This window comes from Dermacentor variabilis, chromosome 2 (assembly GCF_050947875.1).
Source record: "Dermacentor variabilis isolate Ectoservices chromosome 2, ASM5094787v1, whole genome shotgun sequence".
NCBI lineage: Eukaryota > Metazoa > Arthropoda > Arachnida > Ixodida > Ixodidae > Dermacentor > Dermacentor variabilis.
In genome coordinates this window covers 236,614,910-237,768,342 of record NC_134569.1, presented here as the reverse complement: position 1 = coordinate 237,768,342, position 1,153,433 = coordinate 236,614,910, and the positions used below count along the sequence as shown (strand labels likewise).

Genomic DNA, 1,153,433 nt, shown 5'->3' with positions numbered 1-1,153,433 from the left:
AGCTGCATTGCTGTCAGGCGACTTCACTAGTTAAGCGTGTCGCTCAAGCTTCGTCTGCTGTGAGAGTTACCTTTGCGTAACCGCGCGATGGCGAGAACAATCACAAAACAACGTAAGGTTGGTATAACTAAACTTTTGTACGCATAGGCGCCGACTACGGGGGTGCCCGCGGTCCGAGCCCCCTGTGGAGTTTTCAGGGGAGTGCTAAGCGACTCCCCCCCCCCCCGTCCGGCGATGCCGAAGCCTCCCCCCACCCACCTAACATGTCATTGCCAGAGTTTTATCACCCACATCATGCGAGGTTTGTTTTGACTTGCCTCGACCTTTTCACTTTAATTTTTATTGTCAATAATAGCTTACTGCATCATTGTTGGCGCGGGCGTGCAAAAATTTTAATTCATAGCTTGCTTTATTTTTGCAAATCCTGACAATAGGAGAACAAGCGCATTAGAAGTACCAGCGGTGGCTGCCTCATCCGTATTTTCTCACCTCAACATTGTTTTAAATTTCCATAGTTAGCACCATGCACATGTACAATATATTTAAATATATACAAAGGACAAACTTTGTTATATTCTTAAAGAGAAGGAGGCAGCCAATTAACAATTATTTCTGAAGGTATGGATAGCTAATGCCTAGAGAATTGATATGTTGCTGTATCTTCACCTCGCTTCAATATGCTTTGAGTGCTTTCTTGACCGCGAAAAAGAAATCTGTAGCATTTAGGATTTTCTTCGGCAGTCTTTTATCAGCGGCGTGTGAAATGTACGTGAGGTATATGTGTCTGAGTATCGCTTCTCTTTCCCGTAAGCAAAGCTAACGAGTCATTCGAAAAGCGCTTCTAATAATTTACAACATTTATTAGGGCTGAAAACAGCGTCATTTGCATGCAGAGGTCATAAACATATACAGGGTGACACAATTAACTATCATGGCCCAAGATTAAGAAACAAGCAATGCGTTACTCGAAGAAAAGCTAGTGCATATTGTTTCCAGTACACTGGAGTAGCTACCAGTAATCTTTTTCTTTACCGAGATTTAATTATTTAATTGGAATTAATTATCTCACTCGAGACGTGCTATCATAATTATCAAAGTGTCAATGACCATTTGTAGGTACAGCCAAGGGACATCTAACTGTGGTATTTTCAGCGACGTGCTAATTGCGTACTAATTTTTTCCGACTGATAAATAAACCCTGCGAAATATGGCGAAGACCACGTGACTGCGCTCGCAGCCGCGTCATAGCGTAGCGCCCTCGAACAGGCTCCTTCTGAGTTAGCCTGTATGCAATGAAAGAAATAACGAAAAAAATCACCTCCCAAGCTCTCCGTATAGACGGTTAACCAGCGAAGCTGAAACATGCGGCTCCGGTGTTTATGACTGGGATAATCACGACGGTTCATTACACAACGTCTTGGTAGGCTGCCGGATCCTCGCTACGCACTTGCTGCTAGCGCTCGGTTGCAGAAGCCTGTTCCTGTACCCGGGCTGCAGCATCGGGACGGCGTAGACGAGCTCGCTACCGGTTCTGCTCGCTGCGTTGCTGATTGAAAGCTCCCTGCTCCCCAGGAGTGCGTATGACGCGTGGCCTACCCATTTCGGAGCCGGAGAGAAACTGCTCCGCGCACGCTTGGCTGAGACGGAGAGCAACGACGTCTCAGACAATCGCGCACCTCTCTATCGCTCTTCTTTTCGTGCATTCGCATGGGATTGCGCAGAAGGAGTTTTCGGCGTACAGGCGACAGACGGACGGCCAGACGAATTCGCTAGACATTTACAGCTTCACTATAAAACATCGTGATCAAGCTAGTGCCTTATCTCCAGCGCCTTAGTCGGTGTAACACGTCGTATTTGGTGTTAGTTGGAAACAAGTTCTGGTGGCTGTTCTCTTAGCTTAGACAAAGTGCACGGATGGTTATCTTTTTTGTTTGTTTTTTTTACACGATACCTATCACCACAAAAGCGAATTGACAGCGTAAGTGCAAATGTTTAGAGGTGCGTTTTGTTTCGCCCTCCCCCCCAGTCGCAATATCTTTCTCTAAAAGCAGAAGGTAAAAATGATCCTTGCCTTTGGAGCTGCAAATGATAATAGGGAGGCCACAAATATATATCACTCATGGAAGTGTGGCGGTAAACCAAATGCGTTTACTATGATCAGAAATTATGAAAACATGAGACAAACCGGCAGCTTCAAGAAACAGCGGCGTATGACTCCATCTGAGTCCTAGCCTACTCACAGATGTTCTAGCATTTATGGCCTCAAACCCTCATGCTAGCATGCGGGACGTGGCCGCCCAGGTACCAATTTCCAAGTCATCAGTTTCGAGGATTCTAGACGACGGCCTTTCAGCCGTACCACCTTAACCAGCACCAATGCTTGGAAAATAGGGACCTGTAGAATCGTCTAGATATCTCGAATTGTGTCCTCACGGAAGCTGGTGAGCCACCGGCCTTTTTGTGTGCACAGATGAAGCCAATTTTCAGAGAAACACCCAGGTAAATTTGCAAAGTTCACATTATTGAAGTGACTTCGATGCACACTGGGTAAGGTGCAATCGGCAACAGTGCCAGTGGTCGTTCAATGTGGGGGGCGGTATTTACGCTGGTGCTATAATCAGTCCCATCTTCGTCGATGACCCACTGAATGGACAGCGTTACGGGGATGAAATTCTTGAAGGAGTGTTGCATGAATTTGTCAGTGAGGTCCCGATGTCACGTCTTCAATTTCTTTGGCATCAGCAAGATGGTGCACCAGCACACAACAGCAGCCGAGCACGAAACTGACTGGATGTGACTTTTTATGCAAAATAGATTGGAAGGCACGGGCCTGTAAATTGACCAGCTAGGCCATCTGACTTCTCTCCACTCGAATTATTTCTTTTGGATTATGCGAAAGTTCGTGCTTACATAATCTAGACGGACATTATATTAGCTGAAGACAACGATACCAGTTGTCTGCCGTAGAATTTGAGCATCGGTCACCAAGAAAGCCACTGAAGATGTGATAAACCGGACTCAGTACTGGGTAGCTGCAGAAGGAGACCTATTCGAACACGTCCTGTAGGCAGCAGATGGTGTTCAATAGCGCTTACGAATTCATAGATGATAGGGGTACACTGAAATCTGATGTATATTTTATTGCTTTTTGTGCAGGCGTCCCGATTGCCAATTCGGCTCATTTAAAGCTGGTCATTTAGTTTCTTGAACGCATCTCTTTTGCCGTTTCTCAACACGTGAGTCGCTTCGCGTTGTGTTTATTTCGCTTTTATTTGAGGTTGAAGTTGAGGCGTTGAAGTGAGTTGAGTGTGTGTTTGTGTGTGTGTGTGTGTGTGTGTGTGTGTGTGTGTGTGCGCGTGCGTGCGTGCGTGCGTGCGTGCGTGCGTGCGTGCGTGCGTGCGTGCGTGCGCGCGCGCGCGCGCGTGGTTCGGACAGCTGGTCGGGTCCCAGCCCCCTCCCCCCTTCTCGGAAAAAGGAAATCTTTCCGCCTATGTTTGTGGGCATTTGTATCACGATCCGAGCACTTTCTGTACATGATGGTCGGCTGGCTGAGCTGCTGAATTCTCACGTTATCTTTAGGCCGGTATATTGCTCGTGCCAAAGAACTTCCGTACACTTGCGTTGCTGGAAATAAGGAACGTTTGGGCGATTTGTGAAACTGCTGCTTGTTTACACGTTCTCGGGTGCATGCTAGTATGATGGTGAGCCCAAGATTACGTCTCAGCTGCCAGTAGCGATCGAAACGTTTAACCTTCTTATTAGACTATTCTTCTTTCGCACGTTATCGTATATTTACTAGTGGAGCGCCGACCACGGCGCCCGCATTTCGATGAGGGCGAAATACAAAAACACCCGGGTACTTAGATTTAGGCGCACGTTAAGAACCCCAAGTGGTCCAACTTATTCCGGAGTCCCCCACTATAGCGTTCTTTAAGTTCAGATCGTTGTTTTGGCACGTAAAACCCAATAATATATTTTTTTAGTAATGGAGAACATTTGCCTCTTTCGACTGTTAATGAAATTTCTGTCACGTGATTCATTGTGCCGCTTAAGATTCGTCTACGGTGTGAGTTTGCGTAACCACAATTGTAACAGCAATGGTACGACCGCGGAAGCTCCGAAAGACGCAACTATATTGTAGCCATAAGCAGGGATAAGGTGCCTCAGAAGGGCTAGCCAACGTTTCGATAGGAGGGCCTACTTTCGTCAAAGGCGGCCTCGTCATCCTCGGCATGTTAGTTTTAACGGGTTAGGGCAGTGACGTCGCGAGCGGTTGTTGTCGGTGGCGGCTGGTTTTAAAGGAAGAGACTTCAAAGAGAATGAGCGCTGTCACCCGACGTCAGAAATCCCGCTTACAGACGTCAGGCGACAGCGCTCATTTTCTTTGCAGTCTCTCCCATTACAGCCAGCCGCCACCGACAAACAACCGCTCGTGACGTCACTCTACTAACCCGTTAAAACTAACGTGCCGAGGATGACGAAGCCGTCTTTGACGAAGATAACAGTACAGTACCTCTGAGCATAACAGTGCATTTTCGTGTATGCGACCACTCGAGCCGATCCTTCAAGATGACTAGTAAATTGTGTAGCGTGCTCCTGATCTCTTCCGTTCTGCATCTGTAGCCATGAATGAAAGGCTGCACCCAGCGAGTGGTAACTTCCTTATGTGCCGCGAAAAGTACCTTTGAACCCTGGGTTAATTTTTGTCTCAGTGACTGTTCTGTGTGACTGCTCTGTGACTGGCCCACTAAATTTCTTAGTACATGTGAACTGCAACGTAATATTATAGTGTCGTTGAGTGGAAATACAGGCGGGAAGAAACGGAGTGGACAGGACAGACGCTCCTGTCCACTCCGTTTCTCCCCGCCTGTATTTCCGCTCAATGACACTACATGATGCATCAACTGGCCCAATAGTCTACGCTTCTGCAATGTAATTGTCTGCGACCGCTGAGCTTGCCTGCAGTGAGCCTTACTGAAATGTTTAGTCGCCAAGATACCTGTGATCTTTTCAGAAGTATTTATATCTGCGGAACAAAAGAAAAATAATTATTTCTGATTCGATGCCTTTTTGCCATTAGCCCTCTCGTATTGGTCAAAAGGTTTCAGGCTACACCCACTTCATCTGTCTGTCACTCGATGCCACAAAACAGCGAAAACTCTTGGCATCAAAGAGACCTGTACGCGTTAAAGATGCATTATTAGGCCGAACGAAACTGCCTATTTTTCTGAATTCCTGGAGACTACCATGTCCCGAAAGGAATAGAAGATAGCCACCCGCCGATCGCTCAGGCACTAACTACTCGCACCTGCCGAAGAGTATCAGGTTCTTGCGTGTAAGAAAACTTTTTCAGTGGCCGCATTACGTTATCAAGCCCTATCGGCACGTATACGACATCACTCTGCGAACTCTTCTTTGCTGAGGATCCATTCTAGCGGCATTTTTAACTGTCCGTTGCGCGCCGCCGCAATTGTAGACAAGTCATCGCAAGCTAAGTAAGGGAAAGCGAACCAATCGCAGAAACCAGCACCTCCCTACATCCGGTTATCTATTTTCACTGCGCTGGCTCGGCCCCATCGAAACCCTCTCCAATTGAGCCTGGTCCTTGCCTCTTGTCAGCCAATTTGATAAGAAAAACCGCTCAATTTAGGCAATGTTATTCGTTTTGAACGCAAAGAAATGTGAGCTCCTATAAACAAGTAGAGCGTTTGATTGGGCTGTTCAGGCAACGCTGCAGGTCAGTCACCGCCCGATGCTTGCGTCGTGGTTACGCAAATTTGACGTCAGGAAATTGGAATAAAAACACTGGAATAGTTTTACATTATAGGGTCCATATTTAATGAGATTGTCAAATGTTTCAGCCTTCTGCCATGGCCCGCCATGGTTGCTCAGTGGCTATGGTGTTAGGCTGCTGAGCATAAGATTGCGGGATCGAATCCCGGCAGCGGCAGCTGCATTTCGATGGGGGTGAAATGTGAAAACACCTGTTTACTTCGATTTAGGCGCACGTGAAAGAACCCCAGAAGTCGAAATTTCCGGAGGCCTCCACTACGGCGTGCCTCATAATCAGGAAGTGGTTTCGGCACGTTAAATCCCATAATTTAATTTTGTAGCATCCTGCGGAACTTAGTTCTGCAGCTTCCTTTCTGTTAGCACAAGCACGTATGATTGCATATCTATATCTTTTGATGTATTTTTATCAAGCTGTATGTATTATGTAGCTTACCTTATGTGCACAATGCTTAGCTGCACTGCAGCCTTCTTTAACGTGATTTGAGATGCGCTGGGCAGTATTTCTGTCCTGTCTCCTGGTAATTCAGCTTTTACACGATAAAAATGTTTGGTCACCTTATTCGACCACTGGGACGGATGTTCAAGAGCCATGCAATTTCTTTTCATCATTGCCCCACAAGCCAACACAAAATCAGGCCAAACTTTGTTAATGGTATGTAAAACGCAGTGGGCCTGCTGCACTGCTAGGTCACATTATGAGGAACGCCCCCATTATGTTAATTTATAGTCAATAAGGACGTCCTCTGGATATCCTAAATCTACAACCAATTGTCCTACAAACGCCCTTTGGACTATTGGTAACAAAATCTCAGAAGCGCCCTACATCTTGACAAAGATGTCCTTAGGACGTGCTCGGGATTATGCAACAAAAATAACCCACATTTAAACATCTCTTGGACGTCCGAATTTCGCATTGTGACGTTCGTGGGACGTTTCTACGAACGCCAATTTGCGTGCATGGGACGATCCCACTGACATTCAAGAATGATCCACAGGCATCTTAGATATGTCCTAGGGGCGCTCAAATGTACCGTTTCGGATCTCTGCTTGACATCTGTAGGACATTGATGGTCCAAGGGGACGTAATAGACGAGGGGGAATGTGGTGACAGATGGCAACGGCGCTGGCAACTCATCGCTTCCGGCTGATACTGCGGTCGTTCAGGCTGAAGTTGTGGAACTCCCAGTGATTGATCGATCTCCTGCGAGACAATATCAGAAATTGCGCCAATTTAGGGCTGCGTCGCTGGGAACATCTTTCACATTCTCCATGCACAATGTCCCTGACAGTCTCTCAAAACTAATCTGAGACTAGTGCCTGAACATATTTTGGCGGTCATATTGCTCAGATCGTGCGCATTTCCAGCGTGTGCCCCATGAGCGTCGTTCCGATGAAAATATCGAGTCAGTCTTGGCTGGGTTACAGATTAATCTGGGGAAGATATCTCTCTTAACACCCTGCATTGGGAAGAAAACTTTCTTCTAACACGTCGGGGTCGGCATAACGAAACAAGCACTTCATTTCTTAAGTAACGATTATTCCTTTTTCATTCAGCAACTGCATTCGACGTTCCAGCATTACTTAAGCCTTTTCTCTCCATGTGATGCTCGTAAAGGTTTACAGAAAGCTGTTGCAAAACAGGTTCCATGTCGTTAAAGTCAGCTTTCGAACAAGGTCTTGAGCCGTGTCATCCAAAGAAAGAACATAAATCGCGCAACTTGCGGCGCAGCTTCATGTGTTTAACGTCCTAACCGTCTCATACGTCTCCACATAGCTTTCCGGGTCTCCAACCTATGATACACTTCGGTGGTAGAGTATTCGCAGCACAGTAATCATGGCCAATTGGAACAACCATATATTCATGCCGCGCAACTCAACTAGTGATGATTCATAGGGTTCTCATCGGGCATCGACCACATGGAACCAGTCGCTCACGGAAGACACGACTGTGGTAAAAGCGCCCACGCTTTTGTCAGAGCCAGTTCCAACTGCAGTGATTCAAGGCAACCAGTGGCATACTACCAAATGGGTTTGCACAACGACCTCATGAGGCTTTTCTCTCCCGCCCATTACATGTGTGTCTTTTTCTTTTTCCTCTCATCTCAGGGCCACTCACAAAAGTCTGCTCCGGCGCAGACGTCCTCCTGGAATGCTAACGGGCCCAAGCTGCCACGTCTATATTGGAGATAGGGGCATGGTGTGTTTGCCTTTTCCCCAGTTCGATCACAGTGATGTGCCCGTGCTTTGGGCCAAACTCTCCTCGCAGGAAAATGGCCACAAACCTCCGTATTGGCCGAGCATGATGTCTCTTATCTCCTGACACTGGGTTCGAGAAAGGTGACGTGAGCGGGACGATGGAAGAGTCAAAAGACGAGACTGATGCCCTGCGATTGGAGGCAGCAGCTTCAACTTGAAGGAAACGTCTTCTCTGTATTTTTTCTATAGGTTCTTGTAAATGATACAACTATAAACGAGTGTCCTCAAACATACTCAATGCCAGGTCAATGCGTACGATCCTTACCTCACCACGATGCATGAAGTCCCCACTGCTTTGGATTCCCGTTTGCCACAGTACTGACTCAAATGCAACTACTGCGACATATCACTTAATATCCTCATTCCTCTCATTTCGACCAACGTAACAGCTCAAGCTCTTTGCCCTCGACCATGCTAAAGGAATCATTCGTCAAATTCGGGAACTGCTGGCAATGTGCGTGCATTTGAGTAGGCATCAGCAGGAGAGGCTGCGCAGTGGCAGCAGAATAATCATCAGAGCGATAACGCCGACCGGAGGGATGCATGCCAGCCTGACAAGAAGGCACTGTTGTGCGGCCGTTCGCCCCGGGACAACCTCCGGTCACGGCTCGCACGAAAATGGGGAACGGGCCTATGGTCTCGTCAAAATGGTTCTCGACACGGATGATTTATGACCAGCGCGGGAGTACCTCGTTCAGAAGAGGTTTGAGCAATTAGCATGATACGGCCATCACATGCCAGTCGCACAAATTAGCATTCCTAAGCCAGAGACGCGGTAAGTAGAACCATAAGGCCATCACCTGTCAGCCACACAACTTGGAATCTCCAAGCCGGAGACGCCGTCAGTACAATCAAAAGGCCATCACCTGTCAGCGTCACAAATTGGCATGTCCAAGCCGGAGACGCTGTCTGTGCAATGATGCGGCCACCACCTCTGAGCCACACAAATTAGCACGTCCAAGCCGGAGACGCGGTCTGTGCAATGATGCGGCCACCACATGGGAGCAAACAAATTGGCATGTCCAAGCCGGACACGCTGTCAGTGCAATGATACGGTTATCACCTGTCAGCCGCACAAATTGCCATGTCCAAGCCGGAGACGTGGTCAGCGCAATTAAACGGCCATCACCTTTAGGCCGCACAAATTGCCATGTCCAAGCTGGAGACGCGGCAACAACAATCATAAGGCCATCAGCTGTCAGCCGCACCAATTCGCATGTCCAACCGGAGACGTTGTCAGTGCAATGATGCGGCCATCACCTGTGAGCCACACAAATTGGCATGTCCAAGCAGGAGACGCTGTAAGTACAATGATACGGTCAGCACCTGTCAGCCCCACAAATTTTCATGTACAAGCTGGAGACGTGGTCAGCGCAATGATACGGCCATCACCTGTCAGCCGCACAAATTGGAATGTCCAAGCCGGAGACGCGGTCATTGCAATGATGCGGCCACCACGTGTGAGCCACACAAATTGGTATGTCCAAGCCGGTGACGCTGTCAGTGCAATGATACGGTCATCATCTGTCACCCGCACAAATTGCCATGTCGAAGCCGGAGACGTGGTCAGCACAATGATGCGGCCATCGCCTTTAAGCCGCACGAATTGCCATGTTCAAGCCGGAGACGTGGTCAGTGCAATAATGATGCGGCCATCGCCTGTGAGACACACAAATTGGCATGCTCTAGCCGGACACGCGCTCAGTACAATCATAAGGCCATCACCGGTCAGCATCACAAATTGGCATGTCGAAGCCAGAGACGCGATTAGGGCAATGATGCGGCCATCACTTTTCAGCCACACAAATTGGCATGTCCAAGCTGGAGACGTTGTCAGTACATTCATAGGATCATCACCTGTCAGCCGCACAAAGTGGCATGTGAAAGCCGGAGAAGTGGTCAGCGCTATGATATGGCCATCACTTTTAAGCCGCACAAATTGGCATGTCCAAGCTGCAGACGCGGTCAGTACAATGATTAGGCCATCACCTGACCGCCATACAAATTGGCATCTCCAAGCTAGAGAAGTGTTCAGTGCAATGATACGGCCATCACCTCTAAGCCACACAAATTGGCATGTGCAAGCTAGAGACGCGCTCAGTATAATCATTAGGCCACCACCTGTCAGCCGCACAGTTTGGAATGTCCAAGCCGGAGACGTGGTCAGCGCACTGATACGGCCATCTCCTTTAAGCCGCCCCAATTGCTATGTCCAAGCTGGAGACGCGGTCAGTACAATCATTAGGCATCAATTGTCAGGCGCACAAATTGGCATGTCCAAGCCGGAGACGTGGTCAGCGCAATGACGCGGCCACCACCTTTAAGCCGCACAAATTGGCATGTCCAAGCTGGAGACGCTGTCAGTACAATCATAAGGCCATCACCTGTCAGCCGCACAAATTGGCATGTCGAAGCCGCAGACGCGGTAAGTGCAATAATGCGGCCAACACCTGTGAGCCATACAAATAGGCTTGTCCTAGCCGGACACGCTGTCAGTGTAATGATAGGGTCATCACCTGTCAGCCGCAAAAATTGCGATATCCAAGCAGCGGACGTGGTCAGCGCAATGACGCGGCCACCACTTTTAAGCCGCACAAATTGGCATGTCCAAGCTGGATAAGCGGTCAATACAATCATAAGGCCATCACCTGTAAGCCATACAAATTGGCACGTGAAAGCCGGAGAAGCTGTAAGTGCAATGATACGGTCATCACCTGTCAGCCGCAGATATTGGCATGTCCAAGCCGGAGACGTGGTCATTGCAATGATGCGGCCATCACGTGTGACCCACACAAATTGGTATTGTCAAGCCGGAGACGCTGTCAGTGCAATGATACGTTCATCATCTTTCAGCCGCACAAATTTGCATGTGCAAGCTGGAGACGCGGTCGGTACAATCGCAAGGCCATCACGTGTCAGCCGCACAAACTAGCATGTGGAAGCCGGATGCGCGATCAGTGCAATGATGCGGCCATCACATTTAAGCCACACAAATAGTTATGTCCAAGCTGGAGACGCGGTCAGTACAATCGTAAGCCCATCACTTCTGAGCCGCACAAATTGGCATGCCCTAGCCGGAGACGCGGTCAGTACAATCATAAGGCCATCACCTGTCAGCCGCACAAATTGGCATGTCGAAGCCAGCGACGCGGTCAGGGCAATGATGCGGCCATTACTTTTAAGCCACACAAATTGGCATGTCCAAGCCGGAGACGCTGTCAGTGCAATGATACGGTCATCACCTGTCAGCCGTACAAATTGCCATGTCCAAGCCGGAGACGTGGTCAGCGCAATGCTACGACCATCACCTCTAAGGAGCACAAATTGGCATGTTCTAGCCAGAGACGCGGTCAGTACAATCATAAGACCATCACCTGTCAGCCGTACAAATTGGCATGTCCAAGCCGGAGACGCAGTCAGTGCAATGATGCGGATATCACCTGTGAACAAATTGGCATGTCCTCGCCGGAGACGTGCTCAGCGCAATAACGTGGCCATCAATTTAGGCCGCACAAATTGCCATGGTCAAGCCAGGGACGGTAAGTGCAATGATCCGACCATCACCTGTTAGCGACACAAATTGGCATGGCTAAGCTAGAGACGCTGTCAGTGCAATGTGCGGTCATCACCTGTCAGCTGCACAAATTGTCATGTCCAAGCCAGAGACATGGTCAGCGCAATGATGCAGCCATCACCTGTGAGCCAGACAAATTGGCTTATCCAAGCCGAAGACGCTCTCAGTGCAATGATATGGTCATCACCTGTCAGCCGCACAAATTGGCGTGACCAAGTGGGAGACGTGGTCAGTGCAACGATGCGGCCGCCACCTGTTAGTACCCACACAAATTGGCATGTCCAAGCTGGAGACGCTGTGTTTGTAATGTGCGGTCATCACCTGTGAGCTGCACAAATTGTCATGTCCAAGTCGGAGACGTGGTCAGCGCAGTGATACGGCCATGAACTTTAAGCCGCAACAATTGGCATATCCTAGCCGGAAACGCCGTCAGTACAATCATAAGGCAGCCACCTGTCAGCCGCACAAATTGGCACGTCCAAGCCGGAGACGTGGTCAGTTCAATGATACCGCCATCACTTTTACGCCGCACAAATTGGCATGTCCTAGCCGGAGACGCGGTCAGTACAATCATAAGGCCATCACCTGTGAGCCACACAAATTGGCATGTCCAAACCGGAGACGCGGTCAGTACAATCATAAGGCCATCACCTGTCTGCCGCTTAAATTTCCATGTCTAAGCCGGAGACGTGGTCAGCGCAATGACGCGGCCGTCACCTTTGAGCCGCAGAAATTGGCATGTCCTAGCCGGAGGCGCGGTCAGTACAATCATAAGGCCATCACTTGTCAGCCGCACAAATTGGCATGTCGAAGCCGGAGACACGCTCAGTGTAATGATGCGGCCATCACCTGTAAGCCATACAAATTGGCATATCCAAGCCGGAGAGGCTGTCAGCGCAATATTACGCTCATCACCTGTCAGCCACACAAATGGCCATGTCCAAGCCGGAGACGTGGTCAGCGCAATGATAAGCCAATGACCTTTAAGCCTCACAAATTGGCATGTCCAAGCTGGAGACGCGGTCAGTACAATCATAAGGCCATCAACTGTCAGCCGCACATATTGGCATGTCCAAGCCGGAGACGTGGTCAGCGCAATGATAGGGCCATCCCCTTTAAGCCGTACCAATTTCTACGTCCAAGCTGCAGACGCGATCAGTACAATCATAAGGCCATAACTGGTCAGGCGCACAAATTGGCATGGCCAAGCCTGAGACGTTGTCCGCGCAATGATATGGCCATCACATTTATGCCGCACAAATTGGCATGTCCAAGCCGGAGACGTGCTCAGTACAATTATAAGGTCATTACCTGTCAGCCGCACAAATTGGCATGTCGAAGCCAGAGATGTGGTCAATGCAATGATGCGGCTATCACCTGTGAGCCACACAAATTGGCATGTCCAAGCCGGAGACGCTGTCAGTGCAATGTTACGGTCATCACCTGTCAGCCGTACAAACTGCCATGTCCAAGCAGGAGACGTGGTCCGCAAAATGATACGACCATCACCTTTAAGCCGCTCAAATTGGCATGTCCTAGCCGGAGACGCGGTGAGTACAATCATAAGGCCATCACCTGTAAGCCACACAAATTGGCGTGACCAAGCCGGAGACGCGGTGAGCGCAATGATGCGGCCATCACCTGTGAACCACACAAATTGGCATGTCCAAGCCGGAGACGTGGTCAACGCACTGATAAGGCAATGACCTTTAAGCCGCACAAATTGGCATGCCCTAGCCGGAGACGCAGTCAGTACAATCACAAGGCCATCACCTGTCAGAAGCACAAATTTGCATGTCGAAGCCGGAAACGCGGTTAGGGCAGTGATCCGGCCATTACTTTTAAGCCGCACAAATTGGCATGTCCAAGCTGGAGACGCGGTCAGTACAATCATTATGCCATCACCTGTCAGTCACACAAATTGGCATCTCCAAGCCGGAGACGTGTTCAGCACAATGATACGGCCATCACCTCTGAGCCGCACAAATTGACATGTGGAAGCTGGAGACGCGGTCAGTACAATCATTAGGCCATCGCCTCTCAGCCGCACAAATTGGCTTGTCCAAGCCGGAGACGTGGTCAGCGCAATGATAGGGCCATCCCCTTTAAGCCGCCCCAATTTCTACATCCAAGCTAGAGACGCGGTCAGTACATTCATAAGGCCATAACTGGTCAGGCGCACGAATTGGCATGTCCAAGCCGGAGACGTGGTCAGCGCAATGATACGGCCATCATCTTTAGGCCGCTCCAATTACTATGTGAAGCTAGAGACGCGGTCAGTAGTATCATAAGGCCATCACTGGTCCGGCGCACAAATTGGCATGGCAAAGCCTGAGACGTCGTCCGCGGAATGATATCGCCATCACTTTTAAGCCTCACTAATTGGCATGTCCAAGCCGGAGACGCCTTCAGTAAAATTATAAGGCCATTACCTGTCAGCCGCACAAATTGGCATGTCGAAGCCGGAGACGTGGTAAGTGCAATGATGCGGCTATCACCTGTGAGCCACACAAATTGGCATGTCCAACCCGGAGACGCTGTCAGTGCAATGATACGGTCATCACCTGTCAGCCGTACAAATTGCCATGTCCAAGCCGGTGACGTGGTCAGCAAAATGATACGACCATCACCTTTAGGACGCTCAAATTGGCATGTCCTAGCCGGAGACGCGGTCAGTACAATCATAAGGCCATCACCTTTAAGCCACACAAATTGGCGTGACCAAGTTGGAGAAGCGGACAGTGCAATGATGCGGCCATCACCTGTTAGCCACACAAATTGGCATGTCCAAGCCGGAGACGCTGTCAGTGCAATGATACGGTCATCACCTATCAGCCGCACAATTTCCCATGTCCAAGCCGGAGACGTGGTTAGCGCAATGATAAGCCAATAACCTTTACGCCGCACAAATTGGCATGCCCTAGCCGGAGACGCAGTCAGTACAATCATAAGGCCATCACCTGTCAGCCGCTCCAATTTGAATGGCCATGCCGAAGACGTTGTCAGTGCAATGATATGGCCATCACCTGTCAGCCGCAGAAATAGCCATGTCCAAGCCGGAGACGTGGTCAGCGCAATGATACCGACATCACCTTTGAGCCGTCCAAATTGCCATGTTAAAGCCGGAGACGTGGTCAGTGTAATAATGCGGCCATCACTTGTGATCCACACAAATTGGCATATCCTAGCCGGTGACGCGGTCAGTAAAATCATAAGGCCATTACCTTTCAGCCGTGCAAACTGGAATGTCGAAGCCGGATACACAGTCATTGCAATGATGCGGCCATCACGTGTGAGCCACTGAAATTGGCATGCCCTAGCCGGAGACGCGGTCAGCACAATCATAAGGACATCACCTGTCAGCCGCACAAATTGGCATGTCGAAGCCGGAGACGCTGTAAGTGCAATGATACGGTCATCACCTGTCAGCCGCACAAATTGGCTTGTCCAAGGCGGAGACGTGGTCAGCGCAATGATACGGCCATCACCTTTATGCCTCACAAATTGGCATGTCCAAGCTGGAGACGCGGTCCGTACAATCATAAGGCCATCAACTGTCAGCCGCACAAATTGGCATGTCCAAGCCGGAGATGCGGTCATTGCAATGATGCGGCCATCACGTGTGAGCCACACAAATTGGTATGTCCAAGCCGGAGACGCTGTCAGTGCAATGATACGGTCATCATCTGTCAGCCGCAAAAATTGCCATGTCCAAGCCGGAGACGTGGTCAGCACAATGACGCGGCCATCGCCTTTGAGCCGTCCGAATTGCCATGTTAAAGCCGGAGACGTGGTCAGTGCAATAATGCGGCCATCACCTGTGATCCACACAAATTGACATGCCCTAGCCGGAGACGCGGTCAGTACAATCATAAGGCCATCACCTGTCAGCGCACAAGTTGGCATGTCGAAGCCGTAGACGCGGTTAGGGCAATGATGCGGCCATCACCTTTGCGCCGCACAAATTGGCATGTACAATCTGGAGACGCTGTCAGTACAATCATAAGGCCATTACCTGTGAGCCACACAAATTCGCATGTCCAAGCCGGAGACGCGGTCAGCACAATCATAAGGACATCACCTGTCAGCCGCACAAATTGGCATGTCGAAGCCGGAGACGCTGTAAGTGCAATGATACGGTCATCACCTGTCAGCCGCACAAATTGGCTTGTCCAAGCCGGAGACGTGGTCAGCGCAATGATACGGCCATCACCTTTAAGCCTCACAAATTGGCATGTCCAAGCTGGAGACGCGGTCCGTACAATCATAAGGCCATCAACTGTCAGCCGCACAAATTGGCATGTCCAAGCAGGAGATGCGGTCATTGCAATGATGCGGCTATCACCTGTGAGCCACACAAATTGGCATGTCCAACCCGGAGACGCTGTCAGTGCAATGATACGGTCATCACCTGTCAGCCGTACAAATTGCCATGTCCAAGCCGGTGACGTGGTCAGCAAAATGATACGACCATCACCTTTAGGACGCTCAAATTGGCATGTCCTAGCCGGAGACGCGGTCAGTACAATCATAAGGCCATCACCTTTAAGCCACACAAATTGGCGTGACCAAGTTGGAGAAGCGGACAGTGCAATGATGCGGCCATCACCTGTTAGCCACACAAATTGGCATGTCCAAGCCGGAGACGCTGTCAGTGCAATGATACGGTCATCACCTATCAGCCGCACAATTTCCCATGTCCAAGCCGGAGACGTGGTTAGCGCAATGATAAGCCAATGACCTTTACGCCGCACAAATTGGCATGCCCTAGCCGGAGACGCAGTCAGTACAATCATAAGGCCATCACCTGTCAGCCGCTCCAATTTGAATGGCCATGCCGAAGACGTTGTCAGTGCAATGATATGGCCATCACCTGTCAGCCGCAGAAATAGCCATGTCCAAGCCGGAGACGTGGTCAGCGCAATGATACCGACATCACCTTTGAGCCGTCCAAATTGCCATGTTAAAGCCGGAGACGTGGTCAGTGTAATAATGCGGCCATCACTTGTGATCCACACAAATTGGCATATCCTAGCCGGTGACGCGGTCAGTAAAATCATAAGGCCATTACCTTTCAGCCGTGCAAACTGGAATGTCGAAGCCGGATACACAGTCATTGCAATGATGCGGCCATCACGTGTGAGCCACTGAAATTGGCATGCCCTAGCCGGAGACGCGGTCAGCACAATCATAAGGACATCACCTGTCAGCCGCACAAATTGGCATGTCGAAGCCGGAGACGCTGTAAGTGCAATGATACGGTCATCACCTGTCAGCCGCACAAATTGGCTTGTCCAAGCCGGAGACGTGGTCAGCGCAATGATACGGCCATCACCTTTAAGCCTCACAAATTGGCATGTCCAAGCTGGAGACGCGGTCCGTACAATCATAAGGCCATCAACTGTCAGCCGCACAAATTGGCATGTCCAAGCCGGAGATGCGGTCATTGCAATGATGCGGCCATCACGTGTGAGCCACACAAATTGGTATGTCCAAGCCGGAGACGCTGTCAGTGCAATGATACGGTCATCATCTGTCAGCCGCAAAAATTGCCATGTCCAAGCCGGAGACGTGGTCAGCACAATGACGCGGCCATCGCCTTTGAGCCGTCCGAATTGCCATGTTAAAGCCGGAGACGTGGTCAGTGCAATAATGCGGCCATCACCTGTGATCCACACAAATTGACATGCCCTAGCCGGAGACGCGGTCAGTACAATCATAAGGCCATCACCTGTCAGCGCACAAGTTGGCATGTCGAAGCCGTAGACGCGGTTAGGGCAATGATGCGGCCATCACCTTTGCGCCGCACAAATTGGCATGTACAATCTGGAGACGCTGTCAGTACAATCATAAGGCCATTACCTGTGAGCCACACAAATTCGCATGTCCAAGCCGGAGACGCGGTCAGCACAATCATGAGGCCATCACCTGTCTGCCGCACACATTGCCATGTCGAAGCAAGAGACACGGTCATTGCAACGATGCGGGCATCACCTTTAAACAACACACATTGGTATGTCCTAGGCGGAGACGCGGTCAGTGCAATTACACGGTCATCACCTGTAAGCCGTACAAATTACCTTGTCTAAGCCGGACACGTGGTCAGCGAAATGATACGACCATCGCCTTTAAGCCACTCAAATTGGCATGTCCTAGCCGGTGGCGCGGTCAGTACAATCATAAGGCCATGACTTGTCAACCGCACAAATTGGCATGTCGAAGCCGGAGACACGGTCAGTTTAATGATGCGGCCATCACCTGTAAGCCATACAAATTGGCACGTCCAAGCCGGAGACGCAGTCAGTGCAATAATAATTATAATAATAATAATACTTTTATTGCCAATAATCAAATCAGTACATTCATACAGGCCTGCCAAAGCCTTTGAAGGCTTGAGCGACAGTGCCTGGCAGGCAGCAAAACCATAGACGGTACATTCATATGCCAGTTATAAGCAGCGAACTCAAGTATAGAACACCAAAAAAGGTAATTAGAATTTATAGTGTCTATGAAAAGAAATTTCATTGAGCATAATGAAACACAGAAGTACAGCAATGCATGTGAACAAAAATTACCGTGAGATGATGCATAACCATTTACCAGACTGACCGTCATGGTGCAAAGGAATGGCACAACCACATGCATAAAACACAAGCAGTAACGGTAAATAAATGGAACAAGTACGTCTTTACGAACAGACACGCCTTAGTAGTCTCTTTAACTTATATTTTGTCTTTGCACAAAATGTGCTGTGCAGTAATTTATTCAAGTAGGTGGGCACATAATCGGCCCGAGCTCTAGTGCCGTACCTTGTGGAACAACGTGGCCTCCAAAAGGGGTCCCTGGGCCTTAAGCATCGGGAAGCTGTGTATGGAACTAGGAATTGACTGCACCAGAAGTGTTTCAAAACAACCGTTTGCATTAAAAGATCATTGAAATTCGGCATCGAAAGTACTTTGAAACGGTCTGTGTCAGCATTCAGGTTCAGATCATAAGATATGTTTTTTAAGAGGGAGTGCAGTATCGCATTTATTCTGTTGTGCCAGCGGACAGCACAGTGCCCATAAATTGTTATTCCATACCGGAGTAGACTGTAGCCTAAAGCATGTGTTATAGTTTTCCTTACTGATAAGGGCATGTAGTATCTTATATTGTACAGTAAACAGGATACGGCGCGAAGCTTTTTACAAACGTAAGCGAGGTGACTGTTCCAAGAAAGGTCGCTATCAAGATATAAACCAAGATATTTTACAACAGGTGAGTACTGTAAAGGTCTACAAGAACAAGCTGAACAATCTGAAGAATGCAAAACAAGAGGATAGTCAAGGGCTACCCTCCTTAAAGGATTATGGAAGCAGATTAATTGCGTCTTAGATACATTTATAGTAATTAGGTTGTTTTGAAACCAATCCATAGCTTTTGTGGCAGCAGACTGTAAAGAAGCAATCGCATCATAGTAGCTTTGGGCGGTAGTTACGATCATCGTATCATCGGCGTATTGATAAAGAGAAACGGGTATCACGCTAGAGAGGTAATTTACAAAAATACTAAATAATAATGGGCTGTGTATAGATCCCTGCGGAACTCCAGCATTAATAATGGAGAATGCACTATGAACTTCCCCAACTGAGACGACCTGACGCCTACCCCGAAGCAAATTTGCTAACAACGACCAGAAAGCACCCCGAAATCCTAACAAGAAAAGCTTATTTAACAGCAGACCATGATGAACACTGTCAAAAGCCTTGCTACAATCAAGAAGGAGCGCACAAGCAACTTTGTTATTATCGAAAGCTATATTCAACTGATCGGATAAATCTTCCAGAAGGGTTTGAGTGCTTTTGCCGGGTCGGAAACCATACTGACTAGGCGACAAAATGCTGTGGGCGTCCAGAAAGCTTGTCATTGTTAACAATAAGTGTTTTTCAAGTATTTGAGCGATAGAAGGCAGAATTGAAATGGGGCGGTAGTTTTCAATTTTATTACGTGCACCTCTTTTATAAAGAGGTATAACCTTCGCTGTTTTCAGTTTTACAGGAATTTCACCACTTGAAATTATGCGATTAAGTAGTGTTAGCAAAACTTCTTGGATGTTTTCATATGTTCTGCGCAACTCATTAATGGAAATTCCGTCAATTCCAGGAGATTTATTACATTTTAAACTGAATATAATCGATTTCAGCTCTTCCTGAGAAATTGAAGGCAGATATGCCGATTCACTAATGCTGTGACGCAAAGTACAAGAATCTACCTGCAGGTTTGCGTTTCTCATTACACGAGAGAAGTGATTATTAAACTCATCGTAAATATTCTGTCTGCCGCTGGATAAATTGGAAGGAAAATAATTCATTATATCAGCTCGCGTATTAGTGCCTCTAAAGCTGTTAATTAACGACCATGTTTTCTTACTGCTGTAACTAGCGGCTTTAAATTTGTCTCGAAAATGTATTCGCTTTGCGGAGCGGATCATGGCAGTAACTTTGTTTCTCAGCAGCTTAAATTGGGCCCGTAGGTCTGCACAATTCGGGGCACGCTTGCATTGGGCCCACAGTAAGTCTTTTTCCTTTATTGCTGCGAGTATGACAGACGACATCCACTTGTTATCCACGTTACGTTGTTTGATATGTATTGTTCGGGTAGCACTATCTTTTAAGTTTTTGAACACTTCCACGAGTTTATCATATATGGCAGCAGGAGACTCTATTGCTAAATAAGATTGCCAGTCATATTGAGCCGCCAGATTATCAAATATTTTCGGATCAAGCACTGAAATTAGTTTTTTAGAATCTGTGGGCGCTGTCGCAGTATCTGGATAACTCATTGAGGCGCAAACTAAATAGTGGTCAGCAAGCTCAATATCTACGATAGCGGATTTTATGGCGAGATTTTGAGCACGAATGATAATGTGATCAATGCAGGACACAGTGAGCTTACCAGCCAGAAATCCCTCACGAGTCGCTTCATAAATGACGCATTCCAAGCCCCATTTGGAAAGGCTATCGAGGTAATCTGCGACCAAGCCTACAGTAGGACGCAAAAGGTCAATATTGATATCACCTGTGATACACACGTGTTCCTCGAGCGATAAGGTTGACAATGTGGAATCGAGTTCGGATAAGAAAAGCCGCGCATTAAAACTAGGAGGTCGGTACACCGATAACAGAATCACCGAAAAAACAGGTGTGCTCAAGTGCAGCGATATGATATGATATGATACGGTCATCACCAATCAGCCGCAAAAATTGCCATGACCAAGCCGGAGACGTGGTCAGCGCAATGATATGGTAATGACCTTTGAGCCTCACAAATTGGCATGTCCAAGCTGGAGACGCGGTCAGTACAATCATAAGGCGATCAACTGTCAGCCGCACGAATTGGCATGTCCGAGCCGGAGACGCGGTCATTGCAATGATGCGGCCATCACGTGTGAGCCACACAATTGGGTATGTCCAAGCCGGAGACGCTGTCAGTGCAATGATACGGTCATCATCTATCAGCCGCACAAATTGGCATACCGAAGCCGGAGACGCGGTTAGGGCAGTGATGCGGCCATCACCTTTGCGCCGCACAAATTGGCATGTACAATCTGGAGACGCTGTCAGTACAATCATAAGGCCATCAACTGTGTGCCGCTTAAATTGCCATGTCTAAGCCGGAGACGTGGTCCGCGCGATGATATGGTCATCACCTATCAGCCGCACAATTTGCCATTTCCAAGCTGGAGACATGGTCAGCGTAATGACGCGGCCATCAGCTTTAAGCCGGACAAATTGGAAAGCCCAAAACGAAGATGCGGTCAGTACAATCATAAGGCCATTACCTGATAGCGACACAAATTGGCATGTCCAAGATGGAGACGCTGGCAGTGCAATGTGTGGTCATCACCTGTCAGCCGCACAAATTGCCATGTCCAAGCTTGACGCGATGTGAGTACAATCATAATGTCATCACCTGTCAAGCGCACAAATTAGCATGTCCAAGCCGGCTACGCGGTCAATGCAATGATGTGCCCATCACTTGAGAGCCACACAAATTGACATGTCCAAGCCGGAGACATGGTCAGCGCAATGAGGCGGCCATCACCTTTAAGCTTCACAAATTGGCATGTCCAAGTCGGAGACGCTGTCAGTGCAATGATACGGTCATCACCTGTAAGCCGCACAAATTGCCATGTCCAAGCCGGAGACGTGGTCAGCGCAATGATGAGGCAATGACCTTTAAGCCTCACAAATTGGGATGTCCAAGCTGGAGACGCAGTCAGTACAATCATAAGGCCATCAACTGTCACCCGCACAAATTGACATGTCCAAGCCGGAGACGCTGTCAGTGCAATGATACGGTCATCATCTGTCAGCCGCACAAATTGCCATGTCGAAGCCGGAGACGTGGTCAGCACAATGACGCGGCCATCGCCTTTAAGCCACACAAATTGGTTTATCCAAGCCGGAGACGCTGTCGGTGCAATGATACGGTCATCACCTATCAGCCGCACAAATTGCCTGTCCAAGCCGGAGATGTGGTCAGCGCAATGACGCGGCAATCAGCTTTCAGGCGGACAAATTGGCAAGCCCAAGCCGGATACGCGGTCAGTACAAACATAAGGGCATCACCTGTCAGCCGCACAAATTGGCATGTCCAAGCCGGAGCCGTAATCAGTTAAATGATGCGGCCGTCACCTGTGAACAAATTGGCATGTCCACGCCAGAGACACGGTCAGTGCAACGATGCGGCCATCACCTTTAAGCCGCTCAAATCGGCATGTCCTAGCCGGAGACGCGGTCAGTACAATCATAAGGCCATTACCTGTAAGCCGCACCAATTGGCGTGACCAAGCCAGAGACGCGGTCAGTGCAATGATGCGGCTATCAACTGTGAGCCTCACAAATTGGCATGCATAAGCCGGAGACGCTGTCAGTGCAATGATAAGGTCATCACCTATCAGCGGCACAGTTTGCCATGTCCAAGCCGGAGACATGATGAGCGCAATGATGCGGCCATCACCTGTGACCCACACAAATTGGCTTATCCATGCCGGAGACGCTGTCAGTGCAATGATACGGTCGTCACCTGTCAACCGCACAAATTGCCTGTCCAAGCCGGAGACGTGGTCAGTGCAATGATGCGGCCATCTGCTTTAAGCCGGACAAATAGGAAAGTCCAAACCGAAGATGCGGTCAGTACGATCATAAGGCCATCACCTGTCAGCCGCACAAATTGGCGTGACCAAGCCGGAGACGCGGTAAGTGCAACGATGCGGCCATCACCTGATAGTTGCCACACAAATTGGCATGTCCAATCTGGAGACGCGGTCAGTACAATCATAAGGCCATCACCTGTCAGGCGCACAAATTGGCATGTCCAAGCCGGAGACGTGGTCAGCGCAATGATACCGCCATCACTTTTACGCCGCCCAAATTGGCATGTCCTAGCCGGAGACGCGGTCAGTACAATTATATCATCATCATCATCATCATCATCATTTATTATTCCCTTAAGGGTCCCTTCGGGGACATTACATAAGGGGGGGAAACAGCGATGTGAAAGTGCCATACATCAGCTCAAAAAAAAAAGAATGCAAACAATGGCAACAGAAAGATAAATAATAAATTGTAGAAAACATCAGGTATAAACAAAACATTGAAAATATCTCAAACTGAATAGCAATAAATTGAAAGAAAAGTGTACACGTAAATGTGGAACATGCTAAACGTAAGTGGCAAAAAAGAAGAAAAAAAGAAAAGGAAAAATAGGCGATGACACAAGCAAGACGGATTGCTGGGAGAGGTAACGTGAGGAAAAGTGGCTATTTTGAGTTGAAATGGTCTGATATTAACTGTCTAAATTTGGAGGGATATGGCTCTAAAACCACGGCTTCGGGAAGATTGTTCCATTCTTTTATGGCGATGGGGAGGAAGGATTTGTTGAAGGCATTGGAAGAACCATGCAAACGCTGTATACTAAGGGAGTTAAACAAACGGTGAGATGAGCGTATCGGAGCTTGTAGTAAGTTCTCGCGCAGTGCAGGAAAGTTAAAGTATAATTTATGAAACAGACAGAGCATTGCCAGTTTCCGGCGGAGTGCTAGGGGTTCGAGTCCGAGAGTCAATTTCATGTCAGTAACGCTGTCCCAAGGTGAGTACTGGGAAGTTACGAAGCGGGCTGCCCGGTTCTGAATGGCTTCGAGCGACTGAATCAAGTAAGGCTGGTGAGGGTTCCATATGGGTGAGGCATACTCCATTTTAGAGCGGACGTATGTTTCGTATGCTAGTTGCCTGATGGATGGAGGGGACATAGCCAGAGATCTTCGGATGAAACCAAGTGTTCTGGAAGTGTTAGCACAGAACTTCGTGATATGGTCCACCCAAGTTAGCTTGTTAGTTATTACGACTCCTAGGTACCTGTATGAGTTTGTTACTGATAGCGCCGTGGAGTTCAGCGAGTACGGGAAAAGGGTAGTGGAACGTTTACGTGTAATGTGCATGCATTTACATTGTGAAATATTAAGCTGCATAAGCCAGTCAGAACACCATTTCTGGATGTTGTTTAGGTCGTCTTGTAAGGATTCCTGGTCGGTATTGTAGGAGATGCGGCGGTATATGACACAATCGTCCGCAAAAAGACGGACAGATGACGAAATCCCAGATGGCAGGTCGTTGATGAAAATTAGGAAGAGAAGCGGAGCAAGGACGGAACCCTGGGGAACACCAGAGATAACGTCAGTAGTTTTAGACGCATGGCTGGCGATGACTGTGAACTGTGAGCGGTTAGTTAAAAAACAGCGAATCCAGGATAAGACAAGAGGGTGGAGTGACAAGCATGCAAGTTTACACAATAAACGTTGGTGAGGAACGCGGTCAAATGCTTTTGAAAAATCTAAGTAGATGACGTCTGTTTGGAATGAAGAATCTAAATTAAGGTGAAGATCGGTTGTAAATTCGAAAAGTTGGGTTTCGCACGAGAAGCCTGCCCTGAAACCATGCTGCTTGGGAAAGAAGAAAGAATTGTGATCGAGGTGATTAGCAATATGGGAGTAGAGTATATGTTCGAAGAGCTTACATGAGATGCATGTTAGTGAAATGGGACGATAATTAGAGGGGTCAGCACGGTCGCCGCTCTTAAAAATCACCGGTGGCCATCACCGGTGAGCCACACAAATTGGCATGTCCATGCCGGAGACGCGGTCAGTACAATCATAAGGCCATCACCTGTCTGCCGCTTAAATTGCCATGTCTAAGCCGGAGACGTGGTCAGCGCAAAGACGCGGCCATCACCTTTGAGCCGCAGAAATTGCCATGTCCTAGCCGGAGGCGCGATCAGTACAATCATAAGGCCATCACTTGTCAGCCGGAGAAATTGGCAAGCCCAAGCCGGAGATGCGGTCAGTACAATCATAAGGCCATCACCTGTCATCCGCACAAATTGGCATGTCCAAGCCGGAGACGCTGTCAGTGCAATGATACGGTCTTCACCTGTCAACCGCATAAATTGCCATGTCCAAGCCGGAAACGTGGTCAGCGCAATTATACGGCCATCACATTTACGCCGCACAAATAGGCATGTCCTAGCCTGAAACGCTGTCAGTACAATCATAAGGCCATAACCTGTCAGCCGCACAAATTGGCATATCGAAGCCAGAGACGTGGTCAGTGCAATGATGCGGCCATCACCTGTGAGCCACACAAATTGGCATTTCCAAGCCGGAGACGCGATCAGTGCAATGATACGGTCATCACCTGTCAGCCATACAAATTGCCATGTCCAAGCTGCAAATGTGGTCACTGTAATGATACGACCATCACCTCTAAGGAGCACAAATTGGCATGTCCTACTCAGAGACGCGGTTAGGACAATCATAAGGGCATCACCTGTCAACCGCACAAATTTGCATGTCCAAGCCGGAGACGTAATCAGTGCAATGATGCGGCCGTCACCTGTGAACAAATTGGCATGTCCACGCCAGAGTCACTCTCATTGCAATGACACGGTCATCACCTATCAGCTGCACAATTTGCCATGTCCAAGCCGGAGACGTGCTCAGCGCAATGACGTGGCCATCAACTTTAAGCCGCACAAATTGCCATGTTCAAGCCAGGTACGCGGTCAGTTCAATGATCCGACCATCTCCTGTCAGCCGCACAAATTGCCATGTCCAAGCCGGACGCGATGTCAGCACAATCATAAAGTCATCACCCGTCAGCCGCACAAATTGGCATGTCCAAGCCGGCGACGCGGTCAGTGCAATGATGTATCCATCACTTGTGATCCACACAAATTGACATGTCCAAGCCGGACACATGGTCAGCGCACTGACGCGGCCATCACCTTTAAGCCGCCCAAATTGCTATGTTCAAGCCGGAGATGCGGTCAGTCCAATGATGCGGCCATCACCTGTGAGACACACAAATTGGCATCTCCATCTGGGGACGCTGTCAGTGCAATGTGCTGTCATCACCTGTCAGCCGCACAAATTGCCATGTCCAAGCCGGAGACGTGGTCAGCGCAATGATACGGCCATCACCTTTACGCCGCACAAATTGGCATGTCCTACGCGGAGACGCGGTCAGTACAATCATAAGGCCATCACCTGTGAGCCACACAAATTGGCATGTCCAAGCCGGAGACGCGGTCATCACAATCATGACGCCATCACCTGCCTGCCGCACAAATTGCCATGTCGAAGCCAGAGACACGGTCAGTGCAACGATGCGGCCATCACCTTTAAACCACACAAATTGGTATGTCCGACGCGGAGACACGGTCGGTGCAATTATACGGTCATCACCTGCTAGCCATACAAATTTCCATGTCTAAGCCGGAGACGTGGTTCAGCGAAATGATACGACCGTCACCTTTAGGCCGCTCGAATTGGCATGTCCTAGCCGGAGACGCGGTCAGTACAATCGTAACGCCATTACCTGTGCGCCACACCAATTGGCGTGACCAAGCCGGAGACGCGGTCCGTGCAATGATGCGGGCATCACCTGTGAGCCACACAAATTGGCTTATCCAAGCCGGAGACGCGGTCAATGCAATGATACGGTGAACACCTTTCAGCCGCACAAATTGCATGTCCAAGCCGGAAACGTGGTCAGCGCAATGACGCGGCCATCAGCTTTAAGCCGGACAAATAGGAAAGCCCAAACCGATGATGCGGTCAGTACGATCATAAGGCCATCACCTGTCAGCCGCACAAATTGGCGTGACCACGCCGGAGACGCGGTCAGTGCAATGATGCGGCCATCACCTGTTAGTTGCCACAAATTGGCATGTCCAAGCTGGAGACGCTGTATTTACAATGTGATTTCATCACCTGTCAGCTGCACAAATTCTCATGTCCAAGCCGGAGACGTGGTCAGCGCAGTGATACGGTTATGAACTTTAAGCCGCATATATTGGCATATCCTAGCCGGAGACGCGGGCAGTACAATCATAAGGCCATCACCTGTCAGCCGCACAAATTGGCATGTCCAAGCCGGAGACGCGGTCAGTACAATCATAAGGCCATCACCTGCCTGTCGCTTAAATTTCCATGTCTAAGCCGGAGACGTGGTCAGCGCAATGACTCAGCCATCACCATTGAGCCGCAGAAATTGGCATGTCCTAGCTGGAGGCGCGGTCAGTACAATCATAAGGCCATCACTTGTCAGCCGCACAAATTGGCATGTCGAAATCTGAGACACCATCAGTGTAATGACGCGGTGATCACCTGTAAGCCATACAAATTGGCATGTCCAAGCCGGAGACGCTGTCAGTGCAATGATACTGTCATCACCTGTCAGCCGCACAAATTGCCATGTCGAACACGGAGACGTGGTCAGCACAATGACGCGGCCATCGCCTTTGAGCCGCCCGAATTGCCATGTTAGAACCGGAGACGCGGTCAGTACAATCATAAGGCCATCACCTGTAAGCCGCACAAATTCGCGTGACCAAGCCGGAGACGAGGTCGTTGCAATGATGCGGCCATCACCTATCAGCCGCAGAATTTGTCATGTCCGAGCCGGAGACATGGTCAGAGCAATGATGCGGCCATCACCTGTAAGCCACACAAATTGGCTTATCCAAGCCTGAGACGCTGTCAGTGCAATGATACGGTCATCCCCTGTCAGCCGCACAAATTGGCGTGACCAAGCCGGAGACACGTTCAGTGTAATGATGCGGCCATCACCTGTAAGCCATACAAATTGGCATGTCCAAGCCGGTGACGCTGTCAGTGCAACGATACTGTCATCACCTGTCAGCTTCACAAATTGCCATGTCCAAGCCGGAGACGTGGTCAGCGCAGTGACACCGCCATCACCTTTAAGCCGCATAAATTGGCATATCCTAGCCGGAGACATGGTCGGTACAATCATAAGGCCATCACCTGTGAGCCACACAAATTGGCTTATCCAAGCCGGAGACGCTGTCAGTGCAATGATACGGTCATCAGCTGTCAGCCGCACAAATTGCCTGTCCAAGCCGGAGACGTGCTCAGCGCAATGACGCGGCCATCAGCTTTAAGCCGGAAAAATTAGAAAGCCCAAACCGAAGATGCGGTCAGTACAATTATAAGGCCATTACCTGTGAGCCACACAAATTGGCATCTCCAAGCCGGAGACGTGGTCAGTACAATCATAAGGCCATCACCTGTCTGCCGCTTAAATTGCCATGTCTAAGACGGAGACGTGGTCAGCGCAATGACGCGGTCATCACCTTTGAGCCGCAGAAATTGGCATGTGCTAGCCGGAGGCGCGGTCAGTACAATCATACGGCCATCACTTGTCAGCCGCACGAATTGGCATGTCGAAGCCGGAGACACGGTCAGTGTAATGATGCGGCCATCACCTGTAAGCCATACAAATTGGCATGTCCAAGCCGGTGACGCTGTCAGTGCAACGATACTGTCATCACCTGTCAGCCGCACAAATTGGCGTGACCAAGCCGGAGACGATGTCAGTACAATCATAAGGCCATCACGTGTCAGCCGCACAAATTGGCATGTGCAAGCCGGAGACACTGTAAGTGCAATGATACGGTCATCACCTGTCAGCCGCACAAATTGGCATGTCCAAGCCGGAGACGTGGTCAGCGCAATGATACGGCCATCACCTTTAAGCCTCACAAATTTGCATGTCCAAGCTGGAGACGCGGTCCGTAAAATCATAAGGCCATCAACTGTCGGCCGCACAAATTGGCATGTCCAAGCCGGAGATGCGGTCAGTGCCATGATGCGGCCATCACCACTTAGTAGCCACACAAATTGGCATGTTCAAGCTGGAGACGCTGTCAGTGCAATGTGCGGACATCATCTGTCAGCTGCACAAATTGCCATGTCCAAGCCGGAGACGTGGTCAGCGCAGTGATACGGCCATCACCTTTAAGCTGCACAAATTGGCATATCCTAGACGGAGACGCGGTCGGTACAATCATAAGGCCATCACCTGTGAGCCACACAAATTGGCTTATCCAAGCCGGAGACGCTGTCAGTGCAATGATACGGTCATCACCTGTCAGCCGCACAAATTGCCTGTCCAAGCCGGAGACGTGCTCAGCGCAATGACGCGGCCATCAGCTTTAAGTCGGAAAAATTGGAAAGCCCAAACCGAAGATGCGGTCAGCACGATCATAAGGCCATTACCTACCAGCCGCACAAATTGGCATGTCCATGCCTGAGACGCGGTCAGTGCAATCATAAGGCCATCATCTGTCAGCCGTACAAATTGGCATGTCCAAGCCGGAGACGTGGTCAGCGCAATGATACCGCCATCACTTTTAGCCGCACAAATTGGCATGTCCTAGCCGGAGACGCGGTCAGTACAATTATAAGGCCATCACCTGTGAGCCACACAAATTACGGTCATCACCTATCATGATACGGTCATCACCTATCAGCTGCACAATTTGCCATGCCCAAGCCGGAGACGTGCTCAGCGCAATGACGTGGCCATCAACTTTAAGCCGCACAAATTGCCATGTTTAAGCCAGGCACGCGATCAGTTCAATGATCCGACCATCTCCTGTCAGCCGCACAAATTGCCATGTCCAAGCCGGGCGCGATGTCAGTACAATCATAAAGTCATCACCCGTCAGCCGCACAAATTGGCATGTCCAAGCCGGCGACGTGGTCAGTGCAATGATGTATCCATCACTTGTGATCCACACAAATTGACACATCCAAGCCGGACACATGGTCAGCGCACTGACGCGGCCATTACCTTTAAGCCGCACAAATTGCTATGTTCAAGCCGGAGATGCGGTCAGCGCAATGATACGGCCATCACCTTTACGCCGCACAAATTGGCATGTCCTACGCGGAGACGCGGTCAGTACAATCATAAGGCCATCACCTGTGAGCCACACAAATTCGCATGTCCAAGCCGGAGACGCGGTCAGCACAATCATAACGCCATCACCTGTCTGCCGCACAAATTGCCATGTCGAAGCCAGAGACACGGTCAGTGCAACGATGCGGCCATCACCTTTAAACCACACAAATTGGTATGTCCTACGCGGAGACACGGTCGGTGCAATTATACGGTCATCACCTGCTAGCCGTACAAATTGCCATGTCTAAGCCGGAGACGTGGTCAGCGAAATGATACGACCATCACCTTTAGGCCGCTCAAATTGGCATGTCCTAGCCGGGGACGCGGTCAGTACAATCATAACGCCATCACCTTCCAGCCGCACAAATTGGCATGTCGAAGCCGCAGACGCGGTTAGGGCGATGATGCGGCCATCACCTTTAAGCCGCACAAGTTGGCATGTCCTAGCCGGAGACGCGGTCAGTACAATCATAAGGCCATCACCTGTGAGCCACACAAATTGGCTTATCCAAGCCGGAGATGCTGTCAGTGCAATGATACGGTCATCATCTGTCACTCGCACAAATTGCCTGTCCAAGCCGGAGACGTGCTCAGCGCAATGACGCGGCCATCAGCTTTAAGCCGGACAAATTGGAAAGCCGAAACCGAAGATGCGGTCAGTACGATCATAAGGCCATTACCTGTCAGCCGCACAAATTGGCGTGACCAAGCCGGAGACGCGGTCAGTGCAATGATGCGGCCATTAACTTTAGGCCGCATAAATTGGCATATCCTAGCCGGAGACGCGGTCAGTAGAATCATAAGGCCATCACCTATGAGCCACACGAATTGGCATGTCCAAGCCGGAGACGCCGTCAGTACAATCATAAGGCCATCACCTGTCTGCCGCTTAAATTGCCATGTCTAAGCCGGAGACGTGGTCAGCGCAATGACGCGGCCATCACCTTCGAGCCGCAGAAATTGGCATGTCCTAGCCGGAGTCGGGGTCAGTACAATCATAAGGCCATCACTTGTCAGCCGTACAAATTGGGATGTCCAAGCTGGAGACGCAGTCAGAACAATCATAGGGCCATCAACTGTCAGCCGCACAAATTGGCATGTCCAAGACGGAGAATCATTCTTTGCAATGATGCGGCCATCACGTGTGAGCCACACAAATTGGAATATCCAAACTCTAGACCCTGTCAGTGCAATGATACGGTCATCATCTGTCAGCCGCACAAATTGCCATGTCGAAGCCGGAGACGTGGTCAGCACAATGACGCGGCCATCGCCTTTGAGCCACACAAATTGGCTTATCCAAGCCGGAGACGCTGTCAGTGCAATGATACGGTAATCACCTATCAGGCGCACAAATTGCCTGTCCAAGCCGGAGACGGGTTCAGCGCAATGGCGCGGCAATCAGCTTTTAACCGGACAAATTGGAAAGCCGAAACCGAAGATGCGGTCAGTACAATCATAAGGCAATCACCTGTCAGCCGCACAAATTGGCGTGAACAAGCAGGAGACGCGGTCAGTGCAATGATGCGGCCATCACCTGTTAGTAGCCACACAAATTGGCATGTCCTAGCCCGATGCGCGGTCAGTGCAATCATGCGGCCATCACCTGTTAGTTGCCACACAAATTGGCATGTCCAAGCTGGAGACGCTGTCTTTGCAATGTGCGGTCATCACCTGTCAGCTTCACAAATTGCCATGTCCAAGCCGGAGACGTGGTCAGTGCAATGATACGGTCATCACCTGTCAGCCGCACAAATTGCCACGTCCAAGCCGGGGACATGGTCAACGCAATGATAAGGCAATGACCTTTAAGCCGCACAAATTGGCATGCCCTAGCCGGAGATCGAATCAGTACAATCATAACGCCATCACCTGTCAGCCGCACAAATTGGCCTGTCCAAGCCGCAGACGCGTGGAGTGCAATGATGCGGCCATCACCTTTCAGCCACACAAATTGGCATGTCCAAGCTGGAGACGCGGTCAGTACAATCGTAAGGCCATCACCTGTCGGCCGCACAAATTGGCATGTCGAAGCAGGAGACGCGGTTAGGGCGATGATGCGGCCATCAAGTTTAAGCCGCACAAGTTGGTATGTCCTAGACGGAGACGCGGTCAGTACAATCATAAGGCCATCACATTTGAGCCACGCAAATTGGCATGTCCAAGCCGGAGACGCCGTCAGTACAATCATAAGGCCATCACCTGTCTGTCGCTTAAATTGCCATGTCTAAGCAGGAGACGTGGTCAGCGCAATGACGCGACAATCACCTTTGAGCCGCAGAAATTGGCATGTCCTAGCCGGAGTCGGGGTCAGTGCAATCATAAGGCCATCACTTGCCAGCCGTACAAATTGGCATGTCGAAGCCGGAGACACCGTCAGTGTAATGATGCGGCCATCACCTGTAAGCCATACAAATTGGCATGCCCAAGTCGGAGACGCTGTCAGTGCAATGATATGGTCATCATCTGTCAGCCGCACAAATCGCCATGTCTAAGCCGGAGACTTGGTCAGCGAAATGATAAGGCAATGACCTTTAAGCCTCACAAATTGGGATGCCCAAGCTTGAGACGCAGTCAGTACAATCATAAGGCCATCAACTGTCAGCCGCACAAATTGGCATGTCCAAGACGGTGACGCAGTCATTGCAATGATGCGGCCATCACGTGTGAGCCACACAAATTGGTATGTCCAAACCGGAGACGCTGTCAGTGCATTGATACGGTCATCATATGTCAGCCGCACAAATTGCCTGTTCAAGCCGGAGACGAGGTCAGCGCAATGACGCGGCAATCAGCTTTCAGCCGGACAAATTGGAAAGCCCAAACCGAAGATGCGGTCAGTTCAATCATATGGCCATCACCTGACAGCCGCACAAATTGGCGTGACCAAGCCGGAGACGCGGTCAGTGCAATGATGCGGCCATCACCTGTTAGTATCCACACAAATTGGCATATCAAAGCTGGAGACCCTGTCAGTGCAATGTGCGGTCATCACATGTCAGCTGCACAAATTGCCATGTCAAAGCCGGAGACGTGGTCCGCGCAGGGATACGGCCATCTCCTCTAAGCCGCATAAATTGGCATATCCTAACCGGATACGCTGTCAGTACAATCATAAGGCCATCACCTGTCTGCCGCTTAAATTGCCATGTCTAAGCAGGAGACGTGGTCAGCGCAATGACGCGGCCATCACCTTTGAGCCGCAGAAATTGGCATGTCCTAGCCGGAGTCGGGGTCAGTGCAATCATAAGGCCATCACTTGTCAGCCGTACAAATTGGCATGTCGAAGCCGGAGACACGGTCAGTGTAATGATGCGGCCATCACCTGTAAGCCATACAAATTGGCATGCCCAAGCCGGAGACGCTGTCAGTGCAATGATACGGTCATCACCTATCAGACGCACAAATTGCCTGTCCAAGCCGGAGACGTGGTCAGCGCAGTGACGCGGCCATCAGCTTTAAGCCGGACAAACTGGAAAGCCCAAACCTAAGATGCGGTCAGGTCAGTACAATCATAAGGCCATCACCTGTCAGCCGCACAAATTGGCTTGACCAAGCCGGAGACGCGGTCAGTGCAATGATGCGGCCATCACCTCTTAGTTGCCACACAAATTGGCATGTCCAAGCTGGAGACGCTGTCTTTGCAATGTGCGGTCATCACCTGTCAGCTTCACAAATTGCCATGTCCAAGCCGGAGACGTGGTCGGCGCAGTGATACGGCCATCAACTTTAGGCCGCATAAATTGGCATATCCTAGCCGAAGACGCGGCCAGTACAATCATAAGGCCATCACCTGTCAGCCGCACAAATTGGCATGTCGAAGCCGGAGCCGCGGTTAGAGCAATTATGTGGCCATCACCTTTAGGCCGCACAAATTGGCATGTCCAATCTGTAGACGCGGTCAGTACAATCATAAGGCCATCACCTGTCAGCGACACAAATTGGCATGTCCTAGCCGGAGAAGCGGTCAGTACAATCATAAGGCCATCACCTGTGAGCCACACAAATTGGCATGTCCTAGCCGGAGAAGCGGTCAGTACAATCATAAGGCCATCACCTGTGAGCCACACAAATTGGCATGTCCAAGCCGGAGACGCCGTCAGTACAATCATAAGGCCATCACCTGTCTGCCGCTTAAATTGCCATGTCTAAGCAGGAGACGTGGTCAGCGCAATGACGCGACCTTCACCTTTGAGCCGCAGAAATTGGCATGTCCTAGCCGGAGTCGGGGTCAGTGCAATCATAAGGCCATCACTTGTCAGCCGTACAAATTGGCATGTCGAAGCCGGAGACACCGTCAGTGTAATGATGCGGCCATCACCTGTAAGCCATACAAATTGGCATGCCCAAGTCGGAGACGCAGTCATTGCAATGATGCGGCCATCACGTGTGAGCCACACAAATTGGTATGTCCAAACCGGAGACGCTGTCAGTGCATTGATACGGTCATCATATGTCAGCCGCACAAATTGCCTGTTCAAGCCGGAGACGAGGTCAGCGCAGTGACGCGGCAATCAGCTTTTAACCGGACAAATTGGAAAGCCGAAACCGAAGATGCGGTCAGTACAATCATAAGGCAATCACCTGTCAGCCGCACAAATTGGCGTGAACAAGCAGGAGACGCGGTCAGTGCAATGATGTATCCATCACTTGTGACCCACACAAATTGACATATCCAAGCCGGACACATGGTCAGCGCACTGACGCGGCCATTACCCTTAAGCCGCACAAATTGCTATGTTCAAGCCGGAGATGCGGTCAGCGCAATGATACGGCCATCACCTTTACGCCGCACAAATTGGCATGTCCTACGCGGAGACGCGGTCAGTACAATCATAAGGTCATCACCTGTGAGCCACACAAATTCGCATGTCCAAGCCGGAGACGCGGTCAGCACAATCATAACGCCATCACCTGTCTGCCGCACAAATTGCCATGTCGAAGCCAGAGACACGGTCAGTGCAACGATGCGGCCATCACCTTTAAACCACACAAATTGGTATGTCCTACGCGGAGACACGGTCGGTGCAATTATACGGTCATCACCTGCTAGCCGTACAAATTGCCATGTCTAAGCCGGAAACGTGGTCAGCGAAATGATACGACCATCACCTTTAGGCCGCTCAAATTGGCATGTCCTAGCCGGGGACGCGGTCAGTACAATCATAACGCCATCACCTTCCAGCCGCACAAATTGGCATGTCGAAGCCGCAGACGCGGTTAGGGCGATGATGCGGCCATCACCTTTAAGCCGCACAAGTTGGCATGTCCTAGCCGGAGACGCGGTCAGTACAATCATAAGGCCATCACCTGTGAGCCACACAAATTGGCTTATCCAAGCCGGAGATGCTGTCAGTGCAATGATACGGTCATCATCTGTCAGTCGCACAAATTGCCTGTCCAAGCCGGAGACGTGCTCAGCGCAATGACGCGGCCATCAGCTTTAAGCCGGACAAATTGGAAAGCCTAAACCGAAGATGCGGTCAGTACGATCATAAGGCCATTACCTGTCAGCCGCACAAATTGGCGTGACCAAGCCGGAGACGCGGTCAGTGCAATGATGCGGCCATTAACTTTAGGCCGCATAAATTGGCATATCCTAGCCGGAGATGCGGTCAGTAGAATCATAAGGCCATCACCTATGAGCCACACGAATTGGCATGTCCAAGCCGGAGACGCCGTCAGTAGAATCATAAGGCCATCACCTGTCTGCCGCTTAAATTGCCATGTCTAAGCCGGAGACGTGGTCAGCGCAATGACGCGGCCATCACCTTCGAGCCGCAGAAATTGGCATGTCCTAGCCGGAGTCGGGGTCAGTAAAATCATAAGGCCATCACTTGTCAGCCGTACAAATTGGGATGTCCAAGCTGGAGACGCAGTCAGAACAATCATAGGGCCATCAACTGTCAGCCGCACAAATTGGCATGTCCAAGACGAAGAATCAGTCAATGCAATGATGCGGCCATCACGTGTGAGCCACACAAATTGGAATATCCAAACTCTAGACCCTGTCAGTGCAATGATACGGTCATCATCTGTCAGCCGCACAAATTGCCATGTCGAAGCCGGAGACGTGGTCAGCACAATGACGCGGCCATCGCCTTTGAGCCACACAAATTGGCTTATCCAAGCCGGAGACGCTGTCAGTGCAATGATACGGTCATCACCTATCAGGCGCACAAATTCCCTGTCCAAGCCGGAGACGGGTTCAGCGCAATGACGCGGCAATCAGCTTTTAACCGGACAAATTGGAAAGCCGAAACCGATGATGCGGTCAGTACAATCATAAGGCAATCACCTGTCAGCCACACAAATTGGCGTGAACAAGCAGGAGACGCGGTCAGTGCAATGATGCGGCCATCACCTGTTAGTAGCCACACAAATTGGCATGTCCTAGCCCGATTCGCGGTCAGTGCAATCATGCGGCCATCACCTGTTAGTAGCCACACAAATTGGCATGTCCAAGCTGGAGACGCTGTCTTTGCAATGTGCGGTCATCACCTGTCAGCTTCACAAATTGCCATGTCCAAGCCGGAGACGTGGTCAGTGCAATGATACGGTCATCACCTGTCAGCCGCACAAATTGGCATGTCCAAGCTGGAGACGCGGTCAGTACAATCGTAAGGCCATCACCTGTCAGCCGCACAAATTGGCATTTCGAAGCAGGAGACGCGGTTAGGGCGATGATGCGGCCATCAAGTTTAAGCCGCACAAGTTGGCATGTCCTAGACGGAGACGCGGTCAGTACAATCATAAGGCCATCACATTTGAGCCACGCAAATTGGCATGTTCAAGCCGGAGACGCCGTCAGTACAATCATAAGGCCATCACCTGTCTGCCGCTTAAATTGCGATGTCTAAGCAGGAGACGTGGTCAGCGCAATGACGCGACCTTCACCTTTGAGCCGCAGAAATTGGCATGTCCTAGCCGGAGTCGGGGTCAGTGCAATCATAAGGCCATCACTTGTCAGCCGTACAAATTGGCATGTCGAAGCCGGAGACACCGTCAGTGTAATGATGCGGCCATCACCTGTAAGCCATACAAATTGGCATGCCCAAGTCGGAGACGCTGTCAGTGCAATGATATGGTCATCATCTGTCAGCCGCACAAATCGCCATGTCTAAGCCGGAGACTTGGTCAGCGAAATGATAAGACAATGACCTTTAAGCCTCACAAATTGGGATGCCCAAGCTTGAGACGCAGTCAGTACAATCATAAGGCCATCAACTGTCAGCCGCACAAATTGGCATGTCCAAGACGGAGACGCAGTCATTGCAATGATGCGGCCATCACGTGTGAGCCACACAAATTGGTATGTCCAAACCGGAGACGCTGTCAGTGCATTGATACGGTCATCATATGTCAGCCGCACAAATTGCCTGTTCAAGCCGGAGACGAGGTCAGCGCAATGACGCGGCAATCAGCTTTCAGCCGGACAAATTGGAAAGCCCAAACCGAAGATGCGGTCAGTTCAATCATATGGCCATCACCTGACAGCCGCACAAATTGGCGTGACCAAGCCGGAGACGCGGTCAGTGCAATGATGCGGCCATCACCTGTTAGTATCCACACAAATTGGCATATCAAAGCTGGAGACCCTGTCAGTGCAATGTGCGGTCATCACATGTCAGCTGCACAAATTGCCATGTCAAAGCCGGAGACGTGGTCAGCGCAGGGATACGGCCATCTCCTCTAAGCCGCATAAATTGGCATATCCTAACCGGATACGCTGTCAGTACAATCATAAGGCCATCACCTGTCTGACGCTTAAATTGCCATGTCTAAGCAGGAGACGTGGTCAGCGCAATGACGCGGCCATCACCTTTGAGCCGCAGAAATTGGCATGTCCTAGCCGGAGTCGGGGTCAGTGCAATCATAAGGCCATCACTTGTCAGCCGTACAAATTGGCATGTCGAAGCCGGAGACACGGTCAGTGTAATGATGCGGCTATCACCTGTAAGCCATACAAATTGGCATGCCCAAGCCGGAGACGCTGTCAGTGCAATGATACGGTCATCACCTATCAGCCGCACAAATTGCCTGTCCAAGCCGGAGACGTGGTCAGCGCAGTGACGCGGCCATCAGCTTTAAGCCGGACAAACTGGAAAGCCCAAACCTAAGATGCGGTCAGTACAATCATAAGGCCATCACCTGTCAGCCGCACAAATTGGCGTGACCAAGCCGGAGACGCGGTCAGTGCAATGATGCGGCCATCACCTCTTAGTTGCCACACAAATTGGCATGTCCAAGCTGGAGACGCTGTCTTTGCAATGTGCGGTCATCACCTGTCAGCTTCACAAATTGCCATGTCCAAGCCGGAGACGTGGTCAGCGCAGGGATACGGCCATCTCCTCTAAGCCGCATAAATTGGCATATCCTAGCCGGATACGCGGTCAGTACAATCATAAGACCATCACGTCAGCAGCACAAATTGGCATGTCGAAGCCGGAGACGCGGTCAGCGCAATGAAGAGGCCATCACCTGTGAGCCACACAAATTGGCATGTCCAAGCCGGAGACGCCGTCAGTGCAATGATACGGTCATCACCTGTCAGCAGCACAAATTGGCATGTCGAAGCCGGAGACGCGGTCAGCGCAATGAAGAGGCCATCACCTGTGAGCCACACAAATTGGCATGTCCAAGCCGGAGACGCCGTCATTGCAATGATACGGTCATCACCTATCAGCCGCACAATTTGCCATGTCCAAGCCGGAGACATGGTCAGCGCCATTTGCGGCCATCTCCTGTCAGCCGCACAAATTGGCGTGACCAAGCCGGAGACGCGGTCAGTGCAATGATGCGGCCATCACCTGTTAGTTGCGACACAAATTGGCATGTCCAAGCTGGAGACGCTGTCTTTGCAATGTGCGGTCATCACCTGTCAGCCGCACAAATTGGCATGTCCAAGCCGGAGGCGTGGTCAGCGCAGTGATACGGCCATCAACTTAGGCCGCATAAATTGGCATATCCTAGCCGAAGACGCGGCCAGTACAATCATAAGGCCATCACCTGTCAGCCGCAGAAATTTACATGTCGAAGCCGGAGCCGCGGTTAGAGCAATTATGTGGCCATCACCTTTAAGCTGCAAAAATTGGCATGTCCAATCTGGAGACGCAGTCAGTACAGTCATAAGGCCATCACCTGTCAGCCACACAAATCGGCATGTCCTAGCCGGAGAAGCGGTCAGTACAATCATAAGGCCATCACCTGTGAGCCACACAAATTGGCATGTCCAAGCCGGAGACGCCGTCAGTACAATCATAAGGCCATCACCTGTCTGCCGCTTAAATTGCCATGTCTAAGCCAGAGACGTGGTCAGCGCAATCACGCGGCCATCACCTTTGAGCCGCAGAAATTTGCATGTCCTAGCCGGAGTCGGGGTCAGTACAATCATAAAGCCATCACCTGTCAGCCACACAAATTGGCATGTCCTAGCCGGAGAAGCGGTCAGTACAATCATAAGGCCATCACCTTTGAGCCACACAAATTGGCATGTCGAAGTCGGAGACGCTGTCAGTGCAATGATACGGTCATCATCTGTCAGCCGCACAAATTGCCATGTCCAAGCCGGAGACGTGGTCAGCGCAATGATAAGACAATGACATTTAGGCCTCACAAATTGGGATGCCCAAGCTTGAGCCGCAGTCAGTACAATCATAAAGCCATCAACTGTCAGCCGCACAAATTGGCATGTCCAAGACGGAGACGCAGTCATTGCAATGATGCGGCCATCACGTGTGAGCCACACAAATTGGTATGTCCAAACCGGGGACGCTGTCAGTGCATTGATACGGTCATCATCTGTCAGCCGCACAAATTGCCTGTTCGAGACGGAGACGACGTCAGCGCAATAACGCGGCAATCAGCTTTCAGCCGGACAAATTGGAAAGCCCAAACCGAAGATGCGGTCAGTTCAATCATATGGCCATCACATGTCAGCCGCATAAATTGGCGTGACCAAGCCGGAGACGCGGTCAGTGCAATGATGCGGCCATCATCTGTTAGTTGCCACACAAATTGGCATGTCCAAGCTGGAGACGCTGTCTTTGCAATGTGCGGTCATCACCTTTAAGCTGCATAAGTTGGCATATCATAGCCGGAGAGGCGGTCAGTACAATCATAAGGCCATCACCTGCCAGCCGCACAAATTGGCATGTCGAAGCCTGAGACGCGGTCAGCGCAATGATGAGGCCATCACCTGTGAGCCACACAAATTCGCATATCCAAGGCGGAGACGCTGTCAGTGCAATGATACGGTCATCACCTATCAGCCGCACAAATTGCCTGTCCAAGCCGGAGACGTAGTCAGCGCAATGACGCGGCCATCAGCTTTAAGCCGGACAAATTGGAAAGCCTAAACCGAAGATGCGGTCAGTACGATCATAAGGCCATCACCTGTCAGCCGCACAAATTTGCGTGACCAAGCCGGAGACGCGGTCAGTGCGATGATGCGGCCATCAACTTTAGGCCGCATAAATTGGCATATCCTAGCCGGAGACGCGGTCAGTACAATCATAAGGCCATCACCTGTGAGCCACACGAATTGGCATGTCCAAGCCGGAGACGCCGTCAGTACAATCATAAGGCCATCACCTGTCTGCCGCTTAAATTGCCATGTCTAAGCCGGAGACGTGGTCAGCGCAATGACGCGGCCATCGCCTTTGAGCCGCAGAAATTGGCATGTCCTAGCCGGAGTCGGGGTCAGTACAATCATAAGGCCATCACTTGTCAGCCGTACAAATTGGGATGTCCAAGCTGGAGACGCAATCAGAACAATCATAGGGCCATCAACTGTCAGCCGCACAAATTGGCATGTCCAAGACGGAGAAGCACTCATTGCAATGATGCGGCCATCACGTGTGAGCCACACAAATTGGAATATCCAAACTGGAGACGCTGTCAGTGCAATGATACGGACATCATCTGTCAGCCGCACAAATTGTCATGTCGAAGGCGGAGACGTGGTCAGCACAATGACGCGGCCATCGCCTTTGATCCACACAAATTGGCATGTCGAAGCCGGAGACACGGTCAGTGTAATGATGCAGCCTTCACCTGTAAGCCATACAAATAGGCATGCCCAAGTCGGAGATGCTGTCAGTGCAATGATACGGTCATCATCTGTCAGTCGCACAAATTGCCATGTCCAAGCCGGAGACGTGGTCAGCGCAGTGACGCGGCCGTCAGCTTTAAGCCGGACAAATTGGAAAGCCCAAACCGAAGATGCGGTCAGTACAATCATAAGGCCATCACCTGTCTGCCGCACAAATTGGCGTGACCAAGCCGGAGACGCGGTCAGTGCAATGATGCGGCCATCACCTGTTAGTTGCCACACAAATTGGCATATCAAAGCTGGAGACTCTGTCAGTGCAATGTGCGGTCATCACATGTCAGCTGCACAAACTGCCATGTCAAAGCCGGAGACGTGGTCAGCGCAGGAATACGGCCATCTCCTCTAAGCCGCATAAAATGGCATATCCTAGCCGGATACGCGGTCAGTACAATCATAAGGCCATCACCTGTGAGCCGCACAAATTGGCGTGACCAAGCCGGAGACGCGGTCAGTGCAATGATGCGCCCATCACCTGTTAGTTGCCACACAAATTGGCATGTCCAAGCTGGAGACGCTGTCTTTGCAATGTGCGGTCATCACCTTTAAGCTGCACAAATTGCCATGTCCAAGCCGGAGACGTGGTCAGCGCAGCGATACGGCCATCAACTTTAAGCCGCATAAGTTGGCGTATCCTAGCCTGAGACGCGGTCAGTACAATCATAAAGCCATCACCTTCCAGCAGCACAAATTGGCATGTCGAAGCCGGAGACGTGGTCAGCGCAATGACGCGGCCATCACCTTTGAGCGGCAGAAATTGGCATGTCTTAGCCGGAGGCGCAGTCAGTACAATCATAAGGCCATCACTTGTCAGCCGCACAAATTGGCATGTCAAAGCCGGAGACACGGTCAGTGTAATGATGCGGCCATCACCTGTAAGCCATACAAATTGGCATATCCAAGCCGGAGACGCTGTCAATGCAATGATACGGTCATCACCTGTCAGACGCACAAATTGCCACGTCCAAGCCGGAGACCTGGTCAGCGCAATGATAAGGCAATGACCTTTAAGCCGCACAAATTGGCATGCCCTAGCCGGAGACCCAATCAGTACAATCATAACGCCATCACCTGTCAGCCGCAGAAATTGGCATGTCCAAGCCGGAGACGCGTGGAGTGCAATGATGCGGGCATCACCTTTCAGCCACACAAATTGGCATGTCCAAGCTGGAGACGTGGTCAGTACAATCGTAAGGCCATCACCTGTCAGCCGCACAAATTGGCATGTCGAAGCCGGAGACGCGGTTAGGGCAATGATGCGGCCATCACGTTTAAGCCGCACAAGTTGGCATGTCCTAGCCGGAGACGCGGTCAGTACCATAATAATGCCATCACCTGTGAGCCACGCAAATTGGCATGTCCAAGCCGGAGACGCCGTCAGTACAATCATAAGGCCATCACCTGTCTGCCGCTTAAATTGCCATGTCTAAGCAGGAGACGTGGTCAGCGCAATGACGCGGCCATCACCTTTGAGCCGCAGAAATTGGCATGTCCTAGCCGGAGTCGGCGTCAGTGCAATCATAAGGCCATCACTTGTCAGCCGTACAAATTGGCATGTCGAAGCCGGAGACACGGTCGGTGTAATGATGCGGCCATCACCTGTAAGCCATACAAATTGGCATGCCTAAGTCGGAGACGCTGTCAGTGCAATGATACGGTCATCATCTGTCAGCCGCACAAATTGCCATGTCCAAGCCGGAGACGTGGTCAGCGCAATGATAAGACAATGACCTTTAAGCCTCACAAATTGGGATCCCCAAGCTTCAGACGCAGTCAGTACAATCATAAGGCCATCAACTGTCAGCCGCACAAATTGGCATGTCCAAGACGGAGACGCAGTCATTGCAATGATGCGGCCATCACGTGTGAGCCACACAAATTGGTATGTCCAAACAGGAGACGCTGTCAGTGCATTGATACGGTCATCATCTGTCAGCCGCACAAATTGCCTGTTCAAGCCGGAGACGTGGTCAGCGCAATGACGCGGCAATCAGCTTTCAGCCGGACAAATTGGAAAGCCCAAACCGAAGATGCGGTCAGTTCAATCATATGGCCATCACCTGTCAGCCGCACAAATTGGCGTGACCAAGCCGGAGACGTGGTCAGTGCAATGATGCGGTCATCACCTGTTAGTAGCCACACAAATTGGCATATCAAAGCTTGAGACGCTGTCAGTGCAATGTGCGGTCATCACATGTCAGCTGCACAAATTGCCATGTCAAAGCCGGACACGTGGTCAGCGCAGGGTTACGGCCATCTCCTCTAAGCCGCATAAATTGGCATATCCTAGCCGGATACGCGGTCAGTATAATCATAAGGCCATCACCTGTCAGCAGCACAAATTGGCATGTCGAAGCCGGAGACGCGGTCAGCGCAATGATGAGGCCATCACCTGCGAGCCACACAAATTGGCATGTCAAAGCCGGAGACGCCGTCAGTGCAATGATACGGTCATCACCTATCAGCCGCACAATTTGCCATGTCCAAGCCGGAGACATGGTCAGCGCAATTTGCGGCCATCACCTGTGAGCCACACAAATTGGCTTATCCATGGCGGAGACGCTGTCAGTGCAATGATACGGGGTCATCAACTATCAGCCGCACAAATTGCCTGTCCAAGCCGGAGACGTGGTCAGCGCAGTCACGCGGCCATCTGCTTTAGGCCGGACAAATTGGAAAGCCCAAACCGAAGATGCAGTCAGTATAATCATAAGGCCATCACCTGTCAGCCGCACAAATTGGCGTGACCAAGCCGGAGACGCGGTCAGTGCAATGATGCGGCCATCACCTGTTAGTTGCCACACAAATTGGCATGTTCAAGCTGGAGACGCTGTCTTTGCAATGTGCGGTCATCACCTTTAAGCTGCACAAATTGCCATGTCCAAGCCGGAGACGTGGTCAGCGCAGTGATACGGCCATCAACTTTAAGCAGCATATGTTGGCATATCCTAGCCGGAGACGCGGTCAGTACAATCATAAGGCACTCACCTGCCAGCCGCACAAATTGGCATGTTGAAGCCGGAGACGCGGTCAGCGCAATGATGAGGCCATCACCTGTGAGCCACACAAATTGGCATGTCCAAGCTGGAGACGCCGTCAGTGCAATGATACGGTCATCAACTATCAGCCGCACAATTTGCCATGTCCAAGCCGGAGACATGGTCAGAGCAATTTGCGGCCATCACCTGTGAGCCACACAAATTGGCATATCCAAGCCGGAGACGCTGTCAGTGCAATGATACGGTCATCACCTATCAGCCGCACAAATGGCCTGTCCAAGCCGGAGACGTGGCCAGCGCAGTGACGCGGCCATCAGCTTTAGGCCGGACAAATTGGAAAGCCCAAACCGAAGATGCGGTCAGTACAATCATAAGGCCATCACCTGTCAGCCGTACAAATTGGCGTGACCAAGCCGGAGACGCGGTCAGTGCAATGATGCGGCCATCACCTGTTAGTTGCCACACAAATTGGCATGTCCAAGCTGGAGACGCTGTCTTTGCAATGTGCGGTCATCACCTTTAAGCTGCACAAATTGCCATGTCCAAGCCGGAGACGTGGTCAGCGCTGTGATACGGCCATCAACTTTAAGCCGCATAAGTTGCCATATCCTAGCCGGAGACGCGGTCAGTACAATCATAAGGCCATCACCTGCCAGCCGCACAAATTGGCATGTCGAAGCCGGAGACGCGGTTAGGGCAATGATACGGCCATCACCTTTAAGCCGCACAAGTTGGCATCTTCTAGCCGGAGACGCGGTCAGTACAATCATAAGGCCATCACCTGTGAGCCACACAAATTGGCATGTCCAAGCCGGAGATGCGGTCAGTGCAATCATAAGGCCATCACCTGTCTGCCGCTTAAATTGCCATAACTAGGCCGGAGACGTGGTCAGCGCAATGTCGCGGCCATCACCTTTGAGCGGCAAAAATTGGCATGTCCTAGCCGGAGGCGCGGTCAGTACAATCATAAGGCCATCACTTGTCAGCCGCACAAATGGGCATGTCGAAGCCGCAGACGCTGTCAGTGCAATGATGCGGCCATCACCTGTAAGCCATACAAATTGGCATATCCAAGCCGGAGACGCTGTCAGTGCAATGATACGGTCATCACCTGTCAGCCGCACAAATTGCCACGTCCAAGCCGGAGACGTGGTCAGCGCAATGATAAGGCAATGACCTTTAAGCCGCACAAATTGGCATGCCCTAGCCGGAGACCCAATCAGTACAATCATAACGCCATCACCTGTCAGCCGCAGAAATTGGCATGTCCAAGCCGGAGACGCGTGGAGTGCAATGATGCGGCCATCACCTTTCAGCCACACAAATTGCCTGTAGAAGCCGGAGACGTGGTCAGCGCAATGACGCGGTCATCAGCTTAAAGCCGGACAAATTGGAAAGCCCAAAACAAAGATGTGGTTAGTACAATCATAAGGCCATCACCTGAGGGCCGCACAAATTTGCATGTCCAAGCCGGTGACGAGGTCAGTACAATTATAGGGCCATTACCTGTCAGCCGCATAAATTGGCATGTGGAAGCCAGAGACGTGGTCAGTGCAACGATGCGGCCGTCACCTGTAAGCCATAGAAATTGGCATGTACAAGCCGGAAAAGCTGTCAGTACAATGATACATTCATCACCTGTCAGCCGCACAAATTGCCATGTCCAAAGAGTAGACGTGGTCAGCGCAATGATAAGGCAATGACCTTTAAGCCGCACAAATTGGCATGCCCTAGCCGGAGACGCTGTCAGTACAATCATAAGGCCATCACCTGTCAGCCGCACAAATTGGCATATCCTAGCCGGAGACGCGGTCAGTACAATCATAAGGCCATCGCCTGTCAGCCGCGCAAATTGGCATGTCGAAGCCGATGACGCGGTTAGGGCAATGATGCGCCATCACCTTTAAGCCGCACAAATTGGCATGTCCAAGCCGGAGACGTGGTCAGCGCAATGATACCGCCATCACCTTTTCGCCGCACAAATTGGCATGTCCTAGCCGGAGACGCGGTCAGTACAATCATAAGGCCATCACCTGTGAGCCACGGAAATTGGCATGTCCAAGCCGGAGACGCGGTTAGGGCGAGGATGCGGCCATCACCTTTAAGCCGCACATGTTGGCATGTCCTAGCCGGAGACGCGGTCATTACAATCATAAGGCCATCACCTGTAAGCCACGCAAATTGGCATGTCCAAGCCGAAGACGCCGTCAGTACAATCATAAGGCCATCACCTGTCTGCCGCTTAAATTGCCATGTCTAAGCAGGAGACGTGGTCAGCGCAATGACGCGGCCATCACCTTTGAGCCGCAGAAATTGGCATGTCCTAGCCGGAGTCGGGGTCAGTGCAATCATAAGGCCATCACTTGTCAGCCGTACAAATTGGCATGTCGAAGCCGGAGACACGGTCAGTGTAATGATGCCGCCATCACCTGTAAGCCATACAAATTGGCATGCCCAAGTCGGAGACGCTGTCAGTGCAATGATACGGTCATCATCTGTCAGCCGCACAAATTGCCATGTCCAAGCCGGAGACGTGGTCAGCGCAATGATAAGGCAATGGCCTTTAACCCTCACAAATTGGGATGCCCAAGCTTGAGACGCAGTCAGTACAATCATAAGGCCATCAACTGTCCGCCGCAGAAATTGGCATGTCCAAGACGGCGACGTGGTCAGTGCAATGATGTATCCATCACTTGCGATCCACACAAATTGACATATCCAAGCCGGACACATGGTCAGCGCACTGACGCGGCCATTACCTTTAAGCCGCACAAATTGCTATGTTCAAGCCGGAGATGCGGTCAGCGCAATGATACGGCCATCACCTTTACGCCGCACAAATTGGCATGTCCTACGCGGAGACGCGGTCAGTACAATCATAAGGCCATCACCTGTGAGCCACACAAATTCGCATGTCCAAGCCGGAGACGCGGTCAGCACAATCATAACGCCATCACCTGTCTGCCGCACAAATTGCCATGTCGAAGCCAGAGACACGGTCAGTGCAACGATGCGGCCATCACCTTTAAACCACACAAATTGGTATGTCCTACGCGGAGACACGGTCGGTGCAATTATACGGTCATCACCTGCTAGCCGTACAAATTGCCATGTCTAAGCCGGAGACGTGGTCAGCGAAATGATACGACCATCACCTTTAGGCCGCTCAAATTGGCATGTCCTAGCCGGGGACGCGGTCAGTACAATCATAACGCCATCACCTTCCAGCCGCACAAATTGGCATGTCGAAGCCGCAGACGCGGTTAGGGCGATGATGCGGCCATCACCTTTAAGCCGCACAAGTTGGCATGTCCTAGCCGGAGACGCGGTCAGTACAATCATAAGGCCATCACCTGTGAGCCACACAAATTGGCTTATCCAAGCCGGAGATGCTGTCAGTGCAATGATACGGTCATCATCTGTCACTCGCACAAATTGCCTGTCCAAGCCGGAGACGTGCTCAGCGCAATGACGCGGCCATCAGCTTTAAGCCGGACAAATTGGAAAGCCGAAACCGAAGATGCGGTCAGTACGATCATAAGGCCATTACCTGTCAGCCGCACAAATTGGCGTGACCAAGCCGGAGACGCGGTCAGTGCAATGATGCGGCCATTAACTTTAGGCCGCATAAATTGGCATATCCTAGCCGGAGACGCGGTCAGTAGAATCATAAGGCCATCACCTATGAGCCACACGAATTGGCATGTCCAAGCCGGAGACGCCGTCAGTACAATCATAAGGCCATCACCTGTCTGCCGCTTAAATTGCCATGTCTAAGCCGGAGACGTGGTCAGCGCAATGACGCGGCCATCACCTTCGAGCCGCAGAAATTGGCATGTCCTAGCCGGAGTCGGGGTCAGTACAATCATAAGGCCATCACTTGTCAGCCGTACAAATTGGGATGTCCAAGCTGGAGACGCAGTCAGAACAATCATAGGGCCATCAACTGTCAGCCGCACAAATTGGCATGTCCAAGACGGAGAATCAGTCATTGCAATGTTGCGGCCATCCCGTGTGAGCCACACAAATTGGAATATCCAAACTCTAGACCCTGTCAGTGCAATGATACGGTCATCATCTGTCAGCCGCACAAATTGCCATGTCGAAGCCGGAGACGTGGTCAGCACAATGACGCGGCCATCGCCTTTGAGCCACACAAATTGGCTTATCCAAGCCGGAGACGCTGTCAGTGCAATGATACGGTAATCACCTATCAGGCGCACAAATTGCCTGTCCAAGCCGGAGACGGGTTCAGCGCAATGGCGCGGCAATCAGCTTTTAACCGGACAAATTGGAAAGCCGAAACCGAAGATGCGGTCAGTACAATCATAAGGCAATCACCTGTCAGCCGCACAAATTGGCGTGAACAAGCAGGAGACGCGGTCAGTGCAATGATGCGGCCATCACCTGTTAGTAGCCACACAAATTGGCATGTCCTAGCCCGATGCGCGGTCAGTGCAATCATGCGGCCATCACCTGTTAGTAGCCACACAAATTGGCATGTCCAAGCTGGAGACGCTGTCTTTGCAATGTGCGGTCATCACCTGTCAGCTTCACAAATTGCCATGTCCAAGCCGGAGACGTGGTCAGTGCAATGATACGGTCATCACCTGTCAGCCGCACAAATTGCCACGTCCAAGCCGGGGACATGGTCAACGCAATGATAAGGCAATGACCTTTAAGCCGCACAAATTGGCATGCCCTAGCCGGAGATCGAATCAGTACAATCATAACGCCATCACCTGTCAGCCGCACAAATTGGCCTGTCCAAGCCGCAGACGCGTGGAGTGCAATGATGCGGCCATCACCTTTCAGCCACACAAATTGGCATGTCCAAGCTGGAGACGCGGTCAGTACAATCGTAAGGCCATCACCTGTCGGCCGCACAAATTGGCATGTCGAAGCAGGAGACGCGGTTAGGGCGATGATGCGGCCATCAAGTTTAAGCCGCACAAGTTGGTATGTCCTAGACGGAGACGCGGTCAGTACAATCATAAGGCCATCACATTTGAGCCATGCAAATTGGCATGTCCAAGCCGGAGACGCCGGCAGTACAATCACAAGGCCATCACCTGTCTGCCGCTTAAATTGCCATGTCTAAGCAGGAGACGTGGTCAGCGCAATGACGCGACCATCACCTTTGAGCCGCAGAAATTGGCATGTCCTAGCCGGAGTCGGGGTCAGTGCAATCATAAGGCCATCACTTGTCAGCCGTACAAATTGGCATGTCGAAGCCGGAGACACCGTCAGTGTAATGATGCGGCCATCACCTGTAAGCCATACAAATTGGCATGCCCAAGTCGGAGACGCTGTCAGTGCAATGATATGGTCATCATCTGTCAGCCGCACAAATCGCCATGTCTAAGCCGGAGACTTGGTCAGCGAAATGATAAGACAATGACCTTTAAGCCTCACAAATTGGGATGTCCAAGCTTGAGACGCAGTCAGTACAATCATAAGGCCATCAACTGTCAGCCGCACAAATTGGCATGTCCAAGACGGTGACGCAGTCATTGCAATGATGCGGCCATCACGTGTGAGCCACACAAATTGGTATGTCCAAACCGGAGACGCTGTCAGTGCATTGATACGGTCATCATATGTCAGCCGCACAAATTGCCTGTTCAAGCCGGAGACGAGGTCAGCGCAATGACGCGGCAATCAGCTTTCAGCCGGACAAATTGGAAAGCCCAAACCGAAGATGCGGTCAGTTCAATCATATGGCCATCACCTGACAGCCGCACAAATTGGCGTGACCAAGCCGGAGACGCGGTCAGTGCAATGATGCGGCCATCACCTGTTAGTATCCACACAAATTGGCATATCAAAGCTGGAGACCCTGTCAGCGCAATGTGCGGTCATCACATGTCAGCTGCACAAATTGCCATGTCAAAGCCGGAGACGTGGTCAGCGCAGGGATACGGCCATCTCCTCTAAGCCGCATAAATTGGCATATCCTAACCGGATACGCTGTCAGTACAATCATAAGGCCATCACCTGTCTGCCGCTTAAATTGCCATGTCTAAGCAGGAGACGTGGTCAGCGCAATGACGCGGCCATCACCTTTGAGCCGCAGAAATTGGCATGTCCTAGCCGGAGTCGGGGTCAGTGCAATCATAAGGCCATCACTTGTCAGCCGTACAAATTGGCATGTCGAAGCCGGAGACACGGTCAGTGTAATGATGCGGCCATCACCTGTAAGCCATACAAATTGGCATGCCCAAGCCGGAGACGCTGTCAGTGCAATGATACGGTCATCACCTATCAGCCGCACAAATTGCCTGTCCAAGCCGGAGACGTGGTCAGCGCAGTGACGCGGCCATCAGCTTTAAGCCGGACAAACTGGAAAGCCCAAACCTAAGATGCGGTCAGGTCAGTACAATCATAAGGCCATCACCTGTCAGCCGCACAAATTGGCTTGACCAAGCCGGAGACGCGGTCAGTGCAATGATGCGGCCATCACCTCTTAGTTGCCACACAAATTGGCATGTCCAAGCTGGAGACGCTGTCTTTGCAATGTGCGGTCATCACCTGTCAGCTTCACAAATTGCCATGTCCAAGCCGGAGACGTGGTCGGCGCAGTGATACGGCCATCAACTTTAGGCCGCATAAATTGGCATATCCTAGCCGAAGACGCGGCCAGTACAATCATAAGGCCATCACCTGTCAGCCGCACAAATTGGCATGTCGAAGCCGGAGCCGCGGTTAGAGCAATTATGTGGCCATCACCTTTAGGCCGCACAAATTGGCATGTCCAATCTGTAGACGCGGTCAGTACAATCATAAGGCCATCACCTGTCAGCGACACAAATTGGCATGTCCTAGCCGGAGAAGCGGTCAGTACAATCATAAGGCCATCACCTGTGAGCCACACAAATTGGCATGTCCTAGCCGGAGAAGCGGTCAGTACAATCATAAGGCCATCAACTGTGAGCCACACAAATTGGCATGTCCAAGCCGGAGACGCCGTCAGTACAATCATAAGGCCATCACCTGTCTGCCGCTTAAATTGCCATGTCTAAGCAGGAGACGTGGTCAGCGCAATGACGCGACCTTCACCTTTGAGCCGCAGAAATTGGCATGTCCTAGCCGGAGTCGGGGTCAGTGCAATCATAAGGCCATCACTTGTCAGCCGTACAAATTGGCATGTCGAAGCCGGAGACACCGTCAGTGTAATGATGCGGCCATCACCTGTAAGCCATACAAATTGGCATGCCCAAGTCGGAGACGCTGTCAGTGCAATGATATGGTCATCATATGTCAGCCGCACAAATTGCCTGTTCAAGCCGGAGACGAGGTCAGCGCAGTGACGCGGCAATCAGCTTTTAACCGGACAAATTGGAAAGCCGAAACCGAAGATGCGGTCAGTACAATCATAAGGCAATCACCTGTCAGCCGCACAAATTGGCGTGAACAAGCAGGAGACGCGGTCAGTGCAATGATGTATCCATCACTTGTGACCCACACAAATTGACATATCCAAGCCGGACACATGGTCAGCGCACTGACGCGGCCATTACCCTTAAGCCGCACAAATTGCTATGTTCAAGCCGGAGATGCGGTCAGCGCAATGATACGGCCATCACCTTTACGCCGCACAAATTGGCATGTCCTACGCGGAGACGCGGTCAGTACAATCATAAGGTCATCACCTGTGAGCCACACAATTTCGCATGTCCAAGCCGGAGACGCGGTCAGTACAATCATAACGCCATCACCTGTCTGCCGCACAAATTGCCATGTCGAAGCCAGAGACACGGTCAGTGCAACGATGCGGCCATCACCTTTAAACCACACAAATTGGTATGTCCTACGCGGAGACACGGTCGGTGCAATTATACGGTCATCACCTGCTAGCCGTACAAATTGCCATGTCTAAGCCGGAGACGTGGTCAGCGAAATGATACGACCATCACCTTTAGGCCGCTCAAATTGGCATGTCCTAGCCGGGGACGCGGTCAGTACAATCATAACGCCATCACCTTCCAGCCGCACAAATTGGCATGTCGAAGCCGCAGACGCGGTTAGGGCGATGATGCGGCCATCACCTTTAAGCCGCACAAGTTGGCATGTCCTAGCCGGAGACGCGGTCAGTACAATCATAAGGCCATCACCTGTGAGCCACACAAATTGGCTTATCCAAGCCGGAGATGCTGTCAGTGCAATGATACGGTCATCATCTGTCAGTCGCACAAATTGCCTGTCCAAGCCGGAGACGTGCTCAGCGCAATGACGCGGCCATCAGCTTTAAGCCGGACAAATTGGAAAGCCTAAACCGAAGATGCGGTCAGTACGATCATAAGGCCATTACCTGTCAGCCGCACAAATTGGCGTGACCAAGCCGGAGACGCGGTCAGTGCAATGATGCGGCCATTAACTTTAGGCCGCATAAATTGGCATATCCTAGCCGGAGATGCGGTCAGTAGAATCATAAGGCCATCACCTATGAGCCACACGAATTGGCATGTCCAAGCCGGAGACGCCGTCAGTACAATCATAAGGCCATCACCTGTCTGCCGCTTAAATTGCCATGTCTAAGCCGGAGACGTGGTCAGCGCAATGACGCGGCCATCACCTTCGAGCCGCAGAAATTGGCATGTCCTAGCCGGAGTCGGGGTCAGTAAAATCATAAGGCCATCACTTGTCAGCCGTACAAATTGGGATGTCCAAGCTGGAGACGCAGTCAGAACAATCATAGGGCCATCAACTGTCAGCCGCACAAATTGGCATGTCCAAGACGGAGAATCAGTCAATGCAATGATGCGGCCATCACGTGTGAGCCACACAAATTGGAATATCCAAACTCTAGACCCTGTCAGTGCAATGATACGGTCATCATCTGTCAGCCGCACAAATTGCCATGTCGAAGCCGGAGACGTGGTCAGCACAATGACGCGGCCATCGCCTTTGAGCCACACAAATTGGCTTATCCAAGCCGGAGACGCTGTCAGTGCAATGATACGGTCATCACCTATCAGGCGCACAAATTCCCTGTCCAAGCCGGAGACGGGTTCAGCGCAATGACGCGGCAATCAGCTTTTAACCGGACAATTTGGAAAGCCGAAACCGATGATGCGGTCAGTACAATCATAAGGCAATCACCTGTCAGCCGCACAAATTGGCGTAAACAAGCAGGAGACGCGGTCAGTGCAATGATGCGGCCATCACCTGTTAGTAGCCACACAAATTGGCATGTCCTAGCCCGATGCGCGGTCAGTGCAATCATGCGGCCATCACCTGTTAGTAGCCACACAAATTGGCATGTCCAAGCTGGAGACGCTGTCTTTGCAATGTGCGGTCATCACCTGTCAGCTTCACAAATTGCCATGTCCAAGCCGGAGACGTGGTCAGTGCAATGATACGGTCATCACCTGTCAGCCGCACAAATTGCCACGTCCAAGCCGGGGACATGGTCAGCGCAATGATAAGGCAATGACCTTTAAGCCGCACAAATTGGAAAGCCCAAACCGAAGATGCGGTCAGTTCAATCATATGGCCATCACCTGACAGCCGCACAAATTGGCCTGTCCAAGCCGGAGACGCGTGGAGTGCAATGATGCGGCCATCACCTTTCAGCCACACAAATTGGCATGTCCAAGCTGGAGACGCGGTCAGTACAATCGTAAGGCCATCACCTGTCAGCCGCACAAATTGGCATGTCGAAGCAGGAGACGCGGTTAGGGCGATGATGCGGCCATCAAGTTTAAGCGGCACAAGTTGGCATGTCCTAGACGGAGACGCGGTCAGTACAATCATAAGGCCATCACATTTGAGCCACGCAAATTGGCATGTCCAAGCCGGAGACGCCGTCAGTACAATCATAAGGCCATCACCTGTCTGCCGCTTAAATTGCCATGTCTAAGCAGGAGACGTGGTCGGCGCAATGACGCGACCTTCACCTTTGAGCCGCAGAAATTGGCATGTCCTAGCCGGAGTCGGGGTCAGTGCAATCATAAGGCCATCACTTGTCAGCCGTACAAATTGGCATGTCGAAGCCGGAGACACCGTCAGTGTAATGATGCGGCCATCACCTGTATGCCATACAAATTGGCATGCCCAAGTCGGAGACGCTGTCAGTGCAATGATATGGTCATCATCTGTCAGCCGCACAAATCGCCATGTCTAAGCCGGAGACTTGGTCAGCGAAATGATAAGACAATGACCTTTAAGCCTCACAAATTGGGATGCCCAAGCTTGAGACGCAGTCAGTACAATCATAAGGCCATCAACTGTCAGCCGCACAAATTGGCATGTCCAAGACGGAGACGCAGTCATTGCAATGATGCGGCCATCACGTGTGAGCCACACAAATTGGTATGTCCAAACCGGAGACGCTGTCAGTGCATTGATACGGTCATCATATGTGAGCCGCACAAATTGCCTGTTCAAGCCGGAGACGAGGTCAGCGCAATGACGCGGCAATCAGCTTTCAGCCGGACAAATTGGAAAGCCCAAACCGAAGATGCGGTCAGTTCAATCATGTGGCCATCACCTGACAGCCGCACAAATTGGCGTGACCAAGCCGGAGACGCGGTCAGTGCAATGATGCGGCCATCACCTGTTAGTATCCACACAAATTGGCATATCAAAGCTGGAGACCCTGTCAGTGCAATGTGCGGTCATCACATGTCAGCTGCACAAATTGCCATGTCAAAGCCGGAGACGTGGTCAGCGCAGGGATACGGCCATCTCCTCTAAGCCGCATAAATTGGCATATCCTAACCGGATACGCTGTCAGTACAATCATAAGGCCATCACCTGTCTGCCGCTTAAATTGCCATGTCTAAGCAGGAGACGTGGTCAGCGCAATGACGCGGCCATCACCTTTGAGCCGCAGAAATTGGCATGTCCTAGCCGGAGTCGGGGTCAGTGCAATCATAAGGCCATCACTTGTCAGCCGTACAAATTGGCATGTCGAAGCCGGAGACACGGTCAGTGTAATGATGCGGCTATCACCTGTAAGCCATACAAAATGGCATGCCCAAGCCGGAGACGCTGTCAGTGCAATGATACGGTCATCACCTATCAGCCGCACAAATTGCCTGTCCAAGCCGGAGACGTGGTCAGCGCAGTGACGCGGCCATCAGCTTTAAGCCGGACAAACTGGAAAGCCCAAACCTAAGATGCGGTCAGTACAATCATAAGGCCATCACCTGTCAGCCGCACAAATTGGCGTGACCAAGCCGGAGACGCGGTCAGTGCAATGATGCGGCCATCACCTCTTAGTTGCCACACAAATTGGCATGTCCAAGCTGGAGACGCTGTCTTTGGAATGTGCGGTCATCACCTGTCAGCTTCACAAATTGCCATGTCCAAGCCGGAGACGTGGTCAGCGCAGGGATACGGCCATCTCCTCTAAGCCGCATAAATTGGCATATCCTAGCCGGATACGCGGTCAGTACAATCATAAGACCATCACGTCAGCAGCACAAATTGGCATGTCGAAGCCGGAGACGCGGTCAGCGCAATGAAGAGGCCATCACCTGTGAGCCACACAAATTGGCATGTCCAAGCCGGAGACGCCGTCAGTGCAATGATACGGTCATCACCTGTCAGCAGCACAAATTGGCATGTCGAAGCCGGAGACGCGGTCAGCGCAATGAAGAGGCCATCACCTGTGAGCCACACAAATTGGCATGTCCAAGCCGGAGACGCCGTCAGTGCAATGATACGGTTCACCTATCAGCCGCACAATTTGCCATGTCCAAGCCGGAGACATGGTCAGCGCCATTTGCGGCCATCTCCTGTCAGCCGCACAAATTGGCGTGACCAAGCCGGAGACGCGGTCAGTGCAATGTGCGGTCATCACCTGTCAGCCGCACAAATTGGCATGTCCAAGCCGGAGGCGTGGTCAGCGCAGTGATACGGCCATCAACTTAGGCCGCATAAATTGGCATATCCTAGCCGAAGACGCGGCCAGTACAATCATAAGGCCATCACCTGTCAGCCGCAGAAATTTACATGTCGAAGCCGGAGCCGCGGTTAGAGCAATTATGTGGCCATCACCTTTAAGCTGCAAAAATTGGCATGTCCAATCTGGAGACGCAGTCAGTACAGTCATAAGGCCATCACCCGTCAGCCACACAAATCGGCATGTCCTAGCCGGAGAAGCGGTCAGTACAATCATAAGGCCATCACCTGTGAGCCACACAAATTGGCATGTCCAAGCCGGAGACGCCGTCAGTACAATCATAAGGCCATCACCTGTCTGCCGCTTAAATTGCCATGTCTAAGCCGGAGACGTGGTCAGCGCAATCACGCGGCCATCACCTTTGAGCCGCAGAAATTTGCATGTCCTAGCCGGAGTCGGGGTCAGTACAATCATAAAGCCATCACCTGTCAGCCACACAAATTGGCATGTCCTAGCCGGAGAAGCGGTCAGTACAATCATAAGGCCATCACCTTTGAGCCACACAAATTGGCATGTCGAAGTCGGAGACGCTGTCAGTGCAATGATACGGTCATCATCTGTCAGCCGCACAAATTGCCATGTCCAAGCCGGAGACGTGGTCAGCGCAATGATAAGACAATGACATTTAGGCCTCACAAATTGGGATGCCCAAGCTTGAGCCGCAGTCAGTACAATCATAAAGCCATCAACTGTCAGCCGCACAAATTGGCATGTCCAAGACGGAGACGCAGTCATTGCAATGATGCGGCCATCACGTGTGAGCCACACAAATTGGTATGTCCAAACCGGGGACGCTGTCAGTGCATTGATACGGTCATCATCTGTCAGCCGCACAAATTGCCTGTTCAAGACGGAGACGACGTCAGCGCAATGACGCGGCAATCAGCTTTCAGCCGGACAAATTGGAAAGCCCAAACCGAAGATGCGGTCAGTTCAATCATATGGCCATCACATGTCAGCCGCATAAATTGGCGTGACCAAGCCGGAGACGCGGTCAGTGCAATGATGCGGCCATCACCTGTTAGTTGCCACACAAATTGGCATGTCCAAGCTGGAGACGCTGTCTTTGCAATGTGCGGTCATCACCTTTAAGCTGCACAAATTGCCATGTCCAAGCCGGAGACGTGGTCGGCGCAGTGATACGGCCATCAACTTTAGGCCGCATAAATTGGCATATCCTAGCCGAAGACGCGGCCAGTACAATCATAAGGCCATCACCTGTCAGCCGCACAAATTGGCATGTCGAAGCCGGAGCCGCGGTTAGAGCAATTATGTGGCCATCACCTTTAGGCCGCACAAATTGGCATGTCCAATCTGTAGACGCGGTCAGTACAATCATAAGGCCATCACCTGTCAGCGACACAAATTGGCATGTCCTAGCCGGAGAAGCGGTCAGTACAATCATAAGGCCATCACCTGTGAGCCACACAAATTGGCATGTCCTAGCCGGAGAAGCGGTCAGTACAATCATAAGGCCATCAACTGTGAGCCACACAAATTGGCATGTCCAAGCCGGAGACGCCGTCAGTACAATCATAAGGCCATCACCTGTCTGCCGCTTAAATTGCCATGTCTAAGCAGGAGACGTGGTCAGCGCAATGACGCGACCTTCACCTTTGAGCCGCAGAAATTGGCATGTCCTAGCCGGAGTCGGGGTCAGTGCAATCATAAGGCCATCACTTGTCAGCCGTACAAATTGGCATGTCGAAGCCGGAGACACCGTCAGTGTAATGATGCGGCCATCACCTGTAAGCCATACAAATTGGCATGCCCAAGTCGGAGACGCTGTCAGTGCAATGATATGGTCATCATATGTCAGCCGCACAAATTGCCTGTTCAAGCCGGAGACGAGGTCAGCGCAGTGACGCGGCAATCAGCTTTTAACCGGACAAATTGGAAAGCCGAAACCGAAGATGCGGTCAGTACAATCATAAGGCAATCACCTGTCAGCCGCACAAATTGGCGTGAACAAGCAGGAGACGCGGTCAGTGCAATGATGTATCCATCACTTGTGACCCACACAAATTGACATATCCAAGCCGGACACATGGTCAGCGCACTGACGCGGCCATTACCCTTAAGCCGCACAAATTGCTATGTTCAAGCCGGAGATGCGGTCAGCGCAATGATACGGCCATCACCTTTACGCCGCACAAATTGGCATGTCCTACGCGGAGACGCGGTCAGTACAATCATAAGGTCATCACCTGTGAGCCACACAATTTCGCATGTCCAAGCCGGAGACGCGGTCAGCACAATCATAACGCCATCACCTGTCTGCCGCACAAATTGCCATGTCGAAGCCAGAGACACGGTCAGTGCAACGATGCGGCCATCACCTTTAAACCACACAAATTGGTATGTCCTACGCGGAGACACGGTCGGTGCAATTATACGGTCATCACCTGCTAGCCGTACAAATTGCCATGTCTAAGCCGGAGACGTGGTCAGCGAAATGATACGACCATCACCTTTAGGCCGCTCAAATTGGCATGTCCTAGCCGGGGACGCGGTCAGTACAATCATAACGCCATCACCTTCCAGCCGCACAAATTGGCATGTCGAAGCCGCAGACGCGGTTAGGGCGATGATGCGGCCATCACCTTTAAGCCGCACAAGTTGGCATGTCCTAGCCGGAGACGCGGTCAGTACAATCATAAGGCCATCACCTGTGAGCCACACAAATTGGCTTATCCAAGCCGGAGATGCTGTCAGTGCAATGATACGGTCATCATCTGTCAGTCGCACAAATTGCCTGTCCAAGCCGGAGACGTGCTCAGCGCAATGACGCGGCCATCAGCTTTAAGCCGGACAAATTGGAAAGCCTAAACCGAAGATGCGGTCAGTACGATCATAAGGCCATTACCTGTCAGCCGCACAAATTGGCGTGACCAAGCCGGAGACGCGGTCAGTGCAATGATGCGGCCATTAACTTTAGGCCGCATAAATTGGCATATCCTAGCCGGAGATGCGGTCAGTAGAATCATAAGGCCATCACCTATGAGCCACACGAATTGGCATGTCCAAGCCGGAGACGCCGTCAGTACAATCATAAGGCCATCACCTGTCTGCCGCTTAAATTGCCATGTCTAAGCCGGAGACGTGGTCAGCGCAATGACGCGGCCATCACCTTCGAGCCGCAGAAATTGGCATGTCCTAGCCGGAGTCGGGGTCAGTAAAATCATAAGGCCATCACTTGTCAGCCGTACAAATTGGGATGTCCAAGCTGGAGACGCAGTCAGAACAATCATAGGGCCATCAACTGTCAGCCGCACAAATTGGCATGTCCAAGACGGAGAATCAGTCAATGCAATGATGCGGCCATCACGTGTGAGCCACACAAATTGGAATATCCAAACTCTAGACCCTGTCAGTGCAATGATACGGTCATCATCTGTCAGCCGCACAAATTGCCATGTCGAAGCCGGAGACGTGGTCAGCACAATGACGCGGCCATCGCCTTTGAGCCACACAAATTGGCTTATCCAAGCCGGAGACGCTGTCAGTGCAATGATACGGTCATCACCTATCAGGCGCACAAATTCCCTGTCCAAGCCGGAGACGGGTTCAGCGCAATGACGCGGCAATCAGCTTTTAACCGGACAATTTGGAAAGCCGAAACCGATGATGCGGTCAGTACAATCATAAGGCAATCACCTGTCAGCCGCACAAATTGGCGTAAACAAGCAGGAGACGCGGTCAGTGCAATGATGCGGCCATCACCTGTTAGTAGCCACACAAATTGGCATGTCCTAGCCCGATGCGCGGTCAGTGCAATCATGCGGCCATCACCTGTTAGTAGCCACACAAATTGGCATGTCCAAGCTGGAGACGCTGTCTTTGCAATGTGCGGTCATCACCTGTCAGCTTCACAAATTGCCATGTCCAAGCCGGAGACGTGGTCAGTGCAATGATACGGTCATCACCTGTCAGCCGCACAAATTGCCACGTCCAAGCCGGGGACATGGTCAGCGCAATGATAAGGCAATGACCTTTAAGCCGCACAAATTGGAAAGCCCAAACCGAAGATGCGGTCAGTTCAATCATATGGCCATCACCTGACAGCCGCACAAATTGGCCTGTCCAAGCCGGAGACGCGTGGAGTGCAATGATGCGGCCATCACCTTTCAGCCACACAAATTGGCATGTCCAAGCTGGAGACGCGGTCAGTACAATCGTAAGGCCATCACCTGTCAGCCGCACAAATTGGCATGTCGAAGCAGGAGACGCGGTTAGGGCGATGATGCGGCCATCAAGTTTAAGCGGCACAAGTTGGCATGTCCTAGACGGAGACGCGGTCAGTACAATCATAAGGCCATCACATTTGAGCCACGCAAATTGGCATGTCCAAGCCGGAGACGCCGTCAGTACAATCATAAGGCCATCACCTGTCTGCCGCTTAAATTGCCATGTCTAAGCAGGAGACGTGGTCGGCGCAATGACGCGACCTTCACCTTTGAGCCGCAGAAATTGGCATGTCCTAGCCGGAGTCGGGGTCAGTGCAATCATAAGGCCATCACTTGTCAGCCGTACAAATTGGCATGTCGAAGCCGGAGACACCGTCAGTGTAATGATGCGGCCATCACCTGTATGCCATACAAATTGGCATGCCCAAGTCGGAGACGCTGTCAGTGCAATGATATGGTCATCATCTGTCAGCCGCACAAATCGCCATGTCTAAGCCGGAGACTTGGTCAGCGAAATGATAAGACAATGACCTTTAAGCCTCACAAATTGGGATGCCCAAGCTTGAGACGCAGTCAGTACAATCATAAGGCCATCAACTGTCAGCCGCACAAATTGGCATGTCCAAGACGGAGACGCAGTCATTGCAATGATGCGGCCATCACGTGTGAGCCACACAAATTGGTATGTCCAAACCGGAGACGCTGTCAGTGCATTGATACGGTCATCATATGTGAGCCGCACAAATTGCCTGTTCAAGCCGGAGACGAGGTCAGCGCAATGACGCGGCAATCAGCTTTCAGCCGGACAAATTGGAAAGCCCAAACCGAAGATGCGGTCAGTTCAATCATGTGGCCATCACCTGACAGCCGCACAAATTGGCGTGACCAAGCCGGAGACGCGGTCAGTGCAATGATGCGGCCATCACCTGTTAGTATCCACACAAATTGGCATATCAAAGCTGGAGACCCTGTCAGTGCAATGTGCGGTCATCACATGTCAGCTGCACAAATTGCCATGTCAAAGCCGGAGACGTGGTCAGCGCAGGGATACGGCCATCTCCTCTAAGCCGCATAAATTGGCATATCCTAACCGGATACGCTGTCAGTACAATCATAAGGCCATCACCTGTCTGCCGCTTAAATTGCCATGTCTAAGCAGGAGACGTGGTCAGCGCAATGACGCGGCCATCACCTTTGAGCCGCAGAAATTGGCATGTCCTAGCCGGAGTCGGGGTCAGTGCAATCATAAGGCCATCACTTGTCAGCCGTACAAATTGGCATGTCGAAGCCGGAGACACGGTCAGTGTAATGATGCGGCTATCACCTGTAAGCCATACAAAATGGCATGCCCAAGCCGGAGACGCTGTCAGTGCAATGATACGGTCATCACCTATCAGCCGCACAAATTGCCTGTCCAAGCCGGAGACGTGGTCAGCGCAGTGACGCGGCCATCAGCTTTAAGCCGGACAAACTGGAAAGCCCAAACCTAAGATGCGGTCAGTACAATCATAAGGCCATCACCTGTCAGCCGCACAAATTGGCGTGACCAAGCCGGAGACGCGGTCAGTGCAATGATGCGGCCATCACCTCTTAGTTGCCACACAAATTGGCATGTCCAAGCTGGAGACGCTGTCTTTGGAATGTGCGGTCATCACCTGTCAGCTTCACAAATTGCCATGTCCAAGCCGGAGACGTGGTCAGCGCAGGGATACGGCCATCTCCTCTAAGCCGCATAAATTGGCATATCCTAGCCGGATACGCGGTCAGTACAATCATAAGACCATCACGTCAGCAGCACAAATTGGCATGTCGAAGCCGGAGACGCGGTCAGCGCAATGAAGAGGCCATCACCTGTGAGCCACACAAATTGGCATGTCCAAGCCGGAGACGCCGTCAGTGCAATGATACGGTCATCACCTGTCAGCAGCACAAATTGGCATGTCGAAGCCGGAGACGCGGTCAGCGCAATGAAGAGGCCATCACCTGTGAGCCACACAAATTGGCATGTCCAAGCCGGAGACGCCGTCAGTGCAATGATACGGTTCACCTATCAGCCGCACAATTTGCCATGTCCAAGCCGGAGACATGGTCAGCGCCATTTGCGGCCATCTCCTGTCAGCCGCACAAATTGGCGTGACCAAGCCGGAGACGCGGTCAGTGCAATGTGCGGTCATCACCTGTCAGCCGCACAAATTGGCATGTCCAAGCCGGAGGCGTGGTCAGCGCAGTGATACGGCCATCAACTTAGGCCGCATAAATTGGCATATCCTAGCCGAAGACGCGGCCAGTACAATCATAAGGCCATCACCTGTCAGCCGCAGAAATTTACATGTCGAAGCCGGAGCCGCGGTTAGAGCAATTATGTGGCCATCACCTTTAAGCTGCAAAAATTGGCATGTCCAATCTGGAGACGCAGTCAGTACAGTCATAAGGCCATCACCCGTCAGCCACACAAATCGGCATGTCCTAGCCGGAGAAGCGGTCAGTACAATCATAAGGCCATCACCTGTGAGCCACACAAATTGGCATGTCCAAGCCGGAGACGCCGTCAGTACAATCATAAGGCCATCACCTGTCTGCCGCTTAAATTGCCATGTCTAAGCCGGAGACGTGGTCAGCGCAATCACGCGGCCATCACCTTTGAGCCGCAGAAATTTGCATGTCCTAGCCGGAGTCGGGGTCAGTACAATCATAAAGCCATCACCTGTCAGCCACACAAATTGGCATGTCCTAGCCGGAGAAGCGGTCAGTACAATCATAAGGCCATCACCTTTGAGCCACACAAATTGGCATGTCGAAGTCGGAGACGCTGTCAGTGCAATGATACGGTCATCATCTGTCAGCCGCACAAATTGCCATGTCCAAGCCGGAGACGTGGTCAGCGCAATGATAAGACAATGACATTTAGGCCTCACAAATTGGGATGCCCAAGCTTGAGCCGCAGTCAGTACAATCATAAAGCCATCAACTGTCAGCCGCACAAATTGGCATGTCCAAGACGGAGACGCAGTCATTGCAATGATGCGGCCATCACGTGTGAGCCACACAAATTGGTATGTCCAAACCGGGGACGCTGTCAGTGCATTGATACGGTCATCATCTGTCAGCCGCACAAATTGCCTGTTCAAGACGGAGACGACGTCAGCGCAATGACGCGGCAATCAGCTTTCAGCCGGACAAATTGGAAAGCCCAAACCGAAGATGCGGTCAGTTCAATCATATGGCCATCACATGTCAGCCGCATAAATTGGCGTGACCAAGCCGGAGACGCGGTCAGTGCAATGATGCGGCCATCACCTGTTAGTTGCCACACAAATTGGCATGTCCAAGCTGGAGACGCTGTCTTTGCAATGTGCGGTCATCACCTTTAAGCTGCACAAATTGCCATGTCCAAGCCGGAGACGTGGTCAGCGCAGTGATACGGCCATCAACTTTAGGCCGCATAAGTTGGCATATCATAGCCGGAGAGGCGGTCAGTACAATCATAAGGCCATCACCTGCCAGCCGCACAAATTGGCATGTCGAAGCCTGAGACGCGGTCAGCGCAATGATGAGGCCATCACCTGTGAGCCACACAAATTCGCATATCCAAGCCGGAGACGCTGTCAGTGCAATGATACGGTCATCACCTATCAGCCGCACAAATTGCCTGTCCAAGCCGGAGACGTAGTCAGCGCAATGACGCGGCCATCAGCTTTAAGCCGGACAAATTGGAAAGCCTAAACCGAAGATGCGGTCAGTACGATCATAAGGCCATCACCTGTCAGCCGCACAAATTTGCGTGACCAAGCCGGAGACGCGGTCAGTGCGATGATGCGGCCATCAACTTTAGGCCGCATAAATTGGCATATCCTAGCCGGAGACGCGGTCAGTACAATCATAAGGCCATCACCTGTGAGCCACACGAATTGGCATGTCCAAGCCGGAGACGCCGTCAGTACAATCATAAGGCCATCACCTGTCTGCCGCTTAAATTGCCATGTCTAAGCCGGAGACGTGGTCAGCGCAATGACGCGGCCATCGCCTTTGAGCCGCAGAAATTGGCATGTCCTAGCCGGAGTCGGGGTCAGTACAATCATAAGGCCATCACTTGTCAGCCGTACAAATTGGGATGTCCAAGCTGGAGACGCAATCAGAACAATCATAGGGCCATCAACTGTCAGCCGCACAAATTGGCATGTCCAAGACGGAGAAGCACTCATTGCAATGATGCGGCCATCACGTGTGAGCCACACAAATTGGAATATCCAAACTGGAGACGCTGTCAGTGCAATGATACGGACATCATCTGTCAGCCGCACAAATTGTCATGTCGAAGGCGGAGACGTGGTCAGCACAATGACGCGGCCATCGCCTTTGAGCCACACAAATTGGCATGTCGAAGCCGGAGACACGGTCAGTGTAATGATGCAGCCTTCACCTGTAAGCCATACAAATAGGCATGCCCAAGTCGGAGATGCTGTCAGTGCAATGATACGGTCATCATCTGTCAGTCGCACAAATTGCCATGTCCAAGCCGGAGACGTGGTCAGCGCAGTGACGCGGCCGTCAGCTTTAAGCCGGACAAATTGGAAAGCCCAAACCGAAGATGCGGTCAGTACAATCATAAGGCCATCACCTGTCTGCCGCACAAATTGGCGTGACCAAGCCGGAGACGCGGTCAGTGCAATGATGCGGCCATCACCTGTTAGTTGCCACACAAATTGGCATATCAAAGCTGGAGACTCTGCCAGTGCAATGTGCGGTCATCACATGTCAGCTGCACAAACTGCCATGTCAAAGCCGGAGACGTGGTCAGCGCAGGAATACGGCCATCTCCTCTAAGCCGCATAAAATGGCATATCCTAGCCGGATACGCGGTCAGTACAATCATAAGGCCATCACCTGTGAGCCGCACAAATTGGCGTGACCAAGCCGGAGACGCGGTCAGTGCAATGATGCGCCCATCACCTGTTAGTTGCCACACAAATTGGCATGTCCAAGCTGGAGACGCTGTCTTTGCAATGTGCGGTCATCACCTTTAAGCTGCACAAATTGCCATGTCCAAGCCGGAGACGTGGTCAGCGCAGCGATACGGCCATCAACTTTAAGCCGCATAAGTTGGCGTATCCTAGCCTGAGACGCGGTCAGTACAATCATAAAGCCATCACCTTCCAGCAGCACAAATTGGCATGTCGAAGCCGGAGACGTGGTCAGCGCAATGACGCGGCCATCACCTTTGAGCGGCAGAAATTGGCATGTCTTAGCCGGAGGCGCAGTCAGTACAATCATAAGGCCATCACTTGTCAGCCGCACAAATTGGCATGTCAAAGCCGGAGACACGGTCAGTGTAATGATGCGGCCATCGCCTGTAAGCCATACAAATTGGCATATCCAAGCCGGAGACGCTGTCAATGCAATGATACGGTCATCACCTGTCAGACGCACAAATTGCCACGTCCAAGCCGGAGACCTGGTCAGCGCAATGATAAGGCAATGACCTTTAAGCCGCACAAATTGGCATGCCCTAGCCGGAGACCCAATCAGTACAATCATAACGCCATCACCTGTCAGCCGCACAAATTGGCATGTCCAAGCCGGAGACGCGTGGAGTGCAATGATGCGGGCATCACCTTTCAGCCACACAAATTGGCATGTCCAAGCTGGAGACGTGGTCAGTACAATCGTAAGGCCATCACCTGTCAGCCGCACAAATTGGCATGTCGAAGCCGGAGACGCGGTTAGGGCAATGATGCGGCCATCACGTTTAAGCCGCACAAGTTGGCATGTCCTAGCCGGAGACGCGGTCAGTACCATAATAAGGCCATCACCTGTGAGCCACGCAAATTGGCATGTCCAAGCCGGAGACGCCGTCAGTACAATCATAAGGCCATCACCTGTCTGCCGCTTAAATTGCCATGTCTAAGCAGGAGACGTGGTCAGCGCAATGACGCGGCCATCACCTTTGAGCCGCAGAAATTGGCATGTCCTAGCCGGAGTCGGCGTCAGTGCAATCATAAGGCCATCACTTGTCAGCCGTACAAATTATCATGTCGAAGCCGGAGACACGGTCGGTGTAATGATGCGGCCATCACCTGTAAGCCATACAAATTGGCATGCCTAAGTCGGAGACGCTGTCAGTGCAATGATACGGTCATCATCTGTCAGCCGCACAAATTGCCATGTCCAAGCCGGAGACGTGGTCAGCGCAATGATAAGACAATGACCTTTAAGCCTCACAAATTGGGATCCCCAAGCTTCAGACGCAGTCATTACAATCATAAGGCCATCAACTGTCAGCCGCACAAATTGGCATGTCCAAGACGGAGACGCAGTCATTGCAATGATGCGGCCATCACGTGTGAGCCACACAAATTGGTATGTCCAAACAGGAGACGCTGTCAGTGCATTGATACGGTCATCATCTGTCAGCCGCACAAATTGCCTGTTCAAGCCGGAGACGTGGTCAGCGCAATGACGCGGCAATCAGCTTTCAGCCGGACAAATTGGAAAGCCCAAACCGAAGATGCGGTCAGTTCAATCATATGGCCATCACCTGTCAGCCGCACAAATTGGCGTGACCAAGCCGGTGACGTGGTCAGTGCAATGATGCGGTCATCACCTGTTAGTAGCCACACAAATTGGCATATCAAAGCTTGAGACGCTGTCAGTGCAATGTGCGGTCATCACATGTCAGCTGCACAAATTGCCATGTCAAAGCCGGACACGTGGTCAGCGCAGGGATACGGCCATCTCCTCTAAGCCGCATAAATTGGCATATCCTAGCCGGATACGCGGTCAGTATAATCATAAGGCCATCACCTGTCAGCAGCACAAATTGGCATGTCGAAGCCGGAGACGCGGTCAGCGCAATGATGAGGCCATCACCTGCGAGCCACACAAATTGGCATGTCAAAGCCGGAGACGCCGTCAGTGCAATGATACGGTCATCACCTATCAGCCGCACAATTTGCCATGTCCAAGCCGGAGACATGGTCAGCGCAATTTGCGGCCATCACCTGTGAGCCACACAAATTGGCTTATCCATGGCGGAGACGCTGTCAGTGCAATGATACGGGGTCATCAACTATCAGCCGCACAAATTGCCTGTCCAAGCCGGAGACGTGGTCAGCGCAGTCACGCGGCCATCTGCTTTAGGCCGGACAAATTGGAAAGCCCAAACCGAAGATGCAGTCAGTATAATCATAAGGCCATCACCTGTCAGCCGCACAAATTGGCGTGACCAAGCCGGAGACGCGGTCAGTGCAATGATGCGGCCATCACCTGTTAGTTGCCACACAAATTGGCATGTTCAAGCTGGAGACGCTGTCTTTGCAATGTGCGGTCATCACCTTTAAGCTGCACAAATTGCCATGTCCAAGCCGGAGACGTGGTCAGCGCAGTGATACGGCCATCAACTTTAAGCAGCATATGTTGGCATATCCTAGCCGGAGACGCGGTCAGTACAATCATAAGGCACTCACCTGCCAGCCGCACAAATTGGCATGTTGAAGCCGGAGACGCGGTCAGCGCAATGATGAGGCCATCACCTGTGAGCCACACAAATTGGCATGTCCAAGCTGGAGACGCCGTCAGTGCAATGATACGGTCATCAACTATCAGCCGCACAATTTGCCATGTCCAAGCCGGAGACATGGTCAGAGCAATTTGCGGCCATCACCTGTGAGCCACACAAATTGGCATATCCAAGCCGGAGACGCTGTCAGTGCAATGATACGGTCATCACCTATCAGCCGCACAAATGGCCTGTCCAAGCCGGAGACGTGGCCAGCGCAGTGACGCGGCCATCAGCTTTAGGCCGGACAAATTGGAAAGCCCAAACCGAAGATGCGGTCAGTACAATCATAAGGCCATCACCTGTCAGCCGTACAAATTGGCGTGACCAAGCCGGAGACGCGGTCAGTGCAATGATGCGGCCATCACCTGTTAGTTGCCACACAAATTGGCATGTCCAAGCTGGAGACACTGTCTTTGCAATGTGCGGTCATCACCTTTAAGCTGCACAAATTGCCATGTCCAAGCCGGAGACGTGGTCAGCGCTGTGATACGGCCATCAACTTTAAGCCGCATAAGTTGCCATATCCTAGCCGGAGACGCGGTCAGTACAATCATAAGGCCATCACCTGCCAGCCGCACAAATTGGCATGTCGAAGCCGGAGACGCGGTTAGGGCAATGATACGGCCATCACCTTTAAGCCGCACAAGTTGGCATCTTCTAGCCGGAGACGCGGTCAGTACAATCATAAGGCCATCACCTGTGAGCCACACAAATTGGCATGTCCAAGCCGGAGATGCGGTCAGTGCAATCATAAGGCCATCACCTGTCTGCCGCTTAAATTGCCATAACTAGGCCGGAGACGTGGTCAGCGCAATGTCGCGGCCATCACCTTTGAGCGGCAAAAATTGGCATGTCCTAGCCGGAGGCGCGGTCAGTACAATCATAAGGCCATCACTTGTCAGCCGCACAAATGGGCATGTCGAAGCCGCAGACGCTGTCAGTGCAATGATGCGGCCATCACCTGTAAGCCATACAAATTGGCATATCCAAGCCGGAGACGCTGTCAGTGCAATGATACGGTCATCACCTGTCAGCCGCACAAATTGCCACGTCCAAGCCGGAGACGTGGTCAGCGCAATGATAAGGCAATGACCTTTAAGCCGCACAAATTGGCATGCCCTAGCCGGAGACCCAATCAGTACAATCATAACGCCATCACCTGTCAGCCGCAGAAATTGGCATGTCCAAGCCGGAGACGCGTGGAGTGCAATGATGCGGCCATCACCTTTCAGCCACACAAATTGCCTGTAGAAGCCGGAGACGTGGTCAGCGCAATGACGCGGCCATCAGCTTAAAGCCGGACAAATTGGAAAGCCCAAAACAAAGATGTGGTTAGTACAATCATAAGGCCATCACCTGAGGGCCGCACAAATTTGCGTGTCCAAGCCGGTGACGAGGTCAGTACAATTATAGGGCCATTACCTGTCAGCCGCATAAATTGGCATGTGGAAGCCAGAGACGTGGTCAGTGCAACGATGCGGCCGTCACCTGTAAGCCATAGAAATTGGCATGTACAAGCCGGAAAAGCTGTCAGTACAATGATACACTCATCACCTGTCAGCCGCACAAATTGCCATGTCCAAAGAGTTGACGTGGTCAGCGCAGTGATAAGGCAATGACCTTTAAGCCGCACAAATTGGCATGCCCTAGCCGGAGACGCTGTCAGTACAATCATAAGGCCATCACCTGTCAGCCGCACAAATTGGCATATCCTAGCCGGAGGCGCGGTCAGTACAATCATAAGGCCATCGCCTGTCAGCCGCGCAAATTGGCATGTCGAAGCCGATGACGCGGTTAGGGCAATGATGCGCCATCACCTTTAAGCCGCATAAATTGACATGTCCAATCTGGAGACGCGGTCGGTACAATCATAAGGCCATCACCTGTCAGCCGCACAAATTGGCATGTCCAAGCCGGAGACGTGGTCAGCGCAATGATACCGCCATCACCTTTTCGCCGCACAAATTGGCATGTCCTAGCCGGAGACGCGGTCAGTACAATCATAAGGCCATCACCTGTGAGCCACGGAAATTGGCATGTCCAAGCCGGAGACGCGGTTAGGGCGAGGATGCGGCCATCACCTTTAAGCCGCACATGTTGGCATGTCCTAGTCGGAGACGCGGTCATTACAATCATAAGGCCATCACCTGTAAGCCACGCAAATTGGCATGTCCAAGCCGAAGACGCCGTCAGTACAATCATAAGGCCATCACCTGTCTGCCGCTTAAATTGCCATGTCTAAGCAGGAGACGTGGTCAGCGCAATGACGCGGCCATCACCTTTGAGCCGCAGAAATTGGCATGTCCTAGCCGGAGTCGGGGTCAGTGCAATCATAAGGCCATCACTTGTCAGCCGTACAAATTGGCATGTCGAAGCCGGAGACACGGTCAGTGTAATGATGCCGCCATCACCTGTAAGCCATACAAATTGGCATGCCCAAGTCGGAGACGCTGTCAGTGCAATGATACGGTCATCATCTGTCAGCCGCACAAATTGCCATGTCCAAGCCGGAGACGTGGTCAGCGCAATGATAAGGCAATGGCCTTTAACCCTCACAAATTGGGATGCCCAAGCTTGAGACGCAGTCAGTACAATCATAAGGCCATCAACTGTCCGCCGCAGAAATTGGCATGTCCAAGACGGAGACGCAGTCATTGCAATGATGCGGCCATCACGTGTGAGCCACACAAATTGGTATGTCCAAACCGGAGACGCTGTCAGTGCATTGATACGGTCATCATCATTCAGCCGCACAAATTGCCTGTTCATGCCGGAGACGAGGTCAGCGCAATGACGCGGCAATCAGCTATCAGCCGGACAAATTGGAAAGCCCAAACCGAAGATGCGGTCAGTTCAATCATATGGCCATCACCTGTCAGCCGCACAAATTGGCGTGACCAAGCCGGAGACGCGGTCAGTGCAATGATGCGGCCATCACCTGTTAGTAGCCACACAAATTGGCATATCAAAGTTGGAGACGCTGTCGGTGCAATGTGCGGTCATCACATGTCAGCTGCACAAATTTCCATGTCAAAGCCTGAGACGTGGTCAGCGCAGGGATACGGCCATCTCCTCTGAGCCGCATAAATTGCCATATCCTAGCCGGATACGCGGTCAGTACAATCATAAGGCCATCACCTGTCAGCAGCACAAATTGGCATGTCGAAGCCGGAGACGCGGTCAGCGCAATGATGAGGCCATCACCTGTGAGCCACACAAATTGGCATGTCCAAGCCGGAGACGCCGTCAGTGCAATGATACGGTCATCACCTATCAGCCGCACAATTTGTCACTGCCAAGCCGGAGACATGGTCAGCGCAATTTGCGGCCATCACCTGTGAGCCACACAAATTGGCTTATCCAAGCCGGAGACGCTGTCAGTGCAATGATACGGTCATCACCTATCAGCCGCACAAATTGCCTGTCCAAGCCGCAGACGTGGTCAGCGCAGTGACGCGGCCATCAGCTTTAAGCCGGGCAAATTGGGAAGCCCAAACCTAAGATGCGGTCAATACAATCATAAGGCCATCACCTGTCAGCCGCACAAATTGGCGTGACCAAGCCGCAGACGCGGTCAGTGCAATGATGCGGCCATCACCTGTTAGTTGCCAAACAAATTGGCATGTCCAAGCTGGAGACGCTGTCTTTGCAATGTGCGGTCATCACCTGTCAGCTTCACAAATTGCCATGTCCAAGCCGGAGATGTGGTCAGCGCAGGGATACGGCCATCTCCTCTAAGCCGCATAAATTGGCATATCCTAGCCGGATACGCGGTCAGTACAATCATAAGGCCATCACCTGTCAGCAGCACAAATTGGCATGTCGAAGCCGGAGACGCGGTCAGCGCAATGATGAGGCCATCACCTGCGAGCCACACAAATTGGCATGTCAAAGCCGGAGACGCCGTCAGTGCAATGATACGGTCATCACCTATCAGCCGCACAATTTGCCATGTCCAAGCCGGAGACATGGTCAGCGCAATTTGCGGCCATCACCTGTGAGCCACACAAATTGGCTTATCCATGGCGGAGACGCTGTCAGTGCAATGATACGGGGTCATCAACTATCAGCCGCACAAATTGCCTGTCCAAGCCGGAGACGTGGTCAGCGCAGTGACGCGGCCACCTGCTTTAGGCCGGACAAATTGGAAAGCCCAAACCGAATATGCAGTCAGTACAATCATAAGGCCATCACCTGTCAGCCGCACAAATTGGCGTGACCAAGCCGGAGACGCGGTCAGTGCAATGATGCGGCCATCACCTGTTAGTTGCCACACAAATTGGCATGTTCAAGCTGGAGACGCTGTCTTTGCAATGTGCGGTCATCACCTTTAAGCTGCACAAATTGCCATGTCCAAGCCGGAGACGTGGTCAGCGCAGTGATACGGCCATCAACTTTAGGCCGCATAAATTGGCATATCCTAGCCGAAGACGCACCCAGTACAATCATAAGGCCATCACCTGTCAGCCGCACAATTTGGCATGTCGAAGCCGGAGCCGCGGTTAGAGCAATTATATGGCCATCACCTTTAAGCCGCACAAATTGGCATGTCCAATATGGAGACGCAGTCAGTACAATCATAAGGCCATCACCTGTCAGCCACACAAATCGGCATGTCCTAGCCGGAGAAGCGGTCAGTACAATCATAAGGCCATCACCTGTGAGCCACACAAATTGGCATGTCCAAGCCGGAGACGCCGTCAGTACAATCGTAAGGCCATTACCTGTCTGCCGCTTAAATTGCCATGTCTAAGCCTAAGACGTGGTCAGCGCAATGACGCGGCCATCACCTTTGAGCCGCAGAAATTGGCATATCCTAGCCGGAGTCGGGGTCAGTACAATCATAAGGCCATCACTTGTCAGCCGTACAAATTGGCATGTCGAAGCCGGAGACACGGTCAGTGGAATGATGCGGCCATCACCTGTAAGCCATACAAATTGGCATGCCCAAGTCTGAGACGCTGTCAGTGCAATGATACGGTCATCATCTGTCAGCCGCACAAATTGCCACGTCCAAGCCGGAGACGTGGTCAGCGCAATGATAAGGCAATGACCTTTAAGCCGCACAAATTGGCACGCCGTAGCCGGAGACCCAATCAGTACAATCATAACGCCATCACCTGTCAGCCGAAGAAATTGGCATTTCCAAGCCGGAGACGCGTGGAGTGCAATGATGCGGCCATCACCTTTCAGCCACACAAATTGCCTGTCGAAGCCGGAGACGTGGTCAGCGCAATGACGCGGCCATGAGCTTAAAGCCGGACAAATTGGAAAGCCCAAAACAAAGATGCGGTTAGTACAATCATAAGGCCATCGCCTGTCAGCCGCGCAAATTGGCATGTCGAAGCCTATGACGCGGTTAGGGCAATGATGCGCCATCACCTTTAAGCCGCATAAATTGACATGTCCAATCTGGAGACGCGGTCGGTACAATCATAAGGCCATCACTTGTCAGCCGCACAAATTGGCATGTCCAAGCCGGAGACGTGGTCAGCGCAATGATACCGCCATCACCTTTTCGCCGCACAAATTAGCAAGTCCTAGCCGGAGACGCGGTCATTACAATCATAAGGCCATCACCTGTAAGCCACCCAAATTGGCATGTCCAAGCCGAAGACGCCGTCAGTACAATCATAAGGCCATCACCTGTCTGCCGCTTAAATTGCCATGTCTAAGCAGGAGACGTGGTCAGCGCAATGACGCGGCCATCACCTTTGAGCCGCAGAAATTGGCATGTCCTAGCCGGAGTCGGGGTCAGTGCAATCATAAGGCCATCTCTTGTCAGCCGTACAAATTGGCATGTCGAAGCCGGAGACACGGTCAGTGTAATGATGCGGCCATCACCTGTAAGCCATACAAATTGGCATGCCCAAGTCGGAGACGCTGTCAGTGCAATGATACGGTCATCATCTGTCAGCCGCACAAATTGCCATGTCCAAGCCGGAGACGTGGTCAGCGCAATGATAAGACAATGCCCTTTAACCCTCACAAATTGGGATGCCCAAGCTTGAGACGCAGTCAGTACAATCATAAGGCCATCAACTGTCAGCCGCAGAAATTGGCATGTCCAAGACGGAGACGCAGTCATTGCAATGATGCGGCCATCACGTGTGAGCCACACAAATTGGTATGTTCAAACCGGAGACGCTGTCAGTGCATTGATACGGTCATTATCTGTCAGCCGCACAAATTGCCTATTCAAGCCGGAGACGAGGTCGGCGCAATGACGCGGCAATCAGGTATCAGCCGGACAAATTGGAAAGCCCAAACCGAAGATGCGGTCAGTTCAATCATATGGCCATCACCTGTTAGTAGCCACACAAATTGGCATATCAAAGCTGGAGACGCTGTCAGTGCAATGTGCGGTCATCACATGTCAGCTGCACAAATTGCCATGTCAAAGCCGGAGACGTGGTCAGCGCAGGGATACGGCCATCGCCTCTAAGCCGCATAAATTGGCATATCCTAGCCGGATACGCGGTCCGTACAATCATAAGGCCATCACCTGTCAGCAGCACAAATTGGCATGTCGAAGCCGGAGACGCGGTCAGCGCAATGATGAGGCCATCACCTGTGAGCCACACAAATTGGCATGTCCAAGCCGGAGACGCCGTCAGTGCAATGATACGGTCATCACCTATCAGCCGCACAATTTGCCATGTCCAAGCCGGAGACATGGTCAGCGCAATTTGCGGCCATCACCTGTGATCTACACAAATTGGCATGTACAAGCCGAAAACGCTGTCAGTACAATGATACACTGATCACCTGTCAGCCGCACAAATTGCCATGTCCAAAGAGTAGACGTGGGCAGCGCAATGATAAGGCAATGACCTTTAAGCCGCACAAATTGGCATGCCCTAGCCGGAGACACAGTCAGTGCAATCATAAGGCCATCACCTGTCAGCCGCACAAATTGGCATATCCTAGCCGGAGACGCGGTCAGTAGAATCATAAGGCCATCGCCTGTCAGCCGCGCAAATTGGCATGTCGAAGCCGACGACGCGGTTAGGGCAATGATGCGCCGTCACCTTTAAGCCGCATAAATTGACATGTCCAATCTGGAGACGCAGTCAGTACAATCATGAGGCCATCACCTGTCAGCCGCACAAATTGGCATGTCCAAGCCGGAGACGTGGTCAGCGCCATGATACCGCCATCACCTTTACGCCGCACAAATTGGCATGTCCTAGCCGGAGACGCGGTCAGTACAATCCTCAGGCCATCACCTGTGAGCCACACAAATTGGCATGTCCAAGCCGGAGACGCGGTCAGTACAATCATAAGGCCATCACCTGTCTGCCGCTCAAATTGTCGTCTAAGCCGGAGACGTGGTCAGCGCAATGACGCGGCCATCACCGTTGAGCCGCAGAAATTGGCATGTCCTAGCCGGAGACGCGTTCAGTACAATCATAAGGCCATCACTTGTCAGCTGCACAAATTGGCATGTCGAAGCCGGAGACACGGTCAGTGTAACGATGCGGCCATCACCTGTAAGCCATACAAATTGGCATGTCCAAGCCGGAAACGTGGTCAGCGCAATGATAAGGCAATGACCTTTAAGCCGCACAAATTGACATGCCCTAGCCGGAGACGCATTTGGTACAATCATAGGGCCATCACCTGTCAGCCGCACAAATTGGCATGTCCATACCGGAGACGCGTGCAGTGCATTGATGCGGCCATCACCTTTCAGCCACACAAATTGGTATGTCCAAGCTGGAGACACGGTCAGTACAATCATAAGGCCATCAACTGCGAGCCGCGCCAATTGGCATGTCCAAGCCGGCGACGCGGTCAGTTCAATGATACGGTCATAACCTGTCAGCCGTACAAATTGCCATGTCCAAGCGGGAGACGTGGTCAACGCACTGATACGAGCGGGAGACGTGGTCAACGCACTGATACGGCCATCACCTTTAAGCCGCACAAATTGGCATGTCCTAGCCGTAGACGCGGTCAGTACAATGATAAGGCATTACCTGTCAGCCGCACGTCCACTTACCCCTCCACGACGAAAGAGGATCCAACGCCTTCGAACCCCCAGTCGCAACAGTACCAGCTTTAAAACTGACTGCTTGTTTTATTTAGTGATATGAATGCGCTGTCGTAACTAGCACGCAGTAAAAAATTCCTTTCACACGAGAATGAGAAGATGTTTTTTTATGAATCATTAGAGTTTGGATACATATGGTAGGAATGTGCTTACTTTTCTGAAAACGCTTGAACTTACCTTGCAGGCATGCAGCATTTTGTCTTGATAAACGAAGAGCCAAGAGGGCTGCCCCTCAACCTGAAACTTCTTCCTCAATGGCTGGACGAGCTGGGCTACGCGTCGTACATACTGGGAAAGGTTCGTTTTATTACTTTGTAGAGCTGCATTATGTGTGCGTAGTGTTCCATTACTAAAAGAAGTTCCGAGCATCGCTCAGGCTGCCTTTATCCCCAAACTAGATTTTTTTTATTTATTTATTTGGTCATACTGTTGGCCCGGAGGCCGTTACAGGGGTGGGGTGCAGCACAGAAAATGAAAAACATAATGTACATTACACACAATGCACACAAGTTATACATAAAACACTCTTTTTGAGCATACATTCATAAAAAGAACCAGGAAACTAGTAACAGCACAAATACAAAAGCAATATGCAGGAACAATAAACACAATCTGTGTTAATCTAACATAATGTACATAATTTTGTACATAAATTGATGCGGAACCAATGCGTTGCATGTTCTATTTATGTATTTTATTCATTTACTCTTACACACTACAAACGTTCAACCTTTAGTAAGACTATTGCAGGATGTGCATTGCTTGGCTAACTAGCAAATTAGTTGCCTAAGCAAATGCGTCTTATAGGACACCAGCGCATACATTCAAACTTCAGCAAAATGAGGGAGCATTTTCTGTCACTATCGAAGTGTATTTTGAGTGATCCGAAATATAAAGAGAGTGGGTGGTACAATCATTGAATGAATCAATCAATCAATAATTCAGGTCTATCAGCCCAACACAGAAAATGAGAACAATATAATTGAACCGAAAGCCACGGGGCTAGTTTCCGATCCAAAGCAAATTGCATCTACAGGCAGGTTACATGGACAAACTAAGGGGGAAAAAAACGAGAAAAATAAAAATAAAAGGAGAAACGTAGTATACACAAATAGTTACAATTCAACATACATTTGCAATTTGCGGTGAACAATGAAGTGACAAATAGGTAAGTGGAGAATGTTTTAATGATTTACGTAAAACAGGTTATCTGATAGCGTCAAGTTTCTGGCAGTATTGTATGTGGTAATTCATTGCAAACTTTTGCACAATGAAACTGAAAATGTGTCTAGCCATATACATTGTGGCATATGGGCAAATTGTAGTTACCATTTAGTAGGTGTCTATTATTGCGAAGCGGTGCAACGAACACGCTAGAAGGAAGTGGATTATTGTTACGTGTAATTTTATCTGCTAAACGCGATATTTTGTATTTGCACAGAATATTGGAAGGTAGTGTACGTAACTCCTGATAAATTTCGTGAGCAGGATCAGTGACTGGTGCAAACGTTATTATGAGTAATGCTCGGTTGTGCAGTCGATGGTGTGGTGCTAAGCACGACGCATACGTTAGACCTTATGACTGCGCAGTAGGAAATGCAGATGTAGAACCCTGAAAATTATTATGTTCTTTATTATACTGCAAGATAAGTACGCCGCGCTTTAGTTAAAGTGAAACAAGCCAAAGGTAAATTTTTACCGACGCTGTGGATTTGTTCGTTCCAGTTCAGGTGTTCATCGAAAATGACTCGTAGATATTGAAATGCGCATAACCTTTCAATCGGGTGATCACATAACATCAGTTTTAGATGAATGTTCTTTATATTTTTCCCTTGAGTGAAATATTACATATTAGGGCTTTTATTTCGACATTGAGCTTTAGTTTATTTTGCAAGAACCAACTTGAGACGTTAAACTTCTCAGAAGCTACACTTTGTAATTGTGGAAATGAATACCTAACAAATGCGACAGATATGTCATTTGCATATGTTGGTACGTTAGAGGTTTGCAGAGCTTTGGGGAGGTTGTTTACATAAATCGAAAATAAAATTGGTCCCCAATATTGACCCTCGAGGCACCTCACGGGGATATGAGGAGTGGAGGCCTTCAAAGGACACTTTCTGCTTTCGCGATTATGGGTAGCTCGCAAAGAATTGAAGAGTATAGCCAACAACGCCATACGATTCAAGTTTGTTTAATAATATGTGCAGTGGTTGACAGTATCTAAGGACTTTTTGATATCTAAGAAAACAACTATTGTAAGCTTAATGTTATGAAGGGCACTGTCAATATTGCCACGTAGCAGTATTTGTGATGACGAAGAGGCGAGCAGTGTGAAGACGACGACGACGATTAGATGCAAGCGCGGGCTGTTGCCTCTTGACCAAGTGCGGCGTATTTCTTTGTAAATATACTTGTATATAGCTTTTCGTCTGCGTCTTCCTACGTAACATATCTGGTGGAGGTGGACGTTCCCTGTACCTAGTCACGGAGCTTCGCAGTGGACGGTACGTCAAGCCTTCCTTCATGGCTCCCGGCGAATACAACTCGACTCCGCCGGCTCTAACACCTACTGCCGCTTCGACGACCTACATCACTCTCCCCGCTCCCCGTGATCCTGGCGTATTCTCGGGCAAAGATGAGGAAGATGTCGAGGACTGGATCAGCCTGTACGAACACGTCAGCCGCAATAACCGGTGGGACCATACTATTATGCTCGCCAACGTAGTCTTTTACCTCGATGGCACTCCTAGAGTTTGGTTTCGGACGCACGAAGACGAGCTCACCAGTTGGGATTCGCTTAAGCAAAAGCTCCGAGACTTATTCGGCAACCCCTACGGTCACCAACTTTCCGCGCATAAGGCGCTTTCCGGGCGTGTGTAGACGTCAACAGAGCCCTACGTCACGTACATTCAGGACGTCTTGGCTCTGTGCCGCAAAGTCGACGCACACATGACTGAGTCAGACAAGGTTTCCCACATCCTCAAAGGCACTGCCGATGACGCCTTCAACTTGCTCGTTTTCAACAATGTGGCGATGGTGGATGCAGCTATAAAAGAGTGCCGCCGCCTGGAACTCGCTAAAAGCCGACGTATCGACCAGCAGTTTGTCCGTCTGCTCAACACCCCAGAGACATCTTACTGTGCCGACGCTCCTCGTCCCAACAACACTGGCGATGTTACCAAGATCGTCCGGCGTGAGATCGAGGCCGCCTATCCGGCTGCCATCGACTCCAGCCCCTTCAGCGCACCTGCGCTGTTTCCCTGATACAGCCAGTTTTCCGCCAGGAGTTCGCAAACATGGGTCTTCACAGCATCTGCTCGGCCCAACGCCCTGATACCCACCCAGCTTCTTCGATTTTGCCCCACCCCGCATCTTCTTCCCCACCGCTTTTCCGCAACCCATCTGAATGGTGCACTGGTGACAACAAGCCCATTTGTTTTAACTGCCATCAAATCGGGCGCATTTCTCGGCACTGTCGCAGTCGCTGGAGTTCCCCGACCCGGTCTACTTATACTGCCTACTCTCGCCCCCCAGGTGGCCCTTCTCGTCCCTAAGCCGCACGCTCCGATAATGCCGCCACTTCTCCTACGCCGAACCGCCCCTATTCTCGTTTGCCTTCGCCCCAACAACGACGATCTCGCTCTCCCCAGCCCCGTCGCTCCTATTCGCCGACTCCCTTCGGACGCCGCTCCCAGCCGGAAAACTAGACGATGCAGCGCCTCGAGGTGACGCTGCATTGCTCCCTACGCCGCCAAATCCTCTACTGACGCTGCCCACTCATCTGAACCTTCTTGACGTGCAAGTCGACGGTGTATCTGTGTCTGCTCTTATAGACACTGGGGCGCATTTGTCGGTAATGAGCGCTGACCTTCGTAACCGGCTGAAGAAAATAATCACGCCCGCCACGACGCCTGTTGTCCGTGTCGCCGATGGCGGAACAGCCCCCTTAATCGTATGTGTGCCGCCCACGTTTCCTTCGCCGATCGCTCCACTATCGTGCTATTCACAGTCATCGCGCACTATCCCCACGACATCATCCTCGGCTTAGACATCCTCTCCGCACAGTATGCTCGCATCGATTGTTCCTTCAGTACTCTCCGCCTTGACCTGCCTGTTCTGGATCCCGCTGAACCATGCCCCAGTCACCTCAGTTCCGTGGACTTCGTTCGCTTGCCAGCTTCGGCACTGGCTTACGTTGACTTAGTGTCATCCCCACCAGTTCCCGACGGTCACTACATCGCGGCTCCTATGCAAGACGTCCTCCTTCTACACGGGATCACAGTAGCTCATACAGTTTTATCTATTATGGCGAACTGCGTCTGTCTGCCAATGGTCAATTTTGGCTTGACGACACAAGTGCTACCACGTGGGATCTCTCTGGCCCAGCTTTGCTCATTTGAGGATCACTCAGTAGCATCTATTGCAGTAGACGACCATTCAGCCGATCCTCCTCTACCATCGCAGTCGGCAACTTGCATCATCGCCGCCTTACAGAAAATGATTGCGCCCGACAGGCCGTCCGAGCACGCTCGTGAGCTCTACCGCGTTCTGTTTTCCTACTACGATATTTTCTTTTACTTTAATGATCGCCCTTTGGCCCAAACTACAGCTGTTAAACATCGCATTAATACCGGCGATGCCCCTCCTATTCATCGCCGCCCGTATTGAGTGTCTCCGGCTGAGCGTCAAGTTATTCACACCGAACTTCGCAAAATGCTTGCCAAGAACATTATTGAACGGTCATGTATAGTCCATGGCCGTCACCTGTTGTACTGGTAAGAAAGAAGGATGGCGCATGGCGTTTTTGCGTGGATTATCGGCACCTTAACAAGGTTACCAGGGTTGCCAAAAAGGACGTGTATCCCCTACCTCGGATTGATGACGCCCTTGACTGCCTCCACTGTGCTCGCTATTTCTCCTCTATTGACGTTCGCTCCGGCTACTGGTAGAATGCAGTGGACGATCTCGACTGCGAGAAGACTGCTTTTGTAACACCCGACGGTCTTTATCAATTCAAAGTGATGCCGTTTGGTCTACGTAACGCTCCTGCCACTTTTGAACGCATGATGGACTCCCTTCTTCACGGTTTCAAATGGTCCACGTGCCTGTGCTACTTGGACGACGTTATAGTATTCTCCCCAACGTTCGCTACGCACCTCGAGCGCCTCTCAGCAGTCCTGGACGTTTTTCATCGAGCCGGTATGCAACTCAACGCATCCAAGTGCCAATTCGGCCGTCGCCAGATTACTGTCCTTGGACATCTCGTTGACGCGAACGGAGTGCAACCGGACCCAAGCAAGATCCATGCTGTTACGCACTTCCCTGTTCCGAATTCTGTCAAGGATATGCGCAGCTTCATCCGCCTTTGTTCGTACTTCCGCCGTTTCGTGAAAAATTTCGCGACCATAGCACGACCACTAACCGAGCTTTTGAAGAAACACGCCCCCCTCCAGTGGGGCTATAACGAGGCCTCTGCATTCTCGCATCTAATCGACTTTCTCACAACGCCTTCTGCGCCTTCGATCCTTCTGCGCCTACCGAAGCCCGTACTGATGCCAGTGGTCACGTAATTGACACAATGCTGGCACAACGCCAGCGTGGCCACAACCGTGTTATCGCTTACGCCAGCAGGCTCCTCTCACCCGCGGAGCGCCACTATTCCATCACTGAGCGTGGGTGTCTGGCCCTAGCTTGGGCGGTTGCGAAGTTCCGTTCATACTTATATGGCCGACCCTTTTCCGTTGTCACAGACCATCACGCGCTTTGCTGGTTATGCTCACTGAAAGATCCTACAGGAAGACTTGGTCGCTGGGCCTTACGCCTGCAAGAATATTCGTATTCTGTCACCTACAAATCTGGCCGACCACACAAAGACGCTGACTACCTGTCTCGCTACCCGATAGACGAGCCTGACGACTCCGACAGTAGTATAGTCACAGCATTTTCTCTGTGTCTGCCTTCGCTAACATCGCCGATGAGCAGTACCGAGACCTATTGCGGCGAGCACTCATCGAGCGTCGGCGCTCGACACCTACCGACGCATTCGTTCGCCGATATGTCCTCCAGGGTGGCATTCTGTACCGGAGGAACTTCCTCCCTGACGGATCTAATCTTCTTCTTGTCAATGCAAAAAAAAAACATCTACGACAGACTGTGCTCTTTGAGATGCATGACGCACCCACTGCAGGACATCTTGGGGTAACCCGCACGTACGACCGCGTCCGCCGCCGCTTCTATTCGCCTGGTCTCGCTCGCTCCGTCCGACGCTATGTCGCTGCATGTGATCCCTGCCAGCGTCGGAAAACTACTCAGGTGCCGGTCATCTCCAGCAGGTCACATTCCCTGTGGAGCCGTTCTTTCGTGTTGGATTAGACCTCTTCGGTCCCTTTCCCACGTCATCCTCTGGGACAAATGGGTAGCCGTCGCAACTGATTGCGCCACCCGATACGCTATCACGCGGGCTCTCCCTACCAGTTGCGCCACTGATGTCGCGGACTTTCTCTTGCGTGACATTATCTTGCTTCCTGGCGCCCCGCGACAGCTGCTTACTGACCGTGGTCGTAACTTCTCGAAAGTTATCGCCGACATTGTGCGTTCCTGCTCCATTGAACACAAGCTGACTACCTCATACCATCCTCAAACCAATGGCCTGGCAGAGCTGTTAAACCGTACTCTTACCGATATGATGTCCAAGTACGTTTCCAAGGACCACCACGACTGGGACATTGCCCTTCCTTACGTCACCTTTGCATATAGTTCTTCCCGGCACGACACCGCCGTATTTTCTCCATTTTATCTACTGTACGGTCGAGAACCGACCCTGCCCCTAGACACGGCACTTCCTCCTGCTGCGATCTCAACAAGCGAGTATGCGCGCGACGCCATCGCTCTCACCGCCCACGCACGCCAGCTTGCCCGCACTCGATTGACGGCCTCGCAAACCACTCAGCAGCGTCAGTAGAACGCGCGCCACCAAGATGCACAGTTATCGCCTGGTGCGCTCGTGCTCCTGTGGTCGCCCTCTCGTCACGTCGGACTTTCAGAGCTCCTTTCGCGATACACAGGGCCCTACCGCGTGCTGCGCAAGGTGACGCCTGTGACGTACGAAATTGCTCCTGTGAGTTCAACCTCGCCCTCTACTCTGGCATCTAGTGATGTCCTGCACGTCAGTAGGCTCAAGGCCTACTACATTGCTTCCGAGTCCGGCGTTTGTTCGCTCCGGGACGGAGCTTTTGCCGCCGGAAGGAGTGCTACGGAACAGTATTTGCGACGACGAAGAGGCGAGCAGTGTGAAGACGACGACGACGATTAGAGGCTAGCGCGGGCTGTTGCCTCTTGACTAATGTTGAATTCCAATGGCGGAGTCGGAGCAGCCGTCGGACTCCGCGAGCGAGCACTCGACTCTGGCGTAGAGCAACGCCTCCAAATCCGCGAGTGGAACACAAGCTGCGCCACCGGAGCAAGGCGGAAGCGGAACTTCTATCTCCGAGTTACCCAGGATGCCTTGCGTGTTGTCATTTCCTTCCGCTGTTCGCTCCCAGCACCGCCGCACCGGTCACTTGTCTCTTCAGCGCCGTTCACCTCTTGTTTTTTTTTAAAGTGCGGAATGGATATCTCGCTAAGCGTGCAGCAGCTTTTGCTTCCTCGCGAGTCCTGACCGGTGGCGCCTCCCAGCAGACAAACGTAGTAAAGGAAATACGTCACGCAGAGTTCCGATCCACTCCGCCGATTTTGGCGGAGCATCTTTTTCTGCTCCACGGAGTGACTCCCGCTCTGAATCCCCTCTGACTCTCTCATTGGAATACCTTACTCCCGCCCTCACTCTGTCATTAGAACAAACTTGCTCCGAAACGAGCAGAAAAACTTGCTCCGACTCCGCCATTGGAATTAAACATAAGTGCGGCGTATTTCCTTGTAAATATACTTGTATATAGCTTTGCGTCTGCTTCTCCCTAGGTAACAATATTTTTAGCCAGTTACCACGGTTGTAGTGGTCGACTTGCTTGCTACAAAGCCATGTTACTCAGGCAGTATAATGCTATTTGTGTGTCAAAACCTCCTAAATTGTAGTAAGAATAATTTTTCGAAAACTGTGGTAATTGCACAAAGTACAGAAATTCACCTGTAACTGTTCGCATCGTTTCGATTCCCTGACATATATTGGCAATACTTTGCCTGTATTTAGTACATAAGGTTGCGATACGATGTTATCGCGTGGTTAAAGATACCACATAATGGATGGGAGAGGACATCAACGTTCAGATTGAGTACCCGCGCGTTTACATTGTCTACCCCAGCGGCCTTATTTTCAGAGAGCACGAGCATACAGATCTAATGGCGCTTCCTGTAAAGAAATAAAAAAAATCATTTTCGACCATTCTTTTCTAACAGGAGATCGGCTTAAGATATATGCTGGCTGATAAGGTATTAGCCTAAACTAAAAAAGCAGTAATCTAAGGTATTTGCAACTGCTGTATAAAGGTCTTCAAGCACGACTCACTCTTTTGGCCCCAGAACTATTACATCTATCAACACTTTCAATAGCTTTTATTATGCCCAGCATGACGCATGACAAGGTTTGTGTAATAGTTTCTTTTAGTGTTTCTCCTGATATACTTGATACCTGCGTTCGTGTGTTGTGTTGCACGGCCTACTTCTGGGTGAAGCGAGTAAGAATAAGCCTCATTTTTACGCATTATTCTATAATATATAAGCATGGATATTACAGTATATGCAGATGACACACACTAGCCTATTATTGTGATAAGAACTACATGGGCACCCCAAGCAAATTTTCGCAGTCGCCTGAATGCTCCGTATAAAGTGAAATTGCGATAACATCGCGGCCGTGTGCCGTATGCCGTAGGTGGGAGTGAAACTGGGCGAGGATGAGCGGAGAAGGATGGTGCCTCGACCTCGCGCGCGTAAGGGAGGCAAGCACCGTCTTCAATCAAGGGCTAAAATACTTGAAACTTCGCAAGGTTTACAGAATGCCGCCTCCTCCTCGTGCGCGCTCGCCGAAGCCGCCGCCGCGTCGCTATTGGCCTACTGGCATCACGTGGGATCTTGTGCCGGTTTTGTTTGTTTACAGTCGCATTCCACCGCGATTAAGGCTTCAGAAGCGTCGACTGACTGGAGAGGAACGTATGTTTGCGCCGTTGCCGTTCCGCGTGTGTTGTGTTTGTTGTTTGCGAAAGCCCTGAACCATGTTTTATGGCAAGTTAGACGTCGCTTCGCGGCGCTTTTTATCACAGCGAGCGCCTTACGATGTAAACATCGATTCAGTGAAGACAAAAAGCTCTTAGCGATACAGTCTGCTAAGGGCTACGGGTTAAGAAGAAATACATAGGCTGAACAAATTGGCACAGTGAACTTCAGACTGACATTTTCACACGACTACGCCAGGTAACTTGCGAGCCTCTCATAGCATAGTGTAGTCGGGGCTTGCGTGATTTGTTGCGGGTCATCACGTAGTAGATATTGCACAGTTCAGTGAGCATGTTGCCATTTGTCTGCACGCCCTAACACGATTCCTACGCGACGTATACTTTGTTTATGTAAGCAGTACGTGGTGGTATTTGGCACGCTTAATCGTTTTATATGCGAACAGGCTTGAATTCGCGGGTACGCGAGGCTGCGTGCGAAAACGTGATTACAAAAGTTTAAAATTCAGCACAGCGATTCTGACAAAATTGGAAAGTCAAGTGGAGAAACTCATCTTAGGAAAGCAACTATCTGCCTTTTGTGGTTACTTACTAGCCTTCGTTAGAGCGAATAGTTTTGTTTGCCTCTTTCGTTCGTGTTCGTCGTTGGTAGTTGGCCAGTGGACTTGCGATGCAAGCGCACCGATGAAACGCGCGCCTGCTCTCCCGAAACCTAGTTACGCGGCGCGCTGTTCACCGGACACCTGCATATGTAGGCCTTTGAGGTGTACGTGCTAATCCCCGTGAGCTTTAAAGTGTGTAAACGCTTAGATGTGGCACTGGAGCACTCGCAAAAAAAAAAAACGTGCTATCACCCGATCGTTCGCTGACTCGTTTAGTGCTGCTTGTTGAGTCGTTCGCTCGCTTTAGTCGTTCGTTCGGTCATAACTTCGCCAAATCATATCTCTCAAATGTTATTTCGGAGCGAGCGCAACTGTCCTCGATGTACGCGCCTTTAAATTTCTCATGATGCAACTCTGTTCGTGACGACAAGTGCGTCAGTCACTTCGTGAACGGACGAGCTAACGCACTATGAAGTGTTACTCGCGATAGGTCACTGACCTGGAAGACTAAAAATAATTTACTCAAAGAAAGCTAACTATACTCTTGCTTAAAACTGAATGAAGCACTGTTACCACGTTCCCGCTTCACTTGCGAATGCTCAAAAAATTATTTCATATTCTGTGTACGCAGAGTCCCGCCTCGATGATCGGCCCCACATATTTCTGTCGACTTTGAGGCACGAGGGACGCTAAGAGCGCCAGCGCCCACTTCCGAATCGTTGCACCTGTTTAAAAGATAGGCAGGCACGCCCGAAGGCTAGCATGTAGGCGGCGCTGTGCCTTGTAATACCTTATCGAGCCTTCAGAGCAGCGATGGTTCGTGCCCACTGCCAGCTTTCCTGAGTCATAGCTGATGCGCGCCGTGAAATAACCTAATAAGGACGGCGCAGATTATTTAGATCAATGAGGGCATGCTGAAGGCCAGAATGTTGGCATTGGATCGTAATCGTGTTAGTTACCGCCATTCGCAACAGGATGTTGCTTGACAATTGTTGCGTAGTTAATTCTAACGCAAGCGATACAGTCGTAGTCGTCGCGGTACGGCGTTAGCGCTCATTTAGTCGTCAAAACGCCAAAAGAAGCTGCTGTCACAGAATTTTCTAACCCTCCGTATAGAAATTATGTTATACACAAATTTACTCCAAGCTAGACCACCAACGCGAGCGCTTAAAGCTCAACACTTTGCTATGCGCAAGGTCGTCTGCAACGCTCAAGCTTTGCAGGCGGCGCCACAGCCGTGAAGGGAGCGCCTACTAGAGGAGAATTGAGGAGGAGTGAAGGCTAGGAGGAGAGTGTCGCTATTATACGAAGTTTCAGGGATTTAAGGCGGAGAGTTACGGAGGCGATCCCCTCTCCCATACCCAAAACATTGCGGCACCACTTACGGTGCGCTTATACCTCATTCCGGATCGCGTCAACCATAACTGCTGAGCGGCGAACAGCGCTTAAAATTCCACACGTAAATAAAGATTGGACGAGCGCGTTCATAAAACTTCGTGTCGCTGAAGAGCTTCTGATTTCTGGTACGCTGCGCTGAAATGCATTCCGAATTTATTGCGAGTTCTTTGTATAGGAAACGCTTAAGCACCCACGCCTCCACCCCTTTTTTTTTGTTTTTCTTTCACTTCTCTCTGACTTTCGTTAGGTCAATAAACTTGAGAAGAGCTTGCTGCTAGGCTAGTTTGTAAAGGCTGTTAAGAATGAAAACAGGGCATAAAAGAGGACAGGAAACAAAGACCTACAGAACGCTGTTTTGCGCACGGCAAATATATATCAAGGGCGGGGGTGCTAGGCCAGGGAAGCTAAGAAACCGTCACAACAAATGGCAGCTAGGTGTATGGCCTCGAAGTTCATGCAGAAACAGAATTGTAGGTATGTTTGGGGTCGTCGCGCCGTCCAACAACCTGGCGAATGTTTACCAATGCGACAGTGACTAACCGAAAAAATATATTAAGAAGGGCAGTCGCATGATGGATACGAGGAGGGGTGGACGTGCATAAAGGGCTTCCAGAACGAAGTTGGCGGATAATTCTGGACGTACGAAGAGCGTCTCGTCTCTGCCCGATCACTCAACGCCAGACGGCCGTGGCCAGTCGCCTAGCTGAGACCCAACCATCCCGTCGTCACACGAGCTTCTTGTCGCAGAGAGCCCTGTTGTGACATAGTACGTGCACCACGTGGCGACCACGAGGTGATGGGCGCTGACTTACTACCTGCAGCACGTGGCTACCACGAGGCGACGACAGCACCCACTTCTCCACGACGAATCAAGAATTCGACATGGGAGGCGACTTCAAGAAGCGCCAAGCCATCTCCGCGGCGCCTAGTCATCACCGCGACGAATAAAGAATTCGACGCGGGCGAGGTCATCACCCTGCCCCGCCCGGTCCCTGCCGACGAGGGGTCGCCGAAGGGATTTAAGGGCGTACCGGCTCATTGTGAAGAGTCGCTTGCAGCCGCCGAGTCGGTCTGAACCGCTCCTACTACTACCTGTACGCGATCATCCACTATCTGTAAACATTGTATAAAGCTTTTCGTTCCTTCTTCGTCTACGGAACGAGTCAGCCTTTCGTACTCCACTCCGAAGTCACAACACCTTGCTAACTAAACCGTCTCGGCAATGTTCAGAATAGGCTGGTGTCAGGAAACACGACATTTTCAAATTTCTCGGAGCTACTGGCCCATGCTTTAGTGCGAACTGCGGATGCCGTAATTTTCACACAGGCTTCTAAGCAAAACGCAGCCCTGCTTCGGACTGTCTGCCCCATCAGTTCCTGAGCGCGATCAAATAACAATGTGCGCCGCGTGATGATTACAATACCATGATCGTAAGTTACTTCCGAACGTTTCTTCAAACAAGTCGGAGAGCAGGTCACCGAAAGTTAGTGAAAGTTGCATCATACGATACCGCCAATGTTCTCATAGCATGGCCGGAACGCCGAAAGTGCGTTTGTGTGTTGGGCGGCTTGCGAAATAGTGCCCGCCTTCTTGCGTGCGTAGCCGTGGCCGTAGCCGTAGCCCTGGCTGTGCCACTCTCTAGACGGTCTGACTGGAAAACAACACGGTTCTAAACTTTTATCTGGGCTGCAACAAGTCTGGCCTGCAAACAAGAAGGTGCACGATAGGGGGCTGTCTTGTTTTCGTTTGGCTCCGTATTTATCGCTGTTCTTTTTTCCAAGTCATGTACCAGTTAGGTCATCGACGTACAGTATACAAATGCATCAATTCATAAACAGAATTTTAGTTTTCTTTAATAACAGTTTTCAAAATAGCATAAGGATGATAGCATAATTTGATGCGAAGTGGCTGCACGCCTTATCAGTGAACAACTTTTGTCGGAAGTTAAGCGAGGCGTTGTTTCGGCAACGCAAAAACTTGCAAACTTAATATTAAAGCAATTCTTGTCCGGGGAGTGCTAGGAGTCTGTCTTTGCATGCTGTCCAACCTCTCTCTCTCTCTCTCTCTCTCTCTATATATATATATATATATATATATATATATATATATATATTGTAAGCACTATTAACGTACTTCGTCGTTTTCATTTGTACATAGCCATCATCACCTTCCCTGCTCTTCTACTTCTTCGCGCATGAGTTGGGAGCGTTGCCTTCTTTGGAATAAACAGTGCTTGACAACTTGATCGGTCTCGGTATTATAAAGTGGTGGAGGTACGTCAAGACCCCGACGTCCTCTCGCGTTCCCGTCCTCTCTGGAGCTCCGTTCCGGTCGCCACCTGCACCCAGATACCCCTACAACAATGGACACTTCCAACCCCGGCCCTTCCGGCGGCTCTAACCCTACCACACAGACGACCCCGCCTGCGGCGCCCTCTTGGACTGTGACGACCGCTCAGCGCGATGCCCCTGTCTTTGCGGGACTCCGCGGTGATGACGTCGACGATTGGATCGACCACTACGACCGCGTGAGTTCTTGCAACAAGTGGAACGACACCCAGAAATTGAGGCACGTCGCCTTCTACTTTACCGGTGTTGCAAAGACGTGGTATTTCAACCACGAATCCGACATGGCGGATTGGTCCACGTTTACCTCCAAGCTGCGGCAAATCTTCGCTTCCTCGTCTGGCCGTGCAGGAGTCGCCAAACAGAAGCTGGGAACGCGCCGCCAACTTCCCCAAGAGTCTTACACCTCATACATAGAGGATGTCTTGGCTCTGTGCCGCCGTGCGAATCCTAGCATGACAGAAGCCGAACGCGTTCGCCACATCTTAAAAGGCATTGGGCCTGTCGCGTTCAACGCCTTAATCGGTGCAAAATCCGGCTTCTGTCCAAGACATCACTTCAACGTGTCAACGCCTCGACGAGCTGCAGTCTTTTCGTCTTCCACATGACAGCCGCGATCCTCAGGATCCCCATTCTCCAGATCTACGTGCTCTTATCCGCACCATCATCCGCGAAGAGCTTCAACTACTAGACCTAAAGCGTCCACCTGCTGCCTGCGCCCCAACCCCCACCTTCGACTTGCGCGAGGTCGTAAAGCAGGAGTTGACAGCGATGACTACACCCACGACGCATCTTGCTCCGGTAGCGCGCTCCACACCGACCTACGCGGATGTTGTTTCGCTACCCACCCCTACCGTGACTTCCGTGCCTACTGGCGTTTCCTATGACCATTTGGCTTCGGTGGGAACCAGAGCACTTGCTGCGCCATCGTACCCTCAGTGGCGTCCACCTCGTCCGGTCTGTTTTTACTGTGGTATACGCGGCCATATATCTCGCTTCTGCCGCCGTCGCCAGCAGGATGAAAGACGAGGCTATGCTGAGCACGAAAGAGACCGCACTCGCCGATCAGACGACTACTATCCCGAATCGTACTCGTTCCCTCAACAGCGTTCTCCGTCGCCTCCAGCTGCTCCCAATCTGCCTCATAGTTCCCATTCGGCCAGACGTCGTTCTCCATCACCTTACCGGCGCTCTACATCACCTCTTCGCCCGACTTCCCATTTTGTCGACCAGCACTTGGAAAACTAACTGTTCCAGTTTTTGGAGGGGAAACTGCTTCTTATCGGTCTGTTCGCCCGGCCAACATGCTTTCTGTGACTGTCGAAGGTGTTCCCGCGTCAGCTCTCATCGATACCGGTGCCGCCTTTTCTGTTATTCGGTGTGATCTGTGTTCCCGGCTCCGTAAAGTAAAAACGCCTTATCTTGGACCTATTTTGCGTGGTGCCAATAATGCATTCATTCACCCCGACGGACAGTGTACTGCTCGTGTTCACATCGACGGCATACGCCCCCACATCGAGTTTATCATCCTTCCAACGTGTATCCATGAACTCATACTAGGTTGGGACTTCCTACATTCTGCTTCAGCCGTCATTTCATGTAGAGAGGAAGTTGTCCACATCACGGACACAGAGCTTGAACCTGTTGCGGACTCTTCACTTTCATGCGTGAACTTGGCCATCGCTGCAGACTACGTCCTGCGTCCTGGTCACGAAGACGCTGTAGCAGTAACATCCAGTCTGATCGCCGACGGAGACGCCCTAGTCGCCCCTTCTTCCAGCTGCACTTCTCGCAGAATTCTCATTGCCACTTGTCTCGTCCGGTTTTCACGTGGCCGCGCCCTTCTGTCTGCTTGCAACACGACCCCAGATCCTGTGATGCTGCCCAAAGGGATAACTGTGGCAACCCTCGCCGACACTCAACCTATCTCTATAGTCACGCTTTGCCCTTCTTCATCGCCAGCACCAACCTCAGGTTTGAATGATTCTTTCCCTCCTCCAGCCGTTCTTGGTTCTGACCTAACGGCCGCGCAGTCCGAAGCCTTAATGGTGGTCTTGGCAAAACACAAAGCCTGTTTCGATAGCTGTTCCCCTGTGTTGAGCCAAACTTCTGCGGCTACACACCGCATCGAAACCGATTGTTCCGCTATCATACGACGACGCCCCTATCGTGTATCGCCGTCTTAACGAAAGGTCATTGAACAACAGGTTGCTGACATGCTTGCGCGGAAAATAATACGACCTTCATTTAGCCCATGGGCTTCTCCCGTGGTCCTGGTAAAGAAAAAAGATGGCTCCGTTCGCTTTTGCGTGGATTCTCGAGCGCTCAATAAGATCACACACAAGGACGTATATCAAATACCTCGAATTGACGACGCTTTGGACACACTACAAGGGGGGGGAGTATTTCTCCAGCCTTGATCTTGGATCAGGATATCGGCAAATTCCGATGAACGAGACTGATAAAGAAAAGACCGCATTCGCTACACCGGATGGCCTTTATGAATTTAACGTGATGCCTTTTGGGGCCTCTGTAATGCTCCTGCCACATTTGAGCGCATGTTAGACAACGTACTTCGTGGCCTAAAATGGAAGACATGCCTCTGTTATCTGGACGATATTGTCATCTTTTCGTCTGACTTCAGCCCACATCTTCATCGATTGGACGAAGTTCTCAAGTGCCTTGCGAATGCTGGTCTCCAGATCAATACAAAAAAATGCAAATTTGCAAGCAAGACGATCAAAGTATTGGGTCACGTCGTCTCAAAAGATGGCATCCAGCCTGACCCCGAAAAGATTAGTGCCGTTCTCCAGTTTCCTCGCCCCCAGCAACAGAAAGATCTACGTAGTTTCCTCGGCTTGGCGTCATATTTTCGTAGATTTATACGCAACTTCGCAGCAATAGCAGCTCCTTTACACAAGCTACTGGTTACCGGTGCCTCTTTCACGTGGACTAGCGACTGCGAGTCGGCTTTTCAAGCTCTTAAGCGGCATCTTACTTCCGGACCAGTGCTTCGCCACTTCGATAATCGAGCCCCCACCATACTCCATGCTGACGCAAGCGCACAAGGTATTGGCGCAGTACTTCTGCAACGTAATACAGCATCTAAAGAGCAAGTCATAGCATATGCCAGCCGAACACTTTCTCCAGCTGAGCGGAACTACACCATTACAGAGCAAGAGTGCCTGGCTATAGTTTGGTCGATTCAGAAATTTCGCCCATACCTTTACGGCCGCCACTTCACCATCGTCACCGACCATCATGCTCTGTGTTGGCTGTCATCAATGAAAAACATGTCAGGACGCTTAGGACGCTGGATACTCCGCTTGCAGGAATATGACTTCACTATAACGTACAAGTCTGGAAAACGCCATCATGATGCAGACGCATTGTCTCGCTGCCAACTCTCACTCTCTCCCGGTAACGCACCGACGCCTTCCGCACCACGTCGTTCCGATGCTACGCCTGCCTCACACCAACTCTCGATAACGCCCGTAGACCAAGTTACGCTTTCATCACGCTCTGATTTCGTCTCGCTTCAGCGGGCCGACTCCTACTGTCAAACTCTCATGGATCGCCTTAGTGGGTTCACCGAACCACCCAACAGCCGATTGCGACGCCAACTTCGACAATTCCGCCTTCAAGGTGGCGTGCTACACCGCTACGTTTACCACCCAACAGGTCACCGGTGGGCCCCAGTTCTACCTCGCTGCCTTCGCTTGCGGGTATTAGAGGCACTTCATAATAATAATAATATTTGGGGTTTTACGAGCCAAAACCACTTTCTGATTATGAGGCACGCCATAGGGGAGGACTTCGGAAATTTTGACCACCTGGGGTTCTTTAACGTGCACCTAAATCTAAGCACACGGGTGTTTTAGCATTTCGCCCCCATCGAAATGCGGCCACCGTGGCCGGGATTCGATCCCGCGACCTCGTGCTCAGCAGCCCAACACCATAGCCACTTAGCAGCCACGGCGGGTAGAGGCACTTCACGACGACGTGTCGGCTGGCCACTTAGGCTTCCACAAGACCTACGACCGCATAAAGACCCGCTGCTTCTGGTCTGGCCTATCCACAACGGTGGCCAAATACATTGCCTCTTGTGCGTCATGTCAGCACCGCAAACGCTCGACATCCCCTCCTGCCGGTTTACTACAACCTCTCCCTTGCCCGAACGCACCTTTTGAATTTGTTGGCATTGATTTATATGGTCCCTTGCCGTTGACACCCTCCGGTCACCGTTGGATTGTCACTTCGGTCGACCATTTAACAAGATTTTCCGAGACTGCCCCTCTGCGATCCGGCGCCGCTTCTGAGGTCGAAGACCTTTTCTTGCGCGCCATCGTCTTGCGCCACGGGGCTCCTCGCGTTCTTCTCAGTGACCGTGGCAAGGCGTTCATTTCACAAGTTCTTGAGGAAGTTTTTCAGGCCACTAATACCGTCCACAAATCTACTTCTACTTATCATCCGCAAACCAATGGCCTTACTGAGCGCTTCCACCGTACGCTGTCTGACATGATTTCCATGTACATCCGTCCTGACCACACTGACTGGTATAAAATTCTTCCTTTTGTGACATTCGCATATAATACTGCTATTCAACGGACTACCGGCTACAACCCTTTCTTCCTTGTGTATGGACGATCTCCCTCCACCATATTCGACAGAGAACTCTGTTTCGCACCTTCTTCGCCTAACGCGTCGCTTCCAGAAGATTTTGCTGCCCGAGTTGCACATTGCCGTCAAATCGCCCGACAAAGCACACAAGCTACCCAAGCCGAGCGTAAGCGTTACTGCGACAACAAACGCCATGACCTACGTTTTCACCCTGGAGACCAAGTCCTGCTTTAGACTCCACTCCGCACCCCAGGCCTCTGTGAGAAGTTCCTTCCACGCTACATTGGACCATACACCGTTGTGCAGCAAACATGTGCAGTGAACTATCTCTTCCGCCCAGTAAACTCCGATGAAGCCCTTCACTCCCCGTTTAGATAATCTCTAATCTGCGGCCAGGCTGGCTGCTTCCATGACGGGGGGAAGTTAGTGCAAGCACTATTAACATGCTTCGTCGTTTTCATTTGTACATAGCCATCACCACCTGCCCTGCTCTTCTACTTCTTCGCGCGTGAGGTGAGTTGGGAGCGTCGCCTTCTTTGGAATAAACAGCGCTTGACAACTTGATCGGTCTCGGTATTATAATATATATATATATATATATATATATATATATATATATATATATATATATATATGTGTGTGTGTGTGTGTGTGTGTGTGTGTGTGTGTGTGTGTGTGTGTGTGTGTGTGTGTGTGTGTGTGTGATAGGGAAAGAGGTGAAGGAGGAGGAGGAGTGGCAGTTGTCGACGGAGGACCCCTCCCCCCCCCCCCCCCGCTGCTTCTGAAATAAATTTCTGGCTGCGCCCCTGTTTTAACGCGTCAATCTCTTTTTCAGTGGCACCTTGGTTTCTGCAAAGCTGCATACACGCCAACGAAAAGAGGTTTCGTCAGTCATATCGGTAACTACGGCGGAGCCCTCGAATACTACACGCATTTCAGAGAATCGGTGAGTGGGTAAAGTCACTAAAGTGTGGCTCGTGGTTATAGTTATGTACTTTGACTAGTACTTAACTGCAGTAAAGACGGATTAATTGAACTATTAATCAGCACCCAACACCGTTGCCTTTGGGCGTGACATCAATCGTATGAAACAAAAATTTAAAAGTCAGCAATACCCAGTTATTTCCCCGGACACTAGGTTCTGCGGACCTAATGAAGTAATCAAATAGACAACGTGATGTACCAACCAAAATTGTACCGAAATTAAATTACGATTTGGCTCCCATGTGAAACGTCATTGAATTTAAGTACTATTTTGTTCGGTGCTTCACTTCACGTTTTTCTCAACGTGCCTGCCGGTAACTTCCCTGACAGATAGATTGCCGTCAAACTAGGGATTTCGTTATTCAGAGAGAGCCGCTTTGAAATATTATTGCATTTTATTTAATGATGTTCAAAGCACTGAGTGAATCCAGACTAAACGCGAAAGCACCTGAGTCTTCCTGTTTTAAGTGTAGTTTCAATGAAAAAGAAGGGAGAGACAAAGTGAGGATACCAGTTTTTTAGTTGCGGGTAGAACCTTTCCGGAAAGCGGTCAGTTGATTCCATTACTCTATCCGATATTAACGTCTACAATAATATTTGCCTAAACCATGCCTGGCTGATTGTGTTCAAATTTACAAAGCAACACAGATGGCAGCACAGACGGCACAGTATCAGCCTCAGATTGATATTGACTAACTTTATTTCATAAACTTGCACACGAAGCACGGCACATCAACATTCTTTTTACACTTCTATACATTTCGAATGCCGCGGCTGCGGTGGTATTGAAACCGCAGCCCCGTTCTCAACAGTTCGCATCAGATTCGCTGAGCCAACGCGTCGCTGTAAACACTCATTGCAACGGAGACGTGGCCACCGCACGGCTGATATCGTTAGAAAGATTCACCGTCTCAACAAAGCAGGCTACCACGAGAACGCAAGTGCCTATTTTAATGAGCAGGCGCCGACTTTTACCGTGCATAGATTAGTTTACTGGAACGACTCGCACCGGTTGCCATTGTTGAGTAGCAACGGTACCACAGTTTTATTGTACTGGTGCTTACATATTGGGCAGAAACTTAGAGACCCAACGCGGTGGCATAGTGGATTTGGTGTTGCGCTGTTAAGCCCCAGGTCCCGGGATCGAGTCGCGGCCGTGGCGCCTGCATTTCGATGGGGGTGAAATGCATACATCCCCGTGTGCCGTGTTTGGGTGCACGTTAAAGAACTCTAAGCGGTCAGAATCCGTGGGGCCCCAATACGAGCGTGCCTCGCAATCATATCGGGGTTCTGCTACGTAAAACTCCAGATCTCATTTTAATTTTAATAACACTAGAAGTTACCAGCGATAACGCAGAAGAGGCTAAGGACCATGCAACCAGAGATGTAACGAAGAATGAGGAACGTGAGCTTAGCGAATAGGGAGATGGTGGTGTGCACCATAGAGCCAACCAGGGTGTAGCCGATATACAATAAAACTCAGAGGAGCGATAGAGTTGGTCGAGCCATGCAATGCGTAGGGAAGCTAACGGGCGGCCTATTAGAACTGCAGAATGGGTGCCAAGTGATGGCAAGCGCAATCGATTGTGGCGAGCAAACAGCGGCTCTGTTAAAATTAGAGGAAATCTAGGCATACAACGGTTTCCACTGTCAAAATACGGGGTTAATTGGAGATCGATAGTAGAGGCCTTTGTTTCCTTGGTGACATAAAATAGCCTGAGATAACGATACGTCATGGCACAAGTTCGCATGTGCTGAAAGCAAGAACGTCAAACAGATCTGGATGGCAGAAAACCTGCTAAACCCCGCCCAATTCGCTGGACATTACGAATAAATGTTTTACTCACTCACTCCGCTCGCTAAGGAATCGCTGACTTTCTGTAAATGCAACTCATCATTTACCAAAAAATAAATACACGAATAAATAAGCACGGACAAGACACCATGGAAGCAACAGGCCGCCATTGGAATCTGAACCTGGCAACGTTTAACGTTAGAACGTTATACAGTGAGGCGAGTCTAGCAGTGTTATTGGAGGAATTAGAGGGTAGTAAATGGGATATAATAGGGCTCAGTGAGGTTAGGAGGACAAAAGAAGCATATACACTGCTAAAAAGCGGGCACGTACTGTGCTACCGGGGCTTAGCGGAGAGACGAGAACAAGGAGTCGGATTCCTGATTAATAAGGAAATAGCTGGTAACATGCAGGAATTCTATAGCATTAACGAGAGGGTGGCAGGTCTTGTTGTGAAACGTAATAAGAGGTACAAATTGAAGGTGGCACAAGTCTATGCCCCTACATGCAGTCATGATGACCAGGAAGTCGAAAGCTTTTACGAAGACGTGGAATCGGCGATGGGTAAAGTCAAAACAAAATACACTATACTGATGGGCGACTTCAATGCCAGGGTAGGCAAGAAGCAGGCTGGAGACAAGTCAGTGGGGGAATAGGGCATAGGCTCTAGGAATAGCAGAGGAGAGTTATTAGTAGAGTTTGCAAAACAGACTAATATGCGGATAATGAATACCTTCTTCCGCAAGCGGGATAGCCGAAAGTGGACGTGGAGGAGCCCGAATGGTGAGACTAGAAATGAAATCGACTTCATACTCTGCGCGAACCCTGGCATCATACAAGATGTAGACGTGGTCGGCAAGGTACGCTGCAGTGACCATAGGATGGTAAGAACTTGAATTAGCCTAGACTTGAGGAGGGAACGGAAGAAACTGGTACACAAGAAGCCAATCAATGAGTTAGCGCTAAGAGGGAAACTAGAGGAATTCCGGATCAAGCTACAGAACAGGTATTCGGCTTTAACTCAGGAAGAGGACCTTAGTGTTGAAGCAATGAACGACAATCTCATGGGCATCATTAAAGAGTGCGCAATAGAAGTTGGTGGTAACGCCGTTAAACAGGAAACCAGTAAGCTATCGCAGGAGACGAAAGATCTGATCAAGAAACGCCAATATATGAAAGCCTCTAACCCTACAGCTAGAATAGAACTGGCAGAACTTTCTAAGCTAATCAACAAGCGTAAGACTACGGACATCAGGAACTATAATATGGATAGAATTGAACAGGCTCTCAGGAACGGAGGAAGCCTAAAAACAGTGAAGAAGAAACTAGGAATAGGCAAGAATCAGATGTGTGCGTTAAGAGACAAAGCCGGCAATATCGTTACTAATATGGATGAGATAGTTCAAGTGGCTGAGGAGTTCTATAGAGATTTATACAGTACCAGTGGCACCCACGGCGATAGTGGAAGAGAGAATAGCCTAGAGGAATTCGAAATCCCACAGGTAACGCCAGAAGAAGTAAAGAAAGCCTTAGGAGCTATGCAAAGGGGGAAGGCAGCTGGGGAGGATCAGGTAACAGCAGATTTGTTGAAGGATGGTGGTCAGATTGTTCTAGAGAAACTGGCCACCCTGTATACGCAATGCCTCATAACCTCGAGCGTACCGGAATCTTGGAAGAACGCTAACATAATCCTAAACCTTAAAAAGGGGACGCCAAAGACTTGAAAAATTATAGACCGATCAGCTTACTGTCCGTTGCCTAAAATGTATTTACTAAGGTAATCGCAAATAGAATCAGGAACACCTTAGACTTCTGTCAACCAAAGGACCAGGCAGGATTCCGTAAAGGCTACTCAACAATAGACCATATTCACACTATCAATCAAGTGATAGAGAAATGTGCAGAATGTAACCATCCCTTATATATAGCTTTCATTGATTACGAGAAAGCGTTTGATTCAGTCGAAACCTCAGCAGTCATGGAGGCATTACGAAATCAGGGTGTAGATGAGACATATGTAAAAATACTGGGAGATATCTATAGCGGCTCCACAGCCACCGTAGTCCTCCACAAAGAAAGCAACAAAATCCCAATAAAGAAAGGCGTCAGACAGGGAGATACGATCTCTCCAATGCTATTCACAGCATGTTTACAGGAGCTATTCAGAGACCTGGAGTGGGAAGAATTGGGGATAAAAGTTGATGGAGAATAGCTTAGCAACTTGCGATTCGCTGATGATATTGCCTTGCTTAGTAACTCAGGCGACCAATTGCAATGCATGCTCACTGACCTGGAGAGGCAAAGCAGAAGGGTGGGTCTGAAAATTAATCTGCAGAAAACTACAGTAATGTTTAACAGTCTCGGCAGAGAACAGCAGTTTACGATAGGTATCGAGGCACTGGAAGTAGTAAGGGAATACATCTACTTAGGGCAGGTAGTGACCACGGATCCGGATCATAAGACTGAAATAAGCAGAAGAATAAGAATGGGCTGGGGTGCGTTTGGCAGGCATTCCCAAATCATGAACAGCAGGTTGCCACTATCCCTCGAAAGGAAAGTGTATAACAGCTGTGTGTTACCAGTACTCACATATGGGGCAGAAACCTGGAGGCTTACGAAAAGGGTTCTGCTGAAATTGAGGACGACGCAACGAGCTATGGAAAGAAGAATGATGGGTGTAACGTTAAGGGATAAGAAAAGAGCAGATTGGGTGAGACAACAAACGCGGGTAAATGACATCTTAGTTGAAATCAAGAAAAAGAAATGTGCATCGGCCGCACATGTAATGAGGAGGGAAGATAACCGATGGTCATTAAGGGTTACGGACTGGATCCCAAGGGAAGGGAAGCGTAGCAGGGGGCGGCAGAAAGTTAGGTGAGCGGGTGAGATTAAGAAGTTTGCAGGGACGGCATGGACACAATTAGTACATGACCGGGGTAGTTGGAGAAGTATGGGAGAGGCCTTTGCCCTGCAGTGGGCGTAACTAGGCTGATGATGATGATGATGATGATGACCTCTAAACTAGGCTTTTTGAAGTGAGCGCCACAGTTCACATAATCCGAGTGTTAATCTGAGTGTCAGTGTACAAAATACTTCCGCAACTATTTATGCTAGTCTGAACATCTCGACATTTTCTTCGGGGAGGTGTAAGTCTTGTAAGTCTTGTAAGTCTTCGAGGAGGCGGAGTCTTGACAGGTGTAAGGTCCTGATTTCATTTCGTAACGTGACGCAATCTTGATGTTTTACATAAAAAACTCGAATAGATTCAATAAACCTAATGATCTTGAACAAGCAAATGAGTCATGCAAAGAATTGAATATATTCTGGGTTTTCACGTGTTCAAATGACGATATGAGACGTGTCGTTGTGGGGGGCTCCGAAATCATTTTTACCGCCTGTGGTTCTTAAACATGCGCCTAAATGTAAGTACATGGGCTTTTTGCATTTCACGCCCGTCGACGTTAGACTGCCGCGGCAGGGATCGAACCCGTCGTAAATCAGTTTTTTTTCTGCTTAGTACTAAAAGTGCGAGGTTATTCCGATCTGATTATTCTCACTAGCATCTGATATATTGTTGATGAAGTAACGAATATCTATCTAGCTCACTAGAATGCAAGGCGATCAATTTGAGGGGAGAAAACAAAAACAACAGAAAGAGACACGTCCTGGCCTTTTATTTATTTTATTTATTTAATCATGCTGTCAATCCTCTAACGAGGATTCGGGACCTACGTTAGAAACCCTTTCCAGCAACTCTCCCACAGCATTGCCCCGGATGGCTCTCAGTTTTTGCTTTTTCTTACACAGCAAGGCGATGTTGGTCTGGATTTCCGACGAAATTTCACTCGCGCCGCCGGTGACTACGGATGGTACTACACGGACCTAATAACTTCCGAAGCAGTAAATATAATTAAAAATCAACCATCGAACAAGGTAAGCTGACACAAAAATGCAGAGGCTATTACTGTGGAAGTCTGACACGTGAATACAATATTTTACAGTACAAAAGCCTGCACGCGCGTTTCTTAATAAAGTAAAAGGTTACCAAAGAAAACTAAAGGCTGAGGTCCTTTTAGTAGCGGGTGCAGAATGGCAGCCATTGCAGCACGTACGGGCATAGGTGCTGTGATACAATAAATACGTCGTACATTGGTCTTCTCAAGATTTCACCAAGCTAACATCGCCAATGGAAAGCAATAATAGATAAAATATGGTGTAGTACAAGCAGTGTAAAAAAATCAATCTTTTTTTTTCACCACACCATTAATACGTTTCTGTTGCGTCAGCACAAACACGGCAAGCTAAGCGCAAATTGTTATTTAAGCAGCAATATCAATAGGCCTGGAATGAGGATTAGGCCTAGAGTGAGGAACAGGCCTGAAATAAGGAACAGGCCTGGAGTGCGGCCTGATCCCGGTGACCAGAAGCGGTAACGCACTCTCTCACCAGAGCAGCATTGGCCACTCTGGTGCAGTACTTCCTATATGGTGTATTTCCACCATATGGAGTACTTTCACTCTGGTGTATTCCTATATGAATACAACAATAAAACCCCGGCCCTCAGTCCCCAGCAGCCGCGAAGCAACTCACCACGGCGGCGGTCAGACCTGTGACGCAGCAGAGGCTGCTCAGAATCCCTGGCTCCAGACCGGCCGCCATGGAATCAGAACCTGGCAACGTTTAACGTTACAACGTTATCTAGTGAGGCGAGTCTAGTAGTGTTATTGAAGGAATTGGAGGGTAGTAAATGGGATATAATAGGGCTCAGTGAGGTTAGGAGGACAAATGAAGCATATACAGTGCTAAAAAGCGGGTAGGTCCTGTGCTACTGGGGCTTAGCGGAGAGACGAGAACTAGGAGTCGGATTGATTAATAAGTATATAGCTGGTAACATACAGAAATTCTATAGCATTAACGAGAGGGTGGCGGGTCTTTATGTGAAACTTATTAAGTCGTACAAATTGAAGGTCGTACAGGTCTACGCCCCAACATCCAGTCATGATGACCAGGAAGTCGAAAGCTTCTATGAAGACGTGGAATCGGCGATGGGTAGAGTAAAACAAAATACACTATACTGATGGGCGACTTCAATGCCAGGGCAGGCAAGAAGCAGGCTGGAGACAAGTCAGTGGGGGAATATGGCATAGGCTCTAGGAATAGCAGGGGAGACTTATTAGTAGAGTTTGCAAAACAGACCAATATGCGGATAATGAATAGCTTCTTCCGCAAGCGGGTTAGCCAAAAGTGGACGTGAAGGAGCCCGAACGGCGAGACTAGAAATAAAATAAACTTCATACTCTGCGCTAACCCTGGCATTATGCAAGATGTGGACCTGCTCGGCAAGGTGCGCAGCAGTGACCATAGGATGGTAAGAACTCGAATGAGCCTAGACCTGACGAGGGAACGGGAGAAACTGGTACATAAGAAGCCAATCAATGAGTTAGCGGTAAGAGGGAAAATAGAGGAATTCGAGATCAAGCTACAGAACAGGTATTCGGCTTTAAATCAGGAAGAGGACCTTAGTGTTGAAGCAATGAACGACAATCTTGTGAGCATCATTAAGGAGTGTGCAATAGAAGTCGGTGGTAACTGCGTCAGACTAGATACGAGTAAGCTATCGCAGGAGACGAAAGATCTGATCAAGAAACGCCAATGTATGAAAGCCTCTAACCCTACAGCTAGAATAGAACTGGCGGAACTTTCTAAGTTAATCAACGAGCGTAAGACAGCTGACATAAGGAACTATAATATGGATAGAATTGAACATGCTCTCAGGAACGGAGGAAGCCTAAAAACAGTGAAGAAGGAACTAGGAATAGGCAAGAATCATATGTATGCGTTAGCAGACAAAGGCGGCAGTATCATTGCTAATATGAATGAGATAGTTCAAGGGGCTGAGGAGTTCTATAGAGATTTATACAGTACCAGTGGCACCCACGACGATAGTGGAAGAGAGAATAGCCTAGAGGAATTCGAAATCCCACAGGTAACGCCAGAAGAAGTAAAGAAAGCCTTAGGAGCTATGCAAAGGGGGAAGGCAGCTGGGGAGGATCAGGTAACAGCAGATTTGTTGAAGGATGGTGGTCAGATTGTTCTAGAGAAACTGGCGACCCTGTATACGCAATGCCTCATGACCTCGACGGTACCGGATTGTTGGAAGAACGCTAACATAATCCTAATCCATAAGAAAGGGGACGCCAAAGACTTGACAAAAATATAGACCGATGAGCTTACTGTCCGTTGCCTGCAAATTATTTACTAAGGTAATCGCAAATAGAATCAGGAAAACCTTACACTTCTGTCAACCAAAGGACCAGGCAGGATTTCGTAAAGGCTACTCAACAATAGACAATATTCACACTATCAATCAGGTGATAGAGAAATGTGTGGAATATAACCAACCATTATATATAGCTTTCATGGATTACGAAAAAGCGTTTGATTCAGTAGAAACCTCAGCAGTTATGGAAGCATTACGGAATCAGGGTGTAGACGAGCCATGTGTAAAAATACTGAAAGATATCTATAGCGGCTTCACAGCCACCATAGTCCTCCATAAAGAAAGCAACAAAATCCCAATAAAGAAAGGCTTCACGCAGGGAGATACGATCTCTCCAATGATATTCACAGCGTGTTTACAGGAGGTATTTCGCGACCTGGAGTGGGAAGAATTGGGGATAAAAGTTCATGGAGAATACCTTAGTAACTTGCGATTCGCTGATGATATTGCCTTGCTTAGTAACTCAGGGGACCGATTGCAATGCATGCTCACTGACCTGGAGAGGCAAAGCAGAAGGGTGGGTCTAAAAATGAGTCTGCAGAAAACTAAAGTAATGTTTAACAGTCTCGGAAGAGAACAGCAGTTTACGATAGGTAGCGCGGCACTGGAAGTGGTAACGGAGTACATCTACTTAGGGAACGTAGGGACCACGGATCCGGATCATGAGACTGAAATAATCAGAAGAATAAGAATGGGCTGGGGTGCGTTTGGCAGGCATTCCCAAATAATGAACAGCAGGTTGCCACTATCCCTCAAGATAAAAGTATATAACAGCTGTGTCTTACCAGTACTCACGTACGGGGCAGAAACCTGGAGGCTTACGAAAAGGGTTCTGCTTAAATTGAGGACGAAGCAACGAGCTATGGAAAGAAGTATGATGGGTGTAACGTTAAGGGATTAGAAAAGAGCAGATTGGGTGAGGGAACAAACGCGAGTTAATGACATCTTAGTTGAAATCAAGAAAAAAATGGGCATGGGTAGGACATGTAATGAAGAGGGAAGATAACCGATGGTCATTAAGGGTTACGGACTGGATTCCAAGGGAAGGGAAGCGTAGCAGGGGGCGGCAGAAAGTTAGGTGAGCGGGTGACATTAAGAAGTTTGAAGGGACAACATGGCCACAGTTAATACATGACCGGGGTAGTTGGGGAAGTTTGGGAGTGGCCTTTGCTCTGCAGTGGGCGTAACCAGGATGATGATGACGATGATGATGCCTGGACTCGTGCACGCTTTAAAGACGCTTGAAATTTTTGTCTTCCTTCGTGTCTCTGAAGAAGCAAAAGACAGTCCTTTCTTCAGTGACACATCTGTGCGAGAAAAAAAATAAGGTTAACAGCAAAAACACGTACAACTTTAGCTAAATATACATCTTACTGCTCTCACTGCATTTTACCACGAGGAGTCTAAGCATGCCTAGAGAAAACGGCACAAAGCGTAAAAACCTCTACTCCAGCGCGCGAACAGTAATTTGTAGGCAGTTGTAAGAAGAAAGACGGGTCTAGCATTTATTTATTTATTATACCCTCAGGCGACTAGGAAAAATAGAGGGGAGTAGGTTATGTAATAAAAAGATGGACAATAACATAGTGAAATACGGCCTGTTATACAATATGTGTGCTAAATCATAAAATACAAAACAAATATCGAACAAACTGCAGGTATCGCAACGCGTATACAAAAGTAATGAAAATAGAAAGGGTATAGGGATGCAGAAAATGATCACGCAACATTATCACAGTGAACGAGTGTAGGTAGAGAACGAGGAAACAATGTGATAATATATACAATGCCGACGAGAACTTGGTTCCAACAGTAAGATGTGTGTGGTGCATAGGTATAGAAGCTCCTACAGATGTGAATAATTGCCACTTGCTGTAACAATAAACATATTTGACTTGGACATCCTCACATTTTCAATACACGTACACACTTCTTTGATAATAAAGAAAAGAAGGGTGACGCCTTTGTAACATAGTTCGAGTGCAACGAATACTTCAGCACTATAATTACCGACGTTCCTCGCAGAAGGAAAAGTTGGAATTTTCGTGAAGAACGCTGCTATGACGTTCAACACTGTAATGGTTCTCCTATTTGTGCCGGCAACGTATCTGCATAATTGAACCAGACTTACGTACCAATGACCAGAAACCCGTATTACGTAGAGGTGGGGAGTGGAAGCCTGGAGGGAATGGCGACGTGAGTTCGGAGCTGTCTGTGCTGAATCAAGGTGCGTGATGGTAACGAAGTCGGCGAGGCGTAGACGTAGAGAACAGGTGTAGGATTTTACTCTGAACGTGTAAAGGTTGAGACGAAGTCGGTGGAGCACTCGACAGCAGACTACGCGCGCGCGAACCCCTTCAGTTGCGACAGCAAAGGGCCATAGCTGGTAGCTATGGCGAGGCCCTACAGTACCTTACCCGGAACAGGAGCGCGCAAAGTTAAAAACCGTGCGTGCGGCTGTCGCTCTTGCTTCGGCAAAGACCTACTACTTCGGTGGTGATGTCATAAGTTTGTGACTGGGAAATTCGTCAGTTATTTATCTGGAACGCCCTGTTTGTAATATTTGCCGTTTTTGGCGTCGAGCTGTTTGCACGTCTACTGTGGTTAAGAGTGTATTTTTTGTTACTGGTGAACGTCTCACCAGCTTGTTAGGATTCGATATGCAGAAATTATTTTCTAGTAACCTTCGCGAAGCAATGGTTCTCGATGTTCCCAGGTGTGATAGAGTAGTCCCACTTGTGAACAGTCGCTGTTTGATAGCGAGAGCCAAACTTCTATTATATTGACACGTGTACTTGTATATCTCTATCAGGCGACAACGTTTCAACGCCTAACAAATGTTATCGCACAGCGTAGGACGCGCCTGCATGTATCGGAAGTTTCTCGAAAGTTATCGATGGTTCTATCCGCTTTCTGTTTTTACCGAACTTTCTGTTATCCGATTTCATCGCGTGACGCGAATGGTGTAGAACTTCGCGGAAAACACGCGGGTCCCAGCGATTAGTCTGGAACATTCGACGAATGGTGTATAAAAGCCGGCGCGCTTGACCCGCTGATCAGATTTTGACGATCGCCGACTGTGTTCGCCGTTGTCGCCGTTCTTTAAAAGCAGCCTGTTTTTTGTGGGCACAGTATCACCCAATAAAAGTTACTTTGGTATTTCACAGCATTGATATTGTGTTCTTCATACGACACTACCATATGACAATATTACTACACGTGTGTGATATCTGATTGTTTGAACGAAGCGCGTGGGCGCCATCACTCCAGAAAAGAGGAGGAAGAACGAACTGGGCTCGGGCTGTGAATCTAACCGGTCAGCGCTGCAACCGCTGTTGTAAATATAACCTGTAAATAGTTACTCGCCTTACTGATTCGTCCTTCGCGTAACATTGTGGTGGAGGTGGAACGTTCCCCTTCCTCCACACGGAGCTCCGATGCGTCATCGGTGCCGGCAAAGTTAGCGAGTTATAACAGGTACAAGACACCGGCATACCTATTCAGCGGGTAGACACAAGCACGCGGCTAAGGTGATAAAAAAAATTATAGTGCTCAAAATGTGGAACCACTTATCAGGGTGTCAAACTGAAAAATATACTGGTTTGGTTCGAGTTCAACATGCTCCGATTTCTTTCAGGTTCTGTTGCGGTTTGAAGTCGAAATTTATAACGGTACCAGTTCAGCGCAGTCCATTTAAGTACTACATCGACTTCTCCGCATGGCGCGCATGTACAATTTTCAGTAAGATGAGGCACACGTTTGCGAAAGAATTTCGCAGATACGAGAACATTTTCAAGTACATGGGCTAACATTTTATACGGAGCTGATAGTGAGATTCACCGCGTCAGCGTAGTCTCTGTAACTTCCACACTCGTTATTTGGACAGAAGCCGAGTCAGTTTCAGTTTTTCGGACAAGTAATTTTTTGTGGCTCTTCGATAGGTCAGCCTTGTTTCTCTCTCTCCCTCTCTCTCTTTCTCTGACAGTTTTCGGCAACGCATGTGGCGTTCGTGGTCATTGTTTTCGTGTGTGATCTTTGCTTCCTATAGCCACGCTGCACATCGTCAGACGGCGCCACCGTCGGCTTATAAAAAGTGCCACCACACGGCCGTTTTGGCGTTCGTTTGGCATTGCCACTGAGATCGGGCACAGCGCGATCTCGGAGGTGATGGCTGGGGGAAAGAGACGGAAGATTCCGCTGGCAAGCTGAAAATCGCCGCGCGAGGTTGACGTGATGCTCGTTAACAAGCAACAAAATGGATACCCGGAATAACAACGACAGGACTCGTAGAACTGGGAGACTTGGCCGTGTTTTTCGCGGTGCTAACCTCCACGGAGAACTCATGTTTACAGCAGGCCACGTCTACAATATCCAGGAGGTGGCGGTTGCAAAACCACCGGGACATGCGTTCCTCGAGTTATAATCAACGCAGCGGCAAGAAATAAATGCGATACAGAACTTACCTGCAGCGGCATGCACATCGGGTTCTTTCTTTCAGCTTAATAACAACCGGACAATTCAAGCGATTGCCTCGCCGGTATTGCAGGAAACTGTAGACTGCGGCTGTTGCACGTCGCCTTCACTAGATAATGTCGAACTCGTGCCCAAGTTAGTCATGTGCCTGAACTGCTCTTTTGTCATGAAAAGCATATTAGGGTTGAAGATTCACAATCAGAAAACATATTTTAGTACAGATCGAAGACTACGCTGTTTAACAAAACTAGTGCCCACCGTAGTGCCAACAGGTGCTTTCGATTCGAGAGAACCAGAATAACCGTTACTCGATATGCTCTTTGCAGAGCCGAACGACCTTTGAAACAAACTCACGTGGCTTGATCCTGTCGATGATGATTAAAGGCTGATTTTAAAATGAGAAAAATACAATTATAGTTCCAAATTTTACTCTTTAAGAAACAGGAGCAATGACGATGCGAAGGTTCTCATCTGCTGTTTAACTGTTTGTATGGTTGGGTTGATTCTCTCTTGCGGATCACGATTTGGCAACCGTCTTTGACAGTAACCCTACGCGCCAAATTTGCCTTCGCCCACTCAGTAAGCTTCACCTTATTACACGTCTGTATTAACGTGAAGTACAAAAAAAGAACATTCCTCACATTGACGCGCGGCGCCTCAGCTGTGCAAAATCATCGGTATTTGTTTTGCAAGATGCAGTACTTCGTCATGTCTGCAGGCGACCGCTTGACAGATAGATAATCGAGGCCACATATTTAGCTATGCAAACCCTTCGTAATGCGTAACGTATTACGAAGGGTTTCGTAACGTAGTGCAGACAGACGGCAGCCTGCCAGACGCCGCCGTATCGCTGTCAGCACCACGCCAAATGTGTGTGCTTGCTCGCTCAAAAATGATATAAAATAAATAACGTCCGTTAATGGTAGTTCATGCATTGTAACGGAGGTATATCCGGTGACCTAAAATACGGTTTTAACGTCCGAGCGCTACTTACCAGCCGTTAGCATTCCAATTTACTTTCGTCAACTTCATGCACATTACGCCCGCCCTCCACAACAAAACAAGCGCTACCGAGTCGAAACGAAACGTACCACAGGTATGCCGTGTGTTACTGGCGCCACGCTTGTCATCAGAACACGTTCTATGAAAACACCGACCGTGTAGCTGACCTTCTTCAAACCATCTGCGTACAGAGTGTGGGCCGTTGCGTCTCCGATATCTTTGTCGGCAAAAAGCTTCGTAGCTGGATGATTGCTGCACACGCTTTCCCACATCACAGCAAGTTTTGTGGCTTGGAAGCCGTTTTATATCAGTTAATGTCCATAACTACGGATTTCAGTTGAAATTGTAAATCATAGCTGGGACAGTGCTCGTGTGTTATGCACTGCAAGCGGAAATAACTCTCAGGTGGGAGTATAATGTTTGTGCTCTAGCGAACCCCCGCTTGGGGGTTTATTATACTCCATATGATCGGAGTAGAATTTTTACTCCGTGCGAGCGGAATTTTAGCGTAGGACCACGGGAGTTCTTTTTTTTCTTTCTTTATTGTTTGCCTTTGCACTGGACGGAGTTTCTTCGAAGTGGAACGGGAGTGTAAAAAGAGGTATCGCATCACTTTGCGCGAAGATTTTTAAATGCACAGGTCACTGGTCAAATTTCGACATGTACACACAAGAACGCGTCAAACTCAACCACACCAGTCAATGAAAGGGCATACACCATGACATACATAAAAATTTGAGAAACGCCCAATACAGAACTTTGAAGGACATCCAAAGAACACGCGGCACACAAGAAGCAACGCTTCCAGTATACAGGTTGTCCCACATAACTCGAGTCAAAGTTTGAAAAATAAAAGGCACTCCGGACGGGTGTCGAACCGAATTGATAATGTTGGCATTGCCCTAGAGTTACTCAGGCTATATTTTTTTTATTTTCCCCTGAGCTAATGGATTAGTTATGTTCAATTAATGAACTTATGTATTGGCTGCAGACCCCGAGTGTGATACACGAATTGGTAGAGGCCCTCAAGAAACCTCTCAATAAACTGTTTCCAACACGATATATCTCACGTGGTCCTTTCTGCCGCGTTCCAAAGAAAGCCCATGAAATATGAAAAAAATACCACGTGATGGGGCGATTCGCAATTTTATTGTGAAGCTCTGAAGCATCCAATGGATGAACAAGGTCGGCTGCAGCGAGACTGGCCCGCGACAGGGCGCTATGTCTGCTGTCTGTATCTGGGCGTGCGGCTTTTATCGCATGACTGCGCAAATGCGTGCTGCTGGCCGAGTGGTGCCGAAGCGGTAAAGCATTAAGGAGACGAAAGAAAACAAGAACATACCTACTTGAAAAACACAACAGGAAATTTCAGCCTGTCGTATTTTGGGACGTTGTTTCTGTAGTTCTGTTGTCTCTAGTGTGACGTCCTGTAGTTGAAAGTTCTGTAGCTCTTGATTAATATTTAATTAAAAATTAACAGAGACCTTTTTATGGCTATGTAAATTTGTTAGGACAAAAAAGAACTTCCCCACCGGGAATTCAAACTTGCGCCCTAGGAATTCCGAGCCCAGCATCTTACCATTGCACCACGCCGAACATGTCTTTGGGTGTACATTTTGGCTATGTCAACAGTACAAATCTCTGTCTGCGTTGATGTTTACGATTGTATTTTAAGAGCCAAGATGCGCTATCACTCCACCGCGTCAACTGCCGCATCTCTAGAAGAGCAAAATTGTTGTTACCATCGACAGGTACATCGTGGAGTGCCAGAACATCGATTTTGCTGTACGATATCCATACTAAATAAGAAATTAAGAAATTGACAACGGTGACCATCCACTGTTGGGGTTGTTACTGCTAATTTCGGCAATTGTCTCTCGCTCTTTACACTTTTGAGTGCGCACATAATTCCTGTGTCCAATGCAAAATAGCTACATAAACATTCGTGGATGAGTTCTGATAGCATACTGGCTTCTCGCGGCAGCGCTGTACCAGAATAACGAGACCCGAGCGAGACAGCTTTTCACGCAACTTTATGGAACAACCCAAAACTTCTTTTTCGCTTCACAAAGCTTATGCAATATTTCTGGGAAATTAACTAATGTGTAGGTATAACGGCACACGTTAGCCCACAGGCCTGTGTGCCACATCTTAAAAATAAAACAAAACGGATGCGCAGCCATTTCCGCAGATGGTATGATTTTGATCAGCGGCCGTTTTGAGGAGGCCGGTAGGGCGTTGCTGGTGCCTCGTCGTCACGGCACAAATATAACAATTGGCCATGTCGACTTTAATACCAGTGTCGGTGCTATCAGCATTGCCAGTTTCAGAGAAGCCCGATTGAATACCGCGCAAGAGAAAAGTACAGTGTACACCACTTATGCGAAACTGACATACAATTTTAAAGCGTCGCGACGGAAAGCGCATCCGTCGCGGCGTCAGAACTTATGTCGCTGCGACAGAAAGTGGCACATTTCTAACGCTACGACAGAAAATGTGTAGTCCCGACAGAAAGTTCCTGTTGCGACGTCAGAATCACTTTGGGATAGAAAGTTGTTCTTGCGACTTCATAAACTCTTGTTCTAGCCACAAAACGTTTCTGTTGTGATTTCAGAACTCTTGGCCGTTGCGACCGAATGTTTCTGTTGCGACGTCAGAATTGCTGTCATAACGTCAGAGTTGCTGTCACAATAGAAAGCTGTTGTTGTGACTACAGAACTCTTCGTCGTCGTGACAGAATCTTTCTGCTGCGATGACAGAATTTCTGTCATAACGTCAGAATTGCTCTCACGATAGAAAGCTGTTGTCTCAACTTCAGAACTCTTGTTGTCGCCACAGAACGTTTCTGTTGCGACTTCAGAACTCTTGGTCTTCGCGACAGAATGTTTCTGTTGCGACATCAGAATATCTGTCGTAATGTCAGAAATGTCTGTCGCAACTACAGAAAGGTCAGGAACTTCTGTCGTACAACAGAAGTTTCTGTAGTCGCGACAAAAATTTCTGTAGTTGCGACAGGAATTCCTGTTGTCTTTTCCAACTGGGTAACTTGATTTTTCGATGCTTGAAATGGGCAAGAGCTGGCAGCCTGCCGACGGAGTGTAATGGGGTTCGGTGGGGAGGCGGAATTAGGTGCCGGAATGATTTTCCAGTGACCTTCAATCCAACAAGTTCCCTTTGATTATAATGCATGTTCGAAGAGGTGACCACCTGCTGCAATGCACATTCGTCATATCATAGGCACATTTTCCAAGGCCTTGATCATGGTATCAGGGATGGAGTTGCAGACTTGTCTTATTTTTGTGTTAGATTCTTTGATGTTGTGGTTGGTGTCCGATATACTTGATCCTTGACGTAGGCCCAGAGAAAGAAATCGGCGAGTTAAATCTGGCGACTGTGCCGGCCAAGCAATAGGCCCATGCCGTCCAACCACTCCTGCGGGAATACTTTGTGCCGCCATTTGCAAGCGTTGCTGCAGCGGTGCGCAGGAGCCCCATCATGCTGATACCAAATATCCTTGATCCTAGCCAATGGAACTTCGCAAAGAAAATCCTCAAACACCCGATCAAGGATGTCGTTGACGTATCCTTAGCCCATAAGCGTGTTATCAAAAAACACGGGGTCAGTGATAATGCCACCGTAAACTCCAAACAATACAATAACCTACTACTGATATTGATGCGTCTTCAAAACCCAGTGAGGTTGTTTGTCGCTCCAATAGTGAGCATTGCAGTTGTTCACCTGGTCATTACGTAAGAAGGTAGCTTCATCGGTCCACAGCATTTGTTGACAAAGCCTGGGTTCTCTTCCGTCCTGATTATAATCCATTTGGCAAAGTCCTTTCAGGATAGGATAGGAATAACTTTAATAAAGTGCCGGCAAACGACGATTTAAGGAGTCGTGATGCTGGCCAAGCGTTGACCCGGGGTTATACCCTACTCTGCACTAGGCCAGTTGGGCCCGTTTGTAGTGGGTCATGAGGCTTGTGCTTTGCGAGCGCACCCCGGGCCTGCTGGACGGCCCATAGTTGTGAGTCCTTGTCGGCAGGCTGCAGTGCACTTTGAAGTTCTGGCGGGTGAGTCCTGGAGGCAGCTGCCGTCGGGAACCTGGTACAGTCCCACATGATGTGCCATTGGTTCGCCGGACCCTCTGCACAAACACCGCACAGCCCACTCGGATAGAGCTCTGGGTGAAGCACGTGCAGCATTGCGGCGGCGAGGAATGACGCGGTCTGTATTTGTCTTAGGATTACGCCCTCCTCCCGACTGAGTGCCGGGTGGGGAGGCGGCATGTCCGTCGAGCTAAGCGGCAACACTTGGTTACTTCGGCATAACTAGTCAATCTGTCCTTGGTTTCGAACCACCACACGGAACGGTCACTCTCAAGGGCGCGGAAGGTAAGCGCTCGCGCCGCCGAATGGGCCGTCTCGTTGTGGTTCAGTGAGGATGCACACTCGCCGGCGTGCGCCGGGAACCACTTGATACGGACGGTGCTGCCGCGGTCCTGAAGTTGGGGCTTGCCCATGATGGCGGCCGCCGGCGCGCATATTAGCCCCTTGACAAAGTTGCGCACGGCATTCCTCGAGTCGCTGAGCACGGTGCGACACTCGGCCTCGGTGATCGCCAGAGCGATGGCAACCTACTCCGCGTCTGTGTCATTCGTGCACCGCACGCTCGCTGCCGTTGTCTTGGTGCCGTTAGCCGCCGCAACGACCACTGCCACGAAGCCTTCCCGCTTGTATTCCGCGGCGTCCACGTACCGGGTGTGCGGGTCTTGGGCGTGTTGCTCGGTGAGGGCCTTGGCCCGCGCCTGCCGCCGTTCTTGGTTGTATTCTGGGTGCATGTTCTTCGGGATGGGGTCCACGTAAATGTGGGCCCGCGCCTCATCTGTGATCTCGCACGGTTGCCGGCTGGGAGCTTGGGGGTTGTAACCCAGGGACGTCAGTATACTGCGGCCCGTCTTGGTGGTAGAGAGGCGCTCGAATTGCGCGGTGAGCTGCGCCTCGGCTATTTCTTCTAGGGTGTTATGGACGCCGAGCTGCAAGAGCCGAGCCGTACTCGTGGTCTCCATTAAACCCAGCGCCGTCTTGTAAGCCCGTCTGATCAGCGTGTTGATCTTGGTCCTGTCAGTGACGTGCCAGTTAAGGTAGGCCGCAACGTAGGCGATGTGACTGATCACGAACGACTGGACAAGGCGCACGAGACTGTCTTCACGCAAGCCCGCCCGTCGTGTAGAGACTCGATGTATGAGCCGGATGGCGTCCATTGCCTTGGTAGTAAGCTTGTTGATGGTCTCGTCGTTGCGGCCGCTCTTGTTGAGCAGCAGGCCCAGGACCCTGATCTTGGGAACTTCGGGGATGCGTTGCCCCGATGCAGTCACAATTTTGATGTGATCACACTCCCGAAGAGGATGGCGCTTCCGTCCCGGTCGAAGCGGTGTGACGACGAACAGCTGGAATTTGGCGGGCGAGCACATTAGGCCTGTGCCATCAAGGTGCTGCTCGATGGCGGTAACCGCCGCTTGCAGCTGTTGCTCGATGCTGGCGTCGGTGCCGCCGGCCGCCCACAGGGTAATGTCGTCGGCGTAGATCGTATGCCGGACGCCGGTCCCCGCTACTGCCCTCGCTAGCCCGATCATGACGAGGTTAAAGAGCAACGGCGATATGACCGAACCCTGTGGAGTACCCGTACTGCCGAGCTTGTGTTCGGGGAGCTTGAGGTCTCCGGCGTACAGTTCTACCGTGCGGTTGGTCAAGAAGTCTTGAATATAATTGTAGCTCGTTACCCCCATGTTGAGTCTTGATACTTGTCCTAATATGGCTGAGTGTTTGACTTTGTCGAATGCACTTTGTAAATCGAGACCCAGAATTACTTTGCTGTCTTGTGTCTTGTTGTCGACGATTTCTTGTTTTAGTTGTAACATGGCATCCTGTGTGCTGAGTGCTGAGTCTGCGCCGGAAGCCGATCATCGTGTCAGGATAGAGGCCTTCCTTCTCTAGGTATTCCTGCCACCGGTTGGAGACCACGTGCTCCAGCACCTTGCCCACGCAGGACGTCAGCGAGATGGGACGCAGGTTGCCGATGTCCAGTGGTTTGCCCGGTTTCGGAATCAGGATCGTTCGTGCCGTTTTCCACTGTCGGGGGAGCTTGCCCGAATGCCAGCATTCATTGAAGTAATCGGTTAGGGCCTCTATCGAAGCGTCGTCCAGGTTGCGTAGCATCTTGTTTGTAACGAGATCTGGGCCGGCTGCTGAGCGGGTGTTGAGCTCGTGCAGTGCTGCCCGTACCTCTGATATGGTAATGTCTCGGTCGAGCCACGCGTTGGGCAGCCCCCCATACGGCGGGTGGGTTTCCGTTGGCGTGTCTGGTAGATACTTCGCTTCCAGGCTCCTGATAACAGCGTCTTTTCCTTGTTGTTGTGTGATGGTGTGCATGAGGCGGGCCAGGCGGTCGCGCTGGTTTGACTTGGTCTTTGTTTCGTCTAGGAGGTGCCGAAATAGATTCCATGTACAACTGCGATGCAATTCCCTGTCAGCTCGGTTGCAGATCTCGTTCCATTGTTGACGGCACAGGAGCCTGCAATGTTGTTCAATGGCCCTATTTAAGTCAGCCACCTTCTTCCTCAATTTGCGATTCAGCCGGTGCTGCTTCCAACGCACCTGTATCGAACGTTTGGCCTCTAATAGATGGGCCAGGCGGCTGTCCATGATGATGACGTCCTCGTCTGTTTCTATGGTCTTCGTGGCTGAGCGCACTGCATCGCGGAGTTCCGCCGTCCGGGTTTCGATCTCTGTGATGTCTTGTGCTGTGGTGAGGCGCCCCTTACGGAATTCGTCCCAGTCCGTCCACTTATGTATAATGGTATTTCTCGGTGATTGGTTGGGTATCGTAATTTCGAGGATGTAGTGGTCACTGCCCGGGTCGACGCCCGTGTTGTGCCATGTTACTTTGCCCGTGTGGTCATTTTTTATGAACGTAAGGTCTGGTGTGGTGTCTCGTGCTACGGAGTTGCCGATGCGGGTAGGATGCGCGGGGTCCGTGATTAGGACACATTTGTGGTCCAGGGTATCCTGTAATAAGTCCCGTCCCTTGGCCGTGTCCTTCACATAACCCCACGATCGATGGGCGGCGTTGAAGTCCCCTCCGATCAGCAACGTGTTGTCTCTGGCTTTGGTGCTGGCTGTGTGTAGTAGGGTCTTCAATTTCTGTGTTTGGTGCTTGGGGTTACTGTAGATGTTGGCGATGAACAGGCTGTCTTTCCGTTGTTTGCTTGGGATGATTTCGGTGAAGGCGTATTCTACCCTGCTGCGGCCGTGTTTGAGTTGGTGCTCGATGAACGTGAGCCCTTTGCGGGCGAACGTGCAGACGCCCCGTCCCTCCGCTTGGCTAATGTGAGCGCGATACCCAAGGAGGGTGGGGGTCACCGTCGCCGTTTCTTGCAGCAGGATAATGTCGGGTTTCTTGTTTACTGTGGTAATATGTTGTTGCAGCACTGCTTTCTTGTTGTTGTAACGGTGGCAGTTCCACTGCCAGACCGTAAGGTCCGGTAGCGATGCTATTGTGGATTGGTTTTGGGACATAGTTGTGGCGAGGGTGGGGCTTGCGTCTGTTCTTGAAGGTATGGGTGTTTGGCGAATTCCGCTGAAAAGATGGGGCTGCAGACTATGGGCTTGAGGGTGTGTTCAATGAATTCGAAACGCTCTTGTATGGTGCGGAAGGACGTGGTGATCAATTCCTCCAGCCGTGCCAGTCGTTGGTCGGTCACGGCAGCCGTGCTGGCGTAGGTGTTGGCGAGTGCTTCAATTTTGGCTTCGAGCTGAGTTTCCAATTGGGTCAGGTCCTTGTTATGTCGTGATGAAGTGCGTGTTCGTTTCTTGGTGGTTGGGTCAGTCATCTTCTCCTCCTGGGGCGCGTCTTGGGTTTTGTCCTTTGATTCTGTGACTTGGTGCGATAGCGTGTCGGTGTTCTGCTCGGGGACAACGGTGGGTGTTGGTTCGGTGCGTGCTCATTTCTTGGGGATTGCATCAGTGGTCTTCTCCTCCTGGGGCTCGTCTTGGGTTGTGTCCATTGATTGTATGCCTTGGTGTGATGGCGTGTCGGTGGCGGGTGTAGGTGTCTCGGGTGACTGAGCTGGCTCTGTCCTTGGATGGGCTTGCTGTGCTTGAAGTTCTTTCTTAACCTCGGCTAGCTCTTCGGCAAGCCGGCGCGTGGTTTCCACCAGGGTCGCATTGGTTACGCGGAGTTGTTCGAGTTCCTTGTAGTAGGGGCTGGTAGTCCACGCCTGCCAGCTGCTCGGAGTGCTTCGGCCACCAGTGGCGCTGTTGGAGCTGGCGCTGCTGCCTTTAACTTCGCCCTTGGCTACGTCGGCCCAGCTGACTTTGTCACGGGAGCGCCATCGCTTTGCGCCGCAGCTGTTCGTGTCCGACGAGTCACGGTCGCGGGATGCGCTGCGCGAGGCATGACGGGAAGCGTAACGTGATGCGTGGCGTGAGGCATGGCGCGACACGCTGCGGGATCCGCCACGGGAAGCGCTGCGCGAGCGGGAGCGTCCTAGGCGTGGAAAGGCGCTTGATTCGTGTGCTTCCTTTCGCTGTTCTTCGGCGTTACGGCGTTCCCATCGCCGTCGCCGCACGACGTACGGAACCTTGTATTTGGCTCTGCAGAGGCGGTCTCCAGTGGGGTGTTCTTCACCACAGAGCTTGCACTTGGGGACACACTTGTGGCCCTCTCTGGGATTAGAAACACCGCATGAAAGACAAACACGTACGTTTGGTGTGGGGCACACGTCGCGCCTGCGGCCGACCTTTCCGCATACTTTGCACACTTCTATTTGCTTCCTGTAGAGACTGCACGGATAGAGCGTGGATCCATAACGCACATACTTGGGAACCTTGATACCGTTGAACACAACGATTATTATCGTCGTGTTCCCGATACGTTTCGCTCCCACGGCGAGGGGGTTGTACTTTGTAACGATCTGCTGCATTATTTCGGCTTCGCTGTCCTCGAGCGCTATGCCCCTGATCACGTCCTTGACTGTGCCGTGGGCGGTCGTTCCGTAAGCGCTCACTTCGTATATTTTGCCTTGGACGTTGTTAGCTTGTATTCGAGCATACTTGTTCGCTCGCTCCTCACACAGAGTGCTGAGCACCATAATGTTCTGATGGATATTGGGACACGCCATATCCTCAGCTAGATCTGCCTTCTCAATTCCCGCTGCCGCCATGATGGCGGTAGCCACGCATGCAGCTCCCGCCTTGGAAATATCGAGCCCTCCGCGGGGCCGCACGACGATCTTAATTTCTTCCGCAGGCATTGCTGGCATGCGAGCCGCCCGAATAACTGCGGTCCTGACGTTCTTGTTGAATTTAGTCTTCTGCTGAGAGCTCGGAGTATCGGTACGAGAATTCGACTCACGCTGCGTTGCATGCAGGCGTGTTCGGCTCGTGTGCCCACCGTTGTGCAGCCATCCGGGCATGCGATGAAATTCCTCGGGCATAATTTCTTCTCCCTCTACTTGCACGCACATTTGGGAAACCTGGGAACCGTGCGTCAAAGCGGTGGGGAAAACCTCCATGTTGTCGTGGCAGTAGCACGGCTGGCTAGGCCTAGCAAGCCTTGGCTTCGCTTAGGCCTAGCAATGCTTATTAGCGGTGAACCAGGTAAAGTCCGATAAATCGATGAAAAACGCACCTTTGATGGAAAGTCGAGTGTCTGAGGATAGCGGATACCTTCACGATCACAGTGGTACTAAAATCTTCGGGATCCAAACTAATTACCACTGCGAAAGCGGGCATTAACGACGGAGCCGATATGAGCACTTCTTTGTCAGCAATGGCTCATACCCTCTCCCAAAGTCCTTTCAATTTTGGAAATCGCGGGGCTTTAACATCAGGTGCAGCTGCACCTGGTACGGATAAAGTTGTCTCATCTTAAATACTCTCCACACTAAAGACTTTGACGGTCCCGCTTCAGCACCTACTCGACGAACACTTGCATGTGGGTCTAAAAAAATTGTCTCCACGCCCTCGCCCTGGATTGAAGATTTATTTGGTGCTTCGTAAAAGTTCCAGTCTATCTCAGCGTTTCATATGCACGCACAATTATCATTGAGCTTAGATTCGTACCTGGATGCCAACGTTGAAATAGCTCAACTGAGCGCCTTCTACGTCCACTTGACGCACCTAGAGCAAAACCATATCCGCACTTTCCTCATTGGAGTAAGCCATATCTGCTGCCCAACGTTGGTCACAGCCAAATAGCGTTGCTGTGGAGAACACGCAGGGATACGGGCGTCTGAGGAGCACTGGACATATCGCAGTTCACTGGGATTGGTTCAGGCGAGCTACCTAAGGTATGCTCTACAGCCGGTAAACTATAACAGCCTGCGGGCGCACTTTCTCACAGACTGACGCACCGGTCACAGTGCACAAGTGTGAAGTCAGAGGCGGCCACTCGATATTGCGACCGCGAAGCGATGCGCACGGGCTGGGTACGAGATCAAAAAAGAACGTCTGATAGACAGTAAGTGTGAGAAGGGGAGCAGCCGGGGCCAGTGCGAAAAGAGTCATCGTCAGAAGAAGACATGCTTAATCTTCTTTGAATATGGCGAAGGTTTCTTTACAATAAGTTTGTTTCGTCGCCGTGTGATTTATCCACTGTTATTCGAGCCCTAAGGTTTGAAGTTGCAACATCATTGTTGAATTCGAATACTACTGCAAGGTCATTTGTGTAGGTAATGCAGACAAACTTGCTGTTTCCGTTGGACTCAACACATTTTAATGACACGGCAGACGGGAGCTTTTTACAAGCAACACAGACTTTATATAGACACTCTAACACGATAGAGACGATTTACATACACGTAGACTAAAATTCGGAAGTCGTTCGTTCTTCTGTATAAGGAAGTGCCTAGCACTCATGCATCACGACTCGCCGGTGTGCGTCGTCGTTGCGGTGACCATGACGGTTGTCGTTGCGTAGTGCGTCGCTGCGTCGTCTGACACTTGAAGACAGCTGGTATTGCTTGCTACGCCTACGTCTTACGCCATCATCATTACGCCGCACTTTGTCGCGACGTGGAAGCAGGGGAACAGCAGGCCGGCAGAACACCAGGCCGCTGCTGTAGCTGGCCCGGAACGCCTGGCCTGTAACGCCTTGGTCTCTAAAACGTCGGGCTCGGTCGGCAGACAGGGAGCACAGACGCCCCGGTTCCCAGCAGGAAGCACTACACCAGGCCGCTGGTGCACAGCAGAGCTCAGCCACGAGCGGGATATCCGACCAGTTCCGCACGGTAGCAGGACGCCCGGTCGCCGGTCATCGAGCCTTGAACCGCCGTTCTGCCAGCTGCCGTTCGAGACTTCCGCTCACTCTCATGCTCTGCGCGCTCTGCACGCCGCTTCCTATTTGGTGTCACGCGGTCTTCTTCCACAATCACCATCCCTAATTCTCTTCTTGTTGTTGCCACAACACAATCATCATTCTAAGCTGGTCTTGTCACCGCCACATGCCACTATCCGCATCATCACAATGTACAAAGGCAAAATTGTAGCAACCATCATCGCCTTTCATCGTTCCCCCACGCTTCGTCCTTTCCTTGTTTCAACCAGAATCAAAATGCTGCTTTCGTTTTCTATTTTTCGTGGCCTAAGACGCCTTATCGCTTCGGCAACGCTCGGCCAGCTGCATGCATTTGTTCCGGCATGCGATAAGAGCCGCTTGCCCAGATCCGCATGCATTAGGCATAGCGCCCTGTCACAGGCCAGTCTCGCTGCGGCCGACCTTATTCATCCGTTGTATGCTTGAAAACAGCACAATAACAGTGCGCAACCGCCCCGTCACGTGTTATTTTTTTCATATTTTGCGGGCTTTCTTTGGAACGTGGAAGAAAGTACCACGTGAGATATATGGTGTTGGAAACAATTTATTGAGAGGTTTCTCAAGGTGCTCTACAACTTTGCGTGTCACACTCTGGGTCTTCAGCCAATACTTAAAAAGTTGATTAATTAAGCATAACTAATTCGTTAGTTAAGGGGAAAATGAAAAAATAGCCTTTGTAACTCTAGGTCAGTGCCAAAATTATGCATTATGCATAAGTACCTTTAATTCTTTTAAACTTTGGCTCAAATTATACGGGACAACTTGTACATAGCCACGACATAGTGTGCCTCGAAACCGCCTAGCGAGCAGCTCTGCTGTTTTCAGAATAACGACTCACATGCTCGCTCATACGAGACCTGCCTCCCTGAAATTAACAGAGACTTCAAGCCACGCAAAACTGTTAATGCAGAATAGTGAGAAAAAAGTTAATGGCATAACATTTCAAAATCAACATGCCATTCTGCGAGTTTTGAAGCGACTTAGCACACTGCCAGAGTTCGAGGCCAAAAAGTAGTGCCTTAGTTGCAGTAAGCAAGAAAAATGTAAGTGCCTGTGCTTAATGGCGGTAGCGTAGAAAGAACTTATTACATGTGCGCATAACCCGCAGCAGCCGACGTAACACCGAAAAGTGCGTAGTCATACATTTTTTACCCTATTACTTGCTCAACGTCCAAGCAATGTATCTCGGTCGCGAAAAGGGGCGACATCGCTGACCTGTAGAACAAATTCCTCACACTCGGACCCAGCGAGCATGCTTCTAAATCAGTGTCTGTTATAGAGCATAATATTAATGCAATATCGGAAGCAATGAAGGGATGAAAACAGAAGTGCGCGATAACAATTCAATTCGATTCACATAGCTCAGTAAGAAGTTTATTTACAGTATGCATACTTATATCCTACTGTTTTTCTGGGGTGATGATATCCGTACACACATACATAAAAACAGTTGCTTGAACTCCGGTCTTTCTCACTGGCAACATAGCACTGCAACGAACTTGTAATTTGCCATTCATGTGCGACTAGCAGAGACGTCATTGCTCGAGCAGTGGCTTCTGTTGTCATTGCTACACGGTTCTTTGAGACATTACACCGGGCGTCCTCAGCGTGTACTCACAAGAACATAAAAGTCATATTTCACCTACTGAAGAGCCCAAGCCAAGGTCATGCAACACTACAGCACAGTCAGAAACCTGAGCCGACATCACGATTTAATAAGCAGCTTCGACGTATACCTAAGCTTTTCTGCACTTGAAAACGTTGCCCTTTCATTCATCGTTGTCAGCAAAGTGATCACAGTTAACGTACTTGAAGCTGAAATGCAGTGAGCTAGAGGCACGCCTATAACACTTTCGCGAAAGAAATACAGGAAACGAAATGACGAAATACTGTCACGGAATGCCGCTTCACAGATGTAAAAAAACCGTCAGCCATGAGCACTGCCGACTCCGCCGAACGTGGCCGGTCGCTGCCGCGGTGCACAGCCTCATGGCAAGCGCCATATGAAGAACCTGTTTCGGTGGGTTTTTTTTAAACTCCCTGTGCGGGGTTTTGACAAGGGAACAAGATTTTGCAGTGGTGTAAAAACAGCATCATGTCACCTTAATCTTCTCGCAGTTAGCCAACGGAGTGAAACGAGGGAATGCCACTGTATAGCTCCCATACATCGGAGTAAATATTAAAGGATGCGGAGGTTTTCGGGCACATCATTTGCTAACTCCCAGGTGGGCTTATTTCAGTTTGCAGTGTGCTCCTGGTATGGTAAGTCTGTGCGCCTCGGAAACGACGTGGTTGCGTTCGCTATATTTGACGGTGTTCTTTCGCGTCAAATTTGACAGGCAGTATGGTAACACTGACCTCAAAGTCTGGCAAGAGACTTTTATCACACTAGTCAGAACTCTGCCCATTTTACTTTGAAATGATGCTGATCGGGCCTGCCCACTTCCCCGTTCATTGGTAGAGGCTCTGGTAAACGCTGCAAGAAAAATATCCGGTTAATGACAAGGAGAAAAATTACAACCCATTAGGATGCGCGCCATAGCACAGTTTTTTTGCCGGCATAGCGAATATGAAAATGTTATAGAAGGACGTTCAGATACCTTTCCTCTGTTTATTATTAATGTTGTACTTCTTGCTCATCGTTTGTTCTTGCTCTTTTGGAATAACACACTTTTTGCTTGTGTTTACTTCTGTGTTGTGTTTCTGCGGCTCTTGGGTCCGCTTCCAGAAGTGTTGCGTTTGGAATATGGAACTTAAGGACCTCAATTGGAACTACTCAAGAATATTTATACTGATACGCGTACAGTGCTGGTTTTTCCATTGGCGGATAATCGCCGCCCAACAACTGCCTCCGCGCGAGACGCACATTCATTTGCCGGAACTTTCTCGAGTGTTGTCGCTGATTCAACAGCCAAATAATGTTGTTTGGGATCAGATTGCGCACGCGACGCGAATAGTGGTGTACATTCCACAACCTACGTGAGAAACCAGGCTGCAAAGCATAATGACTATTTTACAGGATGCGACGCCGCGCATCCTGAGTTCAGATTTCGACGATCGATGACTGTGCTCGCCGCTTTCGTTGCACTTGAGCGCTACTTGCGAGGTGCAAATTCGACTAATAAAGTGTCACTTTCGTGTTTCGCAGTTTTTTTGCTGTCGGGTACTTCACCATCACTGCAACGTGACAATATTGTGCGAAGATTTATATTTTGTACAGGCAACATTTAGAAATGATATGTTTTTTATAATCGCTGTTCTTGTTGTGGGTCATAACCATTGAGCCCACTTATGTCAGAGAAAAGAAGCGACCAGAGCGAAATATTTTGCCACTGCTAAAATGCACTTCTGAAGAAGCCCTGTCAGCAAAGTCGAGTGCCTAAGAGCTTATTATATTTTTCTCCACAGCTCTGAATTGAAACCAAAGCCGTCTTTGATATTATTACGATATCATCGAGCGATGCTCAAGGGACGAGCCGCCGCCAGAACGACGACGAAGTGGGTCTGTGCCCTCGGCGCGAGTGAATGTCGGCCTGGTGCTCTGGCTCCAGTCCAGTGTAAATAGCCTGTACAAAACAACGTTTCTTTATTATAGCTTTGGCTGCACGCTATTAACTTTATGCTGGTTACTGATCTGCATTTCTACTGGGCACGCCGCCATTATTCTTTTTTTTGGGGGAAGGGTGTGAAGGGAGGGGAAGAGCATTGGGCATCCGGGGTAATTTTTGGGGGGGAGGGGGTATACATAGCATATAGCGAACGGAGCAGGAAGGGAGGAGGAGGTCTGGCTGCACGTTCAATGCGGCAAGCGCCCAAGCGCTGGTATGTTTCCACGGGGAATTGGGGAAGTGCCCCACCCTCCTTTGGATCCGGCCGTGTGAATAGCTCAGCACTCGTCTTTTCAGCCCATGTTTCTATACGTCGCCCACCTTGCACCGCACTACAGCAGCGGCCCCGAGAGGCTGGAGGTTCCAGAGCACTACTTGAGGGGATACGAGTACATCAAGCACCCGAACCGCACCCGCTACGCAGGCGAGTTCATCACTGCTTATCTCAGAATGAATTTGCATCGCGCGTTTAACCTCCTTTAACTAGGTAGAATTAGTCTTTATTGGCAACAAAAGCAAAGCAAGCCTATGTCAACTGTGGCACGGCAGTCATTCGACAACATGCTCATCGGAGCCTTCAAGGCGTCGACATGGATGGTTGCTGACGCAACTTGAACTAAATATGCTGCCGCATTACAAGTGTTTCGAGATCATTAGCATGCTGCTTAGTTTTAGTACTCTTCTAGACTAGTATCAGCAGCTGCCTCACAGCTGACAGGGCGCGGAGGAAATACCAGCAACCAGCTAATGAAAGTGGAAAGTTATCAGCGTTTTCTGGGAAAATTGTGCATATAAGTGGGTCTCTAATACTTAAATGTTTGGCCAGTCGAAGATGGTTACTTGTAGTGTTGCCTGTTTTCGAAACCTCACTGCTCACTGCGTTTTCTAATGGCGCATTATTTTCTACTCATTGAAGAACCAGGAACGTATTTCATATTTGAAACACGTAGTTTTCAAGTATTCAGATTTGGTTGAAAGTACGTCTACTTCATCATCTCTATACGCACCTTATTTTTCTCAAATAATTCTTTGTCGAGTTCTTCTAAAAACCTATATGGAAACACACAGCACACGCAGTAATGGTCAAGTTAAAGATCAATGTAAAGGAACTTCCAGTACTCCTTTTGTGGCATATCAGTGATTATTAGCTGATTATATTTGCAAACCTGGATTAAGTGCTGTGACAGAAAAAAAAAATATCAGAACAATTGAGAATCTACGACTGGACAATAGGTCTTTATAATTTTTTTCGGTTATAAATCTACGATCTTATTCACTATTTCAGCAGCTTCACATGTACCTACGGAGAAGAGGTGAAAAAATTGAACTATTCAACATAGAACGAGCTGTGGCGAACTATGTGAGAAGGCCTGCCATTCTTATATTTCTGAGTAAATACAATTTTCGGGTGAATTCCCAAAAGAACAAAAAGGCAACCCTGGTCGCCATCTTCGAGTTTGACGAAATTTAAGCTTAGGACAGGTTTTGAACTCAGGACTCTGATTCTGCACTCAGTTTGGTGAAAAACAATTGCCTCCCTGAAAAACATATGCAGCATTTTGCTTACGAAAGCCGTTTTGAGCGAATTTCACAATTTCTCAAATTAGAGCGTACTAAGGAAATAGTACAGTGCTTGATCGCAATATATTTTGGAGCAAAAAGGAGGTAAAGTCTAACTTTATGTGTATTTTAGAGAAAAATAGCATATATAGAAAACGGTCCAAAATACCTGCAATCTAGGAATGTATTACTCGAGCCACGTTAAACTGAGGCTAATAAAGCTGATTGTCAATAGACATGAGAGTAGGTGCTTTCATTCGTGATAATTTCCTTGGCTTAGCAAAGTGGCGTTATACTTTAGAGCTTCCTTCAGGCGTAAGCGGCTTATTAAAAACGTCAAAATATGAAATTCGTTTTGCTAAAAGAACGACTGCTATGTTTTTTTTTCAATCACCCTGCATAAACTCAAGTACATGTACTACCATTCTGTCTCAAGAAATAGCGCAATAGTTCAGTGTTTAACATGCTGCAAAGTATCAAACGTTACCAAGCCAGCAAAGTGCCGCAACACAGACTTAACGCATTTTCTCAGTAGCGCTTTAACTAATCCAATGTAAAATTCATTTTTAAAAAAGCGCTCTCCCTTTCAGTTACTCTATTTTCTGAGTACTATGGTTCTAATACGTAAGCATTCTTTGTGGAGCTCCCCAGCTTTGTCACATGAAAAGTGTAATACCTTGTGTCTGCACAAAAATCCATAATTAGCAAAGAGATTGAATTGTCATGATAGGGTAAATGTAGATGATTCGTAGCTTTAAGCGATAAGGAACAATTTAAAGCAAAAAATAAAATAAGAGAAAAGCCATAGAGATACATAGGGCTCCTTAGAAAATGCATGGGAACGCTTATAGTGGAGGTGTACCAACTTGAAATCTGGTGTGGGCCAACTTAGAGGGCAGTTGAACTTGTAATTTGGACATGCACCAAATTAAATTTGGAAGCGGGACAACATGAAATATGTATGTGGGCCAACTGAAAATGGTAGTTGGACCAACTTGAAATTTGAGGGCGGGTCAACATAAATTTAGGACTGGGCACACTTCAATTTGGCGGTGGACCAACTTGAAATTTTGGGGTGAGTCAACACACATTTGGGGGTGGTCCAAGTTCAATTTGTGGGTGGGCCACCTAGAAATTTGGGGTTGGGCCAACTTGAAATTTGTGGGTGGGCCAACTTGAAGTTTCTGGTTGGGCTAATGAAATGTGGTCTGGGCCAAGTTAAATTAGGGGGTGGGCCAACTTAAAATTTTGGGGTAGGCCAGCTTGAAATTTGGACATGCACCAAATTAAGTTAGGGGGCGGAAACTTGAAATTTGAATGCGAGCCAGCTGAAATCTGGGGGTGGGCCAAGTGAAATTGGAGGACGGGTCAGCTTGAAATTTAAGAGTGGGCACACTTAAACTTGCGGGAGGCCGAATTAAAATTTAGGGGTGGGCCATCCGGGTGCCAGCTCTATAACATTGTTAGCACTATTTTATGAGGATTTCAACAATGTTCGACCGTTTTCATTTAAATTCTATTACTGGCGCTGCCAGACAACGCGGACGGCAATATTGGGCTATCTTACCCGCTTCATTGACAATACTGGCTGTAGGACGGCAAGAAGCATTATACATTGTCCAGTCAATCTCAACTGCTCAACAATGTCGGGCAGCCGAAGTTATATGCCCGATAATATTGTCCAGACATAAATATTGTCGCCGCAACGTTGTTAACAATGCTTCGTACACTGGTATATTGGCACAAATGGTTTTTCAGTTTTTTGACAACCATTAATAGAAATTTTAGCTCCTGAGTTCCTACCAAAATACATGGAGACGGGCAAATCGCTTTCCTTGGCATCCAGCGCATAGAATTTGATAAAATTTAGTGCGTTTACAATCAAAAGTTCGGTGAAAATGCTTTTGCTTTGTCCATCGTTTCCTTTTTTACAAAAATTGTAATTTACACAACTGAGCATACTCAAGTATTATGTTGTCAATTCCATAAAGCGGTAAAAAGTAACGACAGAACATAGTTCTATGAGTGCCACATGGTAAAATATCTAAATCGAGTTTAAGTTTATGTATTGTACGATGCTCTAAAATATGCCACTAATTTTGAATAAAGCTTTTTCAAACATCTTGTAAATACTGTAATTATTGCAGGAAAGCTGTAAACTCGTAAATTGTTTTTTCGCTTTACGTATTCCAACATTAACGTTGTCTAGAACCGTGTATCTGTTTCTGGTGCAGAGTTACGGATTTGTAGACATCGCGCGTCAATTTTTGTTTCCTGATTTTCGGCAATTTTTGTAAAAAAAAACTTCAACTTTTATATAAAAATTCTGTTTCCTTAAGTTTCTAGACTTTAACGTTCTCTTTCAAAAGCAATAAATTTTATTCAAGGAAGTCGAGTAGTTGTCTCATCAAAGCCTTTCTGCGATTTACAGATGTAGTTTGCAGGAATAGGAAAATTTCAGTTGACTTTGATAGCTGAAACTGAAGCCTGCTCTTAAGCGGCTAATTTTTCATTAGAGCTTGGTTGCCACTACATCGTTTAACTACAAAACAGTCTTATTAAATGCGTACACATTGTACAATCAAGAGTAACTTTTTATGCTGTTGCTTGGTACAAGCGTTAGCTCGATCAGTGCGAGGAGTGGGCGGTCCGAACGTTCTATATTGTACTGATTCTGGGACTTTAATGTGATAGACGTACAATCATTGCTCTGAAGTTAGTGCTATGATTGTAGGAAGCCTGTTTTGTACTTCCGTCACTTTCAGGTGAGACAGGCTTGTTTAATGAGATTGTTCGCGCGACATGAACACTCCGTTCTCAAATCTACGCGAGCATACCAACTTGTGTACTAATACGAGAGTATTAAAACCTACTTCACTTTTTTTATATAATAACCGTTAATTTTTAAGCACTTTTCGTACAGCTGCACCAGTTCCTTTAGTCCCTCTGCATAGATGCACGCCGCCTGAGAGCGAGCCAGTTGACAACGGTGGTCTTGAGTTTCTCGTTGTCTTGCAGCCATTGTCCCCCGAGCCACTGTTTAAAGTGCAAGGAGAGGGAATAGTCACTTGGTGCAGGACTATAGGGTGGGTGACCGAAAAGTTCCCAACTAAAATCCTGACTCTTCTTGGTTCGTGCAGCGGTGTAAGGACGTGTGTTGTCACGGAGGAGGATAATTCCAGACGAGAGTTTCCCGCGGCGCCAACTTTAGATCGAACGTGACAGCTTGGTGAGCGTTTCGCAGTATGTGTCAGTTGTAACTGTGTAACCACGCTTTATGAAATCAATCAAAAGAATACCCTTTTCGTCCCAAAAAACGGTAGCCATAATTTTCCGACTAGAGTAAGAAGATTCCTTGAATTTTTTTTCGGTTTTGGTGAAGGGTGGTGCCACTCCATTGATTGCTGTTTTATTTCTGCAGTGGCGTAGCATATCCAAGGCTCGTCACCTGTAACAATCTGCGAAACTAACTCATCTCCGCCTTGTAGTTAGCGGTCCAAAAACGCTCGTCCACTTGACATTCTTTGCTATTTGAGTTGGTCAGTATGCATTTTTGGTACCTACCTTGCACATACTTTGTGATATCTGAGATTTTTAGTTACAATCGTGAAAATTGTAGTGCGTCCAACGAAAAAAAATTTATCAGCCAGACCACTAACTGTCAGTCGGCAATCTAATCAAAATTCCCGGTCCACTTGTTGAACGGTTTCATTGGCCTGGATGCAGGGCCTGCCGCTCCCGCCTTCATCGTGTACATTTGTGTGGCCATTTTTTGAAGTCTCGACACCATTTTCAGATCTTTCCTTCATTCATCACTGTAGGTCCGTGAACGAGGCACAACTTCGCATTAATTTGAGAAGCTGATGATCTTTTTTCATGCAAAAATTGAATTACAGCTCGCAATTCACAGCAGGCGGGAGCGACGATTTTTCGTGGACATTGTCGTCTGTTTTCCCCGACAAGTAGACGACTACTGGGCCAAAACAATAGCCTCATCATCTTTGCGAAGAATGAACAGATGGCGCTGCACAAATCAAACTTCATTCTGACGCGTAAATGTTTAAATACAAGCAAAGGGCCCTAACATTTTGAATAACCCTCGTATATGACACGCAAGCGAATGGGCGCGCATCCGTCGTCGAACACGATTGATAATATCGTTTTAACTCGTGTGTCGCTTTTGTTTTCGGGCAAAAGTTCGCGCAGTAGACGGTTAGATTCGTTCCATTCATTACGTCCTGCTGGGGCTTCTTTGCACCCCGTCATAGTTTGCGCACGTGATTATACGGGACTTGTCGAGCGTCGTTCATCGAATGCTGAGCAGAGGGCATTTGTTTTGTGATCGGCTCGGCAACTTCGATTTCACGTGCATACTACTAATATTATATGTCCGCACGACAACGTCTCCCTTCATCTTCGTGCAAAATCAGTTACTGGTGTTTTCAAGAGCAGTCGAGCAGCCATTCCTTCCTGTGAACGAATACCGCAATTGTGAATGGCTATGAACCGATGCGTCCATTCTGTAGAACGTGCATTATTTTTAAGTAAAGCGTGTTGTTGAGCTAGTCGGCTCATAGGTTCAGCAATATCTTAAACTGTGTGAGGAGGACAGGGCATGAAGAGAAGCATCGACGCGCACACAAAGCGCTGACTTCCAACTGGCTTTATTTCATGAACGAAGGGAATTTATAAAGTTCTACAAAAGAGAAAAATAATGAGCAATCGCGATGAAATTGTGCAGGAGGCAGTGACGAAAAATAGTAAAGCCATGTGTGCATGAGGATCGCGGGAGAGTCCTGATATGCTCATCTAAGAATTCTATTTTCTTCCTTGATAGTGACACAAAAGTTCAGTTAGCGCAGTTGTCACCCCTTTTAGCGGTTTGGAACTCCTCGATGACTTCTCTGTGTGTGTTTTCTTTTATTTTGCCTTTGAAAGGAATTTGGTCTGTTCCAGAGCTTTTGCTGTCGCATCTCTTGCAGTTCAACGGGAAATTACTGCCCGTGCGCTTTGTGTTTGCGTCTATGTTTCTGTTCATGGCCTGTCTTCCTCGCGCAGTTTAAAATTTTGCTGAATTTCTTTTGTAAGCACTGTCTCAGCACGCCATTGACCAGAACAACGCATATCAATGTCAGTGTGAAAAGTTGGCATTTCATAAAGTTGTGACTCTAGATCTTATTACTTGAGCAACATTATTTTTTTACGTTCAGAATGCCACGTGATTTATTGGCATCTAGACGTCAAGGAACGACGGGGAACGTCAAAGGCGAGCGTCAAACGGCCAAAAAATCCGGGCAAGCGCGAACTCGGGTCACGTGGCCACCACCGCCACTGCCGCTTGCTTGCTTGGCTGCTTCGTCGTCGTCTTGCCTTCTTCACTACAAAAACTACATTTCGTCTTTTTCTTTGCGCTCACGTCATCTCACAAGAGGAAATAATACCTGCACAGAGTTTTTTTTTTTTTTTTGCAGTCCTTCCCTGTTATTGCAGTTATAGTAAATGCAGCTCGTGCTACGGATATATTTATTTATAGCACTAGCAGAAACAAGCCGCATTGGATGAGCGTGGCGTACTCTTCTGTGTATGCATTCCGGCAGTGCGCGTTGTTTTTTAATTGCAAGAGCGACCACATAGGACGCTGAAATGTGTCTGCTAGGTTATTTACGCGGGTACCGAGGAAATGTCAGTATTCGACAAAAAGCTGTCTCGCTGTGAGGAACATCGGAGAAATTGAATTAAATTCTGCGTGAATGGCTGACTGGTTTGGCTTCAACAAGCTAGAAGTGGTTCTACGGGAGATATACTTTTAAATTTGTTTCTGAAATCAAGTCTTGATATTTATATAACTCATGTACGAGCTTTACGTTAACATTTTTTCACTCAATCTTCCTTAAACAATTGAAGAGCGTTTTTCAGGTAATTTGTGTTTTTGCGTTTAATTTTTGTGCATATTTCACATGTAGTCAATTGCTATGTATAGATATCTCCTGTTCAATCGCTGTTTGCCTTGTAAAGGAGGCTGCGGGCTGTAGTCAAGTCGCTTGCCTCTAAAGCGACTTTTACCCGCAGTCTCCTCCATCACTGCTGGAAATAAAGAAGTTATTATTATTATTATTATTATTATTATTATTATTATTATTATTATTATTATTATTATTATTATTATTATTATTATTATTATTATTATTATTGCTGCTGCCACATGCGCGTGGCCGATACACAAGGGATAGACGTTCACGTTGTGCGGGAAGCAGGCAGAGAGTGGGCACGAGGACAGAATGCGGCAGGCGTTCATCCACGGTGTCACCTGCAGAGGGGAGGACCGAAAACGCCTTGCAGTGCAGAAAAAGAAAAGAAAACGGATGAGAAAAAGCAAAATAAAAAGCTAGATCAGGCACGATGCCCCGCAAAGAACACGATGGGCGCCCGATAGGCTTGGTTTTTCTGCCGTTTTTCACTTTTCATTTGTCGTCTAAGAGCATGTGAAGGGACGGTTGCGAAAGAGATGGGGTGACTCCTGCGTCTTTCTCCACCGCCCGCAGACATTGCGCTTTTTCGAAATTGTTCAAGCTAGGCGCTGCGTCGAAATGAAGCGCTTACTTGTGTTTCTCTTTTCGGCGGTGCTCGGTGCTGCTGAAAAGCTGCAGCGAAATATTCACGGCATCTTTCTCTGCGAAAGACAAAATTACAGAATTAGGAAAGTGTCGCAAAATATGTCCCGTTGACCATCGCGCGCATCCATCCGCCGATAGCCGGATGAGCTTGGAAAAAGTTGAACATGGCATTCACAGAGGTAAGCACACTTGTTTTGTGTTTTTCATGCTTGGATTCCGCTTTTCGTAGAATGAAGGAGAACAGTTGAAGTTTACTAAAAAGCCCCAGATAAAAGTTGTACATTTTAAACACCAGTGTGCTTTGCGGAAGTGAATTTGGCGACACGAATCCTTTCAAAGATATTAACCTCATCATGCTCTTTGTTCCGTGATACTGTAAAGCCTGAGGGATGCCTGTTGCCTTCTGTTTGCAAGCGGGTTTGTTTTATGTGCAAGTACTTAACAAATTTTATGGTACCTTGCGATTACGTTGGTACACACGGTGATACCCTGCCACTTATGCATCAATTAATGCGCTGCATCGCTATAAAGTTGTCAAACCATATTCTCCTGTCATCGTGGGTTAGCATGTGTTATCTTAAGTGGGCCTAACAAAATTTGAATTAGGGCCGTCATCAGTTCCTCCTTTGTTTTCTTCTTAATTTTTTCTCAAAGTTATGCGCTTTGTAACCATTGTAGACCGTTTAATTGAAACGGGGTGCGTTCACTCCATGTTATATGAGGCGAGAACACAGAATAAATCCATGTGACGCTATGGGAATTCTTATATGCACCGTGAGGGCACTAAAAGCTGCAAGAAGTTTTTCAGCACGTTCAGGTAATGTGAGCTAATAAAAACACGTGATTTCACAACATAATCGGGGTCTGTGGATATTTTCAGTTCTGTAATGTGGATAGTACTCAAGCCACCAGGGTGGTGAGTTATTTCAACCGCGATCAATTTCAGTTGCAGTGTCCTCTGCATCGGAGACAGCACCACTATATTGTGATACAATTCTGAACCTGTCACAGGTGTCCCCACAAGCATATATGCATGGCTCCAAAGGCTTTATCCAAGGATTTATTTCAAAAGGACCTGTGAAACAGCCAGAAACTCACCACCTCGCCTACTTTTTCTTAATTCGCATTCCATTCTTGTTCCTTAGTGTTTAATTACCTTTGATATTTTGTGTGTGAGTGAGTGGCTTGTTCACATGTTTGCAAGTGAACAAGCCTATATATATTGTAACGCACAGTTGAGTGACGGTACTTTAATCAATCTACCTTGGGCGAACTTGTGCCCGACAAAGAGCTAAACGAGAGCCTCGCTAGAACGTCCACAGTCTTTTCGCAAGAGACCCGCACCTCTTCTTCTTCCCTCGTGTTCCGCGCTGATGGCACGTTGCTCCGATTGCGCGTGCCTTGCGGGCCCGTGTTGCCCGCTTCACTGCCGCTATCTTTCGCAGGTAGCAGTAAGCAGCTGGACGGACGCAGGAGGCGGCTGACGCGTAATTTGAAATCATCTTGCGTCATTGTCCCCCTTCCAAGAGTGCATCGTCCCGATGCGCATACAGAAGGCGGTGGTTTCCAGACTTTCAGGAATTCGCAATGTTTGTAGGCGGAAGCAACTCTTGCCTGTCGTAGTACGGTTTCATTCGGACGACATGGACGATTTCTGTTCGATGCCGCCGTCGTGATGAGGTTACTTGACCTTCTGGAGCAACTTCGTAGTTCAATGGACTGATTCGGCGCATTATCCTATACGGGCCAAAATAACGACGAAGAAGCTTCTCTGACAGGCCGCGCATCCGTACGGGAGTCCACACCCATACTTTGTCTCCAGGTGCATACTGGACGTCTCTTCGTCGCAAGTTGTATCGGTCCGCGTCAGTTTGTTGCTGCTGCTGAATGCGGTGTCGCGCCAGCTGCCGTGCTTCTTCAGCTCTTTGTGTGAAGTCGCTGACGTCATTGTCATTTTCGAAGGTCTCATCTACTGGTAGCATTGCATCTAGGGTTGTGGTGACGGTCCGGCCAAAAACGAGTTGGAAAGGTGTCATTTGAGTCGTCTCTTGCACAGCGGTATTGTACGCAATCGTGGCGTACGGTAGTATCCTGTCCCATGTTCGGTGCTCCATGTCCACGTATATTGATAACATATCAGTCAGTGTTCTGTTCAGTCGTTCAGTCAGTCCATTTGTCTGCGGATGATATGGGGTGGTTTTTCGGTGACTCGTGTGCGTCAATTTCATGATGGACTGTGTCAAATGGGCAGTAAAAATGGTTCCTCGGTCCGTGATGAGAACTTTAGGAGCGCCATGCCGTAGTACTATGTTAGTGACGAAAAAATCAGCGACTTCACTGGCCGTTCCCTTGACAGGAGACCCTGTCTCGGCATATCGAGTCAGGTAGTCAGTTGCAACTACGATCCAACGCTTTCCCGATGACGATGTGGGAAAGGGGCCAAGTAAGTCCATTCCCACTTGTGCGAATGGAGTTTCCGGTGGCTGTATCGGTTGTAGGAAGCCTGCTGGCTTGAATGGTGGTATTTTACGTCTTTGGCAGTCCCGGCAGGTTCTTACGTAGTGTTGCACAGAGTTCAATAACTTTGGCCAGTAATACTTCATGCGGATGCGTGCGAATGTTCTGCTCACTCCTAAATGTCCTGCTGATGGGTCGTCGTGGCATGCTTCCAATATCTCGAGTCGTAACTTTGAAGGTACGACGAGCAGAAAAGTCTCTGCACTATGTTCAAAATTTCTTTTGTACAGGATATTGTTTCTCAGGACGAACGACGACAAGCTGCGGACAAAAGGTCGTGGAATGTCAACAGGGTGTCCTTCTAGGTAATCAATGAGCAGGCGTAAATCCGCGTCGGATCGCTGATGCTGAGCCATGTGCGATGTTGTCACAGCTCCTAGGAACGGGCAATCGTGTTCATTTTCCCTAAGCATAGATTCCGTGTATTCAATCGGTGCACGTGACAAGCAATCAGCATCACTGTGCTTGTGACCGGACTTGTATACGACCGTTATATCGTATTCCTGCAGCCGTAGACTCCATCTAGCTAGCCGTCCAGATGGGTCTTTGAGATTCGCCAGCCAGCACAATGAATGATGGTCGCTGACAGCTCGGAAGGGTCGGCCATATAAGTATGGCCTAAACTTGCTGATGGCCCATATCACCGCGAGGCATTCTTTTTCTGTGGCTGAGTAGTTCACTTCAGCCTTCGAAAGTGTTCGACTAGCATACGCAATGACTCGCTCCTCTCCGTTTTGCCACTGAATGAGAACGGCACCGAGTCCTAAATTGCTTGCGTCTGTGTGAATATCAGTTTCGGCTTCCTCGTCGAAATGACCAAGAACTGGGTGGTTCTGAAGACGCTTTCGGAGCTCATTGAAAGCGTTCTCCTGCTCATTCAACCAGACGAAAGGCGCGTCTTCCTTTGTTAGCCGCGTTAGTGGTTCGGCGATCCTTGAAAAATTTTTGACGAAGCGTCTGTAGTAGGCGCAAAGTCCTAAGAATCGCCTAACAGCCTTTTTGTCGGTTGGTTTTGGAAATTTCTCCACGGCCGCAGTCTTCTCAGGGTCCGGGCGAATGCCTTCTGAACTGACGACATGGCCGAGGAAAAGAAGCTCGCGAAAGCCGAAATGACATTTCTGTGGTTTTATCATCAGACCTGCTGATCTAATAGCTTTCATCACAGCCCGCAGTCGTTCCACATGCTGCTCGAAGGTGGTAGAAAAAATTACGACATCATCAAGATAAACGAGACAGGTTTGCCATTTCAGACCGGTGAGCACAGTGTCCATCATCCGCTGAAACGTGGCAGGTGCGGAACAAAGGCCGAATGGAAGCACTTTGAACTCATATAGTCCATCTGGCGTCACAAATGCCGTCTTTTCACGATCTCGTTCGTCCACTTCTATCTGCCAGTAGCCGCTTTTGAGGTCCAGGGAGGAAAAGAATTTGGCATCTCGTAGTCTATCTTGAGTGTCATCGATTCTTGGAAGTGGGTACACATCCCGCTTTGTGACGGCGTTCAGCTTACGATAATCAATGCAGAAGCGCAAGGTCTGGTCCTTTTTCTTTACAAGTACCACAGGCGACGCCCACGGACTTGCCGACGGCTGAATTACATCATCTTTCAGCATTTCCTTAACTTGACTTCCTATAGCTTCTCTCTCTTTTGGTGACACTCGGTAGGGATGCTGGCAAATAGGCCTCACTGATTCGTCGACAATTATCCGATGTTTGGCAATAGATGTCCGCCGGACTTTGGATGACATTGAAAAACATTCGGCGAACTCTCTTACGAGGGCTTCTATTTGCTCCTTCTGTCTGGGCGATAGACCTGGTTCGATGTCGATGGCTGCAAGGACAGAATCCGCATCTTGGAATTTTGATGTTGAAATCTCTGGGATGCTCAGGTCTGTAACTTGGACGAAGTTATTAAGGCTGGCAATAACGGTTCCTTTCGCGACATGTTGCACCTCATTTCCAAAATTAGTGAGGAAAACGTTGGCACATCCACCACGCAGCTGAACAAGCCCTCTTGCCACGCAGATCCCTTTTTCGAGTAGGAGACTGGTGTTGCTGTCTGCAATTCCTTCGCAGTCACTGAACGCGTCGCTTCTTACTGCGACGGCTACGCTGGATCTAGGAGGAAGCATCACGTCGTCATCGGCAATATAAAGGGCGTCGAATTTTTCTTCAGTGTTGAATGCTGCGATAGCGTGCTTTGTTGAAAAGGAAACACATGATTCCCGCAAGTTGATTACAGCGCCATTATCCTGCAAGAAGTCCATGCCAATAATTAAGTCTCTTGAGCACTCGGGAAGGACGATAAAGCTAGCGACGTACGTGAAGCCTCGTATTCCTATTCTAGCCGTGCACTTTCCAGCGGGGTCGATGAGGTGTCCTCCTGCGGTGCGAACTTGTGGCCCTTTCCATGGTGTCAGCACTTTCTTCAATTGCCTGGCAAGCTCACTACTTATTACCGAGTAATCTGCACCTGTATCCACTAACGCGTTCACTTCGTAACCGTCAACAAACACACGTAAATCGGAACCAACGTCGCTCTTGTGGCACTGGTTTCTGAGTCCCTCGTCGTCGCTTGGAGTCATCGATGGAGGTTCTTGTCTTTTCGCGTCGGCAGCGACCTTACCTCCTGAGGTCGCTGACTCTAGTTTTCCCGAAGCGGGCTCTGTGAACGGCGTCTTGGGGAGCTTGAAGACGGGCGGGGGCTCGGTGACCGATGCCTAAACGGCGCTGCTGATCGAGGTTGGTGTTGCTGGTAGGCGTATGGGGAGCTCTGACGAGTGGACAGGTACTCTTCAATTTCCGAAGGACGCTCACCATTTCGGGGGCAAGGTGCGTTCACCGGAAAACCACGAAGCCCTGCCTGGCGATAGTGACACATTCTGTACAGGTGGCCAGCCTCCCCACAGTGGTAGCAGAGGGGTATTCGGTCAGGAGTGCGCCATACATCAGCCTTCCTGAATCTTCTCTCGGGTGGCGGCAGTGTAGTTCGAGGCATCGAGCTATTCATAGAGGAAGTGGCGGCGACGTCAGCACGTGCGGGAGTTTGCCGCAGCACATCGGCATATGAGACGCTCGGTTGGCGCAGTCGTAGCGCTTGGGGCTGCGCACTGAGCTGTGGTTCTCGGACGACCTGCCTGACCTCTTCACGAACCAGGTCTGCCAGGGAAGAGGGCGTTGGAGCGTTCTGGTCAAGCCGTAGCCGCTGGAGCTCTTCTCGCACTACAGATCGCACGAGCTCTCGTATGATGTCCACGCTATTTCCAAAGACGGCTGGAACTGTGTCTACAGAGGTGATGTTCATCTCCCGGTTGTACATCCTTGATCGCTGTTGCAACGTGCTTTCCATTGTTGTCGCCTCTGCACGAAACTCAGCGACGGTGCGCGGCGGGCTCCGAACCAACCCTGCAAACAGTTCCTGTTTTACGCCGCGCATTAGGTGACGTAGTTTCTTGTCCTCGCTCATGTTCGGATCGGCTCGGCGGAATAGGCGGGACATGTCTTCTACATACATGGCCACGCTTTCGTTATTACGCTGGTTTCTTGCTTGCAGGGCAGCTTCGGCCCTCTCCCTGCGGTCGGTACTCGGGTAAGTTGCCAGCAACTCCCGTCGGAAAGCATCCCACGACACAAATGTCGCTTCGTGGTTTTCAAACCACGTTCGAGCGCTGTCCTCTAATGCGAAGTAAACATTTCGTATCTTGCGCTCTCCGTTCCATCCATTGAACTCAGCGACGCGCTCAAAGCGTTCCAGCCAGTCCTCTGCATCTTCACATGTGTCGCCGTGGAAAGGCTCTGGCGTCATTGGCGAGTTGACCACGATGTGAGTTGGCGTGGTTTGAGTCGTCATCTCGGTAGCGTTTCCGCTAGCAGATGCTGACGCTCCGATAGAAACCGGCAAAGGGGAAAACTCGGGGGGCTCACCACGTAGGCGACGACTGCTGCGTTGGTGAACAGGAGTCAACTCGATGGGTCCAAGTCGCCGTGAGTCCGGGCTCCTTTCTCTGGCTTGAGAAGGGCTTGAAATCATACCCCGCACCTCCACCAAATTTGTAACGCACAGTTGAGTGACGGTACTTTAATCAATCTACCTTGGGCGAACTTGTGCCCGACAAAGAGCTAAACGAGAGCCTCGCTAGAACGTCCGCAGTCTTTTTCGCAAGAGACCCGCACCTCTTCTTCTTCCCTCGTGTCCCGCGCTGATGGCACGTTGCTCCGATTGCGCGTGCCTTGCGGGCCCGTGTTGCCCGCTTCACTGCCGCTATCTTTCGCAGGTAGCAGTAAGCAGCTGGACGGACGCAGGAGGCGGCTGACGCGTAATTTGAAATCATCTTGCGTCAATATATATATATATATATATATATATATATATTGCCGGTGATGTAATCAGCGCCTGTTCAGTGCTTACAGTAACAGTTAGCACCACTTTCAAACACTGCGGGAAGTCTCAGCAATTAGATCCTCCGCCCGGCGTATTTGTGCTTACGTCTCATAAAAATAGGACGATCATCTATGGAGAAGTAAGTGGTTCATAATGCATGTGTTGATAAATAATTACCCCGGCCCAACAGAATGCCAATGCATGCTTCACGGTGTGTTCTACGACTTTGTTAACAAGAAAGATTACAAAAGCAATGAATCTGATCAATGGTACCTTTTACTGTTGAGGTTTTTTGCGATTTTCCTTTTGAATGCAAATGCAAGAGCAGATCATTTTTTTGTGAACAGAAAGTCGGCAATGGGTGTAGGCCAAATGAGAACTTGAAGAATACCCCTGGGTGTCAGTAAAGCGAGAATTAAAATGACTGCCAAAAGGAGATAAGCTTTTTTCTTATTTTTTGCCTTACCCCAGGTGCGCACCTTTTTATTGTGGCGTCATAACATTAGTATCATTCCTATGCAGTTGTCATCTACGACTAAGCAGATAACAGAAGAAAGCACAATATTCCTTTCAAAGCTGGAAAATATATATATATATATATATATATATATATACTGTAATGGGAAGAACAGCAACATGATTCCGAGGACGCGGAAGACAAAACGAGCAGTTCGGTGTGTGCACGACACATCAGCTGACGTTCGTGGGCCTGGACTGTTTTTGTGGCGTTACAGCCTCTTGTGAATAAATTCTAATGGTTGTATACATATATGTGGAATGAAGCTTTGCTACCACTATTTTCGTTTCTTTACATAAATATTTTTCCTTTTTCGCTAGAGGCGGTAGTCTTGGCAGCAAACATTGTTAGGCAGGCATAAATACACTGGGACGTAATAAATGTCACAGCCAATCGAAAGGCTGGCAAGAAATAATGTATATGCCATTGTAGCTGGCTGCATGCCAATATTTGGGATACGCGCGACAACCATCAATGGCTAAAACAGCGTTGCCAGTGAAAATCATCCTTTGGTGCGGCCAGCGTCGAGCCACCAATGGCTCGGCATAGAATGCCAACATATGCCCCATGCTGTCTCACGACAGCGCTTCCGAGAGAGGGCCAATATTTCCTGCAGGTTTTGCTGGTGTTGGGCCATGGTTGACCCAATGGCAGTGTGCTGCATGAGGCGTATTTGCAAGCCTGTAAATCATTTGCATTGTCCTATGTCTTTCGCCTAGGGGCCCTCTGTTGCACCATATGCCCATACAATAATTCGAAACTTAAGTCACTGTTTTTAGTCATCTTTCCGTGCTATTAACAAGGAGCGTGAGGAACAATGGAGACATAGGCTGTTCTTGCTTTAGTCAACCGTTAATTTACACTATTTATTTTATTTTCCAGCCTCCTCATATCATTTGCAGTCGGTTGTCTCTCTCTCAGCAGCTCCGAAATATTGCCATGTATGCCCTGGTATTTGAGAATATCCCATAGCAATTCCCTGTCGACATTGTCGTGAGCTCATTTATAGGGACCTTGAACCACCCTCGGGTTTGGTGAAAAAGCACATTTCGTGGATAATATACGTTGATTTGCAGTGGTGCGCAGAGCGTGGAGTCCGCAAGCGTTGCGCAAGTGACCTTTTTTTCCCAGATACCCTCGTTTCAAACAGAGGCCTGTTTCTCACCCGTTTCGAAGCTGCACGTGACTTGCATATGTCCTCATTTGCAAGATTCCCATAGAGCAATACCTAAAATTGACCGATAGCGGACACCACTCAAGAAGGGTTTGATTTAGAGCGCTTCTTCTTGCTGTTACTATGTGTATTGATAAAGAACAGCCACCACAGTGTGGCTGCACTAAAGAGGAGGAAGACAACCAGTTCCCCATTGATATAGGATAGCCATCGCGGAGACCGTTGGCTTAAGTGCAAAGATATTGTAAAGAAATAGCCTTGCGCATCAGCTACACTTAACATTATTTGGTGGAGGTGGACGTGCCCCGTACGCGCCATGAAGCTTCGAAGCGCTCGCAACGCCGACAGTGCAACTTCGCGTCGTGGCTTCAAGCCTCTACGCCTGAAGCCACGACCTACGTCGCCATTTCGCCCCCTTGGGACCCTAGCGCTTTTACTGGGATCGACAGTCCTGATGCTGGCGACTGGCTCCGCTTGTACGGACAGATCCGCGCCAATCACAGCTGGAATCAGACTGTTATGCTCGCCAACGTTCTTTTCTACCTCGATGGCACTCCATGGGTGTGGTTCCAGACTCGTAAAGAGGAGATCACGAGCTGTGACCTCTTCAAAGAGAAGCTCCGCGACCTTTTTGGCAATGTCACCAGCTCAACGCAAAGAAAGCGCTTGCCTCACGCGTCCAAACGTCGACCGAGTCCTACGTGTCGTACATTCTCCACGTTTTGGCCCTTTGTAGCAAGGCCGACTCGAACATGAAGGAGGACGATAAGGTTATTCACGCCCTCAAATGCATTGCCGACGACGCCTTCAATCTACTGGTGTTTACGAACGTGACCGGCATCGATACGATCCTCAATGAATGCCGCCGTCTCGAGCCATGCTAAAAACCACCGCGTATCCCAACACATCACGCGCCTTCCCAACACAGCCACTGCGTTATCTTGTGACGGCCTCTTCCACCAGCTCTCGCGATGTGACAACTTAACCCGCATCATTATTCGTGAGGTCGGAGCAGCACAACCGGCGGCCACTTTCCACACGTCATCTCATCATTCTCCGCTGAAGGTCTCCTTCATCCAGGCCGTCGTCCACTAGAAATTCTGAAACGTCGGCCTTCACTCGGTTCGTCCCGTGCGTTGACGGAGTTAACATTTTGACAGAGTTAACTAAACAGACTCGAGTAGCGAAAGTGTGCGCTTTCAATTTTGATGCATTTGAGCACTTCCGGCAGAATCCGGCTGTGTCTAGTCACGCTCGGCCGCGTCCGCCCACGTAGGAATGAACTTTGGCCACACTGCTTATAGCTGTCGTATCCATGGGGTCTGGCTAATTTAGATTACTTTTAAACATTAAGCTATCATCGAACCACGCGAAACCGAAAGCTGGATCCCACGTACGCTGCGCTGCCGAAAAATGGCGGTTAGCATCTGCAAGGGATGCGCAGTAGCGCACGCTCACTCTCAGCCGAGCCTGGTTAGAGGCCCTGGCAGACTTCGCTTCGTAGTGAGCTACCAAAATGCGCCATCTTGATTTGACTATTGTCCCGCGGGACAAAGGCAGTCCGCACTACGCAGATAGGCCAGACTGGGGCACACGAGTGTGAGCACGCACTGAGACCGGGCCGAGCGCACTGTATACACACTACAGTGGCCCCTAGCTACGTCTGTACTGCGTAGCGTAGATACCACGGGCGATACGCGAGGGCCCGCGACGAACCCCCTTGCCGTCGAGACGCTCAACCAACCCCGTCCTCTGATCTGTGGATGACGTGTCGCGTGGTGACGCGAGAGTCACCCTGAGCGCCCACATCTCACTGGAACAAGCCGGGCGCTTCCAGAGTTGTGCGTATGAAAAGTGCAACTCGTAGGACACTTACAACTTATAACTCCTTTGAATGCGGAGGGCGGCATCCATCTCTGAGCGGATGTGGGCTCAGCGATGCTCAGCGTGCTGACGTACTACTACCAGGCGACACAAAGACGACGTTTCGTTCGAGCTTCAGAAATTGTGTGACTGCCGTAGAGATAAGTGCGAAGGAAAATGTGCCACTCATGCCCCTTGGTACAAGAAACGAACAGCCGCGCGCAGCCACCTAGTACAATGCAGCTTAGCAATGTGATGAGGCCGACGTTAGTACATAAGAGCGAGTGGAACAATGCGTTGCCGAACAGAGCTCGCGAATTTCCGCTGAAAGAAGTAATGCAACATTTAAGCCAGGTGACGTTAACGCCGTAGGCGTGGCACCACCACCGGTGCTGTTGAGAATGTTGAAGGGGAACGAATAGGAAAGGTAAATATTGAGCTGGTAGCATCTATGTGCTCGTACTGCATCTTTTTAAAATATTACTTGGCTTATATACTCCTGGGAGGCACCATACACGTTACCAGGGGTTTCTGAGGCTGCAAAGACAGTTGGTTTCGGACCCCATATTAATGTACAAGTGGTAATCCTCAACGGCCTATTGTACTGAAATGCACATGTGCCGACATAGTGTGAACCCCATTCGGTAGTTCCCCCAACACACCATATCAAATCGAATGGCATAATTTGCCTTTTTCGCCCGTTTTCATGGTTGCTGGGGGTAGGCAGTCGGTGGTTTATTGTCGTTCATCGGATTTGCGATAAAAAAGCGTCGAGAAAAAGGTCGCATGGTACGTGCTCTGGCGCAACCAAGCAGAGGGAAAAGGTGCCCATGAGCTTTGTGGAGCCCCCGGCACAGAAAATGTTCGTTTATTCGCCCGCTCGCTGGTTCTTTCGTATGTTAGTTCGTTCACTCACTCGTTCATTCGTTTCCTTCGCGCTGTTCGCATACATTGCCAACCATCGCCGATGGCCTCTGCAGATTTTTGTTTCTCCAGCCACTTCGATAGCAGTTTACGACAGGTAGTGAGGCAATGGAGGTGGTAAGGGAATACATTTATTTAGGACAGGTAGCGACCGCGGATCTGGATCATGAGACTGAAATAATCAGAACAATAAGGATGGGCTGGGTTGCGTTTGGCAGGCATTTTCAGATCATGAAAAGCAAGTTGCCATTATCCCTCAAAAGAAAAGTTTATAACAGCTGTGTCTTACCAGTACTCACGTACGGGGCAGAAACCTGGAGGCTTACAAAAAGGGTTCTGCTTAAATTGAGGACGACGCAACGAGCTATAGAAAGAAGAATGATGGGTGTAACGTTAAGGAATAAGAAAAGAGCAGATTGGGCGAGGGAACAAACGCGAGTTAATAACATCATAGTTGAAATCAAGAAAAAGAAATGGGGGGGGGGCATGGGTAGGACATGTAATGAGGAGGGAAGATAACCGATGGTCATTAGGGGTTACGGACTGGATTCCAAGGGAAGGGAAGCGTAGCAGGGGACGGCAGAAAGTTAGGTGGGCGGATGAAATTAAGAAGTTTGCAGGGACAACATGGCCACAATTAGTACATAGCCGGGGTAGTTGGAGAAGTATGGGAGAGGCCTTCCCCCTGCAGTGGGCGTAGCCAGGCTGATGATGATGATGATCATGATCTTGATGATGATGAATTCGACGGATTTAATTTTAAGGCTTACATTGCCCACTGGACTCGCTGCACTATCTACCGACGCCATCGCGAAGTCGGCGCGCAATGCCTGTATGAAAATATGAAAATATAAACAGTAAGCTCTTCTGAAAATATACGGGTGGATGCCTGATCGGTGGATGTCTCTACGGGTGGATGTCTGATTTTCCCTTTATTCATTACTTCTCTCCACCTTGCGGGTTTCCGCAGAACTACTACGTCAAAGACTTGTCTTTGCTTCGTGTTGTCGACAAATTCGACTTCGCCCTGCCAGATGGTAGAGCGGCTGCCCCGGAAAGGCGGTGGTCCCAAGTTCGAGTCCCGGGACCAGGACGAATTTTTCTTCACCTGCGAAGCTTTTCTTTCGAAGAACCCGTATGGGTTTCCTTTGTAGCATGCAGCTGCGTTCGGGTATATGTCTCATTTTCCCTGTATTAATTACTTCTTTCCACCTTGCGGGTTTCCGCAGAACTATTACGTAATATATGATGCGTACTCGGTTCCCTCCAGCACTGGAAAAAGTTTAAACGGTCTTTTTTTTTTGTCGTTGCAGAACGGCACACTCAGTCGCACATACCACAGGACCTAAGTTGGCGGCGAAGAAATTCATCGAAGAGCGGCACATAGCTCGTGTCACATATCCGATAATCCAAGTTGATCCGACCGTTACCTTCTAACCCAGTTCTCTCCGCACGACAGCCCGAAGCTCTACCCAGTAGATTATAACCTACCCAGTTACTCAAGTTGGCTTGAAAGAAGAGCTAACCGCCGGCAGGCAGGCAGCGAACTGGGTGACGTTCGTAAAGAATGCTATTTGCATTAAAATGTGACGACGCCTTAGACACATTATTACGCTAGCAATATGTGCCGCTGTGAAATTACCCGTTTATCATTGCAGGCATGGTGGCCGCACTGGACTATTCTGTGGGCCAGATCGTATCCGCCCTGGACGAAGCTGGCATCCTGAACAACACCTTCCTCGTGTTCGCCTCGGACAACGGCAGCCCCACCACATTCTGGGGCACGTACGGCGCCTCTGGGTGGCCGCTCCGGGGAGAGAAGGACACGTTGTTCGAGGGTGGCGTCCGAGTGCCGGGCATCGTCTGGGCTCCAGCGCCGCTGTGGCACGGCGCGGGAACCGAATACGACCGGTTCTTCCACGCAACTGACTGGTTGCCTACGATCTACGAGGTGGCGGGTGAGCTTAGTAACAGCCACCGGTAAATGAACATTTCTTAGGGACGTGCCCACATCCGAACTTTCAAATGCGAGCACATATTTGCGTTTTGAAAAGTCACACTATTCAAGAAGTGGACGTTCAGTTTGTTCGAATGCCGATTACGGCGAGATAAATTTACATATTTTCTGCCATTGTTAATAGCATGCACATATTTATAATGTATTGTCACGAGAGGAAAAGCCAGTCAGTCAGTTCTAAGCGAACAGCCGTTTACAGTTCGTTTTTGCAGCAGCTACCACGCACACTTCTTCTTCCTTGACTTCTAGCGTAACTAGTGCGTGCATTTACCCCTCCCCCCTCCCTCCAAAAAATATAAAATAAATGAAGTTGGGGAGATGTTAAATGCCACAAGGAGAAAATAAAAGAAATGAGGAAGACAACGGACGTGACGACAGGGGCCGCATCACAAAGTTTGTGGATGAGAGTCAGCGCGAATGGTAGGGCTTCATCCTGGTAACGTGAACAATGCCAGAGGAACGTGGTCTACGGGAGTGGTGCAAAGTGTCGGCTGGAATAACTTCGTAGTTGACAGGACTTAGACGAAGCAAAACTATGTAGGGTCCAAAGTATCGGCGCAATAATTTTTCTGATTGGCCTCGTTGATGTATAGGGGTCCAAACCCATACAAGATCTCCCGGGTTGTATGTGACGTCTCGATGGCATATGTTGTATCGACGAGCATCTTGACTTTGGCGGAATAGAATTCGTTGCCGCGCAAGGTGCTGCGCTGCTTCGGCACTCCGAACAAAAGCGTCTGTATCTGGTGTGGCAGCTTGAGACGAAGTTGGTAGGAGCATCACGTCGAGCATAGTGGTGACGTCGCGTCCGTAGACCAGACGAAAAGGAGGAAACAAGGTGATTTCTTGTACGGCAGTGTTGTACGCGAATGTCACATACGAAAGCAGTTCGTTCCAATTTTTATGATCCGTGGCAACATACATGGAAAGCATATCCGCAATCGTTTTGTTGAGACGCTAAGTTAAACCGTTAGTCTGCGGGTGATACGCAATTGCCGTATGGTGCGTTGTTCCGCTCAGCTGCAGAATATCTCGGGCCAACTGGGCAGTGAAGGCCGTACCACGGTCTGTGATGACGACAGGGGAAGCACCATGTCGAAGGACGATATTTTTGATAAAGAAGTTAGCAACATCTGAAGCAGTAGCTCGCTGAACGGCGTGTGTTTCGCAGTATCGAGTGAGGTAATCGGTGGCGACAACGATCCGGCGGTTATCAGCCGAAGACTTGGGAAATGGGCCGAGTAAGTCCATCCCGACTTGTTCAAAAGGTGAACAAGGAGGTCGGACGGGCTGAAGCAGACGGGCTGGTTTCAGTGGTGGAACTTTGCGACGCTGGCAATCTCACAAAAACCGTGAGGCAGTACGTCAGAAGTTGTCGAGTTTTCGCCAATAGTACTTCTGCTTGATCCTCACGAGAGTACGCGTAAAACCAAGATGCCCGGACGTTCGTTCGTCGTGGCATGCACGTAGAACGTCGTCGCGGAGAGTAGCGGGAACAACGAGCAGGAAAACGGTTGCCGTAGGGTGAAAGTTCCGCTTGTGTAGGATGTCGCCACGTAGGCAGAAAGAGGACAAGTGACGCGTGAACTGCCGTGGGGGTTGTGGGCAGCTTCCTTCAAGGTTTTCAATCAAGGGCTGGAGCTCGGAATCTTGGCGTTGCTGTTGAGCAAGGTTTAAAGACGGAAGAGTACAAAGAAAACCAGAATCGGTCGTCAGTATCTAGTGGTGCGAGTTCGACGGGGGCGCGGGAGAGACAGTCGGCGTCAGTGTGTTTCTGGCCAGACTTATAGACGATGGTCACATCAAATTCCTGCAACCGAAGGCTCCATCTTGCGAGACGGCCTGAAGGATCGTTGAGATTCGCCAGCCAGCAGAGAGAGTGGTGGTCGCTGACGTCACGGAAGGTGCGTTCGTACAGGTATGGGCGGAACTTCGGGATAGCCCATATGACTGCCAGACATTCTTTTTCAGCTGCTGAGTAGTTTTTTTTCAGCAGCAGACAAGGTTCGGCTGGCATACGCAATAACGCGCTCAACACCAGCTTGAAACTGTACGAGTGTCGCTCCGAGACCAACGTTACTAGCATCAGTATGCACTTCTGTGTCAGCCTCGGTGTCAAAGGGACCAAGGATCGGTGGTGTCTGTAGACGTCGCTGAAGGTCGTGGAAGGCGTCGGATTGTGCCGGGCCCCAAACGAATGTGACGTCGTTCTTGATGAGTCGTTGCAAAGGTTCGGCAATTTCACAAAAATTGGGTACAAAACGGCGGTAATACGCACAAAGCCCTAAAAATCGGCGGACATCGTGTTTCGTCTTCGGTATCGGGAACAGAGCAACTGCCATGGCTTTGTCAGGGTCAGGGCGCACATCGGTGCTGCTGACAATATGACCTAGAAATTTGAGCTCCTCGTAGCCAAAGTGACATTTTTCTGGCTTCAGGGAGAGGCCGGCGGTGCGGATAGCTTGAAGAACCACCTCAAGCCGCTGGATGTGTTGTTCAAACGTGGTGGAAAAAACAACTACATCGTCTAAGTAGACTAAACACGAGTTCCATTTGAGGTCAGATAAAACTGTGTCCATCATGCGTTGAAATGTGGCCGGAGCGGAACACAATCCAAAAGGGAGGACCTTAAATTGATAGAGACCGTCGGGTGTTATAAACGCCGTTTTTTTCCTGGTCCCTTCGTCAACTTCAATTTGCCAGTACCCACTACGCAGATCCATTGAAGAAAAGTAACGGGCATGTCGCAGGCGATCCAAGGAGTCGTCAATTCGAGGAAGTGGGTAAACGTCTTTTTTTGTGATCGTGTTCAGTTTGAGATAATCGAAACAGAATCGTAGTGAACCGTCTTTCTTTTTCACTAATACAACAGGTGAAGCCCAAGGACTTGTCGATGGTTGAATGACATCATCGTCAAGCATTTGTTTAACTTGATGACGAATAGCATCCTGTTCTCTCAGCGACACGCGACAAGCCTGTTGGCGAACAGGTTGGACGGTCGGTTCAGTGATGATTCTGTCTTTGATTAAAGGAGTCTGTTTGAGCTTCGACGTGGTGGCGAAACAGTCGCTAAAGGACGATAGCAGAGTGAGGAGCCTCTCCTTCTCGTTTTGGACTAGCTGTGGGTTGACGTTGATGTGACTGGTCAAGTCCACATCGCTGGGTTGTCGTTACCGAAGCACAGGCGTTGGACTCGGCCACCGTTTCAAAGTAGGCCATGGTGGTATGCCTCGCAAAGTGCTTGTATTTTCCACTGAAGTTGGTAACTAGAATCGTGGTTTGCCTATGTTGTAGCTCTACGAGACCTCGTGCGACGCCGACTTCGCGATCCAGCAATATGGTGAGGTTACCTTCGGCGATGCCTATTCCTAGTTGGTCTTGCGGGCGTTCAACGATGACGACGATGCTACTTCGAGGCGGTAACGTCACGCCCTCATCGAGCTTGCGTAAAGCCGCGCGGTGATATTCATCCTCCACACTCGAATCCGCAGAAACATAATTATAGAAAGTCACGAACAAGTCACGCAGTTTAATGATTGCCCCATATTCCTGGAGAAAATCCATGCCCAGTATAACCAGCTGAGAACACTTGGGCAGCACAAGGAAAGACGCTACGAAAGTCGAAGTACAAATTGAAAGTCTGGCAGTGCATCGTCCAATGGGTGACACGAGGTGTCCTTCGGCCGTAATCAGATGTGGGCCGTCCCACGCTGTCAGCACCTTGCGTAGCCGAGTGGCCAGTGAGGCACTCATAACCGAGTAGTCAGCTCCCGTATCGACAAGTGCAGTTACCGGATAACCGTCGATGGAAGCAGTAATAGCAGCAGAAGTGCTTTTTGTAGTTTCTAATGAAGGCGTCAGCGGTACGTCGCGAGGGGATGGCGTCGGCGGAGGATATTTGACGGTTCGCATGACAGCGGCCTCACCCCCGGAGGTCGCCGTTTTCAGTTTCCCCGGCGCGGGCTTCCACTGTTGACTCCAGCGGAATCAAAGGCGGGTCGAGCACGGTTTGGTGACGCGTACCGACGAGGTGAAGGCGACCGTGACTGTCTTCGCTGTGGAGCAGGAGGAAGCCGGTTACTTTCTAAGTATTGCTCGATTTCGTGCGGGTGTTCGCCATAGCGCGGGCAACGGGCGTCCGGATGGTATCCCCGCAGACCAATCCGTCGGTACTGACAGTCGCGATACATGTGACCAGCCTCCCCGCAGTGATAGCACAACGGACTGTTGTCGGGGGCGCGCCATACTGTAGATTTGCGCGGACCAGGATGAAAGGGTGCTTGCGGATTCGTGCGGTGGATCGGACTTGGGGAGCGTCGAGAAATCCCAGCAGGCGGCTGCGAAAAACGGCCCGTCGACGGCGCTCAAGGCAGAAGAGCATCCGCGTACGAGAACGTGGGAGGTTCGGGTCGTGTTGGTGGCGAGGGATGAACCACTTTGCCGATTTCTTCCTGAATGACATCCGTAAGAACCACGGCACTGGGAGGTGCCGGAGCCGATGCATAGGGCTTCTGCAGTTCTTCTCGAACAATTTGTCGTATTAGCTCGGTAAGGGACTCCCTGACATCATTTGCATGTACGAGAGAGCATGCAGCAGTCGCAGTCATGGTGGTCTGGCTTTCATACTGCGAGAGCCGCTGCCGAAGCATACGTTCCATGACTGTTGCCTCACGAACGAACTGAGAGACTGTTGTAGGAGGATTGCGCACGAGGCCCGCGAAAAGCTGTTCCTTTACGCCTCGCATTAGCAGACGCACCTTCTTGTCTGCTGGCATTAGTGGATCGGCCCGACGAGAACAATGGCGTCATGTCTTCGACGAACATGGCGACGGTTTCGTTTGGCATTTGGAACCTCGAAGACAGTGCCTGTTCGGCTCTTTCTTTCCTTTCGGGAGTGCTGAAGGCTTCGCAAAGCAGTCGGTAAAACTCCTGCCAGCTGGTAAATGAGGCTTCGTGGTTCTCGTACCATACTCTCGCCGCGTCTAAAAGGGAAAGGCAGACGTTCTTCAACTTACGGCGATCGTCCCAGTCGTTAAAGGCGGCGACCCGGTCGAAATGGTCCAACCAGTCTTCAACGCCCTCAAAGGCGCCGCCATGGAACGGGTTAGGCGTGCTCGGCGCGTTGAGAATGCATGGTACGGCAGCATTTGGGATCCCCTCGGTTTGGCTTGCGGTAGTTGTTGACATCTTCCACACGGAGCTTGCCAGGGCAGTGTACTGCGGTAGAAGACCTTGGAGGCGACGGCTGCTTCGATAGATTTCTGCCGTCCCCGAGGTACTGGCGTCGGTAGCTTCTGGTTCAGGACCCGTGGGCATACGATGGATGCGTACCCAGCACTTCCACCAGTTTATCAGGAGAGGAAAAGCCAGTCAGTCAGTTCTAAGCGAACGGCCGTTTACAGTTCGTTTTTGCAGCAGCTACCACGCACACTTCTTCTTCCTCCACTTCTAGCGTAGCTAGTGCGTGCCAGTATGCAAGAAGGTCGCCCACGGTTGTTACTCCCTAATTAAAGTAAAGCAATATTTTCCTCGTGAAGTGCTCAAATCCCTTTACTATGCGTTTTGCCATAGCCATATTATTGCCTAGAATCATGAATCCAGAATCATGTCTAGAATCACACGACATACTTATAACCTTTACAAAAAATACAGCAAAGGGTTCTTAAAATAGCACTTCAAATTACACCAGTGATACACTTAATGATATTTTCCAAAACAACATGTGTTATCGGTTAAAGCACTATGTAAACATAAAATCACAATTCAGTGAGTAATACCTTCTGCACTAACTTTCCTATTGCCCGAAACGTCTTTTCTTTTCCAACACGCAATACTAGACATGATTTAAACGGTAACCTCAACTTGCTAAAGTGTTATAATGTATACGGCGAAAGGGTAACTGAATTCAGTGACACAAAAACGTGTAATTTTACCCCCTAGAGGTTATAACAGCACGTAATTTTAAACAGTGTAACACATTCTTTTTTCTTGACAACCAGCATCTCTAACTTGCTTACATTGGTTACGTAGGTGCATTTCAGGATGTTCTTTGTCTGTTATAAATCATGAAGTGTTCCTGAATACTCTGCTGTTGAAATCTGTCCGTGACCTGTCGGTCATATTTTGACAGTGGACCGCAAACTAGCCTTCCCTGGCTATCGGTCCAGATATCTGTATATTTATGATTATGTAAAGAAAAATGAAGCACTTGCACTTCCAAAAAAAAGAGTGCCTGCCACGCAAAAACATCTAAGTTAGCACATATTGCGAAAGCAAATCAACAGGTGCAACAGGCTCGCCTGGGGCGTCGCCGTGCTGTTCCTAGTGGGGTCGCACATCCTCGGTCCGCATGGTCTAGAGGATACACTGCCCGCGCGCCTAACAAACTGTCAGACCGCGCAATTTGCATCACGCTTATTTTACAGCGGAGGTGTTAAAAGCTAGTTCCCCCAGGATCGTGTCCATTTGTAGACACGAAACTATCATCATCAGGATTCGCACCAGCATCCTCTCCCTCTTCCACAGCTGGCTCGTTGGCCCTCCTCGTCGCTAAGGCGCGAACGCGCTCGTGCCAGTGCTTTCGCGTTCGTCGTCGTCATTAGTTAATTAGTTAGCCGTTAAGCATTCGCCATACGTGTGCCGATACCGAAAACAGAGAAATGCCGGGCCGACCCGTGGTGGAGGTACAGTTCGCCATTAAGGGACCCACATATACAGTTTCGCTGGTCATCCTTCACAGAGCAGAAGGGCAGTGAGCTCTCTCTTTTCTCTGTGTGTGTGGGGGGGAGGAGAGGGGGACCGCTATATACGTATTCTAAAACACAATCAGCTTGTTAAATTTAATCTTCGGTTGAGTAGGAGGTCCGGATAAAGTATGGTAATCAGCCGCGCCCAACGACAGGCGGGCCTTACGGTCTGAAGTCGTTCGATTATCAAATGCTGGAGCTATTTAATCACTGTCCGTTAGAGCGTTGTAGTCTCATCATCTTATCAAATTTAGAAACCTAATCAAACCACTTACGGGTATAACTGTCAAATTTAATTGTATTATCATCAACAGCAACCTATTTTATGCCCACTGCAGGACGAAGGCCTCTCCCTGCGATCTCCAATTATCCCTGTCCCGCAGCAGAAGCTTGAGGTGGGCGAGTTGGTTTAACGTACGTGAATAAAAAAACAGCGCTACAAAGACGCAGACTAAAAGAAGAACATGTACGACCGACAGGCGCTCTCCTGCCCCAAACGATTCCAACTAGCCCCTACGAATTTCCTAATTTCATCGCCCCACCTAGTCTTCTGCGCTTCCCTTCTCTTGGCACTCATTCTGTAACCCTAATTGTCCACCGGTTATCTAACCTACGTATTACATGACCAGCTCAGCTCCATTTTATTCTCTTAATGTCAGTTAGAATATCGGCTATCCCCGCTTGCTCTCTGATCCACAACGCTCTCTTTTTGTCTCTTAACGTTACGCCTAACATTCTTTGTTCCATCGCTCTTCGCGCAATCCTTAACTTGTTCTCAAGCTTCTTTGTCAGTCTCCAAGTCTCTGCCCCATATATTAGCGCAGGTAAAATTCACTGATTGCAGACCTTTCTTTTCGATGATATCGGTAAGCTTCCTGTCAAAATCTGACAATGTCTGCCGTTTGTGCTCCATCCCATTTTTGTTATTCTGTAAATTTCCTTCTCATGATCAGGGCTCCCAGTGAGTAATTGACCTAGGTGAACGAACTCCTTCACAGTCTTTAGAGACTGACTGGCGATCCTGAACTCTTGTTCCCTTGCCCGGATATTGACCATTAACTTTGTTATTTTGCATAATCTTCAACCCCACTCTTACACTCTCTCTGTTAAGTTCCTCAGTCATTTAAATCCCGGCCTTGGCGGCCGCATTTCGATGGGGGCGAAATGCGAAAACACCCGTGTGCTTAGATTTAGGTGCACGTTAAAGAACCCCAGATGGTCAAAATTTCCGGAGTCCTCCACCACGGCGTGCCTCATAATCAGAAAGTGGTTTTGGCACGTAAAACCCCAAATATTATTAATTATTCCTCAGTCATTTATTGTAACTCGTCCCCCGTGTTGCTGAACAGGGCAATGTCATTTGCAAAGCGAAGGCTGCTGAGATATTCACCGTTGATCTTCACTCCTAAGCCTTCCCAGTTTATTAATAGGTTGAATACTTCTTCCCACAAGCAGGAATAGCACTATAGAGATTGCCTCCTTGTCTGAGCCCTTTCTTTATAGGTATCTTCCTGCTTTTCGTGTGGGGAATTAAGCTAGCTGTAGAGTCTTCTTAGATATTTTCCGAGATATTTACGTAAGCGTCCTGTACTCCTTCATTACGTAATGCCTCTATGACTGCTGGTATCTCTACTGAATCAAATGCATTTTCGTAATCTATGAAAGTCATATAGAGAGGCGTATTGTACTCTGCAGATTTCTCGATAACCTGATAATGACATGGATGTGATCCATCGTAGAGTATCCTTTCCTGAAGCCAGCCTGCTCCCTTGGTTGTCGAAAGTCCAATGTTGCCCTTATTCTATTGGAGATTATTTTGGTAAATATTTTTATAATACTGGCAGTACGGTAATGGGCCTATAATTTTTCAGAGATTTAACGTCGCCCTTTCTTTTGTGGGTTAGTATAGTATTTGCATTCTTCCAGTTTTCTGGATCCATGCAGTCGATAGACACTTCGTATAAAGATCCTCCAGTTTTCCAAGCATTGTCTCCTCCATCTTTGATTAAATCGACTGGTAGTCCATCTTCTCCTGCCGCTTTCTCCCGTTTCATGTTTTGCACGGCCCTTCTAATTTCATGGCTAGTTAAAGGAGTGTCTGTAACCTGTTCATTACTACTTCGGAGGTATCGTGGCTGATCCGAGTACTGTACAGGTCAGTATAGAATCCTTCCGCTGCTTTTACTATATCTTCGAGATTGCTGATGACATTACCCTGCTTATCTTTCAGTGCATAAATCTTCGTTTGTGCTATGCCAAGTTTCCTTTTCACTAATTTCATCCTGCGTCCATTTTTACTGTTTCTTCAGTCTTCCTCAGCTATAACTTGGTATATACCTCATTTTCACATTGTTTATCAGTTTTGAGAGTTCCGCGAATTGTATCTGATCTTTTGAGTTGGACACTTTCATTCTTTGCCGTTTCTTTATTAGGTCCTTTGTTACTTGGAAGGTCTTGCCTACCGGTTGCCTTGGTGCCTCACCTCCCACTTCAACAGCTGCTTCTGAAGCCATCCTAGTTACAGTTTCATTCATTACGTCTATGTCATCTTCATCTCTCTGTTTTAAGGCTGCATATTTGTTTGCAAATACCAGCTTGAAACGGTCTACTTTTACCCTTACTGCGTCTGGGTTGACTTGTTTCTTCCTGACCAAGTTTGCTCTTTCTGTCTAAATTGAGGTTAATCCGGGACCTCACTAACCTATGATCCCTGCATTTTACCCTACCTAACACTTATACATCCTGCACTATGCTGGAATCAGCAGAAAGTATGAAATCTATTTAATTTCTTGTTTCACCATCAGGACTTTTCCAGGTCCACTTTCTTTTGCTAGGCTTCCTGAATAAGGTGTTCATTAACCGCAGCTGAATCCTCTCCGCGAATTCTACCAGCATTTATCCTCTAGCGTTCCTAGAATCGACGCCGTAGTTGCCAATTGCTTGTTCACCAGCCTGTTCTTGCTCACTTTTTCATTGCAGGTGCCCATTAATACGGTATGCTGCGTTTATACTTTTCTCATCGCTAATTCGACATCTTCATAAAACTGATTCATTCATCATCATTTCGTAGATGCTCGTGAAAATGACACTGGTGTAACTCGCAGAGCCATTTCAATGCAAATAGAACACAGACTTGAAGTTTTTCTAAAGACGTGTCACTTCTGAATTATTATTCATTTTCAGGCTGTTTCTAAATAAGAGCTACACCACTACTTGTTTTCCGCCAGGAGCAAACCCAGCAGGTATATTGTATTTTTTTTAATTAAGGACGCTTTTTGGCGATGCGCAACGAAAATTTTCGTTGTGTAGGCTGTTTATGTACTCTGAAAACAGTAACTGGTCGTTTTCTGCCATTCTTTATGCGGTATAGATGACATTTGGCTATTTTCCCCCGGTATTTTTGGTAAAATATGCGGCGCATAATGTTTATGTTTTTTCGACGTACGAAACAATGTTTTGAGCGACGAGTAATGTACGGTTATTCTGTGTAAATTCATTGCAGCCTTTGTAGAAAGTTACTCATTAAAGCGTTCCAAGGTGTGATACTGCCGCTGACTTAGTTGTTTCCTAGACTCTTAAAAAAGCGCACGGGATACGGACGTGTAATTTCTTTAAAATAGGCTAGTTCGCCATACGGCTAATTAGGCGCTCCACGCTTACTGTGGATAAAAGTGTGAAATTTACATGATTTTATCCCAATTTGCTAGAGATTCCATGTAGAAAGCAAGTCAAGGGGGGAAAATGAGTGTACATTTTATAGTGACCCATCATAATTGCATAGTAATTAAATGTTCATTTATTTTACAGTCAGTCGTGCTACATTTCTTCATTAAATATATTGAATCACCCTCTCGAATTACATGAACAGGTTAATTAATGGGCACAGTTATTACAACAGGGAGAACAAATAATCTTGCATGTTCACTACCAAAACGCCACACTTCAAACGTCCCGTCAAAAATGGTAGTACTTTGATGGAAGCGGTCGTGTCAAGCGATACATTTCATTCAGAAGTGAAATCGGTGTACTTTAAGAAGGCAGAATGTTCATTTTACTCGAACCTTAACGTTCGTTGTCTATTCCTTGCTACCACTGCACAGTAATGGTACAATTACGTCGCGTTCACAAATGTGTACGCCGTGACTGAAGGGGACATTACGAGATTCGTAGTTTGTTTCTCCGGTGTCCTCAGTGAGCTAAACAAGGCCCCTTCTTTATATCTAGGGAAAACTAGGGGCATGGTATAGATAAGGTGTATGTAGGCAGTGTTGCAAATTGCTGGGTTAAATCCGCATTTTCCAGTAGAATACGTATGCCAGTGGTCCATAGCGTTATTAGTCTCTTTTACGGTCGGTGTAAGACTTAGGCGGCTGTGCTGTCATAATTAACATTGAAGTCAAATTTTGCGAACATAAGAGGAACAGTACGGTAAGCTTATGTGCGATGATCAATGCATAATGATCAAATATAGCGTTAAAGAGATTGTAAGCAGTTGTTCGAAAGTCTCACGCTACTGCTTCTAGCTAGGTTTCCCAATGGCCGAAGAAAACTCTGCGTTTCAGATATTTTGTACTTTGAAGAAATAGACAGCATTTTAAGTGCGATGTGTCGCGTAGTTTATACTTTTCTGGCTTATTTAGAAGTGTTACGAATAATTATAGAACCCTCATCTTTTCCCTTCTTTTTCATGCGTGATATACTAGTTTCGCCTGGTGTCCTCACTGAACTAAGGGAGGCAGCTTCGTTATGTATGGTTATCGCAAGGACAAATTGATGAGTGATGTGGAGGTGAAGTTCAAAATAGATTAATAATTGGAGCTTTAGCAATAAATTAAGTATGCAAGCACTCCAGCAAGTATGAGCGCGTCTAATGAGCGAGGAAGAATTGAGCCCGCTGCGCTGGCAGAACTATAAAAGCCGCCAGGACCAAATAAGCGAAAATTAGTGGTGCACTATGGAAACTGTTTGTGTGAAGTTAAAGGCCGTTGGATTAAACACAAGCTTTTGTTCAAAAATGCCTTATTCATGTGTTAGAGCCTGTGATATGGCTGCTATCAGCTGTTTCCCAGTGTCCCGACATACCTATAGATTACAACAGGTTTATATTTTGTGGAAAGCAGAAGGGGACATGGTAACTGCAATGTGCGACAAAATGTTTACGTTCCTGTTCCTGTTAGAAGCGTTGCACATAATTAATGAACCGCCGTTTTTCTTTATTTTTGGGCGTCATAACACGTCCCGTGTTAGTTTCAGCGATGTCCTCGGTGAACTGAACAATATATTTTGTTTATATTTGGCGAAAATAAAGGGCGGGTTACGGTTAATATTGACACGTGTACTTATCTTTATCGGGCGACCACGTTTCGCCGCCTAACAAATGTTATCGCACAGTGCGGGACGCGCCTGCATTATCCGAAGTTTCTGGAAAGTTATCGATGCTTCTATCCGCTGTCTGTTGTCGCCGAACCTTATGTTATCTGATTTCATCGCCTGACACGAATGGTGTAGAACTTTGTGGAAGGCACGCGGGTCCCAACGATTAGTCTGGAACATTGGACTATTGATGTTTAAAAGCCGACGCGCTTGACCCGTTGATCAGATTTTCGACAATCGCCGACCGTGTTCGCCGCTATCGTTGTGCTATAAGTGTAGCCTGTTTTGTGGGCACAGGTTAGTTTTATCGTTCACAGTATTGCTACTGTGTTCTTCAACGTCACCACCACGTGACAATATGTAGGTAAACGCACTGACTTTATATATTTGCAAGAGATAAATGCAAATTCAGGTCATTTTTCTGGCCCCCATGGTTCACCAGGTGTGATTGATAAATAGTTCTCTGTCTGTTAAATATGAATATAACTGACAGAATTTCCAAGCCATATAACTTATTGTAATACTAATGCGCAACATAAATGTATGTATGTATGTATGTATGTATGTATGTATGTATGTATGTATGTATGTATGTATGCATGCATGTATGTATGTATGTATGTATGTATGTATGTATGTATGTATGTATGTATGTATGTATATATATATATATATATATATATATATATATATATATATATATATATATATAGAGAGAGAGAGAGAGAGAGAGAGAGAGAGAGAGAGATCAGATCGTCTGCGGTTGCCCCCCTCCCTCCGCTATAGAATTAGTTGGTACGCCACTGTTTAAATGCCCTATAGGAGTTGGCCGGCAGCTGTAGCGACTTTCACCTTGCTGCCTATCTACAACTTTAACACATTATGGCAATTTTCACCGATTCTCAATAAATTTTACTGAACCACTCATTACAAGTTGGTTGTTTTAAAAGTCGCAGTGCCACGTTTCGTTTAAAGATGTAATCGTCCCCGAAATAGTTAAATATTCGTCTCCATCTACGTTCTTTCGTGGATAGCTCAAGAGCCTACAAAACAAAATGGAAACGACTGTTCCAGAAAACAAACTCATCACGTAACCATCGCGCTAGAAAAAAATTCAAAACTTCAGGCGAAGACATTCAGCAGCATTAATATTGCGCCTTTAAACACAACTATATAAACTACTGCATCTCATCATGGGGTCATAGATACTCCGTTCACCCCTCCCCATTGATTGAACACCAGAAACAAGCAGTTCACATTATTAAATTCGCTCCACAGTTTTCACCTTCTTTTTCGATTTTTGTTGACCCTAATATCTTGCCTTTGCCTAGCCTTTAGTTCTATAGTATAGGCATGATATTCTTGAAAATTTATAACCATGACGTCACTTCAGACATTCTCCCAGAAAATGCGCTAATTCTACTCGCTTCGCTACCCGTCGTAACTTGATCTTGCTTAATATTCCTACTAATTAGGGTAGATGCACTTTGCTTTTTTCGTGAATAACATTTTGTGATCGTTTACACAATCATATGAAATATTGTCTTAAACGTCTTAAACCCTTTTACGGACGCTGATGAACTTTCCTTATTTTGTTCTTCTTTTCTTTGCTACGAGTGCTTCTTTATTACTTTCGTTTGTTTCTAGCATCGGGTCGATGCTTTTTAAGAGGAGGGTATTGACGCGTGTCTTTATCGGGCTACACGTTTCACCGCCTAACAAATGTTATCGCACAGCGCAGGACGCTCCTGCATATATCGTAAGTTTCTGGAATGTTATCGATGGTTCCATCCGCTGTCTGTGACCGAACCTTGTGTAATCTTATTGCATGTGTGCGCGACACGAATAATGTAGAACCTTGTGGAAGGCACGCGGGTCCCAGCGATTACTCTGGAGCGTTCGACGACTGATGTATAAAAGCCGACGCGCTTGACCCGCTCATCAGATTTCGACGGCCGCCGATCGTGTTCGCCGCTACCGTTGTTCTTTGAGTGTAGCCTGTTATTGAGGGCACAGATTCGCCCAATAAAACTCTCGTTTCGTTAATCACAGTTTTGCTGCCTTCTTAACCGTCACTACCATGTGGCAATATGTATCTTCCTTCCATATGTTTCTGTTCTTGAACTCTAAATAATCCATCTACCAATTAACATTATTGGTGCATTTATATATGAATTTTCCTTTTGTAATCTTTCGTTTGCTTTGCTTTTTTAATTTGACACGTTATTCGTTTTACTTGCACAAGAGGTTCCGCCGACGGTGATTAAACCTTGAGATTTCCGTTTGCGTATGCACGGCTATGTATCTTTCTTAATCTATGTAATAAACTTGAATTAAATTAAGAAATACTAAACAGTATTTATTTCTTGTCGTAGATGCCGCCCTCTCCGGTCCGATGTAATCCAAAGCAATCCTGGCAGACAGCACTGAACAGGGGTTTTTTACGGCAGTCTCTCTCATGAGGAACGTGTTTCATGAAGTGAAAGATACACAGTGTCATTCTTGTTCCTGAGCAGTTCGTGGTGAACACATCCCGGTTTAAGTGCCTCGCCAGCCTATGTCCGCAGTTAATGCAGCTTGTTATTTACTCTCATGTCTCAACTTTTCAAATGTGTGCTGATTTTCATTGTGTTTCATTGTGAATTATGTTATGTAACGAATGCAAAAAAAAAGATACATAGTATAAAGCAGTCTGTCGAATGTGCTCCATCATTGCATACATGCTTACAAAAACCTGAGGGAAAAGTTTAACAGATATGGGTATTACGTATCACCCACGACCTTAGAAATGATTTTATTTGTTTAAATGGTCATGTTATCTCATTGTCATTCAAATTACTAACATTTGCCGACACGTAGAAAGCACAAGTCCTCTTGTCATAGTTTACACACGAGGTACAACATATTTTTCTACCTGGTGTAAGCAGCGGGATTTCCCATTGGGGTTTTTGAAATTAGTAGAAAAACAATTCTTACACATAGCCAAACAATACTTGCTGCTAGACAAACATGTCCGAGTGGTGCATGCTTAACAAGACATCCTCCCCATGACCAATTGTGCCATAAGAGAGGCTATAGGCTATTTTTTAGAATGCGGGTAATTATCTTCAATCTGCTAGAAGAGGGAAAGCCGTGACTTGTTATTCCGCACTTTATGACCGATTTACCAAATAATATGTAAGCCATTTTACGAACATTTGCCTCGCACAAGGATGTCAGAGCATACAAATGAGCGCACACCGCACGTAAACGTCTTGCGAGCTCTCCAATGTGAACATTCCGTGACAGCGTGTCATCGAAGTGTAAACCTGGGTATTTTGTGTTTATTCCAGCGTTACGGGAGGGCAAGAGCATACAACGCAGCCACTGGTGTGGAGAGAAATAGGGGAAATATCCGCAACTACTTTATAAGCACTGTGAAAACATACCATGTTAGTCTGCATGGAATAGTGTGGGAAAAGAAAAGCGTTTCATAAAACATGGCACGTCGTTCTGGAGACTGCAAGAGTGTCATGTGTGGTGCGCGACATGGTGCGGTGATCGGGACGGTCAGGAGCAGACGACAAGGAGTGCGCGCGCCGAGGCAAATTCCGTGCTGGAAGGTGAAAAAATTGGAGGACGCTTAAGCTTCGCCTTCAAGAGTGGAACGCGACAGCGTTCCCGTCGACCCGCCAATGGGTGTAAGACATTGGGCTACGGCGCAGCGACTACGCGCCCCGCATCGGACGCGGTGAGCGTCGAGCAACGCAGCCTTCGGCGCGGCAACGAAATGTGCGCCTGAGCAAGCGACGCACGCCTGAGCCTTAGAAACAGCTAGTTTCTAAGGCAACACCGCATTCACTAGAGGCGCTTTTGTACCGCTTTGAAGCATCGAACTCGTGGCTGAGTGGTAGCGCCTCCGTCTCACACTCCGGAGACCCTGGTTCGATTCCCACCCAGCCCATCTTGCATCATCATCATCAACCTGGTTACGCCCACTGCAGGGCAAAGGCCTCTCCCATACTTCTCCAACAACCCCGGTCATGTACTATTTGTGGTCATGCCGTCCCTGCAAACTTCTTGATCTCATCCGCCCACCCAACTTTCTGCCGCCCCCTGCTACGCTTCCCTTCCCTTGGGATCCAGTCCGTAACCCTTAATGACCATCGGTTATCTTCCCTCCTCATTACATGTCCTGCCCATGCCCCATTTCTTTTTCTTGATTTCAACTAAGATGTCATTAACTCGCGTTTGTTCCCTCACCCAATCTGCTCTTTTCTTATCCCTTAACGTTACACCCATCACTCTTCTTTCCATAGCTTGTTGCGTCGTCCTCAATTTAAGTAGAACCCTTTTCGTAAGCCTCCAGGTTTCTGCCCCGTAGGTGAGTACTGGTAAGACACAGCTATTATATACTTTTCTCTTGAGGGATAACGGCAACCTGCTGTTCATGATTTGGGACTGCCTGCCAAACGCACTCCACCCCATTCTTATTCTTCTGATTATTTCCGTCTCATGATCCGGATCCGCCATCACTACCTGCCCTAAGTAGATGTATTCCCTTACGACTTCCAGTGCCTCGCTGCCTATTGTAAATTGCTGTTCTCTCCCGAGACTGTTAAGCATTACTTTAGTTTTCTGCATATTAATTTTTAGACCCACTCTTCTGCTTTGCCTCTCCAGGTCAGTGAGCATGCATTGCAATTGGTCCCCTGAGTTACTAAGCAAGGCAATATCATCAGCGAATCGCAAGTTACTAAGGTATTCTCCATTAACTTTTATCCCCAATTCTTCCCAGTCCAGGTCTCTGAATACCTCCTGTAAACACGCTGTGAATAGCATTGGAGATATCGTATCTCCCTGCCTGACGCCTTTCTTTATTGGGATTTTGTTGCTTGCTTTATGGAGGACTACGGTGGCTGTGGAGCCGCTATAGATATCTTCCAGTATTTTTACATATGGCTCATCTACACCCTGATTCCGTAATGCCTCCATGACTGCTGAGGTTTCGACTGAATCAAACGCTTTCTCGTAATCAATGAAAGCTATATATAAGGGTTGGTTATATTCTGCACATTTCTCTATCACTTTATTGATAGTGTGAATATGGTCTATTGTTGAGTAGCCTATACGGAATCCCGCCTGGTCCTTTGGTTGACAGAAGTCTAAGGTGTTCCTGATTCTATTTGCAATTACCTTAGTAAATACTTTGTAGGCAACGGACAGTAAGCTGATCGGTCTATAATTTTTCAAGTCTTCGGCGTCCCCTTTCTTATGGATTAGGATTATGTTAGCGTTCTTCCAAGATTCCGGTACGCTCGAAGTCATGAGGCATTGCGTATACAGGGTGGCCAGTTTCTCTAGAACAATCTGTCGACCATCCTTCAACAAATCTGCTGTTACCTGATCCTCCCCAGCTGCCTTCCCCCTTTGCATATCTCCTAAGGCTTTCTTTACTTCTTCCGGCGTTACCTTCGGGATTTCGAATTCCTCTAGACTATTTTCTCTTCCATTAACGTCGTGGGTGCCACTGGTACTGTATAAATCTCTATAGAACTCCTCAGCCACTTGAACTATCTCATCCATATTAGTAATGATATTGCCGGCTTTGTCTCTTAACGCATACATCTGATTCTTGCCAATTCCTAGTTTCTTCTTCACTGTTTTTAGGCTTCCTCCGCCCCTGAGAGCATGTTCAATTCTATCCATATTATACTTCCTTATGTCAGCTGTCTTACGCTTGTTGATTAACTTCGAAAGTTCTGCCAGTTCTATTCTAGCTGTAGGGTTAGATTAGGTTAGGTTACGCCAATGTATGAAAGCATCTAACCCATCTTGCAAGTTGTTTTTTATTCATGAAGTGCCTGCTGGGATTTATCGCTCACGGCCAACGCCGCCGACGCCGACACCGACGCCGACGACACCGGCTTTTCTGCGACACGAGCTCCTTAACGCTGTCGCGTTAAAACGACAACGCCGAAGAGCGTCCGGCACGTGAACGCGCGGCGCAAGAAAAACAACTAAAAGAAGAAAAGCAAACCAATTAGGAAAGACCACGGGGCGTTAGGCAGCCAGTCGGAGAATGCCTAATCGGCCAAAGAAAAAGCGTGGTGCGCTGGCAGAAGAGAGGAAACGCAAAGGAGACGCGCAGAGAGACGCAGGGGAGGCGCCGGGAGAGTTGCAGGAAGCGACGCCAGGAGGAGGTCAACCACCGGGAGTTGAAGACGGGCCGTCGGGTTCCGGACCCGAGCCACCAGGACTTCACCCGACCGGGGCCTCCTGCCAGCCCGTTCCTGTGCGTCCCCCGTCTACCCTAGCGTGCCGCCAGCTCCTCAAGGCCGGTGAGCTTCTGTGCCCGTGGGCAGGACAAGAGCAGTCGGGCTACGGCCCGAGCTCTACACCCGGCTGCCCGGCCAGAACGCCGCTGTCGTCTGCTAGTGCCACCAAGCCACCTGCTTTACCTCTCCAAGCCAGAGCTGGCGCGCTCCGGTCGCCCGGTCAGTTAACTTACACCACGACCTTTGGTGAGACCGGCGCAACTCCTTGCGCCAACTTGTCGCCGCGTCTCCTCATCAAGACTGTTATGCGTCCCTGCCGTCGTGGCAAGCCCGGACTCGCGCACTAGTTAGCTTCACACTAGCCCCAAGTGTGTCTTACCGCCGTGATGTCTATTTGAGTGTTTATTTTATTCTTTCTATTGCTTTCTATCATACATTTTAAGCCATTTTTTGTTCCGTTAAAAGTTCCATTAAAAGTTCCATTAAAAGAGGCCTAAAGAAAGAAAAGTGAAGTCGACGCCGACGTGATGAAATGGTCTGTGTGAAACGTAGCGAAGATTGAAGATAGCCATTTGGCCGGGGTGTCCGTTTTTTCCGGCGCCAACAGAGGCTCTCCAAGCCGACTTAGTGACCTCCTGCACAGGACATGCCCGGCAACTAGATGCGATGACGTGTGCAGTCGTATATGCGTGACACATAGAGAAGTCCAGCTGTAAACGCATCGTGAAGCTGGGCATGGAGTATAGAAAGAAGGTGGGCCGGAATGACTAGTAATACGTTACGACAATCAGGGAGTTGACTTCGTTAATTTCTTATTTCATTAAACTTTATTTGCTTAAAGAAGTCGGAGTCGATATGGTCGGGGTCTTCTGTTCAGGGCTCCGCTGGCTTTTGCTGCTCAGCGAACCAGTTGCATAAGGGCTAATTGTTCTACTGGATCCGAGCTGGCGAATAGTACGTCCCACTGCTCTTTACTCGGGGTGTAGATGTGTTGCTGTTTGTCTACCTTGACGAGCTTCTTGGGCAATCCCACGAGATATGAGCTAGAGTTGGCTTTCCACCACACCAAGGGTACTCGGCCTCTTATGTCTTGGGGAACATTTTCTTAAGATTAGGAAATACGTTGATTTGTATTCTACGGAGCTTGTTAGCTTCCGTGTTGAGTGATTTGTGAGGTGGTCCGAAAGTCTGTTCTTCGAGTCGGAGTACGAGAAGAGGAGTATGAGTGCTTGAAAGTGCGATCACTTGCCCCGCTTGGTTAGAAAGTTACCGAGCTAGGGTATTGGCTCTCTCATTGCCTTTAAGGCCAACGTGGCCGGGGCACCATATGATTGTAGTGGTGTTTGAGGTTAGGGGGGAACAGGTCCCTCACCTATTTGGGAACGAGACCTTTCCTGAAGAGTTTGCAGGCATTCTGTGAGTCTGGTAAGATCATGGATCTATTGTCAGCTTTTTCTTGCAGTCACATGGCGTTGACAAAAGCTGTGCTTTCCACTTTCCACTTCGGCCAGATGATGGCTTTAAATGAGGTCTAAGTTGTGTTACGTTGGTTAAGCTGGTATAACTTGTGTTAAGCGTCTACGTATACGACGTCGTGACATTATCCTCGTACATATTGGGGAGCGCTTTGACTCTAGCCTCTCTTCTGTCTAGGTGTCTGGTGGGATGCATATTCTTTAGAATAAGTGCGATAGAGATATGTTTTCTGATTAGGTGAGGTAGCTCCTCTGTCTCCTTGTTAGCATACGTCGGAAGTTACTGGTAGCCCACTCTCTTGAGGATTGCCCGTCCTGAGCGGGTCCCGCTGAAGCGTTCGCGTTGAGAGAGTTGTATTGGTGGTCTTTTGATGAGCATAGTTACTGTATACCCCTAGAAACAGGAGCTTGTCCATGGCTGTATGTTTGGCATGATCAGGAGCGCCTTTCAAGGCGTTCCTGCGAATGTCTTCGGATTTCTCCTCTTCCTCCGTGATTATGTTGTGGTGCGGAAGGCTATAGGTGACCCTGCTTAGCACCGGTGCGTGGACGTGCCTAAAAGTCACTTCTTGCCTCATACCTGTCCTATGACTGGTTATGCTTTTGATCATTCCGACAACCTGCTCCGTGATAGCGTTTAGCATGTCTAGAGTGTGCCTGGCGCAATAATTGCTCCGAATCCACAAACCAGGTTGCGTATCAGGTCCACTTCCTTGACTGTGTGTCCATTCACTTGGCTATTTATATGACTGTTGCAATTGCATTGTTGGTTATGGATGGGCATCACTTCCGAATTCTTTGGTGCGCATATAAGCACGCTGTTTGTGGCGAAGGCGGGCACTGCATCTGCTGCTTTTTGAAGAGTTTCTCCTTGTACACGACAGAGCCCTCGTTCACCCAGAGAGTGGTATCGTCAGCATAAAGTGTGTAGCCTAGACCTTGTATTTGGTCCAGGTGTCTGAATAGTCTCTTCATGGCTACGTCGAACAGCAGTGGTGAGATTATGGAGCCTTGAGGTCTACGCTTGCTGGGCCTGTCGGACGTGTCCGATCTGGTTTGATGCAGGCCTATAGTCGCCGTTCTTCTAGTCAAGAAGGATCTGACAATTACAGATACTTTATCCACACTTCGTCATACTCAGCTCGCCGAGAACAGCTTCGTGTGACAGGTTGTGGAAGGCTTCTTTCAGGTCTAGGGCTAGGTTCAGCTTTTCGCCCTCTCTACAAATTTTGTTTAGCAATTCCTTCCTGATTAGGAAGAAGGCATCCTGTGGGAAGAGGTCTGGCCTGAACCCGATCGTGGTCGCGGGAAAGTAGTGTTTCCGTTGTATATATATTTATAGTCAAGGGATTAACAACCTTTCGAACATTTTCTCCGGGCAGGACGTGAGACATATTGGCTTCTAACTTGGATGCTTTGCCCGGTTTGGGGACGGTGATTATAGCGTATTTTTTCGTCTGTATGGTACCTGACCAGCATCTTCCAGCCTGACTGATATAATGTGGGCCGCAAGAAAAACAGGTCGAATAAGCAACACTTTCAGTGTCAGAGACACATTTCCTTCAGCTTATTTTTTCACGAAAACTCAACCCTCAAACGGAACCTATAAGCCACCTTCTTCAGCCCGTGCGAGAAGGAATGAACGTAGGTAATAACGACAGCGCGATTCTGCTCTTGCTCGCTTCTAACACCGTGGTTGTGCTTTAGGTTTCTTAATATTTTGCTGAAAGATAAAGAAATCACTGAAACCGGACAACCTGCCTCAATATGCCTTGTCATCTGATTCCTCGCTTCCATGCATAAGGTGAGCACAGCTCTTGCTATGGGGGCCTCTAACTGCGTGAGTGGTGGCAATACCATGCTTTAAAAGTTCCGAATGGCTGACCTACAATCAAGAAACGACTTAGGAGTTCGCGCCTGATATCCCCAGCACGCATTAACCCTCGTAAAAAACTGATATTAAGAAATTCCAGCACTTCTTTTTCAGCAAATTTAAAAGTGAAGTTCGGACGTTGTCCCTGTTCTCTAAATATTGTTACGTGTGGAAAAACACAGACGGAAGAGGCTATATACAGGGTATTTACACTGGAGCCAGACCACCAGGCCGACACTCGCCCGCGCCAAGGGCACAGACCCACTTCGTCGTCGTTCCCACGGCGGCTCGTCCCTTGAGCATCGCTCTATGATATCGTAATACTACCCCCCGGCGGCAAAAGCGCCGTCACGGTGCTGTTAAATATCCAAAGCGCGTGGAGAGTTGTAGGGTTTGAGTCGGGCGACGTGGACAATGTCACTGGTTGTCACAGCGGTGGACGTAGTGGGCGTGGCTAGAGCGATTTCGTAGGTGACATCGGTTACTTGGCGAAGCACGCGATATGGGTCTGTGTAGCAGGAAAGCAGTTTTTCACAAAGGCCAACTTTACGCTATGGTGACCGAAGCAACACGACTGTGCCGGGTACAACATGGACATCACGGTGACGGAGGTTGTAGAGTTGCTTTTGTTTGCCTTGAGACACTTGTAGACGAGCGCGCGCAAATTGGCGAGCATGGTCAGCATGGGCGATAGCATCACGGGCGTAAGCAGTAGTTGAAGCTGTGGTGGACGGAAGCAGAGTGTCCAGTGGTAGCGTAGGTTCACGGCCATACAAGAGGTAAAAAGGCGAAAAGCCAGCAGTTTCGAGACGGGAAGAGCTATACGCAAATGTAATGTAAGGTAGAGCCTGGTCCCAGTCACGGTGGTCGTCTGAAACGTATTTAGATAGCATGTCTGTAAGGGTGCGGTTCAAACGCTCAGTGAGGCCGTTCGTTTGAGGGTGGTAGGAGGTGGTATAATTATGCTGTATTGAGCAGGCACGCATAATGTCGTCAATAACTTTGGCTAAGAACGTATGGCCACGGTCTGTTAGCAATTGACGCGGAGCACCATGAATCAAGATGATATCATGCAGGAGGAAGTCCGCAACATCAGTTGCTCAACTGGTCGGACGAGCGCGGGTTACGGCGTAGCGGGTCGCGTAGTCCACCGCGACGGCAACCCACTTGTTTCCTGATGTAGATTCCGGAAATGGGCCGAGAAGGTCCAAGCCGACACGACGGAAGGGCTCGGCAGGGATGTCGAGTGGCTGCAGGTAACCAGCGGGGAGCTGGGAAGGTTTCTTGCGTCGTTGGCAAAGTTCACAAGCGGCGACGTAACGTCGTACGTAACGGGCAAGCCCGGCCAGAAAAAACGGCGACGTACACGGTCATAAGTTCGAGATACGCCGAGGTGTCCTGCCGTTGGTGCGTCGTGGAGCTCTTCTAGAACGGTTGAGCGGAGGTGTTTAGGTATGACAAGTAAGAACTCAGAGCCGTCTGGATGAAGGTTACGACGGTAAAGAGAACCGTCGCGGAGGACAAAGAGGCGTAGAGTGGCGTCGGCCGGAGAGTGTTCGAAACGGTCAATGAGTGCTCTGATGTAGGCGTCACGACCTTGCTCGTCGGCGAAATGAAGCAGCTGTGACACAGAGAATACACAAGCAGCACTGGTAATATTGGAGCAGTCAGGGTCGTCAACAGGGCAACGCGACAAGCTGTCAGCGTCTTGGTGCAGGCGGCCAGACTTGTAGACCACGGAATACGAAAATTCTTGTAGTCTCAAAGCCCATCGACCAAGCCGGCCTGTAGGATCTCTTAGGGATGAGAGCCAGCAGAGAGCATGATGGTCAGTGACTACGGAAAAATGGCGACCGTAGAGGTAAGGACGGAACTTTACAACCGCCCAAACTACAGCAAGGCATTCTCGTTCCGTAATGGAATTGTTGCGCTCCCATGGTGTGAGGAGGCGGCTCGCATGAGCAATAACGCGATCCTGGCCACACTGACGCTGGGCTAAGACGGCACCTACGCCATGACCGCTGGCATCTGTACGCAATCCTGCAGGGGCCTCAGGGTCGAAGTGGGCGAGAATGGGTGGTGAAGAGAGAAGAGTAACGAGACGAGAGAAGGCGGCGGCTTCTGCAGTACCCCACGAGAATTGTACGCCTTTCTTCAAAAGATTAGTGAGGGGTCTAGCAATTGCCGCAAAATCTCGAACAAAACGACGAAAGTACGAGCATAGCCCGACAAAACTTCGAACGTCTGCGGCTGTCTTCGGAACCGGAAAGTCTCGGACGGCGCGAGTTTTGTCGGGATCAGGCTGTACTCCGGAAGCGTAGACGAGGTGGCCCAGAAAAGTAATTTGGCGGCGGCCGAAACGACATTTTGACGAGTTAAGTTGCAGCTTAGCCTTTCGAAATACATTAAGTATAGCTGTTAGACGCTCAAGGTGAGTGTCGAACGTGGGCGAGAAGACGATGACGGTCGTCGAGGTAGCAGAGACCTGTGGACCATTTGAAACCACGGAACAAGGAGTGCATCATACGCTCGACGGTGGCAGGGGCGTTGCATAATCCAAACGGCATTACTTTAAATTGGTATAGGCCATCAGGTGTGGTGAACGCAGTTTTTTCTCTGTCCATATCGTCAACAGCAATCTGCCAGTATCCAGAACGAAGATCAATAGAAGAGAAATTGCTGGAACCGTGGAGGCAGTCAAGGGCGTCGTCTATACGTGGGAGCAGGTAGACGTCCTTCTCAGTAATGTTGTTCAGATGGCGGTAGTCTACACAGAAGCGCCACGTGCCATCCTTCTTCTTAACCAACACTACAGGTGACGCCCAGGGACTCTAAGAAGGCTCAATGATGTTTTTGTCTAGCATTTTGTTGACTTCACTTTGAATTACTCGGCGTTGCGACGCAGAAACTCGATACGGTCGTCGGTGAATAGGAGTAGCATCGCCAGTAAGAATCCGATGCTTGACCGCGAGCGTCTCGCCTAAAGGGTGAACGTCGAAGTCGAAAATATCTCTGTAGGACGATGATACTTGGTAAAGGTCTTCAGCCTGCGCAGAAGACTGGTCCGTCGCAACCATTTTCTGTATCTCGAGACGGCGTTTGAGGCTAGCACGATGGGCCTGCTAAGCTCGCAAGAAGCATCGGTCGATAAAGTTGCCACGTGATGGTAGCCGAGACAATCAACGTTGGCAAGGCAAATGCCTTGCGGTAGAACTTGTTTTGCCAATCCAAAGTTAAACACAGGCATGAAAGTGCGGTTCGCAGTAATAGTAAGTATACTGTGAGGCACGGTAACGTCATACTGTAGTGGAATGTCGGGCAGAGGAGTGACGAGGTGCTCGCCATCAGGGACTGGTGGAGAAGACAAGAGTTCAATATAGGCTATTGATTCTGGCGGCAGGCGAATAAAGCCGGTGGGGCGTAGGCGGCACTGGGGTGTGTCAGAAGGTTCTGCGACAATCGGCAACTCATGGCGAAGGGTACTGGAAGAGCAGTCAATAAGAGCAGAATGCACAGAGAGAAAATCGAAGCCGAGAATGAGATCGTGGGGGCAATGAGCAATCACGGTGGGGACAGGAGTGTGGCGGCCGGCGACGCTGACGCGTACCGTACACATGCCGACGATAGGCACAGTACCGCCATCCGCAACGCGGACGACGCGTGCCGACGCTGGGGTGAGGAGCTTGTTCAGTCGTCGTCGGAAGGTAGCACTCGTAATAGAAAGATGCGCACCTGTATCGATGAGTGCCGTGACAGGATGGCCATCAAAGTCAACGTCAAGAAGGTTTTGGTTCGTGTGTAACGTGAGCAGAGGATTTGAGGGCAGGGTGGACAACGCAGCTTCACCTCCAGAAGCTGCAGTGCCTAGTTTTCCGGCTGGATCCGAGAGACGGTAGGCGACGGAGAGAAGCGACGGGATTGGGTCGAACGAGAATGATGGCGTCGAGGTCAGGGAGAGCGGCTGTAGCGAAGGTTCGGGGCCGGAGCATCATAGGCAATGGTTCATGGCGGGTGGCATAGGGAAGAGAAGGTCCAAAGGGGCGGGAATGAGCGGCGGTGTATGTCCGAGGAGGTAGTGGCCATCGGTTGCGGTAGTGACGAGCGACGTGGCCGATGCGACAGCAGTGGAAGCAGATCGGCCTGTCATCAGGGGTACGCCATTCGGACGGGTTGCGGCGAGATGTGGCAGAAAAGGACTCCCGGGGACGAGGAGGGCTGCTAGAGAACTGGGGAACCGTGGGTGGAGACGATGAACACACGGAGTTAGACCCATGTTCTCAAATTCCTGTCTGATGACGGCCTGAATCAGCGCAATCGTGGTTGCAGGTGGATTGGGAGACGTCGCGGAGAAAGCTGGCAAACAGGCGGCCTCGAGCTCGCGGCGAACCATACGGGTTACATCGTCACAGGGGGTGGTCTGACGCGGTCGACCCTCACATGTCGACGTAGCAGCAGTGTTGGGTAGCCGCGTGATGTGATGTGTGATACGGCAGCTCCTTAGCTTGTTCAAGGCGACGGCATTCTTTGATGATGGCGTCGATAGTCGAGACTTGACCGAAAACAAGCAAATTGAAAACATCATCGGCGATGCCTTTTAGCACATGTGATACTTTATCTGCTTCAGACATCGTATCGTCAGCTTTGCGGCAGAGAGCCAAGACGTCGAGGATGTATGAAACGTACGGCTCTGTAGATGTCGGAACACGAGACGCAAGAGCCTTTCTCGCGGCAGCCTTGCGCGCAATGGTGTCGCCGAACCTGAGCTTTTCTTTGAAACTGTCCCAACTATTTATCTCATCGTCATGCGTTTGGTGCCACACGCGTGGGGTGCCGCCGAGATAAAAGAAGACATTGGCGAGCATGATCGTTGGATCCCACCTGTTATTAGCACTGGCGTGTTCATAGAGCTTGATCTATTTGTCAACGTCCTCTCCCTCCAGGCCAGAGAACACACCAGGGTCGCGACGTTGGGCAACCGTGATGACTGGAGCAGTCGGACAAGCCGAAGCCGTTGCAGAGGCTGTCACGTCACCTGGAGGCATGGTGACAAGCTCGATGTACCGACCACTCCGGAGTTCCGTGGTGAGGACGGGGACCGCTGACCTCCACCAGAATGTTACGTGTGGAAAAAGACAAATGGAAGAGGCTATATACAGGGTATTTACACTGGATCCAGACCACCAGGCCGACACTCGCCCGCGCCAAGGGCACAGACCCACTTCGTCGTCGTTCTCGCGGCGGCTCGTCCCTTGAGCATCGCTCTATGATATCGTAATAATATCTTCAGTACATTGACGACAGCGCTGCGAAAGTTACGTTTGCCCACGAAAATCAAATCATTCACATAACTGAAAAACCTTAAGAGCAAGCCCACTCAGGTTTCCATTAATTTGCTGTTCAATGTAGCTTAAACATATATTACTGAGCACAGGCACAACACAGGAACGTATGCAGACGCCACCTTTCTGGACAAATATTTTACCTTTCCTCCTGACAAGAGTGACTTTAAATATATATAAAGCTTCAAAAAATTTGCAACCGGAAGGTTACACCTTTCAGCAAATTCCAGTTCATCGCTATAATCGTGTATGCAGTGCTTAATAAACTGCAAGAACCACACACGCGGCAAAGAGCAGTACAGATCCTCTTCACCCACAGGGTGTCCCACGTAACTTTGGCCAAAGCTTAAAGATATGCAAATGCCACGTAGCTGGACCGAAACAAGGTAATGTTGTTGGGCGTCGCTTGGAGATACTCAGATTACTTTTTGCATTTCACCTTATTAGATAATCAGACTTAATTAATCAATCAACTCATTCTTAAGTACAGATGAAAAGTGTCATAAAGTTGTAGAGCAACATGAAAAACTCCCGATACAGCTTTCGGTTGTCCAATACGTGCTGCACAAAAGTAATTTTCTGAGCGTGAAAGTCCGCGAATACACGCAAAGTGACTCGAGCGGCCAGTTGCGCGGCAATTTTGCGTGCATTTGCGGGTTAATTTCGCGTTCGGAAAAACACTTTTCTGTAGCACATATTGATCAACAGAAAACTGTATCGGAAGTTTTTCATGTTGCTCTACCATTTTCTCATTCACACTTTTTATTTAATTATATTATTTGAGCAGTTCATTAATCAATTAGGACTAATTAGGATCTAATTAGGCAGAATGAAAACAAAAATAATTATCTCCAGGCGACGGCAAACGACATTACCTTAGTTCTGTCCGGCTAGGTGGCTTTCGCATATTTTTAAACTCTGGCTAAAGTTAGCTGGGACACGCTGTATAAGCAAGCACTCGACTGCTTTTGCATTCGGCACCCATCGGGGACCTGCAGTATCGACCAGATGGCGAAGTAGAGTAATCTCCCTGCGGCCTAAGTAGCACTAGAAGAGTGCATAGTTGAAGACTGGCATTGCGACAGACATGCGGAGAGCCGATTGTCGCTGTAGATGACTGAAGCACATAGGCTAAGAAACGAGAACGTTTCCAGATCGCACGACCAAGTAGATAGCTTGAAACCGTGTAGTCCACAATCATGGACTCTACACCGTTCGAAGTTTTCTAGGCATTACACATGAAAAAAAATGGCTGTGGCTTAGCTAAGGTTAAGCCCAGGATGCGAAGCATCCTAGCCTTTATTTTAGTTGTTGAACCACTGTTTAGCCTGGTGAACTGCTGTTGCTTGGCTATATTTGGTTCGGCTAGACGAAGAAACAACTCATGCGTTACTCTGCTTCGCCTTCAAGAGTGGAACGCGACAGCGTTCCCGTCGACCCGCCAAGGGGTGTAAGACAATGGGCTACGGCGCAGCGACTACGCGCCCCGCATTGGACGCGGTGAGCGTCGAGCAACGCAGCGTTCGGCGCGGCAACGAAATGTGCGCCTGAGCAAGCGACGCACGCCTGAGCCTTAGAAACAGCTCGTTTCTAAGGCAACACCGCATTCACTAGAGGCGCTTTTGTACCGCTTTGAAGCATCGTACTCGTGGCTCAGTGGTGGCGTCTCCGTCTCACACTCCGGAGACCCTGGTTCGATTCCCACCCAGCCCATCTTGCAAGAGTTGAGCCAAAGCCACCTAGAAACAAGCGCAGCTGCTTATATACCGCCGCGACGCCGCGAGCCACGGCGCGAGTTGGAGCCCCGTTTCTCCTCTGTCGTGACGTCACGGTGTCACGTGGTCAGCCTTGAAGGCGACACCGCCGCGCCTGAGGAGCTGGGTTGAGCTCTAGTAATATGCTTCGCATAAAAATCACGCAGGAACTGCTGTGGGAGTTGCCTTACTGCACCTATAGCATTGTGCCATTGCTCACCTCCCCACAGCACGGTGTCATTTATAAAACTTGATCCGACCAGTATAAACGACAGCGCTGCGGCGACACGGAGTGCTGCGGACAACTGAGCACGGTGAATTGATGACGCACTCAAACTACAGCAGGTGACGGCGCCAGGTGCACTGACGACGTTCCAATCATTATAAGCCGTTACCGCTCTTCAGCGCCTCATAAACCTGCGTCAAACCATTATCAACCGTGATCAATGATACTACGGCGGCGGCTGCGTATGGCGCAGCCGCGCGGGACCTATCTTGAAAGCGATCTGGCATGAGGACAGAATGTGCCGAGTGCTTCGTGTGCACTGCGTTCCCACCGCCTATAGTTCGCGACGAAAGCGGTGCATCTTACGTGACGGATGGACGGATGGGTTCCCTCGTTGGGTAGGCATAGAACTCCTTACGCAGGGGATGTCTTCATGGCGACACTGGCTCAGAACGGCCAATACAACTGAGTTCAGATGACCAGCGAAACTCGCACGTGATGTATGCAGGGTTTCCTGCTACCGACAACGCGAACAGCAGCCGATGGCGCGGACGTAACGCCCTTGCTGATAACACTAAAAACATTTTGGCAGCACGCATCTCACGATAACCGTCGACGGTAATGCGTTAGCATTGAATCAGTATAGCGACATAACGTATTGTCAAAACGGGTTATGCAATTGGACCCACTACCGGTGGTGTTAATTAATGCGAACTTACTGAAGACCCTTGACCTCTGGTGAAAGTCGAACCCTCGACCTTCGGTGTTAATTAGGGCGAATTAGGCCATCAAGTTCTTTACAAGAAAGCGTGAAGACGAGTCGAAAAAGAAGCGGCAGCATGACATGTGGTGTTGATTAAGGCACAGTTAATTAAGATATAGTTATTTAAGGCACTCGAGCCTACGACCTTTTTGGTGGGAGTCGAGCGCACTTAGAGTTATGGGCGAACCGGCCATATCTTCAAGTTGGATACCATTTGGCATCGCGAACGTCAAGAGTGGAACCCACGACCTTTGGCGAGAGCCATGTGCGAACCGGCCATATGTCCGAGTTCGATTCCAATTGACATTGGGAAGGTCGAGAGTTGAACCCAGGATCACTGGTAGGAGTCGAACCCTCGACTTTCGGTAGGAGTCGAAACCATGACCTATGGTGCTAATTAAGGCGAAGTTAGTTAAATCCCTCGAACCAGTTGTACCCCCCCCTTTGGTTAAAGTCAAACCCACGACCTGTGGAATTAATTAAGGCAACTATAATAAGGCATATCTACTTAAATTAAGGCAGCCGTATCCGCTACCACTACCTTTGGTGGGAGTTGAACCCACCTAAAGATATGGTCCAACCGACCAGGTCTCCAAGTTGGATTCCAATTGACATCTTCGAACCCGCTAACTTTGATGTTAAGTAAGTCACGGTTAATTAGGGGCCTGGACGGGGTGACGAACTTCCCGTGCACGGCGAGGCAAAACTCCCGCGAGCTGTCCCCGAAGGTCGCCTCCATAGCCGGACTCAAAGTCGTACTCTTCCCATTGACCCGCGGCCTCCTACAGGCGGTGGGACCCTAGAGACTGCGTCTGCATGCCAGCAGCCGGAATGAAGGGGGCCGCTTACCCGACGGACAATTAATCAATTAAGGCACTTCTAAGGCACTCGAACGCACGACCTTTCATGGGAATCGAACCAGCGACTGTTGGCGTTAATCAGGGTGAAGTTAATTAAGGTAAATTAAGAAACAGTTAATTAATGGAGTCGAACCCACGGCCTTTGATGGGAGAAAAGTAACAGCGCATTAGAATGAAAATGTCAAGCAATCTAATAAATGTCTCGTGAGAGGGCAGGCTTTCGCCTTCATCCTCTTTAGCGCAAGCTCAAGTGACTGTCAACGCTTTCACGACATTGTCCGCTGTTTTAACGACCGCCCTTACCGGCCTACAGAGGTAAGGGCGGTCCGCGCGCCTCTTCCTTGGAGTTCTAAAAAGGTTTCATGACTGGCAGTTTGTTGTTGCGCAATCTAATCTAACCGGGCGAACTTCATATTCACAAAGCCTGCGCCTTGTGTGAATATGGGCTTCAAACTGGAGGCTGTGTTACCGCGACGTGTACGGCGCCATCATTTCAGCTTTAGTGCAGCGACTTCATACTTAAATATTATAAAACGAGCTTAGAAATAAATTTGAACAGTGACTTTGTAGTCTCTTTCCATAACGAAATATTATTCCATAACAGAAACGTTATTGGCACACAGAACAACCGTAGCTTACAAAAAATCTACAGAAATCTAAGGAATTATCCAGTTCAGAGAAAACTGGCTTCGGACGTTGGCAGTACTGTGAATTCCTCTTCGCCTGTCTGAAACCAGCCACCCCCAAAATGATAAATGACGTTAGTGTGCACGATTGTCTGACTGCACTGGTTGTTTTTGCTGACTCACTCCTACTGCTACTCACGCGGTGCCAGGTAAGGAATCTCTGAGTTAGGCCAACACGAATGGTGTAACGGTAGCCGAGGCTTAGCCAGCGGCCCTCTCACTCGACATGGTCGAATGGAAGTTCACTGCGAACTTTCGTGGTGTGCTCGAGACGTATTAAACACCTCCACCAAGATGAATTACGCGAGTATGTATTACAAGTGGTTCATTCATTTACACGGAGGCACAAAAGGGGCAGAACAACAGACTACCGGACCGATAAACACAACCTCTTTCACTTTCTTGTTCATTATGCACTTCAGCAGCTGCTTCCGAATCTGTAGGATAACTGGCTCCTAACAATATTCACAAGCACTTGCCTTTTCGGAGGAAACTGCGTAATCGATCACCCAATGTCAAGCGATTCCAATGAGTTGCTCTTGATGGTAATTTATTAAAATTGTTAACTGGCGCCAACATGATTCCCCAATACCACACACCAAACCTGCCAATGAGTTTTCATATTAGTGGAAGATTTTTTTACTCGCTTACACAACGCCTATGCTTGCTACCTTACTAAAAAAACTTGAATTTCTGTAATCTGTACCTTGCGCAGCCACACCGCTTCACAGCTATCTTAGTATACTGATCGTTTTTCTTTTTTGTTACCACTTGTTATACGTGTCTTTACGAACTCTCCGATTGTTAACTACTCTGCACATTGCTTCCTGGTATTACTTTTGGGCACTCTCTGAGGATAGAAGTGCCCTCCATCGCATCGCCTTTAAGAGGAAGCTTTAGCTCGGGCCCAACTGTGACGCGGCCTATTCAAATACATGTAAAACGCAAAAACGTATTTCTGAGATAACCTCTGGACCAATTTTAATTAAATTTCTTGCATTTGAGAGAGAAAGTTAAATTCTAGTCACTGTTAGAAGCATAATTTCGACTTAGGGTCTGAATTTTATGAAAAGGATTTTCAAAAATTGGAAAGTTTGAAAAAAGAATAGACGCACGAAGTTTATAAATTCATAACTCTGCACCAAAAACAGATATCGCCGTTCTGTAAACTGCTTCCATTAGACCGTTGAAAGCGGACAAATTCGACATGTCATTTTGTATCTTACGTGAATTTGTTACGTTGTTTACAGAGGTTCTGCAAAAGCTGTATTTCCATACTACTAATTTTTTTGAGATTCATGTATAGCATATCAATTTTCTCCGCTTTAGATGTACTATTAGATGCAATTCACAGAATTGTATTATCATTTTTCGTTTCTGAGTTACAGAGTTGTAAACTTGATAGTTTCATTTTCTGAAAATTTTTAATTTTTGCCAATTTTTAATAAAAAATTCAAGACCTAAATCACAAATTCGAAACCAACAGTCACTAGATTTTAAATTTTCCTTTAAACGCAACAAACCTCGTCAAATTTGGTGCAGTGGTTGCCGAGAAAAACGAATTCTCTTTTTGCATGTATTTAGATAGGAAAACCCGAGCTAAAGCTTCCTCTTAACTCGCGCTTAATTGCACGGTCATTTGCCAAGCTCGTTCTCCGGAAAGCCTATTTCTGGACCTTCTCCCAGTGCAGCCGCGTTGAACGCCCGTCTAGTGTCCATTGGCTGCCAGGCGTGCAACGACACTTCCGCTGTGGCCCGCCTGCTTGCATGTTAACATGCTGCTGCCTATCATGTCACCAGCATATCCTCCTCACCCCAGACACGCGTGTTCGGGACGTGAAAAAGTGCCCTCGCGGCGTCTTCTTTACTGTGCGTCGCCGCGTCTCTTCACTAAGACTATATAACTGCGTATGAGGTCAACGAATCCAAGTCACTGTAGAATCAGATTAGCCGATATGACTTTCACACACCTTTTTCATTTCGTGTTTTCAATTTACTTTCTGTTGCCCTAACTTGTCCTATATACTTTACATGCGCCTGCGAGCTAGATATAAACAATAGAATGTTTGCGCACACGTCTGTCAGTTTTATTTAAATTGTCCTTAATGGGAAAGTACAGCGCAGTGAACAGAACGACCGCGTTTCTTCTACGACACTTGGCGTAATGTCCAGTCCAGTCATGGCTGCCCACGAGTTGTGGCGTACTCGAGAACATAAGCCAACATATATAGCAGGTTAACAGCTCCGGTTGCCAGCTCGAAGAGCGAGCATACAAGGACGTACTGTAAAGGCTTGGTGGCTCCATGCGTGCTGTCTTCCCGCGTGCCTAATGTTACAGCACAGAGGATCTCAGTTTGGAGGCGCGGCAAAGTTGACATGGTAAAGCGAGCGGCAGCAAGAAACGTTCTCTTTGGGCAGACATGCGTGCATCCCCGCTACCAGCACTCCTGAACCCGCTAGCGTTATGATAAGTGCTGGGGTCATCGAGTGAAAATCTGTTTCGGTTATTAAGTGACTGTTTACTACAGTTTATTGGGCCCATAAATCTACAAGTTTACTTTCCGTATCGTGAAATTCTTCGTTATCGCTATCAATGCTTCAGCTTTCGGGCGAAACTGCGACTCCTCCACGCAATGCGCGGAATACCGAACTAGAGCCGTATTCCCGCAGGTGGAAACGCATCCAAAGTGACCGGCATTGACGGTGTCAGCCATTTTCCGTCGCTCAATAATGCCACCGCTACAACACCAAGGAACGAAGTTCTTCTCAACATCGACCCAACTGATGACAACGCGGCCTTGATCCAAGCACCATACAAGCTCCTCTCTGGTTCGTTTACACGCGCTTCAACGGACTGGCTCTCAATACCTGGAGAAAGAGAGAAGGCCAGCGTGGAATCTCAGCATGCTCGCGAAGCCTGCATGAATTCGGCTGTATTCAAGGTAAACGGACGCATATCAGTGCCAGCTTCAATGTGCTTTTGCGGATTACAGCATATTTTCATAGACTCGTTCAACTGCCATAATCGTCGCTACTGATTCTATTTCATGTCACCTATATCTCGGGTGCAAAACTCCTTATACTGCCTCATTTTTTAGAGCGCAACTCTTAGGCGCCCGTTCCTGCGTTGAGCGTCTTCGTGCCTCGGCATGCCTCGCAACCAAGCGAACGAGTACAGCGAGGTATGAAAGCGCGAGCGCGCAACGCAGCGAGAGGTGAAAGAAGGCGATAGCGAAGAACTTCAATAAAACTTCGGTTGCGGCTAGTTGGTACACAGTATGTTTAAAGTGAAAAAATTCTGCCAAACCCCCAGGACAACCGGTAAAGAGACAAAAAACGCACTGGCACTGACTAACAGCTTGTTAGTCAGTGGCAGTGATTGTCTCATCTCTTCTTTGTGGGTTGTCCCGGGTGTACGCGCTGAATTTTTTCACCTTAAACATAGCGATGAGGTCACCAAGACGAAAGCCATGACGAAAGCGATGGAGGAGGCTATAGTGAAAGCATGAGGAGGAAAGCAGAAGAGGAGAGTACGGCGAAAGGGTGAAGAGAAACGCTGAGTGCAGCACGATACTACGAGATGACACCATCGTATTAGAGCGCAACTCTTAGACGCCTCTTCCTGGGTAAAGACCCTCCATCCATGCGCCACCGCGCGTGGATGGAGGGGCTTTACTCCCGGGTTGAGCGTCGCCGTCTCTCAGCGTAACCGGGCGAACGCGCTCGTGCCACTGCTGGCGCCTTCGTCGTCCTTCACAGCTGGCTGCGATGCTGCTCGTCATGCTAGCGTTCCCATACTGACCCTCCCTCTGCCAAGACACTGACGGCACTGGCCCAATGACAGTCGGTGCGCTGATTTCGACCACAAATTTTTTGCCTCAGTATATCGCGAAATGAAAACCCGAGTACCGCCGCACCCAAATTTCGCTTTAGGGCCTATCGTAATAGTCGAGCATTTTTGTACTCACCGTTACGCGACTTCTCTTTATGAATCAAGGTCTTAGCAGCGAGGCCGATACCTACCAGGAATTGCAGACGAAGGTGTACAAGAAGATCATTTACCGGCTGTGATTAAGGAGGCTTATTTGCAGAACTTAGAATGTCGCAGCATCAGCAAGGCCTCATCGAGAAAGAGATTGATATCTTGTGTTTAAAGGCCTCTCGCCCTACCAGTTAGTCCCCTGGGCTATAGAGCCCACTGGCCCGCACTTACGCGCGAATTGTTATAAGCGTAAATTCCTTTAACCGTCTTGCGTTGCCGATGTTCACTTGCGGGCTCTGCTATTTCCAGGAAGACCACCACTTACCAGTCAGCGAACACACCAGTCAGCAAATTCTTACCGGATCCACTTCTTGGCGACGTCCTCCCGTACAGCCGGTCCATTACGGCCACACATGCCCTAACCATTGCTCGCCATCACTAGAAAAAATTTTTGTGTCATTATTAGATTCAATTAGCGACGATCAACTGTACTCCATCTCAATAGTTCTTTACAGCACTCGTTAGCCAATAGGAAGAGCGAAAGTCCCTCAATATATGCAAATGAGATCCCTTATCTGAGTGCTTGGCCATCAAGATGAGTAAGGGATGCCTTCACGACTGCAGGCAAGGCGAGACGTCATCCTCTCATTCCGCAGCTAAGCTATTATGGTCTCTTTAAGGTAGTTGAGCGCAACCTGAGCCAGTCTTCTGAACGGCTTGAGGACACCAACTTGCTTGAGCCAACCAAGCCCTCGACACAGATGCCACCTTTAACGGAGATTATCAGCCCGCGAACTCACACCGAGTCCACCTCACGACAGCGCAGTGTTCAGCAGTCCAAACAGAGAGTTGCTCCTTCGCCCGACGGCCTCCTCGCTTGTGGGTGTCGCATGTTGCAACGTGACGGTCGAAGGCAACAAATTTGCGCGTAATATTGCAGTTGTTGTTGCACCCGCTATTGCACCACGCATTCCTACCCTCACGTGGGCAGGAGTGCGCGGGTTGACGTCACCCAGGACTTGAGGACCTATCGTCGGCAGTGGTCGAGATGGCGGACAATCTCCTTGTACACCCGAGTTTGGGACTAGACGCTGGAATCATCTCGTGTCTCGGCAGAAGTTCATACAGGCAGACGCTGGCTGGTCTACGCATGAATTTTGAGAAAGCAAAAGTAGGCGGGCCTACGAAGCGCCTATCGAATGACACGAAGGCGTCTTTTCAGGTATATTAACACAAGTGCAGCGACAATGCAGTAGCGTGGGTCAGTAGACGTTATTCCAGAAGTGTAGGCAGCTTTTAAAAATAAGGCATTTTCTACGTATTGCGGCAGTATATGCTAATACAAATCATTCTGCACGCAATACATGCGATGAAATCTTTTAACGTTTCGGTTTTTGTGCACATCAAGTCCGTTGATGAGGTGAGCTTACGGGTCACGTGAAGCAGGCTGACTTATACCTTTTAAGTACCCAGTCTTATGCATTGTGATTGTGACGTCAAGCTCTGCTACGCCATGTGCAGTAGAACATGGAACGCGAGTAACAAATGGAACGGCAACCTCACCAGTTCCATGGGTAGCAAATATATTACATCATCTCGAGTATTGCAAACGAGATATAATTTTCACGGAAACGACGAAGAACACACACACATGCGTGAGGCGCCGTATTTAACGTAGCTTCTGCAGCGCGCGAGAGAGAACGAGGAATTAAGAGAACGCTTAGCCTCACTCTCAAGCACCTGCGGGATTAAGGTTTTCAGGCGCGACGCGGAGGCTCTGATTGAGGGAACTGCTGCCGCCACCGATGTTACAAAACACGAGACACCAGCGTCGAGAGAACGATGTAACACTGGCAAGCACAACGCGCCACTAACGTATGCGCAAAATCTCTTCGGGGTCGCGTCATGGCCCATCGCGAAGGCAGTGCAAAGTCACGTGGCGTCTCAAACCGCTCGCTGCAGCGTGAAGGAAAAGCGACGCGATGCGCTTTTGCCATCGTCGTTGTGCGACGCGGCGCATGCGCCAAGCGTTTTAAAGCGCCCGCTTACCTGGTCACAGAAGTGGTAACGTTCTTAAGTCTATTGAGCTACGTATACCTTTGTAATGTAACAATCGATAATGCAATGAGTGATTCCTAGGATTGATTTTTGGGATAGTATACAGTGACTAATAAATGCAGAATCGGAAATTCACCTAGTCAGCGAGAGGCAGCTTGTACACTATTATGTAAAACAGAACGTTACAGAACGACCTCGTTTTCCTTGTTGGTTTACATAGTCTTTCATGGGCAAGGATAAAAAAATAGAAATGTCAAACCATCGCAAATGAACAGCGTCTCTAGCACGCTGCAATACAATAGCGCACGAGTGTAGTCACGTGGTTTTATTTCGTATTTCGCGGGATTTGTTTAAACGCCGGAAAAAATCACCACGCCGCACGTACGTTGCGACAAAAAATTGGATCGGTCGTTTTGAAATGCCCTCTACAACGCAACTGAACCCACTTGGCCCTAAAGTGAATATTAAAAATATTGCATAATTGCACTTATTTAATTACCTAATTAAGCGCAACATAGAAGATGTCCTAAGGAGTGCCACATGACGGCAAACCATATGTCGTTGGTTTCGTTCAGTTGCGGCTAAGCACTTTTCTTTAAATCCTCGGCTCAAATTAGGTGAAGCACCCTGTACACCACACCCACAAGAGTGTCATCAGCGTAGAAGGGTTGTATGTCGGGAGCAGCAACAGCTGGTTCCTGCATGAGGCCCGAACAGGAGCTTGTCGCGTGCGCCCGCGCATTGCCGCCGGCCGTCGAACGGTGCTGGCAAGCGCTCAGGGCTGGCTGTGTGCGAAGGAGTTTGCATTGGGTTTCATAGCAAGAGCTCGTGCCCACCACCACAAGTCGGCGGCGAATGTCGCCACGCAAAGGAAGCCATCCAGCCTCACTGGTGCGAGGCCTCCGCAACAGTCGTAATCGCAACGGTGGCGGACGGCGCGAAGCGTCACTACCGCGCCTCGTGCGGTGCAGTTATCACCACTAGTGAAATACTAGTGAATGCGTTAGGTTTCTTTTTCTGGATTTACTGACGTATCAATGGCTAGGGCGTTCCCAGAATGCCTGGCCGATAAGAGGCATAGCTAAAGTTTACAGCAAGGCGATCACCCACGAGTCGGCGAGAACGCAAATCGGCGTGTTCTCTGGAGCTGTACCCCTGGCCGATCATTCTCTTCAGCTGGTTTGTCGTTGCAGTCAGCACCTCGTCTAGCCATCAACACAGTTTGAGGCACCTTCTGTAGCATTTCCGGAGCGGATTAGCGACGACTAGCGACTGCGTTATCGTTTCCAAGTTTATGGCGTTGTCATCTTCGTCTTATACCTTCAACCACTTCGAATCTTGTCCTCGACGTGGGCACTACCCGAGCACCCGCCACACGCCCGCCTTTGATAATGACCTCTAGAAATTGTTTTGCCGAGGTTGGGTAATCATCACTGAGGGCTTGAACTAAATTTTGCTGTATAATTGCTATAACGTTTGGCGGTTAGCTGTGGGCGGGAAAATACGTGTGACGTTGCTGCCCGAAAGAAAGGGAAAAGAGTTGGGGCATCGGTGAGGAGTGGAGCATCGAGGGGGGAGAGGGATCGCCTGAACTGCGCTACTATCATTCTATTGTCCTTTTTAGTGAATGTTCCCTGCATCTCGGAGTAAACAAAGCACCCAGGAATTGCTGCCTACATACATACATACATACATACATACATACATACATACATACATACATACATACATACATACATACATACATACATACATACATACATACATACATACATACATACATACATACATACATACATACATACATACATACATTCGGCTCCAGCCGAATTCACAAAGCTTTTCCTTCGTAAATGCCGTTTTTCATTGGCTGATCGCCTTCGCTGTAGATATCTCCTACATCACTATTCACACTATCATTCACATTCACACTATCAATCAGGTGATAGATAAATATGCGGAATATAACCAACCATTATATATAGCTTTCATCGATTACGAGAAAGCGTTTGATTCAGTCGAAACATCAGCAGTCATGGAGGCATTACAGAATCAGGGTGCAAATGAGCCGTATGTAAAAATACTGAAAGATATCTAGCGGCTCCACAGCCACCGTAGTCCTCCATAAAGAAAGCAACAAAATCTCAATAAAGAAAGGCGTCAGGCAGGCAGATACGATCTCTCCAATGCTATTCAGAGCGTGCTTACAGGAGGTCTTCAGAGACCTGGATTGGGAAGAATTGGGGATAAGAGTTAATGGAGAATACCTTAGTATCTTGCGATTCGCTGATGATATTGCCTTGCTTTGTAACTCAGGGGACCAATTGCAATGCATGCTCACTGACCTGGAGAGGCAAAGCAGAAGGGTGGGTCTAAAAATTAATCTGCAGAAAACTAAAGTAATGTTTAACAGTCTCGGAAGAGAACAGCAGTTTACTATAGGTAGCGAGGCACTGTAAGTGGTAAGGGAATATATCTACTTAGGGCAGGTAGTGACCGCGCATCCGGATCATGAGACTGAAATAATCAGAAGAGTAAGAATGGGCTGGGTTGCGTTCGGCAGGCATTCTCAGATCATGAAGAGCAAGTTGCCATTATCCCTCAAAAGAAAAGTTTATAACAGCTGTGTCTTACCAGTACTCACGTATGGGGCAGAAACCTGGAGGCTTACAAAAAGGGTTCTGCTTAAATTGAGGACGACACAACGAGCTATAGAAAGAAGAATGATGGGTGTAACGTTGAGGGACAAGAAAGATGAGATTGCGTGAGGGAACAAACGTGAGTTAATCACATCTTAGTTGAAATCAAGAAAAAGAAATGGGGGGGGGGCATGGGCAGGACATGTAATGAGTAGGGAAGATAAGCAATAGTCATTAATGGTTACGGACTGGATTCCAAGGGAAGGGAAGCGTAGCAGGCGGCGGCAGAAAGTTAGGTGGACGGATGAGATTAAGAAGTTTGCAGGGACAACGTGGCCACAATTAGTAGATGACCGGGGTAGTTGGAGAAGTATGGGAGAGGTCTTTGCCCTGCAGTGGGCGTAACCAGGCTGATGATGATTATGATAGTGATGATGATGATGATGACATTACTCGCACTACTGGCTGCCACGAACGCTTTTAGCATGAGAACGTTTTGTTGATACGGGCCCAGGTCCTCAGCTAAGAACAGTTGGCAGAACGATGTCGTATACGTGGCGAAAGGTCTGAACAACGTCATACTGCTACGTTACCTTTTTTTGTTATACGCAAATTAATTCGTTCTCCCCGGCAGCTCCAAGTAGCCAGTGCCAAATGAATTGATTGGCGGACGTCTTCTATTCCTTTCGGAACGGCGCAGCCTCCGAAGCCTCCGGCTATTCCAAAAAAAAAGTTCTATAAGCGCTATAACGTAAAGCTATTCCAAACTTTTCTAATCCAATTCTGCAATTGGTCAAAAGTTTTTTGGACCACTCCCACTTCGCCTGTCCATCACGCGACGTCATGAAAACTGCGATAGCTCCCTAACTGATATGACATGTACATACTGAATATGCATGATTTGACCCGAACAAAAGAAAAATCGTTATTTCTGATTCGACGCCTTTTCGCCATTAGCGGCCATAGAACGACGACACAAGCGCGTCGCCACTTGACTACGAAAGCTCACCACGTAAACGGGACGTGTATGCGTTAAAGATACACTAATATGACGAACAAGACTAAAATTTCTTCTGAATAGCCGCAGGCTGCCCCGTTCCGAAAGGAATAAAAGAATAAAAGATGGCTGCCGCCGATCACTCAGGCAATGGCTACTCGCACCTGCCGGAGCGCATTGGTTTATTTGCGCATAATAAAACTTTCTTCGTGGCCGTGCCACGTTTTCGAGTACTTTCGGTATGTTTACGACCTCGTTCTGCCAACTCTTCTTTGCTGAGGATCCGTTTTAGCGTCATTCGTAAGCTTCCGTTGAATGCCAACGCAATTTTCGACCAGCCACCGAAAGCTAAGTAAGGGAAAGTGGACCAATCGCAGACGCCGGCACCACCCTCTTCATCCGGTTATCGATTTTCGGTGCACTGGCTGGGCCCCATCGAATCCCTCTCCACTTGGCGCGATCCTCGCCTCTTGTCAGCCAATTAGATACGACAAGCCGCTCAATGTAGACAACGCTATTCGTTTTTCAACCAAACAAGAGTGACCTTCTGTGAACGAAGAGAGCGTTTAATTAGTCTGTTCAGACAACCCTGCGGCTCACCGCCCGATGCTTGCGTCGGCGGTTGCACAAATTTGACGTCAGGAGATTGGAATAAAAACATATTGGAATAGTTTTACGTTATAGGGCCCCTTTTAAGAGTACACGTTACTTTTACGTGGTTAGTTTTCGCGATTGGGCGCAGCCCAGTAACTTTTACTCTTAGCGGAGGGCTAATGGTGAGAATGAGAAAGCTGTGTAATCAGAAATATTTTTCTTTTGTTCGGTCTATTAATGCATAATCAGTGTGCACACGTCCTATGAAATGGGAAGCTTTCACAGTTTTCAGGACCTGGCATGACAGCCAGGCAAAACAGGGGTAGCTCGAGGAATGTTCGACCCATCGCGGAGGGCTGATTGAAGAGATAGAATAGAAACAGCATAGAATAGCTTTGCGTTATGGTGCGCCTGATTGCTTCACACGTGGTGCGGTAACGGCGCCATCTGCGCACGCGGCACATGCGAGATGGCTTCTTTTTTTTCTCCACACAACGCTGTCAAAGTATGGCGCATCGATTGTACAGTTGCAAGGATATCGATAATAGGCGGTTGTCTGAACTACGATGTGTACGACATCATCACGCCATGTGACATTTATCTTCAATAGCTTCACATGAGGACCCCCCATGCCCGTATAACATTAAATGCGGTGCCATGAAGGAGTAGCGCATCTACACTTTTGCTTGTTTGAAATTTTACGCACATACGTTCGCACTTGTCTAGTACTCAAAAACCTCTATCGTAACTGTGTACCCTGAAAACAATGCCGCTGAATACGTGCTCTTGCGAAATCAGTAGAAAATTAAATATGCTAACTTATGAAAGGTTATGAAGTACTTACTGTTCTTTATGGGCGGGCAGCATTTTCTACTACCCACCGACTAGTAATGCTGAGTGCTTGTTGTCGTACCTGAAAAAATTTCTTTTGTACACCTCTGAATACGAATATAACATGTATGGGGAGAAGACTTCAACATAAACGTTTTACCACAATATAAAGCTGAGCGCGACCTGGTTGTTCGGTTGCAGTCTCATGGGTGCTTCAATGCTGTCACAGCGCCCACGAGGGTTACGTGCTCTATGAAAAGTGCCTTCATTTTTTTCATAACCAGCTTCGCCCCATGCGGCATAAAGACAGGTTTTTTTTTGTTTTTTCATGCAGCTTTAGTGACCTCATGCCAATTTTTTTCTAAATTTCGATTACCTGAAAAAATTATTTATGCACATATACCGCTCAACTGACTACACCTATTCAACTTGAGCATTTTTCGGAAGTACCAAGTCTCATTAACTGGGACGATGTCTACCAAACGAGGGATCCCGACGAGGCGTTTATTTTGACAAGTTTTGTGGTTCCTATCAAAAACATTTTTTTCTTGCCGCATACTAAAAAAAGCGGTAAGCTAAAATTTGCAAACCATGGCTAACAAATGAACGGTATACTTATATTCAACAGCAAAATAAATTGTATGACAAATTTAATAAATCACGTGACATAGCTGACTTTGAAACGTTCAAGAAGTTCTGTAACAAGTTTAATTCTCAGCTACGCAAAGCGAAAGCATGCTATAAAGAGAATTATTTTCCACCTTGTGAAAATGACAGCAAAAAGATATGGAACCAGTTCAGTTTACTACTCAACCGTTCACCGAAAGATCGCACTATAGAATGCATCGTACGCGATGGAAAATAAATACGAAGTGGGTGTCTGGCGGAAGCGTTCAAAGAAGCTTAGACTCAACTCAACAAACCACCAGTGAACATGAACACCTGCCAACGCCTGTAAAGGTGTCCGGACACATTTTTTTAGCCCCAGGACTGTGTCTGCCGCAGTCACTATTTCTCGCGAAATGAGGAATAGTACCAAATGTTATATTGGTAACTGACAAATCAGACCTGTGAAGTACAGCTTTGACATTGTGGCTGCAGTGTTAATGTATATTTACAATTTCTTTCTTCTGGCATGCTCTCGCGTAAAATGCAGATTGCAGAGGTACTTAATTGCTATAGAAAGAAAGATAAAACACAAATGTGTAATGAGAGACCAATTTCAATATTACCTATTTTTTCGAACGGAGTGGAGAAAATTATTGCCTGTCGTATAACAGCATTTACTGAAAGAGAGAATATTTATCCACAGAAATTGTCCCCCTTGACCAAAACGGAATTCATTCTTAACAACTTGGAAGAGCGTTTTTTAACCTTATGAGTATTTATAGGTTACAGGAAGGCATTTGACAGTTTATATCATACTCTATTGTTGCAAAAATTTACTTATACAGTATACGGGGCATAGCTCTAGACTTAATCACATCGTACTTGAAACACAGAAAGTAGCTAGTGCAACTTGACTCTGTATCCCATGTCAGGCCAATCAAGGTCGGCGTTCCGCAAGGAAGCATCTTAGGACCCCTCCTCTTTAATTTCTACGTAAATGACTTAATTAATGTTAATCTTAGCATAAAATATGTTATCTTTGCTGACGACATCACTTTGCTATTTAAATCAAAAGATGCACATAGCTGCATAACGACAGCCAGCTTTGTTTTAAGGAAAGTCTACGAATGGTCTATTGAGAACGGTCCTGAAATTAATGCAAACAGAACTAAAGCAGTGTTGTTTCAATATAAAAATAAGAAAATTACACCAGAAACATGTATACTTAGGGGGCGCTCTAAAATTTATATTGTAGAAACAATAGAACTCTCGCTGTCTTCTTTGGTGAGCGTATGGCGCGTAGCACCCGTGACGGCTTCCTCGGCGGAAAACTGCCCGAAGTCGTAGGCGCATTGTACTGTTATCAATATTTTTTGCGCAAAATAAAGAATACTAACTTGCCATGCTTTATTCTGAAGTCATTTAACTCACTTCTGTCTAGTATGAGGCACGGCATCAAAAACCAATATGCAGAAAAAAATAATACGCTTGATACTTAACGAGCCGTACGATGCTCCACTCTTCACAAAACTTTAAATGCTTAGAATTGAAAATCTCTTTCAACACCACTTGGCACTCGCGTATCGTAAGTAGCTCAAGCACGCGGTACTCGAAGCATAGCTCGTCTAAATAAGCATCGTTCCAGCCTATGACACAAGGACACCTGAACAATACAACATTCCGCACTCGAGAACGAATTATGATAAACAAATACTTCGACATGCACTTCCGACTTTACTCAACAACCTCGCCTTACGAAAAATACATCTTCTCTCCTTATGGACTTTGCAAATATGCTTCCATTGAAACCAATTTTTGTTATTTTTTATTGCGCTGGAGCATATGCTATGCAATGTATGGCCAGTTTTTTTCATCTCTTCTATTATTTTAGTTCGTGCTGTACTGAATATAGTGATATGTTACGGTTTCTTATTTTATTAGTTTTTGTTTCCTAACAATGCTTCAGCTAGTCTATAATGCTCATGTGTAAACTTGATGTTTGCTTGTGCAGACAGACTACTTGTTTTTCTAATTATTAGAATGTGTTACTTCCCGTTAGCGTGCACACATTTTTCTAAATTGACGCCGACTGACCAGTGCACTCACATGTGAGTGCCCGCTGTCTTCTGTTGCCTTTCATGGGTTTTTTCGCTGATCAAGTTGCGCACCACCGCAGAATTTATGTTATGGGAAATAAAGTCATTCATTCATTGAACCCAAGCTCCGCGGTCAATTAACACTGAAATGGAGCTTCCGTTGACGCTCATTTGTGCGCCCAGTACGCCTGCCGGATGGTTTGACAAGTAGACACTTTCTTTCAGTGTCTCCCAAGAGAACGAAAAATGCGTGCTTGCCAGCTCTTCTACTTGTCTCGGGTGTCTCACTCCTTTCATTCGTCGAGTCAATTTCAGAATAATTCACCGTAGTGCTGCGGCCGTAGGACACCTGGTCTTCCCAGAATCCAATGGTATAGCTTCGGCTACTGATGTTGCTCCCTTTGTCACTGGCTAATAAAAGGTCACCGGGACAGACGTTCAGTGATTTTAGGAGTTCGTGCGATGTCGTGTTTGTCTCATCGTGATTAGACGCTGGTCATCCTTTGTCATTCCAACAACAACCAGTGGCACAATTGAAGATTCCCGCAGGTCGGGGTTGGCGCACCGCAAGAGCAAACGTTATTGCAGAAACAGCCGACGATAGATCCTTCTTGGTGCTTGAATGCAGTGGCGTTTAGAGCACAGCTCTTAGGAGCCCGTTCCTGCGGCGAGCGTCGGCGACACTTGCAACCGAGCGAACGAGCGCAGCGAAAGGCGAGAGCGAACACGGCGCGCAGCGGGGGATAAAAAAGTGGCGAGTGCGAAGAGGCGCCGCCAGGAAAGTGGAGGCGGGGTGCAACGGATCCATGAGCACGGCCGGACTCGAGCGGCTGCGGCGCGCGTTCTTGTTACGGCCTGAGCATTCGCCCGGCGAGCAAGGGAAAAATTTCTCAGTGCCTCGCGCCACTGCTCGCCGCGTGAGGGCGCGGCGACCCTACCCCTCCGAAAGTCACTGACCCCTCTCTTCCCTGCGCGCTGCCCCGTAGCGCTGGTAGCACGTTGAATCACGGCTGGACTACAGGCAGCAGCGTGCGCTTTTTTCTTGAATTTGCGACTTTTGGGGCACTCCGGCGTCGATAATTTATTCGTCACGGACTTCGTGCACTTTGACCTTTCTCTTACTAGCCAGCGAATCTTCTTAAGTTTCGACCCATGCCACGTACTCAACAATATCCGAAGCCGATTTCTAGAGCGTGAACTGACGGACGGCGCAGGTGTCATCAGTGGTACGTTGATGCAAAAACTATATGAGTACCAAAAAGACATGACGGTGAAATTGGCAAGGAATTTAACGAGGAAGTATGTGTATCCGTCAAATCTGGAGAAGATGAACGTGCTGCGAGCTGTGCAGGTATTCTCGCCCCCAGTGATCGCAGCGCTGGAGCACCTTCAAGAAAACTCGCACAGTGACCGGGCTCTCTTCGTTTTCAAGGAGGCAAGCTCTTCAATTCACTTCATGACAGCGATGAAGAAATGGTTTGACATTCACGATACATCTTACAAAGGAAGTGGACAAAAGGTGCCGATTTCTGAAGAAGATGACGTTCGTTTGCTGTGCCTTGAAGGCGAATTTCCCAGCTACATAAAGAACATCCAGAACGTTTCACTTGCCACGGGAAAGGATGCCTTCACGAGTGAAACATTCCAAGCCCTACTATTCACGTGAAAGTCAACTGTGGAGACAGTGCGCTACCTGCTAAGGAGAGGTGTGAACTACGTGCTCACAAAAAAATTGAACAGTGAACCCATTGAAGCACTTTTCGGCAGGCTAAGATCGATGTGTGGTGGCAACGATATGCTGGATGCAAGAGCTGTTATGGCTGCACTGGATCATATCGTGAAAGAAAAAGTCTTACGTCCAAAAGACGTCAAGGTACTTGAAGTTGGCGTTCAGGAACTGGCTGCAACACTGTCGCCAGCTCTGTTAGAAGACCTCAAAAACGTGACAGAGGATTCTGCTGCTCCGACGCCCTCCGTAACATGCTCGGGCCTCGCATATGTAGGCGGTTATATTGCAAAGCTAATCGCTGAATTTGGATGCGATGCCTGCACTCTGCTTGTCACGACTAGTAATCGGAGTGATCCAGTTTTCAAGCTTCTGCAGGGCCAAGACAGAAGTGGGCTCTATTATCCAAAGCCAGAACTGTTAGCCCTTTTGGATAAAATAGTGATTTTCTTTGAAAAGGCTGTGGAGCAGTTGCCGCGGACAAATCTTCTTGGGGTGTTTCAAACAATACTCGAACCGCATCTTGAAAGGTCGTGCCTACTCAGATGCCCAGAAGGGGTGGATAATAGCCATGCTAGAAGGTCGGCCTGCTTAATTGCTGAGAAATTCGTAAGAATACTCCTCATTAATTACACGAAAACGGTCACTGATAAAAATGATAAGTCATGTGCCTATGTGCACAAGCCTTCAAGGAAACATTTCAGGCTCTAAGGTTCCGTAAGTTAGAGTTACCGCTGCGTGTGTGCTTGAGATCTCATATTCAAGTAGTCCTTTGTAACAGAAAGGCGTGTTTCATCATTCGAACTTATTTTCATGGCAAAGGCGTGAATCCATATCTTAGTGTTTACATCGTAAAAGCAGTTATGTATCAGTGATGTTTTGCCATTTATATTACTTTAAGGAAGCTTGCTCATAGTGTCAGATATCATTGATGTGCACTGCTCCGATAAATTGGTTTACTGTAAATAAAATATCTGTTAAACATTTTATTCTGTGTTCTTTAGTAAGGGGAGCGTTAACGCTTCCCTTTCTTCATTACAAAATTTGAGCAGAGTGTTACCGTTTACCGGTATCGTTGCCGTATGGCGGTGCACGTGCCGCTCAGATCCGCAGTACCTGAGGGCAGCTAGAGCCTGACGTAACGGTAACTGCTGCAGAATCCGGTCCCGCTCTGCATTACATCCCACGTATGGCGGAACGCGCAAAAAAGCATTTTCTAAGTGGCGATAGACATTACATTTAAGTCTCCCAGTTACTGAAACAGAAGAATTAAGTTGTACCAGCCAGAACTGCGTCGCGGGGTGATAGTGCGGCTATTTCGCAGCTTATCAGCACAGCAGCTGGGTATGGGCTGATTTCCTGATACTAGAAAGAAAAAGGCAAGCATGAAGCATTTCTGCACACTGCTGCCTGATGCTGCGCAATAGTAACTAGCCCCAAAAGCCCGAAAACCTTTCAAAATTCATGCTGCAGCGAACGCGCGCATGCATTCCGCGCGGGCCGCGCCGGCGGAGGGGCAGGGCTGCAGCGCCCCGTCAAAGCTGCGGCCGCAGGCGGCAACTACCCCCATTGCGCAGGCCGTAACAAGAACGCGCGCCGCTGCCGCTCGAGTCCGGCCGTGCATGAGGCGGAAAGTGGAGGAGGGTGTGGCGAAAGGGTGAGGGCCAAAGCGGAGCGCCGGCAGTGACCACGCATGCGGCGCCAGCGCGGAAACAAAGCGCTGGCGTCGGTGTCGGACCCACTGCGCATGCACTCTTTCGCCTGCGGCACTGCCCCCGCTGTACAGTGCGCTCCGCGCGAGCCACGCGTTCTCGTGTTTACGCTTTCTTTCTGAATAATGAGCGACGCCAACGGTGGAAATGCTTCGTCTGCCGCTGCTGCTGAGCGACCTGCCCCAGCAGAGGCTCAGTGCTGCCGCCGAGAGCACCCTGTCGCTCAGAATCAAATTATTTGGCACAATATATCGCAAATTCAAAACACCTAAACAGCTGCGCTCAAAATTCCCATTAGGGAGCATCGTAGTCGTCAGTTAAATTTTTTCCCAATATTCTATAGGATTCAAAGCGAAGGTTGGCAGAAGACTCGTCATTCAACCAAGGGCAAATCTCCGCTGATCGGTATGCACCACTCTAACCACTTCTTCACATTTCTTAAAAGGAAAGGGCACATAATGTAGATGCGGTCACACTTCATGGTCCAATTTTTCTGTGAGCATGCATATTCATACAAATCTGCAAGTGAATTAAGCCACGTTGACGTACTTTCGAAGACTTACTATTCAAAGGTTCTGGCTTGAGAAGTTCTTGTACTTTCTGCTTTGGTGATCTGGGTGTTGATGGCACCTAGTCAGAAGTTCTTGTTGCCGCTGCGCTAGCTGCTGCTGATTTTTCAAAAGATGTTGTACGAGATGGTCAGCTGCTGGAGCTTCACTTTTAACTGCAGTTTGGCTCCTCAAACTATTCATCCAGCAGTGGAATTCAGTAAGACACACATTAATTCTGACTGAGGCAATAGATTCGAGTTTCTCAAGCACTGAATTTGCTCTGTCGATAAGAAGGCCAAAAAATCCGGTGCGCTGATTGGTGTAGCTTCCACGGGGTGGCCGTTCGGAGGACCTGCGGCATGAGGCCTAAACGGCCGGAGCGCTCAGCGCCGCAAAACAAGCAGCCGGACTGCTCCAGTCGGGGACCAGGCAAAGAATCGTTTTATTTCAGCGAGGGGAAACGCAGCAGACAACTTACAGCGTTTGGCGCTGAGTGGCGCCCTGACGTAAACGACCCAAAACCGGAATCCAACACAGGATAACACATCATCTCTCCCTTGAGAGGAAAATGCGCTACTCGCTCTCCTCGCAACAAAAGCAAGTCATGAGTTACAGAAGAACACATGTTAGCACTATAACACGCGTGTATGGTGATGAGATCTTTATACAATCGAAAATGATATCTTTGGATTCCCCATCTTAAGAGATAAGCACAACATGAAGAGTGAAAATAAACATGATTGCATTACAGTTCTGATGAGTTTCAGTAACCGTCTTGGGAAGGCGACGAGATGCACACTTGCATACACAGTTCACACATGAAAAAGAGTTCGTAGAGTACAAAAAGTAGACAGTGCGAACATCCGTGTGCTTCCGGAACAGCACTGATGGGTGGCTCATTCGTCCTGAGCCTGACTCGAGACAGCTCTGTGGCTGTCGTGGATTGAAGATTGTGCGCATAAGCACTTTACACTCCCAAGAAGTTGGGATAGTCCCCCCGTAAGGATGGTTAAAACCTAAGCAATGTTGAAAAACGTTTTGGCATGAAAGACAAATTCGTATGACGGTCAGTACCGGAATGATGATGTGCGTACTGCACGTTTACGCTACAAGAAACGTAAGGTATCCCCTATACCAGAAGTAACTAGAACAAAAGGTGGGAAACCTTCATCAAGGGATAGGTAGTCACTGAAGTGACTTTTCAGTGAAGTTTTCAAGAAAATCCTGTCGTGCAGGGCATTTCACAAGCTTGAATGCATTCCAACGTTTGCCATCTTCAAGCTTGAAAGTGTTGCGAACTACCCTACGGTAAATCTTGAATGGACCTGAGTATTTAGGACCGGACTTTCTCGAGTTACGTACTCGGACAAGATCTCCTGGATGAAAGTGAGGGCATTTTGTTCCGCGCCGGCGGTCCACGTACGTCTTAACACTTTTGGCGTAAAAGCCGAATTCGCATGCAACCACTTCCTTAATAGTCTGGAAGCTGTACTCAGTATTCTGAGCCCAGACAAACGGTTGTCCTTGCTTTAGCAGTTTCCTAAGCGGTTCTACCAATTCAGCGTACTGCGGGATTAGTTTAGAGTAGTATCGCGTGAGACCAAGAAATGAATGCAGCGACTTCTTGTCAGTTGGCTGCGGTGCATCAACAATTGACTTCACTTTGTTTTCCAGAGCCAAATGCCGTTTGAACTGAACCTATGTCCAAGAAGAGTGAGCTCTGAGACACTGTATACACACTTTGCATTTAGCTCCATGCCAGCAGCTGAGATTCTGGAAAGTGCAGTTTGCAGATTTTTATCGTGCTCAGCTTGCGTGCGGCCCCAAATCAAAACATCACGTAGGCAGCACAAGGTACCTGGACAGTCTTTTAAAACAGATTACATTATCTGCTGAACAGCGGAAGGCGCAGATGCCAATTCGAAACACAAACGCTTGAAGCGAAAGAGACCGTCACGAGTGATGAAAGTAGTAAGCTCACGGCTTTTCTCGGACAATAAAACCTGATGATAAGCGGACTGTAAGTCCAACTTACTGAACACAGTAGCACCAGCGAGTCGATGCAACAGTTCGTCGGCCCTCGGTAGTGGAAAGGTGTCTATGACGATAGCCTTGTTGGGTTCTCTAAGATCGACGCGAAGTCGAATGGAATTGTCCTTCTTCAGAACCACGACGAGCGGAGAAATCCACTCGGACGCTGAGACTCGCTCGATGATATCAGCTGATTCCAGCCGTTGCATTTCGGCGGAGACTTGCTCACGGAGAACCAAGGGTAGAGGGCGCAGTTTCGCTGAGACTGGTTGCACTGAAGCTCTAAGACGCACGTCGTGGATGAAGCTCTTTACAAGTCCCAATTGTCCTGAGAACATATGGGCGAACTCCGATGGAGCGTTGTGCGGTAGAAACGAAAGCTCAACGCTTGGGTCAGCTGGTGCTCCTGACACTTGTTGACATGTGAGCGAAGACCCTCGAATGTCAATGCCCAAATCCTGAATGGCGGCTAAGCCCAGAAGAGAAGTGCCTTGGTTCGTGACGTGAAATGTCACTACTGCAGCCTTCTTGTCGTACTTGGCGAGCATGAAGAAATGTCCTGAATGCAGAATTTCTTGCTGCGAATAATTTTTTTAGTCGGAGACTCGAAGGAGATAATGGAAAAACCTTGAAATGTTCTTCGTACAGAGAGCTGTTCATCAGCGACACCGTAGCTCCTGAATCCACGAGCAGCTTGAGTGTAGTATTCGCAATGAGAAATTCGGCGTGAATTGTTGCCGAACGGAAATTCGGTGCTTGAATTGTAAGCACAAACGGGACTGCAGTGGCTGATTCTGTATCAGCGGTAGCGGAAACAAGCTGCGTTCGAGTAGGAGACTGTTGCTGCGTTCGGTTCCTCGAAGGCAAACCGAGTAATGTCCCACTTATCCGCACGCACGGCAGGTAACGTGCTTTGCCAGATAGGCTGGATCGGATGCGATGTGGTGAGGGGAACCACGTCGGTAGCAATGGACAGCGATGTCTCGACTGGCTTCGCGGAGTTCGGGCCGGGCGCCTTGTTGGCCGGCCTCCCCAGGTTGCGACTCTCCACCATGCCGTAAGGCACCATCTTGAAGCCGCTGGGTCGAGGAAGAAGGGTGGCGGGAACCGCCATTTTGCGCGCGGGCGAGGAAGCTGATGGCTGTCGACACCATCTTGGCGTTGCGTCGAGACGCGCTGAAGCGACGAACTGTTGAAGACTTGAACTTCCTTGTTAACTGGCTCCACGCTTCGTCCGATTTCCTCGGCTTTCTTGAGCGTGAGGGACGATCCTTCGTAGAATAGCCTTTCTCGTATTCTTGCTGATACGACGCCTTGCAGGATTTGGTCGCGAAGGGACTCGTTGTGCCAAGCGCCGAACGCACAAGCAGGCGTTAGCCTTTGTAGCGCGGTGACGAAGTCCTGAAAGGTTTCCCCGGGTAGTTGCTTCCTGTCCCGGAAGATAATGCGGCGCACCAGAGGATTGGTACTTTCTTCGTAGGGCTATTCGTAGATGCGAAGAATGTCTTCGAACGTAGTAGCTGTCAGGTCCGTTTGCGACGCGAGGTCGTAGTAGAGACGCTGCCCTTCGAAGCTCAAGTTACTGAGTAAAATGGCTTTCTTCCTGTCGTCTTGTAGTACCGCGTATCCGGTCTCCTGGAGAAACGTGAAACAAGAACGTTTCCACGTGAGCCACAGTACCGAAGGATTACCGGGTAATGCAAGGAAACGCGGCACGGTGGGTGCGAACGCCATGATGGGCACAGAGAACAAAGGCGGGGAAGTTCACCTGGAAAAAGACGAAGTTGACGTAGCGTCTTGCATGCCGGAAGCAGGAGAGCAGTAGAAGTAGAACGTGGAACGAAGTCGAAGCAGAAAGTAAGCGGTTTACCTCGTCGCCAGTTTTTTGTGTCTTCGACGGGGCGGCCGAACGGAGGACCTATGGCATGAGGCCTAAACGGCCGGGGAGCTCAGCGCCGCAAAGCAAAGAAGAGCCGGACTGCTCCAGTCGGGGACCAGACAAAGAATCATTTTATTTCAGCGAGGGGAAACGCAGCAGACAACTTACAGCGTTTCGCGCTGAGTGGCGCCCTGACGTAAGCGACCCAAAACCAAAACCGGAATCTAACACAGGATACCACACTGATCTTTTAATGTAACTCGGCGACATTGTCTCGATCTTCCTGGTAGTTCCTCACCTGTAGACGACCATCTTCATGTCGGGCGATGGTGAATGACACCCACATGGTCCAAACTGTGACTCAGCAAAATTTAACATTCCGTTAAATCAAATATCAGTAATCTGGCTGTCTCTTCCTCCTCTGTCCTTCCCTTGGTCTATCTTGTGGGCTTCTTCCCTGTCTTTCACGAGCTTTACAAGTATTACATGTTTTCGTTACAGGCTGTTTCAGCAAGCGACCCCTTCTGAACGGACTGGAAAACCTGGCACGTCGAAAAGAGAACTGTAATTCATAGATTCGGCAAAAACGTGAAATGGAGACGATAAAACATGCGATGTGGAAATTTTGTAGATACCAGGTATCAAGGAAACAGGTATGCGTTCTCACGCATCTTGCAGTTATTTTGCTTTCCCATATATAAGCTGGTTTTGTCCGCTGCGCCTTGCTGTGGGTTCAATCCGTGCGGTTCTACGCTTACGGACCCAGCTGTGTTGAAGGCAACATGATAGCGTGGCTTGTTTCATATTGAGATTTCATGTTCACAGACACAAAGAACAAGACTGGGTGGTTTCTTTCCAATATGGTGAACTTGCATTCATAAAGGACTGGCTTTTATGCTATGAAATTCACAGCTTGTCGTTATGCCTACGTGAATACGAAAGTTTTGGACCGTCAAGAAGGAAGTCTATGAATGTGCAACTAAATTTCACTAGTGATTTCGTTATGCATTGTGTCACGTGTCTTACCGTTTTTATGTTCTACCTAGGTTTTAGAAAAGCGCGGCCTGAAGCCCAGCTGCGGTGAGAAAGGGGACGCCTACTCTACGCCCATTTCTTGCGGCGTCCGAGACGAAACCAAGCCCGCCTGCAACTCTACGCAGGCACCCTGCCTATTCGACATCATTTCGGACCCGTGCGAGTACAGCAACATTGCTGAGGAAAAGCCACAGGTGCGGATAAAGTGATATTTCCAAACATATTCTTCGTCGTAACTATACTACATTTACAGCGCAGTTATTTCTACGTCTTCTGAGACTACAAACGCGGCTTAATAATACTTCAGTTATGATTATTGAGGGGACGTGAGGATTTATAAGGTATTTAATTCGTGTTACAGACTTCAACAAGTCTATTATTTTATAGGAATGCTCTATAAGGCCAGAGGAATCCTGCCTAGGACGGTAGAGGGCTACAGACCTTTCTTCATGGGCACCGCCATGGGTGGACGGACGGACGGACGGACGTTATGAGCGCCCCTTTGGAACGTGGCGGTGGGTTGCGTCACTAAGTTCATGCTACTATACTTCGCAATGTTCTACCTAGGTAGAACAATAAAAACAACGCACGATGAATTCTCATAGCCAAATTTTCTGACCCCCCTGTTTAAGATGGCGTACGGTTTACTGACAAGACGCGGGGTTCAAAGCATCAGGCATTCTTTTTTTATTCTTTTCCGTTCAGGTAGCCCCTGGCTGCACGTGCTCGTGAGCACGGCCTCCCTCCAGTAAGGAGGCGCTTCTTCTTCGATCCGAGACGGTGCTGAGATTAATTCAAAACACTCCTGGCCGCCAAATCACTCGTTCAGCTCGAGTGAATAAAGTTTTTTCTATTATTCTGGTGGTAATAACTCCTTGCTGTTGTTCAATCTTGCAAGAGCGGACATGGCCATCAACACCCTTGTAGACTTCAAGAACCCTTGCGAGTTTCCACATTTGTCGGGGTAATTTCTCGGCGTGGATAATGACGATATCTCCTGTCTTTATTTCGTTAGTGGGTCTCCCATACGTAAAGTGCGCTGATCGAAGTTGCAGCAGATATTCTTTCGCCCACCTCTTCCAGAAGTTCTCAGTTAGGCGTTTCCTGTATGAGTGTCGTCGGACAGCTTCTGTGCGCGTAAAGTCCACTGACGTCGTTGCTGCCCTGTGGTAGCGTCATTAGTCTCCGTCCTATGATGAGGTCTGCTGGTGTTAATGCGCCAGGTTCTTCGCTGTCCGACTGAACGTAGGTGACGGGCCTCGAGTTCACGACGCTTCGTCTTCCGTAAGCACAGTCATCAGCTCTTCGAAGTTAAGTCGAGAGCCACCAGCCGCCCCACCATGGTGCAATGGGAACAATAAACTTCCAAGTGATACTCTTCTGACTCAAGTATGCCGTTACGTCCTCTTGGGAAAGCAACTTGAAAAGGTTCTCTAAGTCTTTTGACGTCTTCTTAAACGTCCTTGCGTTGTCTGAATAAATCACGCGAGCTAGACCCCTTCGCGCTACAAAGCCTCGTAAAGAGATCAGCAATGCTTCTGAGGTCATGCTGGAAACCAGTTCTAGGTGCACTGCTCGTGATATGGCACATGCGAAGGGCGCTATGTAACATTTTGTTTCTCCGGCTTGAGTCACAACAAACAGTGGTCCTGCGAAGTCCACTCCAGTGACTTCGAATGGGCTCGTCGGCCTTACGCAGTCACAATAACGTGCTATAGAAGCAGTTGGAGGGTCGCCAGGGCCAATTCTGAAACGACTGCACGTATAGCAGCCGTGTATGACTTTCTTCACTAATGTTCTTGCCCGGCAGATCCAATACCGCTCTCGCAACTGAGACAGGGCACAATTCAAGGTCTCATGCTTCCGTGTAGTATTTCGCAGTGCTCTCGCATTGTCAGTAATGTAGAAAAGTGTTGATCATGCCGGAGAATGACTGGGTGTTTTACCTCCTCAGATGCGGCATGGTGCAACAGGCGCCCGCCCACCCGGAGGATGCTCTCGGCATCCAAGAACGGGTTGAGGTCTTTGATGCGAGAGGTTGTCTTGGCTGATCTACCTGTTGAAATCGTACTTATATCTTCGCTGAAGGCTTCCAGCTGTACAGGTCTGATCCAATATTTTTCTGCTTCAGTCATCTCTTCGGCGACTAGAAAACCAGTGTGTGCTCTGTTTTTGAATCCGCAGTGTTTGATGAATCTGAATATTCATGCCGTGACCCTGAGCAGCTTTTCGATTCTGCTGTAGCTGTCAATGTCCAGAATCGATGTCGACTTTGTCACACTGGAAATCGCAACGTGAACGGCAGTCATTTCACAGATTATCCTATCGTCGGTGCTGATAGGTTCTGGGGGTTGTAGCGGCCATCTATCTTCTGAATCACCTAGCCAGTCTGTTCCATGCAGCCACGTATGGTTATACAATAACTTATTCATTGAAACTCCACGGGTATTACGCCACTCAAGCAGAGAAATTTCAAAATCTGGTGTGCGAAAAGAGCACTTCTTTAGCAGCTTCTTGGCCTCCTGAACAGCTTCCGTCATGCCATTAGAATGCGGGTGATATGGACTTGACGTGACGTGCACACTGTATAGTTTTCTTTAAAAATCTTTGAAATCCGAGCTACTGAAGGGGGGCCCATTGTCACTATACAGCTTCTGTGGCAGCCCATGCACCGAAAAAGCTTGTGTACACCAAGTCTTGAGCGCATTAGACGTGGTGTGGCGAAGCTCTCGGATTTCGAAGAAAAAGGAATAGAAGTCAACCATGACGGCGAACTCCCGACCGCCATAGTGAAACAGATCCACGCCTACGGACTCCCATGGCAGGGTCGGAACATCATGGCTCAAAAGGGGCATTTTCTGGTTTCGTGGCTGGTGCATTTGGCATACCTTGCAGGTCTTGCAAAACTGTTCAATATCTGCGGACATATTTGGCCAAAACATTACGCTGCTGGCCCTCGCTTTCATCTTATCTACTGCAACATGCGCTGTGTGAAGGAGCTGCACGATCTCTGCCCGTTTCGATTTCGGTATAATTACCTTGTTTCTTCGGAAGACTAGCCCATCTTGTGCGTGAACTTCTTCCCTGTAGGTCCTGTATGGCCTTCCCGGCTCTAGCACTCTATGCTTGTGGTTCGGCCACGCCGTGTATGCGTATTCACGAATGATGATAGGTGCAGGATCCTCGTTTGTAGCATCCCGCAAGGATTTCAAGCGGTGTTCCGACGCTGAAACATAGTCAAGCACATTCACTTGAAACTGCTTGGTTTCTTCTTGCAGTGCCAGCTTACTAGGAAACTGCGATAACGCGTCCGCTAGGAATAGCTCTTTACCCGGTTTGTATTGCAAAGTTCTTGCGTAACGCTGTAAGCTGAGGCGCATTCGCTGCAAATGAGGCGGGCACTGATGCAGGGGCTTGGTGAAGATCGGTATCAAAGGCCGGTGATCCGTTTCGACGATCACGTCTGCTTGGCCGAAAATGTAATCGTGGAACTTCGTGCAACCATGTACTATCGCAAGGGTTTCTTTTTCAATCTGCGCATAACGCTGTTGTGCTTCTGTTAGAGATCTGGACGAGAAGGCTGCGGGATGGTAGTCTTGCATAAAAGCAGCCCTTACGCCCGACTGGCTAGCATCGACAGAAAGCGTGACTGCCTTCTTCGGGTCGAAGTAGGAAAGAACCGGCGCTGTTATCAGTGCCTCGCGCAGTGCTTCTAACTGGCCTGTTTTTCTGTCCAGACCCATGCGTTATCTTTTCGCAGTAGTTCTCTTAGCGGTTCCGTCAAGACAAACACGTTGGGAATGAAACTCTGTACATAGTTCATTGTGCCGAGAAAAATTTGCAGTTGCTTACTGGTCTTAGGCTCGGTTATTTCCAGAATGTCCTGAACACGCTCCGGGTCAATGCGCAGGCCTTGCGTAGTGAGGATGTGTCCCAAGTAGCGAACCTCCGCCTGCAGGGAGGTGCATTTTTTCAGGTTAAGTCGCAGGTTATACTCACGGCAGCGCGTGAGTAAGAGTGTCAGGCTGCAGTCATGCTCATCTTTTGTCTTGGCCCAGACTAGTATATCATCCATTACAACTCCAACACCGGGTAGACCGTCTAACAAACGATGCATTGCAGCTTGAAAAACTTCTGGAGCTGACGATATTCCAAAGGGCATACGGAGGAAGCGATAGCGCCCATATGGCGTACTCATAGTGCAGATTTTTGAACTTTCTTCCGTTAGCTGAATCTGCCAAAATCCCGATGCTGCATCAAGCGTATAAAAAATCTTGCTCTGGACAGCCGCGGAACGATGTCTTCTAAAGTTGGCTTGGGGTAATTTTCTCGAAGCAACTGTTTGTTCAGGGCGGTTGGATCGAGGCAAATACGCACTTTTTCTTTTTTCACCTCGGTCACCATGTGACTAGACCATTCGGTTGGTTCATTTACCTTTGTAATGACGCTCTGCTGCTCCATGCGCTGCTATTCTACCAGAACATTGTCTGGCAGTGCCACGGCGACCCTCCTAGCAGGCACGACGGTGCCCGCGCTGCCGGGTTTCAGCTGCATCGAGTACTCCACGCCTTTCAGTTGTTCTAGCCCACTGAAAACATCTGCGAAAGGTTCGGCTGGGGGATATAGTTCTTCACTGCCGACTTCCTGTATGCGGTATATAAACCCCAGGCGTTCTGCGACTGCCCCGCTGAGCGTGACTGGAACATCGTGCTCGACGACGAAAATTTGTTCTTCGCATTTTTTGTTGTTAGCGTAAAGCAGAAGCTTAATTTTTGCTTGTGCCGTAGTCCTATGACCAAAGAACGCTGTTAGAGTCACCTTGCAGGCTTCCTTTGGCTTAGCAGGTAATCTTTCCAGCTCGTGTTTGGAGAAAATGCAGCAGTTTGCTCCTGTGTCCAGTTTGCACGTGAAAGGTTGGCCTTCGATGTAAACTGTTGCTGTCCATTTATCAACTTCAAGCGAGTTTATCGCTAGTCCCGTAAGAAAAAAAATCGTCTGTCGCGGCCCGTACCTCCCGCAGCTCTTTTCCTTGACGCGTCTGGCGTTATGCGTGGCACCGACTGATTCGCAAACCTGGGCAAAATGGTTCTGTGCGCCGCACATCCTGCAATTATTTCTTCTCGCTGGACAATTTCCACCACGATGCATCTGTTAGCCGCACCTACTGCACAGCTTCCTTTCTGTCGCAACCTAGTTCACTATCGTAGTGTGCGCTCCGCCCGTTGCTGCGCTTTTCTCTTGGAAGTGCTGCTTTCCTTGCTCTTCAATGCGGCAAATTTCTACCGTTTTTTGGTAAGAAGAGTTTTCCGCTAACAGTTTCTGCTGCAAACGCTTGTCTCGGACACCTAGAATGATACGGATGCGTAGCATACGGTCTTCTAGAAGTCCAAATTCACAGTTCTTGGCTAAAATTTTCAATTCGATCAACCAGTCATTAAATGGTTCGCCTTCTTTCTGGTCCCTTGAACCAAAGCGGAATTCGCGGAGGGTTAATTTGTTTGCTGGCTTGTAGTAGTCCTCGAATTTCTTGATCAATACTTTGACGTCATTTCTGTCCTCGTCCACCTCAAACTTGAAAGTGCTGAATGCTTTCCAGCCTTCTTCGCCTATGCTCACGAGAAATGTTGCTGCCTGCACATCGGTTGGCGCCTTGGTGGCAAACAGTTCGAACTCACTCTTCCATGTTCTCCAACCAAGCCAGGCGTCGTCTGACGTATCCAGAGGTTTCGGCGCCGGCAGTAGAGTCGATGGAACTGGCAGTGTCGTAGGCGGGGGCGGTGTCGTCGACAACTCAACTGGGCACCGCTGCCACCGTGTTGGCAGGCCGGCGATCCGGTAACGAAAGCGTTTTATTCATGGGAGGGAGCGACATAAGTACACTTGGAAATGGGTGACGTAGACGTCACGTGTTAACAGTCGGGGCGCTATCTGGATGACAGCGTGATATGGCCACAACAGAAAGATCGGTTTTTCCCTTGATCTCGTTCACTCTGTTCGACACAAATTGATTCCACTTCGCTGCGTCACCTTTTCTCCATGACAACGTAATTGTGGAATCCGATCACATTGTACAGTGTATCTCAAAGTCAGTGAGAGCACTTGAGACGCAATTAAGTAGCCTTGCTCCGATCAAGGCTCCTAAAAGCTCCAGCCGTGGCAGTGTTGTTGTTGTGTTGATAGGTGTCACACGTGCTTTTGCGATCAACAACTCGAGCCTCGCTGAGCAGCTCGTTACGATGTAGAGCGCTGCGCCGTATGCCGAAGGACTTCCGTCGCAAAATACATGAGCCTGTAGCACTCGGGGCGATTTGGTTCCGCTGCCAAGGTAACGGACCAGGACGAATTTTTCTTCAACTATGAGGCTTTTCTTTCGAGGAACCCGTATGGGTTTCCTTTGTAGCAATTGCTACAAACGGGTGGATGTCTCATTTTCCCTTTATTCATTACTTCTCCACCTTGCGGGTTTCCGCAGAACTGCTACGTCAAACACTTGCCTTTGCTTCGTGTTGTCGACAAATTCGACTTCGCCCTGCCATCTGCTAGCCGCCTGGTTAGCTCAGATGGTAGAGCGGCTGCCCCGGAAAGGCGGTGGTCCCGGGTTCGAGTCCCGGACCAGGACGAATTTTTCTTCAACTATGAGGCTTTTCTTTCGAGGAACCCGTATGGGTTTCCTTTGTAGCAATTGCTACAAAAGGGTGGATGTCTCATTTTCCCTTTATTAAGTGTACACTTTCTACCAACTTGCCCATTTTTCCAACCTTCTAAACTGGCGTTGTGTTTGAAGAGAAAATATTGTTAAACGGCGGAACCGAACCAACGAACGCACTTGCTACGGAAATTTCTCTGCAATGTCTGCGGCTCTTCTGCTTCAAATCCTGGTCGCAGTCCCATTTTTTCTATCTTTCAACGTCGAGCATTAGCTTTTTTCGTTCCCGTTCTCGTTCTACATGTCGGAAAGCGGTTCAGTTCTGGTTCAACACCGGAGAGAAAAAAAAGGCACGAAAGCTGCTCAAACAGCTTTCAAACGGTTTATGCGCATTTGCATAGAATCATATTGATACATGCATGTTGCGTGTTTCTTGTGGCCGATGCACGCGGGCACCCCCAACAACAACGTACGTTACTGTTACCTATCCCCGCGATCCTGGCATATTCTCCGGCCAAGATAACGTCGACGTTGAGGACTGGCTCAGCCTGTATGAGCGTGTTAGCCGAAACAACCGCGGGGACCCTGCCTTTATGCTAGCGAATGTCCTAATCTACTTGGGCGGTACTCCTCGTGTCTGGTTCCGGACACACGAGGACGAGGTCTCTAGCTGGTTTGCTTTTAAGTAGAAGCTCAGCGACCTCTTTGGAAATACCACCGGTCGGCAGCTGGCTGCTAGAAAAGAGCTTGCTACCCGAGTTCAGTCTTCTACTGAATCGTATGTCTCGTAGATACAAGACGTGCTCGAGACCGAGCACGTCTTGCAAAGACTTGCCGGAAAGTCGACGAGAAAATGGCCGTGGTTGACAAAGTCGGCCACGTATTCAAAGGCATCGCGCACGACGCGTTCAGCTTGTTGATCTTCAACCACTCGACATTCCTTCGGAGCCGTTCTTTCGCGTTGGCTTGGACTTACCTGACACTTTCCCTCTATCCACATCTGACAACAAGTGGGCCGCTGTGGCGACAGATTACGCCACGCGCTACGCCATCACCAAAGCGCTTCCAACAAGCTCGCCACAGACGAATGTATGTTTGTGTACCTTGTATGCAACCAAATTAATATTTCTAACATGGTAAACGGGGTAAAAACAGCGCATAAAACCACGACTACAGAAGAAACTAGAACGGATGCCAGGAAACACGCATTTATTTTGTACAATAGCTCAAAGGTGCATCTGGCCGCGCGGAGAGACTCGAAAAAATTGTACGCATGCTATTCTTCAGGATGGCAGTAGTAAAAATTATCAAATTGTGGAAGTGCACGTCAACAGCAATACATCAGAAACATCACGGCGGTTCTATCACACCTGCTTCAGGTGACATACCAGTGCAGTCAGAGGCAACCACGCAACTAGGCAGCGCTTCTTCAATTCAGTGACTGCCCACCACCAGATAACTATTTGGTGGCTACTAATTAATTTCCGACGCTCACAGCTGTATATTGGTAATGCGTCTTCCTCGCGACGTGGCACGCTGAAAATAGCACAATCAATGCTGCCACTTCTAAAATTACACCAAGTTTTTAGAAATGAGGTAACATGGTAATTCAGCCATGGGTGCAAGCAGCGTATGGAAAAGCTCCAGAGATGGTTGCTTACTCGAACTGAATAACTGCTACTTTATCTTTTCGGTTGCATTTCCTAATGAAAAGGAAAAACGTAACATTCCTGTTCAGTTCTGGCTCACTCAAAAATAACGTTTTTTTTTGTTGTTCGGTTTCCGTTTCACACATTGCACCCACCGGCCATTACTGAGCTGGCCAGCTTAGTCAAAAGGGCATCTGTAGCTCTACATGACAAAAAAGTAACGCCAATATCCATGCGTTTGCAGTTTCGCACCGAAGTTTCCAGCTGCATGCATAGACGTCGTCCTCTTAACCATGTTTTGAGGCAAAGAACTTGTTACCACTTGATACCAAATCGTAATGGATATTGAGTGAGGACGTTCCTCGGGGAAGGGCACTATATCCAGTTTAAATAGTTTCTAGTGGCCCGACTAGGATGTCGGGATATTTCGCCTGTCTTCTGTATGTATAGGCTTTCTTTGTATGCCGCAAATTTAATATGCCGCAACATCTTAATATGTCAGGTAACATTTATACGCACTTGTCATTTACTATTCTCTTGCGTTCTGTTTCTCTCAATCAGGTTGTCCAGCAGCTCCAGGCCCGTGTTAAAGCATTCCAACAGACTGCCGTAAAGTCCAACAACCTACCCAAAGACCCAGCTGCGCTACCTAAAAATCACGGCGGCTTCTGGGTCACCTGGAAAGATGACGTTCCACTGTAAGCGAGAAGAAATTGGCCGGCGACGAGATATCAGTGGAGCTTCCTGCACGAATAAAAAAGACGTGTTATGTCAGCTGAAGAAATTGGTAGCATTACTTTTCGGTATACAGGCGCCTCGGCAACCAGTCCGCAATGGGTAAGGCGGCCACTAAAGAGCGGAGTCTGGCGATGGTTGCTCTTCCTTCAGAAGACTCCCGACATTGGATTTATCACCGTCGCTTCTCATACAGGCTTATGATTTCTATGATTTGTGGTTTGCTACGCTTTATCACGTTAGGATGAGTTTATTGGCGGAGGACAGACAGACGAGCTCCTACGCCGCGGGGCTGGCGGTGCTTACCAACTTGTACCCCTGTTCACGCTGCCACCGGCGTGGTCGCGGCATCGACGTCATTCGAGCTCCACCATCCCACTTTCACCTCCGATTGTCGCGTACTATACGTGCCGAGTCAGCGGCCGTACTCTGAAGCGACCACTTTCGGCGATACAATAGCATTGGCCACGCATTCGCCGTCGGTGCGCGCCGATTGGCTGTTTTAGCAAGATCGGATCAGCTGATTAGCTGGTTGAGCACTACATCATCCTACTTTGCTCAACCAGCCAATCAGCGCGCGCGTGACGGCGATACCATCGCGGAAGCCGTGGTATCGCCGAAGTGGATCGTTTCGGAATACGTCCCCACGTGACGCTCGTAAGAAGATCCGGGCATGTCGGCTGCGGCACACCGGGTGGTGGTTTCCTGCGTACGAAGAGTGATTCCAAATCAAGTTTCCCGCCTCGTGCACGCCAACCGGCTCCGGAAACTCACAAAGAAGCTTTAGGAAGGCCGCAGCTTCGTCTGGAAGTGCGTCAACTCGGACATTACGTTCCTCAAAGGTTTGCTTGAGCAGCTCGACGATGGCCTACTACTGGGATACTACTGGGCGCAGAAGAAGGGCAACGTGCACGCGATCAGCGAGACTCGCCCACGTTCTTTCTCTCGCTCGTCGAGTCTGAGCTCCACCGCGAGCGCCTGCTCGAAGTCATCGGGTGAGTCAAAGAGCCGGTCGAGGCTCGATCCCATCGTCAGCTGCTCGCAAAATGCCTCGCATAACTTCCGTTCTCCCACTAATTGGGATCCGCATATTTATTTATTTATCTATTTATTTATTTATTTATTTATTTATTTTGTACGGAAGGCACTGGCTGCTGTGCTGTCCCGCTTCGCCATAGCTCCGACTGACTTGTTCAGACCTACCCCTGCAAAGCTACATCAAGTGCAGCCAAACAGGTCCATTGTAATTTACTTACTTACTTACTTACTTACTTACCTACTTACTTACCTATTTACTTACTTTACTTACTTTATACTTACTTACGTACTCACTAACTCACTCATTTACTTACTTAATTACTTTCCTACTTATTAAGATCGCTACATGCGCCCAGTGGACATATTGTAGCGGGGGTGTGTTTCAAGATAAAAAAATACAATGAAAGCTATGCAAACAAAAATCGAACATCAGTGTCAATAACAGTCACACAACACGTGTCAGTCAAAGTATAAATGCACAAGGTAAGAGGTCCACCGGGCATCCTGACTACGTTTCATGCCATTATTGCTCGAGTTAGATAGGAAACGACTCACTGGACGCGGTAATAGCAGCACCAGGTAAGTTGTACTGGCATATTGTCTGTGGAAAAAACGAGGACTAGAATACTGTTGTGGCGGCACTTATCTGATTTTTGTACTATTATCTGTCATTTAAAAATGGTACATGGTAGGCATCAAGCACTTCAGGCGATCGATGTCGTGGTTGTCATAGGCTAAATGGTTGAGAGAGGAAAGCGTGAAAAAGAGGGAGACGAGTCTCTAACGGATCCCAAGATGAACGTCTTATTGCGATAACGACTATATGGACACTCCACTGTTACGATCGGCCTGCAAGGGTACTGCTCTTCAAAGCCATCCAGCCCGCTGCAGGTGCTTCGATCGACGCACGGTGGTGGCGCCCTTCAGAGAACCGGCGAAGACGATAGCGCTAACCGGCCATGAACTTCCTTCGGGGAATTGGAGACCACGGCAGCGTTAATCCACCATGCGCCTATTTCGCACAGTCGGCGACGGCAGCAAGGCTGGCCACATTTGGCGGACCGTGTATTGGTTGATTTGCCTTGACCTTAATGGTCTCTTTGCAGCAAGAAGAGCTTCTCTAACAAAAGGATGCTTGGCGGGACGTTTTTCCTCGGGCCCCAGGATTCGTCACAGTCTGCTGACACTCGTGGCGACTACCGGAGAAAGTCAGCTCTGGAATTAAGAGGCGCCGGCTGGGGTCAGGCGTGACCACCTGGCTACGAGGATCCGCTCAACTCGGGTTCTGTGAATCCAAAGTGCGTATGTGAGTGGGTGAGCCCTCCCCTCAAAGCCGGGTCGACTACGCCCCAACGACTGTGGACGGTCCGATTGGACTAAGGTTCGACAGCTGTTTTCCCTCCCCAAGGATCTATGGAGGACAGAGGCTTTTTAAGCAACAGTTTGTCGGCTGCTAGAGTATGCTCGTGCTCGTGAGCAGTGTGCTGGGTGTGTTTGGAGCTTCGTGCTCGTGCGCTGTATGCTTCGTCTTTCGGGCTCCGTTTGGGAGTCAGGCTAGACTGTCGAAACGTATCTCATGTTATATGTAAATATGTAAATAAATCCTGCACGCCTAGTTCCTCCCAAGTTCCTCTCTACGACCTCCAACTCCTACAACTAGATGGCAGCGGTGGGATCGGCCTACGACTCGTAGTCAGCAATGAGAGCTCACGGACTTACGGACATTATGACCGACCGGTATCCCGATCAAGTTGGAGACGACTTGGGATTGAACACCTCTTGCAACTGACTGGATGCGGCGGAGAAGGACTGGTGATATGGTGCTGCTTCAATGGGTAAGCGTTTGGTTTTGGTTGTAAGATTTACCAGGCTTCAATTTCTGTGTGTTTGTATATTTGATTCGCTGGGGACATTTGACTTGTATTCTGATTTGCGTGGGTATCGCAGCAAGTATTGTGTGACAGCAGAGCCAAAGCTTAAGGTAGCGACCATGGTCCTATTGTGTTTGACGACAGCTGACCTGTTGTGGTTGTGTGAAGAGGTCGAGGTAGACGTAGAGAAGGACTTGACGGAAGCAGAAATTCGTAAAACCATTTTGCAAAGTGACAATGATTTGAAGCTCATCGAACATCTAGGTAAACGAATTCTAGGCAAGAAACGGGAGCATGAAGCAATTAGGCAAGAACAGGAAAAAATGAGGAAAAAACAGGGAGAAGCTAGGCAGAAACGGGAAAGAATCTTGCAGGAAGAAGGCCTAACAGAAGTAATGAGGCAGTACGTAGCTGCATTGAACGAAGCGATTCAAGGTTTGGAGCAGTCAATCGAACGAATTCAACAGCGGCTTGAGAAATCTGTAGGCTGGACGCAGCGAAAGTGGGAGGAAGTCGACAGCAGATTTTGGTCGAAAGCCGAGAGGAGTAGCACCTGCGTCATTAGCAGCACGTTCATAGGTGAACTCGAAGTGCAAGCAGCTAACGATGCCTTATTGGCAAGGCCGTAGTGAGAGCGCCGAGGTGCTGTGTCAACAGAGCACTGTAGAGACAGCTAGGCAGGTGTGAATGAATTGGCACAGTCACCGCGCGTGAGCCTCGCATGTATTGTTAACAAGGTCGCTAACGAAGTACAGAGTACTGCTGACCCGACAGACGCGAGCACCATGTCGAGTCAGATCTGCGTGCCGAAGTGCAGTGCCAGCTGGACGATGCAGTTGAGGGCAGTTTGCAGGATTGCGAGCTGCGAGTTGCGAAGCTCAAGGGAAGACGACTGCATGGTTCAGGGATCGGTGCAAATGTCCGCCGGTCTAGGTAGCCAAGAGAGGGATGATTTAGCTATAAATCATTCGGACTGTGCGGGTGAGACAGCGATCGAGACCGACAAGCTGTGTGCCGATGCACAGCGTGAGCTGGGCAATGCAGTAGAGAGCAGTTCGCAAGAGTGCGAGTTGCATAGCTCGAGTAAAGACTGTTGCATTGTTCCAAAATCGGTTCTTGCTGTCCGTCAGTCGAGGCAAGGAGAGAGTTGGTTTAAATGAAAATCACTCAGACTGCGCTAGGAGAGCGATCCAAGCCGACGAAATGTGTACCGGCCAGCACGAGGCGCGAGAAGGCGGCATGAGAGGAAGTTCAAAGAGAAAGTGCCGTAGAAAGAAGCGCGGTAAAGATCGGAAAGCGGTAAATAATGTAGCGCAGCCAAAGACGGCGACAGACACAGAAAGCCAGGGCGCGAGGAAAATAAAGGTGCGGTCGTCATTGACGATGTTGGCGCATCAAGCACGTTCGAGCTACCGGTCAAAAAGAGACAGAGAAGCATGTTCTGCACGGACACGGACACGGGGCAGTTATGTTCCTCGTCGTTCCATCGTTCTTTTTGGAGTGCAGCATGTAGTGTGAAGGAGCGCAAAGTGACGAGACGAGGTGGTAGGGAGTCGTGACGCGGTCAGTCGAGTTCGTGATGAAAGCCCGGCGCCAGGACGCATATTGGCAGGAGACTGTAACGTCTTGAAGGAACTGATAGTGTGTCAGCCCTTTTGTTGTTCCTGGGTAGCCTAAATAGCTTTCGAACCGCGACCATCTCGAATACGGCTTAATAGTATGAGTCAGCCGTAAACATTTGAAACGGGAAGCCAAGACAGCTTCCGTAGAAGTGAAACGTGTTGTTTTGTTTTATTTTTGAGCATAGCAAAGTTTTCGCGTTTTGAGACTAAAATTTCTTTTAATAGGTAAGGTATGAACCTTGTTTTGTTTGAGAAGCTCCGAGATTTAAAAGATGCGTTCTATGTAAACATTTAGTTTCGCGAGTGCTAATTAATGAGTAGATTGGGTTTCTTTTTCTTGTGAGTAACCTGAAGTGTCAAGTTTATTGTTGTGAGGCCTATGGTAACGCGCATGTGTATTAGTTAACCTTTTCCTTTATAAGTGTTTTCGAATTTTCTAAGGTTAAGCGCGTAGGTTTTTCAGTGAGTGCATGGTTTGCACTGAGAGGCGTTCTTGGTTCCATTGGCACGTGTCCAGTGGCGTAGCTAGGTCGTCTGGCACCCGGGGCCCTTAGCTCTTCTGTCACCCCCCTCCTCCCCGGTGTAGTCGAGGAAAGTGCGGATATCGACAATTTTCAGGTGTCTTCAGACGTATATGACACCCCCCCCCTACTGGCCCCGTGCACCCGGGGCCCACGGCCCCCCGGCCCCCCCTGTCGCTACGCCACTGCACGTGTCCTGTGCGGAGGGAGGGGAGCAGATAGCTTATAACTGGGTTGCTCGTGTGTGTTGAGGGCGGCCGTATTCTGACTTCTCTAATAAGCGTGCTTGGAACTAGTTATTAGAAGACGGATTTTTAAGGGTTCTGCAGCGTGCGTAAGTTACGCAAGTTTAGTTGTTCGTTTAAGGTACGTGTCCTGTATATGGACTAGAGGAAGAAACGTAAGCGCGGTGAAACGTTTGCGCTCGACGCAAGTACGCGTTCGGAATAGGGATCACAAAGCTAGCGCGATTGTGATTACGTACCTGTAGGGTTGACCCGACTGTTCAGTGGCACCAGTACGTGCGATAAGTACGCCACTGCGATAGGGTAAGAACAGGCTGTTCGTGAAGTTAGGCTGCTTAAGTTATGTGCGGGTATTGGTGGTTGAGAGCCTTCGGTTTAGTTCTGCGTAAACCTTTACTCTTGTGCAGCGCGACGGTCAGGTCGAACTCAGGGGGAACGTGAACGCTCGCTTTGGCGGCGCAAAATTTTGGGGCCAAATTTGAGGTTCCCAGGTGACCGCATTGCATTGAAATTTTGATAGGAAGCCTGGTGGGTTAACAGCTGATTCCTGTTGTTTGCATGCTGAGTGGTATTGTGTTGCCGGGATCGACTGTACCGGTTGTTGTGAGATGGTTGAAGGCATTCCAAGTGCACAGGGGTTGCAGAGAGCAAAGCCATATTCTTGCTCGCCAGCCATCTCTTTCTGCCCAGCGGTTGTCATCACTGGCTAGTAGAGATTTTCCGGGCCATGGAGAAACGGTTACGATCGGCCTGCAGGGGTACTGCTCTGCAAAGCTATCTCAGTCCACTGCAGGTGCTTTGATCGACCCGCGGTGGTGGCGCCCTTCAGAAAACCGGCGAAGACGACAGCGCTAACCGACCATGAACTTCCTCCGGAGAATTGGAGACCACGGCAGCGTTAATCCACCATGCGCCTTCTTCGCACAGTCGGCGACGGCAGCAGGGCTGGCCACGTTTGGCGGACCGTGTATTGTTGGTTGATTTGTCGTGGCCTTCATGGTCTCTTTGTAGCAAGAAGAGCTACTCTAACAAAAGGGTGCTTGGCGGGACGTTTTTCCTCGGGCCCCAGGATTCGTCACAGTCTGCTGACACTCGTGGCGACTACCGGAGAAAGTCAACTCTGGAATTAAGAGGCGCCGGCTGGGGTCAGGCGTGACCACCTGGCTACGAGGATCCGCTCAACTCGGGTTCTGGGAATCCAAAGTGCATATGTGAGTGTGTGAGCCCTCCCCGTCAAAGGCGGGTCGACTACGCCCCAACGACTGTGGACGGTCCGATTGGACTAGGGTCGACAGCTGTTTTCCCTCCCCTAGGGATCTATGGAAGACAGAGGCTTTTTAAGCAACAGTTTGTCGGCTGCTAGAGTGTGCTCGTGAGCAGTGTGCTGGGTGTGTTTGAATCTTCGTGCTCGTGCGCTGTATGCTTCGTCTTTCGGGCTCCGTTTGGGAGTCAGGCTAGACTGTCGAAATGTATCTCATGTTTTAATGTAAATATGTAAATAAATCCTATACTCCTATACGCCTAGTCCCGACGAAGAGCCCAGGTCCTCCCTACAACCCCGACCACTAACCTGGGATGCCAGCGGTAAGATCGTCCTACTACTCTTGACACCAGGCGCATTTCTGTCGTCGTCGTCGTCGCCGTGAGGTTTCGTATAAAGTCCAAGGGCGATAAAATCGTCGCCGCGCGCCGTATGTTGTATGTGCGAGCAGTGGCGTAGCTAGGTCGCCTGGCAGCCGGGGCCCATAGGTCTCCTGTCAGCCCCCCCCCCCCTATTGTAGTTTTGAAAGGGAGGATATCGAATTTCCAGGGAGATGGGGGTGAAGTTGCAGCACCGGCACAGCCGCCTTGGATACCGCACAAGCCTCGGCCTCTCCCCCCCCCCCCCCGCTCGCTTTCATTCCCTGAGATCGCATATATAGCAGGTATACACGCTGTTTTATTTTCTGCAGAAAGTAACACAGATGCTGCGCTCATAACTTATCCTACGCGCATTTGCACATCTGCTGTCAGACTAAGGTTTGGTAGCCAATAGAAATGAGGCATCGTGGAAGATATAGATTACAAGAAACAAAAATATTTTACTAAAGTTTTCATTAGCGATTTTAGAGGCAATATTGCATTTTAAAAAGTGAAGCCCCACAGTGATATGTTGCCCTACAGCAACTCCACAGAAATTGTTATGGGTACTACGGCGTAATGTATTTTCGCTGTGGGCAGCCCTAAACCAAGCGAAAATTAAATAGCGCGTCAGTGACGCTGATCTCCCCACCCTATTAAAAAACGGCACCTATTTCCCTGTTGAGCGGGCGTAAATGCTGTGACAATTACGAGTTTTCTTGAATCTGATCCATCAAGCCTTTTTTTATTCGCTGCTATTGGCAAACATAATTATCCGAGCTGCGGTACCGCTACAATGTCGAGAACAGAATATAGCACGCTTCGCGTCGATTACTGGTGTCACCATGCAAAGAAAAAGGAAAAGGCCGCGATGAAGCCCATGCCAGCGGAAACATGCGCTACTGTTGCTCTGCACTCTCAATGGAGAGGATAGAGAGATCAAGGTCACTGGTGCACTATTTCATATTAATTTCTATACTGCCATACCGGGCCACCCACAGTGGCAGAGTACTGCAGACTCAATCACCTTAGACGAACTCATTTAGAGAAGTTTTTGTTGAGTTAATAATGTCACTTTCGGTTCCCTCTTCCATGAATTGCAATGTTTCCTCTATAACTGCTAATGAAGCAGTTATTTCAGACATGCCGTTTTTAGATATGCTGTGGAGTGAATTGAAGAGGAACCCAAGAGGGCCACATCGCCATACTGTATGCTTGGCGATGGTCGCTCCGAGCATGAGCGCACCCCACGAGCGGCATATGTGAAAGGTTCCGCTAAGGCGAGCACTTTAGCGACCACTTAGCGAATTAAATTTTTTTAGCCCGTACATTCTTGCAGTTATTACGCAGGATGTTGATGAAGCTGCAGCCGACAATTCTGCGGCACTACACATCGGGTACATGAGCTCGGGCTGCATGGTTAGCGGAGAATTCTTTACCATTTACGTCCAGTCAAGCCGGCGGAAAGAGAGGGGTCTTGCACCTGGGCCCACGCCCCCCACCCCCAACCCCCGTTACTAGGCCAGTGTGTGCGATTGAAAGCGTGCGAGGGTTACATGGTGGACGCGGCTCAAATGCCTCAATCTCGCGTGCGCGAGCGAGGAAGGCGGGCCGGAAGCGCGCCCTCTCCTGTCGCGCGCGAGGCACGGGTGCGGTCAGGCGAGGGAGGGGGAAGGGTTGAGTTCTCCGGTGGCTGCTGCTTTCGACGCGGCCACGGAGAAAGGGTGCGCCCGCGCGGGCCTCATCTTCAAAGCAAACTGCGATGCTTCCAGAGTGCACGTAGTGCCGGTAGCTTCGTATGCGCTGTGCTTTCGACGTTTCGTTCGCGTTGAAACGAGATACACACGTAAATCGATTCGATTGCTGCTGCTGCCGCGATTTCTCACTCCAGCATTGTGACAGCGAGTTTCCGCGCTCATCGAGCATGATGTTTTGATGTTTACCTGTGAGCGCGTGACACCGTGCTTGTTAATTTAGTTAAAACACGCTGGTGGGCTAGTTGGTTTGAATTAATGAAAGAATGTGTAAGCGTGACTGAACGAGGACGTAGAAAAAAAACACAGTGACAGCGCTGTCCCTTTAATTGTGTCGTGGCCGTGTTTTTGTGCCATACTACGTGCCTATCGTCGAGGCCACGGGAGCTCCCACTTCTCCACGACGAATCAAGAATTCGACACGGGGGGTGGGCTTTAAGAAGCACCCAGCCACCTCTGCGACGAATCAAGAATTCTACGCGGGTGACGTCATCACCCGACTCACCTGGTCCTGCTGACAAGGAGTCGCCGAAGGGATTCAAGGGAGAACCGCCCTACTGTTAAGGGAGAAAGTCGCATCCAGCCACCCAGTCAGTCTGATGCGCTCTTACAGCTACATGTAGGCTATCATCCACTATCTGTAAATATTGTATAAAGCTTTTCGTTTCTTATTCGTGTGCGGAAAGAGTTCGTCTCTCGTCCTTCACCCCGAAGTCACAACACCGTCAACCGTGCTGAGTAGCCCCGTGGGGTGCACCATTTTCTTTCACAAGCTCGCGTGCGTCATCCTGAACGTCCTGACCTGGTCAGCGGAAACGGGTATGGAGGGGCTTTAGCCGCTCTCACTTGCCTTTGTAACCTTTGTAACCTCACTTGCCTTTGTTAAGGTAATAGTATTACTAGTGGTACTTATGAATTCAAACTCATGAAAAGAATCGCACAGGGCGTCTGCTATTGCCAAATCATCAGCGCGGTTAAAGTCAGGAAATGTGCGGTAGATATACCGGGATTTAGGGACGATGCCATGAACTGAAATCAGCACAGCATTGTGGTCAGATATTCCATCAATAACATCGCATTCGTAATCGGCATTAAAAAGAGATGTAGTAAGAAAGACAAGATCAAGGATGGAAGTTTGCCCAGTGAAATCCTGAACGATCTGGCACAGGCCACAGGACAATGAAATGTGGACCAACTTCCGCCCGATAGTTACTTCGTGTCCGCTTACTTTCATAGAAGACCAATCAACACCAGGAGCATTAAAATCGCCCATGCAGATAGCGTCGGATGAAGAAGTATTATGGCTATGCGAAAATTCACATAGATAGTGTAAATGCTCAATTTTAGAACAAGATGGACGGTACACGACCCCTATAATTAAAGGGCCATTAAAGTGAAAAATGATTTCTTCCGCATCAGTAAATTACCGTTCTACAACACCAAAAACACCACTCTTACAACGATAAGACGCTTGGTAAGCCAGAAAAAGCGCAAGAACGAAATACGGGTGGCGACGCCTACTTACGTTCCCGCACCTGGGGGCTGTGACGTCTTGGATTTTGATAGCATCTTCTAGGGCCTACTAATTATATATAGCGATACAGATTGACTACATTGTGTTGTAAAGGATCCAAATATTAAACATGGCAAGTTTTGGGAACCTTTATTCAGCCAACGCGGCCCAAATGCGATTGAGTAATAGATTGAAAACTTTATTATTCCACCGAGCTGGGGTGCCCGCCTATTAACCTGCACGTAGGTAGGGGGGGGTGGGGGAGGACGACGCAGTCCCCAGGCGTTGAGGACGGTGAGTCTTCACAGCATCAACGGCCAGGCGTATTGCTCGACGCTGGTCGTCTTCAGCTTCGCTCTGGAGCAAGGCCTCCCAGGCTTCTCTACTGTCAATGTTTTCCTTGGCCCCTGGGGAGCCAGCACACCCCCATATTATATGGTCTAGCGTACCTTTTTGCTTACAAATTTTGCAGAGGGCGTCGTTATAGTCCCTCGTCTGTGTTAAGTGGATCCTATGTGGTGATGTATAATTGTTTCCCTGGAGGCGCCGCCAAATGTGAGCGTCCTCCAGAGAGAGAGACCGATGCGGAGGCGGAAAGATCCTTCTTTCGGCTTTCTATTGGTGTACAATTTCCCTGTACGTGATGATGTTATCTTTGATCCCTGGAACTGGCTGCTCTAGAGTTGCCCGGTGGTAGAGTGCTCGGGCGAGCTCGTGAGTAGCTTCGTTGCCTGGGACTTCTTCATGGGCCGGAACCCAAATAAAAGTTATGTCCCACCTGGGAGGGTTTTTGAGTAGAATTTGGAGGGCCTCTTCCGGAATTCTCCCTTTGTTAAAATTTAGGATAGCTAATTTTTTATCGCATAATATTACTCCCGCTTTTGTACCCGCACAAGCGAGCGCTACTGCAACTTCATCGGCTGTGCAGGCGTCCCTCGTGCACATGGAGCACGCTATCTTAACGAACCCGTCGCCATCAACCACCGTCGATACCGCAGCCCCGTCTCTGCCGCAAGCGGTGTCTACGTACGCTACTTGCGCCGGTGCTTTTTTAAGTGCGAAACATACTTTGGAATCCCTGACGTCACGCAGACGTACCGGTGCTGGGGTTTCGGCGTGAAATTCAAATACTGATACTTGGACCTTCATTTTCTCATCTAATAATCAAACTATTTTTTATGAATGCCTGCAGGGTTCTCAAACAATGCTGCACAAATCTAAACTGATTTATTGTTTCGCTTTAGTGTCCCTTTAAAGACATATTTTCGAGTTGAACTTTACACCACAAAGACAGTATCAGCTGGGGCAAGGAGTACAGAAAAATGAAGGTGAGACTGAAGAAATAGCGCTACACCGCCTCCTCTCCCGGATTTTCTGTCACGCCGAACCACTTTGAAACTAGGGGGGGGGGGGGGGGGGTTACCTCAGAATCATACGCACCATCATGTAACCAAGGTCTCAGTAACACCGATAATGTGTGGGGAGTAAGACGAGGCCAGGAAAAGAAATTTATAAAAATTGCTGACAAGGCTTCTTGCATTAACGTTTAAAATGGAAAGTTTATTGCCAGTACCGCGAAGTCAAGGGTAGTTGGTCCTATCAAGTGTTTCGGTGGGTTTAGTTGAGTCAGCAGATGATCTGACGAGAGTATTGGATGTGCTATCCCAATCATATCTTACCCTGTCAATAAATACATGGTCAAGTCGAAGTTGGACAGATGAGTTACTATCCCTATGATACCAGGCTGCTTCCCAGAGCTTCTTGAGAATATTGCGAACTTGTGGCGAGAAGTCTTCTGAAACACGAAAGCTAGTGTTTTTAAATTTATAGCAATTCCTCAGCACCAGCAACTAATCATGAAAATCAAGGACCTTCATAATAACGGCACGTGACCGGCCTCTGAAGTTATTGCCGAGTCCATGACACCTTTCCATTCGCGGACATGCGGTTTAAGAGTGTCCTGGAACCACTTAGCAATGTTGAAAGAAAGTTCCTTATAATTCTCGTTAGGGCCCTCGCTGAGACCATGTATAATAATAACGTTGTTTCTACGCGACCTGTTTTCTAAATTGTCGTTTCTGCAAGATAGAGTTAATATAGCGTTTTTTTTATTTGCTGGATTTGATTGTGTAGGTTGTGATTAGAATCCTGCGCACCACTAGGCGTTGAGGGTGACTCCAGAGATCATACACGAGCTTCCAAAGTCTCAAATCTCGTGTTGACAGACGATAAAAACATTTTGATCTCGGCAATATCCAGAGCCAGTTTATTTTGGCCCGATAGGAGTTCCGAGAGCGTTTCCGCTACTGCGGGTTGTTTATCAACATCTGTCAACTGGGTTTGGGAGGCAGGATCGCACTGAGAACGAGCGCTGGCACTAGGGTTAACTCTCACATCGCCGCTCAATGAAGGCCTGCGGGCAGCATTTAACAGAGCAGAATACAAAAAAAATATAGACAAAATCATGGTTGCAGTCATGTGGGCGAGGGAACAGCAGCATATATCACCAGCACGGATATAGCAGCATATATTGCAGCACAGATGCACCGAGAATTGGCAAGGTAGCATACCTGCGTGATGAACAGATAGCCGATCAACATGGTGCCCGCACCGCTGTTACCTCGCCCTCTGAAGAAGGGAACTGCCAGGGACGCTTTCATAGCCGTAAACCATGTCATCGTGGAACCTGGTCTGCCGATGATTGGGCTGTGGATTATGACGTTATTCTTCTCCAGCGCAGCAAATATGGAGCGATGATGCGAGGAGCAATCTGCCGTTGTTATCCGCAAGGAAGGCCGGGTCGACCACGCGTTGACCGTCCGGTACATCAATGACACGGCGAGGGAACGACGGTGATGCCAAATGCAGCGCGACGTCAGGGGCATGCGCAGCAGCATTCTCGTATATGGAGGCAGCAAGGCAGCCGGCGAACTGCGTGATGGACAGCGGATCAACATGGTGCCCACGCCGCTGTTGCCTCGCCCACTAAGGCACTCGATCCCACGACCTTTGGTGGGAGAAAACAATAGGAAGTAACAACGCATTAGAATGAAAATATCAAGTAATGGAATGAGTTTGTCTCGTGAGTTGGCAGGCTTTCGCCTTGATCCTCTTTAGCGTATGCAAAGTGACTGTCAACTTTATTGTGGCTAAACGCGTAAATTACTGAATCATTGTTGGCACGGCCGTGCATGACTTTCAATTCATACTTTCGCTTTATTTCTGCAAATCCTGACAACACGAGGGCAAGCGCATTAGAAGCACCTGGTATTGTTTGACTTCAACATTTTTAGAGCGCAGCTCTTACCGTTCCTGCGTTCAGCATCGGCGTCCCTCGGTGTAACCCTGCGAACGAGTACATCGAAGGATGAAAGAGCGAACGCGGAGCGCAGCGCGAGAGAAAGACGGCGATAGCGAAGAGAGCGCGAGGTGGAAAGCGGAGGAGAATATGGTGCAGCGGCAGCATGATGCGGCAAGTGGAGTAGGAGGGTGTGGCGAAAGCGTGAGAAGAAAAGCGTAATGCCACGCAAGATGTGTTCTGCGGCGACTATCGCTACGAGTAGGCGCCAGAGTAGCACGCGTCGTCTGTTCACCGATGGCGCCACCGATAAAGCATGCGGTGAGTGCATCCACCGGTACCATTTATGGAAACAAAGCGCCGCGTGAGGGGAGGTCTATCTGTGGCGGCTGCTCTGAATCGCGCCCACGCGTCACTCACGCGCTGCCTCTCGCGATCTCCCGATTAGCCAGGCAGTCGCGGCACACTTCGCACCATTTTCAACGTGCCACACGAGGCAGATTGTCTGCGCCAGCCAATATATTGCGAAATGGAAACACATATTGAGCTGCGCTCAAATTTCTCACTAGGGAGTATGGTAATCGTCGGAGAAATTTTTTTTAATTTCCACTTTGAACACTACGTACAGAGGCAATTTATTTCAATATATACACAACACAAATCTTATTATATATTTTAAGAGAAAGAGGTAGCCAACTAACAATTATGTTTAATGTTAAGGATAACCTATCACCACAGAAACGATATGTTGATGTATGTACACCTCGCTTCAAATTGCATTGCGTATAGCGGCGAGGCCTGCATGCTGTCTAAATCTGCTACGAACTTGTAGATGATGCCTGACCAACTATTTCGGAGCCCCTGCCACTGCGCAATTTCAGAAGACATGCAAAGGATCGCTTGTTTACGTTAACAGCCACATCGTCGCCGCGCCGAGGATGCCAAGGCAGGGGCATTTCTGGCAGGGGCAGCGGCGAGGCCTGCACGCTGTGTAAACCTGCTACGAAGTTCTTTCAGGATGGTTGCTTACATTTGCTGTTTTAGGTAACAAAACACTCATGTACGCCTACTCCGCCAATGCTGCTGCCACGCTGGTACCTGGGTGTTCTTTACGTTCCAAGTGCTCTTAGCTGTTGCCATTGCCCTCCTGAGATCCATTTGACGTATTTATTTCTCTATACAGATAACCGTGCTCTTAATTGCAAGGAATGAACTTGGCGACAGAACATGTGCGAAATGCATGGAAGACATATGTCATCTGACATGACGTGCTCTGGATGTTTTGATCTTTCCCATTTGGGTTCTTGCTCTGGAGTCTCAGAGAAAGCTTTTAAGTCGAAAAGCGAAGACTACAAGAAGTCTTGGAAATGCACACAGGGCCGAAAGGCTGAGTCAAATGTACAATGTCTCAAGGGTGCTGATGATACTGCTGTTGCTGCTCTGCTTCTCGAGATGAATAGGAAGCTTGACGAGTTGTTACCTCTGAAAAAGTTGTTTCACAAATTAGAAGTATCGATCAAGCTTATGTCAGACAAATACGACGTCGTCCTTGCCGACATAGCCAAACATAATGGCGGCATTAAATGTCTTACCGCTGTCAGGATTGGGGGCTCAATCCCATCGCTCGTGATCCGTTGTCAAAATTGGAGTCGGGCATGAATTAGAAGGTAGCTGGCCCATGCCGTCGTCCAACTTATCCACGCTGAGGACGAATGATGAAGCGAAGGACTGCTTCTCATCGAGAACTAGGAATATGGGTTTATTTAGAGTATTTATATCAGTCTAACATGACTGCTTGAGAGAGAATGTCTCAGTCTAACATGACTGCTTAAGAACGTGTCCCGAGCATCCGCACAACAGCCGTTTATAAACACTCGGTCCTCCCCCGATTCCAAGGTGGAGGAAACGTTCGTCCAGTTATCGTAAACACGCCGCCTCTCCGCGGGACGGTTTACACACACACACACACACACACACACAGGTTCACGGTCCGAAACCGACATCACACGGATTTCGTAGAACTCGGAGCGGACCCTCGCAGTGCGCCCGGGTAGCCATTGTCTTGCGTCTTGGTCGGCGCGTGGGAAGGGGCCTCCGACGACGTTCCCGCGGAAACTCCCCCACTCATAGCAGATCAGGTCTGCGTTGGTGGGTTCGGTAACAATAGTTGGCCCGCCGAACTCATTCAGTCACAATGGCGATTTAGTGACGCCGTGGCTAGAGGTTTGCGGCGGCACTCTAGGAAACGTTGACGCCTGTTGTCGCAACTGGCTGGCAACACTTGCACTTCAGCTGGGCCGTTCTTAACAGCGCCTCCATGGCCCGGAAAGTCTCGACTGTCCAGAGCTGATAACCGCTGCGCAGGAAGAGAAGGCTAGTGGCCAGGGGGTGATGTCTTGGCTCGCAGTAACTACTTGTGTAATGATGTCACCACCCCAAAACATCCAACAAGGACAGGCAACTGCAAAATGAACCCCACAACACGGCTCTGCGCCGAGATGACGTACCTTGGCTCTCACTTTAGACCCGCTAGACTTAAAAAAAAACATAAGTGCAGAAACAAGAAATGCTGCATTTCGCTATGTCAATTTTTGAAGCAATTTCGTGCTGACAAATTCAGCAATCATGGAGGGAATCCTACTAAATGAGAGGGGATCTTCTTGGCTTAACAAAATTAACAATAATAACCCTAAAATTTAGGCGAGACTCTCAAACGCAGAATTCAAATTAGACTGCTCAAACCATCTACATTGCTGTGCAACTTTCCCTTCTTATATCTAACGGAGAAGTTGTACTCTTGGAGAGTGAGACTCCATCGGAGCAAGCGGCCATTTTTGTGACATTTGGTTGAGCCACGTCAGAGGACAGTGGTCGGTCTCGAGGATGAACTTCGCTCCGTACAAGTAACACGATAACTTCTGGGCGGCCCAAACCAAACAAGCGCATTCCTTCTCTGAAGCGCTGTAGGCTTCCTCTCTTACATTTAGTTTACGGCTGGCATAGAGGATAGGAAACTCCTCGTTATCGTCGCCGACCTGACTAAGTACCACGCCCGTACCTCTGTTGCTTGCGTCGCATTGAACTATGAATTCCTGGCGCGCGAAGCACAGGACGAGAAACCAATAGCGTTTTCAAACTTTGGAAAACGTTCTCTTTGTCTTTATCCCAGTGTACGCTACTCGGTGCTCCCTTTCTGTAGGCTTGAACTTTGACACTCTAGTGCTGCGCCCTCATTGAGCTGGTCAGCTGGCAGGCTCTCCTCAACTGTTCTTTTGTCCCTCGGGCCTAGCTCGGGTTCGGGTATTGAAGTTGTCCGCTTTTCTGCTTCCGCTGGAGCAGCTTGTGCATTTTCAGCCGAAAGCGACGCGATTTCACGAGCCTGGCCGCGGGTCAATGCCTGTACTATGCCCTCTCCCAGTTTAAGCGCTTTGTCACGCAGTAACTGATTCGAACGATTCGAAAAGATGTAAGGGTACTGCAGTGACAAAAATTTGGAAACTGCAGCCTCAGTCTCTAGCTCCCCGAATGGTCCACTGATTTTGACTTTGGCCATGGGCAGACAGACGCTGTGTTCTTCTACAACCTGCTTGATCCATGCTAGTTCTCCGGTGAAATCATCTACCGTCACGTAAGACGGATGGACAATGTCCATCGTGGCGGCACTGTCTCTTAGCACTCGGCATGGTTTGCCATTAACTTGCAGGTCGTGAAGATATGGGCTCTAAAGTTCCATATTCTCGTCTTTTTCCTCTACGTAGGAAAAAACTACACTGTGTTTCCCGCAGTTTACAGCTGTATGTCCCAGTTTGTGGCATTTATAACAGCGGATTGGTCGAAAAGATTCGAATTTTCTTTTCTGCTCTTTTTCTACGGTTTCCCCGTTAGTTTTCTCCTCGCTCTTTTCAGCTGGCTTTTCCTCCACTTCTACAGGCTCCGATCGTCTAGTCTGCGAACCCTTTTTGAACGGAAATGGTTTCCACGGTCCATTTCGACCGTCCCAATTACCATTCTCGGCGTTCAACTTTCTACGCGTTGCGTACTCTTCAGCTAATTCAGCCGCCCTTTCCACAGTGTTTACATTCCCTCTGTCTTGCACCCACAGGTTCACAGCTTGGGGGATGCTTTCGTAAAACTTCTCTAGACACATGCACTCAATGATCATGTATCTGCTGTCGTACGCTTCCGCGCTTTTCAGCCACTCGACTAGGTTGGCCTTTAAGCCGTATGCAAACTCCGGATACCCCTCGCTATCTTTCTTGCCTGTGCTCCTAAACCTTTGCCGAAAAGCATCGGCTGAAAGCCGGTATTTCTTCAGAAGACTAGCCTTAACTTTCGCATAATCATAGGCGTCCTCTGCACTGAGTCTGGCGATTACTTCCGCCGCCTCACACGGCAACATAGACAGCAACCGCTGTGGCCATGTACTCGGACCGAAGTTCATCTTTTCGCAAGTCCTTTCAAAATCGCTTAGGAACAAGCCTATGTCGGTCCCGATCTCAAATGGCTTTAACAGCCTGTCCATGCGGTATGATTCTGCCTCACTTGATCGTTGCAGAGCCCCTTCACTTCCTTGAGAGAACTCCAAACGTTTGCTTTCAAGTTCCAGTTGCATGTTTCTTAACTCGCCATCTTTATCGCGTTCCTCTCCCTCTCTTTCCCGTTCTTCTCTGTCCCGTTCTTCTCTTTCTCTGTCCCGTTTCTCTTTTTTTTTCAGCAGTTCAAACCCCATTTCAATTTCTTCCTCATTGGCCTGTTCGGAAATTAGCTGCAATAATTCCGATTTTAGCATTTCCTTGCGTACATCTAGGCCCAGTTCCTCACCAACAATCAACAACTCGTCTCTCAGCAGTGTCCTTAACTCCATGATTGCTGCTTTACTGCCTTGGTCCAGCTCGCTAAATCTAGCTAGGAAAACACAACCTAGCTAACACTCAACAATCTAGCTTCCCTACTGTTCTAAACAGAACAACCAAAAAACGAAGCCTAGAGAGTCAAAGCAAGAACCAAGCACTCACCGCAGACACAGCACCACGTCGCAAAGTCCATCTCACCGCTGTCAGCCGGTTGTCAGGATTGGGGGCTCAATCCCATCGCTCGTGATCCGTTGTCAAGATTGGAGTCGGGCGCGAATTAGAAGGTAGCTGGCCCATGCCGTCGTCCAACTTATCCACGCTGAGGACGAATGATGAAGGGAAGGACTGCTTCTCATCGAGAACGAGGAATATGGGTTTATTTAGATTATTTATATCACTCTAACATGACTGCTTGAGAGAGAGTGTCTCAGTCTAACATGACTGCTTAAGAAAGTGTCCCGAGCATCCGCACAACAGTCGTTTATAAACACTCGGTCCTCCCCCGATTCCAAGGTGGAGGAAACGTTCGTCCAGTTATCGTAAGCACGTCGCCTCTCCGCGGGACGGTTTACACACACACACACACACACACACACAGGTTCACGGTCCGAAACCGACATCACACGGATTTCGTAGAACTCGGAGCGGACCCTCGCAGTGCGCCCGGGTAGCCATTGTCTTGCGTCTTGGTCGGCGCGTGGGAAGGGGCCTCTGACGACGTTCCCGCGGCAACTCCCCCACTCATAGCAGATCAGGTCTGCGTTGGTGGGTTCGGTAACAATAGTTGGCCCGCCGAACTCATTCAGTCACAATGGCGATTTAGTGACGCCGTGGCTAGAGGTTTGCGGCGGCACTCTAGGAAACGTTGACGCCTGTTGTCGCAACTGGCTGGCAACACTTGCACTTCAGCTGGGCCGTTCTTAACACCGCCAAGGTCTCAAAGCTCGAAAAACAAGGTGGTTCTGTCGCCGAATAGCAGCACATTGCTTCTTCTGTAAATGATCTCGAGTATCAGAGCAGAAAGTTGAACCACGAGGTTCATGGCTTTAAGCATGTTCAAAACTAATGCCTGCTCGCCGAAATGCGCGCTATCGCATCTAAGCTCAATCTAGACATGCTCAATGATCAGTAGATATCTGCAGCCCACAGGCTGCCAGCTAAGGCGAATTCCTGGCATCATCATACGTTTTGCGTACCAGGTGGTACGCATTAAATGGTTAGAAAAAAGAAAATCAATTCCGACTGTTCAACCTTGCCTATATGTTACAGAAAACTTGGCAACGTGTAACAGGGCCGCAGTGGAAAGATCCTTATTCGAAAAGAAGAAGGTAATACTGCACATGTGATAGAGCATGCAGCTGACCTTAACAGTCTGAAATAATGAGTCCACCTGCACCTCAATGCCTTGTCCAGATTGGATATCCCCTACAGGGTTTCTTAATTACGTCGGTTTCGAACACAGTCTATCCACTAAATGTTTTCATTTAAACGGTCAGTCTGCTCAAAGCAAACATAGTGAGCTAGATGTATTCTCTAGCAGCCTTAATTTTTTATTTGACTTCACTATGTTATCTGAGACATGGCACAATCACAGTTCACTTGTTTGGCATTTGCCTGATTATCAATGTTTCAATCAATTCAGGGCCACCTATCGCAGTGGTGGTGTTAGCTTACTCGTTCGCGACAGCATTAATGTTGACTACATGGTAGAATTCTCATGCGTTATCGATGATTACAAGGTTCTATCATTTCTTTGTGGGAGAAGCGCCTACTCCGCGTTTCTTCTGTTTCCTCTAAAACTTCTTTATGAATGTTTCTATGTGTAAGTATGACGTCATCTGGGGTGGCGATTTTGACACTGACATGTTAGACGACACTCACTCGATTCGTGTATTTCATATCTTGCTTCAGTCACACGGATTCTCCAGTGTTACCTCCGTGCCAACGCGAGTAACCGATGTCGCGTCCACTCGCCTGTCTCTGTTCATCACTAATGTTTCTACGACCATCATAAAGGCCGGCGTTATTTCCTGCAGCCTGAGCGACCACATGTCCCACATGTCCATTTTTTCTGTTTTAAACGGTGCACCAAAAAGAAATGACAGCGTATTTCCCCCAGCCAGCTGATTACACCAAATCGTCTAGAATCTTTTCGCACTCAGATACATTCCCTCAACTGGAGCGATGTATATGCCACACAGTGTGCCGAATCAGCGTATGGGGAATTTCTGCGGATTTTTAGCACGTGTTACAAATAGAATTTTCCTCTGCGTACGAAACGCAAGCGATCTTCGCGTATTCGCAGACCATGGATCTCGGGTGACCTGTTCCGCAAAATAAGGTTCAAGAACATACTGTTTAACGAGTTTCTGAAGTCCCGTAATATAACTGAACTACACATATTTAAACGTTACCGTGATAAGCTAACAAATCAGCTTCGGAAAGCTAAGACCTCCTATGAGTATGAATACTTCATGTCGTGGCAAATATTATAGTCGCAAAACTTTGAAAAATCTAAACGTTATGATAAAGCGAGTGTCGTCCTCACATACAAGTATTGAGATTTGTAAAGAAGGCACTAGTATCCTTAATGAACTGCTGCCCGACTGTTTTAATAATCATTTTATCAGTGCTGCCAGCGTAAGTGTAGATAGAAATGCGGACCGCTACGTTCAGGTCAGATGCCCCGAAAGTATTTTCTTATCTCCTGCCAAAGCTCTCCAAAAACTAGACAATCGGCCGCTTTCTGTGCAGGTGCTGCTGGAACACCGCCTTCATCGCTCGTCGGCCCATAAGGCAGTGAAGGCACTTTTGTGCTTCTTGAGGACTACGGGCTTGTGCTACCATCTGTGACTATTAATGGCATTTCTATAAGACCACACGCGTCAGCGAACTCACCGCAATTTCCTTCTTTCCTTCCCTCCTCTCTCTCCCTGTCATCTTTGTTTTCCCCTTTCCCATTCCCCCGGTGTAGGGTAGCCAACCGGATGTTATTCTGGTTAACCTCCGTGCCTTCTGCTTTTCTCTTTCCCTCCTTCCTACTAATAATTCTGCGTTAATTCAGTTATTTTCCGCGTTACGTAATTCTACATCGTGTGACATGGATAGTATACAGGTGACACCTGTAAAGTACGCCTTGGACATTGTCACACCTGTTTTAGTATACGTTTAAAACCTCCGTCTGGTATTTGGGGTATTTCCTGCCAAAAAGCAGATCGCTAAACTACTTGCTCTGCTTAAAAAGCGTAATAAAACTGAGTTAGCTAATTACAGACCTATCTCTATACTTCCTACATTTTCAAGAGGACTTGATAAAATAATATTTCAGCGTATTTCAAATTTCTTAGAAAAAGCACAGCCTGTTAACTGACTGTCGGTATGCTTTTCGAAGAAGAAAGTCAACCCAGTTTGCCTTACTAGAACAAAAAGAAATGATATTGAGAACCTTCGAATTAAAGCTGCACACGCTTGGGGTTCTAACCGACTTCAGCGAAGCGTTTGACTCTATTAATCCTGAACTTTTATTAAAGAAACTAGAGTACTACGGTATTCCTGGTATTGCGTTAGATATAGTGAAATCTTATTTAAAGCAGTGGAGTCAACTTGTCGAAATAAACGGCGTCTGCTCCCAGATCAAGCAAGTAAAAGTTGGAGTTCCCCAAGGGAGCATACTGGGCCCTCTTATTTTCAATGTATATGTAAATGATCTTGTTCTTGCGGATAGCGAACCAAAATATATCTACGCAGATGATACTACCATGCTTTTTTCGTCAAACAATATTATAAACCTAATTTCGACTGCAAATTCTGTCCTTTGTTGCAAATGGGTCGCAAGCCCCAAGGGTAGCGTTGGCCTGGCGGCCTGGGGCACAACTGGAATAATCCGAAGGTCCCGGCAAAGCATGAGTCGACTGCTAACAGAACAACTTGTTTATTCTAGCATCGCAAAAGAGCGGGCGGTCAGGTCGACCGAAGTGGAGAGACGGGAGAGCACGTTACTCGACAGAAGAAATCGGAGCCTCGCCTTGGCGTCCGGGGGCAGCTGCTTTTATACTCTCGGAGTCGAGGGCAAGAAGGAACGCCTCGTCAGAGGCGCACGTGACGGCGGGGCACGGACACGCTGAGAGACACGTTGAGACGAGTGTAGTGACGCATCCGCCGGGCCGGCGCCGATCAGACCTCCTCGCTTCACACTTGGGGAGCTCCTCTCCCCGGCTGCCGCGCTTTGACAAGCGTGGGCACCAACATGCACACACACACACACACGCACACACGAAGACACGTGGCATTGAAACATGCCTGGACGCGCTTGGCGGGGAGGCGTTGCGGCGGCGCTGAACGGGCCAAAATGTCCGCCGCTTTGAACGAAGCCCCGGCGTCCGTTGCATCCGCGCCGGCTATTGGCGGCGAGGAGTTACGGAGTCGCCATCTATCGGAAGCGCCTCTCTGGCGTAGTATGAGGGATCACGCGGCGCGCTCCTCATAGGTTTTGCTGTCAGCGTTCACTGAAAACACCACGCGCGAGCTCTCCCGGACATTTCCGTAAGTACTTTCGAAACGAGAGAAGTTGTTTACTGTCTAAATAATAATCTTGGGCAAACTGAAAGCACACAATCGTTTACAGACGCTATCTCTTTACCGAATACGTACAGTGAACGCCACTGCGCGCGGTCGCCGCGATGGAGTCTCCCGAACCGGCTTCTTGCGTGAAAGGTAGGTAAACGCTGAGAGCAAACTATGTAAAATATGTTCTTATAGTGTTTGTATAACTAAATGGAGCGTAATAGAAAGAAGCCTCAATGCAGCGATCGCGCAGATTCGCAGCGACCGACCGCGCGTCTGCATGCTTGTCTGCGTACTGTTTCGCTTTCTCCGCGCGCGCGTTCTCGCACCGTGCCATGAGCTTTAGGCCGCAGAATATGAGCATTTGACAGTATGCAAGCAACCATTGTCGTGGCAGCTATCAGAGCTGTTCAAAAATAATTTCATTGTAGAGACTTCGACGCCTACAGGGACTGTGATGTGCCGTCACGACGATTCAATCTTATTTTTTCTTCTAAATTCTTTGACTTTTCAATATTATTTTTCGAGTTGCGTCGCACTGTATGTTTATCGGTGTTCTCAGCGTGCAATTTCCCGCTGCTCCTTTTTTGTAATCCAGTGCATTAATTCATAACACAAACATGACCATATGCCATGCTTTTTTTAAATGTGCTTCTTACCGCTGCCTTTCCACTCCACTGAACTTGCCAGTATCTATAGCATCGACAAGTTGATAAACCAAACCGTCATAACATTAGTCGTGCAGCAGACTCGGGCGAGCGTCTCAGTGCGCGTTTTCAGAACATCGCAGACCGGGCGCCGTAGCAGAAATCTTCCTCGCGTCTGTGCTTGCTGCATACCCGAGTTGTAGCCGATGACTGTTTGCCGGTTTTATGTTTCGCGAGCCAAGCTTCACGCAGCTTCTTGCCCTGCGGCTACGTGTGAATAAGGCTGACACCGGCCTCCGTTACGTGCGTCCGGCCCTGCGGCACCGAGCAATAGCCTACCATGTTGCGCGCCTTCAAAGGCAGCCACTACCTATTGTAGTGCTTTCAAGCGTTGTAAAGGAGACACTCGAAGCGGGAAAATTTCGCCACTAAATGAGGACCGCAGCGTACGAGGGAATTCAAACTCGTTTTCAGCTCGCTTCGGCGCTCCCGAAGCAGCCGACGCGGCCGCTATGTCCACGTGATCCCTCCTAGCACGTCAGGCCGACGGTGGCGCCAGCTTTTCCAGTGGTGGAGCTCGAGGCCAATACCGCGCGTCGTAGGCAAAACGTAACAGACCGCCCCGCCGGGGGAAGGAGATCCCGATGGTCAGGGGACTGCATCCGCTTTCCGGAGGGATGTCGCTCGATGATGCTCATCACGGAAGTCGGTCGTTCCTCGGCGTTTCTTGAGCGCAGCGCAGAGAAGGCCTCGTTCTCACGTTCAGGTTCACACAGGACACTGCAAAGTGACTTCGGGAGAGTTGCCATTTTTGTTCTCGTTCCCAGCAAGCGTTAGAACTACGCCGAAACTCAATCGCTCAGTCAGCAAGCACGAAACAACCCTCACTAAGCCATGCCAGGCTCTTCCCCCCCCCCCTTTTTTTTTACTACTGCCTAGTTCCTTACAGTAGTCTAGCAGCACTCAGAACGCGTCCACAAATTGGAAAATTGCACTAGAAAGCATGTCATGACTTTGAAACACTAAACAAAAGCTATATGTTAAAAATCCTGCCTCAGGAAGAAAAACATCAGTAACAAATAACTTTGAGGCTGATTCCCACGTTAGGGGCCTCGACTCAAGCCATCGGCGTTACCGTTGAGACTCCCCTTTTTGTAACGCACCTCAAAGGAATATTGTTGCAAATCGAGGCTCCAGCGCAGGAGGCGGCCATTTGTGGAAGAGATGGTCTGCAGCCATTGGAGAGGGCAGTGATCCGTCTCGAAGCATGCGAAGCGGAGATCGCAGCGAGCGACCGTACACTAGCTCAGCTGGTGAAAACCCCGTAGCCGCATGCGGCGCGGTCTTTAATGCAAACATCACCCCAGGCAGACACAGCTCCCAATCAGTTTGTTCAAACCACAATGCTCTCAACACGCGCTTCATGACGGAGTGGAGCTTCTCAATGGAATTCGACTGTGGGTGGTACACTGAGCTGTGTAGCAGCTCTACCCCGCACCTTTCGAGAAAGGCTGTCCTCAAAGCGCTAGTAAACTCTGTGCCCTGATCTGACTGGATTTCCGCAGGAAAACCAACTCGCGCAAATATGAACAGTAGTGCATTGACTACCTCAACTGAGCTGAGTTCTTTAAGCGGCACTGCTTCAGGGAACTTTGTCGCTGGGCAGATCACAGTCAAAATGTGTCTGTACCCCGTGGTTGTTACCGGCAGAGGTCCCACTGTATCAATAACGAGCCGTCTAAAAGGCTCCGTAATGATAGGTACCAACTTCAACGACGCCCTCGAATTGTCCCTTGGTTTGCCCACCCGCTGACAGGTGTCACATGTCCTCACAAAGTGGTCTGCGTCCCGAAAACACCCTGGCCAATAGTACTCTTGCAAGAGACGGTCCTTAGTTTTCGTAACTCCTAGGTGTCCGGACCACGAACCCCCATGCGACAAGCGCAACAGATCCTGACGGTACCACTGAGGCACGATCACCTGATCGAACTCCAGTCCCCTGCGGTCTAGATACTTCCGGTACGGGACCCCACTTCTTTCCACAAAACGAGCATTTTTCTTGGCGATACCTTCCTTGACATTGCAGCGCATGTTATCTAGGCTGGCATCCTTCTTTTGCTCGGCTATCAAAGCCGACCGGCTGACTTTTAGCAACCTATTGAGTCCATCTGACGTAGGCGCGATGATCAACTCTGCAGATAGCTCTTCTAACTTCCCCGTGTCGGGCATTTCCTCTCCAGTATCTGGTGCCTTCAACGCTACAGGCTTAATTTTGTTCAGTTCGGACGTGCTCTGAATATCAGCTTGCTGCGCCTCTGACCCTTTTTCATTGTTCGACAACGTCGGCCCCGCAACTACCGCCTTTGCAGCGAGCTCTCAAACCTTCGATCTGGTTAAGGCCTGAACGCTAGCCTCACCAAACAAAAGCCCCTTCTCGCGCAGGAGGTGATCGGACCTGTCCGAAAATAGGTACGGGTACGGGGGGGGGGGGCAGCATAGATGACACTGCGGCCTCCGTCTCAAGCGCTCCGAAAGGTCCTTCAATAAGCACTTTTGCTACGGGCAGACACACGCTATGAGCTTCCACGGCTTGCTTGATCCATGCGCACTCGCCCGTGAACATATCGGGTTCTACGTAAGAGGGGTGAACTACATCCATCGTAGCTGCGGAATCGCGAAGCACTCGGCACTCTTTCCCGTTCACGAGGAGGTCTCGCATGTAAGGCTCGAGAAGCTTCATGTTCTCGTCAGTGCTGCATAATGACAAAAACACGACTTTTGTTTTTGTTTCCGGACACTGCGCCGAAAAGTGACCCGGCCTCTGGCACGTATAACACACGCGCGTTTGCCTTGTCTCGAACCGCTTTCTGCGTTCGGCTTCGGCTGCCGCCGTCTCCTTAGGTTCGGTCGGACTGCTTTCACTCGCATCCGCACTACGTGTGTTCCCCTTTGCTCTCATGGGTGTGAACTTCGGCCTCTCAAACTTCGAGCCAAATTCACCCTTTTGACCGTCCTTAGCTCCGCGAGCCCGACGCGTCACAAACTCCTCGGCTAGCCCAGCGGCTTTAGCCACCGTACTAACGTCTGGCCTATCCAAGACCCAGTACCGCACGTTCTCAGGTAACCGACTATAAAACTGTTCCAGCCCGAAACACTGCAGAACTTTCTCGTGGTCACCAAACGCTTTCTCTTCTTTGAGCCACTCCGGCATGCTTGACGGTCCTGTAGGCAAACTGTAGCATGCTTAGCCTGTAGGCAAACTCTGTATATGACTCACTTCTGCCTTTCTCATTTTCCCGAAACTTGCGATGGAACGCCTCCGCTGACAGCCTGTACTTTTTTAGCAAACTCGATTTCACTTTGTCGAAATCCTCTGCCTCCTCTCTCTTCAAGCGAGCGACTACGTCGGCCGCCTCGCGGGGTAACAAAGTGAGCAAACGCTGTGGCCACGTTTCCCGAGAGAACCCCTGCTTCTCGCACGTTCGCTCAAAGTTAACTAGGAACAAACCAATGTCCTCTCCAAGCTATAAAACGGCCGCATCAGGTCAGTCATTTTGAACGATACTCGTTCTCCTGCACCGTGTGCCTCACTTCCATTACGAGCGAGTTCCATCTCTACCTCGAGACGCTTCATTTCCAAAGCGTGTTGACGGTCGCGCTCTTCTTTTTCTTTCTCTTTTTGTTCTTTTCGTTCGCGCTCATCTTTCTCTTTCTGTTCTTTAAGTTCGCGCTCCTGTTTCTCTTTTTGCTCTTTAAGTTCGCGCTCCTGTCTTTTTGCCCTCTCCTCAATGGTCTCAAGGCATTCCGACAGCTCGTCATCCTCAGTTTCTAACTCAAGAATAGCCCTTAGCAGTTCTGGTTTTCTGAGTTTGTCCGAGACATCCAGACCCAACTCTCTTGCAAGCTCCAGCAATATCGGTTTGCGCAACGACTTCCAATCCATGGCTGCTCTGAATGCTGCTTTCTCTACTGCCTACTATTATCTTGCCGCAAACTAACCCGGCAGCAACGACAACCACAATTACCAGCTCTGTTTCTGACACTAACAAAAGCCTGGCAAAACTCAGAAGAAGAAAGTCCCGCACTCACCAAACCTCGCAGCCAAGAATTCAGCGCAGTCGTTCCACTGCAGGCAACCAGTCATCACACAGGGCTCGTTGCACTGCTCCCGGATGGTCGTTGTGCTGCTCAGCATACAGTCAACCGCATATCTTCGCTGCTGGCCTCTGTTGTCGCGATCTCACCGCTGGCAAACAGTTGTTGCAGTCTCACCGCTGGCACCAGTTGTTGCATCTGGGTCGCAAGCCCCAAGGGTAGCGTTGGCCTGGCGGCCTGGGGCACAACTGGAAGCATCCGAAGGTCCCGGCAAAGCATGAGTCGACTGCTAATAGAACAACTTGTTTATTCTAGCATCGCAAAAGAGCGGGCGGTCAGGTCGAACGAAGTGGAGAGACGGGAGAGCACGTTACTCGACAGAAGAAATCGGAGCGCCTCCTTGGCGTACGGGGGCAGCTGCTTTTATACTCTCGGTGTCGAGGGCAAGAAGGAACGCCTCGTCAGAGGCGCACGTGACGGCGGGGCACGGACACGCTGAGAGACACGTTGAGACGAGTGTAGTGACGCATCCGCCGGGCCGGCGCCGATCAGACCTCCTCGCTTCACACTTGGGGAGCTCCTCTCCCCGGCTGCCGCGCTTTGACAAGCGTGGGCACCAACATGCACACACACACACACACGCACACACGAAGACACGTGGCATTGAAACATGCCTGGACGCGCTTGGCGGGGAGGCGTTGCGGCGGCGCTGAACGGGCCAAAATGTCCGCCGCTTTGAACGAAGCCCCGGCGTCCGTTGCATCCGCGCCGGCTATACCGCGCGTCGTAGGCGAAACGTAACACCTTGCTAAAATACATGCGTGGTAACAGGACAATGGCCTAAAAAATTAACACTGACAAAACCAAAGTTATATTATTTAAAGCCAAAAATAAACGTGTGAACTCAGAGACGGACATTTTAATAGGCTTTTCAAGAAGTGAGCTTATCCGGTCTGCGAAAACTTTAGGTGTGTTTTTTGATAGCCATATGTCATGGACTGATCACATAGACTTCCTTGCCGGAAAACTTGCGCAAGTTGCTAGACTACTGTTCTGTTTAAAACCACTGCCACTCAAAGTCAAACTCCTTTTGTACAATGCTCTATTCCTGAGTCACATACAATACTGCTGTCTGTTGTGGAGTACATCTGCTACCAATTTAAATAGATTATTCCTACTTCAAAAAAAGATTATTCGTACTATCTGTAATGCTTCAAGCAGATGCTCATACAGTACCTCTCTTCAAACAGCTGAAATTACTCACGATGCATTCTCTGTTAGACTTCAGGCTGTCGTTAGTCTATCGTAAAGATGAGAAACAAAATCAGTCATTCATTACGTCCTTAACGCAGTTAGTTAGAGAGAGAACAGAATACAGCACACGGTCACCCGAACAATGACATGTGCCACGTCCTCGAACCAACTACACTTTTCAAATGCTACATCATCGCTTAGCGCGCCTGTTAGACGTAATCATGCGCGATAATATCGATGTCACTTTATTCCCTGTTTCGCGCTTGTATGAGCTTTTCAGCGAAATTTGATCATGACCGAATTTGATGTTTCATGCTTCTTCTTGCAATTGCAAAATTTGCAATTTCCTGCCTTTTTTAACGTGTGTAAATTGCTGATTGCTTTGTCTTTTCTAGTGTTTCTCTTATATCGAAATTTTCTTTTTTTCCGGCACAAATTGAAGGAAACATTGTATAATATTGTTATCTATCGTTTGTGTTGTCGGTCCTGAATCAGTGCCTGTGCCTACCACTGCTGCCCTCACACAGTGTTTTAAGGCCCGTCAAGTTGCTCTGTGCAAATTTTTCCTGAAATCCCCCATAAACTTTATGTTTATTGAAATAAATGCAATTAAATTCAATTTAAAAAAACCTGCACACTTCAGTGACCCTTTGGCAGTCTTTTATCAGCGACGTGTGAAATGCACGTAAATAATATGTGTCTCAGTATTGCTTCTCTTTCCAATAGGCAACGCTAACGGCTCATGAAAAAAAAGAACTCTTTAAAGTATTTACATTTATTAGGGGTAGAAACATAGCCACTTGCATGCAGAGGTTATACGTATATATAATTCCCTCAGCAGTCGAAATGAGGCCACACCAGAGTCACTCGAAATCAAGAGCAGTCATCGTAGCAGCGCTTATACTCGGACTCACAGTTAAAAAAGGAGGAAAATAATAGAGGCTGCACTTTCGCCGGAAAGCTATGAGAGATCGAAAGGATCTGCACCGGCGATCCGCGTCGGCAGGTGGCAGCACGCTTGCTTCTACTCCGATGCCCACGAGGAGCCTTGCCCGGAGATGTGATCCATCACCATGAAGAGGCGGCCGGGTTGAGGAGCCGTGTTAGTGATAGCGAAGTACAAGGCAATTCTTCAAAGTGAAAATTTCTTCGAGGTCACACGAAGTTTCAAGTGCAACTATATATATATATATATATATATCGTTAAACCTCGATATAACGAAGAAGTTCAAATCTGCAATTTGCTTCGTTATATTGAAATTTCGTCGTATTGAAATTCAACCCTTTATGTAAATAAGTACCATCGCCGATTGATTTTTCAAACATGGAAAGGGGCCACGAAATTTTACGAATTATCGTACAACTGAAGAAAGCAAATTTGAATGAATAAGCAATTCATTTTGATGAATGTGGCAGTCGGCGACGAATGATAGGGTTTCATGCCACGTCGACGATATCTTCACATTGGCGGTACGAATTAAGCAAAGCAGGCCACGCTTTCGCGTGCACTCCGGCCCCGCGGATCATAGCGTCGCCCGCACATGGATAATAATAATAATTATTATGGGGTTTTACGTGCCAAAACCACTTTCTGATTATGAGGCACGCCGTAGTGGAGGACTCCGGAAATTTCGACCGCCTGGGGTTCTTTAACGTGCACCTAAATCTAAGTAGACGGGTGTTTTCGAATTTCGCCCCCATCGAAATGCGGCCGCCGTGGCCGGGATTCGATCCCGCGACCTCGTGCTCAGCAGCCTAACACCATAGCCTCTGAGCAACCACGGCGGGTGCCCGCACTTGGACGACGCTATCATAAAGAGCACCGGCAGCGGGGAGGGAACGCATTTTTTTGCCTCTCGCTCCAACTGGTAACCGAAACGAGGTTACGCAACCTCCAATACTAACGCGTGGGAAGGCAGCTTACACGATGCCACACCATCTCGGCACGCCCACTATTTGCCCACGCTGCCGATTACCCCTAAATCAGGGTGCGCGGCTGCGTATGCGCTCATCGGATCCACGCTTATAGCCATGCGCAGCCACGGCCAGGACGCACGCCAACTTACCCCCGCCGTCCCCTCGCGCGCACTTGATCGCGTCACCGCGAGCGAGTTCCCCTCCCCTCTTTCCCTTTGCTCCCTTGCAAGGCAGCACTCCTGAAGCCACCATTCTTGTCTACCCTCGCACATTTTCACTCACACGTAAACCAAAGTGCGTGGGCCGCGATAAGATCTTATCGCACTTAGACTGGATACGGAACATGATGCGGGTACACTTAGGCGGTCGCTCTTGTCGCGCTGCGCGCGATATTAGAGGTGCGTTTGCAAGCAGCTGCTTGTAATTCAATCATTTGATCATCTGGGGCCGCGGAAGTTTCCACTTATTGTCTCGGCATTTCTTTGCGGCGGAAGCGAGATTTCGTTATATTGAAATCGCATACACATACACTTTCTTATATTGGGGTTCTAATACATGGTCTTCTATGAACAAGAGGTCGTGGAAAGTTAAATACTTCGTTATATCAAAAAGTTCGTTATATTCAAGTTCGTTATATCTTGTTTAACTCTATATATGGTGAGGTTTGGAAAGCTGGTCGGGCGCTAGCCCCCTGCGGAAAAATGAAAACTTTCCTTCTATGATATGGCAACATATTCTAGAATGGACCACACGTTGTTTATATGCAACACTGTTTTTTTTATAACCTGAGGAACCTCTTAAAATTTCTTTTAATAAATTTAAGGACTCGACTGGCTTTTAAGGTTATTGTTTCAAAATTCATTCTACGTGAGATTTGATGAGAAGATTACGCCCAAATATTTTATTTTTATTATTTTTATTTGCAATACTGCCAGTCTCAGTTGAGACCAAAGCAGGTGGGCACAATTTTACAGAAAGAAACAAACAGGTCATGTTACATGGTACATTAAAAGAAAAAAAAGGAAAAACGCTTCCTTAACTACTGCAGAAATCACCAATAATACAATACTTTTGGTTGGTATGACAATATGGCCATAACAATATAACAATGTAGTTGGTATAACAATATAACAATATTGTATTACTAGAATTTATATAAAAAATAGCGAATGAATGACACTTGTAAGATTAGAGAACTTATACAGGTAATAGATAACCGCGCAGAAGCGGCGAGTTTGGGGTTTGAAATGCATAAATTCCACGCACAGAAATAAGTATTACAGATATGTGGGTTAAGATTAAGATATGTAGGTGTGTTAAGTGGCGTCTTCTCTGTTTGATGTCTCCAGTAGGTTGATGAACGATGAAAGTGACGGAGAGGAAACTATGTCTGAGTGGAGGAGATTCCATTCTCTGATCGCACGAGGGAAAAGTGAAAACTTGAACGTGTCATTGCGAATACTGTACTGGTTTAGTGTAAATGGGTGATTTTTTCGTGACAGGCGTGATGTAGCCAAAGTAACGTATTTAGTTCGGTCTATCTTATAACTGTCGTGCATTAGTTGGTAGATGAATTTTAAGCGGGCGTGTCTGGCCCTAACAGATAGTGTTTTAAGACCTGCATCAGCTAAGAGGTTTGTAGGGGAGTCATAGGGACTGTATTTGTTAAAAATGAACCTCACAGCTTTTCTTTGCACCTTTTCTAGTTTTGATATGTTAGTTGATGTGTGTGGAAACCAGATGATGTTAGCGTATTCTAAGACGGGGCGAACAAAAGTTGTATAGGCTAGTAGTCTGGTGTGTTTCGGTGCAAGGCGTAAACATCGTCTAAGGAAAAAAAGTTTGCGTAATGCGACTGAGGTAATATTATCAATATGTAAGTTCCATGAAAGGGTAGAAGAGAATGTCAAACCTAGGTATTTGTGGTTATTTACTTTATTCACGCAAATGCCACCGAGGGCGTAAGAAAATTCCGAAGGCTTCTTTTTTGTTGTAAAGGACATGCATACCGATTTAGTGGTGTTAATTGACATTTGCCACTCTTTACACCAATTGGACACCAAATCGAGTGCTCTGTTTAATAATAAGTGGTCTGCGTAACTGACAATTTCTTTATAAATAATACAATCATCCGCGAAGAGCTTAATGTCACATTCAATGTTAGCAGCAATGTCGTTAATAAAGATCAAAAATAGCAATGGGCCCAGTACTGACCCTTGGGGAACACCGGAGGTGACAGCTACAGACCTGGAAGGGGTGTTATCTACAATAACATATTGTGTTCGATGTGATACGAAGTTTTTTATCCATGCAGTAATCTGACCACCTCCGATTGCAGCCTCCAGTTTTGCAACTAATTTTACATGGCTTACACAATCAAACGCTTTACTGAAGTCGAGGAGGATCATGTCTGTCTGGCTTCGGTTGTTTACGCTGAGCGCAAGGTCATGCACCACTTCGGTTAGTTGTGTGACCGTTGAGAGGCCACTTCTAAAGCCGTGTTGTTGAGGTATTAATATATGTTCTTGCTCGAGAAATATAGTGATGTGTTTGAAGATAATATGTTCCAATATTTTACAAGATGTGCTGATAAGTGAGATTGGCCTGTAGTTGGAAGGTTCGTTGCTGTCGCCGGATTTATGTATAGGAATCACCTTCGCTTTTTTCCAGTCATCTGGTAGTTGTGCGGACTCGAGTGATTTGCGGTATACAATGGCAAAGTATTGGCTACACCATTCTGCACACGTTTTTAAAAATTCGTTAGGGATATCATCTGGCCCATTAGCTTTCTTGATGTCGATATTAAGCAACAGATTAAGAATACCGGCATTGGTAATGCTTAATGAATCGATGGTTTTGGGTGGGCAGGGTAGGGAGGGAAGTAAGCCATTGTCTGAAGTGAAAACCGAGAAGAAAAAGTTGTTGAATGTGTTTGCTCGAGCTGTTTTCTCTTCTAGAGACCGTTCGGGTGACACACCTAAACACGGGCGAAAGTATTTCCAAAACCTGTGTGGATTGTTGTTAATGAAGTCGGGGAATGTTGTGCTGAAATATTGATGTTTTGCATTTTCTGCAATAGTAACATACTTGTTATTTAAGTGGTAAATATATTTGGTAACATTGCGTTTGCGGCCTGAAGCGGATATAATTACACGAAAAGAGATTTAATTTCATGTTCCGTTGATCCCACAATGAAAGAATAGGGTTGAGGTCATTTCGTAAGATGGTGGCATCATCTAAACAACTTCCCACTATAACGCACAGTCATATACATAAAGTCCCCTTGTTGACCAGACGTTCTGGCCGATGTCATTGAGGTAGACTAAGAACAGCAAGGGCCCCAGTACAGACCTCTGGCACAGCAGTCGCACATGCATTTAGAACATAAGACGGAACTAGGCCGGGACAGATTGCTGAGTTGGGTTTTAACTCTGAAAGCAGTTTTAATACGCCATCAAGCGATATGTAAGTGTCTGACATTTTTGTAAGCTGAACGGCGGGGCCAGTATCAATGGGAAGGGTTAAGGCACACGGATGAGGTAACAGCCGCAATTGTACAGAACGGAGGTAATTACGCAGCGATAGCAACGCGGGGTCTTCAGGCTGCTCCTTCGTGAAGCTCTCCCAGTCTACGCGCATGGGGAGCTGATGGCGGCAATCCGAGAGAGCGCATCAGAAGCCTCATTGTCCGTGTCCTTAATGAACCGTACGTCGGTAGTACACGTACGCCGATTGACGAAGCTCTCGGACGACGTACTTTGAGGAGTTGGCCCGAAATGCGTAGCCAAGAAGAGGCTTGTGGTTCGTGAGAACATTCAACTTTTGACCTTCCAAGAAGTTGCGGAAGTTTTGGATGGTAGCGTAGGATGGTAGCGTAGCGGTGTACAAACGGCATCCCCACGAACTCGAACAGGTCAAACGGAGTTCTGACGGCCGTCTTAGGAATGTCAGCGTGCTCAATTCACGGCTATCTAATGGTACGTTTTAACAAGATCCACTTTATAGAAATATTGCGGCCAAATAGGTTAGACGTAAAATCCTGGATGTGAGGTGCCACTAGGTAGCTATCGTGAAAAGTCTCAGCGCTGGGGGCGCGGTATTCCTCACGCGAGCGCCAGTCTCCCGGGTCCTCGTTCGGCACGAGATGCAGTGGCGAAGCCGAAGAGCTCTTTGATGGGCGTTTTATGTCCAGCTGTAGCATATCGTCAAATTTTCGCTTGGCTATTTCCAATCGTTCGCCAAATAGGCGACGCTGACGAGCAACGACAGATGAACCACGTGTAACTGTGTGATAGATCGCAGCATGCTTAGATGGCTGGGTACGGTTGCAAGGCTTCGTCAGATCCGAGAAATCGCAGAGCAGGCTCTCAAATGGAGAACTCGGGATGGGCATGCAAATGCCGGTGCGCGCGACGTCGAAGAGCGCGCATGAAATCTAGAGGTGATCGAGTTATGCTGTCGATAAGCTGGTGACATCGCATGCTAACGCCCAAGTCGTAGTGTGACAGAAAGTCGAATCCAGTGATGGTATGGACAACGTCGGCACTAATGAGCACCTGCTGACACGTGCGATCAAACTCGGGTCAATAGTCAATGAACGGAAGCCGCACGTGCCTATTGATGAAGAAGTAGAGACACGTAGTCCTGTGAGCCTGCACCGACGATCCGCGTCGGCTGGTGGTAGCACGCTTGCTTCTGCTCCCATGTCCACGAGGAACCTTGCCCAGAGATGTGATCCACCATCACGAAGTGGCGTCCGGGTTGAGGAACGCGGTCGCAGGCTGCCGTCAGTGGTCCCGTTGGTCATTTCCCGACCAGCTGCAAGTTGAAGTGTGAACTCATTGTGCTAGAACAACCGGTGGTACCAGCAGGCCATTGAGGTACTAGAATGACGCGAGGAATCGTTGCGAAGAGAAGAACGACGCCGTAGGCGCGATGAGTGCGGGTAACGTGACGCTGTCTGGAGAGCAGCAGTGAGTTGGTCGGTGTGTTTCTCTAACCTTGAAACAGTCGAAGCTTCCGGGGCCTTGGAGACAGCGGTTACAGTTGGAGAGATGACCTCGTAGACGTTGTCGGCCAATGCATCATGACGATCACGGGAAAAACTATCCACGGCAACCAGGACGACGCGCACGGGCGTACGCTGTAGGAACTCTTTGAGTAGGGTGCCGTGCGCGCTGATGTCGCTTCAGCGCAAAAGCCGCCTCGTACTGCTTAGCAGTTATGAAGGCCACGGTCGTGGAGCTGTCCGCCGGCGAGGATCGCTTGGTTGGCGTTGTGCATTCCAGAATATTCTGCTCGAGGCACTGGTAGGGGCATGTCGCTTGACGGCTCGGCCACAACATCGAGCACCTCTTGAGTCCCATTTATGGCAGAGATGACAGTAGGTGGTGGTGCCATGTGGTCTCCGAGGTAATACGGTCAAGTCGGAACTGCGCCTTCAGCTGAGCGACTCACACTTGCACCACAGAGAAAGAAATTCCGCAAGAGGGGACATCCAGCGAAAACTAGCAACAGGAAACACGTCACGCCTAGTGTGTGAACTGAACTTACAATCTTCTAATTTTTATTTTATTTTTTGCAGCTAAAACTAAGAAGCTTTGCATATAAATGGACCTATACTTCGCGACTTATATTTCTAGATGTATGAGTCATGGCGCCAGACCGAAGCGAGCGAGGCCGACTGCGCATGTGAGCGTTCGCCTGTTCGGCGACCCGCCTGTCTTTTTTTGGATGCGTAGTCATGGTTTGTTGGGCTTCTGGCGTATTAATGCGTTCCTGCTGCACTTCGACACGACACCACTGCACTATTGGACTACGGCAAGGTAAGAAATTTTGAAAGTCTGCAACACATTTCAGGCAATTAGGGCTTTTACGGCATGGAACCGAAACTTGTGATGCAAATAGCGAAAGACAGCTCGGCCGTCCTGGCGTAGGTAACTTGAGTTAATGACTCATACTGGGAGGACCTTTGCCACGCTTTCTATGGGATCCAACATTATGGCAACTTATCTCGGCAGTTTTTAGGCACGCTCGCCGCACCCGGCTTTTTGACGCAGTTAGTTTCGCGTATACTGACTTACTGCGACTAGTTCGTGACGCTTTCTCTGACTCACAACATTATTGTAATAAATTTCGTTATTTTCTGGGATACTTTTGGGGCACGCTCGCGGCACCCTGCTTTGTGACGCAGTTATCGAAAAACAGCTTGCCTGTGTGACGCAGTTAGTTTCGCATGTATGGAATCTTACTGGGACAAATTTTGGCGTTTTATATTACCTCCAACATTATTAGACAGTTTTAGTTTAAGGGACGGAAGCGGCTTGCGTACGCAAGAACTAGGGGCGACGGTACTGCGCATGCGCAGACCCAGACGAGGGTCTGGGTCTGCGCAATACCGTGGCCTCTAGTTCTTGTGTACGCAAGCCGCTTGCATTCTAAAACTCTATTCTAATTGATTTCGTTACTTTTTGAGGTACTTTTGATGCACAGTGGCCGCACCGGGCTCTGTGACGCAGTTAGCGAAAAGCAGTTGGGCCGTGTGACGCAGTTAGTTTCGCGTGTACTGAATCTTACTGGGAGAAGTTTTGGCGATTTCTGTGACCCCCACCTTATTACAACTAATTTCGTTACTTTTGTCGGTACTTCTGAAGCATAGTGGCAGGGCCCGGCGTTACGACGCAGTTAGTTTCATGGCCGAGAAAAGCAGCTCGGCCATGTGACGCAGTTAGTTTCGCATGTACTGAACTTATTGGAACAATTTCGTGACGCATTATCTCACCCCCAAAATTATTTCAATTAGTTTCGTTACTTTTTGTGATACTTTTGAGGTACCCTCGCCGCGCCTCACGTGACGCAATTAGCAAAAAGTAGCTCGGTCGTGGTGACAAAGTTAGTTTGGCGTGTACTGAATCTCATTGGGATATGTTTGCGATGTTTTCTATGGCCCCGCAACATATACCTTTTTTTCTGTACTCGCACTCGTCGAAAACACGACGAGCGATTGCCAAGTGTGATAACACGGCAGCGTGTTGCTTGCGCCAGCAGAACGCGCAAAAGATAACGCCAAGGAGCTCAAAAACCAGGAACTCTTAACTTCAAAACTCTGTATCCTGAAAGACTGAAAACAGACTTTGCACCCACGCATTGGCCTTGATTGTTAGTAAAAGGCATTCTGCGATCGTCTAGCACGGTCTGGCTGAGAGGCTGTGTTGTGGCCACCTCTGTGTACGTAGCGTATCATCGTGTCGGCGGAGGCCAAGCTGTTTTGGAACGCGCAGTCGTCCGTCTATTTGCGCTCTTAAAGTGCAGGAAAGAATGCCCGGGAATAGGGGAATACTTGGGAATCAGATGTTTTCTTTATATTTTATGGTATTATTTCGGATGAGTTGGGTGTTTTCTACGCCATGTATAAAAGCGAACTGCTTTTGTTTGTGATGCCGCCTATTTACCACTTTCGCACGTTTCGCCTTTACACGCAATATTCCTAAAATGTCTACATACTGTCTACATACGTAATAATACCAAAATGACACATGCCTCTAATTGACTTTCTTCAGCTGACGCTCGTCCTTGGCGCATTTAGCGCTCGTCCATGTCTTTTCACGGCATCTGCTCTTCTATGCGGGGATAGGCATTGTGGCAAAAAAAAAAAGCATCCGTGCACTTTAGCTACACTGAGACAACAGCTACCGCAGCTTGTTTCCAACTAACACCAAACGCGACGTGTTACTTACGCCAAGGCGCGGCAGATAAGGCACTAGCTCGTTCACGATGTTTTTCTTTATTTGCTTTATTTCGTTCTGGATAACTCAGAGGTAGCCCGTTCGAGGGCGCGGCTTTATCATCCGGGTGGGAGCGCAGTCAGGTGGTATTCTCGATATTTAGCGGTATTTATTTATCAGTGAGGAAAAAATTTGTACGCAATTAGCACGTCGCTGAAAATACCGTAGTTAGATTCCCCTTGGCTGCGCCTTCAAATGCCTCATTTGCACTTTGATAATTAGGATAGTACGTCTTGGGTTAGATAATTAATTGCAATTACCTAATTAAATATCAGTCGCGATAAAAATTCCTGGCAGCTACTCCACTGTACTCTATTCAACATGCACTAGGTTTCCTTCGAGTAACGCATTGCTCTTTTCTTAAATCTTGGTACATGTAATTGGAACACGCTGTATATATTTATGACATTCGCATGCAACTGACGATGTTTCTATCCCTAATAAATGTTGTAAATTATTAGGATTCTTTTTTCATGAGTCGTTATCATTGCTTACTGGAAAGAGAAGCACTACGGAGACACACAACATTCACGTGCATTTCACACGTCATTGATAAAAGAGTCTGCCGAAGGGGATACTGAAGCCTAAAGGTTTTTTTCATGGTCATTAAAGCACAAAAAGCGATTTGAAGCATGGTGAACACATAGCAATATATTCATTCTCTAAACATAGGCTATCCATAGTTTTAGAGATACCTTATAATTCGCTGCCTCCACCTCTTTCAAAAATGTAATAAACTTTGTCCTTTGTGTATATAGAAATATATTGTATATGTGCATGATGTTTGCAGTGTAAATTTAAAACCATCTTGAAGTGAGAAAATACGGATGAGGCAGCTGCCGCTCGTACTTCTAATGCGTTTGTTCTCCTATTGTCAGGATTTGCAGAAATAAAGAGAAATTATGAATTAAAAGCCGTGCACGTCCGCGCCAACATTGATGCAGGAAGCTATAAACCCCAGTAAAATTTCAAGTCCAAAGGTCAAGGAAAGTCATAAGAAACCTCAAATGATGTGCGTGACAAAGCTCTGGTAATTACACTATTGGTTGGGTGGGGGGCTTCGGCATCGCCCGGGAGGGCGAGAGACTCAGCCCCCCCCCCCCCCCCCTGAAAAGTCCGGAGGGAGCTGGGGCCCCGCAGCCCCCCCCCCCCCGTAGTCGGCGCTATGGGTACGACTACGACACACGACTGCCAGGTAGGTTTCAGGTAACTAACAAGTTCGACATCTTCTTGTGTGCCGCTAATAGAGCGGTGACCCAGGCGCTTTTTCGGTGACTCAGCGCAAACTGGCTATTGCTCCCGCACTCGAAAAATAGTTGGTACACCACTGAGAGTCCACGTCGCTCTGGTAGAGACGGTGCATTGACGCTGGCAAGGCGGGGTTCGGTCGTCTGGTGTCACCAATTTGTGGAAGGCGGAGCGAAGAGGTAGCTGCCATGGCCACAGTTTTTTTAGACCGACCAGCCCTGGTGCCGCCGGAACTCGGGAGCTTTCCTTGAAAGCCTTATTGAAAACAATAAGAAAGGTGGAGCCCTTAAGGGGCTCCGCAATGGGTGGAGTCCCTATTCCGGGACCCCATTGGTACGAGCCGCCAGCTTAGCCCTCCGGACCAAGGCTTTTTGTGCCTGAAGGTCCGAGCAACCGAGCAGCGTCGCCTCCCACTCCTCTCGGCTTGGGTTATGGTTGAGGGAAAGAGTTGAACTGAGCTGACAAGTCCGAACCATGTGGTAGGTGTCAGCCACCTCCCCACAGTATTGGCACTTGCCAGTGAAGGAACAATCGAAATGTTTCAAGATTGCCGGGCACAATAAAGTGTCAGCGAAAAGTCGGATCAATATGCGTTTACTAGGCTTGCCAAGCCCTTTTGCAGGAGTTGGATATCGGCGATGCCCATCTTTGTAAAAAGGTCGTGATATCTTTGAATGTAACACGATAGCTGCCTTCTGATTCCAGGTAGCCATGGTCTAACTGGGACGCCCGGTAGATAAGTGCTCGGACCGCCGTGTTCGCGGCTTCATTCCCTGCTAGGCCCTGGTGGCTCGGAGTCCAGACCAGGCATTGGGGGGTAGGATCAATTCCCCCATTGCTATAGTTCTCCAAATTGGTTCCGCTAGCAGGATGACCCAACCAGCTTCATAATTTCGACAAGCCCCGCATGAGTCGGTTATGATATATTGAGACAGGGGGTCAGAGGCAGCTAGGGCATAATAGCTACTTCTTCTGCATGTCTTCTGCCCGAGGCTTTTGAAATGACTTGCTTTTCCTCGTGGGTGACCGCTGCCGAATACCACCCCCGCGGCATCGACCGGCCACATCCACGTAGAAGACTCCGCGTTTGTTGCCATAGTGGCGTTGCAAGGCGTCCGCCCTCGCCTGGCGACGACCACTGTGGTCTTCCCTATCTATCTTTGTGGGGAGGGGTCGAACTCTGATGGGGCGGCTCCAGAGTTCGGGCACTCGGACCCGCTCCTGAATGTGAAAGCAGTGTTTCAAGTGGAGCAAGTCCAGTAAATGGAGTCCCGACTTTGTCTGAGCTAGACGTGTATATTGGCTGGTAAGATGGGCTTTCTTGAGCTCCTGAAAGGTGTTCACTACTCCCAAAGCGAGAAGTCTCGCGTTCGAAGTTGCGACAGGGAGGTCAAGGGCCCTCTTCATCACTTTGCGGAGGATAACCTCGAGTTTGGCTTCATGTTTCCGCAAATGGAGATAGGCGACCGAATACAGAATTCGGCTGGTTACGAAAGCATGAGCTAGCCGCACAACATCCCTGCTTCGCAAACCCCCTCTCTTGTTGGAGACGCGCCGGACCATTCTGCCCACTTCATCCCCAACCTTGCGGAACTTTTCTAGTGTTGTGTCGACTCTAATTGTGGATAAAGAGTCCGAGAATTTGGAGCTCCTTGGCCTCGTGTATGGGAACACTTGCCAAAGAGAGACATATTTGTGTAGTGTTCTTAGGTGTTGGTCTAAGGTGCACAAATTCTTATTTGTTTGGTGCACACTGGAGTCCGCAGCGCTCTGCGTAGCGATCCAGTACGTGGGCCGCTGCTTGCAGGTTTTCCTCCATATGCCCTATGTTTCCCTCTGTGGCCCAAATGGTGATATCGTCAACGTACAGCGCGTACCGCACGCCTTCATACCGTTTAGCTGGGACGGGAGATGCACCATCACAAGGTTAAATAGCAGCGGGGAAAGCACAGAGCTTTGTGGCGTCCCCCTAGTACCCATTTCGTAAGATCTATATTCAGTGTCTTGGATTCTGACGAGTGCGGCTCGCTCCGTCAAAAATTCCTTAAACTTGAATGTGTTTGTGCCACAGTTGGTCCCACTGAGGTGAGCTAAGATAGTGCTGTGTTTAACGTTGTCGAAAGCTCCCTTTCTATCTAAGGCCAGGACAACTTTGTCGTTGTGACGGTGCTCCGTTGGCTGCATAGTAAGTCGTGATTGAGTTGTAATAATATTTCTTGTGCCGACTTGTGTGGGCGGAAGCCGAACATGGTGTCTGCAAAAGTGTTACGCTTTTCCAAATATTCTGAGAGCCTATCTCGCACCATCGTCTCCATTATTTGGCCCACACACGATGTGAGCGAGATGTGAGCAAGTTGTCCGTATTAATTTACTTTCCTGCTTCAAAAATGAAAGTGACAAGGGATGTTTTCCAATCGAGGGGGATGGGATTCTTCCCTTTCCATATGGCATTAATGTAGTCAAGAAGGGCTTCATACGCGCGATTCGGGAGGTTGGCCAGCAGTTTCACTGTGACCTTGTCCCGACCGGGCGCAGTGCCTCTCTTCATTTTGGCTAAGGCTGCCTTGAGGTCGTAGAGTTGGAACGACTGATCCATCTCTGGATTATCTCTGCCTGCATATAGCTATTCCTGATCTCTAGGGTCCTGTTTGGTGCAGAGATACTTGTCCCTTAAGGTCTCTGCCAGCTGTGTTGTTGTGCCCTGGAAATTGTGTAAAGCACGTTGTAAGTGTTTCTGTGTTTCTCCTCGCGATTGAGCGGGATCAATCAAGCTGCGGAAGAGTTTCCATGTATTCTTCCCTGACATCTGTCGGGCTGCCACGCTGCAGCGATCAACCCAGTTGGAATCAGCTAATGGAGAGGCACACTCGGCATGCAGCCTACTGGGTCATGTCTGTTATACGTCTTTTCAGTCTTTTGTTGTGTTTTTGTCGTTCCCATCTTTTCGTGAATCTGCGGTTAGCTTCCCAGAGATGGAGTAAATGATTATCCACCGCTCGACAGTCCTCCGCAATCTGTATGCATGTCACATGTTTCTTGAGTGTTGTCATGAGATTTTGAGCCCACGAGCTGTACCCTTGTTCGAGAAGACTGGTCTGCGGCAGGGACTTACGGAAAGCAGTCCAGTCTGGCAATTTCGCCTGAATTATTGGCCTTTTTAGGGGCCGGGTATGAATTGAAGTGTTAAGGATGCAGTGATCGCTTCCTAGCATGTCTTCGGTGTTGTACCACTCAACGTGTTGTATATGTTTGGAAAGCCTGAGATCGGGACAAGTGTCCCGAGTCACGGAGTTTCTAACACGTGTTGGTTGTGCTGGGTCGGTCTGAAGGGGTATGCTTAGCGTGGAGGTGAGCTCCGCTAGCTTCCTACCGCGCACCTCCTCCTTCTTGTAACCCCACACCATACTTGGAGCATTGAAGTCGCCCACAATAAGTAAGGTGTCCCGACCCGCTATCTTCAGTGCCCGGGTGAACATGTCGGCAAAAGTGATGCGTTTTAGCTTGGGTGGACAATATGTGTTAAGGATATGTACTTGTGTGTCAGAGCGTCGCAGAGGTAACACTGTGACCATGGTGCGCGAATAAGTTGTCTGTAGGTCGAGGTCTACCTCTTGTGCAGTGTACGCTTTGTGTACAAGGATGCAAGGAGATGGATCTCGCTGAAATGCATTGTAACCTGAAATTTTAGCTGACGCCCCGCATTCCTGTAGAGCCACGATGGCTGCTATAGATCGCAATGTTTCTAAGTAGAGACGAAAATGAGCGCGCTTAGTCGGATCCTTGAGGCCCCTACAAATCCACTGTACGATTGACTGGTTCCTGTTTTGATTTAGCTCGCCTTTTTCTAGATCTCTGAGCCATGATGAGCATTAGTAGACTCTGGCTGGCTATGAATTACCGTGCCGGCACTCCTATGGTATCCAGTGAATCAGCAAATTCTTCATGTTCCTCGTCCTCCGTTACGCGGAGAAATTTGCTCGCACGCCCGGCCTCTCTAATGGGACCAGCGCGGCGGAAGAGTCTTGGGTTAGTTAGGATCCATGTTTTAATGTTCTGAGTCCCCTGCTGCGTGACTATTGTGGCTATTTGCTGTTGTGGTGAACACAAATATGTCGCGGATAAGCCGTGGCGCTGCCAGCGCGGAACAGAGCCGACCGCAGTCGACCGTAGCCAGCCGGCCGCCGAGAGAGGGCCGGCCATGGGCCGGCGCACAAAGAATAAAGATTAGTTGGCACCGAGACTCCAAGCCCTACGCCTCGTCTCTGCTTTCCTCGAGCGTGCCAATGAGTGGTGACCCGGACGTGATTGCCATATATGTCAAGCTACCTCCATTTTGGACTGGCGACCCGGAACTTTGGTTCGTACAAGTTGAGTCACAGTTCGCTGCACGCCGCATCACTGCTGACAGCACCAAATACCACCACGTGGTGGGCAGCCTCCCGCCTGCGACTGCCAACGAGGTGCGGGACCTACTGGTAACACCGCCCGCAGAGAACGCCTACCAGACGCTAAAAGAGACAGTGATTCGCCGTGTCACACCTACAGAGCCGGAGCGTCTCCAGCAGCTACTGCGGGAGGCCGAACTTGGCGACCGCCGACCCAGCCAGTTGCTACGCCACATGCAACAACTGGCCGGCGACGCGACAGCAAGCGACGGTCGTTTAGTGCGGGAACTGTTCCTGCAAAGGCTTCCCACAAGTGTACGGATAGGCCTCACGGCGTCGGGCAAGATAGACCTTGCCAAGATGGCCGATCTCGCCAACAAACTCATGGCTGTCGCCGTACCCACAGTCGCGTCGGTGCACGCAGACGCACCGTCTGTCAATTCCTTGCAAGAGATGCGAGAGGAAATTTCTCGCCTCGCAGACACCGTCGCAGCGCTGCACTCGAGCGGAAATCAGCGATCACGACAGCGTACCGCATCACAACCACAACAACGTAGGGTGTGCTGGTACCACCGCAAATTCGGCAACGCTGCACGGAACTGTGTGTTGCCCTGTCAAAGTTCGGGAAACGCCCCGGGTCAGCCCTGAGGGTGACCAGTGCCCCCGCCCCACCGGACAGTCGCCCATCGGTTTTCTTCCTGACCGATCGCGAAAGGGGTGCTCGTTTCCTAGTCGACACAGGGGCGGAAGTTTGTGTCATGCCGGCGTCGCCAGCCGACCGCAAACGATCGTGCGCAGCACCGTTGCAAGCTGTCAACAATACGACGATACCGACGTACGGGCAACGCTAACTCTCGCTGGACCTGGGCCTCAAGAGGACGTTTCGGTGGATTTTCGTCGTGGCTGACGTAAAATTTGCCATCCTCTGGGAGCGGACTTCTTGCGCAACTTCGGACTGCTTGTCGATGTCCACAACCGGCGTTTACAGGACACCCTGTCACAAGCAGAAGTGCGCGGGAAGCCATCCAGGCATCCACCCCTCAGCCCCACGCTCATAGCACCGCCGTACGCTACACGATTCACAGGCATCCTCGGCGATTTCCCCGAACTGACGCGGCCACCACAGGCCAGCGCGGCCGTCAAACACAATGTATGCCACCGCATTGTCACCACAGACCCACCAGTTTACGCACGCCCACGTCGCCTGTCCCCGCAAAAGCTGCAAGCAGCTCGACAGGAATTCGACCACATGCTCGAGCTCGGCATAATCCGCCTTTCCGCTAGTCCGTGGGCGTCTCCACTGCACATGGTGCCGAAGTCTACACCAGGAGACTGGCGACCCTGCGGCGACTATCGAGCCCTCAATCGAGCAACCGTGCCCGACCGCTATCCGGTACCTCACATTCATGATGTCACGTCCAGCCTACATGGTGCGGCGATTTTCTCCAAGGTCGACCTCGTGCGGGCGTGCCATCAGATCCCCGTGGCTCCAGAGGATGTATCGAAGACGGTGATAACCACGCCCTTCGGCCTGTTCGAGTTCCTACGCATGCCGTTCGACCTGCGAAACTCCGGAAAGACATTCCAGCGTTTTATCAACGGCGTTTTGCATGGCCTCGACTTCTGCCATACATACCTCGACGACCTACTCATCGCAAGCACTTCACCGGACGAGCATGAGGCGCATCTGCAATCCGTGTTTCAGCGCCTGGCGGAGCATGGGCATCCTGGTGAACACAGACAAGTGCGAGCTGGGTGCCGAGAAGTTGACTTTTCTTGACCATGTTGTTTCAAGCTCTGGCATTCAACCTCATCCAGACAAGGTTAAAGCTGTCGAGAAGTTTACACGACCCACCACTAAGCGCCAGCTCCGCGAGTTCCTTGGCCTTGTAAATTACTACCGACGTTTCGTACCTCGGTGCGCGGCCGTTCTACACCCTCTCCACCTTCTGCTGTCGACACACGAAGTTGCTGCTAGGGAGCTGCTCTGGACGGACGACGCCGAAGCGGCTTTTCAAGAGATCAAGAGACACCTCGCCGACGCCACACTTCTCGCCTACCCGCAACCGGGGGTCCCACAGTGCGTCATGGTCGACGCGTCGGACGCAGCTGTGGGTGCTGTCCTTCAACAACTCAACAAAGGAGTATGGAAACCGATCGCTTTCTTTTCTCGGAAATTGACACCCACCGAGCAGCGTTACAGCACTTTAGGACGCGAGCTGTTGGCCGTCTACGCAGCAATCTGGCACTTTCGTCATTACTTAGAAGGGACGGAACTCTTTGTAATGACTGATCACAAGCCTCTCACCTACGCCTTACGCTCCCTCAAATCTGATGGCGGCACGCACACAGCCTGCGAGCTGTGGCAGATGTCGTTGACCCACAATGTGCACACGCAGGCGTTTTGAAGACGTATGAGCGCCTGCGGCAAAGTTACTACTGGCGCGGAATGTTTACTTTTGTCCAAAAGTTTGTCCGCTCGTGCCCGCAATGCCAACGCCGCAAATCTCCGCCTCATCCAGCCCACGGATTCTTGCAGCCGCTTCCGTGCCCTGCTCGTGCCTTCGACCGTGCGGGAATTGACCTGTACGGGCCGCTACCACTAACACCCGCTGGACAACGATGGATTATTGTCGCAGTTGACCACCTTACACGCTATGCCGAAACCGCTGCTCTACCTGCAGCGACCGCCAGTGACGTTGCATCCTTTCTGCTCCATCGTTTCATTCTTCGTCATGGCCCACCTCGGGAGCTGCTGAGTGATTGTAATGGGTGCACTGAACAGTTCCGACGGTAACGTCTCTTCGTAACCGAGGAGGCAGGTGACGCAGAGCAGGAACAGCTGGTAGCTCGAACGGCTCACACTCGTGCCAAGCACTGGCGATCCGGCTGGCCCACTGGTTGTTGTTGTTGTTGTAGCCTGTGGCACGTGTGGCTCCTACCCACGATAGGGGATTGGCCAAGAAATGGGTGGATTATACCAAAATAATATAGAGCATAAATTTCCTAATATCTATGGGAATAGCATTGAATAGGGTTGAAATACCGGTTAAAATGTAATCAGGTAGGTGCTGTTGAATGAGTAATAATTAATTTAAAATTAATAAAAATAGAATTTAGCAGGGCATTCGTTTAGATTCTGTAAGGAATGTTTGGACAGCGAAGCATGCATCCCTGTGGCTGAATCCCAAAGTGGACGCCCCGAACGAAAGAATTGCAGGTTCTGTCAAGTCCAGGCCAAGTCTTCGAAAAGGTATCTCCAACAATCTTTTTCTTAACGCAGCAAAGCGGCGACAAGATAGAGGAAAGTGTTGTATCGTCTCCTCCTCCTCCTCACAAAAAGAACAAAGGGGAGAGGGAACCAAACCCGACCTGTGTAAACAGAAGTTTAGGGAGGGAATGCGGCAGCGTAATTTGGTGAGGCAGACCTCAAGCATCTTTGTGTAACAAGATTCGCTATGCCAGGGAAATGCCAGGTGTTTATACTCTGGAGAAGCTGTCAAATGTGGGTTTGATAAGGCTGATCTAATTGATCGCATCCGAAATCTTGCCGCCGTGATCTGTGCTGTCACTGGTAGAATAGGAAGAACAGGGCCCGCTAGTGATGCATGTGCCAGTGTATCGGCAGTTTCATTAAAAAACAAACCTTTATGACCAGGCACCCAAATCAAATGAATACATTGCACATGGGCAGGAACTAGTAAGTGGAAGAGTTTTAGCATGGGTGACTCATTAGTAGCGGTAAGGCAAGAGCATACAGAAAGGGAGTCAGTAAGAATAGCAGCCGTTGTAATCATGTGGTCTACATTACGTAAAGCTAGGATTACTGCTAACAACTCGGCCAGAAAAATAGGCACAAAATCAGGCAATCTTAAAGGAAAAGACCAGTCGAGCGCAGGACAAAAGATTCCAATGCCAGCTTTTTCCTCGCACTATGAGGCATCTGTTGCAATGATAATGTTTGTTTCTAGGGTGCTTAGGTGGTCTTGCAACATGGCGTTTAAGATGCCGTAAGGGAGTAGTTTCGCGTGGTTCGGGAAAATGTCGTCGAACCTGATCTCTGGGTAATTTGAATGCGTATTATTAGGAAGCACACCACGAATTTGCACATTTAGTGGTTCAAGTAATGTTTGCACAAATATAATCTGTGTTCTACGAAACCTGGGCCAATGAACAGGAAAAAATAATTCTGGATCGGAGATGAAAATAATTTGAGGACGGTTTAATGATGATTGCACAGCAGGCATGGAAGAGACGATCTGGCTGACCTTGTTCCTGTGCTCTTCTTCTTCATTACATCCTACATATCGGAATTCACCATGAACATTCGCCACATAAAAGGAGTAGACAACGCTGTCGCCGATGCTCTGTCGCGCAGCCCAGTAAATGCCATCACTCACACGGGAATAGACCTCGCAAAAGTGGCGGCAGCTCAACGCGACGATGACGAACTGCGCCGTTTGCAGGAAACATCGACGTCACTCATCCTACAGTGGTTTCCTTTGCCCGGAGCAGGAGACATTTGTTGCGATACATCTACAAGTAGCCCTCGACCATTCGTGCCTGCTTGCCTCTGTCGGGAGGTATACGCTTCGTTGCACGAGCTTTCACACCCAGGAATCCGGGCGACCCAGAAGCTGCTCACGGCACGTTTCGTATGGCCTGGCATCAACCGCGATTCCCGACAGTGGACTCGCGAGTCTCTTAGGTGTCAACGGTCCAAGGTTCAGCGTCACACGGTGACACCGTCGGAAACTTTCCCAGGGCCAGATGCTCGATTCGACCACACCCATATGGACATAGTCGGACCACTGACACCTTGCCAGGGCCAAACGTACTTGCTCACGTTGGTCGACCATTTCACGCGGTGGGCAGAAGCTATTCCGATTCACGACATTACAGCCGAAACTGTTGCTCGCGCTTTTGTCAACCACTGGCTATGTCGTTTTGGTGCACCTTCCTCCATTACAACGGACAGAGGAAGCCAGTTTGAGTCTGCGTTGTTCGCCAGTCTGACGAAACTCATCGGCGCCTCGCGCATCAGGACTACGGCCTACCACCCGATGAGCAATGGAATGGTCGAGAGGTTTCACCGGCAGCTGAAAGCAGCACTTATGGCAAGTGAACATGACTCTTGTGTGGAAGCATTGCCTATCGTGCTCTTGGGCATACGCACAGCGTGCAAGGCAGATATCGGCTGCAGCTGGGGCTGCGGAACTTCTATACGGCACGACGCTACGTCTGCCCGGCGATTTCTTTGCATATGGTCAACAGCTAGCAAGCTCGCATTTCCGCCAGTGACTACGCATCTCGCCTCCGTGACATCATGAACAAGCTCCGAGCTACACCTAGCTCCGCGACAGCCCACAGAGAGGAGGACACACGTGAGCAACGAGCTTGAGTCATGTAGTCATGTCTTTCTGCGGAATGACGCTGTACGACGACCAAAGCACCGTACGATGGGCCATTCAAGGTTCTCCGTCGTGGGCGGAAGACGTTCACTATCGAAATGCGGGGGCGGCGGTAAGTTGTTGCGTTGGACAGACTTAAACCTGCGTACGTGGAAACGCAGTCCATGACACCCACCTCCACCCCGTCGCCTGGAACCCAAACAAAAGTGCCTCGTCCCAGGGCAGCGGTTTCCACCAGGACGGAAAATGCAGACACGCCTGATACTCGCACTTACTGCACGCGCAGTGGCCGACGTCTAAATGCTCAACCTCTAATCACACGAGTCTTTTTTCGTGTTGGTTCCGTTCGTGTTCGCACTAGGGGAAGGGGGGGTGGAGTGCTGTGGTGAACACAAATATGCCGCGGATAAGCCGCGGCGCTGCCAGCGCGGAACAGAGCCACAGATTCACAGTGGAGGAAAAGAACTAGGAAGCTTACCAGCAAGTATGCGGCCTGTGGCGTGGGCAACACAGCAACAAAGAAGGTCAAGCGGAAAGTCAGAGAGGCTGAATTAATCTCATGGGTGGCGGCAATGGAAAAGAAACCGGCCATGAGTAACTACTTAAGAGGAAAAAACGAAATCAGGAAAGAAACCATTTATGATAACTGAAAGGGAAGCTCATTACTTTTCGAAGCGAGATCGGGATGCCTTAGAACACGCACCTATAAAGCGAGATATAAGAAGGAAGAAGCATGTGCTTGCTGCGGTAAAGCTAGGGAAACGACGGAGCATATTTTATTAGAATGTGAAGACGTCTACCCAGCGGTCGATTTAGGCACCACTAGCCTCCTTGAAGCCCTTGGGTTCAGCGGGAGCAGTGGTAAAGCAAACAGGTCCGCAATAGACATTAGTAAGAGGCGATTGGAGGATTGGTGGAAGAAAAATAGGGAATCTACAAAAGACGGAGACGTACAAAAGCACAGTTCGCAATAGGGGATCAGAAAATTTGGACGTGGTAGTTCATAGGGTCTTTTTTTTTTATTGGTTAACCTAGATAGGATATAAGCAGCATAGTAGCAAGAGCTTGATGGCGCAACCCACCACCCCGTTCCAAAGGGGACGCTCAAAACATCCATCCATCCATCCAGAGCCGACCGCAGTCGACCGTAGCCAGCCGGCGCACAAAGAATAAAGATTAGTTGGCACCGAGACTTCTAGCCCCGCGCCTCGTCTCTGCTTTCCTCGCGCGTGCCAATACTGTGTTTGCAGTTGAATGGCAGACTGGACTGCGTGACTGATTGGTTTTGGGAGTTGAGCCACTTGCCCCGTTAAGGCCTTCATTTGCTGATCCAGGGCGGTAACCCGGGCTTCTAGGTTGTTAGCAGGCGACGTGTGTGCCGACGTTACGGTGCTGCACAAGCACACGGATGCCACGGGTCATCCGCGGTTCCTTCCGGAATCGGACTGTCTGTCGTAGCATTTTCCACTGCATGAATTTTGCTAGCTAGCTGCGCGTTTTGCCTCCTGAGAGCTTCTAGCTCTTTCCGCATCTCGAGTTCCATTGGGGAGGATTGGGAGGGGGGAGACGAGGAGTGAGAGGCGACTCCCGCCCAGTTACTCACCTGTTTTGAAGAGTTACCAAGAAAAGATGGCGAGGGCCAGCGGTGCCTTAGAATAGGGGCCCGACCACACGGCGTTACCCCGTTCTAGGAGCAACGAAGTTCTTTCTACTAATAAAGTATTGTTCTTCTTTACCACGAGGAGGGAAATCTCCGGTTTTGAAGGCTGATGGCTTCGACCTAGTCTCGGATTGTACAGCATTTTGCGTCTTCTGCGCCTTCTATCCCAGTGGTGCTTGTCCGGACTTCTCTGTCTTCTTCTGTTGGGGTGGTTGTTGTCCTCCCCGTTGCTGCCGCGTTGATGACTTTGCCGCTCCTCTTACTTGGGTCGTTGATCCCGGTCGCTTAAGTTTCCAGAATCTTTCTTCACACTCTGCGGATCGGTTGAGGTGGACTCCTCCGCAGATCATGCAGGATGGTGTGCGAACTCCTGTTCTGCAAGTCCGTCCGTTGTGGAGCCGACTTCTTTGCCACAGAAGCCGCATCTGCCTTCTTCTAGGGGGGGGGGGGGGGCAGTTATCCACCCTGTGGCCCACCGTGCCGTATCTTTAGCACGCGGGTATGGTCTTCTTATACTCCCTGACCGGGACGCATTCATAATTATATTGTATGTAATGGGGGAGTCTTCGGCCTTCAAAGGTTACCACCGCCACGTTGGTAGTTCCCAATTTTCGGACAAAAGCGATCTCGCTCTCCTTGCGGCGGAGCGGACGACGACGAAGAAGCGATAAAAGACGACAGGGACAGACTGGTGACGTACCACGACATACTGACGCACTACACGAAACAAAGAGAAGCATATCCACAACCCCACAAACAACTCGACACGTCTCAAGAAACAGATTGGAGAAGGTTGCAAACCAGAACGTTCCGAAACCCAGTACACTTAAACGGAGTAAATTCAACACAATACCCAGACGCGAGCTGCAAGCTGTGCAAGCACGAACACGCAGGCATGGCACACATCTTATGGAAATGCGCAGAGATCAGATCAATATATGTAGAGGACAACATAGAACCGGACGTTCTCGAGGCGCGATGGCTAAGCGCTCTGACTAGCTCGTAACTAGACGACCAACTATGGGCTATCCAGCGGGCCCAGGCAGCGGTGGAAAGGCTATGCATCACCGCACATAATGCCCGGGTGGCCTGAGCCCGGGCTGGCAACATCGCAGGACCTTTCCCCATTTTTTAGACATTAAAGGAGCCTATGGTAATGTAAACTGAGAAAAGTTATGGAGCCAGTTAGGGAATATGGTCTAGGTAGAAAGGTGATTGGGTTCCTACAACAAGTTTATACAGATAATGAGGTAGAGATAACATGGGAGGGGGAAACTACAAAGCCAGCTAAAATAAGAAGAGGTCTCAGGCAGGGCTGTCCATTGTCGCCCCTGCTTTTTATGACGTATATGAGCCAAATGGAAAAGAGACTAGAACAGAGCACAATAGGAACCGACATAAGCTATATGCTGGAAGGGCAGAAGGTAGCTCAAGTACTAGCCGGACTGATGTATGCAGATGATATTGTACTGCTTGCTGACACTCGAGTAGGGCTACAGGAACTAATGAGCATATGTGGAGAGGAGGGAGAAAAATTGGGACTGCAATTCAGTAGAGAGAAGCCTGGGATAATAGTATACAACGAAGAAAGGGGGGAACCATTGGAAATACAAAGCACTAAGATTGATCATGTTGAAAAATACAAGTATTTGGGCATATGGCTAAACGAGGGCAAGAAGTACTTGGAAGAACATGAAAAAATTATGATTGAAAAAAGTGAAAAGAAACTCAGCTGTAATGAAACACAAGGCACCATGGAACTATATTAAGTACGAGGTGGTTAGGGGCGTATGGAAAGGGGTTATGGTACCTGGCCTCACATTCGGAAATTCAGTACTGTGCACGAAATCGGAAGTTCAGGCATGCATGGAAACAAGACAGAGAAGCGTAGGCAGGTTGGCCTTAGGAGCGCACGGGAACACCCCTAATGAGGGAGTGCAGGGGGACATGTGATGGACGTCATTCGAAAGTAGAGAGGCAATAAGTAAGCTAAAATATGAACAGAGACTCCCAGCACTGGAGGAAAAAAGGTGGGCAGAAAAAGTGTACAAATATCTATACATGAAAAGTTTGAACACAAAGCGGACACTCAGAACGAGGAAGCTGAGGAATAGATACCTACAGCCGAGGGAGGGGATCCAACGTGGTTCTAGTGTGGGAAAGGAGGTGGAGACGGAAAGAAAAATGTGGGAAGAAAGAATGCTCGGAAAGCCAGCGTTATCTATGTATAGGTCACAAAAACAGAAGATTAAGAGGGAGCTCTTATTTGATAACTCGCGGGGCAGCTCACTATTATTCGAAGCTAGGACGGGGGTTTTGAGAACGAAAACATACAGGGCTAAATTTGAAGACGTGGACCAATTGTGCACGGCTTGCGGAGCCGAAATGGAGACCACAGAGTATATAGTGCTGAGATGCACAGACCTTCGCCCGACTCTGGGAGAGGGAACAGTGGCAGATATGGAAGGGGCATTAGGTTTTCCTGGGGAACGAGGGCAAATAGACGAGGAAAGAGCGGCAGTAACGAAGGGGAGGCTAGAGGATTGGTGGAGGAAGTCAAGGGAGAGATAATAGCATAAATCGGGGTGATAATGTTTTCTATACTTTTTTAGATATTTTGGGGGGGGAGGGGAGTGAAAACTAGTTTAATGAGAAGGGGATATAAAGAAAGAAAAAAAAAGGAGGGGGAGCAAAAGGCTAGGTGGCGCCAGCCGCCGCCCGTTACAAAGGGTGTAGCCGCCATCCATCCATCCATTAAAGTATTTTCCGTCCGTCCGTCATTTGAAAGTACCGCCACTCTTTAAACTCTGCCGCCGCCGCGCGACCTCCTCGCCCCATGCGCGTCCCCCACGCTGTAACCAGTTTTGATCCCGTTTTTCTGCACAACGATTGGTCTCCCTACCGTTGCCCTTGGAAACGCGCAGATCTTGCGTTTTACTTGTGTTTTTCTTTTTCGTTCGCGCCATCTTTCTCCTCAGCTAGGCTGGCTCGGCGCTTTAGATCGGCGTAGCGAACGTTGTACACTGCGTTTCCTGCTTTATGTGCTAGCGCTATGCCATGCTATTGCGCATATAACTGCAGCAAGAAGCTTGAAGATGGCTATGCCGTTCTTATGATACGACAAGGTAAGCGTGACGGCTTGCGCAGGAAGCAGTGGCTGCATAACATTGGCCGAAATAGCTTTATTCCAACAAAGAACAGCGTTTTTTGCGAGGTGAGGCATCTTATTGCTCATAGCAAAGCACCCTAGCTGTAATGCTGCATTTTTCTTTCATTCTTCCGTCCTGCTCACCAGCGTTTTTGTTGCGGCAATTTGTACGTTGCATAAAAATGCGATTGTCGACAGTCTGTTTCATACTCTGCGGCGGCTCCATCACCTCGCACGTCGCCAACTGTTGTTATTCAGTCGGAAACGCAGCACTATAGATTCCGCTTTCCGCTGTGAACAATTATGTGCGAAGATACAGCCTCTCGATCGCACTTTTCGCGATTGTTAGGATCCGTTGCTTCTTTAACTGAAAATTGAAATAGAGGCTTGTAGAGCGAGCTATCATTTTTAGCTTACGTCGATCTGTGCGTCAGTCAGATACAATGAATGCAATCCCTGAAAAAAAATCTGTGGCAAGTATGCCCGTGGTATTGCAGGTGATGAGCGCTAGCTGGTCCACATTGCGTTTTTTTTTAAGTTTTAAGGCGAAAGCCTTTAGGTCTCTGTTTCAAGGTCGCGTTGTGAACAGAAACTATCACGTGACCCAAGGAAGGCCAGAGGCGACCCAAAGCATATGTCCAACCCTGTATAAGAGAATGATTAGCCAAGTTAATGATTCATTAGCGATTGAATTAAGGAGGATTAGGGTGAATTAGGGTTGATTAAGGAATATTAAGACGGCGATTATGGTGGGTTAGGGTACATGAACAAGGATTAGGGAGGATTAAGGTGAATTAGGGTTGATAAAGGATGATTAAGACCGATTAGGGTGTATTAAGCAGAATCAAGGTGCATGAATGAGGATTAAGGTGGATGAAGGAGCATTACATCATCATCATCAGCCTGGTTACGCACACTGCAGGGCAAAGGCCTCTCCCATACTTCTCCGACAACCCCAGTCATGTACTAATAGTGGTCATGTTGTCCCTGCAAACTTCTTAATATAATCCGCCCACCTAACTTCTTGCCGCCCCCTGCTACGCTTCCCTTCCCTTGGAATCCAGTCCGTAACCCTTAATGACCATCGGTTATCTTCCTTCCTCATTACATGTCCTGCCCATGCCCATTTATTTTTCCTGATTTCAACTAAGATGTCATTAAATCGCGTTTGTTCCCTCACCCAATCTGCTCTTTTCTTATCCCTTAACATTACACCTATCATTCCTCTTTTCATAGCTCGTTGCATCTTCTTCCCTGTTGCACCTTAAGGAGCATTACAGGGTGGGTTAAGGTGTATTAAGGTGCATGAACAAGGATTAAGGTGGATGACAGAGGATTAAGACTGTAAAACCTACTGTAATAAACATTAATCCACACTAATACTTAATGCACTTTAATCAGTCTTAATCCTCCTTACTGTACCTTAATCCATCTTCATCGACCCAATCCTCCTTAATGCACCTTTATCCACCTTAATCGTCCTTCATTCACCTTAATCAACTTTAGTCCACCCTAATCCTCTTTAATACACCTTAATCCACCCTAATCCTCCTTCATTCACTTTAATTCACCCGTCCCCCATAATCCTCCCTCATCCACCTTCATCGACCTTAATCCACCTGAATCCTTCTTCATTCACTTTAATCCATCCAAATCCACCATATTCCTCCCTAATGCACCTTAACCCACCTTCATTCACCCTAATCGACTTTAATTCATCTTAATCCAATCACTAATCAATCATTACTCAACTTTGCTAATCAGTAATCATCTCTTATACACGGCTGCACATGCTTTGGTTCGCTTCCGGCCTTCCTTCTGCCACGTGATATTTTCTGTAGCTCACAACGCGACTTTGAAACAGAGATCTAAGGCTTTCACTTAATGAGCCCCACAGCAAGGGATATGCCACAAGCAATACTAGATCAGACGCACAAAGTAAAGCATCTCATCATGTGACAGAAAAATTTCTGGAGTATGGAACTTGCCTCAAAGCTCCTTTTACATCAGTATGCCCCATTCATACAGCTTTAGGAAAAAACAACCTCTTCATAAATGTTGCCTTCAGCATTATCCATGCTGTTATGAGCATTTCTCATAATTTTCAACACCACTGGGGCGTGCAGCTGGCCCAAATTAACACGCCTCCACAGAATGCTGCAGCGCGTCCGCGGGAGCCCAGGAGAAAAAGCGTGTTGTGCACAGCAAGTGGGCGAGGAGAATCGAGGAGGAAAGCATTGCAAGGAAAGGAGGAGAGTGTCGCTACTTTCAAATTATCAAGGAGCTTTAATACTGAAAAGTATTGGAAGACCCTCGTGGTACCACCGCACGGTTTTTCCCGTTGTATTATATTGCAATGTCTTCGGGATCGGCGCACGAAAATGGTTACACACTAAATATTGTGGTTAGTTCCCAAAGAAAGCTAAACGCTTTAATAGGGTAGCTGTCAAACCTTAATATTAATTAAACATGCATGCTTTCGGTACTCCTTGACTATGCAGTCCTTACACAACTGCTGGTATCACTATGGAATCGAACACTTTTTCATAATCAATGAGAGCCATACAAAGATGATTAGATAAACGCTGTATCTTTCCCAATTACTTGAGTGGTGACACGGATGTTACATACAGAACATCCCTTCCTAGAGCCAGCATGTTTTCTGGATTGGCTAGGCACTGCCAAGATTCTGTTGGAAATAACCTTGGTGAGTATTAGGTACAGTACCAAAAGAAGGCTTACAAGATGTCTTGCCAAACTTCTCAAAGTCATTTTTAAAACTACAAGAAGCCTTGTAAATTGCTTTATGTCCCAAAATTGGCAGTGCATTAGGTAGGCTTCACGCCCGCTACAAGGAGTCTTCAGACATCAGAGAAAGTTGAAACATCTTTCAGAAATGCCGACATTGTATACATTATCCTGTGTACATTCTAATGTGATCTCCAAGATATCTTGATAATCTTGTTGCGCATTGTAGATAATGCGTCACTGCCGGTGAGCAGTAATGGTGGTGCTTTATTATCCTTCAGTATCAAAAACAGCTATTTTTTGTGAACTTTCCCTGATGCTTCCACTCGTACTTCAAACGTCAAATTTTGCACTCCCCTATATCTACACTATCCTAAATTGGGCTTTTTTACTGGGTCCAAAAGTTTGTTGCAGTTGGCCTTAAGGATCTTCCAAATTCGTTCCTCCAAAAGGAGCCTCGTGTTACTTTCCGTGCAGGTAATAAAAAGTCATGTTTACAACAACCAACAAAATTAAACATGAATTTATTGAATAGAAACAGCACATCTTATGCGGCATCAATTACAACATTATCTGAACATTCTATGTTACAAGTCTTTACTATTGTAGTGTGTGTGTGTGACACAAGAGCACTATTCATATTTTCGCACACTCTAAGTGAACAAGTGTTTGCAAAGAAAGTGGATATTGCACAGATAGAAAGAGCACTCAAAGTTCCAATGAATGCGTTTAGCATGAAACTACAAAATGGTACCGATTGATACTGCATGCTGACAATGATTAGCACGCTGAGCAAGACGTGCAAACTGAATGAGCAGAAACAATGTGGTGAGAACTATTAACAGCAGTAGTAAACTTTAGAAAATTCTATTAATTATAGTGAAATTTTAAAAACTAAAAAGCCCATTATGGTACAAATTGAATGGTGGCAGTGATATTTTCTTCCTGATGTCACCATCTCCCTCTATGCTACTGATTGCACTAAAGTAACCACCAGTTTTAATAAAGTGCTACAGCATGCATGTACTGCAGCACAGCCACAATGATGACAGTGTTTTAATCCCACTTTGTTCGTACAATATAAGCAAACATTAGTCAACATTTCAGGAAAAATTGAAAAATGTGTTCACATTCATGACGACCTAACATGAGCACTGGCTTTCTCCAACAAAGGCAGCACAGCAAGTATGGTGAGTGCCCAAACTTGGTGCACTCTCTTCCAAGTTTTGGTAGATATTAACACTTCGTGAGGAAAAGCTTACGAATCAACTACAGAAATGCTTTTTCCAACTTGAAAAAAAAATAGAAAGAGAAACAACAACAAATGAACAAGGGAACTTTTTTACATTAGAACCTTGTTAATTCAAGCTTGCTTAATTCGAATTCACAGATCCTTTTAAACAGACACTCGCGTCCGGTGAAGGTCCTATGCATTAGTACAGCTTTGGTATTGGTAGAACCACCGAAGACACGCTACAGCCAATTGCAGCAGGTTTGCTTTGGTGTGAAGCGCCAATTATTGTCGAAAGCAAATGATGCACTGTGGAGGGCCACGTAGCAAGATCCCACTACATTGGGTGTTAAAACGACCATTCTGGAAAAAGCTGCACCAGTGCTTCTGAATTTTACAAAACACAATGATCGTCATTCAGATCATGCAGAGCACTTTGACACTAGCACCAATGTGATTGCCACCATAGCATGGGGGCAGGGCTCATCTGATTGGCAGTCCTTACTGTCGCCGCCGACAACATCAACAAGCAATGCTATTCTGGACACTGTCAATTGCCACCATGTTGGTTTTCTTGAACCAATATGCAAGGCGTAGCCATCCTGTAATTTTCTCCGAGATGACAAGATGGCAAATTTGACAATATCTAACATAGCAGCCTCACGAGCCCTGTTTGCGGATAGCTTTGTCATCTGCATGTTGTCGGCGAAGCTGTCAGACGACGCCGGAGGACAACACTTTTTACCTCTGGCATCGCATATTGGTTTGCATATTGGTTAGCATGCACAGTCGCTAACCAATATGCTTTACCTGAAATGGACTGCAAAATATTCAAAGAATCGAGTGGTCAGGAAGACATGTAATATTAGCATATTTTACGTTGCATACAGCCAGAAATTACATCAAGTAGCTCTGCGGCATTTCAATATGTGCGGCATGCCACAGAAACGCCTGATGTGTTGGCAGCCACTGGAAACTTGCTAGATGCCGTTATTGGTGTGACCAATCATAACTACCTCTGAAATTAACGAACAGTCTTGCGCAAGAAATGTGGGAACATCTGCTAAAATATCCATGGCTCAAGCATTTCACATTTCTCGATGCACGTCAATCATGACTTGGCAAACGGAGCACGATCCAATTGCATATTGCTGGCAAGGTTGGCAGCCCACAAAATCAAGAAGCAGCTTGTGACAATATGCAACCTTCTTTTGTTGCACCTCCTGGCAGCAGAGCGGTGCAAACAAAAGCTCGGCTTCTGCAGCTTGCTGGCTGACTGGACTGAAATTGGGATACAGTCACAACAGGAACATTGACCACAGATAACATAGCTGGAAGAAGTAGTCAAAAAATCTTTTTTGAGATAATGCCATGATCTACACTTAGCATGGTGCCTTGGGTGTTGATTAAATCAAAATAATCACTTCGCAACAGTATAATCACTACTCACCAAACAACTCTCTAAAGGCTGAGAAATGCCCTACCTTGGGAAATGCAACTGGTTACGTGCTTTACACAAAAATATTTGAGAAGCAGTACTTTGCTAGTCCGTAGAATGGAACTGTTCCAACGGGGCACAGGGCAGTGGGCAGTGCTGTGAAAATGTCCGATTATTCGAGCGAGCCCAAAAACTCCTTTGGCTAGAGCAAGTCGTGCGTAGGCACTGCTGATGTCGAGTATTACCTATATGGCCCAAACACCGTGGATGGGTGCAGGATCTTCCGCTAATTCGCATTGTGCATGATCGTGCCCTTGAATAACGCACATCACTTTATTCGAACAGATTTGCGGCTGCTCATGGAATTTCAATTAACGAGGTTCCATGCAAAAGCTGTTAATGATGTTGCACATACAATTTTACTTAAACTTAACTTCCGGATCACTTACTTCGAACAGGCATTGTATGGGTTCATTCACGAAATGCTAGTTTAAGGAAATTTGATTAAATATACTGCCTTATCTATGGCGAGAAATGAGCCTGCTTTAAGCCACAGAAAGCTATCAAATAGGCACAGAAGCAGCACTTTTACAACATCTGCCAACAGAACAAAAACACCCTCAAATAAAAAGCAGCACAGCAAATGCGCTGGCTTCCTGTCACAGGCCACAGCATTCCAAAAGTTCACATCCCATATGGCAAACACAAGATGGTCAAGTGACGAATCGCAGGGCAGTGACGGCAGTCTGAGTTGCCACTTGGTGCACAAATGCTTGGAGGCCTCACTGCTGACTGCCACCAATGTAATGTTGCTGCAATGATATTTAAGCTTGGCACAGCATAAGGCGGGCAAGTGGTTGTGTTTGTTGGCCGTCGTTCATGGGCGTGCAAGTGGTGGCACACCGACTATGACGATGGGGCAGGCGGCACTTTGGCAGATGGTGATGCAATACTGCTGCCTCCAACTGGCGTAGCAGCGGCGGTGGTCTCAAGGTCCAGTGCTCGCTCCAGGCGCCGCGACTCGGAGCGCAACCGATCCGGCCGTTGAGCGACCGCATTTAGCGATCGCTCGAGCTCAGCACTGAGGCCATCACCCCGGCCCTGCGCAGACAAGGGATAGGAAGAGATGCCGCTTCACTGTCGCGAATAAATGACACTGACCCCTGTTTCTGAGAACATTCCTCCACTCAGCACTACACCGCGAGTGAAGAAAACAGATGCAAGCACCACCCCTCGACTCGAATGCAGTGGTACGAAGATGTGTGTCTCAAGTGAGTCCTCGTCGTCCTTCTACCTTAACTGCAACATCTGCTGCTACTTTGATTGGGTCACACGAGACGCGTGGGAAGGCCCATTTGCGCAATTCAGATTAAAGCTCTACTGAACAACCTTGAATGAGAGTGTATATCCTCTTCGTGAGAAGTCTCCCGTAGGGAAGTTTGCTACGCTCAGACGGATTGGAAATGCACCTCAGCTAAGTGTGAAATATGTTAGGCGTCTAAAGCCTAGTGTGCAAAACTATGGTTTCTCATTTGGCCCGGCCAATCGCTACGTCAACTTAGGCCTGCAGGCTGCGGCAAAAAGCGAGCGCACTTGCTTGTCCTCGGTCGAGGCGTTGTCGTCGTCAGCAGCAGCAGCCTGGTATCCCATCGTAGCCAGGCTGCACAACCGGCGCATCCCCCTTGAGTGCCCGCACCAGTGCGACCACAAGCAGGACGAGAACCAGCACCGTCTCCATGGTGCACAGGCCAAGTACTGCTCGGAAGGCCTACACGCCCATTATGGTTAACTGTACTTAAGAGGATATATACTTTAGGCAAATGCAACTGCTACAAGAAATTTAGAATTGTAAGATTTATTATTTTTGTTGTTTCTATTTCACTGATGGCTACTTATAATTACCACTATTTGGGAAGCTATTCCTGCACCAGTGTTTCAATTAAGTAAAAGTCTTTGTACATTGTGTATAAGCACATGCAGGAGCCAACAGGAACCTGATTGAGAGCATAGTGCTTCCCGACAGACTTCATCAGGGTGTCGAGTGAAACAGATCTCTGCGCCTTTTGTTGTTCTATAGCATGAAACCCACGTATATCACATTGATCAACTAGAAGGAAGCTTCAAGCCCCAATCTCGAAGCAAAGTAGGAAATTAAAAAGAAAAGACAACGGCAAGAAATCTGTGCATGCTAAGCATGAAATGAAAGCTCAGAATATTTTTTTCTTCTTGCAGGAAACGTAAAGTACAGCCTCATTCTACCATAGTAGTATTTCGGAGGAGTTGTTGCTTTGCTACCAGTGGTCGCCACAAAGTGCTACTAGAGTAATTGATTTTCTTACACTGCCAAAACAAACAGAACATATACAGTACAACATTCGCAGGCTTGCGATGATGCATGTGGATGCATCCAATGGCAAATTCCTGCACTAGGCATAGCCCGACTCGCAACTATGCTCAATGTTTTACGACATGTTACACTTTTATAACAGAGCAAATCAAGGCCGCTGTACGTGATCGTGAGATACCTTCAAGGCTTCTTCGAAAACATATACTTCCAATGCTTGCCGACATGGTTTTACCAGTCTTACCATGAGTTAGCAGTCTGCTCATATTTCTAGATTTGATGAAACACAGAAACCTCGGATTAAAGGAATCATCGAGTTAACGAACTGTTTGTTTGAATAAATGGCTGTTGAATCAAAAAGCATTTGGACATTATGACAAACTGAATAACCTATTTCAAAACCTTTAGACACTTCTTTGTTTCATTGAGAAATATATTATTGCCTGGTGTTTCATTTGACCACCTGGACCTTGATGTAGTAAATTTGTTCTGCATCTTGCCAAACAAGAAGCACTGTCTGCTGCCTGCAGCTCCTTTTAAATAATTTCCTCATGAATATAGGCAGAGTTACAGCTTGCCTCCTAAATTAATATTCATGTTATGCGGTCGAAACTGACCCAAAGTTCTTCAAAGAAGCCGTCGGACAATGAAAACATTTCGGATGATACAAAACACCGAAAGCCCTATGTTTTGATCGGTGAACATGAATGAGCCTGTGGGAAGATGCAAATGTATGCATGTTTGTGCCCCAGTGTGAAACATTCTTCTTTTCTTTCTGCACGTGGAAGAGTGAGCAACGTTCGATGCAGGAAGGAGCCACACAGCCACACAGCTTCACACAGTGGCTTCACATTCAAACAAATGCGGCTGCACACCACAAGTAGCAGGCACTCAATGTTGTACAAGAGCAGGAAACAAACTACCCATGAACTAACAGAGGCGTTTTTCATTAAGAAACATAATGGTGCATGTGTCGGCCAGGAATTTCCAACGTTACACGACGCAGAATATCATTAGACTGATAAATTTTTATAGACAGCAGGTGCCCATTTGCAGTGTTTGAAGTGACTTTTTTGCCTTTTCACTGTGTTGTGCCTAGGTTTTTTGCTAATCTATGCAGATTTTTGTTTCTTGTTTTAGCTGCTCACTTTCACTGCGAGCTCTGCACAAGCAAGCAAACACAGTGTTGCCCCAAGTTAACAGAAACAGTTTATTTGCCTCCGGAAACAGCCAGCACTGTAGAAACTCTGGATACTGGGGTGGAATGGGAATCTAAGGGGCTTCTGCACCAAGGGCAAACAATACAGAAAAGGATGCCGCTAGCTCTGTGGGAGGATGACTCCCCCCGATACACGGCTAGGGAAAAGTGTTCCCGCAGCTATGCTGCTTGTTCTCGCAGAAAGCAGAGTGCCCCGAGTGGCCCGTCGCGTGGCAATTTTGTGTGTATTCGCAGGCTTCTTTCACACACAAAAAAAGAACCAAACACTTTTATGTAAAACGTACTAAGCAACAGAAAGCTGTGTTGTGAGTTTTTCATGTTGCTCTACTATTTTCTCATTGACATTTTTCATTGAATTATAATATTTGATCCACAGCTACCTTAATTCTCCACAAAGCCCCCCCCCCCCCCCCCCAAAGTAAGAAGATACCTATAAAAAAAGGGGTCAGACAAGGAGACACAATCTCTCCAATGCTATTTACTGCATGCTTGGAATCCTTGGATTGGACTTTTTATCCAATCTTTCCGCTCTCATCGACTGCGCAACCAGCATTCTTCAGTTGGAACTGCCTCAACTCGCCGATGTTCCGAGCACCGCCACACTGCACTTGTGCTCGCTTCAAGATGTGTGTCTGTCACCCGAGGCAGTCACTTATGTCATTTTGACTGCACAGCCACAGGTTCCCGACAGTCAATATGTGCTTCGCACCATTGTCAACGTGCTTTTAAACTGGAACGTTGCTCTTACGCATGTGCTGGTCACGGTTACTAATAATGGCATCGTTCTTTCTCTTCTCAATTTCAGCCTGTGCCCTCAAGTGCTTCCGGCCGGCATGTTCTTGGCCATCGTTTCTAGTACTTCCAAATTTGACATTGAGAGTCTGAATGCCGAGAATGGTTTCACAGTGTGAATTGCAGCTAACAGCTCTGGTTCTTTAACGGATGACCTCACGAAGATGATTGCACCTCGCCTCACCTTTGTGCAGGCCACAGACATATGTCTCCTTTCAAATCGTCCAGTGACATCTTTGATTTCGGCAACAGGCCTTTAGGACAAACATCTGTTGTTCACTACCATATAAACGCTGGAGACACGAATACTATTCGTTGGCGTCCCTATCGTGTATCGCATATTGACCGCAGAGTCATCCAGTCAGAAGTAGAGAAAATGCTCTGCAAAGGGGTCATTGAATCATCAGCCAGCCCTTGGGCTTCGCCTGTCGTCCTTGTGAAAAAAAAAAAGAAAACATGGTACCTGATGTTTTTGTGTCGACTATCGCCACTTAAATAAGATCACGTGAAAGGACGTCTACCCACCACCACACATCGATGATGCCTTAGAGTGCTAGCAAGAAGCTAAATACTTCTTGTCCATTGATCTTCAATCCAGCTAATGGCTGATTTCAGTTGATGAAATGGACCACGAGAAGACAGCCTTCATCATACCTGATATGATGAATGATACCTGATATCAGTTCAAAGTCATGCCTTTTGGCCTATGCAATGCTCCAGCGACATTTGAACGTATGATGGACTTTCTTCTGTGAGGCTACAAATGGACCACCTGTCTTAGCTATCTGGATGACATTAATGTTTTTTCTCCCACGTTCAGAAGCTACCTTACCCGACTCGCTGCAATTCTCGGTCTTCCGAAAAGCACGCCTCCAACTGAACTACACGAAATGTCAATTCGGGTACTGTCAGATTACAGTGTTGGGACGTTGACACATCCGGTGTACAACCAGATCCGGAAGAAGTTCTCGCCGTTCGCAGTTTCCCTGTGCCACATTCTGCTTGTGACGTGTGCTGCTTCATCAGCCTGTGGTCTTACTTTCGCTGTTTCGTCAAAAACTTTGCAGATGCTGCTCGGCCTGTTCTTGGCCTGTTCTTCTAAAGAAGAACACGCCATACTAATGGGGCCCTGAGCAGGCTCACGCGTTCGCCGCTCTCATCGGGTTTCTGACCACCCCTCCCATACTTGCCTACTTTGATCCATCAGCACCGACCGAAGTCCCCACTGACGCAAGTGGCCACAGCATCGGAACTGTTCTCACCCAACATCAGAATGGTACCGAGTGCGTGGTAGCTTACGCCAGCCGCCTGCTGTCACCTCTCGAGAAAAATTACTCCTTCACCGAGCGGGAGTGCTTGGCTTTAGTTTGGGCTGTCATCAATTAAGTTCCAGCCAAATTTGTACGGCCGCACGTTTTCAGTCGTTACAGACCACCACGCCTTCTGTTGGCTGTCTTCCCTTCGGGACCCGACAGGACGGCTTGGTTGCTGGGCTTTGCGGTTCCAGGAATTTTCATTTATTGTCTACTACAAGTCTGGACATCTGCACAAGGAGGCTGACTGCCTCTCTCCTCACCCTGTGGATCCTCCTGATCCTGTTGCGCATGATCCAGTGACCTGCATGATGGCTTTTACTGACATGACCGACATGCATTCTGAACAACAATGCGACGAATCCTTAAAGCCCATCATCGCTGGAGTGCAATCTGGCAGCACCGACGGCACGTGCCACATGTTCATGCTGCACGACGGCATCCTCTACCACCGCAATATTAACCCTGACGGCCCCAAGTTTCTCCTTGTCCTTCCCCATCATTTGCATTCATCGTTCTTCAACAACTTCACGATGCACCGATGGTGGGACACCTTGGAGTTTTGCATACATATGACCGCGTACGCAGCAGGTTCTTCGCGCCGGGTCTCTACTGCTCTGTGCGTCGTAACTTGCGAATTGTGTCAGCGCCGGAAGGAACCTCCCCTGGCACCTGTCGGACAACTCCATCCAATTGGAGTTCCCTCTGAACCTTTCTTTCGCGCAGGCCTTGACCTGCTTGGTCCTTTTCTGACGACAACTAGGGGGAATAAGTGGATCGCCGTCGCTACTGATTACGTGGCACGCTACGCGATAACAAAGGCATTACCGACTAGTTGCACAGCTGATGTCGCCGATTTTCTCCTCCACGATATTATTCTCCACCACGGTGCACCTGGACAGTTACTTACAGACCGTGGCTGCTCATTCTTGTCTGGAGTTGTCGACGACCTCCTCCACTTGTGTGCCACTGAGCACAAGCTGTCCACTGCCTACCACCCACAAACGAATGGTCTTACAGAACGTCTCAACCGAACACTCACAGAGATGCTGTCGATGTACCTCTCCAACAATCACCGCGACTGGGACGCCACGCTGGCCTACATGACATTCGAGTATAACTCGTCCCGACATGACACTGCAGGGTATTCACCCTTTTATCTTTTGTATGGTCGCGACTTCACATTGCCGTTTGACACCATCCTACCTTCTGTGCCACGTGTTGCAACTGAGTACGTTTGTACATCCCCGTAACAACATGGTCGTGCCAGCAGACCTCATTGGTGATTGAGCATGAGATCACACGTACGGGCTAGACTGACAGCTGTAACAGAGGAGTTTGGTCCACATGTGGCTTCGTCCATGTCTAAAAAAATGGTCAGCAACTGTACTTAACAAGCACAGCTTGGAGAAAGAAAAACTTTCTTTTCTCCATGTTGAAATAGAACATTCTGGACATTCTTGTGTGTTTTGGCCTGCAGCTTGGCTTGGTTGGACTGTAGTCAATAATAGACAATATGTTTGTGTGTTAGCGACGATGGAAAGCATGTGTGCATAGGTTACTGTTGTTCACTCACCAGGTATTTGCATGGAAAATCCCAACGGGCTGTCAAAATATGCATGCGACCGTTTGATGGCCCCTTGGAGGCTTGCATTTCTGTCAAGTAATCACAGTTTTTTTTTCCATAGACGTTAGAGATTCTTTTTTTTTTGTTAGTGTGTATGCTTATAACAAATATCGAATATAACGAGGGCATGTTTGTGCCAGATCCAACTTAAATATAACGAAGTTCGACTCTACTTACGTACTTAAGCGTACTCTGTGTAAACTTCACAAAATGTCTCTCATGTAATGGACTGTGACCCACATGGCACTTGAGTGGCTGGCATGCACTACAACAGATGGTTTCTCAATATGGTGCTTAGCCATCATGAGTGGTCATAAAGAAATTGACCGGGCAAAAAAACAACAGATTAAAAAGCAAACAGATCACACAGACCCCCACCTATGCCTTTGTGTATCTCTCGCTCTAGTGTAGCCTGACGAGCGCCCAAATGTTCTCCTAGATCCTGTGTTACAAAATCTATTGTGGTTTAGGGTACATCACTCTTTGAAACAAGCAATTATTGAGCTCTTTCTGTGATCACTGCTGATATAAGTGATGCCCGAGGGAGCAGGTTCTGGCATATGAAAATGTCACTGCCACATACTGTACACTGTTTCCTGGTTTGCCAAAATATTTACTCACAGTAAGTGACCTACGTGCAATTTCATAGTTTAAATGTCTCTCCACCAGCCCAGCACTCGACAGGGTCAGAGGTTGAGTTGCCCTCATTTCTTAATCCTTCCAAACAAGATTCACAGCTGTTAAGCACTCAGTCTAAAGGCATCCTGGTTCCATACAGCCTGAGCCATGCACGAGTCATATTCCTTTTTGTGGCCACTGTTTTCCTAATATTAACCACTGTTAAGCATCACTATTGTCTGTAGGAAGGGTCTGTGGTGTGCAGGGCGATGTGTGCATCCCTACAGGCCTATAGAGACTTCTATCTTGCTTCAATATCAGCAATTGCTGCTTTAATACAGGCAACACAAAGAACTTGTGAAGATGCTAAAATAAAGATCTGTAAGTGACTTGGCTGAGCAATGCGGAGCAGGGGGAGAGAAAATCAATGATATGTAACACTGTGATAACTGCACAATACAATTTTCTCCTCAACAATGCACATGCTCAAAAAAGTTGGCCTAGTGCAATTTGATCATGCTGTGCACCAGCCAGATTTGTCTAGCACAAAAAATTACAGTAATATCTCATTAACATGAAGTCAAAGGGGGAGCCAAAGTTACTTCGGTATATACATTAGTGCCTTTCACTGCAATATATTCCTAATGGGGTGAAAAACATTAAGCATGCATAGAAAAAGACAACATTGCAGTCTGTGGGCCTGCTACTGTGGGGATGCGCGACTCTCACGCGTCCCCTGATATGTTCTTTTCCGGCATGGCTCGCTTGGCCTGGCACCCGCGGCGGTCAGAGTGGTTGAGGCGCAGTACGAGAGATGGCGTGAGTATTGCGCTGCTAACGCCGCCGAAAGACAAGGCGCTTGCTCTTTTGTTCGGGACAGCAAGCAGTGCAGACGTGCCGTGCCGCGCGTGCACGGATCTATGCTTCTGCGAGACCGCCTCGCGTAGCCTGCCTTCGAATGTGCCACCGTTCGCATGACCGTACGCGCGAATGACCAGGCGTTGGGACCCAGCATGGGGCGAACATATTCGCTCGCTATCCGGTCGCGGTGAGTCGGACTTCCTAGATTTGTCGCGCGCCCATCGGCATGTTTTGGGGATAGCAACTCGGCTAGCAGGCACTGATCTATGAAAGGTGCGATAAATGCACTTGTGATTGTTTGCACTACTGTGTTGTCGTTCCTTTGTCCCAAGAGCATGGGTGTGAGAACCCCCACATCTGGCTGCCCAACGTGGACCTCCTGGGGCATCGGACGATAGATTTAACAGTTTTGCTTGGTTCAAGACCTTTGTTTGAACCGAAGCGTAGGGCTAGCGTGGATTTTGATCGCTAGCGTTGGCGTCGTGCTTTCTTGAGCGAGGCAACGGTGGCTGTAGTGTGTCTGAACATGTCAACATGCTAAGCCTTTTCGCAAGTGTTTTTTTTTTCTTAAATGACATTCGTCGGTATGAGAGCCACGTGGTCTGCCTCCAGGGAGTGAGGCTCAGCGCCCGCGGAGCATTGACAAGCCTGAAGCGAGTGAGTACGGAAGCCTCGTGGGTGGTCCGAATTTCTCATGTAAATAGCCTCTCCTATCTCTTTGACTCTGATGAAGTCGCGGCTCTGGAAGCCGGGTGGCCGCGGGCCACGGGTGCCACTATGGGCTGACTGGTATTGCGGCCTGGCACCGGGCGCTCCGACACCGTCTGGGACAGTGGGCGCCGTCAACTCGGATGCTGTGTGCACCGAGCGGAGTAGGACCACCTCAAAGAGCCGACGTCTCCTCGCGGCTGCCTGTTTTGCGCTCATTTTGGGTGTTGTTTTTGGATGCCGGTTGTTGTCAGGGTAGTGACGCTTTAGGCCTAAGGCTTTATGAAGCTGCCTGTCGCACGTCGAGGGACACAACCTGGTGGACCGTGGCGTTGAGGTGTTGCAATTTGCTTCCCTCATTCTATTTAGCCTCGCACGAATTGAAATTACTCGTTCGACTCATGGAAGCGAGCTTCGTTCGCATGAACTTAGCATCTCAGTAGCTGCCCGATATTTTGCTAGCCGAGTTGAACATCGTACCACGTGGGCGATGCACATGCAGAATTCCTCTCCCTTGCACTACTTTAGTGTTTGCCGAGTGTGTTGAGTGTACGCAGTGTGATTGGAGTTACCCCTGGCTTGCTGCCACCTGCACATCGTCTGCGCTGCTGCCCCGGACTACGATCGAGCCACCCCGGGTGATGGTGATGCTGTGGCCGGTTCGGCGCAGCGACTTCGGCGGCGGACAAAAGATCCGGCGGTCACCGACAGCTACGGCGGCTCTTGCGAGCAGGGCGCGTAGGCCCGAGCGACGCTTGCTTGTACCGACTACTGCATCGTCGTTTCCGGAGTTCTGGCCTGGAATCATGCCATCGAGTCTGCAAAGCTGCTGCTGTGACCGGTGGATGCCAGCGGTGTACCCAAGGACAATGTCGGCTCGCATGCTATGGACAGCGTGCGGACATTTCTTCGGCGCGGCCACTGTTGCATGTACTACCTTGTCGCGAAGCATGCGTTGATGTTAGGTTGAGTGACACGTTTCGCCGGAATATGTAGTGATTTAAGGTTGGGGGGGTGTGGGGATGCGCGACTCTCACGCGTCCCCTGATATGTTGTTTTCCCGCACGGCTCGCGTGGCCTGGCGCCCGCGGCGGTCGGAGTGGTTGAGGCGCAGTACGAGAGATGGCGCGAGTATTGCGCTGCTAACGCCGCCGACAGGCGGGGTTACTTAGGCGCCGAAAGACAAGGTGCTTGCTCTTTCGTTCGGGACAGCAAGCAGTGCGGACGTGCCGTGCCACGCGTGCGCGGATCCATGCTTCTGCGAGACCGCCTCGCGTGGCCTGCCTTCGAATGCGCCCCCGTTCGTGTGACCGTACGCGCGAACGACCAGGCGTTGGGACCCAGCATGGGGCGAACATATTCGCTCGCTATCTGGTCGCGGTGAGTCGGACTTCCTAGATTTGTCGCGCGCCCATCGGCATGTTTTGGGGATAGCAACTCGGCTAGCAGGCATTGATCTATGAAAGGTGCAATAAATGCCCTTGTGATTGTTTGCACTACTGTGTTGTCGTTCCTTTGTCCCAAGAGCGTGGGTGTGAGAACCCCCCACACTACATAGTCACATGTGCGATAAAATTTCAACAAAACAGCAGCAGCACATGGCACACAACACAGTGCGTTGACTATGCAGCTGATCCAGGCTGGTCTGCCACTTGCATGTGGCTCTGCTGTGTGAATGAGACGGCCAATGAACCTCACTGTGCCAGCTTGGTTTGGCTGCCTTGTGGCCTCGGAGAGAGCACCAGTGCCGATGCAATCTCGGAGGCCATGCTTAGTTGCCCCAACCTGTGCAGCGCACTACAGTGAGATAGAAAAATGGATGCATTGGCCTTTCATACTGCCACGCACAAGCTGCAGATCACCATCATCAAAGCACATCTCTTTCTCTATGGCCTACATGTAGTAATGTTGGCCTGTGCAGCGATGCAGCGAGAAAGACATGCTCACGGCAGCTGCATGCAGTGATGAAAAACACCACTGTTGATTGATGGCACAAACATGGGGCTACAGGAGCTTTTTGATCTTATGCACCAAAGGCGTGCCGGATCCCACAGAAACCGATATATTTGGCTTGTAAAGGTCAGGAAGTTTTTGGTTTCGGAGACAAATCTAGTTTGTTATATCCATCAGTAGGACAATTTCACTTGGTTATTAAGGCTTGTAAATAAGTGAAACCTCATTACTATGAACACCACATTAACAAACTTTTCATATTGTTATGTGTAGAAAGACACAGACAGAAGAGACTATTTACAGGCTATTTACTCGCTCGCGCCAAGAGCACAGACCCACTTCGTCGTTCTTGCGGCGGCTCGCCTCTTGAGCATCTCGCGATAATATCATAACAGTACCCCCCCCCCCCCCCAGTGGCAAAAGCGCCATCACGGTGCTGTTAAATATCCAAGGAGCGTGGAGAGGTGCAGGGCTTGAGTTGGGCGACATGGACAATGTCACCGGTTGTCACAGCGGCGGAAGTAGTGGGCGTGGCTAGAACGATTTCATAGGTGACATCGGTCACTTTGCGTATCACGCGATATTGGCCTGTGTAACAGGAAAGCAGTTTTTCACAAAGGCCAAGTTTACGCGATGGTGACCAAAGCAACACGAGGGTGCCGGGTGCAAAATGGACATCACGGTGACGGAGGTCGTAGCATTGCTTCTGTTTGTCTCGAGACACTTGTAGACGAGCGCGCGCAAATTGGCGAGCTTGGTCAGCATGGACGATTGCATCATGGCATAATTGCTAGTTGAAGATGTGGTGGACGGAAGCACAGTGTCCAGTGGTAGCGTCGGTGCTCATCCACACAAGAGGTAAAAAAGGGAAAAGCCAGCAGTTTCGAGAAGGGAAGAGTTGTATGCAATGGTAATGTAAGGTAGAGCCAGGTCCCAGTCACGGTAGTCATCTGAAACGTATTTGGATAGCATTTCTGTAAGGGTGCGGTTCAAACGTTCAGTGAGGCCGTTCGTTTGAGGGTGGTAGGAGGTGGTAAATTTATGCTGTATTGAGCAGGCACGCATGATGTCATCAATGACTTTGGCCAAAAACGTACGGCCACGGTCTGTTAGCAATTGACGCGGAGCACCATGCATCAAAATGATATCATGCAGGAGGAAGTCCGCAACATCAGTTGCTCAACTGGTCGGAAAAGCGTGGGTTACGGCGTAGCGAGTCGCGTAGTCTGCCGCGACTGCAACCCACTTGTTTTTTGATGTAGACTCTGGAAATGGGCCGAGAAGGTCCAAGCAGACACGATGGAAGGGCTCGGCAGGGATGTCGAGTGGCTGCAGGTAACCGGCGGGGAGCTGGGAAGGCTTCTTGCGTCATTGGAAAATTTCACAAGCGGCGACATACCGTTGTACGGAACGGGCAAGGCCCGACCAGAAAAAATGGTGATGTACACGGTCATAGGTTCGAGATATGCCGAGGTGGCCTGCCATTGGTGCGTCGTGAAGCTCTTCTAGAATGGTGGAGCGGAGGTGTTTAGATATTACAAGTAGGAACTCAGAGCCATCCGGATGAAGGTTACGACGGTACAGAGTACCGTCGTGGACGAAGAGGCATAGAGTGGCATTGGCCGGAGAGTGTTCAAAATGGTCGATGAGTGCTCTTGTAGGCGTCTTGACGTTGCTCGTCGGCGAAATGAAGCAGCTGTGATACAGAGAATACGCAAGCAGCACTGGTAATATAGGAGGAGCCAGATTCGTCAACAGGGTAACGCGACAAGCTGTCAGCATCTTGGTGCAGGCGGCCAGACTTGTACACTACGGAATATGAAAATTCTTGTAGCCTCAAAGCCCATCGACCAAGCCAGCCTGTAGGATCTTTTAGCGATGAGAGCCAGCAGAGAGCATGATGGTCAGCGACCACAGAAAAAGGGCGACCGTAAAGGTAAGGACAGAACTTCGCAACTGCCCAGACAACAGCAAGGCATTCTCGTTCCATAATGGAATAGTTGCGCTCCGATGGTGCTAGGAGGCAGCTCGCATAAGCAATAACGCGATCTTGGCCAAGCCGACGCTGGGCTAACACGGCACCTATGCCATGACCGCTGGCATCTGTATGCAATTCTGTAGGGGCATCAGGCTCGAAGTGGGCGAGAATACGTGGTGAGGTTAGAAGAGCGACGAGACGAGAGAAGGCGGCAGCTTCCGAAGTACCCCACAAGAATTTTGCGCCTTTCTTCAAAAGGTTAGTGAGGGGTCTAGCAATTGCTGCAAAATCTTGAACAAAACGACGAAAGTACAAGCATAGCCCTATAAAACTTCGAACGTCTGCGGCTGTCTTCGGAACTGGAAAGTCTCGGACAGCGCGCATTTTGTCGGGATCAGACCCAGAAGAGTAATTTGGCGGTGACCAAAATGACATTTGGACGAGTTAAGTTGCAGCTTCGTTTTTCGAAATAAATCAAGTATAGTTGTTAGATGCTCAAGGTGAATGTCGAACGTTGGCGAGAAGACGATGACGTCGTCGAGGTAGCAGAGGCGTTGCATAATCCAAACGGCATTACCTTAAATTGGTATAGGCCATCAGGTGTGATGAACGCGGTTTTTTCTCTGTCCGTATCATCAACAGCAATCTGCCAGTATCCAGAACGAAAATCAATAGAAAAGAAATAGCTGGAACCGTGCAGGCAGTCAAGGGCATCGTTTATACGTGGGAACGGGTAGACGTCCTTCTTAGTAATGTTGTTCAGATGACGGTGGTCTACACAGAAGCGCCACGTGTCATCCTTCTTCTTAACCAACACCACAGGTGACGCCCAGGGACTCGAAGAAAAGGCTCAATGATGTTTTTATCTAGTATTTTGTTCACTTCAGTTTGAATTACTCAGCGTTCCAACGCAGAAACTCGATATGGTCGTCGGTGAATAGGTGTAGCATCGCCACTAAGAATCCGATGCTTGACCATGAGTGTCTGGTCTAAAGGATCGTCGAAGTCGAAAATATCTCGGTAGGATGATAATACTTGGCAAAGGTCTTCAGTCTGCGCAGAGGACAGGTCCGTCGCAACCATTTTCTGTATGTTGGGATCGGCGCCCGAGGCTGGCGTGGGGGCCTGCTGAGCTTGCAAGAACCATCGGTCGATAACGCTGCCATGTGATGGTCGCCGAGACAATCAACGTTGGCAAGGCAAATACCTTGCGGTAAAATTTGCTTTGCCAATCCAAAGTTAAAGATGGGCATGCTAGTACGGTTCGCAGTAATAGTAAGTATACTGCGAGGCACGGTAACGTCAAACTGTAGTGGAATGTCATGCAGAGGAGTGATGAGGTACTCGCCATCAGGAACTGGTGGGGAAGACAACAGCTCAATATAGGCTATTGACTTTGGCGGCAGGCGAAGAAAGCTGGTGAGGCATAAGCGGCACTGGGGTGCATTAGAAGGTTCTGCCAGAACCGGTTACTTGGTAACGGAGGTGGTTGCCATTGGTTGCGGCAGTGATGAGCGCCGTGGCCGATGCGACAGCAGTGGAAGCAGATCGGCCTGTCATCAGGGGTACACCATTCAGACGGGTTGCGGCGAGATGTGGCAGAAAAAGACTAGAGGGATGAGGAGGGCTGCTAGAGAACTGGCGAACGCTGGCTTGAGAAGTTGAACACACGGAGTTCAGACCCATGTTCTCAAATTCCTGTCTGACGATGGCCTGAATCATCGCAATTGTGGTTGCTGGTGGATTGGGAGGCGTCGCCGAGAAAGCTGGCGAACAGGCGGCCTCGAGTTCGCGGCGAACAATACGGGTTACGTCGTCACAGGTGGTAGTTTGACGCAGTCGACCCTCACATGTCGACGTAGCAGCAGTGTTGGGTAGCCGCATGATGTGGTGTGAGATATGGCGGCTCTTAGCTTGTTCAAGGTGATGGCATTCTTTTATGATGGCGTCGATAGTCGAGATGTTGCCAAAAACAAGCAAATTGAAAGCGTCTGCGATGCCTTTTAGCACATGTGCCACTTTATCTGCTTCAGACATAGCATGCTCAGCTATGCGGCATAGAGCCAAGACGTCGAGGATATATGAAACGTATGGCTCTGTAGGTGTCTGAACACGAGACGCAAGAGCTTTTCTCGCGGCAACCTTGCGCCCAATGGAGTCGCCGAACAGTTCCTGTAGCTTTTCTTTGAAACTGTCCCAACTGGTTATCTCATCGTCCTGCGTTTGGTGCCACAAGCGTGGGGTGCCGCCAAGATAAAAGATGACATTGGCGAGCATAATGGTTGGGTTCCACCTGTTATTAGCGCTGGCATGTTCATGGAGCTTGATCCATTCGTCAACATACTGTCCCTCCAGGCCAGAGAACACACCAGAGTCGCTATGTTGGGCAACCGTGACAATTGGAGCAGTCGGACAAGCCGAAGCCGTTGCAGAGGCGGGCTCATCACCGGGAGGCATGGTGACAAGCTCGATGTACAGACCACTCCATCCAAGTTCCGCGGCGAGGACGGGGATCGCTCACTTCCACCCGAATGTTACGTGTAGAAAGACACGGACGGAACAGACTATTTACAGGCTATTTGCATGGTTAAAAGAATTCCTCACACATCGTTCACAGTCTGTTACTATTAACAACTACTCTTCTAACCGTCTACCAGTAACATCGGGCGTTCCTCAGGGAACTGTCCTTGGCTCCCTCCTATTCTTAATTTATATTAATGATCTACCACAAAATTTATCATGTCATGTCCGTCTGTTCGCTGACGATTGCGTTATTTATGCCCCAATTACTAATACAGCTGATCAAGAATCCCTTCTGGACAATCTTAACCGCATTCAATCATGGTGCAATCACTGGTTGATGACGCTTAATCCCAATAAGTGCAAACTCATGTCTTTCCATCGTCGTCACAACCCGCATTTATTTACTTACAAGATTTCCGATTCTCCTGTCGAACTCGTTCCGTCCTATACTTACCTCGGTATCACTATCAGCAATGACTTATCATGGCGCGAGCACGTAACAAAGCTAATATTATCTGCGAATAAAAAACTAGGCTTTCTTAAACGTCATCTTCACGATGCCCCTCAAAATGTAAAGCTACTTGCTTATAAATCATTAATCAGGCCAAAACTTGAGTATGCATCCGCCATCTGGAATCCACAGCAAGCTTACCTCATCGACTCATTAGAAACTGTGCAAAACAGAGCCGCCCGTTTCATTCACCGTTCATACTCATCCTATATTAGTGTTTCATCTCTCAAGCTACAGTCCCAATTATGCAGTCTTTCCCTCCGTCGCCGTATTTCTAGCCTGTGCCTATTTCACAAATTTTATTATTCCCAGATCAAACAGCAGCCATACATCTGCGCACCGCCATCACGCACGTCTCGCCGAATTGGTCATCCGCTGAAAGTCTCACGCCAACGTGCCCGTACGACTACATTTTCCAAGTCATTTTTCTTCCGAACAGCAAGCGACTGGAACGACCTTCCCCATGAAATTGCAGCTATCACCTGTCCATCAACCTTCCTAGAAAAAGTTACATCCCACCTGTCATCATGAAAAAAAAAAAAATGTTTTACTTTCTCACGTTAACCCCACCCCTTATGTAAAACCCCCTGCAGGGGGTCTTCAAGGAAATAAAAATGAAAATGAAAAATGAAAAAATTTACGCTGGAGCCAGAGCGCCAGGCCGACACTTGCTCGCGCCAAGGGCACAGACCCACTTCGTCGTTTTTGCGTTGGCTCGTCTCTTGAGCATCTCGCGATAATATCGTAATAACATAAACTTTTCAAAAACCCCCTGCTGACTTCTCATGGTTTCAGATAAAAAAATATTTCAGTACTACAAACTTCACAATACTGAACTTTTCAAAATAATTATTATTATTCAGTTCCTATGTAATGCTAACAACGCCTCAGTACTACAAACTAATATTCCGAAATGTCGGGATTCTTAGATTTCTGTGTATGTTTCACGGCAGCCAAAACAGTAGGCTAGCAGACGACAAGGCGCAGGAAGTGGACGCCATAGCGCACGGGTTCAGCAAATCTGAGACGGCACTCAATAAAAAAGTGCAGGAGAGAATTTTTTTTTAATCTGTTGCGGAGGAAATGACACATCGGGCTTTGCAAGCACATGCTCCACCCAGGCAAGTGTCGCCAAACAATGTAGACGCGTCTCTTAACTTTTTCGCCCTACTTTCTGCCACAGCTCTTTATTTTTCGCTTCTTTCGGCAGCCATACTAGCTATGTGCGCGGAGAAATGTAACCTCCGTCCTCGCGGGGATGCCACATGGTTGCACTTTGCACTTTCTGGATGGTATCGTTTACGCACGCTTGCGCTTTAGAATAGTTCAGGTGTCCGCCTCGAGCGAGACAGTTGTAGTGTCCACAGCAAGGAACATGAAAAATAAACAAACAACAAGAAACAATGCACTCTGGAGGCGACACAGAGCTTCCTTTTTGTAAGTAGTCTTCTCAGCATCTGCTTTGCACGAGTCACTCTTATTATACAGTGTTTCGGTGGTGCATGACAGCAGAATCTATGGAACATAGCAACAGTGCAGGCTGAGAGCCAACAGCTATGTTTTTGTGGATAGCTCACCTTACGAACTGATGGGTTGGTGGGCAGAATGGTTAATCTTGGGGCTTTCCCTATAACGGCCTTTCAGAATAACGAACTATTTTCAGCGGTCCCATGTGATTCGTTATATGGAGATTTGACTGTACATGGTATGGGAATTTAAAGGAGAATTTCCCTTTATTATATCTGTTAGTTCATTATACAGTTAAACCTTGACATAACCAACTTGGGTGAATCGGCACTTTACTTTGTTATATTTACATTTTTTTTATATTGAAATTCAACCTTTTCTGCAAATAAGTAGTCTTGGTACGATCTTTCTAACACTGAAGGAGCTGTAAAATATTTCATCGGGCAATCAGAAAAAAAAATTTCAGTGACAAAGGCAATTACATTTTGTTGAATTTGAGAGTCAGTGGAGAAAGATATGGTTTCATGCAGTGTTGATCATATCTTCACACTGACAGTACGAAGCAAAGCTTTCGTGCCCACTCCACTGCCACAGCTGATAGCATCGCCCGACCACGTAACCGTGGAGCTAGATAGAGCAGCTGGAATCTGGTTTACAGCAAGCACGCCGTCACAAAATAAAGCTGAACATGGATGTGGGCTCAAACGCTCCTCTGTATTAAGGTTGTGCGATGAAAAAAAACCACTATAGCTTTCACACAAAATGTGAATTGAGTGCCAAAGTTAACAGCGCCTCTGTATGCTTCAGCTAGCATGGGTGCAACAAAAGTTCACTGCATGGAAGTAGAGTACAGTATGCACGAAGCACTTGGACACACTCTATAAATTTTTGCTGTATAATTATGCACAGCACTAGAGGAAAATTCACAGGGTGCTAGGATACGGAATTTTGCTGGTGATTATTTGACAACTGCAAAAAACAAAGAGACAACTAGTATGCCATGCGATATGCTCCTCTATGAGCCATGCCAATATCGCGCTGTTCAAAGGTAAAGTCATCCTCACACTGGACTTGACGTTGCATCGAACAAGAAGTTGAGCGGCATGACGGAAAACTATAGAGTTTTTCAAGTAGAATATGAATGGAATGATGAAGCTGATAACACCTGTGTACTTTTTGGATGCTGCAGGAATGATCACATACACACGAAATGCAGAAAGTTTTGTGTGTTTGGTAGGCACAAGTGGCAGTCTGCAGGTGTCTATGAAACAGGAAGAGGCTGGAAACTGCAACAGCATAAAGTATGAAGTTCAACGAAGCAAATTTTGTGACAATGCCAATGGTTAAGTTGATAAGGTTCCCACCAAAAGATTAGCAAGTCTGATATCAAGTGAAGGGGAAGACTGATAAAGATCTGCATACCACGTCCATACAGCGTGGAGATAACGCTGTGCAGCCAAACAGCGTTACCAATTGCAAATTGCAGTAACACTAAGCAGCCATGGCTAATGAGGTGTGTGTGTAGGGAAAGGAAGTACAAACTGATACACAAATAAATTTTTTGTTAAATTTTTAAGAACAAATTTAGGGTAGCCATGAATGCTGCCTGTACACAATATAGTAATAATGTATGACAACATGCCATTGCGCTGTCGCTTTTTGCATGCTTCTGCAGTCATAGCCTTGTCATCACATTATTCATGAAACTACCACACCACTCAGGAGAATGAATACTATGTAAAATTATGATAAAGGCCATGGGGCGTGGTGTCACTCCCGTGTGCTTCTCTATTGGCCAAGCAGCTAATAAGGGCTAATACTGTGCCAGCCTTTAGAAGCCACCACTCACCTGAGATGACTGGTCTGCATCAACACGGCTGCTGCGACTCACGTCCAACTGCATTTGAACAAAAGCAACGAACGCTTTCAGTTTTAATCATTCAGGCATATATTTCAAGGAAGTTCATGGTTCATGCATGAGTCATAAAAAGCACTGTTCCCGAGGCTTCAAATGATGGTCTACTTTTGTTGATTCGATCTTGATGGGACTAATAAAATTGATCGAATTACATGGTGTAGCCAAATGAAAAAATATAGACCCCACAGGGTAAATCAGTTGGAACACTGCATGAAGGAGCAGTTATAGTAGAGGGGCATAGAGACGAGAGGAGCCAGTTGATAGCACACAAAGCCTAAAATGCAACACAAAGAATGCAAATACAGTAGAACCTGATTAGAAAATGTCACATCTGACGCGAACATACCTTCGCTGCATCCGATAAATCATTATCTGTGTTCATTATATTGACGTTCGACTAAGCATCCCGACTATGAGCATCCCATTGCTCATAGTGGGAACAGCGAAAGCAGCGAGGAAAAGTGAGTGCACAAGATTAAAGGGACACTTAAGGAAAACATACAGTCGAGCTAGGTTGAAAGATTGGGCTTTTGCAGTAAAGAATTCTTCATTTGTAGCAAGAACAGAGCTTTCATAGGCGAGAAAATGACTAAAATGGTAAATTGAAGTGGTGCACTTGTGGACTATGATACCTCTCCTGTGACATCAGCACTGGCTGATTGACAGAGAGCTCCATAGAGGAAGGTCACGTGGAGATTACGTCAACTAATCCATTTTGCCACGCATGGTTCAAGTTGAAGAGAAGCAGCGGGACCTTCGAAGGAAATTTTCTACGCAACAATGCGATGTACTGCTGTGCACAGAAAAAGATGATAGACTTCTAGACAAATAAGCTATCAATCTAGATTGACTTAATATTTTCCTTTAGTGTTCCTTTACCGAATTAACAACCACTGCACAGAATACAATCGAACCTTGATATAACAAACATGGATATACTGTACCAAATTACTGGATGTAAAGTAAATGCAAAATTTCGCTGGTCATGCTTTAATTCACTGTACTACTCTCCTGCTATCATCGTCAGCAGCAGCCTATTTTATGTCCACTGCAGGCCGAAGGCCTCTCCCTGCGATCTCCAATTACCCCTGTCCTGTGCCGACCGATTCCAACTAGCGCCTGCAAATTTCTTTACTTCATCACCCCACCTAGTCTTCTGGCATCCTCAGATGTGCTCCCCTTCTCTTGACATCAATTCTGTAACCCTAATGGTCCACTGCTTATCTAACCTACGCATTACATGACCTGCCCAGCTCCACTTCTTTCTCTTAATGTCAATTAAATAAAGAATTCTTCATTTGTAGCAAGAACAGAGCTTTCATAAGCAAGAAAATGATTGAAGTGGCACCACTTATGGACTATGGTACCTCTTCAATTTTACCAAAATAGAAAATGCCAACCCAGCATAGTTTCAGTTATAGCCAGAGCTGGGCAGTATCAAAAATAAATGTATCTTAGATACTATCTTAGATACTATCTCAGATACTTTTTGGGTATCTTGTATCTGTATGATGACACGTCTGGAAAGACATGTATCAGTATCTGTATTTCCGATACATGAAAGAATGTATCCTGTATCTTAATACATGTATACCAGATACTGCTATCGCAACATCACCATGCGAAACTATAAACTTTGGCTGAACTCCACTTCTGAAGCTGATGCTATTGCCACTAAGCTACGTGAATAAAACTAAAGGCAGCAACCTTTTTTATTTGTCCGCCAGAACCCTGCAGTGAGGGCAGGCAATGAAGTCTGCGCGTCCCTGGTGGAGCAGAGCCGCATGGTGGCACTCGCGCTGTCGACCTTTCATTTCCCTGATCTTTGTTTTCATTGCGTCAGTGCCATGACACTTGCTCGTAGCCACCGTAATGTGTTGTCACTGCAGCTTTATGTGCTCTCTGTATACATGATGCGTCACAAAAAATGTCACTACCAGTGTTGCTGCTGTACACCTGTCCAGTGATCTGGTATTGCGTAAACGGTAATGCATTTACGGACACGGTAAAACTCCATAGCGGTATTTCCGCCATCCTGCAGGGGCGCAAATACCGCTGTGGTATTTGGTGTTCTTATTGATATTCTTGTATTTAGATGGCAACTCGCCAACCGATCGGCAAGCAGAGCAGCAACTCCTATCAATTACAAAAGTGACAAGCAAAAACCGCTGACAGCGTAGTGCATAAAGAGCTTTCATGTTAAGCAGCTAAAGCAACCACAATTGTTTCGGAATGAAAATATTGTACTTTGAGCAAGAAAGAGAAACATTTTGAGATATATAACAGGCATTCATTCCAAATGAAACAGTGTTGGTCACGGTTAAGAAATTTCCAAGCAAACATTTCTGAGCATAAGCGGTTGCTGCTACATTATATAGATCTATAATAATATTTGCAAATGTATGAAAGTATCCTTGCCCAGCCCTCGTTATAGCAAAGCAAACTTTTGTCTGCACGCACCTCAAAATATATATTCTAGTAGCAAAAATATCTAATATAGTCGTCGACTGCCTTTCAGATTCCAGACTTTTTGGGCCTGTGTAATTTCGGACTTTCCTAAGGCACCACCACCAACCCCCTAGCACTAGAAAAATACCCAAAATTTCAGATTCCACACAACATTTCAGGCATGAACCATGCGTGCGATGCTGCAAGCATGGTGACCATGAACAAAGCTGCTGTCATGTCGGCTGGCATGAAACCACAACACTGGTCACCAACTCTTGCCAAAATGGCCCAAGCAGTGTGCCTGGGAAAGCGGCTCGTGACAAACCATCAAGGTAAGCTCGCCGACAAGATTTTCGGACTTGTAATCTTTATTGGCAATCTAGACTGATGACAAGATTGACTGATGGCCGTAGTAACGGAGCGTGAATCCACATGCAGGCTCATCCATGTCTGAAAACACTGCTGGGGGTGAAACTAAGCGACAACAACTTGAAATTAGACATACAGGATGCAGGTGCGCGTTTTGGCCAGTGCCTTGGCTGATTGGACCACAGTCCGCAAGCCAGCATGCCAATCCTGCGTGATAACATCTATCGCACGGGTGTAAATTCGCAGCAATGAAAAATGCACATATGTACTTACTGTATTTTTGCATCTATAACCCACATCAAAAATTGCAAAATTTAGCAGTAATGTTTGGATGCACATATGAAAATACTGAATAGAAGTGCAGCTTCCCGACAGCACGCACCGCACTGTCGTGAAGCCACACTTCAAGCCCAAGTTTTGTGCCATTCACCATTGCCCATCGATTCACCACCTTGATGGACATTTTGCAGTGGACATTTCTTTAAATTTAGTTTCTTGAGCCTAGTTATTCGTATTAACTCTGCTTGTTGTGTTTGTAAATGTAGTGTATGTCACGCTCACTTTATGTTAGGATTAGCATTATGTAAATTTTCTTTTAAGTTATTGTCAATGTATCGTAAACTGTTTCTTTATATATGAAGATTAATGTTGTGATTGTTAATATTTTCTAGCCAGCTTATTTGTAATCTTTTCTTTTTAATGCTCGTTAATGTGCCCCATGTTGTGCCAGCTTTGCGTATATTAATACAGTGAAATCTTGATATAATGAACTTCAGGGGACCGCGATAACTTGTTCGTTATTCTGAAATATTGTTATAATGAAAGCCCCAAAATTAACTATTCCGCCCATCAACCCATCAGTTCATAAGGTGTTCCCATGTGAGCTATCCACAAAAACGTTGCTGTTGGCTCTAGGCACGCGCTGTTGCTATTTTCCAAATATTCTGCCGCCATGCATCACCGAAGCACTGTAGAATAAGAGTGATGCGCGCAAAACAGATGCCGACGCTGCAAAAACTACTGACAAAAAGGTAGTTCCATGTCAACTCCAAAGCGCAATGTTTCTTGCTTGTTGTTTGTTTTCACATGTTTTGCAAGGAACACCGTGACTGTCTTGCTCGAGGCAGACACCTTAACTATTCCATAGCACAAGCACGTGCAAACGACACTGTCTGGAAAGTGCAAGGTGCAACCGTGTGGCATCTCTGCAAGTACGGAGGCTCATCACGCCCTTAGCTAGTACGGCCGCAGAAAGAAGCACGAAAGAAAGAGGTGTGTGTAAAAAGAAGGTTGAAAGAAGGAAGAGACACGCCTCCATTGCTATGGGCGACACTTTTCTGGGTGGAGCATGTGCTCGCAAAACCTGATGCGCTGTCGCCTCCGCGTACCCACATTCTTTTGAAGCTAAGCTTTCTTTGCCTCTTCCTTCGGCTATCCCACTGCTGCTGTACGGCACACTGCGTTGGGGGTGTTTCAGTTAGAGAGGAAAGGCTACAGGAGAAACTCGTTTTCACCCCACCGCGTCGAATGTGCATAATACCCTCTGGAGTTCCCTGGGCGTCGCCGCATTAGCCTCTTGACAGCTGTAATTATTCGCGACTCTCCTCAAAAGCGTTGCAGAAACTGCAGAGTTTCCTTTTCTACTAAGGTGCGAGTCCAGAGGGGACGTAGATAGAACTGTAGGGAGAAGGGGGGAGAAGATGCACTTCCCACACAAGGGAGGGGGGGAGGCGATATGAGAAGACAAGCAAACCCTACTACTATAAGACAGCGGTTGCGAGGAAACTGGATAAGCTTAAGTTCAAGGTACGTATGGTACAGTGTGTTGGTACTATTTCTGAAAAATAAATTCCATGCAAATATGTCATGCAGACAAACTACGCAGGGCATGCAGAAGCAGAGCCGCACTAATTAAAGTGCACTGTAGGGTCCAGGCGACACTACAGAAGTGGTCGACCGTCCAATCAGCACTTCTGTCCCCAACGCAGTAGCTTTGCGCCTATGGCATTGCTAGAGGTCACGGGTTTGATCTCAACCACGGCAGGCATATTTTGACGGGGGCAAATTAGAAAATGCATGTGCACTTAGATTTTGGGACATGTTAAAGAGCATCACGGTGCCACAATTAATCCGGAGACTGCCACTATGGCATGCTAATAATCCAATTGTGGTTTCGGCATGTACAGCCCTATAATCCCAATTCAAGTTTAATACTTCTGCCACAGTGGGATGTGCCATATGAGGCAATAACAATGTTCAACCCTCTCACAGGTTATCAAATATGGTGCACAACACCTTAAGCAAACACCTCTCCCTGGTTGTTCTGTGTACTACGCAGACAAACAGCAGTGGTGCATGCACGGTAACATTTAACATCAACTCACCACTCTCGTGTTAGACTAAACGTTGAAGAAATTAAGCTTTAGCCATCAACATCACTGCTACTTATTGTCTGTCAAAGCATCCAGCACAGAAAGCTTCGCTTACATTGATTCCCAGAGTGCGTGGGATATGCATAATTTTTTTTTCTCGGGCGCTGTTCTAGGTTTTCGGAAATCATGCGCTGCGACGTCTGCTCTCTGCACCTTGTTGTCTGCTAGCCTACTGTTTCGGCTGCCGTGAAAGATACATGGAAACCTAAGAATCCCCAGATTTCAGAATATTTGTTTGTTGTGCTGAGGTGTTAACATCACAGGGAAACTGAATAATGATCGTAATTCTGAAAAGTTTGATATTCTGAAGTTCGTAGTTCTGAAATATTTTTACATTGAAACTAAAGAAGTCAGCAAGGGATTTGTGAAAAGCTTGTTAATCTGAGAAGTTTGTTAATGTGGTGTTCGTAGTAATGAGGTTTCACTGTAGTTTTGTGACCTAATGTAAAGCACACCTCTCCTGTCTCCTATCCGTCCCAACTCCGGCAGGGACCCACATCAGACAATAATGGGCCATGTCAACAACTTAGCAGAAGATTATCACTGTCACTGAAGAGGTGTACTGTAAACTAATTCCTAAGAATATTTTGAGCATTAACAACACCCCTTTGCCAAACAGAAATTTTCAAAACTGTGGGCGCTAAGGCATTCTGATTAACGAAACAATCTCTTTGTTTCCACAAGGATGTATTGTTCACCTAAATCATCCTTTTGGTGCTAAGGGTGTTATAAGCTGTTAATACAGTTGCTCTTAGTATATGTAGCCACTGTAGCCACTGCGGTGATAATTGAAAGCTGCTAGTTGAAAGGCATTCAATATAGTACAATTTAATATTAACAGCTGTACGTGGTTTTCAGGTGCCTATTAGCTGACTACTTATATCGAAACAAGCTTCTGTGGAGATTTCTTTAATTAGGATATAGCTGTTCCCACTGGTACTGCACTGCAGGTCGAAAGACAATGGCTATATAAACGTGCTAAGCTTGTTTCACATGATTCGATTTGCATTGTACCGGGAGTGCGATTTCGGTCGCATGCGACAAAAATCGCAGTTGCAGTCGCAGGCACTGCCCCCCCCCCCCGCCCCCTCGTGACCAACCGGTTAGTTGCACGTCAAAGCCATCACTGTGATCACTGTGATTTTCTTGTCAGAATTGCACCAAGATCCGCCAGCGCTATATTGCTGTTTGTTTTGGAAAATGGCGTCTGGTCGCTGAAGAAGCCCTGAACAATGCAACTAACTGAATGGAACCGTGGACTGCGTCATCAGTACGTCCCATCAGCATCAACACGACTAATAACGAGTTCCTCCATTACCAGATGACTTAAAATATAGTGTAAGCAAGTACGATGAAGGAAACTGCTTATATAGTTCAGGCCTGGCCATACTGACGTGAAATAAACCACACTTAGCATAGTAAGATGCACACACAAGAAGTGGGAAGTGGTGACATGATGCAGTGCCAACACCGCGGTACATTACCGTTCTTGATCGAAGGCTGTCAGTCACACTCGCCAGCGCTTCGAATAATGAAGTGCAACTACATAGAGTGGTAGATCTGTGTGTATCATTGTGCTGACAAACTTATTAGTCACAGAGAAACACAGTGTGCTTCTTATGCCAATGAGCCAACAAGTGATGGCCCTTTCCATATTGCAGCATAAACAGCAACAACGCTCGTTGTCACGCGAGTACAGCAGGCATCGCCATTTTCGCTTGATAGCAATAGCCTATACGTGCTCTCTAAATGAGCGCTCATGTGCGCAGAGTTTACTCAAGCAATATGCCATTAAACATACAAACAATATGGCTGACGAATAGCACGAAAAGTGAGGGTCACCCGTCAAAATCAGCAGTAGCCACCCTCCCCAAAACGGCGACTATAGGTGCTCGTACAAGACCACCTAGTCGCTGTTTTCGAAGTGCACGGGACGCTTATGCCTTCTTGTCTCAGTGTGATACGACGCTTCTGATATGCACATGAGAAGTGTTCATATATGTTTTGAGCATTTCATCATTATTTTGTGTCAGCGATGCACACCTTCTGCTGTACTTAAGCGAACAGCGAGCGGTGGCTGTACACGTGCTGATGTAAACATATGCGGTATTCTTGTGTTGCAATGGAAACTGACCCTTGCAACATTCAACGCCCGAACCCTCTCGAGTGAGGCTAGCTTAGCAGGACTCTTCGAAGAACTATCAGACATTGTTTGGGATATTATCGGCCTTAGTAAGAATAGAACTGGTGAGGCCTACACACTGTTGAATAACGGCTGTGTCCTCTGCTATAGAGGTCTCCCGGATAAGAAGAAATACGGGGTAGGATTCCTAATCCATAAGGACTTAGCAGACAACATTGACGAATTCTACAGCGTCAACGAGAGGGTAGCAGTAGTCATAATCAAACTCAACAAGAGGTATAGATTAAAGGTAGTACAAACCTACGCTCCAACAAAGCGAAAATAAGTGATATTAGAAATTATAACGTGAGAAAGACTGAAGAAGCTGTAAAAAAATGAACGCAGCCTGAAATCAGTGAGAAGGAAACTTGGCATAGAACAAACCAAGATGTATGCACTGAAAGATAAGCAGGGTAATATCATTAGCAATCTCGAAAGTATAATAAAAACAGTGGAAGAATTCTATACTGACCTGTACAATACCCAGAGGACTCAGGAGTACTCTATTCGAAACAATAACGAACAGTATACAAAAACTCCTCCTATAACTAAAGATGAGGTCAGAAGGGCCTTGTAAGGCATGAAACGGGGAAAAGTAGCAGGGGACTATGGAATAACAGTTGATTTAATCAAAGATGGAGGAGACATAATGCTAGGAAAACTGGCGGCTCTCTATGCGAAGTGTCTATCGACTGCAAGGGCCCCAGAACACTGAAAGAATGCAAACATTACACTAATCCACAAAAAGGGCGACGTTAAAGAACTGGAAAATTATAGGCCCATTAGCTTACTGCCAGTATTATATAAAATATTTACTAAAATAATCTCCAATAGAACAAGGGCAACATTGGACTTTAGCCAACCAAGGGAGCAGGCTGGCTTCAGGAAAGGATACTCTACAATGGATCACATCCATGTCATTAATCAGGTCATCGAGAAATCTGCAGAGAACAATAGGCCTCTCTATATGGCTTTCATAGATTACGAAAAAGCATTTGGTTCAGCAGAGATACCAGCAGTCATAGAGGCATTGCGTAATGAAGGAGTACAGACCACTTACGTAAATACCGTGGAAAATACTATGGAGATTCCACAGCCACCTTAAATCTACACAAGAAAAGCAGGAAGATACCTTCAAAGAAAGGGGTCAGACAAGGAGACACAATCTCTCCAATGCTATTCACTGCGTGCTTAGAAGAAGTATTCAAGCTATTAAAATGGGAAGGCTTAGGAGTAAAGATCGACGGCGAATACCTCAACAACCTTCGGTTTGCCGATGACATTGTTCTATTCAGCAACAATGCAGACGAGTTACAACAAATGATTGAGGACTTAACAGGGAGAGAGAAAGAGTGGGGCTGAAGATTAATATGCAGAAGACAAAGATAACGGTAAACAACTGGGCAAGGGAACGATCGCAAGTCAGCCTCTAGAGTATGTGAAGGAGTATGTCTACCTAGGTCAACTAATCACAGGGAACCCTGACCATGAGAAGGAAATTCACAGAAGAATAAAAATTGGTTGGATCACATACGGCAGACATTGTGAGCTCCTGACTGGGAACTTACCGTTATCATTGAAAAGGAAAGTATACAATCAGTGCATTTTACCGCTGCTGACATATGGTGCAGAAACTTGCGAGACTGACAAGGAAGCTTGAGAACAAGTTAAGGACCACGCAAAGAGCGATGGAATGAAGAATGCTAGGCATAACTTTAAGAGACAGAAAGAGAGGTTTGAATCAGAGAGCGAATGGGTATAGACAAAATTCTAATGGACATTAAGAGAGAAAAATGGTGCTGGGCAGGTCATGCAATGCGCAGATTAGATAACCGTCAGACCATTAGGTTGACAGAATGGGTACCAAGAGGAGGGAAGTGCAGTAGAGGACGGCAGAAGATTAGGTGGTGTGATGAAATTAGGAAATTTGCAGGCGCTAGTTGAAATCAGTTGGCACAGGACAGGGGTAATTGGAGATCGCAGGGAGAGGCTTTCGTCTTGCAGTGGACATAAATAGGTTGATGATGATGTTGATGTGTTGCATAAATACTCTGCACGCAATATAAAGAGCTATGGCCACTATGGTCAAAACTGAACTATAAAAGCAGTTTTTATCATCGTATTGGCATACATTCAGTGCAGGTCTAACGGTGGCAAATGCATGAACTCTGCTGCTACAATACGGCTAACCTCCGCTCAGTGGAAACGACCCCAGCTCGAACTTGAAGTGGGTGGTTGGCGAGTGCTCACGTTTGTGCATTTCAACTTCTGAAGCATGTTTGGATTCATATGGAGTACAACTAAATAGGAATACAAAGCGTAGGTGCTGTGGCAATCGTGTTACGGGTTGATATATTCATTCAGAGGCACATCGCATGGTGACTGGTTTTGTTGGCGTAGCTGGACGAAAGTCCGTCATCACATTTCGCCAACTTGCAGTTGTAAGTGGCGCCAGAGTCATCCAGGAAGCATCCAGTCAAGCAAAACTAATATTACAATGACCGACAAATATATGAAACCATTTCAGCTAGCTTCATGCAGTGTGCCTACTTGCGTTCTGCAACACTCTGACGTTGTACATTTTGTCTTTCACAGAGCCCACTAAGGTGGCTCCACAGAGCAATGCAAAAGCTGGATTGCATAGGTTTCTGGCAATCTGGGGTTTTCAGCCCCACATTCAAATAATGTGCTGAAGCAGGTCGAAGCACATGCATGTCAATAGGATTGGCTGAATAGTTCAGATAGCTTCCTACTTTACACTTGCCACTACGAATACAAAATCCCAGCACTCTATTTTGTTATTAAACAAGCAAATATACTCTTAACAATGTATTTCATGTTTGCCATGGGGCTGCACTGCTACACTGTGTACTGCAGCATGTTGATTTAAATTTCTTGGTACATATTCACAGTACATAACATTGCAAGACACAGGATGAGAAAGTAGACGACATCCATGTCTGTTAGAATGTATGATGCGTCATACAAAATTGACTGCAGCATTTAAAAAAATTCTGGTGTAAGCTTTGAAACCTTTCAAAATAGAGAGGTCTTCTATATATAATTACAGTGTATGTGCTGCGATGGACGAAGCCAGGCTTGCGCTAAGATTGAAATTCACAAATTCCATTGCACATTCAGTAAGCATAATCACACAGATCATACACAATCACCTCACAATCACACACAGCCTGGATCGGCAGTTTCTTAACCAATCCTTCCCAGTTTGTTGTCACCAACTGCCATTCATGCACTCTTTCTCGTGTCTGGTCAGTTGTTCCCCAAGGCACTGTTCTAAGCACCCTATTTTTCCTCATTTATATTAATGGCCTACCAATTAACTTGACATATAATATATGGTTCTTTGCTGATGACTGTGTACTTTACCGATGCATAACTAACCTATCTGATGCTACTGCTCTACAAAACGATATCCTCAAAGCCCAAGAGTGGTGCGACACTTGGCTTATGAAACTAAATGTCAACAACACCTATTTAACATTGTAGTTCTGCGGAAACCGGCAAGGTGGAGGGAAGTTCTCCACCTTGAGAAGTTCTCCACGTAGTAGTTCTGCAGGTTTCCGCAGAACTACTACGTCAAACACTTGCCTTTGCTTCGTGTGGTCGACAAATTCGACTTCGCCCTGCCATCTGCTAGCCACCTGGTTAGCTCAGATGGTAGAGCGGCTGCGCCGGAAAGGCGGTGGTCCTGGGTTTGAGTCCCGGACCAGGACGAATTTTTCTTCAACTATGAGGCTTTTCTTTTGAGGAACCCGTATGTGCTTCATTTGTAGCAAATGCTACGAACAGGTGGATGTCTGATTTTTCCCTTTATTCAACACCTATTTAGTCGCTTTCAACCGCCAACGTAGATACTTACCTCATAACTACCTCCTTTACGGTTGTCCAATAACTCAAACCGACGCTATAAAGTACATAGGTATTCATATGTCCAGTGATCTATACTGGTCCAGTCATATAGAATAGAATAACTTTATTTCCACCTACTTGATGGAGGAGGCTGCAAGTAAAAGCTGCTCCAGTAGAAGCAGCTTGACGAGGCCCACAGCCCTCCCACAGAATATTCGGCAACAACATACATGCAAACACATATGCATTATACATATATATATTCTCATGAACTCACATACTCGCATATGCACATGCACACCCATACCCATATACATACAGAGCCACTGGTGACTAGATCAAAAATACTGAGGGTAGCTTGTGTGGTTCTCGTGATGAATACAAATGAAATAAGAACTCAATCACTCAAATATCACTCACATATCGAACTCTGCCATTCGTGCCCTTGCCTACTTAAGGTGCAACATTGCCATTGCAACCTCTTCTCTCAAACTAATTGCTTATGAATTGCTTGTCAGACCTAAACTAGAGTTCACACTCTCATTGTTCGATCCTCACCAATCTAACCTGTCTAATTTATTGGAATCCATTCAGAATCGTGCGACACAATTAATTCTTTCAAATTACTCTTATCGTTCTAGTGTAAACCAACTAAAATCCCAACTTGAACTTAGTGTTCTTGCATCGTGCCATAAACTTTCTCGCCTTTCTCTTTATCACAAATTTTTTCACAGCTTGCCACCCAATAACGTATTCATCCGCCCAGCCCATCATTTGACCGGTCACAGCCATCCCAACGCCATCTACCTCAGCGCGCCCATACCACAACATTCTAAAAATAATTTTTATTCGTACTGCCCTGGACTGGAATGACTTTCCTGGCCGCATCGCTTCCCTAACACATTTTCAAAAGTTCAAAACTGCCATCAAAACAAATTTTTTGCCATAACTGCCGTACTCCCTGCCCACCCCTCATGTAATACCCCTTAAATGGGGCCTATGAGGACCTAATAAAGAATAAAAAGATCATTTGCGGCTTCCTTCAGAGGCAGACATGAGCTTTCGGGGTGGTGCTTGCTGCTAAGTTTGGTGCAAGAATATGGCTAGGAGCCAGAACCGCTTATGCACAATTACGAGCAATACAGTCGACTCTCATTACAATGAACCTTGACAATCTGACAAGAAACATCCGTTTTATCCGAAATCTGTAATATCCAAAACACCTCACTTCGGAAACTTTAGTCGCAATGTCTAACAGCCTTACTGCAAAGAGTGAGTGATGAACATACAAAGTAAAAAACGAACAAAAAGAAAAGTCACAGTTTTGCCGGAAAGGCAAAGCATCGATTGCGATAGCAAATTAGTAGACAGCTATGCGAAGTAAGGATAGTAATCTTATCTCGCTCGATGACCACGGAAGGTTGCTGTCAAAACGTTGGAGTGAGGATGCGCAGCAGCAGCAGCGAGTGAACTGACCTTCCGTGTTGCCTCTCGCTTCAACCCGAACTAAATGTCGAAAGCACAGCACATACGAAGCTACCAGCACTGGGCGCACTTTGTCCACATCGCAGATTGCTTTCAAGATACGGCGGCCGCAGCTGCGCCGTAAGCAGCAGCCACCGGAGTAGGCCCCTCTCTCCCCCTGTGCCTCGCGCGCAAAGGAAGACGGCGCATTTCCACCCCGCTTTCCACTCTCACGCGCACGATATTGAGCTGCGATCATCGGCTGACCCTCACAAGTCAGTTGTCAGCCCGTGTTGACATGGCAAAAGTATGTTTCAAACGTCCAATTTTGAAAAAAAAAAAAAAAAACAATTTTACTAATTTCGTTCGATGTACCCGATATTCCATTTAGTGGGGTTTGTTGAAAGCAAACTTCATTGCATTAATAAAATGGATAGAACAAACTAAGGTTAAAACATGGTTTGTTATATCAGAAAGTCTGTCGTATGTGGGTCCATTGTAATGAGCGTAGACTGTAGACTGTATGCCCACATAATTTCTTCAGAAGCTGACGCTAAGCACAGGTAGTGTGAGAGTCTCTCTGCGCCGACATGACAACTTTGCTACAGCCGAATTTTGAATATGCAGATGCAATGAGGATAGTTATATAGGCTTGTTGATAGGTCCCCTAGTAATTTGTTGTAACACAAGCAGAATGACATGGACGCAGAAGGCGCATGACACAGCACACTGTGCGGAAAGACCAGCTGTGAAGAGCTGTTCACATTTGCCATGTCTCCTTGCACAACTTCAGCACAGCTGTTGCGCGCTCCAAAACATATTTAAACTAGAAAGTGTTTTTCAATTACAAAGTGCACATTATTTGCTCTTATCAAAAATAAGGCCATATAATAATGCACAAGCTTTATTCATTACATTTGAAAATTATGCAGCATGTGGCACAAAACCTGGCAGCAAGCAAAGATGGGCGTCGAACCAGCTGCACTGTTCAAATCGCAGTCGTGTGACATGAGCCCTCCAAAAATTGCACAGCTACATGTGCGATTGCACCGATGTTTTTTTTGCTCCAGTTGCAGCACATGAAACAGCCTTCAGAAGGTGCACAGGTGTAGGCAGCACGAGCAGTGTTTGTACCATTCTTTTGTTGGCTTGCACATGTCGGACTCGGGGATCCTGTGCCCTCTTTGAGCAGTGTCAGTGGCCACAGGCTATGGTTCGATTATTTCTGCTGAGAAATACAAGGTTATTGTGCCCCTACTGGGAACTTTGAAGCGTACTCTGTCAACAAAAGCTAGACTGCTTGGCAGATTTTGCTTCGTATTGAGGTATTGCATAAAATGCTCAATTTTGGATGTGGCTACTGCTTCTGCAGGACAAAGCTGGCCCGCACCACATAGCATGGCCAGACTCCAGCACGTTAGCGCAAATGTGCACATCAGCCCTGTTGTGCATGCTGCCTCGGGACATCGAGACAACAGAAGAGAGAGCGCGCCTATCAAGGTCAGAACCCTGAGGCGCTGCAGTAACCGTCGGTCGGCGGCGGACGAAGGGGTAGCTGTCAGCAGAGAGGAGAATGCATGCGCACCCTCTGACACCTGGATGTGCTATCTCCAGGTCCCGCCTTGCGCAGGCGCATCCAGAGCATGCACAAGCGAGGGCCCGAACCCCACGAAAACTCGCTCAATAGGGAAGGCAGCTGACACTCGCCGTGGGCAGGATGACAGCCGAGTGGCAAGTGACAGTGTTTTATTGCCCACTGCCATCCTGTCCAGGAAGGGAGGAAAGGGACAGGGAGTTCTCGGAAACGCCACAGCGTCGGGGAATTAGTGCGAGTGCTCGAAACTCCACAATGTTCAAAAAACAGAAAGTACTGCAGGGATGGAAGAAGCCAAGGAAGTTCTGGAGCAGCTCTGGGAGCAGCAAATTTGGCACTTTCGAGCAGGTTTGGAGCATGAACTGTCCATTTTGGAGCACTAAATATGCATTTTGGAGCACCTTGGTAAATGTCTATATGAGTGAAACACAGGCACATGAAGAGAACATGTTCCTTATTTCATTCTACAGAACACTATTATGTTAAGGCAGATCAGTTCTGCAGAAGCCCGCAAGGTGAGCACAGTCTATGACAGGGGGAAATTGTCCTCCACCTGACTGTAGCATGAAGCTACAAAGGAGACCCGTACAGTTTCTTAGAAACCACCATTAAATTACATACCGGATGTGCCAACTACATGTGGCCACGAAAAAAATAACCAAGGGCTTTATGTGAACAGTGCTCACTTTATGTTGATAGGCTAGTGTTAATGCTAGTCGAGTTTAGTTTTTTCGTTGTGAACAAACAACTAATATTTAATTTTAATGAACTAACATGTATTACCTTAGTCACTTTTTCAATAAGGTACCAATGCAAAGGTTGTGGAATACGTCTATAAATGACCAATAACAGCATATATAGTGACCTAGGTCTTCTGTAATCCTTGTTTCCAGAAAACAAAAATAAAAAATAAAAGCCTGTGAAACACACACACAAAAAAAAAGAAAAAATCCATGTGGCAATGCTTCTCCACACCAGTAATGTAAGTGGTCTCAGATGTAAACATCAGCATCAGTGAATTGTGTATATTACGAATGTGCAAACCTTAAAAGAAAAGAAGAATTATGAGGTTTTACATGCTAAAACCTCGATGTGATTATGAGGCATGCCATAGCGGGGACTCTAGAATAATTCTGACCACCTGGGGTTCTTTAACATGGACCCAATGCACACTACACGGGTGTTTGCTCATTTTACCCCCATCAAAATGCGGCTGCCGTGACCGGGATATGATCTCGCAACTGATCCCACAACCTTGGGCTTAGCAGCGCAACTCCAAATCCTTTACGCCACCATGACGGGTTCTTCACGAATCCTAGGTTGTTTTAAATGCCGTTATCGGTCATTTGCAGATGTCATCCACAATTTTTTCACTGACATCTTATCGATTAGTTAAATTTATAAGTTTAGCTAATTAAACATATTCGTGCACAATGAATGAGAAATATTCATAGTAGCCACCACGAACGACACCCATCAAGGTACAGTGAAAGCCGTACGCGTAGTGTCCTCAGGTAATCTTTAATTTTTGGTGACCTTCAGTTGAGATAGCAGAATACCGAAGAATAAATGTAAAGTGACATACTGGTCATTGCATGTTTGGCAGTATTTCACAACGCTTGCTGAGAACAGGCTCGAAGAGATTTTTGAAAATAATAAAGGAATAAAAATATTTGCTGGCTTTCCAGTCTGCATCATCGTCCAATATTTTGAATAAGCTTGGCTATTCAGGCTTATTCATGGTTCCGCCACAGGCACCTAAAGCCAGTGTAAAACGGCAACCGATATTTCGTTCGCCGGACAATCATTTATTAGAATTTTGGGACTCGATCTGCACACGTCGCATAGTTGTTGCAAACCCAATTTCGGAGGCTTGCGGTTTCGCCAAACATTTAATTGTGACCACAATTTGGCCGCTAAGGTTGACTAAATATGAAACATTGCATTTTCGGCTTGCTTTCTGTGGTCGCAAGAGCCTGATTTTGTGTGGTGTGGCTGGCCAGAAAATAGTGTAGCCTGACTGGCAATATTTATGATATTTGCAACCAAGAAGTTTCATGAAAGCAAGCAGGTCGTTTGTGGGCTTGCCGCACTATCGACCCGGTAACCGGAGGTTGCGCACGTACGAAATAGATTTAGAACGTCACACGCACAATGTTTATCCATTAATCGACTCGGATGTACCAATAGGGTGCAAAATTGAGTGTTAAAATTTATAACGAAACTGATGAGCTACACGCTGAGCAGACTGTATGACCTTATTCATTTAGCGCAGCTTTCCCTATCGACTGCTCCATGAAATAACTGCCAGTTCAACTCATCTTTAGCAGGTCTGCATATATGCAAACATGCAACACTTTTATAAAACATTCATAATGCATTGTATAGCATAAAACAGCTTTAATTTTCTTGTGGCCTATATACAACTCTGCCATCAACTACATCCACACTCTGAAAACGCCAATGCTGAAATGGATTACGCAGGCTTGGATTGCAGGGCTAAGCACTAGCCAATGCATGCCTATGGCTGTGTGGTTGCCACTGGACATGCGCATCCTGCTAAATTTGGCAACTTCATCCGAAATCAGTGTTTTGGCACAGGTTGGCACAACTGGCATAGCATTTCCATCCCTGTACTGCATTGAAACTTTTCTTATCACATATGGAAAAAAAACTCACTTTTCTTGTGCACAATCATAAGAAACACTGCAGGAGCAACGTCCGCATCTGCTCTATCGTGCCACCACGGCACAGTGCTCACAGCTAGCTGTATGGACACACTCCATGACCAAACCAAAAGCTTAGCTTTCCGTTGCCACAAGGCTAAATTTAAACATAAGCAGAAAGAAAATCGAGATACCATACATACTCATGTAAAGCCCGCACTTTCTTTAGGATTATTTACAGGATGTGGGCATTACAAGAGACTGATTGCACCCCTGAATTTGCATCAATCTTTTTCAACAAAAAAGTGTGATCATTATGCGAGTAAATACGGTAAATGAAGATGAGGAGGTTGGATGGCGCTTTGTGCATCTCCTGATGAGTCGCCATAATTAGAAAGGAATTAATTATCTAATTATTGAGCAATGAGCAATGCTAAGTTGTTTTCTTTTTCATTTTAGTCGTTCTTGAAACACATGCACAATTTTATTATTGACTGCACACATTACGAACAAAAAAAAAATATTTTTCTATATTGTTTCCAGTACATGCCACGACGAATGTCCTGTCAAACATGGTACAGTAGACTTTCGTTAATCCGACTACATTTAATTTGATTTTTCAGTTCATTCGATCCCGACCTGCGCTGATGCATTTCCGTGGGTCCAAAACTTTCATTATTTCAATTCTAAAATTGGCCTTCTCCGGAAAATTTGAACTTCATCAGTCGGCACGCCGACGCCCAACCCTATGGTGGCCCCAGTAGCAACCCCTTCAGTGTCAGCGCGTGTCTTTACAAAGCTTGGGGACAGTTGAACATATGTCATCTCCTGTTGAAAATGCCTATTTTCGGTTTGCCCTCATAAGATTTCCAAGCAATAACCACAGCTCACAACTGTCTGATTGTGATATTTACCCGATATCAATGCGCACCTTTTTTCTTTCTTTTTACTAGAAAATGGGGCCGAAAATTGTCCGCACGGCGCAATCGAACACACAACTAACACCACCTTTGCGGCGTTCATAGGCTTAGTTTCATTTCATATTTATAGGCTTAGTTCATAAGCTTAGTTTAGAAAATTCGCCATGGTGCAACACATATTAGAGCCTTGCTTATTTTTCCTGCTAAAAAATCAGGTGCGCGTTAGATTAAGAGCTGTTTAACCCTTTGAGGGTCGATTTTTTTCACTATATGTGACCGCCCAGGGTTGATTTTTTTTATTGCAGATTCCGATTCTTCTTAGGGATTTATTTCGAGAAAAAAATTACCGTAATTTTTCTAGGGTGATCGTAAAGTGAGAAAAAAATACTTTGCACTGGTATATATGCACTCTTCATTCATGAATAACAACAATAAAAAAGGAACTAAACTTATCAGAATTAAAAGTTTGATGCATTTTTATGCACATATTTCAAGGCTTTGAAAATCCACATACGAGAATATTTTGCGAGCCTCAAATGTTCCTACTCTTACACTAATACGTATGCCCATAGCGCAATCGAACTGCGTAGGTGCGCGCTCAAGAAAACTTTGGTTGTGTGCCCATCAAAAAAATCAACAATAACAAATTTCCGCTAATCTTCATCTTATCGCCAACCAGCTAGGGCAATTAGTTTTCGCGAGTCTTAAAGAAAAGAAAACACGGCGGCATCCTTCCTATGCGCACCCCTGTGAGCACTAAATGAGCGAGAAACAAGTGGTCGCCCTTTGAGCGATTAGTAACGAGATAGCCAACAGTTTTGCAAGCGCAAAAAGCCGAAACTTCCCGCAAAACAAAATCCAAATGGCCGTCCGCCCGCGCGAGCGGTAGTATATGGACACACAGGAGCAAACTATCGCTAAAACAAACCATGCAACGAAAACTGAGAGAGGGAGGTTCGCGAAAAAAATTCCCTGTATCCCCACACAGTGGTGTCACATGACAGAAAAGAAGAAGTTAGGAAATTGGCGTACTTTTTAAATGTACAGATGGCGCCGTAAATATACGACATCGACCATTTTCGGACTTGTTCGCGGCGCTGTATATTTACGTCATTGACTGTCAAAGGGTCAAGAGCTTTAAGGTCATTTCTACATTGGCTTTCTACTAGGTGGGTGCACATTAGTATTGGGGGTGTGTCAGAATTTTTATTATCACTATTATTATTATCACTATTATTATTATTATATATGGAAACATACAAACACACAAAGGAAACAGGGAGGGAGCAAGCTGACAACTGCCACCAAGAGGGGCACAATGCCTGCCTACTCTATCAGAAGGAGGGAATGAAAAGGAAGGAAGAGGAGAAGAAGATACGAAACAAAGGAATAGGAAAGAAAATAGGAAATAAGCAAAAGACAGAGACATGGACAAAAGAAAGTAGGCACACAGAAGAAATGTCTATAAACAAGAGGCCAAATCAGTTTTCTGCATGAAAGTTAGCAAGGCTCTATGGGCCTGGTTGCGTTGAGTAGCACTCCCTCTCGGAAACAGGCAATCATCAAGGGTCGTACACTTGAGTCCAATCAATCCCTATTCCTTAATTAGCAGCGCATGTTGTGTGACGAACGTGGGGCACTCCAACATAAGGTGTTCAAGTGTATCACAGGAGCCGCAGGATGTATACAATGGACTGTCCACACGTCCTTGACGATACAAGCGTTCCAGCACCAACACAGAGCTAACTCTTAATTTCACTAACAGTGCTCTGCAACTACGAGGCAAGCCACGGCCACGAACACTGGGAGGGAACATGTCGTTTGCAACACGGTGGGGTCCAGGTGCTGCTTCAGGAGGTACCAGCAGATTAACACATGGGCGTTGCCAATCATACAAGAAATTTCTGTGCAGTCACTCCCATTGTGAGCACAGGTTGAAGCGAAGTGATCAGCCTCTTCATTTCCAGCAATACCCACATGCGAAGGTGCCCACTGGGCAATGTGGGACACCCCACGAGAAGTAATTTTGTTGGCGAACTCTATTATACGGTGGAGAATTGGGCTATTGGCATCCTTTCTCAACTGCCTGCCAAGGGAAACACGGGAATATTTAAGGATGACGACCTTCGATAAGTTTATTTCTTTCTGTATGTACTTCAGAGCAGTATCAATCGCTTCCAGCTCCACAGTTGATGAGGAAGGATGAGGTATTCGAAACACCCTTCTTATGTCAGTCGAAGGGCAGAAGAAAGCTGCTGCAGTGCCTTGAGCGTCGCTGCTTACCGATGCATCCGTCAATACCTAAAGATGGTCTCCATATTTTTCTCATATTTTCAATTTATTTTTCAAATAAGTGCAGTTGGGCCAACTGGAATGTGCCGAAACAGACTGGTCAGACTTCTTGTCTATCTCGGGAATCGAAAGATGAATAGGGAAGGGGCATTTGTTGTTATGTTCCTTTGGAGTTGTCAGTGAGGTAGCATCTTCTGAACTGCCAGCAATGGCAACAAACAATGCCGCCATTTTCCCCATGTGGGAGAACGGTCGCTGAATCAGCTGGTTAATAAGTGCTTGTGCATCTGATGCTCGGTCAAGATGCTCCACGTGACATAATGCTCTCTAGTCTGCTTGCAGCTTCAGGGGCAGCTGGTGTGCTTCAGTGAGTAGTGGAATAGACTGCGCCTCACGAGGTAATCCAAGAATGATCCGGAGGACAACACGATTGTCCCGTTTCAATAGAGACATCCAAACTAGGCGGCCCGTTCAACACTGGCAAGGCATACATCATGCCAGAAAGTACAGATAATTGATATACCGGTAGGGCTGTCACCTGGTCACAGAGGTCGCCCCTAGCAGTCAAGGTGGCCACGTATCTGAGTAGGGACTGCAATTTGCACTGTACAGAGCATCATGACAGGCGATCATCAATAATTACGCCCAGATAGCGGTGTCGCTGTACCCAATCTATTGGTGTATCTCCAAGGTACGTATAGCCGGCTCATGGTTCGACAAGCACGTTGTCTAGGATGATATGCAATTGCGGTTGACTTAGTGGGTGAAATCTCCAGACCAACTTCGTCCATGTATTCTGATGTGACATTCAGAGCTCTCTGCAAGATTCCACGAAGACGTGGACCGTGGTGCGAAGGACCGCTGATCCACAGTGCGATGTCATCAGCATAGATTGCTATACCTATTGAAAAGTCACATACTTGAGGCAATCGGCTTGGAAGTCACGCAAGTACACTGTTGAAGAGAAGTGGCGATAAGGCGCTGCCTTGTGGGTCACCACACTTAACAGTGTGAGATACTGCCAAACCAATCAGCGGTGCATTTAGGTGTTTCTTCTACATCTTGTTTAATTTGACTTGCCAGATAGTTCTATCAATTTCGTTGGTCCCATCGGGGTTGAATTAATGGAAGTCAACTGTATTGCCTTCATCAAAGTATTTGCCTCTAACAGTACGGAGGTACATTGGAAGCGGAACAAAGGCATGTTGAGCATGCATGGGGTTCAATTAACCTGAAGCTCGATATCCACAGCTTTTTCTTGGCCACCACTCTATAGGACTGGCCAATACGGTGCCTCAAGAGTTTAACATGACAACATGCATATTGGCATTGCCACAAAGCCCACTGCTGAACATGCTGCAGCCCCAATTTGGCATCTGATAAAGTAAACCACACCAATTCTGTACATTCAGGGGAGTGTGCAATTGTGCCTGGATATCTTCTAGCTCACTTACACGTCAAGTTTGACTGATGGCAAAAAACGTCCTGGTGGCACAATTTTTCCTTGTGGGTTCAGGCTTCCCTTCAATTTTTCTATTTAATGCACTAGAAGTGACATGTGATGTACAGTTATAATACGTTTTGGAACACCCTGAAAAATAAATGTTGAGCCACCATCATCTACTCATAGCAGCCCGCACTTTCAATCTGCTCACAGGCGAATCTGCAATCCCCTCAAAATCACCTGGAGTGTTGTGCGTAGGTGGGCCTCCAACTGGTGCGTACGAAATGTAGAAGCCTCTGGGCCACGGTGTAGGCTCTGGCCGTCGGGTGCTTCACGCTTCTTCTGCACATAACATGAAATGAGGCAGGTACATTACTCATGGCAGACTTGAATGTAAAACCCTTGTTACACATAAGTGCCAGATAGTTCTGCGGAAACCCGCAAGGTGGAGAGAGGTAATTGATAAAGCCACAGATAAACACAATCCATCTAACTATCGACCCATATCTCACATATCAATACCATGCAAAATAATGGAACACATAATACTTACTCATCTTGTTAATTTTCTAGAGGATAACACTTTCTTCCCTTTAAAACAGCATGGCATGCGAAAGTTTTCCTCTTGTGATACTCAACTACTTTCCTTCACTAATGACTTGCATTTCTATTTGGACAGTGCTTTTTCAAATGACTGCATATTTCTTGACTTTGCGAAAGCGTTCGATAAAGTTAACCACTCACTGCTTTCATATATACTAAGTGTTCTAAAAATTGACCCTGCAGTTCTTAACTGGATTCGTGCATTTCTATCTTCTCGTGTTCAATTCATCAGCACTAATGAGGCTAATTCCTCTACTGCACCAGTTGACTCTGGAGTTCCTCAAGGATCTGTACTTGGCCCCCTATTATTCTTAATTTATATAAATGACTTACCTAGTGCTATTACATCCAGAATTTGTTTATTGGCTGATGACTGTGTGATTTACCATAACATAACTAACGATTCGATGTTCACTCGCTCCAGGTCTATCTTAATAGCGTACTAGATTGGTGTCATATTTGGAAAATGGAACTAAACATTAAAAAGCGTAAGTCTATGAGGGTTTCTCGAATGAATACAGCTTGTCCAACTTATTATCTTGACAGTCATCCCCTTGAAAGTGTAACATGCTACCAGTATCTCGGCATCCATATACCTAACGCTCTGTCCTGGAATTTGCATTGCATAGCATCAAAAGCAAGTAAAACCCTGGGTTACTTTCGAAGAAACATTTTCTTGCTTCATCATCACTAAAAACATTATTATACACCACCCATGTGCGACCACAAATGGAATATGCTTCATCTGTATGGGACTCTGGACCGGTCACGCTAGCATTCAAGCTGGAAAATGTGCAGAATCGTGCAGGTCTTTAAAAAAAAAGGTCTTTAAATTTCATTCCACTAGCTACCCGCCGAAAGCACACCTGCATTTGTCTGTTCCATAAGATTTTCTACCATAATTCTCATCTTCGCTCCCGATGGATTCAACCAGCACCCTTCATATCACCATAAAAAGTCTCAGCGCCCCATTGCAACACCGTAACAAGTGCACAATCACATTTTCCAATGGGATTCCCTACCCGCATCAGTGCCAAGCATCGCTGATTCTATTCAATTTAAAAATGTCCTTAAACGCTGATTACCTAATTACTGCCTTTGTGTTTTGTCCATTAACTGGTTTTATTACCCTGTTCTTGTTCTCAGCCTAATATTATTGTTCATCAACTGCCTTATAAAGTTGTAAGACAATTGTTAGGATTTTAAATCCTTTTTCCTCTATTGTCTTATATTCTTGTATGCAACGTGCTTTGTGTTCCTTTTCATTGTCGTAAATTGCCCTTCCCCTCTGAAATGCACTCTGTACTCTGAGGGTGACATAAACAAACAAACAAACAAACAAACAAACAAACAAATAAAGAAATAAATAATAGGAAAATGAGACATTGATGTACCCGGTTTCGGGTCCCGGACCAGGATGAATTTTTCTCCAACTGCAAAGCTTTTCTTTCTAGGAACCCGTACGAGTTTCCTTTGTAGCACTTAGCTTTGTTTGGGTGGATGTCTCATTTTCCCTTTATCAATAAGTGCCAGGTAGTTCGATGTCATGTCGCTATGTATCTAGTCGCTAAAGTTGGTACTGACTCTGACCTAAGCATAACACCTAAAATTGCACCGACGCCACACAAACTAAAAATGGCAGAAGTAAAAATGTGCACATTTGTTCCCTGACAAGCTTCATTCCACGAGTACAATTGCAGTCAGAGCTGTGGTAAACGCATTTGTCAGCTGGATCACCATAACTACGAATTTCTGTGGTTTCAGGGAATAGTGAAAAATTCTTTTAAATAAAAACAAGAAAGTGAACAATGGACAGGACAATAATGACAACAGCAACAAACTGCTACCCAATTGCTTGACCAAAAAAATATGTCCAAGCTAACCGAACGTCAGATTATCAAGAATATTAAGAAAACAATAAGGAAATGCTTAGTATGTCAACACGTCCTTATTTACTGAATGAATCAGCAAATCTTGTACCTATTTTGTGCAAAAGCAGTGCAGAAGCTGCAACTCTTATCACGTCATCTCGTGACTGATTAGCGCATGCAGTGGTGAAGGCCTCGCGACTTCCTTCGTAGCACAGCCGTGGCGCACGCCTTCTGTTGAGACAGGTTTTTCACTAGTGCACGCACATCCCGATTTTTTTTTTTTTATGCCATTGAGCTGGTTGCCAACAGATTGTTCATCCATGGTGATGCTGTTGGTACTTCTAATGCTCAAAAGCCTTGTATCGAGTCAAAACAAAACTACCGTTTGCCACAACAGCTGCAGATGAAACCATGGTCGCTATCAGTGTGGTCATGGATGGCAACTCTGCAGTTATGAAGGCACATGGCCAACGCGGTGTTATGTGCGGTGATAAAGACAAGAATAAAGGCTTTAATGGCACAAATAGGCACAAAGCATTGCAGTGTTGCCATTTTTCGCATGCGATTACTGCTGATCACTATGGCAATGCCGACTCCACTACTCCGTTTCGATTGGGCGATAGTGCCGTTCTTGCTCTTTTGCTTTGCACATTTGCAGCGCTCAACACTTGCCGAGCTCTGAGTTGTCCAAATGAACTGATTTGTGGCCAAATACATACAAATTAATGAGAATTTGATTGCATTAAATGATGCGCACACCTGCTAGGACCATATGAAGAGCCCGAATTATCAGATTTTCCAAATTGACGAGGGTCGAAGTTTTCACTGTATTCGGTATTTTCGAATGTTGGCAAGTAACCAAATATTTTGCAACAGCCGATTGTTAGAGTCTGGTTACTGTTCTCTGCCTGCTAAACAAAGTATCACAAATTGTCACAACCGACACAATGACATGGTTTTCGAAGCAATGCAGCTACAAAATAGGTCGTGTAAGCTTTGTTTTAGAAACGAAAACTGTTCCAGCCAATTTAAAATGTTCCAGATGTTCTGGAACCGGCTCGGTCTCTTCTTCAGAGGGTGACTGAAGCGGCTGAAGAAACAGAGCCTTTTAAACTAGGGGTGTGCAAATATCGAATACCACTCGTTCGATTTGAACAGTGAATGTTCGAATAATTAAATTTGGAAACCGAATATCCACTATTCCATTTTTCAAATATTCAGTGTAGAGACCCACAAAGTGCCGCAGGGCCCCTCATGCTCGGAGCTACCCAGGCGAATGTTTCGCTTTGCTTTTGCTGCAAAATTGCATCGCTGAGTGCATCGCTGATGAGTTGCCCCGGCTGATGCGGTAGCTGACTTGGTCCCTGCAAGTGCTGCTCGATGTCAGCCCGATGAAGGGATCACACACAGAGTGCCCGAATGCCACAATTCACAGAATGGCACAGCATCAGCCGGAGCCACCTCTGTAAGTACAAGGTTTGTCTGGGTTGATGACAGGACTGATCAAAATAATTATGCGATATGAACAGCGGGAAGGGCAACATTACCAGCATGTATTTTGTAAAGCCAAGAACTGGGCGAATTACCACTGATAGGCACGCAGGTCGCGTTGGATACGGGGTAATTGGAAGTGTAAATAGAAAACCAGGAGCCATCAGAGAAAAAGTGATAGAAACAGAGACAGCAAATTGGATGCAATGAATGGAAACAAAGAAGGCCATAGAGATTTAAAAGAATGGGAAGAAAGAAATTACGAGGTAAAATCTGCATGATAACACAAAGGACAGTGCCTTGCTGTTTGAGGCTCGAGCTAGTTGCCCAGGGCCAAAAACACACTGGAGCAAATACTCGCAACAAGATGAGACATGTGTATGCTGCTGCGAAAATCCAGAGACCACTCAGCACATCCTAACGGAATGCGAAGGGATTCACCCAGTGAAACCCGGAGGTAACGTACACCTTCCAGAAGAAAGCATCAACTGGTCAGCAGTTGAGATAAGCAAGAGACGTTTAGAGTATGGGAGGAAAAAATGCAGGGACGAGATTGATATGACTGGATCCGTTACAGGCATAGGTAGCAGTACAAGGTAAATAGAGAAATTTTGAGGAACAGAAAAGAGGTTAAGGAGACGTATACAAGCTTGCTATAATGAAAAACATGTACAATACACCTGATTAAAGCAAGCAGGCTAGGTGATTATATGTCACCGCCCCATTTCAAAGGGGATGCCAATAAATCATCATCGTACGTGGCAATGAACTTCACATTACTTCAACAGCCGTCAATCTAACTTGTATGCATGGCCTCGGGACCGCTCAGATGATAATCCATCCGTATAATTATGCGATGGCTTGCGGCCCCTTAACACATCGGCCAGTGGCAAACTTTCATCACGGCCACACTGCCTAGGCCACTAGTCCTAATCGGCGCTGCATAATATGGGGTGTCGGCGACTAAACTAATTAATGGTTTCATGCCGAATTGATACACATCCTTTGGCAGCAGCTACGCGAGACTTGGAAAGCCAACAACGCAACTTAACATGCAAACAGAAGCTAGTGCGTGGGGTAGCAACGAAGTTGTTCACGGCTGCCACATTTGCGACACGGAACGGTGGCCCCATTACCAATGCCCTTTGTCGACGGACATTGGTTTTTTTGTAGCTTCGAGCAAGCCACCACAAAACTAGCTTTGGATTTACACGGCGCGTGCAAAAGCGCCATGACCTAGTTGCATGCATTGGTGCGGATGGCTGATAAACAGGAAAGGGGGGGGGGTCGCACAAACTTGCCGGGACCTTGCAGATTGTAGACTCTTTAACAGGTGGTAAACCGCGCCATACCCGACAATGCAACGGAGCAGACAGCACCTGGTCTTTACAATCGGTGCCGGCAACACAAGTCACGTGATGTGCGGTCTTTTCATCTGCCGTGCAGATTGGCCTTACGATAACCCATCTGACGTAAAGTTGGGATAGCCCTTCTGCATTCTGGAGAAGTGGAAAGCAAAACTTTACATGCAATAAATACAAGAATATACAATATACAATGGGCCTGCAATATACAGGCCCATTATTAAACTAAATTAATTTACAGGGTTTTATGTGCCAAAACCCCCTTCTCATTATGAGGCCCGCCATAGTGGAGGACTCTGAAAATTTCGACCACCTGGGTTTTTTTAATTTGCACCTAAATTAAGTACACTGGTGTTTTCGCATTTCGCCCCCACCAGAATGTGGCCACCGCGGCGGGGATTCGATCCCGCAACCTCGTGCTCAGCAGCCCAACACCATAGCCACTGAGCAATTATGGCGGGTCACTATTAAACTGAGAATACTGGTATTCAGTACAACATAGCATTCCTATAATTAATTAGTTTAAGAGAAAAATATGCACTTGATTTTATTCAACAGAAATTCTATTGACAAAAAAAATATTTTCCAGATGTTCATATACCAGAACTGGGCTATAATCAGTGCTGGCATACAAATTTGATGTTCCCTTTATTAAGAGTTAACCGTGTTGCATGTCTTGATTTTTATGTACAGACAACCACAATAGCTTATGGACTAAAGTTCGCGACAGTATGCAGTAAAACCATACAACACCACTTTGTTCATATACCACTACTACAATCAGGAAATCCAAATACCAGCCAGGCTGGGCGTTCTGCAGCTGCTCAGATATTCTGCTTTTTTCATTTCTTTTTTTTTTTTCAGATCCTATGGTCCATAAACTTTTGCGCCCGACTGTACCTACATGTTACCGATAGCTTGCTAGATTCCTGTTGTGCAATGCTAGCAGGCTTCCGAGCATGTGCAGCACTTCTGCATTTGCACACAGCCTCACCTTAAGCTCTTGTCTTGCAAGGAAAACAGACATCTAAAGGATGCTGTGTCTCCGGCAGCCCAGTGGTGCCAATGACGAACTCAGATTTGGAGCAATTTTCGGAGCAGTTTCAAGCGCCCAAATACCAATTTTGGAGCACTTTGGAGCTAATAAATTCCAGCTGCTGGGCATGCCCAAGGCTATTTCGAACACTTAAAATGAACAAGCATTATTCTGTAAAACAATGCTGCTCTGCCTCTGAATACAAAAAAAGGGACACCTTAGTATCCCTTTAATTTAAATAAAGACAACGAACCTGTTCACACAGCATGCTATAATTAGTTTCCCTCAAATTGAGTAAAGCTGCACAGACATTGCCTTTTTACATCTTATGAATTTTTCATTGACAGCTGCCAGCTTAGCAATGTTTTCAGCAAGGTTCTAGCATCAGCCAAAAACACCTGGCCACTCTCCATACTACCAATGCTCTTCTGAGCCAAGCCAGCCTTGTAATGCTCAAGCATTGCTTTAGACGATACCAGGCACTTTTCAATGGTCCGCTTTTCCTCGTAAAGCTGAAGCCTCTGTTCAGCGACTGGCCTATTCACGGCTGGCGGCAATTGATTATTTGGACACCAGCAATTCAAACAAGCTTGATTATTAGGACTATGTACTTTGAATCACTATCACTAGCTCATAAATTTAATGTATAAGCACGACCGAAACTTTGGACAATTAAGGCATGCTTTCAATAACTGGGACTCCACCTAGCCAACTGTGTGCTAATGTGACCACCGAGTTGATTGGAAATACCAATATTTCGTCTTTGATACATCGCTGGCATGGTGGTCGGCCATGATACCGACACCTCCTGGAAACCGAAACTAGCGAAGCCTAGTTAATCCAACATCGACCACGCCCAAACCATAGGGCAAGCAAACCTCGGCAAGCCACTCACGAGTCCCACAGTGCGAGTACTGCGCATCTTGCGTGTGTTCATCGACGTGTTAAATAGCAACACCTTCGCAGTGACTTCAAGTTATTTAAGAGGCGCTGAATCCACCCTCGATGCCTGCACCAACAGGGACAGTGACTTGCTGAAAAAATTTCACCGTCATTTGGCTATGATAGCACAGTTGACTTCTGGGCCGCAATTTTGTAGCAATGCAATCCGCACGATTCTATATATCGCCCGTATCATCCATTGTTCACGGCGGACTGATACCAATGATAATGCAGACAGATCGGTGTCGTTCTTATTACAGATGAAGTGCGAAAAGGAGTGGTGCCAGAAAAGGCATCGCTACAAAATTGTGGTCCTGTTATATTGCCAAAGGTTGCAGATTCAGGGCATGCATTGATTGTACTTTCATTTATCTGTTGCAATAGCATGACAAAGGTAGAGATACAGATTGACCACATAGTAGGCAAGCGTATGTGCATGCAGGAACATGACAAAATTCAGCTTTACTTGTGGACAATCCCTCTTGGGAATACTTACACTTTTGCGACATTTTGTACGACTAGCCCCAGACACGTATTATGGATGATAGTGTTCCTAACGCAGTGCCAAGAATGCCATAATTCGTAGACGTCGAGATGTCTAACGCCAGAGGCGCAAAATCCTGCGAAAGTGAACATATTGTCACGTGGTCGTGACGTCAAAGAACACAGTAGCAATACTGTGAAAGGCAAAACTAGCTTTTATTGGGCGAACCTGTGCCCACAAAACAGGCTACACTTAAAGCACAACGAGAGCGGCGAACACAGTCGGCGATCGTCGGAAATCTGATCAACGGGTCAAGCGCATCGGCTTTTATACATCAATTGTCGAATGTTCCAGACTAATCGTTGGGAGCCGTGTGCCTTCCACAAAGTTCTACACCATTCGCGTCAGGCGATTAAATCAGATAACATAAGGTTCGGCGACAACAGAAAGCGGATAGAAGCATCGATAACGTTCCAGAAACTTTGGATACATGCAGGCGCGTCCCGCGCTGTGCGATAACATTTGTTAGGCGGCGAAACGTGGTAGTGTTAGGCGACGAAACGACTTCATAGTCCAGTGCGCCATACGTCGGATGACCTTGTAGGGTCCGAAATAGCGTCGCAGTAGCTTCTCACTGAGTCCTCACTGGTGTATTGGGGTCCATACCCAAACACGGTCGCTGGGCTGGTACTCGATGAAGCGTCATTGGACGTTGTAGTGTCGGCTGTCGGTCCTCTGCTGGTCCTTGATCCGCAGGCGGGCGAGGTGTCAGGCTTCTTCGGCATGCTGGAGATAGGTATCGACGTCAAGATTTTCCTCATCACTGACGTGCGGTAGCATGGCGTCGAGCGTCTTCATCGGGTTCCTGCCGTAAACCAGCTTAAATGGTGTGATCTGTGTTGTTTCTTGCACCGCTGTGTTGTAAGCAAATGTTACGTACGGCAGGACCGCATCCCACGTCTTGTGTTCAATGTCGACGTACATTGCTAGCATGTAGGCGAGGGTCTTGTTCAGGTGCTCCGTGAGACCATTCATCTGCGGATGGTAGGCAGTTGTCCTCCTGTGACTTGTCTGGCTGTATTGCAGAATGGCTTGCGTGAGCTCTGCTGTAAAAGCCGTTCCTCTGTCGGTGATGAGGACTTGTGGAGCACCATGTCGCAACAGGATGTTCTTGACGAAAAATTTCGCGACTTCGGCTGTGCTGCCTTTCGGTATAGCTTTGGTTTCAGCGAAGCGGGTGAGATAGTCCGTAGCCACGACGATCCACTTATTTCCGGAAGTTGATGTCGGAAACGGTCCCAACAAGTCCATTCCGATGTGCTGAAAAGGTCGGTAAGGAGGCTTGATCGGCTGTAGTAGTCGCGCTGGTCTTGTCGGTGGTGTTTTGCGTCGCTGACAGTCTCGGCATGTCTTGACGTAATGGGCAACATCGGCGGTTAGGTGCGGCCAGTGATACCTTTCTTGTATCCTCGATAGCATCCGGGAGAAACCGAGGTGCCCAGCGGTCGGATCGTCATGTAGGGCATGCAGTACTTCTAGACGCAGCGCCGACGGAACAACAAGAAGGTAGTTGGTGCGGACTGGTGAGAAGTTCTTCTTCACGAGTAGGTTGTTTTGAAGCGTGAACGAAGGCAATCCACGCTTAAATGCGCTAGGGACAACGTCGGTGTGACCTTCCAAATACTCGACTAGGGCTTTTAGCTCCGGGTCTCCTCGTTGCTGTTCGGCGAAGTCTTCCATGCTTATTATTCCAAGGAAGGCGTCGTCATCCTCGTCATCTTGCGGCGGCGGGTCAATGGGGGCGCGTGATAGGCAATCGGCATCTGAGTGTTTTCATCCGGACTTGTATGTTACAGTGATGTCGTATTTTTGTAGTCTGAGGCTCTACCGTGCCAGCTGTCCTGAAGGGTCCTTTAAGTTAGCTTAATTGAAGTTTTTAATTAATTCGTAATTTAATTTAAGTTAATAATTGCCTCCCGCTTTTGACAGCGACCAGCCAGCGTAAGCTATCACGTGTTCGTGTTCATGGACTAGGACGGCACCGAAGCCTAGGCTACTGGCGCCAGTGTGTTTTGGTATCGGCGTGCTCGTCGAAGTGCGCAAGTACGGGCGGCGACTGTATGCGTCGTTTGAGTTCTTGAAATGCGTCGGCCTGCAGCGTTTCCCACTTGAATTCGACGTCACATTTAGTTAGCAGTGTCAGCGGCTCAGCGATGTACGAAAAGTCCTTGACAAATCATCTGTAGTAGGCACACATGCCAAGAAATCTACGCACTGCCTTCTTGTCAATGGGCTGCGGGAACTTTGCGATGGCAGCTGTCTTCTGTGGGTCAGGGCGGACTCCAGACTTGCTGATGACGTGGCCTAGGAACAAAAGCTCATCATAAGCGAAGCAGCACTTTTCTGGCTTCAGAGTGAGCCCTGATGACTTGATGGCCTCTAGCACTGTTGCAAGCCGCCTAAGGTGATCGTCCAAATTTCCGGCGAAGACAACGATGTCATCCAAGCAAATGAGACAGGTCTGCCACTTCAATCCTGCTAAAACCGTGTCCATCACGCGCTGGAACATTGCAAGCGCCGAGCACAGTCGAACTGGCATAACCTTGAACTCGTAGAGGCCGTCTGGGGTGATGAAGGCGATCTTTTCGCGATCTCTTTCGTCGACTTCTATTTGCCAATAGCCAGACTTGAGGTCCATCGACGAGAAGTATTTAGCGTTGCAGAGCTGATCCAATGCGTCTATCCTTGGGAGGGCGTACACGTCCTTCTTCGTGATCTTGTTCAGACGACGATAATCAACACAGAAACGTAGGGTTCTGTCCTTTTTCTTCACCAGGACCAACAGGGGACGCCCACGGGCTTTTCGACGGCTGGGTGATGTTGTCGCGCAGCATTTCATCGAATTGTTTTCTTATTGCTTCACGTTTTCGCGGTGAAACTCGGTGATTATGCGATGCTTGGTGGCAACTGGTGTTCGTCGAATCCTCGATGACGTCGAAAAGCAGCCTTTGTATTATCGGAGCAGACTTCTGAGCTGCTGTTGCTTAATCAAGGGGAGACTTGGATTAATGTCGTAGTCTAGTTAGGGAACCATGGTCGTCGGGGTAGATGTGGCGGAATCCGAGAGGACAAACGCATTACTGGTTTCCAGAATTTCCTCGATGTACGCGATCGTCGTTCCCTTGTTGATGTGCTTGAACTCCTGGCTGAAGTTTGTCAGCACGGTCTAGGAGTAGACGTTGGTCGCCTTTGATGACGCCTTCTACGTCAGCGGGTGTTTCGGTGCCGACCGAAATAACAATGCTGGAGCGAGGCAAGATGCTCATTTGATCTTCGAGCACACTCAAGGCGTGGTGACTATGAGGGCTCTCCGGCAGTATCGCTTTATCTTCCGACAGCGTTATTGACTTCGACTTCAGGTCGATGATTGCGCGTGTTGGTTCAGGAAGTCCATACCGAGAATGACGTCTCGTGAACACTGTTGGAGGATAACGAAGGTGGCAGGGTAAGTCTGGTCATGAATGGTTATTCTTGCCATGCACATTCCAGTCGGCATGATGAGGTGTCCTCCAGCGGTCCGAATTTGAGGGCCTTTTCATGAGATCTTAACTTGTTTCAACTGTGTGGCGATGTGTCCACTCATTACGGAGTAATCAGCCTCTGTGTCCACTAAGGCGGTAACTGCGTGGCCGCCCAGAAGCAAGTCGAGGTCGGTGGTTCTTTGTCTGGCGTTGCAGTTAGGTCTTGGCATCGGATCACGGCTGCGTCGTGTTGAACTGAAGTTGGAACGTCGAGTCGTCAAGTCGTCTTTCGTCGGTGTAGTCTTGGCTTCCGGACTTCGTCGGGACGGCGACGTGTCGTTATTATGTTGTCGAGATGGTCTCTTCGGCGTCTTCGGCGGCGGCGGAGGATCTTCGTCAGTTCAACGAACAGCAACCGCACCTCCATCGCTTGCTGCTTTTAGTTTTCCGGATATGGGCTCGCAGAGTGGCCCCGGGCTGGGCCGGTGTATGGTCGGCGCTGCGGCGACAGGTAGTGGCCTGGTGACGGCGAATGGGACGGTCGTCAAGGGCTCCACTGAGTAGCGGCGAGGTAGTCCGCGATGTCACGAGGGTGTTCACCTTCCCGAGGGCGCGGTGCGTCGACAGCGAACCCTCGCAATCCCATATTGCGGCACGGGCATCGGCGGTACACATGGCTGGCTTCGCCGCAGTGGTAGCAGAGCGGGCGGTGGTCGAGGGCTCGCCAAATGTCCGTCTTCCTCGTGTAGCTGCGCTGGGCGACGGGTGGGCGTGCTGGCGGCGGTGGACGACATAATTGCGATGTTACAGGGCCCTGGCGTTGTCGTGGAGGGGGACCTTGACGGCGGGCGACGGCGGCGTAGGTCATCACTTCCGGCTGAGGTTGCGGTGATCGTGCTTGCACCTCAGGGACTCCAAGCGATCGCTGAAACCCTTCTTTGATGATTTCAGCGATTGGATCCATTTGGGACGGCGACCTTGGGTAGAACTTCTGCAGCTCCTCCTGTACGACCGCTCTGATAGTCTCGCGTAGATTGTCGGTAGCCAGTGATTGAACACCTGAACACCGGCGCAGTTTGTAGAGTTCATGCGCTGACCAAATTGCCGGTTTCACATCTCAAGTGTCTTCTCGATGCTAGTGGCCTCGCGAAGAAACTCGTCGACAGTCTTCAGTGGGTTTCGTACCATTCCGGCAAAAAGTTCCTCTTTCACACCAGGCATGAGTAGGCGGACTTTCTTCTTCTCGGGCATATCCGGGTCGGCGTGGCGGAACAGACGGCTCATTTCTTCCGTAAAGATGGCAACGTTCTCATTGGGTAGCTGCACTCGGGCGTCCAGCATAGCTTCGGCCCTTTCCTTTCGCACGACACTTGTAAAGGTGCGCAGGAAGCCGCTACGAAACAGGTCCCATGTTGTCAAAGTCGACTCCCTGTTTTCAAACGACGTTCTGGCGGCGTCTTCTAAGGTGAAGTATACATGCCGCAGCTTGTTGTCGGAGTCCCAGTTGTTGAAAGTTTCGACTCGTTCGTAGGTCTCCAGCCAGGATTCCGGGTCTTCATTCACTGCTCCATGGAAGGTTGGTGGGTCCCGAGGTGGTTGTAGGATAACGGGGGACGCTGGGGCAGCCATTGGAGTTGTCTTGACCACGATCTTCTTGGTCGTCTCAGGTAGAAGCCCGTGCTCTGGGGGCAGTCCTTGCAGTCTGCGACTAGCACGCCGGTCTTGGGCAATGTTGGTTTTGTCCTCGCGCTTCGGGCTCGGATTGCGGCTTTGCAGGGGCGTTCGGTACATGAACGCACTAGCACCTCCACCAGATGTGATGTGGAGGTGCTATTGCTAATCATTGGGACCCGCGTGCCTTTCACAAAGTTCTACACCATTCGCGTCAGGCGATGAAATCAGATAACATAAGGTTCGGCGACAACAGAAAGCGGATAGAAGCATCAATAACTTTCCAGAAACTTTGGATACATGCAGGCGTGTCCCCCGCTGTGCGATAACATTTGTTAGCTGGCGAAACATGGTCGCCTGATAAAGATAAGTACACGTGTCAATATCCCCTAAAGTGGTCAGCATTTTTTTTAACCACTGGTAGAATAAAGTCAATGGCTTTTTGCCGAATTTGGACATTTCTGACTCCCGTTTATTCTGACTTTTAGGTAGTCCCTGCCGAACTCTAATTATCGGTAGGTGACAAATAGACAATGTGAAGTTCCATTTATTAAGCGGCTTTAATCAAGTACTATACACTTCTGCAGACCGCTGCGGCCACACATGTATAGCGCAGTCGCTAATTTTGGCGCACTTGGGCGCAAAATCGTGTTTTTTTTATCAGGATGGCACAGGAAATTTCACTTGGCGTAATTTGGCACAGGAATGGGAGCACTGTCCGGCCGCTTCAGCCACTCCCTAAAGAAGGAATGGAGCCAGTCTCAAAATAAAACACAATTTTTGTTTAATGTTAGCATAATAGTGGGGTTAAGGAAAATGGTGTTACCATTCCGCAAATGATCTGTGCAGAAAGGTAGTTTTAGTATAGCGTGATAGCATAGTTTACATGCGGGATGCTTTGAATTTTGCATACGTAGTGCACCTAAGTCATTTTATCTATTTGCCAAGCTTTGCGTATGCATCCCAAAAGTGTGAGAGGCAGAGCAACGAAAGGCAGGAGCGCATTGTATTTGCACTTTCCCTGTCTACCAATCCACAGGGAAATCAGTAGAAGCAGTACAAGCTGTCAGCCATGGGCTCCAAGATCTCTCAATCTCAGAAGCCATATGCTGTCTTGCCTATTTCTCAACTTCGCCAATAGGAGGCACAGCCATCCCAGAAGTTTCTCTCGTTAGGCCTTTACACATTTGAAATGATAAGCGATCTCTAAAAATCCGCAAGGTTATTCATATATGCAGTCGTCTAATCTGCTCGAGACTAAGCGAAAGCCATGTACACAGTCATTTGCTATGAATGAAGTGAATTATACAAAAGCAACAACAAATTCAGTTTGAAGCGGGCGGCTGGGATTGTTGCCATATCTTTATGTAAACCACACCAAAACAGTAATGTTAAATCTGAGAAATAGCATGCGTGCGCTAAATTCTACGAGACGTTCAGCGTTCGCGCATGCACATTTCGATCCCGCTATTACGCTAAGACCATTATTATGTTAACGTAAAATTCCGAGCAAGCACCCCCACCCGTGCAAGCGCCCCCCCTCCCCCCCCCCCAACTTCACTGCTAATTTCAAGTTTCAGCGCCGTTCCAGAAAAGCCCCCCCTTCCCTCTCCACGCCCTTATCACACACTGCATTTAGGCCCAAAAGAAGTTTCGTTGTGTGTTTTTTTCCTTTTCTTTTTTTTTAAAGGCGCGTCCCCATTAGCCACATGGCAACTCGCCGCATGCCGATTAGAGTTCGCGGACCACCGGCCGACAGCGGTCTTGCTGGCAAAAGGCGAGATCTGCCTGTCACACAGTGCAGGGGATCTCCCTGCAGCACAGCGACGCGGGCACTCAGCGACAGAAGAGTGGTCGCGGCTACATTCAACGCTGCTGATCACTCGACACCAATATCGTCGCTAAGCCTTTTCCAGCTCGCTTCGAATCTGTTGCAAACGGCGCTTCAGAACGGACTGCCAATGCTCCCAAGCAGCAATGTCTTCTTGCCGTTGTTGCCACTTTACGATCTCCTTACAATAATTTAACGGTGAAGTACGGTGAAGCGTGCTGGTGAGGAGAAAGTTGATATCAACAAGGGGAATGGGGTGCCCTCTATCCCCACTGCTGTTTATGATGTACATGGTGAGGATGGAGAGGGTGCTAGAAGAAAGTAATATCAGGTTTTATCTCTCATACAAACAGGCGGGTGCAGTAGTAGAGCAGCAGCTTCCAGGTTTATTTTATGCAGACAACATTGTGTTGCTAGCTAACAGGCAAAGTTATTTGCAACGTCTGCTTAATATCTGTGGACAGGAAGGTGCGAGTTTACAATTGAAATGTAGTGTTAGAAAATCAGGTGTTATGGTATTCAATGAAAACAGTGAACAGAAAGTGGCAATACAGGACCAGGAAATACCTTAGGTAAAAGGATATAAATACAGTCAAACTCACTTATAACAATATTCAAGTGCCACGAAAATTCCATTGTTATAACCGATAATTGCTATAACCGGGTTGCATGAAAAAATTGAAATACGGGGATGGCAGAGCTGATGTGAGAAAACTATGCGGGAAGGCAACCCCACCACCTTCCTCCATCTGGGTGCTGATTGTGTTCACACGTTTAACTACTTCCACTGTGCTCCGATCACATGTAACAAGCCGTGGCCATTGGCGCTAAAGAATGGCACTGCTATAACAACTGCATAGAAGGGTCACGGGCGGCAAGGTATTATGCGAGCTCCGTTGAGGCATCGCTTCGATCGCCCCAAAAGGGGCCTTTTAAAAATTGCGAGAAGGCTGCCGCGGCAGCCTGTCAGCTTGAGAAATCCAGTAGAAACGTTGAGGCGAGATCGCCACAAGCATCTCGCCACATACTTCTCACTGGCTTGCATGAGAAAACCCAATGTGCGTCAGCCTTGCATGCTTTATGCAAAGCTTGCCGACATCGTTCTCCAAGGCATCCTTCTCCAAAGCATCGAGGTGCTCCACATAGTGCAGCGAAAGTCCCTCCAGTTCAGTCCCTCTGAACGACGGTCCTTTGCCCATATTCTCCGAGGTGATTGGTGCACTCATACTAGTCTGGTGCTTCTGCGCGAGTGCGGAAGGTTGCGGCCTCAGCTGCCCCGACTCCTTAGACAATGTGGAGAAGTGCGTGCATCACAGGCAGGGAAATTGCCCAAGCAGAAGAAAATACAGGGCTATTTCATGCGAAATTAAGCTAGTTTCATCAATAAAGTGATTTTATAAATGGTATGAGCTTTTATGATATTCAAATCTTTAGCAGGCTTATATCAAATTATGCTCTATATCGAACTCATAGGCGTTTTTCTTTTTTGCGAGTTCGATTGTATTTGCATTCGCTTTGTGTTTGAAAAAACTGACATTCGCCCACCTCCAATAAAGTGGCATTTGTTGTCTTATAAAAAATGCAACATGAACATGAACGTGGCAATTTATGGCAAATCATGCATTGTGCAGGGTGTCTACCAAGTTGACATTTCCAAATTCCCCGAGTTTTCCAGGTTTTCCCTGAGTGATGCAGAACTGTTTTATGTCAAGACGGGCTGAAACCATATCACCCAATGCTGTCACTCTCTAGTAAGCATATGAAAAAAAAAACGACTTAATTCAATTTGAACACTAACAAGCAGTGTTTATGTTATTCAAAAAGAGAATAGAAGGGAGGGGTTAGTAAAATGCACAGCAAATAAAATGTCTTCTAAAAAAATTGCAAATCGAGTTGGACATTCTCAAACACCAATAAAAAGGAGATGCATACAGAAGCAAATATTTTCAAATATGAGCTATTTCTGTCAACTGATAGCAAACTCAGTCGTATGAGGCCCGAACTTTGCCACAAGTGAGATTCTCTCTCAACCGCTGGTGTATCAACCTCAACTATCATGACATATTCTCAGCCCGTGCACAAAGCCTCGGTATTGTGTTTCACTGCTTTAAAGAGTTTATATTGGTTTGGATGAGGGACACCTGCATCTCGGTGTCAGCCAACACTATATTTTGAGCTCAAAATGGCGGCAGGACGCATCCTTTCCAGTTCGTTCCCCAATGCATAGGTCCTTTCTGTTCTTGTCCTTTTGCCACTCGTTCGGCTCACGGACCATTTGAAGTATCTTCTTGGTCAGTTGCACAGTCCACGTCCAATTTTTAGAACTCCTTAGGGGGGCCCGAAAACATTCGAAAAATCGACCAGTTGGAAAAAATAAATGCATGTCATTTACTGCCCTTAAGGGCTCAAACCGCCACAGGCCCATTCGAAAACGCTCTGAAGGCCTGTCGGTACACGTATTAGGCATACCGGTGCTCATACTGTGACAGGAAATACCGGGTGCACACATGTATAATTAACGAATACATACTGTGTCCCGTGGTAATAGCGCCTTCCTACGCTTGTTATGCTTCACTACAATACTTTTGAGTATGCTTCACCAAGTAACATTTCTGTACGGAGGCGAAGCTCACTTTCGGGAACGGGCATTATGCAACGCACCATGCTTTCCAAGCTTCTAAGTCAATTGGGAGGACCACAAAGGCGGAGTCCGTGCCATTGCTGACAGTAGCAAATTCTTTTAATAAAAAATGCTGCACCCAACGGCAAGAAGCTTTGTAGCGAACGGTGAAGCAGCTAGGCCTAGCGTTGCCACAAAGGTGGCTACGGCTGCCAGCGAATCTGCGTGCAAGAACGCCGGTTCGAGGCGGCAAGGTAATCAAAATGGCAGCGGTAGTGGCTTTGATTATTGCCGTTTCGGACCTGCGGTCACGGCAAAATGTTCGGAAAATCATACGGCAGAGTACGGCATACGGCATACATTGACTCTATGGGGTACGTGGTGGTGCAGCAAAGCCGTCCAAATTATCGGGAATCCGGAAAGTTGGTCGTTGATTGTACACTGGCAACTCTTCCAGCCGACGACAGGACGTCAAAGAAGATTTATTACGATTCCTGTCTGTTACTCTAGCTAGCATTACCGCGGCTTTCGACACTTTCAATAAAATTAGAGCTAATTTTCCGTGATGGAGGCACAAATTCTTTGAGTTTCCCTGAGTTTTTCCAGACTACTCAAATCCCCCGAGAATTCCCAGTTTTGCCGGTTCGTAGACACCCTGACTGCAGCTATTGCAGTGGTAGAACAGCCAAAAGGCTTCTTGTAGCATCTCTTGTAGCAGAAAACATTTTTGTAGCAGTACATTTTGACTCTTGTTGCAAAGCATTTTGGATAAGTAAGTGCAGTTAAAAAAATAAACTACTTAATGCAAGCTCTGCAACTCCTAAATCATTTTACAAAACCTATTGAGACACAGAAACAGCACAAACTTGCATTTAGAAGGAATTTTGCTAAAGCAAAGCTTAATGAGAGACACCATGTGATGAGTTAATGAGTTACAAAGTTAGGAAATTTCCCATGTTGTAAGGTGCTCATAAGACGTGGCAAAAACAAAATGACAGATTAGGTACAGGAGGCAGAACTTCACCATGGATGCATTAGTATATCCTTTTGTTTATTTTGAAGAGACACAAGGCTTGCAAGCATTTCTGACAGCCTCTTCTGGGCCTCCAACTGTCTCACCACTCTGGATGTTAGAGAAACATGTTGCTTTCATTTCTGTGGCAACTAGGAGTTCAGCATTGCTCAATCTTTTTTTGCTGATATGATTTTATTATGGGGGGGGGGGGAGTTTTGTTCCCATTTTACGCTGACAACTGATGCCTCTGCATCTATGCTGCTGTTGTTGTTTACAGGCAGCCGTTACTGCTTTGAGCAGTTTTCGACTTAGTGGAATCACTGCACTTACCAGGCCTGGGACTATGCACCTCACTTTGCTGTTCTCGCATTTCAGTATGCAGACACAGACTCATAACCACCACACATAAGCTTCAAAGCTGCACAAGTGCAAGCCCTGTCATTATCTGAATTTACATACTGTTTGGTGGAGAATGAAACATAGTGGAGAATGAAACAGATTGAACACTGTTATCCCCTTCCCAGTGTTTTACCTCTCCAAGGAAGAAGCCAATCCAAAGAAACCACATCTCAGCATTCTCATGCATACAACAGTGCCAGTTTTCTTTTTAGGAAAATATAAGAAGCACTATGGATGTGACAATGCACTTCTGCACATTGCTACCCCTGGTAAATAAGCATGCACATGCAATGAGAGATTATCCACTCGTGCAGAAGGTGGCTGGCTATCTGGTGGCAGCATCTGACGCACCGGAGTGCTGGTGCGTGGCTGGGGGACAAACATGGCATCCACGGTGCGTGACAGCTGATGGCGTAGACGGCCCAATTCCTGCTCCAGGCAGCGGTTCTCCTCCCGAAGGCGCCGTCCTTCTTCTGAGCTTGTTAGTGTCTTCTGCAACAAGAGGTCCACAAGCAATTATGGTGCATGTATAGACCTTTCCCTCTGACAAAACCTTACTCTGCATCGTGTCTCAGCAGTTGGTTCTTCAACCTTTACAAGGACTGCAACTCAACATACTGCTTAGAAAGCATTGCATGAAGAGTATTCCACAGTGGTATCTGCTAGACATTATCCGATCAGAATTACCATAAGTGATACTGCATGTCGCTCTCCATACTGAATGCAGAGCGGACTGTAGGTATCATGTCGCAATTGTATGTGCACAGCATGCTATACATGTCAATACAGTATGTTTGCATCAGGAATGAAAGACCGCCATATAATGTGTTGCAAAGATGATGGCTGTTAACAACTTTGTTGCCATCCCGTACACTCGCTTTCGTTTCCAAGGTGGTTTGTCGTCTTACTGAGTTTCACATGGCTGTGCATTGCGCGAACTTGCCATGACCCTCCAAATCTCAGAATTTTTAACACATGGCAAATAACGGCAAACCTGACATTAAAATGGTACAGACAACTCCCATTCTTTACCGTCAACGCTGGCTACGTGCGGAGCTGTGATGTGAGTCATGTGATGTGCGGTCCTATAGTCTGTTGCGCAGATTGGCCTTACAATAAACCACCTGTCGTAAAGTTGGATAGCCCTTCTGTACTTAGGGGAAAAACTGGAAAGCAATACTTTCTATGCAAAAAGTAAAATGTTGCCGCAAAACACAGGCCCACTATGAAACTTTGGGAACTTCATTGGTATTTAACACAATAGAATGTCACCCATTCATTAGCGTCAGAGGAAAAAAAGAAAGCACTTGATTTTATGCAACAGAAATTCTATTAATTAAAAAAATGTTTTCCAAACCCTCATATACAGTTAAACTTCAATATAATGAAATTCTCTATATAATGAAGTATTTAACTGCACATAACCTCTTGTCCATAGAACACCATGTATTTAGAAATTCAATATGATGAAGTAAGTTTGTATGCGATTTCAATATAACGAAATCTCACTGCTGCCAAAAAAAAAAAAAATGGCGAGAAAATGAACACAAATGTCTGTAGACACAGACGGTAAAATGATTGAATTACAAGTGGCTGATTGCAAACGAACCTCCCAAACCGCACGCTGCGCGACAAGAGCGACCGGCAAAATGGGGCTGCCGCATCATGTTCCGTATGAAGACCAAATGCGATAAGATCCTATCGCACCCCACACACTGTGTGCTTTAGGTGTGAGTGAAAGTGTGCGAGGGTGACAAAAAAGGTGGTGGCTTTATGAGAGCCGCTTTCCCACACGAGAAAAGGGAAACGGGGGAGGGAAGCGAGCTCTTGCGCGCAAGAAGGCGCAGTGAGGGGTAAGTTGGCACATGTCTCGATTTCTGGCATGCGCCTCAGTTGTGGCTGTGCACAGCTGTAAGTGCTGTTTAGCGCATTTGCAGCCATGCACCCTGCTTTAGAGGTAATCTGCAGCGTGCGCAAAGAGTAGGCATGCCAAGACAGCGTGGAACCATGTAAACTGTCTTCCCACGCATTTAGTATTAGAGGTTGTGTAATCTATGAGTTTCAGTGACCCGTTACAGTGAGAGGCAGACGAAGCTTTCGCTTCCCACTGCCGGTGCTTTTCCTGATAGCATTGTCCCAGTAAGGGCGATGCTATCAGTCACGGGGGCAGAGTGCACACGAAAGCGTGGCTGGCATTGCTTAATTCATAGCGTCGACGTGAAGATATCATCGACGTATGTGGCATGAAACCATATCATTCTTGCCGCTTCCCAATTTATCAAAATGAATTGTTTTCTCATTCAAATTTGGTCTTTTTGATTAGCTGATAATGCAGAAAATTCTGAGGCCCCTTTCCACGTAAGCAAAATCAATTGGCGACTATACTTATTTGCATAAAAGGTCTAATTTCAATACAACGAAATTTCAATATAATGAAGCAAATTGCTGATTTTACTGACTTCATTATATCGAGGTTTAACTGTACTAGAACTGAGCTGTTTTCAGTGCTGGCATACTAATTTGGTGTTCTCTTTAATAAGAGTAGACTGTACTGTATACCTTGATTTCTATATGGCCAAGTTACTAATAGCTTACTGAATTCTTTGTATGCAATGCTAGGAGATTCCAGAGAATGTTCAGCACTGTATTTTCTAGCCAAAAAATTGTACGCATTAAATTTGTTAAACATTTTCTAATATTTTTACTGCCTTGATATACAGCTTTTCTTTTTATTGATTTGATTTGAAATCTATTATTCGGTACTTGCACACTCCTACTCAACATAATGGGTTGGCAGCGATAGCTGTGAATAGCAAAGTGTGATCACCCATGAGAAGATTTGTGTACCAGAATATGAAACCAGGTGCGTGGTGGCATTTTCATGCAACACGGGCAGGCAAATACTGCAGGAAAGCTACCACTGTGGGCACCTACTACTCCTGATAGCATGTATGCCTCACACCTTTTGTTGTTTACTTAGGATCTAGCGGCTGGAAAACGTATCACATGTTTACAGCTTAGCAATACAATAAAACCTCGTTAATTCGAACTCGGGTAATTCAAATTCCCAGATAATTTAAAGGTTTTCTGCGGTCCCGTATTTTCCAATGTAAATTTGACGATAATTCAAACAGGCGGCTTAGGCCAACTCAGTTAATTCGAAGATTTGAAGTGTTATACAGTAATTCCCGATACCATTTCCCTGTAAACCTGACGAAACGGCAGCTATTTGGAGCCGTGAGACGACACCACATAGCAATTGCGATTATTTATAGACGAAGCATCCGACCCGTAGTACTGCTAGCACAAAAATCAGTCCATGGTATGCCCGGCGCTCCGCCAAAGCGCGCGCCTGTAGAGTAGAAGATATGCTTCATTGCAACGCAGCGGGCATACCGGTTTTGGTCACGTGCTCTCGTCCCCCACTCCGTACGCTTCTCGCAGTCACAGCGGTCGCAGCTTCAGCGCGTTCCGTGCCAGTGCCACTGGCTGCCGTTCGCCCATTTTCTCTATGTGCCTGCGGCAACATGTGTGCACGCAACGCCGGTCTGCGCCACTTCCTTGTGTGCGGTGGTTAGGGGTGTTGCAGCTAGCATGGTGTTTTTCTTTTTTTTTTCTGAACCGTGCAGAAGTGCAAGTGAGCGAAGGTGCCAAAGTATGAGACTTTAACGCTGCAGCAGAAGTTTTGCTTGATCCAAGAAGCAGGTAAGAACACGTGTTCCAAGACAGAGTTGGCTGAAAGGCACAGCGTGCCCCTCTCGACGTTGTCCACAATATTGAAGAACAAGTCGAAGGTACTGGAGGCCTACAGCAAGACACGTTCTTCGAAGTGGTCGCGAGTACAGGCTCAAACGTACCAAGGTGTCGAATCAGCTTTACTTCACTGGCTGCAGAAAGCAAACGGCGCCCACCTTCCCGTCAATGGAACGATACTGCAAGAGAAGGCCAACGACTTGGCTCTATAACTTGGGCACGAAGAGTTCAAGTGTAGCAATTGGATGGTTCAGCCATTTCAAAGAGTGCAATAATTTGACCTTCGTAGCCGTCTGTGGTGAGAGCGGCAGTGCAAACAAGAGCGTCGTCGACAACGGGAAGAAACACACATTGGCTCCACTGCTTAGCGAGCATGGTGCAGACGATGTGTACAATCTTGACGAGGCAGCCCTTTTTTAAAAGATGCTGCCCACAAAAATGTTCACAGCGAAGGACACCGTGGTCAAGGATCGAAAGCAGGGCAAGGAAAGAATTACTGTTCTGTTAGGCGCGAACATGTGCGGTGAACACAAGCTGCCGCTACTCGTAGTTGGAAAGAGTGGGAAACCTCGCTGGTTTAAAAATGCACGGCTGCCACAAAGGGATGAGCTTATCTACCAGCACAACAAGAAAGCCTGGGTCACAGATGCAATACTTGAAGATTAAGTTCAGCAGCTTGACCGCAAGTTCGCAGCCACATGCAGGAACGTACTCTCAGGGTGTCTACCAAGTTGACATTTCCAAATTCCCTGAGTTTTCTAGGTTTTCCCTGAGTGCCTTTGCAAAATTCCCTGAGTGATGCCGAACTATGTTTTATGTCAAGACGGGCTGAAACCATATCACCCGATGCTGTCACTCTATAGTAAGCATATGAAAAAATGTTTAAAAAGAAACAACTTAATGCAATTTGAATACTAAGGAGTAGTGTTTATGGTATTCAAAAAAAGAATAGAAGGGACGGGTTAGTAAAATGCACAGCAAATAAAATGTCTTCTAAAAAATAGCACATCGAGTCAGACATTCTCAAATACAAATAAAAAGAAGATGCATACAGAAGCAAATATTTTCAAATATGAGCTATTTCTGTCAACTGATAGCAAACTCAGTCGTATAAGGCCCGAACTTTGTCACAAGTGAGATTCTCTCTCAACCGCTGGTGTATCAACCTCAACTATCATGACATACTCTCAGCAAGGCACAAAGCCTCAGTATTGTGTTTCACTACTTTAAAGACTTTACTTTGGTTTGGATGAGGGAGACCTGCATCTCGGTGTAAGCCAACACTGTATTTTGAGCTCGAAATGGTGGCAGCACGCTTCCTTTCCCGTTCATCCCCCAATGTGGAGGTCCTTTCTGTTCTTGTCCGCCTTCCGCCACTCATTCGCCCCATCGACCATTTGAAGCATCTTCTTCGTCAGTTGCACAGTCCACGTCCGATTTTTCGAACTCCCTACAGCAGCCACGAAACGTCCGAAAAATCGGCCGGTCAGAAAAAATAAATGCATGTCATTTACTGCTCTTAAGGGCTCAATCCGCCACACGAACATTCGAAAACGCTCTGCTGGCCTGCGGGAACAGGTATTAGGCATATTGGTGCTCGTACTGTGACAGGAAATACCGGGTGCATGCGTGTATAATTAAGGAATATATACTGTGTCCCGGGGCAACAGCCCCTTCCCACGCTTGTTATGCTTCATTACAATGCTTTTGCATATGCTTCCCCAAGTAACATTTCTGTACAGAAGCGAAGCTGACTTTCGGGAACCGGCATTATGCAATGCACGGTGCTTTTTAAGCTTCTAAGCCAATCGCGAGGACCACAAAGGCGGAGTCTGTGTCACTGCTGACAGCAGCGAAATCTTTCAATAAAAAACGTGGCACCCAACGGCAAGAAGCTTCGTAGCAAACGTCGAAACAGCTAGGCCTAGCGTTGCCGCAGTGGTGGCTACGGCTGCCAGCGAATCCGCATGCAAGAACGCCGGTTGAAGGCGTAGAGGTAATCGAAATGGCATCGGTGGTGGCTTTGATTAATGCCGTTTTGTACCTGCGGTTACGGAAAAATGTTCGGAAAATCATACAGCAGAGTACGGCATACGGCATACATTGACTCTATGGGGTACGTGGTGGTGCAGCAAAGCCGTCCAAATTATCGGGAATCCGGAAAGTTGGTCGTTGATTGTACACTGGCAACTCTTCCAGCCGACGACAGGACGTCAAAGATGATTCATTACGATTCCTGTGTGTTACTAGAGCCAGCATTACCGCGACTTCCTACCCTTTCAATAAAATTACAGCTTATTTTCCCTGATAGAGGCAAAAATTCCATGAGTTTTCTCTGAGTTATTCCTGAGAATTCCCGGTTTTCCCGGTTGGTAGACACCCTGACCCTTTATTGTTGATAACTGCCTGGCGCATGGTGACATCCCACACCTGAAAGCTATCAGGATGGTATTTCTTCCTCTGAACACTAGATCGATCTCGCAGCCAATGGGCCAAGGCATCATTCACCACACGAGAAAAATTTACCGCCACCACCTGCTCAAGCGCATGCTCCTTTGGCTATGACAAAGGCAAGGAGTACTTCATCAACGTCCTCGGGGCCATATGTCTTATCGTGCATGCATGGAAGCAAGTGGAACCCACTTTGATCATGCGGTGTTTTGAACACGCTGGCTTCTCTAAGGAAAGCACCATCGATGCTGATGGTGACTATTCATGTGAACTTGATGAAGAAGGAGCCGAGTATTGCGACCGCATCAATGCACTCTGCGCAGAGGATAGCGAATCCGGTGCAGTTGGCTTCCCCGAGTATCTGAACTTTGAATATGGTCAACAAACATGCTACTTACTTGGAGAGTGAAGCTAACGCTGATACGACCATATGCGATAACAGTGACGACAATGATGCTAACGAGCCTTCCCGAGCACCCACTCTAGGGGAAGTTATCGAACCGCTGAACGTTATCCGCAGTTTTGTTGAGTGCCATGGTGGAAATTCTCAAATGCTGCATGTAGTTGCCCAACTAGAAAACATGACCCTTGGAGCCTCGAACTACAGGACGCGCGAAACCAGCATCTCTGGTTAGTAATGCAAAAATCACCGAATAAAGGTAGCACATTCCTTCAGCGAAATTTTTTGCCTGGGTTGCATTTTTTTGTGTTTGGTGAATTTGAAAATCCGCTCAATTCAAATATTGTTTGCGGTCCTGATGACTTCGACTTAACGAGGTTTTACTGTATACTGTACGCTGGTGCCAAAAGATTGAGCAAAGAAGAAGTGTAACTGTATTCGGTCAATTGTTGCATTCTCGATCGCGAACGTTGGCACTGGGAAATTGTACAAAACGGGATCATATTAGTGAGGTCCAATACCAAACTTTAAGTTTAGCCGCCGATGCCTGATGAAGCAGTGCTGATTAAGCCTAATGACGTAAGAAACATTGTCGTGATGAAAATTCGCCGCTGGTCGATCTGGTAATGGCCCGCAAGCTGCCCTGGAATGCTTGCTCCGAATATGTTCATAAAGGTAGCTTATCAATTATCAATGCCAAGATCAAGCGTAAAGTGTAGATTGATGACTGTTGAAGCGATGTTACGTTCATCGTCGCGTATCCAACACGATTTGTGTGTTTTCTGGCGGCTAATCGGCTTGATGTTCGTTCATGCTATTGCACTTTCCGAATTACGTACTGCTTTTGTTGCCGTTCCTTCTGTCAACATCGCATTATCATTTCAACCCGTACTGCCGACCCGGAAGAACCTTGTATCAATGTGGGCGGCCCCTGTTTGCGTAGCGCCACCCTGCGGACTGCAGCGTTTTGGCGTCTGGCCAACGTCAGGTAGCACTCGCAGTGATGAAGTCTGCTACTGCGTCAGCCCATCTGTGGTGCACTCAACGCTTCTTTCTCCTCGAAAACAAAGTGAAGTGCTCGCTTATATGGCATTTAGCACGAGGGACACTGAAGTGCACACGACATGTGGCAATGTGTGGGTCTCTACAACGAATATATTAGATATTCAAAAAAGTGAGTAGTAGATATTCAATTCGCTAATCCAATGATTCGAACATTCAATATTCGATTCAGTGATTTTTGAGTATTTGTACATCCCTAAATAATACAGTGCTTTGTTCATATCTTTAAGTTGTAACATTTAAGAACGATGCAGTGTCAAAACTGTGAATTACAAATTTAACTCTTTATTGGGCAAACTTGTGCCCAGCAAGACAAGTAATACTTAAGCACAATAGTGGCGAGCAAAGCAGGTGATTGTTGAGAATCTGATCTGTGGGTCACGAGCATCGGCTTTTATACATGGCTTGTGGAAGGTTCCAGCATTATTGCTGGTGCTCGCACACTTTCCAGAAAGTGCAACACTATTCGCGTCACGCACACAATCTGATTACACAAGGTTCAATGAGAACATACACAGCAAACAGAATCAACAATAATATTCTAGTAAGTTCCAAATCAGTGAAGGTGCACCTTGCACTGAGAAGTAACATTAAGGTCATTAGCAGGTGAAATGCAGTCCGAGAGAGAAGGATAGACAAGTATGCGGTTCAATATCATCATATCGAAAGCATTGTTCTTGTCATTACACTGCATGATATAAAGCACGGTTTATTAAAAGCAAAAGATAAGCATTAAGAACACCTGAGCAGTTCATTCTCACACTACGTGGTCAGGCATTATCAGGATGAAGTTAGCAAGGCAATCTATAGCCAGTTTGCTCCTGTGTACACCGCCGAGACAGAAGTGGAATTTTGTGTTACCTGCAGCAACAGCGGAATGGTAAAAGCAAGCTCCTTTACCGATTCAAATGTTTTCAACAGATACTACCAATATTACATTAACTACTGTTGCAATGATGCATATTTCTGGTCTGTTTCAAAGACGACACACATATAGAATGCCTATATACCGTATTTACTCTCGTAATGAATGCACCCCAAATTAGTCGCAATAAATCTGAATTTTTGTTTCCTCGCGTGATGATCGCATCTCCAACTTTGCTACTGTGCAGTCCCACGATCAAACAGCCGTGCTTTATTTTTTGGAGAGACTACAATCTTTGACTCTCGCATATGTCTTTAAATCAAGCGCACTTAATGCTTAATGCACCCTTTCTGCAAGTGTCAGTGCAAAGGTGCCTTGCAGATTAGAGAGAGAAAAAAAAAACGGAACTAGCTCTCTGCAACACAAAGTTCACGTACTTCACGCTGACGTAATACGAGAGCGTATGCACAGAATGCGCAGCCAGGAGCAGCACACGCGAGAGTCTGCACTTGATTGGCATAGTGGTCATAGTAGGGCGTAGTGTCGCATTTGCGTGCCTGTGGTTCGCTTTTCTGCCTGCCTTGGATGTCGACATGTGTGATGGGCCTTAAGTCAAGTTATATGCCTGCTGCGGGACATAGAGTTTATCTGCTCACAAAACGGAAATGCTGATCAGACATCAATAAACTTTGACATGGCAATGAGCAGGACGGTCGAGGAAAGAGACGCATATAGCGTGCTTGTCAAAACAGGTGTGCGCTTTAACGTGATGCTTGCGATAGTGACAAACAACTAGAAAAGGCTGCAAGGACAAGCTAGGGCACGATAGGAGATCGCTGTTCAGAGGGTGTGTTCAGTTTTGCCATGCACGATTGGCCTAGGCCATGCTGACTTCATGCGACTGATGCATTGGTTCTTTGTTCTGTGGTAAAACCATGACGTGGATGAAGTAGCCAGTGACCTGAACAGCACATCTAGTGGTTCCGATGGAGTAAATTTACGGCTTACAAATGGTATACACGTATTTTTACTGCAACGATAAAGTTATCTTATGCATGTTCCAAATCATTACCGTTGTACTTTTCAATTTTTGATGTTTCAAAAATGTCTCTATGAAATTACGTACCCCCCCAACTTTGATTCGGTATATTGGGAAAAAGATGTGAGTTGATAACACTCATATATACGGTATTACCCAAAAAAGTCAACTGCCAAGTGCCATATATGAGTGAAATTTAATTGCAAATGATACCATGGTCTAACTAAGAAGTTTAGCTTCCTCAGCAATGCAGCATAGTTCACTATGCACCCTTTTTTGTTTTATATTCATGGTGGCCAAGATGAAAGTTATCAGATTTTGTTTTAGTGTTATGTTTGTTCTAAACTACTCAATGACACAAAGTATTTTAATATTATTAGAAAAATCAGGTTTGCGAACAGCAGTTATTCAATTTTAGAATTGCATTAAAACAGGCAACATTTCATTCATTATTTGAAAGTTTAGATATCTACACACCCCTAGCTAACTAAATGCAAGTGAACCAATATGAAATGAGTAATTTGCATTCCGTTGGTTTGCCAGGTGAGTGAAAATCACATGCTTCAGTAATGAACGGTCTGCTGTTAAGTCTTGTGCAATAATTACTGGGAGCCTATTGCCAATTAACACATTCCTACAACTTGCAACATTGCAGAAGAATGAAACATTTGCACTGCCGCCTCAACCAAACAGTGATATTGCAGCAATAACACAGCAGCCACACACTACTGAACCCTCCAACTTGTGACGTGTACCTGCCGGTGCAGCCGTTGTTTGGCAGCCTCTGACTCAGCCAACTGCACAGCTACAGCTGAAAACTTGGCCTCCAGGCTGTTTTTCTCTCGCCGCATTGACTCCAGCTCGGCGCTGCAGGGATTGAAGGCACAGTATTGGGTTAGTACAGTCGATACTCATTACAACAGACCGTATTATTCCAGTGAGAAAGGTTCGTTACATCAAATATTAGGGCATTTTGAGATCGTCAATCATTGTTTTTGAAGCACCATAACTATGGTTTCGAAGTGAACCAGGTAAGGCCTAGCGACACCCTTAGCTCGGTGCTGAGCTGACAGCAATGGGCAGTGATGACCCACTTGCATGGTTGACCCGAAAATGCTGATGGGATGTTGCGTGGCATCTAATTAAGGGAACCATGCCCTTGTTTCTTAAAGGAGAACTAAACCACTTTTTATCGAGGTTGAGCAGTGCATCTCAAGTTAAAAAAGGCTATTTCAGAAATACTTTGCCACAAAAAGTACTTCAATGTGTTCAGCAGAAGCAGAGTTAATGGCAATCAAAGGTCACATACGATCCGTCTTTGCGGTGCTTCCGTTCCTTGTTCAAAGCCTTGCATTGCTAAAGCTATGGCAGAGCGGGGCATGCCCACAACGCTCCTCCTACTGAATGTCACCGTGGTGCGCAGTTCAAATTTGATTTTAGATGTTCACGTAGATGCCACTACTTCCGATTTTGATGCCTACAATGAGCCAAACGCGGCTGTTCTCAGTAAGCCACAGTGCACTCAGCCAGTGGACTTGTCACGGTATCTACGCTAGGTAGAAACCGCAACTAGATCAGTGGTCCCACTGATGAATTGAGATTCGGAGCATTTTTTGGAGCAGCAAAATCTTAATTATGGAGTAGTTTGGAGCACCCAAATACAGATTTTGAAGCACTTTGGAGCTAACAAATGCCAGCTGCTGGACATATCCAAGGCTATTTCGAACTGTCATGATATGTACAGAGTGGACGGAAAACAAAAACAAAGCTGTGTTCGCCATGCGGGGGCGACGACGAAGTGCTGAGCTCGAGTGGCACGTGGTACGTGCTGGTGTTCTGTGCTGCTCGGCATTCAAGGCCAGCCGTTTCTCGCTGGACGCCCAGTCACGAGAACCCAGGATCCCCCACTACACCGTTCACGGATGCCAAAAGCCTGTGTTCCTGCTGGGCAAAACGGTCCAGGGAGCCTGGCTGCTTTCCCGGGCCACTGCAATCGGCTACCGTCGGCTACCGTGGCTATCACAGTCGCTGCTGCGACTGCGAATTCTGTGATGCCGTGGGGAAGCCCCTGGAAACGTCGACCAAACACCAGCCAACCCTTCAGGATCAACATTGAGTTTGACTCGGCAACAGGCTGCACACGCACGAATGCATGAGAGACTATTTATATCGTAAGACAGAAATTTTAGTTAGCAGCCATAGGACTGTAGGTGTTAATCATAACAACTTTAAGTATATGTCTCTCGTCAGGTTTATATTTTGTCCTGCTAATATAGATTCTGTGTTGTGTGTGCACTCGGGTGTTGATTGAGTTCCTTGGTTAGTGGTCCTGGGTCCAAACCTCTCTTATTCAATCACACGAACACTTAAAAGAGGCAAGGGTTATTCCAGAGTATATTTGCTTGCTGTAAAACAATGTTGCTCTGCCTCTAAATACAAAAATGTGGTAACCTAAATTTGAGAGTTCCTTTAATTTAAATGAAGACAATGAGCCTGTTCACACAACATGCTGTGATTAGTTTATTTCAAATTGAGTGAAGCTGCGCAGGCATTGCCTTTTACATCTTATATATTTTTCATTGACAGCTGCCAGCTTAGCAATGTTTTCAGCAAGGCTCTAGCATCAATCAGAAACACCTGACCAGTCTCAATGTCATCAACGCTCTTCTGAGCCAGGCCAGACTTGAGTGTTTTGTAATCCTCAAGCATTGCTTTAGACAACACCACACACTTTTCAGTGGTCTGCTTTTCCTCGTAAAGCTGAAGCCTCTGTTCAGCAATCTGGCCAATTCACAACTGGCGCTGACCGATTTGGACATCAGAAATTTTTAAACAAGCTTGATTATTAGAACTATTTTGAGACGCTATCACTAGCTCATAAATTTAATGTAAGTATGACCAAAATTTCGGACAATTGGGGCATGCTATTCAATAACTGGGACTCTGCCTGCCCAACTCCGTGCTAATGTGATCACTAAGTTGAGTGGAAATGGCGATATTTTGGCTTTGATATGTCGCTGGTACAGCCACAGCATGGTGGTTGGCCATGTTGCCGGCATCTCCTGGAAACCGAAACTAGCGAAGAATCCAGCATTGAGGGCACCCAAACCGCAGGGTAGGCGAACGCCGGCAAGCCATTCACAAATTCCACAGTGTGGCTCCGCCCATCTAGAATTTGTTCATCTATGTGTTAAATAGAGACTCGGTCGCAGTAACTGCATGTTATTTAAGCGGCGCCAAATCCCCTCTTGATGTCTGCGCCGACGAAGACAGTGACTGTTGCGACGAAAAATGATCAGCAATTACAAGACTCCATAATGTGAAATTTGAGTGCAGCTGTATACGTGTTTTCTATTCGCGATGTATTGAGGCATCGCACCAATCCCTGCACCAAATGGCAGAGATACGTCACGTGGCACTATATACAGACCAGCCATACAGTTGCTACTTCCCAGCAACCGAAGCTTTTGAAACTGTAATCTTTACCGTTAAACACTTGTAGCAAATGCTATGCACAAAGGCGAGCTTCTTTTAAATTCTTTTTTTCTTTCTCCGCATGGCTAGTGCCGCCGATGCCACGCATGTGTGGACATGAGTGTCATCTGGTGGTGCTTCAAGGTGGCTTCCTCCACTTTAATCCTCATGCTTCCACTGTACCCTCCTCTGCCACTCTCCTCCTTGTACACTCTTCACTTTCGCCATATTTCATATCCCGCTGTGCTCTGCATTCGCTCTTCCATCTTTTGCTGTGCTTGTTCGCTCAGTTACACCACTGAAGCACAGCAAAGCTCAACTCAGGAATGGGTGCCTAAGAGCTGCACCCTAATACCCGCCCCTCATTCGGCTATGACAGCACAGTCCACTTCTGGACTGCGATGTTGTAGCGGTGCATTATGCTCGATAGCCAGCTGATACCATTGATAACGCAAGCAGAGCACCGCTCTTCCCACTGACAGAGCGCAAAAAGGAGTGACGCCGGAAAAGGCATTGCTACAAAATCACGTATTGTTGTGTTGCCAAAAGTTGAAGATTTGGTTGCAAGCATTGATTGTACTTTTGTATATCTGTGGCAACAGCATGACAATGGTAGGGATACAAACGACCAGATCGTAGGAAACTGTACGTGCGCACAGTAACTCGCTGGAAAAATTCTGCTTTATTTGTGGACGATTCCTTTGGGGATACTTTTGCAAAATTTCACGAGACTAGCACTGGACATGTCGACGAATGATAGCATTCCGAACACAGTGCCAAGAATGCTGCTGTTCGAAGATGCCGACACATCTGACGCAAAATGCTGCAAGAGTAAACATATCGTGGAAAGTGGTCATCCGAGAAAACGGCACTTCATTAGCCACTCGTGCAATAAAGTTACTTGCTTTCTGGTGAATTTAGAAATTTCCAACTCCCAATTATTCGGACATTTAGGCGTTGGTCGTTGGACATTTAGTTGTTGAACTTATTGGTCAGCGATGTATAGATAATGTGTAGCGTGAAGTTCAATTTATGAAGCCACTTAGTGATGCGAGCTCCGCACGTCTACAGGCCACTGTGGCCACACACGTAATGTGCAGTAGCTAATTTTGTTGCGCTTCGGAGCAAAATCATGTTTCTTTATCAGGATGGCACAATAAATCTTGTCTGTCACAATTTGGCAAAATTGTTAAGGGAGTGGAAGCATTGCTACATGCAATGTAGCAATGCTCCCACTCTCTTACCAAATTGTTTACCTTACCAAACGTTTTCTCTGTGCACGACAGGGCTTGCGCTCATATGCTCCAGTCTCGCTGTGCTACGTGGTGCAGACCAGCTTTGCCCTGCACCAGCTGGACCGATGGATCCAGCTGGTGGATCCATCGTTGGAAGGAGTTGGAAGCCACATCCAACTTGAGCATTTTGAAGGGCTACCAAGTCTGCCAAGGCGTCTCCGGCTGAGTGAGCTTGCACTGACAAGCGTGCGTGTGGTCTGACCTTAAGTTTTGCATGGTTCAAGGCTATTTGATTGTGGAAAAATAGCCGAAATCAGCCAGACCCTACAGCTATGACGCCGATCAGCAGGGTGGCAGTGGCTGAGTGTGAGCAGATGATAGTTGGCTTCTTTTGGAAGTACATAATTATTATCGCAATTTGAAAGCAGACATTAATTCACTTCAGCCTATTTATTTAACTGTGTCAATAAATATACACAGTAACAGTAGGAAGAGGGGCACTGATCCATTCTTCTTGATTGATGTCAGCTAGTGGCAAATAGCAGCCATGTATGGGAATCTGCTATATTATGAAATAAAACATCCAGAAAAGAGCAAGGAGCAGGCTTCTGTTGAAAAGAAAGCATTTGAGAAAAAGGTTACTTTGCACTTTGCTTGCGAGCTGTATGCAAAACTGATGACTGTAACTGAAAACTGAAATGACTGCAAAACTTGGCTGAGATGTTCACAGCAACGTATGCTATGTTTTTTCACCAAGTCCAAGGGGTGGTTAAGGACTCTTTTTAAAAAAAAGTGCGCTTCCGCATATTCCGCAAGTGGCTGGAAGTAGTTATGTGCGCTGCACTGCCACATGCACATACCACCATAGCAAAGTATGTTGTATTCACAGCATCTATACTTTGTTTCAGTAGTTTCTCCCTGCAATGTGGAAGCTACAGACATATTTGACCAATTAGGAGGGCGAACGCATACTGAAGGTGTCCTTCCGTGCCTTGTCATCTGCTAGCGGCAACCACTGCAGTCCAGGTGGCAGCAGTATCAACGAGCATGCAGTGAGATCAACTGTTGAACTTGTGATAGAAGTGGCAGAAAATCTGCTCTGCCACTAAAAGAGGTGCATCTTCGACGTACCGAGGAGAAGAAGGGTTGCACAGATGAAGGAAGCGGAGGATTTAGAAGGAGCACTCAGCCGGCACGTAACGTCGTATGGAATGGCAGTGCCATACTTCGATCCTTCTTGTAACATCCATTTGTACAATGTGCGCTTGCTGGTCCGTAAATGCAACCTTTCTCTTAATTACCAAGTTTGTGCTTGCACCTTCACCACACTGTTCCAAGCATGTTCAACATCAGCTGCTCGGTTCCTTTTATGTTAAGAGCAGCTTGAAATGATTCAATGCAGGTGTGCTTGCGAACAACAGTTTCACGAAGGTCGAAGCACTACCCAGGTTGGAGCCCTCCGCAATGCAGTAGCTGTGCTGACTACACATGAATTTCATCTTCAGCATCATAGAGCCTCAATAAATGTATTAAAAAGCAAAATTGTGCAAAATACCGCAGTTTCCAAGTAAACACTTACCGACAAGACCACTAGTTAAGGCCATTATGGAAGCAGTGCTATGGCACTATGTACAGCTCACTGAGCAAGAATCTGTGCTCCAGGCCTCACAGCTTTGGCTCTGCTGTGAAGAACTACCGAAACTAAGTAGGTACAAAATTTGCAGCAAAATTTGTTCATTGCAGCTGATAGTCCATTACAGACAGACTCATTAGAAGTGGAAATGTTGCATGAATAATAAAGGTAGACCAAACTAAGTGAGAGGAACGGTCTTTCATTATTAAAAGTATGTTGTATGTGGATTCGTTGTAAGTGGCATGGACTGTACTATACACTTGGAAGCTCTTAAGGTGCACCAAGTGCAGCCTACAACCCTTACCAGGCCACAGTTGCCAATGCTATCATAAAAACAACCCTCTGTGTAAATGGCCAATAAAAATGTGCTGGCATGTCATTATCTAATCACTTCGAAAACAACACTAGGCACACGGAGTTTCCAGTGAGGCTGGGCACTTGCAAGAAATTCATGCTTCTGTTTCTACTCAGGTGCATAAATTTCAGTTATCTCTGCAATACTAACACCTTAACAGAATGCTATAACACTGCCTTTCAAGTCAGAGGACATGAAGTGACAAAACATGCCGATATCAATGCACTTTTCTGCAATAGAAATCGATTTCACATTTTCATGACAATCCCACAAATATACTGGGTAGCAAATAGTGTGACTTGATTATGGATTGCTGACCTTGCATGCAAACATGCTTAAGTGCTATTGAAATGTTTTTCTTCTAGTAAAATAATTTAGCCAAAAAATAAGACATATCGCTCCGCTAAGTGGAGACATGCAACACCACATTCAACCCCCTCCCCCCACTGTGCACTGACCAGACGCGCTTGCTCTCATCGCGGAGGCTGTCCGCCATCGTTTCGGCGCTGTGCAGCTGGGCCTCCAGAGCACGCTCCCGCTCAGCCAGCCGCTCTGACCGCAGTTGCTCGGAGGCTAGTTGCTTCTGCAGATGCTCCACCTGCAGGCCAACGCAGTGCTCGCTGTTGGGCTGGTCTGCTCAAACTCAAGCAAACAGTGGCTAGCACAAACTTCAGGAAATGACGGGATGGGACAATCGCTGTTATTTTACTTATGATTACAAGTTATACAGTAGAATTCCGTTAATTTAACTCTGGTTAAATCAAATTTTTTGATAATTTGATCCCAAGTGCAAGTCCCGGCTGGCACCGGTGCATTTCTATGGGCATAAACTTTAATTATACCAATCTTAAAACTGACATTTGCCAGATAATTCGAACTTGGCCCATCAGCACACAAGCGCGTGACCCCTTTAGTGGCAGCGTCTGTCTCGCAAGAGCTTAGGGACAGTAAATGCATTGAACACACCATCTCCTGTCGAAAATGCCTATTTTTGGCCTGCCCTAGGAACATTTTCATGCAGTAATCGAAGCTCACAATGTCTAATCCTGGTATTTAGGTGACTCTAATGTGCACCTTCTTTTCTCCCAAGAAAATTGGCCCAAAAATTGCTTGCACACGAAACCAAAACTGCCTTTGTAGCGTTTGTATGCTTTACTGCATAACACGGTGTATCGTGGCGAAGCAGACTTTAGAAAACCGGCCACCAAGGTGCAACACATATTTGACCTTCGCCCCCTTCTTTTTTTGTGCTAATAAATCAGATAAGTGTTAGACATCTACTTTGTTTAGAACTTATAATGTCATTCCCATGTTAGTATTTTACTTCGGACTTAAAAAAGTGGGCGTCTGTTTAATTTGGGGCGTGATCGTATCGGGCAAATGTTGCAAAATGAATCAGTGTGTTTTGGCATTTTTTTTCCATCTTGCTTAATTCGACCGCCGGATAATTCAGTCACTTTCCTCGGTAGATAGGCACAAGCGCTATGTGCCACACCCCAGCTTGCGCACCTTATGCACGGTTGCATCACCAGCAGTCCTGGCCAGCTCCTCGCTTTTCTCTGCCGCCTGCAGAAGGAACCAGAAGGCAAGTGCAGATAAGTCAAACCTCAAAGCATTCTCCAGATACTACTGTAAATGTATTGGAGATAATATAGTGTGACATTCCTTTGAGAAACAACCAGCTCACGAAAACAACACTATCGTAACCAAGCTCCAAAAGCAATGTGAGAAGTTTTTTTTTTTTTTCCTACTTCATGGCTTTGAAGTGTAGGCTGTTCAAGAATAACCAGGAGGGGTGCAAAAAATATTGCAAACACAAACTGGATAGCCTTTGCTTTCCAATTCATATTCGGCATTCAAGAATCCACCATTCAAATTCAATGGCTTGTCGTTTTGAGCTAGTTTTTTGCCAGCAGGTGCACTGTGATATGTTGATCAGAAAATTACAGAAATGGGAAATTTTTGTTGTTGTTGTCGTCTCCATGTTCCCCTCTCAAGTATTGGAGCCATTGCGGGCCAATAATATTTCTTAAATCGTTGTACAACTTCAGTCTCTGGCTCTTTTAGAATAAAGTGCAGTACATCCTTGCTGCTAAAAACGTACCTAGGGCCGAGCAGGTGCAGGATCTTCAAGGACACTTTGCCACCTGTCATTTTTTTTTTTTTTGCCGTTTCTGGCTTACTAAGTCACTACGCAAGTTAATAGCAAATTTCCTTTTTTGGCATTGTAGAAGAATAATCTACAAATATGAGTAAAATTATTAATATTCTCGTTAGTGTAGCTTTAACCTACCAAAACCATACATATATATGGATGACTGATGCTGTAGTGGCAGCCTCCAGATTATTTTTGCTGCCTAGAGTTCTTTTACGAGCCACCCAAAGTGTGGTACACAAGCGCTTTTGCATTACCCCCATGATGAAGTGTGACTTCTACAGCCAGATATCAAACCTACAATGACATGCTTAGCAACAGAACACTGCATCCACTGAGCCACCATGGTGGGCAAATTTTTGCAAGGCTCTCGATGAGGACACGGTGTCAGGACCTAGTAGGAGATGGGAAAGCTGGTGTACAGGACGTACAAAAGCACTTTATAAGAGCGGTCAACACGATGTCATCGTCGTTTCTGTTTTCCTACCCGCACACTACTTCAGTGTCGTTTTCATGGCCTGGCACATACCCACGGCGACAACATCGGATGTGGCATTTGCTCCTCCTTTGGAAGAAACAGGCATCGTCCTGATGCGCCAACCGCCGAAGGCAGTGCAGAGATGGTGCAAAGTTGATGTCATTAGGAAAAGGAAGGCTTCATATGAGGCCCATGCACAACCCTGGGCAGATGCTGCCGGCATTTGGGGCAGTAAGGACTGTTGGGAACAACTTGATAATTCACATCACTGATGCGGCACAGAACTGTGTACAGCCCGAAGTATCTTTGCAGGAGCTTCTCAGATAGCTCCTGCTGATGAATAGGACTGCAAACCCACACCTGGTTGCCGACGTTGTTCATGATGGGTCTGTGCCAAAGATTGTAGTTTATGGCATTGTAGTCTTGTTCTTGGATTCGCAAATGTGCAAGCTGCCTGGCTTCCTTTGCACATTACATAAACTCTTCCGCAGCAGTCTCGTCACCGCACTCGTGTGGCAGCATTGCGTTTAACATTGTTGTTACTTCCCGGCCGTAAACGAGGTTAACACGCATGTTGTCTCTTGGCGAACCATGTTATACACAAATGTAACATAAGGTAAAATCTCGTCCCAGTTCTCGTGGTCGACGCTGATGTACATACCCATCATGTCTGCCAGTCTTATTCAAACGTTCTGTCCATCCAGTGGTCTGCAGATGATAATCTGTGGCCTTTCAGCGAGTGGTACCACATTAGTTGCGAAACGGTATCCAAAAGCACGGCCGTGAACGCAGCACCTCTGTCTGTTATCACCATGGCGGGAGCTCCACGCCTTAGGGCGACGGCTTTGATGAAAAATCATGCTGCTGTTCCCCATTAGAGAGAACCTGCTTCGGCGCATCGAGTAAGATCATCTGTGATGACAATTATCCATCTATTGCTAGCAGCAGACACTGGAAACAGACCTAAAAGGTCTATGCCAATTTGTGCGAATGGCGCTTGCAGTATCTGAACAGGACGCAGCAGCCCAGCTGGCTTGATGGGTGGGGGTTTGTGGTGCTGACAGTCCAGGCATGTCTGGGCATAATGTTTCACGACTGCCTCAAGTCTCAGCCTGTAGTACTTTAGGCTAATTCTTGTCAATGTACGGGTATAGCCCAAGTGACCAGCGGTCAGCTCGTTGTGGCAAGTAGGACTTTGTCCTGAAGGGATGCGGGAATGACGAGTAGGTAGCTGCCGCCACTAGGTGAAAAGTTCTTTTTATAGAGAATGTCGTGGCGCAAGCAAAATGAAGGCAGCCCTCTGGCGAATAACTTCAGCACACTGTTTGTTCTTCCCTTTAGGTAGTCCATAAGAGGAACCAGCTCTGCATCCTCGTGTTGCTGGCATGAAGTAGCGACAGTTTCTGCCATGCCTAGGAAAGCCGTGCTGTCATCATCGTGCACTGCAGTCTCAACACGAGACCGAGAAAGGCAGTCAGCATGCTGCTTCCCTGATTTGTATACAACAGTGAAGTCGAACTCCTGGAGCCGAAGACTTCAGGACGCAAGCCGGCCAGTCGGATCTTTTAAATTAGTCAGCTAGCAATGTGCACGGTGATCACTGACAATGGTGAAACAGCGCCCGCACAAATATGGGCAAAATTTCTGGAAGGCCGATACCAATGAGAGGCATTTTTTTTCTGTAGTGGAGTAAGCCTCCAATTAGTCCTGCTGGTGTAAGCAATCACTGATTTGGTGCTGTCCTGCCACAGAACAAGCACTGCGCCAAGGCCGACATTACTCTCATCGGTATGAAGAATCGTCGGAGCGTCTTCATCAAAGTGGGCGGGCACAGGAAGCGTCTGCAGCCATTGCCGTAGGTTGTGAAATGCCCGTTGCTTTACCCCACACGAAGGGGACATATTCTTTGGTGAGATGTGCTGATGGCCATGCGATGCACGAAAATTCCGCAATAAACCATCGGTAGCAGGCACAAAGGGCCAGAAAACGTTGCACTGCCTTTTTATCAGATGGCATTCGGAAATTAGCGACGGCAGCGATTTTATCAGGGTCAGGTCGGACCCCTTCACTACTAACGACGTGACCTAGGAAGTTCTTCAAAACCAAAAAGGCACTTTTTATGTTTCAAAGTTAGACCAGCTGAGCGTATTGCTTCAAAGACCATCTTCCGTCTCAGTAGATGTTCCTTGAACATGGCAGAGAAAATCACATCGTCGAGGTACACCACTAGGCAGGTTTGCCATTTGAGAACTGAGCCATGACCATGTCCATTGGTCATTGGAACATTGCTGGCACAGAACACAAACCAAAGGGAAGCACCTGAAATTCATAAAGCCTGTCGGGCGTCACAAAAGCGATCTTCTCACAGTCGCTGTCATCTACTTTGATTTGCCGGTAGGTGCTTTTCAAGTCCATCAGCAAAAAGTAAAGTGTGTTTCGTAGCCAATCCAGTGAATCATTGATATGCAGTAGTGGATAAACGTCTTTCTTTTTTCGTGATCTGGTTGAGTCTTCGATAGTTCACTGCAAAGTGCAGGCTACAGTCCTTTTTCACCAATACGACAGGCGATGCCCAAGGACTCTTAGAAGGCCGAAACACCCTGTCCTCAAGCATTGTCTTCATTTGTTCTTGTATTGCCTTGTGCTCTTTTGGTGCTACATGATAAGGATTCTGCCAAGTGGGTCTGGCATTGGCTTCGGTGATCGGCTTGGCTTAGTGAGTAGCGTTTGGCTATCTCGTCACGCAGATGAGAAGCAGCTGTTAAACTGACTGATTAGCTCAAGAAGGCTGTTGCGTTCGACAGGCGATAAAGTGAGACTGGCACCAACAAGAGGGGCAGGCAAAGGCACGGTGGATGCTACATGCTGCACTGAGGGGCAGTCTTGTACTAGGGCAAATTCGTCGAAGTAAGCAACAGCCGTGCATTTAACAATGTGTCAACGTTCCCTGTTAAAATTCATCAGCAGGAGTTCAGCATGTTCATCTAGTACATTAATTACGGCCCTGGCGATGGAAACGCCTTGACTCAGTACCAGTGCGTTGATGTGTTCCACAACTCCAGTCCCAGTGTGCAAGTTGTCACAAATTACACGCACGAGGGGACAGCTTCGTGGCTGGAGTGTCACATCGTCATCGGCAATAACTAAGCGCAGTCGCTGGTGTTCCACAGGGTCGACGTTGTCTGAGCGCGTAGAAAATGTAACGACGCGGTTGCAGACAATAACCACTGCACCGCACTCTCTCAAGAAATTCATACCCAATATAAGTTCCCTTACAGCACTCAAAGAGAATGAAGAGGGTGGCGACGAAGGCTGAACCGGCGATTACTATTCTGGCTGTGCATTTTCTACTCGGCGTCACAAACTGGCCTTCGGCAATTCTGATGTTGGGCCTGGTCCACAGCATCTTCACTTTTTTTAGTCTGTCAGCTAGCTTTAAACTGATTATCGAAAAATGTGAACCAGTACAGTCAACTCTCGTTGCAACGAACCCTGATAATCCGTCCAAAAAAAATGTCCGTTTTATCCGAAATTCATATTATTCAAAACTCCTTCCTTGCAAGACTTTTGTAGCGATGTCGAACAACTTTATTGCAAAGAGTGAGTGACGAAAGTCCTAGGTAAAAAAAAAAAAAAAAAAAAAACGTCGCAGTTTTGCCCAAAAAGCGAGCATCGATTGCGATAGCAAATTAAGCAAGATAAGCGCAGCAGCAGCCGTGAGTGAATGGACCTTCATCCTGTCTCTCGCTTCAACACGGACGTCGAAAGCACAGTGCATAAGAAGCCACTGGCACTGGACGCACTTTGTTCACATCGTAGATCACTTTAAAGATATGGCGCCTGCGCAATCGCACACCTTTTCCCCATCACAGATCGCTTTCAAGGTGCGGTAGCCGTGCCGTAAGCAGCAGCAGCTGCCAGACTAGAGCCGCTCTCTCACCACCCCACTTGCCTAGCGCGGAAAAGAAGATGGCATGTTTCCGCCCTGCCTGCCTCCCTTGCAAGCGCACGCGATATTGAGCCACGATTGTCAGCTGACCCTTGCAAATCAGTTGTCAGCCAATGTCGACACGGCAAAAAAAATGTTTCATACGGCCGAAGTTGAAAAAAATTGCCACCGATTCCGTCCGGTGTAGCCGATACTCCGTTGTAGCGCAGTCTGTTAACGAACAAACTAAAGCTGACATATGGTCCATCATATCCGAAAGTCTGTTGTACGTGGGTCCATTATAACGAATGCAGACTGTATCGACGTTCACATTAACAGCATCGGTTACATAGGCTGTGGTTGGAGTCATCGGAGTCTTAGAATCGTTGATCGGTGATGGGGACTCTTGTGAAGCTCGACGATTTGAAACCTCACCCTGACGTCGCTGCCTCTAGTTTCCTCAGCACAGGCTAGGGAATCGGCCCATAGAGATGTCAGGAAAATTGCAATGCATCTGTGTGGTGTAACAAGCCGCAGACAGGGAACGTGATCGAGGCATCGATGAACCTTCCGGCTGGAAGTTTGTAGAATTGTTGTCACAGGTATGTGGAGCGTCAAATAGAGGGTAATTGCAGTTGGTGAGAAATCTTGGATACCGAGCTGCGCGGTAGTGGCACGAGCAGTAAACATGTCCTGCTTTGCTGCAACGAAAGCATAGCAGCTGACGGTCAGCACTGTGCCACAAATCAGTCCTTCGAAACGGGCAGCCGGCAGGGAATTTCCCGTAAGAGCAAGGCACAGCGATCTGCTGTCAGAGATACGGCATAGTTGGTAAAGCCCCTCAATCTCCAAAAGTAGCGCCAACCACTTCCCTCCTCCTGCGTTTGGCGCGGCATCGACGATGGCACCGCCCATGCTGGCCCTGCCGTAGCAGACGACGGCTAACACGCTACCGAAGTAAATCCGCAGAAAAGTTCGTTCGAGCCCTGCGGAGCAGTTTTTTCAATCGAGATCTTGCTTCGTCAGTCAGTAACTGGCCTTAAGAATGTCGTATTGGAATTGCGGAAAAAGATAGAGGAAAGGACCATTATTTAAGGCACATAGCATGCGCACGTTGAAAGTTTGTGTTGCTAAAACACAACAGATGCACACGGTGTGCTCAAATATGCGCATAATTATCAGCGTTTCAGGTTTTGACAGCGTAAAAGTATGTGTAGTGGTTTCGTAGGTTCACATACAGTGCATATGACGCATGCGATACCTATTTACTTAACAGGACGCATGAAAATGTTAACGCTAAGCAGTAAAAATGTTAATCCTTATCAGCAGGCCTGCGGTCTTTTGTGGCCTTTCTCGGCCATTATAACCCTGCACATAAGACGTGCGAGTAGCCGCTGCTCATGCCTCCAATACTGAGGATGCGTCTGGCAGCAGCCGGGATGGAGGTGAAATGCAAGAGGCCTGTGGAGAGTTGGTGTTCCGTAATTCTCCTCGCAAGGGTGCCGTATTCTGCAGCAGTCGCTGGGCGCTTTTTTCGTTGCGGGGTGCTTTGGTAATCGCGACAATAGATTGTGTTTTTACAAGTACTGCTCCACGAGGGCACATGTAACGGCTAACAGAGGCTTCCGGAGAGTATGTGACATTACAAGTGTTCCCGTTGCCGCTTTGGTGCCCCGGAGGCGCCGTCAGTAATACAAAATAATGACACGTTGTTACAACTAGTAAATAAAATGTAATAAAGAAATACAATCACACAGAGGCACCAACTACTGGCGCAGCACTATCGTGCCCACGCGAGAATTACAAAATGCCAACGATGAGAAAAACGTGAATAAGGTGAATGCATCCAATTTTCATGCATGCAAATTTCCATCTCCTGCATTCCCCGTCTTAATTTCGATCTCCCGCATTCCCCGTCTTAATTTCGATCTCCCGCATTTCCAGTCTTAATTTCCATCTCCCGCATTCCCCGTCTCAATTTCCATCTCCCGCATTCCCCGTCTTTCCCCAAAATGCAAACGAGGAATTTACTGGCCCACATACAACTACGATCAAAGTGCACATTAAACATCCTCAGGCGACCTAAATAAAGTTATCCGGAGCCATCCACTACAACATCCCTCATAGCTTTAGTCGCTTCAGGACGTTAAAAATGTTAATCACCACAAACCAAATCAATACATGCGGGCGTACATTCGAACCTAAACGACTGCATCCGTAAGTCATAGTGAGCCTTGCAAAAGCATTGAGAATGTGCTAACTTCTGGTGGAGCTCAAAACATAGCATGAATAAAGTCGCTTTTATGTCACAGGCCAGCTGCAGATGCGTACACTTTCGCAGCAAGACGAAACTACATCAAACAAAGAGAGCACATTAGAAAAAAAATTAAACCTAAACGCGCTAAAAGCACGCACAGCATGAACACATGCACTTTTTCAAAGCGGCAGGCGTGAACTAGGCTCAAAAGATGAGGTTGCGTGGAACCGTGGCACTTCACAAAGCAGTGCGTTTTTTGCCACTTCCTCGAAGTCAGCCCGCCCGATCCTATGTATCCACACTTTTCTTCTTTGTGCATTGCATTCGCTGGATGGTAAAAAAAGAAGCCTTTTGCCGTCTCTGTGTCGGTTGCGGCAACCAAAGGCGCAGCAGCACGGCATCACAATTAAGTTCTCGTCCTTAATACACTCGATTTGTTCCGCTGACGCATTCGATCAGTCCATTTGCGCATACAAGACAATGGAGGTCGGAGCATGGTGGAAAGAAAAAACAGACAAAAGCGCGGTGCCTGCTTCCATGTAACACAGATTGGCCAATGGGGGAGCAGAAGAGGCTGGGGCGACAGGAGGCGTGGAGGAGGAAACGTCGCAGAGAGCGGGACGGCGGAAAGATCTAAAAATGGCTCTACTGTTAGAAAATTGAGGGGCTTTCATAGCTGGCTGTGGCGGTGACTGTTAAAGATAGGGCGTTGGGGTTGGTGGCGGTGGCTGCATCGGAGTGGTTGACGATGTCAGCAGCATCAAAGTGATGGGAGGTGGACGACAAACAGCTTCTGCATAAGTAATCCCTCGTTATAACGAAATCGCTTTACTCGAAATATTGCTTTATTCGAAATTTCTTTTGGTCCTGACCTTACAGCATTCATTTTAAGCCGCATTATTTGGAGCACATGAAGAGCTTGACCTGCTTTGAGTGAAGTGGCGAGCGGAGGCATCGCCGCAGCCGAGCGGCGGCGACCCTTTTGCGCATGCAGTTTCAACTTAATACCGCCGACGAATTAGTCAGAAGGGGCCACAAAAGTAACAAAGCCACGACCGATGATTGCCTAGTAACAGGTACCAAGTGAACGCTGAGTGCTCCCAGCTGTTTACAGTGGAGCAAACCGAAGCTGTCAAATTTCATGGTGCAGCGTGCCCAAACCGTTACTCTAGGTCGCAATCGCATCGCTGGTGTCTCCCACGATAGAATAACACGAAATCCATCCCTGAATCCACATAAAAATAAAGTTTTCCTGATGCTTTGCTATGCCAGAAAACCGCGGCCTCTTGGATGCCAAAAAGTGGCCAAAAGACCACAGGCAGGCTTGTGCCGTACCATTCCATGTGGTGCACTCTATGAGCAAATTTTTATTGCTTTAAAGAGCACTTCTGTTGCTGAAAGGTGCCGAAAAGCACAAAAGAAGTATCCCTCTTATTTTAAGTGCCATGTTTGAGGTGACTAGCTATGTTAACAAATAAGGATGATGACTATGAGGAAGCCAGTCTAGGAATTTGCTCCCCACTCGCCATAATCGGCCTGCATCGTAATAAAGCCCCGAGCTTCGTTGCACTGCTGACATATGCAAATCGACTGATAACTTGCCGAAAACATGAAAAACCTGAGCTATGCCAGTGGCGAGTTGGGCTGTCAACATGGCAGGTCAATGCAAGCTGTTGTTTCTTCGGCGATTTTCTTGAGCCAGTCGTGCTCGATTTTAGCCATCCAACTTTAGACAAACGGTCTAAATGCATGGTAGGGTCATTGAATTTTGTTCCTAGACATTTGTCAATGGCACGGATGCGATGGTTTGCAAACACCGACATTCAAACCATAGAATCAGCATGGTGTCATCGACAAAAACTCTCGTTTTGCAAATTTCACGGCTGCGCACCCCGGAAAAAACTGCCCAGTGATCATGCGAAGCCCCTACTGCAGAACCATTCAGTATCATGATCATGCAGCATACCCACAATGAGCATAATCATTTTTTTGAGCATAACAAACACAACCTCAGACTTGAGCCACACTATTTACGGTGCGATACTCTTGTAGTCTTCCGTGACTCCCCCCCCATAAAAGTGGCCCACTGCCTTCCCCTCCTCATTCGCTCTCCAGTCTGCAAGCTGTTTGGACACCAGTCACTCGTCTCACCCGCCTTCATGTACACTCCTTGCTTCCTCGCAGCCATTTTCGACGTCTCTGCTCCTCCAAAGCTGCCCTCTTCCGGCCTGCCCTCACAAGCACAATCTTCCACCAACGGGTGCCCTTTCGCGGTTCCTACTTCTTAGTCTCCACAACTATGATCGCCTTTCTTCCGCTACATTTGAAGCAAATGCCAAGCCGGCCATTGCAACCGGTGCCATCACCAGCATGCGCTGACGAGGAAAGCGAGATGCCCTGATGACATTTTGAAGCTTCTGCCTTCTGCATTGACCACCACGTTCAGTCACTTTGGTGCCGATGGCGCGTGAGCTTGGATCCATGCTGTGGGCCATGTGATTGTGTGTTATTCACAGTGCTCCGTTAGGCGTGTCTCACGTGTGCACTTGTGGTCTACAGTGATAAATGGCTCCATCAGTCTCGGGGCGAAAGTGCCTGACTTTGGAGCAGAATGTTCTGTTGATAAATGAAGTGGAAAAGGCGGCCGGCAAAAAACTGACATCGCGAAGGAATTCGGCATACTGCCATCTACTTTACCAATTGTATTGAAAAACAAAGAAGCTGTGCTGGATGGCTTTGAAAAGAGCTTCTTGAAGGAGAGAAAGAGGAATTGTGATTCAAAATACCCCTATGTGGAAGGTGCATGTCCACAGTAGCTAATGAACACCAGCAGTGCAAATCTCCCCGTACATGGACCTGCACTTACTGCAAAAGCCAAAGCTCTCACCCTCCAAATGGGCCATAAAGATTTCAAGTGCAGCAATGGCTGGCTTGAGTGGTTCAAGAAACGACACGGTGTGACATTGAAGTGGATCGTTGGCGAAAGTGCAGCCATGAACTGTGACACTGTATAAGTATGACACCAACATTGGCTCCAAGCTCTACTTGGAAAGTATGAAGACAAAGAAATCTACAACCTAAATGAGGCTGCATTTATTTTCGTACAAAAAGCTACCGAATCGCACGTTTACCGCTGGTGGAGTGACCAGAGCGAGGAGCGGGTCATGGTGCTGTTTGGTGCCAATGCAACAGGCAAGGACAAGCTTCCCTTGTTGATACTGGGGAAGATGGATAAGCCACGGTGCTTCCGAAATACAACTATTCCCAATGCACCTAGAGAAGTAACAAGCGAGCATGGATGATTGCTGCTATTATTGAAGACTACGTGCGCGTTCTGGATAGATGGTTCGACACAAAGAATAGGCAAGTGCTTTTCATAATTGACAATTGTCCGAGGCACAGGAAGATAGACTACCTCAAGGCGATCACTGTGCAATTTTTGCCTGCAAGCACAACCACAGTACTGCCACTGATGATCAGGGCATCATTGAGACGACCTGGCAGCTGTACCGCAAGGCTCTATTGTAGCGCGTGCTCACAGCGTATGAAGCCACCGAGAGGTACAACAGTGATTTCCTCGGTACGATTCATTTGCAGAAGTTTTCATGGAAAGAACTCGCACCTTCGAAGGTCGCCAAATGCTTTGCGTACGCCGGCTTTTCCCGTGCCATCGTGAGCGACTCTGACGATGACCAGCCTGATGATGACCAGACTTGCAGCGATCTGTACAAGGTGCTGTTCATAAAATTGCTGGCCAAGAAGTGGAAAACGACTTCAGAGACATTCGTGTTGACTGACGCTGCTGCTCCCGTGGTCACCCCAGTGATGGATGTGGCAATTTGCGCCGAGTTGAGGATCCCGAGTTTCAGTTCAGGGAATGCAAGACTCGGCGCCTGAATGCTTGACATCGCCGAGAAAGCGATCCTGGCCTGCGACTGCTCGAAAACTTCCAGTGTTGAGCCTGCAGAGACAACAACTCAGCCAAGCCTACCATAACCTCGCAAAACCTAGAAATGACTTAGCCAAGCCTACCAACAACTTAGCAAAACATAGCATAACCTCGCAAAACCTTCAAGCAACTTAGGCAAGCCACATAAAAGCTAGGTGATCACAAGCTCCGCTGTTGACTCCAGGCTTGCAACACTAGTGCAAGCTGCGTATGTTTTTCTTGAAGAGCAAAGTAGACATCAGCCAGCTTTTGCTGGAAGGCCCAGTCATTATGACTGGCAACGTGCTCCAACTGTTCCAGCCAATCTTCGACGTATTCAAAAGTGTCACCATGGAAGCTTTCTGGGATCTTACGATTTTGCAGCGTCACCTGCGATGGAGCTGCAGTGGCCATGGTGGAAGTAGGTAAATGCGTTCCTGGAGGGTCTTGTAAGGAGTTGAACTCGGGCGTCAAGCCTAGCAGGTGGCGAGTGTACCAGTGAACAGGAGTTTCGACAAACGAAGGTGATTCTTCGTTCTATGTATGGCTCCGCGAAGGAATGCCAAGCATTAGGCAATCCTACCCCGCACCTCCACCAGTGTCACGGTCTAGTAGGAGACGGGAAAATTGGTGTACACGACATATAAAAGCACTTTATATGAGTGGTCACTGTGATACCGTCGTTTTCGCTGTTTTTCTATCCACACGCTACTTGAGTGTTGTTTTCATGGCCTGGCAAATACCCAAGGCGATGATATAGGATGTGGCAATAGGACAAAAGCATTGGTTGTGGCATGCCCTGCAAATGCGGGGAGCAGTTCTTGGGAATTGTGCATGGTAGGCACAATTGGCATAAGCTTGGGACAGTGGGAAAGCACTGCACACTGCCTTCATCATGCAATAGACTTAATTAGGATTGTGATAAATATGATGATGAAGTTGATACAATAGGCTACTGTGAGATGAGAATGTGGGCGAGATGCCCTTACCTTCCGCTGCTGGCTGTGGCTGACTGTTAGGCAGCGCTGCAAGTGTCCTAGCCGAGCCTGAGCCAGTTCCAACTCAGCCTGCTTCTCGGACAGCCGTGCTTCCAGCAACTGGTCTCGGGACGATGCCTGCAGGCAATGTGTAAATAATCACTTCTTTGTTAAGCACAGTACGCAAATTACACACTACCAGGGTTTGGCACCAAAGACCCAAAAACCTCCTCTATCATTGCTAACCAATACAGTTTTAGTTTACTGATCCCACTGTTGTAAAATATAGATACTTATCTATGCGTGAACTTTAAATTTTGTATAAACACTGCAGATACAAGAACGGAAAGAGGGCAGGAGGCAGAGCTGCACAAAAATTTTTAAGAGTTAGCCCTGAACACACACCTTTTGCAGAATACATGCGCACTTTATTAAAGATGATTCACCTTTAGAAGCAACACACAAGGAGTGCAAGACTTGGAACAGCACAAAACTGACAAGGTACACACAGTTTTTAGATCGCAGTGACTTCTTCTGTGACTTTTCTATTGCAAATCTTGCTTCCTTCAGTTTGCTCAAAGCAGGTACACCTCTGGTATCCTTTCACAATCAAGAGCAAAACTCAACAGTATGTCGGACATTAACTAGCAAAACTACTTCGCGAACAGAATTTATTTTTTGGTAGAACTTGACAAAGTCTGTGTAAAATCATAGAACACGCTCAAATTCAAAAATGTCACTAGACATTTGGGAAAGCTGGCAGGTATGTATATACAGACCGAAGGCATGCATGCAGTAAGACGCAGAAGAGAAAGGACAGACCATAAATATCTACACAAACTCAAACAATTGACTATACACACGGCATCTCTGCCAGTGGATGGGCGCTCTCGCACGCCCATTCACAGGCAGCTGTAGCAGTAGTATTGTGCTGTTGTTAAGCACCGCTGCTTCGACGTTCGCTATGAAGCTTCCTGCTCTTCAGTGCCTTGTTTTTTATTTAAAGGATTTTCCGCTGCCGGCAATGGTGCCAACTCCACCATCATCAACCTCGCTTATGGCATCAAAGCGAGGAAAGCATGGCAATGGTCTAAAGCTAGGCATATGGTCTAAAGCTAGGCAACCTACCATCACGCATAGCTACTGAAGTTAACTTACCATCTTTCCAAACTTTGTTGCAAGAAAACGGTAAGTGGTAGCAGTTTAGATATTACTTATTGTTATATGCACTTATTAACATATTATGTAAAATGTTCTTGTGTTTTCATGACTAAGTGCATATACCCCTTGTTCATATCTATTTATTTTATGTTCCTTGTGTGTATGTTTATTTGATGTAGTTTTATTTCTTGTGTATATTTCATGTTTGTGCCCCCCCCTATGTAATACCCTCGTGTGAGGGCCCTCAGGGGTAATGTAAATAAAATAAATAAATATTGCCAGTTCTTGACAGTCAACTTCGCTGCAATATGGCAGTGTTAAGCGGTCAAGCCTACGCAATTATTGCTATGGTCAAGCACACCAAGAGAGTAAAGGGGCCATTGTCATAGGACATATGATCCGTTCCTTAGTTATAGCTGCCATATCCTGTCACAGTACGAGCATCGCGACGTCTAAAGTGTCGTATAATGACGATTTCCGAAAGTCATCGCAATACAGTTGTGTTATGCAGTCAAGCCTATGCAATGTATTACGATTAGGCAGTAACAGAAAGTTGACCTGGAAAAGCCCTAATGGAAAAACAAGAAATGAAATGGATTTCATACTCTCTGCCAATCCTAGCATAGTGCAGGATGTAGAAGTGTTAGGTAGGGTAAAGGGGAGTGACGATAGGTTATTGAGGTCTAGGATTTCTCCCAATTTGAAGAAAGAAAGAGCAAAATTAGTCGGGAAGAAACAGGTCAACGTGGACACTACAGGGGTAAAAGCAGACTCATTCACGCTGGTGCTCGGAAACAAATATGCAGCTTTAGAACAGGAAAATAACATAGAGGTAATGAATGAAACCGTAACTAAGCTCATTTCAGAAGGAGCAATTAAAGTGTGAGGTAAGGCACCGAAAAACCAGTAGGCAAGCTCTCCCAAGTAACAAAGGACCGAGTAAAGAAACGACAAAGCATGAAAGTGCCTAACTCAAGAGATCAGATAGAACTCACTGAACTGTCAAAACTGATGAACAAAAAGAACATTCGAAATTATGTCAGAAAGATTGAGAAAGAGAAAGAGAAAGCTGTAAAAAATGGCTGGAGCCTAAAATCAGCCAGAAGAAAACTCGGCATAGGGCAAGATGTATGCAGTGAAAGATAAGTAGGCTAATGACAACAGCGATTTTGATGATATAGTAAAAGGAGCAGATGAATTCTATTCTGATCTGTACCCAGAGAAGCCATGCAACCTTCATTCAAAGCAGTGATGAAAAGGATACAGAGGCTCCTTTTATTTTTAGCAATGAAGTTAGAAGGGCTTTGCAAGACATGTCCTGGGGCAAAGTGGCAGGTGAAGATGAAATAACAGTCCATATAGTCAAAGATGGAGGACATATGCTTGAAAAGCTTGTTGTCCTATATACGCAATGCCTCACAACTTCAAGTGTACCAGAGAGGTAGAAGAATGCCAGCTTTATACTGATTCACTATAAGGGAGAGATTAAAGGATTGACGTATTATAGGTCCATTAACTTGTTTTCAGTATTGTACAAAATATTCACCTATATAATTTCCAATAGAATCAGGGCAACATTGGACTTCAATCAACCAAGAGAACAGGCTGGCTCCAGGAAAGGACATATTACAATAGATTATGTCTATGTCATCAATCAGGTAAATGAGAAATCTGCAGAGTACAATCAATTTCTCTAAATGGCTTTCATAGATCATAGAAAGGCATTTGATTCAGTAGAGCTACCAGCAGTCATGGAGGCATTCGTAAACAGGTTGGGGAATATTTACAAAGACTTCACAACTGCCTTAATGCTCTCAAGAAAAGTGGAAAAATACCAATCAAGAAAGGGGTCAGCGAGCAGACACAGTATTTCCAATGGTATTCACTGCAAGCCTAGAAGAATTAAGCATTCAAGCTATTAGACGGAGATGGAAGATATTAGATTGAGCGAACATCAATGGCAGATATCTCAGCAACCTTCAGTTTGAAGATGACTATGTCATGTTCAGCAATACTGTGGATGAATTGCAACAAAAAATTGAGGACCTTAACTAAGAAAGTGTAAGAGCGGGGTTGAAGATAAATATGCAGAAGACAACGGTAATGTTCAATAGCCTGGCAAGGGAACAAGAATTCATGACCGCCAGTCAGCCTATAGACACTGTGCAGGAGTATGTTTATGTAGGTCATTTTCTCGCAGGGGACCCTGGTCATGAGAAGGAAATTTACATAAAAGAATAAAAATAGGTTGGAGTGCATATGGTAGGCATTGCCATATCCTGACCGGGAGCTTACCACTATCATTAAAAAGAAAGGTGTACAATCACTGCGTTCTACCCATGCCAACATATGGGGCAGGAATTTGTAGGTTCACAAAGAAGCTCGAGAACAGGTTAAGGACCATGCAAAGAGCGATGTAACGAAAAATGTTGGGCACAACATTAAAGGCTTATTCACACTGGAAACTGACAGTGGTCACGTGGCCAATTTGGTGGCAAAGCGACTGATCCCAAATGGTCACTTTTCTTTTGAAACAGTCACTGGCTGCTCGAACTTTCAGTAGTGCGACCGCAGTCGCAAAACTACTGAACCGATTAGATGCACAGGAACCGGACGTCTGTGTATTGTTAGATATGGGACCGTTTCCTGAGCCTACTTAGAGTTCCCCAGACCACATCGAGTCGCACCACAGCTAATTAAGGAGCGCAGAAGCACGGATACCACATTCCTGAGGCGCGGCACGTGCAAAAAAGTTGGCGGCCCCCACTTCGTGTGCCGCAGGTGGAGCTATTCACGGCTTGACTCTTCTCGAAAGTGAAGCGAGAGCCTGGCACTGTTGCAGGCAAAGTGGGTCCAGAAGCAAGACTGCTGTAATGCACCGTGAAAACATGGCAGCGTCGCCCCCCATCCGCCTATTGTGACGGCGCATTGCAAGTCAGCAAGGCAAGACCGCAGGGAGAAGTAAGCCCTCGGACAATTGAGGACCAAGCAGCAACCCTCTCCGCCGGGTGTGACACCATCGCACGGGCGCCTAACATTGGCCGAAAATGACGACACCCGCGCGTGCTTGCCGATTGGCCGAAAATGGCGTCACCTGAGCGGGCTCGCCCATTGGCCGAACGTGATGTGTCTTTGAGACACCGAAGGGCTTAAGAGACACAGACCGGGAGCAGCAAGAGAGCATTCCTTCAGCATTCCTTGATTCTTCTCTTTCGAGCTTCTTGCCACGGGCCGCAGCATCCGAGTTGCTGCCGGCCCGTAATAACTTTAAGACTGTTAATTGACACTCACTGTAAATAATATAAATAAACCTCCCAAGTTTTCATCCCGACGTCCTCCTCAACTCTTACAGTATGCTGATGCTTATTTGACGTGGTGATGGCAATGCAAGCAGACCTGAATAGCATATTGCAAGGCATTTAAGTTCAGCAACTAGCCAGTCGCACTTGTCAGTGTGACCATCAGTCTCTTCGAGTTGCTTTTTGGTCATCAGTCACAATCGATTGTGTTACTTCCTCAAGTCGCCAGTAAGAATGAGCGCTAAAGGACGTGAAGAGAGCAGTGTGGATCACAAAGCAAATGGGGATATCCAATATTCTATTTGACATTGAGAAAAAAATAGAGCTGAGCCAGCCATGCAATCAGTAGAGTAGATAACCAGTGGATCATTAGAGTTACAGAATGGGTGTCAAGGGAAGGAAAGCACAGACTAGGATGGCAGAAAATTAGGTGGGGTGATAAAATTAGGAAATTTGCATGCACAAGCTGGAATCAGCTAGTGCAAGACAGGGGTAATTAGAGTTCACTGGGAGAGGCCTTTGTCCTGCTGTGAACATAAAACTAGGCTGATGATGATGATACCAAGCGTGCAAATAGGTCACTGTTACGGGACATTAAATGTGTTCCTTAATCATACACATGCATTCTTGCTGTCTCCCATCCTAGTATGAGAACCGAGATGCTTAATATTAATAATTGTACTGGCAGGCCTTTAAAGTTATTTCGGATGTGGCTGTGGCAATTTTCAAGGGAAGTTAAAGGCATGCAATCATTTTTTCAAACTACCTGATTTTTCTGATGACTTTGTAGTCCCTAGGAAGTCTGAAAAACCAGACGTTGACTGTATTTTTATACATCACCAGTAACACCTCAAAACTCAAAGTAATGGCCTGCCTAGTCCATTTAGTCATGAGCAACTCTGTGCAAGCCATGGCATAAGCCACTGCAAGCCACTCCGCTGTGAGGACTGAATCTACAGTTCATCAGGCAAGTTCAGCATCTAGGATTGTTTCTTTACGTGTTAAATTGCGTCAACCGAACGTGATGTGTCTTTGAGACACCGAAGGGCTTAAGAGACACAGACCGGGAGCAGCAAGAGAGCATTCCTTCAGCATTCCTTGATTCTTCTCTTTCGAGCTTCTTGCCACGGGCCGCAGAGTCCGAGTTGCTGCCGGCCCGTAATAAATTTAAGACTGTTAATTGACACTCACTGTAAATAATATAAATAAACCTCCTTTTTCATTGCGTCTCTGTACCACTCCTGCACGGGCCGTGAAGGGCCTGCAGTATATTCAAATAAAAAAAAAAAAAATTGTGACTCGTTCTTAGGCAACTTCTGTGAATATTTCGAATTTTTATCAGTCACAATCGTCCAGCTTCACACGACGCCAATTCCAGCCTCGATGTTACGGATGGTGATTGATGGAACTGCTGAATAGCGACGGTTTCGAAGAAGCCACAATCGTACTGCTGTTGGAGCGCAGTCAGCCTTAAGTAGCAGGGAAGGGAGATTTGGTGCATTTGCAGACCGTATTTACTTTAATTTGTCTGGAGTAACAGCCATAATAATGGGCAAAATACAGACTGACCAGGTCACATGCCCGTTTGCATGTGTGCAGCAAAGCATTGACAGACTCATTTTCGGTAAATTCGATATTTAGGACTCCCTTTATTTGGAATTTTAGGAGGTCCCCACCAATTATCATTATATCATTCTCAATTATTGGTCGGTGACTGCAGTGTACACTATAACACACGTTATAGAGCACGACATAAGAAGCCAACAAACAAAGACACCAAGGACAACACAGGGTAAATTTTACTTGTACTTACTAACCGAAATAAAGAAATTATAATTTAATGGAATTGAAAGTGGATTAAAGAACAACTTGCCACAGGTGGGGAACGATCCCATATCTTTGCATTACGCGTGCGATGCTCTACTAATTGAGCTACCGTGGCGCCGTCTTCCCATCCACTTTCTGGGGTATTTGTTTGTTACTACTAGAACTAGGTGCAGCGGTGGCTTAGAGGTAGAGCATCCGCCTCACATGCAAGAGGACCGTGGTTCGAATCCCGGTGCCGTGCAATTTTCCACCGGTTTAAAAAAAAAATCTGCGTGTTGATAAAATTGCATATTAAGGCCTGGAGTGTGGCCAGATCATGGTGACCAGAACCGGTAATGCACTCCCTCACCAGAGCAGGATTGGCCATTCTGGCGCATTACTTGGCCACAACCTCCTATATGAATACAACAATCAAACCCTGGCCCTCAGTTCCCAGCAGCCGCGAAGCAACTGACCACGACGGCGGTCAGACCTGTGACGCAGCAGAGGGTGCTAAGAATCCCTGGCTCCGGACAGGCCGCCATTGGAATCTGAACCTGGCAACGTTTAACGCCAGAATGTTATCTAGTGAGGCGAGTCTAGCAGTGCTGTCGGAGGAACTAGAGGGCAGTAAATGGGATATAATAGGGCTCAGCAAAGTTAAGAGGACAAATGAAGCATATACAGTGCTAAAACGCGGGCAGATCCTGTGCTACCTGGGTTTAGCGGAGAGACGAGAACTAGGAATTGGATTCCTGATTAGTAAGGATATAGCTGGTAACACACAGGAATTCTATAGCATTTACGAGAGGGTGTCAGGTCTTGTGGTGAAACTTAATAAGAGGTACAAATTGAAGGTCATACAGGCCTACGCCCCTGCATCCGGTCATGATGACCAGGAAGTCGAAGGCTTCTATGAAGATGTGGAATCGGCGATGGGTAAAGCCAAAACAAACTATGCTATGCTGAAGGGCGACTTCAATGACAGGGTAGGCAAGAAGCAGGCTGGAGACAAGCCAGTGGGGGAACATGGCATAAGTTCTAGGAATAGCAGGGGAGCGTTATTAGTAGAGTTTGCAGAACATAATAATATGTGGATAATGAATACCTTCTTCCGCAAGTGGGATAGCATAAAGTGGACGTGGAGGAGCCCGAATGGCGAGACTAGGAATGAAATAGACCTTATACTCTGCGCTAACCCTGACATCATACACGATGTGGACGTCCTCGGCAAGGTGCGCTGCAGTGACCACAGGATGGTAAGAACTCGAATTAGCCTAGACTTGAGGAAGGAACGGAAGAAACTGGTACATAAGAAGCCGATCAATGAGTTAGCAGTGAGAGGGAAAATAGAGGAATTCCGGATCAAACTACAGCACAGGAATTCGGCTTTAACTCAGCAAGAGGACCTTAGTGTTGAAGCAGTGAACAACAATCTTGTGGGCATCATTAAGGAGTGTGCAATGGAAGTCGGTGGTAACTCCGTTAGGCAGGATACCAGCAAACTATCACAGGAGACGAAAGATCTGATCAAGAAACACCAACGTATGAAAGCATCTAACCCTACAGCTAGAATAGAACTGGCAGAACTTTCGAAGTTAATCAACAAGCGTAAGACAGCTGACGTAAGGAAGTATAATATGAATAGAATTGAACATGCTCTCAGGAACGGAGGAAGCCTAAAAGCATTGAAGAAGTAACTAGGAATAGGCAAGAATCAGATGTATGCATTAAGAGACAAAGCCGGCAATATCATTACTAATATGGATGAGATAGTTCAAATGGCTGAGGATTTCTATAGAGATTTATACAGTACCAGTGGCACCCACGACGATAATGGAAGAGGGAATAGTCTAGAAGAATTTGACATCCCACGAGTAACACCGGAAGAAGTAAAGAAAGCCTTGGGAGCTATGCAAAGGGGGAAGGCAGCTGGGGAGGATCAGGTAACAGCAGATTTGTTGAAGGATGGTGGGCAGACTGTTCTAGAGAAACTGGCCACCCTGTATACGCAATGCCTCATGACCTCGAGCGTACCGTAATCTCGGAAAAACGCTAACATTATCCTAATCTGTAATAAAGGGGATGCCAAAGACGAAAAATTATAGACCAATCAGCTTACTGTCCGTTGCCTACAAAGTATTTACTAAGGTAATCTCAAATAAAATCAGGAACACCTTAGACTTCTGTCAACCAAAGGACCATGCAGGATTTCGTAAAGGCTACTCAACAATAGACCATATTCACACTATCAGTTAGCTGATAGAGAAATGTGTGGATTATAACTAACCCTTATATATAGCTTTCATTGATTATGAGAACGTGTTTGATTCAGTCGAAACCTCAGCAGTCATGCAGGCATTACGGAATCAGGCTGTAGACGAGCCGTATGTAAAAATATTGAAAGATATCTATAGCGGCTCCACAGCCACTGTAGTCCTCCATAAAGAAAGCAACAAAATCCCAATAAAGAAAGGCACCAGGCAGGGCGATACGATCTCTCCAATGCTATTCACAGCGTGTTTACAGGAGGTATTCAGAGACCTGGATTGGGATGAATTGGAAATAAGAGTTAATAAAGAATACCTTAGTAACTTGCGATTCGCTGATGATATTGCCTTGCTTAGTAACTCAGGGGACCAATTGCAATGCATGCTCACTGACCTGGAGAGGCAAAGCAGAAGAGTGGGTCTAAAAATTAATATGCAGAAGACTAAAGTAATGTTTAACAGTCTCGGAAGAGAACAGCAGTTTACGATAGGTAGCAAGGCACTGGAAGTGGCAAGGGAATACATCTACTTAGGGAAGGCAGTGACCGCGGATCTGGATCATGACACTGAAATAATCAGAAGAATAAGAATGGGCTGGGGTGCGTTTGGCAGGCATTCTCAGATCATGAACAGCAGGTTGCCATTATCCGTCAAGAGAAAAGTGTATAACAGCTGTGTCTTACCAGTACTCACATGCAGGGCAGAAACATGAAGGCTTACGAAAAGGTTTCTGCTTAAATTGAGGACGACGCTACGAGCTATGGAAAGAAGAATGATGGGTGTAACGTTAAGGGATAGGAAAAGAGCAGATTGGGTGAGGGAACAAATACGAGTTAATGACATCTTAGTTGAAATCAAGAAAAAGAAATGGGGGGGGGGGGGCGCATGGGCAGGACATGTAATGAGTAGGGAAGATAACCGATGGTCATTAAGGGTTACGGAATGGATTCCAAGGGAAGGGAAGCGTAGCTGGGGGCGGCAGAAAGTTAGGTGGGTGGATGAGATTATGACATTTGCAGGCAGAACATGGCCACAATTAGCACATGACCGGGGTAGTTGGAGAAGATTGGGGAGGCCTTTGCCCTGCAGTAGGTGTAACCAGGCTGCTGCTGATGATGATGAAAGCTTGCAAGGGTGAGGCAAGAGGGATGGTGGCTTGATGAATACTGTCTTTCCCCGTTGAGCAAGGGGAATGGGAGGAAGGGGAGCGAGCCTGCGGTAACGCGATTATATGCGCGTAAGGGGGGCGCAGCCTGGGGCGCAACCGTGCCTGTGCGTGACTCATACGCAGTCCGCACACCCTGTTTTAGAGGGAATGTTTCGTGTGTGCGAAGAGTGGGTGTGCCAAAATGTCGTGGAATTATGTACCCTGTCTTCCTGAGCGTTTTGTGCTGGGTGCGTAATCTTGGGAGTTTCGGAGTTGCATTGAAGCAAGAGGCAGACGAAGCATTTGCTCACCACTACCAGTGCTTTTCATGATAGCATCTTCCCACTGCAGGCAAAACTAACAGCCATGTGGGCGTAGTGCACCTGAAAATGTGGTTGCCTTCACTTTGTACCACCGATATGATGATATTGCTGACATGGCATGAAACCGTAAATTCTATCGCCGAGTCTGAAATTCAACAAAGTTAATTTCTTTCTCATTCAAATGTGGTTTTTCTGATTGCACGATACCTTGGATAACCTTGTCGCCCCTTCCATATAAAAAAAAAAATCCTTTGACAACTTGTGCATGTAAGGTCAATTTTCGATACAGACGAACTTCATTATAATGAAGTCAGCTTTTAAGCAATAATTCATTGTTATATTCAATATTCATTAAAAAGGTGTGCATATGAACTCCCGGAACAAGTCTGCACACGAACTCAATGAAAGAGTGTTTATAGACTGACAACTCAAAGTTGTAAGAACGCACAATTTCCGAATTTAAAGCTTGCTGTATATGTGTGACCGTACCTATAATTCTGTCCCGGAGGGCAAAAATAAACACATCAACGGCGATGCTGGCCGCATCGACAAATCAATTTATTTAATAAATGATGCAATCTTTGTTTGGTGGCACTTGAGGGCATTCTACAAGACAAACTTCTTAATGAAATCAATACAATGCAACGCTTCGTCGATGTCAGCAGTTTTGGACACTGGTACCTTCTCAAGGTAGCCCCTCAACTTCCTGGCTGTGTTGGCAGCCTCGGCGCTGCTTAGAGCCGGCTCCATTTTCCGGTTTCGCTTTCTTCTTCAGTGCTTGCGTCACCTGCAGGAATCAGCTCCGTTCCATCAAAAAAGTGCCGTCTCATCAGTGTTGTAAAGGTATCTGAAGTATCCTTGTATTCTTGCTGCTGGATTCAGAAGCTTTCCAGCCATTTCTCACAGTTCCCCATATACAGTGCAGCCTCTTCGCCAGACGTGTGGCAAACAATCTCATGGCGTTATTTAAACCGCTGGAGGCAGCCTCTGCTCACGCAAAACTTATTGTGGCCCAAGACAAAAGCTAAACTCTTCGCTTTCATTTGGAGAAGAGCACTAGGCATGGGCAGGTTGGGTTCTCTTAAGGTCTTTAAACCACAGAAACAAGGCATCTTCAGCATCTTGCTGGTGGCAAGGCCTAATGCGCTTGTGGTCGATTATCACAGTACCTTGGCATGAATCTTTTCCATCTTCTTCCTTGCATTCAGGATTGTTGAGACTTGTGCTTACTTGTGCTTACAGTTACTTGTGCGCTCGACTCACTTTCAGAAGAGTAATGGGAGCACGCGTCCATACCGTAATCGAACCGTGTATATGAATGAAAACTCAATAGTTGTGCGTCCGTCAGAAAAACCAACAGAGTCAGAAACTTGCAGTAATCCTTTGTCCATTGACAATGATGAACAATAAAATAATAATAATAATAATAATAATAATAATAATAATAATAATAATAATAATAATAATAATAATAATAATAATAATAAATAAAAGCCTGTGGCAACAAACTTTTTCTTGTGCCTGCTGTCCATCGCCCTTGAGGTTTGTGTCGAGCAAACAACTGCGTGCTTCTGTGCTGCCATTTTGTGTGAAGGAAGGATGAAGTGCAGATTGCACGGAGAGGTGGCGGGGGTGAAAGTCTGATCACTTGCCAGCCGGCTGATGCGAGCAATTTTCGCTGTCAGCGATTCAAATAACCAAAATATTGGATTTATTATTGTTTTTAATGACTTTTCACATTTTGAGCCACACAAACAAGAATTTCGGTATAATCTGGCATCAAATTTTGAATTTTTACTTTCTTTTAGACAAATAAAACGTCCACTGAAAAAAATAAAAACCTTAGACCAACCAAACTTTTGGTTTTGCTTCATTTTATCCTATATTTTGTTTTTTGTTATATACGTGGTCATTATAACGAGATTCGACTCTATAAAAAAATTTCGATACAGTAGACTTTTGTTAATTCGACTCCAGTTAATTCAGTCCTGAACAATGATGCTGGCTGGATCCCATGCATTTCTATGGGGCCAAACTTTTGTTATTTTGATCCTAAAATTAGCCTTTTCCAGAAAATTCAAACTTGACGAGCCAGCACGCACGTGAATGACCCCCATAGTGACCCCAGTAGTGACCCCTTTAGGGGCAATGTCTGTCTCGGCAGAGCTTAGGGGGCAGTGAATGCATTGAACACACGTCATCTCCCGTCAAAAACACCCATTTCTGTCCTAGGAAGATTTTCAAGCAATAACGGTAACTCACAATGTCTGATCCCAGCGCCTACTCAAATTTAACACGCGGCTTTCTTTTTTCTTTTTTTCAAAAACATTGAACAGATATTTCCCTGTGGGGTGCAATCAGAAACAAAACCAAAATCACATTGGCAGCATTCATATACTTCACTGCATATTGCGATGAAGCTTACTTTACGACACTGGCTACCACTGTGCAACTCGTATTGAACCCTAGTTAACTTTTCTTGCTAAAAAATCGGGTGCACCTTAGATTTCTACTTTGTTTAGGAGCTTTTATGTCATTATTCATTAATTTCCTATTTTGGAAATAAGAAAGCAGGTGCTCATATTCAATTGGAGGTGTTAGAATCAGGCAAATACTGCCAAATGAATCAGCAGTAGGTTTTGGTGTTTCCTCTGCATCTTTTTTCAACTTATGAGGGTGCTCTTCTTTTTTTTCCAATGCGAACTCCTTGAGTCATTTTTTTTAATGCAGACTTAAATTTTTCAAGTGACCTATACCAAAAAAATTTACCACAATTTTTTTAGTGTGACCATAAAGGGACAAAGAAATATTTTCCCTAGGCAAATAGCATTATTTATTCCTGAATGCAGATGGGGCTTACATAATACTTATAAGAATAAAAAAGCAGGTACACTGGAATAGATATATTCCAATTGAGCACTTGGGCATTAGTCTCCATCAAAGTAATCGGCGCTCGACTCACTTTCAGAAGAGTAATGGGAGCACGCGTCCATACCGTAATCGAATCGTGTATATGAATGAAAACTCAATAGTTGTGCGTCCATCAGAAAAACCAACCGAGTCGGAAACTTGCAGTAATCCTTTGTCCATTGACAATGATGAACAATCAGCTCTTGCGAGTCTCAAACGCAGGCATAGCAGCATCGTTTGTATATACCAGTGCCTGCCTCTGAACAGATGTAATCACATCCCTGTGAGCCACAAATGAGCGAGCATCGAGCGCTGAACCTTTGATAGGTTAGAAACCAGATGGACATCACTTTTGTGCATGACAAACGGAAATAGCCAGCGAGAGGAAAATAAAACTCACAACTGCGAACTAGCGCATGCGTGTGCCGTCGCCAACACACTGGCGTAAACAAGCTGCCGAATTAAAACCAAGTGGCTACAGAGCGAAAAAAAAAACGGAATTGTTACACACAGGGTGGCAGCACCTGCTGAGAAACAGTGAAAAAATTGGCATGTTTTGCAAAAATACAGACGGTGTGGTAAATATACGGTACTGACCAGTTGGGACTAGTTCACAGTGCAATGTAAATGTATTTACGTTCCTGACCTTCAAAGGGTTAATTCAAACCACTGGATAATTCGGTCAATTTCATTGGTCTCACCAGGGTTGAATTCACATAAGTCAACTGTATAATGAAGCAAATTGCCGGTTTTACCAACTTTGTTACATCAAGATTTTAACTGTATATACAACATACAGTAAAACCTCGTTTCTACGCCTCCGGAAAAAAACATGAAAAAATGATTTACTAACTGGAAGAATGTACGATCAAAAGTCACAAAATTAACTGACATACTCAACTGTGGTTGACATCTAAAGACTGTGAAGCGTTATGTGAATCATTGCAGCAAGAGATGCCGACATGTGTTGAGCTAGTGATGCCCACCCAGTCTGAGATGAGTGTTGTCGCTTTTGCGATGTCTGCAAGCTTACGTTTGTGCCCCTAAAATTTGGCCTGGGTCAGCAGCTTCTTCAAGCGGGGCATTTTGGCAGGAAATTTTGACGTACCCACTTAAGAATCGTTGTGGCACGAAATGTCGATGCAAGTCAAGCTGGTGAGGCCCGAGCAACCCGAGTTGCTGTTTTCCTATATTACATAGTGTTACGGCGACAAGAACACGAAATGAAATCGAGCTGGTGAGTAACGAGGGAATACGATGTCGCCAGAATGAAACATGATGCTCATTTCACGTTGGCTGCACCAAGAAATGGCAGTGCGTTTGAGTTATCACATATTAAAACCATGCAGTAAGCTAGCTTCCAACAGCACTACGGCTGACATGCTGTGAAACAGATGGGTTTACTTATCTTTTTCACAGATGAGTGAACACTGTGAATCTTGCATGCTGCAGGGGCATCCGACCTCCCACCGCGTTCGACCCGATTTATGATTTTGAGCTTCACGACAAAAGGCGACTTCTGCCACTTCATCACGGCAACACGGTGGGAGAAGGCCCACAAGGTGCAAGCACAATGAACCAGAAAAGCAGCGAGACAACTCGCACTTTCGCCATCTTGCACGATGAGGGCACAAGAGCCTCTGATTGGCTGTCTCAGCAAGCGCTGCGGGCGGGCCAGGATAATTTTTTGCAGGGGGGTGTCGACGGCTTGCCAGAGAAAGCGCAGTCACGGTCGGGAGAGCGATGGGATGGACCCACGCTGCTGGGTTTCCCCGCCACCACGAGGGAAAGCTAACTTCTGGGGGCACTTTTCCGCAACTTGACGTTTTGATATATTGGGAGTCGCTGTTATTTTTGTTTGATGTAAGCATAACTTTTGCTGTATGTACTCATTGTAACTATGCTGTGTTCATAAACTGTTCGATATAAAGAATAATTCGATGTAAATGGGTTCGATATAGGATGGTTCGACTGTAGAATACTTCTCAAATAGAATTTTTTGTGCTTTTTTTCCTTCTGAAGTGGAAGAAATAGAGGAGTTGTCCTTGATACCAATGGGGTTTTCAGTTAAGTAGTGGGCCATACAGTACTTAATAGCAGTATTATATTGCTTAGAAAGCACTGCTTTCCAGCTTTCTTCCAGAAAACAGAAGGTTTTTTTTAGAGTGCAGCTCGTAGGCACCTGTTACTGTGGCGAGCATCGGCATTGTGCCTCGTAACCGAGCAAGTGAACACAGCAAAAGATGAAAGCAAATGTGGAGTGCAGCGGGGGATGAAAGACCCAATAGTGAAAGAGTGCAAGGAGGAAAGCGACGGAGGAGGGTATGGCGAAAGCGTGAGAAGAAAAGTGTAGTGCCACAAAAGACGGGCTTTGCGGCGATGATGACTACGAGATGGTGTCAGAGTAGAGCACGTCATCTGTGTGGAAACAAAGTGCCGCATGAGCAGAGGTCTGTCTGTGGCGGCTGCTGTGAATCGCACCCACGCATCACCCGCGCGCCGCCTCTTGCAATCTCCCAATTAACGAGGCAGTCGCATCACATACTGCTCCGCTTGCAATATGCGTCACATGCGGCAGATTGTCTGCGTGAGCCAATATACTGTGAAATGAAAAGACACATACAGCTGTGCTCAAATTTCACATTAAGGAGTATCACAATTGTAGGTCAATTATTTTTTTTCATCTTTATGGCAGGTGGTTATTATCAGCTTGTTTTAAGGCCAATCTGCATGACAGACAAAAGTGGGGAATGCGCATCACGTCACTTGTCACCACTCTACTCGGTCATCAGCGCCGCATGCAGTCAGCACCAACTGTAAAGAGTTCTCAAAATTGGGAGGGCCCGCGGCAAGTTTGCGTGACTCTACCCCCCTCCCCTTTTCTTTCGTTCTTTCATCCACAATCATCTGCCATCTCTATAGATGCGTCTTCAGCGGGCGGTCAACGTGCTGTCAAATATCTTCGAGCCTGCCATGTAAATCTAAAGCCAGTCCTGTGATGGGTTACTCTAAGCTACGAAAGGAGACTGTTGTGCGACTACGAATGGCGTTTGGAACGAGGGCCCAACGTACGGTATTTTGCAAAGATGGTGGCCGTGAACATGCAACACTCATCGTATGCATTCTTTTTCGTTGCCGAGGCGGTTTGTGAGCTTTCTGAAGGTTATGCGACCACTGCGAGTACATCTGCGTTGATTTGCTAACCGCAACTTTATTCGTCAACACCCAATGACAAATCTCCAATTAGGCCTAACAGGCTAGACAGTACGACCAATGGTGTGGCCATGACACAAATTCAGCGCCAGCCGATGTGATAACAGGCTGCAAACCGTCATGAAAAGTTTGTTGCTAACACGTTCCTATGGTTGGCTCATCAGTGATAGGTTGCGAGATCACGTGTACACGGTGTACGAGTTAGATGGATGGTTTAGGCGGTGTTCGGGTCCGCGGTCGTCCAGCCGGTAACTACATTAAGCACATGTGCCAAGTTCATCTGTGTGCTCAGTGTGTTGGTAGGTGGTAGAGAGCTCCCAACTAAGCGAATCTGCGTGTATGAACACTGAAATTGCATATTCAGTGCAATCAGCATGCCTTTTCCAGCAATCGGCATGGCTTATCAGATTGATCTTTGCACATGCTCTCGAGCTTTCCATATGTGCTGCTGTTGTAGTTCCCTTTATCCGTGTCGTGTTAAGCATTTCGATTTGTATTGTCGACCTGGATGAACATTGTGCCAATAATCATTGTGTGCCGTGGGAACGCTGCGCATGTCAAGGCACCACCATGGATAGGCGCTGAGTTTTCAATCTGCCTGGGGGGGGGGGGGGGGATGAGAGAATCTACAGCAGCTGTGGCCTAGCGGTGAAGCATCCAGCTTGCATGCGGGAGGTACCAAGCTCAAATCCCGATGCCACCGGAAGCCCACCAGCTTTTTCTGATGGATGGAGTTGTTCCTTGGCCTGGTGTTCAGTTCTCATGGTGGTTCACATCTCGAATAGGGGGCCAAATATAGATTTAAGAGTTTTTTCTGGGCACCTGGTTGTCCAACCACAGACAGGCCCATTGAAGAGCATCAGCCACGGCTGTGGAAGGCGAGTGCTGCCACCCGGTACCTACCAGTAAAATAGGTACAAGCGCGCTCCCGGCCTCGTGCTTAGCTATTATGGGACTTCAATGCTTGGAAAGGGGTGTTTGTCCTCAACCCAAAGGTGTCCCGGCCTCAATAGGTGCATTTGGGGCACCACATAGGAAATGGCTATATCTATGAGCCTTTCACGGTGAACATTGAGCCGTTCAAGCTCCAGATCTTACCCGTAGAAATTAACAGTTACGTGCTATCACCATGCTCAATCAAAAACTGCTTAATCTGTGTCATGTGCTGCCACATTTCGGATGGATGCCTGACGTGCTGTGAGAAATCTACTGTGTCCAATACCTCGCAGAACTGCTGGCGAAGGAAATGTACGTGGCGGAAGAAAATAGATGGGGTACAGATCCATCGTCAAACCATTGTCGAAACTTTCTTTGCCTTGGAGCAGGAGCATCTCTCTCTTTAACCCTTTGACAGTCAAAGTCAATGACGTAAATACACGGCCCGTGAACAAGTCCGAAAATGGTCGATGCCGTAGATTTACGGCGCCGTCTGCATGTTGCATGAAATGCATGAGAGGCCTAACATGTGACCTTCTACTAGTGTACGCGGTTCCTGGTCTTTTTATTAGTACTGAAATGCAGCACACTTTCTTGTGTTATAGGATTTTTCTGACTTACAATGTGGATATCGGCCTTCTTTCATAGTGAGCAGAAAAGTGGCGCTGCCTTCACCTTCGTTTTCGATGAGTTGGTTTGGCTTGTCTATCAACAGAATAATGATGACGGGGGCTGGCTAGCCATGATGTAGGCATGTACTTGGGGAAAAACGTGGTAAAAATATAAGAAAGGTCTGTACAACAACGCAAACTTATTGTACCAGCTTTTTATCATCAAAAGTGGTAGAAAAGGTAAAAATGTAGGTGCTTAACCGCAGTTACATTGACTCCTGTGGAAGCAGAATGATGGGTGGCTTTCACAATCCGCCTTTTTCATTTTTCTGTGCGGCCCTCTGCCGCACACCACTGGAAACGTTTTGGAAAGGTGCGAGGGCTCTCGCTGCTTGATTTGTGTAGCTGCCCCCACGTTGAGTGCGCGTCTGTTGTGCATTTCATGGATTGCGAATAATTATTAGTGGCTTCTTTAGGGCAGAATGTTGTTCCTGGAAACCATGAAGTACTACTGGGTGAGCTATTGGATGAGCAAACATTATTTACACATTTTGCATATCCAAGAAGTCTTCGAGCGCAGTCTTTCACACCAGATTTATCAAAGAGGTGCACTTGTTTACAACGACATCTACAGGCACAGATCGTTACTAGCATCCAACATTGTGGAAAAGGTGCATTGCTGATAAGAAATAAATGTCAAAACGTAGCAAAACATACATATCTGCGCATATGTGCCAGGTTGTTCCATCCTGGGACGAGTCAATATGAGTGGCCGTGCCACTTGAACGACGGCAGCTGTGATCCAGATAACATATTACGGGCTGTTACAGTTTAGGCGTACTATAAAACATTATTAGAGAAAACTGTGCTTGCATAAATTAAGTGCTCATTTGTAGGCCATGCTGTTCTTTCACGAAAATGCGCATACCATCACTGATACCATTGGTATAATTGAGCGAGACGGTTATTTATGCTGCTGTGTACTGAATGCACCATCTCTTGTTTCCTGTTTGACGCAGAGGTAAACAATACATCTCTGGAATTGAGAAATGTGTAAGCATAACAACACGTACAGACCCACTTATCTACGTGGCGAATGCAACCGGCAGCCTACCGGTACGGTGACGTACAGATATTGGCACAGCGCTGTGTCGCCACTTTCCGCTTATTGTGTGTGCACCGTGCGAAGTGAAGTGTAGTTGACTTCAAATCACTAAAGACAGAACTGAGCTGTAAAAGCAGTTTCTTTGGTCCTAACTGCTTACATTCTATTCAAGTCCGCCAGTAGCGGATGCATGAACACAACGGCGCCAGGCTTAACCTTCGCTTAACAGCATCAACATTGGCTTAAACTTCATGTGCACGGCTTCATAGCGTTGAAGCTTGTGCATTTTAACTTTATAGGCACGTTCTGACTCGCTTTGAACGCGATTAATTGTGTACAGTGGAACCCCGTTCATACGTTTTTAACCGGTGCCAAAAAACGTGCACTCACCAAGAATGAAATAAAAAATAAAGAACCGACGTTTCGGGCCCCGTACGGGTCCCTTGATCACAATGAAGATGTAAGCATGGGCGCGCGGCTATTTATGGGTGAGGTGGCGCAGTGTTCGGGTGTATATCTCGGGAAGATTACCCTGCGTCCTGTTTATCGTGTGTCTAGTTGATTGGATGTGAAATGATTCTAAAAGCAAACGGGCAGATATGTGTTTTTCTTTTGCGATGATGGCTGCCGAGTCCCAGTCAATGATGTGTCCGGTTAGTTCGTGATGCTCCGCCAGGGCGTTCGCGGCTGTGTGACCCTTGGCGACGTCATTCATGTGTTGTCTCAAGCTCCGTTTAAAATTTCCGCTCTCACCGATGTACGACATGTCACACTCCTTGCAGGGTATTTTGTATATCACTCCCGGGTAGTCCGCGTGTTGCAAATAGTCTTTTGCGCGTACCAGCTGTTGGCCAAGTTTTTGGGAAGGCACGTGGGCGATCTGAACACCGTAGCCCTTAAAAATTCGTGCCAGGGCTTCGCTTGTTCCCACTGTGTGGGGTACCGCCGCGCACTTCACTGTTTCTTTCGCCGTTTCACGGCGGGGCTTCGCTGCTTTGCGCTCCTGCGTTCTGAGCAGTTGTCGAGGGTAGCCATTGTTCAACAGGTCCCTTTTTACAACCTGTAGCTCTGGCCTACGTGTCGTGGAACTAGAGCAGACGCGGAATGCCCGGGAGAGGAGTGCTGCTGCGACGGATCGTTTTTGCCCAATTGGGTGCGCCGAGTCGAAGCTCAGGTACTTTCCGGTGTGCGTTGGCTTTCTGTAGACACTAGTCCTCAAGCCGCTTGAAGTCCTCTCTACGAGGACATCCATGAACGGAATTCGCCCATTGTTTTCCTCTTCAGCCGTGAACTGTATACTCTAGTTCTGTATAGAACTATAGTTCTCTAGAACTGTATACCGCGTCTGCTCTAGTTCCACGACACGTAGGCAAGAGCTACAGGTTGTAAAAAGGGACCTGTTGAACAATGGCTACCCTCGACAACTGCTCAGAACGCAGGAGCGCAAAGCAGCGAAGCCCCGCCGTGAAACGGCGAAAGAAACAGTGAAGCGCGCGGCGGTACCCTACACAGTGGGAACAAGCGAAGCCCTGGCATGAATCTTTAAGGGCTACGGTGTTCAGATCGCAAACGTGCCTTCCCGAAAACTTGGCCAACAGCTGGTACGCGCAAAAGACCATTTGCAACACGCGGACTACCCGGGAGTGATATACAAAATACCCTGCAAGGAGTGTCACGTGTCGTACATCGGCGAGAGCGGAAATTTTAAACGGCGCTTGAGACAACACATGAATGACGTCGTCAAAGGTCACACAGCCGCGAACGCCCTGGCGGAGCATCACGAACTAACCGGACACATCATTGACTGGGACTCGGCAGCCATCATCGCAAAAGAAAAACACATATCTGCCCGTTTGCTTTTAGAATCATTTCACATCCAATCAACTAGACACACGATAAACAGGACGCGGGGTAATCTTCCCGAGATATACACCCGAACACTGCGCCACCTCACCCATAAATAGCCGCGCGCCCATGCTTACATCTTCATTGTGATCAAGGGACCCGTACGGGGCCCGAAACGTTGGTTCTTTATTTTTTATTTCATTCTTGGCGAGTGCACGTTTTTTGGCACCATTACGTTTCCTCGCCAGACAAGTTTTCGTCGAACACTTGACTATACGTTTTTAACCGGACCGGGGACAAAAAACGTAACAGCCGGGAAAACGCAACAGTGAGGAAAGCTCCGAAAATAAATGCAAAAAAGTGCAGCTTCAACTATAGACAATTTATTTCCACAGAGTGCGCTTAGGACCAAAAAAAAAAATCGAGATTGGTGGCTTGCCTTTTATTTCGCTCGCTAGAAATCACCACACGTTTCTCAATAGCCTGGAAGGCCGCATTGCTGTCAGCGTCGCTGTGAGGTGTGACGTACGTGCGGAGGAGGTCCAGAGTCGCGACGGCTTCTGGATTTGGCAACTCCCCGGCATCATGCGGCTCATGCATCGCAGTCTGCGGCTTCACTCGCGAGTTCCAACAATCTCGGCGATGCTCTGACACTCTGACGTCATGACAACAACATCTACGGCGACGTAGTCGTCGTATGTGACCGCCATTTTGGCTTTTGGAGAGTTTTGGCCGGGCTTGGCTATAGAACTGGCTGCAAGAAGCCGCACGTTAGTTCGATGGCGGCCTCTCGAATTGGCGTGCGGCTTCTTGCAGCCAGTTCCATAGCCAAGCCCGACCAAAACTCGTCAAAAGCCAAAATGGTGGTTGGAGCGCGTTGCCTACTTTAGCCCAGGCAGGTTCGGGGGGCTGAGTTGCGACGTATCATGCGGGAACGTTTTCACAGCTACTACGTAACGGCGGGGTTCCTTATACATTGGATCCTATGGAAGCTATGCCGGGACCGGATGAAAACGACGTAGCAGCCGGGAAAACGCAGGAGTGAGGAACGTAACAGCGGGGTTCTACTGTATACAAGTGAAGGCACTGTCACTATCTCGCATTGTCAGTTCGATGGCCGATCGCACAGGGTTCGGCCGAACGGTGGTCGGCACACTGATTTTGTCGGTGCCGTCGACAAGAAAGCCTATAGCAGTGTGACAACTCTCGCTCGTCAGTTGCGTTGTTGTTGGCCTGGTAGGATAAAATGCGTTCAGTGATGCACTGTACTGAATAGTCAGTCAATCGTTGATGTGAGCGTCTTGTCGGTCTCGTATCGACCCAGTGTTACCATGCCTTAAATGATTATGTGAAGTTAGGCATGCGTAGCCAACACTGGCAAGTCAGGCCTACCAGACTTCATCGGCAATGTGATGTTTTTAACTGTCGCCCACGTGTAACGCATGGCTTTTTCATTAAATTTGCTAGCCATCAATGAAAGGCGGCAACTACCTGGCTCATGGTGCAGTCCGAACTACTCGGACGAAGCCCTGGTGACTTTCTCTTTTAAAGTGTAGTTGCAGTCTTACACATTGCACGTTTTCGGCACGGCAATAACATCGAGCTACCAGTAGAGTTTCAATGCGGTACATGGCACAAGTGTTTGCAGCAGCTTGCTTCCGATTTTTTTTTTTCGGGGGACTTTCCGGTGTGCAGCGACGCACGTGACCCTTCCAAAGTGTTTTGCAACTAATACGCTATGGCAGGATGCATGCATGGCCGCACCATGAAAGAGGCGGATTTTTTAAGCGGGCTATTGACATCGCTCTCGCTTCTCCGCATTGCTGGAGGAGGGGCTCTTACATTTATTAGAGGCTGCTCAGATAAAAAAATTCTGCTTAAAAAATATCCACGCGCTGCAGGTGTAAACACTACCAAGGGCGAGCTTTGCATTACATCATAAAAAACTAGGTATTTAAAAATAGGTTGTCTGTTTCTTTAAGGCTGTGCTGTTCTTTCAACTATTAGGCAACTGCAATTTTTCAGTCGATTTGACCAAAACCCTACAAAAGAAGACATGATGCCACATGGCCCCATTGATAATCTATGAAGGGGGGGGGGGGGCTGTATTTAATATTCAATAAATCAAATATTGGATATCAATTTGCGAATCAAACAATTCGAACGTTCACTATTCAATTTAAAATAGAATATTTGAGTATTTGCACATTCCTACAATAGTAGAGCTCTACTTATTTTTCTTTTTAGTGACCTTTGCATCTAGCATCGTCTGGTGGGAACGCTGTGCATTGTTGAGCTGCCTTTGCAGCTCATTACTGCCATTTACACCAATGCAATGTGCTGGAAATGAACTCCAATGTATCAACTGTTGTATTCACGTAAATGCAAGCAGTGTTGCTACAGGGGACCGCACCTTCTGCGAGAATGTGTACCAAAAACCAGTCCTCCCACCTTGAGCCGTTCTAGCTGTTGTGACTGCAGCTCCAGCCGTCGTGTGCTCTCCTCCAGCTGATTGTGCAGCGAGGAGAGCTCCAACTGCACCGTCTTCAGCTCGAGGCGCAGCCGTGACGCCTCTTCCTCCTGCTGGGACGTCTGCTTTTGGAGCTCCACATTATCTGCACAACCATGCAGTAGCATATTGTCACCAGGGGCAAAACAGCAGCTCCAGTGTGTGTGTAGACACTATTCTCCCTGGCAAGTGGTTAACCTTTGCTTTCACAAAGGAACACTTAAGACCCATGCAGCGCATGGCATTATCAAGCGGCTGGTTCCTTTTGTCATGTATTGGTGGCAGGAAAAGGTAGAATTAAGAATAAATAGAAAACAGAAGCACCCATGATCATAAAATACGCTATCAACTGTGTGACTGCCCCACCTTTCTGGTGGACGAAGAATTCTCCTGCTTAGACAGCGGTTGCAAGTTTTACAACATCACATTAATTTTGTGACTAACACTTGCACAATAAAATATGATTCTAAGCAATGCTACAGCTTACCAGGCTTTACCACCTATACAGAGGTGATAAATGCAACAACAGGCTTCACCGTCCCTATGTTGTCACACTTTAGATGAAACAAGTGTTGTTTGACAGCAAGTCACTCCTGAAGGCCACTAGACGGAGTCGCATTTCACAAGTTGAACACAGGATTACAGGATGCACTATGCTCGCATGTTTTCAGAATTAACTATGTCAATTTTGCTATCCAGCTCCTATTTGAAATATCAAGGTCAAAAATGACAAGTGGCTCAAATTAGAGAAACAAAACTTGTAGTTTTTATTTGTTTGCGCCATAAGTTGGAACATTGAGTGAGGGAGCACTGGAGTGGGGAGCGATACCAGGGTGTCTACCAAGTTGACATTTCCAAATTCCCTGAGTTTTCCAAGTTTTCCATGTGCACCTTTGCAAAATTCCCTGAATGAGCCAGAATGTTGTTTTACGTCGACAGGCTGACACCATGTTGCCCGATGCCGTCACTCTCTAGTAAGCATATTGAAACAAAAAAATGACAATCCAGTTTGAATAGCATGGAGTAATATGTATTTTATTTGAAGAGAAATCAGAAGGAAGGTCTTAGTAAAATGCACAGTGAAAAAAAATGGCAAAACCCATTCCAAATTGAGTCGAACATTTTCAAATACAAATTAAAAGTAGATGCATACATAAGTAAATATTTTCGAATAAGAGCTATTTCAATCAATTGATAGCAAGCTCATCGGTATGAGGCCTGAACTTTGTCACAACTAAGATTCTCTCTTAGCAGCTGGAAAGTCAACCTCAACTGTCCTGACATACTCTCAGCCCATACACAACATATCAGTGTTGGGTTTCACTGCTTTAAAGAGCTTATTTCTGTTTGGATGAGGGACACCTGCATCTCGGCATGAGCCAACACATCGTTTTTTGAGCCCAACCTCCTTCAACTAAAGAGAGAGCGGCATGCTTCCTTTCTCATTCATTCCAAAATGTGTCAGTCCTTTCTGCTCTCGTCCTCCTTCTGCCACGCTTTCACCCCATGGATCATTTGAAGCATCCTCTTGGTCAGTTGTACAGTCAACATCCGATTTTTCGGATCCCTAGGGGCCGCAAAAACATCCCAAAAATCGGAGTCCGAAAAAAATGAATCCATGTCTTTAACTGCCCTTAAGGGCTAAAATCCCCACAGGCACGTCCGAAAAAACTCTTAAGTCCTGCCAGTACACTTATTAGGCACATCGGTGCTTGTACTGTGACAGGAGACGGGGGTGCACGGGTGTATAATTAAGGAATACAAACTGTGTCCTGTGACAACTGACTCTTCACACGCTTATGCTTCACCGCGTAACACTGCTGTACTAAGGCGAAGCTAACTTTCGGACACTGGCATTACGCAAGCTATTTCAATCAATTGCTAGCAAGCTCATCGGTATGAGGCCTGAACTTTGTCACAACTAAGATTCTCTCTTAGCAGCTGGAAAGTCAACCTGAACTGTCCTGACATACTCTCAGCTCATACACAACATATGAGTGTTGTGTTTCACTGCTTTGAAGAGTTTATTTTGGTTTGGTTGAGGGACACCTGCGTCTCGGCATCAGCCAACACTTTGTTTTTTGAGCTCAAGCTCCTTCAAAATGGCGGCAGCAAGCTTCGTTTCCCATTCATTCCTCAATGCGTAGGTCCTTTCTGTTCTTGTCCTCCTTCCGCCACTCGTTCGGCCCACGAAACATTTGAAGTATTTTCTTGGTCAGTAGCACAGTCCAGGTCCAATTTTTAGAACTCCTTAGGGGCCGCAATAACGTCCGAAAAATCGGCCAGTTGGAAAAAATAAATGTATGTCATTTACTGCCCTTAAGGGCTCAAACCGCCACAGGCCCATTCGATAACGCTCTGAAGGCATGTCGGTACACGTATTAGGCATATCAGTGCTCGTACTGTGACAGGAAATACCGGGTGTACACGTGTATAATTAACGAATACATACTGTGTCCCGTGGCAATAGCCCCTTCCCACGCTTGTTATGCTTCACTACAATACTTTTGCGTATGCTTCACCAAGTAACATTTCTGTACGGAGGCGAAGCTCACTTTCGGGAACCGGCATTATGCAACGCACCGTGCTTTCCAAGCTTCGAAGCCAATCGCGAGGATTACAAAGGCGGAGTCGGTGCCATTGCTGACAGCGGCGAATTCTTTCAATGAAAAACACGGCACCACACGGCAAGAAGCTTAATAGCGAACGTAGAAGCAGCTAGGCCTAACGTTGCCGCGGTGGTGGCTACGGCTGCCAGCGGATCTACGTGCGAGAGTGCCGGTTCGAGGCGGCGAGATAATTAAAATGGCGGCGGTGGTGGCTTTGATTATTGTCATTTCAGAACTGCAGTCAGGCCATTATACATTGACTATATGGAGTACGTGGTGGTGCCGCAAAACCACGCGAATTATCGGTCATGTCCGAAAAATTGGGCTTCTGGAAAATCGATCGTTAACTACTCTGGCAATACATCGTGCCGATGAAACGGCGTCAATGACGATTCGTTGCGATTCCTCTGTTACTGGAGCCAGCATTAACACGACTTTCGTTCCCTTTCAATAAAGTTACAGCTAATTTTCCCTGATAGCTAGAAGCACTAATTCCCCGAGTATTTCCAGGCTATTCAAATTCGACGAGAATTCCCGGTTTTCCTGGTTGGTAGACACCCTGGATACAGATGAAAGTCAGTTAATGGTACATAGAGCACAGAATGCAACAAAAAGAATGCCAATGCACTCGAACCTCGCTAAAATGAACCTTGTTACTATAACAACACGGGATGTAATGAAGTAAGCATGAAGTAAGTTAAATTCCCATTGAGATCTTCATAGAGACTGACATGTTTAAAACCTTCTTTTACCAAATAGAATTGTCCTGATAATGAATATACTAAAATTATAGATTTATTCGAAAACCAAAAAGCACCTGGTTGTTGTGTGTCAAGTATACCACTTTCTGCTGAGTTTCACACTTTTTCGGTGCAGCAATGAAAGACTCCCATATTTCTGTCTCGAATATGCCTTCAAGCAACACTGGTCTTCCTCACTGGCACGCATAGCCACGCTATGGTGGCTAGAGGAGTAGGTGTGCAGACACAGTGTAGTTCACCCCTCCTCCGCATTATGATGAAAAATATGGCGCTGCAGTCAGTAGAACAGCTCTCTTGCACGTGTCGTCGTCCATACGCACCGAAGACAAAATGCGTGTTTGAAGATACAGCTGCTGCTGATTTTACCTAAGAATTATGCTTCATATACCATTCTGTGAAGTGCATGCAAGCAAAGCTGTATGAGTAATTGCACCATTGTCAGAAAAGCCAAAGTGCTGGAACAATTTTTTTAGATTCTATGCAAGAACTTTGCACTACAGCTTTAGGGGTTTTGAACAAGTGCAGGGTTATTTAGGAGTTTTATGCTGTGAACTATTGAGCAGTCTTTGCGTAGATTTGCTGCAGCCAAGTATAGCTTGAATCAACTGAATAATAAGGTTCAACTTCCAGAAGCACACAGGCTAGCTATGAGAGATGCAGCCACAGTGGGGCATTCTGGAATACTTTTTGCACCCCCTGAGAGTCGTTAACGTGGCCCTATACATAAGCGGCCCAGACCAAAATCAGAATGCGGCAGCTATGGCAGATAAACGAAGCTGTGACCTCATCAACCAGCAGCACAATGATAACCACTGAGCCATCACGGTGGGTAAGAACTGTTTGGAGCAAAGATGTTGCCCTTGGTGCTGAATTTACAGCTATTGTGCTAAGTCTTGTTGTCGTTTGCCTTTCCTAGCTTAGTAATATTGGGGGTGAGCTCCACCACTGGAAAAGCTGGCATCACCGTTGGCGTGACGTGGCATGAGGGATCACGTGGACACAGCAGCCATGTTGGCCACTTCAGAAGCACCGAAGCGAGGCGAAAACGAAAGTTTAAAGTCCCACCTGCACTGCAATTCTGTTAAAGTGGTAAGGCTTTCCCACCTTGGGTGTCTGCTTGACAACATTTAAAATCACTATAATAGGTAGTGGTCGCCTTTGGAGGCGTGCAGCATGGTAGGCTACTGCTCGGTGCCGCAGTGCCAGACGTACACAGCGGAGTGTCAGCCTTATTCATACCTAGCCGCAGGACAAGAAGCTGCGTGAAGCTTGGAATCGGCAAACAGCCTTCGGCTACAACTCGCGTATGCAGCAAGCACAGACACGAGGAATATTTCTGCTATGGCGCCTGGACTGCGATGTTTGGTGAGTAGCAGTAAACACGCACTGAGACGTTTGCCCGCGCCCGCTGCCCGGCTAATGTCAGGACGGTTTGGTCTATGAACTTGTTGATGCTAGATACTGGCAAGTTCACTGGAACAGAAAGGGAGCGGTAAGAAGCACAATAAATAAAGGCATGGCATACGGTCATGTTTATGTTATGAATTAACTCACTGGATTACGAAAAGGAAGCAGTGTGAAATTGCCCGCTGGCTGCATACAGTGCGACGCAACTTTAGAAATAATTTAGAAGAACTTGTTGTTGGGCGAGTTGGTAGATATTAGCGAGCATTGTTTAACTGCGCGAACAAACGAACCACAAAGACAGCGAGGGACAAGGACGGGCGCAGTCCTTGTCCTTGTCCATCTTGTCCGTCTGCGCCCGTCCTTGTCCCTCGCTGTCTTTGTGGTTCGTTTGTTCGCGCAGTTAAACAATGCTCTTTAGAAATAATATTGAAACATCCAAGAATTTAGAAGAAAAAAAATTGAATCGTTGCGACGGCACATCACAGTCGCCGTAGGCGTCAAAGTCCCTTGTTAAAACGAAATTGCCTTTGAACAGCTCTGATAACGTCCACGCAACAATGGTTGCTTGTGGACTGTCAAATGTTCATATGCTACAGCCTAAAGCTCGCAGCACGGTGCGAAACTGCTCTAAGTGAAAGCAAAACATTGTGCGTGGACATGCATGCAGACATGCAGTCGGTCGCCAAGAACCATTCCTATCACTGCATGCATTGAGGCTTCATTTTGTTATGCACCATTTGGTTACACAGACCGCCCACTATAAGAACGTATTTCAAATGGTTTGCACTCAGCGATTGCCGACCTTTCCCGCAAGAAGCCAGTTTGAGAGACTCCATCGCGGCAACCGTGTGCAGTGGCTTTCGCTGTACGTATTCAGTAAAGAGATAGCGTCTGTAAACGATTCTGTGCTCTCAATCTGCCCAAGATTATTATATTGACAGTAATAAAGTTCCCTTGTTTTGAGAGTACTTACAGAAATGTACAGGAGGGCTGCCGCATGGCATTTTTATTAAGCGCCGTAAGCCAAACCTATGAGGAGCATGCCGTGTGATCTCTTATACAAGGCAAGGGTGGCGCTTCCGAGAGATGGCAACTCCATAAGTCCTCACCCCCAATATCCTTAGCACTGTTAATGCCATAGCTGGCAATATTTTGTGTATTTCAGGAATAAGCGAACTTACTTTTGCTGCTGAGTTATGGGGTGCAGCCACCGGCTCCTTGCACAGAAATTAACATGCTTCCAATCGAACTTTATTGAGCGTGACTCATGATTTGCACAGGGGTGTTCACAGTTTGTTGCACTGATTTCTCCGAGGGTTTGCGGCCATAATCACGTTGTGTCATCACAGTCCCAAATAATGTTTGCTCTCCATTTCTCAGGCACCATGTTATAGAGATGAGTGGAAGCACCGTATTATTGCATTTTTGGTAAACTTTACTTAGTCGATAACATGCGAATGTTCGACTAATGTTTTGTGAACAGGAACTGTTCCCAAAAGCGTCCTTTGACGAGAAGCGATGTCCGCTGCTGCTCTCATTGGCACCGAGAGCAATGCTGCTTTAGGTCCCCGTGATTTAAAGTTCACAGCGAAGAAATAAATGTGCTCGTTGATGTTCTTTAAAGCAGAAATACTGCCACTATTTGGTGTGGACTCCGCTTATTCGCCAATGAAGATGAGCTTCCGCTAACCAAGCTGCTCACATTTTCATCACAGAAGCTTCAACATATTTTAGCAACTTGCAAACACGCAACAGAGACCTGTATCTCCTTATTGCACAAACTGATGGCTACAGGTTACAGTTTTTCACTCTGCGTTGTTTTCGTTGCATGCTGTCTGCCATAAGTACCAGATGACATGTGCCACTGAGAACCATTGTAACGAGTGCAGAACCACTTTTGTGTCATGATGCAGAGAAGTGGCGAACTATGCTCCAGACGTGACGGTCCATACATCTACTCCTCTAGACACCATAGCCATACATAAGCAGTGGCTTACTGCGTCAACTCCTCGAGCCCGCGTCTAGGCATTTCACGCGTCGGCACCTCGAACTGCACGACTAAGCACATCAAGTGTGGACTCCTCGAGCCCGCGACTAGGCATTTCGTGCATCGGCATCTCGAACTGCGCGGCTAGGTACTTTGCACGTCAGCACCTCGAACTGTATGAATCAAAGGTAAGAGAACCAAAAAGTCACCTTTAAGCAAATACAGCAAAAACTACAATCCTGGTGCATTTTGTGAGATGTGAACTGCTCCACGAACTTTGAGAGAAGTTTTCTCAAAATTGTGTTTTGGAGATTCTGCATTGTCTGTGGAAAGGGTAGCATTGGTCCTAATTTTGATCCTGTTTGTTTTTATGTATTCCCTGAAGTGTGCTTGAGGGTATGAAAGTCTTCACTATCTTGCTGAGGGCTTAGTCCTTTTCTGCATTCTAATTTGTGAATGACAAGTTCTGGTACAATTATTAAAAGGGAACATGATGTTTTGTGTAAAAGAAAATAAAGAAGCTGTTGTACCCTGTAGTGCTCTTTTGGGCAGATTAAAACTACTGGCAGCTCCCTGGCATGTTTCGTTACGGTGCCAGGTTTTCCGCAAGCAGAACACATGTAACATTTTGTAATTTGAAAACTAGTTAAGGTATCATAATGAAAACTGCATATTTCTTTATTTCATATACTTTTGAGTGTCGCTGCCAAATTTCGTTGCTCTAAGTCAAAGAACAAGAAAGTTAGCGCTGATCCCCATGTCCCCCCTTAAGTAGCAGACGGCGTCTGCTACATAACGTAGATACCGCAACTGTAGTGCATTTGCTATGTGCTCGACAGAGCTGGAGTGCGTGCTCGTGCTCATGTGCTCCAGACTGGCCATGTTACGTAGCGCAGACGAACGGATAGTAGCCGCGTGCAAATTGCTCATTTAGAAGCGCTGTCACTAGCTCAATACGAAGTGATGTCTGTCTCGGCATCTGGCCAGGAGCTGCCAGGAATGAGCGCATGTTGGCAAGCGTACGCGCAGTCTGACCTTAAGTTTCGCGTGGTTCGAGGCTAGGTGAGTGTTCACAACTAATTAAAGTTAGCGAGACCTGACATCTATAACACTGATAAGCAGTCTGGCCAAGGTTTCGTTCCTAAGCAGGCGGCTGCAGCCGAGCATGAGAGGATGATATTCGGCTTTTTTTTGGAAGTACATAATTTTTTTCGAAGTTCGAAACACCGATTTCCACTTACTTCAGCCTGTTTAACAAAAAGCACTAAATATGCACAATAACAGCAGGAAGTGCACTGATCTGAACGCTATTTTTTATTGATGTCAGCTATTGGCCAATGGCAGCACTCTAGGGCAATCTGCCCACTTATGTCAAGAGGCAGCCACGGGAAGGCCTGGAAGGGTGAAGAGAGGGCCTCTGTTTAAAATGAGTGAGAAAAAGGTGACTTCGTGCTATGCTTGCGAGCCCCATCCACCGTGCATGAATAAAATTTGGCCGACATACTCACAGCAGCATCTCCTATACACAAAATGTGTGTTTTCACTAAGCTTGAGGGGTGGTTCAGGGCACCTTTAAATATATGACACTAAAGTAATTTGTTACATCTGATAATTTGTTACCTGTGCTCATTATTTACGGGTCCTTCAGTCTCTGGTTTTCTACATCTTTTTTTAGATTTAGGGCGTAAAAATGTGGTGCTATATTTAAAGAAGACAACCGGAGAGGGATTGGGGGTTTGGCTGTCCGCCAGCCCAAAGTTCAGAATTTTTCTCGTAACTTTTGCAAACGATTAACACAAGCAATGGTCCCCTTTTGGACACAAACAGTTTATTAAAATAAGCAAAATCACTCACATGAACACATAATGGCAATGATAGCTACTTGCAAAACATGTGACGAACTCATCTCTACAAATCTTCATTGTCAGGCATTATTAACACATTTACAAGAGACCCCCCCCCCCCATAAGCAAAACTAACAAATAGAAATGGGTTTGGTGGTCATTTTTTTTTTACTTTGTTTAGTGCAATTTTTTCACAAAACAAAAAAAGTATGAAGAGTACTGCACACAGGCATGCTTCGCAGGAGGTGTTATGCTTTGCCTTATCGCACACAAGCCCTTGTTGACGTGCGTTATCTTATGCATTGGGACCATTCCTATGCCCATCCTAGACCAGTCGGATCTTTTGTCCTTGTCTGTTGTCCTGATTTACTGGTTCCCAATACAGTAGACTTACAATAATTGGACAGTGCTTAATTCGATTTTTTGGTTAGTTCGAACCCAACCAAACATCCCGGTCAGCGCCCATTCATTTCTATAGGCCCAAACTTTCGTTATTTAGGTCCTAAAATTGGCCGTCACTGAATAATTCGAACTTGACCAGTAAGCACGCATGCAGCTGACCCCTATGGTGACCCTATAGTGGCATCATCTTTCTCGGCAGAGATTAGGGGACAGTGAATGCATCGAACTCATGTCATCGCCAGTCAAAAACACCCCTTTTCGGCCTGCCCTAGGAAGATTTTAAAGCAATAATTGTAGCTCACAATGCCTGATTATGGTATTTACCCACTTCTAACACCCATATTTCCTTTTTCATGGAAATTGGGCTGAAAACTCCCTGCATTGTGCAACCAGACAAAATACCAATACTGCCATAGCGGCATTTGTATCTTTTACCGCATAACATAGATGTATTTTGGTGAAGCTGACTAAAAGTTCTGACGAAACTGATTTTAAGAAACCGACCACCATTATGCAACACATATTAGACCCTTGCCCATTTTTTCTTGCTATTAAATTGGGTGCACATTTGATTTATACTTTATTTAGAAGTTTACTGTCATTTCTACGTTAGTTTTCCACTTTGGACACATAGAAAAGCACGCGCGTCATTCAGGGGTGCGTAGACTCGGGCAAATACTGCCAAATGAAGTGATAGTGTGTTTTGCCGTTATTTCTCCAACATGTTCAATTTGAATCCTTGCATAATTCAATCAATTTTGTTCCATCAGGGTCGAATTAACCGAAGTCGACTGTATATGCTCTTGCAACAAAATTAATGGAATAACAACTTGACAAACCAGCTATCTTTCCTTGAACGTAACATAGTTCGGTAACCATCTTCTCAACATCACATCTACTGTTTGCTATGATGCAGAGCAATGTCAGCTCTACATTAATTTCTTTCCTAATGCATATATCATTATTTTCACGTATGTGATGCGCAAGGAATGCAATGCAGTACCCCATTGTCATATTTAATTACATGCAGCTACTAAAAAAAAACAAAGCTTTTCTTTACTCAACGGTGGCAGACGCTGCATACATGACAGTTTTCACTTGAGCCTCAAGTAAAAATTGGGAAGGTACCATGATATTCATATATTAATACTATTAATAATAAGATACATCTTCCCCAACAGTTCAAAAAAGGTAGTCAGCATTGATTAGTTTTGTAACACACGCATTTTTATTATCCTTTAAGAAAGGGCAAACTTCAGGGAAAGATCTGCCTTAACGGGACTTTCCTAAATTTTGATTGAGGAGCAAAAACGGGTAATTATCAGGCGTTACACGAAAATGAAGGACTCTAACCATGTTTAGGTTTGACAGTATTGAACGCCTCTTATATTAAGAACAGTGAAGGCACTGAAAACAAGTGAGTACTCAGAAATGAAGGAACTGACACCTACTGTAAAGAATATAAGTATTAGTAAAATAGTACTAGTTACATACATTTACTTATAAATATAATAAATAATGAGCAGTATCAGATTGCACACAGAAGTTAGTGATATGAGCAGAAATGAAATCTTTAGGGTCAAGAATTCAAGATAAATCAAGACAAGTTAGTCTTCCGATCTCAGATTGCTAGAAGAAAGTGCCAATCATTGCCAAGGAGTAGAGCACCTCAGCTGCTGTGTACCCGTCAAGGCCAAGCAGGGTCCCCGGAACACACCTGCATTGAGTCGCTCTCGGTCAGCCTTGAGCCGACTCAGGTCGCCGGCAGTGGTCACAAGCTGATCCCGCAGTTCCCGCTGCTCTCGGCGACACCGCTCGGCTTCGGCCGCCAGTTTCTCCTGCAACAGATAGAGGCAGCAGGGTGGCTCACTCGTTCCGCACAGCCTAGAGCGACAGGCTGAGTGCTAGGATGGGACTGCAGCCCAATTGCACATAGGTGCAGTGATACAGTGACCACACGACACACCTTCGTAACCCCATTCTGCATAAGAGTAGTGTGAATACTCGAATACACAAATACGAATCGAACAACGAATGTTTGAATAAAATTAAATTCACAAATCAAATATCTACTATTTGACTTATCAAATATTTGGAACATTCGACGAAAGACCCGGCCGTCGTCGGTGCTTTGATGCGCACAAACTTTTTGCGACGCACAAACTCTGTTGGTACAAGGTTTGTCCTGGAGGACAGGACCGATCAAAATGGATATGTGACGTGGGCAGACAGAACAGCAACAAACACAATATGGAATGGAATGGAATGTGGAATGCAGAAAAGCATGTGGGAAGATCAGGCGATTCAGCCACCAGAAGGCACGAAGGTAGCATTGAACAGGCATATTCATGGGTACATCGTGCAGTTCAGAGATTTCTGTCCACACATGAGCAGAGCAGAGACGAACTCACTGCGCATACTCACAGTAGTTGCAGGCTGTTCGCCCGCATAGCAACATTGCCTAGCACATTAGGCCTATTCGGTACTGCTTTGTTGGGTGTCGACGATTAAAGTGACATTTGGTGTCGAATCGATCTAGATCTATTCGCAACAACCGCAGGACACTTGGAAAGCTAACAAACCACTTTGACAACAAAAGCGACTGTGCAGGATGGCACCAAAGGCTGCCATCTTTACAATGCACTGTTACCATCCTTTCGTTCCCAATACAATTCGTAGACGCATGTTGCAGTCTCTTCTCGTCACTTCAAGCAACTCATAACAAGACTAGCATCGGATTTACATGACAGACATGAAAATGTCATGTGACAAAGCTGCTGATTAACTGGCTACAGACACATTTGTACAGATGACAAATGGATATAGAAAAAGCGAGAGGGGAGAATGAGGCAAGCATCGCACAAATGTGCTGTGGTCCTCCTGATTTCAGAACCTTTGCCAGATACCAAACGATGCCAAACCCAACAATGAGAAGATGCCTTCTCTTTACCGTTACTGCCAGCTGCAATCCAACCATGCTGCACCAATGATGGCTACATAAAAAGCGGTATAGAGTCGCATATGCAGTCCACACTTTCGTCATCCTCATGAACTGGTATTAATGAGCTAACGATAACCCACTCAACCAACCTGTTGTAAAGATGGGAGAACCCTTCTGTTTTCTGGAGGAACCACAAACTAGAAAGCAACACTTTCTAAGCAATAGAAGATTGCCATGATATATAGTATGGTCAGAGTACTTCCATGTTTTCTGGTCACAAGACACTTCCATCACGCTACGCTATAGAAGAGGTTCGTATACTGCTGCTGCCACGACGTGGCGCCACTGTGCTTCATAGGGCATCGTTCACATGCCGAAACGCTGGTGCGTTACAAGATGAGTTAGTTGATATGGTGCGCTCTGTGCACGTCCTTCGCTATTTTCCTGTACATGAACATTGTGGAGAATGTTTTGATGGACAGTCACACTGCTACAGCTGCTGTAGGCTGCAAATCTCACTTTGTAAGCACCACTGCAGAAGTAGTTCAGTTTTTTTCATAAGACCTGCTTGCATTTTTCATGAAAGAGAAAAACAAGCAGACGCGAGCAAAGGGGCTAGCTTCATGTCCAGCAGCAGGTGGTAGGAAACCATCCAGGTAAGGGGGCACCGCTTGAAGGGGCGTAGTAGGAAGCACGATTATCGCGTAAGAGTGACCACTTAGGAAAAATTGCAATGCCAACCAAGAACAAGGGTGTTGCAAGGCCTGAGCAGGGCATTGATGATAAAACACACATTTGTTTTATGCTTTTATGTGGGCTTTGTTGCAACCTCAATCTGTGTCATACCAGCGTAGCAAAGTTCACATCACAGCAATAGCGCTTTCACCCCTTACAACCGACCGCGACAATCTACAGAAAGGGTAGCATTACAATGCCTTCAAATACCAGTGTTAGAAAAATATGCATTGCTTTACTTTCCATTGTACTTTTTTTCTCTGCTATTGATGGGCTACAATTCTTGAACTGCATGTGCTTTTAAGTCAATAAGAAGATTATTAGCACACTATTGTTAGCTACATTTGCATTATGATTTGTTGAACAAGTAATGTGCGCATGTTTAGGTAACAGATGAAGAACTAGAATGGTGGTATCTCTAACAGGCCAATTTTATAAAAAAAAAAGAAAAGCTAGCATATTAGTGCTGTGGCTATTTGTGTTCGTTTATGAGCCTTTCTGCCATGTGATGTGTGATGAAATGCTCATGCTTTAAGCTTTCCTGTGCGTAGAAACAATCGATTACACATTCTGCATTTACTGCCATTCGTTTCCTGGTGTTTTCTGCCTCGCAATGCACATCGCCATGTTTTGATGTTCTTTCTTTAGCTTCTTATATCAGTGTTTTGATTTTAACAAACGTCTTGCATTGTGAATGGTGGGCCATTCGTGACTGGATGCCTATCTGTACTCTCTGTATGTTGCTTATTTTACATAAATAAATGATCGTGCATGCGTGTGGTTTTTGCACCAACACACCTGATTTATTTTTCTGATTAAATTACAAAACTTTTTTTTCCAGATTTTTTGACCATGATAAGAATATCAGGACTGGTGATTAGATGATCATAACCTCTGGTTAACAGTCGCGCATTAAGAACCAAAATACCTAGTGTTGTTGTTTTTGCGTCGAAACCAAGAGCAGCGTGAATAAGTGCTGGGATTACTGACACTTCTAAATGACTGCTTGCTAAGACAACACAAAAACTAGACGGCCTTGTAAAAGTCGCCTTTAGGTATGTAGATGACTAATTTTCTTGCCGCCTTCCTTCTTGGGTAATAGTAGCAACTTGACCAAGCATATTCTAGGTGTTTTCAAAGAAAATGGCGGGGGTTGGACTTTTACGTGCGAGGTTCCTCAGGACAATTCGTTGCGATTTTTAGTTATTAATATTAGACAACTGTGAGATCATGTTTGCTGGGCATACCAACCCCAAAGCGTTAAGTTCTTCCTTAATTATGCCTCTAATCCCTCTAAATTGGTGAAGAGAATGATTGCTTCGTCCGTCATTAGTAGCACCGCGTTAACAAAATCTAGTTCACACATGGCAGAGAACAGCATAAAAGAACAACATAAAAGCATAAAAGGCTACTTTCGGCAGGATTCCCAAGGTTTGACATTTCGTCAGTTTGCGAAAAAATTGTTTCAAAAAAAGTAAGAAGTAAGCTGGACCAGGAAATGCCAGAAGGGCAAAAATGAAAGAAACAAGCAGCAGTTATCCCACATATGCACAAAGTTTCTCATGGGCTAAAAAGAATAGGGTCACAATATGATGTCGAGGTAGTCCTATCAGCCCCTTGGAAGATTGGACATATTTGCAGGATGGCGGACAAACACCTTAGTGGGACATCAAATAAATACAGATGGTCATGCGTGGTAAAACAAAAATAAATTTGTGAACTGGTGCGTTGGGGTCGTTTATAGAATACCTTTATCACGCGGCCACACTTATATGAGGCAAACGAGGCGTTGCATGAACCAAAGACTAGGGGAACACAAAAGCGGCTTAGATTAAGGAAGAACTTCTAACTTGAGTGTTGCACTGCAATAGCTGTGGATGTAAGCCTCAGTTTAAACACGGATGTGTGCTGGATCGCCACCTCCATAAGGGAATGCGAGAAATGTCAGAGGTGTATTTTCTTCAGACATTTGGAGACAGATGCATTAGTCAACCATCACTGGTGTTACACGATAAGGAGTCTGCATTTTTTATTTATTTATTTATTTATTTATTTATCATTCCCTCAAGGCCAGAGACATTAGAGAGGGGAGTGGTACAAAAGAAAATGTGGTACATAGGAAGTAAACGAAACGCAGCGATTAATATGGACAAAACACACTGGTAGAATACAAGACGTTTCTTTCTATACAATGTTAACTGCTGTGTAACAAAAAAAGAAATTCCTGGTTATACAATGTTAGCTAAAGCTTGGCGAAAAAGGTTGTTATCAGCAGTATTTATGATATCAGCAGGAAGGTGGTTCCAATCTATAAAAGTGTGAGGAAAAAAAGACTGGGAAAAATGCTTTGTGTTGCACAGATAGGTCCCAACTTTATGACAGTGATCAACATGCTGCCATACATAGTGGGGTCTTGTAAAGCATTGCGCATGAAGTGTAGGACGATGATAAATTCTATGAAAGCGTGCTAGATGTGCAATTCAACATTGAACCGACAGCAAATGAAGACTAAGATTATGTTTCACGGAAGAAATGCTCGCAGTTCTATTATAGTTAGAAAAGATAAATCGAACTGAGTTGTTTTGGACAAGTTCCAAAGCCATCTTCGGGTTACCTTGGCCAGGATTCCATACAGAAGTAGCCTATCCTAATTTAGGACGTATTAGAGTTTTATAGAGTAGGTGTAGCTCAGCTACTAAGCTAAAGGTTAGAAGGTGAGCTAGCGAAGTTACGGTGCAAGTAGCCTAACATACGGTTAGTGCTGTTAATAACATATTCAGTTTGAATTGACCATGACAGGTTTGTAGTTACATGGACATCTAAGTTCTTGTAAGAGTTAACTGCTTCTAAAGGAACGCTGTTCAAGTGGTAAGTGGCATGTTGGGCGAAAATCACGGGATACATGTAGTACTTTACATTTGTTAATAGTTATTTCTGTTAACCATGAGTTACGCCAGTTAGATATTGAGTCAAGGTCGAGTTGCAACCTGTTAACGTCGCTTAACAGGTTGCGTCGCGTGCGCTTGCCCTAATATCGGACTCGCGAAACGCCATTGCGTTAGTAATCTTCCGTTGTGAAGTGACGGCCACAAACGCGCAAATCCTGGCGCCGATCAGATAGCGGCAGTCAGATGCACAGCAGCCAGTTCGCTCGTATGCTGCCCTGCAGTGGGACACGATGTCGCAGCTTGTCATATTGCAAGTCACTATGTTTGCAGTCCACAAGGCAACAAAGTCGAATCATAGTGCTTGCGAAAAGATTGAGACCGACTCTGACCGCAGAGCTCTCGTCAAAATGGAGTACGTTGTAACACAAGCAGACGACACTTGCTGTGTGCCGGAAGTGCTTAAGTGTATTGAAAAATTGTTCTTGTGCATTCTCTTTATGTTACTTTCTTTTTATAAAAACAAATATACTAACATTCCAACTATTACAAACATCATTTGTTTACCATAAAGTTGGAAAAATTATCGATCACGCGCCCTGGTCAACCAATCGGATAGCTCGCCCCCACTGACGTCACATGGGTGATTTCCATCATATGGTTAGGGGCGGCTTAAAATTCTGCCAAGCAGTGTGCTGCGATCGGCAGCGATGTGCATATTTAAAACCTTATAATAAATTACACGCTTTACACGGAGCACTTAGATGTGTCAATTAATGATCAGAAGGACCTATGCTAACGACTTAATACGCTTGTAGAAAATCGTCAAAAGCGTTTCACGGTCCCTTTAACAATTTGCTGTCCGTGCTTATACTCACCAAGCGCCATCTATACTCGGCTAGTGCTATCCAGCACATAAGAAAGTAACTATTTTTTTAGTTTCACTTTTGTGTTTCTTTTTTTCCACCGTGGGGAGATTCTGGCGCGACGAGCGCTGGTAGCGTCCAGCATGGCGCCGATGTCGCATGCAGCTGCCCTTTGGTAATGGCGAATTTTTCTTTTGATCGTGGTAGCAGCACAGACTCGGAAGACGGTTTTGATTCACCAGGCTTCAGCACGGACAGTGAAAGTGCATCAAATAGCCTCGGAAGGCTGACAGGTATCCGCCGGTAGGTTTCATTTTCTACTTCGAACTGTTTCGTCACTGCTGCACTTGGACCTAAAGATATCCCATGTGTTCTAAAGGTCACAGTTCTGATCTGGAGGGTATCAACATCATTGGGGCAGGACCACTAGCCGGCGCCGGTGCTAAGAGTAGAGCTCTGCTTGAGAAGGTGGCTGGGAGTGGATCTCGGCATTGCGTTATTGCACTCTGCAGTGCAGCGCAGTGGCTCGTAAGAGCCGCCACACGAGCATGATAGCCCCTAGGGCTAACATTCTTCTTTGTATATAAAGAAGTTCTACAGATAGAATGTTTATACTCACAGGAATTTTGTATATAGCCTTTTTGTTCAGAATGTATATTTCGAAATACTTTTATGTTCTCTTGGTGCAAAGCAGCATCAATGTTATTATGGCGTTTTCTCATTTTCGTCACTAATTTCTTTATTAAATAATTTTTTTAAAGAATTGTTAACAAATGTTTTCTTGAAGATAATACCACCTTCTTCTACAAGTCGACACCATATATTCTAAGGATACGCATTTACTGTAACAGAAAGAAAGTTGATTAATAGGATACCGAAAAACTGCCTATTTTCCCGTGGACAGGAAAGTGTTAAAAAATGTTATGAATGCCTCGCTAAACGACCCTGTCATTTCGTGTATCTGTAAAAATTAGCTGTTAGATTCAATCCTTGAAGCTTAACAATTCTGAAAACTGTGTTAAAAGGACGTATGACACCTAGTGATGCGCCCTTATAGACTTTTCTTACTAAATGAAACTAATGTTAAATGGAACATCCTATTTCTCTTTTCCTGTGAGGTTCCGTTTAATGAAATTCTACTGTGATTTTCAACAAGAATTTTCGATGACCCAACTCAATGTACTACCAAACAGTGTACATACCTTGTCACTGGCCAGAGATGAGACCTTGCTAACGAGACCCTGGACAGCGCCGACTACCAGCTGCTCTTCCTCTGTGCCGCCAGCCTCGACCTCACGGGGCGCCGGCACACCCAGCGCACAGCGTAGAGCACTGAGCAGCGAGGACAGCACGGTCTCTGTTCTCTGGCGTGACTCTGAAAGGCAACAAGGACGTGCTGTGTGTTGCGCAAAAAACAGAAGGATGAGAAAGGAAGTACATGGCCAACACGAGTGCTCATGTCATCTGTCCCTTCTTAGTGGGGGGTTACCATGGTAGCAGCCCCGAGGTCACTCAGATAACTGATACTATGACCCATAGTAACGAGCGGGAACAAACTGCGTCCTTTACTCTCAGACCATACACATGTACACAACCCTGAGACTGCCACCTGCCACGTGGTGGCACTGCTGATAATAACAGCAGCCTCTAAAAGTCTGTGTGTTGGTACTGATTCATATCCACAGTTTGAATTGGTAACAATGTGCCCAACTTTCCGTTCTTCCGGGGCAAGGACAGGCAGGAATCCATTTATTTATTTATTTATTTTAGATGCACAGTACATGCACACACAAATATTGGGGGGGGGGGAGGGGGGAGGCCAAAGAAAACAGTCTCCCTGACTCGGCCACATCACCTACACGTTTATGTTACACTGCACAATGGTGGAAAGCAATCTCGAGGCTGAGAAATGTCTGCAAAATACAAGCGTTACTTTTTTATTTAATGCACTGAGAGGGGTACAAATGCACAAACAATTGGAAACCAGCGACAAAAGTGTGGTTAGGAATTGCACAACAGTCGAACCCGGTTATACCGAGCCTACGCATAACAAATTATTGTGTATATCGAACAGCTGTACGATCTCCTTGAAAATACCATTAAAGTGTATCGGGCTAGTGCACGCGTATATAGAATTCCCTTTCACCAGCACATTCTATATATTGAGCACGGCACAACCTGAAAGTGCACTCCTTTGTGCACTTTGAAGTCTTCTGGCGCCTGGAGGTGAAGAAGAGAATTGTGCGCTGGGGAAAGTCCAGCGGAGTGCGCTGAGCACACGGCAAAGCAACGCTACCTAGAGGAAAGTCTAGGTGGCATTGAGTGAAGGCGGGAAGGAGAAATGAGGCGAAGCGTCACGACGACCCACATGCTTGTGCTTCACCCGCGTTCATGAAGTGGAACGTGACTCAGTGGTGGTTCTGCCAGTTTAGGATTTGAAGCAATTATTAGAGCAGGAAAAATGTTCTTCTGGAGCAGTTGCGGAGCAGAAAAATTAATCTATTGCGAACACTCGGAGTAGTACAGCAGTAATGTGTAGCCATTAGTGAAGCTTGTTATTACTGTGCAATCAGCAAGTGCTGCTCAACAGTGAAGCAAGACACAAAGCCAACAGTGACCAATTAGGCTTGCCTTCCCAAGGACACTACAGCATGCCTAGTATGTTGCAAACATTTTTTATTTGGGTGGGCAAGAAACTTAATTTTGGAAAGAATTAAATACAATCTTGTAGGCTAATGAGAACACAGATGTGTACCTGGGCGCAAGACAGACAGAATTACAAATGTGCTAGAACAATTTGCGCTACCAGGCACACAACAAAAAATGATGGCGAATGTCTTATGCGCATTCCAAATGACAGATATGCTTCGATATGCTGTACCACACAGGAAAAAAATACGCCCAATAACAATGCTAGAAGCTCGACAAGAGACCATGCGTCTATGACCAGCGCCAAAATGAAATGCCTTCATACAATGCATCGTAAGGATGGTGAGGGCAGTGGAGAAGAACGTTCGAACCATCCCATACACACACTTTCGTTGTGAGGTGGTTTGTCGGCTTCCCGTGTGTCGTGTGGCCTCTGCGAATAGATACGAGTCAATTCGGCGTTAAACTGTAATTTTTGCAGCGAATACCCGACCAACCTTTCAAAGCACTACCTTTTACTGGCCTCAAGGGCTCAAATCGCCACAGGCACATTGGAAATAGCTGTGAAGGCCTGCCAGCACAATTATTAGGTGTGTCAGTGCTCGTACTATGGCAGGAGATGGCGGGTGCATGCGTGTATAATTAAGGAATACGCACTGTATCCAGTGACAATTGCCTCTTCCCACACTTGGTATGCCTCACCGCAATACTTCGCATATGCTTCAACGCGTAACGCTGCTGCACAGAGGCAAAGCTAAATTTCGGGAATCGGCATTATGCAATGCATCGTATTTTCGGAGCTTCAAGCCATTGGCAAGGATTAGAAAGGTGAAGTCAGCGTCATTGCTAACAGTGACGGATTGTTTTTAATGAAAAAAAAGGCACCGGATAGCAAGAAGCTTGGTAGCAAACATCAAAATTGCCAGGCCTAGCATTGCCGTGGTGGTGGATATGGCTGCCAGCGGATCTGCGTGCGAGAGAGCCCGTTCGAGGCGGCGAGATAATCAAAATGGCAGCATTGGTGGCTTTGATCACTGCCGTTTCGGCCCTGCAGTGATGGCAAAAAGTCTGGAAAATCAGACCGCGAACGGTTTTGGCGTCCGAAATTTCAGACATTCTTCTTATACATTGGCTTTATAAGGTACCGTGGCGGTGCCGCAAAGGCGTCCGAATTATCGGTTATGTCAAAAAAATTGGGCGTTCGGAAAATCTGTCATTGACTGTAGTTGCAAACCCTACTGAAAACAGTGCATTGCCATGAAAATGCGAAAATGCTGTACTTTTGCGCAGCTTGCGCAAATGGCACTTGAGTGGGTGCAGCCATGAGCAGGCAAGTTGAACTGCAGCAAAATTGAGCAAATGGCAAAGTTGGACCACCACCAGTCACCGTAACTAGTTTCTTTCTTTTATGCTTCTTGCACACCTCATGTGTTGAGCCTCTTCGAGCTGTTCAGCTAGCCCATATGCTACCTCGAACGTCAACATTCCTTCTTTCCGATTTTCGTGGCATTTGGGCTGAATGGCTATTCATGGTGTCATTTTCTGCAAGCGATGGCCGCTGCAAATGTAAGAAAAGAATCAACATGAACTTTGCAATAAGCTGAAAGTGATCAGCGTGTTGAGGCAGGCGAAAAGAAGTGCATGGTAGCAGATGACTTTGGCATCTTGCGTAGCACATTGAAGGCGCTTCTGAAGAACAAGATAAAGCTACAAGGCATGATCAGCAATGTTTTTTTGCACGTAAATAAGCTGTGCTTGCTTTTTTCCCCCATTTGTGAGCAGTAACTTAGCAGCCCTTGGACGCACCAATCAGTAAGCCGCCATTTAACTCAGGTCCTATTATTTTATATATTGAATTACCTATAGGTTGAATTTTAAGTGATATCCTTTAGATTCTATATATCCAGGTTTGCCTGTAGTCTCTTCCAGAAGCACAGTGTAGTATGCAGAAAAAAACAATAATAACAGGTAAACAACTGAAACTATTCACATTTCTACAAATGCTGAGAAGCATGCCATGACAGCATTCGTAAAAGTTGACCCACATAGCATATTTTGCATTCTAATCGCACATGCAACTTCAGCAGAAAGCACATCAGCTGTCGAACCAAGTTCACAGCCAAATGTGCTGTGTAGGGAAGCAGTGAAGCAGGATGATGCTGAGCAGGGCACAAAGGCCAAGTTTAAAATTTGCTATCTTGCTTGAAACGAAAATTGAAATGCAATTTTTACTTGAACCAGCTCAGTGAATGTGTAAATTAAGGCTGAAGACATACCAAAATTGAACTTCTGGCTGTATTTGTTGAAAACCATGGAAGGCGGAGCAGGTAGAGAACCAGCCATTCATTAGGGCTGAAACAACAAAACTTCCCTAAAAAATGGGATGCGCTGCTCGTGCTAATGTAATTATCTACGGGCTGCTTGAAAGATAACAGGTTTTTACATCTTCTGGGCTGACGAAGCCGCCCAGCACTTGTTGCTCTGTAAAGTTCCTGCGCTTGGGGATTTTCTAAGTCAGACCCCTCACAGACCAGTGGAAGTGATGGGAGACCCCTTGCAGTGACAGGGGGAAGGGAGGGGGCATAAGTTAATACAACATGTTGCGTGAAACTGGTGCCTTTTATTGCTACCTGGCAAAGAATAGTCAAAGAAAAGTGCCACATCAATTCAACCTATAGAGGTTGTCAATAAGGGCTGAGGTCACGCTTTAGCGGAGATGCATATCTGTAGACACGTCAACCTGTTTCTGTATTTGCTTTTCAAATATGCAAGCCTGGAAAGCGCATGCTCGCATGTCATAGAAAACTGCAACAGAAGCTTTACAGCCATCTCATGGAGAAAGGGAAATATTTCTGCCATCGTCAACCAGAATGCTTCAAGGCTTACAGTAGCCATGCCTGCGAAAAAAGAAAAAAAAGAAGGAAAAAAAAGAGAGTGAAAATGCCTTTTTGTTTTCATTTATTTATTTTAATTTTCTTGCGGGCGTGAATATTTGCAGACCCCAATATGAGAACCACTACTCTAAGTAATTGTACTGTTTGCATTAAGATGGCACCTTAAGAAATCCCCACTTTGTAAAAATGTGCTTTGCCTTTTTTGCCTGGGAAAAGTTCTGTTGTCACCAACTAGCTCAAACTACTGCATTAAAAAGTTCTGTGATTTGGGCCATTTTTCAGTTTTCTTTGAACCTCTTTTTTTTTCAGCTACTGCAACATCTCCAAGCTTCTCGGAAGTAAGTCTTCCGTATTTTATCATGCGGCTGAGCACGACTCTTGAGAGTTGGCTCCAGAGTTAGCTCAAAATGTGTCCAGAGTCGTTTGATCTCACTGGAAGACTTTCTGAATATCTTACAGTTGTCCGAATATATTATTTTGCACAAGTCCCGTTTGGATCCAAGTCGTTGAAAGTCAAGGATAAGCTTCTCGAAAGAAAGGTCTGTCGATAAATCTAGATGAATGACCCTGACAAGTGTACATACAAAGATCATGATGTAGGATTTCGGCACTGCTCCATTCTTGTAATACAAGCTTTCCCCAAGATTATCTAATTGGTGTCATAAAGCAAGATGGAGTATGTACCCTTTTCATCTTGGTATGGTCTAAACTGCTGTTTTACTGTAAAGTCCATTTCACTGATACTCTTTCAAAATGTTTTTTTTTGTGTGTGTGTGTGTTTGGCATACCTAAGATTCTTCAGCCTCCTACATTTCTACCACTTGTAGAGGTGCTTCCAATTTAGATAGCTGACTGTTGCAGCTCTATATAATACCTTTACGACACACTATCACTCACATGAGTCATTTTTATGAGCTGTCCCTTCACATTTGCACGAACACAAGAGTGGTATGAACATTTGTCGTCCAACAAGTGGCCTCTTCAGCTGTTCAAGCTGTCTCTTTGGCAGGAGTAGACTTGTGGCATTCATTGTCACTGAGAATATCTCTTTCCGTAGTCCTTGGCTCTTCCAATGATTTAGGCGTCTTCCACAAACCAGTCTCTAAAGGGGCCCTGCAACACTTTTTCAACTAACAATAGAATGTCCTCACTGCTAAAGGACATCACCTGATGAACCTCAAGGCGCAAAATTTTTTTATATCCTTGAACTATAAGAGGAGTTATTTAATCGACACACTGCTTTCTCTATCTTTTAATTTCCACTAGTGCGCTGGAAGCTACACAGCGGTGAAGCCAAGAAATCAAAGCGCCTCCTAAAAGCTGAGTGCTGTGGTGATGAAAAGGCTTGTCACGGCACCCCATGGCAGCAACGGTCGACTGCACTACACAGCATGCCGCAGCTACCATGGATGCCACGCTAAGCAGATGCAGCTATTGCGAATTGTGGTGTGCAGACCACCAGTAAAGCGATGAAATGATTTTTCTGTATATTTGAGATTGCAGACATACATACGTTTCATTTATTAACCTAAATTAATAGCAATTATGTATTACTGAGAATACTCTTGTCATAACAAAATGTCGTCTACAGATCAGGAACGTTCATTTACTACAGTCGAATCGACTTATAACAATCTATCGATCATACCGACCATGTTTCAGTGCATTTACGATTTTTGGACCCTCTCCATGGAAACAACTTCCAGATATAAGAAATGTTTTTTTAAATCACTGTACTGCTACAACGAATACTTCGAACCCTGTCACAGTAAAAAAGTGGGCAATGTGAAGTGCTACAACACGAAAGTGAGGACCAAACTGGGCGCACAGCAGCGTACACCCCACTCCAGTCCAACCGTGACGATAATACGGCTTTCGATATGAATGGGCAACTGCCTCACATGAATTTCAGAAGCTGCGAAGGTCACGCATGGTCACGTGTTTTCAAGGCATGCCGCATCCAGCGTAAACAGCATGGTACAGGGCATGAGCTGGCACATGTGTGAATGTGATATCAGATGGCACGAAGGCATCACTCTCATGATGATGGTGTGTGGTGTCTTATGGCACATGGGCTAGTTATGGCCAAAGAGCGCCATGACAAATGGTAATGTTATCGATGAATTGTGGATGGTGTGGATAATGACTTCCCCATGGTAGATATGGAATGGCTGTAAAAGGGCTTAAAATCTGTCACTGTAAATGGCATAAAATATATAGGTACTAAAATAATAACAATAACTAGTTAGTGATGCGGACTATGGCAACTGGGCTTCGTTAAAAACATGCTGCCACAAAACATAATAATGACACTAGAGCCTCAAGAGAGCCTTTGAATACAAGGGCTGTTAGCCCTTCGAGGGTCGATATTTTTCACCATATGCGAGCGCCCAGGGTGGATTTTCTTTTATTGCAGATTCCAATTCTTTTTAGGGACTTATTTTGAAAAAAATGTACCGTAATTTTTCTTGAGTGACAGTAAAGTGAGAAAAAAATATTTTGCATTGCTATATATGTACTCTTCATTCATGAATAATAACAATAAAAAGCAAATAAAGTTGTAAGAATTAAAAATTTGATGCATTGTTTACACATAGTTCAAGGCTTTGAAAATGCGCACACGAGAATATTTCGCAACTCTCACCTGTTCCTGCTCTTATGCTAATATTTACATCCGTAGCGTAATCGAACTGCATAGGTGTGCGCACTCAAGGAAACTGAGGTTGTGAGCTCGTCAAAAAAGCAAAACGTGTGACAAACTTCCACTAATCTTCATCTTATCGCCAACCAGAGGGAATTAGTTTTCGCAAGTGTCCAAAAAAAAAAAGTTGCGGAAACACATGCACGGCGGCATCCTTCCTATGCGCACCCTTGTAAGCACTAAACGAGCGAGAAACAAGCGGCAGCCCTTCGAGCGATTAATAACTAGATAGCCATGAGGTTTGCAAGTGAAAGAAGCTGAAACCGCTCGCGGAACAAAACCCAAACCGCCGCCCGCGCGCGCCAATGTGCAAGCAGTAGTATATAGACACGCGGGAGCAAACTAGCTCTAAAACAAACCATGCAACGAAAACCGAGAGAGGGGGGCAAGCGAAAAAAATTCCCTGTATTCCCACATAGTAGCAGCACATGATAGAAAAAGTTAGGAAATTGGCTTGTTTTTTAAACGTACAGACGGCGTTATAAATATACGGCATTGACCATTTTTGGTCTTGTTCACGGCACCGTATAGTTACGTCATTGACCCTCAAAGGGTTATTTGCGCACTAAAAATTACCTGGCAAAATAATTTTGAGAGTGACTGTTTCAGCTAAGAATTATAGCACTATTTTCAGAATAAAAGGCAGTTCATTGCTGAGAAAAAAATGCCGGGAGAAGAGGTATATTTTCGCGATATGTAAAAGGGAAATACGTTTTCCTCTCAGCTTCTGCATTGAGTAAGAATATGGAGGACTGTGAACGCTGTTATCAGGAGATCACGGTTCGGCAGCACTTTGTTAAAAGGGGCATGACACCCAATTTTCCATAATCTGCATTGCGTGAGATAATCTTTGTGCGTTCAAGAACACATTGGCAAAATTTTAGCGCATTTGAGCCAGCACATAATTTGTAATTGAATTTTTTATATTACACTTGAACAGCATAACAGTGGGGCAACACTGGCATGCTCTCGAGCTGTGATGTCACAGGCTGCATGCCTGCCGAGTGAGCATATATATTGTATACTCCAGCGAAGAATTGTGTCAGCTGTGCGTGCATGCAGGAAACTTCTGCTTTGTCCAGTTTGCCATTAGAATTGTTCAACTTGTAGTGGCTGAAACAGTCACCGCGGTGCCTATGTAGCGGTGTTGGGTGCTAGAGCAAACGGAGCAAGGAGTGCTCCGTATCGTACGTCAGGTTCCCCAAGGAACCGGTCAAACTTAAAGTTTCTAAGATTAATGTGGGCCAGAACGACTGGTGATTATCTGACGCTTTTGTTTTGTTCTAAGAACACTTCACGCCAGGCAGCTACAACGACGATTTGCACCTGCTCGCTGAGTTTGGGATACCCGCGAAAAAGCTGAGGTGGTGGCCAGGCGCAATGCTGACCGTATTTGCGCACCGACCTATTCGGTAGGCAGCACCTCGGACAAACATTAGCCTTGCTATTTGTTTTATGGATATCGGGTGCAATGAAGCAAGTTCAAGTGAAGGTTCAGCCAAAGCGTACATTGCGCCAAATCCTTGCGCAGCAGACACATGTGCGTGGGCATTTGTTTGCATATGCTGCACACAACTACAGAGGCTAAAAAAAAAAGAACTGGTGGGATCGCGCGGCACCTTAACATCATATTTTTGTTGAGTATGGATCCTAGAGAAATGCATGCCAGTAAACAATCTATGTGCGCAACAATTTGAATTGTGCAAAATAGCAACAGAGTTCGCCTCCCATGAACGGATGGCTACGCAGTGCGGAGTGCATGAAATATCAAGATTGCGAAAAGGTGCCAGCAGCATTTAGCGCAACACCAATGTCGCCATCTATGTTGACCACGTTTACTACGCGACCTTCGTCCATGGCCTCTGAGATTTGCATAAGCCAGACAGCACGCGCGAATCTCGGAGGCCGTGTTTCGTTACTTGAGCTGGTGGCGATGAGGTCAAAGTCAAAACTTGCAATATATACTATGCCACTGCTGCATGTGCTGCTCAAAGATTCCTTGCTTGCTTCATCACGTGAAGTTGGCAGTGTCGAAGACATGGCACGCGACATCTGGAGCAAATACGGCAAAAAATGGCAGCTATGCCCCAACCTCACATGGCACGGTGGCCGATTTTGTAGCAGACAATGGTTCGGCTCCATGCAGCCCCTGACGTCGCACATGGCTCGGCAATATGGTGGTGGGCGCCGGAGGGCGGGGCTTAGAGCCAGCGAGTTCTAGCTCATATTTTGGACAGAAATGTGCTTTTAATGGCCAGTTTGTATGCGTGTACAGCCGTAATAAACCCTCCGCTACAATTTCTCGCAAGAAACCACAAATTGTTGGGTGACCGTGTCATGCCCCCTTTAATGCATTTGCCGATTGCTGATAATGGCTCAGGGTGATGTTTTACCTTTCGAACATCACTTTTTTTTTTCTTTTTTCGCCTGATCTGACATGGGTAACATAATTTTACTGCTCTTGTGTGGCTGATGGGCAGTCGTAATGCCAAGAAAATGATGTCCCAGACTTGTACAGAATGGCGGCATGCTGCAGTCGTTTCCGAAATTTACGCTAACCAACTGGAACGCTTCACTCTCGTGTACAGAATACAGTCTTGTCTCGCTAGTAGTAAAATACATTGTCACAAGTTCTCAAATAAAAATGGTGGCTGCATTTGCAGTTTTGAAATGACAGGTGATCTGAACCAGGCACCATTCGAAAGTTCTACATGATGCCACATTTCATTCTTTAGATGGATGTTTCTAACGAAAGTTTGCAGCTAGGTGCGGGAATGCACCGAGAACAAAAATGACACTGACAATCTGGTTTTAGACCAAAGTGCTGCCATAATGTAACCGCCAATGCCAGCTTCAATGCAGTTATTTTTTTCGCGTTTTTAAGGGAATGCCCCGATATAACGAACTACTGGCATAACGACTTTTCACGGAACTATTGAGTTCGTTATAAATGGGTTCGACTGTACGTTTCAGTACCCCTTTAAAAAGTTTGTGCCAAGATCCCTGACTAGTCACAAAACTATTCATTTTCCCTCGTCGAATTTCAGACACATATCCTAACTGTGGAAGAGGTCCTGCAGAGGTGCACTATTTGCTCCAAATGCTACCTTCTCAGCAAAGTCACTTTTGAAGTATCCTCAAATTGTTCCTTCATGCTCCTTTTGGAATTCCAGATTCTGACAAAATTTTCATTGCAGAGATAACCTTTATGATGCAACATCTTGTTTGTCTTTCAGATTGTGGGAGCTTGTGGGAACTCTTGAACACCGAGGCAGTTTGACATGGTGCTGCCCTTCTGTGTTCATGGTACAGTCACCAGAATCCCTCGAGACATCCTTCTGCTGCATAGAAAGTTACCTTAATCCATTGTCTAATCAAGGTATTTGACTTCCCTGAATGATGCGATTTGCTTGGAGGTTTCTTAGTTCAGGTCACTTACGTGAAGATTCTTTACTACTTTCAGCCCCATCTGTGGTGAGAGGTACGTGACCTCACCGAGCGGTGTCCTGCCCATGAGGGCTTCAACAGTAGTCAGGCTCAAGTATACGACTCTTCCAGCGCCAATTTTGGAGTAGTAATATGCTTGTATCAGTATGTTAATGACATTTTGTGTTTTTTGTATTATGCATGTTAGCTTGGTTTCAAATTTTTATTGAGGAGCACAGTTCTATCACGATATAGGAAAATAAATACAGTAAGAACATTAAACCTAGCTTTGCCTACAATAAATTGTGAATTTGGCATGTTTTTGCTAAAGCGTGTGACTGCCAATGTTACAAATAAATGCTACTACAGTAAAAGCTCTGTAATTCTACTTTCTACCCTATGCTGTCACAGTGCGAAGCATGTAATTTTATTACAGTGCAGAAATGCTGCCATCATTTTATGTGTCCGGTGCTAGTCATGGGAGATGCATTTATTTATTTCATTTACAGGTACTGCCAGCATTGTTACCGGACATTAGGCAGGAGTGCACATACGGAACAATCACAAACAATAAACAAGATACTAGACAATCATTAATGTGTTGCAATACAACTACAGAAGAAACAACAAACAAAATAATTTTCATCTTAATGATTTCACGAGTAGAGGCAAGACAGGACTGTGATGGTTCACGCACAAGTGCACAGAGGAATGCTGAAACTGTTTGGCAATTAACAATTTTATGGGTAACGCATCAGCATCAGCCTATTTTTATGTCCACTGCAGGACGAAGGCCTCTCCCTGCGATCTCTAATTACCCCTGTCCTGTGCCAACTGATTCCAACTTGTGCCTGCAGATTTCCTAATTTCATCACCCCACCTAGTTTTCTGCCATCCTCAACTGCGATTCCCTTCTCTTGGCACCCATTCCGTAACTCTAATGGCCCACCGGTTATCCATACTACGCATTACATGGCCTTCCAAGCTCCACTTTTTTCTCTTAGTGTCAATTAGAACATAGACTACCCCTTTTGCTCTCTTCCTGTCTCTTAACGTTACGCCCAACATTTTTCGTTCCATCACTCTTTGCGCAGTCCTTAACTTGTTCTCAAGCTTCGTTGTCAACCTCCAAGTTTCTGTCCCATATGCTAGCACCAGTAGAATTCAGCGACTGTACACCTTTCTTTTCAATGAAAGTGGCAAGCTCCCAGTCAGGATCTGACAATGCCTGCTGTATGAACTCCCAACCCATTTTTATTCTTCTGTAAATTTCTTTCTCATGCTCAGGGTCCCCTGCAACTAACTGACCCAAATAAACGTACTCTTTTACAGACTCTAGAGGCTGACTGGCACTCCTGCACTCTTGTTCCCTTGCCAGGCTATTGAACATTACCTTTGTCTTCTGAATCTTAATCTTCAACCACACTCTTACACTGTCTCTGCTAAGGTCCTCAATCATTTGTTTTAATTGATCCCCAGCGTTGCTGAACAGGACAATGTCATCTGTAAACCAAAGGTTGCAGAGATATTCACAGTTGATCCTCACTCCAAGCATGCAGTGAAAAGATTGTGTCTCCTGACTTACCCCTTTCTTGATAGATAACTTTCTACTTTTCTTGTGGAGAACCAAGGTAGCTATGGAATCTTTGTAGATATTTCCCAAGATATGCCTGTATGCCACCTGCACTTGATAGCGTAATGCCTCTGTGACTGCTGGTATCTCTACTGAATCAAACTCCTTTTTATAATTATGAAAGCTACATAGAGAGGTTGATTGTCCTCTGTAGATTTGTCGATTACCTGATTGACGACATGGATATGATCCATTGTACAATATCTCTTCCTGAAGTCAGCCTGTTCTCTTGGTTGACTGAAGTCAAGTGTTGCCCTTATTCTACTGGAATTTACCTTGAATATTTTATCCAATATTGAAAGCGAGCTAATGGGCCTCTGATTTTTCAACTCTTTGACGTCTCCCTTCCTATAGATTCCATAATGTTGGCATTCTTCCAGTTCTCTGGTACACGTGAAGTCATGAGGCATTGCATATAAAGAGCTGCAAGTTTTTCAAGCATTACGTCTCCACCATCTTTGATTAAATCGACTGGTAGTCCATCTTCTCCTGCCGCTTTTTCCCATTTTATGTCCTGCAAGGCCCTTCTAACTTCCTCGCTAGTTATAGAAGGAGCCTCTGTAACCTGTTCATTACTGCTTCGAATGGAGATATCATGGCTGCTCTGCGTAGTGTACCGATCAGTATAGAATTCTTCAAATGATCTTACTATACATTCGAGATTGCTGATGATATTACTCTGCTTATCTTTCAGGGCATATATCTTGGTTTGTCCTATGCGAAGTTTCCTTCTCACTGATTTCATGCTGCGTCCATTTTTTACTGCTTCCTCAGTCTTTCTCACATTATAATTTTAAATATGCCTGATTTTCTCCTCATTGATCAGTTTTGACAGTTCCATGAATTCTAGCTGATCTATTGAGTTGGACACTTTCATGCTTTGTCATTTCTTTATTAGGTCCTTTGTTACTTGGGAGAGCTTACCCACTGGTTGCCTTGGCGCATTACCTCCCACTTTTATTGTTGCTTCTGAAATCAGCCTAGTTATGATTTCATTCACTGCCTCTATGCCATCTTCATCTCTCTGTTCTAAAGCTGAATATTTGTTTGCAAGCACCGGCCTGAATTGGTCTGCTTTTACACTTAGTGTATCTAGGTTGGTCTGTTTCTTCTTGACTAATTTTACTCTTCGCCTTTTTATATTGAGGGAAGTCCTAGACCTCACTAACCTATGATCACTGCACTTGACCAAACCGAACACATCTACATCCTGCACTATGCTGGGATTGGCTGAGAGTATGAAATCTATTTCATCTCTCGTTTCTCCATCAGGGCTTTTCCAGGTCCAGTTCCTGTTGCTATGCCTCCTGAAGAAGGTATTGAATGTAGGAGCTTATTCCTTTCTGCGAATTGTACCAACATCTGTCCTCTAGTGTTCCTAGAATCGATGCCGTAGTTGCCAATTTCTTGTTCACCAGCCTGCATTTCTCCCACTTTAGCACTGAAGTCGCCCAAGACTACAGTATACTGAGTTTGCAATTTTCTCATCGGAAATTCAACATCTTCATACAGCTGTACTATTTCTTCATCGTGACTGGAGGTTGGATTGTAGGCTTGTACTGCTTTTATTCTATACCTCTTATTCAGCTTTATTACAACTACTGCTACACTCTCACTAATGCTGTAGAATTCGTCACTGTTGCCCGCTATGTCCTTATGGATTAGGAATCCTACCTCATATTGCTTATCTGGGAGACCTCTAAAGCAGAGGACATGGCCGTTAGTCGGCACTGTATAAGCCTCACCCGTTCTAACCTTACTAAGGACAACAATTATCCCAGACAATGCCTGACAATTATTCAGAGCCCAGGTAAGCTAGCATCACTTGAGAGGATTCAATTGTTAAACCCTATCAGGTTCACTTTACAGTGGCGGCCGGTCCAGATCCAGAGATTCTTAGCACCCTCTGCCATGTCGTGGGTCTGACCACCACCTTGGTCAGGTGCTCTGCAGCTGCAGTGGACTGAGTGCCACTGGCTTATCCAATGAGTCATCAGGCAGGTAGTGGCTGAATACTGCACCAGGGAGGCCAATTTCTGTTCTGGTGAGAGAGTGTCCTTGCTGAAGCTTAGTGGGCCTTCCTAATTTTGTTTCAACTCGACTGGTATAGCCCCACTGGCTCGCAACATTTCTATTGCCAGTGTAAGGTGTCACTCCAAGCCTGAAAATGTAGTGTACCGGAGGAGGATTCAAACTTGTGACCTTCAGATTAGAGGCGCAGTGTTCTACCTCTGCTCCATCTATGCCTGATTTGTTGCTATAGAGTAAATACAAAAATTTCTGTCTATCCTGGTAATGCATTAACACGAGATTTTTGAGTTCCGTGGCTTCTAGAAGAGATGATGGAGACTTGTGTCAGATGTATGACTTAAAAATGAACCTAGCTGATTTTGAACCTAGGCAACTGATGCGCAGCGTGCATATGCCAGGTCACATTAAAGCATCGTAGCATCTAGGCAACTTTACGGAAGCGGTCACACATCAAATCAATAATTATAGGCTTGTCATAGAAGCCTTGGGGCTATGACATTGCTCGAGGTCACCGGTTCAAATTCAAATTCATTATTTTTTCAAACGTGTCTGGAATGGCTTCCAGGAGAAAAAGCCGTGGTCAGCAGCTTGACAGAGTCCCAAAAACCAAATACAAGGCAGGCAAGGTTTTTCTTCATGCCAAACCATGTCCATGCCAAACCATGAACAGATACATATAAGTAGGTAAGAAATAAAAAATCATCAGAAATAACAATAGTGTAATACTTTGCATGAAATGCCAAGCAGAAATGATAGCACAGAGAATAAACTTATTAGAGTACTAAGGTATGGATACTAGATATCTAAGTAAGCATGCTGTAAAGAAATGCTAGCGTAAGTGGTAACACAGAGAATACAGGAAACGTATCAGTATGTAACAGAGCATTAAAATAACAGATCAACAGAAATGCATTAGATAAACACTAAGCAATAAACAATTCAACGTGAAATTATTCACTGTATAAAACACTACAACGTGAAGCACAAATAAAAACAGGATAAGTTTGCCCATGTCGCAACAAAATTAACCATTCCGTTCATCAACTCATGTTCTTAACTGAATAAGAACATAAATCAACGTACACCAAAATAATTTATTTAAAGGAATAGTTGATGTAGTAATGTTAATGCGGTCTTCGATATATCTTTGTATCTATTGAGGATTAACGGAAGGTTACGTTTCAAGGACTGTAATTTATAGAAAGTATGGAAATTAGGTATTAGCCATAAGTTAGTGCTACGTGTGCAAATATCACTATACTGTTGGAGCGATGCTACTGAAGTAATGAAATGCTTCAAAGTTGGTGAAGATACATAAATGAGTACAAAACACAAAATTCATACATATGCTGTATTTTCATAATGTTGCATGACTGGAAATAAAGTTCTGTTGAAGATAATTAATATTTGCGGTGTTGCAAATAACTTTCTTTAGTAATAAATAAATCACTAATATTTCTTTGTGTAGTATTGAACCATACCAAATTGCAAGAATTGATATTTGAAGCAAATAGTGCAGAATATATTTGTAATTTTGCTTGCATTGGAAGAATGGCTCAACAATGCAACAGCACTCCAGTACTGATTGAAACTTTTTTACACACAAATTGTCAATGTAGCAATCTCAAGGGGGATACAAGTTAAATGTAACGCTAAAAATTTTATGTTCATTGACAATTTCAATTTTGTGTCCTTCACAGTATATATCCTGTTCCAATTTATTTACTTTATTTTGCACACAGAAACACAAATACTTCAGTTTTAGTTGGGCTAAATTTAAGACACTTAGAATGGGACCAATATACCAGTTTCTCAAGGACGTGATTACATCTTGATGCTAGATCACCTTCATCAGGGCCATAGAGCAAGACAGTGTTGCCATCTGCATATATTATAATAAATTTTGAGCTTGTATCATATTGACAATATTTTTTATGTAAACATTAAACAAAAGAAGATCTAAAGTACTGCCGTGGGGCATGCCACATTTTATGAGGGGAGATGAATGGCAACTGCCCATACACACACACACACCGAGTCCGTCTCTTAGTTACACCGACAGCGAAGGATTTTTGCATTAAATTTATGCGTATCTGATATATCGTGTGCCTAGGCGACAAGGCGTCACAGCTAGGCATGCGCTGTGGCAGCGGCGCCAACGTTATCACTCTGTGGTTGTGCTTAAAAGCGCCGGCATTCAAGCTGGCGCGTGCTTTCGTTCTTGTAATATAGAATTGATTAAGGATTAAGAATTGGCCGGTTCGCCCGCCGTTGTTAAGTTGATGGCTAAATAAAGCCGTATTGTTTCGCTCAACCAGGGAGTCTACCAAGTTGACATTTCCAAATTCCCTGAGTTTTCCAGGTTTTCCCTGAGTGCCGTTGCACACTTCCCTGAGTGACGCAGAACTATGTGTCATGTCAAGACGGGCTGAAACCATATCGCCTGATGCTGTCACTCTCAAGTAAGCGCATGAAAAAAATAAAAAAGCGACTTAATCTAATTTGAATACTAAGGAGTAGTGTTTATGTTATTCAAAAAGAGAATAGAAGGCGGGGGTTAGTAAAATTCACAGCAAATAAAGTGTCTTCGAAAAAAATTGCAAATGAAGTAGGACATTCACAAATACGGATAAAAAGGAGATGCACATAGAAGCAAGTATATTTGAATATGAGCTATTTCTATCAACTGATAGCAAGCTCATGCAGTGGTATGAGGCCTGAACTCTGTCACAATTGAGATTCTCTATCAACCGCTCGTAAGTCAACCTCAACTGTCCTGACATACTCTCAGCCCGGGCACGACGCCTGAGTGTTGTGTTTCACTGCTTTAAGGAGTTTATTTTGGTTTGGATGAGGGACAAGTGCATCTCAGCATCAGCCAAAATTTTGTTTTTCGAGCTCAAACTTCTTCAAAACGGCGGCAGCAAGCTTCCTTTCCCGTTTATTCCTCAATGCATACATCATTTCTGTTCTTGTCCTCCTCCTGCCACTCGTTCAACCCAAGGACCATTTGAAGCATCTTGGCCAGTTGCACAGTCCACGACTGATTTTTAGAACTCCCTAGGGGTCGGGAAAACGTTCGAAAAATCGGCCAGTTGGAAAAAAATAAATGCGTGTCATTTACTGCCCTTAGGGGCTCAAACCGCGACAGGCACGTTCGAAAACGTTCTGAAGGCCTGTCGGTACACATATTAGGCATATCGGCGCTCGTACTGTGACAGGAAATACAGGGTGCACGCGTGTATAATTAAGGAATGCAAACTGTGTTCCGTGCCAATAGCCCCTTCTCACGCTTGTTATGCTTCACTGCAATACTTCTGCGTATGCTTCACCATGTAACATTTCTGTACAGAGGCGAAGCTGACTTTCGGGAACCGGCATTATGCAACGCACCGTGTTTTCTAAGTTCCTAAGCCAATCACGAGGAACACAAATTCGGAGTCCGTGCCATTGCTGACAGCAGCTAATTCTTTCAATAAAAAACTCGGCATCCAACAGCAAGAAGCTTCATAGCGAATGTCGAAGGAGATAGGCCTAGCGTTGCCGCAGTGGTGGCAACGGCTGCCACTGGATCTAAGTGCGAGAGTGCCTGTTCGAGGTGGCGAAGTAATCAAAACGGCAGCGGTGGTACCTTTGATTATTGCCGTTTCGGACCTGCGGTCACGGCAAAATGTTCGGAAAATCATATGGCAGAGTACGGCATACATTGACTCTATGGGGTACGTGGTGGTGCAGCAAAGCCGTCCAAATTATCGGGAATCCGGAAAGTTGGTCGTTGATTGTACACTGGCAACTCTTCCAGCCGACGACAGGACGTCAAAGACCATTCATTACGATTCCTGTTTGTTGCTCGAGCCAGCATTACCGCGACTTTCGACCCTTTCAACAAAATTGGCGCTAATTTTCCCTGATAGAGGCCCAAATTCCCCGAGTTTTCCCAGACTTTTTTCAGACTACTCAAAATCCCTGAGAATTCCCGGTTTTCCCGGTTGGTAGACACCCTGTCAACCGTTGCGCTGTCCTTCCGTCAGACACGACAGGATCCCACGCCCTGTGGGAATTGATGTAAGGGAAGCTTTCAATGCTGTCTGTTTTGACTGGTTCAATCCCGACGACGGCAGCCACATTTTGACAGGCGCAAAATACAAAAAGGCTTGTATACTTAGATTTCGGTGCTCGTTAAAGAAAACCAGAGGGTCAAAATTAATCCACTGTCTGGCACTATGGCGTACCTCATGACCCAATTGTGGTTTTGACACGTACAGCCCCATAATACAATTAAAGCTTAACACTTCTGCCCCGATGCAATGTCCCGTGTGAGGCAATGACAAGGTTAACTTTCTCGGAGGCTATGAACAATGGTGCGCAACGCCTCAAGCAGCCACACTGTGTTTTCTGTGTACTACTAAGACAAACAGCAGTAAGGCATGCAAGATAATATTTACCATCAACTCACCTTGACGAACAGTTGGGTGTTTTTCAGGACCCTTTTCAGAAATAAAGTTCCACCACCACCACCACTTCCATATTGTATTAAATGCAGAAGAAATTAAACATTTCTCGTCATGATCACAGCTAATTATGGTGAATCAAAGCGGACAGCATTGAAAGCTGCACTTACATCAATTCCCTCAGTGTGTGGGATCCAGATAATTTTAATGCGTAACCAAGAGACGGTACCAGAAATGGTTGACGGTGCTAAGAGGAAAAACGCGTCAAAAAATGCTTGGATTGACATCAAATTTCTCAGGGAGGTTCCTGTAAATAAAGTAAATAAATGGCATTGAAGAGAAAATTTGGTACATTTCCGTCCGAGTAAGAATTGAACTCTGGCCTCCAGGGTATAGGAAGAGCACGATTCCCCGATGCCACGGCGGCTCCACGATTCTGGCTGACTAAAGGTGTGCCTAGTGGTTGTGTCATTGCGCACGTGGTGGCAGAGCCAATAAGGAGGAGGTACTGCCACGTCACGAGTGTATAACATGAGCGCATTCATGGCATTCCGAGGTCTACAAACTTTTACATTCCCACACCTAAGAAGTCTCAAGTATCTCTGGCGAATTTTTAAAGCGAAGCTTTCTTTACCTCTTCTCACACCTTTCCAAGTGCTGCTGCTGCTGTAGCTTTGCTCGCGTGCGCCGCTGGTTTTCTTAAACACCACCAGATGGAGCTCGCCTCTGCTCAGCATGGCAGGTACAGGCGGGTACAGTAGTAGACCAGCAACTCCCAGGTTTATTTTATGCAGATGACACTGTGTTGCTAGCTAACAAGCAAAGTGATTTGCCACGTATGGCTGATATCTGTGGACAGGAAGGCAACAACTTAGGTTTGAAATTTTTGCGTTAGGAAATCAGGTGTTATGGTATTCAATGAAAACAGCAAACAGACAGTGACAATACAGGGCCAGGAAATACCTCACGTAACAAAATATAAATACCTTGGTATATGGATAAACGAAGGCAATAGATATATGGAAACACAGGAAAAAATCATAACAGTACATAACAGTAAAGGGGAAGAGAAATGCAGCCATAATGGAAGCACAGAGCGCTATGGAGATACAATAGCTACAAGGTGCTCCGAGGTATGTGGAAAGGTGTAATGGTTCCAGGACTTACTTGTGGAAATGCGGTTGTTTGCTTGAAATCAGAGGTACAATCAGGACTCAATGGGAACTAAAGGTCAGTGGGATGCCTCGCACTGGGTGCTCACGGGAACGCTACAAATGAAGCTGTGCAGGGTGATATGGGCTAGACTAGTTTTGAAGTGAGGGAAGCTCACAGTAAAATTGATTATGAAGAACGACTGAGGAATATGAAAGAAAGTAAATGTGCTGGGAGAGTGTTGAAGTATCTGTACAGGAAAAACATTGATTCACAGTGGAGGAAAAGAACTCGGAAGCTTACCAGCAAGTATGTGGCCTGTAGGGTGAGTAACACAGCAACAAAGACGGTCAAGCGGAAAGTCAGAGAGGCTGAAATAATCTCATGGGTGGTGGCAATGGAAAGGAAACCTGCCATGAGTAACTACTTAAGAGGAAAAAACGAAAGGAAAGAAACACTTTATTTATTTATTTTTTATTTATCAATACTGTAAGCCTTGAGAGGCTCATACAGGAGTGGACATACAAACAGTACAGGCGCTTTGTTATACAGGGGGTCTGCAGCAAACTCAAACAAAAAAGCAATGGTTACAATCGACGCGCCAGGTCAGCAATAAGTAAATACAAGGAAACAAAAACAACCTTTACAGTGCGTACGCCATGTAAAGTGTAAGAAGCAGTTAATACAGAAAAAAATGCATTTGGGTGTGCCGTGCAATGTACAAACAGTGTCAAGTGTAATGTATATTATCAGACGTGCGCAAGAACCAAGCGCAGAGAAGTACGAGAGAGCATATGGACACCGGCGTGTGCAAGAAGTTGGGGCATGGCAATACGTCATTGATAACTTTTGAGGACGCTCAGCCAAGACGACCACAATGCGGTCATCATTCCGATAATGACTTGAAGTGCAATTCGAGTGTCGACACGAATGAATGCACAGATTGTGAGCAAACGATGTCACTTGGCAGGGAATTCCACAGATGTATTGTTGAAGGGAAAAATAAGTATTTTAGTGTGTCGCAACGAGAAAAGAATGGTCTGATACATTTTTCATGGTTAGTTCGACTGGAGTGACGTCCGGGGGGCACCAAGTAGTCGGATTTTGTTAAGTTTATCAGGTCATGGTAAAGAAGGTAAAGGAACTTCAAACAGGCCAACCTCCTCCGACCAGCAAGTGTCGGTATGCCTGCTTGTGTGCGAAGCGCAGTTACGCTGTCGTACCTTGAATACTTTGTGTAAATGAATCGGAGCGCCCTGCTTTGGATCTTTTCTAATGCCAAGTTTAAATACTTGATAACTCAAAGGGAAGGTCATTACTTTTCGAAGCGAGATCGGGATGCCTTAAAACACACACCTATAAAGCGAGATATAAGAAGGAAGAAGCATGTGCTTGCTGCAGTAAAGATAGGGAAACTATGGAGCATGTTTTATTAGAATGTGAAGACATCTACACAGCGGTCGATTTAGGCACCACTGGCCTCCTTGAAGTCCTTAGGTTCAGCGAGAGCAGGGGGAAAGTAAGCATGCCCGCGCTAGAGATTAGTAAGAGGCGATTGGAAGATTGGTGGAAGAAAAATAGGGAAACAACAAAAAACAAAGAGGTACAAAAGCAAAGTTAACAATAGGGGGTCAGGAAATTTGGTAGTGGGAGTTTGTTCTTTTTTTTTCTTTTCCTTTTTTTTAACCTAGGTAGGTCATTAGGCAGTATAATAGCAAGACCTTGGTGGTGCAACCCACCACCCCATTCCAAAGGAGACGCTTATAACATTCATCCATCCATCCATCCATCCTTGGTGGTGCAACCCAGTGTTTTGTTAGAAAGTTAAGACGTGCTCAGTGGTCGATTTAGGTACCTCTGGCCTCCTTCAAGCTCTTGGGTGCCGTCACGGCAGCGTTTCACAGTTTGTGCGTATGGCATGTGCCGTGCTTACTTTCCTATGTGAGAAAAATGCAGGCGCTGGGCTGTGATAATGTAAACATTACAATCATCCATAGCCTGAAGAAGCTGGCGTCTCAACAGCATACTCGCCACGTATGCAGGAGGAGCATGTGACCACTTGCCACCAAAGTGGCTCCAAAGCATGCACTCAGCGTCGAGAACACCCCGCCCTGAAAAAAGCGTCGCACAGAACAGAAGCATCTTCACTGCGCAGCAAAATGTGGTGCAGACCGCGAATGCATGTATCTGTTTATAACTATTTAAATTATTGTATCAGTTCTTGGGTTCTTACATATCGCTGTCATATAGCTCCATTGCAGCACATCTAGAATAACGCTGTCCCTATTATCGCATTGGCTCCATATAGCGCTCACATTACTCTCATCTTCACCGAGTGAAATCTCCTCACAATAAATAAAATTATCTGGTACAACCCCAGCACAGTTATTTACTTTAAAACCCACAATTACATTATGTCATTGGTAGAAATACTCCTGCTAACCCTAACGCTACTAGGTTTTCTTTACAAAATAATATTTTACTTCCAAAATCACCCACCAACTACGGCAAACTCACTGTTGGTTTTGCTAGTGTGAAAATGTGGAATAATTTATTGGCTCATGTGAAATCTTGACCTACAGTATCATTGTACCAGCATTCACTGAGAGCTATTTTACTACCTTGTTAACTGTGTCTCTTCTTCGATCAATGTTTTTATGTTATGATGTGTTGCCATAGGTATTATTGCTTTAACATTGCAGAAATTGTATAATCTGTTCTTTGTTCCTAACAGCAAATGATACCTTTTTAGTTATATATTATCATGTAACTAAGAACAAGAGGCCCTGCTGTAGTTCCTAACTGTGGGACCTCTTTCTGTATAACATCTACTGTATATATCTACCACTAATGAAGCAATGTATACAAATGAATATAATAATTAATTGAATTATGTACAGCTCCATTATTTAATTAATGTTTAACACTTCTGCCATGATACATGTGCCATGTGAACCAATGATAATGCTCAAACTTCGCAGAGATTATGAACAATGACGCACAACACCTCAAGCAGACAGGTCTCAATGTGTATTCTGTGGACTACACAGAGAAACAGCAATGGTGCATGCGAGGTAACATTTAAAGGGCCCCTCACCAGTTCTGGCCATCTTGAGCTGACAAGTGCCATGCATACGATGCATGCTAACAATTGTGTCTGCTAAGTATTACAGTCAAATCTCGATATAAGGAATCATACTGGACCACCGAAAATCGCTTGTTATTCTGAAAGGTCGTTATAGTGAAAGCACCAAAATTAACCATTCCGTTCATAAACCCATCAGTTCATAAGTAGTCATAAGTTTGAGCTATCCACGAAAACGTCGCTGTTGGCTCTCGGCCTACGCTGTTGCTATTTTCCACACATTTCGCTGCCACGCGCCACCGAAGCACCATATAATAAGTGAAGCGTGCAAAGCAGATGCTGAGAAAACTACTGACAAAAAGGAAGCGCCATGTCACCTCCAAAGCACAATGTTTCTTGTTCTTTGTTTGTTTTCCACATTCCTTGCCATAGACACCGCAGCTGTCACACTCAAGGCAGACACCTGAACTATTCCAAAGTGCAAGCGTGCGTAAACGACACCATCCAGAAAGTGCAAAGTGCGGTATCCCTGCGAGTACAGAGGTTACATTTTGCTGCATGTAGCTGGTGCGGCCGCAAAAATAAGTAGAGATGGATCACTCAGGAGCGAGCCAGATCTCTTGAGCCTCTCTTTTTTTAAAGAGTGAGTGAGCAGTGGTTCAGTAAAAGTGAGCGGCAGTTCTTTTGGAGAGAGGAAGTCGGTTCTCTCTCATTCAGTGAGCTGTGCCAAACCGTTCTGCCAGAGACGGGTCTTCTGCTGGGTGCGACTGACGCCATTAGCGGTGCGAGAAAGCAACTGCCCTCCCGCCCTTCCTTGCAAGAGTCACGACTACTCCCTCACCTTCAGCAGACGAGTCGATCAGGAGCGAGCCGAATCTTTTGAGCCGCTCAAAGAACGAGTGAGCCGTGGTTCAGTAAAAGTGAGCGGCGGTTCTTTTGGAGAGAGGAAGCCTGTTTGCTCTTAAGAGTTCAGTGAGCTGCTCGTTCGGTGAGCCGTGCCAAACTGTTCAGTCAGAGCCGGGTCATCTGCTGGGTTTCGTGGTTTTGTTTTCTTGCCAACTAGTGGTAGCCAGCGTGGGCAGACTCGTGCTAAACATGCTCGCTTGCTATACGTGGTGTGCGTGACAGTCCCTTTGGTTTTGTGCGTGCCTTTGTGGCACTCGATGCAACTGAAAGAAGAAATAAAGAAGCATTAATTTTCAAAGAATGGCGCCGTTCGTTGCCTGCTGCTGTTTGCATGATTTCTCACGGCTCTCACCGATCGTGCATAGTGCGCTGGTGGAACAACACATCAAAGATGAAATCTGTGCATTTAAAGACGATAGTTTACGTCCTCGTGTTCATTTGTGATAATTAGTGTAGCCATGACAATGTCGCCCATGTCATCCACTTCTGTGCATTTTCTGAGCATGTATCATTAGCACGTCAATAAAATGAGGCCAATGATCTGTTGTGTAGCAATACGGCTTCTTTCTTTTTTTTCTCTTTTTTTCTTTTTTGTCCTGGTGCATCATGGCATGATCGCCAGTATTGCGCGTGCACTCAAGAAAAAAAATAATAATGAAAGGTATGCATGGTGCCAATGTAATATTTTTACATTTAAACCATAAGAAGTCTGCAGGGGATGTCAGAAAACTTTGTTAATCTGAAAAGTTTGCTAATGTGGTGTTCGCAGTAACGAGTTTTCACTGGACATCGCTAGGCACCACGGAAAAAGCTGAAATTTCAAACTAAACACTGTTTGCCCTTCTCCTCGCGGGCGCCGCATTGCCAGCCAGAGAGTCAACGCATATCGCAAAAGAGCCCCTACGTACATGGCAGTGCTGTCACGTCGCTCATAGTGGCACGTGTTTTGGAGAATTATTCAAGGCAACATCTGTTATTTGTGCCATCTGCTGCTTCAATAGACGAATTGTAGAGAAGCATTGGAACAATATAGCAGGTAGTCCTCTTCAGCAATTTTGCTTGTGAATGCCGCTCGTGCTGAGAGTCCGTGGCCTGCGCTAATGGTCGGTCCTAAACGCCAGTGACTAATAAACACCTTTGCAAGTGGTGGAGGTTGCTTTGGTCTACAACATCAACCTTAGAACTTTGATCCCGTACCCTACACTCAACCACACCTGAACACGCATCCCAGCAAATGCCTCCTCAGTCAGTCCTGTGCTCTGATTTTCCGCGCCACAGGGACCCTGCCACTTTCAGCGACAGAAATGACACTGACGTTGACGACTGGCTGACGACATATTGATACAAGGCAAAAACATATTTAAACAATGCGAGCAGGTTCGCCCCCCCCCCCCTCAAGAGGACAACGGCATATTGGAGGAAAAGACGACGAAATAATGGCACGTGTTTTTGTCCCATCCATTGTAGTCAGCGACGCACTCGAAGCCTTCCAGCCAGTAGGGAGAGCGATTGAATGGACCCGCGCCTCCAGGTTTCGCTGCCACTGCGAGGGAAAGCCAACATCTGGGGGTACATTTCCGCAGCTTGACGTTCGATATATCGGGAGCCGCTGCTATTTTTGCTCGATGTAAGCATAATTTTTGCTATACATACTCACTGTAACTATACCGTGCCCATAAATTGTTCGATATATAGAATAATTTGATGTAAACAGGTTTGATATAGTTGGGTTCAACTGTGCTTCTGTTTTGTCTGTTTGTTCCTACATCGTGCAGTCACACGTGCAGACAACAAAATTATGTGATTTTCCACCATGTTCCAGTGTGTGATCATGCTCTGTGATCCGCTTGTGTATGCCTCAGCATTTGTGTAGCACTGACTGTACTGCTGGTCAGGTGTCCTCGTGTAGAGCGCGAAAAATCGTGTGCTGCACGAAACAAGACAAACGCAACAGCTCACGTGCGACGCCGTCAGTGGAAGTGCGCTGCGCAGCAACAAAGCGAGGAAAAAAAATGAAGGCAAAGCCCATGACATATGCATCACGCGATCCTCGAGCTCAGGTATGGGAGAACACAGGGAAGGAATTTCGCTTGCGGAGGCTAGACGGGACAAGTGGAGAGTGGAAGTGGTGCTTGCCTCCTGAAATCATGGGTTCACAACACTAAAATAGCACTTATATCTTAGCTACTATATCTCGGCTATTAAAGACAGCCTGTGACCACAATTTTCTAGTGATCCCTTCCTTGCTACTTTCCTTGACGCTTTTGAAGCTTTGTCAGTGGTCAGAGCAACGCTACGCCTGTATTATCAGCGGGGTCAGCCTTCCACGAACGGTGGATGATAAGAATGGGACGGAACTCCCATGCCAAATCATGCAAATCGCAAATGCAGCCTTTATGACTTAGCAGCTTGGCTTGCCTTGACCTGTGATTTAGGCACAGTCGGTGACTACTAGATCAACTAGGCCTCCCTAGTATTGGTTTAGAGAAGGTGCCGGAAACATGGCCGCCGATCATTCTGGAAGCATATCAAAACGAAACGAAATTATCTCTATTTGTGCTCGATTCGGTGGCCAAGTTAGCATACTGGCATGCAGTCAGGAGTCTGATTTATCGCATGACACACTTCAAGGTGTACAAAATTTCGGTCGCCCTTGTGCATAATCATGCAAGTCCAAATTATCGGTCGGAAACTCTAATAAAATAAACATGCAACAGTGGAGCTCACTTATAATAATACCACTTATAACGATATAGCAGTTATTACAATGAGGTGACTTCAGAGTATCAACTTATACATTAGGGCTATGAAAAAAAGAAAAGAAAACATATATAACGGTATGTAATTCACCACATATCGGATATAACGATCAAGATTTTGCCTTTTGAGCAGCGTTTCCGATGCAGAATAATCGTGAAATTTGTTTTGCTAAGTTTCCCTTAACCGAGATGAGGTGAAAAGGTTGCCTACGTGAGTTCGTATCTGCCGCCATTACCGTTCAGCGTGTCCTGTCAGTGCACCAATTGCAAAAACCACAAAGAGCATCGCAAGTTGGTGTAGCATGCCACAAGATGGCACCAGTTGCTTCGTATTCCCATCGCTGGCGAGCGTCCAGAGAGAGAGAGAGAAAAAACAAGAACAGCACCAGCGCTCTCTCTCTACAATCTCTCCCTCTCTCCCTCAGCGGGCGCGAAAATTCACCGCGGAAGCAGCGGTAGGTGCCCCGACAAAGCACAAAGCCATGTCGCTTGACACGAAGCTGCAAATTTTGCAAGACTCAAAGTACCAGCTTTCTCGCGTAGTCAATGATATCGACGATTCTGAAAACCGCGAGTGCCAGGGTCATGAAGGCTAGAACCAGTGACCTTGCCGAGAAACGGAAACAGCAGGTTCGTGCACCAGGGCGTAACTAACATGGCGCCAGTCACTAACATTACTGAACTCCATGAGCACGTCGCTACTGGCGATAAAATAGGTGGTGCTTCGATGGTGGAGTTTGTGAGTGCAGATAGCGCTGCCTTGTTCTGCGAAGATTCTCCGACGGGGCGATCGCTGTCGCGACAGATGGCGGCATTGTGTGACGGAGCCGATGGGATTGACATCGGCCAGCCTTTGACACTGATCCCAATGTTCATGGCAAGTGCACTGTCATCAATAGAGCCACTCATTGATTGCACGCACGCTAAATTATAGCCGTGTTCGCAGAGTCGCTGGACGCGTAGCACACCGCGGTTGTGGACCTGGAACTTTCGCAAAAGCAATTGCAGATATCTGACTATATTCAGCACATCCAATGCTTGACGTCCTGTTTAGAGGTATAAATAAATATTTCATTTTTCATACCCAGTTTTCTAGAACGTCAATTTTTTATGGTAAGTGGCAAATTTGGTTTCAGAGCTACGAGGGTATGTGCGGCAGCTTGTTTTCTTTCTTTTTTTAAGGCAGTCAAGATATAACGATGATTGGTTATAACGATAGGATTTTTCGTTCTTGATATCATTATAAGTGGACTGCACTGTACTACATCATTACCCGCTGATATCGGTAAGCATCATTTTAAATTTACTTTTTTATATTTATGTCCATTATATTGAGGTTCAACTGTACAACAATATTCGGTAAATCCAGTCAGTCTCTCACCACCGGTCCGGCCAGTGGTTGTCTCTCACCTGCGACTGCCTCCAGGTGTGCTTCCAGTGCACTGGCCTTGCCCTGCGCTGCACTCAGGGCCAGCCGCGTCTGGTGTAGATCCTGGCCCTCGTGCAGCAGACGACGCTGCCAGTCGGCCTGGTCCTGCGTGCGCTGCAGTGCCGCCTGGCCCGCCTGTGCCCGGTGGGAGGCTTGCTCACGGGCAAGCCGCTCACGCACCTCCTGCAGCTGCTCCTGCAGCTGGGAGGCCTGGGCACGGGCGGCGCGCACCTCCGACTCGTGCAGTGACACCTGTGGCACAAGTGGTGCACCACACTAGTTTCGAGCGCAAAGAGGGCAAATCACCCTGACATCTGGCTTTTCCAATGTGCACAGGGAGGGGCACCTGATCTTGGCACCATAGTTTCCTGCAAAAATTGCTAGAGGGTACTGCGGAGCTAGTGTCTACGGGAGCATGGATTGGAGCACGGAGCATGGAGCATAGTACATGGATTTGCCTAAACTTTGTCTTTCTGGCTTCAAACGGCTTCAAACAACCCGAGTATTAGAGCATTTCACGACAATGATCGCTCCTGACCTTCCGGCCCACCATGCGGACGCACTTCGTTGCCTTCTGGCCTCGTACTGGGACATTTTCAATCTCTATGACCGGCCACTGGCTCAAACGTCGGTCGAGAAACATCGGATACACAACAGCAACGCCAGCCCAGTTCACTGACAGCACTACCGTGTGTTCCTTACTGAGCGCCATGTCATACAGAAAGAAGTCGACAAGATGCTTGCCTGAAATATTATTGAGCCTTCTCGTAGCCCTTGGGTTTCCCTATTCGTGCTCGTCAGAAAGAAGGATGACAGCTGGCGCTTCTTTGTCAACTATCGCCATCTCAACAAAGTAACAAAAAAAGACATGTATTCACTGCCACAGATAGATGACACCCTTGATTATTTATATGGCGCAAAATATTTTTCTTCGATAGACCTCCGCTGCGGGTACTGGCAGAGTGCAGTAGACAACATGGACCATGAGAAGACCGCTTTTATTACGTTTGATGGCCTCTATCAGCTTAACCCTTTGAGGGTCAATGACGTAAATATACGGCACCGTGAACAATTCCAAAAATGGTCGATGCGGTATATTTACGGCACCGTCTGTACGTTTAAAAAGCACACTAATTTCCTAACTTTTTCTTTTCTGTCATGTGCTGCCACTATGTGGGAACAGAAGTAATTTTTTTTGCGTGCCTCCCTCTCGGTTTTTGTTGCATGGTTTGTTTTAGCAATAGTTTGCTCCTGCACGTCTATATACTACTGCTCGCACATAGGCGCACGCGCTGGCGGGCGGCGGTTCGGGTTTTGTTCCGCGGGTGGTTTCGCCTTCTTGCATTTGCAAAACTGTTGGCTATCTCGTTACTAAGCGCTCAGAGGGCGACCACCTGTCTCTCGCTCGTTTAGTGCTCACAGGAGTGCGCATAGGAAGGATGCCGCCGTGCATGCGTTTCCGTTGCTTTTTCTTTTTTTGACACTCGCGAACACTCAGTGCCTCTGGTTGGCGACAAGATGAAGATTAGTGGAAGTTTGTCACACATGCTTTTTTGATGGGCACACAACCACACAGTTTTCTTGAGTACACGCACCCACGCAGTTCGATTATGCTATGGATGTACATATTGGATATTAGTGTAAGAACAAGAACATTTGAGTCTTGCAAAATATTCTCGTGTGCGCATTTTCAAGGCCTGTATATGTATATGTGTGTAAAGATGCATCAAATTTTTTATTCTTACAAGTTTATTTCCTTTTTTATTGTTGTTATTCATGAATGTAGAGTACATATATACCAACGCAATATGTTTTTGTTTCTCACTTTACGGTCGCCCTATAAATATTGCGGTAAATTTTTTTCGAAATAAGTCTCTAAGAAGAATTGAAATATGCAATAGAAAAAAACTGACCTTGGGCGGTCGCATATGGCAAAAAAAAATCAACCCTCAAACGGTTAAAGTGATGCCATTTGGGTTATGTAAAGCACTGGCTACATTGGAACACATGATGGATGCTCTCCTTCCCGGTTTTAAGTGATCAATGACCTCAATGATCAAGTGATCAAGTGACCTCAATGACATTGTTGTACTTTCCCCAAATTTTGCCACGTACCTCGATCACCTTTCGACAATTCTATCTGTTTTCCATAAGGATGGACTTCAGTTCAATTCATCAAATTGTCGCTTTGGCCCCCAGCAACTTACTGTGCTCGGACACCTCGTCGTTTCTTCCAGCATCCGTCCTGATCCCGAGAAAGTTCGTGCCCTCAAAAATTTCCCCAAGCCGACCTGTGCCAATGACGTTCAAAGCGTCGTGGGCCTCTGCTCATACTACAACCAGTTAATACACAATTTTGCTAACGTTGCATGCTTCTCACAGAATTTCTCAAGGAAGACACTGCTTTTTGTCTAAGGTCTGGAACAAGCTACTGCATTCGCTGAGCTTACTGTGTGGCTCACTTCACCACCAGTTCTCGCCCATTTTGACGTGACCGCCCCAACGGAAGTGCGCATCGATGCCAGCGGTCATGGAGTCGGTGCTGTTGTGGCTCAACGCCAGCAAGGTTGTGACCGTGTTATTGCATACACTAGCCACCTTCTGTCCCAAGCGGAGTGTAATTACTCCATTACTGAACCCGAGTGCTTTGTCCTCATTTGGGCAGTTGGCAAATTTTGCCCCTACTGGTACGGCCGGCCATTCACAGTTATCGCCGACCATTATGCCTTATGCTGGCTTTCATCCCTAAAGGATCCTACTGGACATCTCGGTCGGCGGGCTTTACGACTCCAAAAGAACTCGTACACATTTGTGCATAAGAGTGGCCAATTGTATGAAGACGTTGATTGCTTGTCGCGCCATCCATTAGACCCACCAGAGCTTCCCAACAGCTGCGAGTATACCTGCGTGCTGTCACTTACTGCACTTCTGACTATTGGAGATGAGAAACGCCATGACCCCTACTTGCCATTCATCATTCTCCAGCTGACTTCTGAGACACCTTCCCCTTCCCTGTGCATGTTTATGCTGCAGGATGGAGCCTTGTACTGTTACAACATGCACCCTGACAGTCCTGAACTGCTCTTGCTTATTCCCACAGACATGTATCAAACTTTACTCACACAGCTACACAATGTTCCTACCGCAGGTCACCTTGCAGACTCTAGGTTGTATGACCGTGTTCGGCATCACTTCTTTTGGCCCGGTATTTACTCTTCCATCTGCCTTTACATCGCTTCTTGTGAACAATGCCAGCACACAAGAAACCAGCAGTGCTCCCAGCTGGTTGCCTTCAGTCTCTTGACGTACGATCAGAGCTGTTCTTTAGGTTTGGTCTTGACTTTCTTGGCCCTTTCCTCTAACCTGCCTGCAGAAATAAGTGGACAGCCATCGCTACCAACCACACAACCCAGTAGGCGATCACTCGGGCTTTCCCAACAAGCTGTGTAACCGAGGTTGCCGAATTCGTCCTCAAAGACATTATACAGTCGAATCTTGATAATTCAAACTCGAAGGCCTAAAAATTCGTTCGAGTTAAAAGAAGTTCAGATTAAAAGAAGGACTTGTTCTTGAAGTATTTGTGCATCATAGCATGATGCACGAACGGTGCGAATCGTGGAATATTGCAGCATGCAAGCACACAGTGGATGAGGACCATGAAACTGCCCACGCCGGCCAACATTTGCTTTCCGATAATGGCAGAAAAGAAACTTCAGGGGGCGGGCTAAGCTGGTGCCAGGCTGCGGCGCCGGCAGCGCTGGTGCGGCGGCACGCGCATGCGGAGACCGTTGAAGCTGAGGGAGTTGCGAGGGAGATGAGAGGAAGGGCGAGGAGAGCATAGTTGCGAGGAAGGGCAGGAGGGAAGCAGATTTGCTTTCCCGCCAGCCTGGTGGATGGCACTAATTACCTCTGCCACCTAAGACTGCCACTGAAGTAGCGAAGTTGCCGAGGCTGGACTGGGCCTCCACCATGGCTTCCCTCTGCGTGCTCACGTGCCCTTTCCTTCGTCTGCTGAGAGACTGGTGCTGTGTTTACGTTCTTTGTCCTGCGTTCTTAAAACGAGTCATGTCTTATTAAGATGACAAAGTCGTTGCCACTGATCGTAATCATGTGAGTGAGTGAGTGAAGTAACTTTATTTTGGTCCAGAGAAGACGCAGGGGAGATCCCGCGCCACCCGGCTAGTCCCACGTAGGGACCGCCAAGCCGAGCTTGACGGCCCGATCGCGGGCACTCTGGACGGCCAGGGTTTGGTCGTTGAGTTCGGGGCTGCCCAAGAGCGCAGCCCACCTATCCTCGCTGAAGGAGGAGCCGATGGCTTCACACTCCCACAACACATGGTCCAATGTTGCCCTTAGTCCACAGGCAGGGCAGTCCGCACTGGGATATCTTTCGGGGTATATGGCATGAAAAACCGCGAGGTTAGGGTACGCACGGGCTTGTAAAAGTCGAAGGGTAACCGCCCGCGCCCTACATAAGGCGGGGTGCGGGAGGGGGAAGATCCGTCTTGACAGATAGTAGTGCGTAGTGATCTCATTAAACGTAAGCAAGGGTTCCCCGCGGGGCTGAGGGACTGCTGAGGCGGCGCGGTCAGTGAGTCCTCGCGCGGCCTCGTGTGCGCCCTCGTTAGGGTGTGGGTGTGCTCCCTCCCGATACGGCATCGCCAGATACGAAAGACGAGGAGAATGAGGTACTGAGTGTCGCTTTCACGTCCTTGCATTCAGGGTCTGTGTTGTCGTACGGAATCGGACATGGCACACTCTCTCAAACTTTCCATCAGGAGATCTCGGTTTCGACTCATCATTGTAAATAAATAAGCGCAAATGAGACCAAACCAAGCCAACCAAAAATCGGCCTAGGACCCATCTCTCTCGCGGCGTGTGTTTTGCCACTGGTGTGGCTAGGGCATTATGGCACGACGCAGAAACGGCAACCGTGCCATTTGAGAGAGAGTAAAATCTCTGCCAGATTTTTTGTTTTTTTTCTCACGCGTGACGTTGAAGGATCTCTCCTAAGTTTTTCCTCTATGGCGGGGTCAGAGCAGTGGTGGTAGGAGGCGCCACCGTGTGATTTGGCATGCAGCTAAAAGCATTGTTAGAGTGCGGCATGTTCGAATTAATCGTCACAAATACTTGTGCATTCGAATTGCCGGGCATTTTCGCCTATTGGAATACATATCACTTTAGCAGGACCACAGTTTCAGTTTAAATAATTGGAAGTTCGAGTTAAGTGTGTTTGAATTAACAAGATTTGACTGTACTCACCACAGCCACCACCTGCACTACAAAACACAACGCCCTCAAAGAGCGCCTTAATAGAACTATCAAAGACATGCTTGCAATGTATGTTTCTGCCAACCTTCATGACTGGGATGTCACTCTGCCCTTTGTAACATTTGCTTATAATTCCTCCTGTCATGACTCTGCAGGTTCTTCTCCCTTGTTAGTTCTTGTACAGAAGAAAGCTCACGCTGCTATTTGACATGCTCCTTGCAGTTCTTGACACGTCAGGACATGCCTGTGCCGCCATCTTCAGAGCTGTAGGGACACACCAGATTGCCCGCCTGTGAATTACTGCTTCACAGGAAAAGCAACGACACTTTTATAATGCCTGCCGCCGCAATGCCCACCTCAATCCTGGTGAAATGGTTCTTTTTTTGGACACCATCACGGTGAGGTGGCCTTTGTGAAAAGTTGATTTTGCCTTACTCTGGCCCGTACCATGCCTTGCAGCAAGTGACTGCCGTCACATATGAAATCACGCCTCTTGATCCTATTATGTCTCAACCTTCCACCGATGTCATTCACGTCACCTGCTACAAGTGATACCGCTCAGACAATCTAGCAAGCACCGGGACGGTGCCTTCGACGCCGGGGGCCATGTTACCAAGCACAGTCAGAGATGATGCTCGTTGATGTCGTGTGGACTGGTTTCTATCTTGTATGCCAGTGAACGCATTGTAAATACCCTGTAAATATGTTCTAAACCTCTCTTCTGCCCGTAGCAATATTGTCACAGCAAACATTCTGATGCTGCTTACATAAGCAAGAAAAAATGTGTGAGCAAAAAAAAAAAAAATAAAGAATTATAGCTTCCCCGGAGCTCCAGTAATGTTTCAAAGTAATTTTCTTCCCAGGCACCTTCTGCTGAGGGTGTGAAAATAAATGGGACACAATAAAGAAGAGCAACGAAAAAGAGAAGCATCCAGAGGTGCACATCAGCTGTGCCCCGATTGGCTCATGGGGAAAATGGGCAGGACACATGGATGTCTGTCCATTAGGTTGACGGAAAGGGCGAAGATAATCCAGATAATGACGTCAGTGAACCTCAATGGCAATGAATATGTGCTCCTCTGGGAACACAGGCACTACATGGACAAGGAAAGGCTGTTGTGCACACTACAGGGGCCATATTTTCCATTTAGTTTTCCTTCCTTTTCACCCTTCCTCATCGTCTGCAACACCACCACACAGTGCGGTGAGCACGGTGATCTAACACACTGGCACACCACTGCTACGGCCGGGATTGGTTGCTTGGTGTGAGTGCTGCGGTCATCTGAGCCGCTCGTAAGACTAGCAAGAATGAAAAATGAAATTGATGATTATAGAATACAATCGTCGTATAAAAACAGGCAATCATTACCCAATTCTCCTAATAAAAAAGTGGTTTTCCAACTGCTACGCACAGCTATGTACATTGTCATTGCTTTATATGCATTTGAAAGGCAGCCCCAGGTAGAACGAACTACCGATATAACAACCACTTCTTAACTGCCTCATTCATAGAAGGCGAACAGGAAGTGGTGCAAAGACCTCGCAGCATGCTGCTTCACATTGCACAAGGCAGCCATTTGCTGCTACGATGCTGCAGTAAGTAACACCAATCTCCCCATATCTTTTACTCCTTTATTACTACGATCTCTAACATTGTCTTTTTGCTGGTATTTCTGCACTGTCATAAGGTCCCCACTTCGCCACTTATGACACCAGTGAACAACACTGCCGTTTCTCAAGTTTCAATTTCCATCTATCCTTTGTGCTTGCATGGGGTTACACATTTACAGGCAGACTGAGCTGTTGCCATTTCTTAATTTTTTAAAGAAAGATGTTGTCATGATTGAGTAACACACATGACGAACCAGTAGTCATGCTTAATCTAAGGACAGACAATGTATGAGAACAGTGGCAATGAGGTTCGTAGCAATGCCTTCAATATGAAACATCACCGATGTGCTGTCACCAAATCTCAGCACAAAGACACCTACAATTCAATCTCGACACTGCTGCATGTGTGTTCTTTTGCTTCTAGCAAGTGATCACATTTACTGGAGTATCACTGCTATTATGCTAATACTCAAGCAAAACAAGCTTGCTTTATCAGAAGCACTGCAACCTTCATCGCTTCAAGCAGGTAAATGGGCCTATCATTAACAGTTGGTATCCACATTTGACACATTACAGTATATTGTCGGACTGATGCATGCACCAACGACTACTCTAAAATGTGCTTTTAATCATGTATATAATCATGTATTCGATTTGGCAATCATTGACTGTGCTTGCTGCAGTCAAGTGTGCAACATTGTTAGTGCAGCTTTGTTTCTACTTGTGCACAGTAAATATTTCTATTTGTTTCTACTGTTTCTACTTGTGCCCAGTAAATATACTATGACAACATAATGGGACTCGATAACAAGAGAACTCAAGTAAGTTCACCACTCATACACACGCACACACGCACACACACATGCACACACACAAACGCGCACACACCTTGGCCTTCCAGAAGGCACCCTCCCGCTGCAGCTTGGCATCGGCCTCGGCTCGCTGGACCCGCTGCTCTTCCTCGTGTTCCTCCCGCAGACGGGAACATTCAGCAGCCAGCTCGGCTCGTAGGGATTCCAGCTCTACGACACCCAAAAATTTATGGTCCTTCAGTTGAATTTCGGCCCTAAGGCTAACTGCAACAAAATTTCACTTGGACTAAGTTGACTATAGATGCATACTATCAAAGTAATCTTGGCAAAGCCACAGGGCTGGTAAATTTATAATTTTCCTATACGTAGCCTTTAAATAGCACCTAAGCAGACGACGCGTACACCTGACGCTGAGTGGTAGTAATGCCGATATGGCAAATGTCCCAGAACCGTACACGACTGCTGATCTCTCAGTTCTGCCTAAGCGCCCAGGCACATCGCTCGCTCACCATTTGCAAGTTGATGGGTCTCTCTCTCAGTGTGCTTTATCATTGTGCACGTGATTTGAGCTGTTCCAAGAATCGCGACGGGCTGCGTGGCCATTGGGTGCTGGACCACATAATCGAATACGAGCAATGGCTGTGCAGTACAAAACGTCATGCAAACGAAGGCAGAACATATATTTCCAGTCCCAGCAGGCAAGTGGCAAAGACCAGCCAACGTGCATAAAGCATGTGAACTGCACTCAATGAAGCTGCACAGGCTACATTTCACGAGCACAGTCCCTTACCCGTGGAAGACCTGCATGCCAAATGCTCTCTCGGGATTACTATAAGTACTATAAGCTATGATGGCACACAAAAAGCAAAGGTAAGTTGTATTCAGGGGCAATATTCTCGAGCGATCATTTCAGGTAGTGCATCATCTTCGGAACACGCGTCTCTACATCAGAAGTGTTGAAGCAGACAAAGGAAAAGCCTTTCTGACACAGTGCCAGAAAGACTGTCAGTAGGAACCACATGCTGCATTTGCCACGAAGGAGAACGCAATGTAGTGGCCTTAGTGTAGATGTGCAGCAAACGACGCTCAAATGCGATGCCACCTGGGGCAAAACGGGCAAAACTATCACGGCTGGACTCCGGTCGTGACTGCGCCGAGCCTCAGCTATTTTTCATCCTTTACTACAGATGGCGGTAGTTGTCTACTTGGTCGACTCGGTCTAAGGTAGCCAACGTTAAACGTGCGGATATAGTCTGCTGTTTCCAGTGTGCCAGGCAGTGGCCAGCACGCTGGCAGATACATCATGTTGAAGACGCTAGAATCGCTAAAATTTTGCTCTCTGTATAGTTCAGGGCAATTAATCTGGCCCATAGCAGTGCAGCAAGCAAGCGCACTTCCTTGTATGTCGAAGGCACAAACTCAGCATGCTCGCTTCGGTGAAGCTGAATTGTTTGCCAGCGTGCTGACAGTCAGCAAAGCTAGTACACGATGCACTCAGCTTCAGTAGCTCCGGCGTGAGATATTCTATTCCCACGCCATACACTCCAGACTATAGTGCCTAATTTTTGCTGACGTAGCATAACTGCACCGCGCGTGAATCGCATCTGTGTTACGCCAAACTATATCTGCGCCTTTAGCTTAGTCACCCCATGCACTCATCTCCGAGGGTAGATGAAATGCATCAAGGCTCTGCTCGTTGAACGTAGACTGCGTAGACACAATCAGGTTGACTTGAAAAAGAATGCTTTGTGTTAAAAGCACATCGAGGGTGTGCAATGGCATGCACACAACGCACAAAGAAGCTAGCAGAGTATACTAACTCAGTGGCTAGCAGACATGTGGGATCTGTTTGCTGATACACAGGAATGGTACAAGCAAGGGAAGCAAACGACATGTGCACTGGTTCTCCATAGTCTAAGTCAAACATCACTTCCAACGAGTGGTAATGGCGATGTTCTTTTTTTTCAGTTTCACCATGAAGGACATCAATGTTTGCGAGCATTTTGTTACGCGCCCACTCGCATTTCAAGTGTAAAATTTTGCCCTGAGACTACTGTTTTGTCTAAATTATATGAAACTGGGCTTTTAAGTGGTCAAATTTTTTGCAGTTGACCTTTAAGAGGAAGCATCGGGGAGGTTTCGATGACATTTATTCTACTCCTATGGAAAGCAAATTTTTTATTTAGGCCGTCAAAACTTTTAGAAAAATGTTTGGAAAATTGCGTAATTAAAGAAACTCAACTAGTATCAGGTTTATAACTCGGCATCTCACTAATGAAAAATTACATAACAATTAAGTAAACTGCACTTAATATTACAGCTAAAGCAGACAAAATTGATGTAGTATACACCACTCCGAAATATACCACTACTAATTTGTGAGTAGGATGAGTAAGACTTTCATAAACATTGTAACAAATTTATTTAAGTTATAAATTCATTTATAAAATTTGCCTGCTTCAGATGCTCTAACAGATGCACCTTACAGAACTGCAATATCTGTTTCTGGTGCAGAGTTATGGATATGTAAACTTTGTGCTTCTATATTACATAAGCTTACTATTCTTCAGCAACTTTTGTAAGACATTCCAGGCTCTAAAAAAGAGTCTAAATAAGAATTCTGCTTGCTAGAGTCATCAGAAATTAACATTCTCTTTCAAATGCAACAAATTTCATTCAAATCAGTCCAGCGGTTGTCTCATGAGAGCATTTCTGTATTTTACATATACAGTTGAAGCTCGAAATAACGAAATTCTCGATATAACGAAGAGTTTGACGTTTTATAACTTTTTGTCCATAGAACACCATGTGTTTTGAACCTAAATATAATAAAGTTATGAACTATTTCAATATTGGCGGCGAGCTCCACCACTGGAAAAGCTGGTGCCACCGTCGGCATGACGTGGCATGAGGGATCATGTAGACACAGTGGCCGCGTCGGCTGCTTCGGAAGCGCTGAAGCGAGATGAAAACTAAAGTTTAAAGTCCCACCTGCACCGCGGTTCTGATTAAGTGGTGAGGCTTTCCCACCTTGAGTGCCTGCTTGACAACTATTGAAAGTACTTTAATAACTATTGGCAGCCTTTGATGGGGTGCAGCACAGTAGGCTACTCCTCGGTGCCGCAGTGCCGGACATATGCAATGGAGCTCGGTGTCAGCCTTATTCACACGTAGCCGAAGGGCAAGGAGCTGCATGAAGCTTGGCTGGCAAAACTTAGAACCGGCAGACAGCCATCGGCTACAACTCAGGTATGCAGCAAGCACAGACACGAGGAACATATCTGCTACGGCGCCGAGACTGCGCTATGTTCGGTGAGTAGCAGAAAATGCGCATTGAGACACTTGCCTGTGCCTGCTGCCGGCTATTGTCATGACGCTTTATTAGATCTATGAACTTCCTGATGCCAGATACTGGCAAGTTCACTGGAACGGAAAGGGAGCGGTAAGACGCACATTAAAGGAAGGCATGGCATATGGTCATGTTTGTGTTAAGAATTAATGCACTGGATTACAGAAAAGAAGCAGAGGGAAATCGCGCGCTGAGAAGACCGATAAACATACAGCGCGATGCAACTTGAGAAATAATATTGAAATGTCCAAGAATGCAGAAGACAAAAAAAAAGATTGAATCGTCGCGACGGCGCGTCACAGTCGCCTTAGGCTTCAAAGTCTCTGTAACTAAATTATTTTTGGACAGTTCTGATAGCGTCCACGCAACAATTGTTGCTAGTGTACTGTCAAATGCTCATATGCTTCGGCCTAAAGCTCATGGCATGCACACACACTCGGTGCAAAAACGCGCTCACAGCGAAAGCAAAACATTGTAGGTGGACATGCATGCAGGCGCGCAGTTGGTCGCTGCGAACCCGTGCGATCACCGCATTGAGACTTCATTCTGTTATGCCCCATTTGTTTATACAGACAGCCTACTATAAGAACGTATTTCACATAATTTACTTTCAGCGTTTGCCTACCTTTCACGCAAGAAGCCGGTTCAGGAGACTCCTTCGCGGCGACCGCGCGTAGTGGCGTTCGCTGTACATATTCCGTAAAGAGATAGCGTCTGTAAACGATTCTGTGCATTAAGTTTGCCCAAGATTAGTATACCAACAGTCAAAAACTTCCTTTGTGTTGAGAGTACCTACATAAATGTCCAGGGGGACTGCCGCGTGATGTTTTTATTGAGCGCTGTAAGTGAAACCTATGAGGAGCGCGCTGCGTGATCCCTCATACTACGCAAAGGAGGCGCTTCCGACAGATGGCGACTCCTTAACTCTTCGCCCCCAATAATGAAATTTCCCTGCTGCCGCAAAGGAATACAGAGACCATAAATAGACATCTCTGCGGGCACAGACAGTCAAATGGCTGAATTACATGTGGATGCTTGAGAAAGCACCTCTCAAATTGTGCGCTGCACAATCGAGAGCCATCGTGGAAACGAAACAGCATCATGTTCCGTACAAAGTCCCAATGTGATGAGAGCCTATCGCGCCTCGCATGCTGCATGCTTTGGGTACGAGTGAAAGCATGCGAGGGTGACCTGAGGAGAATGGTGGCTCGATGAGCTCTGTCTGCCCGCACGACCAAGGGAGCGAGCTCCCAATAACACAATCAAGCACGCAAAAGAGGAGCACATGTGGCGCACATCTGCTTTTTAAGGCAACTGTGGCTTCACATGGCTGTAGAGGTAATCTGCCGCGTGTGCAAGCAAAGACTGTGCGAGCTGAGATGGTATGGCATCATGTGCTGCTTTCACGTGTGTTTAGTGCTGGAGATTGTGAAACCTTGACTTTCGGAAACGCATTAAAGCGAGAGGCTGATGAAGCATTTGCTCCCCACTGCTAGCACTCTTTATGACAGCATCATCCCACTGCGGGCGGCACTATCAGCCACGGGGGCAGAGTGGATGCTAAGGTGTGGCTGGCTTCACTTTGTACCACCAATAAGAAGATATTGTCGACACGGTATGAAACCGTATCATTCGTCACCAACTCTCAAATTCCATAAAATTAATTCTTTTTATCATTCAAATTTGCTTTGTCCGATTGTCCGATAACAGAAAATTCTGCAGCCCCTTCAATACAACAAATTATATATCGGCGACTGTACTTATTTCCTTAAAGGATCGAATTTTATTAGAATGGAATTTCGATACAGTTAAACCTCGGTATAATGAAGTCGGTAAAACCGACAATTTGCTTCGTTATATCGAAATTTCGTCATAAAAATTCAACCTTTTATGCAAATAAGTACAGTCGCCAATGGACTTTTCTTACGCGGAAAGGGGCCGCAAAATTTCCCAAATTATTGAGCAACCGGAAAAAGCAAACTTGATGAGAATCAAATTTGTTGAATTTCACAGTCGGCGATGAAAGATATGGTTTTATGTTGTGTCGACAATATCTTCACATCATTGATATGACAAAAGCCAGCCACGCTTTTGCATTCACTCCACCACTGCAGCTGACAGGGTTGCCGGCAGCAGGGAGGACTGCCTCTCACTTCAACACGTCTCTGAAACTGGAGATTATGCAAACTCCAGTACCATATGCGTGGGAAGGCAGTACACGTGATGCCGTGCCATCTCGGCACACCCACTTTTTGCACACGCAACAGATTACTTATAAAACAGTGCACGTGGGTTGAGTATGCACTCAGCCATGCGCAACCATGGCTGCACTAGAAAAGAAGAAGCATGCCAACTTGCCACACACTGGTGCCTGATCAGGTTAGCACGAGCTCGCTCTCTTTCACCTTGCCCGCACGGGAAGAGGGCGCTCACAAAGCCACTATCCTTCTCAGCTCACCCTCGCGCTCAAAGTATACAGTGCACAAGGCACAATCGGATCTTATTGCACTTGGACTTTATACAGAACATGAAGTTCCTCCACTTCAGTGGTTGCTCTTGGTCACACGGCGTGCAATTTGAGAGGTGTGTTTACAAGTAGCCACTTGTAATTTAACCATTTGACCATCTGCATCTGCGGAAGGTTCCATTGTCTCGATATTCCTTCATGGCGGCAGTGAAATTTCGTTATATTGAAATCACGTAAAACATGCTTCGTTATATTGAGGTTCTATACACATGATGTCTTATGAATGAAAAGTTAAAGACAGTTGACTACTTCGTTATACAGTCCAAACCATTTAAAACGAACTCTAAATGTAGCTGCACGAAAAATGGTCATTATGTTAGTTCATTATATATAGACTCACTCTTAAAGATGCTCAAAAATTAACATTGAACCTGGCGTCAGCAGTTACAATTTGGCAGCACTTAGATCTGAAAACCAGATTTTCTGATTCATTTTCGTTCCCGGTGTGTACCCGCACCTAGCTGCAAACGTCCGTTAGACTTGTCCATCTAACGAATGAAATGGGGTGTTGTATGGCTCTTTCAAATCGGCGCCCGGTTTCGACCCCCTGTCATTTCGAAACTGCAAGCGCAGCCACCATTTTTTGAGAGCTTGCAATATGTTTTACTGCCAGAGGGACATGACTGCATTCTGCACAAGAGAGCAAAGCATGCTACTTGGCCAGAAGTTTAAACTTCGGAAACTACTGTGGCATGCTGCCATTCTGCAAAGGTCTCGGACATCATGGTGTCGGCATTACGACTGCGCGTCAGCTGCACAAGAGCCATAAAACATCATCTATGTCGCTTTGGGTAAAAAAAAATTTGACGTTCGAAAAGGAAAACGTAACTGCGAATCCTGGAGCACGTAAACAAAGCATCGCTTAACCATGATCTCATAACGGTGTATTAACCAGCGGTTCTTTGCAACATTGCGTGGTGGTAGCATGTTACGTAGCTTTGTCGTCGACTCGCCACATCGACGGGAACGCTTGAGCAGCCGTTGTTCCCATGATGGAAGGGCATAGAGAGTTGTTTCAAGTCGCTGGAACAGGCGTAACGCACGTGGTGACATGCGGACAATATCGCAAAAAACGAGAGCAGCACCATCGTGGCATCCAATATCACAACGGCGCACACACCAGTACATGCCCCGCACCATGTTGTTTATGCTGTATGCCTTGTCCCTGGAGGTGTGCCTTTAAAGCGCGTCACCTTCTTTGTGGCTTCAGAAATATGCATGCAATGGCCACTCGCTTACCTTGAAGGTTGCATCATCGTTGCAGATGGACTGTGGCAGGGCACGCACACTTCTGTGCTTTGGTACTTTGCACATGCCCTCTTTTTGCCATGATTGGGTTCAAAGCATTCATTCCAACAGTACGGCAATTTAAAAGATGTTTGTTATATGTGGAAGCAGTTTCAATAGGCAGGGTCGGAAAATCGTAAATGCACTGAAATGTGATCATTATAACCCACGGATCGTTATATCTGGGTTAGTTATAAGTGGGTTCGACTGTATCAGAAATTTTGTGATACTGAAGTCTGTTATACCGAGGTTTAACTGCATAACGAAGCAAATTGCTTATTTTATTGAATTCGTTATATCGAGGTTTCATTGCACTACACTAATGTCATAGACAACACACAATATGCAGTGTTACACAGTACCTTACATGGTGCACATGTAATGAGAACCTGCCCTAAAGCATGCAATGGACAGCACTGTTGCTGAGTGCTGAATGTTTCGCAAAGCTGTCCAGGCAGCCAAGAGATGCAGAGGGAAAGGTGGAAAAGCAGCTGACACTTGATTCCACAGTCCCACAATAATGCAGCAAAGCAGGTCACCTCGAAATCTCTCAGCAGCATCCCGTTGTGCAGCATCTTTTGCACTTGTTGTCTTGTCGACAGTTTCACGCAGTTCAGCCACCAGATGGTTCAGCTGTTCCCGCTCCTCGTCGTGTGATCGGCGAACATCCAAGGTCTGTCGGGTGGCTGTCACAATTTCAGCCTCCACTGCACAAATGACAGGAATGGCAGCTGCAGCAACAGCACAGCTTTCACGATGGCTGCCTCTATTCCCTCGAAAGTCGTGAGATGGCGTTTGCCATTCATTAACTTTTTATAAACCGAGGTCAACATAAGCACACCTGTCGTGGCATATTAACTCAACATATTAAATATGGATTGCTGTATTTATGGAGCAATCCAGAGATTGCAGTTTCCTGTAAGACTGCAACAGGTACATGTAGAGAAGTCCACAGTGTATGCGCTCTTAAGTGACTCAATGAACAAGCACGAAATTGAGCAGCTGCTCCTCAATAGAGTCGGGGCACTCACACTTTTCAATCCTGAGGCGAGCCTGCTCAAGTTGTTCCTGCAACTGTGCTGCATGGTTGCCTGCCTGCCTCCGCTGCTCTTGCAAGCTCCGCTCCTGTTCGACCAAACGCACAAAGGCTTCCCTGTAAGATACAGAGTGCATGATCAATTACCATAGCAGCTACCATAATTAGTACAGCCGAACCTAGTTCTAAACAATGCCCACCAGACATGAAAACACCTTTGATATACGCGCAGATATCAGCAAAAAGAAAATTGTGATCAGGTCTATGAACAAAATGCAAATGGAGTGCCTTTGACAGGCCAGCAAAGGATCTCTCCTGCAGATGACCTGTCAACTTGCCATGTCATTATGAGGCATGAAAACCACAATAAAGTACATGCACGCACTCTGCATCTCCGTGAATATGCAACCGTGCAATTGGTGTTATGACACAGGATCGGCAAATTTGCTTGCCAACTGTGGTCCAACCAAGCCAAGACTGGTCGAAACGTTCACGCTGCTGACAGACTTTTCATACATGGATGGGACAACACACAAATTCATACTCTGCCACTACGACTGTCGTTTTATCCATGCTCCAGCCTGTACATCTGATCCCACGCACGATCACTGATAGTTTACGAGTGCAAACATGCCCAGGATGAGCTTACTGCTACGTCATCACCAGCCCCTCTGCCAGCCACACTGCTCAGGTAGCTAAGCCTAACCAGCGCCATTTCCCCAGGTGTTAGCAACCAAAGTTGAGGTTTTAAGCCAATCGACCTGACAGCAACTTTGTTCGTGGCTGCAGTGTTTGTGGCATCAGTAGCACAGTTAATGCCTTAAACATTGCGTGGCGTCTCAAATTTCGATTATTTTTGTAGTGCTAGTGGTAGGTGGTGGTGACCACGGTGTAAGAACATAAGAGGTGTATGAATTGTGCAGCATCATCGAGGAGAGAGCCTCTCCGCAACTTGCTCTAGTTTCTGGTGCGCAGTCGGCAGAAGCCGCAAGTTTAAAGTTCAGGTACCAAGGAGGCCTATTTTTTTAACTTGAGCTAATGGAAAAATACGAGCACATAGTCGTTTTGCCCACACTTTCCAAGCAATGTGTAAAGCTTTTTAGCACATAATGGGGAAAGAGTTTGGGGTGTTCGAATCTCGAATATAACCAAATTGGATAATTAACGTTGAAATCATTCGATTTGTGAATCAGATATCTACTATTTGATTTCTCGAATATTCAATATATTCATTATGGAGACCCACACAGTGCCACATGTCGCATGAGACGCAGAGCCCCCTCTACTGAATGACACCCAGGCTAGCGTTTCAATTGGTTTTCGGCGCAAAAGAAGCGCCGAGCGCGCCGTGGCTGGGCCGCCCCTGCTAATGAGGTTGTGGACTTTGTCACTGCAAGCTCTCCCTAGCGCCCAATGACGGCGCAATGTCGGCCTGTGCACACAGCGTCTGAACACCGCAATTCGCACAATGGCGCAATGTCTGCTATGGCCACCTCTGTCGGCACAAGGTTCATCCAGGTCGACAGGACTGATCAAAATGATAACATGACGCAAACCGAGAAACGGTAACAATACCCATGCATGTTTCGTACAATGTGAAGGCATGTGTGAAGATTAGGCCGATTAACCGCCAATAAGCACACGGATCGTGTTCAATAGGCGGCGACGAACTTCTTGCCACTTCAAAAGCCGTCAATCTAACCTGCACGCGCAATCTCTGAGACCAAACACAGCTGTTGAGCATCTTGTATGAACATATTAGTGGCAAGCGTTCTACGATGGCTTGCATCCCGTTACCACATCGGCCAGCTGCAAATTTGCAGTGAACGCTACCTAGGCCATTAGACCTAGTCGGCACAGTTTCATCTGGCGTCTGCGACTAAAGTTATGGTTTGGTGCCAAATCGACTCAGTTGTATTCGGAGCAACCGTGCAGCACTCAGAAAGCCAACAGACTGCCTCGCAAGCACAAGTGTATGGACGTACACTTTCGGATGTACTTCCAAGTGTACGGAAGTTGTTCACGGCCATCATCATTGCACATACAGTATGGCGGCCACTCTCCACCGACACTGTTCGTAGACAGGCATCGGTGTCTTGTAGCTTTGAGCAACCAGTCTCAAGACTAGCTTTGAATTCACACTGCAAGCACGTGCCATGACCAGGTTGCATGCATTTGCGTGGAGGACGGATGATTGAAGGAAAAAAGGTGTGTGTGTCGGGAGGGGGGGGGGAGGGGGCATCGCGCAAACTTGTCATCACCCTCTAGATTTCAGAATCCTTGACAGGTGGCAAATGAAAATGCGTGGACAGCACCTGTTGTTTACCATCGGCACTGTTACGCGTGGAGCAGTGACTGAGTCACATGATGCCTGGTTATTTCATCTGTAGCACAGATTGGCCTTACGATAACCCCCCTGCCACGGTGTTGGGCCAGCCCTTTTATATTTTGGTGAAAAGTGGAAAGCAACACATTTTGTGCAATAAATAAAAAATTGCTGCAAAACTGAAGTCCACTATTAAACGATATTAAAGGGTCACTAAAGGCAAATACCAAGTTGACGTGGACTGTTTAAATACCTTTGCAGAAACCTCGCAATGCTAGTTTCGTGCCAAGAAATGACTTAGTTTACGAGAAAATTGTATCTGAAGGATCCAAATACCTTTTTCAAAATTCAAATCTCCCGCCACCCAACCCGGGGAGTAGTGACATTGTAACCGCCATCACCGCTATTTGCTGCCATCGGCGAGTAAAACACCGCCTGACAGACGGGACACCGAGCCAAGACAGTCCTGCATTCACCTCAATTTCTCGATTATTAAGGCTCTGTTCACAATGACTGTGACGCCTTAGAGATTCTCAAGCACTAATCTATCACTTAGGTTTACTTAGTATTTGCTTTTAGTGTCCCTTTAGGTACAAATGAATGTCACTAATTCCTTGTTTCAGAGGGAAAAAAGCACTTGATTCAGTAAAGTTCTTGTTTGGTCTAGCTGGTGTATTCTTGAAGACATAACAGGGCAACACAAAAAAAATTATACAAGGACGAAGAAAGGTACGTACACAGGATGGGCACAAACTTCCAACCGTATTTCAGAACATGAGATCGGGCCAATATCAATACATACCGCATTTATTCAAATCTAGGCCGAAAGTTTTTTTTAAAATAATCATGTTCCAAACTGTAGGGTCGGCTTAGATTTGAGGATTTTAAAAAATGTGCCAGTTTTTCATTTAAACTGCTAAGTATGGTGCATAGATAGCGCCATCTAGAAAAGTCAGTATTGCAGCCGCTACTAGCCGTGCCAGTAGCCAACCGTACACAAGCGAGGTCGTCATTTTGCCCTGTGTCGTGTCGGCCGTGTCGGTGTGCGGCGTGGTGTTATCGCGATGGCACCAAGCAGGAGATGCCACTACAGTGCCGCTTTCGAGCGAAAAGTTGTGATAGCCACAGAGGCATCGTCGAACCTTCAAGCCGGGCGGGACTTCGGCGTCGACGAGAAAACCGTCCGTCGTTGGAGGGGACAACGACAGCAGCCTTTTGCGTGCGCGGCAACGAGGATAGCATTTAGCAGACCAAAGAAAGGCCGTCAACACGAAGTGGAGACAGTTTTGGCCGACTTTGTTCAGACGCAGAGAGCAGCTGCCATTCCAGTGACAACAGAAGTGCTCCAAGGGAAAGCTAGGGAACATTCGAGGGAGCGAGGCCTAACGCCAAAATATTTAAAAGCCAGCTGGGGCTGGCTTCAGAAATTCATGAAGCGCTTCGGCTTCAGCCTCCTACATCGCACTTCAATCACCCAGAAGCTGCCAAGCGATTTCGAAGAAAAGCTGATAGCTTTTCAGTGCTACGTGCTGCGAAAGAGAGAAGTGGCAGGCTACAACTTTGGACGAATCGGCAACACCGACCAGATGGCTGTGTATTTTGATATGCCAGTGGTGTACACCGTGAATGAGAAGGGTGCCAAGGCGGTGCAGGTACGCTCTGCGGGCTACGAGAAGCAGCGCGCAACTGCGATGCTGTGCTGCACAGCTGATGGACATAAACTCCTTCCTTATATGATATTTAAAAGGAAGTCACTGCCTGCTCGAGAAACTTTCAAGAGAAATGTCATTGTGTGAGCAAATGAGAACAGGTGGATGACGGATGCGATGGTGGAAGAGTGGGTTAAGATTGTGTGGCGACGGCCTCCAGGAGCCCTTTTGACAAAGAACTTGCTCCTTGTCGTCGACTCTTACCATGGGCACTTGATCGACAATGCAAAGGCTGCGCTCGCCCAAGCGAACACGGACCTCACTGTCATACCGGGCGGCATGACAGGCCAGTCGCAGCCACTTTATGTCTGCATCAACAAACCTTTCAAGGATCGTCTGCGGAAATATTACACAGATTGGTTGACTGACGAAGACCATATGCTAACGGCAGCGGGCCACATCTAACGTGCATCGCTATTGCAGCTGGCAGGCTGGGTAGCTGCAGCCTGGGACAACATCCCAGGTACTTTGATCGTGTGTGCCTTTAAAAAGTGTAGCATATCTAATGCGCTTGACGGTACCAAAGATAGTGCACTGTTTGAAGGTGACAGTGACAAGGAACACATTGATGAGTCTAGCAGCGATGACGACGTTGAATGAGCTCTGCACGTTCAGATTCAATAAATGCTGTTTGCATTTTGTGAACGCTGTCCTCGCTTTTTTTGTTCGGCCTACATTCGAGGTAATTATATATATATATATATATATATATATATATATATATATATATATATATATATATATATATATATATATATATATATATACATATATATATACATATATATATATATATATATTTGGCTTCGGACTTTAGGGAGTCGGCTTAGAATCGGGGTCGGCCTAGATTCGAGTAAATGCGGTACGTATCAGGTCAACATGTGCTACACAACTTTCATAAAGACTTAAAGCGCTTCTACGTTGTGCCTATCGGAGACACAACCCCTCATTCTGAAATATAGTTGGAAGTTTTTGCCCATTCTATGTACGTACCTTTCTTCATCCTTGCCTTGTTTTCGCGCTGCCCTGTTGTGTGTTCACTTGATTCAGTTCAACAGAAAATCTGTTGAAAAGAAAACAATTTCCAGAACTGCAAATTTTAGAACTAAGCTATAATCAGTGCTGGCATACTAATTTGGTGTTCCCTTTAATAAAAGTAGTCCTTATTGTACATCTTGATTTCTATGTACCTATGTTACTGATAGCTTGCTACATTCTTGTTATGCAATGCTAGGAGCCTCCTGAGCATCCTAAGCACCATGTTTTCACGCCCAAAATTTGTAAGCATTATATTTTGTGACAAATTTTCCTATATTTGATTTAATATTTGGCTTTTTTAAAAATTAAATTTGAAATCTACTATTCTGTATTCACACATCTCTAGAAAAAACTATTTGTTCCGTTTTTAATATGGGGTACAAGTTGCGCAACAGAAAGTTGCAGGTTCTTGGTCCAAAAGATGATGATCTGAACAACGGGTGCAATTTCGAGGAAGGACTGATTCTTTGTCTACAGACTGTGTCTGCGAAAAACATATTGAGCACCAAGTTGTGTGCAATGAATGGACAGTGCAGCACAGTTAGCATACTGTTTCAGAGCATAAAGGTATATTTTTGTTTTACAGCATCAATAAACTGTACTTGAACATATTCTGCAGCTGTCTCTGTAGTGTCCATACATTGGGTGCATCTGCAAAAACTCATGTTATCTCTGTTCAGTAAACGCCTGTACTCTAGTAGGTGTTCTGAAGCAATCACACAATGTAGTGGTTTTAGGTTAATGCAGCAAATCAAAAACTAAACCCCCCCTTACTCAATGCCCTTTGGGCCTGTAAGGTATTTTTAAATGAGTGAATGCATTAATTAATTAATAAGTTCAATTCAAACGATATTGATATCAAAGCACTATAGCCACTGACAAATCGCACCCCATCGTCCAATGGCTGGCGAAAATCCAATTGGTTTAACACCAGTTGGTGGTAGTTAGAAAATATCCAATTGGACCCACAGGATTTTTTTTACTGGGATACTATTTCTATTATTGTGAGTACCCTCTTCGGCACAGATAAGGAAAACTCTTGAATGGATTTATTTCTTTGCTACAAGTGCACAACTTTGTAATGACAGGCTCACCCTCCTAGAAACTTCATGAGTAACCATGCACGATTAAAAGAGTAGGATGCAAAGGTAACTAGCAAAAATGAAAATTCACAACTTGGTTGATAACAGGCGCTTTGTTATTCATAATTAAAGAAGACATTTGAGCCAAAGTCTCGTACAGCAGCGAATGTGGGTTTCCCAGCCTGCAGGTGTTCAAATCTACGCAACAATACAGGAGAGACTACGAGCATAACACTGAAAATCAATAAATGCCAACCAGGCTCTTTCAAGGTATTTAAGCTGTGGGAGCTGCTACTGAACGTAACAAGTGAAAGCACCAAGAATTAGGTTGTTATCATTAGTAAAAAAAGTCACAATTTCGCCTCAAAGGGGAAGCATCGATTGTGATCGCAAATTAGCAGACAGCCAACTAAATTAGCAAGCATGGTGTCAGCATGCACAGCAAACATGAACACATCGCATTCGATGGCCAAGGACACTCACTGTCAAAAACACTGGTGTAAGGAAGCACGGCAGCAGCAGTGAGGGAAGTGACCTTCGTGCTGTCTATCGCTTCAATGCAAAGCGAGCGCCGAGAACACATAGCACGCAAAAAGCTACGAGCTACCAATGCACCTAGACTCTGCCCCTAACGCAGGTCGCACTCGAGATACAGCTGTGCGACCGTGCTTCCTCCCCGTTTTCCTTCCTTTCGCGCAGGCGAGATTGAGCCACCAATCGTCAGCTCCCCTCACACGCTTTCACTTGCACATACATCGCCCTTGGACATTACACAGAACATCATGGCAACAGTGACGCCAGAAATGCACCTGGAGTGTTCATATAAGTGCTCTCGCAATAAACAGAGAGCCACTCAGCATAAACAGTTGCATAAAGCACCCTTTGCTCTGTCTTGCCGCAGCACAATATCACACCAGTGACGGCGTACGTATGGCATCTGCATGTTACACTATGTGTAAGAATGTGTCTTTTTGCAATTACTCGGCACTGTCATGTAGCAAACGGTCTAGCATAGGCATACGGCTACATTGAATTAGTGTTTTTAGTTTCATTTCGTGGTCATAGCTATCACATCAGGAAGTAATTTAGCATAATACAAACCGCCAAATGGAGCAGCCATCTGGACACGTATGTGCTTTTGGGTGCCCGTTTATATGTACATAGATCAGCTTCAACATTTTTCTCAACATGAACAGTCCATAATCGGCACACAAAAATAAAGGAAATGCACGAAAACAATCTTCAGAATGTGTTTTACTACTCGTTATATTTTAGCATGCTTTTCTAATGCACATACACCAAGCTGGAAGGACCCCAACAGATGGCCCCCGCTCTCCCACACCATCTGTGAAAACGCATTGTGGTGGCCATAGTGTAGATGTGGCAGCAAACGACGCTCAAATGCAATGCCACCAGAGGCAAAATGGGCAAAACTTTACCACGGCAAGAGTCCGGTCGTGACTTCACGCACAGTTTGCGCCGAGCCTCAGCTATTTCTCATCCTATACTACAGATGGCGCTAGTTGTCTACTTGGTCGACTCGGTCTAAGGTAACTAAGGTTAAAGGTGCAGATATAGTCTGGCATTTGCAGCATGCCAGGCTGTGGCGATGTCATGCTGGCGATGCTAAAATCGCTGAAATTTTGCCCTCTGTATAGTTGAGTGCATTGAACGTGGCCTGCAGCAGAGTGGCAATCAGTTGTTGCCACAGTGCAAGCACACAAGTGCATGACAAGCGAGTGCTTTGTTGTTTTTCGAATACGCAAACTCAGCACGCTCGCTTTAGTGAACTCAAACTGTAGGCCAGTATGCTACTGGTCAAGCAAGCTATTGCGCGGTGCACTTAGCCTCAGTAGCTCCGGCGTGAGATAGGACGTGTTCTAGTGTACATTGTCCATTTTTTGCCAATGCAGAGTAGCTGCACCGCACGCGGATCGCGTTCAGGTTATGCTGGGTTATATTCGCGCCTTTAGCTTGGTCAACCGAATGCACTCATCTCTGAGCGAAGATGGAATGCATTGAGACACTGCTCATTGAACGTAGACAACCAGATACAGAAAACTGGCTTGACTCAGAGAATAACACTTTGCTTTAAAGGAACATAGTTGGCGCGCAATAGCGAAGGCACAGCACACGAGGCAGCTAGCAGAGTATACGAACTCTGTGGCTAGCAAACATGTGGCACTTTTTTACTAATACAAGAGTACGGTACAGGCAATAGAAGCAGACGATTCTGGTGCTGGTTCTCTAAAGTCTAAGTCATACATCACTTCCGGTGAGTGTTATTGGAGGTGTTTTTTCTTTTTTTCAGTTTCAGTATGAAGAATGTCAATTTTGCTGAGCGTCACTTTCAATGTCGCCAACGACCCCACTTTCATGAATGAATTCATACGTCCAAACAATCTGCACAATTCTGCTGTCCATCAGTGCACCGCTTCCTTCAACTGTGTTGTACATGGCGAAGTGCTCTTCAAGACGGACATCACTGACAGCAGCACCAGAACTACTGTCATCAAGCTCACTTGCTTGAGCTTCCCTTGGCGGACAAAGACAAGTATGTCCTAAAGAAGTTAGCACGTAACCACAAGCCTTGAAGCAGCTGGTGATGGTGTCTTCCTTCACACGACCCCCAGACCGCACTAGCATGTGGATGGTCGTGAGTAGACTCACCTTGTATTGTGAGGAGTTGTCCGTGCACAAAATCATGCACTCAAGGAGCTGCTGCCTGTACAGGACCGTTAAATTTTTTTATTATGCTTTGTCCATGGGCTCCAACCCCGATATTGCATTTGCAGGCAAGTATGCTAGATGAATGGCACTTAGGGACGGTACATTCATTTAGGCACCGCACTGGTCCACAAGGAACACCTTGCAGTTCAATTATGCAAACTTGTGGTCCAGTTTCGTGATCCAATCCCTGCAAATATCCGATGTCATTCACGCCATACTGTTTGATGCATAGACTACAGGATGTGTTTTTGCGCCTTTAAGACATCAAGGCTTAGTGGCCTCCCCAATCACAAGCAGGCAACATCGCTCAGTCCCAGTCATATTTTCTGCAATCATGAGTGATAACCTTTCTTTACTCTGTTTGCCCCCAGCACAGTCGTCGTGTTTGAATGTTAAGATTTCTCTGGTAGCAGAAAACAAAAAAGTGCAGGCTTGCCTGCATTAAAGACGTCTTCCGGTTGACAGTCATTCAGGTACAGTCGCTTTTCACTGATTCGAGCCTGATATCGACGAAACTGATTGAATTTACCCAGCGGGTTGAATTGAACAAGATGCAGAAAAAAATGCCAAAACACACCACTGATTCATCTACGAGTATTTGACTTTTAACACATCCTGAACCAAATGCAGGCCCACTTTATATGTGTTCAAACTAGAAAGAAAACATAGAGATGACATTAAAACTCTTAAACAGAGTAAAAATCTAACATGCACCAGAGTTTCTAGCAAGAAAAATGGGCAAGAGTCTAATATGTATTGCACAATGGCAGCCGGTTTTCAAAATCAGCTTTGCCGCAGTCCATCTGAATTATGCAGTAAAGCGTACGAATGCCGAAAAGGTGGTTTCGGTATCGTGTTTGATTGCACTGCGCAGGCAATTTCAGACCAATAACGTTGAAAAACAAAGTTGCACGTTAAAATCGGGTAAATTTCCTAATCAGACATTGTGAGCTATGGTTATTGCTTGAAAATCTTCCTTGCACAGGCCAAAGACAGGAATTTTCAATGGGAGATGCCGTATGTTAAATGCATTCAATGTCCTATGAGCTCCTCCAAGACAAGCGCTGCCACGAAAGGAGTTGCTATTGGAGTTACCATAGGGGTCAGGCGTGTGCGTGTTGACTAGTCAAGTTTGAAGTATCTGGTGAAGGTCAATCTTAGGATTTAAATAACGAAACTTAGGGTGCATAGCAATGCATCAGCACTACCGGAACCTTCAGCCGGGATCTAATTACCCGAAAAATTTATTTATACGGAGTCAAATTAACAAAAGTCTACTGTACTCATTAAGCTTTTCTGCTTTCCATGTCGTGCATGTTTCCTGGTTGAATGATGCCTTCTCTTCACACACTCTTTTAAAAGTCAGGTCACAGCAATGTTTGAAGGGTGTCAGCCACCCACCAGAAAAAAAACAATTTGTTGATCCCCAACATTGCTGCAAGCATTAAGGCTTTCGCCGCAACGACCTTACCACTGAGAGGAAGCTTCTTGCTCCGTGCTTACCTGATCCCAAGCAGCAGCGCCTTCTCTAACTCAGGGTAAGTGGCGATGTACATTCGCTTCCCGGACATATTGAATTTGCTATTCTTAAGATCATCCAGTATTGAGCGCTTCTTCCTGATGAAGTCTGTGGACTGTGTTGGGCTTAATGCCATACTTCCATGCAATGTCTTGCTTGGCGGTACGTACCTCCCTCGTCAACTTCTTTCAAGACCTCAACTTTCATCACCAGGTTAAGTGTGCGGTAGAAGCCACAAGTTGCCATTATCAAACGTTGAGACTACAGTCGAAATCCGAAACGTGGAACCACATGTGGAATAAATCCAGTGCGTTGGCTGGCACACACTCAACGAAAGACAAGGAAAGAGACGTGCCAGAGTTGACTGAGCAATCTTGCCTTTTCATGGGCTGTGGTGCTGCAGACATATATTATGTTGGGGTTAACAAGAAAAATGTAAACCAAATTACCCCAGGCTGTGCCACTAGGCATAATGGGCTTATCGCTGCAGACAGGTGCAACAGCGACAACACCAGTGCGGTACACGGAACTGTTTTGGCACTTAAAGAAATGGCACATCTTATTTTAAAATTACAGATGCCCTGAGGCACTCGATTGAAAAATAACTTCTAACTAATTGATGTTATGGACTTTTATATTCAAATTACCGAGCCTTCTTTTTTTCTATAGGACCGCAAGCAAAACTGATGGGACTAGTCCTTCACTTCTAACTGTCCAAAAATTCCAATTAAGCGACTTGGAATTATCACGACTCAACTGCATATGAACTCGGTGAATGAGCTCTGTCTTTCATTACACAGTGAAAATTTGCACATAACTTTTTCAAAGCTTTTCTAGTTGAATCTTTGCTGCAGAAACAGACCAGCGAACACGAAGACTCCAGCAGCTGCTGCCACCATCATTTTCAACAACTCCCTATTCTAGCCACACTACCATACCTGTAGAGTGGGAGCCCTAAGATATGCTCCCACACGAAGTTGGGGCCAAAACGCCTGGCTCCAATCGTGCTACTCAATGCTCTCTCCTAATTATGCCCTTCCTCCCTGTGTAAGCCTACCTCCCGTTGGAGCCAAGCCAAAGCCTGCATGCCTGCCCCCAGACGTCACCTGAGACGGCTAAGGTGTGGCTGCAGGGAATCCTGGCTGGCCTGTGCCCTCAGGGAAGCGAGTTGCTGCCGCAGCGTTGGCAGCTGGTTGCGGCAGAGAGCCAGGCCCCGGAGAAGCAGCTTGCGCTCCTCCTCGTGCGCTGCCTTGGCCTGCACAGAGGAGTTCACCGATGAAACATTTTGGTGTTGAAATAAAGTGAACTGAACTGAAACAGCTGGGCACGACACACACCAAGACAGCATTTACCCAAGAGTGATGATGATGAACTATGCTTGAAGCAACTTTCCGTGGCAATGATGGGAATGCTATGGAGGCTAAATGTGCACAATTAAGAGTACTCCTGAAAAAGTCCCACATTTTCATCAATATTACTTTAAGCTGCAGAAGAGTACACCTTATCTATAACAGCAAAATAACACAAAACATACTGCTAGGCATTATACTTTACTAATTTTTCTGATTTTCTCGTCCACGTCTGGGCAAATGCAGAACTGTGACGGGTGAAAGCTACCCTCATTCAGTGTCTAGAAACCATAAGCGCCGTCGAACGCCGGCAGACTACTTCGTGCAGAAACACACGTGCAGAAGCTCTGCCCCCGTAGCTGTCTCTTTACAGCCACAGAAAGCTTGTCCCCAAGTATAGGCTTTCTTGGGCCAACAGTCCTGCAGGCTATAATGTGCCAGACACATTTCTACATGATTTCTTTATTCTAATACCAAATAAAATCTGTTTATGTCACTTTGTACAGACACAGAAGCTAAAATTGTCATGTGTCATGTAAATTGTCATGTGACACACAAGGAGACAAAAAGCATGAGTTGAACTGGAATTATGTATCTACAGTCAATTCTCGTTAATTTAAACGCACTTAAAAGTCAAACTTCTGGTTTATTCGAACTGACACCATGGTCTCGTCAAAGTTATTTGTATTCCAATGGGCAAAAACAGCCGGTAATTCGAACATGCAAGCATTTGCAGCGGTTAATTCGACCACACCGTGCTCCAACAATGCTCTCAGCAGCGCACCAAATCATACCGCGGCGCCTCCGACCAGCGCTGCTCTGACCCCGCCATCGAGGAAAGGCATAAGGAGAAACCCCTAAGCGCAGCGTTTGAAGAAGAAGGGAAAAAAAAATGTGACGGAAATTTCGACCTCTCTCAAGTGGCAAGGTCACCATTACTGCGTCACACCGCATTGTCCCAGCCGCATTAGCGGCAGAACGTGCACTGCCAGAGGCATCAGTCCTGGGCAAATTTTTCATGGCTCACCGTGGAGGCAAGCAAGCGGCGAGCGGAGGAGGCCAATAAGAGTGGCTCCTACAGTGATGCACGCACAGAAAACTGGTTATCATGCGGACATGCCCGACCTCTCTATTCGTACTCACGTCTGGTTCAGTCTGACTGCTTGTTTCCTACTACCATCTCCACACATCGGCTCTAACTCGCGCTTGCTTTAGTTAGCTTGGTTGGTCTCGTTCACGCTTGTTTCTTTACAATGACTCATCTAAACTGAGATGTCCCAATGGAAAGGTCATTGGAAACAGCGCGCCATATCCGATTCTGTATGACAAAGCAGACCGTGAATACAAAGACGCGAAGGCGACACCCAGTACCTCATTCCCCTTGTCTTTTGAACATGGGGACGCCACAACAGAAGGGAGCAGATCAACATGATTATGATCAGCGGAAACATCTTTGTCATCTTGACAAGACATGACTCGCATTAAAAATGCAGGACGAAGACGGTAAACACAGCGCCGATCTGTCAGCAGACGAAGGAAAAAAACATGCGACCACGCAGAGGGAAGCAGTAGTGGATGCCCAGTTGTGGCCTTGGCAACTCCGCTGCTTCAGTGGCAGTAAGGTGGCAGAGGTAACTAGCGCACTCCAGCAAGCTGGCAGGAAAGCAAATCTGCTTCCCTTCGGACCTTCCTCGAAACTACGCTCGCCTCGCCCTCCCTCTCAACTCCCTCATCTTTGATGCTCCCCGCGCACACATGCCTCTGCGCCGGCGCCACCAGCCCTGGCAGCCCAGCTGAAGTTTCATTTTCTGCCGTTATCGGAAAGCGAGCGTTGGCCGGCATGGGCAGTTTGGTGGTCCTCGCTCACTGTGTGCTTGCACGGCGCGATATTTCACGACTCGCACCGTTCGTGCGTCATGCCATGGTGCACGAATATTTCAAAAACAAGTCCTTCTTTTAATTCGAACTTTAATTTTAAACAAATTTTGAGGCTCCTTCGAGTTCGAATCATTGAGATTCAACTGTATAAAAGGTTTTAAATAGGGGTGTATGAATATTTGAAGCTTTCAATATTATGCATCAAATATTGTCCTATTCAATTCAGTCGTTGAATCGAATAATCTATTTACAAATGCAAATATATTTCAAATAGGTTCCAACTACTTTAATTTGACAACTGTGCGCAAGCAAAGTTGTAAAAAGATGCGATAAATTTATTTGCAACTCTCAGAGTAGAAATAAAACAAGACAAGTTACGTGGTGGAGCTTGCAACTTCAATAATGAGCCAGACTGTTTCATGCAAAGCATTCTTCTTCAAGTCAAGCCAGTTTTTGTGCTTTATCTAATGGTGTGTATTTAAAAAACATTTCTGCGGTTTCGTGGGCCGATGCCGCAGACAGTGCAGTCGAAAATTACGTACCCCTGGAACCACTGGTCGCTGTAATGGTCCAGATATTATATATGTACCTATATGTACCTTGTGATCTATTTTAATGGCAACAAATTTTCTTTAAACTAGGATTTAGGCGATGCAATGATGCTTTCTTTGCTGTTCGTTCTTTTTACTATAGACTGTCAAAGAGCCACCACAGTCTGTACAATAATTGGCTAATCAACTTCTTAATTACTAGTTTTAATGCTAAAGTTGCAAGGTAGTATTGGAAGAGGATGCCGCAGGAGGCAAAAGCAATTTTCACTTCGTTAAACAAGCCATCCATTGTTAAGATATTCATTGATGAAAGGTCGCGTTCTTTTCACTCCAATACCGAAACTCTGTACACAAACAGCCTTGGAAGCACCACTCATGGTACTCTCAATGCTCTCATGACACGAAGCGGCTTGCTGTGATGACCTGCTGAGGGGTCCAATCTGTTGTCACACATGTGCAATAGAGGTGATGGTAGGTCGTTGCGGAATAATCTTTGCAAAATAAAGTGATCAGAGGCATGCACCAGCAGCCATCCCTTTCACCACAGAAGAGGCAGGAAGCATCACGTGGGCACTTCTTCGGGCACTCTTCATGTGCCAGTTTGTACAGAAGAGAAATCCCTCAACAACGGAAGGAGTTCTTAAAACTGCATAAATTGCTTTGCCTTCTGCGGTGTCCTCCTCAAATACTACTGTATCAAATTTGATGTTAAAACGAGTAATTAACCAGGCTTCACTGTACAATGACAGCTCGCAAGCGTACTTAAAGCATACCGAGATCTGTTAATAGAATGCCTATTTTTGAGATTCTTTGATTTACTTTATTTCACTGATTTAGCAATCCGGTATTGAATGATCATGAGCAATCCTCAAGCATTGCAGTGCCTATTGCAGAAACTAAACCAGTGTGTGTTTGTACAAACTCGAAGGAAAAGAAACAAATCAGGGGTAGTGCCTTATGTGCACAGTGTGAGCCACAACCTCAAGAAGGCAGCTGTAGATAATCTCTGTTGTATTATCAGCTCACGACAAGTTGGCTTAAATGTACTCTCGAACCCCTCGTGATGGGAAGCGAGGGTCCCAAACCATTTAAACACAGTTGAGGGGTTAGTATATGAAATCCCCCTAACAGAGATGGGAATGCCAAAAAGTCATTTTGCAGCAATTTTCAGAGCAGATGAAATTTCATTCTGGAGCAGGTTGGAGCAGACAAATTGTGTTGTTGGGGCAGTCTGTAGCATATATACTATATTATTATTGAAGCAGTGTTTAGTATGCAGGTCTTAATTTAGAGCATTGTTATAACTAGGCGGGGTAAAAGTAAGAAAGCCTTGCATTCTGCAGCATTAAAGAAGTGTTACACGGAGCCTAAAGGCACTTCCCATACCATTGTTGTAGTAAGTGCTGGTGAAATGACTGAAGGTGCTTTCCAACAGAAGTTGTGAAAATGCTAGGGTTAGTGAACACCACGGCAGGTCTTTCAAAGATATTTCTAGGTAATGGGACAGCAGCAACGAGCTCACACCAAGATTCTGCATGTGACTGACTTCACTGTGCCGCTCACTCTGCTAACTAGAAGCACCTAGACATCTGGAGTTCACATTGAGTGATTGGGTGTAAGACCTTGAAATAAGACAAAAAGAGTGACATTGCTCCTCTCTTGGCCTATTCTTCTCCAAATGCCCTCATCACGGTGCCTGACACAACTTCCCCCGCCACTTGCCCTTTCACTTCGCACTTTTTTGATCGCAACGATCGCACTGCGCAGCAATGCAGTCGACGCGATATTGGGATTGCGATCATGGGTCTGCGTAACATGATTAAGAGCAACTGTCATGGTGCCAGTGTGAGTCACAACAAAGAAAAAAACAAGAAAAAAGGCATGGCAAGCAGTGTGCTGATGCTTGCACGCTTTTCTGCAAGAACTGCACTAGCACAACTACACGACTCCGCTCTAGCAACAGTGAGGCATCGATAAACCCGACTTCCTTGACTTCCCTCGCTCGATGGCTTGGGTGGCAAGATAAAAAGAATGTCACTACCTTTGTTCTTATTCATGGGGTTTAATAATGACATATGTATTTATTTAGCCTTTTCTTGAAGACTGCATTTCACCAGATAATAACTTAAAGTTATCGCTCAGCGCAAGATGCACCTGCATCACTTCGAACTTACGCAAATGTTGTCGTTCATTCTATCTGTTGTGTATGTCCCTGCCGAAGTTTGTATTATCAGATTGCATGCACGACACGAATTGTGTAGTAGTTTCTGGAAACCACGTGGGCACCAGCGATTACACTTTAACCTTCGACAAGTGGTGTATAAAAACCGATGCGCTCGACCGGCTGATCAGATTTCGCCAATCTCCGACTGTGTTCGCTGCTATTGTTGTGCTTCGACTGTCACTTGTTTTGTGGGCACAAGTTCACCCCAAATAACTTTTTTCGTCATTAGCAGTTCTGCTAATGTGTTCTTGACGGTCACTACAACGTGACATCTGGTGGAGGTGCTAGGGCGTTGCACCGAACCGATGCACCGAACGTTCCCGCAAAGGCGCGATACAAGCCTGAAACCCGAGGACAACACAAATGTCACCAAGGATCAACAAGGAAGCCGTAGGCGTAGGACTGCTACTGGAGTACAGACCTCCTTCTGAGAAGACCACAGGGATCAAGGCAAAGTCAACGACCCCAATGGCAGCCACAGCATTTCCCTAACAGCGGACATTGCAAAATGTCCACAGTTAAACGTGAAACATGGACGTGTCAGACATGTAGCTCTGGTGCTGGTTCCAGTCATAGCGATGGCTCACTCGGTTCCCACTTTTCGTCTATTAATACCAAACTTGACCAATTAACCAGCACTGTTCAGACGCTCATGGTAAAGGTTCAGGAACTGCTTTCTTTCAAGGCAACTTGTGAAAAGACGGCTGATACGGTGACCGGCATTCAAGCCTCTATCGCTTTCCTTTGTGAAAAGTATGATTCTATGCTCTCCACTGTGACTACTTATCAAACCGAAGTGTCTCAGCTACGGGCTCAAGTGGAGTCAATTTCCGGTACAGTCACGCGTCAGGCTGAAATTCTAGACCAAACAACGATGCAAATAAATGAACTTGATCAATATGGCAGACGCTGCAATTTTGAAATCCATGGCCTCCCTTTGAAACCTGGTGAAGACTTGAAGTCCTTCATGTGCAACTTAGCTGAAAAACTGCGCCTAAGAAACTTCCAGGAAGATGAAATTTGCAGAATACACCGTTTACAGACCGGGAATAAATTTAGCTCTAGCCCTCCTATCCTTGTGCAAGTACAGAATGCTTCAGTGAAAGAAAAATGGTTTCGTGCTCGGAAGTGTCTCTCGGATCTTGCTCAGCCGGAGAAGTTTCCTCGTCTGTTCTTCAACAAATACTTGACGCGGTTGAACCGGGAGCTCTTCCGGTTGGCCAGCTCCAAAGGAAAGGAAAATGGATATAAGTTCATGTGGACAAGAAACGGAAAGGTTCTGGTAAGAAAATCTGAGGGAGCACCTTTCATTCGAGTTGAGAAATTCTCGGATTTGGATAGGATTGCCTAGACATGGCTGGCATAGAGAGTATGAAATGCACTGACTTTGCAGATGTAAATAGTTTTTTTCTGATGCCTCCACCAGCAGTTTCAAAGTTGTGCATGTGAACATTCGCAGCCTTCGGAAACATTGGAATCAGTTTTATGCCATCATTTCATCATCTCGCCTAACGTTCGACGCTTTTGTACTTACTGAAATTAATATTCCTTCCGAGAGCATTCCACAGTATTCATTGCCGGATTTCCAAGCCTTCTCGTACACGCGTCCAAGCAGAAAAGGAGGAGGCATCGCAGTTTTTATAAGTAACAGATGGGCAGCTTCACATTAAACTTTTTCCTTTTCCCAAGCTGAAGTGATATCGCTGCTCTGGAGCACACCTGTTTTTTCGGTGATGCTGTTATCGGTGTACCGACTTCCTAGTTTTAATGCGCGGCTTTTCTTATCCGAACTCGATTCTACATTGTCGACCTTATCGCTCGAAGAGCACGTGTGTATCATAGGTGATATCAATATTGAGCTTTTGCGTCCTACTGTAGGCTTGGTCGCAGATTACCTCGATAGCCTTTCCAAATGTGGCTTGGAATGCGTCATTTAACAAGTGACTCGTGAGGAATTTTTGGCTGGTAACCTTGCTGTGTCCTGCACTGATCAGGTTACCGTTCGCGCTCAAAATCTAGCCATAAAATCCACTATTGTAGAAATTAAACTTGCTGACCATTATTTCATTTGCACCTCAATGAGTTATCCAGATACTGCGACAGCACCCACAGATTCCAAAAAACTAATTTCAGTGCTTGATCCGAAAATATTTGATAATCTGGTGGCTTAATATGACTGGAAATCTTTTTTAGCAATAGAGTCTCCTGCTGCCATATATGATAAACTCGTAGAAGTGTTCAAAAACTTAAGAAAGTGCTACCTGAACAATACATATCAAACAATGTAACGTGGATAACAAGTGGATGTCGTCTAACATACTCGCTGCAATAAAAGAAAAAGACTTACTGTGGGCCCAATGCAAGTGTGCCCCGAATTATGCAGACCTACGGGCCCAATTTAAGCTGCTCAGAAATAAAGTTACTGCCATGATCCGCTCCTCAAAGCGAATACATTTTCAAGACATATTTAAAGCCGCTAGTTACAGTAGTAAGAAAACATGGTCGTTAATTAACAGCTTTAGAGGCACTAATATGCAAGCTGGTATAATGAATTATTTTCCTTCCAGTTTATCCAGTGGCAGACAGAATATTTCTGATGAGTTTAATAATCACTTCTCTCATGTAATGAGAAACACAAACTTACAGGTAGATTTGTGTACTTTGCATCACAGCATTAGTGAATCGGCATATCTGCCTTCAATTTCTCAGGAAGAGCTAAGATCGATTATATTCAATTTAATAATAATAAATCTCCTGGAATTGACGGCATTTCCATTAATGAGTTGCGCAGAACATATGAATACATCCAATAAGTTTTGCTAGCACTACTTAATCACATAATTTCAAGAGGTGAAATTCCTGTAACACTGAAAACAGCAAAAGTTATACCTCTTTATAAAAGCGGCGCGCGTAATAAAATTGAAAATTATCGCCCCATTTCAATTCTACCTTCTATCGCTCAAACACTTGAAAAACACTTATTGTTAACAATGACAAGTTTTCTGGACGCCCACAGCATTCTGTCGCCTAGTCAGTATGGTTTCCGACCCGGCAAAAGCACTCAAACACTTCTGGAAGATTTGTCCGATCAGTTGAATATAGCTTTCGATAATAATAAAGTTGCTTGTGCGCTCCTTCTTGATTGTAGCAAGGCTTTTGACAGTGTTCGTCATGGTCTGCTGTTAAATAAGCTTTTCTTGTTAGGATTTCGGGGTGCTTTCTGGTCGTTGTTAGCAAATTTCCTTCGGGGTAGGCGTCAGGTCGTCTCAGTTGGGCAAGTTCATAGTGCATTCTCCATTATTAATGCTGGAGTTCCACAGGGATCTATACTCAGCCCATTATAATTTAATATTTTTGTCAATGACCTCTCTAGCGTGATACCCGTTTCTCTTTATCAATACGCCGATGATACGATGATCGTAACTTCTGCCCACAGCTACTATGATGCGATTGCTTCTTTACAGTCTGCTGCCACAAAAGCTATGGATTGGTTTTGAAACAACCTAATTACTATAAATGTATCTAAGACGCAATTAATCTGCTTCCATAATCTTTTAAGGAGGGTAGCCTTTGACTATCCTCTTGTTTTGCATTCTTCAGATTGTTCAGCTTGTTCTTGTAGACCATTACAGTACTCATCTGTTGTAAAATATCTTGGTTTATATCTTGACAGCGACCTTTCTTGGAACAGCCACCTTGCTTACATTTGTAAAAAACTTTGCGCCGTATCCTGTCTACTGTACAATATAAGATACTACATGCCCTTATCAGTAAGGAAAACTATAACACATGCTTTAGGCTACAGTCTACTCCGGTATGGAATAACAATTTACGGGCACTGTGCTGTCCGCTGGCACAACAGAATAAATGCGATACTGCACTCCCTCTTAAAAAACATATCTTATGATCTGAACCTGAATGCTGACACAGACTGTTTCAAAGTACTTTCGATGCCGAATTTCAACTATCTTTTAATGTAAAAGGTTGTTTTAAAACACTTCTGGTCCAGTCAATTCCTAGTTCCGTACACTTCTTCCCGATGCTTAAGGCCCAGGGACCCCTTTTGGAGGCCACGTTGTTCCACAAGGTACGGCACTAGAGCTCGGGCCCATTATGTGCCCACCTACTTCAATAAATTACCGCACAGCCCATTCTGTGCAAAAACGAAATATAAGTTAAAGAGATTTCTAAGGTGTATCTGTTCGTAAAGGCATACTTTTTCCGTTTATTTACCGTTATTGCTTGTGTTCATGCATGTGACTGTGCCATTCCTTCGCACCATGACAGTCAGTCTGGTATATGGTTATGCATTATCTCATGGCAATTTTGTTCACACGCATTGCTGTACTTCTGTGTTTCATTATTCTCAATGAAATTTCTTTTCATAGACACTGTATAAATTCTAATAGCCTTTCTTGGTGTTCTATACGTGAGTTTGCTGCTTATAACTGGTCTAACAATGTACCGTGTATGGTTTTGCTGCCTGCCAGGCGCTGCCGCTCAAGCCTTCAAAGGCTTTGGCAGGCCTGTAGGAATGTACTGATTTGATTATTGGCAATAAAGGTATTATTATTATTATTATTATTATTATTATTATTATTATTATTATTATTATTATTATTATTATTATTATTATTATTGCAACAACCTCGACAGCCACCAACCTTCTGTGGATCATCACTTAAGACTCTGAAACATGACTGGAGTCATACGAGAGCACCACGACATTCAACAACTGAAGCTGCAACGACAAGCTGTGCCATGTCTATTTTTCATTGAATGATGCTGCTCAGACCTGCATTAGAAGTGGGACCTATTTAGTGAGAACTTCGTAAAGACCTTCATGAGTGTCATGCGAAATGAAAGAGTCGAAGTTCCTTTAGAAACCAGAGTGAAACTACCGAACGAGAACATCGCAATCTTCATGGAGGAGATTGCCGACTCCGACATGTCTGAAGAAAAGGAAGTTTGGTTCTTGATGCGGAGGTATAAAAGAACAACTATTCACCGGATTGATACGCAGCCCGCCAAAGACTGACACAGAATTTGTTTTGGAGGCCACAACAATTGAGTAGATGCTTGAGATGTGCACCAAGCAATATAATGCCGCTCATATCCGGTCCATAAGCAGATATCCAGAAAACTAAAAACAGCAATCGATGGGAGTGTGGTTGCTGTTCATCACGTATGAACGGTAAAAAATGAGTGTAGCTCTATTGGGTCATTTTTTGTGTTCTCGATTGCAAACATTGTTGCCAGGAAAATGTACGTAATGGGAACATATCTATGTGGTTCTACTGTACAGTAAAACCTCGTCAAACCGTACCCGCTTAAACAGTAGTTTCGTTTTAAAAGTAGTAAAGTCAAATTCCCGACTCAGCGGCCATTGAACATAATGTGTTTTGTTTTCGCATAAACCGTACCAGCTTATTGCGTACACATCGGTTAAAACGTAGAGTTTGAACTTTTCGTCGCGCAAACACGGCGCTGCGTCGTCTCAGTTGGGTGGCCCAGTAGAACAACAAGCCTCAGAGATCAGCACAACGTCCTCCAAGCGTCCTGTGCGTTTGCGCGTGAAGCCACATCAACATCAACATCATTTCGACACCGTGCCAAAGAGCATTGTGGCGTCGTGCTAGTGAGGACTCGCGTCATGCCAAAAGTCGGATAAAAAAGACGCCGCGTGCTCAGCATAGAAAAAAAAGAATTAGACATCGTCCGTGACACGAAGAAGTCGGCGCTGGCATGCGACAGGGATCGGCTGTTGACTACGGTGTGTGGCATTTGGAATGCGAAGAAGTTGCTCGGCAGCACTGCTGCGACCGCGAAGAGAGGTCGGCTACGAGGTTCGACTTTTCGCCATCTTTGCCTTGGTTGTCGACGAAGTGTCGACTAGTGACAGTGGTGAGGACGACACGGAAAGCGACAGCACAGGCGATTTAGGCCCGACAATGGCAGAAGCTTCGCCTTACGTCAGCCTGATGAATGCAATAGTCGCGACGAGAACAAGGGCGCGATAACGTAACTCTATTCCAAACAAAAAGTATTCCAAACTCTAGTGTCCGGCAATGAAAAAGGCGCCCCGGGAGTTCTGCAGCACTACTGCACGCGTGCACGGAGAATACGTAACACCAATGAGGAATCTGCCATGCCAGTGTTTGCAAAGAAGAGGGGGCTGGCTGAAAAGCTGGCATGCAGCTTCAGTAAGTTTGAGGCCACTGTCGTCGTGCTAGGCCACCGCGGCATCAAATGAAAACAACACTTTTGTCGTGCGAAGTGAATAAATACTGCATGTTTTTTCCCCTTTCACTGCACTCTCTCCGAGTTCCGTTTTCGACAGGTAAGTGGGCAATCTCATGCTATTTCGGTTAAACAGTACTACCGTTTAGTACATACTTTTTGCGAGCTCCGGCCAACTAAGGTTTAACGAGGTTTCACTGTACTTCTTCTTGGCTTTTGAAAGTGCTATAGATCATTCCAACTAAACTCAGGGAAACACACAGTAGTTCGGCATTCCGAACTTCACTCGACGACCTGACAAAGCCAACTGAAGCCTAGCACACCCACGATCATATAACAATCGGATTGATAAATACGCACGAGCCAGGCTGATACAAACCAATCCAGAAAATCCAATATGGAAGTGCCTGTAGGTTGCTCGCATTCATCGTGGTGCCGGTTACCGCTACCTCAATCCAAGGTGCATGCTGGTGACTAAGTGCCCTTGCGCTACTTTCCCACATGCTTATATTATAGGGAGTAATAGGATTATAGCAATAGGGCGTAAAAAATACCAAACACTATGCTGTGGCGGCCACTTTTCAGGAAATTTGAGGTTGTGTCCATACAATCGGGAGAGTTAGCAGGTATGCAGGAGCAGACTACTCCATCATGAGTGGGCCCTTCGTCACCCAGTTGAAGGAAGCTAGGTCTGCATGGGTAAGGCCTTCGAATCTGGACAGCTGGAGAATACCTGATAACACCGACTAGGATCTGCATGGCAAGAATTAGCGTTCATGATTGAACCTACCCTGCCACCTTCATTATCCTCCAACAGCGTTCACGAGACACAATTCCTGAACCAACACGGTGAAATCATTGACCTGAAATCAAAGTCGATAACGCTATCCGAAGATCAAGGGCTACCACCTGAGAGCTCTCATAGTCACCATGCCATGAGTGCACTCGAAGATAAAGTGAGCATTTTGCCTCGCTCTAGCATCGTGATTTTTGCCAGGAATTAAACACCTGCAGATGTAGAAGGAGTCATAGAGGGCGACCAAAGTCTACTGCTCGACCATGAAATTTGCGTTGCAAAGGGATCGCTCGACTGCACGGAGGAAAAGCGAAAGTGATGCTCACCAACTTCAGCCAGGAATTCAAGCATGACAACAAGGGCATGATGACTGCATACCTTCAGGAAATTGTAGAAACCAGCAATGAGTTTGTCCTCTCCGATTCTGCCACATCTACATCGATGACCATAGTTCCCAAATCAGTCTATGACATAAATCCAAGTCTCCCCATGAGTAAGCAGCAAGAGCTCAAAAGTCTTCTCCAATGATACAAAGTATTCTTTTCAACATCATTAAGGATTCAACAAACACCAGTTGCAAAGCATTGCATAATAACCTAAGAATCCACTCGACCACTCCACCAGAACTTTTATTGAGTTTCGAAGTGAGAATGAGAAGCTATAAGGCAACAAGTCAACAAAATTCTGTGCAACGACATCATCCAGCCGTTAGAAAGCCTGTGGGTGGCTCGTGTGGTCTTAGTGAAGAAGGATGGAACCCTGCGCTTCTGCAGTGATTATCGCCACTTGAACAAAGTCACGAAAAAGGATGTATACCTCCTCTCACGGATAAATGACACATTATAAAGGCTCTGCAATGCTAAGTACTTTTCGTTGATGGATCTCAAGAATGGTTATTGGCAAACTGAAGTCAACAAAAGGGACCGAGAGAAGACCGTGTTCGTTACGCCAGACGGCCTCTTCGAGTTCAGGCTATTTGGACTTTGCTCTGGGCCTTCAACATTCCAGCGCGTGATGGACACAGTCTTGGCAGGACTGAAGTGGCAGATTAGTTTCACCTACTTGGATGATGCCATAGTCTTTGCCACAAATTTTTACGATCACCTGAGGCGGCTTGAGGCAGTATCAGAGGTGATCAAGTCATCTGGACTCGCCCTGAAGCTGGAAAAGCACCGTTTCACTTACAAAGAACTTCTGTTCCTAGGCCACGTCAACAGAGTCCATCGTGACCCCCATCCAACGCTGCTGGAAGCAACTGCAATTGGCAGTCAGGGGGGTTCTCCGCAATATTGCAGTACTTTGAGTACTTCTCCAGAAAGTCTAGCAGCGAGTGCCGGTCCTGCTAGCCACTGAATTTCAGCAGTGGGCAGGTGCACTTTGGATGTTGAGCACTGGCCCCGCGCCGGTTGTCTCGTCGGGCCTAGCCACGCCGGTTGTCTCATCAGGCCTAACCATGTCGTTGAGCGGTGTGGTGCGCAGAATTTGAGCTATATCAGCCACGAGTCTCTCCCTTTCCATTGTGGTCTCGGAGGTCGAAGCCAACAGTCCTTGGACGATCGAAGAAGGCAGGAGAGGCTGCGCAACTGGCTGGGTGGCACTAGATGATTCTTGGTCCTCCATGTTAGGTCCGGTCGGACGAGCCCCCACTAGTCAAATACATTCTTCATTTCGGGAAATCCTCGGCGCACGCACACACTCGCAGTCTGTGTTCCATCCCGCTGCACCGCACGCGGCTTCCTCTTCTGATACTTCACTCACTCAGTTCGTTGTTGCGCACTCCCCGTATGCCGAACACGCACACAAGCCTTCCCTGTTCCCCCTGCGCGCCACACACACCATTGCCCACCGTCCCGTGCCCGCCCCTCTACACAGTTGCCTACCGTCTCGTGCCTGCGACTCTACGCCACCTGGCGTCAGCCCGGTACCCTCGCAGCTTGAAAATCTTCCTAGGGCAGGCCGAAAATATGCTTTTTCGAGCAGAGATAATGTGTGTTCAACACATTCACTGTTTGCAAAGCTTGGCCAAGACATGCTCCCAATAAAGGAGTCACTATCAGTCAGGCGCATGCATGCTGACTGGTCAAGTTTGACTTAGCCGGTGAAGGCCAGTCTTAGCATCGAAATAATGAAAGTTTGGGCCCTTAGAAATGCATGGGCACTGGCTGGGATCTGGGATGGGGGTCAAATTAAGCGAAATGTTGCACTAACCCAAGTCAAATTAAGAGAAGTGTACCGTATTCGAATACAGAAAATAAAGTTGGCGTCAAGTTGAACCTTCTTCTTAAATACCCAAATCGTTACGAACGTTTAAATGGTGAACTTTTTGCGCTCGAACAACAAACCCACCCACCTGGCGTCCTAATGATTCCAACTGCTCGGTCCTCTGGCGGAACGCATCAGCTTCTGCGTTCAGACGCTTCTGGAGCTCGGTGCACGTATCTCTCTGCCGCCGCAGCTGCTCGGACAGCTGATGCCTCAGCTTGCCCTGCATTGCATCCAACTAATGTCACTCACAGTAGGCCAGTGCACTCGCATCTCACCATGATGGACCAGCTTCCGAAGTGAAAAATCTATTCATTATTGTATCCAATAGTACACTCATTACAAAAGCAGCACGGAAACTGACACAAATACACAGTCATGCTCAAGGAAACAGAAATCAAAGAAAAGTAGTAAGATGAAAGGGCACACTACAGTGCAATGCAAACGTCTCGGCAACACATAAGTCATGATCATCTATTATGAATCATGTTAATAAGAATGTGAAGCAGCCAACAGAAAATGAGAGCCACTGACCTGCTCTGATATTTATTGATAAAACAAGTGCACAAGCTGCACTTTTTCCCATGCAATTCATGTTTGAAGGACTGCGTTATTATAATTCTGTTGTTGGTCTTTCTGCATATTTAAGTTCAAGCTTAATATTTAGCGTTCAAACAAAAATTCAATTTTTATAACCATTTTGAGATAGCAGCAGAACACATTTAAGCAGTGTGACAAAAAATTATACACTTACTTCGCCGTACCTTTTTAGGAAAATGAATACATTTAAACATGACACACCTTCACGTATCGCAAGCTTGGCTACTAAATCTCGCCAGTCGATGCCACAAACTGCATCCTCATCAGAGCTGCCAGAGAAACCATCCTCATTGGATGCTTCACAGGTGTCTTCGGCACGCCAAACAACGGCGTCCTTGGTGCCATAGAATTCATTGAATAAGCAGTATTTCTTAAAGCCAGTCAGAATAATTTGCAGACTGACTCTACGGCATGCACAATGAAGGAAGTTGGTTAGCTTGCTGCTATTGCTATAATTTTCTTCACAAATATGGCTCGATAGCTCATATTAGGTAGCATTTTTGAAAAAAAATGAGGTCGACCTATAATCAAATAAATACAATAGTTAATGAACGCAGCAAAACAGTAACCATGAAAGAAGAAAGTTTTGTTAATGTAACATTAAAGTGAGGTGACACTTTTAAGGATTACAATGTTCACCCATTATTCATGGATGTCTGCTGACATGGCATACAGTTAGCTGTTAAAATGAACATCAAATCACATTAACGTATCACATATTCATGTGTTATTATCAGGGCTGATTACAGCTCAGTTTTGGTGTAAAGACTTTGGCAACAATTTTCTATATGTATACAGTGGCACCCCGGTTGTACATCACCCAATTATGCAACGTCCCAGGCTTTACAATGGATTAGTGCAGTGTCGGCAAAACTTTCTATAGAGACAATGCATTAAAAAACCTCGATTATAAATGCAAGATTACGCACACCCTGTCTCACTCATGCGACAACGCACACAAAACTGCGAACCTAATGGCGGACGCGTGAGAAGCGCCGCCAGCCTATAGCAGCTTCTTCGCGCCGCCTCCTTCAGAAGGGGGGAGAGCGCCCCTTTGCACATGGAAAGTTTTCCCAGGCACATTCCCAATTGTTTTCTTTCCCTCACATTCACTGCCCTTCCCCCTCTTCACATCGCTCAACCACCGCCTACCTTCGTCCCTTTGTTGCTATACCCTTGCACTTTCTCTCTCTCTCTCAATGTTTTTCTCCTAGCAGCCCCTGCTGCTGTCACCAGACACATCCGCGCATACAGCCGATGGCCTTTGTTGACAATGTGCCAAGCTCGTTATTTTCACACAGTGCCAAGGGTGCTGATTGCCAGTTGCATACTTTGACACATCCAGCGCCAAGCCTCGTGAAAGTGACCACCCGAGTATATCGCCTCAGTGCGTATGGAAAGCATGAAAGCATGGGCTAAGATCGAACTAATAGTTACCGGAAAGCACACAGATTGTATCAGATATGTGTGTTCACGCATTAAGTTTCTTGAAAAGTATTAGTCCATAGTTTAAACTGAAACTCCTCACAACTCTGTGGTGTGAAACCGCGTATTATAAACATAGCTTTTGTTTGTCGGATCATAGACGCTTTGGAGCAGTCCCTAGAAAGTCGCATAATCTGATTTCCCCTGTATAGCTTAAACGCACTACCCAAGGTATTTTTTTCAGTGGTGTGCAAATATTCGAAACTTCGAATATTCTATCCGAACCAGCTACTATTCGATTCGAAAGACAGATTAACTATTTCAACCCACCACAATTCACGTGAACTGTGCCTTCGTTGCCTTCTCCTGTCGTCATGTTTTTTTGCGCTTTGCCTCAAGTTACCCGACAAATTTTTATTGTAGGTTTTTAGGTCAGCTTTGCCACACTACAGTCGTCTTATGCCGCCAAGCATACAGACCGTATCCCAGTAAAGCATATTTTTCGTGCAGTGAAGCCTATCAAAAGTAAGAAAGGGCACTGACAATGGGTCCCTGCTGGTGCTTATGCCTACCCTACACTATCAGTTCGAGTGCCCACACTGTGCGGCCTCTTCATGCATCTGGACAACACCAGCTGATGAGTGTAAATCGCTGTCTCTACTGCCAATCTGGCAAAATGCCTGAAGAAACGGTTTCCAAACTAGAAATTGGACCAAGTAGCAAGCTTGGCAATGCAGTGTTTTTCATCCTCCTTTTAAAGTAGCCAAGTAGCACCAGGATGTTTCAACAGCAAACTGGATTAAACACCTGACTTTATAGAAGAAGCAAGAAAAATTTCAACACTAAGGAAATTGCAAAAGCACTCGAAAAGTGCCTAGCAACCACTAGCGCAGCCCTTTTCACATGCTTTTACAGGCTTCTTTTATGCTTTGAAGAAAACTTGATGTATTATGTATTGAGCAACAGAAAGATGTATTGGGAATGTTTCATGATGGCCTACAATTTTATCACTGAATTTTGCTTTGATTATAATATCTGAAAAGTTGGTTAATCAATAATAGATAACTGCATAATTAGCCAAAATAAATATACCTGCCCGACTTTCTCCAAGCGACAACAAACAACATTATCTTCGTTTTGTCCAGCAACGTGGCACTTGCATATTTTTAAATTGTGGCACAACTTACATAGGACAACTTGTATATTACACCCTTGCCTGTTTTTCTTGCTAATAAAATGGGTGCACATTAGATTTCAGCTTTGTTTAGGAGCTTTAATATCATTTCTATGTTTGTTCTCTACTTTCAACACAGAAAGTGGGCACAGGTTGCATTCGAGGGCATGTTAGAATAGAGCAAATACAGATGACTTTGGTTAATGCTAAGTTAATGGGGACAGTGAAAAACTTTGAATTACCGTATTTATTTGAATCTAGGCCAATAGTTTTCTTCAAATAATCATATTCCAAACTCTAGGGTCGGCTTAGATTCGAGGATTTTAAAAAACACGCCAGTTTTTCATTGAAGCTGCTAAATATGGTGCATAGCTAGCGCCATCTAGAAAAGTCAGTATCGCAGCCGCTACTAGCCTTGCCAGTAGCCAACCGTACACAAGCGAGGTCGCCATTTTTACCTGTGTCGTGTCGGCCGTGTCGGTGTGCGGCGTGGTGTTATCGCGATGGCACCAAGCAGGAGATGCCACTACAGTGCCGCTTTCGAGCGAAAAGTTGTGATAGCCACAGAGGCATCGTCGAACCTTCAAGCCAGGCGGGACTTCGGCGTCGACGAGAAAAACGTCCGTCATTGGAGGGGACAACGACAGCAGCTTTTTGCGTGCGCCGCAATGAGGATGGCATTTAGCAGACCAAAGAAAGGCCGTCAACACGAAGTGGAGACAGTTTTGGCCAACTTCGTTCGGACGCAGAGAGCAGCTGCCGTTCCAGTGACAACAGAAGTGCTCCAGGGGAAAGCTAGGGAACATTTGAGGGAGCGAGGCCTAACGCCAAAATATTTAAAAGCCAGCTGGGGCTGCCTTCAGAAATTCATGAAGCGCTTCGGCTTCAGCCTCCTACGTCGCACTTCAATCACCCAGAAGCTGCCAAGCGATTTCGAAGAAAAGCTGATAGCTTTTCAGTGCTACGTGCTGTGAAAGAGAGAAGCAGCAGGCTACAACTTTGGACGAATCGGCAACACCGACCAGATGGCTGTGTATTTTGATATGCCAGTGGCGTACACCGTGAATGAGAAGGGTGCCAAGGAGGTGAAGGTACGCTCTGCGGGCTACGAGAAGCAGCGCGCAACTGCAATGCTGTACTGCACAGCTGATGCTGTGCTGCACAGCTGATGGACATAAACTCCTTTCTTATATGATATTTAAAAGGAAGTCACTGCCTGCTCGAGAAACTTACAAAAGAAATGTCATTGTGTGAGCAAATGAGAACGGGTGGATGATGGGTGCGATGGTGGAAGAGTGGGTTAAGATTGCGTGGCGACGGCCTCCAGGAGCCCTTTTGACAAAGAGCTTGCTCCTTGTCGTCGACTCTTACCATGGGCACTTGACCGACAATGCAAAGGCTGCGCTCGCCCAAGCGAACATGGACCTCACTGTCATACTGGGCGGCATGACAGGCCAGTTGTAGCCACTTGATGTCTGCATCAACAAACCTTTCAAGGATCGTCTGCGGAAATATTACACCGACTGGTTGACTGATGAAGACCACATGCTAACGGCTGGATGGATGGATGTATGTTATGGGCGTCCCCTTTGGAACGGGGCGGTGGGTTGCGCCACCAAACTCTTGCTACTATGCTGCCTAATATTCTACCTAGGTTAACTAATGAAAAAAGAAAAAAAAAAAACACTATGAACTACCACGTCCAAATTTTCTGATCCCCTATTGCAAATTGTGCTTTTGTAGGTTTCCGTCTTTTGTCGTTTCCCTACTTTTCTTCCACCAATCCTCCAATCGCCTCTTACTAATGTCTATTGCGGACCTGTTTGCTTTACCACTGCTCCCACTGAACCCAAGGGCTTCAAGGAGGCCAGTGGTGCCTAAATCGACCGCTGGGTAGACGTCTTCACATTCTAATAAAATATGCTCCGTCGTTTCCCTAGCTTTACCGCAGCAAGCGCATGCTTCTTCTTCCTTCTTATATCTCGCTTTATAGGTGCGTGTTCTAAGGCATCCCGATCTCGCTTAGAAAAGTAATGAGCTTCCCTTTGAGTTATCATAAATGGTTTCTTTCCTCATTTCGTTTTTTCCTCTTAAGTAGTTACTCATGGCAGGTTTCTTTTCCATTGCCGCCACCCATGAGATTATTTCAGCCTCTCTGACTTTCCGCTTGACCTTATTTATTGCTGTGTTGCCCACCCTACAGGCCGCATACTTGCTGGTAAGCTTCCTATTTCTTCTCCTCCACTGTGAATAAATGTTTTTTCCTGTACAGATACCTGAACACTCTCCCAACCCATTTACTTTCTTCCATATTCCTCAGCCGTTCTTCATACTCAATTTTACTGCGAGCTTCCCTCACTTCAAAACTAGTCCAGCCCATATCACCCTTCACAGCTTCATTTGTAGTCTTCCCGTGAGCGCCCAATGCAAGGCGACCCACTGACCTTTGGTTCCCGTCGAGTTGTGATTGTACCCCTGATTTAAAGCAAACAACCGCATTTCCAAAAGTAAGTCCTGGAACCATTACCCCTTTCCACATACCTCGGAGGACCTCGTACCTATTGTATCCCCATAGCGCTCTGTGCTTCATTATGGCTGCATTTCTCTTCTCCCTGACTGTTATGGTTTTTTCCTGTGTTTCCATATATCCATTGCCTTCGTTTATCCATATACCAAGGTATTTAGATTCTGTTACCCGAGGTATTTCTTGGCCCTGTATCTCCACTGTCTATTCACTGTTTTCACTTAATACTATAACACCTGATTTTCTAACACTAAATTTCCTACCTAAATTGTTGCCTTCCTGTCCACAGATATTTGCCAGACGTTGCAAATCACTTTGCATGTTAGCGAGCAACACAATGTCGTCCGCATAAAATAAACCTGGGAGTTGCTGCTCTATTACTGTACCCGCCTGTTTGTATGAGAGATTAAACCCAATAGTACTTGCTTCTAGCGCCCTCTCCATCCTCACCATGTACGTCATAAACAGCAGCGGGGATAAAGGGCGCCCCTGCCTCAGTCGCTTGTTGATATGAACTTTCTCCGCGCTCCTCATCCCTTCCCATTCAACGCAAACGGTATTTTCTAGGTAAATCTCTCTCAAAAGCTGTAGACAATCGTTACCTAAGCCTTCCCCTTCCAGAATATCCCACAAAATGTTGCGATCTACGTTGTCGTAAGCTCCTGTAATGTCTAAAAAGGCCACATACAACGGTCTGCTTTCTGCTTTTGATATTTCAATACACTGAGTAAGAACAAACAAGTTATCATCCAAATGCCTACCTATTTTAAAGCCATTCTGAAGCTCTCCCAAAATGCCAGTATTCTCTGCCCGTGCTTGAAGCTTTAATTTGATTGCATGCATTGCTAGCCTGTATATTACCGATGTAATGGTCAGCGGTCTATACGAGTGAATTCTGTCTTTCTCCCCCTTACCTTTATAAATTAAATTCATTCTACTTTGTCGCCAACTGTCTGGTATTGTTCTTATCTTTTAAAGTTTTTTCCACTGCTTTCACCAGAGCTTCCTTACTTTTTGGTCCCAGTTCATTTATCAGCTTAACGGGAACCTCGTCTACCCCTGTGGCTGTGCGCTTAGGAATTTTCTCTTCCGCTTTCTTCCAGTCTAAATTTGTCAGCACCGGCTCCTTTTCCACTTGGGTCTCTTTCATGCTCTCTTTCTCTTCAAATAAAACCTCGTCCTTGCCTTGGAAAGATTCGGCTGTTACTTTTTGGATGTAATTTATTGCCGCTTCTCCTTCCAGTCTGTTTTCATCTTCGTCTAGGATATGTTGTTGTATTGTTGTTTACTTCCTGCCTAATAATTTTATGTGATTCCAAAATATTCTAGGCGCCGCCTTGTTTTTCTCACGTATTTCTGACAACCAATGTTCACTTTCACCTTTTAATTTTGCTTGCACCAGTGTTTGAACCATAGACTTTTTCTCCCGGTATATTTCCCATTTACTGGTGACTTCATCCTGTGGCAACTGCGCCTTCTTTGCCTGCCTGTGCTCTCGTGATGCTTTCTGTCGTTCGGCGATCACTTCTTGTATCTCCTTGTTCCACCAGCTTTTCGGTTTCTTTTTTCCTTTCCAACCAACATGTTGTTTCTCTTTCCGTATTTCTGTCGTTATTACACTTAGAAGCTCACCGTATTCCCACTCCTTACTTGGCCACTTGTCAAGTTCTTCCTCAACTCTAGTGACTATATTTGCTATTTGTTCAGTGTTCAAATTTGGTCTGGCCATTGTGCTTTCCTTGCTCTCTTTCCCAACTACATATCCCATTTTCAAAATGATGCGTTTATGGTCACTCCCTATGCCGCTAAACCCTTCCTCATCAATGACCATTTCTCTCAACTTATCATGAATTCCTTCTGTCATCAGACAGTAATCAATGGTCGATTGCCGGTTTCCCACTTCCCACGTGATCTGTCATTCACACTTAGGCCCTGTATTCACGATAATGAGGTTCTGTTGCTCACAAAGGTCTAGCATCGACTTCCCTTTATTGTCGGTATTCCCATTCCCGAAACCCTTAATATCAGTGCTTATGCATTCCACTAGCTCTTTATTCTTCTGTGTGCAATTTTTTCCGGTCCACAAATACGTAACTCCCAGCCAAGTTTCTTTCCCACTCATTGTACCTGATAACCAAAGATGCTCTTGACATTGTGAATTTACTCTTTTCCATTTGGCTCCCTGATGGATGAGCATTCCGACTCCCCCTCCCTTTCTTTCCGACTTAGTTCTGTTGTACCCCCTTCCCATACATAATTCTCAATAACTGGCGGCTCTTCTGAGTCTCTAAGGTGCGTTTCTGTAACTGCATACACCCCTATTTGTTCTCTATATAACTGCTCCTCAATCTCTGCCCACTTTTCCTTTCTTCTGCCGCCCTGCATGTTTATGTAGCCTATTGCATGGCGAGCTCCTGTTCTTGCTTTACTCCTTTTTCTGTTATCGACGGCAATACTCTTCTGATGTTCCCCTAGGGGACCTTCTTCATTACTACCTACTCTGACCTCCTGAGCGCCTGCAGGCCCCCTAAAAAAGCAACAGCGCGACCCCCAAGTCGCCAGCCCACTTCTCGTGCTAGCCTGTAATTGAAGTGGATCCCATCTCGTTTAAAACCACCACAACTTCTCACTTCCCTGTTTACTTCGACAACCTCAAAGCCTTTCTCTCGGCTCACTTTCCATATTGCCTCATTGGCAGCCATTACGGCTCTTTGTACGTGACTGTCACGCACAGGCACCTCCGGCACCGTGCACACCATGATCTGCACCTGAGGGGATAGCTCGCGCAAGTCATCCACCCCCTTCGCCAAGCACTGGGCTAGTCCTGGCCCTTTCCTGTTTAGGACGTCATTTAGCCCACCTGCTACTATGACAAGGTTGCGCACGTGGGCATTTTCCGTGAGTTTTTCATTTTCTCGCTCCATGACAGAACTCAGCGTCCGCCCTGGAAATGTCCCTACCGCCACTCTTTTGTCGCCTTTCATCCTCTCCACAATTGCTTTTGAGCACCCAGCCATGTTTGAGTCGCCAGCGATAATCACCCTTTCACTCTCTCCTACCTCTCCCTGCTTCCCTGTGTCCTTTTCCGCGTGATTCGGACTCGACAAAGGGCATTGTCCCCTGGGCTCCTGCTTTTTCCTCTTGGCGGCCTCAAGGTAGGTGCCACTCCTTCCAGCTTCCTGTGGCTGCAGCGTCGCCTCACTCGGGGCGTGTTGCGCTGCTTCACTATAGCTACGCCGATTCACCGGCGGTGAGCTGGCGACTGCTTGCTTTGACTCCCTGCCTCCCACTTCGCCTGTAGGGTCTACCCTACTTTCCGAGTCTTTGCCACCGCTGTGGTGTCCTGACCCGACATTCTCCGCTGCCCGCGTCTCAAGCGCGTCGAGCCGCTTTTTCAGTTCGCCGCTCCTTTCTTTCTCTTTCTCGAGCTCGGCCACAGTCCTTACTAACTGCGTGGCCTGGGCCGCCTCCACCTTGACGAAATTTTTAACTTTCACCTGCAGTGCTACCCGTTTCTCCTGCTCCTCCTTCAGGTTTGCCTTTAGCTCTTCGAACTTAGCCGCCCAATTCCCTTCCAATTTTTGGACGGCTTCTCTAACGCCCTCGCACAACCTGCTTGTGAAGCTACACCCCTCCGCGTTTGCTGAATTCTGGAATTTAGTCTCGTTGAGGAAGCACCATCGCAAGCACTCGTTGCACTGCACTTGCTCCCCGTCCCCCGCGGCCTTCACATTCTTAGATTTCATTGCTAGGCCTACGTCCCTAGGCCCAACGAGCAAGTTTGCCAAATCACTCACGCAAAGCCGACCTCGACCGCTATCCCAAACAAAAATAAAGAATTATCACTGCCTACTCCATGTAAGAATCCGAAGAGCTAGCTGAAAGAATTAGATAAGCCTATCAAATAGGTCCCTCCTACCACCTAGGCCTAACGGGGGAGCCGCCAGACCTAGACAAAGCCGGTACGTTTACTACTCCTACCAAGAATTCAAAATTTGCGCCCCTACTCCATGCAAAAGAATACACTTCAAAACACTGGCTAATAAAGATAAAGGAGTACTTAGCTACGAACGAAGTCGCTAAAGCCTCGTGCACAGGAGCGTCCACGGGCCACGACCAACCGGCACCTGGTCGACTAGCTTATTCCGGCAACGGGCCGCATCTAACGTGCATCGCTATCGCAGCTGGCGGACTGGGTAGCTGCAGCGTGGGATGACATCCCAGATACTTTGATCATGCGTGCCTTTAAAAAGTGCAGCATATCTAATGCGCTTGACAGTACCGAAGATAGTCCACCGTCTGAAGGTGACAGTGACAAGGAACACAGCGACGACGACATTGAATGAGCTCTGCACGTACAGATTCAATCACTGCTGTTTGCATTTCGTGAACACAGTCCTCGCTTTTTTTGTTCGGCCTACATTCAAGGTATATATATATATATATTGTTGGCTTCGGACTTAGGAGGTCGGCTCAGAATCGAGGTCGGCCTAGATTCAAGTAAATACGGTTTGAAAGCTGACTGTTTATTTATATATATATATATATATATATATATAAATCTGTAACCGTCTGCTTCTGCTTGCAGAATCTTTCTGCAGAAGGTAAGTTCTGCAGGCTGTAGATGTGTCTGAGTGCTTCTTCTGCAGAGGTCTCTGCAGCAAAAAACCACTGTGTGAGGGCAAGGCCCGCAGCTACAACAGCCCATGGTTGTGGCTCACTTTCAACATCGTCGCTGATGTCACTTTTGTTACTAGCCTCGTGGGGTCGAACAATCTTAATGATTTCAATGTCTATCAGCACAATGCACGTCTCAACTGTGCTGTCTATGGAAATGTACTCTTTGAACCGGACTTCGCCGAGAGCTGCTCTAAGACCATTGTCGTCTATGGAAATGTACTCTTTGAACCGGACTTCGCCGAGAGCTGCTCTAAGACCATTGTCGTCACGCTCACTTGTCTGTGCTTCCCCCGTTGAACAAGACGAATCATCCCTTGACGCACTTGCAACAAAACCCCAATTCCTGAAGCACTTGATAATGGCTTCTTGTTTAACACGACCTCAAGCTTGCGCTAGCATGTGGATGGCACTGAGGAGGCACACCTCGTACTGAGTGGAGTTGTCCAAGCACAATGTCATCTGCCCAAGAAGATGCTTTCTGTACAAAACCTTTACATCTTTTATAATTCCCTGGTCCATGGGTTGCAACACCAATGTCGTGTTGGCTGGCAAGTAAGCAAGGCAGATGGCACTAGAGGCTGGCACATTCACATGGGCACTGCACTGGTCCACAAGGAACAAAAAATGTCCGACATCATCCATGCCTTCCTGTTAGCTGCTTAGTCCACAGGAAACATTTTGACATCTTTACAATATCTAGGCTTAACGGCCTTTCCGATGACTAGCAGGCGACATTGCTCAGTGCCAGTCATGTTGACCATAATCATCAAAACAGATACTCTGTCTTTACTATGCTTTCCTGCAGCGCAATCACCATCCTTGAATGTCAGATTCTTCTCTGGTAACACCTGACAAAAAATTGCAGTCTTACCGGCATTGCAGACATCCTCTGGCTGATACTCGTTCACGTACTTATGAAGCTTTCCATCCTTCCATGTCATTCATGTTTCCTGGTTGACTGACGCCTTCTCTTCACTGACGCTTTTAAAAACCAGGTCATGACAATGCTTGCATGTCAGCCATCCATTGGAAGAAATAACATTGTCAATCCCTAACATCATTGCAAGGGACAAGGCTCTGATTGCAATGACATTATCACTAAGAGAAAGTTTGTTGCTTTGTCATTCCCTAAGCCAAAGAAGCAGTGCTTCCTCTCACTCTGGGCAGGCGTGGGTGCGCATTCTCTTTCAAGACACCTTGAATTGATCATTCTCAAAAGCATACAGTCTTGCGCGCTTGTTCTTGATGAAGTTTGAGAGTGTGTTAGGCTTGATGTCATATTTCCATGCAATGTCTTGCTTCGTGGTGCCTCCTTTTTCAACTTCTTTCAAAATCTTGACTTTCATCAGCAAGTCAAGCCTGCGATAGAATCCACGTGTTGTCATCGTTGCGAAAGCAACTGAAATGCGGCACGTGGAAACACCAGTGAAACGAACCCAACCCGCTTGCGAACAAACTCGCAGAAAGACATGGAGACAAAGATGCCAACGCACTGCTTGCACGGGGCCTGATGGTTTGATCTTCATTGATGGAGACGGCACTTGGTTTTTTGGAGCACCTTTCCAAGCTGGACAAATCGCAGCTTGGAGTAGAAATATATGCTTTCAGAGGAGAAAAATTTTGTTTGGAGCAAGAAAAAAATGCTTTGGAGCACCAACTTACTGCTCTGGTGCAAAGAGGAAGCTCTGTATAAGTTACTACTTTCTGAAACATTGCTTTGAATATGTGTTATACTAAAATGCAAGTATTTTTTTTTTCTTTAACTTGCTGTTCCATTTTATTGTTGTTATATATAAGAAGATGAAGATAAGCGCAAATTTAATCCTAATTCAACACAACATAAATTGCGGTGTGTATGTCATCAACGTGCCTATACGTGTTAATTTCCGTGCACTAAATAAAATGGACAGTCGGTACAGAGTTGGCGCGACTGGACGGTTGCAGCCTAAAGCTAGGATTGCGCAGGCATATACGAAACTGGCATCGCCGTAGGGCTGGTACCTTACCACTGCCATATCACCCACCCAGGCCAATCACTTTTATCGCCGCTCACGTCAACATAGAAATCTGCTACACTTGGTTTTTCACATGAAGTAGCACTTAATAGAGCAACATTAGATCAAATGTGCGAGTGTTTTGTAAAGCAGCACCTAGTAATAAACCACTGGCATGATCACCAGCACAGAACCTACGGCATTTCGTCTCGCAGACGGAAAGCAAACACTGGCCATCTTAGCGAAGCAGCTTGGGTGGCTTGCAAGTACTGTGTTTCGTTTGCTATTCGCACTGACAAAATGGAGAAAACCAGTTCGTTTAAGCCCACATTAATCGTGTTGTAAAAAATAAGTGCACTATGACAAGCTGTAGCTAGGTCACAGGCGCCGTCGGTCGTTGTTATTGCAGTGGTCAGCGAGGTAGGCCCACCGTCTCGTTCGGCCGCATTTTTATGGGGGCGAAATGCAAGAATGTGCATTGGGTGCCCGTAAAAAAAACCCAGGTAGTGAAAATTAATATGGAGTTCCACACCACTACGTGCCTCATAATCAAACCGTGGCTTCGGCACTCCCCCCCCCCCCTCCAAGAATAAAGTGCATGCAAAAAGAGCAGCTACGAGTCAGCGGGAGCCTGACATAATTCCCTACCATAAACGATAATATTGCGCAGCATGTAGCAGGATTTTCCTCACAGCGCAGTTTGGCACAATTGGCGCAGCACTTCCATCACTGGATCTTGATAAGTTTAAAGCACGAACAAAGACAGGGCAACAAGAAACACAGACAAGCACTTGTCTGTGTTTCTTGTCACCTTGTTTTCGAACGCGCTTTAAACTGATTAGACTATGGAATATCAACAAGCCTAAACTGCCACCCTTTTAAGCTTGATGCTTCGTGAGTAGTAGCACTGCGGTCAGATGCAATGGCTACGACACTAGTGCAGTACACAATGCTGTTCTTGCACTGTGAAAATAGCAAATTTATGAAATGTTACAATCATCTTGAGGCTTTCAATTGAAACATCTAATTGGACTTCTAATTGAGACTTAGACAGTTTTAGTTTAGCATATGTCATACCAATGAGTACGCTACAAAATCGTGGGTCGTCACTGCGCATGTGCACAACACTAAATGACCCACAGCGTATAGCATGCGCACCCTATTTTTCAGATTTAGCATTACCATCTTTGTGTGGTTTACATAGTCTAAGTAAAACATGGCAGTGGTCCCGGCTGCCCCATTGCAATTGAATTTGGTGTTGCTTTTGTAAAAGTCACTTCGTTCGTAGCGAATGACTGTAAACGGCTTGTGCTTAGTCTCAGGCCACTTCGACAACAGAGTACAGTCGAACCCGACTATGTCAAACCTGTTTACATAGAATTATTCAGTATATCAAACAATTTCTGAACACAGTATAGTTACAATGAGTATATATAGCAAAAATTACACTTGCATTGAACAAAAATAGCAGCGACCCCCGATATATCAAACGACAAGCGGTACAAAAGTGCCCCCAGAAGTTGGCTTTCCCTCGCGGTGGCGCAGAAACTCGGTGGCGCGGCTCCATCCAACGGCTCTCCCTACCGTGACCGCACTGCGTCGGGAGAGCTGTTGTCACCCTCCTGCAAAAAATGATCCTGGCCTTCCCGCAGCGCTTGCTCAGACAGCCAATCAGAGGCTCTTGCACCCTCGTTGTGCAAGATGGTGCAAGTGCGGGTTGTCTCGCTGCTTTTCTGGTTCATTGTTTTTGCGCCTTGTGGGCCTTCTTCTGCAGTGTTGCCGTGGTGAAGCGACAGAATTTAATTTTCGCCGTGAAGCTTGAAATCATAAATCGGACAGAACGCGGTGAGAAGTCGGATGACCATGCAGCACGCAAGATTCCGAGGAGCACTCTCAGCACGATCTTGAAGAATAAGGGGGAGATTAGGGCTAAAGCGGACAAACTCGTGACCTGGTGCTCATGGCGCCTGACACGTATGCACAGCCATGTACAAGTGGTTCATCCGAAATTGACGAGTTTGCAAGTGTAAATGATGGTGTCGCGACCACAAGAGAGCCCGAAAACGAAGACTATATTGCCGACATCGTACCGAGCACAAGTGATAGTAGGCACAATGACGAAAGCAATGACGATCCTTTGCCCACCTCCTCCGAGGTGATTGGTGCACTCGCACTAGTCCGGTGCTTCTGCGCAAATGTGGAAAGTTGCGGCCTCAGCCGCTCCGACTCCTTAGACAATGTCGAGAAGTGCGTGCATCGCAGGCAGTGAAATTGCCCAAGCAGAAGAAAATACAGGACCATTTCATGCGAAACTAAGTTAGTTTCATCAATAAAGAGGTTTTATAAATGGTATGCGCTTTTATTATGTCCAATTCTTTAGCAGGCTTATATTTATTTATTTATTTCAAAGTACCTTACAGGCCCCTAGGGGAGCATTAAGGAAGGGGGGCGTCATTGACAAACAAATAAAAATACTAAAGGAATACAAAGAGTTGTCGAGAAAGGAATTATGCCCTATATTGAACTGATAGGCATTTTTTTTTTTTGCAAGTTCGATATAGCCGGGTTCGACTGTGTTATGGATAACTTTGTGGAATTTTCAAGATCGCTTCTCGTTTTGAACGCGTCGAAGAGAGAAAATTCGAGATGTCCGTGCCACCTATCGCTGAAGTCGGGAGATGGCCGCGATGACAGCATATGGCCTCTGACATTGGAAGATCTTGCAGGCCAGCTAAATCTGTAACAAACGTATACTTCTGAGCGCACACTATACTAACCAATGTGTTAAACTTTTAATTTCAAATTACTAAGCACAATTTTTCCCATAGGATTTCATTCAGAACTGAGGGCAAGAAAGAAATCCTTCCTTCCCTTCCAGTTAACCAAGAATTCCAATTAAGCAACTTCAAATTATCGGAAGTTGACTGTACTGCCAAATGAATCTTCGATGTGTCTTGCCATTTTTTTCTGCAACTTGTTCAATTTGACCCACCGGATAATTTGATCAGTTTCATCGGTCCCATTCAGGGTTGAATTGATGGAAGTTGGCTGTATTTGGAATCCAATTTGACATTAAAAGTTAAGTATTTGTATTTGGTTCATGATATAAAACTTTTATTTCGTAGGCCCCTAGTTTATGGCAGCCAGTATTGCAGCTGTGCAAACATATAGAGAGAAAAATATGTGCATTCACATGTCAAGCAACAAATACGTAAAAGTGAAAAAAAAAAGTTGCAGTTTCGCTCGAAACGCAAAGCATCAATGGCGATGACAAATCAGTTGATAGCTATGCGAAGGATAGTTTTATTGGCTGTATAAAGCTGTAAACATAGGCATACTGACCAAATTAACAAGCACGATGTCACACACGCTCGAGCACGTCTCAGACGACTACGGAAACTGGCTGTCAAAATGCTGGAGTGAGTAAGCGCGGCAGCAGCAGCGAGCGAATTGACCTCCGCGCTGCCACTTGGATCAATGCGAATTAATCTGCGAAAACACAGCATAAGCGCAGAGTCTGTACACCTCACAGATGGCTTTCAGGATACAGTGGCCCGGCTGGGTGCATGCAGCCACCCAGGCTGCCCATAGTAGAAATCACCCCCCCCTCCCTACCCTCCCCCCCGGAACCCTCCGGCACGCTTCCTTCCACTTTTTTTCTTTGCGTGCACGAAATTAAGCTGCAATCGCAGGCTCATCCTCACACATTCGCTATGGCGCGCAGACAATTTTATCCCCCTTGGACTTAATATGGGACCTCACGGCAACAGCGACGGCAATGGAAGAAATGCGCCTGGAGTGTCCATATAGTTGCTGTCACAATAAAAGGAAAATGTCTGCACAAAGAGGTCACCAAAACAATTGACACTGCACCTAACTGCTTAGTAAGCACTTTGATCTATTGCTTCGAGGTCAGGTCATAGCCTACAAGGAAGAGCCGATGAACAAGAAAAGAACAAACATAGTTTTTGCAGAAAGAACAACCTACATAGAAAACAGATCTGTCAACCAAGAATAAACCAAGACATTCTCAAGTGTGTTTCGTTTGCTGTTAAACCTAGCAGATAATATGGAAGTGACATGCACCATACATAATTATTTTATTGCGATAACATTTATACGGACCTACCAGGTGAATTTTCGGCATTGCCATGATATTCCGTATATTCTTATAAATTTTATACCTAGGACGTATATGCAAAGTAAATGCAATACTATGCAACTGCCAAAGTTGCTCAGACCAGGTCTATGAACTCAACTGATTTATTTTTTAGATGTGTTGAGAATTTACAGCATGCCAGCAAGATACAAGCATTTTATTCACAGCGCATGCCCTTTATCCTAAACCTTCTGAATATTAAGAAGTACAAAATTATATTAGTGCTCACAACCTGAAATTAATGCAGTGAAAATAATGCAATAATACACTCAACGGGACAACAATCCCGAAAGTCGACACCATGCGAATACTTGGACTCCACATCCACAAAGACGGATCGGGAGCTGCCAGCCCACCTAGACTAGAACGCACCCTATCGCAACTAACGCACCTCGTCAAACGGATCTCAAGCCAAAGAAGCGGGCTCAAGGAGCAAGACACTCTAAGAATAATACAAGCGCTCCTCACCAGCCGCACCACATACGGCACGCCGTACCTGGCTTTAAAGAACGCTGAAATAGAAAAGCTAAACATCATGATAAGGAAGGCAATCAAAGTCGCCCTGGGACTCCCCGCCATGGCCTCTACATCACGTCTCCTTAAGATGAGCGTCCAGAGCACGTGGCAAGAGCTCGCCGAAGTGCACAAGAACAGCCAGCTGGAACGACTCAAGCTCACGCCCACAGGGAGATCAGTACTCCGACACCTAAACTACAGCGAGACGTATGTCGCAGACATGGACAAGAACGAGCGAATACCACCGGACGTTCGAGAGTGCATTTGCATCGCATGTGTCCCACGCAACATGCATCCCATATATCACAAGAGTAGAAGACAGGCTAAAGCCAACGCCATCAAACGAAGTTTCAAGCGTGACCCGAATGCCCGCTACTCCGACGCGGCCAAGTATCCGCATCGAAACGCGTACGCTCTGAGCATCGTAGACTCCCAAGGCTCCGAGCTAGCATCGGCGACCATCAAGGCACGCAACCCGGAAACGGCTGAAGAAGCGGCAATCGCTCTCGCCACCAGCACATGCACAGACGCAGCGGTTATATTCATAGACTCTCAGGCCACCTGCACAAACTTCTTGAGGGGCCGCATCTCGGCCGATGCACTCAAGATACTAAAAAGACGAAGCACTCCGCTCCCGTACACCTGCGCAACGTGGGTACCCGGACACGAGGGACTAGAGGGGAACGAAGCGGCCCACGCCACTTCCCGCGAGCACGTCAGCCAGGCTCCCCTCTCCCCATGCGCTCTTGGACCCGTTACAGAAGAGGCGGAGGCCGTACCCACCAACTATTCGGCCATATTGCAACATTACAGGCTCGAGCGTCGAGTGTACGCTCCACCGCACCCTAAACTCGACAGAGAAGAAAGCCTAATCCTTAGACACCTGCAAAGTAACACATACACGCACGGAATGATAATGCATCGCCTCTACCCGACGCTCCACGGCTACCTCTGCCCACTTTGCAACGTACCCGACACTCTGGCACACTTGCTCCTGGAATGCCCGTGGCAGGAAGGCAGCGAAATGTAACCAGAAACGCGCACAAAACGAGCAATAGAAGCAAACGACCTATTCAAAACGTGGGAGGCCAAGCTAACCCTCGGGGACCTGGAAGACCAACGACAACTCGTCGCCAGGGCCAAGAGGGCAGTCGAAGCCAGGGGGTTCCTGGGCTAAGGAGCCCTCCCACCTTAGGGTGATCCCCGCCTCGCTCGGGACACTGTTTCGTTTAATAAACGTTTCTCTCTCTCTCTCACTGGTGCCGCTCTTTGCGGACATTGCAGTGGTGTGCTAAGCTGGGGTTGGGTGGGAATGCTTAAAGTCATTTTGTGGTAATTTTTGGAACAGATAAAATCTCATCGTGGAGCAGATTGGAGCAGACAAATTCTGATCTTGGAGCAGTCTGTAAAACATACATCTTATTATTGGAGTAGTCTGGAGCATGCAAATTGTCATTTAGAGCATGATTATAATTAAGTGTGTAACAGTCACAAAACCTTGTATCCAGCAGCATTAAAGAAGTGCTGAACAGCAAGCTAAAGGCATTAGCCACACTATCATATAGGGGTGTGCGAATACCGGATAGCACACTTATCATCGAATGAAGAAAAAAAAAGCTTAATATCAAATCAAATATCAAATACCAAAAATGTTCTTACAAAATTTAATGGTTACTAATTTCGGGCAAGAAAATACGGTACTGAAAATGCTCAGGAGGCTCCTAGCATCACATAACAAGAATGTTGCAAGCTATCAGTAATGTAGGTACATAGAAATCAAGATATACAGCCTGGTCTACTCTTATCAAATGGAACACCAAATCAGTATGCCAGCATTCATTACAGCTGAGTTCTAGTTCAATCAAACCTCAATATATCAAACACTGATAATATATCGAGTTATTGCACATATTGAACACTTTCTATATCATCTGGAAAATCGCGTGCATCTTTAATTTTTATTTCGAACGGGGTAGGACTTAAAATGGATATATTGAACTCTGCCACAGCAGACTAAGTCTGCACGGCCTATGGTAATTGCGTGCGGCACAATCGACCGCGCGCTCCCGACTAACGAAGCCGGCATGGCCTAGGCGGCACAAGCGAATGTGCACTCCAAACAACAATCCCCGATCACGCCCTTGGTTCATTGATTGATTTCCAGAAGTTCCTGACGCGTTTTTACATCATTTTATATATCGAATTCTGGATATATCGAATAATTTCGTGATCACCGCGCTGTTCGATATATCGAAGTTCGACTGCGTATGAAGGTCTAGAAAATATTTTTTTATCGATCGAATTTCACTCTAATATAATCAAGTGCGTTGTTTCCTCTGAACTAATGAATTAGTGACGTTCTGTTGTACAGAATACTAATGAGCTTCGCAGTTTAATAGTGGATGTGCGTTTTGCTTCAATCTATTATTTATTGCATGGACGTTATGCTTTCCAGTTTTTCTCTAAAATGCAGAAAGGCTACCCCAACTTTACGGCAGATAGGTTATCTCACGGACAATCTGCCCAACAGATGAAAGGAGTGCGCATCCTACGACTCTCGTAACCAGCCCCGACAGTAACAAGCAAGTGCCGCCCACGCCGTTCTGTTGTCAGGTTCAACGTGATTAGCCAATCCGCAACGCAGAGTCACAGCAAGTTCGCGCAATGCTCCCCCCTGCTAACCCCCACCCCGACTTGTTCATCCGCCGTCTGTGCCAATGCATGGAACCAGATCTTGACACTTTGGTGCCTGCCCTGCAAATACAAAGCTAGTCTTGCGACAGGTTGCTGGAAGCTAAAAAAAAAAAAAGAGAGAGAGAGAGAAAAAGTGATGTGCATATGCGAACGGTGTCGGTAAGGAGAGACTGCCGTTCTATGTGTCGCAAAGATGGCGGCCGTGAACAACTTTGTTGCCATCCTGCACCCTCGTTTTTGTTTGCGAGGTGGTTTGTCGGCTTTCCAAGAGAGAGATAAAACTTTGTTATGTCCTTGATGGGGTTCAGGGGTGGCGGGGGTCGGGAGACTAACCCCCAATCCCCCCTTCCTCAGACGGCGGCCAGTCCTTGCTTTCTGGCGGCGTCTTCGGCCATCCGGACGGCCCAGAGCTGCTCCTCTGGGTCCAAGCTGAGCAGCAATGTCTCCCACTGCTCGGCCGTAGTTATGCGTGTGTTAGTGTGGGAGGTGTTGGTGGGTGAGGCTTTGGGGCATTGCCAGATAATATGATCGAGGTCAGCGCGGGCCTCGCACGCTTTGCAGAGTGGAGAGTATGCATCGGGGTACATGCGGTTGTAAAGCACGGGGTTCGGAAAGGTTCGTGTCTGAAGGAGTCGCCAAGTGGTAGATTGAGACTTATTCAGTGTTTTGTGTGCTCGGGGGTAGCGTAACCGCTCCCTGCGGTAGTGGAGGAGAATTTCTCTCAACGTGACCATTCGGTCCCGCGCGTGACCGCGATGCAGAACAGAGGGCTGGTCGGGATCGGAAGACGCAGAAGAAGGATGATGCGCCCTGTGTGCGAGAGCTCGGGCGGCATCGTGGGCGGCTTCGTTTCCAGCCAGACCAGAGTGACCAGGGGCCCAGATGATCTGCACGTGGCGTTGCCTTGAGGGAGGAGTGCCAGAGAGAATCTTCTGTGCTTGGGGTGCTATCAGTCCTCTTGGGTAGTTACGAATGGCCGTTTTTGAATCGCTTATGATGCAGTGTGCATTGGTAGCCGCGTAAGCCAAAGCGATGGCAGTTTCTTCTCCTACTTCGGGTTGCGTGGTGAATATTGATGCGGCCGCGGCGAGGCGGTACTGCGAACCCGCGACTGCGACGACCGCCATGGCATTTTGGTTGGGGTATTCTGCTGCGTCGACGTAGGTTACGTCAGCGGCTTGGTCGTAGCGCTTTTGTAGTCGTTTAGCTCGTTCTGCGCGTAGTTCCGGATTGTGTTCAGGGTGCATATTGCGAGGTATGGGTGGGATAACTAGTTGAGCACGAATGTTTGGAGGGATGGGTACTTTTGGTTCGAATTGGGTGGTGTAGGTTATGCCTAGGGTGCCTAGAATGTGCCTGCCCGTGGTGGAATTGGCGAGTCGTTCGTATTGGCTAATACGTTGCGCTTCAATAAGCTCGTCTATGGTGTTATGGATGCCGAGGGCGTCCAGTTTCTCGTTACAGGTGGTGATGGGAAGATGTAGGGCTTGCTTATAGGCCCTCTTGATCATGGTGTTGAGTTTGAGCTTGTCAGTTGCATTGAGGCTAAGGTACGGGGCGACATAGGTGATCCTGCTCAGGGCGTAGGCGGTTACCAGGCGTATAAGGTTGCTTTCTTTCATGCCGTGATGTCGATTTCCGATGCGTGCAATGAGGCGAGTGGTTTGGTGTACATGATCATCTAATTGCTTGAGTATCTCCGTGTTTCTGCCGTTATGTTGGATGCGTAAGCCAAGGATACGAATGCTAGGTACAGTAGGTATGCGTTGCTGGTGCACGTGGAGTTCTATCTCGGGCGGGTGAGGGTCTGGGCGTCGACCTCCCCAAGTAGGCTTGTACAGAAGGAGCTCCGATTTCTGTGGGGAGCACGCCAGGCCGCGCGGTTCTTCGTATGCAACGACCTCGTTGATGGCTTGCTGCAGCGTGTTTTGGATGTCCCCGTCGCTGCCCCCGGTGACCCACAGGGTGATATCGTCTGCGTAGAGGCTATGCTTGAGGTTGGGGATGCTAGCTAATGCAGGCGGTAGTCCGAGCAAGGCCACGTTGAACAGAAAAGGGGATAGAACCGATCCTTGCGGTGTGCCTTTGCTGCCGAAGTGAATAATTGGCGACTGCAGCCCTCCGATGGTAATGGTGGCCGTGCGACCTGTAAGAAAATTCTTCACGTAGTTACATGCTCGATGACCAGCCTGAAGTTGTGCCAGTTGGTTCAGTATGGCCTCATGCGTGACATTATCGAATGCCTTGGTTAGGTCTAGTCCCAAGATGGCTTTGGTGTCCAGCCTGGAGCTTTTGTCGCCATCGATAATTTGCTGCTTGAGCTGAATCATGATATCTTGAGGAGAAAGTTTCGGGCGGAAGCCAATCATGGTATTGGGGAAGAGGTCGTTGTCGTTCATATGTCTGTGTAAGCGTGTGAGGATGACGTGTTCGAGGACCTTTCCGACACATGAAGTGAGGGAGATAGGGCGGAGGTTTTCGAGTAGGAGGCGCTTCCCGGGTTTGGGAATCATAATAATTTTGGCTTCTTTCCATTGTGAGGGGAGGTTTCCAGTTTCCCAGTATGCGTTAAAATAAGCTGTGAGGGCTAGTATAGAATCCTCATCTAGGTTGCGAAGCATTTTATTAGTAATGCCATCAGGTCCCGGGGCCGAGTTAGGGCGGAGTGCGAGGATGGCTTCCCGCACTTCTGCTGCTTGTATGGGCGCGTCCAGGTGGTCGTTAGCGGTGCCTGTGTATGCTGGAGCGGGTGTAGTAGGTTGAGGTCCTATGTATCGGTCTATCAGCTCTTGAAGAACTTGTGCGTCCGTGCCCGGATGGGTGTGAATAATTTTTTGCAAGTTGTGCTGTTGTGTGTTCTTGCTGTTGGCCGGATCGAGGAGGTAACGGAGGATATTCCACGTTTTGGGCAGGTTTGGTTGCCGCTCCATGCTGTCGCATGTGATGTGCCAATTTCGACAAGTAAGTTGTTGTGCGTAGTCTTCGATGTGAAGGGTGAGAGTACTAATACGTTTCCTGAGCGTTCGGTTGAGCTTGTTGTGTTTGTATCTGCGTTGCAGACTGGCGAGGGCTTCCCACATATGCAGTAACTTGCTATCTGCCTCCTGCAGATTAGCTTCCTCAGGCACCAATTTAGTGGCTTCGCTCGCGTCTTGCAGCAAGGATGCGACCCAATCTTCGAAAGGGGGTTGGGTACTCGAGAAAGAGGTAAGGGCTCTGGCCTGCCGGAAAGCGTCCCAGTTCGTTATGCGGAGTTGACGGCCCTTAGGCTCTCGCGGGCCCGCTCGAACTTTTGTTTGGATTAAATAGTGATCGCTGCCCAAGTTGTCTTGTGTGTTGATCCAGTCTGCTTGTGGAATTCGTTTTGCGAATGTTAAGTCCGGAGTAGTGTCTCTGCTAACGCTGTTTCCCATACGGGTGGGACAAGTTGGATCCGTGACAAGAGTAAGACCTAGATTCTGTCCGTCAAGCCATAGTTGTCTTCCCTTTCGGTGGTCCATTGGGTATCCCCATGCCACCGCAGGGGCGTTTAGGTCCCCTACGATGAGCAGGGGGGCTCCTCTAGCTACTTGATCTGCTTTGGTGAAAAGTCGTAGAAACCTATGTTGTTGTTTGGGGCTGCTGTACACATTGAGGATGAAGAGACTCTGCTGCTTGCGCCTTGCAGACGGGATGATCTCCAGGAAAATGTGGGCTGCTGTATCAATGCCTGTGTGATGCTGTATAACCGGAATGTTTCGCTTAACTAGTGTGGTTACTTGGGGCCTGCGGTTGTCATCGCAAACTGCGGTGTATGCCGCGTATCCCGACAGCTTAGCCGCTACTCCGGTCTCTTGTAATGCGATACCATCGGGGGAAGTATGTGGTGCGAGAGAGGTAATATATTGCTCTAAGTGTGCTCGTTTTCGCCGGAAGCCCCGGCAATTCCACTGCCAAATGCAGTAGGTAGCACGTTCTGGATTACTCGCAGCCATCTTTGTCGGGACGCGAGTACGGCTTCTTTAGGGGACCTGCTCTGGGACGGAGTAGGGTGTTTTCCAATTCTGTCAAACGGGTGTTGTGATTTTGAGCCAGAGTCGCGACCATGTCTTGAAACACTTTGCGCGTGTCGTCCATGTTTTCCTGTCGCTGTTGTTCTCTTGCCGCAAAGGCTTACTCAATTCTGGGCAGTAGTAACGTTTCTAGTTTCGCAGTAAGGAGGTTGTCCATTGCGCGTTCGAGAGCATTTGCAATGGAGGCGTCGAGCAACGTGGCAAGCTTACAGTCTATTGCTTCGTTGAGGTTGCGTTCTATCCGCTGTTGCAGCTCAGTGAGGGCCTCACAGTTGACATTTCCTTCTGAAGTGTATGCTGGTGGTGCCGCTGTTGCGATTGGTTCGAGAGCTTTGCGTTTGTGCGGGGTTGGTTGTTGGGTGGTTTGCGGGCAATCTATTGCAGGGACAGGAGGGTTCTCTGCATTTGATGGTAAGTGTTTGGGTTGTGTGTCTGCAAGTTGTGATTTGAGCTTAGCGTTTTCTGTCTTGAGGTCTTGTATCTCAGCACGTAAGGATCGGAGCTCATGCATGAAGCTGTGCATGGTACCGTCGCTAACTGTGTTCACTGGGGTTGCTATAGGTTGTGAGGTGTGACCTGTGTGGGAGACAATGCTGGCCCAGCTTACCTTGGGGGGTGTGTCTTGCACTTTAACTGTTGTCGTTCGAAGGCTTGCGTTTTCTTGCTGCTGCGGTGGTGTTGAATCCGGTCCGCTCCGGGAGTGACTGCGTCCTTGTGACTGACTGCGACCTCGAGAGCGGCTGCGTCCACGAGGCTTTCCAAGAGTCACGCAGCTGCTGCGAATAGATCTGTAACTTTAATCGACGATGACCAATGCATAAGCGCCAGATTAGGCCCAATGGCCAAGGCAGTGTGGCCGTGATGAAAATTTGCCGCCAGGTGATGTGGTAACGGGCCGCAAGCCGTCACGGAATGCTTGCCACTATAGCATGTTTATAGCTCATCGTGTGATTGGTCCCAAGGTCATGAGTGCTTGTTAGCCGTATCTGGTTAGATACGACTGCTGAACCAGTGTCGAGTTCATCGCCGCACATCCAACACAAGCTGCCTGCCTATAAGTGGTTAATGAGCCCAATCTGCAACACGCGCTGCTTTTGTTGCCGTTTGCTCTTTCCGCGACGTGTTACTGTTTCAATCGATACTGCTAACCCGGATGAACCTTGTACTGACAGAGGTGGCCCCGGAAGAAGCAGTGCCATTCTGCAAATAGCAGTGTTCGGATGCTGTGTGTGCATTGTTTTGTTTTGTATTGTTTTGCCAAAAGCAAAGTGAAGCACTCACTTGGGCGGCATCAAGCACAAGGGGCTCAGCAGTACACGCAACATTGCGATTCACGGTTCTTCGATAGGGCAGCAATAGTCAGGATCAGATGATAGGGCAGGGTAACAGCAAGTTCATGCGATGCTCTCCGCCGCAGCAGGGGGAGCAAAAATCTGCCTGGGATTAGCCTAGCTCTCTCATACATGAATTAAATACAGAGGATAAAAAAAAATATTTTTTGCTTAATAGTGTTACTAGAGGCCGCAAAGATTATGATAAAATTTTATTGCAAGTAATCAAGAGTCTCTGTATTACATTTCTGATCTGTCACCAAATGAGGACAACATGCTGTAAGCCGACATTAGTCTCTGGTTTAAGTACACAATAAATATATGTGACTAAAACTTATTGAGCGTTCATACTAGGGCACTGAAAGAAACAATTACAATTCAAATTGAAATGCTGACGATCGGTCTTGCACATTCTACTTATGCACTGTGGAAGGACTCGAAGCACTCAGGACAAAGAGGGACGTTGCAGCGACTGCAGAGGTACCTTGTCTTGCTGCGGCAGGCGAGACTTCAACAGCGGCTGGCGTACTTTTGGTCGCTCTTTTGGGAAATGGCGTCTGCCATCCGACCTCTTTTCCAAGGACACATGGTTGGGCACTTTCTTTTTATAGGCTTTGGCGAAGAATCGTAGGATGGCCGGCCTCGTCGCTTCGAGCTCTGTGCTGCTTCGCCGCGAAATATGAGCGCCTTGGCAGCGCGACTTCAGAACTCAAGTTGGTCCATATAATGCTCCGCACCTTTGTCCCACCGCCACATAATCCAGGCGTTCACAACTGCTGCATTTAGTAGGTGGTAGAACATTCTCAAGTAGCCCCTTTTGTTCCGGACGTCATTTCTGCACCTTGCAATCAAGGAATCCATGAAGTCGACGCCTCCCATGTGTTTGTTGTAAACTTCCACGGAGTACGGCCTGGTGACATCCATTACTTTGCTCTCTTTTCTGTTCTACCTTCTGGTAGTGCCTTCGGGCTGCCGTTCTGCATAGGTGGAAACAACGTGAACAAGCGAGTTGTCCAGCCACCTTGTTGCTGAGGGGAAAATTGATGTGCTTCCCCTTCCGTCCGCTTTGAGCTCCTTCAAGGGCTTTAGCTTTTTATCCGCTCCTTGCAGACGGTTTGCCCGGCATGTCCCAACAAACATTATTCCATCTTCTCGGAGTTTTCGGACGAGGGCCATAAATGTGAAGTTATCGGCATAAAGTTTATGATTTTTCCCTTTAAGTCCCACGGACAACTTGATGACAACGTCTCCGGCCATACCGAATTTGCTTGAAACTTTGGCTCGCCCACCAGTTGCCCCTTGGCATATCTCAAAGCGATAAATCTAGCCAGACACTCCTGCTCTCACCTACACCTTGAAGCCCCAGCACTTCGGCTTACTTGGGAGGTATTGCTTTATGGAGGAGCGCCCCTTGAATGGAATCATCATCTCGCCCAGATTGGTATTCCTCAGAATGAACTGCCGAGCAAAATGCTTCATTGAGTGCATCAATAACTGGCCTCATCCCAGTCACGCGGTCATTCTGGTAGCTTAGAGTGTCGGTCCTATCTTTGAAGTGAAGGAATCTTCGAATGTCCTCAAAACAGTTTACAGGCATTGAATCGGCGGCAATGTCCATTCTAAGGTCAGATTCTGTGGACAAGTAATTCCTGATTCTTGGGCATTTGATGTATTACCAAGCACATGCCAAGAAAGACTTTTAGCTGTGGCAAAGTGAACCATAGGTTATCTTTGCCTTTTTGCACTGCATACAAATTTGTTTAAAAAACAATGTGCTCCAGCAATGAGTCTGGAAATTCGGCGAGGAAGTAGTCAAGCGGTAGTGTGCCGTGCACGTTGACCCTATGCTCACCAAGAAAATCGGAAGGCTTTCCTGCATAGTCATTGTCTCTGTCGGCGATCCACACTGTGCTGTCCGTTCTCGCGGCAGATGTCTTCGAGGGGGCCCTTGCAACAGAACTTGTTGAAGCACCATTAGCACGCACAGGCTCACGGTCATCACTCTCTTCTTCTGAGCTGCTTGAAGTGTCAAGGACGGTGAGTTGTTGCTTCCAATCATCCACCTCGGAATCGTCATCAGAGTCTGATGAGAGGTCCAAAAGAGCATCCATTTCCTCTCTGGACAGTCCTCGCTTTGAAGACATCTTGGAAAAGTATTGTTTTTCTCACGGTCTATGGAAATGCGGAACTTATATACACCCAAAAACTCCAGCAAAAGCTGCCTCAACCACGCACGAAAAGCGCGGGAAAATACACGCGCTTTCAGCTCAGGTCTGGCTTTCTGCAGGTACATTTTTGTTTGGTGGCGCTGCACGTGAGGCTACACTTTTCATGCATAATGTCCCCAATTGAGAACACCTGTTCTTTTCCTTGTACCAAGCCCATAACCACGAAAAAAACAACAACAAAAGCAGATAATATGGATCAAAAGTTGCTCTTTGCGCAGATATTTTTTACAGTCGAAGAGCACCATGGCCTGTCGAGCAATTATTTTTTGTTTTCTAGAAACATTCAGTGCCCTCGAACAAGCCTACGCTCCTTTAGAGCCTGGCGCTTCAAAAAACATGGACAGCAAGGGCCATCTGTGTAACAGTTAAGAAATCTTGGCATGTCCTCAAATGAGGACACCATGCGGCTAGTGACTCGCTGCAAGCAACTGGACGACTTTTATAGCAGGATAAATATGCGTCCTCATATGAGGCCCGTATGCATGAGAGGGCTAGAGCGACGTCACCCAGCGTGACAACACCGAGTGGTATAAATCACCCCCGAAGACATGCCGCACCAGTGGGCTAGGCAACAGCACAGTTGGAAGCATGTTTAACAACACATTCTGCTTCATGATCTAGGTTAGTGGGCTTTATCCAGCCGAATGCTTCAGCGATGACAACCGGTTGTTATTGCTGCTGCCTTGCCCACGATGCATGAGAATGCTTATTAAATGTGTTCTTGGCATCCCTGTCAATCTGTTGGTTTGCGGAGACATGGAAGCTAACCCCAGATCCGGACCAACAACTGAGGAATTAATAACTGAACGCTCAATGGCCAAAAGTCACCCAGGAGAGGCTTGACATTATTGAAACAAAACTGAAAAAGTTCAAGGAATCAAGAGCGAAAATTGAGGAATTCAGAACCAACGTCAATAGTATGGAATCATGAGCATGCAAAAGAATCTTACGGACTTAAAGAGAAACAGGGGAAGATGTTGTAGTGCGGGACGCGAGCGTCCGGGTCACCAATGTAGTGCAGGACGCAAGCGTGGCTGGAAATCAGCAGAAAGAAGCGAGTGATGCGTCCCTGAAGAACAAGCAACAACTAACTTTATCTTTCTGTTCATTCAGCCACTACGGCTCGGTTGCACACCCTCACACCACTTCCCTTTCCCACACACTCCACAATAATATTTGATCAAGTCAAAAAGGGGAAAGGGTGTCTGGCTGCTGCTGTGTGACCGTGAGGCCGCCACAACGTAATAACCTTGTTATATTTGGTGTAAGAGAGCAAATGAATGAAACTACAGAATCACTTACAGAGACCATAGTTAAAAAAATTTTCAGTAAACCCTTGGCATTCATGTATCGTCAGTGGAACGAATTCATAGAATAGGATGCAGACAAGGAAGTAAACCCTGCCCTGTAATACTCAAGTTCATTGACCACCATGAAGAAATGACTGTCTTGCAAAACTGTTCTCAATTAAAAGAAAACAAAGAATATCTATCTCAGAGGACTATTCACTAGCCACTAGTCAAATTATAAAGCATCTCTGGGACAGTGCGCGCAGCAAAAGCTGGCCAGCAGCAAAGTAAAGCTCCTCTACGATAAGATAAAGATTGACGACGAACTTTTTTAATGGGATAGCATGCCAAACAAAAGGATTCCCATAGGTGGTCCGAAACGGTCAGAATGAAATAAGCGCAAAGCACAAAACATATTTCGGTGCATTAATATTAACGCCCATGACCCACACATAGTAGTAATAACAGAAACTTGGCTAAACTCTAGTATTAGTAACTCCGAAATAAGCCCACCTGGTTACCGCATATATCGAATGACAGACACCCATGGTGGCGTCGTCGCAACCTTTTTTTAAAGAGTCACTACAGGTGACAAGATTACCCGATATTAACAAAACAACATCTGTTATCATGAAGGTACTCCTGGAAGAATTTAACATTATAATAGGGGGTTTTTTAGCGACCACCAGGCATTGATGACTCATTTTTTAAACAATAGAATGAATTTTTTTGTTCTTATAGGAACCATTCAAGTAGCATACTGCTTGCCGGCAATTTCAACATGCCGCCCATCAATTGGGCAGACTATTTTCCATAAGCTCTTTCTTGAACAGCAGAACCACTTGTCGATCTAATCTTACTTCATGACTTTACCCAGTTAGTGAAGCAGCCCACTTGAATTCACAATGTGTCATTTATATTAGACTCTTTTCTTGTCAGCACAGCAATTCTTCAACGAAACCCTGAAATTAACATTTTTGAGGGCATTTCAGAACATAAGATGGTATGTCTCTCAATGCAACTGAGTATTCTTCAACAACAAGAAACGCGTGGATGTGTTTTCCCTGTTTTTTCTCATGCTAGTGATGTTGATGTGTTACACGCACTGGATAGCTCATTTTCCAGCTTTGTTCCTCTTTGTGATTCTAACCAATGTTCTGTAAACCAGCTATGGTGCTTTTTCAAGGATTTAGTTTTAAAATGTGTTAATGACTTCGTACACTATAGGCGAAAGATACTGCGCAATTCTAACCCTAGGAAAGAAAAACAAATCATCCGACTTGGATGAAAGTTGAAATCAGCACAAAAACAGCATAACGAACAGCAGTGCACGGCCAACACAACAAAATGAACAGCTTGCATGCTCTACTGAAAGACAGCATCAAAGAGGCAAAAGCTCATTACCAAAATGTGTCCTTGAAAATTTTTTTGAGTTCATCCCCATGAAAATTTTGGCATCACATTGCTCCTAAAAAAACAAACCGTGCATAGCATGTGCCTGAACGAAGCAGTCACAACTGACAAATCTGACAATGCAAACGCCCTTAATGATTATTTTCATTCCATGTTTACATGCGATGATGGCTTAAACCCATATTTTAATCCCTATGATGACCTTCCGGCTATTGATAACATTTTGGTTCAAGAGGAAGGTGTACTTTCACTGTTACTAAACTTAGATGCTAAGCAGTCACCTGGTGTAGATGGCATACCGAACTGTTTTTTAATAAGGTATGCCAAATGGTGCGCAAAATACCTGGCCCTCATATTTAACAAATCACTGGCATACGCTGAACTTCCAACCAATTCGAAATACGCCCAAATAACACCTATCCCGAAAAGTAACAACCTGTCGCAACCAGCATCATTTAGAGCTATTTCACTAGTGTGCACATGCGGCAAATCACTGGAGCATATCATTTCCAAACACATCTCAGTTTTTCTGGATAGTAACAAAGTAAATGATATGCGGCAGCACGGGTTTCGAAAGGGGCTGTCGACAGTAACTCAACTGCTTAAAATAGTTCACGATCTCGCTGCAGCAGTAGATAACCATAGCCAGGTCAACAAAAGCCTTCGAGTGCGTGTCTCATCCCAAACTGTTATTAAAGCTAAAATAACTACTTAAAAATGATACCCTGCTAGCATGGATAGAAGATTTCTCGTGCTGTCGTTAGAAAGATAAGATCAATAATGTGTCTTCTAAATCTGTTTCAGTTGAGTCCGGAACCTTTGGGGATCGGTTTCTGGACCAATCTTTTTTTAATCTTAATTAATGACATTGCCGGTGAAATTCCTGTCAAAATCAGGCTCTTCGCACACGACTGCGTAATTTACAATGAAATCTCTAGTTCCGAAGATCAGGTTGGCTTAAACACTTCTTAGGCCAAAATATAGGAATGGTGCACCACATGGCAAATGACCACAAATCACAAAAAGACTGTAGCAATGACGTTAACTCACAAAAAGAAACCGTTACATTTCAGATATAGCCTTAACACCCATGCCCTAGCCCTAGATGTAGTATCATGTTATAAATATCTTGGAGTAAAAATTACAAGTGACTTAAGAAGGCAATGAAGAAACTTGAACCTGAGAAGAACATTGGCAAAATCAACACGCCACGTAAGACTTTTAGCATATAAAACATGTATTAGGCCGATACTGGAATAAGCCACCGCTGTTTGGGACCCCTAAATGCCGACGAACATCACCAAACTTGAAAAGGTGCCGCGCAAATCGGTAAGATGTATCCATAACACATTTATTTGACACGCATCCCCAATGCAGCTGCTACTTGATGCATAATTGGAAAGTCTGGCCTCAAGGCGTTACCAGGAACAAATGAAACTCTTTTACTTGCTTTTTCATGACCAGCTAGATATCAATAGAGCACACTACATCGACAGTGTTAACCTGTGCAAAGCACGTTCTTTTCACCCTCAAAAGGTTAAGAACATTCCTGCAAGACTAACATTTTTAACGAGCCGTTCTTCCCAAGAACAGCTTGGCAGTGGAATGCTAACGAATCCTTAACTCTGACAATCCCTAATCCCTAACTACAGTAACCAATAAATATCCTAAGGAACCAATAGTATTTCTAGTCGGGGAATTCAATTATTCAGCTATCAGCTGGCCATTGCTTTCAGTGTCGAATGGGTCTCCGTATAAAGAACAACAATTTTTAAACACTGTAATTGATTTCAACCTTTACCAGACCATAACTTGCCCTACCAGGGGTAATAATCGCTCGACCTCCTACTAACTACATGCCCTGAGGACATAAAAACCATTAATACGCTCCCTAGTCTTAGTGACCACAATCTAATTCATATTTGCATTGCCACTCCTTTAAAAGAGGAAACCGCCTACTCAGAAAGTAATCACAGATTACAAGAGAGGAAATTTTGGTGTCATTAATTTTGAACTCACCAATTTCTTAGTTAACTTCAGGAATACATACCTAAGGCGAAGCGTCAATGCTTATTGGGAACTTTTTAAGACCAGAATGCTCAACCTCAAGAACAAATACATCCCTACGATACTTATTAAATCCGATTCTAAATGCCAATGATTTAACAGACAGCTTAAAATACTATGCAGCCGCAAGAAACGCCTCCACAGAACGGCTCACAAAAGATAAAGTGCAACTGCATGGGAGCGGTACCGCTCATGCGTTAAACAATACTTAAACGAACTTAAAGCTGCAAAAAGCTAATTCTTTTCCGACAACCTACCATCAATGCTTCAAACAAGCCCTAACAAATTTTGGTGCATGCTTTCCCCAACATCACAACCTAATCGAATAGACCTCACAAACACTAATGGAGACAATGTTGATGCCGCGCATTGCACTTCTGCTTTAAACGACCATTTTTCGTCTATGTTTCCTGCTGCTAATAATACCACTGATATAGGAACATTGCCCGATTCTGCCTCTACAGTAATGCCAGGAACTGAAATTTGCCCAGAAGGAATAGTTAAACTGATTAACATCTTAAATTTTCATCCTCGGCCAGCTGTGACAACATTAACAGCAAATTACTAAAAGGTACCATATCAATCTCAAGCCAAATACTACACTTGATCTTCACGCAATCATTACAAACAGAAAACGTCCCTGAAGATTGGAAGAAAGCTGAGGTTATCCCAATTTTTAAAACGGGTAATTGTGCGATCCCAGCAAACTACCGTCCTATATCCTTAAACAGCATCCCATCGGAAAAGCTCGAACATATCATAGCTTCAAACCTAATGATCTATCTGGAATCCGTCAATTTTTTTCTTTCATCACCAACACGGTTTCCGGAAACAGTTGTGTGAAACTCAGCTGGCCAAACTCACACACAATATACTACATTACATGGACAAAAACCTTCAAATTAACGCCATATTTTTAGATTTTTCTAAGGCATTTGACTGTGTCCCTCATAACCAATTACTCTCTCAACTGTGTAACCTTAATTGAAATCCCTCCAAACATAATTTCATGGCTAGAAATTAAAAAAAAAAACCAGAAGCAGTTCACAACCACTAATACTAACTACGACTCGCCTGCCTCTAACGTAATGTCAGGAACACCCAAGGGTGCCTGTCTCTCCCTAATTCTCTTCCAAATATACATAAATGACTTGCCCACTAACATAATAACCAAGTTAAGACTTTTTGCCGATGATTCCGTTTTATACTCTCCCATCCGTAATCCAGACGACAGCACTGCACTTCAACATGACCTAGGATTAATTGCAACTTGGTGTGATAAATTACTCATGCCATTAAACCTTACTAAATGTAAAATGATGTTTTTCCCCAAAAAAATCAGCACAGCACATTACACCTATAGGATCAAGTCATTTCCCATTAGCCGTACGTCATCCTACAAATATCTCGGAGTAAGTTAGGACTTTTTGCCGATGATTGTGTTTATACACTCCCATCCGTAATCCAGACGACAGCACTACACGTCAACATGACCTAGGATTAATTGCAAATTGGTGTGATAAATTACTCATGCCATTCATCATCATCATCATCAGCCTGTTACACCCACTGCAGGGCAAAGGCCTCCCCAATCTTCTCCAACTACCCCGGTCATGTACTAATTGTGGCCCTGTTCTCCCTGCAGACTTCTTAATCTCATCCGCCCACCTAACTTTCTGCCGCCCCCTGCTATGCTTCCCTTCCCTTGGAATCCAGTCCGTAACACTTAATGACCATCGGTTATCTTCCCTCCTCATTACATGTCCTGCCCATGCCCCCCCCCCCCCCCCATTTATTTTTCTTGCTTTCAACTAAGATGTCATTAACTCGCGTTTGTTCCCTCACCCAATCTGCTCTTTTCTTATCCCTTAACGTTACACCCATCATTCTTCTTTCCATAGCTCGTTGCATCGTCCTCGATTTGAGTAGAACCCTTTTCGTAAGCCTCCAGGTTTCTGCACCGTACGTGAGTACTGGTAAGACACAGCTGTTACACTTTTCTCTTGAGTGATAATGGCAACCTACTGTTCATGATCTGAGAATGCCTGCCAAACGCACCCCAGCCCATTCTTATTCTTCTGATTATTTCAGTCTCATGATCTGGATCTGCAGTCATGAGACTGAAATAATCAGAGGAATGCCATTAAACCTTACTAAATGTAAAATGATGTCTTTCCCCTGCAAAATCAGCACAGCACATTACACCTATAGGATCAAGTCATTTCTGGTTAGCCGTAAATCGTTGCTATCATCGTCAACCCATATTCAATCCAGCTGCATAGAAGCCTCGCGCACACACGGATACATTCACCGCAACTTGAAATTAGCATCACCGCACATAAAAAAGCTAGCTTATCAAAACTTCGTGCGACCAAAACTCGAGTATGCTTGTTCAATTTGGCACCCCTCACAAACTTATCTTACTAACGATTTAGAAAGGATCCAAAACTGCGCTGCCCATTTTATATATTCCTAGCACTAAAACGATACCAACATCACCACACTGAAAGAATTGCTGAATCTGCCATCACTTGAATCTCGTCATATCGTTTCCCGACTGTGCCTCATCCATGGTTTTTTCTATCACCCTCAATCACGACACGTCCTCCTGCAACCATCTCATCGAATTTCCCCTGCAGAATCAGCACAGCACATTACACCTATAGGATCAAGTCATTTCTGGTTAGCCGTACATCGTCGCTATCATCGTCAACCCATATTCAATCCATCTGCGCAGAACCCTCGCGCACACACGGATACATTCGCCGCAACTTGAAATTAGCATCACCGCACATAAAAAAGCTAGCTTATCAAAACTTCGTGCGACCAAAACTCGAGTATGCTTGTTCAATTTGGCACCCCTCACAAACTTATCTTACTAACGATTTAGAAAGGATCCGAAACTGCGCTGCCCATTTTATATATTCCTAGCACTAAAACGATACCAACATCACCACACTGAAAGAATTGCTGAATCTGCCATCACTTGAATCTCGTCATATCGTTTCCTGACTGTGCCTCATCCATGGTTTTTTCTATCACCCTCAATCACGACACGTCCTCCTGCAACCATCTCATCGAATTTCCCCTGCAGAATCAGCACAGCACATTACACCTATAGGATCAAGTCATTTCTGGTTAGCCGTACATCGTCGCTATCATCGTCAACCCATATTCAATCCATCTGCGCAGAACCCTCGCGCACACACGGATACATTCGCCGCAACTTGAAATTAGCATCACCGCACATAAAAAAGCTAGCTTATCAAAACTTCGTGCGACCAAAACTCGAGTATGCTTGTTCAATTTGGCACCCCTCACAAACTTATCTTACTAACGATTTAGAAAGGATCCGAAACTGCGCTGCCCATTTTATATATTCCTAGCACTAAAACGATACCAACATCACCACACTGAAAGAATTGCTGAATCTGCCATCACTTGAATCTCGTCATATCGTTTCCTGACTGTGCCTCATCCATGGTTTTTTCTATCACCCTCAATCACGACACGTCCTCCTGCAACCATCTCATCGAATTTCCCCTGCAGAATCAGCACAGCACATTACACCTATAGGATCAAGTCATTTCTGGTTAGCCGTACATCGTCGCTATCATCGTCAACCCATATTCAATCCATCTGCGCAGAACCCTCGCGCACACACGGATACATTCGCCGCAACTTGAAATTAGCATCACCGCACATAAAAAAGCTAGCTTATCAAAACTTCGTGCGACCAAAACTCGAGTATGCTTGTTCAATTTGGCACCCCTCACAAACTTATCTTACTAACGATTTAGAAAGGATCCGAAACTGCGCTGCCCATTTTATATATTCCTAGCACTAAAACGATACCAACATCACCACACTGAAAGAATTGCTGAATCTGCCATCACTTGAATCTCGTCATATTGTTTCCTGACTGTGCCTCATCCATGGTTTCTTCTATCACCCTCAATCACGACACGTCCTCCTGCAACCATCTCATTGAATTTCATCCCGCACAAACCACAGCCACCCCACAGCACCAATCAATGGCCGCACTTCTGCCACGAATAACTCATTCTTTCCCAATGGTATAACACTATGGAACAACCTACCTGGTAATATAGCTGCGTGCAGTAACCGACAAACTTTCTGCAATATACTAAACAATCACATGTGGCACTCTAACTGAATATACTCGTCCTATGCCATTTTAGAATGCTCATTTTTGTCCCGCTTTGCAACACTGTCATTGCTCTTGGATTGTCTACCTTCTGTAGTGCGTTTTTTTTTCTTCTCTTTGAGATTTTGTGAAATGGTATATTACACTTTGTACGCCCCCCCCCCCTACCCCCCCGCCCTATGTAATGCCTTTGGACCTTTAAGGTGAAATAAATGAAATGAAATGAAATTCTTCATCTACTGATATCGTACAATACGCAAACGTTTCGCTGTTCTCTTGCACATTGTCATGAAATTTTTCCTCCATATTGTTACTTGCTTTTTTTGTTTTGTTTTTTGAGTGGAGTTTAGACCATGGCATCAAGTTGCATTGTCTTTATTCTCTTGTCTTGTAATGTTTGCTCTTCTTTTTTTATCTGTTCTATTTTTCTTACAAAGCTTGGTAGAATGTGCTAGTTAGTCCTCGTGGTGATTTGATTACAGTGATATGTTTGTTACGATACCATGTATGAAATGCTGCAATGTCACGTTTGCTTTGTACGCCTACTCCTGCCTAAAGCCTGGCACTCAGGTTGGCAGTATTCTTCTAAATAAATACAGTCGAACCTGGATATTTCGAATTATTGGCTATATCGAACGCACAGATTACCCCTTGAAAATACTATGTAAAAGTATAGGACAATTGAGTAGTATATCGAATTCCATTTTCGCCGGACATTCGAATATATCGAACGCTGCGCCGCGCCCCTGGAAGGTGCGCTTTTCCTAAAGACATTTGTGTCTGGTCCTCAGGGGAGAACATTTCCGCAGTCAGTCAGCAGGCTCCTCCTCTGCGCATGCAGGTGTGCCTGGTGTCGAGGCTGTCTTTTGCAAAGTGTATTGTGGTAATACCAGGTATGTTATAGGCGCTATTTACAGGCCTCCTGGTTCTGATGTTGGCATCCTCAAAAACTTAAGAAAGTATCTAGACACACAAGTCAGGCTTGGGGACAAAATAATCTTATCAGGCGATTTCAACTTTCCCGAGGTGGATTGGTCAACATTCACAGCCTGAAACCGAAATGATTATCACTGTGAAATACTGAAAGATATGGCCTTCGCGTTCGACTTACTGCAAGTAGTTCAAAATTACACCAGGATTCAGGGTAACTCAAAGTCCATACTCGACTTGTTTTTTGTAAGTGGTTCAATTACAGCCGAAACTTCCTGTGAGGTATCTCGGACCTGGTATCTCGGACCATTCTGCAGTATTGCTAGAATTGACTGGTGCAGTAATTAAACATAATAACCCAACCTCTAGTTTCCCTAACTTTTCACGAGCAGATGATGTCTCTATCATTGACATGCTTTCCTTTAATTTAGATATTTTCTCATCCAATTCTGGAGATATAAACAGTCTTTGGCATCAATTCAAAATAATTGTAAAAGAATGCATCGACAAATATGTTCCCCGTATTGTAAAGAAGTCGAAGTGCAAAAGCGCCTGGATCTCTCGGGACTCATTGCGGTTACAAAGGTAACTCAAGAGGCTAAACAAAAAACAAAAATCTGCAAACTCTTCCTATACTGTGCAGAAAATAGTGGATATTACATTACAGCTAAAAACACAAGTACGAACTAACAAACAACGGTATTTAGGAGAGTCCGTACCTAATTTTATACGCACGTCCCCCGAGCAATTCTGGCGGCACATACGCCCGACTTCTAGCGATTCTAATGTCTTTGATATCGAAGGTGTACAAGTAGATGACGCAAAAAAAATCTCAAATGCCTTCAATGAGCAATTTAAGAGCATTTTCACTGTTGATAATTATATTTTACCACACTTCGGCGCAAACTTCCCACCCATACCAGATGTTCTAATTAGTGAAGCTGGAATCTTGAATATGCTCTTAAAACTCGATGTAAAGAAGTCCCCAGGGCCAGATGACATACCAAACACATTTTTAAAGAGATACGCAGAATGGGTCTCAAAATACTTGTGTGTTCTGTTCTCTAGATCACTATCTGAGGGGCAAGTTTCGTATGACTGGGGAATCGCCAGAGTAAAACCTGTCCATAAGAATGGGAGGAAAGACTACATAAAGAACTATCATCCGATTTCCTTAACCTGTACTGCATGTAAACTTTTAGAACATATTATACATAACCACATAACGCAGTTTCTTGACAAACATCATATTTTAACAAAGTATCAACATGGATTTCGACAAGGTTATTCTATGTGTACCCAGCTAGCAGAAACTATACACGACTTTGCACTTTCAATTAATAACGGAAAACAAACCAATGTAATTTTTATGGACTTTAAAAAAGCTTTTGATAAAGTCTCTCATAAGAAGTTATTGCATAAATTAGGGACAATATTAAATAACGAGCGACTTTTAAACTGGATTGCCGCATACATTAACAATCGAAAACAGTTTGTTGTCTTTAATGGAGAAACTTCGGCAATTCTTGGTGTGGACTCAGGCGTTCCCCAGGGGTCTGTGCTTGGGCCCCTTCTTTTTCTTTTGTTTACTAATGATATTGTCTGCAACATTCCTGTCAAAATACGATTGTATGCCGATGACTGCGTGATTTTCACTGAATTGAACAGTACAGCTGACCAAATTCTTTTAAATGATACACTCAACAAAAGTGTTCAGTGGTGTGATATGTGGCAAATGTGTATAAACTATGAAAAAACAGTGTTCATGAGAGTTACTCACAAAAAAAGACCATTAACCTTTGTCTATTCTATCAACAGCAGTGTTCTTCACGAAGTACCTCATTACAAATACCTGGGCCTCTGGATAACAAGTAACTTAGACTGAACTAAACACATTGATTAGGTCGTAAGAAATGCAAACTGTAAGTTGTTCTTTTTACGAAGAGCTTTAAAATTTACTACTCCTGATATCCGCATGACCGCATATAGAGCGCTTATTCTCTCATCCTTAGATTATGCAGCCATAATCTGGGACCCCTTCACTAGGACTAATACAGTCGACTCCCGATAATTCGAAGCCGCTTAATTGGAATTTTCGGTTAATTAGAAGTGAAGTGCTGGTCCCGTCAGTTTTGCATGTAATCCTATAGAAGAAATCGCTCGATAATTGGAAGTCATCATCCAGTAATATTGTTTAATTGGAAGTTAATTTTCAGCCGGGATCCTCGAGGTGACCGTCATTCTTTGGTAGAATGTGCAATTTTTCAAGTGTTGCAACAGTTCCGTGCTCCGCGTTGGTGTCATCGCCACCGCAGCCGCCCGCAACGCCATCCTTCTCGGAGCGGCGCGATTATTTATTGCTACGACTGCCGTGGCCTCCGCGATCAACTCCGGCGGGAGGCGAAGCGGCTCCCGCCGGAGGCCACGCGCGGCTGCCATGCGTGGCCGGAGCTGATCGCGGAGGCCACGCGGGTGCCATAGGTGCACGCAGCGCTGCATACTGGCAGTGGCGAGATTGTGCGAGCTTAGTCTTGCAGCGTGCGCAGCGTTACGTCGAGGCGTGTGTTGGTCGAGCGCCTTTGTGCGGGAAGCTCATAGGCTAGGTTGTTCCATGAGTGATTCGAAATTGACTTGTATACCTACTCGCGCAGTTTATAGCCATGGCAAACCCTGGCTCTTATCGCACACTCGACCCGGCAACGAAAGTCGAGGTTTTGAAGGAAGTTGAGAAGGGAGGTGCCGCCAAACAAGACATAGCGCGGAAGTACGGGATCAAGCCGAATACGCTCTCAAACTACATCAAGAACAAGCGCACAATAATGGATGCATTTGAGAACGACAAGTTCAAGACTTCTCGGAAACGAATGCGCACCGGCGCTTACCCAGAGTTGGAGAAGGCTCTGCTGGTTTGGATTAGGGAGGCCCAGGAGCAACAAACTTCCTCTCAGCGGAGACATCGTTGCGATGAAAGCCCGAACGCTTGCAGCAACGTTGGGGATCGATGACTTCGTTTCGTCAGATGGATGGCTGACGCGCTTTAAAGATCGCCATGACCTGGTTTTCAAGAGCGTGTGTGGTGAAAAGGCGTCCGTTAACCAGGAAACATGCGCCACGTGGAAGGACGGAAAGCCGCGTGAATATCTCGCCGAATACAGACCGGAAGACATCTTCAATGCAGATGAAACTGCACTCTTCTATATCGGCTTCTACCAGAGAAGACCCTGACATTCAAGGACGACGACTGTGCTGGGGGCAAACGCAGCAAGGAGAGAGTGTCTGTGCTGATCGCGGCAAACATGACTGGCACGGAACGATGTCGGTTACTTGTGATCGGGAAAGCCGCGAAGCCGAGATGTTTTAAAAGCGTGAAGACGCTGCCTGTGGACTATGAAGCCAACAAAAAAGCGTGGATGACGGCCGAAATCTTCAAGAGCTGGATAAGCAAATTGGACCGCAAGTTTGCTGCTTCGAACCGCAATGTGTTGTTCCTTGTCGATCACTGCAGTGCTCACGTGAATGTGCCAGCCTTGAGTGCAATACGCCTCGCATTTTTGCCTGCAAACACAACGGCTGTTTTGCAGCCAATGGACCAAGGCATCATCAAGAATATTAAAGTCCTATACAGGCGGCACCTCCTCAAGCGCATGATTTTGTGTATGGATAGCTCCACAAAGTACGAGGTAAGCCTGCTTAGTGCCATCCACATGTTGGCGCGAGCATGGGATCGTGTGAAGCAAGAAACAATCGCAAACTGCTTCAGGGCTTGCGGTTTTGTGGCAGCTTCTTTGGTGGATGCCTCTGAAATTTCAGCGGAGGAAGCGTCAACAAGCGAGCTTGACGGCACTGATTTTGGTGATACTCTCGGGGACGTCAATTTTGAAGATTGCGTCGCCGTAGACAGGGCGGTTGAAACGTGCGGTGCGCTGACGGATAGCGAAATCGTAGAGATTATTCGGACCCAGGAAGCGACCCAGGAAAGCGACGATGACGTTGAAGGCGAGCCGCAACCTAAGGCTGCCGATGTAGCTGCGGGCCTTGCTCTCGCGGAGCGCTTCTTTGCCGCTGAAGATAACGCGGAAGAAGCGTTCCGCCACATCTACAGCCTGCAGAACTTGCTTTCAGCAGCGCGATTCGGCAAGAAGAAGCAAAGCAAGATGACCGACTATTTTTCTTGGAGAAAATACTTGATTTCGCCACAAATAAAGTGCTGTTTTTTGTGTTTTGTGCTTAATTGGAAGTTCGTTTCATTCGAAGTTTTTTGCGGTCCCCGTGAACGTCGTATTAACGGGAGTCGACTGTATTAACAAGATTGAAAGCGTACAGAAAAAGGGTGTGCGATTCATATATAACAGCTTTGGACGTTCTTCTGTTTCTGCCCTTTTAACCAGAGCAAACTTGCCACAAATAACGCAAGGAAACCGGTCATCTAGGCTAAAATTTATGTATCTTGTAAAGGGGCACTATAAATTAGACACTTCAGACGTAATAACCTTTTCATCCGGTATGCCACTAGACAAAGACACCAATTAACAATTTCTCCGTTTTGCACACATAACAACTCCTTTAAGTACTCTTTCTTTCCGCGGACAATAACTGAATGGAACCAGCTCACTAACACCCAAGTTCAACAGCCTTCACTTACCTTGTTTACATCGTGTCTAATTTAGTACTTACCTTCTATTTTAGTTTATATTACTTATTTACTCTTATGTATCTATGTATTTGTTGGTTGCCTTTCTTGTGATCTTTTCAACATTTGTACCCTCCTGCCAAAATCCCCAAAGTGGGATTGCAGTATCAATAAATAAATAAAAATGCGCAGCCGTCACCTAGCGACGGAGACGCAGAGCCTTTCCCCCATTTTTGCGCCCATCCGGCGCGAGCTTTCTCGCTCCTCCTGTGCCGCCGGTGTGTGCATTGGGCAAGGTCATTGGAGCTCAGCGAAGAGAGTGCGCGGCATGGAGACGCTTGGCGACGTTTCCAAGTCACACTTCCTGGGGAAAGGAAGTGACAGAAAACCGGTTGTAAGAGAAGGGTCTGGCACGGTCGCTCGTGGACCAGGGGAGACGAAAGAGCCAGAGAGGGCTCAAAAAACAAAGCATAGCGAAGCGGCGATTGTGCCCACAGCGCCTTCGACGGCATATTCCGCCGATCTTTATCCCCGCTCTCTTCTTTCTTTTCCCTTTGTCGTTCCTTCGCAGCACCGTTGACTACCGCTCGGCCAGGCTTCGCTCGGACCGTTCCATCTGTGCCTAGCGCGTTTTTCTTGTGTGCGCCTGTGTTTCAAGGTGCCGTGTGTAGCGTGTATGACAGCGGTTATCTCGTGAGCTATGGCGTCCGCGGACATAGAAAAGAGGAAGAATCTGGACTTTGCAAGAAAGCTTGAGGTGATCCGGCGTGTTGAGAACGGAGAAAAGAAGTCCTCCATGGCAGACACATTTGGCATTCCACAGAGTACTTTAAGTACGTTGTTAAAAAACATGCAGGACATCAAGCTTAAAACAGGTGAGGAAAGTCGCTCAGGAGCGTGTCGTGTGCGCCTTGCTGCTTTTGACAAAGTGAAGGCACTCTATACGTTGTTTCTTGAAATCCGGGCAAAAAATATTCCCGTGGATGGCCCGATGTTAATCGAAAAGGCCAAATGGTTTGCTACGGCTCTTGGCGAAGAGAACTTTTGCGGTGGCACTGGATGGCTGCAACGGTTTAAAAACCGCCACAGCATTGTAGGAAAGGCCATTTCAGGCGAAAGTGGGGCTGTCAGCAGCCAAGAGATGCAGCAGTGGCTTTCTGAGGAGTGGCCAAAGATCACTGCAAAGTTTTCACCTGCAGAAATCTTCAATGCAGACGAAACTGGTCTCTTTTGGCCGAGTAAGACACTCGCTCTTCATGGAACCTCATGTCACGGCGGTAAAATGAGCAAAGTGCGTGTGTCAGTGCTGCTTGCGGCCAACATGGACGGCTCGTGCAAGCTGCGGCCATTCATAATTGGGAATGGCAAGTCACCGCGCTACTTCAAGAACTGCAAACAGCTTCCCGTCCGCTACGGCTGTAATAGGAAGGACTGGATGACAAGTCAACTTTTTGTTGAATGGCTGCAGGCTTGGGACGCTGAGTTGGGCAAGTCGGGCCGCCGAGTTTGCCTTCTGGTAGACAACTATTTAGCCCATCAAACGACTTGAAAGCTGCAGCACATCGCATTGAAGTTTCTCCCGCCAAACACCACAGCGAGACTGCAGCCCCTCGACCAGGGTATCATAAAGGCATTCAAGGTAGGCTACAGGAAGCGACTTATTCAACGGCTCCTTGTAAACCTCCGCATGAGAACCGATCGCAAGATGGAGATGCTCGGCGCAATCCAATGATTACCGGCACTTGGGATGACATGAAGTAGGCCACAGTAGCCAACTGTTTCGGCAAGGCAGGCCTTGCCGGTGATGTTGATGATGATGAGTGCTTGGAGGACGCGTTTCGCGATTTGTCCAATTTTCCCGGCGCTCTCCCGTTCAAAGTGACTGTTGAGGACTTCATTACCGCTGACAGCGAAGTTCAAGCGGTAGCCGACCTCGCTGATGAGGACATTGTGGCCAGAATAGCTGGCGTTTAAGACGGCGATTCCAGAGACGACAAGGGCAGCTATGTTTTCAAAAAAACGCGTCCGTGCACAGCCACTGAACTGGTGTCAGCATTCAGCCTGATTCGGCGCTGTTACGGCGAAATGGAAGGCACTGGGCTCTCGAACCTGGACAGCCTTGAGAAGATTGAGACTAGTGTTTCAACTTCATTTCCCAGAGGAAAAAGCAGCCGAAAATTTGCGAGTTTTGTTCCGTGAAATAAAATGCTTTCATATTGCATGCACGGGCTATGTGATTCGCGGCTGTTCCAATCGGTAAGCCACAATTTGTTATGATTGCGAGTGCTGTTTTAGCGTACATTTGTATATAGAATTTTCGCGATATCAAACTATTTTCCAATCCCTTCGAATTCGATATATCCGGGTTCGACTGTAAATAAATAAAAAACATGTTGTAATGAGCGGGTCTCAGCACTGAATATATCGACTACAGTCACAATCTGCAATAATTAAATCCCGCGACTACGAAATTCTATCGACAACGAAATATTTTCATTTCTCCGGTGAATGCCCATGGGATTCAATACATTTCATACCTCTCGACAACAAAATGTCGCGGTACTACAATCCCGCATCAACAAAATTTGCCGGAACGTAACCCTGCATATTACATATTCGCGCAAGGATAGCAGGCTCCAAAATGTGCTAAAATGCGATTGCTTTGCACTAAAATTGCGTAAAATGCCACTACATTACACCTGCGTGGGCACCACCATTTTTGCAAAAACAACCAAGTGCCAGAAACACTCGCGCCAGAAACACATCATGGCCACCATCTTGTTTGTTGATTGGCTGTTTGAAGCGGCAGTAAGTTGCGACCGGCATGTGACGTTTTTTGCACACCTAGTGCAGTGTGTAATGTGCGCCTCAGCCAGAAAAATTAAGCAGAAACAAGGAAATCCACATCCCACCAAGGTGGAATTGTTTATTGTACTTGAGATGGTGGTCGTAGCACGGAGTGCCACGCATTGGGCCGTGATTGAGCGATCGTTCAGGAATAGATATCCCTTGCTTCAAAAACACTGGTTTCGGTGCCACCCGACAGGCATCGCATGCAGATTTGGAGCCGGACATAGATTTGTGCGAAGAGGCCGTAATCTCGATCAACAGTCTTCGGGTATACAAGGTACGATCACTTTTGTGGTGAACACCACATGTGTTGGCGACTACGGGTGACAGCGTGCACTGGAGAAATGCTGCTGCATGCGTGGAGAGCTGTTGTTCTGCGTTCGATGCCGAGTTGACCAAACTCTCACAAAAGTGATCGTATCTCCTAAAGCAATTGACCGAGAATGCTGCTCCCCGGCAGTGCTGCCACTGCTGATCGACACATGCGACGCACTTTGTACTGTCGGCAACGCGGTGCTATATCCTCAAGCAACCTTGCAAAAGTAGGCTAGCTAAATATTGACAGTAAAGTTTCGTTCTGCAATGCATTAACTACCTGTGCTGTCTCATTTCACAACAACGAAATTCTTGTGAAGGCGGATTTTTCTGCATTCCCTGCTGATTTTGTCAGTGCAAGGTTCAACTGCATTCGAAAAATCAAATAGTAGGTATTCGATTCGCGAATAAATTTGTTTGAATGTTTGCTATTCGATGCAATTTTATTCAGGGACATTCATTATTTGCACACCCCTGCCATTTTTGTACTACCTGCTTGTGAAGTGACTGGAGTTGTTTTCCAAGAGAAATTGCTAGGAAAGTAGCATTAGTGAACACCACCGTGTCATGGCACCGACATGAGTCTAAAAAAAATCACAAATAAAGAAAAGGCACTGCCAGCAGCATGCGAATGCTCATGCGTGCATGTTTCTGCAGAAACGGGACCAGCACAATCACGCGACTCCACTCCACTCACAGAGAGGCCGCAAATCCCCAGCCCACTTGCCTGCCCCTGTTTGCCAGCTGGGGCATCAAGATAAAAGAAAGCGGCTATCTTTATTGCTATTTATGGAGTTTAATAGAGTGCGCTGTTTGTGCCTGCAGCTGGCCAGAATACCAGAGTTATTTTTGCACATGCTCCAAGACCGACAACACAATGCCCTGGACCACGGCGGCAACCTTTCGCCGATGCCAGCCAGAGCCAAAGCTGCCAAAACTTTTCTGGTGCAGCGTGGCACAATTTTGGTCCTTTTTGCACTTCTGGTGGAATTTGGTACAAAAATTTGCTTCAGTATCCAAATGGTGCAATAGGTGCAGGATTCCCACGACTGGCCAGGCCATTACAGGCCATCTATGATATGTGAAGGCTTTTCAAGGTGCCGGAAGTTTTGGCAAAGCTGCATGTCACAGCCGCGCATAGTCAGAACACTGTCCAAAGAGTCCAAGCCCAATGCTAAACCTTGTTATCGCTGTCGGTGACTTACCCTTCAGGCAAAACTGCCAATTTTTTTCATATTCTAAGCAATTATTCAGGATACAGCAATTATACGGACATTCAAGGTGCGTTCGCGCTGTCACTGTTGGCGTTGCAGTCAGTCACGATGCTTTTCCAGATAAGACACCTCATGCAACCATAGCAAGTGTGCCATATGTTGCAGTCATGTGATCTGCCGAGTTCTGGAGTTGTGACACATTTGAAATGGTAAACAATGTTGCAGGACAGAACATTCACTTTGGAACAGCAACACTCACTCCCCCCTGCTGCTGGCTATGCCAGCCTTGCGACAGCAAGTGCTCATGCTCATCGAGTGAGAACTGTTCATGTTTGTCTGTGTATGCACTCCACCACAAACGTTTAATTAGCACATGTTTACGACATTTTACACTGCCCATAAAGCTTGGAGCATTAATTTGTGTGATAGTCTAATACTTTGATATCGCTATCAATGCTACGCCTTTTGGCCAAAACTGCGACCTTTTCGTGTGCAATGAGTTAAAAATCATCAAATGGTAGAAATTAAAGGCTAGATGACTACAGCTGTCGCCACACAGTGAATGACAAAATGTGAGCAACATTACTATAACGATTCACAAGGTTGTTTGAAGCCTGAAGGACAAAGCTGAGGCAAATCCATGCATTGTTCATCATTTCAATGCTGGATGAACTGTTATACTGCTCCACAAGTAGATGGCATTGACGTAGTTTCTTTCAGTAGTGTTAGTACGAAATCCTATGGCTGATACCATGATTCAAATAGTGCCTGTCTCACCTGCTCTTCGAGAATCCGGCTTGACAAGGCTTCATGCTCTGCGCGCAGCCGCTGCAGCTCGGTGCGGTGCTCACTTTGAACACGGGCCAGCTCCTGGTCATGCTTGGCCAGTGCCTCCTGGTGTGCTACTCTCTCTTCAGACAGCCGACCTGAGAAACAAGGTTTCCACGATGTGTTGGTATAGGACGCCTCCTTGTGAAAAAAAAAAAAACACTAGTGATGGAAAACAACAGCTGTCAGGAAGGTTTTTTTTTTTTTTTTTTTTGAGCTGCACCAGATGTTTAAATATTGCCCATGGCAATTGTAATACCCCTGTCACTAGACACTCGACAGTCTTTCGAGCAAAAGGACTTTTCCCGAAAAAGAATTTCGCCCGCAGACACACGACAGGGAGCAATGTTTTTTTCAGAAGCGGTCTCTTCTGGAAGAGGAGTTTGTCAATCCCTGTTACAGCTGCAAAAGAGTAGCCTCAAAACTAGTGGGTGCTAGCAACAATTATATATTAAAAAAGAAAAAAAAGGCAAATGCATATTTTTCTCTTGCCTAGGTTCGTCATAAAACATTATGCTATGTCTCGCAGAAGGCGTGGTAAACCCTTAACGCTCAAGTATGAAGCCTAATGCCTAATGTATCAACATAATTACACTAATTACATCTTTAATTCATTACTTTACGACAAATATTTTTACCAAGAAATTGTAGCTAGTGATATTGCAAGGCATATCCACTTCAAACGAATTCTCAGGATAGTAGCTTCTGTATTTGGAGAAAAACTGGAAAGCAAAACTTTCTAGCCAATAAAGGATTGGCATAAAACAGAGGTTTACGATTAAACTGAGAACCTCATTGGTATTCAGTACAACATAACGCCACTAATTCTTTAGCTTCTGCAGGAAAAAAAGTACTTGGTTCTGTTCAACAGATGGGCATGCTAAACATTGTTTTCCAAACCTTCATATATACAGAAGCTGACCATTTATTCGGACCTCACCGGGACTGCGGAAATGTCCGAATAAACAGGTGTCAGAAAAAAATATTGTTACGTGTAGAAAGACACAGACGAAAGAGGCTATTTACAGGCTTTCTATACAGGACTGGAGCCAGAGCGCCAGGCCGACATTCACTTGCACCAAGGGCACAGACCCACTTTGTCGTCGTTCTCATGGTGGCTCGTCCCTTGAGCATCGCTCGATAATATTGTCACACGGTGGTGACGTTGAAGAACACAGTAGCAAATACTGTGAAAGACAAAACTAACTTTTATTGGGCGAACCTGTGCCCACAAAAACAGGCTACACTTATATCACAACGATAACGGCGAACACGGTCGGCGATCGTCGTAAATCTGATCAGCGGGTCAAGCGCGTCGGCTTTTATAGATCAGTCGTCGAATGTTCCAGATTAACCGCTCGGACCCGCGTGTCTTCCACAAAGTTCTGCACTATTCGCGACACGCATATATGCAATCAGATTACACAAGTTGCGGTGAAAGACAGTGGACGGAACTTCGATAACATTCCAGAAACTTCTTTTACATGCAGGCGCGTCCTGCGCTGTTCGATAACATTTGTTAGGCGGCGAAACATGGTAGCCCGATAAAGATAAGTACATGCGTCATTACCCCCTCTTAAATAGCATCGACCCGATGCTGCAAACAAACGAAAGTAATAAAGAAAAAGCACTGGTAGCAACGAAAACAAGAGAATACGAAGTTCGGCAGCGTCCGTAAAAGGGTTTAAGACGCACCACGTGCACCACTTCAGATCGTGCGCGGCGCCGCTGTGAATGCGAAATGCCGTCTGGCACGACCTCATAGTCCAGTGCGCCAATACGTCGGATGACTTTGTAGGGTCCGAAATAGCGTCGCAGTAGCTTCTCCCTCAGTCCTCTTCGGCGTATCGGGGTCCATACCCAAACACGATCGCCAGGCTGGTACTCGACGAAGCGTCGTCGGAGGTTGTAGCGTCGGGTGTCGGTCCTCTGTTGGTTTCTGATCCGCAGGCGGGCGAGCTGTCGGGCTTCGGCGCGCTGGAGACATGTAGCGACGTCAAGATTCTCCTCATCAGTGACGTGCGGCAGCATGGTGTCTAGCGTCGTCGTCGGGTTCCTGCCGTATACTAGCTTGAACAGCGTGATCTGTGTTGTTTCTTGCACTGCCGTGTTGTAAGCGAAGGTTACGTACGGCAGGACGGCATCCCAGGTCTTGTGTTCGACGTCGACGTACATTGCTAGCATGTCGGCGAGGGTTTTATTCAGGCGCTCCGTAAGACTATTCGTCTGCGGGTGGTAGGCCGTTGTCCTCCTGTGCCTTGTCTGATTGTATTTCAAAATGGCTTGGGTGAGCTCCGCTGTAAAGGCCGTTCCTCTGTCGGTGATGAGGACTTCTGGGGCGCCATGTCGCAGCAGGATGTTTTTGACAAAGAATTTCACCACTTCGGCTGCGCTACCTTTCGGCAGTGCTTTTGTTTCAGCGAAGCGAGTGAGGTAGTCCGTCGCCACGACGACCCACTTATTTCCGGTTATTGACGTCGAAAAGGGTTCCAGCAAGTCCATCCCGATCTGCTGGAATGGTCGGCAAGGAGGCTCGATTGGCTGTAGTAATCTGGCTGGCCTTGTCGGCGGTGTCTTGCGTCTCTGACAGTCTCTGCATGTTCTGACATAACGGGCGACGTCGGCGGTCAGGCGCGGCCAATAATACTTTTCTTGTATCCTCGCTAGTGTCCGGGAAAATCCGAGGTGTCCAGCGGTCGGATCGTCATGTAGGGCATGCAATACTTCTGGACGAAGTCTTGACGGGACAACAAGAAAGTAATTGGCACGGACTGGTGAGAAGTTCTTCCCGAGGAGATTGTTTTGAAGCGTGAAGGAAGATAATCAGTGCTTAAATGCCCTGGGGACAACGTCGGTGTGCCCTTCCAAATATTCGACGAGGCCTTTTAGCTCTGGGTCTGCCCGTTGCTGTTCAGCGAAGTCTTCCGCGCTTATAATTCCAAGGAAGGCGTCGTTATTCTCGTCACCTTGCGGTGGCGGGTCAATGGGTGCACGTGATAGGCAATCGGCATCGGAGTGTTTTCGTCCGGACTTGTAGGTTACAGTGATGTCGTATTCTTGTAGTCTGAGGCTCCACCGCGCCGGTCGTCCTGAAGGATCCTTTACATTCGCTAGCCAACACAACGCATGATGGTCACTGACGACTTTGAATGGCCTGCCATAAAGATAAGGGCGAAATTTAGCTGTAGCCCAAACGATGGCGAGGCATTCCTTTTCGGTCGTAGAATAGTTGCCTTCCATTTTGACAGCGACCGGCTAGCGTAAGCTATCACCTGTTCGACTCCGTTTCTTCTCTGGACTAGAACGGCACCGAGGCCTAGGCTACTGGTGTCGGTATGGATTTCTGCATCGGCGTACTCGTCAAGGTGCGCAACTACCGGCGGCGACTGCATGCGTCGTTTGAGTTCTTCAAATGCGTCGACCTGCGGCGTTTCCCAATTGAAGTCAACATCACATTTAGTTAGACGGGTCAAAGGCTCGGCGATGCGTGAAAAGTTCTTGACAAAGCGCCTGTAGTAGGCACACATGCCAAGGAATCTACGCACTGCCTTCTTGTTGATGGGTTGCGGGAACTGTGCGATGGCAGCTGTCTTTTGCGGGTCTGGACAGACACCAGATTTGCTGATTACGTGGCCTAGGAACAGAAGCTCATCGTAAGCGAAGCAGCATTTTTCCGGCTTCAGAGTAAGCCCTGACGACTTGATGGCCTCTAGTACTGTCGCAAGCCGCCTGAGGTGATCGTCGAAATTTCCAGCGAAGACGACGACGTCAACCAAATAAACGAGACAGGTCTGCCACTTCAATCCTGCTAACACCGTGTCCATGACGCGCTGGAACGTTGCAGGCGCCGAGCACAGTCCGAATGGCATAACCTTGAACTCGTAGAAGCTGTCTGGGGTGATGAAGGCCGTCTTTTCGCGATCTCTTTCGTCGACTTCTATTTGCCAATAGCCAGACTTGAGGTCCACCCACGAGAAGTATTTAGCATTGCACAGCCGATCCAATGCGTCGTCTATTCGTGGGAGGGGGTATACGTCCTTCTTCGTGATCTTGTTCAGACGACGATAATCGACGCAGAAACGTAGGGTTCCGTCCTTTTTCTTTACCAGGACAACAGGGGATGCCCACAGGCTTTTCGACGGCTGGATGATGTCGTTGCGCAGCATTTCGTCGACTTGTTCTCTTATAGCTGCACGTTCTCGCGGCGAAACTCGGTAAGGTCTCTGGCAGAGCGGTCGAGCGCACTCCTCGGTGATTATGCGATGCTTGGCGACTGGTGTTTGTTGAATCCTCGATGACGTCGAAAAGCAGCCTTTGTATCGTCGGAGCAGACTTCTGAGCTGTTGTTGCTTAATCGTGGGGAGACTTGGATTTATGTCGAAGTCTGGCTCGGGAACTACGGTCGTCGGGGTAGATGCGGCAGAATCAGAGAGGACAAACGCATTGCTGTTTTCCAGAATTTCCTCGATGTATGCGATCGTCGTGCCCTTGTTGATGTGCTTGAACTCCTGGCTGAAGTTTGTCAGCAACACTTCAGTTTTCCCTCGATGCAGTCGAGCGATCCCTCTTGCGACGCAAATTTCACGGTCTAGCAGTAGACCTTGGTCGCCTTCGATGACGCCTTCTACGTCAGCGGGTGTTTCGGTGCCGACCGAAATAACAATGCTCGAGCGAGGCGGGATGCTCACTTGATCTTCGAGAACACTCAAGGCGTGGTGACTGCGAAAGCTCTCCGGCAGTATCGCTTGATCTTCTGACAGCGTTATCGATTTTGACTTCAGGTCTATGATTCCACAGTGATGGTTCAGGAAGTCCATGCCGAGAATGACGCCTCGTGAACACTGTTGGAGGACAACGAAGGTGGCAGGGTAAGTCCGGTCATGAACGGTTATTCTTGCCGTGCAGATTCCAGTCAGCGTAATGAGGTGTCCTCCAGCGGTCCGAATTTTGGGGCCCTCCCATGCAGTCTTAACCTTCTTTAACTGGGCGGCGATGTGTCCACTTATTACAGAGTAATCGGCCCTTGTGTCGACTAAGGCAAGTGACTGCGTGGCCGTCGAGAAGTACGTCGAGGAAGGTGGTTCTTTGTCTGGCGTTGCAGTTGGGTCTTGGCGTCGGTTCACGGCTGCGTCGTGTTGAACTGAAGCTGGAACGTCGCGTCGTCAAGCCGTCTTTCGTCGGTGTAGTCTTGGCTTCCTGAATTCGTCGGGACGGCGGCGTGTCATCATAAGGTCGTCGAGATGGTTTCTTTGTCGTCTTCGTCGTCAGCGGAGGATCTTCGTCAGTTCGACGAACAGCAACCGCACCTTTAGCAGCTGCTTTTAGTTTTCCGGATATGGGCTTGCTGACCGGCCCCGGGCTGGGCCAGTGTATGGTCGGCGCTGCGGCGAGAGGTAGCGGCCTGGTGATGGCGATCGCGACGGTCTGTTGAGAGCTCCACTGAGTAGCGGCGAGGTAGTTGGCGACATCGCGAGGGCGTTCACCTTGCTGCGGGCGCGGAGCGTTGACGGCGAAACCTCGCAGTCCCATCTCCCGGTATGGGCATCGGCGATACACATGGCCGGCTTCTCCACAGTGATAGCAGAGCGGGCGGTGCTCGGGGGCTCGCCAAATGTCCGCCTTCCTCGCGTAGGTGCGCTGGGCGATGGGTGGGCGTGCTGGCGGCGGCAGACGACGGAATTGCGTCGTTGCAGGGCACTGGCGTGGTCGCGGAGGTGGACCTTGACGGCGTGCGACGGCGGCGTATGTCATCACTTCTGGCTGGGGCTGTAGTAATTGTCGTTGCAGCTCGGGAACTGCAAGCGATCGGTGCACCTCTTCTTTCACGATGTCGCGATCGAAGCCACTTGGGGCAGCGACGAAGGCAGGACCTTGCGCAGTTCTTCGCGCGCAATGGCCCTGATGGTCTCCTGAAGGTGGCCGGAATCCAGTCCCTGGATGGCGTACTGCGGCGTGAGCCCCTGGCGGTTATATTGCCGGGTGCGCATCTCCAGAGTTTTCTCGATCGTCGATGCCTCTGCAGAAAACTCAGCTACGGTCTTCGGCGGGTTATGAATAAGTCCTGCAAAAAGTTCTTGCTTGACGCCCCGCATCAGGAAGCAGACTTTTTTCTCCTCTGACATTTTTTTTCTCCTCTGACGGGCCATCTCCTCCGTGAAGATCGCGGTCGTCTCGTTTGGCAGCTGCACTCTGGTTTCTAGTAGTGCTTGGGCTCGCTCTTTTCACACGACGCTTGTAAATGTTTGCAAGAAGCCGCTTCGGAACAGGTCCCACGTTGTTAAGGTGGCTTCTTGATTCTCGAACCAGGTCCTGGCGGCGTCTTCCAGTGCGAAATAGACATGCCGCAGCTTGTCGTCGCTGTCCCAACTGTGAAACGTTGCGACCCTCTCATACGTCTCGAGCCAGGTTTCCGGTTCCTCGAATGTTGATCCGCGGAACGTCGGAGGTTCCCTGGGCTGCTGCAGCACGATGGGGGACGCTGGGGCTGCCATTGGGGTTGCCTTGTCCGCAATCTTCTTGGTCTTCTCAGGCAGAAGTCCGTGCTCCGGGGGCAGCTGTTGAAGACGGTGGCTTGCTCGATGCTCCGGGACTACGTTGGTGTTCTCTTTGCGGTCCGGGCTTGGATCACGGCTTGTCGGGGGCGTCCAGCACATGAACGAAAAGCACCTCCACCAGATGTCACGTGGTGGTGACGTTGAAGAACACAGTAGCAAATACTGTGAAAGACAAAACTAACTTTTATTGGGCGAACCAGTGCCCACAAAAGCAGGCTACACTTATAGCACAACGATAGCGGCGAACATGGTCGGCGATCGTCGAAAATCCGATCAGCGGGTCAAGCGCGTGGGCTTTTATAGACCAGTCGTCGAATGTTCCAGATTAACCGCTCGGACCTGCGTGTCTTCCCCAAAGTTCTACACTATTCGCGTCACGCATATATGCAATCAGATTACACAAGTTGCGTTGAAAGACAGTGGACGGAACTTCGATAACATTCCAGAAACTTCTTTTACATGCAGGCCCGTCCTGCGCTGTTCGATAACATTTGTTAGGTGCCGAAACATGGTAGCCCGATAAAGATAAGTACACGCGTCAATATCGTAATACTACCCCCCGGCGGCAAAAGCGCCATCATGGTGCTGTTAAATATCCAAGGGGCGTAGAGAGTTGTAGGGTTTGAGTCGGGCGACATGGACAATGTCACTGGTTGTCACAGCAGAGGACGTAGTGGGCGTGGCTAGAACGATTTCGTAGGTGACATCGGTCACTTGGCGAAGCACGCGATATGGGCCAGTGTAGCAGGAAAGCAGTTTTTCACAAAGGCCAACTTTACGCGATGGTTACCAAAGCAACACGACGGTGCCGAGCACAAAATTGACATCACGGTGACGGAGGTCATAGCGTTGCTTTTGTTTGCCTTGAGAGACTTGTAGACGAGCACTCGCAAGTTGGCGAGCATGGTCAGCAAGGGCAATAGCATCAGGGGCATAAGCGCTAGTTGATGCTGTGGTGGACGGAAGCACAGTGTCCAGTGGTAGCGTCGGTTCACGGCCATACAAGAGGTAAAAAAGGAGAAAAGCCAGCAGTGCCGAGACAGGAAGAGTTGTACGCAAAGGTGATGTGAGGTAGAGCCTGGTCCCAGTCACGGTGGTCGTCTGAAACGTATTTGGATAGCATGTCTGTAAGAGTGTGGTTAAAACGCTCAGTGAGGCCGTTCGTATGAGGGTGGTAGGAGGTGGTAAAATTATGATGTATTGAGCAGGCACGCGTGATGTCGTCAATGACTTTGGCCAAGAACGTACGGCCACAGTCTGTTAGCAATTGACGCGGAGCACCAAGAATCAAAATGACATCATGCAGGAGGGAGTCCGAAACATCAGTTGCACAACTGGTCAGAAGAGCGCGGGTTATGGCGTAGCGGGTCGCGTAGTCTGCCGCGGTTGCAACCCACTTGTTTCCTGATGTAGATTCCGGAAATGGGCCGAGAAGGTGTAAGCCGACAAGATGGAAGGGCGTGGCAGGGATGTCAAGCGGCTGCAGGTAACCAGCGGGGAGCTGGGAAGGCTTCTTGCGTCGTTGGCAAAGTTCACAAGCGGCGACGTAACGTTGTACGGAACAGGCAAGGCCCGGCCAGAAAAAACGGTGACGTACGCGGTCATAGGTTCGAGATGCGCTGAGGTGTCCTGCCATTGGTGCGTCGTGAAGCACTTCTAGAACGGTTGAGCGGAGGTGTTTAGGTATGACAAGTAGGAACTCAGAGCCGTCCGGATGAAGGTTATGATGGTACAGAGTACCGTCGCGGAGGACGAAGAGGCGTAGTGTGGTGTCGGCCGGAGATTGTTCAATATGGTCATTGAGTGCTCTGATGTAGGCGTCACGACGTTGCTCGTCGGCGAAATCAAGCAGCTGCGAGACAGAGAATACGCAAGCAGATCTGATAATATTGGAGGAGTCAGGGTCGTCAACAGGGTAACGCGACAAGCTGTCAGCGTCTTGGTGCAGACTTGTAGACCACGGAATATGAAAATTCTTGTAGTCTTAAAGCCCATCGACCAAGCCGGCCTGTAGGATCTCTTAGCGATGAGAGCCAGCAGAGAGCATGATGGTCAGTGACTACGGAAAAAGGGCGACCGTAAAAGTAAGCACGGAACTTCGCAACCGCCCAGACTACAGCAAGGCATTCTCGTTCCGTAATAGAGTAGTTGCGCTGGTTCGCATAAGCAATAACGCGATCCTGGCCACGCTGACGCTGAGCTAAGACGGCACCTACGCCATGACCGCTGGCATCTGTACGCAATTCTGTAGGGGCATCAGGGTCGAAGTGGGCGAGAATGGGTGGTGAGGAGAGAAGAGTAACAAGACGAGAGCATGCAGCGGCTTCTGCAGTACCCCGCGAGAATTGTATGCCTTTCCTCAAAAGTTTAGTGAGGGGTCTAGCAATTGCCGCAATATTTTGAATAAAACGACGAAAGTACGAGCATAGCCCTACAAAACTTCTAATGTCTGTGGCTGTCTTCAGAACCAGAAAGTCTCGGACAGTGCGAGTTTTGTAGGGATCAGGCTGTACTCCGGAAGCGTCAACGAGGTGGCCCAGAACAGTAATTTGGCACCGGCCGAAACGACATTTGGACAAATTAAGTTGCAGCTTCGCCTTTCGAAATACATCAAGTTAGACGCTCAAGGTGAGTGTCGAATGTGGGCGAGAAGACGATGACGTCGTCGAGGTAGCAGAGACATGTGGACCATTTGAAACCTCGGAGCAAGGTGTCCATCATACGCTCGAAGGTGGCAGGGACGTTGCATAATCTAAACGGCATTACTTTGAATTGTTATAGGCCATCAGGTGTGATGAACGTGTTTTTTTCTGTCCATATCGTCAACAGCAATTTGCCAGTATCCATAACGAAGATCAATAGAAGATAAATAGCTGGAACCGTAGAGGCAGTCGAGGGCGTTGTCTATACGTGGGAGCGGGTAGACGTCTTTCTTATTAATGTTGTTCAGATGAAGGTAGTCTACACAGAAGCGCCATGTGCCATCCTTCTTCTTAACCAACACTACAGGTGACGCCCAGGGACTCGAAGAAAGCTCAATGATGTTTTTGTCTAGCATTTTGTTCACTTCACTTTGAATTGGCGTTCCGACGCAGAAACTCGATACGGTCGTCGGTGAATAGGAGTAGCATCACCAGTAAGAATCCGATGCTTGACCGCGAGCGTCTGGCCTGTAGGAAGTATCTCTGTAGGACGATAACACTTGGTAAAGGTCTTCAGCCTGCGCAGAAGACAGGTGCGTCGCAACCATTTTCTGTATTTTGGGATCGGCGGCCGAGGCTGGCACGATGGGCCTGCTAAGTTCGCAAGAAGCATCGGTTGATAAAGTTGCTACGTGATGGTCGCCGAGACAATCAACATTCGCAAGGCAAATACCTTGCGGTAGAATTTGCTTTGCTAATCCAAAGATAGGCATGAAAGTGCGGTTCGCAGTAATAGTAAGTATACTGTGAGGCACGGTAACGTCATACTGTAGTGGAATGTCGGGCAGAGGAGTGACGAGGTACTCGCCACTCCTCTGCGGCAGACGTATAAAGCCAGTGGGGCATAGGCGGCACTGGGGTGCGTCAGAAGGTTCTGTGAGAATTGGCAACTCAAGGCGAAGGGTACTAGCAGAGCAGTCAATAAGAGCAGAATGTGCGGAGAGAAAATCGAGGCCAAGAATGAGGTCGTGGGGGCAATGAGCAATCACGGTGAAGAGGACAGGAGTGTGGCGGCCGGCGATGCTAACATGTGCCGTACACATTCCGATGATAGGCACAGTACTGCCATCCGTAACGCGGACGAAGTATGCCGACGCTGGGGTGAGGAGCTTGTTCAGTCGTTGTTGGAAGGCAGCACTCATAATAGAGAGATGTGCCCCTGTATCAATGAGTGCCGTGACAGGATAGCCATCAACGTCGACGTCAAGAAGGTTTTGGTTCGTGTTTAACGTGAGCAGAGGATTTGAGGGCAGTGTCCACAATGCAGCTTCACCTCCAGAAGCTGCAGTGCCTAGTTTTCCGGCTGGGCCCGGGAGGCGATAGGCGGCGAAGAGAAGCGGCAGGGTTGGGGCGAACGAGACTGAGGGCGTTGAGGTGAGGGCGAGCGGTTGTAGTGGAGGTTCGGAGCAGGGACATCAGCGGCAGTGGGTTCATGGCGGGTGGCATAGGGAACAGAAGGTCCAATCGTGCGGGAATAAGTGGCGGCGTATGTCCGAGGAGGCGGTGGCCATCGGTTGCGGCAGTGACGAGTGACATGGCCAATGCGACAGCAGTGGAAGCAGATTGGTCTGTCATCAGGGGTACGCCATTCGGACGGGTTGCGGTGACATGTGGTAGAAAAGGACTGTCGGGTTCGAGGAGGGCTGGTAGAGAACTGGGGAACGCTGGGTTGAGATGTTGAACACACAGAGTTTGGACCCATGTTCTCAAATTCCTGTCTGACTACAGCCTGAATCATGGCAATCGTGGTTGCTAGCGGATCGGGAGGCATTGCGGAGAAGGCTCGCGAACAGGCGGCCTCGAGCTCGCGGCAAACAATATGGGCGACGTCGTCACAGGTGGTTGCCTGACGCAGTCGACCCTTACATGTCGACGGAGCAGTGGTGTTGGGTAGCCGCGTGATGTGGTGTGTGATGTGGCGGCTCTTGGCTTGTTCAAGGCGACGGCATTCTTTAATGATGGCCTCGATTGTTGAGACGTTGCCGAAAACAAGCAAATTGAAAGCGTCGTCGGCGATGCCTTTTAGAACATGCGACACTTTATCTGATTCAGCCATAGCATCGTCAGCTTTGTGGCATAGAGCCAAGACGTCAAAGATGTATGAAGTGTACGGCTCTGTAGATGTCTGAACATGAGACGCAAGAGCCTTTCTCGCGGCAACCCTGTGACCAATGGGGTCTCCGAACAGTTCCCGTAGCTTTTCTTTGAAAGTGTCCTAACTGCTTATCTCGTCGTCATGCGTCTGGTACCACACGCGTGCAATGCCGCCAAGATAAAAGATGACATTGGTGAGCATAATGGTTGGGTCCCACCTATTATTAGTGCTGGCATGTTCATATAGCTTGATCCATTCGTCAACGTCCTATCCCTCCAGGCCAGAGAACACACCAGGGTCGCAATGTTGGGCCACCGTGACGATTGGAGCAGTCAGACCAGCAGAAGCCGTTGCAGAGGTGGGCTCGTCACCGGGAGGCATGGTGACAAGCTCGATGTACCGACCACTCCGGAGTTCCGTGGCGAGGACGGGGATTGCTGACCTCCACCAGAATGTTACGTGTAGAAAGACACAGACGAAAGAGGCTATTTACAGGCTATCTACACTGGACTGGAGCCAGAGCACCAGGCCGACATTCACTCGCACCAAGGGCACAGACCCACTTCGTCATCGTTCTCGCTGTGGCTCGTCCCTTGAGCATCACTCGATGATATCGTAATATTATATTAAAGGAAAAAAAAAGAAAATCCTTTATTTCCACGCACTTATTCGGGCTCCGCAATAGGCTTGAAGAAATCGTGAATCCACCGTTGCACGCTGTTCCATTTACACACAATCAGATCAGCCTGAATCTCGGAGAGGGTCGTGCGGTCACTATGGGCGGCTGAAAGCACAGTCACTCCTTGTACAAGCTCCGTGTGCGACGGCAGCGGCAGACATGGTGCATCATCTTCCAACTCGGAGTCATCATCCGGCAGGGTAGCAGAAACCTAAGGAATGATCTTGTTTTCGTCGAGTTCTGCACATGTCAGTACAGCACTGTCAGCATCTCTGAAACTGTCAAATGAGATGGTGTCCGGAATCGCAATGCCACCACTGCGCAAGTCTCGAAGAATATTTTCGGTGTCAGTAGGGGGCACATTGGAAGGCGACAGATCCTGGGCCTCCACAGCACCTGCTTCATCGATTACAACAAATCCAGCGTGCCGAAAGCAGTTGTGTGGAGTGACAGGGATCACCGCCTTCCAGGCATCTATCTGCAAGCATGTTTATTGCCGACAGAAGGCTAACAGCGTACTGCTTGCCAGCGCAGAGGAGCATGCGGCTCGAGAGGCGTGCTCTGTAAAGAACCTTCAATTTTTTTACAACACCCTAGTCCTGTGCGGGCACTGTCGGTGCCATTAGACACTTGGTGCAATGTTTCTGTATGCCACGTTGGATCACTGCAACCTCGACACAGCGCACAAAGCAAACACCATCATGCCATCACACCGACACCAGTCGCACAAACTAAAAGCGTGGTCTACGCGCAGCGTCGTACACAAAGAAACAAATCAGCTGCTGAATTGCCTTGACTTGGCTTACCAAGCTGAGACAGAAACTGCTGTAGCCACTCTACCGAACCAGGCAGACAGGATGATGATGAGCAGGGATTTGCACTAGCGCCTCGTCGTGGGGCAGCAAGGAGGCTCACTTCAAAACAAAAATGGCGTTCAGCAAGTCGAACCATGCACCGGTCAGAGTCTGTGGGGGCAAGTGCCATCGATCGACTTGACTTAAGAAGCGTCCAAAAAATCAAACAAGAGGCTGCAAGGAGTCCAAACTTTTGGCAGCTGTTATATGTTACGGTCTATAGGGAGAATGGCGGTACCGTGAAGCACCGAATAATTGAGCATGTCCGAATTTTTGGAGTCCGAAAAATCAGTCGGCGACTGTACTAGAACTGAGCTGCGCTAATCAGTGCTAGCATACTAACTTGGAGTTTCCTTTAACCCTTTGACGGTCAATGACACAAATATATGGCGCCGCGAACAAGTCCGAAAATGGTTGATGCCGTATATTTACGGCGCCGTCTGTACATCCAAAAGGCACGCCAATTTCCCAACTTTTTCTTTTCTGTCATGTGCTGCCACTATGTGGGGATACAGGGAATTTTTTTTGCGCGCCTCCCTCTCACGGCTTTTGTTGCATGCTTTGTTTTAGCGCTAGTTTGATCCCGCACGTCTATATACTACCGCTCGCGCAATGGCGTGCGCGTGGGCGGGCGGCCGTTTGGATTTTGTTTCGAGAGCGGTTTCAGCTTCTTACGCTTGCAAAGTGATGGCTATCTCGTTCCTAATCGCTTAAAGGGCGACCTCTTGTTTCTCGCTCGTTTAGTGCTCACAGGGGTGCGCATAGGAAGGATGCCGCCAAGCATGCGTTTCCGTTTCTTTTCCTTTTTTTAAGACTCGCAAAAACTAATTGCCCTAGCTGGTTGGCAATAAGATGAAGACTAGCGGAAGTTTGTCCCACGTATTGCTTTTTTTGATGAGCACACAACCAAACAGTTTTCTTGAGTGCGCGCACCTACCCAGTTCGATTACGCTATGGACGTACGTATTAGTGTAAGAGCAGTAACATTTGAGGCTTGCGAAATATTCACGTGTGAGGATTTTCAAAGCCTCGAACTATGTGCATAAAATTCTGATAAGTTTATTTCCTTTTTTATTGTTCTTATTCACGAATGAAGAGGGCATATATACCAACGCAAAATATTTTTTCTCACTTTATGGTCACCCTAGAAGAATTGTGGTAAATTTTTTTTTTTGAAATAAATCTAAGAAGAATCGTAATCTGCAATAAAAAAAATCGACCCTGGGCAGTCGCATATGGCGAAAAAAATCGACCTTCAAAGGGTTAATAAAGCTGGTCCTTACTGTACATCTTGATTTCTAGGTACGTATGTTACTGATAGCTTGCTACATTCTTGTTATGCAATGCTAGGAGAGACTCCCTAGCACGGGCAGCACCATATTTTTTCTTGCCTAAAGTTTGTAAGCATTCAATTTTGTGACAAATTTTCTGATATTCGATATCGATTCAATATTCGTTTTTTTTTCTTGATTTGATTTATATTCGATACAAAATCTACTATTCGGTATTCACATGCGATGACTCAGTGGCAGGAGGGGCCGTGCCCAAGACATCGTCAAAAAGACAACAATACGCTATGGAATGGCTCTGCAAAACGACCACATCGAAGGCACGAAGAGGGCAGTCATGGCAAGATTCCGCCACATGACATCGACTGACAAGAAGAAAAACCGCCCATACTTTGTCCCCCTGGACCTACGAGCGTGTGTAAGCACATGGCAGCAGTGCCTAAAGAGAGTCTTGACCTACCCACAAGTACAAGCTCAGACACCATTAGCTGCGCAAATCTTGCCAATTTTCCAGCAGCTTTCTGAGTCTCAACTAGTGAAGCGCTGCAAAAGGAAGACGCAGAATGCAGCAGAAAGCTTGCTACCTTTGATATAGCCCATCGTACCAAAAGACAAAAATGCATTGCTGATAGCAGCTGAAACGACTACCAGCGAAGCAGTGCGTCATTTTCGTAGCAGCACTGTTCCGTTTCTAAACAGCGTTCTGTTCCTCACTGGGCATACATGTTATATTCAGTTTCATTATTCATTTCAGTTCTTTATTACCCAGGGGGCAGTTCTGTTCTTCATTATATATATTGGTTGTATATGTTAAATAAACAGCTTTTTCCTTCAGGACGGCTGGAGTCTGACTTCCACCTTCGGTCAATACCACATTGGCGACGAGGATGTCATGAACGTACCCCAGCCCCGCTGCGCCGTCTGTATCAGCCCATCATGAGCTTCACCGGGCTTGCTCCGCCACCGTTTTTCCTTCCGACACCCGGCCGTCTGTCATTGCCATGGGAGCCGCCGCATTCAAGCCGGAGCAAAACAAGGCTATTCTTTTGCATTGTTTGGGGGCGGAGGGCCAGCGTATTTATCAGACGATACATGCAAGGACCAGCGCCGCAGAACCGGCAGCGCCAAGTGCCGCAGCACTCGCCGATGACAAGTCTGTCGTGGCCCCTCCTGACGAATACGACTCTGCACTCGCTGCGTTACGGCACCAGTTTTCTACGTCGCGCAACATTATCATAGAGCGTCATCGCTTTCACCACCGCAACCAACACACAGGCGAGTCCGTTCATGACTTTGTTGCCGCTCTATGGGAGCTAGCGTCACATTGTTCGTTTGCCTCGCAAGATGATGCTCTGCGGGATCAATTCGTTGCCGGCGTAACTTCCACTCGCGTACATGAGCGGTTACTGCTCGAGGGTTCCACACTTTCATTCGAGAATTCAGTTCGAATTGCGCTTCAGTTTGAACAGGCGGCTGAAGAGCTAAAGGAGCTTTCTGCTTCGGTCGAAGCAATTTCATTGCGGCAGCATCGTAAACCACCCTCGCATTCTTCGAAAAAAAGGAATTCACAACCAGCAGCCACCTTTGAGCAGAACTTAACGAGGAGCGCGGGCGGCTCATGTGCACCGCAGCGGAACTGCCCCCCTGAGCGGAACCGAGAACAGAGTAGCCGCTCCGGTTCGCCACATTGTTTACAATGTGGCTCGAGGGACAAACATTGCGTCAGTGCCGCATAAAGCCCCTCCATCTACGCGCCACCGCCGCTTTCTTAAGTAGTGACAACCTTTGTTGTGCGACGCCTTTTCACCTCACACCAAATCCGGTTCCGGTATTTCCGGTTCCGGCATTTCCGGTTTAAAAATTTCCGGTTCCGGCGTTTTTGCTTCCTGTAGTTGCGCTGCGGGAATTTCTGCTTTGACTGCTGTTAGACGATGGTGAGACGCCCGCGCGTGCTTAGCAGAGCTGTGGCAGTCACCATAAGAAGAATGCAAAGGGGACAAGCTGTTGTATTCCGCTGAAGTAGTAGTTCGCGGTCGCTGTTGTCCAAATGCACGAAAAACGGCAGTGGTCTCCAAGCGCCCAGGCACTACATTCCGCTGTACGTTGTCGATTGTGCCACAACCCGTCGCAGGTGGACGCGAAGCAGCGAACACGAGCAGATCGCTGGTTACAGTAGGCGGTGGTTCTTGGATGGAATCGCATTCGCAGTTTCAACCGCAGCTCGTGCAATTAAAGCCTCTCCAGCGGCGCGAAAGTAAACAACGCTAAAAAACAAAGTGTCACTTCCACTCAGAACAGGAAGCTGCAGCTACGTAAGTTCCGCTTGACGCCGGAAGCTAAGGGGGTGAGTGGGAGAGGGGCGTGGAGGAGGAGGGCAGGTTGGCGGTACTTAACCTGGTCAGCGGAAACGTGTATGGAGGGGCTTTAGTGCCGCAGTGCCCAGCGAATGGCAAGACTTGTTCGTTTTGCGGTCGCAAGGGACACTTTCAAGGGGTATGCAACTGCAAGCTAACCCGAATGCAAGACCAAGTCCGTGAAGTTGAATTTCATGAAGATGTTTCGTCATCTAGCAGTGCTAAGGAAGTTTTGACTGCGCAACATTCCGTGCGTAGCGGAATTAATATTTAAGTGCAAGTCGCGAATGTCACTTTGACATTCCTTGTTGATTCGGGGTCGTCTGTTTCAATCCTGTCGGAGCAACAATTCAGTCGATATTTTCAGAGCGTTTCGCTCCTGCCTGCTCCGCATGTTAGTCTGACTACTCTCAACGGCCGATTCCCGTGCTAGGTTGTTTCCAGGCAGACGTTCACTTTAAAGGCCGCACAGCGTCGCTGCGTTTTTATTTGTTCATCGAGGAACTTGTCTGATTGGTCTTGACGGCATTAAAGCCTTGGATCTTTGCATTGAGGGTTCTACTCTCAAGTGCTTATACACGTCCGTTGCTCTGCTGCCGACTGTCATTGAACTGCTATCCTGTTCCATTTCCACACCGTCAAGCACGCAGCCCCGTAACATAGCTCTTCCGCCAGTCTTAGCACATGAGTTCAGTTCACTTTTCAGTCCCGACTTGGGTCTTGCTAAGTGGTTCACGCATCGCATCAAGACACAGCAAGGCGTACAGCCTGTAACTTCGAAGCTTCGCCGTCTGCCATATTCTCTCCGGTCACCAGTATCAAATGAGCTTCAGAGGTTGCTGAGCCTTGACATCATCATGCGCATCGATGCTTCTGAATGGGTGTCCCCCATTGTTGTTGTTAACAAGATGGTAACATCAGAATATGTGTAGACCTTCGAGAGCCGAACAAAGCTATTGTTCCAGACAGTTTCCCATCGCCCCACACAGAGGAGCTGCTTCACACTTTGGTAGGCGCTACACACTTCTCAAAACTTGATTTGGCTTCCGCTTACCATCAGGTTCTTTTGCACCTTGACAGCACAGAGAGAGAGAGAAAAAACATTTATTTTTACGCCAGCGTCCAGCGCTCAACCCTGGTCGGTCAGCTACCAGTCCTCACCCAACACATCTCTGACGTGCTGGATAAGCACCGGCAGGAGAATGTTAGTTGCATGGGGTGGTGGAGTGAGCCAGTCCGTCCATGACCGTAGCTTGATGTTAGTGGGAATGTTAGAGAGGGCTGACTGCAGTTTGGGTTGAGTGTGAGGGCAATGCCATAGACAATGCTCTAGGGACGGATATTCCATGCAGTTCGGGCATTTCGGTGGCCCAGGTAGGCCTTGAATATAGTGACAGAAAAGAGGAGTCACTATTCAGTTTGTTTGAAGTCTTTAGAGAATATCACTGTCTTCTTGCGAGAGGTTAGCAGGGGGAGTAATAAAGGCGACGGCATTGGCGCGAAGTTGCTTTAAAAGTGATGTGCGTTCCTTGTGCAAAGTCTTTCTGTGTTCCCTTGGGTTAAATTCGGATGGTCATAGGCATGGGGGACCCGGAAAACTAACTATGCGGGTGAGCTCATGAGCTCGGGTGTTCCCCCCATGCCTTGGTGCCCAGGTATCCACTGCAAAGTAACACAGTGCGAAGGGTGTGCATCCAAGTGACATTGAAATAGGCTGTGTATATGCTCAGGTAGCAAGTTGTCGCGAAACATGCAGCATGCATCTTGGCTATCGGTACGAATTAAGATGCGTTGGGTAGGATGATGAGGCCGGGTGACTGCTTCGAGAATAGCAAGAGCCTCTGCGTCGGATGGGTCGGGGACTCCTATGTGTGCGTTTACATGCTCGTAGTCAGGGCCGACTACTGCAGTTAGACATCTACCCTCCGAGTGACTAGCGTCCCTATAATAATACGTAGTGTTTGGTAGTGGGTTTTCCCTATTTATTCGTTTGACTCACTGGGAGCGGCGAGCTTTGTGTTTTTGCGGCTGCATATGTTGTGGTATGGGTAGGACCGTGAATCTGGGTAGTGAGTCCCATGGTGGTCAATACAATGGTGGAAAAGGCGGTAGGGCACCTGTCTGGTATCGTTGATGTTCGAGCAGTTTGCGCCCTTGTGGGGATGTTTGAAGCCTTTGAATATGCGCTTGTCTGCAAATTGTAATGCGTTCATCAAGTGTGTTGAAAATCCCAGTGGCGGCCGCAAGGTCGTTTGCAGCTAATCGGGGTACTCCTAAAGCTAATCTCGTATATTTGCGGAGCGCCGTTTCTAATTTGAAGTGCTGGGTCTTAGTGAGAGATTGATATGGAAGTTGGTAGAGCACACGGGAGTAGACAAGCGCTTCAATAATCCTTCGAAGTTCTTGCTCCTTTAGTCCTCTGTGTTTACGTGTTACTCTAGATAGCATGTGGTATATCTGGTTTAGTTGTCGGATCGTTTTTTCCAACCATACTTCAGCTCTACCGTCATCCTGAAGGATGAAGCCCAGTATTTTGATGTTAGATCGGCGCGGTATTTCAGTGTGTTCGATATGGAGACTGATGCTTTGGCGCTGCTCTTCCACGCGGCGGCCTATTTGATTAGTTACTACTATGTACTCAGATTTTGTTGGAGAACACCTAAGCCCAATACCGTTAACTTATTCGTGAATGGCATCTAAGCCTGACTGGATGGTGTGCTCCTGCTCTCCTAGGGACCCCTTATAACACCATATAGTAATATCGTCTGCATAAATATTGTGTTCGAGTAGTGTGATGGAAGAGAGCCGGGCAGGCAGATCGAGCAAAGCAATATTGAAGAGAATGGGTGATAGGATTGAGCCTTGAGGGACTCCTGTACTCAGAGGGTATGGCGCTGAAAGCTCTCCATAGATTTGAATTTGTATAGAGCAACCGGTAAGAAAATCTTTAATATAATTGTAGAGGTGGGCGCCGGTTCGTAAGGTCAAGAGGTTCTTGAGGATGGTGGAGTGTTTCACGTGGTCGAACGCCTTGTGTATATCTACACCTGCAATTACTCTGGTTTGCTCGAGACTGTGATTTTGATGCACATCTTCCGAGATACGAAGCATGGTATCCTGATTGCTAACATGTGATCTAAAGCCTGTCATTGTGTAAGGAAAAGCACTGCTGTTTTCTAAGTGCCAGTTGAGACGGTTAAGGGCAATGCATTCCATCAGTTTACTTACACACGACGTTAAAGATATAGGACGTTCCAGAACTTGCGTTTCTAGGGCACAAGGTCACTGCACGTGGCATCTCGCCATTTCTAGAGAAGGTAGACTCTATAGTTAACATACCAGTGCCAAATGATGTTGCCACCCTTCGTTCCTGGGTCTCGCAGAATACTACTCCAAGTTTGTTCCGCACTTGGCACAAGTGGTTGAGCCTATGAGAGTCTTACTTCGCAAAAATGAGCCATTCATCTGGTCTGCCGAAGCAGACAGCAGTTTCAGGAGGGTCAAACAAATGCTTTCGTCGAGTACAGTCCTCCAGATGTTCGATCCACCACTTCCAGTTATTGTGTTGACCGATGCGTCGGACTGTGGGTTGAGAGCAGTCCTGCAGCAACAAAGTGGCCACGAGCTCAGCACAGTCTCTTTCGCATCTCGTACACTGAAGCCTGCGGAGGGAAAATATTCAGTCGGTGAACAAGAAGTTCTTGCATGTATTTGGGCGTGTGAGCGATGGCACACGTACCTTTGGGGTCGCCATTTCACAATTCAAACAGACCACCAGGCACTGGTGTCCTTGCTGTCGTCACAAGGACATGGAAGACGCCCACTCTGAATCGCACGCTGGAGTGCACAATTGCTTTGCTACAATTTCACTGTTGAATACCGCAAGGGGTCCACAAACACTGTAGCAGATGCACTTTCTCGACTACCAGCACCTACCTTGGAGGCAGAGATTGCTAATGAGGAAGAAATTGTCTTTCATTGAGCCAGCCTGCGTGGCAAAGGAGACGTTTAGGCAGGCCGCCCTCATCGACAGTTGCCTGGAAACCGTCAAGTCATTCGTGCTGAGTTCCTGGCCGCCAAAGAAGTCCATACCAGAAGAGGCGAAACCATTCTACGCCATTCGGGAAGAACTTTCAGTTGTCGATAACCTGCTACTGCGTGGAGAGCGCCTCGTTGTTCCGTCCTCCCTCACGGCTCAGATCATCGGCATTGCACACGAGACACATCCGGGTATCACGCGCACGAAGGCGCGACTGCGTGAGCGGTTCTGATGGCCACGAATGGATAAGCAAGTGGAAACGGCAGTAAAAAACTTCCACATCTGCCTGGAGGCAGATAAGTCCACCAAAACATCACCAGCACCGTTGCAACTTGTTGAATGGCCTGAGCGACCGTGGCAGAAGCTTGGCCTAGATATTGTTGGTCCTTTGGAGCATGCAGCTCACACCAACAGATTTGCTGTAACGCTTGTTGACTACCATTCTAAATGGCCAGAGGTATATTTTTGCAGCGAAGTGTCCACGAGCACCATGAAATACTTTTTAACAAGTGTTTTTGCCCGTGAAGGCTACCGAGAAAAGATTGTTTGCGACAATGGACCTCAGTTCACTTCGCGTGAATTCATCACTTTCCTGAGGCATCCGTCTTTCGCATCCTTCGGTATACTACCCCCAAGCCAATGGGCAAACAACATTTCAATCACACATTGAAGAATTTCATTCAAGTTTCACTCCTCGAAAGACGACCACTCCGGCAAGCTGTCACAGAATACCTTGCCATTTACCGCTGTACTCCACACGCCACCACCGCGGTCGCCCCAGCAGTCCTGCTGCATGGTAGAATGCCCCGAACCAGGCTGGATGTCGTGGGTTTCTCAGCACCAGCATTTGCTGAAGACCCAGCCAAGGAGTTGGCGCGACTTTGTCAAAGGGTTAGGCGTCAACAGCAGAGCAGCAAGCACTACACAGAAAAAAGGAGAGCCACCAAGAAGACGAAGATAGCCGTAGGCGATTTTGTCCGCATTAAAAAACCGTCCGTTCGTTTCAAGGGAGACTGCGTCTTTTCTTCACCAACTAAAGTGATCGAGAGCACGGGACCAGCCTCCTACCGACTTGGAGACGGCCAGACGTGGAATGCCTCCAAGCTTTCCCGAATTCCGGAGGGGGCACCTGGGAACCAGGCCAACCTGCCACGCCGCAGCCGCGGTCTCCTGATGCGCTGCAGCCCGCCACGCCGCAGCTTCCTGATGTGCTACCGTCTGCCACGCCACAGCCGCGGTCTCCTGATTCGCTGCAGCCTGCCACGCCGCAGCTTCCTGATGCACTGCAGTCCGCCACGCCGCAGCCGCGGTCCCCTGATGTGCAGCAGCCTACCGTGCTACATCCGCCTTCTCCCAGGACGCAGGCATGGTCTCCTGGCATACCGCAGCAGCAGTCTACGAGCTCGTCGCCAGTTCGACGTCCAAAGCGGCTGACCCGATAGCGCCGGCCACCGGCCTGGCTCCAACACTATCAGACCAACTAGTTGGCGGTCTGACGTAGTGTACATAGTTTGTAAATATGTGTAAATAAGTACAGTGTGCATGACTTTATGTTTTTCTTACTAATAGTTACTAACAACTAATCACTAAACATAAGGGAGGGAGTATGTTATATTCAGTTTCGTTATTCATTTCAGTTCTTTATTCCCCAGGGGGAGCTTCTGTTCTTCATTATATATGTTGGTTGTATATGTTAAATAAACGGCTTTTTACTTTGGGATGGCTGGAGTCTGACTTCCACCTTCGGTCAATACGACAATACAACCTTCAGGACGTGCCCTTCGTCATGCAGCTGAAAAATATGCTTCCCGCAAAAAGAAAGCACTCCAGACAAAGCAGAATACAGCTAACAAGCCACGAAGTCAACCAGACAAAAAATACTACAGGAGTGGTGGCATCTAGACAAATAAATGCAGTGTATAACTTCAAATGTATTTCTTCTCGGAAATGTATTTTCACCCATATACTGTGCTTGCAAAGCCGATATCTCAACAACCGTTGCAAGTATTTAGACCCCACTTGTTTTCTTATACTTTTCAGCCAATGCTGCCTACAGTGATAAGACTTGTTTATTTAACTGATGCCTGTTATATTTTCTGAAGTGCTCTTTTGTGAGTACACAATTTGCATCTGTCCAATTACTTGACAAGTAGTGTAAATTTAAAATTATCTTGCTGGGCAAGGAAAAATTTGTTTGAATTTCGCAGCGTGTAGCATGTATTTGAGAATATTTTCAAAGCTCAACCAAACTTCTGTTGTAACTCCCAAGCTCCACAGGCTGGCTGCTTGCAAAGGCTAAAATGGAAAAAGGTTGGAATTGGAAAGTTTCTGAGATATCACGGCCACATCTCCAGAGATTGGTAGGCATAGCATTGCTAACACGTGCACCAAATTTCATCTAAATCAATTCATAAATTGGGAAGTTGGTTCCGATCAGCATGGCTGCCCTTAAAGGGACACATCAATGTTAAGTCAAGCTAAAGCAATAGATTAATGCTCAAGAATGTCAAGGCATCGACATAATCATGAACAGAGCTTTAGTAATCGAGAAACTGAAGTAAATGCAGGAGACGATTTGAGACTTTCCCGGGACATTCAAGTACTAACCTGATCCATGGTAGAGTGCATAAGCGCGACTGGACGAGGACGTAGAAAGAAACAGATACACAGATTTTTCTTTTTGCTGTTACGTTTGTTTCCGCTCGCATGGTATATATTTATCGATGCGTGCAAAAATAAAATCTATAGTTGAAAGTGAAGCGCTGTGCCTGTGTATCTATTTCTTTCTACATCCTCGTCCAGTCGCACTTATACACTCTACCATGGATTCTAACCAACTAGACTGCCAACGTGCTTTAACTAACCTGATGACACAGGCACTCCTCATTTTAATTTTGCCACTAGTACTCAACCACTCGTAATAAAAAGTCGTTGCATTGCATTATAAGATGGAAGAAAATGCTACTTGTCCAGTTCTATTCAATGTTTAGGAAAAAGATCTTCCTGACGTCACCCTTTACAACGACGTGGGCGGTCAAAAGGTTTTGTTCTCGCTTGACTTTGCACTGCTCGTGCTTTCATATTGCAGTAAGTTTCATTATTGCGTAGTGCTGCGCTGGTTTTGTTTGCTTGCGAAACACAAATTACAAATAGCAGAGAATGCCGCATCCATGTGATGTCGCACGATGCTCAAACAGTCCGTGGCATGTGACCAAAGGCAGTTTCAGCGGTGAATACAACCTGCTACCTTGGCTAGGTTTCGCCATGGCTGTGCGCTTTTGCATTTTGCACAAGAAACAGTACTTCTGTCTGTCGGGCACCATTTTACTCACCGACAGCGGTAACAGGCCGTGATGGCATATGCAACATCCACACTACCCGGTTGGGAAACAGGAGATTTGAATTGCAATAAGGGTATTCAGAGCCTTCAGATGCAATTTTCTGTTAAACTAAATCTTTTCTTGGCACGAGACAACTGCTGCAGGGTTTCTGCAATGCTATTTTAACAGCCCACGTTGGCTTAACATTGCCTTTAGTGACCTTTTAAAGGGGTACTGAGCAATATGCTTAAAAGTTGGAGAACCTCTGTCAAAAGCTTCGCACATTTAAAATTTAAATAATATCTTCGGTTTTACATACCAAAACCACCATATGGTTATGAGGCACACCGTAGAAGGGGACTACAGATTCATTTTACCCAGCTAGGGTTCTTAAACATGTGCACAATGCACCGCATACAGGCATTTTTTGCATTTCACCTCCATAAAAATGTGGACGCCATGGCCTGGATTTGGTCCCCAACCCTCGGGCTTAGCAAGCAATGGTGAAGCCACTATGCCACCACGGTGGATGCTTTTCACACTGACAGATTACACATAGCATGTATGAAGGTTGGGAAGTGAGACCAAATTCGTTCTCGATTTTCTGCCCTGGTTTCATTGACCTTATTGTGATGTCATGACTCAGAACAAAATGTGGCAACATTTTGTGGCAATAGCATGGTGTTGCTCATAAAAAAATAAACGACAGTATTGCGTGCAGTGATCACGCAGTATGTCATGTGTCCTGATCACGCATAAGTCATGCGTCCATTTTCAGTGTACTGAAATTGAAACTGGTTCGTAGAAACATGCATAATGAGGTAAACTCATTTGCATTTACAAAGGTTCAGAGAGTTTAAGCCTTTACTTAGCAAAAAAAAAATGACACCACGAAAATGTCATGCCAGTACTCTTGATCACTTTCCTGTCTGCGCCTATTCCCATCAATAGCCCACTATCGATGGTTGCAAATTTGTATTTTGCCGCTTTCCTAGTGCTTCCAGACACTAGCGATATTTATTGGGTTATTTAGGAGGTATTTAGTCAGTTTCAGTTTTCGGTTTTCTTTTCCCATTGCGCACAGATTTTTAAAGCACCTCAGGACAAGGAGTATGGTCAGTGTGATGAGCACCTGTAGTTTCCAGGATGGCGGCGGTGGTGTGCGAATTGTACACGGAAACATATAATTTCTACTGATTCTAATGCACCTGCACACGCGTTTTTGGATTTTGGAAGCAGTGCTGACGCAGAAAACAACTTTGATTCATCAGATCTCAGGAAGGGTTTTGCTTTCTTCACCGAAGCATTTTAAGGTTGCTGTACACTGATATAAAGATATCCTGTGTGTTCTAAAGGTCACAGTTCTTATCTGCAGGGTATTAAAATCCTTTGGATGGGATCATTTTCTGGTGGCCGTGCAAGGAATTGAGTTTCATGTGGAAAGACGGCCGAGAGTCAACCTTGGCACTGTGCTAAGGCTAGTCACTCGAATTAATGTTTTCTTTTACACCTCAAGAAATATTTTACATCGAAAGATTTTGCTGGAATATTGCGTAGGTCCTTTGCATTGAAAATATATATTATAAAATGTTTAGGGTCTTTCTGTATGAAGCAACAATGGCTTTTTTATAAAGTTTCTGTTGTTTTCAACAAATTTGTTGTTTAGATTTTCTTTTCACATTCTTTTTATTAAACATGCGGTTTGGGATAAGTACCGTCGGAAAGAGAATATTTTTTCCTCTTCAATTTCCTGCTGTACATTTTGTCATCAAGCATGCTCTGTGATAGGAAAAGAAGTATTTACGAAGCTACCCAGAAACTGCTGCTTTTCCTATGGGCAAGAGAGTGTTAAACAGGGCCACCAAAGCCTCCCGTCACTGGTCCCCTCACCTTGCAGGGCGTCTATGTCCTTGCGGGCCCGGCAACATGCTTCCGCCTGGGCCTCCGCTTTTGCCTGGGCGCGCTGCACCGCTTCCTCGAGTGTCTCCCTCTCGGAGCGGGCCTGCTGCTGCAGCTTCTCCTGCGAGGCAACCTGCCGTGCCAGCGCCTCTGCCTGCTGGACTGCCTGCACCTCCCGATCTCGCCGCAACACAGACAGCTGCTCCTGCAGCTCGTCCATGTCCTTGGACAAAGCGTCCGCACGGGACGTCGCCTGCACACAGTTCCTCACCATTACCTTACCGCAACGTTGCAGTGCTGCTGCATGCAAGAGTATGAAAATATATCAAGGGGCTTCCGATTAGCATCTTTCTTATAGTGCTAGGACACCTTGACGACACATCAAGCCAAGCCAAAACCAATTTTTCAGCGTTCATAGTTCATATGCTCTACTGCATGCCGGTGCTGTATCACGGCAGAGCTCACTTCAGGAAACTATCTGCCCCTGTGCATTTTTCTTGCTAAAAAATCAGGCACACATTAGATTTGTATTTCATTTAGGAGCTGTAATGTCAGTTCTACGTTAGTTTTCTCCATTGGACACATAAAAATTGGGCGCACATTTCATTTGAGGGAGTTACAGAGAAGGGCCAATACTGCCACATGAATCATGGGTATGTGTCGACGTTTTTCCTGCCCCTTGTTTATTTCTACCTGCCAGATAATTCAACCAATTTTGTCAATCGTGTCAGTGCTTGTCAGTGAATTAACAGAAGCCGACTGAAATAAAATTTCACATGGGATGGGAAATGAGTGGGGACAACTGTTCGAGCATAAGACAACATGAATCACATTCTTGAGCAATTTTTTCAGCAATACTTTCAATGTCGCATTCCATTACGTTGAGAGCAACGTGCTGGTGACATGAAATTTCAGTTTACTCATCATGCGAATGCACAAAACGAAAATTAAAGTTTACATAAGATCAGAAAGTCCATAGATTCCTTTAAATCCACACGCTTCAGTAGTTAAGCCTGAACTCATCAGCTGTGGCAGCCCAGCTTTATGCCTGCCACCTTGGACCACACATCGCCATGAGAGTGGCCTTTCAGTTGTGGCAGCCTCTGACCATACCAACCATCAGACTTTGCCACAAACTAACAAGAGAGCAACGAAAGCGACCTCTTCAAAGGTGGTCGATCGAAAGTGTGGTCATAGAATGCTTGCCTCGAGGTGGGCAGCACGGGCATCAAGCAGCTCTTGATGCTTGCCATTCAGCTCCTGCCGCAGTTCCGCCTGATGAGACTCGCTCTCCCGCAGGAGCGACTCCAGGCGAACTGTGCTCTCCCGTGCCTGCCGTTCCAGCTGCTCCGACGAGACCTGCATCAAGCGACCATGTTGATATCAACGCCTGCTTTCCCTGGATGTGACGGAGCCTTTCAGGCATTGTGAGTAAAAGCATGTGAATGCTTGGTTTTTTCAAATTCTGATGATTGCATACTTATAGCAGACTGAATAATTGAACTCCCCTTCCAAATACTTACCATATTCACTCGAATCTAATGCATACTTTTTTTCCGAGAAAATGGGTCCAAAAATAGTCTACGCGTTAGAATCGAGTATGACCCTAAATCTTAATTGCCATATCGCCATTGGCATTTCAATATGGCCACCTTGCATGTGCTCGAGCCTAGCTGCCGTAGCTTTCTCCATGTGCGTTAGTACATGCGCTTAGGTTAGTGCACCGTCCGTCTTCCCGGTCTTCCAGTTTTCCGCATTTGCCCTATCAGCATGGAAGTGCCGACTGCAAGGACATGCCGAGTTCATTACGATGCCACAATTAAAGGGAAAGCAATCACGTGTGCGGAGACGGACGGAAATGGGGCCGCATCACGGGCGTTCTGAGTTCCCGAAACTTGCACGTGGATCTGGCACAAACAGGAGAAGCTTTCTACTCTGATGGCTGCTATGCACAGTGCGGCCGCGCAGCTCCAATATTGAAAGCGATCTGCGATGGAGACAAGAGTCTACTCATCTAGGTGCACAGCGCTGTGTTCTCGTCGCTTAGTGCATGTTGAAGTAAGAGTCTGCCCAAAGGTCAATTCGCTTGCTCCTGCTACTGCACTTCCCCATTCCAGCATTTTCATAAAGAGCTTCCATGGTCATTGCATGAGATGTGTTCATGCTTGCTTGTGTGCGCATGACACTATGCTTGTTAATTTAGCTGGTAAGCAAATATTAATAAGTTTACACGGCCAATAAAACTACTATCCTTACTTTTTGTATAGCTGTCTACTAAATTGCTACCATAATAGATGCTTTACCTTTTGGGCGAAACTGCGACTTTTTTTTAACTTATCACAACTTTAGTGGTTTGGGAGCAAATCTTTGCTTTTCCAAATGAGAGAAAGTTGCATTCCTGTATGAAAGAATGAGGTGCGTGGTACTGTAAAGGACTTTTCTTTTTTTAAATCGCGGCAAATGGGTGCGCATTAAAATCGAGGGTGGTTATTTTTCCTTTTTTCAGTCACGGAAAACGGATGCGCGCTACATTAGAAGGTGCACTAGAATCTAGTAAATACGGTATAACTCAATATAATTTGAACCAAGAAATACTTAGTTTGCCAGTAGGGTTTCCAATGGTCCACAAGTTGCAATGTCCCCGCTGATGTTGTAGCACCATGATAACATTTACATAAATCACTTTAAGCTTTTCTTTCTTTACTGATACGCCAAACTCATAAGGCATGCCACACTACAAGACGTTCTGTTGCATGCATATTTATATCCCGTAGAGTCTCTTGCATGACTTATGACGCAGTGTCAGTGTGCAACAAAAAAAGGCACCCTAACAATAAAATTACGGTAGAACCCATCTCACAATGACTGTTGATGGTAATGCGATTAGCATTCAAACAATGAAGCCACACACCGTATTGCTGAAGTCACATTTATTTAAAATCTACAGTGGTCATTCTGAGATTTCCGTTGCTTCCGCTATATGTGACATCCACTTTTTCTTTATTAGCCCACTTTGGTATGACACTCACATGCTAAGGTCACCTATGTGCATGACAACATGACGACGATGCAGTGACAACAATAACATGGTGAAGAACGAACAACATCAATGGAACGATAAGGTTATGATGACGGTGGCATGACACTAATGAGTCGATTCTGATATGATGACAATGGTATAATGACGAAAGCATGACAACGATGGCATGAGAACTTAAAGTGTATGACTGCTGAGTGACGAAGCTCGAATGACGATGCTGGTGCAACCACGATGACATGACGACATGGATGCATGACAGTGACTCTCTGGTGACGAAGCAAATGATGACGATCTCATGACAACAGCAGCATAATGACGACTGAATGACGACAGCATCATTACGCTAAAATTACAGAGAAGGAATGATGCTGATGGAACTAGGAACGCAGTAATTATGACAGTATGGTGACAATGGGATGGCATTTCTTGAAGTTATGACGATGGTAAAATGACAGTTTGACAACGAATGTGTACGGCAATGGTGTGACAACGGCATGACGATGACAGTACGACAACAAACGCATGACGACAACGGGATGACAACACAATGACAACTATGACACGAGAACGGTATGAGGACAATGGGATGACGAGCGCGTGACGACGATAGTGTGACGACGATAGTGAGACGACTACTACATCAAAATGATGGCAAGATAATGACATGATGACAGTCAAATGGCAAAGCTGGAGTGATGGCGATAAAATGACCACGATGGCATTATGACGACAGTATAATAATGAATGCCTGATGACTGTATGACAACAATGGAAGCCACCATGGCATGACAACAGGGGCACAATCAGAATTGAGTCACGACAGCATGATTACAGAGAAGAAAAGATGTTGATGGAATGATGAAGACAGTATGACGACACTGGCATGATGGCTATGGAATGATGCTAAGTGATGACGATGGTAAAATAACAGCGCGACGATGACGGCACGACAATAGTATGATGACTGTGAAACAACGGTATAACAACGAATGCATGATTAGTCAATGATTACGATGGCATGACAACAGCATGAGGACAATAGTATGACATAATAGCACTGTACACAAAGACTGTATGACAAAGTGGGAGTGGAGGCAACAACCTGGACGGCATACGGTATGACAACGAATGCATGACAGACAGTGCCTGGTGAAACTGCAATAACAACAATCGTATGACAATGGCGACATAATCAAAATTCAAGAACGTCAGCATGATTACGCTAAAATAGCAAAAAAGGAATTACGTCGATGCAACAAAAAAGGCAGTATGACAACAGCATGATGACAATGAGATGAGATTTCTGAAGTGATGACGATGGTAAAACAACAGTGACAACGACTGTGTAGGACATGGCATGGCAATGGTATGAGAACTATGGGATGACAACCAGTGTATGATGACGATGGCGTGACAACTACTGTATCATGAACACTGCATGACGACGATGGTGAGACAACAGCATGACAATAGCCGGATGACAAAGCTTATTTTGGAGCGACGGGGATAGTGTGACCAAGACGATATCCCGACAACAATATGACAATGAATGTCTGAGAACTGTATGATGGCAATGGCAGCCACCACACATGTCGACAATGGCACAACAGCGGCATAATTTTGATTGAATGATAACATTATTACGTTAGAATTATAAAAAAGACATGATGTCCACGGAACCATGAAGGTAGTATGATGATGACAGCATGATGACTCTGGTATGACATTACTGAAGTTATTAAAAAAATTAAATTACGGAGTTTTACGTGCCAAAACCACTTTCTGATTAAGAGGCATGCCATAGTGGAGGACTCCAGAAATTTCGACCACCTGGGGTTCTTTAACGAGCACCTAAATCTAATTACACGGGTGTTTTCGCATTTCGCCTCCATTGAAATGCAGCCGCCGTGGCCAGAATTCGATCCCGCGACCTCGCGCTCAGCGGCCCAACACCATAGCCACTGAACAACCATGGCGGGTATTACTGAAGTTATGACGATGGTAAAACGAAAGTGTGATGACGACAGCATGATAACAATAGTATGATGACTGTGCGACGATAGTTGATGAGAGTGGGATAACGAAGTTAGAATGATGATGGAACGACCCTACAGCATCATAACGATGTTGCGTATGAGAACAAATGCAGGATGACAACTGCATGGCGATGATGGCATGAAAACAGTGTGAGGACAGGAAGATGACAATGATGGTGTGACGGCTACTGTATCACAAAGGCTGTAGATGACGATAGCGTGACGACAACAGCATGACGAGCGTCGGATCATGGCGTGGGAGTGACGGCGATAAAACGACCACAACAGCCTCATGACGACAGTACGACAATGAACGCCTGACGACTGTACGACAACAATGGCGTGGTGATGACATTATGAAGAGAGTCGAATGACAAAGCTGAATGGTAGCAGTGCAATGACCATGAGCACGTGTCTATTTGTCCAAGCTGGTAGACAACTTGGGCCACTAGGTCAACGTATGAGGCTAGATAGATAAATAAGATAGGCTTAAAATGTCTTTAGTAGGCAAAGAATGCTAGTTGAATTATAAATCAAGTACCATAGGTGCAGCAGTAATCCACCTACTCTATGTGTAAAATGACTTGACCAGTTGTCATTCAGGCTGTGCTTGACAAATGGCAGCAACACTAAGGCCAAATGTGTAGGTATGTAAAAGGTGTTCTGGCAGTCTCACTGCATGTCGTTTTCAAGCAGAGACAGAAATCGGTGTCGATGCGAAAACTTGTCAGTTGTATCAGTCACTGAAGTGCCGTCTTTTTCAGCCCCAAGCTCGTGTTCTTCCTCAACATTGTGCAGAGCAGTAACATATTTGCACCCAGCGTGGAAGCACTGTCTCAGTGGTTCTTAGGCAGAAAAGGACTCGCAGCATTTAGGCGGCTGACATGAATGATGTCATGGGAAGTCTGGTTGGAGCAAGCAGTAGGTGTGACTAGAGAGACCTCATAGGTTACGTCGGCTGCCAGGCAGAGAACCCAGTAAAGACCAGGGTAGCGAGACATTAGTTTTTCAGAGCAGCCGACGTGGCGGGTAGGAGACCATAGAAAGACCATAGACCCAAGAACATAGTCGGCGTCACAGTGATGACTGTCAAAAATGCTTTTCTGCTTGTTCTGAGAAGCGCAAAGGCGACGGTGAGCAACTGGCTTGCTTCTTCGACTCGGGAAATGACATCACGGGCATACTCAGACACAGACTCCTGAGCGGTAGGCAGTATTGTATCAAAAGGCAACATGGAATCGCGGTCGTACAACAAATAAAATGGTGAGTAACCTGCGGTGTCGTGGCATGATGAATTGTATGTGAATGCGACAAAAGCGAGAGCGATATGCCAGTGACAATGATCATCAAAAACATACACATAGAGCACATCCCTTATTGTTCAAGTAAGCCGCTCCGTAAGGCCATTAGTCTGCAGATGGTATGCAGTAGCAAGTTTGTGTTTCGTAGAACAGGAGCAGAGCAAGTCATTCACAAATGTAGAGAGGAAGCAGCGACCCCGGTCAGTAAGAAGATGGCGAGAAGCGCGATAGAGAAGAATGATGTTCAACAACAGGATGTCAGCTACGTCTGGTGCACAGGAGGTTGGAAGGGCTCTGGTCACTGCGAACAAAGTTGTATAATCAGCTGTGACGGCAATTCACTTATTGCCTGAGTCAGGTGTGGGGAAAGGTCCCAGGAGGTCTACACCAACACAATAGAAGGGTTCGGCAGGAACATCAAGAGGTTGGAGTCTGCCAGCAGGAAGCACAGACGGCTTCTTCCGGTGCTGACATAACTCGCAAGAAGTAACATAGCGGCAGACAGATCGGTAGAGACCAGGCCAAAAGAATCTTCGCCGGACACGGTGGTACGTACGAGACTCCCCGAGGTGACCAGAAGTTGGTACATTGTGCAGCTCGGACAGAACAGTGGTACAAAGATGCCGGGGAATGACAAGTAGCATCTCAGGTACACTGGGGTGCATGCTGCGCCAATATAAAGTGCCGTCCTGGAGTAGGAACACGCGGAGGAAAGAATGACTTAATCCAGTTGTGAGCTTATCTATGATACCACGTATGTTTGGATCTCAGCACTGTTCGGTAGCGAGATCAGTGAAAACACAGAAGCAGAAATTGGTCGCAGGAACATCAGGCGGATTGGCTGAGCGGCGGGACAAGCAGTCGGCATCTTGGTGTAAATTGCCGGACTTGTCAGAAACTGTGTACGAGTATTCCTGTAGGTGTAGTGCCCAGCAACATAGGCGACCGGTAGGGTCTTTGAGGGATGAAAGACAGCAGAGCACATGGTGGTCTGTGGGGACTGTAAACGGCAGACCATATAGATAAGGGTGAAATTTCACCACTGCCCAGACAAGAGCACAGCACCCATGTTTAGTAACGGAATAATTCTGATCAGCTGGAGAAAGCAGACGCCTGGTGTATGCAATCACGTGGTTGTGGCCTTGCTCCCATTTGCATAAAATAGTGCCGATTCCATGACCATTGGCATCAGTGTGGACTTCTGTTGGAGCAGTTGGGTCAAAGTGCACCAGAATGGGTAGGATATGTCAAGAGAGAGATAACCTTTGAGCAGGTGGTTGCTCGTTCAGGTCCTCAAGAAAATGAAACGTCTGCCTTCAGAAGAGCAGTAGGGGGACGGGCAGCTTCCGCAGAATTGTACACAAAGCAGCAGAAGTTCGAGCATAGGCCCACGAAGCTCTGAACATCTTTAGTACATATTGGCACAGTGAACTTCTGTACGGCACAAACTTTGTCGTGGTCTGGGCGTAAACCAGAGGAGTCAACAAGAAGGCCGAGGATAGTAATTTGGTGGCGCCCGAAATGACATTTACACGAATTAAGCTGAAAGCCAGCATTGCGAAAAGCAGAAAGAACGAGCGATAGGTGCTTCAGGTGCGTGGCAAATGTAGGAGCAGAAACAATGACATCATCTAAGTAACAAAAGACAAATGGACCACTTGAGGCCATGCAGGAGTGTGTCCATCATGTGCTCAAAAGTAGCTGGAGCATTAAATAAATCAAAAGGCATGACTTTGAATAGGTATAAGCCATCAATTGTTACAAATGCGATGTTCTGGTGGTCCATGTTGTTGACAGCAATCTGCTAGTAGCCGGAACAAAGATAGATGGAAGAAAACTACTTCACACAGTGGAGGCAATCAAGGGCGTCATGAATGCGTGGTAGAACATAAACGTCTTTGTTGGTGATCATGCTGAGGTGCCGGTAAGCCACGCAGAAGTGCCAGGTGTCATCCTTAACTAGAATGACAGGAGAGGCCCAAAGACTGGATGACGGTTTGACAATTCCTCGAGAGAGCATCTTCTTGACCTTCATGCAGGGGCATATGGTATGATAGCCTGTGAATGGAGAGTGCATCACTGGAGTCAATACGGTGTGTTGTGAGTGAGGTCTGGCCTAAAGGGCGATTACCTCATTCATTAGAATCTAGGCCGATAGTATTCTTCAAATAGTCATATACCAAAGTATGGGGTCTGCTTAAATTCGAGGATTTTAAAAAATGCACCAATTTGTAATTGAAAATGATAAATATGGTGCATAGCTAGTGCCATCCAAAAAGTCAGCATTGCAGCCACTACTAGCCGTGCCAGTAGCCAACTGAAGTACATGAGCAACGTCGCTACTTTGACCTGTGTTGTATCGGCGTGTGGTGTGGTACATAGCATGGCGTTATCGAAATGGCACCAAACAGGTGATGCCACTATAGTGCCGCTTTCAAATGAAAAGTTGTGCTAGCCGCAGAGGCATTGTCAAACATTCAAGCCGGACGGGACTTCAGCATTAAAAACGTCTGTCGTTGCAAGTGGCAAGGGAGACGCTTTTTGCGTGTGTCACAATGAGGAGATGACAATGATGAGGAAGATAAGCGCATAATAACAGAGGAACTGTTCACTGAGATCGCGCCGCCTTTCGACATGTACAAGCCATGCTGCACTGTCTGCGCGGACGCGAGCTTGTACACATCCATCCACAAGCGTACGAGACTAGCAGCAATGATGACAGAGTCAGCTCAGCATGTTCATATTAAATAAATGCAGTTTACATTTTGTGAATGCCGTCCTCACTGTTTTGTTTGGGCTACATTCGAGGTACGCTTTTTATTTTTCCGGCTTCGGACATTCGGGGGTCGACTTAGAATCAGGGCCGGCCTAGATTTGAGTAAACACGGTATTCGAGCAAAAAATGTAGCTAAAGAAGGAGAGCAGGTGGCTTAACCGGTTGATGTGGTGAGGCGGAAGTTCAGGAGCAATCATGTTTGTGAACTAAGGAAAGACAGCAAAGAAGATGAGTCAACAGGAGACGACATAATGTCAGCAGTCAAGGCTGATAATTGAGAGTCTAGGGAGGAGGGCAGCGTACCTAAGGCTATGCCTTGCGGTAGGAAATGGTCACTGACGTTGAAGTTGTTGAAAGGACGGCTGGTAGAGTTGTTGGTTATAGTGACGACGGTGTGCAGACGAGCAACGTGATGGGCAAGGAGGACGTCCGTGAGAGGAGACAACACAGTCACTATCAGGGACAGATGGAGCTGAAGAAAGCAGAACGTAGTTCATGGCTTGCAGGGCAAGTCAAATGCAATCGGCGGAGCACAGTTTGCTGGGAACTTTCTCAGGAGGGTCAGGACAAGGTCAACAGGTCAGGAGCATCAGGTCAAGTTGAACAAGTATGGTGAAGCAGTCGATAAGGGCGCAGTGAACAGATGGGAAATCTAGGCCTAGAATAATGTCATGGGGCACTCTTGAAGAACAGTAAACAAGAGAGATGTCTGGCAGCCACCGACACCAACACGAGCGGCACACATTCCTATTGTGGCCAGTATTCTTTTGTCAGCGACTGGCACAACATAGGACATCACAGGTGTCAGGACTTTAGTGAGCCGTCTATGAAGCTGGTCACTCATCACAGAGATGTGTGCGTCAGTATCAGTCAGAGCAGTGACAGCGACACCATCTACATACACATAAAGTAAATTTCTATCCATCGGTAAGGCCAGTAGAGGAATTGCAGTCCGGGTCATTCTAGCAGCATCACCCTCGGATCTGCACCCGTCAGTTTTCCATAGAGCGCCAATACATGGGGCACAGAGACCGGCAACTAGAGGGTAAGCGAGACAAGGATTGTCATGGTGAAGGTGAACGACTTTGCCGGGTAGATGAGGACACCTGAGCAGAGTTGTATGGCTCTGTGGAATCTTCCAGTGGTGGACCTGGTGAGTGGCGGTAAGGTTGGAATGCAGACTGATATTGGGATAATGTCCAGGTACAGTAAAAGCTTGTTAAATCAAGTTCCACGGAGATGCTACAAAAATTCGAATTATACAAAAGTGAGCGAGCGCACTACGTCACGTTGGCGAGAACGTCTATAGTTCGAAGCACTGGCACAGTGAACGTAACCGAACGCGGCTAATGCAGCCTGACGTGCCCAACGCTGAGATGGCTCTTGCTCCAACCATGCTTTCGTCGCGCCGACTGCGCCGACCCACATTGCATGGCGTGGAAAACGGTGCTGACGATCACAGGCAGCCATTCAAAGTGGCCCGCTGGTTGGGCATCGTCCTGCGCATGCTCTGAAGAGAACAGCTGACGGCTCGCATGTCAAAGTCTAGAGGGGATGGCATTTCGACTTGCGCAGCACAAGTGCTGTAGCGCGACTGGCTGCAAGCGACGTGCGCCAATGCTCACCGCAGGAACAAGAGCTGTGCTCTAAATTGCACTCTCGAAACGCATCACAACCTGCTGCGACATTAGTCTCAGTTGTACTTTCACAGATGCAGTGGCTGCCCGCTACCGAGTTCCACTATACACATAGGTGGCGTCCTAATACATATCCTAGCGATCTTTCCTTTGAGTAATAGCCACGAATCTCAAAGGCTATGCTTTTCAGTAGTAGGAACACCGATAAACGTCATGGCTGTCGTGTTACAGACATTACGCGGTGCTGCTTCTTGGTGGAACACCTCGTAGATAAAGAGCATAGCCTCCAAGATGTAACATGAAATAAAGAAAGAAAGAAATACAGTTTCACCCAAAAGGACAAGCATCGATTGTGATAGCAAATTAGCAGACAGCCGTACGAAGTAAGGATAGTATTTTACCAGCCATATGAACTTCTAAACATTCCCTTGCTAACTAAAATACTAAGCATGGTGTCGGCTCGCACAGCAAACATGAACACATCACACCCGATAACTACGGACACTCGCTGTCAAAGCGCTGTTGTGAGGAAACGTGGCAACAGCAGCGAGCAAAGTGACATTCGCGCTGTTTATCGCTTCAACGTAAACTGAGCGCCAAGAACACACAGTACGCACAAAACTAAGAGCCGCCGACACAACTAGACTCAGCCCCTAACGCAGATCGCTCTCAAGATACGGCCGGGCAACCGCCCGCAGCCGCCACACGCGCAGTTGCAGCCGGAAAGAACTCGCCCCTGGCACCTCGCAACGTTGGGTGCCTTGCACGCGAGAGAAGACGGCGTGCTTCCTCTTTGCATTCGTTCCTTTCGCGCGGGCGAGATTGAGCAGCCATTGAGCCGCGATTGTCGGCTCCCCTCGCACGCTTTTACTCGCGCATAAAGCATAGGGCGCGCTGTGACGGCGTTATCACCCTTGGACTTTACACGGAACCTCACGGTGACACCGACGCCCACGCCGACAGCAGAAATGTGCTTGGAGTGTCCATATACTTGCTATGACAATAAATAATAATAATAATGAAAAACACGTGGCGCCGCATCCATGTGTTTATCTTGAAAGTGTGACCTGCAACAGACGGCCACAGATGTAAAGAGCAAAGCTGGATGGCGACGATCGTTGCCAACATGCTCCCGCGCACCAGCACTCTCCCAATCCACGATGGCTCAGAATTCTAATTATCGGTGGCAGTGTGTATTTCTGTGTGAATTAGCGAGATGCATTACATAATGCTTTCAATACATTGTTGAACGGACTGCGGCGGATACTTCGAATTATCCTAAATTTCGAATTAACGGGTTGTGAATTAACAAGCTTTTACTGTATTGTGGCAGCGATGGGAAATATGGCCAACGCGTCGGTAGTTGAAACAACTCGTCTGGTCATCAGACAGCTACATAAACTACCGTTTTGCATCATAAATTACATTTTTGGATTAATTTAGTTTTCTCTCGTGTTTGCTTTGATTTTAACTGCAGTAAAACCTCCTTGTAACTAAGTCGAATCCAACATGGAAATATGTCTGTTTTATCCAACATTCGTCACAAGCATGTATAGACGAGAAAATTTTCATATTTAGTTTGTTATATCAAGCTTCAGCTCTATTGCAGTTCCCCTAACACCTTTGTTTTGAAAATGCAATAAATGAAGAAATAAAAGCTCTAAAAGAAAATTTGAATACTCGATTACTGAATAGAAATGTTACACTGATGTCTGAGCATATTGGACTCTGATCCAGTTGAGTTCAAATCTTACTAACTGCACACCGCTAATATGTAGTGACTGGTCGACAATGCCCACAGAGCAGCAACACACCTTGTGTGGACTTTCTACGTGTCAATATGCAGTGAACACATGATATTTAACTAAAAGTAAAAGAATGAGAATGCCACAGAAAAGACACATGAACAAACCACACATAAAAATGCTGAAACAACCAGTCACAGCAAATCATCACGAACAATGACAGACAATTAAGTGCCTCTGAACGGCTCATTTCTTAGAACTGCTAAAAATTTGACTGCATCAACAACTATTGAAAGGCTAATCGCAACAAGATTCTGGACTGAATAAAAGCCTAGTTTTAGATAGTGTATGTATAAACCAGCTACGGTGCACAATTTTACATTTTAAATACAAAAAGCTTGAAAAAATACCGTATTTGATTGTGTAATAAACATGCCTACCCTGCCTCCCCCATTTTTTACTTGAGAATAGCCTTTTTAATAAAAATTGTGCACCTGACCTACAGGGCTGGTGTTCAGCATCTATACTTTATCTCAGCGTGATTGGCCAGCGCTGTCAACATCACAAAATGGTTGGTTGTGCAGCATACAGCAAATGCCTTTTGAAGCAAGCAATGGTAAACACTGGTATAACACGAACGCAGGTAATGCGAAGATTAAACCTGTCGATTGCACACTTCTATTGTTGATGATAATGATGCACAATGCTTCACCATGCCAAAACTGTCTCTTGTAGTGCACCATGCAAGTGCGGCAGCAGCGGAACAAATTAAGACGATACACATGGCCCCATCACATTACTCTGCCGTTCGCCATTCCACCTCTACTGTTTTTTTTTTGTTGTTGTTGTTGTTGATCGGGTGGCGCACTGCGACGTCTTTTTTATTTCTCAGCTCTGCTGCATGTCCTGCAGCAGACCGTTAAGACAGTTAAAACTCGGCCAATTTCAAACTGAAAGCCATAGAGCATGCCCTAGGGCACGGGAACCGTGCCGATGGATGGCATTTCAGTGTTGACCCAGTGCTTGTGCACTACTGATGAAAAGGTTTTCTCGCGTGGTGGAAGAAGTTGTCAGCTATATGAAGAGGCCAAGTAGGTCAGCAGCATGTCGTTGTGAATAAAGGTGCATTTTTCATTCATACTGCGTATGTGTATTTACTATGAAGGTAAGGTTGCAGTTGTGATTTTTTCGTTATCTACATAGCGATATAAAATTCCAACTTTTACAAAAAATATTATGAAACTTTTTTTTTTTCACATAATGAACACATCTCCCAAATTTACATGAACTTCTTATAAGCGAGTGAATACGGTAGACATTTTTTAATACTGAAACTTAAACCACAATTTTGCTATCACTCCTTACAGGAAGTGATGTGTATGATCCAGAATGGGCGGCTTACTTTGAATAGCCCCCAAGATTAGGTGTCCCTGCGGTGCGCTGAACATAATCCCAGCATGTGGCCTTCGAGATTTTGTTTGTAGTTCATCCTATCTGTAATCCCTTCCAGGATAATTCTCACTGACACATAACAATATTCTGTTTCACATTTATCACATAGTATTTCGTCTCACACCACTCCTCTATAATGTCTTTGGCCTTGAGGGTATTTGAAATAAATAAATAGATAAATAGATAAATAAATAAATAAGGGTGTGCGAATACTCGAATTAAACAGTGAAAGCGAATATTTCGATTCACGAATGGAATATCTGCTATTTGATTTTTTACATATTCAATATATTAGATGCAGAGACCCACGCAGTGGCACACGCCAGATGTGCCATGGAGCTTCTCATGCTCGACGCCACCCTAGCAAGCACGTCACTTCGTTCTCGGTACAAAAGGAATGCCAAGCATGCCGCCGACGTGCTGCCCCGGCCGAAGCGGCAGCGGTCTATGTCACTACGAGCACTCCCCTATGTTGGCCCGATGCAGGGACCGAGCACATAGCACCCAAATGCAGCACTTTGCAGAAAAACGCCACATCAGCCAAGTTTGCCTCTATCAGTACGAGGTCCATTTGGGTCAACGAGACTAACTGAAATGACAACACGATGTGAACAGAAAGAACGGCAACAAAAGCAGCAAGTATTTCCGGAGGTCCAAAAGTGTGTGCGAAGATCGGGCCAATCGGCTGCCATTAGGCTAGCAAGATCGTGTTGAATATACAGTGACGAACTTCACATCACTTGAACAGCCATCAATCTAACCCACCCGCGTGATGTCAGGACCAGTAACTCGTGAGCCACCAGTACGAAGATATTAGCAGTGAGCACTCCACGATGCTTTGCGGGCCGTTACCATGTGGGGGAGCGGCGCATTTTCGTCACGGCCACGCTGCCTAGGCCGTTATCGACTAAGCTATGGTTTGGTACCACATCAACGCAGATCTGTTAGCAGCAGCCACACGACACTGGAAATCCAACAAACCATCTTGCAAACAAAAGTAGGTACAGCTGAGCAACAAAGTGGTGCAGGGCTGCCATCTTTGCGACACACCGTACGGCGGCCTCTCGTTCCCAAACTCTTCATAGATGTACATTGGTCTCTTTTTGTAGCTTCGAGTAACCTGTCACAAGACTAGCTTTGGACTTACACAGTGGCATGAAAATATCATGGCCAGTTGCATGCATTTGCACATAGAGTGGATGAACGAGGGGGGGAGGGGAGAGAGAGTTGGGGAGGAGCGAGCATTGTGCTAACTTGCCATAACTCTCCAGATTTCAGACTCTTTGACTGGTGGAAAATCATACCAAACCTGACAATGAAACGGCATAGATGGTACGTGCATTTTATGTCGGCGCCGGCTACGTGAAGAGTGGTGATTTGAGTTAGATGATTCGCGCTCCTTTCATCTGTTGCACAGACTGGCCTTACGATAACCCACCTGTTTTTTAAAGCTGAGATAGTCCTGTATTACGGGGAAAATCTGGAAAGCAAAACTTTCATTGCAATAAATAAAAGACTGCCTTAAAACAGAGGCCTACTACTACACAGACAACCTCATTGGTAAGTACAACAGAACATCACTACTAATCCATTAGTTTCAGACGAAAGAAAAGCACCTGATTTTACTCAACAGAAATTCTATTAAAAATATTTTCTAGGTCCTTCACATACTAGAACTGAGCTGTAAGCAGTGCTCGCATATTAACTGGGTGTTCCTTTTGTTAAAAGTAGACATAACTGTACATCTTGACTTTTAGATACCTATGTTACTGATAGATTGCTATGTACGTTCTTGTTATGCAATGCTGGGAGACTCCCGAGCATGTTCAGCCCCACATATTTTGCCCAAAATTTGTAAGCATTAAATTTTGTGGTAAGCTTTCTGACATTTGATATTCGATTCAATCTTTTTTTTTTCTTGATTGAATTCAATAATTGATTTGCAATCTACTATTCAGTATTCACATACCCCTAATAAATAAATATCTTAACTGCAAGCTGCACATGTCATTTGTTTAGGTGCTATTTAAAGGCTGCTAATAAGCAAATCACACAATTCCCAGCTCTGCAGCTTTGCCAAGACATCTTCAGCAGAATACACTACTCATCTATAACCAATTCAACCAAAGTGAAATTTCGTTGCTGTTGGCCTCGAGAAGAAGACTGCCCTGCATAACTTGTTCTGAAACGACAGCATCTAGTTTCTTTCAACGAGGCATTGGAGGAAGGGTTAGGTCAACTAAATGATAGAAGACAAACTTTCCTTACGTTCACTGCTTTTCGTGCAGCCTAGGAAAACGGGATACAAAAATACAGTTATCTTTGCAGCACTCAATGAGGTAGGCAGAACAAAGCAAATTTCTCTGTATGTAATACAGTCGACTCCCGATAATTCGAAGCCGCTTAATTGGAATTTTCGGTTAATTAGAAGTGAAGTACTGTACTGGTCCCGTCAGTTTTGCATGTAATCCTATAGAAGAAATCGCTCGATAATTCGAAGTCCTCATCCAGTAATATTGTTTAATTGGAAGTTAATTTTCAGCCGGGATCCTCGAGGTGACCGTCATTCTTTGGTAGAATGTGCAATTTTTCAAGTGTTGCAACAGTTCCGTGCTCCGCGTTGGTGTCATCGCCACCGCAGCCGCCGGCAACGCCATCCTTCTCGGAGCGGCGCGATTATTTATTGCTACGGCTGCCGTGGCCTCCGCGATCAACTCCGGCGGGAGGCGAAGCGGCTCCCGCCGGAGGCCACACGCGGCTGCCGCGCGTGGCCGGAGCTGATCGCGGAGGCCACGCGGGTGCCATAGGTGCACGCAGCGCTGCATACTGGCAGTGGCGAGATTGTGCGAGCTTAGTCTCGCAGCGTGCGCAGCGTTACGTCGAGGCGTGTGTTGGTCGAGCGCCTTTGTGCGGGAAGCTCGTAGGCTAGGTTGTTCCATGAGTGATTCGAAATTGACTTGTATACCTACTCGCGCAGTTTATAGCCATGGCAAACCCTGGCTCTTATCGCACACTCGACCCGGCAACGAAAGTCGAGGTTTTGAAGGAAGTTGAGAAGGGAGGTGCCGCCAAACAAGACATAGCGCGGAAGCACGGGATCAAGCCGAACACGCTCTCTACCTACATCAAGAACAAGCGCACAATAGTGGATGCATTTGAGAACGATAAGTTCAAGACTTCTCGGAAGCGAATGCGCACCTGCGCTTGCCCAGAGATGGAGAAGGCTCTGCTGGTTTGGATTAGGGAGGCCCAGGAGCAACAAACTTCCTCTCAGCGGAGACATCGTTACGATGAAAGCCCGAACGCTTGCAGCAATGTTGGGGATCGAGGACTTCGTTTCGTCAGATGGATGGCTGACGCGCTTTAAAGATCGCCATGACGTGGTTTTCAAGAGCGTGTGTGGTGAAAAGGCGTCCGTTAACCAGGAAACATGCGCCACGTGGAAGGACGGAAAGCCGCGTGAATATCTCGCCGAATATAGACCGGAAGACATCTTCAATGCAGATGAGACTGCACTCTTCTATCGGCTTCTACCAGAGAAGACCCTGAAATTCAAGGACGACGACTATGCTGGGGGCAAACGCAGCAAGGAGAGAGTGTCTGTGCTGATCGCGGCAAACATGACTGGCACTGAACGATGTCGGTTACTTGTGATCGGGAAAGCCGCGAAGCCGAGATGTTTTAAAGGCGTGAAGACGCTGCCTGTGGACTATGAGGCGAACAAAAAAGCAGGGATGACGGCCAAAATCTTCAAGAGCTGGATAAGCAAATTGGACCGCAAGTTTTGCTGTTTCGAACCGCAAGGTGTTGTTCCTTGTCGATCACTGCAGTGCTCACGTGAATGTGCCAGAATTGAGTGCAATACGCCTCGCATTTTTGCCTGCAAACACAAAGGCTGTTTTGCAGCCAATGGACCAAGACATTATCAAGAATGTTAAAGTCCTGTACAGGCGGCACCTCCTCGAGCGCATGATTTTGTGTATGGATAGCTCCACAAAGTACGAGGTGAGCCTGCTTAGTGCCATCCACATGTTGGCGCGAGCATGGGATCGTGTGAAGCAAGAAACAATCGCAAACTGCTTCAGGGCTTGCGGTTTTGTGGCAGCTTCTTTGGTGGATGCCTCTGAAATTTCAGCGGAGGAAGCGTCAACAAGCGAGCTTGACGGCACTGATTTTGGTGATGCTCTCGGGGACGTCAATTTTGAAGATTGCGTCGCCGTAGACAAGGCGGTCGAAACGTGCGGTGCGCTGATGGATAGCGAAATTGTAGAGATTATTCGGCCCCAGGAAGCGACCCAGGAAAGCGACGATGACGTTGAAGGCGAGCCGCAACCTAAGGCTGCCGATGTAGCTGCGGGCCTTGCTCTTGCGGAGCGCTTCTTTGCCGCTGAAGGTAACGCAGAAGAAGCGTTCCGCCACATCTACAGCCTGCAGAACTTGCTTTCAGCAGCGCGATTCGGCAAGAAGAAGCAAAGCAAGATGACCGACTATTTTTCTTAGAGAAAATACTCGATTTCGCCACAAATAAAGTGCTGTTTTTTGTGTTTTGCGCCTAATTGGAAGTTCGTTTAATTCGAAGTTTTTTGTGGTCCCCGTGAACTTCGTATTAACGGGAGTCGACTGTAGTAGGAAGGAGAGCGTACAATTGTAGCACTCAGCAACTTCGCAACACCCTACAAAAAAAATATTCAATGGACAACTTTTGTATAAACTCTGAAATCACAGATGCCTGTGCAACATGCAATGCAAGAGGATTGCGAAATTAGTGCACCTGTCGAATGCAATCATCTCTGCCAGCTGCCAGAGCAGAGAAGAATTTATTGTTTACAAATCGTAATGTACGATCAATCACAAGAGCTGACGAACTACGGGATCTCAGAAAACATTCAATTTCCGAGCAGCCTGTAACAGCAGTCAGTAAAACCAAACATCACAATGTTGTTCGCATATAGTGGCAGAGGCTGTAAGTGCGAATACTAGGCTGTGTTGTGAGGCTATGTAGATATCCAGCTTTTCCTCAGATTTTGTGTTCCGTAAAATTGTGGTTGACAGTACTGCAAAAGCCAGAGCTACAGTGCCTGAACAGCCTGGAGCTGTGTGTTTTTTTTTTTTCCTTCCTTTTAATTTATTATCATCCACAGTAAAATTTGCATGTCATTTTCTTTATTCATTTAGTTATCTTTAAGTTCAATCAATATCTTTCTGATTTCTCTCAAGTTTCGGCAAGATATGCAGTATTATGTTCATTGCTTTTAATTCCCATTACCACTTTGCGCTATTCATTATGCACCTTTTGGTACAACTTCATTTCTTTCCTCTCTCTTTATTTCTTGCTTCTAAAATGTCCAAAACTTATCTCTTATCAACTCCTGTTTTCTGAATAAACAATGCCCTAGACTGACAATGCCTTTTTACATGTGAATACTAATTCTTTTCCATTTTTGTCTTCCCTTCTTAAAATAACCAGCAGAAACCTACAACATCCACATTTGCTGTCAATGACGACTAAGCAACCGCTGTCTGAATATATTTCGAGTTAAATCGTACAACTCATCATCATCATCATTATCAGCCTATTTCATGTCCACTGCAGAACGAAGGCCTCTCACTGCGATCTTCAATTACCCCCTGTCCTGCGCCAACCGATTCGTACTAGCACCCACAAATTTCCTAATTTCATCGCACCACCTAGTCTTCTGCCGTCTTCTACTGCGCTTACCTTCTCTTGGTACCCATTCTGTAACCCTAATGGCCCAACGGTTATCTAACTTGTGCATTACATAACCTTCCCAGCACCATTTTTTCCTCTTAGTGTCTATTAGAATATCGTCTATACCCATTTGCTCTCTGATCCAAGCACAGTCACAGTTATGCCTAGCATTCTTCGTTCCATCACTCTGCGCAGTCCTTAACTTGTTCTCAAGCTTCTTTGTCAGTCTCCAAGTCTCTGCCCCATATGTTAGCACGGGTAGAATGCACCGATTGTACACCTTCCTTTTCAATGATAATGGGAAGCTTCCAATCAGGAGCTAACAATGTTTGCCGCATGCAATCCAACCCATTTTTATTCTTCTGTGAATGTCCTTCTCATGGTCAGGGTTCCCTGTGACTAGTTGACCTAGGTAAACATACTCCTTCCCAGACCCTAGAGGCTGACTGGCGATCCTGAATTCTTGTTCCTTCGCCCGGCTATTCATCATTATCTATGTCTTCTGCATATTAATATTCAACCCCACTCTCACAATCTCTCTGTTAAGGTCCTCAATCATTTGTTGTAACTCCTCTGCAGTGTTGCTGAATAAAACAATATCATCGGCAAGCCGAAGGTTGCTGAGGTATTCGCCGTCGATCCTTACTCCTAAACCTTCCCAGTTTAATAGTTTGAATACTTCACCAAGCACGCAGTAAAAAGCATCGGAGAGATTGTGTCTGTTTGTCTGACCCCTTTTTTTATAGGTATCTTCCAACTTTCCTTGTGTAGAATTAAGGTGGCTGTGGAATCTCTGTAGATATTTTCCAAGGTGTTTACGTAAGCAGTCTGTACTCCTTGATTATGCAATGCCGCTATGACTGCTGGTATCTCCTACTGCAGACTACACTACACACCAGCTTATTCTCCTCCACCATTTGTGGCACTGGAAAGTGAAGTATACGAAAGCTACTAAGGATGCACTGACAAAGACAAGCCTCCTTGTTGAAATGTTGGATCTAGTTTGAGAGAGAGAAATGCAGACATTTCTTTTGGTAGAAAAGATGGGTAGTTGGCCTGAATCAATACTCTAACCAACTACCCAGCATTGGGAAGGGAAATTGGAACAAAAAGAGAGAATGCGAGAGAAGTGTTGATGACAGGGATGAAAATGGCAGTCAATGAACTTGAACAGCAAATACTTTTCAAAGTTTCAAATCCAGACTCCTCTTTCGCAAAATTTTTTAAAAGCATTCAGAAAATCATGCCAAAATAAGGACCAGCTAGGGTCCCAATAAAACCTCTTCAGAGAAAGGTCCGCTGATGAACTTGGACAAATGTTCTGTCAGTGATTTTTTCCACAGCCTAATCACAGGCAGATGTGCAAGACGTGTTCTGTAGTCTCAAATAGATTGCATGCCTAGCAGTCCACATTGCTCCATGGCTGATAAGGTGTAGGTAGTGTCAAGTGAAAAAGTTCCAGACTCGGGATTCCCTTTGCTGCCTACCCTCTGTTGAGCACTTCAAGTCTATTTTAGTGTGACACATCTGTCTTGTTTGGGGAGCACAGAGCGAGTTTCACCACATAACATTTTCAGCATCAAAACAGCAGCCGAAACTAGCCAACCCAAAAACACCCGTTGGCATTTGAGCAGCAATGCAACGGGATGCAAAAATGGGACATCACGCATAATGACAAAGCTATTGTCAACGTTAGCGACATCATGTGCGGACGCTACCTATGGCGTGAGTAACAGCACTACCATCAATTTTTATAGAGTGAGCAAGGGCGCCCCGACCTGCTGGGCGTCCCTTTCGGCCTCCAGTCGGTCGTTGAGCTCCTGCGTGCGACGCAGTGCAGCACGCAAGGCCTCCAGCTCACGCTGTGCGGACGTGCGTTGCTGGTCTAGCTGCACCCGCAGGCTGCTCTCTGCACACAGAGAACACGAGTTTGCCATCTAGGTCTGACAAGGAACATATTTGCAAAATCAACAGTGTTGCAGTTTGTTACAGCTGAGCATTAAAATAGTGAAAAAGACACAGGACAGCAGAAAGACAGGACACCATGAGTGCCAACCTGCAATTGCAGGATCCTGTGAAGACTACTTCAAAGCACCGATCCAGATTGTGCATGCTCAAACAAACCCAAAACACACATGTCTCAATTTTTGGGGGAAAGAAGGAGGTGTTTCACAGGATCATTCCACTGCAAACAAGTGCTCGTTGTGCCCTGCCTTTAAGCTGTCCCGTGTCCTTTACAGTATTTTAATACATAATAAGAACATGTTTCACCAACTATCCCACACTAACACTCGTCTAGCATTACTATGAGTCCACTTTGAAAACAGTATGAACTAATACAACGAACTAAGGCGCAAGCAAAGAAGCAAAGACTACCCTCGACTCTTAGGTTACCAGCCTCATCCAAGAAGCACAGCTTTCTCAAATTACAGGGATAGTGCAGACGCAACCAGAAGTGTTGTGGTTCAACCGAGTGGTAGGGTTCTTGTGCCACTAGTGGTGCTCCACAGCTCAAGGCTCCCCAGCTGTGAACTTAAAGGGTGCGACACAACTCCAGACACACAACCAGCGAATAGATCACCACCCGCTACAGGCTCTTCAGTTGGCAGCTTCAAAAGCAGCTGTCACGAGCTTGCAATGGGACGAGAAGCAAGAGGAACAGATGCAGGAAATCGTACATATTACGACAGCAAAGCAGCAAAGCAAGCACAAACACACAAACAAGTGTGGTCACATGGCCTGCACAGCCATGTGACCATGCTTGTCCATCACAGAGCAATAATAAGCCTCTCGTTCCCGTCCCCTCTCAAACACCATACCAAGTGTGCAGTCTATTGATACTAGTTGTGCTAATATCCATAAACATTAAGCTCTCCAGGCCGAACAATATTGTCAGAGGGTTCGAACAAAATATTCCACAAAACTGAGTGGCCACATCAAACAGCACAGCACTACTTGAAAAAAAAAGAAAAAAAAAAGCCACGAAACAGCAATGGGCTGTGGCACTTAAACAATACCAATTAATCAATAAATGTTTACAGTCAGAACTGGTTATATTTGAACTCACAAAAAGACACCTACCAGTACAATGTAGGGCATTATTCAGTATAAACATTCTAAAGAACTGGACAACATAAAAGCACATACTATTTGTTACAGCACTTTATTGACAAAATGGATTACTTTCAGTTTACTGTGGCACAAAAGAGCCGCAAATTTTCTTCTGCTTAAATATCTCCATTGCCTGGAAGAGCACACATTTTTCCATGTTGTCCAAGGACTCAGAGCTGCTGAGGCCGCAGCCTTCCACGTTTGTACAGAAGTGCCGGTACTTGGGCTCGCACACACACCCCGTTGGCACACGTGGGTGCAGAATCCAAACTGCCCTCACTGTTCCCTTCACTCGCATCCCGATTCACAAAGTCAGCGATGAAGTCCTCCTTCTGAAACCTTCCAGAAGTGGCAGCACCTTCGTCCGTGGACACAAACTTGCTGACCACTGACCTGTCAATGGCTTCAGGAAATGCTGAAAATGCGCTTCAAGCTTCGTGAAACCGGCGACGACTTTGCCAGACTCGTCAGAACACTTTTTATTGCCGTCATCAGCACCGCTAAAACTGGCACGACGGGAGCAGCTATGGGTTATTTACTTGTTAATGTCAGCCTAGATGCTACGGCGAAGTATTATTTCGTTTCTCTCCTCCCTCAACTTGACAGTTTCCAACTTCACGGTAAATGGCAGATTCTGCCGCTTCACGCTAGCCATCCCACAAAAACAAAGGCAACATCTGGGAAAACAACACAACAAAATGATGGCACAAATCTCCACGAGCCTCAAACAAGCAGGATTAGCTGTTTGAGTGAGCACTGCAGGGCAGGCCAAGATCATTTTTGGTAGGGGGTGCCCGCCTGTGGCATGGTTGCGCAGTAGAGCCACGCAGGCACAGCCAGGATAAATCACTTCTTTTGAGGGGGTATTGGCAGCTAACTTGGCTGCCATGTAGTAAATCCAACTTCTATGCAGTTTCCCATTGTTTGAAGTTTGGTATATTGATCGTGGCTGCTATTTCTGTCTATGTAACCATATCTTTTTCTATATTTTCTCTTTGTAAGTTTACAGTGTTAGAAATTGTTTGATAAAAGGGATAATCCTATGCAGAGAGGTTCAATATATTCAGGTTCAAGAGTATAACAGTTGTGGGGACACTTGACCGTTACGCATCACCTGATATTTGCCCCGCATGGCTCTTGCGTCTCCTGTAATCTAGCTTCTCCGCGTAGCTAAGTGCCGGAGGCGGCCGGCGTGCTTGCAAACTAGTACGAGAGATGGCACGAGTGATGCCCAGCTAACGCCATCTAACGGCAGGGTTACTCGGGTCCATAAGGAGGTAGGCTGCTCCTCGCTCTGCCTTGGGATTGCCGAGCGACGCGGACATTTCACGTGCTCACCCACCATTCACGGGACCCTTTAGGAGCAGTATACCAAAATGGACGAACACGATTGTTCGAACGCGCCACTGTTTGCATGACCGTACACACGAACGATTATGTGTTGGTGTCCAGCATAGGAGTGAACATATTTGCTCGCTATCCAGTGGCGGTGAGTTGGACTTCGATTTCTCATGCGCCCATCGGAATGTTTTATCGGTGGTAATTCGGCTAGCAGGCACTAGTGTATGAAAGGTGCAATAAATGCCCTTTCAATTGTTTGTACTACTGTGTTGTGGTTCCTTTGTCTCAAGAGCACGCGTGAGACCCTGCACTGTTTCAAAGAATAGTGAGGTGGCACGCAGATTCTATGTCCTTATTAAGTAATTCCAAGTTTTAATGCTGAAAAATTCCAGTCTCCAACAGCAAGAGCAAGTCTGTACATTGGGTAGAAGGAATCGACTGCACAGTGAAGACTGAACTGCACAAGAAGAGAGAGATACAGTGCTAATGGTAATGAGCTACAGTTGCATTTAATGTGAGCTGCAACTCAGTGCCCTAGGCGGAATGGACTCCAAGACTGCACAGAGGCGGCGACAAATGAAAAATTGGTTTGATATGTATACAAAATTGGAACAGTGTTTAGTTGAACTTTTCATATGTCGGTGCCGCAGTGCAGTCTTGAAACCCCTTTGGCCATGGGCACAATGTTCGTAGGTCATACTGAACGTGAATGCGCATTCAAGGTAGTGTGCTGCACTTGATACGTTCATAACTGTAGTACATTTACAGTGGGAAACAGCTGGTTTGTGATACATTGCATTATATTTTGTATTAGAACTTTGCTAAAGTGCGAATATCAGCATCAAGTGAGTTTTGTATGTAATAGCAGCGCCCCACTAGCATAACTAATACAGTAAAAGCTTGTTAATTCACAACTCGTCAATTCGAAATTTCGGGTAATTCGAAGTAGCCGCCGCAGTCCATCTAAAAATGTATTGACAGCAATATGTAACACATCCCGCTAATTCACACTGAAATCCATAACACCACCACCGATAATTTGAACTCCGCGCCATTGTGGATGGGGAGAGTGCTAGTGCACGAAAGCATGTTGGCGACAATCGTCGCCGCGCAGATTTGCTCTTTCCATATGCAGCCGTTGCAGGTCGGTTCTCTCCCTCTCTCAAGACCTTCAACATAAAAGCGCAGTATACAGACTCGGCGCTGCATGTTTTTATTTATTTATTTATTTATTTATTTATTTATTTATTTATTTATCGCAATGGTGATCATACTGACACTCCAACTGCCTTTCTGCCATTCGTGCCACCATGAGGTTCCATATAAAGTCCAAGGGCAATAACACCATCACCACGCGCCGTGTTCTTTGTGTACGAGTGAAAGCATGCGAGGGTGAGCCAGTGAATGCGGCTCAATCTCGCATGCATGAACGAGGAAGGTGAGGCGAAGTGCGCCCTCGCCTGTCGCGCATGAGGCACGGGGGTGAGGCGAGGTAGGGGGGGACAAGGGGGGGACCTTCTTCTCCGGCGGTTGCCGTGTACGGCGCGACCATGCGGGCGCCGTATCTTGAAAGCAATCTGCAACGTGGCCAAACTGCATGCCCACGTGGACGTCATCTTCAAAGCTATCTGCGATGTTTGCAGAGTGCACGTAGTGCCGATAGCTTCGGATGCGATGTGCTTTCTATGTTTCGTTCACGTTGAAGCAAGAGCTGTACGAAGGTCAATTCACTCACTGCTACTGCGGCGTTTTCTCACTCCAGCGTTTTTCATCGAGTTTCCACAGTCATCGAGCGAGATGTGTCCAGTTTACCTGTGCGCATGTGACAGCGTATTTGTTAATTTAGTCAGTAAATGGGTGTTTACAAGTTTACACGGCCGATAAATCTACTATCCTTACTTCATATAGATATCTACTATTTTGCTATCACAATCAATGTTTCACTTTTCGGGTGAAACTGCGTAATTTTTCTCTTTTTTTTTTTCTGGGCCAGTCGGCGCGACTAATGTGCAGATGGAGCAAGAGCCATCTCGACATCGAGCGCGTCAGACCGCATTGGCCGCGCCCGGTTACATTGGCTGCGCCAGTGCTTCGAAGTACAGACGTTGTTGTTCACGCCAACGTGACATAGTGCGCATGCTCGTGTGTCACACCACATAGGACTATATACATGCCTTAACCGAGCGATTTTTTTTTTTTTTAATGCTCATTGGTTCGAATTTTGTATAATTCAAATTTTCATACCACCCCCGCGGAATTCGAATTGACGAGCACTTACTGAGGTAGATTTTTGCGATTATCTATTTTTTGGTTCAAAGTCGAAGCAAATAGTAATTAGTGTTGAATAGTTTCGAAGCAAATAGCTGAAACAGTTGTGAGATTTGCATAAAACCTGGCCATAAGAGCCAGATGTTGACAATTCTAACAAAGTTGGTTCCTTACTTGTTAAAAAAGAAATGGGTTCATTTCTGGAGTTAGTTTAATTTCAAAGTAGCATTATTCAGACATTTTCAACATTTCTTACAACTCCAGCTGCACAGAAAATATGTCGACAGGCTCTTGCTCACTGTTGCACTTTGCTCTACTTAAAGTTTTGTGGTGATGGAGGCTGTGGGAGCATTTCGTGTTCGCTCATGAAGTGGCATCGTGATGTTGTGAAGTGCAACTTTGCGTGCACGACACCAGCAGTTTATGCTGTGTCGTGAAAATTCAGCTGAAGGCTCTCCATAACCCCACCTTCTTGTTTGGCAAACATACAGACGAAAAAAATATTTAAAATTTAACAGTAAAACTCAGCTTTGGCTTACCTGTGAATTTAGACTTCAAGTGCCATTTGCCAGCAGTGCAAATTTTGCCACGAAAGGTGGTTTCATGGCATCGTGTACCTTTAAGGCAAAGTTCTACGCCAGCAGCATCACCAAAAAGTATGGAACGAAGCAGCTAATCAGAGATATGACATGGACGCTTCATCCATTTGCAAATGCAAATTGCTTTTACAAAGATTCAGGTGTTGCATGCAGTTATTATTGCGAGCTATATGTACAGACTTGTTTTTCTTTCTTTCTGGGGTGTTGTAATTAGAAGTGCGGCTTATGCACAGAAAAAATATGTATATTCATTCATTTAAAATACTTCAAAAATTTCTTATACAGAAGTTCGAGCTGAAGCAAATATCAAACAGCATAATATTCTAACGGATATTTGAAAATATTGTCACGTGGTGGTGACGTTAAGAACACAGTGGCAATACTGTGAAAGGCAAAACTAGATTTTTTATTGGGCGAACCTGTGCCCACAAAACAGGCTACACTGATAGCACAACGAAAGCGGCGAACACAGTCGGCGATCGTCGAAAATCTGATCAGCGGGTCAAGCGCGTCGGCTTTTATACAGAATCGTCGAATGTTCCAGACTAATCGTTAGGACCCGCGTGCCTTCCACAAAGTTCTACACCATTCGCGTCAGGCGAATAAATCAGATAACACAAGGTTCCGCGACAACAGACGGCGGATAGAAGCATCGATAACTTTCCAGAAACTTCGGATACATGCAAGCGCGTCCCGCGCTGTGCGATAAGATTTGTTAGACGGCGAAACGTGGTCGCCCGATAAATATAAGTACACGTGTCAATACCCCCCTCTTAAAAAGCATCGTCCCGATGCTACAAATATAAGAGCGAAACACAAAAGGACACTTAATTAACATAATTAACAAAACAACGAAAATAAAGCAAGTCCAAAGGTCAGTTACGCGAAGTCCCAAAGTTCGTCAACGCTGGTGGTACGGCTTGAGTCGCACAACGTGGACAACTTCAGGTCGTGAGCGGCGTCGCTGTGACAGCGAAATGCCGTCTGGCACGACCTCATAGTCCAGTGCGCCAATACGTCGGATGATCTTGTACGGTCCGAAATAGCGACGCAAGAGCTTCTCGCTCAGTCCTCGTCGGCGTATAGGGGTCCAAACCCAAACGCGGTCACCGGGCTGGTACTCGACAAAGCGTCGTCGGAGGTTGTAGTGTCGGCTGTCGGTCCTCTGCTTGTTCTTGATCCGCAGGCGGGCGAGCTGTCGGGCTTCTTCGGCGCGCTGGAGATAGTTAGCGACGTCAAGATTTTCCTCGTCAGTGACGTGCGGCAGCATGGCGTCGAGCGTCGTCGTCGGATTCCTGCCGTAAACCAGCTTAAACGGCGTGATCTGTGTTGTTTCTTGCACCGCCGTGTTGTAAGCGAATGTTACGTACGGCAGGACGGCATCCCAGGTCTTGTGTTCGACGTCGACGTACATTGCTAGCATGTCGGCGAGGGTCTTGTTCAGGCGCTCCGTGAGACCATTCGTCTGCGGATGGTAGGCAGTTGTCCTCCTGTGACTTGTCTGGCTGTACTGCAGAATGGCTTGGGTGAGCTCTGCTGTAAAAGCCGTTCCTCTGTCGGTGATGAGGATTTCTGGGGCACCATGTCGCAGCAGGATGTTCTCGACGAAAAATTTCGCCACTTCGGCTGCGCTGCCTTTCGGTAGAGCTTTAGTTTCAGCAAAGCGGGTGAGATAGTCCGTCGCCACGACGATCCACTTATTCCCGGATGTTGACATCGGAAACGGCCCCAACAAATCCATCCCAATCTGCTGGAATGGTCGACGAGGAGGTTCGATCGGCTGTAGTAACCCTGCTGGCCTTGTCGGTGGTGTCTTGCGCCGCTGACAGTCTCGGCATGTCTTGACGTAACGGGCGACGTCGGCGGTCAGACGCGGCCAGTAATACCTTTCCTGTATCCTCGACAGCGTCCGGGAGAATCCGAGGTGCCCAGCGGTTGGGTCGTCGTGTAGGGCGTGCAGTACTTCTGGACGTAGCGCTGACGGTACAACAAGAAGGTAGCTGGCGCGGACTGGTGAGAAGTGCTTCTTCACGAGCAGGTTGTTTTGTAGCGTGAACGAAGACAACCCGCGCTTAAATGCCCTAGGGACAACGTCGGTGTTCCCTTCCAAGTATTCGACGAGGCCTTTCAACTCCGGGTCTGCTCGCTGCTGTTTAGTGAAGTCTTCCGCGCTTATTATTCCAAGGAAGGCGTCGTCCTCGTCGTCTTGCGGCGGGGGATCGATGGGGGCACGTGATAAGCAGTCGGCGTCGGAGTGTTTTCTTCCGGACTTGTATATTACCGTGACGTCATATTCTTGTAGTCTGAGGCTCCACCGGGCCAGCCGTCCTGAAGGGTCCTTTAAGTTAGCTAACCAACACAACGCGTGATGGTCGCTGACGACTTTGAATGGCCTGCCATAGAGGTAAGGGCGGAATTTTGCTGTAGCCCAAATGATGGCGAGGCATTCCTTTTCAGTCGTAGAATAATTGCCTTCCGCTTTTGACAACGACCGGCTAGCGTAAGCTATCACGTGTTCATGACCATCTTTTCTCTGGACTAGCACGGCACCGAGGCCTAGGCTACTGGCGTCAGTGTGGATTTCGGTATCGGCGTGCTCGTCGAAGTGCGCAAGTACGGGCGGCGACTGCATGCGTCGTTTGAGTTCTTGAAATGCGTCGGCCTGCGGCGTTTCCCACTTGAACTCGACGTCACATTTAGTTAGCTGTGTCAGTGGCTCAGCGACACGTGAAAAGTCCTTGACAAAGCGCCTATAGTAGGCACACATGCCAAGGAATCTGCGCACTGCCTTCTTGTCGATTGGCTGCGGGAACTTTGCGATGGCAGCTGTCTTCTGCGGGTCAGGGCGTACTCCAGATTTGCTGATGACGTGGCCTAGGAATAGAAGCTCATCGTAAGCGAAGCGACACTTTTCCGGCTTCAGAGTGAGCCCTGATGACTTGATGGCCTCTAATACCGTCGCGAGCCGCTTAAGGTGATCGTCGAAATTTCCGGCGAAGACAACGACGTCATCCAGGTAAACAAGGCACGTCTGCCACTTTAGTCCGGCTAACACCGTGTCCATGACGCGCTGAAACGTTGCAGGCGCCGAGCACAGTCCGAATGGCATGACCTTGAATTCATAGAGGCCGTCTGGCGTGATGAAGGCGGTCTTTTCGCGATCCCTTTCGTCGACCTCTATTTGCCAGTAGCCAGACTTGAGGTCCATCGATGAGAAGTATTTAGCATTGCAGAGCCGATCCAATGCGTCGTCTATCCGTGGGAGGGGGTATACGTCTTTCTTCGTGATTTTGTTCAGTCGACGATAATCGACGCAGAAACGTAGGGTTCCGTCCTTTTTCTTCACTAAAACAACTGGAGACGCCCACGGGCTTTTCGACGGCTGGATGATGTCGTCGCGCAGCATTTCGTCGACTTGTTGTCGTATAGCTTCGCGTTCTCGCGTCGAAACTCGGTAAGGGCTCTGGCGTAGTGGTCGAGCGCACTCTTCGGTTATTATGCGATGCTTTGCGACTGGTGTTTGTCGAATCCTCGATGACGTCGAAAAGCAGTCTTTGTATCGTCGAAGCAGACTTCTGAGCTGTTGCTGCTTAATCACGGGGAGACTTGGATTTATGTCGAAGTCTGGCTCGGGAACCACGGTCGTCGGGGTAGATGCAACAGAATCCGAGATGACAAAGGCATCGCTGGTTTCCTGAATTTCCTCGATGTATGCGATCGCCGTGCCCTTGTTGATGTGCTTGAACTCCTGGCTGAAGTTTGTCAGCAACACTTTCGTGTTTCCTCCGTGCAGGCGAGCGATCCCTCTTGCGACGCAAATTTCACGGTCGAGCAGCAAACGTTGGTCGCCTTCGATGACGCCTTCTACGTCAGTGGGTGTTTCGGTGCCGACCGAAATAACAATGCTGGAGCGAGGCGGGATGCTCACTTGATCTTCGAGCACACTCAAGGCGTGGTGACTACGAGGGCTCTCCGGCGGTATCGCTTGATCTTCCGACAGCGTTATTGACTTCGACTTCAGGTCGATGATTGCGCCGTGTTGGTTCAGGAAGTCCATGCCGAGAATGACGTCTCGTGAACACTGTTGCAGGATAACGAAGGTGGCAGGGTAAGTCCGGTCATGAATGGTAATTCTTGCCGTGCAGATTCCACTCGGCGTGATGAGGTGTCCTCCAGCGGTCCGAATTAACGGGCCTTCCCATGCAGTCTTAACTTTCTTCAATTGGGCTGCGATGGGTCCACTCATGACGGAGTAATCGGCTCCTGTGTCTACTAAGGCGGTAAGTGCGTGGCCGTCGAGAAGCACGTCGAGGTCGGTGGTTCTTTGTCTTGCATTACAGTTAGGCCTCAGCGTCGGATCACGGCTGCGTCGAGTTGACCTGTGGTTGGTACGTGGCGTCGTCAAGTGGTCTTTCGTCGGCGTGTTCTTTCCTGCCAGACTTCGTCGGGACGGCGGTGTGACGTCGTTGTTATGTCGTCGAGGTAGTCTTTTCGGCGTCTTCGTCGGCGGCGGAGGATCTTCGTCAGTTCGACGAACAGCAACCGCACCTCCATCGGTTGCTGCTTTTAGTTTTCCGGATATGGGCTGACGGACCGACCCCGGGCTGGGCCAGTGTATGGTCGGCGCTGTGGCGACAGGTAGCGGCCTGGTGACGGCGAACGGGACGGTCGTCGAGGGCTCCACTGAGTAGCGGCAAGGTAGTCGGCGATGTCACGAGGGCGTTGACCTTCCCGAGGGCGCGGTGCGTCGACGGCGAACCCTCGCAATCCCAGGTCGCGGTATGGGCATCGGCGGTACACATGGCCAGCTTCTCCGCAGTGATAGCAGAGCGGGCGGTGGTCGGGGGCTCGCCAAATGTCCGTCTTCCTCGCGTAGGTACGCTGGGCGACGGGTGGGCGTGCTGGCGGCGGCGGCGGCGGACGACGGAATTGCGTCGTTGCAGGGCCCTGGCGTGATCGCGGAGGGGGACCTTGACGGCGTGCGACGGAGGCGTATGTCATCGCTTCTGGCTGGGGCTGCGGTAATTGTGGTTGCAGCTCGGGAACTCCAAGCGATCGGTGCACCTCTTCTTTGACGATGTCGGCGATCGAAGCCACTTGGGGCTGCGACGAAGGCAGGACCTTGCGCAGTTCTTCGCGCACAATGGCCCTGATGGTCTCCTGAAGGTCGCCGGAATCCAGTCCTTGGATGGCGTACTGCGGCGTGAGCCCCTGGCGGTTATATTGCCGGGTGCGCATCTCCAGAGTTTTCTCGATCGTCGATGCCTCTGCCGAAAACTCAGCTACGGTCTTCGGCGGGTTACGAATAAGTCCTGCGAAAAGTTCTTGCTTGACGCCCCGCATCAGGAAGCGGACTTTTTTCTCTTCTGACATTTCCGGGTCGGCGTGCCGGAAAAGACGGGCCATCTCTTCCGTGAAGATCGCGATCGTCTCGTTTGGCAGCTGCACTCTGGTTTCTAGTAGTGCTTGGGCTCGCTCTTTTCGCACGACGCTTGTAAACGTTTGCAAGAAGCCGCTTCGGAACAGGTCCCACGTCGTTAAGGTGGCTTCTCGATTCTCGAACCAGGTCCTGGCGGCGTCTTCCAGTGCGAAATAGACATGCCGCAGCTTGTCGTCACTGTCCCAGCTGTTAAACCTAGCGACCCTCTCATACGTCTCGAGCCAGGTTTCCGGGTCCTCAAATGTTGATCCGCGGAACGTCGGAGGTTCCCTGGGCTGCTGCAGCACGATGGGGGACGCTGGGGCTGCCATTGGGGTTGCCTTGTCCACAATCTTCTTGGTCTTCTCAGGTAGAAGTCCGTGCTCCGGGGGCAGCTGTTGAAGACGGCGGCTTGCTCGATGCTCCGGGACTACGTTGGTGTTCTCTTTGCGGTCCGGGCTTGGATCACGGCTTGTCGGGGGCGTCCGGTACATGAACGAAAAGCACCTCCACCAGATGTCACGTGGTGGTGACGTTAAGAACACAGTGGCAATACTGTGAAAGGCAAAACTAGATTTTTTATTGGGCGAACCTGTGCCCACAAAACAGGCTACACTGATAGCACAACGAAAGCGGCGAACACAGTCGGCGATCGTCGAAAATCTGATCAGCGGGTCAAGCGCGTCGGCTTTTATACAGAATCGTCGAATGTTCCAGACTAATCGTTAGGACCCGCGTGCCTTCCACAAAGTTCTACACCATTCGCGTCAGGCGAATAAATCAGATAACACAAGGTTCCGCGACAACAGACGGCGGATAGAAGCATCGATAACTTTCCAGAAACTTCGGATACATGCAAGCGCGTCCCGCGCTGTGCGATAAGATTTGTTAGACGGCGAAACGTGGTCGCCCGATAAATATAAGTACACGTGTCAATATCCAATCTTTGCAAAAGCCGAACTAGTAGTAAAGACACAGTAGTACAGGTTAGCAAGAATATCGGTACCAGAAACATGCACCCACCTTGCCAATATGCATGGGCTACGTACAGTAAGACATTGTTATAACGAAGTGAATGGGATGGCAAAAAAATTCAATATGTGCAGTAATTCAATAAAAACTACTCCGTAAATGCGAAAAAAGTAGAGCTGCAATCGCACACTATGCAGAAGTGTACCACCGCCGTCATGTGGCGCATCTTCAATCGCGATCCGGCCAGATTGGGATCGAATTTCTCGGTCGCGATTGGCCCTTTTGCACAAGTTGTGGGAGGGAGCCAATTGGTTCAGGTGACTTTGGGCACACTGGGCACAGACACAGAAGGCGGCGCCAAGTGACATTTGTCTGCTACATTGCATGATGCTTCCGCAGCGCTGCCACTGACTACATGCGGGCGCAGCATGGAGGAAAAGGATGCGCCAATGAAGAGGATCGCCCGCTCGTTGTGAATAGGCCCCCCAAATAAAGCTAAAGGCAGCGACACTCTTTTATCCTGCCACACAAGCAGACGAGCGAAGGCAGGTGACAAGGTCTGGGGTTTATCCGCATCTGCCTGTTGGTGGAGCCGAGTAGCGCAGTTGCGCTCACGTCCTTTCCGCAGAAACAAGTGCAAGAGCGACCATGCACTGCCGGCTGCACTTTTTGTTTCCTTTATTTTCTATTTTTTGTGTTGACTCGCACTGGCAGAGGCTCTTGATCGCAGGGCACAGTCCCCTGCCCCGCAATCGCCATGATCAAACAAGAAACTGAGATGGTGAGTGGTGAGGGAATGAGGAGGGATGTCGCCACCCTTTATTCACGGGTCTTAGGCACGAAAGGTGTCAAAGCGCCGCCGGCGACTGCATACCCGCTTGCTACGGATAGCACGCGGCTGCAGCACGAAGGGAAAGGGTGCACAGCCGGCGCGATGGCGTAGGTGGTGACAGAGAGGGTCGCTCGCTCATCCGGCACGGAACGCTTTGCTCGTTGTGAAAGGTGCCACACGCCGCTGTGAGTGCGCATGCGCCCTTTGACAGTTTGCTCTAAGCAGAGCAGCTTGTCAGTGTGCTTCACAAAGTCTGGTTTAAAATGCATGCATTTTGGTCACAACTCGGAGACATTTCTCATAAAGCAATAATTCGAGTAAAGCGCATCTGTCATAACAAGGGTTTAGTGTATATGACTTTCTTTATTACGGCACAAATATGCTGAACAAATTTTACGCGGATGTCCACAGTGACACCTAAAGATGTGTGGTGCTGGTTAAAAGTCAATCTAACAAAACCCGATTTTACGAAGTTCCCGATCTACCAAAGAAATTTCCATTCCCTGGCAGGTACCAATGGGGTTCAATGTTGTCATCAACCTGAATTAACCATACTAACTTGGCCGAACTCGATTTAAGTTTTTTCATGAAATAAATGAGTAAAAAAGTGATTTCTTTCCAATTTTGACAGACAGGTTTTTCTTTGAGCATCCGCTCTAATGCTAACATGTTAAAACATCTAGGTACCCTAGTCATGGCTTTAGCTTTATTTTGACGGAACAGCATGCTGCACCCATGCATAGAACAGCGGACTCAACTCCACCTCGGTAAGGGCAGCGGTGGGTGCTTTCGTTATTTCATGGTTTATGCGGCAGATAGCTGGGTTAGCAGCAAATACGACGCCACGGTACCTTTCGCATGTCACGATGTTATAATTTTTTATTTCGAAGGACTGAAAAATTCCTTTCTCGATTTTACAAGCTTCCCAATTTAACGAAATAATTTGAGCATCGTCATCACTTCGTTAAATAGAGTTTCAACTGCATTGCAATTGGCTTACCGTGCAATCATTACATTTCTTGTCAGATGATGACCAATCTTTCTTCTGTCCACAATCCCATAATAAGCACCCTCTTATTCAGAGCTTTGGCACATACCATTAGCCATGCATTTAATCTCAGCATTAATTACCAAGAAATGGTACAAAGTGGTACAAACGAAATGTCAGCAAGTTGGATTTCATTCACCGCTGTTAAACTGCAAAACAGACGACAGACAATGCAACAGACGAGCAGTGATCCTATTCTTATCATCTGTCTGTCAGGCACACTGTATAACCACAATATTTTGAAGCATCATAACAGAAAAACAGTGCTTCATCCAGTGTGCTATGAAACTACATTCAGGAAACGTGATGGTGAGCACCACTATGCAGTGTTCCCAATTGCATACCTTCATTTCGGCTCTGCAGCTGCGTGTCGTTCGATCGTGTCAGCTTGGTCTGCAGCTCGGACACCTCACCCCGCAGGCGGTCCACTTCACAGCTGCTGCTCACAGGGAAGACGTGACAAGAGCATCAGGACAATCACGTAACTGCACAAGAACACCCTGCGCATTTGTTTACTTTCAGTGGTGTGATTGGTCTAAGACACTTCGAAAAACCTTTCAAGCAGTTAAAGCACCACTTTGGAGTAACAAATCAACATTTTAGGAGCAGTTACCAAGCTCACATATTCAGATGCAAATATTGAGTCTAGCTAGAGCAGTACTCCATGTTCTCCAACGAGAATTGCAAGCGCATGCCTTCTCACAAGCGCTTGCCCAGGATATCCCAGAGTATGATGCCCCAGAGGGCGCCCCACTCAAAGCTCTCCAATAAGTGAAGTTCTGTGAAGTGAAGTGAAGTGAAGTTTGCTCAATCACGTGATCCTGGGCATCCTAACGTACACACACTTTCCCAATACAATATATATTAGTACTTCTTCTGAGGAGGCTTTCCTCCAACAGCTATAGTTGAGTCTGACACAAGGAGGAAGCTGAAGGTAAGGCTTGATTACTGAGAGCACGCATTGCTAAATTTCGAGACGTTTTTAGAAAGAAACCTCCTGATGATGTCAGCGCTTTCCATGCAAACTACTTGTTGCAGTTGCATGGGAAAACCTACCTGCTGTGCTTGCCTGTCAGTTCATGAACAGAATCCTTAGGCTCATTGTTGCTTGCGGTTCATAAAATAAGGGCTAAATAGTTGTTAAGGCATTTAAGTCACAAATTTAAGCGGTGAGCTATTATTAGGTTGTGGTAATGGAAGGCTGCCGACTAATTTTGATAGGTTCGTTAGCAAGCATTTAACCTAGTTACCCTAGTGGTTTTTCAGGCACTATACCACTGCAGCAGGTGGAATGCTTGATAAATTCCATCTGCCCTCTAATATTTTAAGGAAAATGTACTATGTGTACTGTTTTGAGTGTCATTTTGAATAAATATTGTCAGGCATTTGTTGTAAAAAAAAACTCTATATTCAATACACTTTACTGATCACTTATAATGCCATTAAACCGCAAGTTAAAGAAATGCCACCTTGCAAGATCTATAATTGTACCAAACATTATTTTTCTTTTCTCTGGCACCATAACATTTAGAAGCCTACTATTTTCTAGATTTGGTAAGGTAATCTTGCAGTACGGTCTGCTTTAAATAAAGAATTCACTCCTCCAGCATCTTTGAGCCGCCACCTGAGGCCACCACAACGAAACTGCCGGACCATTCATTAATAAAGTTTCTTCTCTCTCTCCTCCAGCATGCATACTCGCAGCATGCACCAAGCTATAAAACTGATGCAGCAAAAGGAATAATTAAAACTCCCCATAATCTCCCATCCACTTTATTCTATGGCATAAAACATCAGTTCATTTGGAGGTATGGTCATACACCTGTTTTAACGATGCAAGAGCCTGAGATTGGGCATTGCTGCAAATCATAACGGTGAACTTCCAAGCACACCTCTCAACCATGCCAAAACTCAGCTTATAAAAAAAAATTGTGGCAGAACTCATCTCACAATGACTGTCAACAGTGATGCGCTAGCACTGAATCAAACTGAAGTATGCCTGGTATTCTGGTAAACGCATGCAGTCTGACTGGGTGTGTTTCCAGATGGGTGGAGGCACAAATGTCAGCAGCGTGCAGGGCACAGCCACCTGGTGGCACAGAGTTCAACCGCACAAACACAGAGCTAATACAGCAGCAACCAAGTGCATTCTACTTTGTGGCTGGTGTAAATTTTTGGCAGCAGTGCAATCACAAACACATTGTCTTTTTAAATATTTAAAATGTTTTAGACTTGGTTACACAATATCACCTCTGTGTTTGGCTAGTGAAGCTCTGCACCACCAGGTGGCTGCGCTGTGCAGGCTGCTCACATTTACGCTAGAGCCCCTTCATCACAGCAGTAGTAGTTTGGAGGGGCTTTACTTCACACCTCTACCTATCTGTCAAATGCCCAGCTTGCCTGACACCAGACACACTCAGCACTACGTGAAAACACTCGCAGCACATGCTGTTTGGATGACTCTTGCTGGGGATCAATGACCAGGCAACTAGCGGTGAGGTAGGAGAGGCTTCATGCACTGGCTCTAAGACAGCAGGAAGTAGACGAGACGACCTCACATCCTGAGGCAGAGCCAGTGAAGGCAGAGCTTAGCCCTGATCACTCGGCGAATGAGTTGAGGAGAAAAAGCACGACCCAGAGAGGAGGGTAACTTGTAAGCATCTGTCTCTCTCTTAAATTGTGGCATGAATGTTTTACTGTAGCTGTACCCTACACATCTACAATTTGTCCAAACCGTTTCAGGGACCCTTTAACATGTCGCAGAACTGAACAATGATTATGATTCTGAAGTTAGTAGTAATGAAATATTTTTACATTGAAACTAGAAGCCATCAGCACGGGATTTCTGAAAAGTTCAGTAATTTGAAAAGTTTGTTAATGTGGTGTTCGTAGTAACAAGGCTTCTCTGTATGCCCTAAATTGGATATGTCATTACCACATTTAGAAACAACCTCCAATAAAAAGACATTTTACAATGAATTTTCAAAAGCTGAGAAGAGCTGTGGAACGTCAACAGAAAAGGAAAAGTTGACATGTCATGCGCAGCACACAAGTCAACACTAAAGTTAAATTTAGCCCTTACACTGCCACTTAAGTTGAGGACCGAGCCTCGCACAAGCCCTGCCACTCCCGACTATACTTGTATCGAATTTTTCAGAACACTCCCTGCATCTGCTTAAGCAACTTGTGCAAAAAAAAATATACATTTCGTACCTGTGGCCTCATCTATTGAGAGGTCATCTAGACACAGAAAACATGGAAGGCAAATTTCTGACAGCAGGTGGAGCACATATGTCTTAGTGCTCTCTCAAAATCAAAATCAGATAGGCAAAATGCCAGATGGCGATAGATGCAGTAAAGCATGGTTAAATCAAGCAGGCTAGGTGACCATTTGTCATTGCCCAGTTTCAAACGGGATGACAATAAATATCACCATCACCATCTCTTGCCCCGTCTCGGCCTGCTCTCGGCTGGGCAGCCATGGCGAGGCAGCATGGTACTTTGGCATTTGTCTAAGTTTGCACTTAAAAGACAGAAATTTATTAACTGTTGAAGAATTCTTAATTGGGAGAAAGCAATAAAGAACAGCTTTTATGTAGCATGAAATAGTCACTGAAATAATGCGTGAATGAAATCCAGAAGGTGCAGAGAAGCAGTCAGAAAAAAGTAACCCAGAGCGTTAAAGGGCCCCTCACCAAACTTCAGTTACATGCTGGAAGTTGTTACGTGTCCTCTAGGAAGCATTCTGCCGCAAAAATTTTTCAAATCGGCTGATTAATAGCCAAGATTGAAATATTTCAGTGCCACAAACCCATGATTTCAGGAGGCGAGCTCCACTGCCAAGCGAGACACTCTCTCCACTTGCCCCGTCTTGCCTTTGCAAGTGAGATTCCTGCCCTGCGTTCTGCCACAGCGGAGCTCGAGAAACGCGTGGCGCGTACGTCACGGACGGGCCCCGCCTTCATTCTTTCTCATTTTTTTTTGCCCTCGCTTTTTTCCAGTGCAGCATACTTCCACTGACGGTTGACGCCGTCAGTGCAAGTGTGCTGCACTGGAAAAAAAAAGTGTGCTTTTCAGTGTGCTGCACTGAAAAAAAGTTTTTGTGCGCTGTGCTTGAGGACACCTGACTAGCGGGCACCTGACACAAATACTGAGGCAGACACAAACGGACCGCAGACCATGATCCTGCACTGGAACATGGTAGCAAAAGACATTTTCCGTGTTTGCACCCACCACTGCACGACGTGAGAACAAGCAGACAAAACGGAAGTACATCTCTCTTGCTGCGGTGCAAAGTAAAACAAAAACATACAGACATTCTGCTTGTGTGTTTCATTATTTTTCTAAGCTTTAATTACTCTATTCAAGCAACATATTACACAAACAACAGATGTCGCCTTCAATAATTCTCAAAGCCACGTGTCACCACTAGCAACGTAATAGCACAAACATGTCTGTAGGCGCAGCATGCGTACACCACCCTGTGGCCTGGAGCGCAGCAGCCGCAAGGAGAAGGACAAACAGCATTTGGTTTGAAATTTCAGATCCTTACGCGGCACGTAGCAATGTAGTACTTTGCAGACATGATTGTTATCGTGCATTGTATGTTCTGTGCTTGTAAGCTCAAAATGACCAAGCCTGGTGAGGGGCCTTTTAAGGAGCAGAGGCGATGTGGTGAGGAGCGACACTACATTCGAACACATGCAAACTCAATGCCCACTCACCTGAGGTCGAGTGCCTGGCGCTGTTCCTGGGCCAGGTGGCTAGCTTGGTCAAGTGCTCGCTGCAGGCGATCATTCTCGGCATTCAATGCTTCTACCTGCCTGTTCAGATCACCAGCTATCTGCTGGGAGAGGTTCTGCCTGCACATAGTAACCAGCTACATCTTCCAACATGACTCACAAATGCGACTGTTTCATTATGAAACAATTTCAAATTAAGAAATCTGAGTACAGTAGCAATCCTGAATAAATTACAGCCTATAGAACAGCCTAATACTGTGTCGTATTTGCACAATTCTAACGTACACCTTTTCAAATAAAAAATGCGTTCAAATTTGCATGCGCATTAAAATCGTAACTAATTCTACACAAAATCAAAAACGAAACTGATTCTCACTAAAAGAAGAAGCCCAATCCAAGGTAGCTAGCCATAGTGCCATCAAACGGACATTGCTCTTCATGCCTTCGTTTGCGGTCGACATTTGCTAGTTAGCTATAACTGTGGCATTTCTAATACATTAGATGGAACTGAAGATCACTTTGCGGTCAATAGACAGCAAGAAGGAAGTGTCGTTGGACTCCACGGTGTAGAAATAGTTTAGGTGTGAGGACGCTGCTGCTCTCCGCTTCACAGCAAAGGTGTGCTTCTCAAGTGCCCCAACGGGTGGCACTACCAACTTAGGCCCAGTAAGGCACGGTCACGGTGTGGGCCAAGTAAACAAGAAGCCAGTTTGGCCTCGCAATGGCATCGTTGCGAGGCCAAAGTAAATTGTTTGGTAAAATAAATACTGCGTTATAAAAGCGCATCATTTGTCAAGCACCTAGCATTCGGTTTTATAAGACGAAAAAGCAAGGTTTGGGGCCAAGCCCCGTATGTCCAGCCAATGTCCGCACATGTGTTAAGTAGTTTCTCCAATGCTGGCTATCGCATGGATAAACGTCTGCAATGCTTTCGCTTGCCCCGGTGGTCCGTTGTAGGCGGTCAAGCGTAGCTACTGTTATACCATCGAGTTTATTTTCCACTGCTCACGAGCGGCCCATCACGGCGATAATGTCGTGCGTTGGCGAAAAGCGTGAAAGAAAATTAAGAGAATTCACAGGAAACACTTGCAACGTATTGGTCCAGGAAACGGCTAATAAGCTGTTATAACCTGCAGATCTGCGTGTGAGAGTGCCGGTTCGAGGCGGCGAGGTAATCAAAATGTCAGCGGTGGTGACTTTGATTAATGTCATTTCGGACATGTGGTCACGGCAAAACAACTGGAAGATCAGACTGCAAAGAGCTCTTGCGCCCGAAATTTCAGACGTTCTGATACATTGGCTCTATGTGGTACGCGGTGGTACCGCGAAGCCATCCAAATTATCGGGAATCTGTCCGTCCGAATTACCGGGAATCTAAAAGCTGCTCTAGCAGCTTTTAGCCAGAAAGCCGTCCAGATGTTTCTAGGAAATAAAAAAATTGAATTGAACTGAATCCGAAAAGCCGGTTGTTGACTGTACACTGACAACTCCTTCAGTCGACAACAGGGCATCCAAGAGGATTCATTATGATTCCTGCCTGTTACTCGAGCCATCATTACCGCAACTTTCAACCCTTTCAATAAAATTACAGCTAATTTTCCCCGATTTTTTCCCCTGAGTTTTTCCAGACTACTCAAAATCCTTACCAGTACACACCTACGGGGCAGAAACCTAGAGGCTTACGAAAAGGGTTCTACTTAAATTGAGGACGACGCAACGAGCTATGGAAAGAAGAGTGATGGGTGTAACGTTAAGGGATAAGAAAAGAGCAGATTGGGTGAGGGAACAAACGCGAGTTAATGACATCTTAGTTGAAATCAAGAAAAAGAAATGGGGCATGGGCAGGACATGTAATGAGGAGGGAAGATAACCGATGGTCATTAAGGGTTACGGAGTGGATTCCAAGGGAAGGGAAGACAGCAGGGGGGTGGCAGAAAGTCAGGTGGGTGGATGAGATTAAGAAGTTTGCAGGGACGACATGGCCACAATTAGTACATGACCGGGGTTGTTGGAGAAGTATGGGAGAGCCCTTTGCCCTGCAGTGGGCGCAACGAGGCTGATGATGATGATGACTCAAAATCCCTGATAATTCCTGGTTTTCACGGTTGGTAGACACCCTGATAGGAGTAGCCAGTCATCTGCCTGCCTGCCTGCCTGCCTGCCTGCCTGCCTGCCTGCCTGCCTGCCTGCCTGCCTGCCTGCCTTGGCAGAGGACTGTGCCTGAGGACTTGTCAATCCGCTTGACAGAGGACTGTGCCTCATAAACATGGCAAGTTGGGCATGCAAGTACATGTTACAAATGCATACATGGTAGCATACATGACACATACAGAATACACACGTAATTTACATATGTCTATAAATGAAACGCCCAACAGGTTCAAGTATGTGGCTATTGGATGAAAAAGAAATAGGACAGAATGAGGACACCATCATTTGCGCTCACAAACTCGTCCACCGTTGATTCGTCAACAGCTTCCGGAAATTCTGACAGCTCGCTCCGAACTTCGGCAACATCGGCAACGGCTTCGTCGCATTCATCAGAATTTAGTCATCACCGAGCACGCGAAAGTCGGCACGGCTGAAGCAATTTCGGATGAACCACTCGCACACGGCCTTGCGTACGCATCAAGCGCCACGGGTACCGGGTCGCGAGTTTGGCCACTTTAGCCGTAATCTCCCCCTTCAAGATCATGCTGAGAGTGCTCCTGGGATCTTGTACACTGCAGGGACATCCGACTTCTCACCGCATTCGATCCTATTTATGATTTCAAGCTTCACGACAAAAAGCGAATTCTGCCGCTTCATCACGGCAACACTGCGGGAGAAGGCCTACAAGGCGCACACACAATGAACCAGAAAAGCAGGGAGACAACTCGCACTTCCGCCATCTTACACAACAAGGGCACAAGAGCCTCTGATTGGCTGTCTGAGCAAGCGCTGCAGGCGAGCCAGAATCATTTTTTGCAGGGGGGTGTTGACAGCTCGTCCGAGGCAGGGTGGTCACGGTAGGGAGAGCGGTTGGATGGAGCTGCGCAGTCGGGTTTTCCCGCCACTGCGAGGGAAAGCCAACTTCCGGGGGCACTTTCTGCCGCTTGACGTTCGACATATCGGGAGTCGCTGCTTTTTTTGTTCGATGTAAGCATAATTTTTGCCATATATACCCATTGTAACTATACCGTATCCAGAAATTGTTCGATATATAGAATAATTCAATGTAAATGGGGTCGATATAGTCGGGTTCAACTGTAAATCCAAATGTATGCATTGCATTTCGTTGCACAGTTGCTGATTTATTTTTTCAGACACTTCATTTTTAACTGCTCAATTATTTGGGCTTCACTACAGTCTTGCCGCCAAATCCATAGAAACAGTCTCTAATGGCTAAGCTTTGGGCTTTGCACAGTATTTCACTCACTATTTTGAACTAATCTGCACTGTGAAGTCACAAATATGGCAGCAGCAAACAACGTTGCCATAATTCTGATTTTCAGGCGTGCTCTCACTTTTGTTATCGAGGCGATTACTCAACTTTGGAGTGCTGTACTGCGTCTACAAAGAGAGTTTCATCACCTCCACACTAAATTACAACTCTGGTTGCCAACTCCCTACAAAGTGGCACTGGTTAAGCCTAGCCGGCTAGGGTGGTCAGTATCAAGCCGTCACAGGAATCTGATATTTTATGTGTGTGTTCACTTTGCGGCTTTTACTGTTGGTTCATACAACAACTTGAGTGACTCCACCTGTAGTGAGGCTCTCAAGTGCACACATTTAGCTTTTGTCGAAAGTGGCCCACTATACCACTTCTCCAATACTCTGTACTCACGAAATATATTGTCTCACCAAAGCTATGCACAGCAGTGAAGGCTAGGGAACACGTCAGCCAATCAGTAACAAGAGCGAAGTGCATGTTGCAGAGAAGGGAGGAGGACTTGGACATTGTGCAATAGTGATTCTTATGTGAAACTTTCATTCAGCTGTCGTCACTTAGAGGGCAATCAGATATGTACAGTGGAGGAGCCCTTTCTTTTGGTCGTCTTTCCTGGTTGGCTGACACAACCGGTACCTTTTGCCACACAGCACAGAGTCGGTGAGATGAAGTTCAGGTGCAACACGCACCTGTCTGCCGCTGTACCAGTCAGCTCAGCCTGTGTGGCCCAGTGCTGCCAGGCTGTTGCGAGCGCCCCTCCTAGGTCAGAGAGGTCGGTGCACACCGCCCGGCGCAGCTGGGCGAGGTCTTGCCGTAAGTGGGCCAAGTCCTGCTGCCACTGGGACACCACAAAGAGTCGAGACTCCAGGCCCTGCACAAGGCTCACCCTGATCACCTGCTCATCCGTGAGCTGCTCACTCTTAACCCTAAAGCCAAAATTGGTAATGCGAGCAACACAGATGTAGCAAAACACTCCTTGTTACTAAATCAGGCAAGTGATTTAATGTCAAGAACAAAGTAAGTTGTTTTGGCATATGTGCAAATATCTCGTTCCAAATGAGCAGGCCGTCAAAATAGTCACTTGCAGTACACTCAACTGGTTGCATTTCAGCACTTAAGAGCATTCTCATAGCGTGCTTTAGATTTGGCTTACAAAGAACGAGCTCTCGGAACACATTCGCCTGGTTCATACAGAGCACGGTGCTCCAGTTCAGAATGCTTGAAAGCACTTGGAAACACAAGCGAGACCCCATGGAGCTCTGGTCCCTTGGCTTCAGCAAGCTCCATAGAGCAGCATCTGCCACAATGGCAGTTATGCGTGTGCGCACCTAGTGTGTCTGACACTGATGTTTACGTGCTTTTGCTTCCCACACCCATTTGTTCTGATGAGTGACTAAATGTTCAGCTCTGGCAGCTGTTCTCTGTCTCACATACCTCAAGTGGGCTCTGCATCACCGCAGTTCAAGTCAGATCATAGTAGGAACCTGTCCAGTGACCTGCATTCTCGCAATTTTTAGCTCACAGTGTCTTGCCAAGTACACACTGAGAACACTTTTTTTCAAGCAAATACAAATGGCTGAAACCACGGAGTAAACAACAAAAAATACATCTAAGAAGCCCTCACACCAGAGGAAAATTATAAGAAATGTGGCAGAAGACGCCAATCATTCTTTCCTGTCCTTGTTTATAGGAACTATAGTAAATGTTGTAGACAAGCCAAGCTTGACAGTTGAAAAACACTACAGCTGAGAGTAAAAAACACAACCGATACAGTGATTTGGTGAATAAATACTAAAAAGCGTTTTTATTCAAGATGTTGACTGTTTATTTTTAAAATTGTGAGTTTCTTCTGTACGGATGCTGCAAACAGGCACTCTACTGTAAAGGGGCCGCTAAAATTACCTGCACCATAGACAAACGTAAATATCAAAAAATTTATTCTTAGATTTTATGTCCCAAAGCCACAATCTCATGAGGTACGCCATAGTGGGGGTCTCCAGATTAATTTTGACAACCTGGGGTACCTTAACGTGGGCCTAAATCTAATGGTACATTTGACTGGCTCCTATACCACACTCCAACTTGGTTTGCAGCGATGAGAAAACCTCTCGAGATTGCAGCCAGAGACAGCCTGCCCCAACGAAACGTTCAGAGCAATCGGATTAGCCACATTTTCTGTCTGATCACAGTTGCACTCCTAGCTCAAAGATGAGAGCACATTTGATTGCTCTGAGCTTGAACACAGCACTCTGAATGAACCAGGTGATCGTGTTCCAAGCAATTGATTTTGACTAGCCAAATGTAAACCGCACTGCGAGAGCACTCAGAAGCAACCAGTCAAATGTACCATAAGTACACGAGCATTTCTGTATTTTGTCTGCATCAACACGTGGCTACTGCTGCCAGCGTCAAACCCATGACCTCAAGCTCAGCAGTGTAACACCACAGCCACTAAGCTGCCACTGCAGGTAAATGTAAGTGTTGGTGAAGTTTATTCATGAAACAATCACGTAACAGCTGCTTATAATTTGGTTGCCTCTACACACCAGTTCAATGAGTGGGTGGTGCTGCTGTAGGTAGGTGACAATATTCCAGAGAGTCAGAAAAATCAGGCAGGGAAGTCAGTCAGGGATTGAGCCTTGTAGTCTTTTGAAATAATTTTTGGCCTAAACTAGATACAAATGAAAAGTAGTAAAACCATTGATGTTAATATGACAATCGTAAACAACCTCAAAATCCAACGAAGTTGGTAGATATGCCATTACTAATGGCACTGGTTGCTCTCTCTGACATGTCCATGCTCAGAGCAATGCCAGCACGGAAGAAGGACGCTTGGCTCCGGGAAGGGAAAGGACAGGTGGACAAGAGGAGGAGGATCTGCCTTATCAGTAGGAGGTGCTTCCCATGTAGGGAGGGGTGGCATCATCGCCTTCCTCTATGTTTTTGGAAGTAACATTAATATCTAAATTAGTCCATCAGAGGGGAAGCAAGGAAAACGAACATGCAAGCAAAAGAATTGGCAGCTACACCAGCCCACTGTCATCAACAACAGTGTGCAAAGATGTCTAAATTCACAAAATAAAAACTCCACACAGGGCTGACGTCACCGCTTTGAACTACAGCTCAAACTGCAAGCCGTATCTCTTCGACATGCCTGTTGAACACACCTCTTCAACATGCCTGTTGAAGAGGTGTGTTGTTGAAAAGGCACGAAATCCCTAAACTTGTTCCAAAACCCTAGACCTAGGAATAAATCCTAGATCCTAGAAGTGGGAATGAAACACTACAACTTTCCAAGTGTAACTGGGAACCACAACACCCACCTGTGGCCGATCTCCCGACTGTGAGCGGTCTGCTTGCCGCCATTCCTCGGTAAGCTCATGAACCTCGCTTGTGAGCTCCTCATTAGTGCGTGTTGTGATCTCCAGGTGCTCACGCAGAACAACGTTGAGGCGCACCAGCTCACGGCATCTGTGCACAAATAAGGTGTCATGCCCAACACTTGTGTCAGCACAGTGACAATTGAAAAATGTCCTTGTTTTGTGCAGCCTATGCGACTTTTTGAGTATTCCACACTGTCAAGCTATGGCGTATGTGCCCTTTTCTCTGGTGAAATAATACTTCAGTGCTTTTAGTAGCACAAATGTTCCTCAAGCAGTGTTGACTAATATCTTGTAAATTATCACTTCTAAAGGAAACATCAGAATTTACAGCACCAGCGCCACTAAGTTGGTGTTTTCACTTCCCCAATTTCTTCAGATTTCTTTGAACCCTACAGCTAAAGTTGCCACAGGATGACCCATCACATCGCTGTTTCTGGAAAGCAGCAAACAGTGGTTTTCAACATGACGATTTCTCGTGAAAGCCAATTATTCATAATTTCTCACAATGAGACAGAGTTGAAAAATACAGGATGCGTGATTGGATGATAAACTGAAACATCTGTCTCAAATATGTTAGCCACTTTGCCAGAGTCGGCCCATTCAAAACTAAGAGAGCGATGCGAGTGTTGTGTCCCAGGCCCTGCAGAAATCTATTAATTTCTAGGAGTTGCAGAGAAATGTGAAAATATTTCTGGAGCAGGCCAGCAATGGGCAAAAGCTGTCACTGTTTTTGACATGTTCCCCCACATCTGGAAAGCTGCCATTTCAAATTGATACTGTCATTTGGCCACAGAATGCCACAATGGTCAGCCAAGTTAAAAAATAACGTAGTGATGTGCAGGCTACTGCCAATCTGAAGAGAGCTAGTGTCGGCTGCAGTGACCGAAGCCTAGATAAGTGACCACATGTGGGAATGTGCAAAATCCTGCAGCTGTGTTTCTGCCTACATCTTGTCTGACCTGCACAAGATGTGTTGCACAAAAAGTAGAAGTCAAATGTGAGTGTACAAACTGGCATCATTTCACTTGCCGGCCTTCCTCCCTCACTATCTTCACTTGCCATACATTACCCTCAGCTTGGGCAGGGGTGAGAGCATGAGATAGGCCAACCTAAATGCATGGGATGGCTTTCTTATGGTACTCGGCAGATACTTTGTAGAAGCTTTAAAAGCAGAGATGAAAGCGGCCAAGGGAGTTTTGGAGTAGCTCTGGGAGCAGCAAATTTGGCACAATGGAGCAGGTTTGAGATTGGAGCATGTTAGGCACTATGCAGAACACTACTAGGTTACGGCGAATCAGTTCTTCAGAAGCCCACAAGGTGGAGGAAAGTTCCCTAAAGGAAAAAAAATGTCATACATCCGACAAAAAAAAAACCATATACGCTCCTCAAAAACCACTATCAGTTACATACCAGACATGCAAACTAAATGTGACCAAGAAAAAAAATAACTAAGGGATTTAAGCGAACAGAACCCATATTATGTTGATTGGCTTTTGTTAACGCTAGTCAAGAGTTTATTTTTTTAGTTGTGCAGAAACAACTAATATTTAAGTTTAATTAGCTAACATGAATTTGAATTACCTCATTTATTGGATAAGGATATTGAATAATGCAAATCCTAGGTAGCTTTAAATCCAGTTATCACTCATGTTTCAACATCCTCCACATCTTGTCAAATAGGCAAGTTCATAAAGTTACCTAATTAGACATATTCATGCACAATGAACAAGAAATACCGACTGTGACAACCATGAACAAGACACATCAACATACAGTGAACGCCGCTTGCATATTGCCCTCAGTTCTTTTTTTAATTCTTGCGACATTCAGTTGGCATAGCAGAGAACGACAGAATAAATGAGAAGTTACTTTGTTGGTCATTGCATGTTTACCAATATTCCACATATCTTTGCAAGAAGAAAGAAAAAAGAACACCGCCATTTATGAAAAGAGTAAAGGGGAAAAAGTGTTCTGCGGCTTTCCGATTAGCATTGGCAAACAATATTTTGCACAAGCTCAATTATTAGGGCTGTGCCATAAAGTCAATGTCAAATGACGACCAATATTTTGAATGCCAAACAATAGGCTGACCTCAATCGAGCCACACTCGATGTGTGCAAGTTGCAGCGTGAACACCATTGCCACGAATACAATTTCTGTCGTTCACATATTCTCGGACCACTTACGACCGCCATTTGGCCACTAAGGTATACTAAAACCGAAACATTACATCCTGGCTTTGCGTTTTACCGCCACAAAAGTCTCATCTTGTATGATGTGGCTGTGCAGAATACAGAGTACCTGGAGTGCAAATCTGAGTGACAATTACGATTGCCATTAGATATTTCTCGTTAAGAAGTTTCACAAAAGCAAGCAGCTTTATTGCCAACATGCCACACTATACCATCCCAGTAACCCGGACGTGGTGTATGTGCGAAAGATATTTTAACGCTACATGCATGGCATTTGCCATTAATCGACGCAGATTTGCCAATAGGGCATACAAGCAAGCCCTAAAATGTACAATGACAGATCGCACGACTTATTCATTGAGCTGAGAGTGCGGCTTTCTTTGCCGAGCATCACACGCGTGCAAGGCATCGCACACATAATGCTGAGGCGTGGGATCATTTCTCACCTACGGCAAGTTGTTTTTTCATCCGCTTTCATTGTTAGTCATTTATCATTTATTTAATTCAATTAGTAAGTACAAATAATTTCCCCTATGTTTTCCTTTGTGTCTGTGTTGGTTTCTCATGATCTATTGCATGAATGTCATTTCAAAGCTACTTCTGAGCGTAATGCAGTGTTTGATGAAAATCTGTGCATACCTTTGCAGAAAATAAAAATATTGAATACCGATTCCACAATTCAAGGCCCATATGATTCCCTTGTTTACAGTCTATATCATATTTGCCCTCAAGCCCGTATGGGTCCCTTGTTTACAATCTATATCCGTATTTGCCCACTTTGTCAACAAGGAACCTGTATGGAACCTGTATGAACAAGGAACCTGCATGGTTCCTTGTTTACGATGTATATCAATATTTGCCCTCATTGTGAACAAGAGACCTGTATAGATCCAAAAGCATTGAATTTATATTGGATGTTTCAACCAAAACATTTAGCAATTTTTAAAGATCACTTGTGACAGATAACAGTTCTAGTCCTAGAGCTGGATTACTCAAAGTCAGACATTATTTGCACAAGAAATCGAACTGCATAAATGACTATTTATTAAAATTTGATATTTAACTAATTACCTATGGTACATATTGCAATTTACAAGGTGCAGCCAGTGATACTGCAAGGCATACCCACTTTAAAACGATTCTGTAGATGGCACCATTTTTGGGGCATGCATCATCAAGCTTGCAGTAAAAATGCAGTTGTTTCACCTCCTTTCTTAAACCTTTAGGTGCCATGCATGAGTCTTACTTGGTTACAATTTCTTTTTCATGATTAGTGCCAAGGACGAGTCTGTCCCGTCCACTTGTTTGGGCACTCTTTCTAAGTGCCAATAATGGGCTGGGTTGGTTCAATCCATTGTGACATTCTGGTGAGTTCCCTCTTTGATCACTAGGGGGCCTACGAATTCCCTTCGTCTATGTTTGTCTGTTAGAAATATTAAAAATGGTGGCTGTCAGTTGCATGATGCCACACCCGCCATGAAAACATGGCTTTCATTTGATTGAGTCACCAAGCTCCGAAGACGAGTTGCTTCAGCATGGAAGCATTGACAAGGTTGGCAGTGTTTTCTGTGCTACTATACACATACAGTGGCACTGATGTCGGCGACTACAACGATAGCTTTGATACAGCATGGCAGTTAGCGAAATTAGCAGAACTTTCTGTCAGTGCCTTCTCATTTCAAATATGTATCTTAAGACACAAGTTGTGAATCTACTAACCCCCTGTCACATATATTTCGAATCTGCAAATAATTTGCAATCTAGATGTGCCGCAAATAAAATTCAATTTTCTGAATGTATTTTTGCATTCTTTGCTGGCACTTAAAGGATTAACAAAACACCACTTTATGCATTGAAGCACAAAAGTAAGAAAAGTGGGGGTGCGTGAATACCAAATTTTCAAATCGACTCAAGAAAAAAAAACTGCACATCGAATCAAATATTTCAAAATTTCTCACCAAGGTTGATTATAAATTTTATCAAGAAACATCAAGGTTCTGCACATGCTGAAGAGCCTCCTAGCATTGCATAACAAGAATGTAGGAGGCTATCAGTAACTTGGGTACATAGAAATCAAGATATACAGTTTTGTCTTTTCTTATTAAAAGGGAACTCTAAATTAATAAGCCAGCACCGATTACAGCTCAGTTTTAGTATACGACGGTCTGGAAACTATTTTTGTAGCAACAGGATATTTGTTTAATAGAACCAAGTGCTTTTTTCTCTATGAAGATCAAGAATTGGTGACGTTCATTTTAATAGTAGACCTGTGTTTTATGGCAATCTGTAGTTCCACAGAAAGCGTTGCTTTCCAGTTCTAGGGCTGCATTTAATTCGAGTAATCTCTTTCCATAAACATTTTTGCAAGCAGACGAGTTAAAGTGATCCCAGTCGAGTGCTTCTACAAAGAATGCCACTACAACGAACGCCTCTATAATGAAATGACCTGTATAACAAAGGAATAATTCTGTCCTGGTTTTACTGTGAGCTGTGCAGTGCACGAATTTTACAACGAAGTGGCCTATATAATTAATGATTTTGGAGGCCTCAAGTACTTTGCTATAAAGACGTTCGGCTGTATTAGTGCAGGCTGTCATATTTCGTGTAGGTAATGTAAATGTGCTTAATGGAAACGGCTCGTTCTCAGCCAACACTTGACCAATGACTTTGATGACCTTGTATATACATGTACACTTAGTGGCAATACCCAAAGTTATTTAAACAGGAGTACAGAAATACAGAAGAGCAAGAGCTATCCCCTCTTTATAGCGGATCGATTATTGTGAGGTCAATCTGCACAACAGACGAAAACGCAGATGGCGTATCACATGACTTGACCAGAGCGACGCAGTGTATATACATGTGTATATAAGTGTATTACATGTACACATAGTGGCCATACCCAAAGTTATTTAAACAGGAGTACAGAAATACAGAAGAGCAAGAGCTTTCCCCTCTTTATAGCGGATGGATTACTGTGAGGTCAATCTGCACAACAGACGAAAATGCAGATGGCGTACATCACATGACTTGACCAGAGCTACGCAGGTAGCCACCATTTATGCTTTGCAAGTCAACTACAGTCAGCGTCGACAGTGAAGAGCAGATGCCTTTTCATTGTTGGGTTTAGCATCATTTGCCACCTATTACAAGTTCCGAAATTTGGAGGGTCGCAGCATTCTTCTATTCGATTTCACATTCGTAAAATCAAAGAGAAGATATTTGATTAAGGAATCCAATTATTCGAACACTCATTATTCGATTCAGTGATAAGAAAAAAAATAGCAGATTATGACAATTTACAATAGGTTAAGATAATACCTGTTTGGATAAAGTAAATTCTTTATCTAGCCATCACTTTTGAATATAACATAAATTGGGGTGCTCACGTTAGCAATATCTGCAATAAGGCAGCATATTGGTATGACATTTGGTTAGGGACAGGTGAATTCTTCTCTACATATATTTTGCGCTCACTCGTAACTTGCTTTTGTTAACGTGCACCTAGTCTATGTACTGAATCCTGGGAGCCACATATTCTAGCTCCTCTAAAACCGCTTGGCCAAATACAAAAGTGCGCAATAAGAGTTATAACATTCTCCAAGTCAACAGATCACAGTGTACCTCTCTTTAAATAACTTCGGATATTGCCACTAAGTGTACACACATATACAAGGTCATCAAAGCCATTAATCAAGTGTTGGCTAAGAACGAACCATTTCCATTAAGCATACTTGCATTACCTACACGAAGTATGACAGCCTGCACTAATACAGCCTTTACAACAAAGTATAGTCAAGGCTTCCAAAATCATTAATTATACAGGCCACTTCATTGTAAAGGTTGCGCACTGTACAGCTCACAGTACAACTGGAACAGAACGATTCCTTTGTCACACAGGTCATTTCACTGTAGAGGTATTCGTTGTAGAGGCATTCATTGTAGAGGTACTCGACTGTGATCACTTTAACTCGTCTGCTTGTAAAATGTTTATGGAAAGAGATTGCTCCAATTAAATGTGGCCCTAGTTTGAAATCTTATTACAAATAATGTTAGAACTATTTACTTTTTACCAGCACTATGCAAATAACTATTGCGAGTTATAAGATTCTTGTGTATTTTTGTTATTTTGATCAAATTTGTGTGCACCGTATGTTATGCTGCTGCAAGTGAAAAATATGCATTTTGTTAAACACCCTCACAACTAGCTGCCATGGCTATGGGTCCAACAATGGTTTTTGTATATTTAGTGAATTCTTTAGTGGAAATAAAGAGGAAACATTTGAGTCTTTGCGCACCCCTAGTAATTAGCCAATTATGCATTTCAATTTCGTGTACAAATAATGTCCACCTCTTTGAGCAATCAAGCTCATGGATTAGAATATCTGCCATAGGCAATTTTTTAAAATTGGTAAAGGACTTTGCAGAAACAGAGTATATATATATATATATATATATATATATATATATATATATATATATATATATATATATATAGCTCGGGCCCAACTCCGACGCGGCCTATTCAAATACATGTAAAACGCAAACACGTTTTTCTGAGATAACCCCTGGACCGATTTTAATGAAGTTTGTTGCATTTGAGAGAGAAAGTTAAATTCTAGTGACTGTTGGTAGCAGAATTTCGATTTAGGTCATGGATCTTGTTAAAAGAATTTTGAAAAATTTGGAAGTTCGAAAAAAATAGAAGAACGAAGTTTCCAAATTTATAACTCTGCATCAAAAACAGATATTGCAGTTCTGTAAATGGCATCCATTAGACCATCGAAAGCGGACAAATTTGATATGTCATTTTACATATTACGTGAATTTGTTACATTGTTTACAAAGGTTCTGCAAAAGCTGTATTTCAATATTAATAAATTTTTTGAGATTCATTTATAGCATATCAATTTTGTCCGCTTTAGATGTACTATTAGATGCAATTTACTGAATTACATTATCCTTTTTCATTGTTGAGTGACCGAGTTGCAAACTTGATAGTTTCGTTTTTATTATTTTCGATTTTTGCTGATCTTTAATAAAAAATTTATGACCTAACTCAAAAATTCAAAACCAACAGTCACTAGATTTTAAGTTTTTCTTTTAAATGCAACAAACCTCGTCAAATTTGGTGCAGTGGTTGCCGAGAAAAACGAATTCTCCTTTTACATGTATTTAGGTAGGAGCACTCGAGCTAAAGCTTCCTCTTAATGTTGTGCAGAGCAGTGTAACATATTCCAGCCCCGCGTGGAAGCACCATCCCTATGCATCTTAGGCAGAAGAGAACTGGTAGCATTTTGGGCAGCTGACATGGACGACGTCATGGGAAGTCTGGATGGAGCGAGTAGTCACATCAAGGAAAATTCGAACACATTGATAACCTTTATTTTTGGCCGTGAAGAGTACATCTGTATTAAAAAAAATGGTAGTTGAGTTAAAGCCTAATTAGTACAACAGTAAACAAATTTGTTATTGGTTTGTGGAACTGCCCACCGCTGAAACTTCACTCCAGCATACAAAAAACAGAACTATGAGCTTTGCATTAATTTTTCTATGCCTAAATCAACTTTCAAAGGCATCAAACTCACCATAAGATACAATATGTTGGGCATTACAGTGTTAAACATAAAGCATTTCTTTTTTCTTTGAACAGAAAATGCACCTTCTAATGTGTGGTTACTCATAGCATAATTATCAACATGCATACTTACAGACTGCTAGACTGGTAACAATTCACAAGGACCAGTAGACCAATCAAACCCATGTACATGCATTGATGACTCGGTGGCTACAACGTCCTGCTCCTGAGAACGAGCTTCTGGAGTCAAATGCCACATCTAACCAGGATGGTATGCAAAAAATGTTTCGTACCACGCTTTGAGAGTAGGTTCGTAACTCCAGATGTTCAAAATGAATCCATATCCTTCCACTACGACATCTCTGATAGCCTGTGTTGCTCTGGGATGTTGAGCCCCACCAATCTAATCAAACCAATATCTCTGCCTCTCTGCTTCCAGGGCTGCCAGAGCTGAAGGCAGATCCGCATACTTCCGCATACTTACAGACTGCTAGACTGGTAACAATTCACAAAGACCAGTAGACCAATCAAACCCACGTACATGCATTGATGACTCAGTGGCTACAATGTCCTGCTCCTGACCACGAGCTTCTGGAGTCAAATGCCACATCTAACCAGGATGGTATGCAAAAAATGTTTTGTACCACGCTTTGAGAGTAGGTTCGTAACTCCAGATGTTCAAAATGAATCCATATCCTTCCACTACGGCATCTCTGATAGCCTGTGTTGCTCTGGGATGTTGAGCCCACCAATCTAATCAAACCAATACCTCTGCCTCTCTGCTTCCAGGGCTGCCAGAGCTGAAGGCAGATCAGCCGGATGCTGCTCCTCTGGCTCGTCTTCCAACACCTGCAATACCAAAATCATGTTGACATCATACCACAACAGATCATAGCATTAACCATGCTCTACGGAGAGGACCAGAAGGTCAACGCTTATATCAATCTGCCATTAACCCTTTATGAACAAGTGTAGCCCAACGCAACACAAAAGAAATTATTTTCTTGCAGAGTTTAGTTTCAAGCTGTGACAAGGGGTAGCTAGTGCAAGTTGTGGCTGAGCACGCTACCATGTTTTCACGAAGGACTGGTAAAAGATGAAAAAAAGAAACAGTAAAAATTCACTGACGATTACAATACTCCCTAATGCGAAATTTGAGTGCAGCTCTATACGTATTTTCATTTCACGGTACATTGACTAGCACGGACAATCTGTAGTGCGGCACACGGCAAATGGAGCGAAGTGTGGCGCGACTGCCTTGCTAATCAGATCACGAGAGGCAGCATGTGGGTGACATGTGGGCAAGTTTCACAGCAGCCACTGCACACAAACTTGCGCTTATGGAGTGCTTTGTTTCCATATATGGTATCAGTGACCAATGCAGTGATAGCGTAGAGGTAGAGTATCCGCCTCACGTGCAAGAGGACCGTGGTTCAAATCTCGGTGCCATGCAATTTTCCAATAGATCTTAAAAAATAAAAAATCCACGCGTTGATAAAATTGCATAAACAAGCCTGCAGTGCGGCCTGATCCTGGTGACCAGGACCAGTAATGCACTCCCTCACCAGAGCAGGATTGGCCACCCTGGTGCACTACTTGGCCACAACCTTCTATATGAATACAACAATCAAACCCCAGCCCTCAGTCCCCAGCAGCTGCAAAGCAACTGACCACGGCGGCGGTCAAACCTGTGACGCAGCAGAGGGTGCTAAGAATCTCTGGGTCCGGACAGGCCGCCATTGGAACCTGAACCTGGCAATGTTTAACACTAGAACGTTATCTAGTGAGGAGAGTCTAGCAGCGCTATGGGAGGAATTAGCAGGCATTAAATGGAATACGATAGGGCTTAGTGAAGTTAGGAGGACAAAAGAAGCATACACAGTGCTAAAAAGTGGGCACGTCCTGTGCTACCGGGGCTTAGCAGAGAGACGAGAACTAGGAGATCGGATTCCTGATTAATAAGGATATAGCTGGTAATATACAGGAATTCTATAGCATTAAAGAGAGGGTGGCAGGTCTTGCTGTGAAACTTAATAAGAGGTACAAATTGAAGGTCGTACAGGTCTACGCGCCTACATCCAGTCATGATGACAAGCAAGTCGAAAGCTTCTATGAAGACATGGAATAAGCAATCGGTAAAGTCAAAACAAAATACACTATACCGATGGGCGACTTCAATGCCAGGGTACGCAAGAAGCAGACTGGAGACAAGTCAGTGGAGGAATATGGCATAGGTTCTAGGAATAGCAGGGGAGAGTCATTAGTAGAGTTTGCAGAACAGAATAATTTATGGATAACGAATATCTTCTTCCGCAAGCGGTATAAACGAAAGTGGACGTAAAATGAAATAGACTAGAAATGAAATAGACCTCATACTCTGCGCTAACCCTGGCATGATACAAGATGTGGACGTGCTCGGCAAGGTGCACTGCAGTGACCATAAGATGGTAAGATCTCGAATTAGCCTAAACTTGAGGAGAGAACGGAAGAAACTGGTACATAAGAAGCCAATCAATGACTTAGCGGTAACAGGGAAAATAAAGGAATTCCGGGTCAAGCTACAGAAAAGGTATTCGGCTTTAACTCAGGAAGAGGACCTTAGTGTTGAAGCAATGAATGACAATCTTATGGGCATCATTAAAGGGACACTAAAGGTTGCTATGAAGTCGAGTTACAGTAATAAAGCAATGCTCTAGAAAGTCTAAGGTGGCAATATAATTGCGAACAGCGCTTTAGTAACCGAGAAATTTAAATAAATGCACGACACGATTTGAGACCCGCCAGCGACGTTTCGGTACTAGCCCGATGACGAAGGCACTCCTCATCATATTTGATGTCACTAGTACTCAACTACTGGTATTAAAAAGATCAGTTCATTAAGTTATAAGACGGAAGAAAATGCTACTTGTCTACTTCTGTTCGATTTTAAGAAAAAATAACATTTTGACGTTACCCTTTAGTAGTAAGGGTGGTCGAAAGGTTTCGTTTTCACTCGAATCTGCGCCGACTGCGCGCGCTTTAGAGTTTCAGTTGTTTCGTTATCACGTCGTGCTGCGCTGGTTCTGCTGGCTCGCAAAACTTGCATTCGGAACAAGAAAGCGAGAATGCCACGTTCGTGTGATGTGGAATGCGCGAACGGTCCGCCGAACTTGGCCAAGGGCAGTTGCAGAAGCGAATCCAACGTTACTTATCACTATGTGCCAACGAGTAAACCTCTCCGTTCGAAGTGGTTAAGTGCCGTACCTCTGCCACAGTGAGTTGGCAAAAAGCCGAAAAATCACATAATGTGCTCGCTGCACATTCGTCCAGAGGATTACGAGTTCAACGCCGACTTACTGAAGTCATGTGGAGTGCCTTTCAAAGCAATGCTTTCCAGTAGCGCTGTTCCGTCGGTCTTGCCTGCATTCTCCGAAGCGCAAGAACAACTGCAGGGCGGTGAGTGCGGCATTTGGTTTTCACGAAGGAAAGGCTACAAATGTGCAAATATGTACAGCCATGACGTACAGTTGCCGTTGCAGAAGTACGCAACGACACCGGCAGCACGAGCCCTCAGCAGCAGGTCACGTTCATCAGTGCTTAAATCGCTGAAGTCGAGCCCAGCATCACGAGCCAATGTGTCATTGTCAGAGTCGTCCATTGCTACGAGCGTCAAAGTTGGCGTCATAAAATAAAGAACCAGCTTTTCGTCGTGCGCTTTCCCTTCCGCTAGCCACCATAGTTCTGCTTCCGCGCTGCTGTCGGCTCTGTCTTGGTTCTGTTTCTGGCCGAGCGTTTGCGTTTTGCGCAGAAAAGCCATAGCGCCGTCTGCGGGCACGGATTTACTCACTGATGGCTCAACGTCACTATGAGACCCTGATGTCACCACTCCTCGATCGGAGGGCAGGGGATTTGAACAGAGGTACGCGGACGCTTCAAAATGCATTTTCTCTTAAAATAAGTCTCTTAGCACGAAACAAGCGTTTCGAGGTTTCTGGGATGGTATTTCAACAGTCCACGTTAACTTAATATTAACCTTTAGTGTCCTTTTAAGCGAAGTCGGTGGTAACTTCGTTAGAATACCGGTAAGCTATCGCAGGAGACGTAAGATCTGATTAAGAAACTCCAATGTATGAAAGCCTCTAACCCTAAAGCTAGAATAGAACTGGCAGAACTTTCCAAGTGAATCAACAAGCGTAAGATAGCTGACATAAGGAAGTATAATATGGATAGAATTGAGCATGCTCTCAGGAATGGAGGAAGCCTAAAAGCAGTGAAGAAACTAGGAATAGGCACGAATGAGATGTATGCGTTATGTGACAAAGCCTGCAATACCATTACTAATATGGATAAGATAGTTCAAGTGGCTGAGGAGTTCTATATAGATTTATACAGTACCAGTGGCACCCACGACGATAATGCAAAGGCGAATAGTCTAGAGGAATTTGAAATCCCACAAGTAACACCAGAAGAAGTAAAGAAAGCATTGGCAGCTATGCAAAGGGCCAAGGCAGCTGGGGAGGATCAGGTAACAGCACATTTGTTGAAGGACGATGGGCAGATTGTTCTAGAAAAACTGGCCACCCTGTATATGCAATGCCTCGTGACCTCAAGCGTACTGGAATCTTGTAAGAATGCCAACATAATCTTAATCCATAGGAAAGGGGACGTCGAAGACTTGAAAAATTATAGAACGATCAGCTTACTATCCCCTGCCTACAAAGTATTCACTAAGGTAATTGCACATAGAACAAGGAACACCTTAGACTTCTCTGAACCAAAGGACCAAGCAGGATTTCGTAAAGGCTACTCAACAATAGACAATACTCACACTATCAATCAGGCAATAGGGAAATGTGCGGAATATAACCAACCCTCATATACAGCTTTCATTGATTATAAGAAAGCGCTTGATTCAGTCAAATTCTCAGCAGTCATGCAGGCATTATGGAATCAGGGTGTGGACGAGCCGTATGTAAAAATACTGAAAGATATCTATAGCGGCTCCACAGCCCCCGTCCATAAAGAAAGTCCTCCATAAAGAAAGCAACAAAATCCCAATAAAGAAGGGCTTCAGGCAGGGAGATACGATCTCTCCAATGCTATTCACAGCGTGTTTACAGGAGGTATTCAGAGACATAGATTGGGAAGAACTGGGGATAAGAGTTAATGGAGAATACTGTAGTAACTTGCAATTTGCTAATATTGCCTTGCTTAGTAACTCGGGGACCAATTGCAATGCATGCTCACTGACATGAACAGGCAAAGCAGAAGGGTGAGTCTAAAAATTAATCTGCAGAAAACTAAAGTAATGTTCAACAGTCTCAGAAGAGAACAGCAGTTTACGATAGGTAGCGAGGCACTGGAAGTGGTAAGGGAATACACATACTTAGGGCAAGTAGCGACCGCGGATCCGGATCATGAGACTGAAATAATCAGAAGAATAAGAATGGGCTGGGGTGCGTTTGGCAGGCATTCGCAGATCATGGACAGCAGATTGGCATTATCCCTCAAGAGAAAAGTCTATAACAGCTGTGTCTTACCAGTACTCACCTACGGGGCAGAAACCTGGAGGCTTAGAAAAAAGGGTTCTACTTAAATTGAGGACGACGCAATGAGCTATGAAAAAAAGAATGATGGGTGTAACATTAAGGGATAAGAAGAGAGCAGATTGGGTGAAGGAACAAACACGAGTTAATCACATCTTAGTTGAAATCAAGAAAAAGAAATGGGAATGTGCAGGGCATGTAATGAGGAGGGAAGATAACCAATGGTCATTAAGGGTTACGGACTGGATTCAAAGAGAAGCATAGCAGGGGGCGGCAGAAAGTTAGGTGGCGTTACGGTTGGCGTATAACACCCTGGGCAAAAAGAATGCTCAACCACAATGCCTAATCGAAACGAAAGGTGGATTCCTAATTTGCTGTGGTTGTCTCGAGTGGTTACCGGTCTGCCAGATGCACCGCAGTACTTACAGGCCCCTTCGTGTGTGTGCATGCCTAAGCGAAACGAAGAATGGATTCCTAATTTGCTATGGTTGTCTCGAGTGGATGCCGGTCTGGCAGACACCCCGCAGTGTTCACAGGCCCCTTTGTGTGTATGCATAAAAATCCTTTCCGCAAACCAACTCCGCCTGCCATCCCCGACGCACATGTAGCCACCAGCGGAGGGGAAGCAAGTGCGAACATCACCTAAGAAAAGCGCTCAGTCGCCTATGATTCCCGACGCATGTGTAGCCGCCAGTGGAGAGAAGCACATGCGAACGTCACCTGGGACAGGTATCAGCAGCCTTTCCACAACCAGAGTCAGTGCCTGTCACGTGATGTTGACGTGAGCAAGATCCCACCTACAATTTTACCGGGCCTATTTAAGCGGCCCCGCAATGTACTTTTTCACTTCATTCTCTACTCTTTCACTAACCATTGAATAAACCCTGCAAGTTTCGCACTAGAAGTCATCTCGTCCCTGCCTGATCACCATGGTCTACCAGATGCCTGCAGCCTGCCAACATCGCAACGCTACCCAATAGTAACGCAGGTCAAGGTTGAAGAACCAGGCGTCGCAACAACTGTTGGCAGCGGTGGGGTACGCTACCCTGGAGAATGCAACGGTGGGCGGATGAGATTAAGAAGTTTGCAGGGACAACATGGTCACAATTAGCACATGACCAGGCTAGTTGGAGAAGTATGGGAGAGGCCTTTGCCCTGCAGTGGGCGCAGCCAGGTTGATGATGATGGTATCAGTGGGCACACTGCAAGCCATCAGTGAACAGACGACAGCACACTACTTTGGCGGCACCTCGTAGTGGTCGTCGCCACAGAGCCCGTCTTGCACAGCACTAGGCTTTTCTTCTTACGCTTCCAACATACCCTCCCCTCCGCTTTCCTCCTCACACTCTGCTATCGCGCGCCCACGCGGGCTCCGTATCTCGAAAGCTATCTGCGATGCGAACAAAGTGCGCACCCGCGCGGGCTCCGTACCTCGAAACCGATCTGCAATGCGAACAAAGTGCGGGCTCCGTATACTGAAAGCGATCTGCGATGCGAACAAAGTGCGGGCTTCGTATACTGAAAGCGATCTGCGATGCGAACAAAGTGCGCGCCCGCGCGGGCTCCGTATCACGAATCCATCTGCGATGAGAACAAAGATCGCGCCCGCGCGGGCGCCGTATCTAGAAAGCGATCCGGGATGCAAACAAAGCGCGGGCTCCGTATACTGAAAGCGATCTGCGATGCGAACAAAACGCGGGCTCCGTATACTAGCTGAAAGCGATCTGCGATGCAAACAAAGCGCGAACTCCGTGTACTGAAAGCGATCTGCGCTGCGAACAACGCACGGGCTCCGTATACTGAAAGCGATATGCGATCCGAACAAAGTGCGGGCTCCGTATATTGAAAGCGATCTGCGATGCGAACAAAGTGCGCGCCTGCGTGGGCTTCGTATCACGAAACGATCTGCGATGAGAACAAAGTGCGCGCCCGCGCGGGCTCCGTATCTTGAAAGCGATCTGCGATGCGAACAAAGTGCGGGCTCCGTATCTTGAAAGCGATTTGCGATGCGAACTATGTGCGGGCTTCGTATATGAAAGCGATTTGCGATGCGAACAATGTGCGGGCTTCGTATACTGAAAGCGATCTGCAATGCGAACAAAGTGCGCGGCCGCGCGGGCTCCGTATCACCAAGAGATATGCGATGAGAACAAAGTGCGCGTCAGCGCGGGCGCCGCATCTTGAAAGTGATCTGCGATGCGAACAATGCGCGGGCTCCGTACACTGAAGCGATCTGCGATGCCAAGTGCGGGTTCCGTATACTGAAAGCGAGCTGCGATGAGAACAAAGCACGGGCTCCGTATACTGAAAGCGATCTGCGATGCAAAGCGCGGGCTCCGTATGCTGAAAGCGATCTGCGATGCCAACAAAGTGCGCGCCCACGCAGGCTCCGTATCTCGAAAGCCATCTGCGATGTGAACAAAGTGCGCCCCCACGCGGGCTCCGTATCTTGAAAGCGATCTGCGATGCGAAAGTGCGCGCCCGCGTGGGCTCCGTATCACGAAGCGATTTGCGATGCGAACGAAGTGCGCGCCCGCGCGGGCGCCGTATCTTGAAAGCGATCTGCGATGTGGACAAAGTGCACGGCCGCGCAGGCGCCGTATCTTGAAAGCGATCTGCGATGTGGACAAAGTGCGCGCCGGCGCGGGCGCCGTACCTTCAAAGCGATCTGCAATGTGGACAAAGTGCGCGCCGGCGCCGTACCTTCAAAGCGATCTGCTATGTGGACAAAGTGCGCCCAGTGCCGGCAGCTTTGTATGTGCTGTGCTTACAACATTTAGTTCGCGTTGAAGCGAAACAGCATGAAGGTCAAATCGCTCAATGCTGCTTCCGCGCTTATCTTGCTTAATATGCTATCGCAATGGATGCTTCACCTTTAGGGCGAAATTGCGACTTTTTTGTTATTTTACTTCGGACGTTCGTCACTGTCTTTGCAATAAAGTTAGACATCGCGACGAAAGTTTCGGAAGTGAGGCGACTCGGATATTACGGATTTCGTATAAAACGGACGTTTCTCGTTGGATTTCAGGGTCCGCTGTAACGACAGTCGAATGTAAGACAGTTTAATTTCTGTGCATAAGGCACATGCCGGAAGAAAAATAAACCAGTTGTCAGTTCACGCGTCATCCTGTCTTGTCTGTCTTTTACCAATCTTTCGTCAAAACTTGGCAGCGTGCTCAGCCATTCAGTTTCGAGAATGAAGTTTCCGGCTAAATGTCGTCAGCCGACACTGAATAACAGGCAGCAAGCACCATTGGTTGGATTAAAACAGGAATAGAGCACACAAAAAAAGGGTTTGGTGCATTACGCTTTTTTCTAAAGCACAGTTAATGCAAAGCAAATACAATGTGCACCTCTGTTTCACATCCAACAAGAACGGTCTGTACCAATTCTACATAAGGCCATATGTATCTTGAGGTGTTTACTTCCAGTGTTCTTGCTACTGCTTATTACTGAAAAAGGATGTGCGAAATATTTCTTATTCAGTTAATATCCTTGTTCGGTGAATTTTGCACATATCACATATCGATGAAAAATAAACATTTCCTTTGGGTATTCTTGTGCATCGTGCTTAAGAGGGTAATGTGAAAAACAAGGGGATCAGCACCAGGAAGGTGCAGACTTATTTCCGAGTAGAACATGCACTTGTGCTTTTGATTGCGTGCATGTTATGCATTAATACACAAAGCAGATTTTCTTAAAAAGATGTTTTGCTCTAAAACACATTTTGGGCAGCACACATTCAAATTCTCACCTGTTGCCTGCAAGGGCACTGGACCAAAGCACTCTCAAGGAGGCTGCAGCGACGAATGGGCACCTGCACACAAGAGAAGGAACATGACACTTGCATAGCCATATTTGCCACTATTATTGCGACAGCGATTATATGGACACTCTAAGCACATTCCTGCCGTCGGCGTCGCCATGGATGTCGGCGTCGCCGTGAGGTTCCGCACAAAGTCCAAGGGCGCTGACACCATCGCCGAGCGCTCTACGCTGCATGAGCGAGTGAAAGCGTGCGAAGGGAGCCGACGATCGGCGGCTCAATATCGCCAGCGCGAAAGTGATGAATCCGAAGCGGAAGCGCGCTGTCTACTCCCGAGCGCGAGGCACCCAACGTTGCGAGGCGCCAAGGGTAGGAGGAGGGGCGGGGACGGCGTTCTCTCCGGCTGCAACTGCGCATGTTGCGGCTGTGCGCGGTAGCGCGGCCGTATCTTGAGAGCATGGAGGAAGGCAATTATTCCTCCATGCTTGAGAGCTGTCTGCGTTGGGCCTTAAGAAAGCTGGCGGATGTTTTCTTAACAGGGTGTCTACCAAGTTGACATTTCCAAATTCCCTGAGTGCCATTGCAAATTTCCCTGAGTGATGCAGAACTGTTTTATGTCAAGACGGGCTGAAACCATATCGCCCGATACTGTCACTCTCTAGTAAGCTATAGAAAAAATTTAAAAAACGACTTAAAGGGATACGGACACAAAATCTGAACATTTTACGATAATACAGAAAATGAGTCCTCAGTGTGCGAGTACACCGAAAACAAGCAGTCACTTCGCTCACTTTTCAGCGGATGGCTTTATTTTTGGCGTTTTTGTGAGCGCGCGCAACGCCGCCCGGCCCAAGCGAGTTGGAAGGCCTGACGTCACGACACCCCCGTCGGATAGCCAGCCGGCGGGCCACGGTCATTCGAGGCGCGCCGCCGCCGCAGTCGCGAGCATGAATTCTGGTTCTGGTGCCTCTACCAGCGATGAGTACACGTCTGCAGACGAGGACCGTTCCAACTTAGCAAGAAATATAACCGCTTACGGTTACGAGCCTTCCGCGTCAAGCGGCGAAGAAGAGCAGGCGGCCTTGAACGTGCCGGTCAGGCAGTCCGGGCCAGCAAAATGGTAATTTCTTTTTCTGGTAAACTTGAAATGCAGCAGCAGCAGTTCGTAAAATTATGTTACGTAGGATGCAAAATGCCTAGTTTCGTGACCCACGTTGAGGCAGAAAGGGAGCTATTACGGTTGAATCGTAGGTAGCGTAGCTCGTCGTTTGTGCTTACCTACGCTGTCGGCTTTCGATCGCTGCACACTTCGCCTTTACGCAACGGCATGTGTAGAATTTTCCAGCCGTTTCATAGCCCTGTGTTTACGGCTACTTTCACAGTCACGCCATTAGAATCCATTTACTGGTTGAACTCGTTGAGATGGGCGGCTGCGCTAGGGACCCGTCGACCAGATCACTTAGCTACATCGATCCTGCGGCCATAGACAAAGGAAAGTCTTTGGCTGTGACATTTAATAGGGAAATGCTGCGCGAACAACCAAGTCATGAAACCCGACGCATGATTATGCAGAGACCTATGAAAATCCGTAATTTTTTGCTTGAGGTTGAAAAGCAAGAAACGCAATATAGATAAATGTGCTGCGCATTTTAGATTACTAGACATGTATGCTGTTGTCTGGCGTTCATTCACTGGCTGAGTTTTGTATATTTGATCAATTAAAAGAGCGCTCGTATGCTGTCGTTCAATATTAGACGCAGCGAGAGTGTACACAACATGACTATTTTGTTTTGTGATAAACACATGCACCGCAGGGTAAACAATTTCTGTCACAAGCCGAGAATATCTGTTCTTGCACAGCCAATGAAAGGGTAATTTCCCTTCTTTCAACAGGCACTCCTGCAGTCACCGCTGCGGCTACATGCCTACAGAAAGAGAGAGGGTCTGTTGCCAGAACAACAAAAGTTGGCGAACACAGCTAACAGTTACGAATGCGTCACTAAGCACCCGCTCTTTGAATTTTATTGCCTCAACAGGAGCCTTTTGAGCACAACCGGGCTGGTCGCATAAGCATCGTTGACGAAGTGGTCCGCGCAAATGAAGCCATTTTTTAGAAGTCTCCATGCTGGGTGTGGTGGCTGACAGGCACGTATGCAAAGTTCACGCACCTCCTCGTCTCTGGGAAACGTGCGCGACGGCGTGTCACGACCGATAATGCTGTTATAACAGCCGTGGGCGCAGTAATGTCTGGGCATTTTCTTCCGCTACGAAGAATGCTTCAATACCGATCGACGACCGTGCGAACACGCGTGTAAGATGCACCACCTGCATGGAGCGCTGACGGGGATAATGTTTCAGACATACCACGTGCGAACATAGCCGACGGCGATAAACAAACGCTGCAAGAGACCGACACTGCGGAAAGACTGCGTCAGCTGTGACTGACCTTGGCCGCGCGCGCGCGGGCACGCGGGGGTGTCATGACGTCAAGTTTCAGCTTCTCCCGGCGGCCGCTTGGAGGCAAGGCGCAACAGAAAATCGCAAAAGAAAGGTGTTTCTCGTTCTTTTTTTCTAAGCAGCTTGTTGTATTCGTCATTTTTAACAGTTCAACTTTTGTTCTGACGCAGAAAACGACCCACCAATTTTTGTGTCCGTATCCCTTTAATCTAATTTGAATACTAAGGAGTAGTGTTCATGTAATTCAAAAAGAGAATAGAAGTCGGAGTTAGTAAAATGCACAGCAAATAAAATGTCTTCGAAAAAAATTGCAAATGGAGTCGGACATTCTCAAATACGATAAAAAGGAGATAGATATAGAAGCAAATATTTTCGAATATGAGCTATTTCTATCAACTGATAGCAAGCTAAGTGGTATGAGGCCCGAACTCTGTCACAATTGAGATTCTCTCTCAACAGCTCGTAAGTCAACCTCAACTGTCCTAGCTGACATACTCTCAGCCCGCGCACGACTCTTGAGTGTTGTGTTTCACTGCTTTAACGAGTTTATTTTGGTTTGGATGAGGGACACTTGCATCTCGGCATTAGCCAAAACTTAATTTTTTGAGTGCAAGCTCCTCCAAAACGGCGGCAGCAAGCTTCCATTCCTGTTTATTCCTCAATGCGTAGGTCATTTCTATTCTTGTTTTTCTTCCGCCACTCGTTCGCCCCAAAGACCATTTGAAGTATCTTGGGTCAGTTGCACAGCCTACGGCCGAGTTTTCGAACTCCCAAGGGCCGCGAAAACGTCCGAAAAATCGGCCAGTTGGAAAAAAAAATGCGTGTCATTTAGTGCCTTTAGGGGCTCAAACCGCCACAGGCACGTTCGAAAACGCTCTGAAGGCCTGTCGGTACACATATTAGGCATATCGGTGCTCGTACTGTGACAGGAAATACCGGGTGCACGCGTGTATAATTAAGGAATACATACTGTGTTCCGTGGCAATAGCCCCTTCCCACGCTTGTTATGCTTCACTGCAATACTTTCGCGTATGCTTCACCAAGTAACATTTTTGTACAGAGGCGAAGCTGACTTTCAGGAACAGGCATTATGCAACGCACCGTGCTTTCCAAGCTTCGAAGCCAATCGCGAGGACCACAAAGGCGGAGTCCGTGCCATTGCTGACAGCAGCTGATTCTTTCAATAAAAAACTCGGCATCCAACGGCAAGAAGCTTCATAGCGAACGTCAAAGCAGCTGGCTAGGCCTAGCGTTGCCGCAGTGGCGGCAACGGCTGCCAGCGGATCTGCGTGCGAGAGTGCCGGTTCGAGGTGGCGAAGTAATCAAAATGGCAGCGGTGGTGCCTTTGATTATTGCCGTTTCGGACCTGCGGTCACGGCAAAACGTCCGGAAAATCGGACGGCGAAGAGTTCTTGCGTCCGAAATGTCACGTTCTGATACGTTGACTCTATGGGGTACGTGGCGGTTCCGCGAAGCCGTCCAAATTATCGGGAATCTGGAAAGTCGGTTGTTGACTCTACGCTGGCAACTCCTCCAGCCGACGACAGGGCATCAAAGACGATTCATTATGATTCCTGTCTGTTACTCGAGCCAGCATTACCGCGACTTTCGACCCTTTCAATAAGATTGCCGCTAATTTTCCCTGATAGAGGCCCAAATTCCCTGAGTTTTCCCTGACTTTTTCCCAGACTACTCAAAATCCCTGAGAATTCCCGGTTTTCCCGGTTGGTAGACACCCTGAATAAACTTCGAAGGCGTAATTTTTTCAATATCGGACTTCTGTGCAAGAGGTCCTGTGTTTGAATCCTGCCGTCGGGCAATTTTAATAATGTTTCCTAAATAGTTTCTTACACAGTAGCTTCTTGGAAATGAATTCACAAAGTGGCGGAGCGCTCTGAAGCCAGAAGGATGAAGTTTAGGCAAACCCATGTACTTCCATAATTTCCATGTTGGCTGAACCACCCTGATTACAGCCCCCGTAGGCACTAACGCAAGAGTTTCCTCTAGTAATTGTATGAAACTCTAAGGAGGCGTGTCCTCCCATTGCGGCTCGTTATGTCTTGCAAGAAGTCTAGCCCCGATTGTATAACTTAATGTATTACCAAATGCACAGCAGGCTTTCGCTTTTTTCTGTTACAGGAGTAACACTTCCCTGCCGAACTTATTGCTTTTTCAGGGTGTCTACCAAGTTGACATTTCCAAATTCCATGAGTTTTCCAGGTTTTCCCTGAGCACCTTTGAAAGATTCCCTGAATGAGCCAGAACTTTGTTTTATGTCAAGGCAGGCTGACACCATGTTGCTCAGTGCTGTCACTCTCTAGAAGCATGTTTAAACAAAAAAAATGACTAAATCCAGTTTGAATAGTAAGGAGTAATATCTATTTTATTTAAAAAGAAAACAGAGGGCATAGCGAAAAAAATGGCAAAACCCATTCCAAATTGTGTCGAACATTATCAAATATGAATGAAAAGGAGATGCATGCATAATTAAATATTTTTGAATATGAGCTATTTCTATCAACTGATAGCAAGCTTATCGGTATGAGGCCTGAACTTTGTCACGACTAATATTTTCTCTCTGCAGCTGGAAATTCAACCTCAACGGTCCTGACATACTCTCAGCCCGTACACAACATCTGTGTTGGGTCTCACTGCATTAAAGGGGTTGGGACATCAAGTTTTGAGGCTATAAAAAAGCATGTTGTAGGTTGCTTCCGTATGCAAGGACACCCAGAACGAGGTATTGGACGCTGCAAACATTTCAAAATAATTTTAATTCAGCTCCAAAAAGTCATTAAAAACTCCTTCTCGTAGTCGAGACCCATCGCTAGCGCGGCAGTTACTACGTCACAGAGGAGGAACGAAAATATTGACGTCATAGCACACTAGCACAAAAACGTGACGTTTTAAGTATAAACCCCATGCAAGCGATCTTGCACGCGACAGCGACAAGCGACGCGATGGAGATGGCTGTCGCGTTCGCTCGTCGCTTACAAGTTGCACCCCATGCGAGCGATGACTTCGAGCGACGTCTCCCCAGTGTTGCCGGTATGAGGGCAGCAATATAGGCGCCGAAACTAGCGTGACGCGTGCTTTATTACCATAAGTTGATGTGTTTTACTGTAAAAAGCAGCATAAGATATTTCTGAAAGTCTTGCAGTAGGTTCTTATCCTTGCACGTATAAAAATTCAATCGTTTGCTCGTTCCCTGCGACAATCGGAAGTACTTGAGTTATGTACATCCAGTTCCGGCTTCGCGCTATTGGCTAGTCGCTCACAGCACTTCCGGGCGACGAGCGACGAATTCTAGATTTGCAGAACCGAGCGATCGCGCGACAAGATCGAGCGATCTGTTCACGCGACGGCCCGATCCGTCGCTCGAAGCCGTCGCTCGTCGCTGTCGCGCACAAAATCGCGCTCATGGGGTTTAGCCGTTATGAGTAGCGATGAAATGCCGATTACGAAGCCTGCTGAGCCGAGCGACCGAGCATAGCCTCCACTATGACCGAGCTACAGGCATATAGAAATCCTTTCTTAATGCAAAGAAGGAGTAAGGCGTGCAGACCCGGACACAAGAGGAGAGAAGTGGACAACACGAACGCCGCACGGCGGCCCGCGAACGGCAAACTGCGTGCGGCGAGTTGCCGTGCGGACGGGCCTTCACACGTTTGAGTGTAAAACTAGCCGGCCGACTCCGAAAGGGACCAGGATATGCGGCGTTCGTGTTGTCCGCTTTTCTACTCGCATAGTGGCATAGTTCGGCAGCTCGGAGCGGTCTCGTTCGCTTGGCCTTTCTCAATGTGAGGGCCCGTCCACGTTACCGGCACGGAAACTCGCCGCACGCCGTTTGCCGTTCGCGGGCCCCCGTGCGACGGCGGTTTTGCTCGCGAATGGTGAGATTTCCTCGCCGTAGAGAGGACGGGCCCGGGACCCATTTGTGCGGCAGCCGTACGGCGAAGCGGCCAATCAGCAACCGAGGAGTGGTCACTCTGGCACCGACGGCAGCTTCACCGCCTCTGATCGTTCGGCGCCGCCGATATCGTCGCTAGGCCTTTTCCGGTTCACTTCAAAGCTAAAGTTTACGGCGCTTCGGAATGAATCACCAACTCTCACAAGCCGCAATATTTTCTTACCGTTGTTGTCGCTCTTCGCAATAATTATATAATCGCGACATGCACTTCGAATCGCCAGTTGTTGACCTCTGCTGGCAGAGCACGCGTATGCGCGAGCAGACGACGCAGCATAGTCGTACGTCACTATTTTTTGTGGGCCACGTGACCAAGCCATATTGCGTTTCCTCCTCTGTGACGTCATAGCATCCCCCGGAGCCCAGAAACCGAAACCGAAATTGCTCGGTATAGTAATGCTAATATTAAATTATTTATCGGATATATATGAATCCCGCTGTGTGTATCGTGCTCCCTGAAGCATGACGCAACGTTTGAATCAACAAACGCATGAACGAAAATTTTGATGTCTCCACCCCTTTAAAGAGTTTGTTTTGGTTTCAATGAGGGACACCTACATGTCGGTGTCAGCCAAAACTTTGTTTTTTTGAGCTCAAGCTCCTTCAAAGAGACGGTGGCACGCTTCCTTTCCCGTTGATTCCTCGGTGCGTTGGTCCGTTCTATTCTCATCCTCCTCCTGCCACGCGTTCACCTCATGGATCATTTGAAGCATCGTCTTGGTCAGTTGTACAGTCAACGTCCGATTTTTCGGACTCCCTAGGGGCCGCAAAAACACCCGAAAAATGGGGCAGTCCGAAAAAAAATGAATTCATGTCCTTAACTGCCCTTAAGGGCTAAAATTGCCATTGGCATGCCCGAAAAAGCTCTTAAGCCCTGCCACTACGCTCATTAGGCATATCGGGCTCGTACTGTGACAGGAGATGGGGTGCACGCGTGTATAATTAGGGATACATACTGTGTCCCTTCACAATCGCCCCTTCCCACGCTTGTCATCCTTCACCGCGTAACAATTCTGTAGTAAGGCAAAGCTAACTTTCGGAGACGCATTACGCAACGCGTTGTGCTCTGCGAACTTCGAAGCTAGTCGGGAGGATTTCAAAGGGGGAGTCGGCGCCATTGCTGACAACGGCGAATTATTTCAATGAAAAACACAGCACCGCACGGCAAGAACCTTAATGGCGAACGTAGAAGCAGCTAGGCCTAACGTTGCCACGGTGATGGCTACGGCTGCCAGCGGTTCTGCGTGCGAGAGTGCCGGTTCGAGGCGGCGAGATAATCAAAATGACGGCGGTGGTGGCTCTGATTAATGCCATTTGGGACCTGCAGTCAAGGCAATATACATTGACTATATGGAGTACGTGGTGGTGCCGCAAAGCCGTGCGAATTATCGAGCATGTTCGAAAAATCGGCCGTCTGGAAAATCGGTCGTTAACTACTCTGGCAATACATCGTGCCGATGACACGGCGTCAATGACGATTCGTTGCGATTCCTCTGTTACTGGAGCCAGCATTAACACGACTTTCGTTCCCTTTCAATAAAGTTACAGCTAATTTTCCCTGATAAAAGCAAAAATTCCCTGAGTTTTCCATGAGTTATTCCAGACTGTTCAAATTCCCTGAGAATTCCCGGTTTTTCCGGTTGGTAGACACCCTGTTTTTTGTTTGTTTTATGTGTGACGTGGCTTTGATTCGCACGAGATATTTCACCGCTATCGAGGAAGGGCTTCACGTATCACCTTGGCTTTGTTGTTTTCAGAGCGCAGCTCTTAGGAGCCCGTTACTGGGTTGAGCGTCGGCGTAACCACGCGAATGCGCTCATGTCACAGCTCGCACGTTCGTCTTCTTACACAGCTGGCTCCGATGCTGCTCATCACGCCAGCGTTCCAATACTGGCCTCACCCTCGCGCCACTTCTCACGCGTTAGTCGTCTTCCACCGCTGGACCCGATGCCGCTCATCACGCCAGCGTTCCAATACTGGCCTCACCCTCGCGCCACTTCTCACGCGTTAGTCGTCTTCCACCGCTGGACCCGATGCCGCTCATCACGCCAGCGTTCCAATACTGGCCTCACCCTCGCGCCACTTCTCACGCGTTAGTCGTCTTCCACCGCTGGACCCGATGCCGCTCATCACGCCAGCGTTCCAATACTGGCCTCACCCTCGCGCCACTTCTCACGCGTTAGTCGTCTTCCACCGCTGGACCCGATGCCGCTCATCACGCCAGCGTTCCAACAGTGCCCTCGCGCTCGCGCCACTGCTCACGCGTTAGTCGTCTTCCACCGCTGGACCCGATGCCGCTCATCACGCCAGCGTTCCAATACTGGCCTCACCCTCGCGCCACTTCTCACGCGTTAGTCGTCTTCCACCGCTGGACCCGATGCCGCTCATCACGCCAGCGTTCCAACAGTGCCCTCGCGCTCGCGCCACTGCTCACGCGTTAGTCGTCTTCCACCGCTGGACCCGATGCCGCTCATCACGCCAGCGTTCCAATACTGGCCTCACCCTCGCGCCACTTCTCACGCGTTAGTCGTCTTCCACCGCTGGACCCGATGCCGCTCATCACGCCAGCGTTCCAATACTGGCCTCACCCTCGCGCCACTTCTCACGCGTTAGTCGTCTTCCACCGCTGGACCCGATGCCGCTCATCACGCCAGCGTTCCAATACTGGCCTCACCCTCGCGCCACTTCTCACGCGTTAGTCGTCTTCCACCGCTGGACCCGATGCCGCTCATCACGCCAGCGTTCCAATACTGGCCTCACCCTCGCGCCACTTCTCACGCGTTAGTCGTCTTCCACCGCTGGACCCGATGCCGCTCATCACGCCAGCGTTCCAATACTGGCCTCACCCTCGCGCCACTTCTCACGCGTTAGTCGTCTTCCACCGCTGGACCCGATGCCGCTCATCACGCCAGCGTTCCAATACTGGCCTCACCCTCGCGCCACTTCTCACGCGTTAGTCGTCTTCCACCGCTGGACCCGATGCCGCTCATCACGCCAGCGTTCCAACAGTGCCCTCGCGCTCGCGCCACTGCTCACGCGTTAGTCGTCTTCCACCGCTGGACCCGATGCCGCTCATCACGCCAGCGTTCCAATACTGGCCTCACCCTCGCGCCACTTCTCACGCGTTAGTCGTCTTCCACCGCTGGACCCGATGCCGCTCATCACGCCAGCGTTCCAACAGAGCCCTCGCGCTCGCGCCACTGCTCACGCGTTAGTCGTCTTCCACCGCTGGACCCGATGCCGCTCATCACGCCAGCGTTCCAATACTGGCCTCACCCTCGCGCCACTTCTCACGCGTTAGTCGTCTTCCACCGCTGGACCCGATGCCGCTCATCACGCCAGCGTTCCAATACTGGCCTCACCCTCGCGCCACTTCTCACGCGTTAGTCGTCTTCCACCGCTGGACCCGATGCCGCTCATCACGCCAGCGTTCCAATACTGGCCTCACCCTCGCGCCACTTCTCACGCGTTAGTCGTCTTCCACCGCTGGACCCGATGCCGCTCATCACGCCAGCGTTCCAATACTGGCCTCACCCTCGCGCCACTTCTCACGCGTTAGTCGTCTTCCACCGCTGGACCCGATGCCGCTCATCACGCCAGCGTTCCAATACTGGCCTCACCCTCGCGCCACTTCTCACGCGTTAGTCGTCTTCCACCGCTGGACCCGATGCCGCTCATCACGCCAGCGTTCCAATACTGGCCTCACCCTCGCGCCACTTCTCACGCGTTAGTCGTCTTCCACCGCTGGACCCGATGCCGCTCATCACGCCAGCGTTCCAATACTGGCCTCACCCTCGCGCCACTTCTCACGCGTTAGTCGTCTTCCACCGCTGGACCCGATGCCGCTAATCACGCCAGCGTTCCAATACTGGCCTCACCCTCGCGCCACTTCTCACGCGTTAGTCGTCTTCCACCGCTGGACCCGATGCCGCTCATCACGCCAGCGTTCCAACAGTGCCCTCGCGCTCGCGCCACTGCTCACGCGTTAGTCGTCTTCCACCGCTGGACCCGATGCCGCTCATCACGCCAGCGTTCCAATACTGGCCTCACCCTCGCGCCACTTCTCACGCGTTAGTCGTCTTCCACCGCTGGACCCGATGCCGCTCATCACGCCAGCGTTCCAATACTGGCCTCACCCTCGCGCCACTTCTCACGCGTTAGTCGTCTTCCACCGCTGGACCCGATGCCGCTCATCACGCCAGCGTTCCAATACTGGCCTCACCCTCGCGCCACTTCTCACGCGTTAGTCGTCTTCCACCGCTGGACCCGATGCCGCTCATCACGCCAGCGTTCCAATACTGGCCTCACCCTCGCGCCACTTCTCACGCGTTAGTCGTCTTCCACCGCTGGACCCGATGCCGCTCATCACGCCAGCGTTCCAATACTGGCCTCACCCTCGCGCCACTTCTCACGCGTTAGTCGTCTTCCACCGCTGGACCCGATGCCGCTCATCACGCCAGCGTTCCAATACTGGCCTCACCCTCGCGCCACTTCTCACGCGTTAGTCGTCTTCCACCGCTGGACCCGATGCCGCTCATCACGCCAGCGTTCCAATACTGGCCTCACCCTCGCGCCACTTCTCACGCGTTAGTCGTCTTCCACCGCTGGACCCGATGCCGCTCATCACGCCAGCGTTCCAATACTGGCCTCACCCTCGCGCCACTTCTCACGCGTTAGTCGTCTTCCACCGCTGGACCCGATGCCGCTCATCACGCCAGCGTTCCAACAGTGCCCTCGCGCTCGCGCCACTGCTCACGCGTTAGTCGTCTTCCACCGCTGGACCCGATGCCGCTCATCACGCCAGCGTTCCAATACTGGCCTCACCCTCGCGCCACTTCTCACGCGTTAGTCGTCTTCCACCGCTGGACCCGATGCCGCTCATCACGCCAGCGTTCCAACAGTGCCCTCGCGCTCGCGCCACTGCTCACGCGTTAGTCGTCTTCCACCGCTGGACCCGATGCCGCTCATCACGCCAGCGTTCCAACAGTGCCCTCGCGCTCGCGCCACTGCTCACGCGTTAGTCGTCTTCCACAGATTCAGCCACAGACAGTGGCTGAATGTGCTAGCGTTGTGGTCTAGCAACCCGGAGGTCGGTGGTTCGAATCCGCAGCCCGATAAGAAACTTTTATTTTCTCGCGGCTTTGGTTCTTTTGTACGGCTACATCGACGCCGACATGAGTGTGACAATACAAGCTTCGCTTTCATAGTTACGCCGCGGGCGCTCCTCATCGCGCCAGGGTTGTCCGCTCGCCGTCATCGAGTGAGGTGCTGATTGGCTGTGGCGCCACTGGTCATAACCTCAGCATGTCCACTACTCTCACAGAATACCCCTCCTGCTGCTTGCGGCACGCAGGAAGACATGAATAAACAACAATGTTGCTTATTTTGTAAGCGAGTGTTTACTGCATGCAGTTTATACAGCCGATAAACCTACGAACCATCGCCACTTATCAAATACCTTGCCATCGTTATCCATATATACTTCTCCTTTCAGGCGAAACAGCGACTTTTTTTTTTCGAACGCCGTACCACATCTTACTTGGCCTCTCGTACACGAACGCGCGTGCAGTGCAAATTTACAACAAACATGGCGACCATGATCAACGAGTCGTCGCGTGAATTTCATGTGATTTTAAAGCAAAGTTTTCTTTAAAGAGACCGACGGGTTTTGAAAGTGCAGATTGATCGGGTTGGGTGGAGATCGGTCCACTAATAGCGTCGTCCCACTGCGACCGACGCTATAGTTAGCCGCGGCTGCAAACTGGACGCGAAAGCATCGCAGGCTTCGCCTCGCACCGCCGATCTGAAGATATCGCCGACATGGCATGATATCCATGTCGCCGACTCTGAAATTTTATAAAATGACTTTTTTTTTTCGTTACAGTTCGTTTTTTTTTTCGACTGCCCTATTTCACACATTGAACTGAATTCTGGAATTTTACGCTCCAAAACCACGATTTCATTAAGGCACGCCGTACACGTGGACTCCAAATAAATTTTGACCACCAGTGGACCTTTAACGTGACTCCCAATTTATTTATTTATTTATTTATTTTATTTATTTATTTATTTCAGAATTACCGCGAGCCTTCAAGGAAGGTCTTAGGCAGGAGTGGGACGTACACAGCAAAAGAGCAAAAATGCATAACGGGAGAGAGTACCAGCTTAACAATACGTGAATCAATAAAAGAATACATAATAGAAGGAAGAAGAACCAGTCTAACAAGACGTGAATATAAGAAAATCAGACATAATCAGCCCGCTCGGGGAGCTCGCCTATGGCGAAAAAAGTGGGTCAAATGACTTGCACATCGGTACACTGTTCGTACAGCAAATGTGGCGAAATGCACATGCACGGGACAGGGGAGTTTTCGCATTTTCGCGCCTTTCATCCCGCGACCTCGTGCTTAGCAGCGCAACACCACAGCCGCTAAGCCACCCTGCTGGTTATTCCAGACATTCTTACGGCCCCTGCCGTGTGCGAAAAATCTATCGGCGACTGTACTTGCATAAAAGGAAAGCTTTAAATGTAACAAAATATCAATACTGACACGGGTACACATTTTTATTACTTCGATGAACGTCTTTCACAAGTCAATCTGAGTTGCATGTTATCGCACAGTGCAACATGCTCTTTTCTGTATCGGAAGTTTCTCGAATGTTATCGTCGGTTCTATCCGGTCTGTTGCCACCGAACCTCGTGTAATCAGATTGCTTGTGCGACACGAATTGTGTATTACTTTCTGGAAGACACGCTGGCACCAGACATTAAGCTGAACCTTCAACGAGGGCGCTATTCTGGACACGCATGGCGACTGCACGGCGGCCATTATCCGCCATGTTTACTCTCTGATTGGCTGTCGAGAGGTCACGTGTTTTGAAATTTGTGCCGGGAAGCGGAAGTATTGCAAAATGCAATTTTGAGTTTTCATCAAGATGACGAAACGTGACGTGGAGCTGCAAATTTTATGGACTAATACATTTTTTTGGTCCTTGGCAGCTATATTGCGATGTTAGCGCTTCAAAAAGAATGTGAGCGGTAGCATGCACAACCAGTGCAATGCATGTGCATATGCGTATTCGCGCAATTGCGCGAATATGTGGTGGCGATCCAAGATATTCGCCATGCCAGCTTGCTGATTGGCTGAAGGAATATCTCGTGAGGAGCGTCACAGGAAGGGCTTTTTCGCAAACGTCATTTTGACGATGCGTGACGTTGCGCTGGGCCGCCATTGCTGAGATTTTCGGCCATAATTTTTGCTGCGACGAGCCACGCGAATTATGCTAATGAGCAGCCATATGCAATGGCAGCCGAGAGGAATGCGTATCGCCACATTTTCCCCATCGTTTGGCGCCACGAAATCTTTTGTTCGTAACGCGTGCTCATAGTATTTGCATCGCTCTCAGGTGGTGTTGGCATTTGTGTTTGGGGCCATCATTTTTTAAAACAACGCGTTTATACGAAATAATATTGGTTGAACATAGCAAGCTTTCGGCAATGTTGTCCACTTTTCACTGCTGCATTTGTATTGTAATCAAGATTAATGCCTTTTCGCACAATCAAAAGTTATGACAACGGGCTCTTTCTAATTTATAAAAAGAAATGTACGCAAGGCGGCGCCTTGAAGTTTCCTCCCGCGGTGCGAGTAACCAGCGAAATGAACAAGAGATGGCAGCGCCGGCGCTTGCGTCGCGCTAGTGGATATCTCTGGCGCCCGCAACGCTATCGGTGATATTCGGCCGTTTCTCAGCCAGCCAAGTCGGGCTGAGTAGCTTGCGTTTCACGAGATAGCGATAACGTGGCCTAGAACGTGCGCGCATCACCACTGGTATGTCGCGTATGTTGTCTCAAGCAAGAAAACAAGCGCGTTGGCACCAACATGCGATGACTCATTCCATTTTCCGGGGACACGCATCCTAGCTGTTGCAGCAGACGACGGCTTGTACGCAGCAGACGACGGACGCGAGAAGCGTTTTCGACGGAATAATCATACGCTTTGAGATAGCTGCTTTATTTTTACTGCGGAGGAAAACTGTTTTGCTTTACCGATAACGCTACATTCAGTGCCTTCATTTCAGTTTCTTAGGTGAAACGTCAAGTTGGCGTCACGTTACGTAAGCACAACGGGGCCACCGGCGCCATTTTGTTTGCGTCGCGCCTACGTCACGCATCGAAGAAAATGGCGGAATGTCCAGAATAGCGCCCCGAGTCATGTATAAATAGCCGACGCGCTTGACCCGCAGATAGGATTTTCGAAAATCGGCGACGTTGCTTGCCGCTATCCTTGAGCCGAGTGCTACTTGTTTTGCTGCAGCACACATTCGCCATATAAACAGTCACGTGATTTGCGTTGTGCTACCGTGGTTCGTCACCAGCACGACAATGTGACGCTATCACGAAGTGCAGATTTTATCAACTTCGCTATCTCGAGGTATAACTGCACACTGATTCATATAATTCGTCAAAGTGTCTAGCAAACCACCGATTCCCAATTCTCCGACTTTTCCAGGTTCCCCCTGACCATTACAGTAAAAGGTCCTCGACAAAAAAGGGCATCAGAACAACCGAATGTTTAAAACAATTTTTCATGCAATATTTTTTTTTATTTGGACAGTCCAGAAAATCTCGAACATTTCCTTTACCTTTTTTTTTTTTTTTTGCTTCCTCCTAATTTGTCTACCTTGTACCGATACTTATGCCTGTTAACGGATGCGATCGTATCTGTCTCTTCCGTGCTTCTTTTTCCACTAATACTCTAAACCTCTCACGCTCATCTCGACTGTTGGCCGGTTGATACTTCCGTCCACTTTAAATCCAAGGGCTTCTGAAATTTCTACGCCACGTACTGGTCTCGCTGGGTGAACGCCTCCGCATTCCATGAGGATGTGCGGACTCCGGATTTTTGCTGGAGCATAAGCATGCCTCATCTTTTTTCGAATGTATGTTTATGTCCTTGGGCAACCAGCTCGAGCCTCAAGTAGCAAGGCACTTCCCTTTGTGTTATCGTACAGATATTCTCGTCTAGGTTCCTTGTTCTCATTCTTGTAAATCTCCCTGGTCTTTTTTTGTTTCCGTTCTTTGCATCCAATTCACTGTCTGCTTTTTTCACTTTTCTTTCTCCCTCACAGCCGTATGACGCCCTCTGCCTTTCTCAAGCTAATGCGAAGAAACCACTCCCGCTTCATCAGGCCGCACCAGACACCCCTAATGACGGGGACGCTGCTGCATAGACGCTAGTGTGAGTTGAGCGATGTCCCCTCTGATGCCAGCGCCACCGCATGCCAGCACACACGAGTGTAACGGACTCGCAGACTGAAGGAAGCGGCGACCGACCGTGCTCCTACGTCGTGCCTGCTTGGCGCCGTAAAATCTGCGATAGTAATTCATTTCGCGTTCTCGTTACGCAATGAACGTGAATTCCTGCATTGTGGCGAGGAATATATGGTGCAAAGCTGCATGCCAAGCGTGCAACCGTAATTGCACTTCACTATCAGTACGGCATTAAAGGGACCCTGAAGCAAAAGAACAAATCAATTCAGACTGAAAAAGCACAATTTGAAAACTGTCGTCAATTTCACGATAATGGCTCGTTAATTAAAATAGAAAGTGAAGCTCAAGCTTAATATTTTTTTTTATTTAGCGCCGAAACAAGAATGCCGGTACGTCAGTGTAACGGGCCACTGATATAAAGGTTTCTTTTTTCTTAATTTTCCCGCCTTGGCTTAGCAGAAGTTCGCGAAACTTGCTATATTGATTCTCCGGCTCCTTTGAAACCCAAATTTGCAGGCGATATTTACAATTAATGAATTAACTGGGCCCTAGCAGATGCTATTAAAAGGTCACCGTAAGTTGGTGCGGCAACTTCAAAACGGCTTCGTCCTTGGTACTGTGTCTTCTCTGGCCTACCTAGCGTCTTCTCGCGGTACGAGTGGTGTTTCGGGTACTGTGGAATGGGTAATTTACAGATACAGAAGTCGTTCTTCTCTGTACCGTTAGCTCGCGAGCTCTAGTCTAAATAACGAAAACGGAGAAATCTCTTCCTCGGCAACGACTACACCGATTATATAAACTCTGTTGCACTTGAAACAGAAACGTAAAATCTAGTGACTGTGGGAAGCTGATATTTTATTTAAGCCGTCATTCTTCTAACCAAAATTATACGACATTGCAAAATAAAAAAATATCAAGCAACAAGTTTTCAACTCTGAGTAATAAATAATGAAATCACAATTCTAAAACTGCCCCTGTTAAAACATTTCAAGCGAACAAACGTGATGTATTATACCCCACTCTGAAGTATACCACTACACTGCGAGTAGGATTTTCGCGAAACCCTCATAAAAAGTGCAACAATTTCATGTAAGCTGTCAATTCGTATATAAAATCTGTCTGCTTCGATGCTCTAACAGATTCAGTTTAAGAAACTGCGATATCTGTTTGCGGTGCACAGTTAAGTATTTGTTAACGTTTAGCTTCAACTTTTTTTCTCTAATTTGCCAATTTTCGGATATGTTTGTAAACAATTCCGAGCCCTAAATAAAAGTACTGCTTCCTATAGTAGTCAGGATTTAATTTTATCTTTCAAATGCAACAAATTTAATTCAAAGCGGTCAAGCTTTTATCTCAAAACCATTTCTCTATTTTACATGTATTGCAACAGAAAAATCGGAGTTGACCCAGAGCCAAAGCTTACTTTATTCTTACCATCCAATGTACCACGAGGCCATGGTGTAGTGTTGTACAAAGTATCCCGAACAGTGCAACAACATAGTGAAAGAATTCTTTCAAAATATGGTCCACGGTTGTGTTGTCGATATCCGATCAGAAATTTTACACCAGCACGGAAGTTGCATGCAGCGTGCAGGAAGCAGGCACGCAAGCGTGTGTGCGTGCGCGTACACGTGTTTTCAGTCTCTGGGCATTAACAGCAAGTGCCCCAGCAGTGCGAAGCAGCCAACTTTAGACCTCATGCCAAAAATCGCGTAAGTGGACTTCCACACGCATCTCTTGTGCTAAGCAGCGCGGCACCGAGCAACGGCGGCTGCACGGAGAAAACCAGGTTTCGTTATAGAGGGCTCCGTCGTTGTGCAGTGAGCAGGTCTGAGTGCAGACGTAACGACGGACTGAAACAGCAGCCGACAAGCAGAAATGTTGAACTACTCGAGCCTTTGGCCACGGCTGTTATCCGCGGCGGCTATACATCGGTCCACGATCGCAGCAATTACAAGCGCTTGAAACCGCGCACAGTTCTGGCGGGGCACTAGCGCCGCCACAAGATCCCCGACTGTTCGCCCACTCGCCCAGAGCTGCGCAATGCTCCATGACACTTGGGTCCGGGGCGGTGGACAACCGCGCAGACTACACCGGCCGATTCAGACGCCACACTGTGATCGCTTTGTCACCGCCATTTCAAGGGAACAAAACCGCAAGTGCCTTCTGGCGTGCCAAGGCTGCGCGACAGCCGGCAGCACCTTCACGCCCACCACTCGTGCGGTCGCCAGGAGGGGGGAAACAAACGCAGTGGCGACACACCCATAGCGATCAGCGCCAACGCTTCATCAGGCGCCTGCACCAACCGCGTAGTATAGCATGGCCGCCAAATTACGTGAACAACCTGCGCCCCGCCGCTTCCCGCGGCGGCTCGCAGAGCGCATTCTGCGACGTGCATCGCTGTGCCCGCAAGCGTGCGCGAGAACACGAGGAAGCGCGTAGCGCGGTATTATTACACGCGTGTGTAACGCCCTTGTGCGTGCATACGTGCTCGTTACCTGCAATGTCCGCAACAGGCGCTCCTCCCAGCGGGCGATGCGCTGCCGCACCGACGGCACGACGACCGCTGCTGCGTCCATCAGCTGGAGCGCGTGCCACAACACACCGCGGCGCTGCCATGGCAACCGACCCCGTGGCGACCGGCCCGCTTAGCGACCGCTACGCCCGGTTTCTGTTCGGCGGCAGGTTCGAGCCAGCCCACGACCACCATCCGCTACAGGGTATAATACCCTAAAATAATGGTTACTTATAACGAAATATTCGGTACGAGAAACAAATCGACGGGGTATATAGCTCGGTGAACTAATCTATACATGCAAACGTTAGTCCAAGAGACACCAAAGAGCAACGCAGAAATTTTATTTACACCGGTCGAGTGTGTTTTAAGGCTATATTATGTTCGTTTAAAGGCAAAGCATTGATTACCAGGGATGAAAATAAGAACACTTCTATATTCGAATTTCGTGCCCAAATCGAAACGCGCTATACGTAAGCACATACATTTCGAAATATTTCTGCACATTAGTATCGCTTTGTGCCCGTAAATTTATGAAAGCATTCTGGGTTAGGTGTCTGGTTCAATTACCATGCCATTTCATCATTCTTAATCGATAAACAATGCTCCCGACCAGAGGCGGCCGAATTCAAGGCGTCACTGCACGGAAACTTCCTAAGGTGGCGTCACCACCCATCGTTCATTTGGCCGTCTTTTTTAGCCTCCGTACACGATGAGAATGTAGTGCATTGTGAGATATTCTAGTGATGTGTTGCATGTAGCGGGCCAGCTGGTTCTGTTACACGAAGAAACACTGAACTGCGATATGCACTACACTTTCGACAGGGACGTGAAGAAATGGGACATTGATATACACAAATGAGGCGCAGGCTGACGATTGTTAATGAGAGCGACATAAGAAAATGCTTATATAGCGGGAGTAAGCAAGACGCACAGTCACATGGCTTTTTTGTATCTATACAAGTAGCACGTGCCATTTGACCGTGCATCTTGCTTACTCGTGCTAGATCTACATTTTCTTTTAGAGCGCAGCTCTTTGGCGTCCGTTCCTTGGTTTCGCGTCGTCGTCGGCGTTGTCGTCGGCCTCGTAACCAGCTCCGCCCCCCTTTCATCCCCCCAGCGCTAGCAGCGACCGACTGATACCGCTGGATGCCGCTGTCGCCGCTAGAGAGTCAAGATAACGTGACTGCATAGAACACTGTCGCCGCCATGCAGAAAGAGGAGGAAAGGGTCCTCCCCCCCCCTTTTCTTGTGTGGCGGATAGGGTGCTCTTCAGTTGCATCAGTCAGTCGCTGCTATCTCTTCCCTCCTCCCTTTATCGTGTTGTCCGCTTGCTGCGCGCGCTTCTGCCCCCATCGTTTGCCGCTGGGTGTACACGCCGCCCCCCTCCCCCCTCTTCCTGCGAGTCTCCGGTTGTCAAAGCGCCGGCTCGAACTTAATTCCTTTCTTCGCTCCTCCTCCAATGCAACCCCTGTGCGGTGGCAATCAGAGAGCCAGATCGGTGGCGGCGGATCTGTATATGTGCACCGCCCGAGCCGAAATTGCCGCTGCAGTTCGCCCTGTGCGGTGGCAATCAGAGAGCCAGATCGGTGGCGGCTTGACATAAAGACAAACAGCAATTTCCTAACACTTATGCGGGAGAACATCCCGTTCCTCTCGCTCGTAACGCGTCCCACGGCTGTGACAACCTCGCGAGGCACTTGTATAGATCTCGTCTTTGAGAATCAAGCATTGGTGTACCAAGTCGAACATATATCAGTCTATTTCTCCGACCACAAAGCTTCCTTCATGACTGTCAAGAACTGTTAGTGGAGTCTTTGTTAAAGGAATACGTGTGAAAAATAAAAAAAAATTCTGTGATAGCGCATACATGTGTTGCTCGATTTCTTTGCCTCAATCTATCGAAAAGGTGAAACAGCTTATTTGCTGCGCTCAAATTTCGCATTAGGAAGTAACGTAATCGTCGGTAATTTTTTTTTACGTCGTTCTCACTAAACAGTTGTCAGTCTGCGCCTCATGTGTCTCTAATGTCCTATTTCTTCAGTTTCGTGTCGAAAGTAGTGCTTCGTAGCGCAGTGTTCAATCATAATACCCCTTGCCCGGATTGGCTCATCGCTGCGAAAGATGTATGGATGGATGTTATAAAAGAAAAAGGAAAAAACACCCACGATGAACACAGCACGATCAACGCTACCTGGTGGACTACGCGCAGATGTGCCTGAAAAAGTTCCACCAGCGGAGCCCCTAACCTAGCGTCATCTCTTCATATTGACACATGCACTTGTTTATTTCCATCCGGTGACCGCTTTTCACCGGCTCATATATGTCAGACGTTATCGCTCTGGCGCCTGCATGATTTCGAGTTTACTCCAATGTTATCGTTCATTCTATCTGTCGTGTTATGTCCTCGCCGAACCTTTTATGATCAGACTGCATGCGCGATACGTATTGTGTAGTATGTTCCGGAAAGCACGTGGGCGGCAGCGACTACACTGGAGTCTTCGACGAGCGACGTATCCTGACGATCCCGACGATCGCCGATCGTGTTCGCCGCTATCAGTGCTGTGAGTGCAACTCGCTTTAGTCGGCACAGGTTAGCCCAATAAAAACGTTATTCACAGTTTTGCTGCTGTGTTCTGCCACGTCACTAGTACTTCAATAAATCAATAAAGTTTTAAATCATTCATTCCATCATGATACCCCGGAAATACAATTTACCAATTCAGCTTAACTTGGAATTCACAATAAAATTTCGTTATTCTTTCTCTATGAGTTGCTACTGTAGAGGTCACCACAGTTCAGCCCTATTTGTTAGGCTGCCACCAGAGTGTGGCGCCCCCTGTGACCTGTGTTTGTGTCTAATATACGTTCGGGCCCCAATAAAGGACTGTCATTCCCTTTTCGTCTAAGCAAGTGTCGGTCCGTCCCTGCGTGCTCGTGCCCCGCGGCACCAACCACGCGACATGGTGTCAGAAGTGGCCGGATAACGCCCCCCTGCCTTAGCCCCCACTTCATAGGAAGGCACCAAGATGTCCCTCGAGACCGGCGAGCCGCCGAAACTGTACGGCGTCAACTTCCAGCCGCCGGCACCGTTCGACTTCACGAACCCGCCAACGTGGGCGACATGGCTCAGCCGCTACGAAGAGTACGCAGCGGTTTCAAGACTGACACAGGCGTCGGAAGACTTGCAGGTACGCTCGCTCCTGTACTGCATGGGCCCGGAGGCCCGCCCGCTTCTCGTGACCTTTTCGCTCGACGCCCAGTCGCTCGCTTCATATCAAGCCGTTGCCACCCGCTTCAATGAGCACTTCGTGCACCCGGCAAACGAGCTTTACGAGTCGTCACGGTTCCACAGACGCGTTCAGCTAGTCGACGAAAGCGTCGACACATACTACGCAGAACTGCGCAGGACGGTTAAGCGCTGCAACTATCCGTCAGCTGCTGTCGAGGAAAGGCTGCTACGTGACAGGTTCGTCGTCGGCCTCCGCGACTCCCGTCTCTCGGACCAGCTGTGCCGGAACGCGAAGTTGACACTCCAGGACGCTTGGACACAAGCACGTCAATCCGAAGACGCTGACAGGGAAAAGGCGTTGCCCCAGAACCGCACCGAGCACTCCCGCAAGCTCAACCTCGACGCCACGAAAGCTAACATGTTCCCCGCTGTTAAGAACGGCCTGACGACGTGCAAGTTTCCCCTGCCAGTTGCGCCAACGGGTGTCATCTTTTCCTGGAGCGCCGCCGCAAACCTCTAGCCACGGCGTCACCTCGTCACCATTGTAACTGAACGGCCTCGTCGTGATTGGGGCTGAATGAGTTCGACGAAGCAGGCTTTGTGCGAGCGGGGGAGTTGCCGCGGGAACGTCGTCAGGGACCCCTTCCCATGCGCCGACCAAGACGCAGGACAATGGCTACCCGGGCCCGCTACCCGGGTCAGTTCCGAGTTCTACGAAGCCCCTCTGACGTCGGCTCCGGACCGTGCACGTTGTGGTGTGTGTGTGTGTGTGTGTGCCGTCCCGGGGAGAGGCGGCGTGTTTACAATGACTGGACGAACGTTTCCGTCCCCTTGGAATCAAAGGGGGACCGAGTGCTTATAAGCCGCTGTTGTGCGGATGCTCGACACACACTTTTCTTAAGCAGTCATGTTGGACTGAGACACTCTCAAGCAGTCGTGTTAGGCTGACGTACTTTCTCTCGCAGTCATGCTAGACGGATGAACTGCATGTAAATACTGTAAATAAACTCATATTCCTCGTTTCTATGAGAAGCAGTCCTTCCCTTCGTCAACGTCTTCAGCGTGGATAAGTTGGACGACGGCATGGGCCAGCTACCTTCTAATTCATGCCGGACTCCAATCTTGACAACGGATCACGAGCGATGGGATTGAGCCTCCAATCATAACTGGCTGACAGCGGTAAGATGGTCTTTGCGACGTGGTGCTGTGTCTGCGGTGAGTGCTTGGTTCTCGCTTTGACGCTATAGGCTTCATTTTGTGGTTCTTCTGATTAGAGCAGTACGGAAGCTAGACTGTTGAGTGTTAGCTAGCTTGTGTTTTCCTAGCTAGATTTAGAGAGCAGGATCAAGGCAGTAAAGCAGCAATCATGGAGTTAAGGACACTGCTGAGAGACCAACTGTTGATCGTGGGTAAGGAACTGGGCCTAGATGTACGCAAGGAAATGCTAAAATCGGAATTATTAAGGCTAATTTCCGATCAGGCCAGTGAGGAAGAAATTTAAACGGGATTGGAACTTCTAAAAAAAGAGACAAACGAGAAACAAGAACGGGACAGAGAAAAACAAGAGAAGAACGCCATAAAGATCGCGAGTTATGACAAATGCAATTGGAACTTGAAAGCAAACGTTTGGAGTTGTCTCAAAGAAGTGAAGGGGCTCTGGGAAGATCAAGTGAGGCAGAATCGTACCGCATGGACAGGCTATTAAAGCCATTTGAGGTCGGGACCGACATAGGCTTGTTCTTAAGCAATTTTGAAAGGACTTGCGAGAAGATGAACTTCGGCCCGAGTACATGGCCACAGCGGTTGCTGTCTATGTTGCCGTGTGAGGCGGCGGAAGTAATCGCCAGACTGAGTGCACAGGATGCATATGACTATGCAAAAGTTAAGGCTAGTCTCCTGAAGAAACACCGCCTTTCAGCCGAAGCTTTTCGGTTTTCGGCAAAGCTTTAGGAGCAAAGACAAGATAGTGAGGGGTATCAGGAGTTTGCATACGGATCAAATAAGGCCAACCTAGTCGAGTGGCTGAAAAGCGCGGAAGCGTACGACAGCAGAGACATGATCATAGAATGCATGTGTTTCGAGCAGTTTCACAAAAGCATCCCCCAAACTGTACAACTGTGGGTGCAAGACAGAGGGAATGAAAACTGTGGAAAGGGCGACTGAATTAGCCGAAGAGTACCCAACGCGTAGAAGGTTGAACGCAGAGGACGAAAACTGGGACGGTCGAAATGGACCGCGGAAACCATTTCCGTTCAAAAAGGGTTCGAAGATTAGACGATCGGAGCCTGTAGACGTGGAGGAAAAGCCCGCAGAAAAGAGCGAGGAGAAACTTAACGGAGAAACCACACAGAAAGAACAGAAAAGAAAATTCGAATCTTTTAGACCAATTCGCTGCTATAAATGCCACAAACTGGGACATATAGCTGCAAACTGCCGGAAGCCTAGCGTAGTTTTCTCCTACGTGGAGGAAAAAGACGAGAATATGGAACTTTTAAGTCCATATCTTCACGACCTGCAAGTTAATGGCAAACCATGCCGAGTGCTACGAGAAAGTGCCGCCACGATGGACATTGTCCATCCGTCTTACGTGACGGTAGATGACTTCACCGGAGAAGTAGCATGGATCAAACAGGTTGCAGAACACAGCGTGTGTCTGCCCACGGCCAAAGTCAAAATCAGTGGACCATTCGGGGAGCTAGAGACTGAGGCTGCAGTTTCCAAATTTTTGTCACTGCAGTACCCTTACATCTTTTCGAATCGTTTGAACCAGTTACTGCGTGAAAAGGGGGCTTAAACTGGAAGAGGGCATAGTACAGGCATTGCCGCGAGGCCAAGCTGGTAAATCGCGTCGCTTTCGGCTGAAAATGCACAAGCTGCTCCAGCGGAAGCAGAAAAGGGGATAATTTCAACACCCGTATCCGAGCTAGGCTCGAGGGAAAAAAACAGTTAAGGAGAACCTGCCAGCTGACCAGCTCAATGAGAGCGTATCACTAGGGTGTCAAAGTTCAAGCCTGCAGGAAGAGCAAGCTGACGCAAACGCAAGCGAGACAGGGTCGTTATTATCACCGGCCTCAAAGAACTTTGATCAGCTCTTACGTGTGGATAGAGAGTCACTGGCAGCCGAGCAAAAGAATGGTGAAAACATTAATTACATCACACAGCCAAAGAAGGCATTGCTAGGCGCAACGTGACGATACATGAGAGAGGAGGATTGTTGTATCGGCACTACAGAGATCGAAAAGGTAGGATTTTAGATGAGTTAGTCGTACCTACTAAGTATAGGGATGACCTTTTGAGTCTCTGTCATGGAAATGGGTGGTCCGGCCACCTAGGCATAAACAAATCAAAGGAAAGATTGCTTATGGAATACTACTGGCCTGGCTGTTTCAAAGACATAGAAAACTTTGTAAGATCATGCGACGCCTGCCAGCGCTCTAGTAAACCAGGAGAGACATGGAAAGCTCCACTGAAGGTAGTGCCCTTAATAACAGAGCCTTTCAGATGACTTGTAATAGACACGGTAGGGCCTCTTCCAAAAACAAAATCGGGCTACAGGTACTTGTTTACCATGCTGTGTCCGGCTACAAAGTTTCCAGAAGCAATCCCTCTGAAAGAGCTCAGCTCAACCGAAGTTGTAGACGCGCTTTTGGCAGTATTTGCACGAGTTGGGTTTCCAGCCGAAATTCAGGCAGATCAAGGGTCAATATTCACGAGCGCACTGACTTCCACATTCTTGAAAAAAGTGCGAGGTAAAGTTAGTACACAGTTCCATCTATCACCCTCAGTCAAACAGTGTAGAGAGGTGGCATTCAGTGCTTAAGCGAGTTTTGCGTGCGCTCTGTTACGAACACAAGGAGGACTGGGAGAACTGTCTGCCCGCAACTTTGTTTTGCGAACGGTTCCACATGAAGCGACAGGGTTCTCGCCAGCAGAACTAGTGTATGGGAGGACACTCCGTTCTCCACTGAGAATGTTAAGAGAGATGTGGGAAGAAAGAGGAGAGAGTCCAACAGTGGTCGAATACGTGCTAAATTTGCTGCAACGGCTAAGCGCAACCCAAGAACTAGTCGGAAAGAACATGGGAGTAGCTCAAAAGAACGCCAAATTCTATTACGACAAAAATGCGAGGCTTCGTAGGTTTAACGCCGGAGACCAGGTAATGATCCTCAAACCTCCAAGAAAGAGCAAGCTTGAAGTTCACTGGGACGGGTCCGTTAAAGTGTTGCACAAACTTTAACGGGCCCGGCTTTGTTTTGTTTCTTTTTTTTTTTTTGGCAGCGGTGCCAGCTCTGGGAACACGTACTTCGAGGAATCCTGCTTGTTACACCTTCCATGCATTGCTGATGCAAGCCATCGTACGTGCCTTTTGACCTGGTTCTGTACCCTGCGGGAAGCGCTGCAAAGAGTGCCACGCCGGAAGCCCCGATGCGGTGATCATCTTGCTTCACCGTTTCCACGAGCTTCGCCCAGCGCATGCGCACCTAGCCAGCTTCGGGAGCCGTTATAAGGGGGCGTTTTGCTCCTTGGCGATCATTTGGCAGCGGTGGCAGCTCGTGGGAACACGTACTAATCGAGGAATCCTGCTTGTTACAGGTTGGTGTTCAAATCATTTCTTACTATTGTGTTAAGAGTCAACTTACAACGTTGCTGCTGCCGCTGCCATAGTGCTACCATAGTGTTGCGCTGTAGTCCTGTTGGCTGTTCGTTGTTAAGGTTTGCCTTGTTTCGTACTCGCTTCATTGTTTGTGTTCGCATTACATGATAGTGCTGAATAGAGCTTAGTACAATTATGCCGCAGAGGTGTTTGACATGTTCGAAAAATCTCGAAAATTACGAACATTTAACTTGCAATCGATGCAGCAAAAAGTATCATATCGGTAAATGTTCTGGTGTCTACAAAAAGAATTTGAAAAAAAAAATGGATAAGGATGAAGTCAAGGCTTGGGAATGCGACACGTGCAAAAGAGAACAAAAAAATGATGACACTGATTCTGATAGCAGTGGCACGGAAACGCCCCCGCGAAAGAAATTAACTGAGTCAGAATGGCAGGGCTCTTTGGCTATGCTGATCGACGGCCTAAATAAGAAGCTAGTGGAAGTCTTGTGTACGCTTGAAAACCTTGAAAAAAAGGTAGACGAGCACTGCGCCAAAACTGCGACTATTGAAAAGTCAACAGACTTTTTGGCAGCCAAGTTTGAAGAGCTCCTGAAAAAGGTCGAGGATCAGCAGAGACTAATTGCTCAATTGCAGAAAACCACAGAAGAACTGGAAAAAAAATTTTAAAAAGAAAGACAATGACATCTCAAAGCTTATAGAATGTGTTGAAAGTGCTGAGCAGTACTCAAGAAGGGGAAATGTCGAAATACACGGTGTTTCACACACAGAAGGTCAGGATCTGTACCAGGTCTTGGTGGATCTTAGCGGCAAGCTTGATGTCCCCTTGCCTGAAAGGCACTGTTTGGAAGGGGTACACAGATTGAAGGCACAAAAGGACAAAATCGCTCCTATAATCGCCAGGTTTACTGAACAAGCAACCCGAGACTTGTGGCTGTCAAAGAAAAACGTCCTCCGAAAAAACAAAATTTTCATCAATGAAAACTTAACGAAAACGCAGAAATAACTTTTTTTTTTTTGTAAATGCAGAAAACTTGCCAAAGAGCTCGACTATAAGTTTGGACACGAAACGGCAAGGTTCTAGTTCGAAAGGCGCGAGTGTGATAAGCATTACCACTGAGTATGATCTTGCAAAAATGTCTTAGATGGCCTCGTTCAGTTCTTTTCATGACTGGGACCTTCACGTTACAAATACCCTAGCTGACAACAAAATAAAACGAGAACTTGGCTTAGTACACATAAATGTGCGCAGCATAAAGAAAAAATTGGGATCAATTATGCGCATACTTACACACGAGACTCTTTAACATCGATGTAATTGTGATTACCGAGATTAATCTGGATGCAAGTGAACAAGGTAGATACACGCTCAGGGGTTACTCACAGATTGCTTTGTGCCGAAAAAATCGAGGAGGAGGAGTTCTTGTATTTGTGAAAGATAACTGGGTTTTTAATAGGCTCGAAGTAGATTTTGATTATGCAGAAGTTATTATTGTCACCCTAAGTAGATGTGACCTACACCGTATGTGCGATATACAGGCCTCCCAACATGAACACAGATTTATTTCTGGAGGAGCTAAACTCTCTGTTGAAGAAATATGTGAATGAGAAGCAGTTATACTAGTAGGGGATTTGAATATCGACATAATGCAAGTGTGGAGGAAAGCGGTGACAGATTATCTTAATTTACTAGCAGAATATGGACTGGTCAATGTAATTAATGGATACACTATAGAGGAATATTTGGGTTCAAGAGTAACGAAAACCTGCATTGATCATATTGTCGTTCGGCTCGGACAGCAGCGCTATGCAAGCGGCGTAATTAAAGTCAAACTAGCAGATCACTACTTCATATCACTTGTAGTCATGTCTGACAATGATGCAGAGCAAAAGTTGACATGTACATAAAGGACACAGATTGGATTTCACTTTTACATTTAGACCAAGCCAGTTTATATGCCAAATTTGCTGAAACTTTTAGGATGATATACGTAAAGTCCTATAAGATCATAACAATCAAGCAAAGAAATCCTAATAAGAAATGGATTACGAGTGATATTACTGAGTTATGCTTTCAAAAAGACAAAGCATGGCAAAGGTGCAGAAAAGAACCAGGCAACGAACAACACAGAGTGGAATTTCGAACTTTACGAAACGCGGTGACCGCTAAGTTACGCCTGGAAAAAAGAAAATATTTGATGTGCCGATTTTCGGAATGCAAAAAGGACGTGAAAAAGACTTGGACTGCGGCAAACGAATTAATGGGCAGATGCAAACGAGCTAGCGTCGATGATACCGTAAAAACAAATTTCCCAAATGAAAACATACAAATGCTGTGCAATAAATTTAATGAAACTTTCATTGCTGCGGCAGAGAAGCTGAAAAAAAAAAAAACGGAGAGTGACCAACATTTAGAATACGAGCCGAAACGCACATGCGCGCATTCAGCTTATCTTCCAGGGATGACCGAAGTTGATCTTTGGATGATAATTCAAGGCATGGCAAAGTTCAAACCACCGGGGTTTGAACTTGATAAAATCCGCCCTCGAGATTTGTACTTCAACTTTCACAGACTAAAACAAGCGCTTTTAAAGATTCTAAACGGAATTTTCGAAACGGGCATAATACCCAAAGAACTAAAAATTTCAATCGTAAAACCTGTCTACAAAAACTGAAAGAGAAGTGATTGCGCAAATTGCAGACCGATAGCAACATTGTCCACAATAGCGCATATAATGGAAAAAATATGTGGTCTCTGTAATGCAGTCATTCTGTGAAAAGTATTCTCTGAATAACATGGCACAGCTTGGTTTCACAAAGAATAAAAACACAATCTGCTTGAAAAATTCTGACTATATTAGTACATCAATAGAAAATAATAATGCAGTCTTAGCCCTATTTTTAGACCTATCAAAGGCTTTTGACACAGTAGTACATAAGATATTACTCAACAAGCTAAAGAATCTAGGATTCAGAGGTCACTTCTATAATTTTTTTCTAAATTATTTTACTGATGACTAAATGCGTTAAACTAGATGATAGCTACAGCAATTTCAAATTAATAAAGTGTGGTGTGCCCCAAGGAAGCACGCTAGGGCCAATACTCTTTAATATATATATATATATATATATATATGTCTCAGATCGCGGCCTCCTACCACTGAAATCAAAACTTTTTCAGTACGCTGATGACACTGCGATAGCGCTACAAATGAGTGACTATAACTCGGAATGTCAAATCTTCCAAAGAGACATATCAGTAATCGTAGAATGGTTCGCACATAATTCAATTTTTATAAATCATCAAAAAACTAATCTGCTTCAGGAATCCACATAAGGTGCTTTAACATGAATGTATATCTGCACGCTCCACATTGCAACGCATGTATTTCTCAACCATTACAGTTTGAGCGTGTGGTCAAGTATTTAGGATTTTTTTTTATCAGCATCTAACCGGGAATAACCATTTCATACACGTTTGTGGAAAGCTAAGAGCTGTCGCGGCCATGATGTATAGTCTGCGCGGGAAAACGCCTATTAACCTAAGAGTTACTATATATATAAGGCATTAGCAGAATCGGTAATTACATATGGTATATCGTTATATGGTACATGTTCTGACTATAAAAAGCAAGCGATTGATCGCGAGGTCAAACGAATTGTCAGTAGCATAACTTATGGAACAGGACTAGAACAATCAAACAGAAAAGAAAAGTTATAACCTTCTAGGAATACTTCTAGTACAGGAGCTATTTAAGTAAGTGGTTGTAACACGCTATTATTATTCAAATTCTTTTAAAGTATTGGTAAAAAAAAAGATGTTGCGTTACAAAAAACAGAAAGGTATTTTAAGCCAAGGGTGTTAAACTATGGAAAGAAAACAAGAAAGTGTTATGTCCCTGATATTTTTAATGAACTTAATGCAACACTGTATGATATCAATTCAAAAGGTAAAATAATGAAAAATGTGAGGAAGTGGTATTCAACTGTTTATTGTAATATGTGATTTTTATTTGGATTCTTACGTGGCTGGAAAACATAGTATTTATTCTTTGTGTGTTAGAATATTTTTACTTTGAAGTTGTATAATTTTGAACGGTAATTGTACGTTTCATATCTCTTTGAAAGCTGTACCACATGCTGCTTGGTCTTCTAACAAGCACGATGTGCTTAGATTGACCAGCAAACAAGATCTGTCAAAAATGTATTTGAAATAAAGTCTGATTTGATTTGATTCCTCTCAAGGGCGCAACACTTTCTCACAATACATTTTATTTCCATAAATACTTGATGAGCATTTTTATGTAAGTACATGCACGGTTGTTATTGCTGTTGCAAAAATAAGTTAATTATTCTCTGGCGTTAAATCGAGAACAGAAATCGCACAAGAATGCATACCCTGGTGTGCCCTAGTGATAAGCCACAGTAAGCCGTGCTTTCATCTCAAAGTCATACTAAGTTCATGTAGCGTGTTGTGCATTATATAAGACACCGCAGAAATAATATTAATTTTACGCGATAATATTTGAGTATAGCTTCGTTCACTGCGCCGCAAGCAAACGCCACTAGTCTAAAGATCGAAGTCAATCCGAAGTTTGTACTTGTTATCATTCCCATGTAGGTTGAGGCAACGCTTATGAGAGCCCCCGTAGACACTAGCGCCACATTTCCCTCTAGGGTATTTATTTAGAAACTATGATTGGGGGCGAGGAGTTACGGAGTCACCATCTGTCGGAAGCGCCTCCATTGCGTAGTATGAGGGATCACGCGGCGCGCTCCTCATAGGTTTCGCTTACGGCGCTCAATAAGAACACGCGGCAGCCCTCCTGGACATTTGGGTAGGTACTCTCAAAACGAGGGAAGTTTTTGACTGACGATATAATAATCTTGGGCAAACTGAAAGCACAGAATCGTTTACAGACGCTATCTCTTTACCGAATACGTACAGCGAACGCCACTATACGCGCGGTCGCCGCGATGGAGTCTCCCGAACCGGCTTCTTGCGTGAAAGCTAGGCAAACGCTTCCAAAGTACCTGGCGCCAGCTTCAGGCACAAACTTTACTTTCTCCAGCTTTTTTCACCCTGGTTCATCCAGGCCTATATCGACAGGAATGTACGCTCTGCGGCGCGCCTAGAGCCAACTTCCATCACATAATGTTCTTATGCCCTGAGCTCCAGCCACCATATCTGAGTGGCAACTCACCGACGTCGAGGGATGGGAGATCGCGGTGTCTAGCTCCAACCCAGCCGACCAAATACGGCTGGTGGACTGGGCTTTGAGGGTCGCCGAGGGCCACAAACTCCCGGACCCCCCCCCCCCCCCCCCCCCACCACCACCACCCTACGCGCTCCTGAGCCGCCTCACAAATGTTGTAAAAATGCTCAAGTAATAAATGTTTACCACCACCACCTGAGAGTAAACTATGTGAAATAAGTTCTTATAGTAGGCTGTCTGTATAAACAAATGGGGCATAACAGAATGAAGTCTCAATGCGGCGATCGCACGGGTTCGCAGCAACCGACTGCGCATCTGCATGCATGTCCATGCACAATGTTTTGCTTTCGCTGTGAGCGCGTATTCGCACCGTGTGCGTGTGCGTGCCGTGAGCTTTAGGCCGCAGCATATGAGCATTTGACAGTAGACTAGCAACCATTGTTGCGTGGACGCTATCAGAACTGTAAAAAAAAAGATAGTTATAGAGACTGACGCCTACGGCGACTGTGACGCGCCGTCGCGACGATTCAATTTTTTTTTTTGTCTTCTGCATTCTTGGACATTTCAATATTATTTCTCAAGTTGCGTCGCGCTGTATGTTTATCGGTCTTCTCAGCGTGCGATTTCCCTCTGCTTCTTTTCTGTAATCCAGTGCGTTAATTCTTAACACAAACATGACCATATGCCATGCCTTCCTTTAATGTGCGTCTTTCCACTCCCTTTCTGTTGCAGTGAAGTTGCCAGTATCTAGCATCAACAAGTTCATAGACCAAACCGTCCTGACATTAGCCGGGCAGCGGGCGCGGGCGAGAGTCTCAGTGCGCGTTTTCTGCTACTCACCGAACACCGCGCAGTCCCGGCGCCGTAGCAGAAATCTTCCTCGCGTGTGTGCTTGCTGCATACCCGAGTTGTAGCCGATAGCTGTCTGCCGGTTCTAAGTTTCGCCAGCCAAGATTCACGCAGCTCCTTGTCCTGCGGCTACGTGTGAAAAAGGCTGACACCGGGCTTCGTTGCGTACGTCCGGCACTGCGGCATCGAGCAGTAGCCTACCATGCAGCACGCCTCCAAAGGCAGCCACTACCTATTATAGTAGTTTCAGATGTTGTCAAGTTGACACCCAAGGCGGTAAAAGCCTCACCACTTAATCAGAACCGCAGCGCAGGTGGGTCTTTAAACTTTCGTTTTCAGCTCGCTTCGGCGCTTCCGAAGCAGCCAACGCGGCCGCTGTGTCCACGTGATCCCTCATGCCACGTCACGCCGACGGTGGCGCCAGCTTTTCCAGTGGCGGAGCTCGCCGCCAATATCAGCCGCACCGTAGCTCAGCCGCCCTCAGCCGCACCGTAGCAGACGCACGGTGCGGCTGAGAGCACACGCGGCCCGCGCGCCCAGTTTTGGAGGTAATCTGCGGCGGGTGCAAAAGTTGGCGAGCCGAGTTAGCCAGTGGTTGCATGCGCACTGCCTCCCCTCGCGGTTAGTGCTGGAGGTCCCGGAATATCAAGTTTCGAAGACATGTTGAAGCGAGAGGCAGCACGAAGCGTTCGCTACCCTCTGCAAGCACTCATCGCAACAGTGTTGTAACAGCGAGCGTCATGCGAGTGAGGCCTGTACATGTCCTTGAGCGCGCGATTAATCTTCAGTAAGCGAATGCTCGATGCAGTTCACACGGCCGATAAAACTAACAACTTTAATTCATATATTTGTCGAATACTTTAATTAATTTGATGTAATTATGGGGTTTTACGTGCCAAAACCACTTTCTGATTATGAGGCACACCGTAGTGGAGGGCTCCGGAAATTTCGACCACCTGAGGTTCTTTAACGTGCACGTAAACCTAAGTACATGGGTGTTTTCTCACTTCGCTCCCATGCGGCCGCCGTGGCCGGGATTCGATCCCGCGACCTCGTGCTCAGCAGCCCAACACCATAGCCACTGAGCAACCACGGCGGGTGTCTAATACTTTGCTATCGCTATTAATGCTTATTTCCTTATCCGTCACGCCAAGTGCTTGATGTCGGCCACAGTGTTATGTCGGCGGCGTTCGAGGTAACGACAAAATGCGGGGGGGGGGGGGGGGGGGTAATGGATCGTTACAAAGAAAACGCGTAGAAACCTTCAATGACGATTGTACATGTAAGCGAATAGCAGAATGCTTCTGGAAACTTAAAAAGTGAAATTAAATTCTGGGGTTTTACATGCCTAAAATTACGATATGGTTAAGAGGTGCGCCGTAGTGGGAGCACTCCGGAATAATTTTGAACACCTGGGTTCTTTAACGCGCACCAAATATACAGGACACGTGCGTCTTTGCATTTCGCCCCCCATCAAAATTTGGACGCCGCGACCGGGACTTGATCCGTTGCACTAGTGTTAGTGTCTCGTCCTCCGTGAGGCTGTCCTTGCCTGGCGCTAAGTGATAATTATTGTTTGCACTAAAGGTAACGTATGGTGTGTTTAGAATGTTTCTATCGAATAGGTGTCCAAGCACAATTCAGCAACAGTTATGCTTGCCGCTGCACAATACTCTCGACCTAGGCCGCTTGGTGCCATGTTTATCTCGTCTTTCACGAACCCGACAGAATTGGGTCGAGTCGGCTCGTCGGGCTGAAATATGCCTATCGAGTTCACGTAAACGCTAGCCTGTCGGACTGAACAAGTGTCGAGGCCGGCTGAGTCATCCCGACTGCGTGGGATAGGTTGAACCAGCCACACCCGTTTGCGACGTGCACGTGAACGCTGACGGGTCCGGCCCGCCAGCGCCGAGACTTGCGCGGGAACGCTGGTACGTCGCGATTTGTGCGTCAACAGCGGAAATGTAGTATCAGGTTAAAGGTCATGCAAAACAAGGCACTGAGCAGTGCAACCTCATCGTAGCGATAAGAGCCACGAAATAGAGCTGTTGCAGACGGCAGCGGGGAACCGCAAGTCCAGTTCGAACGCGTTGATGTCTCGGCTGGACGCTGTGTGCCGTCGTTGTCCGGACTCGTCAGAAGCGAGTTCGTGTAAGCGCGCTCACGTCGGGCTCGGTCAGCTCGATCACTGGCTCGAACCGCTCGCGTCGGATTCACGTAAACGTGGCCTTTGTCGCGCTGGTCGTCTGTGTGGTCACTCATGTGACCGCGGCACAGTTGACAAAATAAAAGGAAAGCCCACGAGGCCACCGTGCACGAAATGTTGCGCTTTAGTATAGTTTGCAGCAGTTCGGGTAGCAGAACCCAAAGCCAACTCGCCAGGCCGCAAAGCAAAACACAGCACAGGTACGCACAGGGTGGCTATAGCGTCGCTGTCAGCGCTGCTATGTTTAGCGAGCGCACTTGGATATTTAACGAGGTGCACGTCTTTCGCATCAAATATACTGAATAGTATTATGAAAAGTGCGTTAATTTAGCTACTAGCGTAATTATAAATTACATTCCTGTACTTGTTGAAAACACAAACACCGCTGAGTGCGCCCCTGGCGGCTACTTTTAAAAAGTTCTTATTGGCCATGTGACAAGACCTCAACTTCCTTGAGGTCGAGCTCCCTTGTAGGAAGCCTCGCGCTTCCTTATCCTAAAGGAGTGCATGGGTGCCCGTGTGACACGCGGATATAACATTCGTTTTCAAGAGTTGAACGCGACAGCATCCAATGATCCTCGAGTGCTTCTCGCGCTTCCCGGCAAGTGCAGCGTATGTAACCGTAACGCTTACCGGGAAACGCTGGCGGCGAAAGCTATGCACGAATACTGTGGGCGCTGCGCCGCTCCTACTAACACAGACCTCACACGGCAGCTAGAAAACGCTATCGCGTTAAAATGAGTTTGTGCATGAGTATCCGTCTAACAAAATTATGTTTGCTCGTATATTAAAATCACAATCCGATGTTGCCTGTAGGTTGTAAGTCGTACTTTACGATTTTTCCACATACTTTACCTTGAGAAATTCAATTACTTCAGTAACTTCCTTGCGCCTCACGGAGGGCCTTGCGTGGTTGGGTACGCGTGGTTCCAAATTGCCGAAGTGACGTCCGACGCCGGATTTTCTGCGACACGGGGCCCTGTCGCGTTAATGGCCGCGCGTTGTATGCTGTATCTGCGAGGGAAGCCGACCATCCGCCTCCATCTGGCGCGCGCGAGGGAGAAAACCTAAGGGGCTTTAAGAAAACCGAGATCAAGCGCTCTGTTTTCGGTCGCGCGAAAGTCCGTGGGGGGATGGGAGGGAGGGGCGGCTTCGACTCCGCCAAGTGCGTACTTTGCTCGGCCGCGCGAGGTCGTGCGCGCCGCATTTTCATAGTGATCTGCAGACGGCTCATACCTTCCTGCGTGCTACGTCGCTGCGTTCTCGCCGCTCAGTTTGCGTTGAAGCTATTAGCGGCGAGAATTTGATGTGGCGCCCTCTCGCGAGTGACGTCACCGCCAGGGCGCCGCGCGCTCGTTCCCTTCGTGTATGCTTGAGGTGTGGGTGGCTCGAGCCGTACTTATTAAGGGTACGTCGGCTTCTTTCTGCTGCCATGCCTGAACCACAGTCCATTCTTCCAAAGCGCGTGAGCCGAGAAAATTTGCGGGTTGGATCTCGCAAGCTATGTAGCGTTGAAGGGGTCTACTGGTTTTACAATGCATATAATGGCCGTGTCTGTTCATAAATTTTGCGTAAAAAGAATGTCTGCAAATTCAACAAGCGAAGTTGTGTTTGATGTTTGTGTTTGATGACACTTAAGATTCCCTCAGTACTTAGCTATGAGATACACCACATTTTACACGGAAGAAAAAAACTAGGTATTTCGTGTCGACATGTTATCTGTGTTATAAAAACACTGCACGGCGAAGCTGTCATTATTCTTATTACTCTGGTGAGTTTTTTCTAGTCAAATATGGCCACTTTATTATTGCGTAAAAGAGTTAGCCGCACATTTCGTATGAAAAAGTTAGCTGCTACTTTCACCGCTTTCTGAAACAAGCCCCCATAAAAGGAATTGCTCATGGCTGCTAACACGACGACGCGTCATATATAGAGTATTTACATATATACTTAATTCACAAATACCATAGTAGCAATCAAAAAAGAAAAGTTTCGTGGTTCAGATCGAAAGCCGGCCAATCAATTGCAAGCGATGGAATGTTTCATGGTGGCCCTCAGTAGCCTTTATCGACAATATGGCACACCCCTCACGCCACGGTAGCAACCGACTGTCGTTATGGCGAGGCACGTATTGTTCGCGAAACCCATCAGTTCACCACAGCTCCGAATTGAAAACGAAGTTTTTTACAGCGCCAATTACAATGGCTAAAGTATGCTCGAGGTACTACAGCGCAGCTTAGGCTGCCTAGAAAAGGAAAATTAGGCAACTTCTCTCTCACCGTGTCTCGATCCAGCGTTGTTTACTTATACAAACGAGAACTATTCGCTTCGTCAGTACGTAAGAGAACCTCAGAAACCTTCATAAATAAGACACCACAATCCTTACATACTTCACTTGATTTTTGACTCTCCACCAGGGAATTATATCTTGAATATGTCCCACACTACTAATGAATGACGCTTCGGCTTCTTTCTGGCTGCAGCCATACGGCTCAAAAGGCATATTTCATTAAAACATTTGGGCCGAGCAGCCTGTGTCAGTTCGCCAAACAGACTCGTCATGTATATTCCTCAAGCAACAAACACCAGTAAATTGCTCAAGCGAGTTGAAGCACAAAACTGAGTATATATATTGGTACATTCCTTTTCGTATTCTGCTAACAGCTGTAAGCCTCAGATAGGTTTACTTTAAATTACCGCCACTTCAAATATACACGTGAAGAACCGCCTAATTTTGAGCAGTTCAAGAAGCAAGTGGTGCTGATGGGATCTAAACTGCAGTGTTAGTAAAGTCCTCGTGCTACTGCCGAGCATTTCTGCGAAGAAATGCGAAAATTCGCTATTATACCATGAACTACTTACTCATCGTGAGCAAACCCGTTTTAGCAAATTAAAATCAAGGTAACTGTTGTAGTTCTCATATACAGCCAGTATTTGTAACATACTTGTTGCACCACGCCAGGTATGGTATCATAACTTGATCCTTATATGCAATGTTTTTGCGGTTGTCGATCCACGCATAAAAAACCTGAAATGGGCTGGTATGCGCTCCTTCGGCTGGCGCTGTAGCGTTGCCTTTGAGAACTGTATTGTCGTCTAAGAAATAAGCTCCTTGAATAAATTTTCGCGAACGAAGACGTCGTAAAAATATATTTGAGACGACCGCCAGAAGTATAGAAGCAGAGGGAACGACAGCGAACAAACGAACACACTGCAGAAAGCGCCCCCGCACACCGCCCGAACCAATGATCTTAGACTTTAGCTTTAGAAGCTTTAGCTCGAGTGCTCCTATCTAAATACACGTAAAAGGAGAATTCATTTTTCTCGGCAACCACTGCACCAAATTTGACGAGGTTTGTTGCCTTTAAAAGACAAACTTAATACCTAGTGACTGTTGGTTTCGAATTTTTAAGTTAGGTCGTCAATTTTTTATTAAACATTGGCGAACATCGAAAATTTTCAAAAAACGAAACTATCAAGTTTACAACTCTGTAACTCAACCACTAAAATGATAATACAATTCTGTGAATTGCATCTAATAGTACATCTAAAGCGGACAATATTGATATGTTACACATGAATATAAAAAAAGTATCATAGGGAAATACAACTTTTGCAAAACCGTTGCAACCAACGGAACAAATTCACGTAAGATGTAAAATGACAAATTGAATTTGTCCGCTTTGAATGATCTAATATATGCCGTTTACAGAACCGCGATATCAGTTCTTGATGCAGAGCTATGAATTTGTAAACTTCGTGCTTCTATTTCTTTCAAACGGTCATATATTTGAAAATAGTTTTAAGAAAATTCAAGCCTTAAATCGAAATTCCGCTTGGAACAGTCACTAGAATTTAACTTTCTCTTTCAAATGCAATAAATTTCATCAAAATCGGTGCAGGGGTTATCTCATAAAAATGTTTTCGCGTTTTACATGTATTTGAATAGGCCGCGTCGGAGTTGGGCCCGAGCTAAAGCTTCCTCTTAAGTTTAAACGTTTTTTTACTTCAGTTTCACAGCTCCGTTCCGGAGGTGGTCGAAGTTGTGGTCACGCGAACTAGCGGCGCTGCGATCGCGTCTTTCGTCACTTCTACCACTTCTGGTTTCGCTTGTGCTTTCCTTTCTGTCTTCATTTTGGTGGTGCTGCTTTGTCTGTCGATAGGGTGGTCATGTTGCTAGTGTTGTGTGATGTGCGGCGGTCTCTTCCGGTGAAAAGTTTCGTGCAGACGCGTTTCAGCGTCTCATCACAAGAAGAAGTTTCCTGTGCAGTTCTGCTTTGACCACGGCTGCTCCTGCTGCCAGATACAACGTGAAGCTGGTTGTCACTATTCTTTTCGTACCGCGACGACGGCAGAGAGTTCTATATATGGAAACACATGCTGCGCCGAAAAGAAAGAATGCCCACAGATAAGTACGAAGTGTGTGAACGTCATGTTGAGGACGACGATCCATATTTGAATCCTTGAGAACAAACATATATTGATTCCTCACTGGAAACCTGGACGCTTGTTCACGGCGCGATTCCACGACTTCGTATTATCGGTCTTCGAGAACACATCTCGAAGTCAAAACATGTGATGCAAAAGCGAAGTTCTCCAACAAAAGCAGCTCGAAAGTTGACAGGTACTTCGACGGAAGCTTGCAGGGATGCACTTCATGCAGGTTTCGAGCCAAATGTATTTGGAATATTGTTGTGCTTGCCTTCGAAATATGCGCTACAACCTCGAGACTGATTTTGCCTTCTGTACTCTGAAAGCGTGTACTTATTGAAGACGACGCCACGCAGCAGCGATATCTGAATCGTTTTACATGAAGCAACTTGTAGGTGAAATCTCGAGTTATGGATCCGTGAATAGCATCGCACCGAATTTCTGCATGAAAAGCTGCAACAAAATCCACAAAATGCTATTTCGAGCGGCTATACCACACTCAAAGGCATAATTAATGTCCTCATCAGAGAAGCAGACGGCTTGACAATTAAGCACGGCCGGGTGAGCATAACATCAAGCCAAAGTAAAATAAGAGAGAGATACAAGATCATATGTGCACCACAACTAGTGTAGCGCAGTACTTGCGAAAGGTTATGAACGTTATCTCTTGCTGTAGATGCAACTTTGTTCGAGCAAGCCTCCGAACACAACTCTAAGCCACTACAGAAACATAAGTACGCTCAACACGATGAAAGAAAATGCCTGTGGCTTAAAATGTACGCGATTCTTTATTCGCAGAGATGTGAGGTCGTTCAAAACAATCCTGGCATATTAACCGTTAATGAACGCGTACAGAATTAAACATTAATTCATCACATTTTAGTGAATCCTGCTTCCGGCGATTTTAAAGCGAAAGCTTTGCTGGCCGCGAACTTGCGATTTCGCCGTGGCGGTGCTCGGAGGAGGCACATGACGTCACAACGTGCGCCTCGCCGCGGATATTTATTTCTCTCTCTCGCTCCCTAGTCGCTATTGCGCGTGCGCCACTAGTAGCACCGAGCAAAAGGTGTTCCGCGCTGCGCAGCGCCGCGGCTTTCCTCCGCCGCCGTTTGGTATGACGTCACACCAGGTTCCTCGTCGTTGCGCTCACCTCCGCTCACTTCGCCAGCTGCGTCGCACGTCTGATAACATGTCGGATTGAAAAGGAGAGCTCACGTGCACCGCAACCACAGTTGAGGCGGCAGTATGGACGGCAACAATTCTGATAACCAGGAGGAGGAGGCCTGGAATCGACAACGGAACGAGATGAAGAGGAAGCGAATCGCCCAGGAAATAGACGAACAGCCCGCCGAACGACAGGCTAAACGCCGCAACATAGCTAGACAGACTAACCTGGACTTGCAGTCACGATTAACCAAAGCTAACCATGCTATGCCTTAGCTTTCGCTACGTATATCCTGGCATAGCCGAGCTAAGCCACTGCCAATTTGCCCCTCACACGCGTGGAAAGAGCAATTTGGCTTTGATGTACCATGTTTTTCGCGTGGTATAGCAGAACAGTGCCAAAACTCCTTTTCTTTATTCTGGAACACCCCAGTCAAGGTGGAGAAACCATCCGCAAGCGTCTGCATTTGGCTGTGAAAATTTGTAGTCGTTGACATGACTAATCAAAAGCGTGGCAGTTTGGGCGAGTTGGTATGTTATGACTGTTTAAGGCTTGTAGCGCAGCTCAGAAAGAGCAAAAAAAGGAAGGAGGTAGGGGTAATCAAAGGGAACGGAAAACAGAGCGACTCTGTTTTCACTTTTGTTTTCCGTTCCCTTTGATCACCCCTATCTCCTTCCATTTTTTGCTCTTTCTGAGCTGCGCTACAAGCCTTAAACATTCATGCCTAATCAAGTTTTATGTGATCATGCACATTCACTTGACAAAAAGAAAAAGAAAGAATATTAAAAGAGCGCTTACAGAGCACGTACACGTGACGCGCCAGTAAAAAAATGCAAAGTTACTTTGAAAAAGGTTGTTTAAATAAATGACATCACAATGTTCGTTGCAAATTTTATTCGTAGAAAATAAAATAATCCTTCGACCTATGAATGTTCAGTTGTCGAATCGGTTCTTGCCACTTCCTGCCTATCGCACTTTTTTTGGATGCGTGAGGGACATGTAAAAAGGCACGCAAAATTAGGTTTATTAGACAAGGAACAGATGGCGGGCGGAGAAATTCACCGAGCACATTCAGTTTCCAGATAGGAGTTTCGTTTGTTTATTGTTTATAGCTTATACAGATGCCAATCATCTACATTTACGCTACATTAACGAATTAATGTACGTCTTAACTTCGCAAATGACGCATTTTTGTGTCGATATAAGGCCTTACACTTTTCGCGTGACAGATTTTGCAAATGGTACTCGCCAAAGAAGGTTTATGCGTTAAAATAATGAGAGGCGGTTAGCTTACAAGCAGATGAGTAGCATTTGGTGCACCTTACAATCTCGAGCTGCGCGTGATACGTTCTTAATACCGCTGGGAATTATATACAGGCGCTCGTCCTTATTACACATGGTATGAATACGCTGCTAGAAAAAAGCACTGAACAGTCCAGTTTGACGCTTCTGACTAGGACAAGTTGGTTGGAAAACCGAATCATCGCGCCCGGCCGCTCATTTGCCCCGTACAGCTACAGCCTCGATGCGCCAACCACACGTGCATTTCGAGGTCGGCACAGGAAAATGTCATTTTTTTGCATTAACCTTGGCATAAAAATTACAGCGGGCAGCTAAACCACATTCACTAACGAGCAAGCGGTACATGTTAGGTGGGGCAAACGACGCGACGCACCAATCATAGTAGACGAAGCACCGTGCGTTAAGAGACGCGACTGCAAGACAAATTGACATGGATACATCGACACAGTAAAGTGGCTGTTACTTAAGCGCGGCAGGTTTGTCACAAAACTCAGAGTGCATATCTAAACTATATTTACCAACGGACAAGCACTACAGGCCAGTTGGTGCAAACGATGCATCGCAGCAGGAGCAGACGGCGCGCGGCGCGTGACGAAAGACGCGACTGCAGCGCCGGTGGGCTCGCATAGGGAGCTGTGAAACTGAAGTACGTGTAAGCACGGCCGGTCTCCAGGGGTGCGCGCGCTTGTCTTTCTCTTCTCTGCGCGCGCTAGGAAAGCGCGCGCTCCCCTAGAGACCAGCCGTGGTGTAAGAACGTTGGCCCGAACTACAGCAGACGACAGGCGCGAGTCCGTGCCCTATAGAGTTTCTCACTATATTACCTAGAGGGAAATCAGGCGCTGCTGCGCTGTGGTATCACGTCTACCGAGCGGTCAATTTAGGCACCACTGACCTCCTTGAAGCCCTTGGGTTCAGCGAGAGCAGTGGAAAAGTAAACATGTCCGCAATAGGGATTAGTAAGAGGCGATTGGAGGATTGGTGGAATAAAAGTAGGGAAGCGACAAAAAACGGAGACGTACAAAAGCACAGTGCGCAATAGGGGATCAGAAAATTTGATTGTGGAAGTTCATATTATTTTTTTCTTTATTTTTTGTTTAACATAGGTCGGACATTAGGCAGTATAATAGCAAGAGCTTGGTGGCGCAACCCACCGCCCCGTTCCAAAGGGGACGCTCATAACATCCATCCATCCATCCATCCATGCATGGGAACGCCGGTATATTGCGACTTCGGATCGGCATCGTTCTCGAAAAGCCAGTCAAGCACCGTTCCGTCTGTCACAATAGATTTAGAATAGGGGCCCCAATAGTTTGGGGCCCCAAAGAGCTTTGCGGGTGTTAGCGTTGGGGCACGCAGGAGTGAAGAGCTTTAGAATAGGGCTTTGCGTTTGCGGATAGCTTCTTGCGCTGACAGCACCACTACGGCGTCAAAGAAAAGCGCTAAGAAATAAATCAAATATACCATTTTATGATAGGAATAGTAATTTTGACTTGCGTGTATTCGCGTTTAATTACAATTTAAATGTTCTTCTGTAAGCAGCAAACAATTAGCTGCGCTTAGTTTTGAGCAAACGAACTTTACGTACCTTCACCAGCCCCCAAGCTTAGCCGTACCACGAATCGAACCCAGTTTGGTGCTAGGTTAGAGCCGTCGCTTCGATGGGTGCAGCCATGTGTGCTGACGCAAAGCTTTTGGGGCCGCTAATTGCGCTCCCGCTAAATTGGTTAAATAGCGTTCCCAATGCAAAACCCAAACGCAGTTTGCGTCTCACGCATGCGCAGTGGCTTCGACACTATTTCTTTGGGGCCCCTATTCTAAAACTCTCTAATGATTCATGTTCTAAAACTGCACGCCAAAAGCTGTTTTATCTATGACACAAAACATGTTTGTTTAACTATAAGCACTTGTTATTGCATGTACAATTATATGATACGTAAGAAGTATCAGCGGGCCGCTAAAGTTGGAGGACAGACGACAAGATTCGCGCTCGCTTTGGAATAGTTTGTTTTTTGCTTTTCTTCCCTTCGTCATGCATTGTAGGTGAGTAAATATGCAATTTGTGTGAATGGGAACATTTTATGAAGATTTTACTTTATGAACGCGTTATTTGTGTAGCCATATCCACGTTTTTGACGAAGCCTCTTACAACGACAGCCAACACAAGCCTCGCAGACACATATACCGTCATTCCCATGACGGCACGGCGCCCCTTAAGAAACTCCCATAGACGTTGGCGCCAGATTTCCCTCCAAGTGTTATAGAGAGAAACTATGCCGTACCTTAACGTCACGCGAGCGACGCTCGTAGCGCCCCTGTAGTTCGTTCTCAGGGCTAATAGACGGCACGAAGTTCACTTCGCTCGCTACTGCTGCCGCGCTTACTAAGGCAAGCGTTTTGATAGCGAGTGTCTGGGGCCACGACACTGCCACAATGGTTCGGCGCTCACCAACTGCTTTTCTACAGATGATGCTGCTGCTGGTCCTGGGACAGTTGCTGTCACTGCCTGCAGTACAGCCGTCTGATACCCATGCCGGCGAACAGCGCATGAGTACGGTGGATTGCATGGACAACCCGCCAATCTGCCGCGACTTATCAAGTCTGCTGCATCACCCGCCGCCGATCCTGGACAATTTTATGCTGCTCGTCGGACAACATGGGACGACAATATCTACAGCACCTCCTCAAAAGCGCGCCCATTTGGACGAAGCTTCGGGCCACGGCACTGCCACAATGGTTCGGCGCTCACCAACTGCTTTTCTATAGGTCTGTTACTATCAAACTCGCCGTTACCGTAGCAATAATTTTTGTCTTCTGGCGGTGTCGTGGCCATGCAACCATTTCAAACGGTCTTGCACTGCTCTTGTTTATGTTTCGCGACTGTTGCTTTTGAGTGGGGATGTTGAGGAAAACCCTGGACCTATGACAAAGGCTCAAGAAGAGAAGTTAGATGGTGTGGCCGAGGCTGTAAAGCGTCTTGAAGCCAGCAACGCAAGTCTTCTCGAATCAATAATGAAAGTTTTAAATATGCACGCAGAACTCAAAACAGACCTCGAAAGCTTAACCAAACGTGTGCAGGAACTGGAAAACAAATTACAATCTGCTCCATCTGTTCATGCCCCAACATCTCTCGATAGTGGCTTTTCTAGCATCATTAACAAAATTGATAACCTAGAAAACCAGTCGCGTAGATCAAATGTTTTGTTTTATGGTTTTACCGATACTAACGAATCTGAAAGCTGGGAAAGTTCAGAGCGACTTGTGCACGAGTTCTCCCGTGATAAGCTTGGTGTCACTGTAACTTCCATTGCTAGGGCACACCGTGTGGGCCGTTTTTCGACTGTGAAAAAACGCCCCATTATAGCTAAGTTCTTCAACGATAAAGAACTTGAGGCTATTTTAAGTAAAGGCAGCAAGCTGAGGGACACAGGTTTCAGCATAGGACGCGACTATTCCCAAGTCATTCGTGATAAACGCCGGAAACTTCTGCAGTTCTGTAGATCAATTAAAAAACAAGGTGACCGTGTGCGCCAAACGTTCGACAAGCTGCACATCAATAATGACACCTATGTGCGGGATGTCGCGGGTGCCAGTTCGTCATCCCACCACAGTATGACATGTGCCGGCTGATAAGTCATCTACAGAATCTACGTCCTTTTTGCTCCCAATGTGTGTCATAATTTAAAGAATACAAATTTCCTGTTCACAAACATCAGAAGTGTTCTTTCCAAAACTGTCGCCCTTTCTTCGCTCATAGATTCTATGTGCGTTTCACTTATAGTATTGACTTAAACTTGGCTTGACGATACCGTTTCGGATGATTACATTCTTCTGAGTGAATCTGAATTTTCCTTTTTCCGGTGTGACAGAATAAATAGAAAAGGAGGAGGTGTCCTTATAGCCACAAAGAAACAATTATCTGCTGTTACCCTCGCTGTTGATACTTTCCTCGAATATGTATTGATATGGTGTAAATTCGGAGTTACTGATGTTATTATTGGTGCTTTCTACCGGCGGCCCGATATGTCTGATGGATTCTCGGGTGAATTCCATAGAATACTCAGCGACTTACATGTGCGTTTTCCAAACTCTATTTTCCTCGTATTTGGCGATTTTAATTTTCCAAGCATTGAATGGCCCACTCTTTGTGTTAATTCCAGTGATAAAGAAGCCCACACTTTTCTTCATTCCTGCTTAGATTTTTCTTTTGTTCAACTTATTACTAGTCCTACCCGTCGCTCCGCTACCACGGCAAATATCCTTGATCTTGTCCTAACAAATAACCCGGACGTTCTTTCTGACATACTGCATTTAAATGGTTTATCCGATCACGACATTATCACCAGGTGCATCACGCATCCATTTACTGAAATAAAACTACCATTAAGCGAATTCATTGCTACAATCGCGCGAATTTTGAGATGATTAACTCGGAACTAAACACCTTCTCTGAAAACTTCCTGGCTCAGTATTCATCACGCTCAATCGAACTAAACTGGCTGTCGTTCAAAACCACCTTGTCCCACCTTGTTAATAAGTATGTGCCAATCATCACCATCCGACATCATAAAAATTCACCTTGGTTCACACATCGTCTTCGTCGTCTTAATAATAAGAAAAAACGTTTGTACCGCCAAGCAATGACCACACGTCTCCTGTCATCATGGAACAAGTACAAAAATTGTGATAGAGTATCAGTCCCTGCTTAGAACAACCCGTCGTAATTTCTTCACTCACGACCTGCCTACTATGTTAACCAATAATTCTTATAGATTCTGGCGCATTATCAATCCGAGTTCCTATCCTGATATAGTACTAATTAATGCTGACGGACACCCAGTCACTGAAACTGAGTGTTCGCAGCTTCTGAACGATGCATTTTCATCAGTGTTCACCAATGAAGATATAACTTCGCCTATATTAGAGCCATTGCCTAACATTTCCATGCCAGAAATTGTCATCAGTGATTCTGGTATTCTTGCCCTTTTGAATAACCTCAAAACTACTACTAGCTCTGATCACTTTGGTTTCAATAACAAGGTACTTAAAAACGCTTCTTTAGACATTTTTCAAGTGTTATCAGCCCTGTTTTCACAATCATTATCATCTGGCATTATTCCTCATGACTGGCGAATAGCTAAAGTAATACCAATATTTAAATCAGGTGATCGCTCTGTCCCACTTAACTATCGTCCTATCTCATTAACTAGCAACATATGTAAACTTCTCCAGCACGTCATACACACACAAGTCATCAACTACCTAAAAGACCATGATATCATCTTCAAGTACCCAGCACGGTTTTCGCAGGGGTTATTCATGCGACACTCAGCTCGCCGGATTTATTAACGCTATATTTTCCGCATTTAACGAAGGATTCCAAGTTGACGCAGTGTTTCTTGACTTCTCTAAAGCTTTTGATCGCGTTCCTCATCACAGGCTTCTAATCAAATTAACACACTTAAATATTCACCCAAACGTTCTTGCATGGATTAAAGATTTTCTCTCCAACAGACAACAATTTACCTGTGCTAATGGCTGTAACTCTTCTTCTGTTCCTTTAACATCTGGAGTCCCCCAGGGCAGCATCCTCACTCCCCTACTTTTCTTAATTTTTATTAATGATCTACCAAAATGTGTCTCATCTCGAATTCGATTATTCGCAGATGATTGTGTTATATATCGTAATATTAGTAATGACGCTGACAGACTTTCCTTACAAACTGATCTTGATGCGGTGACCGCTTGGTGCTCTTCGTAGTTAATGTCTTTAAATACGTCTAAAACCAAGCTAATGTCATTTACCAACAATTACACTCGACTTCCTACCACCTACTTTCTCAATAATGCTACAGTAGAACTTGCGCCAACTTACAAGTATCTTGGCCTTCATCTTCAGTCTGGCTTAACTTGGCATTACCATATTAACACCGTCTTAGCATCAGCTAACCGAGCACTCGGTCTTCTTAAGCGTAACCTCAAGCACGCACCTTCACACTTAAAACTTGCTTATATCACGCTGATCCGCCCAAAAATTGAATATGCTTCTGCCATATGGGATCCCGATCAAGCATACATAATCAACAACATTGAATCTCTGCAGAACCGTGCTGTTCGCTTCATCTTTTCCGATTATTCACGCTTCACCAGCGTCACATCGTTAAAACAACGTGCCGAGTTGGAATCACTATCACGTCGACGCCAGTTTGCTCGCCTAACCTTATTTCATAAACTTTATCACCATTCCACGCTTCACGGTGACTTCTTTTCACCACCCCCTGCAGTTTTCCCGTGCCGTGACCACGCTAACAAAGTAAAACGCATAATGTGCCGCTCATCGCTCTAGGCAAAATCATTTATTCCTCGCACAATAATAGAATGGAATAACCTACCATCACGCATAGCTACTGAAGTTAACTTACCATCTTTCCAAACTTTGTTGCAAGAAATCGGTTAATGACTAAGTGCATATACCCCTTGTTCATATCTATTTATTTTATGTTCCTTGTGTGTATGTTTATTTGATGTAGTTTTTTTTTCTTGTGTATATTTCATGTTTGTGCCCCCCCCCCCTACGCAATACCCTCGTGTGAGGGCCCTTAGGGGTAATGTAAATAAATAAAACTAAAAAATCGATGTGATGTATTCATGTTTGCTTGTGCGCACTGACACCATGCTTGTTAATTCAATCACTAAGCGAATAGTTCCAATTTTATACGGCCGCTAAAATTACTATCGTTTCCTCTAAAACTCTACTAATTTGCTATCGCAATCGATATGCTTCGAAACCAATTTTTTCTCGGTTTTTGTTTTCGTTCCGCTCCGACACACTGATTGCGAAAGCCGACGAAATAGACTAATACTGAGCTAGATAGGGGCCAACGCCCGTATTCAAGCTACTCGCATACAGCGTCAAGTGTTGGCCTCTCTCGAGAACGACAGCTCTTCGCTTTTCTCGCGCGGGTACGGGACAGTGCACCGTAAGCAGCGAAACGCGGTCGTGCCAGATGCCGCTCACACATCGCGCCTTGCGTTCGAGCACGGTACACTCTTAAACAAGCGTACACCCTTTGAGGAGTATATTTGCCACAGAACGATAATCATCATCTGTCCTGCTGCGTTTCCTTTATGAAAACACTGCGCTCGTTACATTCCTGTCTTGAATGCTCTGTCATGCTGATAACGCGCATGGTGTTCGCAACTTGGAAGTACCGAGCTCGCAGCGTTACAGAAAGCAAATGCGGACAACACAGATGACCATTATTGCTGTGTGGCAAGATACGACCCAAACGGTATAAATTTGTTTGCGAGTGTAGCACCGCGGTGCATGTCACAGCCGTCGGTAACCGAATAGCTCGATGGAAACGCTGGCTCCGCGCACGCTTACTACAGCAGTCATAGTGATACTTTTTCTGCTGACAACAAAAGCTGCATTGCCGCGAGGAGCTTATACTGGCAGCGTCCACTCGAGTCTAGTTATTTTTTACCGCTAGAAAAGAACTGCACTGCGTTCTGAAGAGACTAAAGACTCCGCCTAGCAATATTCAAAAACTGCGCCAAAAGGGCCCACATACAAGCAAATGCGTCGAAACTACAGCGACTTTAACCTGGCGTGCAGTCAATAGAGAGTTTTAGAATAGGGGCCCCAAAGAAACAGCGTCGAAGCCACTGCGCATGCGCCAGACGCAAACTGCGTTTGGGTTTTGCGTTGTGAACGCTATTTCACCGATTTAGCGGGAGTCCAAATAGCGGCCCCAAAAGCTTTGCGTCAGCAAACATGGCGGCACCCACCGAAGCGACGGCTCCAACCTAACACAAAACTGGGTTCGATTCGTGGTAACGCGTGAAGTTCGCAAGCTAGAAGTGACTGCGATTATCGCTTTCTCTCAACTAGCGTGTGTTATGAAGATTGATTCATTGGACGCCGGTGATTCCGAATTAGATTGTGGATTGCAGAGACGAGGAGAGAGAAAAGGGAACGGGCGGACGCACCGGGGGCAGCGGTTCCGCCCGGGCCTCCCACTGCCGGATGCGGTGGCGCACGCAGCGGGACTCCTCCATGCCGCCCATGTTGGACGCTGGCTGCGCAACGGGTACCGACCGCGGTCTTGTGGCCGCCGGCGGCCGGAGCGACAAATGATGATGATGGCCCTCAACTATGGAACTAACCCGCTACGGGGAAGGCGGATCGAGAGGATGGAAACGAAGGTCTGGATTATCAAAAAGGACTGGCATAAGCGGGCTGCAGGGTTCATATACAAACGTGTTCAAAGAGCAAGAACAATGCGTAACTGAGAAATATTAAGACGATCTGACCTATAACAAAAAATAAGAAGGAAACAATAAATTTATTTAAAAGGGATGGTGACGCGACACCCGTAGACCCGACACCGCGAGGTTGCGAAGAGGCCAAGCCCTCGCATGTAACGTTCCGCGGTGCCAGAAAAATACAAAATAAAAGAATGCAGTAGTGACAAGCCTTCTTTGTCATTACCATGGCCACTCGATCCGATGATGGTCATCCAGTGATGACTTCGATAAACAATGGTCTTAGTGCCCCTGTATGCGGGGCGTTTTAGCAAACACGTTCGCAATTTTTTTTTAATTGCCTGGGGCAGGTAGCGCAACTCTAGTCCACAAGCTAGTCCACTCGAAGGGGCAGACATTAATTATGGAAATGCATAATTGACGAATTACCAAAAATTCACTAATTAATTTTCTTACAATTACATTACAATTACATTAGCTTTTGCACGTGCAATCATTATCTTGAGTGCGAAAAAGTGCGTGTCTCACATGATGTGCAATGACGTGTCTGTGACGCGTTTGGGCAAAGATATAAGAAGCCGTGTTTTTTTTTTTTTTCATATAAACGTTCTTGAAAATCAGCGCTTGTGGTGTCGTCTTCTCGTGTCATGTCCCTTCTACGTTTTGCGCTGTAACACATGGGTGTAGGATGTGTCGTCCGAATTGGGGACTATATAGAAGCCGATACAAAACCACATGACCTACAAAACCACAAACGTGTGCACCTGTGCAGTTGATATAGGTGGGAAGAAACGGACACCAAATTGGCGGTAGTGATGCTAATAAAATTTCGCTTTAAATATCTTTCGCAGAGTATAAGACTGAGAAATTGATAAATCATGGGCACCAAGGTTACCTAAGTGATTTTCGGAAGTACGGAAGGGAGTTCTCGCTTCTTTTGGAAGTACTAGGGGTGCTACGGTATTAATTGACGGTTACCGGGAGGCCCAGTCAAGCCCAACGTTTTTAGGATCTAAAAACGCTGGGTGAGACTGCAACGCCTATCCACTTGGTGGATGACACCATTTAGAATATACGCGCTGTCCAACTTGCGGTAAAAATGTACTGTCGTTTCACTTACTTTCTTAACTAAACATCATTTTATGCATGGAAGCACAAAACTAACTGCCACGCCAATGCATTTCTCCGCAATCGGGGATTAAAGGGACACCAAAGGCAAATAAGAAGTCCACGTGGACTGTTTCAATACCCTTGCAGAAACTTCGCAACTCTTGTTTCGTGCCGAGAAAGGACTTAGTTTACGAGAAAACTGCACCTGAAGGGTCCGAATACCTTTTTCGAAATTCAAATCTCGGCTCAAAACCGGGGGAGTGGTGACGTTGCATGCACCATCAGCGCCCTTTGCTGCCATCGGTGAGTAAAACGGCGGCATTGAGCCAAGACAGAGCGGTGGATTTGCCGCTGCAGCTGCATTTTGGCCAAGGGGCGCAGACTATTCGGGCATCCCGCGCCATAACATGAAAGTTGAATTCTCTGCTACTCGCAGTTTGTGAGAGTTTCGCGAGCCAGCAAAACGAGCGCAGCACTACGCGATGGGGCTCTTGCATTGCCCAGGGGGCGCTGCGAAGGATGGGTGGATGGATTGTTGAGGCTCAACCCTTTGAATCAGGCGGCGGCGGCACGCGCCACCTAGCCTTGAACGGTACTATATGCATGCATACCCACGGCCGGTCTCGAGGGGAGCGCGAAGGGGAGCGAGAAACGCGCGCACCCCTCGAGACCGGCCGTGGCACACCGATGTATGCCACGGCCGCACAACAAATCTATCTGGCTCGGTGCGTTTTAGTCCGCAGTACATCTGTCCTGGCTTCAAACAACAATGAGCTTCCCTTAGAGTTATCGTAAATATTTTCTTTGGCTATTTCTTGTTTAAACTTCCTGTATGTCTCTAATGCCGATCTGGTTTGCATCTCTGTTTTCCACATACCCCTCTCTGTCTCAACCTTTTTCTTGATGGATGATTCCTTACCTGTCCCCCCACTGCTGCCCAAGTATTTGCTTGTCAATTTTCTAGTCGCTTCCTCCACCTTGTGTCAACATTCCTCGTGTATAAGTAACTGAAAAGCTTCCTAGCCCACCGCATTTCCCCCATTTTTCTCAATCGCTCCTCAAATGCTACCTTGCTACTAGCCTCTCTGCCCTCGAAAGAAGACCATCCCAATTCCCCCTGCGCCCCAAGATTTGGTGTCTTGCCATGTGCTCCCAGAGCGAGCTTACCCACACCACGTTGCCTAGTTTGCAATTGTTGCCGAGTCTTTTCTCTCATACATAGAACTGCATTGGCAAAAGTCAGGCCTGCAACCATTACCCCCTTCCATATCCCTCATACTACCTCGTACCCATTGTAGTTCCACAGTGCCCTACTCTTCATAGTCGCTGCACTTCTGTTAGCTTTCGTCATTACATATATTTGTACTCTGTGAGGTACTCAATGCCATTATTTATCCACATCCCAAGATACTTGTATTGATCGACTATCTCCAGCGTGGCTTCCCGTATCTTATGCTCGCCGCAAATTTTATCATTAAAAATCATGACTGCTGATTTTTCTTTGCTAAAATTTAAGCCTAATCTGTCTCCTGTACCACATATGTCCATCAATCCCTGCAGGTCTTCTGCATTGTCAGCCATTAATATAACGTCATCCGCGTACATCAGTCCTGGTAATGACTGTTCAATCAATTTTCCTTGTTTGAAAAATGATATGTTGAAGCCGAGTCCGCTTTGCTGTATTTTGGCCTCTAAACCTTGTAGGTACAGCATAAACATCAGAGGTGACAATGAGCACCTCTGCCTAAGCCCCCGCCAAATCATTACAGGCTCCGAAACCTGCTTTTTCCCATTGTATAATCACCCGGTTATGTTTATAAATATCTTTTTAAGAAATTGGTTACTCCATCTTGCACTCCTAAAGTTTCCGAGTGCCCCAAAAGCCCTCTTGAAGTACACTGTCATAGGCTCCCTTGATATCCAAAAAAGCTAGCCATAGGGGTCTGTGTTCCTTTTCAGCTATTTCAATACGCTGTGTTAGAGAGAACAGATTGTCTTCTAGCCTCCTATGCTTCCGGAACCCATGTTGTAGCTCTCCAAGTACCCCCTCGTTCTCTACTCATGCATGCAGTCTGTCCTTTATAATCTGCATAACCACCCTGTAAAACCACTGTCGTCACTGTTATAGGCCGGCAGTTATTTATGTCAGCTTTGTCCCCCTTTCCCTTATATATCATTCTCATCCTGCTTAGCCTTCATTCGTCAGGTACTTTACCATCCATTAGCATATTGCTCACCACTTCCCTTAATGCCTTCTTAGATTTCGGGCCCAATTTCTTTATTAACATAATTGGAATACCATCGGGGCCTGCCGATGTGCTACTTGGTACCCTCTTCTCAGCCCTTTCCCACTCTCTTTGTCCAAGCGAAAGCAGTGGATTCACTGGGCTATCCCTCTCTGACATACTGTTAAAACTGCTCCGACCAGGATTCGATCAGCCGACCTGCAGATTCCAAGCCCGGCACTTTAATATCTCGAAACTAGTGTCATCCCGAGATTTCGTTCTAAGTATATCTGCCTTGCAAACTCCCCAGCTAGAATTTGTGAATTGCCATATGTGCCATAAGGTAATTAGAAGCTTCACTAGTAAACTTTTGTTGATTAGTCAATCATGCATTTCAATTTTTTGTGCAAGTGATGTCCACCTCTTTAAAGGGGCCCTGAGCTACTTTTTATCGAAGTGGAGAAAGGCATTTGAAGTGAAAATAGGCTATTTCAGAAATACTTTGCCGCAAAAAGTACTTCAATGTGTTCAGCAGAATGCAGAGTTATTGACAATCAAACACAGCCTCCACTGTGCTCCTGTTTCTTCTTCAATGCCTTGCACTGCAAAGGAAGGCTATGGCGCAGCAGGGCGTGCCAACAACGCTCCGCCTTGTAAATGTCACCGTGACGCGCAGTTCAAATTTCGCTTGAACTGCGCAGCGAGCTTGGCCAGTGGACTCGTGGCGGCACCCCGCGGCGGCTGCGGTATCTACGCCATGTAGCCAACTGCAGCTCGACGCCAGCTATTGGCCAAAGGGAATGACAAAGTAAAGCTTCTGATGATGAAATCAGGAGTGCAGAAGAGAATGAGGACAAGGCCTTCTGTTGAAAAGAGAAATTGAGAGAAAGGCGACTTCGCGATCCGCTAGCGAGCTCCACGCACCGCGTACGGCATCAAAGCTTGGCTGAGATGTTCCCAGCAGTGTATGCTACCCATGCACTATGTTATTTCACGAAGTCTGAGGGGTGGTTCAGGGTCCCTTTAAGTAGACCAGCTCAATGTCGACAATTGTGCTACCTGCCACAGGATATTTTAAAAAAATATAAAGTGTTCGACAAGGTCCAACTTAGACCCTACTTGTAGCAGAGTTTAGAGGGGATTTATGACACGCCATGGCCAAGACCCCAAACACTACCATTGCCTTGTGCGAAACAGCTATAAATAAGTTCGGAAGGGGGCCACCTTACAAGGGTTCAAACATTGTCAAGTTTATTTTGAAGTAGTTTGGAAGCTTGGCTCCATTTCAGAAGGCACTCGAATTTACAAGGAGTAATCCAATGAAGTAATAGGACTTTGATAAAGAATAAAAAGTATTCATATGGCATGAAAGGCAAAACATTGATAGTGATAGCAATGTATTACACAACTAGCTACACAAAGCAAGGTTCATAGTTTATCGGCTGCATAAATTGCAGTAAGCATGCACTTATTAATTACATTAACAAGCATGGTCTCACGTGCGTGCAGGCAAACATAAACAGATCTAACTCAATGACCACAAACATTTGCTGTCACAACACTGGCATGATGAAGAGTGCTGAACGCGGGTAACAAATACATTGTGCTACCTCTCGCTTCGTGTCTCCAAAACTTCAGGTTACGCAACCTCAAACACTAGGCGCACTGGAAGTCAGCACACATGAAGCCACGTGCCACCTCATGCCCCACAACTTTTGTACCCGCTGCATATTACTTCCAAGAAAGGCAGATGGGCTGCGTATGCTCTCAGCCATGATATGTTCAGCCACAGGCAATTAACAAGGAGAGTTGGGCAAGTTGGTGTTGAGGTAATTGCTGTGACGTAGTTACTAGCGTGAACAAGACTACAGGAAAAAAAAGGTGGGACAGCACTAGTAACTATGTCACAGCCATGGGCAGACTACAGGTGGAGGCATGTGCGTGCTTGATCACATGGCCTCTAACACTAGGTGTGCAATAAGACGGCATGCATCAAGCCACCGTCCTTCTCAACTCACCTTCACACCCACAGCATATGGTGACGGCATACAGTCACAGCATATGGTGCGATCTTATCGCACTTGAACTTTATATCAAACATCCTGGCAAACAACGAAAATTCACCTGAGAATCCATATAACACTACGTTCACACGTGGCCTCGAAGCAGGCAAAAGCAGAAAAAGCCCCAAGAAATCCACTCGCTGCATGTCCTAAGCAGTCGGGAGACAAGGCGGCAAGCGCAACTGCTTATTGCTAGGCAATAAAAAAGCATGTCACACTCTCCACCACTGATGCCATTTGGCATGGGTTTCTTCCAAAAATACACAACAAGTCTGTGGAGCCAGCAGCAAGTTTGAACCACCAAACTTGACATGGGACGGTGTTTCCTTCTGCATACTTGTCTCCCAGTGCTCGCCACCATGGCACTGACTCTTCCATTCCAGGCTTACAACTGCCACCCTTCCATGCTTCTTTTCACACTCCCTTGCCACCTTTGTATGAGCACGCCTGTATCTTCATGTCTTTTAGAGATGATTTAAGAAAGCAGCACATGAACCACATTACAGACTTCAACAGCTTGCCTTGCTTCAGGGCCAGCCAAAAGGCCTGCATGGATGGCACTTCCCATTAAGATAGTTGATAACATCCCAAACTCTTTCTTGACAACTTCATGAATAAAGAGTTTCATGGAGAATAGTGCTCACTGACCTGTGCTCAGTTTGTCACAACATCTGGCGTTCATAGACTTAACTGTGTTGCAGGCCACCTTCATAGATAAGTATCCCTTTCTTTCTTTTTTTGCATATTTGGTTCGACACTGTACTCTTCAATTGGCTGCACAAGATTTGTTATTTTTCTGGTATCTGGGGCAGGGAAATGGGCTGGCAAAACAAGAACTGTGTCTACCTTTTTGCTTTGTAGCATGTCTATGAAAACGTCATCAGGGAATTTATTGTGGGCTTCCGCATTTTAGTGGGTGGTGGGAGCCAGACTTCAGGGTTCGGCATTATCAAGGATACATGTTTTAGATACTATATTATGATACTCCTTGGATGTTTCGTTATGTCTCGTGTAGTGGACAATAGAACACTGGACTTTTGTTAACGAAAGTTAACTGGGTTTATTAAGCGTGGAGTACACAGGAATGGGTGTGGTTACATGGAGGTACAGAGAGTAGAGTGTTTCGAGATGGGGCGGCGGCCGACCAGCAAGAGAGAAGCAGAAGAGCCTGACGCAACTTGATATGTCGTCTGCTCAGAGTTCATAGAGGATAAGGGCTGCCGCGACGGTTGGAGCGGAGGTTTCAGAAGGGGCGTGTGGCCAGCACATGCGGGATGGTGCCACCATCTATTGAGCCTTCTTGTAACATCCTTCCTTTTTTGGTGATAACCTTTCAACCAACGACAAAATCCTCGAACCTCTTTGAAAGTCTTGCGTTTCTTTGAGGTCTGATGGCGGTGTGGTTTGCATGATTTGTTGCGCTGGTATCCTCTTCTGGTTGCGTTGTAGTGTCGGGCTGTTTGTGTTGGCTTTTATCGGCAGTCCCGGAAGGTCTTGGTCTGATAAATACTCGGTTCCTACCCAGTACGCTTTCACTAACTTGAACTTCATACGATCTTTTATCAATTCTTCCAATTATTGTCCCTTTGACCCATGTCCTGCCTTTCAGTGGTCGAACTGTGACACTTTGACCTTCGCTTAGGCTCGGCAAATCCTTGGCTTGTCTGTTGTAGTACAACATTGCTCTTTGCCTTTTCGCCTTTCTTTTCTCGCTCATGTCGACTGCTTTAGGTTGTAGTAGCTCCGATGGTGTTGGCAAAGTCGTTCTAGTGCGGCGACTCATGCGCAATTGTACTGGACTAGCATTGAGTCCTTGCAGCGGAGTATTTCTGTAATCAAAAAACACCATTTGTGGATCTGAGTGGCTGTCTTCTGCTTTTTTGAGCAACATTTTTGCTGTCTTTACGGCTGATTCAGCCATTCCATTGGAACACGGGTATCCTGGGCTTGACGTTTTATGTTCGAAGTTCCAGCTTCTCGAAAAGTTGTCGAATTCCTCGCTGGTGAATTGTGGTCCATTGTCGCTTATCAGGATTCTTGGTATTCCATGTCTTGCAAAGTGGGACTTTAGTTTGAGTATTACTTGATTGGAGGTCATTGATTTCAGTTGATCCACTTCCCAAAAGTTGCTGTAGTAATCCACTGTGATCAAGAAGTTATTTCCAATTAACTTAAAAATATCGTATCCAACTCGCTCCCATGGATAGCTTGGTTCTGGGTCAGGAGAGAGAGTTTCTCGTTGCTGGGAGTGTGCGTGCTTTTGACACACTTCGCACCCTGCGATGAGGTCTTAATTCTGCATTCATTCCTGGCCAAAAGACACATTCACGAGCGCGCCTTAGACAGCTCTCAATCCCAAGATGTGATGAGTGAAGCGTTGCTTTGATCTCACCTCTCAGAGAAATTGGTACAATTAGACATAATCCATTGAAAATGAGGTTGTCTTCAACTGTAAGCTCATCTCTGTATGTGAAGTACATGCGCGTGTCTTGGGGTAGTTGACGCTTATCTTGTGCCAACCTGACAAGATGATTGCTTTCAACCTTTGCAGTGATTCATCTCTCTCAGTCACAGACCGAATCTTTTCCAGGGTTTCTTTTCTCACAGGAAGGTAGTGCAAGACGATGTTTTCAAGCTCTTGTGCATTGCTTTCCTTGGGAAGGAACGCACGTGACATCGCATCAGCCAAAAGTAATTCTTTGCCTGGTCTGTGCTCGATGACAATGTTGTATCTTTGCGTCTGAACTTCTTGTCGTCTTGGAACTTGATCCCATCGTTTCTTCAGGATCGCTTGTAGTGGCTTGTGATCGCTGATGATCTTTGTTTCTCTTCCGAATGTGTGCTGGTGGAACTTGTTTAGTGCGAAGACGATAGCCAACATTTCCTTTTCAATTTGTCCATAGCGGCTTTCTGTCGGTGTAAGTGCTCTGCTGGCGAACGAGATTGGCTGTACGCCTTGAAGAAGAGCTGCTCCGAGTCCAAGATCGCTTGTATCACACTAAATTTCCAACTGCTTTCGTGAGTCGAAGTAGGCCAGAATCGGAGCTCTTGTCACAGCATCTTTTGCCTTTTGAAATGCTTCTTTTTGCGGTTTTCTCCAGTGCCATGGAGTATCCTTGACAGTGAGCTTTCTCAATGGCTCTAATACACACGAAATTTTTGGCAAGAATCTGGAGAGATAGTTGATCATTCCGCAGAAGCGTTGTATTCCTTGGACGTCGACTGGCTTTGGCATTTGTTCAATTGCCTTGACTTTATTTGGATCAACTCTTAGTCCTTTTCTCAGCACGTGTCCCAGGAAGACAGTTGGTGAGGCTCTCAGCTGAGTTTTTTCTTTGTTGAGACGAATTCTGATTTGTCGGCATGTCTGGAGTAGACTGTCTAATTTCTTGTCATGGTCTTCGACAGCATCTTTTTCATTTTCACCCACTCCATAGACAAGAATGTCGTCTGCAACGCAGATAACTCCGCAAAGTCCTTCAAGTGCCACTTGAAGTTTTTTCTGAAAAATTTCGCTGCTTACCGCGAGTCCAAACGACAGGCAGAGCCTTCGATAACAACCTTTTGGTGTTTGAAATGTGGTCATAAAGCTTGATTAATTATCGAGAGAACATTGCCAGTAGCCTTCTCGCAAGTCTAGTTTTGAGAAGATTTTTGCTTTGGCAAGATTACGTAGCACATCATCGAGGATGGGCAATGTGTGACATTCTCGTTCGAGAGCCTCGTTCAGTGCTTGTGGGTCAATGCATATTCGCATTTCACCATTTTTCTTGGTTGCCACAACCAATCTGCACACCCACTGCGTTGGCTATGCTACACTTTTAATGATACCTCTTTTTTCCATTCTTGCCAATGTTTTGATGAGAGTGGCTGGTTGGGCTAGTTGGTACATGGTTATACTAGGAGAATGCCAGCAAACTTGAGAGTAGAAAAAATTGAGAGGCATAGATAGACAAAGAGACAGGAAGGTGGCTGCCACCTTCCTGTCTCTGCCTCTCGATTTTTTCTACTCAAGTTTGCTGGCATTTTTCTAGTATTGCCAATGTTAGTTCTAATTGCGGTTTAATGCTGACAGGAACTCTGCAACTTGTTATCGCTTTCGGAAGCGTATCTGGCTTGGTCACCAAGTGTACTTTTCCCGGGAGTGTTCCTAGAGTGTCTCCAAAAACATCTGGGTATTTTTCTACTATGTGATGAGTGAAATTTTCTTCTGGAATTTCGTCGATTCCAGCCAGAAGGTTATAGTCTATGGTTATCAGACCCATTCTCTCAGCTGTCGATCTTCCGATGAGAGGAGTGAAGTCATCTTTAACCACTATGAATTCCACAGAATGTCTCTGCCCGTTTGCGGTTAAAACATCTAGTTGCGCCTTGCCTGAACAGTGAACTTTGCTTGCATTCTACGTTCGCAGTGTTGTTGTGCACGGTTGTATTTGCTGTTGCTTGACGTGTCTAGCCGGGATGACGTCAACAGCTGCACCGCTGTCCACTTGAAACTTTGTGTTTCGTTCACTCTCAGAAATGTGTGAACTGAGCTTAGTTTGTGGATTTGAACTGCCAGTATGTTTTCATCCTCGCTATCATCCTTGCTGCTTTCACAAACTGCCGCAAAGTAATTTCGTTTTTTGCACTTGCTGCATGTTTGCTTCCAAGCTGGGCATGTTTCTCTTTTGCACTTGTGGCTACCACCACAATACCTGCATTTTGGTACGTTAGCTTTTTGTGGTTTTTCTTTCGTGCTTTTTGAGCTGGCATTGGTGCGATGGACGAATTTCTTCACCGCGTGCACCGTCTCGCTGCTTGATGGAGTACCCTCTTTATATGCCTTCATTTGAATTTTCGTTGCTTCGTGTGCTCGACACACCTTTTCAACCTTCTCTAGGGTCGGATCTTCTAACTTGAGAATGTCTGCACGGGCTTTTTCACCATAGACACCACAGACGATCTGGTCGCGGATCATTTATTCTCTTTCGTTTCCGAATCCACAATCGCGCGCTTTGAGCTTCAAATCTGTGTATCTTGTACTTGTATCGTGATACATTTAGCAGAACATGTTCAGCATCAGTATTTTCAACACGTTAACTGTAATATCATATATCTTAAGACACATTGTATATCCCGCAGAATCCACAAAGACACCTGCAGTCACTGAAGGCTACCCTTCAAGAAAGCAAGATGATGTTAGCACTATTTAGTAAACATCAGAAGCCAAGCATTAGAAAAAGAAGACTAATGAAGATGAAGCAGATGCACTGAACTGTTATTACATATCAAAGAAAAAAATTCGAATTGCCTCCACAAATGGGAAGGCGACGTGCTTGAACTTGAAAAAGGTGCAGACACCAGCTCTATCCAGTACAAAAATGTTGAGCAGATGTTAGCAATCAAAGCAGCTGCTGGTGTGATCATGCTCTCCGCGATCAGTATTCTCGGCTGCTATAGCATCTGCAGAGCGGCTCAGAAATGTTTATGCAGAGCATGCCACATAATCAAATCGTGGTTTTGGCAGGTAAAACCCGAGAATTCAACACAGAGAACAAGCAATCATTACAAAGATATAATATCAATGTTATTCCCACTGCTTTTTTGATCAGTCAATATACGTCGGACTACCAGGACATGAAATGCACCCTCTTGCAACAGTTTGCAAATTGACTGTTTCCGCTTTTACAAATTACAGATTGAAACCTTGCCAGTTAGAACATGGCTTTGGAAAAAGGATATCTTCCTTAATTTATTGACTGTCGCCTTGGTAATGTGCCTGAAACTATTGAACACTGCTTTATTGATTGTAAAGATGCCATTTTATATTGGAAAGTTCTCAACAGAAGGTTGTGGAAAAGGTTTTATCTAAATTATCACAGTATCCAATATCTTCTTATACCATGTGACAACGTACCATTTGACATGTTTTGCTGATAGGATTGCAAAGCTTATGGAAGCCTCATTTAGAAGACCAAAATGCAGAAAGATTAGTTTCCTCAAAAGTGTACTTCAGCCCCATAATTATGTACCTGAAAGGCATTTACAGTTAAAAATGAACGTCAGCTGGACTGGTATCCACTTTTGATTACGTGCTAAGTTTCTCGTATCTAGATTTTTTTTTTTTATTGTGATGAAGGGTGTTGCTTTGTATGATGTTAATTTTCTTTCTATGTACTACTTGCTGTCTAGTCATTGGTTATGACCTGCTGGTGCTCACAATACATTAACTTTTTCCTTACCACTAGAATTATGCATATGTTCAGTACTTTTATGTTCTAACGTTTTATTTCATCATGTAGCTGTCACAATGTTTACCGTGATAGTACATAAAATTATAGCCCAATAACTGGTGCCCTGAATGGATGTAAAGCAGTAATAATTGGTCAAACAGTCTTTAGAATAAAATATGTGAAACCTCAAAGAAGTGTCTCAAAGATCATGTAGAAAAGCAGAAACTTGCTATTTTTAGTACAAATATCGAGAGTAACAAAAAAATCGGAAATATACAAAAAATGCACCTGGCTCCTCGTACCCAACCTTTGTAAGTCATACAATGGAAAAAAAATATATTACACAGATTTATCGGCATCTATACTAGCGATGGTTATGCCCATGCTATGCAGGGAAGCAGTAGTTTTGCTAATGCAAAATTCAGCAAGTTCCTATTGTGCAGGGAGCATTTTTTATTCACTGCAGCAGGCACCTAGTTCATCTTTTTACTGCTTTCTTTAGGCTCACAAGGCAATGATTGTCAGGTCAAGCAGCATGCAGAAGCCTTCTCATACTTATTTATTGCATTTAATCAGCTTTTCTTTCCAAGGAAAGTGGTCTAGTGCGCATTCAAGCGGCACTGGAGCCTCCACATGCATTGTTCAGTTCCAGTAAAGTGCTGTATAGTAATGTGGAGTGTTGCACAATATTTTGCAGTAATCAATAAGGGCACTTGCACAAGCAGTGTTCAAAATGTGAGAGATTAGACTGCTAGTCAAGATTCGGTGAAAGGTCGGTCTGTAATTGACTGCATGCTCTTATGTGAGCAAACACTCTACACAATGGGCAGAACTGCTTGTAATAATTTGTACACACACTGTCAAAACGCTAGTTGATCGAAGCGACCAACAGGGGAACAATAAAATTGCACTTGATATTAATAGAACACAATTGTCAAGAGAGCACGCACTCAAGAGCACCTATCGTCATTTGAGAAATTGTCATTAGCTTTAGTATAAGCGCTGTCCAAAGCTGTAGAAAGCCCAAAGTCGCCTACGAGCTGTCAAGGTTGTCTGCTCTGTGCGAGACTGACAGCTGTATTGTTCTGCACAACTCGTCTCGCCATTCTTCGATATTTACTCGGGAGCGCAAGTTTCGGACGGAAGGAGGCAGGCAGTCACAACAACGAGCGGACGATACACGGCTCGAGGCTTCTCGGTAAGCGCTGAAAACTTTTCCTTTTCTTACTTTTTTCACACAAGTTTTAAGTGCTGTTCAAGTTCACCGAAAGTATATTGTGTACTTAGGCACGTTCAAGGCCGCATACGTGCATGGAAACACAATGTTAGGACCACTGAGAATTCTCACTAAATCATGCAACCTATGACAACCAACAAAACCTGCAGAGGGCGGATAAATCAATGGATCTCTTAGGCATGTAGGGCCCTCTGGGCTGTATTTTCGGCAATAAGGTAGCCTTGCCACCTGCGGGATTATTTGACTAAGCTATGCCGAATGCTCAGTTGCCATAGCTTGAAGTTGGAACCCTCCCATTAATTTCTTTTTTTATTTTATCTGACGATGGTGTGCCTGACTTTCACCTCCTCCAGTGCACTACATCTTCAGGCTTGGAGTGACGCCTGTCACCAGCAAAAGATGCCGAGAGCAAGTGGGGCTATGCTAATCCAGGTACAACCAAATTAGGGACACCCATTCAGCTTCAACGAAAGACACTCCCTCACCAGAACAGGAATTGGCCTCCGTGGTGCAGTATTCGGCCACTACCTCCCAAATTACTTATTCGATCAACCAATGGCCCTCAATCCCCAGCAGCTGCGGAGCACCTGACCAAGGCGGCGATCAGACCTCAGAATTTCTGGACCCGGACAGATCGCCAATGGAAACTGACCCTGGCAACCTTTAACACACAAACTTTGTCAAGTGAAGCTAGCTAATTAGAACTCTGAGGAACTATCAGATATTGTTTGGGATATCATTGGCCTTAGTGAGATTGAAAGAACTGGTGAGGCTTATACAGCACTGACTAACGGCCATATCCTCTGCTATAGAGGTCTCCCAGATAAGACGCAATACAGGGTAGGATTTCTAATCCATAGGGAGGTAGTGGGTAACATTGACAAATTCTACAGCATTAATGAGAGGGTAGCAGTAGTTGTAATCAAACTTTATAAGAGGTATAGATTAAAGGGAAGCTGAAGAGTCTGTCGAATTCAATAAGACGCTCATATACGGATGCGGGAACCTTATAAACCATGTAGGTAAAATTCGGGGTTTTTTTTTGCAATTAGGAGCGACGTAATCGTCGGTTGAAATTGCACTGTAGCTCCGCCCCCCTTTGAGTGAGCGAGCGGAGCGGAGACCGGAAACCACGGTGTTGTGACATCAACTCTGCTTCATTCCTTCGCAGCGTCCGCGACCGTGCCTGACCGCGCTTGTTTCTGCGTGCGTGCCATCGTAATCTGCTTCGATCGACCCTGCATTCCTTTGTTGGTGCGTCTGCGTGTATGTAGAGTGGTAGTCAACGTGCGTGGTAGTCAACGTGAGTGGTAATTAACGTGAGTGGTAGTCGACGTGAGTGGTAATCAACAGATGAAGGTCACTACACGTACTGCATGAACCGGGAAGCTTTTCACGCGTTTAAACCGTCTTTGTAGATTGCCGACAGCTTTGGACAGCGCACAAATGCCGACGATCACATCCCCGCTTACGTTCCACGAGGAGGCATGCAGGAACGCAACACTACAGTTGTTTGACCGGAAACGAGCTCACTAGATCGGCGAAAGATCGGCGAGATCACTAGATCGCTTTGCAAAAAACACTCACCAAAGAGCATTTCCAACACGAGGAGATCCCAAGACTTTGCTTTCATTCGCGTCGAAAGCACTGCTCACACCAGCATCGTTTGCTTCTTCGAGAGGCCGGCTCTTCGCAATCGGCTCGTACATGTAGGGAGTAACGCTGAACTCCTCAGAAAAACGCAGTCTCTCTAAATTTTCCATTACCGTCTCAGCAAAACAGCACCAAACTACCTGGCACCGTGCTTCATGTGTAGCGGCAGCGGTCTGCAGCAGCAGAGTTGACGTCACGAGGCGCACCGACCAATCACAGGCGGAAACGAGACGCGCGAGCTGGGCGTGTCCGCTGCTGCACTTTTCGTCGAAATAAAATATATTTGCGCTTTCTTTCGCTCAATTTCGATACGATATTCGAATTCGGAGGGTTGAAAACCATTATGTACAGATGTTCACTCATTTTTTCTGGAAAACCTTTCAGCTTCCCTTTAAACTTAGTACAAGCCTATGCTCCAGCACATCCAGTCACAATAATGATAAAGTAGATCAATTTTATGAAGATGTTGAATTAGTGATGCGAAAAGTGCAAACTCAGTATACTGGAGTAATGGGCGACTTCAATGCAAAAGTGGAGAAAAAGCAGGCTGGTGAACAAGCAATTGGTAAGTACGGTGTACATTCTAGGAATACTAGAGGAGAGACGCTGGTAGAATTCGCAGAAAGGAATAAGCTGAGAATAATGAACACCTTTTTCAGGAAGCGTAGCAACAGAAAATGGACCTGCAAAACTGCTCTAATGGTGAAACAAGAAATGAAATTGATCTCATACTTTCTGCCGATCCTAGCATAATGCAGGATGTAGAAGTGATAGGTATGGTAAAGTACAGTGATCATAGGTTAGTGAGGGCAAGGATTCGCCTCAATTTGAAGAGAGAAAGAGCTAACTTGTTCAAGAAGAAAGAGGCCAACCTAGAAGCCGTCAGGGTAAAAGCAGAGAAATTCAGGCTCGTACTTGCAAACAAATATGCACTCTTAGAACAGAGATATGATGATGACAGAGCTAATGAATGAAACCATAATTAGGCTGGCTTCAGAGGCAGCAATTGAAGTGGGAGGCAAGGCACCAATGCAACCACTAGGCAAGCTCTCCAAAGTAACGAAGGACCTAATAAAGAAATGACAAAGAATGAGATTGGCCAACTCAAGAGATAAGATGGAATTCGCGGAACTGTCAAAACTGATCAACAAGGCGAAAATAAGTGATATTCAAAATTATAACATTAGAAAGACTGAAGAAGCTGTAAAAAATGGGCGCAGCCTGAAATCAGTGAGAAGAAAACTTGGCATAAGACAAATGAAGATGTAAGCACTGAAAGATAAGCAGGGTAATATGATCAGCAATCTCAAAAATATAGTAAAAGCAGCGGAAGAATTCTGTACTGTACCCAGAGGAGTCGGGATACCTCAATTAAAAACAGTAATGAACAGGATACGTCAGAAGGGCCTTGCAAGACATGAAACGAGGAAGAGTGGCAGGAGAAGATGGAATAACAGTCAATTTAATTAAAGCTGGAGGCGACATAATGCTTGCAAAACTGGCGGCTCTTTATACGAAGTGTCTCTTGACTGCAAGGGTCCCAGAAAACTGGAAGAATGCAAACATTGTACGAATTCACAAAAAGGGAGACGTTAAAAGAATTGAAAAATTATAGACCCATTAGCTTGCTCCCAGTATTATATTATATATATTTACCAAAAGAATCTCCAATAGAATAAGAGCAACACTGGACTTTAGTCAACCAAGGGAACAGGATGGCTTCAGGAAAGGATACTCTACAATGGATCACATCCATGTCATTAATCAGGTTATCGAGAAATCCGCAGAGTACAATAAGCCTCTCTATATGGCTTTCATAGATTACGAAAAGGCATTTGATTCAGTAGAGATATTAGCAGTCATGGAGGCATTATGTAATCAAGGAGTACAGACCGCTTACGTAAATATCTTGGAAAATATCTACAGAAAATACACAGCTACCTTAATTCTACACAACTAGGAAGATACCTATGAGGAAAGGGGTCAGACAAGGAGACAATCTCTCCAATGCTATTAAACTAGGACGGCTTAGGAGGAAGGATCGACAGCGAATACCTCAGCGACCTTCGGTTTGCTGATGACATTGTTCTCTATTCAACAACACTACAGACGAGTTACAACAAGTGATTGAGGACCTTAACAGAGACAAGAGTGGGGTTGAAGATTAATATGCAGAAGACAAAGATAATGATGAATAACCGGGCATGGGAACAAGAGTTCAGGATCACCAGTCAGCCTCTACAGTCTGTGAAGGAGTATGTTTACCTAGGTAAATTAATAACAGGAAACCCTGATCATGAAAAGGAATTTCATAGAAGAATGAAAATGGGTTGGATCGCATGCGGCAGACATTGCCAGCTTCTGACTGGAAGCTTACCATTATCACTGAAAAGGAAGGTGTACAATCAGTTCATTTTACCGGTGCTGACATATGGGGCAGAGACTTGGAGACTGACAAATAAGCTTGAGAACAAGTTAAGGACCGCAGAAAGTGATTGAACAAAGAATTCTAGGCATAACGTTGAGAGACAGAAAGAGAGCGGTTTGGATCAGAGAGCAAATGGGTATAGCTGATATTCTAATTGACATTAAGAGAAAAACATGACGCTGGGCAGGTCATGTAATGCACAAGTTAGCTAATCGTTGGACCATTAGGGTTACAGAATGGGTATCAAGAGAAGGGAAGTGCAGCAGAGGATGGCAGAAGACCAGGTGGTGCAATGAAAGTAGGAAATTTGCGGGTGCTAGTTGGAATCGGTTGGCGCAGGACAGGGGTAATTTGAGATCGCAGGGAGAGGCCTTCGTCCTGCAGTGGACATAAAATAGGCTGCTGCTGCTGATGATGAAAAACAGCCTATACATCGTATCTGAATATAAGATAGCCCAACAGAAGCTTCTGTCTTTAATGCTGCTATCACTTAAAAGTAAGCTTGCTAAGCCAACTAAAACTCCAACTTTATGTTGTTTTATCGAGAAAGTGCTAGGAGCACTGGAGGCTAGTTTCGACGAAACTTCCAGTTGAAACTGTTCTAGGCTGCCCAATTTGCCTAAAATTTTCAAATTTGAGCAATAGTTAAAGTTGAGTCATAATTTCAGATGGTGCAAGGCATTGCTAGTAGAAAAATTCCAACGGGAAAGTTTAACATGTAGAAAAACTGTAAATGAAATTGACTGATTCCTGTAAACATACCATTTCACTCATTGTACTAAATATTATGAAAAAGAAAAAGTAGCTAAGGCAGAATCCCAGACTACTAGCCTGTTGGTAGTAAGTTCGAAGCTTTGTGGCACAATAAGAATTTTTTTTCATCATTGTCTCGCAAATGGTTTTGGGATCCCATCGATGACACCAGCGGACACCAAAATGAACAGGGGAGTGTGTCCATAACAGCTATCACTTTAAAGGGCCCCTCACCAGGTGTGGCCATTTTGAGCTGACAAGTGCACAGCATACACTGCGCAAAGTCATTGTGTCTACAAAGTATTACATTGCTACGCACCACAGGAAGATCTGAAATTTCATGCCGAACGCCCTTCGCCTGTCTTCTCGCGGCCATTGCACTCTAAGCCAGAAGGTGACGTACACATGCTAGTTTGTCTATGTACAGGTGTTTGCACTGTGACGTTGCTCGTGGTGACATGCGACTTCAAGAATATTTAAGGCAACACCTGTTATTTGTGTAATATTTTGCTTGAATAGACAAATTAAAGCTTACAGCAATAATAAAACACACAAACCAAATGTCTACATGTTTTGTTTTACTTCGCACCGCAGAAAGAGAGATGTACTTCCGTTTCGTCTGCTTGTTTCCATGTCATGCAGTTGCACGTGCAGACACTGAAACTACAGTAAAACCTCGTTAAACCGCAGCCGCTTGAACGGTAGTTTTGATTTAAAAGTAGTAAAGTCAAATCCCCGACTCAGCGGCCATTGAACATAGTGTGTTTTGTATCCGCATAAACCGTACCAGCTTATTGTATACGCATCGGTTAAAACGTAGCGTTTCAACTTTTTGTCGCGCAAACACGGCGGTGCGTCGTCTCCATCGGGTGGCCCGGCAGAACAACGGCCTCCAAGCGCCCTGTGCGTTTGCGCGTGAAGCCACATCAACATCATTTCGACACCGTGCCAGAGAGCGTATGGCGTCATACAAGCGAGGACTCTCGTCATTCCAAAGCTCGGATGAAAAAGACGCCGAGTGCTCAGCATAGAAGAAAAATTAGACATCATCCGTGCTATCGAACGTGACACAACGAAGTCGGCGCTGGCACGAGACAAGGATCTGCTGTTGACTACGGTGTATGGCATTTGGAATGCGAAGAAGTTGCTCGGCAGCGCTGCTGCGACCGCGAAGACATGTCGGCTACGAGGTTCGACTTTTCACCATCGTTGCCTCTGTTGTTGCCGAAGTGTCACCTAGCGACAGCCCACAGACCAGCGACGGCAGCGTCTCGGAGCCAGCTGCTAAATCTCGGAAGCTGTACTTTTGCTACCTGGAGGCACCGAAAGGTCGGCATGGTTGCCCTGTTTTGCCACAGATTTAAAAAAAAAAAGCTTCAGAATTCTCGCACTACGCAACGGTTTAAGACGCACCACATGGACCACTTCAGGTTGTGCGCGACGTCGCTGTGAATGCGAAATGCCATCTGGCACGACCTCATAGTACAGTGCGCCAATACGTCGGATGACCTTGTAGGGTCCGAAATAGAATCACAATAGTTTCTCACTCAGTCCTCATCGGCGTATCGGGGTCTATACCCAAACACGGTCGCCGGGCTGGTACTCGACGAAGCGTCGTCGGAGGTTGTAGTGTCAGCTGTCGGTACGCTGCTGGTTTTTGATCCGTAGGTGGGCGAGCTGTCAGGCTTCTTCGGCGCGCTGAGGATAGGTAGCGACGTCAAGATTCTCTTCGTCAGTTACGTGCGGCAGCATGGCGTCGAGCGTCGTCGTCGGGTTCCTGCCGTAGACCAGCTTGAACGGCATGATCTGTGTTGTTCCTTGCACCGCCGTGTTGTAAGCGAATGTTACGTACGGCAGGACGGCATCCCAGGTCTTGTGTTCAACGTCGACGTACATTGCTTGCATGTCGGCGAGGGTCTTATTCAGCCGCTCCGTAAGACTGTTCGTCTGCGGGTGGTAGGCCGTTGTCCTCCTGTGCCTTGTCTGACTGTAGTTCAGAATGGTTTGGGTGAGCTCCGTTGTAAAGGCCGTTCCTCTGTCGGTGATGAGGACTTCTGGGTTGCCATGTCGCAGCAGGATGTTTTCGACAAAGAATTTCGCCACTTCGGCTGCGCTACCTTTCGGCAGTGCTTTTGTTTCAGCGAAGCGGGTGAGGTAGTCCGTCGCCACGACGATCCACTTATTTCCGGTTATTGACGTCGGAAAGGGTCCCAGAAAGTCCATCCCAATCTGCTGGAATGGTCGGCAAGGAGGCTCGATTGGCTGTAGTAATCCGGCTGGCCTTGTCGGCGGTGTCTTGCATCGCTGACAGTCTCGGCATGTTCTGACAGAACGGGCGACGTCAGCGGTCAGGCGTGGCCAGGTACTGGGATCGATACCCAGCACCTCCACTAGATGTCACGTGGTGGTGACGTTGAAGAACACAGTAGCAAATACTGTGAAGGACAAAACTAACTTTTATTGGGCGAACCTGTGCCCACAAAACAGGCTACACTTATAGCACAACGATAGCGGCGAACACGGTTGGCGATCGTCGAAAATCAGATCAGCAGGTCAAGCATGTCGGCTTTTATACAGCAGTCATTGAATGTTCCAGACTAATCGTTGGGACCCGCATGCCTTCTACAAAGTTCTGCACCATTCGTGTCAAGCGATGAAATCAGATAACACAAGGTTCGGCGACAACAGACAGTCGATAGAAGCATCGATAACTTTCCAGAAACTTCGGATACATGCAGGCGCATTCCGCGCTGTGCGATAACATTTGTTAGGCGGCAAAACGTGTCGCCCGATAAGGACAAGTACACGTGTCAATAGCAAGCCTCACTCATGGCGCACAAAGCATACGTCAACTGCCAAGACACTGACTGGCAAACTTAGCAGGCTTGCAGGGCTGGGCAAAGATACTTTGCAATTGTATCCCAATATGATACAAGACACTCAGGCAGCAAGTATTTGAGATACAGATACAAGGTACTATCGCAATTATTGCATCCAATACAATACTGTCCAAACATATCTCAATATACTTCAATACATTCGCAAATGTGTTATTATAGATTTAAATAATGCAGCAGCAAACACACAGGCCGAAAAAATGTTTGCTTCGAAATTTCTTAACCCGACCAACCTTGTTTCATTTGAATGAAATGTCTGTTACTATCTCAAAATTTTTGTCTTTCTTGCTCAAAGTATATTTTAATTCCAAAACAATGTGCAAAAGCCACTAGATGCAAGGCAACCCCATACTTGCATCGTTCAGACTTCGTAGCAAAGCATCACAAAAGAGAAACTTTGAAAACAACACTATAGCAGCATGAGAATTTGCACTAAGGATGCCGCACACATTGGCGCACGCAGCACAGTACAGTGGCTGCGAGCAAGTGCTATGGCACAGAAGCAACTAAGCACAAAAAATCTAGAAAACAAAAGGTTGGCTGTGCACAAACGTTTGCGTGCTTGTGTTTGTTGAGATGGTGCGACCGCCCCCCTTGATTCTGCTTCCCCAATAGAGACACTCACACCTGATGCCCTTGCTGGAGGTCACTGCCTTTAGTTCTATTCAAGTGACTTAGTGGCAGCAGTATCACCTTGAGAAGTGGAGTTCAGCCAACGTTTATAGTTTTGCACAGTGGTGTTGCGATAGCAGTACCTTATATCTTAAGATGTACAATACATTGTTTCATGTATCGAAAATACAGATAACGGTACCTACATGTCTTGCCAGACGTATCGTGATACAGATACAAAATACCCAAAGAGTATCTAAGATTGTATCTAAGATACATGTATCTTATCTTCAATACTGCCCAGCACTGGCTGTAATCAATGCAAAGCTTCAAATGGGCACCACAAAATGAATGAGAGGAAGCCTCCTCACTTAAATCAGTCATGACACATGGTCAACATCTGCTACTCCCAGTAATCTTCTGGATCTCCATAATAAACAACTCTCACACATAGCCATGTGACACTAAATGCTCTTCTTGTCCAAGAACATAGGCTAGTTCCATATTTTACTAATTTATATAGTCTACATTTCCAGCCAAAGTAGCTTTTTCTGCCAAAAGAAAAAGGCAAAGATTTGAACAAACTTGAGCATGGTCCATGTCACTGGCACTGCCATGGTTCTCACTCCATTCCTGCAAATAAAACGTGCAACACTAAGGACAGCTCATTTTTATAGAACATTAATGAAAGGACAATTGACGATTGCCCTTAAAGCACACAAAGAAAGCAAACTGAACACGGCTCAAAGGTAGCATGACATTGAGATGCAGTGTGCTACTGCAAAAGTCTGGGGCCACAGGCCAGCCAAGTCAACAAAACAAACAGGCCCACATTTTCCAATGTTCCATTCCCTTTTCTATTCTACAACACATCATGTTTAGTCAACACAAACTAGCCCAATCTTCTATTCTGTTAAGTGTATATGCAGGATGGAACAGTGATGCTGATGCGAATATCTTGTAATGCTCTGTTCAACCAAGGCTAGTAGAACAGTTATTGCAATGAGAGACTGTGTGTTCTGCTTAGCAGTAGCTAGGATAAAGAGGTGAGCACTGACAACCAGGGGCGTAGGCGGGGGGGGGGGGGGGGGAGCCTTATGGAGCTTCAGCCCCTCCTGAATTTTTTTCGTGCTGTCATGCACCGCCGACCAAAAGAACCCCCAGCGCCGAAAATCATTCTGGATTTTGTCTAGAATGTCTTTTTCATGCTCAAAAAGACATTTCGGCGCGATCATTGCGAACTCTGGCTGGATTTCGTGGCACCACCCATGCACCAGGAATCACATAATGCAAGGAGGGCTCCATCCAAGCACAAAGTTTCAAGGGTGTTTCAATGGCGAGCGGGTTGGTCGCGGCATCTCGCAGAAGCCGCGGAATCTACGGAGCGCATGGATTTCAATTCTGAAACTTTATGGGTATAAAGTTCTGAAACTTTTGATGCGAAAGGTGCATTGACATTTTTTCCAAAGTCAGGCTTTAGATTTTCAATTCCAGAACATTGTGGGTTTAATGTTATAAACATTTGACACCAAAGCTGCATTGACTTTTCGAAAGTTGTACATCAGACTATACAATGAGACAGGCCAAATCAACACACTATCAGACAAGTTGACTAAAGTGTACGACTGTAAAGTTGACAAAGCACACAGCGAGGTCTGATGAGACGAAGCGTTGTGGTAGTTCATTTGTGCCGTCATGTCACAGAAAAGAATGTAAACTTTTTTTTTCACCTGCGCCAAAGCATCCATGTGAAGACACTAAAACCAGCAAAGGTAGCTATGTTCTTATTTATTTTTCTACTTTGACTTTTATTCGCGAGGACACATTGAGCCTCTTCAATTTTCTTGTTCTGGCTACACGCATGCTGCCAGAGCCAGCCAGAGCGCATGCGTTTTTTTCGTGTTGGCCCGACTACCGTGTGGCACACGGTGCACGTCCGTTTTTCTCTAGCCGAGCGGACTTTTGCATGGCAGAGTTTTGGACACTTTCTGGCTAGCGGGCAAGAAAAGGAAACAATGTTCGCTCACCGCCATCACTGTGGGGATTCGACGGATTGCAACATGGTCGCTTGAGCACAACCTCTCCGGAAAGTTTTGTCTCACTGGTGTAGGATACCGAGCAGTATGCTTATGTTTCTCTGTGGACCAAGCGTCTCACATTTTCTTCGATATTCCTTCAGTAGGTGCCCAAAGTAGCCATTCTATTGTGGCCAACATACTTTCCTTCGCGTTTTTTTCATTTCGGTGCCCCCGCGCCACGAAAGAAAAGAATAGACATTGTGGTGCAGCGAATTGTCACATGGTTAATATTCTATTTTATTACTTCTTTTGTGGAAAGTAATGAGCCCCAGGACACTTCCGCTTCCAGATACCCTTATATTATTGTGATAGCAACACTCCAGGCACGTTCCTGCCGTTGCCGTCGCCCTCATGTTCTGTACAAAGTCCAACGGCAAGAACATCAGGACTGCGTGCCGCATGCTGTATGTGCGAGTGAAAGTGTCGAGGCGGTGGGGAGTGGCATGGGTAAGCCGACAATTGTGGCTCCGTCTTGTGTGCACAAGGGAAAAAAGCGGGGAGGAAGCGCACAGCCTTCCGTCACGCACGATTATCAGAGGGAGTGGAAGGAAGGAGGGCGGGCCTTAGGATTCTGTGATCTGTGAATCTGTGATTTTGCAACATGTTTATTTGCCTTGTTTGACGCATCATATACAGTGACTTTTTCTTAGATACCTAGATTTATTGGGGACATATACATATATTCAATTTTCTTGTTGCGAGGTTTTGTGTACACGGGCAGTGAACTTTGTTTCCAGTGACACTCTCTTGCCCTTTATCAAGCTGTATCTTCGCATTTCTAATGTACGAGGCCGAGTAAAATGACAGTGAGCAAACCCAGCTCATGCAATAATGGTTCGGTTCATTATCTGTGAGGCATGTGCGTAGCACACAGGCATCTTTCATTTACAAAAGTGACACGCAGGTGACAGGATAAATGTTCTTTAATGCTCTCATACACTGGGCTGAACATGGTTGCGGGACATAATGGATGCTCCAAAAGTTGAACAGTGTGGTGTCATTTTTTACAGGTGAAGGTGTTGATCAAAAAGAAATTAGTAGCCGTATGGCTGCCTGTTATGTTGAACATTGCATTTCATTGGCCACTGTGAAGCATTGGAGCAAACGTTTCAAAGAAGGAAGTCAAAGTTGCAAAGACGATACAAGACAGGGCCAAAGCCACTGTGCAATCACCCCCAACACAATTGCAAAGGTTGATAAGCTGATTAGACAAGAATAGATGATAAGCATCTATGAATTGGCAGAGCATGTGAACATCAGTCACGGTTTGGTTCACACCATAATTCATGAACATCTCGGTTATAGGCTATCGTGTGTGCGATGGATGCCCAAGATTTTGAACCACCGCCAGAAGACAAAGAGGTTTGGCACTGCCTTGACTCATCTGATCCGGTGTCACAATGAAGATGAAGACTTCTTGTCTGCAACTGTGACCGGGGACAAATCACAGCGCCACTACTACGAGCCTGAAACACGACAGCAAAGCTTACAGTGGAAACATTTGAATCCACCACCGCCAAAGAAGGCAAAGGCCATCATTTGAGCTGGAAAGGTGTTGCTGACTTCTTTTTGATCGTCAGGGTCCATTACTGATCGAAATTTGCTAAACCTGGAGAGACTATCAATCATTTCCGCTATTGTGAAATGCCAGATCAGCTGCGTGTCACAATCAAGAACAAAAAAAGTAAAAAATTGACGAATGAGGTCATTTTGCTCCACGACGCTGCCCGTCCCATCGCTGATGTGGTTAACACAAAACTGGCAAAGATCAAGTGGGAAACGCTGCAACATCTGCCATACAGCCCAGACCTGTTGCCTTGGGACTTCCGCATTATGGGGCAATTGAAAGAATAGCTTAAGGTAACCTGATTCTTGTTGGACAATGACGTGAAAGCATCAGTTACATACTTTTTGAAGCAGCAACCCAAGCAGTTTTATGAGATGGGAATCATGCGGTTCGTTAGTCAGTGGGACAAATGTCTAAATGCTCATGAAGACTACTTTTAAATAAAGTATCCCGTTTGTCATGTATTCACATTGGCTCACTTTCATTTGCCTCACCCTCGCATATCTTACAGAACTGCTGCTTTTTCTATGTGCTCTCTGTTGAGACTATAATTTCGGAGCAATTACAATACACGATTGACGACAGCTGCTTCTGCGCAATACATTGGAACAAAGGACAGCGTCTTTGCGATTTTTCCCTGGCCGTTTCATATTTACAAAAATGTAAACAAGGTTCTTGAATGACAAAGTTTCATTAAAATATGTGTCAACTTGTTAATTTCATGTCCTTTACATTTTTCATGTCAGCGACAAGCACTGGTTTGCTGGTTTCGAACTGATATAGTTATAAAGCTCATGTGATATTTTCTTTGCTTATTAAATAGACAAAATACATGGAAGCATTGATATCAGTTATTTCAGGCACAACTTTTGGGACATACAAGTATATTCTTTTATGACAAAATACACATTTTACTAGTCTTGACAGTGCATAGCATTCAAGAATTTGTTTGCAGCATCTTTGGCAATGGCAATGCAGTTATTTATGTATTCGATCCCTCGACAAATTCTATAAGGAGGAGGCCAAGCTGCAACGCAAGTTGCTACGCGAGTTGCAACATCATGCTAATGCACCGGGGCTATGGTCCAAGCGTAAATTAAATACGGGCAGCCTTGTGCTTCTCTTTCTTCGCTAACAACCAACCTTCTTCAGCCAAATATAAATGCAAGTTCAGTGTTAAAATTAATAATTGAAAAGACTAAACTAAGTCAGCACTGCTCTCTAGAGTCCCATTAAAAACAGGCCCTCTCCTTCTCAAACATGCTCATTAAAAACTGTTCTCCAAGCTGATGACCCTTCGCCATGCCTGTTGCACAGGTAACAACCCACTGGATACCATGACTTACCGTTATGGAAACATTCACCCAAACTCTCCTTGCCTGTGGCCACTGCCTACAGCTATCAAAGCTGCTCTCAAATGTATGTTCCCCCTTCTCCCTCTAAGTGTACCATTTGAACAAGAACTACCTGCAATCCAATATTTCAGATTTAGTGTGCACAAGTCAACAGAACAAAATTTTATCTCTCAAACTGTGTAATGCCAGACACACGAAGTTATAACATGGTGCTTAAAACACGCACAACCTTCAGTGCCTGCTGTCTGATAATGATGCCCTGGTAAGGTACAATGTGCTCAGTGCCGTGGCTTCCGAGTCAGACAGCCAGCTGACGCTTCCAGAGGCAGACATCAGGCAGAAAAGTGAACAGCGGCTAGAGCTCACGGGAAACCCAAGGAGGTTGTATGACCAGGTTGGTCGCAAGGTGACCGGTAGCAAATAATCGCAAACGGTTGTTTTGGTCAAAAAGAGGCCATCTTGTGTCAGTCACTTACTGGTCAATTTTTCAGTCATGCGACTAGTTTCAAACTTACTGAACCAAATCAGTGGTGATGAAACAACAGAACATGTGTTATGCTGACACTTTATGTGGCTATAGTGGTGTAAGCATGAACAGCATCAATCACGAGACATTCCTGTGTGGTGATGGGCAGGTAGTGATGATGAATGTAGTGTTTTGTGGCACAAGGGCCAAGTATGACCAAAGAGTGCCAGGCCAGTGTTAAAGAGTTCGAAGTGAAGCGATGAATTACGAGCAGTAGATGTGACAGTGTTGCAAAGGGCCTAAAATACAGTCGCTGTAAAGTGCATAAAACGCATACGTAATAAAACTATGGCAATAACTAATGAAGTGTGCTATGGCAACATCTCCTAAAAACTTCAGGCCTTTGCGCTATGCGAGTAACGTCACATCCAGTAGGCGGATGGCCGCGTCGCTCGCTTCTACCAGCGCGCTTGGTGTCGCTTTTTTAGGATGGTTTAGCCCCCTCTCTATCGACCGCTGTATTCAGTGCGAGTGTGACCGCTATACAAGCTTAAAAAAAAAAAAAGAAAGATAGGCATGCGCTCATTTATAAAGAAAGGCAGAACCTGCTGTGAAATAGCTAGGGGCCTGGTCAGCTGCAGTGCCCTTTTTAAAGAAGTCGACGAAGTACTCTAGGTGAGTGAATAACTGGCGATACAAAACACGGGACCATTTCTGCAGTGTTTGGCCGGCTTCTGCTTCATCAGCGCATGCCACGTGAATTCGCGATGATGGAGGCAACACCAGCACCTCATCACCTTCATGCAAAATGTATAATAGTACCCACTGCAGCTTTCTAAGATTTGTTGCTCCCACAGGGCTGTTTTATATGTGCTAAATATTCCAGAATGAAGCGAAACCTAAAGTCCTCAACCAAAAGACAAATTTCGGTTTATTGGTCAAGGGCATTCAAAGGCACCATAAATAAATAAAAACACAATATTAAAATACAGACAGTGAAAAAAACTAATAAAGCATCAAGGTAAGAAAACTGAACTGCCAGGTAGCAAACACAGACTTGTAGAACGAACGTACCCTAAATATCAAGACAAAGAAACTACTCATGAACACACTTAAGATTTGGAGCATGTCACATATAGGGGAAGAACAGGTCACTGCAACAAACATCGTCAAGGTAATGAAGCAACTCACAGCTGTCGGCAATGCAAGCCATCCTCTGTGTGTACATGATTCGTCAAATAGTAAAGCAATTATGGTTCGCAGTCAAAAAATACACAAAACTTCGAGCAATATACAGATTAAGCACAAAAAATATTTGTTCAAAATTATTGCAAACGACTAGAATTAGGAACTTGGTTCCTTTTGAAAATATGGCACTGCAAAAGCAAATCAAAGCAACAAACACTCCACATACAAACATGGACATGCACAGTGAAATACAAGCAACACACTGACTGGCGATGTATTAAACTGCAATTATAAAATTATCCATAAAACACAAGAATCCCAGCAAATTAACCAGGCAGAAGTGCAGAAAAGAACAGAAAGCCATGAAAATAACCTAACTTTTGGATAGGACAGTTAGCTTCCTTTTTTTTAATTCTGCATCATGAGATGACACTGACAGAAGGTCATTTTTCCTTTTGCACATTTAGGAGAATGTTTGCTGCTGAATGCAGCAATAGGTCCATGACTTGTTCAGGTCTATGGCCATTCAGGCATGTGTCAATGTCTTCAAATTCTGGTAAGACCTCTGTTGTTAAGCATATCAGAGAAGTTCGCTGGTCTACTAACTTCAAGAACCTAAGGCAGTGTCGCTTAGGTAGAAGTTGTTCTATTACTGCATGGGCATACATCACAGCATTTACAACAACTGATGCTGGAAAACAAAGACCACCCCTGTTAAGGGCATCGATGAGGCTATTTTCTTCACTGGATTCCTCCACTCTCCTTAGCCACTACAAGGTTTCGTTTACATTCTTCACATTTCAGTGCCTTACAAGCAAAGCAGCATGAGTACAATACCCAGCTACATATGTGGTTACTGAGATTTTTGAAGACAAAGCATCCAGGTCAGAATCTGTGACTTCAATGCTGAAGGCTTTATCAAAGTTCTGCTTTTGTCGCATGCTCGGTTGAGGAAGCCCGAGTTCTTCAGTTTGTAGAACTGGTAGCAAATTTTGCAAACAAAGTTTTGCCTCACACTCGTACACTTGTCGAATAGAAACATGGTACTGGTCGCCCGCAACTTGTCTGTATTGACCGAACTTCGCCTCGAGTGGATCGGTCTGAATTTCTCCCAGAAGCACGTAGCGCATCTTAAGTTCCTCAAGGCAGTAGCAAGAGAATTCCATAAGTCCACAGGATGTAAGACGCGAGGCACTGACCGTTTCACGAGTGAAAACGCCATTGTCAAAATGTAGTACAATCCATATGTCTAGCCAGTCCGCAAAATTCTCAAGAAATTGGATTCTTTCGTCATTTTCCGTTGCTTTCACTGGCTCTAGAAAAGGGTTCCGTTTTTGGAAGCCCTTCGAAGGTGTCTTGACATTTGCCACTGACCACCAGTGAACGATAATGTTGATAAAGTTTGCAGTTTCTGCTGCTCAGTCAATGTCATTGGCATGCGCCAGAAGCCCTTCTGCAGTAAACTGATTAAATACTTGTAGCGCAATCTTCACAATTTGCCGCTCTAACTTTGACGGATTCAAAGCTTTTGAGGTTAACTGGTGGCCATACTTTAGCAAACACCCTTCTTCCAGTTTGTGTGGTCTGCACAGTGTTTCAAACAAAGCCCACATGATATGACTACTGTCAATTGTATAACTAGCCATCTCAAACTTTGGGTAATAGAAATTGGTGCCATGAATTTTTTTTTATTATTATTAAATTATTCCACACGCATTTCAAGAGGTGGACTGTGTCAGCAATGTAAAACAGGGATGTCGTCAGGTTGCAGGGATGTGGATACACAAACTGCAGCTTTGGAGGACTGCAAAAGTTTGACATTGTCTTTCTATTTATTTATTTATTTATTTATTTATTTATTTATTTATTTATTTATTTGAGTGCCCTAAGGGCCCGTTAGGGCATTACATAGGGGGGGACGGAAAAGTTCAAGAATGAGTGAAGTCTGTACAATGTAAATATATGAAGGCATTAGGAACCATAAAGAACATCTAGCAGAAGCAAACAAAAAAGAGAAAAGAAAGAAAGAAAGAAAGAAAAGGGTAATGAAGTTTATAATGTTTAGTAGCGTGAAACACGCATAAGAACCTAAAATGCGATGCAAACAATCAGTACCCATCAGAACACGAGTTCAAGTATACAATCGAATAATGATTTAGGTAAACAGCCTACACAGATACATATCAGATGAAACGGAATGAATTTTATACAATGCCAAGCACTTAAAAACACTGTTTAAGTAAATATACACGAAAATGTGGGTTCGGACAGGTTGACACACTCTAAAAAGGTTAGCAGTGCTGCATGAAATGATGATTCCGTAAGCGAGACAATGTTTGCAGGCAGAGAGTTCCATTCAGCAATAGATAAAACTAGAGGCGAATTTTGATAAGCGCTAGTCCTGGCAAATATAGGTTTTACTTTATGAAAATGGTCTGTGTGGGTAGAGATGTGGGGAGCGGGAAGCATATGGGCTCGAGCAAATGCAATGTGGCTGTGGTAAAGGCTATGGAAGAAGGTCAACCGTGGTAATTTCTTGCACATGTCAAGTGAAGGGAGATTAAGGAATTTCTTTAAGGCGGACACACTTTGATATCGAGGGTATGAAGTTAAGATGAACCGCGCAGCTTTATTTTTAACTGATTCGAGTAGGTTCGTGAGATTAGAGTGATGGGGGTGCCAAATTATTGACGCATATTCTAAAGAAGGCCTGATAAGAGAACTGTATACGTGAAGTCTGGTATCTGTGTTAGCAAGGTGTAAGTGACGTTTCAGGTAACCAAGTTTTCTGCATGCTTTTGTGGTAATGTGTTCAATGTGAGCATTCCAGCTTAAATTGGAGGTAAACAGGACACCCAAGTACTTGATTGAAGATACTGAGTCAACAGTAATACCGCAAATTGTATATTGGTCAGAGGTAGGTTGAGTTATCGAAGCAAATTTTACGTGTTTAGTTTTGGCTATGTTAATTTCCATCTGCCATGTGTCACACCAGTCAGTTAGTTTTGTTAAATCAGACTGCAGCACAAAGATGTCGGCAGGGCAGCTTATTTCATTATACAAGATGCAGTGATCGGCGAAGAGACATATTTGTGAGGTAATATTAGTTGCGATGTCATTTATGTATACTAAAAATAGCAGTGGCCCAAGGACGGATCTTTGAGGAACTCCCGAAGTGACGTGAGTGCGGTTAGAAAAGCAGTTGTTGAGGCTGATTACTTGAAATCGGTTCGTTAGGAACTCCTCAATCTATCGCGTCGTAGTCAAGCTGTAAGTTTCTAACTTTCAGTTTTAGTCCATTATGAGGTACTCGGTCGAAAGCTTTAGAAAAGTCAATAAAAATGGCATCTGTACTAATCAATCTGTGCAAAGAAATGTGAATACCTGTTACAAGTTCATAAAGTTGCGTCTGACATGAGCGATTTTGGAGAAAGCCATGTTGGTTATTGAGGAGCAGGTTATCGTTAAGATAGGCTATAATGTGAGAGTATAGGATGTGTTCATTAATAGCATTGTTGTCAGGAACAATACATACATTTTTGTACCCGCGCGACTCCAAACCAGTCATGGCTTTTAGGGTGCCGTTATGCAACATAGCAGCATCAGTGGTTTTAACAGGAAGGATGCGAGTGACCTCTTTAAAAGATGAAACCAAACTTTGTACCATAAAAACATGGGCCATCATGGCAGCGTCAGACGAGTTAAAGGCAGCTCCACAAACATTGCCACCCTTGTAATCGAAGAATGGTGTCAAGTGAATTTCATCAAGCATCAAAGTCAGTATGCGCTCGTGAGGCTGGAGACACTTCACACACTTCTTCATGCAAGACAAAATTTTTATCTGTCTCTCCTTGCGGTGACAGCTCACATGATGCACAAAGCTTTCTCATGGTTGCAGGGTGAGGAACTGTATTAACACCTGCGTGTCGCAGGAATTTGTAAGCATGGGGTGATATTGTAAAGAGAAGACTAGCAATAACCATCAAATGTGGCGAATACCTGGGCATTTTTGTTTAGACTATTTCCAGCTGTTCTTTCAGCGCTTTAAGGACACTTTGAGTTTCCATTGGTAGCTGCTGTTTCAAAACCTGGAGCAGGGTGTCGAGAGCTTTTACCATATCCTCAGGAATAATAGATTGCGTTTCAAAATTAGACAAATTCTCTAATCTGATATCCTGAACTTTACTGGGGACAGGATGGTCATTTACTTTGGTAAGTTTGACCTTTTGATTGCATACAGTTATGTCCATGCTTTCACTGATCACAACAGAAGCTTCAATGCTTGGCATGGAGCTTCCGATTAGCAACAGGAACATTACACTCGACGAAGTACGCAGTACTGACCACTTCTCTGGCAATGAGGATCCCTGCAGACATGCCTTCAGCTTTGTTAATGTCTGGAACTGACACCTGCCAACTTCCGCCCTATGTGACAACAATGAATACGCCAATGCCTTTGCAAGGTGGAAGGACTCCAGTCGCTGCAGTCAATCTTGTGGCTCCTCACTTGTTTTGAAACACTGGTGTGGACAAGTATGATAGGCCATCCTTGACTATTGAAGGCACAGCACTAGGGTCCAGTTGTGGTACCGACAAAGTGGTCTCTATAACCTTTCCAGTCTTTTGGTCATGATAGACAGACTCCTTTATAATAAAGCTCCCATGGAAGTGCAGTGCACAGACCTGCAAAAACAAAAACAGGGGTCTGTATCACAAAACGATGTCATAGTGTCTCCGAAAGGATAGTACTCATACTATGTATATGTGCTCAAGCTAGTTATTCCAGTACTGGCAGATTAGATTCTTTTGAGATACAAGCACAGGCTGAACGAACACTTTTTACAGAAAACACATCTGCTCCTCAGTTAGTGTGTGCTAAAAGATCGAAAAGGCATGCTTCTCTTTCACAATTATTCTTGTCGTTAAGCTCGGCAAGATAATTCCGCGAAAATCATAGTGGCTGAAGAGCATGGAAGAACGTACATCAGGCACATTAAGCAAATGAACTGTGAGAGCGAATCTAAATGTTACACCGAATTCATCAAATGACGGGAGCCAAAAGCGTCGCCAACGAAGCTTAGCATCACCAACTGCATAAATCAATGGCCATGTGTCTGGTTTCAAGAAATAAAGCTTTCAATCTGCTTCTGCGACCAATTTACTTTTCCTGCCAATAGCAGAAACAGTTGGGCCACTCAAAACCGCTCGTATCACTAGCTGGTTCACGCTCGCGCGGATCTTCGCACAGAATGTAGTACTTAGTGGTCAGCCTTTTTATTACGGCAAATTGACAGCGTACTCGCATGGCAGAATAGATTGGAGATGGCACCGTCTACGGCGATGTCCGATTGATAAATAACTTCCCTACAGTTCAAGCCGCAGTGCTATTCCTTCCAAACTGCACAAGAACAAGAGCAGACTAAGCAAAACGTAGAGAGCTCTTGACTACACTCAACGGTGACAGCTGGCATTGCTTAGAGACCTTTTATTTGCAAGACATCCTTCATATTTGATTATTGGTCACGAACAATCTGGCAAATATACGACATAAAACTAGCAAAAACCAACCCTGCCTGCTTTGCACCACCTCTGTGCAAAATATGAATGTGACAATTTTCGTTGGTCAGCCATAAGAAGCATTCTAACAGTCCCTCCAACGCCTCGTCCCTCTCAGCGATGCAACGGATTGTAGGCCTAACGCTCAATGTGTTCGCACTGACAATGAACTTTGCACACCGTAAAAGCACACATGAAGGTAGACAACAAGCTAATTAAAGCAATCCTTACCCTTGAAGAAGCTGTAACTTCGTAGTCCTTGCGTGGTATGGCACACAGCCACTTGTTTTGCTGGGCAGTGCCCTTTGGAAATGAGAAGACTAATTTTCTAGTCTTCGCAGTTTCACTAGCATTTCGGTGCGCAGCACTCTTACGACATGCTGATCGCCGCAATTCACAGCTTAAGCACCACCACGCACGCTGATCACACACAGGGATGCACACCCAGTACAGAAACACAAAGTCACGCCAGAACGATACATGGAATGTCAGGCCGGTTGCTGATGGTCCAGCGCTGGCACTGCTGCGCTGACTACAGGGTTCACATGGTTCGCTCTCTCACATGCACCTACCGGAGGCGATCGCCTACCGTATTCCCCGCGCAATACCCGAATGCTCTTTGCAAATTATGTCAGGACACTAGAGCGACGCTGTCACACATGTTGTGGGAGTGTCGGGTTACATCAGCTACAATGGCAGTAGCTCCGGAGGCTCTTGCGTCGAAGTGGGCCACCGCTCTGTGCAGCTCCAACCTCAAGACACAAGAGTGGGCTGTCCAGCAAGCCCGAGAGGCGGCGACGAGGCAAGGCCTCGAAGTCCCCTCATGGGAGACCTGAGCCCGGGTCATCAAATTTGCCGGATTCAGAATAAAGTTGTTTCCATCCATACCGTATGAGGCGTTGCTTACATGACATCTGGCAGCGCGCAAGCCTGAAGTTTTTAGGAGGTGTTCGCTATGGACACGAAAGACACATTGTGAAAGAATGACGACATACTAAAATATGTTAGAGGCAAAATTTTTTAAAAAGCACTATGGCTCTAACACAGCCCTTGAAATGCAAGGACCTGGAGGCATGTGCTAAACAAAGCTACTATCACAGTGGCATGCTATATAGAGAGGATACACTACAAAATTATTGGGCTAATGACATGCAAGACAACATCATTCAAGAAACGATGGATACCTTTGGCATTAAAAAATTACGCAGAACCCACACAGTGGGAATCGACGTAAGCGAAGCTTTCTGTGCTAAATGCCTTGATTGACGATATTTAGCAATGTTGATGGCTAAAGCTTAGTTTCTTCAACATTTAGGCTAACACGAGAGTGGCGAGTTGATGTTAAACGTTACCTTGCATGCACCACTGCTGTTTGTCTGTGTAGTACATAGAACACACCAGGAGAGGTGTTTGCTTGAGGCGTTGTTGTTCGCCATACTTTATAACCTCTGAGAGGGCTGAGCGTTGTCACTGCCTCACATGGCACATCGCATTGTAGCAGAGGTATTAAACTTGGATTATGGGGCTGTACGTGCCAAAGCCACAATCGGACTATGAGGCAGTGGCGGACTCCAGATTAATTTTGACACTGTGATGTTCTTTACCGTATCCCAAAATCTATGTGCACGTGTGTTCGCTATCTTGCTTCCGTCGAAATGTGGCTGCCGTGGTTGGGATCAAATCCACGACCTATAGCAATGTCATAGCTGCAAATCTACCACAGCGGGCATAGAAGTGTTAATTGACGATCGATGTCTTCCGTAGTGTTTCCTAGACCCTGCAGTGCGCCTTAATTATTGCGGCTCTGCTTCTGCACGCTTTGCATAAGTTGCCCACTTGACATATTTGCATGGCGTTTATTTTTCAGAAATAGCAGCAACATACTGTATCTTCCCTTTTAGCTTATCCAGTTTCCCCGCAACTGCTGTCTTATAGTAGTAGGGTTTCTTTGCCTTCTCATGTCCCCTTCTCCCTCTTCCCTTGTATGGGAACTGCTTCTTCTCCTCCCTCCCCTCTAGAGTTCTGTCTATGTCCCCTCTGGACTGGCATATTAATAGAAAGGGAAGCCCTGCAGTTTCTGCAATGCTTCTAAGGGGTGTCACGGATAATTGCAGCTGTCAAGCGGCTAATGTGGCGAGAGTCAGGGAGCTCCAGAGGGCATTGTGCACATTTGAAGGGGTGTGGTGAAAACGAGTTTTTCCTGTTGCCTTTCCTCTCTGACTCATGCCTGTCATCTATCATCATCATCATCAGCCTGGTTACGCCCACTGCAGGGCAAAGGCCTCTCCCATAATTCTCAAACAACCCCGGTCATGTACTAATTGTAGCCATGTCGTCCCTGCAAACTTCTTAATCTCATCCGCCCACCTAACTTTCTGCCGCCCCCTGCTACGCTTCCCTTTCCTTGGAATCCAGTACGTAACCTTTAATGACCATCTTCCCTCTTCATTACATGTCCTGCCCATGCCCATTTCTTTTTCTTGATTTCAAATAAGATGTCATTAACTCCCATTTGTTCCCTCACCCAATCTGCTGTTTTCTTATCCCTTAATGTTACACCTATCATTCTTCTTTCCATAGCTCGTTGCGTCGTCCTCAATTTAAGTAGAACCCTTTTCGTAAGCCTCCAGGTTTCTGCCCCGTACGTGGGTACTGGTAAGACACAGCTGTTATACACTTTTCTCTTGAGGGATAATGGCAACCTGCTGTTCATCATCTGAGAATGCCTGCCAAACGCACCCCAGCCCATTCTCATTCTTCTGATTATTTCAGTCTCATGATCCGGATCCGCGGTCACTACCTGCCCTAAGTAGATGTATTCCGTTAACACTTCCAGTGCCTCGCTACCTATCCTAAACTGCTCTTCTCTTCTGTTCTCATCTACATACACACTCTGAACCCCCCCTCCCCCCCCTCCCCCCTATGCTGTGTGCGAGCCAGCAGCAGCCACAGCGGCAGCAGCAGCAGCAGTGGGAAAGCCAAAGGAAGAGGCAAAGAAAGCTTCCCTTTAAAAGCGGTTCTTCACCAAGAAACAGTGAGATGGAGAGGGACACAATAGTGGTATGCTAGAGGAAAATCTTTCTCTTTTGGTTTCCAGACACTCCAGGGGGACGTGGAGGACAGTGAGCCTCTCACCACATCTACAACAGGTTATAGGTTCCTCAGCAGTCAATAGAAAATTATCAGGAAAAGAAAGTCAGTTTGAACAATGATAAACTGCGCATAAACGATAAACTATTTATCGGGAGTGACGGCCAAAACATGGGAATAAATATTCGGAACCGTCAAGCTACTTCTAATGAAAACTGACTTAACCGAACAAGTTGTAAAAGGAGAATCCTCAATATAGGCGGACGCAGTATCGTTAATAAAAATGACCAACTAGAGGCGATTATCTTGGGAAACACCCCTCACGTAGTTGTGATAACTGAAACATGGTTAATGAAGATATCGACAATGCATTCATTTTACCCCTTCTTATCAGGCTTATCACCGAGACATGCGTACGACAGGAGCTGGAGTGGCCCTCAGGGTCAAAGAAAATATTCCAGTTGTACTCTTGCGTCAGGCAAAAAATATTGAATTCGTCACTTTAAAGCTTACATGTTGCTGTTTGCTGTTACATGTTGCTGTTTGACTTCTATCGCCCTCCTGATTCACCACTGCAGTTCATGCGTGACTTGCACAAACACATGGCAACGTTTCCTCATGACAAAATGCTTCTTGTTGGGGATCTTAACCTCCCAGAAATAGAGTACAAGCATGGTTTCTTTGATCCTAATTTAAGTTAAAATGTCAGCTATTTAAGTGATATTGTAGTGTCACAACTTGCAACAAATTTTTAATCAACCGACACGCATTCAATGCACTTCAGTGACTGCACTTGACCTGGTCTTCATCAGTCAAACCATTGGTAAATTTTCTGTGTCTGTTGAGCCTGGTATCTCTGATCATTACATGCTGTACTCTTCTTTTCCACTCAATTCATGTAAAAAAATCGATGCAAGAAGGTTACTGTCGAAGACTTCTCTCACACCAGGGACGAGAGCGCGTTAGATTACCTGGACTTTTGTCTGAGCAAGTTTCGTGGTGACAATGTTATTGACCTTTGGAACAAGTTTAGAAACATATGCATGCATTGCCTTGATTTCATTCCTAATATAACAAAAAGAACAGCAAAGAAAACTTCCTGGATAACGTGAGAAGCCTTACATATTAAAAGAAAAATTAAGCGCTTAAGATGACAAGGTGCCTCTCATAATATTATTCAAACCAGTTAAATTAAACCAGTTAATAAGAAATGCAAAAGAAAAGTATCTTATGCACACTGCAAAATTTCATGCGCAATGCAGTGGAAAAACTTTGGGGTCTTTTAAGGAGAAATCTAGGCCAATTGATCAAATTATGCACGAAGGGTGCCTGGTCATTGATAAGAACTGCATTGCAGAGCACTTCAAGTATTTTCACAATGTTTTTTCTAGTTCTTGTGAGCGTCCATTGTTAAATCACATGCCATATATTGTACTGCCTGCCCGATATAGTTTCGCAACCAGGCGTACTTTCCACGCAGCTTAATATGAAAACTAAATCCTCACCTGGACCGGATTGCATACAGAATGTTTTCTTGCACAGATACGCTGAAAAATTACCCGCTTTTTAGTTATTATTTTTCATGCTTCATTGTCTTCTGCAGTCCTTCCTAGCAACTGGTTAAAGGCACGTATAACAAATTATCGTCAGACATGACTAATGTGCTCTTGCTGCAGACTACTAGAACATATTATAGCTACAGAGATCAACAAATTCCTTACTTATAGAAATCTTCTGATTGCCAGCATGGATTTCATAAAGGTTTTTATACATTAGCCAATTAACTACCATCGTTCACAGCTTTTCAAAGGTTCTTGAAAAGTTTGGGCAAATTGATGTAATTTCCTTGGATTTCAGGAAAGCATTTTATCTTGTTTCACACTCACAGCGTATCAAAAAACTAACTGATTAGCCTGCCAACATGTCTAATTAACTGAATAACTGCGTACCTAACTAACTGCAAGCAGTTTGTTGAAATTGACAATAACTTTTCAGATGAGCTTCCTGTAACTTCAGGTGTGCCACAGGGCAGCATTTTAGGACCATTATTATTTCCAATTATATTAATGACATCAACATGTTTACAGCGCCCGTGCAAATCGCTGTTTACGGATGACTGTGTGCTCTTTAATTGAATAATTTGCAGCGAGGACAAAATTGCACTTAATTTGAACCTTCAGAACATAGTATACTCATGTTGTAAGTGCAATATGGAACTACAGTGAAACCTCAATATAATAAACTTCAGGGCACCACAGTAAATTGTTCATTATTCTGAGAGATCGTTCTAGTGAAAGCTCCAAAATTAACCATTCCGCCCATCAACCCATCAGTTCATAAGTTTTCACCATATGAGTTACCCATGAAAACATTGCTGTTGGCTCTCAGCACCCACTGTTGCTATTTTCTATAGATTCCGCTGCCAGCACCCCTGAAGTGCCATATATTTAGTGACGCACGCAAAACAGATGCTGGAACCATGAAAACTACCAACGAAAAGGTAGCTCCTCGTCGCTTCGAAAGCGCAATGTTTCTTGCTTTTTGTGTTTTTCACACTTCTTGCCGTGGACACCGAACTATCTCGCGCAAGGCGGACACCTGAACTGCATCAAAGTGCAAGCGCGCGTAAGCGACACCATCTGGAAAGTGCAAAGTGCGACTAATGGTCGCACTTTGCATTGTCTTCATTTTAACAAAAATGAGGGAAGCATCGAAATTCAACTCAGAAGACGCAACTGTTCCGATATGCAGTTTTTATTTCACATATTTTTCAACGGATGGCCGTATTTTTGGAGGATTGTGAGTGCCCGGTGGCTGCATGCCGGTGCACATGGGGTTGCGTGTTGACCACCGTGACGTCATGTGTGCCGGCTTGCTGCAGCAGCAGGCATTGTTGTAACAAGGCACTGAAGTTGTTTCGAAATTGTTCGCGTTTAAGTTTCTGAACACTGTACAAAAACAGGACGGTGATTTGCACAGTGTGTCGACAATATTGACACGCCAATACAGGCAGTCGACCCTTGCGTAATAGCGAGCGTATGCACAGGACGCCTGGGGCGTCCATTTGGCATCTGCTCCAGTCCACCTACTTGCGCCAGCGCTGTGGTGCGTCCACTGCAAACGCTATATGAAGGTCTCCCATAGTATTATGCGGAAGTTTCATGACCAGATAGCCGTGCTCCCTTAGGGGTTGCAGAAGCAAGTATCTTTTTTTTTCTTTAGATCACTATTTATCTGACCAGATGAAAATTATCAAAGGACCCTGCTACTACGATGCCACAGTTCTTTCTCGGCACCTTTCTACCTTTCTCCTTTCTCGGCACCTCAGCCACACAGGGTCATGCCACTTCAGTATGCTGCTGTGACGAAGCCTACACCAAACTACTGAGGCTAACATTCCTTGAAAAACCAAGCCATTGTCTTCCAACTCCTCATAATTACCCTCTGCACTGCTGCTATGCTACTCAAGTCATTCTTTCAACTCAGGCCTTATTGTTACTCGTGCACTGACCGGCTCTTCTGACACCACAAACACATGCCGCCTATGACACCTACGGCTCCTGTTGAGTACTCTGAAGGCTCCCTCACCTGTCACTCCCCCAGCGCCTTCTCTTTCTTTTCTGCCGCCTTCCCACACTCCCATTTTTGTCCCCTTGTCTTAGAAACCACACCTAGAGATGTCAAGCAACAGCGCACATCATCTTTTCAGTCTCTCCTTTTACAGCCAGCCACTACCGACGACTGCACTTAACGACATTCTGCTAAACTGTTAAAACTAACCTGCAGAGGACGACAAAGCCGCTTTGACAAAGATAAGTCCTCCTGTCAAAACATTTGCCAGCCTGTCTGAGGCACTTTATCCCTGTTTATAACTTTTATATCACAGGTCAATATCTCTTGGAATTTTAAACTGCATTTTACTTGTATTTTCTGGTCTTGTTTCCTGTTCTTGACACAGTGACCTCTCAAAAATTAACACATAATGTTTGCAAAAAATGAAATAAATTATTCACATGTTGTACTGCACACAGCTGGCTTCAAGTCACACCAAAACTTTATTGAGCAATAACTTCTGATTAAACTGAAGATTAAATTGAAAGGGACATTGTCTGGGCATAAGGCTGGGCAAGGGGTCCAACGAAGTTAATCCTAATGCAACAAGTCAATTTCAGGCACCTGCTGCAAGGTTTCAGCAATGTGCACAGTGCACTGACACATACAAGAAGAAATGAAACAGAAAATGCCTATCGAGCATTCAGTATGGACAGAAAGCATGCAAACACAGCCCACCGTGTCATCTTCAGCTGAGCTGTAGTGCTCCTCACTGCCACTGCTGTTGCCAGACTCGCCCTGCGGAGAAAGGGAGGATAGCAGTCAGCAACAACATCTGCAACACCGTCATCACAACACAGTTCCAGAAGAGTGCACAGACTTTCCTTTAAATTTTCAGCTGTTTTCACAGTGCACACTGATGCAATACTTTGCAGACACGAGGACCACAGCACGATATATGCACTGCAATTTTTTGTTTGCAATGCCAAAGTCTGGTGAGGAAGCTTCAGCTCAGCAGTTCCTATCTAAATGCATAGTGAAGAGGGAAATTGCTTTGCTTAGGCTCCCACTGCACGCACATCAATGGGGTTTGCTGAACTTAAAAGGAAACAGTAAAACCTACCATATGTTGCAAGAAAATATTTGATTTAGATCAACTTTTCTTTCGGACAAAAATTAACATAACGAAAAAATTCCAGAAGAAAAATGAAGCATAAGTTTACAACTCTAACAAAGCAATAAAACATGGCATCAGATTTCTGAAACGTGCATCTATTGGAATACCTAAAGCCTGCAAAATTGATACACTATAAAATCCTCTGGATTATATGAAGCATTTATCAACAGAACTTTTCAAGACTTTCTGTAAACCTACCATGTCTATTAAGATCTAGACTAATGAATGTTTGTCCACATTATATGACCTAAAAATACACTTTAGAAGATTGAAACATCTATTTTCGGTGTAGAGCTAATGAGTTGTGAACATTGGGCCTTCAATTTGATCAAAATTTTAAAATGTTAAAATTTTTTTGAAACAGTTTAATACCCTTGCTCCCAATAGACAGTCGAATCTCGCTTTGTCCTTTTAACTCAACAAATCTCATTCGAATTAGCTAGGTAGTTGTGCAATGAGTGCATTTCTTCGTTTCACAAGCATTTGAATAGGCCAACTGGAATTGACCCTTGGGTAAAGCGTCTTCCTAATATCACATATCACAGCTTAACCCTTTGATTACCAGGCCTGTATAAATTAATTTGAGTGAGTTTCTTTACACACTCTTATACATTTGTTGGAATTCTACTAGCATCATCATGCACCCTTTGAAATGGCAATTCAACTTCAAGTATTTGTCAGATTTGACAATTTCTGGCAGACTGGGGAGTCTGGAAAAATAAGACTTCGACTGGGGGTATCATCAAGATTAGCCTCTGGTGCTCCAAGCATTTCACCAATAAAAATATTCAAAATAAGCGCTTAGTCAAATTGGCAAGATAATTTTTAAGTTACAGCAGAAACGAAGACACAGAAGCTTCTCTCGGGTTGTCGTTTTTCTGACCAGACGTATAGCCTGTTTCAACGATGTCTCAAACAACGATAGACACTCATGAACACATGTTAGATGGATAATTAGGTTCGATTGAAATCAAGTGCCACTTATTCCCCCTTTCCCTTCCCCCCTCCTACCGTGGGTCAGTTTTATCCAACAGTGCTTCAACAGGGTATTCCCAAATTATTACACGTAACCCTTCCCATCGTGTAGGGTTTTCGCTCACACAAGAGCACGCAGTCAATTACAGAAAGACATTTGGCCAAAACTTGACTAGCAGTCTAATCTCTTGTATTTTGAACACCTGTGCAGGAACTCTTACTCATTACTGTACAATATTGTGCACCATTCCACATAATTAAACAGCACTTTACTGTAATTGAACAATGCATGTGGAAGCTCCAGTGCCACTTGAATGTACACTAGAACACAGTGCTTGCCCGGAAAAGCAGATTGAACAAAATAATCCCAACACACACAAAACAAAATAATCAGAGAAAGCTTCTGCATGCTCCCTGACCTGACAACCATAGCTTTGCGACCCTAAAGAATGCAGTAAAAAATGAACAAGTGCCTGTTAAATGAGCAGAAACAAATGCTCCCTGTACAACAGGAGCTGACCAGTTTTCACATTTGCGAAGCTATAGCTTTCCCACTTAGCATGGGCATCAATATGGGTATAACACCAACAAATCATCAGTTTTTTGTGATATGACTTACAAAAATTGGAAACTAGTAACCAGAGGCATGTTTTATGAATTTATGTTGTTTACTATCAGTATTTAAACTAAAAACAGCAAATTATTGCTTTCGTTCATGTTCTTTGAGGTGCTTCTTTGAAGTTTCACATAAGAATTCTCAAAAATTGTCTGAGAAATTACTGCAATACATCCATGATACACCAGTGACCAGGCTATAATTTTATGTCTAGCTGTATACATTGCGACTACTACATCTTGAAGCATAATCTTAAAGCATAAAACCACCAAAATTGAGAGCACATTTTTTTGCAGTACCGAAAGAGTTAAAGGGACCCTACCAAGAGAAAGTTATCCAAGAATATTTGACTGCATATCCAAAGTGAAAATAAGACAGTCCTATTGTGAGCAATAGCCTGGCAAATCACTAGGGGCACCAAAAGTGAGAGACTGATGGTAACATCACTTTAGCACTACTGTGCCTGCTAACCTGTGAACCTTAAAATGCATACCAATCTCACAGACAGGATGAAGAAAGAAGGGGGTGAATAGCAGAAACTTTTTTTTTAAAGCTTACCTTGAGCCCATGCCTTTTGACAGAAACATAAGCACTATAATAATGATTTACCTTTAGACGTAGCACACAAGTAGCAGCAAACTAGGAACAGCAAAAACTGACCAGCAACACGTACCATAATATACCATGGAAGCACCCACCCCACTTTCACTGGAAATTGGGTTAATCTAGATATGGGTGCTTATCCGAATGAAGCAGTAAAAGCCAAGACGGCAGTCAAGGAAAAATTTCCAAGGCAGGGCTACGGTGGCTACGGAATCGAAGAAAAATGTTTATTTTCAAATGGTAAATGATGGGGTGCACTAGTGCTTACTCATCATCACTAAACTCAGCGGCTCCTTAGGCCGGTGTTAGTGATCCGTATACTGCTTTACCCCGCAATGTTGTTAGTATGAGTCATTGGACTGTCCATTCTAACCATAATTTGGTCCCTGTTACAGGTGCTGTAGGCCGTGTATTCGAAGCGTGTCCTCAAAGTTGCAATTCTTGGGCAAAAGGCATGAACAGCTTCCTTGCAGGCAGCAGGGGCCTTCTGACTGTTGGCGAAAACGCACATTGTCACTTCGAATAGCTTCTTCCACTGGCTGACATATATGCTTGAGCCCTTGAAGTCTTGGCTGATGCTGGTGCTTTCAAGGGGTTGGTCACTTAAATACAATTTTCAGAATTCTGAAGTTTTGTAAATGTTAACACTGGGCACTTGTGCGAAACTGGGCGCTTCTACAGTATTTTACAGTAGCCTTTAGATCACAGCAACTTTCTCAGTGACTTTGCTGCTGCCCATTTTTCCTGCTTCAGGAACTATTCTATACAAACCTGCACATTCAAAGCAAGTGGTGTCTGAAGACTTCTTAGAAGAGGTTTGGAGACCGATGAGCAAAAATTTTTTCATGACAAGAACTCTTATTTCATAAAACTTCACCCAACATTAACAAAATCATAAAATGTGCCCAAATTCATAAACCATGCATATAAAATATGTTTGCTCAGAATCCCCCAATGTGCTGGCAGTTCTGTACATATTGTATATAAATATACACCATACTGGGAGTACTTGGCTTTTAAGTGGCTTTAAATTATGTTTAATTCTTATGCAATAATATTATAACAAGAAGACCATTAGCAAAGCAATGTTTTGGTATAATTTGTACCAATGAAACTTATAACACTGGACACGCAGTATTCTAAAGGTGTCTTGGCCCCTCGAAAAAGGTGGTAATGCCCATTCCTGGCATACAACAGCACTGCACACAGCAGCGCTTTTCTCTCAAGGTAACTGTAGGAACCTCTACAAATATTGCCTTCACCTGATCATCCTAGTGGGCTTTATGCAGACTATCGCTATGCTCTGAACTAAATCCATCGCAGAAAAATTGTCTGACTTCAGGAGAACTGCATTCTGAAAAACCCCTGATCTACTGTCACAAACTATGCGGCAAACATCAACCTCTTACAAGGTTTCCTAAAGAAAAAAAAACATGCTGTGCATTAGGGCAGGCTAAGGGAAAAGTGAGGTTATGTGCGAACAAAGACAAAGAATAAGCTGATACTGAACAGGATGGTGACTGTGCCGTTGGACCTGTGCTTCGCCTTTATTATAATCTGCACTCGGCCTCAGTTACTTCGATATGTTTGAACTTGCCCAATAACGAACAATACTGAAGGGAGAGCAGATGCAAACCTACAGAGGAACAAACAAAATGGACAGGACGTATGATTCTTCTATGTGCTGTCCTGGCTTGCACTAAATCACTGTACAGTATGTTTATTCACAAGACTCAAATCAAGAGTTCAACGACAAAGCAAAGTTACGCATTAAAGAAAAACAAAGTACTTATCAACCAATGTTGGGCATCATATATGTGCTCTCTAGGGGGTCTAGGCTAGAGAGATGAACAAGAGAACATTTGCTTTTGGACATCAAGAGTACACTAACATTCTCGGACATCAGCGTTCACTAGACTTAGCGTAGCAAGTTGGCGGCTGGACGTAATTATATTTATTCAATCGTGTTTTTTACTAGTTGTAACAACGTGTCATTATTTCGCATTATTGGCGGCGTCTCCAGGACGGCAAGATGCTGACTGGTGTTGTGTAAGTCGCGGGCCGCTTTTTTCGTTGTGACGATTTGATTTTTTTACAGGTACTGCTCCAGGAGGGCACATGTAACCGGCAAACAGAGGCCTCAGGAGAGCACCTGAGGTTATAATAAAGTAGGTGGCGCAGGATCTCCAGGGCACCCAAGGGTTAGCGGGGGGATCAAAGCTGGAAGCAGGGCGGCCCGTGGGTTGGGGCTGCGGAGGCCGAAGCGTGCCAGGGGGTGCTCGCATAGGCAGAGAGTCTTCATTGTTCCAGGAGGGGCTGGGGCCCTACCAGCTTTCAGAACCCCCCCCACACACACGCACACACACGCACGCACACACGCACACACACACACACACACACACACACATATATATTGCGAGCATTATTACGCACTTCATATTCTCACCTGTACATACTCATCATCACCGTTTTGGGGCTTGGTGCTGGGGCTCTCATTCGAGAGAATACAGAAGAGTCTGGCTGTCTAGACCTTGTCTCACAAGTGGTGGAGTGTGCTGTCCGGTTTCTTCGTCCTCTCACTCCCGGTATCTCTCCAGCTTCACCTACGCTACGTCCCTGGAGCTCCGCTCAGGTCGCCATCTCTACCAACTGCGCTCAACCATGTCGCAAGACCAGCAGACAAATACCATGACATCCACCTTGCTTGCTCCTGCAGGAGCGCCTTCTTGGACAGTCACCCCCCCTCAGAAGGATCCACCGGTGTTTGCTGGGCTTCCAGGTGACGACGTTGAAGACTGGTTGGAGCTATATGAGCATGTGAGTGACTTTAACCACTAGAATTAATCAGCCAAACTTGCTCACGTCGCCTTCTACCTAACTGGCATTGCGAAAACTTGGTTTTACAATCATGAGCTCGATTTCGTCAACTGGAGCACCTTTAAACACCACCTACGGCAGATTTTCACGAACTTGTCTGTCCACTCAGGTATCACCAAGAAGCAGCTTGCTGAGCATGTTCAGCACTCGGGTAAGTCTTACACTTCATACATAGAGGATGTCCTCGCCCTCTGCTGCCGCGTGAACATCTCGATGGCAGAGAGTGACCGTGTACGCCACCTGCTCAAGGGTATTGGGACTGTGGCATTCAATGCTCTTGAAGTGCTGAATCCCACTACCGTCGCAGACATCAGTACATGTCAGCGTCTCAATGAACTTCATATGCTCTGCTTACACCCCGACACATCTGATTTCAAGGCGTCCGACAGCGAGCTACGTGCCTTGATTCGCTCCATCATCCGTGAGGAACTGCACGCCCAAGCTTCGTCAAACCCTCCTGAGGTCCATCTGACGCCTCCTGGTGGCAGCCTACGCCATATTGTGAGGGAAGAGATAGCTGCCATGACCTGCCCAAGTCCCGAGCCCGCACCCTATCCCTACACCAACTTGTGTTCAGGTTGCCTCTATAGTGCCACCCTCCCAGCAGCTACCACAACAGGCACCTGCACCGCACATGTCCCTGAATCCTATCACTGCAAGACCAGCACCTCTTCCGTCTTAGAACGCATGGAGCCCACCTCGACCGGTTTGCTACTACTGCGGCATCCATGGCCACATTTCAAGGTTTTGCTGATGCCATCAGCAAGACGAAAGACATGGCTATGACAGGTTTGAAAGGGATGAGTTTTCTGGCCCTGTACCACAACGTCAGCATTTCTACTACAATTATTATCCACGACGTTCCCCATCTCCACAGGACTTCAACACTGCTGGTTCATTGTGTTTCCAGCGTCGTCGCTCTCTATCACTGTGATGCCCAAATATGGGGACAACGGTTCGCATACTAAAAGGTTTTAACGGTTCTCTTAGGCGCAGCCTCCGAGAACCCAATTGAGGACAAAGCCGTTAGTTTCGAACACACACACAAACTTTTAATGAAACTAAAAAAAGCTTAAAATAAATTATAGATAAAAATAGAAAGAATAATATAAACACTCAAATAGACATCACGGCAGTAAGACACATTTGGGGCTAGTGTGAAGCTAAATAGTGCGCGAGTCCGGGCTTGCCAAGACGGCAGGGGCGCATAACAGTCTCGATGCGGAGACGCGGCGACAAGTTGGCGCAAGGACTTGCGCCGGTCTCACCAAAGGTCGTGGTGTAAGTTGACTGACCGGGCGACCGGAGCGCGCCAGCTCTGGCTTGGAGAGGTAAAGCAGGCGGCTTGGTGGCACGAGCAGATGGCGGCGACGTTCTGGCCGTGCAGCTGGGTGTAGAGCTCGGGCTCGTAGCCCGACTGCTCTTGTCCTGCCCACGGGCACAGAAGCTCGAACGCCGGCCTCAGGCAGCAGGCGGCACGACAGACGGGGGCGGCGTTCAGGCCGGGCAGCTGGCGTAGAACTCGGGCCTGTAGCCCAACTGTTCTCGTCCTGCCCACCAGGCGCAGGCGCTCACCGGCTTTGAGCAGCTGGCGGCACGCTCAGGTAGACGGGTGACGCACAGGAACGGGCTAGCAGGAGGCCCTGGTCGGGTGAAGTCCTGGTGGCTCGGGTCCGGAACCCGACGGCCCGTCTTCAACTCCCGGTCCGGTGGTTGACCTCCTCCTGGTGTCGCTTCCTGGAACTCTTTCGGCATCTCCCCTGTGTCTCTCTCTTCTGCCAGCGCACCACGCTTTTTCTTCTCTCTGGCCGATTAGGCATTCTCCGATTGGCTGCCTGACGCCCCGTGGTCTTTCCTAATTGGTTTGCTTTTCTTTTAGTTTTTTTCTTACGCCGCGCGTTCACGTGCCAGACGCTCTTCGGCGTTGTCGTTTTTCTCCTTCCAGCACGGAATTTGCCTCGGTGCGCGCACTCCTTGTCGTCTGCTCCTGACCGCCCCGATCACTGCACCATGTCGCGCACCACACATCACAATCGCCAATGCAGTGCTCCTCTTCCCCTCTTCGACTGGCTACTTCATCCTCCGATCACCGCCTGGAAAACTAAATAATGCAGCTTCTGGAGGGAAAGCTCCATCCTTTGGACAACATGAAACTGCTCCGGAGCACCCATCAAATGTACTTTTGGTGTGTGTTGAAGGTGTCTGAACCAAAGCCTTGGTTTACACGGGTGCATCGCTTTCCGTTATTAGTACTGACTTGTGTTCTCGATTGCAAAAAGTGAAGACACCGTACAATGGCCCTCCCCTTCATTGTGCTAATGCAGTTCTTGTCCAGCCCTCCAGTATTTGCACTGCACATGTTTTCATTGATGGCATCCTTCACCACATTCAGTTCGTCATGCTGTCTTCATGTACCTATGCAATGATTTTGGGATGGGACTTCTTGTCCTCCACCTCAGCTTTCATCTCTTGCCGTTAGCGAACTATTCATATGACGGACACTGAATCTTCGCTTGCTGTCGATGCTCATAGTCTACGTTTTGTCACGTCTACTGACTGTTTCATTCCCGTGGGCAATGAGCATATTCTCACACTGACTTCCAACACTATTCTTAATGGTGATGTGTTCCTAGCGCCGAGCGGTCATTGCATTTGATGTGGGCTTAGCCTTACTCCTAGCCTGGTGCGGTTTCAGGATGGTAGAGCCTTCGTCGCTGTTCGTGACCCTAGTTCTTCGCCAGTTGTGCTCTCCCAGGGCACTACTGTGACTTGCTTTACCGACACTGAACCTCTTTCGCAGGTACCACTTCACACCGAATTACCACCTTTGTCTACCACAATTGATGATCATACTGCTGCCGCTGCTTTAACGGCCGCGATAAATCCCGACCTGGCTGCTGCACAGAAAGACCTTTTGGCACTCCTGCAAAAACACAGCACCTTATTTGACCTTTCACTCCAAGCTTCTGGGGCGTACTTTCATCGCAACACATCGCATCGAAACCGAAGGCAGTTCGATTGTACGCCGCCGCCCGTATTGTGCGTCTTTCGCAGAACGGAAAATCATTGTGGATAATGTTGATGACATGCTCAAAAGAGACATCATTCGGCCATCGTGCAGTTCTTGGTCATCTCCTGTTGTGTTGGTTCGCAAGGAAGACAGCTCTGTAAGATTTTGCATCGATTATCGAGCCCTTAATAAGATCACACGCAAAGACATATATCCGATGCCAAGAATCGACGATGCCATTGACTCCCTCCAGGTTGCAGAATATTTCTCTAGTCTAGACCTTCAATCCGGGCACTGGCAAATCCCCATGCACGAAGTGGACAAGGACAAGACAGCCTTTGCAACACCAGACGGACTTTACGAGTTCCACATCATGCCCTTCTGTTTATGTAATGGTGCTGCAACATTTCAAAGCATGATCAACACAGTTTTACATGGCTTTAAGTGGAACACCTGCCTGTGCTATTTAGATTACATTATTTCTACACCTTTTCGTCAGCACCTTGAGCATTTGGACAAAGTTTTCACATGCATTTCCCATGTTGGACTCCAACTCAACAAAGAAATGCCATTTTTCCAGAAAGAACATCTAAGTGTTGGGCCACCTTATCAGCAAAGATGGCATTCGATTGGATCCTGACAAGGTTGCTGCCGTGCTTCGCTTCCCTTGCCCTGAAAAGCAAAAACAATTAAGAAGCTTTTTGGGCCTGGCATTCTACTTCCGCCGCTTCATCAGTCATTTTCTGCCGTGGTGTCGCCACTGCACAAGTTGCTCACGTTGGGCACTGCTTTTGCTTGGACAGACGACTGTGAACTTTCTTTTCAAGCCCTCAAGCAAGCATTAACCACCGACCTTGTCCCCGGCCACTTCGATGAGAATGCGCAAACTTGTTTGCACACTGACACTAGTGGCCATGGGATCGGTGCTGTCCTTCTACAGCATGGCATTACCTCCCGAGAGAGAGTTGTTGCCTATGCCAGCCGCGCATTATTGGCAGCCGAAAAAAACTACTCGATCACAGAGCAGGAATGTCTCGCAGTAGTTTGGGCGATACAAAAAATTCGACCATATATTTATGGACGGCACTTCCCGGTCATAACCGACCACCACGCCTTATGCTGGTTGTCGTCAATCAAAAATTTGTCTGGACACATTGGTCGCTGGGTGGCCCACTTGCAAGAGTACGATTTTGACGTTGTCTACAAGTCTGCGAAAAAGCATCAAGATGCTGACGCTCTCTCTCACTGCCCGCTGCCATTATTCGAGTACATCTCTTCATTGCTCGCCACTTGATGATGAGACAAAGTCTCCACTCCCATTATTATCTCTAGCAGTTACTGGCACATTATCTTCCAATCGCGTCACTCAGCTCGCCTCGTGTGAACATTCTGACCACTAGTGCAACAGCATTATCCAACGCCTGTGCGGAACTACTTCTGCACCAAATGCCAGATTGTGTCGACAACTGCGACTATTTAAGCTCGACAACGATGTGCTGCACCGCTACATTTACAACTCTGACGGACACCGCTATGTACCTGTTCTTCCACGTTCGATGCACACGCAAGTCCTTAAAACCTTTCACGACAACCCATCTGCTGGCCATTCGGGTTTCCACAAAACATGCCACCGCATTCGGAGCTGTTTCTTTTGGCCAGGCATGTCTACCTTTGTGGCCAAGTATGTCGCTTCTTGCATCCAGTGTCAACTGCGGAAATGACCGACTTCGCCTCCTGCTGGGCTTTTACAGCCCATCCCATGTCCCGAGGCACCGTGTGCCATCGTTGGGATAGACCTAGTCAGCCCTCTGCCCATAACGCCGGCAGGTCATCGATGGATTGTGACAGCTGTTGACCAGCTCGCACGTTAGCAGAGACCGCTCCTCTACGCTCTAGTTCGGCCTCCAACGTTGCCACCTTCTTTCTGACTGCCATTGTGCTGCGTCACGGTGCTCCTCGTGTACTGTTAAGCGACTGCGGCAAGACTTTCATGTCAACAATGATCGCAGAAGTACTCGGAGCTTGTGATACAGTTCATAAGACGACATCCGCATCATACCCTCAAACAAATGGCTTAACAGAGCAATTTCATCACACACTAACAGATATGCTGCCAAGCACATCTAGCCGCCAAGCAACAACTCGCCACGTGTGCCCAGACTACCACTTAGACGTATGTCTCCTACATTCAGGATGCCCCAGCCCTCTGTTATAAAATCAACACATCCATGCCAGAGGCAGACAAGGTTGGACACAACAAAAGCATCGCGGACGATGCATTCAACCTTCTGGTCTTTAGAAATATGTCGAGTGTCGTCGCCATCATGAAGGAATGCCGCCGCTTCAAGCAGGCGAAGAGTCACCATATATAAAATCAGTTTATATGGCTTCCAAATACTGCAGCAATCTTTTCCTGTACCGACCCCACTGAGCCATCTAGCCCTCTACCACTAAGCGAGAACGTGACCCGAATAGTACGCCGCGAACTCGAAGCAGCGTTTCCTGCCTTGCCTCAACAGACGTCGTGGAACAACATCGCTGAGACGATACCGCTCATCCAGCCCGTGGTTCGCCAGGAAATCGCTAATATGGGTCTTCCCAGCACGTGCTCCTTGAGTCGCCCTGACACCCGCCCTGCTCCTCTGCCTCGGTCCTATCACAGTCCACCTCACAGTGTCCGTTATTCCTACACTACCAGGGATCCATCGGACTGGCATACACCTGATGACAGGCCGATCTGTTTCTGCTGTGGCCGAATCGGTCACGTTTCCCATCAATGCCGGAGCCGTTGGCCCTCTCATCCTCGAAACACCTTCCGGAATTCAAGTTCGCCCCATAGTTCCTCACCCCGTCGCTTCTACGACGCTTCCGACACCACTACCTCATCAACTCGCCACTATGCTCGCTCGCCCTCACCTCAACGTCGCCAGCCACGTCCGCCTCAGCTTCACCGCTCGCCGTGGCCGACCTACCCAGGACCATGCCAGCAGGAAAACTAGGGAATGCGGCACCTCGAGGTGGTGCTGCAATGTCGGATTCGCCACAAAATCCCCCTTTGACGTTGTTTACGAGAAATAACCTTCTTGATGCCCAAGTTGATGGTACACCCATCACAGTCCTCACAGATACCGGAGCACACATATCGATTATGACCAGCTACCTACGCCGGCATTTCAAGAAAATTGTTACACCTGCCGTTACTCGGTTCGTATGAATCGCCGATGGTAGCATGGTGACCGTGGTCGGAATGTGTACTGCACGTGTGAGCATTTCCGACCGCCATACTGTCGTCTTTTTCACTGTGCTCGACCAATGCCCCCATAACCTCATACTAGGCCTAGACTTCATCTCTGCCCATTCAGCGCTCATCGACTGTTCCTCAAGTACTGTGCGTCTTGACCTGCCTCTAGTGGACGTTCCTCCGACGCCACACGAAATTCGCCTAAGACCGACTGATTTTGTTCACATTCCACCACAGGTCTTGGCATACATCGAAATGTCGCCTTCTACACCGGTTCCCGATGGTGATTACATCTCCACTCCCATAACTGCCATCGTTCTCACCCACAGCGTTACTGTGTGAGGGTCACAGACAATCGCACGCCTGTGGTGAATTTCAGGCTCGCTAAGCAAATTCTGCCTGAAGATATCACCCTGGCTACAATCACTGCTTTAGAAGTTAGTTGCGTTGAGACTTTTGCCATTGACACTTCCTGTGAGCCTTTCCGGTCAGCCGAATGTACTGACGACATTAGGACAATGATCGCCCCGAATCCCACTCCTGCGGAGACTGAACAGCTGTGCAGTCTATTACTTTCCTACAAGGATATATTCAACCTGAACAACCGACCCTTAGGCCAGACGTCACTTGTCAGACATCGTATAAATACAGGCGACAATCCACTCATCCATCGGAGACCCTACCGAGCTTCAGCTTCGTAGCGTCACGTCATCAAAACGGAAGTAGACAAGATGCTAGCGAAAGACATCACAGAGCCATCTTCAAGTCGCTGGGCGTCCCCTGTTGTGCTGGTCAAGAAGGATGGCTCATGGAGATTCTGCGTCGACTACCACCACCTCAACCACATCACGAAGAAGGACGTCTACCCACTACCTCGTATCGATGACGCCCTCGATTGCCTATACGGTGCACAGTATTTTCCGTCCATCAACCTACGGTCCGGATATTGGCAAATGGCTGTCGATGACCTAGATCGTGAAAAGACTGCCTTTATAACGCCTGATGGTCTTTACTCCTTCAAGCTTATGCCTTTTGGGCTATGCAACGCTCCAGCTACCTTTGAGCATATGATTGACTCGTTACTCCAAGGATTCAAGTGGTCGACTTGTTTCTGCTACCTAGATGATGTTATTGTGTTCTCGCCCTCATTCAGCACACACATTGAACGCCTTTTAGCTGTACTTGCCGTTTTTCGCAAGGCCAATCTACAGTTCAACTCCAAGAAACGTAGCTTTGGCCATCGTGAGATTACTGTTCTTGGACATGTCAATGCAACTGGCATCCAACCGGACCCAGAGAAAATTTGCACTGTGAACGAGTTCCCTGTTCCACGGTGCGCAAAAGATGTCCGAGGTTTCGTGGGTCTTTGCTCTTAGTTCCAACACTTTGTTAAAAATTTTGCCCCCCACCATAGCACGCCCTCTACAGATCTCCTGAAGAAAAGTGTGCCGTTTTCATGGGGATCCTCTCAGGCCACCGTCTCTTCCCGCCTTACCACCATGCTCACCACCCCACCGATTCTAGGACACTTTGCTACTCCAGCCCCTACAAGGTGTGCACCGATGCCAGTGGCTACGGAATCGGTGCCGTCTTGGCACAAGTTCAACACGGCCATAAATGTGTCATTGCGTACGCTAGCCGTCTTTTGTCACCTGTGGAGCGGAACTACTCGATTACCGAGTGCGAATGTTTGGCCGTTGTGAGGGCAGTGGTGAAATTTCACCCCTATTTATACGGCAGACCCTTTTCTATTGCAACGGACCACCACACCCTCTTTTGGCTTTCGTCACTGAAAGATTCCCACAGGGAGGCTTGGACGATGGACTTTGCGGCTTCAAGAGTATTCCTATTCGGTGGTGCATAGGTCTGGTCGCCTACACAAGGACGCCGACTGCTTGTCCCACTACCCTGTACACATGCCCACCAACGCCGACATGGGACACTTCCGCAAGTGTTCTTTCCATTTCCCAAGTTTTGGATACGGCCAATGAGCAACGCCATGACACTACTTTGAGGACCCTCATCAACTGAATGGAATCTGCTCCTACTGATCCATCGTTACGGGGGTTCGTTCTCAACAACGGGATATTGCACCGAAGTAGTTTTCATCCTGACGGTCCTCCCTTTCTTGTCATTCCTCAACATCCCGCTCAACCGTGCTTCAGGAACTTCATGACACCTCAACTACCGGAAACTTTGGGTTTGCTCGCCACCGCTTCTACTGGCCCGGCCTCGCATGCTCCGTACGGTGCTATGTAGCTGCGTGCAAGCCATGTCAACATCGCAAAAAGCTAGCGACGCTTCCTGCGAGGTACTTACAGCCGAATGACATTCCACCTGAGCCGTTCTTTCACATGGGTTTGGATCTCCTTGACCCTTTCCTCGAGTCCAGCTCCGGCAACAGGTTGATCGCTGTCGTTACTGATTACGCAACGCGCTATGCCATCACTCAGGCACTTCCCACGAGCTGTGCAACAGACGTCGCAAATTTCCTACTTCGGGTTATTTTAGCACATGGTGGCTCACGACAGCTCCTTACTTACCGCGGCCGCACTTTCCTCTCCCAAGTCATCGCCGATATTCTATGTTCATGCTCTACCAAGCCCAAACTGGCCACCTCCTATCATCCCCAGACGAATGGCCTTACTGAGCGACTTAATCGGACCATTACTGGCATGCTATCGAAGTATGTTTCATCCAACCACAAGGACTGGGACGTGGCGCTGCCCTACGTTACGTCAACAGCCTCTCGGGATCCTCGGCTGTTGTTTATATATGCCTTGTAAATACACCTTGTAAACAGTTTTATACCCATGGCAATATCAATGTATATCAGGCTAAACCACAACAACTGGGACAAACTTTTACCTTTTTGTGACCTTTGCTCACAACACTGCTATCCAACGAACTACGGGGTACTCACCTTTCTACCTAGTTTACGGCCGTTCACCGACATTCACCATCGACGCCGCTTTCTTCAATGCCCCAACTAACACCTTGGCCAGTATACCCGAACAGTTCGTCTCGAGACTCAAGGAATGCCGTCAACGTGCTCGCTTCAACACAGATGTCAGTCAGCTAGATCGCAAGCAATGTTACGACATCTCTTGTCGTGACGGCTCCTTTCGTCCTGGAGAGGAAGTGCTCCTTTGGACGCCCATTCGTACACCTGGTTTGTGTGAGAAGTTTGAATCCCACTTCCTTGGACTCTACATTATTAATGAACAAACATCCCCCATAAACTACCGCGTTACTCTCTTAGATGTTTCTTCGGACCATCGTTATCATAGTTCAAAGATCGTTCACGTTTCACGCCTCACACGATTCGTTCAGCATTTCCCTCCTGGCTAAGTCGCGGCCTGGCTGGTCGCTTGCACGTGTGGGCAACTTAATGTGAGCATTATTGATACACTTTATATTCTCACCTGTACATACTCATCATCACCGTTTTGGGGCCTGGTGGTGGGGCTCTCACTCAAGAGAATAAAGAAGAAACTGGCTGCCTAGACCTTGTCTCACAATATATATTGTCACGAGCTCTGTCATGAACCCCACCTGCCGCACAGAAAACCAGGTGGAAGAAAGAAGAGAACGACGTTAGCCAAGCTGCCTCGGGACCGCTCTGAAAACACACCTATCAACCAGATTCATCTGGTTCTGTATTAAACACCTCATGTGTAACATTTGGTGGAGATACGGGGTAACTCCCACGACTTACAATGGAGCCATCAGAACAAGAACTACGTCGAAGCCGTCGACTCGCCGCACTTTCGCCATCACGCTCCATCATGGCCACAGAGCAAAGTACCTTCACCAGCAGTACCTTGGCGAGCCCAGTCCCTATCCAGCACTACCGAGAGCCCCGCACGTTCTGGGCGATGGCAGAGGAAAATGTGGATGAGTGGCAAATACATTGCGAAAGGGTAAGCCAATAGAATAACTGGAATGCTGCCAGTCAGCTTAGGAAAGTTGTTTTCTTCTTGGCCGGCACGGCATTGGTATGGTATGACAATTACGCGGGCATGCTAACTACATGGACATGATTCGTTGAGGAGATCAAGAAGTGTTTCAGTGACTCAGACGCAAAGAAGAAACGTGCGGAATTCACATTAGCTCAGAGAGTTCAGGTACCCGGCGAGACTTGCACTACCTATATCGAATAAATTTTGAAGCTGTGCCGAACTGTCAACCCTGAAATGACAGAGGAAGATCGTAAAAGGAATAGTGGGAGATGTGTACAACTTCCTCATTGGTAAAGAGAACTTGAACACTGTATCAGAACTGATACGGCACTGCTGTACATTACCCTCAACCGATGGCTTCAGCAGAATACTTCAATCCGCATTCTGAAGTTCGCCCTTTGCCAGTGTGTTACTTCTGTGGCATGCCTGGCCATATAGCTAGGTACTGTAGCCGACGCCAAGTATCGAACTACGGACCGTCAGCGCCGACTATGCGGTCGTACACTGCGCACTCAATGGCCAGGAGACTCCACATTAGAAAGCCACTTCCGAGAGGACCGATGCACAGCCCAGGAGATCTACTTTGTAGAAGGAAGAACCCGGAACCGCTACCGCCCCCCTGCCTCCGACCGTACTCAGACGCCACCACTAGCCTTCCAAGCCTCCCGATCACCATCCCCTCGGCCGCGATTCATGTCACCATTGCCTCAGCACCCTTTCGTGTCGCCCCCGCGGGGGAACTAGCCAGCACGGCCGATGGAGATGAGGTCGTTGGAAAATGTGCCCTGCCGACTCTGCTGCCTCTAACTATTTTCATGCTGAAGAATAAGGTTCATGTGCTGATTGATGGGGTCTCTACAATGGCTTTAGTCGACACGGGAGCAACTGTCTCGGTCATGAGTGTGGGGTTTAAAGGCCTTCTGGGACACAAGGTTATGTTTCGTTGAGACCAGTGCACAAGTTTCTATGGAGTCAGTGATGAATCATTATACCCAGTTGGTGTGCGTAACATGGATGTGTCTTTGGGTGGGAAATTTTTTAATGCAGAGTTTACTGTTCTTCCTCACTCCTTGCAAGACGCGATTCTGGGGATTGACCTTTTGCAATTGTGTGGTGCCAATGTTCACTGCCGGACGGGAGAACTCAGTGTCGACACCAGTGTTTTGCCTGTGCTCTTTGAAGGCACAGTTTGCCCGGAGAGTGTGTTGTACGTGTCTGATGATAAAGTCGTGCCCGCCTCATCCACGATGCATGTTGCCGTCGCCTGTTCCTCTCCGACTCCTATCTCGTTCGATGCTGCAGTGGAACCTGTACATCGCAACTGCCTCAAGAAAAACAAGTTAGTTCCGCACTGTGTGGTCTCAATGACCAATGGATGCGCGGGGCTGTGGGCGCTAAACTGTTCCACTGAAGCGGCAGTGCAACCTCAAGGCCTAAAGATTGCCATGTTTCAGGAAGACTCGCCTTTATCGGTGGCACTATCTGCAGAGCTACCCGATGGAGGAGCAACCAGTGTCTCGAGGCCCGGGAGCTCGAAGATACTTTCCATGATTGATAAATCACTCAGTGATCACGAACGTCAAGTGTTGACGGCCCTGCTTACGAAACACACCTCAGTATTCAACTTTGCGCAGCACGATGGCCTGCCATCGATTCCTGCGTCCAGAACTTGTCACCGCATCAACACAGGAGCCACCCAGCCAATCCAACAAAAACCCTATTGTGTGTCCCCGTCAGAACGCAAGATAATCAGCAATCAAGTGCAAGAAATGCTATGCAAAGGCGACATTCAAGAATTATCTAGTCCTTAGGCAGCCCCCGTGATATTGGTGAAGAAAAAAGACGGTACGTGGCGGTTCCGCGTTGATTATTGCGGCCTAAACACCGTTACTAAGAAAGATGTATATCCGCTCCCACACATTGACGACGCCATCGACTGTCTCTTCGCGGCATCTTACTTTTCCTCTATTGAATTACAGTCAAGTTACTGGCAAATTCCTATACACAAGGACAACAGAGAAAAGACGGCATTTGTAATGCCCGACAGATTATTTTAGCTTAACGTGATGCCTTTCGGGTTGTGTAACGCGGCCGCAACATTCGAAAGGTTCATAGACCCAATATTACGCGGCTTAAAATGGGAAGTTTGTAAGTGCTACTTAGATGACATTGCAATCTTCGGGCGAACGTTTAGTGAGCACAACACACATTTGGACTTGGTCTTGAACTGCTTTGAGAAAGCGGGTCTTGTGCTCAGTTTAAAGAAATGCCATTTTGGGGAACGACAAACTCTTGTGCTAGGACATCTGGTCGCTAAAGAAAACATCCGACCAGATCCACAAAAGACTGCGGCCATAGAAGCATTTAAGGTACCCAACTCTGTCAAGCAGTTACGAAGTTTCTTGGGCTTGTGCTCTTACTTTCGCCTATTCATTCCCTGGTTTGCTGACATGGCTCATCCCCTTACATGCCTTCTCCAAAAAGGCGTTCCCTTTGAGTGGACTTTAGATTGCGGCTCATCATTTCGCCAGCTCAAGTTCCTGTTGACATCCCAACCAATTCTTCTCCACTCTGATCCTTCATCACCAACTGAGATTCACACCAATGCCAGTGGCGTAGGCATTGGTGATGTACTAGTTCAGCATGTTGGTGACAGTGAGCACATGATCTCGTACGCTAGCCGGTCCATGAGCCGCTCCGAGCGCAACTACACAGTCACTGAACAAGAGTGCCTGACGGTCATCTAGCATCGCAGGACCGGTTTAAGGTACGCCATAACGGGCATCACCGCCATGTTTACTTCGATCCTGGTGACCTTGCGTGGCTCTGGACACCATTGCGGAAGCGTGGCTTGTGCCAGAAGTTTCTCGCCCATTACATCGGCCCCTATGTTATTCTGGAGCGCCTCAGCGAAGTGAACTATCGCATCGCACGTCTCAAGAGCAGTGGACGACACTCGGCCAAGGCTGAAGTGACACACGTCATGCGTCTGAGGCGTTACAATCCACAAGATGACTGACTCGCCCGGTGGGCTTCGTCAGCCAGCGGGGAGATGTCACAAGCTTTGTCATGAACCACGGCTGCCGTGCAGACAACCAGGTGGAAGAAAGAAGAGAACAACGTTAGTCAAGCTGCCTCGGGACCACTCTCAAAACGCACCTATTTTATCTGGTTCTGCATTAAACACCACGTGTGTAACAATATATATATATATATATATATATATATATATATATATATATATATATATATATATATATACATATATATATATATCTCTTGCACTTGAGGAAACTTCGTGTGACCTCGAGGAATTGAGCACTGAAATGACTGTGTTATATGAGTAAATACAAGACTTCATAGTAGGAGTCAGTACAATTTCACAGCTTGAGTTCTCTCGGTTGTGTAATCTTCCTTCACCTTATTGTCACATAATTCACTATCACTAGTACTGCTTTGCCTTTCCAGTGAAACTGCAGCCTCTCTCACTCTTCCTGCGAGTCCGAGCATAGGTGCTGCTACTCATGAGCGCTGTTTAGTCTGATTTCGAGTGAATCCGGCTTGGCCTCATTTCGGTTACTTCATTCATTCACTTATTTATACTGTCAGCCTTCTTAGGGCTATTACAGGAGTAGAGCTACAGGAGTGTAGCTACAAGCTTTCACTCACAAAGCTTGTCTTAGAATGGAAAAGACGTATGAAATACAACATACATGGGAAAGTAACAAAGAAACCATTTGCAACTGAGTGAATTATACAGGGTGCCACAACTATCATGCGCCAAGACTTTAAAAAATAGCATTTGCATTACTCGAAGAAATCCTAGTGCTTATTGTTTCCAGTACAGTGGAGTAGCCACCAGTAATTATTTCGTTATTGAGATTTATTTGTTACTGAGATTTAATGTGGTAACTGCAATTAATTATCTAACTCGAGAAGTACTGCCCTCATTTTCAAAGTGTCAATGACGCATTTGTAGGCACCCAAAATGACATCTAACTGCAGTGTTTTCAGCAATGTACAATTTTTCAGACTGGCAAAGAAACCTCATGAGTATGAAAAATACCACGTGAGTGCACTCACACCCACATCATAAGGAAGCACCCTCAAATAAGCTGATTGAAAGCAGCTTCACTGCCTATCGCAGACCCGAAAAGACGGCCCTTCACCTTGATAATGGTACGGAAGGAGCCCCAACAACAGGTTTTGCAACTTCGCAGCTGTTCCTTCCTCTCATTTTTAGGTTACATTTATTATCCGTCTCTCAAGGCCAACTGATGACATTGATAACAAAAGCCCCTTGATAACATGGCTGAAGCGCCACTCTGACCACTCACGAAATGTGAAAAGCAATAGAATAGGCACAGAGTGTTTCAAAATCCCGGCTTTGCTCGCACAGCATTGAAAAAGTGTGCACGAAGCTATATTTTGCGCCAGAAACTTTCTTCGGACCAAAGCCAAATAAAAGGTGACCATATTATTTTTTATGAAAATGTATGCGTGCTGCAAAAACAGGTTCGTGTAAAAAAATAAAAGCGAAATAAAGAGACCGGGAAGCAACCAACATGTAGAGAATAGGCAAAACCGATGTGTTCAAGGAAGTAAATATGCCACTTCCAAATGAGCCGAACTGGCAATCAAGAAGTCTTCCCAAAACAGAAAAGATCAGATTTCAGTGTGCCCTTATTACCTATGGATTCGTAAGCTCATGAACACCAGCTGCTGCCTAGAGGACGTGTTCAAATAGGTCTCATTTTGCAGCTACACAGTACTATGTCCATTTTATCATATCTTCAGTTGCTTTCTTGATGACCGACGCCGGAATTCTATGGCAGACATCGATTATCCTTGTCTTGAGCTAATCTGACGTCCATCTCGATCATGTAAGCATGATCTTTCAAATAGCCCCCAAAAATTAAAAGGAGTGGAGTAAGGTCAGGTGACCTGGCCGGCCAATTTACAGGCCTGTGCCTTCCAACCTGTTGCGCATGAAAAGTCGCATCCAGCTAGTTTCATGCTTAGCTGCTGCTGTGTGCAGGTGCCCCATCTTGCTGATACCACAGAAGTGGAAGATGTGACAGCGGGACTTCACTGAGAAACTCATCCACTACTCCTTGAAGGATTGCGTTCCTGTAATGCTGTCCAGTCAGAGCGTGATCGAAGGTGGGACCGATTATAGCACTGTCGCAAATTCCTAACCACACATTGAGCGACCGCTGGTACTGGTGCTGATTGCGCTTTATACCCAGTGTGGACTGAAGTTTTTCCAACAGTGGGCATTATGTATATTTACTTGGGCGTTCCTGTGAATATTGGCTTCTTCTGCGCACATGATGATGCTCAAAATGTCCGGTGACTTATCGGCTTTTGTGAGGGCCCAATTCGAAAAATAAAGACAATTTTACAGGTCCCCATTTTCAACACATTGGTTAAGGTGGTACAGGTGAAAGGCCGTTGTTTAGAATCCTCCAAAGTGATGACTTGGAAATTGGTCCCTGGGCGACCATGTCCCGCACGCTGCCATGAGGATTTCATGTCAAAAGTGCTATAGAACATCCGTGTGTAGGCTAGGACTCAAAGATGGAGTCTTCCGCCACCGTTTCTTGAAGCTGCTGGTTTGCCTCAGGTTTTCATAAGTTCTGATGATAGTCCATGCATTTGGTGTACTGCCACACTTCCATGACTGATATATATATATATATATAGCCGGCACCCCTGGCACGCGCAGGCTACAGCGAGCCCCAACCCACGGACCAGTACGGGTTCTAGTTTTGATGTCCCCGTTGCCGCTTTGGTGTCCTGGAGACGCCGCCAACAATGCGAAATAATGACACGTTGTTACAACTGGTAAAAAGCACGATTGAATAAATATAATTACGTCCAGCCGCCAAGTTATGACGCAAACTTCAGCACTACCGGGCCCCACAACTTCTGCAACACCAGTCACAACTTTGCCACCATATGTCCCAACCCGTTGTTAAAGGTGCAAAAGTTCCGAACAGCATCACGTACTAACGCTCTGTCACGATTCGCGAGTGGTGCTGCAGTGTGTCATAGTCAAAGGGGGGGAAATACGAGTGCACAGAATGTCGCTCTTCGCCAGCGCAAGTACAGGACAAAGGGGGCAAACCGCAGTTTCAGACCTCACGTAAGGGCGGTTAAAGAAAGATAAAATGTTGTTGACTCATATAATTTCCCGCTATCTAGACGAGCGTAAATTAGGCTCTGCTTACCATAGAACGCTACCGGAGTGCCCAGGCTGTGCTTCGAGTCACCACACACTGGTTGTCACGGCATCAGAATGTGCAAGAAAAACTTCGATGTTTGAAAACGCGCTGCCACTAGTTACGCAACCATACGCGCGCTTGGCAATCAAGTTTAGCGCTACTTCACCACCTGGCGAGTCCAGGGCAAAACAAGGCATGTCACATAACAAATATTTTTCTTATACTGCAAAAGTAAAGTAATAAAAGATACTCTATTACTATCATAACGCACTAACTGATAATACCAGTGGCACCGGTTCCCATCAAACAGTTTCTTATTATATTATCTAGAGGAAAATCTGGCGCTGCTGCGCTGTGTAAGGAGCCTACATGCCGCCCGTCCTCCCGTCTCCCTCATAGAGTTTCCTACAAAATTTATGGTCTCCCTAGACGAGACATTCATTTTGAGAGATCGCTAGTCGTTTGTGCGCAGGCGCGAGTAAGAGCGGGCGCGAGAGAGAAAATCTGGGGGCTTTCGCTGACCCTGCCTAGGTACTGCGAAGGAAGTTGTAGGCGTGTGTCCCTAGGCGTACAGACATTGAGGAGTGGAGTCGAGTTTGTTTACCCAGGCGCTGGTTTACCCCACGTGGTTTACCCTCAGACGCTGGCTCAATGGCTGGCTGCCGGCGCGGTAAAGTAAGTGAAGCAGCGGGCTAAGTCGTGGCGGATCGTAGCTCTCTCGCGCGTTACGGTGGTGTACCTTGTAAATAGACAGTTTTAGTATAGCGTACGCTAAAAAAATAGCGGGTCGTCACTGCGCATGCGCTGAACGCTAAACAAAATAGCGGGTATAGCGGGCGTACGCAACGCAAACGAGTTAGCGTTAACGTTTTTGCGTGGTTTTCAAATTCAATTCGAAGCGTGGCCCGCTTCGAATTGAATTTGCCGTTGCTTTTGTAAAATGCGCTTCGTTCGTAGCAAATGACTGTGTAAACAGCTTTCGCTTAGTCTCAGGCCGCTTCGACGACACAGTATTATGGATAACTTCGTGGTGTTTTAGAGATCGCTTCTCGTTTCGAACGAGTCGAAGCCTACAAAAGAAACGTTCGAGATGTCAGCGCCACCTATCGCTACAGGCGCGAAATAGTCGCAACGACGGCACATGGCCTCAGAGATCCAAAGATATCATCGGCCAACTAAAATAGTAGAAAACGTGCGCTGCTTAGCGTACGCTGTATAGCCTACGCTATAGTTGCGTACGCTTAACTAAAGCTGTCTAATACTTTCAAGCAGCGCCGCGCCGGAAGCCCAAGCCAGAGTGTGTAAGGCGGGTGGGTGCGGCAACGAGCGAAGGTGTGTTAGCGTGTCGAATTGAGAATAAAGGAATGCTGTGCACAAGGCCGGGAACCCGGCCGCCTGTCAATCACGTGTTAACACCTGCGTGGGCGTGTCTACGGCATGTGACACGCTGCCTGGGAAAAAAAAAGGAAAGAAAAGAAGAAAAAAAGACGCTAAGAAACCAAACTAAATGTTGTTGCCTACAGCTTGAAATTTAGCTTAGCGAATTCTAAAGCTCCCTTTGAAACGTTTATGCCTATTGGTTGCAATGTCTTGAACTTGTGCATAAGGTATGATTCTTTGTATTTTCTTTCTCGTTCAGAACGAAAATTTGACTGTAAGATGTAGAGTTTAAGCTTAAGTAGACATATCCCAGAGTCTAAGCCCCGAGGAAGTTGATCTCCTGAAACGTGGCCTAACGCTCTGTCCGACGAATAACGCAGTAAACGAATACGAACTGCCATTCACTTCCGCATACTGCGTTCTACTGGACAGATATGCGTGGATCGATTCTACCAAATTGCAAATAATCCCATTTGTGCCAATTTACAGATTATTAATAAATAGTAAACGACTCCGTCAAAGGCTTTAGAGAAGTCGAAACAAATCGCGTCAAGTTGGTTTTTGTTATTCAAAGCGCTAGAAAAGTCGTTGATTGTTTCCATTAGCTGCTTGGTGGTAGAAAGGCATTGCCTGAACCTGTGTTGATTTGGAAACAAAGGTTTTGTAATGTTCTAAATCAGTGTATACGGATTTCGAAATAATATGTTTGAGTAGCTTGCAGCAAACACAGGTCAAACATATGAGACGATAATTCTCAATTTGCTGCTTGTCACCGGTTTTGTGTATTAAGATTACTTTTGCCACCATGGCCAATCGTACGGAAGTTGCTTTTGTGTGTTTGATGCAGTAAATATTATTTCCAAGTAGTGCGCTGCCCATTGCGCATATCTTCGTAAAAATGCGCTCGGTATCTCATCCGCGCCAACATATTTTTTTCATCCATGTCTAAAATAGGAGACAGAATTTCTTCGTACGCTACTGCTGTTATGTCAGATATTAGTGCGCACTTGTACTGATATCGAGGAAGGGGCAATGAACCAACTTGATCTGAAGCAGCAAAAACTGACTGAAAATACGAATTAGCTAGAGCATGATAATATTACCGCGGGGTCAGTCACAAGCGCATTGTTTACGACTACACTGTAATATTTACTATCACTTCCCGATAAGTAGCATCAAAAACTTTGCGTAGATGATTTCATGAAGTTTGTTAGGGTTTCTACGTGATATTTATATTTGGCTTCTGTTGCCATGTTTCGAAGTATCGCTGACATGTTTGATATTTTGTGACGACTTCGTTTCATTTTCTGTCTTTCCCCATTGATCATTCGCTTAAAGTGGATGATCTCGCAAGTAAGTCATAGGTTCCGTTTGTTTGTCTTTTCTTTGTAACTGGTATGAAGCTGTCAATGCAATGGAAGATAATAGCTTTCAATTTAACCCACATTACCCTGACGTCGGACTAAGTGCTCAAATGATCTAAGGCGCATGAGAGATAATCGATTATGCCAGTGTCATCGGCTTTCGAGAAATTAGGCACATATACGGCGTGTTCTTCGAGCTTATTACGCACGGTACTGTGCTTTATTTCAACTAATACTAATTTGTGATCCTATATTCTCTTGTCAACTGTTTATTTGTGATTATCGAAGCACCCGTCAAGAAATACTACCACTTTCTGATTGTGAGGCATGCCGTAGTGGAGGACTCCGGGATTCGATCCCGCGACCTCGTACTCAGCAGCACAACACCATAGCCACTGAGCAACCACGGCGGGTGTGACTCACACTCTGAGCGCTCTTGTGAACCTATAATGAGGGACCCCCAGTCGATATTTGGCAAACTAAAGTCCCCTGAAATAATGATACGATCATTTCGCGGTTTTTGTTCATCTTAGTAGCTCTTGATATCCTGTAGGTACGAAGCCGATCGACTTATTTGGCGCTCTGTAAATTGCCCCGAGAAGGACTAAGGCATTGTCAATCTTAACGTTGCACCACACACTCTCGTGGTTTTGGATACCTGGCAAACGTATGCATTAAGCATCTTCTTTAACAATTATAGCTACACCACCTCCTCTGGATTCCCAGTCATTCCGTATTATCTTATCGGGCGGTAGTAACTCACTGTCTCGTATGTCAGGATGCAGCCACGTCTCAGTAACTTTGACAATGTGTGGGTCACAGCTGGCTAGAATGTAATCTATCGCTCGGTCTTCTTGGCGATTGTAGCACGCTTGGCGACGGCCAGATGTCACGCCAAAATCCTTCAGGGAATTAATCAGTTGTTATTCTGTATATTCAACTGGGACATGGCGTATCTGGCCAACATTTTTAGTATAAGATGCCGGAATAAATGGATTCTCCCAAATGAGCCACTTCACTCATCGACAGTAGATATCTTGCAGATGAGACTGAAGTAACGTTGACAGAGAAACTGCCATCTCTACTTACGCGGAACGAGCGTACCTTTTCCTTTGCCGCGGAAACAATTTCTGACGCAGCGCGGTTTGGATTCACTTGCCAGAAATTGCGGCCTTCCTGTGAACGTCTGAATACGACTGGAATTTCCTCAGGTCATTTTTTTTTTACAGGCTACCAAAGAGAACGGCGTATCGTCACATTCTATGTCTTCATCTTCGCTTAGCTCATAGGTAGATGTCCTGTCGTCGTCAACTCGTGGTTTCTTGGCTTCACTTTCGCATGTCTCAGTCATATTCGCTGAAGGTGCGCTGGAACGTAGTGCAGCGTTGAAAACTAGCGTCGCCGGGCTCGACGCCATTAGGCGCGTGTTGTGGCACTTCCGAATGCGGCGCCAATTCTGCGGCACTCGTGCGCCTAGGGACGCGCTGTCAGACATGCCGGTGCTCTTTGCAGCCCATCGCCGTGGTAGGCGTAGATGCGCTGCAGAGAGCAGAAAGAGCACGCGATGCTGAGCGTGATCTTCTGCACATGTATGTATCCCACGGGATGTCTGTTCTCTCTGGTCAACAGCATAAAGTCTCAAAACAGCACTGATTCTTCGAAGAAAACAGAAAATAATATCTCACAGAAGAAGCAGCGGCCGCTCGGTGGGACTTCTTCACCTTTTGTTGGCATACATTATCATAAGCATTTTGAGAATTTCTGTGTCCATCCTAGGCCTGCTGGGCCTTCGTATTTGTCTGTTGCCCTGTATTACCGCTTAGAGCCATGCGCTCTTGCTACAACTATAATAGAATATCACCTAGTCCAATCTGCCTCCCTTCGTTGAAGGCAACGTATAACTGAATAACGTCCCTCAGCGCCTCAGCTACCGTTCACAACGCAGAGCAACGTTAGCGCTGAGTTCGGTCTCTGGCGCATTGCCGTCGTTGACATGTGTGCGACGTGTGGGAAATGCGATGCAGTGTGTCACTGCCATATTTATGTAACCGCGGCTACTCGAAAAGCAACTAGCTTTTCTTCATTTAAAGCTCGCAGGCGCTGAATGTGTCATATAGGGTGTTTTATTTTAGCTGCATAATTTTTTTTTAATTGCATGTGGCAGACAGCACACTTCTATAATAACCCTTTAGCGAAATTACTAGATGAGGTGGCCACTAGTTACACGAGATATCAATGTATTTAATTGAATAATGAAAATATTTACATTAATTAACGAATTTATTTATTGCTTTCCGGCACAAATTTCAGTCTACAAATTGCTGCTACTGAGTATGCAAGGCATATCGACTTAGACCTAATTATGGGGATGGCACTGGTTTCGAGTATGCGCCGTCACACTTGCGGGTAAAATACGCTGTTCCACTTTTCAAATAAAACATTGTTTTATGCAGTGTAGCACAAAAGTAATCTGAATGCCGATGTATTTTGTTGGGAACTTCGAAAATTATCTCGAAACTGGTGTAGTCCCTGGAATTCGTTCCATGTGAATACGTCTTGCGAACTCACCGGGTACAAACCGTAAACTGAAATATGTGCCGTGAAGTAATTAATTAAAAAAGGTTTATTGCAGTCATGTTATTCAGTTAGGTATTTTGATTTCTCGTAGATGCAGTGCGTCGCCTCCCAGAGTAATTTGCTCAAGGGTTAGAATTGTGCTATTGCCACAGGCAATTTGAAAAATTTTGGTTCAGCTAAAAAAACACTTCGTATATTCTGGGTTTTGCTTGAGTCTTTAGCCGGAAAGGAAAGCACGCATCATATGCTTATAATAATATCATACGTTCATATCATATGCTTATAATAATATTACCAGTATATGCTATATCTCGATCATTGCTCTCGCAAGGAGGGTAGTGTTCATTGCTTTTGCAACACTTGCGTTTATTAGTCTTTACGAAAAGGAACACCCCAGGGTGGCATTGGGTTTAGCCCGATCGAAAACCAGGAATTATCGTCTTTTACTCGAAAACAAAGAACCTTACATAAATTTGCAATGAGCCTTCGATACATACCCGTGTGCTTTTGTACACGTCAAAGTAAAAGTATTTAAAAAAATGTCTGTTGTCAGTCTATGCTAGTAGCTGTTAAGAACGGCCCGATGACGTGCAAGTTTTGCCTGCCAGTTGCGACAGCAGCGGCAACCTTGTCTCGGAACGCCACCGTTACGCTCTAGCCTCGTCGCCATTGTGACTAAACGGGCTCGGCGGACCAACTATTGTTACTGAGCCCGCGAGAACGTCTACTGAGACCCCTTCCCACGCGCCGACCAAGACGCAAGACAATGGGCAGCCGGCGGGCGCGCTGCGGGGAATAAAAGGCCCCTACGGTGCCTGGTCGCCTCCCCTACGGTGCCTCGTCAACTCGCCTACGGTGCCCGGACGGCCGTTTCCGTCACCTGGGTATCGGGGGAGGACCGAGTGTTTATAAACCGCTGTTGTGCGGCTGCTCAGGACACACTCTCTCAAGCAGTCACGTTAGACTGATGTACTCTCTCAAGTAGTCATGCTTGACTGATGTACTTTCTCAAGCAATCATGTTAGACTGATGTACTTTCTCTTGCAGTTATGCTAGACTGATGTAGACACTGTAAATAGACCCATATTCCTCGTTCTCGATGAGAAGCAGTCCTTCCCTTCATCAACGTCCTCAGCGTGGATAAGTTGGACGACGGCATGGGCCAGCTACCTTCTAATTCATGCCGGACTCCAATCTTGACAACGGATCACGAGCGATGGGATTGAGCCTCCAATCATAACTGGCTGACAGCGGTGAGATGGACTTTGCGACGTGGTGCTGTGTCTGCGGTGAGTGCTCGGTTCTTGCTTTGACTCTCTAGGCTTCATTTTGTGGTTCTTCTGTTTAGAACAGTAGGGAAGCTAGATTGTTGAGTGTTAGCTAGGTTGTGTTTTCCTAGCTAGATTTAGCGAGCAGGACCAAGGCAGTAAAGCAGCAATCATGGAGTTAAGGACACTACTGAGAGACGAATTGTTGATTGTTGGTGAGGAACTGGGCATAGATGTACGCAAGGAAATGCTAAAATCGGAATTATTGGAGCTAATTTCCGAACAAGCCAGTGAGGAAGAAATTGAAATGGGGTTGGAACTTCTGAAAAAGAGAGAAGAACGAGAGAGAAAAGAACAAGAGAGAAAGGAACGCGATAAAAATCGCGAGTTAAGAAAAATGCAACTTAACTTGAAAGCAAACGTTTGGAGTTGTCTCAAGGAAGTGAAGGGGCTCTGGGACGATCAAGTGAGGCAGAATCATACCGCATGGACAGGCTATTAAAGCCATTTGAGGTCGGGACCGACATAGACTTGTTCCTAAGCAATTTTGAAAGGACTTGCGAAAAGATGAACTTCGGTCCGAGCACATGGCCACAGCGATTGCTGTCTATGTTGCCGTGTGAGGGTGCGGAAGTAATCGCCAGACTGAGTGCACAGGATGCATATGATTATGCGAAAGTTAAGGCTAGTCTCCTGAAGAAATACCGCCTTTCATTCGAAGCTTTTCGGCAAAGGTTTAGGAGCACAGGCAAGAAAGATAGCGAGGGGTATCCGGAGTTTGCATACGGCTTAAAGGCCAACCTAGTCGAGTGGCTGAAAAGCGCGGAAGCGTACGACAGCAGAGACATGATCATTGAATGCATGTGTCTAGAGCAGTTTTACAATAGCATCCCCCCAGGCTGTGAAACTGTGGGTGCAAGACAGAGGGAATGTGCACACTGTGGAAAGAGCGGCTGAATCAGCCGAATAGTACGCAACGCGTAGAAGGTTGAACGCCGAGGATGCAAATTGGGACGGTCGAAATGGACCGCGGAAACCATTTCCGTTGAAAAAGGGTTCGCAGACTAGGCGATTGGAGCCTGTAGACGTATATATAGGAAAAGCACGCAGAAAAGGGCGAGGAGAAAACTAAAGGGGAAACCGTACAAAAAGAGCAGAAAAGAAAATTCAAATCTTTTAGACCAATCCGCTGTTACATATGCCACAAACTGGGACATGTAGCTGTAAACTGCGGGAAGCCTAGTGCAGTTTTTTTCTACGTAGAGGAAAAAAGACGAGAATGTGGAACTTTTAAGCCCATATCTTCACGACCTGCAAGTTAATGGCAAACCATGCCGAGTGCTAAGAGACAGTGCCGCCACGATGGACGATGTCCATCCGTCTTACGTGACGGTAGATGACTTCACCGGAGAAGTAGCATGGATCAAACAGGTTGTAGAAGAACACAGCGTCTGTCTGCCTATAGCCAAAGTCAAAATCAGTGGATCATTCGGGAAGCTAGAGACTGAGGCTGCAGTTCCCAAATTTTTGTCACTGCAAGACCCTTAAATTTTTTCGAATCGTTCGAATCAGTTACTGCGTGAAAAAGGGGCTTAAATTGGGAGAGGGCGTAGTACAGGCATTGACTCGAGGCCAAGCTCGTAAAATCGCGTCGCTTTCGGCTGAATATGCACAAGCTACTCCAGCGGAAGCAGAAAAGGGGATAACTTCAATACGCGAATCCTAGCTAGGCCCGAGGGACAAAAAACAGTTGAGGAGAGCCTGCCAGCTGACCAGCTCAATGAGAGCGTAGCACTAGATTGTCAAAGTTCAAGCCTGCAGGAAGAGCAAGCTGACGCAATCGCAAGCGAGACAGGGTCGTTATTATCACCGGCCTCAAAGAACTTTGATAAGCTCTTACGTGTGTAAAGAGAGTCACTGGCAGCGGAGCAAATGAAGGATGACAGCTTAACTAAATTACATCACACAGCTAAAGAAGGCATTGCTATGCGTAACGTGACAATATATGAAAGAGTAGGATTGTTGCATCGGCACCACAAAGATCGAAAAGGTAGGATTTTAGATCGGTTAGTCGTACCTAGTAGGTACAGGGAGGACCTTTTGAGTCTCTCATGGAAATGGGTGGTCCGGCCACCTGGGCATAAACAAATCAAAGGAAAGATTGCTTATGGAATACTACTGGCCTGGCTGTTTCAAAGACATAGAAAACTTTGTAAGATCATGCGACGGCTGCCAGCGCTCGGGTAAACCAGGAGAGACATGGAAAGCTCCACTAAAGGTAGCGCCCTTAATAACAGAACCTTTCAGACGATTTGTGATAGACACGGTAGCGCCTCTACCAAAAACAAAATCGGGTTACAGGTACTTGTTTACCATGCTGTGTCCGGCTACAAAGTTTCCAGAAGCAATCCCTCTGAAAGAGCTCAGCTCGACCGAAGTAGTAGACGCGCTTTTGACAGTCTTTGCACGAGTTGGGTTTCCAGCCGGAATTCAGGCGGATCAAGAATCAGTATTCACCAGCGCACTGACTTCCACATTCTTGCAAAAGTGCGGGGTAAAGTTAATAAACAGTTCCGTCTATCACCCCCAGTCGAACAGTGTAGAGAGGTGGCATTTAGTGCTTAAGCGAGTTTTGCCTGCGCTCTTGTTCGAGCACAAGGAGGACTGGGGAAACTGTCTGCCGGCAACTTTGTTTGCTTTGCGAACGCTTCCACATGAATCGACAGGGTTCCCGCCAGCAGAACTAGTGTATGGGAGGACACTCCGTTCTCCACTAAGAATGTCAAGAGAGATGTGGGAGGAAAGAGGAGAGAGTCCAACAGTGGTTGAATACGTGCTAAATCTGCTGGAACGGCTAAGCGCAACCCATGAACTAGTCGGAAAGAACATGGGAGTAGCTCAAAAGAACGCCAAATTCTATTACGACAAGAATGCGAGGCTTCGTACGTTTAACGCCGGAGACCAGGTAATGATCCTCAAACCTTCAAGAAAGAACAAGCTTGAAGTTCACTGGGACGGGCCCGTTAAAGTGTTGCGCAAACTTTCAGATACTAACTATATGCTCTGAAAATGCACGGTCGCAGGAAGGAGGTGTGGATATATCATTGCAATGTGATGAAGCCGTATGTAGAGCGGAGCGGAGTCGTTATAACTATACCATCAAAGAGCAGGATGGCACTAGTACCAAGTTTAAGGAGTATAGGGCGACCTCCAACTCTGAAAACAGCCTAGAAGTAGTGAAACATTCGGTAAGCTCACAGGCTCTAAGACCCGAGCAGCTAGATGAGCTAAAAGAGGTGTTAGGGGAATATCTCGAAAGATTCAGCGATCGGCCGGGTAGAACCGAACTAATAACACATGAAGTAGAGCTGACATCAACCGAACCCGTAAGATCAAAGCCTTACAGGGTGTCTCCAAGACAGAGAGAGATTATGGAGGCAGAGATACAGCGCATGCTAGAGTTGGGAGTTATTGAGCCCGCTGAGAGTGACTACACGTTACCGCTAATACTGGTAGAAACCCCTAACAAGGACCCTCGTCCGTGTGTTGACTACAGAAAATTAAATGCCATCACTAGGGATCAGCTGTACCCGATAGCCAACATTGAGAAACGAATTGAAAGAGTTAGCGCTGCTAAATACATTTCAACTATAGATCTCGTGCGGGGGTACTGGCAAGTTCCCCTTTCAGAAAGTGCCAGCCGCTATGCCGCATTCATCTCAGATGTAGGCACTTTTCGCCCTCTCGCACTGAGCTTCGGGCTGAAGAACGCCCCGTTTAGCTTCTCTAAGTTAATGGATATTGTCCTGAAGGACTTGCAGGAGTTCGCCTTGCAATATCTTGATCATGTAGCAATTTTTTCGGATAGCTGGGAACAACACGTACCGCACCTCAAACAGGTGTCTTCACGGTTGAGGGAAGCCGGCTTAACGATGAAAGCGGAAAAGTGTAGATTTGGTTGTTTACAGGATACTTATCTGGGCCATGTTGTCGGCCTGGGCACGAGACGGCCGGCCGAGCTGAAAATAGCTACGATTGGAGAATTTTCTCAGCCGCGAACGAAAACAGACCTTCGTTCATTTTTGGAACTTGTGGAGTACTATCAACGGTACATTCCGAATTACTCGCAAATGGCAAGTCCATTAACAGGCGCCCTTCGAAAGGGAGCACCGAGTAGCGTACACTGGGATAAAGACAAAGAGTACGCTTTCCAAAGTTTGAAAACGCTATTGGTTTCTCGTCCTGTGCTTCGCGCGCCAGACTACACAAAGGAATTCACACTTCAATGCGACGCAAGCGACAGAGGTATGGGCGTGGTACTTAGTCAGGTCGGCGACGATAAAGAGGAGCATCCTATCCTCTATGCCAGCCGTAAACTAAATGTAAGAGAGGAAGCCTACAGCGCTTCTGAGAAAGAATGCGCTTGTTTAGTTTGGGCCGCCCAGAAGTTGTCGTGTTACTTGTACGGAGCGAAGTTCATCCTCGAGACCGACCACTGTCCTCTGACGTGGCTCAATCAAATGTCACAAAAATGGCCGCTTGCTCCGATGGAGTCTCACTCTCCAAGAGTACACTTCTCCGTTAGATATAAGAAGGGAAAGTTGCATAGCAATGTAGATGGTTTGAGCAGACTAATTTGAATTCTGTGTTTGAGGGTCCCGCCTGAATTTTAGGGTTACTAGTGTTAATTTTATTAAGCCAAGAAGATCCCCTCTCATTTAGCAGGATTCCCTCCATGATTGCTGAATTTGTCAGCACGAAATTGCTTCAAAAATTGGCGTAGCGAAATGGAGCATTTTTTTGTTTCTGCACTTATGTTTTCTTTGAAGCCTAGCAGGTCTAAAGTGAGAGCCAAGGTAGGTCATCTCGGCGCAGAGCCGTGTTGTGGGGTTCGTTTTGCAGCTGCCTGTCTTTGTTGGATGTTTCGGAGCGGTGACATCATTACACAAGTGGCCGCTGCGAACCAAGGCATCACCCCCTGGCCACCAGCCGTTCTCATCCTGCCCAGCGGTTGACAGCGCTGGACAGTCAAGATTTTCCGGGCCATGGAGGCGCTGTTAAGAACGGCCCGATGACGTGCAAGTTTTGCCTGCCAGTTGCGACAGCAGCGGCAACCTTGTCTCGGAACGCCACCGTTACGCTCTAGCCTCGTCGCCATTGTGACTAAACGGGCTCGGCGGACCAACTATTGTTACTGAGCCCGCGAGAACGTCTACTGAGACCCCTCCCCACGCGCCGACCAAGACGCAAGACAATGGGCAGCCGGCGGGCGCGCTGCGGGGGTCAGCTCGTGGAATAAAAGGCCCCTACGGTGCCTGGTCGCCTACCCTACGGTGCCTCGTCAACTCGCCTACGGTGCCTCGTCAACTCGCCTACGGTGCCTGGACGGCCGTTTCCGTCACCTGGGTATCGGGGGAGGACCGAGTGTTTATAAACCGCTGTTGTGCGGCTGCTCAGGACACACTCTCTCAAGCAGTCACGTTAGACTGATGTACTCTCTCAAGTAGTCATGCTAGACTGATGTACTTTCTCAAGCAGTCATGTTAGACTGATGTACTTTCTCAAGCAGTTATGCTAGACTGATGTAGATACTGTAAATAAACCCATATTCCTCGTTCTCGATGAGAAGCAGTCCTTCCCTTCATCAACGTCCTCAGCGTGGATAAGTTGGACGACGGCATGGGCCAGCTACCTTCTAATTCATGCCGGACTCCAATTTTGACAACGGGTTACGAGCGATGGGATTGTACCCCCAATCCTGACATAGCTAATCCAGTCTTGGGGACGACACAGCGCAGTATTGCAAAGATGCAGAGACAGGCTTGTGAAAAATGTCTGTTCATATTGTTTCATACACACGCTTTTTAGAAAACAACGTGACTCACAAATACAGCCCTCGGTCTTCACGCTGCCAGTGTAACAATCTGCCCAGATTAATTGAATAGTCTGGCATTACAGAATCAGCCTCGAGATGTTTGAGTGGCGCCCTCTCGTGTGTGTGGAGAGTAAACGTACAAAGGCGCAATAAAATGTTCACAGGCTTTCTTTCGTTTTCCTTTTTTATAACATTTCTTTTATTTCTGCGCTGATAAAGGAATGTTTTCCGTCTGGTCTCCGTTAGTCTGAAAGTGCGTTCAACGCAAATAGTCCTATGCTAATATAAGCAAAATTTTTGTATTAGAAAATGATAAGCGGATTTACCTGCAAGGAAATGGTGTAAAGCATGTTTGATGATTGCGAAACATGATAGAGCGTGGTGCAACGACATGAACCACTTGTCACTGAAAAAATTAGGTTCTTCTGGCCAGAAAAAAAAATATGTTTGGAACACCAAGTGACGAGAATAGTTAGCGAAATTTAAAATTTGTATTCATCTACAATGCCCCTTAGCCGGCGCGAAATTTTGTAAATGGGTCCTGCGATCGTGCCCCATTTCAAAAGCTGCTTAGGCTCTCATTTACTTATGTTACATACGCGATGTTTTATGACTGACTCACGAGTTGTTGCTCTGCCCGAAAGGGCTGCGGATATCTCAAAATGTTTTATTGAAGAAAGGAAATTTTGGGACTTTGCGTGCCGTAACCATCAGATGATTGTGAGGCGTGCCGTAATGGAGGACTCCGGATTGATTAGGCGACCTGCGGTTGTTTAACGTGCACGTAAATTTACCTGTACGTGAGGTCTTTGCGGTTCGGCCCCATCGAAATGCGGCGGCCATCGTCGAATCAGCGACCTCAAGCTTAGCAGCGTAATGCCATGCTACATCGGGTGGTGGTACATTAATTATAGAACGTTTGTTGTCTTCCAAATGCTGTCATTTAAGGAATTAAAACTAGAAAAATGCAGACAGCAATTGGAGAGCGCCGTGCTACACGAGACGCGGTCAAACAGCGAGAAAATGCGACATATTGAAGCTAATCTATAGCCGGCGCCTAGTAAATGACAAAAGCCGGTCTCTCGAGTGACGTCACCGGAGCGCCGTTCGCAGCGCCGCCATCTGTCGCGCACGAGGCGAATCGCGACAGCAGTTCTCCTCCCCAATAGAATGGATTTCTAAGCATTTAGGAGAGACATCGAGGACTGTACTAAAAGCGCGCTGTTTATGTTGAAACAGGAATAACTCCCTTATTTTCTAGCTCAAATGACACTTTTCTAGTCCTTCGATAGTTGTCCCTAAACGAGATCGCATGAAAGATCACGTGCGTCAAAGACTATGGACTTCGCCGATGAAGAGGATGCGGTTGGTGTTCTTGTCCCTGATGTAGTACAAGAAAGGGCGATCAACAGTGAACAAAACGGGTGGTGGTGGGGCATTGAGAGCCGAGATCGGCACGAAGGACAGTCCTGTAACGGCGGCGGCGACAGTTCCTTCCTCGTTAACCTGGACGGCCGCTTTATGCACGGCATCCGATATGTAGACGGGTATACCCTCGGTGATTCCGCTGAAATTAGCCGAGCTTCCGAACACGGAGTTCAGTCCGAGTGCCTTCATTGCGCTCACCAAGTTGTAACTCAGGCTCATCTCAAACTTGGGCAGCCGGAGTATGACGTCTTTTGTGTGGAGCTTGCTGCCGAGATCTTCGAGAGAGGCGACCGACAGGCCCTCCCTCAGCGTCTGAAGACCTGTGAGACTGTCCGGGAGCACGGCCACCATGCTGAACTTGCCGCCCTCGTACGGGATCTCCACAGCGGACGCGTGCAGGGCATTGATTCGGGTGTGAGGAAGGCGAATCCTGAGGTGCATCGCCGGCTTGCTCACCTCGGTGGTTCCAAGGTTGAAGAAGGGCTTGTTCACGGTGTCGGCGACGTCGAACTTCCTCGCCCAGGTGCCCTTGAAGTAGACGGCGTTCAGGATGAAGAGGACGATGTCCAGCGGTCGACTTTCAGGCAAGATGCCAGAAATCTTGCCCCTGGTCTTTTCACGCACCCAGGCGTTGACTTCGGCCGCCACCCTGGGACCTTCGTTGGCGAAGTCGGCCGACCGGAGCTCCGCGTCGAAGACTTCGCGCAGCTGCTGCTTGTAGTTGTCCGTTATAGGAAAGCCGCTCTGCGCGAGGACCATGTTGGCCACATCCAGCGTCACATTGGAGGATACGGAGAGTTCGAGCAGGTTCTTGTAGGCCGCGAGCACTGTTGCTCGATCTGTGAGGCCAACGGCAGTATGACCGAGCACAGACCCGAGCTCGGCCTCTGAGCTTCCCCGGGCACCGGCGTAGGCCATGCCGAATGCAGCGGCAATGCTAGTCGGAGAGAAGAAGACGTTGGACGAGGTATCCTGAGTCGCAAAATGCTTCAGCAGGTTCACGGCGAACTGGTTGTGAGCTTTGGCGAGTAGCGTGTCGTTGTCATCTTCGCAGGTGACTACGACGAGCATGGCCGCGAGAAAGACAAACTTGGTGAGCATCGTGCGTGTTCTTCGAAAGTCTCTATGCGTCTAGCCTCTGGCCGCGATGACGGTTCTTTATGAGCGACTCGTGGCGGCCTCTATTTTTCCGGGCGGATTTGTTATTCTGCTGTGTCGTGGCCTCCGACGGACATCTCCGGTTGCACTGCTCCCCCGACCGAACAGAGCTGTGCGCCTTTGCTTCATGTGCGCGTGTAAGCACTTCGCTTTTATCGGCGTTAGCGTCAGATGGCATTTCATTACCTCGCCCTGAAAAATAGAGCTTGGCTAGACGCTTTTATCTCTATCACGGCGAGCGTAGTGCAGAGAGCGTGGCCTTGAGAGGAAGTTGTTGACGTCTGTAGCAGTTTTTTCTATCGCTACTTACCACATACAGACAAGATATAACCGGAGTGTGTTTATTTCAGCATGGAGCTCCCAGCGAAATATCCAGTAGAGCTCAAGGGTTAGCTCTATTGCTAACCCTTGTAGCTGTATTGACGTACTTCTATTGTTACTTATATACAGGGTGTTTCAGCTGACTTTAGCCAGTTTAATAATATGCCGACGCACACTAAGACGACGCGACCAGATGCATGTTGCTCACTTTTGTATGTAGTGTGTCACGCTATATTTTGTATTTTGTTTAATCAGATAATTCGTCGAGATTAATACTTCTACTTCTGAAGCAACAAAGTTAGGCATAAAAGTCCGATTAGAAAATTGTAGAGCGCTTTGCCAATCGTACGATTAGATAGTTTCTAACTTTATGTCTAATAAGTATTAGAGTTTTTCAGGTTACTGAGGATGCCCGCGAACTACAAAAAAAAAAAAGAAACACGTGACATACCCGCTTGCGCGCCGTGATTGCAGCTCTCCCAAACTGTCCGCGTACATACATATATGCATGCAAAAGGGAGCAACGTGCATTTGGTCGCGTCGTCTTAGACTGCATTGGCATATTGTTAAACTCTGGTTAAAGTTAGCTGAAACACCTTGTAAAGTAAGTTATATAGTAGCTATGCTGCTACTTATAGCCTATAAGGCTGTAAGTAGCAACATAGCCTAATACTTTCTGACATGGGGAACCATTAATCTAGTTTCGCGTTGTCAACCAATAGCCCAGTCCAATAGAACATGTATGACACTAAATTTATCAAGCTTACACTGATATGACCAAACACACAATGCCAATTTAGTTTATTGGCTTACCCATCACTTCGCTATGTACAATCATTCACATGCTATTTATTTGTAAAGAAAACTTGGATAACCATTTAGTGCTAGTAGTTCAAGAAAAATAGCGATGTTCTAGGGCAGATTTTTACCTGGACGAAAAATGTAAATCCTGCTCATCACTGATCAAACTAACCTAGATATCTTATTAGAGGACCTAAATCATAAATAGTCTATTCGCATTATTATGGACTATTTTGTTGTTTCACCGGCCTACTCAAGCGGTGACTTCGAATCTGAACCTATTTAAAGTCAACTGCAACAAAATTCTGAACCGCGTAAAAAGCCCCGTTTCAGATAATTTAGACATGCCTCTAAGGAAAATTTTACGCTTCAAGTGCCAGTGAGCGCTTCACGAAACGCTCGAAAAAAAAAAAACTGATGTTTTTCAGATCGAAACTGCGAAAAAATGTCGCCATTACAACTCGCCGGAAGTGACGCGTCTGCGATCAGTCAGACGTGGGAAGCGAGAGGTTAGGGAGCATTCAAGGGTGTCGTTGGCGGCATGTTGTTGTGGCATTAGAAGAGCCGGTCAGGCGGTCAGTGCGTGAGTAAAACAAAAGGCAAAAAAAAAAGAACATGAGTTGAAAGAGTGACTAGTTCCAGCATCTCGCGAGACACACAGGCAAGACACAATCGCACAAGACACAAGACACAATCGCGACAGACGACAAGACACAAGCATCTCGCGGAGGCTGCGGGATCTACGGAGGGCATGAATTGCCATTCCGAAACTTTGTGTGTATAAAGATCACATAAACATTTGATGCGAAAGGTGCATTGACATTTCCAAAGTCGTGCTTTAGATTTTCAATTCCGGATCTTTGTGGGTTTAATGTTCTTATAAACATTTGACGCCACAGGTGCATTGACAGCAATGCGTCGAGTAATTTTGAAGTAGTTAAGATGTCGACAAGGAGTCTGCGGTGCAATGTATCGGGTAACTGGACGGCAGCGGCATGGTCTTTCAAGGGCCGTTAGCCCCAATCGCTCAACGTAGGTGTCGTTACGGCGGTATACAGAAATGGCGATACTCTGTGTGGCTGAGGCGCCAAAAAAGGCATACTGACGCCTGGGACTTCGGAATGTGTTGACAGTGCGAGACAGCAACAGCACCAATGTTAACGTCGAAGGAAGAAGCAAAGAAAGCTTCACTTCAAAAAAGTTCTCTTTTTTGTTGGCGTAAAGTGGCGTGTCGTCGTGGCGTCAACTGGTCCTTTTCGGTATTTATAAGTGACGACAGCCAACTGGCCGACTTGCCCACTACCCTTTCAGCCTTCAGGAGCAACCTTATCCTGTTGCCAAGGCGCGAATGATCTATCCAGTTCACTACAGACCTACAAGTTTTTTTTTCAGCCAGTTCATTATTTGCACCCTCCACAGCTACACTGTAGGCGTACTTCCTTTTTACTACACTGCTTTAATCAGTGAATTTATTTTCTAATTATATTCTCTAATATTGTATTCTTGTTATCATTGTCGTACTAACCTACGCAGAGTGCTCAGGTACCCTCTGACGAAGTGTTTCAATTTTTGCCTGATTACGGCCACCATTGTAATGCGAATAAATGTAACTTGAACTCGTTTTCTCAGAAATAAATGCTGAATGAAACGCTGACGTCATCCTGAACAAGGTCAACAAGCGCCGTAGTACTCTATTTTCTGATGCCCCTATTTGCAAGCTTTCTTTATTTTGGGGGGGGGGGGGAGGGGATGTTATCTTGTAACGTAGAAACGTCCCTCGGACATTTCTGATGTTCTCGTTCTTATTCTCCAGCACCAAATGTAAACTGTCATGACTGCAACTCCACGACGTCCTGGTGGCAGGCCACCATAGCGTGTCGCGCAAGTACGACTACGGTGATTCATTTAGGTAGGCATATATACTATTTTGTGCGTCAGACTTCGCCACAGTCATTTTTCAAACTATGCCAGAGCTCGAAAAGGCCGTCCAACTCACTAGGCCCCTTTCCTCTGTTTATTGCCGCAAAGTGTGTGCACATCGCTGTGGTTACTAACAGGGGCGTAGCCAGGGGAGGCATGACAGCACGAAATTTTTTCGTACTGTCCTGCACCGCCGACCACAACAGCCCCCGGCGCCAGAAATCATTCTGGATTTTGTCTAGAATGTATTTTTGACGCTCGAAAAGACATTTCGGCGCGAAGCTTGTGAACTCAGGCTGGATTTTGTGGCAATGCTCATGCACCTGGAGTCACATAACGCAAGGAGCCCCATCCGAGCTCAAAGTTTCAAGGACGTTTTGATAGCGAGTGGGCTCGTCGCAGCATCTCGCGGAGGCTGCGGGATCTACGGAGGGCATGAATTGCCATTCCGAAACTTTTTGTGTATAAAGATCACATAAACTTTTGATGCGAAAGGTGCATTGACATTTCCAAAGTCGTGCTTTAGATTTTCAATTCCGGATCTTTGTTGGTTTAATGTTCTTATAAACATTTGACGCCACAGGTGCATTGACTTTTCTGAAGTCGTACATCAGACCATACAAGAGACAAGTCAAATCAACACACTATCAGACAAGTTGACAAAACTCGCAGCGAAGTCCGATGAGACCAAGCGTTGTGATGGTTAATTTGTGCCGTCATCCAACAGAAAATAATATCAACATATTTTTCACCTTCGCCTATAGCATCCATGTCAAGACACTAAAGCTAGCAAAGGTAACGAAGTTCTTATTTATTTTTCTACTGTGACTTTTAGTCGCGAAGACACATTGAGCCTCTTCAATTTTCTTGTTCTCGTTACCCACGGGCTGCCACAGATGCAGCCAGAGCGCATACGTTTTTCACGTGTTTCGCTGACAACCGCGCGGCGCACTGCAGTGCGCGTTCGGGATTTATTTTTTTTTTTCTGGCCGAGTGGATTTTCTCTCCACAGAGTTTTGGATGCTTTCTGGCTAGCAGACGAGAAAAAGACGCAATGGTCGCTCGCCATCACCACTATAAGGACTCGCCGGATTGCAACGGGTTCGCTTGAGGGCCTCACCTTCATTTAGATGTTATCGCAACCTTTCCGGAAAGTCTTTTGCCTCGCCAGTGTAGGATAAAGAGCAACATGCATGTGGTTCTCTGTGGACCAAGCGTCTCACGTCTTCTTTGATATGAGTAGTCATTCGATTGTGGCCAACATGCTTTCCTTTGCGTTCTTTAATTTGCGTGCCCCCGCCCCACAAAAGAAAAAAAATGCATTGTTGCGGCGCAGCGAATTGTCGCATGGTGAAAGTTCGATTTTATTACTTCTTTTGCGGAAAGTAATGGGCCACGGAACTCTCCAGTTGCCGGATACATTATTGCTATAGCAAATATATGGACATTCAAGGCGCATTCCTGTCGTCACCGTCATGTTCCGCATGAAGTCCAAGGGCGATAACATCGCCAACGCTCGCTGCATGCTGTATGTGCGAGTAAAAGCGTATGGGATGTGAGATGGGTTGAGCCGATTATGGTGGGTCAGTCTTGTGTTCGCAACGGAGAAAAGCGGGGAGGAAGCGCGCCGCCTTCCATCGCGCGCGATGCATCGCGGGGAGTGGAGGGTGGGCTTTGGGATTATCTGTCAATCTGTGATTGCGCAACATGTTTATTTGCTTTGTTTGACGAATTATACAGGGTGTTTCAGCTAACTTTAGCCGGAGTTTAAAAATACGCCCATGCACTCGAAGATGACGCGACCAAATGCACGTTACTCACTTTTGTATGCAGTGTGCCACGGCATTTCTCGTATTTTGTTTAATTAGATAATTAGTCAAGATTAATTGACCAACTTCTGAAGCAACGAAGATGGGAAAAAATCCAATTAGAAAGTTGCAGTGCGGTTTGCAAAACGCCCTAATAACCAGTTTCTGTCTTTCCATCTTCAAGTATGACTGTTTTTCAGCTTACTGCGGATACCCGCGATATACAAAAAAAAAAACGAAATGTGACATGACCGCTTGCTCGTCGTGATTGCAGTGCTCCCAAGCATTCCCCGCACAAGCAGCCATAGGTGCGCTGCCGCTTAAAAAGCGACGGGGCAGCGAGGCAAGCGTTGGCTGTTCTATTTAAGCTATAGCAATCGTTATCGCTTGCGCTGCGTAAAGCGACTTACGCACGTGGTAGTGGTAATCCCAGACAGCGATAAACAGACTATCGTGCATCAACTGTTAAAACGCGAGCAATTTTGTGATACCTTTTTCCAATGAGGAAAAAGCAGACATGATCCTTGCCCTAGGAGCTGCAGGAGGACAGAAACGGCAGGCTGCAAGAATGTTTCGAAGCTGGCAGCTAGGTACGCGACCGACACCGATTTCAACATTCAACACCTACGAGTCGCTGAAGCAAACCGGCATAAGAAAGAACCAGACAGCTTCAGCTCCAACGTTTTGTCTTTCATGGCGGCTAATCCACACCCTAGCACGTGCAGCGTGAGCGCACAGGTCGGTGTGTCCAACTCAAATGCCTGGAGGGTTTTGAAAACAGCTAGACTGCACGCCTATCATCTGCAGTTGCACCAATGCCTGGAGTCAGGGGATCTCCAAGAGTAACTCGACATTGCGAATTGAATTTTGATTCAGGAGGAGCAGGATTCTGACTTATGCAACAAGGCACTCTGGACTGACGAGGCGAACTTATCGTGAAATTGCCAAGTAAATATCCACAACGCACACTATTGGAGTGAGAAAAATCCCCACTGGCTAGGAGAGAGAGAGAGAGAAACTTTATTGCAATAGAAAATATTTGAAGAAGGTGTGGTCGGAGCCTCTCAGTCCAGGGCCCCACTGGCCTCTGCCGCCTGCCTGACCTGGCTAATTAAAGACTTTTGTCCTGCCAGGTCGGAGCGGGCGAGCTGTGCCTCCCACTGCTCCATTGTCCTACTGGTATTTGGCCTGTGAGGGTGCTTAGTACACTCCCAGGTTATGTGCATTAAGGTAGGTATGCCACCGCACCAAGGACAGTTGGCCCTATAACGAGTGGGATACATGGCGTTCAGCAATTTTAAATGAGGGAACACCCCAGTCTGTATTTTACGCCAATCGGCGGCCTCTTCCCCGTCAAGTTGTGGGTGAGGCGGCGGGTATTTTCTGCGGACTCCGCGCTGATGAGCAAGGATGTCGTTGGCATTTAAATTGGTAGAATTTTGTGAGGGATAGTGCGGGTGGTTGGGGTTAGAAGAGGACGCCGTCGCTCGATTAGTGAACCCTCGAGCTAACGCGTTAGCCTTTTCGTTCCCCTGTACCCCGCGTGGCCCGGACACTAGAGTAGGCGATGATGGTGGTTGAAGGATTTCGGGATTGTCGCGAGGCTAGCCGCAGTCACGTGCCCCTTGGGAAACATGCGACATGTCTCCTGGGAGTCAGTGACCAGGACCGAGTCCCTTTGAGAACGCTCCGCGTGAGCGAGTGCGATCACCACTGCTAATATTTCAGCCGAGGTGGGAGATCCCGCCGTGGCCGACGCGGTAATTTGCTGTTGGCTGATCGCGTTCAAGACTGCCAGGGCGTACCTCCTTTGGTAGCGCTGCCCGGTCGCTTCTGCATACAGAGCTGCGTCCGTGTAGTACGTGTTGTACCTATGGTTATTAGAGCACGCTGATTGAATGTGTTGTGCGCGTGCTTTGCGCCTTTGTTGTACTCGGGATGCATATTCTTTGGAATTGGGGCTACTGTAATTTTGGATCTCATCGAAGGAGGGAGATGTGCGGCCTGTTCTGTGAAGTAAATGGGGTGCTAGGATATTGAGTCTGGCCAATATTGCCCTACCAGTATTTGTGAAGCTGAGGCGCTCCCTCTGTCGCATCAGAGTGGCCTGCCTCAGTTCGTCGAAAGTATTGTGCACTCCCAAAGCTAATATGCGCTCCTTTGAAGTACACTTAGGCAGGCCCAGAGCAGCTTTGAAAGAGATTCGGATTATTGTGTTAGCCTGCCTTTCCTCCTCCCTGTTCAGGATTTGGCACGGTAAGCCATACGTGATTCGACTAACCACTAAGGTCTGTACGAGCCTTAGGGTATCGTCTTCTCGCATTCCCACTTTTCGATATGTCACGCGACGTATCATTTGGGCTATGTTGTTGGCTGTGGATTTGAGGGTCTTGAGTGTCTGTACTGCTCCCCCATCGCTCTGAAGCCACAAACCCAGGACTCTCATCGTGGGTACCTCTCGGACTGATTGGCCCTCAACCAGGATGTTAATCGATCCTCTGGATTTGTAGCCTTTCGCGTGTATCCGGATCACCTCAGATTTTTCGGGTGCGCACTTCAGGCCACTCCATCTAGAAAATTTCTCCACCGCTAATACTGCGCTTTGGAGTGTATATTCCTTATCCCCTAGTGAACCTCTGTTCGTCCACAGCGTGATGTCGTCTGCGTAGAGCGTGTAACCTAGTTCGGGTATCCGATCCAGATCGCGCGCGAGGCGACACATCGCCATGTTGAAGAGAAGAGGAGATAATATAGCTCCTTGAGGTGTTCCTTTGTCAGGCATTTTAAATAAATCCGAAGTGATTTGGCCAATACTGATGCTCGCCTCGCGGTTGGAAAGAAACGCTCTTAAGTAATTGTATGTGCGCTCACCACAACCCGCGAGTAATATTGCGGCGTGAGAGACGTTGTCGAAGGCTCCTTTGAGGTCTAGTGCTAGGACTAGTCTCTCGTCGCCGTACGGTATATTAGTTAGAATTTCGTCTCTAAGTAGGAGGAACGCGTCCTGGCAAGATAAACCCGTGCGAAATGCTATCATGGAGTCCGGGAACCAGCTCCGCTCTTCCAGGTATCGCTGCAATCTGCTATGGATAACCCTTTCATAGAGCTTACCTAGGCAGGACGTGAGCGACACCGGCCGTAGTGTATCAATCGAGGGATTCTTTTTTGGTTTCCACTGGCTAGGAAGATCCCACCACCAATATGAGTGGTCTTTTAACGTTTGGTGCGGAACATATGACAGCACAGTCATTGTCCCAGTGTTTTTTAACAACACTGTGACTGGCAAGAGGCATGTGAGTTCCTCAGAGGGCCAGTTGAAGGCTTTGCTGCAACAGGGCACAAGCCCGACTTGACGCAATGTGGTATCAGCACGACGTGGCCCCAGCCCACAGCTGCAGTCAAGCACGAGCATAGCTTGATGTTACCTTCCCAGGGCAATGGATAGGAAGAAACGGGCCTGTCCTGTGGCCGGCAAGGTCACCCGACCTCAACCCTCTTTACTTTTTCTTTTGGGGCTATATTAAGTATCACGTATACCCTACGGAAACGACTACTCCAGAAGCCTTACAGGAGAAGATAACTTTGTTCTGCCACAGCATTTCACCGACGGTGCTCAAGGCAGCGACAGCAAGCCTTCTCAGAAGATCCCAGTATTTTATCGCTGCAGAAAGTGACCTGTTCGAGCGCTTGCTGTGAAAGCGCATAAAAAATAAACGTAAATTCAGTGAAAGACAGCGTTTGGCCATTTAGGATACTCTTATTCTACAATTTTCAGCCTTCCGAAAACTGGGTTTTTTACTCAGGGATGTTCAATATTTGCTTACTGCTGTCGTGAAATGACGGACCTGTTGCTTCCGATGCACGCGGCAGGTTACTGAATGATCGCAACTTATTGTACAAAGGACACAAGGCACCCGCCACCACGACACATTCGACAACAGCGACACACAACGGCGGACTGATATACTTCTTAAAGGGGTCTAATTTTATTTTTCATCGTAGAACCGCAAGCGCAGGGAGTGCCGCGCGTATACCGCGGCCACGTACTGTAGCCGCGCTCCTTTTCCTCCAACAAAATGGCCGCCGGCGGCTTTACGTGCTCCCGTAGGCGGCGGCTGGGAATGGCACTCCAGAAGTATATAACCTCCTTGCATAGAAACGACAGCATGGTTGCTAATGTATTTTAGGTGTGGATACGTGTGGCACGAAGCCCAAGACGGCACCCTGTCTTCTAACGCGTTCTTATGTTTGCGTTCGCGTCTGTCTTGAAGGGACGCGCCCCATAAGATGCTGCAGTGGTGCTTGCGCTTAGTGTATGCAAGGCGAGAAACGCTGTTCTAAACGGTCTGTTCTCTAACTTGTGCAGTAAACCCATGTTTATGGTGTTCCCGCAATAGCTAGAGTCGCGAGTATGCCAACAGTAACCGCAAGCGTCACGGTATGGTCGTAACTTGTCGTGACAGCGCAGTTGTAATCCACAGACCCTGTCACTAAGGAATACGCGACGAGGTATGCCCAATGAATAAGTAATTGGCAAGATTGGTTATCAGCAGACGTTTATCACCAAGAACGGCGGGCGCTTATACAAACGCAAAGGACGGATGCTGGGCGGTGACTCCAATCATTTACTCGCCACATCACGCATCTGCGCTGCAATTCAACCGGCTTCACCAACTGCGGCTTACATTCTCTCGAGCCTAAACTGCGACTTCGCGTGCCACCCGGACTCCAGCTTTTCCTCTTTTATGCGAAGCATATTACTAGAGCTCAACCCAGCTCCTCAAGCGCGGCGGTGTCGCCTTCAATACCACGTGACACCGTGACGTCACGACAGAGGAGAAACGGGGCTCCAACTCGCGCCGTCGCTCGCGGCGTCGCGGCGGTATATAAGCAGCTGCGCTTGTTTCAAGGTGGCTTTGGCTCAACTCTTGCAAGATGGGCTGGGTGGGAATCGAACCAGGGTCTCCGGAGTGTGAGACGGAGACGCTACCACTAAGCCACGAGTACGATGCTTCAAAGCGGTACAAAATCGCCTCTAGTGAATGCGGTGTTGCCTTAGAAGCGAGCTGTTTCTAAGGCTCAGGCGTGCGTCGCTTGCTCAGGCGCACATTTCGTTGCTGCGCCGAACGCTGCGTTGCTCGACGCTCACCGCGTCCAATGCGGGGCGCGTAGTCGCTGCGCCGTAGCCCATTGTCTTACACCCCTTGGCGGGTCGACGGGAACGCTGTCGCGTTCCACTCTTGAAGGCGAAGCAGAGTAACGCGCATGAGTTGTTTCTTCGTCTAGCCGAACCAAATATAGCCAAGCAACAGCAGTTCACCAGGCTAAACAGTGGTTCAACAACTAAAATAAAGGCTAGTATGCTTCGCATCCTGGGCTTAACCTTAGCTAAGCCACAGCCATTTTTTTTATCCCCCGCTCCTTTCCCAATGTGCTGAGACGTGCTTCCACCGATGTTTGCTCCTCCTTTTTCTCAGTAAAGGAAGGCATTCATTCATTCATTCATTCATTCATTCATTCATTCATTCATTCATTCCTAAATTGCTGCAGAAAATAGCGTGTCTTCATTGCCATAACCACCCTGTCTCTCACTCGGACTCTCCCATCGCAAAACCATGTTGCTGTGTTGCAAATGTCTGGGCGTCACATATACATTCTTTAGGAATGGCCAGCAGCGCGGCGTGCAATTTTCGGTGGGTGACGAGATAGTATGTACAGAGCACCTCCTCTGCCACTCTGCCACTCAGCGCTCTGTTCCCTTGAGCTACTATTAGCCGCTAGGACGAAGTACGAAATGAAAGACACCTAGCTGGCCTGGTCGCGGGCAGCTCTTTTCGGCTTCGTGATGCGTTGATTTAAAATATACGTCTTATCTAAGCCTGAATGACAGCGATATAGGCGAGGTGAGTTACGGTAGCTCGTGCGTTTGGACTAACGACGCTCTTCACGTAGAAATTTCATTTTATGCATGTTTGAAAACCAGAGTGAAGGGCAGGAGGGTAACACGCCTTCCTGAATGAAACATTCGGAATAATCCTTTGTTTGACGGATTGACATATGTCAAGGGCCCACGGTACGAACCACCTTCAAGTCGGTATCAGCTTGCAAAGGGGGAACTCAGATGAAACGGTGTCAAGCGGGTAGGCTTTTAATTATTGTAAGGATATCTTTATTGAAATTCCTTATCATGAGGCGAAAGCCGACTAATAAGCATTTGAATTTTCTGTATCATTAAAACCTCCTGTTAATATAAGGTTGCTGTCTCTTACAGCCTCCTAAATTAAATAGCAATGAAAAATACATTGTTGCATCAAATGTATAAACACACACGCAACAAAAGTCCTAGTCCGTTTCTCAGTATTCACTCAATGAAGATGTAGCACGTCTATACTGTCACGTTGTAGTGATGTGAAGAACAGTTCCAAAAGAGTGAGTCACTAATATAACTCTTTATGAGGCGAGCTTGCGCTGCAAAACACTCAAAGCACAACAATGGCTGCGCGCATAGTAGTGCTTCCTCTGAATTTGATCTACGGATCAAGGCATCGGTTCATCAAATTGGAATGCTCGTACATTGCAGCGCAATCTCGGGTCCTCAAATGTGATAGAGAATGTACGCCAGCGTTCGCTTCACGCACGCAATCTGATAAGATAAAGCTCTCTTGCTATTGAATCCGTGACAACATGCTGGATATTACAAACACATGCAGGCGCTAACCGATAACTTTGGAACAGTCATTAGACGCTGAAGAAAGCTCCCTCCCCTCCCCCCAAATAAAATAATGTACAGTTCTCTTTAATTTTGGCTGAAACATAGTGCTCGTGGTAAAAAGGGCCCCCAAGACTGCACAGCGACGCCGACATACCAAAAATACAAGAGCTAAACACTTTCCAAATCATGATCATCATCATGATTATCAGCCTATTTTATGTCCACTGCAGGACGAAGGCCTCTCCCTGCGATCTCCAATTAGCACGGCCTTGCGCCAACCGATTCCAACAAGCGCCCGCGAATTTCCTAATTTCATCGCTCCACCTAGTCTTCTGCCGTCCTCGACTGTGTATCCCTTCTCTTGGTGTCCATTCTATAATCCAAGTGATCCAACGGTTGTCTGACCTGCGCATCACATGACCTGCGCAGCCCCATTCTTTTCTCTTAATGTATTTTAGAATATCCGCTATAGCCGTTCGCTCTCTGATCCAAACCGCTCTATTTCTGTCTCTTAACGCTATGGCTAACATTCTTCGTTCCATCGTTCTTTGCATGGTCCTTAACTTGTTTTCAAGCTTCTATGTCAGTCTCCAAATCTCTGGCCCATATGTCAGCACCGGTAAAATGCACCGATTGTACACCTTCGTTTTCAATGATAATGGCAAGCTTCCAGTCAGGATCTGGCAATGTCTGCCTACGTGCTCCAACTCATTTTTATTCTTCTGTAAATTTCTTTCTCATGATCAGCGTCCCCTGTGAGTAATTGACCTAGTAAACATACTCCTTCACGGACTTCAGAGGCTGACTGGCGATCCTGAACTCTTGTTCTTTCGCCCGGCTATTCATCATTATCTTCGTTTTCTGCATATTAGTCTTCCACCCCCACACTTACACTCTCTCTATTAAGGTCCTCAATCGTTTGCTGTAACTCGTCTGCATTCCTAGCCAGAGCAATGTTCCAGAAGGTCTAAGGCGTCAATATAATCGCGAACAGAGCTTTAGTAACCGAGAAATTGAGGTAAATGCATGACACGATTTGACACCCCCCAGCGACATTCCGGTACTAGCCCGATGACGAAAGCACTCCTCATAATTTCTGTTACTAATACTCAACTACTCGTATTAAAAATATCATTTCATTCGATTATAAGACGGAAAAAATGCTACATGTCTACGTCTATTCGATTCTAAGGAAAAATAACATTTTGACGTTACCCTTCAGTTATATGGGTGGTTGAAAGGTTTCGTTTTCGTTTGACTCTGCGCCGCGCACGCTTTGGAGTTTCAGTAGTTTCGTTATCGCATCGTGCTGTGAGGGTTCTGCTGGCTCGCGAAACTTTCATTTGGAACAAGCAGCGAGAATGCCACGTCCATGTGATGTCGTGGGAAGCCCTCGTTGCTTTCCCGCTCCAGAGAGCCGGTGTCGATGCCGCCGTCGTAGTACGCAACGACGCCGGCAGTGCGAGCCCTCAGCAGCAGGTGGCGCTCGTCAGTGCTCAAATCGCTGAAGTTGAGCCCACCATCGCGAGCCAATCTGTCGGTGTCAGGGTCCATTGCGACGAGCGTCGAAGTTTGCGTCATAGAATGAAGTACCAGCTTATGATCGCGCGTTTCTCCTTCCGCTAGCCACCATACTCCCGCTTTCGCTCTGCTGTCTGCTCTGTCTTGGCTCCGTTTCCAGCCGCGCGTTTGCGTTTTGCGCAAAAAAGCCGTAGCGCCGTCTGCGGACGCCGTTCTACTTACCGATGGCGCAACGTCACTATGAGACCATGATGTCAGTACTCCTCGATCGGAGGGCGGGCGATTTGAACTGCGCTAGAGGTACGCGGACGCTTCAGAACGCGTTTTCTCTTAAAATAAGTCTCTCCTTGGCACGAAACAAGCGTTTCGAGGTTTCTGGGATGGTATTTCAACAGTCCACGTTGACTTAATAGTAACCTTTAGTGTCCCTTTAAACCTTTCCAGTTTAATAGCTTGAATACTTCTTCTAAGCACGCAGTGGAATAGCATTGGAGCGATTGTGTCTCCTTGTCTGACTCCTTTTTTTATAGGTATCTTCCTGCTTTTCTTGTGTAGAATTAAGGCGGCTGTGGAATCTCCGTAGATATGTTCCAAGGTATTTATGTAAGCGGTCTGTACACCTTGATTACGTAATGCCTCCATGACTGCTAATATCTCTACTGAATCAAATGCCTTTCCGTAATCTATGACAGCCATATAGGGAGGCTTATTGTACTCTGCGGATTTCTCGTTTACATTATTAATGGTATGGATGTGATACATTGTAGGGTATCCCTTCCTGAAGCCAGCCTGTTCCCTTGGTTGACTAAAGGCCAGTTTTGCCTTTATTCTATTCGAGATTATTTTGGTGAATATTTTATATAATACTCGGATTAAGCTAATGGGCCTATATTTTTTCAATTCTTCAACGACTTCCTTTTTGTAGATTAGTATAATGTTTGCATTCTTCCAGTCTTCTGGGACCCTTGCAGTCGACGGACACTTCGTATAGAGAACTGCCAATTTTCCAAGCATTATATCTCCTCCATCTTTGATTAAATTTACTGTTATTCCATCTTCTCCTGCCAATCTTTGTCACTTCATGTCTTGCAAGGCCCTTTTGATCTCATCGCTAGTTATTGGAGTAGTCTGCAACTTGTTCATTACTGCTTCGAATGGAGGTATCGTGGCTCCTCTGGGTACTGTACAGGTCAGTATAGGATTCTTCCACTGCTTTTACTATACCTTCGATATTGCTGATAATATTACCCTGCTTATCTTTCAGTGCATACATCTTTGTGCTATGGTTCCGTCTCACTGATTTCAGACTGAGTCCATTTTTTCGGCTTCTTCAGTCTTTCTCACGTTATAGTTTCGAATATCACTTATTTTCGGCTTGTTGATCAGTTCTGACAGTCCCGCGTATTCTATCTTATCTCTTGAGTTGGACACTCTCATTTTTTGTCGTTTCTTTTTTAGGTCCTTTGTTACTTGGGAGAGCTTGCCTACTGGTTGTTGCCTTGGTACCCTGCCTTCCACTTTAATTGCTGCCTTTGAAACCATTCTAGTTACTGTTTCATTCATTGCCTCTATGTCATCTTCATCTCCCTGTTCTAAGGCTGCATATTTGCTTGCAAGCACCAAGCTAAATTCGTCTACTTTTACCCTTACTGCATATAGGTATACCTGGTTCTTCTTGACCAATCTTACTCTTTCTCTCTTCAAATTGAGGTGAAGCCTAGCTCTCACTAACCTATGATTACAGCATTTTACCCTACCTATCCCTTCTACATCCTGCACTATGCTGGGAGCAGCAGAAAGTATGAAATCAATTTCATTTCTTGTTTCACCATTAGGGCTTTTCCACGGCCACTTCCTGTTGCTGCACTTCTTGAAAAAGGTGTTCATTATTCTTAGCTTATTCCTTTCTGCGAATTCTACCAGCATCTCTCCTCAAGCGTTCCTAGAATCGACGCCGTAGTTGCCAATTGCTTGTTCCCAAGCCTGCTTTTTCCCGACTTTTGCATTGAAGTCCCCCATTACTACAGTATACTGACTTTGCGCTTTTCTCATCGCTAATAAAACATCTTCATAAAACTCATCTACTTCATCATCATCGTGACTGGATGTTGGAGCGTAGGCTTGAAGTATCTTTAATCTATACATTTTATAAAGTTGCATTATGACTACTGCTACCCTCTCATTAATGTTGTAGAATTTATCAATGTTGCCCGCTATGTCCTTATGGATTAGGAATCCTACCCCGTATCGCTTCTTATCTGGGAGACTTCTATAGCAGAGGGCATGGCCGTTAGTCAGCACTGTATAAGTCTCACCAGTTCTTCTAATCTTGCTAAGGCAATGACATCCCAAACAATGTCCGATACTTCCTGAAAGAGTCGTGCTAAGCTAGCCTCACCCGACAGAGTTCGGGCGTTTAAGGTTGACAGGGTCAGTTTCCATTGGCGATCTGTCCGGGTCCAGAAATTCTTAGCACTCTCTGCTGCGTTACAGGTCTGACCGCCGCCTTGGCCAGCTGCTCCGCAGCTGCTCGGGACTGAGGGCCATGGTTTAGTTGGAGTCATTTGGGAGGGGGTGGCCGTATACTGCACCAGGGAGGCCAAATCCTGTTCTGGTGAGGAGTGTCTTCGTTGAAGCTTAGTGGGCATTCCTAATTTGGTTGCACCTGAATTAGTATAGCCCCACTCGCTCTCGGCAACTTTTGCCGGTGTCAGGCGTCACTCCAAACCTGCAGATGTAGTGCACTGGAGGAGGTGAAATTCACGCTCACCGCCGTCAGATAAAAAAAACAGAGAGAGGATTCAAACTTTCGACTAAGGCAAGCGAGCATTCCACATAGCTCAGTCAGATAATCCCGTAGGCGGCGAGGCTATCTTCTCATCGACAGGTACAGGTATGTAGGCATGCTTGTTGTAGGTACAGGCATGTTCTAGGAATGTAGAGCCCAGAGGGCCCCACATGCTGTTATCATTGGGGGTTCAATCCCATCGCTCGTGATCCGTTGTCAAGATTGGAGTCGGGCATGAATTAGAAGGTAGCTGGCCCATGCCATCGTCCAACTTATCCACGCTGAGGACGTTGATGAAGGGAAGGACTGCTTCTCATCGAGAACGAGGAATATGGATTTATTTACAGTATTTATGTCAGTCTAACATGACTGTTTGAGAAAGTACATCAGTCTAACATGACTGCTTGAGAGAGTGTCAGTCTAACATGACTGCGTAAGAAAAGTGTCTCAAGCATCCGCACAACAGCCGTTTATAAACACTCGGTCCTCCCCCGATTCCAAGGTGGCGGAAACGTTCGTCCAGTCATCGTAAACCCGCCGCCTCTCCGCGGGATGGTTTACACACACACACAGGTGCACGGTCCGGAGCCGACGTCAGAGGGGCTTCGTAGAACTCGGAGCCGACCCGCGCAGTGCGCCCGGGTAGCGTTTGTCTTGCGTCTTGGCCGGCGCGTGGGAAGGGGCGTCCGACGACGTTCCCGCGGCAACTCCCCCACTCATAGCAGATCAGGTCTGCGTTGGTGGGTTCGGTAACAATAGTTGGCCCGCCGAACTCATTGTCACAACGGCGACGAGGCTAGAGCGTAACGGTGGCGGTTTCAGCACAAAGCCTGCTTCGTCAAACGCATTCTAGCTGAAGTACGGAGAGTGGAGGAGGCACGTATTGTTCCCGACACAAAGTCGACTTAGTCACGCCGTGGCTAGAGGTTGGCGGCGGTGCTCCAGGAAAGTTGCGGCCGCTGTCGCAACTGGACGGCAAAACTTGCACTGCAGCTGGCCGTTTTTAACAATGCCTAAAAACTTGCTTGCTTTATCCACTGTAGATGTGCTTTGCTGATCGCGATGGGTAAGTTGATATGAGCCATTTCTAAACGGTTCTAGCCTCGTAATTCCGCAATCACACATGCGCAGGTGGCCGTGAATTCGGCTAGGCAAAAACTAGAAAGCCGACTCCAACTCGCGTTAAAAATAATAATATCGCGCACGATGCGCTCGCTTCTAGCCACTACAAGTCAATTTCGTATATCTCTAATGCTTGAAAACATGCTTGAATTATCCGCGTAGAGGGGCTTTGCGGATCGCAGCAAGTGATATGACATAGTTTTCCTCAATGGGGAAGAACATGGAGAAAGATCGGCTCCCGCTTTCAACATCGGTTTTGACCCGTTAATCAGAGTGTACCCTTGGTTCGGTTACATAAATCGACGCTTAGCATCGAGAGGATCACGGCGACACCAGGATTTCTACGGTGGGTCGACTTTTCGCATCTTAAGAGTCTTTTTCGAGCTGCCATCGCCACCGCCGCGCTAGGCCAGGTGCCGCCTGAGTGTGGCGATTGGAGGCGAGTCAGACATGCAAGTCATGATGGAAGGGGAGGAACTACATCCCGACGAGTGTACCGAAGAGTACAGATGGCAGGCAGCAGTTTCTAGGCTAATTTCGACCAGATCCGGTGTTAGCGGGAATTCAGCTGGAGCTAGGCTTCATATGGCTACGTCGCCTAGAACATTCGAGAACGGCATTCGAGTGAAGAACAGGATCGCCAGGGCGTCCCGAATGCCATACTTCCCGAAGGATCACTTTAAAATCATACTCCGACCACGCGGCGGACTGAATATTAGCAAGATTGGCTCCACCAAGATAGGTAAAACCATCGTTCAAGCAGCTGGTCTGAGCTCGGACCACATTCCATCAGACATCATATGCCCGAACGTCAACCAAAACATAATTGTGGCGAGTACGCCGGAACGAGAGAATGCTGAGAAATATGTGAGAATAAGGTCAATTAACCTGGATGGATGCAGCTTCGAGATCAATGCATATGAGGCTGCACCTCAGAACACGTGCAAAGGAGTGATAAGGAACATTGACGTAGCAGATGGTCCGGCAGAGCTGGAGAAGAACATAGTCAATCCAAGAAACCCTTTGGCTCTCGCCGTTAAACGAATCAAGAATACTGGTACGGTGATCATCGCCTTTGATGGACACAAGGTTCCGAATTTCGTCAGATACGGCCCGGTCCTTGTAAGGTGCTCACTATACAAGAAACAAGTCAACGTATGCTACACTTGCGGTCGGCTCGGTCACAGAGCTGACGTGTGCCCGTTTCCGCAAGAGAGAATATGCCGAGGCTGTGGTGCAGTGAATCCGACTGACGAACATAAGTGCCAACCCAGGTGTGAACTGTGTGGTGGCCCACACCCAGCGGCGGACAAAATGTGTGAGCAGCGCTATACAACTCCATACGTGATCAGAAAACGGAGAAACGAAAGAGCACTAGCAACCATCATCAACAAGGACAATAACGACCCGCAGCCAAGATCAAGGTCCCGTGGCAGGTCCAGGTCCCGCAGTCGCTCGCGCTCCAGGGGAAGAAGCGTTTCCAGATCCGGACCAAGATCCAGATCCCAATCCAGGGCGCGATCCGGATCAAGAAATTGCAGTCAACAGGCTGCATCGAAACCCGGGGAAGGAAGCAACTGTTCCATGTGGGCCGACAAAGTCAAGGGAACGGCTATAGCGGACAAGACGCTGCCTCACCAGGACACCAATAAGACAAGACTTATCTGGGCCGACGACGTGCGCACCGATCCGGTAAGTGCCATGCTTTGTGGCCCACCCCCAGAGCAAAGTAGGGATCGTGAAATAGAAAGACTTAAGAAAGAGAATGCAGAACTAAAAGAAATGAATCAGAAAATGATTAGAGAGATGACGGCAATAAAGAAACCTTTAAGCGAGGCTAAACAAGCAGAAAACAAAGAAAGCACTAATACACGCAATGAAGCCCCAGTCCCCGCGCCTGCTGGTGAGGGACCTATGTCAGCCAAGCGTAGGGCTGTTGAAAGTAAGCTCAAGAACACTGAAACACAGATGGAGGAAGTCAAACAAGCGCTGGCGTCTTTCAAAGACAACATGCAGCTGCTTATGGACAGTGTCTCACAGTTGACAATGAATGTAGGCTAAATACAGACGGCACTGAATGACCCTAAGGAGGGACTGAAGGCTTTTGGCGAAAGAATCAAAACCCTGGAAATGATGACTATGTCAATGGACGTAAGGGAACAATGCGGGTCGTCATTCCTCAGAGCTACACTTAATCCCCAGGCGGGGGAGATGAATATGCAATATGGCTCACACTAAGAGGGAATTTCGAATATGGCAGTGGAATTGCGGGGGGTACAATAACAAACGTACCATCATCCAGCAATACCTTAGGTCACTTCAGTCTAAACCGGAACTTATCGCACTTCAAGAGACAGGATCTAGATATGTCACACTCACTGGATACAGAGCCATAGAGTGTCAAACGTTTGGTAGAGGCCTGTACGTGCTTGTAAATAAGCAGCTTACACACGTTTCACATGACTTAGGCATCATAGACAAAAACCTAGAGTACCTCATGGTTGAGGTTGTAGTTCCAACTTCACACAAAAATCAAAGGAACAATAGTTTATTCATGCTCAACGTTTACAGCAATCCGAAACACCACAAACAACAGTTCAAGAGATTGTTCGAAAAGGCTACTAATGTAGCTGGAAGTAGACCTCTGATAATATTAGGAGACTTCAATGCAGCCCACGAGCTATGGGACTACGCTATGACGAATGTCAAGGGCAGGAATCTGTGGAACCACGCGGATGAGCTATACCTGGTCTTAATCACGGATAAGACACATCCCACAAGGATCGGCAATTCTGCCTGCAGAGACACCACACCTGACCTTTCGTTCATTAAGAACGCAGAGCATGTTTCATGGACTAACACAAACATGATTTTTGGCAGCGATCATTACGTGATAGAAGTTGAACTGGAAGTTGAGAAAGGCCGAACTCGAGAATTCGAGGTAGTAGATTGGGACCTTTTTCGTAAGTTAAGAGCCCAAAGCGAAAAAGAAACCACCAAACTCAATCTCAGAGACTGGTGTGAGGGCATCAGGAGGGACATCAAAACAGCGTCCAAAAAGGTTTGTTACAGACACTAATGTAGAGATAATGGACTCGAAACTTGCCCACCTAATAGAAGCCAAGGAAGCCATAACCCGAAGGTGGCGGGCCCAAAGGCTAAATCGTAGGCTGAGAAAAAGAATCGCAGAACTTAACAAACAAATCGAACAACACTGTAACACCCTCTGCCAGCAACAGTGGGACGAGTTTTGTGAGTCAATCGATGGGCAAATAAGGAACGGCAAGGCGTGGAAATTAATCAAGCATCTGCTGGATGAAGAAGACACGAAAGCCAACCAGAGACACAGCCTTGCCCGAGCTATACACGTAGCTCTTAAGGATCAGCCCATCTAAACAGTTACCAAACAACTAGTTCACAAATACCTACCAGTTAGAAATGAGCACGACCAACCACTTCCATCAGAATACAGGGGAGCCGCTCAACCTGAGCTCCACCAACCCTTCACCCCATCCGAAATCCGGAGGGTGTTAAGTGAACTAAACCGAAAGTCAGCCCCCGGTCCTGATGGAGTAACAAACAGATCACTTGGCAATCTCGATGAGCCGCCAATTGAATCGCTGAAAGACTTCACCAATGAAGCATGGATTTCAGGCGAGGTCCCAGACGAATGGAAAACTTCCCAAGTTATACTAATACCGAAACCGGGTAAACCTCCAAGCTTGGACAACTTAAGGCCAATATCACTTACATCATGCGTGGGGAAGGTCGCTGAGCACGCAATCCTTAATAAGCTAAAAGATCACTTAGAGGAAAATAATATATACACTCACAACATGCTGGGTTTTAGGTCCGCACTTTGCACGCAGGATGCCATGAAGCAAATTAAAGACCACATACTCGACGGATATTCTAGAAATACGAAGGCCATACTCTGATTAGACTTGGAAAAAGCGTTCGACAGCATCAAGCATGAGTACATCCTCAAAACGACAGAAGACATTGGACTGGGATTGAGGATGTTTAAATACTTCAAATCCTTTCTCGAAGCACGCACAGCGAAGATAAAGGTCGGCGACACATACTCGGAAGTGTTTCAGCTCGGAGATCGAGGAACCCCCCAAGGATCGGTGATCTCTCCCGTCCTTTTCAACCTGTGCATGATTTGTCTGTCCATAAAGCTGCGCAACATTAAGGGCATTGACCATACCATATATGCTGATGATCTGACTGTATGGTGTGCTGGTGGCAGTGAAGGGCAGATACAGGACGCACTGACTGAAGCGATCAAGGCGGTGGAGGAATACCTGAGACCTACTGGACTCAGGTGCTCCCCACATAAATCGGAGTTGCTACTTTATAGACGTGAAAAAGGGGGCAGGCCTAAGGGCTGGAAACCTCTATCGGAAACCAATGTATACCTACATACAGAAAATGGTGTCAATATACCCAGAGTCAACGTGATCAGGGTACTAGGCTTTTTCATTGATGCCAACGGTGGAAACCATACGGAAGTCAAGAAAATCACCCTTAAAACGGATAACGCGTACAGGATGATCAGACGCCTGGCAGGAAGACACAAGGGCATGAAAGAAGATAACCTCATCAGGTTAATCAACTCTTTCGTACTCTGTCATATCTCATACGCAGCTGCCATGTACAACTGGACGCAGGTTCAACTCAAGAAGCTTGACGCAGCGATCAAGAAGGTTGTGAAAAGCGCATTGGGGCTCCCAATTCGAACCAGCACTGAAAAATTGCTCATGTTAGGAATACACAACACGACCATGGAGATCGCGGAGGCCCAAGAAACATCACAAATAGCGAGATTATCTACAACCAGCACGGGAAGATCAATCCTGGACAAGATCATGATCAACCCCATTACGGATCCAGCAAATTACACTAAAGTTCATCAAGATTTCGCAGACAACATAACTGTCGCACCGCTACCCAGGAATATGCACCCAAAACATAACATCAGCAGGAGAGTTGCACGAGCCAGGGCGTTAATCAAGAAAATGGATAAAGGGGGCAGAGGAGCCTGCTTTGTGGATTCGGCTGCCTACAAGGATCGAAAAAAGTTCGCGGCGGCGGTAGTGGACAAATCAGGGCAAATGCACCAACTGCGCCACGGTCTACACTAGCAAACCTGAAGTCGCTGAACAAGTTGCCATTGCATTGGCACTAACAGACGATAGATTCACAGAAATATACAGTGACTCGAAAACATCTATTAGAGCTTTCAATAGGGAAAAGATTGCCCCACAGGCTGCTAGAATAATTAACCAAATGCAAACAAATGTTACACGTTACATTTATTGCTTCCCGGCACACCTTCGTTCACTTGAGGACATTCCTGTCTATCCAAATGAATCGGCCAACAGCGCCGCCCGCGACCTTACAGACCGGGACGCTTTTACATATGGTTTTGATTCTGCTGGATTGGAGAACCTACAGAGAGATACGCTCATTACATACAATGAAATTACAAAACATTACTACATGGAAAGGAGGGAGTTTCCACCCCCTCACTATAGGCTAAACAAACCACAAGCAGTTACACTTAGGCAATTACAAACACAGTCTTATTATTCACCTGCAAAAATAAAGGAATGGTATGACATTACAGACATGAATATTTTATGCAAAGCATGCGAAGAGGAGATATGCACGCTTGAACATCTGCTCTGGGAGTGTAGGTCGCTCGGCCCTGGCATTTCCCGGAATCGGTTTTTAGGAATGATCAGATCTTCAGATCATATCCCTCAAGTCCTGGCTGTCCAGTACGCCCGGCCGTGATAGGGCTAGGAGGCTTGACCTCCCGGTGCCGACATGGGACTAGCCAGGCAGGCGGCAACACCTTGCACAGGACCTGAATAAAGTTTTCTCCTCCTCCTCCTCCTCCTCCTCAATGGTTTTAACATCGTGGTTTCGGAGTCACCCGTACGCATGCGGCCATGAACGCGGCTAGATATACGATACATGTTCGGCGAACTTGAACAATACTTAAATGTAGTGTGTAAAAAAAGAAAATGAGAAAAACAAGAACTTTCGGCGCTTACCGGGAATTTACCAGTTCCGTATTGGCGGGGGTACACCAAACAGCTCACGGTCTCTGCTGCCTGTCTCACGCATCGGAGAAGTCATTCCTAACGAAATGGAACTGATACTGAATCGCCGCACAAGACTAAGGCACCAAATGAGAGAAGGATGCCTTGGCAGAGACCTTCGCTCAAAGGGCAATTTCTCAGAGTGGGGAGACGGGCCGCTAACTATGGTGCTGAGCCGCGCGTAAGAAAGGCGTCCTTGCAAGGCGGCCTTGCTCTATGGTTGGAAAGCACCTATACGTCGCCTCCCTTAAGCTACAGCGCCTGCGTCTGCGATCAGTTAGCTATTGTTTGTACAATTCGCGCGGGAAATTTATTGAAGTCCATTTTACCGCTGCACTTGCAATACTTGTAATTTGGCAGTGGCGAATACGCGCTCGTGATCTACAGGAGTACAAATGAAAACCCGCGAAAACTAATATAAGTGCAAATGTAGAGGAAATAGATGGGTGCGAACTAAGCCCATTTTTTACTCGATCAAAACCTGCATTGTGAACTTTGCTACGGTTGTCGCCACGTTATTTATTTTTCCTTATGATGTGCGTGATACTGTAAACTTTCTCATCATATTTCCAATTGCTGGTATTTATCAAATCAGCATTTCGTGGTTCAATGTAGTCCAGGGACAAATTCCACCGCGGTTTCTGTGTCGGAGCTGATATTTCGCGTGATTGCACGTATGTAAGCATTATTTGTCACAAAATCACAGTATTTTTTCTTTATATCTTAACATTAGACAGCCAAATACGTGCAGCAAAACCCTCATCTTAATATTTCAGTACTTATCGTTCTAACGTACATGTCCGTGCTGATCCATATGTTACAAAGTACTGAAAATGTACCCAATGCTTTCCTCCAGAAAGCTGTTTTTATTCCTTACGATGCCAGGAAACCGAGCCTGATGCCACCAACGCTCAGAAACCCAATCGGGAGCGCGCACAATGTTCTCGCACACCTTGTGGGATGTACGCTGAGGTGCTTCTTGTATAATGTATGAGAATCGGTTGTAAAGACAGACGTGCAAGGTTGGGCACATGCACTTAAGCTCATGAACTTGATCTGCGCCAAGAAAACCTGTACAACCTTTCGCACTTGCTTTATAAGAAGCCTACAGCCCCATCGATATGTCGGCTGCTTTTAACTGTAAACTATTCAACTAATACAAATATTGGTGACATCATTTTATCATTCGAGTGTTCAGATTGGTAACCTATGGATGTGGAGTAAGCTGACAAGTTGTGCGCGTAATTAACGAAGCTGTGTTAATTAAATTTTCTGTAATTTATCTTAGGCGACTAAAGAAAATGAGCGGGTTGGCGCCTGTCCTCGAGATTATCTAGCCGAGCGAATAAATTTTGATTAAACATGCTTCTGTAAGAGCTGTGCGAACAAAAATTTTCCAATTAAACGCTTGGAAAGCGTACCTGATGCAGAAAAAGTACATATGTAAAGTCACATAAAGAACAGCGCTTCAAGACTGGGCACAAGAAAAGAACCACACAAACACTGCGCTAACAACTTGAAGCGCTGTTATTTCTGTGATAATGAACCGACTAGCCCGTCCGTCAATCCTTGCAAACCTCTAAAGTCAACCTGACCGCATCTAGCCTTTTGTGATGCTGCCATCAATAGTATGGCCCAGTGAGCATGTTCCTTGTGGCCCGTCCACTTTCGGTTTGTATTCACGCTGTTTTTTCGAAGGCAAGCAGTTTAAAGTTTTAGTGTCAATATAACAGTGAACGTGTGCCGCCGAAAGCTTGCTTGGTCGCAGAAGCGATGCATGACGCAATGATGGTGCAGATTTAGCGCGTCACTCTCATCAAGACAATGCGCTGCCCCGAAGGAAGGAAGGTAACGAAATTGAACAGCTTGGTAGCTGCTCACGGAGCCGTGCCGATGGTGACGGCGCCATTGTGACGAAATCTGGGGCGGCGATATTGACTGCTGAGGCGGTTATTTTTTATTTTATTTTACAGCGAAGCCGTTAAGGCTACTTTCCCCCAACTGTGTCCGTGTGTGGAACAAAATCACGAAGACAGTGCATTGCCAGGCCGACCCGCGGCGGAGGTGCAGTTCGCCATTAAGGGGACCACATACACAGCTTCGCTGCTCATACTTCTTCACAGAGTGCAAGGGGACTGCGCTTTCTTTTTTCTTTTTATGTTGCATTGATTTCGCTTTTAGAAAGAGAATGCTATAAACGTATTGTCATTCGTTCTTGTCTGGTAGATTTATACAAGGGTTCAAATAAACTCTATATCCCCTTCATCCCCAATAGTATGTGTAAGCGGCGAAAAGCTCGCTAGCTTGCTCGCTTACACACACACACACACACACACACACACACACACACACACACACACACACACACACACACACACACACACACACACACACACACACACACACACACACACTGACGCGCGCGCATGCACGTTCACACACACTCGCACAAACGCACACACACATAGACATGACATATGCTCGCCCGCATTCACATTTACCCCCGCCTACGCATGCACACAAGCACAAAATTGTACGCACGCATGCAGACAGAATTGCACGCACACACAAACATGCGTATGCTCAGACACGCATACACGCACTCGTGCGCACGCATATTAAAATACTGAGACGCAAACGCGCGCGCGCACACGCAAACATAAGTACACACGCACGCGCGCTCAAGGTGTGCCCTTCCATATACTCTCCCTCTCCTACCCTGCTGCCTCACACAAAAAAAAAAATGCGCGTGCAAACAGACTGAATGACACTCGCTCTGCAATTACCCTTCAAAACTCCAGCTGTAATAAATCGCTTTAGGGTTTAAATTTCGCGCTTCTTCAAGTCAATGTGCCCTCTGCCGAGAGGGTACAAGATCATTTGCTCCTGTCGTGTGACATAACCGCCCATTCCCAACCAATACACTCCTTTATCGCACTTGCACCACCAATGTTCCGACTAAGTGCTATAAATACATATAGTTACGGATGATCGATGTTTATTTACAGATGAAGACCGGGTTGGATGAGAGGTCACCACGACGTTGCTACCGAAATGTTGCCTTGTCTGCAACTGAGCTCGTCGTTCTCCTCTTCTTCTATCCACTCCTCTTCGCCACGTTGCAATCCTACTTTCGCAGACGAAGCCCACTGGGAGAGTCGATGTTCTGTGGAGGGGTAGTAGCGCTTAAGGCATGTTGTGGAATAAGAGACGGAGAACCTTGAACTTATGGAAAAACGACAGACGTCCTTTCGCTTCGAGCGCATCAAGAAGACTGCTTTATTTTTCACTAGAAGGTATGGGAAATGGGAGAGAGTAGTGAGAAGGAGAAAGTCATAATACACCATGCCACACAAGCATTCTTGCACCACGCACGTGCCAAAAGCCATCGCCACAGGCCGGGCTGCCAGCGTCATGAGCCTCCGGGACATGAACGTTTGAGTGCAGTGGGCCATGCGGGGGCCCAAGGACCTGCGTGTCCGCAACTCCCCTGTGTGCAATAAAGTTATCACCACCACCTCCACACTTGGAAGGCACCACCGCACCGCCGGTTGCTGTTTGTATACATCGCGCCCGCCAGTAAGGCACGTAGTTTGAGGGGTATCAAGTGTCCGGCGCCTCTGAGAGGGAGTTCTCCTTGCCACCCCGTCTGAGGCCCGCAGCGCGGGAGTTTATCAAATGTCCGGGGCCTCTGGGGGGTGGACCCTGGCTCCGGAATGGAGGATATACAACAACCTCCCCCGGATGAGCGAACTATTATTGAGCTCATTGCTCTACAATCTCCAGGGGATACAGCAGCTGTATCGGTCGCTTCACCTCAGTTCCTCCACTTAATACCAGTTTGCAGGACCGCACCCTGCCGTCTCTACCCTTAAATGTTTCCTTAATTCTGGCGGTCTTCCACATGTGGCGTTTCAAGCGGTCTTCCCTCAGGAGCACCAATGCGCCTTTCTTCAGATCACTCGATGTCGTTGGTCGGCATATATGTGCCGATCTGAGCTCCAATAAGTACTCTTTCCGCCACCGTCTCCAGAAACTGTCGGCCATGGCAGTCCGGTACTTCCAGCGTCGTGAGAGATGCATGCCACCGCCAGGAATTTCGTCCGGCAGCAGGTGTGGAGGAAGGGTCGTCAACTTTCTTCCGACAAGGAAGTGAGCCGGTGACAGTGGTTCTGGCTCTTGAGCATCATCATATATGAAAGTCAAAGGGCGTGAGTTGATCACGGCCTCCACCTCATAAAGAACGGTGGTCAGTTCTTCGAAACTCAAGCTGCTCCGACCTAACACCTTTCGCAATGCTACTTTCACAGATCGCACCATCCGCTCCCAGAATCCACCCCACCAAGCTGCCCGTTCAATAATAAACTTCCATCTGATCTTGTTTCCGGCGAAGTATGACTGCAATTCCTCGACTTGCAACAGCATGAACATTGCCTTTAGATCCCTGGCTGCACGCTTGAATGTGAGCGCGTTGTCCGAATACACCGCCGAGCAAATTCCACGGCGTGCCACAAAGCGTTTAAGGGCCAAGAGGAAGGCTGTAGCCGACAGGTCGCTGACAGGCTCAAGGTGGACGGCACGTGTCACAGCACAGGTGAAAATAGCGATGTAGCATTTTTTGCTGTCGCGTGACTGTTGACAAATCAAGGGCCCTGCAATATCTATGCCAACGGTGTCGAACGGGTTTCCCTTTGTCACTCTGTCAGCTGGAAGTGGTGCTACTGGTTCCGTAGCGGGAGGACAACTTTGTTTGTGACAGATGAAGCACTGCTTCATAATTTTCTTTACAGCCTGACGTCCTCGGATAATCCAATACGATTCTCGCAGCTGTGCTGTAGTATCGCGGACGCCCGTGTGCAGCATTCTCAAGTGTTCTTTCCGTATGAGCAGTGACGTGAGGGGGTGATTGCCAGGGAGAACGATGGGATGCTTAGTCTCTTCGTTGTTATCACTGAATTGTAAGCGTCCACCAACTCGCATGAGGCCCTCTTTGTCGAAGTACGGGTTGAAAGGCAAAACAGGGGAGCTCTTGTGCAGCGGTCTTTGATTCTTCAGGTTTGAAATGTCGTCGCTGAACGCATCTTGTTGAGCTTTAGCCAACCAGTATCTTTCGGCGCTGATTACTTCTTCAGATCGTAATGGGCCGATCGTCCTTCCTTCTTTGTTGTGGCAGTTGTCGACAAAGCGGCGGACCCACGCGGTTACTCGCACGACTCTGCTGAATGAACTATAATTCTCAACATTGAAAATTGCCATGGATGACGATGATACTATGGGCATCACCGTCACCTTTCGCTCTTCCATTTGGCACTCCCCAACCTTCGAGCTCGGCTCACTTATCGTTGGCCAACACGTGTCATCCTCCTGAAGCCAACGGGGTCCTTTCCACCACAGCTCGCTTTCCCGCAGGGCCGATGGGAGAATGCCGCGGGTGATTAGGTCAGCGGGGTTGTCGCGAGAGGCGTTTCAAAGGGGCCACTCTTGATTTAGCCATGACCAAGCTAACATTTGTTTGTCCGAACGGAGACTTGGTCACGATATATGCGACAGCACCATAGGCCTTCGGGCTTGCGTCACAGAAAACATGCACCACTTTCTCCGTATCATCGTTTCTAAAGTCTGCCGCTATCAGTCTTGGAATAGACACTCCTTCGATGCATGGAAGCTCCCTACACCAGCAGTCCCACTCAGGCTGCAAGGTTTCAGGCAAGGGATCGTCCCATTCAATTCCCAACTCCCACAACTTCTGGAACATTACCTTTACGCACAATGTGGTGGGAGCAATAAATCCAAAAGGGTCGAAAATTCTTGCCGAGACCTGCAGCACAAATCTCTTGTTGTCGGCTCTTGCGGAGAGGAAGTCGATGAGTGAAGTTAGGTTGTATTCAAAGTGGTCAGTCTGAGCATTCCAACCCACTCCCAATACCTTTGTAGCTGCAGCATGTCCAGCATCAGCGTTCGTTCTCTCCACATTGCCATTCTCTAAAAAGTTGACAAGATCGCGGTCGTTCGACATCCACTTGTGTAGCCGCATCCCTGCTTGAGACAATATATATTTGGATTCCTGGCACAAGACTTTACCCTTGTCAAGGCTGTCAACCCCAGTTACAAGGTCGTCCACGTAAAGATGCTTGCGCAGAATACCTGCAGTTTCAGCATACCGTTCTGGCAGGCCTTCAAGATGATGTTGCAACGTTGCAGCCAAGAGAAATGGGCTCGACGTGACACCGAACGGCACGCGAGTCATGCGATAGCTCACCACAGCTGGAAGTGCTTCCCCTTTCTTTGGCGTCATATCGTACCAGAGAAACTGCACAGCGTTCCGGTCGCCCTCTGATAGTGATATTTGGAGAAAGGCCTTTTCAATATCCGCAACGATGGCAATGTTGTAAGTGCGGAAATTGATCAGCAGATCAATGAGCTCTGGGTTTAGGTTTGGGCCACTTTCCAAAACATTGTTCAGTGAGAGGCGATTTTTGGCACTAGATGATGCATCAAATACTACCCTCAGTTTTGTCGTCTGGCTTTCGCGACGAACAACTGCTTGATGCGGCATATAGTACACCGGACCTTCCGACGTGCCGTAATCCTTGCTGGCTGGCTCTGCATAGCCCTTTTCTATGTAGTCTCTTATGCAGGCGTCGTATTCCCTAATCAACGAATCTCCTTCCAAGAGTCGCTTTGTCTGTGCTTTAAGACGCCTTGCTGCGCACTCATAGTTGTCGCCAAGCTCGTAAACCATCGAATTCCAAGGGAACGACACCTTACAGCGGCCATTCTCAAAGTTGACGGTTTCTTTATAGTGCTGAAGGACTGCGTCCTCGTGACGAACTGGCTCATGTTCCTTGATACCGATGTGCTCGAGCTCCCAGAAAGACTTTAGCTGTGCTGATATTTCTTTGTAAATTTGTTCACTCACTCCTATCCGCATCACGCCAGCAGCCGAGGAGCAGACTCCTGTTGACTTCCTTGTGCCGACCTGGCCCTGAACTGTCCATCCGAATACAGTCTCCACTGCCATCAATTTGGAGCTGAGACGCTTAGTGGATCCCGTGACAATTTCCCAGTAATGATCAGTGCCAATCAAAAGGTCAATATTTTCGCTTTCTTCGCCCCGCGAGGCGTCTGCGACTTGGAAGTGAAATTTTGAAAGTTGAAGTAGAACAGAATTCGATGGAGCAGCCATGATATCTGCACAGATGCAAGGAACCTCCAGCGCTTCCACTCGCACCCCTTTTCCGTCGTACTGGCTTCTGAGCCACAGCTCCACTCGACGCGTTTTTGTGCGTGTCATGGCTGATTTCTCACCAAAGGCAAATATTTTAAGTTCCTCTTCTCCCAGCACTTTTAACTGCAGCTTTTCGGATAGGTAGCGATGAATGAAGGTTCGCTGACTGCCACCGTCCAGGAGAAGCCTGACAAGTGTACGTTCATGTGGACCCTCTGTCCAAGCTCGCGCTGTCTGTAGGAGAAACTGCTGCTCGCCAGTGCACATCAAGTCATCTCCCGTGCCTAATGAGGACTTCAACACCGTGGCTTGCTCAATCACCGTTGACGAAGATGCATCCCCTTCATCAGTGTTGCGGCGTCTCGTGAAGTCAGGGTCGCACATTGTCGTTAAATGTCTGCCCTTGCAATGCGCACACCTGAGCCACTTAGCTTTACGGCATTCTCTTGCCTCGTGCCCTTCTGTTGTACACCGGAAACACCGTTTGTCACGCTTCAGCACCTCTCTCTTATCCGCCACAGACATCTTTGCTTTGCAGTTGCCGGTCTCATGGCCGTTCGAATTACAAAATAGACATCCTGTGCTGTCCTTGATCGTGGTGTGCAGTGCCGCTGCAGTAGGCATGTTCGCCGCTTTAGTGTTGCTGTTGCGCCTTTCCTTTACCAATTCGGCACTGTTGTCTCTCGGAGCTTTGGCCCGCTGTATGATCTCCCGCGTCGCAACCTCTTTCCTCAAAAAACGCAGGAACTCCTCCATCTCACTTCCCTCGTTCGTAGCCTCGTTTTTTCTTTGGTATTCCAGACGAAGGTCGGCAGGCACCGCTTTCTTTATTATGGTCAGTAACAAAGTTCCATAAGTGCCAACACTCACGCCTAAAGAAGTGAGGCTTCGTACACCTGTCTCTACTACGTCGACGAGGCTGCGCAGTTGACCGAGATTCCGTGAGTCACGCACTGGCTTGATGTTAAGCAGCTGTGACATGTGGTCTTCTATAATAACTTCCTTTCTGCCGAACCTCTCCTTTAATAGCGAGAGAGCGACATCGTAGTTGCCTTCCGACAAGTCAAGTCCTGCTACCGCAGCCACCGCCTTTCCTGTCAAGTAGCTGTTGAAGTACTTGAATTTGTCTACGTTTGAGAGATTCTGGTTAGCGTTGATAGTCGACTCAAACTGACTCCAGAACCCTTGCCACTCTCGAAGCTCTCCGTTGAATTTGTTGATTTCGAGCTTTGGCAGCTTTACGGTGGGGCGTATCTGCGAATCGTTTGCGCTAGATTCTCTTTGATCTGAGGAGTTTAGTGTGCGATCTGATGAAACATTTGTGCAGCTAAAGTCGCGTAGCATGCGTTGTACCTTTGTTTTCGCCACGCTGATCTTTTCTCTGTACATTTCGGAGCATGCAATTTCCTCTTCGAAAGCTTCATCTTCAACGCCTTTTTCTATCTCCCGATCTAGCTCTTTCGGTGAGTCTTCTTTAAGAGAAAGAAGATTAAGCTTTTCTTCCAGCTCACCGATTGATGCGCTGTCGTCCATGGTGGATACTTCATTGATCATCTTGGTTGTAGATGATCGCACCACGGCCCTTTTTCGCTTGATTCTGTCGATGTCCATCCTTTGACGTCCCTATTCCCGCGTTTCGGCACCAAAAATGTTGTGGAATAAGAGACGGAGAACCTTGAACTTATGGAAAAACGACAGACGTCCTTTCGCTTCGAGCGCATCAAGAAGACTGCTTTATTTTTCACTAGAAGGTATGGGAAATGGGAGAGAGTAGTGAGAAGGAGAAAGTCATAATACACCATGCCACACAAGCATTCTTGCACCACGCACGTGCCAAAAGCCATCGCCACAGGCCGGGCTGCCAGCGTCATGAGCCTCCGGGACATGAACGTTTGAGTGCAGTGGGCCATACGGGGGCCCAAGGACCTGCGTGTCCGCAACTCCCATGTGTGCAATAAAGTTATCACCACCACCTCCACACTTGGAAGGCACCACCGCACCGCCGGTTGCTGTTTGTATACATCGCGCCCGCCAGTAAGGCACGTAGTTTGAGGGGTATCAAGTGTCCGGCGCCTCTGAGAGGGAGTTCTCCTTGCCACCCTGTCTGCGGCCCGCAGCGCGGGAGTTTATCAAATATCCGGGGCCTCTGGGGGGTGGACCCTGGCTCCGGAATGGAGGATATACAACAAGGCATGCAATATGAACAAGCTGGGTGTTCTTGGATCGCCTATCTGTAGACAAAACCCGCGCAACCACGTAAGTTAGTTTGCTTAGGCGATCTAAAACAACGAACGGGCTCACAATGTGAGAAGAGCTTGCTGCACAAACCACGCTTGCGTTGTGGGGTCCATAGTAGCACTGGTCACCATTTTCAAAATAAATGGCTTGATGGGGACTATCGTACCGATCCTTCGAGCGTTATTGTGGTGTCAATGTGCGGGCCCATGCTATTCGGTGGGCTTCCTCAGCGAGGCAAAGTGTCTTGGAGATGGAATCCTCAGCGTCCAGAGAAAACGGCAGAATCGTGTCGAGGAAGCTCCGCGGCGGTCGAGCAAAAAGCAGGTAGAAAGGGCTGTAATTCTTTGTCTCATGCTTCGCAATGATGTAGGCGTATATTATGAATGGCAACACATCATCCCAGTTCTAGTGGTTAGAGGACGCATACATGGATAGCATGTTCGTCAAAGTTCGATTCGTGCGTTCAACAAGACCGTTGGTTTGCGGACGGTACGGTGCTGAGTGACGAAATTGTGTTCCACATAGCCGAAGCAGCTCTTCAACAGCGTCGGCCGCGAATTGACGATCGCGATCACTTATGACCACGCGAGGTGGGCCATGACGTACGACGACATAACGCAACAAGAAAGCTGTAACGCAAACAGCGGTAGATGACGGTACTGCTGCGGTCTCTGTGTAGAGTGTAAGATGGTCTACACAAACGATGATCCGTCGATTGCTATTCGATGACCCTGGGAATGGGCCCAGGAGGTCTACGCCAACTTGTTCAAAAGGTGCGTGAGGAGGAATAAACGGCCGCAGAAGACCTGGTTGGGTGGTTGAAGGTTGTTTCCGCCGTTAGCATATGTCACAACTAGCCACATATTGCTTTGTTGTTTGACGCATGTGAGGCCGGTAAAAGCGCAACTGCTCATGCTGTAGCGTAGGGGCTGTAGGAGCTGAGGAGGACTTTGGGATGAAAACTTGGGAGGTTTATTTACATTATTTACAGTGAGACGTCAATTAATAGTCTTAAAGTCATTACGGGCCGGCAGCAACTCGGATGCTGCGGCACGTGGCTAGAAGCTCGAAAAAGATGAATCCAGGAATGCTCTAGGAATGCTCTCCTGCTGCTCCGGGTGTGCGTCTTTTAAGCCCTTTGGTGTCGATCAGACACGTCACGTTCGGCCAATGGGAGAGCCCGCTCAGGTGACGCCATTTTCGGCCAAAGGTAGGCGCCCGTGCGATGGAGTCGCACCCGGCGAAGAGAGTCGCTGCTCGGGTGTTTGTCCGAGGGCTTTCTTCTCCGTGCGGTCTTGCCTTGCTGACTTGCAATGCGCCGTCACCATAGCGGGATGGGGGCGACGCCGTCAGGTTGTCACGGCGCATTACAGCCGTCTTGCTTCGGGACCCACTTTACTCGCCACAGTGTCAGGCTCTCGCTTTACTTTCGGGAAGAGCCAAGCAGTGAATAGCTCCACCGGCTGCACACGAAGTGGGGTCCGCCAACTTGTTTGCACGTGTCGTGCCTCAGGAATGCGGTACCCGTGTCTCCGCGCTCTTTAATTAGCTGCGGGGAGATTCGATGAGGTCTGGGGAACTCAAAGTAGGCTCAGGAAATGGTCCCGTATCTAACAGGGCGAATTCAAGATGACCTGATGTTGGATCATCATGCGTGGCATGTAGCATAGCCCTACGGAATCTCTCCGGGACCACAAGAAGAAAGCGGGTGCCACTGGCAGGGTGGTTGGTTTTATACAAGTTGGCACGTATAGAAAAACTACCACTGGCTTTCGGATTCAGTGCCATGACGAAAAGATGTTGCAGACTGACGTCGTTGCGTTGATCCTCCTGGAAGACGGTCGCGTCCGGAAATTCAGGTGCAATGGTGGCCAGAAAGTCATCGAAAGTGTCTTCTTCAGGATGTGCCTTTAGCACTGGTAAGCGGGAAAGACAATAGGTGTCAGCATGACGGTAGCCGCTTCTGTATTTCACTACAAAGTCACACACTTGCAGTCGTAAGGCCCACCGCGCTAGACGACAAGACGGATCCCGAAGGCGGACCAGCCAGCATAATGAATGGTGATCAGTGACTATGCTGAATGGGCGACCATAGATGTAACAGAGAAATTTCTGAACAGCAAAAACAGCTGCAAGGCATTCCTGCTCAGTAACTGTGTAGTTTTGCTCAGCATTGCTTAAGCAACGACTGGCATAGGCAACAACGTGTTCGGCGTCGTTTCGCCGTTGAACAAGCACTGCTCCAATGCCTATTTCGTTAGCGTCAGTATGAATTTCAGTAGCGCAACACAGATCAAAATGACGCAGGTTGGGTCTGACGTAAATAAGAACTGAAGTTGACGGAACGACGACTCACATTCTGGTGTCCAGTCGAACGATACATCCTTTTGCAACAGACGTGTCGACGGGTGCACAACGTAGGCGAATTTCGGGACCAAACGAAGGAAATAAGAACTGAGTCCCAGGAAACTGCGCAGTTCCCGCGCTGACCATGGAGGCTTAAAGACTGACCGCTTCAGTCTTGCACTATGGCTCCATCATTGTCGATTAGATGACCGCGGACCAATGTCTGTCGCTCCCCAAACCTAGACTTTCCAGAGTTGAGAATCAAATCTGCGTTCTCCATGCATTTCAGAACCAGGCTAAGGCGCTCGTTATGCTCTTCAAAAGTGCGGCCTGAAATAACAACATCATCCAGGTAGCAAAGATATATTTCCAACTTTAGTCAGCGGAGAATTTTGTCCATGAATCTCTCGAACGTCGCGGGCACATTACGGAGCCCGAACGGCATAGCGTTAAATTCGAATAAACCGTCCGGTGTAACAAAGGCGGTCTTCTCTTTATCGACGTGATCCACAGGTATCTGCCAATAGCCTGAACGTAGACCGAGGGACGAAAAGTAGGAGGCAGAACGGCAGTCTATTACGTCATCAATTCGCGGGAGCGGGTATACATCCTTCTTGGTAATCGCATTTATAGTCGCCTACAATCAACACAACATCTCCACGAGCCAAAATTGTTACGGATGATCGATGCTTATTTACAGATGAAGACCAGCAAGGATGAGAGGTCGCCACGATCTCGCCACCAAAATGTTGCCTTGTGTGCTACTGACCTCGTCGTTCTCTTTTCCTATCCACTCCTCTTCGCCACGTTACAATATGTTGTTACGAAAGACCACCCTCTTGGCGCAGACAGGTGAAACTTGTTGATACTCGGCTATTATATAGAAATAAAATTTCTTAAAAGTTTGCCCATTCAGTTACGCATGTGCATTGCCCTGAAGTTCCACAGGATGGTGAAGGTGCAATGTCCAGAATTCCTGAGTATGTCCATGCTACAAGGCGCGATAGTGCTTTTTTTAACGTGACACAGACATGCGCATGCTTGTTGTTATGTTGTCTAAGGAGTGAAATCTGATAATAAAAGCGATGACTTGACAAATAAGGAACCCATTCCTACGTTTTAGGAAGTAAAAATAGAAAATAGAATATTTGAAGAGCCCTCCTAAAAAAACTGAAACCAAATCTTGAGTTTTGTGTTGCGGCCATCTGGTGGGAGGCTGTCGAACTCGGTCCTACGTGGCGTTAAAAAAAGAAGTATCACGCAGCACGGCTAGGGTGCCCTAGCACGGCCTCGAACCGGTGCGAGCATGACGCGCAACGATAGGTGCGAGCGAATAAACGACTCGGTGCCGGCTTCCAAGGTTTCCCTAAGAGATACGTACGCTCGGGTTTTTATAGATACCACGTGAACTTGCACGAATGTGTTTCAAAAATCGCTTTTAGGAACAGTGTTACGCCATGTGTGGAGAGTAGAGACAGGCATCATTCGAAAGCTGTGTCTCCGAACCACATACTCTGCAGCGGCTGTTACGATAGACGCCGTACTTTTATCACACCTAGCGTTCTTGTCTCGAAAATTGAGTACAAATTTTCCTCCTTTCTCCAGGCTTCCATTGCTGAATCTTTAATAAGTACAATGATCCTCCGACCCTAGTCTCATACTGGCCAGTACCGCTAACATCATGCGTATCAAAGTTGATATAAAGACTAATTTGTACATGGTTAAATCGGTATATTGAGCAAGGAAGTAGACTGCCATTGTGTATGACCGGATTTCATCCACGGTTGAGTGCTTTGGACAGTGTCTTGGCCTTAAGCCACATCGAGCACCATCGCGTTGACGGCCTTTTGACACTCGCCATCTTTATGAACGTTACCAAGCATACAACTGCGTACTTCATACAGACCTTATCAACGGACTACAAGCCATGGCCACCTCGGGAATTCCTCTTCGATTCGTATATGAATTTCTTATAGATCGATGTGTCCGGGTTAATCTCGGAAATATAATGAGCTAAAAGCGACACATTTCCCTAGGCGCCCCACAAGGAAGTGTCCTATCTCCCTTGATGTTTAACGTTGCCATGTCCAGCCATCCAGACGCACTGAAAGTAGGTTGGACGGCTGTAAAAATATCCATCTATGCAGATGATATCTGCATTGTATCTCAGGGTACCTACACAAACGTTTGGCCCCGATAGCCCTGGGCGTTATCTACATCATCGAATGCCACTTATTGATGCTTGGCCTATATTTACCAGCGGAAAAATCTGCCTTCCTGATTTTCCCGTGAATGAAGCGGTAGTCAACACGCCTGGGGCTAATATCAGGGGCCAGTCTACTTAGTGGTGACTTGTGTCCGTTTCCAGGGCGTCACCATCGACAGCAAACACTCTGGCGACGCGCGGTTGGAAGTGCTGTGGCTGCATCAGTGCAAAGAGTCAACGCACTTCGTCGCTTGGCAGGCGGGCGTTGGGGAAACAATCCTATGTCCATGTCCATGATTAAACTGAACGGTGCACTGATAACAAGCCGCATTCTCTATTAGGTGCCGCTGATATCACCATCACCGACTCAATTCGAGCGCATCGAGACAGTACAATAGAAAAGGACTTCGCTTGGCAGCGACTGTTCCTCGGGCGTCTTCTAACAAGAAGGTTACCAATGAAGCAGTCTCTCCCACTCCACCTTTTGCCATCTCGGGCCTTGTCGACGCAGCTACTAAGGCTGAGCGATTCCCCCGCAGGCCCGACGCTTCTCTGGCGGCTAAGAGCAAGAACTCGCTTCCATTTCCATGTGGCGCTGAACACCTTCCGATGTTTAGGATTGGAATGACCTAAACGGAGTCATCTCGACGCGCCATGGCCTTTTTCGGACGTGACCTGCAGCCTCAGCGTACCGGAGCTACCGGGCAAAAGCATCGTTCCAACTGCCGAAACAAAATTTCTTGTACTGGACCCCATGAGCACAGCGTATCAAAGGCACCTACAAGCGCACACAGACTGGCCGGCGTGTGCACAAACAGATAGCTGCGCAGTGGCATTGGGCATACCCTCCACGTGACACGGCCTGACTGCCCGGATCGCGTAGTTTCGTCTACTGCAGTAGAAAGCGCGGCAACTACAGCGGCTTTGCTAAAGCTACGGGCCTATTTGCCCGAGATGTCGTGGTGTTGACGGACTCGAAGTCAGCGTTACAACGATTACGTCATGGCCTACCTCGAGAAAAGTTTACAGTGCAATCTGCGACACTGAATAAAGATCTAAAGAGCAAGGGATTTAACGAGAAGTTTCAATGGATCCCATTCCACGTAAGAATTGAAGGAAACGAAAGGGTGACGCTCTCACACGCCTATATCCTTATGTTCCAAAAGCGAGAGCACCAGACATTATGCAAAACTCTAAGCACACAATTCGCAATCACTTTAGGCCGGTTCACAGGACTCCACCCCAAGCCTGTGTGACCCATGGACTGTTACGTTTCGCCTACAACGCGCGGTATAGCCGGCGCGGATGCAACGGACGCCGGGGCTTCGTTCAAAGCGGCGGACATTTAGGCCCGTTCGGCGCCGCCGCTACGCCTCCCCGCCAAGCGCGTCCAGGCATGTTCCAATGCCACGTGTCTTCGTGTGCGCGCGTGTGTGTGTGTGCATGTTGGTGCCCACGCTTGTCGAAGCGCGGCAGCCGGGGAGAGGAGCTCCCCCAACTGTGAAGCGAGGAGGTCTGACGGCGCCGGCCCGGCGGATGCGTCACCTACTCGTCTCAACGTGCCCGAGCGGCGCCGTCACGTGCGCGTCTATCAAGGCGTTCCTTCTTGCCCTCAACTGCGAGAGTATAAAAGCAGCTGCCCCCGGACGCCAAGAGAGGCTCCGATTTCTTCTGTTGAGTAACGTGCTCTCCCGTCTCTCCACTTCGGTCGACCTGACCGCCCGCTCTTATGCGATAATAGAATAAACAAGTTGTTCTGTTAGCAGTCGACTCATGCTTTGCCAGGACCTTCGGATGCTTCCAGTTGTGCCCCAGGCCGCCAGGCCAACGCTACCCTTGGGGCTTGCGACCCAGCTGCAACAACGGGCGTCAGGGCTGAGATTCCAACAGGACTTACTCGCGAGGAAGCGACACTGTTGTACCGCATCAGAACCAACTCCGCGTAGACCCCGGCTTGGTGTCAAGACTGGACGTTGCGCTTTCCCTCTTTGTGACTTCTGTGGGGATGTCGACGACATTGTACATTTCATTTGGCTATGTCTGCAATTTGATACAGAAAGAAAAGCGATGGTCGACAGCGTGCAATATAGTGGTCTTACGCGCAGTAACGTTGAAGATATAGTTTTCCCCGGAGAGTCAGTGCCAATCAGAAAGAGTGTTCAAAGACTGCTGATTGCCTTCCTGCGAGACACGGGGCTCACAGACACCTGGCGACACACTACGGATCTCAACTCATAGGAGGCTCAGGCGGAACAATTGCCGGCTATGTATGCCAGGCTGATCCCGCCTGCTGCTACATCATCATCACCACCTCCACCACCCGGTGCGTCCTCACTTGTGGTTCTCCCAATTTTCAATGGTGATCTCTGCGTGAGAACACACAAACCGGGGCAGTAAACAGGGTACGTTTTAAACTGTTGTTTAAACTCTCGCTTCACATGCTGGGCTGAAGCAATGCCACTCTCTCACATTACTGCAGAGTCCGGGCGTACCACACACCATAACGACAGAAACAGGAAGATAATTTGACTGGTCCCACTTTCAAGATCTCTCCAGTCTTCAGGGTGTAACGCACATACGAACGACAGCTTATCACCCAAGTTCCAATGGCTTGGTAGAACGCTTCCATCGTCAAATAAAAGTTGCACTACGTGCCCATGACTCCATGAATCCATGGATAGAGCGCCTGCCTTTGTTTCTACTAGGTCTTCGCACAGCTCTGAAAGCAGGTGCACAGTGTTCCTCAGCAGAACACGTTTCCGGCACGACGCTTCGCATACCCGGCGAGTTCGCCTCGGAACCGTCATCTGCTGACCTACTATCCTACGCCGACCGCCTTCGCATTACAATGGTCACCGTTATATGAACACCACCGCCGATCCGTAACGACCGCAGGAATGTTTACATGAGCCGATCTTTACTTCACAGCAGTCATGTATTTATCCGTCACGACGCTACTCGCACTCCTTTACAAGCTCTTACGACGGTCCCTTGAAAGCCCTCAAGCGTGACGCCATGTTTTTCACACTTCTTGTCAACGGACACGAAGAGACAATTCCCATCGACCGCTTAAAGCCAGCTCATCTAGACTATGGCAGTGCCGTCTACACAACTTAAACCGCTCAACGGCAGTGCCTTCATCGCTATGGGGGAGCCATGTAGTGGACAGTACTCATAGAGCCCCGCGGTGGAAGAAGAGACTGGACTAGCGCCATCAGGCATATAAGTTCGACTATGGTATAGCCGCTACACCAACGCAGTCATCTGTTTAATAAATGTCAATTATTTGTGGGCCTTCTGTTCCTACAATATTAAAGGAGTACAAGCGGGCGGTGCGGTGTCTACTGGAAAGATATGGAAGGCTTAGCATCTTTTTCATCAGGCAAACTCTGGCTAGGCGGGAGTAGTTAAAAAGTTGGAAGCGCGTGGAGCAGTTCTGAACTGATCCGTCTGCTAAGTGACTCGTTAGTGTACTAAACAAAAGAGGCATATTCGAGTTTTGGGCGATGAATTGTTCTGTATGGTAGTAGTTTTAGCAGTATGGGTGCGAGAGAAAAATTGCGACGAAGAAAACTAAGCGTGTAGTTGGCAGTGTTAGTAACAAATGGTACCTGTGCATTATTGGATAGATCACTCGATATATGAACACAGACATGCTTATCTATGTTAACATGTGCTAATTGGAAGCCATTAGGCAAATAATTGTATATTGTTACGGGGTAGAAAATATATGTATTTACAATATATACTGCTACGAGGTTGTAGCTCAGTAGTCAGGGTAACACCATCTACCGATCGACGAGACCCTTTAACCTCCTCTATCTCACAACGTCCTTTCGTCGACTGCGGCACAAACTCGTACGTGACAATATATTAGGGCGATTGGTTTTTTCGTGTTCTCATGGCTTTACATTTATTAACAATAAGATTCATGTGCCGCGCTCTACACCATTTACCGATGTTGCTGATATCAAATTTAATATCACGACAGTCGTAATGTTTATCCTTTTCCCTCTATACTTCACCTTATTACCTTAAAGGCTCCCAGGATAGGGGGTATTGCATAAGGGGTGGGCAGCTGATAAAAGAAATTAAATACGCAAGAAAAAGATGTTTAGGTACACGTTTGCTCGTTGTTAAATAGGGTAATTATACAGTTCAAAGACGTGGATGGGCAGGTGATTGCGGCGATGTCGTGTTCACGATACAATCGAGAACTAAACGCTTCGGTTGAGACATTTCGTTAGGAATATTATGAACATATCAAAAAGGAGGGGTCACAGTACGCATCCTTACGGTACACCAGATGTATCAGCACCGTGTCGCGAGTCGTGGACGAGAAGCTGTTGCTCAGGAAGCACTATGTAATTTAATACATTGTTATCGATGTTAACAGACGTTTCAACAAAAGTGCATGTGAAGCAGGGCCAGAAGCTTTAGCAAAAGCGATAAAAATGCTGTGAACCATTGAAGCATGGTGCAGCATATGTAGAAAACGAGTTATTAGTAATTTTTATTAATTACGTTTCACGCAAACATTTTTATGGAAAGCATTTGTGCGCTCTAAAAAAATCATATTAGACTCCAACTGGTTAATGAGTCTGGTATGCAATATGTGCGCAGGGTAATGAAATGGGGTGGTAATTGAAAGAATTGAGAACATCACCGAAGTTATGCTCTGGAACCACGTTGCCAACCTTCCAGTCAACTTCTTTATTCAACATGCAGGCACCCGAAACACCGCTCACATTTACAGAATAAGAAACAGAACGCACGCTGAAAAAAGTTCTGCACTCGCAGACGCTCTTTGTCTACTGGAAGACACGTCTGCGTTCTCTTGACGCAGTGCTGTGATGAGACATAAGTACATACCCGTGTAGTCGTTTATTTTCGGCGAGGAAAAACAAAAGAAAAAATAAAGACGGAGCTAGTGGGTAGCCTATGACTAATCGAATGTTGTTGGTGACCGCACGGAATATTGAAATGCGCTAAGTACCGCAGGTGGTGCGAATATGCTGCGACTGATGTGACAAACAACTTTTTTCCCGTCCTACACCAACGCCATTTCGCAGCTAACCAAAAGGAAAACACAGCCTTGACCCCTTTACGGTTTGTGCAACGCAACTGTTTAGAAACATTATTTGGAGCGGCACATAGGCGTTCAAAAAAAAAAAAAAAACAGAGAAATGAAGCAGGAATTTGACTGTGGGTTCCCGGATACGAACAGACGCTTTTCAGTCCTTTAAAACTATTCCTAAACCAACCAACGCAAAATAAAAAAAATTGCCCGCGTTAAAGGCTGTGGACTTCGCCGATGAAGAGGATGCGGTTGGTGTTCTTGTCCCTGATGTAGTACAGGAAAGGGCGATCAACGGTGAACAAAACAGGCGGAGGTGGGAGATTCAGAGCCGAGGCAGCGACAATGGACAGTCCTGTAACGGCGGCCGCGACGGTTCCTTCCTCGTTAACCTCGACAGCTGCTTTGTGCACGGCGTCGGATATGTGGACGGGCGTACCCTCAGTGATTCCACTGAAGTCAGCTGAGCGATGAAACACGGCGTTCAGCCCGAGCGCCTGCATCGCGGGCACCAAGTTGTAGGTGAGACTCATCTCGAACTTGGGCAGCCGGAGTACGACGTCTTTCCTGTGTAGATTTCTGCCGAGTTCTTCGAGAATGGCGACTGACAGGCCGTCCCTGAGTGCCTGAAGACCAGTAGGGGTGTCCGGGAGCACGACCACCATGCTGAACTTACCACCCTGGTACGGGATTTCCACGGCAGACGCGTGCAAGGCGTCGATACGGGTGTGCGACAAACGTGTGCTGAGGTGCATCGCCGGTTTGCTCACCTCAGTAGTTCCGAGGTTGAAGAAGGGCTTGTTCACGGTGTCGGCGACGTCGAACTTGGTCACCCAGGTACCCTTGAAAAAGACGGCGTTCAGGATGAACAGGATGATGTTCAGCGGCTGACCTTCAGGCAAGATGCCGGAAATCTTTCCCCTGGTCTTGTCGCGCACCCAGGCGTTGACTTCAGCCGCGACCCTGGGGCCTTCGTTGGCGAAGTCGGCTGACCTAAGCTCCGCATCGAAGACTTCGCGCAGCTGCTGCTTGTAGTTGTCGGTTACAGGCAAGCCGTTCTGCGCGAGGACCATGTTAGCCACATCCAGCGTCACATTGGGTGAGGCCGCGAGCTGCAGCAGGTTCTTGTAGGCAGAGAGCACTCTTGCTCGGCCTGTGAGGCCAACCGCAGTGTGACCGAGCACGGATGCCAGCTCGTTCTCCGAGCTTCCCCGGGCACCGGCGTAGGCCATGCCAAAGGCTGCGGCGATGCTAGTCGGCGAGAAGACGACGTTGGCTGAGGGATCCCGAATCGCAAGCTGCTTCAGCAGATTCACGGCTAACTGGTTGTGAGCTTTGGCGAGTAGCGCGTCGTCGTCATGTTCGCAGGTGACTACGACGAGCGTCGCCGCGAGAAAGGCAAACTTCGTGAGCATCGTGCGTATTCTTAAAACGTCTGGCTGCGTGTGACTTCTGGCCTCGGTTACAGTTCTTTATAAAGCGCTCGTGGTGACCTCTATTTTTCCGGAGAGATTTGTTATACTGCCGTGTTGCTGCCACTGTTGTGTCGGGTGAGCTGCACAATCTGCGATTGCACAGCTCACCCGACACACTTTGTACACTTTCGCTTCACGTACACGTGTCAGCAGTCCGCTTTTATCTGCGCTAGTGCCAGACCGGATTCGTTTGCTTGCCCTAGGAAATACAGGTTTGCAAGACGTTGGTTTCTGACAGCAAGAGAAGTACGAAAATTGCTGCCTTGAGACAAAGTTGTCGACTTGGGTTACAGTCTTTATCACCACTTACCAGAGGGTAGATAAATATAGCCGGAGTGTTTTTTATTACACTTGGATGTTTTCCAGGAACGGGAAACTATCGCCAGCACGCCTTCCTCGTTAGTCTAGCAAGGACCTAGCCGCTAATCTACTAGTTCCTTTGGAGCCTGATAGGCGATGTTTCTTCCATAGGATCAGTCGTTGCTTTGGTTGAAAAATGTGCGCGTCCCCTGTGGCCTCCATGTTTCTATAGGCACTCGGTATAGGGCATGTAAGGCGCGGTGTATTAAAACGCTGTGATGAGCAAAACAGGGCATTTAAGAGGAGTTTACCAGCCGTTAAATTAAGGGGAGTTTTCCAGACGATTTCCTATTGGGAAACCTGGCGCGCAGTAGCGTGCTCGGTTTTCACCAACAACGTGAGCTTAACGAGGTCCCAGATTTTTGTTTTGAAATGTAACTATAATAATGACTGTGAAATAACTTTTGCCCTACGTCCACCTCACACAAATATGTAACACCTCTCTTCACGTTTTCTTTTCAACCAGTAATCAGTAATTTTTTTTTATCACGTCGGTTTTTACAGACTCCACGTTGTAGGTGAGGAACACACGTTGGAGTGAGCGTATATAGCTGCGCTGATGAAGAATACAGAGAAGCGCAGTCTATGCAGGATCCCTGGAGCAGCCGTATGATCAGGGCGTCGGTGATGGATGATCACTAAGAACAGCCAAGAAATATAGCCCTGTAATGACGAAGAGAGCCTAAGCGTCGCTGCTGCCACTTGACTCCTGAAGTGAGGAAGACAAAGACCCAAGTGTCAGTGTTGCTGTCTTCCTCGCGGTGGTGCTTGGCCGAACTGCTGGGTCGCTCTCTGCTCTGGACCTGGCTTGACTGGGCCTCCCGGTAACCGTCAATTAATACCGTAGCACCCCTAGTACTTCCAAAGGAAGCGAGAACTCCCTTCCGTACTTCCTTCCGAAAATCACTTAGGCAACCTTGGGGCCCATGATTTATCAATTTCTCAGTCTTATACTCTGCGAAAGATATTTAAAGCGAAATTTTATTAGCATCACTACCGCCAATTTGGTGTCCGTTTCTTCCCACCTATATCAACTGCACAGGTGCACACGTTTGTGGTATTGTAGGTCATGTGGTTTTGTATCGGCTTCTATATAGTCCCCAATTCGGACGACACATCCTACACCCATGTGTTACAGCGCAAAACGTAGAAGGGACATGACACGAGAAGACGACACCACAAGCGCTGACTTTCAAGAACGTTTATTTGAAAAAAGAACGCGGCTTCTTATACCGTTGCTCACACGCGTCACAGACACGTCATTGCACATCATGTGAGACACGCACTTTTTCGCTCTCAAGATAATGATTGCACGTGCAAAAGCTAATGTTCTTATTGTATTAGCAATAAGGACGGCGTGCTAACACATGGTCACGAAGTCTGGCAATCTCGGCTGCCTCAATGGTCTCCCGAACCGCTGGTCATTGTGTGTTTTTCAGCACTTCACGGCGTCTGAATTCTGCGGCAATAATGTTTTAGAGACGCAAACCCTGACTTGGATACTTAGATGCCTGTTCGCCTGCTCGGCGTTAGGTTATGCTCTTTTAGTCTTTCGTTTGTGCATCTTCCACGTTGCCCTATATACTTTTCCCAAACGTCAAAGGCATAGAATACACCGCGGCTTCTGCGCAATCCACAAAGCGGCCCTGGTGATTGATCGCGCACCCTTGCTGTTTTATCGGCTCTTCCGCAGTGCCACGTCAACAGAGGCTTTTCAGTTTTTCCGGGACGTTTTCCACTGTTAACACCAGGATGGAAAACCAACAAGCCCAAGCTGCTATTCTAGCGAAAGATCCCCGAATCTGTATGCATTTTCCTCATACTTTAATATCATGAATATCTAATCAGCACCGACCGACTTTGACGTTTGATTAAAGGTTGTGCGCTACAAGTATGCTTATTTCGCTCACGTGACCTATAACGCATGCTTAGAGAAGCAAGCGTTCTTAACTCGCGCAAATCGTCAACCTTTAAAGCGAGCAGTGTGTGCACCACGCACAAGGGGCCGCCACAAGCTCACCACCATTGAACGCCTTCTGAATCGAGAGCAAGCCTGCATCAGCCGCCACCCACCGCTCAGCAACGTTCCCCTAAGATGCGGGGAATCACTTAGCACTTTTTATTTAGAATGTGCAAGAGCAAAAGGAAGACGTGCTCTGTTGTGAAGTGCAATTGAGCTGCAACAAAGACTTGAATGTGTGAGATGAGACTGTGCGCGAGCTCCGTTCGCCTCGTCATCTTTACAATGTGTGCACGTGTTTACGATCGTTCGTTATGCAGACCTTTCCGCAAGGCGAGCACAAGCAGCTCGACTCCCAGCGCTGGATAGCTTAAGTGCCGGCAGTGACAATCAGGCTGACACCACGTGCAGCGACAACGAACAGTTACCGCCACCGCTGGTGAAAAATATCAAAATATAACGCCCTGGCTCATCATGGAAGCGTAACTGTCTTACTCCAGCAACTTCCCATAACAGCGAAATTAAACGTGCACTAACAGGCGGTCCAAAAGAATTTTATTTCTGCGCCGGAAATCAAACAGCAGCGAACGAGCGATCGGCCGCCTATCTGCAATATTTTTGTCCGCACATACGGGAATATACATATTAATATAATAATAATAATATTTGGGGTTTTACGTGCCAAAACCACTTTCTGATTATGAGGCACGCCGTAGTGGAGGACTCCGGAAATTTTGACCACCTGGGGTTCTTTAACGTGCACCTAAATCTAAGCACACGGGTGTTTTCGCATTTCGCCCCCATCGAAATGCGGCCGCCGTGGCCGGGATTCGATCCCGCGACCTCGTGCTCAGCAGCCCAACACCATAGCCACTGAGCAACCACGGCGGGTACATATTAATATACGCTGTAAGTAATCAGAAATCCATTTGGAAGTTATGTAATCAGCACTGGCGACACCACGCGGTCGGAATTAACAACCGTGTTCAAAGCAGGCTACAAACGGGCATTTTCTGGCGCGCAGACACGCCTGTTCCCGACCATAGTCGCTGCACATACAGCTAACGACGTCAACAGGCGCACGGCCCTAACAGACTTACAAGTCTGCCACTGTAACGGCTCGAATAAAAAGACTAAAAGGCTAAAGCAAAGCTCAAGCTGCTGCATTCGTTGCCTTCAGCCGGTAGGGCAGACACAATGCATAAATGAAAAATATACCTTCACTGCATCGGCATCGTTAGCCAAAGTCTTTTCTCATCTACTCCCTCACGGCCCACAGTGGTGACCAAAATAGCTGCAGTCGGAGCCGTGATTGCGGCTGCCGTGGTCATTGAACACCAGAGAGCGAATGCAGATCAGAAGGTGTTCAAGCGTGCGCTGTCACGTGAGCAAAAATGGCGGTGGCCTTGAGTACGGCACTGTAAAAGGTCTATGATAGAGCTGGTGCGTTTCGTAAATCTCTGGAGAAAGGTACTCTGAATTACTAACCAACTAGACAGAAGCAACTAACGTCATCAGACGTATATTACGAATAGTGCAGAAGACCCTATCTCTCAGCTGTTAATGGTGCCACCAAGGTCGAACTACAACGGTCACGAAAGTTGGAGCGAAAAGCGTGCCAAGACCTATTACCAGAGACATCACGCAGCGTAGCACGATTGAAGCACGACTAGGTCCAGTGCGGAAAAACACTGAAACAAAACGAACAAAGTGATAAGAATGTTCCGAAATGTTTAATCAGAATATTTTCCAAATTAGGCAACAATTGACTTTGAGGTAAGTTTGACGTACAAGAAAGGAAATTCACGCGTTGATGTTATTTCACAGCCCATTGGTTGGGTTCTGGGCACGATGGAAGAATCCTTTAGGTGAGCGAACGACGCCGGAAGCCGCAGCGCGCCAATGCTCTGCTTTCAAAGCGCGCCACCAGTGGCGCTCCGAACTGAGGCCCTCGGTGTTGCGTAGGCGCCCGAAAGCAGACGGCGGACGCGCAATTTGCCGCGCTAGCCCCTGCACCGACTTAAGCTGTAACTCCAGCTGCCCGCGCAAAGTCCATCAAATATGCGTTCGCTGACGGCTCTTACATGCCCACTTTAAAGAACGCCGGGCTAGGTGAAATAACCATGTATCGTCGTTGTTTCAGCCTGTGTTAAAAAGCTGCACGTAGAAGTCCCGATCAAAATTTTACGGAAAGCATATTTTCAGAAAAATGTTTATTGTAGCTCTGCAGTTAAACCGCTTTAGTTGCGTGGTATTGCTACAAGCAGATAGCGCATGCCAAACCCCTCATACCTTGACACATTCCAGGCGACTGCAGACTATGCAGCATATAAATTCTTTCCGAGCACTCGATAGCGTTCCTGAAAATTTCGAGCGTGATACTACATAGTTACAGTGGGCGCTTTGATTTCACTTACATTGTATGTGCAATACTATTTCCATGAATTACCGAAAAGGCTTCATATGTTTCGTGTACGTCTCAAAAGAAGAGTCGAAACCGTGTGCGGCATGAAGTGAAGGCGATTCACCGACGTGGCTGCGCCAGTTTCAACGGAGTGATTCCGCGGTCCGTTATCTGTTCTGTACACCTAATGGAACCTACTTACGAGCATATTTTCAAGCAGTGTAATCACCCCATGTAGCACAGGTAGAGAAATTGATGGACCAGCTGCTTTATGTAACCACCAAGAAGGTATGTACAGTCCCGGGCAGAATATCATGACGAGACTTTATTTCTCAGGTTTGCAAATAAGTAAGAAGGGCACAAAGCACTTTCCCATCGCACAGCCGCATAAAACTGATCAAATTACTAACACGTACACAAAGCAAATACCACTGTCTCGTAGCGATCAAGGTGTCAGCAGAACAGAGCAGGCGCTGGCAGGCGTGCGGGCACCAGCGGGAAACAAAGTGGATGGATGGATGGAAGGTAGGAGCGTCCCCTTTGAAACGGGGTGATGGTAGTTGCCCATGCTCAGCTTTTTATTTTGCGTTTTATTTTTGTTTACATGTGCTGTGTGTTATTAAAATTCGCGATTTTCTTTAAATACGTCTTCCTACCCTTTTAACCTTATGTCACCTCTCTGCTTTTGAGCCACCAATCCTGCAATCGCCTTTTGCTAATTTGCACCGCATATTTATTTACATGACTATTATTATCTCTGAACGCTCTGAATCCTAGGCCCTCAGGGAGCGTTGCTGTGGCCGCATCGACACCGGGATTGATACCATCACGTTTTTGTATGAGGTGTTCCATTGTTTCTACATATTTACCACACACAGTACATGTGTCTTCTTCGTTAAATTTTGTTATAGCTCCGCGTTCTGAGACACGTTGACTTAGCTTCAAAGAGTAGCTAGGGCACTGCCTCTTATCATAAAACGCTTCTTTGCTAATCTGCTGTTTCCAGTATAGATATAGTTCAACACTATGCTTCTTTTCCATTGAATTTATCCAATTTTTACCTTCCGCGTTTTTAACCTGTCGTTTAATGCTCTGTCTTTCTCCGTCCTCGTGTCGGGCATACTTACTGGTTAGCTTCCTAGTTCTTTTCCGCCATTGTGAGTGAACGTTCTTTCTGTATAGGTATTTAAATACCTTAGCTGCCCACCTGTTATCGTCCAATTTCCTCAGGAGTTTTTCGTATACGATTTTACTCTGAGCTTCCCGTGCTTCGAACGATGCCCAGCCCATATCCCCCTGTACTGCTTCATTTGTGGTTTTCCCGTGGGCACCTAGTGCTAATCTTCCCACAGCTCTCTGATTTACTTCTAGTCTCGACTAAACCTCTGCCTTTAAACACAGGACCCCATCCCCGAAAGTAAGCCCCGGCACCATTACTCCCTTCCAAATACCTCTCAGTACCTCATACCTGTTGTACCCCCCCAATGCGCTTCATTATCCCGGCACCTCTTCGCCCTTTTGCTATGAGAGACTGTTCGTGCTTTTCCGTGTACATCTGCCCTTTGTTTATCCATACCCCGAGATATTTGTATTCGGCCACTCGGGGTATTTCATGCCCTTGTATTGTAAGCTCCTGAACAGTTGCATGGTTGGAAAACATCCCACCGGACTTGCTGCGCTAAAACTGAAACTTAGACTGTCTCCTTCGTCTCCGCAATATTTAACCAGAGTTTGCAAATGTTCCTGGCTATCTGCTAACAGTGCAATATCGTCCGCATACATTAAACCCAGTAGTCGTTACTCAAAAACGTTTCCGCCAAACCTGTACGACAAATTATACCCTAGATTGGTTCCTTGTAGCCTTCTTTCCATACTTATCATATAAAGCATGAACGGCAGCGGTGATAGAGGACAACTTTGCCTAATCCTTTTTGTACCTCGACAGTAGTCGTACTCTTAATTCCTTCCCATGTTATTTCAACATTATTTTTTCGATATATTTCCTGTAGAAAATCAATTACCTCATGACCGATACCTTCATATTTTAATACGTTCTACAGGAGTTCCCTGTTCACGTTGTTGTATGCACCGCTTATGTCCAGGAAGGCTAAATACACAGGTCTATTTTCCGCTTTAGCTATTTCTATGCACTAGGTTACTACGAACAGGCTATCATCTAAGCGCCTGCCACTTCTGAACCCGTTCTGAAGTTATCCGAGTATTCTATTACTTTCTACCCATGAGTGCATTTTTAATTTCACCGCCTGCATCGCCAGCCTATATATAACTGATGTTATCGTAATTGGTCGGAAGGATGTTCTTCTTATCACCTTTCCCTTTATATATCAAATTCATTTTACTCATCTCCAGCTGTGCCGAATTTGCTTATTTGTTGTGACTGCCTCCAATGCTTTTATCAACGTTTCCTTGCTTCTTGGGCCAAGTTCATTAACTTGATTGGAATTTTGTCTATCCCACTGGCAGGCGTGTGGGCACCAGCGGGAAGCAAAGCTGGATGGATGGATGGATGGATGGATGGATGGATGGATGGATATTATGAGCGTCCCCTTTGGAACGGGGCGGTGGGTTGCGCCACCAAGTTCTTGCTGCTATACTGCCTAATATCCTACCTAGGTTAAACAATGAAAAAAGAAAAAAAAAACACTATGAACTACCACGCCCAAATTTTCTGATCCCCTATTGCGAACTGTGCTTTTGTACGTCTCCGTCTTTTGTCGTTTCCCTACTTTTCTTCCACCAATCCTCCAGTCGCCTCTTACTAATGTCTATTGCGGACATGTTTGCTTTACCACTGCTCCCTCTGAACCCAAGGGCTTCAAGGAGGCCAGTGGTGCCTAAATCGACCGCTGGGTAGACGTCTTCACATTCTAATAAAACATGCTCCGTAGTTTCCCTAGCTTTACCACAGCAAGCACATGCTTCTTCTTTCTTACATCTCGCTTTATAGGTGCGTGTTCTAAGGCATCCCGATCTCGCTGCGAAAAGTAATGAGCTTCCCTTTGAGTTATCATAAATGGTTTCTTTCCTGATTTCGTTTTTTCCTCTTTAGTTACTCGTGGCAGGTTTCTTTTCCATTGCCGCCACCCATGAGATTAATTCTGCCTCTCTGACTTTCCGCTTGACCTTCTTTGTTGCTGTGTTGCCCACCCTGCAGGCCGCATACTTGATGGTAAGCTTCCTAGTTTTTTTGCTCCACTGTGAATAAATGTTTTTCCTGTACAGATACCTGAACACTCTCCCAGCCCATTTACTTTCTTCCATATTCCTCAGCCGTTCTTCATACTCAATTTTACTGCGACCTTCCCTCACTTCAAAACTAGTCCAGCCCATATCACCCTGCACAGCTTCATTTGTAGTCTTCCCGTGACCGCCCAATGCAAGGCGACCCACTAACCTTTGGTTCCCGTCGAGTCCTGATTGTACCCCTGATTTATAGCAAACAACCGCATTTCCAAAAGTAAGTCCTGGGACCATTACACCTTTCCACATACCTCGGAGGACCTCGTATACCTATTGTATCCACATAGCGCTCTGTGCTTCATTATGGCTGCATTTCTCTTCCCCTTTACTGTTATGTTTTTTTCCTGTGTTTCCATATATCCATTTCCTTCGTTTATCCATATACCAAGGTATTTATATTCTGTTACCCGAGGTATTTCTTGGGCCTGTATCTCCACTGTCTGTTCACTGTTTTCATTGAATATCATAACACCTGATTTTCTAACACTAAATTTCAAACCTAAATTGTTGCCTTCCTGTCCACAGATATTAGCCAGACGTTGCAAATCACTTTGCTTGTTAGCTAGCAACACAATGTCGTCCGCATAAAATAAACCTGGGAGTTGCTGCTCTATTACTGTACCTGCCTGTTTGTATGAGAGATTAAACCCGATATTACTTCCTTCTAGCGCCCTCTCCATCCTCACCATGTACATCATAAACAGCAGCGGGGATAAATGGCACCCTTGCCTCAGTCCCTTGTTGATATGAACTTTCTCCTCGCTCCTCATCCCTTCCCATTCAACTCAAACGGTATTTTATAGGTAAATCTCTCTCAAAAGCTCTATACAATCGTTACCTAAGCCTTCCCCTTCCAGAATATACCACAAAATGTTGCGGTTTACGTTGTCGTAGGCTCCTGTAATATCTAAAAAGGCCACATACAACGGTCTGCTTTCTGCTTTTGATATTTCAATACACTGAGTAAGAACAAACAAGTTATCATCCAAACGCCTACCTATTCTGAAGCCATTCTGAAGCTCTCCCAAAATGCCATTATTCTCTGTCCATGCTTGAAGCTTTAATTTTATTGCCTGCATTGCTAGCCTGTATATTACCGATGTAATGGTCAACGATCTATACGAGTGAATTCTGTCTTTCTCCCCCTTACCTTTATAAATTAAATTCATTCTACTTTGTCGCCAACTGTCTGGTATTCGTCTATCTTTTAAAGTTTTTTCCACTGCTTTCAGCAGAGCTTCCTTACTTTTTGGTCCTAGTTCATTTATCAGCCTAGCGGGAACCTCGTCTAGCCCTGTGGCTGTGCGCTTAGGAATTTTCTCTTCCGCTTTCTTCCAGTTCAATTTTGTCAGCACCAGCTGCTTTCCCCTTGGGTCTCTTTCGTGCTCTTTTTTTCATCAAGTATAACCTCGTCATTGCCTTGGAAAGATTCGGCTGTTGCTTTTCGGATGTAATTTATTGCCGCTTCTCCTTCCAGTCTGTTTTCATCTTCGTCTATGTTGTTGTATTGTTGCTGACTTCCTGCCTAATAATTTTATGTGGTTCCAAAATATTCTAGGTGCGGCCTTCTTTTTCTCACGTATTTCTGACAACCAACGTTCACTTTCACCTTTTAATTTTGCTTGCACCAGTGTTTGAACCATAGACTTTTTCTCCCAGTATATTTCCCCTTTACTGGTTACTTCATCCTGTGGCACAGCTGTATCCAGAACAGCTGTATCCAGAACTGCACGAGCACATGTTTGAGTCAGCTGCTGACTCAAATCATTTTGTGCGTCTGGTTAAATGTGTCATTGGATGCTACATCAAGATTAGAATGCACCACGCTGCAAAGCAAGCAACAGCAAAGATCAACGGCCCAAACATCCGCAAGCGCTTGACGAATTTGGTACTTTTCAACCACCAATAAGGTAATGTAATATGTGATGTGAGAAAACTGCCAATTTTCGAGTGAAATAAACCATGTTTTATTTGTGTACTTATTTAGTTCCTAGTCAAGGCCTCAAACACATGTAAGTTAAGTGCGTTGATGTTTTCTTCTAGTTGTTTTTCAAGACCTGAATGATGACTGGTAAAGAGATGACCATTTGTAGATAGTTGTTGGTCCCTAAAAACCATAACATACGTTCATAGGCTGCAGCCATTACCCATCAGGTTTTGGAGCTCGTTACAGGTTACCATTTCCATGGTGGATCCAACAGCACAGCATATTGTAGCTAAGGGCTGCAGAAAGTGTTTGACCACCTGCTCTGCAACGCATATTAAAATCTTGATACGGCACTGTGGCAGGTTGGTTTAAGTTATGAAACCTCCAAAAGAGCTAACAGTGCACATAGAGGTTGGGAAGTTGAACAACACACAAATGATTTGAGGGAGGAGCCAACATTTCAACCAGACTTCTCTGGAAGACCCCTCCATTCTTCAAAGAAAGGTAAATACTGCATGTGTGCTGTGTACTCTGAAAACAGCAATAATGCCCGGCTGTGCTAGCTCAAGCGTAGGTCTCTTGTCCCTTTTTGAAATGCCATTTAGTACTAAGTTACCGCCTAGAAACAAGCATCAGAGCGAGTTTGAGGTTATTTTTATCTTAAACGCGCTGCAAAAGCGATGAATTTTCGTTTACAATCGGCCAACTAGTTCCGACTGAAAGTAAATTCTGTTGAACTGGCTGCCTTGATCAGCCGCTTAGCGACAGGACCGCCCACATTTCGTTCCATACTGTTTCAGCAGCGCGAACACGGTTAGGAAAAAAGAAGGCGGACAGGACAGAGCGCTGACATACGATTTCATACGATTGAATAACACGATCTGGCGGGCTAGTTGGTGGGAATCCATACGATTTCAGCAGCGATTTCAGCAGAAAAAAGACAGAAGGCGGACAGGACAGACCGCTGAACTATCAACACGATTTCAGCAGCGCGAGCACGGTTAGGAAAAAGGACAGAAGGCGGACAGGACGTACGGTCCAACCACTGGGTCCAACAAGCCCGCCAGATCGTGTTATTCATATTTCGTTCGAGCTGCTGCTACTATTTCTAGGGAGCACTGCTACGATATACAAGCAGAAAACGTTATATTTTACGCCTTTAAACATTCACTACGTGTTCTTCCAATAGCCAATTTGAACTGTGCAGTTCTAATTGCAACAAAGCGCAAGCAAAAACGCCAACTCCGCCGTTGAAAACCACAGCAGACGCCGACTTCCGGGACAAGCACGCACACTTTCGGTCACTTCCGGTTGCACATCGTCTTGAATTTCCATCTCCCGCCTTCACCGTGTTTTCCCTGGATGACTACGCCACTGACACTTGGGATTTGGAACCAGCACAAATGAGGGGAGAACAGGCGAAGAAAGACACAGCGCTGCAGTGTGTCTTGCTTAGTTTGGTCTCGCGTCGTTTCTGCTATTTTAAATCTCAAGTATGCTGCACAATCTAACGAAAGCTATAACTTTAAATTGTTTGGACGTCCCTGCACTCAAAGGCTGCGTATGACGAGCTGCAGGAGCACACGAGCACAACTGCCACTAACTGGGCCTGAAAGAGCTTGGTTGCATAGCTTGCAAATCATGCAGGCGCGTCTTGCGCTCAGTGATAACGTTCATAGTAGGCATGATCTCGAGCTCTTTCAGTTAGAGATATACTAGGCCTGAAAGAGCTTTGGCTGTAAGCTACGAGCAACGTCTAAAAAACGTTGGCTACGAGGCAACCGACAGGCCACTAAAACCACCCAGGTAGCACACAAAGTCTTGAAAACGTCGTATTAAGGGATTCAACGTCTGAAACGGATTTTTGACCAAAATCGACGCATCAAAGACGTTCCAAACAAGATAGCTTAAAAACGAGGGGTGAATACGTTTTGATAACGTTGGAAGCCAGACAGCTTAAAAACGAGGGGTGAATACGTTTTGCAAACGACTCAAAACGCCACCGCCACGCCACGGCACGTCAGCCTCTTTAGCGGCTTCTACAATATTCAACAACCCATCAACGCGATCCAACCTTGCGCAAGGTGGCGATACCGTCGTCCAATCATGTGACCAAGGTGGCCACGTGATTCGTGATGCCGGGCAGCCGGGCGAGCCGGGGCATAGTCGCGTCGTCATGGCGTCGTCGCGTCACCGCACTCGCATTGCGCTGTGGTGTGTTTGCGGCTGTTCTGAACGTGCTGCCGCTGCCCTTTGCTATGTAAGTGTTGCAGTGTTTTGCTGTCAAGAAAACGATATTCTGTGATCAGTTTGGGTTGTGCGATATGTTTGTGTGGTTTTAATTTGGAAATCAGTAGTGTTTTCAATTGTTATGTGATCAAGGCGGCCACGTTATTCGTGAAGCCGGGCATAGTTACGTTATCGCACTCGCATGGCACTATGGTCTGTTTGCGACTGTTCTGAATGTGCTGCCGCTGCCCTTTGTCATGTAAGTGTTGCAGTGCTTTGCTGTCAAGAAAACGACGTTCTGTAGTTAGTTTGGGTTGTGCGATCTGTTTGTGTAGTTTAATTTGGAAATCAGTAGTGTTTTCAATTGGAGGGCGCGGAGTGGAGGGCACTAATCAGCTCTTCAAGTTCATTGTCATGTTATGTGAGGCGCCTTTTCACTGATGCTGTAATTAAGGCGTTAAGGGCAGTATAAGGACGAAAGTTAGAGGGACGAAATCGTGCCTGTGTGTCCCTAGCGTCGGGGTCGGCCGCTATGCGTGATCCTAACAAGAAAGCATTTTGCAGAATGCGAAGAAAGGCGGCAAAATTTCTGTCTGTGCGCACCTTGCCGATCTCCGCAATAGAGCCATCATCGTGGTATTTTAGTCTCCCGTTTAGCAAGAGTGTTGCAGACAAGGGAACTGGTTCAAACAGGCTTTTTTTTTAATGATTCACTACTAGTGCGGTATCCCAAAAGGTGAGGTCAAGTGCTCGCCCTATTTTCTTCCCTCGCGCTACAGCGCACTGACAGAATTTTGCGTGCACCATACCGTGCTTTTATCGTTTGCGCTTCAGGTTCTCGATTGTGTTTTCGCCCCCTTTACCCACGTGATGGGTATTTCATGGTCTTACCGGGTACCACATGTGTCCATATATTCTGTCCAATATATGAAACGGCCAAATTCGATTTTATTTGACGCCTCAAATGGTAGTAATGTATTGAGTCCCTTGTAGCTTTGTGCTTGTTATCAATTTTACTATTTGGCGAATGGATACAGCATGTACGCTGCATAACTCGCTTGTGCATACTGCATACGTGAGTCGAGTATGCCCTTGGTATAAAATAACTTGTATGCTTTAGGTAGTACGATTGTTTGCAGTTTGGGACATGTGTCGGAATGTACGCTGTGCGCCCTTCGCGCTTTACGGCGGCCTGCCGAGTTCGTGCGGGTGCCATGTGTGCGCATGGAGTTCGCGAAGCGCTCTCGCAGTTTTTTTTAATATATATATACATGTGTTCTGTTCGCGCGCTTCGCACAACAGGGCATGTCGCAGTTCTTTGTCCTTGTGCAACACATTTTCCTAGCGTACGTCTGTGCATTATTTGATACCGGTTTCACACGGGGCTCTTTTAGCCGCTATCCAGTCCGTTACAAATCGAATTTCTCGGTCGTGATGGCTGCTCTGCGCAAGCTACGAGAGTGAGCCAGTCGCATCGATAATTTCGATCCGGATCGGGCTTGATCGCGATCGAGAGTGGTCGTGTGACACCGGTTTTACACATGGCTCCCACATAGGGAACACTTTAAGTTCAATGCTACTGAGTGAAGAGCAAGTGCATATATATGCCAGTGGTGGCATGTGGGCAAGTCTCTCTGGTGAAGCCAATACTTGTGCATTCAAAACATTTCAATTACCAGCGTAGTGCATCAATGTGTCTACTTCGACAAAATAGAGCACCAGTGCAGATATCTGAACATACCTGTCCAGGGCAGCAGGTGTGTCTAGATTGAAACCACTACTAGCATGTGCGGCAGTTCTATTTCCAGCAGCGGGACTGCACAATAATCAGTAGGGTGCTCTCAAGCTGTTTGTCTATGAAGCTCTGCCTGGACTGTGTGCCAAATATTTTTGGACGTGAAAGTGGGGGTGAATTGGTAAACATCAGTGGAACTGTGCCTGGACTTTGTGGCAAATGCTTTGGATGTGAAAGTGTGAGTGAACTGGCAAAGAATTTGCTCTGGGCTACATGTGTTACACGTTTTTCTCATTCAGAGTGCTTTTTTTTTACTTTAGGAGACTGGAGATGTGCGCAAAGTGTGACATGTCAGTGTGCTAATTAATGTATTTGCTGGTTTGCAAATTATTCGTTGCAACTTTATTTTTGCCAGAGAGGTACAACTTTGCCTCTTGTAAAGGGCTTTTTAGATAAAAACACTTACTATTTATTATGACCATTGCTTCCTTTGTTACACAAATGCAGCTTCCAGTGCATTCCATTTTATTTCCATGTTTATGTAAGTTTCTAATATGAGGCTTGCATATTCATTTCTCACGTTCTGGAGTGGCAAGATGCAGCATTACTGCCTCATCGTTCGCTGTACTACAGTAGTATTCACTTGTTACACTGAATCCCCCGTTTAAGTATTCTGTACTAATTTCACTTTATTGCTTTTTTGTTGTATGGTTATTTTTCTCGCCATTACCTTCTTTGATATATCCTAAAGGCAATATTTCCAATTTTGCATTGTTCCCATTTTTTTTATTTCTGTCACAGGATTGTTTTATGATGGTATGCGGTGGTATTTCTTTTTGTGCTCTTTTCAAGCTTCTAGATGATTGGTAACATTGCTTGGAGGCAGTTACCATCCAATTCATACTCTTGCATTTTTCAATCTACTTCTTCCATTCGCTCCGATGTCACTTCTGCATAACTCTAGTCCTTCTAATAGCACGCGCACTTTACTATGATAAATTAGACACTTTAGTACACTCCAGGTTTTTCTGTTCATTTTTGTATGTGTACTTGGAATTTTGTTTATGTGCTAGTGAATGTTCACTTTCGAGTTCATTACGAATCCTTTCTGCGACTTTTGTCATTGTTGATGTACTTTTATTTCTATTTGCATTTCTCACACAGTTTGTTCGAACCTTGCATAAGCATTACATTTTAATAAAGTGTTCTTGCTTTGTCACAGTGTTCTCATTTTATGCGCTCTTGGCATGAAGGGCTTGGTCTGGCCACCTGCCAAGACGTGGCCATTTGTTCTTTGCAGGATGTCATTCCCATTGTGGTTGTAAGCATCGTAGCTTACTAAAGGCGGTATTAAGGATTTATTATTCCTAACAGGCTCATTTTCGTGCGACTTGGTAGACGATGCGCCGGCCATGCGGGGAACAGTGCTTGGCACTGCGCCATGGCTCTTACAGTCAACACCGACGCTTCTACTCATCTGGGGCGCGATTGGAGATCGTTGTTCGAAACGCCCGATCAGTTTCACCTCACGCGATCGGCCTAGGCCGTGCCAACGGGTGCGGCTGACGACGTCTGCGCGGCATAGGCCAGTCGCGTGAGGCGAAACTAAACGCGTTTTGAACAACGATGTCTGATCGCGCCCGTCACCCGCGAAAATTAGCTTCAGATGATCGTAAACCTTTCAAGACCGCTTCTAGACCAGCTTTTTGATAACGTCCTAAAAACGTTTAGAAATTGGTTACGAATAGTTTTGGCAAAGGGATTACTTGTGTCTTTCCCAATCCTATTTCTAGACCAGCTTTTCGAATACGTCTTGCAGACCTGTTCTAGATCGTCTCAAGAAAGTAATTAAGCCGGACATTAGCAGAAATATCCGACGTTTTCCCGCCGAAGTTCTCTCATTCGTGTCTTCTTTAACCCGTTTTTATCGTCTTGGATAAACGCTACGAAAACGTTACGTATCTCTTTTGTGCTACCTGGGCAGTTGCATTTGATATGCGAAAAGATTATTTCACCGTTGCCGCCCAGGTCACACAAGACAGCGTTTCGAGCAGCCTTGCATGGAGCTCCTCGTAAATCTAGAAGGCCTCTTTTAATCAACGCCGCTAGAAGACTTCAGTTTACAGCAGATAAAGTACGGGCAGTTTTGACAGTGTATGCAGTTGATCTTGACGTGTGCAGACTGTCGACACCGCTGTCTGCTGGTTCTTCAGAAACCATGAATATTTTGAGATCCTGCGAAGGGAATCGCAAAGCATTCGCGAGTTGCTGGGTTTCTGTTTCTCCTTCAGTGGTCGTTCATGCTGTACGCTGACCAAGCTGCCAACATTTGAATATATATATTTCAAAATATACTTCAGTCGAATTTGCAGAATGCTAAGTTTTTTTTTGGGGGGGGGGGGGGGAGGGGAGGGGATACTAAAACATTGTCTGATTACACGACATGCTATTGCTTATTAAAGATCCACTGCCTTTGGTTTGTAAGAACGGTGCAATGAACAGCCTCGTAATCATATTGTGGTTTTGGCACTTATAACCCCAGAATCTTGGGGGGCTAAGGAATGACAATTAAGATGCAATTTTGATGACATCGTGACCTTGGCGGCGTGCCGATTAAGAAATGGCAACGCAGTGACGACGACAGAAAACGACAGAGCGAAAATGTCATTACATCGTAGAAATGACCACAACGGAATTAAGGCCATGCAATGAAGGCGGCGGCGCATTTGTGGTAGAGCTCACGTCTACGCTTACGTACACAGCTGCCACGCCGTGCCACCTCTGTTTGCACTAACTATATCGTGCAAGACAGGAACCAGCCGCCGAAAGTGACCAGAAGAGGCAAAGAAGCTTTCGCCTTATTGGCACTTATGCCAGCATCGATGATCGTTTGGAAACTTGCAGGGCAGACATTACGGAAGTAGTGCTGTGACATTAGGGTCAGTAATATTGTCACGTAGTAGTGACAGTCATAACAAACACAGCAGCAAAACTGTCAACAGCTTGACTAACTTTTCATTGGGCGAACCTGTGCCCACAAAAAGCAAGTTACACTGAAAGCAGATCGAACGATAGCGGCGAACACAGTCGGCGATCTTCGAAGCCTGATCAGCGAGTCTAAAAGTAAAGCGTGTGGGCTTTTATACAACACTCGTCAGAGGTTCTAGTGTAATCGCTGGTGCGCGCCTGGTTTCCAGAAACTACTATGCACGATTCGTGTAGCGCATGTAATCTGATAACACAAGGTTCGGCGAAGTCATACGTACACAACAGATGGAACGATAACATTCGCGTAAGTTACAAAACATGCAGGAGCGTCTTGCGCTCAGTGATAACGTTTAAAATTTGTTAGCCAGTGGACAGCGGTCACCGTAGAAAGATAAACAAGCGCACGTCGGCGGCGATGTCGAGAGTTGTGGTCGCGTTCCTTCTGTAAACAAGCTTGAACGGCGTGATTCGCGTTGCTTCTTGCACTGCCGTGTTATACGCGAAGGTTACGTACGGCTGGACGGCGTCCCACGTCTTGCGCTCGACGTCGACGTACAGGGTCGTCGAACACGGCTGCGTGGCATCCCTCTGCGGAGCGCAAGTGCGTCCGGCGCGGCCGCGCATCGAAGCGGCGCAGGCGCACAGGATCCTCCGGGAGGCGCTTCGCGTCGTCTGCTACAGCGCTGGAGCGTGCCGCTCCAGCTCTGCTGTACTTCACCCAACGCAGGCGACTGAGGTGGCTTCTCGGGAAAGCGTGCCTCACTCACTGGAGCATTTTCCGGCTGGTTCTGTCTACAGCTTGCGAAGAGCCTGCTTGGGCAATGAATTCGAATATCAAGGTTTGAGTGCGAATCGAATATTTTTCGAATACTTCCATGTTAAATTATCGAAAAAATGCGCTGCAAGACATGGCCAAAAAGTGAACTTTTTGCACAACTAGTGTACCGCCACATAGTTGTTCCTAGAAAAAAGAACAGTCCAATACAGCTGTTCAAAAGAATGGATGACTACAATTTGAATAACCGAATGTTGTCATGGAGGAAAGCGAGCTGCTCAATATGCCCCAGAAATAATGCTCTCCTGCTAGTAACAATTGCGCCTTACACTGAGAACAGGCACTCGCTAGACACACTTGTGGCTCGTATAGACAGGCATTGCCTTGCAAGATGAGCCAGCAAAGTGTAAGCTCTTGCACCTTGCTCCTGCCACCAGCAACACGGGTGTTCCTTTCAGTGCAAAGTTTCATCACGCAAGTGCTTTTCCACTTCTGCTTGTGGCTGTGAATGCTGTCGCTGGCTTAGAAGGGTGCAAGATTCTTCCACAATGTTGAGGTAGATTGGACATATTCCTGGGCCGTAAACACATGGAACGCCTGTGTGCTCTTTTGTGCACTAGAATTCTTTTGCACACCTTCAACTAATAAGTTCCACAGCCAGCAGCCCATTGTTGTATCATCTTGGTATACCATAGGCTTGAAATGAGGGTCAAAGAACATTGGCAAGCTTGCTGTTTCATCAAGCCTATAGTCAGGAAATCGCATTTTCAGGCACTTCGTCAGATTAGCAGAAAATACAGATGTTTCAAACTGTTGAGTCATAGCAGTGCTCAGGTGTGTGAGCAAGCAGTAAAGGATCGGCACGACAGCTGAAAGTGTTGGGCAGCTATCAGCTACAAATGTAGTTATCACTTCTTCAAATGGTTTCAAAGCAGCAACATGCTCATTAACTTCCCTCCATGCTATCACTGAAAAGCTTTCAGTGTACTCATCTTCAGAAGCAAGGTCGGTGGTTATCGCCTCTCTTGGCTCTACAAGCCTGGAAAACATTGCAATTTTGCTATCCTTTGTCGTTCACACATCTCGTACAACTTGAAGAGACGGCTTGTTCAGTTTTTTTTTGTTTTTTGTTTTTTGGCAACAGTTCAGCCTTTCGTGTGCCTCAAATATATTACAAGCACAGCCTGAAGGCTCTGTCTGCAATGTCCAACAATGCTTCTTGCTTTTTAAAAAGTGCAGAAAAGCCTGGAGTCACTTCCTCGGTGCCATTGATAGCCAGCTGCAAGGTGTGTACATAACAAGCTCTTTCAAACCAAGGAAGAGCATTAGTGGCTGCCTTGATGTTGCGTGCATTATCCACCATGACATAAATATGAAATACATTCTTTCACATTTTCTATTCAGTAACAGGCTCTTCAAGGACCGAAGTGATTCTACTAGCTGTGTGCTTTCCTGGAAAGTCTCTGGTGCTCGAGTTACACTAGGTCGGCTTGAACTGAGTGTCCAGGAAGTGGCATGGTCGGGCTGCTGTAACTTTCATTTGGTCATGATGACTAAATGTGAGAGTTGAATGCAAGTAATGCCATGCCATAACTTAAGGCTTTATGTAGCTCCAGACAAACTGGTGTCATCGTACAATTTTGGCACCAGCGCATGAGACAGAGTTCTCGATAATGGCCAATAATCAGGGATTGCCTTGTTCAAAAAAGGTCCGTAAAACCATAATCTTCAATAATGAAGGACGGCTGCGAGTCGAGTGCTATCATTCTAGAAACCTTCAGGTCCAAAGCCTTCCGTTTCAAATCAAGCAACACCGCTTTTCTTTTCAACACTTTGGCAACGCTTGGTTGACTGGCATCCACCTTTGAAGCTATAATTTCAGCACAGTACAAAGTTTTGTGGCGCTTCAAATGGTTCACGAGAGAGCTGGTCGTTGCCGTCGGTGTCTTCAGCATGTCTCCACAAGAGCAGCAGAGCGCTTTAGATTGGGAAACTTTTTCAAAAGAGTTCCAAATCGCACTTCTTGTGGTCAGCCACAAACTCTGTTGGGGCTGTTCAGTTGCTTCCAGCGCAACATTGCAGCTAGTGTGAGCAACCAAAGGTGCGATAACGAAAGTATATGCAAGTCGCACGCTCGCACAGGACTCCACAGAGATAGCACCCACATATGAGAAAATAAAGGCAGGTGACACGAAGTGTGCAAAGGTGCCTGCAACTCTGTGGACATAAAGCGCACAGCCAATGACATGAAAACAACTATGTCACATGTTGGCGTGCATGGGTGTGCTTGTAAAGCTGGCAAACACCATTAATGGCGTAAAAATGAAGTACGCTGGCACAACACAGATAGTTTCGTACATATGGGACTCCGCAGAAATTGTGCGTACGACCAAAGGGAAGAAGATGAAAGCACAGAGCACCTACAGCTGACTTGACGAAAAGTATGTACGTCACAGGGCAGAACAAATCCTTTTGCGCAGTACCCGGTAGACCTGGTGGCAGCGCACTGTCCGCCGCATGAAAACGAAACTGTGCCGCGAAGTGACGTGGGTGGCGCAACGTACGGCATCGGCGCGAGACTGGGTAACTTTATATTTTGCTGTTTTTCAAGAGGTGAAAGCTCGTAGCAAAGGAAAGTTATTTCACACGCTGAAGATGGCTACGTCATGTCTTTTTTGCGTGCCCGAAACCTGTGCCTGTGAGTGGAGCGAACAAAGGAAGGAGATATTCAGCTACGCATCAACTAGGAAAAGCTTCTAGGAGTCGAAAACTGGAAAATATCCGGACCTCAATGACAAGCTTGCAGACATGCTGAAGCAGCTCTATGTAGACCGAGCTTGTCAAGTAACGCCCTTGATTCGGCACGTGATCGAAGCGCATCCAGAAGTGACCTTAAGGGCTGATTTGCGCTCGAGCCGTCCATCGCCGCAAGCCGCACCGCACGCTTGCGGTTGCGCGAAACATTGCACGTATCCAGCACTTGTGCACAAATTACCGTTTACATTGTGTACACAGTGTATACCTTACACATTGGAAACCGAAATTTTTGCACAGGTGTTTGATGCGTGCAATCTTTCGCGCGACCGCACGCGTGCGGTGCGGCGATGGGCAGCTCGAGCGTAAATCGGCCCTAAAGCCAGCAAAACTATCACTCAAGGAAAGGAACTGTCAGCAGAATAAATTTCACATTCTATCTGAGCATATTGTGCTTGTCCTTTTTCTTCTGATCGTCAACATAGGGACATGCCATAGATTAAAAAATCTTGTAACATTATGCTCAAGTGCATTTTTATTTCGAACTCTCAAAAGTTGGGTGCATGTTACATTCGATTGGACACGGTATAAGCAGATGTAGAACTTCATACCTTTAAGCTGCACTCTTTCTAGTCTGTCTGCACTGAACGAGCTACCTTGTCTAAAATAGTGTCAGGGTGCAGTGGCGGCCATTAACTTTTCCGATAGGTCAAAGTTCACAACGGGAATTGGGTTTGGGCGTGTCATGTAGAAGTGCTGCGATTTGATATTCAGCGAATGAAACCATTATATTTATTTTCTGGAACTTTGAATACTTTGAATAGTAAATGTCTGGTACAAATTGAATTGCAAGCTCTATTTGAAAAAATATTCAAAGTTCAAATATTCGCATACTCCTACAAGAAACAGAGACTGAAAAATTCAGTCCTTCTAAAACTGCAGTGGAAAATTACTGAGACTTGCATGCAAACCATAAGAACGATTTCTAGTGGTTCAACCAGATAGACTTGAACTTCTAGTGTGACAGCAGTTAAATGCTTGAAACTCGGTCTGCTGTGTCCATCCACCATCTTGTTCCACGTGTGGTTATTATTGTGCTGCTGGTCATCAAGTCACTCCTGACCCTTAGCTTCACTCCCACCACATGCAAAGATTAAGAAAACATGGTTCAACACCATCACTGCTGGGGATTGCATTCATGGTCCTTGCAGAAAGTGTGTACAAAATACATTAACTCGGCAATTTGCATATGGTTTTGAGCACAAGACGTATTTCACATGTATTTTGGACGTCGCAGCAAGCAATACTGTAGCTGATGAGACAATATTGTGAGCATCATAAAAATGAAGAAATTCAATAAAGGGACTAGCAAAGTGTAAATTTTAAACCTGCTTTATTTAAAGTCTATGTGCACGCATTGTTTTGTAAAATTTCATGGTGCTATCTAAAGAATATGCTGTGGCAGGGTGCACATTTAAGACTGGGACAGAGTAAATAAGCACCTTAACAGTGCACGCTGCCACAGTATACAATTCCAACTCGCCCAAGAAGCAGCACTCTTAAAGTGGAAAGTTGCGCGAGTTGGTATACATTCATAATGAGAACAGCGCGAACAAGACGATGACGGAGTGACATCCTGTGTCCTTTCACTCCGTCATCATCTTGTTCACACTGTTCCCATTACGACTCTTAAAAAGCGTGGGTCTGGTCAGACAAGAAGTCCTTTTCTCTTCATCTGTAAGCAAATGTCAACAATCTTGCATCGTGCTGCACCATACATTTAGTCTGCAGTTTCAGCAGCCACTGAGAGGGCATACCTGTTTGCATAACTGCTACTGGCCAAAGCATGTCACAGGCATACAAGAAGAGCAATTGTGAAATTTCACACTTGAAAAGGAAAAAAAGAGCACACACACACAGAAAAGTGAAGCATGATCCCATTAATTGGTTTTATTCCATCTGTGTGTGTGCCCACTTTATGAAATTTCACAACGAAAGACAGAAAGTGTGATTCTCCACCAAGTACAGTCCCTTTCAGTCCAACCTGACAAGCATGACACGTGAAGCAAGAGTGAAGACCAGGTAATTTATTTACCCCATTTATGATTACCCATTTATGAGTGACATCCTGTGTCCTTTCACTCCGTCATCATCTTGTTCACACCGTTCCCATTACGACTCTTAAAAAGCGTGGGTCTGGTCAGACAAGAAGTCCTTTTCTCTTGATCTGTAAGCAAATGTCAACAATCTTGCATCGTGCCGCACCATACATTTAGTCTGCAGTTTCAGCAGCCACTGAGAGGGCATACCTGTTTGCATAACTACTACTGGCTAAAGCATGTCACAGGCATACAAGAAGAGCAATTGTGAAATTTCACACTTGAAAAGGAAAAAAAGAGCACACACACAGAAAAGTGAAGCATGATCCCATTAATTGGTTTTATTCCATCTGTGTGTGTGCCCACTTTATGAAATTTCACAACGAAAGACAGAAAGTGTGATTCTCCACCAAGTACAGTCCCTTTCAGAGTCCAACCTGACAAGCATGACACGTGAAGCAAGAGTGAAGACCAGGTAATTTATTTACCCCATTTATGATTTGACAATGGTATCTGGAAGACATACCTATCTACGGAACACTAAGAAGCAAGGCATCACACGTCAACACAACACATGGTGTGTTGCGTCCATCCCTGTAGACATTCGGAAGTTCTAGTTTTGTCAACTGCTTGTAATACACTATGATCAAAGAGACAGGCACAGGTAAAACCTTTACCAGGTGACCATGTCACAGGAGCTAAACATCTGCTTTTCACAGATGCTACAGCAAATCTCTGTGTCACTCACTGCAGAAAGGATACAGACACTTATGGTGACATGGAGCATGTATGAAAAAAGAAAACAAGTGGCTAAGGTTGGCCAAACAATGGTAAGTGCATGTCTATGCCAGTTGCATGGGTACACTGCAGTCCATTCAATGACTACATCACGTCTCTAGCAATTATCAATACAATATCAACACCTGTGCTCTATCAGTCTGACAAAGTGAGATCAACATAAACTGTGCCATAATTGTTTTTGCATGACATTGTTGTGCTACTTGAGAAAAATTAGAATGACAGCAAAAGTTGTACTGCAAAACCAACTGAAGGGAGCATGCCTGTAATGTCCGTGCATTCACTGCTGATTTGTGCCAAGGCTTTTTGTGCCAGTGTTGGGGAGGGGAGGGGGTCATGTCGTTTTGGCATCTTTAAGGCTGGCATGATTGCCATAAGTATTTCGTGTACATAGCTGCTTTGAGGTTCTTTCAAAGCGCTGCTCGCCGCACGTATTCGCATATATTATTTGCCAGAACACAGCCTTCCTTGCACTGCACCGTCCCGTGTGTTGTCCACTCTTCTGCTTGACCACTTGAAGGATCATGCCAGCCTGTTCACAGCAACTGTGGCAAGAGATGCTTCGCTGCCTCAGGCATTCCTTGGCCTGATGCAGCAGCCTTTGGAAGCACACACAAACACACAACCAACACAGGCACACACAGCAGTTCAGAGCGTCTTCACCTTGAGCTGTTTCATCTTGGGTGTACGACGCTTGAGCTCTCGTCGGTGCTCCCGCTCCTGAAAAAAAGAGTCGCTGCTATGAGTACTGGTGAAACTGCAGCCACAGCCAAATTCATTTGCACAATTCTCTGCATGTGACCAGTTGAATATGGAACAACCATAGTCAGACCTTATTATAATGAAACAGGATATATAGGAATAATGGATATTGTCAAGTTGTCATGACAGTGAAGAATCAGACTGTGGCACAATGGCAAGTAACAAAACACTTTACTGGACGAACCGGTGCCCACAAGAACAAGTTACACTCGGGCAAAGAGCATATGCGTTGATCGTTGAAATCTTATCTGTGGGTCAAGTGCTTCGGCTATTTATGCATGTCTTGACGAAGATTCTAGCATAACTTCTGGTGCTTGCAAGCATTCTAGAATGTACAAGAACTATTCGTGTCATGCACGCAATATGATTACACAAAGTTCGGCAACAACATAGACAACAGAGAAAATCAGTGACGACTTTCAATAATGTTCGGATGCATGCAGGTGCGTCTTGCACCGTGTCATAAATTTAACAGTTGTTAGCAGATCAAAAGTGGCCCTCGAAAAAGGATAAACAAATAATAAACAATGTGCACATGCCGATATAACAAAGTAAGCGAAGCTCCCACTGAAATCCCAACAAGGATTCATATTGCAATACATGCAATAATTGATATAATGAAGCAATCTTGGCTTCCCCTTCAACTTTGTTATAACAAGGTTTTACTGTAGTAGAATAGCTGTCTGAAAGGCTGACGGAATGCAATGGTACAGTACATTCACTGTAGGGGCGTAGCCAGGGGCCGACAGGCACGTGTCTACTCTGAAATTTCTGTGCACCAGCATACCTGGCATTGAACAAAATGCGACAAACACACACCTGTCCCCCCTCACCACCTCCCCGTCAAGTTCGGGCCAACACCTCTAAAGAAATTCCTGGCCGTGTTACTGGTTTGCTTTCTACTTTGTTTCATGCATGGCAGGCAATGCTGTGCAAGTAGTGTGGCGATGGAAGCCTCACTCTGTGCATTTTGCAGAGCAGTTCTTGATTTGCGATGCTTTTTATGAGATTACTAGAGTCGAACTTCGATATAACGAACATCATGTAACAAATAATTGGATATAACGAAGTCAAGTCAGAGATTTATGCTTATAACGAATATCAGATATAACAAAGTATTTTCGTGTCGGATTTGATCTTGTTATAACGAAGTTCAACCGTATTGCAATTTGCATACTCTCACAAAAGTATGCATAATCAAAGCGCATGCTGCGAATCACCCAAGCCAGCAAAGGAGACGGACCCGCAACAGCTTTGACAGAGGGAGTGTGCGTATAAGCCACAGACAACCGACATTATCAACAGACTAGACACTTCTACAAGGTACACAAAGGAGAGAGAGAGAGAGAGAGAGAAAATGCACCGAAAGACCTCCCAGACCTCGACACGTGGCAAGTGGAGCGAGAAGGAGAAGGGCAACCCAAGCATGTGCTGACAGATGAGTCGCCACTCTCCTCGAAGACGTTTCTGTGGTCGCAGACAGAAATGTGAGAAATGTCTAGAAGATTCCCAGGCTTTGTTCATGCTATTTATTTGTTTATTTATTTGAACATACTGTTAACCCTCATTTGAATGTCGTTAGAGGGAGGAAATAGATCACAAATACAAAATTGATGTGAAAGGAACTTTCAAGTAACAAACATCAATGAAACATCACCCAACAATATCAAAATCATCGAACAAGTGACATGGAATGACTGACAAGGAATGCAGAACATCAAGAGAACATTGAATGAATCTCAAGGAACAAACTATCAAGAAAAGTTTCAAATGCTTTTACATCAGTGCATTCAGCAATATGTGCAGGTAGCCTATTCCATTTCTTGATGACAGAAAGAAATGAATAACGAAAGACATTTGTGCAGGCGGCATAACGTTGAACAGTTGCACAGTGATTTATTCTCTTGCTAAGTCTACCAGATGCTCATATGTATCTGCTTTTATCAATCTTCACATGACCCTAGAGAACCTGAAATATAATTTTATTCTGCTCCTATGTCTAATTTCTAATAATTACAAATTACACGAACCTAGCATTTTGGTAACTGAGTCTGTTTTATTTTTGTACTTAGAACATATAAATCAGACTCAAAGTCTGAATGCTCTCTAGTTTAGCCCTTAGACCTTTTTGATGGGGACTCCAAACTACGGCAGAGTATTCTAGAACTGGTCGAATAAAACTTCTGTATGCCATTAGCTTGATGTCCTTGGTTGCATTTCGTAGCTTTACTCAAAGAAAGCACAGCTTTTTTGTACGATGCAGAGCACACATTTTAAATCTGGCTGCGCCAGTTTAGGTCATCAGCAATCAATACAACAAGATATCCGAAACTAGACATTTGTCAAAATAACATTTCCGATATGACATTGGAAGAAAACCTTTTTCTTTCGGGTAACATGTGCAAAGGTGGTTTTAGCATAATTAATTTCCATGTCCCATTCTTGACAACAAGTATGAAGACCTTCGAGACACTGGTTAACTTTTACCTGATCATTTTCACAAGTAACTGGGGCATAAAGTAAGCAGTCATCAGCAAAAAGCTTCAACATCACTGGCAGCTGCACAACTGTAATCACATCATTAATATCAAGCTAAAAAAATAATGGGCCTAGCACCGAACTCTCTGGTACCCTACAAAATACCTCCAAAGAATCCAACACACAACCACTGATGCATACAACTTGCCTCCAACCTGTTAAATATGCTTCAATCCATTTAAATATATCATTATTGATATTTATTATTAGATGGGAGCACGACTCCATCAGAAAGTTAGAGAAACGCTGGCAGTGGCGATATAAGCGCCGTGCTGGAATCTGGAGATCAGACCGCGCCAGTGAAGAGATGTGACATGTAGACCGACTGTCTGCAGAAGAAGGGGATTCCCCAACAAGCTAGCCGACGAGTTCCACAGGTGTCTGCAGTTCTGCAAGAAGTCCTTTCATCGAGATTTTCCTCAAGACACGTCAAGAACGTCTGGCTCAAGACCAGCATCGGGGAATACGAGTGGACACAATGTTCCTGTTCATTCTGTACTGTACGTGTTGAACTCTTAGTGCTTGTCGTTAGTTATTTTCCAGTTTTGTTAATACCCATCTGAACTGCAATGTGATGTGCCTAGCCAAAGTGTGCATGTGTTTATGTAACCATCTTATTTGAAGAATATATTTTGTTGAGTTTCGGCAACTCTGGGCTTTGACTCGGTCTTTGGACCACAACCGGCATTCACTGGCGCACCAGAAGGCCTCTTATTGTCCGTGCATTCATGGGGTTATCTTCGGAAGCTGATAAGTTGGCTTTGGAATTTGGCCTGGCATTGGCGCCTCGTTCGCAGAGTGCGTGACATATATATTACTACAACTTGTGGACACAAGATTATGTAAAATCATGTATTATTTGCGCACGTTTGTGCTTCCAGTATTCAAAGTACAGTTAAACTTTAATATAACGAAATCGGTAAAACTGACACATTGCTTTGTTATATTGAAATGTTATAAAACTATAGAAATTCGACTCCTAATGCAAATAAGTACAGTCACTGACAGGTGTTTCTTACATGGAAAGGGCCATAACACTTTCCACGCTGTTAGGCAATTGGAAAAAAAATAATTTTAATAAGAAAGAAAATATCTTGGTTCAGTTTGACAGTCGGCACACAAAGATATGCTTTCATGCATTGTCGACAATATCTTCACATTGGTGATACAAACCGAAGCCTGCAAAGCTTTTTTGTCCCAGCATCGCCCGCAGTGGGAGAATCCTATCAGCCATCTCAACTGGCCAAACTTTTGCACCTGCCACAGATTACCTCCAAGGTAGGGCATGCGAGCTGCGTATGCACTCAGCTATGCTAAATGAATTCGCAGCCATGGCTGGCTACCTGGTTAGAAAAGGAGACCTGCCCCAGTGACGATCAAGTGACTATCATTTTCAGTTCACCCTAGCATACTTTCCCCCTCAAAGCATATCGTGTGCAGGTTGCCATAGGATCCTATTGCACTTGGACTTTATGCGGAACATGACAACAAGAGGGTTTTGTGTTTAGCAATACAATCGACTTCCGTTAATTCGATTCCGACTGAAGGTGCTGGCAGGCGCCTATACGTTTCGATTGGCCCAAACTTCTGTTATATTGATCTCAAAATTCGCCTTTGCCGAACAAGTTCAACTTGACTGGTCAGCTTCACTGCAATACGGCCAAGCTACACGGTGAAGAGTACCAAAAATTGGGAAGGGGCCACTGTCACAGGACATAGTAAGCGTTTCTTAATTATATATGCGTGCATGCGCTGTCTGTGGTCACAATATGAGCACCTACATGCTAAATAAATGTACTGGCAGCAATTCAGAGCCATTTCTGATATTTTTGTGGCAATTTGAGCAATCGTTTCACCCGCCATGTGTGTCTCGTATATGAGACTATTAACGGGGCCTAGTACACACACCTTAATTATACACACACACATGCACCGTGCACAAAGAAGCGTGGAAAAACCATCTATGTTATAGGAATGGAAGCGAAAAGGAAGGTCAGTAAGATGAAGAATTTGTAAAGTTGAGGAGAAATTTAGGGCCAATGAAAGAATGGGGGTCTATCTAAAACTCTGAAGGCGTGCCAGTAAACTTATCAGGTAGGCATCTCGGTGCTCATACTGTGACTGGAGATGGCGCATGTTGCATATGTAAATTAAGGAACATGTGCTATGTCCCGTAACAGGCACATATTTGGCCGCTTGGTATATTTCATCTGATAACACGGCTGTATTATGGTGAAGTTAACTTGGCAAATACTGCTAAGTGACTTAACCGTGTGTCTCAGCGTTTTTTTCTCTCTTTTGCTTAATTCGACCCGCTGAATGATTTGACCAGTGTTGTCGGTCCCGTCAGGGTTGGATTAACGAAGTTGGCTGTATACCACTACTCATGTTAACCAGTGTTATTGCCACACACACACAAAAATTTCGACGATGGTTACGCTACTCCCTGATGCAAATTTCAAGCACAACTGTTTAGATGTTTAGAATCTGTGATATATTAAGGCAAAGAATTTGATTCTGAAGGTCAAGATGCTCTCAGTGGTGGCGCTAAGCCTCTGCTCAGGCAGCTCGTTTAGCAGCAATGGCAGATGAAACCTCCCCAGCAGTTGCGATAGTCATTGTTCAGAAGAAAGTGCGAACATGGGAATGCGTGGCTCACGCAGAGCGCATTCTTGAGTGGTGGCGGCAGTGCAGGCAAAGTAGCACATGTGCAGTGGATCCGAAGCCCATACCAGCACTTTGTTGTGACTAGTCGTACCGGTACTCCACTTTCCACCTCACCCTTTTTGCTATGCCCTCCTCCGCTTTCTACCTCCTCATTGCACCCTCCTCTCCACTTTCCTCCTTTCATCCCTCTGCTGCGATCTGCACTCGCTTTCATCTTTCGCTGTGCTTGGTGGCTCGATTACGCTGACGCTGAGGTGAACACTGATGCTCGCCACAGGAATGGGCACCCAAGAGCTGCGCTCTAAATAAATTAATTATGGGGTTTTACGTGCGAAGCAGTGGGGAACTCCGGATTAATTTTGACCACCTGGAGGTTTTTTAATGTACATCCAATGCACGGTACATGGGCATTCTTGCATCTCACCACCATCAAAATGCAGCGGCCGCGGCCGGGATTCAATCTCGCAACTTGGGACTTAGCAACCCAACACCAAAGCCACCACGACAGGTTTGACACCCAAGGGAGGGATTATTGACCACAACAAGAACACCAAATCAGGCACTGATGCAATGCATGCTCGGAATACGGAGCTATCATCGTCATCATCGTTATCAGCCTATTTTCTGTCCACTGCAGGATATAGGCCTCTCCCTGCGATCTCTAATTACCCCTGTCCTGCGCCAACCGATTCCAGCTAGCACCTATGAATTTCTTAATTTCATCACCCCACCTAGTCTTCTGCCGTCCTTGACTGCGTTTACCTTCTTTTGGCACCCATCCTGTAACTCTAATGGTGCGCCGGTTACTAACCTACGCATTACATGACCTGCCCAGCTTTTTTTCTAACATCAATTAGAATATCGGCTATCCCTGTATGCTCTCTGATCCACACTGCTCTCTTCCTGTCTCTCAACGTTATGCCCAACATTCTTCATTCCATCACTCATTGTGCGGTCCTTAACTTGTTCTCGAGCTTCTTTGTCACCAAGTTTCCGCCCCATATGTTAGCACGGGTAGAATGCATTGATTGTACACCTTTCTTTTTAATGATAATGGTAAGCTTCCAGTCAGGATCTGGCAATGTCTGCCTACGTGTACTCCAACTCATTTTTATTCTTCTGTAAATTTCTTTCTCATGATCAGTGCCCCCTGTGAGTAATTGACCTCGTAAACATACTCCTTCACAGACTTCAGAGGCTGACTGGCGATCCTGAACTCTTGTTCTTTCGCCCGGCTATTCATCATTATCTTTGTTTTCTGCATATTAATCTTCAGCCCCACACTTACACTCTCTCTATTAAGGTCTGCAATCATTTGCTGTAACTCGTCTGCATTGTTGCTGAATAGAACAATGTCATCGGCAAACCTTCGGTTTGCCGATGACATTGTTCATATTCATGATGACATATTCGCTGTCGATCCTTACTCCTAAGCCTTGCCCAGTTTAATAGCTTGAATACTTCTTCCAAGGATGCAGTGAATAGCATTGGATAGATTGTGTTTCCCTGTCTGACCTTTTTCATTACAGGTATCTTCCTACTTTTCTTGTGGAGAATTAAGGTAGCTGTGGAATCTCTGTACACACTTTCCAAGATATTTACGAAAGCGTCCTCTACTCCTTGCTTACGAATGCCTCTATGACTGCTGGTATCTCAACTGAATCAAATGCCTTTTCGTAATCTATGAAAGTCATATAGAGAGGCTGAATGTACTCCACCGATTTCTCGAATACCTGATTGATGACATGGATGTGATCTATTGTAGATTACTGTATTTACTTGCATGATTGCACTTTCTTGTCAAAAAAATTAACACAAATTCAGGGGTGCGATCATTACGTGGGTTAAATTTCCTGCGAGAAGAAAAAAATTTTTTTTTTGTCATCCCGTGTTTGCTGCGGGATGACAACAGGTCAACAAATAGGCAGCTGCCGCTGTGTGTAGTGCGGGACACACAAAAAAAAATGGCGGCCGGCGGAGCAAGCCAAATGCACCGAACGCAATTTTTTTTTCTCGTGAGTACATTACGTGCATTGAAACAGTTTCTCCCGTATCAGTAATGAATAATATCATTAATATCGGCAAGTTTGCAATAATAACGCAGCCATGTCCATTTCGAGGGGACAGAAACAGATGGGCGCGCTTAGCTGCCAGTGACATAGAAACACATGGCGGGCATGCTGCGGAAACTGCGGCATTTGTCTTCACTACTATCCTAATATGGCACGTTTTCGCTAAGGGTGGGCGAATATCTTAGCTGTGTTACAAGCGTCGGCGTACGAATAGGGTACACTTCTAACGTATCAGTGTAAACCTGGCTACTATCGTTGCAGCTCGCGATTTGTTGCGTGCACACAAGTGCAGACGAGAAGAATCGAAAGGTGCCTTTTTTGTTGTTGTTGACCACAACCATTATAAAGCCTACGCATAATAAAGGCAAGTTTGGTTGTAGCTTTTTTTTTTTGTCATGGAAGTGCGGAAAGTGACGAAAGGAATGAAATGGGGCATCTGCTTAAGAATGTTTGGTGCGTGCAGACTGCTAGGTTTGTCTTGAAGAGTCGTTCGCGTAGCATTCGACAGATGGTAAGCGCGATCATTATTAGCTAGACTTGGCACACGACATATCGCTGGCACAAGTTCGGGGTGCAATCATTACACAGGAAATAAAAATAATTGAATTTTGACTACAAAACTCAGGGGTGCGATCATTATGCAAGTGCGATCATTATGCGAGTAAATACGGTATATATGTGCCTGGATCACAGTTGTCGCTGTGGTTCGGCTGCTCATATTGACTCGTCTCGGGGTGGAACAAAGCAGCTCATATTCGCAGATGTGTATGTTTTTCTACGTTTAAGCGATGTGCCGTTTCTGCAATATCCGACGCTAACAGTGATCTGAAGCTGTAGATGTAAACAGATGCACCGCTTTGGCAAATACGACGTGGAAGGCTGCGCTTGAAGGCATCTTGAATATGTGAAATGTTCAGTGAATGTGTCAAAGGAATACAAAAAGCGATGTGCAAGCACAGGCATCAGCAACAACGAACTCCAAGGCAGCTGGGACGGAAGGCAGCCATGTCGGCAGACGGAACTCAGCGTGCCTTTATCGGCCGCACTGTTACCACAACAGCTCACTCGGGTCTTTTCACTCAGTATAGTCGATGAGTGAACGACATGCTGCCCCGGAGAAACAATTAACAATTAATCACAATTCACGGAACGCACAACCGCCGCATACTCAACATAGGCGCAGGTGCATAAATCAACCGGCGAAATCTCCGGCGTCCTTCCGAAACGTTTCCAGCGGCGTGCGTCAGAGGGCAGCACAGGAACATTAAAGAGGCAGATTGCTTGTTCACCAGCCTGCTTTTTCCCCCACTTTTGAAATGAAGTCACCCATTACTACAGTATACTGAGTTTGCACTTTTCGCATCGGTAATTCAACATCTTCATAAACCTGTTCTATTTCTTCGTCATCGTGACTGGAGGTTGGAGCGTAGGTTTGTACTACCTTTATTCTATACCTCCTATTCAGCTTCATTACAACTGCTGCTTCCCTCTCATTATAGTTGTAGAATTTGTCAATGTGGCCCGCTATGTCCTTATGGATTAGGATTCCTACTCTGAACTGCTTCTTATCTGGTAGTCCTTTATAGCAGAGGACGTGGCCATTTGTCAGCACTGTATAAGCCTCACCAGTTCTAATCCCACTAAGGCCAATAATATCCCAAACAATGCCCGATAGATCCTCAAAGAGCCGTGCTAGGCTAGCTTCACTTGAGAGGGTTCAGGTGTTAAACGTTGCAAGGGTTAGTTTCCACTGGTGGCCTGTCTGGGTTCAGAGATTCTTAGCACCCTTAGCTGTGTTACAGGTCTGACCGCCGCCTTGGTCAGGTGCTCTGCAGCTGCTGGGGACTGAGGGCCATTAGGTAATTGAATGAGTCATTTGGAAGGGAGTGGTCAAATATTGTACCAGGGAGGCCAATTCCTGCTCTGGTGAGGGAGTGTCTTGTTGAAGCTTTGTGAATCTTCTTAATTTGGTTGTACCTGGATTAGGTACTACAGCCCCACTTGCTCTCGACGTTTTTGCCAGTGTCAGGTGCCACTCCAAGCCTGGAGGTGTAGTGTACTGGGGGAGGTAAGTTCGAGTTTCCCACCTTCAGGGGAAAAAAAAAAAAACCGCAAGGTTTCCCACTTCTGACTGTGGCAACCTAGCATCCAAGCTAGCTCAGTCAGATAACCCTGCGGGCTCTCAGGCCACCTTATGTCGGACAATCCCAACCCAGACCATCCTACACGCCTGAAAACATGCTTGAATTATCCACAATACATGGGTTTTGCTGATCACGGCAGGTGGCAGGACATAGTATTTCTCAATGGTAAGCCTAGATCGTAACATCCCGACTGACGCAATATTTTTAGATTTTGAAAAAGCATTCGATAAGGTCCCCCATGGTCATCTTTTAATGAAGTTATCCCGTCTTAACATTCATCCTTGTGTTCTAAGCTGGATTTGATGGTTTTTAACTAACCATCAGCAGTTCACATACGCTAACTCGCACTCTTCATCCTTAACAACCGTGCTTTCAGGTGTACCTCAAGGTACTGTACTTGGTCCCTTCCATTTCTTAATATACATCAGTGACCTGCCTTGTAATATTTCTTCTCATATCCAACTCTTCGCAGATGATTGTGTGGTTTACCTAGCAGTTACTAACCCCACCGACCATTTCGAGTTACAAAATGACCTATCACGCATATAAAACTGGTGTAACACTTGTCTCATGTCATTAAATGTAGCTAAAACCATGTTAATGTCTAATCATCATCGCTGTAATTATGATATCCTTAATTATAGCATCAGTAACATGCAGACTGCAACAACTGATTCATTCAAATATCTTGGTGTGTATATCTCGCGTGACTTAACTTGGACCTGTTATGTTAACCACATGATAAATTCTGCTAATCGTACTCTAGGTTATTTATGCTGTAACCTTTTCCTTGCTCCTCCCTCTATTAAACAACTTGCTTTTTTAACTTTTGTGCGGCCCAAGCTGGAGTATGCTTATGCTATTTTTTGACCCCCACCAGAATAACCTTATTAACACCCTCGAGTCCGTTCAAAACCGCACTACACAATTTATCCTGTCAACTTATTCCTACCCCAATTCAAGCAACTCAGCACTAAAAGCCCAAATAAACTTACCCTCTCTAGCCTCACATGCCGTAGAATAGCTCATCTTAACATTTCTCATAAATTTTTCCATTCTTTGCCTTTTGACAACCCGTATATAAAAAGAGCACATCACATTGATTGCACCAGTCACCCTAACACAGTGTAGCCGTCACAAGCCCATACAGTGACTTTTCAGCAATCATTTTTTTCTGTGCACAACATGAGACTGGAATGGCCTGCCCACCAAAGTTGCCACTATCATTGACCCACTTGCATTCAAGCGGCTCATTGAAAATATCCCATTGTGACTTGTAGTATCTTTGTTTGCCATTAACCCCCCACTTCCTCATGTAATGTCTAAGCAAGACACCACTGAGGAACTAAATAAATAAAAATGGTTCTAACATCGTGGTTTTGGACTCTCCTGTACTCATGGAGCCATAAACGCGGCTAGATGCACAATATATTTCTGGCGAACTTGAACAGCACTCAAAAGTAGTGTGAAAAAAAAAAAAAGAAAATGAGAAAAAGAAAAAAAACTTTCAGCGCTTACCGGGAATTCACTAGTTGCGTATGGACGGTGGTACACCAAACAGCTCACAATCTCGTCTGCCTGCCTCAGGCATTGGAGAACTCTTTCCGAATGAGACGGAACTGACACTGAAGTGCTGCCCAAGGCTGAGGCATAGGATGTGAGAAGGGTGTATTGGCAGACTTTCGCTCAAAGGGCAAATCCTCAGAGTGGCGAGACGGGCCGCCAGAACAATATGGTTTTGAACTGCGTGTAAAATAGGCGGCCTTGGAAGCGTCCTTGCTCTACGCTTGCAAAGCGCTTATATGATGCCTCTTTTAAGCTACAGCATATGCGTCTGTGACCAGTTAGACAGCATTTGTATACAGAACTATACAGAGGATAAAATGCATTGATGCACGATGCCCTGTAGCGATACCGAACTCACCAGTTACGACTTCTAATATATTGTGGCCTACACCGCCTAATTTTGGAAGCCATGGCCAGCTGAATTGGCCAATAGCAGGAAAAACACCATCCGATCTGCTGAATTACTGAGGGTCAAATTAATGAGCATCAAATTAACGAGATTTTACGGCATATCAATTATTGCATGTAGCACACTATGAATCTCTATGAGGATTTCAAAGGGAACCTCACTTCCTTCATTATATCCATTATTTTGTTATATTCCTTTTCCTCATAAACTGTAGCAAAACGTATTCGCAGACTTGCCTCCCACTTGCGCTGCTTGTCTGGGTCCTCCTCATTCATGATGCGCTCCTTCTCAACCCGGCGACGCTCCTCGCGCTTGAGCTGGGCTGCCTCCTGCCGCTGGGCATGCGTTGTCTTCAGGAACTCCTCCTCCACCTTCAGACGGTTGCGGTCACTCTTCTGCTTGGCCTGCACGGACGCAACACAGCCGCTTGATGAATGTCCCGACAAATCACCCGATCATCATGCGAAAACAGGAAATCGGGAAGAACCCATCAAAGGATGACTGTCACTTGAAGTGATGGCTTTCTGGCAGATCTGCTGAGAGATGCTGTTTATTATAATGTGCTGTTGAGCTAGTTGGTTCATACTTGTAGGTTTAACATGTACACACCTAAGATGGGACAAAGGAAGAAAGCTTGTCTTGTGTCTACATTGTCTTGTCTAAGGTGTGCACTGGTCAAACCTGTTATCCTGTTACAGACGCTTAATGGTTAGCTCTATTGGCCAATGTTATGAGGCGTGCGGATGCTATGTAGTTGCACTGCCACCAGGATTGGCCCACATTACAATCGTCAGGGAAAACAGTGCAGATGATGGCAGGGGTGAAACAGACAACACAATGAGCTGTGTTGTCTGTTTCACAAGCTATGTGGTCTGCGCTGTTTTGCCATAACGAATGTACATTGACTAGCCTAGCTTAGAACCCACCTCACAAACCACATTAAAATACTTGCGAGGACAGACATCATACATTGGCAAGAAGACTGGCCTCCAAGTCTCTATCTTTGATTGGACTATTTGCGATCGGCCCATTTTACTTGGCCTGAAAGCGGCCCATGCAAAGTGGGTGGAAGAGCCATGAAAGGCTTCGTTCTGAACACTACACAAGGAATCATTTGAACAGGGAGCATGGCTTAGAAGGAAGCTTTAGCTCAGGGGCTCCTATCGAAGTAAATGGGAACAAAGAAATCTTTTTTTTTTTTTTTCAGCAACGAGTGCACCATATTCGATTAGGTTTTTTGCATATAAATGAAAAAGGTAAAATCTAGTGACTGTTAGAAGCGGATATTTTATTTCATGTGGCAATATATTTTTAAAATAAAAATTACAAAAAGTTCCAAACATTAAACATTACAAAAATTAAACTATCATGTCTACAACTCTGTAACTCAGCAATGAAAAACGACATCACAATTCTGTAAACTGCATCTAATAATACATGTGAAGCCTACAAAATTCATGTACTGTGTATAAGTGACTCTTGAATAGGTCACTAAAATGTGAATAGGACTTTTGCAAAACCCTCGTAAACCTTATAACGAATTCATGTAAAATATAAGTTACCCGCCATGGTTGCTCAGTGGCTATGGTGTTGGGCTGCTGAGCACGAGGACGCGGGATCAAATCCCGGCCACGGCAGCTGCATTTCGATGGGGGGCGAAATGAGAAAACACCCGTATGCTTAGATTTAGGTGCACGTTAAAGAACCCCAGGTGGTCGAAATTTCCGGAGTCTTCCATTACGGCATGCCTCATAATCAGAAAGCGGTTTTAGCACGTAAAACCCTATAATAGAATTAAAATATAAATTTACCTATCAAATTTGTGAGCTTTAGGTGCTTTAACGGATGAAACTTACACAACAGCCATAGCTGCTTTTGGTCCACAGTTGCAAAATTGTGAACTTCGTGCTTCTATTTGTTTTTTGAAGTTACTGATTTTCAGCAATTAAAAAAAGAAAGATAGAGGCCCTAAATAAATGTTCCATTTCCAGCTGTCACTAGAACTTAATATTCTCTATAATATGCAACAAGTTTCATTCAAATCGGTCCAGGGGCTGTCTCATAAAGCCATTTCTGTATTTTACATCTACAGTCAACGACTGAATTTTTGGACATGCCTGATATTTCGGACGTCTTCGCGGCACCGCCACGAGCCCCATAGAATCAATGTATAAAGACATCTGAAGTTTCGGACGCTCGAACCCCCCGCCGTCCGATTTTCCGGACTTTTTGACGCGACGAGAGGTCCTTTGGCTCCTCGCGCAGAGCTCTTGTGAAGAAAATTGACTTGGAGCCGAAGCATATCACCGCTTTGAACCACAACTAGCCGAATCTAGCCGTCACAAACCAATTTGGTCTGGCCACAGTGGCTATGTTCATCGCCGCACTTCCACCTCCGGTGGAGTTTCTGGAGCGGCGCCATTTCGTTTGTTCGCGCAGGCCACGTTTTGGCTAGCGTGGTGTGTGGTTGAGCTGCTGTGTCAAGTGTGCCCTGCGACGCTAGGCCTAGGTGCTTCGACGCTCGTCAGCGTACTCCACTGTTCGCAACTTGAGGATTTCGCTTGCCTTCGATGGCCCCCACTCCGTCTTCGTCGTCCTCGCCGATGGCATCAAAGCGCGGAAAGCAGTACCGTCGGTTAACAATGGAGAAGAAAGTCGCCATTATTAAGCAAGTAGTGAGCGGCCGATCGCAGGCTGACGTGAGCAAAGAGTTTGGCATTTCTAAGCAGCAATAACCGCAGCAATAACACCGGCTGCCTGACGATGCACATGTACACAATAAACCGGCAGTCGGCTGCATACAGAGTTTTTGAATGCCTCTTTCTATAGCCACTTCACTGATGCTTTGGCAGGGTTTCAGAAGCCTGGTACTTCGCCCTTTACCTCTAGATCCGAGAAAAAAAGAAAAAAAAAGGTGCGTTTTTTTGCATGCATTCATTTTTTCGGACTGTCTGAATTTTCGGACGTTTTTACGTTACCTAGAGGGTCCGAAAAATCGGTCGTTGAATAAGCAGCATCTGATTTGGCTCCAAGCTAAAGCTTTAGTATTAGCCTCACGTTGCCTGCTGCTTAAAATTTTAAAGAAATGTATGCTACGTGGTGAATATACTGCAAAACACTGCTACAGGGAATCTGAACTCACAGTTTCTGCATCATAGTTTAGGCGACATGAGTGCATTAGATGTTGGTAGTATTGCGACAAAACAAAACCCTAAGAGCAGTCTACATTCCTCATAACATCACAAGATGGAACTGCTCTAAAGTGCTAAATTCCCCCAGTTTTTTAATGCCAGCAAATCAAAGAAGAGGTAGGCAGATTTGTACTCCTCCCACCATGAATTTTTATGCAGTACTACCTCAAGAAAAGTGTGGCATGTCAAGACCTACTACTTAACGAGCATTCAAGGAGCAATGACTGACCTCTTTGCTGAGCTTGAAGCGGCGCACTTTGTCGATGCAGTAGAAGACTAGCTGCAGGAGTGGCTTCATTTCCTCCATGGTTTCAGCTGAAACTCGACCCATGCCAGGTACTGCATGGAGCCAAATATAGTAAGTACGAAGTCCAGTCATTTGGTCCACATTCGTGATGACCCACACAAAATACGAAAATGCCACCTGTACCATCGAGATAACCACCATCCATCAAGAGACATCACAATACGAGCAACACATACAGTTGCCGATTGATTTTTCAGACATAGAAAATTGACGTGCTTGACTATTAAAGCATCCGTGAGAAATTACCACTTGCTCCACAGAAAAAATTTTGGATGAGTTAATGCTAACCTCCATGGAGCGAACTTCCGCGACAAATTTTACATGGTAGAAAATCCTGCACGATGTGCCACTGTGTATTTGTCATCTCACGCTCCATACAAGTCAGACCGGGTGAACACCGCTCACTGTGCCGCCGATTTGCAGTCGGTGGTGCAAGAATCGCTAAGCACCACAGAGCCGGGCTGTATAGAATTCCACCCTATAGTCAGATTTGGCTATGCCTGGCACCTTGAGCCAGACAGGGAGGCTGTGGCAGCCCTCTGGGCCAATCCGAATTAACAAGATGGTACGTTAACAAAAAGGTACAATGGGTGTGTTCCAATTCTGGCCAGCATCAGAGAGTCTACATAGACAACTAAGGAGACAGCCGAGACAGCTTCGATGCCACGTAATTAATGCATTTCTAGCCGCCTGGAAAACATACGGAAGACGCTTCTATGACGTGACGCCACCTCTCGGCCATAAGAACAAGTTGAGAAAAGCACATATTATTTCTATATTTTAAGTCTTTGCACCTGCAAACCTATGAAAAACACGATGTAGCTTACACTAAGAGCATAGGATAGCACGTCTACGTTCTCTTGTGCGCAGACAACCTTCCTGTCGGCTTTCCAAGCGTCCTGCTCAGCCGCCATCTTGTGTGGACAGGAAAGTAGCCTGCATCATTTTTGACTTCCATGCTGTCTTTGCGAAGCTGTCTACTTTGACGTCTTCATTTGAATTGGAATGAGAGTTAAGATGGCCACAGTCGGCTTAGCCGTCTACTTACCCGTCTATGGCGAGTATTGGAACACAGCCAATGCCCAGCATAGTACCCCTGCTGGCAGGACTGCACCTGCTCTGTGGCCAGACGTTCAAGAATATCCTTTAAGCTTAGCAGAAAATAAAATTCAAGTACTTTTAAGCCCCACATGAGATTTTAGCATTTTCAAAGCTCTGAGAAAGACGCTTTGATATTCAAGGGTGTTAAGAGCCGCTAGGAATTGTGCAGGTGTGCTGGAAAAAGTGCAAAAGAAAAGAGAGAGAGAGATGGCTGGTACAGCATATAGTTTTGTGAGCAAACAAATTCCTGAACAAACTTTTCTCTAAATGTGAGAAAAGTCCAATGTTCCCATGCCAGAACACTTTTCTGAGGTTTTACTAGACCACGATGAGGCCCGTCGTGGTAGGGGACTCGGAAAATTTTGACCACCTGGGGATCTTTATTGTGCACCCAATGCACAGCACACATGTGTTTTTGCATTTCGCACTGGCCAAAATGCAGCCGCTGCAGCCAGCATTTGATCCTGTGATCTCGAAGCAGCGCAATTTATTGTGCACCCAATGCACAGCACGCATGTGTTTTTGCATTTCGCACTGGCCAAAATGCAGCCGCTGCAGTCAGCATTTGATCCCGTGATCTTGTAGCAGCGCAATTTATTGTGCACCCAATGCACAGCACGCATGTGTTTTTGCATTTCGCACTGGCCAAAATGCAGCCGCTGCAGCCAGCATTTGATCCCGTGATCTCGTAGCAGCGCAATTTATTGTGCACCCAATGCACAGCATGCATGTGTTTTTGCATTTCGCACTGGCCAAAATGCAGCCGCTGCAGCCAGCATTTGATCCCGTGATATCGTAGCAGCGCAACGCCATAGCCGATAAGTCACCATGGCAATTATACCAGAACACTGGGTCAGCCAGGAACACGAAGACACTTCCTGCTCTGCATTCATTGTTACATTTGATGATGATATGACATTGCTCATGTTCACTGAGCCACTCATACTCGAAATAAATTTCGATTCTAATAATACAGTTGAACTCTGCACTGCAAAGTGTTGAAAAACAAGACTATACTGTTCACTAGCTTACTTTAGTGAGCTTCACTCGAGGTATAGAACCATATTGGCGACATCACAAAGTGCGCCCCATGCGTCGCCAGTAACTTTCGGGGATATGATCATTTTTGCGAGATTTCCTGTAACTCTGCAGGGGATGCGTCGGCATCTACAAGCAACAATTTTCCGTACGAAGCTTTGCCCAGTGGAGTCACATTCTTGGTCTATCACTTTCGCGAGATTTTGGATAACTCAGCACCGAATGTGTCAGCGTCTACGAGTAATGCGATGGTGCCTAGAGTGGGCACGGAAGAGTGAGAGCTATGCAGTCGCTCATGAATCCATCTCTGCTCTTTCTGCAGTTCATCGCCCTGTTTGGCACGTGGCTACCACTCGCAGACCTAGCGATCACTACTGCCTTTTCATCAAGGCCAGTGCTGCTATCACCTCATTGCTAAAACAATAGTTTCCAGACCCTCGTATATGAAGTGAGATGCAATCAGGGTTGGCCTACTGATAAACTAATTAGTGCTGATGTGTGCCCTTTATTAAGAGTAGACATTACTTACTTCAGGATTCCTAGGTACCTCAGTTACTGAAGCATGCAACATTCTTGCTATGCAGTGCTATTAAACTACTAAGCATGTGATGCATCGCATTCTTTTGCACAAAATTTGCAGGCATTGAACTTTGCGTTAAATTTTCTAACATTCGATATTTGACTTTTTTTTGCTTAATTTGATTTGAAATTTGCTATTATGTATTCGCACTAGGAAGTACACACTACAAGCAAGATCATCATATACTGATGGTTCAAGCTGAACAGGAAAAGCCTCTGAAGGATGTCACTGACCATTGAAACCAAACAGGAGCACTTTCTTGACCTCCGGCAGCTTGGTTGGCTGGGTGTCCCTGCAGAGGACGAGAATATGAGTCAGTGCTCATTTGGCTGGACTTGCACTAAGTGCAGTGACTGCAGTGTTACAGAGGGCTCATCATTATTTTTAATTGCTTGTTTACACCTGAGACAAGTAAATAGAGCAAGAAACTAAAACTAAAGTGTGATAAGGTTCATTGCTCTAAATGCAATTCAGCAGTGTGAAGTTTGGGGTTACATTACAACTTAGTTGGGCTAAACTCCTTCATAAGCAAAACAGTTCGGCAGCCTCTGGTCAGTCTCACAGCAATGCAGCCTGCTCTGTTCAGACAAACTCTGATAAGATCTTCATTGACTAAAAGCAGCACAAGCACTGAAAGACGCTATAGTTGAGTGATCTGGGTTGTTTTTTACCGTCTGAAGTTACAAACTTGCAACATGCAAGGACAAGATTTTGCAAACTGCAAGTTTGTAAAATCCAGAAAAGCATTCCATTCAAAGACAGTCTTCAAGCAGAAGTGAAGTCTTAATGCATATGATTTTCAACAGCCTACTGCAGAAAAGCAAAGAGCAGCAGGCTGTTGGTGGCAACATTCACTGTGCCACATCCTGCTCAGCCTAACTACATCCTTACTCACTAAAAGAACATGCAAGTGAGTAAGCACAAGCTGTGCATTAGATTGCATATTTCGATTTAATAAGGATAATAATATTGAGCTCTTATGTAATTGTTTACAAGGCAATTCTTGTTCTTGTCAAAATAATTGTGGTTTTAAATGTGGTGGGAAATTAAATAAGTTGCATTAACCAACTGGGCCGACAGCCTAATCTCGTCGCCTGAGGTTCTTCAATGTGTGCTCAAAGTGCAATGTATGAGCTTTCTTGCTTTCTCCCTCTGTTGTAATGTGGCTGTTGTGGACGAGAATAAAACCATGGCCTTTTTCTTAACAACAGAATACCGCAGCCGCTACGGCAGGGGAGAATTACTAAAATGCCTCCAGGTTTATCTCGAAGCGAGTGCATCACACTTATTATTTACTTACTTCTTAAAAAGCATTTTGTAGCAGGCACACTGATAACACTGCAAATACAAATGCAGAAAACAGCCAACAGCAGGAGCACTTCCACAGAAACTGAGCAGTGAGCTCTGGAGGGGAAGACAAGTCGGCCCAACACCGATGATAAATAACACAAAGGAATTATTGCTGACTGCTACTTTAGGTGCCGGAAAAGCATTCCATTCAAAGACAGTCTTCAAGCAGAAGTGAAGCCTTAATGCATCTGATTTTCAACAGCCTACTGCAGAAAAGCAAAGGGCAGCAGGCTGTTGGTGGCAACATTCACTGTGCCGCATCCTGCTCAGCCTTACTTCATCCTTACTCATTAAAAGAACATGCAAGTGAGTATGCACAAGCTGTGCATTGGATTGCATATTTCGATTTAATAAGGATAATAATATTGAGCTCTTATGTAATTGTTTACAAGGTAATTCTTGTTCTTGTCAAAATAATTGTGGTTTTAAATGTGGTGGGAAATTAAATAAGTTGCATTAAATAAATGAATGTAACCACATGATATCTGAAGCTGGGTTTGATTCCATATGAGAAAAATTTGATATTTATATACACATAGAAGTCAATTTATTTTGGTGTGGCTGCCAAAGATTATTATAAAGTACAGTAAACCCTTGTTAACTGACATTTTGACACAGTCCACTTCTGCTGATTCAACCCTGGTGGGACTGACGAAACTGATCTAATTATCCGGCGGGTCGAATGAAACAAGATGCAGAAAAAGACAGCAAAACACACCGCTGATCAGTTTGCCAGTACTTGCCTGACTCTAATGTGCGCCCGCTTTTTATGTGCTTGAAGTAGAAAGCGAACAACAAGAAATGACATTAAGGCTGCTAAAGAAGTAGAAATCTAATGCTCACCCGATTTTCTAGCAAGAAAAATGGGCAAGGGTCTATATCTGTTGCACAATGGTGGCCGGTTTCTTCATGGTGGTAGGCCACATTCAAAAGTCAATTTTCTTTAAATTGATGTTTTGTTTTTTACATTTTATGCATGCCTAAACATTCAGCAACATGTTGCAAAAAAATCATTGTTGGTTTGGGAGTTACAGTAAGTTTTCCAACCCATAACCTCGTACTGCGACACAAAAAATCAGCATTATTTTTTTATATCAATATTATTCAAAATACTTTTTTTTTTCATTTTATGTTGTCACCGAGCAGCCACAGGAACAAGGAGACTCTGGTGCATCTCACGGGGGCTGGCGCATTTTAAGTCTCTGTGTAGTTTGTGGCATCTTTCACATGGTTTGAAAATCAGGGCTGCTATCTTGTACACCTTCGAAAAGCCGATGTTCGATTTCACCTCATGCGATTGGACTAGATTTGCCTAGGCGGGGATATCGACGCGGTCTGGACAATCGCGCGAGGTGAAATCGAACGTCAGCTTTTCGAACGTGTACAAGATAGCGGCCCTGTTTATATTTTTCTCAAAACAGGATTTTGCTCCACCTCATGTTGCACAAACCATGATAAATTTTTTAAATGAACATTTTGATATGAAATTTTGCACACTCACTCCTCACATAAAGATGTGTGCGGCAAACTAAAACAAAAGAAATTGATGCAATATTTTTACCATTTACAGCTCATTTTGCAAAAAAAAAGAGGTGCACCGGCCGATGGGAGCGGGGAGCAGTGAGGGCGATGCGGAGGAGGAGGCACATGAGACGCGGAGCGAGCGAACGAATGAACAGAAAAAAAGCAAGAAAACATAGTGGCAGTGTGATATGGACGTACGGTAGTTGCCTAGGCGACGATAAAGCCTTTTGCTTGGCTGCTTACCAGCAGTGCACTCTGCACTGAACGTGACTTCAGTTTCTGTGCACTTGTCACCATGTGCATCATCATGATGTGTAGATATCAAGCGTGCGACCTTGGCTGCTGTTAGTTTAAGCAGCATCCCGCATATTTACTTCGGAACTATTAGGCTTTATGAGAGCTTGTGAGATTCCACCATTCCTACTGATGTGCACACATACAGACTTGGTAGGCGTGCGCAGAAGTTGGTGCAGCTGACCGCCCGAGAAACCAAACTCCGCTTTACACGTGCTGCTGTCAGTTCAGACCGTCCACATGATCGTATGAGTCACCTCTTTGTATTCGTCTAAATGTACAAACATATCAAGGGCAAGCTTCCTACAACAGCTGCCACCCGTCACCCCCGTCGGCTAGGCTTAACCAATGGGTTGGCACCAGGCAACCAAAATTGTTGTCTGGTGCTGAGTCAACTAAATGCGTTGCAGTAGCAGTAAGCCAACTTGGTCCATGGCTGTCATGTTTTCTAGTGCCACCGCCCACATGACAATCATTATACGACACACTGTGCTGCGCCTGAAATTTCAGTCACCATTGTTTTTTAAGTTATTATTACCTCATCTGCTACATGCAAAGACCACGGGTGTTTGGACATTAAACTTTCGATGTTCGTAAATTTAAACGGATGTAAAACTCCTGGTCACATGCTTCGATTCTCAGATATGCGCGACTGCTTGGTCTACATGTTTTGCACATGTGCAGCCTTTGACACTGTTTTTTTGGTTATAGTGCGGTACGGCTTACAATGCGGATATTCACGACTTCGGCGACTTACACTATAAATGGTCTATGTTGTATATTTTCTTCAATGCTGTGTACAAACATAGTACTCTTGCACTTATGCTTTGAAGTACGAAGATACGCAAAGTACAAAGATACACAAAGTACGAAGATATGTGGCTAATCTTTATCTTTCCTCCAAAGAAAAATCAGTCAAACACATGTCCAGTGGGTCTCTGTCCAAGATTGCTCTGCCTATGGGCTGTTCCGTGTAAGTTTCCGAATACACATGAAAATTTTTGCCACATTTAGACATATTTTACAATTTCTCTAAACAAAGTGTAAAATCTCTAGATCTAGGGAAGTTTCCGAAGAGTTGGCAGCATTGGTGCGCGGCAACCTTTTGTGGCTTTGTGCAACTACAATTCGCTTTCGACTTTGTCAGCCATATTGAGACCAGCGACTGCAAACAATAGACATTTTTTTTATCATTTGCAAGAAAACTCTGCACAGCACACTTGCTCAAATAATGAAAACAATGTACTAGCTGCACAAGTTGAGGCTTGTCTCTTGCTCATGGTTTCATTATGAGAGCTACGCGTAAATTCTCCATGTCATAATTATAAAGCAAACTGTACTTGTACACGCCATCATTAGTTGGGCAAATTGCCTTACAAGAACACTAGCTTTACAAATATGAAAAGTGACTATTAGAACACAGAGATGGTGATCCTCCTGTGCTGCGTGGCAGGTTCTGCAAAGTCATTATTTCCAGAGGCAACATGCAGTGGTCAACGTAGGCACCACCAATGGGCAATGCCATGTTGGTAATGCGTCGTTGCACTTTCTTGACGCAACAACCACGAAGAAAGTTGAGTTTCATTAATTCAATCCTCATCAGATCAATGAAATTGATATAATTATCTGGCAGGTCAAATTAAACAAGATGCATAAAAAATGTCAAAATACGCGGGTGATTCATTTGGAAGTATCTTCCAGAGTCTAACGTGCCCCCCAAATCAAACACACACACACTTCGCTGCAATATATTGGTGCTATGCAGAAAAGCATGCAAAAGCTGAGAAGGCAGTCTTGGTTTTGTATTCGACTGCGACCGTGTAGGCAATTTTCAGACCAATTTTGTTGAAAAAACAGAAATGGAAAAAAAAGATGTGCATTAGAATTGGGTAAATATGGTAATCAGACATTACGAGTGAGCTACGGTAACTGCTTGAAAATGTTCCTAAAGCAGGCCGAAAACAGCAGTTTTTGTCCAGTCCAAAACTGCTGTTTGTCCAATGCTTCCGCCATTGCAATCATTACTGTGGTCACCATTGGTGCTAGGCCGCATGTGTGATGACCAGCCAAGGTTGAATCATCTAGCGAAAGCCAATTTCAGGATCGAAATTAGAAATGTTTTGGCTCATAGAAATGCATTAGCGCCAGCCAGGACCTTTGGTCAGGACCAAATTAACAGAAACTACTGTATGCATGACCCTAGGGAAACTACATGCAGGGATGCAACAGCTGAAATAGGATTTGAAGCAATTTTTCAAGCAGGAAAATCCAAATTCGGAGCCGGTTACAAGGAAAAAAAAAAAAAGTCAATTTTGAAGCATCAAATTCCAAATTTGGAGCAGTTTAACAGAAAACAAAGCTTACTTTATTCAACAGGAAACAGAAAGGCGTGAACTATTTAGTATTAACCCCGGAAATGTGACAGAGCTACAAACCATTAAACTTCTGTGCAATCATGCTTTAGCTTCAGTGGACAAGGTCCTGCAAAAGTGACCAATGAATTCTGTGGAAACCCACAAGATGTGGTGAATTCATATCAACTTGAAAAGCAGGTAGATACAATGCTTAAAATTTGTATAAAACCAAGCAAAAAAAAAAAGACTAACAATAGAAGAAGGCGACACATGTCTTCTTCAAGGCGACATATGTCACACTGAAGAAGACAAGTCCACTTGTCGAAACGTTGGCTCTTGTATGTCGCCTTGAAGATAACAAGTCCACTTGTCAAAACGTACGCTCCTGCTTTCACCTTGTTCTCGTTTTGCTCATCATCTATAAGCCAACTAACAGCTTATACATGACTAGGGCAGACTTCTTTGACATGACATCAATGGCTTCACCTTTATTGACATTTTCTTTTTGAGTTCCCAAAGTTTTTAAGTGTCTGCTCAAGGCTTGCATTTCCTTTCGATAAGTGCACATGGCCACATTTTACTTTGTTCATGTCTTTTTGCTTCAAACCTGAGTTGATAATTTCCTCAGCACTAGGAACACTACGAATGCCTTGCAGGCTGCCACTTGACCCACTAAAGGTCTCTTTTCTGCTTCAAGAGTGAGCTGCTCTGAGGCAGGCTCTTTCGTTGCCCCCTCCACTTGCTTGTGATTTCTTCATAACTGATCCTGTGTGCATACTTTTCACGAGAGTGCTTCACATTCCCCAAGAAGGTCAAAATTGAGAGGCATCTTAGTTACATCACAATCATAGCATGGAACGAGACTTAACATGGCTCATTCCATTAATGCTAGCAATGCTCAGTGAGTTACGTTTAACCAGAAAGTGCACATTTTCACTGAAGCCTGTTCTAGGTCAGCGTTCCCGTGGGCAGAGACAGAAGCCCTTTTATGAGCTTAGAAACGAGGGGAAAAGTCCACACCCATTACAATGGATCTACAACCAACATACTTTCAGATTTAACAGACTATTGCTTTCACTTCGTTTGGTCTGCCCAAATTATTATTTGCAACCAGATCCACTTTCAACAGACTATTGGTTACAACAGACAACTTTTGGTACAAATTTTGTATAGCTCGTGTAAATACAATGTACTTTGCTGTGGCAATGCGTGCATGTGGCAGTGCGCTGCACGCAACTATTTCCGGCCACTTGCGGAATTTGCGAAAATGCTTTTTAAGGAACGAATACACTAGCGACAAACTTCCCACAATGGCACGCCATGCAACGTCTTATCGGCAGAGAGTTTTCGTGTCGACCATGCAAGCGGTCAACTGCTATCAGCTCAGTGCAGAGCAAGTGCCAAAGGTGCGGCCAGGCTTAACCAGCTTTGAAAGCGAAGCCGTAGCATACCACACTAAAAAACAACTGCCAACGATTGCAAAATGCACTGTTTTGACAATGCTTTTTACCGTGCACTCTTTAAAGGGACCCTCAAGGGACCAGGGAAATTGGTTCCGTTCATCAGGAGTTCCATTTACTGAGATATACTGCAGAGAGCATTGCATGAATACAAAACCAATCAACTATGAGGATTGTGTTCCGTCTAAGCGGCAGTTCTGTCTAAGTGATTCCCGTTTATCGAGATTCCGCTGTATTTCTCATCGCATAAATGTGCAAAAAAAAGAAGATATGTTACTATTTCGCGACAAGGTGCGCGATTTGGTGGAGCCGTCTTGCATGCAGTGCAGCCAGTGCAGTGGTGGCTAGATGAGGGCTCAGAGTTTACCTTGCATCGTACCGCAGCTCTCGTTCGTGCTACAAATTTGACAGTGGTTGTTGCTTGTCACAAAAGATAAAATGAAGATATCGGTTTGTACTACCGGCTGCGGGACTGGGAATGTTTGTGGCTAGTTAGGGTATTATGGCCCCCCACAGCATGGCGCAACTTCAACAAACTTCATGCTTTTGGTAAAGCCAGGCGCAGAAAACATAACTGTATCAAAATGACACAGTTGGCGCAGTTGTTGCACTGCTGTAAATGGGATCAGTGCTTTAGAGTGGGAGCTGAAGAAATGGTAATAAACAGGAACACTCTACCAGGAACTCTACCAGGCTCTACCGTATTACAAGAGCAGCACCTCTTTGCATCAAGCAATAGAGAGAGCTATAGCTTGGGACCTTGCAAAGAATAGCAACGCAAGCGCAGTATTTGTCCAGCATGGACTCGCACTCACTCCTGCAGCCGGGGCCCCGAGTATTGGTCTGACATGTGGATGTAGTCGATGCACTCCTCATAGCGTTTGATCACCGACAGCACCTGCACACGACGACGATCAAACACATGGTCAGCAACCAGAAGTAGCACACTAATCATGCTATTGAAGAGAGACCAAAGAATATGAGGTGAAAGTTACGATGCTTGAAATTTTCTAATATAGAACAAAAAAAAAAAAAGCTACACATGCTTCAAACAAAATTACCGCAATTGAGAACCAGAGAAAATGTATTGTTTCCTGCTATGGAAGACGAATAACATGTTCACATTCGCCACATTATACTTACCAGAAATTGAAATACAGCTTAGACCATTTACAAGATTGCTGCTAATACATAGCACAGAACACACTATAATGCAGCTTTTTCTGACTCCTACTTATGCTACCACAAAACTCCATGTACAGTTGAACATACTTATAACGATACCAGTTTTAACAATATATCAGTTAAAACAATGAGAAGCTGCTGCTCATTTTGTACGTTTTCTATGGTGAAATAGCCCGCTTACTGGTGAAATAACCCGCAGTATTATCTGTCATAATGATCAAGTCTGGCTACTGGGTGTCCATGCCAAAAGGTAATGGAATGTGAAATTATTTAAAAAAAGAATACAAATTCGAGCTGCTACAAGCAGCCACATGCTTGTTTTCCAGCCTTCTCCGCATCGCCAGCCTCACGCATCTCTCTCCATTGGCCTTCCACCCCTCCAAGTACGCATGGGCTATGCCCATAGCTTTACGCCCTGCCACCCTCCGAAAACACGATTGGATAAGCGCCAGCTCCTCTGACAGCACTGTCGCTGCTCTCAGATTGCTCGCTGGCCCCTCTTGCTGCACAGTTCTTCCAATGGATAAAACCGCTCGTGATGATGCTCATGCTCGTCTTTGTTGGTTGTGCTGAAATCATTCCTGGCCATGTGGTTGCTCAGCCTCGTTTGACTGGCTGCCGAAACAGACGATGGCTTATCTGCCCGCCGATCATTGGCAATGCATGACGTTGCCGGTGAAAAGACAGCGCATTTCTATACATTTAGAAACGAAGTGCTTCTAAACAATGAGACGATCGTCGCGAACGTGCTTACATCAGATAGCGACAACGATGATGATGCAGTAGGGCAGGCTGCCTCAACGTTGTCCTTGTAGGAGGCCCTGTGGATGATTAAGTCCCCCGGGGCTTCATTTTCGTGAGCGACCTTCTGCTGCACTACATAGAGCCCTTGGATGCCTTGGAGAAGGATGTCGGCAAGCTTTGTGTAAAGCAAGCAAAGCTGACAGACATGGGGTTTCCTCATGCAAGCCAGTGAGAAGTACAGTCAAATCTTAATAATTCAAACTAGGAGGGGCCTGAAAATTTGTTTGAATTAAAAGAAGTTCGAATTAAAGGAAGCTAATTGAATGGAGGACTTACGTGCAGTGGCGCCTGTGCACTGAGCTAACAGATGAGTGGGAAGTTCTAGAAGTTTTATTCACACGTATTTACAAATTACAGTCATTGCCCAATTTTTCGGACTCCCTAGGGGCTGCGAAAATGTCCGAAAAATAAGGCAGTCCGAAAAAATGAAAGCATGCCTTTTACTGCCCTCAAGGGCTCAAATCACCACAGGTACATCTGAAATAGCTCTAAAGGCCTGCCAGTACACTTATTAGGCATATCGGTGCTTGAACTGTGAGAGGAGACGGCGGGTGCACGCATGTATAATTAAAGGAAACGTACCATCTCCCGTGACAACTGCCCCTTCTAACTTTTAGTATGCTTCACCAGATAACACTAACTTTCGGGAACTTGCATGATGCAATGTGCCATCCCTTCCGCACACCGCAGCCATTGGCAAGGATTATAAAGGCGGAGTCTGCACCATTGCTAAAAGTGGTGAATTGTTTCAATAAACACACGGCACTGAACAGTAAGAAGCTTGGCAGAACGTCGAAGTAACTAGGCCTAACGTTGCTACAGTGTGGCTACAGCTGCCAGAGGATCTGCGTGCAAGAGGGGTGGCTCGAGGCGGCGACATAATCAAAATGGAGGTGGTGGTGGCTTTGAATAATTCCGTTTAAGACTTGCGGTCATGGCAAAAAGTCTGGAAAATCGGAAGGCGAAGGTTTTTTGGGTCAGAAATTTCACACATTCTTATACATTCACTCCATTGGGTACATGGCAGTGCCACAAAGGTGTCCGAATTATCGGGCGTGTCCGAAAATTTGGAGGTCTGGAAAATTGGTCGTTGACTGTACAGGTCACCCGTCATCAACAGAAGTAATCAGTGATGTGCACCTGCCCACGCCATGCACAAATTTCCGCGACAGTTCTTTCTTTGCGCGTGGCGTTGAGGGGTCTCTCCTAAGCCTTTTCTCTATGGCGGGGTAAGAACAATGCTAGTGGGAGGTGTTGCCGCGTGATGTGGTGCGCTGCTGAGAGCACTGTCGGAGCGCCGTACGTTCGAATGAACTGTCACGAATGCTTGCGCATCCGAATAACCGGGCGTTTTCACTCATTGGAATACACATAACTTTGACAGGACCACAGCATTAGTTCGAATAAACCGAAAGTTAGAATCAAGCATGTTCGAATTAACGAGACTCGACTGCATTTACTCGACCCTAATGTTCACTTTATAGAGCGAAAGCTCCACACCTTGAGGTACAAGTCCTAAGGACAGTATGTGTTTGACTTTCAGCCGCTGGCGTGCGCATGTGGTGTGACGTCAAGTCACGTGATTCACTGTGGAGAGGCATTGCTGCTGCGCTCACTCGAGCCTCGCCATTGTGTACCATGTGACTAGGCGAGTGTTTAAGAGAGCCACTTTGGCGGCACTTGGTCACTGAGTCTCGCCATGGATGAAGCACGCGCAGGTGTGAATGCGTCAACTCTTTGCCGCAGATGCCAGACCAAGTCTGAGCACCCTGCCGATATAGCTCACCGGGAAGAAGCACTGAAGAACCGTGTCTAACCATGCTTAGCAGAGCTTTAGCTCGTATAACTAGGTTCAAGCCACGTTGAACGCCAGCCACTATTTTCCAGATAAAACGGGTAAAAAAATTGCATGCGTGTAAGGATCGAGTACAAACCTAAATCTGCATTATCATATCTCCATCAGCATTTTAATATGGCTGCCTCATACGCGCTTCGAGCTTAGCTGCTGTAGCTGTAGTATGTGTGCTTAGGTTAGTCCACTTTCCACTTTCTGCATTTGCTCTATCAGCATGGAAGTGCTGACTACGAAGACACACTGAGTTCACTATGACGTTGAAATTAAAAGGAAAGTGATCATGTGTCCGGAGACGGACGGAAATCGGGCTGCATCATGGGCATCCGGAGTTCCCGAAACTTGCATGCGGAACTCGCACAAACAGGAGAGGCGTTCTACTCTAGGGACTGCTGCTTACGGCCCTATTTTGAAAGCGATGCACGAGGGGGACAGAGCCTTCGCTTCTAGATGCACCGTGCTGTGTTCTCGTCGCTTAGTTTGCATTGAAGCGAGAGGCCACACAAAGTTCAATACGATCGCTCCTGCTACCATACTTCCTCCTGCCAGCATTTTGATAGCGAGTTTCTGTGGTTATTGAGTGAGACGTGTTCATGTTTGTTTACACATGCACAACATCATGCTTGTTAATTTAGTTATTAAGTGAATGTGTACAAGTGTATACGGCCGACAAAGCTACTATCGTTACTTCGTAAAGCTGTTTACTAATTTGCTATCACAATCGATGCTTCGCCTTTCGGCCAAAACTGCGACTTCTTTTGTTTATTGCAACTTTAGTGCATTGGGAGTAAGGGAGTAAATCTGTTTTCCAAATGAGAGAAACTTGTTCTGTACGAAAGAGTGAGGTGCGCGGTAATGTAAAGCACTTTCCTTTTTTTTTGGTCACGGAACACGGGTGCGCATTACAATCGAGGGCGTGTTACAATAGAGTAAATATGGAACGTGGCGAGATGCCAGTAGCGATCTTGCCCCAATGTTTCTTCTGGATTGCTTCTGGAAGGTGGTGGGGAGGGGAACTGGCCACCCTGTCATTATAGTTTTCTTGGAACAGCTATGCTATCCCTTATTTAGATTCTTTTTTTTCAAGCAGCCCCGCATTATAACAATTATTGGCTAAAACAATGGCACTTTAGTGGCACTTAAATACAATAAAACATCGCTAAACCGTACCTACTGAAACAGTAGTTTCATTTTAAAAGTAGTATAGTCAAATTCCTGACTCAGCGGCCATTGAACATAATGTGTTTTGTATCCACATAAACTGTACCAGCTTATTGCGCATGTATCGGTTAACACATAATGTTTCCACTTTTCATTGTGCAAACATGGCGGGTGTGTCGTCTCCATTGGGCGGCCCAGCGGAACAACAAGCCTCAGAGATCAGAACAACGTCCTCCAAGCGCTCTGTGCGTTTGCACGTGAAGCGACATTAACGTCAACATCATTTCGGCGCTGTGCCAGAGAGTGTTGTGGCATTGCGCAAAGAAATTCGCCTCATGCCGAAGCTCAGATAAAGAAGACGCTGGGTGCTAAGCATAGAAGAAAGATTACACATCGTTCATGCTATCGAATGAGACACAAAGAAGTCGGCGCTGGCACGCGAAGAGGATCTACTGTTGACTACGGTGCGCAGCATTTGGAATGCGAAGAAGTTGCTCGGCAGCGCTGCTGCAACCACAATGAGATGTCGGCTACGTGGTTTGACTTTTCGCCATTGTTGCCTCTGTTAATGTCGAAGTGTCGACTAGCGACAGTGATGAGGACACGGAAAGCGACAGCACGAGCGATTCAGGCCCGACAGTGGCAGAAGATGCGCATTACGTCAGCCTCATGAATGCAGTCCCCCTGACGAGAACAGCACCCAGCAATGAAAAAGGTGCCCCGCGACTTCTGCAGCGCTACCACCCTCGTGCACGAAGAACATGCAATGCCTACAAGGAATCTGTCATGTGAGTGTTTGCTGAGAAGAGGGGGCTGGCTGAAAAGCTGGCTCGCAGCTTCAGTAAGTTTGAGGCCGCTGTCGTTGCTGCTAGGCCACCGCGGCATAAAACGAAAATAACACTTTAGTCGCGCGAAGTGAACAAATACTGCATGTTTCTTTCCCCTTCCAGAGCACTCTCTCCAAGTTCCGGTTTTGACAGGTAAGTGGGTGATCTCATGCTATTTTGGTTAAGCAGTACTACTGTTTAAAACGTACTATTTCTGAGTTCCGGCCAACTACGGTTTAATGTGGTTTCACTGTATTGGTATAAGTGGGTTTGACTGCATACAGATACCACCTATAGTTAAGCTGTGCGAGACGAAATACCAGTTGTAATGTGGCTTCCAAGAGAAAATCCCTGCAAAATAATGCAGCAGTGAATGTGCTCTCAACGCGGGCTATTCAGAGAAGGAGGAAGAGATGCAGAGTGAACAAAGAAACCCAAAAAATATTAAAGGCGCCAGCAACAAGACGCGGGCACATGACGTTTGCCTAGGCAACAGAGAAGCATTTGCACTGTACGTGTGCACATTGTCACTCTTTGTCACATTGTCAGTTTGTGCGTGCTTGCCACGATGCGCATCATCATGAAGTGCAGATATCGGGCGTGCCACCTTGACTGCTGTCACTTTAAGGCGTTTTGCAAATTCACTTCAGAGCTTTTAGGCTTTATGTCCACATGAGCTTCTGCCTTTCCTACCAGTGTGCATGCATACAAAGTTGGTAGGCGTTCGCAGTAGTTGCCGCAGCTGATCGCCCGAGAAACCAAGCTCTGCTTCGCACATGCTGCTTTTAGTTCAGTGCATGTGCTTGATCACATGCCCAATTGCTACGTTATTGTCTACGGGTACAAACATATCAAGAACGAGCTTCCCATGACGGCATGCCACCAGACACCCCTGCCAACGAGGCCTAACCAGCGCATTGCCGTGAGCTTGCTCCCCTTCCTCTTTTCTTTCCCCTTGCAGGAAGACGGCGCTCATCAAGCCAGCATCCTTCTTAAACTCACCCTAGCATGCTTTCACTTGCACCTAAAGCACACAGTGTGTGTGGCACAATAAGATCTTATCACATTTGGAATTTATACGGAATGAGACGCTGCTCCGCTTCGGCGATCAGAGACCGTGGCATCACTAGAAAAGAAGACATGCTTCAACCTGCCCCCCCCCATTGCCTTCCCCCACTATAATATATAAGAAATAATTTCGTTATATTTGTTATATTGAGGTTTAACTGTGCTTAACACAGCCTGAACTTGCAAAAGTTCCTCCTATGTGAAGATTGAAGCATGCTATAAAGTTTCCGTGGCAAGTGCAATCTTCTAACATGAGTCTGCAAGCTACTGTATTTACTCGCATAATGATCACACTTTTTTGTCACTAAAATTGACGTAATTCAGGGGTGCGATTATTACGCGAGTTAAATTTCCTGCGAAAAAAAAATATTTTTTTTTCATCCCGCGTTTGCTACAGGATGACAACAGGTCAACAAATAGGCGGCTGCCACTGTATGTAGTGCGGGACACCAAAACAAAAATGCCGGCCAGCGGAGCAAGCCGAACACACTGAACGAGATTTTTTTTCTTCTCATGAGTACATTATGTCTATTTAAACAGTTTCTTCCGTATCAGTACTGAATAATATCGTTAATATCGACAAGCTTGTGGCAATAACGTAGCCATGTCCACTTTGAGGGGACAGAAACAGATGGGCCCGCTTAGCTGCCAGTGACATAGAAACACATGGCGGGCATGCTGCGGAAACTGCGGCATTTGTCTTCACTACTATTCTAATTCCGCACGTTTCCGCTAAGGCTAGGCGAATATCTTAGCTGTGTTACAAGCGTCGGCATATGAATAGGGTACACTTCTAACGTATCAGTGTAAACGTGGCTACTATCGTTTCCGCTCGCAATTTGTTGCGCGCCCACGAGTGCAGACGAGATTAACCGAAAGGCGCCTTTTTTGTTGTTGACCACAACCATTATAAAGCCTACACATAATAAAGGCAAGTTTGGTTGTAGCTCTTTTTTTTGTCATGGAAGTGCGGAAAGTGATGAAAGGAATGAAATGGGGCATCTGCTTAAAAATGTTTGGTGCGTGCAGACAGCCTGGTTTGTCTTGAAGAGTCGATCACGTAGCATTCGACGGATGGTAAGCGCGATCATTATTAGATAGGCTTGGCAAATGACATATTGCTGCGGCAAGTTCGGGGTGCGATCATTACACAGGAAATAAAAAAATTTAATTTTGACGACAAAATTCAGAGGTGCGATCATTATGCGCGTAAATACGGTAGTTACACCGCAACGACTAAATGGCAACACTTCTGTATAGTTCTATAGCATAATATTCCATACGAAATTTAGAATATTCATGTTAGCATAATTACAAGTATTGAAAAAGCCTACAGATACATTCGTTTTATACCTTACGGGCAGTATAAGCTAGACATGCCACTGAAAGTGTTCCTGTGCGATGAAGTGCAGAAAAGGTAGCTTCCATCTAAATAAATTGGCATGCTATCATGAGGACATTTTCTGAAGTGCTTTTTAAGGGGGGACACGGGGCCCGAGGGAAAAATGTTTATTATTGACTCTAGACACATGAATGTTTGAGGGAATGTTCAACTTTGTGTACTGATTACAAATATACGATTATCTTTTCTCTATATTAATCTGAAAAAATGTTACAACTATTCTTGTTTTATAAATTTGGGATGTGACTTACATAAGAAGTAATGCATCAAGAGAGCTCAAACATTAAGCAGGTATGTTCCTGAATGTTCAAAGAATGCAAGTATGCAATTTAATGTGTATCTATATTTTTGCCAAAGTTACAAAGTTCCTAAGTTGCGGTCTCGAAACTGAATTTTCGCTGGAGATTTCTACAAGATTTCAAGATGTTGCAGTGTCCTAAAGCACTATACCATAGTTTTCTTGCCCACTCTAACTCTCTAGCATTCAAGCAAAAAATCAAGAAAAAAAATCAAGAGAGTAGAATGAGTATTAGTAACACGATGTTGATCCTAAAACTAAAACCATGCCAAAATCTTCAAGAAAAACGCAAGAAAAGACTAAGAAGACTGCGTAAATATACATTTTATGCTTGAAAGCCACAGCGTCATTAATTACAACTGCTCAGAAAGCCCCCGGAGTGTAATCAGAAGCAAGCTTTTGTTTGTGCTTCTTCTCTGAGGCTGCCTGGAATGCAGCCAAAAATGCGCACTTTCTGTCTGAGCCAACTGCATGGCGACTGTCTTTCTCGGCTGCAATCTGGCTACCTTTGCATGTTTGCTCTAGTTGCAGTTCTCGCAGTATAAGTGAACTAGACTCTTGGTTTCCGAGGTTGAAGTGCGTAACAGCCTCTGCCACAGCAGCCTCACCAGCAAACAATGACACATTCTTCTCTTTTTATGCCAGGCTTCAGATGAACGAATGCAATGCCTCATTGGCATTCTGTGTCTTTGCTCTCTGCAGGAGTTTTGTATCGGCCAAACGCTCAGAAACAGGACGCAGTGCATTCCTGACAGCCTCTGGGAAGTTGTATTTGCCTTTTGGGGTGGGCTCATTCCTTGCCATGGCTACATTATGCTTGCACCATGAATCGGGGCCACGGGGACAAAGGCTGTGGTTCAATTAATCGTCAGTGGAAGCTGTATGATAACATGTAGCCCACACAGTCGTGTGCATTGCATCCACATTTCCAGAATGGGATTTGAGAGCTCAACCGTAGTAGTTTGTCAACTTTGCAACAAGGTTGCCAGTCAGGCAGCCTTTACCACTGATGTACTCTCGACTCTCCCCTTTATGCTTCTGCACAAGGTTCCGCAGTGCAGTTCCCATGCGTTTCTGAACATGATTTGCATAGTCCACCTTTTCAACATTTACAAAGCAGTACACTTTGGCTTTGTTGACAGCACTGTACTATCGCTGTCGCAATCGCAAAGCATGGTCATATACCTGAGGCCATGAAGCGAAAGGGAGCACTGAAATAAAATCATTGCCGCCTCTACTTCCATCTGGCCAGCCTTGCACTGTTCTGGCATGAATGCTTGGACTTCCACTCGGCACATTCTTGGCTCTCAGGTTTTGGGGCACATTTGCAGCTAAGGCAAAAATTTGAAAGCACTCTATAGCAGAGTAGATACCCTGAAAAAACCTCTATCATAGTGGCCACTCCTATGCAGGAAGCATATGTCCCCTAGTGTGCCAGCTTCCAGCAATGAGACAGCGATGTTTCCTGGTTTGTAAAATGTGAGGTCTTTGTAGAGACTCTTTATTATTGCTGCACATTAGTCCCACGTCCAGCGCACGCTCTTGTTGCTGCTGGCTTCAGCTTCGTTTTCAAATACTGTTGATGGGTTTAAGTACGAAGGCCTTGGTGCGAAACACCAATAGGGGCAAAAATATCATTCAGCGCTGTCTACCCACTTCCTGTGCTCCGCATAGCACGTGCTATGCAAATGTTGATTTTGAACTGGTTGCAGTTATTACTACCCCCACGAACTCGTTGCGAGCTCCATTTCGAGCCATCTGCTCTGCAGTTGCTGCACTGAACATTTAGTTTTATGGCAACACCGTACTCTCGTGTGTAGCATTCGATTGTCAACTCTCCACGACACATTTTGCAAGAAGAAACTTTGTGCAGCAAACTGTTCACCACGTTGAGGTCGACAGTGGTATATTGCCGTGGTCAATGTACTTTCGGTGCTTGTGCTCGCTTGCGAGAAAATTCATTTCACGATCCATCGCCCAGACCGAGGAAAGTTCCACTGCTTCTTGATGTGCACGCCGCTCGACTGTATCCTGGTTGGCCACAGTCCAAAACTATCCTTGCACAGTCCGTTCCACTGTGTATACTGGTAGTACTGGAAGCAGTGGTCACAATCGCAGCCACGATTTCTCCAGCTGTGAGATCCTTTGCTGCAACACTATTGTCTGTTGTTGTTATCGCGAGCGGCCGTGATGTTTTCTGGTGCCTTGATGAAGTATCGCCGCTGTCAGCCGATTCTGACATCGTCAAGGTCGCCATCGCAATCGCCAGCTGTACTTGTGCAGCACTGCTGCTTCGCCACAGCATCCCTTGGGGGAAATTTTAGCCATTTTCTCGCCAGCTTTCCAACTTCGATTTGTCTAAAAAACAATATTTCATGCTCCTGCCAGGGTGGAACTAAGAAATAGCCAATAGTATACAGTCGACTAACGTTAATTTGACCCTTGTGGGACTGGAAGATCTGGTTGAATTATCTGAAAGGTTGAATTAACAAATGACGGCAAAATGAATGAATTCATATGCAGTAGAACCTCGTTGATACGTTCCTGCTATGTACATTTTACAGGCGCCAACGTTCGCAATCAAGAACACAGAAAGTGACCCAATCGAGTTATGCTTAATTTTTACCGGTTCATACATTCCCGGAAAACATGACTTTTCAGCACCAACGTTCAGTAAGTCACAAAACTGCGATTGTATAATACGTTTTCCAGCTTCTAGATCCCACGTAAACAAGAAAATGTGTAAGGCGCGTGCAATCAAGAACAGTATATAGCTGCCTGCCGTGGCAGGTTCACAGTAATACTTGCCAGCCCGTCTCACACGGAAACGCTGGCGCGTACTCAATTTCTCACTTCGGTATCAGCGAATCTTCTCCGGGGTTGTTGCATGCGGCATTCACAGCTATTACCGCCAATCCTATTACGATAAGCATCTTCGCCTATCTGTTTCACAGCACGTGGTCCCGTCAGAAGTGTAGTGCATGCTTTTAATAGGCGATAACTGAAACACGCCGCCGTTCCCCATTGCAGACTGCGATCGTATATTTTCCAGCCACTAGATCCCATGTAAACAAGAAAAGGCGTGAGGCGCGCGTGATTAAAAACAGTGTATAGCCGCCCATCTCACGTGAAAATGATGGCACACAGTTTCTTATTCTGGTACTAGCAAATGTCTGCCCGGGTCGCCGCACGCTGCATTCGCAGCTATCGCTGCCAAACCTATAGCGATAAGCATCTTCACCTATCTGTTTTACAGCGTGTGGTACATAGTACGATTGGTAGTGTATTGCACGTGTTTAGTAGGCGATAATCCAAACATGGACGCCGTTCCCGGCTGCCGCGCGGCGCAATGTGGGCATAACGTTTCGCTTTGACAGCGTCCGGTGATGAATATCAGCTCAATTTCGCTTCGGTTTTCTGTCGCCCTCTTAAAACACTACGCAATAGGAAAGCAACAAAACGCGTCCTGGGCCGCCGAACCACCAGCTCGACGTGCGTCGGCGTCTCGTGCTGCAACGATCCATGCGACGTTTCGCATTATGTGGATGTCAGCAATAGGAGAGTCTGTCAAATTTTTTTAGTTACCGTTTTTACTTGATTGTAACGAGAGTTTTTTTCATGACTTTTGTTTCTTGACCTCGACCCTCGCGTTATATTCCAATAACGGCAGAATTGACTATTTTAAATGAAATATCCTAAATCTCGCGGTTTTTATTGTTATGATGGCAACCTGTACGTCCCGATCCAATCTGTAAACAAGTCGATCGAAGTTAAAACTTGGAAGAGCGTAAGTTTGTGCATGTTGGTATTGTATAACTTTTACGTTTTTAGCGCACGAAAAGGGACGTGAGACAGAAGCGCTGTGTCCGTGTCGTACTTCCGTCTCTCATCTCTTTTCGTGCGCTAAAAACGTAAAAGTCAAAACTTGGTTTTTGTTGGAACCGACACCATCTTCGATGTGCTTGTGACTGGCGTTACGGTTACATTGCTGCAGCAGCCTGTGGCCTTTAACGCTTCGACTCCATTGATTCGTGACGTTATGGCAACATAGCACATTCGGTATGACGCCTGCTTCGAGAGATGAGCAATTTTGACAGCCGAGAGGGTGGGAAACTCCGCCATGACTCTGCAGCTCAACGTTAACGATTCAACAATTCGTGGATGGCAAGACCAACAGAAGGCCCTCTTTAAATCTGAGGCCAACCGGAAGGGCTCTGTGGGCCTCATATTGGCCTGGTAGTGCCCCAAACGGTTTTGTGGCCTCTTAAGAAGTACTTAATCTCAAACAAGGTGAAAGATGATGTGATTCTCGGGCGATTGCTCTCGGAGATAGTATCACTTTTGTGAGGCTTGGCTCGTCCGGGCACCGATCCCCTAGAAGTGTACGGCTGACAGCACTCTTGGCATTGGTAGCGAGCTCGGCACAGCGCCAAAACACTTGTCGGAGAAGGTTTCGGTGACGAGTCACGCAAAATTTTGCAAAAGTGAAACTATCTCTGAAAGAGATCGCCTAAGAGAACTTGTCTCTTAATTGTGATTTCTTGAATAAAGGTATCATTTCTTCTTTCTTTTATCTCGCGTTACATTTGTGCTTTTATTTGTTTTATTTTGTTTGACTGGAAAGCAGACCCTAGCATTACAATAATGGTCACATTACAATGGAGTAAATACGGCACTTTGGATCGTACGCATTCCCGGTTAGTACGTTTTTTCTCACATTTTTTTTCGATGACATATGAACGAGGTTTTACTGTATTTTGTATTGTTCAAGGAAGTCTGAGATGCTCTTGCGCTATTGAAGCACAACTTAGCCGCCATGTGGCAACGGGTGCCGGCATGTTCCAATGCTGCCCGAGCTGTGAACTGAAACGAAAAGCAAAGTAAAACAGCTTCCCAGCTAGGTAAGCAGTAGCGCCGTATGCTGAATTTCTCGTTTCTCAAGCCTTATTAGCTACTGCATGCATGAGGAGACGCCGGCAAGGGTCGACATAACCGGAGCAACATGCTTTCATGCTTGAACTAAACGAGTTTGCTTTTCATAGGGATGTGTGGGTTCTTGACTGGACCTTATATCGCATTAGAAATAAATGAAAAGTCCAATTAATTGAGGTTGGATTACCAACAGTCGACTGTAAGGTGTTTAGAGGGCATCATTGCATTTTCATGTTTGTCTGCATTTGTAACAGTGATTATTTCAGACTACAGGATGTAGAATCTAGGATATACAATGCTGCCGCCAAGCAACAATTGCCCATAGCATTCCCTCGTAATTACGTGTGAATGGTGTTGTGGTTCAAGTTTTCCAGCCTGCACTTCAATTTGTGCTCAATGTACAGAACTGGGACAGAGACCAGTTTTATGGCCTCTAAGTTGGAATTTTGTTGCTGTTCAGCCATAGGCAGTGGTGTCTGCAGATGCACTGGCTGTACCTTTTGGTCCACCATGGCGTTTGCCACCTCGCCCATCTCCGAGAGGACGGTGAAGTTTGCTGGTAGGCCATACTTGTCGGGGCGTTTCTTCTCGGGGCAGTAAGTACTCTGCAAAGAGGTGGTGCTTCACATTAGATACGTTGTGCACTCACAGATGTTTGAGAAAAGGGTCCATGTTCAAATGCCTTTTAGTGCTAACAAAGACACAAGCAATAGAGGCCGGACACGGGAAGTGTTTCATGTGCCCTGCTTCTTTTTCTTGTGTCCGTGTTTATACAGTCAAACCCACTTATAATATCCCAGTTTTAACACTATAACAGATATAACAATGAGAAGCCAATACACCGGCAACTTTTGTATACCGTATGGACTCATGTACGAGCTGCACTTTTTTTCACAACCGTGATAAGGTGTAGCCTTTACACAGGATTGGACCTTACAGTTCAGTACCCTGCAAGGGCTGCGGCTAGATAGCTCTACATACTAAATGGCCCTACTAGGTGACTTTTGCCGTCTAGTAGCGGCACGCGGAAGCGCGCAGCTTGCGAAAATTGGGGTACCGCACTGTGCGGCATAGGCGCAGTGAACGCTGTGGGGTCTCGCATCTGTACTCTTGGGACAAAGGAACGACAACACAGTAGTGCAAACAATCACAAGGGCATTTATTGCACCTTTCATAGATCAGTGCCTGCTAGCTGAGTTGCTACCCACAAAACACGCCGATGGGCGTGTGACAAATCTGGAAGTCCGACTCACCGCGACCGGATAGCGAGCGAATATGTTCGCCCCATGCTCGATCCCAACGTCTGGTCGTTCGCGCGTGCGGTCACGCGAACGGTGGCGCGTTCGAAGGAGGCCACGCGAGACGGTCTCGCAGAAGCATGGATTGGAGCACGCGCGGGACGTCCGCCGCGCTCGCTGGCCTGGCGCCAAGAGGAAGCGCCTTGTCTTTCAGCGCCCAAGTAACCCCGCCTGTTGGCGGCATTAGCAGCGCAACACTCGTGCCATCTCTCGTACTGCGCCTCAACCACTCCGACCGCCGCGGGCGCCAGGCCACGTGGCGAAGCCGGGTTACAGGAGACGCGAGCCGTGCGGGAAAACAACATATAAGGGGATGCGTGAGAGTAGCGCATCCCCACATCCCCCAACCTTAAATCCCTACTTATTCTAGCGAAACATGTTACACCGTCTAACGTCAACCCATGCTTCGCGAACAAGATGGTACATGCAACAGTGGCCGTGCCGAGGAAATGTCTACACGGTGTCCATAGCATGCGAGCCGACATTGTCCTTGGGTACACCGCTAGCGTCCACTGGTCACAGCAGAAGCTCTGCAGACTCGACGGCACGATTCCAGGCCAGGACTCCGGAAACGGCGATGCAGTAGTCGGAACGAGCAAGCGTCGCTTGCGCCGACGCGCCCTGCTGGCGAGCCACGGTAGCTGTCGGTGAGCGGCGGCTCTTTTCTCCGCCGCCGAGGGTTGCGAGCTGGATACAGGCGGCCGCCGAAGTCGCTGCGCCGAAGTTGCCACAGCATCACCATTGCCCGGTGGCTCGATTGTAGTCCGGGGCGGCAGCGCAGACGATGTGCAGGCGACGGCAAACTAGGGGTGACTCCAATGACGCTGTGTACACTCAACACACTCGGCAAACACTACAGTAGTGCAAGGGAGAGGAAGTCTGCATGCGCATCGCCCACGTGGTACGATGTTCAACTTGGCTAGCAAAAGATCGGGCAGCTACTCAGATGCTAAGTTCATGTGAACGAAGCTCGCTTCCTTGAGTCGAACGAGTAATTTCAATTCGTGCGAGGCTAAATAGAATGAGGGAAGCAAATTGCAACACCTCAACGCCACGGTCCACCAGGTTGTCCCTCAACGTACGACAGGCAGCTTCGTAGAGCCTTAGGCCTGAAGCGTCGCTACCCTGACAACAACCGGCATTCAAAAACAACACCCAAAATGAGCGCAAAACAGGCAGCCGCGAAGAGATGTGAGCGCTGTGAGGTGGTACTACTCCGCTCGGTGCACACAGCATCCGAGTTGACGGCGCCCACCGTCCCAGAGGGTGTCGGAGCGCCCGGCGCCAGGTCGCAATACCAGTCAGCCTGTCGCGGCACCCGTGGCCCGTGGCCACCCGGCTCCCAGAGCCGCGACTTCATCAGAGTCAAAGAGATAGAAGAATCTATTTACATAAGAAATTCGGACCACCCACGAGGCTTCCGTACTCACTCGCTTCAGGCTTGCCAATTCTCCGTGGGCGCTAAGCCTTGCTCTCCCAGGATGCAGACCATGTGGCTTTCGTACCGACGAATGTCATTAAAAAAAAACACTTGCTAAAAGGCTTAGCATGTTGACATGTTCAAACACACTACAGCCACCTCGCTCAAGAAAGCACGCCGCCAACGCTAGCGATCAAAATCCACGCTAGCCCTACACTTCGGTTCAAGCAAAGGTCTTGAATGAAGCAAAACTGTTAAATCTATCGTCCGATGCCCCAAGAGGTCCACGTTGGGCAGCCAGATGTGGGGTTCTCTTCCATACTCTTGGGACAAAGGAACGACAACACAGTAGTGCAAACAATCACAAGGGCATTTATTGCACCTTTCATAGCTCAGTGCCTGCTAGCCGAGTTGCTATCCACAAAACATGCCGATGGGCGCGCGACAAATCTAGAAGTCCAACTCACTGCGACCGGATAGCGAGCGAATATGTTCGCCCCACGCTGGATCCCAACGCCTGGTCGTTCGCGCGTACGGTCACGCGAACGGTGGTGCGTTTGAAGGAGGCCACGCGAGACGGTGTCGCAGAAGCATGGATTGGCGCACGCGTGGGACGTCTGCCGCGGTCGCTGGCCGGGCGCCAAGAGGAAGCACGTTGTCTTTCGGCGCCCAAGTAAACCCGCTTGTCGGTGGCGTTAGCAGCGCAACACTTGCGCCATCTCTTGTACTGCGCCTCAACCACTCCGACCGCCGCGGGTGCCAGGCCACGCGGCGAAGCCGGATTACAGGAGACGTGAGCCGTGCGGGAAAACAACATATTAGGAGACGCGTGAGAGTCGCGCATCCCCACAACGCGTTTGCTTCTCTGCTGGAACGGTTTTCTCCAAACCTTGGGCTGCCAAGTCGGGGCTGCAGCCTTCACATGGGCGTGGCCCTTACACAATTCTCTACCGGAATGTTAAATTTACTACATGTTAATGTTAATATATTAAACCACTTACTACAATGTTCCCATGCCATGTTATCGGTTATCAGTTAGCAAACCTTCACAATCGAGCGTTGCGGGGCAGACCAGGATATTTCTTTGTAGGGGGTGCCCACATGTGGCGTGGTTGCACGGTAGCGTCATGCCAGGTGCAGCCGGGCTAAACCACATTTTCTGAAGGGGTGCTGGCAGCTTGCCCGGCCACTGGGCAAGCTGCAATTTTCGTGATCTCGTCATTGATTGGCTATCGGAGCGGTGAAGCCAATCAGTGCCACAGAAAGCGACGTGAGCATTCACAACAGGACGTACCGGACTGCATGCAGCATGTGGGTTTTATTCTACGTTGCGTAGAATAAAAAATCCGTGCTGCGTGCATTGTGCAGAATAAAATTAAAACAGAATTCACACCTCTGATGGTAATCACGTGCATTGCATAAAGCAAACAAAACGAACTAGGTAAAGCATGCCATTTTGCAGGGCCTGCCTCTGCGTACATTCCTGCCATCACATGATGTGCCACACGGTTGCTTGACAAAGTTGTTATGCTGCCAGGTTCCAACTTGACATTCGGGGAAAATGTCCGCTTTGTGGTAGGAGCGGCAGCCTCGTGTGAAGCTGGTTAAATGCTCTGGCGGCGGAGTTCTTGTTCCGCTCTCAGACAAGATTTCAAGATACAGTCAAACCCACTTATAATGATATCGATTTTAACAATATATTGGTTATAACAAAGAAAAGCTACTGCATCGTCAACTTTTGTATGTTTTCAATGGTGAAATAACCTGCTTACTACAATGCGTCGATGTCGTATTATCAGTTATAACGATGAAGTCTGGCTGCTAGGTGTCCGTGCCGAAATGTGAAATCCTTGAAAAGAAAAAAGAAGACAAGAAATTCGAGCCACTGCACGATGGGACACTGCTTCAACAGCTGCCAAGCACTCCTTTTCCAGTCATCTCCATGCGCCTCTCTGCTGCCGCCCTTCCACCCCTCCAAACATGAATGGGCTACACCCATAACTCTAAGCCGCCCCGCCCCACCCTGCAAAACACGAATAGGCTGCGCCAAAGGCGCTGCTCACAGATTGCTGGCATGTTGCTCGCTGGCTCTTCATTCAGTGCAGTTCTGCAAACAGCTTAATCACTCACGTTCGTCTTGGTTTGTTCTGTCGAAATCATTCCTGGCGATGCAGTTTCTCAGCCTCGTTTGAGCAACAGTTGGTTTGACTCGCCACTGAAATGGAAGATGGCTGATGCACCCGCTGATCATCGGAAATGCACAATGTTGCCAGTGAAAAGAAAGCGCACTGCTATACATTTGGAAACTAAGTGGTTCTAACTGATGGGGCGATTGTCGCAGACATGCTTGCATCAGATAGGGATGGCAGCGATGAAGCGGTAGGGCAGGCTGCCTCAATGTTCTCCTCACAGGAGGCCCGTCATATGATTCAGTCCCTCCGGGTCTTTGTTTTCATGAGGAACCTTCCGCTGTACTACGTGGAGTACCTGGATGCCTTGGAGAAGGATGTCAGCAAGCTTTGCGTAAAGCGTGCAAGGCTGACAGACATACGGTTTTCTTGCGCAAGCCAGTGAGAAGTACGTTGCGAGGTGCTTGTGGCGATCTCGCCTCAGCGTTTCTTCTGGATATCTCAAGCTGACAGGCAGCCCCATGGCAGCCTTCTCGCAACTTTAAAAAGTTCCCTTTTGGAGCCACCGAAACAATGCCTCGGCGGTGCTCACATATCGCTTGCCACCGTGACCCCTCTTTGCAGTTGTTATAGCAGTGCCGTTATTTAACGCCGACAGCCACGGCTTGTTACACGCGATCGGAGTGCCCAGGAAGCAGTTAAACGAGTGAACACAATCAGCAGCTGGATGGAGGAAGGAGGTGGGGAGGGGAACTGGCCTTCCCGCCATTACAGTTTTATTACATCAGCTTTGCCATCCCCCCTATTTTGATTTTTTTCATGGAACCTGGTTATAACAATTACCAGCTATAACAATGGAATTTTCGTGGCACTTGAATATTTTTATAAGTGGGTTCAACTGTATCTGCCATTTGGCCCAAAAGCACTTTGAGATAAACGGCAATAAATACATGGCATGTATGGTGAATGGTTCGGTGCCGCGGAAAACTTTTACTTAGCCAATTTTTCAAGATATGCGAGTTCGAGTTAACGGGGTATTACTGTACTTCGCAATATCTCTTCAAACAAGTCAAACAGCAGGTCATCAAAAGTGAGTGAAACTTGCATCTTATGATACTATTGAAGTTCTAGCGCAAAGCTTTGTACCTGTAGTTTCAAATCTAGAATAATATAGCATGCCTACAACGCGAAAAGCACAATTGAGGGATAAACGACTTGTAATATAGTGCCTGCCCTCTTCCGTAAATATCATTGGGTGCACCACTCACTAAATCTGGCTGGAAAACAACGGTTATCTCCACTGTTACCTGGTTGCAACAAGTTTGGTCGACAAACATGAAAGTACATGATAGTGTGCCGTCTTGTTTTTGTTTGGCCCCGTTTTTAGCACTGTTCGTTTTTCCAAGTGATGTACCAGCTAGGTCATCGACATACATTATATATATGCATCAGTTCGTAAACGAAATTTCAGCTTTAAAAACCCTTTAAGGGTCAATGATGTAAATATACGACGCCGCGAACAACTCCAAAAATGGTCGATGCCGTATATTTACGGTGCTGTCTGTACGTTTAAAAGTGTGCCAATTTCCTAACTTTTTCTTTTCTGTCATGTGCTGCCACTATGTGGGAATACAGGGAATTTTTTTCGCGAGCCTCCCTTTATCGGTTTTCGTTACATGGTTTGTTTTAGAACTAGTTTGCTCTCGCGTGTCTATTATTACCGCTCACACATTGGCGCGCACGCGGGCGGGTGGCAGTTTGGGTTTTATTCCGTGGCTGGTTTCGGCTTCTTGCGCTGGCAAAACTGATAGCTGTCTCGTTACTAATCGCTCAAAGGGTGACAGCCTGTCTCTCGCTCGTTTAGTGCTCACAGGGGTGCGCATAGGAAGGATGCCACCGTGCATGCATTTCTGTTGCTTTTTTTTTGGACACTCGCGAAAACTATTAGCCTCTGGTTGGCGATAAGCGATGAAGATTAGTGGAAGTTTGTCACATGTTTTGCTTTTTTGACAGGCACACAACCACACAGTTTTCTTGAGTGCGTGCACCTATGCAGTTCTATTACACTATGTATGTAGTCACACAGTTGGAGACGTTGATGCACAAAATGCTTAGGCGAGGGTCCGAGATGTTCGTGCGTGATGTGCTTGATCGACGAGTCAGAGACTCTTATGCGCGAAATGGTTAGCTGCGTGTCTGAGGATTGCATGCACAATGTGCTTCGTCAAGAATTCCAAAACATAGAGTGCTGATAAGGCCTAGCCACATGTCCGAGGATTCCACGTGCGAATCTTGGTCGCGAAGTCCGCGTCACCAATGCTCGTAATGCTTAGCCGCGGCTCTGAGACGTCCACAAACGTAGAGATCAGTCCCTCTTCTACGATGTCCGCACTTTGACACGTCGAGATTATGGTGAGTGGAGACTTCCAGGCTCACGAGGTGCAAAGACCTGAGCAGACGACGCGAGTGCCCGACCAATGGCGAACTGGAGGTGCGGCCAATCGCAGACTCCGGCACGACCTTCAATCATTTGCTTTTTGTGTGCTTGTTTCTGTTTCTGGTAGGAGATCATAGGAAATAGCTGAAGCGGCAAATTTGAAGATGGAGAAATGAGCTTTCCAACGAGACCAGATGGCGGCGCTCGGCTGCGCCATTTCAGAGATATTCTGGCTTGAAAAACACTGTTCTTTCCTGCTTTTTGTAAAATTTTTCGCTACCTTCACTGATAAAACAAATTTTTTAAAGCACTTCTACGTGGTTTATAGGGATGATATTTCGGAATTAGATAGAAAAGAATTATAGAAACTGAAAATGTGATTTTCAAAAAATCTATTTTTTGGCCATTTTTCGCAATGCGAAAGCCACGTCCCCCTTAAGCAAAGTGTTGCCTCGGCAATGCAAAAACATACATGCTCGTTAAAGCATGCTTGTTTGGTGAGTACTAGGAGCTTATTTTTGAGTGGTGTACAACCTATATATATATATATATATATATATATATATATATACACGAAGAGTAGCCTGCCTGCGCGACAGCGCCATCACTACTGGTATGAGCTTGTGGTTGCTGTCCTTGGCTGAACGCTTGTGGCTGCTAACCATTCACCTACACCCGTTACATAGTATTGTAAGGATAAAGAATTGCACTAGAAAGTTGCATCGCCATGGCGTGTCTCAAAGCCAGAAGACTGGCATGCTAGAAAGCGCCGTTCACCATCGTGTGGCCTGTTCGCCCATCCAGCTGAGCTGTCGTTGCTCAGCTGCATAATAAACGTCGTCACAGTATACATATACAGTCGCCGACTGATTTTTTTGGACTCCAAGAATTTGGACATTCTTGATTATTCAGTCTGCTTCGCAGCACTCCCATTCTCCCCATAGACCATAATGTATAACTGCCGGAAGTTTGGACACCTTGCAACATTTCGTCTGATTTTTCGGACACTCCTTGAGCCAACTCAATCGAGAGCATCATGCACTGACTCTGACAGGTGCATGGTTCGACTCGCTGAACGCCATTCTTGTTTCGAACAGAGCCTCCTTGCTGCACTAGTGCAAATCCCCGCTCATCATCATCGTTTCTGCCTGGTTCGATAGAGTGGCTACAGCAGTTCCAGTCTCAGCTTAGCAGGGCATGTCAAGACTATCCAGCAACTGATTTGTTTCTTTCTTTGTGCACGATGCTGCGAGTAGGCCACTTTTTCGTTTGTGCGACTGGTGTCGGCGTGAAGGCATCGTGGTGTTTGCTTTGTGTGCTGTGTCGCGGTTGCGATGATCCAACGCGGGATACGGAAACATCGCGTCAAGTGTCTAATGGCACCGATAGTGCTCGCGCAGACTGCGCTGCGGAATGCTGGCAAGCGGGTGCCGGGAGGCCTAGGATTTGTCACCTTCTGGTGTGCTCCCTCCCTACTGAAGCCGAAAATGTTCTGCGGAGACCTGCGCAATGGTTACATTGCGATTCCGGACACCGTCTCATATGACAGTTTCACAGGTGCTGACACTGCTGTATTGACGTGTGCAGAACTCGACGACAGCAAGATCATTCGTCAGGTTTCTGCTGCACCTCCGTCCGAGTCGCAAGATGACGCACCATGTGCTACGCTGCCATCGCATGCAGAGTGTGTACAAGCAGTGATTCAGGCTTATCTGATTGCGCATAAACGGAACAGCGTGCAATGGCGCATTCACGATTTCTTCAAGCCTACTGCCGAGCCCGAATAAGTGCGTGGAAATAAAGGATTTCTTTTTTTTTTCTTAATCTGCTTTTTCGGACACATGTTTATTCGGACATTTCCGCAGTCACTGTGAGGTGCGAATAAACGGTCGGCGACTGTATACTGTATTTACTTGCATAATGATCTCACCCCTATATTTTGTCATCAAAATTCGACCTTTTTTCTTTCCCGTGTAATGATCACATCCTGAACTTGCCGCAGCAATACGTCATGTGCCCAGTCTAGCTAATGATGATCGCACTTACCATCTGTTGAATGCTATGCGAACGACTCTTGAAGACATACCAAGCGGTCTGCAAGCACAAAACATTCTTAAGGGGGGACGTGGCTTTGAAAATCAACTTCCTTATTTCTTCATGGATTTTGATGAAAATTGACACAAATGTTTAGAATGTCTCTCTGATGCTTCCATAAAAGTTTCAGAGCTATATCTTGAGAAAATTTTATTCAATTTTATTGAGCAGAATTTTTTCCCCTCTTACTTTCTGGAGAGCCTGGGGAACTTAAAAAACATGATAGAAAGCTTGTTAAGTATTGGCTGCATAGCTAAATGCATGCTGAAGGTCGTAACATTCTTGCTTTTTCTTTTTGCTACACAAATTTTTTGGAGTGCCATATTTTATGTTAACTTCACATCAAGCACACATTTGGGGTAGACGAATAGCCATATTGTAAACATACAAAGAGTCGAGATAAGAAAGCGAGAATGTCACAACCTGCACTGCAGCCCAAGAAATGTGACAAAAAAAAATGGAGTCAAAATATGTTAAACGGTAACGAAGAAATCAGCTCTAGAAACTGAGCAGAAAGGCAGAAAGACAGTTTTGAGAAAACGGCTCTCAAAGTTTGACCTTCTCTTCAGTTCTCTAAAAGGCACCAAATTTGTAGTCTTTGGGGTGTTTTGTGATGTGGGGCTTCTTGTACATGTGGCCTCTGGTCTGGGGTGCTTCACCCCCCCCCCCCCCCCTTTGCTTTTTATAGGGCATTCTTTGCTGCTTTTGCTCTACAAAGAGCATGGTGCCTAGGTTTCAAACCAAGTGAGGTGCAGAGCTCTGTGTGAGCATGAATATAGTGTCAGTGTACATTCAGGCAGCCTGTACCTGCAGGCTGCCCGATTGATAGCAATCTCCAGTACAATCAGTGAGAATTTTTTTTCTTTTTTGTAGAATTGACCATGCTACTGAATGAAGGCTCTGAGTGTCAGCAGCCTCCCAAGTCATCGTTAGTTGACAATGGCTGTAGAACTTAGGATCAGAGAGCCAGTGATAGATATACAGCTGCTAGGTGCTTTCCAGAATTTTACTTTTGTATGATGCCTCGATCACTTCTGCAACCAGGTGTCTGTGCCAGCCTAAGGGGCCTAGTGAACAGAGCTCATGATGAGGTTCTCTTTATGAAGGTGTGGTATGATAGATATTGTTACGAGCTATCGTGAAACTATGATAATAGAGTGAACGCGCAATATGCTTGGTTGTGAGTCCGAAGTGCCGATGTGCGAAATGCATAGCCACAGATACAAGGAGCAGATGCACGAAGTACCTAGCCGCGCAGTCTGAGGTGCCGACGCGCAAAAGTCCTAGCCGCTGGCTCGAGGAGTCGACATTCGATGCGCTTATTCGCACAGTCGGAGGCGCCGAAGAATAAAATGATTAGGTGAGGGTCCAAGAAGTCCGCGCACGATGTGCATGATCGCCGAGTCGGAGACTCCCTATGCGTGAAATGTTTAGCCGCGTGTCCGAGGATTGCGTGCGCAATGTGCTTCGTCACGAACTCCGAAACACCGAGTGCTGAAAGGCTTAGCCGCATGTCCGAGGATTCCTCGCGTGAATCTTGGTCGCGAAGGAATCTTGGAATGCTTAGCCGCGAGTCTGAAACGTCAACAAGCGTAGGGATCGGCCACCAATGTCCTTGTAGCACCCGTTTTGACATGTCGAGATTACGGCAAGTGGAGACGTCCAGACTTGCGAGGTGCAAAGAGCCGAGCAGACGACGCGAGCGCCAGACCAATGGCGAACCGCGTTGGAGTCATGTGGCGGGCGCGGCCAATCGCAGACTCCGGCACGATCTTCAATCATTTGCTTTTTGTGCGCTTGTTTCTGTATGGAGGAGATCGCTGACGCGGCAAATTCGAAGACGGAAAAATGCGCTTTCCAACGAGACCAAGATGGCGGCGCTCGATCGCGCCGTTCCGGAGATATTGTGGCGTGAAAAACGCTGCTCTTTCTTGATTTCCGCGAGATTTTTCACCACCCTGGCTGATAAAACGAATTTTTTAGAGCACTTCTAAGTGGTTTACAGTGATGATATTTGGGTATCAGATAGAAAAAGGGTTATAAAAACTGAAAATGCGATTTCCAAAAAATCAATTTTTTGGCATTTTTCGCGATGCGAAAGCCGTGTCTACCCTTAAGCAGATGCTCCAATTCATTCCTTTCATCACTTTCCACACTTCCATGAAAAAAAGAAGATACAACCAAACTTCCCTTGGCTTTGCCTTCCCTTGGCCTTGCCAGCACGAAATGCCAAGTTCATCGTGATGCCGCATTTAAAAGGAAAGTGATCATGTGTGCGGAGACAGACGGAAGTCGGGCTGTATCATGGGCATTTGGAGTACCCGAAACTCGTGTGCGGGACTGGCACAAACAGAGATGGCTTTTGGCTTTTGCCAGCAAAGCAACACATTTGACCGAAGCAGGACGTATTTGCGATGATCCACTTCGACGATACGATTGCCTCAGCCCTATCTTGAAAGCGACCTCCAATGTGGACAGAGTTTGCCGCGCGCTCTTTGTCACCGCTTATAGTTCGCGTTCAAGAGAGAGGCAGCTGTTGCCACATTTGCTCACTCCAGCATTTTGACAGCGCGTTTCCACGGTGATCGAGTGAGATGCGCTCATGTTTGCTTGTGCACATGTGACACTGTGCTTGTTAATTTAGTTAGTACTGTACTGCACGGGTTCGCATTACAATCAGTGTACATTAGAATAGAGTAAATAAGGCGATTTGTGATGTGTGCGACTGCGGCTTCGACGTATGGTATCGACAAGTCTGGCAGGGCATTTTGGTTTGCGGCCTTGGCCCTCACGGCCCCGGGGGCGGCGGCTCTGTTTCACATTAGAACTCCATTAGCTCAGTACTTTTGCTAGCTTTGATACCGAATATAGGTCAAGATCCTTTGGTCACGAATACAGGTCAATGGTGAATTATGGGTAACATTTCCAAAAAAAAGAAGGTCTACCTATATTCGAATAAATATGGTAATTGTTGGATAATTGTTCCGGTCTATGCTTGTGTATCACAGTCAGGAGAGAGGAGAAAGGTCACCCGTACCAGGTCGGCCATGGTTTTGTGCAGTCGGGCGGCTGTCTTCTTTGTGGCCAAGCACATGACGAAGCCATCCATGGACAGAGGACTCATTGTCACCCGGATCACCTGCACAGCACCATGCACACAGCTGAGCTTGCATGTCGGCCTGCTACTGTAGTTGCACCAAGATGGCGCAACCACGAGCACAACATGGAGACCTATTTCTTCTTGGGGTTTCCAAACATTATGACTCTGACTCATCAATGATGCCAAAGAAACCACATAGCTTTCATCTCGAGGTACCAAAATAACAAACCGTCCCATCAACGTCCCCTTTGTTTTTCTTTTTCTACACTCTTAATTTTCATCTTCAGTCATGTTTCAAGGCGGGATATGGTATCAATCAAATATCAATTCAATTCAATTCGGTCTTAGAATCGAACAGTCACTATCTGTAAAGGTGAATATTTTTCGAAGTACGCTTTGAATATTTCAAGATGCTTACTGCGCCCAATTACGGTAAGCATAAAATTCGAGCAAGTGTATAGAATATTTACACTCCAGCAGGCATAGTATATACATAAAACATGAGCTCGCGTAGTGGCAGCCATATTTTACGGGCTGTACAGTTATCATTTGTGCTCTCTGAAGAGTGCCATGTATGCAAAGAGTGCCATGTTTGCTGCTAATGCTCCATTTGTGCTTTTAATAAACAAAACTTTATAACGCACCATGTGATGACAGAAACTTTCTAACTTTATGAATACAGCTAAACCTCAATAAAATGAAGTGGGCAAAATTGGCAATTTCCTTCGTTATGTTGAAATTTTGTTGTATTGAAATTCGAAGTACAGCCACTGATTGATTTTTGTTACATGGGAAGGAGCCACCAGATTTTCTGAATTATTGGGCAATCGAAAAGAGCAAGTTTAAATGAGAAAACAATTCATTTTGATAAGTTTGGGAGTTGGCAACTAATAATACAGTTTCATGTCACGTACGTCGACGATATCTTCTCATCGGCAGTACAAATTAAGCGAAGCAAGTCAGGCTTTTGCGTGCACTCCACCCCGGTGACTCACAGCACTGCCCGTACCGGTACAACGCTATCAGGAAAAGCACCGGCAGCGAACGCTTTGTCTGCCTCTCGCTCCAATGGGGCACTGAAACTTGAGAGTAGGCAACCTCCAATACTAAATGCGCGGTAAGACAGCTTACATGGTGCCACACCGTCTTGGCACGCCACTCTTTGGACACGTGGCAGATTACCTCTAAAGCAGAGTGTGTGGTGGCACAGTTGAGACACATGCCAACTTACCCCCTCTCCCCCTGCCTTCTCCTTGCACGTGCGAGCTTGCTTCCCTCCCCCTATTTCCCTTTGCTCACGCGGGAAGGCGGCACTCATAAAGCCACCATATTTTTTGTCACTCTCGCACACTTTCACTCGCACCTTAAGCACACAGTGCGTGGGGTACGATAAGATCTTATCACACTTGAATTAAAAAACTAAATTGTAGGGTTTTACATGCCAAAACCACTTTCTGATTATGAGGCACGCCGTAGTGGAGGACTCCGGAAATTTCGACCACCTGGAGTTCTTTAGCGTGCATCTAAATCTAAGTACACAGGTGTTTTCGCATTTCGCCCCCATTGAAATGTGGCCGCCGTGGCCGGGATTCGATCCCGCGACCTCGTGCTCACCAGCCTAACACCATAGCCACTGAGCAACCACAGCGGGTCTTATCACACTTGAACTTTACGCGAAACATGTTGCGGCTCAATTTTGACGCTCACTCTCATGCACAGTGTGCAATTGGAGAGGTGCGTTTGGAAGCAGCTGCTTCTAATTCAATCATTTGGCCATCTGCATCTGCTGAAGTTTCCATTTACTGACTCAGCATTTCTTGCGGCGGCAGTGAAATTTCGTTATATTGAAATCGCATACAAACTCACTTCGTTATATTGAGGTTCTAAATACATGGTGTTATATGGACAAGAGATTATGAAAAGGTAAATATTTCATTATATCGAGAATTTCGTAGTATTGAAGTTCGTTATATCAAGGTTTAACTGCACTAGGATGTGAACATCGTTTTATATTAATTGTGATTATGGCTGTTCATTATTTAAAAACGATTCAATATTCCATTTGCTTATGGCAACAATTGCTCCTTATTCAATTCAGTATCAAAAATCACTATTTGCACACCCCTGTAAGCATTAAAGGGCTCCTCACCAGCTCTGGCCATATTGAGCTGACAAGTGTCGTGCATACAATGCACGCTAACAATCGTGTCTACTAAGTATTATATCGCTACGCGTGGCGGAAAGAGCTGAAATTTCAAACTGAACACTGTTTGCCCTTTTCCTCGCTGCACTCCAAGCCCGTGGGATGACGTACACATGCTAGTGCGCCTATGTACATGTGTCATTGCTGTGATGTCGCTCTGAGTGACTTGCGACTTCGAGAATTATTCAAGGCAACATCTGTTATTTGTGTAATGTATTGCATCGATAGATGAATTAAGGTTTATAGAAATAATAAAACACACAAAGCGAATGTCTGCGTGTATTCCATTTTGTCTTCTTGTTCCCACGTCGTGCAGTTGTGCGCTCTGATACTGAAACTAGGCCATGTTCTACCATGTTCCAGCATGTAATTATGCTCTGTGATCCACTTGTGTCTGTCTCAGTGTTGATGTAGCACTGACTTATTCCGCTAGTCAGGTGTTCTCATGCACAACATGCACAATTATGCGCTGCGCAAAACGAGACAAACACAACAGCTTACATCCAATGGATGTATGGATGGATGGATGCTATGAGTGTCCCTTTTGGAACGGGGCACTGGGTTGTGCCACCAAGCTCTTATTTTCTACCCATGTTAAAAAAACAAAAAAAAGGAAAGGAAAAAAAACCCCAAGGAATTCTCACAACCAAAGTTTCTGAACCCCCATGTGAACTTTGTTTTTGTATGCCTCCGTTGTTTGTCGTTTCCCTACTTTTCTTCCACCAATCTAATCGCGTTTTACTAATCTCTATTACGGACATGTTTACTTTCTCCTTGCTCTCGCTGAACCCAAGGGCTTCAAGGAGGCCAGTGATGCCTAAATCAACCACTGGGCAGATTTATTCACATTCTAATACAACATGCTCCATCATTTCCCTAGCTTTACCACAGCAAGCACATGCTTCTTCTTCCTTCTTATATCTCGCTTTATAAGTGCATGTTCTAAGGCATGCTGATCTCGCTTCGAAAAGTAGTGAGCTTCCATTTGAGCTATCATAAATTGTTTCTTTCCCGATCTTGTTTTTCCTCTTTTGTTTCCCTCTTGTGCAACACCGTCAGCGGAAGTTCGATGCACAGCACAAAAGTGAAGTAAAAAATGAAGGTGGGGCCGTGATGTATGTGTCACCCAATCCTCGAGATCCGGTACGGGAGAACGCAGGGAAGGAATTTCGCTTACAGAGGCTAGACGTGGCAAGTGGAGAGAGTGTATCTCTTGGCAGTGGAGCTCACCTCCTGAAATCATGGGTTCGCGGCACTGAAACATTTGTATCTCGGCTAGTAATGAACCAACTTGAAAAAAATTCTTGTGGCTGAACACTCCTTAGAGGGCACGAAACAACTTCCAGTGTAAACCAAAATTTGCTAAGGGGCCTGGTGAGAGGCCATTTAAGGTAGCTGCTCTAATCTTCTCTAAGGCATTTATGTATGCTTCCTGTAATCCTTGACTGCGCAATGCTTCTATGTCTGCTGAATAAAATTATTTTTATTCGAGCCCACTTATAACGAACCTGAACGTCACACGGCGTCAATTCATTATATATCCCGAAATTCGTAGTAAGAGGACTAGAGCTAAAAAAGAAAGAGTTGCTAGTCCAAATACAAAATTAATTTCTTTGCAAAAAATTTTGTGATGCTTGTCTGTTTCTACAGTGCAGATCCGATGAGGGCTGTCTCCAGCTTATTTAAAGCAGAAGTGTGCTCTTCACCGAGGTGCTTGGCATGGGCAAGTTGCCAGAGGCTGTCTATGTAGCCCATTGCTACAGGGGGGTGGTGGTTCCAAGGTTTCATTGTCATCAGATTGTTCCGTGTCGCTCTCAGGCTGCACTTTGCAAACGATGCCCTCATCCATGCATGGTTCCGCAATGTCAGCGTCTTCATCAGCATAAATAATATCATCCCACGTCATGGCACCCTGTGTCGGAGATGAAGCACTGCCACAAATCGCTGGCTGACTGATTCTCTTTGGAGCTTCAGGCTCGACATCAAGTACTATGTCGACGAAGCTGGCTATGCGGAAACAGTTCTTCAAGTAAACTGGGCAAACTGGGCGGAGTTGACTTGCAGAACTGTTTCCGCATCTCTGAGGCTGAATACTGTTTGCACCATCTCAAAGGCTGAATACGTAATACTCAAAAGTGGCAAGGTGGTGGCCAGGCTGCCAGAAACGATGAGCAAACACTCCACAATGCAGTGCCTGTACGTAACATGCCTAAATAAAGTGGCTGCACTTTCGTAGTGGTATTGTGCAGCAGGAAATGTAGAGTCACTGCCGTCAGAGAAGTTTGCACTTCGTGCACTGAGTAGTTGTCGAGTACAAGCAGCATGTGCCTGCCTTGCCTCTGCATGTCGTGGTCATGCTCACCCAGCCACTCTGCGAATAAATTGTGGGTCATCCACGCCTTGTCATTGTGCCTGTAGCAAGCGCACGGGCACAGCCCCAAAGGCAATGCAGCTTTTTTATTTTCCGGCGTGGGGTTCTCCTCCGTGCTCTTGGGACAAAGGAACGACAACAAAGTAGTACGAACAATCACAAGGGCATTTATTGCACCTTTCATAGATCAATGCCTGCTAGCCGAGTTGCTATCCACAAAACATGCCGATGGGCGCGCGACAAATCTAGAAGTCCGACTCACCGCGACCGGATAGTGAGCGAATATGGTCGCCCCATGCTGGATCCCAACGCCTGGTCATTCGCGTGTACGGTCATGCGAACGGTGGCGCGCTCGAAGGCGGCCACGCGAGACAGTCTCGCAGAAGCATGGATCGGCGCACACACGGGACGTCCGCCGCATTCTCCGGCCCGTCGCCCAAGAGCGAGCGTGTTCTCCCTTGCGCTCAAGTAACCCCGCCGCAGCGCAACACTCACGTCATCTCTCACACTGCGCTTCAACCACTCCGACCGCTGCGTGCGCGGCGAAGCCACACGGAGACGGGGGCTATGCGGGAAAACAAGATATCAGGGGACGCGCGAGAGTCGCGCATCCCCACACTGTTTACAAAGGGTATGCGCTGGTCCCTGCCATCCATGTTAAGTGCACAGAAGTGCTCTAATGCGTACTTTACTGTGTTTGCCACCAGTGCATGAGTTGCCTTTCATGGCGTGCGTTTTGTCCGGCAGCCTCTGACAAAATAATGCAGTTTTGTCTGCGTTATACACGTCCTGCTCAGCACAGCTTGCAATAATGGCTCGGTTTGTCACAAGCCAACAGGCAACGTCTTGGTATCTTGCTGAATCCACCTCGCTGACAATCGATTTAAAAACAATCCCATGCCACACTTTGAACCAATGTAGCAAGCCACTGCATGGGCAGAAGTCGGGAAAATCAAGTAGGAATGCAAAGTTCTTGCCTTTGCCAACATCCACTTTGCCAGGTCCACTTATCAGAATATTGCGAGCTCGTGCGTCAACAAACCACTTGAGCAGCACACATTCTCTACGTCCGTATAGGTGGCCTTCTGCAGACACTTTCTGTCCGTCGAGTCGGTGTCAGAGCTGGCGATCTTTTCCTCGTCCTTTAGAATCGTTGAGATGGTTGATTTCAACACCTACTTCTCCACCAACTTGCAGATTTCAGCACCTTGAGACAGTTCCGTCAGAACTGCTCACCTCATTGCCATGTCCAGCGCTTTTCATTTCGTGGCTGTCGCAGGCACAGCAGACTTCCCGTCCACCATGCTAAATACAACTTGGACATGACTAGGACAAAGCACTTGCACCACACACACTGACATGGAGAACGAAGCACCACAATTGACATAGCAGACGTGCACATGCAACAATCAAGCAAAGAAACGTGGAGATTAGTGTGGAGAGGCCCGGGAACGGCCAGAAAACTAAACTTCTGGACTTCAAGCTGGCGGCCACCACCATAGCGTGCCTGCTACGGCGAAAACGGTAGGCGAAAATGAGGTAGTTGCGAGAACACGTGAGGAGAGGCAGTAGAGTGGTGTTGCTAGGATGAGTAATCTTGGAAGCCACACACCAACACTCGTGGGCAGTGCGCGTCGGCAGGCCGAGGGTAAGCTCACGATGAGAGCGGCACGAAACGTGTAGTTCGCCTGCGAGGAGGCTCAGGAAAACAGCCCGCAACTCACAAAGGTGTCGGAGGCCATCATTATCTCAAATTGCCTTGTTGCACTGAGTTTACGCTATCCGTTCGCTGTAACCGAACAGCTGGGCTCAAAGGCGTTCATTGTATGTGGGATGTTGTGCCATTGAATGAATGTATGTATATTTTGACAGTCGTGCGGGTTTTGTTTGTTATTGTATGTGAGCTCGACTGTATATGAAAGCCATATACAGTCAAACCCTGATATATCGAACAGTGCAGTGATCGCAAAATAGTTTGATATAGCCAGAATTTGTATATAAGATCATATGAAAAACGCTTCAAGAACACCTCCAAATCAATCAATGACCCAAGTGCGCGATCAGGGATTGTTGTTCGGAGCACACGTTCGGTTGCGCCGCATGCAACTGACCAAGGCAGCACCGACTTTGTCAGCCGGGAGCACGCGCTCGATTGCGCTGCACGCAATTAGCGTCAGCTGCCTGAAGTCAGCGTGATCTAGGCCAATCTCGCGTGGCGCAACCAAACGCGTGCTCCGAACAACAATCCCCGATCGCGCCCCAGCTACTCACTTGAAGGTTCACACAAAGTATTTATTTCTTTGGCTGAAAGTACTGCAGCAGTGTAGTCTGCTTCTTATTGGCAGCCACGTGCTTAAACATGGAGTCCTCAACTTAGCCTAAACGATCCACAAGCGATAGGCCGGTGCCCTCTATTGCGCCACAGTAGCGGCATAGAAGGGTCAAAGCAGCTACAGTTTCAGTTGAAGTCGGGAGCGGGGCAACATCAGCGCTTGCTGGATCAACCTTGGCAGCATCTTTGTTTGGCCGCTACTTCTTCTGCAATCTCCCTGTCTGTCAATTGAAGCATTTTGAAACACTGTCAATAAGAAAGTATTAAGTGGCATCTGCTAAGGCGTCTATAAGTGTGCCCAGTGAGCCCGGGCTGTTGCGTGTCTCTGGATGCAAACCGCTAGTCCTCGCGAGGAGTGGCAGGTGCAGAGCGCCGCACCGAGAAGGAGTCAGTGTGACAAATGCAATGTGTCATTGACATTGTCGAACTAGCCAAGCCGCCCCATGCATACGCAGCTGCGTTCAAATGGCGTCCTCAGCGTGATCAATGTGTGCAGCTATAGTGCACAACAGTCGGGAACGTCCATGGTGCCACCGCTATCTTCAAGGGTGTTATGGGAAAGCTAATTGCCTGTCAACAAAGCGCACATGATCTGGGGTGGCGGAGTTCTATATATCCATTTTACGTCCAACCCCGTTCAAAATAAAAAAATTTTAAATGTACACAATATTCCAAGTGATATAGAAGATGTTCGATATACGCAATAATTCGATATATCTGTGTTCGATATATCGAGGTTTGACTCTATAGACTATACATTGGTTGCATTTCATGGCTGATTGATGGCATGGATGCGATCTATTAATGAGAATATCTTCTAAAGCCAGCCTCTTTAGTAGTGTGGTTTGCAGGGCCAGTTGGTGCATGCATGGTGAACGTATAAGGGGTTCTCAGCGCCATCCTGGACAGCGTTGGGGGACAGCGTTGTCCTGTCTGTTCCTTTTACTTGTGCTCGCGTCTGTACTTGCTCGAACCCTTTATACGTCACTAAAGCCAGCCTGTTCTTAGGGTTGACTGCAGTCTTTATGCAACACTAGTTCTGATTTGCTGTTGTTTTCTGACTGATTTGATGACACAAGGTTGTCACTGCAACAAATTTCTTCCTTGAGTCCTGCCAGTTTTGTTGCAGCAAGATTCAGCTGTTTTCACATCTCTGTGGGAAACCTTGTCAAATGCAACAGTCTGTTGGTACATGCTACCTGGTACTCAGTACTGCAACCCAAACAAAAGGCATAACGAGGTAAAGCATTTCCGTTACACCCTGCCATCTGTCATCCCTGTTCCAAGTTAGTGGAAAAGGTCGAAGGTGCAGAGTGTGTCGCCACACCTGGACTCACCAGCTGGTCAGCTGATGGTCGCACCATCTGCGCGATCAAACTGAGCAGGTCTTGCCGCTTGAGCAGACGCAGCTCCACCAGCATCCCCTCGACGCAGAGCCGGCCGCTGCACCAGAGGGTGTAGACACTCTCAGAGTCCTTGACGAGGCCGCCCGCCTCAGCCTCGTCTGGGGCCAGCTCCTTGCGCCCATCATCCCCTGCGCACAGCGTGCATGCTTACTGTGCTTGCACAACAGATGTGAAAGGAAGCAGCGAGGGCAGCAACAGGAGAGCAAGGAGAAAAATAACCAGCTGCTATGAAATACACCAGAGCCAGTGGCCCATTGAGCTGGTACTATGTCTCCAAACACTGTCTGATCATGTCTCATCATTGGTGTTGCTAGAGGGTGGACAATTTTCGCTGCGCAGTGCTGCCACTCAGCTCGTGCATGCAACTCTATGAATGGTGGTGACATGCACCGAGAGAGAAAGTTGACGCAACCAAAGTATGCACCATAATCTGCGACCAACATCTGGGAAAGTGGCAGCTTTGCGATAACTACTACGTATGCTGGACAACATGGTCACTGCCCGCAATGGAAAACAGTGACAGGTGGCAACACACAGGCGCGAGACAGATTATAAAGGATGAGGCTCCGAGCAAACAGTGAAAGAAGAGTCCCTTGTCCCTGCCTTGTGCCATGCCTTTGTTGCACTTGAATCTGAACACCTGCTGCGGTAATTTTTAGACTCGTGCAAATACAGTACCACTTTTGTGGCTTGAAGTGAATTCAAAGTGAACTGCAAATGTCTGAAAATTTCAAAACGAATAGTTCGTATAGTTGTGGAAATTGCAAAAAAATTTACACGACAAAAAGAAGTTAACAAATCTAAAGACTAAAGGACCCTTTACTTCTAGAAAAGGAAACCAAACTATAGGGGAGCAGTTTACACTTAAAGTGTTCAGTAATTTCACGCAAAAATGCAAGTTGTTCAGCATTTCGTACAGTAGCAGCAGTACATAAAATTAGTTTAGACTCATGTGCAGTGTTGCACAGTTCAGACTGCTTAAAATTTTGTGTTGAGGCCATGGAAGCATTCTGCAACTGTCAGTACAAGCTCGGTAGGCACACTCAGTGTGTACGTTGGTTGGTTGCCTACGAACCCGAACATGACTTCTGTGGCTCTCAGTATAGCCCATGTGCCTGTTCTCAGACCTGATCTCCATTGAGCAACTTAATAAGCTGTAAAGTTCTCACGACTGCTTGCTGGTGGCCACCATGCTGGCCAGCAGTGAATCTGTGTCATAGCCACACTGCCTAGGCTCTCACGCCTAATCTTTGCTGATTTGCTGGGTTACCCGTGGCCAAAGTTAAAGGGACATTAAAGGAAAATATTGAGTTGAGCTACACTGAAAGACTTAAAGGGGTCCTGCCTGCACAACTCCTCGGGCTTGGTGAAAAAACATAGTTCGCGGATAGCATGCGCTGCTGTGAACATCTCAGCCAAGCTTTGCAGTTGTGTGCAGCGTGTGAAGCTCATAAGCGCAGTGCGAAGTCCCCTTCCTCTGAAACGCTCTCTTTTCAACAGAAGCGTGCTCCTCAATCTGTTCTGGACGCCGTATTTCATAACACAGCAGATTCCCATACGCGGGTGCTATTGGTCAATAGCTGATGTCAATTAAGAAGAGTGTTTGGATCAGTGTGCTTCTTCATGCTGTTACTGTGCTTATTTATTGAACAAGTTCATTAATAAACAGGGGTAAAAGGGGTAAACGAAAATCTGCTTTCGAATTTCGATAATGATTACATACTATCAGAAGACGCTGACTTTCACTTGCTCATGCTCGGGCGTGGCCGCCCGCATAGGAAATGACCTTGTGGCCGCCCTGCTTATCAGCATCGTAGCCGTCGGGTCTAGCTAATTTCGACTAGTTTTGAAGGTCAACTACCCTCAAACCACGTGAAACTTAAGGTCAGACCACACGTGCGCTGACTCCTGGCCGCTCCTGGTTGGATGTCTTGGCAGATTCTGATATCGCTTCACAATGCACAAGTCGGATGTGGCTACTATCCGTCGGTCAAGCCGATGAAGGTCAAAGCCAGTCAGCACCAAGTAGCACGGTCAGACTGGAGCACATGAGTGCGAGCACACACTAAAGCCCTGTCGTGCAAAAAGGAAATGCTGGGCATGTGCCCTAAAGTTGCAAGTAGCTGTGGTCTGCTACGTAGCATAGATACCGCAGCTGCCGCAACGAGTCCACTGGTTAAGCGCACTGCCGCTTGCTGAAGACAGCCGCTTTTGGCTTACGTTTGGTGCATCATAAGTGCCAAATTCAGAAGTAGCGGCTTCTACGTTAACATTCAAAATCTAACTTGCACTGCCTGCCATGGTGACGTTCAGCAGGCGGAGCGTTGTGGGCATGCCCTCCTCAGCCTTAGCCTTTGCAGCGCAAGGCATCGAAGAAGGAGCAGAAGCACCGTGAAGGGCGTGTTTGATTGCCAGTAACTCTGCTTCTGCCCAATGCATTGACGTACTTTATGTGGCAGTGTATTTTTGAAATTGACTATATTAACTTTAAACGCATATCTCCACTTCGGTCAAAAAGTAGGTTCAGGGTCCCTTTAAGCTTCCGTAATAACGAATTCGTCACTTGCAGCGAGAGCAAAGCTTCTGTAAATGAGAAAATGATGACGATGGAAAATCAGAGGGGCACCACCTGCCGAAGAGTATGGTATTTCTCTCGTGTGACACGGGAGCGACACCAGGCCACCTGGGTGGCCTGCGCCACCCACTAGCCAGGATACGGAGCTGAGGCAAGAGGCAGGTGGTGTGAAGAACGCCGCCGCCGCCAGCTGAGAAAGGCGTGGCTGATTAGCAGATAGCGGCAGAGGTGGTGACATGATTACATCACGGCCTCGGTTTTGGCGAGGGGCAGCTGCACGTTCGGTGGCAGTTATCCACCCAACAGAGTCATATATTGGCACCCAGAAAATGACGATAAACTCCTAGACAAATAAAGTATTGAATCAACTCAACCTAAGGGGGGAAGCTGGTCTTTGAGACCGAAAATCGCGAAAGAAAATCAAGTTTTTGAAACTTTTATTTTTGGGTTCTGCTGCTGCTGATGCATAACCTCTCTAATTTTCATGCATCCTATATCAGTATTTTAGCTGTAGCAGCACGTTATATCACATCAGAAAGCTGAATTTTAATCGACGGAAGCGCGAAAAACGGGCTTTTCTCAGCATCGCACCGCTGCTGCTCTATGTTTGCTACTGCAGCCAATTTTGGTGTCATTCGAAAGAGCCGTGTTTTTTTTCTTCAATATCCAGCCGCGCTTGTTTCCATCCACTCAAAATTCACATCGTAATTTAGCACCAAAAAATGGTCCCGCCACGTGAGCCTACTCGCGGAGCGAGCGCACGTGAATTAATTATGCCTTTCGATTCACAGAGCCTGCCGCATCAACTGCTATTCACGCTGAACGGCGAGTCGATGTCATTATCTCGTTCGTTGTTCGAGACAGCCTTTCCTGTCAGATTACGCTCAGAAGATCGCAACTCTGCGCAAGTTCGGCAAAAACTGAACAAGCCGTTCCTAAACGTCCTAAACAAAGACTGCACACTGTGGCGGCATATTGGCACAGTGCCAAGCTAGCTAGACGAAGTGCACCACTGCTGCCGAGAGCGAATTAGGCCTGAACTCTCGGCGCCGTTTCGAAACTTTGATCATGGTGAAGCCACATCGAAACTTCCGCAGCGCACATAAATTCGGGGAAAAGCGCAAAAAAGCAGCGGGAAGTGAGATTTTTGGTCGGATTCATCACAAGTGATCCCAGCACAGGACGGTGTGGTCGCAGAACGCGATTCCTTGGTCGAAACAACGATTTCTGCACCTGTTTCAGCGGCCACCTCTAACAACATCGTCGATCGGCAATGTGACACAAGGATCGATACAACATTCTTGACAAGCACCGATCGTGCGCAACGGCGGGAACAGACTGAAGATAAGATCTGCAGCTTATCGTAAACTTCCGGGAGTGAGGGCAAAATGCGGACGCTCGTGATGGCACGCCAGGACTCTGACCCAAACAGTTTTGCGTTTAGCTATTTTCTCAGTTTTATTTTTTCGTAACTGTAGAATCTTTTGACAAGCTTTTCTCAGTTTTGGTCCACTCAATTTTTATCAATTTTGTTTTGTTGAAAAGCTGAATGTTTAGTGAGTGCAAAAGGGCATCAAATGCTACTTTGGGAAGTTCTAAATTTTTAGATTGGGTGAAATAAAAGATGTATTTCTTCTCAGTCATACAAATGAGCACTTTGAAGCATTATAACTTTTGTTCTAGGAAAGATAAACCATAAAATTACTCTTGTTGAACTTTGACGTCTGTAGAATCCAATGACATTTAATTCAGCAGGATCTGTGCAGCCAGCTTATCAAAATTATGATCAAATGATGTTTTCATGAATAATTAATTTATAATTTAATGGCATGGTGCATATAAAAACTGAGTTCACAAGTGATATGAGCACATGAACATACATAGTCATTGCAGTTTTCATCATCCTAACTTAAATATTAAAACACTTTAGGTTTAAAAACCCCTTACCCCCCTTATATTTTCCTTAGTGTTCCTTTCAGGTTTGGTGTGAGTCCACACAAATCTATTCGCAGCGGCTGTGGGTCTCTGAAAACCAAAAGCAATGAGAGCGCAAGGGACATTGAAAACTAAGCTACCGCATTTACTCGATTCTAATGTACCCTCAATTGTAACGCACATCCGTTTGCCGTGACCTAAAAAGAGAAAAGTCCTTTACTGTACCGCGCACCTCATTCTTTCACACAGAAATAAAACTTTCTCTCATTTGGATAAACAAGAGTCGCTCCCAATGCACTAAAGTTGCGATAAAAAAGAGTCGCAGTTTCACCCGAAAGGCGAAGCATTTAATGAGTTCACAAGTGATATGAGCACATGAACATACATAGTCACTGCAGTTTTCATCATCCTAACTTAAATATTAAAACACTTTAGGTTTAAAAACCCCCTACCCCCCTTATATTTTCCTTAGTGTTCCTTTCAGGTTTGGTGTGAGTCCACACAAATCTGTTCGCAGCGGCTGTGGGTCTCTCAAAACCAAAAGCAATGAGAGCGCAAGGGACACTGAAAACTAAGCTACCGCATTTACTCGATTCTAATGTACCCTCAATTGTAACGCACATCCGTTTGCCATGACCTAAAAAGAGAAAAGTCCTTCACTGTACCGTAGCACCTCATTCTTTCACACAGAAATAAAACTTTCTCTCATTGGGATAAACAAGAGTCGCTCCCAATGCACTAAAGTTGCGATAAAAAAGAGTCGCAGTTTCACCCGAAAGGCGAAGCATTTAATGCCACAGTAAATCAGTAGACAGCTATACGAATATTAAGGATAATCGTTTTATCGGCCCTATAAACTTTTAAATATTCGCTTACCAACTGAACTGAAACATGAACACGTCTCACTCTATGACCGCAGAAACTCTTTATCAAAACACTGGAGTGAGGAAGTGCGGTAGTAGGAGCGAGCAAATTGAACTTTGTGCGGCCTCTCGCGCCAACGCGAACTAAGCGATGAGCACATAGCTCGGTGCACCTAAATTCATAGGCTCTGTCCCCATCGCAGATCGCTTTCAAGATAGAGCAGTAAACAACAGCCGCCGGAGTAGAACGCCTCTCCGGTTTGTGCGAGTCCCCCATGCAAGTTTCGGGAACTGCGAGTGCTCGTGATGCGGCCCAATTTCCATCCATCTTCGCACACGTGAGCAGTTTCCTCTCAATTGCGCCATCGTGATGAATTCGGCATGCCTTCGCAGTTGGTACTTCCACGCTGACAGAGCAAACGCAGAAAACAGGAAGATGGATGGCGGACTAACCTACGCACACGTACTACAGGCGCATGGAGCAAGCTACGGCAGCAAGGCTCAAAAGCCGTACCAAGTTGCCACTTTGAAATGCCGATTATGATAGGGTAATGCAGATTTAGTATTGTACTCGATTCTAAGAAGCACGAAATTTTTAGACCCGTTTTATCGGAAAAAAAGTGCAGGTTAGATTCGAATAAATACGGTAATCTAGGAACTTTGCTGAATGGTGCCAACTTTCCTCACAGTTTCCCTTTCTTTTTTCCAGAAATTGTGCACATGAATCATCTTCAAATAAATTGAGCAAGACACCATACAGTATTCGCAACTTCAGTCACTTCTATACATTGGTCCAAAAGCGAAGTTGGCAGTGTTATGGGGATGTTCAAATAATTGAAAAGGTCCAGAAAATCAGTCAGCAACTGTAAACAAATTGGCCATGAGCTGTGCCAGTGGCAATGCGACTTGTTTGCGGAAACCAGAACTGTCGATTGTACACATTCTCAATTTCACATTTGTTCGTTCAAACTAACCAACGAGGGCAAAGTTGTCGAGCAGCAGCTGCCGGTGGCTTTGGAACCAGGCCATAGCCAGCCGGTGGTTCTTGTTGCGGCCAGCCACGAAGTTGCCAAAGTAGACGGCCAGGCCAGCCAGCATCAGCAGCTCCAGGTAGAAGCTCTCCCAGTTGCTCCGCAAGTGCAGTGGTACCTGCACAGCAGTTCGTCGAGAATGGGTTGTGCTGAGATACTTCAGTCATTCATTGTTATTCATCACAGTCCAAGTTCAAGATGCATGCCTTCATTATGCTGGCATGACACCAAGGTTGAGAGCAATGCTGACATAACCAGCAACTTAGAGTTGCTGCGAGGTGACAGGCATTTGTTGTGATGGTTTCAAAGAAACCAGTCTCTTAATAGCACCAAAAGTTGAAACACATAAGCTCGAGCTATCTACCTATATGCGCCTGCTTGGCAGTATAGGCACCGGGTGGCCGTTGTATGGCGCCAGCTACGTGCTGGCGAGCAGCGCCGCGAATGGCACAAGTCAGAGCACTGGAATGGGAAGCAGACGATGGCAAGAAGGCACTCACGGCACTTCCAAAGATTTTGCACTACGGCTTTTAACTCTTCCTCTACTATGGGGACAATAAGTGTTTCTTGTAGGTTACACCAGATTTCTTTTTCCGAAGGAACTACTGTATTCAGTATTTCGTGTAACACATAAACAAAAAGCAGAATGAATGCACCTTTCATGCATAAAATTTTTAACGAGATGTATGTCATCAAAAAGATATAAATTGCCAGTATCAAGGCTGTGAGATAAAACTGAACAAAGTTTGTAAAGACAAGGTTGTATCTACTAAAAAAATATTTAACAAAAATTATGAGATATACAAAATGCATCTCCGTCTAATAGGAACTGCCCCTCCAAGATCTAAATTTTTCATTCAACAGCTATTGCACTACAAAAATTTAAGTGCGAGCCCTACAATTTGGTGTGCCGGACTATGGCCACCAATGTTCCGGGCTGGCTTGAGTCGTCATCGCTCTCAGAGTCAAAGTCTGACAAAAAGGCAGCATCCTCAGACTCACTGTTGCTCAATCCAACAATAAAATAAGTCACAGACACAGCGAAATTGCGAGATTTGCTATCTTTTGAAGCGTACGCCCCATTCCCTGAGGTGGCCATTTTGCCTTCTACTTTCACGATCGTGAAACTTCGGAGTGCATTCAAAAATTACCGCCTGGCCGCGAAAAAATGAACTGCTTAGAAAACAAGAATATAGTTCTCCTCCTTCATATCCTATGATGCAGAGTGTTGTTGAGCAGCACAGAAGGTCTCGAAAGCAGTGTATCAAACTATTGATAGCGGGTGGCCATTTTTGGTTTCTACTTTGGCGATCGCAAAAACTTCGAAGCGCATCCAAAAATCATCGCCTGGGGTGGAAAAGCGAACTGCTTAGCAAGCAAAAATACACTTCTCCTTCATGTCCGATAGCACAGTGTGTCCGTGGGCAGCACGGAAGGTCTCGAAAGCAGCATTTCAAACCATCATTAGCGGGTTTAACGATGCCCGATGGGTGCAATATGGGAAGAGTTAAAGTCTGACGTAGTAGAAAACGTATCTTCGTGTGTATGCTTTTGAGAGTGGTCGCCACTTGTACGAGGCAGACCACATTAATGGCATCAGGTAATATGCAAAGTAGAAAACTAGTGCAAATTGTGATGCAAATGCACCCTGTGAACAGAGCTCACCACGGCAGGCTAAGACATCGAACTCCAGCAGTTATATTTCAGATGTTATTTTGCTGTTCATGTCAACATTGTTGTGTATTCAATCATGCAAATAAGAAAAGAGCACAAAAAAAAAACATGCCATGTACGTCTCCCTATTTCTGTTTCTTGAGCTGCTTCGCTGATTGTCACATGTGTAGGTAAGTTCCCATTCCCTGTCCGTTGTAATTGTTATCTCTGCAATACTTCGCCACTCTTAAGGGGGGATGTGGCATTCGATAACAACTTTATTTCTTCGTGGATTTTATGAAAATTGGCAGACTTATCAGCAACGTTTCTGTGATACAACTGTATAAATTTCATAAAGATATCTTTAGAACTTTTCTATCTATAGTATTTTTCTTCTTCTGGCCTTGTTCCAAGCCTCAATCACTTAAAAAATATGATAGAACACTTGTGCAAAGCACTGTGCATTCTAAGATGAATCGTTGAGGTCGTGACATTCTTAGATTTCTTTATTTGCAATGAAATTTTTTTTAGTTTTCATATTTTAAGAGGTGACTGTACCACAGGTGTTTAGGCTGTGAGCAAGTAGCCGAATCGTTAATTGTAGTAAAGCCAAACTGCAAAAGCAAGAGTGTCATGCCCTGGACAGTACATCCAGGAATACAGGGAAAAAAACGGAACTGAAATAGACCTAGTGGTCACGAAGAAATCGGTGGTACAAGCAAAGCAGGAAGCAAGTCATTTTGAGAAGAAGGCTTTCAAAATTGTACCTTAGATTTTACATTATCAAAAGACAGTGGGGTTGCAGTCTTTTGTGTCTTTTTCAGTGCGTGGATTCTTGAGTGCCTTGCCTTTGGTTTGATGTGCCTTGCTTGACTTTTTTTTTCCACAAGACATCCTTTTCCGCTGCTCTGCGAAGAGCATGTTGTCCCGGTTGCAGTCCAAGTGTTGCACAATACTCAGCATATGCATGGCAGGCCCCAGCATTGTATTTGCAGACCGCCTCATGGACAGCTGTCTCTGTCGCAACCAATGATGCCTTTTTATCTTTTGGCAGCAGCGACCATATGACCGAATGAAGGCTTTCGGCAGTGTTTTGGGTTTTTTACCCTAGGCAATGGCTGAGGAGCTGCATGTCAAAAAGGCGGTACACGGGCAGCAATGCATTGGCAACATGCTTTCCAAAGTCGGTACTTGTGAGGAGGTGGAGGCTTCTTCTCTGCTTCTGCAGTCTGACGCTGTCACCAACTTTGGGGCCCCTGCGGGCGAAGGCCATGATGGGGGTCTTCATTGGTAGATGGTATATGATAATATGTTGCCATCACGGCCTTTTACATGTCTTGAACATTGTCGTTGTCAAGCAGAGCCATGCCATAGTAATTTGTCAGTTTATTTATTAAATCTTGAGTGAGGCCACCTTTCCCTTCAAGAGGTTGCCCTTTCTTGCCTTTTGTGATCAGAACACACAGAGCCGTCCCCATCCTTTTCTTGACATGATTAATGCAGTCCTCCTTTATAAATGGAATAAATCCATAAGTCTTGTCCTGACAGAGTGCTACATCAGAGTAGCAGTGTCCTGACAGAGTGCTACCATCACAAACAATATTTGTATATCGCAAACCGTGTTTGCTAAGGGACCTCCTGAATGGTGTTCCTGAACGGTCAATGGTGCTTCAACCTACACTCTGCCAGAGTTCACATCTGTGTTTTTTTGGCAGACGTGTGATCCTTTCCGATCATCATAGCCTTCATCCTCTTCTTTGGGGCCAAGCGTGCAACCATGGCATCGGTTTGATAAGACCACACAGTTGAGCACCAGTCCTGTGAAAAATTCTATTACAGTGCCAACACCTATGTGGGATTTATGGCCACGTGTTAACCATGTCCCATCATAAACCACTGTTATGCTGTTATTAAAGGTAGGATCCATCTCCCTGTAAACATTGTGCACTGACACTACAGCATCAGAAAAAATATTGGCAGCAGCTGTCTCACTTGCAGGTCTGAACTCAGGCTTGAGATCTTTCTGAAATGTTTTATGATGCAACCCTCTATGGGAGACATTCATTATTGACCAGAAACCAGTCAAAGTTGTTTTCCCTTTGCAATACTTTTAACAGCCTGTACAGCTCCCATATTCACATCAAAAATTTTGTGACCTTCCTTTCGCGGCAATGACCACCTCTTCGCAACAGCGCCACAAAACGCTCATGTCAGTACCATTTGCGCTACTAATCCATGTCTTGTTCCCAGCTGAACTGAAAGTCCTGGTTGGGAGCACTGCTGGCACTTAAGATTTGCAGAGAAGTGCGTTCAGGGCGGTCATTTGAACGATGAGAAACTTCTCCGCTTGTTTCCGTACTGGCAAGCACCTCGCCTTCACCTGTCAGTTCCATTTTCCACACAGTCGCCGACATCGAACTTAGTTTTGCTTGCACTCTCGCGGCGACCTCCCGGGATTCTTCGGCCGATACAAAATGCAGCTCCAGGCGCGCCTGGAACCGCGTAGCAACATTGTGCGAAGTGCTGAGACGATAATCGGACAAATCCGAGGCGCGATCGCTGGATGCATCCGACGATGTGGAACACGGCACAACAAGCTCAACGGTGCCACTGCTGCTCGCACAAGATGTTTCGCCCGCGTAAGAAGTGCGACTCCTCAACATCGTCGACACAATTAGGTATTCCGCCTGCATGTGAATTGCTCGGCAACGGCTCCTGAACGGCATCATCGGCAAGTGTACACATCCTGCCCGCATGTGGAGTTCTCGGACGTGACTTCTGTGCTATGCTGGACAGTACTACCACGCGACCTTGAAGCAGTCTTTTTCACCGATGGCGATTTTTGCTTACGAGTGCCGTAAGCATGAGCCGTATTGTACTTCAGCGATCGCCGACCCATGGTCACCAGTAAACTTATGAAACTGCGCCCTGCAAGCACTGATGAATGCATCGAGCTGATATGTCCAGAGTAGCGTATCACAACACAAACTAGCTTCCGAAACTTTGCTCCCCACGCACTGACAACGAGCCGATATGTCCAGAGGCGCATATCGCAACACAAGTCAGCCAAGTCCCGCAGGTACTGATGAATGCGTTGAGCCGATATGCCCAGAATAGCGTATCACAACACAAACCAGCTTCCAAAACTATGCTCCTAACACACTGACCACGAGCCGATACGTATACACGCGCACATCACAACACAAATCAGCTACATTCTACAAGTACTGGCGATCCTGGCGAGCCGAGATGCAAGCAGGCGCTTATCACTTAAGGAGTCCGCAACCGAAAGTACGCTCCATATATGCTCACGAACAATGTGAGGCAATTGTCAGACGCACGAGTCACAGGCGATATCAGATGTAATCTTCTGAAACTATACACCGCACATACAGACGAACATTGTGCGCCGAGAGGCGCGGCCTGCGTGCGGTGGCGTGGTAGCAGAAAACACGCACCACCAATGAGACCAATGGTGAAGCTCTAATTGGCCATGCGACGGGCGTGGCCAATCGGAGGCCTCAGAACCACCTTGAATCATTTGCTTTTTGTGCGCTTGCTTCTAAATGGAGAAGGTGCCTGGCGCGGCAAATTTAAAGACGGAGAAATGCACTTTCCAACATGGGCAAAATGGCGGTGCTCGGTTGCTCCGTTGCGGTGATATCGTGGCTTGAAAAACGCCGTTCTTTCACAATTTACACAGAATTCTTTTGTCACGTTGGCTGCTACAAAAATTTTTTTGAGCACTTTTATGCAGTTTTCAGCGCTAATATTTCAGAATCTGATAAAAAAAAGAGTTTTAGAAACAGAATATATGCTTTTCAAAAAATAAATTTTTTGGTCATTTTTCACGATCTGAAAGCTGCGTCCCCCCTTAATGTCTTCGAAACTAGTCCAATTTTTAGTCATGGTCCATTTCACGCATCTTAGTGCAACGGAGACCGTTGGTGGCAGCGAGTGTGAACCCGCTGCTCTGTTTGCGTTCGCCATCAATGCACAGCAAATGGTCATGTGCCGGATGCAACAACCGGAGTTGGGAAGCATGAGGAAGGAAAATATGCCCTAAAAAGAAGACTGACAAGAGGGCGAAATGCAACTAAAAATCTGAGTGTTCGCCTTCGATGCTTAAGCTAGGGAGCCGTTACACCTGCGGAGGCGAAGACATGCAATTCACATAGGACACAAAGCTCTTGCGTATGAATGGCTCCTTCATTAATGTCAGATTTAGATGCAAAGCAGCAACGGAAATGTACAGTGATCAGCGTTTGAAACGCAATACTAGGAGCTCGCGGCTGCCATTGTTTTTGTTTCATTTTTTTTTGTCACAGATGATCGCTAGGTGATCGCTGAGGGACCAAATGCAGTCACAATGCGTCACAAAGATTCTCACTTTTACTGTATACTACAATGTATCAGCTCGGTGTCCCCACCGCTTACAGTCGGTGCACAAAGCGCCGGCGACCATGTGCTCGACCAATTACTGAGCACTGTACACACTGTTGTCTATAGACCATGCATATCCCGTCTTTCAGCCATTCCTCTGGTATGGCTGTGATGAAAAACGACTGAAGTGAATGGCTGAAACAGCTTCAGTCATGCTTCAGTAGCTCTTCGTGCACTGAAAAACACAACATGTTTGATCAGATTTGGTTTCACGTGGTGTTTCGGCAACGCAAAGAGAAAAAAATGACCGAACATAACAAATCAACGTAGCTGGTGGCAGTACGTGCTGAGCTCGACCCCGCCATCACATGCCACTACATTTCCGGCGGCGCCGCATGAAGGCGCCACTGGTCCCAACTCATCCCATGCCTGGTGCCTATACAGTACAACCTCGTTAAACCGTCGCTGCTTTTAAACAGTCGTTTCGTTTTAAAAGTAGTAAGGAGAAATCCCCGACTCAGTGGCCTTTTAACATAATGTATTTTGTATCCGCCTAAACCGTGCTACCTTATTGCATATGTATCGGTTAACATGCACTTTTCATAGCGCAATCATGGCGGTAGGTCGGCCAGTCAGAAGAACGAGCCTCAGAAGACTGAATGGCCTCCAAGCACAAACACAAAGTGCGCTTGGAAGGGTGAAGCCACACATCAACATCATTTCAGTGACGAGCCAGAGAGCCTTCTGGCTGGCTAGTGGTGGCCTGTGTTGTGGCGCCGTGCAAGCTAGGACTCGTGTCGTGCCGAAGCACAGACAAAAACTGGGTGTTCCACATAAAAGAAAATTGGACATTGTTCGTGCTATCAAACGTGGCACCAAGTCGACATTGGCACTTGAGAGGGATCTACTGTTGACTACGGCGTGTGGCATTTGGAATGTGAAGGAGAAGGTGCTTGGCAGTGCTGCTGGGACTGCGAAAAGGTGTCGGCTACAAGGTTCAACTTTGCGCCATCACTGCCTCTGTTATTGCCCAAGTGTCGCCTAACAACAGTAATGAGGACGACACGAAAAGCGACAGTATGGGTGATTCAGGCCCGACAGTGGCAAAAGCTGCGTGTTACATCAGCCTCATACGGGTGTTTACTGAGAAAAAGGGGCTGGCGGAAAAGCTGACTCTCAGCTTAAAGAAGTTTGAGGTCACTGCTGTCGCTGCTAGGCCGCCGCGGCATCAGACGAAAATAACAGACTTTTGTTGCGCGAAATGAATGAATACTGCACATGTTTTGCCCTTTCGTCGCACTCTCTCTCAGTCACAATTTTGACAGGTAAGTGGGCAATCTCATGCTATTTCGGTTAAGCAGTACTACAATTTAGTATGTACTTTTTCTGTGCTCCATCCTACTATGGTTTAAAGAGGTTTCACTGTAGTTAAGTACAGCAAGGTGTAAGAAATAGCCATGGAAATCAACACTGGCAAACTCTGTAAACACCAGGTGCAAGCACACTACCCAATTCTGCAGGGGCAGCAGGCAATGTTGCACTGATCGAATCGAGAGTCCACAAAATTGTGTACACTTCAGTAGGTGCCCGCCAGGAGTTCCCTTCTCTCTGTAGTAATAAGGTTGGCACATTTTTAAGTTATTTCAATAAGTATCTGTTGAATTCATGTCAAGATTTGTATTTGCTGAATGTCGTTAGCTTGCTCTATTGTGAGCAGCACAGTGCACAATCTTTAAAACGAAGTGACGTGCACGACAAAGGGATTTTGGAAGTTCCAGGCATTTAGTTGCAAAGGCACTTTACTGTACTTGAACTCTTCATAGTTTACCATTATAGCAAGTGTAATATGGCATGTTCTTGTAATTCGGTCACGTGTAAGCAAAGGTCTGTGAGCAACAAAGTATTGAGAACTGAAAGGTTAAGGCAAGTATAGACCTTGGCAATGGTCAAGTGTGGCTTGTCGCCCTGTGGCCGGCTGGGCTGGCGCTCCTGGTCGAGGCCCTCGAATTCCTCCTCATCCTGGAAGTGGTCAAACTCCTCTTCTTCCTGCAGCCACGTGGAAGACGCACATTGAGTACACAACAAACAGTGCCACACCAACGTTTACATTGACCAAAACCCGAACATGCATCATCTTTTTAAGACCTTCACACTCATTCACTTCTAGAAATGAAGCCATCCATAATCATTCTACAACCATTTCGACTTCTCAAATTATTCCTCCAATGAAGTTTCAGAAAAATTAAGTGTGATTCAATCTGTCGTCACTTGTCAGCGTATTTAATAAACTCTAACATTCGTTCTCACTGACTCCGTCATTCTGCTGCCATTGCACATCACAGCAATTACCAGCGCAAAGAAGGAGTACCAAATGGTAGCTACACCAACTTCTATTCACTCTCTTTTGTCCATGAAGCTACTGTTTAGAGAGCTGCACAAAAAGGAAGCAATCCTTGCACACCTTCGTATTCATAATTATTCTACATTGGGCATTTTTCTAGCATATTTGCTTCCAACTTTACCACTCAATGAGAGGAGGCTAAGGGGGATGCTACCCGTGTAGTGAACCTTTAAACCATAGAGTGAATGGTAATGAAAATTACAGGGGATGCTTAGAGCAATAATATGATTCCGGGTGCCAAATATTATTATTGTAGAGCAATTTTTTTGATGACTGATTAATCTTCAAATTTTTAAGTGAAATTTTCATGCGATTACCAGTAATCACAGACACTATCATTCTAAAATGGCAGCAAGTTTTAGCATTGTTTTTTCTATTTTAGTAGTTCTTTATTTAAAAATTAACACAATTGGCCCCACTAGAATTTCACTTTCACCTTGCGTTCAAAATTTTTATTTTACGATTAAAAGAAACAAAAAATAAAAATTTGAGTTCACATTAGCCTTCTGCACAAAATTTCACTCCAGAAGATGTCCTTCAAATAAGCCTGCTTTGTCCATTACAAAAATGATAGTTTTTGATAATGCAAATATCTGCGAAATTAAATGTAAACTTAGAAAAATGGCTTCAAATGTTAAGAAATGTGCCATTTTATTCTGGTCACTAAAGTACCACTGGAGCCATACATAAGGGTCTTCTTCCTCAATTATTTTCTAATCTGTGGCAACAGCATCGAGCTTCCGTGTCTCCCTTGCCACGTTTGAGCTAAAGGGCCCTTGAGCCTCGTTAGTGCCTTGCAACGGAGCCATGAAAAGGAGAGTTGCTGCTTTCTTTGCTATTTTGCATGATGGTTATCAGTGCGAGCATCGGTAGGCACACGACATTCCTCCTTGCCCTCTATGGCTGAATAGCAGGGAACGTCAGCAAACCTGCGTGCAAGCACTCACTCGGTGAAATCGAGCTCGCTCTCCTCACGAATGCAGTGGGCAACATTTTCTCGGAACAGACGGCACGTAATAAAGAATGGAAAGCAAGCTTTCTGCAGATGGCAGCCACGCCATGTTAGGTCTATTCTTGCGTCTGAAAATGCCGGCCATGGGTAACAATCTCATCTGCAAAGCGTCACTGACATGTGAAAAAAACAAGAACACTGGTATAAGCTTTTCTAATGCACTAATGTGGATAAATATTTTCGTGCACATTTTTGGGTCATCAACCAACTTGAAACTGCCAAACCTTAAAGAAAGCATGTCCTTCAGCTGGAAATGTGATTACTTGCTTCGTGTCACCCCTTAGCTGCTTTCAATGGCTGCATGTTTTTTTTCTGCACCAACTTTCTTCTTCATATTGACACGTGCACTTGTTCATCTTGCTCCAGTGAGAGCTTTTCAGTGGCTAACAAATGTTAACCATAATCACTCAGCGCAGGCCATACTTGCATGTACCGAAGTTTCTCAAATGTTATCGACAGTTCTATCAACTGTCACCAAACCACTGTACAAAAATCCAAATTGTGTAGTGCTTTCTGAAATGCATGTGGGCACCAGCAATTATGCTGGAATTTTTGACGAGTCACGTAAAAACCGACATGATTGACTCGCAGATCACCAACTGTGCTCGCTGCCATTGGTAGCCTGTTTTTCTGGGCCCAAGTTCACCCAACATAAGGTAATTTCGCAATATGCAATTTTGGCTACTGTGTTCTTCAGTGACTACAACGTGACGATTTTCTTGTAATCTGCTGGCAATGTTCTTGTTGGCAATGTTGCAAACTACTCATTGTGTCCCCTGCAGCCTTATGTCAAATTAATGATATCGAACTAAACAACATTTAGCAGCCATTAATTTTGATGCTGCAAACACTTGCTGACAGTCAGCCTCTAACTGTGATCCCTGTGCAGTTGTTGTTTAAAAAAAAAATTCTGCGCACTCCTAGTACAAGTTCTCGTGAGTGAACTAGCCGAACTAAGAGCTCCTAACTGAAGATGTTAAACTTCACTCAAAAACTAAGTCATCAACAAAGCCTTGTGGGTATGAGATTAGACACCATTATAAAGTTTCAGTTGAAACAAACTCGATATAATGCAACTATCACTTCTACAGACTTCTCTGCAACAAATGGCACCTGTACAAGATCACCCAGTTTGAAGTTGCCCCATAATAATGTCATTCAGAAACACCAGCCTTACCAGGCTACAATTTTGAAAGCCTCAAAATATGGGGTGAAATTACAAATAATGTCTTGCTGAAATTACAAGTGTCAAAAATTTTTATCTTATTTATCCCTATAGTATCATAGGGTCACAGAATAGTGGCCTGAAATTCTATGAAAGTGAAACAAAGAGTTCAATTGATTCTTCAGGTTTTACTTGTATGTTCTAGACAATGTTTTGTTCTTGATAAAAAAGCTGCTGCACACATCTAGGTGTACAGCAGCTGAAGGTAAAGTTTAAGCTAAACAAAGTTTTTTCTTGTTTTCCAGGGAGATATTTAAAGCTGTAGTTTTCCTGAGCATCCTTCTCTCTAGCAGTCACACAAACAGATGAAGTAAGCAATGCAACGTAGACATCTCATGGCCTCTGTTGCAGTATATCTTATTTTCACAAACCAAAAATGCTGTTAAAATTATCGGTCTTTTTCAAAGCATCCCCATTGTGCCTAACACATGGAGTCCAATGTGAGAGCTGAAAAGCTCTCACATGGACTCCATGTGTTAGCTGAATGGCCAAATGCAAACAGAAATGGCCAAATGCAAACAGCAAGAGCCCACGAATTCAATGACCCCAGGCCTTGCCGTCCCCACAAAGTGTGCATACTATCACACTCTCATGTATCGTGAGGGGGAGAAGCATGAACACAAGCCATCACTGCCTCTTACATGCTACTGCTTTTCTCTGTTAATCCTAAGTGCCTCTTGAAGCAATAAAGAGTCCTCATTTCACACTGAAAGCATGGTAACGAACATCTGCTCCTTGCCCAATTTCTTGAAGCTTGGCCTTTTATACTATACTACAGCCCCTGAGCTGAATTTGAGACCTCACTTGACAGATTTGAATGCACTGGATTTATGGCCAGAGCAACTAGTACTTGTGCAGATTCGAATACCTCAACTCGAGCTTCTTCCTCATCGTCTGCAGCCGCTGGTGGGGGTGCATCGGGTCGCTGAGATGCAGGCGGTGCCTCTTCGTCATCGAACTCCTCAAACTCGGCAAACTCGTTGTCCTCCTCAGCAACACGAGCTGCAGTTGCCCCTGCTAGCAGTCCAAGCACCAGGAGGTACGCAACTGCCTTCATGATGATCCACCTTGTGTCACAGATTTTGTGGGTTTTAGCTTGCAGCAGTAGAATGCCCTGAAACGACAGTTACAGTCTTGTCAGGAAGTAATAGAAGCGAAAACATCAGGCAGATCCCAATTTAGCTCAAAGTGGTTGTCTATGTTGGTCTAATGGTGGAGCGGCACAGACCACCAAAAGACGATTAAAAAAACTGCATTTTAAATGCAGTCAGGCAGCACCGCTCGAGTAAACTATAGACTTAAAGGTGTGCATGTAGCTTATTTCAATATTAGGAAGAAAAACAGAATGCCGACGAAAATGGGGTTGTCTAAAGATTCTTAAATGTTTCGGCTTCTACACGGAAGCCTTGTTAACTGAGCCAGTGAACAAGGCTTCCATGTGGAAGCCATAACGTTTAAGTATTTTCAGACAACCCCATTTTGGTCGGTGTTATGTTTTTCTTCCTGTTATGCCATTATTTCTTAATCAGACGAGATTTCGTCAAACTCTTGATTTCAGCTTACTTCCAGTTGGTAAAACTGCTGAAGCAAAGCCTACAACTGCGCAAATTGGCTGGCGTTCATGGTGTACATCGTGATGAATGTAATGCAGTGAAACACGTAGCACGAAACTACACCTGCCCCATGCGGTCTCTGTTGTTGTTTCACTTTTTCGCCTGCATATATCATGACAAACTGCTGCTCATTACATCTCACATCTGAACGGCTGCTCAATGCCCACATGGAGCTCGCAGCTATATTATAAGTGAGGAACTGTTCACGAGGTATTGGATGCGATTATGGTGACATCCAACAGGGTACACAGGTTGGACACCGATGTGGTAATGTTATATGAACCAGAATGTTCGAGTAGCGCTTAAATGAAGAGCCAACAACGTAGGTAGCAAAGTAAGAGGCGGGAAGAGCATACAATAGCACCAACCAAAACCACCAACCAACTAATGCCTACACGAGCTAATGGTAGTTTTTTTCCCCCTCTCTTTAAATCTATGTTCTGTGCCCTGAAAATGATAAAGTGGCCCATTATTGTAGTTTTTGGACGCATATATCGCCAACTTTTATCGATATATCATATCAACAGATGGCATGTGAGAAATGGGTCATGGGAAGTACAGCACTTCGCACTTGGGGTGATAACCATAACAAACGCCACTATGCCGACGGCCATCTGCCAAGCGCACTAGATTCGCTAGTGCGCTGAAAATCAGCTGATTTGTTGAAGTCAGCTGAGGTCAGAGCGCATGATTCAGCAAGTTGCCTTCCAATTTGGTCCAAAGAAAATTTTACGACCATATTTACTCTAGACGCGATCACTACGTGCAGAACTTTTTCCACGGATAGCTTATTATAAATTCCGAGGTTTCAACCACTTCGGGGCCAGAAATTACATATGAAGCTTGGCATAAGTAGTCGCATCAGAGAACAATATCCCAGGAAAGGTAAGTACGTTGCATAAGCGCTAACACGCTCGGCTTTAGTTTTATGCCCTGGCCAAGCGTCGGAGTGAGGTTTTTCACACCGATCGCGCAAGCCGAGCACGTAAGGAACGACCTCGAAGGAGTGCACTTTCACCTTCCCTTTACTGCCGAACGGCCGAGCGACTTGTCCGCAGGTCCCGGTCAGAGCGCAGTGGCGAGGTCAGTGTGCTCACCTAAGGCCTTGATGACGCCACAGGCGAATACGAAGAGCTCGGACGACGCCAACTTCAGCACAACCACGTAAAGAACTACCACGGCGAAGCCAAGGCACCCTGATCACCGCATTAGTAACGTAATAGTCACGTACACACCACGCCGGCTTCCGAAACAAGGCTGCTGCTGATCATCACCCGCATACTACGCACACACCACACGCACCACACACACTGCAGAAGCCATGAGGAAAAAGCACAGCCAGCGTTGCCAGAGAGCGAGTGAACATTAGGTTACCCTTCTTTACAGCCTGCTTATGAAGCGGGCTTAAAATAATTATTGTACAAAACTCTTTGTTTAAAGCATTATTAAAATAAAAAATAAAACGACAGCGCTTAGCAGTTTACTTATGGCTCAACGGATTTAAAATGAGCCATCCAACTGTTGAGTGGTTGAGTGTTTTTCGCCTTTTGTAGTCGTTATGTTGGGTACTAGGTGGCAGGACGGGCCTCACAGGCAGTCGACTACGGCTCTGTTCGCGAACGCAGCGGTTGCGCTTGCGTGAGGCTGCGCGCGCGCGCCGCTGGCCCTGGGACTTGGATCTGTCGGCGTCGTCTACCGTCCCAAGAGAAAGCGCTGTGTAGCGAACGTCGCTGTCTATCGCGTGTGGCAAACGTTGCGTTTATATCTGCCGTTCTAAGTGCCGGATATGAAATGTGAGTGTGCATCTGGTTGGTTTCGACGAACACGCCGCGATCCCGGTTAGCGGAGTGCCGGCTACGACTGAATGCAGTTGTTCCACGGAGTGATACACCGATGCGGCAGCTTTGGCCGCCGTCCGCAGTTTTCTAGCGGAGTCTCCGATCAGCGCCCTGGAACTTCGGGTAAGCTACCGCAGCCATTCCTTCCGTCGACGCCCCCGGCCGTTTCCACAATGCGTGGGGCGTCGTGCGTTTCTCGATGCTGTGGGCACGGAGCGAGCGCTATCAAATGATGCCCGAGATGCGCGCAGCTGTTCCTCGCGGGCCGGCGGAGGCGTCGGGAGCTGCAGTGCTGTGCTGTGAAACCCGCCGCTCGCCCTGGTGCAGGGTTCGAAATCTCCAGTAAGCGCTGCCTCATACATGCCGCGGATGCGCTGGACCCCGTCGAACGAGACAGCCCACTGTTCGCAACCAGTGAAGCGTCCAATCGCTAGCCAATTAAGAACGTGCTTTGACGTGCGCGTTTGGACGGATCGCATAGCGGCGCTCGTATCGAAAAGTCCTGGTATGATGATCACTTGTTTCGCTCAAGTTCGTGCGTACCACCGCGCCTGCATCATCGTCAAAATCGCCCCGCGCTCCTGTGTTGCACCTTAGCGTCGAGCTACATGCCGATCAAAGCCACACACGTTGGCGGATGTTCCCAGATTGGCCGCGTATTTTGTTGTCTTTCCTCTGTTCAGTTTTAAGCAGTTTTCACTCTGCGAAGACGCTCTGCACAGCGCTCAGGAAGGCATTGAAGCCAGCAAGCGTGGAGAAAATGTGACACATCTACGTGTTTGCTTCAACGGGTTACAAGAAAGTGCGGCCCTGATTTACGGAAGTTAGAGTTTGACAGCGGCACGAAGAAACGGACAGTACATTGAAATTAAACGTACATGTATCCTGACTCGACATTTGACAGAAAGACCTACTAACTGTTCCGCCTTTATATACAGGCAGGGTACGTCACTCACGCAAAATACGTGGTGTGTCGCCCGCGATATATATGCGCTAGTTTAGAAGCATCGCATCCAACACTGAGGGTTAATTCGTAGTGCGTAGTGCACAACGACGTCGAGGAGGTCAAATATCGTTGTATACGCGACAATATGTGGTGTAGCTGACACGCAATCACGGCAAGCGGTATAGAATAGCAACACTCCGTTAGCACAGCAACGGCTGCTTGCACCGTTACAATTGAGAAATGCATTGTTGCTAATTGAGTGTCGTACACGAACCGTAATCCGTGTCGTGCTTACTGGAATGCTGACTCCACATGCCGACTGATATGAGGCGGCGGCCGCCTGAACGGTGGGAACCCACACGGGGAAACCGATCGAGCGCTGTACGTTGGGCTGCGCGGCACGACATGCACAAACTGTGGGCTGTCATTCGCTGCTGGAAGCACTTCAGCTGTGGAACTCCTAATCCCTTCAGAATCGCATATCGTCACGCGGCACAGATAACTGATGCCGTCGACTGAGTGTTGTGTCGAGGCCAGCATTCATATACGCACCTGTAACCAGAGGCACGTAAGCACGATGGAAGTAGGAACTGAAGGCGCCGCTATAAATTTGCTCCTCAAATTATTCAGTTACACTATCTCAGAACAACCCGCCGTGGTTGCTCAGTGGCTATGGTGTTGGGCTGCTGAGCACGAGGTCGCGGGATCGAATCCCGGCCACGGCGGCCGCATTTCGATGGGGGCGAAATGCGAAAACACCCGTGTGCTTAGATTTAGGTGCACGTTAAAGAACCCCAGGTGGTCAAAATTTCCGGAGTCCTCCACTACGGCGTGCCTCATAATCAGAAAGTGGTTTTGGCACGTAAAACCCCAAATATTATTATTATCTCAGAACAATACTATTCCAATGCTATTCAATGCGTGCTTAGAAGTATTCAAACTAATTGGGAAGGCTTAGGAGTGAGGATCAACGTCGAATATCTCAACAACATTTGGTTAGCAGCTGGCATTGTCCTGTTTACCAGGGTATGAATTGCAACAGATGATTGAAGACTTAACCCAGAAACTGTCGAGAGCAGGTTAATTAATATGCAGAAAAAAGGTAATGTTCATATATATATAATACCGAGACCGATCAAGTTGTCCAGCGCTGTTTATTCCAAAAAAAAAAAGAAGGCAACGCCCCAGCTCACGCGCGAAGAAGTAGAAGAACAGGGAAGATGATGATGGCTATGTACAAATGAAAACGACGAAGTACGTTAATAGTGATTACACTAACTTCCCCCCGTCATGGAAGCGGCCAGCCTGGCCGCAGATTAGAGATTACCTAAACGGGGAGTGAAGAGCTTCATCCGCGAGACGTGAACAATTTCGGCATTCCGGCGGCGCCGGTCAGTGACGGAGTTTACTGGGCGGACGAGATAGTTCACTGCAGATGTTTGCTGCACAACGGTGTATGGTCCAATGTAGCGTGGAAGGAACTTCTCACAGAGGCCTGGGGTGCGGAGTGGAGTCCAAAGCAGGACTTGGTCTCCAGGGTGAAAATGTAGGTCACGGCGTTTGTTGTCGCAGTAACGCTTACGCTCAGCTTGGGTAGCTTCTGTGCTTTGCCGGGCGATTTGACGGCAATGTGCAACTCGGGCAGCAAAATCTTCTGGAAGCGACGCGTTAGGCGAAGAAGGTGCGAAAAAGAGTTCTCTGTCGAATATGGTGGAAGGAGATGGTCCATACACAAGGAAGAAAGGGCTGTAGCCGGTAGTCCGTTGAATAGCAGTATTATATGCGAATGTCACAAAAGGAAGAATTTTATCCCAGTCAGTGTGGTCAGGACGGATGTACATGGAAATAATGTCAGACAGCGTACGGTGGAAGCGCTCAGTAAGGCGATTGGTTTGCGGATGATAAATAGAAGTAGACTTGCGGACGGTATTAGTGGCCCGAAGAACTTCCTCGAGAACTTGTGAAATGAACGCCTTGCCACGGTCACTGGGAAGAACGCGAGGAGCCCCGTGGCGCAAGACGATGGCGCGCAAGAAAAAGTTGGCGACCTCAGAAGCGGCGCCGGATCGCAGAGGGGCATTCTCGGCAAATCTTGTTAAATGGTCGACCGAAGTGACAATCCAACGGTGACCGGAGGGTGTCAACGGCAAGGGACCATATAAATCAATGCCAACAAATTCAAAAGGTGCGTTCGGGCAAGGGAGAGGTTGTAGTAAACCGGCAGGAGGGGATGTCGAGCGTTTGCAGTGCTGACATGACGCACAAGAGGCAATGTATTTGGCCACCGTTGTGGATAGGCCAGGCCAGAAGCAGCGGGTCTTTATGCGGTCGTAGGTCTTGTGGAAGCCTAAGTGGCCAGCCGACACGTCGTCGTGAAGTGCCTCTAATACCCGCAAGCGAAGGCAGCGAGGTAGAACTGGGACCCACCGGTGACCTGTTGGGTGGTAAACGTAGCGGTGTAGCACGCCACCTTGAAGGCGGAATTGTCGAAGTTGGCGTCGCAAGCGGCTGTTAGCCGCTTTTGCGCCATTAAACCCCATTTAACTAACTAACTAACAAGCGGCTGCTGGGTGGTTCGGCGAACCCACTAAGGCGATCCATGAGAGCTCGACAGTAGCAGTCGGCCCGCTGAAGCAAGACGAAATCAGAGCGTGATGAAAGCGACACTTGGTCCAGGGGCGTTATCGAGAGCTGGTGTGAGGCAGGCGTAGCATCGAGGGACTTAGTGGGGAAGACGACGGCGCGTTACCGGGAGAGAGCGAGAGTGGGCAGCGAGACAATGCGTCTGCATCATGATGGCGTTTTCCAGACTTGTACGTTATAGTGAAGTCATATTCCTGCAAGCGGAGTATCCAGCGTCCTAAGCGTCCTGACATGCTTTTTATTGATGACAGCCAACACAGAGCATGATGGCCGGTGACGATAGAGAAGAGGCGGCCTTAAAGGTATGGGCGAAATTTTTGAATCGACCAAACGATAGCCAGTCACTCTTGCTCTGTAATGGTGTAGTTCCGCTCAGCTGAAGAAAGTGTTCGGCTGGCATATGCTATGACTTGCTCTTTAGGTTTAGGTTGTACTGGCTATGTACAAATGAAAACGACGAAGTACGTTAATAGTGCTTACAATATATATATATATATATATGGAGTACGTTTATTTAGGTCAGTTACTCGCAGGGGACCCTGATCATGAGGAGGAAATTTACAGAATAAAAACGGATTGGAGTGCAGATGGCACACATTGTCAGATCCTGACTGGAAACTTACCACTGTCATTGAAAAGAAAGGTGTACAATCAAGGCATTCTACCGGTGCCAACATATTGGGCAGAAACTTGGAGGTTGACAAAGAAGCTCGGGGACAAGTTAAGGACTGCGCGAAGAGCGATGGAAAGAAAAATGTTAGACCTAAAGTTAAGAGACACGAAAAGAGCGGTGTGGATCAAAAAGCAAATGGGGGTAGACGATTTTCTAGGTCAGATTAAGAAAAATAAAAACGGTATTTGGGCAGGCCATGTAATGCGTAAGGCAGATAACCGGTGGACCATCAGAGCTACAGAATGGGTGCTAAGGGGAAGGGAAGCGCAGTCGACGACGGTAGAAAATTCGCCGGGGTGATGAAATGATTAAATTCGCAGGCGCATGTTGGAATCAGCTAGCGCAATTGAGACACGGTTAATTGGAGAGCGCTGGGAGAGGCCTTCGCCCGGCAGTGCATGCATGGACATAGGCTGATGGTGACCTCAGAAGAAGAGGACTGCCCAGAAGACGCACACACATGCCCGCCATGAGCAGCGCTCCCTGTGACTTCGTTCGTAGGCGCCGACTATAAACGCCCCCCCCCCCTCCCCCGCGTAGTTTCCCGGGAGGGCGCAACCCCCCCCCCCCCACTCCCGGCTATGCCGAAGTCTAGCCCCCCCCGCCTTCCCCCTTAAAGTGTGAATACCAGAGTTTTGTCACTCGCATCATTTGAAGTTTCTTTTTACTTGCCTCGATCTATTCACTTCAAATTTTATTTTGGCTAATAGCTTACTGCATCATTGTTGGCGTGGACGTGTACGTTATTGAATTCATACTTTCGCTTTATTTCTGAAAATCCTGACAATAGGAGGACAAGCACATTAGAAGCACCTGCGGCGGCTGCCTCGTCCATATTTTCTCACTTCAACATTGTTTTAAATTTCCACTGTAAACATTATACACATACACAGTATATTTAAATATATACACGGGACAGAGTTTATTACATTTTTGAATGAGAAGGAGGTAGCCAATTAACAGCTATTTCTAAACATGTGAATAGCCTATGCCTAGAGAATGAATATGTTACTGTATGTTCACCTCTTCTAATTGCTGAATAAAGGGAAAATGAGACATCCACCCGTTCGTAGCAATTGCTACAAAGGAAACCCATGGGTATGGGTTTCCTTTGTAGCAATTGCTACGAACGGGTGGATGTCTCATTTTCCCTTTATTCATTACTTCTCTCCACCTTGCGGGTTTCCGCAGAACTACTACGTCAATCTTCTAATTGCTTTGCGGGTTTTTTTTTTACCCTGAAAAAACAAAACAAAAGACCTGTAAACTTCATTGAAAGCATATTTAGCACCAGCGAACAAGGACAGACGGGAGACGGCACCACATTGCGCTAACTTGCACAACTTTATTGTCAGGAAACACCCACCTATTTAACCCCCCTTGCACAGTGGCGCCACATCATCCAAATTTTTTAGCATCCAGAAAAGCCGTCTCCTTATCTAACAAGTCGACCGCAGGGGCGCCAACACACGCATCGCCATTCCGACAGATGGCCCGAGCCTCAGTAATCTCTTGCACATCTTTACGTTTGTACTTCGCAAGAACCCGGCAGGACCCGTACAGCGGTGCGCAGCCGCATCCCTAACAGTGAGTTGACAGATGACCGTATTGCTCATTTCTCACGTTTATACTATGTTCTCGTGACCGGTCATTAAGACACCTCCCCGTCTGTCCGATGTCTTTTTCCCAAAGGACAGAGGAGGCTCATAAACAACAGCTACTACGTGACCCACTGGTGCTTTACGATTATTTGTAGAGCATCCGACAGCTGGCTTACGGTACGGGTCTGTTAACCGACATATTTCGCAAGTTTTTCAAGTGCTGAAAAGACCACTTTTGTGTCCACCCGGCTAGCCATGTTCTTAGGACTATGCAGATAGGGCACTACCGCTTCCTCCCTTCTTCGTTCCGTCCGTTGATCTGCCTCGTCCCGAGTTGTGCTGTCTGACCCGCATTTTTTAGCAGCCCCTCTGCGATAGAAACCTGCACTGACTCCGGAAACCCTGCTGCTGATAACCTTCCCGACTGATCCATAAGGCTCGTAAAGATATCATGGTGGTATTTCCAAAGCATTTCCAAAACGCACATTCGCAATGCTCCTCTCGACCAGCTTCGAGTGGGCGGACCGATACGGCAGCAGGGGCTTAGGTTTGTGCTCCCAACACGTGTGCCGTTCCACAAACTGGAGCTGGATATCTAAGAAGCGTTGCACGTTATCAGTCGGCTCTTCAAGCGTGAGAATAAGTGGGCTAAGGCCAGCAGAAAAAACTTCGTAATGCTTATCTACAGTTGAGCGTGCGTCTGGTTCGAAAAGGACTAGATTGTCATCAACGTACCTGACAGCTTTAACCACGTATGTGTGTACTAAACATGATTTGAAGGCAGCCCGGCTTTGCGTTGTCAATTTACCAACGCGCCCAACAAATGACAATGATGTAAACTTCAGCGACGCCTTCGGCACACTCTTTTATCAACGGCGCGTGGAATGCAAGCGAATGCTATGTGTCTGAGTATTGCTTCTCTTTCCAGCAAGCGATGCTAAGAACTTATGAAAAAGAAACTTCTAGTAATTTACAACGTTTATCAGGAATGGAAACATCATCACTTGCATGCAGTGGTCATAAATATATACAGGGTTTCCCAATTAACTATCAATACCAAGATTAAAAAAAAAAAAACAATGCGTTACTCGAAGAAAACCTAGTGCATATTGTTTTCAGTACAGTTGTGTAGCTCCCAGTAATTATTTCGTTACTAAGATTTAATTAGGTAATTGTAATTATCTAACTCGAGACGTACTATCTTAACTATCAAAGTATCTACGAAGCATTTCTGGGCACAGCCAAGGGACACCTAACTGCGGTATTTTCAGCGACGTACTAATTTTTTCCGACTGATGAATTAAAGCGACACTAAAGGTTACTGTGAAGTCGAGTTAAAGTAATAAAGCAATGCTCTAGAACGTCTAAGGCGTCAATATAATCGTGAACAGAGCTTTAGTAACCGAGAAATTGAGGTATATGCATGGCACGATTTGAGACCCCCCAGCGACATTCCGGTACTAGCCCGATGACGAAGGCACTCTTCATCATAACTTATGTCACTAGTACTCAACTACTGGTATTAAAAAGATTTCATTAGGTTATAAGGCGGAAGAAGATGCTACTTGTCTTCTGTTCGATTCTAAGAAAAAATAACATTTTGACGTTACCCTTCACAAGTATGGGTGGATCGAAAGGTTTCGTTTTCGCTCGACTCTGCGCCCCGCGCGCTTTGGAGTGTCAGTTGTTTCGTTATCGCGTCGTGCTGCGCTGGTTCTGCTGGTTCGCGAAACTTGCATTTGGAACAACAAAGCGAGAATGCCACGTCCATGTGCTGTCGTGGGATGCGCGAACGGTCCGCGGAAGTTGGCCAAGGGCAGTTGCAGCGGCGGATCCAACGTTACTTATCACCCTGTGCCAACGAGTGAACCTCTCCGTTCGAAGTGGTTAAGTGCCGTACCTCTACGATAGCGCGTTGGCAAAGAGCCGAAAAATCGCCTAGTGTGCGCGCTGCAATTTTGTCCAGAGGATTACGAGTCCAACGCCGACTTACTGAAGTCGCGTGGAGTGCCTTTCAAAGCAATGCTTTCCCGTAGCGCTGTTCCGTCGGTCTTGCCTGCATTCTCCGAAGCGCAAGAACAACTGCAGGTCGGTGAGTGCGGCATTTGGTTTTCACGAAGGAAAAGCTACAAATGTGCGAATACGTACAGCCATCGCATACAGTTGCCGTCGTAGTAGTACGCAACGACGCCGGCAGCGCGAGCCCTCAGCAGCAGGTCACGTTCATCAGTGCTTAAATCGCTAAGTCGAGCCCAGCATCGCGAGCCAATGTGTCGTTGTCAGGGTCGTCCATTGCAACGAGCGTCGAAGTTGGCGTCATAAAATGAAGAACCAGCTTATCGTCGCGCGCTTTCCCTTCCGCTAGCCACCATAGTTCCGCTTTCGCGCTGCTGTCGGCTCTGTCTTGGTTCTGTTTCTGGCCAAGCGTTTGCGTTTTGCGCAGGAAAGCCGTAGCGCCGTCTGCGGGCGCCGTTTTACTCACTGATGGCTCAACGTCACTATGAGACCATGACGTCACCACTCCGTCGGAGGACGGGGGATTTGAACAGAGGTACGCGGACGTTTCAAAACGCATTTTCTCTTAAAATAAGTCTCTTAGCACAAAACAAGTGTTTCGAGGTTTCTGGAATGGTGCTTCAACAGTCCACATTGACTTAATATTAACCTTTAGTGACCCTTTAACCCCGCAAAATATGGAGAATACCACGTGACTGCGCTCGCACCGGCATTATAAAGCTGCGCCCTCGGACAGGCTCATTCTGAGTTAACCAGAACGAAATAAAGGAAACAACGAAAAACGTCGGGATCGAGCTAGTTCCTTACGGCCGATCCACACGACGGACCAGATTGCTCTTTTGGACCGCGGTCCGCGCATCACGTGATAGGACGTCACCAGTTCGTGCGTACCGCCGTTGGCCCGCGCAAGACCGCGGCCCTCGCGGTCCAACAAATCGTCGAGGCTTTTCCCGCTTCAGTTTTGGCGGCGGACCGCATGCAAACCGCAGCGATTTTGGCGTAGCCAACGAATGTTGTCCGGCAACAGAGTGTATTCAGCCAAATCCAATCTAGTTTTCGGCTCAGCAAAAGCCAGTCAAGCCAGTCGTTTCATGTACGCCGTTCCGCCTACACGTGCGTGCAGCAGATATATTTTTTTAAACACCGTGTCCTCTTGGAGTGACGAGGAGGTTTCTTTAGATTGTATCCCTCGTTGAGCAGTTCACGACTGTGTGGGACTCGAGCCGGAATGATAACAATGATAACACTCTGGCCGAGAGTGCAGCTGGTTGGTCTGCTCTGCCGTCTGCTATGGCGGTCCGCCGTGTGGATGTGCTCTGCGCCGGACCGGACCGCGGCGGGCCGTGACGTCGCATCACGTGACCGATTGGCCCGCAGACTTGGTCCGTCGTGTGGATCGGCCTTTATGTGCCGCGTCACGGCCGAAGTAACACGTCGCGTTCGATGTTTGTTGGAAAGAAGCTGTGGTAGCTGTTGTCTTAGCGTAGATAAAGTGCACGAATGCTTCTTTCTTTTAAACAAAACCTATCCCCGCAAAGCGAATTAACAACGTCAGTGCTAATGTTTAAAGGCGCGTTTCGTTTCGTCCCAGCCGCCATGTCTTTCTCCAATGAGCAGACGGTAAAAATTATCCTTGGCTTGGGAGCTGCAAATGACAACAAGGCCGCAAATATATATATCAGTGGTAGAAGTGTGGCGGTAGACCAAAACGCGTCGACAATCACCAGAAAGGATGAAAACCTGAGACAAACCGGCAGCCTCAAGAAACAGCGGCGTAGGACTCCATCTTTGAGTCCTAGCCTACGCATGGATGTTTTAGCATTCACGGCCTCAAACCCTCATGCTAACGTGCGGGACATGGCCGCCCAGATATACCAATTCCCAAATCATCAGTCTGGAGGACTCTAAGCGACGGCCTTTCACCTGTACCACCTTAACCAGCACCAATACTTTGAAGATAGGGGCATGTAGAATCATCTGGATTTCTCGAATTGGGTCCTCACAAAAGCCGATGAGTCACCAGACTTTTGAGCCACATCATTTGCACAGATGAAGCCAATTTTCACAGATAAACCCAGGGAAATTTGCATAATGCACACTATTGGAGTGACTACAATGCACACTCCATGGGTAAAGCGCAATCGGCACCAGTAGCACGCCGGTGCTATAATCAGTCCTATCTTCTTCGATCACACATTGACTGGACAGCGTTACGTAGACGAAATCCTCGAAGGAGTGGTGGATGAGTTTCCCAGTGATGTCCCGATGTCACGCCTTCCACTTCTTTAGCATCAGCAAGATGGAGCACCAGCACACAGCAGCAGCCGAGCACGCAACTGGCTGGATGCGACTTTTCGTGCGCTACAGATTGGAATGCACGGGCCTGTAAATTGGCCGGCTAGGTCACCTGACCTCTCTCCACTCGATTTCTTTCTTTTGGGTTATGTGAAAGATCGTGCTTACATGATCGAGACGGACGTCATATTAGCTCAAGGCAAGGATAACATATGTCTGCCGCACAATTCCGGCGTCGGTCATCAAAAAAGCCACTGAAAATCTGATAAAGCGGACTCAGTACTGTGTAACTGCAGATGGAGACTTACTTGAACACGTCCTCTATGCAGCAGCTGGTGTTCGACGGCGCTTCCGAATTCATAGATAATAAGGACACACAGAAATCTGGTGTTCTTTATGTTTTTTTTTTGTGTGTGCAGACGTCTCGTTTGGAAATCGGGCTCATTTAAAAATGGTATATTTGGTTTTAATTATGAACGCATTGGCTTTGCCTTTTCTCTACACATGGGTCGCTTCCCGGTCTGTTTATTTCGTTTTCATTTTATTCCTTGAACATGTTGTTGCAGCACGTATACACTCTCACGAAAACTAAAACCGTCAGTTTAATTTGGCTTTGGTCCGAGGCAAGTTTCTGGCGCAAAATATAGCTGCGCACGCACTCTGTGCATGGACGCGGTATAGCCGGGATTTTGAATCATGCTATGCCTATTACAGTGCTTTTCGCATTTCATGCATGCATCAGAGCGGCGCTTTGGCCGCGTTATCCAGTGGCTTTTGTTGTCAGTGTGATCAGTCGTCCTTGAGAGACGGATAATAAGTGTGACGTAGAAATGAGAGGAAAGAATAGCTGGGAAGCCGCGCAACCTGCTGTTAGGGCTCATTCGTATCATTATCAAGGTAATGACCTGTCTTTTTCTTCGGGTTTGAGATAGGCAAAGCAGTTGCTTTCAATCAGCTAATTTCAGGGTGCTGCTTTATGATGCGGGCGGGAGCGCAGTCACGTGGTATTTTTGTTATTTCGTGAGATTTGTTTGCGAGTCGGAAAAAATTGCACGCAGTTAGTACATCGCTGAAAACGCAGCAGTTAGACGTCATTAGAGGGTTCCTGGAGGGGCCTACAAATGCCTCATTGACACTTTGATAATTAGGAGAGTACTCTTCGAATTAGATACTTAATTGGAATTGTGGAATTAAATTTCAGGAACGAAAGAATTCCTTGCGGCTACTCCACTGTGCTGGAAACAATATGGACTCGATTTTCTTCGAGTAACGCAACTGCTCTTCTTTCAAGTCCTGGTGCATGGTAGTTGGGGCACCCTGTATTCCCTCAGTAACCGAAATTAGGCCAAGCCGGATTCACTCGAAATCAGAATCAACACAAGTCACGCGCAGTAACGCTTATACTCGGACTCACAGCAAAAGAAAAAAAAAAGAACGAGGTACAGAGGCTGCAGTTTCGCCGGAAAGGCGAAGCAGTATTAGTGACAATGAAGTATACGACAATTACACGAAGGACGGCTACACCACCGGGAGGCGTCAGATTCTTGGTAGTGGGAGAGGACTCAGGCTGTGAAATTGAACTGTCTCCTACTATATGAGATCTTGTAAATTTTCACACACACACATATATATATATATATATATATATATAATAGAGTACTGGAGAAGAACGAGCAGCAGGGACTGTTTCGAGAAAGACGACGAAAACGAGTGGTTGGAAGCCTTGTGCCTGTGTAGCCTAAGCTGTGTGACCTCTCGCTGCAGTGCTCTGCTATCTGCGGGTTTCGTCAATTAAACTACAACGCCTCTTGACATTTGGTGGAGGTGCTGGGCCCTTCCCAAACCTGGAACCCCGCAGCCGGACGCTCCCTACCGTTTCTGCCATGCCTCAGGACGCCGCGCAGCCCGATCCTCCCCTGGCATCGCCTGCCGTCTGCTCCGGTTCTCAACGCCAACGAGATCCTCCAGTCTTTAACGGCAGCGACGACCATGACGTGGAGGATTGCTCTCGTCATACGATCGCGTGAGGGCGCATAAAGAATGGAATGACACAGCTAAACTGACTAACGTCATCTTCTATCTTTCTGGAGTCGCTAATCTCTGGTTCCGAAATCGCGAATCCAACCTTTCCACCTGGACAGCATTTACCCATTGTTCCAAAGAAGTCTTTGGTCGCCCTGCTGTGCGCAAGCTTCGCGCAGAACAACGCTTGCGTGGTCGCGCTCAGCAAAAGGGTGAAAACTTCACCAGCTACATTGAAGACGTAGTTGACCTTTGCCGGTGCATTAATCCCACAATGCCCGACTCTGAAGAGATCAAGAATGTCGTGAAGGACATATATATATATATATATATATATATATATATATATATATATATATATATATATATATATATATATATATAATATATAGAACGCGGCAATGCTTTTTATATACGCCCAAGGCACAAGTTAGCCCACAATAAATAGTTGTATCTGGACTCCCTTAACTGTCCGTTACAATTCTGCCGCGTTCTAAACGAAAGATCAGGAAGTCCTTCTTCTTCTCACTCGAGCGTCGCTTCACCTCGTCTTGTTCTTGTAGACGCCGACAACGGCCACCTGCGATGCGAATGCGTGCGGCTAAAACACGTGCCATTATTTCGTCATCTTTTACTCAAACACGCCGTTGCCCTCTTGAGGGGGCGCACGAACCTGCGCGCGTTGTTTAAATATGTTTCTGCCTTGTATCAATATATATATATATATATATATATATATATATATATATATATATATATAGTATGGGGGGGTGGGAAAGCTGGTCGGGCCCCAGGCGCTCCCTCGCCGCCCCCCCCCCCCCCCCGCCTCTGTCCCGGAAAATTGAATACTTTTCGCCTTTGGCTTCGTTAGTTCGCTATCCAATTACGGCGCAAACGGAAATTTCATATGCTTACTGTTGCGGCGCTAGGTTATGTCTCGAGCCCGTCTCCATACGGAAGCGTGGCGGAGGCTTCGGGTTGAAGGAATCAGAAGCTCGGAAGTTGGGAAAACGATAACCAACAGGCTTACTGGCACTTGAACAAAAGTTGTTTAATCGTTGAATAGGAAAAACATAAAGAAAGTAAAATGTTCAGCAACGAGCGTCTGCATGAGCCTCGTTCCCATGGCCCAGAGAAGCTTGTTTTCTCACCACACCGTCATGATAACACTTCTGGTAAAACACCCCCTCCTGATGGCAGCCAATCACACACAGGGAACCACCTACCAGGACGACAGCCAATCAAGAAGCATATACAACACTGTCGCAGACGGAATGATGGACCCCCCCTCCCCCCTCCCTAAGTTTCAGCGGGCACAAATACGGAGAGAGAATTTGGCCGTGGGAATGGGAGAGATCTTTTACTCCCACTTCTCCGCTGCTTCTCGGGGCGGCTTTCTTCCGGGAAACGTCCGTGAGCCCTTCGCGTCGTCTCGCCCTCCCCTGGAGTGGCAACTCTTTCCTACTTTTGTGGCGCTTCTTCCCTGACGAGAGGAGCTCGTTACTGGAAAATTAGCAGCGCCCAGCATAGCGTGGGAACTCTCCTCCGACTTCCGATTGCAGTGCTTAAGAGGGAGCTTTAGTGCGTTCCCAACTCCGACGCGGCCTATTCAAATGCACGTAAAGCGCAAAAACTCTTTTCTGAGATAACCCCTGGACCGATTTTAATGAAATTTGTTGCATTTGAGAGTGAAAGTTAAATTCTAGCGACTGTTGGAAGCAGAATTCCGATTTAGCTCCTGAATTTTGTTACAAAAGTTTTCAAAAATTCGAAAGTTTAAAAAAGAAATAGAGGCCCGAAGTTAAAAATTTCATAGCTCTGTATCAAGAACAGATATCGTGCTTCTGTAAACGGCATCCATTAGACCATTAAAAGCGGACATATTCGGTATGTCATTTTATATCTTATGTGAATTTGTTACGTTGTTTACAATGGTTCTGCAAAAGCTGCATTTCCATATTACTAATTTTTTTTTAGATTCATGTGTAATACATCAATTTTGTCCGCTTTAGATGTACTATTAGATGGAATTTACAGAATTGTATTATCATTTTTCGTTGCTGAGTTAGAGTTGTAAACTTGATAGTTTCGTTTTTTGAATATTTTCGTTTTTTGCTCATTTTTAATAAAAAATTGAGGACCTAAATACAAAATTCGAAACCAACAGTCACTAGATTTTAAGTTTGTCTTTTAAATGCAAAAGACCTCGTGAAATTTAGTGCTGTGGTTGCCGAGAAAAACGAATTCTCGTTTTACATGTATTTATATAGGAACACCCGAGCTAAAGCTTTCTCTTAAACCTTTCTTTCTTTTATGTAATTTTATTTGCCCACCATCATTTTCTGTCTTCCCAGCGTGGCTCTCGCACGCTACTCTTGCGCGTGACAAAGAGTATGTGTTGTCTACTGCAGCCACAACATTACGTAATTGAAGTTTATAGAACGAAAAATTTCACTAGTTGGTTTACACTAACCACGAAGGAAGTAGCGTAACGAAACGGCACACTAGAACACATAGGCCTGTTCACCGGGGAGTGGAGCAGGGAAGTCGGAGGGGGGAGGGCACAGTATGCCATCTGTACCTCCCCTCCCCCCCCCTCCAACACACACACACACACGTTTAAAAGCGGTCACTTTCGCCTGCACGCTGGAAAATCCAACAAAACAACAGCTGAGGCCAAATTTTGTTTTCGCAATACAGTGGGCGCGTATATAAGTGATTCTGTTCTCGAAAACGTATCGCCCCCCTGTTTGGGCAGCGAGGACTGTCTTGCGTTCCCGCATTGCCGATGATGCTGGCGCTGGGCAGTTCCCGCCTTAGCAAATTTCGGTTTGCGCTGTTTGCGTCACGCCCAGCTTCTCGGGACCGCCTAATCATGTTTGAAAACACAATATGAGCCGGTTAACATTTAACCTACGCGCGAGTGGAGAGGTCCGGATAAAGTAGTATAATTAGCCGCGCATGATGATTGCTGGTGTTATGGTACGAAAGTTTTGGATTATCAAATACCGGAACTATTGAATACCTGTCCTGAGATAGTCGGCATAGTATTGGAGCATCAATCTCCATCACCATATATATATATAAAAAAAAAAACGAATACTATCTATAATACATTGCAGGTCTGGCTACCGGTTTTCATTGTATAATCACAATGTATCCTACGTATGTTGGGGGAAAACAATCTTCTCGATGTACAGAGCCATTTTATTATCATTACAACAGTTAGTTTTGTTTGTTTTTTTCTATCGGCAGTTCTGACGTCTGTCAATTTCATTTTTAGGCTGTTTCTACGTGAGAGTTACGCTAGCACGTGTTCCGTGGCATTAACATCAGAGATTTCATATCTGGAGGAAATGGCGTCCACCTTTTGGGTGATGCGTGCCGACAGTTCGAACTGGTGTCGGTTACTTGTGTGCTTTGAAAATGACTACCGGGTACTCGCTCTCATCAAATTATCTTGCGTTACGCGAGTCTTTCTCCCATTTCCCCATTAAACTGTGTGATGCACGGGGTCTGTATTTCGTTGAAGTAGGAAGCGCGCTCTGAGTGACGAGCAATAAATGTTTATCATGTGTAGGAATTCACTGCAGGATTTGTGAAAAGTTACTTATCCAAGCGTTTCAGGGCGTCATACTGCCGTTATTTGAAATGTTTACCCGTCTCCGTAAACAGCTGCACGAGATACGAACTTGAAATTCCGTGGAAAGGGGGATAATTTTAAGCGCACTGCGTGCGGAGACTTTCACGTTGCTGGTCTCAATTAGTGTTGAGCAGCCTTGACCCGCAGATCAGATGTTCGACGATCGCCGACTGTGGTCGCCGCTGTCCATGGTCGTTCTTGAATTGTAGCCTGTTTTTTTAGGGCACAAGTTCGCCCAATAAAACGCTAGTTCCGCCGTTCACAGTTTTGCGACTGTTTTCTTCATCGTCACTACATGCAACGTGACAATGTACATTTTTATATTTAAATGACCCGCGGTCTCCTTTTGCTAAGTATCGGCAAGTACTTCTCCAGTTCGTTACATAATTAGAGGTGTTAGAATAGCGAAATAGTCTAATCGAATACCCGGTAAAAACAAGGAACCAATATCGCACATGAAATGGGTAAGTTCCTGCCAAACGCACCAGCCGAAACATCGAACCTTCCTTAATTTCTTCCTTCCTTAAATTTCTTCCTTAAAAATTATGGGCATTTATTACGACCCCTCTCCCCCACAACTGCATAGCCACGTCTTATGCGCAGAAATGAATGTCCGCCTGAGCGTCAGTTAAATTCTGCCCTTTAAAGCAGAACATAATGAGCAAACTCGTACATGCAGGCAGCCTAAAAGCGGGCCACTCTTGCTGAATGACCGGAAATGGCTGAGCAGAAGTCATCTTCCCCACTCAGCAACTCGTGCCTCTGCGCGACCACCGTGGTCGTCCTGCAGCAGACTTATTTGGAGCAGTCCTCGCATCGATCGTTCTGTCTCTCTCGACGCTCCAGTACGTGCTTTTATCCATTAGGTGTTCGAAGGGAACGAATATTCGGCATGTTCGGGTAGCGAATTCTCGAATGGAATGCGAATCGAATAGAAGGGAATATTCGATCCTTTTCCGAACTTTCGAATGTTCGCACACCCGTATACTAGAATATATATATGTTGCGCGATTGTGTAACACGCAAAAAATAGCAATTTTCAGGCTTGCGCGAATATTCCAAACTTTCCAAGAAGAAACACTGTTCTATTCGATTTGGTCCTCAAATCAATTCATTCATGATCAGAAATTAAAGTGAAGTAAAAATGCCTTAACAATTGACTAATCCACAGTGGATCCAAGAGCGCGCTGCGTCGCTCGGACAAGCGGATCTTTCTGGCTAAACACGATCACTCGCAATAAAATGTTGTTTATACACGGCGTTCCGCAGTGGGTATTGTTCGGTACTATCTATAGACGCAGCACCTGTGTCTTCCCATTAGATTGAATCTGAATACGTTTGATTGCAACATACAATGCTATAATGGCACCCACGGTCATTTGAACTACAGGAAAAGGTGTTCTCTGTAGCTCTGCCATTGATGAAAACGGTGCGCGCATTTCTGGTTTGGTGGCAAAGGTATACGTGCAGATATTAATCGGCCCACAAAATTGCCCTTACGTACATTGCGTGGTAATGCACAACCACGAATGCTCCGAGGAGCCCTGAGAACGCGAACAATTTGCTTAGCTGTTCTAATGCTTCCGAGTAAGTTTCTTTTTTTCTTCTTCTTTCTCGGTGTTGTACAGTTCGTCGTCGAGTTCACGTTAACGAACATGCGGCTGAGCAAAGAAAGGCCTCGGTCGCTGCGATTGGCCACTTGACGAGATCGGTCCGTCGTCTCCTCGAGTCTCGGACCACACCGCCCGCTCAGCCGCGCACGGCCTTGCCCCCGAGCTCCGCGACCGCGTGTCCGGGATCGGTGACCGGCCGGCGGACGCCGCTCGAGCCCACGACCCAAGCACTAAGTTATTGCCACCCTATGTGGGGCTTATACATCATTAGATAACATTACGAATCTCGGTAAGTGCATCAAAAGCGCGCAATTCGTGCAATTGTTAACGCTTCGTGTGCTACTCGTACATCTCCTTATTTTAACGCATTTAAAATACTAAAAATTGGAATTTACCTGTGCATTCCGTCTTTCCTGTACTTACCGTTTCGCCATTAAAACCAATAACACTGACTTCATCGGTTCGTTTCGTTTGGCAAAGCGACACTACCTGTATACGACACAAGAATTCCGGATCCTCCGCTCCAGCGATTATGCCGCACAAATTGCGGTAATCGTTCGCTATCGTTCCAACTAGCTGCGCTCTAAAACAAATATGCCAAACATGGCATAATTCCTGAGATTGCATCCACGCGCACGTTTTATTTGTTCTATATCAGGGATATGAATTAGTCCGCGTACCCACCAAGCCGGCTGCTGCGTGCATATAGTCTCCGCGACACTGCGTATTATTTGTTGCAGCATTCGCAGAACAATGTCAATTGTATTTGCGGCGCATGTATTTGTAAACGACTGCCTTACTCCTGTTCGTTCTCGAACGCTGTTTTTAGTTTTGGTGGGACTAACTTCTCACTATGCGTCACAAGTGTTTCTCTTTTTGTGTCTTCTTGGTTTTTTCTTGATCTTTATTCTTTCGGAATTCTGAGGTTTTAATTTTACAGGTGAGAGCAAATGACAAGCCGTTTTCGTTGCGTCTTTCTGCTTTTAAATTTCACATGTCCGACGCTACACTGATTCTTCGACCTCACATTTGCGAGGTGTTTTTTTCTAGTTGTTTTTCATTTATTTATTATATCATGTATTTTTTATTTGACAGCTTTCTAATTTGTTTTGATCCCTTATTTCAGATATACCCACGTTGCATTACAAATTGAAACCCATTCTGCTCTTATTTGTCTATGTTTTGTCAAAGTGCATCTTTTTTTCAATAAATATGTTTAGTGGCTTCCTATACAGATTTTATAAGTGTATACACCGTGGCTCACTCGCTGCTGGACTTTGTAGGGGGCCGGAGCCTTGTCAAGCTGCACTTGGCGGCTTTTTTTCCGTCACCCCCGCATTTCTCGTGGAGAAGTTCCTTTGATTGATCATCAAGAAAAACCTCTGCCGCTGTCCTTGTTTGGCCGCACTGCGTCCGGCCTTCCCACCAAGGCAGGCTTTGCAGGCGTTCTCGGAAAGCTACTCGGGTGCGACCCAACGGCACATCATTGCAAGGCAACAAATCCACAAGCGCGGAGATTCCCCCAGAATAAACAAAAAGAATGCACACACGAGTCAGCCTTCACGGCGACCACATACTCCCGTTGTGCGTAAAGCGGGCTTTATAATGCGGACTGTACTTTCTAACGTTGTGAATACCAGAATGGGAAAATTGTTTGATGATAATGCAACTGAAGGCTGTACCCCCCCCCCCCCCCTCATTATTCGCAAACTATTTGAAAAAAACATTACATATTAGATTCGATTTGCTTCTGGTACTATTTGGTTCATAAGCGATTATATTCACTGCGGGCACTATTCCATTCGTATTCGATTCTGTGCCTAAAACTGTTACCCGCACACCCCTACATTTCTTGGCAGCTTCTTCCTTTTTTACGTACGTATTGACGTCGCAATCAGTCGGAAATGAATAACGATGTTGCATTCGATTCTTCGCTAGACAATTTTTGTTCATTCAATCCGCAATGTCGAACATCTTCCTGGGAAGTGCCCGATAACGCTATATTGGTGTTGCAGTCGCACTGTGTTCGTTAAAGAAATACGTAGGCCGGTTTCGAAGTGGAAGCAAAAGCTCCGGTTTTCGGGGCCGCAAAGCTGAGCAGAAGCGGCACTGACGGCAGCTGCGGCGAGCGTTCGCATTTGGCCGTGTGATGAGGAGAGCGTCTGCGGAGCCGAAACTCTCCGGATCACTGCGCATCGGTGCACGCCGCCTCCGTGGCACAGCGCAATCGAAGACGTTGGCTCAGCGGGTGTACTCTGAGCACAAGGTCGCGGGTTCGACTCTTGGCCGCATTTCGATGGGAGTGAAGTAAAAATAAAGAAAAAAAAAAACGATCGTGCGCTTAGATTTAGGCTCACGTGGTCGAAATAAATCAGAGCACCACACTAGCGGGTCCCTGACAGCGCATTTTGCGGACGTTGAACGCCAGGACGTTCAATTTAGCCTCGCTTTGACGTCTGACTTTCTTTTTCCTTTTTTAATAAGGACCTCTCTGTTATATACCGTTCCAGTAGTGGTACGTTGGTTGCAGCTGAATGTATTGGCCGCCTCGGGCTGGCAACGTCTTTGCGGCTGCAAACGATGGCTGAGCTAGCGGAGAATTTGAGGAAACGGTGATATCACCCGAGGTAATATCAACCAGCCATGGGGCTACTCTGCTCAGAACTAGGCAGAGCAGGGAAAGAGGCGGGGGGTGTGAGGAGGGATTACGAAGGTACGTGCAGCATTGTGCGAGTGTGTACACCTTCTTCTTCATGGAGCCCGTTAAGTCTTGAATCTAGGCCTGTGGTAACAAAAGGTCTAAGAGTGTGTCAATGGCTCGCTTCGTTGGCATTCTGTCCGGCCATGGGCCGCCGTTATCACGCTTTTCGCTCAATGGCCTGTTATTAAATGGTGCCGACGAAGAGGTTAGTGCTTACCGCTCAGTCATATTCGGGACAGACGACAAATGTCCGCCCCCCTGTCTCAGGTACATCACACGCATTACAATCTGGTGAGCCTGCGCGTCGGATACGACGCAAATATTGTCGCGTAAAGGCCACATCTACCATCTGTACAGGTGGCTCTCAAGGCTACTTTGGATGCCATGCGGGGATAGGCCAGATAGCGGCTTTTGCCGCGGCCATTGTGGCTGTGCCGGTCAACACCGACAGCTTCGGTGGCAAGAGCGCAGCACTAATTTTTTCCCAGGTCGCGTCCTTCACAACCACTCGACCGGGCACAATGCTGCCAACAGTTGAAGCTCGATTGAACGAAGTGATGACCACGCTCGAATTATTTCGTTAAATCGGTAAGTTTGTAAAATCGAGAAGGGAATTTTTCGGTCCTTCGAAACCTGAAATTGTAACGTAGCGATATGCAAGGGCTACTGCGGCATTGTATTTGCCGCTAATCCAGTCATCTGTCGCATAAACCATGGAATAATGAAAGCAACCTCTACCAAGGCGGTGTTGGAGTCCGCCGTTCCGTGCATGGTCGCAGCGTGCAGCCTCGTCAAAACACGGCGAGGGATGCAACGGTGGCTCCGAGATGTTCTAACGCGATAGCGTGAGAGCGTACGTTCGAAGAGGAAGCCGTCTGTGTCAGAATTAGAAAGCAAGCAGCGCTTTTTTAATTCATTTATTTCATTAATATATACGTTAAATCGAGTTCGGCCAAGTTTGTTTCGTTCATTCGGGTTGATAACAACATTGAACCCTATGGGTACCTGCTGGGGAATGTAAATTTCTTCGTCAGATCGGGAACTTCGCCAAATCGGGTTTTGTTAGATAGAGTTTTACCTGTATAGAGCTTCGGTGATCTGACGCGAACCGGCGCATTCAGTAGGGTGGGGACTGTGACGAATAGGCCAAGGACTGGAAGTGCACCAAGGATATCACCCTCGCGATTTGTGCTGTCGACCGTATACCTCAGTGACGTTAATGTTACCGCCACTAGCATTATCACTGATCGACAGCGAACGAACGACGATTGACTGGGTCATGGTGCAAAAAAGAACGGTGCATAAAGGCGGTAGGGGTGAAATGGAAAAACTGGTGGCGCACATAGATTTAGCTGCACGTTAGTGAACCCCACGTGGTCAAAATTAATCCGGAGACCACATAAAACCCCATTTTTGGCCCATAAAACCCCGCTTGACCTGTGAAGCACAGAAAGACGTAATGATACGCGAAAGAGCACATACAAGACTCCTGCGCTATGTCTGCGTGCTCCAACGTATATCGTCCTCTGTCTTAAATTAGCAATGTTTTTTTCGGTCTTCGTAACGAATGGCCGTCTTCAGATTCTCAGGACACTTTTCGAACATCCATCGAGTATTGCTGTATATATAGAGTATACGCAAGTTGAACATTCCAATTTCGAGCGTGCTGACGTCCGTGGTCCACATTGCGCACTGGCAAACAGAGAGTGCGACATTCTTCGGTACGGACCGTAGTCATTGGCCCTGCGTAATGAAATATGAAACCTCGTGCGTAGGGGACCTTGTGCACGATCTGCGACGCGTTAGTGACTGAACAAATCTGACACTGACTGAACAAATCGCGAGCCTGCTGTGGTGTGGCACTGTGTAGAACCTCGCAATATTGACAAGCCAGACGGCGAACTAAAACAACACTGGCACTCGGTTGCTCGAGTGCTGGGACAAATCGGTGATAATTACACGCGCAGCACATTTTCCTCGTGTAAATACAAATGCTTATCTTACCATTGCGGAAGAAAGGAGTTGGCTCGAAGAAACTGAGGTCTGGGACAATCTGTATGAGGTTAAGAGTATAGATTATGGGGTTTTGCGTGCCAAAGCCACGTGTTAAGAGTATATGTGGAAACTGAAGGCAAAGAGCAAGCACGTACCTATACCGCTGAGAGATAAGACAAAGAAAAGACACTCACGAGACACTGAATGAGTGAAGCCGAAAAAAAGAAATAAAAACGAGTAAAAGGCTAACCTTTTTATCATAGTAATTTATTAAAGCATAGCAAGAGAGCAACCAAGGAGCAATATACACGTTAATAAAAATAATGAATCGGTGCGGGGGTTAATCCATCTTCCTGTGAAATTCTGCCTTGTTTTGATTGACACTGACAACCACAGCAGTCGAATATTCACGGTTATAACTTGAACATTCCTGCTATTGTTCTCTCAAGTAACTTTGAGGGAACAATAGCAGCAAACTCGCGTGCTGGCGAATTTGAAACTGACACATTAACCTATGGTTCTGCAGACCCTAAAAAAAGGCAATGTAGCCATGTCGCTGGATGTATACCTTCGCGTTTGTTTGCACTGACGGCGAAAAAGAATCCGGGTTATCAGGTGATCTTGTTTAAAAGTCCGCTACAAACAACTTCACTAATTGAAAGGTATGCAAACTCTTTTTGAAACTCCAGAAGCTTGATTTAATAAAACTCAAATGAAGGGAATTTTCGATTGAACGAAGTAATTTCGATTCCCCAACGTATATTCGTAGATCAGAATGCGGTGAAGACTTTGGTGAATCGAAGTGAACGTCTCGCCAGATCTACCGAAGGTTTGGAACAATATGTGTAATATCTGGAAAATATAGGTATGCTGTGTTTCGTTCAGGTGACGGGCGCCATTGACGTCTTACTAAAATTTGGCTCTCCCATGAAATAACACTATACACGCATAACGGGCTTGCTGTCTGCAATGAGTGCGCATATACTACGCCTTCCTTAGCTCTCGAGTGATTGTACATTTATTCGCATGAGCATTCTAAGTGTTTCTGATATAGTAGTAGTAAACAACTTTATTTCGGAAAACCATTGGTTTCCTGTGAGGGAGATGACCGTCAGGTCGTGCCTGGTCGCCACCTCTTCGGAGCGTTTCATGGCCCGGAGCTGGGCGTCGCGGGCTGAAGGTCGTTAGGGTTCTGTACCGGGCTTCGCTCGACGCTGACTGTCCTATGGAAGGTCTGGGGGGGGAGGGTACCCGCTGCGTCCCCAGACGATGTGATCGGGAGTGGCGGTCTGTGTTTTGCAGAGGGTGCATGTTGGTACGAAGAAGCTCTAGATTTAACGAAATAATTATGGGGTCGTGTCGGCCTGGTAAGATCTATAGGTTTAATGTTATTCGATCATAGTATTGAATTTGCTTATTGAAGTCAGTATTCACACACCCCTAAAAGAAAGGTGACTGTTTTATAGAATAAAGTGAGTTGGTAGACGCTCTGATATGGGAATGCAGAAATAAGATATTCAAAAATAGCAAACATAAGAGCGTGCAGGTAATCGTGAACCGCTCTGCCTGTGCCAGTGTATGCGGATAAGCACCGATGTCGATATATTCCCAGCTGGCGACGAGGTGCATTATTGTACTTACCTTCCACAGAAAACTACGAGCATTATTTCTATAAACTACAATATGCGTCCAAATGATCCTATACGTGGAGCATACCCCGATAACGTACACAATTGCTGGGAATGCACAGCCACGTGACACATAAAAAGAAGAAAACGCGCAAACAAGATACCTGCACCCCTCCCGCCTCCCGGAAAGAGATGGATCGCTGCCTGATAATTTGCAGAGCTATGGAAGCTTTAGCCAACTTCACCGGGAAAATAATTGATGACGAAGACTATCAGGAGTCAGCGTTTATTCCTTTTCCGAGACCTGGCATAGCTGCGTCACGCAGAATGGCGAAAGCTCGTTGGAAGGTCGAACGTAATGTTTGTGGGTGTAGAGGCGGGAGGGGTGGAAGACCACTGATTTTGGCGCACAAACGGCTGCCGCACTTCCCAGCCGTGTTGCCGGTCGGGCCCCCCTCGTGGAAGGGGCCGACGTTATCACGCGGTGCCGTTGCAGCGTGACCCCCCCCCCCCCCTTCCCCACCGCAGGTTCCGTCGTGTTCAGAGACTGCGCTCGCTGTGCCGACGATGGCCGACGCGAGTATAGTTCCGCTTTCCTCGGGCCGACCGACTATTACGGCGACAAGCAGGATCTCGCGGCGTAGTTGGCGTCCGGTCGAAAAAAAAAAAAAAACGCGACTCGCAAGCAGATCGCCGCCTATAGACCTCAGACTCTGCCCAGGCGGCGCTGCGAAAAAACCCGTCACCAGCGCCCCCATCGGAGCCTTGGTGCTAACTGAGTAGTGCAAGGAGAGCTGTCCGCAAGCGAATGTGCATAGGCCACAATGGACCCTTCTCGTTCGTTTGTGTTGAGGCACGGTTTCCTAAAAATCAATCACCTGGAAAGCTTCTTCCGTCCATCCACGCTTCGGAAACGAAGCTCAGCAGGGCGAAGTACGTGTACAATATAAAATAAAGTCTCAGGTGTTATTTCGGCGTGCTGCAACTCGCAAGTACACAGAGCATCAGGTTTGTCTATGATCATATCAGCATAAAAATCTAAGCATTTCAAATTGGTTCATATTGAATATGTCCTGAGCACAAGACTTAAGTATCTCCTATATTCTGATGTATTTTATAGTAATGTTTTGTCTTGCTATTACTTACAGAGAGTAAATCCTTTCATAGCCTTTCCCAGGGCAGCAAACAGAAAACGTTTTCCAAGGCAGCAAACAGCGTGCGATCATAACGAAAGTAAGCTTCCTACAGTGCCTACGCGCTGCATCTTTCTTTCTCGCAGGAGCTACAGCATCACTCAGTACCTTAATTTGAACTTTTCGCAGACGCTTCGAGCAACAAGCGCGCACAAATAAATGTAAATAAACGCGATTTTTTTTACACACGTGCGTTACTTCGCAATTACTCATCCAGTGCTGCTACAGCAACTTTATTGCTCACATTTTAAAAATGCAGTCGAGCAGGCTCAGCACATTGCGAAGCGTGCTTGTTGTATCGGCGCAGAACATACAAATATCGAAAGTAGAAATGAGCTCGCGATACAACGAAGCTCTAGAACAGGATTTTGAATTCATAAATGAACCAAGATGTTTGGTTAAGCTGACCTGCCAAATCTCTCCATTCCACTTGTTGAGTCAAGCGGAGGCGGACGTCTGTTAAAAGGTGAAGCTATCGATAGCACATGCTTAAGCAGGATGGTTCGCAACGTTGTTTTTTTCTGTTACCAGCCAAGTGGCGGCTGCAGATTCTTTCTTGAGTTTTCGCTTGAGTTACCACGCAACACAATTACAGAAGAACAAAATTGTCGCACTTTCTCATGCGAGCCGCTGTGTTGTGGGGAATGCAATTAATCCGATATCCCAACAGGTTGAACGGCCCGTATCCAGCGCTCTCGCCTTTCCCCTTTATACGATCGCGATGGAAATCGGTAAAACTGAACGTTGTTATTCCGTCCTTCACGTTCATGGCAATTTACAACACAACAGTAGCGTCGATTGCGGCGTTTCTTCGTAGCGCGAGGAGCTATCCCGGTTGCCGTCGTTTCCGCCATCAGTCTGAAGAGTGAGCCAGTAAGCGCTTTATGGCAGTTCGGCGGCGCGTCCGACTAGCGTAGAAATTCATAGCTCTCTGTCTGGGTGTTAAATGCGCAAAACACTCGCAATATGGACCAAAATCTAGTCAAATCGTTGTTTCGCAGTCGCTAGCTGCATAGGTAACTTAGCAAGGGAGTCGGGCTTCGCACTACTCAATTACTGCCTCTTCGCACCGGCAGGTGGCGCTACGCGTCTTGCAAAACTCCAGAGTCTGACGTCCATTGCGCCGCCTCGTCGCTTGACGTCGCAGACATCGCAGGGCCCGGACGCCCGTCATTTGCGCGCGGAAGCCATTGCTTCGGAAGCTGCTGCGGGAGTGTCGGTCGCTTCTCCGCGCGAACAACGCGGTCGTCGCGGCCACGGCCAACGGGCTACAACTGCGGCACGCTGCGGCTGGCTGCCACGCTCGTCGGGTGCCTTAGCCTGAATGGAATTGATTGCACACTTAAAATTGTAAAGCTGAATTCTATCGACCAAGGCAAGTAGAATTTTCGGTTGTGGCCATAAGTGCATGTTTTCGCAAATATTTCGGTACATTGACAGGTTTCGAAGAAAAAAAACGAACTTGAATGTTCCCAACTGCAATGCTGCTGCAAAAACATATAACGCAATCTCGTAAACTGTACGCCTTGAGTCTTTTAAGTTGGACTAATATATAACTTGCAGCTTGCGTGAATTTCTTTTATCGTTTACGTGAGTTTTCCAATAGCTCTGTTTTAAAATTAGTGGTATAATTGAGGTAGGTACGCACAATTCACTGCTCTTGTCCGTGTCAGGCGTCCCAGTCGATGCGGTTTACCGAATTGTAGTATCGTTTCTTATTGCTGAGTTGCGCAGTTGTAAACGGGATGCTTCGTTGAAAATAATTTTTTCCAGTTTTTGTAAACGCAATCATAGCCGAAATAAAAAGAAAAGTATCCCAAGAGGTCGGTATTATTAAAGCTTCTTCGTTTAAATAGAAGTACTTTTATTAAATTTCTGCGCTGAATACCGAGCAAGATTTCATCGCTTCCATGTATTTATATAGGAGCTGCCAATCTTTCTCTTAAAATTTAGCTACGCGTCTATTCCTGGAGCTCATATCGTTTTTTGGATTAATTGAACCGTTAGGGAAACAAGTCTCTCGCTGATTAAACTTAACAGGACTCCATTCTTCCAATACTTGCTTTACAAGGATACTGTGCATTTTACAGCGATAGAAGCTTCGGGAATGTGATATGCATAAAGCGAATAGTGTAGTAGTTTTCGGATGCGGCGAGAGGTGCATATTTCAACAGCATTTAGTGAATAAATGTACGTTTGGTCAGATGAAATATTTCGCCCTCAGCGCACCAAACAAGTATATTAGTATGTTCGTTCAGTCCTGTGAATAGTTTCTTCGTGTTACAGCTCGATACAGCTTTCTGTTGCCCAATATGTGCTACGTAAAAGCATTTTTCCGAGCGTGAAAGAAAAGCCCGCGAATGCACGCAAAGTGCCTCGAGCGGCGAGTCACGCGTCAACATTGCCGCGCGTCTCCGGGGTGGGACTCCTGCGCCAAACGCTGAAAATTGACCGAAATTGCGCCAGGCTGCGCCGGAATGGCTTCTGCAGGTTGTGCTTCGGCAGCGGCTGCGAACGGCTGAGCAGGCAAGCCGCGGTGCTCCCTAGCTGAGGCGCAAAGCAACGGAAAAAGTAGGCTGAGGGCGCCGCGGACGAAGTAGATTCAGGGAGGCGTGCGCTGCATCGGGTTGATCGGGCGGGCGTCTCTGTCACCTGTCTTTGTGCCCATGTGTGCGAGGCCTGAGCCATTCTGACATATCAGGAAGGGCTAATGACAGGTTTCGAATAAGAACAGAGACACTCAAAGAACTTACAAAAGCAAGCGCAATGAACCACGTAATTGCATTCCAGTGGATACTTGGGCACTGCAATATTCCTGGTAATACTGCAGCGGACGCAGCTGCGAATCGGGCGCACAGTAACGCGGAGACAACCAATCTTCCTCTATTGGGTAGTGAAGCCCGTCTGCTCCTGAGACAGATTTCTTGTCGCCTCAGCAAAACTACCTGGTTTGATCAGCAAACTAAAAACTCTGAGTTATACTTTATAGACCCATGTATAAACTTAACAATGCCGGAAAATCTAAGAGACAACAGAAAATTTGAAACATTGGTATACCGCCTGCGTCTTGGTACTGCATTCACTAAATTAACACTTCTTGTACAGGATAAAACGTGTCTCTAGTCCACAGTGTTCTTGTGGCCATGCAGACGAAGATGTGCATCATCTTCTCCTCGAGTGCACCAAATACAATCCACAAAGAAAGGTACTGCAAGCAAATTTGTTGATATTAGACAGAAGACCATTCACTCTAAAAGAAATACTTGGCCCATGGCCAACTGCGGGCCTTCAAAAAAGAGCGCTTCTTGCTCTGAAAAAGTATTTAGAGGAGACCAACATTTTGGGAAGATATTAGGTATCAGATGATCCGAATGCGCTAAATGAGTAACATAAACGTTGTTCGTGATTCATAATTGGTTTATGTGGCGATCGCAACTTTTATGCAATATGTATAATTCTGTTCTGTACTTGCAGTGCATTACATGTGTTGTGTGTTATGGCTGTTCTAAATATCTGACTTTATATATGCGTACGTGGACTGAACTAATGCACAGAACTTTGCGACTCATGTACTGTTGGACTGTATATTTTTTATTCATCTAGTGTTCTACTGAGTGCCATATTTCGTGTCGCTATTCTCCCTTTTTACGCAAATTTGTTTCCTTTGCCAAGTGACAAGGAGTAGCCGGTGCCACCATAAAGGCGCCAACCTCTCCTAATATTCATTTCAATAATAAAAAAAAGAACAGATTGGGCTATTTTTGCGTTATACCAGAAAGTTAAGCATTAGGTTCGTTGGAATCGCCCTAATGTGTTATGCCAAAATGGCTGTCAAAAGAAGCCATAGATTCGCGCGCAAGGCGCTTACTACTAGATAACTAAATTGACAAGCATGCTGTCACGCGCTCACGAGCAAACGTGAATACGTCACACTCAATTACCACGCGCGCTCGCCGTCGCAATGCTGGAGCGAGGAAGCGCCGCAGCAGCAGCGGACGAATTCACGCTCGCGCTACCTTTCGCTTCAACACGCGGCGAAGGCACCGCACACGAAGCCGCCAGCACTCGGCGCACTGTCCCCAAAGCAGATCGCCTTCGAGACAGCGACCGCGCCACACGGAACCCCGTCATCCCCTTGTGCGTTGCGCGTGACAGAAGACGGCGCGCTTTCTCCCGCTTTCCTCCCTTGCGCGCGCGAGATTGAGCCGCCACTCTTCGCACGCTTTCACTCGCACATGCAGCATACGGCTCACGGCGACGATTGGACTTATTCGGGACATCACGGCGACGTCGACATGTGTGCGCCTATAGTGTCCATATATAATTGCTGTCGCAATAATGAACCACGTCAGTTCATAACTCTGGCGTCGTCGTACTCTCTTTTGGTGAAGCGCATTTCCGGGCACTTCACCCGCACTGTCGAGACGTTAAATAACTATTTATAAAAATGTATTGGGGCTACTTTTCTAAATTTCGGACTCCTATTGCAGAATGCATCTTCTCGTGATTGCTATCACTAATTAAATATCTGCGGACATTATTACCAAAATTCGCGTGCGTTAGATGGTTTCAGTATCACAGCAATCTGCTTCAAAGTTGAGCTGAAGACGTTGCTTCAGGTAGTTGCAGTATAACGCTCGTGTTGCTTTATTCTGTTTGGTCGGGGTTTCGAAGTGCGCTGCCACATCATATTGCACCAAAATTTAAGTTCGCCAGCTCCAAACTGCTTCAAAAGGAAATTTAGTGTACACCAAGCTGCTCCAAAATGCACTTTTGTCTTCCCCAAAGTGCTCCAAAACGCAATTTTACTAGCTCCAAAAGCTGCTCCAAAATGACTTTTGGCAGTCCCACCCGTGAAAAGTGTTCTGCGAGTGCGAGTGTACGTAAACGCAAGGCTGCGAACGTTCACATGAGCTGGCTTTTCCGCAGTAAGAGGCTATGTGGGGAAAAGCCCACTTTGGCGGTCTTTATTTTACTTACGATGGCCTTGTGTGTGTGTGTGTTTCTGTGTAATCGACAACTTACGAATGCAAATGTAAGTGTTATATATATATATATATATATATATATATATATATATATATATATATATATATATATATATATATATATATATATATATATATATACCGGGGTAGTTGGAGAAGTATGGGAGAGGCCTTTGCCCTGCAGTGGGCGCAACCAGGCTGATGATGACGATATATAGTCATAGCATAAGAAGCCAACGAACACTGACACCAAGAACAACATAGCGGAAATTATTTGTGCTTAATTAATGAAATAAAGAAACGATAAACTAAATTTCATTCACTTTCATTTCCATTAGCTTATCGTTTCTTATATCGTTTTTTCTAGCGGTACGCGTTTTGAGATGGCCAGGTTGGGCAGCGTATTAGCGTGGGATTTGTGGTTGTTAAAGCGCAATCTAAAAGGCCCTTTTGTTTGTCCGAGGTACTGTTTCTCGCAAAGTGCACATTCCGGCATATATATTACGTTTTTAGTATCGCAGTGGAAACGGCCTTTGATTTTTAAATGAAAATTTGAAGCCGTACTAGTGACCTGCTGCGATGTACACATGCATGGGCGTACTCTGCATCGCGGTTTTTGGCAAGGATGGATTCCGATGGTGTCCAGGCTGTCATTCTTAGATGATGATGGTAGTACATATCTTGAATATTTCTTGCTCTACGGTGTACTACTTTAGGCGGTTCAGCGAAGATGTCTTTGAGGCGTTCACTTTGCATTAGGATATTTTGCTGCTTCTGTAGTACGTCGGAAACACGCGGGACTGACGCAGAATGGGTTAGGACAAGATTTCGTCTGGGTTGAGTGAGTCGGTTTCTTCGCAGTGGACAGAAGCGACCTGTGGTCAAGCATTTCAGCGCGTTTTATCGCGTCCTCCATTAGTTGTGGTGGCTAATTTTGTTTGACTATATTTTTTGAAACGTAAGGCCTGATTATAAGGAATGCTAGTCTTGCAATGTTTAACGTGGTTGCTATCGAAGCTTAAATATTGATATCGGTATATTGGCTTTTTGTATAGGGTAATAGATAGTTTACCATTTAGCACTGAAACGCTGACGTCAAGGAAGTTAACAGTAGATGCAGAATACGTGTGAGAAAATAATATGGATGGATGGGCATTGTTGAAATCAGAAATGAAGGAAAGAAGCTGCTGTTGACCACGCGACCAAATCATAAAAACATCGCCAATGTAACGCTTGCATTTCAAAGGTTTTAGCGCTCATGTCCTCGAAAATTTATTTTATAGCTCACCCATAAATATATCCGCGTGGTTGGGGCCAATCCGCGTACACATTGACGTTTCACTAACTTCGACATAGTGTTAACCTTGAGATTTGAAGTTGTTTAGTTCTAAAATAAGTGCCAGCAAAGTGGCCAATGTGTTGCTATCGATTAGTTTCTCAGGTAATGCTGCTTCGTAGGAGTTGACAACTGCCCTGATGCCATCTGCATGCGGAATGTTGGTATATAAGGATGTTACATCGAGTGTAACCAAAAGAGAGCCTTGAGGAATATTCAGATCGATTATATCTGACAGAAAGTTGGTAGTATCCCTTACGTAAGACGGAAATGTAGCTGGGATATTACTAGTGAGGGAAGCTACGTAGCTGGACAAATTTTCTGTGACTACCTGTACAGAAAATGATGGGACGACCGGGGTTGCTTATATTATGTAATTCAGGTAAAAGGCACAAGCTGCCGGCAACAGGACTTAGTGGAATGAGAGAAGGAATTGCATTGTCAGGCATCTCTGTATTTTTGACGAGATCATGCACCCTGCTTTTGACCAGAGATTTGTATTGTTCAGTGGGGTCATGATCAAGGCGTTTATGAAACGTCGCGTCTGCTGGTTGTCTGTGGGCCTCAGCGGTATAATCGGACTTGTTCATTATGACAACGTCACCACTTATGTCAGCAGGCTTAATGACGATGTCGTTGCGAGAGGACCGGGTATCTAGTGCTTTCATTTCGCTGGCGGGCAAATTACGGCGGAAGGGTGCTTGTTTTCGATACAATTGCAGAAGGTCTCGCTGCACTGCTTTGATATACATATCCAAGCTTCTACCGCGTTGTGAAGGAGGGACTCAGTACTTGCCAGAAGGTAACGCGTTTTTCGGATAGCTTGAATTAGGCCGGTCATTGAAGCAATCGCCTAGGTGTAGGTTACGCGCGAAATCATCTAAATCTTGCAGCAGTTGAAATTCACTGTGTCCGCCTGTAGCTGAGCAGAAATTGAGACCACGACGCAGAACACTCCACTCATCAGCTGTTAGTAAAATGTCCAAAATACTAACGATATTGTTCTGCTCTCCATCGGAACACTTCTTAACAGAGGATGACGACGAAGTAACGGAGTGCACTTCACGATGCTTGGTTCCTCGTATTACTGATGAAACGCGAAAGGGAAAACAATTTCATATAAAGTTTTCAGAGCATCAATAATATTGGTTTCGTTTTCTTCTTCCTTGTTAGGCTCTTTGCTGCTGCGGTATCTTTTTTTTTTTTCAATATTTCGAGAAAGTCCTCCTGGAGCCATAATAAAAAAAGTCAGTGGCGATTTAGTGATAAATGCGAGAGAAATGCGTGAGCATTACCTCGCAATTCTTTGAGGTCCCTGATATGTGATTTAAACCGCGTTCAACGCATTGCAAAGCGTTGTTCAGGAGCTCGCTCGGCGCACGTGCTGCCTCTTGGAGGAGCGAAATTCAACTGACGGTGATTCGGAGCAGACTACCGTCAGTTGCACTACACATGCGTAAACATACACACACACGCACTCATACATACATACATACATACATACATACATACATACATACATACATACATACATACATACATACATACATACATACATACATACATACATACATACATACATACATACATACATACATACATACATACATACATACATACATACATACATACATACATACATACATACATACATACTGTGAGCATTATATTACCCCTTCATCTTCTTCATCTGTATACATTCATTATCATGGCCAGCGTCATCTTCAGCGCGCGAGCTGCGAAATAAACCGTTGAGGCTTAAAGGGACACTAAAGGTTAATATTAAGTCAACGTGGACTGTTGAAATACCATCTCAGAAGCCTCGAAACGCTTGTTTCGTGCGAAGAAGAGACTTATTTTAAGAGAAAATACGTTCTGAAGCGTCCGTGTACCTCTAGCGCAGTTAAAATCACCCGCCCTCCAATCGAGGAGTATTGACGTCATGGTCTCATAGTGACGTTGCGCCGTCGGTAAAACGGCTCCCGCAGACGGCGCTACGGCTTTTCTGCACAAAACACAAACGCGCGGCCAGAAAGAGCCAAGACAGAGCCGAAAGCAGCGCGAAAGCGGAGCTATCGTGGCTAGCGGAAGGGAAAGCGCACGACGATAAGCTGGTTTTTTATTTTATGACGCCAACTTCGACGCTCGTTGCAATGCATGACCCTGACAACGAAACATTAGCTCGCGACGCTGGGCTCGAGTTCAGCGATTTGAGCACTGATGAACGTGACCTGCTGTTGAGGGCTCGCGCTGCCGGCGTCGTTGCATACTACTACGACGACGGCCTGCTTTGAAAGGCACTTCACGCGACTTCAGTAAGTCGGCGTTGAATTCGTAATCCTCTGGACGAAAGTGCAGCGAGCACACTACGTGATTTTTCGGCTCTTTGCCAGCGCGCTGTGGCAGAAGTACGGCACTTAACCACTTCGAACGGAGAGGTTCACTCGTCGGCACACAGTGATAAGTAACGTTGGATTCGCCGCTGCAACTGCCCTTGGCCAACTTCTGCGGGCCGTTCGCGCATCCCACGACATCACATGGACGTGGAATTCTCGCTGCTTGTTCAAAATGCAAGTTTCGCGAGCCAGCAGGACAACCGCAGCACGACGCGATAAAGAAACAACTGAAACTCCAAAGCGCGCGCGGCGCAAAGTCGAGCGCACAGAGTCGAGCGAAAACGAAACCTTTCCATCACCCATACTACTCAAGGGTAACGTCAAAATGCTATTTTTTCTTAGAATCGAATAGAAGTAGACAAGTAGCACTTTCTTCCGTCTTATAATCTAATGAAATGATGTTTTTAATACGAGTAGTTGAGTGTAGTGACATAAATTATGATGAGGAGTGCTTTCGTCATCGGGCTAGTACCGGAATGTCGCTGGGGGATCTCAAATCGTGTCATGCATTCACCTCAATTTCTAGGTTACTAAAGCTCTGTTCGCGATTATATTGACGCCTTAGACGTTCTAGAGCATTGCTTTATCACTTTAACTTGCCTTTCTGGTAACCTTTAGTGTCCCTTTAACAGCTGTCTCGCAAGTGGTGGAGGCGGCTTTCGATCCCTTGGTCCTCTATGCCTTCGAGTTTCCCTGGAGCTTTGTTCAGGCCGCCGCTTGCTCCGCCTTTACGCCAGCATGCCACAAGATCCTCCAGGCGCCTCCGGCGTCACCGTCTCTGCCCCACCGGCCGTTCCTTCATGGACCGTCAGCACGCGGCAGCGCGATGCTACCATGTTTGCTGGCCTTCGTAGTGACGACGTTGATGACTGGCTGGACAATTATGACCGCGTGAGTGAGTCTAACCGGCGGGATGACATGCACAAGCTTCGCAACGTCGCATTCTACCGCACTGACGTTGCCAGGTGTTGGTTTCTCAACCACGAGAGCACCTTGCCTGACTGGGCGGCATTCAAACACCAGCTTCGGCAGATTTTTGGCGCTCCCAACGTTCGGTCTGAGGTCGCCAAGAAAAAGCTTGATGGACGCATGCAACTTCCCGGGGAAACATACACCTCTTATATCGAGGACGTCCATGCCCTTCGTCGCCGTGTTGACGCCACAATGACGGAATCTGATCGTGTTCGTCACATTCTAAAGGGCATTGCCCACGTCGCGTTCAATGCACTGGCGATCAAGAATCCAAATGCCGTAAACGATGCGATCGCGACTTGCCAACACCTGCCTGGACGCACTGCAGGCCATCCGTTTACAACCTGTCGCCGGTGTCGTGTCTCCTTCGTCGGATACCGACCTGGGTCTGCTGATTCGGACTCTCATACGCGAAGAGCTCCAAGCGTGTGGCCTGCTCAGTCCTCCCGTTCTCCAGCCTCAGCCTTCGGTTCCTGGCCTGTGCGACATCATCAAAGAGGAGCTGTCCTCCATGATCTGCGCTGCAAGCTGTGGCCCTCCTTCGCCATCCACCTCGTATGCTCAGGTTGCGGCTATGCAACCAGCGTCCGTTCGGACAGCGCCTCCTGCTCCTGCTACTGGCCCCAACCATCTGGCGACTCTACCACCCCGTCCGCCTGCCACAGGATATTACACTACCCGGCCTACGCTCCGCCCCATTTGTTATTATTGCGGTATTCAGGGGCACATATCGCGTTTTTGCCGAAGACGACAACAGGACGAACGCCGTGGCTACGATATTTATGAGAGAGACCCGTTGCTTCCTCCAAGTCCTTACCAGCGCCGGCTCTCTCCACGCTCACCTTCTTCACCTCCCGAAGCGCCTCGCAACTACCGTCCAGGTCGCCGCCGCTCGCCCTCCCCTTTCCGACGCTCGACATCACCCCTGCAACCGGCCACTCGCATTCCTGACTACCGTTCCTAAAACTAGATGGTGCAGTTTTTGGAGGGAAAGCTGCATGGCTCGCACAGACTACAATTCCTCCAGTGTGCCCGGCCAATACTTGATTCGTGTGTGTAGAAGGTGTACCAGTCCTAGCATTGCTTGATACGGGAGCAGCTATTTCCATTATTCACGCTGGCTTGTGCGCTCGTCTACGCAAAGTTACTACACCTTACAGTGGAGCTGTTCTTCGTGGTGCGAATGATGTTGGGGGGTGATTCGGCCATCGGCGCAATGCACCGTTAGAGTTTCGATCGACGGGATACGCCACCATATCCAGTTCGCAGTGTTGACTTCCTGTGCTCACATGCTTATACTAAGGTGGGACTTTCTCTCTTCGGCGTCCGCTTCCATCTCGTGCCGTCAACGCCTCGTTAACTTGACAGAGACCGACCATTCCGATGGCGTGCACGAACCACGCCTTCGCTTACGATCTGCTGACGATTGTATGGTGCCCCCTGGTTGCGAACAACTCCTTGTAGTTAACTTTGACATCGCCGATGGTGACGTTTTAGTTGTACCGTCAGCCCGTTGCTTATCCAAAGGGATTGCTCTGGCACCCAGCCTTGTTCGCTTTACCAATGGCACAACCACTTTGGCTGTACTCAACACAAACAATGAGCCAGTTCTGCTTTCTAAAGGCGCCGCTCTCATGTGCGTCTTGGACACACAGCCTGTCTCTGTGCTTACCTCGACTACGGCTGTTTCACAACCACCCACAGCTATGGATCTGGTCCCTGCTTCTGTTCTCGCTAGTACCATCAGCTCCGATCTAACGTCACAGCAGGCGGGGGAGTTACTGGCGTTGTTATCCAAGCATAAAGACTCCTTCGACGTACACTCTCCTCCTCTGGGACAGACTTCTGCGACGGTTCATCGCATACACACAGATGGAACTTCCATTGTGCGCCGGCGGCCATATCGCGTTTCTTCCGCTGAACGCCAGATCATCGATACCCACGTTGCCGACATGCTGAAACGTAGCATAATCCGCCCATCCTCAAGCCCTTGGTCGTCACCTGTCGTTTTGGTGCGTAAGAAAGACGGCTCAGTGCGATTTTGCGTAGACTACCGTGCCTTGAACAAAATAACCCGCAAAGATGTATATCCACTGCCCCGAATCGATGATGCGTTAGATTCATTACAAGGCGCGGAGTATTTCTCCAGCCTTGATCTACGCTCCGGATGCTGGCAGATACCCATGCACGAACCGACAAGGAGAAAACCGCCTTTGCCACACCCGATGTACTTTATGAATTTAATGTAATGCCGTTGGGCCTATGTAATGCTCCCGCCACATTTGAGCGGATGATTGACACCGTACTACGGGGCCTAAAGTAGAAGACTTGCTTATGCTACCTTGACGACATCATCATATTTTCGTCGACCTTCCATCAGCACTTGCAGCGCCTCGACGAAGTCCTGACATGCCTCTCAGCTGCTGGCCTTCAGCTGAATAAAAAAAAAGTGCCACTTCGCCAGCAAAACCATTAAAGTTCTCGGACACCTCGTCAGCAAGGAGGGCCTTCGACCCGACCCCGACAAGATTACCGCTGTCCTCCGCTTCCCCAGGCCTCAACGCGCCAAAGACTCGCGTAGCTTCCTTGGCCTAGCTTCGTATTTCCGGCGCTTCGTACGTAACTTTGCCACCATTGCGGCGTCGCTCCATCAACTCCTTCCTTCTGGAGCTCCCTACGTATGGTCGGACGAATTCCAAACTGCTTTTGACGCCCTCAAGCGTGCCCTCACGTCCGAACCTGTGCTTTGTCATTTCGACAACACCGCACCCACTCTTCTACATACTGACGCCAGCGGACACGGTATCGGCGCTGTTCTTCTGCAACGTCAGCAAAATTCCGAAGAACGTGCGGTTGCATGCGCAAGTCGCACGCTAACAGCTGCAGATAAAAATTATACGATTACCGAGCAAGAGTGTCTCGCCGTTGTTTGGTCCGTCCAAAAATTTCGGCCTTATCTGCATGGCCGCCACTTTGTGGTCGTTACTGACCACCACGCCTTGTGCTGGTTGGCGACGCTAAACAATTTAACGGGACGTCTCGGCCTTTGGATACTCCTTTTACAAGAATACGACTTCGACGTCACCTACAAGTCTGGAAAGAAACACCAGTATGCCGATGCTCTCTCTCGTTGTCCCCTACCACCGTCTTCAAACGCTGCTTGCTTACCACCTTTCGTGAGCAAACCGCAGGGCGCGTCGCCTGCATTTCCTTTGCTCGCTGCTCTCGACCGGCTCCCATCCAGCCATTCTCATACGTTTGCCTCTAGCCAACGTAATGACTCCTACTGCCACTCCGTTATGGAACGTGTTCGTGGATCATCTCGCACACCTGCGCTCGGCTCCGTCGTCAGTTGAAGAACTTCAAGATCGAAAATTTGATATTATACCGGCACGTGTTTCATTGCGAAGGACACCGTTGGGTTCCTGTCGTTCCCCGATCACTTCGGGCCCAGATATTGGAGACCTTTCAAGACGATCCCACTGCCGGTCACTTTGGTTTCCATAAAACCTATGAGCGAATTCGCAGCCGTTTCTCTTGACCTGGACTTGCAGCCAGCGTAGCGAAATACGTGGCTTCCTGTTCGCTCTGCCAACACCGCAGACGACTGACCTCACCTCCGGCTGGACTGCTCCAACCTGTCCCGTGTCCTGAAGCTCCTTTCGCAGTCGTTGGTATCGACCTCTATGGACCGCAACCCCTAACCACCGGCGGTAAACGATGGATCGTCACAGCTATAGACCACTTGACACGGTACGCTGAAACAGCCGCACCATCTTCGGGATCCGCAGAGGAGGTTGCAGCCTTTTTCTTGGAAGCCATCTTTTTACGGCACGGAGCCCCACGTGTCCTTTTGAGTGACCGCGGCAGGACCTTTTTCTCTAAACTTCTCGACGATGTTCTGCGTGCGTCCAATACCATCCATAAAACGACTTCCAGCTACCACCCTCAAACTAATGGTCTCACAGAGCGCTTTCATCGCACGCTGTCCGACATATTATCTATGTACATCAACCCTGATCACACCAATTGGGATGCCATTCTGCCATTCGTCACTTTCGCATACAACATGGCCGTCCAACGCACTACGGGGTACTCGCCCTTTCTCCTCGTGTATGGTCGCCAACCGCTCAGTATCCTCGACGTTTCTTCCTTCGATGTTCCCGTGCCTTCGTGCACATCAGTGTGGGAGCAATTCGTTTCGCGCATTGCCCAGTGTCGCGAGCGTGCCCGCCTCAACACCGACGCCGGTCAACAAGACCGCAAAATTCGCTATGATGCATCTCACCGTGTCGTTTCCTTCCATCCCGGAGACGAAGTGTTACTGTGGACCCTAGTTCGCGCTCCTGGATTGCGTGAGAAATTTCAATCCCGTTTTATGGGGCCCTACATTGTGCGGGAACAGACTTCGCCAGTGAACTATCGTGTCACTCCAGTTGTTCCGCCTTTGGGCGGCCACTGCCGTGCCACAGAGATTGCGGCGCATGTTTCGCGTTTAAAGCCGTTCATATGGCGTTTCCCGCCATAACCAGCGGCCAGGTTGGCCGCTTCCACACGCGGAGAAAATTGTGTGAGCATGGTATGGTATGGTATGGTATTCCTTATGCGATGGCGCACACCCACTGTGGGGGATTGGCCAAGATTTGGATGAAATTAGGCTATCTTTATTAAAAAACTGAAGATGGTAAAGCTAACTGGAGGAAATGAACAAAAATAATATGTTTAAGAATTCAAGACAATTTCTTTGTAGCAATTATAAAATCCTCCACGGTTGAGCAAATATCCCTGTGGCACTGTCCAAGAGAGGAGGCTCCTAGAGAAAGGATATTTATAATTGAAAAGCTCAAACCAAGCTGTGTAAATCTTGATTCTAGATTTTTTCTTAAAGAAGTGAAACGGCGGCAGAATATGAAAAAATGATCTATTGTTTCATCTTCTCCACAGACTGGGCACAGAGGGGAGGGCACCAGACCTGCCCTGTGACGATAGAAGTTTAATTTTGGTATTCGACAACGTAATTGGGTAAAGATGACTTCAGTTTTTCTGGTGTGAAAGGAATTTTTAGGCCAAGGGAATAGGAGGTGTCGATATTCCGAAAAATGTGCTACAGCTGGGTTCAAGAAGTCTTGAGTAATTGTATATCTCCTGAATCTAGTAGTCGTCAGGTAAGCTATTGTAGGAAGTAATGGTAATACAGGGCCACTGAGGGCCGCTCTCGCGAGACTGTCAGCCATTTCATTCATGACTAATCCTTTATGTCCAGGCACCCAAAGCAATCTAACTAAATTTATGTGGGCAGGCACTAGAAAATGAAATGTACGTAAAAGGTTAGTGACACCATTTGCTGTGAGCGAGGAACATAAGGATAAAGAATCTGTTATAATTACTACCGCCGATGTTGACAGATTTAGTTTGCGTAAGGCTAGGACTACAGCCAGAAATTCAGCCAAAAATACGGAATTAAGTCCGGAATCCTGATTGCAAATGACCAGTTTAGAGAGGGAGAGAAAATGCCAATTCCAGATTTTTCTTCACACTGTGAGGCGTCTGTCGCAATGACCGTACTTATAGCTAAACTCAATAAATGATCCTGTAATAAGCCGTTTAATATATTATAAGGGAGATGTTTTGCATTATTTGGGTAGATGTCATCAAATGGCCACATTCACTTTGGCAGCAGCAGCGGCGGCGTACAGACGCGTCATAACCAACTCGATCTACCTTTCGCAGGAGCAGGACAAGCGCGCTGCCAGCATATTGTAAGGGCTCCGGAACATATCTGCCTTCGTGCATTGCCAATCCTGAAGAAAGGCCAGTACTTCAAGTGCAACAGGACTCACGCCTGCTGCCATCTGTTTTCGCTGACCGGAGACTACTCCTGGGCTTATCGGCCTCATCGAGGGGGCGGCATTCCTGTGTGCCGCATTCACTTTGGCAGCAGCAGCGGCGGCGTACAGACGCGTCATAACCAACTCGATCTACCTTTCGCAGGAGCAGGACAAGCGCGCTGCCAGCATATTGTAAGGGCTCCGGAACATATCTGCCTTCGTGCATTGCCAATCCTGAAGAAAGGCCAGTACTTCAAGTGCAACAGGACTCACGCCTGCTGCCATCTGTTTTCGCTGACCGGAGACTGCTCCTGTGCTTATCGGCTTCATCGAGGGGGCGGCATTCCTGTGTGCCACATTCACTTTGGCAGCAGCAGCGGCGGCGTACAGACGCGTCATAACCAACTCGATCTACCTTTTGCAGGTTGGTGGTAATTCCGTTCCTATTTGTGGAAATATTACGCCGCGCCGTCGCTGTTGCTGCAACGAGTGTATTGCTTATTGCCTGCTTGTCGCCAAATTTGTGTTTGCCGGGACATTCGCGGTGCCCTGGTGTTCTCTGTTCTTTGAATTATGGCAAACTCGGGTACTCTTGGGAACGTTCTCACGGCTTTTGGTGAAAAGCAACCGAATAGCTTAAAAGAGGTTGTGAAAGTCTTAGGCGAGGTACTAGGGAAGCTTGACAAGTTCGCAACTGACGTGACGAACGAAATTGCAGCCGTGCGAACATCAAACACTGATATCCATTCTGAACTAGAGGGAATACGAGAGGCTATGGGTTTCATGAATGAGAATTTTGAGCAGTTCAAGAAGGATGTCGTTGAGCTCCGTCGCGAGGTGACTGAAGTCAAAACGCAGAATTCTCAATGCCAGTATGAAATTAAGCAAATGCAGAAGGCACTATTGGAAGCTAAGAAAGAAATTATCGAGCTCAAGCAATACAGCAGGAGTCAGAACGTAGAAATAAAAGGCATACCAGTGGTGCCTGATGAGAATCTGCGCAAGTCAGTGGAAAAGATTGCAACATCTGTGGGTGTCGATGTCTCCGATGACGACATTGACGTTGTGCACCGCGTCCGTTCAAAGGACAAGGATGGACCTAATGTTGTGTTGCGCTTTTCCACTCGTGCTGTGCGAGATAAGTTCTTCTCTGCAGCTAGAAAGGCAAGGCTTACCACAAGAATTCTTGGCTTCGAAGAATGCAATCCGGTTTATGTTAATGAGCATCTCTGTATTGAGAACAAAGTACTATTGAGCAAAGCACGTCAACTGCGCCTAGAGAAAAAAATGGAAGTTTGCCTGGGTTTCGCAAGGAAAGATCTTCATGAGGAAGACAGAAACCTCAACTGTATTGAGAATTGAAAGTGATAGCGACCTGGCTCACATTGTATAGTTTCTTTTTTTTTCCTATCCATATCTTCTCGTTGTCTTTCTGTTTCATCATGACATTTAGTTGGGATCAAGTTGATCAATTAATAAAACACCAAGATGTGTTCTCAGTTTTTCATTGCAATGTGCGCAGTATCCAAAAAAATCTGAACTTACTGAGTGCCTACTTATCAAAGCACACATTTCTTTTTGACTTGATCGCTATTACGGAAACCTGGCTCAAAGATAAAGAATCACCATTTATACCAGGCTACAAACTTTCCTCTCTGCCAAGAGTTTCAAGGGCACGAGGAGGTGGTGTTGCCTTCTTTATAAAAGAAAGTATTGATTTTGAAGTCCTTCCTGCCCTTACTATCAGTGACCCTACAATTGAGGCACTTTTTATCAAAATTGAGTGTGGTATAACGGTCGGTGTGGTATACCGGCCTCCCAGTTCTGCTGTTTCAGTTTTTATTGAGAAACTTGAATCAATTATAGAAATCTTAACCTCTAAAAAAAGTAACCGTGTTGTAATTGTAGGAGACTTTAATATAGATGTTTCTGGAGAAACTAACAATTACACCTTACTTCTACAGTCATATAACATATGCAATCTTATAACAGAGCCAACGCGTATCACAGGTAGTTCAAGCACTTTAATAGATCATGCGCTTACGAACATCCCATGTAACAGATGGGGTGGAACTTACCTAGATCCAATAGCCGATCACATGCCCATATTTTTAGCCGTCAAAATCGAAGGAAAGATATCTGCGAACATATCTGCTGATGAACGGCAGAAAAATATTGACTATCAATTAGTTCGCGAGAACCTGCGGCAAGTAAACTTCTTCGATACCTATGATACCTACATAAGGAACGAATATAGAAGCTTCTTTACAGTTTCCCAGAGTGCAGTCTTGCAGAGCACCACACACAAGTTCTCGGGTCGATATGTTGCACCTACCTATATGCCCATGGATGACTCGCGACATCCTGCGCATACTGAAGGAGAAAGAAAAATGGCACGAGAAGTGGAAACGTGATAAAACCAATAATTATTGTCTAAGCCAGTTTAAGCGCTTCAGGAACCTGTCGGTGTCTCTAATGCGTAAAAGAAAACAAGAATACCACTCTTCTCTTATCATCAATGCTCAGGGCAACTCAGGTAAAATTTGGAATATTGTAACAGGCGCAGTAGGGCTTCGTTCAGAGCAGCGTATGTTGCCTGATGTACTTAACCAGGATACAGTTGATGAATTTAATGAGTATTTTGTAAATATAGGACCGCAACTAGCAAACCAACTTCCTCAACTCACCGAATGTACGCAGCCTATCCAATCAGTGGTGAATACTATGGTAATTGAGGATATCACAGTGGATGAAATAATAGCAGTTGTTAATGGGCTAAGAACTAAGGCAGCTGGGCTGGACCAAATACCTGTTAAGCTAATTAAGGACAACATTGACATATTAGCGGGTCCCCTCCTTCGCCTATTTAATCATTCCCTTGATTCCGAAACATATCCCTCAGAATTAAAAATAGCAAAAGTAATTCCGATTTATAAGGACGGAGATCGCTCTAGTCCATCAAGTTATCGGCCGATTTCTATTACTAGCGTGATCAACACAGTATTTGAAAAGATACTCTCTGTGCACATAAACAAATTCATATCCAAATACAATATACTGAGCCCCCACCAACACGGCTTCAGACCTCAGAAATCAACTTCCACTGCAGTTTTCACCCTAACGCACCTACTTAATACGGCTCTTCAGCAGAATAAAATTGCGGTCGTTGTCTATCTAGACATAAAAAAGGCCTTCGATACAGTTGACCATCAGATATTACTGAACAAGATTAACAATCTAGGGTTTAGGGGCAAAATCCTGAACCTGCTTCGAAGCTACCTTAGTAACCGCAAACAGCAAGTAATACTTAAAAATTATACGTCTACTTTACAAACTGTACTAACTGGTGTGCCACAGGGTTCCGTTCTTGGGCCCATGCTTTTCTCACTTTACATTAATGATTTCCCTGCAACGCTTAGGCATTCACAGGCTTTGATGTATGCTGACGACACCGCTCTTCTATTTACTGGAGACAGTCTGCCCGATATACAGGATAAAATAAATGCAGAATTAGATAATGTTTTTAAGTGGTTCACGTCTAATGAACTGACCCTTAATCTTACTAAGACTAAGTATACAGTTTTTCATTCCAGGAAGAAAAAGCTCAATACTGAAATACTGGACATATCATTACGTGGCATTAAACTACAACAAGTTGTCTCCTACAAATATTTAGGTATTTTCTTTGATTCAGACATGCACTGGAAAACTCACATTAGACACCTTTGTTCTAAGCTTGCTTACGGATGTTATATTCTTCTTAAGGCTCGTGAATGTTTCGGATATCCTGTCCTACGCATTCTGTACTTCTCCTTCATTCAGAGCCACATATCGTATTGTATTGACTCATGGGGAAACACCTTTCCAACTTACCTTGAGCCTGTATTCCGTCTGCAAAAACGCGCATTAAGAATTATTACCTCATCTAGGTGTACACAATCCAGTACGTACTTGTATAGCTCATTGCATGTGTTGCCAGTGCAGGCATTGTATGAATTGAAAACTGCTGAGGTAATTCATAGTATTATCGAAAACAATAATCCACTTCCGATTACCTTGTTTAAAATCCCGTTACGAAATACAAGAGCTGCAAGTAATCAGTGCTTTAATTTGCCCTCATGTCAAAATCTGTACGGGAGAAGACTCGTGGAATTTAACGGCGTACTTATTTGGAATTCTTTGCCAATACATATAAAAGAAGCCCGTAACTTTAGGTCTGCTGTGAGAAAATACTTTTTTGAAAAATACAGTCGATAAAAAGAAACTACTTTAATTTAGATTCCTAAGTTGTACATGTCAATTGCTCAAGTTGTGAATGTCAATGTCATTGTTAAGTATTATGTCCGTTTTGTTGCTCGCGCGCGTTGAGGATAAAAGAACGCTGAGTTATATTTACTTTCGTGTCTGAGTTATCTATCTTTTGTGTGCTCGCCTGTTGCGTTTTATAGCCTAAGTTCACTACGGACCCGGGACTAGCCAATGGCTATGGGTCCAGTAAGGCTTTTGTATTTTGTAAAATATGATGTAAATAAAGAATGAATGAATGAATAAAAAAAATATATAATTTCTAGGTTCTCTCGCACATCACAAATAGGCGGTACCTCCCAGAGACGTACATTTAAGGGATTTATCAATGTTTGTACGAAGACGACCTGTGGTGTATGAAAACGATGCCAGTGTACTCCGAAGAAAAGTGCAGGCTGAGAAATGAATAAGTATTTCAATCTTCTAATAGGGGATTCATACAATTTCAAGACTGTTTGCACCGTCAGTAACCGAAATCTACACAATATTGAAGGCAACCTGACTTCTTGGTGTAATATGTTATTGGCAACATATTTCGGTAATCCGCAACACAGTCGTATGGCTTCCCGCTCAAGTAGAACAAGGGGACGTAATTTATAAGCTGGGGCACCAGAAAATAAAACACATCCAAATTCTAAAATGGGCCGCACATACATCTTGTATATCATTAAAAGTGGATCTCTCCGCATTCCGGACCGACTATTGCACAGCTTACGTAGCATACCAACTGCTCGTACTCCTTTTTTAACGATATGGTCAATATGGCCGAGGCAGTTGAGGGAACCGTCATATACTACACCTAAGTATTTCACCGACTCCACTTGAGGTATAGTCTCGAGGCGATAGGATATCGATATATTAACGGGATTGTTAAGAGGGAAAACCAATATCGAGGATTTTCTAACGTTAAGTGAAAGGCGAATTTTGTTTAACCAGGTTTCTATGGCGTTGAGGTAGTTTTGCAGTCGATAATATAGAGAGTGAATATCACTGTCTGATGCGAAGAAAGCAATGTCATCTGCGTATACGTATGTTTGTACATCTTGATGAAGAGGAATGGAACACATCAGAATATTAAATAGTAATGGTGAAGTGACAGCTCCTTGAGGAACACCTCGTGATTGATTATATATACTCGAGGAAACGCCTCTCAGACTGCAGTAAAATGTTATATATATATATATATTATATTACTATATATCTTATTATTATATTATTATTATAATAATAATATTAATAATAATAATAATAATAATAATATTAATTATAATTATTTATTAATAATAATAATAATAATAATATATAATTATATTATATATATATATTATATTTATTATATTATATTATATATTATTATTATTATTATATTATTATATTACCCCTTCATCTTCTTCATCTGTATATATTCATCATCATGGTCAGCGTCATCTTCAGCGCGCGAGCTGCGAAATAAACCGTTGAGGCTTAACAGCTGTCTCGCAATACATACATACATACATACATACATACATACATACATACATACATACATACATACATACATACATACATACATACATACATACATACATACATACATACATACATACATACATCTTTAAGCTCGCCCATCCCGGCTTTACCTCCACCACGTGACCAGCTTCCCACATATACACTTTCTTCCTCTTTGATACTTCTAATGCTAAAGCATTAAGAAACAACTTTGTACGCCAATCAGAGACACGGATAAAGCAGACAACACAACTGAACACGAGGGGGCGCTCACAGCTTTGTACGAGGTGTAAGTACTAGGGTTTCATTTCCTTTCGGTTCTTAATGGCTATTCATCGCCGACGCCCTTGTCGCGCGCACGGCCGCTTCGGGGGTTCCCACCGAGAGTGCGTTGCCGAACTACGCTGTCCGCTTTCGCCACCGCACGTCTTGGTGGGCGGCAACGTGGTTCCCGTAAAGCGCGACGTTAGGGACGAAAATTAGGGATTGCTGGCCAGAATAGACAGCGCCAAAAATGTTCGGGTGAGGTGTGTGCGATGTAATCTTCAGATTGTAATCACTGATAATTATGTCGTAAATTCGGGGCTTCGACGCAGGTTGCGTTGCTTGCTGCTCTTTAACGCCGAGTGCCCCGCCGCAAGAGAACGACGACTGCGCAGCTCCCCTTGACTGTTTCGCTGTAAACATTATGAAATATCAATGCAACCCTGCATCGTGCAGTAAGTCCAGCAAGGCTCGGTAATGACAGTCATGGCATTTGGATTCCACTCGGCCAAGTCAGCGTGCCGGTCATTGCGAAGGCCAGACTATCTGGGCAGGGCTCCCGAAGGTGTGGTGTGCATGCCCGCGGCATGTGGATATGCACATTGGTGCCTTGTGCCAGGCTCCTACAGTTGGGCTATTTCCTCGCGCCCTGTCGTTGTCGGATATCATCATCATCAGCCTGGTTATGCCCACTGCAGGGCAAAGGCCTCTCCCATACCTCTCCAACTAATTGTGGCCATGTTGTCCCTGCAAACTTCTTAATCTCATCCGCCCACCTAACTTTCTGCCGTCCCCTGCTACGCTTCCCTTCCCTTGCAATCCAGTTCGTAACCCTTAATGACCATCGGTTATCTTCTCGCGTCATTACATGTCCTGCCCATGCCCATTTATTTTTCTTGATTCAACTAAGATGTCATTAACTCGCGTGTGTTCCCTCACCCAATCTGCTCTTATCCCTTAACGTTACGCCTATAATTCTTTCCATAGCTCGTTGCGTCGTCCTCAATTTAAGTAGAACCCTTTTCGTAAGCTTCCAGGTTTCTGCCCCGCACGTGATCGAGTACTGCAGAGTAACGGATATAACGTGTCCTAACGTACTTGTCTTTATTTCTTTGCGCTGTAGTATTTTTATTGTGAATAAACTTGGGGAAGCACTCACACAAGTGCTGACTTACGTCCGGGTATTTACTGAGCCGAGCACGGTACAAATAGGAATAAACAGAACCCACCTAACTAACTTTGAGAGCACAAGACGTATGCGTGATGTAATAGGTATGAAAATAACGTACCACCAACTGCACACGCTTAAAAAAAAAGAAATGTTGGTTCAGTCCTACTACAGGATGAAATACGATATGCAAGTGTCCGTAAGGAGAATTTCTCACAGAGCTAACATTCTCTTACCAAGATGGCTGCGTTCCTCTTAGTAGCGCCATGAAAGCTGAGACGCACGTTCTGAAACCTTGGGCGGTGCGAGGAACGGACGGTGCCAGGAATATTTGGTATCAATGACTCGCATACAGATACTTTAATTACGATTTTAGTCTGAGGTCCGCCATCTTGGTGTCGTCGAAGAATGTGTGTGAAGAAGCGCACTTGCAGGTTTTGCATGTAGCGCAAAACCTGCAAACTGCAAACCTGCAAACCTGCAAAAGTTTGATGTGGAATCATCTATATTCTAATTTTAAATGAAGAAAACGTACAAAAGAGTTACACAAGCAGTTTCACCATTTGCATGAGCGTGAAGGTTTATATGTGGGTCAGTGGATAGGTGACATTCAGAAAGTGGAAGCCGTACTGCAGGCAGTGGGCGCAGAAAAGGTTCGGCCAAGCCCGTTACATTCCCATAGGGCTAATGGGGCCGATTTTCGCAGGCGACGCTAGCGCCGCCTGAATTCTAACGGTAGTTGCACTGATACCATAAAAATGTTTACTTACTAATAATAGATAATGTTTTGAATATTATTCCCTTACAATCTAAATTTAAAAATGACAGGCGACGTCTGAATAATTTTTAGTTGCTTAGAAAGTTACATGCGTATCGAAAGCGCAATGACGCTTGTGAGGAATACCGCACAGCAGACGACCGATACCAGCGTCGTCTGCTTCTGCTTTTGCGCTGCCCGCTTGCTTTGGCCAGGTATATCCCACTATATATATTCTTATTTACCTTTTATATATACTCACTTATATATATTCCTACGTACCTTTGAAGGTTGGTACTGCTTCATAGGCCGAGAGAAATCACGACGCTAATCACACTAACTTGCTCCCAATAAACAGCTTTATTATAACATCATCGATGTTTACATGAAATAAGAATCACATGAATAGCGTTTCAAAGATATACTAGTGCGTAACATGCATAGTTGTTTATATGCAGAAAGATACTACGTACAGTCTCGCCACGCATTTCTGGTGAACGCAAGCTGTCCGCCTTTGAATGAAGAAACACATCCGACCACATAATGCCGTCGCACGCTGGTATATTGCTAAAGTTCCTCCACTTTTGTAGCTGAAGATGCCACGTCACTTCGTTCGCAATATTCATAAACTGCAACTTGATTTGAGCCAGTGCTTCCTGTTTGAGCGAAAACATGTAGCTTTCACAAGGGCGAATTCTGTCGCGACTGTTCGACTTCTGGTCCAGAATGCCTGCTCTCTCGCAGTTAACCATTTGAGAAGTCACGTTATAAAAATTTTCAGCATTTAAGCTGAATTTGCTTCGAAAGATTTATAATTTCAGATAGAAATATTTTTGTACGTGCTGGTTTGACGAGTTGCAAATAAATTTTACATAAAAAAGGCTTAGCTGGCGTTTCGATTACCGCTACCGGCGGTGCGCTGTCGTCGTTTCGATGGTGACGCCACCCCAAGGCTTGGACGCGAAACACGCCACATGCCACAGGCTTGGTTCGGCAGCGTGTTACACTCCTGTAACACGTTAAGGCGAAAGCATGCTGCCCACGTGGTAATGCATTAAGCTATACGATCGGAGGGGTGAGACTTCTTGCGAGGCTTAATGAAACGCAGTGTGAACTAAACGTATGGCACCGTAGGTCGATCTCTTCAACGTCATATGCGAGCACCTAATGCACTACTGAAAGGTTCTTTCGTTATTTCTTTCGTTACATGTCTCTTTCTATCCGTCGTACTTTCTTTCTTTCGCTTCGGCGCGCGCCGACAAGCGAACGCTTCGCTTCGCGTTGGTCGGAGGAAGAGGGCGCGCAACCACTGGACAGAAGCTCTGACGCGCGCCGAAGCTCGCTCCTCGGCTGCGGCGCACTGTTGCTGGACTATTTTGTCTTGATCCGTCAAAGTCCGGCCTAAAAGAGCCTGCTGTAAACTAAGCTTGAAGCAATAAGTTAGTGATCTGTTTGCGCTTTTAGGTATAAAAAAGACGTTTGACTAACGAATATACACCTGCCGCAACAGTTTGTTTTTATTTTTTTAGGTAACAATAGTGCACAAAATATCGACATCATCGCACGAACGTCGTCTGTCTGCAAGATCGCTTTGCAAACACCTGCACGACGATGCCATATCATACCAAAACTGTCGTACCATTTCATTTTTTGGTAGCTCATTGCACAGCCATCTATGTAAGAATTAGGCGTGTAAAGTATCACTGAAAAAATCTGTGTTGAAAATATTGTCACGTCGTAGTGACGGTGAAAAATAGTGCAGACTCAATCGCAACGATAGCGGCGAGCAATGTCGGCAATCGTCGAAAATCTCGTCTGCTGCTCAAGCGCGTCGGATTGCGTGTACCAGTCGTCGAAAGTTACAGCGTGTTCGCTGGTGCCCGCGCGCCTTCCGGAAACTACTACACAATTCGTATCGCGTATGCAATCAGATCAACAAGGTTCGTCGACAATAGACAGTACCATCGATAACATTCGCGAAACTTCCGTTACGTTCAGGCGCATCCTGCACCGAGCGATAACGTTTAACATGTTTTAGCCGGTGAAATACGGTCACCGGATACAGATAAAGCCTCCGTGTCAATATAATTGATTGTTGGTGCATGAAGTAAACGTGAAAAAGTAGGTTTTGCAGCAAAAAAGAATTGAAACACCTGTAGCACTCACAAAAAAAAATCTGGTATAGCTAAAATTTATGTAATTCGTAGCTAGCTTACTCCCCCCACCCCTCCCCCGCTATTCTTGATTCTGTAAAATTTAGCCCGTGGAGCACTTTTATTATTCTAGGTTGTTTTGATGCATCAACACCGCATCCGGTGGCCTTCACATTGAGTGTATTGCTAGAAAACATTTTCACAGTGTAAGGGCCATGTTCTATTGTAACTGGTTTCCACAGGTCAAGTTTGTCTTTCTGTACATTAATGAAATGACATACCGTCAGATAATAAAAGCTTGAGAATTGGGAAGGTTTTAATAGGGGTCTTTCGTTGCCTTTTGCCAAGTCGTACTATTGAAGCGCTTATTCGAATGTATGGAAGCAGCTCATTTGCATAATATAAGAAATATGTAAACAGGTTATTTTCACAATTCATGCACTTCGTCACCACACAAAAAATGGGAATTTGTTTTCAGCCTGCTATGATGTGTTTACTGAGAAAAATATATTCAATTTGTTCTGAGAGGCACGCAATAATTGCTGTGGCATATTATTTTATTGCACAACACTGGATACAATAGCAAGCCATTATTAAAACTCAGAAAAAATTAATAGCACAATGCATATGATCAGGCACATAGCATATTATTATTGCACTTTCTTAATTCATGCCCTTTTTTAATTGCACAGAAGCTAATGCACTGAAGTAGTATACTAGTACATACTTAAAAAGTACGATTTTATACTCCGATAATAAACAATCTTTCAAATGCTTATTGTAGTGCCCAGGAACAGCTAGACAGCCTTTGTACTGGTGCACTTAACGAGCAATATGTGAGACAAAATGTACAGAAAACATGAATGTGGTAGGCAAAAAAAATGCATGATAGAAAAACAAATAGGGAGAAAAAGGAAACGAGGAAGAGTAAAAGGGAGCTAATCCTACGTGATTATCTACAGATACACAAAACATAAGAAATGAACTCTGTAGTATGTTTTGGAGTCGAATGTTATATAGCACAATCTTGCAACACGGCCAGGCAATGAATGTGGAATGCTACCTGGTATACTGTTGCGGCACGAACAAATGCATATGATCAAGAAGCTTTAGGGAATGTATAATGTCACGAACCACCTTATACAGGAACAAAAGGTGTGATTAAGTCTTGAACCTAGACGTGCGAGTTGAAGTATATTTGAGAAGGCTCAACTGGGCTCGCCAGAATGGCAAAAGTGGTGCTTTAAGATAGATATTAATTTATTCTGGATGGTTTCAATGAGGTGCGAATTAGATTTGCTCGTTGCACACCCTCCTACAGAGGCGTACTCTAGTAGTTGGAGGCACACAGCAGAATTTCAGAAACACAACAGGCGAGTGCAAATCATGCAATATACGGCATGCAATTCCAAGCGCGTGAATTGCATGTTGTGTTAGTATCTATGTGAAGAGAAGCTTAACGTTTTGTCGAAGTACACACCAAGATCTTTGATTTCATCGATCCTAAGGAGTCAAGCATCACGTAGGAGGTATCAAAATTTCACATGGTGCGTTTTCTGCATATAACTTAATGCCATAGTATTGGAAGCATTTAACAGTACTTATTGTTTCTGCACCAGTTTGAGAGTGAAAAAATGTCTTTTTGGAAGTCGATGCAGTGGTGAACACTGTTGACAGTTTCAAATAGTTTTAAGTCGTCGGCACACAAAGTCATGCTGTTCATTTATTAAAATGCTCTTAGCACTAACAGAAAGCAAGGAATCCAATATCGATTCAAACACTTTTAACGCACTGCAGAGGATATATATAGGCCGGCAGTTAGTAACTGCACATCTAGCACCTGATTTGTGCATGGGCGATGTCCATGCTACCTTCCGAGTGCTAGAAAACGTACTAGACTTTAGGGCACTATTGAAGATGTTTGCGAGAACAGGGAACAAGTATGCTTCCATACGTCTTAACCATTTCAGACGCCACTTTATCCCGTTGATTGAAAAGCTGCTTTCACCACATCTCTTGCATCTTCAGAATCATAGAAAGTGTACAGCTGGAGAAAAGATTAAGAATTTTCAATTGTTTAGCGAGTTTTGTCAAGTTTACAAAATTTCGAATCCATGCGAAAGCTCATTACAGGAACACAAAATATGAGAACATGTACTATTTCGTGTTTTGAAAAGCTTGAAAAGCACTTATCCAGCCAATTGAAAATTATACCTGGTGCACGACATTGTAAAAAACAACGAAAGAAGTGAACCCACTACATACAACATACGTGTGGTATCCTGTGTTAGCTTCTGGTTTCGGTTTTGGGTCGTTTACGTCAGGGCGCCACTCAGCGTTAAACGCTGCAAGTTGTCTCTTGCTTCCCCTCGGAGAAATAAAGCAGATTCTTTGTCTGGTCCCCTACTGAAGCAGTCCGGCTCTTGCGGCGCTGCGCGCCCCGGCCGTTTAGGCCTCATGCCGCAAACCTTTCGTCCGGCCGCCCCGTCGAAGCTACAACAATACTGACACAGAGTAACAACACCCAGACGTCTACCTTCCACTCATTTTGTTAAAACATTCTGCACGTTATTCAAAATTTCAGCACAGTTCCAATAATAAGTGTTTCAACATGTATGAAACACATTTTAAATACCATTAGTTTCATCAGTGCTTTTGCTATTGATGCACGCTCCTGCTTTGCCCAATTGTGTAGACAGCGTCTCAAAGGGTTAAGCTCTGTGGAGGAAATACCATCAACACCACAAGAAAGGGAATGTTTAAGGCAAAGTTTCAGGCACTTCATATACTTGGAAACAAGGTTTTCGTTGACTGTTAGCATGCACTGTGCCAGACTGAGAAGGAAGGTTACTTGAAGCATATTTCACACGATATAGCAAACAGAAATGTTCTGCAAAGGCATCAGCAGTGTTCGAGACAACACCACTACTTTCATGAAGAAGACGTACATCTTTGGCACTCGCTTTAAAAGAGAGAGCCCACAAAGCTCCAGAAATATTTTGAATTATGTGTCACGCTGGCTTCAACACAATCAATGTGGTCAAAGTGATGATTCTAATAATAATAATAATAATAATAATAATAATAATAATAATAATAATAATAATAATAATAATAATAATAATCTTAGTGGTAACTTGGCACGCTAGACTAAAAAGAAGGCTGATGCCTGTATGTTAGAGCATCTGATAACCAGCCATCTAGAGCAGGAATTTGCAGGATGCAGAAGACACTTCCTTTCCCTCCACGTGCACACACACTTGCTCAATAACACAGCACGGCACACACGCACACATTCGACAGGTGCACAACACACAGGAGTGCCAATTCAGTCTGGTTCCAAGGAAGGAGAATCCAAATCGCCAGGGGGGTGGAGAGAAAGCTCTGCATGCCAGATATAATCATGGAGTTGTGGTGTCGGGCCATAGAGGCACGATGAGGGCTCAGGCTATGCTGACCACTTGTTCAGACGAACTGAAGAAATATTAGTGCTGTCCAGAGAGTCGTCAAACACCCTGCAGTATAGACTAGTGCAATGTTGCGCTGGTATTGCAGGGTGTGCTACTTGAGGGGATTGAGGCAATCCTCGAAGGCTGGCATGAGCTTGTGACAACCGAAAAGACGGGAGTAAAGGTTGCGTATTGTCCGGCGCTGAACAAGCTTAAGTTTGTTAGCTCCGCGTGTTTGGTACGGGAACTATACTGATGAGCAGTACTCAAGTCGTGACAGAATGATAGAAGTGTAGAGTGCTCGCAAAACCTTAGGTCATCAGGGAAGGGAGACACGGGACACAAACCCAAGGTTGGGCCGGTGCTTACATACAGTGCTAGTGACATATGCGGAAAAGTTGAGAGAAGAGCTAAATGTTACATCCAGAATGGGAAGGGCCCAAACAGTCTTTATAGAGGTGCCTCCAAGGAAGAAGGTTGGACGTGCAGCAGTTTCATTGTGACTGATACGCATGGCAGCACCTTTTACGGTGCTACTACAAAGTTTGATATTGTAGGCCCCCCAGTCGTTCACCTTTACAGAATGTATTTATTGTAAGCACATATGCTGTGCATCGGCATATTGTTGTTGCGGAAGTGTTAACTTGTTAATCAAACACATTCTGCACAGATGCATTTGTAACTTGGTTTTGAGTAGATCTTTGTCCTGACTACAATTTATAGTATCGCAGCAAGAAACATTTTAGTAGAGGCTGAAGAGATTCCAGCAGTTTAAGCATACCGACTGCACAAAACACTGATGACACCTTTTCACCTTCCCCCACAATGCACTTACACCATCTACACTTTCCATAAGCAAAAAGTGAGATAAAAAAATCAATTGCAGTTTCATTGACTCAGTACTTGCTGCTTCTGAAGCGGGCATCGAAGCAATCGTGGTATACGCTGCTACATGCATAGGTCTTGCATGATGCAGGTCCTGCTATGCACTGCACACAGGGCACACGTTGCAAACAGATAATTTCTTTTTGCAGTGCTCAACTATAAGGACACACTGACTCAAACATGACTGCGTTGTCACGTATGCTTCAGTGCGTCAGTGTTCTTGATTGCTGCACGAGCGAATTATCCCCAACTAGCCCAAAAGACGGACGCACTTGAAAGAAGTGAGTGAATGAGTACAATGAACTTGTACTGAACTGGATTCACATGCCGAATAGAAGAGCGCAGTGTCAGCTGAAACAGGCGGCACGGCTGATTATGTAAGTACTTCCTATAGTTCGGCTACTAGTGTATTTCGCTTTCGGAAGTTATCTTTACCACTGGAAACAGCGCAGAGCTTGCCCGTGAAACTTGAGTCAACCGACACCACACGAAACACGCCGCGGTTGATCACCCCAAGTTCTACACGGTTCATTCACCACATCACACATCACACGACGTCAGGAGTGCCATATTTTAAATCACTGCAGCACCAAACGGACCTGAAAATTAATTTCCTTCGACAGAGTTTCTCACACCCGCCGTGGTTGCTCAGTGGCTATGGTGTTGGGCTGCTGAGCACGAGGTCGCGGGATCGAATCCCGGCTACGGCGGCCGCATTTCGATGGGGGCGAAATGCGAAAACACCCGTGTGCTTAGATTTAGGTGCACGTTAAAGAACCCCAGGAGGTCAAAATTTCCGGGGTCCTCCACTACGGCGTGCCTCATAATCAGAAAGTGGTTTTGGCACGTAAAACCCCAAATATTATTATTATTATTATTATTATTAGAGTTTCTCAGTTCTCCTTCACTCGCCAGTTACGAACTCGATGGGCGCGCTAGGCCTACGCGTAACGTTAACAACATCGGCGATAGGCGAGTGCTGATTGTCCAGACTTCGGAGCTTGTAAACATGTCTCCATTCGTTTTGAGCACAACAAAATACACAACAAACAGGCGTTGCGGCAATAGTGATTCGGTTGGCTGTTTTAGCAGACGATCGTACCGAGCCCGGCGGAACCCAGTGGGCAGGTTGGATTAGTCGGCGTCGTTGGAAGTCGCTTCGGATCCACGTCGCACTGCCACAACCCACGGTCGTCGGTCAGTCGATCGTGTCGTTGTCGGCCTACTATTACAACACTGTCTTTCAGGAACACTGTCGCGCGCGTCGTGCGTCCAAAGAACTCGGACGATCGTTGGTGCCGGCGCCTTCGCATGGGCGGCCATTATAGGCATATCAGCCGGAGGCTTCGCAGCCTCCGATTGGTTGACGCCTACGACGCGTCGCAGCCTCTCATTGGTGCACGCCGGCGCAGCTTCGCCTCGCGTCGGCAAACTTCTACCATCGGCAGTAGACGTAATCGCTGCGCGTCATCACGCTTCGCCGTGTTCCCGACCGACGCTTTTGACGCTTTTGGCGCTTCGGCGCGTGCCGAAGCTTTCCGACGCGTGCCAGTGGTTGGGGCATTAGAATACTGAGGTTCACTTGTGCGTGCGCGTAGGTGTATTCATTTGGAAGCGAAGCCTTGTAGTCGCTTTCTTGGCGTTGAACGTCAAAATGCTTTGTCTAAACAGGTGCTTGATATTGAGTATCGAGGCAGTATTGTAAATCAACGAAATTTAATAATAGACGCATTTACGGATTATTAAAAAATACCTTTTTGAAGAATGCTACGGAATGAGCGATGGTGCTTCAATTGACAAATTAGTTTCCATTTTACCGCAGTTAAATAACGATGATTTGGAACAAATTGATGATGATACTGAGATCAAGGAAGTAGCAGCAAGCATTGCTTCTTTGTCTAAAAGCAAGACTCCTGGCTCTGATAATCCGACAGCATAATTTTGTCAGTATTTTTTCTCTATACTTTCTTTTTTTCTAATGAATGCGTAGATAGAAGCGTGCACACTATAATATCTGCCGGCCTAACTCTAAATGGTATATACCGAAGAGAAATGGTGTTGGAAAACTGAAGATTTGAAAGGCATGGACTGATATCCCTCTGCAATTGTTGATTACAATATATCTGCCGACATATTAGTTAATAATATACACACTAGTTGGATATCATGAGACTTGCGATACCAAGTGACAATCTCTACAGACAAACGTTCATATTGCGCGATCGATACTTGAGCATGTAAGAGAAGACTCAAGCGAGGTGGCCGTGAGACAGATTTGGCTAAAGCATTTGATACAGTATACGATCATTTTCTGTTTCAAGTATTGAAGCACGCTAACATAGGCTTCCGGCTTTTAAAAGGTACAAGCATCTGCTCTGCCAAAGGTCTCACAAGGTTGCTTGTTAAAAGTTCCCTCTCGCAGCCAATCTGTCTGCAGTCGCCAATGGGCCAAGGGTTTCCGTTGTCCCTACTGCTGTTTTCCTTACGCTTAGAACCATTATGCTGGCGGATCGTACGACAGCAAAATTTTCATGGCTTCATACTGCCATCAAACGAGGTTCGTGTGCTGGCATATGCCGATGACGTTTCGTGTTTCTGTGGGGATAAAAAGAGCGTGCAGGTTGTCGTTGCCGTTACTCGGGCGCATTCCAAGGTATCCGCGGCCAGCGTTAAATTCTAATGAAAGCTCAGGTTTTTGATTCCGCCAATGGTGCACGACGCCAAATCGTTTTGTATGAATTCAGTGGCAGTAGGACCTGTGGCATCGGGGGGTACCTCTCTCTCGGCAACAAAATAGCAACGCACACTGGTCGGTAGCAGTCGAAGCAACACGTCGCAAAACTAGGCATTGGTGACGTATGTCCATATTTAGTCGTGCTGAAGCTTGTAATATATTTTTCTGTGGCCCGCCTCATGTATGGCCTTCAGGTATTGCGTCGCTCACGCCTGCAGTTTCAAGAGATCCATGGAGATTTTGCTACGTTTATTCGGAGGTCCCGATATGAATATATGAGGCAGGACAACCTTTTCATTCAGCTTCAACGTGGTTACCTGGGACTTGCTCACGTCTTTGTTAGGTAACTTGTTTCTCGCTTGTATTTCTTTCATGAAGTCCAAAACTCGTGTTTGCGCGAAATGTTGCAACTTCGTTTTGTTACGCACTTTTAAAAAATTGTGCTGTTTCAAAGTCCCATAAAGCTGCCAGCATAACATTGTTTTTTTTTTTTTCAAGTGGTTCAAGCAGCCTATTTTTTGAACGTGTGGTTTAGTCTAGAATTTATTTTCAGTACTTCCCGGAAAATAACCTCTTATCCATCAGTGTAAGTGCTTTTTCTGATATCCCTCTATCGTTGACATTATGTTCAATGTTTGTATCCGGATCTGACGAATCTGACGGATATTCTTCCTGCTGGGACAAAAAGGTTCGTCTTTAAACTACGTACAGCAACACTTCCAGTTCAAGTGCGGTTACAAGCAAAAAAAAGAAAAAAAATGTTTTTTCTGTGGTCGACAAATTGCCGCCTGTCTCCTTTTCCAGAAACAATTTATCGGTGTTTTGTAGATTGTCGGGACGCTCTGATTACGTCACAACTACACTTACACTACTCTCGTGCCAACACCAACTATAGTTATTTCATACGGCCGCTACAGGTACATGATCATTTTGATTATCATACGATACAGTATATGTATCGACACCGCGGGATCGGCGAAAAAACGTGTCCGCGTGTTCTTGATGATGATGATTATTATTTCCATACAGTGGTACCTGCCCACAAGAGGGGATTGGTGAAGAAATGGGAGGTGCATACATGGCGTGGGTTGTTGCACATACCCACTGCGGGGGATCGGCCAAGAAGCGGCAGGTATATTTAGAATACATAATAATAAATGGAGAGATACAACGCAGTGTAATACTTTGTCACGCATGCGTGGCACCAGTCACGCTGGAGCACGTGCGCTTGCCGGTTTCCCTTGCGCCAAACACGAAGGAACGTGGTGGGGGTATTTGTCTAGCATTTGGATGGAACCGCTTCACACGGGTTCCAACAATTGCTTTTCGTCTGCGTAATTTTTCGCTTTTGCTTTTTCGTGTTTCCTTTACCGCGGAAATGGGTAGCGTCCCGGGAAAGCGAGCTTCAGCGTCACGCTTAAAGCACACTTCAAATCGTTCTCGTGGCATGCTAAGAGATACGGAGATGAAGTCGGTCTCGATATGTTCGGTGAACTGGACACGGTATTTGCAAAAAAGAAAAGAATGTTAATGTCGAGAGGCGTTCGACATTCGTGTTACCAAAGGCAGGCGTGCGCACACGGATGAAACGAAAAGGGCGACGTGCCGCGGCCGTGATCAGCTGCTCAAACTCGGACTTTCACACGTGTGGCCAAGGAGAGCGCGGCCTTTGAGCGTCGCAGCCATCCTCAGGCTGACATCGACGAGAGCGTTTCGCAGTCTTAGATGTTAGTCAACTAAATCGCGTCGTCGCGGTCAACTTGACGCCGCCATCGCCTTAGTCATCATTGTCATAGCGTCGACGTTGCTGCGGGCCCCCTCGTGTAGTCACAAATTATAATCAATAATATAAATTCGATATAGTCACAAGAGCCGACAATGAACTTGTCAAATGGCCAAGAATGGGAATATAGTTAGCTTGTAAGTGTAATGACGACAGAAATAACGAAAGAGAAGCAACATGCTTGTTGGAAAGGGAAAATCAAACTGAAGAGCTGGTGGAACAGGCAGATACGGGAAGCGGTCGATGGATGAAAAAAAGCATCACGAGATCATAGGCAGGCAAAAAAAAAAAAAAACGCAGTTGCCGCAGGTTGAACGAGATAGAAAATAGGAAGTATACCGCGAGAAAATGATATATAGTTTGAATGCTGCTTAAAGCAAAGGCAAAAGGAACTTTGGTTGTCGAAATACGTCAGGAAAATAAGGCCGCGCTGTTGCGACGCCGGTTACTCGAACCTCGGCCGGCGTTACTATTCGTTAGCGTGGCGTTGTCGGCAGGCTGCAGGCGTCCGGTAGACCATGGCGACCAGGCAGGGACGAGACGATTTCTAGTGCGAAACATGCACTGTTTATTCAATGATTGGTGAAGGATATAGAAGAAGAAGAGAATGAAAAAAACAAACATTGCGGGGCCGCTTAAGTAGGCCCGCTAAAATCGTAGGCGGGATCTTGCTCACGTCAAGGTCACGTGCACTGAGTATTGTTACGTTTCGCGCCAGGCGTGCCGAAAGGATCGGACAAGTTCCGGGTGAACGACGTTTATTGACCCATGCTTGTGGGTTGAGGCTCGGCAAGAAAGAGAGGGCCGCTAGCAAGGGGCACTCTCCTTTTAACACTTAGTGGCGCATGCGCACTTCGCAGAGTGCTCTTATCAAGATGAGCGGCAGCCGACACAACAAGTATGGTCCGCGATGGGCGGCTGATCCTTTCTCCTAGGCGATGTTGCACGTGCTTGCCTCCTCTGGCGGCAACCCGCGGTTCCTGTTTGGTTCGCAAAAAGGGTCTGCTCTAGAGTCGGACAGTTCGCGGAAAGGGTGCTCCCCTAGAGTCGCACAGTTTGTGAAAAGGGTTCTCCCTTAGAGCCGCACACACCCAAAGGGGCTTGTAATCACTGCGGGGTACCTGCCAGACCGGCAACCACTCGAGAAAACCATAGCAAATTAGGGATCCATCCTCCGTTTCGATGAGGCATGGTCTTTGACCATCTTTTTTGCCCGGGGTGTTACACGGCACTCGTAACAGCGCCTAGGATATTTTGGAACCACATAAACTTATTAGCCAGGAAGTCCGGAACAGTACAACAACATATTCTAGACGAAGATCTAAACGAACTACAAGGGGACAGGGCATTAAATTACATTCGTAAAATAACAGCCGAATCCTCTCACGGCAAAAGAAAGCGCGTGAACGGGAACCAGATGGAAAAGGAGCTGGTGCTGACAAACTTCTACTGGAAGAAAGCCGAAGAGAAAATTTCGAAGCGCACAGCTACCGGGCTTGACGAGGTTCCCGTCAGGCCTATTAATGAGCGAGGACCTAAAAGTAAGGAAGCTGTGTTGAAAGCAGTACAAAAAAGCTTACAAGATAGGCGAATGCCAGACAGCTGGCGACAAAGTAAAATGAATTTATAAGGGTAAGGGGGACAATGGTAGAATTTATTCACATTCACTATTGACCATTGCATCGGTAATATACAGCTTAGCAATGCAGGCGATTAAATTAAACCTGCAAGCATGGGCACAGAATAGTGGCACATTGGAAGAACTTCATAATGGCTTCAGAATCAGTAGGCGTCTGGATGATAACTTATTTGTTCTTATTCAGTGTATTCGGATATCCAGAGAGGAAAGGAGACCGTTATATGTCGACTTTTTAGAAATCACTGGAGCGTGTGACAACATAGACCGCAGCATTATGCCGGGAGTTCTGGAAGGCATATGGCGTTTTTCACTGGTCGATCGTGAGCGGCCGCTGAAATCCTCAAGCGAGCGCACGGGTTCCACAAATCCGAATCGGCCAGCGGAGCGCAAAAACGCTCCGCGGGGTATCACACAGGAAGTCTGCGTACACGTGACACAAACCGGTTCCGGAAACCATATCCGACTTCCGCTCTGTACGTTTCCATGGCAACCAAAGCCGCCGTCCCCTGTGCGTAATTTGACCGCGGTAGTCGCAGAGTCCGTCATTTCCATGTCGCGTCCGCAAGGATTGTGTATGGACAACGTGCATAGAAGGCTTCGTACAACATCCGAGTCACCTCTTAATTGCTGTCATCCGAGCTCTCATCGCTAAACGCGAGCTCTGCAGCCGCACCGAACGCAGCGATTTTGCGAAGCAACGCAATGTTGCGCGTACCGAGAGGATACCGATTTCGCTTGAAGACGGAAGTGACGCGAGCTATTTCCGCCCGAATCCGCGCCTCGGTGGCGCAGCAAGTGATGATGATCCGGCGCGGAGCGAGTTGATCCGAAACGACCAGCGGGAAGCGCGAACCCAATCCAGATCGACCAGTGAAATTCGGATTCGTTGCCATGGAGCAAGAAATCCTGCTCCGAATCGACCAGTGAAAAACGCGATTAGGCAACAACTGTGTACAATTTTTGAGGAGAGATTTACCTAGAAAATACCGTTTGCGTTGATTGGAAAGGGAGGAGGAGTGAGGAGGAAGTTGGTACCCTCAAAGGACTATGACGAGGGTGCCCTTTAACCCCCCTTGCTGTTTCATTTCATTTAACTTTTTTTTGTCAGCTTAACGACCCCATTCAGCGTATTACATAAGAGGTGGTTAACATGTATACATAAGAAAAAGGAGGTGTTGCGGTGAAATACAAGTTTGAACAGTTTCCAGAAATTCTGAATGGCATGTGATGGCAGTAACATTGAAGGGCAGATCGTTCCAGTCTTTGGCCGCCCGAGGAAAAAATGAAGCTTGAAAACTTACAGTTCGTGTTCGAGGACGAGAATTTTAGAGTTTATGGCTGGTGCGCTGTGATATGCGGGAAGATGATGTCCTGATGTAAGGTGCGTGGCTTAGGGAGCTGTAAAAAAATTGTGATAAATGCAGAGCGCAGCGATGCGACGACTAAAAGCAAGAGACGTCAAGCTAGCTTCTGCCTTTAAGAGTGAAATGCTGATCTTATATGAACATGAAGAATGGATGAATCTAGTCGCTCGATTCTGAACTGATTAGAATGCATTGATGATATATGTTTGGTGAGGGTTCCAGATGACGGCGCCATATTCCAGTTGTGGTCTGACAAATGATTTGTATGCGAGTAGTTTGACGTGCTGTGGAGCACGACGAAGGTGACGTTTCATGAATCCAAGGGTTATGTTCGCTGATGAAATTACGTTAGTCGCATGCGTATTCCAGGAAAGGTCGTAGGGCAGGGTTATGCCTAAGTACTTTAGGCTTGATGCCATTGGAATCTGAACCTGGCAACGTTTAACGTTACAACGTTATCTAGTGAGGCGAGTGTAGCAGTGTTATTGGAGGAATTAGAGGGTAGTAAATGGGATATAATAGGGCTCAGTGAGGTTAGGAGGACGAAAGAAGCATATACAGTGCTAAAAAGCGGGCACGTACTGTGCTACCGGTTCTTAGCGGAGAGACGAGAACTAGGAGTCGGATTCCTGATTAATAAGGAAATAGCTGGTAACATACAGGAATTCTATAGCATTAACGAGAGGGTGGCAGGTCTTGTTGTGAAACTTAAGAGGTACAAATTGAAGGTAGTACAAGTCTATGCCCCTACATGCAGTCATGATGACCAGGAAGTCGAAAGCTTTTATGAAGACGTGGAATCGGCGATGGGTAAAGTCAAAACAAAATACACTATACTGATGGGCGACTTCAATGCCAAGGTACGCAAGAAGCAGGCTGGAGACAAATCAGTGGGGGAATATGGCATAGGCTCTAGGAATAGCAGAGGAGAGTTATTAGTAGAGTTTGCAGAACAGAATAATATGCGGATAATGAATACCTTTTTCCGCAAGCGGGTTAGCCGAAAGTGGACGTGGAGGAGCCCGAATGGTGAGACTAGAAATGAAATCGACTTCATACTCTGCGCGAACCCTGGCATCATATAAGATGTAGACGTGCTCGGCATGGTACGCTGCAGTGACCATAGGATGGTAAGAACTCGAGTTAGCCTTGACTGTAGGAGGGAACGGAAGAAACTGGTACACAAGAAGCCAATCAATGAGTTAGCGGTAAGAGGGAAACTAGAGGAATTCCGGATCAAGCTACAGAACAGGTATTCGGCTTTAACTCAGGAAGAGGACCTTAGTGTTGAAGCAATGAACGACAATCTTATGGGCATCATTAAGGAGTGCGCAATAGAAGTCGGTGGCAACGCCGTTAGACAGGAAACCAGTAAGCTATCGCAGGAGACGAAAGATCTGATCAAGAAACGCCAATCTATGAAAGCCTCTAACCCTACAGCTAGAATAGAACTGGCAGAACTTTCTAAGTTAATCAACAAGCGTAAGAGAGCGGACATAAGGAACTATAATATGGATAGAATTGAACAGGCTCTCAGGAACGGAGGAAGCCTAAAAGCAATAAAGAAGAATCTAGGAATAGGCAAGAATCAGATGTGCGCGTTAAGAGACAAAGCCGGCAATATCGTTACTAATATGGATGAGATAGTTCAAGTGGTTGAGGAGTTCTATAGAGATTTATACAGTACCAGGGGCACCCACGACGATAGTGGAAGAGAGAATAGCCTAGAGGAATTCGAAATCCCACAGGTAACGCCAGAAGTAGTAAAGAAAGCCTTAGGAGCTATGCAAAGGGGGAAGGCAGCTGGGGAGGATCAGGTAACAGCAGATTTATTGAAGGATGGTGGGAACACTGTCCTAGAAAGATTGGCCGCCCTATATACACAATGCCTCATGACCTCGAACGTACCGGAATCTTGGAAGAACGCTAACATAATCCTAATCCATAAGAAAGGGGACGCCAAAGACTTGAAAAATTATAGATCGATCAGCTTACTGTCCGTTGCCTACAAAGTATTTACTAAGGTAATCGCAAATAGAATCAGGAATACTTTAGACTTCTGTCAACCAAAGGACCAGGCAGGATTCCGTAAAGGCTACTCAACAATAGACCACATTCACACTATGAATCAAGTGATAGAGAAATGTGCAGAATATAACCAACCCTTATATATAGCTTTCATTGATTGCGAGAAAGCGTTTGATTCAGTCGAAACCTCAGCAGTCATGGAGGCATTACGGAATCAGGGTGTAGATGAGCCATATGTAAAAATACTGGAAGATATCTATAGCGGCTCCACAGCCACCGTAGTCCTCCACAAAGAAAGCAACAAAATCCCAATAAAGAAAGGCGTCAGACAGGGAGATACGATCTCTCCAATGCCATTCACAGCATATTTACAGGAGGTATTCAGAGACCTGGAGTGGGAAGGATTGGGGATAGAAGTTGATGGAGAATACCTTAGTAACTTGCGATTCGCTGATGATATTGCCTTGCTTAGTAACTCAGGAGACCAATTGCAATGCATGCTCACTGACCTGGAGAGGCAAAGCAGAAGGGTGGGTCTGAAAATTAATCTGCAGAAAACTAAAGTAATGTTTAACAGTCTCGGAAGAGAACAACAGTTTACGATAGGTAGCGAAGCACTGGAAGTGGTAAGGGAATACATCTACTTAGGGCAGGTAGTGACCACGGATCCGGATCATGAGACTGAAATAACCAGAAGAATAAGAATGGGCTGGGGTGCGTTTGGCAGGCATTCTCAAATCATGAACAGCAGGTTGCCACTATCCCTCAATAGGAAAGTGTATAACAGCTGTGTGTTACCAGTACTCACATATGGGGCAGAAACTTGGAGGCTTACGAAAAGGGTTCTGCTGAAATTGAGGACGACGCAACGAGCTATGGAAAGAAGAATGATGAGTGCAACGTTAAGGGATAAGAAAAGAGCAGATTGGGTGAGGGAACAAACGCGGGTAAATGACATCTTAGTTGAAATCAAGAAAAAGAAATGGGCATGGGCCGGACATGTAATGAGGAGGGAAGATAAGCCATGGTCATTAAGGGTTACGGACTGGATTCCAAGGGAAGGGAAGCGTAGCAGGGGGCGGCAGAAAGTTAGGTGGGCGGATGACATGAAGACGTTTGCAGGGACAACATGGCCACAATTAGTACATGACCGGGGTAGTTGGAGAAGTATGGGAGAGGCCTTTGCCCTGCAGTGGGCGTAACTAGGCTGATGATGATGATGATGATTCCTCTGGGACGTTTGCGATTGTGTAAGTGGAGAGAAAAGGATTACGACGGCGGGAAATTGAAATAAATTTGCACTTGTTAGGGTTCAAGGCCATTTGCCAACGGTTGCACCAGTTTTGCATGTTATTAAGGTCATTGTGGAGAGATTCTTGGCCAGAGATGTTAGTCACAGTACGAAAAATCACACAGTGGTCAGCCAACGTGCGAATAGGACAAGATACATGCAGCGGAAGATCGTTAATGTATATTAGGAAAAGGAGTGGTCTCAAGACTGAGCCTTGAGAGGCGTCTGAAGCGACGCGGAGGCGTTTGGAGGAGGAGTTATTGACAAGGACGAACTGGGAAATATTAGGAAGGAATTCTTTTATCCATTGTACTACGTGGGAATCTAAATTCAATCCGGATCATTTTATTAGTAAGCTGTTATGAGACACTGTGTCAAAAGCTTTATAGTAGTCTAAAAAGATGTCGTCGGTATGAACGTTGTCAAAATTAACCTACAGATTATCGAGGAAGATAGCTAGTTGTGTTTCACATGAAAGCGCCTTACGAGAACCGTGTTGAGAAGGATGAAATAAGCTTACCGAGTCTAAAAAAAGTTCATGATATGCGAGCATATGACATGTTCCAGGATTTTGCAAGGGTCACTAGTTAATGAAATGGGGCGTTAGTTTAAGGGGGTCTTTGTTACTTGCTTTGAATACTGGAACGACCTTTCCCACTTTCCATTCATCCGGTAAGGCACCTGTAGACAATGATTGCGAGAACAACAGAGGGAAACATGCCGCGGATATATGCTTAATATACATTAATGGGACACTAAAGACAAACAATAAATCAGTTTAGAATAATGAAGCATAGTTTGAGAATCCTGCAGGCACTCATTTGAAAAAAAATAGTTTGATTATTAGATGAGAAAATCAAGGTCCAAGTATGAGTATTTGAATTTCGCGCCGAAACCCTAGCGCCGGCACGTCAGCGTGACGTCAGAAATTCCAAAGTACGTTTTCGCATTTGGGCCGCGTTGGCTGAATAAAGGTTCCTGAAACTTGCCATGTTTAATATTTGGTTCCTTTAGAATACAATGTAGCCAATCTGTGCCACTATATATGATTAGTAGGCCCTAGATGATGCCATCAAAATCCAAGACGTCACAGCCCCCAGGTGCGGGAACTTAAGCAGGCGTCGCCACCTGTATTTCGTTCTTGCGCTTTTTCTGGCTTACCAATCGTTGCAAGAACGGTGTTTTTGGTGTTGTAGAACGGTAATTTACTGATGCTGCAGAACTCATTTTTCACTTTAGTGTCCCTTTAAGATCTTTGAGTTAATTTCGTCTACACCAGAAGAAGTGCATAATTTTTCTTTAATGACAGTATACCATCTATCGAAAATACAATGGATGACATATGCGATGTTATGTTAGTAGATAACGGATAGTCTGGCGTGGTAGTTTCTTTTGTATACACGGAAAAGAATGCTCTATTGAAAACATCAGCGCACTCGGCGTCCGTGGCGGTCTCGTTTGCTGCATTCGTCACGCCGATAATACGAGCTGCTTGAGGATTTAAAATGCTCCAGAACTGCCGAGGGTTTCGAGTCAGTAGCTAGGGTAACTCGGACGTTATAAAAAGATCTTTTTTTTTTTTGGCAGTGCGAGCGGCACTCAAGTAGGCGTTCTGTGTCATGTAGTAGTTCGACCGTGCCTCGGTGCTTCCAAGGCGCGTAGCTTGTCGGAAGCGACGTTTCTTTTTTGTTTTCAAGCGTCTTTACTGCTTTGGTGAACTAGGGCTTATTTTGATTCGTGTGCACAGTTATTCTTGGTATTTCTTTGTTTACGAGTTCATTCATTTTGTTTCTGAATAGTGTCCAGTTTTCTTGAAGTGAGTGCGTTGGGAATAATGTCTCAAAGGTTGAAAAGAAGTCGCCTAACTCATTATTAATAGCTTCGTAGTTCATTTTATCATATAAGCATGTAGGTTTGTTGGATTTTGTTGTCGCATGGGTTGAAAGGTGAAGGTGGCGTGGATTGCTTTACGCTCGCTTACCTCACGGAGGTAAGTTGTCGATGATAGACTGGCAGGATGGCTGGTTAGTATAAGGTAGAGTGCATGAGACGTGTCTTTTGTAACCTGCGTAGGCTCTAGTACAAGATGAATTACACTGAAATTAAGGCGCACATTAACAAATTCTTTAGCAGCATCACTCTGTACGATCAAAGCAGTATTGTTAGTCCAGTTGAATTGTGGGGAAAATAAGGTCACCAAAAAGCAGGATCTCTTGGTTAGGGTGTTTTTCATTAAGTTCGCTCGAGGTATTAAGCTTACGCGAAAAATGTGGAGTGTTATGTGGCGGTCTGTTGCAAACGCCCGAGAGAACAGTCTGCGGTGAAGCGCGGCAGATTAGCCATGTTATTTCCAAGTCAAGTCTCAATGTTTGCAAGCGACTGCGATAAATGATGATGCGCGGTGATTAGCACACCACCACCTCGGGAGATTTCGCGGTCTTTCCGGTAAAGGCGGAAGTTCGACAGATCAGAAAAAAAACCTCGATATCGGCAATATCGTCAGTCAGCCAGGTTTCAGCTATTATCAGCAAATTGCTGTTAGACGACAACACGTGGTTAGACAGAATACCGCGTTTAGGAAGGAAGCTGCGTGCGTAAGCATTGCTTGACTCGGTCTTAGTTTTGCTTACTTGCTTTTCCTAGCTTAAGCGCGTCTACCCATGGCCTTTCCGGTGGCAAAGAATGCTTAGCCTTTGCTAGACGACTATCAGATTTTCTCGGCGCACCCGGCCCCTTCGAAGCAGATTGAGCCGGAATGCCGGGCACGAGCGCGCTTCGACGAGCGGAGTGGTCGGTCGAAAGCGAACGCCGGCAGTGACGCAGCAGCGGGTGAGGCGTTGCGCGAGGCGTTGCGCATCGCCGCGATGTCGCCCTTGCTGTCGCTGTCGCAGGCTTGCCCCGTGCGCGCGTTCCTTGTTCGCGCGAGCTCTCGCCTGAGTCCTGGTGGCGCCTCGGTGAGCCCCCGAATGAAAACGCGCCATGCATCTCGACGCGCTCGCTAGCCCGCGAGGTGTTCATAACTCGAAGGACGCTCAGCAGCGTTAAGTTGGATTTTGGGCTACCCCAAAATATCTAGTTGGCCCACATCCAAATTTCAAGTCGGCCCATCCCTAAATTTAAGTAGGTCCACCCCAACTTCCAAGTTTCGCCCCCCCCCCCCCCAAAACTTCAAGTTGACCCACTTCTAAATTTAGTTGGCTCACACTCAAAATTCAAATGGATTCACTCCAAAATTTGAGCTGGCCCAACCCCAAATTTCAATTTAGCATTGTCCAAACTTCAAGTTCCCCACCTCCAAATTTCAAGTTGGCCCACCCTCTAATTTAAGTTGGCCCACACGGCATTTCAAGTTGGCCCACTGCCGTTAGACATGGTGTGCATGTGAGCCAAAATCTGTAACAACGACAACAGCGTTGCCGTCGTCGTACCCATCCAGCTCGGCATCTGAGTGAGGGTTGCACAGAATCGTTGTTCTCGCGTCTTCATGTCTTCTGTGTGAGGTTCTCTTTTCGGAGCCTAGAAGCCTACCCGTTCGGGGTCCCGGCAATGTTGCAGGGTGGTTGGCACCATGTGCCACCATGCCCTCGTGGTGTTGCTTGTCAGTGAGCCCGCGGGTGTCTCTGCTAGTTATTGCCGGATACTTTTAGCTGCAGCTCACAATGGACACACTACGGCCGCAGATATTGTTTAAAACAAAGCAAAAAGAAAAAACTGCCTCACTTCCAGCTTGGTGTAGCGGCGACATCTTGTTGAGCCACGCGCGCCATGTCGTCAGCAGTGACGTTCCCTGCAATTTCGTACTTACCCGAGAATCACTGGGAAATTTTGCCGTGATGATATTCTCCAGGTTACAACTCAAGTTGTATGAGAGGCCCATGCACGCGACCCACTATACTGATTAAAAGCAGATTTTGAGTTCAAACAGTTCATTGTAGTGAGAGCTTGTATCAGATAAGAAAGACTCACTTAAGAGACCGATACACAGTTAGGACATCTTCTTTTACATTGTGAAAAAAAAATCATACCGTAAGGGATTTTTTCAACAATATCAGAAGCTTTGGGTAGGAGGCCACTATCATTAAGAATTTTCTTGGCCTCATGGTCACCAGAATTGTAACACATTGTTGTATGCGCAATAGCTAATCTCGAGGAGCCACTAATATAAAAAATTCACCATCGATTACGATATTCCCTAATGCGAAATTTGAGCGCAGCTCTGTACGCGTTATGATTTCATGATAGATTGAGGCTATTAATTTGACAGGAAGATCGCGAGAGTCAGCGCGTGAGTGGCGCGTAGGCGCGATTCACAGCTGCCGCCGCAGACAGACCTCCGATCGTGCGCTCTGTTTCCATATGTTTCCATAGGTGGACGCACTCGCCGCGTGCCTTATCGATGGCGCCATCGGTGAACAGGCTAACGGTGCGCTACTCTGGCGCCATCTCGTAGTGGTCGTCGCTGCAGAGCACGTCTTGCGCGCCACTACGCTTCTGACGCTTTCTCCATACCCTCGTCCTCCGCTTTCCGCCTCATGGTTCCGCTGCACCCCCCTCCTCCGCTTTCCTCCTCGCGCTTTCTTCGCTATAGCTTGCTTTCATCCCCCGCTGTGCTCCGCGTTCAGTCTTTCATCCTTCGCTTTGCTCGTTCGCTCGATTGCGCCGAAGACGCCGACGCTCAACGCAGGAATGGGCGCTAGAAGCTGCGCTCCAACATGTTACGAAATCTGATTATGATACAGCTTTCTCATTATTCTTGTCGTTCGTGCCCTTCTTGTTCTTCTGCGCTCGTACGTTAGACTTGTTCACGTGTTTTCCCCGTGTCTTCTCCTTTCCGTGTCTCTTGCGTCCGTGCTCGCGATTGAGTGTGTTGAGCTTAGAAGTTTGAAGTTGAAGTTTATTGAATACTTAGTGCAGATACAAAAATACTGATATTTAGTACAGAAAAAGGTCCCATAGTGTAAACACTATAGGGGGGGGGGAACCTTTCATAAGGTTAAAAAAAAAACACCAATACTACTTAACACGAATGTGGCACTCGAGAGACATTCGCACCCGCCCAACAACGATTACATTGTGTGAACTCCTAGGTACATTTATCTTTCACGTAACCCTTGGTAAGTGTCACTATATTTGTTTTCTCTAATCGTTGCTTTTATTACAATCGTTTCTAGCACAACTATGTCGGCGAAGATGCGTAGTCGGCTCCCTCTTTAAGCACCAGCATCTTTTTTTTTTAATAGAGCTGAAATCAACATATACGCCATACGCGGTCACCACAGTGACCGTGGCGTTTGTAGTTATTTTTATTCGCCCATGTTGTGCTGCAGCCTAGTGGATGTAGGAAACAAATGACTCCCGAACTGGTGCTGAGCCAGTATTACTGTGCAGGCCCTCCGTGGCTTCTTTGGATCGCTGGAGCATTCCGATAAGGTGCTGCTAATGGTGGATAATGGTATGTGGCGCAAGGAAAGAAAAAGAAAGAAAGAAAGAAAGAAACGAACAAACAAACAAAGGAAGAAAGAAAGAAATAAAGAACACGGGATAGTGAAGAGGATCGGGGATTTGTGTACTACTGTGTATCAGCTCCGTTGGGCTTCATACTAAAATTACTGGAGGGAAAGCGGGCGATGCGTCCGTTCAACTATCTTCGGAACGATAGCTACACATGGATTTTTTTTTTCTGTGGATTGGCCTCGAACGCGGCTGATTATTTCATTGTCCCTCGTGATTACGCTGTTTTATGATGCTAGTCAAACAACGTTTCTCTTAAGTGATAGACTGTGTTACGCTCACAACTAATTCTCTCTAGAACGCAATTATCAGTGAATAAGGAAGTATCGACACTTTTGAGCATATGCGCGCCGATATAGGGGTAACATATTGTTCCAGTAACACTCATAACGAATTATTATGTTGCCCAGCTGAAACAGTTTCGGTTATTTGAGATGTTTCGAGCCAAGTAGGATGGCAAAAAGTAAGACGTTAAAGGAGGCTAAACATTGTGGCACGGGAAGTTCGCGATGACAGTTGTGAAATTAGAAATGAGAACACTGTCTAAAGCTAGAAGGACAAAGTTAAGGCAAATCACTTCACTGTACCCACAATTCCCTTTCTGGTTGAAACACTGCACTGTATAAAGCGTGGACATGAGCGCCATAGCTTCTAGTTTTGTTGGTATGAAATTGTATGCCTAGCACACATTGCAAGAGCGAGAAGGGGATTCTAGGAGCTCAATATTTTGTTAATGAATATCATGCAAACCTGCCTCGAGAGGCTTACTGGGCGCTCCTTAGAGACCCTATAGGAGCTGAGGATTAAAAGCGAAATTTCAGTGGATCGCGTCACGTGTTGGAATTGAAGAAAATGAGAAAGTTGACGCTCTTGTGCGCGAAAAGCTGTCGCGTGCCCCAAAATTGGGACCCGGAAAATTTGCAGAAAACCACACGCTACCTGCATTCATTTTGCGGTTGCTCCACAAAACTTACTCACGAAGACGCTGCCCTACTGTGTCGCATTAGAACCAACTCCCCGTACATCCAGGCCTGGTTCTACAGGACTGGGCGATACGCTTTCCAGCTTTGTACTTTGCGCTGTGAGATCGGTGATGCACCCTATGAAACACTTTGTCTTGTTATGCCCGCAGTTTGACTTGGAAATGAAGGCGTCGCTACACTGTCTGCAGAAGGAACATATTACAGACGCGAGCTGTAGGAAGATGTAGTGTTTCCAGAAGGGCCCGCTGTAGTCGGGAAGAGAGTTCTGAGACTGTTGCTTGTCTTTCTTCGGGACACGCAGGTGGGAAACTCTGGTGGCACACCCTTGCTAAAAAGTGCGTGAGGTGCTCAGACAGAACAATTGCCGGCTAAACATGTCAGGCTAACCACGCCTGTTGCTACACCATCATCACCTTACGGATAAAACATACAATGAAGCGAGATAAAGCACAGGGCAGATTAATTGTTACGTTTGTTTAAAACGTAGAAATAATGAGGGGGAGGGAAGTTGTGGTGACTGAAAATATGAATTGCCGCAGGTGGGGGCCGCATTACGCGTGCGGTGCATACCACCGCGGCGGCCACCTTTCCGCTCACTTTCTTGGCATTAGCGTTTGTGTACCATACTGGCCCTGGGAGTGTTAACCAGCGCCGCTCATGGCCAACCGAGCGAATGTACAGCGTCCTTTTGAAACTGCGGGTGGCACCACCCACAAAACCTTTTCAAAGGGGACACACATAAAATCGGTTCATCCACTCAAAACCACTATCGGCACCTGAGCCGGGCACCACGTGTCAATGTTCGGATCGCATTTCATTGGCCTTCCTTTTCATCGGCGCGCGATAAGCCTGTAAAAATGGCGCCTGTGACCGTGCAGGGCGAAAAATATAACCAGAAAAAATGAGACGCATCGCACTTCTGACTTTTGTAGAGGCAGTTTGCTGTGCAAGTGGGCGTCCGTGAGCCGTGACTATGCTTTTATGATGCCGGCACCGCTCGTGCGATCGGTCAGATTTTGTAATGTGGTTAGCATTCTTTGCCTACCTCAGCCGTTTTGAGTCTGTCTGTCTACGACGACCCAGTGGCTCAAATTGTCTGTGCTTGGCCCCCTATGTGCATGCTCGCGGTCGTGGTGGTTTCATCACCGTTATTGCAACTTCCTCATCTGACTCGTCATGCCGCCGTCATCAAGCCTCCTGCCGCGATGTAGTGGCTCAAGTTGTCTGATAGCTCGGGCCACTAGCGTTGTGCTCGTGGTGGTGATGCCGTCGTGGTCAATGCATCGTCGCCATTCCAGCTTTGTCAGCCGACTCTCGTGATGTCGTCGTCATCTCGCCATCGTCGTCATACACTCGTCTTTACCCGCCGTGGTTGCTCAGTGGCTATGGTGTTGGGCTGCTGAGCACGAGGTCGCGTGTTCGAATCCCGGCCACGGCGGCCGCATTTCGATGGAGGCGAAATGCGAAAACACCCGTGTGCTTAGATTTAGGCGCACGTTAAAGAACCCCGGGTGGTCGAAAATTTCCGGAGTCTTCCACTACGGCGTGCCTCATAATCAGAAAGTGGTTTTGGCACGTAAAACCCGAAATATTATTATTATTATACACTCGTCTTTCGTTGTCACACCACCGCCGTGATGCCATCGTGGTCTTTCAATCGTCGTCATTATATAGCTTCGTCATGTGACTCTCATCTTACCGTCGTAGTCAAGTCATCGTCGTCATGCCGTCGTCGTGACGCTGTCGTTTAATCATCGTCATTACTTCAGTAACGTCATTCCATTGTCTTGCCTTCGTCTATCCATCGAAGTCATTCCTTGTTCGTCATTCTATAGTGATCATGCTGTAGTCGTTCAGTAGTGATTATGCCGCCGTTGTCATGCCAATTCTGTCATTGCGTCATCGTCAGAAAGTCGCTATCGTGCATGTGCTGTCATACCGTCGTTATCCCGTCGTCGTGTTCGTGCCATCCTCATATCAGATTTGTCATCTGGTTGTCGTTATACCGTCGTCGTCCCGCCATCAACTCCATGGATTCGTCGTCGTTTCATTGTCTTCGCGTCGTAGTTGTCACGCGGTCGTTTTTAAAGCGTCGTCATCATTTGAGAGTCGCCTTCTTATTGTTGCCGTGCCGTCGTCATGACACCGCCTCTGTCGTTCCATCGACGCCATTTCTTCTTTGTCATTTCATCGTCGTCGCTTCCTTGGTGCCACACCATCTCCGTCATGCTGCCATGATCATAGGCGACTTTGGGAAGTGTGTGCTTTAGCGAAGTGGGGGGGGGGGGGCTATATCGGAGTATGTCGCATGTAGCCGAGACAACGCAATGCTCTGAATGGCCACTAGACGTGGTGAACAAGTCAGGTGAAAGATTGGGCCAGTTGGATTTGCATCGTGGTAAACAAACTTGACTTTAAGAATACAGTGTGGCGCTACGTTGATCGAACGCTATACTCATCTTACCGTCGACAGTCTTCGTGAGTGCCGTCGTAATTCCTTGCGTTCGTGCGATGACACACACGCGTGTGGCCAGGGCAGCCCAGGTTGAGCCCGTTTTTTCTCTCGCTCTGCCGTGCCGTCAGCGATTGTAAATAAAGCACGGAACAAGTGCAGCTGTGTCACGGCACTCACGGGGCGGATGAATGAAAAGCGGCTTGCGAGGGCGCACATCCAGTTGCCCCGCCAAGGTGCTTCCTATATGCGCGCTCCGGTCGCTATACAGTACACGGGGAGGCTAAATCGAGCGTTCGAATCGGCGTAACTATATCGGGAAAGCGCATGCTTCGCCTTTGTGTTCCGAGCTGTCGCGTGTCCAGTGTAACGGTCACAGTATGGCGCTTGTCCACGTGTCTCCTTTGAGTGTATGGTGTGACGTGACGCGCAATTGTTGGCGAGTTTGCTCTCCTTGGGCCTCGCAGAAGCGGAGCGGAACTAGATCGCGAAGTAACCCGAAAAAAAAGAAGGAAAGAATTCGTAGCGCGGGCGCCCTCTGTTTTGCATGCAGGCGCAGAATAGAGAGGCCCTTGTGTGGGTTGGGACACGCAGCGCAGCTGTGCGTGTTCAGGGGGCGCCTCTTTTGAAACGCGCCGCTGGCGCGAACCTTGCCGTCGCTGAATCGCGCACGTTTGCTCAGAGTCGAGGGGAACGCCCCTGCTCGATCGAACTGGCCGCAGCGTGAGGCCGTAACCACACGGCGCCTGCAGAGAATTGTAGAATGCGGCTGGAGGATTAGCGACCGACAAAGGTAGGGAGAACGTCGACGCGAAAATGGCGTCACCTTATTAGGGCACACTTCAAGATTGGATGGCTTGCCAGTGCGAGCGACGAATCCTAACGGCGCCAAAACAAGCGCAGCGGGAATGACTAAATAGAAAAGCTTTGGTGGCGTTACTCAACACTCCGTATCAAACGGCGCTCACAAAGGTAAATAATTCCGGAACCATTATTTAACCTTGTTTATTTTTCTTCTGGGACCTCGACTGCAAGTGATGGTTGAAACGAATCAAAGAGTCAGTGCTGTTGCTTTATTGAGAGGAACGAGGGAACATAGGTGATCTCGACACATCTGATACGTATTTAATTTCTTTGGGCAGTCGACCTTCGAAAAGGGGACAACACGCACGTTTGAACTGTGAACCGATGCAACCTGATGACGCTCGCTTTGTCAGGACTGCATGGATAGTTGCCGTTTTATCCAGATACTCCGGCACTGATAGTTTGCATAAGGCAAGTGTCTTGCTATCACTATGACCGATCACCATTATCATTCGTTTCATGCTCATTGCAGGGCAAATGCCTCTCCCGTTTATTTAGTGGAAAGTAGTATACTTGTGTCTGTGAATTTCGACTTTCATGAAACGCTGTTGGAATTCGGCTAAGAAGTTCTGTTCTTAAGATTGGCTCACGCGCAGGAACGTCTATATTCGAATTAAAGAACATTTGCTGCTAATTATTGACAAATGCGCCATTCCCGTTTCAGTTCTAAATCTGATATGCATAGAAAAACTTGCGCCTTTCGGAATGGGCGGAAAGTGGTTGTGTCTGCATCATAATGCTTACACGAAGCGGGCTACGACATATGTCAAGAAATCGGCCCGTCAACCCTTGGACGCTCTGCTACGAGCTACTCAAAAATCGGCAGCATGTTAAACTCCTGTGACACGTGAAGGCGAAAGCCTGCTGCACACGTGGCTGTACGATCGGAAGGGTCAGACTTCTTGCAAGACATAACGAGCTGCAGTGTGAAGTAAACACATTGCGCCGTTGGTCGATCTCCTCAACGACGCATGCAAGCACCTAATGCACTATTATACCTGAAGGTTTTTTTTTTCGTTCTTTCTTTCGTTTGTTCTTTCACATTGAGCCTCGAACGGCGTCGTTGGCGCCAATCCAAGCAGCCTTGACCAGCGCCTACTGCCCGAGTCCCGATGCGCCGCAGTGTGAGAACATATTCGTGAAGTTTGGAAAATGTGAGCCGAGAACGCTGAACAGAAGCATCCGTTCGCAGGTGCTATGCCGTCCGGGATCATTGAATCGAAACTCATTGGGAAACCGCGTGTTCTTTTCGGACATGGCACAGAAGCATCTTCACACAGCGTGCAAGGCTATAAATAACCAACTAGCCCGCGGAGGCAAAAGTTCCTATCCAGTCAAGTTATGCGTTATGAATAAAGAGGTATATCGAGAAGAGCTTGCTAATTATTTTAATGAACATTTAGCTGGTTGCACATGATATTACAACTCTCTCAAGCGTGTTCATTGTTCACTCATTTATTTCTTTATTCATTTATTGAAGACATTCCTTACGGAATGCACTGGGAGGCGCGACAAAAGGCAGTGAACGTGCCTGACTGGGCTGCGCCACCCTTGGCAGCTGCGGCCACACAATTTATTTATTTATTTATTTATAAATACTGCGATTAAACAAGATCTTAGGAGCGTGGTACACGACTAAGTTCACAAAACAAAATAAATACAAAAATGGGGAATTGCACTAAAAAAATTCTTCACACAAGCGCTTCACACAGGCGCAAAAAAACACAGGCGCAAAAAACAAGCGCTTCAACGTTACTTCAGCGATCTTTCCCACACAAGCACACAATGCAATGCATATTACAACGTAGGAGCAACGGTAGTATCTCTTTCTTCTTTTTTTAGCCTGCGGATAATTGAGAATGTTGTAGAACTTTTATGTGTATAAAAATAGTAAAGCATTATATATAAATAATATACAAGTAAAACCAGCAAAGTATGTTTTAGAATTTATTATTTCTGCACTAACGCATATTTGACTTTGGTGCTTGAGACAGGAAGATTTCCTCACGCAATTAAAGAAAGCAAATTGGCTGTCGTGTAAGAACGTGGATATAAAAATATCGTGTCGAATTATCGGCCCATTTCAATTTTACATGTATTCTCGAAAGGACTTGAAAAGATTATGTGCTCCCGGATAAGAATTTCTTTTTGATGAAGAGATTATTTTATCTGACGCTCACTTCGGTTTTAGAAAAGTAAAATCATCTGAAATCGCCCTGCTAAGTCTAAATAAAACGTTAGTTCAGCACATAGACAATCGCGGTTAAGTTATTTATAGACTTCAGTAAAGCTATTGATTCGCAAAACTGTGACGTTGTTCTTCACGAGCTTTCGATTTACCGAATTTCTGGAACGTCTTTAAACTTGTAAATATGTTACCTTATGAACAGATGCCAGTGCGTGTGCTCAGGTAAGGAGCAGTAACGTATGCTTTCTTTAGTCAGGGGCGTGCCCCAAGGGAGCGTGTTAGGACCGATATTTTTTTAACGCTTAAGTGGATGGTAATACAACTGCTTAGTTTATAATGTATGCTGATGACTGAACTGTCCTTTTTTCTGGTCCCGATGTGAATGAATTAGTAAAAGTATGTTGCTTTGCGCTGGGTAATCTGAGCTTTTGGGCGCAGTCAAGCAGACTCAAGAATAGTTTTTTTTAGCTAAAGCAAAGCTATCGTTTTTTTCGTGTCAGAAAAAAAAAAGAAAAACCTTTTGTGCTAGCAGACAGTATTTCGTACAATGGGCAAACAATCAACACTGTCGAACGACATAAAGTGCCAGGTGTTACAGTTTCAACGCCCTGGGAACGCGCACGTAGATAATCATTGCGAAAAAAATTGGACGACGCTTAAGCTTCGCCGAGTGGAACGCGACAGCATCCAATGATCCCCGAGTGCACATGCTTATCGCGCTTCCCGGCAAGTGCAGCGTATGTAACCGTAACGCTTACCGGGAAGCGCTGGCGGCGAACGCTACGCACGAAGACGAGCATTGTGGCTATTTTTTTGATGGTGTGCAAGGAACCGGGGGGGGGGGGGGGGCGCCGCTACTATATAGGTCAGATCTCAAATGGCAGCTGGAAAACGCTATCACGTTAAAAGGGGCTTTGTGTTGGAGTTTCCGCGTAACAGAATTATGTTCTCTCGTATATTCAAATTACAATCCGACGCTATCATGTCGTTAGATCATTTGTAGGTCGTACTTTACGATTTTTCTACGTATTTTACCTTGAGAAATTCAATTAGTTCAATAACTTCCTCGCACCACATGGAGGGCCTGCGTGGTTGGGTACGCGTGGTTCCAAATTCTTTCTGGCGAACGCACGTCCGACGCCGGATTTCCTGCGACACGGGGAGCTTAACGCTGTCGCGTGAGAACTGCCTGCAGCTATGCTGCAGCGCACTCACGATGCCGAGGCATCCTTGCGCCTCAAATTAAACGACAAATCTACCATGCACATTTTGCGTCACGCCTAAATTATTGTAGCGTCGTATGGGCGGCTACCACAGAGCCATTTGATAATTCTCACTTTACAGAAAACGTTTCGTCACTTTGAAAACTTCGACTACACGGCTCCGACGCGAGACACTTTCTGCAAACGCAGAATTGCAAGAATAGAACACGTATATCATTTCCGGTATTGTGCGAATGTTTTATTGTTGGACAGGCGAATTTGTGCAATTCCCAGCTTCGATTCCGAACTTTACACAACAAGGCAGTAAACTATGCAGGCGTTAAAAAGAAACATGGTTAATTCCCCACCTTTTCAACAAATAACAAATTCCTCCCGCTACAACATAACATTCATTCTATTTTGAAAGGCCGTAAGGACGCGACGCGCTTCGCAAAGAACGAGCTGCTCCGGTATTTTGTCAATTTGAGGGCGTAACATGTCTGCCGTTCTTGCATTGCTTGCATGTTAAATTACCTGACTTTCCTTGATATATTAGAGTTTACTAAATATGTGCGATAGTTTCTTTGTTCTTTGCGTATTATGTATATCGTGTACTTAAGCATGTATAAATTGAAACTCCGTGTGTATTATGATATGTATGTTCTTTTACGTAACTCTTTACTTTGTTAACGTCTTTCTGGCTATACGGCTTTTATTTGGGTATTTATGATTGTGTATTCTTTGCCCGAGAATGTCGTGCTGCTATGTGTATGGGTTTCTCGACCTAGCCAAGCTGCAAGAAAGCGGCTTTTAGTTCACAATGCTTCCTCTGAAAGGAAAATCAAAATTGAATTGAATTGAAATGCATCCACTCGCAGGCGCTAACGCGTCCGAGATCATCAAATCGAAACTTATTGAGAAAGCGCATGTTGGATTCCACTGTGAACACCGTGGAAAAAAATGTGGCATTAGCGTTGGTAGCTTCGCGGGCACGTTCAGTGAATGTGTGCTTTTCTTACCTACTCTGTGCAAGAGGTCCTTCGCTCTGTAAGTAAGAGGAACGGCTCATGGAAAGTTTCGTCGCCATCGTGTGTCGCGCGGTCACCTCGCCCGTCTAGCTGAGCGATCGTTGCTGCCGCTGTGTGTCTTGTGTCTGTCTGTCGCTGGACGACTGCGACAAAGCTCGTCACATTTGGCGTAGGTGCTGGGTATACGCCTGTAAACCCTGGAACTTCGAGGCAGGACTCTGGCATGCAGTCCCGTTATGGCGGAAGACCCGTCACCGCGTCCAACGGCCGCGATGCCTCTGCTCGGGCGCATAGCGACAGCGCGACCCTGCCATTTTCAGCTGGATGGGAGACCGTGACGTGGAAGACTGGCTCGCCTCCTCTAGAAGGGCGACCAACCACAAGAAAAAATTCAGTCCGCAAGCTTCGCGCCTAGCAACGCTTACGAGAACGAGAGCAGCAGAGCGGTGAGACATTCCGAAGTTATATCGCGGATATCATGGATCTCTGCAAGCGTGTCGATGAGACAGTGGCAAAAAGCGACGAGATCAGGCATATTTTAAAGGGGGTTGACGACGATGCCTTTCAGATGCCGTTGGCAAAGAACCCCAGCACTGTATGTGTAGAAAATCTCTGCCAGAGCTGTTATGAGTTGCGAAAGCAGCAAAGCAGCGGCTCGTCACGCGCGATTCATCTCTGGCTTGACCGTTGCCGCCGATGGCTTCTGAATGATGGCGCAGATTAAGCAGTTTGTTCGCCAAGAGGTGGCCCGCCAGCTTTCATTGGTGTCTCTGATGCAAGAGACGCCCTCCTCTTCGGTGACGGCCACGCTGCAGCACGTCATCCAGCAACGAGTCTGAGTGCATTCCCAATACCTTTCACAACACTCCTGCTGCTGAGCTTTGCGTAGGTCGCTGCAACGCCGACCCGTGCCGTGTTTCGTGCACGAACGCGGACACCACCGTCTCCCGCCCGCTTAGTGCCACAGTATACCAGCGCGCAGAACACATGGAGCACACCCGAAAAGCGGTCCATTTGTTGCTCCTGCAGAAGTGCTGGCACACGTGGCGCGTTTCTGTCGGCGCCGGATGCCAGCTACACTTCTCGCTTCTGGCAACTAACTTTCAACTACCCTCCAAGAGAATTTCAACGCTGTACTTCACCGGGTACGCCTTTCGGTTCTACGAGTCCATCGGTCGAATCTGCTTTCGCCAGTCGTCGACAACCTTCCCCTCTCTGCCGTTCAATTGCGCGTGAGGCGTTGGCCTGCCACTCGGCCCCAGGAAAACTAGTCACCGCACTTTGGCAGGCGACATCTTCATGCCCTGCGAAATTTTTAACGCCTCCGATTTCCCCTCGAAACGTGATTGATGTGATCGTCGAAGGAGTACATACACTAGCACTCGTAGACGCAGGAGCCGAAATTTCCTTAATGCATGCCCGCCTTTGCCGCAGACTTCAGAAAGTGTTGCCGTCGCTTTCAGGTATTTCGCTACGCACAGCTAGCACGCAACACATTGAACCATTAGGAGCCTGCACAGTCCGAGTCGTTATTGAAGAGTAACTTTATGTTATTGGTTGTTTTCTTCTCGCCTCTTGTTCTCACGATGTCATCTTGGGATGGGATTTTTCTGTCAAGCCATCGCATCGTCATTGCCACGCCGAGGTCGCGTTCCTACCTCTTTGTGACACGTGGTTTGAAGAGCAGCCTCCTGGCAAACTTACCGTCACAAAAGGCACTGACTCCGCAGTCGTCAGTCCTCTCGTCGTGCGACTCCGTGTGTGACGCCCAGTGTGCTTTTTATGCCGTCTGACTCTTCGCCCGTCGCCGAATGAACCCTCTGCCATTCGCCGTGTTTGCTTTCCGTGCTGGTGCCACATCGATGTGTGTTTCTAGCCCAATGCCACTGCCGCTTCATTTGTTATGCCACGAGTACCTCGGTCATGCTGAGCCGGTGCACTTAATTTTCATCGCGCACCCACCTGCCGCTCACATCGCCGCTGTAGAGCCTGTAACTTCGAGACCGCACCCGTTTACCGCATCCATCGGCCGCAACCTTACTCCGGCGCAGCGTGGCGAGCTTCTCCGTCTTCTTCGTCGGCTCGGAGCTTCATTTGACTGCCACTTTGGGTTGAGCGACAACTGTTTGCCACACCATTGACACTGGCTCGCATGCTCCTCTCCGGCGGCGACCTTATCGGGTTTCGGCCGCAGAGAGGCGGGTTATTGACGAGCAGGTGACCGACAAGCTCACCTGCGCCATTATTCAGTCACCAAGCAGTCCATGGGCATACCCAAGCGCAGGCCACGTGCACAGGCGCCGTCCAATCGTATCGTCACCATTCCTCTCGCCAATACGGAGGCAAGCCGCCCGGGTACACCCTCTTGGAAAAGCAAGAGGGGGGATGCATACGGGGGCTAGAGGAAAACAGCTTCGCTGTAAAAGAAAGAGCGTTCCGTCTGATTTTGCGTCTGTTATTGTCGTTCGAATAAGATCACGTGAAAGGATCTCTATCCTTTGCTGCGCCTAGACGAAGTACTTGACTATATCCTCATTTCCCTTTTTATGTGCCTGACGCCGCCAACAAATCATGTCCTGCACTATGTATTTAGTTACAAAACTGTCGTTCTTCTGATCATATTGACACGTGTACTTGTTTACCTTTCTTCTGGTGACCCCCTGTAGCCGGTTAATAAATGCTGTACGTTATCGCTCGGCGCAAGGCGCGCCTGCATGTATCAGAACGTTCTAGATTCTTGTAGCCGATTCTATCTGTCGTCTGAGTTGTGGCTGAACATTTTGTAATCAGATTGCATGCGTTACGCGAATAGTGTGGTCACCAGCCTGGAATGTTCGATGAGTCAAGTATTAGCAGCCGACGCGTCTGGCGCGCAGGTAAGATTTCGGGGATCGACAGCTGTGATGCTCGAGGCTATCGGTCAGCTTGATTATGACTTGCTTTTTCATTGCCACTAGTTCGCCCCCCCCCCCCCCCCAAAAAGTTAGTTATCGTGCCGACGGTCATGCTACAGGTACGTCACCGTCACGGCAACGCGACAATATGGCCATGCTCTGATTACAGCGCCAGCGCGCCATCAATATCCATGACCTGAGCCGCAGGCCACGTGTCGTGCCGCCCCGGTACCACTTAAAGCGTCGGCTGTGTTCGAGAGTGTCCGCAGGCAGAATGAGACCACGACGTGGCAATCAAAATGGCGTCGCGCTACGCTTAGCAGGTATTAGCAGCTCCTAACACAAAATTTTCGCCGCCTTAAAACACGGATGGCAACGTGCAGGCACACATCACGAAGGCTGTCCGACCTCCCGCAATGCTACCTGCATTTCCTGCTCCCGCATTCCCTGCGTCCGCGCGTGGTGGGATATCGAGGAGCAACGCCGCGTTCAGTATCGCCAGTCAGCCTCTAGAGTCTGTGAAGGAGTACGTTGACCCAAGTCAATTACTCACAGGGAACCCTGATCACGAGAAACAAATTTACAGAAGAACAAAAAATGCGTTGCTCTGCATACGGCAGGCATTGACAGATGCTGACTGGGAGCTTACCACTATCATTGAAAAGAAAAGTGGGCAATCATTGCAATCCAGCCGTGCTGATAATGGGACAGTAACTTGGAGGTTGACAAAGAAGCTCGAGAACAAGTTTACCGCGCAAAGAACCACGAAACCAAAAATGTTAGGCGTAACGTCAAGAGACAGGAAGAGAGCGGTGTGGATCAGAGTGTAAACGGGGATAGCCGATATTCCAACTGACACTAAGAAAAAAGAAAAAGGAGCTGAGCAGGTCATGTAATGCGTAGTTTATATAACCGGTGGACCATTAGGTTTACAGAATGGGTGCCAAGAGAAGGGAAGCGCAGTCGAGGACGGCAGAAAATGAAGTTGGGTAATGCAAGTAGGAAACTTGCAGGTGCATGTTGGTATCGGCAAGCGTGAAACAGCGGTAATTAGAGATCGCTAGGAAAGGCCTTCGCCCTGCTCTGGACGTAAAGATTGGCTGTTGATGAGGATTATAATTACAGAATGGTTAGGGGTATATATAAGCGAGTTACTTAACTACATGAGGACATTAATTACTGCTAAATAAATGTTATTTATATGTTTACATACACAAGTATATGAGTATGTATTCTACATGTTGAAATAAATATTGTTATTCCGATAATTTGTTGGTTTCGTGGTACTACTACTACTAAACCGAACATTGATGTTAACTGCAGCCATGTTGTACAAGAAATTTATTTAAAAGTCGCCCAAAAAGCGAGTTTGGCACCAAGTAACAATACCTGGCAACCATGGAGCACAGGCTAAGAGGACGATGACGGTCAGTACTCTCCGTTGCACGTGGTGTCTTACGAGGCTAAAGGAGAAACAAAAACAAAGAAATAACGTTTAATCGTCCAGTCTTGACACTGGGCCTGTTATTAACCCATTAGTCATAACTATCGCGGTGCGAAAGAGCGGGATCTTGATAAGCGAGAGGATTGCGTTGCTGTGAAATTCCGTTGTGGCGCCCTGATACCCTCTTGCACACATTCATGAAACAGGTGTAGCTTCATGTGTACGTGTACCGGATGTGTTCCCAAGATGTGATGTGTAGCCGATAAAACGATATTCAACTTGTTTCCATGTCGCTTCCTCGCTAGAATTGCTTGCAGCAGGAGCAAGGCTTCGTGTTGTTCATGCCAGCCACTCTGTTTATTTCGTGCGTGACGCATCTGTCGCGTCATGCGATCCTGTTTGCGCGAGTGTCAAAGTTGAGGTTGTTCATCTGCTGCCGCATCCGCTAGGGCTTGCAGTCGTTTCTCGCGAACAACTGTCGCGTCGCTCTCGACATTCGTTGACAGCGACGTCCGTAGGAGCGGTCGCAAGCTTGGACAATAATTGTTCATTTGAGAAGTTTCTTCGAGTAAGCATTTGAAATAGGTTAAAGAGGTCCCAAATGTCTGCCTGCTTCTTTGTGTTGCCTTTTTTTCTACATTAATGATGCCATGCTTTTGTATGTTGGACTAAATAATAGTTATTATTATCATCATCATCATTATGTGAAGTTATGTTTACCTATGTGTCGTTGTGTTCTTATTTTCGTTTTCATTATATATATATATATATATATATAATGTCACGTGGTAGTGACGGTGAAGAAAGCAGCCAAACTGGGAAAGACGAAAGTGGCGTTTTATTGGGCGAACTTGTGCCCTCAAAAACAGGCTGCACTCAAAGAACGGCGACAGCGGCGAAGACACTCGGCGATGGTCGAAAATCCGATCAGAGGGTCAAGCGCGTCGGCTTTTACACACCAGTCGTCGAATGTTCCAGGGTAATCGCTGGCACCCGCGTGCCTTCTACAAAGTTCTACATCATTCGCGTCGCGCACACATGCAATCAGATTACACAAGGTTCGGTCACAGACAGCGGATGGAAGCATCGATAACATTCCAGAAACTTCCGATACATGCAGGCATGTCCTGCGCTGTGCGATAACATTTGTTAGGCGGTGAAACGTGTCTCCCGATAAAGACAAACAAGTACACGTGTCAATATTAATTCTTGTTCATTTTAGATTGGCTGTCCGTTCTGTTTTTCTCTTATTTTGTAACTGTTAAATGTCTGCCAGATATTTTAAGCGTCCATTAAGAAGTTAGGCTGCTACGATGCCCGTGGCCGTTCACGTTGTTTTTGTTTTCCTTTCCTATAGGTTACGAACACATTTCGTTTTGGACGCCAGTCTTTACGAATAGGCGTGAACCTTACAGGAGTAATTGTCGTCGCCATATTTTTTTCTCTTGTACACCGAAGTCCCCGAATTCACGATAGTGCAGTTTATCACGTGACATAGAGACTTTTTCCTCATTGAGGAGGCTAGCTCCACCGTATGCAACCGCTGCAACATTGAAGAGACCGTCGAGCACCTCTTGCGCCACTGCGCTCGCTCAGCCGACTGGATGGTTGAACTTTTACAGTGTTGAAAAGATGCAGGATGCGTGAACTCGTCCACGTCATCAACCGGGTACGCTACGCGCGCTTTTGTAACTTTCTTTAAATCAACGGATCCGAGAGAACGCTTACAGGCACCCTCTGTGGGCTACTTACTGTACTCGTGAAATCTCTCTAATTTCGCGTTTGCCTGTTTTGCTTTCAATCCCCGGTTCCCTTTCCCCCGTGCAGAGTAGTAAACGGGACATCCGGTTTCCTTTCGCGCCTTCCCTTCCCTTTCTCTCTTGCACGCGCACGGGATTTCCCACGGGCGGGCTGACCACTGAAAAGCGTAGTCCGTTGCCTGCGGCCCATTGCTGACGCCATTTTTGATGCGCACGCAGGCGGACCCTTCGCGACGGCGGCGCCGCCCCCAGCAGCTGCAGGGTTTGTCAGGCGGCACACAGCGGAAGGCTGCCGTACTGCGCCGTTCGAGGGGCGGGTAAGGCACCGGCATGCTCTTGTGCTTTCAGGGGCTGCGACCAAAGGTGGGCAACCTCGCCAAACCTCATCAAGTCGATCTCAGCCTCAGTGTTACCTTGACCTCACAAGGTGCGGTAAGGTTGCCTACTGGCTGAAATTCTGTTCAGTGAGGTCAGCACTGTTAACCTCATGCGTAAGGTTGAGGTTGAGTGAGGTCGGTTGCTCGATAAGGTCGGGTGTTGAGGTCTATCTTTTCCGCCGCTGCTTACGTGCGTGTCTGCTCGTCCTGAGTAACTATAAATGAGTAAAGAGCAAGGCGCAATACACCAGGACAGAATGAGACCACAAACGACAGGACCGGCGCCACTCACAACTAAGTTTATTTCCGCATCAACAGAGCTGATTTGATCTACTGTGCCAGATATGATTCCTGAGTGGTCGATGGATTGCTGTATTTTACTTCTAATGTTTCGTGTGTGATTGGCTTGGTTCACCTACATAAGGCAGGCTTGATGCGGAAATCGACTTACTTGTAAGTGGCGCGGGTCCTGTCGTTTGCGTTCTTCTTCTGTCCTGCACTCTTAAAATTTTCACACCCTTATGGGTGTAATGCGGGTGTATTCATCTTTTCACCCTTGTAAACACCCTTGAAACACCCGTTTTTAACGGAAAAGGGTGTTCAACAAGAAAACACCCTTGGAACACCCCAGTCCTTCTAATTTACACCCTAATTATAAGGGAGTAAGTGAACAAGCTTACAGTATATGATAAACGAACATTGCCAGTTAAGGCGTTGATATTGGCTATACATGAAACGCGCGCTACCTGCGCTTGAATCAGGCAGCTGGAATGATTAGATCGGGGCACCTAGGCAGCAGCGCACTGACTCCGAACAGTGGTCAAAAATGAAGTTTCCCACGAATGTTGATATCGAACGGATGACACTAACGCGCAGACTTTGCATAGCCAGATATCTGCAAAAGGTTTCATATGATCAATAGCAAAATATTTACAATGCTATCACTGAATACTTAAAGGTGTGGAACCAGTTAGACTGGGAATGGTTAGGAGTGAGGGCTAACGGTAAATAGCTCACCAACTTGCGGTTTGTAGATGACATTGGCATACTCAGCAACGCTGCAGACTATTTGCAACAAACGTTTGAGGAACTTGTCGAAGAAAGTGTAAGGATGATTGAGAGTTAGTACGCAGCAGAGAAAAGTAATGTTCCGCAGCCTGGCGAGAGAACGAATGTCATGGTCGGCAGTCAGCCTCTAGAGCCTGCGCAGAAATACGTTTATGGAGGTTAATTACTCGCAGGGGCCTCTGATCAAGGAAATTAACAAAAATAAATCATTAGCTGGAGAGCTTACGGCAGGCATTACTAAATCATGACCAGGGAGCTTACTGCTAACCATGGCTTTTTACCGTTACTAACGTATGGGGCCGAAACTTGGAAGTTACCAAAGAAGCTTGGGAAGACGTTGAGGACCGCGCAACGAGCGATGGAATGAAAATTACTAGGCATGATGATAATAGACTGGAAGACAGCGATGTGGATTAGAGAGCGAATGGGGATAGCTGATATTCTGGTTGACATTCAGAGGAAGAAGTCGTGCTGGGCAGACATTGCAATGCGTAAGGGAGAGAACTGCTGGTCTATTGGAGTCGCAGAATGGGTGCTAAGAGAAGGGAAGCACAGTCGAGGACGGCAGAGAATAATGTGGACGTGATGAATTTAGGAAACTTGAGGACACGTGGAACCAGTTGGCACAAGACAGGGGTATTGGAGATCGCTGGAGAAGCTTGCCTCCTTCGATGGACATCAAAATACGCTGATGATGATGATGATGTGACGACATCCATGCCAGCTGCACGGCATGTCATTCATGTTATGTCATGCATGCGTGTGATGCACGTTCTGATAGCTCGATTTACGTCGATGGCGGGGGGGGGGGGGGGGGGGCTAGTAGCGGCGTAGCCAAGTGGGGCACGCCGGGCACTTGTAACGCTCACTAACAGTAAAATTTTTGATGCTATGGCAATGGCCCCGCTCCTTCCCCCTCCACGGTCAATTGGGACCCCCCCCCCCCTCACACGAAAAAAATTTCTGGTTACGCCACTGTGGGGAGGGGGGTGTAAGATTGCTCTAGACCCCTTCCCCTAACTTGTCAACGGAAACGGGGGACGGGAGGGCAGTTGCCGCCGGGCCGCAAACCTTAGGCAGCCCAATTACCGGCTGCATTTCCCTTTGGCCGTGAATACTGCTCTAATGCCATTACACTGTAGGATTCGTGGCGGTTCGAGGGCAAGCGACAATAAAAAAACACCCATACAGCCATCAGCAAGTCTTAGCTTGAGCAGATCTTTGGGAGCTGGGCAAGACTCTCACAAAAAAAAAAAAAAAGCTTGGCACCCCTCTTACAGGCATTGTCAACTCTGGGTCCCACCGCTGACTGTACATTTCCGGTAAAAAAGATCACACAGGAACTCCTCTCGGATTTGTCTGAGTGTGCGTAAGCATTGTGACTCTTCCTCATCTACACACAGTCCATGTCGTTATCAATGTTATGAGACTTGATCCGACAAGTGTAAGCGACAGCGCTGCGACGACACGAGCTGCTCTGGTCGGCGGCGCAAGCGAAGTACTGCAGGTGGCGGGGCCAGGCGCGTTGGTGAGGTTCCGTTCGTTTTGAGCCGTTATCGCTCTTTAGCCCTCCTCATCCGCGACGAACCATTATCAACCGTTCTCCGGCGGCGGCTGCTTGTGGCACGGCCGCGCGAACCGTATCTTGAAAGCGAACTGCATTGTGGACAGAGTGTGCCCACTGCTGAAAACTTCACGCGCTGTGTTCTCACCGTTTACTTCGCTTTGAAAACAGACGCGCGTACACCTATCTTGAAAGTGATCTGCGAAAAGCGCATAGTGCGGCATAAGCTGAAAGCTTCGTGAGCGCAGTGTTCTCGCCGCTTCGGTCGCGTTGAAGCGAGAGCTAGCACGAAGGTGAATTCACTCGCTGCTGCGGGTTCTATTTTGAAAGATATCGTGCGGTACGGACTGACGGACGGATGGTTTTTCTTGTTGCGGAAGTATAGAAATGCTTACGTTATATAAAAAAAATCGCAAGGTTCGCGAATTTCGCGATAAGAACCAACACCAACCTACTCCCCCGCCCCCCGCTGAGCGATGCCGTCTTGATCGCCCCCTCCCAACCCCGGGAAAAGGGACACTACCTTTCTATCTCAGTTGAAGAAAGGATGATGAAACGTTAACAACGACAATAACGGCATTTTCTAACGAGTTGTCTTGTGGCCTCTGAGATTTGCGCGCGAAGCTGGCGCGCGCGAACCTGAGAAGCCATAATTGGCCGCTTAATAGCATAAAAAGACAAAGATAATGCCAAACGACACAACTAAAAATTGAAACAAAGAACTGATCTTAGCTATACTGTTTGGGGAAAAGAAATAAAAAATTAGACAGCCGCAACACACGCCACTAAAGCCACCAGCGCCGGCATAACGCGGAACCAACAGTTGGCAACATTCATTCGCGCGTCATTGCTTCGTCCGCTTCATCTCCGCAACGAGAGCCGCCATCTTCTCGCGCCTAACGTTTTGTATGGCTTTGTTCTCTGAAATCCGCGCACACAGCTCATCGGTGGCTGCACGTCTGCTCGGCGTCGCAATGGGGCCTGCGTCATTTTCTGGTGCTCGCGCAATCGGTGTGAAACATGTCGCATGTGAAATGTTTGATAGAAGTGCCTCACGTCCAAGTCAAGCCGCCGTACGAGTGTATGGCTGTGCGCCCCGTTCTCGGAAGCGTCGACGGGTTTCCGGCATGCGGATTTCAGGTACGTGCAAATGCGTTTCGCCCTCCTATTGAGCTCCGAAGCAAAGCGTGCAAATTGCATGTGAAAGATGCAGTGCCCGTCATCATGGTGTGAATTTCGAGCGGCAAACGAGAACTTTGGCACTTAGAGCACACCGCGGCTGCCAAGTCAGCATGGAAATTGTTTTACGTTACCGTAATATGTTGCTGTCAGTCTAATCTGCGGCTTGTGGACAGCTAGCCCATTGACTAATGTTTGCAAGATATGTACATTGTCTAAGAAATTGTTTTTATTTACTTGGAGCTTCTTGGTGCCATGGCAGTGCAGTAAAAGCTCAAAATGATGTCCCTGCTCCTAATAAAGCACCTTTAGATTTCAAAATTAAATTATGGGCTTTTACATTCCAAAACCTGAAGTTTTGGGAACCTGGCTTCTTTAATGTACACCTGAATCTAAGTGCATAAGCGGTATTGCATTTTACCCTCATTGGAGGGCAGCTGCCATGGCCTAGATTGAAGCTGGGACCAGCATGACTGAGCAGCATGGCATCATAGTAAGTGGGATATAACACCAGGTCAAAATGAGAAATACTGCTTAGAACTACCAACTTCTTGGCTCACAAGCACTTTGCACTAAACTAAGTTAAAGGAGTATGGAGTACTGACAGCGACCGTTTATGTACCAATTTCTTTTTAGGCTGACTCCATTATTAGGGTGCGAAGCTTCAATTAGTCAAAACCAGCCTAAATTACAGAACCAGCTCAAAACACGCACCATGTATAGCTGGATTTGGACATGCAAATGGAGTCAATTCATGTCGCCGAAAATGGAAGTGGCAGTCACACTATTTCATGCATTTTGCCTAAAACATAGTCGATAATGATTAATCAATTTCTAAAATATTCTTTTCAAAAAGTTTTTTTCAAGCATGAAAGGAGGAGCCAAATGGTGTTCAGGTGCACGAGCGGTTAGTTGCACGGCACTTCATGCATGTGTTCACTGGCTTCTTTCAGTCTTGAAAAAAAAATTTGTTGCACCTACTGAGCAGTAGAAAGCTGGATTGGGAATTTTGCAGGATGCTCTACAATTTTCGCACTGACACTTTTGCTTTTAATAAAATATTTGAGCAGTTAAATAATTGTTAATAACTAATTACCTAATTAGGAAAAATGCAAGAATTGGTTTCACTTCCTCAAAACGATGGCAAACGACATTACCTTGGTGCTGTCCAGCTACGTGGCACTTGCACATATTTAAAGCTTGCACATGTCATACAGACCACCTGGTAATTCCAAGGCATATATAGAAGTGGCTAAGTTGTGTGAGCCAGCCATGTGTAGCGAATCATGAGAAACAGCCATGTTTCTTTGACTTAAGGGCATGATAAGATTTACATGCTCGACACTTTGTATCAGTGTGCTCTAGGCCTGTTGGTAGTTTAGCTGCTACATAAACAATATTTCTCCACGTGCAAGCTCATATGCATCTTTCAAGTATATTGCCTCGTGTGTCCAAAATAAACCATCTTCGCGCTTCCTTCATTATGTCTTCATCTGTTGCTGTGCTAAATTTTTAACATGCAACTGCGCAAATTTGCATCTAGTTTTCATAGTTCCTCGTTGTTTGGTGGCTTTATTTCTGAACAAGTTGTTTTCGTTAAACCCTGTTGCACACAGCAGTACACAACATTTCTGCCTTGAGTGGGAATTTTTTTTTTCAGATTGACATTAATACACCTTGCCTGGGCAATGTAAGGCATTCTACATAACACGGCCCTGCAATAATGTTTTATATTGCATTCCAGCATCATGCAAAACTGTTTACTTACCAGATTAGAATATGTATAAATGTTGGAAGTAGCAGAACTGGAAGAAGCCAGCAGATAATGAGGCCAAGGAAAGCATACAGGAACATGTTTTAAGTTTTTTATATGAAGTGTAGAAATGATAAATTCTAGGTAAGTGAAAGTGGATTAAAAGATATCCACCTGTGGGTGGGTAACGGACCCATAACGTTCACATTACGCATGTGATATACTAACCACTGTGGTACTACGGCCGTGTTCGAGCGTCGACAATCTGAGGGGCCATTGTGGATGGTTGAATGCTGCCTCGGTGGCGCAGTGGTTAGTGCATCGCATGCCTAATGCAAAGGCTGTAGGTTCGTTCTCCCCCCATGCCTGGTTGTTCTTTTTGACGATTTTCATTTCCCTTTATCATTTCTACATTTAAATAGAAAATTACAAATAAGTTTCCATGTGCCTTCCCTGGCATCTTCCAGCTGTGATTCAGAAAAATTTTGACCCTCAGTATCCTTTCTTCTCGTTTGGAAGAACAGGAGCTTCATTTTAAAAATAATGAATTCACCTTGTTCAGCATCTCAATGTGGTCTCAAATCTTATCACAGCATGTGTATTACTAAGTGAAGTTTTTGTTAAGATGATGATATAGCATGGGACCTAATTAGTAGCCTTTGTGTACAGATATATGACTAGTCCAATAAATAGGACGATTTAAGAAGCACTTCTAACATGGTCTGAGCATGTGTTTAAAAAAACTAATCTAGCATGATTTCAGGCATAACTGTTGCCCCTGAAAAATATTTGGATCATCTGCATTGGCATTGTTTTTAAAGAGCACCAATACTGCTTTGATAGAAGTAGCCTCGTGGAACATGAAGCATCGCTTCTTGCTGAGTCAAGGAAATATCTGCATATCTGAGGTGCATGTGTCATATGCTCGAATGCTGCTTAAAGGCTGCTAATAAGAAAATTACTTGACTTGCCTTCCAGAGATTGCTTCAGTAGTCTATGCTACTCGATCATAAACAATTTACCATAGTGAACATTCATCATAGTTGGCTTTGCAGTGTTTATGCAAAATACCACAATTTCCTTCTAGACATGTGACTGCACTAAAACTTGGAATTAATGACCAGTAAGATTTATGGGACAGCAAAACTTATTTTATTACTCCTGTTTCTGCCATAGTTTCTTACAGTAATTACTAGAGGGAACTCTGGTGCTGGAGTCGTACCACCATGGGAATGATGGGAAGCACATGGATTTGTCTGATATTCATGCTTGTGAATTCAGACGTTCTTGTGGCTTCGTATATTATACGCTATATAAATCTTATTGTCGTAAATTTCAGCGCAGTCTATACTCTTCGAAGTGCAGAAGACGGCGCCAACACGCGCAATTGCTATTAATTGCAACGATTGAGCTTGTCCAGGTGGCCAAGTCGAAAGGCGCCAAGCGTCTCAAGGCACTGGTATGCCCGCGATAAATTCATCAGGGCGTTGCACTCGCTTGTCGTTACATGCCTCCGTGGCTTAATGGTTTCAATATCAGACTTCTGTTCTAGAGTTCCTGTGTTTAATTCCTGTCGTCGGACGATTTTAATGTTTATTTATTTATTACACAGTATATTGTCGAAAATGAATAGTTTACAAAGTCACAAAGCCGTTTGAAGCCAAACAGACGGAGTTTAGGCAAATCCATGCACTTCCCATAATTTCCATGCTGGTACAGCCGTTCTTGTTTGATCTCCTGTGGACACTAACGTCAGAGTTCCCTCTAGTAATTATTGTATGAAACTTATTTCTGCACCTTGCTCGTGCAGAAGCGGCACCACACCTGCTGCGTAAACATGCACTACCTTTCGGCCAAGTGCAGGGAATGCTGTGAACTCGCCCTGTACAAAGCCTGCACTAAGTGAAACAAATCACAACATGCAGTTGCTGCCACGTTGAACTGGTGGAATGAGTAGTGAAATGCAGCACCTCCTGAACTAGTTCAGAAAGTGCAGGTTATTCAAGTGGAGATTATATAGTAACAGAAGTTGGGTGATTCTGCATTACATTCACGAAATATACTTCATGATACTTTTCCATTTATTTCCTCAGTTATTAAGAATACCTTTTGCATTGTTGGACAAAACTACAGAATGCCAACATATTTTCTAGCATTCACTGGTAGCAAACATGTCAAAACTTGTTCTAGTTTCTGGATTGCCTCTTTAGCCGTTAACCCCAAGTTAATTCCGGAGAAATGTACCAAATTTTTTAGGTACTCAATTTTTCGGTGTCATTATCATTCTAAAAATATGTTACTTCATTGATCTCTGGTTAGAAATAACACAAAAATAGGAGCTGCTCTTGCGGGCAGCTTTCCCTCAATGCCGACTGTAACTCATCTTTGACAATAAGAGCAGCGTAACATCGGGCAGAAAGAGTGCGACTCGTCATTGGCGATTTTGGTACTGCCTCCAGTCACTAGTACAGCTTGGGATCAATGGTTAAAGGTTGCGACTTTGTTGCTGCCCAATTTTAATTCTGCAGCTGTTACACTTGGGTGTAGCGTGTGTATGTACGTGTGCATGCATTAAAATGACTGCACGCTAGAGCAAAGAAACTGTAGTGCAGAGAGGCATTAGTCATCATTATATATTTGCTTTGTAAAGATGCACTAAGTTTATCTTTTGCAGTATCGACTTGGCGCTCATTGGCCAAAGATGCCCTTGTGCTACTAAAACCTATCAATTAATTCGCTTTCGGTCTGTGAGTTTTGATTTGTTTTTCTTGAACTGTGCAATTCCCACTCACAGGACTGCTTGTCATCTGAGGTGTTCCTTTTTCAATCAAGAATGTTGTGGTTGTGTTTGTGAAACTCGATTTCTTGCCTCAAACGAGCTTGTGCAAACTGACCAAGCTGATAATTCTACCTGCTTATATATTAAGTATGTTGCGGTTATGAACCCTCATAATGAATGACACATGGTATAAAACTTTTATCTAATAAAACAATTTAATGAAATTTTTCATGTTTTTCGTGTTCATGTTCACTTCTCTACTCTAGTGTCCTGTCTGCATGCCTCACATTTTTTTGCATATTAAATATCGTATAAGCTTAACCATGCTTTTTTACCACAATGCAGGGGGAAAAGGTTCCGGTAACACCATGCATTCAGTATGGTGGCCCAGATGTGTATGCAAGCAACCTCCTTCGTGTGGACCAAGAACTACTCTGCAGTGTCTCGCAGACTTCCATGCGAAGCCCTCAACATTCTCGTCTCAGTGGAATGGCTGCTCATCTATCTGCGTGTCCATCACCAAGACGGCCAGTTGTAAAGCTCCTGTACCCGTTTAAGAAAGCTTAATGATTTTTTTATTTAGTTTTCACGCTTGGCCGTAGAATGTTAACATTTTTGATGTTTCTAACATTTTTACCTGGCACAAAGTGGTGCAATAACTTTAAACCAGTGTAATGTATTTAAGTGATGCTCACTCTAATGCCTATCTGGTTTTGTTTGTGTTTAAGAAATTTGAATGTCTGATGAGGTAACGGCATTGTAATTTGTCATCGTGGCTCGTTTCAATGAGCTGCTAGGAAATGAGACGCACAACTTATCACGCGCCAGTTGTAGCATTTTGTCTTCATGACTAAGGTATGCACGTTTCAAATAATGGAAAGTGGGGAAAAAAAGCCTCAAGAACATAATCATCCTAGGATTGTCATGTCCTTACAACTCTGCAATGAATAATGCCTCATACAACTTGGGAGCACACTGGTCGCAATGCCTACAGGTATACTTGATAAGAGAATAGCTTGCACTCAGATTTGAGATTTGCCACGCAGTTGATGGCTGATGGCTTTTGTTTGTCGTCTTCATGTGACTACTATGTATTCAATATTCATTTAGATGTGCTGCGGTATTTTGCAGTCACCTATATATATATATATATATATATATATATATATATATATATATATATATATAATGTGTGTGTTCTTAGTTTCAATAAAAATTTAGTTGAGAGTTAGCGCTCATCCTGTCTGCTTCTAGTCTGTGTCACTTCGCACTACAATCCAAGATCATGTTACTGTACCAACTCGCCCAACTTTCTATCCTTGTGTTAAAGACACACTCAGACTTGTTCTTACTTATGTGACCGGTTATTCTTGTGCTTTATAATAAGATGCAGTGCTTTTCGAATGAAAACATGTGGTAGTTCGTAGTCAGGTTACTTACACTGTTCTGCTTAAAATTTAATTGAGCAAGCCTGTGCCATTATTTGGTGCTTATGTCTTTGTATTGGTAAGGTTTTACTCCTTATTTCCTTTTTACATTTAAAATGTGCAAACATTATTATGTAACCATTTCTCTTTAATGAAATACTTTTCTTCTGACATTTCGTCACAAATTTTACAATGATTTTGTTGAATTAGGTAACCTTAGACTAGCTGATTGTTATTCTGGTAGCTTAACTTACAATGGCTGTGGAATATTCAATGCAAACACATGGTGAAAAATAAACTAAATTATTGGGTATAAGCAGGTCACTGGCAGTAAATGGAGCATACATATATTTCAGGAAATAGTGCATGCTTATATATTGAACAGCATGCACAGCTGCACATGCTGTTTTGTTCGTAAATGCTGAAACATTATTCGGCGTGGAAGCACTTAGTTCTTTGGCTTTCAGTGCTGCCTTTAAGTCATGTGTGAAAGTACTAGTAGAAGCATCCCGTGGAGATAAATGACAACTTTAATGTATAGAGGTATAAAATGTGTGCTTAAAACGGCAAAAAACTGCTTGACAGGCAAACGTATGTTTCTGTAGTACTGCACTTGTTACTGTCGCCAATCCATGCATTGCTTGCGCTCAATTGCATTCAATATGAGCTACAACAATGAGCTGTGGTGTCTTTCCCTCCTGGTCGAACTGGTGTTGCGAAAATTTTTGACCAAGAAAAGTGGAGGTTTTTAATTATTTCTGAAATGCATGTAACCATGCTTTTGGCTGTGTGCTGTTTCCACGGGGTTATAAGTACTGGTGCACCACGGTGCGGGAGATCCTGTGTCCTTAGTGCAGCGCGCATTGTTATTGCGCTCTGCATCCTGCCGGCAGTGTACTATCACTGCAGAGGAAGATTACGAAAAGCATGGCCTGTGTGCCTTGCTGCAATGGCGAAACCTTAAATTGTTTGCCTGAAAGGGTCGCACGTTATGCTACCGCATGACGGACCAGAAGCGCAATATGAGGACGCCTCAAAGATTCTGGCTCATACTGAACAAGGTAGTACCATAGCTAAGGCTAGGCAGCATTCACAACAGCTAGTCTGCCCATTAACTACGTGGCTGTAGTGAACGCTAAAATACTTGCAGGGATAACACCCTTTTGGAAGGGTATTGTCCATGCTACACCCATATTGAAAGGGTGGTGTCTGTGTTACACCCCGTATAGAAAGGGTGTTGTTTGTTTTACACCCATAGGCGAGGTGACGTCATATTAACACCCTTCTTTTGTGGGGTGTTAATTTGCATCCCGTTGCTTGGGGTGTAGCAATACACCCAAAAAGGGTGTCACCCATGGGACAAGTCATTTACACCCTTAAGGGTGTTAAAATTTTTAGAGTGTGGTCTATTGCGCCTTGCTCTTTACTCATTCAAGCATGAGCTTACCAAGCAAGAGTCTTACTTGAGCAACTGAGTCCGCGGTAATAATTCTACTTTACTCCCAGAAAAATGTTTGCATGTTAGAACTGTCTACATATAGGTATTGACCATAGAAATACGAGTGGCGTCCCCTTACACGTGCCATCATCAGGACGGCTCCACTGCCGTGCCGCGCGCGTGCTCACTCCTTGAGAACTGCGTCACGTTGTGGTCGATGGAACTGCCGTACTCGTGTTTTCAAAAGCTCGTGAGTCTTGAGGTTTGCACAACAGGTATGTCCTAGTATACACTAGTCGCGGCGCGATTCGTCGCTTGACACGAAGCATGGATCACACCTCGAGTTCCTGTGCTAGCCGTCATTGTGCTCACGTGCGCGTACGGCGCGTTTACCTTGCAAGTACTTTGTTCCGTGGTTGTTCCGCATTTGAATATATATATATATATATATATATATATATATATATATATATATATATATATATATATATATATATATAAAGGACGTTCCACGTCCGCCGCCAAGGTCTCTGAGTGATGGCGCTGGCTAACACTCCCAGAGTTCTACTAGGACTCATAAATACTCAAGAAAGTGGATGGGGAAACAGCGGCGCGGTAGCTCACTTGGTAGGGCATCGCACGCGAAATGCGAAGGTTGTAGGTTCGATTCCCACCTGCGGCAAGTTGTTTTTTCATCCACTTTAACTTCAAATAATCTATCGTTTCTTTATTTCAATTATTAAGCACAAGCAAATTCCCCTATGTTGTCTTGGTGTCAGTGTTTGTTGGCTTCTTACGATATGACTATATATATATATATATATATATATAGCCTGCGTACTTTTTTTCAATCACAAACAGCAGTATTGAATGTTGCGCTGCCGTTTCTATGCTGTAATAAGTTCTATGCGTGTGTACAACATACCATGCGTGGTTTGTAGCACGCTAACTTCTCCACAGGCATTTAATTTTTGTTGTCTTCCACACTATTTAATAACATTTCCAAGGCAGTTGATGCCATTCCCTCGAAATTAGGTAGTCGCTGCATGTGACGCATATCTGCGCTTAAGTAACAATAATGTAGTAAAATATGGCATTACCTCGAAAATGTGGTGTTAGGTCAGTAAAAATCAGCAGCGTTAAATGGTCTGGCGTGACACAACCTTAACGTGTTAACAAAGTTTAACAAAATATTGAAAGTATCGCGTGACTGAGTGCTAGATCCCGTGCTTGATATTCTTTCGCGTATATTGTGAAGATTATCCGTTTTTCGCATGAAAATAATTATTTTATTTATTTATTTATTATTTATTTACTTAATACTGCCAGCTGCCTTTTGAAAGCTAAAGCAGGGAGGTACGTGTCACAAAATATTGTAACAAAAGAAAGAAATAAGAACGAAGCAACTGATTATTGTGCGTGAATACAAAAAAGAAACTGAATACAGAATTTTGTTCATTATATATGCAACTAAGTAAAACGCATGAGCAAATAAAGGATAATAATAATAATAATATTTGGGGTTTTACGTGCCAAAACCACTTTCTGATTATGAGGCACGCCGTAGTGGAGGACTCCGGAAATTTTGACCACCTGGGGTTCTTTAACGTGCGCCTAAATCTAAGCACACGGGTGTTTTCGCATTTCGCCCCCATCGAAATGCGGCCGCCGTGGCCGGGATTCGATCCCGCGACCTCGTGCTCAGCAGCCCAACACAAATAAAGGATAAGTGGTGCATAGGGGTAAGGGAAAAAGTAATGAAAAGAAAGGACGCACAAGCGTAAACACTTAACAACGAGCCACACATCGACTAACATGCGTTAGTTTAACGACACAGCTGCCACGAAAGATTGAACTGATAGACGACAGGTGACGTCATGTGGCACTTTATTCTAATATTAGATAGATCTCGATAAAAAAAGACTAGTAGGCGACCGTTCTGCAAAAGAGAGAGTACATCATCAAATCAAAGGGTTACAATACCAGAAAATTAAAACCAAGTTGAGTTGAGTGAGTTGAGTTGTAGGCTACTGGTGGGATTAGCCTTGCAGTTGCTGCCGGCAATTCCTCCACCGTAGCGACACTTAAAATAAATAAATCACATAATCAGACACAGACCTCCCAATTACAAATGGTCACTCCTCAGTTCACCACGTGGAGGCCAAATCCGTGTCCTGTAGGTAATTTAAAAGAAGTCGAGAGACCTCCTTCCTACACAACCGGTTCGCGCGCGTAAAAACAATGTCCTGAAGAGAACTGTCCGGAACTCCGGTCTTCTTGAGGGACCCGAATAACACTCCTTTCCGCGTTAAACACAGTACAGCACATTAAGTAATGTTCTATGTCACCGCACACACCACACGTTGAACATAATGGTGATAACGCCAGGACATTCTTATACAGCAGGGGTACGAGAAGAGCCCGTGCGGATGCAGAGCAGTAAGCTGGCTTGGTTTCTTTTGAGACCCTTGATCACACGCGGCTTGTGAGGTGAGCTCCACAAAGAACTGAAGTGGTACAACACCGCTTCTCTGAAGAGTCTGTTGTCCTCTTGAGGCACTCTTCTCAATGGATTCTCGGACAGCGCTCTATGGACGAGGCTGTCCGCCATCTCGTTGCCTATGATACCTATGTGCGAGGGCACCCATTGGAAACGTATGGAGAAGCCTTTGATATGGAGATTGTGCACCGAACGTAGGGAGCTTAGAGATAAGGCATCAGTAGGAAACCCGTGCTCTAACCTTTGAAGGGCAGATTTTCAATCTGTAAGAATGACAACAGGTTGAGGCGTACAAAACCGTAGTTTATTTAGAGCTGCCTCAATGGCAACGCTTTCGGCCGCTGTGGAGGACACCACTGCAGTGAAGCGAACAGACCAATCATACTTCAAAGAGGGAATGTGAAAAGCAGCTGCACTAGATCTTTTGACCTTGTCCACAGAGCCATCAGTAAAGATTTGAAGATGACGTGCATATTCAGTCTCGAGATGTTCCAGTACCAGCGAACGCGTTGCCGCCTGAGGAGAATTCCGCTTAGTGCGTACGTGAGGAATTGTCAACAAACAATCGAGGCTCGCGAATGACCAAGGTGGTTTTAACCTCTTAGTTCGACCTCTAGCGTCAAGACCCAGGTAACCAAGAGTATTTATTGCCAAGTACGCTCGGGACTCAGATCTCTTTCGAAGGCGCTGTAGAAGGGCTCGGCCGGCTGCCGTCTGTTTGAGGCGGCCAATTTGCATCAATAACCTTTGTGAAGCGACTAGGCTAAGAGGTCTCGATAGAGATTCATAAAGTACTGCATTGTTAGGAGCAGTCTGCGGAACGCCAAGAGCCCTTCTTAAGCCCTTTCTGTGCAGAACCTCAAGTCGTTCCAGCTGTGATGGTGAGGGGGAAATTAAAGGGAGCTGATACATTATTCGACTCTTCACTAGTGCATCGTGCAACCTGATCATTGAAGAAGGGTGATATCCCCATTGCTCACTTGCAACTCTACGGATTACATTGAGACGCGAAGATATCGATGTCACAACCGAGTCCCCAGCTCGTCGCCACTGTAGGCGGTAGTCAAAAAGCGCTTGTCTTTCAATTGTCGAAGGCAAGATTGATCAAGGTCCATCTTCAGCCGCGCATACCTTCTTCCTCTACCTGGAAACATCATGAAGCCAGATTTTTCCACCGAGAGAGTCAACCCAACAGCTTGAAGGTAATTTTGAACTGAAAGTAATGCCTGTCGAGCTATCAGAGCTAAACGCTTGTGTTGATATCCGGTTAACCAAAGACAACTGTCGTCCGCGTATATCGACATATGGACATGCCTGCAATGTTTTTGCACTTCAGCGGGAAGACCTGCCATTACAACATTAAACAGCGTCGGGGAAAGAACACTTCCCTGAGGTACACCTCGCGATACCACCCTTTCCGTGCTTATGGTACTTCCTAACCGCACTTGAATTTTACGATCACTGATAAGTGAGTGAATGAATCGCAGAAGATAGCCCTGTACGCCCATGGCCTGCAAACTATTTAGTATTGAGCTCTGAAGGACGCTATCATAAGCCTTTGATACGTCGAGGAAAATAAATAGTGTTGAAAGGCCGAAAGCTCTATAATGTTCAATATGGCTTATCAAGTCCAAGACGCTATCTTGCGCCCTTAAACCTGTTCGGAATCCAGCCATGCATGTTGGCATAGCCCTTTTATCTTCGAGCCACCAAGATAAACGCTTACTTGCCAGCTTCTCCATGAGCTTAGCCACGCACGACGTCAGTGATACAGGAGGATACGAGGCTAAGTCTGTCATTTCTTTGCCGGGCTTCAGCACTGGGACAACACAAGCCACCTTCCATGAAGGAGGAACGTCGCCAGTCTCACACACTCGATTGAGATAGCTTAGGAGCATCTTTCGGAGTTCCAGAGGTAGGTTCTGCATCATCTCGTTGGTGATGCCGTCAGCACCTGGTGCATATCGACGCCACAGGCTGCTGAGTGCTGTCTGTAGCTCTTGAAGTGTAAACGGGGCGTCCATCACAGACGTAGATGTTGCAGGCAGAGCGCAGGGATGAACTCCTGAACTTGCACTTACAAATGCATCTGCAAATTCCTCTGCCAAGCACACGAGAGGTTTCTGCTTGCACAGTGCAAGCGCTTCGAAAGGTTTACTAGGACGAGAGTCACCAGCAAGACTGCCAATGACTCGCCAAATTCTCGTCATCGGTGAGAAAACCTTCAAGCTAGTGCAGAAGGACGCCCACGGCGGCCTACAGAGCTTGTTCGTATGGCGTCGAATGGCAGAGTTAAGCCTATTGAAGGTCGTCTTCAAGGATCTGTCGTCCTTCTTCCGCATCAGTTGTCGCTCCGCCCTTCTGCGTGCTGCGCAAAGGTTCCTGAGTTTTAAATCCGGAGTCGGAAAATGATTAGGCAACTTGACCGCTGTGGTAACAGCCATTTTACCAGAAATCATTTTGTCTATCACATCACCAGAAGCACATGCAAGTTGCTCCCTGCATTTGTCCCAATTAACAACATGGCTAATTTTAGAGCCGCGCATATGGAAGTCGGCAGTAAACACTAAAATTGGATAGTGATCACTTCCCATGTGGTCAGGTGCAGTTGACCACTTCACGCGGACGTCAGATGAATGCAAGGTTAGGTCTATAGATGTCGCTGAGGCTGGAGGCCGGCAGAAAGTGGGACTTCCGTCATTGGCCACGCACAGGTCCAAACTGTCGATAACTTCTACAAGTTTGCGTCCGCGGGAATCTGTGTTCCTGTCACCCCAGACAGAGTGATGGGCGTTGAAGTCCCCGCAGATAATTCGGGGCGCTGGGCAACGGTCACAAAGCTGCTGGAGAAACAAGTCCATTGCTACCTTCTTCCGCGGAGACGCGTATACGGATGCAACAGAAAGAGTTCGGAAGCCAAGCCGTATCCTCACAGCCGCTACCTCAATACTCTCAGTGCAAAGATCGGTGACGTTCAAAGCCACATGAGGAATCTCTCTTCGTATGTAAAGGGCGGCACTTCCCGCGGGAAATCACTTTATGCTGCAATTCTTATGGGCGACATATCCAGTCAAAGATCTCCGCTTGGTAGGCCAGCCTCCGAGAGGGCCAATACGGGAACACACGTATCTTTCAGAAATAATTTAAGTTCTGCTAATCGACTTATAATACCAGCGCAGTTCCATTGCATAATAAACGGCACTTTTCGATGATTTTTAGTTGCACGAGGTTGAAGAATACTAGCCATATTATAAGGTAAAGGTCGCTGCGAAGGTGGTAATCATGGACTCAAAGGAAAGAACGAGCTGTAGAAAGTTCTTCAGGGTGCCATTCTGCATTGCTTGAACATATGAACGGAGGACTTCAAACAAAACTCGCAGAAGGTCGGACAGGTCCTGATTTTTGAGCTCCTTATTTTGCTGTGCGCACTGCCTCACAACTTCAACAAAGGTTGCGGACTGGGACCCACTCTTGGCCATTGCAGCTGGTTTCTTCATCTCTTTTGAGGCGAGGGAATGTCCTCCATGTTGTCGAGTCTGGCTGTAATGTGGTCGCTGAGAAACTTGGACACTTTTTGCTGCAGCAGATCGAACAACCGACTCACCCACAGAGGACTTTGCCGTCTTTCTAGGTTCAGGTCGCTCACTGACGTTGCTTGTTACCACGCTACGAACTTCCGACTCTAACGCAGGGAACTCAACTTCCGAATCTAACGCCGGGTACTCGTCACTTCCAGGTAGCCGCTTCTCAGTAGGTTGTGGTTTGGGACCAGTAATGAAGGACAATCGGCGGTGTAAGACGCTTACACGGAAGGGGCAGCCACCGAAACTCGCTGGATGGTCATCACCACAATTAGCGAAGCAAAATATGCCTTGCAGGCTTTGTAATCGTGGGCGCCACCGCATCGTTTGCAACGTTGATCTTTGATGCAAACTTTTGCCACATGCCTAAAGCGCTGGCACCTAAAGCATCGGGGAGGAGGTTCAACGAACTTTTTGACTGCATGCTTGGTAAAGCCGAGGTCAATTTTTTCGGGGTGCTCGGTGTTGGGAGCAAACGTTATCACAACAGAGTTAGTAGGTTTCGCTGCCCATTCCTTTTTTTTTGTGTCTCCATCCGGCGCATCAGACGTTTCACATGCAGAACACCTTGCGGTTTCAAGTAGTCAAGAAGGTCGCTTTCCGAATACCACACTGGTACTCCCCTAATAACACATGTGTTAGTCATGTAGGAGTGGGGAAGCCGGGCTTTAACTCTTATGTCACCAATCTGAGAGCACCGGAGAAGAATGTCAACTTGCTCTTCCGTTGCGATATCTAAATAAAGAGCACTTTTCGTTGTGAAGCGGCTGCGAATCGGGGCAGATCCCAGCAGTACTTTAATGGCTTCGAAGAGCCTGATAGGGTTCCGCTCTCTCAAATCAACACCTTTCTCTGTTGGCAAAACTACCACTGGGATGCCGACCGTTCTTTGCTTCCGATGACTCACCACCTTGAAGCCGTCGCTGTCCACTTCCGCCATATCAGCCACTTCCTCGTCAGGGTCGACAATAGTTGTGTCGTCCCCACTGAGCGATGATGACGCACTGGACTGCTTATCGTCCCTGATGTCTGGCAGCTCCACAACTTGCGAGGCCATGGCCGCCTCCGCCACGCTGGCTTCATTCGGATGGCGCTGTCCCTTTAAAGATGCCGGCGCCGGAGCAGCCGCACCTTTCCCATAGGGACAGTACCTCCTTAAAGATGTCGCCGTCTTCCAAGGATGTAAATAACTCACTTAATGAATAGCAAAACCTATGCAAAAATTACAGAGCTCAGGTGACAACAGATCGAACAGCGTCGTCTTCCTCTTCTTCCTCCAAAATTAAAGCCAATGCGAAGCACCTCCGTTGATATTTCTGGGTTTGCCGCGGATTGCTAGTTTTTCTGGGGTTATCATTTGCCTGGAACAACCAATAGAAAGGCGGCCAAAAGTTATGACATACGTTATACAGAAAAGCAGACAAAGGGCGGTATAACGTAAAGCTATTCCAAGCTTTTCTATTCCAATTCTGCAATCAGCCCTCCGCGATTGGTCAAAAACTTTTTTTGCACCATCCCCACTTCGCCTGTCTGTCACGCGACGTCACCAAAACCACGATAGCTCTCTATCTGATATAACGTGTACACACTGATTATGCAAGATTGAACTGAACAAAAGAAAAATAGTCATTTCTCATTCGATGCATTTTCGCCATTAGCCATCTGCTATTGATTAAATGTTTTCGGGCTGCACTCACTTCGCCTGCCTGTCACGCGACGTCACAAAACCGCGAAAGCTCACCGCGTCAGAAGGACGTGTACGCGTTAAAGATGCATTAATATGCCGAACAAAACTGAATTTTTTTCTGAATAGCTGCAGGCTGCCCCATTCCGAAAGGAATAGAAGATGTCTGCCGTCGATCGCTCGGGCACTGGCTACTCGCACCTGCCTGAGAGCTTGGGTTTATTTGCGTACAATAAACTTCTTGCGTGGCCGTGTAACGTTTTCGAGCGCTTTCGGCACGTTTACGACCTCGCTGTGCCAACTTGTTTGCTGAGGATTTGTTTTAGCGACATTCCGAACTTTCCGTTGCACGCCGCCGCGATTTTCTACCAGCCACCGCAAGCTAAGCAAGGGAAAGCGGACCAATCGCAGACGCCGGTGCCACCGTCCTTGTCCGGTTATCTTCTTTCGCTGTAATGGCTCGGCCCCATCGAGACCCTCTCTACATGAGCCTGCTCCTTGCCTCCTGGCAGCCAATCACGGAACGAAAGAGAGCTCAAAGTAGGCAATGCTGTAGAAGGATCGACATTTGGGCGAGTTGGTACTGGTTCAACATCTTGAAGGGGCAGGCAATGCTATTTGTTTTGAAAGCAAAGTGACCTCCTGTACTAAGAGAGCGCTTGACTGGGCTGTTGAGTCAGTGCTGTGAGTCACCGCCCAATGTTTGCGTCGGTGGTTGCGCAAATTTGACGCCAGGAGATTGTAATAATAACATATTGGAATAGTTTTACGTTATATATATCTATAGGGCCCAAAGTTACGTACAGCATGAGGTGTCAAGGTGCATGCTAACATTCCTAGACAATATGTAGAAACTCCATTAATTTCATCCCGCCACAATCCACACAAGCGACACGTCACAATAAAGGATGCCGCTTGGCCCATGCGCGTTAGTCGGTTCAGCGTCAGTCTCAGAATCAAAGAACACAAGGAACACCTGACTCGGGATCCAAACTGCTTCCTTTCTGTGTTGTAACGCGCATAGTAGGTGGGCACGATTTATGCATAAATGCAAATATAGGTGCTGCCGTGTAAGGAAAACAGACTTTAGCTTTATGCTAAATTCATTTTTTTTTGTATTCTCTTCAATATATTTTATGCGAAGCATACTAGCCGCACAACCACGCTCTTCTTTGCTGCGCCGCGCGCGGCCGCGTATCTGCTATATGACGTCATAACAGCTGCAAACGCGGAGGCTCAACTCGTGCGCTCGCTTGCGGCCGCGTAGCTACATAGCCGGGTCTCAGCTCGTGCGCTCGCCTGCATGAGTTGTTTCTTCGTCTAGCCGAACCAAACATAGCCAAGCAACAGCAGTTCACCAGGCTAAACAGTGGTTCAACAACTACAATAAAGGCTAGTATGCTTCGCATCCTGGGCTTAACCTCAGCTAAGCCACAGCCATTTTTTTTCGTATGCGTGCAATATCTAATTCGAAAATAAAACTGTAAAATTAAAAAGAGAATTTTCGTTTCCTGAAGGAATGAGTAACTGAAGCTCCAGAGAGACAAGGATGTGCGTAGGAATCGCACCACGGCTGCCTTAACATGTTTTAGATGCGTAGACATTTATTCTTACATTAACGAAGAAGTGTAATGCATCTGGTCTCATGTTTTGTAAATGTGCATTCAAAAGAATTGGTTCTATAATGGTAACGAAAATTAACATTGAGCTCTTGCATTGAAACGTGATCGTCAAGATTCTTTGTAGGAAGATGGTGCAATGCATGCTTGACGATAGCAAAATATGATAAAGCCTGGTATATCTGTCGTTCCAGATGAACTGATTGGCAGTTGAAATGCGTGACTTTTTGTCTAGTCAATAATAGCTTCTGTTATGCAGAGCCAAATGAGTGAAATTGCGGGTGAAATATAAAATTTGCGTTTAACTACACTGCGGCCTTCTCGACTGCCATTCGTTTATTTAACCTTAAGAGGAAGAAGCTTTAGCTCGAGGGCACCTTTATAAATACATGGGAATGGATAAAGGCTTTTTCTCGGCAACCTAGTGACTGCAGAAAATAAGTGTTTTACCGCAGGATCTTAAAATTGCCGCGTGACTGGCTGCTCGAGGCACTTTCGTGTATTCGCGGGCTTCTTTCACGCTCGGAAAAAACACTTTTATGTAGCGCGTCTTGAGCAACAAAAAGCTCTATCTGAAGTTTCTCGTGTTGCTCTACAATTTTCTCATTGACACGTTTAGTCTAATCATAATATTTTAAAAGTTTATTCATCTATTAACACGAATTATGCAATTAGGTGTAAGGAAAATCATTTGAGTATCTCCAAGTGATGGCAAACGTTGCCTCGGTTCTCTCCAGCTACGTGGAGTTCGCATATTTTTTAACGCTGGCTAAAGTTAGCTGCATGGGACGCCTTGCATGGTTTGACGGAGAAGAATCGAGGGAGGTCTCGTTCCTGTTGTAATGACCGTCCCGAGCGAAGAAACTCCCCACTGGCGAACTGCCGTTTCCATTCTTTGTAATCATTACTAATGAAGACTATATCGGTACCCTTGAAACTAAGACTGCCGTATTTTGAGAGATCAGCGACTGCAAAGAGTAGCGTGAACACTGTGACGATCTCCCTAGTATCTTTACTGCCACTCTTGTGTTTGGTGATTGAAAAAAAAAAGTGTAGTGCTCTGGCGCTTTCTTTTTTCTTCTCTCGCATAATTTGCCCGTCGACACGTTCGCCTTCGCTCCAACACATTCTGTTCAGAAGCTTCTCCAGTGCTGTTGCAGACGCAATTCTCTCGTTGCCTGCGTTATCCGCACGTTCCTTGGCCGCGCAGGATGCTGCGTTTTAACTGCGCCTCGGTAAGGCGCAATCGAAATGTCTCAACGCGCTCGCTCGCCTGTGAAGAATTCATGCCGCGTGTCGATGCATGCGACCGTAGCGTGATGGTTTGAATATCGGGTTTACTATACGTCGTGTCTTTCGGCGATCCTGCCTTCGGACAATTTCAATGCTGTTTATTTAATTATGTATATTAAAGTGCTTTGTTTAAAATGATGAGTTCCCGAGGTCGCGAAGCCGTTCGAAGTGAGAAGGACGAAGTTTATAGGGAAATATATAGAGAGGGTCCTGCATATTTCACTGTGTATGTTCGAAAAAAGTATTGGCGCTCACTGCGGCACTGTTCTTGCTCAAATTTTGCATAAAGATCGCATTGTGGAGCCTACGTCGTTTTACTTGGTACAGTTACTTGCTTGGTTATATTAAGAAAGAAACGCAAATTTGCCTGCACTTATGTGGATGCGAGCTGCTGCCGTGACGGCGCAAGTATAAACTTGTATAAACTGCAACAACTTCCTCAGCGCAGACGAGTCGGACGATGGCATGGCAGCCCTTTTGACATGGCCGACGCCAACTCTTACGACAGCAACGGCTCTCTCTCTCTCCGTCCACTTTCTTCAGTATTTGCGTATACACGCGTGAGCAGAAGTGTGCGGACCACCGGCTCGCTGAAACAACGTATTCGTAATCCAGGGGCACAAATTGAAATTAGCGAGCGCACTAGGAAACTGTCAATGCTGAGTCTGAACTGCGGTCCTCAATCTTGAGTCACATTCAAAGGCGGTGAAGAAAATCGCTTTTATCGCGGAATCGCCTGTCCGCGCACATGGCTAGATTTGGCCGTGTAAACTTCTGACGCTCATTGCAAAAATATTATTTGTCCGTGGTGTATTTAGCAGTTGAATATAAAAGAAATAGTTCAATTACTGAAGCTTCTTTGTCTTGATGGTATCTTAATTGGTATGATATTGTTTCCTAGTTTCAGCTCACTAAAGTTCAAGAGCGGCCCCTCGTAGGTCAAGGCGGAAAGGCAGGCGCCAGCGTCGGCAGTCACAGCCTGCGCGCAGACGTGATGGCGGTGCAGCTTCGGGTTATTTTGTCGTCTAGGCGCTGCACGACAGCCAGCGTGTTTTGAAGTTGAACTGACTTTGAGATGTTCTCTTCTGAAAATTAATTTTGTCGTGAGAGAACGAAGACGGGCTGGCTGCGCGTCTTTACGACTTGGAGCAGCTTGCAGACCATGACAGTGCGTTCGTTAAGGCGAAAAGCTCGTCACAAGCTGGAGAGTGCGTTATTGTGCACAACTTCAAGCTCCAGGCAGTTCTTGGTGTGTATACGGGGCAGACGTCATCTCTCGCGTCGGAAGCAAGTCAAGCAAGTCAAGTTCTCTTTCTCTTGGTTTCTACATGCTGAGATTTTTTTCAGTACTTACAGAGAAGAAAAAGAAACACTTTAGAATACGCGAAAAGCCACAGGACAGTAAGGGCGCTGGGCTTCTAGTCTTCAAGTTGTTTTGTTGTAGTGTTCTGTCCTGTTGTCTTTTATGTGTTTTAATTGCTTCTTTTTTCCGCAATGCAGTATGGTGCTGTTATACAGCTTTACGAGCAAGCACGTTTGTGTTGGACGTATGCTCGGGCAGTGGCGTATCTTTTGTGGACGGTAAGAAGTAGAAGCCTAAATGCAAGCCACGTACTCGAAGAGGGGACGAGCAGAAGTGTGCCATTGTTCGTGCTATTCGCAGTGATGTCCGGGCTTCCGCTAGAACATTGTATGATCGGTTGTGGATGTCCTATATATGTAATTTTTGAGTGGTCGATCTGTTGCAATGCATGCGCAGTAAGAGAAATCCATCGGGTGTATAGTCCTCTGGATGGAGAGCGGTAGGCTTGAGTTCGGCCTCGCTAAAGCAGTTTCTGTCTGATATCTTTAGGTCCATGGCGCAGTCATAGGTCAGGGGATCAGTGTCCACCGCAGGCACAGGAACCGTTGACACAGGACACTTTCCAGGCTTTTTTGATGTCGATCCCCAGGACCTGATGATATATATTGACACGTGTACTTGTCTTTATCGGGCGACGCGTTTCACCGCCTAACAAATGTTATCGCGCAGCGCGGGACGCGCCTGCATGTATCGGAAGTTTCTGGAATGTTGTCGATGCTTCTATCCACTGTCTGTTGTCGCCGAACCTTGTGTTATCTCATTTCATCGTGTGAAGCGAATGGTGTAGAACTTTGTGGAAGACACGCGGGAGCCAGCGATTAGTCTGGAACGTTCGACAACTACTGTACAAAAGCCGACGCGCTTGACCTGCAGATCAGATTTTCGACGATCGCCGACCGTGTTCGCCGCTATCGTTGTGCTATAAGTGTAGCCTGTTTTTGTGGGCACAGGTTCGCCCAATAAAAGTTAGTTTTGTCCTTCACAGTATTGCTACCGTGTTCTTCAACGTCACCACCACGTGATAATATTAGGTCCGGCCTTGCCCGAAGTCGTCGAAGACGAACCTCCTGCTTCCCGGAGAGATTACACCTAAGGAAGCAGACACGCGGGTGTGCTAGCGCAGGTGTCGGAGAAAGGTCTTCGGGGCTTCCCCGTGGTGGCAATTCACTGCACGCGGGAGAATGCCGATTTGGAGTCGGAAGAGTGTTCACCGTTCCGCTTCAACTTTGCCAAAGCAATGCCTCGCGCACTCTGCCTGTTGCTTTCACGGGTGTCCGCTCGCGTCACACTGCAAACTTGAACTTGGTTAATTTGTGTAGAGTCGGAAAGTAGAGGTGGGGGGGGGGCGCAAAAAACGCCGTGTACTGCGATTTGAGAGCGTCTTAACCAGCCATTGCTGTTCCAAATGCTAAATAGATACTGTGACAAGGCCAGGTGTTGCTTTAGGAAATTAATTAATTAATTAATCGACAACTCCTACGGGCTGGTTTGCGTGATAGTTTTTTTGAAAAAAGTAAAGTGCTAGAGACAACGCTCTGGCATTTTCTGGTATTTAACGTGTCGTGCACTGACAACGACATCGAAGCGCGTCGAGCAGTTCACGTCAGCCTCGTCACACTAGAGAATTCAGGTGCAAATGAACAGACTTCTGCACAGGGCAGAGCCCCGCTGAAATCACCCAATGACGAGGCACCACAGCCGTTATAGGAATACTGCAACCTCCCGGATGATCACTCTGCAAAGCTCCGGATATGCTACTACCATCGTGGGTCATGCCTTTGCTTGCCAGTCTGCCTCCCGTGCCAAGGAACGTGTGGCAATATGAGCCTCAGCTTCGCCGAATAGGATGGCAATGAAACACCTTTCCGAAGTTTAAAACGAGACTCAACTTGATCCGGAGCGTACCTTGCACACAGGTGCGCTGTATATAGTCGATCATAGTATGGCAAATAGATGGCTATACGGTTGCACGTAGCAAACAGCAAGGAGACCCCATGCGAGGGATGGAAGCACAACTAGAGGCGATGGCTCTTTGCGTTTTGTCTCCGTCCGGAGTTCAGCTGTAAAAGCCGAACTTACACGTACCCGTGCCGGCGCGCGAAAGCTCGCGCCTCGCGCATGCGTAGATGGTTTTCATTTAATTTTATTTGTGCCTATTTACAAGCAAATGGAGGGGGCCAAGGTAAAAGCTGCTTTTTGGCAGCTTGAGTGGTCCCTGGCCCCCTTTAGATATTGGCAGAGCGGTGGCAAAGAACACTTTCAGAAATGAAAAAAGTAAAGAACAGTGGGTTACATCAAATAAATTACATTTCTTTCATTGAATGCGTATGGTTTTACGGAATCATGGCGATTCAAATGGTAGTTTTCACCAGACAGATGAGCTCCGATGGTGTCAGGGCATGGATGTCAATACCGGCTTCTAGGTAAGAATTTAGTAGCCGTGGCAAGGTATTTGCGACCATTTGATGGCCGTAATTTGTCCTCGAGAAGGGTATGAGCCATTTTTCATGGCTGCGCGTCTCATATGTGGGTGTATTCTCTTTTAAGTTTGCTATATTTGTAATTAAGTTACTTCTATTTTTTACCTGAAAGTAGTAGGTGCGTAGGAGGGTTTGTTTGTAGAGATGATGACTTTTTGGTATGTTGTACTTGGTAAAAAGATTCTCAGTGTGTGAGTTGTAGGGCACATTTGCGATAGCGCGTATTATCTTTTTTTTCATCAATAGTATTTTTGAGTGATTGTAAGCTGATGTCGTGCCCCATACAAGATGGCAGTAATTTACATGCGAGGCAAACAGTGCATTATAAATGATCAATTTAACTGACATTGGTAAAAGGTAGCGATTTCGATGTAGTATACCTGTTACGCGGCTCAGTTTCTGCAGTACAAAATCCACGTGAGCGTCCCATTGCAATGTGTCGGTAAAATATACGCCAAGTACTTTTACCGTGTCAACAACCTGCATTTTCTCAGAGTTATAAAATATGTTGTGGGTCAATGGAGTACATGTACCTCTTGTTTTAAAGATGACTGCTTGTGTTTTATTCGAGTTTACTTTTAAAAAGTTGTCCTGGCTCCATTTTGAGAGATGGGTTAATAGGTTGTTCGTTGCACTAATGAGGCCTGTAAGAGAGTTGTTTGATAAAAAAACACTCGTATCGTCTGCGTAGTTTATGAATTTTGCTTCTCGGTGGATAAGAACTATGTCGTTTATGTAGATGTTAAACAAAAATGGGCTAAGGATACTTCCCTGAGGGACACCTGTTTGTATTTTTCGTGTAGATGATATGTTAGTGTTTATAGCCACATATTGCTGTCGATTTCTAAGGTAGGATGTCAGTAACTGAAGAGGAAGGCCCCTGATGCCATATCTTTCAAGCTTAAGTATTAGGAGGTCATGGTTTATGCAGTCGAACGCTTTTGTGAAATCTATGAATAGACCAATTACAAGTGACTTATTTTCGAGGTTCTGCAGTATATATTCTTTTTGTGCTACTAGTCCTAATTCTGTTGATTTACCTTGTTGAAAACCGTATTGAGCGTCTGTTATTAGTTTATGTTTATTGCTGAAAGATGTTAATTGGTTAAGAATGATTTTTTCAAGACCTTTAGAAAACTGCGGGAGAATGGATATCGGACGGTAATTTCTTAAATCAAGCTTGTCACCTTTCTTGTATAACACAACTACTTTTGCAATTTTCATTTTTTCAGGAAAAGTACCTGATGTTATGCATAAGTTATAAATATAAGCTAACACAGGTGCAATGTCACAAATGACGTGTTTGATAGGTCTTATTTGGAGGCCATCAGCATCGTAGCTACATGAATTTTTCAGTTTGAGAAAAACTGAACAAACCTCGATAGGTGTTGTCGGTTGGAAAAAAATAGTGTCCATAGTTGCAGGGAATTGAAATGTACATGGTGGGCTTGGTGATAAATGGGAATCAGTGTCTGTAAAGTAATCATTAAATGTGTTAATTAAATTATCTCCATTGATGCAGAACAGATCACACTCGTCGAAACGCGGCGCGAGCACAGATCTCCAATGTTTACGCACGCGAAAAAATAGCGTTGTCCAACATGGCGGCACCCATGGCTCCCGCTTCAGCGTGAATTATCGTGACGGCTGCGTCCTCGATCGCCAGAAACTATTGGAATTAGCTTTCCCTTTCCCTAAACTCACCTGAAGCGTTAGTTACTAGCGCATAGCGCGTCCACTTTGCGAGGAGGTTCTGCGATTCCGGCGCCCGTAGGCCTAACGAGACGCACTCGCATCGCAACAACAGGATTACGCTGGCCGACCGACCCATAGGGAAACACACACAGGGTCTTGAATGTTTCGCTGCGCGTGTTCTAAAAAAAGATCTTGCGCTCACCGCTGAACTGTTCTTGATCAGAGTTTGCAGAATGATCGCATTTTGGCGTCGACTTCGTTTAGTATAACACTTGACACAGTTAATTGCCTACTTGCTAAGAAGACAGATGCACTTTTCCTGCGCTTATGGGGATGCGAACTGCTGCCGCGACGGCACAAGCACAAACTTTTGTCGCCGCCTGCCGTCAGCTGCAAAAAGGAACGTCTTAGGGAAGGCAGTCGCCTGTTGCAGGAGCGGCCAAGACATTATTTATGTACTTCATGCAGACTGCTAGTCTCCGTATAGAGGCTGTTGCAGGGCTTGGGAAAATACATTGCATCAACATATGAATGACAAACTGTTATACACTTTTTAAATATCGCAGCTAACAACAAAACATAGTTGAGCAGTTCAGTAAGAGGGTGTGACCTTCCGGAGCCAGCCGGTAAAGATTAATGAAAAGTAACAACACAGAAACCGAAGAAAAACTACATCGAAACCAATTCTGACAAAATGCGGTGATTGTAGGCGATCTTTGCAATCGCGATACATACTGATAGACTTATTTGCCAAGCATAAGGAGAAAATTGTCTGGTGAGCAAATCAGTATACCATAATTCATTGTAGCATTGAAGCCAGTCACGGAAAGAGTGAATACCTGAATGAGTCAGTGTGGAACCTATATTTATTAAATGTCTAGGTTGTTGTAGCGTTTCACTTTTCAAAGAAAGATACAAATGCACGGCTGTTGAGTTTGTAGGCCTCATTAAGGAGGTGGGATAGAAACATCAGGCGTAAAAATTTATCACGCTGACAAATTGTCGGGAGGCAAGCTTCGTTAAGGACTTCTATCGGGGAATCATTGCGGTTGTACTTATATATGAATTTTATTATTTTTCTCTGTATTCCATCTACGCTTCTTATGCATCGTTTGGTGTGGAGGAACCAACGGGCAATCTCATATTCTAGTACCAAAGGAACGAATGGGGTGTATCGTATATTGTCAATTGAGGCAAATTTTAAAGCGCGTTGAAGCGAACAAAGTGCTGCAAATACTTTAGTAGATATGTATGGCATATGTTTGTTGCGTTTCATATCAGATAGTAGAACAGTGCCCAGGTATTTGTCATCATCGTCAAGTTCTGGGTTTTGATCGTGTACGCGAATTCTAGGGGGTCTTTTTTGCTGCTTAGTGTAATAAAAACGGTCTTGTCGAATTAATCTTCATTTGCCATTGTTAAGAACGGCCAGCTGCAGTGCAAGTTTGCCACCCAGTTACGACTGTGGAAGTAACATCTCGGGAGCATCGCCGCCAACCTCTAGCCACAGCGTGACTAAATCGACTTTGTGTCGGGGAACAAGACGCGCATCCCCCACTCTCCGTCGCTTCAGCTAGGATGCGTTCGATGAAGCAGGCTTTGTGCTGAAACCGCCGCCAACCTCTAGCCTCATCGCCGTTCTGACGGAATGAGTTCGGCGGGCCAACTATTGTTCCCAAACTCCCCAACGCGGACCTGATCTGCTACGGGTGCGCGAGTTGCCGCGGGAACGCCGTTTTGCGCTCCTTCCCACGCACCGACCAAGACGCAAGACAACGCGCTACCCGTAACGACTCCGAGTTCTACGGGGCCCCTCTGACGTCGGCTCCGGACCTTCGCACCTGTGTGTGTGCGTGTGTGTGTGTAAACCGTGCCGCAGAGAGGCGGCTAGTTTGCGATGACTAAACGAACGTTCGCATCACCTTGTATCGGGAGAGGACCGAGTGTTTAAAAACCGCTGTTGTGCGGCTGCTCAGGGCATTCTCTCTCAAGCAGTCATGTTAGACTGACACTCGCTCTCAAGCAGTCATGTTAGACTGATGTACTTTCTCAAACAGTCACGCTAGACTGATATAGATACTGTAAATAAACCCATATTCCTCGTTCTCGATGAGAAGCAGTCCTTCCCTTCATCAACGTCCTCAGCGTGGATAAGTTGGACGTCGGCATGGGCCAGCTACCTTCTAATTCATGCCCGACTCCAGCCTTGACAACGGATCACGAGCGATGGGATTGAGCCCCCAATCCTGACGCGATACCTGACACCATTTTGCTATTTGCGCAAGTTCGTAATTTAGCGTTACTTGATCATTACTGTTGCGTGGCCAGTACCATCCACTATGGGTATGTATTATTGACATATCAAACAGTTCTGTGTCATTGTGATGATCCGAAAACCATACAACGGCAGGCATCAAGGCTGAATTAATGTAATCGTCGCCGCATATTTAATTTAGGTGGCAGATAAGGTTAGGGTATAGGCATCTTGCATGAAATATTTTTACTCCGTCTAAGTTCGTAAATAGCGGAAGCTTCTTAGCATATCTAGATACCGAAACACCACTTGGATTTTTTTTCTTCCTTTCTCTCTTTCTTTTTCTCGTTCGTAATAGTTCTGCTCTATTTTGTACGCGTGCGGCCAACAGCGTCCCGTAACTTTGGGGCTCCTGTCGTTCTGAAACCGCCTATTAGCGTCTGCCTGCCCGCTTCGACTGTATTTGCCTTTCCTTCCAAATGACTTCGTCGCTTTATAAGTTGCGCGTGCGCTCAAGCAGCAGTGGTTCGCACTTTGCCCCCCCCCCCTTTCCACTCCTAAACACGCGTAAATGTTGTGCCGCGCAGCTGGTTCTCGGGGCTTCAAAACCGACATTGACTGCTATAAAAGCAGAGTCGCCGCGGCTCTAACGATGCATTCACGCTCTCTTATTTATCCGTTTCCTTTTCTATTTTTTCCCGAGCCCGGCCGGTGGCTGCATTGTCGAGAGCTCTTTTTTTTTTTTTTTTTCCCCCTCGCGCCTTGTTCGGCGCGCCTGGCGGATACACGTGTCCGCGGCGGCTGCGACTCGTGTTCCCTCTTTTCCCGCCGTCTTGGGCGGTGATTGATGCGAATCGCTGCGCGAACACTCGACGGCTGTTAGCTGCCGGGCAGAACGGACCCAGCTCTGCCTCGTGAGTATCTCTCCCGAGTGTTTTTCGTTTGTCGAGGACCGCCGAGGTAAACGAGAGCGCCGCCAGCGCGCAGTCATTGCGTGTGTTTACGTCGCCGCGATGCCTTCCGGCTTCCGCTTCTATAAGAATTTGGTTTTCCAGCCCAAGAAGCCATCTTTTCCCCAATGAATAACTCTCGGTTCGCCATCTGGCTTCCGATTTCTTCCCGGAAATATTGCACGAACGTTTCTTCTCTTCCTTTTTTAGGTTTTTATCGTAGCCTCTTTCCAGCGCTCGCTTTGTCGTCCGCGTAATCGTAGTCAAGGCGCCACAAAAAACATGGTTGTCGCACTTTCTCCTCCACGCAGTTAACGGGAAGCTTCTTAGACTCGTTTGAGTTCAGGAATATGCCTCGTTTCTCAAGCTCAACCAGCACGTAATTTGCTCTGAAACTTCTTTAGAACACTGCCGACTAGAGGGTCGGCAACTGGTGGGTCCCATAGAATCGATGTCAATGCAATGAAACCGGAAGCTTAGCCATTGTGCAATTCCTCCAAGACCAAGTAAACGTGGCGCTCATATCAGCCGTCTGAGAACCGACGCGCCGCACAGGTCCTGCTGCACAGATTATGTTTTTGATGATAATGGAATGGCATTGAACACCAAAGTCCGTGAGAAGCGTTCGCGACTCACTGCTCCGGTCTGAAGGCTAAATAATGGATAATAAAAGATGGAATAAAATCCTATTTCATTTAGCGGTTACTTTCATCTTTTACGCCACAGAAATGTCCAGCGCGATGCGTCATAAAACTGGCGGAGATTTTCACTTACCCAATGACGTTTTCGAAAGTAATAGAACTGCTACAGTTGTCTTTTCTGGTGGCACAAGCTTTCGTAGAGAGGCAAGGTGATGTGCCAGGTGTTCCTCGTTGAAGGATCCCGCGTGCTGCTAAGTTAAAAGAAATTAGGGGCCGAAATTTGTGAGGTGTTGGGCCACGTACAAGGAGACCAGCGCCGTCCCCAGGTGGTGATCTCTATGCAGAGCGTCGCGCTCTCTGCAGAAATGCGCCAGGCCACAATCCGGGCTCTGCGCAGTAGTGGGGCCTCTTTGCCGGCAGGCGCTGTTCAGGGGCCGGGTACCTGCGACGGAAGGATGAGCGTGCGCCCGGTACCATCGCCCGAAAAGGCCAGACGCGAGAACGAAGCCGTAGCGGAATTAAGCCTGTACACAGGACCTGCCTCGACACGGGAGAGGTCCGCGGGACGTAGGTTTGGAACTGGAGTAACGCTCGCACGGAGCTCCCTCTTGTGTCGATCGGCGACCGCTCTCGCATTTCTGTTCGGGACACATACGGTGGTCCAGTGGTCATGTTGCTTGTCCTCGTGGAGAACACCGTGAGGGTAACACGGTTGGAGAGAATCGCGCGTACCGTCCTCGTTGGTTGTCTCGTTTTCCTCGATGTCCACAGGGATCCCTTTAAGGGTCGCGGCGGGCCTCCGCTCGTCGTCGGACCTGTCTGACGAGGCGCACAACCGTTGGAGATGTTTACCGCGATTTGCGTATGCGCCTGAAGTGCGATTTGCGAGTCAGCGCATACATGGATTTCTGTAGCTGTCATACTGGTGAAATCCCTCTGCGGCTCTGGCTATCATTCAGAGTTCATGTTCTGTCGGGTCATGGACTTCTTCACCGATACGTCGGTCGAAGGCACCGTCATTGTATACACTCGATCTCGGCTATAGATGCTTCATCAGCTGCTTTTTGTGGGGGGAGCTCAGCGAATGCCGCTCGGAAATCGGGATGTTGGGAGCCCTTGTTTCGAGGCGTTGGCGTGGTTTCATCGACGGCAATGTCATCCTAGGGTGCCATTGCTATAGCAGTGGAACCAAGGTTGACGTGTCCTTTCCCGTTTATTTAAGTGGCGGCCCAGCGGTTCGCGCGTTGTCTACGGACTACATTCGATGCTCCAGTAAGTAAGCGGAGTGTGGGAAGCTGGGCATACTTGCTCGACAAGCATGTATTTATTTTGACAACCCTGTAATCATGCAGAGAGCTTAGCTGTGTAGTACCCCGAGTAAGGTCGAGCTAACGGATCATGGCAGCTTGCTCCGTGAAGCAGTCTGGATCTTAAGAACGCGCGCAGATGTTTTCAGCACACGTCGGTGATAACAGCACCCGCGTGGAAGCAGATCTGTTTAATGAGGTGTATTCGGCTTAGTGCGCTTCTTTCTCCGACAGCGTTCATTTGCCGCGCGGGTAGACGTAGGGAAGGTTTAGGGAAATATGCTTGGTGTTGCACAAAGCTTCATATGCTGTCACCTCGGCTTTTTACAGCGTAAGCTGTTATGGGCTGGATCCAATAGCCTGTTCGGTCGGCGGTGGTGTCCGCCGCCGGTGTCCGTAGCAGCTGTCGCCGAGAATGACAAAAACAAATACCCAGTTCACACTGGTATCGAGCCGGGGCCCGGGCGTGGTAGTCAGCTACGCTACCACTGGGCCACGGCAGCGCTTGCTAGCATGCAGCGGGAAAAATGCAGTATAAACGCGTGACTATAAACCCCCTATAACGTGATGTGACATGCGCGCGTCGATACGTGAACATTTAACATTGTAGTCGCATATTATTACACCAGGCAGAACGCCATGTAGAAGATGCACCCAGTTAAAGAAGGTTTGAGGAATAAAAAAAAGTTTAAGGAGATGTATACAAGAATGCTAGAAATATATATATATATATATATATATATATATATATATATATATATATATATATATATATATATATATATATATATATATATATAATATTGTGTATCTCATTAAATCAAGCTGACTAGGAGACGATGTCACCGCCGCGTTTTAAAGGAATAATGCCAATAAATAATAATTATCATGCTCATTAGCATCGTATCGTGCCACTTGCCTTGCGATGTGAGATGCGCGCCGTGTAGCGTCTATACGTGCGCCTTCTGCATTGCAGTTGCATATTATTACTCCAGGTGGCATGTCATGTAGCAGTTAGTTGCGGTTTAAGGTAGACAGAGAAGTTTTGAGAAACATGAAGATTATGGAGATGTATAAATATTAGTATAATGAAAATCATGTATTCATACCTGATTAATTTAAGCAAGCTAAGTGAGTGTTTGTCACCGCCCCGTTTAAGAGATAGTGCCATTAAATCATGATCATCAGCAGCATCGTATCGTGCCATTTGACACGTGATGCGACATGCGTGTCGCGTAGCGTCCGATACGTGCACATTTCGTGTTGCCGTTCCGTTATATTCCACCACTTGTCCCGACATGTAGTAGTTGCATATATCAGTTGCATGCTGCATGTGGCTGGACCTGCTTAACTCAAGCAGGCTAGGTGACTATTAGACCCCACCCCGACGAGGATGCCAATAAATCACCGTTATCATCATCAACAATAACAATAGCAACGTACTGTACCATGGGTCAATGGATGTCACATGTGCGCCACGTAGCTTGAGTACCTGTGTTTACTCTTCCCTACTCGCTATCGTGCCTCCTCGTAAGGCACGGACCTCTGCTGAAGAAGCGAATCGCAGGGCTACGCGCGCGGCTGCAACCAGGCAACATGGGGCTCTGCGGACCGCTTCGCAGAGAACGGGTATTGGATCTTGCCGTTGAGTGCTGGAGTTGGCCGACGTTGAGGAGGATTTTGAGATAAAAACTGGAAGTTTATTTACGTTATTTACAGTAATAACATGAAGTAATTAAGTCATCAAGTCATTGATGGCCGACAGCAAATCGGACGCTGTGGCCCATGGCAAGAAGCCCGAAAGAGATGAATGAAAGAGGAATGCTCTCTGCTCCCTGTCTCTCGCTTTTAACCCCTTCGGTGTCACGTCATTCTTGGCCAATCGTCGAGCCCGCTCAGGTGTCGTCATTTTTGGCCAATTGTCGAGCCCTCTCAGGTGTCGTCATTTTCCACCAATGGTAGGCGCCCGTGCGAGTGCAGTCACATTCGGCTCAGGAGGTCGCTCCATGGGCTTCACTGTCCGAGGGATGACTTGCCATGGCGTTGCCTCCGGGTTTGCAAGCGCTCAGCGGGGGGAGACGGGTTATTTTCGAGCTACCTTTCAGAGATGCAAAACAACTTCGCTCGGGACCCAGATTACCTGAAACCGTGCAAGGCTCGCGTTGCACTTTCGGGAAGAGTCAAGCAGTGGGACAATAGCTCCACTTCCGGCGCCTCGGGTTGGGGTCGCCAACTTGTCTGACAGGTTAGACGCGCTTCTGCGCACCTTAATTGGGTGCGACGGCGATTCAGTGTGGGCTCGTGAGCTCGAAGGATGCCAGGAAAAGCGTCCGTTTCTAACAGCTCCTCCTCGCCCTGGAAGTTGGGAATGGCCGGTGAAATCAATTCGCTGGCCATGAGGAACGCTGATAGGACATGTGGTGTACTGGTGACGAGCCTCGTGCGACGAACTTCGGGATCTCCGGCCCTGGAGAACCTGCGTAAAACAAACGAAACAACATAGCGCTGCACCACGTGCAAGCGCAGGCTCTTCACCCCTGACTCGCCAGGTTATTACTAGGTCAAAATGAACCCTGTTTTTTTCCCCCCACAATTTTGATAAAGCAGTTCCAACCACCTTTCTAAACTGCCTTCCATATCTCCCCGAATGCCGACAAGGCCAGAGTGATATTGTTGTTGCAAAACAAAGGGGAGAAAGTTAAACGATTATTGAAAAAGAACCGAACATAAAATAAGCCGCCTAACTTCACGAACAGCCTGTTCTTACCCTATCGCACTGGCGTACTCATCGCACGTACTGGTGCCACTCAACAGTCTGGTTAATTCAGCAGGTGCGTAATCACAATCGCTCTAGCCATGTGGTACCTATTCAGAACGCTTATTTGCGTCGTAAGCAAATGTTTCATAACGCCTACTCACGTTTCTTTCTGTAGTCCCTACAGCGCACGTAACTTAAACAATAACGAAACTTGCGTAACTTACGCACTCCGCAGGACCCTTTAAAATATGCGTCTTCTAATAACTAGTTCCACGCATGCATACTAGAGAAGTCAGAACGCGGTCGTCCTCAGCACACACGAGCGACCCAGTCATGAACATTCTGCTTCGTTTCGTCCGCACAGGACACGTGCAATTGGAACTAAGAGCGCTTCTCAGTGCAAATTATGCACTAACTGAAAATTTACGCGCTTAATCTTAGAAACTTCAAAAACACTTATAAAGAAAGAAGGTTAACTAACACACGCGCATTACCATAGGCCTCTCACCGATAACCGTGGCGCTTCAGTTTACTCACAAAAACAAAGCCAATCTACACATTAATTAACACTTCGTGAAACTAAAGGTTTACATAAAACGCATCTCTTAAATCTAGGAGCTTCTCAAACGATAACATAAACAAAGCTCATACATTACATATTGAAAAAAACTAGTCTTAAATCGCGAACATTTTCAAAGGCTCAAAAATAAAACAAAGGAACACGTTTCACTTCTACGGAATCTGTCGTGGTCTCCCATTCCAAACGTTTACGACGGGCTCATGCTTTTGAGTCGTACTCGAGGTGGTCGCTGTTCGAAAGCTATTCTGGTTAGCCAGGAACAACAAAAGGGCTGACACATTATCAGCTCCTTCAAGACGTTACAGTCTCCTACAAATTTGCGTCCTGGCGCCAGGCTTCATCACGAACTCGACTGTCCGCGTCGCGACTCCCTACCACCTCGTCTCGTCTTGCCGCCTTGCACGCCTTCGCACTACATGCTGCACTCCGAAAAGAACGATAGAACGACGAGGAACATAACTGCCACGTGCCCTTTGTCTGCGTTCGCGCAGAACATGCTTCTCGGTCTCTTTTTGACCGGTGGCTCGAACGTGCTTGATGCGCCAACATCGTCAATGACGACCGCACCTTTCTTTTCTTCGCGCCCTGCCTTTTTGCGTCTGTTGCCGTTTTTGGCTGCGCTACATTATTCACTGCATTCCGATCTTTATAGGCGCTTCTTTCTACGGCGCTTTTTCCTCGAACACCCTTTCATGCCGCCTTCTCGCGCCCCAGTTGGCCGGTACACATATCGTCGGCCTGGATCGCTTTCCTACCCGCACAGTGTAAGTGATTTTCCTTTAAATCAACTCTCTTTCCCTCGACTGGCGGGCAGCGCAATCAACTCTGTAACAACGCAGCAGTCTGCTCGAGCTATGCAACTCGCACTCTTGCGAACTGCCCTCTACTGCATTGTCCAGCTCACGCTGTGCATGACGCACAACTCGTCGGTATCGATCGCTGTCTCACTCGCACAGTCCGAATAATTCATAACTCAGTCATCCTTCTCTCGGCTACCTAGATTGGCGGACAGCTGCACCGATCCCTGAACCAGGCAGTTGTCTTCCCTTGAGCTACTCAGCTCGTAATCCTGCGCAATCCTGATCCCTCAACTGCATCGTCCAGCTGGCACTTCACTGCGGCACGCAGATCTGACTCGGCATGGGTGCTCGCGTCTGTCGGGTCAGCAGTACTCTGCACTTCGTTAACGACCTCGTTAACATTACAAGCGATGCACACGCACGGTGACTGTGCCAATTCATTCACAGCTGGCGTAGCTGACTCTACATTGATCTGTTGGCACAGCACTTCGTCGCTCTCACTACAGCCTTTAACGACCTCTGTTGCCACTAAGGCATCGTTAGCAGCTAGCCTTTTCCGTTCACTTAGGAATGTGCCGCTAATCTCACAGGCGCTACTCTTCTCGTCGGCTTTTGTCGAAAATCTGCTAGATACTTCCTCATTCTTTTGCTCTACCACCTACAGATTGTTCAGACATCCGTTCTCTTTGTGCTATTAACTGCTGCAAATCTTGTATCCGTTTTTTCATTGCTGCCATCTCTTTCTCGTGCTTTCGCTCACGCTCACGTTCTTGAGGCTCACACTCACTCTCAAGTTCTTGACGCTCACGCTCCCGTTCATTCTCACGTTCTTGACGTTCGCGCTCACTCTCACGTTATTGACGCTCACGCGTTTCTTGTGTCACCTCCCAAGCAATCTTAATGCTTCCATAATCATTGCCACTATGTTTAATTGCCTTTATGATAGCTGGCTTTTTCATCTTTTCGTCTAACTCAACTTCCAACTCGTCGCGCAACAACAAGTCTGACCTCGTCAACCTTCTAAGATCCATGGCTGCTGCCCCGACTGGTGGTTAGAACTGTTTTCCTTAAATAATTTGTGCAAACCCACAATATGCAACAAATTCCCGATTCCTAGGACTATCAAAATAAACACGCAACATTTGAAGTATAGCGAATCAAAAGGAAAAAAATCATGCGCTCACTTACGGATTCAGCACCACGCCATCTGGTTCATCGGTCCGCTGTTCCCGGTTCCTCAGGAATCCCTGGATTGAAGGTTCGTTCTTCTTCGCTGTTCCCAGTTCCTCAGGGCTTCTTTGGACGAAGGCTCTTACTTCTTCGCAATTCCCGGTTCCTCGGGACTTTCTGGACGCAGGCTCTTTCTTCTTCGCTGTTCCCAGTTCCTCAGGACTCCTTTGGACGAAGGTTCATCCTTATCGGTGCCGCCTGTTGTTGGATCTGGAGGACAGTCCCACCGCTGTCCACCAGTTATTGGATCTTGCCGTTGAGTGCGAGTGTTGGCCGACGTTGAGGAGGAATTTGAGATGAAAACTGGAGGTTTATTTACATTATTTACAATAATAACATGAAGTAACGGACAGTCATCAAGTCGTTGATGGCCGGCAGCAAATCGGACGCTGCAGCCCGTGGCAAGAAGCCCGAAAGAGATGAATGAAGAAGGAATGCTCTCTGCTCCCTGTCTCTCGCTTTTAACCCCTTCGGTGTCTCGGAGTCACGTCATTTTCGGCCATTCGTCGAGCCCGCTCAGAAGTCGTCATTTTCCTCCAATGGTAGGCACCCGTGCGAGTGCAGTCACATTCGGCTCAGGGGGTCGCTCCATGGGCTTCACTGTCCGAGGGATGACTTGCCATGGCGTTGCCTCCGGGTTTGCAAGCGCTCAGCGGGGGGAGACGGGTTATTTTCGAGCTACCTTTCAGAGATGCAAAACAACTTCGCTCGGAACCCAGATTACCTGGAACCGTGCAAGGCTCCCGTTGCACTTTCGGGAAGAGTCAAGCAGTGGGACAATAGCTCCACTTGCGGCGCCTCGGGTTGGGGTCGCCAAGTTGCCTGATAGATCCGGAAATGTGGTAGGCGCGCTTCTGCGCACCTTAATTGGGTGCGACGGCGATTCGATGTGGTCTCGTGAACTAGAAGGATGCCAGGAAAAGGGTCCGTTTCTAACAAGGGCAAGCCGCAGCTCGCCGTCGACGCAGGGTGGACAGTTCAGATCGTTCTCATGAAAACGACGTGAAAAAACTTCGCCGCTGAGACTTTGTAGCTTGGGGCCGAAAATGTAGCTGCTTTGGAGCCGCTCCTCCAGCTTGCGCTGTCACTGTATTGCATGTGCCGCGTAGACCTTGCTGAGCGACTGGAGGCTATTCCCGCTGTTCGCGTCGCAATTTATGCAGATTACGTCTGTCTGTGGACTCCATCGCGATCAATTGATTCTCAGCAAAACAAACTGCAAGTGGCAGTAGGCGTCATCGACGGCTACCTGTCCCAAAGTGGCATGCGGCTACCACCGAAGTAGAAAGTTTGCGCAGTTAGTCAGCCCGAGAGGAAGCGGTGTTGCGGTATCAAAACAAATCTGATATCAAAGAAACCGTTGGCGAGTTCTCGGGATACCTGTGGGCGCGCACTGCAGACACTATGCACCCCACGAGACGAGCCTGCTTTCTTGGGCGCTGTGTTTATAAACGGGATGAAAAATTAGAAGGGGAGGAAGGTATGCTGTGAGAAGAATTCTGACAGGACCCATCTCGCGGTGAATGTTGACGCGTAATAACTAAAGCAAAAATCTACAGGGTCTCTTATGTTATCCCTAAGGTGACTTGAAGGCGAAAGCTCAAGTGTCTATGCATAAAGACGGACACATGACGTACACAGTCCCCCTTAATTCGCTTAGTATACTTCACTTAGTCATCCCTGTTAATTCGCTTACTCATCCCCCTGAATTCGCTTAGTCATCCCTCCTAACTCCAAAGGTCGAGGGTTCAACTACCGCCAAATGCCGTGGGTTCGAGTGCCTTAACTCTAGTTTAATTTACTGTGGCTTAATTAACTTCGCCTTCATTAAGACCAAAGGTCATGTGTCCGACTCCCACCAAAGGTCGAGGATTCGTAGCATTTTTGTAGCTTTCGTGTCGCCGATGCGTTTTCGCTCAAGGTCGACTGACCCATGAGCCACATAAGGCCTTAATAGTGCCATTAGCATTGAAGCAATGTAACGACACACCGTACTGCGAACGCCGAAACGCGTCATGTTGGAGGCGTGTAAGCAGCCGGACTCCTCCCTCGCGCTTACCACGGGACACGCTGTGCCACGTAGCGCGGCGAGTGGCCCGTGCCTGAATGTGCGTGACGCGGGTGCGGTTCTGTCGAACAGTGGAGACATTTCTGAGATTTTTTTTTTTTCGTTACTGAAGAGCCGCGCATACCCAGTGGCACGTACGTCGTGGCTGAAAAAGTTGGCTGAAAAAAAGTTCATTGAAGAGCGGCACACACTCGCTGTCACGTACCTCGTGGCCTAATTTGGTCCGATGGTTTGCTTCGAACCGGGTTACCTCAGCACAGCGGCCCGATGCTCTGCCCGCTAGACAACGCTCTGCGCAGCGGCTCAAGTTGGCGAGAAAACGGCTACAGACACCGTTAGGCACCGTGGAAAGCGTGCGAAACGTCCGAAGAATGCTAACCGCGTTACAAGAATGAGCACATTTTATTGCGATAGCACTTATACGGACAGACCAGGCGCATTTTTGTCGTCGGCGTCGCCGTCGCCGTGATGTTCCGTATGAAATCCAAGGGCGATAAAATCGTCGCCACGCACCCTATGCTGTATGTGCGAGTGAAAGCGTGCGAGGGTGAACGTAAGGATCATCGATTAATTTTTTTATTCAATTGACGATTAATCATTCATTTTAGCCTTTAATCGATTAATAGCTTTCGATGCAAGGTATTTTATTGATTAATTGATTAATCGACACATTTGCCGGCTACGTTTAAGAAGGTTGAAACACTGTTATCTACTTTTGTAGGACGCTATTTTAATTTTTGAGAGGTGGAACCAGGTTTGGAACACCAGTGTATAAATATTTGGTAAAACATAATTTTAAATTCGTTAAACACTAAATACAGTTCGCACTAGTTGGATTTGAAAAGATAGCAATTGTTATAGAAGGGCAGTTAGTGCAGAATTAAATAATGTACATGACACTAGTGCATCCCTACACAGAACAATTACACACACAAGAAAAAAGAGAAACACGGAGAAAGTGAAAGGTGAAATCCAAATGAAATGCACAAAATTGCTACATACACAGGGGAAAAGAAAATTACTGGATGAGTATTTTAAACCACACGCTCTTTTCTACAGAGGGAAGGAATGGCAGTTGGCTGGGATCTTTGGCTGAAAGTGACACGTCCTTCACACAACCTGCACGCGAGAATAGATGCTCGGGCGCTGTAGTGTCGATTCCAGCGAATCTATATGTAGATGCGCTGGTATCGACATGAACTCGCTATGTCGAATACATGCTCCAAACCTCTGTACATGCTGTGCCACGTCTTTAGTAGACTGGGAGTGGCACGAAGATCAACGACGGGGTTGCTTATAGACCATTTTTTCGTAGGCGCCGCCATATTGCGAACGCAGTGGCGCCGCCTATGAGCAGCGCCATACTGGCTTGGGTGAAAGCGGTCTTTTGCATGGCAGGTATACGCTTGGCGGTAGTTTCTGGCGTTTGTTTTCGCGGTAGTGTGGTCTGTTTAGTATGACGTGCGTCTTCTACGTAGTAAACGGTTCTGTGAGACGTGCTGAAGTGGTTTAAGGCATCATGGCCGGAATTTCTGCTGGTGTTGAGGTGGACAGAACACGCAACGCGATGTGTGCGCGCATATTCGAGTCTGCAATCAGCCTCGGAGATGAATTGTGTATTTCTGAATGTTCCAGTAACTAATGTGACCTTAGTGCAGTATTATCCTCTATTTCTAAGCTGCGGAAACATACGCGACGATCATAACAGCGTGATCGCGGGTACCGTTCTGCTACGATAGGAGCTGTGATGTTATACTTTGGCAAGCGTTCAAACTGTTCGCTGCACGTTACATTGCGTGACTACTTGGTTCGATGGGTGAGGTTTCCGCACCTGAATAAAATAGTTTTGGCAAGTGATAGCAGCATACCTTACAGCCTGAGGTACGCTTGTCCAGCAAAGGGACTGTTTACGAACTGCGCGAGCGTCCTAAGCAGTGGTAAGTGCTGGATTACATACATCTTTGTTCTATATATCGCATGGTCCAAGCATACTGCATCAGCGGTTATATATTTATAAACGTTGTGCGGCGTGACTATGCGAGGCCCTATTGCGGCGTTAGCCCGTTTTCTCTTGCTTTTTCGAGAAAGAGGATTATAACCGAATTTCCTTTTCGGTTGTGTTTGTTCCGTTCACTACGACGCACTCACACGCATTACGGAAATTTTGTCCTCAGAAATAGGCATCGCATTCTTTTTATGCGATCCTTCATATATTATGGCTGTATGCAGGCAAAAAAGGCAATGCCGAAGCGCACAGCTTAAATATGTACCGTGCTGGTCCACAAACCGCAGTGATCGCTGTGTTGAGCAGCGCCATCGGCTTCATGCAGGAAGGCTAGCGTAGACATACGGTAATTTTAAGCCTACTAGATTTGAAATGCGCGAGAACGATGCCGGTGCATCACAAATATTTGATTGCGCCTGCCGCTTAGATGTTTCGTGGTTGCCTTAGGTTGGCCGTGCACGAGCATGCGCTCTTATGTTTATGCTTTGCTCCCTACGCCAAGCGATCAGATATTGAGCAGATTTACCATTTCATGCTGCTAATACAGAGACACCGGGTTTCTTTGTTGAATTAAAACCGATATAAGTAAAATAGTTCACAACACATACACACACCGCGACTGATAATGTGCGTACACCGCGGCTTATAAAACGCGTCACATTTCTGCGCTCCCAAAAGATATTTCCGCCTACTGTAGTTACCGATGCACCGAAAGGCTTCCCCGACGACCTTATATGAACGGACACGGCGTAAATTTCACAAAATACCATCTAAAACGTCTCAAAATCGCTCCGCAGCACGCGACAGCAATACTTTCAAGCAGCACCGCGCCGGATCGCCCAAGCCAGAGAGGAGGAAAGGCTCTCCGCGCGCCCTATCCTCCTCGCCCGATGAAACGTTCTATAGTATGCCTTAAATTGCGAGGACATTTCAAGCATCCGGATTCTGGCGGTGTGGTGGCGTGTCCGGTGAGGGGGAAGGGAAGTGCGCGGCATGGCATCACTCGCAATTCGGCAAAGCAGCGTAGCCAATCGCTCTACCACAGCCGGGCAGTCACTGCTCGTGCGCCGCCATTTCAGTAAGATTTAAAAATTTTCACGCCGCTCCTTTTGAACTCTCGGAACGATTAATCGAACGGGCCTAATTGATTAAGTCGATTAAGTGAAAGGTAGACATCGGTGAAGATTCGTCGTTTTGCGGGCTATATTTAATCGGTTAATCGATTAATCAGTAATCGATATTACCAACCCTAGGCGAACGCGGCTCAATCTGGCGTTCGCGAGCGAGGACGGAAGCGCAACTTCTGCCCCTCGCGACGGTCGGGGGCGAGGCAGGGGGGTGGGGGGGGGGGCGTTCTTCTCCGGCGGCTGCTGCTTACGGCGCGGGCGCCGTATCTTGAAAGCGATCGCCGACGTTTGCAAAGTGCGCGTAGGGCCGGTAGCTTCGTATGCACTGTGCCTTCAACGTTTCGCACGCGTTGAAGCGATAGACGCACGAGTTCGTTCGCTGCTGCCGCGATTCCTCACTCCAGCGTTTTCCCGGCGAGTTTCCGCGTTCATGGAGCGACATGTATTCGTGTTTGCCTGTGTGCGCGTGATACATTAATCATTCGTTAACTTAGTCCCGTTAATTTAGCTTGTTAATTTAGTCTGTAAGCGAATGTTTACAAGATTTTACGGTCCATAAAAATACTATCCTTACCTTGTATAGCTATCTACAAATTTGCTATCGCAATCGATGCTTCGCCTTCCGGGCGAAACGGCGACTTTTGCTGTCTCCGACACATTCTCAGTCATTTTTAATGCCGAGAGCTGTCACATTGAGCAACATGCTTGCAACTGGCAGTACAGTTGTTCACCAGCATGTCCACGAACACGGTGGCTCAGTGGATATGGCACTGCGCTGCTCGACACTAAATCGCCAGTTCTCCCATTGCCGGCCGCAGCTCGCAAGCTTCGCTGGTTATGCAATGCAAAGGCTCTCCTGTACCGATTGTTGGATGTATGTAAATTGTAGAACCTCAAACCGTCAAGATGGCGGTGCCGTCCACATCGTGCAAATTGTTAAAAGCTGTCAGGCAGATAGTAAAGGTGCTTTGACTTCCGACTGATTTTATTGCCATAAAGCAGTGACTGTATACACACTGGGGCAACAGGAAGGCACAAAAAAAAAGAAGGCTTTGAGATTACAATGTTCATTAGCAAGCACGTGCCCAGGATTTCCTGAGAACTCGGCAACGTATCCAAATATGGGCTTTCGAGGGAGCATGGACACGCATGTCGCCTAGTTTCTTATCCTTCGCCTTTCAAGAAAGAAAGCGAAGCGGTTAACTAGACTCACTTTCTGTTTGCCACCCTAAACTAGGGAAGAGGGGATAAAAGGACGAACAGAGAGAGAATGGAGAGAAACGGCTCTAGCTGCACGCATACTTGAAGTTGGCCGCCGAGTCCATAAACGGTGGCCAGCAGACTTTAGGATCTCCAACAACGCCCATGTCTGCGCCAGAGGCTCTCAAGTCTATGGCCCAAGCGCTTCGCCATTGAAGACAATCTTAAGATCAGTCGGTTTAATACTGTCTGGAACAGCGTCAAACCTCGATTAATGAGCCTGGATAATTCCATCTTCTAGCTGTGACCTTTGCGAACATGTCGCATTGATAAAATACAGATGAGCAACACATTCAGGGCATTGAATACCTGCTGACGACGAGTCTGCCGTCAGTGTACGAGTTATTCCTGCTGTCAAACGTTTTTCTCGCAGCGTACATGTCCGGGTCTGTGAAATCGGCGAAGGCCGCCTAGCTGGGAGAGGCAAGCGAGTGCTGGAGGAGGAGTGCGCCTGGGGGTGGAGAGAAGGAGCGCGCGCCGGACCAGGAACGGTGGGGCGCAAGAGAGAGGAGGAACGAGGTGGAGGGTCGTGGGGGAGGCGGAGGCGCGCTGGGTTCGCCTCCTTTGGCAGTTGCTACTAGCTCTGTGAGCGCTATTGATGTATGGGGTTCGTCTAGTGATCGAGAGGCCGAGCGATAAGGACAGAACAGGCCGTTGTCGTCGAAGTCATCGGCAAGCGCCGGACACGAGCTGAACAAGACCAGCAAAAGGCGCGGGCTAGGCTTGCCCAGAAGACTCCCGAAGAACGTGCTTAGTGGCTTGCGACAATGCGGGTCAGTGCACAAAAGGGAAATACCATCCATACACTCGCGTGTAACCCGCGTTCACGAAGTAAAACGTCACTATATTTTTTAAACACACACATACACACCTGCACACTACACACACACCCGCCACCGAGAGAGAAAGAGAGAAAAAAAAGAGAGGTGTGTCTATATTCACTTCACAAGAATCGAAAGCGGTTAGGCGAAACATGATTCAGAAAAAGTATTATCTACAACAGCCCTCTACCAACAACAAGAGCATATAGAAAGACCATCTTTAATGTGATAAAAGCACCAGTCTACAGCAGGGTTTGCCTTTCTCTGGCCCGCTGCTCTACGCGTAAAGTGAGAAGGGGAATGAGGGGGACTACGATGCAGTGTACAGTGAACTATTTACGCACAGTGGGTAGCAGGTACCTTTAATGTATTTCCTTATATAGAACTCCCAAATATATATATATATATATATATATATATATATATATATATTTATATAGTGTTCCGTTCCGAGAAAATCTCTGTCGCCCATACCAATCATTCTGGCACCACAGGCGTGTAATCGTGCACATACAACATCCGAACGAAACCGCATGCATTCATTCGCCGTTTCATTGCAATTTCAGGGACTTTCTGGCGTATGTGTGCCATCTACTAAACAACGAAAGAGGCCATCTTTGTCCTGCACTCGTGCTTTCACGGATTGCGCGCTTAACACATGCTTACCTATCTATATCTTAGAGATCCATTATATCGCCTTGTTCCCTAAGGTTCTCAACTTAATAAATCTAGCCGGAACGCCGCCGTCTTGTGAAAGAGTGCGTGCAAGTGAAAGTTACCGTGGACGCTTTATCGCCGAGTAGTGTGGTGTGCAACGCAGTGTCTTGCACCCACGGTTCAGACTTCAAGCTTGACTCCGCAGCGCAGCTCGGGTCGCCCGCGTGCACGTGGTGGCCCAGTCGTGACGACCGCCCAAGTGCGCAGTTTAGGGCGTGATCGAGCTCCATGCAGGTGGTGAGTATTAACAATAATTTGAGGCGCAAGCTTCCGTTATGCAACACAAAGCGAGGAGTATAATTGCCATCATACAGCCGCTGTTAATGACAGCGTCACGGTAATACGATGCGGAAAATGTGTGCTAACCCCATTTACTGTCCCTATAGCTCGACTTACGAAGGGCCAAATCACACCCGCCGTGGTTGCTCAGTGGCTGTGGTGTTGGGCTGCTGAGCACGAAGTCGCGGGATCGAATCCCGGCCATGGCGGCCGCATTTCGGTGGGGGCGAAATGTCAGAACACCCGTGTACTTAGATTTAGGTGTACGTTAAAAAACCCCAGGTGGTCAAAATTTCAGGAGTCCCCCACTACAGCGTGCCTCATAATCAGAAAGTGGTTTTGGTACGTAAAACACCATAATTAAAAAAAAGCGCCAAATTTATGTCTGCTCTATTGACGGCTTGTTGGAAAGCGTGAACGCTAAGCGCGCGTTCGAAGTAAAGGCTTTTGTTTTAATGGCATCCGGGCTTTCAAACTAGGACGTGATGGAGTCGAACGTGAGTATTGAACTGATTTGCCCCGACTTCTGAACGCTCGTGCGGGGCCGCCTTTTAATTGATGCAGCCTCGCTTGCTCGTCAATCAGATCATTTTATTAACGAGCGGCATTTGATTCCCGCTCTCGCGCGCGCATGTCGCGGTGAATATAGGTGACGGCGAAAAACAGCATCTCCATAGACCGCGCCTCGCATTCATGCCTGATGTCGCAGAAAGGGAGAAGGAACGTGTGAGGCATTCGGCGTAGCCTCGTGCGTGTGTGCATCTGAGCCACGTGCTGAAGCTTGCACGAAAAAGCCAAGAATAAACACTTTCGCTGCGACGTCTGCTCTTTCGCTTGTATGCCAACAAAGTGGGCGCGCGACTGCGCAGCGTGTATTGCCGCTCAGATGCCGTCGTTTGGTCCCAGGTTGGATGTCGCCCGGTGACCTTTCTTCGTTGTCATTCCTTTGCTTCTCTTTTGCTAGGGTTCCCGCTCTGCCGTCTGCTCGACGTCGTCTGTGTTCCGAAACAGGTGGCAGAGAGAGATCCACCGAGCATAACGCCACTAACAGAAATGGCGAAAGGAATAGGCGAGCGGAAACAAAGGGCATATCGCAAGTGTATTCCCGTTATGCTGACGGACTCAGAAAATTGATAACGTTTCCACTGCGTCGTCTTCGTGTGACGGCGGATCGCAAAGAGACACGTCTGCGCGCGCGTTGTAGAAGACGTGTCACGTGCACTCGCTGACCGACGCAGCTGCGGCGACTCTTCCCGTTCACCACCGAGAACAACGTCAGCGGTGAGTGCAGTCGACTCCGCGCTTGATAGGACAATGATGTACTACGTGGTCATTTGGTGTACGCGGTCAGTGGTGCCACGGGTAGGAAAGAATGAATAAAAATTTTATTGATGTTAAGACTTGTCGCTATAGGCTAGGGCGCCCTCAGTCCAGGGCTCCGCTGGTAAACTCTACCAGGCCTTTCTGGACGTAGTCCACCAGGTAGCGTTTGTCACGCTATGTCTTGGCGACGCACATATATATGTGCTTCGTGTGTCTATATATATCACTCTAAGAAAAATCCCGGGGAAAACGGGAGTAACTGCGCCGTTAGTCCTAAAAAGGGCGCTTTCGTCCCTCAAAGGACTAACTGCATGAATGTGCGGGCCGTGTGCAAATTTCGGAGAGTAAGTGTTTAGTCCCTGCTCGGAAAGAGAGCAATGGGAGGACGAACGGCAACAGTTACTCCCCAGGCACTTAGCTGTTTTCGTCCGTGTCATGGAGCGATGCGGCGAAAACGGTATTGTCTATAAATCGTGAATGGTTCGAAGTTCGTGCATTGTCTATTGAACTACATGCAAAGCAGCGCCTTGCCTCTTCATGAGAAAATTACGTGAAACTTAAAACTGGAATGTGAAGAGGCATGCCCTTCGTGCGCGCCCTATAAGTGAGCGATACACATTAAACGCGCAAGTCACTGATAGACGGCTAGATTTTCTTGGTCTATAGTACCTAAGTTCCTTCCGTTCCAAGGAGGTTGCGAACTGAAGCGATGTGTAGCTCAAACGGCACGCGCTAAGCGACAGAGAAATTGCCCATCTCTGTCGTCTTCGGTGCCCCGTTTGCCTCAGTTTAAATCACCCTAAAAATACTCGGGCTGATTTCTTTTCGCAGTCGCTTATGGTTGCAAGTACACTCAACGTTAGACTCTGACTGCATAGCTTGCACAAAATACAGTCACTTTTATATTGCCGCACTTGCGTTCCCATGCTTAACCTTGTCGAAATAGCCCGCCTTGCCAAGCAAGCGGCGTGGTGAAGTGGTTAGAGTACCTGACTTGTGAGCGAGAGGACGTGAGTTCGAATCCTGCTGTCGGGCACGTTTTTTTTTTTCAGCTCATTAATTTTTTTATTAGGGTATAAATGCCTATTTTAATTAATTACACCTTTGCGGAGCATCGGAACGAATTACAGTTACTCCCTTGAGGACCATCGGGCAGGGGCAACTGTTAGTCCCCGAAGGAGTAAGCGCATGGGGAGTAACAGTTCATCCCATGTCAGTTCGTCCCCAAAAGGACTAATGGTTGTGGCAAATCAGTTAGTCCCCAAAAGGACTAACCTCCCTACCCCTTTTAGTCCTTTTTTTCTTAGAGTGTATATATGTGTGTCTTCGTGTTTGTGCACGCCGAAAGCGCAACTGTAGTCCACACGCTTTGGTGGAGGCGCGCGACGAAGGATCGCCGAGGCACCGTGTACAGCCGCGCGACCGAGCACTGACGTTACCTTTTGAGGCCCAAGCTTCTATTGCAAACAAACGACTGCAGTTAGTGCTGTAACGTTTCCGCCCTTTTTCATATGCCGTGTTATGTTCCGATTCCATCGGCTGTGGGCCTCGGAGCATGACGTCAGGGCCCTCTGCTTTATATTGTGACCGGGAATTTACGAGTGAAATGCGGTTTATATCGTCGTTGTCGGTTGGTTGTGATCCTTATAGCAGGGAGACGAAACCAGAATATAGTGCGGTGATTCGGTAGTGGCCTTTCTAGGGTTTGGAGATGGGGAGCAGCAGTGTTGAAAAAAAAGTGAGTCTTTCTGGCTCGTAGGCTGCGCATGATTTACGCAACTGAAAGTAAAAGGTAGAAGAAGCTATTGCTGACAGTTTTTTGTTGTTCTCTGAACAGCCTATGGCAACTCCGTTGGTGAGTTCGCAGCGTTCGACGGCAGCACACTCGAAACATTCGCAACAATTCCCTGTTTCGTCCTTCCTTTGCCTTTTTCCATCTTTCCTGTAGACTTTCCATCCTGCTTTCGTATTAGTGTAGCGTCATAGGAACAATGGAAGGCTCGTTGGCAGGAGAGCGTTCACGGGCGCTCGGGAGGAAGGAAAATATACGCGAAACTGATTACTTTTCGCTGAAACTTCAAACACGTGACCCACGATAGGCTCCGCTCTCCGAATCGTGCAAACACCTGCGTTCGTTTTCCCCCAATTAACACGGCGAGCTGGTCGAGTTGGTGATTGAACGTGTTCCTAAGGGTGGGCAGCGCAACCCGGACGAAAGACATCGTGCACTTCCTCTTGTCTTTCGTCCGGCTTGCGCTGCCCACCCTTAGGAACATGTTCGTTTTCCCGCACGCCTGGGCTAAATGTATCCAACAAACGCTCACCAGCTAAGACCTGCGCGGTTTGAGCCTTTACGTCACACCTGAAGGCGTTACGTACGCGTGGCGCTTGCGGCAGATAAGACGTGGCACACGCCGAGGTTCGTGAGTGGTGTCGCTGGCTAACACTCCCAAGCTAAGTTCGAGTATGAATGAATGAATGAACTTTATTCCTCTTTTAAGAGAGGGGAGGGGCCGGGGCGAGAGAGGGAGGTCTAAGCACTCCAGTCCCAGCAGGCGTCCGTCACCACATTATGTGGCTCGACGTCCGTCTATAGTTCGAGTAGTAAAACGCAAATACCCCAGACAGTGGATGGGAAAACGGCGCCGCTGTTGCTAAGTTGGTTAGAGCAACGCACGCATAATGCGAAGACGTGGATCGTTCCCCACCTGCGGCAAGTTTTTTTTTCGTGCACTTTCATTGCCATTAATTTATTTATTTCAATTAGCAAGTACAAGTAATTTCCACTGTGTTGTCCTCGGTGTCTTTGTTTGTTGGCCTCTTATGATATGATCAATAAAACAATTGGCCCCCTCGGTTAACCCCGTTTCTTGTGAAGGTGCGAGGCTTATATGTCACTTCGGCGAGGTTCAACGCGATCAGTTTACGCTTTTACGTTTTGTTTCTTCGCACGCGTGATTTTCAGCTGGCCCTTCGCCACCACTCGTGTTGTCACTGCTCGAATCGTATGTTGGTATTCTCTCACTCCGAGCGGGGAAACGAGTGGTCGAACGTGCTCAGCTTTAGATTTTCGAAGGCAAACTCCAACCAATATGTTCTCACCTGTAACATACACAGGCTGCCCTACGCTGTTGGAGGGGGAACGTGAGGATGAGAGGGAGAGAGGAAGCCGGCGTTAGCTGCGTGCTCGTGCGCGGATAGCGACACGTGAAGTCAAGGCCCAGGTCACTAGTCGTAGAAAAAGAAAAATGCGCAAAAATGCCTTCACTGTATTCTGGGCCGATGATCGTTACGTGACGGTGTTCCAGTAGCGTAGCAACGGAGAGTGGGCAATCGTCTGGTTGTCCGAATTCATTGGATAGCGGTTGTTTTTTGTAAATCAAATCGAGGTCGTGTAGCGGTACAATTAGTGGTTGACGTTCTGTTAGCAGCTGCAGACAATTGGCACTGTCAGCTGTTCCAACTAGCGCTGAGTAGGCTCTGGTGACCCCCAACCTCAACAAATACAGAAGAAATGGCACGCGTCGGTGGAGTCCACGTGAAGGTCAGACTTGTAGCGGTGAATTGTACTCCTTGCAGTCTAATTGAAATTCTGCGTGAAACAGTGCGGCCCGTATTATATCGGCTTTGGAAACCTCAAGGCGGGGGCCTTGTTTCTGCACTGATAATCGTATAGTTCATCTTGCTCCTACGAGGCATGCCGAAATACATATATCTGGGAGTTAGAAAATCGCACAAACCGGAATAAACACTCGTCAATTCACGTTCCGCGTATACAAAAAGGGCAGGCAACGCAAGGCGTGGTTACAGCCAAGGCGCAAACCTTTTTCGAGAAAGTTTAGTGGTGGGTGATATGGACCGCAGCATGACAGCGCACTGGCGTTGTACTCGCGTGCTGCTCGGGAAAATAAGGAGGCCGAGCAGGTGGCACGTGCGCGCGCTCGCATGCGGATCGGGGATGTGATAGAGACCGCGCACGGAGTGGAGACCGTGCGAGGTGCCTGACGTGACATTTGCGAGAGATCGCTGCGCAAGAATAGGAAGGATGTTCCGCACCAAGGACTTGGACTGAACGGCTGAATAGGGCCCGACGTCAGCGCCCTCGCTTGCTGTATACAGCGTCGCCCTTTGCGTTGCCGATTGTAAATACGAATCGCCTAAAGCGTAAATTTTGCAGCTGAACTTGTAGCACGCGTCTCATTTCAGTGCTCCGTTCAAGGTATGCGCGTACCCACGGCATGGGGGAGTGAAAGAGAAAGAATGCAAAGAAAGGCAAGGAGCGATATGGAAAACGCCAAAGTGGGCCGTCCAAATCATGGCACTTTGTCGGAACCGATGCTCTCTTTATGATGGGGCACACTTCCGCGCAAGATCTATAGCATGACAGCACACCCGCAACAAAGGAAGAAAGGAAACTTGAATCTGCTTTTATTTATTTTTTTCCCGTGTGCTTAACTCGCGCCAGCGGCATTCACAGCCACCCATGCACGTTCAGGTGCACTTGTACGCACACGTTCGCCCATTTAAAACGACGTCTGTTGAGCGAGCGGGATCGAGCCAGGTATATTTCGACCTTGAGACGAAGAGTAAGCCGTGGCAGCCACAGGCTTAGCTTGTGCGTCGCTATACTGCAGGCATAGCCACGGACAGGTCGGGCCGTTCAGAGCCAGACATAGAGGCGCCACGGTCGAAATATTGTAGTTCACGGCGCCAGGCTTGTAGTCGCGAAGATGGCGTTTAACATATGCGATAACTTCAGGAAGGTTGTCAAAGGCAGCTGCGTTCATGTTGGATCATGCAAGTACATTTTGCATGATGCTGGTCAAGTGAGAGAGAAGTTCAAAATGTGTGCAATAAAATTGTGTCAGTGCACATGAAGATCGCTGAAGAAGATATATGTCACGATTGCGCACGTCTTTTCAAATGTCATCATGGTTGCTCAACGCGTCATTATCTATATCGCCTAAACAGAGCTGTAGGCAGAATATTTAGACCCTGCGATAAAAGTGAGCGCAAGTTCACTTCGAGACAGGCAACATTACAGAGGATGATGAATGTGGGGTTGTTTGTCTTCCTCTTTTGGCCGTGTGTACATTTAGGTACAGTTTTACGCAAATAAATTGAAGTTAGCGTGCAGGTGAAGCAGATATCTTCCGAAGTGTTACAATCCTTTCGCAGTGTTCCATTTCATCTGCGGAGAAAACGGGAATCTTTCTTCCATGACTAGATGTACAGTGTAAAAGCCTTCTCCGGGCCTCTTGTACAGTCCAGATAGTTTGGAGCTAAGTCCGTAATTTGGTCAGATAAAGGTGATTATGGAGGCTGCAAGAGTGGCGTGAAGTTCCTTGTTCAAACATTTCACGTCTGTTTATACGATCCAAGTGATAGTTCACACGCGTGTAGCACCACTGCGGGTGAGAGTGGCAATCTCGCCTGGAACTTAACCGCATTAAGCTGCCGCCGGTGTTGGGACAGAAGGGCTAGAGATGCGAAAGGATGCCGTAGTTTAGAGAGCAGTGAGGACTCCGCGGCTTTCGCCATATGTACAACAAAGGCTTACTGCTGCCGAGCGAATTGCATTTTCAGCGCTATAGGCTTGCAATTCGCCAAAGGGGCGTTAAATCTTCTGCATGCCTCGTGCCTGTCTCAGGTGGTGGATGTACTTAGTGCTCCTACTAAAAGCTTTCGACTCGCCCGTCAAATCACAGGAAGTCTCTCAAGTTCGTTCTTGAAGCACATTCGATTAGCTGTTATTAGTGTCACGCTGCTCATGGACGATCTCAGTGCATCTGCAATCGCATCACCTGCACACCGAGTCATACTACCTCGGCACAGCTCTTGCATATGCAACTGAAGTTTTGAGTGAATGGTTCGTATGACGCATTAAGAGAAAAGGCCCCCAACTTGTGGTCTGTCAAATATGTGGGATACGCAGTCAACCACCGCGGCACACCGTGGTCAGGTAGACGCCTTTGGTCTGCGCCAATGTGCTGAACTGCTAGTGTTCATGATGATGAGGTCATGTTCAGAAGGTAAGGATGCAAAGTGCCTGCTCCTGAAACTTATATAGGTGCTTCCACGAATAGGTGCTGTACGTTTATACCGCCAGCTGTTATTTGTAGGTGTGCAGTTATCCTTCCCTTATATATAGAGGGATTCTAACTTCCGACAATGGCAACCGAGCATTCGACATAGCTCAGTCAGATAATCCCATAGGCGGCGAGGCTACCTCATCGCCGACAAATAGACACCAGAGGGCCCTACATGCCTAAAAACTTTTTTGATTTATCTGCAATAGATGGTGTGTGTGGGGGCGCCCATTATACAGCCAGCGCGAGGCATGTCGGTAGAGTCAGTTTAAGTCCATTTAGTATATCTCAAATGCCTGAAAACATGCTTGAATTATCCGCGGTGTAAGGGTTTTGATGATCGCGGCAGGCGGCAGGGCATAGTATTTCTCAGTGGTTCTAACATCGTGGTTTCGGAGACTCCCGTACGCAAGCGGCCATGAACGCGGCTAGATACACGATATATTTTCAGCGGAATTGAACAGCACTTAATAGCAGTATGGAAAAAAAAGAAAATAAGAAAATGAAAAAAAAAATATTCAGCGCTTACCGCGAATTCACTGACGCGTCTGGAGAGAGGTATACCAAACAGTTCACGGTCTCGGCTGCCTGTCTCATGCATCGGAGAAGTCTTTCCGAATGAGACGGAACTGGTACTGAGATTGATGTCATTAATCAGGTTATCGAGACATCCGCAGAGTAAAATAAGCCTCTTTATATGGCTTTCATAGATTATGAAAAGACGTTTGATTCAGTAGAGATGCCAGAAGTGATAGAGGAATAACGTAATTTAGGAGTACAGACTGCTTACATAAATACCTTGGAAAATATCTACAGAGATTCCACAGCTACCTTAATTCTACAGAAGAAAAGTAGGACGATACCTATAAAGAAAGGGTCAGACAGGGAGGCACAATCTCTCCAATACTATTCACTGCGTGCTTGGAAGAAGTATTCAAGCTATTAAACTGGGGAAAGTTTATGAGTAAGGATCGACGGCGAATATCTCAGCAACCTTCGGTATGCCGATGATATTGTTCTATTCAGCAACAACGCAGACGAGTTACAGCAAATGATTGAGGACCTTAATAGAGAGAGTGTAAGTGTGGGGCTGAAGATTAATGTGCAGAAGACAATGATGAATAGCCGGGCAAAGGAACAAAAGCTCAGGATCGCCACTCAGCCTCTAAAGTCTGTGAAGGAGTACGTTTACCTAGGTCAATTAATGAGAGGGAACCCGGATGATGAGAAGGAAGTTCATAGAAAAATAAAGATGGGTTGGATCGCATACGGCAGACATTATCAGCTCCTGATTGGAAGTTTGCCATTATCATTGAAAAGGAAGGTGCATAATCAGTGCATTTTACCAGTGCTGGCATATGGGGCACATACTTGTAGGCTGACAAAGAAGCTTGAGAACAATATAAAGACCGCGCAAAGAGCCATGGAACGAATATTGCTAGGCATAACATTGACACAGAAGGAGATTTAAGGCAGAAAGCTTGGCTAGTTGGTATCGTTGACGTCAAATGCATCTTTGACGGCAAAACAAATAAAATTCTTGCACCATAAGGTGCCTCTGCGCATGCGCTTCAGGGATGGATCATTTAGCACGTGTCTTTTTGCATATATATTTGTGTCCTTCTTAGAATAAAGCCAGTTGATGTCTAGCGTTCGGTGTGTCCTTTTTCATGTTCCTGTCCGTGTCCTTTTTACGCGCTAGTGCAATGTCCCCTTATACGACAGAAATAGAGCGGTTTGGATCAGAGAGCAAACGGGTATAGACGATATTCTAATTGACATCAAGAGAAAAAAAATGGAGCTGGGCAGGCCACGTAATGCGCTGGTTAGATAACCGTTGGACCATTAGGGTTACAGAATGGGTACCAAGAGAAGGGAAACGCAGTCGAGGACGGCAGAAGACTAGGCGGCGCGATGAAATCAGAAAATTCGCGGGCGCTAGTTGGAATCGGTTGGCGCAGGACAGGGGTAATTGGAGGTCGCAGGGAGAGGCCTTCGTCCTGTAGTGGGCATAAAACAGGCTGATGATGATGATGATAATGATTTATCCTTAAGTAACAGGTCTCGCAGTCTTTCACAGTAAGACGTTCCCCAAGGCGATACATACACACATCAGTACTCTTGAAGGACGCAGCGCTGTATGTCACGTAGATACATGCCGTATGGCTCTCGTCATAGATCTGCACCGCGTGAGGAAAATGCAGGTAATGTCCGTATGACCACACATTGTATGTTGGCTGCACGAAGAATGTTTCTCTCCCCCTCTCTCACTCACACGCGTTGAAGGTATGAATTCGTAGTCAGGTAGTTTCATGGAAATTGGCATTTTAGGCTCACATATGGCTGATATTTGAATCCGGTTAGTGGGTACATAAGGGGTAAACATGTCATGAGAGACCTGATTTATCTTGTATGACACTCTAATGTCCGTGCACATTTTGACGCCTGTGTGAAGTGACGACAACGGGTGCATCATGGTGTCCTTGCTGAAGGCTTGCATGTGTATTCAGGGCTTCCAGCATTTCTAAGGATCTCTTAGACTTACAAGTACTGGAACGCTGGCACCCTTTCGGCAGCTTAGTCAGGGGCATGAGAAGGGCATTAACTAGCGACTGCAGCCTGATGAAGACTTGCCTGTATAGCTCTGGCATTTATCTGGAACAGATGTCGTGTTGAATATTATCGCCGTATTGTGTAAGCCAGACAAAATACCGGGAGTGCCGGCCAAGAATCAGTGATCACGTTCTCCTCAATTTCCTTGTTCTTGGAGTCAGCTGTGATTGGCCTAAGAGTCAAAGAAAGTGACGTTGATGGACCTGGAATACGTGTCGTAGACGCTGTGCGGATACTTGATCAAAGCCGCTGACAGCAACGCCGCCAGCGTCGTTGTCGAACAATGTGTGCAGTTCTTGGTGAGATGAGTGATACTCCAGCTGTGCTTCAAGACAGCCATCTCCTTCCGCACGTGAGACGCTGCTCGCGAATCGAATCTGTCTGCACGTCCGCAGAGCAAAAAGTTTTAACGAATTAGCATTCTTAGGGTACTTCACGCACTTTTGGGAGACTATGTGTGTATGTATCTATTATCTATGTTTGTATCTGTACCCGCCGTGGTCGCTCAGTGGCTATGGTGTTAGGCTGCTGAGCGCAAGGTCGCGGGATCGAATCCCGGCCACGGCGGCCGCATTTCGATGGGGGCGAAATGCGAAAACACCCGTGTACTTAGATTTAGGTGCACGTTAAAGAACCCCAGGTGGTCGAAATTTCCGGAGTTCTCCACTACGGCGTGCCTCATAATCAGAAAGTGGCACGTAAAACGCCATAACTATATTATGTTTGTATCTGTGTATGTTTGTACCTAACTGGGCAGTTCATAGTCGAATGAATAGCGCATCTGGCTGCTCTGCTGAGGTGATAGGTTTCGAAACCAGCCACCAGACCAACTTAGGCATCTGAGTATGTAGCAGCGAACCTCTTTCACGCCGACATGGTTCACTATAGACACGGGACTGGGTGGGCACCGGTGTTCGAAGAAGAAGATGATGATGAAAAACTTTATTTATCCCTCTTTAAAGGGAAGGGGGCAATGGAATAGAGGGTGGGGGGAGGAACTACTTGAAGTACGCCTCCTTTATCCTCTCAGCCCACTCCAGGATGGCCTCCTGAAGATCGGGCCTTGGAGCTGCGCAAGCAGCCTCCCGCTGCTCCTCACTAGATATTAATTGCTTGAGAAAAGGGGGAAGGGGGTGCTTAGGGCACCCCGACATGATTTGGTTTAAGTCTGCTTTGGGAGAGACACAGAACTTACAAGAGGGAGAAAAGTAAATGGCGGGATGAATGCGGTGGAGGAGGTAAGGGGACGGAAAGGTACGAGTCTGCAGCTGTCGCCACAAAACTTCACACCTACGCGGGGATTTGCCCATGAGTGGCGGAAAGGTTAAGCGGTCTAATCGGTAGTGCGTGCAGATGTCGTGGTAAGTAATAAGTCGATCCCGCGCTGTAAACGGCGCCTCCTCCGTGGCGAGGTCCCACACATCTGATGCCTGAGCCCGGACTGTAAATCCTCGGGCACTGGCATGAGCCGCCTCGTTTCCGCAAGGCCCGCATGCGGAAGAGTCCAGATTAATGCCACAGTTTGATGGAAAGGATGGACCAAGAGGAGAGAAAGGGCTGGCTTAGAGACCCTACCCGCTCCGAAGTTATGTATGGCTGCTTTGGAGTCGCTAACGATAACTGATGAATTTGGGATTGTGAGGGCCAGGGCTATGGCCGCTTCCTCCGCCTCCTCCGAGGAAGAGCCAGGAATGGAGGCGGCCGCAGCGACCTGGCCGTGAGAGTTGATGACTGATATTGCGTAATGATTTCTGTTTCCATATTCGGCGGCATCAACATAGCGCACGTCTTTTGAGGCGGAGAATTGTTTTTGGAGAGCCTTTGCTCGCTGCCTCCTGTGCTGTTTGTGGTGCACAGGGTGCATGTTTTTAGGAATTGGGGGATGCAGAGGCTGTCGTGTATGATGTGGAATGGTGTATTTAGTCTTGATGATGGGTGCCGGAGTGATAGAGTTTGTAGAATGTGTCGACCTGTTGCGGTGTTAGAAAGTCTGCTATATTGGGATGTGAGGTTGGCTTCTGTGAGTTCAGTAAGTGTGTTGAAAGTTCCAGTGAGCATTAGCCTTTCAGTGGAGGTACGTATGGGGACCCCCAGAGCGAACTTACATATTTTGCGTAAAAGAGTGTCGATCTTATCCGATTCTGATTTAAGGAAATGTAGATATGGTGTTGCGAATGTAATCTTACTAATAACGAAGGCCTGGATCAAGCGGAGAAGTTCGGCCTCCTTTAGTCCGCCACGTTTATTGGAGACTCGCCCTAGAAGGCGCAGGGTGTGATAGACTGTGGATCGACGGTGTGGTGTGGAGTGTATGTAGCGTATATGTGTTGAGCCGGTGGCTTTGAATGTGTAAACCGAGCACCCGGAGCCTGTCCACTCTAGTAACTGGGATGTGGTTTAGGATGACCTATATACTAGACGTGTTTTCCGGCCCCCCGGTGGGATGGCAGAAGCAGTAGCTCGGATTTTTTAGGGGAGCATGTGAGATTCATAGCCCCGGCATGAGCCACGATGGCGCCTGCTGCGACCTGTAGAGTGTCTTGAATCTCTCCATCGGAGCCGCCAGTCGTCCAAAGAGTGATGTCATCGGCGTAAAGTGAAAACTTGAGATCGGGAATAGACGGAAATGCTTACGCCATCGGCATCATAGAAAGATGAAAAAGAAAAGGGGACAGCATTGAGCCTTGGGGCGTGCCGTAGCTACCTAAAGCGTACGAAAGGGATTGCTCTGTGCCTATGTGTATCGTTGCGGTACGGTTGGATAAGAAGGTACATATGTAGTCATATGTTGAGTCATAGGTTGTTGGAGAAGTATGGGAGAGGCCTTTGCCCTGCAGTGGGCGTAACCAGGCTGATGATGATGATGATGATGATGATGATGATGATGTAGTCATATGTCTTTCCTCCAACCCCAATGAGATTAAGCTCTCGGAGGCTGGCGGAATGTGAAAGGTTATTGAAGGCTCCGTGGAGGTCCAGACTGAGAATTGCTTGCGTATCTAGACTGCTATTGGGTGTAATGATGTCATGCTTCATTCGAAGCATGATATCTTGGCATGAGAGAGATTTTCGAAAACCTACCATTTCTGATGGATAAAGATTGTTGTCTTCCATGTATTTACTGAGTCGGTTGAGGATGACGTGTTCGAGTGTTTTACCTAGACAAGAGGCTAGTGATATAGGCCTGAGATTAGAAGTGTTGAGTTGTTTGTTTGACTTTGGGATAAAAATTACTCTGGCATTTTTCCACGAACTAGGGAGGGTGCCAGTGTCAAAGCAGTGATTGAAGTACGCCGTGATGGCTGTGGCAGAATTGTCGTCTAGATTGCGGAGTATTTTATTGTTAATAAGGTCGGGGCCTGGTGCTGACATTGTGCGCAGGGTGGTGAGGGCATGGTGAACCTCTGCTTCCGTGATAGCGGCGCTAAGTGGCTCGTTGCGTTCGCCAGTATATTTTGGCATGTCATACTTCTGAGCGGGAGGCAGACGTTTATGGCGGAGGTCGTCGAATAATCCGTTGAGATTGTTTTTGTGTGCATGTAGCAGTTTGTTTATGCTATGGTTGAGGTGTGTGCGCGATGTGGTAGGGTCTAATAAGTGTCGCAAGAGTTGGCATGTGCGCTTGTTATCGAGGTTGTCATGCATGTTTTCACATATGTGGCCCCACTGCTGGTGGGTCAGTTGTGTGGCGTACTCCTGGATCTGGAGGTCTAACTTGGCAATTGTGAGTCTTAGTTTTCTGTTCGGAGAGGCCTTTCGACGCCGACCTAAGCACTGGGCATGTGCCACTCGGTCTGCGCTGATCTCCAGTGGACCCCTTTGGTGCCAGCTCGGGTCACCGGCTATGCGCCAGTAGGTGTGTGCCGGTCCTCAGTGAGCACGCCAACTTTGGTAACGAGGTTTGTGCCACTGGGAAAGGGCCGCTCTGAAATGACGAAAAAAGGATTTATCCCGTGCTGCGCGTGATCGAACCCGCACGTTGCAAGCGTTCCTCACAGACTGCACATTAGTACGCAGCGCTACAAGCGCTTCGGGTTTGTGACCCTTTGCAATAGACACCTTTCATGGAAAAGCTTCCCCGAACTGTGCCATAAATGCACTGGGTATGTACCGCTCTTCAGTGAACTTGGGAAACTGCATGTGTGCCTCCTTACGTGCGGCAAGCGAGGCGACCATTCTCAGCATTCGCCGTCACTAGCGCACCACGCTTCTCGCAGCAAGCGTGCAAAGGAGTCGCGCTGCAGTACACGCCTCATGCGTAACACCGTTTCTACGGTGATAATACGTTGTGTCACTGTAGTAATTCCACGCAATCCAGTCGACAGTCATGAGATGGGTTTTGCCTCAATTTTTTTTTTAGATCGCCGTTAGTGTCTCGCGGTGCATCTTCAGGGACTGATGTCAGTGTTTTGATCAGCTGCATTTTCACTTCGCGGTTTGGCGAGCTGAGCGGTCCTATATTTTGAAAAGGATGCTACTATTTTTATGTTCCTCTTTCTTTCTCTTCTGTTCTTGGTGCGAATTGCGGGCGTAGGTGTATAAAGGAACAGCCCAACGGTGGGCATCCGCACTAAGTTCTTTTGTGAGCATATATCACCATACAAGGCCACTATACCGGGTGTTTCTACGAAGACTTTAAGTAATAGCTGAAATTGCATTTTTGAAATAAAGGGACGCTTTTTTCATAGATGTGCTGTCAATGGTGGCGACCACGGAGTGACTGGGAACACGAAGTAATTAGTGGCTAATGAACAAAATTCATTAGGAAACTTTCAAACATTTACATTTAGCGGGCTTATCGTATTTCGGCGATTTAAGTGAGCTCTCCGTACAAGCCATATCTACTTTCGGATCTGGAAAAATGCAATTACTGTGGCACGAAGAATTTCGGCTATCAGCGCGCGCGAAACCGACACAAGGGGGGCTGCAGCGCCCCTCGAGGCGACGTTCTGCTCACGTCTCCCAGCAGCAGGCAGCCAGCGCGCTGCGACAGCGAGGAGCACGGCCGGAGCCGCGGCGCTCTGATAGCCGAAATTCGTCGTGCCACAGTAATTGCATTTTTCCAGATCCGAAAGTAGATATGGCTAGTACGGAGAGCTCACTTAAATTGCCCAATCACGATAAGCCCGCTGAATGTAATAAATGTTTGAAAGTTTTCTAATAAATTTTGTTCATTAGCGTCTAATCACCTCGTCTCATCTGTCACCCCATGGTAGCCACCACTGACGGCTCGTCAACGAAAGAACCGTTCTTTTTTTTTTTTTTTTGAAACGTCTGTTTTTAAATATTACGTTAAGTTCTCGTGTAAAGATCCTGTGCATGTTTTAGCAGTGAAAGTGCCGTGTTTTTTATTGATGGCGTTATCAAAAGGTTGCATGTTGCTTAAAGGGGCATCGTGATCTGCGCACATGAAGTCAGCGGATGAGAGTGTCAGTGATTCATAGTCGGCCGTTTGTGTGTTCTCGTGTCCATGTTCTGCATGCCTGCTTTGAAAGCGAAATTTTATTGGCATACATTATTTCTTTTTGCGTGGCTGGCGGCTGGGTCGATCGCTATCTCGGTGGCTAAATTTGTGGACGCACATACAAACGTTACGTGAAAGTACCCGCGAAATGGCGCATACAACCGTTGTATGATCGCCAAGTAGTGCACCTCTGTGCTATCCAACAAAAGATAACTTCCTACGTAAAAACTTGAACATATAATATCGGCTCACAGGCATCTCTAAAACACACCGACATGTTTATGGAGGGGTGAACTGCATTCCACGGGTCATTGTGCATCCGCCTTTGGTCACTCCTTGTGAGAGATGTAGCGCTTATGCATAAGCATGGCAGAGAAGTAATGTTGTGATCCCGTTTTGGTGGACAAACATGGACATTCGGTGATGTCACTCGTTGCGTGGGGTGAAAGTAGACAAAACTGTACGCTTTGGCGTCTGTTGTGAAGCATTTAATTAACCGCTTCACTAAAGCTTCGCTTCACATAAGATTCCAGCGTGTCCGTTGGATCGGCATTTTTGTTTTCATGCCACGAATGTCAGCGAATACTTTTTCACAAGTGTTTTAACGCCTTTGATGACCTTTCATGGCTCACGAGGAGCACGGACTGCGGACGCGTGCGATGCCGCCCCGACGGTGCACCTCGCGGAGGTTTGGCGTCGCGAGTTTCGGCGTGTATCGCGCCCCCTGGCGTGCAGTGTGTCGCGATCGCAGCTGCCGCAGCTGCTGGCGGCGGGAGTCGAAGGAGTCGCGTGTTGTGATGCCTGCATTGCTGTGCAGCTGCGTTGGCCGAATCGTGGGTCGTGTTCTTCGTGAGGCGCCGTTTTTTGGGCAACGTGCGTCCTCTCTTCTTTAGACCGAAGAGTCCGTGCCTTCAAGCATGTCGGATGGTGAGCATTCCCGTGCCGTATCGCCCGAACATTGCACGAACTTGCTTGTCGCTAACGTCGCCCAGCGGGCAACGTTGGGTACGCTGCGCATGTGCACATGACTTCAAATCTGCTTGGGTTTCTTGTAGGTTGTTTTAATCGCCCGCTTATTTTGGTTTCGCTATTTTTAAAACAGCGTATTCTTGTGCGGTGTACAACCACTTTTGTGCGGTGAAGCATCTCACACAAGGCTTTCCAAAAACAGAGACTAGAAAAGAAAAGCTTAATTTACTTGCAGAACTCAAGCATTCCACCGGTTCAATCGCAGGCGACTCTGTATTTGCGGCTATGATTTTCGCATTGCACCTTTTTTTCACTATCTTGCGGCACGTTCGTTGACCGAGGCAGAAATTAAGCATAATTTTTGTTTTGTATCAGTTCGATTTGAAAAAATGATATTGTCTAAATATGTAACCAGATGTTTGTGCCTTCCAAAGATAGAGCAAAGAAAATTCACCATAACAATGTTCTTCGCAAGTTCTTTCATGTTGCCGAGTGGATGCAGAAATTAGGTTCGACACCTGAAATGAAGATTACACAGTTCCGTGACATCAAAATTTGATTATGATGCAAAACGTACTTGCTGGATGTATCGAAAAGAAGGGGAAAAAACGCACTTGAGTTCAGGAAAAAGGCGATCGCGTTTGTCTTCCGCTTGCAACAATCGGAAAGGAAATGCACTAAAGCAATATATGCAGCTGAACTAGTTCTATGCTGACGTTTTTCTATTATAAATACACGCGAGACTCACTGAATGTCACGGGATAATTATTATAAATTTGAGCTGCAACCGTGGTAAGTAGCCTACTTCCGCATAGCGCTGGCGAAAGCCTCTGAGGAGAACTTGCAAAGTACAAACACGGAGGGCTGCTCGTGGGCGTGGGTGGACGGATGACGAAGGTGTTAGGCTAGCAGAAGAGAGAATGCCTCGGATATCAGAACGAAAGATCGGTGGTTTGAAACGCGACCTATGGACGCCAGTTGTCTTGTAGGTTTGAAGATAAAATAACTAGAAGATACATTTGGAGGTGTGTTAACGATTTGATTCTTCTTTGGTGAGACGTGTGGTGACAACTTCGTCAAAGCGTACGATTTTATCATTACTGTGTGCTCCTTGTGTTGGTATTGAATCAGTCAGTCAACCTTTATTTCCTGTTTAACCATGGAAGAGGATGAGAAAAAAGGTCTCAAATTGACACCACGGCATGCTCGTTTTGTGCTGCGCCTCCCGTTTGTGCTGCGCCTCCCGTTTGTGCTGACATTGTGCTGGGTAGGCTCGTTTTCTGGTACGTCTCCCTATTGGGCTTATTTTGTGCTTGGTACGCTATTTTTGTGCAACGTCTCCCTTTTGTGCGTACTTTCTGCTTGGTACGCTCGTCTTGCGCTACGTCTCCCTTCTGGGCTTAATTTTTGCAGGCTACGCTCGTTTTGTGCTACGTCTCCCTTTTGTGCGTATTCTGGGTTGGGTACACTCGTTTTGTGCTACCTCCCCCTTTTGGGCTTATTTTGGGTTGGGCGTTTTGTGCTACATCTCTCTATCGGGCTTATTTTGTGCTTGGTACGCTCTTCTTGTGCAGCGTCTCCCTTTTGTGCGTGCTTTCTGCTGGGTACGCTCGTTTTGTGCTACGTCTCCTTCCTGGGCTTATTTTTTGCAGGCTTCCCTCGTTTTGTGCTACGTCTCCCTTTCGTGCTTATTTTGGGCTGGGCACACTCGTTTTGTGCTACCTCCCCCTTTTGGGCTTATATTGTGTTGGGCGTTTTGTGCTACGTCTCCCTTTTGGGCTTATTTTGTGCAGGCTACGTTCGTTTTATGTCAGGTCTCCCTTTTGTGCGTGTTTTGGGCTGGGTACGCTGGGGCTTGTGTTACGACTCCCTTTTGGGCTTATTTTGTGCTGGGTACGCTCATTCTGTCGTATGTCTCCATTGTGTGCGTGTGTTGTGCTGAGTACGCTCGTCTTTTGCGACATCTCCCTTTTGTTTGCGTACACTCGTTTCTGCTACGTCTCGCTTTTGTGATGGATACGATCGTGTAGTGCTACGTCTCCCTTTTGTGCTTGTTTTTTACTGGGTACGCGCGTTTTCAGCTGCGTTTTCCTTTTGTGCTGGTGCTAAAATGTTGTACAAGTGATCGTTTACGTAATATCCTTCTCTTGCGGCGAACAAGTTAACTGGACAGGCGTGGCAATGCTTGAAGTATATGTTACAGGAACGGAAGCACGCGTGCGAGCAGCTACAAGCAAGGAATATGGGCGCTCAAGTCACCTAAATTTCTTCCGTGACAAACAGCAGAGTGAAAAGGTTCAGAGGCGTACCATGATACTGGCCGCGCCATACGCAGCAGCCGCGGAAATGGAGCGCCCCCCTCCTGCCCCGATACCTTGCGCACGAAGGAAGATGGAGCGCTTTCTTCCCGCTTTCCTGCCTTACGCGCGCGAGATGGAGACGGCATCGTCGGCTCACCCTCACGCGCTTTGACTCGCACATGCAGCATACGGCGTGCGGCGACGATGTTATCACTCTTAGACTTTATACGGAACATTACGGTGACGCCGAAGACGTCGGCATAAATGCGCCTCGAGTGTCGATATAATTGCTATCGCAATAGTAAACCGTAGTAGTTCACAACTCTGGCTTCTCCGTACGGCCTGTTGGTGAAGCGCGTTTCCAGGAACTTCAGCAACACTGTCGACATATTAAAAAATATCGCATCGATAAAAAATGTCTTGGGCTACTTTTCGAAATTTCGCACTCACGATTGCAGAATGCAGGTTTTTGTGATTGCTGTCGCTAATTAAAAATCTGCAGGCACTATTACCAAAATTTGCATGCACTAGACGGTTTCAGTATGTGAGTAATCTGCTTCATAACTCAGCTTAAGAAAGCTGCAATAGAGCGCTCTTGTTGGCTTACTCTGTTTCATCGTGATATCGAAGTGCGCAGCCATTGCCATTATTTCATCACAATTCAGATCGGTCTGACTCGAAACTGCTCCGAAGTGAAATTATATTTGCCCCAAACTGCTCCAAAATGCAATTTAGCCTGCTCCAAGCTGCTCCAAAATGCAATTTTGTCCGCTCAAAAGCGCTCCAAAAGGCAATTTTAATTGCTCAAAAAATTGTTCCGAATTGACTTTGGGCATTCCCAACCCTGAATGAAGCAAATATATCCAACATTTATTATGTACATTCTCTCTTGTTTGATTCTTCTTCTTGCGTTTCTTCTCTATCTTCAAATTATATGATGGTGCCCTTGGATGATGCCGCAGTTTCGTGGAAGGTGAGCGCTGGCAGATGCGTGTTGTAGTACGTGACGCAGTTGAAGCGTGTCACGTTTAATAGACCTCGCACTTAGACGCGGTCGATGACGCTGCCTCCTCTCGATGCCAAACCGTAATCCACTGCACTGCGGCTGCGTATGGTACGGCTGCGCGGGCCCTGTCTTGACAGCGATCTGCGATGGGGACAGAGTGCGCCGAGTGCTAGTAGCAGTGGGTGGACAGTGAGGTACTTTCGGTATTGGCAATAAATTCCCCCTCTACGTAAATTCCCTGTCCCTGTCTATTGGTAATTCTCTGTCTACGTTGTCATAGCCTCCTTTAATATCCAAAAGGCTATCGATAAAGGTCTATTATGAGCTACTGAAATCCATATGCACTGAGTTAGTGCAGATATATTATGCTCTAAGCGTTTGCGTGGCCTGAACCCGTTATACAGTTCCCCTAGTAGATCATTTTTCTCCACTCACTTCGACAGTTCTAATTTAATGGCTTCCATTGCCATTCAATATATCACCGATGTTACTGTAATTGGCTTGTGCGAGTTTGTCTTATCCATATCACCGTTGAATTTGTAGATAGGTTCGTCTTGCTTTCACGCCATCCAACCGGAGTTTTCTCGTTCTAATCACTTGCTGAAAAGCATTAGTCAGCAGTGCCTTGCTCTTTGAACGGAGGTTTTTGATTAGCTGTATTGGGACTTCATTGGGTCCTGCTGCCGTAATATTAAGGACATTTTCGACAGCTTTTCTTTTTCTAATGAAAGCTTTCTATGTCAGATTTTGATCTCGCGGGATTCACTGTTGTTGCTGGATCTATTTGAGTCTGAACTACGGTTTCTGTCGTGCCGGAGTTATCTCGATTAATGTCTGTGATGTACCGCAGTGCATCATCTCCTTCGTAGATGTTACCACCTTCATCCCTTATATCCGTTTGCAAATTTTTAGTTGGAGCTCCAAGTGCTCTTACATGGTTCCAGAATCTTTTTGGGGCGCCTTTGTCTCTTTTGCGAATGTTATGCGCCCAACGTTCACTTGTTCCTTTAGTTCTCTCTTGCACGAGCTCACTGACTACCCTTTTCTTTTCTCAGTATTGGTTCCGTCTAAGCAACGCCTCTTCTTGTAATCCCAACACTTTTTGCTTCTGGATGATTCCTAGATGCCTGCGTACACTCTTCTATAACTTGCTTTATTTCCTTGTTCCACCACTTACGTGGTTTCCTTTCTTCCCATCCAACAATTTATTGCCGTGTCTGTCTTATTTCCTGCTGCATAACGTCTGCCAGTTCCTTATATTCCTAGACAGCTGTTGGAAAAGCCTCCATTTTGTTCTCTACGTTTTTACCGTGAAGCTGTATATAGCTAGGGTTTCATGCATTTTTGATCTCTGTGAAAAAAAAAAAAAAAGAAAACTACCATCATCGATGGCTCATACCCCGTAAAAATTCATGCTCCCGTAAGCAAGCACAAAATACAATGGCTCATAGCCCCGTAAGGCACAGGCTACAAGCACTCAGCAAAGTGAAGCGATTAGTGTATAACTTCCTAATCACGCATACAACACACAGAACAGCACGTCGAAAACTGTCATCACCAATGGCTCATACCCCCGTGAGCTGGCTCATACCCCCTTAAGCAAGCAAAAGATGCAATGACTCAGTCCCGTAAGGTTCATGGCTACTCACTTTGTGTGAATTAGCTACGATGACACGGCCCCTGTTGTCGTCGGTGATTTCAGTGTGGATGTGTCGATGCCGAAAAGGGAAGCGGTGTACGCGTTCCGTGTTTGAGACATATCCCTTGCGATGCCACACAGATCCGGCCCAAGCGAGCACCCGCGTGCTCGATTTGACATTATCAAAGAATGTGATTGCAGTTGCGAGTGAAATAATGACCACCGATCAAGAAAATAAATGAGTGTGCTTACCTTTCGTCACGATGACCGCCCACCGAGGCAATAAATGAGTTCGTACATTTGTTCAAAATTATGTGTCACCTCCGTGTCGTGTACTAAACAGCTTCATTGGTCAACCACCTTCACAGAGTGGAATAACTCACGATATTTTGCGATCTCTGTTATTTACTGTTCGTTCATATTTAGAAATTCTGATGCTATCGGTTCGTGTTTCGCATGAGTATTTTTCTCAAACTTTAATGTTCAACGTCTGTTGTCGCTACCCAGGCTATTTTTTGCATGTTCGTCTATTATCATTATATCTAGTTGTTCGCAGACAATTTCTGAGACTAAGGCGTAGTCTATACATGACTGCCTGTTTCCGCATTGCTATTTTACCTGTCCCTGACGCTTACTCTCCCGGTTCATTTGTATATGTTCTGTTGATAACACAGATCAAGCACTAGAGACCCGTTGTAATCAGCATATCCGTCTAAGTCATCCATGTGCGCGTTCATAATCACCTGGCCTGATTTCTTGAATTCATTAATATCGTTCTAATGAAATCAATCGATTCATTAACTTTCTCCCTGTTATCACTACCTGTCCATAGGTAAGCTATTCCCAGCCCCGTATTTTTGCGTTGCCATGTGCCACTAATCCATACATGCTTCTTACATGTCTATTTTACTCTTTGCCACTTGAGACCTCGCCTATTTACCATGCGTACGCCTCCGCCTTTCCTTGGCCAAGTCATTCTGTTACACCCTTGCCATGCAAAATTGCCACTAACAGGCGGCTCCTCCAAATCTCGTAGATGCGTTTCGGTCAACGCGTACACGCTAATCGCTTCGTCATTCAGCTGCGTTTGAATTATTAATTACTTCTCTCCACCTTGTGGGTTTCCGCAGAACTATTACCTCAAATTCTTGCCTTACTTTTCAGTGCTTATAAGTGTGGCCTCGCCCTGCCATCTACTAGCCGCCTGGCCAGCTTAGATGGCAGAGTGGCTGCCCCGGAAAGGCGGTGGGTGGTCCCGGGTTCGAGTCCCAGACCAAGACGAATTTTTCTTCAACTGCGAGGATTTTCTTTCCTGAAACTCGTATGGGTTTCCTTTGTGGCAATTGTTACAATTCGGTGGATTTTCCGTTTAGTAATTACAGCGTGATATACGGTATGTTACTAGAGTGAAGTCATTAGAAGCAGCCTGGAAATTTTTAATTTGTTTGCTTTAAGAAGTTGCAAATTTAGAGGCAACCGTAGTTGAAAACTTTAGTACATTGCTCGTTCCCCCTTGAAGTTGCTAAGTGTTGTTGCTCTCCACCCAATTACACGATACCTTAGTTACGATGAAAACAGTGCATTGTAAACAGTAAATAGCGTTACGTTTTCCAGAAGAAACTGTTTATGAAGAGAAAAGTTACTGGTTATATGCGCTAGTTCCAATGCTATGGAATATGGGATCAGCATGGCCATCCCACGATATAGTTTCTGTATAAACAAACCACCCAATGTTCTAAGTTTACTTACAATATCTGTCTCACAACTGCTCCATTTCAGCCTTAATTGATACTGCCAGGGTGATCCCTGACTTAGCATGAAGCAGGGTGACTTTTGTTAGACTTTCAGTAATTACTAATCGATTTACTCCTGTCCAGGTAGATGGTTTATTTGGCATTTTGTTAGCTACCGGAACACGTGCATGCAGTTCACAAATGTGTTAAATTAACTTGCGTAATCCGCGTTTACGGATAGTGTTCCTGAAGTGTTGCAGTCTACATTAATAAATTCATTACGGCATGATAATACGTAAAAGTCACTCAGCTTCAACGCTGCGCTGCGTGATCCAACCTAGTCTAATTTCTGAGGCAGCAAACTACAATTTAGCTAACGAAACGCTTTCGTAAAATCTACAAATGTACCTAATGCGTATCGTTTGGTCCAATGCATTTAATAAATATTTTTTTTGTATACAGTAGAGGCTAATGACCGCGAATGGCCTAGCAAACCTGCCCCAGATTTTGGTCAAGCTGTACGGGGGAAAATTTAACGTTAAATTCTGGGGTTTGCGTGCCATAAGAACAGCGATCGGATTATGAGAGAGGCCGTGGTGGGAGGGCTTCTAAATTATTTCGACCAGCTTGGGTCCTTTGAGGTGCACCCATTGCACGGTGCAAGAGCGTCTTCGCAGCCCGTCCCCATGCGAGTGCGGCAGCCGGGATCGAACCGGTGACCTGGTGCTCAGCAACGCAACGCCACAACCACTCGGCTAAAGACTGGTTTATGGATCCGAGCGCGGCGCTCATACGATTGCGAAAGAGCAGGGGGTGACAGAAAGCGTGCCAGTGGCGTGTTGTTCGGTTGATCGAAAGTCACCTTTCTTACTTCATGTCCGGCCGGCTTCAGCTTACCAATCACAGCTCCCATTTTGGGGGCTCCTTGGACTCTCAAAATATATGCCGTCATCAGCGCAGGAAGCCCCGGTTCAGGATTGTTACCTATACGGCCTGTCAGTCTCACAATGCGCAGATTGATTGAATATCACCGGAACGCTACAACGGCCTGTAAATTTGAGGCTACTGGAGCCGCGATCAGCCACAAGACGGACACTGTCGCGTTCTCTTACGATATATTTTCGAGCTATTCTTTTATCTCTCCAGGCCTTCACAAGCACCGGCAGATCTTAACTGATTCGCTGCTGCCTAACTTAACCTCATTTACTCGTCGCGCTTCTCCAAATTCAAGCAATAAAAGCGCAATGACGATTGCTTCTCATCTTCTGCAATTCAATAAAAAGTGGCAGCGATTTTCTGGTATAAGGTTGAGCTTATCTTCCTGCTGTGTGAGTTCACGCTTAGTCAGTCAGAAAGCGTTTTTTTTTTCTTCCTGCATGGTCGCCAATCTCAGTTCAGGGTGAAGGAAGTGGAAACACTCATCATTATATGCCGGAATTCCGGCGTTGCTTGCTACGTATCTGAATGAGCTTCAGCCATTGCTACGCCTAGCAGCCATCGTTCGTCTGCCCTTGGTTATATTTGTTACTGCGAAGGACAAAGATCAGCTGCTGTTTGGTTAGCGTCATTATGTTTACATTTCGTTATTTTTTAACATGCCGTATCCCATAAAGGGCTACTGCGGGAGGGAGTACAGAATACTAGCTGTTACTAAACTGACAAGTTTACAAATATGTAGGTATGTTTCAAGCAACAAAATCAGAAATTATAAAAGAATGCAGAAAATGTATTGCAGCTATACACTGGCATCAAGTACGGTGAAAAATTATTTTAATGAAAACGACCAAATGCCGCCAGATAAAGAATTCCGGAAGTCAATTTAGTACGCAGGAACAAACGGCATTTATAGATATGCGACTAATGGTGGTGCAAAAAGGAATCTCTGTTCTGACAGGGTACTTGTCTTCGTCCTAACGAACGCAAGTCCCCTTGCATTTATTGGCTGATCGATGATATACCGATTCGTCGAGGAAGTCTCAAGGAGCCACACGATAGCAAATGCATGTGGTGGGCATTTCGGTCAAGTGGAGTTGGTAAAGTGCAGCCAATGCTCGATACAGGAGCGTTTTCGCATTCGTGATTCGAACCCGTAACTTCGCAATCACCGCCCGAACTTACTAGCCACTGCAGGAGTTGAGGAGGACGTCGGGATGAAAACTTGGGAGGTTTATTTACATTATTTACGGTGAGAGTCAATGAACAGTCTTAAAGTCATTACGGGCCGGCAGCAACTCGGACGCTGCGGCCCGTGGCAACAAGCTCGAAAGAGATGAATCAAGGGATGCTCTAGGAATTCTCTCTTGCTGCTTCCGGTCTGCGTCTTTTAAGCCCTTCGGTGTCTCGAAGACACGTCACGTTCGGCCAATGGGAGAGCCCGCTCAGGTGACGCCATTTTCGGCCAATCGGCGAGCCCGCTCGGGTGGCGTCATTTTCGGCCAATTGTAGGCGTCCGTGCGGTGGAGTCACACCCGGCGAAGAGAGTCGCTGCTTGTTCCCCCTGCGGTCTTGCCTTGCTGACTTGCAATGCGCCGTCACAATAGATGGATGGGGGCGACGCCGCCTGGTTTTCACGGCGCATTACAGCCGTCTTGCTTCGGGACCCACTTTACCCGCAACAGTTCCAGGCTCTCGCTTCACTTTCGGGAAGAGTCAAGCCGTGTATAGGTCCACCTGCGGCACACGAAGGGGGGGCCGCCAACTTGTTTGCACGTGCGGCGCCTCAGGAATGTGGTATCCGGGCTTCTGCGCTCCTTAATTAGCTGTGGTGCGATTCGATGTGGTCTGGGGAACTCGAAGTAGGCTCAGGAAACGGCCCCGTGTCTAACACCACTGAGACACCGCGCGCGACCGATTCTCACCCGTTCGTTTAAACTTACGAGGTTCGCGCGCCTTTTCTTTTATCGGCGCTTCGCATTGTTTTTTTTGTTTTTGGTTTTCTGACCGACTACGGCCCGGGTTTTGGTTCCCCAGGTAGAGGCTGTGGTCTGCAGTATGCGGGCCGCGAAATAATCACGTCTTCGTGCGAGTAGCGTGACAACCGCCGTTTTCTGAAGATTGTGCGAATCAGTACAACGACAATCGTCTTATCTGTCGTCCCTGGTAGTATCGCTTCACGTGATGCGCGTACTTCTCTTTTGGGACAGGCGGGCGTTGTGTGCCTCGCGGAGGTATGTACCAGCTTCTCTTGAAATGTTTGTTTCAATAACAGCAATTGTAATAGTAATAAATGATGGTGGCACAACTTTTTCTTCGAGCAAATGTCACTGTTCTCGTTACAACCTTTTCGATCAAGCGAAGCCGTAGCTGAATTCGAACCGTGCGATCGATTGGCAAGAGCTAGCGACGTGTTTATGCGCTGTTTCTGCTAGTTGCGGATTGTTTAAATTCGCGCATGTTGGCCTTTACCCGGACGCCAATCAACGTGCGCTCTCGCTGGGCTGCAGGCGCGCACGGCGGATGCGTCTTTGTCGGGGCGCACGCGGCTTGCGTCGCTTCGCGCGTTTCCCGCAGCAGCGCCGTTGGGGCGGAGTGCCGCAGCTTCGAGCGTGCACGCGCGCATACGCGCCACTGCTCGAGCGTCAGTTTTTGTGAAAGCTGACGCTCACAAGTGGGAATGAGTGATAATCGCAGCGTGGCATGCGCGGACTCGGCGTAGCGCGGTGCCTGCGCCAATAAGATGCACGAGTCTTGCCGCGCTGTCGCGTTCCACGCGGCGCATCCCGCCGACGGAAAGCGCTGTCTGACATTTCTGTAGCAGCGAAGTCGCCTTCGCTTGTCACGGTAAGAGCTCAGCTTCCTGCAACAGCGTGCTAGCGGTTCCTTTTCTTTTTTTTTTTGAATACTAGTCGCGCAATTCACCAATAATTTAGACGGGATAGAGCGGCAGAGCGGGCACCGTATTTACACGCGTATATATTGTTTAACCTTATTTTCGGGGACTGCTCTTTCACCTTCTGACTGTTAAAGTTATCGGTAGGCTGAAGGTGTGCCTACGTCTATCGGAACATTCTCAGTTGTTGTCGCCGATTCCGTCCGTTCTCTATGTTGTGCTCAGATTATACATTGCGGAAGGCACCCAAACACCTGAGATTACAGTGGAATTGTCGACGAATAGTGTTTAAGTAGCCGACGCGTCTGACGCGTGGATCGGAATTTCGCCGATGGCCCAGTGTGCTCGCCGCTATCGTTATTATTTGTGCGCCATTTGTTTTTTTGGACACGAGTGCGCGCCGAGTAATAGTTCCGGAGAGTTTTGCTACTGTCTGGCTTTTTGCCTTCACCCAGCGTGATATCTGGTGGAGGTGCTTCGTTGTGTAGCTGAGAACCCCTCCAAGCCGTGAAGACAATGCCAACGTCACTACGGACCAGCGAGCTAGTCGCAGCTCCCACGATTGCTGCCGTAGTACGGACCCCTTCCCGAGAAGACTACTACGAATGCCATGGCCACGACAACTCCGATGTCGTCAACGGCGATTGTGTTGCAGCAACGCAGTTACCCACCGGCCTTCCGCGGATCGTTGTTTGAAGACCCGGAAAGCTAGCTGCAAATATGCGGAAGTCGGTATCCCTGTACTTGGATTTAGGTGCACGTTAAAGAACCCCAGGTGCTCGAAATTGCCGGAGTCCCACACTACGGCGCGCCTCATAATCAGATCGTGGGTTTGGCACGCAAAACCCAATAATTTAATTTTAAGTCAATATCCCGCCTCACGCCATCATCATAATTGCAGTCCGCGAAGAAGCAACCGCCCATAAGCCATCGTTGGGAGCGACGCATACTTTCTGCTCGACTGAACAATCGGCGTCGCAAGGGGAAACGTGCGCTTGCGCGAAGGAAAACCGCAGGCGATGGTGACAAACTTCAGCCAGTAATCGCCGCAACAGTGGCACGAAGATCGAATACACAGATGAAATTACAGCAGTTAGCAATCAGTTTGTCCTCTAGGATTCTACCAAAGCTATAACACAATAGTCAGTGTTCCTGAACCAGCTTCTGATGTTACTCTGAATCATTCCAGGCATAAGCAATAACAGCTTAGAGTACTTCTGCAGCAATACAAGGACTGCTTCTCGTCGTCATTAAGCATTTATTCATTTTTACTTTATTTTACTTACCCTCAGGTCTCGGAGAAAGCGTCATGAAGGGGAGGGACTAAATGGCGTCAAGAATAACGTATGACCTTGTGTCTGCGTCCTTTCCATAGAAATACGTCTTTAATCAAGAAGAGAACCTTTCCCCTTTATTTTCGTCTATAATGAACGACCCTCTTTTTGTTAGATAAATATAAACACGTTCTTGAACGAGTATACCTCACGAAGAGTTCTACATGTTGCACGTTGCAGGCGCTGCGATGCTTGTTGTGCTTACAGCCGCGTACCCGCTCTGAGGCGGCTGGCATTTGTAGCATTCATAAGGCGGCAACTGCGCCCGACAGTAGTGAACGACGATCCAATAAGAAGGCGTTCTGCGAAAAGAATCGTTTTCGTCGCGCGTGCCAGCTGCGGACGCGACGCTTTTGGGAGCCTCCGTTCTGGGTAAGAGAGAAAGTCTTGCACTGCGCAATTCTGCGATGCACTTTGTATGGGCAAGTTTACCGCCTTTGCTGGCAGCGTGAAAGAGTGGCTACACGCATTACGTGAACGATCGGAGCGTGCGTGCGTGAAAGAGAGAGAGAATGTCGTAAGGGAAAGGCAGGGAGGTTAACCAGGCTGAGCCCGGTAGGTTACCCTGTACTGGGGAAGGGACAAAAGGGGATTGAAAGAGAAGCAAGAAATAGAAATAGAAAATTTATTGCAATAGAAAATATTTGAAGGAGGGGTGGTCGGAGCCTCTCAGTCCAGGGCCTCACTGGCCTCTGCCGCCTGCCTGACCTGGCTAATTAAGGACTTTTGTCCTGCCAGGTCGGAGCGGGCGAGCTGTGCCTCCCACTGCTCCATTGTCCTACTGGTATTTGGCCTGTGAGGGTGCTTAGTGCACTCCCAGGTTATGGGCATTAAGGTAGGTATGCCACCGCACCAAGGACAGTTGGCCCTATAACGAGTGGGATATATGGCGTTCAGCAATTTTAAATGAGGGAACACCCCAGTCTGTATTTTACGCCAATCGGCGGCCTCTTCCCCGTCAAGTTGTGGGTGAGGCGGCGGGTATTTTCTGCGGACTCCGCGCTGATGAGCAAGGATGTCGTTGGCATTTAAATTGGTAGAATTTTGTGGGGATAGTGCGGGTGGTCGGGGTTAGAAGAGGACGCCGTCGCTCGGTTAGTGAACCCTCGAGCTAACGCGTTGGCCTTTTCGTTCCCCTGTACCCCGCGTGGCCCGGGCACCAGAGTAGGCGATGATGGTGGTTGAAGGATTTGGGGATTATCGCGAGGCTAGCCGCAGTCACGTGCCCCTTGAGAAACATGCGACATGTCTACTGGGAGTCCGTGACCACGACCGAGTCCCTTTGCGAACGCTCCGCGTGAGCGAGTGCGATCGCCACTGCTAATATTTCAGCCGAGGTGGGAGATCCCGCCGTGGCCGACGCGGTAATTTGCTGTTGGCTGATCGCGTTCACGACTGCCAGGGCGTACCTCCTTTGGTAGCGCTGCCCGGTCGCTTCTGCATACAGAGCTGCGTCCGTGTAGTACGTGTTGTACCTATGGTTATTAGAGTACGCTGATTGAATGTGTTGTGCGCGTGCTTTGCGTCTTTGTTGTACTCGGGATGCATATTTTTTGGAATTGGGGCTACTGTGATTCTGGATCTCATCGAAGAAGGGAGAGGTACGGCCTGTTCTGTGAAGTAAATGGGGTATGCTGGGATATTGAGTCTGGCCAATATTGCCCTACCAGTATTTGTGAAGCTGAGGCGCTCCCTCTGTCGCATCAGGGTGGCCTGCCTCAGTTCGCCGAAAGTATTGTGCACTCCCAAAGCTAACATGCGCTCCGTTGAAGTACACTTAGGCAGGCCCAGAGCAGCCTTGAAAGATGTTCGGATTATTGTGTTAGCCTGCTTTTCCTCCTCCCTGTTCAGGATTTGGTACGGTAAGCCATACGTGATTCGACTTACCACTAAGGTCTGTACGAGCCTTAGGGTATCGTCTTCTCGCATTCCCACTTTTCGATATGTCACGCGACGTATCATTTGGGATATGTTGTGGGCTGTGGATTTGAGGGTCTTGAGTGTCTGTAGTGCTCTCCCATCGCTCTGAAGCCACAAACCCAGGACTCGCATCGTGGGTACGTCTCGGACTGATTGGCCCTCAACCACGATGTTAATCGATCCTCTGGATTTGTATCTTTCGCGTGTACCCGGATCTCACATTTTTCGGGTGCGCACTTCAGGCCACTCCATGTAGAAAATTTCTCCACCGCTAATACTGCGCTTTGGAGCGTCAATTACTTATCCCCTAGTGAACCTCTGCTCGTCCACAGCGTGATGTCGTCCGCGTAGAGCGTGTAACCTAGGTTGGGTATCAGATCCAGATCACGCGCCAGGCGACACATCGCCATGTTGAAGAGAAGAGGAGATAATATAGCTGCTTGAGGTGTTCCTTTGTCAGGCATTTTAAATAAATCCGAAGTGATTTGGCCAATACTGATGCTCGCCTCGCGGTTGGAAAGAAACGCTCTTAAGTAATTGTATGTGCGCTCACCACAACCCGCGAGTTCGAGTTCATCTAATATTGCGGCGTGAGAGACGTTGTCGAAGGCTCCTTTGAGGTCTAGTGCTAGGACTAGTCTCTCGTCGCCGTACGGTATATTAGTTAGAATTTCGTCTCTAAGTAGGAGGAACGCGTCCTGGCAAGATAAACCCGTGCGAAATCCTATTATGGAGTCCGGGAACCAGCTCCGCTCTTCCAGGTATCGCTGCAATCTACTATGGATAACCCTTTCATAGAGCTTATCCAGGCAGGACGTGGGCGACACCGGCCGTAGTGTATCAATCGAGAGATTCCTTTTTGGTTTGGGGATCATGATTATTTTATCCAATTTGCACTCTTGGGGCAAGTCTCCCTTGGCCCAGCACTCGCTATTGAAAATCTTTATTTTCGCTAGGGCTACCGAATCCATGTTTCGAATCATTGCATTTGTGATCGAGTCCGGGCCCGGTGCCGAGTTTTTAACTGCGGATTGTGCCGCCTTATACGCTTCTGCGTACGTTATTTCTTCGTCTAATTTAGGGTTCGCCTCCCCCGCGTATTGTCTCTTCGCGTACGACGATCCGGGGCAGGTGAGGGTCCTATGTACTTTTTCTGAAGAGCATGGACTAGATCTTGGTGTGTACCCTCGAAGTTGTCGGCTATAATTTGGAGCTTCTTGTTATTCTCAGTACGCGTGCTCATCGGGTCTAGCATGCTTCGTAGTATTCGCCACGTACTGGTCGTTCCCAGAGTTCCTGATAGGGTTCCACAGGACGTCGCCCACTCGTTTTTAGCGAGCTCATTGGCGTGGCCTTGGGCTTGCTCTGCCAAGAGAGCGATGCGTTGTCTTTTCCACCTCTTGGCCAGTTTCCGCCTCTCTTCCCATAGGCTGACCAGGTGAGAGTCTATCATCAGCACCTCCGCTCTACGCTCAATGGCTTTAGCGGTGTACCCGTGTGCTCGTCGAAGGAATTCAGTCCATTCTCGCATGTTGGTCGGGGCTGTATCCGCCTCTTCCAGCGCTCTCTGGAGTTCTCTATAACAAGGCCAGTCAGTTAATTTAATCATTCTTATTGTTCTCCGTATGTTGGACGTGGAGAGCGCTACTCGGATTATGTCGTGATCGCTTCCCACACTGTAAACGAAAATAAACCCACCTGGGAGTTTTTAACAGGTGATCTGCCCTAAAACCTCCCCTCCTCAAATATTTACTCCGATGTATGGGAAGAAAACAGCGCCATTCCCTCGTTTCACTCCGCTGGCTAGCTGCGGGAGTATTAAGGTGACACGACGCGATTTTACTCCGCTTCAAAATCTTGTTCTCCCGTGAAACTCCGATAGGGAGTTTTTAAAAACTCCCCTCCGCCGAAACAGGTTGGTCACGTGGCGCTTCCCATGAGGCTGTGGGCCTCGCCAGCGACCGGGCGCGTTCGGCGGAGCCGGCAGTGTTCATGACTGACGGTTTGTTTACATCTGTAATGTCTGGTTCTGTGACAGCGTTTCGTCAATTTGTTTCCCATATTTCCTTCCATAAAGTGTTATAGGCATGCCTGAAGCTTACTGTATCTCAGCTTTAAGTACGTTAGCTCTGATCACTTTGCTGACAACGATGAATGCACGAGCAACGTTTTAAATTGGGGAAAAAGGCTTAGGTATACCTCGAAGCTGCTCCCTGGCTCGTGATGTCGGCTCAGGTTCTGACTGTGTTTTCGGGCTGCGTTACCCTGGCTTGTGTTCTTCAGTACGTGAAATGCGACTTGTATGTCCTTTTGGGTACATGCTGACAACGTCCGGTGTAATGTTTGAAAGAACCGCACAGCAATGGCAACAGTAGCCACTGTTCGAGCGACGACGTCCGTGCTAGTCGCACATGAATGGCGTACCCCAAGTTCGTTGCGGTGCAGTGTTGCCAGAGAGAAATACCCCAGTGCAAGCAACTGTTTTTATATATCTGTGAACGGATATCCTCGCGCTAAGAAAAACGGTAGGACATAAGTATGCGTACTGTAAATAAAGCGTCTTATTAGGCGATGTACATTGAATTGTTACCGCGCATATAGGTTTTGGTCTCGTCGTTGCTTCCGATATTTCATTAACATTATGCTCTATCGCAGACACTGATTTAGACGCATGCCTGCTCTCTCCGAGTTTAAAGACTCACTCAGCAGATCAGCGATGTAGCTCCTTTTCACAACCGAGAGAGATTGCTTGGACGCAGAGCAAGTAGTGCGGTGTATAAAATGTATTACTGCGCATTTTTCGGTGTTACGTCGGCTGCTGCGGGTCATGCTCACACGTAATAATTTCTTGCTACGCTACCACTATATCGCAAAAATTTAATTTTGCTATGAAGCACACGCACTTACATTTTTCTTGCTTACTGTAGCTAACGCACTACTTTTTGGCCGCGAACGCCGGCAGTGTGCGAAGCCGCTTCAGCACTCACAGAATGGCATGCTAATTTTGAAAAATTACGCCGTTAACTTCTTTCTTTCACTATTCTGAATTTACAGTTTTGTGTTGATTAAGGTATTCTTTTAATTTCAGAAAGGCAGATCTCGTATGAACGAGCATGTGAGTCGTAATTCTGAAAAAAAAAAGCACAGCTGCTCCCTAGGCGGTTTCGAGGCACACAATATCGTGGCTATATATACTGGCAGCGTTGCTTCTTGAGTGTCGCGTTTATGTGGGATGTCTTTCAAATTTCTGCATTGGGCGTTTCTGAAATGTTTATGTGTGTCATGATATATGTGCTTTCATTGACTTGTTTCGTCGAATTTGACGCGGTCTCGTATGCATATATCGAAATTTGACCAGCAGCCGCTGCATGTAAATATGTTCGCGCAAACTCACGCGATGCCTCTTTTTATACACTTGTTCCACCTCGAAAAAACTCCATCCATTGCAAAGCAAAAAATAAAAAATAAAAAAAAATAAGACAGGAAAAAGAATTTCATAATTCCATGCAAAAATTCCGCTCGCACGGAGTAAAAATTCTACTCCGATCATATGGAGCATAATAAACTCCGACCGGGGGGTCGCTAGAGGACAAGCATTATACTCCCACCTGGGAATTATTTCCGTTTACAGTGCAGGTTTTCCTCAAAGGAAACCCATTGTGCGTCTCTGATGTTAATTGTAAAGGCACGGTCGGGCGCCGTGTCTCTGCTGACGCTGTTACCCGTGCCCGTCGGTTTGCCGATCTGATTGATTGCCCGTAAGCCCAAGGCCGTTGCGGTGCGCTCGAGTAAGAACCCTTTGGGCGACGTTTTCGCGTATAGTATGTGTGGTGCATTAAAGTCACCCAGTATCACCGCCTTATACCTGGTGCCCACTAACTCTTTTGTTGCTGAGAGAATGTGGGGTAGGTCGTCCCCTTTGCTTTTGGGAGGACTGTACAGATTTGTGATTAGTGTATGTGCCTTACTTCGTTTCTTTGGCATCACACTGATAACTGTGGAATTAGTCTCTCCCTCAGTTTGCGGAAGTGTTAATAATTGAGCGTTTATCGACTTGCTCACCAGCGTGGCGACCTTCGAATTTTGAGGATCGCTCAGAGCGTAGTATCCCTGCAGTTTGGCCGGCTTGGCTCCGATCTCCTGCAGACATATCACGTCCGGAGCGATTCCGGAGTTTTTGATAAACTGGTGGAACACTGCCGCTTTCCTGGAGAAGGAGCGGCAGTTACATTGCCATATCTGTAGTTGTTCTGAATTTTGTATTCGTTGTAATTTCTTAGAGTGATTAGCCATGTTGCCCACTCCTATTTTAAGCCCGTGACGTTTCCGTGTCCGAGCCGTCGGATTCTGTTACGCAGTGGCTTATTTTAGCTTTTCCTGAACCCGCTCCTATCGCAATTGCGCGTTTTTTGGTGGGAACAGCCTTCGAGACTGCCTTAAGCTGCTCCGCCACGAATACCTTGTGTTTCTCGAAGTCTTTCGTGCGTAGTTTTTGAAATTCCGTGAACCTTTGGGTAACTAACCTAATCATTTCATGCATAAATATTTTCAAGTCTTCCGCGATCATTGTCTGGATCTGCGCGGAGACAGAGGTTATATATCTGCCGCCGCTTTCGTTTTGGCTATTTCTTCAGACTGACGCGGCGTTTCCAGCTGTTGTATTGTGCTATTGAAGCGCGCCTCTAACTCTGACATTTGTTTCTCAATTGATTGTCGTTTGTGTTGTTCTTCTGAGAGCTGTTCTCTTCGTCGCGCATTTTCCTTTTCCAATTTCTGAATACGTTTATCATCTTCATCATTATTCTGTTTTGGAGCAGTGGGAGAAACAACCCTCGTCCAGCTCACCTGCTGTTTTTAGGCAGTGGCGAATTCGACCGCTGCGAAGCCCTGGAGCCGGAGGGGTCCCTCGAGGGGGTACTGCTCTTCGCTCTGCTTCCGTGTGGAGATCTGGACCTCGATCGGCGCCGGTAGAAGCCCTCCTCTTCCGTCGACTGGAACCAGCGCCCCGGTGCCTTTTTGGTGCTCTGTCCCGACCGCTCCCGCGAACGAGACTGGCGAGTCGTCTTCACGCGCTTGGCGGCAATCAGCTTGTTCGGGCACCGACGCGTCTCGTGCCCCGCCGCCCTGCACACGGCGCACTTCACTTTCGTGTCCTTGTGGGGGTGGATTTTCGAGTGCGCAGCTACGGCATATGTTCTTGGGGTTCGTACAAACGTCCGAGCGGTGTCCCTCTTGCATGCACTCCAGGCACATTTGGATTGTTGGCCTGTACTCCGTACACCGCATCTCTACTCGCATGTAGTACACGCATTTGGGGCGCGTGCCTCCCGAGAAAGCAGTTCTCATTGTGAAGATTTATCTAAATGAAAAGGCATAGCAGAAGGCCCGAGATAAGGTGGTATCGTGTGGAATGTCCCAAGACGCACAATAAAAGTGGTTGCATACCACGCGAAAAGTGATTCGAGCCTGGGATGACTCAAGAGCTCAACTTTTTAAAAATATAATCGCCGATTTAAAGCGACAGAAATTGGTGCTTGCTTGGCAGTGCTGTTGACACGTTCGTACACGCGCCTTCGCAAACACTCACATAAACATTTGTGTGAGCGTTTGATATTTCTGCAGAAAATGCCAACGCAAGTCCGCTTTCCGATGTCAGTGACCGAATTGCAGCAATTTCTCTGAAACTTTCGCCAAGGAGACGCGACGGTGGCTTCCCGCATTCGGTCGAAGTAATCCACTTGCTTATAATTTCCTTCATTTTTTTTTGCAAGTGGCAGCTCTTCATGGCTTTCCATTATTTGTGCGATGATCATCGCGAAATGGCCAGCAGCGTTGTATGAACGGAAGGGTCCATTACCGTTGCTGGGGACGTCGGTCATTACTGAATGCTGAGTGTAAAGGCTCCGGCTTGCACCTTGTTGTCGTTTTGCTCATCGCCTGGAATGTCCGTCTCCCGCCTTCTGAAGTGACTAGCGGAAAAGTGGACACGGGACACTAAATAGGCGGCAAGGACAAGCGTAAACTTCCAACTGGTGTTTATTTCAAAAACGTATGTATGTATACTGTCGCGCACTTGATCATAATCAGTCACAATCGTGCACACGGTCATCACAAATAAAGAAGAGCGCACGTACCATGCTCGCGCCACAGCTTAAAGCGATCTTCCACATACATTACATCTACATTCTTTTTTGTAATAAACACCACTTGGAAGTTTGCCCTTGTTTCTGTCGACTTTTCAGTGTCCCGTGTCCGCTCTTGCGCTAGTCACTTCAGCATGGAATATCAACTAGCCACATCCCGCCTTCCCCGTGTTTTCCCTGGAGTGGAAAGTTGGTAAGATATAGCCAATGAAGCAGTTATCCGCAGTTACGTTTTTTAGAAGAATGTTGAGTCGGGTAGCGCGATTGGCCGCCTCATGCTCCGTGACTCAAGGAGACTCACGAAGCATAATTCCGTACTTGTCGAGAGTACAATGTGCTTCCGTAGAACGTTCTAACTCCTGCGTAGACTTGGGACGTTCCTTTCTTGCTCGGTTTAAGCCGGCGTGTCGATTACATAAAGTGATCGCCTCCAATCTGTCCAGTCTGTATTAAGCAAACTAAATGTTCTCATTTTTCCGCAATGTTCCACTCTTTCGATATTATCATCTAATAATTTTACACTGCTGTGTGCGTTTCTAAAAAAAAAAGGGAAAATAAAGAAATATAACTTCTTTGCACGTGCGATCGATACAGTTTAGCAAGTGGGTTGTCGCCGGTCCAGTCTCGGCGGAGCGTTGCAGCCGCCAGTCGCTCTTTTTCTCTCTTCCTCGATCGGCGGCGCGTACTGCGCTCGCTGCAACTGCCGCTGATTGAAGAGCGGCCGTCCGCGCTCTCTGGCAGATGCTGCGCGCGCCTGGCGACGAGTTTGATGAAACAGCGCGGATGCCTGTTGTGTCATGGCTGCGCAGGTTGAGCGGAGCTGCCCCCGCTAGGCGTTCGCCGACTGGGCCGGACGAATGATGGACGATCTGCCGGGCTGCTGCTCTCCAGGAGTGGAGCACGGGCTGCGGCAGTGACCCGTACGTATGTAACGCGTGCCGTCGGTGAGAAGAGATAGGCAGCAGAGATAAGGTTTGACGACAGCAAGGGCGAAAAGTTCGGTCTGGCTTGCATTCCTCTGTAGCTTCAGCTATTCTGTCCTGGTGAAGCGGAACAGAAATAAGGAGCTCTGGATGATTAACGCTGAATGTGGGAGGTGATAGGCGGACCACATAGCGTACAGTTCTGCTCAAAGCCTAGCGTCTGAACAGCGGTCGTCGTCGCAAAAGATTGAGACCTGTACGGCCTGAAAACTATATTTATAATCTCGGTGTAACTATCTCTGACAATACATTGGTCTGTCGAGAGGCGTGAAAGAATAACAGTTGGCGTCTGGGAAGTGTTGAAATTATTCCGAGCATTATGTTCAGATTCGGGCGCGTGGCATGCCTCGCACTCTGGAGGCTCAATGCGTCGTATAAAGTGCGCATAACCACGCGTAAGCGTGAGCCACCAGTCTGAGCCAGTTCAGGATGCTAGTACCGATGCGTTGAATTTCGGGTGGTAAACCGAGACGGCAACTAAGGGTGACCTTATTAAAGAAAGACTGCCACGCATCATAACACTCTTATCCGATAATTTCTTGTGTTCAAAACATGCAAGCCTATGTATAACTGCTCGTATGCTCCTGTTAATCATAGATGCGCATTTCATATTTTTTTTTTTGCCACCAACCGAGTTTTGAAACGATAACAGTTGCTTCCCTCCATCCGCCAGTGTCCATCGTTTCAAACCGGTACTGGCTTGCGTCGCACAATCCACATTTGAGTCGCTTATTTCGACAACTAGTAGTGGCCTTCCCGCCTCCATCGCCTTTCTCGCAGACAACGTTGCCTCGAAAAATATTATTACTGGCACATTTACTCAAAGCAAGAGGTGTGCGAATATTCTAAACTTTCGAATAACGAATCGAATAGCCACTATGCCATTTGCAACTCGATTGGAATAGCCAAGAATTTTCGAATTCTTCTCGTCGTTGACTGTACACGATCAGAAATGAAATTGAAGCATAAATACAACTTTCATGCCATCCACAGTGGGGGTAACGTGTTACCGGTGGGTCACTCTGAATTCCAAAGTTTTCCTGGCTAAACACGATCGCTCGCAATAAAATGTTTGGGACGTGGCATTCGGAAGTCGGTATTGTTTGGCGCTATTTATACGTGCGGCACCTGTGTCTGCTCATCAAAGTAAATCTTAGCGTACGTTTTACCGAAACATACGTTTGTTTTATTTTCTTGCTTCGCCATTGCCGCTGCACATTTCCGGTTTGGTCGCGAAGGTATACGCAGATCTTATTTGGCTGGCAAGGTTATCTTTGTACACTTTGTACGAGAAAGTATGGCGACGTGCGCTCCGAAGAACCCAAAGCTTGCGAACAAACGAGTTTGTTGTTCGTTTTTTTTTTCGTGCAATTAGTAAACGACATTTTATAATATGCAGTGTAAGACAAACTTTCCAATGTTGTGAAAAGTTGGTTGTGAAAATTGTTTGATATTGACGATGATCGAGAAGGCTGTACTTTGTTCGCAACCTAATCGAAAAGTCTTCAGTATTCCATTTCATTCGCTTTTGGCAAAATTCGATTTATATTCGATTCTGTCTCCAAGACTATTATTCGCACGCCATACTAAAACCACCCAGACCATCGATGTGTTTTTTTTTATTTTTACAATTAGAATACAGAAATAAATGAGCAACGTAGTATTATTCGATACTGGAGTGAGAAGTGGGAAGTCGGTAACGCTTTTCATGTCGAGATTCCTGTTATTTTATTTTTGCTCAATGGTAAGTCACGAACCTTAACACTGAATTTTTGTTGAAAAGGCACGGTTATGCGCTGAAAACAGCATTTCCATGTACGGGGATAAGTTAACACTCCCTTCGGGTTTCTTGCGAAAACAGCTTTTTCTTGCCTAAAGGAAAAAGATGGGGGGTAATTCGCCGGGTAATAGATTGTCCTATTGATGCTACATCGTGGATTTTTATCTTTTTCGTCATCATTATGTCAAGTGGCGGTATTCGAAACGCACATTACAGCTGCTGCCCGTCGTCTGTGAGGACACAATGGTCTCGATCAAACTAGTGTCGATGTTAAAGGAACCTGGCAGCTGGAATATTGATGCATGCGCACGTTTGTCCTTTGCTCGGGGACTGCATTTCAGCCGCTAACAACTTACAGTTATCGCTCGGCGCAAGACGCGCCTGCATGATTTGGAAATTGCTGGAATCTTATCGTTGATGCTATCTGTTGTGTAAGTTCTCGCCGAACCTTGTGTAATCAGATTGTATGCGCAACACGAATTGTGTAGTACTTTCCAGGAGACCAATGATTACCCTGAAGCCTTCGACGAGTCATGTACGAAGGCCGAGGCGCTTGACTCGCAGACCAGATTTCAACGATCGCCCACTGAGCTGGCCGCTATCGTGCTTGACCGCTGCCTTTTTTTTTTTTCTGGGCGCAGGTTCGCCCAATTGTATTACTCTCGTTAGTCACAGTTTCTGATACTGTGTTCTGCACCGTCACTAAAACTTGACAATATGCTAAAAATGTACTTTAAGACATTCTGGAGTTTTACGTGCGAAAACCATGATACGATTATGAGGCACGCCGTAGTGAGGAACTCCGATTTTGTTTTGACCACCTGGGGTTATTTAACGTGCATCCAATGCACGGTACACTGGTGCTTTTTTTTTCACTCCGCCGCCTTCGAAATGCGGCCGCCGCGGCCGGGATTCGATCCCGCAACCTGTGGCTTAGCAGCGCAACACCAAAGTCACTACGCCACCACGGCGGGCAAAATATACTTGCATAACAGTTCCGCATGTGGCATACGGGATGCACTTTTACGCAATCGCTTCCGAGCTAATCTTGCAAAGGGTTCGAGACAATGTGCATTGTAATGTCAGGGGGTCTCTTGAGGACACGAGTTATATTTTTCTTCTAAAGGACTGGACGAGAAATAAAAAGAAGTCGGCCGACTTTCACGCGGCGAACAGTAACGTCATCAAGCGCGCGACGAGTATGTCTAGTACGCAGCTCAGTGTATGAGCAGTTCTATAGTTGTTTTCGGACATCCTCGAAACATCTTATAATCTTCACATTTTCTGGTAAGAACTAAGTCCCTGATATGTGTATTAGACAGTGTAATCTAGGCTTACCGAAGCGCTGATGAGATGGAGACAACTATCATAGAGGGCTAAAGCTCGAACTAGTTAGACGCAGAATGACATAGGTTTTCTGTATTACTGCCTGTAAAGCGGACTTTAATATTGCCAACCGTAGGCATTGTTTTCTTACCCTCTGTGGCGAGCTGACAAGTTCAGGGTTCCACAGGAAATTTGTTTTCCAGCGAACGCAGTGGCCGAAGTATAACGCATTGCGGTTTGGAAGATAATTCAGTAAATTATGGCAACAGATGGTTGGTGGTGCCATGTCGCAAATGTTTTCTTTCTCAATATAAGCCCTTGAAATTTGGCAGTTTGCTAGGACTGTGGCTTAAAAAAAGAACTGAAAATGCAAAACAAAGAATAACTAAACGAATGCGCCGATGTATATCGTGGCAGGGACGCCAGCATAGCGAGCAAAATGAGATCACGATAACTGTGAAGGGTTATCAAATACTGATGTCAATCGGTAATCAATGCAGTACAACGTGCCATGTCATGTAAGTACGCTAGGCTGGAAGTCGGGTAAAGTGGCTGCCGAACGTGGGAGAAAAAACAATGACATCGTCAAGATAACAAATACAGGTTGTCCATTTGTAGCCTCGCAAAAGAGGGTCCATCATACGTTCAAATGTCGCAGGAGCATTGCATAGGCCAAAGTGCATCACTTAGAACTGATATAAACCATCAGGCGTGATGAAGGCCGTCTTCTCACGGTCCATTTCGTCAACTGAAATCTGCCAGTAACAGGATCGAAGATCGATGGACGAGAAATATTTAGACGAGACGACGAGGAGCCCAAGGGCTGCCTGGTGGTTCGATAACCCCTTTTTTGAGTATTTTCTCCACTTCTGATTCGATGACTCTACGTTCAGCATGTGATACACGATAGGGACGTCGACGAATATGATTCGTGTTTCCAGTGTTTATACGGTGGTGAACAACAGATGTTTGGCGTAGAGGCCTTGTCGCTGAAATAAAAGATGTCACTGTACGATTCGAGCAGGAGACGTATGTCCGTGGCCTGTCCAGAGTCAGGTGCTATCATTTTCACGAAGTCATCCGTTAAGGAACCAGAGCTGTGAGCTGCAATTGGCGCTAATAAACCACAATCGGCATTCAGACTCTCCATGTCAAATTCGCAAGTACTAGAAACGCTGGCCAAGAACATTCCGGCCGGAAGCACTTGAAGGCACAGGCTGAAATTCAGAAGCGGAAGAACGACGTCATTATCATTAAAAGTGACCAGCGCATGCGGAAGAGCCGGCCTTGATTGCCAGGCTAAACCTGCCTGTTGCTACAATCCACCACCACCAGCACCACCAGCAACGTTCCGGTTCAAAGCACATCGATGATGGGGCGAAGCACATATTCACCGCCAGGAACCTCTGGCTGCGCGGTCAAAGTGACGTTAGTGACAGCCTCGGGTGACAGACGCGCATCTTGAAGCGAACACAAGTGCAGTGGAGCGGTGCTCGGAGCATCGGCGACTTGAGGCACTTCCAACTGAGGAACGCCGGTTGCGCAGTCGATGAGAGCGGAATGATGGGATGAAAAGTCCAATCCAAGGATAACGTCGTGAGGGCACTTGTCGATCACAGAAAAAAGAACAGAAGTAGGGCGGCCGGCTTTACTTAAACGCGCAGTACACATTCCAAGAGCAACCACCACGCCGCCTTCGGCCACACGAAGCACTCGGGCAGCTGCTGGCGTGAGGACCTTCTTTAAACGTCTGCGTAGGTTAGCACTCATCACAGATACGTGAGCTCCAGTGTCGACGAGTGCTTGGACAGGTACGCCGTCTATTTTAACATCAATTACACTTCTCTTTGTAGGCACAGACACAGAATTTCGTGCAGTAGTAAACAATGCAGCACCACCTCCGAGGGCTGCATTTCTTAGTTTTCTGAAGGGGTGCGGCCGAAAGCCACAGGGGACGAAAGACGACGTGTTTGCGATGAACGAGACTGGTGTCCGCGCGGCGATGATGAGCGACTGTACCACGTGTTCCTAGCAGAGTTGTCGGCGCTGTTAGACTCGGCGGTGGGCGAAAAATTGCGGGCATTTCCATCAAAACGGCTCAGGTTGGTCGGCGTGCGAGATGTTGAGGCCCACGAGTTGCGGCAGTATCGGGCGACATGACCAATGCGGCGACAGGTGAAACATATCGGCTGGTCGTCCGCAGTTCTCCACTCAGTCGGGTTGCGATAACGCGGAGAGAAACGTCGGGGTGGAGTGAAAATAGTAGAAGGGCGTCCGTTAGCTCGGCGATTGGCGAAAGCACAGACAGAATGTAGACTAATGTCCAATGTTTTCAAGTTCCTGGCGAACGATGGCTTGTACATTACGAGGGGAACTGAAAAAGCGATAACATCAGGGCTACGCGAACAGAAAGCTGCGGGCGCCCTCGCATCCAGTTCACGTCGAACGATTCGCGCCGCGTCCTCTGATGGTCACGCATGGTGCTGTGCGGGTTGATCTTCACACGTCGACGTTGCGGCAGTATTGGGAACTCTGGTGAATGGTTGCAAGACGCGTCGGCTTTTGGCCTGCTCGAATTGTCGGCACTCATTAATGATCGCATCAACTGTAGAGCAGCTTTTGCACATTAATAGATTAAAGGCGTCGTCAGCAATTCTCTTGAGCACATGCCCTACCTTCTCAGCTTCTGTCATGTCGTGATCGGCTTTACGACAGAGTGCGAGCACGTCCTGGATGTACGAGACATAGTACTCCGTGGGAGATTGGGCACGGGAGGCCAGTTTCTCCTTTGCGGCAATTTTACAGCCGGCTGGTTTGCCAAACAACACTGTTAACTTCTCTTTGCATTGGTCCCAGCTGGTTAGTTCCTCTTCATGGTTTTATACCACACCTTTGTCGTGCCTTTTAGGTAGAACAACAGGTTAGCTACCATAAGCGTAGAGTCCCACCTGCTGATTCCACTCACGCGTTCGTACATAGCCACCCACTCTTCAACGTCGTCGCCATCGGTCCCGCAGAAACTTCCAGGATCCTTGGGTTGCACAACCACAACCAAAGGGGACAGTGACGTAGCTGGCGACGGTGACTTTGGAGGCGGCAACGACGTTGATCCCGCTTGCTCACCATCATTCATGGTGAGGATGGTGATGCGACGTTCACTGCGGAGCTCCGTTTGTAGCCGTGGTACCCTGCACCTCCACCAATATGTCACGGGGATGCTGGGAATATTGACAGACTGTATTTACAATATATATACATGCAGAGTCAATGTGGTCAAGATGGACATCAACAACACGCAGCAGCCAGCGTCTCGCGATCTTCTTCCATTCTCTTCTTTTATCCTTCCGTAAGAGTATAATTATTCCTTTGCCTATTTATTGTTCCAAGGAACAAAGCAAACGTCTCCATACTGACGCACGGGTACGCGTAACAAGGAAATGAAGTCAAGGAAAACTGTCAGAGAAGGCCAGTAATGAAAGAGCGAAAAGATGCAGGTTCAAACGCACAAACCAAAAGTCCTGAACATTGACACATAATAGAAACGAAAAAATCGCTATGAATGTAAGAGAACAGTTTCCATGATTGCCTTAATTGCGCAAGAAGGACGACGACAAAAGGGAGAACTACTGGACAAGTGCTACACACAAACTTGCCCAAATTTCAATTCTTGTTAGAGAACAATCATGAAAATGAACAGTTGACATTTAGAAAAACAGAAGGCAAATACAGCGCAAAAATATAGACAGAAAGCCGTGAAATCTGCGAAAGTAACGAGGACAGAATAATGCAAAAAGCTTAGAATAAAATAATGATGGTGACATAAAGATTACCGCTATCACTGAAGTAAATACATATTTTTCGATAAGTGCACCGTTACGTGTTGGCCATGGCGGGTGGGAAAGTGGAATGGACTATGCTTCTTGGGGATCTTATGTGGCATTCGAAGCACGATGCAATTGGGTAGTTCGTGGCTGGCCGCGATACCATAAGGTATATACCGTGAATAGAAACATGTCACCGCGATTACGTCCGCAGAAAAGTGATGCGCTATAGCGAAAATAGAAGTGCTTTACACTTTCTACTGTTATAAAGCTTGGATGGTGTATACTCGGAAATCTTGTGGTGTCACTGTTAGATTTACTGGTGCCATTCGCCGACACGTTTGAGGCAACCGCTTTCACTGCCTCCTTTTCCGAACCGCCACATAGAACGACCTTCTCCCCGTCATCGCTACTACCACTTGTCCATCTTTATGTAGAACTTGTAAAAGACCATTTTGTTGAATGATTATTTCTCAAGATGTTTTTTTTTCTGTTTTACAAAAATCCACCCCTTATCTAATGCATCTACGGGGGACATTTGAGGTAATAAACTGAACTGAGGAAGGAAAATGGTTGTGCTCAACTTGACGGGAGTTGTTGGAGAATTGAATTGTCTTGAATGCTTACAACCCGAGAGCGCGCAAGTCCCACATTGCGACGCGGTCGGCGTGCAGCATTGATCATTTCTTTGTAGCACATTTTAGGGCAATGTTCACATTTTAGTGCAAGACATTTATTTTTTATTTACTTATTTATGCTGAGAACCTACAGCAGCCGTAGGATATTGCAGTAATAGGGCATTTCAAGTTATTCCTTGTTCAAGCAATGTTCAAAGAAACGGCGATTTCAAAGCGCCCAGCTATACGTGCTAGCCTTGAAATTGCTTGAAAAACGAGCAAAGTGCGGCGGTTGCGCGCAGAGCTCAGCAGACGACAGTTTTGAGTCACCTTGGTGACATCACCCGAGGGTCTGTCGTTGCAGCCTCGCCATCGGTCGTGCTCGAGGGTACCCCAAAACATTTACAGCGATGGTAGAACATCGTGCCCTACTGAGAAAAAAGAAACGTATTCCCCATAATTCGTTATATCCGATAATGCATGGCCTACGAAGAAAAAGGCTTTTTCTACGGGATACTATTGGTTCATATCGGATTATTGGATATGGGAGTAATGGGGCATATGGGTTTTTCAGCAGGGTGGGCTGACTCCCCTAGTCGTTTCCCGCTGGTGCCGTCGGCGTCCGTCGCTTGAATTCCATAGTGCTATGCTATGGAATTTTATAAATAAATAAAAAGTCACAGTGCCCCGCAAGGATTCCGATCGTTGAGTATCTTACAGTATTACCCAGCGCCACCGTTTATGCGAGTTCCCGAACAGGCGCTCTGTCCGCTATGGAATGTGGATGTGCGAGGCTTTGTCTCAAAATGTGGCTTGCTCCAGCGCGCTCATGACTGCACAGTGTTAGATACGGGACCGTTTCCTGTGCCTACTTCGAGTTCACCAGACCACATCGAATCGCACCACAGCTAATTAACAGAGCGCAGAAGCACGGATACCACATTCCTGAGGCGCGGCACGTGCAAACAAGTTGGCGGCTCCCACTTCGTGTGCCGCAGGTGGAGTTATTCACTGCTTGATTCTTCTCGAAAGAGAAGCGAGAGCCTGGAACTGTTGCGGGTAAAGTGGGTCCCGAAGCAAGACGGCTGTATTGCACCGCGAAGGCCTGGCAGCCTCGCCTCCACCCGCCTATTGTGACGGCGCATTGCAAGTCCAGGCATCGGAATCCAGGCAGGATTCCGCTAAGGCTACTCAACAATAGATCATATTCACACTATCAATCAGGTGATAGAGAAATGTGCGGAATATAACCAACCCTTATATATAGCTTTCATTGATTACGAGAAAGCGTTTGATTATGTCGAAACCTCAGCAGTCATGGAGGCATTACGGGATCAGGGTGTAGACGAGCCGTATGTAAAAATACTGAAAGATATCTATAGCGGCTCCACAGCCACCGTAGTTCTCCATAAAGCAAGCAACAAAATCCCAATAAAGGCGTCAGGCAGGGATATACGATATCTCCAATGCTATTCACAGCGTGTTTACAGGAGGTATTCAGAGACCTGAATTGGGAAGAATTGGGGATAAACGTTAATGGAGTAACCTTAGTAACTTGCGATTCGCTGATGATATTGCCTTGCTTAGTAACTCAGGGGACCAATTGCAATGCATGCTCACTGACCTGGAGAGGCAAAGCAGAAGAGTGGGTTTAAAAATTAATCTGCAGAAAACTAAAGTAATGCTTAACAGTCTCGGAAGAGAACAGCAATTTACTATAGGCACCGAGGCACTGGAAGTCGTAAGGGAATACATCTACTTAGGGCAGGTAGTGACGGCGGATCCGGATCATGAGACGAAAATAATCAAAAGAATAAGAATTGGCTGGGGTGCGTTTGGCAGGCATTCTCAGATCATGAACAGCAGGTTGCCATTATCCCTCAAGAGAAAAGTATATAATAGCTGTGTCTTACCAGTACTCACCTACGGGGCAGAAACCTGGAGGCTTACGAAAAGGGTTCTACTCAAATTGAGGACGACGCAACGAGCTATGGAAAGAAGAATGATAGGTGTAACGTTAAGGGATAAGACAAGAGCAGATTGGGTGAGGGAACAAACGCGAGTTAGTGACATCTTAGTTGAAATCAAGAAAAATAAATGGGCATGGGCAGGACATGTAATGAGGAGGGAAGATAACCGATGGTCATTAAGGGCAACGAACTGGATCCCAAGGGAAGGGAAGCGTAGCAGGGGGCGGCAGAAAGTTAGGTGGGCGGATGAGATTAAGAAGTTTGCAGGCACGGCATGGCCACAATTAGTACATGACCGGGGTTGTTGGAGAAGTATGGGAGAGGCCTTTGCCCTGCAGTGGGCGTAACCAGGCTGATGATGATGATGATGATGATGATTGCAAGTCAGCAAGGCAAGAACGCAGGGAGAAGTAAGCCCTCGCCGATTGGCCGAAGATGGCGTCATCTGAGCGGGCTCTCCCATTGGCCGAACGTGACGTGTCTTCGAGACACCGAAGGGCTTAAAAGACGCAGACCGGGAGCAGCGGGAGAGGATTCCTAGAGCATCCCTTGGTTCATCTCTTTCGAGCTCCTTGCCGCGGGCCGCAGCGTCCGAGTTGCTGCCGGCCCGTAATGACTTTAAGACTGTTAATTGACTCTCACTGTAAATAATGTAAATAAACCTCCCAAGCTTCCAACCCGACGTCCTCCTCAACTCTTACAAGAGATAGAAGCTTTATCGAAATAAAATCTTCCTAAAAGGTTTTCATTACTCCTATTACGTCATCCAAAAAATCCGAGGACACCTAAGCACTTCCTATGAGTTGTGAATGCGAAAGCGTTATTGTCCAATTTAACTACGTTGAGCGGTCCGTCTAGTTTCTCGCTGCAATTTATTTGCCATAGCGGTGCCTGCTGCCCGAGCCAAGAAGCAGCCTGCGGTGCCAACGCCGCGTGCTACCAACACCTTCTAGAGAACTTAAGGCCTTCTGGCTGTACCGTCTCGCCTTGAGCTACGTGACGCAAAAGAGGCCCACATAGAAGTTCCGTGCAGCGTGATACGAAGCTACGAGCGGCGCACCTGTGTGGAAAATGATGTTGAATTCCAATAGCGGAGTCTGAGCAAGTTTTCCTGCTCGTTTCGGAGCAAGTTTGTTCCAATGACATAGTGAGGGCGGATGCAAAGTGTTCCACTGAGAGAGTCGTAGTCGATTCAGAGCGGGAGTCACTCCGTGGAGCAGAAAAGCATACTCCGCCAAAATTGGCGGAGTGGACCGGAACTGTGCGTGACGTATTTGCTTTACCACGTTTGTCTGCTGGGAGGCGCCACCGGTCACAACTCGCGAGGAAGCAAAAGCTGCTGCACGCTTGGCGAGATATCCATTCCGCACTTTAAAAAAAATAACAAGTGAACGGCGCTGCAGAGACAAGGGACGGCGATGCTGGGAGAAAACAGCGGAAGACAATGACAGCACGCAAGGCATCCTGGGTAACTCAGCAACAGAAGTTCCGCTTCCGCCTTGCTCCGGCGGCGCCGGTTGTGTTCCACTCGCGGATTTGGAGACGTTGCTCTACGCCAACGTCGAGTGCTCGCTCGCGGTATCTGTCGGCCACTCCGACTCCGCCATTGGAATTCAACATGAGACGCGGAAGACCGAGCGGGCGACGACGGCGATAACAATTCGATTAGTTCCGGGAACCCTGCCGCTCCTTGGATAGCTTTGGGGTTAGAAAAGTCCTGGCATGCTGCGACATGCGTCCGAGCGCACTTTTCTCTGGACGTGAGCTGTGCATGTAGTCTCTGCGCTTGTGCTGCGATTGCGGTTGTGTGTCCGGCAAGCCTTCGTTGCCGCGGAATGTGGATTGCGTTCATGCCAGGATATACCTAATAAGTTCTGTGTGGCCAATTGCTGCAGCAATTACAAATCGGGGCTGAATAATCATGCGTTCATGTTTCCGCAAGATGAATGCGGAATATTGGCTGCCAAGGCTAAGGCAAAGAAGAGAAGAGCTAGAATTTTGCGGAATAAGGCAGCTGTTTCCCTGTAAATAGTTGCACGAATGCTTTGTATCTCCATTGGTAAACTAACTCGTTTACGGTCTTGTAAATATGTGGACTGCGGTAATGTATGCAATGTGTGTATGCAATGTGACATGTGTCCTGAATGTGAAGAAGGGCACACCAGTGAAGTTGTCATGAGATACGTGTTATGGTGCAGTGCTAACATTTTGTTGAAGAACGTTTGTGGTCGCATGAACGGCAAACTCTTTGACGCCGACGCTAAATCAAGGCAAAGGAGCTACTCTGAAGAAGAGAGCAGCACGGTGACTTTTCAATATGAGCCATTCTCCCTGTCATCATTTACCCGAAATGCAACGCGTAAATAGTATCGCATAAATAATTTTGGAACACCCTCTGTTCTCTGCGGGCCATCTGCTGAACTATGCCAAAAATACAATAACTACGCTGTGGTTACCGTTGCCCGTAAGGGCGCGATCCCTTCATTCAACCCGTATCCACAAGCACGCCGCCGGCCTCTTCTCCGTGACGTCACTCGCTGAGCGCTCAGGTCCTCTCTTGTCTAGGTGGTGTTGGTGCTACCGACGCAACGCGCAACACCTGGCGCGACACTGCGGCAGCGGGCGTTCCATTTCGCCCGCTCGGCTCCGTCGAGGCGCGCTCGTGACGTGGCGCCGCGGCCAGTGGGATTCTAGGCGCCGTTTCGCCGCTGCAGACGCCGCCAGCTCTTTCGCTCAATGGGCCATTTGACGCTTTCGCATGAATAAAGTTTGCTCACCTGCAGCGCGTAGGGAAGCGAGGAAAAACAGCATGCGAGAACATGTCGCAAAGCGAGCGCTGACCTTGTCTCTTCTCCAACTTTGGCGGCCCGTCGGTACTTTTTAAGCTCCGCGTAAATGTACGTACAAGCACAGCGCGATTGAATAAAAATGTTCTTGGTGTAATATTAAAAAAAGAACTGCTCTTTACGTGCTGCTTTAGTAGAAAGTGAACCATTGGGACAGACGGAACGGTGTTAGCTAGGCGCACCTTCAGTGTGTCCAGGCATTTCGAGAACGATGCCAATCCGGAGCGACCCCATCGCAGCATTCGCATGGACACAACGGTGGCGCAGCGCCAGTTATTCCTCTGTGCAATATTGTGAGAGACTCTATGATTAGAACTATGCCGACCTACAGATCGCCAGCCGATGTTCTACCTCTCGGCTGATGCTGCAGCGAAGGCTACGGCGCATGAATAGTGCCGCTCTTGGTCTCTCGAGCGCTCGTTAATGTAATTGGCCGACGCCTTGCTCTGTATATTGATCATAAGCGAGAATCGAGGTAAAAGAATGTAAACGAGGCCAGTAGGGAGGGGGGAAAGGCAGAGTAGGGAAGAGTGCCTGTTTCTCCGCTGTTCCACCACAAGAGAGCGCCGCCTACGCAAGAAACCTTGGACAGCCGATGTAAAGGGAGAGACCACGTCGACTTCACCGATATCGTGAGGAGGTTGCTCATGTGCATCTGCGAATGTTTTGCTCCCACCGATGCGCGGCACGAAGCAGTAAAATACTTCTTGCGCATAATACTGCGCGAGCTATAGCATCGCTGCTTCGCCTCGCAGCGAGGCAGGTCTACGTTGTACGACGCAGAGTTGAGAGGCATGGTTGCGGACACTCTGAGCGGGAGGCATTGATATAGGGAGGCGTGTGGAAAGACACGTCCAGGGCCGCCTACACAGGTGAACTTGAAGTGAGGGTGGCTATGCCTTCGCTAGAAGGTTGAGCCACTCACCTGGAGCTCTGAACGTTTCCCTAACAATTCTGCCGTACTTCGCTTGTACTGCTCTGGTCGCTGCCTTAGCAACCTGAACGATCCGCGGAGTTCTTGCTCCAAAGCTACTCGAACGGCGACTGCTGCATCATTGTTAATGCCCACACAAAGCTCACGTTGTTCATCCAGCATGCTCTCGATTGATGTGCCTTTCGGCATGGAGTGGCTGATGACCTCGCTGGCTTCGATGAGCAGCTCACCATCTCCATGACGTCCACAGCTCTTGCAGCTAAGTTATCGAACAAAAGCTGAACCGCTTGATATACACAAGTACACTTGTAAGGTCGGCTGTCTTCAAAAACGTCGAAATGCGCTTGTGTCTAGGTATCGGTAAGCCACGCCTGTTTCTGACAGACTAAAAACCATACGAACCAATTGTAAGCTAATAATCATATCCAGTGGTTCTGACTTGAGATTGAAGCGTTGCCACGAGGAAAATTCAGCCTCCGCAAATGTCATGGGTTCAGAAAAGGTCATATAGTAGCATAGACAACGTCATTGCTTTTGTTGACAGCGTCAAACTCAACAATGCTGCGTCTTGCGTCCCGATAAGCGCGCTCCTTGACGTCAAAGAAATACGCGTGAGGCTGTTCGGACGGCACTAACGTCTGTCACTATTTGCCGAAAATATCTTGCGATAGCTCAAACGGGAGATTTGTTGTAATAATTTATTCGTATTTTTTATCACTTTATTATGCTTGTCGTTTTTTTTTCCAGATCATGTCTCAGTTTCATTCTATCGTTAAACGTGGTGTAACAATGCCATATATATAAACTGCGAGATTTGATGGTACTTGAACTATTGGTTCTTGCGTGTTGGTATCTCCTAGGCACTTGAAAAGTGCCCTCCTCCATTTTTTTTTTGTGACGTGAGAGTGTTACTACTTCACTAGAAGATGGTAAGAAAGTTTGGGGTTACCGGACTGTATTTTTCAAGTTCGATTTTCTTTTTGTTTTCGCACGTCATTTTCTCTCATAATCTTGTTTTATTTTATTCACCTAATAGAGGCCGAGCTCCTATAGACAACGTCGTGACTCTTGTTTCTCATGTCTCTTGTGGTAACAGTTGTGGATGGTCAACGTAATCTTCATTAATTATTCCCAGACTGCCTGTGGGGCACATATAGTAATCACACGTCGGGACGCAAGCAGAAGAACAAAAAGAAAAGCACAGAAGGAAGTCGACGAGAAACAAGCTGCGTGTCTGCAACGACAAACGAGGGGGAAACGCAGGCGCGCTTGTTTCGCGCTTGGGGAGACTATAATCACAACCTGGCGCCCACGGGATTAGATTGGTCCCGAAGATGTCGCCGTCACTTTCTGTCGCGCGTGCCTCTCCTTTCACTGTCTGTGAGCACAAGTGAACGCTCGTCTCCTCTGTTTCTTTTCACTTGGTATGCCTACTTCTGGGTGGCGTTCTTTAGGGCAAGATAAGCTTTCTTTAGCGGCCCACACTGGGGTGGATTAGCGGCTACAACGTTGCGCTGCTAAGCACGAAGTCAAGGGTTCGGTTCCTGGCCGCATTTCGATTGGGCAGAAATGCAGGAACGCTGGCTTGCCGTGCATTGTCTGGACGCTTCAGTGAAGAAACCCAAGTGGTTAAAATTAATCCGGAGTGCCCCACTGTACGGCGTGCCTCATAATCGTATCATGGTTGGCGCGTAAAACACTACATATTAATGTTTTTTTTTTCTTTATTGGTCGGTGCTATTAAATGAACGTTCTGGAACACGCATATATGGCGAGCTCGAAATGAGTCAATAATTTTACCTAAGATGTCCATAGCAGCCACGCAAACCGCATTGCTGGTGCAATAGCTGATTTGCGCAGGCAGATAGATAGTCTTCTGGTGTTGTCGCATAGGCGCATTTGGCTGCTTCTCTTTCTCTCTTTCACACACACAAGGAATGCGCCCAGTGTTGGCTCGCAGATGTGGTTAGGGCCCTGTATAGACCTTCGTAATGTTTACATTCTGACACCATCGCTGCGTGAAGCAAAGAAGGACAGTGGATACAAGGCACACCCGACTGCACACACTAAATCCTTCACTGCAACTCAGGCCCCCGGCTGCACTGCACCTACGCGAAGCGTCTCTTTGGTGTCGGTTGTGGCTGGGAGTTGCCTTCACAAAAGCTTACGCAGCACTAATTGGAATGGCTGATAGTCTTGCATGTGATGTTTGCGTATGCGAGGAGAACATTGACCGCTTATTGTGCCACTTTCCTCAATTTCAAGCACAAAGACAATCTTTGTCCAACACATTGAGGAAACTAGATGATCGTCCTCTGAGTGAAAAGACAGTACTGGAGCACCGTCCCCACCAATCATCGGCTCAAATGGCAGTGAAGAAACTTCTGTGCTTTCTTAGAACGTCTGGTTTGCACGAGTGGCTTTGACTCAATGACTCTGTGCACGTCTCTATACCCTCTCTCTCTCTCTTCCCCTTATCCCTTTCCCAGCGTAGGGTAGCCAACCAGACTCTTGACATGGTTAACATCCCTGCCGTTCGCATCTCTCCCTCTCTCTCCCTCCCTCATTAGAAGAGCGGAATCGCCTAAGTTTAACACGTACGAGACTGCAAACTTTGCACCCAGCTACGATCTGCAGTTGGAATTGGAGCTTATAACCATATTACTAACTTATCGGGTTGGTTGACACATAAAAAATTCACCATGAAAATGTGCGGCCATCCCTTATTCTTTAGTTGCCCTCACTTCGACTAAAGATGCCACTTTGAGACGAATAGACGTGTGGCTTGTTCCGTCTTCAAAGAATTCCCTCAACCTACAAGGTTTAAGCAAAAAATAATGTTCCAGTGCTTTCTTAATCACTACGGCATCAAATGAAGTGAAATAGCGGATAGCGGCTCACGACAATGCAGAAAACCGCCCTATTCCTATGTCCCATTCACAGACACGACACCGTTCACGAGGTCTAAAAAAAATATGTCTATAGGGGTGATTTATAGAGAGAACAGCTGTACCATTGTTTAGTATGCAGTTGGCCCCTTTGTTAAGCAGGTGCTGCATAGTCTGCTGATATAACTGCATCATTTATGTCTCGGAACAGCTTACATCAAGGATTTTGAATTTTTATTCAAGCGTGTATGCTTTCCAGCATAACAAGGATGTGTCGTGCAAGGTTAAAAGCCAACGGAAGAAACAAGAGGAGACAGAAAGAACGCTAAACTTTTCCTCAAACAAAAACCAATAAACCAAGTACAGCTCATTGCCGAAGCAGCAATCAGCAGCACTTAATCCTGATCTTGAGTACCGGGAAGATAAGACTGGAAAGGGCACACCGTAGAAGAAGTGAAGTTTAGCAGGGTACGGTGTTGGGCTAGTTGGTGCCTATAGCTTAAGAAGGGTGTGTGTCGGAAGATTAAAAAACCAACAAAGCATGGCACAAGGCATGCTCATGTGAACAGGACGTGGTATCCTGTGCCTACACTTCGGCTGTCCAAATCCCAGAGAGAAAAGAAGTTAGTGTACTGCACTCACATAGGGCCTTTCTCATTACTCAATTTGTTAAGTATACGAAAGGCAGTGAGCGCACTTGGCTGCTTCTATGAAAATACGTTTTTCGCACGTGAAAATAGTTTACGAAACGAAAGAAACAAAGGCAGAAATGAAAATAAAGAGAAAATAAAATAAATAAAATAAAAGGCTGCGTAATACCCAATTCACGCGTGGGGCACTTTCTGTCGCAATTGGTCCCGATCCACGCAGTGCGATCGGTATCAAAAATGCACCGTGTGACCGGGGTACAAATGAAGCGCAGCCTGCTTGGTTATGCATAGCCAGAGCGCAGGCACACTCGCCTCACGCTCTCGGACGTCCAATCTTATATGGTGTTCGCATTACAAACGCATGCAGTGCAAGGTGGCGGAAGCTGCTTGCAGTAGTGTACGTGCAGTAAGCGGGCCCGCATCCTGGCCTGCACCGCACGAACTGACGGGGTGGAGCTGGAAATTGCGCCGTCGCCAGCATTGTGCCGTCGCTCGGGGGGCGAGCGATGGCCGCGAGGCGGGAGTCCCGTTGTGCCACCGCTTTTCAAGGCAGCCAGAAAAGGCACGGATCGGCTGTCGACTCCTCTGACGCATTGTTTGCCGCCGCAGGTGCGAGCTAGCAGCAGCTAGCGGTGCTGTCAGCCATGTGATCCGTGGCCCGGCGCTCCTCACGGGTGTACATACATATATAGTTCGACGGTGCGCCACAGGTAGGTGTGTTGGAGGTGCCGAATTTCGGCCGGCGGGAGATCGCGCTTATCGTCACTGAGAGGCAGTCTAGTTTCGTATGAAGCGTGCGCGTCATGAAAAACAGTGCGAAATAACACAGGGTTACTTTGTGCACACCTAAGCCGCTGTTTCGGGTGACAAAGATATTTCTGTGTCGCGCGCTGAGCTGTAACGTTTTGTTTGTTTTCGAAACGCAACAGCCTTGCTACACGAAAGGTTCAGTCGGAGGCTAAAAGCAGCATTGTATGAGTGCCCCCCCCCCCTCCGGTGTCAGCGTGAAAGAGAAACTATGCCATGGCCCTGGTGGTCATGGCGGCGCCTAGCTTGCGCGCTTCAGGCGAAACGCGCACCAGTTTTGCTTGCCCCTTTCGCGTGAAGCGAATGATTTCGTAGACATCCGCTTTATTATATTTCAATCCGAATAACATTCTTGGCATTCTCAGGCGAGCTTGTTTCCTGGTGAACTACGAAAATATGGGCCGATGCTGAAGGTAGTGCAGTCTAAAAATGTGGCTGGTTCCGTGGCACGTAGGAGTGACGCTTTTTGGGGACTTGGTATTCCATCATGTTTTTTTTGTAATTAGCGCAATTGAGGATGAGTAAAGGCAACAAGACAAATTGTAAAAAAAACACTTGAGAAACACAGGTGTTCATTCTTAAGTGTTTCGGCACCTTAAGTAATTCGGAATGGCTCTCATTCAAGTAAACGGCGTTCAAGAAAGGCGATGGAAATCTGCGAGACAATACACACTATGAATAGTAAGACAGCTACTTGCGTCAAGGTACACTGGATTCAAGGCCATTCAGCGAACCCTCACAACATTGCTGTTGACCAGCAGGCACACTGCCCTCCTTATCCTGATCTACCGCCTATTCCCCTCCCACCTCAACCCCTTAACTCGCTGCGAGCCCGTAAAAACTCTCCGGCAGGACACACGCGCTCTAATCCCACCGTGTGTCTGCTCCCTCCCCCTTCACCTTACTAGGGCGGAGGAAGTTGAGCTTAGGAGGCTTCGGGCCAAGGTGGCCCTTACACCGGCTGTTATCTCAAGTTGGAACTTGTCGCATTTACCACTGGGTGCTACGTGTCCATACTGCTCCGTTCCTGTGATGGAAGCAGATGCATACCACCTAATATGGACATGTACTGATTTAAAATCGGAACGCTCGCGTCTCCTACTGCAAGCCGGCCTCCGCTACAGTGTGACAACCAGCTATGACCGCTGGATACATGACAACAGATTCCACAAAACACTGCTTCAATTCATACACAACACAGGCCTCACAGCACACATATACTACACATATACGCATCAAGAATTATGCCTTAAAGGCAAGTCTTTATCGCAACAAAAAAAAAATGCGCATCTGCGTACGTACCACTAGGTATGCGTCACATAGTATGTGGCGCTCTTCGATAAACCTCTTTGATGAAGACTTGGCTCACTGGGTGTATGCCACTGGTTATGGCTGGACTTCGCGGCGGCGCCACTAAATGACGCGGCGCGTCCAGAGGGAAGCGTGAGAGAAGAGCCCGGCTTCAGCACGCGCCTAGTACGCGGCGCGTTTCGGTTATTCGCATGCTTAGGTAGTCATCGCAAATGACTTCTTCACGAATTATTTTTGTGTGTCTGGCATGGCATGAACACTGGTGACAACGCACTGGCTCTTGACGTCAAGTTTTTCAGGAAAGTTAACGCATACTCGCTGCGTCTCACGATGACTTGGGTTACAGATAGGAAGCATCGAAATACAATGTGCATACCTTAGAAAAATGGAATCAGTAATTAAGATAATGCTTCTATAATAATCATGCAGACCCATGTTAGAGACCACTCTTTTCGTCATGTGCGAGTGACGCACATGGTGTAACCCGGCGCGACATTGTTAAAAAAATATTGAGTGCGGAGTACATTTTCACCCCCTCACCCCAAATTGAACAAACCTCAGGCTACCACACTCAGGCTCCTGCAAACCCGTTCGTATCCCACTCCTCGATCCCTTAACAAGATAGATCCTGAACACTCACAGTCGTGCTCCAAATGTGGTCATGACTCATGCTCTTTTGACCACATGCTCTGGCTGTGCCCAGCCCTTAACGCTTCTCTACCCATCACGAAAGAACAATGGCAGGAATCTCTCGAGAGCAGCAATCTCCACATTCAACTCCAGGCTATACAGAGGGTCCACGACATTGCGGCGGGACTTGATCTCCCGGTCCCATCGTGGGCGGAGCCACCGACTTGATCTTCGGGAGCCTTCGGTTCTGGCTCCCCAAGATCTCAGTCCCTCAGGACTCAAATAAAGTTCTTGTCATGTGATGTCACGCGTCTCCTGTGCCCCCACCCCACCCCCCTCGCCCCCGCCTGACTACGTCTCTGTCTCAGAGTGTTTATTTATTTATCGGACGTCAGCACCGATGAGTAGCCAGCGCCTCTACGAGGCGGCAACATCTTACATACACTTAAAGGGAAGGTGAAGAGTCTGTCGAATTCAATAAGACGCTCATATACGGATGCGGGAACCTTATAAACTATGTAGGTAAAATTTGGGTTTTTTTCAATTAGGAGCAACGTAATCGTCGGTTAAAATTGCGCTGTAGCTCCGCCCCCCGTCGTATGCCGCGCGCTGCTGCTGACGCTGACGATGCGAGCGGAGACCGGAAACCGCGGTATTGTGACGTCAACACTAGTGTTCCGTTCCTTCGCAGCCTCCGCGACCGTGCCTGACCGTGCTTGTTTCTGCGTGCGTGCCATCGTAATCTGCTTCGATCGACCCTGCATTCCTTTGTTGGTGCGTCTGCGTGTATGTAGAGTGGTAGTCAACGTGCGCAGCATCAACTGAAGTGGTGGGCCGATCATGCCGGCTTTCTGTGCAGCCTACGGTTGCACGAACAGCAGCGGCCGCGACGATGTTGTCTTCCATTATTCCCACAAGACAAGAAGCTTTTAACGAAGTGGGAGGCTGCTGTGAAGCGAAAGAATTTCAAGCCCTCAAGAACAACAGTGCTGTGCTCCAACCACTTCCGCGACGACGGACGATCTCCCGCCCTTGACGCAGGTTTCGTCGCAAAGCGCCGCGAATTTTCTATTTGCACGTGTGTTGTAAGACAGCCTGCATGCAGCTACCATAACGCAGTGCAAATGTAGAGTTTGCATGTGCTGGAAAGCCGGCGCACGTCAGGACGCTACGCTCCCCCCTTCTCTCGCGCACAGCGATAAACCGACCGTCTCACGTAGCCGACGGAATTCGCCGCCTTTACGACTTCGGTTACGAGTAGTGTGCGGATGGCGCACAGATGAAGGTCACTACACGTAATGCGTTTAAACTGTCTTTGTAGATTGCCGACAGCTTTGGACAGCGCACAAACGCAGACGATCGCATCCCCGCTTACGTTCCACGAGGAGGCATGCAGGAACACAACACTACAGTTGTTTGACCGGAAACGAGCTCACTAGATCGGCGAAAGATCGGCCAGATCACTAGACCGCCTTGCAAAAAACATACTCACCAAACGGCATTTCCAACACGAGGAGATCCCAAGACTTCGCTTTCGTTCGCGTCGAAAGCACTGCTCGCACCAGCATCGTTTGCTTCTTCGAGAGGCCGGCTCTTCGCAATCGGCTCGTACATGTAAGGAGCAACGCCGAACTCCTCAGAAAAACGCAGTCTCTCTTAATTTTCCATTACCGTCTCAGAAAAACAGCACCAAACTACCTGACACCGCGCTTCGTGTGTAGCGGCAGCGGTCGGTTCGGACGAACACTAGTGTTGACGTCACGAAGCGCCCGACCAATCACAGGCGGAAACGAGACGCGCGAGCTGGGCGTGTCCGCTGCTGCACTTTTCGTCGAAATAAAATATATTTGCGCTTTCTTTCGCTCAATTTCGATACGATATTCGAATTCGGAGGGTTGAAAACCATTATGTACAGATGTTCACTCATTTTTTCTGGAAATCCTTTCAGCTTCCCTTTAATGGAATGAAGGTACCAGGGAACAAGTAGTGCAGATACAACAGGCGTCATGTTTTCTTTCTTGTGTGTGCCGCATATAAAAGATTAATGCTCAGAGGCGCCAGCGTATACCAAAGCGGATATCGCTTGTGTAGCTGTACGTTGCACTGAATTCTGACGCGTGTTTTTGGAGGCAAGTGCGAGTTCGTCTCGGTATAGCTGTACATGAAGGAAGCCTTCCGAGGTTCACTGAAAGGCGGCTTTACCTCTACTGGTCGGTTGGAGCCTGTAAGGTCGCTCTGATTGTTCGGGTTCTTAAGTGTCACGAATCGGCCACGTGCTTTGTGCATAGAGAGGGGGTTCACTTGCCCCCGTGTCAGCCGGGCGACAGTTGCTGTGTTATGTGGGGTCACAGGCACCGCGCGGTGTTGAGTGACGCGTCGCGGCAGGTGCCAGGTGGGCGAGTGCCGATTCCGGGAAGTCGGCATTGTGCGCACGGTGTTGGCAGTCCGCCGACGGTCACACGAGTCCACACAGACCAGCCTTGAAAGGGACCGCTGTACAAGGTATTGTGAGTGTGGCTCCCGAGTGCCTGACTAATTGGAGGCGCCGCCGAGGTTAAGAAGGGCTTAGCAACTCTGACCCCGTTCCGCAGCAGTGAGCATGGACCTAATCTTCTACGCGTCCGGAACGCAATCGCCAGCCTTGTTGTTGGGTGCGACTGCCTGTGTGGTGTCGAAGGCCAGCTTACAGTGCACGCTGCAGGAATGCGGGGCACACGTAAAGAGTGCGTTCGGACGACGGCGTCTTGGAAACACGCACTCGAAGAACTTTGTCTTGTAGACAATAACTCTGAAGTACAAGGAGGGCGATCAGTCTCCCACGCCGACAAACTTTGAGTACGGCCGCACTACGTGGTATCGATGCCCCTGCTTCCGAGACATTTGCGGCCTAGACGCCGTTGGGATTTGAAACGGTCTAGCGATAACTTGTTCGGGCCTGGCGTGTTTTGCTGACCCCGTCACTAACTACGGAGAAATGAGAGGGCATCGGAGTTTTAGGGAAGAAGGAAAATAGCTTTGTTTTCCAATATGTTTATTTTTAAGAGTAAGCCCATCCCTGTGGGTTGTGGCTTAACAAATTGTTGACTCTGATTGGCAACTGAACCTGTGGGACGGGCCAACGGCCCTTCCGCCTTTTTTTTTCTTTGTGTAATTGGGCTATAAAAATCGGGACGACATGCTGTCCCTCAGACTTGGCTGAAATCAGGATTACTGATAGATCAGTGAGGCTCCGTACCATGTACGTTAGACTTGGCTGAAATCAGGATTGCTGATAGATCAGTGAGCCTCCGTACTATGTACGTTAAAACGAGTCTGGGCTCTAACAGTCATTGAGACAGTCGAAGAGTGAGACTTTGTTTCTCAGTTGTTCAAGTTTGTAATGTATTTGTTTTACCTGCCATGTATATAGAAAAGTTTACGTATAAATATTTCTTGTACATCTGATCTCATCGTTTCCTGCCTGCGTTTGATCAACAACTGCCGATCATCGTCCGAGAAGCTTCAAGTTCCAGCGGTGAAGCGAGGACGGAGAACGAACAAAACTTTACTGAGCCTACAGATGTGCTTAGGTGTACCGCCATCTGTATACCTTAAGTGGATCTGTTGTATACGCAGCATCTCGGCAACCGCTTTTGATAGTGCCATATGGGCCGCTGCGCAAGGGCCTGTAGGCAAGATGCTCGAGAAGAATTTAAGCTCGATGTCCCTTGCCGTGTTGTTTAACAAGCAACTCTTCTGCGCAGAAGCTCGAATCTGGCATCTTATAATAGACATTGACCACATAAATAGAAGTTTGAGAAGAAGGAACAAAAGATGGTTCGGCTCCCACGCGGGAGCCTTGTCCGCAATCAGCCTTGATCGTCCCCGAGCAGACGAGTTTTCGCCAAAGCCTAGATTTAAAGTTCGAATGTCTTTTCAAATGCTTCCTCAGGCTTTCCTAATCGACATTACGCCTATTTATGTTTTTCTCTCTCTCCGCGCCAGTTTATTCAGGGTCAGACGAAATGTTGTACAAATGTCGCGCTGCAGGCACATGGAAGCCGGCCGAGCACCGGGTGTGTCGGTCGCCGGCTTGTCAGGCGGCGCCTGGCTCCTGGCGCCGCGCGGCTTCCTGCTCCCCTTGGGCACGGGCATCACGTTTGGCTTCGGCTGCGCCTACCTGCTGCTGAGCGTCATCTCCCTCGACCACCCGGGCGTGGCGCCGTGGCTGCTGGCCCGCAGGCGGCCCGCCTCCGCGTCGCTCTTGTCGGCCACCGGCCCGCACGCCGACCACTGGGAGGACGAGGAAGCGCCGGCGCCCGAGGTGCCGCTCGCCGGGCACGGGCCGGACGACGAGTTCCACCACAGCGGTCAGTCGCTCCTGCCGTGTGCTGTAGACGATGACGCCCGGGTCGAGGCGGAGGGAAAGCTCTTTCGCCAAGTGCGGAGAATTCTACCGCGCCGCGTATCGAGCGTCCGCGTGGTGCTCTGTGCATAGGGAGGGCGATCGGGAACTGCGCTAGAAGAGGAAGGCGAGAAAAGAGCTAACATGTTAGGTGGGCAGATACCACGCGCCGTGAGAATCGGTAGAGGCGAAGCGTTCGCGCGCGTGCGCACACGCACGCCCGCCCGCCCGCCCGCCCGCCCGCCCGCTCGCACGCACGCACGCACGCACGCACGCACGCACGCACGCACGCACGTACGCACGCACGCACGCACGCACGCACGCACACACACACACACACACACACACACACATATATATATATATATATATATATATATATATATATATATATATATACCTGTCCTTTATATATATATATATATATATACCTGTCCTTTCGTCTCTGTAACCTGGACATTCCAACATAATGCGATAAACCACTTCTAACGCGCTTACCAAAATAAGGCAAATTCGAATAGATAAGTCTGAGGTCATTCTGCGGCTACCCTTAAGACTCTGGTCATTCAACAAAACAGACTGGTGGGCTAGTTGGTATTTTACGTTAATAGTTTTTAGCGCCAAGAAACCTCATTGTTAGTAGCATCAGTTGTTATAACCGCTGTGCCCTGTGTGCCTTCTCTCGTGTCGTGCATTTCTTTGCGCTAAAAACTATTAATCTGGTAATTCGACAATAATTTTGTGCTAGTTAGTTGGAGAATGCTTAAAAAAATTCCATTACCGATACTACTCGTATGGTTGGGGAACTGCGACATGTGCCTTCGTGGCGTGTAGTTTGAACAACTGGTGAGCGATTCTGGAGGAATTGTCGCCCCTGCATGCTTTAGATGCGCTAACCTTGCACGTGCTCAAACATTGAGGGTGACTCCTGGAATAAGACGGACATTTATATTACAGAGATGTTGCCTTTCCATTATATCGGCATAATGGTGTGGATGAAGTTCGATATAGCCATTCGGGCAGCTTAAGAACAGACGTTACTGTTCATCCACCATATAAGCAATTTAGTTTCATATTTGCACGTTGCGTTAGGATTGCAGCAGAGATTGTTAGGTACATAGACTTAAATGGTTGATTATTCGAAAGTACGTTCCAGAAAATTCAGATTTCTTTGTCTAAATTTTGACGTCGGTTAATAACCCTGCCATTTATAAGCAGAGTAGCTGAGCGGATACAGAAGCTGCAGGAGAAGATCAACAGCGCACGAATGAACAACTGGGGCCGGAACCTAAAAGTCATTTTCGCGACAGTCGGTCTCATGCGGAAAAGGAAGCGTATATAGATGCAAAGAAATTATTGACTTATAAGATTTAGGCGCACACTCCCCGAATTTCTGTCGGCTGGAAGTGTATTTTGGCTGTCTTCGTCATTGGAACAAAAAGGTTTGTAATGAGGGCCAGTTTGTATTATATGTTGTTATATTATCTGCTTAGTGTATTTCAGTGAGTAAGGCCCGCAATGGAGTCCCACAGGGGTTGGTCACGCTATGGTGGATTTTTTATTTCAAAGATTCAAAGATTCAAAGAGTTTATTCAGACAACGTGGTACAGTTGCCTAGGGCGCAGACCAAAAGGCAAGTGGTTGCCTGACAAGGAGTCTGTCAGGCAACCACTTGCCTGACATAATTAATTAATAATTAATAATTAATTAATAATAATAATAATTAATTCGTTTCCCCCCTAAAAGGTTACCTTTGATGCATGCCACATCGCTTTATTGGGAAACATGTAATACTAAGGCGCATTAGGCAAGGCCTGTAACTTTACGTCCCCCCACCATTGTAGGTAACTTGCCAACTCTCTGTCCTTGCGTATCGTTGCTCGGACGCGTAAGCGCCAAGTGTTGCAGCACGTGCGCGTTGCCATCGTGTAAGCGCTGACCGCGAAGCCGCGCGACCCCGCAGACGAGGACCGCGTGGCGCGGAACCTGCGGCGTCAGGTGCGCGTGCTGTGCTGGGTGATGACGCAGCCGCGCAACCACGCCAAGAAGGCGCGCCACGTCAAGGCCACCTGGGGCCGCCGCTGCAACACGCTGCTCTTCATGAGCTCGCAGTCGGACTCGCAGCTGCCCGCCGTGGCGCTGAACGTGACCGAGTCGCGGAACCACCTGTGGGCCAAGACCAAGGCGGCGTTCGACTACGTGGCGCAGCACCACCTGCGCGACCACGACTGGTTCCTCAAGGCGGACGACGACACGTACGTGGTGGTGGAGAACCTGCGCTACTTCCTGCGCGACAAGAACGCCTCGGAGGCAGTGTACTACGGCTGCCGCTTCAAGCCGTACGTGGCGCAGGGCTACATGAGCGGCGGCGCGGGCTACGTGCTCAGCCGCGAGGCCGTGCGCCGCCTCGTCCGCCGGCGGCCGCAGGACGGCTGCCGCGAAGACGCCGGCGGCGCCGAGGACGTCGAGATGGGCCGCTGCCTGGAGCGGCTCGGCGTGGCCGCGGGCGACTCGCGGGACGCGGCCGGCAGGGGCCGCTTCTTCCCGCTGGTGCCCGAGAGCCACCTGATACCCGGGCAGATGCCCAAGGACTTCTGGCTCTGGTCGTACGCCTACTACCCCATCAAGGAGGTTCGTGGCCGCGAAAGATGTGCGTGCGCAGCAGTGGCTTGTCGTAGCCGGCACTTTGTGGTCTCGTCAGAGAGAGCGTGCACCTCCGTAGTTTACTGTGCCGCCGAAATTCGTGAACGATTTCGATTCGAGGAGTCTGCACGAGACGGGGCTTGGTGAGCAACGCCTCTCTGACGGTCTTCGTTGGAGTATTGCCGTAAAAAAAAAGAAAATGCAAGCACTACCATACCGAGCGATATATCTTGTGCTTTTCCGCCTTCACCTTCCTTGCAGCTGTTATTTTTCACCTTGTGGACTGTCGCCTAACAAATCGCCAATGGAACATCCGCTGTTCAGCCTCTCTCATTAATGAGCTTGTGGATATGCATGTTTACCTTGAGTTCGCGTTAATAATTTATATAGTTTGCGTTAATCCTTACATAATAGCTTTATTTTCTTCTACAACACAATGTTACAGTCTCAATATTTGCTTCCCACGGTCATCGTGTGGATAAAATTCGTACACGACGGATGTTCACAGGGAGATGTAAGAGTTTTGAAATGATGAAAAAGTGGTCTTAAAATGTCTTAAAAGATGACGCTTTATAAAGGACTTGTCTTTGCCAAGCCTGACAGAAGTCACTTTGTCAAACTGTTGTTACATTGCTACGTTGTCAAACTGTTGTTGTCAAACCGTTGTTAAAATATACATTGTTCCACTACTGTTGACTTTCTTGGGTGGACTGGTACAGAATAAGGTACAGAAGAAACGTATAGCAAAGTTATGTTTACACGGTGCTTACAAAAATGTGCCAGTTGTACTCAAGAAGCATAGGCTAATTTAGAGACATTGTAGCTTGTTTTGATAGTGGGATTCTTCAAAATTCAACATACTGAAATCTAAGGGCCATGCAGGGCAATGATAAAGGTAATTGACAAGATAATTTCAAAAGATATTTAAATAGTGAAAGTGTGGTTTGGCTGCAAGCACACTATAGTAAGTATACCGAGTGTTGCTGCAAAATGCTTAACCAATTTTTAAAAATCACCTGTAACAGATATCACATTTCTAATCCATGAACTCGACTTCTCAAACAGGCGAACATTACTAGCACCAAAAATCTGAATAAATAGAGGGCTAATTACCAGAAAATCACTCATTAACTTTTTAATTCATTATATTATAGCACATATTGCAATTTGCGAATTGTAGCCGGTGAGTTCGCAAGGCACATCCAATTTGAACGCACTTTCAGAATCCCACCGGTTTCGAGATAATTCTCGAAGTTGGCGAGACATGGGCGTCCTAGTTGTCTTTGTGCTTCGTTGCATAAAACGACATATTATTTAAAAAGTACGTGTAGTAACATTGCATTTTTGCCTCACGTTTTACTGCACATATCTCGAAACCAGTGTCATCCTTCGTGTTCGCTCTGAGTGGATATGGCTTGAAAACTCACTACAATTCGCAGCTTGCGATATATACCGTAAATTAATGAAGCCAAATATAATTCGTGTTTTTTTAATTAGTCGATTATGCATTTTTATTTCTCGGCGACTAATGTCCACCTCTTCGAGGGGACCAGCTCAAGGTCTAAACTGTGTTATCTGCCACAGACAATATTTAAAGATTCCTTGAAATATTTGCAGAAACACCCGGTATGTACACAGGTAAAAATAAGTGCAATACATCATTGCATAACTAGTCGAGTACATTCATATACAGTGTGGTATTTACAACCATCATAGTTTGTAAGATATGTTCATGAACAAAAAGTTAAATAATTTTCCAAGTCCTTTTTTACAGAATGCTTCAGGTGGTAATGCGTTCCATTCATTGATGGTCCGAGGAAAAAAGGATTCCATAATAATATTAGTGCACGCGAAGTAATGTTCAAGGTTTTGAGCATGTCTAAGTCTAGTTTGTCTAGAAATTCAGGGTCTTAAATAAGTTTCAGGACTAATAATCAATTGATGGAAATGAAACAAATCAATAAACTGCGGCCTAGTAATTGCTCTTTTAGTATTGCAAAACGGTGATGTTGTTAGTGGCCATGAGCACTGATGGTGAGTCACTCCTTTGATAATTGTGTTGAAGATAAATCGAACAGGTTTTTAGTGCGCAACTCCTCCTGCGTTGAGCGTCGGCGTCGAGGAGGAGCAGTTACAGGAGCAGTTACATAGAGAACAAATAGGGGTGTACGCGGTTACAGAAACGCACCTTAGAGACTCAGAAGAACCGCAAGTTATTGAGAATTATGTTTGGGAAGGATGCAACAGAGCTAAGTCGGAAAGAAAGGGAGGAGGAGGAGGAGTCGTAATGCTCATCCATCAGGGAGCCAAATGGAAAAGAGTAAATTCACAATGTCAAGAGCATCTTTGGTTATCAGGTACAATGAGTGGGAAAGAAACTTGGCTGGGCGTTACGTATTTGTGGACCGGAAAAAATTGCACACAGAAGAATAAAGAGTTAGTGGAATGCATAAGCGCTGATATTAAGGGTTTCGGGAATGGTGCCGAAATTGTCATATTAGGTGACATGAATGCCCACGTACAAAATTTAGATGGCTATACCAACAATAACGGGAAGTCGATGCTAGACCTTTGTGAGCAACATAACCTCATTATCGTGAATACAGGGCCTAAGTGTGAATGACAGATCACGTGGGAAGTGGGAAACCGGCAATCGACCGTTCATTACTGTCTGATGACAGAAGGAATTCATGATAAGTTGAGAGAAATGGTCATCGACGAGGAAGGGTTTAGCAGCAGAGGGAGTGATTATAAACGCATCATTTTGAAAATGGGATAGGTAGCTGGGAAACAGCAAGGAGAGCAAAATGGCCAGTCCAAATTTGAACGCTGAACAAATAGCAAATATAGTCACTACAATTGAGGAATAACATGGCAAATGGCCAAGTGAAGAGTGGGAATATGGTGAGCTTCTAAGTGTAATAACGACAGAAATACGGAAAGAGAAACGATATGTTGGTTGGAAAAGAAGAAAGAAACCGAAAAGCTGGTGGAACAAGGAGATACGAGAAGCGATCGCCGAACGACAGAAAGCATTTCGAGAGCACAGGCAGGCAAAGAAGGCGCAGTTGCCGCAGGATGAAGTAGCCAGCAAATTGGAAATATACCGGGAGAAAAATCTGTGGTTGAATTACTGGTGCAAGCAAAATTGAAAGGTGAAAGTGAACGTTGGTTGTCAGAAATACGTGAGAAAATGAAGGCCGCACCTAGAATATTTTGGAACCACATAAAATGATTAGGCAGAAAGTCAACAACAATACAACAACATATCCTAGACGAAGATGAAAACGGACTGGAAGGAGAAGTGGCAATAAATTACATCCGAAAAGTAACAGCCGAATCTTTCCAAGGCAATGACGAGGTTGTATTTGAAGAAAAAGAAAGAGCATGAAAGAGACCCAAGTGGAAAAGGAGCTGGTGCTGACAAATTTAAACTGGAAGAAAGCGGAAGAGAAAATTCCTAAGCGCACAGCCACAGGGCTGGACGAGGTTCCTGTTAGGTTGATAAATGAACTAGGACCAAAGAGTAAAGAAGCTCTGGTGAAAGCAGCGGAAAAAACTTTAAAAGATAGACGAATACCAGACAGTTGGCGACAAAGTAGAATGAATTTAATTTATAAAGGTAAGGGGGAGAAAGAATTCACTCGTATAGACCGTTGACCATTACATAGGTAATATACAGGCTAGCAATGCAGGCAATAAAATTAAAGCTTCAAGCATGGACAGAGAATAATGGCATTTTGGGAGAGCTTCAGAATGGCTTCAGAATAGGTAGGCGTTTGGATGATAACTTGTTTGTTCTTACTCAGTGTATTGAAATATCAAAAGCAGAAAGCAGACCGTTGTATGTGGCCTTTTTAGACATTACAGGAGCCTACGACAACGTAGACCGCAACATTTTGTGGGATATTCTGGAAGTGGAAGGCTTAGGTAACGATTGTCTACAGCTTTTGAGAGAGATTTACCTAGAAAAAGCCGTTTGCGTTGAATGGGAAGGGATGAGGAGCGAGGAGAAAGTTCATATCAACAAGGGACTGAGGCAGGGGTGCCCTTTATCCCCGCAGCTGTTTATGATGTACATGGTGAGGATGGAGAGTGTGCTAGAAGGAAGTAATATCGGGTGTAATCTCTCATACAAACAGGCGGGTACAGTAGTAGAGCAACAGGTCCCAGTTTTATTTTATGCGGGCGACATTGTGTTGCTAGCTAACAAGCAAAGTGATTTGCAACGTCTGGCTATTATTTGTGGACAGGAAGGCAACAATCTAGGTTTGAAATTTAGTGTTAGAAAATCAGGTGTTATGGTATTCAATGAAAGCAGTGAACAGACAGTGGAGATACAGGGCCAAGAAATACATCGGGTAACAGAATATAAATACCTTGGTATATGGATAAACGATGGCAATAGATATATGGAAACACAGGAAAATATCATAACAGTAAAGGGGAAGAGAAATGCAGCCATAATGGAAGCACAGAGCGCTATGGGGATACAATAGGTACGAGGTCCTCCGAGGTATGTGGAAAGGTGTAATGGTTCCAGGACTTACTTTTGGAAATGCGGTTGTTTGCTTTAAATCAGGGGTGCAATCAGGACTCGACGGGAACCAAAGGTCAGTGGGTCGCCTTGCATTGGGCGGTCACGCGAAGACTACAAATGAAGCAGTGCAGGGTGATATGGGCTGGACTAGTTTTGAAGTGAGGGAAGCTCGCAGTAAAATTGAGTGTGAAGAACGGCTGAGGAATATAGAAGAAAGTGAATGGGCTTGGAGAGTGTTTAGGTATCTGTACAGGAAAAAACATTGATTCACAGTGGAGGAAAAGAAATAGGAAGCTTACCAGCAAGTATGCGGCCTGTAGGGTGGGCAACACAGCAACAAAGAAGGTCAAGCGGAAAGTCAGAGAGGCTGAAATAATCTCATGGTTGGCGGCAATGCAAAAGAAATCTGCTATGAGTAACTACTTAAGAGGAAAAAAACGAAATGAGGAAAGAAACCATTTATGATAACTCAAAGGGAAGCTCATTACTTTTCGAAGCGAGATCGGGATGCCTTAGAACACACACCTACAAAACGAGATATAAGAAGGAAGAAGAAGCATGTGCTTGCTGCAGTAAAGCTAGGGAAACTACAGAGCATGTTTTATTAGAATGGGAAGACGTCTACCCAGCGGTCGATTTAGGCGCCACTGGCCTCCTTGAAGCCGTTGGGTTCAGCGGGAGCAGTGCTAAAGCAAACATGTTCGCAGTAGGCATTAGCAAGAGGCGATTGGAGGATTGGTGGAAGAATAGTAGGGAAACGACAAAAAACGGAGACGTACAAAAGCACAGTTAGCAACAGGGGATCAGAAAATTTGGGTGTGGGAGTTTATAGTGTTTATTTTTTATTTTTTATTGTTTAACTTAGGTAGGACATTAGGTAGTGTAATAGCAAGAGCTTGGTGGCGCAACCCACCGCCCCATTCCAAAGGGGACGCTCATAACATCCATCCATCCATCCATCCATCGGCATAACCGAGTGATCGAACGAGCAGAGCGAAGGATGGAAGAGTGGACGCGGAGCGTAGCGGTTGATGAAAAAAGTTACCTCGCACCCGCGCAAGACCTTTCTTCGCTCTCGAGCGAAGACGACACTAGGAGGAAAGCGGAGGAGGAGGCTACAGTGAAACCATGAGGCAGAAAGCAGAAGAGCGCAGGGAAAACGTCCTGCGCATGCGCTGAGTTGCTGGCAACCACGGCATCCGAAGCCGCCGGGCCGATTTCACTTGTGCTTTCGAGGGGGTCCAGGGTGGCTCGTCCGCGGCGTCAGCTACTGAAGTCTGTCCGTGGCACCAGCGTGTGTGACGGCGATCACTGCTCTTGCAAGGGGAGATGGCGAGTAGCTCTGAGTAATTAAGGCTCGATGTGACGCTCGCTAGGGTGTTGTCGCTGCTGTCCCTGGCGTCGCGACTTGCTCGCGACAAAGGGCTGCCCTCGTCAAGCGTAGTGCCGCGCAAGACGGGCTGTGCGGCGACGATGGCTAGGATGAGGAGCCAGGTTAGCGCGCGTCGCCTGTATTGAAACAAAGCGCTGCATGAGCGGAGGTTGACTGTGACAGCTGCTGTGAATCGCGCCCACGCGTCAAAGACGCGCTGCCTCTCGTGATCTCACAATTAGCGAGGCAGCGGTGTCAAACTTCGCTTCGTTTGCAATGTGCCGCACGAGACAGGATGTACGGGCCAGCTACGCCGTTCAGAGAGTTCTCTTCGAAGTATAAACCGTGTACCTACTTAATCATAACACAAGATATTGACTCGTGAAAAGAAAACACGTATATAGCTGCACTCAAATTTAGCATTAGGTAATATCATAATCGTCGGTGAACTTTTGTTGCATCATCTCAAGTTTTCTAATGTACTTTTTTAGATGTGGGTCCAAATCGTTGCATATTCTAATTTTGGTTTTATTAAAGAAATGTAGGTCAACAGTTCTATATCTGACAGCGCTGTTTCTAGTTTGTGGAGCAATAAACTGACCTTATTAGAGGCAGATGAGTAGTTTTTTTAATATGACTTGACCAGGCTGGGCGATTTGTAATTGTAACACCTAAACATTTGTATTCATCGACCTCTGTCAAAGGACAATTGGTAAATGAATGCCTATGATTAAGAGGACGTTTCTTATGAACACGGATTTATCACTGTATCATTTTAAGACCAATCTTTACACCGCTTGAAAACAGCATGCAGGTTATATTGCAGGCATTGGTGGTTTTGCTTGGGAAGAATGGCTTCAAAAAGTATGCAGTCATCTGCAAAAAGTCTTACACTTACTTCTGACGTATCTATTGATGTAACAATGTCATTTATATGTACTAAAAGAAGGACAGGTCCCAGAATGCTGCCCTCCACCTTGATCCCTGAAGGACATCAGTTTAGCCTTTTCTGATCATGTCCATTCTTTTGCAGGGCATGGACTGCTGCAGTGACACAGCCATCTCATTCCATTACGTTAGCCCCAACATGATGTACGTCATGGAGTACCTTGTATACCACTTGCGACCATATGGCATAGACACCAGCATACGCCCAAAAGCAGCAATCAGCCAGAAAACTACATACAGAACTAGTGTGCCGTGATGTGATGGAACTTCTTACGCTGAGCATTCTGTGCTGCCACACTGTGTCATCAGGGACATTCTTCAGGGATGGTACACCTGTGTGCTAAATGAACAGAGAACATTGAGAAATGTGTGCCTGAGCTGTGACAACAATGCATTGCATTGTTGTGCCAGGTTGTTAAGGTTGCCGCACAGCCTGTGTGCATCAAGCCACACGTAGCACCACAGTTTTATTCAAATGGGCCATGAGTGATGCATTGAACTGTGGTATTGTTTGGTGCTGCTATTCACCGGGTGTGATTTGCCGATGGTAGATATATAGTAGATATAGACTAATTAAGTGCAAGCGAACAGAGTTCTTAGTGCCCACCTGGGTACTTTAGGGTGTGTAATCTAATCTGTAGTTCTAGCATTTCTCTGTGTCGATGCCTCCTACTGATGTCGAATGGCGTCGAAGAGGTTGCATAGCACATAGTCACTCACAGCAGACATACTAGTAGCAAAGTGCCATACCTATGCAAAGGTCATCAGTACGACGGATAGTGAAAAGCAAGTGGTTAGCGTGATTTCCCCTTGAAATCATGACATAAGGTTTCAAGTCACTCAGTGTAACAAAGAAGTTTATTCTTGAACGAAAGTTATATTCTTGTCAAGCTAGCTCATCATCATCTAAGGACACAACAGCAAGTTTAGAAGTTCTATAACTTGGAGCACTCGTACTGGCAAGCTAATCCTGTGACAGGTCTCTTAATATGTTTAAAATGTTGCAATTGCAATCATATCATACAATTAAAGGGCTCAGCACCTGAATAATTTCGTACAGTGCTACCAAAGGTTAGCGCTTACACTATTTCCTCTTGCCAGCCAGGGGCCCGATGGGAGATCGTTGTTCGGGGCGCGCTGTCAGTTTTGCCATGCGCGATTTGCCTAGGCCGCGCCGACGTTGTCAGTCGCGAGGCGCGGCCAAGTTTTTGGTGACGTCAAAATGACCAAATGCTCTTGTCAGTCATGTTGAAACCGAGAACGTCGTCCACTAGGCGTAGAACCGGACAAGAGGTGTGCAGTTCGAGCGGTCATGCGCTCACTGCGAGACCGGCTTCACATGGCATGCCTGATAAATTGGATTGAATCCGAATGGTGGCTGCGGCTACATAATGGCACGTTCGGATCCAATCCATAGTCTAATTCGAGAAAATGGCGCTTGCAAGAGGAGCTGCTGCTGTTGCGTTGGCGTTGCTCGAGGAGAAAGGAGAGCGGCTGGAGGTGTGAAATGCGTTTGAAGAGATGGCAGAAAGCGAATTCTGGCTTCGTTTTCGTTTCTCAAAACGAACAGTGCGTTGAACAGCTCCTTCTTTCGCGCCGAGACCCGGGTTAGAATGAACTCGAAAGAGGCAGGGCAGCGCGCGGAGGCAGCGATGCATAGGGGCAACTGACGCCGGCAATGGCGAAAGGAGCTGGGGCGCTGCAATCGCTCACTCTTGTATGCTATTCATTCTTGTATGCTAGTTCATTTGTTTCCATTGCCCATTACCACAAAAATTAATGCTGCCTTTGAATTTGTGTGAAAAACTATTCCATATATCAATGTTCAGCCCCCTACCGGCTCTTGTGTTTGTCCCCATACCCCGTAATGCCTGTATAGAGACGGTTTAGTTCCAGATTACATAGACCATGAGCTTGTGTCCCTTTTGTAAGATGCTGGACCTCCCCTGTCGCAACAATGATGTGCTGTGGTTATCCTATGGACGTCCACTGCCAGGACATCAGTATCATAGGTACGTGTCAAATACGTCTTGTGAACTTCCGTCACATAACCATTTAGTTACGTGAGGTACATTAACACTGTACCCGAGGGCCCAGTCAGATATTGCAGTGCAACAACATGTTACTTCCTTTGAAAAGCATGCTACTGTTCCCATCGCTTTTCTTTCACTGTTCGCGACGCCATCTATCGACTTTGCAGAAAAAGTAATAGGTACTAACAAATTTTAATCACCATATGTAGGCTAACATATCGTTTCTGTGACTATAGGCCACAATATTTAACTCTGCAAAATTTCTCTGAAGAGGCTGAAGCCTCTGCAACAAATTTTTGTAGCTATTTGAGAACATGTCTAAGCTTCAGAAGAAAAAAATATTTTTTTTTCTTATAAATTATTATTCATTAGAAGTGAGAAAGATTTCGTTTTGTAGTATATTGCACCCAAGCTTATGAGAAATGAGGCACACCAACTTCTGGGGAGTTCACCGATTGGCAATTGGCTTCTCTTTCCCTGCCATTCTCACAAATTTTGCAGGCTTCCCACTTTGTGACATTGCAGTGACTGAATGTGTTCTGTTCTAAATGCAAATCTCTGATTGCACCTGAGTTGTGCAGGCATAATTATCAGTGAAGTTATTTTTCGAAATGGAAAAGAGTATTTTGCCAGCAACTTGTTTATGCTGAATGAATCTCATAGATTCTGGAGATGTAATCTAAATTTCCTACTATTGATAACCACCATCATAAGAAGTGTGCTACAGGTGTTAGCAATTGAGGAAAGTCTGATATGCAAGGATACATCCTAATATTAGCAGAAGTAATTTTTGCATCCCTGACTAATAATTCAGGCAACTGCCATAAACCCAGTGAATCTCAACTTTGCTTGAATAATCACCCAAAAATGAACCTGACCGAATTCACAAAGCTTTTCTATGCCATGTGCTGTTTTACACTCGCCAGCTGCCTTTGGTAACATGTCCAACAGGACCTGTGGCTGGCATTTGCTCTTATGAACATTCTTAACATAACGTTTCTGTGACTATAGGCCACAATATTTAGCTCTGGAAAATTTCTCTTAAGAGGCTCAAGCCTGTGGAAACATTCTTTTTAGCTTTCTCATTTAACCAGACACACATGACATGCAGGTTTTTAATACCGACGTAAATAACTTAGAGATATATTTATTTTAAAATATAACAATAATTTTAAAGCATGTGTTGATTAGAACGACAGAAAGCTGAGCTAGTTGGTAAGGATTCATTATGCAAAAAAGAGGTGAGACGTGCAGACAGGACACAAGAGTAGCGAAGTGGACAACACGAACGCCAACTATCAACTGAAGGGAGCACTGAGGCGAAAAAAGAAATAAGACACAAAACGCATCTACGCAAGCTCAGGAATGGTAACACCATGTGTCTGTCGGGTACATGTGCAGGTCTACGTGAGAGATAATTGTTAAAGCACTTAATCTCTTCCTTATGTAAAGTAATCGGAGGCTGACTATAGGTATGGCTGTAGGTATGGAGATAGAATGTGGCATTCATGGTCCACTAATCTGTAGTCTGTTTGCTTGATGCATGTTTCGAACTACTCTGCAAAACAGCCACCAGTGCACTTAACTGTGCATACTCCCTCTTGAGTTTGAAGTGCATTTTAGCTACTCACATTCGTCTTTATTCTTTTACTTTTGACTTGCAATCAAGTGAACTGCTCTCATTGCATAAAGCAGTCTACCTTGCCATCGGTGCTGCACCAATGAATACTTTACGGCATGTGCTTGAATATTCGTTACGAGATGACCTATATTCCGGGCCGACCTATATTTCGTTTTATACAGTACCTTTCCCAGCTGCTTTTGATTGTTCGTGATGTTTTAAATAACAAACATTGGTTGCCTGATACAAAAAAATGGCACTTTGCTGTCAGGTTACTATGAATATAATGTAGTCTGTGTTCGCAGTTAAGCACATTTGTAGGTTATTATGAATATAATGTGCTCTGTGTTCGCAGTTAGGCACAGTTGTTGCATTGCAGTGCATATTTTGGTTCTACATAAGCAGGCTAATTGCTTAACACTTATGCCAATGCTGCTAGCTTCAATGTGCTTGTCTCGTCTCTCTAACAAAGGCAGCTATTGCTTTCTACCTTATTTGTGAGTTTGCATATAGCAGATACGAAGCACCCTTTTAGAAACAGTAAGGCACACTTTCAGGCATGTGATTTTTCCAGTGTCTTTCAGGCATATCAGGCTCGGCTAATTGGCATCTCATGGCCCACATTTCCTGGCTGATGTCATCAATTTTAGAGATTATGGCCTTACGTCAGCATGGCTTCCATGCACTCTATAGCCAGTACGCATGTAATGGCCCCAGCAAATGAACTGACACGATTATAGAGCCCTAGTCACGCTTGCTGTACCTTCAGTTACCCTAACTGATGATAATTGTTCCTTAGTTTGCTTTGTGTAAGTACGCTTATAGAATGTGTCATGTGAGAGCATCAGAGACCTCGATTCCTGAGAGGTTACTGTATGTGTCCATGGTGGTGAGAATATATATGAGCAACTTCACGTCTACTCAAATAGTGTTCCTCAACACTAGGACAACGTATGTCCACATCGGTGGCAAGCTAGTCTCGTGCGTTAGAAAATAAGCAGTGCTTGCAGCTGAAAAGTGCTTACTTCTGGTAAGTAGTCTGGCAGTCCAGCTATTAAAAACATTCCAGGATGTCCTTTCACATTTTAAGGATGACGACTGTAGGGTTTTTAGTTGAAAGTGTAGTCATTTGCTTGTGCCACTTTTTGGACACCCTTGTGCAGTTGCTTTGTGTACTTATGTTTACTGTCAAAGTAGTTCCTGTTGTGAAATGTTCAGTGGTGTATCACCTAATGCAAAGCTGCATTGAATTTCCGGTGTCATCCGAGTCTGATTATACAATGTCACCATACTTGTAACAGAGAAGACTTCCTGTCAAGGTTATTTTAGCAGGTCACTCCATTAATATGCACACTTTCATCAGAACAAGTGCATTCATAAACTTCATGACGTGTGTGAGGCATCCAATGGGTTTCCACTGGCTGAGGTGTGAGTGCTTGCTACATGCATAAGTGTGTTTCTGTTTAGAGGATAATCACACAATATTAACCTCAGAAGTTTAATTGATGTGCTTTCTTGTGAATTTAATTAACAATGCAAAAATGTCCAACATGTCAAAGACATTACAGTGTAGACTTGATTTGTGGTTCTAAGCTCTTGCTTCCACTGATGCAAAAAGCATTAACAGTGTACAAGTGTATACGTTTGAGTGAGTGAACCCAGAAATGAGAATTGTGACAAAAGTTGACTTCACGCCTTCTATATCATCAATTAGTTTCCTTTGTACATGTCTAGTTCCAAGAATGAAAGAAAGACCATTTTTCGTCATGCCCAATAGTGTTTTGAATCAAAGCAAGTGCACTTTGATTTTTGAAGATGAGTGATTGCGTGACTGTGAATAAAGCTTGTGTGTCTGAAAAGGCTACTTGTACTTGCTGTTGGCATTTTCATTGTGCTGGCAAGAACCTGTTTTCAAATTGCCTCTGTACTGCAGCAATATCATCTAATCATGCTTTTTTGCTAAAAAGCTAATTGGCTTTATGTTGTCTCCTAATTTACTGAGTCTTTCTCACCAGTTTGTAGAAAACGCTAGAAAGTAGCTTAATTCATAACAAGAAAGTGTGATAAATGTATGGAACCCTTCCGTTCACTGCAGTCTCTGGGTAAGCTACACAATGTTTATGGTATCAGAGGCGAACAGCAATTTAGCTAAGTCTGTTTCATTTCGTATGCTGTATGACAACATGCATTCGATATTTATTTCTTCAGTCACACATTGAAGTCCCATAGCGTTCACTGGCTCGCAATTTCGGTTTTGTCTGTTTTAGTAACGAAGTTCACGTTTATCGCCACATCGAAACAAACGCTAATATTCTTACTGCAGTGGGTTTTCAATCTGTACTTTAAAAAAACATGCGAGCAAGAGAATCTAATGGCAGTCACTGAAACGTATCAGAAGGCTGAGCTTGAAGGTGAATGTGCTGGCGACAATGAAATTTACAACATATCTCTCACTGACTGTCGATGGTAATGTGAATAGCAATAGACCATGTTGATTGAAATTTTTATTTAACATGTGTAATGGTAATTTTAAGTCTTTCGTTGCTTCGGCTGTATGTCGCATCCTACGATATCATCCCACTTAGCCATGGCACTCACCAAGGTTGCCCGTGAGCATGGGGGCATGGCGACGACTGTACGGCACTGACGCAGTGCCGATGGAATGAAGAACGAATGATATCGACGGAACGGCAAAGGCGTATAACGACGACGGTATGGCGACAGTGAGATGGCGATCCGTAAAGGGACTGACAACCAAGTTTCATGGTACCCACTGTTTTTAGTGCATTGGAAAGCTTACCAGCCAGAGCCTCTAATGAAGTAGTAATGCGGAAAACGCCATGGAATATTTTTTTTATCAGAATTTTTTGATCTGCAGTGAGGATTAAGTCGTTCACTGGAAGCATGCTGAAAACTGTGATAGGTAAGCGCGATAGCGATTATAGGCTGGCAGTAGTGCGAGGCAAGCGACAAGTGCGGCCGTGGGTGTGAAAAAGTATTATTTTGTTCATGAAGTCGGTGGTCCCGCGATTCATGTTTTCCAAAGTGTTTCTTCGATAATAGCTACGTGCTTTTGCGGTTTCCTGTCCAACTGCTTTGGTATTTGACTAGTGAAAACGACGCCAAGCGCATCGAAAACGAGACGACGCTTTTACACGTGATACGCGGTTCGTGCACGGTCCTTTTGCCAAACGTGCGCTTCCGATTTCCAATGTTTCTCGAAGACCTGAGCGAGCTGGAACAAAGGATTTCAGATCCTTACGAAGTAGCACCCGAACGTAATGCTTCGATGGAGGAAAGCGGCGGCGCAAGCGACAAATCTGACTTGCACGATATAGCACCGTCCCCGCCACAAGCACCGCGCCTGGAGAAGGCCGATTGGTAAATGCTGACTCACACTAGGCCGACCCGACACCGATTTCGGCATGCCGACTGTCGGCAACAGCGTTTTTTTTACTTCGTGTCGGCGCCTATGTCATTGTACCGACGCCGACAATCTGCCGATGGTTGGCGGAGAGCTCGGCGTCGGTACAGTGTGACAGAGGCGCCGACACGAAGGTAAAAAACGCACCCATTTACGGCACATGTATCTTGTATCTTGGCATCTTGTATCACAGGGAGATCATAAAACTTAGGGTGCTTGTAAACTCGTGCTATGCTCGGCTGTACTCGCGCGCGTACAACTGCACGCGCGCTGCAATGCATGTGGGACGACGCGAGTGCCGCTCCTTAGCGTGGACTTTCTTTACAGCGTAATAGGCATAGAATAAAGCGCAAGTGCCTAATAATATACTAACTGCAGTTTTGAGCAATAATTACACTGTATTCAATGACAGTCGACTTACGTTCCTCTTGACTGCATTTTGAAATATCAACATTTCACCGCCAGGCCATGCCACTTACTGGTTTTTGTGACTTTCTTTGTTTAAAATTATATTTCTTACTTAAATCCCAAACAGCGTGCTGGATTCTTATCACTATAAATCATGGTCCTTTCATTTCCATCAACGTGTCACTACACATTCTGGCCAGTTGTCAGTCCTTTTAAATTATGACGATGGTGTAACGACGACAACGTGACGATGAGGATGAGTTGACCACGACTTTATGACGACAACATGATGAAAGAGAGCGAATGACGATGATGGCGCGACCGAGACAGCGTGACGACGACGGTATGACAATAGATGCATGACAGCGTGTGTGACAACACAGTGACAACGCTGGAGTGACAACGGCGGCCTCGAATCATAACCCGAACCCGGTAGATAAACTGGCAGTGGTCGAGGTTTCTGCCTAGAAACAGCTGAATTGGTGCGCTGCGACGCAAAGAAATAAAATGCGTCAGCTGCGTTTTTCTGGCTGGTTTCAGAGAATGCTTGTGACCAGCGGATGGCACAAGGACGCCGAGTCAGCCCATTGTCTTAGCATAGCAGCTGCTGTGAAACATTTCGTCTGTAGGTCATCCGAAGTGTGTGCCAATGTCCATGCACCGTTTTGGACGCAAACGAGAAGTCCACCGGGCGTCTGGTATTGGGTATTCCAACGCGGACGCCAAGTTCAAGTTGATTGTTTGTTATTGCATGTAAAAAAAAACGGGCCTACATATTATATTGTCACGTAGTAGTGGCTACGAAAAAACAACAGCGAAATTTTCGATAGCTTAACTTTTTATTGGGTGAATCTGTGCCCACAAAAGCAAGTTCCACCCAAAGCACAACGATAGCGGCGAGTGTGGTCGGTGATCGTCGAAAATTCGATCTGCTGGTCAAGCGCGTCGGCTTTTCTACATGAGCCATCGCAGTTTCCAGAGTAATCGCTGGTGCCCGCATGCCTTCCAGAACGTACTACACAATTCACGTCGCGCATACAATCAGGTTATACAAGCTTCGGTAACAACAGACAACGCATAGAGCCATCGATAACATTCAAGCAAGTTCCAATGATGCAGGCGTGCCTTGCGCGGAGCGATAACATTAATTTGTTAGTGAGGGAAATGCATACCTCGAGAAAAACATGAATCGGTACACGTGTCAATACCCCCTCTTAAAAAGCTTCGTCCCGATGCTACAAATAAACGCGAGTGCAAGAAACTAAACCACATGCAGGGAAGAGAAATAACAAAGTCCGAGTTATTGTTGGTAGAAGGGCTTAAGGCGCACAACATGCACTATTTCAGATCGTGAGCGGTGCCGCTGCGATTGCGAAATGCCGTCTGGCACGACCTCATAATCGAAGTAGTAAAGGCAAGGCGCAGAAGACCAGGACTCAGGAAGAAGAACACAAACGACAGGACCGGCGCGCCGGTCCTGTCGTTTGTGTTCTTCTTCCTGAGTTTTGGCCTTCTGCGCCTTGCCTTTACTACTTCAAGCATGAACCAACTAGCCCAAGCAAGAGTTTTACTTGCTCATAGACGAGTGCGCCAATGCGTCGGATGATCTCGTGGGGTCCGAAATAGCGTCGCAACTGTTTCTCGCTAAGTCCTCGTCGGCGTATTGGGGTTCAAACCCAAACACGGTCGCCGGGCTGGTATTCCACGTAGCGTCGTCGAAAACTGTAGTGCCGGATGTCGGTGCTCTGCTGGACCTTCATGCGAAGGCGGGCGAGCTGTCGGGCTTTTTCGGCGTGCTGACAATATGCAGCGATGTCAAGATTCTTTCTTTATTGATTTATTTAAGACAATGAACAGATTGTCTTAGGGGACACGGCTAAAGGCAAACATTTGCCTGACTAGGCCGTGCCACCCGTACGTTGGCAGCAAAGTGGCAGTGGCAGGCTCTAAGGAGGCCACACATGAAATTAAAATAGTACACATTTTCCAACACTTTCTCTTCTCTTCGTCGGTGACGTGCGGCAGCATGACGTCGAGAGTCACCGTCGGGTTCCAGACGTAAACCGTCGAGTTGTAAGCGAAGGTTGCGTACGACAGGACGGCATCCCGCGTCTTGTGTTAGAACGCCGACGCCGCGCCTGACCGCCGACGTCGCCCGCTACGTCAAGGTATGCGGTGACTGCCAGCGGCGCAAGACACCACCGACAATGCCAGCATGTTAACTACAGCCGATCGAGCCTCCTTGCCGACCGTTTCAGCAGATCGGGTTCGACGTCGGCGCACATCGCCAACATGTCGGCGAGCGTCTTGTTCAGACGTTCCGTTGGGCCATTCGTCTGCGGCTGGTAGGCAGTGGTCCTCTGGTGACTTGTCTGGCTATACTGTAGTATGTCTTGAGTAAGCTCAGCTGTGAACTCCGTTCCTCTGTCACTAATAAAGACTTCTGGTGGAGCATGTCGTAGCAGGATGTTCTTGGCCAAATATTTGGCTACTTCCGCTGCACTGCTTTTGAGCAGGGCTTTCGTTTCGGCGTAGCGGATAAGGTATACTCGGTGGCCATGACGATCCACTAGTTTCCAGATGTTTACGTCGGAAAGGGTCCCAACAAATCCATGCGAGCGTAAGGGGAAACCCAAGGTGCCCGGCTGTCTGATCATCGTGCAGGGCGTACAAGACTTCTGGCCGGAATGCTGCTGGCACAGCCAGAATGTAGTTTGCGCCAACTGGGGAGAAACGTTCTTCAGTTCAGGGCAGTTCGGTTCATTTCCTTGAAGGCCCCCATTTCAGGAAGTGTTACATAAGGGGCGGGGTTATATTTGGAATAAGAAAAACAAACAGCGAATATTATTTAACATTAAAGATTATCAATTACGCGCCCTTGGAAGGCAGATGATGTAGCGATAAAGATGTCACAGGGTAGGCCGTTCCAGTCTGTATCGCTGCTCTAAAAAATAACAAAGCACAAAACCTAGTAGTGTGCGATCGTTGGCGGGCTTCTTTAAATGGACGACTGGTCGGGTAGGATATGCGTGCTGCGGCTGTAATATACGTGGGTTGATTGAGAGAAGAATAAAAAAAAACGTGAAAAAGGCGAGGCTGGCAATGCGACGAGAATAGGAGACGTGCGATAGCCCGGATTGTGCTTTCAAAGATGAAATAATGACGTCGTATGAATATGAGGAACGAATGTATCGAGTGGCGCTATATTGAGCGGCTTCCAATGCTGTGATTAGATAGGCTTGATAGGCGCTCCAGATGGCAGATGCATATTCTAATTTTGGTCTTACAAGTGATTTTACACGAGCAATTTAACATGTGGAGGGGCAAGGCGGAGGTGTCGCTTAAATTAGCCGAGTGTTTTGTCCCATGCTGAAATGATGCAACTAATCTGGGTGCGCAATAATAAATTGGAAGAGAGGGTGACACATAGATATTGATATGACTGTACTAGCTCAACTGATGTGTTAGAAATCGGATAATCAAAGCGAGAGGGATTGTAACGACAAGAGAAATATATGGGTTTATTGGTAGGATTAAGGGACAATAGCCAATCATTGCACTAATTTAGTACGTTGTTAAAATCTGTCTGAAGGTTATGTTGATCATTACAATTCGTTATGTTGTGGTAAATGACACAATAATAAGCAAACATTCCATTACTACAAGAAACATGCAGGGGTAAGCCGTTAATGTTGTAACGGAGATTCGAAAGGCAGTGAGGAAGAAGAGAGGATGAGGATGGATGGATGGATGTATAACTTTTATTTGGTCCTGCAAGTAGTGATGATTAACCACTAAGCGGGCCGCTCCCACGTCGGTACCGGAAGGCCAAGCCACACGGCCACGTCGTGAGCCTGCTGGACAGCCCAGAATTGTTCATCCAGGTCCGGGCGGCGAAGTGAAGCCTCCCACTTGGACGCATCTTTGATCGCCGAGTCTTCAATTCTTTCGCAAGACCAGAGCATGTGTTCGAGCGTGGCTAAAGCGCCACAATCTTGGCAATAAGGCTCTGTATACGTCACCGGATAAAACATGTTCAGCCTCCGTGGGCAAGGATAAGTACCAGTCTGTAGTAAGCGTAATGTAAGTGCCCGATTCCTGTTTAGTTTAGGATGCGGCAAACCGTAAACCCTGCGATTAAGCAGGTAATACTTCGTGATTTCATTGTACGTGGGAGGGGAGTCTCTGTCCTCGGGGAGTACCGCCCCGCCGTGGCGCGGGGCAGAGCGGAGGGTACGATCTCGCGCTGCCTCATGAACAGACTCATTGAGATTGAACGAAGAGCTTTGGAGGCCGGACTGGGCTACCACCTTCATCCATATCCTGTGTACAAACGAATTCTGTCACAACTATTGGTAACAGTTGTGGTGGAGGTGCTGGGTAATCGACACCCGAAGACTGGTTGAACCACAGGTTCTTCGACGGAGCGTTTGCCTTGCTGGGCTACCACCGAATCCACCGGAGTTAAGCATGTCCCACGACGCAGACGAACAACGGCCCATTGAACCTGCTTCGCCGACCAGTTCCATTCAACAACTGAGAGGTGCACGCCCCTTCACCGGAAGACTGGACGAAGGCATCGCGGTACGGCTCGTCCATTATCAACGGGTGAGCGCTGACAACAAGTGGAATAGCGCTTCTGAACTTTTGAACGCCGTGTTCTTTCTAACCGATGCTGCTTAGTGTGGTCATACAATCACGAGGAAACGTTAATAACGTGAAATTAAAGAGCGATGCGGCGACGACGCCACGAAAAAGAAAAGGGCAGTACAAGCGCTACTGCAACGCGCGCAAGTGCCAGGCGAAACCTGGGGTGCGATCGGAGATATATTGTTCGATACGCGTTCTGTTCAGTTGCTGCAACGCCACAAAGTTGCAGTATGCAAAATTTGTGACAGCGGGGCGGAGAGAGCAGCCAATCAGGAAGCGGTGACCTCCCCGGAAGTTTACTTCCGTCGTTTGGCGTCTGCTTGCAGACAGTATACTACAAAACCAAATGTCCCTCGTCTTCTAAATGAATGAAATCTTTATCTAAAAAAAATGTATTTTTTCGTCTTAAGCCCAAACACGTTTTCAAATAGTAGTACGTGTGACTACTGCAATTTATAACTATTAGTTTCTTTGCGTCGTCCCTAGGTGGTGTCGCGCACAGCGAGAAGAAAAAATAATAAAAAAAACGACGGGAAGAGTGGCGCACTTTTCAAGAGGCAGCGACAACATTCCAGTGGCTCGCTGGCACCGATGATGGGGTCGATTTCTCTGTACAACCAACGAATTATTTGTTTCGAGAAACAAAAACGACGCCGGAATTCACTTTCTGCCATTTCTTCAAACGCGTTTCGCACCACCACCCGCTCTACTCCTTCCTCTAGAAGCGCCAGCGCAACTACCTAAGTTCTCAACGGAAGCGCCATTTTCTCGAATTAAACTATGGATTGGATTCAAACGTGTCATGCCGCAGCCGCCTGTTGGATCCAATCCAATACACCAGACGCGCCATGCGAAGCCGTATGATCGCTCCAAACTTCCCAGCTCCCGTCGGGTTCGGCGCCTAGCAGACGAAATGCTCGGTGGGAGGATGATTGACAGGAGCGCGTCGTCATTTTGACGTCACCAAAAACGTGGCCGCGCCTCGCGGCTGGCGACGTCGGCGCGTAGTAGGCCAATCGCGCGCGCCGGTAACCCAACGAACGCGCCGAACAACCATCTCCGATCGCACCCCCGCACGACCTACATTGGAGGAGGATGATGGACCCTGGAATGTCTGAGGACGTCAAAGTCGGGCACATCCTAAAAGGAATCTCCGGGGGTGTTTATGGTTTCCTCATCGCAAAAGAAACCTTGGATTCCGTCGCCAACATCATTCGGCACTGTCGCACTTTCGAGCAACTTAAGACGAGGCGCATCACGCCGAAGTTTGGCAGGCAAGCTAATGTGATGACAGTTGCCAGCATAGATAGCAACAGGTCGGTCGATCTTGCATCAGTGATCCGACAACTGGTCCTGGAAGAGCTCAGCCTGCACGCGCAAGTCTTAAGCACTCATAGCTTCTGCTTGCCACTAGACTTCGAGCCAAACGTTGCATCATTGTTATCGTATCCTGCGGTGAAGGGCATTGAACATTATGAACTCGCGCCTCGACCACAGTCACGTGTCTACAACGGAGGCCCTACTTAAGACGCTCGACCACAACGAGAGCAGCCGCATTTTCATGTGCAAGACCTTGTGACTTATGATGTTGGGCAGCGACAATAACAGCACCGACCCTACTACCTATTGTCATATGACCGATACAATGAATTTCAGCGAGCAGCAGAAACACGTTACCGAAATGACAACAAACTTTTTTGCCGCCCACAACCGCGTAGAATTCGTTTCGAGAATGTTTCTGCGAACCGCGACCTGCCCATGTCCTACAACTGCGGTTCCACAGGACATATAGCTCGGTATTGTCCTCACCGCCGTCAATCACAAAAGACCACCGATGTTCTCGCCAACCGGAACCCGTACAGCCCGATGAAAACAAAAATAGAATGAGATGCTTAAACTTACCGTTCTTTTGCATAGAACATAATGTTCGAGAAGACTGGGCTGCATCGGAGTGGAAGATAATTTCTTTCTGCTCCGAGAAACTCGGTATCGCTGTAACAGGCGCGCAGTTTGACAGAGTGCACTGCTATCCCGCAGGGCCAGCTGGTATACGTCGACGTGCCCGCGCCTGCACTGTGACCCACCAAGCTACTGGACGCTGCCTATATATAATGACTGCCCTGCGTATTTCCTTCAGTGTTTGGCAGCAGTGCGTGCGGTTTCTACAACACTCATCAGTCATTTTTCTGTACAGGTAAGATGCGTATTACCTTATTCAAGTCGTGCCATTGTTGCAGCATGCGCTGCTGCCAAACAGGGGTAACATTGTTTCCCTTGAATCTTTTGTCATGGCAAGCGGGAGGGATCTGGGTAAAGCATTCGAGGACTTTAAACGTGAAATCCGTGCTGAACTTCGCTCCTTCAAACAGAGTGTGGAACATTGCAGTGAAAGTTGGGACAGTGTCAATGCGCCCACCTTGGAAATGAAGACTTTACGTGAAGAGCTTGCCGCCACGCGGAACAGCAATGAAAAACTCCCGGCTGAAAATAAACAACTACAGATGAAAATTGAAGAATTGGAGCAGTACTCACGCGCGAACAACCTTGAAATTAAAGATGTTTCGATGAGGGAGAGTCTTTGGACACTGCCAAAAAGATTTGTGTGACCACGGGTGAACCGTTAGCACGTGATGACGTTGACATTTGCCACTGAGTTGGAACAAATAAGACTGGCGTAATGAACATTGTGGTACGTTTTGTGCGGCGGGACAAGCGAATTGCTGTCCTGCCGAAGGCGAAAAAGGCGTGTCTGTCTACGGCAGTAATTGGCTTTAGGATAACTGGTCCTATACATGTCAACGAGCACGTAACTAGACGGGGCAAGCAGCTACTGGTAGCCGCAAATGCAAAAAAAAAAAAGAATCGAGAAGTCGGATGGAGGTTCGTTTGGACGCATGGCGGAAAAATTTTCGCAATGAAATTAGAATAATCAGACATGTTAAAGATTGCCTGCCGAGAATATCTGGATAAAATGCAACGTTAAGGTTGGCGTTGATATAACGTATTTGCTTTTAGTGTATCACCGAACAGACTTACGGCTGCCATGGCAGAATGTAAATACTATGACATTAAAAACTTCAACACTCAGGTGTCGTCTACTTACTTCAGTGCATTCCATTTAAACGCTCGTAGCATTAAAATAATATGAACAGCCTACGCGTGTTTTTCGACAGCCTATCGATCAAATTTGATGTCGTATTGTTCACAGAATCCTGGCTTTCAGCAACCCATAACCCACCGAAAATACCAGGATATAATTATCACGGAATTACGCGGTCCGCTTACCGTGGTGGAGGTATATCTCTGTACATCAAAAATTGTATTGCTTATGATGTTGATGAACTAACTTGTATTACAGCCGATGTAGAGTGTCTAGTAGTAAGACTTACGAATGTTGTTATTGCAGCACTTTATAGGCCATCATTAGGACTTAAGTCCGAATTCTTTGAGTTCATGGAAACATTGCTGCCTAGTCTACAGTCAATGCGCACATTCTTTTTAGTAATGGGTGATGTGAACATCAATATGCTCAGTGGTGACGCATCCAGTGAACATATTCAAAACATCCTTCGTACTTTTGCCTGCGCAAATCTGATTACGTTAACTACTCGTATTACTGGAACTAGCACCACATTTCTTGATATCTGTATCGCCACCCTTCCTTGCGACCAGTATTTAACAGGTGTTTTCTCCCTTGATATCAGTGATCATCTCCAGATTTTCACGTTCATACCAGTAGTTCCCAAAAAACACAAAAATAACAACCCAAGTTATCGCGACATTAACTCCACTTCGCTGAATCATTTTTATTCTGACACTGAACTGATACCATGGGACAACGTTTACGCCGAAAGTGATCCCGATCAGGCCTACCGTATCTTTCTCATCAAAATTATCGCCTGCTATGAAAAACATTTCCCTTTGATACGTAACACCAAACGAAGCAAAAGAATACGCAAGCCTTGGATTACAAACAGCTTGCACAAGAGAATAAAAGCGAAAAACAAAATGTACCATTGATTCGTCCAATCATGTGATGCTGTCTTGCTCACAGAACTCAAACAATAATAATAGTAATGATAATAATACTTTATTGACACAGAAATTCCGCCAGCACTAATACATAATAAGCCTGCCAAAGCCGCACTGGGCTTGAAGGGCACAGCCGACAGAAAGCGTTTAACACAATGTAATATCGCGGATAACACAAGATATGCAGAAATATTGCTAGCAGGAACGGACACAGAAGAGAAACACAAACAGCAATGAGGAGGCAAAAATGAAAACAAACCACGTATCCTACGCTGAAAGGTAGCATAACCCAGCATTCTTAATACAGAGCAAGAAAACATACATCAGGCGTTTGTATATTACTTAACAACCACCAATTATCTTATTGACAACAGCCAACAAAAAACAATCCAAATAGGAACCAAAAAAGAGACAGGACTATACATATGAGATCTGCAGGGAGCAGGGCATTGAAACAAAACAAAAGTACTCTTTTCACGCTCTATTCACACACATCAGTAGGTGTATAATGAAACGAATAAATTGATGTATTTGCTCCAGTATCATAATGTTAAGTAGGATTTCAATATACACGAAAGAACCAACCGTGTAAGGGATTAGAGGTTAATGCGACGAAGAATTTCTTTTAATATATACTTTGATTTCGAGTGAAAGGCACTTGCTCGTAGTTTATTGAGAGAGGAAGGGATGAAGTAAATACGAGTGCGCTGACCGTACTTAGTAGAGAAGCGAGGCACCCGAAAACGGTCTTTCGGCCGGAGACAACGAGAAGAAATATATTCGAACTTGTATTTGTGCGACCAGAAATTCCTCAGGATTAGAGATGCAAAATTTCCGGAAATTCTGAGCAATCGGAAAAAATCTGTTTCTCTCACGTTTTCTCCCGAAATTTTGGAAAAAATGGAAAATAACAAATTTTCTTTAGCATATCGCAGTAGTTTATTGCCAAAAGTCAAAAGTCCATAACTCTCATTATGGAAATAACATAAGTGAAATGCTTTCTGCCTTTTCACAAACGAATGCAGGGTTTAACAGATGGAAGGCAGACCAGAAGTATCACCGCGAACGCGTTCAGTTCTCTGTGAATCGGTGCGGCTTCCTAGAATTGTTACGGCAGTTCAAACAAGGAACAAAGAACACTGAAATGTCTCTTCTATGGCTATTTCGTCGTGGCTCCGACTATGGAAACATTGATCAAGATGGCAAAACGATGAAGTTCTACGTCTTATTCAGAGTCAGTGTCACTGGCTTCATCTGTAGCATTCTTCATTATGTTGAGTTGTGCGTGTACAAAAACAAGCTTTTGCACCGTTTCATTACGCAGCCTGTTCCTACGCAGAGTATGAACGTTGGCGAAGCCGGACCAGTTCCGCTCACAAGCAGCTGATGATGGTGGAATCTGTAAAATGTTTCCAGCCAGAGGCATCACTGTTTTACTCGTGCAGATTCCCTCCCACCATGTTGAAGGAGGCATGTGGTTAGCAGAAGCCCATATTCCGGACCTTGACCATATGCCTGAATTGATCCTGTACTCTGCCACATCGGAGTACACTTTTCCAACTTCTAGGTTCATGTGCTTACTGTGCTCCGATATCCAGTCAAACGCAGACAAGACTTCTTCGTCAATCAGATTTTTCCCCTTGTATCTTGGGTCAAGTAGGCTTGCTGCACAGTGCACGGGATGAACTGCAAACGCTTTATGTGTCCTTAAGGCTTTTTCAGCGAGATCCCGTCCACTCTGCGAAAGAACAGAGCGCTGCAAATTCGAGTGAATCTCCTCCGCTAGATTGTGAAAAAAGTTTGTGACGTCGGACAACAGAGCCCCGTCACCTTGTAGAGCTTTGGTAGCCTTTGCGATGGGTTCCAGCAAAGTATGGCATGATTTCAATGTGACCCAGAACTCTTCTTCGTCCAGAACGACCATCCTAAGAGCCTTGTCGAACTTCAAGTTTTCCATTATAGCTATTTCCTGCAAGACCTCCTTGTTTTTCAAGAGGATTTCAAAGGAGAGACAGACACCACTCCTTCTTGTCTTGCTTGGAAGCTTCAGGCTGCAGCTCACACTTTTGCCGTACTCCGATTCCTGTCTTTCCTTGAATGTGGCCAACACCACGTGGGTTTTCTTCACGTATTTGATTATATCTTTCGCCTGCTTGTGCACATTGTGGATTGTGCCAAGAGTAAGGAGATCATTCATCAACAAGTTCAGAGAGTGTACGGCGCAACCAACCGCTGTAACATGAGGAAATCGCTCAATAACGAGAGCCCATGCCGCTTTCATATTGCTGGCATTGTCGGTTACCCGAGCCTTTACCTTTGAGCTACCAAGCGATTCCATAACAGCACATGTTTCTTCTGCCATATAGGCCGCAGTATGCCTGTTGTTGCCGGTGTTGATTGACTTGAAGAACAATGGCGATGGTGTGCAGAGTAGAAAGTTTATAACTAACTGTCCTTCGGCATTAGTCCAGCCGTCAGTGACAAGGGTGATGCACGAAGCCTTTTCAACAGAATTATTCACGGATACGGTAGCCGCCTCGTACTCAGCGTCGAGCAGTGGACCAGCCAAGCTGTACCGGCTCGGGGGCTTGTAAGATGGTCTGAGTGCTTTAAATGCTGCCTACCAATAGTTATTTGTAACCAAGGAAAACGGTGAGTTGGAAGCATATAAAGCCTTTGCCAACGCTTTATCGGCGTTCTTCTGCGCTTGAAGTGTCATCGTATCGACGAAGTGAGTAACCCTTCCAGTCGCTGAGGCTGCGCTGCTTGCTGTGCTGCTTACTGCGCCGTTATGTTCGCTTGACCTGAGCCTGCTACATGAAGGGCTGCGAGAGCGGCTTCGTGGTGTCACTTCCTGTCTTGGGTATTTCACGCACTTAGCAATGTGCTTGGAAAGGCGAGTTGCATTCGGGAAAAGCGTAGCTGCTGTTGCAGTACTTACAGACAGCGGGTCCCCGTTTCCCGCCAACGGTCTCCCCGACCGTGAAGTGCATCCACACGTCGGAAATTGGCCGCGCCATTGCAGAATCTGCTTCCACACGGCTTTATATGCGGTCTTCCGCCACAGGTTCCACAAGTGTACGAGGGAAAGTCAAAATTGAACAATAACGGGCACCAAAACATGAGAAACCGCACCCAAACGACGAAGCTACGCTGACGCTGGAGCTGACATTATGTGATGTCGATGGCGAATGGTCAGTCGCCGTTTGCTGTTTAGGTATTATGTGCGACGTCTCGGTTTCGTGTTCAGCGTTTCGGTTTCACGTTCAATGCTGGGTGTCGCCGAAGCTTTACTTCTGTACGTTTTCCCCGCGGAAATTTTGGCCAATTTTTCCAACTGCGCCGAAAAAAACAGGAAAAAAAACCCTGTTTTTTTCGGGAATTTTCCGTATTTTTCCGCACTTCGCATCTCTACTCAGGATGGCCTTTTCCGTTAGAAGGGCGTTAACATCTGGCAACCTTAAGACTTTGAAAAGGTCAGTGCCGATGGTTAAACCTAAATCATAACCAATAATTTTCAGAATAGATCGAAGGATAGAGTTGAATATTTTTCCATGGAATCGCGCAGTGACCGTACACCGTAATCCTTTAGGGAAGTATACCATAACCCAGATCTTCTAAAACCATTTTGCGAACGGAGAATGGCATGTAACATCTGATATTGTATAGTGTACCTGAAACTGCACGTAATCTTGAGCATATATGGGCAGATGCGAATTCCATGTGAAGTCACTGTCGAGGAAAACGCCGAGGTGTTTCACTGTTGAAACATATGGAGCGCGTGAGCAGGTGCAGTGGAAGCAAGGTGAAGAGTGCGCCAGTAATGGAAGGTTTAAACTGATTTTCTTCAAAGGATTATGAAAACATTTAAGCTGTGTTTTCGAGACGCTTACTTTAATGACACTGTTAGTGAACCAGTTCATAACGCAAATCGTTGCATCTTGTAAAAAGGAGATTGCATCTGAAAAGTGGGGAGCTTCAGACAAGATAACTGTGTCGTCTGCGTACTGAAGTGTAAAAGTAGGGATAGCAGCGGCGAGGTCATTCACATATAGATTGAAAAGAAGTGGACTTAATATAGATCCCTGAGGTACTCCGGCTTTTATTGAAGTTATATTACTCCGGTACTGCCCAGTGGAGACTAACTGCGTTCTATCCTCCAAAATGTTAGAGAGTAGTTTTAGGAAAGGCCCACGAAATCCCATCAAGGAAAGTTTATATAACAAAAGACTATGGCAAACACAGTCGAAAGCTTTGCTAACATCAAGAAAAAGAGCACATACGACCTGGTTAGCATCAAAAGCTGAATTTATAATGTCTGAAATATCCTCAAGGAGAGCTTGTGTGCCTCTGCCTGGGACAAAACCATACTGCGTACTTGAAATAATGCTACTGGTATCGAGGTACTTCGACATGACATGCAGCAGGTGTTTTTCTAATATTTGAGAGATACACAGCAGAACTGAAATTAGTCGATAATTTTCGTATCTATTTCGTGCACCACTCTTGAAGAGCGGTATGACTATTGCCTTTTTTATTTCTGTAGGTATAATACCACTGGTTAAAATATGTTTCAGCAGTGATAACAGCACATACTTAACAGCATCGAAAGTTCTGCATAACTCGTCCGCAGAAATCCCATCAACGCCCGGTGATTTACCAGTTTTTAGGTTAAAAAGAATTGATCTGAGATCAAGTTCCGATACAGAAGGAAGGTGCGCAGATTTGTACACGCTGTCTCTTAAAGTACAATGATCAGGATGTGGTTTAGCAGTGCCAGAAACGTGCCACAAGTATGTGTTAAATTGATTTGAAACAGGGTCCCCGTCTGCAGCAGAATGGGACTCAAGTGGTAACAGGCGACCACCACGTTTGGATATACATCTTAATTAATTTGCAGGAGACCACGTCTTTTTCACGTCTGAACGAGCTTCTTTGAATTTTTGGCGCATATAATTTCGCTTTGCTAGCTGAATCATGGAATTCACTCGATTTCTACATGTTTTAAATTTCAGTAGTAGCTCCGGACAATTTGGAGCCCGTTTATCTTGGGCCCACATGAAGCTTTTTCCCTTAATTGCCGCTAATGTTAGTGGCGATAGCCATTTGTACTCTTCGCAACGCAATCTGACTTTTACAAACTGAATGCATTTGTTTCTATAACTGTGGAGAATCTGAACAAAACCGTCGTATAAATCAGCTGGAGAGAGTGTATATAACATGGACTGCCAGTCATGCTTTGTGACGCATTCATCAAAGAGCTTAGGATCAACAATGCAAATTTCCTTTTTCATGCTATTGACTTTCGAAGGTTTGGCATTTTCTACAAGACGACAACAGACGGAATAATGATCAGCGACCTTGGTTTCAAAAACAGCTGCCTGCATCGCAAAAGTGGAGCACTGAACATTAATATGGTCAATGCAGGATTTAACCAACTTTCCACATAGAAATCCTTCACGCGTTGCTTGATGTATAATGCCTTCTAATCCCCATTTAGATAATAGATCGAGATAGTCGGCTACCGGTGGCAGAGTGGGGCAGAGGGTGTTTATGTTAATATCGCCTAGCACACAAACGTTCTGGCGAAGAGATAGGGATGATAGTGCTGTGTCAAGTTCTGATAATAAGCGAACATTGCAACAAGACAGCCGGTACACAGACAAAACAGCCAATGAAGTCTCAGATGAGCATAGTCGTAGAGCAACAACTTCAGCTTGCGAAAAGGAAAGTGGTATTTCTGATACAGACCACTTGTCTTTCGCTAATACGGCCACGCCCCCTCCTTTACGCAACGTGCGAGTGTATGAAAACAACTTATAACCTGGTATAGAATAAGAAGACATGGCGTCAGCAGGAACATTAATTTCTGTCAAAACAAAGACGTCCAAGATAGACAGGAAAGGCGAAGTTAAAGCGCAAAAATGATTCCAGTGTTTACGGATGCTGCGGATATTAACATGGGTGGCAGTGAAGGCATTACCGGTGTTAGCAATGAAAAGTTATGAACTTCTGAGAAGGTATGAAACGAGAGTGATCTAGCTACATCCATATTTACACGAGTTTTTCGAGGTCAATTGAAGTATCAATGCGAACGAGCGGAGCACCCTTCCGTTGCGTGTCCAGATAAACTTGTAGTCCTGTTCCTTGTCTCTTAGGCGAGCCTGGCGAAATAAATCTCGGTTAGAGCGTTTCAGATTGTTGTTGAAATATAGCCGAGGATTTGGAGCCATTCCATTAAAAACAAGACTTGGGAGGCAACTGCGAGAATCGAGCCACTTTTGCTTGATCGCTACAGTTCGCGTTTGCACAACAGCGGGGATGGAATCCTTGCGAGCTGGTAGCCTGTGTGCAACAGAAACATCTGAAGGCTGAAACTCTATAGCAAGCTTTTCCGCCACTTGACCCAGCACAGATATCAGGTCCGCGTTATGCTGAACGGGGAAACCGTGTATCTTAAAATTACACCTTCTGGTGTACTGCTCAAGGGCATTGATTTCAGAGATCATGCTGTGGAGGGCTGTAGCCTTAGAAGAAACTGTCGAAGACAACGTCTCGCACTGGGCACGAAGCTGGCAAAGTTCAGCTTGGCTATCCGACACCGTGGAAAATACGGAATCGTATTGTGAGGATAGAAACTCAATACACACTAAACATTTTAACACCCTTAAGGGTGTAAATCAGTTTGTCGCCAGACGAACACCCTAAGGGTGCTGTTGTCTACACCCTACAGTTAGGGTGCCATTATAGCACCCTAGAGGAAGGGTGTCCAGCAAAATAAATTTAGGGTGTAGGGGTGCAAGTCCATATTAACACCCATCTATGTGGGTGTTGGAAGGGTGTACACCCTTTTATTTCTAGTGTGTATGGAAGGCAGGTTCGGCAGTACAAGCCTTCAATTACTACTATGTACGGCGATCCACGCTAATCTCTCGCGTGTGTCCGAAGGTTCAAGTTCGGCTACCAAACGCACAGTCGAACAGCCGGCCTTGAAGCTTCGATGGGCACACACACACCTATACGTGTGGATCACATTACATATTAGTAATTCACGGTGTATATTGCAAAATCTGTCTTCGCTGCACAAATACACCTAGCAAATGTCACTTTTGAGCATGTATATCAACACCAACGGTTATCACGATTTCCAGATCCACATAAGATGCAACGCAGACTGGTACGATATATGCTGCATTTTCAAGAAAAATGTAAATATATTTATTGCATGCTGCAATACAGAGTACAAGATATACATAAATCACAGGAAATATAAACATGCACAATCACCAAACACATCGGTAAGTACAAGAACATGTACATTTCCCACAAAGGTATCTAAAATATATGTATTGATCAAATCTGTTCTTAGAGAAGAAACTATGTATAGCGGCACGGAAATAGCCTGAGTTGACCTCGCAGTGTTTCGGGCCACATAAAGGAATAAATTTTCAGTGTAAGGCTCAATGAACGAAAATTCAAGTTTTGATGCCTTGAATAAAAAAGGGATATTGCAAAGGTGAATTAGGGAAGCAATTGAAATGCAGAGCAAACGCACAAGACACCTGTTATTTTGTAAACTAATGTAATCGCAAAGCATTATGAAAAGTTTGGAAAGTCGTATAAGCAGAACTTGCCAACATTTTTCGGACTGAAACAATACTTTCCAAGCGGAGACGTGCTTTAAGTGAGGCTTAAGCCAGCAGCATTATTGCTAATTTTCTCTTTCTAACAAGATTACTTGAGCACGAAAAATATGTAGAATTTTTTAGTGCCTACATAGTTTGTCCTCTATTTTGAAATGAGAGTTCTCCGCGCTAAAGGTGCAGTGTAGCAGATTTTCTAACTACAATTCCAGTTTCTATAAATTTTTGTCTTGTAACCCGAAGGCACTGGTACATATACAATATGTAGTTTGAAAATAGGTTCTTTTCTTACTATAAATCAAGAGTGAATATTCCACATTTACTATTGTGTGGGTGCAAAGTGCAGTAGAAGGCCTGATTTTGCTGATTTGAAGGCCAGTAAACGATTTTGCTGAGAACGAAAGGTGGACAGTGTTTTAAAATACATAGTAAATTCCTAAATTATTTGCACTTAGATGCAATAATACAAGATTAGGGCTTGCTGTAGCATGTGAGTATGCAAATTAGCAAATATGGTTTAATAAAATAGCCATACTCTGGTTACTAAAAGAACACAGGCAGTCATGTAAAAGTTCAAGTTAAATATCACACTGTTAACATTTGCCAGCAAATGGTCGTATCAAACATTATAGATACACTGAAAAAGGTGCTTCCTTGGGATAGTTGGCAATTAATGAGAAAAAATTACGTACAGCGTGAATTACAAGGACTGCGAGAGACGACACACTGTGCTGACTTCCAATAATATTTTATTGCGTTGCCACATTCTGTGTATGTATACAAGAGCGGGCATGCGCAGAAAATGAGTCACAAGGGGCGTCTAACAGCAAGTCATTGTACTAAGCACGTGGTCACCTGAAAAAAAAAACAATTTCTATCTCATGAAATACAATACTTTACTAGGGTCAGCGTGATAAGAGGGGGCAATAACGCACACACTACCCAGTTTTCAGGTGAAATTTGCTTCTATAATTTCCCGGATGACTTGTGTCTCGCTAAAACTTCCGTATCTTCAAAGAGGGGCATGCAGCCAGTTCCAGGGCAATGGATGCCGAAGTGGCCTTGAACAGTGTTATGGACGTTATAGTGCACTCTTAAACGATCATTTAGGCACCCGCCTGTCCGTCCAACGTATTTACTGCCTCAAAATAGGGGAATATGGTAAACCAAATTCGTTGCACATATCGCAAAACGTTTTCTGTGCCCGACAGAGCAAGAACTCTGACGCGATTCAGGCGCGTTTACACACTTACAGAGCTTTGCCAGCTTTTCCGGGGTTGAGAAAAGGTCTGATTCCTGGAGGTTGCCAAATCTTTCTTAGCCTATCGGAGACGTCATGCACATACGGTGGCACTGCGAATCGATGTCTTTCAACCGGCTGGTTCCTTGACTGAGCAGGCTCATCACGGTTTGTGCCCCTCAGAAGCTTTTCCGCTATGGCTGAAATTAAGGCCAAAGGGTAGTCAACCCTAGAAAGGCGATCAACCTGTGCAGCAAGACTATGTTGCATCTCGTGTGAGCAAGATTTATTGAGGCTGTTAAGGATGCAAAACTTTTAATACCTCATTTAACGAGGTTTGAGTGTGCAGAGTTAAAGGGCAAGAGTGACTTCTTACTTCTCGGTTCGAAGTACCAGCCTCAGATCTACAAAGCGCGAGGAATTATCAATGGGGACCTCATGCGTTAGTTGTAGAGGCTTTCTTAAACATCTCCAAGACTCCCGAAGCAGCAGGCTCGAAAGCGTGATCAGTGCAATCAATAAATACCAGGTAGCCATGTACAAACCTGCACACTTTGATAGGAGATGCATCTAGGTGACCTTCAATATTGAAATTATGAGCTAGATAAATACCACATAATTGCGGCGTGAGGCATGATCCTATACAAACACCATTTATTTGTATATTGTGAAGGATCATGCTTGGCGCCGCCACTGATATTTATCTAGCTAATCATGATTGAAACATTCAAGGTCACCTGGATGCGTCTCACGTTGTCAAAGTGTGCAGGTTAGTGGACGACTACCTGTTATTTATTGATTGCACTGATCACGCTTTAGAGCCTGCTGCTTTGGGAGACTTGGAGCTCTTTAAGAGCTGCAGCCTCTAGAACTAACAAATGAGGTCCCCACTGATGATTCTTTGCGCTTTCTAGATCTCAGGCAGTGCCTTGAAAACAAACAGGTGTGCTAGTGCTTTGAACCGAGAAGTAAGAAGTCACTCTTGCCCTTTAACTCTGCACATTCAAAGCTTGTTAAACGAGGTATTCTGAAGTTTTGCCTCGTTAACAGCCTCAATAAATCTTGCTCACATGAAATGCAAGATAGTGTAGCTGCACAGGTTGATCACCTTTCTTGGGTTGGCTACCCTTTGGCCTTAATTTCAGCCATAGCAGAACAGCTTCTGAAGGGTAGAAAACGTGATGAGCAGTCAAGGAACCAGCCGGTTGAAAGACACAGGTTCGCAGTGCTACCGTATGTGCATGATGTCTCCGATAGGCTAAAAAAGATTCGGCAACCTCCAGGAATCCGTCCTTTTCTCAGCCCCGGAAAAGCTGGCAAAGCTCTGTAAGCATGTAAACGCGCCTAAATCGCGTCAGAGTTCTTGCTCTGTCGGGCACAGAAAAGATTTTGCGATATGTGCACCGAATGTGGTTTACCATATTCCCTTGTTTTGAGGCAGTAAATACGTTGGACGGACAGGCAGATGCCTAAATGATCGTTTAAGAGTGCACTATAACGTCCATAACACTGTTCAAGGCCACTTGGGCATTCATTGCCGGGACTGCTGCTGTATGCCCCTCTTTGAAGATACGCAAGTTCTAGCGAGACACAGCTCACTGATTGCACCAGGAAATTGGGTAGTGTGTGCGTTAGTTCCCCCTCTATCACGCTGACCCCTAGTGAAGTCTTGTATCTCCACAGATAGATATTGTGATTTTTTTTTCGTGACCATGTTCTTAGTACATTGACTTGCTGTTAGAACACCCCTTGTGACTGCCTTACATTTTCTGCGCCCATGACCCCTCTTGTGTATAAACACACTATGTGGCAACGCAATAAAATATTGTTGGAAGTCAGCGCAGTGTATGTCAATTCTCGCAGTCCTTGTCCTTCCCACTGTACATCATTTTTATACTGCACAGTGAATATTAATTGATTCAAAATTAGAAAAATATAGTACACATCTGAGCTGCAAAAATGCAATTGATGCAGCAAATGACGTTTAGCTTTCCAAAAGAAAAAAAATGTTCACGGTTAAACACGAGGTGCAGGGACTCCATTCTCTGAGCATCTTGACCAATAAATGCAGCGCATGGCATTGCTGGAATCTTGCGTCCTGCATTAGCAAAATAAGAAGAGAATCATGAGAGTTCAGTCTGTGCAATTACACATGTACACTGTGGAAAATTTGATAAGGCAACAAGCTCCTGAAAGTAACAAACTTAATTAATGTGACTGGGAACAATGCACAGCTCAGGCAACTGGGCAAGACAGGTGAAAGGTAGGAGAAATTTTTATTTTGCAAATTTAGGAATTGCATTTACTGTGAACACTAAAACACTATGTCACTTTGAATACAAGGCACATACAGCAGCAAAAGCAAATAAATTTAGAGTGGCCTTTCCACCATAGAAAATAAGAGTGAATTAAATTTAATGACACTACCAATGACATCTCTCAACAGACATTTGTCCAAGAGTGTGTATGTGACCTTAATATAAATTGACAGGAAATCTGCAATATATCTCTGCATAACACTTTATAAGTACTGCAGCTGAGAACCTTACGGGATATGGCACATTAAGAGTGACATGCACAAGACATTAAAAAATGGCTGTTTTTACACAACATTATTACACTAGGAGACAAAGAGTAGTTTTACAGAGAGTGCACACAAAATGAAAATGAGGGAACCCCGACTGCCAATCTCATTTCCCCTGCAATACCTGCATCCAGCCCAACAATCTCCAACTCTCCAATGCAGTTTATTAGACCATTTCTGTATACTGAAATTTATTGTGTATTTCTTATTTACTAATTTATTAAGAACTGACATTTCGGCATACTTTCCTTGAAAATTTAGCATGTGTTAACTATTTTCCTTAGAGCAGGCCCCTTTCTTTCAATGGGTTAGCTTGGCGATATGGTGACAAGTAGTATTCCCAAAGATCATAAGATTAAATAAACTTATGATCTTTGGGAATACTAAGTTTGGGCATATAAGTTTAAATAAACTTATGATCCTTCGTCATGCTCCCACTTTTTACTTCATGCTCTAAACTGTGATACCCCTCATAGGCAGTTTATGTTATTCTGCGAATACATACATGGCCCTTCTTTATGTAGCCTCTCAACTAGAGCCTGAAATTTCTCGTCTCCTAAAAAAATCATCTTTACCACCCGAAATATATTGCACGGTTACCCCTCATTGGGGGGGGGGGGGGGTAGGGATTGTGTATAAGTGTTCATATTCAATGAAACTCGGAGCCACAACCATTTTTCATCCTGTGTTGCCACTACCCGCACGAGTCGCTATGGTTGTATATTGGCTACCCACCCTCTCCCGCCTAAAAGTACACTTTTCCACATGGAAAATCACCACAGCATTGCATTTGATTGAATGAGTCCTCCTGTGCATGTTTTTTTTTCTCGTCTTGTAATGGCTAGGTTCAACATGGTCAAGTTGTCTGAAAACTGCCAAGCCCCAACCAATACTTTGTGTAGTTTCAAAATTATGAAACATTCATTTTTCAAGACTTGTCCCAAATTAAGCATGAGGCAGATTTTCATGATGCAAATGAGGAAAGGTTGTGCTTAGTGACAATGACAGGCCTACTATATCCTGAAAAACTGTGTGAAATGACATATGCTTGCAATATTCATGAGCAGCTAGCTCAGTACAAGAAATAGGCGCAATGCCTGTGGAAATGTTTTTAACACCCATGAGAGGTCCCAGTTTCTTGTAATTTCTTCAAATCCCTTGCAGTCTAGATTGCAATCCGGCGCATTTTGATATTGTATTTCAAGTAAAAACAGCTCAAATTTTAAGGTTTTGAGAATTATACGGGATTAAATTAAAGGTAGCAGAGTAATGCAACGAGCAAATAACAAGCTCCTTGCATAGAGTAAAGAAATATTCCTTTCCTGCAAAAACATTGGTAGCAGGAAGGTCATACGAAATTAGCACTGAATGCACAATAAAGAATATCATGCTGGAATGCTCCAGTCTGTGAATATTCTTGCACAAAGAAAATCCTCATTATGAAAGGCCATCAAGTGTATGCTTTGGATCAGCAGTCATACCTGCAGTATGCAGTACAATCGGCAATATTTAAAAACACACACAAATGCACATAATATCAAGCTTAGGCCGCCAAGGAGCCTCAGTTTTAAATTATAACTTGACTTACTATATTAAACTTCACACCTATATCTACTTACAATGTTGTCTTCCCAACTGCTTCCTAGAAGACACCAACCATCTATCTGCCTGAAGGTGAATGCAAGTGGCTTGCTCTTGATGGAGGGCACCAAGGCTGGGCATTGTGAAATTGCTGCTATCATCTGCATGACCTGCGAGAAACAACGCTCTAAGTTCAAGATAAATAAATGCTATTAGAATGAAAGACAAGATCACTGTCAATGAGCCTCGTTTTGATTTGCACGAGAAAAGCAAAAAATATGGACTTTGTGCTGCTTACTGAAAAAGAAGCAAGCTTCCTTCCAGATGTTGCAGTCATGCATTAACATTGTCACACAGCTGCACGTTTGTATGCTCATATGCTGCTGTCGCTACTCTGCCAGCATGCTTTGCATCGCTTATTATTTCAAGTTATATTGATCATTGTGTTTTCTTCCCAATTTCTGGCAAATAGCACCAGCAAAGAAGTAGCTCACTTACACACACACTCCCTTGTGAGGAGCGAATTCACATACACGCACGCATGCATTCACGCGCGCGCGCACACACACACGCACACACAACAAACACACAAGCCTCTACCACATAAGCAGCTTCCCACGCTTGACACACTGCATTTTTTATCGTTTGATACTCCTACTGCTAAGGCATAAAAAAGCCTTCGTGTGACCAACCCCAAACTCCTCAACCTACACTTCCAGTTTAAGCACTTTCTCGAGAGCCAGGACAAGCCTTGCAGCTTCCCCAGTTCTCCAAACTGTAGTTACGAATTTCAATAGGGCTATAGGCAACAGCTCTCGAAGGGCATGCAAACTAAAGCTTGCATATGATACCTCTAAAGCACAACAACAACACTCCGAATTTTCAAAATTCATTAGAGCTCCTGAAGACAATTGCTATATACGTAGGGCGTCTCGAATAACCTGCTGTTCACAATTTCAGCGGTTGTCTGTATCAAGGGAAATGTGGGCTAATGGGAAATTCACGTCTTTAAGATCAGAATTAGTGTAATGGTGAAACACACTACCAGATTTTTTAATCATTTATTTATGCTCTGGATGTAACGTTCCCTTTAGAATAACAATCAAGGATATCAATTCATCAGGGCAGAGGAGGGAAAAAGGAGAAAGCGTATACCTGACGCCTTCCCACTGATCCTCCTGAGAAACGGCGCCTCATACAGCAGTTGTCCAGGTTGGCTTGAAACCAAACTCGGGTTTCAGGCGGCAACACTCGCTGCACCAAATTGTATGAGTTTTATTGCGAGTAAAACTCTACCGGCCTTATGCAATACATATGCACGCACACAAAACGCACTCGCGCGCACACAAATATACGCACTCTCAAAGCGCACACAAAAGCACGCACGCGCACATTGATAAACACAAACAAGCACACATACATGCAGGCAGACACGCTATCACGTGCATGCACACACAGCGACCCACACAGAAACAAGCTCACAAAACACGTACGCACTAGACACACGCAAGCACGCCGGCCCATACAAACCGGCATGTACGCGCGCACACACACACACACACACACACACACACACACACACACACACACAAAGCGAGCTGAGCGCACGCACACGAATCGAGCCGAGCGCGAGCACGCACACACGCACAGACAAAACGAGCCGAAAACATGCTAAAGGCGCCCGGCAAGCAGCAACAGCAGCCCGCGACCGCATCAGGGAGAACCAATACCGCGCCAGTTCTTTCGAAAGGTGGCAAAGTCAGTCGTCCTTTTTCTATGCGACGCAAAAGTGGTCGACCACATTACAAGAAGCCACGCTGAACGCACAAAAGAATCACATCTACGAACGTTCAAGCGCTGAGAAACAAAGCGTAACTATGCAGGCGCACCGCGCCCGATATAAGACGGGGCGCGATCGAGGTAGTTAACTTGCCCTACTAGGAGTGCAGCTGCTCTTGCTCTTACATTAGTGAATTATGCTACGAGATCACAGTAAGAAACTTCTTGAGCGAAGAAAAACATGTAACCCACCAAAGAAATACCAAAGAAATGGGCACGTGCCTGAAAATTCCCATTATGGCAGTACTACCGACCGCCGACACAGGGCACATTGCAACTGCTCGTCTCAGCGTCCGCGGATCCATCTTCCAGTGCATACGAACGCTTTGCTTTGAAGTGGAGCACGAGTAATACACAAAGCACGGGCCACACCTTTTTCTACACCGCGCACAAAACTAATCACACGTGTACAATTATTTCGCACAGCGCGAGACGCGAACGCATTTCATGTAGCGAGAGAATGCAATAATGGCGTAGCTTCCGCCTTCCCGTCCTGCCGCGCGCCGAAGTGACGGCATGTGACTGTACAGCGTCCTCCCGTCACTTCCGGTCGATTTTCATTGGGCAGGGAGCGGCCGCGCAAATTTAACGTTTATTTTGACAGGTTTGCTTGCTCGCATGGCCGCCTGTTTGCTGCTGCTTCGTTCTGGTCTCCAACTAGAGCAATGAGGCGGGTAGTTGTTACTACGTTTTGTGCCGAGCATTTCTTTTTTTTTGGGGGGGGGGGCGCAGTCTGTGCTGCATGACTGAGGGTACAGTACACAAATCGGGACCGTGAGCGAGACGATCGGCGCTCTTCTGCTGGTGCGATTAGATTATTTGCTGCGTCCGAACGAAGCAACCTTGCGAGGTCACAGCGTAGTTACAGCGATATCCTGGCTCGATAAAGACCCTCACATCTTGGTCGTGCGACAGCGACGCGTAAGCATTCATGAGGCGACTGAAGAATGTGTTTGTAAGAGCGTATGCTGTGGATAAGCAATTACATCTTTGACGACACCAGCCCCTAATATATAGGCTGAGCCTTACAAACTGTGTCCGAGGATGCGCTTAGAAAGCAGACCAGTAGCTTAGTAAAACTCTGAATAACTTAGGCAAGGTACGTGGAGATTCAAATTTGAGAACTTCCAGCGTGATCTCGCCGCTATAAATGTCTTCGTTATGGCTTCACCAAGCAAATTGTGCGTTGATGCCATTGTACAGCAGAGGCTCGTCTAACAGCACGTCCCTGTTTGTTCAGAAATGTATCCACACACCTTCTTTAATTTCGCCACTTTTTGTTGGGCTTTTAAGGACACCGAAACATTCGTGCAGAATTGTGCAAGTTGCTCGCGCGTTTTCATTCTGCTATTGCAGTTTGTCTTAGAAGTGTTTAATTGCATGATAATATAATTGTGAGCACAAAATATAGTGATAATTAAATTGTAAGTGAAAGTGCGTACATTTTCTCAATGATACATTTTGGAGTGGCCGTCATGCCAGTAACATCAGAATGCTAGAAAAAGATCGACAGTCACTTAGGAATGCGAAAACTTAATGACTTCATGGATGTGCACTTGCAATTATCACGTGACCGTGATACGTCCTACATTGGCACGTGTCCTTTACAATTCTACCTTCATCTGCCGCAATCCACCTTGCTACAGTTTGTACGAACCTTACCCGAATTTATTCCACCCTAATACACGTTATTTACCCATAATTGCTCATAATTAACGTTGTTCTATTTACTACCTTCTGTATCACTACTGACGTCATACAAGACGCTGATCACGTCACATTTTATTGCTTTATTATACATACTTTCAAGGCCTAGTAGATACAACAGAAAGAAGGGGTGAAAGTATACAATATTTGCAGTGCAGAGCAAGAATAGAAAATCAAACTGTAAGACACTTTGAACAGCGATGTTGAATTAGTGGTGTCACAAATTGAGACTGTGGAGGCGGAAAGGCGGTTCCATTCAGTGGCTGTTCATGGCAAAAAGGAAGAATTGCACATGAATTTTGTGTTGATGGTCCATGCGAGACGAGATATAACTTGGTTGGGCGAAAATATTTTCTTTAAGAGAAGGGTTAAAGTACCATATTCTATGAAAAATACAGAGACGAAGGTACCTACGACGTAACCAAAGGTCAGGTTGACCTAGTGTTCTTTTCATGGACGTGACGTTAGAATGACGTGAATAATTTGAGAGAATAAAAGGGCGGCGCGGTTCTGAATGCTTTCAAGGAAAATGACAAGATTGGCATGAGCAGGGTCCCGTATGGATGGTTGTTGCGGAGAACGCCATCTTTCCTACCTGAAAGGCCATAAAATGCTTTCGCATTAAAAATGCAATACATACACACCTTGCTCAATGCGTGGACGTGTACACGTTATTTAGGTTTATGCATCAATGCGTTCAACACCCTTCAGTCGTTGATTTAACACCCTTCTTCTAGCAAAGTCACACCTTATGTGTGGTATACACCCTTGTGACAGGGTGTTTTGACCGAAAGGGTGCTAAAAGGGTGTGGACGTGGGTGTAAATGCAGAAAGCACCCCTCTTAACACCCATAAGAGTGTAAAAATGTTTATTGTGCAGACTTCTGTATTTCCCCAACAGTCTCGGTCAGCTTTTCTCCCGTGGTTTTAAATTCCAGAAGTTCTTCCAGCTTAACTACAAGTGCTTCTACAATTGTTGTAAGCTGATCCAGTTTGTTCTTGACTTCTGTTAACTGATGGGAGAACGAAAGATCGCTATCGGAGGATCCAGATGGCCTACATGTCTGGCAAGACCAAGCTTCGCGTTTTTTCGGACGACATTTTAGTGTAGGTGCACTTGGGAACCCCCGAACAACTTTTGCCAAGATGATACCCCCGCTTGCACAAAGAGCAAGTTAAAAATTTACCTGTTTGCCCCCAGGTAACACCTGGGGGCAAACAGCACAAATATTCGGCATCTTGTTGCAGTCAGTGGAAAACGAGGACACGTGAGAAAAAATACAAAATCAGGTTGATACAAGGACTCACCTGCCGACAGCAAGGTAAAAAACGGTCACTTGCTGGCCACAGTTTGCCGCCGACTGCAGAGAAGCCCGGCGAAAGCGAGGTTTGAGTAATCACAGATGGACGCGACTTCAGGGGTGTTGACTTCAGCGACATCGATGGCGGCAAAGCGCCGACTACAAGCGTCCCACGCAGCAGGTCAGCATTCCGCATGCGCTGATGTCTATTCCAAGATGAAGCAGCCTTTGCAGACAGAAGATCCTCCCACAAGCTGATAGGGGTGCCGCCACGTAACTTGCCGACAGTAAGGTAAAAAACGGTCACTTGCTGGTGACGGTTTGCCACCGACTGCCATACCGTAATAAATTAAACGCCATATCCATATCATAATAAATTAAACGCTGATTTAAAAAAGGCGAAGATCTTCTATCAGTCCCTGTTTGCTAAAATATACAACAGTTCAAGAAAATTATGGCAGGAAATCATTAATTTGTCTAATAACTGTAAGGTTCAGTGCTCAATTAATATTGCAGCTTTTGCTCAACGCAAGACGAATGAAGACGCCCGAACAGAAATGAACGAATTTTTTTCCAATGTTGGCGACTACGTCTCTCCGAATAGCCATAGTGATTGTACTAAAGCGCCGCTGTTTGCACGTACAAAACTGGCTAATTCAATTATTGTTTCTCCGGTTACTGCACAAGAAGTCACAAATTTCATTTCCAGAATTGAAAACAACGTCGCCGCCGGGTTGTAGGCCTGAGCGCTGTCCCTATTATGCATATGGCGTCTATTATAGCCTTACCGCTGACATTCATAGTTAGTCAAATGTTAGAGACTGGTATAGTTTCCTGTGACCTTAAACTGGCCCGTATAACCCCTGTTCACGAAGGTGGAGCCGTCAGTGATATAGCAAATTACCGACCGATATCTGTTCTGCCCATCTTGTCCAAAGTTTTTGAGAATGTCATTCATACACGGCTGAAAAACTTTGTCACTAAATACCGCGTTGTGAATGATTCACAATACGGCTTCCAGAAAGGGAAATGTACTGAAATGGCGTTATTAATAATCAATAATGAAATTATTTGCAACATTGAAAACAGACTTTCTACGGAGGGATTGTTCATTGATTTAAGCAAAGCATTTGATTGTGTAAATCATAATGTTCTGCTGTGAAAACTGCATGACTACAGTATACGTGGCGTCGCCAATGATCTCATAAAGAACTATCTTTACAATAGAAAACAGTGTGTGAACGTCGATGGCTTGTTTTCTCCGACTACTGTGGTAAAACACGGAGTACCTCCGGGGTCGATTATAGGGCCCTTATTGTTTATACTTTGCATCAATGACTGATGTGATGTGCCTAATTCTCCCAGACTGGTCATGTATGCTGATGATACTAATATTTTCTTTACCGCACCAACTTTAGCCCACCTAAACACAACGATAAACAATTACCTAATTAACCTTGAACAGTGGTTGAACTCAAACAGATTAACCTTAAATATTAATAAAGCTAAATATATTATTTTTAAACCTCTCAAGAAACAAAGTGACTTCGAACTCACGCTAAACTTTCAAGGAATGGCCCTGCAGCGCGTTTCATCTGAAAAATTTTGGGGGGTTTGGTTCGAAGAAACAATGTCTTGGAACATGCAGGTTAATAAGCTCACGATTGAATTGGGCAAAGCAGTTGGTTGCGTCTGCAGACTAAGGGAATTCATTCCAGTTAGACTAAAGTATGCAATATATTATGCTAATTTTTACTCACGTATTTCATATTGCACTTTAGGTTGGGGTACAACAACGACCACCAGCTATAACAAACTGGAGCGGCTCCAAAAGAAGGTACTAAGAATCTTTGAGAACTTTAATGGACACCCGAGCCTATTACCCACTGGCCCCCATTCATTAAACACAAAATGTTTAAAGCGTCTAAGTTATACGACTATAAACTATCTCTTTATATGTATAAAAATGAACTCCCAAACCATACAGGACATTCCCTTTATGACTACAGCATACGTAACAGGCTAATAACAGCGTCGCGTACACGTACAAATTACAGTAGATCTAGGATGGATTGCTGCATACCAACACTGTGCAACCTCTTAAAAGCTCACATTAATTTCAGTGCCCCACTCAGCACATTTAAATCGGAGGTGCGTGATTACCTGATGAATCAATGAATTTTTTTCTCTTTTCTCCTGGCTGCTACATTTCCTGCATTCTTTATGCATTCTGTGATAGTGTCCACCATGTATGCTGTATCTGTATCAAGCAAGTTCATTTCTTTTTCATAATGACTATGTATTTACAGTTGTTCGAATTTGTGAACTCCACTGCCTGTTGCTCTCTGTAGGCCCCCAGATCCCGTCAAGCTGTCTGCGACAGCTTTTTGCCTGGGGTTCCCCAACTAGTGTGTTGGAAATAAAGTGAATTCTGATTGTTACTAAAGAACTCACCCGTGGCTCTAACGACTTAGATGACGCCCTGGAGACTATAGAACAAATAACATGCTGAGATGGTTTCAGTGGCCACAGATTACTCAATGTATCCATCAGTACGCATTACCATTTACAGGTGTCTCAAGAAAGATAGTTCGCACTACAAGGGCAATTATGAAGTAATCAACAATGAGCTAGAATCACTCTTTGAGCATCAATTTCTGTCTTCCTTCCACACCAGGTCTGTTTATTATAACTGAGTCATGTTCAGAGATAACTTATGCGCATTGGTTTAGCAGCACATTCCTTTAATAGCAATAACGGAAGACAAAAACAAACCGTCGTTCACGAAGTGCATTCATCTACTTGTAAACAAAAAGAAATGTTCATACAGAACCGCAAAACGAACTGGCATCCCGTCACCTTGGGAAAGGTATCTTCACTGTTTAAATTTCTACTGCTCCACTCTTAGTGTAGCCAAAAATAAATATTTTTCCCAAGACCTTCCCTCACTACTGAAGGCTTATCTTAAAAAGTTTTGGCAAATTTTATCTCCTGAATGCCATACTAATGACATCTCGTTGCACAATCAAAACACCATGCCTATTTCTAACAGTGAATGCGTTCAAGTTTTCAGTCAATTCTTCTCATTCGTATTCACGAAAGAAAGTATCACTAATTTTTCTCCATTGTTGCAGACCTACATTACCGGAACATGGAACCTATTGATGGTATTGTTCTACTTATCAATAACTGGAAAGTTTCGTCTTCAGCACGTATTGAAAATATTAACTCTAAATTATTAAAAAATACAGTCTCAGTATTTACGAAGTTTTTATTCCATATTTTTCATCAAAGTTTAATGAAGGGCCATATTCCACAATATTGGGAAACAGCCAAAGTCATACCCATGTTCAAAGACGATGACAAAAACTTCGTTGAAAACTACCGACCGGTATCACTGACGTGCATATGCTGTAAAATGATGGAACGTATTATTGCATCTCATGTTTACCATCATCTAGAATCGACCATCTTTTTTCATAATCCACAACGCTTTCCACCTCGTTCGTAGAATAGCAAACCGCCACCGAGGAATGAAGGGAACCAATCACCTCAGGCTTATCAATGCCTTAGTACTATGTCAGTTTACGTACACAATTTCTATGCACAACTGGCTCAGAGCGGAGCGAGACAAGCTCAACGCTCTCATCCGCAACGTGGTCAAGAGGGCTCTCGCGCTACCCATCAGGACCCATACCGAGGATCTCCTCAAACTGGGGGTGCATAACACTGCCGAGGAGATTTCCGAAGCCCAAGAACCCGCGCAACTCACTCGCCTGAGCACCACAGCGGCAGGTAAACACATCCACGAAGAGCTGGGTTACCAACCTGCGGGATTCCCGATGGTCAGTACCCCGATCCCTAGGTGCATTCGAGATAAGTTCGAAGTGGTCCCTGTGCCCCGAAACGTCCATCCCATTCAGAACGAGGGCAGACGCAAGGCCAGAGCAGCAGCCATCCTCAAACAGATCAAGCAACACGACATTATTGTCCGTCTTTGCGATGATCTTGCGGAGAGCCGTTCCGTTCCCGCCGTTGAATTCGACAAACATGCCCAGGACCAGAATAACGTCGACCCTGGGGCAGAGGTCAGCGAAATTAAGCAAACTCTCAGGTGGCAGTCCTTGAAGTCGAGGGCTTGTCCGTACGTGAACAGGAGTCAACTCAACCGGACTTCGTATTGGGCTTGTAGGTGGCGTTCGATCTGGGAGTGGTAGCATGCACCCCGCACCTCCACCAGAAAAATGTAACGTAGATTGAAGGCGGAGTCTTACAAAATAGATATTTCTCTTTAATGACGGGCCAGAAGAAGAGCGTGCAGGTTACACATTTCATCGTCTTTCGTGGCGCCGACCTTCGCGCGCGCCGTCCTGCGGTGCGGGAGCCCCACATCTTTGTGTCAATATGTATGCCTTCCCACCCATTCTCTACCTCTACCGGCCACGGGACCGGACTGAGTGAGTGAGTGAATTGAGTAAGTGAATTGGGTCCAGCAAAGCTCGATGAAACGCACAGCCCTTCCCACATTTCACTCACAAACTTTTTTTCTTACTTTGACACAACTCATACGAACGCATTAAAAAAGAAAGATGCGGTTGGCTTGCCTGCTGTGAGTGAAGAGGAAGAAACATTTATCCGCCCTGCTTTCTCTGATGAAGCTCACAAACTAGTGCATCGGCAACAGAGTCAAGGCACATGGATCTCCAGCCTACTCACGACCACGGAACCACGGCAGCCAGGGAAAAGCCGCCGCACGTGCAACCACATGGCAATCCGCACGCCTTCGGCTTGGACCTGGACACCTTCTTGGACGACGACGAGCCGGAGGTAATGCAAGCCAAATGCGCGCCAGCGTCCGGCAAAGGCTTGGAGGGGGTGGCGGTACCGCCGCAGACTCCCAACAGTGCCTCCCAGACCGCGGTCGCGATGAACCCGGCGCGCTTCGCTAAGGCGCTCGAGATCACCAACACCAGGTATCGGCGCGTGGCCGAGGAGGCCAGTCGGCAGCGCTTCACGCTTACGTACGGCGTCTGCTGCCTCCTGGCATTGCTGTGCCTCCTCGTCCTCCTGGGAGCGGCCGTCTTCTCGGGGAAGGCTCACGAACCGCCGAGTGTTCGCTGGGGACCAGTGACCCCCTCCAACTACAGCGACAGCCTCAACGAAACCGATAGCAGATCCATGTACTTTCTCGGCGCGAGAGTGCACGTCGTAGATGACAGCGTCTCTCCTTTATTAACTGGCGACGATGCGACGGGCCCTCTCCAGCCAGAGATGTTCGCAGAAACTGACAATGCACAGGAACAGGGCCCTGCACGAAGGTAAAGAAGCCTGTGTCTATATAGATACGTCAAAAACTTTGAAGCCGCGCCTACAGGACACGCGCCAACCGGTAGACACTCGTGCCTGACGGCTGGATGTTGCAGTGACGGCAGCTTCTTGTTCGCGATCACTTGATCAAACTTTGAAGACGGTGTGGCAAGTGGCCAGGCCTGGAGGAGCTCGCCATTATTACGTTTTCTGGTCAGTGTGTGGATCCTCGATCGCACTAGTCACAACCTACGTCACTGAAAAATATAAGCGAAAAAATAAATTATTAGAGTAATTATACACTTTCCTTGCTATTTAATCGTGCGCATAACGTGTACCTCGTGCGCCGAGTCTAAGAAATTCAGTTTCATTTAGCATGCATTGATGCACTTCACTTGCACTGATTTATCGTAGCTTATTCAGGGATCATTTATCAGAAGTATGCGTTAAGAGAGAAAGCCGGCAATATCATAACTAATATGTGTAAGATAGTTCAAGTGGCTGAGGAGTTCTATAGAGATTTATACAGTACCAGTGGCACCCACGAAGATAATGGAAAAAGGAATAGTCTAGAGGAATTTGACATCCCACAAGTAACGCCGGAAGAAGTAAAGAAAGCCTTAGCAGCTATGCAAAAAGGGAAGGCAGCTGGGGAGGATAAGGTTACTGCATATTTGTTTAAGAATGGTGGGCAGATTAGTCTAGAAAAACTGGCCACCCTGTATACGCAATGCCTTATGACCTGGAGCGTACCGGAACCTTGGAATAACGCCAACATAATCTTAATCCATAAGAAAGGGGACGCCAAGGACTTGAAAAATTATAGACCAATCAGCTTACTGTCCATTGTCTACAAAGTATTTACTAAGGTAATCACAAATAGAATCAGGAACACCTTAGACTTCTGTCAACCAAAGGAACAGGCGGGATTTCGTAAAATCTACTCAACAATAGATCATATTCACACTATCAATCAGGTTATAGAGAAATGTGCGGAGCTTTCATTGATTACGAGAAAGTGTTTGATTCAGTCGAAACCTCAGCAGTCATGCAGGCATTATGGAATCAGGGTGTAGCCGTATGTAAAATACAGAAATTGGTCTATAGCGGCTCCACAGCCACTGTAGTCCTCCATAAAGAAAGCAACATAATCTCAATAAAAAAGGGCGTCAGGCAGGGAGATACGATCTCTCCAATGCTATTCACAGCGTGTTTACAGAAAGTATTCAGATACCTGGATTGGGAAGAATTAGGGATAAGAGTTAATAGAGAATACCTTAGTAACTTGCGATTCGCTGATGGTATTGCCTTGCTTAGCAACTCAGGGGAGTAATTGCAATATATGCTCACTGACCTGGACAGGCAAAGCCGAAGGGTGGGTCTATAAATTAATCTGCAGAAAACTAAAGTAATGTTTAACAGTCTCGGAAGAGAACAGGAGTTTACAATAGGTAGCGAGGTACTGGAAGTGGTAAGGGAATACATCTACTTAGGGCAGGTAGTGACCGCGGATCCGGATCATGAGACTGAAATAATCAGAAGAATAAAAATGGGCTGGGGGGCGTTTGGCAGGCATTCTCAGATCATGAACAGCAGGCCGGTTTCCATTATCCCTCAAGAGAAAAGTGTACAACTGTTGTGTCTTACCAGTACTCACCTACGGGGCAGAAACTGGGAGGCTTACGAAAAGGGTTCTACTTAAATTGAGGACGACGCAAAGAGCAATGGAAAGAAGAATAATGGGTGTAACGTTAAGGGGATAAGAAGAGAGCAGATTGGGTGAGGCAGCGAACGCGAGTTAATCACATCTTAGTTGAAATCAAGAAAAAGAAATGGGGGGGGGGCATGGGAAGGGCATGTAATGAGGAGGGAATGTAACCGGTGGTCATTAAGGGTTACGGACTGGATTCGAAGAGAGTGAAAGCGTAGCAGGGGCCGGGAGAAAGTTAGGTGGACAGATGAGGTTAAGAAGTTTGCAGGGACAATATGACCACAATTAGCACAAGACTGGGTTAGTTGGAGAAGTATGGGAGAGGCCTATGCCCTGCAGTAGGCGTAGCCAGGGTTAGGATGATGATGATGATGATGATGATGATGATGATGATGATTTAGGGAAACTCATGAGAAACATACTGGAAGGGCACCAAATCTGGTGTTCCTGCAGCTGTGTGATCTGCATTTTTGACCACGATTGTAAACAAGTTAGTGAGAAAATCGATTCCTTTACTGTAATAGGCGGGCATTAATGCCGCACTCGCACCATTGGCGTCATATCTGGGCTTCGTCGTAAGGGGGAAGTTAGAAAGAAAATAAACATTGGTCAGAAACCATCGATGGTAATCGTCAATGAAAGAGAAAAACCAAACGCTGCTAGAAAGGCATTGGGTTTATTTGAAGTATGAGGGCTTGAATGCGTGTGCTTGTTGCAGTGAGCATATTTGGGAAGCGTTTGTTGTTTCACTAGGCTACCTTGTAGAGAACAAGGCCATTAACACATATATAGCGGTAGTATATATTCCGGCTCAAAATCAAAGCCCAATGAAGTGAGGGCTACGAGGCGTGCTAAGACACTATGGAATGCGCTCCGCTTGCACAGCTTAGTGCGCGATGGAATGTATAGTTCCGTCAATCGGCGTTTTTCAGAGACATAGGTCTACTAATTTCAAGCGCCACTGACGTCCTAAATAACTGCAGAAGAAAGAAGTTTGTTCACCGACTTAATTGCGGCGGCGCGGAGTACTGGGTCAGGGTTGCGCTGCGGTTGTCGCGACGCATTCGCTCCGACGCCGATCATCTAAAAATATCGCGCGCTTTCACTGGCAAGGTGCAGTATTTATAGCGATAACAAAGTATCGGACAACAACACGAAGCAAGGTTCGTAGATTTATCGGCCCTTTAGATTGCAGTGCACATGACTGTCTTTAAGTACTATCACGCGAGCGCGGGTAAGCAAAAACAAATCTCACTCGATGAGAGGCCAACACTTGCTGTCAGAACGCTGGTGTAATGAAGGGTGGCAGTAACAGCGAGAGAATTCCTTTTCGTGCTGCCTTTCGCTTTAAAGAGCGCCCGAGAACACAGCGCACACGAGACCATTAGCAATTTCGGGCAGCCTAGTCTTTCCATCCACCGCAGATTGATTCGAAGACAGGGCGGGGACGGTCACGCCATGCGCTATCGCGACCGGCCTATAGAAGGAGATGTGTGTTAACCTGTCCCCCTCACTCCTTCTACAGCATACAATGCGGCGCGCCAACAGAACACGGTGCGCGACCGCGATCTTATCATACTTCGGATTTGATAAGGAGGAAATTCGCCTAGACTGCCCATATAATTGTTATCGCAATGGCATTCAGTGTGGAGCGGTCGGGACGGCGCTCAGACATTCTATTGCCTGCTACACCACGGCCGCGCTGGAACGCGATCACTTTTACGGCCTGTTCCATGAGAACGCTTCCCAGCACTGATATTCTGCATGGCTTTCGAGATTACGTGCGCTGGCAGGTTTGTCACCCGGCTGCCCCAATATGGCGATGTTAGCCGAAGGCTTTTAAAAACAGATTAAGGAGATGTAAGGGCATGGCGGCCCCAGGTGCACCTAAAGCCCCTCCATACACGTTTCCGCCGACCAGGTTAAGTACCGCCAACTTGCCCTCCTCCTCCACGCTCCTCTCCCACTCACCCCCTTAGCTTCCGGCGCCAAGCGGAACTTACGTAGGTGCAGCTTCCTGTTCCGAGTGGAAGTGACATTTTGTTTTTTAGCGTTGTTTACTTTCGCGTCGCTGGAGAGGCTTTAATTGCACCAGCTGCGGTTGAAACTGTGAATGCGATTCCATCCAAGAACCACCGCCTATTGTAATCAGCGATCTGCTCGTGTTCGCTGCTTCGCGTCAACCTGCGACCGGTTGTGGCACGAGCGACAACGTACAGTGGAATGTAGTGCCTGGGCGCTTGGAGACCACTGCCGTTTTTCGTGCATTTGGAAAACAGTGACCGCGACTACTACTTCAGCGGAATGCAACAGCTTGTCCCCTTTGCATTCTTCTTATGGTGACTGCCACAGTTCTACTAAGCACGCGCGGGCGTCTCACCATCGTCTAACAGCAGTCTAAGCGGAAATTCCCGCAGCGCAACTCCAGGAAGCGGAAACGCCGGAACCGGAAATTTTTAAACCTGAAATGCCGGAGCCGGAAATACCGGAACCGGATCGGATGTGAGGAGAAAAGGCGGCGCACAACAAAGGTTGTGTCGCTACTTCAGAAAGCGGCGGCGGCGCATGGATGCAGGGGCTTTAGGTGCACCTTTTGGCGGCGAGGAGGAGGAAGAGCGTCGAGTTGTCTTTGTTGATGATACAATCATGCGAAAAGTAGAAACCGTGATAGTGGAGAGGGTAGGTGCAGGCGAGCGAGCCCAGTTTGCAGCGCTTCTTGAGGAAGTGATAGCGAAAGCCAAGCAACACATGTGGGGCACACTGGAGGAGAGGCACGTAGTGGTGATAATGGGCGGAATGCGTGACGTACAGCAAGAGCGGGGGACAGGGATCGCGAAGCGGTTACCGACCTGCGGATTGTTTCAAAGGAAGTGCAAATCCCAGCCTGCGCAATGCCAGAGGTTGAAAGGCAGGGATATGCAATTGAAAGGGCATTGCTTAGAGTAAACATGGAGATTAGAATGCTAGCTGAGGCAATAAACTTCATGATTATTGACATGAACCGAGAAGTGCACCGAGGAGGCCGCGGAGGCGCGTTTGTGCGTGACGGGATACATTTTAGCGATACTGTAGCAACCCGAGTTGGATGTCGATTCGCGGCATTGGCAGCTCTTTTGGGCGGGCCCCAGGCAATGATGAAGGAATATTAAATGCTGAACGTAGTGAGAGACCAGCAACGGGAAGAATTAGACCTCAAGGAGTTAAGAAAAGATGCGTAAAGGATAAGAATAGAGGCGGTAAGATAATTACATAAACATGCAGGGTACTCGCAAGCAGGAAAAATGGTTGAAATTTCACACGCAGATGAATGACGAAGGTACGCCTTGACCGAAAGGAGTCTACGAGATCTCTAGCAGCCGCCTCTTATTGACAATTTTGTATGGGAGAGAGAGGGGAGGGGGGTGCAACAGAATGACTGGTTCAAGGAAAGGCAGAGGCGTAGGCATGCTAACTAGGAAAAGTATGAAGTGGAAAATGGCAAAATAGACATGTAAGAAGATTTTATGGATTAACGGCACATGAGAAGGCAAAAAGACTCAGTGCCATTCCACTCCGTGAAGGTGGATGACTAGCGTAGTGGTGTATGTGGACCTATTAATGGCGGACTTTCCATTGCCGTGCGTGAAACGCCGTATGCACATCAATGGTACCGAGGCCGACTAGTCGCTTCTCTACGGTGTTAAGCCTCGGAATATGATGAGACCGGGGGGTATACATGCTCGTGTGTTGTTGCAAAACGCGGCACGACACCTTTTACTAATGAATCTCGGCACATGAAAGAGACGCGCAATTCATCGCACTACGAGGGCACGCACTGCTTGCCCGCAGTCACGGCGATAGTGTGTTGGTCGACGTCGCGCAGTGCAGTAATGGGTGTGAGGTCACTCGAGAACCACAAACGGTTGCACAGAACACAGCTGCCACACAAAATTGGGGCAGAGGACGCTTGGCGTCCTTTCCACCAATTATGGTTGATGTAAAGGGCCCCTGGTGTAAATGTGCCCAAGGCGCTCATCGCGCTTCCTTCGGCGTGTTCGCGACAGGCGTCATTTAAATCAAGTCAAACATAGGCTTCGAGTTAACATGCATTTCTGAATACAGAAATAGATGTCACAAACGGTCTACGAATGACTTGACCAAATCATAGACGAATATGGAAAAGTTGGCCTTTGTAGCGTTCATGAACGTTTAACCTTAATATTTAGAAGCGATACCATATTACTATACTATACTATGCTATATCTATATTATGCTTCGTTATGTCAGCTGTCTTACGCTTGTTGATTAACTTCGAAAGTTCTGCCAGTTCTGTTCTAGCTGTAGGGTTAGAGGCTTTCATACATTGGCGTTTTTTGATCAAATCTTTCGTCCATTGCGATAGCTTACCGGTATCCTGCTTAACGGAGTTACCACCGACTTCCATTGCACACTCCTTAATGATGCCCACAAGATTGTCGTTCATTGCTTCAACACCAAGGTCCTCTTCCTGAGTTAAAGCCGAATACCTGTTCGGTAGCTTGATCCGGAATTCCTCTATTTTCCCTCTTACCGCTAGCTTATTGATCGGCTTCTTATGTACCAGTTTCTTCCATTCCCTGCTCAGGTCTAGGCTAATTCGAGTACTTACCGTCATATGGTCACTGCGGCGCACCTTGCTGAGCACGCCCATATCTTGTATGCTGCCAGGGTTAGCGCAGAGTATGAGGTCTATTTCATTTCTAGTCTCGCCGTTCGGGCTCCTCCAAGTCCACTTTCGGCTATCCCGCTTGCGGAAGAAGGTATTCATTATCCGCATATTATTCTGTTCCGCAAACTCTACTAATAACTCTCCCCTGCTATTCCTAGTGCCTATGCCATATTCCCCCACTGCCTTGTCTCCAACCTGCTTCTTGCCTACCTTGGTATTGAAGTCGCCCATCAGTATAGTGTATGTTGTTTTCACTCTACCCATCGCCGATTCCACGTCTTCATAGAAGCTTTCGACATCCTGGTCATCATGACTGGATGTAGGGGCGTAGACCTGTACAACCTTCATTTTGTACCTCTTAAGTTTTACAACAAGACCTGCCACCCTCTCGTTAATGCTATGGAGTTCGTGTATGTTACCAGCTATATTCATATTAATCAGGAGTCCGACTTCTAGTTCTCGTCTCTCCGCTAAGCCCCGGTAGCACAGGACGTGCCCGCTTTTTAGCACTGTATATGCTTCTTTTGGCCTCCTAACTTCACTTAGCCCTATTATATCCCATTTACTGCCCTCTAATTCCTCCAATAGCACTGCTAGACTCGCCTCACTAGATAACGTTCTAGCATTAAGCGTTGCCAGGTTCATATTCCAATGGCGGCTGTCCGGAGCCAGGGATTCTTAGCACCCTCTGCTGCGTCGCAGGTCTGACCGCGGCCGTGGTCAGTTGCTTCGCAGCTGCTGGGGACTGAGGGCCGGGGTTTGATTGTTGTGCTCATATAGGAGGTTGTGGCCAAGTACTGCGCCAGGGTGGCCAATCCTGCTCTGGTGAGGGAGTGCGTTACCGGTTCTGGTCACCGGGATCAAGCCACACTCCAGGCCTATTTATGCACTTTTATCAACACGCGGATTTTTTTAATCCGGTGGAAAATTGCGCGACACCGGGATTCGAACTACGGAGCTCTTGCACGCGAGGCGGGTGTTCTACCTCTACGCCACCGCTGCACGCACCGTGTATTACCATGTAAGCGCCTATAATAGTAATAATATTATTACTAATAACAGTAATAATAGTAGTATAATAGTGGGACGACCGCGCCAAGCTCACAAATGTCGTCTTTTACTTGACTGACGTGGAAAACCTATGGTCCAGCAATCATGAAGTCGATTTTACCACCTGGTCAGGTTTCACGACAACCTTGGCTGAGGTCTTCGGCCGTCCCGCCGTTCGCCGGCTTCGCTCTGAGCAGCGCTTGCGTGGTCGAGCTCAACGCCAGGACGAGACCTTCACCAGTTATATTGAAGACGTGCTCTCGCTCTGCCAGCGCGTCAACTCCTCTATGGACGAAGCTCACAAGATCAAGCACGTCATGAAAGGCATCGATGACCAAGCCTTCCAGATGCTCGTCGCGAAGAGTCCCCGGATGTTTGCCCAGGTCATACAGCTTTGTCAGCAGTACGACGAGCCTCGCAAGCAGCGTGCATCAACACGCGCTGCTCAACAGGACGCCGCGGATGTATCTCCGTTGTATGTCGGCCGCGACGCTGCCTACATCTCTGCTTTAATGCCGGAGATAAAGCACTTCATCCGTCAGGAAGTCGCACGCCAACTCTCTCTGGCGAATAGCACACCCGAGCCGTCGACAACCTTGGCTCCTTCGCTTCGTCACGTCATTCAGACGCAAGTTGCCGCGGCGCTGCCATCTGGCCCCTCCTCCGCAGTCTGCAGCTGGACCGCTAACTTACGCTGACGTTGTCGCCCGGCCTTAGGCTCCTCTGGCTCCTGATGCCTACCGGGCCACCGGCACCTTCCATGTACCGCGGCCACCTTCGCGTCCCATTGTCGTCCCTTACTCGGCCCCTGGAGCCCCTCTCGTCAACCCATGGCGTACACCTGATAACCGGCCAATATGCTATTCCTGCCATTTTCCGGCCACGTAGCAAGATTCTACCGCCATCGTAGCCCCCGTTTACTGGACAGCGGGGGCACCTCAAGCTACAGGCCTGCTCGACTTCCGTGTCAGAGCCCATCTAACCTTCCTCCGGACTCGTCTTACAGTCGCCTCCCCTTCGATCCACGCCGGTCGCCTTCCCCACGTCGCCGATCCATTTCCCCGATGGTTCGCCGACCCAGTCCAGCCCGAGAGGAAAACTAACAGTCGCCATCCCAGAGGCAAGAACTGCGTTTACGTTGAATATTTCTAGTCCTCATTCTGCACCGGTGAACGAAATTGGACTGTCCGTAAACGGCGTCACCGTGCACGCACTTATCGACACCGACGCCGCCGTTTCTATTATTAGTGAGAAGCTTTGCCGCAATCTGAACAAACTGACCATTCCCCTTACCTCTGTTTCTCTGCGCACGGCAACCTCGCATCGCATTCAACCTTCAGCGTAGTTCACATCCCGGGTCGTCTTTCAAAGCGTTATGTATGTTATCAAATTTGTCGTGCTACCTCGTTCCTCGCACGACGTTATTCTTGGATGGAGTTTCCTATCTGTCAATCAAGCTCTTATCGTTATGCAAAATAGAAGTGAGGCGTGCAGACAGGACACAAGAGTAGAGAAGTGGACAACACGAACGCCGGCTATCAACTGAAGGGGGCACTGAGGCGAAAAAAGAAAGAAGGCACAAAACTCATCAGCGCATGCTCAGGAATGGTAACACCAAGTGTCAATCGGGTAAACGTGCCGGCCTACGTGAGAGATAACTGTTAAGGTACTTAATCTCTTCCTTATGTAAAGTAATCGAAGGCTGACTCACGCACGCACTTCCACCATTATAGATATGCCATGGCCTCTACCATAAGACGCGTATCTTCATTCTTATGCCTGTGCAATATCGCGCATTCATCTAACTCTGGCGTGCAGTTACAATCTCGGCAATGAAGCGAAAGATTAGAAGGCGATCCACCGGTTAACGACCTTTTATGTTCCATTAGCCTCTGATTGATACACCGTCCCGTTTGCCCTACGTAGAACTGGCCACAGCTAAGGGGAATTTTATACACCACACCCATACGACAGTCAGTAAAACAGTTGTTCTTATTGTGCTTCACTGGACAAATATCTGTTCGTTTTTTGCCTTTTACCCGCGCCTTTCTATTCTGTACGGCAGCGCATATCTTACCTAGCTTATTGGGAGCAGTAAAAGCAACATTAACATCATATCTACTAGCTACTTTTCTAAGCCTGTGCGACACTGAATGAATATACGGAATAGCCACTACTCTTTTTTTGCTATTACTGCTTTCTGTAATCACGTCCGTCCCTCTCGAAACCGACTTCTTTATGCGCTCAGCCACAGTGGCCACCGTTACACTAGGATAACCTGCTTCTAATAGACGCCGGACCTGCGCATTAAAACTGGCGCTCATTTTGTGCATGCACGATCTGGTGAGGGAAGGCTTAAGGCACGACATGGCAATTCCGTTTTTTACTAATTTAGAATGCTTGGATTGAAAGTTTAGCAACGGCTTCGAAGATCTTGGGGAGTACTGCCAACAAACATGATTTTGTTCGAAGATCAAGGAAATGTCAAGAAACTGAATTAAGCGTCGCTGAGGAAATTCCTTGGTAAACTTTAATCCTCCCCCATAAAGTTTAAGATATTTCGTTACGTTGATGATTACCTGATTTTCTGTAATAGGGAAGAATTCGATTCCGCTGCTACCTCAGTAAGTGAGCAATTTAAACTTTATGGGGGAGGATTAAAGTTTACCAAGGAATTTCCTCAGCGACGCGTAATTCAGTTTCTTCACATTTCCTTGATCTTCGAACAAAATCATGTTTGTTGGCAGTACTCCCCAAGATCTTCGAAGCCGTTGCTAAACTTTCAATCCAAGCATTCTAAATTAGTAAAAAACGGAATTGCCATGTCGTGCCTTAAGTCTTCCCTCACCAGATCGTGCATGCACAAAATGAGCGCCAGTTTTAATGCGCAGGTCCGGCGTCTATTAGAAGCAGGGTATCCTAGTGTAGCGGTGGCCACTGTGGCTGAGCGCCTAAAGAAGTCGGTTTCGAGAAGGACGGACGTGATTACAGAAAGCAGTAATAGCAAAAAAAGAGTAGTGGCTATTCCGTATATTCATTCAGTGTCGCACAGGCTTAGAAAAGTAACTAGTAGATATGATGTTAATGTTGCTTTCACTGCTCCCAATAAGCTAGGTAAGATATGCGCTGCCGTACAGAATAGAAAGGAGCGGGTAAAAGGCAAAAAACGAACAGATATTTGTCCAGTGAAGCACAATAAGAACAACTGTTTTACTGACTGTCGTATGGGTGTGGTTTATAAAATTCCCCTTTGCTGTGGCCAGTTCTACGTAGGGCAAACGGGACGGTGTATCAATCAGAGGCTAATGGAACATAAAAGGTCACTAACCGGTGGATCGCCTTCTAATCTTTCGCTTCATTGCCGAGATTGTAACTGCACGCCAGAGTTAGATGAATGCGCGATATTGTACAGGCATAAGAATGAAGATACGCGTCTTATGGTAGAGGCATGGCATATCTATAATGGTGGAAGTGCGTGCGTGAGTCAGCCTTCGATTACTTTACATAAGGAAGAGATTAAGTACCTTAACAATTATCTCTCACGTAGGCCGGCACGTTTACCCGATTGACACGTGGTGTTACCAATCCTGAGCATGCGCTGATGAGTTTTGTGCCTTCTTTCTTTTTTCGCCTCAGTGCCCCCTTCAGCTGATAGTCGGCGTTCGTGTTGTCCACTTCTCTACTCTTGTGTGATGTCTGCACGCCTCACTTCTATTTTGCATAATGAATCCTTACCAACTAGCTCAGCTTTCTGTCGTTCTAAGCTCTTATCGACTGCGCTCGTGCCGGACTTACGTTATCAATGCCGTGTTTTGACCCTGACGACCATTATTCTCCTAAAGTTGCTGCCGCCCTCGACATCGATATCGTACCTTACTCCGCCGCTCTGGTTCCTGTGTCATGTAACTCTGCTGCGAACTCATCTGTTCTATTTACGCCGTCGGCCACCAACCATCCTTGGGCCGAGCGTCCGCAGTCGTTCATCGTATTGACACCGGTCAACAAACACCATTGCGCCAGCGTCCGAATCGTGTGTCGGCCGCCGAACGTCGTATCATCGACCAGCACGCTGGCGACATGCTGGAGCGTGGCATTATCCAGCCCTCTAACAGTCCCTGGGCATCTCCGGTTGTCCTCGTCAAAAAACAAAAACAAAAATAAAGATGGCTCCTTACGGTTCTGGGTCGACTATCGCCGCCTTAACCGAATAACGGGCAAGTATGTCTATCCTCTGCCGCGCGTCGATGATGCCTTGGACAGTCTGCAGGGAGCGGAATTCTTTTCCTCGTTGGATCTATGCTCCGGGTGCTGGCAAGTGCCAATGGCAGAGGCCGATCGCCAAAAGACAGCCTTTGTAACTCCTGATGGGCTATATGAATTTACCATCATTCCGTCTGGCCTCTGCAACGCGCCTGCCACTTTCGAGCGTATGATGGACACCATTCTTCGAAGGCTGAAGTTGAAAACGTGCCTGTGTTATTTAGATGACATTTTGGTTTTTTCCACCGACATTGCGTCGCACCTTAGCCGCCTCGAGCAAGTCCTTGCGTGCCTCTCCACTGCAGGACTGCAACTAAATTTGAAGAAATGCCACTTCGGTGATCGCACGCTTACTATTCCCGGCCATGTAATTTCAAAAGGCGTTATTCTCCCGGACACCACAAAACTTAGCGCCGTATCCGAGTTCCCTAAACCAACCACCAAGAAAGAGCTTTGCAGCTTCATCGGCCTGTGCTCATATTTCCGACGCTTCATCTGTAACTTTGCCTCTATCATCGCCCCCTTGACACAGTTTCTCACCGGCAGTTCTGACCTATCAGCCTGGTCCCCGGCGTGCGACGACGCATTACAAGAACTGCGACGCGTTCTCACCTCTCCTCCAGTACTGCGACACTTCGATCCCTCTGCTCCAACTGAGAACCATACGGACGCTAGTGGTGTCGAGCTCGGCGCTGTTCTTGCAGAACGCAAGGATGGCTTTGAAGAGTACGTCGTCGCGTATGCCAGTCGCACCCTTACCAAAGCCGAGACGAACTACTCGGTTACTGAGAAGGAATATCTGGCCATCATTTAGGCTATCGGAAAATTTCGTCCTTATGTGTACGGGCGTCCATTTGACATCGTGACCGACCATCATGCCCTATGCTGGTTATATTCACTAAAAGATCCAACTGGTCGGCTCGCCCGTTGGGCATTGCGCCTACAAGAGTACGACATCCGCGTTGTTTATCGCTCAGGCCAGAAGCATTCAGACGCAGACGCTCTATCCCGGTCACCCCTGCCCGCTGGTCCTGTCCACTCGTCTATTTCCACCTACGGAGCCTTCGGCCTCAACATTTCGGACATGCCATCAGAGCAGCGCAACGACCCATGGATCTCTTTGCTTATTGACTTCCTGTCTAGCCAGTCGCCAGCGCCGATTTCTCGGACGCTCTGTCGTCAAGACGCGCACTTCATCATTCGGGATAACCTGCTGTACCGCCGCAACTACAATTCTAGCGGCTGCAAGTGGTTGCTTGTTATACCCCGACAGCTCCGCTCCGACATCTGCGCCACGTTCCACGACGACCCCCAATGCGGCCACGCTGGTGTATCGGGCATACTCTCGCCTCCAGCTTCGGTACTACTGGCGCGGTATGTACCGTTTCGTTCGCCAGTATATCCGGTCATGCCCCGTATGCCAACGACGCACCTCTTTACCTCTTGTTCACCTCTTTACAAGACATGGGTACTTCTCATATTACTTACGTCGATTTCATCTCAGTGCCACGAATCTGTGTGCTTGCGGCGCGGAGTGCGAGGGAGCGGAGCATTATTTTACTGCGTGCCCAGGTACTGCGCCGATAGTGGCCCAAATGTGCGCTCACTCTCGGATTGAGCATGTGACGCCGTCGGTGTACACTGCTATGCTGCAATGTAAACGGCAGCGCGCATTGCGCTTACAGTTAGCCGGTGTCATTGTGTGTTCTGTACCTATACAACCAACCACTATCAGTTTTCGCGATGGCTCTTAACTCGTCTTGCTCTTCCACGGCTTCTTTCTCTCCTCGCTCTTTCATGCTTTCATATTACTTTTGCATGTATGTTCATGCCATCTGCACTGCACATGTCTACCGTGGTGAGGTCTCTACCCCGTGGCTTATAGTCCTAACTGCATGCTACATTTACATTATCTTCCCTTACTATCCCCCTCTTCACATCCATCTTTCTATCACTCTGTTGCTGCATACCATAGTGACTTCAGACCCATTTTGGCACGCATCATTGATCTCCGCCTGCTCTGCGACTACCCCGGCCATTTGTGATTTAGCGCTTTCAGGTCAATCACCAGTCCTTGCTGCTCCTGGCCTACCACGGACCTATCATCCTGCCACGGAGCTATGTGATGTACTCGGACCCCAGCGGCATGAAGTGCGCAAATTGCTCTGTTCCCAGGACCGAAGATGGACTATCGCCTTCTCCTATCTGAACGGAAGATGGCTGGCCTAATTTAAGATATCCCATCTTATATGCAATAAACCTGCAGCATTCCAATGAATGCGCATCACTGCCGGAGATTAACGCTTAATATAACATACAGGAATACGCTGCTTGGTGGATCCGCGCTGCCAATTTCAATGACATACTTCATACTCCTATGGCTTATACCTTTGTCTTCAGCTCCGCAAAACTTTTTTCTTACCTTATTCGCTGTTGTATCTTGATTTATTTTGGATTGTCATTCGTGATGATCCCTTTATCATTTATATTTTGATTGGCTTTCTAAGCCCGTTATACCTCCGGGTGGTGCGGGCCTACCCCCTCTTTTTTATGTTACCCTTGAACTGGGGGAAACAAGTAAGCACCAGACGGGGGTGGCTCCCTAGTTACGGGACCTATAGATTCCCAGCAGCTCCTGGCCCCTGTCCGTCAGTGCGAGCCGAATTGGTAGTGCAGGGCTGGATAACAAGGTCTCCTAACGCTCAAGGTGTTAGGGATTGGGGTGTTGGTGGGAAAGGGAGGAGGGGGGGTCTTGAGTTCTGTGCACTCTGCCAAGACGTGCGGCAGGGTGCCCTTTTCTCTTTTGCAAAAAGGACAGAGCATATCGTGTTCTGCAAGGTACATTTGGTTCATCAATACGGGATGCGTAAGCGATCCCGCCTGCGCTCGACGCAGGATCGTCTGTTGTTGCCTGGTGAGTTTGGGGTGCGGTTCTTGTTATATAAGGCGTCGCTGCCTACCGGAAAAAGAGGATGAAATATATGCACGATATAACAGTTCTGGCAGTCTGCACCTTTCCTCTCGGTACATCCGGGTAATGTCCCGAAAGCTGGCAACTGGGTGCGGTAGCTCTTCCGGCTCGTGCTCGGCCCGGATTCACATTTCTCGGGCATGGTAGTCGGCGATGGTGTTGCCTGCTACCTGCGAGTGCGCCTGGACCCACACGAGCTCTGGCTCTTCCCGGAGGCTTGCGCTTGTATAGAATGGCTCGGGCCGCGGAGGAGATTAGCCCCCGCGGAAGCTTCCGTAGGCTGTCTTTGAGTCGGTGACCACGGTGTCCACGCTCGGCTGTGCGAGTGCGAGGGCCACGGCCGCTTCTTCGGCAACTGCGGGGTCTGTTGTCTTCAGGGACGCGCTAACGATCAGCCTGTCTTTTGACGTAATAACCACCGCTACACGGTCACTGTGTTTTTTGAGTGAGGCGTCCGCGTAGAGGACCCTGGGGTTCTCTTCCAGCTTCCGGGCTATGACTACGGCCCGCGCGGTGCGTCTCTCGTCGTCCTTGCCCGGCGTCATGTTCCGGGGAAGGGGTTTGGTCTGAATGCTCGTCTTCCAGTCTTCCGGAAGGGCTGCATTGATGGGCACTGGCTCGATCTGCCATGCTATATTGCGTAGGACGGCTCGTCCGTGTTCCGCGTGACTGAGCCGGATTCTCTGATGGGAGAGGTGGGCTTCGATGAGCTCCTCCCCCGTGTTGTGCGTGCCCATGTCTACCAGTCTTTGCGTGGACGAGTATATGGGCATGTCCAGTGTTTGCTTCGTTTCCTTACGAAGCATCGTGTTTAGGGTGTCCCTATTCGCCCTCGTCAGCTGGAGATACGGGGCGGAGTAGGTAACCCGCGACACGACGAACGCGCGTACGAGGCGCGTGGCATCGTCCTCTTTAACGCCTCGGTTTCTGTTAGATACCCTCCGAAACGTACTAAGTATCTGTTCGGTTGCAGTCTTGATCTTTGTGACGGCGGCGTGTTCCTTCCCGTCGCTCTGAAGTAGTCGGCCGAAAAACCTAATCTACTGTGTTGGCTTGATGGCCGTTCCGCCGATGGTGATGATCACATTCGGCGGCAGCTCCTTCTTCGATTTTCCCGGTTTGATCATGAGCAGCTCTGATTTCTGGGGAGCGCAGCTCAGTCCGCAAGACTTTGCGTACTCGTGCACGGTCGTTGCCGCCCGCTGCAAGGCTTCCTCCGTCCAGGCATCGGACCCGGCTCAGGCCATCCACACCGTAATATCGTCAGCGTGGAACGCGTGGTCCACGCCTTCGATTTGCTTGAGTAGATCGGGCAGGGGCAAGAGGGCCAGATTGAAGAGCAGAGGCGACATGACCGATCCGTGAGGGGTGCGCCTATCGCCGAGCTCGACAGGGTCCGACTTCTCCTCCCCTATTCTGACGGTCGCCATTCGGTTTGACAGAAAATCTTTTAGGTAGCCGAATGTCTTTAGGCCACACCTGGTCTTGTTCAGATTCTGCAACACGCTCGCGTGGGGACACGTTGTCAAACGTTCCCTTCAGATCGAGGGTGAGTATACCGCGCGGCACGTGCTTCGTTGCCGGCTTGATGACCAGTTCATGGAGTTCGATCATCACGGCTTGGGTGCTAAGATGTTGCCTGAAGCCGTACATCGTCTCCGGCATCTGATCGCTTTCTTCGAGATGCTTCTGCAGCCGGCGAAGGACCATGCGCTCCATCACCTTCCCCACGCCATACGTAAGGGAGATGGGCCACATGTTGTCTATCGTGAGGGCCTTGCCGGACTTTGGAATGAAGCGGACCTCGACGTCCTTCCTTTCCTTGGGCAACCGCGAGCTCTCCCAGGCTTCATTGATGTGTCCTAGGAGGCCGCGGGACGCAGTACCGCTCATGCTACAGAGTAGTTTGTAAGTTATGGCGGCCCTGACGGGTTCACTTCTCTTGTTACTTTCACCTATCGCTGCCCACATTTCCGTCATGGTAAATGGCCAGCCCAGCTCTTCGTTATCGGACCCTTCGTACCTCTCGGGCACCGGGTACTGGCCCTTCTCTGTCTTTAAGTACTTCGCCTTCAGGTCATCCACGAGCGTGCGGCCGTCTCCCTTGTAAGTGTTCAATACTTTGGTGAGGTTGCGATTGGTCGCAGTTTTGCTACTCAGCGGGTCGATTAGACGCCGCAAGAGACACCACGTCTTCCACGTCGAGAGCTTGCCCTGCAGGCCGTCTCAGGTCTTCAGCCAATTTTGCCTACATAGTTTGGCCTCGTGCTCGGCGATCTGCTTGTTAATGACTGCTATGCGCTTGGGCAGCTTTCTGTTGTGTCTCTGACGTTTCCACCGCCGCGTTAAGAGGCCACTCCCTGTCCTGCCCAACCAATCCCACCGTCAGGTGGCGCTAGCAGACCACCCTTGCGCCATTTCTCGTAATGCGCTGCAATCAGACTGACCACAGCCGGCCCTAAGCTACGCGGAGGAGCCGCTTTACAGGAGACGCGACACATAGGGGACAACAACATATCAGAGGAGACGTGAGAGTCGCGCATCCCCACAGCGGCAAGAGATCATTGAGAAGCCAAAAAGTTGGGATTACACAAAGAGGTGCTCCTTACACGGAAGAAATACCGAGAAAAGAAAAGGGTGGCGAGTGAGCTCGTGCAGGAGAAAATTGAAGGCGCGAGTGAACGTTAATGAATAACATCCGCAAAAGAGACACAGGCGCACGAAAAAGACTCTGGAACCATGTAACAGCACTCAGAGCTCGAACTAAAAATTCGGAAACGGATATAAAGAATGAAGATGGTTACATCTTCGAAGAAGACTATGCGCTGCGGTACATCAAATACTTTCTTATTAGGGGTGCGTGAATATTCGAAAATCTCGAATGTCACCGGATATTATATTTTTAATGTTCGTATTCGATTAGAATCAATATATTAGAAAATTTTCCAATGTTTGATTGGAGCGGGATATTCTAAACAAATCAAATATATTACTGGCTGCGCGGAAACAAACATGGTTCTTGGCGTTTATTTCTATCTACTCTAAGAAAATGTGATGTTGTGCTGAATTATAGGATAATTTCATCCTGCTGGCGAAATTCCGCCTGTAAAACAAACTTAATCACTAGACGTAAAAGCTGTGCGGAAAAGCAAGCCTCTTAATAGCAAGGGGGCGGGTTGGCGAACAGCGAGGGAGCACTCTTGTGCAAGTTCCACCCCCGAGTCCTGAGCTAATTGCTTCACAGCAAATGCGATGGGTTAAAGGGTTCGAGTTCCACAGGGTTAAAGGGTTCCAGTTTACGGAAAATTGATGCGTTATAATAGCGCACAGGTTGCCAAGAACGGACAACTAGCGGAAATTACTCAATTTTCCAAAGCTAACATGAGCCAAATAACCCGCCGTGGTTGCTCAGTGGCTATGGTGTTGGGCTGCTGAGCACGAGGTCGCGGGATCGAATCCCGGCCACGGCGGCCGCATTTCGATGGGGGGGAAATGCGAAAACACCCGTGTGCTTAGATTTAGGTGCACGTTAAAGAACCCCAGATGGTCAAAATTTCCGGAGTCCTCCACTACGGCGTGCCTCATAATCAGAAAGTGGTTTTGGCACGTAAACCCCCGAATAATATTATTAACATGAGCCAAATATACAATATTTTAGTGTAACGTCTTACCAGGTTAACTTTTTTACCAGTGACAATATAATTGCAATGTTCGAACATGCTAAAATAAACCAATTTACGAATAAATGCGTCATCATGGGCGTCATCAGCCTACTTTATGTCCACTGCAGGACGAAGGCCCCTCCCTGCGATCTACAATTACCCCTTTCTTACGCCAACTGACTCCAGCTAGCGCCCCCGGATTTCCCAATTTCATTGCCCCACCTTGTCTTCTGCCGTCCTCAACTGCGCTTCCCTTCTCTTGGCACCCATTCTGTAACCCTAATGGTCCACCGGTTATCGAACCTGCGCATTACATGACCTGCTCAGCTCCATTTCTTTCTCTTAATCTCAATTAGAATATCGGCTACACCCGCTTGCTCTCTGATACAAACCGCTCATTTTCTGTCTCTTAACGTTATGCCTAGCATTCTTCGTTCCATCGCTCTTTGCGCGGTCTTTAACTTGTTCTCAAGCTTCTTTGTCAGTATCCAAGTTTCTGCTTTCGACAACGTGCTCCACACCTTCATCGTAAGGACCATTTCAGACCTGGGTCTCGGTTCCAGATTCCACAGCTACGTCTGCTCTATTCTAATGGACAGGAAGGCCAAGCTTCGCATTGGGGACTTCCGCTCTGACGATGTGCCCCTCGGAGGGCGGGTCACTCCTCAGGGCGCCGTCATCTCCCCCACACTGTTTAACATCTGTATGATTGGTCTTTCCTAGACGCTGGCACGCGTCGAGGACGTCAAGCACACCATCTAAGCCGACGAAATCACCTTATGGTGCTCTGGCGGCTGCGAGGGCAGAGTCGAAGAAGCCATGCAGGAGGCGATCGACATGATCGAGGAGTATCTCCGCCCCACCGGACTTCGACGCTCCCCCGCCAAGTCGGAGCTTCTGCTTTACATAAAAGAAAAGGGACGCAGACCAAAACATTGGAAGCCAGTCTCCGAAAGCAGCATCAGTCTTCGAAATTATGACGGGGGGGGGGAGGGGGGGCGGTGATACTCAGGGTCAACGTTATTCGGGTCCTGGGCATGTTTGTCGAATTCAACGGCGGGAACGGAACGGCTCTCCGCAAGATCATCGCAAAGACGGACAACGCTTTCCGCCTCGTTCGCAGAATTGCAAACCCGCCCCGAGGCATGAAGGAAAAAATTGGAGGACGCTTAAGCTTCGCCTTCAAGAGTGGAACGCGACAGCGTTATCGCATCCCATTCGTACCGCCTACTCAAACGCGCTACGCCAGCCAAACGTCGCGATCGGCAGAGATAGCCGGGCCCCGACGCGCCATGAAGGCGGACGCGATCATGGGGCGAGTGGCGCGCCACGTGTTGGCGCAGCGCCGTACATTGCGAGGAGGGGGTCTTCTGTGTTTGCCGCAAGATGGCTCTGCGTGCGCGCAGAGCACAGAAGAAATTTAGCCGAAACGTACTTCGCTACTCGTGAAACTGCGACTTTTGTAAGTTACATGGTCATAATTACCGATATACACCGCAGTATAACTTTCTACGGCACGTTTCTAAGGCAACACCGCATTCACTAGAGGCGATTTTGTCTCCTTTTGAAGGAGCGAACTCGTGACTGAGTGGTAGCGTCTCCGTCTCACACTCCGGAGACCCTGGTTCGATTCCCACTAGCCCATCTTGCAAGATGTTTTTTTATTTTTGAAGTGCCTTCTGGGATTTATCGCTCACGGCCAACGCCGCTGACGCCGACGACACCGGCTTTTCTGCGACACGAGCTCCTTAACGCTGTCGCGTTAAAACATTCTCCTAAGGCTGATCAATGCCTTCGTACTATGCGACTTCACGTACACGATTTCTATGCACAACTCGCTCAGAGCGAAGTGAGACAAGCTCAACGCTCTCATCCGCAAAGTAGTCAAGAGGGCTCTCGGACTATATCAGGACCCATACCGAGGACCTCCTCAAGCTGGGGGTGCCTAACAGCGCCAAGGAGATTACCGAAGCCCAAGAATGCGCACAAGTCACTCGCCTGAGCACCACAGCGGCAGGCAAACGCATCCTCGAAGAGCCAGGTTACAACTCTGTGGGATCCCCGATGGTCAGTACCCCAATGCCTAGGTGCATTCGAGACAAGTTCGAAGTGGCCCCTGTGCCCCGAAACGTCCATCCCGTCCACAACGACGGCAGACGCAAGGACAGAGCAGCAGCCATCCCCAAACAAATCAAGCAACGAGACATAGAGAAAGCTTCGTCGACGCTGCAGAGTACAGCGATGGGAAGACCCTTGCCGTCGTTGTGGTCGACTCCAGCGGCAAGATTTCCAATAGCGCCTCCATTCGCCGAGCAAGCCGCGATCGCTCTCGCCCTGCTAGACGGTCGTGGGTCCGAGATATATAGCGATTCGAAAACGGCAGTTCGGGCTTTTCAAAAGGGTTACATCGCCAAGCAAGCTGCTCGTCTTCTTAGCAGCTTGAGTCCATATACTCTCACGCATCATTCAACCCACTGGATTCCCGCTCACGTAGGGTCAGTCGAGGGTGCTCCCCCGAACCTCAATGAGTCTGTTCACGAGGCTGCGCGTGACCTTACCTACCGCGCTTCCTCTGTAAGGAGCGCCGACTCCCCTCCTCCCTACGGCCACAGGGACGCTCCCGCTACTCACAACGAGGTTATTAAATTCTTCTACATGTCTATAAAAAATAGAAGGGTCTTTCCACCCCCTCATTCGAAGTTGAATAAGCCGCAAGCTGTTTCGCTTAGATTTCTGCAGAGCAGCACATTTCCGTGTCTGTCCGTCCTCCACGAGGCTTACCCCGACGTGTATCGCGACGACGCCTGCCCATCCTGCAGGCAGACCTCCACTCTAGCGCACATGCTCTGGGAGTGTGGGTCGACATACCCCCAGTTCATCAAGGAGGAGTGGGACTCGCTTCTGCGTAGCCCCGCTTTGGAAAAGCAAATCCTAGCTGTCCGGCTTGCCCGCGACCGTGCCGGTGGGCTAGACCTGCCGGTCCCGACGTGGGACTAGCCGGGTGCGCGACGAGTTCGCGTCCTCGCCGGACCTACAATAAAGTTTCCTCACTCACTCACTCACTCACTCACTCACTCACTCACTCACTCACTCACTCACTCACTCACTCACTCACTCACTCACTCATATGTCAGCACCGGTAAAATGCACTGATTGTGCACCTTCCTTTTCAATGATCCCGGCAAGCTTCTAGTCAGGAGCTGGCAATGTCTGCCGTATGCACTCCAACCCACTTTTATTCTTGTGTGAATTTCCTACTCATGATCAGAGTTCCCTGTGAGTAATTGACCTAGGTAAATGTAGTCCATGACATGCTCTAGGGGCTGACTGGTGATCCTGAACTCTTGTTCCCTTCACCGGCTATTCATGATTATCTTTGTCTTCTGCATAATAATCTTCAATCCCACTGTTAGACTCTCTCTGTTAAGGCCTTCAATCATTTGTTGTGACTCGTCTCCGCTGTTGCTGAACAGGACAATGTCTCAAAAAAACTTCGGTTTGGCCTAGTTGGTATTTACTGCATATCATATTGACCGCAAATAAAGACGGGGACAGGTGGAAGAAGCCATGCAGGCGGAAGAAGCCATCCGCCTGTCCCCATCTTTATTTGCGGTCAATATGATATGCAGGACAACATCATCTGCAAACCGAAAGTTGCTGAGATATTCGCCGTTGATCCTTACTGCTAAGCCTTCCCAGTTTATTCGCTTGAATACTTCTTCCAAGCACCCAGTGAATAGCATTAGAGAGATTGTGTCTCTTTGTCTCACCCCTTTCTTTATAGGTATCTTCCTACTTTTCTTGTGGAGAATTAAGGGAGCTGCGGAATCTGTGTAGATATTTTCCAAGATATTTGCGTCAGCGGCCTGTACTCCTTGATTATCTAATGCCTCTATGACGGCTGGTATCTCTACTGAATCAAATGCCTTTTCGTAATCTATGAAAGCCATACATAGAGGCTGATTCTACTCTGCGGATTTCTCGATTGTCTGCTTAATGACATGGATGTGATCCATTGTTGAGTATCCCTTCCAGGAGCCAGCCTGTTCCCTTAGTTGACTAAAGTCCAGTGTTGCCCTTTTAATAGCGGAGCTGTTTAAGCTTTCGTTCCGCCGTGGAGCGTTACCACAAAACTCAGCCCAGCAGTGCGCCGCCTCGCGCTGTCTAGCAACCAGCTGCGAGAGCACCGAGGTGCGTAACCTCCTCGCACCCCACGCGGGTAGGGCGGAGTCATGACGTCAGAGGCCAGTAAAAGCTGGGATCGGCGCGGCGGCACACCTCTCGCCTCCTCTACTCCGTGTGTACGTGCTGCTGCCATTGAAAGACCGAAGAAAGTCCAAACACCCGAAGAAGAAGCGGCTTACTAGGAAGAGTGCCGTACTGCCAAGCGAGAAGCGATGCGTCGCTGCCGAGCTGATGCGGAACACCGCGCCGAAGCTGCGGCTGATAAGAGGCGACGACAGCTCGAGAATCCCGAGTTTCAGTCCAGGGAACGCGACAGTTGGCGCCGGAACGTTCGACGTCGCCGACAAAGTGATCCCGGCCTGCGACTGCCCCAAAATTTCCAGCGCCAAGCCCAACGAGACACGGGGGTGCGAAAGGCCGATTCCAGCGCCAATTTCTGGCAATTAGGTACGGGCACAGCTGTCGCGTCTGTGGCCTACAAGGAAGCTCGGCGCGTGACTGAGCGGCACTGCGATCGACGAAGGCGAGCCAATCCCGCCCATCACGCCGAGGCAGCCGCCCACAAACGCCGTCGCCGAGCCAAGGATCCAGGGTTTCGGGCCAGAGACAACGAGCGCTGCCGAATGAATGCTCGGCGCCGCCGGGAATCGGTTCCGGGCCTGCGCGTCACCGAGAACTTCCAACGCCAGGCCCGCAAATTCATGGGAGGTGCGAACGGCCGCTTCCAGCGCGAATTCCTCGGCATATAGTTCGGGCACAGCTGCCACGTCTGTGACTGGCTCTGGTTCGACATGAATCTCTCCACGGTGAGTTCGGTGCGGAACTTGGAACAGAGGAACTCTGCCTTTCAGGTGCTTCGCGAAGCCTTCCCCGACGCCACCGACCATGACGACGACCACGACGACAGTCAGACGTCGAGGACGAGGCCCGGATCGACGATGATGACGACTGGTACTGAAGCACTGCACATAATAAATTGTGATACACGTACTGTGGCTTGAATGCGCGTGACTTGCTGGGGCTTGTGTGGCTTACCGGCCTGGCCATGTATGACCTTGCAAAAACTTGGCGAAACCTAACAAATCATGTCGACACTTCGTATGAGCATAGTTAAGTCATGCATAGCTTCGCAAGACTTAGCAAAACCTAGCAACGCTTGGTATGAGCCTAGCCAAGCCACGTATAACATCGCAAGGCTTCTTTGCCTAGTCATACTTAGAAAAAGCCAGAACTAGCTCCGCTGTGACCCAGCCTTGCACCACTAATGCAAACTGCCCACATATTTTTCTATTGCAAATTATCTAGGTGAATATTTTATATATACTGGAAGTAAGCTAATGGGCCTATAAATTTTAACTTTTTTAAGGTCTCCCTTTTGATGGATTAGTATAATATTTGCATTCTTCTAGTTTTCTGGGACCATTGAAGTCGATAGACACTTCGTATTGAGAGCTGCCAGTGTTTCAAGCATTATGTCTCCTCCATCTTCAATTAAATCGACTGTTATTCCATCTTCTCCTGCGACATTACCCCGTTCCATGTCTAGCAAGGCCCTTCTAGCCTCATCGCGAGTTATAGAAGGGTATCGTGGCTACCCTGGTTACTGTACAGGTCAGTATAGAGTTTTTCCGCTGCTTTTACTATATCTTCGAGATTGCTGATGATATTACCCGGCTTATCTTTCATTGCATACACCTTGGTTTGTCCTACGCCAGGTTTCCCTCTCACTGATTTCATGCTGCGTCCATTTTTTATGGCTTCCTCAGTCTTTATTACGTTATAATTTCGAATATCCCTTACTTTCGCCTTGTTGATCAGTTTTGACAGTTCCACGAATTCCATCTGATCTCTTGAGTTGGACACTTTCATTCTTTGTCGCCTCTTTATTAGGTCCTTAGTTACTTGGGGGAGCTTACGTACTGGTTGCCTTGGTGCCTTATCTAGAACTTCAATTTCTGCCTCTAAAGCCAGCCTAGTTACAGTTTTATTCATTAGCTCCATGTCATCATCATCTCTCAGTTCTAAGGCTGCATATTTCTTTGCAAATACCGGCATGAATTTGTCTGCTTTTACCCTTACTGCCTCTAGTTTGACCTGTTTCTTCTTGACCAATTTTGCTCTTTCTCTATTTAAATTGAAGTGAATTCTACCCCTCACTAACCTATGATCACTGCACTTTACCCTAACTATCACTTCTATCTTGAACTATGCTGGGATCGGCAGAAAGTGTGAAGTCAATTTCATTTCTTGTTTCACCATTAGAGCTTTTCCAGGTCCACTTTCTGTTGCTACGGTTCGCGAGAAAGGTGTTCATTATTTGAAGCTTATTGCACATATCTCCTCTAGCGTTCCTAAAATCGACGCCGTAGTTGCCAATTGCTTGTTCACCAGCCTGCTTTTCCCCCACTTTTGCATTGAAGTCGCCCATTACTACAGTATACTGAGTTTGCACTTTTCTCATCGCTAATTCAACATATTAATGAAACTTATCTACTTCCTCATCGTCGTGACTATCTATCTATCCCTCTTATTAAGTTTGATTACGACTACAGCTACCCTCTCATTATAGCTGTATGATACGTCAGTGTTGCCCGCTATGTCCTTATGGATTAGGGATCCTACCCCGTATTGCTTCTTACCTGGGAGACCTCTATAGCAGAGGACATTGCCGTTTGTCAGCACTGTATAAGCCTCACCAGTTCTTTCAATTTAACTCAGGCCAATGATATCCCAAACAATGTCTGATAGCTCCTCAAAGAGTCCTACTAAGCAGACCTCACTCGACAAAGTTTGTGTGTTAAAGTTTGCCAGGGTCAGTTTCCATTGGCGATCTGTCCGGGTCCAGAAATTCTTAGCAGCCTCTGCTGCGTTACAGGTCTCATCGCCGCCCTGGTCAGGTGCTCTGCAGCTGCTTGGGTCTGAGGGCCATTTGGTAATGGAGTGAGTCGTTTGGGAGGTATTAGCCGAAAACTGCCCCATGGAGGCCAATTCCTGTTCTGGTGAGGGAGTTTCTTTCTTGAAACTTAGTGGGCCTTCCTAATTTGGTTGCACCAGGATTCGTATAGCCCCACTCGCTTTCGGCATATTTTGCCGGTGTCAGGCGCCACTCCAAACCTGGAGATGTAGTGCACTGGAGGAGGTGGAATCGGAGGAGGTGAATCCACCTGGAGAACGCACTGGAGGAAGTCAAGCCTCAGATTTAAAGAAAAGAAAGAGATAAAAAAGTAAATATTTTTTCATACGAGGATTTGAACATCCGGCTATGGCAACCGAGCATCCGACATAGCTCAGTCAGATAATCCTGTAGGCGGCGAGCCTACCTGATCGCGGAGAAGTCCAGCCCAGAAGGCCTTACATGCGAGAGATCTCTTGATTTATCCGCCATCAGCGGATAAAAAGGTTGCACGATATAGTGTAAATTCTCAATGGTCCTAACATCGTGGTTCAAGAATGCCACGTACGCATGCGGCCATGAACGCGCCTTAGTACGCGATACATTTTCAGCGAATTTGAACAGCACTTAAAACTTGTGTGAAAAAAAAAAGGAAGGAAAAGGAAGAAGGTTTCAGCGCTTACCATGAAGCCCCGAGTCGCGTTTTCGCTGAGGTGCACCCGTCCACTTATTGTCGTGTCTGCCGGCCTCTGGCCGCGTTTGTGCGGCCGTTTTCTGGCCTTCGTTTGCATATATGCCGAAACTTTCGCTCCCGAGTAAATACTAAGATTGGCGAGACGGGACGCCTAAACAATATGTTTCTAAGCCGCGCGTAAAGCAGACGACCTTAACAGCGCCTAGGTGTCCTCGACATTTCTACAGGTTCGGACAGCGCTTATGCCAGAGCTAATGAGAAGAAAGAAATGGCGGCACGGGTCCCTTCGCTTACTGGGAACGCTTCAGACCCATACGCTAGGAAGTCAGGAATGCTACGCCTCGTTTAAGCTACAGCAATGCCGTCTGGGATCAGTGAGACACGGTTTGTACACTTCGCGCGTGGAGGAGATTGACGACCCTGTTTCTGCCGTGCTTGTAATACAATTGACAGGAAAACAAACGGAGATACGGAAGAACGAATAAGTGCAAATGTAGACGAAAGGAATGGATGCGAACACGACCGTTCTGATGTGGTGGAAATCTGTGTGTTAACTTTACAAGTGGTGTCGCTACGTGCTTTTTCCTTATTCTTTGCGTGAATACATGTAAAACCTTCTCGTAACTTTTCTCTATTCCTTTTGTGTGGAAATTTTGCATCATCAAGGAAAGCCCGTTTCGGCAGCGCGCCTGCGCAAGTTGCTGCGGATAAATTCTTGAACATTTGTTGCGTGATGGAGTGTGCAGTGCTTCATTATTCGATATTCGATGCCATACGCGTTCGTATTCGATTCGTATACGAAAATTTTGATATTCGCACACCCCTAGTTATTAGGGATAACAAGATATTGACAAGCGCTAAGTCATTGTTCTGCTTTGTTATGAATGTGCGACACTTTCCTCATGTCTTGTGTGACCAGCGCCATCAAGTTACGAAGACAAGCTACCTACATCGGTTTAACTGCCGAGCCACGGTCAGGCTTGGTGGCGCTGCCTTCGCCCATTGCTTACGTCAGCTTTGCTGCCGAGGCCACATCGGTAGAAAAGCAGCGGAACGACGCGGAATCTGCGGGATTCCCGGCCACAAGCTACAAGCGCTAAGTTGCTGTTCTGCTGTGTTATAGGTATGTATTCGGTATTATTTGAGTACTGCTGTTGTACGCGTGGCCGCTTATCCCGTTCGGCTATTTGAAATGACTTGGTAGTGTGTATAAAACCTACGCCATGAGCGTTGATCTCAGCGTGTATCGTGCTCGTATTAGTACATTCTACCCATGCTCAGGACGCGGAACTGCAACTACCTACCATGTAAATGGCATCTGTGTCCTTTTGCCGAGGCCTTCTTTTGCGCTTGCTTCCTTGTGCTTTGCCTTGCTTCTCTTTCGCGCTGTCGATGTCGAGGCCAACTCTGGGCCTAAGACTGAGGACGTACTTACCCTCCTCAGAGAGTTCATGCATGACAATCAGGCAAAATTCAAGAAAACTATGGCAATCCTAATGGAAATAAAAACAGAGATCACAGGCATGTGTGATGACCGCTATACGGAATGATTTTCAGCGATCACCTAAGCCAATTGATACGCCGCTCTAAATTTTAATGTTATATTTCGATACAGAGGCATCACGTACATCGTAGGTACGTGTTACCGCTCCCCTATGAGCCAGTCGTACTTCATTGACCACTTGCATGACTCATTAGAACACGCGTTCTGCGTGCATCCGCAATGCATTCTAATACTTATTTAATTTATTTCACAATTAAGCTAAAGGCCCTCTAAGGACGGTATTACATAGGGTAAATGAAACAAATATTAGGCGATTATTTTAATTACCCCGGTATACATTAGACAACGTCATCCGTGAACTCTTCGGCTAATCGTCACGAGTGTTGCCACTTTGTTCACGGAATAGGCACGTTCGATTTGGTTCAAGTGGTACACGAGCCGACTACAGGCGAACGTGTTCTAGATTTGCTATTTATAAATACTTCAGACAAATCTCATACAGACGTACTTCAGGAAATAAGCGGCCAGAGATTCCTTCACTGTACACTTCCGCTGTCCTTTGAAGTAAAATCTACTGTCACAAAACTATTCCAGAGCGGACTCCAGAAAACTAAACCGAATGTTGGGTGACTTTGCCCCCATGTTCGAAGAGACGTTTAGTACCGGCACAACAAATGAGAACTGGATTGTCTTTCGTGATAAAACGAAATTGAACTTGCTTGTATCCCGGAAATAACCATTAAAACCAGAGCAGATGCGCCGTGGTTCACACGAGATGTTAGAAAAGCCCCTTCATAACAAAAAGAGAGCATACCTAACAGTGAACCAAACAAACGCTGACAGGGATTGGCAAAAGTACAAAGAGCCGCACGCTACTACTGAGACAACAGTCAATGAGGCTAAAGACTTTCTATAATTATGCATTTCTTAACTTGTCAAAAACCTAACAAATATTGGTGAATGATTAATCCTAAAGAACACGCATTTCGCTCAAGAAACTATAAAAGCGGTAATGCTGTCCCCGCGGAAGCCACAGCCGATGTATATAATAGTTATTTTTCTGAAAAATTTCACTAATTAGTCACCTTTTCAGGCTATCCTTGAGGAGACTGATTCAGGTCTTCGTCGCCCATGTGCAGAAGTAACCACAACTGCACCAAGCGTAGCCCGTGCTATTGAGCGGCTGCCACTTAATTCACGCCCAGGTTCTGACGGGATCAACACTGAACTTCTAAAAATGACAATGCGCGTTTCCTCCAATTTACTGTCGCCTCATCTTTCAGCAGTCCTTAGACAGCGGGAGCATTCCTGATGACTGCAAAATGGCACATGTCATTCCCATATTAAAATGCGGCAATAGCACAAGTCCTAACAGTTACCGACCGCTATCACTGACCTGTATTTGCGACAAACTGTTAGAACACATTATTTTCTCACACATTGTGACTCATTTAAACAAAAATGGTTTACCTTTAAATAGTCAGCATGGCTTCAGGCCCAAAAATATTGTTAAACACAATTGTTCGAACTAGTTACTGACCTTCATGACTACAGACATGAGCAAAAATACAAAAATGCAATATTCATTGAGCTTAGAAAAGCTTTTGATGGTGTTGGGCATAACCGACAAGTCAAGAAGGCCAATCCCCTATCATCAGATTCTAACAGAACCCGTTGGATTGCCGCATTCTTAACTAATCGATAGCAACGAGTTGTCATTAAAGGGTCTCTGAAACGAATCGGAAAAATTTTGTAGAGGTGTATGGTACAGATACCGTTAATCATTCGCACCACAATTTGTGTGAAGCGTTTCATATTAAGAGAGCTACGGACGGCTACATGTTATGCGCATTCATAGCTATGCATTTTCTTCTCAACTCTTTCGCAGAGTGAGCGAGGGTAAACTCCACCTTCACAGCTTCTGTGTCATGATGGCACGTCGTGTCGTCTACTTCCGGTTCTGTAGGAGCGAGCGCGCGAAGCCTCTCCAACCTCTCCGCCAGGAGCCTGGCAGTCGACCCCAAGCGTGAGCAATCGAAGCAGCGTGCGTTGCAAGAATTCTGTAGCAGCGCCAAGCGTGTCCGGTATTCCGGTAACCACAGGCGAGCTGGGCGTTTAGACAGATGGGTGGAGGCTAGCGGCAAGTACAGGCTGCGATCATAGGCGTATTTATCGGGTGGGCAAGGGGGGCACTTGCCTCCCACTCTCAGAAGCGGTGATGCTGTACCCGGGGAAGTCACAGCCGATGTATATAATAGTTACTTTTCTGAAAAATTTCACTAATTAGTCACCTTTTCAGGCTATCCTTGAGGACACTGATTCAGGCCTTCGTCGCCCATGTGCAGAAGTAACCACAACTGCACCAAGCGTAGCCCGTGCTATTGAGCGGCTGCCACTTAATTCACGTCCAGGTTCTGACGGGATCAACACTGAACTTCTAAAAATGACAATGCGCGTTTCCTCCATTTTACTGTCGCCTCATCTTTCAGCAGTCCTTAGACAGCGGGAGCATTCCTGATGACTGCAAAATGGCAAATGTCATTCCCATATTAAAATGCGGCAATAGCACAAATCCCAATAGTTACCGACCGCTATCACTGACCTGTATTTGCAGCAAACTGTTAGAACACGTATATTCCCGTATTTCGAAAGTGAGGGGGGGTATAGTAGGTAACTTGCCCCCCCCCTCACTTTCGAAATACGGGAATATATGCGCCTATAGTCCCAATCAAAATCACTCCGGTCTACAGAAAGCGGCTTGAAGCACTGACAATGGGGGTCTGACCTCTCCACCAGCTGCACATGGAGTCTCGGCCACATCGGTTCTTCAGCGCACTCATCTCGGGTATAAATTATATAGAACAAAGAATCTATTCGGAAACAGTTGGTAAATTTCCCCACCTCTTCAAATCTGCAGTAGTATTTCAAGTCTTGATCTAGACATTGATTCGGCTACTTGATCTCTCGATAGTGCACATGTACCTCAGTTAGTGCAATTGAGGTTCCCAGGGCTTTTAAGACTGCTTTCACTTATTTGGTCGTAAAAGGTGTTCTTGCGGTGAAACTGAGGCAGCACGAATCGTTCACTTTTGGCTGCCGGCGCTCTT

General features: G+C 47.0%; 8 protein-coding genes and 1 long non-coding RNA gene across 20 annotated transcripts; 2 read left to right on the top strand and 7 right to left on the bottom strand.

Moving 5' to 3' along the window:
* Positions 1-144,611: 144,611 nt before the first annotated feature.
* LOC142570727 (arylsulfatase B-like) lies at positions 144,612-144,935 on the top strand. Its single transcript, XM_075679072.1, has one exon. It carries the CDS (start codon positions 144,612-144,614, stop codon positions 144,933-144,935), a length of 324 nt encoding a protein of 107 aa, XP_075535187.1.
* A 120,855-nt stretch (positions 144,936-265,790) lies between these two features.
* On the bottom strand, positions 265,791-541,705 carry LOC142573168 (uncharacterized). Of its 2 annotated transcripts, XM_075682735.1 has the most exons (19): positions 541,448-541,705; positions 515,621-515,769; positions 468,679-468,813; positions 454,397-454,545; positions 442,882-443,003; positions 442,390-442,557; positions 434,764-434,897; positions 426,975-427,245; positions 399,080-399,252; positions 392,168-392,288; positions 381,383-381,546; positions 358,318-358,443; positions 346,092-346,148; positions 345,041-345,180; positions 338,641-338,752; positions 328,667-328,807; positions 309,708-309,809; positions 287,718-287,765; positions 265,791-269,055 (listed from the first exon to the last, which is right to left on the bottom strand). In XM_075682735.1, the coding sequence occupies exons 1-19, from the start codon at positions 541,674-541,676 to the stop codon at positions 268,861-268,863; spliced, it is 2,736 nt and encodes a 911-aa protein (XP_075538850.1). In that variant the 5' UTR covers positions 541,677-541,705; the 3' UTR covers positions 265,791-268,860. The 2 variants fall into 2 exon arrangements, with proteins under 2 accessions (XP_075538850.1, XP_075538852.1); XM_075682737.1 differs by lacking the exon at positions 328,667-328,807.
* A 942-nt stretch (positions 541,706-542,647) lies between these two features.
* Positions 542,648-717,819, bottom strand: LOC142570726 (uncharacterized). Its single transcript, XM_075679071.1, has 11 exons — positions 717,590-717,819; positions 695,634-695,693; positions 676,629-676,676; positions 605,348-605,410; positions 596,838-596,917; positions 588,239-588,386; positions 585,605-585,786; positions 581,468-581,605; positions 577,088-577,182; positions 562,932-563,062; positions 542,648-542,815 (listed from the first exon to the last, which is right to left on the bottom strand). The coding sequence occupies exons 1-11, from the start codon at positions 717,590-717,592 to the stop codon at positions 542,648-542,650; spliced, it is 1,116 nt and encodes a 371-aa protein (XP_075535186.1). The 5' UTR covers positions 717,593-717,819.
* Positions 717,820-730,700: 12,881 nt separating this feature from the next.
* On the bottom strand, positions 730,701-732,682 carry LOC142573167 (iripin-2-like). The gene has a single exon (XM_075682734.1). The coding sequence runs from the start codon at positions 732,574-732,576 to the stop codon at positions 731,377-731,379; it is 1,200 nt and encodes a 399-aa protein (XP_075538849.1). The 5' UTR covers positions 732,577-732,682; the 3' UTR covers positions 730,701-731,376.
* A 28,497-nt stretch (positions 732,683-761,179) lies between these two features.
* Positions 761,180-763,351, bottom strand: LOC142570725 (uncharacterized). Its single transcript, XM_075679070.1, has one exon. The coding sequence runs from the start codon at positions 763,349-763,351 to the stop codon at positions 761,180-761,182; it is 2,172 nt and encodes a 723-aa protein (XP_075535185.1).
* An 11,077-nt stretch (positions 763,352-774,428) lies between these two features.
* LOC142573166 (iripin-8-like) lies at positions 774,429-776,383 on the bottom strand. Its single transcript, XM_075682733.1, has one exon. It carries the CDS (start codon positions 776,247-776,249, stop codon positions 775,050-775,052), a length of 1,200 nt encoding a protein of 399 aa, XP_075538848.1. The 5' UTR covers positions 776,250-776,383; the 3' UTR covers positions 774,429-775,049.
* Positions 776,384-799,266: 22,883 nt separating this feature from the next.
* Positions 799,267-879,312, bottom strand: LOC142573164 (PAT complex subunit CCDC47). Of its 2 annotated transcripts, none has more exons than XM_075682732.1 (12): positions 878,985-879,312; positions 877,222-877,467; positions 873,651-873,761; positions 865,623-865,797; positions 859,207-859,403; positions 850,901-851,002; positions 838,983-839,090; positions 825,772-825,854; positions 818,208-818,266; positions 815,178-815,287; positions 811,994-812,161; positions 799,267-800,319 (listed from the first exon to the last, which is right to left on the bottom strand). In XM_075682732.1, the coding sequence occupies exons 2-12, from the start codon at positions 877,408-877,410 to the stop codon at positions 800,248-800,250; spliced, it is 1,374 nt and encodes a 457-aa protein (XP_075538847.1). In that variant the 5' UTR covers positions 877,411-877,467; positions 878,985-879,312; the 3' UTR covers positions 799,267-800,247. The 2 variants fall into 2 exon arrangements, with proteins under 2 accessions (XP_075538847.1, XP_075538846.1); XM_075682731.1 differs by having other exon boundaries at positions 879,064-879,311.
* A 597-nt stretch (positions 879,313-879,909) lies between these two features.
* Positions 879,910-1,088,863, top strand: LOC142573162 (glycoprotein-N-acetylgalactosamine 3-beta-galactosyltransferase 1-like). 10 transcript variants are annotated; one of them, XM_075682723.1, is made up of 6 exons: positions 920,400-920,717; positions 966,150-966,247; positions 1,049,699-1,049,809; positions 1,073,482-1,073,801; positions 1,075,800-1,076,467; positions 1,083,425-1,088,863. In XM_075682723.1, the coding sequence occupies exons 4-6, from the start codon at positions 1,073,486-1,073,488 to the stop codon at positions 1,083,593-1,083,595; spliced, it is 1,155 nt and encodes a 384-aa protein (XP_075538838.1). In that variant the 5' UTR covers positions 920,400-920,717; positions 966,150-966,247; positions 1,049,699-1,049,809; positions 1,073,482-1,073,485; the 3' UTR covers positions 1,083,596-1,088,863. The 10 variants fall into 10 exon arrangements, with proteins under 10 accessions (XP_075538842.1, XP_075538838.1, XP_075538845.1 ...); XM_075682727.1 differs by lacking the exons at positions 920,400-920,717; positions 1,049,699-1,049,809 and adding an exon at positions 879,910-879,927; XM_075682730.1 differs by lacking the exon at positions 1,049,699-1,049,809 and having other exon boundaries at positions 920,594-920,717.
* A 20,768-nt stretch (positions 1,088,864-1,109,631) lies between these two features.
* LOC142571227 (uncharacterized) lies at positions 1,109,632-1,113,808 on the bottom strand. The gene is made up of 3 exons (XR_012825803.1): positions 1,113,711-1,113,808; positions 1,112,594-1,112,725; positions 1,109,632-1,110,488 (listed from the first exon to the last, which is right to left on the bottom strand). It is a non-coding gene; the product is annotated as an uncharacterized LOC142571227 (long non-coding RNA).
* Between the last annotated feature and the right edge of the window lie 39,625 nt (positions 1,113,809-1,153,433).

Coding starts and splice junctions, on each gene's coding strand:
- LOC142570727 (XM_075679072.1), top strand. CDS start 144,612: ATGGTGGCCGCACTGGACTATTCTGTGGGCCAGATCGTATCCGCCCTG.
- LOC142573168 (XM_075682735.1), bottom strand. CDS start 541,676: ATGGACGAGCTGCAGGAGCAGCTGTCTGTGTTGCGGCGAGATCGGGAG. Junction 442,558..442,881: donor TCGCCTCAGGATTGAAAAGT/GTGAGTGCCCCG, acceptor TCATTTGTGCAG/TGGAGGCTGAAATTGTGACA. Junction 358,444..381,382: donor AACAGCTAGAACGGCTCAAG/GTGGGAGGACTG, acceptor CATTGCCTGCAG/GCATCGTCCCGAGACCAGTT.
- LOC142570726 (XM_075679071.1), bottom strand. Junction 596,918..605,347: donor AGTGCCCTTGCAGGCAACAG/GTGAGAATTTGA, acceptor TTGGTATTGCAG/GTGTTGGAAGACGAGCCAGA. Junction 581,606..585,604: donor ACTGGTACAGCGGCAGACAG/GTGCGTGTTGCA, acceptor TACTATGTGCAG/GCAGAACCTCTCCCAGCAGA.
- LOC142573167 (XM_075682734.1), bottom strand. CDS start 732,576: ATGCTCACCAAGTTTGTCTTTCTCGCGGCCATGCTCGTCGTAGTCACC.
- LOC142570725 (XM_075679070.1), bottom strand. CDS start 763,351: ATGTGCGACCCTGACTTCACGAGACGCCGCAACACTGATGAAGGGGAT.
- LOC142573166 (XM_075682733.1), bottom strand. CDS start 776,249: ATGCTCACGAAGTTTGCCTTTCTCGCGGCGACGCTCGTCGTAGTCACC.
- LOC142573164 (XM_075682732.1), bottom strand. CDS start 877,410: ATGAAGGCAGTTGCGTACCTCCTGGTGCTTGGACTGCTAGCAGGGGCA. Junction 815,288..818,207: donor GCTCCTGTTTGGTTTCAATG/GTCAGTGACATC, acceptor GGCTCCATGCAG/TACCTGGCATGGGTCGAGTT. Junction 812,162..815,177: donor GCTTCAAGCTCAGCAAAGAG/GTCAGTCATTGC, acceptor GCGTCCGTGCAG/GCCAAGCAGAAGAGTGACCG.
- LOC142573162 (XM_075682721.1), top strand. CDS start 938,563: ATGGGAGGTGCATACATGGCGTGGGTTGTTGCACATACCCACTGCGGG. Junction 1,073,802..1,075,799: donor CGACGAGTTCCACCACAGCG/GTCAGTCGCTCC, acceptor GCGACCCCGCAG/ACGAGGACCGCGTGGCGCGG. Junction 1,076,468..1,083,424: donor CCTACTACCCCATCAAGGAG/GTTCGTGGCCGC, acceptor ATTCTTTTGCAG/GGCATGGACTGCTGCAGTGA.